General features: G+C 47.2%; 65 non-coding genes and 1888 pseudogenes across 65 annotated transcripts; 1009 read left to right on the plus strand and 944 right to left on the minus strand.

The window, feature by feature from the left end:
* The window catches only part of LOC140281975 (5S ribosomal RNA), a 119-nt pseudogene extending 50 nt beyond the window's left edge, over positions 1–69 (minus strand).
* Positions 70–338: 269 nt separating this feature from the next.
* Positions 339–462, minus strand: LOC140268490 (5S ribosomal RNA; annotated as a pseudogene).
* Positions 463–731: 269 nt separating this feature from the next.
* LOC140298401 (5S ribosomal RNA) lies at positions 732–850 on the minus strand (annotated as a pseudogene).
* Positions 851–1,122: 272 nt separating this feature from the next.
* Positions 1,123–1,241, minus strand: LOC140295425 (5S ribosomal RNA; annotated as a pseudogene).
* Positions 1,242–1,510: 269 nt separating this feature from the next.
* Positions 1,511–1,629, minus strand: LOC140311692 (5S ribosomal RNA; annotated as a pseudogene).
* Positions 1,630–1,901: 272 nt separating this feature from the next.
* Positions 1,902–2,020, minus strand: LOC140276903 (5S ribosomal RNA; annotated as a pseudogene).
* A 269-nt stretch (positions 2,021–2,289) lies between these two features.
* LOC140285069 (5S ribosomal RNA) lies at positions 2,290–2,408 on the minus strand (annotated as a pseudogene).
* A 269-nt stretch (positions 2,409–2,677) lies between these two features.
* On the minus strand, positions 2,678–2,796 carry LOC140289473 (5S ribosomal RNA; annotated as a pseudogene).
* Positions 2,797–3,068: 272 nt separating this feature from the next.
* On the minus strand, positions 3,069–3,187 carry LOC140300305 (5S ribosomal RNA; annotated as a pseudogene).
* Positions 3,188–3,456: 269 nt separating this feature from the next.
* Positions 3,457–3,575, minus strand: LOC140297172 (5S ribosomal RNA; annotated as a pseudogene).
* Positions 3,576–3,844: 269 nt separating this feature from the next.
* LOC140295426 (5S ribosomal RNA) lies at positions 3,845–3,963 on the minus strand (annotated as a pseudogene).
* A 269-nt stretch (positions 3,964–4,232) lies between these two features.
* On the minus strand, positions 4,233–4,351 carry LOC140319352 (5S ribosomal RNA; annotated as a pseudogene).
* Positions 4,352–4,620: 269 nt separating this feature from the next.
* On the minus strand, positions 4,621–4,739 carry LOC140311702 (5S ribosomal RNA; annotated as a pseudogene).
* A 272-nt stretch (positions 4,740–5,011) lies between these two features.
* LOC140296753 (5S ribosomal RNA) lies at positions 5,012–5,130 on the minus strand (annotated as a pseudogene).
* Positions 5,131–5,399: 269 nt separating this feature from the next.
* On the minus strand, positions 5,400–5,518 carry LOC140285080 (5S ribosomal RNA; annotated as a pseudogene).
* Positions 5,519–5,787: 269 nt separating this feature from the next.
* On the minus strand, positions 5,788–5,906 carry LOC140289474 (5S ribosomal RNA; annotated as a pseudogene).
* Positions 5,907–6,178: 272 nt separating this feature from the next.
* On the minus strand, positions 6,179–6,297 carry LOC140300316 (5S ribosomal RNA; annotated as a pseudogene).
* A 269-nt stretch (positions 6,298–6,566) lies between these two features.
* LOC140297173 (5S ribosomal RNA) lies at positions 6,567–6,685 on the minus strand (annotated as a pseudogene).
* A 655-nt stretch (positions 6,686–7,340) lies between these two features.
* On the minus strand, positions 7,341–7,459 carry LOC140294712 (5S ribosomal RNA; annotated as a pseudogene).
* Positions 7,460–7,728: 269 nt separating this feature from the next.
* Positions 7,729–7,847, minus strand: LOC140294654 (5S ribosomal RNA; annotated as a pseudogene).
* A 269-nt stretch (positions 7,848–8,116) lies between these two features.
* On the minus strand, positions 8,117–8,235 carry LOC140299505 (5S ribosomal RNA; annotated as a pseudogene).
* A 269-nt stretch (positions 8,236–8,504) lies between these two features.
* On the minus strand, positions 8,505–8,613 carry LOC140297234 (5S ribosomal RNA; annotated as a pseudogene).
* A 272-nt stretch (positions 8,614–8,885) lies between these two features.
* LOC140279704 (5S ribosomal RNA) lies at positions 8,886–9,004 on the minus strand (annotated as a pseudogene).
* Positions 9,005–9,273: 269 nt separating this feature from the next.
* LOC140267385 (5S ribosomal RNA) lies at positions 9,274–9,392 on the minus strand (annotated as a pseudogene).
* A 269-nt stretch (positions 9,393–9,661) lies between these two features.
* On the minus strand, positions 9,662–9,780 carry LOC140316158 (5S ribosomal RNA; annotated as a pseudogene).
* Positions 9,781–10,049: 269 nt separating this feature from the next.
* On the minus strand, positions 10,050–10,168 carry LOC140280225 (5S ribosomal RNA; annotated as a pseudogene).
* A 272-nt stretch (positions 10,169–10,440) lies between these two features.
* LOC140307063 (5S ribosomal RNA) lies at positions 10,441–10,559 on the minus strand (annotated as a pseudogene).
* A 272-nt stretch (positions 10,560–10,831) lies between these two features.
* On the minus strand, positions 10,832–10,950 carry LOC140309729 (5S ribosomal RNA; annotated as a pseudogene).
* A 269-nt stretch (positions 10,951–11,219) lies between these two features.
* Positions 11,220–11,338, minus strand: LOC140291642 (5S ribosomal RNA; annotated as a pseudogene).
* Positions 11,339–11,607: 269 nt separating this feature from the next.
* On the minus strand, positions 11,608–11,726 carry LOC140317314 (5S ribosomal RNA; annotated as a pseudogene).
* Positions 11,727–11,995: 269 nt separating this feature from the next.
* LOC140307656 (5S ribosomal RNA) lies at positions 11,996–12,114 on the minus strand (annotated as a pseudogene).
* A 657-nt stretch (positions 12,115–12,771) lies between these two features.
* Positions 12,772–12,890, minus strand: LOC140272409 (5S ribosomal RNA; annotated as a pseudogene).
* Positions 12,891–13,162: 272 nt separating this feature from the next.
* Positions 13,163–13,281, minus strand: LOC140294463 (5S ribosomal RNA; annotated as a pseudogene).
* A 269-nt stretch (positions 13,282–13,550) lies between these two features.
* On the minus strand, positions 13,551–13,669 carry LOC140302381 (5S ribosomal RNA; annotated as a pseudogene).
* Positions 13,670–13,938: 269 nt separating this feature from the next.
* On the minus strand, positions 13,939–14,057 carry LOC140274026 (5S ribosomal RNA). The gene has a single exon (XR_011908073.1). It is a non-coding gene; the product is annotated as a 5S ribosomal RNA (ribosomal RNA).
* Positions 14,058–14,323: 266 nt separating this feature from the next.
* Positions 14,324–14,442, minus strand: LOC140270488 (5S ribosomal RNA; annotated as a pseudogene).
* Positions 14,443–14,711: 269 nt separating this feature from the next.
* LOC140292706 (5S ribosomal RNA) lies at positions 14,712–14,830 on the minus strand (annotated as a pseudogene).
* Positions 14,831–15,102: 272 nt separating this feature from the next.
* On the minus strand, positions 15,103–15,221 carry LOC140296077 (5S ribosomal RNA; annotated as a pseudogene).
* Positions 15,222–15,490: 269 nt separating this feature from the next.
* Positions 15,491–15,609, minus strand: LOC140293601 (5S ribosomal RNA; annotated as a pseudogene).
* A 272-nt stretch (positions 15,610–15,881) lies between these two features.
* LOC140297602 (5S ribosomal RNA) lies at positions 15,882–16,000 on the minus strand. The gene has a single exon (XR_011913323.1). It is a non-coding gene; the product is annotated as a 5S ribosomal RNA (ribosomal RNA).
* Positions 16,001–16,269: 269 nt separating this feature from the next.
* LOC140284544 (5S ribosomal RNA) lies at positions 16,270–16,388 on the minus strand (annotated as a pseudogene).
* Positions 16,389–16,657: 269 nt separating this feature from the next.
* LOC140283696 (5S ribosomal RNA) lies at positions 16,658–16,781 on the minus strand (annotated as a pseudogene).
* Positions 16,782–17,416: 635 nt separating this feature from the next.
* Positions 17,417–17,535, minus strand: LOC140306112 (5S ribosomal RNA; annotated as a pseudogene).
* A 269-nt stretch (positions 17,536–17,804) lies between these two features.
* Positions 17,805–17,923, minus strand: LOC140270130 (5S ribosomal RNA; annotated as a pseudogene).
* Positions 17,924–18,192: 269 nt separating this feature from the next.
* LOC140302179 (5S ribosomal RNA) lies at positions 18,193–18,311 on the minus strand (annotated as a pseudogene).
* Positions 18,312–18,580: 269 nt separating this feature from the next.
* Positions 18,581–18,699, minus strand: LOC140296497 (5S ribosomal RNA; annotated as a pseudogene).
* Positions 18,700–18,968: 269 nt separating this feature from the next.
* LOC140300372 (5S ribosomal RNA) lies at positions 18,969–19,087 on the minus strand (annotated as a pseudogene).
* A 659-nt stretch (positions 19,088–19,746) lies between these two features.
* Positions 19,747–19,865, minus strand: LOC140299613 (5S ribosomal RNA; annotated as a pseudogene).
* Positions 19,866–27,916: 8,051 nt separating this feature from the next.
* Positions 27,917–28,035, plus strand: LOC140296778 (5S ribosomal RNA; annotated as a pseudogene).
* A 269-nt stretch (positions 28,036–28,304) lies between these two features.
* On the plus strand, positions 28,305–28,423 carry LOC140301842 (5S ribosomal RNA; annotated as a pseudogene).
* A 272-nt stretch (positions 28,424–28,695) lies between these two features.
* LOC140289177 (5S ribosomal RNA) lies at positions 28,696–28,814 on the plus strand (annotated as a pseudogene).
* A 657-nt stretch (positions 28,815–29,471) lies between these two features.
* Positions 29,472–29,590, plus strand: LOC140267927 (5S ribosomal RNA; annotated as a pseudogene).
* Positions 29,591–30,248: 658 nt separating this feature from the next.
* LOC140267950 (5S ribosomal RNA) lies at positions 30,249–30,367 on the plus strand (annotated as a pseudogene).
* Positions 30,368–30,636: 269 nt separating this feature from the next.
* LOC140289643 (5S ribosomal RNA) lies at positions 30,637–30,755 on the plus strand (annotated as a pseudogene).
* Positions 30,756–31,027: 272 nt separating this feature from the next.
* Positions 31,028–31,146, plus strand: LOC140280941 (5S ribosomal RNA; annotated as a pseudogene).
* A 269-nt stretch (positions 31,147–31,415) lies between these two features.
* On the plus strand, positions 31,416–31,534 carry LOC140314523 (5S ribosomal RNA; annotated as a pseudogene).
* Positions 31,535–31,803: 269 nt separating this feature from the next.
* On the plus strand, positions 31,804–31,922 carry LOC140266669 (5S ribosomal RNA; annotated as a pseudogene).
* Positions 31,923–32,569: 647 nt separating this feature from the next.
* Positions 32,570–32,688, plus strand: LOC140290541 (5S ribosomal RNA; annotated as a pseudogene).
* A 269-nt stretch (positions 32,689–32,957) lies between these two features.
* Positions 32,958–33,076, plus strand: LOC140290285 (5S ribosomal RNA; annotated as a pseudogene).
* Positions 33,077–33,345: 269 nt separating this feature from the next.
* LOC140293765 (5S ribosomal RNA) lies at positions 33,346–33,464 on the plus strand (annotated as a pseudogene).
* A 269-nt stretch (positions 33,465–33,733) lies between these two features.
* Positions 33,734–33,852, plus strand: LOC140290938 (5S ribosomal RNA; annotated as a pseudogene).
* Positions 33,853–34,121: 269 nt separating this feature from the next.
* On the plus strand, positions 34,122–34,240 carry LOC140292756 (5S ribosomal RNA; annotated as a pseudogene).
* A 269-nt stretch (positions 34,241–34,509) lies between these two features.
* On the plus strand, positions 34,510–34,628 carry LOC140290542 (5S ribosomal RNA; annotated as a pseudogene).
* A 269-nt stretch (positions 34,629–34,897) lies between these two features.
* LOC140274923 (5S ribosomal RNA) lies at positions 34,898–35,016 on the plus strand (annotated as a pseudogene).
* Positions 35,017–35,285: 269 nt separating this feature from the next.
* Positions 35,286–35,404, plus strand: LOC140298223 (5S ribosomal RNA). Its single transcript, XR_011913890.1, has one exon. It is a non-coding gene; the product is annotated as a 5S ribosomal RNA (ribosomal RNA).
* Positions 35,405–36,051: 647 nt separating this feature from the next.
* Positions 36,052–36,170, plus strand: LOC140290543 (5S ribosomal RNA; annotated as a pseudogene).
* Positions 36,171–36,439: 269 nt separating this feature from the next.
* On the plus strand, positions 36,440–36,558 carry LOC140274927 (5S ribosomal RNA; annotated as a pseudogene).
* Positions 36,559–36,827: 269 nt separating this feature from the next.
* On the plus strand, positions 36,828–36,946 carry LOC140266676 (5S ribosomal RNA; annotated as a pseudogene).
* A 647-nt stretch (positions 36,947–37,593) lies between these two features.
* LOC140288643 (5S ribosomal RNA) lies at positions 37,594–37,712 on the plus strand (annotated as a pseudogene).
* A 269-nt stretch (positions 37,713–37,981) lies between these two features.
* LOC140274942 (5S ribosomal RNA) lies at positions 37,982–38,100 on the plus strand (annotated as a pseudogene).
* A 269-nt stretch (positions 38,101–38,369) lies between these two features.
* On the plus strand, positions 38,370–38,488 carry LOC140266681 (5S ribosomal RNA; annotated as a pseudogene).
* Positions 38,489–39,135: 647 nt separating this feature from the next.
* Positions 39,136–39,254, plus strand: LOC140300683 (5S ribosomal RNA; annotated as a pseudogene).
* Positions 39,255–39,523: 269 nt separating this feature from the next.
* On the plus strand, positions 39,524–39,642 carry LOC140293766 (5S ribosomal RNA; annotated as a pseudogene).
* Positions 39,643–39,911: 269 nt separating this feature from the next.
* On the plus strand, positions 39,912–40,030 carry LOC140292291 (5S ribosomal RNA; annotated as a pseudogene).
* Positions 40,031–41,075: 1,045 nt separating this feature from the next.
* Positions 41,076–41,193, plus strand: LOC140294431 (5S ribosomal RNA; annotated as a pseudogene).
* A 269-nt stretch (positions 41,194–41,462) lies between these two features.
* LOC140271427 (5S ribosomal RNA) lies at positions 41,463–41,581 on the plus strand (annotated as a pseudogene).
* A 269-nt stretch (positions 41,582–41,850) lies between these two features.
* On the plus strand, positions 41,851–41,969 carry LOC140290545 (5S ribosomal RNA; annotated as a pseudogene).
* Positions 41,970–42,238: 269 nt separating this feature from the next.
* LOC140293831 (5S ribosomal RNA) lies at positions 42,239–42,357 on the plus strand (annotated as a pseudogene).
* A 269-nt stretch (positions 42,358–42,626) lies between these two features.
* Positions 42,627–42,745, plus strand: LOC140311111 (5S ribosomal RNA; annotated as a pseudogene).
* A 272-nt stretch (positions 42,746–43,017) lies between these two features.
* Positions 43,018–43,136, plus strand: LOC140277567 (5S ribosomal RNA; annotated as a pseudogene).
* Positions 43,137–43,405: 269 nt separating this feature from the next.
* On the plus strand, positions 43,406–43,524 carry LOC140290546 (5S ribosomal RNA; annotated as a pseudogene).
* Positions 43,525–43,793: 269 nt separating this feature from the next.
* Positions 43,794–43,912, plus strand: LOC140293832 (5S ribosomal RNA; annotated as a pseudogene).
* Positions 43,913–44,184: 272 nt separating this feature from the next.
* Positions 44,185–44,303, plus strand: LOC140277570 (5S ribosomal RNA; annotated as a pseudogene).
* Positions 44,304–44,572: 269 nt separating this feature from the next.
* On the plus strand, positions 44,573–44,691 carry LOC140292217 (5S ribosomal RNA; annotated as a pseudogene).
* A 272-nt stretch (positions 44,692–44,963) lies between these two features.
* Positions 44,964–45,082, plus strand: LOC140266687 (5S ribosomal RNA; annotated as a pseudogene).
* Positions 45,083–45,354: 272 nt separating this feature from the next.
* On the plus strand, positions 45,355–45,473 carry LOC140290021 (5S ribosomal RNA; annotated as a pseudogene).
* A 269-nt stretch (positions 45,474–45,742) lies between these two features.
* Positions 45,743–45,861, plus strand: LOC140284852 (5S ribosomal RNA). The gene has a single exon (XR_011910224.1). It is a non-coding gene; the product is annotated as a 5S ribosomal RNA (ribosomal RNA).
* A 269-nt stretch (positions 45,862–46,130) lies between these two features.
* LOC140291720 (5S ribosomal RNA) lies at positions 46,131–46,249 on the plus strand (annotated as a pseudogene).
* A 269-nt stretch (positions 46,250–46,518) lies between these two features.
* On the plus strand, positions 46,519–46,637 carry LOC140298493 (5S ribosomal RNA). The gene has a single exon (XR_011914134.1). It is a non-coding gene; the product is annotated as a 5S ribosomal RNA (ribosomal RNA).
* Positions 46,638–46,906: 269 nt separating this feature from the next.
* LOC140290547 (5S ribosomal RNA) lies at positions 46,907–47,025 on the plus strand (annotated as a pseudogene).
* Positions 47,026–47,294: 269 nt separating this feature from the next.
* On the plus strand, positions 47,295–47,413 carry LOC140293835 (5S ribosomal RNA; annotated as a pseudogene).
* A 269-nt stretch (positions 47,414–47,682) lies between these two features.
* LOC140311122 (5S ribosomal RNA) lies at positions 47,683–47,801 on the plus strand (annotated as a pseudogene).
* Positions 47,802–48,073: 272 nt separating this feature from the next.
* Positions 48,074–48,192, plus strand: LOC140277574 (5S ribosomal RNA; annotated as a pseudogene).
* Positions 48,193–48,461: 269 nt separating this feature from the next.
* Positions 48,462–48,580, plus strand: LOC140290548 (5S ribosomal RNA; annotated as a pseudogene).
* Positions 48,581–48,849: 269 nt separating this feature from the next.
* Positions 48,850–48,968, plus strand: LOC140277580 (5S ribosomal RNA; annotated as a pseudogene).
* Positions 48,969–49,237: 269 nt separating this feature from the next.
* On the plus strand, positions 49,238–49,356 carry LOC140295130 (5S ribosomal RNA; annotated as a pseudogene).
* A 272-nt stretch (positions 49,357–49,628) lies between these two features.
* Positions 49,629–49,747, plus strand: LOC140266692 (5S ribosomal RNA; annotated as a pseudogene).
* A 272-nt stretch (positions 49,748–50,019) lies between these two features.
* On the plus strand, positions 50,020–50,138 carry LOC140290022 (5S ribosomal RNA; annotated as a pseudogene).
* A 269-nt stretch (positions 50,139–50,407) lies between these two features.
* Positions 50,408–50,526, plus strand: LOC140299103 (5S ribosomal RNA). Its single transcript, XR_011914684.1, has one exon. It is a non-coding gene; the product is annotated as a 5S ribosomal RNA (ribosomal RNA).
* Positions 50,527–50,795: 269 nt separating this feature from the next.
* On the plus strand, positions 50,796–50,914 carry LOC140291721 (5S ribosomal RNA; annotated as a pseudogene).
* A 269-nt stretch (positions 50,915–51,183) lies between these two features.
* On the plus strand, positions 51,184–51,302 carry LOC140300684 (5S ribosomal RNA; annotated as a pseudogene).
* Positions 51,303–51,571: 269 nt separating this feature from the next.
* On the plus strand, positions 51,572–51,690 carry LOC140288559 (5S ribosomal RNA; annotated as a pseudogene).
* Positions 51,691–51,959: 269 nt separating this feature from the next.
* LOC140317732 (5S ribosomal RNA) lies at positions 51,960–52,078 on the plus strand (annotated as a pseudogene).
* A 1,433-nt stretch (positions 52,079–53,511) lies between these two features.
* LOC140296184 (5S ribosomal RNA) lies at positions 53,512–53,629 on the plus strand (annotated as a pseudogene).
* A 269-nt stretch (positions 53,630–53,898) lies between these two features.
* LOC140291691 (5S ribosomal RNA) lies at positions 53,899–54,017 on the plus strand (annotated as a pseudogene).
* Positions 54,018–54,254: 237 nt separating this feature from the next.
* Positions 54,255–54,373, plus strand: LOC140290813 (5S ribosomal RNA; annotated as a pseudogene).
* Positions 54,374–54,642: 269 nt separating this feature from the next.
* On the plus strand, positions 54,643–54,761 carry LOC140290549 (5S ribosomal RNA; annotated as a pseudogene).
* Positions 54,762–55,030: 269 nt separating this feature from the next.
* LOC140266698 (5S ribosomal RNA) lies at positions 55,031–55,149 on the plus strand (annotated as a pseudogene).
* Positions 55,150–55,421: 272 nt separating this feature from the next.
* LOC140290023 (5S ribosomal RNA) lies at positions 55,422–55,540 on the plus strand (annotated as a pseudogene).
* A 269-nt stretch (positions 55,541–55,809) lies between these two features.
* On the plus strand, positions 55,810–55,928 carry LOC140288397 (5S ribosomal RNA; annotated as a pseudogene).
* A 269-nt stretch (positions 55,929–56,197) lies between these two features.
* LOC140312055 (5S ribosomal RNA) lies at positions 56,198–56,316 on the plus strand (annotated as a pseudogene).
* Positions 56,317–56,963: 647 nt separating this feature from the next.
* On the plus strand, positions 56,964–57,082 carry LOC140300685 (5S ribosomal RNA; annotated as a pseudogene).
* A 269-nt stretch (positions 57,083–57,351) lies between these two features.
* LOC140281495 (5S ribosomal RNA) lies at positions 57,352–57,470 on the plus strand (annotated as a pseudogene).
* Positions 57,471–57,739: 269 nt separating this feature from the next.
* LOC140288560 (5S ribosomal RNA) lies at positions 57,740–57,858 on the plus strand (annotated as a pseudogene).
* Positions 57,859–58,515: 657 nt separating this feature from the next.
* Positions 58,516–58,633, plus strand: LOC140295729 (5S ribosomal RNA; annotated as a pseudogene).
* A 269-nt stretch (positions 58,634–58,902) lies between these two features.
* On the plus strand, positions 58,903–59,021 carry LOC140291692 (5S ribosomal RNA; annotated as a pseudogene).
* A 237-nt stretch (positions 59,022–59,258) lies between these two features.
* On the plus strand, positions 59,259–59,377 carry LOC140296081 (5S ribosomal RNA; annotated as a pseudogene).
* Positions 59,378–59,646: 269 nt separating this feature from the next.
* Positions 59,647–59,765, plus strand: LOC140294781 (5S ribosomal RNA; annotated as a pseudogene).
* Positions 59,766–60,034: 269 nt separating this feature from the next.
* On the plus strand, positions 60,035–60,153 carry LOC140266706 (5S ribosomal RNA; annotated as a pseudogene).
* Positions 60,154–60,425: 272 nt separating this feature from the next.
* LOC140274950 (5S ribosomal RNA) lies at positions 60,426–60,544 on the plus strand (annotated as a pseudogene).
* Positions 60,545–60,813: 269 nt separating this feature from the next.
* LOC140266710 (5S ribosomal RNA) lies at positions 60,814–60,932 on the plus strand (annotated as a pseudogene).
* A 647-nt stretch (positions 60,933–61,579) lies between these two features.
* On the plus strand, positions 61,580–61,698 carry LOC140290550 (5S ribosomal RNA; annotated as a pseudogene).
* Positions 61,699–61,967: 269 nt separating this feature from the next.
* LOC140266717 (5S ribosomal RNA) lies at positions 61,968–62,086 on the plus strand (annotated as a pseudogene).
* A 647-nt stretch (positions 62,087–62,733) lies between these two features.
* On the plus strand, positions 62,734–62,852 carry LOC140293545 (5S ribosomal RNA; annotated as a pseudogene).
* A 269-nt stretch (positions 62,853–63,121) lies between these two features.
* On the plus strand, positions 63,122–63,240 carry LOC140274957 (5S ribosomal RNA; annotated as a pseudogene).
* A 269-nt stretch (positions 63,241–63,509) lies between these two features.
* LOC140266724 (5S ribosomal RNA) lies at positions 63,510–63,628 on the plus strand (annotated as a pseudogene).
* Positions 63,629–64,275: 647 nt separating this feature from the next.
* On the plus strand, positions 64,276–64,394 carry LOC140300686 (5S ribosomal RNA; annotated as a pseudogene).
* A 269-nt stretch (positions 64,395–64,663) lies between these two features.
* On the plus strand, positions 64,664–64,782 carry LOC140293767 (5S ribosomal RNA; annotated as a pseudogene).
* Positions 64,783–65,051: 269 nt separating this feature from the next.
* On the plus strand, positions 65,052–65,170 carry LOC140292292 (5S ribosomal RNA; annotated as a pseudogene).
* A 1,423-nt stretch (positions 65,171–66,593) lies between these two features.
* On the plus strand, positions 66,594–66,712 carry LOC140290552 (5S ribosomal RNA; annotated as a pseudogene).
* A 269-nt stretch (positions 66,713–66,981) lies between these two features.
* LOC140274964 (5S ribosomal RNA) lies at positions 66,982–67,100 on the plus strand (annotated as a pseudogene).
* Positions 67,101–67,369: 269 nt separating this feature from the next.
* Positions 67,370–67,488, plus strand: LOC140266729 (5S ribosomal RNA; annotated as a pseudogene).
* Positions 67,489–68,135: 647 nt separating this feature from the next.
* LOC140300687 (5S ribosomal RNA) lies at positions 68,136–68,254 on the plus strand (annotated as a pseudogene).
* A 269-nt stretch (positions 68,255–68,523) lies between these two features.
* LOC140293768 (5S ribosomal RNA) lies at positions 68,524–68,642 on the plus strand (annotated as a pseudogene).
* A 269-nt stretch (positions 68,643–68,911) lies between these two features.
* Positions 68,912–69,030, plus strand: LOC140292293 (5S ribosomal RNA; annotated as a pseudogene).
* A 1,423-nt stretch (positions 69,031–70,453) lies between these two features.
* LOC140290553 (5S ribosomal RNA) lies at positions 70,454–70,572 on the plus strand (annotated as a pseudogene).
* Positions 70,573–70,841: 269 nt separating this feature from the next.
* Positions 70,842–70,960, plus strand: LOC140266735 (5S ribosomal RNA; annotated as a pseudogene).
* A 647-nt stretch (positions 70,961–71,607) lies between these two features.
* LOC140291284 (5S ribosomal RNA) lies at positions 71,608–71,726 on the plus strand (annotated as a pseudogene).
* Positions 71,727–71,995: 269 nt separating this feature from the next.
* Positions 71,996–72,114, plus strand: LOC140281397 (5S ribosomal RNA; annotated as a pseudogene).
* Positions 72,115–72,383: 269 nt separating this feature from the next.
* On the plus strand, positions 72,384–72,502 carry LOC140266740 (5S ribosomal RNA; annotated as a pseudogene).
* A 647-nt stretch (positions 72,503–73,149) lies between these two features.
* On the plus strand, positions 73,150–73,268 carry LOC140300688 (5S ribosomal RNA; annotated as a pseudogene).
* A 269-nt stretch (positions 73,269–73,537) lies between these two features.
* Positions 73,538–73,656, plus strand: LOC140293770 (5S ribosomal RNA; annotated as a pseudogene).
* Positions 73,657–73,925: 269 nt separating this feature from the next.
* On the plus strand, positions 73,926–74,044 carry LOC140292294 (5S ribosomal RNA; annotated as a pseudogene).
* A 1,045-nt stretch (positions 74,045–75,089) lies between these two features.
* On the plus strand, positions 75,090–75,207 carry LOC140294432 (5S ribosomal RNA; annotated as a pseudogene).
* Positions 75,208–75,476: 269 nt separating this feature from the next.
* On the plus strand, positions 75,477–75,595 carry LOC140296816 (5S ribosomal RNA; annotated as a pseudogene).
* A 269-nt stretch (positions 75,596–75,864) lies between these two features.
* LOC140296684 (5S ribosomal RNA) lies at positions 75,865–75,983 on the plus strand (annotated as a pseudogene).
* Positions 75,984–76,252: 269 nt separating this feature from the next.
* Positions 76,253–76,371, plus strand: LOC140266745 (5S ribosomal RNA; annotated as a pseudogene).
* Positions 76,372–76,643: 272 nt separating this feature from the next.
* Positions 76,644–76,762, plus strand: LOC140290024 (5S ribosomal RNA; annotated as a pseudogene).
* A 269-nt stretch (positions 76,763–77,031) lies between these two features.
* Positions 77,032–77,150, plus strand: LOC140292218 (5S ribosomal RNA; annotated as a pseudogene).
* A 272-nt stretch (positions 77,151–77,422) lies between these two features.
* On the plus strand, positions 77,423–77,541 carry LOC140266752 (5S ribosomal RNA; annotated as a pseudogene).
* Positions 77,542–77,813: 272 nt separating this feature from the next.
* Positions 77,814–77,932, plus strand: LOC140290025 (5S ribosomal RNA; annotated as a pseudogene).
* A 269-nt stretch (positions 77,933–78,201) lies between these two features.
* On the plus strand, positions 78,202–78,320 carry LOC140292219 (5S ribosomal RNA; annotated as a pseudogene).
* A 269-nt stretch (positions 78,321–78,589) lies between these two features.
* Positions 78,590–78,708, plus strand: LOC140299999 (5S ribosomal RNA; annotated as a pseudogene).
* A 269-nt stretch (positions 78,709–78,977) lies between these two features.
* On the plus strand, positions 78,978–79,096 carry LOC140291722 (5S ribosomal RNA; annotated as a pseudogene).
* A 269-nt stretch (positions 79,097–79,365) lies between these two features.
* LOC140300689 (5S ribosomal RNA) lies at positions 79,366–79,484 on the plus strand (annotated as a pseudogene).
* A 269-nt stretch (positions 79,485–79,753) lies between these two features.
* On the plus strand, positions 79,754–79,872 carry LOC140293228 (5S ribosomal RNA; annotated as a pseudogene).
* Positions 79,873–80,141: 269 nt separating this feature from the next.
* On the plus strand, positions 80,142–80,260 carry LOC140288561 (5S ribosomal RNA; annotated as a pseudogene).
* A 269-nt stretch (positions 80,261–80,529) lies between these two features.
* On the plus strand, positions 80,530–80,648 carry LOC140317738 (5S ribosomal RNA; annotated as a pseudogene).
* Positions 80,649–81,693: 1,045 nt separating this feature from the next.
* On the plus strand, positions 81,694–81,811 carry LOC140296186 (5S ribosomal RNA; annotated as a pseudogene).
* A 269-nt stretch (positions 81,812–82,080) lies between these two features.
* Positions 82,081–82,199, plus strand: LOC140291694 (5S ribosomal RNA; annotated as a pseudogene).
* A 237-nt stretch (positions 82,200–82,436) lies between these two features.
* Positions 82,437–82,555, plus strand: LOC140290027 (5S ribosomal RNA; annotated as a pseudogene).
* A 269-nt stretch (positions 82,556–82,824) lies between these two features.
* On the plus strand, positions 82,825–82,943 carry LOC140290028 (5S ribosomal RNA; annotated as a pseudogene).
* Positions 82,944–83,212: 269 nt separating this feature from the next.
* LOC140288398 (5S ribosomal RNA) lies at positions 83,213–83,331 on the plus strand (annotated as a pseudogene).
* A 269-nt stretch (positions 83,332–83,600) lies between these two features.
* Positions 83,601–83,719, plus strand: LOC140312060 (5S ribosomal RNA; annotated as a pseudogene).
* Positions 83,720–84,366: 647 nt separating this feature from the next.
* LOC140300692 (5S ribosomal RNA) lies at positions 84,367–84,485 on the plus strand (annotated as a pseudogene).
* A 269-nt stretch (positions 84,486–84,754) lies between these two features.
* On the plus strand, positions 84,755–84,873 carry LOC140290867 (5S ribosomal RNA; annotated as a pseudogene).
* Positions 84,874–85,142: 269 nt separating this feature from the next.
* On the plus strand, positions 85,143–85,261 carry LOC140293229 (5S ribosomal RNA; annotated as a pseudogene).
* A 269-nt stretch (positions 85,262–85,530) lies between these two features.
* Positions 85,531–85,649, plus strand: LOC140288562 (5S ribosomal RNA; annotated as a pseudogene).
* A 657-nt stretch (positions 85,650–86,306) lies between these two features.
* On the plus strand, positions 86,307–86,424 carry LOC140293585 (5S ribosomal RNA; annotated as a pseudogene).
* A 269-nt stretch (positions 86,425–86,693) lies between these two features.
* On the plus strand, positions 86,694–86,812 carry LOC140266758 (5S ribosomal RNA; annotated as a pseudogene).
* Positions 86,813–87,084: 272 nt separating this feature from the next.
* LOC140294748 (5S ribosomal RNA) lies at positions 87,085–87,203 on the plus strand (annotated as a pseudogene).
* Positions 87,204–87,472: 269 nt separating this feature from the next.
* LOC140292221 (5S ribosomal RNA) lies at positions 87,473–87,591 on the plus strand (annotated as a pseudogene).
* A 272-nt stretch (positions 87,592–87,863) lies between these two features.
* LOC140290029 (5S ribosomal RNA) lies at positions 87,864–87,982 on the plus strand (annotated as a pseudogene).
* A 269-nt stretch (positions 87,983–88,251) lies between these two features.
* On the plus strand, positions 88,252–88,370 carry LOC140292222 (5S ribosomal RNA; annotated as a pseudogene).
* A 269-nt stretch (positions 88,371–88,639) lies between these two features.
* LOC140266771 (5S ribosomal RNA) lies at positions 88,640–88,758 on the plus strand (annotated as a pseudogene).
* A 272-nt stretch (positions 88,759–89,030) lies between these two features.
* On the plus strand, positions 89,031–89,149 carry LOC140305691 (5S ribosomal RNA; annotated as a pseudogene).
* A 269-nt stretch (positions 89,150–89,418) lies between these two features.
* LOC140292984 (5S ribosomal RNA) lies at positions 89,419–89,537 on the plus strand (annotated as a pseudogene).
* A 397-nt stretch (positions 89,538–89,934) lies between these two features.
* On the plus strand, positions 89,935–90,053 carry LOC140282267 (5S ribosomal RNA; annotated as a pseudogene).
* A 272-nt stretch (positions 90,054–90,325) lies between these two features.
* LOC140295062 (5S ribosomal RNA) lies at positions 90,326–90,444 on the plus strand (annotated as a pseudogene).
* A 269-nt stretch (positions 90,445–90,713) lies between these two features.
* LOC140299181 (5S ribosomal RNA) lies at positions 90,714–90,832 on the plus strand (annotated as a pseudogene).
* Positions 90,833–91,101: 269 nt separating this feature from the next.
* LOC140285811 (5S ribosomal RNA) lies at positions 91,102–91,220 on the plus strand (annotated as a pseudogene).
* Positions 91,221–91,489: 269 nt separating this feature from the next.
* Positions 91,490–91,608, plus strand: LOC140295688 (5S ribosomal RNA; annotated as a pseudogene).
* Positions 91,609–91,877: 269 nt separating this feature from the next.
* Positions 91,878–91,996, plus strand: LOC140292985 (5S ribosomal RNA; annotated as a pseudogene).
* A 269-nt stretch (positions 91,997–92,265) lies between these two features.
* LOC140288665 (5S ribosomal RNA) lies at positions 92,266–92,384 on the plus strand (annotated as a pseudogene).
* A 269-nt stretch (positions 92,385–92,653) lies between these two features.
* On the plus strand, positions 92,654–92,772 carry LOC140292748 (5S ribosomal RNA; annotated as a pseudogene).
* A 1,045-nt stretch (positions 92,773–93,817) lies between these two features.
* On the plus strand, positions 93,818–93,936 carry LOC140292986 (5S ribosomal RNA; annotated as a pseudogene).
* Positions 93,937–94,333: 397 nt separating this feature from the next.
* LOC140290554 (5S ribosomal RNA) lies at positions 94,334–94,452 on the plus strand (annotated as a pseudogene).
* A 269-nt stretch (positions 94,453–94,721) lies between these two features.
* Positions 94,722–94,840, plus strand: LOC140266778 (5S ribosomal RNA; annotated as a pseudogene).
* A 272-nt stretch (positions 94,841–95,112) lies between these two features.
* On the plus strand, positions 95,113–95,231 carry LOC140312066 (5S ribosomal RNA; annotated as a pseudogene).
* A 269-nt stretch (positions 95,232–95,500) lies between these two features.
* Positions 95,501–95,619, plus strand: LOC140292987 (5S ribosomal RNA; annotated as a pseudogene).
* A 397-nt stretch (positions 95,620–96,016) lies between these two features.
* Positions 96,017–96,135, plus strand: LOC140282275 (5S ribosomal RNA; annotated as a pseudogene).
* A 272-nt stretch (positions 96,136–96,407) lies between these two features.
* LOC140295064 (5S ribosomal RNA) lies at positions 96,408–96,526 on the plus strand (annotated as a pseudogene).
* A 269-nt stretch (positions 96,527–96,795) lies between these two features.
* LOC140301134 (5S ribosomal RNA) lies at positions 96,796–96,914 on the plus strand (annotated as a pseudogene).
* A 269-nt stretch (positions 96,915–97,183) lies between these two features.
* On the plus strand, positions 97,184–97,302 carry LOC140295689 (5S ribosomal RNA; annotated as a pseudogene).
* A 269-nt stretch (positions 97,303–97,571) lies between these two features.
* Positions 97,572–97,690, plus strand: LOC140297080 (5S ribosomal RNA; annotated as a pseudogene).
* A 269-nt stretch (positions 97,691–97,959) lies between these two features.
* LOC140316722 (5S ribosomal RNA) lies at positions 97,960–98,078 on the plus strand (annotated as a pseudogene).
* Positions 98,079–98,347: 269 nt separating this feature from the next.
* On the plus strand, positions 98,348–98,466 carry LOC140296099 (5S ribosomal RNA; annotated as a pseudogene).
* Positions 98,467–98,735: 269 nt separating this feature from the next.
* Positions 98,736–98,854, plus strand: LOC140291838 (5S ribosomal RNA; annotated as a pseudogene).
* A 269-nt stretch (positions 98,855–99,123) lies between these two features.
* On the plus strand, positions 99,124–99,242 carry LOC140292357 (5S ribosomal RNA; annotated as a pseudogene).
* Positions 99,243–99,514: 272 nt separating this feature from the next.
* Positions 99,515–99,633, plus strand: LOC140289729 (5S ribosomal RNA; annotated as a pseudogene).
* A 269-nt stretch (positions 99,634–99,902) lies between these two features.
* Positions 99,903–100,021, plus strand: LOC140275583 (5S ribosomal RNA; annotated as a pseudogene).
* Positions 100,022–100,290: 269 nt separating this feature from the next.
* On the plus strand, positions 100,291–100,409 carry LOC140282930 (5S ribosomal RNA; annotated as a pseudogene).
* Positions 100,410–100,678: 269 nt separating this feature from the next.
* LOC140292358 (5S ribosomal RNA) lies at positions 100,679–100,797 on the plus strand (annotated as a pseudogene).
* A 272-nt stretch (positions 100,798–101,069) lies between these two features.
* Positions 101,070–101,188, plus strand: LOC140289730 (5S ribosomal RNA; annotated as a pseudogene).
* A 269-nt stretch (positions 101,189–101,457) lies between these two features.
* Positions 101,458–101,576, plus strand: LOC140275590 (5S ribosomal RNA; annotated as a pseudogene).
* Positions 101,577–101,845: 269 nt separating this feature from the next.
* LOC140300742 (5S ribosomal RNA) lies at positions 101,846–101,964 on the plus strand (annotated as a pseudogene).
* A 269-nt stretch (positions 101,965–102,233) lies between these two features.
* On the plus strand, positions 102,234–102,352 carry LOC140309499 (5S ribosomal RNA; annotated as a pseudogene).
* A 269-nt stretch (positions 102,353–102,621) lies between these two features.
* Positions 102,622–102,740, plus strand: LOC140294981 (5S ribosomal RNA; annotated as a pseudogene).
* A 272-nt stretch (positions 102,741–103,012) lies between these two features.
* LOC140295065 (5S ribosomal RNA) lies at positions 103,013–103,131 on the plus strand (annotated as a pseudogene).
* Positions 103,132–103,400: 269 nt separating this feature from the next.
* Positions 103,401–103,519, plus strand: LOC140301135 (5S ribosomal RNA; annotated as a pseudogene).
* Positions 103,520–103,788: 269 nt separating this feature from the next.
* Positions 103,789–103,907, plus strand: LOC140295691 (5S ribosomal RNA; annotated as a pseudogene).
* Positions 103,908–104,176: 269 nt separating this feature from the next.
* On the plus strand, positions 104,177–104,295 carry LOC140297081 (5S ribosomal RNA; annotated as a pseudogene).
* Positions 104,296–104,564: 269 nt separating this feature from the next.
* On the plus strand, positions 104,565–104,683 carry LOC140291802 (5S ribosomal RNA; annotated as a pseudogene).
* Positions 104,684–104,952: 269 nt separating this feature from the next.
* Positions 104,953–105,071, plus strand: LOC140294051 (5S ribosomal RNA; annotated as a pseudogene).
* A 269-nt stretch (positions 105,072–105,340) lies between these two features.
* On the plus strand, positions 105,341–105,459 carry LOC140291839 (5S ribosomal RNA; annotated as a pseudogene).
* A 269-nt stretch (positions 105,460–105,728) lies between these two features.
* Positions 105,729–105,847, plus strand: LOC140292359 (5S ribosomal RNA; annotated as a pseudogene).
* Positions 105,848–106,119: 272 nt separating this feature from the next.
* Positions 106,120–106,238, plus strand: LOC140289731 (5S ribosomal RNA; annotated as a pseudogene).
* Positions 106,239–106,885: 647 nt separating this feature from the next.
* On the plus strand, positions 106,886–107,004 carry LOC140300693 (5S ribosomal RNA; annotated as a pseudogene).
* A 269-nt stretch (positions 107,005–107,273) lies between these two features.
* On the plus strand, positions 107,274–107,392 carry LOC140293771 (5S ribosomal RNA; annotated as a pseudogene).
* Positions 107,393–107,661: 269 nt separating this feature from the next.
* Positions 107,662–107,780, plus strand: LOC140292295 (5S ribosomal RNA; annotated as a pseudogene).
* Positions 107,781–108,825: 1,045 nt separating this feature from the next.
* On the plus strand, positions 108,826–108,943 carry LOC140294434 (5S ribosomal RNA; annotated as a pseudogene).
* A 269-nt stretch (positions 108,944–109,212) lies between these two features.
* LOC140289857 (5S ribosomal RNA) lies at positions 109,213–109,331 on the plus strand (annotated as a pseudogene).
* A 269-nt stretch (positions 109,332–109,600) lies between these two features.
* Positions 109,601–109,719, plus strand: LOC140296685 (5S ribosomal RNA; annotated as a pseudogene).
* A 269-nt stretch (positions 109,720–109,988) lies between these two features.
* LOC140299104 (5S ribosomal RNA) lies at positions 109,989–110,107 on the plus strand. Its single transcript, XR_011914685.1, has one exon. It is a non-coding gene; the product is annotated as a 5S ribosomal RNA (ribosomal RNA).
* Positions 110,108–110,376: 269 nt separating this feature from the next.
* Positions 110,377–110,495, plus strand: LOC140300694 (5S ribosomal RNA; annotated as a pseudogene).
* A 269-nt stretch (positions 110,496–110,764) lies between these two features.
* Positions 110,765–110,883, plus strand: LOC140293231 (5S ribosomal RNA; annotated as a pseudogene).
* A 269-nt stretch (positions 110,884–111,152) lies between these two features.
* Positions 111,153–111,271, plus strand: LOC140288563 (5S ribosomal RNA; annotated as a pseudogene).
* A 269-nt stretch (positions 111,272–111,540) lies between these two features.
* LOC140317743 (5S ribosomal RNA) lies at positions 111,541–111,659 on the plus strand (annotated as a pseudogene).
* A 1,045-nt stretch (positions 111,660–112,704) lies between these two features.
* LOC140296187 (5S ribosomal RNA) lies at positions 112,705–112,822 on the plus strand (annotated as a pseudogene).
* A 269-nt stretch (positions 112,823–113,091) lies between these two features.
* Positions 113,092–113,210, plus strand: LOC140291695 (5S ribosomal RNA; annotated as a pseudogene).
* Positions 113,211–113,447: 237 nt separating this feature from the next.
* LOC140290030 (5S ribosomal RNA) lies at positions 113,448–113,566 on the plus strand (annotated as a pseudogene).
* A 269-nt stretch (positions 113,567–113,835) lies between these two features.
* LOC140295733 (5S ribosomal RNA) lies at positions 113,836–113,954 on the plus strand (annotated as a pseudogene).
* A 270-nt stretch (positions 113,955–114,224) lies between these two features.
* LOC140288399 (5S ribosomal RNA) lies at positions 114,225–114,343 on the plus strand (annotated as a pseudogene).
* Positions 114,344–114,612: 269 nt separating this feature from the next.
* LOC140312072 (5S ribosomal RNA) lies at positions 114,613–114,731 on the plus strand (annotated as a pseudogene).
* A 647-nt stretch (positions 114,732–115,378) lies between these two features.
* On the plus strand, positions 115,379–115,497 carry LOC140300208 (5S ribosomal RNA; annotated as a pseudogene).
* A 269-nt stretch (positions 115,498–115,766) lies between these two features.
* LOC140281644 (5S ribosomal RNA) lies at positions 115,767–115,885 on the plus strand (annotated as a pseudogene).
* A 269-nt stretch (positions 115,886–116,154) lies between these two features.
* Positions 116,155–116,273, plus strand: LOC140293232 (5S ribosomal RNA; annotated as a pseudogene).
* Positions 116,274–116,542: 269 nt separating this feature from the next.
* On the plus strand, positions 116,543–116,661 carry LOC140288564 (5S ribosomal RNA; annotated as a pseudogene).
* A 657-nt stretch (positions 116,662–117,318) lies between these two features.
* On the plus strand, positions 117,319–117,436 carry LOC140293586 (5S ribosomal RNA; annotated as a pseudogene).
* A 269-nt stretch (positions 117,437–117,705) lies between these two features.
* Positions 117,706–117,824, plus strand: LOC140291696 (5S ribosomal RNA; annotated as a pseudogene).
* A 237-nt stretch (positions 117,825–118,061) lies between these two features.
* Positions 118,062–118,180, plus strand: LOC140290555 (5S ribosomal RNA; annotated as a pseudogene).
* A 269-nt stretch (positions 118,181–118,449) lies between these two features.
* On the plus strand, positions 118,450–118,568 carry LOC140294782 (5S ribosomal RNA; annotated as a pseudogene).
* Positions 118,569–118,837: 269 nt separating this feature from the next.
* LOC140266785 (5S ribosomal RNA) lies at positions 118,838–118,956 on the plus strand (annotated as a pseudogene).
* Positions 118,957–119,228: 272 nt separating this feature from the next.
* LOC140283407 (5S ribosomal RNA) lies at positions 119,229–119,347 on the plus strand (annotated as a pseudogene).
* A 269-nt stretch (positions 119,348–119,616) lies between these two features.
* On the plus strand, positions 119,617–119,735 carry LOC140292223 (5S ribosomal RNA; annotated as a pseudogene).
* Positions 119,736–120,004: 269 nt separating this feature from the next.
* Positions 120,005–120,123, plus strand: LOC140266793 (5S ribosomal RNA; annotated as a pseudogene).
* Positions 120,124–120,395: 272 nt separating this feature from the next.
* LOC140294749 (5S ribosomal RNA) lies at positions 120,396–120,514 on the plus strand (annotated as a pseudogene).
* A 269-nt stretch (positions 120,515–120,783) lies between these two features.
* On the plus strand, positions 120,784–120,902 carry LOC140292224 (5S ribosomal RNA; annotated as a pseudogene).
* A 272-nt stretch (positions 120,903–121,174) lies between these two features.
* LOC140290031 (5S ribosomal RNA) lies at positions 121,175–121,293 on the plus strand (annotated as a pseudogene).
* Positions 121,294–121,562: 269 nt separating this feature from the next.
* LOC140272963 (5S ribosomal RNA) lies at positions 121,563–121,681 on the plus strand (annotated as a pseudogene).
* A 269-nt stretch (positions 121,682–121,950) lies between these two features.
* LOC140292227 (5S ribosomal RNA) lies at positions 121,951–122,069 on the plus strand (annotated as a pseudogene).
* A 272-nt stretch (positions 122,070–122,341) lies between these two features.
* LOC140290032 (5S ribosomal RNA) lies at positions 122,342–122,460 on the plus strand (annotated as a pseudogene).
* Positions 122,461–122,729: 269 nt separating this feature from the next.
* Positions 122,730–122,848, plus strand: LOC140290556 (5S ribosomal RNA; annotated as a pseudogene).
* A 269-nt stretch (positions 122,849–123,117) lies between these two features.
* Positions 123,118–123,236, plus strand: LOC140292228 (5S ribosomal RNA; annotated as a pseudogene).
* Positions 123,237–123,505: 269 nt separating this feature from the next.
* Positions 123,506–123,624, plus strand: LOC140266799 (5S ribosomal RNA; annotated as a pseudogene).
* Positions 123,625–123,896: 272 nt separating this feature from the next.
* Positions 123,897–124,015, plus strand: LOC140294750 (5S ribosomal RNA; annotated as a pseudogene).
* Positions 124,016–124,284: 269 nt separating this feature from the next.
* On the plus strand, positions 124,285–124,403 carry LOC140292229 (5S ribosomal RNA; annotated as a pseudogene).
* Positions 124,404–124,675: 272 nt separating this feature from the next.
* Positions 124,676–124,794, plus strand: LOC140294751 (5S ribosomal RNA; annotated as a pseudogene).
* Positions 124,795–125,063: 269 nt separating this feature from the next.
* Positions 125,064–125,182, plus strand: LOC140292230 (5S ribosomal RNA; annotated as a pseudogene).
* A 272-nt stretch (positions 125,183–125,454) lies between these two features.
* LOC140290033 (5S ribosomal RNA) lies at positions 125,455–125,573 on the plus strand (annotated as a pseudogene).
* A 269-nt stretch (positions 125,574–125,842) lies between these two features.
* Positions 125,843–125,961, plus strand: LOC140296202 (5S ribosomal RNA; annotated as a pseudogene).
* Positions 125,962–126,230: 269 nt separating this feature from the next.
* LOC140266803 (5S ribosomal RNA) lies at positions 126,231–126,349 on the plus strand (annotated as a pseudogene).
* A 272-nt stretch (positions 126,350–126,621) lies between these two features.
* Positions 126,622–126,740, plus strand: LOC140305695 (5S ribosomal RNA; annotated as a pseudogene).
* A 269-nt stretch (positions 126,741–127,009) lies between these two features.
* Positions 127,010–127,128, plus strand: LOC140292988 (5S ribosomal RNA; annotated as a pseudogene).
* Positions 127,129–127,525: 397 nt separating this feature from the next.
* Positions 127,526–127,644, plus strand: LOC140282281 (5S ribosomal RNA; annotated as a pseudogene).
* Positions 127,645–127,916: 272 nt separating this feature from the next.
* On the plus strand, positions 127,917–128,035 carry LOC140295066 (5S ribosomal RNA; annotated as a pseudogene).
* Positions 128,036–128,304: 269 nt separating this feature from the next.
* Positions 128,305–128,423, plus strand: LOC140299182 (5S ribosomal RNA; annotated as a pseudogene).
* A 269-nt stretch (positions 128,424–128,692) lies between these two features.
* On the plus strand, positions 128,693–128,811 carry LOC140285822 (5S ribosomal RNA; annotated as a pseudogene).
* A 272-nt stretch (positions 128,812–129,083) lies between these two features.
* Positions 129,084–129,202, plus strand: LOC140290034 (5S ribosomal RNA; annotated as a pseudogene).
* Positions 129,203–129,471: 269 nt separating this feature from the next.
* Positions 129,472–129,590, plus strand: LOC140292231 (5S ribosomal RNA; annotated as a pseudogene).
* A 269-nt stretch (positions 129,591–129,859) lies between these two features.
* Positions 129,860–129,978, plus strand: LOC140266809 (5S ribosomal RNA; annotated as a pseudogene).
* A 272-nt stretch (positions 129,979–130,250) lies between these two features.
* Positions 130,251–130,369, plus strand: LOC140294752 (5S ribosomal RNA; annotated as a pseudogene).
* A 269-nt stretch (positions 130,370–130,638) lies between these two features.
* Positions 130,639–130,757, plus strand: LOC140292232 (5S ribosomal RNA; annotated as a pseudogene).
* A 272-nt stretch (positions 130,758–131,029) lies between these two features.
* LOC140290035 (5S ribosomal RNA) lies at positions 131,030–131,148 on the plus strand (annotated as a pseudogene).
* Positions 131,149–131,417: 269 nt separating this feature from the next.
* On the plus strand, positions 131,418–131,536 carry LOC140292233 (5S ribosomal RNA; annotated as a pseudogene).
* Positions 131,537–131,805: 269 nt separating this feature from the next.
* Positions 131,806–131,924, plus strand: LOC140266815 (5S ribosomal RNA; annotated as a pseudogene).
* Positions 131,925–132,196: 272 nt separating this feature from the next.
* Positions 132,197–132,315, plus strand: LOC140305701 (5S ribosomal RNA; annotated as a pseudogene).
* A 269-nt stretch (positions 132,316–132,584) lies between these two features.
* Positions 132,585–132,703, plus strand: LOC140292989 (5S ribosomal RNA; annotated as a pseudogene).
* Positions 132,704–133,100: 397 nt separating this feature from the next.
* LOC140290558 (5S ribosomal RNA) lies at positions 133,101–133,219 on the plus strand (annotated as a pseudogene).
* A 269-nt stretch (positions 133,220–133,488) lies between these two features.
* On the plus strand, positions 133,489–133,607 carry LOC140291601 (5S ribosomal RNA; annotated as a pseudogene).
* A 272-nt stretch (positions 133,608–133,879) lies between these two features.
* On the plus strand, positions 133,880–133,998 carry LOC140312075 (5S ribosomal RNA; annotated as a pseudogene).
* A 269-nt stretch (positions 133,999–134,267) lies between these two features.
* LOC140295962 (5S ribosomal RNA) lies at positions 134,268–134,386 on the plus strand (annotated as a pseudogene).
* Positions 134,387–134,783: 397 nt separating this feature from the next.
* Positions 134,784–134,902, plus strand: LOC140282286 (5S ribosomal RNA; annotated as a pseudogene).
* A 269-nt stretch (positions 134,903–135,171) lies between these two features.
* On the plus strand, positions 135,172–135,290 carry LOC140301137 (5S ribosomal RNA; annotated as a pseudogene).
* Positions 135,291–135,559: 269 nt separating this feature from the next.
* Positions 135,560–135,678, plus strand: LOC140295692 (5S ribosomal RNA; annotated as a pseudogene).
* Positions 135,679–135,947: 269 nt separating this feature from the next.
* LOC140296377 (5S ribosomal RNA) lies at positions 135,948–136,066 on the plus strand (annotated as a pseudogene).
* Positions 136,067–136,335: 269 nt separating this feature from the next.
* On the plus strand, positions 136,336–136,454 carry LOC140316728 (5S ribosomal RNA; annotated as a pseudogene).
* A 269-nt stretch (positions 136,455–136,723) lies between these two features.
* LOC140296100 (5S ribosomal RNA) lies at positions 136,724–136,842 on the plus strand (annotated as a pseudogene).
* Positions 136,843–137,111: 269 nt separating this feature from the next.
* Positions 137,112–137,230, plus strand: LOC140291840 (5S ribosomal RNA; annotated as a pseudogene).
* Positions 137,231–137,499: 269 nt separating this feature from the next.
* Positions 137,500–137,618, plus strand: LOC140292360 (5S ribosomal RNA; annotated as a pseudogene).
* Positions 137,619–137,890: 272 nt separating this feature from the next.
* LOC140289733 (5S ribosomal RNA) lies at positions 137,891–138,009 on the plus strand (annotated as a pseudogene).
* Positions 138,010–138,278: 269 nt separating this feature from the next.
* LOC140275593 (5S ribosomal RNA) lies at positions 138,279–138,397 on the plus strand (annotated as a pseudogene).
* A 269-nt stretch (positions 138,398–138,666) lies between these two features.
* Positions 138,667–138,785, plus strand: LOC140282935 (5S ribosomal RNA; annotated as a pseudogene).
* Positions 138,786–139,054: 269 nt separating this feature from the next.
* On the plus strand, positions 139,055–139,173 carry LOC140292361 (5S ribosomal RNA; annotated as a pseudogene).
* Positions 139,174–139,445: 272 nt separating this feature from the next.
* On the plus strand, positions 139,446–139,564 carry LOC140289734 (5S ribosomal RNA; annotated as a pseudogene).
* A 269-nt stretch (positions 139,565–139,833) lies between these two features.
* Positions 139,834–139,952, plus strand: LOC140275605 (5S ribosomal RNA; annotated as a pseudogene).
* A 269-nt stretch (positions 139,953–140,221) lies between these two features.
* Positions 140,222–140,340, plus strand: LOC140282939 (5S ribosomal RNA; annotated as a pseudogene).
* A 269-nt stretch (positions 140,341–140,609) lies between these two features.
* On the plus strand, positions 140,610–140,728 carry LOC140291569 (5S ribosomal RNA; annotated as a pseudogene).
* Positions 140,729–140,997: 269 nt separating this feature from the next.
* Positions 140,998–141,116, plus strand: LOC140309502 (5S ribosomal RNA; annotated as a pseudogene).
* Positions 141,117–141,385: 269 nt separating this feature from the next.
* On the plus strand, positions 141,386–141,504 carry LOC140294983 (5S ribosomal RNA; annotated as a pseudogene).
* Positions 141,505–141,776: 272 nt separating this feature from the next.
* On the plus strand, positions 141,777–141,895 carry LOC140296694 (5S ribosomal RNA; annotated as a pseudogene).
* Positions 141,896–142,164: 269 nt separating this feature from the next.
* Positions 142,165–142,283, plus strand: LOC140301138 (5S ribosomal RNA; annotated as a pseudogene).
* A 269-nt stretch (positions 142,284–142,552) lies between these two features.
* On the plus strand, positions 142,553–142,671 carry LOC140295693 (5S ribosomal RNA; annotated as a pseudogene).
* Positions 142,672–142,940: 269 nt separating this feature from the next.
* Positions 142,941–143,059, plus strand: LOC140297082 (5S ribosomal RNA; annotated as a pseudogene).
* Positions 143,060–143,328: 269 nt separating this feature from the next.
* Positions 143,329–143,447, plus strand: LOC140316733 (5S ribosomal RNA; annotated as a pseudogene).
* Positions 143,448–143,716: 269 nt separating this feature from the next.
* Positions 143,717–143,835, plus strand: LOC140296101 (5S ribosomal RNA; annotated as a pseudogene).
* A 269-nt stretch (positions 143,836–144,104) lies between these two features.
* On the plus strand, positions 144,105–144,223 carry LOC140292362 (5S ribosomal RNA; annotated as a pseudogene).
* Positions 144,224–144,495: 272 nt separating this feature from the next.
* Positions 144,496–144,614, plus strand: LOC140289735 (5S ribosomal RNA; annotated as a pseudogene).
* A 269-nt stretch (positions 144,615–144,883) lies between these two features.
* LOC140275611 (5S ribosomal RNA) lies at positions 144,884–145,002 on the plus strand (annotated as a pseudogene).
* Positions 145,003–145,271: 269 nt separating this feature from the next.
* LOC140282945 (5S ribosomal RNA) lies at positions 145,272–145,390 on the plus strand (annotated as a pseudogene).
* Positions 145,391–145,659: 269 nt separating this feature from the next.
* Positions 145,660–145,778, plus strand: LOC140291570 (5S ribosomal RNA; annotated as a pseudogene).
* A 269-nt stretch (positions 145,779–146,047) lies between these two features.
* LOC140309503 (5S ribosomal RNA) lies at positions 146,048–146,166 on the plus strand (annotated as a pseudogene).
* A 269-nt stretch (positions 146,167–146,435) lies between these two features.
* Positions 146,436–146,554, plus strand: LOC140294984 (5S ribosomal RNA; annotated as a pseudogene).
* Positions 146,555–146,823: 269 nt separating this feature from the next.
* On the plus strand, positions 146,824–146,942 carry LOC140316739 (5S ribosomal RNA; annotated as a pseudogene).
* Positions 146,943–147,211: 269 nt separating this feature from the next.
* LOC140296907 (5S ribosomal RNA) lies at positions 147,212–147,330 on the plus strand (annotated as a pseudogene).
* A 269-nt stretch (positions 147,331–147,599) lies between these two features.
* Positions 147,600–147,718, plus strand: LOC140294843 (5S ribosomal RNA; annotated as a pseudogene).
* Positions 147,719–147,987: 269 nt separating this feature from the next.
* On the plus strand, positions 147,988–148,106 carry LOC140295123 (5S ribosomal RNA; annotated as a pseudogene).
* Positions 148,107–148,378: 272 nt separating this feature from the next.
* LOC140269386 (5S ribosomal RNA) lies at positions 148,379–148,497 on the plus strand (annotated as a pseudogene).
* A 269-nt stretch (positions 148,498–148,766) lies between these two features.
* Positions 148,767–148,885, plus strand: LOC140291005 (5S ribosomal RNA; annotated as a pseudogene).
* A 269-nt stretch (positions 148,886–149,154) lies between these two features.
* Positions 149,155–149,273, plus strand: LOC140300840 (5S ribosomal RNA; annotated as a pseudogene).
* Positions 149,274–201,336: 52,063 nt separating this feature from the next.
* Positions 201,337–201,454, minus strand: LOC140289369 (5S ribosomal RNA; annotated as a pseudogene).
* Positions 201,455–201,723: 269 nt separating this feature from the next.
* LOC140293445 (5S ribosomal RNA) lies at positions 201,724–201,841 on the minus strand (annotated as a pseudogene).
* Positions 201,842–202,110: 269 nt separating this feature from the next.
* Positions 202,111–202,228, minus strand: LOC140293446 (5S ribosomal RNA; annotated as a pseudogene).
* Positions 202,229–202,885: 657 nt separating this feature from the next.
* Positions 202,886–203,004, minus strand: LOC140291423 (5S ribosomal RNA; annotated as a pseudogene).
* Positions 203,005–203,273: 269 nt separating this feature from the next.
* LOC140297519 (5S ribosomal RNA) lies at positions 203,274–203,392 on the minus strand. Its single transcript, XR_011913246.1, has one exon. It is a non-coding gene; the product is annotated as a 5S ribosomal RNA (ribosomal RNA).
* Positions 203,393–203,658: 266 nt separating this feature from the next.
* On the minus strand, positions 203,659–203,777 carry LOC140291620 (5S ribosomal RNA; annotated as a pseudogene).
* A 269-nt stretch (positions 203,778–204,046) lies between these two features.
* Positions 204,047–204,165, minus strand: LOC140289035 (5S ribosomal RNA; annotated as a pseudogene).
* Positions 204,166–204,434: 269 nt separating this feature from the next.
* On the minus strand, positions 204,435–204,553 carry LOC140295347 (5S ribosomal RNA; annotated as a pseudogene).
* A 269-nt stretch (positions 204,554–204,822) lies between these two features.
* Positions 204,823–204,941, minus strand: LOC140298167 (5S ribosomal RNA). The gene has a single exon (XR_011913839.1). It is a non-coding gene; the product is annotated as a 5S ribosomal RNA (ribosomal RNA).
* A 266-nt stretch (positions 204,942–205,207) lies between these two features.
* LOC140292005 (5S ribosomal RNA) lies at positions 205,208–205,326 on the minus strand (annotated as a pseudogene).
* Positions 205,327–205,595: 269 nt separating this feature from the next.
* On the minus strand, positions 205,596–205,714 carry LOC140318000 (5S ribosomal RNA; annotated as a pseudogene).
* A 269-nt stretch (positions 205,715–205,983) lies between these two features.
* LOC140272770 (5S ribosomal RNA) lies at positions 205,984–206,102 on the minus strand (annotated as a pseudogene).
* Positions 206,103–206,364: 262 nt separating this feature from the next.
* On the minus strand, positions 206,365–206,483 carry LOC140295594 (5S ribosomal RNA; annotated as a pseudogene).
* Positions 206,484–206,752: 269 nt separating this feature from the next.
* LOC140295348 (5S ribosomal RNA) lies at positions 206,753–206,871 on the minus strand (annotated as a pseudogene).
* A 269-nt stretch (positions 206,872–207,140) lies between these two features.
* LOC140309120 (5S ribosomal RNA) lies at positions 207,141–207,259 on the minus strand (annotated as a pseudogene).
* A 266-nt stretch (positions 207,260–207,525) lies between these two features.
* Positions 207,526–207,644, minus strand: LOC140292006 (5S ribosomal RNA; annotated as a pseudogene).
* A 269-nt stretch (positions 207,645–207,913) lies between these two features.
* Positions 207,914–208,032, minus strand: LOC140319073 (5S ribosomal RNA; annotated as a pseudogene).
* A 269-nt stretch (positions 208,033–208,301) lies between these two features.
* Positions 208,302–208,420, minus strand: LOC140290675 (5S ribosomal RNA; annotated as a pseudogene).
* A 261-nt stretch (positions 208,421–208,681) lies between these two features.
* On the minus strand, positions 208,682–208,800 carry LOC140295596 (5S ribosomal RNA; annotated as a pseudogene).
* Positions 208,801–209,069: 269 nt separating this feature from the next.
* LOC140298103 (5S ribosomal RNA) lies at positions 209,070–209,188 on the minus strand (annotated as a pseudogene).
* A 668-nt stretch (positions 209,189–209,856) lies between these two features.
* LOC140296289 (5S ribosomal RNA) lies at positions 209,857–209,965 on the minus strand (annotated as a pseudogene).
* A 269-nt stretch (positions 209,966–210,234) lies between these two features.
* On the minus strand, positions 210,235–210,353 carry LOC140294072 (5S ribosomal RNA; annotated as a pseudogene).
* A 269-nt stretch (positions 210,354–210,622) lies between these two features.
* Positions 210,623–210,741, minus strand: LOC140284899 (5S ribosomal RNA; annotated as a pseudogene).
* A 269-nt stretch (positions 210,742–211,010) lies between these two features.
* On the minus strand, positions 211,011–211,129 carry LOC140295273 (5S ribosomal RNA; annotated as a pseudogene).
* A 269-nt stretch (positions 211,130–211,398) lies between these two features.
* Positions 211,399–211,517, minus strand: LOC140298114 (5S ribosomal RNA; annotated as a pseudogene).
* Positions 211,518–211,789: 272 nt separating this feature from the next.
* LOC140272518 (5S ribosomal RNA) lies at positions 211,790–211,908 on the minus strand (annotated as a pseudogene).
* A 665-nt stretch (positions 211,909–212,573) lies between these two features.
* LOC140272774 (5S ribosomal RNA) lies at positions 212,574–212,692 on the minus strand (annotated as a pseudogene).
* A 262-nt stretch (positions 212,693–212,954) lies between these two features.
* LOC140295597 (5S ribosomal RNA) lies at positions 212,955–213,073 on the minus strand (annotated as a pseudogene).
* A 269-nt stretch (positions 213,074–213,342) lies between these two features.
* Positions 213,343–213,461, minus strand: LOC140295349 (5S ribosomal RNA; annotated as a pseudogene).
* A 269-nt stretch (positions 213,462–213,730) lies between these two features.
* Positions 213,731–213,849, minus strand: LOC140309127 (5S ribosomal RNA; annotated as a pseudogene).
* Positions 213,850–214,115: 266 nt separating this feature from the next.
* Positions 214,116–214,234, minus strand: LOC140319079 (5S ribosomal RNA; annotated as a pseudogene).
* A 269-nt stretch (positions 214,235–214,503) lies between these two features.
* On the minus strand, positions 214,504–214,622 carry LOC140290676 (5S ribosomal RNA; annotated as a pseudogene).
* A 262-nt stretch (positions 214,623–214,884) lies between these two features.
* On the minus strand, positions 214,885–215,003 carry LOC140295598 (5S ribosomal RNA; annotated as a pseudogene).
* A 269-nt stretch (positions 215,004–215,272) lies between these two features.
* On the minus strand, positions 215,273–215,391 carry LOC140298125 (5S ribosomal RNA; annotated as a pseudogene).
* Positions 215,392–216,059: 668 nt separating this feature from the next.
* On the minus strand, positions 216,060–216,168 carry LOC140296290 (5S ribosomal RNA; annotated as a pseudogene).
* A 269-nt stretch (positions 216,169–216,437) lies between these two features.
* LOC140294137 (5S ribosomal RNA) lies at positions 216,438–216,556 on the minus strand (annotated as a pseudogene).
* A 269-nt stretch (positions 216,557–216,825) lies between these two features.
* Positions 216,826–216,944, minus strand: LOC140284906 (5S ribosomal RNA; annotated as a pseudogene).
* Positions 216,945–217,213: 269 nt separating this feature from the next.
* On the minus strand, positions 217,214–217,332 carry LOC140295275 (5S ribosomal RNA; annotated as a pseudogene).
* Positions 217,333–217,601: 269 nt separating this feature from the next.
* On the minus strand, positions 217,602–217,720 carry LOC140298136 (5S ribosomal RNA; annotated as a pseudogene).
* A 272-nt stretch (positions 217,721–217,992) lies between these two features.
* Positions 217,993–218,111, minus strand: LOC140272529 (5S ribosomal RNA; annotated as a pseudogene).
* Positions 218,112–218,776: 665 nt separating this feature from the next.
* Positions 218,777–218,895, minus strand: LOC140272779 (5S ribosomal RNA; annotated as a pseudogene).
* Positions 218,896–219,157: 262 nt separating this feature from the next.
* Positions 219,158–219,276, minus strand: LOC140295599 (5S ribosomal RNA; annotated as a pseudogene).
* Positions 219,277–219,545: 269 nt separating this feature from the next.
* On the minus strand, positions 219,546–219,664 carry LOC140295350 (5S ribosomal RNA; annotated as a pseudogene).
* Positions 219,665–219,933: 269 nt separating this feature from the next.
* LOC140309134 (5S ribosomal RNA) lies at positions 219,934–220,052 on the minus strand (annotated as a pseudogene).
* A 266-nt stretch (positions 220,053–220,318) lies between these two features.
* Positions 220,319–220,437, minus strand: LOC140319083 (5S ribosomal RNA; annotated as a pseudogene).
* Positions 220,438–220,706: 269 nt separating this feature from the next.
* Positions 220,707–220,825, minus strand: LOC140290677 (5S ribosomal RNA; annotated as a pseudogene).
* Positions 220,826–221,087: 262 nt separating this feature from the next.
* LOC140295601 (5S ribosomal RNA) lies at positions 221,088–221,206 on the minus strand (annotated as a pseudogene).
* Positions 221,207–221,475: 269 nt separating this feature from the next.
* On the minus strand, positions 221,476–221,594 carry LOC140298147 (5S ribosomal RNA; annotated as a pseudogene).
* A 668-nt stretch (positions 221,595–222,262) lies between these two features.
* On the minus strand, positions 222,263–222,371 carry LOC140296291 (5S ribosomal RNA; annotated as a pseudogene).
* Positions 222,372–222,640: 269 nt separating this feature from the next.
* On the minus strand, positions 222,641–222,759 carry LOC140294073 (5S ribosomal RNA; annotated as a pseudogene).
* A 269-nt stretch (positions 222,760–223,028) lies between these two features.
* On the minus strand, positions 223,029–223,147 carry LOC140284912 (5S ribosomal RNA; annotated as a pseudogene).
* Positions 223,148–223,416: 269 nt separating this feature from the next.
* Positions 223,417–223,535, minus strand: LOC140295276 (5S ribosomal RNA; annotated as a pseudogene).
* A 269-nt stretch (positions 223,536–223,804) lies between these two features.
* Positions 223,805–223,923, minus strand: LOC140305744 (5S ribosomal RNA; annotated as a pseudogene).
* A 272-nt stretch (positions 223,924–224,195) lies between these two features.
* LOC140272540 (5S ribosomal RNA) lies at positions 224,196–224,314 on the minus strand (annotated as a pseudogene).
* Positions 224,315–224,979: 665 nt separating this feature from the next.
* LOC140306123 (5S ribosomal RNA) lies at positions 224,980–225,098 on the minus strand (annotated as a pseudogene).
* A 269-nt stretch (positions 225,099–225,367) lies between these two features.
* On the minus strand, positions 225,368–225,486 carry LOC140276527 (5S ribosomal RNA; annotated as a pseudogene).
* A 269-nt stretch (positions 225,487–225,755) lies between these two features.
* On the minus strand, positions 225,756–225,874 carry LOC140296118 (5S ribosomal RNA; annotated as a pseudogene).
* A 269-nt stretch (positions 225,875–226,143) lies between these two features.
* On the minus strand, positions 226,144–226,262 carry LOC140295997 (5S ribosomal RNA; annotated as a pseudogene).
* Positions 226,263–226,534: 272 nt separating this feature from the next.
* LOC140297722 (5S ribosomal RNA) lies at positions 226,535–226,653 on the minus strand. Its single transcript, XR_011913433.1, has one exon. It is a non-coding gene; the product is annotated as a 5S ribosomal RNA (ribosomal RNA).
* A 269-nt stretch (positions 226,654–226,922) lies between these two features.
* On the minus strand, positions 226,923–227,041 carry LOC140312798 (5S ribosomal RNA; annotated as a pseudogene).
* Positions 227,042–227,310: 269 nt separating this feature from the next.
* On the minus strand, positions 227,311–227,434 carry LOC140271077 (5S ribosomal RNA; annotated as a pseudogene).
* Positions 227,435–227,703: 269 nt separating this feature from the next.
* On the minus strand, positions 227,704–227,821 carry LOC140289572 (5S ribosomal RNA; annotated as a pseudogene).
* A 657-nt stretch (positions 227,822–228,478) lies between these two features.
* On the minus strand, positions 228,479–228,597 carry LOC140299890 (5S ribosomal RNA; annotated as a pseudogene).
* A 269-nt stretch (positions 228,598–228,866) lies between these two features.
* LOC140290559 (5S ribosomal RNA) lies at positions 228,867–228,985 on the minus strand (annotated as a pseudogene).
* A 269-nt stretch (positions 228,986–229,254) lies between these two features.
* LOC140294546 (5S ribosomal RNA) lies at positions 229,255–229,373 on the minus strand (annotated as a pseudogene).
* Positions 229,374–229,642: 269 nt separating this feature from the next.
* Positions 229,643–229,761, minus strand: LOC140296325 (5S ribosomal RNA; annotated as a pseudogene).
* Positions 229,762–230,030: 269 nt separating this feature from the next.
* On the minus strand, positions 230,031–230,149 carry LOC140297128 (5S ribosomal RNA; annotated as a pseudogene).
* A 269-nt stretch (positions 230,150–230,418) lies between these two features.
* Positions 230,419–230,537, minus strand: LOC140268642 (5S ribosomal RNA; annotated as a pseudogene).
* Positions 230,538–230,809: 272 nt separating this feature from the next.
* Positions 230,810–230,928, minus strand: LOC140283529 (5S ribosomal RNA; annotated as a pseudogene).
* Positions 230,929–231,197: 269 nt separating this feature from the next.
* LOC140282631 (5S ribosomal RNA) lies at positions 231,198–231,316 on the minus strand (annotated as a pseudogene).
* A 269-nt stretch (positions 231,317–231,585) lies between these two features.
* On the minus strand, positions 231,586–231,704 carry LOC140296216 (5S ribosomal RNA; annotated as a pseudogene).
* A 268-nt stretch (positions 231,705–231,972) lies between these two features.
* LOC140294052 (5S ribosomal RNA) lies at positions 231,973–232,091 on the minus strand (annotated as a pseudogene).
* Positions 232,092–232,360: 269 nt separating this feature from the next.
* Positions 232,361–232,479, minus strand: LOC140290795 (5S ribosomal RNA; annotated as a pseudogene).
* Positions 232,480–233,126: 647 nt separating this feature from the next.
* LOC140307662 (5S ribosomal RNA) lies at positions 233,127–233,245 on the minus strand (annotated as a pseudogene).
* A 269-nt stretch (positions 233,246–233,514) lies between these two features.
* On the minus strand, positions 233,515–233,633 carry LOC140288943 (5S ribosomal RNA; annotated as a pseudogene).
* Positions 233,634–233,902: 269 nt separating this feature from the next.
* On the minus strand, positions 233,903–234,021 carry LOC140300695 (5S ribosomal RNA; annotated as a pseudogene).
* A 269-nt stretch (positions 234,022–234,290) lies between these two features.
* Positions 234,291–234,414, minus strand: LOC140271088 (5S ribosomal RNA; annotated as a pseudogene).
* A 269-nt stretch (positions 234,415–234,683) lies between these two features.
* On the minus strand, positions 234,684–234,801 carry LOC140289573 (5S ribosomal RNA; annotated as a pseudogene).
* Positions 234,802–235,070: 269 nt separating this feature from the next.
* Positions 235,071–235,194, minus strand: LOC140271099 (5S ribosomal RNA; annotated as a pseudogene).
* A 657-nt stretch (positions 235,195–235,851) lies between these two features.
* On the minus strand, positions 235,852–235,970 carry LOC140291790 (5S ribosomal RNA; annotated as a pseudogene).
* Positions 235,971–236,239: 269 nt separating this feature from the next.
* LOC140296611 (5S ribosomal RNA) lies at positions 236,240–236,358 on the minus strand (annotated as a pseudogene).
* Positions 236,359–236,627: 269 nt separating this feature from the next.
* LOC140296243 (5S ribosomal RNA) lies at positions 236,628–236,746 on the minus strand (annotated as a pseudogene).
* A 269-nt stretch (positions 236,747–237,015) lies between these two features.
* Positions 237,016–237,134, minus strand: LOC140311709 (5S ribosomal RNA; annotated as a pseudogene).
* A 272-nt stretch (positions 237,135–237,406) lies between these two features.
* Positions 237,407–237,525, minus strand: LOC140305340 (5S ribosomal RNA; annotated as a pseudogene).
* Positions 237,526–237,794: 269 nt separating this feature from the next.
* On the minus strand, positions 237,795–237,912 carry LOC140289574 (5S ribosomal RNA; annotated as a pseudogene).
* A 269-nt stretch (positions 237,913–238,181) lies between these two features.
* LOC140271109 (5S ribosomal RNA) lies at positions 238,182–238,305 on the minus strand (annotated as a pseudogene).
* A 657-nt stretch (positions 238,306–238,962) lies between these two features.
* LOC140291791 (5S ribosomal RNA) lies at positions 238,963–239,081 on the minus strand (annotated as a pseudogene).
* Positions 239,082–239,350: 269 nt separating this feature from the next.
* LOC140296613 (5S ribosomal RNA) lies at positions 239,351–239,469 on the minus strand (annotated as a pseudogene).
* Positions 239,470–239,738: 269 nt separating this feature from the next.
* LOC140296244 (5S ribosomal RNA) lies at positions 239,739–239,857 on the minus strand (annotated as a pseudogene).
* Positions 239,858–240,126: 269 nt separating this feature from the next.
* Positions 240,127–240,245, minus strand: LOC140311711 (5S ribosomal RNA; annotated as a pseudogene).
* Positions 240,246–240,517: 272 nt separating this feature from the next.
* On the minus strand, positions 240,518–240,636 carry LOC140305344 (5S ribosomal RNA; annotated as a pseudogene).
* Positions 240,637–240,905: 269 nt separating this feature from the next.
* Positions 240,906–241,024, minus strand: LOC140276197 (5S ribosomal RNA; annotated as a pseudogene).
* A 269-nt stretch (positions 241,025–241,293) lies between these two features.
* Positions 241,294–241,412, minus strand: LOC140289475 (5S ribosomal RNA; annotated as a pseudogene).
* A 272-nt stretch (positions 241,413–241,684) lies between these two features.
* LOC140300327 (5S ribosomal RNA) lies at positions 241,685–241,803 on the minus strand (annotated as a pseudogene).
* A 269-nt stretch (positions 241,804–242,072) lies between these two features.
* On the minus strand, positions 242,073–242,191 carry LOC140292712 (5S ribosomal RNA; annotated as a pseudogene).
* Positions 242,192–242,460: 269 nt separating this feature from the next.
* Positions 242,461–242,579, minus strand: LOC140289595 (5S ribosomal RNA; annotated as a pseudogene).
* Positions 242,580–242,848: 269 nt separating this feature from the next.
* On the minus strand, positions 242,849–242,967 carry LOC140273872 (5S ribosomal RNA; annotated as a pseudogene).
* A 269-nt stretch (positions 242,968–243,236) lies between these two features.
* LOC140301956 (5S ribosomal RNA) lies at positions 243,237–243,355 on the minus strand (annotated as a pseudogene).
* A 269-nt stretch (positions 243,356–243,624) lies between these two features.
* LOC140272154 (5S ribosomal RNA) lies at positions 243,625–243,743 on the minus strand (annotated as a pseudogene).
* A 657-nt stretch (positions 243,744–244,400) lies between these two features.
* Positions 244,401–244,519, minus strand: LOC140289296 (5S ribosomal RNA; annotated as a pseudogene).
* Positions 244,520–244,791: 272 nt separating this feature from the next.
* LOC140282479 (5S ribosomal RNA) lies at positions 244,792–244,910 on the minus strand (annotated as a pseudogene).
* A 269-nt stretch (positions 244,911–245,179) lies between these two features.
* LOC140289476 (5S ribosomal RNA) lies at positions 245,180–245,298 on the minus strand (annotated as a pseudogene).
* Positions 245,299–245,570: 272 nt separating this feature from the next.
* Positions 245,571–245,689, minus strand: LOC140300338 (5S ribosomal RNA; annotated as a pseudogene).
* Positions 245,690–245,958: 269 nt separating this feature from the next.
* LOC140309874 (5S ribosomal RNA) lies at positions 245,959–246,077 on the minus strand (annotated as a pseudogene).
* Positions 246,078–246,346: 269 nt separating this feature from the next.
* Positions 246,347–246,465, minus strand: LOC140288782 (5S ribosomal RNA; annotated as a pseudogene).
* A 269-nt stretch (positions 246,466–246,734) lies between these two features.
* On the minus strand, positions 246,735–246,853 carry LOC140273877 (5S ribosomal RNA; annotated as a pseudogene).
* A 269-nt stretch (positions 246,854–247,122) lies between these two features.
* On the minus strand, positions 247,123–247,241 carry LOC140301961 (5S ribosomal RNA; annotated as a pseudogene).
* Positions 247,242–247,510: 269 nt separating this feature from the next.
* LOC140272157 (5S ribosomal RNA) lies at positions 247,511–247,629 on the minus strand (annotated as a pseudogene).
* A 657-nt stretch (positions 247,630–248,286) lies between these two features.
* LOC140289297 (5S ribosomal RNA) lies at positions 248,287–248,405 on the minus strand (annotated as a pseudogene).
* Positions 248,406–248,677: 272 nt separating this feature from the next.
* On the minus strand, positions 248,678–248,796 carry LOC140303517 (5S ribosomal RNA; annotated as a pseudogene).
* Positions 248,797–249,065: 269 nt separating this feature from the next.
* LOC140298990 (5S ribosomal RNA) lies at positions 249,066–249,184 on the minus strand. The gene has a single exon (XR_011914581.1). It is a non-coding gene; the product is annotated as a 5S ribosomal RNA (ribosomal RNA).
* Positions 249,185–249,453: 269 nt separating this feature from the next.
* LOC140273884 (5S ribosomal RNA) lies at positions 249,454–249,572 on the minus strand (annotated as a pseudogene).
* A 269-nt stretch (positions 249,573–249,841) lies between these two features.
* On the minus strand, positions 249,842–249,960 carry LOC140301965 (5S ribosomal RNA; annotated as a pseudogene).
* Positions 249,961–250,229: 269 nt separating this feature from the next.
* Positions 250,230–250,348, minus strand: LOC140272169 (5S ribosomal RNA; annotated as a pseudogene).
* A 657-nt stretch (positions 250,349–251,005) lies between these two features.
* Positions 251,006–251,124, minus strand: LOC140289298 (5S ribosomal RNA; annotated as a pseudogene).
* Positions 251,125–251,396: 272 nt separating this feature from the next.
* LOC140303523 (5S ribosomal RNA) lies at positions 251,397–251,515 on the minus strand (annotated as a pseudogene).
* A 269-nt stretch (positions 251,516–251,784) lies between these two features.
* Positions 251,785–251,903, minus strand: LOC140298991 (5S ribosomal RNA). The gene has a single exon (XR_011914582.1). It is a non-coding gene; the product is annotated as a 5S ribosomal RNA (ribosomal RNA).
* A 269-nt stretch (positions 251,904–252,172) lies between these two features.
* LOC140289837 (5S ribosomal RNA) lies at positions 252,173–252,291 on the minus strand (annotated as a pseudogene).
* Positions 252,292–252,560: 269 nt separating this feature from the next.
* On the minus strand, positions 252,561–252,684 carry LOC140268496 (5S ribosomal RNA; annotated as a pseudogene).
* Positions 252,685–252,953: 269 nt separating this feature from the next.
* LOC140308189 (5S ribosomal RNA) lies at positions 252,954–253,072 on the minus strand (annotated as a pseudogene).
* A 272-nt stretch (positions 253,073–253,344) lies between these two features.
* LOC140295427 (5S ribosomal RNA) lies at positions 253,345–253,463 on the minus strand (annotated as a pseudogene).
* A 269-nt stretch (positions 253,464–253,732) lies between these two features.
* On the minus strand, positions 253,733–253,851 carry LOC140312967 (5S ribosomal RNA; annotated as a pseudogene).
* A 269-nt stretch (positions 253,852–254,120) lies between these two features.
* Positions 254,121–254,239, minus strand: LOC140311715 (5S ribosomal RNA; annotated as a pseudogene).
* A 272-nt stretch (positions 254,240–254,511) lies between these two features.
* LOC140296764 (5S ribosomal RNA) lies at positions 254,512–254,630 on the minus strand (annotated as a pseudogene).
* A 269-nt stretch (positions 254,631–254,899) lies between these two features.
* On the minus strand, positions 254,900–255,018 carry LOC140295428 (5S ribosomal RNA; annotated as a pseudogene).
* A 269-nt stretch (positions 255,019–255,287) lies between these two features.
* Positions 255,288–255,406, minus strand: LOC140312973 (5S ribosomal RNA; annotated as a pseudogene).
* A 269-nt stretch (positions 255,407–255,675) lies between these two features.
* Positions 255,676–255,794, minus strand: LOC140311720 (5S ribosomal RNA; annotated as a pseudogene).
* A 272-nt stretch (positions 255,795–256,066) lies between these two features.
* LOC140296775 (5S ribosomal RNA) lies at positions 256,067–256,185 on the minus strand (annotated as a pseudogene).
* Positions 256,186–256,454: 269 nt separating this feature from the next.
* LOC140276208 (5S ribosomal RNA) lies at positions 256,455–256,573 on the minus strand (annotated as a pseudogene).
* Positions 256,574–256,842: 269 nt separating this feature from the next.
* LOC140289477 (5S ribosomal RNA) lies at positions 256,843–256,961 on the minus strand (annotated as a pseudogene).
* Positions 256,962–257,233: 272 nt separating this feature from the next.
* Positions 257,234–257,352, minus strand: LOC140314689 (5S ribosomal RNA; annotated as a pseudogene).
* Positions 257,353–257,621: 269 nt separating this feature from the next.
* Positions 257,622–257,740, minus strand: LOC140270133 (5S ribosomal RNA; annotated as a pseudogene).
* A 269-nt stretch (positions 257,741–258,009) lies between these two features.
* LOC140302183 (5S ribosomal RNA) lies at positions 258,010–258,128 on the minus strand (annotated as a pseudogene).
* A 269-nt stretch (positions 258,129–258,397) lies between these two features.
* Positions 258,398–258,516, minus strand: LOC140296498 (5S ribosomal RNA; annotated as a pseudogene).
* A 269-nt stretch (positions 258,517–258,785) lies between these two features.
* On the minus strand, positions 258,786–258,904 carry LOC140291649 (5S ribosomal RNA; annotated as a pseudogene).
* A 272-nt stretch (positions 258,905–259,176) lies between these two features.
* LOC140296993 (5S ribosomal RNA) lies at positions 259,177–259,294 on the minus strand (annotated as a pseudogene).
* A 269-nt stretch (positions 259,295–259,563) lies between these two features.
* LOC140313430 (5S ribosomal RNA) lies at positions 259,564–259,682 on the minus strand (annotated as a pseudogene).
* A 269-nt stretch (positions 259,683–259,951) lies between these two features.
* Positions 259,952–260,070, minus strand: LOC140288565 (5S ribosomal RNA; annotated as a pseudogene).
* A 269-nt stretch (positions 260,071–260,339) lies between these two features.
* Positions 260,340–260,458, minus strand: LOC140299643 (5S ribosomal RNA; annotated as a pseudogene).
* A 269-nt stretch (positions 260,459–260,727) lies between these two features.
* Positions 260,728–260,846, minus strand: LOC140285591 (5S ribosomal RNA; annotated as a pseudogene).
* Positions 260,847–261,115: 269 nt separating this feature from the next.
* LOC140293658 (5S ribosomal RNA) lies at positions 261,116–261,234 on the minus strand (annotated as a pseudogene).
* Positions 261,235–261,503: 269 nt separating this feature from the next.
* Positions 261,504–261,622, minus strand: LOC140278927 (5S ribosomal RNA; annotated as a pseudogene).
* Positions 261,623–261,891: 269 nt separating this feature from the next.
* LOC140313436 (5S ribosomal RNA) lies at positions 261,892–262,010 on the minus strand (annotated as a pseudogene).
* A 269-nt stretch (positions 262,011–262,279) lies between these two features.
* On the minus strand, positions 262,280–262,398 carry LOC140309211 (5S ribosomal RNA; annotated as a pseudogene).
* Positions 262,399–262,667: 269 nt separating this feature from the next.
* Positions 262,668–262,786, minus strand: LOC140302190 (5S ribosomal RNA; annotated as a pseudogene).
* Positions 262,787–263,055: 269 nt separating this feature from the next.
* On the minus strand, positions 263,056–263,174 carry LOC140296499 (5S ribosomal RNA; annotated as a pseudogene).
* Positions 263,175–263,443: 269 nt separating this feature from the next.
* LOC140300373 (5S ribosomal RNA) lies at positions 263,444–263,562 on the minus strand (annotated as a pseudogene).
* Positions 263,563–264,218: 656 nt separating this feature from the next.
* On the minus strand, positions 264,219–264,337 carry LOC140279970 (5S ribosomal RNA; annotated as a pseudogene).
* Positions 264,338–264,606: 269 nt separating this feature from the next.
* On the minus strand, positions 264,607–264,725 carry LOC140288566 (5S ribosomal RNA; annotated as a pseudogene).
* Positions 264,726–264,994: 269 nt separating this feature from the next.
* Positions 264,995–265,113, minus strand: LOC140306134 (5S ribosomal RNA; annotated as a pseudogene).
* Positions 265,114–265,382: 269 nt separating this feature from the next.
* LOC140310550 (5S ribosomal RNA) lies at positions 265,383–265,501 on the minus strand (annotated as a pseudogene).
* Positions 265,502–265,770: 269 nt separating this feature from the next.
* On the minus strand, positions 265,771–265,889 carry LOC140291240 (5S ribosomal RNA; annotated as a pseudogene).
* Positions 265,890–266,158: 269 nt separating this feature from the next.
* LOC140296500 (5S ribosomal RNA) lies at positions 266,159–266,277 on the minus strand (annotated as a pseudogene).
* Positions 266,278–266,546: 269 nt separating this feature from the next.
* LOC140300374 (5S ribosomal RNA) lies at positions 266,547–266,665 on the minus strand (annotated as a pseudogene).
* Positions 266,666–266,934: 269 nt separating this feature from the next.
* Positions 266,935–267,052, minus strand: LOC140296994 (5S ribosomal RNA; annotated as a pseudogene).
* A 269-nt stretch (positions 267,053–267,321) lies between these two features.
* Positions 267,322–267,440, minus strand: LOC140313444 (5S ribosomal RNA; annotated as a pseudogene).
* A 269-nt stretch (positions 267,441–267,709) lies between these two features.
* On the minus strand, positions 267,710–267,828 carry LOC140288567 (5S ribosomal RNA; annotated as a pseudogene).
* A 269-nt stretch (positions 267,829–268,097) lies between these two features.
* LOC140299644 (5S ribosomal RNA) lies at positions 268,098–268,216 on the minus strand (annotated as a pseudogene).
* Positions 268,217–268,485: 269 nt separating this feature from the next.
* On the minus strand, positions 268,486–268,604 carry LOC140300491 (5S ribosomal RNA; annotated as a pseudogene).
* Positions 268,605–268,869: 265 nt separating this feature from the next.
* LOC140278928 (5S ribosomal RNA) lies at positions 268,870–268,988 on the minus strand (annotated as a pseudogene).
* A 269-nt stretch (positions 268,989–269,257) lies between these two features.
* Positions 269,258–269,376, minus strand: LOC140278929 (5S ribosomal RNA; annotated as a pseudogene).
* A 269-nt stretch (positions 269,377–269,645) lies between these two features.
* On the minus strand, positions 269,646–269,764 carry LOC140313451 (5S ribosomal RNA; annotated as a pseudogene).
* Positions 269,765–270,033: 269 nt separating this feature from the next.
* Positions 270,034–270,152, minus strand: LOC140288568 (5S ribosomal RNA; annotated as a pseudogene).
* Positions 270,153–270,421: 269 nt separating this feature from the next.
* On the minus strand, positions 270,422–270,540 carry LOC140299645 (5S ribosomal RNA; annotated as a pseudogene).
* Positions 270,541–270,809: 269 nt separating this feature from the next.
* On the minus strand, positions 270,810–270,928 carry LOC140300492 (5S ribosomal RNA; annotated as a pseudogene).
* Positions 270,929–271,197: 269 nt separating this feature from the next.
* LOC140278931 (5S ribosomal RNA) lies at positions 271,198–271,316 on the minus strand (annotated as a pseudogene).
* Positions 271,317–271,585: 269 nt separating this feature from the next.
* Positions 271,586–271,704, minus strand: LOC140278933 (5S ribosomal RNA; annotated as a pseudogene).
* Positions 271,705–271,973: 269 nt separating this feature from the next.
* Positions 271,974–272,092, minus strand: LOC140289114 (5S ribosomal RNA; annotated as a pseudogene).
* Positions 272,093–272,361: 269 nt separating this feature from the next.
* Positions 272,362–272,480, minus strand: LOC140288298 (5S ribosomal RNA; annotated as a pseudogene).
* A 269-nt stretch (positions 272,481–272,749) lies between these two features.
* On the minus strand, positions 272,750–272,868 carry LOC140300166 (5S ribosomal RNA; annotated as a pseudogene).
* Positions 272,869–273,137: 269 nt separating this feature from the next.
* LOC140292584 (5S ribosomal RNA) lies at positions 273,138–273,256 on the minus strand (annotated as a pseudogene).
* A 269-nt stretch (positions 273,257–273,525) lies between these two features.
* On the minus strand, positions 273,526–273,644 carry LOC140299805 (5S ribosomal RNA; annotated as a pseudogene).
* Positions 273,645–273,913: 269 nt separating this feature from the next.
* Positions 273,914–274,032, minus strand: LOC140289115 (5S ribosomal RNA; annotated as a pseudogene).
* A 269-nt stretch (positions 274,033–274,301) lies between these two features.
* On the minus strand, positions 274,302–274,420 carry LOC140283216 (5S ribosomal RNA; annotated as a pseudogene).
* A 269-nt stretch (positions 274,421–274,689) lies between these two features.
* Positions 274,690–274,808, minus strand: LOC140300167 (5S ribosomal RNA; annotated as a pseudogene).
* A 269-nt stretch (positions 274,809–275,077) lies between these two features.
* Positions 275,078–275,196, minus strand: LOC140292585 (5S ribosomal RNA; annotated as a pseudogene).
* Positions 275,197–275,465: 269 nt separating this feature from the next.
* Positions 275,466–275,584, minus strand: LOC140293886 (5S ribosomal RNA; annotated as a pseudogene).
* A 656-nt stretch (positions 275,585–276,240) lies between these two features.
* On the minus strand, positions 276,241–276,359 carry LOC140291153 (5S ribosomal RNA; annotated as a pseudogene).
* A 269-nt stretch (positions 276,360–276,628) lies between these two features.
* Positions 276,629–276,747, minus strand: LOC140315382 (5S ribosomal RNA; annotated as a pseudogene).
* Positions 276,748–277,016: 269 nt separating this feature from the next.
* On the minus strand, positions 277,017–277,135 carry LOC140292586 (5S ribosomal RNA; annotated as a pseudogene).
* Positions 277,136–277,404: 269 nt separating this feature from the next.
* LOC140296358 (5S ribosomal RNA) lies at positions 277,405–277,523 on the minus strand (annotated as a pseudogene).
* A 269-nt stretch (positions 277,524–277,792) lies between these two features.
* On the minus strand, positions 277,793–277,911 carry LOC140287787 (5S ribosomal RNA; annotated as a pseudogene).
* Positions 277,912–278,180: 269 nt separating this feature from the next.
* LOC140315394 (5S ribosomal RNA) lies at positions 278,181–278,299 on the minus strand (annotated as a pseudogene).
* A 269-nt stretch (positions 278,300–278,568) lies between these two features.
* On the minus strand, positions 278,569–278,687 carry LOC140304077 (5S ribosomal RNA; annotated as a pseudogene).
* A 269-nt stretch (positions 278,688–278,956) lies between these two features.
* On the minus strand, positions 278,957–279,075 carry LOC140292587 (5S ribosomal RNA; annotated as a pseudogene).
* Positions 279,076–279,347: 272 nt separating this feature from the next.
* On the minus strand, positions 279,348–279,466 carry LOC140300954 (5S ribosomal RNA; annotated as a pseudogene).
* A 269-nt stretch (positions 279,467–279,735) lies between these two features.
* Positions 279,736–279,854, minus strand: LOC140295508 (5S ribosomal RNA; annotated as a pseudogene).
* A 269-nt stretch (positions 279,855–280,123) lies between these two features.
* LOC140294929 (5S ribosomal RNA) lies at positions 280,124–280,242 on the minus strand (annotated as a pseudogene).
* A 269-nt stretch (positions 280,243–280,511) lies between these two features.
* Positions 280,512–280,630, minus strand: LOC140318333 (5S ribosomal RNA; annotated as a pseudogene).
* Positions 280,631–280,899: 269 nt separating this feature from the next.
* On the minus strand, positions 280,900–281,018 carry LOC140288913 (5S ribosomal RNA; annotated as a pseudogene).
* A 940-nt stretch (positions 281,019–281,958) lies between these two features.
* On the minus strand, positions 281,959–282,077 carry LOC140294108 (5S ribosomal RNA; annotated as a pseudogene).
* Positions 282,078–282,349: 272 nt separating this feature from the next.
* Positions 282,350–282,468, minus strand: LOC140315626 (5S ribosomal RNA; annotated as a pseudogene).
* A 269-nt stretch (positions 282,469–282,737) lies between these two features.
* Positions 282,738–282,856, minus strand: LOC140300991 (5S ribosomal RNA; annotated as a pseudogene).
* Positions 282,857–283,125: 269 nt separating this feature from the next.
* Positions 283,126–283,244, minus strand: LOC140301693 (5S ribosomal RNA; annotated as a pseudogene).
* Positions 283,245–283,513: 269 nt separating this feature from the next.
* LOC140297130 (5S ribosomal RNA) lies at positions 283,514–283,632 on the minus strand (annotated as a pseudogene).
* A 270-nt stretch (positions 283,633–283,902) lies between these two features.
* Positions 283,903–284,021, minus strand: LOC140280427 (5S ribosomal RNA; annotated as a pseudogene).
* A 562-nt stretch (positions 284,022–284,583) lies between these two features.
* Positions 284,584–284,702, minus strand: LOC140294110 (5S ribosomal RNA; annotated as a pseudogene).
* A 272-nt stretch (positions 284,703–284,974) lies between these two features.
* LOC140300349 (5S ribosomal RNA) lies at positions 284,975–285,093 on the minus strand (annotated as a pseudogene).
* A 269-nt stretch (positions 285,094–285,362) lies between these two features.
* LOC140300992 (5S ribosomal RNA) lies at positions 285,363–285,481 on the minus strand (annotated as a pseudogene).
* Positions 285,482–285,750: 269 nt separating this feature from the next.
* Positions 285,751–285,869, minus strand: LOC140301700 (5S ribosomal RNA; annotated as a pseudogene).
* Positions 285,870–286,138: 269 nt separating this feature from the next.
* Positions 286,139–286,257, minus strand: LOC140297131 (5S ribosomal RNA; annotated as a pseudogene).
* Positions 286,258–286,527: 270 nt separating this feature from the next.
* LOC140292684 (5S ribosomal RNA) lies at positions 286,528–286,646 on the minus strand (annotated as a pseudogene).
* Positions 286,647–286,915: 269 nt separating this feature from the next.
* LOC140298158 (5S ribosomal RNA) lies at positions 286,916–287,034 on the minus strand (annotated as a pseudogene).
* Positions 287,035–287,306: 272 nt separating this feature from the next.
* On the minus strand, positions 287,307–287,425 carry LOC140291741 (5S ribosomal RNA; annotated as a pseudogene).
* A 562-nt stretch (positions 287,426–287,987) lies between these two features.
* Positions 287,988–288,106, minus strand: LOC140294112 (5S ribosomal RNA; annotated as a pseudogene).
* Positions 288,107–288,378: 272 nt separating this feature from the next.
* LOC140273275 (5S ribosomal RNA) lies at positions 288,379–288,497 on the minus strand (annotated as a pseudogene).
* A 269-nt stretch (positions 288,498–288,766) lies between these two features.
* Positions 288,767–288,885, minus strand: LOC140300993 (5S ribosomal RNA; annotated as a pseudogene).
* Positions 288,886–289,541: 656 nt separating this feature from the next.
* On the minus strand, positions 289,542–289,660 carry LOC140288570 (5S ribosomal RNA; annotated as a pseudogene).
* Positions 289,661–289,929: 269 nt separating this feature from the next.
* Positions 289,930–290,048, minus strand: LOC140288980 (5S ribosomal RNA; annotated as a pseudogene).
* A 141-nt stretch (positions 290,049–290,189) lies between these two features.
* On the minus strand, positions 290,190–290,308 carry LOC140268885 (5S ribosomal RNA; annotated as a pseudogene).
* Positions 290,309–290,577: 269 nt separating this feature from the next.
* Positions 290,578–290,696, minus strand: LOC140292851 (5S ribosomal RNA; annotated as a pseudogene).
* Positions 290,697–290,965: 269 nt separating this feature from the next.
* Positions 290,966–291,084, minus strand: LOC140304999 (5S ribosomal RNA; annotated as a pseudogene).
* Positions 291,085–291,353: 269 nt separating this feature from the next.
* LOC140289343 (5S ribosomal RNA) lies at positions 291,354–291,472 on the minus strand (annotated as a pseudogene).
* A 269-nt stretch (positions 291,473–291,741) lies between these two features.
* On the minus strand, positions 291,742–291,860 carry LOC140302489 (5S ribosomal RNA; annotated as a pseudogene).
* A 649-nt stretch (positions 291,861–292,509) lies between these two features.
* LOC140288571 (5S ribosomal RNA) lies at positions 292,510–292,628 on the minus strand (annotated as a pseudogene).
* Positions 292,629–292,897: 269 nt separating this feature from the next.
* LOC140288981 (5S ribosomal RNA) lies at positions 292,898–293,016 on the minus strand (annotated as a pseudogene).
* Positions 293,017–293,157: 141 nt separating this feature from the next.
* LOC140268892 (5S ribosomal RNA) lies at positions 293,158–293,276 on the minus strand (annotated as a pseudogene).
* Positions 293,277–293,545: 269 nt separating this feature from the next.
* LOC140292852 (5S ribosomal RNA) lies at positions 293,546–293,664 on the minus strand (annotated as a pseudogene).
* A 269-nt stretch (positions 293,665–293,933) lies between these two features.
* LOC140305007 (5S ribosomal RNA) lies at positions 293,934–294,052 on the minus strand (annotated as a pseudogene).
* A 269-nt stretch (positions 294,053–294,321) lies between these two features.
* LOC140289344 (5S ribosomal RNA) lies at positions 294,322–294,440 on the minus strand (annotated as a pseudogene).
* Positions 294,441–294,709: 269 nt separating this feature from the next.
* LOC140300079 (5S ribosomal RNA) lies at positions 294,710–294,828 on the minus strand (annotated as a pseudogene).
* A 657-nt stretch (positions 294,829–295,485) lies between these two features.
* On the minus strand, positions 295,486–295,604 carry LOC140290796 (5S ribosomal RNA; annotated as a pseudogene).
* Positions 295,605–295,873: 269 nt separating this feature from the next.
* LOC140272328 (5S ribosomal RNA) lies at positions 295,874–295,992 on the minus strand (annotated as a pseudogene).
* Positions 295,993–296,261: 269 nt separating this feature from the next.
* On the minus strand, positions 296,262–296,380 carry LOC140299243 (5S ribosomal RNA; annotated as a pseudogene).
* A 269-nt stretch (positions 296,381–296,649) lies between these two features.
* Positions 296,650–296,768, minus strand: LOC140295156 (5S ribosomal RNA; annotated as a pseudogene).
* A 269-nt stretch (positions 296,769–297,037) lies between these two features.
* LOC140298169 (5S ribosomal RNA) lies at positions 297,038–297,156 on the minus strand (annotated as a pseudogene).
* Positions 297,157–297,428: 272 nt separating this feature from the next.
* On the minus strand, positions 297,429–297,547 carry LOC140310058 (5S ribosomal RNA; annotated as a pseudogene).
* Positions 297,548–297,816: 269 nt separating this feature from the next.
* Positions 297,817–297,935, minus strand: LOC140312804 (5S ribosomal RNA; annotated as a pseudogene).
* Positions 297,936–298,204: 269 nt separating this feature from the next.
* LOC140297132 (5S ribosomal RNA) lies at positions 298,205–298,323 on the minus strand (annotated as a pseudogene).
* Positions 298,324–298,592: 269 nt separating this feature from the next.
* LOC140309604 (5S ribosomal RNA) lies at positions 298,593–298,711 on the minus strand (annotated as a pseudogene).
* Positions 298,712–298,983: 272 nt separating this feature from the next.
* On the minus strand, positions 298,984–299,102 carry LOC140311332 (5S ribosomal RNA; annotated as a pseudogene).
* Positions 299,103–299,371: 269 nt separating this feature from the next.
* Positions 299,372–299,490, minus strand: LOC140296917 (5S ribosomal RNA). The gene has a single exon (XR_011913010.1). It is a non-coding gene; the product is annotated as a 5S ribosomal RNA (ribosomal RNA).
* A 269-nt stretch (positions 299,491–299,759) lies between these two features.
* On the minus strand, positions 299,760–299,878 carry LOC140305539 (5S ribosomal RNA; annotated as a pseudogene).
* Positions 299,879–300,147: 269 nt separating this feature from the next.
* LOC140297181 (5S ribosomal RNA) lies at positions 300,148–300,266 on the minus strand (annotated as a pseudogene).
* A 269-nt stretch (positions 300,267–300,535) lies between these two features.
* LOC140294053 (5S ribosomal RNA) lies at positions 300,536–300,654 on the minus strand (annotated as a pseudogene).
* Positions 300,655–300,923: 269 nt separating this feature from the next.
* Positions 300,924–301,042, minus strand: LOC140290797 (5S ribosomal RNA; annotated as a pseudogene).
* Positions 301,043–301,311: 269 nt separating this feature from the next.
* LOC140316212 (5S ribosomal RNA) lies at positions 301,312–301,430 on the minus strand (annotated as a pseudogene).
* Positions 301,431–302,087: 657 nt separating this feature from the next.
* Positions 302,088–302,206, minus strand: LOC140316286 (5S ribosomal RNA; annotated as a pseudogene).
* Positions 302,207–302,475: 269 nt separating this feature from the next.
* On the minus strand, positions 302,476–302,594 carry LOC140290800 (5S ribosomal RNA; annotated as a pseudogene).
* Positions 302,595–302,863: 269 nt separating this feature from the next.
* On the minus strand, positions 302,864–302,982 carry LOC140316217 (5S ribosomal RNA; annotated as a pseudogene).
* A 657-nt stretch (positions 302,983–303,639) lies between these two features.
* LOC140316292 (5S ribosomal RNA) lies at positions 303,640–303,758 on the minus strand (annotated as a pseudogene).
* A 269-nt stretch (positions 303,759–304,027) lies between these two features.
* LOC140290561 (5S ribosomal RNA) lies at positions 304,028–304,146 on the minus strand (annotated as a pseudogene).
* A 269-nt stretch (positions 304,147–304,415) lies between these two features.
* LOC140295910 (5S ribosomal RNA) lies at positions 304,416–304,534 on the minus strand (annotated as a pseudogene).
* Positions 304,535–304,803: 269 nt separating this feature from the next.
* On the minus strand, positions 304,804–304,922 carry LOC140296048 (5S ribosomal RNA; annotated as a pseudogene).
* A 269-nt stretch (positions 304,923–305,191) lies between these two features.
* On the minus strand, positions 305,192–305,310 carry LOC140277382 (5S ribosomal RNA; annotated as a pseudogene).
* A 272-nt stretch (positions 305,311–305,582) lies between these two features.
* LOC140307068 (5S ribosomal RNA) lies at positions 305,583–305,701 on the minus strand (annotated as a pseudogene).
* Positions 305,702–305,970: 269 nt separating this feature from the next.
* Positions 305,971–306,089, minus strand: LOC140291521 (5S ribosomal RNA; annotated as a pseudogene).
* A 269-nt stretch (positions 306,090–306,358) lies between these two features.
* LOC140298706 (5S ribosomal RNA) lies at positions 306,359–306,477 on the minus strand. The gene has a single exon (XR_011914328.1). It is a non-coding gene; the product is annotated as a 5S ribosomal RNA (ribosomal RNA).
* Positions 306,478–306,743: 266 nt separating this feature from the next.
* Positions 306,744–306,862, minus strand: LOC140292427 (5S ribosomal RNA; annotated as a pseudogene).
* A 269-nt stretch (positions 306,863–307,131) lies between these two features.
* LOC140294225 (5S ribosomal RNA) lies at positions 307,132–307,250 on the minus strand. The gene has a single exon (XR_011912761.1). It is a non-coding gene; the product is annotated as a 5S ribosomal RNA (ribosomal RNA).
* A 266-nt stretch (positions 307,251–307,516) lies between these two features.
* LOC140312560 (5S ribosomal RNA) lies at positions 307,517–307,635 on the minus strand (annotated as a pseudogene).
* A 269-nt stretch (positions 307,636–307,904) lies between these two features.
* LOC140296735 (5S ribosomal RNA) lies at positions 307,905–308,013 on the minus strand (annotated as a pseudogene).
* A 269-nt stretch (positions 308,014–308,282) lies between these two features.
* Positions 308,283–308,406, minus strand: LOC140289233 (5S ribosomal RNA; annotated as a pseudogene).
* A 269-nt stretch (positions 308,407–308,675) lies between these two features.
* LOC140291522 (5S ribosomal RNA) lies at positions 308,676–308,794 on the minus strand (annotated as a pseudogene).
* Positions 308,795–309,063: 269 nt separating this feature from the next.
* Positions 309,064–309,182, minus strand: LOC140298707 (5S ribosomal RNA). Its single transcript, XR_011914329.1, has one exon. It is a non-coding gene; the product is annotated as a 5S ribosomal RNA (ribosomal RNA).
* Positions 309,183–309,448: 266 nt separating this feature from the next.
* Positions 309,449–309,567, minus strand: LOC140292428 (5S ribosomal RNA; annotated as a pseudogene).
* A 269-nt stretch (positions 309,568–309,836) lies between these two features.
* On the minus strand, positions 309,837–309,955 carry LOC140294238 (5S ribosomal RNA). The gene has a single exon (XR_011912763.1). It is a non-coding gene; the product is annotated as a 5S ribosomal RNA (ribosomal RNA).
* A 266-nt stretch (positions 309,956–310,221) lies between these two features.
* Positions 310,222–310,340, minus strand: LOC140287984 (5S ribosomal RNA; annotated as a pseudogene).
* A 269-nt stretch (positions 310,341–310,609) lies between these two features.
* On the minus strand, positions 310,610–310,718 carry LOC140296736 (5S ribosomal RNA; annotated as a pseudogene).
* Positions 310,719–310,987: 269 nt separating this feature from the next.
* Positions 310,988–311,111, minus strand: LOC140289234 (5S ribosomal RNA; annotated as a pseudogene).
* Positions 311,112–311,380: 269 nt separating this feature from the next.
* Positions 311,381–311,498, minus strand: LOC140289575 (5S ribosomal RNA; annotated as a pseudogene).
* Positions 311,499–311,767: 269 nt separating this feature from the next.
* On the minus strand, positions 311,768–311,885 carry LOC140293447 (5S ribosomal RNA; annotated as a pseudogene).
* A 657-nt stretch (positions 311,886–312,542) lies between these two features.
* Positions 312,543–312,661, minus strand: LOC140313797 (5S ribosomal RNA; annotated as a pseudogene).
* A 269-nt stretch (positions 312,662–312,930) lies between these two features.
* On the minus strand, positions 312,931–313,049 carry LOC140290562 (5S ribosomal RNA; annotated as a pseudogene).
* Positions 313,050–313,318: 269 nt separating this feature from the next.
* On the minus strand, positions 313,319–313,437 carry LOC140295911 (5S ribosomal RNA; annotated as a pseudogene).
* Positions 313,438–313,706: 269 nt separating this feature from the next.
* Positions 313,707–313,825, minus strand: LOC140296049 (5S ribosomal RNA; annotated as a pseudogene).
* Positions 313,826–314,094: 269 nt separating this feature from the next.
* LOC140277392 (5S ribosomal RNA) lies at positions 314,095–314,213 on the minus strand (annotated as a pseudogene).
* A 272-nt stretch (positions 314,214–314,485) lies between these two features.
* On the minus strand, positions 314,486–314,604 carry LOC140286707 (5S ribosomal RNA; annotated as a pseudogene).
* Positions 314,605–314,873: 269 nt separating this feature from the next.
* Positions 314,874–314,992, minus strand: LOC140294353 (5S ribosomal RNA; annotated as a pseudogene).
* A 269-nt stretch (positions 314,993–315,261) lies between these two features.
* Positions 315,262–315,380, minus strand: LOC140293123 (5S ribosomal RNA). The gene has a single exon (XR_011912642.1). It is a non-coding gene; the product is annotated as a 5S ribosomal RNA (ribosomal RNA).
* A 266-nt stretch (positions 315,381–315,646) lies between these two features.
* LOC140294728 (5S ribosomal RNA) lies at positions 315,647–315,765 on the minus strand (annotated as a pseudogene).
* A 269-nt stretch (positions 315,766–316,034) lies between these two features.
* LOC140319175 (5S ribosomal RNA) lies at positions 316,035–316,153 on the minus strand (annotated as a pseudogene).
* A 266-nt stretch (positions 316,154–316,419) lies between these two features.
* Positions 316,420–316,538, minus strand: LOC140310232 (5S ribosomal RNA; annotated as a pseudogene).
* A 266-nt stretch (positions 316,539–316,804) lies between these two features.
* LOC140312568 (5S ribosomal RNA) lies at positions 316,805–316,923 on the minus strand (annotated as a pseudogene).
* A 269-nt stretch (positions 316,924–317,192) lies between these two features.
* LOC140308454 (5S ribosomal RNA) lies at positions 317,193–317,311 on the minus strand (annotated as a pseudogene).
* Positions 317,312–317,580: 269 nt separating this feature from the next.
* Positions 317,581–317,699, minus strand: LOC140312243 (5S ribosomal RNA; annotated as a pseudogene).
* A 269-nt stretch (positions 317,700–317,968) lies between these two features.
* LOC140296754 (5S ribosomal RNA) lies at positions 317,969–318,087 on the minus strand (annotated as a pseudogene).
* Positions 318,088–318,356: 269 nt separating this feature from the next.
* LOC140319557 (5S ribosomal RNA) lies at positions 318,357–318,475 on the minus strand (annotated as a pseudogene).
* A 269-nt stretch (positions 318,476–318,744) lies between these two features.
* Positions 318,745–318,863, minus strand: LOC140318782 (5S ribosomal RNA; annotated as a pseudogene).
* Positions 318,864–319,132: 269 nt separating this feature from the next.
* On the minus strand, positions 319,133–319,251 carry LOC140269455 (5S ribosomal RNA; annotated as a pseudogene).
* Positions 319,252–319,520: 269 nt separating this feature from the next.
* On the minus strand, positions 319,521–319,639 carry LOC140291913 (5S ribosomal RNA; annotated as a pseudogene).
* A 269-nt stretch (positions 319,640–319,908) lies between these two features.
* On the minus strand, positions 319,909–320,027 carry LOC140318793 (5S ribosomal RNA; annotated as a pseudogene).
* A 269-nt stretch (positions 320,028–320,296) lies between these two features.
* Positions 320,297–320,415, minus strand: LOC140318805 (5S ribosomal RNA; annotated as a pseudogene).
* A 269-nt stretch (positions 320,416–320,684) lies between these two features.
* On the minus strand, positions 320,685–320,803 carry LOC140291914 (5S ribosomal RNA; annotated as a pseudogene).
* A 269-nt stretch (positions 320,804–321,072) lies between these two features.
* On the minus strand, positions 321,073–321,191 carry LOC140300929 (5S ribosomal RNA; annotated as a pseudogene).
* A 269-nt stretch (positions 321,192–321,460) lies between these two features.
* Positions 321,461–321,579, minus strand: LOC140319563 (5S ribosomal RNA; annotated as a pseudogene).
* A 269-nt stretch (positions 321,580–321,848) lies between these two features.
* On the minus strand, positions 321,849–321,967 carry LOC140318816 (5S ribosomal RNA; annotated as a pseudogene).
* Positions 321,968–322,236: 269 nt separating this feature from the next.
* LOC140285406 (5S ribosomal RNA) lies at positions 322,237–322,355 on the minus strand (annotated as a pseudogene).
* Positions 322,356–322,624: 269 nt separating this feature from the next.
* Positions 322,625–322,743, minus strand: LOC140291917 (5S ribosomal RNA; annotated as a pseudogene).
* Positions 322,744–323,012: 269 nt separating this feature from the next.
* LOC140318827 (5S ribosomal RNA) lies at positions 323,013–323,131 on the minus strand (annotated as a pseudogene).
* A 269-nt stretch (positions 323,132–323,400) lies between these two features.
* On the minus strand, positions 323,401–323,519 carry LOC140269460 (5S ribosomal RNA; annotated as a pseudogene).
* Positions 323,520–323,788: 269 nt separating this feature from the next.
* LOC140291918 (5S ribosomal RNA) lies at positions 323,789–323,907 on the minus strand (annotated as a pseudogene).
* Positions 323,908–324,176: 269 nt separating this feature from the next.
* LOC140318838 (5S ribosomal RNA) lies at positions 324,177–324,295 on the minus strand (annotated as a pseudogene).
* Positions 324,296–324,564: 269 nt separating this feature from the next.
* Positions 324,565–324,683, minus strand: LOC140318849 (5S ribosomal RNA; annotated as a pseudogene).
* A 269-nt stretch (positions 324,684–324,952) lies between these two features.
* Positions 324,953–325,071, minus strand: LOC140291919 (5S ribosomal RNA; annotated as a pseudogene).
* Positions 325,072–325,340: 269 nt separating this feature from the next.
* On the minus strand, positions 325,341–325,459 carry LOC140300930 (5S ribosomal RNA; annotated as a pseudogene).
* A 269-nt stretch (positions 325,460–325,728) lies between these two features.
* On the minus strand, positions 325,729–325,847 carry LOC140319575 (5S ribosomal RNA; annotated as a pseudogene).
* A 269-nt stretch (positions 325,848–326,116) lies between these two features.
* LOC140318860 (5S ribosomal RNA) lies at positions 326,117–326,235 on the minus strand (annotated as a pseudogene).
* A 269-nt stretch (positions 326,236–326,504) lies between these two features.
* On the minus strand, positions 326,505–326,623 carry LOC140285417 (5S ribosomal RNA; annotated as a pseudogene).
* Positions 326,624–326,892: 269 nt separating this feature from the next.
* On the minus strand, positions 326,893–327,011 carry LOC140291920 (5S ribosomal RNA; annotated as a pseudogene).
* A 269-nt stretch (positions 327,012–327,280) lies between these two features.
* Positions 327,281–327,399, minus strand: LOC140297541 (5S ribosomal RNA). Its single transcript, XR_011913267.1, has one exon. It is a non-coding gene; the product is annotated as a 5S ribosomal RNA (ribosomal RNA).
* Positions 327,400–327,665: 266 nt separating this feature from the next.
* On the minus strand, positions 327,666–327,784 carry LOC140298667 (5S ribosomal RNA; annotated as a pseudogene).
* A 269-nt stretch (positions 327,785–328,053) lies between these two features.
* Positions 328,054–328,172, minus strand: LOC140300931 (5S ribosomal RNA; annotated as a pseudogene).
* Positions 328,173–328,441: 269 nt separating this feature from the next.
* LOC140286541 (5S ribosomal RNA) lies at positions 328,442–328,560 on the minus strand (annotated as a pseudogene).
* Positions 328,561–328,832: 272 nt separating this feature from the next.
* LOC140294700 (5S ribosomal RNA) lies at positions 328,833–328,951 on the minus strand (annotated as a pseudogene).
* A 269-nt stretch (positions 328,952–329,220) lies between these two features.
* LOC140269178 (5S ribosomal RNA) lies at positions 329,221–329,339 on the minus strand (annotated as a pseudogene).
* A 269-nt stretch (positions 329,340–329,608) lies between these two features.
* On the minus strand, positions 329,609–329,727 carry LOC140318882 (5S ribosomal RNA; annotated as a pseudogene).
* Positions 329,728–329,996: 269 nt separating this feature from the next.
* LOC140279631 (5S ribosomal RNA) lies at positions 329,997–330,120 on the minus strand (annotated as a pseudogene).
* A 269-nt stretch (positions 330,121–330,389) lies between these two features.
* On the minus strand, positions 330,390–330,508 carry LOC140292743 (5S ribosomal RNA; annotated as a pseudogene).
* Positions 330,509–330,780: 272 nt separating this feature from the next.
* LOC140293309 (5S ribosomal RNA) lies at positions 330,781–330,899 on the minus strand (annotated as a pseudogene).
* A 269-nt stretch (positions 330,900–331,168) lies between these two features.
* Positions 331,169–331,287, minus strand: LOC140277396 (5S ribosomal RNA; annotated as a pseudogene).
* Positions 331,288–331,559: 272 nt separating this feature from the next.
* LOC140300258 (5S ribosomal RNA) lies at positions 331,560–331,678 on the minus strand (annotated as a pseudogene).
* A 266-nt stretch (positions 331,679–331,944) lies between these two features.
* LOC140292429 (5S ribosomal RNA) lies at positions 331,945–332,063 on the minus strand (annotated as a pseudogene).
* A 269-nt stretch (positions 332,064–332,332) lies between these two features.
* Positions 332,333–332,451, minus strand: LOC140277404 (5S ribosomal RNA; annotated as a pseudogene).
* Positions 332,452–332,723: 272 nt separating this feature from the next.
* On the minus strand, positions 332,724–332,842 carry LOC140317336 (5S ribosomal RNA; annotated as a pseudogene).
* A 266-nt stretch (positions 332,843–333,108) lies between these two features.
* On the minus strand, positions 333,109–333,227 carry LOC140292431 (5S ribosomal RNA; annotated as a pseudogene).
* A 269-nt stretch (positions 333,228–333,496) lies between these two features.
* Positions 333,497–333,615, minus strand: LOC140298902 (5S ribosomal RNA). The gene has a single exon (XR_011914499.1). It is a non-coding gene; the product is annotated as a 5S ribosomal RNA (ribosomal RNA).
* A 269-nt stretch (positions 333,616–333,884) lies between these two features.
* On the minus strand, positions 333,885–334,003 carry LOC140318893 (5S ribosomal RNA; annotated as a pseudogene).
* A 269-nt stretch (positions 334,004–334,272) lies between these two features.
* Positions 334,273–334,391, minus strand: LOC140318904 (5S ribosomal RNA; annotated as a pseudogene).
* A 269-nt stretch (positions 334,392–334,660) lies between these two features.
* Positions 334,661–334,784, minus strand: LOC140268503 (5S ribosomal RNA; annotated as a pseudogene).
* A 269-nt stretch (positions 334,785–335,053) lies between these two features.
* On the minus strand, positions 335,054–335,172 carry LOC140308211 (5S ribosomal RNA; annotated as a pseudogene).
* Positions 335,173–335,833: 661 nt separating this feature from the next.
* LOC140319358 (5S ribosomal RNA) lies at positions 335,834–335,952 on the minus strand (annotated as a pseudogene).
* Positions 335,953–336,224: 272 nt separating this feature from the next.
* On the minus strand, positions 336,225–336,343 carry LOC140298790 (5S ribosomal RNA). The gene has a single exon (XR_011914398.1). It is a non-coding gene; the product is annotated as a 5S ribosomal RNA (ribosomal RNA).
* Positions 336,344–336,612: 269 nt separating this feature from the next.
* Positions 336,613–336,731, minus strand: LOC140277947 (5S ribosomal RNA; annotated as a pseudogene).
* A 269-nt stretch (positions 336,732–337,000) lies between these two features.
* Positions 337,001–337,119, minus strand: LOC140270508 (5S ribosomal RNA; annotated as a pseudogene).
* Positions 337,120–337,391: 272 nt separating this feature from the next.
* LOC140300360 (5S ribosomal RNA) lies at positions 337,392–337,510 on the minus strand (annotated as a pseudogene).
* A 656-nt stretch (positions 337,511–338,166) lies between these two features.
* Positions 338,167–338,285, minus strand: LOC140292883 (5S ribosomal RNA; annotated as a pseudogene).
* Positions 338,286–338,554: 269 nt separating this feature from the next.
* Positions 338,555–338,673, minus strand: LOC140294655 (5S ribosomal RNA; annotated as a pseudogene).
* A 272-nt stretch (positions 338,674–338,945) lies between these two features.
* On the minus strand, positions 338,946–339,064 carry LOC140279711 (5S ribosomal RNA; annotated as a pseudogene).
* Positions 339,065–339,333: 269 nt separating this feature from the next.
* LOC140267390 (5S ribosomal RNA) lies at positions 339,334–339,452 on the minus strand (annotated as a pseudogene).
* A 269-nt stretch (positions 339,453–339,721) lies between these two features.
* On the minus strand, positions 339,722–339,840 carry LOC140291593 (5S ribosomal RNA; annotated as a pseudogene).
* Positions 339,841–340,109: 269 nt separating this feature from the next.
* LOC140289867 (5S ribosomal RNA) lies at positions 340,110–340,228 on the minus strand (annotated as a pseudogene).
* Positions 340,229–340,500: 272 nt separating this feature from the next.
* Positions 340,501–340,619, minus strand: LOC140307074 (5S ribosomal RNA; annotated as a pseudogene).
* A 272-nt stretch (positions 340,620–340,891) lies between these two features.
* LOC140309732 (5S ribosomal RNA) lies at positions 340,892–341,010 on the minus strand (annotated as a pseudogene).
* Positions 341,011–341,279: 269 nt separating this feature from the next.
* LOC140281733 (5S ribosomal RNA) lies at positions 341,280–341,398 on the minus strand (annotated as a pseudogene).
* Positions 341,399–341,667: 269 nt separating this feature from the next.
* LOC140292054 (5S ribosomal RNA) lies at positions 341,668–341,786 on the minus strand (annotated as a pseudogene).
* Positions 341,787–342,055: 269 nt separating this feature from the next.
* Positions 342,056–342,174, minus strand: LOC140279974 (5S ribosomal RNA; annotated as a pseudogene).
* A 269-nt stretch (positions 342,175–342,443) lies between these two features.
* LOC140300087 (5S ribosomal RNA) lies at positions 342,444–342,562 on the minus strand (annotated as a pseudogene).
* Positions 342,563–342,831: 269 nt separating this feature from the next.
* LOC140290815 (5S ribosomal RNA) lies at positions 342,832–342,950 on the minus strand (annotated as a pseudogene).
* A 269-nt stretch (positions 342,951–343,219) lies between these two features.
* LOC140292588 (5S ribosomal RNA) lies at positions 343,220–343,338 on the minus strand (annotated as a pseudogene).
* Positions 343,339–343,607: 269 nt separating this feature from the next.
* On the minus strand, positions 343,608–343,726 carry LOC140300495 (5S ribosomal RNA; annotated as a pseudogene).
* A 269-nt stretch (positions 343,727–343,995) lies between these two features.
* Positions 343,996–344,114, minus strand: LOC140285867 (5S ribosomal RNA; annotated as a pseudogene).
* Positions 344,115–344,383: 269 nt separating this feature from the next.
* LOC140296501 (5S ribosomal RNA) lies at positions 344,384–344,502 on the minus strand (annotated as a pseudogene).
* A 269-nt stretch (positions 344,503–344,771) lies between these two features.
* On the minus strand, positions 344,772–344,890 carry LOC140300375 (5S ribosomal RNA; annotated as a pseudogene).
* Positions 344,891–345,159: 269 nt separating this feature from the next.
* On the minus strand, positions 345,160–345,277 carry LOC140296995 (5S ribosomal RNA; annotated as a pseudogene).
* Positions 345,278–345,546: 269 nt separating this feature from the next.
* Positions 345,547–345,665, minus strand: LOC140313458 (5S ribosomal RNA; annotated as a pseudogene).
* A 269-nt stretch (positions 345,666–345,934) lies between these two features.
* On the minus strand, positions 345,935–346,053 carry LOC140296502 (5S ribosomal RNA; annotated as a pseudogene).
* A 269-nt stretch (positions 346,054–346,322) lies between these two features.
* On the minus strand, positions 346,323–346,441 carry LOC140300318 (5S ribosomal RNA; annotated as a pseudogene).
* A 656-nt stretch (positions 346,442–347,097) lies between these two features.
* LOC140288998 (5S ribosomal RNA) lies at positions 347,098–347,216 on the minus strand (annotated as a pseudogene).
* Positions 347,217–347,485: 269 nt separating this feature from the next.
* On the minus strand, positions 347,486–347,604 carry LOC140300089 (5S ribosomal RNA; annotated as a pseudogene).
* A 269-nt stretch (positions 347,605–347,873) lies between these two features.
* Positions 347,874–347,992, minus strand: LOC140290816 (5S ribosomal RNA; annotated as a pseudogene).
* A 269-nt stretch (positions 347,993–348,261) lies between these two features.
* LOC140292589 (5S ribosomal RNA) lies at positions 348,262–348,380 on the minus strand (annotated as a pseudogene).
* Positions 348,381–348,649: 269 nt separating this feature from the next.
* LOC140300496 (5S ribosomal RNA) lies at positions 348,650–348,768 on the minus strand (annotated as a pseudogene).
* Positions 348,769–349,424: 656 nt separating this feature from the next.
* On the minus strand, positions 349,425–349,543 carry LOC140313464 (5S ribosomal RNA; annotated as a pseudogene).
* Positions 349,544–349,812: 269 nt separating this feature from the next.
* LOC140311222 (5S ribosomal RNA) lies at positions 349,813–349,931 on the minus strand (annotated as a pseudogene).
* Positions 349,932–350,200: 269 nt separating this feature from the next.
* Positions 350,201–350,319, minus strand: LOC140296503 (5S ribosomal RNA; annotated as a pseudogene).
* Positions 350,320–350,588: 269 nt separating this feature from the next.
* Positions 350,589–350,707, minus strand: LOC140300319 (5S ribosomal RNA; annotated as a pseudogene).
* Positions 350,708–351,363: 656 nt separating this feature from the next.
* On the minus strand, positions 351,364–351,482 carry LOC140279981 (5S ribosomal RNA; annotated as a pseudogene).
* A 269-nt stretch (positions 351,483–351,751) lies between these two features.
* Positions 351,752–351,870, minus strand: LOC140300090 (5S ribosomal RNA; annotated as a pseudogene).
* Positions 351,871–352,139: 269 nt separating this feature from the next.
* LOC140290817 (5S ribosomal RNA) lies at positions 352,140–352,258 on the minus strand (annotated as a pseudogene).
* A 269-nt stretch (positions 352,259–352,527) lies between these two features.
* Positions 352,528–352,646, minus strand: LOC140292590 (5S ribosomal RNA; annotated as a pseudogene).
* A 269-nt stretch (positions 352,647–352,915) lies between these two features.
* On the minus strand, positions 352,916–353,034 carry LOC140300497 (5S ribosomal RNA; annotated as a pseudogene).
* A 656-nt stretch (positions 353,035–353,690) lies between these two features.
* On the minus strand, positions 353,691–353,809 carry LOC140313468 (5S ribosomal RNA; annotated as a pseudogene).
* Positions 353,810–354,078: 269 nt separating this feature from the next.
* LOC140311233 (5S ribosomal RNA) lies at positions 354,079–354,197 on the minus strand (annotated as a pseudogene).
* Positions 354,198–354,466: 269 nt separating this feature from the next.
* On the minus strand, positions 354,467–354,585 carry LOC140296504 (5S ribosomal RNA; annotated as a pseudogene).
* Positions 354,586–354,854: 269 nt separating this feature from the next.
* LOC140300320 (5S ribosomal RNA) lies at positions 354,855–354,973 on the minus strand (annotated as a pseudogene).
* Positions 354,974–355,629: 656 nt separating this feature from the next.
* LOC140279988 (5S ribosomal RNA) lies at positions 355,630–355,748 on the minus strand (annotated as a pseudogene).
* Positions 355,749–356,017: 269 nt separating this feature from the next.
* On the minus strand, positions 356,018–356,136 carry LOC140300091 (5S ribosomal RNA; annotated as a pseudogene).
* Positions 356,137–356,405: 269 nt separating this feature from the next.
* Positions 356,406–356,524, minus strand: LOC140290818 (5S ribosomal RNA; annotated as a pseudogene).
* Positions 356,525–356,793: 269 nt separating this feature from the next.
* On the minus strand, positions 356,794–356,912 carry LOC140292591 (5S ribosomal RNA; annotated as a pseudogene).
* Positions 356,913–357,181: 269 nt separating this feature from the next.
* On the minus strand, positions 357,182–357,300 carry LOC140300498 (5S ribosomal RNA; annotated as a pseudogene).
* Positions 357,301–357,956: 656 nt separating this feature from the next.
* LOC140313482 (5S ribosomal RNA) lies at positions 357,957–358,075 on the minus strand (annotated as a pseudogene).
* Positions 358,076–358,344: 269 nt separating this feature from the next.
* On the minus strand, positions 358,345–358,463 carry LOC140311243 (5S ribosomal RNA; annotated as a pseudogene).
* A 269-nt stretch (positions 358,464–358,732) lies between these two features.
* On the minus strand, positions 358,733–358,851 carry LOC140296506 (5S ribosomal RNA; annotated as a pseudogene).
* Positions 358,852–359,120: 269 nt separating this feature from the next.
* LOC140290819 (5S ribosomal RNA) lies at positions 359,121–359,239 on the minus strand (annotated as a pseudogene).
* Positions 359,240–359,508: 269 nt separating this feature from the next.
* Positions 359,509–359,627, minus strand: LOC140292592 (5S ribosomal RNA; annotated as a pseudogene).
* A 269-nt stretch (positions 359,628–359,896) lies between these two features.
* On the minus strand, positions 359,897–360,015 carry LOC140300499 (5S ribosomal RNA; annotated as a pseudogene).
* A 269-nt stretch (positions 360,016–360,284) lies between these two features.
* LOC140285889 (5S ribosomal RNA) lies at positions 360,285–360,403 on the minus strand (annotated as a pseudogene).
* A 269-nt stretch (positions 360,404–360,672) lies between these two features.
* Positions 360,673–360,791, minus strand: LOC140296507 (5S ribosomal RNA; annotated as a pseudogene).
* Positions 360,792–361,060: 269 nt separating this feature from the next.
* Positions 361,061–361,179, minus strand: LOC140269834 (5S ribosomal RNA; annotated as a pseudogene).
* Positions 361,180–361,448: 269 nt separating this feature from the next.
* On the minus strand, positions 361,449–361,566 carry LOC140296997 (5S ribosomal RNA; annotated as a pseudogene).
* Positions 361,567–361,835: 269 nt separating this feature from the next.
* On the minus strand, positions 361,836–361,954 carry LOC140313488 (5S ribosomal RNA; annotated as a pseudogene).
* Positions 361,955–362,223: 269 nt separating this feature from the next.
* LOC140311250 (5S ribosomal RNA) lies at positions 362,224–362,342 on the minus strand (annotated as a pseudogene).
* Positions 362,343–362,875: 533 nt separating this feature from the next.
* Positions 362,876–362,994, minus strand: LOC140300500 (5S ribosomal RNA; annotated as a pseudogene).
* A 269-nt stretch (positions 362,995–363,263) lies between these two features.
* On the minus strand, positions 363,264–363,382 carry LOC140285900 (5S ribosomal RNA; annotated as a pseudogene).
* Positions 363,383–363,651: 269 nt separating this feature from the next.
* LOC140296508 (5S ribosomal RNA) lies at positions 363,652–363,770 on the minus strand (annotated as a pseudogene).
* A 269-nt stretch (positions 363,771–364,039) lies between these two features.
* Positions 364,040–364,158, minus strand: LOC140300376 (5S ribosomal RNA; annotated as a pseudogene).
* Positions 364,159–364,427: 269 nt separating this feature from the next.
* On the minus strand, positions 364,428–364,545 carry LOC140296998 (5S ribosomal RNA; annotated as a pseudogene).
* A 267-nt stretch (positions 364,546–364,812) lies between these two features.
* Positions 364,813–364,931, minus strand: LOC140313493 (5S ribosomal RNA; annotated as a pseudogene).
* A 269-nt stretch (positions 364,932–365,200) lies between these two features.
* Positions 365,201–365,319, minus strand: LOC140278498 (5S ribosomal RNA; annotated as a pseudogene).
* A 269-nt stretch (positions 365,320–365,588) lies between these two features.
* Positions 365,589–365,707, minus strand: LOC140297146 (5S ribosomal RNA; annotated as a pseudogene).
* A 269-nt stretch (positions 365,708–365,976) lies between these two features.
* On the minus strand, positions 365,977–366,095 carry LOC140299555 (5S ribosomal RNA; annotated as a pseudogene).
* Positions 366,096–366,751: 656 nt separating this feature from the next.
* On the minus strand, positions 366,752–366,870 carry LOC140279993 (5S ribosomal RNA; annotated as a pseudogene).
* Positions 366,871–367,139: 269 nt separating this feature from the next.
* On the minus strand, positions 367,140–367,258 carry LOC140293977 (5S ribosomal RNA; annotated as a pseudogene).
* Positions 367,259–367,527: 269 nt separating this feature from the next.
* Positions 367,528–367,646, minus strand: LOC140292595 (5S ribosomal RNA; annotated as a pseudogene).
* A 269-nt stretch (positions 367,647–367,915) lies between these two features.
* LOC140300501 (5S ribosomal RNA) lies at positions 367,916–368,034 on the minus strand (annotated as a pseudogene).
* A 269-nt stretch (positions 368,035–368,303) lies between these two features.
* Positions 368,304–368,422, minus strand: LOC140285911 (5S ribosomal RNA; annotated as a pseudogene).
* Positions 368,423–368,691: 269 nt separating this feature from the next.
* LOC140296510 (5S ribosomal RNA) lies at positions 368,692–368,810 on the minus strand (annotated as a pseudogene).
* A 269-nt stretch (positions 368,811–369,079) lies between these two features.
* On the minus strand, positions 369,080–369,198 carry LOC140300186 (5S ribosomal RNA; annotated as a pseudogene).
* A 269-nt stretch (positions 369,199–369,467) lies between these two features.
* LOC140296999 (5S ribosomal RNA) lies at positions 369,468–369,585 on the minus strand (annotated as a pseudogene).
* A 269-nt stretch (positions 369,586–369,854) lies between these two features.
* Positions 369,855–369,973, minus strand: LOC140313500 (5S ribosomal RNA; annotated as a pseudogene).
* Positions 369,974–370,242: 269 nt separating this feature from the next.
* Positions 370,243–370,360, minus strand: LOC140293448 (5S ribosomal RNA; annotated as a pseudogene).
* Positions 370,361–371,017: 657 nt separating this feature from the next.
* Positions 371,018–371,136, minus strand: LOC140300317 (5S ribosomal RNA; annotated as a pseudogene).
* Positions 371,137–371,405: 269 nt separating this feature from the next.
* On the minus strand, positions 371,406–371,524 carry LOC140291019 (5S ribosomal RNA; annotated as a pseudogene).
* Positions 371,525–371,793: 269 nt separating this feature from the next.
* LOC140291262 (5S ribosomal RNA) lies at positions 371,794–371,912 on the minus strand (annotated as a pseudogene).
* A 269-nt stretch (positions 371,913–372,181) lies between these two features.
* On the minus strand, positions 372,182–372,300 carry LOC140298322 (5S ribosomal RNA). Its single transcript, XR_011913981.1, has one exon. It is a non-coding gene; the product is annotated as a 5S ribosomal RNA (ribosomal RNA).
* Positions 372,301–372,569: 269 nt separating this feature from the next.
* Positions 372,570–372,688, minus strand: LOC140291020 (5S ribosomal RNA; annotated as a pseudogene).
* A 269-nt stretch (positions 372,689–372,957) lies between these two features.
* LOC140291264 (5S ribosomal RNA) lies at positions 372,958–373,076 on the minus strand (annotated as a pseudogene).
* A 647-nt stretch (positions 373,077–373,723) lies between these two features.
* Positions 373,724–373,842, minus strand: LOC140291265 (5S ribosomal RNA; annotated as a pseudogene).
* Positions 373,843–374,489: 647 nt separating this feature from the next.
* LOC140278939 (5S ribosomal RNA) lies at positions 374,490–374,608 on the minus strand (annotated as a pseudogene).
* Positions 374,609–375,264: 656 nt separating this feature from the next.
* Positions 375,265–375,383, minus strand: LOC140311258 (5S ribosomal RNA; annotated as a pseudogene).
* A 269-nt stretch (positions 375,384–375,652) lies between these two features.
* Positions 375,653–375,771, minus strand: LOC140296511 (5S ribosomal RNA; annotated as a pseudogene).
* Positions 375,772–376,040: 269 nt separating this feature from the next.
* On the minus strand, positions 376,041–376,159 carry LOC140290820 (5S ribosomal RNA; annotated as a pseudogene).
* Positions 376,160–376,428: 269 nt separating this feature from the next.
* LOC140292596 (5S ribosomal RNA) lies at positions 376,429–376,547 on the minus strand (annotated as a pseudogene).
* A 269-nt stretch (positions 376,548–376,816) lies between these two features.
* LOC140300502 (5S ribosomal RNA) lies at positions 376,817–376,935 on the minus strand (annotated as a pseudogene).
* A 269-nt stretch (positions 376,936–377,204) lies between these two features.
* On the minus strand, positions 377,205–377,323 carry LOC140285922 (5S ribosomal RNA; annotated as a pseudogene).
* Positions 377,324–377,592: 269 nt separating this feature from the next.
* On the minus strand, positions 377,593–377,711 carry LOC140296512 (5S ribosomal RNA; annotated as a pseudogene).
* A 269-nt stretch (positions 377,712–377,980) lies between these two features.
* LOC140300377 (5S ribosomal RNA) lies at positions 377,981–378,099 on the minus strand (annotated as a pseudogene).
* Positions 378,100–378,368: 269 nt separating this feature from the next.
* On the minus strand, positions 378,369–378,486 carry LOC140297000 (5S ribosomal RNA; annotated as a pseudogene).
* Positions 378,487–378,755: 269 nt separating this feature from the next.
* On the minus strand, positions 378,756–378,874 carry LOC140313506 (5S ribosomal RNA; annotated as a pseudogene).
* Positions 378,875–379,143: 269 nt separating this feature from the next.
* On the minus strand, positions 379,144–379,262 carry LOC140311264 (5S ribosomal RNA; annotated as a pseudogene).
* A 269-nt stretch (positions 379,263–379,531) lies between these two features.
* On the minus strand, positions 379,532–379,650 carry LOC140297244 (5S ribosomal RNA; annotated as a pseudogene).
* A 269-nt stretch (positions 379,651–379,919) lies between these two features.
* On the minus strand, positions 379,920–380,038 carry LOC140299556 (5S ribosomal RNA; annotated as a pseudogene).
* Positions 380,039–380,694: 656 nt separating this feature from the next.
* LOC140280004 (5S ribosomal RNA) lies at positions 380,695–380,813 on the minus strand (annotated as a pseudogene).
* Positions 380,814–381,082: 269 nt separating this feature from the next.
* LOC140300092 (5S ribosomal RNA) lies at positions 381,083–381,201 on the minus strand (annotated as a pseudogene).
* A 269-nt stretch (positions 381,202–381,470) lies between these two features.
* Positions 381,471–381,589, minus strand: LOC140278945 (5S ribosomal RNA; annotated as a pseudogene).
* A 269-nt stretch (positions 381,590–381,858) lies between these two features.
* Positions 381,859–381,977, minus strand: LOC140292597 (5S ribosomal RNA; annotated as a pseudogene).
* A 269-nt stretch (positions 381,978–382,246) lies between these two features.
* Positions 382,247–382,365, minus strand: LOC140300503 (5S ribosomal RNA; annotated as a pseudogene).
* A 269-nt stretch (positions 382,366–382,634) lies between these two features.
* LOC140285933 (5S ribosomal RNA) lies at positions 382,635–382,753 on the minus strand (annotated as a pseudogene).
* Positions 382,754–383,022: 269 nt separating this feature from the next.
* LOC140296513 (5S ribosomal RNA) lies at positions 383,023–383,141 on the minus strand (annotated as a pseudogene).
* A 269-nt stretch (positions 383,142–383,410) lies between these two features.
* Positions 383,411–383,529, minus strand: LOC140313513 (5S ribosomal RNA; annotated as a pseudogene).
* A 269-nt stretch (positions 383,530–383,798) lies between these two features.
* On the minus strand, positions 383,799–383,917 carry LOC140311272 (5S ribosomal RNA; annotated as a pseudogene).
* A 269-nt stretch (positions 383,918–384,186) lies between these two features.
* On the minus strand, positions 384,187–384,305 carry LOC140297147 (5S ribosomal RNA; annotated as a pseudogene).
* A 269-nt stretch (positions 384,306–384,574) lies between these two features.
* LOC140299557 (5S ribosomal RNA) lies at positions 384,575–384,693 on the minus strand (annotated as a pseudogene).
* Positions 384,694–385,349: 656 nt separating this feature from the next.
* Positions 385,350–385,468, minus strand: LOC140280010 (5S ribosomal RNA; annotated as a pseudogene).
* Positions 385,469–385,737: 269 nt separating this feature from the next.
* Positions 385,738–385,856, minus strand: LOC140281406 (5S ribosomal RNA; annotated as a pseudogene).
* A 269-nt stretch (positions 385,857–386,125) lies between these two features.
* LOC140292598 (5S ribosomal RNA) lies at positions 386,126–386,244 on the minus strand (annotated as a pseudogene).
* Positions 386,245–386,513: 269 nt separating this feature from the next.
* LOC140300505 (5S ribosomal RNA) lies at positions 386,514–386,632 on the minus strand (annotated as a pseudogene).
* Positions 386,633–386,901: 269 nt separating this feature from the next.
* LOC140285944 (5S ribosomal RNA) lies at positions 386,902–387,020 on the minus strand (annotated as a pseudogene).
* Positions 387,021–387,289: 269 nt separating this feature from the next.
* On the minus strand, positions 387,290–387,408 carry LOC140296514 (5S ribosomal RNA; annotated as a pseudogene).
* A 269-nt stretch (positions 387,409–387,677) lies between these two features.
* LOC140300188 (5S ribosomal RNA) lies at positions 387,678–387,796 on the minus strand (annotated as a pseudogene).
* A 269-nt stretch (positions 387,797–388,065) lies between these two features.
* LOC140292751 (5S ribosomal RNA) lies at positions 388,066–388,184 on the minus strand (annotated as a pseudogene).
* A 269-nt stretch (positions 388,185–388,453) lies between these two features.
* Positions 388,454–388,572, minus strand: LOC140313516 (5S ribosomal RNA; annotated as a pseudogene).
* Positions 388,573–388,841: 269 nt separating this feature from the next.
* Positions 388,842–388,959, minus strand: LOC140293450 (5S ribosomal RNA; annotated as a pseudogene).
* A 657-nt stretch (positions 388,960–389,616) lies between these two features.
* Positions 389,617–389,735, minus strand: LOC140298323 (5S ribosomal RNA). The gene has a single exon (XR_011913982.1). It is a non-coding gene; the product is annotated as a 5S ribosomal RNA (ribosomal RNA).
* Positions 389,736–390,004: 269 nt separating this feature from the next.
* LOC140291021 (5S ribosomal RNA) lies at positions 390,005–390,123 on the minus strand (annotated as a pseudogene).
* Positions 390,124–390,392: 269 nt separating this feature from the next.
* LOC140291266 (5S ribosomal RNA) lies at positions 390,393–390,511 on the minus strand (annotated as a pseudogene).
* A 647-nt stretch (positions 390,512–391,158) lies between these two features.
* Positions 391,159–391,277, minus strand: LOC140291268 (5S ribosomal RNA; annotated as a pseudogene).
* Positions 391,278–391,924: 647 nt separating this feature from the next.
* On the minus strand, positions 391,925–392,043 carry LOC140291015 (5S ribosomal RNA; annotated as a pseudogene).
* A 269-nt stretch (positions 392,044–392,312) lies between these two features.
* On the minus strand, positions 392,313–392,436 carry LOC140271115 (5S ribosomal RNA; annotated as a pseudogene).
* A 269-nt stretch (positions 392,437–392,705) lies between these two features.
* Positions 392,706–392,823, minus strand: LOC140287083 (5S ribosomal RNA; annotated as a pseudogene).
* Positions 392,824–393,092: 269 nt separating this feature from the next.
* On the minus strand, positions 393,093–393,210 carry LOC140293451 (5S ribosomal RNA; annotated as a pseudogene).
* Positions 393,211–393,867: 657 nt separating this feature from the next.
* LOC140301420 (5S ribosomal RNA) lies at positions 393,868–393,986 on the minus strand (annotated as a pseudogene).
* Positions 393,987–394,255: 269 nt separating this feature from the next.
* On the minus strand, positions 394,256–394,374 carry LOC140290563 (5S ribosomal RNA; annotated as a pseudogene).
* A 269-nt stretch (positions 394,375–394,643) lies between these two features.
* Positions 394,644–394,762, minus strand: LOC140299575 (5S ribosomal RNA; annotated as a pseudogene).
* A 272-nt stretch (positions 394,763–395,034) lies between these two features.
* LOC140296789 (5S ribosomal RNA) lies at positions 395,035–395,153 on the minus strand (annotated as a pseudogene).
* A 272-nt stretch (positions 395,154–395,425) lies between these two features.
* On the minus strand, positions 395,426–395,544 carry LOC140296601 (5S ribosomal RNA; annotated as a pseudogene).
* Positions 395,545–395,813: 269 nt separating this feature from the next.
* On the minus strand, positions 395,814–395,932 carry LOC140303144 (5S ribosomal RNA; annotated as a pseudogene).
* Positions 395,933–396,205: 273 nt separating this feature from the next.
* Positions 396,206–396,324, minus strand: LOC140294470 (5S ribosomal RNA; annotated as a pseudogene).
* Positions 396,325–396,593: 269 nt separating this feature from the next.
* Positions 396,594–396,712, minus strand: LOC140298180 (5S ribosomal RNA; annotated as a pseudogene).
* A 272-nt stretch (positions 396,713–396,984) lies between these two features.
* On the minus strand, positions 396,985–397,103 carry LOC140299506 (5S ribosomal RNA; annotated as a pseudogene).
* A 269-nt stretch (positions 397,104–397,372) lies between these two features.
* On the minus strand, positions 397,373–397,491 carry LOC140288368 (5S ribosomal RNA; annotated as a pseudogene).
* Positions 397,492–397,760: 269 nt separating this feature from the next.
* Positions 397,761–397,869, minus strand: LOC140297019 (5S ribosomal RNA; annotated as a pseudogene).
* A 272-nt stretch (positions 397,870–398,141) lies between these two features.
* LOC140279715 (5S ribosomal RNA) lies at positions 398,142–398,260 on the minus strand (annotated as a pseudogene).
* Positions 398,261–398,529: 269 nt separating this feature from the next.
* On the minus strand, positions 398,530–398,648 carry LOC140267392 (5S ribosomal RNA; annotated as a pseudogene).
* A 269-nt stretch (positions 398,649–398,917) lies between these two features.
* On the minus strand, positions 398,918–399,036 carry LOC140300321 (5S ribosomal RNA; annotated as a pseudogene).
* Positions 399,037–399,305: 269 nt separating this feature from the next.
* Positions 399,306–399,424, minus strand: LOC140290227 (5S ribosomal RNA; annotated as a pseudogene).
* A 272-nt stretch (positions 399,425–399,696) lies between these two features.
* LOC140307088 (5S ribosomal RNA) lies at positions 399,697–399,815 on the minus strand (annotated as a pseudogene).
* A 272-nt stretch (positions 399,816–400,087) lies between these two features.
* Positions 400,088–400,206, minus strand: LOC140309739 (5S ribosomal RNA; annotated as a pseudogene).
* Positions 400,207–400,475: 269 nt separating this feature from the next.
* On the minus strand, positions 400,476–400,594 carry LOC140273887 (5S ribosomal RNA; annotated as a pseudogene).
* Positions 400,595–400,863: 269 nt separating this feature from the next.
* Positions 400,864–400,982, minus strand: LOC140299989 (5S ribosomal RNA; annotated as a pseudogene).
* Positions 400,983–401,251: 269 nt separating this feature from the next.
* On the minus strand, positions 401,252–401,370 carry LOC140272175 (5S ribosomal RNA; annotated as a pseudogene).
* Positions 401,371–401,639: 269 nt separating this feature from the next.
* On the minus strand, positions 401,640–401,758 carry LOC140307667 (5S ribosomal RNA; annotated as a pseudogene).
* A 657-nt stretch (positions 401,759–402,415) lies between these two features.
* On the minus strand, positions 402,416–402,534 carry LOC140289206 (5S ribosomal RNA; annotated as a pseudogene).
* Positions 402,535–402,806: 272 nt separating this feature from the next.
* On the minus strand, positions 402,807–402,925 carry LOC140303528 (5S ribosomal RNA; annotated as a pseudogene).
* A 269-nt stretch (positions 402,926–403,194) lies between these two features.
* LOC140294467 (5S ribosomal RNA) lies at positions 403,195–403,313 on the minus strand (annotated as a pseudogene).
* Positions 403,314–403,585: 272 nt separating this feature from the next.
* On the minus strand, positions 403,586–403,704 carry LOC140271506 (5S ribosomal RNA; annotated as a pseudogene).
* Positions 403,705–403,976: 272 nt separating this feature from the next.
* LOC140296595 (5S ribosomal RNA) lies at positions 403,977–404,085 on the minus strand (annotated as a pseudogene).
* Positions 404,086–404,354: 269 nt separating this feature from the next.
* LOC140280655 (5S ribosomal RNA) lies at positions 404,355–404,473 on the minus strand (annotated as a pseudogene).
* Positions 404,474–404,745: 272 nt separating this feature from the next.
* On the minus strand, positions 404,746–404,864 carry LOC140270015 (5S ribosomal RNA; annotated as a pseudogene).
* Positions 404,865–405,133: 269 nt separating this feature from the next.
* LOC140314036 (5S ribosomal RNA) lies at positions 405,134–405,252 on the minus strand (annotated as a pseudogene).
* Positions 405,253–405,909: 657 nt separating this feature from the next.
* LOC140293179 (5S ribosomal RNA) lies at positions 405,910–406,028 on the minus strand (annotated as a pseudogene).
* Positions 406,029–406,300: 272 nt separating this feature from the next.
* Positions 406,301–406,419, minus strand: LOC140303533 (5S ribosomal RNA; annotated as a pseudogene).
* A 269-nt stretch (positions 406,420–406,688) lies between these two features.
* LOC140288340 (5S ribosomal RNA) lies at positions 406,689–406,807 on the minus strand (annotated as a pseudogene).
* A 272-nt stretch (positions 406,808–407,079) lies between these two features.
* Positions 407,080–407,188, minus strand: LOC140295834 (5S ribosomal RNA; annotated as a pseudogene).
* Positions 407,189–407,457: 269 nt separating this feature from the next.
* LOC140297217 (5S ribosomal RNA) lies at positions 407,458–407,576 on the minus strand (annotated as a pseudogene).
* A 269-nt stretch (positions 407,577–407,845) lies between these two features.
* LOC140299793 (5S ribosomal RNA) lies at positions 407,846–407,964 on the minus strand (annotated as a pseudogene).
* A 269-nt stretch (positions 407,965–408,233) lies between these two features.
* On the minus strand, positions 408,234–408,352 carry LOC140279555 (5S ribosomal RNA; annotated as a pseudogene).
* A 269-nt stretch (positions 408,353–408,621) lies between these two features.
* On the minus strand, positions 408,622–408,740 carry LOC140296330 (5S ribosomal RNA; annotated as a pseudogene).
* Positions 408,741–409,012: 272 nt separating this feature from the next.
* Positions 409,013–409,131, minus strand: LOC140288626 (5S ribosomal RNA; annotated as a pseudogene).
* Positions 409,132–409,400: 269 nt separating this feature from the next.
* On the minus strand, positions 409,401–409,509 carry LOC140295835 (5S ribosomal RNA; annotated as a pseudogene).
* Positions 409,510–409,778: 269 nt separating this feature from the next.
* LOC140288704 (5S ribosomal RNA) lies at positions 409,779–409,897 on the minus strand (annotated as a pseudogene).
* A 272-nt stretch (positions 409,898–410,169) lies between these two features.
* On the minus strand, positions 410,170–410,288 carry LOC140299614 (5S ribosomal RNA; annotated as a pseudogene).
* An 8,057-nt stretch (positions 410,289–418,345) lies between these two features.
* On the plus strand, positions 418,346–418,464 carry LOC140296779 (5S ribosomal RNA; annotated as a pseudogene).
* A 269-nt stretch (positions 418,465–418,733) lies between these two features.
* On the plus strand, positions 418,734–418,852 carry LOC140316027 (5S ribosomal RNA; annotated as a pseudogene).
* Positions 418,853–419,124: 272 nt separating this feature from the next.
* On the plus strand, positions 419,125–419,243 carry LOC140301852 (5S ribosomal RNA; annotated as a pseudogene).
* A 272-nt stretch (positions 419,244–419,515) lies between these two features.
* LOC140289178 (5S ribosomal RNA) lies at positions 419,516–419,634 on the plus strand (annotated as a pseudogene).
* Positions 419,635–420,292: 658 nt separating this feature from the next.
* On the plus strand, positions 420,293–420,411 carry LOC140304356 (5S ribosomal RNA; annotated as a pseudogene).
* Positions 420,412–420,683: 272 nt separating this feature from the next.
* On the plus strand, positions 420,684–420,802 carry LOC140289180 (5S ribosomal RNA; annotated as a pseudogene).
* A 269-nt stretch (positions 420,803–421,071) lies between these two features.
* LOC140267961 (5S ribosomal RNA) lies at positions 421,072–421,190 on the plus strand (annotated as a pseudogene).
* A 269-nt stretch (positions 421,191–421,459) lies between these two features.
* On the plus strand, positions 421,460–421,578 carry LOC140289644 (5S ribosomal RNA; annotated as a pseudogene).
* A 272-nt stretch (positions 421,579–421,850) lies between these two features.
* LOC140280952 (5S ribosomal RNA) lies at positions 421,851–421,969 on the plus strand (annotated as a pseudogene).
* Positions 421,970–422,238: 269 nt separating this feature from the next.
* LOC140314524 (5S ribosomal RNA) lies at positions 422,239–422,357 on the plus strand (annotated as a pseudogene).
* A 269-nt stretch (positions 422,358–422,626) lies between these two features.
* Positions 422,627–422,745, plus strand: LOC140266820 (5S ribosomal RNA; annotated as a pseudogene).
* A 647-nt stretch (positions 422,746–423,392) lies between these two features.
* LOC140290565 (5S ribosomal RNA) lies at positions 423,393–423,511 on the plus strand (annotated as a pseudogene).
* A 269-nt stretch (positions 423,512–423,780) lies between these two features.
* Positions 423,781–423,899, plus strand: LOC140274971 (5S ribosomal RNA; annotated as a pseudogene).
* Positions 423,900–424,168: 269 nt separating this feature from the next.
* Positions 424,169–424,287, plus strand: LOC140266826 (5S ribosomal RNA; annotated as a pseudogene).
* A 269-nt stretch (positions 424,288–424,556) lies between these two features.
* Positions 424,557–424,675, plus strand: LOC140288572 (5S ribosomal RNA; annotated as a pseudogene).
* Positions 424,676–424,944: 269 nt separating this feature from the next.
* LOC140289645 (5S ribosomal RNA) lies at positions 424,945–425,063 on the plus strand (annotated as a pseudogene).
* A 272-nt stretch (positions 425,064–425,335) lies between these two features.
* LOC140301859 (5S ribosomal RNA) lies at positions 425,336–425,454 on the plus strand (annotated as a pseudogene).
* Positions 425,455–425,726: 272 nt separating this feature from the next.
* Positions 425,727–425,845, plus strand: LOC140289181 (5S ribosomal RNA; annotated as a pseudogene).
* A 658-nt stretch (positions 425,846–426,503) lies between these two features.
* Positions 426,504–426,622, plus strand: LOC140267972 (5S ribosomal RNA; annotated as a pseudogene).
* Positions 426,623–426,891: 269 nt separating this feature from the next.
* On the plus strand, positions 426,892–427,010 carry LOC140289646 (5S ribosomal RNA; annotated as a pseudogene).
* A 272-nt stretch (positions 427,011–427,282) lies between these two features.
* LOC140289182 (5S ribosomal RNA) lies at positions 427,283–427,401 on the plus strand (annotated as a pseudogene).
* A 272-nt stretch (positions 427,402–427,673) lies between these two features.
* LOC140289183 (5S ribosomal RNA) lies at positions 427,674–427,792 on the plus strand (annotated as a pseudogene).
* Positions 427,793–428,450: 658 nt separating this feature from the next.
* LOC140267983 (5S ribosomal RNA) lies at positions 428,451–428,569 on the plus strand (annotated as a pseudogene).
* Positions 428,570–428,838: 269 nt separating this feature from the next.
* On the plus strand, positions 428,839–428,957 carry LOC140289647 (5S ribosomal RNA; annotated as a pseudogene).
* Positions 428,958–429,229: 272 nt separating this feature from the next.
* On the plus strand, positions 429,230–429,348 carry LOC140280359 (5S ribosomal RNA; annotated as a pseudogene).
* Positions 429,349–429,620: 272 nt separating this feature from the next.
* LOC140289184 (5S ribosomal RNA) lies at positions 429,621–429,739 on the plus strand (annotated as a pseudogene).
* A 269-nt stretch (positions 429,740–430,008) lies between these two features.
* On the plus strand, positions 430,009–430,127 carry LOC140267994 (5S ribosomal RNA; annotated as a pseudogene).
* Positions 430,128–430,396: 269 nt separating this feature from the next.
* LOC140289648 (5S ribosomal RNA) lies at positions 430,397–430,515 on the plus strand (annotated as a pseudogene).
* A 272-nt stretch (positions 430,516–430,787) lies between these two features.
* LOC140280974 (5S ribosomal RNA) lies at positions 430,788–430,906 on the plus strand (annotated as a pseudogene).
* A 269-nt stretch (positions 430,907–431,175) lies between these two features.
* Positions 431,176–431,294, plus strand: LOC140314528 (5S ribosomal RNA; annotated as a pseudogene).
* A 269-nt stretch (positions 431,295–431,563) lies between these two features.
* LOC140266835 (5S ribosomal RNA) lies at positions 431,564–431,682 on the plus strand (annotated as a pseudogene).
* Positions 431,683–432,329: 647 nt separating this feature from the next.
* On the plus strand, positions 432,330–432,448 carry LOC140290566 (5S ribosomal RNA; annotated as a pseudogene).
* A 269-nt stretch (positions 432,449–432,717) lies between these two features.
* On the plus strand, positions 432,718–432,836 carry LOC140266839 (5S ribosomal RNA; annotated as a pseudogene).
* Positions 432,837–433,105: 269 nt separating this feature from the next.
* LOC140293772 (5S ribosomal RNA) lies at positions 433,106–433,224 on the plus strand (annotated as a pseudogene).
* A 269-nt stretch (positions 433,225–433,493) lies between these two features.
* On the plus strand, positions 433,494–433,612 carry LOC140290939 (5S ribosomal RNA; annotated as a pseudogene).
* A 269-nt stretch (positions 433,613–433,881) lies between these two features.
* On the plus strand, positions 433,882–434,000 carry LOC140293248 (5S ribosomal RNA; annotated as a pseudogene).
* Positions 434,001–434,269: 269 nt separating this feature from the next.
* LOC140290567 (5S ribosomal RNA) lies at positions 434,270–434,388 on the plus strand (annotated as a pseudogene).
* A 269-nt stretch (positions 434,389–434,657) lies between these two features.
* LOC140296188 (5S ribosomal RNA) lies at positions 434,658–434,775 on the plus strand (annotated as a pseudogene).
* A 269-nt stretch (positions 434,776–435,044) lies between these two features.
* LOC140295930 (5S ribosomal RNA) lies at positions 435,045–435,163 on the plus strand (annotated as a pseudogene).
* A 237-nt stretch (positions 435,164–435,400) lies between these two features.
* Positions 435,401–435,519, plus strand: LOC140290568 (5S ribosomal RNA; annotated as a pseudogene).
* A 269-nt stretch (positions 435,520–435,788) lies between these two features.
* On the plus strand, positions 435,789–435,907 carry LOC140293836 (5S ribosomal RNA; annotated as a pseudogene).
* Positions 435,908–436,176: 269 nt separating this feature from the next.
* On the plus strand, positions 436,177–436,295 carry LOC140287951 (5S ribosomal RNA; annotated as a pseudogene).
* A 660-nt stretch (positions 436,296–436,955) lies between these two features.
* LOC140288400 (5S ribosomal RNA) lies at positions 436,956–437,074 on the plus strand (annotated as a pseudogene).
* A 269-nt stretch (positions 437,075–437,343) lies between these two features.
* LOC140300696 (5S ribosomal RNA) lies at positions 437,344–437,462 on the plus strand (annotated as a pseudogene).
* Positions 437,463–437,731: 269 nt separating this feature from the next.
* LOC140293233 (5S ribosomal RNA) lies at positions 437,732–437,850 on the plus strand (annotated as a pseudogene).
* Positions 437,851–438,119: 269 nt separating this feature from the next.
* Positions 438,120–438,238, plus strand: LOC140288573 (5S ribosomal RNA; annotated as a pseudogene).
* A 657-nt stretch (positions 438,239–438,895) lies between these two features.
* Positions 438,896–439,013, plus strand: LOC140294436 (5S ribosomal RNA; annotated as a pseudogene).
* A 269-nt stretch (positions 439,014–439,282) lies between these two features.
* Positions 439,283–439,401, plus strand: LOC140299943 (5S ribosomal RNA; annotated as a pseudogene).
* Positions 439,402–439,638: 237 nt separating this feature from the next.
* On the plus strand, positions 439,639–439,757 carry LOC140291078 (5S ribosomal RNA; annotated as a pseudogene).
* Positions 439,758–440,026: 269 nt separating this feature from the next.
* Positions 440,027–440,145, plus strand: LOC140293837 (5S ribosomal RNA; annotated as a pseudogene).
* A 269-nt stretch (positions 440,146–440,414) lies between these two features.
* Positions 440,415–440,533, plus strand: LOC140266844 (5S ribosomal RNA; annotated as a pseudogene).
* A 660-nt stretch (positions 440,534–441,193) lies between these two features.
* On the plus strand, positions 441,194–441,312 carry LOC140288401 (5S ribosomal RNA; annotated as a pseudogene).
* A 269-nt stretch (positions 441,313–441,581) lies between these two features.
* Positions 441,582–441,700, plus strand: LOC140300697 (5S ribosomal RNA; annotated as a pseudogene).
* Positions 441,701–441,969: 269 nt separating this feature from the next.
* Positions 441,970–442,088, plus strand: LOC140281499 (5S ribosomal RNA; annotated as a pseudogene).
* A 269-nt stretch (positions 442,089–442,357) lies between these two features.
* LOC140293234 (5S ribosomal RNA) lies at positions 442,358–442,476 on the plus strand (annotated as a pseudogene).
* Positions 442,477–442,745: 269 nt separating this feature from the next.
* LOC140279803 (5S ribosomal RNA) lies at positions 442,746–442,864 on the plus strand (annotated as a pseudogene).
* Positions 442,865–443,521: 657 nt separating this feature from the next.
* LOC140294437 (5S ribosomal RNA) lies at positions 443,522–443,639 on the plus strand (annotated as a pseudogene).
* Positions 443,640–443,908: 269 nt separating this feature from the next.
* Positions 443,909–444,027, plus strand: LOC140299944 (5S ribosomal RNA; annotated as a pseudogene).
* Positions 444,028–444,264: 237 nt separating this feature from the next.
* Positions 444,265–444,383, plus strand: LOC140290569 (5S ribosomal RNA; annotated as a pseudogene).
* A 269-nt stretch (positions 444,384–444,652) lies between these two features.
* On the plus strand, positions 444,653–444,771 carry LOC140296643 (5S ribosomal RNA; annotated as a pseudogene).
* Positions 444,772–445,040: 269 nt separating this feature from the next.
* On the plus strand, positions 445,041–445,159 carry LOC140266849 (5S ribosomal RNA; annotated as a pseudogene).
* A 272-nt stretch (positions 445,160–445,431) lies between these two features.
* On the plus strand, positions 445,432–445,550 carry LOC140290036 (5S ribosomal RNA; annotated as a pseudogene).
* A 269-nt stretch (positions 445,551–445,819) lies between these two features.
* LOC140292234 (5S ribosomal RNA) lies at positions 445,820–445,938 on the plus strand (annotated as a pseudogene).
* A 269-nt stretch (positions 445,939–446,207) lies between these two features.
* LOC140266854 (5S ribosomal RNA) lies at positions 446,208–446,326 on the plus strand (annotated as a pseudogene).
* A 272-nt stretch (positions 446,327–446,598) lies between these two features.
* Positions 446,599–446,717, plus strand: LOC140290038 (5S ribosomal RNA; annotated as a pseudogene).
* Positions 446,718–446,986: 269 nt separating this feature from the next.
* Positions 446,987–447,105, plus strand: LOC140295986 (5S ribosomal RNA; annotated as a pseudogene).
* A 272-nt stretch (positions 447,106–447,377) lies between these two features.
* LOC140290039 (5S ribosomal RNA) lies at positions 447,378–447,496 on the plus strand (annotated as a pseudogene).
* Positions 447,497–447,765: 269 nt separating this feature from the next.
* Positions 447,766–447,884, plus strand: LOC140292235 (5S ribosomal RNA; annotated as a pseudogene).
* Positions 447,885–448,153: 269 nt separating this feature from the next.
* On the plus strand, positions 448,154–448,272 carry LOC140266859 (5S ribosomal RNA; annotated as a pseudogene).
* Positions 448,273–448,544: 272 nt separating this feature from the next.
* On the plus strand, positions 448,545–448,663 carry LOC140290570 (5S ribosomal RNA; annotated as a pseudogene).
* Positions 448,664–448,932: 269 nt separating this feature from the next.
* On the plus strand, positions 448,933–449,051 carry LOC140292236 (5S ribosomal RNA; annotated as a pseudogene).
* A 269-nt stretch (positions 449,052–449,320) lies between these two features.
* LOC140312081 (5S ribosomal RNA) lies at positions 449,321–449,439 on the plus strand (annotated as a pseudogene).
* Positions 449,440–449,708: 269 nt separating this feature from the next.
* LOC140294944 (5S ribosomal RNA) lies at positions 449,709–449,827 on the plus strand (annotated as a pseudogene).
* A 269-nt stretch (positions 449,828–450,096) lies between these two features.
* Positions 450,097–450,215, plus strand: LOC140293682 (5S ribosomal RNA; annotated as a pseudogene).
* A 269-nt stretch (positions 450,216–450,484) lies between these two features.
* LOC140288666 (5S ribosomal RNA) lies at positions 450,485–450,603 on the plus strand (annotated as a pseudogene).
* A 1,045-nt stretch (positions 450,604–451,648) lies between these two features.
* LOC140294822 (5S ribosomal RNA) lies at positions 451,649–451,767 on the plus strand (annotated as a pseudogene).
* Positions 451,768–452,164: 397 nt separating this feature from the next.
* On the plus strand, positions 452,165–452,283 carry LOC140290571 (5S ribosomal RNA; annotated as a pseudogene).
* Positions 452,284–452,552: 269 nt separating this feature from the next.
* On the plus strand, positions 452,553–452,671 carry LOC140266866 (5S ribosomal RNA; annotated as a pseudogene).
* A 272-nt stretch (positions 452,672–452,943) lies between these two features.
* LOC140312086 (5S ribosomal RNA) lies at positions 452,944–453,062 on the plus strand (annotated as a pseudogene).
* Positions 453,063–453,331: 269 nt separating this feature from the next.
* LOC140296312 (5S ribosomal RNA) lies at positions 453,332–453,450 on the plus strand (annotated as a pseudogene).
* A 397-nt stretch (positions 453,451–453,847) lies between these two features.
* Positions 453,848–453,966, plus strand: LOC140282294 (5S ribosomal RNA; annotated as a pseudogene).
* Positions 453,967–454,238: 272 nt separating this feature from the next.
* On the plus strand, positions 454,239–454,357 carry LOC140295067 (5S ribosomal RNA; annotated as a pseudogene).
* Positions 454,358–454,626: 269 nt separating this feature from the next.
* Positions 454,627–454,745, plus strand: LOC140314331 (5S ribosomal RNA; annotated as a pseudogene).
* A 269-nt stretch (positions 454,746–455,014) lies between these two features.
* LOC140301139 (5S ribosomal RNA) lies at positions 455,015–455,133 on the plus strand (annotated as a pseudogene).
* A 269-nt stretch (positions 455,134–455,402) lies between these two features.
* On the plus strand, positions 455,403–455,521 carry LOC140295694 (5S ribosomal RNA; annotated as a pseudogene).
* A 422-nt stretch (positions 455,522–455,943) lies between these two features.
* Positions 455,944–456,062, plus strand: LOC140301140 (5S ribosomal RNA; annotated as a pseudogene).
* Positions 456,063–456,331: 269 nt separating this feature from the next.
* LOC140295068 (5S ribosomal RNA) lies at positions 456,332–456,450 on the plus strand (annotated as a pseudogene).
* A 269-nt stretch (positions 456,451–456,719) lies between these two features.
* Positions 456,720–456,838, plus strand: LOC140299183 (5S ribosomal RNA; annotated as a pseudogene).
* A 269-nt stretch (positions 456,839–457,107) lies between these two features.
* Positions 457,108–457,226, plus strand: LOC140300392 (5S ribosomal RNA; annotated as a pseudogene).
* Positions 457,227–457,495: 269 nt separating this feature from the next.
* Positions 457,496–457,614, plus strand: LOC140295695 (5S ribosomal RNA; annotated as a pseudogene).
* Positions 457,615–458,036: 422 nt separating this feature from the next.
* Positions 458,037–458,155, plus strand: LOC140301141 (5S ribosomal RNA; annotated as a pseudogene).
* Positions 458,156–458,424: 269 nt separating this feature from the next.
* Positions 458,425–458,543, plus strand: LOC140295253 (5S ribosomal RNA; annotated as a pseudogene).
* Positions 458,544–458,812: 269 nt separating this feature from the next.
* LOC140266873 (5S ribosomal RNA) lies at positions 458,813–458,931 on the plus strand (annotated as a pseudogene).
* Positions 458,932–459,203: 272 nt separating this feature from the next.
* On the plus strand, positions 459,204–459,322 carry LOC140312093 (5S ribosomal RNA; annotated as a pseudogene).
* Positions 459,323–459,591: 269 nt separating this feature from the next.
* LOC140292990 (5S ribosomal RNA) lies at positions 459,592–459,710 on the plus strand (annotated as a pseudogene).
* A 397-nt stretch (positions 459,711–460,107) lies between these two features.
* LOC140282302 (5S ribosomal RNA) lies at positions 460,108–460,226 on the plus strand (annotated as a pseudogene).
* A 272-nt stretch (positions 460,227–460,498) lies between these two features.
* Positions 460,499–460,617, plus strand: LOC140294271 (5S ribosomal RNA; annotated as a pseudogene).
* A 269-nt stretch (positions 460,618–460,886) lies between these two features.
* On the plus strand, positions 460,887–461,005 carry LOC140298407 (5S ribosomal RNA). The gene has a single exon (XR_011914057.1). It is a non-coding gene; the product is annotated as a 5S ribosomal RNA (ribosomal RNA).
* A 269-nt stretch (positions 461,006–461,274) lies between these two features.
* Positions 461,275–461,393, plus strand: LOC140301144 (5S ribosomal RNA; annotated as a pseudogene).
* Positions 461,394–461,662: 269 nt separating this feature from the next.
* Positions 461,663–461,781, plus strand: LOC140295697 (5S ribosomal RNA; annotated as a pseudogene).
* Positions 461,782–462,203: 422 nt separating this feature from the next.
* LOC140269911 (5S ribosomal RNA) lies at positions 462,204–462,322 on the plus strand (annotated as a pseudogene).
* Positions 462,323–462,591: 269 nt separating this feature from the next.
* On the plus strand, positions 462,592–462,710 carry LOC140295698 (5S ribosomal RNA; annotated as a pseudogene).
* A 269-nt stretch (positions 462,711–462,979) lies between these two features.
* On the plus strand, positions 462,980–463,098 carry LOC140297084 (5S ribosomal RNA; annotated as a pseudogene).
* A 269-nt stretch (positions 463,099–463,367) lies between these two features.
* LOC140316744 (5S ribosomal RNA) lies at positions 463,368–463,486 on the plus strand (annotated as a pseudogene).
* A 269-nt stretch (positions 463,487–463,755) lies between these two features.
* Positions 463,756–463,874, plus strand: LOC140294054 (5S ribosomal RNA; annotated as a pseudogene).
* A 269-nt stretch (positions 463,875–464,143) lies between these two features.
* Positions 464,144–464,262, plus strand: LOC140291842 (5S ribosomal RNA; annotated as a pseudogene).
* A 269-nt stretch (positions 464,263–464,531) lies between these two features.
* LOC140296148 (5S ribosomal RNA) lies at positions 464,532–464,650 on the plus strand (annotated as a pseudogene).
* Positions 464,651–464,922: 272 nt separating this feature from the next.
* On the plus strand, positions 464,923–465,041 carry LOC140289736 (5S ribosomal RNA; annotated as a pseudogene).
* Positions 465,042–465,310: 269 nt separating this feature from the next.
* On the plus strand, positions 465,311–465,429 carry LOC140291482 (5S ribosomal RNA; annotated as a pseudogene).
* A 269-nt stretch (positions 465,430–465,698) lies between these two features.
* On the plus strand, positions 465,699–465,817 carry LOC140282951 (5S ribosomal RNA; annotated as a pseudogene).
* Positions 465,818–466,086: 269 nt separating this feature from the next.
* On the plus strand, positions 466,087–466,205 carry LOC140291843 (5S ribosomal RNA; annotated as a pseudogene).
* A 269-nt stretch (positions 466,206–466,474) lies between these two features.
* On the plus strand, positions 466,475–466,593 carry LOC140295922 (5S ribosomal RNA; annotated as a pseudogene).
* Positions 466,594–466,865: 272 nt separating this feature from the next.
* LOC140289737 (5S ribosomal RNA) lies at positions 466,866–466,984 on the plus strand (annotated as a pseudogene).
* Positions 466,985–467,253: 269 nt separating this feature from the next.
* On the plus strand, positions 467,254–467,372 carry LOC140291483 (5S ribosomal RNA; annotated as a pseudogene).
* A 269-nt stretch (positions 467,373–467,641) lies between these two features.
* On the plus strand, positions 467,642–467,760 carry LOC140282956 (5S ribosomal RNA; annotated as a pseudogene).
* A 269-nt stretch (positions 467,761–468,029) lies between these two features.
* On the plus strand, positions 468,030–468,148 carry LOC140291037 (5S ribosomal RNA; annotated as a pseudogene).
* Positions 468,149–468,417: 269 nt separating this feature from the next.
* Positions 468,418–468,536, plus strand: LOC140309506 (5S ribosomal RNA; annotated as a pseudogene).
* A 269-nt stretch (positions 468,537–468,805) lies between these two features.
* LOC140294985 (5S ribosomal RNA) lies at positions 468,806–468,924 on the plus strand (annotated as a pseudogene).
* Positions 468,925–469,193: 269 nt separating this feature from the next.
* Positions 469,194–469,312, plus strand: LOC140316756 (5S ribosomal RNA; annotated as a pseudogene).
* A 269-nt stretch (positions 469,313–469,581) lies between these two features.
* On the plus strand, positions 469,582–469,700 carry LOC140296909 (5S ribosomal RNA; annotated as a pseudogene).
* A 269-nt stretch (positions 469,701–469,969) lies between these two features.
* LOC140294844 (5S ribosomal RNA) lies at positions 469,970–470,088 on the plus strand (annotated as a pseudogene).
* Positions 470,089–470,357: 269 nt separating this feature from the next.
* On the plus strand, positions 470,358–470,476 carry LOC140295124 (5S ribosomal RNA; annotated as a pseudogene).
* Positions 470,477–470,745: 269 nt separating this feature from the next.
* LOC140299361 (5S ribosomal RNA) lies at positions 470,746–470,864 on the plus strand (annotated as a pseudogene).
* A 25,069-nt stretch (positions 470,865–495,933) lies between these two features.
* LOC140319670 (5S ribosomal RNA) lies at positions 495,934–496,052 on the minus strand (annotated as a pseudogene).
* Positions 496,053–496,327: 275 nt separating this feature from the next.
* Positions 496,328–496,446, minus strand: LOC140292701 (5S ribosomal RNA; annotated as a pseudogene).
* A 568-nt stretch (positions 496,447–497,014) lies between these two features.
* On the minus strand, positions 497,015–497,133 carry LOC140298356 (5S ribosomal RNA). Its single transcript, XR_011914012.1, has one exon. It is a non-coding gene; the product is annotated as a 5S ribosomal RNA (ribosomal RNA).
* Positions 497,134–497,402: 269 nt separating this feature from the next.
* On the minus strand, positions 497,403–497,521 carry LOC140294345 (5S ribosomal RNA; annotated as a pseudogene).
* A 272-nt stretch (positions 497,522–497,793) lies between these two features.
* LOC140271122 (5S ribosomal RNA) lies at positions 497,794–497,917 on the minus strand (annotated as a pseudogene).
* Positions 497,918–498,186: 269 nt separating this feature from the next.
* On the minus strand, positions 498,187–498,304 carry LOC140289370 (5S ribosomal RNA; annotated as a pseudogene).
* A 269-nt stretch (positions 498,305–498,573) lies between these two features.
* LOC140293452 (5S ribosomal RNA) lies at positions 498,574–498,691 on the minus strand (annotated as a pseudogene).
* A 269-nt stretch (positions 498,692–498,960) lies between these two features.
* Positions 498,961–499,078, minus strand: LOC140293453 (5S ribosomal RNA; annotated as a pseudogene).
* A 657-nt stretch (positions 499,079–499,735) lies between these two features.
* Positions 499,736–499,854, minus strand: LOC140291424 (5S ribosomal RNA; annotated as a pseudogene).
* A 269-nt stretch (positions 499,855–500,123) lies between these two features.
* On the minus strand, positions 500,124–500,242 carry LOC140297680 (5S ribosomal RNA). Its single transcript, XR_011913394.1, has one exon. It is a non-coding gene; the product is annotated as a 5S ribosomal RNA (ribosomal RNA).
* Positions 500,243–500,508: 266 nt separating this feature from the next.
* On the minus strand, positions 500,509–500,627 carry LOC140291621 (5S ribosomal RNA; annotated as a pseudogene).
* A 269-nt stretch (positions 500,628–500,896) lies between these two features.
* On the minus strand, positions 500,897–501,015 carry LOC140293654 (5S ribosomal RNA; annotated as a pseudogene).
* A 269-nt stretch (positions 501,016–501,284) lies between these two features.
* LOC140295351 (5S ribosomal RNA) lies at positions 501,285–501,403 on the minus strand (annotated as a pseudogene).
* A 269-nt stretch (positions 501,404–501,672) lies between these two features.
* On the minus strand, positions 501,673–501,791 carry LOC140298561 (5S ribosomal RNA). Its single transcript, XR_011914196.1, has one exon. It is a non-coding gene; the product is annotated as a 5S ribosomal RNA (ribosomal RNA).
* Positions 501,792–502,057: 266 nt separating this feature from the next.
* Positions 502,058–502,176, minus strand: LOC140292007 (5S ribosomal RNA; annotated as a pseudogene).
* Positions 502,177–502,445: 269 nt separating this feature from the next.
* Positions 502,446–502,564, minus strand: LOC140318005 (5S ribosomal RNA; annotated as a pseudogene).
* A 269-nt stretch (positions 502,565–502,833) lies between these two features.
* Positions 502,834–502,952, minus strand: LOC140272786 (5S ribosomal RNA; annotated as a pseudogene).
* A 262-nt stretch (positions 502,953–503,214) lies between these two features.
* On the minus strand, positions 503,215–503,333 carry LOC140295602 (5S ribosomal RNA; annotated as a pseudogene).
* Positions 503,334–503,602: 269 nt separating this feature from the next.
* On the minus strand, positions 503,603–503,726 carry LOC140296003 (5S ribosomal RNA; annotated as a pseudogene).
* Positions 503,727–503,995: 269 nt separating this feature from the next.
* Positions 503,996–504,113, minus strand: LOC140289371 (5S ribosomal RNA; annotated as a pseudogene).
* A 269-nt stretch (positions 504,114–504,382) lies between these two features.
* Positions 504,383–504,500, minus strand: LOC140293455 (5S ribosomal RNA; annotated as a pseudogene).
* Positions 504,501–504,769: 269 nt separating this feature from the next.
* LOC140293456 (5S ribosomal RNA) lies at positions 504,770–504,887 on the minus strand (annotated as a pseudogene).
* A 657-nt stretch (positions 504,888–505,544) lies between these two features.
* Positions 505,545–505,663, minus strand: LOC140291425 (5S ribosomal RNA; annotated as a pseudogene).
* A 269-nt stretch (positions 505,664–505,932) lies between these two features.
* LOC140297681 (5S ribosomal RNA) lies at positions 505,933–506,051 on the minus strand. Its single transcript, XR_011913395.1, has one exon. It is a non-coding gene; the product is annotated as a 5S ribosomal RNA (ribosomal RNA).
* A 266-nt stretch (positions 506,052–506,317) lies between these two features.
* Positions 506,318–506,436, minus strand: LOC140291623 (5S ribosomal RNA; annotated as a pseudogene).
* A 269-nt stretch (positions 506,437–506,705) lies between these two features.
* On the minus strand, positions 506,706–506,824 carry LOC140293656 (5S ribosomal RNA; annotated as a pseudogene).
* Positions 506,825–507,093: 269 nt separating this feature from the next.
* On the minus strand, positions 507,094–507,212 carry LOC140295352 (5S ribosomal RNA; annotated as a pseudogene).
* A 269-nt stretch (positions 507,213–507,481) lies between these two features.
* LOC140298562 (5S ribosomal RNA) lies at positions 507,482–507,600 on the minus strand. The gene has a single exon (XR_011914197.1). It is a non-coding gene; the product is annotated as a 5S ribosomal RNA (ribosomal RNA).
* Positions 507,601–507,866: 266 nt separating this feature from the next.
* LOC140292008 (5S ribosomal RNA) lies at positions 507,867–507,985 on the minus strand (annotated as a pseudogene).
* Positions 507,986–508,254: 269 nt separating this feature from the next.
* On the minus strand, positions 508,255–508,373 carry LOC140318010 (5S ribosomal RNA; annotated as a pseudogene).
* Positions 508,374–508,642: 269 nt separating this feature from the next.
* LOC140272791 (5S ribosomal RNA) lies at positions 508,643–508,761 on the minus strand (annotated as a pseudogene).
* Positions 508,762–509,023: 262 nt separating this feature from the next.
* Positions 509,024–509,142, minus strand: LOC140295603 (5S ribosomal RNA; annotated as a pseudogene).
* A 657-nt stretch (positions 509,143–509,799) lies between these two features.
* LOC140290952 (5S ribosomal RNA) lies at positions 509,800–509,918 on the minus strand. Its single transcript, XR_011912407.1, has one exon. It is a non-coding gene; the product is annotated as a 5S ribosomal RNA (ribosomal RNA).
* A 266-nt stretch (positions 509,919–510,184) lies between these two features.
* On the minus strand, positions 510,185–510,303 carry LOC140272797 (5S ribosomal RNA; annotated as a pseudogene).
* A 262-nt stretch (positions 510,304–510,565) lies between these two features.
* On the minus strand, positions 510,566–510,684 carry LOC140295604 (5S ribosomal RNA; annotated as a pseudogene).
* Positions 510,685–510,953: 269 nt separating this feature from the next.
* LOC140295353 (5S ribosomal RNA) lies at positions 510,954–511,072 on the minus strand (annotated as a pseudogene).
* Positions 511,073–511,341: 269 nt separating this feature from the next.
* On the minus strand, positions 511,342–511,460 carry LOC140309142 (5S ribosomal RNA; annotated as a pseudogene).
* Positions 511,461–511,726: 266 nt separating this feature from the next.
* LOC140292009 (5S ribosomal RNA) lies at positions 511,727–511,845 on the minus strand (annotated as a pseudogene).
* A 269-nt stretch (positions 511,846–512,114) lies between these two features.
* Positions 512,115–512,233, minus strand: LOC140318016 (5S ribosomal RNA; annotated as a pseudogene).
* A 269-nt stretch (positions 512,234–512,502) lies between these two features.
* LOC140272802 (5S ribosomal RNA) lies at positions 512,503–512,621 on the minus strand (annotated as a pseudogene).
* Positions 512,622–512,883: 262 nt separating this feature from the next.
* On the minus strand, positions 512,884–513,002 carry LOC140295605 (5S ribosomal RNA; annotated as a pseudogene).
* Positions 513,003–513,271: 269 nt separating this feature from the next.
* LOC140298203 (5S ribosomal RNA) lies at positions 513,272–513,390 on the minus strand (annotated as a pseudogene).
* A 668-nt stretch (positions 513,391–514,058) lies between these two features.
* Positions 514,059–514,167, minus strand: LOC140296293 (5S ribosomal RNA; annotated as a pseudogene).
* A 269-nt stretch (positions 514,168–514,436) lies between these two features.
* On the minus strand, positions 514,437–514,555 carry LOC140295277 (5S ribosomal RNA; annotated as a pseudogene).
* Positions 514,556–515,220: 665 nt separating this feature from the next.
* Positions 515,221–515,339, minus strand: LOC140306146 (5S ribosomal RNA; annotated as a pseudogene).
* A 269-nt stretch (positions 515,340–515,608) lies between these two features.
* LOC140291165 (5S ribosomal RNA) lies at positions 515,609–515,727 on the minus strand (annotated as a pseudogene).
* Positions 515,728–515,996: 269 nt separating this feature from the next.
* On the minus strand, positions 515,997–516,115 carry LOC140297278 (5S ribosomal RNA; annotated as a pseudogene).
* Positions 516,116–516,384: 269 nt separating this feature from the next.
* On the minus strand, positions 516,385–516,503 carry LOC140295447 (5S ribosomal RNA; annotated as a pseudogene).
* A 272-nt stretch (positions 516,504–516,775) lies between these two features.
* On the minus strand, positions 516,776–516,894 carry LOC140299763 (5S ribosomal RNA; annotated as a pseudogene).
* Positions 516,895–517,163: 269 nt separating this feature from the next.
* Positions 517,164–517,282, minus strand: LOC140312811 (5S ribosomal RNA; annotated as a pseudogene).
* Positions 517,283–517,551: 269 nt separating this feature from the next.
* LOC140299345 (5S ribosomal RNA) lies at positions 517,552–517,670 on the minus strand (annotated as a pseudogene).
* Positions 517,671–517,939: 269 nt separating this feature from the next.
* Positions 517,940–518,058, minus strand: LOC140284236 (5S ribosomal RNA; annotated as a pseudogene).
* Positions 518,059–518,327: 269 nt separating this feature from the next.
* Positions 518,328–518,451, minus strand: LOC140271126 (5S ribosomal RNA; annotated as a pseudogene).
* A 269-nt stretch (positions 518,452–518,720) lies between these two features.
* LOC140289372 (5S ribosomal RNA) lies at positions 518,721–518,838 on the minus strand (annotated as a pseudogene).
* Positions 518,839–519,107: 269 nt separating this feature from the next.
* LOC140293457 (5S ribosomal RNA) lies at positions 519,108–519,225 on the minus strand (annotated as a pseudogene).
* A 269-nt stretch (positions 519,226–519,494) lies between these two features.
* LOC140293458 (5S ribosomal RNA) lies at positions 519,495–519,612 on the minus strand (annotated as a pseudogene).
* A 657-nt stretch (positions 519,613–520,269) lies between these two features.
* On the minus strand, positions 520,270–520,388 carry LOC140291426 (5S ribosomal RNA; annotated as a pseudogene).
* Positions 520,389–520,657: 269 nt separating this feature from the next.
* LOC140297682 (5S ribosomal RNA) lies at positions 520,658–520,776 on the minus strand. Its single transcript, XR_011913396.1, has one exon. It is a non-coding gene; the product is annotated as a 5S ribosomal RNA (ribosomal RNA).
* Positions 520,777–521,042: 266 nt separating this feature from the next.
* Positions 521,043–521,161, minus strand: LOC140291625 (5S ribosomal RNA; annotated as a pseudogene).
* A 269-nt stretch (positions 521,162–521,430) lies between these two features.
* Positions 521,431–521,549, minus strand: LOC140293657 (5S ribosomal RNA; annotated as a pseudogene).
* A 269-nt stretch (positions 521,550–521,818) lies between these two features.
* Positions 521,819–521,937, minus strand: LOC140295354 (5S ribosomal RNA; annotated as a pseudogene).
* A 269-nt stretch (positions 521,938–522,206) lies between these two features.
* Positions 522,207–522,325, minus strand: LOC140298563 (5S ribosomal RNA). Its single transcript, XR_011914198.1, has one exon. It is a non-coding gene; the product is annotated as a 5S ribosomal RNA (ribosomal RNA).
* Positions 522,326–522,591: 266 nt separating this feature from the next.
* On the minus strand, positions 522,592–522,710 carry LOC140292010 (5S ribosomal RNA; annotated as a pseudogene).
* Positions 522,711–522,979: 269 nt separating this feature from the next.
* On the minus strand, positions 522,980–523,098 carry LOC140318027 (5S ribosomal RNA; annotated as a pseudogene).
* Positions 523,099–523,367: 269 nt separating this feature from the next.
* On the minus strand, positions 523,368–523,486 carry LOC140272807 (5S ribosomal RNA; annotated as a pseudogene).
* Positions 523,487–523,748: 262 nt separating this feature from the next.
* On the minus strand, positions 523,749–523,867 carry LOC140295606 (5S ribosomal RNA; annotated as a pseudogene).
* A 657-nt stretch (positions 523,868–524,524) lies between these two features.
* Positions 524,525–524,643, minus strand: LOC140290964 (5S ribosomal RNA). Its single transcript, XR_011912408.1, has one exon. It is a non-coding gene; the product is annotated as a 5S ribosomal RNA (ribosomal RNA).
* Positions 524,644–524,909: 266 nt separating this feature from the next.
* Positions 524,910–525,028, minus strand: LOC140272811 (5S ribosomal RNA; annotated as a pseudogene).
* Positions 525,029–525,290: 262 nt separating this feature from the next.
* LOC140295608 (5S ribosomal RNA) lies at positions 525,291–525,409 on the minus strand (annotated as a pseudogene).
* Positions 525,410–525,678: 269 nt separating this feature from the next.
* On the minus strand, positions 525,679–525,797 carry LOC140295355 (5S ribosomal RNA; annotated as a pseudogene).
* Positions 525,798–526,066: 269 nt separating this feature from the next.
* LOC140298565 (5S ribosomal RNA) lies at positions 526,067–526,185 on the minus strand. Its single transcript, XR_011914200.1, has one exon. It is a non-coding gene; the product is annotated as a 5S ribosomal RNA (ribosomal RNA).
* Positions 526,186–526,451: 266 nt separating this feature from the next.
* On the minus strand, positions 526,452–526,570 carry LOC140292013 (5S ribosomal RNA; annotated as a pseudogene).
* A 269-nt stretch (positions 526,571–526,839) lies between these two features.
* On the minus strand, positions 526,840–526,958 carry LOC140289257 (5S ribosomal RNA; annotated as a pseudogene).
* A 269-nt stretch (positions 526,959–527,227) lies between these two features.
* Positions 527,228–527,346, minus strand: LOC140272812 (5S ribosomal RNA; annotated as a pseudogene).
* Positions 527,347–527,608: 262 nt separating this feature from the next.
* On the minus strand, positions 527,609–527,727 carry LOC140295609 (5S ribosomal RNA; annotated as a pseudogene).
* A 269-nt stretch (positions 527,728–527,996) lies between these two features.
* LOC140298214 (5S ribosomal RNA) lies at positions 527,997–528,115 on the minus strand (annotated as a pseudogene).
* Positions 528,116–528,783: 668 nt separating this feature from the next.
* On the minus strand, positions 528,784–528,892 carry LOC140296294 (5S ribosomal RNA; annotated as a pseudogene).
* A 269-nt stretch (positions 528,893–529,161) lies between these two features.
* LOC140295278 (5S ribosomal RNA) lies at positions 529,162–529,280 on the minus strand (annotated as a pseudogene).
* A 665-nt stretch (positions 529,281–529,945) lies between these two features.
* On the minus strand, positions 529,946–530,064 carry LOC140306157 (5S ribosomal RNA; annotated as a pseudogene).
* Positions 530,065–530,333: 269 nt separating this feature from the next.
* Positions 530,334–530,452, minus strand: LOC140291168 (5S ribosomal RNA; annotated as a pseudogene).
* A 269-nt stretch (positions 530,453–530,721) lies between these two features.
* Positions 530,722–530,840, minus strand: LOC140296270 (5S ribosomal RNA; annotated as a pseudogene).
* Positions 530,841–531,109: 269 nt separating this feature from the next.
* LOC140295448 (5S ribosomal RNA) lies at positions 531,110–531,228 on the minus strand (annotated as a pseudogene).
* A 272-nt stretch (positions 531,229–531,500) lies between these two features.
* LOC140297723 (5S ribosomal RNA) lies at positions 531,501–531,619 on the minus strand. Its single transcript, XR_011913434.1, has one exon. It is a non-coding gene; the product is annotated as a 5S ribosomal RNA (ribosomal RNA).
* Positions 531,620–531,888: 269 nt separating this feature from the next.
* Positions 531,889–532,007, minus strand: LOC140312813 (5S ribosomal RNA; annotated as a pseudogene).
* A 269-nt stretch (positions 532,008–532,276) lies between these two features.
* Positions 532,277–532,395, minus strand: LOC140299346 (5S ribosomal RNA; annotated as a pseudogene).
* A 269-nt stretch (positions 532,396–532,664) lies between these two features.
* LOC140284242 (5S ribosomal RNA) lies at positions 532,665–532,783 on the minus strand (annotated as a pseudogene).
* A 269-nt stretch (positions 532,784–533,052) lies between these two features.
* On the minus strand, positions 533,053–533,176 carry LOC140271133 (5S ribosomal RNA; annotated as a pseudogene).
* Positions 533,177–533,445: 269 nt separating this feature from the next.
* LOC140289576 (5S ribosomal RNA) lies at positions 533,446–533,563 on the minus strand (annotated as a pseudogene).
* Positions 533,564–534,223: 660 nt separating this feature from the next.
* Positions 534,224–534,342, minus strand: LOC140295248 (5S ribosomal RNA; annotated as a pseudogene).
* Positions 534,343–534,611: 269 nt separating this feature from the next.
* LOC140291099 (5S ribosomal RNA) lies at positions 534,612–534,730 on the minus strand (annotated as a pseudogene).
* A 269-nt stretch (positions 534,731–534,999) lies between these two features.
* On the minus strand, positions 535,000–535,118 carry LOC140294547 (5S ribosomal RNA; annotated as a pseudogene).
* A 269-nt stretch (positions 535,119–535,387) lies between these two features.
* LOC140296305 (5S ribosomal RNA) lies at positions 535,388–535,506 on the minus strand (annotated as a pseudogene).
* Positions 535,507–535,775: 269 nt separating this feature from the next.
* On the minus strand, positions 535,776–535,894 carry LOC140289765 (5S ribosomal RNA; annotated as a pseudogene).
* A 266-nt stretch (positions 535,895–536,160) lies between these two features.
* LOC140292432 (5S ribosomal RNA) lies at positions 536,161–536,279 on the minus strand (annotated as a pseudogene).
* Positions 536,280–536,548: 269 nt separating this feature from the next.
* Positions 536,549–536,667, minus strand: LOC140296136 (5S ribosomal RNA; annotated as a pseudogene).
* A 269-nt stretch (positions 536,668–536,936) lies between these two features.
* On the minus strand, positions 536,937–537,055 carry LOC140291181 (5S ribosomal RNA; annotated as a pseudogene).
* A 269-nt stretch (positions 537,056–537,324) lies between these two features.
* LOC140289386 (5S ribosomal RNA) lies at positions 537,325–537,443 on the minus strand (annotated as a pseudogene).
* A 269-nt stretch (positions 537,444–537,712) lies between these two features.
* On the minus strand, positions 537,713–537,831 carry LOC140293787 (5S ribosomal RNA). The gene has a single exon (XR_011912710.1). It is a non-coding gene; the product is annotated as a 5S ribosomal RNA (ribosomal RNA).
* A 266-nt stretch (positions 537,832–538,097) lies between these two features.
* LOC140284683 (5S ribosomal RNA) lies at positions 538,098–538,216 on the minus strand (annotated as a pseudogene).
* Positions 538,217–538,485: 269 nt separating this feature from the next.
* LOC140300932 (5S ribosomal RNA) lies at positions 538,486–538,604 on the minus strand (annotated as a pseudogene).
* Positions 538,605–538,873: 269 nt separating this feature from the next.
* On the minus strand, positions 538,874–538,992 carry LOC140292862 (5S ribosomal RNA; annotated as a pseudogene).
* Positions 538,993–539,261: 269 nt separating this feature from the next.
* LOC140292818 (5S ribosomal RNA) lies at positions 539,262–539,380 on the minus strand (annotated as a pseudogene).
* Positions 539,381–539,649: 269 nt separating this feature from the next.
* LOC140319580 (5S ribosomal RNA) lies at positions 539,650–539,768 on the minus strand (annotated as a pseudogene).
* Positions 539,769–540,037: 269 nt separating this feature from the next.
* LOC140318915 (5S ribosomal RNA) lies at positions 540,038–540,156 on the minus strand (annotated as a pseudogene).
* A 269-nt stretch (positions 540,157–540,425) lies between these two features.
* LOC140268511 (5S ribosomal RNA) lies at positions 540,426–540,549 on the minus strand (annotated as a pseudogene).
* Positions 540,550–540,818: 269 nt separating this feature from the next.
* On the minus strand, positions 540,819–540,937 carry LOC140286552 (5S ribosomal RNA; annotated as a pseudogene).
* A 272-nt stretch (positions 540,938–541,209) lies between these two features.
* Positions 541,210–541,328, minus strand: LOC140294227 (5S ribosomal RNA; annotated as a pseudogene).
* Positions 541,329–541,597: 269 nt separating this feature from the next.
* On the minus strand, positions 541,598–541,716 carry LOC140303066 (5S ribosomal RNA; annotated as a pseudogene).
* A 266-nt stretch (positions 541,717–541,982) lies between these two features.
* On the minus strand, positions 541,983–542,101 carry LOC140292433 (5S ribosomal RNA; annotated as a pseudogene).
* A 269-nt stretch (positions 542,102–542,370) lies between these two features.
* Positions 542,371–542,489, minus strand: LOC140296923 (5S ribosomal RNA; annotated as a pseudogene).
* Positions 542,490–542,758: 269 nt separating this feature from the next.
* LOC140289387 (5S ribosomal RNA) lies at positions 542,759–542,877 on the minus strand (annotated as a pseudogene).
* A 269-nt stretch (positions 542,878–543,146) lies between these two features.
* Positions 543,147–543,265, minus strand: LOC140293798 (5S ribosomal RNA). Its single transcript, XR_011912711.1, has one exon. It is a non-coding gene; the product is annotated as a 5S ribosomal RNA (ribosomal RNA).
* Positions 543,266–543,531: 266 nt separating this feature from the next.
* LOC140284687 (5S ribosomal RNA) lies at positions 543,532–543,650 on the minus strand (annotated as a pseudogene).
* A 269-nt stretch (positions 543,651–543,919) lies between these two features.
* On the minus strand, positions 543,920–544,038 carry LOC140300934 (5S ribosomal RNA; annotated as a pseudogene).
* Positions 544,039–544,307: 269 nt separating this feature from the next.
* LOC140292863 (5S ribosomal RNA) lies at positions 544,308–544,426 on the minus strand (annotated as a pseudogene).
* Positions 544,427–544,695: 269 nt separating this feature from the next.
* On the minus strand, positions 544,696–544,814 carry LOC140292819 (5S ribosomal RNA; annotated as a pseudogene).
* Positions 544,815–545,083: 269 nt separating this feature from the next.
* LOC140319586 (5S ribosomal RNA) lies at positions 545,084–545,202 on the minus strand (annotated as a pseudogene).
* Positions 545,203–545,471: 269 nt separating this feature from the next.
* LOC140318926 (5S ribosomal RNA) lies at positions 545,472–545,590 on the minus strand (annotated as a pseudogene).
* A 269-nt stretch (positions 545,591–545,859) lies between these two features.
* Positions 545,860–545,983, minus strand: LOC140268518 (5S ribosomal RNA; annotated as a pseudogene).
* Positions 545,984–546,252: 269 nt separating this feature from the next.
* On the minus strand, positions 546,253–546,371 carry LOC140286563 (5S ribosomal RNA; annotated as a pseudogene).
* A 272-nt stretch (positions 546,372–546,643) lies between these two features.
* LOC140294228 (5S ribosomal RNA) lies at positions 546,644–546,762 on the minus strand (annotated as a pseudogene).
* A 269-nt stretch (positions 546,763–547,031) lies between these two features.
* LOC140303071 (5S ribosomal RNA) lies at positions 547,032–547,150 on the minus strand (annotated as a pseudogene).
* A 266-nt stretch (positions 547,151–547,416) lies between these two features.
* LOC140292435 (5S ribosomal RNA) lies at positions 547,417–547,535 on the minus strand (annotated as a pseudogene).
* Positions 547,536–547,804: 269 nt separating this feature from the next.
* LOC140296924 (5S ribosomal RNA) lies at positions 547,805–547,923 on the minus strand (annotated as a pseudogene).
* A 269-nt stretch (positions 547,924–548,192) lies between these two features.
* On the minus strand, positions 548,193–548,316 carry LOC140268524 (5S ribosomal RNA; annotated as a pseudogene).
* A 269-nt stretch (positions 548,317–548,585) lies between these two features.
* LOC140293928 (5S ribosomal RNA) lies at positions 548,586–548,704 on the minus strand (annotated as a pseudogene).
* A 272-nt stretch (positions 548,705–548,976) lies between these two features.
* Positions 548,977–549,095, minus strand: LOC140294230 (5S ribosomal RNA; annotated as a pseudogene).
* A 269-nt stretch (positions 549,096–549,364) lies between these two features.
* On the minus strand, positions 549,365–549,483 carry LOC140303079 (5S ribosomal RNA; annotated as a pseudogene).
* A 266-nt stretch (positions 549,484–549,749) lies between these two features.
* On the minus strand, positions 549,750–549,868 carry LOC140292647 (5S ribosomal RNA; annotated as a pseudogene).
* A 269-nt stretch (positions 549,869–550,137) lies between these two features.
* LOC140272871 (5S ribosomal RNA) lies at positions 550,138–550,256 on the minus strand (annotated as a pseudogene).
* Positions 550,257–550,525: 269 nt separating this feature from the next.
* Positions 550,526–550,644, minus strand: LOC140310224 (5S ribosomal RNA; annotated as a pseudogene).
* A 272-nt stretch (positions 550,645–550,916) lies between these two features.
* On the minus strand, positions 550,917–551,035 carry LOC140295888 (5S ribosomal RNA; annotated as a pseudogene).
* Positions 551,036–551,304: 269 nt separating this feature from the next.
* LOC140319791 (5S ribosomal RNA) lies at positions 551,305–551,423 on the minus strand (annotated as a pseudogene).
* Positions 551,424–551,695: 272 nt separating this feature from the next.
* LOC140280432 (5S ribosomal RNA) lies at positions 551,696–551,814 on the minus strand (annotated as a pseudogene).
* A 562-nt stretch (positions 551,815–552,376) lies between these two features.
* LOC140294113 (5S ribosomal RNA) lies at positions 552,377–552,495 on the minus strand (annotated as a pseudogene).
* A 272-nt stretch (positions 552,496–552,767) lies between these two features.
* Positions 552,768–552,886, minus strand: LOC140300371 (5S ribosomal RNA; annotated as a pseudogene).
* Positions 552,887–553,155: 269 nt separating this feature from the next.
* LOC140300994 (5S ribosomal RNA) lies at positions 553,156–553,274 on the minus strand (annotated as a pseudogene).
* Positions 553,275–553,543: 269 nt separating this feature from the next.
* Positions 553,544–553,662, minus strand: LOC140301703 (5S ribosomal RNA; annotated as a pseudogene).
* A 269-nt stretch (positions 553,663–553,931) lies between these two features.
* On the minus strand, positions 553,932–554,050 carry LOC140297133 (5S ribosomal RNA; annotated as a pseudogene).
* A 270-nt stretch (positions 554,051–554,320) lies between these two features.
* On the minus strand, positions 554,321–554,439 carry LOC140292686 (5S ribosomal RNA; annotated as a pseudogene).
* Positions 554,440–554,711: 272 nt separating this feature from the next.
* Positions 554,712–554,830, minus strand: LOC140280436 (5S ribosomal RNA; annotated as a pseudogene).
* Positions 554,831–555,392: 562 nt separating this feature from the next.
* On the minus strand, positions 555,393–555,511 carry LOC140294114 (5S ribosomal RNA; annotated as a pseudogene).
* Positions 555,512–555,783: 272 nt separating this feature from the next.
* Positions 555,784–555,902, minus strand: LOC140300382 (5S ribosomal RNA; annotated as a pseudogene).
* A 269-nt stretch (positions 555,903–556,171) lies between these two features.
* Positions 556,172–556,290, minus strand: LOC140300996 (5S ribosomal RNA; annotated as a pseudogene).
* A 269-nt stretch (positions 556,291–556,559) lies between these two features.
* Positions 556,560–556,678, minus strand: LOC140267471 (5S ribosomal RNA; annotated as a pseudogene).
* A 269-nt stretch (positions 556,679–556,947) lies between these two features.
* LOC140297134 (5S ribosomal RNA) lies at positions 556,948–557,066 on the minus strand (annotated as a pseudogene).
* A 270-nt stretch (positions 557,067–557,336) lies between these two features.
* Positions 557,337–557,455, minus strand: LOC140292687 (5S ribosomal RNA; annotated as a pseudogene).
* A 272-nt stretch (positions 557,456–557,727) lies between these two features.
* On the minus strand, positions 557,728–557,846 carry LOC140280445 (5S ribosomal RNA; annotated as a pseudogene).
* A 562-nt stretch (positions 557,847–558,408) lies between these two features.
* LOC140294115 (5S ribosomal RNA) lies at positions 558,409–558,527 on the minus strand (annotated as a pseudogene).
* Positions 558,528–558,799: 272 nt separating this feature from the next.
* LOC140300393 (5S ribosomal RNA) lies at positions 558,800–558,918 on the minus strand (annotated as a pseudogene).
* Positions 558,919–559,187: 269 nt separating this feature from the next.
* Positions 559,188–559,306, minus strand: LOC140300997 (5S ribosomal RNA; annotated as a pseudogene).
* Positions 559,307–559,575: 269 nt separating this feature from the next.
* LOC140301717 (5S ribosomal RNA) lies at positions 559,576–559,694 on the minus strand (annotated as a pseudogene).
* A 269-nt stretch (positions 559,695–559,963) lies between these two features.
* On the minus strand, positions 559,964–560,082 carry LOC140297135 (5S ribosomal RNA; annotated as a pseudogene).
* Positions 560,083–560,352: 270 nt separating this feature from the next.
* Positions 560,353–560,471, minus strand: LOC140292688 (5S ribosomal RNA; annotated as a pseudogene).
* A 269-nt stretch (positions 560,472–560,740) lies between these two features.
* LOC140298225 (5S ribosomal RNA) lies at positions 560,741–560,859 on the minus strand (annotated as a pseudogene).
* A 272-nt stretch (positions 560,860–561,131) lies between these two features.
* LOC140291742 (5S ribosomal RNA) lies at positions 561,132–561,250 on the minus strand (annotated as a pseudogene).
* Positions 561,251–561,812: 562 nt separating this feature from the next.
* LOC140294116 (5S ribosomal RNA) lies at positions 561,813–561,931 on the minus strand (annotated as a pseudogene).
* Positions 561,932–562,203: 272 nt separating this feature from the next.
* LOC140300415 (5S ribosomal RNA) lies at positions 562,204–562,322 on the minus strand (annotated as a pseudogene).
* Positions 562,323–562,591: 269 nt separating this feature from the next.
* On the minus strand, positions 562,592–562,710 carry LOC140300998 (5S ribosomal RNA; annotated as a pseudogene).
* Positions 562,711–563,366: 656 nt separating this feature from the next.
* LOC140288574 (5S ribosomal RNA) lies at positions 563,367–563,485 on the minus strand (annotated as a pseudogene).
* A 269-nt stretch (positions 563,486–563,754) lies between these two features.
* On the minus strand, positions 563,755–563,873 carry LOC140288982 (5S ribosomal RNA; annotated as a pseudogene).
* Positions 563,874–564,014: 141 nt separating this feature from the next.
* On the minus strand, positions 564,015–564,133 carry LOC140288957 (5S ribosomal RNA; annotated as a pseudogene).
* A 269-nt stretch (positions 564,134–564,402) lies between these two features.
* On the minus strand, positions 564,403–564,521 carry LOC140292853 (5S ribosomal RNA; annotated as a pseudogene).
* Positions 564,522–564,790: 269 nt separating this feature from the next.
* On the minus strand, positions 564,791–564,909 carry LOC140305015 (5S ribosomal RNA; annotated as a pseudogene).
* Positions 564,910–565,178: 269 nt separating this feature from the next.
* On the minus strand, positions 565,179–565,297 carry LOC140289345 (5S ribosomal RNA; annotated as a pseudogene).
* Positions 565,298–565,566: 269 nt separating this feature from the next.
* Positions 565,567–565,685, minus strand: LOC140312407 (5S ribosomal RNA; annotated as a pseudogene).
* A 657-nt stretch (positions 565,686–566,342) lies between these two features.
* Positions 566,343–566,461, minus strand: LOC140290801 (5S ribosomal RNA; annotated as a pseudogene).
* A 269-nt stretch (positions 566,462–566,730) lies between these two features.
* On the minus strand, positions 566,731–566,849 carry LOC140272333 (5S ribosomal RNA; annotated as a pseudogene).
* Positions 566,850–567,118: 269 nt separating this feature from the next.
* On the minus strand, positions 567,119–567,237 carry LOC140269095 (5S ribosomal RNA; annotated as a pseudogene).
* Positions 567,238–567,506: 269 nt separating this feature from the next.
* LOC140296626 (5S ribosomal RNA) lies at positions 567,507–567,625 on the minus strand (annotated as a pseudogene).
* A 269-nt stretch (positions 567,626–567,894) lies between these two features.
* LOC140298236 (5S ribosomal RNA) lies at positions 567,895–568,013 on the minus strand (annotated as a pseudogene).
* Positions 568,014–568,285: 272 nt separating this feature from the next.
* Positions 568,286–568,404, minus strand: LOC140310067 (5S ribosomal RNA; annotated as a pseudogene).
* A 269-nt stretch (positions 568,405–568,673) lies between these two features.
* LOC140312826 (5S ribosomal RNA) lies at positions 568,674–568,792 on the minus strand (annotated as a pseudogene).
* Positions 568,793–569,061: 269 nt separating this feature from the next.
* LOC140297136 (5S ribosomal RNA) lies at positions 569,062–569,180 on the minus strand (annotated as a pseudogene).
* Positions 569,181–569,449: 269 nt separating this feature from the next.
* LOC140309608 (5S ribosomal RNA) lies at positions 569,450–569,568 on the minus strand (annotated as a pseudogene).
* A 272-nt stretch (positions 569,569–569,840) lies between these two features.
* Positions 569,841–569,959, minus strand: LOC140300077 (5S ribosomal RNA; annotated as a pseudogene).
* A 269-nt stretch (positions 569,960–570,228) lies between these two features.
* LOC140305546 (5S ribosomal RNA) lies at positions 570,229–570,347 on the minus strand (annotated as a pseudogene).
* A 269-nt stretch (positions 570,348–570,616) lies between these two features.
* Positions 570,617–570,735, minus strand: LOC140295219 (5S ribosomal RNA; annotated as a pseudogene).
* A 269-nt stretch (positions 570,736–571,004) lies between these two features.
* LOC140294793 (5S ribosomal RNA) lies at positions 571,005–571,123 on the minus strand (annotated as a pseudogene).
* Positions 571,124–571,392: 269 nt separating this feature from the next.
* On the minus strand, positions 571,393–571,511 carry LOC140300698 (5S ribosomal RNA; annotated as a pseudogene).
* Positions 571,512–571,780: 269 nt separating this feature from the next.
* On the minus strand, positions 571,781–571,899 carry LOC140300699 (5S ribosomal RNA; annotated as a pseudogene).
* A 269-nt stretch (positions 571,900–572,168) lies between these two features.
* LOC140296921 (5S ribosomal RNA) lies at positions 572,169–572,277 on the minus strand (annotated as a pseudogene).
* A 269-nt stretch (positions 572,278–572,546) lies between these two features.
* On the minus strand, positions 572,547–572,670 carry LOC140291337 (5S ribosomal RNA; annotated as a pseudogene).
* A 269-nt stretch (positions 572,671–572,939) lies between these two features.
* Positions 572,940–573,057, minus strand: LOC140289577 (5S ribosomal RNA; annotated as a pseudogene).
* A 269-nt stretch (positions 573,058–573,326) lies between these two features.
* On the minus strand, positions 573,327–573,444 carry LOC140293459 (5S ribosomal RNA; annotated as a pseudogene).
* A 657-nt stretch (positions 573,445–574,101) lies between these two features.
* Positions 574,102–574,220, minus strand: LOC140291275 (5S ribosomal RNA; annotated as a pseudogene).
* A 269-nt stretch (positions 574,221–574,489) lies between these two features.
* LOC140294502 (5S ribosomal RNA) lies at positions 574,490–574,608 on the minus strand (annotated as a pseudogene).
* Positions 574,609–574,877: 269 nt separating this feature from the next.
* Positions 574,878–574,996, minus strand: LOC140296254 (5S ribosomal RNA; annotated as a pseudogene).
* Positions 574,997–575,265: 269 nt separating this feature from the next.
* On the minus strand, positions 575,266–575,384 carry LOC140296554 (5S ribosomal RNA; annotated as a pseudogene).
* A 269-nt stretch (positions 575,385–575,653) lies between these two features.
* LOC140277411 (5S ribosomal RNA) lies at positions 575,654–575,772 on the minus strand (annotated as a pseudogene).
* Positions 575,773–576,044: 272 nt separating this feature from the next.
* On the minus strand, positions 576,045–576,163 carry LOC140307094 (5S ribosomal RNA; annotated as a pseudogene).
* A 269-nt stretch (positions 576,164–576,432) lies between these two features.
* Positions 576,433–576,551, minus strand: LOC140291523 (5S ribosomal RNA; annotated as a pseudogene).
* A 269-nt stretch (positions 576,552–576,820) lies between these two features.
* LOC140293134 (5S ribosomal RNA) lies at positions 576,821–576,939 on the minus strand. Its single transcript, XR_011912643.1, has one exon. It is a non-coding gene; the product is annotated as a 5S ribosomal RNA (ribosomal RNA).
* Positions 576,940–577,205: 266 nt separating this feature from the next.
* Positions 577,206–577,324, minus strand: LOC140292436 (5S ribosomal RNA; annotated as a pseudogene).
* A 269-nt stretch (positions 577,325–577,593) lies between these two features.
* On the minus strand, positions 577,594–577,712 carry LOC140297684 (5S ribosomal RNA). Its single transcript, XR_011913397.1, has one exon. It is a non-coding gene; the product is annotated as a 5S ribosomal RNA (ribosomal RNA).
* Positions 577,713–577,978: 266 nt separating this feature from the next.
* LOC140312576 (5S ribosomal RNA) lies at positions 577,979–578,097 on the minus strand (annotated as a pseudogene).
* Positions 578,098–578,366: 269 nt separating this feature from the next.
* Positions 578,367–578,485, minus strand: LOC140296050 (5S ribosomal RNA; annotated as a pseudogene).
* Positions 578,486–578,754: 269 nt separating this feature from the next.
* LOC140277415 (5S ribosomal RNA) lies at positions 578,755–578,873 on the minus strand (annotated as a pseudogene).
* Positions 578,874–579,145: 272 nt separating this feature from the next.
* On the minus strand, positions 579,146–579,264 carry LOC140307101 (5S ribosomal RNA; annotated as a pseudogene).
* A 269-nt stretch (positions 579,265–579,533) lies between these two features.
* LOC140291524 (5S ribosomal RNA) lies at positions 579,534–579,652 on the minus strand (annotated as a pseudogene).
* Positions 579,653–579,921: 269 nt separating this feature from the next.
* Positions 579,922–580,040, minus strand: LOC140293146 (5S ribosomal RNA). Its single transcript, XR_011912644.1, has one exon. It is a non-coding gene; the product is annotated as a 5S ribosomal RNA (ribosomal RNA).
* Positions 580,041–580,306: 266 nt separating this feature from the next.
* Positions 580,307–580,425, minus strand: LOC140292437 (5S ribosomal RNA; annotated as a pseudogene).
* A 269-nt stretch (positions 580,426–580,694) lies between these two features.
* On the minus strand, positions 580,695–580,813 carry LOC140297685 (5S ribosomal RNA). Its single transcript, XR_011913398.1, has one exon. It is a non-coding gene; the product is annotated as a 5S ribosomal RNA (ribosomal RNA).
* A 266-nt stretch (positions 580,814–581,079) lies between these two features.
* On the minus strand, positions 581,080–581,198 carry LOC140269444 (5S ribosomal RNA; annotated as a pseudogene).
* A 266-nt stretch (positions 581,199–581,464) lies between these two features.
* On the minus strand, positions 581,465–581,583 carry LOC140312584 (5S ribosomal RNA; annotated as a pseudogene).
* A 269-nt stretch (positions 581,584–581,852) lies between these two features.
* On the minus strand, positions 581,853–581,971 carry LOC140300936 (5S ribosomal RNA; annotated as a pseudogene).
* A 269-nt stretch (positions 581,972–582,240) lies between these two features.
* Positions 582,241–582,359, minus strand: LOC140300937 (5S ribosomal RNA; annotated as a pseudogene).
* Positions 582,360–582,628: 269 nt separating this feature from the next.
* On the minus strand, positions 582,629–582,747 carry LOC140295746 (5S ribosomal RNA; annotated as a pseudogene).
* Positions 582,748–583,016: 269 nt separating this feature from the next.
* On the minus strand, positions 583,017–583,135 carry LOC140319589 (5S ribosomal RNA; annotated as a pseudogene).
* Positions 583,136–583,404: 269 nt separating this feature from the next.
* LOC140297686 (5S ribosomal RNA) lies at positions 583,405–583,523 on the minus strand. The gene has a single exon (XR_011913399.1). It is a non-coding gene; the product is annotated as a 5S ribosomal RNA (ribosomal RNA).
* Positions 583,524–583,789: 266 nt separating this feature from the next.
* Positions 583,790–583,908, minus strand: LOC140310748 (5S ribosomal RNA; annotated as a pseudogene).
* A 266-nt stretch (positions 583,909–584,174) lies between these two features.
* Positions 584,175–584,293, minus strand: LOC140312592 (5S ribosomal RNA; annotated as a pseudogene).
* Positions 584,294–584,562: 269 nt separating this feature from the next.
* Positions 584,563–584,681, minus strand: LOC140300938 (5S ribosomal RNA; annotated as a pseudogene).
* A 269-nt stretch (positions 584,682–584,950) lies between these two features.
* LOC140300939 (5S ribosomal RNA) lies at positions 584,951–585,069 on the minus strand (annotated as a pseudogene).
* A 269-nt stretch (positions 585,070–585,338) lies between these two features.
* On the minus strand, positions 585,339–585,457 carry LOC140295747 (5S ribosomal RNA; annotated as a pseudogene).
* A 269-nt stretch (positions 585,458–585,726) lies between these two features.
* LOC140319595 (5S ribosomal RNA) lies at positions 585,727–585,845 on the minus strand (annotated as a pseudogene).
* Positions 585,846–586,114: 269 nt separating this feature from the next.
* Positions 586,115–586,233, minus strand: LOC140318937 (5S ribosomal RNA; annotated as a pseudogene).
* Positions 586,234–586,502: 269 nt separating this feature from the next.
* LOC140318948 (5S ribosomal RNA) lies at positions 586,503–586,621 on the minus strand (annotated as a pseudogene).
* A 269-nt stretch (positions 586,622–586,890) lies between these two features.
* On the minus strand, positions 586,891–587,009 carry LOC140291116 (5S ribosomal RNA; annotated as a pseudogene).
* A 269-nt stretch (positions 587,010–587,278) lies between these two features.
* Positions 587,279–587,397, minus strand: LOC140293773 (5S ribosomal RNA; annotated as a pseudogene).
* Positions 587,398–587,666: 269 nt separating this feature from the next.
* LOC140300700 (5S ribosomal RNA) lies at positions 587,667–587,785 on the minus strand (annotated as a pseudogene).
* Positions 587,786–588,432: 647 nt separating this feature from the next.
* On the minus strand, positions 588,433–588,551 carry LOC140266879 (5S ribosomal RNA; annotated as a pseudogene).
* Positions 588,552–588,820: 269 nt separating this feature from the next.
* Positions 588,821–588,938, minus strand: LOC140295793 (5S ribosomal RNA; annotated as a pseudogene).
* Positions 588,939–589,983: 1,045 nt separating this feature from the next.
* On the minus strand, positions 589,984–590,102 carry LOC140292297 (5S ribosomal RNA; annotated as a pseudogene).
* Positions 590,103–590,371: 269 nt separating this feature from the next.
* LOC140293774 (5S ribosomal RNA) lies at positions 590,372–590,490 on the minus strand (annotated as a pseudogene).
* Positions 590,491–590,759: 269 nt separating this feature from the next.
* On the minus strand, positions 590,760–590,878 carry LOC140300701 (5S ribosomal RNA; annotated as a pseudogene).
* A 647-nt stretch (positions 590,879–591,525) lies between these two features.
* Positions 591,526–591,644, minus strand: LOC140266886 (5S ribosomal RNA; annotated as a pseudogene).
* A 269-nt stretch (positions 591,645–591,913) lies between these two features.
* LOC140295794 (5S ribosomal RNA) lies at positions 591,914–592,031 on the minus strand (annotated as a pseudogene).
* A 1,045-nt stretch (positions 592,032–593,076) lies between these two features.
* LOC140292298 (5S ribosomal RNA) lies at positions 593,077–593,195 on the minus strand (annotated as a pseudogene).
* Positions 593,196–593,464: 269 nt separating this feature from the next.
* LOC140293776 (5S ribosomal RNA) lies at positions 593,465–593,583 on the minus strand (annotated as a pseudogene).
* Positions 593,584–593,852: 269 nt separating this feature from the next.
* On the minus strand, positions 593,853–593,971 carry LOC140300704 (5S ribosomal RNA; annotated as a pseudogene).
* Positions 593,972–594,618: 647 nt separating this feature from the next.
* On the minus strand, positions 594,619–594,737 carry LOC140266896 (5S ribosomal RNA; annotated as a pseudogene).
* Positions 594,738–595,006: 269 nt separating this feature from the next.
* LOC140293338 (5S ribosomal RNA) lies at positions 595,007–595,125 on the minus strand (annotated as a pseudogene).
* A 647-nt stretch (positions 595,126–595,772) lies between these two features.
* Positions 595,773–595,891, minus strand: LOC140266903 (5S ribosomal RNA; annotated as a pseudogene).
* A 269-nt stretch (positions 595,892–596,160) lies between these two features.
* LOC140288950 (5S ribosomal RNA) lies at positions 596,161–596,279 on the minus strand (annotated as a pseudogene).
* A 269-nt stretch (positions 596,280–596,548) lies between these two features.
* On the minus strand, positions 596,549–596,667 carry LOC140290572 (5S ribosomal RNA; annotated as a pseudogene).
* A 647-nt stretch (positions 596,668–597,314) lies between these two features.
* On the minus strand, positions 597,315–597,433 carry LOC140266909 (5S ribosomal RNA; annotated as a pseudogene).
* Positions 597,434–597,702: 269 nt separating this feature from the next.
* Positions 597,703–597,821, minus strand: LOC140274977 (5S ribosomal RNA; annotated as a pseudogene).
* Positions 597,822–598,090: 269 nt separating this feature from the next.
* LOC140295102 (5S ribosomal RNA) lies at positions 598,091–598,209 on the minus strand (annotated as a pseudogene).
* A 269-nt stretch (positions 598,210–598,478) lies between these two features.
* On the minus strand, positions 598,479–598,597 carry LOC140292757 (5S ribosomal RNA; annotated as a pseudogene).
* Positions 598,598–598,866: 269 nt separating this feature from the next.
* On the minus strand, positions 598,867–598,985 carry LOC140290941 (5S ribosomal RNA; annotated as a pseudogene).
* Positions 598,986–599,255: 270 nt separating this feature from the next.
* Positions 599,256–599,374, minus strand: LOC140293777 (5S ribosomal RNA; annotated as a pseudogene).
* Positions 599,375–599,643: 269 nt separating this feature from the next.
* LOC140266913 (5S ribosomal RNA) lies at positions 599,644–599,762 on the minus strand (annotated as a pseudogene).
* Positions 599,763–600,031: 269 nt separating this feature from the next.
* Positions 600,032–600,150, minus strand: LOC140274982 (5S ribosomal RNA; annotated as a pseudogene).
* Positions 600,151–600,419: 269 nt separating this feature from the next.
* Positions 600,420–600,538, minus strand: LOC140290573 (5S ribosomal RNA; annotated as a pseudogene).
* Positions 600,539–601,185: 647 nt separating this feature from the next.
* Positions 601,186–601,304, minus strand: LOC140266917 (5S ribosomal RNA; annotated as a pseudogene).
* Positions 601,305–601,573: 269 nt separating this feature from the next.
* LOC140274986 (5S ribosomal RNA) lies at positions 601,574–601,692 on the minus strand (annotated as a pseudogene).
* A 269-nt stretch (positions 601,693–601,961) lies between these two features.
* LOC140290574 (5S ribosomal RNA) lies at positions 601,962–602,080 on the minus strand (annotated as a pseudogene).
* A 269-nt stretch (positions 602,081–602,349) lies between these two features.
* Positions 602,350–602,468, minus strand: LOC140292758 (5S ribosomal RNA; annotated as a pseudogene).
* Positions 602,469–602,737: 269 nt separating this feature from the next.
* On the minus strand, positions 602,738–602,856 carry LOC140290943 (5S ribosomal RNA; annotated as a pseudogene).
* A 270-nt stretch (positions 602,857–603,126) lies between these two features.
* LOC140293778 (5S ribosomal RNA) lies at positions 603,127–603,245 on the minus strand (annotated as a pseudogene).
* Positions 603,246–603,514: 269 nt separating this feature from the next.
* LOC140266924 (5S ribosomal RNA) lies at positions 603,515–603,633 on the minus strand (annotated as a pseudogene).
* Positions 603,634–603,902: 269 nt separating this feature from the next.
* LOC140274992 (5S ribosomal RNA) lies at positions 603,903–604,021 on the minus strand (annotated as a pseudogene).
* A 269-nt stretch (positions 604,022–604,290) lies between these two features.
* LOC140291448 (5S ribosomal RNA) lies at positions 604,291–604,409 on the minus strand (annotated as a pseudogene).
* Positions 604,410–605,056: 647 nt separating this feature from the next.
* On the minus strand, positions 605,057–605,175 carry LOC140266929 (5S ribosomal RNA; annotated as a pseudogene).
* A 269-nt stretch (positions 605,176–605,444) lies between these two features.
* Positions 605,445–605,563, minus strand: LOC140314534 (5S ribosomal RNA; annotated as a pseudogene).
* A 269-nt stretch (positions 605,564–605,832) lies between these two features.
* On the minus strand, positions 605,833–605,951 carry LOC140280985 (5S ribosomal RNA; annotated as a pseudogene).
* A 272-nt stretch (positions 605,952–606,223) lies between these two features.
* On the minus strand, positions 606,224–606,342 carry LOC140289649 (5S ribosomal RNA; annotated as a pseudogene).
* Positions 606,343–606,611: 269 nt separating this feature from the next.
* Positions 606,612–606,730, minus strand: LOC140268005 (5S ribosomal RNA; annotated as a pseudogene).
* Positions 606,731–606,999: 269 nt separating this feature from the next.
* Positions 607,000–607,118, minus strand: LOC140297193 (5S ribosomal RNA; annotated as a pseudogene).
* A 269-nt stretch (positions 607,119–607,387) lies between these two features.
* Positions 607,388–607,506, minus strand: LOC140291875 (5S ribosomal RNA; annotated as a pseudogene).
* A 272-nt stretch (positions 607,507–607,778) lies between these two features.
* Positions 607,779–607,897, minus strand: LOC140301864 (5S ribosomal RNA; annotated as a pseudogene).
* Positions 607,898–608,166: 269 nt separating this feature from the next.
* LOC140296780 (5S ribosomal RNA) lies at positions 608,167–608,285 on the minus strand (annotated as a pseudogene).
* Positions 608,286–608,554: 269 nt separating this feature from the next.
* On the minus strand, positions 608,555–608,673 carry LOC140296781 (5S ribosomal RNA; annotated as a pseudogene).
* Positions 608,674–608,942: 269 nt separating this feature from the next.
* Positions 608,943–609,061, minus strand: LOC140296783 (5S ribosomal RNA; annotated as a pseudogene).
* Positions 609,062–617,116: 8,055 nt separating this feature from the next.
* Positions 617,117–617,235, plus strand: LOC140299615 (5S ribosomal RNA; annotated as a pseudogene).
* A 272-nt stretch (positions 617,236–617,507) lies between these two features.
* On the plus strand, positions 617,508–617,626 carry LOC140288705 (5S ribosomal RNA; annotated as a pseudogene).
* A 269-nt stretch (positions 617,627–617,895) lies between these two features.
* LOC140295836 (5S ribosomal RNA) lies at positions 617,896–618,004 on the plus strand (annotated as a pseudogene).
* Positions 618,005–618,273: 269 nt separating this feature from the next.
* LOC140299275 (5S ribosomal RNA) lies at positions 618,274–618,392 on the plus strand (annotated as a pseudogene).
* A 272-nt stretch (positions 618,393–618,664) lies between these two features.
* Positions 618,665–618,783, plus strand: LOC140293068 (5S ribosomal RNA; annotated as a pseudogene).
* A 269-nt stretch (positions 618,784–619,052) lies between these two features.
* Positions 619,053–619,171, plus strand: LOC140295948 (5S ribosomal RNA; annotated as a pseudogene).
* A 269-nt stretch (positions 619,172–619,440) lies between these two features.
* LOC140308907 (5S ribosomal RNA) lies at positions 619,441–619,559 on the plus strand (annotated as a pseudogene).
* A 269-nt stretch (positions 619,560–619,828) lies between these two features.
* On the plus strand, positions 619,829–619,947 carry LOC140293930 (5S ribosomal RNA; annotated as a pseudogene).
* Positions 619,948–620,216: 269 nt separating this feature from the next.
* On the plus strand, positions 620,217–620,335 carry LOC140300018 (5S ribosomal RNA; annotated as a pseudogene).
* A 269-nt stretch (positions 620,336–620,604) lies between these two features.
* Positions 620,605–620,723, plus strand: LOC140300187 (5S ribosomal RNA). Its single transcript, XR_011914807.1, has one exon. It is a non-coding gene; the product is annotated as a 5S ribosomal RNA (ribosomal RNA).
* A 269-nt stretch (positions 620,724–620,992) lies between these two features.
* Positions 620,993–621,101, plus strand: LOC140295837 (5S ribosomal RNA; annotated as a pseudogene).
* Positions 621,102–621,370: 269 nt separating this feature from the next.
* Positions 621,371–621,489, plus strand: LOC140299278 (5S ribosomal RNA; annotated as a pseudogene).
* A 272-nt stretch (positions 621,490–621,761) lies between these two features.
* LOC140293069 (5S ribosomal RNA) lies at positions 621,762–621,880 on the plus strand (annotated as a pseudogene).
* Positions 621,881–622,149: 269 nt separating this feature from the next.
* Positions 622,150–622,268, plus strand: LOC140295950 (5S ribosomal RNA; annotated as a pseudogene).
* A 269-nt stretch (positions 622,269–622,537) lies between these two features.
* LOC140308918 (5S ribosomal RNA) lies at positions 622,538–622,656 on the plus strand (annotated as a pseudogene).
* A 269-nt stretch (positions 622,657–622,925) lies between these two features.
* Positions 622,926–623,044, plus strand: LOC140293931 (5S ribosomal RNA; annotated as a pseudogene).
* A 269-nt stretch (positions 623,045–623,313) lies between these two features.
* Positions 623,314–623,432, plus strand: LOC140300019 (5S ribosomal RNA; annotated as a pseudogene).
* Positions 623,433–623,701: 269 nt separating this feature from the next.
* On the plus strand, positions 623,702–623,820 carry LOC140300199 (5S ribosomal RNA). Its single transcript, XR_011914808.1, has one exon. It is a non-coding gene; the product is annotated as a 5S ribosomal RNA (ribosomal RNA).
* A 272-nt stretch (positions 623,821–624,092) lies between these two features.
* On the plus strand, positions 624,093–624,211 carry LOC140293070 (5S ribosomal RNA; annotated as a pseudogene).
* A 263-nt stretch (positions 624,212–624,474) lies between these two features.
* LOC140294268 (5S ribosomal RNA) lies at positions 624,475–624,593 on the plus strand (annotated as a pseudogene).
* Positions 624,594–624,856: 263 nt separating this feature from the next.
* On the plus strand, positions 624,857–624,975 carry LOC140293932 (5S ribosomal RNA; annotated as a pseudogene).
* A 269-nt stretch (positions 624,976–625,244) lies between these two features.
* On the plus strand, positions 625,245–625,363 carry LOC140288706 (5S ribosomal RNA; annotated as a pseudogene).
* Positions 625,364–625,632: 269 nt separating this feature from the next.
* Positions 625,633–625,741, plus strand: LOC140295838 (5S ribosomal RNA; annotated as a pseudogene).
* A 269-nt stretch (positions 625,742–626,010) lies between these two features.
* On the plus strand, positions 626,011–626,129 carry LOC140299279 (5S ribosomal RNA; annotated as a pseudogene).
* A 272-nt stretch (positions 626,130–626,401) lies between these two features.
* Positions 626,402–626,520, plus strand: LOC140296204 (5S ribosomal RNA; annotated as a pseudogene).
* Positions 626,521–626,789: 269 nt separating this feature from the next.
* On the plus strand, positions 626,790–626,908 carry LOC140295952 (5S ribosomal RNA; annotated as a pseudogene).
* Positions 626,909–627,177: 269 nt separating this feature from the next.
* On the plus strand, positions 627,178–627,296 carry LOC140308940 (5S ribosomal RNA; annotated as a pseudogene).
* A 269-nt stretch (positions 627,297–627,565) lies between these two features.
* On the plus strand, positions 627,566–627,684 carry LOC140293933 (5S ribosomal RNA; annotated as a pseudogene).
* A 269-nt stretch (positions 627,685–627,953) lies between these two features.
* LOC140300020 (5S ribosomal RNA) lies at positions 627,954–628,072 on the plus strand (annotated as a pseudogene).
* A 269-nt stretch (positions 628,073–628,341) lies between these two features.
* LOC140295840 (5S ribosomal RNA) lies at positions 628,342–628,450 on the plus strand (annotated as a pseudogene).
* Positions 628,451–628,719: 269 nt separating this feature from the next.
* Positions 628,720–628,838, plus strand: LOC140299280 (5S ribosomal RNA; annotated as a pseudogene).
* A 272-nt stretch (positions 628,839–629,110) lies between these two features.
* On the plus strand, positions 629,111–629,229 carry LOC140293072 (5S ribosomal RNA; annotated as a pseudogene).
* Positions 629,230–629,498: 269 nt separating this feature from the next.
* LOC140295953 (5S ribosomal RNA) lies at positions 629,499–629,617 on the plus strand (annotated as a pseudogene).
* Positions 629,618–629,886: 269 nt separating this feature from the next.
* On the plus strand, positions 629,887–630,005 carry LOC140308951 (5S ribosomal RNA; annotated as a pseudogene).
* A 269-nt stretch (positions 630,006–630,274) lies between these two features.
* On the plus strand, positions 630,275–630,393 carry LOC140293934 (5S ribosomal RNA; annotated as a pseudogene).
* Positions 630,394–630,662: 269 nt separating this feature from the next.
* LOC140300021 (5S ribosomal RNA) lies at positions 630,663–630,781 on the plus strand (annotated as a pseudogene).
* A 269-nt stretch (positions 630,782–631,050) lies between these two features.
* On the plus strand, positions 631,051–631,169 carry LOC140300211 (5S ribosomal RNA). Its single transcript, XR_011914809.1, has one exon. It is a non-coding gene; the product is annotated as a 5S ribosomal RNA (ribosomal RNA).
* A 272-nt stretch (positions 631,170–631,441) lies between these two features.
* On the plus strand, positions 631,442–631,560 carry LOC140293073 (5S ribosomal RNA; annotated as a pseudogene).
* A 263-nt stretch (positions 631,561–631,823) lies between these two features.
* LOC140293936 (5S ribosomal RNA) lies at positions 631,824–631,942 on the plus strand (annotated as a pseudogene).
* A 269-nt stretch (positions 631,943–632,211) lies between these two features.
* On the plus strand, positions 632,212–632,330 carry LOC140292905 (5S ribosomal RNA; annotated as a pseudogene).
* Positions 632,331–632,599: 269 nt separating this feature from the next.
* LOC140299693 (5S ribosomal RNA) lies at positions 632,600–632,718 on the plus strand (annotated as a pseudogene).
* A 269-nt stretch (positions 632,719–632,987) lies between these two features.
* On the plus strand, positions 632,988–633,106 carry LOC140292732 (5S ribosomal RNA; annotated as a pseudogene).
* A 269-nt stretch (positions 633,107–633,375) lies between these two features.
* Positions 633,376–633,494, plus strand: LOC140289071 (5S ribosomal RNA; annotated as a pseudogene).
* Positions 633,495–633,763: 269 nt separating this feature from the next.
* LOC140294161 (5S ribosomal RNA) lies at positions 633,764–633,882 on the plus strand (annotated as a pseudogene).
* Positions 633,883–634,148: 266 nt separating this feature from the next.
* LOC140294308 (5S ribosomal RNA) lies at positions 634,149–634,267 on the plus strand (annotated as a pseudogene).
* Positions 634,268–634,536: 269 nt separating this feature from the next.
* Positions 634,537–634,655, plus strand: LOC140294548 (5S ribosomal RNA; annotated as a pseudogene).
* A 272-nt stretch (positions 634,656–634,927) lies between these two features.
* LOC140299586 (5S ribosomal RNA) lies at positions 634,928–635,046 on the plus strand (annotated as a pseudogene).
* A 269-nt stretch (positions 635,047–635,315) lies between these two features.
* Positions 635,316–635,434, plus strand: LOC140290577 (5S ribosomal RNA; annotated as a pseudogene).
* Positions 635,435–635,702: 268 nt separating this feature from the next.
* On the plus strand, positions 635,703–635,821 carry LOC140284421 (5S ribosomal RNA; annotated as a pseudogene).
* Positions 635,822–636,478: 657 nt separating this feature from the next.
* LOC140293460 (5S ribosomal RNA) lies at positions 636,479–636,596 on the plus strand (annotated as a pseudogene).
* A 269-nt stretch (positions 636,597–636,865) lies between these two features.
* Positions 636,866–636,984, plus strand: LOC140293671 (5S ribosomal RNA; annotated as a pseudogene).
* A 269-nt stretch (positions 636,985–637,253) lies between these two features.
* On the plus strand, positions 637,254–637,372 carry LOC140295509 (5S ribosomal RNA; annotated as a pseudogene).
* A 269-nt stretch (positions 637,373–637,641) lies between these two features.
* LOC140301131 (5S ribosomal RNA) lies at positions 637,642–637,760 on the plus strand (annotated as a pseudogene).
* A 272-nt stretch (positions 637,761–638,032) lies between these two features.
* LOC140292599 (5S ribosomal RNA) lies at positions 638,033–638,151 on the plus strand (annotated as a pseudogene).
* Positions 638,152–638,420: 269 nt separating this feature from the next.
* On the plus strand, positions 638,421–638,539 carry LOC140304084 (5S ribosomal RNA; annotated as a pseudogene).
* A 269-nt stretch (positions 638,540–638,808) lies between these two features.
* LOC140318336 (5S ribosomal RNA) lies at positions 638,809–638,927 on the plus strand (annotated as a pseudogene).
* A 269-nt stretch (positions 638,928–639,196) lies between these two features.
* Positions 639,197–639,315, plus strand: LOC140296261 (5S ribosomal RNA; annotated as a pseudogene).
* Positions 639,316–639,584: 269 nt separating this feature from the next.
* LOC140295510 (5S ribosomal RNA) lies at positions 639,585–639,703 on the plus strand (annotated as a pseudogene).
* Positions 639,704–639,972: 269 nt separating this feature from the next.
* Positions 639,973–640,091, plus strand: LOC140299884 (5S ribosomal RNA; annotated as a pseudogene).
* A 272-nt stretch (positions 640,092–640,363) lies between these two features.
* On the plus strand, positions 640,364–640,482 carry LOC140292600 (5S ribosomal RNA; annotated as a pseudogene).
* A 269-nt stretch (positions 640,483–640,751) lies between these two features.
* LOC140304091 (5S ribosomal RNA) lies at positions 640,752–640,870 on the plus strand (annotated as a pseudogene).
* A 269-nt stretch (positions 640,871–641,139) lies between these two features.
* LOC140315405 (5S ribosomal RNA) lies at positions 641,140–641,258 on the plus strand (annotated as a pseudogene).
* A 269-nt stretch (positions 641,259–641,527) lies between these two features.
* On the plus strand, positions 641,528–641,646 carry LOC140287798 (5S ribosomal RNA; annotated as a pseudogene).
* A 657-nt stretch (positions 641,647–642,303) lies between these two features.
* Positions 642,304–642,422, plus strand: LOC140292601 (5S ribosomal RNA; annotated as a pseudogene).
* A 269-nt stretch (positions 642,423–642,691) lies between these two features.
* LOC140315416 (5S ribosomal RNA) lies at positions 642,692–642,810 on the plus strand (annotated as a pseudogene).
* Positions 642,811–643,079: 269 nt separating this feature from the next.
* LOC140291154 (5S ribosomal RNA) lies at positions 643,080–643,198 on the plus strand (annotated as a pseudogene).
* Positions 643,199–643,854: 656 nt separating this feature from the next.
* On the plus strand, positions 643,855–643,973 carry LOC140293887 (5S ribosomal RNA; annotated as a pseudogene).
* Positions 643,974–644,242: 269 nt separating this feature from the next.
* Positions 644,243–644,361, plus strand: LOC140296432 (5S ribosomal RNA; annotated as a pseudogene).
* A 269-nt stretch (positions 644,362–644,630) lies between these two features.
* On the plus strand, positions 644,631–644,749 carry LOC140300168 (5S ribosomal RNA; annotated as a pseudogene).
* A 269-nt stretch (positions 644,750–645,018) lies between these two features.
* Positions 645,019–645,137, plus strand: LOC140283221 (5S ribosomal RNA; annotated as a pseudogene).
* A 269-nt stretch (positions 645,138–645,406) lies between these two features.
* LOC140289116 (5S ribosomal RNA) lies at positions 645,407–645,525 on the plus strand (annotated as a pseudogene).
* A 269-nt stretch (positions 645,526–645,794) lies between these two features.
* On the plus strand, positions 645,795–645,913 carry LOC140300169 (5S ribosomal RNA; annotated as a pseudogene).
* A 269-nt stretch (positions 645,914–646,182) lies between these two features.
* On the plus strand, positions 646,183–646,301 carry LOC140283226 (5S ribosomal RNA; annotated as a pseudogene).
* Positions 646,302–646,570: 269 nt separating this feature from the next.
* On the plus strand, positions 646,571–646,689 carry LOC140289117 (5S ribosomal RNA; annotated as a pseudogene).
* Positions 646,690–646,958: 269 nt separating this feature from the next.
* On the plus strand, positions 646,959–647,077 carry LOC140278950 (5S ribosomal RNA; annotated as a pseudogene).
* A 269-nt stretch (positions 647,078–647,346) lies between these two features.
* LOC140278954 (5S ribosomal RNA) lies at positions 647,347–647,465 on the plus strand (annotated as a pseudogene).
* A 269-nt stretch (positions 647,466–647,734) lies between these two features.
* LOC140300507 (5S ribosomal RNA) lies at positions 647,735–647,853 on the plus strand (annotated as a pseudogene).
* A 269-nt stretch (positions 647,854–648,122) lies between these two features.
* On the plus strand, positions 648,123–648,241 carry LOC140299647 (5S ribosomal RNA; annotated as a pseudogene).
* Positions 648,242–648,510: 269 nt separating this feature from the next.
* On the plus strand, positions 648,511–648,629 carry LOC140288576 (5S ribosomal RNA; annotated as a pseudogene).
* Positions 648,630–648,898: 269 nt separating this feature from the next.
* On the plus strand, positions 648,899–649,017 carry LOC140319409 (5S ribosomal RNA; annotated as a pseudogene).
* A 269-nt stretch (positions 649,018–649,286) lies between these two features.
* LOC140297001 (5S ribosomal RNA) lies at positions 649,287–649,404 on the plus strand (annotated as a pseudogene).
* A 272-nt stretch (positions 649,405–649,676) lies between these two features.
* LOC140279292 (5S ribosomal RNA) lies at positions 649,677–649,795 on the plus strand (annotated as a pseudogene).
* A 269-nt stretch (positions 649,796–650,064) lies between these two features.
* On the plus strand, positions 650,065–650,183 carry LOC140295803 (5S ribosomal RNA; annotated as a pseudogene).
* A 269-nt stretch (positions 650,184–650,452) lies between these two features.
* Positions 650,453–650,571, plus strand: LOC140300508 (5S ribosomal RNA; annotated as a pseudogene).
* Positions 650,572–650,840: 269 nt separating this feature from the next.
* On the plus strand, positions 650,841–650,959 carry LOC140306168 (5S ribosomal RNA; annotated as a pseudogene).
* Positions 650,960–651,228: 269 nt separating this feature from the next.
* On the plus strand, positions 651,229–651,347 carry LOC140275618 (5S ribosomal RNA; annotated as a pseudogene).
* Positions 651,348–651,616: 269 nt separating this feature from the next.
* Positions 651,617–651,735, plus strand: LOC140292640 (5S ribosomal RNA; annotated as a pseudogene).
* A 269-nt stretch (positions 651,736–652,004) lies between these two features.
* LOC140273225 (5S ribosomal RNA) lies at positions 652,005–652,123 on the plus strand (annotated as a pseudogene).
* A 269-nt stretch (positions 652,124–652,392) lies between these two features.
* LOC140297291 (5S ribosomal RNA) lies at positions 652,393–652,511 on the plus strand (annotated as a pseudogene).
* Positions 652,512–652,780: 269 nt separating this feature from the next.
* Positions 652,781–652,898, plus strand: LOC140293461 (5S ribosomal RNA; annotated as a pseudogene).
* Positions 652,899–653,167: 269 nt separating this feature from the next.
* On the plus strand, positions 653,168–653,285 carry LOC140287094 (5S ribosomal RNA; annotated as a pseudogene).
* A 269-nt stretch (positions 653,286–653,554) lies between these two features.
* LOC140271142 (5S ribosomal RNA) lies at positions 653,555–653,678 on the plus strand (annotated as a pseudogene).
* A 269-nt stretch (positions 653,679–653,947) lies between these two features.
* On the plus strand, positions 653,948–654,066 carry LOC140294679 (5S ribosomal RNA; annotated as a pseudogene).
* Positions 654,067–654,713: 647 nt separating this feature from the next.
* On the plus strand, positions 654,714–654,832 carry LOC140288914 (5S ribosomal RNA; annotated as a pseudogene).
* Positions 654,833–655,101: 269 nt separating this feature from the next.
* LOC140318342 (5S ribosomal RNA) lies at positions 655,102–655,220 on the plus strand (annotated as a pseudogene).
* A 269-nt stretch (positions 655,221–655,489) lies between these two features.
* Positions 655,490–655,608, plus strand: LOC140296839 (5S ribosomal RNA; annotated as a pseudogene).
* A 269-nt stretch (positions 655,609–655,877) lies between these two features.
* On the plus strand, positions 655,878–655,996 carry LOC140295512 (5S ribosomal RNA; annotated as a pseudogene).
* Positions 655,997–656,265: 269 nt separating this feature from the next.
* LOC140300860 (5S ribosomal RNA) lies at positions 656,266–656,384 on the plus strand (annotated as a pseudogene).
* A 272-nt stretch (positions 656,385–656,656) lies between these two features.
* LOC140292602 (5S ribosomal RNA) lies at positions 656,657–656,775 on the plus strand (annotated as a pseudogene).
* Positions 656,776–657,044: 269 nt separating this feature from the next.
* Positions 657,045–657,163, plus strand: LOC140315427 (5S ribosomal RNA; annotated as a pseudogene).
* A 269-nt stretch (positions 657,164–657,432) lies between these two features.
* LOC140287809 (5S ribosomal RNA) lies at positions 657,433–657,551 on the plus strand (annotated as a pseudogene).
* Positions 657,552–657,820: 269 nt separating this feature from the next.
* Positions 657,821–657,939, plus strand: LOC140296359 (5S ribosomal RNA; annotated as a pseudogene).
* Positions 657,940–658,208: 269 nt separating this feature from the next.
* Positions 658,209–658,327, plus strand: LOC140292603 (5S ribosomal RNA; annotated as a pseudogene).
* A 269-nt stretch (positions 658,328–658,596) lies between these two features.
* Positions 658,597–658,715, plus strand: LOC140299818 (5S ribosomal RNA; annotated as a pseudogene).
* A 269-nt stretch (positions 658,716–658,984) lies between these two features.
* Positions 658,985–659,103, plus strand: LOC140296360 (5S ribosomal RNA; annotated as a pseudogene).
* A 269-nt stretch (positions 659,104–659,372) lies between these two features.
* On the plus strand, positions 659,373–659,491 carry LOC140292604 (5S ribosomal RNA; annotated as a pseudogene).
* A 269-nt stretch (positions 659,492–659,760) lies between these two features.
* Positions 659,761–659,879, plus strand: LOC140304099 (5S ribosomal RNA; annotated as a pseudogene).
* Positions 659,880–660,148: 269 nt separating this feature from the next.
* On the plus strand, positions 660,149–660,267 carry LOC140315438 (5S ribosomal RNA; annotated as a pseudogene).
* Positions 660,268–660,536: 269 nt separating this feature from the next.
* Positions 660,537–660,655, plus strand: LOC140287820 (5S ribosomal RNA; annotated as a pseudogene).
* A 269-nt stretch (positions 660,656–660,924) lies between these two features.
* LOC140315449 (5S ribosomal RNA) lies at positions 660,925–661,043 on the plus strand (annotated as a pseudogene).
* A 269-nt stretch (positions 661,044–661,312) lies between these two features.
* On the plus strand, positions 661,313–661,431 carry LOC140287831 (5S ribosomal RNA; annotated as a pseudogene).
* A 269-nt stretch (positions 661,432–661,700) lies between these two features.
* LOC140296401 (5S ribosomal RNA) lies at positions 661,701–661,819 on the plus strand (annotated as a pseudogene).
* Positions 661,820–662,088: 269 nt separating this feature from the next.
* Positions 662,089–662,207, plus strand: LOC140292607 (5S ribosomal RNA; annotated as a pseudogene).
* A 269-nt stretch (positions 662,208–662,476) lies between these two features.
* Positions 662,477–662,595, plus strand: LOC140315460 (5S ribosomal RNA; annotated as a pseudogene).
* A 269-nt stretch (positions 662,596–662,864) lies between these two features.
* Positions 662,865–662,983, plus strand: LOC140291156 (5S ribosomal RNA; annotated as a pseudogene).
* Positions 662,984–663,639: 656 nt separating this feature from the next.
* On the plus strand, positions 663,640–663,758 carry LOC140293888 (5S ribosomal RNA; annotated as a pseudogene).
* Positions 663,759–664,027: 269 nt separating this feature from the next.
* On the plus strand, positions 664,028–664,146 carry LOC140292608 (5S ribosomal RNA; annotated as a pseudogene).
* A 269-nt stretch (positions 664,147–664,415) lies between these two features.
* Positions 664,416–664,534, plus strand: LOC140300170 (5S ribosomal RNA; annotated as a pseudogene).
* Positions 664,535–664,803: 269 nt separating this feature from the next.
* LOC140283239 (5S ribosomal RNA) lies at positions 664,804–664,922 on the plus strand (annotated as a pseudogene).
* Positions 664,923–665,191: 269 nt separating this feature from the next.
* Positions 665,192–665,310, plus strand: LOC140289118 (5S ribosomal RNA; annotated as a pseudogene).
* A 269-nt stretch (positions 665,311–665,579) lies between these two features.
* On the plus strand, positions 665,580–665,698 carry LOC140278965 (5S ribosomal RNA; annotated as a pseudogene).
* A 269-nt stretch (positions 665,699–665,967) lies between these two features.
* LOC140278968 (5S ribosomal RNA) lies at positions 665,968–666,086 on the plus strand (annotated as a pseudogene).
* A 269-nt stretch (positions 666,087–666,355) lies between these two features.
* On the plus strand, positions 666,356–666,474 carry LOC140300509 (5S ribosomal RNA; annotated as a pseudogene).
* Positions 666,475–666,743: 269 nt separating this feature from the next.
* On the plus strand, positions 666,744–666,862 carry LOC140299648 (5S ribosomal RNA; annotated as a pseudogene).
* Positions 666,863–667,131: 269 nt separating this feature from the next.
* On the plus strand, positions 667,132–667,250 carry LOC140288577 (5S ribosomal RNA; annotated as a pseudogene).
* A 269-nt stretch (positions 667,251–667,519) lies between these two features.
* Positions 667,520–667,638, plus strand: LOC140313519 (5S ribosomal RNA; annotated as a pseudogene).
* A 269-nt stretch (positions 667,639–667,907) lies between these two features.
* Positions 667,908–668,026, plus strand: LOC140291772 (5S ribosomal RNA; annotated as a pseudogene).
* A 269-nt stretch (positions 668,027–668,295) lies between these two features.
* Positions 668,296–668,414, plus strand: LOC140278972 (5S ribosomal RNA; annotated as a pseudogene).
* A 269-nt stretch (positions 668,415–668,683) lies between these two features.
* Positions 668,684–668,802, plus strand: LOC140300510 (5S ribosomal RNA; annotated as a pseudogene).
* Positions 668,803–669,071: 269 nt separating this feature from the next.
* LOC140299649 (5S ribosomal RNA) lies at positions 669,072–669,190 on the plus strand (annotated as a pseudogene).
* A 269-nt stretch (positions 669,191–669,459) lies between these two features.
* Positions 669,460–669,578, plus strand: LOC140288578 (5S ribosomal RNA; annotated as a pseudogene).
* A 269-nt stretch (positions 669,579–669,847) lies between these two features.
* On the plus strand, positions 669,848–669,966 carry LOC140313528 (5S ribosomal RNA; annotated as a pseudogene).
* Positions 669,967–670,235: 269 nt separating this feature from the next.
* LOC140297002 (5S ribosomal RNA) lies at positions 670,236–670,353 on the plus strand (annotated as a pseudogene).
* A 272-nt stretch (positions 670,354–670,625) lies between these two features.
* Positions 670,626–670,744, plus strand: LOC140279300 (5S ribosomal RNA; annotated as a pseudogene).
* A 269-nt stretch (positions 670,745–671,013) lies between these two features.
* Positions 671,014–671,132, plus strand: LOC140291241 (5S ribosomal RNA; annotated as a pseudogene).
* A 269-nt stretch (positions 671,133–671,401) lies between these two features.
* LOC140300511 (5S ribosomal RNA) lies at positions 671,402–671,520 on the plus strand (annotated as a pseudogene).
* Positions 671,521–671,789: 269 nt separating this feature from the next.
* On the plus strand, positions 671,790–671,908 carry LOC140306179 (5S ribosomal RNA; annotated as a pseudogene).
* A 269-nt stretch (positions 671,909–672,177) lies between these two features.
* Positions 672,178–672,296, plus strand: LOC140288579 (5S ribosomal RNA; annotated as a pseudogene).
* A 269-nt stretch (positions 672,297–672,565) lies between these two features.
* On the plus strand, positions 672,566–672,684 carry LOC140280016 (5S ribosomal RNA; annotated as a pseudogene).
* Positions 672,685–673,340: 656 nt separating this feature from the next.
* LOC140298693 (5S ribosomal RNA) lies at positions 673,341–673,459 on the plus strand. The gene has a single exon (XR_011914315.1). It is a non-coding gene; the product is annotated as a 5S ribosomal RNA (ribosomal RNA).
* A 269-nt stretch (positions 673,460–673,728) lies between these two features.
* Positions 673,729–673,847, plus strand: LOC140296515 (5S ribosomal RNA; annotated as a pseudogene).
* Positions 673,848–674,116: 269 nt separating this feature from the next.
* On the plus strand, positions 674,117–674,240 carry LOC140289821 (5S ribosomal RNA; annotated as a pseudogene).
* Positions 674,241–674,509: 269 nt separating this feature from the next.
* On the plus strand, positions 674,510–674,628 carry LOC140270140 (5S ribosomal RNA; annotated as a pseudogene).
* Positions 674,629–674,897: 269 nt separating this feature from the next.
* On the plus strand, positions 674,898–675,016 carry LOC140302203 (5S ribosomal RNA; annotated as a pseudogene).
* Positions 675,017–675,285: 269 nt separating this feature from the next.
* On the plus strand, positions 675,286–675,404 carry LOC140319149 (5S ribosomal RNA; annotated as a pseudogene).
* A 269-nt stretch (positions 675,405–675,673) lies between these two features.
* LOC140280023 (5S ribosomal RNA) lies at positions 675,674–675,792 on the plus strand (annotated as a pseudogene).
* A 656-nt stretch (positions 675,793–676,448) lies between these two features.
* LOC140279465 (5S ribosomal RNA) lies at positions 676,449–676,567 on the plus strand (annotated as a pseudogene).
* Positions 676,568–676,836: 269 nt separating this feature from the next.
* LOC140296516 (5S ribosomal RNA) lies at positions 676,837–676,955 on the plus strand (annotated as a pseudogene).
* A 269-nt stretch (positions 676,956–677,224) lies between these two features.
* On the plus strand, positions 677,225–677,343 carry LOC140302208 (5S ribosomal RNA; annotated as a pseudogene).
* Positions 677,344–677,612: 269 nt separating this feature from the next.
* LOC140299470 (5S ribosomal RNA) lies at positions 677,613–677,731 on the plus strand (annotated as a pseudogene).
* A 656-nt stretch (positions 677,732–678,387) lies between these two features.
* Positions 678,388–678,506, plus strand: LOC140289478 (5S ribosomal RNA; annotated as a pseudogene).
* Positions 678,507–678,775: 269 nt separating this feature from the next.
* On the plus strand, positions 678,776–678,894 carry LOC140291440 (5S ribosomal RNA; annotated as a pseudogene).
* Positions 678,895–679,163: 269 nt separating this feature from the next.
* Positions 679,164–679,282, plus strand: LOC140270309 (5S ribosomal RNA; annotated as a pseudogene).
* Positions 679,283–679,551: 269 nt separating this feature from the next.
* LOC140307106 (5S ribosomal RNA) lies at positions 679,552–679,670 on the plus strand (annotated as a pseudogene).
* A 272-nt stretch (positions 679,671–679,942) lies between these two features.
* Positions 679,943–680,061, plus strand: LOC140275626 (5S ribosomal RNA; annotated as a pseudogene).
* Positions 680,062–680,330: 269 nt separating this feature from the next.
* LOC140299846 (5S ribosomal RNA) lies at positions 680,331–680,449 on the plus strand (annotated as a pseudogene).
* A 656-nt stretch (positions 680,450–681,105) lies between these two features.
* LOC140301000 (5S ribosomal RNA) lies at positions 681,106–681,224 on the plus strand (annotated as a pseudogene).
* A 269-nt stretch (positions 681,225–681,493) lies between these two features.
* Positions 681,494–681,612, plus strand: LOC140295220 (5S ribosomal RNA; annotated as a pseudogene).
* Positions 681,613–681,881: 269 nt separating this feature from the next.
* LOC140289407 (5S ribosomal RNA) lies at positions 681,882–682,000 on the plus strand (annotated as a pseudogene).
* Positions 682,001–682,269: 269 nt separating this feature from the next.
* On the plus strand, positions 682,270–682,388 carry LOC140300274 (5S ribosomal RNA; annotated as a pseudogene).
* A 269-nt stretch (positions 682,389–682,657) lies between these two features.
* Positions 682,658–682,776, plus strand: LOC140270316 (5S ribosomal RNA; annotated as a pseudogene).
* Positions 682,777–683,045: 269 nt separating this feature from the next.
* Positions 683,046–683,164, plus strand: LOC140296067 (5S ribosomal RNA; annotated as a pseudogene).
* Positions 683,165–683,433: 269 nt separating this feature from the next.
* On the plus strand, positions 683,434–683,551 carry LOC140290171 (5S ribosomal RNA; annotated as a pseudogene).
* A 269-nt stretch (positions 683,552–683,820) lies between these two features.
* On the plus strand, positions 683,821–683,938 carry LOC140293110 (5S ribosomal RNA; annotated as a pseudogene).
* Positions 683,939–684,207: 269 nt separating this feature from the next.
* Positions 684,208–684,331, plus strand: LOC140290639 (5S ribosomal RNA; annotated as a pseudogene).
* A 269-nt stretch (positions 684,332–684,600) lies between these two features.
* Positions 684,601–684,719, plus strand: LOC140293310 (5S ribosomal RNA; annotated as a pseudogene).
* A 269-nt stretch (positions 684,720–684,988) lies between these two features.
* Positions 684,989–685,106, plus strand: LOC140290172 (5S ribosomal RNA; annotated as a pseudogene).
* Positions 685,107–685,375: 269 nt separating this feature from the next.
* On the plus strand, positions 685,376–685,493 carry LOC140290173 (5S ribosomal RNA; annotated as a pseudogene).
* A 269-nt stretch (positions 685,494–685,762) lies between these two features.
* LOC140289822 (5S ribosomal RNA) lies at positions 685,763–685,886 on the plus strand (annotated as a pseudogene).
* Positions 685,887–686,155: 269 nt separating this feature from the next.
* Positions 686,156–686,274, plus strand: LOC140293311 (5S ribosomal RNA; annotated as a pseudogene).
* A 269-nt stretch (positions 686,275–686,543) lies between these two features.
* On the plus strand, positions 686,544–686,662 carry LOC140278979 (5S ribosomal RNA; annotated as a pseudogene).
* Positions 686,663–686,931: 269 nt separating this feature from the next.
* On the plus strand, positions 686,932–687,050 carry LOC140300512 (5S ribosomal RNA; annotated as a pseudogene).
* Positions 687,051–687,319: 269 nt separating this feature from the next.
* On the plus strand, positions 687,320–687,438 carry LOC140299650 (5S ribosomal RNA; annotated as a pseudogene).
* A 269-nt stretch (positions 687,439–687,707) lies between these two features.
* Positions 687,708–687,826, plus strand: LOC140288580 (5S ribosomal RNA; annotated as a pseudogene).
* A 269-nt stretch (positions 687,827–688,095) lies between these two features.
* LOC140313540 (5S ribosomal RNA) lies at positions 688,096–688,214 on the plus strand (annotated as a pseudogene).
* Positions 688,215–688,483: 269 nt separating this feature from the next.
* LOC140291773 (5S ribosomal RNA) lies at positions 688,484–688,602 on the plus strand (annotated as a pseudogene).
* A 269-nt stretch (positions 688,603–688,871) lies between these two features.
* LOC140278983 (5S ribosomal RNA) lies at positions 688,872–688,990 on the plus strand (annotated as a pseudogene).
* A 269-nt stretch (positions 688,991–689,259) lies between these two features.
* LOC140300513 (5S ribosomal RNA) lies at positions 689,260–689,378 on the plus strand (annotated as a pseudogene).
* Positions 689,379–689,647: 269 nt separating this feature from the next.
* On the plus strand, positions 689,648–689,766 carry LOC140299651 (5S ribosomal RNA; annotated as a pseudogene).
* A 269-nt stretch (positions 689,767–690,035) lies between these two features.
* On the plus strand, positions 690,036–690,154 carry LOC140288583 (5S ribosomal RNA; annotated as a pseudogene).
* Positions 690,155–690,423: 269 nt separating this feature from the next.
* LOC140313562 (5S ribosomal RNA) lies at positions 690,424–690,542 on the plus strand (annotated as a pseudogene).
* A 269-nt stretch (positions 690,543–690,811) lies between these two features.
* LOC140297004 (5S ribosomal RNA) lies at positions 690,812–690,929 on the plus strand (annotated as a pseudogene).
* A 272-nt stretch (positions 690,930–691,201) lies between these two features.
* Positions 691,202–691,320, plus strand: LOC140279308 (5S ribosomal RNA; annotated as a pseudogene).
* A 269-nt stretch (positions 691,321–691,589) lies between these two features.
* On the plus strand, positions 691,590–691,708 carry LOC140291242 (5S ribosomal RNA; annotated as a pseudogene).
* Positions 691,709–691,977: 269 nt separating this feature from the next.
* LOC140300514 (5S ribosomal RNA) lies at positions 691,978–692,096 on the plus strand (annotated as a pseudogene).
* Positions 692,097–692,365: 269 nt separating this feature from the next.
* Positions 692,366–692,484, plus strand: LOC140306190 (5S ribosomal RNA; annotated as a pseudogene).
* A 269-nt stretch (positions 692,485–692,753) lies between these two features.
* On the plus strand, positions 692,754–692,872 carry LOC140288584 (5S ribosomal RNA; annotated as a pseudogene).
* Positions 692,873–693,141: 269 nt separating this feature from the next.
* On the plus strand, positions 693,142–693,260 carry LOC140280029 (5S ribosomal RNA; annotated as a pseudogene).
* A 656-nt stretch (positions 693,261–693,916) lies between these two features.
* On the plus strand, positions 693,917–694,035 carry LOC140298694 (5S ribosomal RNA). The gene has a single exon (XR_011914316.1). It is a non-coding gene; the product is annotated as a 5S ribosomal RNA (ribosomal RNA).
* Positions 694,036–694,304: 269 nt separating this feature from the next.
* LOC140296518 (5S ribosomal RNA) lies at positions 694,305–694,423 on the plus strand (annotated as a pseudogene).
* Positions 694,424–694,692: 269 nt separating this feature from the next.
* On the plus strand, positions 694,693–694,816 carry LOC140289823 (5S ribosomal RNA; annotated as a pseudogene).
* Positions 694,817–695,085: 269 nt separating this feature from the next.
* Positions 695,086–695,204, plus strand: LOC140270147 (5S ribosomal RNA; annotated as a pseudogene).
* Positions 695,205–695,473: 269 nt separating this feature from the next.
* Positions 695,474–695,592, plus strand: LOC140302214 (5S ribosomal RNA; annotated as a pseudogene).
* A 269-nt stretch (positions 695,593–695,861) lies between these two features.
* Positions 695,862–695,980, plus strand: LOC140319154 (5S ribosomal RNA; annotated as a pseudogene).
* Positions 695,981–696,249: 269 nt separating this feature from the next.
* LOC140280034 (5S ribosomal RNA) lies at positions 696,250–696,368 on the plus strand (annotated as a pseudogene).
* Positions 696,369–697,024: 656 nt separating this feature from the next.
* On the plus strand, positions 697,025–697,143 carry LOC140279471 (5S ribosomal RNA; annotated as a pseudogene).
* A 269-nt stretch (positions 697,144–697,412) lies between these two features.
* LOC140296519 (5S ribosomal RNA) lies at positions 697,413–697,531 on the plus strand (annotated as a pseudogene).
* Positions 697,532–697,800: 269 nt separating this feature from the next.
* Positions 697,801–697,919, plus strand: LOC140302219 (5S ribosomal RNA; annotated as a pseudogene).
* A 269-nt stretch (positions 697,920–698,188) lies between these two features.
* On the plus strand, positions 698,189–698,307 carry LOC140299471 (5S ribosomal RNA; annotated as a pseudogene).
* A 656-nt stretch (positions 698,308–698,963) lies between these two features.
* Positions 698,964–699,082, plus strand: LOC140289479 (5S ribosomal RNA; annotated as a pseudogene).
* A 269-nt stretch (positions 699,083–699,351) lies between these two features.
* Positions 699,352–699,470, plus strand: LOC140291441 (5S ribosomal RNA; annotated as a pseudogene).
* Positions 699,471–699,739: 269 nt separating this feature from the next.
* On the plus strand, positions 699,740–699,858 carry LOC140270322 (5S ribosomal RNA; annotated as a pseudogene).
* Positions 699,859–700,127: 269 nt separating this feature from the next.
* Positions 700,128–700,246, plus strand: LOC140307108 (5S ribosomal RNA; annotated as a pseudogene).
* A 272-nt stretch (positions 700,247–700,518) lies between these two features.
* LOC140275631 (5S ribosomal RNA) lies at positions 700,519–700,637 on the plus strand (annotated as a pseudogene).
* A 269-nt stretch (positions 700,638–700,906) lies between these two features.
* On the plus strand, positions 700,907–701,025 carry LOC140299847 (5S ribosomal RNA; annotated as a pseudogene).
* A 656-nt stretch (positions 701,026–701,681) lies between these two features.
* On the plus strand, positions 701,682–701,800 carry LOC140301001 (5S ribosomal RNA; annotated as a pseudogene).
* A 269-nt stretch (positions 701,801–702,069) lies between these two features.
* LOC140295221 (5S ribosomal RNA) lies at positions 702,070–702,188 on the plus strand (annotated as a pseudogene).
* A 269-nt stretch (positions 702,189–702,457) lies between these two features.
* Positions 702,458–702,576, plus strand: LOC140289408 (5S ribosomal RNA; annotated as a pseudogene).
* Positions 702,577–702,845: 269 nt separating this feature from the next.
* Positions 702,846–702,964, plus strand: LOC140300275 (5S ribosomal RNA; annotated as a pseudogene).
* A 269-nt stretch (positions 702,965–703,233) lies between these two features.
* Positions 703,234–703,352, plus strand: LOC140270335 (5S ribosomal RNA; annotated as a pseudogene).
* Positions 703,353–703,621: 269 nt separating this feature from the next.
* LOC140296069 (5S ribosomal RNA) lies at positions 703,622–703,740 on the plus strand (annotated as a pseudogene).
* A 269-nt stretch (positions 703,741–704,009) lies between these two features.
* LOC140290174 (5S ribosomal RNA) lies at positions 704,010–704,127 on the plus strand (annotated as a pseudogene).
* Positions 704,128–704,396: 269 nt separating this feature from the next.
* Positions 704,397–704,514, plus strand: LOC140293112 (5S ribosomal RNA; annotated as a pseudogene).
* A 269-nt stretch (positions 704,515–704,783) lies between these two features.
* LOC140290640 (5S ribosomal RNA) lies at positions 704,784–704,907 on the plus strand (annotated as a pseudogene).
* Positions 704,908–705,176: 269 nt separating this feature from the next.
* On the plus strand, positions 705,177–705,295 carry LOC140293313 (5S ribosomal RNA; annotated as a pseudogene).
* A 269-nt stretch (positions 705,296–705,564) lies between these two features.
* Positions 705,565–705,682, plus strand: LOC140290175 (5S ribosomal RNA; annotated as a pseudogene).
* A 269-nt stretch (positions 705,683–705,951) lies between these two features.
* Positions 705,952–706,069, plus strand: LOC140290176 (5S ribosomal RNA; annotated as a pseudogene).
* Positions 706,070–706,338: 269 nt separating this feature from the next.
* On the plus strand, positions 706,339–706,462 carry LOC140289824 (5S ribosomal RNA; annotated as a pseudogene).
* Positions 706,463–706,731: 269 nt separating this feature from the next.
* On the plus strand, positions 706,732–706,849 carry LOC140290177 (5S ribosomal RNA; annotated as a pseudogene).
* A 269-nt stretch (positions 706,850–707,118) lies between these two features.
* On the plus strand, positions 707,119–707,236 carry LOC140290179 (5S ribosomal RNA; annotated as a pseudogene).
* A 269-nt stretch (positions 707,237–707,505) lies between these two features.
* On the plus strand, positions 707,506–707,629 carry LOC140293698 (5S ribosomal RNA; annotated as a pseudogene).
* A 269-nt stretch (positions 707,630–707,898) lies between these two features.
* Positions 707,899–708,017, plus strand: LOC140269735 (5S ribosomal RNA; annotated as a pseudogene).
* Positions 708,018–708,289: 272 nt separating this feature from the next.
* Positions 708,290–708,408, plus strand: LOC140313933 (5S ribosomal RNA; annotated as a pseudogene).
* Positions 708,409–708,677: 269 nt separating this feature from the next.
* LOC140303538 (5S ribosomal RNA) lies at positions 708,678–708,796 on the plus strand (annotated as a pseudogene).
* A 272-nt stretch (positions 708,797–709,068) lies between these two features.
* On the plus strand, positions 709,069–709,187 carry LOC140293180 (5S ribosomal RNA; annotated as a pseudogene).
* A 657-nt stretch (positions 709,188–709,844) lies between these two features.
* LOC140307672 (5S ribosomal RNA) lies at positions 709,845–709,963 on the plus strand (annotated as a pseudogene).
* Positions 709,964–710,232: 269 nt separating this feature from the next.
* On the plus strand, positions 710,233–710,351 carry LOC140291457 (5S ribosomal RNA; annotated as a pseudogene).
* A 269-nt stretch (positions 710,352–710,620) lies between these two features.
* LOC140298992 (5S ribosomal RNA) lies at positions 710,621–710,739 on the plus strand. The gene has a single exon (XR_011914583.1). It is a non-coding gene; the product is annotated as a 5S ribosomal RNA (ribosomal RNA).
* A 269-nt stretch (positions 710,740–711,008) lies between these two features.
* LOC140303545 (5S ribosomal RNA) lies at positions 711,009–711,127 on the plus strand (annotated as a pseudogene).
* Positions 711,128–711,399: 272 nt separating this feature from the next.
* Positions 711,400–711,518, plus strand: LOC140289299 (5S ribosomal RNA; annotated as a pseudogene).
* A 657-nt stretch (positions 711,519–712,175) lies between these two features.
* On the plus strand, positions 712,176–712,294 carry LOC140272181 (5S ribosomal RNA; annotated as a pseudogene).
* Positions 712,295–712,563: 269 nt separating this feature from the next.
* LOC140298993 (5S ribosomal RNA) lies at positions 712,564–712,682 on the plus strand. Its single transcript, XR_011914584.1, has one exon. It is a non-coding gene; the product is annotated as a 5S ribosomal RNA (ribosomal RNA).
* A 269-nt stretch (positions 712,683–712,951) lies between these two features.
* Positions 712,952–713,070, plus strand: LOC140273903 (5S ribosomal RNA; annotated as a pseudogene).
* Positions 713,071–713,339: 269 nt separating this feature from the next.
* On the plus strand, positions 713,340–713,458 carry LOC140288783 (5S ribosomal RNA; annotated as a pseudogene).
* A 269-nt stretch (positions 713,459–713,727) lies between these two features.
* On the plus strand, positions 713,728–713,846 carry LOC140298862 (5S ribosomal RNA). Its single transcript, XR_011914463.1, has one exon. It is a non-coding gene; the product is annotated as a 5S ribosomal RNA (ribosomal RNA).
* Positions 713,847–714,116: 270 nt separating this feature from the next.
* Positions 714,117–714,235, plus strand: LOC140310913 (5S ribosomal RNA; annotated as a pseudogene).
* Positions 714,236–714,504: 269 nt separating this feature from the next.
* LOC140294596 (5S ribosomal RNA) lies at positions 714,505–714,623 on the plus strand (annotated as a pseudogene).
* A 656-nt stretch (positions 714,624–715,279) lies between these two features.
* On the plus strand, positions 715,280–715,397 carry LOC140290180 (5S ribosomal RNA; annotated as a pseudogene).
* A 269-nt stretch (positions 715,398–715,666) lies between these two features.
* Positions 715,667–715,785, plus strand: LOC140289482 (5S ribosomal RNA; annotated as a pseudogene).
* Positions 715,786–716,051: 266 nt separating this feature from the next.
* LOC140276219 (5S ribosomal RNA) lies at positions 716,052–716,170 on the plus strand (annotated as a pseudogene).
* A 269-nt stretch (positions 716,171–716,439) lies between these two features.
* LOC140296786 (5S ribosomal RNA) lies at positions 716,440–716,558 on the plus strand (annotated as a pseudogene).
* Positions 716,559–716,830: 272 nt separating this feature from the next.
* LOC140311724 (5S ribosomal RNA) lies at positions 716,831–716,949 on the plus strand (annotated as a pseudogene).
* Positions 716,950–717,218: 269 nt separating this feature from the next.
* On the plus strand, positions 717,219–717,337 carry LOC140289483 (5S ribosomal RNA; annotated as a pseudogene).
* A 266-nt stretch (positions 717,338–717,603) lies between these two features.
* Positions 717,604–717,722, plus strand: LOC140285157 (5S ribosomal RNA; annotated as a pseudogene).
* Positions 717,723–717,991: 269 nt separating this feature from the next.
* On the plus strand, positions 717,992–718,110 carry LOC140296797 (5S ribosomal RNA; annotated as a pseudogene).
* Positions 718,111–718,382: 272 nt separating this feature from the next.
* Positions 718,383–718,501, plus strand: LOC140311730 (5S ribosomal RNA; annotated as a pseudogene).
* Positions 718,502–718,770: 269 nt separating this feature from the next.
* On the plus strand, positions 718,771–718,889 carry LOC140312980 (5S ribosomal RNA; annotated as a pseudogene).
* Positions 718,890–719,158: 269 nt separating this feature from the next.
* LOC140295430 (5S ribosomal RNA) lies at positions 719,159–719,277 on the plus strand (annotated as a pseudogene).
* A 272-nt stretch (positions 719,278–719,549) lies between these two features.
* LOC140301078 (5S ribosomal RNA) lies at positions 719,550–719,673 on the plus strand (annotated as a pseudogene).
* A 272-nt stretch (positions 719,674–719,945) lies between these two features.
* Positions 719,946–720,064, plus strand: LOC140289300 (5S ribosomal RNA; annotated as a pseudogene).
* A 657-nt stretch (positions 720,065–720,721) lies between these two features.
* On the plus strand, positions 720,722–720,840 carry LOC140308608 (5S ribosomal RNA; annotated as a pseudogene).
* A 269-nt stretch (positions 720,841–721,109) lies between these two features.
* On the plus strand, positions 721,110–721,228 carry LOC140273910 (5S ribosomal RNA; annotated as a pseudogene).
* Positions 721,229–721,497: 269 nt separating this feature from the next.
* Positions 721,498–721,616, plus strand: LOC140312234 (5S ribosomal RNA; annotated as a pseudogene).
* A 269-nt stretch (positions 721,617–721,885) lies between these two features.
* On the plus strand, positions 721,886–722,004 carry LOC140298460 (5S ribosomal RNA). Its single transcript, XR_011914105.1, has one exon. It is a non-coding gene; the product is annotated as a 5S ribosomal RNA (ribosomal RNA).
* A 270-nt stretch (positions 722,005–722,274) lies between these two features.
* Positions 722,275–722,393, plus strand: LOC140276644 (5S ribosomal RNA; annotated as a pseudogene).
* Positions 722,394–722,662: 269 nt separating this feature from the next.
* Positions 722,663–722,781, plus strand: LOC140276230 (5S ribosomal RNA; annotated as a pseudogene).
* A 269-nt stretch (positions 722,782–723,050) lies between these two features.
* Positions 723,051–723,169, plus strand: LOC140296808 (5S ribosomal RNA; annotated as a pseudogene).
* A 269-nt stretch (positions 723,170–723,438) lies between these two features.
* LOC140276252 (5S ribosomal RNA) lies at positions 723,439–723,557 on the plus strand (annotated as a pseudogene).
* Positions 723,558–723,826: 269 nt separating this feature from the next.
* LOC140296819 (5S ribosomal RNA) lies at positions 723,827–723,945 on the plus strand (annotated as a pseudogene).
* A 272-nt stretch (positions 723,946–724,217) lies between these two features.
* On the plus strand, positions 724,218–724,336 carry LOC140311738 (5S ribosomal RNA; annotated as a pseudogene).
* Positions 724,337–724,605: 269 nt separating this feature from the next.
* On the plus strand, positions 724,606–724,724 carry LOC140312986 (5S ribosomal RNA; annotated as a pseudogene).
* Positions 724,725–724,993: 269 nt separating this feature from the next.
* On the plus strand, positions 724,994–725,112 carry LOC140295431 (5S ribosomal RNA; annotated as a pseudogene).
* A 272-nt stretch (positions 725,113–725,384) lies between these two features.
* LOC140277105 (5S ribosomal RNA) lies at positions 725,385–725,503 on the plus strand (annotated as a pseudogene).
* Positions 725,504–725,772: 269 nt separating this feature from the next.
* Positions 725,773–725,896, plus strand: LOC140268528 (5S ribosomal RNA; annotated as a pseudogene).
* Positions 725,897–726,165: 269 nt separating this feature from the next.
* On the plus strand, positions 726,166–726,284 carry LOC140313939 (5S ribosomal RNA; annotated as a pseudogene).
* A 269-nt stretch (positions 726,285–726,553) lies between these two features.
* LOC140303551 (5S ribosomal RNA) lies at positions 726,554–726,672 on the plus strand (annotated as a pseudogene).
* A 272-nt stretch (positions 726,673–726,944) lies between these two features.
* Positions 726,945–727,063, plus strand: LOC140294170 (5S ribosomal RNA; annotated as a pseudogene).
* A 657-nt stretch (positions 727,064–727,720) lies between these two features.
* Positions 727,721–727,839, plus strand: LOC140307678 (5S ribosomal RNA; annotated as a pseudogene).
* Positions 727,840–728,108: 269 nt separating this feature from the next.
* LOC140272188 (5S ribosomal RNA) lies at positions 728,109–728,227 on the plus strand (annotated as a pseudogene).
* Positions 728,228–728,496: 269 nt separating this feature from the next.
* On the plus strand, positions 728,497–728,615 carry LOC140278446 (5S ribosomal RNA; annotated as a pseudogene).
* Positions 728,616–728,887: 272 nt separating this feature from the next.
* Positions 728,888–729,006, plus strand: LOC140289302 (5S ribosomal RNA; annotated as a pseudogene).
* A 657-nt stretch (positions 729,007–729,663) lies between these two features.
* LOC140276970 (5S ribosomal RNA) lies at positions 729,664–729,782 on the plus strand (annotated as a pseudogene).
* A 269-nt stretch (positions 729,783–730,051) lies between these two features.
* LOC140310182 (5S ribosomal RNA) lies at positions 730,052–730,170 on the plus strand (annotated as a pseudogene).
* Positions 730,171–730,439: 269 nt separating this feature from the next.
* Positions 730,440–730,558, plus strand: LOC140273918 (5S ribosomal RNA; annotated as a pseudogene).
* A 269-nt stretch (positions 730,559–730,827) lies between these two features.
* On the plus strand, positions 730,828–730,946 carry LOC140288784 (5S ribosomal RNA; annotated as a pseudogene).
* A 269-nt stretch (positions 730,947–731,215) lies between these two features.
* Positions 731,216–731,334, plus strand: LOC140298863 (5S ribosomal RNA). The gene has a single exon (XR_011914464.1). It is a non-coding gene; the product is annotated as a 5S ribosomal RNA (ribosomal RNA).
* A 270-nt stretch (positions 731,335–731,604) lies between these two features.
* LOC140290731 (5S ribosomal RNA) lies at positions 731,605–731,723 on the plus strand (annotated as a pseudogene).
* Positions 731,724–731,992: 269 nt separating this feature from the next.
* LOC140294597 (5S ribosomal RNA) lies at positions 731,993–732,111 on the plus strand (annotated as a pseudogene).
* A 656-nt stretch (positions 732,112–732,767) lies between these two features.
* LOC140296027 (5S ribosomal RNA) lies at positions 732,768–732,886 on the plus strand (annotated as a pseudogene).
* Positions 732,887–733,155: 269 nt separating this feature from the next.
* Positions 733,156–733,274, plus strand: LOC140314697 (5S ribosomal RNA; annotated as a pseudogene).
* A 272-nt stretch (positions 733,275–733,546) lies between these two features.
* LOC140289484 (5S ribosomal RNA) lies at positions 733,547–733,665 on the plus strand (annotated as a pseudogene).
* Positions 733,666–734,321: 656 nt separating this feature from the next.
* Positions 734,322–734,440, plus strand: LOC140296028 (5S ribosomal RNA; annotated as a pseudogene).
* A 269-nt stretch (positions 734,441–734,709) lies between these two features.
* LOC140314701 (5S ribosomal RNA) lies at positions 734,710–734,828 on the plus strand (annotated as a pseudogene).
* A 272-nt stretch (positions 734,829–735,100) lies between these two features.
* LOC140293796 (5S ribosomal RNA) lies at positions 735,101–735,219 on the plus strand (annotated as a pseudogene).
* Positions 735,220–735,481: 262 nt separating this feature from the next.
* Positions 735,482–735,600, plus strand: LOC140276263 (5S ribosomal RNA; annotated as a pseudogene).
* A 269-nt stretch (positions 735,601–735,869) lies between these two features.
* LOC140296830 (5S ribosomal RNA) lies at positions 735,870–735,988 on the plus strand (annotated as a pseudogene).
* A 272-nt stretch (positions 735,989–736,260) lies between these two features.
* LOC140311742 (5S ribosomal RNA) lies at positions 736,261–736,379 on the plus strand (annotated as a pseudogene).
* Positions 736,380–736,648: 269 nt separating this feature from the next.
* On the plus strand, positions 736,649–736,767 carry LOC140313000 (5S ribosomal RNA; annotated as a pseudogene).
* A 269-nt stretch (positions 736,768–737,036) lies between these two features.
* On the plus strand, positions 737,037–737,155 carry LOC140295432 (5S ribosomal RNA; annotated as a pseudogene).
* A 272-nt stretch (positions 737,156–737,427) lies between these two features.
* LOC140277112 (5S ribosomal RNA) lies at positions 737,428–737,546 on the plus strand (annotated as a pseudogene).
* A 269-nt stretch (positions 737,547–737,815) lies between these two features.
* LOC140268535 (5S ribosomal RNA) lies at positions 737,816–737,939 on the plus strand (annotated as a pseudogene).
* A 269-nt stretch (positions 737,940–738,208) lies between these two features.
* On the plus strand, positions 738,209–738,327 carry LOC140286574 (5S ribosomal RNA; annotated as a pseudogene).
* A 656-nt stretch (positions 738,328–738,983) lies between these two features.
* On the plus strand, positions 738,984–739,102 carry LOC140296029 (5S ribosomal RNA; annotated as a pseudogene).
* A 269-nt stretch (positions 739,103–739,371) lies between these two features.
* LOC140314704 (5S ribosomal RNA) lies at positions 739,372–739,490 on the plus strand (annotated as a pseudogene).
* A 272-nt stretch (positions 739,491–739,762) lies between these two features.
* Positions 739,763–739,881, plus strand: LOC140293797 (5S ribosomal RNA; annotated as a pseudogene).
* A 262-nt stretch (positions 739,882–740,143) lies between these two features.
* On the plus strand, positions 740,144–740,262 carry LOC140276274 (5S ribosomal RNA; annotated as a pseudogene).
* Positions 740,263–740,531: 269 nt separating this feature from the next.
* LOC140296852 (5S ribosomal RNA) lies at positions 740,532–740,650 on the plus strand (annotated as a pseudogene).
* A 272-nt stretch (positions 740,651–740,922) lies between these two features.
* Positions 740,923–741,041, plus strand: LOC140311747 (5S ribosomal RNA; annotated as a pseudogene).
* A 269-nt stretch (positions 741,042–741,310) lies between these two features.
* On the plus strand, positions 741,311–741,429 carry LOC140313003 (5S ribosomal RNA; annotated as a pseudogene).
* A 269-nt stretch (positions 741,430–741,698) lies between these two features.
* On the plus strand, positions 741,699–741,817 carry LOC140295433 (5S ribosomal RNA; annotated as a pseudogene).
* Positions 741,818–742,089: 272 nt separating this feature from the next.
* LOC140277118 (5S ribosomal RNA) lies at positions 742,090–742,208 on the plus strand (annotated as a pseudogene).
* Positions 742,209–742,477: 269 nt separating this feature from the next.
* On the plus strand, positions 742,478–742,601 carry LOC140268549 (5S ribosomal RNA; annotated as a pseudogene).
* Positions 742,602–742,870: 269 nt separating this feature from the next.
* Positions 742,871–742,989, plus strand: LOC140286585 (5S ribosomal RNA; annotated as a pseudogene).
* A 269-nt stretch (positions 742,990–743,258) lies between these two features.
* LOC140298995 (5S ribosomal RNA) lies at positions 743,259–743,377 on the plus strand. Its single transcript, XR_011914586.1, has one exon. It is a non-coding gene; the product is annotated as a 5S ribosomal RNA (ribosomal RNA).
* A 269-nt stretch (positions 743,378–743,646) lies between these two features.
* Positions 743,647–743,765, plus strand: LOC140303556 (5S ribosomal RNA; annotated as a pseudogene).
* A 272-nt stretch (positions 743,766–744,037) lies between these two features.
* On the plus strand, positions 744,038–744,156 carry LOC140289303 (5S ribosomal RNA; annotated as a pseudogene).
* A 269-nt stretch (positions 744,157–744,425) lies between these two features.
* Positions 744,426–744,544, plus strand: LOC140300426 (5S ribosomal RNA; annotated as a pseudogene).
* A 272-nt stretch (positions 744,545–744,816) lies between these two features.
* LOC140289485 (5S ribosomal RNA) lies at positions 744,817–744,935 on the plus strand (annotated as a pseudogene).
* A 269-nt stretch (positions 744,936–745,204) lies between these two features.
* LOC140276285 (5S ribosomal RNA) lies at positions 745,205–745,323 on the plus strand (annotated as a pseudogene).
* Positions 745,324–745,592: 269 nt separating this feature from the next.
* LOC140305350 (5S ribosomal RNA) lies at positions 745,593–745,711 on the plus strand (annotated as a pseudogene).
* A 272-nt stretch (positions 745,712–745,983) lies between these two features.
* LOC140281239 (5S ribosomal RNA) lies at positions 745,984–746,102 on the plus strand (annotated as a pseudogene).
* A 269-nt stretch (positions 746,103–746,371) lies between these two features.
* On the plus strand, positions 746,372–746,490 carry LOC140296246 (5S ribosomal RNA; annotated as a pseudogene).
* A 269-nt stretch (positions 746,491–746,759) lies between these two features.
* On the plus strand, positions 746,760–746,878 carry LOC140276296 (5S ribosomal RNA; annotated as a pseudogene).
* Positions 746,879–747,147: 269 nt separating this feature from the next.
* On the plus strand, positions 747,148–747,266 carry LOC140305355 (5S ribosomal RNA; annotated as a pseudogene).
* Positions 747,267–747,538: 272 nt separating this feature from the next.
* Positions 747,539–747,657, plus strand: LOC140281250 (5S ribosomal RNA; annotated as a pseudogene).
* Positions 747,658–747,926: 269 nt separating this feature from the next.
* On the plus strand, positions 747,927–748,045 carry LOC140296247 (5S ribosomal RNA; annotated as a pseudogene).
* A 269-nt stretch (positions 748,046–748,314) lies between these two features.
* On the plus strand, positions 748,315–748,433 carry LOC140296614 (5S ribosomal RNA; annotated as a pseudogene).
* A 269-nt stretch (positions 748,434–748,702) lies between these two features.
* On the plus strand, positions 748,703–748,821 carry LOC140291792 (5S ribosomal RNA; annotated as a pseudogene).
* A 269-nt stretch (positions 748,822–749,090) lies between these two features.
* On the plus strand, positions 749,091–749,214 carry LOC140271143 (5S ribosomal RNA; annotated as a pseudogene).
* Positions 749,215–749,483: 269 nt separating this feature from the next.
* On the plus strand, positions 749,484–749,602 carry LOC140296248 (5S ribosomal RNA; annotated as a pseudogene).
* A 269-nt stretch (positions 749,603–749,871) lies between these two features.
* Positions 749,872–749,990, plus strand: LOC140276307 (5S ribosomal RNA; annotated as a pseudogene).
* Positions 749,991–750,259: 269 nt separating this feature from the next.
* LOC140305359 (5S ribosomal RNA) lies at positions 750,260–750,378 on the plus strand (annotated as a pseudogene).
* Positions 750,379–750,650: 272 nt separating this feature from the next.
* On the plus strand, positions 750,651–750,769 carry LOC140281261 (5S ribosomal RNA; annotated as a pseudogene).
* Positions 750,770–751,038: 269 nt separating this feature from the next.
* Positions 751,039–751,157, plus strand: LOC140296249 (5S ribosomal RNA; annotated as a pseudogene).
* Positions 751,158–751,426: 269 nt separating this feature from the next.
* LOC140296615 (5S ribosomal RNA) lies at positions 751,427–751,545 on the plus strand (annotated as a pseudogene).
* Positions 751,546–751,814: 269 nt separating this feature from the next.
* On the plus strand, positions 751,815–751,933 carry LOC140291793 (5S ribosomal RNA; annotated as a pseudogene).
* Positions 751,934–752,202: 269 nt separating this feature from the next.
* Positions 752,203–752,326, plus strand: LOC140271148 (5S ribosomal RNA; annotated as a pseudogene).
* A 269-nt stretch (positions 752,327–752,595) lies between these two features.
* Positions 752,596–752,704, plus strand: LOC140296737 (5S ribosomal RNA; annotated as a pseudogene).
* Positions 752,705–752,973: 269 nt separating this feature from the next.
* LOC140289578 (5S ribosomal RNA) lies at positions 752,974–753,091 on the plus strand (annotated as a pseudogene).
* A 269-nt stretch (positions 753,092–753,360) lies between these two features.
* On the plus strand, positions 753,361–753,484 carry LOC140271153 (5S ribosomal RNA; annotated as a pseudogene).
* A 269-nt stretch (positions 753,485–753,753) lies between these two features.
* On the plus strand, positions 753,754–753,872 carry LOC140298936 (5S ribosomal RNA). Its single transcript, XR_011914530.1, has one exon. It is a non-coding gene; the product is annotated as a 5S ribosomal RNA (ribosomal RNA).
* A 269-nt stretch (positions 753,873–754,141) lies between these two features.
* On the plus strand, positions 754,142–754,260 carry LOC140307690 (5S ribosomal RNA; annotated as a pseudogene).
* Positions 754,261–754,529: 269 nt separating this feature from the next.
* Positions 754,530–754,648, plus strand: LOC140296066 (5S ribosomal RNA; annotated as a pseudogene).
* Positions 754,649–754,917: 269 nt separating this feature from the next.
* LOC140290802 (5S ribosomal RNA) lies at positions 754,918–755,036 on the plus strand (annotated as a pseudogene).
* A 269-nt stretch (positions 755,037–755,305) lies between these two features.
* On the plus strand, positions 755,306–755,424 carry LOC140294055 (5S ribosomal RNA; annotated as a pseudogene).
* Positions 755,425–755,693: 269 nt separating this feature from the next.
* On the plus strand, positions 755,694–755,812 carry LOC140296217 (5S ribosomal RNA; annotated as a pseudogene).
* A 269-nt stretch (positions 755,813–756,081) lies between these two features.
* LOC140282633 (5S ribosomal RNA) lies at positions 756,082–756,200 on the plus strand (annotated as a pseudogene).
* Positions 756,201–756,469: 269 nt separating this feature from the next.
* LOC140290856 (5S ribosomal RNA) lies at positions 756,470–756,588 on the plus strand (annotated as a pseudogene).
* Positions 756,589–756,860: 272 nt separating this feature from the next.
* On the plus strand, positions 756,861–756,979 carry LOC140268649 (5S ribosomal RNA; annotated as a pseudogene).
* A 269-nt stretch (positions 756,980–757,248) lies between these two features.
* Positions 757,249–757,367, plus strand: LOC140297137 (5S ribosomal RNA; annotated as a pseudogene).
* A 269-nt stretch (positions 757,368–757,636) lies between these two features.
* LOC140296326 (5S ribosomal RNA) lies at positions 757,637–757,755 on the plus strand (annotated as a pseudogene).
* Positions 757,756–758,024: 269 nt separating this feature from the next.
* Positions 758,025–758,143, plus strand: LOC140294549 (5S ribosomal RNA; annotated as a pseudogene).
* Positions 758,144–758,412: 269 nt separating this feature from the next.
* On the plus strand, positions 758,413–758,531 carry LOC140295165 (5S ribosomal RNA; annotated as a pseudogene).
* A 269-nt stretch (positions 758,532–758,800) lies between these two features.
* Positions 758,801–758,919, plus strand: LOC140299891 (5S ribosomal RNA; annotated as a pseudogene).
* A 657-nt stretch (positions 758,920–759,576) lies between these two features.
* Positions 759,577–759,694, plus strand: LOC140289579 (5S ribosomal RNA; annotated as a pseudogene).
* A 269-nt stretch (positions 759,695–759,963) lies between these two features.
* LOC140271159 (5S ribosomal RNA) lies at positions 759,964–760,087 on the plus strand (annotated as a pseudogene).
* A 269-nt stretch (positions 760,088–760,356) lies between these two features.
* On the plus strand, positions 760,357–760,475 carry LOC140300705 (5S ribosomal RNA; annotated as a pseudogene).
* Positions 760,476–760,744: 269 nt separating this feature from the next.
* On the plus strand, positions 760,745–760,863 carry LOC140291398 (5S ribosomal RNA; annotated as a pseudogene).
* A 269-nt stretch (positions 760,864–761,132) lies between these two features.
* Positions 761,133–761,251, plus strand: LOC140297799 (5S ribosomal RNA). The gene has a single exon (XR_011913502.1). It is a non-coding gene; the product is annotated as a 5S ribosomal RNA (ribosomal RNA).
* Positions 761,252–761,520: 269 nt separating this feature from the next.
* Positions 761,521–761,639, plus strand: LOC140312831 (5S ribosomal RNA; annotated as a pseudogene).
* Positions 761,640–761,908: 269 nt separating this feature from the next.
* Positions 761,909–762,027, plus strand: LOC140297724 (5S ribosomal RNA). Its single transcript, XR_011913435.1, has one exon. It is a non-coding gene; the product is annotated as a 5S ribosomal RNA (ribosomal RNA).
* A 272-nt stretch (positions 762,028–762,299) lies between these two features.
* On the plus strand, positions 762,300–762,418 carry LOC140295998 (5S ribosomal RNA; annotated as a pseudogene).
* A 269-nt stretch (positions 762,419–762,687) lies between these two features.
* LOC140296119 (5S ribosomal RNA) lies at positions 762,688–762,806 on the plus strand (annotated as a pseudogene).
* Positions 762,807–763,075: 269 nt separating this feature from the next.
* Positions 763,076–763,194, plus strand: LOC140276532 (5S ribosomal RNA; annotated as a pseudogene).
* A 269-nt stretch (positions 763,195–763,463) lies between these two features.
* LOC140306201 (5S ribosomal RNA) lies at positions 763,464–763,582 on the plus strand (annotated as a pseudogene).
* A 665-nt stretch (positions 763,583–764,247) lies between these two features.
* Positions 764,248–764,366, plus strand: LOC140272562 (5S ribosomal RNA; annotated as a pseudogene).
* Positions 764,367–764,638: 272 nt separating this feature from the next.
* On the plus strand, positions 764,639–764,757 carry LOC140298247 (5S ribosomal RNA; annotated as a pseudogene).
* A 269-nt stretch (positions 764,758–765,026) lies between these two features.
* Positions 765,027–765,145, plus strand: LOC140295280 (5S ribosomal RNA; annotated as a pseudogene).
* Positions 765,146–765,414: 269 nt separating this feature from the next.
* On the plus strand, positions 765,415–765,533 carry LOC140299071 (5S ribosomal RNA). The gene has a single exon (XR_011914655.1). It is a non-coding gene; the product is annotated as a 5S ribosomal RNA (ribosomal RNA).
* A 272-nt stretch (positions 765,534–765,805) lies between these two features.
* Positions 765,806–765,924, plus strand: LOC140295999 (5S ribosomal RNA; annotated as a pseudogene).
* A 269-nt stretch (positions 765,925–766,193) lies between these two features.
* Positions 766,194–766,312, plus strand: LOC140296121 (5S ribosomal RNA; annotated as a pseudogene).
* A 269-nt stretch (positions 766,313–766,581) lies between these two features.
* LOC140276537 (5S ribosomal RNA) lies at positions 766,582–766,700 on the plus strand (annotated as a pseudogene).
* A 269-nt stretch (positions 766,701–766,969) lies between these two features.
* On the plus strand, positions 766,970–767,088 carry LOC140306212 (5S ribosomal RNA; annotated as a pseudogene).
* Positions 767,089–767,753: 665 nt separating this feature from the next.
* LOC140272573 (5S ribosomal RNA) lies at positions 767,754–767,872 on the plus strand (annotated as a pseudogene).
* Positions 767,873–768,144: 272 nt separating this feature from the next.
* LOC140298258 (5S ribosomal RNA) lies at positions 768,145–768,263 on the plus strand (annotated as a pseudogene).
* A 269-nt stretch (positions 768,264–768,532) lies between these two features.
* On the plus strand, positions 768,533–768,651 carry LOC140295281 (5S ribosomal RNA; annotated as a pseudogene).
* A 269-nt stretch (positions 768,652–768,920) lies between these two features.
* Positions 768,921–769,039, plus strand: LOC140284919 (5S ribosomal RNA; annotated as a pseudogene).
* Positions 769,040–769,308: 269 nt separating this feature from the next.
* Positions 769,309–769,427, plus strand: LOC140294074 (5S ribosomal RNA; annotated as a pseudogene).
* Positions 769,428–769,696: 269 nt separating this feature from the next.
* Positions 769,697–769,805, plus strand: LOC140296295 (5S ribosomal RNA; annotated as a pseudogene).
* Positions 769,806–770,473: 668 nt separating this feature from the next.
* On the plus strand, positions 770,474–770,592 carry LOC140298269 (5S ribosomal RNA; annotated as a pseudogene).
* Positions 770,593–770,861: 269 nt separating this feature from the next.
* LOC140295610 (5S ribosomal RNA) lies at positions 770,862–770,980 on the plus strand (annotated as a pseudogene).
* A 262-nt stretch (positions 770,981–771,242) lies between these two features.
* On the plus strand, positions 771,243–771,361 carry LOC140290678 (5S ribosomal RNA; annotated as a pseudogene).
* A 269-nt stretch (positions 771,362–771,630) lies between these two features.
* Positions 771,631–771,749, plus strand: LOC140319091 (5S ribosomal RNA; annotated as a pseudogene).
* A 269-nt stretch (positions 771,750–772,018) lies between these two features.
* LOC140295097 (5S ribosomal RNA) lies at positions 772,019–772,137 on the plus strand (annotated as a pseudogene).
* A 266-nt stretch (positions 772,138–772,403) lies between these two features.
* LOC140309149 (5S ribosomal RNA) lies at positions 772,404–772,522 on the plus strand (annotated as a pseudogene).
* A 269-nt stretch (positions 772,523–772,791) lies between these two features.
* Positions 772,792–772,910, plus strand: LOC140295356 (5S ribosomal RNA; annotated as a pseudogene).
* Positions 772,911–773,179: 269 nt separating this feature from the next.
* On the plus strand, positions 773,180–773,298 carry LOC140295611 (5S ribosomal RNA; annotated as a pseudogene).
* Positions 773,299–773,560: 262 nt separating this feature from the next.
* LOC140272816 (5S ribosomal RNA) lies at positions 773,561–773,679 on the plus strand (annotated as a pseudogene).
* A 266-nt stretch (positions 773,680–773,945) lies between these two features.
* Positions 773,946–774,064, plus strand: LOC140274084 (5S ribosomal RNA). The gene has a single exon (XR_011908079.1). It is a non-coding gene; the product is annotated as a 5S ribosomal RNA (ribosomal RNA).
* A 269-nt stretch (positions 774,065–774,333) lies between these two features.
* LOC140295358 (5S ribosomal RNA) lies at positions 774,334–774,452 on the plus strand (annotated as a pseudogene).
* Positions 774,453–774,721: 269 nt separating this feature from the next.
* Positions 774,722–774,840, plus strand: LOC140295612 (5S ribosomal RNA; annotated as a pseudogene).
* A 262-nt stretch (positions 774,841–775,102) lies between these two features.
* Positions 775,103–775,221, plus strand: LOC140272825 (5S ribosomal RNA; annotated as a pseudogene).
* A 269-nt stretch (positions 775,222–775,490) lies between these two features.
* LOC140318034 (5S ribosomal RNA) lies at positions 775,491–775,609 on the plus strand (annotated as a pseudogene).
* A 269-nt stretch (positions 775,610–775,878) lies between these two features.
* On the plus strand, positions 775,879–775,997 carry LOC140292014 (5S ribosomal RNA; annotated as a pseudogene).
* A 266-nt stretch (positions 775,998–776,263) lies between these two features.
* On the plus strand, positions 776,264–776,382 carry LOC140274199 (5S ribosomal RNA). The gene has a single exon (XR_011908179.1). It is a non-coding gene; the product is annotated as a 5S ribosomal RNA (ribosomal RNA).
* A 269-nt stretch (positions 776,383–776,651) lies between these two features.
* On the plus strand, positions 776,652–776,770 carry LOC140295360 (5S ribosomal RNA; annotated as a pseudogene).
* Positions 776,771–777,039: 269 nt separating this feature from the next.
* Positions 777,040–777,158, plus strand: LOC140289036 (5S ribosomal RNA; annotated as a pseudogene).
* Positions 777,159–777,427: 269 nt separating this feature from the next.
* On the plus strand, positions 777,428–777,546 carry LOC140291626 (5S ribosomal RNA; annotated as a pseudogene).
* A 266-nt stretch (positions 777,547–777,812) lies between these two features.
* On the plus strand, positions 777,813–777,931 carry LOC140297521 (5S ribosomal RNA). Its single transcript, XR_011913248.1, has one exon. It is a non-coding gene; the product is annotated as a 5S ribosomal RNA (ribosomal RNA).
* Positions 777,932–778,200: 269 nt separating this feature from the next.
* On the plus strand, positions 778,201–778,319 carry LOC140291428 (5S ribosomal RNA; annotated as a pseudogene).
* A 657-nt stretch (positions 778,320–778,976) lies between these two features.
* Positions 778,977–779,094, plus strand: LOC140293462 (5S ribosomal RNA; annotated as a pseudogene).
* Positions 779,095–779,363: 269 nt separating this feature from the next.
* LOC140293463 (5S ribosomal RNA) lies at positions 779,364–779,481 on the plus strand (annotated as a pseudogene).
* Positions 779,482–779,750: 269 nt separating this feature from the next.
* Positions 779,751–779,868, plus strand: LOC140289373 (5S ribosomal RNA; annotated as a pseudogene).
* A 51,101-nt stretch (positions 779,869–830,969) lies between these two features.
* LOC140299362 (5S ribosomal RNA) lies at positions 830,970–831,088 on the minus strand (annotated as a pseudogene).
* Positions 831,089–831,357: 269 nt separating this feature from the next.
* On the minus strand, positions 831,358–831,476 carry LOC140291007 (5S ribosomal RNA; annotated as a pseudogene).
* A 269-nt stretch (positions 831,477–831,745) lies between these two features.
* LOC140269389 (5S ribosomal RNA) lies at positions 831,746–831,864 on the minus strand (annotated as a pseudogene).
* A 272-nt stretch (positions 831,865–832,136) lies between these two features.
* Positions 832,137–832,255, minus strand: LOC140295125 (5S ribosomal RNA; annotated as a pseudogene).
* A 269-nt stretch (positions 832,256–832,524) lies between these two features.
* Positions 832,525–832,643, minus strand: LOC140294845 (5S ribosomal RNA; annotated as a pseudogene).
* Positions 832,644–832,912: 269 nt separating this feature from the next.
* LOC140296910 (5S ribosomal RNA) lies at positions 832,913–833,031 on the minus strand (annotated as a pseudogene).
* A 269-nt stretch (positions 833,032–833,300) lies between these two features.
* On the minus strand, positions 833,301–833,419 carry LOC140316762 (5S ribosomal RNA; annotated as a pseudogene).
* A 269-nt stretch (positions 833,420–833,688) lies between these two features.
* LOC140294986 (5S ribosomal RNA) lies at positions 833,689–833,807 on the minus strand (annotated as a pseudogene).
* A 269-nt stretch (positions 833,808–834,076) lies between these two features.
* Positions 834,077–834,195, minus strand: LOC140309511 (5S ribosomal RNA; annotated as a pseudogene).
* A 269-nt stretch (positions 834,196–834,464) lies between these two features.
* Positions 834,465–834,583, minus strand: LOC140282971 (5S ribosomal RNA; annotated as a pseudogene).
* Positions 834,584–834,852: 269 nt separating this feature from the next.
* Positions 834,853–834,971, minus strand: LOC140295699 (5S ribosomal RNA; annotated as a pseudogene).
* A 269-nt stretch (positions 834,972–835,240) lies between these two features.
* Positions 835,241–835,359, minus strand: LOC140301145 (5S ribosomal RNA; annotated as a pseudogene).
* Positions 835,360–835,628: 269 nt separating this feature from the next.
* LOC140295069 (5S ribosomal RNA) lies at positions 835,629–835,747 on the minus strand (annotated as a pseudogene).
* Positions 835,748–836,019: 272 nt separating this feature from the next.
* On the minus strand, positions 836,020–836,138 carry LOC140294987 (5S ribosomal RNA; annotated as a pseudogene).
* Positions 836,139–836,407: 269 nt separating this feature from the next.
* LOC140309522 (5S ribosomal RNA) lies at positions 836,408–836,526 on the minus strand (annotated as a pseudogene).
* Positions 836,527–836,795: 269 nt separating this feature from the next.
* On the minus strand, positions 836,796–836,914 carry LOC140291571 (5S ribosomal RNA; annotated as a pseudogene).
* A 269-nt stretch (positions 836,915–837,183) lies between these two features.
* Positions 837,184–837,302, minus strand: LOC140282977 (5S ribosomal RNA; annotated as a pseudogene).
* A 269-nt stretch (positions 837,303–837,571) lies between these two features.
* LOC140275639 (5S ribosomal RNA) lies at positions 837,572–837,690 on the minus strand (annotated as a pseudogene).
* A 269-nt stretch (positions 837,691–837,959) lies between these two features.
* LOC140289739 (5S ribosomal RNA) lies at positions 837,960–838,078 on the minus strand (annotated as a pseudogene).
* Positions 838,079–838,350: 272 nt separating this feature from the next.
* Positions 838,351–838,469, minus strand: LOC140292363 (5S ribosomal RNA; annotated as a pseudogene).
* Positions 838,470–838,738: 269 nt separating this feature from the next.
* LOC140282981 (5S ribosomal RNA) lies at positions 838,739–838,857 on the minus strand (annotated as a pseudogene).
* A 269-nt stretch (positions 838,858–839,126) lies between these two features.
* On the minus strand, positions 839,127–839,245 carry LOC140275645 (5S ribosomal RNA; annotated as a pseudogene).
* A 269-nt stretch (positions 839,246–839,514) lies between these two features.
* LOC140289740 (5S ribosomal RNA) lies at positions 839,515–839,633 on the minus strand (annotated as a pseudogene).
* Positions 839,634–839,905: 272 nt separating this feature from the next.
* On the minus strand, positions 839,906–840,024 carry LOC140292365 (5S ribosomal RNA; annotated as a pseudogene).
* A 269-nt stretch (positions 840,025–840,293) lies between these two features.
* On the minus strand, positions 840,294–840,412 carry LOC140291844 (5S ribosomal RNA; annotated as a pseudogene).
* A 269-nt stretch (positions 840,413–840,681) lies between these two features.
* On the minus strand, positions 840,682–840,800 carry LOC140296103 (5S ribosomal RNA; annotated as a pseudogene).
* A 269-nt stretch (positions 840,801–841,069) lies between these two features.
* Positions 841,070–841,188, minus strand: LOC140316765 (5S ribosomal RNA; annotated as a pseudogene).
* A 269-nt stretch (positions 841,189–841,457) lies between these two features.
* LOC140294988 (5S ribosomal RNA) lies at positions 841,458–841,576 on the minus strand (annotated as a pseudogene).
* A 269-nt stretch (positions 841,577–841,845) lies between these two features.
* LOC140309529 (5S ribosomal RNA) lies at positions 841,846–841,964 on the minus strand (annotated as a pseudogene).
* A 269-nt stretch (positions 841,965–842,233) lies between these two features.
* On the minus strand, positions 842,234–842,352 carry LOC140282989 (5S ribosomal RNA; annotated as a pseudogene).
* A 269-nt stretch (positions 842,353–842,621) lies between these two features.
* Positions 842,622–842,740, minus strand: LOC140295700 (5S ribosomal RNA; annotated as a pseudogene).
* A 269-nt stretch (positions 842,741–843,009) lies between these two features.
* On the minus strand, positions 843,010–843,128 carry LOC140301146 (5S ribosomal RNA; annotated as a pseudogene).
* A 269-nt stretch (positions 843,129–843,397) lies between these two features.
* On the minus strand, positions 843,398–843,516 carry LOC140295070 (5S ribosomal RNA; annotated as a pseudogene).
* A 272-nt stretch (positions 843,517–843,788) lies between these two features.
* Positions 843,789–843,907, minus strand: LOC140294989 (5S ribosomal RNA; annotated as a pseudogene).
* A 269-nt stretch (positions 843,908–844,176) lies between these two features.
* LOC140309535 (5S ribosomal RNA) lies at positions 844,177–844,295 on the minus strand (annotated as a pseudogene).
* A 269-nt stretch (positions 844,296–844,564) lies between these two features.
* Positions 844,565–844,683, minus strand: LOC140291572 (5S ribosomal RNA; annotated as a pseudogene).
* Positions 844,684–844,952: 269 nt separating this feature from the next.
* LOC140282994 (5S ribosomal RNA) lies at positions 844,953–845,071 on the minus strand (annotated as a pseudogene).
* Positions 845,072–845,340: 269 nt separating this feature from the next.
* Positions 845,341–845,459, minus strand: LOC140275651 (5S ribosomal RNA; annotated as a pseudogene).
* Positions 845,460–845,728: 269 nt separating this feature from the next.
* LOC140289741 (5S ribosomal RNA) lies at positions 845,729–845,847 on the minus strand (annotated as a pseudogene).
* Positions 845,848–846,119: 272 nt separating this feature from the next.
* On the minus strand, positions 846,120–846,238 carry LOC140292366 (5S ribosomal RNA; annotated as a pseudogene).
* A 269-nt stretch (positions 846,239–846,507) lies between these two features.
* On the minus strand, positions 846,508–846,626 carry LOC140291635 (5S ribosomal RNA; annotated as a pseudogene).
* Positions 846,627–846,895: 269 nt separating this feature from the next.
* LOC140275656 (5S ribosomal RNA) lies at positions 846,896–847,014 on the minus strand (annotated as a pseudogene).
* Positions 847,015–847,283: 269 nt separating this feature from the next.
* LOC140289742 (5S ribosomal RNA) lies at positions 847,284–847,402 on the minus strand (annotated as a pseudogene).
* Positions 847,403–847,674: 272 nt separating this feature from the next.
* On the minus strand, positions 847,675–847,793 carry LOC140292367 (5S ribosomal RNA; annotated as a pseudogene).
* Positions 847,794–848,062: 269 nt separating this feature from the next.
* Positions 848,063–848,181, minus strand: LOC140291846 (5S ribosomal RNA; annotated as a pseudogene).
* Positions 848,182–848,450: 269 nt separating this feature from the next.
* On the minus strand, positions 848,451–848,569 carry LOC140296104 (5S ribosomal RNA; annotated as a pseudogene).
* Positions 848,570–848,838: 269 nt separating this feature from the next.
* LOC140316771 (5S ribosomal RNA) lies at positions 848,839–848,957 on the minus strand (annotated as a pseudogene).
* A 269-nt stretch (positions 848,958–849,226) lies between these two features.
* LOC140297086 (5S ribosomal RNA) lies at positions 849,227–849,345 on the minus strand (annotated as a pseudogene).
* A 269-nt stretch (positions 849,346–849,614) lies between these two features.
* On the minus strand, positions 849,615–849,733 carry LOC140295701 (5S ribosomal RNA; annotated as a pseudogene).
* A 269-nt stretch (positions 849,734–850,002) lies between these two features.
* On the minus strand, positions 850,003–850,121 carry LOC140301147 (5S ribosomal RNA; annotated as a pseudogene).
* Positions 850,122–850,390: 269 nt separating this feature from the next.
* LOC140295071 (5S ribosomal RNA) lies at positions 850,391–850,509 on the minus strand (annotated as a pseudogene).
* Positions 850,510–850,778: 269 nt separating this feature from the next.
* Positions 850,779–850,897, minus strand: LOC140316778 (5S ribosomal RNA; annotated as a pseudogene).
* Positions 850,898–851,166: 269 nt separating this feature from the next.
* Positions 851,167–851,285, minus strand: LOC140294990 (5S ribosomal RNA; annotated as a pseudogene).
* Positions 851,286–851,554: 269 nt separating this feature from the next.
* LOC140309542 (5S ribosomal RNA) lies at positions 851,555–851,673 on the minus strand (annotated as a pseudogene).
* Positions 851,674–851,942: 269 nt separating this feature from the next.
* On the minus strand, positions 851,943–852,061 carry LOC140291573 (5S ribosomal RNA; annotated as a pseudogene).
* A 269-nt stretch (positions 852,062–852,330) lies between these two features.
* Positions 852,331–852,449, minus strand: LOC140282998 (5S ribosomal RNA; annotated as a pseudogene).
* A 269-nt stretch (positions 852,450–852,718) lies between these two features.
* Positions 852,719–852,837, minus strand: LOC140275662 (5S ribosomal RNA; annotated as a pseudogene).
* Positions 852,838–853,106: 269 nt separating this feature from the next.
* LOC140289743 (5S ribosomal RNA) lies at positions 853,107–853,225 on the minus strand (annotated as a pseudogene).
* Positions 853,226–853,497: 272 nt separating this feature from the next.
* LOC140292368 (5S ribosomal RNA) lies at positions 853,498–853,616 on the minus strand (annotated as a pseudogene).
* A 269-nt stretch (positions 853,617–853,885) lies between these two features.
* On the minus strand, positions 853,886–854,004 carry LOC140292063 (5S ribosomal RNA; annotated as a pseudogene).
* A 269-nt stretch (positions 854,005–854,273) lies between these two features.
* On the minus strand, positions 854,274–854,392 carry LOC140296105 (5S ribosomal RNA; annotated as a pseudogene).
* Positions 854,393–854,661: 269 nt separating this feature from the next.
* Positions 854,662–854,780, minus strand: LOC140316784 (5S ribosomal RNA; annotated as a pseudogene).
* Positions 854,781–855,049: 269 nt separating this feature from the next.
* LOC140297087 (5S ribosomal RNA) lies at positions 855,050–855,168 on the minus strand (annotated as a pseudogene).
* A 269-nt stretch (positions 855,169–855,437) lies between these two features.
* Positions 855,438–855,556, minus strand: LOC140295703 (5S ribosomal RNA; annotated as a pseudogene).
* A 269-nt stretch (positions 855,557–855,825) lies between these two features.
* Positions 855,826–855,944, minus strand: LOC140301148 (5S ribosomal RNA; annotated as a pseudogene).
* A 269-nt stretch (positions 855,945–856,213) lies between these two features.
* Positions 856,214–856,332, minus strand: LOC140295073 (5S ribosomal RNA; annotated as a pseudogene).
* Positions 856,333–856,604: 272 nt separating this feature from the next.
* On the minus strand, positions 856,605–856,723 carry LOC140294991 (5S ribosomal RNA; annotated as a pseudogene).
* Positions 856,724–856,992: 269 nt separating this feature from the next.
* On the minus strand, positions 856,993–857,111 carry LOC140290891 (5S ribosomal RNA; annotated as a pseudogene).
* Positions 857,112–857,380: 269 nt separating this feature from the next.
* LOC140291574 (5S ribosomal RNA) lies at positions 857,381–857,499 on the minus strand (annotated as a pseudogene).
* Positions 857,500–857,768: 269 nt separating this feature from the next.
* Positions 857,769–857,887, minus strand: LOC140283005 (5S ribosomal RNA; annotated as a pseudogene).
* Positions 857,888–858,156: 269 nt separating this feature from the next.
* On the minus strand, positions 858,157–858,275 carry LOC140275672 (5S ribosomal RNA; annotated as a pseudogene).
* Positions 858,276–858,544: 269 nt separating this feature from the next.
* On the minus strand, positions 858,545–858,663 carry LOC140289746 (5S ribosomal RNA; annotated as a pseudogene).
* A 272-nt stretch (positions 858,664–858,935) lies between these two features.
* On the minus strand, positions 858,936–859,054 carry LOC140292369 (5S ribosomal RNA; annotated as a pseudogene).
* Positions 859,055–859,323: 269 nt separating this feature from the next.
* On the minus strand, positions 859,324–859,442 carry LOC140283010 (5S ribosomal RNA; annotated as a pseudogene).
* Positions 859,443–859,711: 269 nt separating this feature from the next.
* On the minus strand, positions 859,712–859,830 carry LOC140275675 (5S ribosomal RNA; annotated as a pseudogene).
* Positions 859,831–860,099: 269 nt separating this feature from the next.
* On the minus strand, positions 860,100–860,218 carry LOC140289747 (5S ribosomal RNA; annotated as a pseudogene).
* Positions 860,219–860,490: 272 nt separating this feature from the next.
* Positions 860,491–860,609, minus strand: LOC140292370 (5S ribosomal RNA; annotated as a pseudogene).
* A 269-nt stretch (positions 860,610–860,878) lies between these two features.
* On the minus strand, positions 860,879–860,997 carry LOC140291847 (5S ribosomal RNA; annotated as a pseudogene).
* A 269-nt stretch (positions 860,998–861,266) lies between these two features.
* LOC140296106 (5S ribosomal RNA) lies at positions 861,267–861,385 on the minus strand (annotated as a pseudogene).
* A 269-nt stretch (positions 861,386–861,654) lies between these two features.
* Positions 861,655–861,773, minus strand: LOC140291536 (5S ribosomal RNA; annotated as a pseudogene).
* Positions 861,774–862,042: 269 nt separating this feature from the next.
* On the minus strand, positions 862,043–862,161 carry LOC140297088 (5S ribosomal RNA; annotated as a pseudogene).
* Positions 862,162–862,430: 269 nt separating this feature from the next.
* On the minus strand, positions 862,431–862,549 carry LOC140295704 (5S ribosomal RNA; annotated as a pseudogene).
* A 269-nt stretch (positions 862,550–862,818) lies between these two features.
* On the minus strand, positions 862,819–862,937 carry LOC140301149 (5S ribosomal RNA; annotated as a pseudogene).
* Positions 862,938–863,206: 269 nt separating this feature from the next.
* On the minus strand, positions 863,207–863,325 carry LOC140295074 (5S ribosomal RNA; annotated as a pseudogene).
* A 272-nt stretch (positions 863,326–863,597) lies between these two features.
* LOC140291759 (5S ribosomal RNA) lies at positions 863,598–863,716 on the minus strand (annotated as a pseudogene).
* Positions 863,717–864,373: 657 nt separating this feature from the next.
* LOC140288585 (5S ribosomal RNA) lies at positions 864,374–864,492 on the minus strand (annotated as a pseudogene).
* Positions 864,493–864,761: 269 nt separating this feature from the next.
* LOC140293235 (5S ribosomal RNA) lies at positions 864,762–864,880 on the minus strand (annotated as a pseudogene).
* Positions 864,881–865,149: 269 nt separating this feature from the next.
* Positions 865,150–865,268, minus strand: LOC140281507 (5S ribosomal RNA; annotated as a pseudogene).
* A 269-nt stretch (positions 865,269–865,537) lies between these two features.
* Positions 865,538–865,656, minus strand: LOC140300706 (5S ribosomal RNA; annotated as a pseudogene).
* A 269-nt stretch (positions 865,657–865,925) lies between these two features.
* LOC140288402 (5S ribosomal RNA) lies at positions 865,926–866,044 on the minus strand (annotated as a pseudogene).
* A 660-nt stretch (positions 866,045–866,704) lies between these two features.
* Positions 866,705–866,823, minus strand: LOC140266935 (5S ribosomal RNA; annotated as a pseudogene).
* A 269-nt stretch (positions 866,824–867,092) lies between these two features.
* Positions 867,093–867,211, minus strand: LOC140294643 (5S ribosomal RNA; annotated as a pseudogene).
* A 269-nt stretch (positions 867,212–867,480) lies between these two features.
* LOC140290578 (5S ribosomal RNA) lies at positions 867,481–867,599 on the minus strand (annotated as a pseudogene).
* A 237-nt stretch (positions 867,600–867,836) lies between these two features.
* Positions 867,837–867,955, minus strand: LOC140295931 (5S ribosomal RNA; annotated as a pseudogene).
* Positions 867,956–868,224: 269 nt separating this feature from the next.
* LOC140296190 (5S ribosomal RNA) lies at positions 868,225–868,342 on the minus strand (annotated as a pseudogene).
* A 269-nt stretch (positions 868,343–868,611) lies between these two features.
* Positions 868,612–868,730, minus strand: LOC140294485 (5S ribosomal RNA; annotated as a pseudogene).
* A 657-nt stretch (positions 868,731–869,387) lies between these two features.
* Positions 869,388–869,506, minus strand: LOC140285300 (5S ribosomal RNA; annotated as a pseudogene).
* Positions 869,507–869,775: 269 nt separating this feature from the next.
* Positions 869,776–869,894, minus strand: LOC140288586 (5S ribosomal RNA; annotated as a pseudogene).
* A 269-nt stretch (positions 869,895–870,163) lies between these two features.
* LOC140296855 (5S ribosomal RNA) lies at positions 870,164–870,282 on the minus strand (annotated as a pseudogene).
* A 269-nt stretch (positions 870,283–870,551) lies between these two features.
* LOC140300707 (5S ribosomal RNA) lies at positions 870,552–870,670 on the minus strand (annotated as a pseudogene).
* A 269-nt stretch (positions 870,671–870,939) lies between these two features.
* Positions 870,940–871,058, minus strand: LOC140294290 (5S ribosomal RNA; annotated as a pseudogene).
* A 269-nt stretch (positions 871,059–871,327) lies between these two features.
* Positions 871,328–871,446, minus strand: LOC140299106 (5S ribosomal RNA). The gene has a single exon (XR_011914687.1). It is a non-coding gene; the product is annotated as a 5S ribosomal RNA (ribosomal RNA).
* A 269-nt stretch (positions 871,447–871,715) lies between these two features.
* Positions 871,716–871,834, minus strand: LOC140295970 (5S ribosomal RNA; annotated as a pseudogene).
* A 272-nt stretch (positions 871,835–872,106) lies between these two features.
* Positions 872,107–872,225, minus strand: LOC140288824 (5S ribosomal RNA; annotated as a pseudogene).
* A 272-nt stretch (positions 872,226–872,497) lies between these two features.
* Positions 872,498–872,616, minus strand: LOC140292239 (5S ribosomal RNA; annotated as a pseudogene).
* A 269-nt stretch (positions 872,617–872,885) lies between these two features.
* LOC140277583 (5S ribosomal RNA) lies at positions 872,886–873,004 on the minus strand (annotated as a pseudogene).
* Positions 873,005–873,276: 272 nt separating this feature from the next.
* Positions 873,277–873,395, minus strand: LOC140287447 (5S ribosomal RNA; annotated as a pseudogene).
* Positions 873,396–873,664: 269 nt separating this feature from the next.
* Positions 873,665–873,783, minus strand: LOC140274999 (5S ribosomal RNA; annotated as a pseudogene).
* A 269-nt stretch (positions 873,784–874,052) lies between these two features.
* LOC140290579 (5S ribosomal RNA) lies at positions 874,053–874,171 on the minus strand (annotated as a pseudogene).
* Positions 874,172–874,440: 269 nt separating this feature from the next.
* Positions 874,441–874,559, minus strand: LOC140290580 (5S ribosomal RNA; annotated as a pseudogene).
* A 269-nt stretch (positions 874,560–874,828) lies between these two features.
* LOC140293249 (5S ribosomal RNA) lies at positions 874,829–874,947 on the minus strand (annotated as a pseudogene).
* A 269-nt stretch (positions 874,948–875,216) lies between these two features.
* On the minus strand, positions 875,217–875,335 carry LOC140290944 (5S ribosomal RNA; annotated as a pseudogene).
* Positions 875,336–875,604: 269 nt separating this feature from the next.
* LOC140293779 (5S ribosomal RNA) lies at positions 875,605–875,723 on the minus strand (annotated as a pseudogene).
* Positions 875,724–875,992: 269 nt separating this feature from the next.
* LOC140266940 (5S ribosomal RNA) lies at positions 875,993–876,111 on the minus strand (annotated as a pseudogene).
* A 269-nt stretch (positions 876,112–876,380) lies between these two features.
* On the minus strand, positions 876,381–876,499 carry LOC140275010 (5S ribosomal RNA; annotated as a pseudogene).
* Positions 876,500–876,768: 269 nt separating this feature from the next.
* On the minus strand, positions 876,769–876,887 carry LOC140290581 (5S ribosomal RNA; annotated as a pseudogene).
* A 269-nt stretch (positions 876,888–877,156) lies between these two features.
* On the minus strand, positions 877,157–877,275 carry LOC140291334 (5S ribosomal RNA; annotated as a pseudogene).
* Positions 877,276–877,544: 269 nt separating this feature from the next.
* Positions 877,545–877,663, minus strand: LOC140291172 (5S ribosomal RNA; annotated as a pseudogene).
* Positions 877,664–877,935: 272 nt separating this feature from the next.
* LOC140280366 (5S ribosomal RNA) lies at positions 877,936–878,054 on the minus strand (annotated as a pseudogene).
* Positions 878,055–878,326: 272 nt separating this feature from the next.
* Positions 878,327–878,445, minus strand: LOC140289650 (5S ribosomal RNA; annotated as a pseudogene).
* Positions 878,446–878,714: 269 nt separating this feature from the next.
* LOC140268016 (5S ribosomal RNA) lies at positions 878,715–878,833 on the minus strand (annotated as a pseudogene).
* A 658-nt stretch (positions 878,834–879,491) lies between these two features.
* Positions 879,492–879,610, minus strand: LOC140294175 (5S ribosomal RNA; annotated as a pseudogene).
* Positions 879,611–879,882: 272 nt separating this feature from the next.
* Positions 879,883–880,001, minus strand: LOC140301871 (5S ribosomal RNA; annotated as a pseudogene).
* A 272-nt stretch (positions 880,002–880,273) lies between these two features.
* Positions 880,274–880,392, minus strand: LOC140289651 (5S ribosomal RNA; annotated as a pseudogene).
* A 269-nt stretch (positions 880,393–880,661) lies between these two features.
* On the minus strand, positions 880,662–880,780 carry LOC140279810 (5S ribosomal RNA; annotated as a pseudogene).
* Positions 880,781–881,049: 269 nt separating this feature from the next.
* Positions 881,050–881,168, minus strand: LOC140289185 (5S ribosomal RNA; annotated as a pseudogene).
* A 272-nt stretch (positions 881,169–881,440) lies between these two features.
* LOC140301875 (5S ribosomal RNA) lies at positions 881,441–881,559 on the minus strand (annotated as a pseudogene).
* Positions 881,560–881,831: 272 nt separating this feature from the next.
* LOC140289653 (5S ribosomal RNA) lies at positions 881,832–881,950 on the minus strand (annotated as a pseudogene).
* A 269-nt stretch (positions 881,951–882,219) lies between these two features.
* On the minus strand, positions 882,220–882,338 carry LOC140293090 (5S ribosomal RNA; annotated as a pseudogene).
* A 269-nt stretch (positions 882,339–882,607) lies between these two features.
* On the minus strand, positions 882,608–882,726 carry LOC140296574 (5S ribosomal RNA; annotated as a pseudogene).
* A 269-nt stretch (positions 882,727–882,995) lies between these two features.
* LOC140266945 (5S ribosomal RNA) lies at positions 882,996–883,114 on the minus strand (annotated as a pseudogene).
* A 269-nt stretch (positions 883,115–883,383) lies between these two features.
* On the minus strand, positions 883,384–883,502 carry LOC140275015 (5S ribosomal RNA; annotated as a pseudogene).
* A 269-nt stretch (positions 883,503–883,771) lies between these two features.
* Positions 883,772–883,880, minus strand: LOC140297227 (5S ribosomal RNA; annotated as a pseudogene).
* Positions 883,881–884,527: 647 nt separating this feature from the next.
* On the minus strand, positions 884,528–884,646 carry LOC140266958 (5S ribosomal RNA; annotated as a pseudogene).
* A 269-nt stretch (positions 884,647–884,915) lies between these two features.
* LOC140280996 (5S ribosomal RNA) lies at positions 884,916–885,034 on the minus strand (annotated as a pseudogene).
* Positions 885,035–885,306: 272 nt separating this feature from the next.
* On the minus strand, positions 885,307–885,425 carry LOC140289654 (5S ribosomal RNA; annotated as a pseudogene).
* A 272-nt stretch (positions 885,426–885,697) lies between these two features.
* On the minus strand, positions 885,698–885,816 carry LOC140316032 (5S ribosomal RNA; annotated as a pseudogene).
* Positions 885,817–886,085: 269 nt separating this feature from the next.
* Positions 886,086–886,204, minus strand: LOC140296784 (5S ribosomal RNA; annotated as a pseudogene).
* An 8,046-nt stretch (positions 886,205–894,250) lies between these two features.
* LOC140299616 (5S ribosomal RNA) lies at positions 894,251–894,369 on the plus strand (annotated as a pseudogene).
* Positions 894,370–894,641: 272 nt separating this feature from the next.
* LOC140288707 (5S ribosomal RNA) lies at positions 894,642–894,760 on the plus strand (annotated as a pseudogene).
* Positions 894,761–895,029: 269 nt separating this feature from the next.
* On the plus strand, positions 895,030–895,138 carry LOC140295841 (5S ribosomal RNA; annotated as a pseudogene).
* A 269-nt stretch (positions 895,139–895,407) lies between these two features.
* On the plus strand, positions 895,408–895,526 carry LOC140299281 (5S ribosomal RNA; annotated as a pseudogene).
* A 272-nt stretch (positions 895,527–895,798) lies between these two features.
* Positions 895,799–895,917, plus strand: LOC140293074 (5S ribosomal RNA; annotated as a pseudogene).
* Positions 895,918–896,186: 269 nt separating this feature from the next.
* LOC140295954 (5S ribosomal RNA) lies at positions 896,187–896,305 on the plus strand (annotated as a pseudogene).
* Positions 896,306–896,574: 269 nt separating this feature from the next.
* Positions 896,575–896,693, plus strand: LOC140308962 (5S ribosomal RNA; annotated as a pseudogene).
* Positions 896,694–896,962: 269 nt separating this feature from the next.
* LOC140293937 (5S ribosomal RNA) lies at positions 896,963–897,081 on the plus strand (annotated as a pseudogene).
* A 269-nt stretch (positions 897,082–897,350) lies between these two features.
* On the plus strand, positions 897,351–897,459 carry LOC140295842 (5S ribosomal RNA; annotated as a pseudogene).
* Positions 897,460–897,728: 269 nt separating this feature from the next.
* LOC140299282 (5S ribosomal RNA) lies at positions 897,729–897,847 on the plus strand (annotated as a pseudogene).
* Positions 897,848–898,119: 272 nt separating this feature from the next.
* Positions 898,120–898,238, plus strand: LOC140293076 (5S ribosomal RNA; annotated as a pseudogene).
* Positions 898,239–898,507: 269 nt separating this feature from the next.
* Positions 898,508–898,626, plus strand: LOC140295955 (5S ribosomal RNA; annotated as a pseudogene).
* A 269-nt stretch (positions 898,627–898,895) lies between these two features.
* Positions 898,896–899,014, plus strand: LOC140308973 (5S ribosomal RNA; annotated as a pseudogene).
* Positions 899,015–899,283: 269 nt separating this feature from the next.
* On the plus strand, positions 899,284–899,402 carry LOC140293938 (5S ribosomal RNA; annotated as a pseudogene).
* Positions 899,403–899,671: 269 nt separating this feature from the next.
* LOC140300022 (5S ribosomal RNA) lies at positions 899,672–899,790 on the plus strand (annotated as a pseudogene).
* Positions 899,791–900,059: 269 nt separating this feature from the next.
* LOC140300223 (5S ribosomal RNA) lies at positions 900,060–900,178 on the plus strand. Its single transcript, XR_011914810.1, has one exon. It is a non-coding gene; the product is annotated as a 5S ribosomal RNA (ribosomal RNA).
* A 272-nt stretch (positions 900,179–900,450) lies between these two features.
* Positions 900,451–900,569, plus strand: LOC140293077 (5S ribosomal RNA; annotated as a pseudogene).
* Positions 900,570–900,832: 263 nt separating this feature from the next.
* LOC140295751 (5S ribosomal RNA) lies at positions 900,833–900,951 on the plus strand (annotated as a pseudogene).
* Positions 900,952–901,214: 263 nt separating this feature from the next.
* On the plus strand, positions 901,215–901,333 carry LOC140293939 (5S ribosomal RNA; annotated as a pseudogene).
* A 269-nt stretch (positions 901,334–901,602) lies between these two features.
* LOC140292906 (5S ribosomal RNA) lies at positions 901,603–901,721 on the plus strand (annotated as a pseudogene).
* Positions 901,722–901,990: 269 nt separating this feature from the next.
* Positions 901,991–902,109, plus strand: LOC140299694 (5S ribosomal RNA; annotated as a pseudogene).
* Positions 902,110–902,378: 269 nt separating this feature from the next.
* LOC140292733 (5S ribosomal RNA) lies at positions 902,379–902,497 on the plus strand (annotated as a pseudogene).
* A 269-nt stretch (positions 902,498–902,766) lies between these two features.
* Positions 902,767–902,885, plus strand: LOC140289073 (5S ribosomal RNA; annotated as a pseudogene).
* Positions 902,886–903,154: 269 nt separating this feature from the next.
* LOC140294162 (5S ribosomal RNA) lies at positions 903,155–903,273 on the plus strand (annotated as a pseudogene).
* Positions 903,274–903,539: 266 nt separating this feature from the next.
* LOC140294309 (5S ribosomal RNA) lies at positions 903,540–903,658 on the plus strand (annotated as a pseudogene).
* A 269-nt stretch (positions 903,659–903,927) lies between these two features.
* On the plus strand, positions 903,928–904,046 carry LOC140295762 (5S ribosomal RNA; annotated as a pseudogene).
* Positions 904,047–904,318: 272 nt separating this feature from the next.
* LOC140299597 (5S ribosomal RNA) lies at positions 904,319–904,437 on the plus strand (annotated as a pseudogene).
* A 269-nt stretch (positions 904,438–904,706) lies between these two features.
* LOC140291769 (5S ribosomal RNA) lies at positions 904,707–904,825 on the plus strand (annotated as a pseudogene).
* A 269-nt stretch (positions 904,826–905,094) lies between these two features.
* On the plus strand, positions 905,095–905,213 carry LOC140284433 (5S ribosomal RNA; annotated as a pseudogene).
* Positions 905,214–905,870: 657 nt separating this feature from the next.
* Positions 905,871–905,988, plus strand: LOC140293464 (5S ribosomal RNA; annotated as a pseudogene).
* A 269-nt stretch (positions 905,989–906,257) lies between these two features.
* On the plus strand, positions 906,258–906,375 carry LOC140287116 (5S ribosomal RNA; annotated as a pseudogene).
* Positions 906,376–906,644: 269 nt separating this feature from the next.
* Positions 906,645–906,763, plus strand: LOC140293535 (5S ribosomal RNA; annotated as a pseudogene).
* Positions 906,764–907,410: 647 nt separating this feature from the next.
* On the plus strand, positions 907,411–907,529 carry LOC140288915 (5S ribosomal RNA; annotated as a pseudogene).
* A 269-nt stretch (positions 907,530–907,798) lies between these two features.
* On the plus strand, positions 907,799–907,917 carry LOC140318348 (5S ribosomal RNA; annotated as a pseudogene).
* A 269-nt stretch (positions 907,918–908,186) lies between these two features.
* On the plus strand, positions 908,187–908,305 carry LOC140294931 (5S ribosomal RNA; annotated as a pseudogene).
* Positions 908,306–908,574: 269 nt separating this feature from the next.
* On the plus strand, positions 908,575–908,693 carry LOC140295513 (5S ribosomal RNA; annotated as a pseudogene).
* Positions 908,694–908,962: 269 nt separating this feature from the next.
* On the plus strand, positions 908,963–909,081 carry LOC140301153 (5S ribosomal RNA; annotated as a pseudogene).
* A 272-nt stretch (positions 909,082–909,353) lies between these two features.
* On the plus strand, positions 909,354–909,472 carry LOC140292609 (5S ribosomal RNA; annotated as a pseudogene).
* Positions 909,473–909,741: 269 nt separating this feature from the next.
* LOC140304106 (5S ribosomal RNA) lies at positions 909,742–909,860 on the plus strand (annotated as a pseudogene).
* Positions 909,861–910,129: 269 nt separating this feature from the next.
* Positions 910,130–910,248, plus strand: LOC140315471 (5S ribosomal RNA; annotated as a pseudogene).
* A 269-nt stretch (positions 910,249–910,517) lies between these two features.
* Positions 910,518–910,636, plus strand: LOC140287853 (5S ribosomal RNA; annotated as a pseudogene).
* Positions 910,637–910,905: 269 nt separating this feature from the next.
* LOC140296361 (5S ribosomal RNA) lies at positions 910,906–911,024 on the plus strand (annotated as a pseudogene).
* A 269-nt stretch (positions 911,025–911,293) lies between these two features.
* LOC140292610 (5S ribosomal RNA) lies at positions 911,294–911,412 on the plus strand (annotated as a pseudogene).
* A 269-nt stretch (positions 911,413–911,681) lies between these two features.
* On the plus strand, positions 911,682–911,800 carry LOC140315493 (5S ribosomal RNA; annotated as a pseudogene).
* A 269-nt stretch (positions 911,801–912,069) lies between these two features.
* On the plus strand, positions 912,070–912,188 carry LOC140291157 (5S ribosomal RNA; annotated as a pseudogene).
* A 656-nt stretch (positions 912,189–912,844) lies between these two features.
* On the plus strand, positions 912,845–912,963 carry LOC140293889 (5S ribosomal RNA; annotated as a pseudogene).
* Positions 912,964–913,232: 269 nt separating this feature from the next.
* Positions 913,233–913,351, plus strand: LOC140292611 (5S ribosomal RNA; annotated as a pseudogene).
* A 269-nt stretch (positions 913,352–913,620) lies between these two features.
* LOC140300171 (5S ribosomal RNA) lies at positions 913,621–913,739 on the plus strand (annotated as a pseudogene).
* Positions 913,740–914,008: 269 nt separating this feature from the next.
* LOC140283245 (5S ribosomal RNA) lies at positions 914,009–914,127 on the plus strand (annotated as a pseudogene).
* Positions 914,128–914,396: 269 nt separating this feature from the next.
* Positions 914,397–914,515, plus strand: LOC140293984 (5S ribosomal RNA; annotated as a pseudogene).
* A 269-nt stretch (positions 914,516–914,784) lies between these two features.
* On the plus strand, positions 914,785–914,903 carry LOC140300173 (5S ribosomal RNA; annotated as a pseudogene).
* A 269-nt stretch (positions 914,904–915,172) lies between these two features.
* Positions 915,173–915,291, plus strand: LOC140283252 (5S ribosomal RNA; annotated as a pseudogene).
* Positions 915,292–915,560: 269 nt separating this feature from the next.
* Positions 915,561–915,679, plus strand: LOC140289120 (5S ribosomal RNA; annotated as a pseudogene).
* Positions 915,680–915,948: 269 nt separating this feature from the next.
* LOC140278987 (5S ribosomal RNA) lies at positions 915,949–916,067 on the plus strand (annotated as a pseudogene).
* Positions 916,068–916,336: 269 nt separating this feature from the next.
* Positions 916,337–916,455, plus strand: LOC140300516 (5S ribosomal RNA; annotated as a pseudogene).
* Positions 916,456–916,724: 269 nt separating this feature from the next.
* LOC140299653 (5S ribosomal RNA) lies at positions 916,725–916,843 on the plus strand (annotated as a pseudogene).
* Positions 916,844–917,112: 269 nt separating this feature from the next.
* Positions 917,113–917,231, plus strand: LOC140290583 (5S ribosomal RNA; annotated as a pseudogene).
* A 269-nt stretch (positions 917,232–917,500) lies between these two features.
* Positions 917,501–917,619, plus strand: LOC140273232 (5S ribosomal RNA; annotated as a pseudogene).
* Positions 917,620–917,888: 269 nt separating this feature from the next.
* LOC140297292 (5S ribosomal RNA) lies at positions 917,889–918,007 on the plus strand (annotated as a pseudogene).
* A 269-nt stretch (positions 918,008–918,276) lies between these two features.
* Positions 918,277–918,394, plus strand: LOC140290091 (5S ribosomal RNA; annotated as a pseudogene).
* Positions 918,395–918,663: 269 nt separating this feature from the next.
* On the plus strand, positions 918,664–918,787 carry LOC140271164 (5S ribosomal RNA; annotated as a pseudogene).
* Positions 918,788–919,056: 269 nt separating this feature from the next.
* On the plus strand, positions 919,057–919,175 carry LOC140294680 (5S ribosomal RNA; annotated as a pseudogene).
* Positions 919,176–919,822: 647 nt separating this feature from the next.
* On the plus strand, positions 919,823–919,941 carry LOC140288916 (5S ribosomal RNA; annotated as a pseudogene).
* Positions 919,942–920,210: 269 nt separating this feature from the next.
* Positions 920,211–920,329, plus strand: LOC140318353 (5S ribosomal RNA; annotated as a pseudogene).
* A 269-nt stretch (positions 920,330–920,598) lies between these two features.
* LOC140294932 (5S ribosomal RNA) lies at positions 920,599–920,717 on the plus strand (annotated as a pseudogene).
* Positions 920,718–920,986: 269 nt separating this feature from the next.
* LOC140295514 (5S ribosomal RNA) lies at positions 920,987–921,105 on the plus strand (annotated as a pseudogene).
* A 269-nt stretch (positions 921,106–921,374) lies between these two features.
* LOC140300862 (5S ribosomal RNA) lies at positions 921,375–921,493 on the plus strand (annotated as a pseudogene).
* A 272-nt stretch (positions 921,494–921,765) lies between these two features.
* On the plus strand, positions 921,766–921,884 carry LOC140292612 (5S ribosomal RNA; annotated as a pseudogene).
* Positions 921,885–922,153: 269 nt separating this feature from the next.
* Positions 922,154–922,272, plus strand: LOC140304120 (5S ribosomal RNA; annotated as a pseudogene).
* A 269-nt stretch (positions 922,273–922,541) lies between these two features.
* On the plus strand, positions 922,542–922,660 carry LOC140315504 (5S ribosomal RNA; annotated as a pseudogene).
* Positions 922,661–922,929: 269 nt separating this feature from the next.
* On the plus strand, positions 922,930–923,048 carry LOC140287864 (5S ribosomal RNA; annotated as a pseudogene).
* A 269-nt stretch (positions 923,049–923,317) lies between these two features.
* Positions 923,318–923,436, plus strand: LOC140296362 (5S ribosomal RNA; annotated as a pseudogene).
* A 269-nt stretch (positions 923,437–923,705) lies between these two features.
* Positions 923,706–923,824, plus strand: LOC140292613 (5S ribosomal RNA; annotated as a pseudogene).
* Positions 923,825–924,093: 269 nt separating this feature from the next.
* Positions 924,094–924,212, plus strand: LOC140291303 (5S ribosomal RNA; annotated as a pseudogene).
* A 269-nt stretch (positions 924,213–924,481) lies between these two features.
* Positions 924,482–924,600, plus strand: LOC140291158 (5S ribosomal RNA; annotated as a pseudogene).
* A 656-nt stretch (positions 924,601–925,256) lies between these two features.
* On the plus strand, positions 925,257–925,375 carry LOC140293890 (5S ribosomal RNA; annotated as a pseudogene).
* Positions 925,376–925,644: 269 nt separating this feature from the next.
* On the plus strand, positions 925,645–925,763 carry LOC140292614 (5S ribosomal RNA; annotated as a pseudogene).
* A 269-nt stretch (positions 925,764–926,032) lies between these two features.
* On the plus strand, positions 926,033–926,151 carry LOC140300174 (5S ribosomal RNA; annotated as a pseudogene).
* Positions 926,152–926,420: 269 nt separating this feature from the next.
* Positions 926,421–926,539, plus strand: LOC140283254 (5S ribosomal RNA; annotated as a pseudogene).
* Positions 926,540–926,808: 269 nt separating this feature from the next.
* On the plus strand, positions 926,809–926,927 carry LOC140289121 (5S ribosomal RNA; annotated as a pseudogene).
* Positions 926,928–927,196: 269 nt separating this feature from the next.
* On the plus strand, positions 927,197–927,315 carry LOC140300176 (5S ribosomal RNA; annotated as a pseudogene).
* A 269-nt stretch (positions 927,316–927,584) lies between these two features.
* Positions 927,585–927,703, plus strand: LOC140291350 (5S ribosomal RNA; annotated as a pseudogene).
* Positions 927,704–927,972: 269 nt separating this feature from the next.
* Positions 927,973–928,091, plus strand: LOC140289122 (5S ribosomal RNA; annotated as a pseudogene).
* Positions 928,092–928,360: 269 nt separating this feature from the next.
* On the plus strand, positions 928,361–928,479 carry LOC140278993 (5S ribosomal RNA; annotated as a pseudogene).
* A 269-nt stretch (positions 928,480–928,748) lies between these two features.
* On the plus strand, positions 928,749–928,867 carry LOC140300517 (5S ribosomal RNA; annotated as a pseudogene).
* Positions 928,868–929,136: 269 nt separating this feature from the next.
* LOC140299654 (5S ribosomal RNA) lies at positions 929,137–929,255 on the plus strand (annotated as a pseudogene).
* A 269-nt stretch (positions 929,256–929,524) lies between these two features.
* On the plus strand, positions 929,525–929,643 carry LOC140288587 (5S ribosomal RNA; annotated as a pseudogene).
* Positions 929,644–929,912: 269 nt separating this feature from the next.
* Positions 929,913–930,031, plus strand: LOC140313573 (5S ribosomal RNA; annotated as a pseudogene).
* Positions 930,032–930,300: 269 nt separating this feature from the next.
* On the plus strand, positions 930,301–930,418 carry LOC140297005 (5S ribosomal RNA; annotated as a pseudogene).
* A 272-nt stretch (positions 930,419–930,690) lies between these two features.
* Positions 930,691–930,809, plus strand: LOC140279322 (5S ribosomal RNA; annotated as a pseudogene).
* A 269-nt stretch (positions 930,810–931,078) lies between these two features.
* LOC140291243 (5S ribosomal RNA) lies at positions 931,079–931,197 on the plus strand (annotated as a pseudogene).
* A 269-nt stretch (positions 931,198–931,466) lies between these two features.
* Positions 931,467–931,585, plus strand: LOC140300519 (5S ribosomal RNA; annotated as a pseudogene).
* A 269-nt stretch (positions 931,586–931,854) lies between these two features.
* LOC140290858 (5S ribosomal RNA) lies at positions 931,855–931,973 on the plus strand (annotated as a pseudogene).
* A 269-nt stretch (positions 931,974–932,242) lies between these two features.
* Positions 932,243–932,361, plus strand: LOC140288588 (5S ribosomal RNA; annotated as a pseudogene).
* Positions 932,362–932,630: 269 nt separating this feature from the next.
* On the plus strand, positions 932,631–932,749 carry LOC140290584 (5S ribosomal RNA; annotated as a pseudogene).
* Positions 932,750–933,018: 269 nt separating this feature from the next.
* LOC140273237 (5S ribosomal RNA) lies at positions 933,019–933,137 on the plus strand (annotated as a pseudogene).
* Positions 933,138–933,406: 269 nt separating this feature from the next.
* Positions 933,407–933,525, plus strand: LOC140297293 (5S ribosomal RNA; annotated as a pseudogene).
* Positions 933,526–933,794: 269 nt separating this feature from the next.
* LOC140293467 (5S ribosomal RNA) lies at positions 933,795–933,912 on the plus strand (annotated as a pseudogene).
* Positions 933,913–934,181: 269 nt separating this feature from the next.
* Positions 934,182–934,299, plus strand: LOC140287127 (5S ribosomal RNA; annotated as a pseudogene).
* A 269-nt stretch (positions 934,300–934,568) lies between these two features.
* LOC140271169 (5S ribosomal RNA) lies at positions 934,569–934,692 on the plus strand (annotated as a pseudogene).
* Positions 934,693–934,961: 269 nt separating this feature from the next.
* Positions 934,962–935,079, plus strand: LOC140293468 (5S ribosomal RNA; annotated as a pseudogene).
* A 269-nt stretch (positions 935,080–935,348) lies between these two features.
* Positions 935,349–935,466, plus strand: LOC140287138 (5S ribosomal RNA; annotated as a pseudogene).
* A 269-nt stretch (positions 935,467–935,735) lies between these two features.
* Positions 935,736–935,859, plus strand: LOC140271175 (5S ribosomal RNA; annotated as a pseudogene).
* A 269-nt stretch (positions 935,860–936,128) lies between these two features.
* LOC140294681 (5S ribosomal RNA) lies at positions 936,129–936,247 on the plus strand (annotated as a pseudogene).
* Positions 936,248–936,894: 647 nt separating this feature from the next.
* On the plus strand, positions 936,895–937,013 carry LOC140288917 (5S ribosomal RNA; annotated as a pseudogene).
* A 269-nt stretch (positions 937,014–937,282) lies between these two features.
* On the plus strand, positions 937,283–937,401 carry LOC140318365 (5S ribosomal RNA; annotated as a pseudogene).
* Positions 937,402–937,670: 269 nt separating this feature from the next.
* LOC140296668 (5S ribosomal RNA) lies at positions 937,671–937,789 on the plus strand (annotated as a pseudogene).
* A 269-nt stretch (positions 937,790–938,058) lies between these two features.
* On the plus strand, positions 938,059–938,177 carry LOC140295515 (5S ribosomal RNA; annotated as a pseudogene).
* A 269-nt stretch (positions 938,178–938,446) lies between these two features.
* LOC140300863 (5S ribosomal RNA) lies at positions 938,447–938,565 on the plus strand (annotated as a pseudogene).
* A 272-nt stretch (positions 938,566–938,837) lies between these two features.
* On the plus strand, positions 938,838–938,956 carry LOC140292615 (5S ribosomal RNA; annotated as a pseudogene).
* A 269-nt stretch (positions 938,957–939,225) lies between these two features.
* LOC140304127 (5S ribosomal RNA) lies at positions 939,226–939,344 on the plus strand (annotated as a pseudogene).
* A 269-nt stretch (positions 939,345–939,613) lies between these two features.
* Positions 939,614–939,732, plus strand: LOC140315515 (5S ribosomal RNA; annotated as a pseudogene).
* Positions 939,733–940,001: 269 nt separating this feature from the next.
* On the plus strand, positions 940,002–940,120 carry LOC140287875 (5S ribosomal RNA; annotated as a pseudogene).
* Positions 940,121–940,389: 269 nt separating this feature from the next.
* LOC140296364 (5S ribosomal RNA) lies at positions 940,390–940,508 on the plus strand (annotated as a pseudogene).
* A 269-nt stretch (positions 940,509–940,777) lies between these two features.
* LOC140292617 (5S ribosomal RNA) lies at positions 940,778–940,896 on the plus strand (annotated as a pseudogene).
* Positions 940,897–941,165: 269 nt separating this feature from the next.
* LOC140316112 (5S ribosomal RNA) lies at positions 941,166–941,284 on the plus strand (annotated as a pseudogene).
* A 269-nt stretch (positions 941,285–941,553) lies between these two features.
* LOC140283259 (5S ribosomal RNA) lies at positions 941,554–941,672 on the plus strand (annotated as a pseudogene).
* Positions 941,673–941,941: 269 nt separating this feature from the next.
* LOC140289123 (5S ribosomal RNA) lies at positions 941,942–942,060 on the plus strand (annotated as a pseudogene).
* Positions 942,061–942,329: 269 nt separating this feature from the next.
* On the plus strand, positions 942,330–942,448 carry LOC140274420 (5S ribosomal RNA; annotated as a pseudogene).
* Positions 942,449–942,717: 269 nt separating this feature from the next.
* LOC140278998 (5S ribosomal RNA) lies at positions 942,718–942,836 on the plus strand (annotated as a pseudogene).
* A 269-nt stretch (positions 942,837–943,105) lies between these two features.
* LOC140300520 (5S ribosomal RNA) lies at positions 943,106–943,224 on the plus strand (annotated as a pseudogene).
* Positions 943,225–943,493: 269 nt separating this feature from the next.
* On the plus strand, positions 943,494–943,612 carry LOC140283275 (5S ribosomal RNA; annotated as a pseudogene).
* Positions 943,613–943,881: 269 nt separating this feature from the next.
* On the plus strand, positions 943,882–944,000 carry LOC140289125 (5S ribosomal RNA; annotated as a pseudogene).
* A 269-nt stretch (positions 944,001–944,269) lies between these two features.
* Positions 944,270–944,388, plus strand: LOC140274431 (5S ribosomal RNA; annotated as a pseudogene).
* A 269-nt stretch (positions 944,389–944,657) lies between these two features.
* Positions 944,658–944,776, plus strand: LOC140279002 (5S ribosomal RNA; annotated as a pseudogene).
* Positions 944,777–945,045: 269 nt separating this feature from the next.
* Positions 945,046–945,164, plus strand: LOC140300521 (5S ribosomal RNA; annotated as a pseudogene).
* Positions 945,165–945,433: 269 nt separating this feature from the next.
* LOC140299655 (5S ribosomal RNA) lies at positions 945,434–945,552 on the plus strand (annotated as a pseudogene).
* Positions 945,553–945,821: 269 nt separating this feature from the next.
* LOC140288589 (5S ribosomal RNA) lies at positions 945,822–945,940 on the plus strand (annotated as a pseudogene).
* A 269-nt stretch (positions 945,941–946,209) lies between these two features.
* LOC140313584 (5S ribosomal RNA) lies at positions 946,210–946,328 on the plus strand (annotated as a pseudogene).
* A 269-nt stretch (positions 946,329–946,597) lies between these two features.
* Positions 946,598–946,716, plus strand: LOC140292786 (5S ribosomal RNA; annotated as a pseudogene).
* Positions 946,717–946,985: 269 nt separating this feature from the next.
* Positions 946,986–947,104, plus strand: LOC140279005 (5S ribosomal RNA; annotated as a pseudogene).
* A 269-nt stretch (positions 947,105–947,373) lies between these two features.
* Positions 947,374–947,492, plus strand: LOC140279752 (5S ribosomal RNA; annotated as a pseudogene).
* A 269-nt stretch (positions 947,493–947,761) lies between these two features.
* LOC140299656 (5S ribosomal RNA) lies at positions 947,762–947,880 on the plus strand (annotated as a pseudogene).
* Positions 947,881–948,149: 269 nt separating this feature from the next.
* LOC140288590 (5S ribosomal RNA) lies at positions 948,150–948,268 on the plus strand (annotated as a pseudogene).
* A 269-nt stretch (positions 948,269–948,537) lies between these two features.
* LOC140308697 (5S ribosomal RNA) lies at positions 948,538–948,656 on the plus strand (annotated as a pseudogene).
* A 269-nt stretch (positions 948,657–948,925) lies between these two features.
* LOC140297006 (5S ribosomal RNA) lies at positions 948,926–949,043 on the plus strand (annotated as a pseudogene).
* Positions 949,044–949,315: 272 nt separating this feature from the next.
* LOC140279330 (5S ribosomal RNA) lies at positions 949,316–949,434 on the plus strand (annotated as a pseudogene).
* A 269-nt stretch (positions 949,435–949,703) lies between these two features.
* Positions 949,704–949,822, plus strand: LOC140291244 (5S ribosomal RNA; annotated as a pseudogene).
* Positions 949,823–950,091: 269 nt separating this feature from the next.
* LOC140300522 (5S ribosomal RNA) lies at positions 950,092–950,210 on the plus strand (annotated as a pseudogene).
* A 269-nt stretch (positions 950,211–950,479) lies between these two features.
* On the plus strand, positions 950,480–950,598 carry LOC140306234 (5S ribosomal RNA; annotated as a pseudogene).
* A 269-nt stretch (positions 950,599–950,867) lies between these two features.
* Positions 950,868–950,986, plus strand: LOC140288591 (5S ribosomal RNA; annotated as a pseudogene).
* Positions 950,987–951,255: 269 nt separating this feature from the next.
* On the plus strand, positions 951,256–951,374 carry LOC140280040 (5S ribosomal RNA; annotated as a pseudogene).
* A 656-nt stretch (positions 951,375–952,030) lies between these two features.
* On the plus strand, positions 952,031–952,149 carry LOC140300378 (5S ribosomal RNA; annotated as a pseudogene).
* Positions 952,150–952,418: 269 nt separating this feature from the next.
* On the plus strand, positions 952,419–952,537 carry LOC140295522 (5S ribosomal RNA; annotated as a pseudogene).
* A 269-nt stretch (positions 952,538–952,806) lies between these two features.
* On the plus strand, positions 952,807–952,925 carry LOC140298834 (5S ribosomal RNA; annotated as a pseudogene).
* A 269-nt stretch (positions 952,926–953,194) lies between these two features.
* LOC140309219 (5S ribosomal RNA) lies at positions 953,195–953,313 on the plus strand (annotated as a pseudogene).
* A 269-nt stretch (positions 953,314–953,582) lies between these two features.
* On the plus strand, positions 953,583–953,701 carry LOC140313595 (5S ribosomal RNA; annotated as a pseudogene).
* Positions 953,702–953,970: 269 nt separating this feature from the next.
* Positions 953,971–954,089, plus strand: LOC140279018 (5S ribosomal RNA; annotated as a pseudogene).
* Positions 954,090–954,358: 269 nt separating this feature from the next.
* Positions 954,359–954,477, plus strand: LOC140300523 (5S ribosomal RNA; annotated as a pseudogene).
* Positions 954,478–954,746: 269 nt separating this feature from the next.
* Positions 954,747–954,865, plus strand: LOC140299742 (5S ribosomal RNA; annotated as a pseudogene).
* Positions 954,866–955,134: 269 nt separating this feature from the next.
* LOC140288592 (5S ribosomal RNA) lies at positions 955,135–955,253 on the plus strand (annotated as a pseudogene).
* Positions 955,254–955,522: 269 nt separating this feature from the next.
* Positions 955,523–955,641, plus strand: LOC140313606 (5S ribosomal RNA; annotated as a pseudogene).
* Positions 955,642–955,910: 269 nt separating this feature from the next.
* On the plus strand, positions 955,911–956,028 carry LOC140297008 (5S ribosomal RNA; annotated as a pseudogene).
* A 272-nt stretch (positions 956,029–956,300) lies between these two features.
* Positions 956,301–956,419, plus strand: LOC140284936 (5S ribosomal RNA; annotated as a pseudogene).
* A 269-nt stretch (positions 956,420–956,688) lies between these two features.
* LOC140291245 (5S ribosomal RNA) lies at positions 956,689–956,807 on the plus strand (annotated as a pseudogene).
* A 269-nt stretch (positions 956,808–957,076) lies between these two features.
* LOC140300525 (5S ribosomal RNA) lies at positions 957,077–957,195 on the plus strand (annotated as a pseudogene).
* Positions 957,196–957,464: 269 nt separating this feature from the next.
* LOC140306245 (5S ribosomal RNA) lies at positions 957,465–957,583 on the plus strand (annotated as a pseudogene).
* A 269-nt stretch (positions 957,584–957,852) lies between these two features.
* LOC140288594 (5S ribosomal RNA) lies at positions 957,853–957,971 on the plus strand (annotated as a pseudogene).
* Positions 957,972–958,240: 269 nt separating this feature from the next.
* LOC140280045 (5S ribosomal RNA) lies at positions 958,241–958,359 on the plus strand (annotated as a pseudogene).
* Positions 958,360–959,015: 656 nt separating this feature from the next.
* Positions 959,016–959,134, plus strand: LOC140300379 (5S ribosomal RNA; annotated as a pseudogene).
* Positions 959,135–959,403: 269 nt separating this feature from the next.
* Positions 959,404–959,522, plus strand: LOC140296520 (5S ribosomal RNA; annotated as a pseudogene).
* A 269-nt stretch (positions 959,523–959,791) lies between these two features.
* Positions 959,792–959,910, plus strand: LOC140302224 (5S ribosomal RNA; annotated as a pseudogene).
* Positions 959,911–960,179: 269 nt separating this feature from the next.
* Positions 960,180–960,298, plus strand: LOC140284810 (5S ribosomal RNA; annotated as a pseudogene).
* A 269-nt stretch (positions 960,299–960,567) lies between these two features.
* LOC140306257 (5S ribosomal RNA) lies at positions 960,568–960,686 on the plus strand (annotated as a pseudogene).
* Positions 960,687–960,955: 269 nt separating this feature from the next.
* LOC140297264 (5S ribosomal RNA) lies at positions 960,956–961,074 on the plus strand (annotated as a pseudogene).
* Positions 961,075–961,343: 269 nt separating this feature from the next.
* LOC140302230 (5S ribosomal RNA) lies at positions 961,344–961,462 on the plus strand (annotated as a pseudogene).
* A 269-nt stretch (positions 961,463–961,731) lies between these two features.
* LOC140299472 (5S ribosomal RNA) lies at positions 961,732–961,850 on the plus strand (annotated as a pseudogene).
* Positions 961,851–962,506: 656 nt separating this feature from the next.
* Positions 962,507–962,625, plus strand: LOC140289486 (5S ribosomal RNA; annotated as a pseudogene).
* A 269-nt stretch (positions 962,626–962,894) lies between these two features.
* LOC140291442 (5S ribosomal RNA) lies at positions 962,895–963,013 on the plus strand (annotated as a pseudogene).
* Positions 963,014–963,282: 269 nt separating this feature from the next.
* Positions 963,283–963,401, plus strand: LOC140270341 (5S ribosomal RNA; annotated as a pseudogene).
* Positions 963,402–963,670: 269 nt separating this feature from the next.
* LOC140307111 (5S ribosomal RNA) lies at positions 963,671–963,789 on the plus strand (annotated as a pseudogene).
* Positions 963,790–964,061: 272 nt separating this feature from the next.
* On the plus strand, positions 964,062–964,180 carry LOC140275680 (5S ribosomal RNA; annotated as a pseudogene).
* A 269-nt stretch (positions 964,181–964,449) lies between these two features.
* On the plus strand, positions 964,450–964,568 carry LOC140299848 (5S ribosomal RNA; annotated as a pseudogene).
* Positions 964,569–965,224: 656 nt separating this feature from the next.
* On the plus strand, positions 965,225–965,343 carry LOC140301002 (5S ribosomal RNA; annotated as a pseudogene).
* Positions 965,344–965,612: 269 nt separating this feature from the next.
* Positions 965,613–965,731, plus strand: LOC140295222 (5S ribosomal RNA; annotated as a pseudogene).
* Positions 965,732–966,000: 269 nt separating this feature from the next.
* On the plus strand, positions 966,001–966,119 carry LOC140289409 (5S ribosomal RNA; annotated as a pseudogene).
* A 269-nt stretch (positions 966,120–966,388) lies between these two features.
* Positions 966,389–966,507, plus strand: LOC140300276 (5S ribosomal RNA; annotated as a pseudogene).
* A 269-nt stretch (positions 966,508–966,776) lies between these two features.
* On the plus strand, positions 966,777–966,895 carry LOC140291299 (5S ribosomal RNA; annotated as a pseudogene).
* Positions 966,896–967,164: 269 nt separating this feature from the next.
* On the plus strand, positions 967,165–967,283 carry LOC140293314 (5S ribosomal RNA; annotated as a pseudogene).
* Positions 967,284–967,552: 269 nt separating this feature from the next.
* On the plus strand, positions 967,553–967,670 carry LOC140290181 (5S ribosomal RNA; annotated as a pseudogene).
* Positions 967,671–967,939: 269 nt separating this feature from the next.
* LOC140290182 (5S ribosomal RNA) lies at positions 967,940–968,057 on the plus strand (annotated as a pseudogene).
* A 269-nt stretch (positions 968,058–968,326) lies between these two features.
* On the plus strand, positions 968,327–968,450 carry LOC140289825 (5S ribosomal RNA; annotated as a pseudogene).
* Positions 968,451–968,719: 269 nt separating this feature from the next.
* On the plus strand, positions 968,720–968,837 carry LOC140290183 (5S ribosomal RNA; annotated as a pseudogene).
* Positions 968,838–969,106: 269 nt separating this feature from the next.
* On the plus strand, positions 969,107–969,224 carry LOC140290184 (5S ribosomal RNA; annotated as a pseudogene).
* A 269-nt stretch (positions 969,225–969,493) lies between these two features.
* On the plus strand, positions 969,494–969,617 carry LOC140293699 (5S ribosomal RNA; annotated as a pseudogene).
* Positions 969,618–969,886: 269 nt separating this feature from the next.
* On the plus strand, positions 969,887–970,005 carry LOC140269741 (5S ribosomal RNA; annotated as a pseudogene).
* A 272-nt stretch (positions 970,006–970,277) lies between these two features.
* On the plus strand, positions 970,278–970,396 carry LOC140313944 (5S ribosomal RNA; annotated as a pseudogene).
* A 269-nt stretch (positions 970,397–970,665) lies between these two features.
* On the plus strand, positions 970,666–970,784 carry LOC140303557 (5S ribosomal RNA; annotated as a pseudogene).
* A 272-nt stretch (positions 970,785–971,056) lies between these two features.
* LOC140300277 (5S ribosomal RNA) lies at positions 971,057–971,175 on the plus strand (annotated as a pseudogene).
* Positions 971,176–971,444: 269 nt separating this feature from the next.
* Positions 971,445–971,563, plus strand: LOC140291300 (5S ribosomal RNA; annotated as a pseudogene).
* Positions 971,564–971,832: 269 nt separating this feature from the next.
* Positions 971,833–971,951, plus strand: LOC140293315 (5S ribosomal RNA; annotated as a pseudogene).
* A 269-nt stretch (positions 971,952–972,220) lies between these two features.
* LOC140290185 (5S ribosomal RNA) lies at positions 972,221–972,338 on the plus strand (annotated as a pseudogene).
* Positions 972,339–972,607: 269 nt separating this feature from the next.
* LOC140290186 (5S ribosomal RNA) lies at positions 972,608–972,725 on the plus strand (annotated as a pseudogene).
* Positions 972,726–972,994: 269 nt separating this feature from the next.
* LOC140289826 (5S ribosomal RNA) lies at positions 972,995–973,118 on the plus strand (annotated as a pseudogene).
* Positions 973,119–973,387: 269 nt separating this feature from the next.
* On the plus strand, positions 973,388–973,505 carry LOC140290187 (5S ribosomal RNA; annotated as a pseudogene).
* A 269-nt stretch (positions 973,506–973,774) lies between these two features.
* Positions 973,775–973,892, plus strand: LOC140290188 (5S ribosomal RNA; annotated as a pseudogene).
* Positions 973,893–974,161: 269 nt separating this feature from the next.
* On the plus strand, positions 974,162–974,285 carry LOC140293700 (5S ribosomal RNA; annotated as a pseudogene).
* A 269-nt stretch (positions 974,286–974,554) lies between these two features.
* Positions 974,555–974,673, plus strand: LOC140269752 (5S ribosomal RNA; annotated as a pseudogene).
* A 272-nt stretch (positions 974,674–974,945) lies between these two features.
* LOC140313951 (5S ribosomal RNA) lies at positions 974,946–975,064 on the plus strand (annotated as a pseudogene).
* Positions 975,065–975,333: 269 nt separating this feature from the next.
* Positions 975,334–975,452, plus strand: LOC140303563 (5S ribosomal RNA; annotated as a pseudogene).
* A 272-nt stretch (positions 975,453–975,724) lies between these two features.
* Positions 975,725–975,843, plus strand: LOC140293181 (5S ribosomal RNA; annotated as a pseudogene).
* A 657-nt stretch (positions 975,844–976,500) lies between these two features.
* On the plus strand, positions 976,501–976,619 carry LOC140307697 (5S ribosomal RNA; annotated as a pseudogene).
* A 269-nt stretch (positions 976,620–976,888) lies between these two features.
* Positions 976,889–977,007, plus strand: LOC140291458 (5S ribosomal RNA; annotated as a pseudogene).
* A 269-nt stretch (positions 977,008–977,276) lies between these two features.
* On the plus strand, positions 977,277–977,395 carry LOC140298996 (5S ribosomal RNA). Its single transcript, XR_011914587.1, has one exon. It is a non-coding gene; the product is annotated as a 5S ribosomal RNA (ribosomal RNA).
* A 269-nt stretch (positions 977,396–977,664) lies between these two features.
* LOC140303573 (5S ribosomal RNA) lies at positions 977,665–977,783 on the plus strand (annotated as a pseudogene).
* A 272-nt stretch (positions 977,784–978,055) lies between these two features.
* Positions 978,056–978,174, plus strand: LOC140289304 (5S ribosomal RNA; annotated as a pseudogene).
* Positions 978,175–978,831: 657 nt separating this feature from the next.
* On the plus strand, positions 978,832–978,950 carry LOC140298742 (5S ribosomal RNA). The gene has a single exon (XR_011914361.1). It is a non-coding gene; the product is annotated as a 5S ribosomal RNA (ribosomal RNA).
* A 269-nt stretch (positions 978,951–979,219) lies between these two features.
* LOC140273925 (5S ribosomal RNA) lies at positions 979,220–979,338 on the plus strand (annotated as a pseudogene).
* A 269-nt stretch (positions 979,339–979,607) lies between these two features.
* On the plus strand, positions 979,608–979,726 carry LOC140288785 (5S ribosomal RNA; annotated as a pseudogene).
* A 269-nt stretch (positions 979,727–979,995) lies between these two features.
* Positions 979,996–980,114, plus strand: LOC140298864 (5S ribosomal RNA). Its single transcript, XR_011914465.1, has one exon. It is a non-coding gene; the product is annotated as a 5S ribosomal RNA (ribosomal RNA).
* A 270-nt stretch (positions 980,115–980,384) lies between these two features.
* Positions 980,385–980,503, plus strand: LOC140310924 (5S ribosomal RNA; annotated as a pseudogene).
* Positions 980,504–980,772: 269 nt separating this feature from the next.
* Positions 980,773–980,891, plus strand: LOC140294244 (5S ribosomal RNA; annotated as a pseudogene).
* Positions 980,892–981,547: 656 nt separating this feature from the next.
* On the plus strand, positions 981,548–981,665 carry LOC140290190 (5S ribosomal RNA; annotated as a pseudogene).
* A 269-nt stretch (positions 981,666–981,934) lies between these two features.
* On the plus strand, positions 981,935–982,052 carry LOC140290191 (5S ribosomal RNA; annotated as a pseudogene).
* Positions 982,053–982,321: 269 nt separating this feature from the next.
* LOC140295916 (5S ribosomal RNA) lies at positions 982,322–982,445 on the plus strand (annotated as a pseudogene).
* A 269-nt stretch (positions 982,446–982,714) lies between these two features.
* On the plus strand, positions 982,715–982,833 carry LOC140269757 (5S ribosomal RNA; annotated as a pseudogene).
* Positions 982,834–983,105: 272 nt separating this feature from the next.
* On the plus strand, positions 983,106–983,224 carry LOC140313964 (5S ribosomal RNA; annotated as a pseudogene).
* Positions 983,225–983,493: 269 nt separating this feature from the next.
* Positions 983,494–983,612, plus strand: LOC140303580 (5S ribosomal RNA; annotated as a pseudogene).
* A 272-nt stretch (positions 983,613–983,884) lies between these two features.
* Positions 983,885–984,003, plus strand: LOC140296698 (5S ribosomal RNA; annotated as a pseudogene).
* Positions 984,004–984,660: 657 nt separating this feature from the next.
* Positions 984,661–984,779, plus strand: LOC140307704 (5S ribosomal RNA; annotated as a pseudogene).
* Positions 984,780–985,048: 269 nt separating this feature from the next.
* Positions 985,049–985,167, plus strand: LOC140295787 (5S ribosomal RNA; annotated as a pseudogene).
* The last annotated feature ends 257 nt before the right edge of the window (positions 985,168–985,424 follow it).

The raw sequence follows: 985,424 nt of genomic DNA on the forward strand, positions 1-985,424 counted from the left end.
AGGCCCAACCCTGCTTGGCTTCCGAGATCAGGCGAGGTCAGGCATGTTCCGGGTGGTGTGGCCGTAAGCAGCAATGTCTCTGACAAATGTGCATTATATAGGTACTGGAATCATACGGTTCCTCTATGTAACCAGATAATTGCCGAGAAAGGCTGATGTGTAGCGGGTAAATCATCTTCTCTGATGTGATCATTCTCTGCAACTGAAACTGAGACTCTCAGATCACTTCATGTCTGCCAACAAAGCAGCAGCAGCTGAAGATGACCAACTTCCTCATGTGTCACAGGGTGATCAGATGTTACAACAAAAGACATGCAGGTGGTAGAGAGAAGAGAAAAAGCTTACAGCACCTGGTATTCCCAAGCAGTCTCCCACCCAAGTACTAACCAGGCACAACCCTGCTTGGCTTCCGAGATCAGACGAGGTCGGGCATATTATATTCAGGGTGGTGTGGCCGTAAGCGACAATCTCTGTGACAAATGTGTATTATATAGGTACTGGAATCATACACTTCCTCTATGTAACCAGATAATTGCCGAGAAAGGCTGACTCTTAGTGGGCACATCTTCCTTCTTGATGTGATCATTCTCTTCAGCTGAAACTGAGACTCTCAGATCACTTCGTGTCTGCCAACAAAGCAGCAGAAGCTGAAGATGACCAACTTCCTCATGTGTCACAGGGTGATCAGACATTGCAACAAAAGACATGCAGGTTGTAGAGAGAAGAGAAAAAGCTTACAGCACCTGGTATTCGCAAGCGGTCTCCCATTCAAGAACTAACCAGGCCCAACCCTGCTTGACTTCCGAGATCAGACGAGGTCGAGCTTATTCAGGGTGGTGTGGCTGTAAGCAACAATATCTGGTACAAATGTGTATTATATAGGTACTGGAATCATACACTTCCTCTATGTAACCAGATAATTGCCGAGAAAGGCTGACTCTTAGTGGGCACATCTTCTTCCCTGATGTGATTATTCTCTGGAGCTGAAACTGAGACTCTCAGATCACTTCATGTCTGCCAACAAAGCAGCAGCAGCAGCTGAAGATGATCAACTTCCTCATGTGTCAGAGGGTGATCAGACGTTGCAACAAAAGACATGCAGGTTGTAGAGAGAAGAGAAAAAGCTTACAGCAAATGGTATTTTCAAGCGGTCTCCCACCCAAGTACTAACCAGAACCAACCCTGCTTGGCTTCCGAGATCAGACGAGGTCAGGCATATTGAGGGTGGTGTGGCCGTAAGCAACAATGTCTGTGACAAATGTGCATTATATAAGTACAGGAATCATACGGTTCCTCTATGTAACCAGATAATTGCTGAGAAAGGCTGATGTGTAGTGGGCACATCTTCTTCCCTGACGTGATTATTCTCTTCAGCTGAAACTGAGACTCTCAGATCACTTCGTGTCTGCCAACAAAGCAGCAGAAGCTGAAGATGACCAACTTCCTCATGTGTCACAGGGTGATCAGACGTTGCAACAAAAGACATGCAGGTGGTAGAGAGAAGAGAAAAAGCTTACAGCACCTGGTATTCCCAAGAGGTCTTCCATCCAAGTACTAACCAGGCCCAACCCTCCTTGGCTTCCAAGATCAGACGAGGTCGGGCATATTCAGGGTGGTGCGGCCGTAAGCAACAATAGCTGTGACAAATGTGCATTATATAAGTACTGGAATCATACACTTCCTCTATGTAACCAGATAATTTCCGAGAAAGGCTCACTTGTTATGGGCACATCTTCTTCCCTGATGTGATCATTCTCTGCAGCTGAAACTGAGACTCTCAGATCACTTCGTGTCTAACAACAAAGAAGCAGCAGCTGCTGAAGATGACCAACTTCCTCATGTGTCACAGGATGATCAGACGTTGCAACAAAAGACATGCAGGTGGTAGAGAGAAGAGAAGAAGCTTACAGCACCTGGTATTCCCAAGTAGTCTCCCATCCAAGTACTAAGCAGGGTCAACCCTGCTTGGCTTCCGAGATCAGACGAGGTCGGGCATGTTCAGGGTGGTGTGGCCGTAAGCAACAATGTCTCTGACAAATGTGCATTATATAGGTACTGGAATCATACGGTTCCTCTATGCAACCAGATAATTGCCGAGAAAGGCTGATAAGTAGTGGGCACATCTTCTTCCCTGATGTGATTATTCTCTCGAGCTGAAACTGAGACTCTCAGATCACTTTGTGTCTGCCAACAAAGCAGCAGAAGCTGAAGATGACCAACTTCCTCATGTGTCACAGGGTGATCAGACATTGCAACAAAAGACATGCAGGTGGTAGAGAGAAGAGAAAAAGCTTACAACACCTGGTATTCCGAAGAGGTCTTCCATCCAAGTACAAACCAGGCCCAACCCTGCTTGGCTTCCGAGATCAGACGAGGTCGGGCATGTTCAGGGTTGTGTGGCCGTAAACAACAATGTCTCTGACAAATGTGCATTATATAGGTACTGGAATCATACGGTTCCTCTATGCACCCAGATAATTGCAGAGAAAGGCTGATGTGTAGCGGGCATATCATCTTCTCTGATGTGATCATTCTCTGCAACTGAAACTGAGACTCTCAGATCACTTCGTGTCAGCCAACAAAGCAGCAGCAGCTGAAGATGACCAACTTCCTCATGTGTCACAGGGTGATCAGACGTTGCAACAAAAGACATGCAGGTGGTAGAGAGAAGAGAAAAAGCTTACAGCACCTGGTATTCCCAAGAGGTCTTCCATCCAAGTACTAACCACGCCCAACCCTCCTTGGCTTCCAAGATCAGACGAGGTCGGGCATATTCAGGGTGGTGCGGCCGTAAGCAACAATAGCTGTGACAAATGTGCATTATATAGGTACTGGAATCATACACTTCTTCTATGTAACCAGATAATTGCAGAGAAAGGCTGACTTGTAGTGGGCACATCTTCTTCCCTGATGTGATTATTCTCTGCAGCTGAAACTGAGACTCTCAGATCACTTCGTGTCTGCCAACAAAGAAGCAGCAGCTGCTGAAGATGACCAACTTCCTCATGTGTCACAGGATGATCAGACGTTGCAAGAAAAGACATGCAGGTGGTAGAGAGAAGAGAATAAGCTTACAGCACCTGGTATTCCCAAGCAGTCTCCCATCCAAGTACTAAGCAGGCTCAACCCTGCTTGGCTTCCGAGATCAGACGAGGTCGGGCATGTTCAGGGTGGTGTGGCCGTAAGCAACAATGTCTCTGACAAATGTGCATTATATAGGTACTGGAATCATACGGTTCCTCTATGCAACCAGATAATTGCCGAGAAAGGCTGATGTGTAGCGGGCATATCATCTTCTCTGATGTGATCATTCTCTTCAGCTGAAACTGAGACTCTCAGATCACTTCGTGTCTGCCAACAAAGCAGCAGAAGCTGAAGATGACCAACTTCCTCATGTGTCACAGGGTGATCAGACGTTGCAACAAAAGACATGCAGGTGGTAGAGAGAAGATAAAAAGCTTAAGGCACCTGGTATTCCCAAGCGGTCTACTATTCAAGCACTAACCAGGCGCAACCCTGCTTGGCTTCTGAGATCAGACGAGGTCGGGCTTATTCAGGGTGGTGTGGCCGTAAGCAACTATATCGGTGACAAATGTGCATTATATAGGTACTGGAATCATACACTTCCTCTGTGTAACCAGATAATTGCCGAAAAAGGCTGACTTGTAGTGGGTTCATCTTCCTCCTTGATGTGATTATTCTCTTCAGCTGAAACTGAGACTCTCAGATCACCTTGTGTCTATCAACAAAGCAGCAGCAGCTGAAGATGACCAACTTCTTCACGTGTCACAGGGTGATCAGACGTTGCAACAAAAGACATGCAGGTTGTAGAGAGAAGAGAAAAAGCTTACAGCAAATGGTATTTTCAAGCGGTCTCCCACCCAAGTACTAACCAGAACCAACCCTGCTTGGCTTCCGAGATCAGACGAGGTCAGGCATATTGAGGGTGGTGTGGCCGTAAGCAACAATGTCTGTGACACATGTGCATTATATAAGTACAGGAATCATACGGTTCCTCTATGTAACCAGATAATTGCTGAGAAAGGCTGATGTGTAGTGGGCACATCTTCTTCCCTGACGTGATTATTCTCTTCAGCTGAAACTGAGACTCTCAGATCACTTCGTGTCTTCCAACAAAGCAGCAGCAGCTGAAGATGACCAACTTCCTCATGTGTCACAGGGTGATCAGACGTTGCAACAAAAGACATGCAGGTTGTAGAGAGAAGAGAAAACGCTTACAGCACCTGGTATTCCCAAGCAGTCTCCCATTGAAGTACTAACCAGGCCCAACCCTCCTTATCTTCCGAGATCAGACGAGGTCGGGCATATTCAGGGTGGTGTGGCCGTAAGGAACAATTTCTGTGCCAAATGTGCATTATATAAGTACTGGAATCATACACTTCCTCTATGTAACCAGATAATTTCCGAGAAAGGCTCACTTGTTATGGGCACATCTTCTTCCCTGATGTGATCATTCTCTGCAGCTGAAACTGAGACTCTCAGATCACTTCGTGTCTGCCAACAAAGCAGCAGAAGCTGAAGATGACCAACTTCCTCATGTGTCACAGGGTGATCAGACGTTGCAACAAAAGACATGCAGGTGGTAGAGAGAAGAGAAAAAGCTTACAGCACCTGGTATTCCCAAGAGGTCTTCCATCCAAGTACTAACCAGGCCCAACCCTCCTTGGCTTCCAAGATCAGACGAGGTCGGGCATATTCAGGGTGGTGCGGCCGTAAGCAACAATAGCTGTGACAAATGTGCATTATATAGGTACTGGAATCATACACTTCTTCTATGTAACCAGATAATTGCAGAGAAAGGCTGACTTGTAGTGGGCACATCGTCTTCCCTGATGTGATTATTCTCTGCAGCTGAAACTGAGACTCTCAGATCACTTCGTGTCTAACAACAAAGAAGCAGCAGCTGCTGAAGATGACCAACTTCCTCATGTGTCACAGGATGATCAGACGTTGCAACAAAAGACATGCAGGTGGTAGAGAGAAGAGAAAAAGCTTACAGCACCTGGTATTCCCAAGTAGTCTCCCATCCAAGTACTAAGCAGGCTCAACCCTGCTTGGCTTCCGAGATCAGACGAGGTCGGGCATGTTCAGGGTGGTGTGGCCGTAAGCAACAATGTCTCTGACAAATGTGCATTATATAGGTACTGGAATCATACGGTTCCTCTATGCAACCAGATAATTGCCGAGAAAGGCTGATAAGTAGTGGGCACATCTTCTTCCCTGACGTGATTATTCTCTCGAGCTGAAACTGAGACTCTCAGATCACTTTGTGTCTGCCAACAAAGCAGCAGAAGCTGAAGATGACCAACTTCCTCATGTGTCACAGGGTGATCAGACATTGCAACAAAAGACATGCAGGTGGTAGAGAGAAGAGAAAAAGCTTACAACACCTGGTATTCCGAAGAGGTCTTCCATCCAAGTACAAACCAGGCCCAACCCTGCTTGGCTTCCGAGATCAGACGAGGTCGGGCATGTTCAGGGTTGTGTGGCCGTAAACAACAATGTCTCTGACAAATGTGCATTATATAGGTACTGGAATCATACGGTTCCTCTATGCACCCAGATAATTGCAGAGAAAGGCTGATGTGTAGCGGGCATATCATCTTCTCTGATGTGATCATTCTCTGCAACAGAAACTGAGACTCTCAGATCACTTCGTGTCAGCCAACAAAGCAGCAGCAGCTGAAGATGACCAACTTCCTCATGTGTCACAGGGTGATCAGACGTTGCAACAAAAGACATGCAGGTGGTAGAGAGAAGAGAAAAAGCTTACAGCACCTGGTATTCCCAAGAGGTCTTCCATCCAAGTACTAACCACGCCCAACCCTCCTTGGCTTCCAAGATCAGACGAGGTCGGGCATATTCAGGGTGGTGCGGCCGTAAGCAACAATAGCTGTGACAAATGTGCATTATATAGGTACTGGAATCATACACTTCTTCTATGTAACCAGATAATTGCAGAGAAAGGCTGACTTGTAGTGGGCACATCTTCTTCCCTGATGTGATTATTCTCTGCAGCTGAAACTGAGACTCTCAGATCACTTCGTGTCTGCCAACAAAGAAGCAGCAGCTGCTGAAGATGACCAACTTCCTCATGTGTCACAGGATGATCAGACGTTGCAAGAAAAGACATGCAGGTGGTAGAGAGAAGAGAAGAAGCTTACAGCACCTGGTATTCCCAAGCAGTCTCCCATCCAAGTACTAAGCAGGCTCAACCCTGCTTGGCTTCCGAGATCAGACGAGGTCGGGCATGTTCAGGGTGGTGTGGCCGTAAGCAACAATGTCTCTGACAAATGTGCATTATATAGGTACTGGAATCATACGGTTCCTCTATGCAACCAGATAATTGCCGAGAAAGGCTGATGTGTAGCGGGCATATCATCTTCTCTGATGTGATCATTCTCTTCAGCTGAAACTGAGACTCTCAGATCACTTCGTGTCTGCCAACAAAGCAGCAGAAGCTGAAGATGACCAACTTCCTCATGTGTCACAGGGTGATCAGACGTTGCAACAAAAGACATGCAGGTGGTAGAGAGAAGATAAAAAGCTTAAGGCACCTGGTATTCCCAAGCGGTCTACTATTCAAGCACTAACCAGGCGCAACCCTGCTTGGCTTCTGAGATCAGACGAGGTCGGGCTTATTCAGGGTGGTGTGGCCGTAAGCAACTATATCGGTGACAAATGTGCATTATATAGGTACTGGAATCATACACTTCCTCTGTGTAACCAGATAATTGCCGAAAAAGGCTGACTTGTAGTGGGTTCATCTTCCTCCTTGATGTGATTATTCTCTTCAGCTGAAACTGAGACTCTCAGATCACCTTGTGTCTATCAACAAAGCAGCAGCAGCTGAAGATGACCAACTTCTTCACGTGTCACAGGGTGATCAGACGTTGCAACAAAAGACATGCAGGTGGTAGAGAGAAGAGAAAAAGCTTACAGCACCTGGTATTCCCAAGCTGTCTCCCATCCAAGTACTAACCAGGTACAACCTTCTTGGTGTCCGAGATCAGACGAGGTCTGGCTTATTCAGGGTGGTGTGGCCGTAAGCAACAATGTCTCTGAAAATGTGCATTATATAGGTACTGGAATCATACGGTTCCTCTATGCAACCAGATAATTGCCGAGAAAGGCTGATGTGTAGCGGGCAAATCATCTTCTCTGATGTGATCATTCTCTGCAACTGAAACTGAGACTCTCAGATCACTTTGTGTCAGCCAACAAAGCAGGAGCAGCTGAAGATGACCAACTTCCTCATGTGTCACAGGGTGATCAGATGTTGCAACAAAAGACATGCAGGTTGTAGAGAGAAGAGAAAACGATTACAGCACCTGGTATTCCCAAGCAGTCTCCCATCCAAGTACTAAGCAGGCTCAACGCTGCTTGGCTTCCGAGATCAGACGAGGGCGGGTATGTTCAGGGTGGTGTGGCCGTAAGCAACAATGTGTCTGACAAAAGTTTATTATATTAGTACAGGAATCATACGGTTCCTCTATGTAACCAGATAATTGCTGAGAAAGGCTGATGTGTAGTGGGCACATCTTCTTCCCTGACGTGATTATTCTCTTCAGCTGAAACTGAGACTCTCAGATCACTTCGTGTCTTCCAACAAAGCAGCAGCAGCTGAAGATGACCAACTTCCTCATGTGTCACAGGGTGATCAGACGTTGCAACAAAAGACATGCAGGTGGTAGAGAGAAGAGAAAAAGCTTAAAGCACCTGGTATTCCCAAGAGGTCTTCCATCCAAGTACTAACCAGAACCAACCCTCCTTGGCTTCCGAGATCAGACAAGGTCGGGCATGTTCAGGGTGGTGTGGCCGTAAGCAACAATGTCTCTGACAAATGTGCATTATATAGGTACTGGAATCATACGGTTCCTCTATGCAACCAGTTAATTTCCGAGAAAGGCTGATGTGTACTGGGCACATCTTCTTCCCTGACGTGATTATTCTCTGCAGCTGAAAATGAGACTCTCAGATCACTTTGTGTCTGCCAACAAAGCAGCAGCAGCTGAAGATGACCAACTTCCTCATGTGTCACAGGAGGATCAGACGTTGCCACATAAGACATGAAGGTGGTAGAGAGTAGAGAAGAAGCTTACAGCACCTGGTATTCCCAAGTGGTCTCCCATCCAAGTACTAACCAGGCCCAACCCTGCTTGGCTTCCAAGATCAGACGAGGTCAGGCATGTTCCGGGTGGTGTGGCCGTAAGCAGCAATGTCTCTGACAAATGTGCATTATATAGGTACTGGAATCATACGGTTCCTCTATGCAACCAGATAATTGCCGAGAAAGGCTGATGTGTAGCGGGTAAATCATCTTCTCTGATGTGATTATTCTCTGCAACTGAAACTGAGACTCTCAGATCACTTCATGTCTGCCAACAAAGCAGCAGCAGCTGAAGATGACCAACTTCCTCATGTGTCACAGGGTGGTCAGACGTTGCAACAAAAGACATGCAGGTGGTTGAGAGAAGAGAAAAAGCTTACAGCACCTGGTATTCCCAAGCTGTCTCCCATTCAAGTACTAACCAGGCCCAAACCTGCTTGACTTCCAAGATCAGGCTTATTCAGGGTGGTGTGGCCGTAAGCAACAATATCTGTGACAAATGTGCATTATATAGGTACTGGAATCATACAGTTCCTCTATGTAACCAGATAATTGCCGAGAAAGGCTGACTTGTAGTGGGCACATCTTCTTCCCTGATGTGATTATTCTCTGCAGCTGAAATTGAGACTCTCAGATCACTTCGTGTCTGCCAACAAAGAAGCAGCAGCAGCTGAAGATGACCAACTTCCTCATGTGTCACAGGAGGATCAGACGTTGCCACAAAAGACATGAAGGTGGTAGAGAGTAGAGAAGAAGCTTAAAGCACATGGTATTCCCAAGTGGTCTCCCATCCAAGTACTAACCAGGCCCAACCCTGCTTGGCTTCCGAGATCAGACGAGGTCAGGCATGTTCCGGGTGGTGTGGCCGTAAGCAGCAATGTCTCTGACAAATGGGCATTATATAGGTACTGGAATCATACGGTTCTTCTATGCAACCAGATAATTGCCGAGAAAGGCTGATGTGTAGCGGGTAAATCATCTTCTCTGATGTGATCATTCTCTGCAACTGAAACTGAGACTCTCAGATCACTTCATGTCTGCCAACAAAGCAGCAGCAGCTGAAGATAACCAACTTCCTCATGTGTCACAGGGCGATCAGACGTTGCAACAAAAGACATGCAGGTGGTAGAGAGAAGAGAAAAAGCTTACAGCACCTGGTATTCCCAAGCGGTCTCTCATCAAAGTACTAACCAGGCCCAACCCTCCTTGGCTTCTGAGATCAGACGAGGTCAGACATATTCAGGGTGGTTTGGCCGTAAGCAACAATCTCTGTGACAAATGTGCATTATATAGGCAATGGAATCATATGGTTCCTCTATGTAACAAGATAATTGCCGAAAAAGGCTGATATATAGTGGGCACATCTTGTTCCCTGACGTGATAATTTTCTCCAGCTGAAAATGAGACTCTAAGATCACTTCGTGTCTGCCAACAAAGCAGCAGCAGCTGAAGATGACCAACTTCCTCATGTGTCACAGGGTGATCAGACGTTGAAACAAAAGACATGAAGGTGGTTGAGAGAAGAGAAAAAGCTTACAGCACCTGGTATTCCCAAGCGGTCTCCCATCCAAGTACTAACCAGGACCAACCCTGCTTGGCTTCCAAGATCAGACGAGGTTGGGCATATTCAGGGTTGTGTGGCCGTAAGTAACAATGTCTGTGACAAATGTGCATTATATAGGTACTGGAATCATACGGTTCCTCTATGCAACCATATAATTGCCAAGAAAGGCTGATATGTAGTGGGCACATCTTGTTCCCTGACGTGATAATTTTCTCATGCTGAAACTGAGACTCTAAGATCACTTCGTGTCTGCCAACAAAGCAGCAGAAAATGAAGATGACCAACTTCCTCATGTGTCACAGGGTGATCAGACGTTGCAACAAAAGACATGCAGGTGGTTGAGAGAAGAGAAAAAGCTTACAGCACCTGATAATCCCAAGCGGTCTCCCATCCAAGTACTAACCAGGCACAACCCTGCTTGGCTTCCGAGATCAGACAAGGTCGGGCATATTCAGGGTGGTGTGGCCGTAAGCAACAATGTCTGTGACAAATGTAAATTGTATAGGTACTGGAATCATACGTTTCCTCTATATAACCAGATAATTGCCGAGAAAGGCTGATAAATAGTGGGCACATCTTCTTCCCTGACGTGATTATTCTCTCCAGCTGAAAATGAGACTCTCAGATCACTTCGTGTCAGCCAACAAAGCAGCAGCAGCTGCTGAAGATGACCAACTTCCTCATGTGTCATAGGGTGATCAGACGTTGCAACAAAAGACATGCAGGTGGTAGAGAGAAGAGAAAAAGCTTAAAGCACCTGGTATTCCCAAGAGGTCTTCCATCCAAGTACTAACCAGGCCCAACCCTCCTTGGCTTCCGAGATCAGACGAGGTCGGGCATGTTCAGGGTGGTGTGGCCGTAAGCAACAATGTCTCTGACAAATGTGCATTATATAGGTACTGGAATCATACGGTTCCTCTATGCAACCAGTTAATTTCAGAGAAAGGCTGATGTGTACTGGGCACATCTTCTTCCCTGATGTGATTATTCTCTGCAGCTGAAATTGAGACTCTCAGATCACTTCGTGTCTGCCAACAAAGAAGCAGCAGCAGCTGAAGATTACCAACTTCCTCATGTGTCACAGGAGGATCAGACGTTGCCACAAAAGACATGAAGGTGGTAGAGAGTAGAGAAGAAGCTTACAGCACCTGGTATCCCTAAGTGGTCTCCCATCCAAGTACTAACCAGGCCCAACCCTGCTTGGCTTCCGAGATCAGACGAGGTCAGGCATGTTCCGGGTGGTGTGGCCGTAAGCAGCAATGTCTCTGACAAATGTGCATTATATAGGTACTGGAATCATACGGTTCCTCTATGCAACCAGATAATTGCCGAGAAAAGCTGATGTGTAGCGGGTAAATCATCTTCTCTGATGTGATCATTCTCTGCAACTGAAACTGAGACTCTCAGATCACTTCATGTCTGCCAACAAAGCAGCAGCAGCTGAAGATGACCAACTTCCTCATGTGTCACAGGGCGATCAGACGTTGCAACAAAAGACATGCAGGTGGTAGAGAGAAGAGAAAAAGCTTACAGCACCTGGTATTCCCAAGCGGTCTCTCATCAAAGTACTAACCAGGCCCAACCCTCCTTGGCTTCTGAGATCAAACTAGGTCAGACATATTCAGGGTGGTTTGGCCGTAAGCAACAATCTCTGTGACAAATGTGCATTATATAGACAATGGAATCATATGGTTCCTCAATGTAACAAGATAATTGCCGAAAAAGGCTGATATATAGTGGGCACATCTTGTTCCCTGACGTGATAATTTTCTCCAGCTGAAAATGAGACTCTAAGATCACTTCGTGTCTGCCAACAAAGCAGCAGCAGCTGAAGATGACCAACTTCCTCATGTGTCACAGGGTGATCAGACGTTGCAACAAAAGACATGCAGGTGGTTGAGAGAAGAGAAAAAGCTTACAGCAACTGGTATTCCCAAGCGGTCTCCCATCCAAGTACTAACCAGGCCCAACCCTGCTTGGCTTCCAAGATCAGACGAGGTTGGGCATATTCCGGGTGGTGTGGCCGTAAGTAACAATGTTTGTGACAAATGTGCATTATATAGGTACTGGAATCATACGTTTCCTCTATATAACCAGATAATTGCAGAGAAAGGCTGATAAATAGTGGACACATCTTCTTCCCTGACGTGATTATTCTCTCCAGCTGAAAATGAGACTCTCAGATCACTTCGTGTCTGCCAACAAAGCAGCAGCAGCTGAAGATGACCAACTTCCTCATGTGTCACAGGGCGATCAGACCTTGCAACAAAATACATGCAGGTGGTAGAGAGAAGAGAAAAAGCTTACAGCACCTGGCATTCCCAAGGGGTCTCCCATTCAAGTACTAACCAGGCCCAACCCTGCTTGGGTTCCGAGATCAGTCGAGGTCGGGCATATTCAGGGTGGTGTGGCCGTAAGTAACAATGTCTGTGAAAAATGTGCATTATATAGGTACTGGAATAATACAGTTCCTCTATGTAACCAGATAATTGCAGAGAAAGGCTAACTTGTTGTGGGCACATCTTCTTCCTTGATGTGATTATTCTCTGCAGCTGAAACTGAGACTCTCAGATCACTTCGTGTCTGCTAACAAAGCAGCAGCAGCTGAAGATGACCAACTTCCTCATGTGTCACAGGGCGATCAGACATTGCAACAAAAGACATGTAGGTGGTAGAGAGAAGAGAAAAAGCTTACAGCACCTGGTATTCCCAAGCGGTGTCCCATCAAAGTACTAACCAGAACCAGCCCTCCTTGGCTTCCGAGATCAGACAAGGTCAGACATATTCAGGGTGGTTTGTCCGTAAGTAACAATCTCTGTGACAAATGTGCATTATATAGGCAATGGAATCATACACTTCCTCTATGTAACCAGATAATTGCCGAGAAAGGCTGATATGTAGTGGGCACATCTTCTTCCCTGACGTGATAATTCTCTCCAGCTGAAAATGAGACTCTCAGATCACTTTGTGTCTGCCAACAAAGCAGCAGCAGCTGAAGATGACCAACTTCCTCATGTGTCACAGGGTGATCAGACGTTGCAACAAAAGACATGCAGGTGGTAGAGAGAAGAGAAAAAGCTTACAGCACCTGGTATTCCCAAGCAGTCTCCCATCCAAGTACTAACCAGGCCCAAACCTGCTTGACTTCCAAGATCAGACAAGGTCGGGCTTATTCAGGGTGGTGTGGCCGTAAGCAACAATATCTGTGACAAATGTGCATTATATAGGTACTGGAATCATACACTTCCTCTATGTAACCAGATAATTGCCGAGAAAGGCTGACTTGTAGTGGGCACATCTTCTTCCCTGATGTGATTATTCTCTGCAGCTGAAACTGAGACTCTCAGATCACTTTGTGTCTGCCAACAAAGCAGCAGCAGCAGCTGAAGATGACCAACTTCCTCATGTGTCACAGGGTGATCAGACGTTGCAACAAAAGACATGCAGGTGGTAGAGAGAAGAGAAGAAGCTTACAGCACCTGGTATTCCCAAGCGGTCTCTCATGCAAGTACTAACCAGGCCCAACCCTCCTTGGCTTCTGTGAGCAGACGAGGTCAGACATATTCAGGGTGGTTTGGCCGTAAGCAACAATCTCTGTGACAAATGTGCATTATATAGGCAATGGAATCATATGGTTCCTCTATGTAACAAGATAATTGCCGAGAAAGGCTGATATGTAGTGGGCACATCTTGTTCCCTGACGTGATAATTCTCTGCAGCTGAAACTGAGACTCTCAGATCACTTTGTGTCTGCCAACAAAACAGCAGCAGCTGAAGATGACCAACTTCCTCATGTGTCACAGGGTGATCAGACGTTTCAACAAAAGACATGCAGGTGGTACAGAGAAGAGAAAAAGCTTACAGCACCTGGTATTCCCAGACAGTCTACCATCCAAGTACTAACCAGGTCCAAACCTGCTTGGCTTCCGAGATCAGATGAGGTCGGGAATATTCAGGGTGGTGTGGCCGTAAGCAACAATCTCTGTGACAAATGTGCATTATATAGGCAATGGAATCATATGGTTCCTCTATGTAACAAGATAATTGCCGAGAAAGGCTGATATGTAGTGGGCACATCTTGTTCCCTGACGTGATAATTTTCTCCAGCTGAAAATGAGACTCTAAGATCACTTCGTGTCTGCCAACAAAGCAGCAGCAGCTGAAGATGACCAACTTCCTCATGTGTCACAGGGTGATCAGACGTTGCAACAAAAGACATGCAGGTGGTTGAGAGAAGAGAAAAAGCTTACAGCACCTGGTATTCCCAAGCGGTCTCCCATCCAAGTACTAACCAGGCCCAACCCTGCTTGGCTTCCAAGATCAGACGAGGTCGGGCATATTCAGGGTGGTGTGGCCGTAAGCAACAATGTCTGTGACAAATATAAACTGTATAGGTACTGGAATCATACGGTTCCTCTATGCAACCAGATAATTGCCAAGAAAGGCTGATAAGTAGTGGAAACATCTTCCCTGACGTGATTATTCTCTCCAGCTGAAACTGAGACTCTCATATCACTTCGTGTCTGCCAACAAAGCAGCAGCAGCTGAAGATGACCAACTTCCTCATGTGTCACAGGGTGATCAGACGTTGCAACAAAAGACATGCAGGTGGTAGAGAGAAGAGAAAAAGCTTACAGCACCTGGTATTCCCAAGCGGTCTCTCATCCAAGTACTAACCAGGCCCAACCCTGCTTGGCTTCCGAGATCAGGCGAGGTCAGGCATGTTCCGGGTGGTGTGGCCGTAAGCAGCAATGTCTCTGACAAATGTGCATTATATAGGTACTGGAATCATACGGTTCCTCTATGTAACCAGATAATTGCCGAGAAAGGCTGATGTGTAGCGGGTAAATCATCTTCTCTGATGTGATCATTCTCTGCAACTGAAACTGAGACTCTCAGATCACTTCATGTCTGCCAACAAAGCAGCAGCAGCTGAAGATGACCAACTTCCTCATGTGTCACAGGGTGATCAGACGTTGCAACAAAAGACATGCAGGTGGTAGAGAGAAGAGAAAAAATTTACAGCACCTGGTATTCCCAAGAGGTCTTCCATCCAAGTACTAACCAGGCCCAACCCTCCTTGGCTTCCGAGATCAGACGAGGTCGAGCTTATTCAGGGTGGTGTGGCGGTAAGCAACAATATCTGGTACAAATGTGTATTATATAGGTACTGGAATCATACACTTCCTCTATGTAACCAGATAATTGCCGAGAAAGGCTGACTCTTAGTGGGCACATCTTCCACCTTGATGTGATTATTCTCTGGAGCTGAAACTGAGACTCTCAGATCACTTCATGTCTGCCAACAAAGCAGCAGCAGCAGCTGAAGATGACCAACTTCCTCATGTGTCACAGGGTGATCAGATGTTGCAACAAAAGACATGCAGGTTGTAGAGAGAAGAGAAAAAGCTTACAGCAAATGGTATTTTCAAGCGGTCTCCCACCCAAGTACTAACCAGGCCCAACCCTGCTTGGCTTCCGAGATCAGACAAGGTCAGGCATATTGAGGGTGGTGTGGCCGTAAGCAACAATGTCTGTGACAAATGTGCATTATATAAGTACAGGAATCATACGGTTCCTCTATGTAACCAGATAATTGCTGAGAAAGGCTGATGTGTAGTGGGCACATCTTCTTCCCTGACGTGATTATTCTCTTCAGCTGAAACTGAGACTCTCAGATCACTTCGTGTCTTCAAACAAAGCAGCAGCAGCTGAAGATGACCAACTTCCTCATGTGTCACAGGGTGATCAGACGTTGCAACAAAAGACATGCAGGTTGTAGAGAGAAGAGAAAACGCTTACAGCACCTGGTATTCCCAAGCAGTCTCGCATTGAAGTACTAACCAGGCCCAACCCTCCTTGGCTTCCGAGATCAGACGAGGTCGGGCATATTCAGGGTGGTGTGGCCGTAAGGAACAATTTCTGTGACAAATGTGCATTATATAAGTACTGGAATCATACACTTCCTCTATGTAACCAGATAATTTCCGAGAAAGGCTCACTTGTTATGGGCACATCTTCTTCCCTGATGTGATCATTCTCTGCAGCTGAAACTGAGACTCTCAGATCACTTCGTGTCTGCCAACAAAGCAGCAGCAGCTGCTGAAGATGACCAACTTCCTCATGTGTCATAGGGTGATCAGACGTTGCAACAAAAGACATGCAGGTGGTTGAGAGAAGAGAAGAAGCTTACAGCACCTGGTATTCCCAAGTGGTCTCCCATCCAAGTACTAACCAGGCCCAACCCTGCTTGGCTTCCGAGATCAGACGAGGTCAGGCATGTTCCGGGTGGTGTGGCCGTAAGCAGCAATGTCTCTGACAAATGTGCATTATATAGGTACTGGAATCATACGGTTCCTCTATAGAACCAGATAATTGCCGAGAAAGGCTGATGTGTAGCGGGTAAATCATCTTCTCTGATGTGATCATTCTCTAGCACTGAAACTGAGACTCTCAGATCACTTCATGTCTGCCAACAAAGCAGCAGCAGCTGAAGATGACCAACTTCCTCATGTGTCACAGGGTGATCAGACGTTGCAACAAAAGACATGCAGGTGGTTGAGAGAAGAGAAAAAGCTTACAGCACCTGGTATTCCCAAGCTGTCTCCCATTCAAGTACTAACAAGGCCCAACCCTGCTTGGCTTCCAAGATCAGACGAGGTCGGGCATGTTCAGGGTGGTGTGGCCGTAAGCAACAATGTCTGTGACAAATGTGCATTATATAGGTACTGGAATAATACAGTTCCTCTATGTAACCAGATAATTGCCGAGAAAGGCTAACTTGTAGTGGGCACATCTTCTTCCCTGATGTGATTATTCTCTGCAGCTGAAACTGAGACTCTCAGATCACTTTGTGTCTGCCAACAAAGCAGCAGCAGCTGAAGATGACCAACTTCCTCATGTGTCACAGGGTGATCAGACGTTTCAACAAAAGACATGCAGGTGGTAGAGAGAAGAGAAAAAGCTTACAGCACCTGGTATTCCCAAGCAGTCTCCCACCCAAGTACTAACCAAGCACAACCCTGCTTGGCTTCCGAGATCAGACGAGGTCGGGCATATTATATTCAGGGTGGTGTGGCCGTAAGCGACAATCTCTGTGACAAATGTGTATTATATAGGTACTGGAATCATACACTTCCTCTATGTAACCAGATAATTGCCGAGAAAGGCTGACTCTTAGTGGGCACATCTTCCTTCTTGATGTGATCATTCTCCTCAGCTGAAACTGAGACTCTCAGATCACTTCGTGTCTGCCAACAAAGCAGCAGAAGCTGAAGATGACCAACTTCCTCATGTGTCACAGGGTGATCAGACATTGCAACAAAAGACATGCAGGTTGTAGAGAGAAGAGAAAAAGCTTACAGCACCTGGTATTCGCAAGCGGTCTCCCATTCTCCTTGGCTTCCGAGATCAGACGAGGTCGGGCTTATTCAGGGTGGTGTGGCCGTAAGGAACAATTTCTGTGACAAATGTGCATTATATAGGTACTGGAATCATACAATTCCTCTATGTAACCAGATAATTGCAGAGAAAGGCTGACTTGTTATGGGCACATCTTCTTCCCTGATGTGATTATTCTCTGCAGCTGAAACTGAGACTCTCAGATCACTTCGTGTCTGCCAACAAAGCAGCAGCAGCTGAAGATGACCAACTTCCTCATGTGTCACAGGGTGATCAGACGTTGCAACAAAAGACATGCAGGTGGTCGAGAGAAGACAAAAAGCTTACAGCTCCTGGTATTCCCAAGCGGTCTCCCATTTAAGTACTAACCAGGCCCAACCCTCCTTGGCTACCGAGATCAGACGAGGTCGGGCATGTTCAGGGTGGTGTGGCCGTAAGCAACAATGTCTGTGACAAATGTGCATTATATAGGTACTGGATTCATACGGTTCCTCTATGTAACCAGATAATTGCCGAGAAAGGCTGACTTGTAGTGGGCAAATCTTCTTCCCTCATGTGATCATTCTCTGCAGCTGAAACTGAGACTCTCAGATCACTTCGTGTCTGCCAACAAAGCAGCAGCAGCTGAAGATGACCACCTTCCTCATGTGTCACAGGGTGATCAGACGTTGCAACAAAAGACATGCAGGTGGTCGAGAGAAGAGAAAAAGCTTACAGCACCTGGTGTTCCCAAGCAGTCTACCATCCAAGTACTAACCACGCCCAACCCTCCTTGGCTTCCGAGATCAGACGAGGTCGGGTATGTTCAGGGTGGTGTGGCCGTAAGCAACAATGTCTCTGACAAATGTGCATTATATAGGTACTGGAATCATACGGTTCCTCTATGCAACCAGATCATTTCCGAGAAAGGCTGATGTGTAGTGGGCACATCTTCTTCCCTGACGTGATTATTCTCTGCAGCTGAAACTGAGACTCTCAGATCACTTTGTGTCTGCCAACACAGCAGCAGCAGCTGAAGATGACCAACTTCCTCATGTGTCACAGGGTGATCAGACGTTGCAACAAAAGACATGCAGGTGGTAGAGAGAAGAGAAAAAGCTTACAGCACCTGGTATTCCCAGACAGTCTACCATCCAAGTACTAACCAGGCCCAAACCTGCTTGGCTTCCGAGATCAGACGTGGTCGGGCATATTCAGGGTGGTGTGGCCGTAAGCAACCATAACTGTGAAAAATGTGCATTATATAGGTACTGGAATCATACAGTTCCTCTATGTAACCAGATAATTGCCGAGAAAAGCTGATAAGTAGTGGGCACATCTTCTTCCCTGACGTGATTATTCTCTCGAGCTGAAACTGAGACTCTCAGATCACTTTGTGTCTGCCAACAAAGCAGCAGAAGCTGAAGATGACCAACTTCCTCATGTGTCACAGGGTGATCAGACGTTGCAACAAAAGACATGCAGGTGGTACAGAGAAGAGAAAAAGCTTACAGCACCTCGTATTCCCAAGAGGTCTTCCATCCAAGTACAAACCAGGCCCAACTGTGCTTGGCTTCCGAGATCAGACTAGGTCGGGCATGTTCAGGGTTGTGTGGCCGTAAGCAACAATGTCTCTGACAAATGTGCATTATATAGGTACTGGAATCATACGGTTCCTCTATGCAACCAGATAATTGCCGAGAAAGGCTGATGTGTAGCGGGCATATCATCTTCTCTGATGTGATCATTCTCTGCAACTGAAACTGAGGCTCTCAGATCACTTCGTGTCAGCCAACAAAACAGCAGCAGCTGAAGATGACCAACTTCCTCATGTGTCACAGGGTGATCAGACGTTGCAACAAAAGACATGCAGGTGGTAGAGAGAAGAGAAAAAGCTTACAGCACCTGGTATTCCGAAGTGGTCTCCCATCCAAGTACTAACCAGGCCCAACCCTGCTTTTCTTCCAAGATCAGACGAGGTCAGGTATATTCAGGGTGGTGCGGCCGTAAGCAACAATATCGGTGACAAATGTGCATTATATAGGTACTGGAATCATACACTTCCTCTGTGTAACCAGATAATTGCCGAAAAAGGCTGACTTGTAGTTGGTTCATCTTCCTCCTTGATGTGATTATTCTCTTCAGCTGAAACTGAGACTCTCAGATCACCTCGTGTCTATCAACAAAGCAGCAGCAGCTGAAGATGACCAACTTCTTCACGTGTCACAGGGTGATCAGACGTTGCAACAAAAGACATGCAGGTGGTAGAGAGAAGAGAAAAAGCTTACAGCACCTGGTATTCCCAAGCTGTCTCCCATCCAAGTACTAACCAGGTACAACCTTCTTGGTGTCCGAGATCAGACGAGGTCGGGCTTATTCAGGGTGGTGTGGCCGTAAGCAACAATGTCTCTGACAAATGTGCATTATATAGGTACTGGAATCATACGGTTCCTCTATGCAACCAGATAATGGCCGAGAAAGGCTGATGTGTAGCGGGCAAATCATCTTCTCTGATGTGATCATTCTCTGCAACTGAAACTGAGACTCTCAGATCACTTTGTGTCAGCCAACAAAGCAGCAGCAGCTGCTGAAGATGACCAACTTCCTCATGTGTCACAGGGTGATCAGACGTTGCAACAAAAGACATGCAGGTGGTCGAAAGAAGAGAAAAAGCTTACAGCACCTGGTATTCCCAAGAGGTCTTCCATCCAAGTACTAACCAGGCCCAACCGTGCTTGGCTTCCGAGATCAGACGAGGTCGGGCATGTTCAACGTGGTGTGGCCGTAAGCAACAATGTCACTGACAAATGTGCATCATATAGGTACTGGAATCATACGGTTCCTCTATGCAACTAGATAATTGCAGAGAAAGGCTGATGTGTAACGGGCATATCATCTTCTCTGATGTGATCATTCTCTGCAGCTGAAACTGAGACTCTCAGATCACTTCGTGTCTGCCAACAAAGCAGCAGCTGAAGATGACCACCTTCCTCATGTGTCACAGGGTGATCAGACGTTGCAACAAAAGGTGGTAGAGAGACGAGAAAAAGCTTAAAGCACCTGGTATTCCCAGGCAGTCTACCATCCAAGTACTAGTAGTAGTAAAAATAAAAAGGATGGAAAACATTCAAGAAAAGTGCAAATGAAGCAAGGTTTTTTGGTATAACTATCATGTATTATTCATTTGAACTTTTTTAGAACTTTGAACATTTACAAAACATAAGTAAGATCTCAATCTCAGCTCGGCTGCTGACTACTTGGTCCTGGGGCCTGCTGCTGTCTAGCTCTGGTTCATTCCCGTTTAGGAGATAGCTGATGATTAATGTCATCCTCTTCTAAAAGTCACTGTCAGACTCTGAATTTGATCTTCATATTCTGAAACCTCTTTCTTGACCAAAATCAATTTCAAGGCCTTGTGTGCGATGAATCTTTTGGTTGTTGCGGAGAATCGGTTGTATTAGTAGTTATCACTGGGAAAGCTATATTTATTGCCCCCCCCCCCCCCAAAAAAAAAGAGGAGGGGAAAAAAGAGGGAAAATGAAAAATGTGCAGGAATATGATTACAGGTGCAAGTGCTTGAATGTCGGTTTGACACATGCACACGTGTATAATTACAACAAACAGTTTGAAAGTAGTGTTTCTTTTACAGATCACCAAGAAGCTGGCTGGCGCTATTGGGGACAGTGCTGCATGGATGATAAACATCGGCAACGAGTTTGGCCAGGTTCTGAACTCTGTTCTGACAACGGGTGAAGGTGCAGGGTTGGAAGAGTTGTGCCATGGCATCGTCACTCGATACAAGAATGCGGGCCAAGCTGAACCTGAGGTCATCTATGTTGACCGGGACTGCTGCAGCCAGTCAGGTGGGTAAAAATGATAAAATTCTTTATCAAATATACGTTTGAAAAACTGTGTGCCACACACACACACACTGTTACCACTCCACTTGTGGGAGGAGTGGTACTGGCAATTGGGCAGCGGCTGACTTTGTTTTTCACAGGTGTGTCTTCAGTGGTCAAACTCTTCCACCCATGGAGGTCTGCAGTGCGCTTGGACAGCTTCCATTTCATGCGACGTTTTAACTGCGGCGTTAAGTTTACGTTAAGTGTCTGTCTGTCTGTCTGTCTGTTCGCAGATGATTGCTCGTCTGTTACTGTGTGATTATTGTTACAATGTTAATAAAGTTTGATAATTTTACTTGAACCAAGAACAGCCTTCACATTTTTATTTAATTTCCCTTTGCAAAACAGGACGACAGTGAGTGTGAGTGACATCCATTTAATGCAATTGTCAAAAGTGAAGCCAGAATTACTTGGAGAATTATTTTACATTTATTAACAAAACCCAACACTCTTTGTCTCAACCAAAGATTTTTTAAAAATACTTTCTTTGCTCAATTTGGAATTTGTTTCATTCACTTGTGTTGCACAAATAGTGATACAGATAGATAGCTAGTCTCTCAAATAATTGAGTGTACCAAAAAAAGAGGGGAAAAATGATGGGAGACTTATTTACATTTACAGTTATACACATGTTGTGTGCTCCCCCCTACAGTAGGCTTTAGTAAAGTCCAAAGCACTGTGGTATGTTGGGGTGTTGCCACAATACAGGTTCGAATCCCACAAGAAACATGAAAATTAAACAGATGATAAACCTTGCAATAAGTGCAGAGGTGTGTGTAAACAATGTTGAGAAGATAAGAGAATAGAGAAAAGTGGATAAAGTGTACGTTTTTTCTCCTTTTCTTTTTCTCTCTCCCCCCCCCTCCTTCCTCTTTTTTTCCTTTTCCCCCCTTTCGGGCAGTCCCTTTTGCCCCTTTTTTGGCCGAAAGGTTAGCACTCTGGACTTTGAATCCAGTGATCCGAGTTCAAATCTCGGTGGAACCTACAGGTGTGCTGTCATGTTTGTGTTCTGGAAAGAAAATGAGTGGATGAGGTTAGTCAGTTGTCAAGTCACACCAGAGTGTGTGATTGACCAATTCCAAAGAGAGGGCTTAAATTGTTTAATGTTGAAAAAGTGAAACATTCAGCTGAGAGGGTCTGTGCTATTTGCCTTCTCACCTCCGGGTGTCACTAATTGAATCTATTTGATTTCTTCTTCCATATTAATTTGCAATGCATATATTTTTCCATGCTCTCCGTTTGGAATTTGGACACAGAAGCCAAAGGAGAAGGAAACAGGAAAAACAATCCCATGGTAACAATCAGCGACAAGGAGAACTACTCAAAAGCCTACATAATTAACCCGGTGCCCAACCATGGGCCAACCAATCATCCAATCAAGGAGCGGCAATTTCTGCCGGCCGGGATCTGAGCGCCAACTCCATGCGGTGCGCACAAGTTGGTACTGATTTAGGAAAAAGAGGATTGTACAATTTTACTCCTTGGTATGGATACTCTTTCAAAAAAGTCCAAAAAATAAAATATGTGGTTGACAAAACTGTGTGACTCAGTCCTTCAACACAAAAGGCAGGCAAAGGAAAATCAGCTGTCCTCTCTATCTAATCATAGGAGGATGGCCTGACTACGATCAGGGACCTGAGCAGCAAAGAATAGATAGACATGATAAATAGTTATATATATATATATATACATATATATATGTACATACTAGTCTCCAATACTACTATGATAAAAAGAGATCCAATGTACAGGTCTAAGTTGTACAGGAATGTGTTGTAGAAATTTGTTCTATATTTTTGTTGTAAATCCACAACAGGTTTCATCATCTGCTAATCCTGAAGGAGACACTAGTTGTAAAGGAATTTATTAATACATAAAAATGCTTATATTATAAGACTGAAACATCCTTGAACAGCAGATCACTGTAAAGACATACATATAATATTGTGATTATGTCAGTGGGTCAACAATTTTGTAAAGGCAACTTTACATAAAAAAATTTAAAATCTTGTAAAAATATAACAATGTAAACATAAAAACAGCAACCTCAAAACAAAACATAGCATGTTACCTGGATGGAAAACCATGCGTCTCTACAGCCTGAAGGAAGAAATCTTGGGCTGTTGATGACTTGTTGTTATTGGTAGCATGTCGGTACATGATCTTTGTGAGCATTTGGAAAACATAAAAACCACAGAAACACATTAAACATTAACTACAATAATATAAGAATAATAAATGAATGAAATATTGTTCCATGTGTAATGTTAGACTTAAAGCTATACTTACCTTTCTGGCATGTAGCACGGCACTTATTAAAAATTTAAACATGAAAAACTCCCCCTCCCTCCAAAGTCTCACCCTCTTCCCCCTGCCTGACCTGTGACGCTCCCTTCCTCCCTGACGTGTGAGGTGAGAAAGTGATGGTGCGTTCCATCTCCCCCGGATGTCGGAGCGGAGAATGTTGTCAAGTTATCAGCGGTCCAGTTACCACGTCCATCAAGGCTATTCTTGTGCTTGCCGTGTCCGAATATAAACAACTTGTGATCTACAACGGCCTGCGTTGTAGTTCGCGTGTAATTTCAACACCTGGTGGCTTGCTTTTCCATTTTAGTGCGCCATAAGCTTATTAGGAGCATTTTAAGCTTACAAAAGAAAAGTATAGCTTTAAATAAATTAAGTTGAATATTATATCACACACTATAATCTCCATGGGGACACTGACCTTTCTTGAAGAGACATCTATTCCAAACATTACCACACCATATCTGTTCAATAAAAATGTATCAATTGTTTAACGCAGCTACATCGTGGTCCATTACACCAGATTCCAGAACTCTGCAGAATGTATGCCATAGACCATTTTTTAAATCAATATATAAATATATAATGTCCATGTGATGTCCTTTGCTGTCAGCTTACCTGATCAACTTGTGGTTGGTATCTATATGTACGAGTGACAGAGGAGCTGCGACATTGTAGGTCCTTCTCACAACACATCCGAGGCTTGTCATTCTCTGTAGTATTCCTACCCTATCAACCCGGTGCATCGAATCCCACACTCTGTCCACTGAACTCTGTGGCCTAAAGCCCTAAGACGACCTTTTACCATTCTGTGACCTGTAGGAAAAGAAGTGAAAACCACTTTTATTTAAGATATATTGATTGATAATCATGTAAACAAACAATTTAGGCATTTAACTTTTTCTCAGGTATACATGCTATGATGACCGTTGCTATGATAATGTCCAGGACTCTCCACTAAGGCACAGAAAATTTAAAAAATAATATTGATAGCCTTTAGGCTATAAAAATAGCAGTCATTAAAGTAGCCGGCCCTCAGCTAGACTTAGTTGTGGAGCCTATATGGCCGGCAATTTCAAATGTTACTTTTATGGCACAAATCTTTTTATAATGCTATGGACAAGTGCATGATATAATTCAAATAAAAACTTTCTGTAAAAAGCACCAACCCAAATTCTGGGAGTCTTGCTTGATGGCAGAGACCAAGCTGTCAAGTTCATCATCTGTCATTTTACTGTAGCCTTCCCTTTTTGAGAGGCCCCACTGTCGCATTCTGCGTTTCAGTGTTCTCACTGATACACCAGCAGTGTGGAAATACAGGGGGCAGAGAGGTCAATTTCAATCAAATGCTGGACGTGGTCTTTGGAAAAAAACATATGCTGGCTTGTTCACAGATACGAGACTTGTGTTCTTTTCACTGATTTTTACTGTGGTCTTCATCGTCGGCTTTCACCACAAGTACACCGTAGAACTGATAAAACACAAATGATGTACAAATATTACATTACACATGCCTCAACTAAAAGAAAATATATTATTTACAAACACAAACTTACATACCACTTTGGCCTGCAAGTGGACAAACCGGTAAACTTAAAACCGCTTATGGTCTTCGTTGATTGCTTTCTTTATTGGATCCATATCAATGATACCAGTTTACCGGACCGCTTTTTTAAACCGGAAGTGACATCACCGTCACCTTAAACTAAACTTATCAAGTTTTAACTTTTAACTTTTACCTAACACCAAATGTTATTAACTATATCCTTTAAACATTGCTAAATATTAAATATATACATCAAAACACTTAAAACAAACGTGTTATACGGACATTCTCTATGGCCATAAAATCATAGCTGCATCTAGTGGCGAAACATAAATATAACTGCCGTTACATTGCCTGTTTGACAGTTTAAAGCGGCTGCACGTGCACTTTTTCTATCTGGCCTCAGTACATTTCTGAAATGTATTCATTTGTGTTTGGAAAACATTGGAAACTTTATTTCTGAGTCCACATCAGTGGGTTCTGGTTGTTAGCACATAGATGAGGAGACAGTTCAAGTAGTTTAAATTTTTAATAAGTGCCGTGCTACATGCCAGAAAGGTAAGTATAGCTTTAAGTCTAACATTACACATGGAACAATATTTCATTCATTTATTATTCTTATATTATTGTAGTTAATGTTTAATGTGTTTCTGTGGTTTTTATGTTTTCCAAATGCTCACAAAGATCATGTACCGACATGCTACCAATAACAACAAGGCATCAACAGCCCAAGATTTCTTCCTTCAGGCTGTAGAGACGCATGGTTTTCCATCCAGGTAACATGCTATGTTTTGTTTTGAGGTTGCTGTTTTTATGTTTACATTGTTATATTTTTACAAGATTTTAAATTTTTTTATGTAAAGTTGCCTTTACAAAATTGTTGACCCACTGACATAATCACAATATTATATGTATGTCTTTACAGTGATCTGCTGTTCAAGAATGTTTCAGTCTTATAATATAAGCATTTTTATGTATTAATAAATTCCTTTACAACTAGTGTCTCCTTCAGGATTAGCAGATGATGAAACCTGTTGTGGATTTACAACAAAAATATAGAACAAATTTCTACAACACATTCCTGTACAACTTAGACCTGTACATTGGATCTCTTTTTATCATAGTAGTATTGGAGACTAGTATGTACATATATATATGTATATATATATATATATAACTATTTATCATGTCTATCTATTCTTTGCTGCTCAGGTCCCTGATCGTAGTCAGGCCATCCTCCTATGATTAGATAGAGAGGACAGCTGATTTTCCTTTGCCTGCCTTTTGTGTTGAAGGACTGAGTCACACAGTTTTGTCAACCACATATTTTATTTTTTGGACTTTTTTGAAAGAGTATCCATACCAAGGAGTAAAATTGTACAATCCTCTTTTTCCTAAATCAGTACCAACTTGTGCGCACCGCATGGAGTTGGCGCTCAGATCCCGGCCGGCAGAAATTGCCGCTCCTTGATTGGATGATTGGTTGGCCCATGGTTGGGCACCGGGTTAATTATGTAGGCTTTTGAGTAGTTCTCCTTGTCGCTGATTGTTACCATGGGATTGTTTTTCCTGTTTCCTTCTCCTTTGGCTTCTGTGTCCAAATTCCAAACGGAGAGCATGGAAAAATATATGCATTGCAAATTAATATGGAAGAAGAAATCAAATAGATTCAATTAGAGACACCCGGAGGTGAGAAGGCAAATAGCACAGACCCTCTCAGCTGAATGTTTCACTTTTTCAACATTAAACAATTTAAGCCCTTTCTTTGGAATTGGTCAATCACACACTCTGGTGTGACTTGACAACTGACTAACCTCATCCACTCATTTTCTTTCCAGAACACAAACATGACAGCACACCTGTAGGTTCCACCGAGATTTGAACTCGGATCACTGGATTCAAAGTCCAGAGTGCTGACCTTTCGGCCAAAAAAGGGGCAAAAGGGACTGCCCGAAAGGGGGGAAAAGGAAAAAAAGAGGAAGGGGGGGGGGGAGAAAAGGAGAAAAAACGTACACTATATCCACTTTTCTCTATTCTCTTATCTTCTCAACATTGTTTACACACACCTCTGCACTTATTGCAAGGTTTATCATCTGTTTAATTTTCATGTTTCTTGTGGGATTCGAACCTGTATTGTGGCAACACCCCAACATACCACAGTGCTTTGGACTTTACTAAAGCCTACTGTAGGGGGCAGCACACAACATGTGTATAACTGTAAATGTAAATAAGTCTCCCATCATTTTTCCCCTCTTTTTTTGGTACACTCAATTATTTGAGAGACTAGCTATCTATCTGTATCACTATTTGTGCAACACAAGTGAATGAAACAAATTCCAAATTGAGCAAAGAAAGTATTTTTAAAAAATCTTTGGTTGAGACAAAGAGTGTTGGGTTTTGTTAATAAATGTAAAATAATTCTCCAAGTAATTCTGGCTTCACTTTTGACAATTGCATTAAATGGATGTCACTCACACTCACTGTCGTCCTGTTTTGCAAAGGGAAATTAAATAAAAATGTGAAGGCTGTTCTTGGTTCAAGTAAAATTATCAAACTTTATTAACATTGTAACAATAATCACACAGTAACAGACGAGCAATCATCTGCGAACAGACAGACAGACAGACAGACACTTAACGTAAACTTAACGCCGCAGTTAAAACGTCGCACCTATCGTACCTATATAATGCACATTTGTCACAGTTATTGTTGCTTACGGCCACACCACCCTGAATAAGTCTGATCTCGGAAGCCAAGCAGGGTTGGGCCTTGTTAGTATTTGGATGGGAGACTGCTTGGGAATACCAGGTGCTGTAGGTTTTTTCTTTTCTCTCTACAACCTGCATGTCTTTTGTTGCAACGTCTGATCACCCTGTGACACATGAGGAAGTTGGTCATCTTCAGCTGCTGCTGCTTTATTGGCAGACACGAAGTGATCTGAGAGTCTCATTTTCAGCTGGAGAAAATTATCACGTCAGGGAACAAGATGTGCCCACTACATATCAGCCTTTCTCGGCAATTATCTGGTTACATAGAGGAACCATATGATTCCATTGCCTATATAATGCACATTTGTCACAGAGATTGTTGCTTACGGCCAAACCACCCTGAATATGTCTGACCTCGTCTGATCTCAGAAGCCAAGGAGGTTTGGGCGTGGTTAGTACTTTGATGAGAGACCGCTTGGGAATACCAGGTGATGTAAGCTTTTTCTCTTCTCTCTACCACCTGCATGTCTTTTGTTGCAACGTCTGATCACCCTGTGACACGTGAAGAAGTTCGTCATCTTCAGCTGCTGCTGCTTTGTTGGCAGACACGAAGTGATCTGAGAGTCTCAGTTTCAGCTGAAGAGAATAATCACATCAGGGAAGAAGATGTGCCCGCTACACATCAGCCTTTCTCTGCAATTAACTGGTTGCATAGAGGAACCGTATGATTCCAGTACCTATATAATGGACATTTGTCAGAGATATTGTTGCTTACGGCCACACCACCCTGAATAAGCCCGACCTCGTCTGATCTCGGAAGCAGAGCAGGTTTGGGCCTGGTTAGTACTTCGATGGGAGACCTCTTGGGAATACCAGGTGCTGTAAGCTTCTTCTCTTCTCTCTACCACCTGCATGTCTTTTGTTGCAACGTCTGATCATCCTGTGACACATGAGGAAGTTGGTCATCTTCAGCAGCTGCTGCTTCTTTGTTGGCAGACACGAAGTGATCTGAGAGTCTCAGTTTCAGCTGCAGAAAATAATCACATCGGGGAAGAAGATGTGCCCACTACAAGTCAGCCTTTCTCGGCAATTATCTGGTTACATAGAGGAAGTGTATGATTCCAGTACTTATATAATGCACATTTGTCACAGATATTGTTGCTTACGGCCACACCACCCTGAATAAGCCCGACCTCGTCTGATCTTGGAAGCCAAGCAGGTTTGGGCCTGGTTAGTACTTGGATGGGAGACTGCTTGGGAATACCAGGTGCTTTAAGCTTTTTCTCTTCTCTCTACCACCTGCATGTCTTTTGTTGCAACGTCTGATCACCTTGTGACACATGAGGAAGTTGGTCATCTTCAGCTGCTGCTGCTTTGTTGGCAGACACGAAGTGATCTGAGAGTCTCATTTTCAGCTGGAGAGAATTATCACGTCAGGGAAGAAGATGTGCCCACTACAAGTCAGCCTTTCTCGGCAATTATCTGGTTGCATAGAGGAACCGTATGATTCCAGTACCTATATAATGCACATTTGTCAGAGACATTGTTGCTTACGGCCACACCACCCTGAATAAGCCCCACCTCGTCTGATCTCGGACGCCAAGCCGGGTTGTACCTGGTTACTACTTGGATGGGAGACAGCTTGGGAATACCAGGTGCTGTAAGCTTTTTCTCTTCTCTCTACCACCTGCATGTCTTTTGTTGCAACGTCTGATCACCCTGTGACACGTGAAGAAGTTGGTCATCTTCAGCTGCTGCTGCTTTGTTGATAGACACGAGGTGATCTGAGAGTCTCAGTTTCAGCTGGAGAGAATAATCACATCAAAGAGGAAGATGAACCCACTACAAGTCAGCCTTTTTCGGCAATTATCTGGTTACACAGAGGAAGTGTATGATTCCAGTACCTATATAATGCACATTTGTCACCGATATTGTTGCTTACGGCCACACCACCCTGAATAAGCCCGACCTCGTCTGATCTCGGAAGCCAAGCAGGGTTGGGCCTGGTTAGTACTTGAATGCGAGACCGCTTGGGAATACCAGGTGCCTTAAGCTTTTTCTCTTCTCTCTACCACCTACATGTCTTTTGTTGCAACGTCTGATCACCCTGAGACACATGAGGAAGTTGGTCATCTTCAGCTTCTGCTGCTTTGTTGGCAGACACAAAGTGATCTGAGAGTCTCATTTTCAGCTGGAGAGAATTATCACGTCAGGGAACAAGATGTGCCCACTACAAGTCAGCCTTTCTCGGCAATTATCTGGTTGCATAGAGGAACCGTATGATTCCAGTACCTATATAATGCACATTTGTCAGAGACATTGTTGCTTACGGCCACACCACCCTGAATAAGCCCCACCTCGTCTGATCTCGGACGCCAAGCAGGGTTGTAACTGGTTACTACTTGGATGGGAGACAGCTTGTGAATAACCAGGTGCTGTAAGCTTTTTCTCTTCTCTCTACCACCTGCATGTCTTTTGTTGCAATGTCTGATCACCCTGTGACACGTGAAGAAGTTGGTCATCTTCAGCTGCTGCTGCTTTGTTGATAGACACGAGGTGATCTGAGAGTCTCATTTTCAGCTGGAGAGAATAATCACATCAAGGAGGAAGATGAACCCACTACAAGTCAGCCTTTTTCGGCAATTATCTGGTTACACAGAGGAAGTGTATGATTCCAGTACCTATATAATGCACATTTGTCACCGATATTGTTGCTTACGGCCACACCACCCTGAATAAGCCCGACCTCGTCTGATCTCGGAAGCCAAGCAGGGTTGGGCCTGGTTAGTACTTGAATGCGAGACCGCTTGGGAATACCAGGTGCCTTAAGCTTTTTCTCTTCTCTCTACCACCTACATGTCTTTTGTTGCAACGTCTGATCACCCTGAGACACATGAGGAAGTTGGTCATCTTCAGCTTCTGCTGCTTTGTTGGCAGACACGAAGTGATCTGAGAGTCTCAGTTTCAGCTGAAGAGAATGATCACATCAGAGAAGATGATATGCCCGCTACACATCAGCCTTTCTCGGCAATTATCTGGTTGCATAGAGGAACCGTATGATTCCAGTACCTATATAATGCACATTTGTCAGAGACATTGTCGCTTGCGGCCACACCACCCTGAACATGCCCGACCTCGTCTGATCTCGGAAGCCAAACAGGGTTGAGCCTGCTTAGTACTTGGATGGGAGACTGCTTGGGAATACCAGGTGCTGTACGCTTCTTCTCTCCTCTCTACCACCTGCATGTCTTTTGTTGCAACGTCTGATCATCCTGTGACACATGAGGAAGTGGGTCATCTTCAGCAGCTGCTGCTTCTTTGTTGGCAGACACAAAGTGATCTGAGAGTCTCAGTTTCAGCTGCAGAGAATAATCACATCAGGGAAGAAGATGTGCCCACTACAAGTCAGCCTTTCTCTGCAATTATCTGGTTACATAGAAGAAGTGTATGATTCCAGTACCTATATAATGCACATTTGTCACAGTTAATGTCGCTTACGGCCACACCACCCTGAATAAGCCCGACCTCGTCTGATCTTGGAAGCCAAGCAGGATTGGGCCTTGTTAGTACTTGGATGGGAGTCCTCTTGGGAATACCAGGTGCTGTAAGCTTTTTCTCCTCTCTCTACCACCTGCATGTCTTTTGTTGCAACGTCTGATCACCCTGTGACACATGAGGAAGGTGGTCATCTTCAGCTGCTGCTGCTTTGTTGGCAGACACGAAGTGATCTGAGAGTCTCAGTTTCAGCTCGAGAGAATAATCACGTCAGGGAAGAAGATGTGCCCACTACTTATCAGCTTTTCTCGGCAATAATCTGGTTACATAGAGGAACTGTATGATTCCAGTACCTATATAATGCACATTTGTCACAGTTATTGTTGCTTACGGCCACACCACCCTGAATATACCCGACCTCGTCTGATCTCGGAAGCCAAGCAGGTTTGGGCCTGGTTAGTACTTGGATGGTAGACTGCATGGGAATACCAGGTGCTTTAAGCTTTTTCTCTTCTCTCTACCACCTTCATGTCTTTTGTTGCAACGTCTGAGCACCCTGTGACACATGAGGAAGTTGGTCATCTTCATTTTCTGCTGCTTTGTTGGCAGACACGAAGTGATCTGAGAGTCTCAGTTTCAGCTGAAGAGAATAATCACATCAAGGAGGAAGATGAACCCACTACAAGTCAGCCTTTTTCGGCAATTATCTGGTTACACAGAGGAAGTGTATGATTCCAGTACCTATATAATGCACAATTGTCACCGATATTTTTGCTTACGGCCACACCACCCTGAATAAGCCCGACCTCGTCTGATCTCGGAAGCCAAGCACGGTTGGGCCTGGTTAGTACTTGAATGGGAGACCGCTTGGGAATACCAGGTACCTTAAGCTTTTTCTCTTCTCTCTACCACCTGCATGTCTTTTGTTGCAACGTCTGATCACCCTGTGACACATGAGGAAGTTGGTCATCTTCAGCTTCTGCTGCTTTGTTGGCAGACACGAAGTGATCTGAGAGTCTCATGTTCAGCTGGAGAAAATTATCACGTCAGGGAAGAAGATGTGCCCACTACAGATCAGCCTTTCTCAGCAATTATCTGGTTACATAGAGGAACTGTATGATTCCTGTACTTATATAATGCACATTTGTCAGACACATTGTTGCTTACGGCCACACCACCCTGAACATGCCTGATCTCGTAAGCCAAGCAGGGTTGAGCCTCCTTAGTACTTGGATGGGAGACTGCTTGGGAATACCAGGTGCTGTAAGCTTTTTCTCTTCTCTCTACCACCTGCATGTCTTTTGTTGCAACGTCTGATCACCCTGTGACACATGAGGAAGTTGGTCATCTTCAGCTGCTGCTGCTTTGTTGGCTGACACGAAGTGATCTGAGAGTCTCAGTTTAAGTTGCAGAGAATGATCACATCAGAGAAGATGATTTGCCCGCTACACATCAGCCTTTCTCGGCAATTATCTGGTTGCATAGAGGAACCGTATGATTCCAGTACCTATATAATGCACATTTGTCAGAGACATTGTTGCTTACGGCCACACCACCCTGAATAAGCCCGACCTCGTCTGATCTCGGACGCCAAGCAGGGTTGTACCTGGTTAGTACTTGGATGGGAGACAGCTTGGGAATACCAGGTGCTGTAAGCTTTTTCTCTTCTCTCTACCACCTGCATGTCTTTTGTTGCAACGTCTGATCACCCTGTGACACGTGAAGAAGTTAGTCATCTTCAGCTGCTGCTGCTTTGTTGATAGACACGAGGTGATCTGAGAGTCTCAGTTTCAGCTGCAGAGAATAATCACATCAAGGAGGAAGATGAACCCACTACAAGTCAGCCTTTTTCGGCAATTATCTGGTTATACAGAGGAAGTGTATGATTCCAGTACCTATATAATGCACATTTGTCACCAAAATTTTTGCTTATGGCCACACCACCCTGAATAAGCCCAACCTCGTCTGATCTCGGAAGCCAAGCACGGTTGGGCCTGGTTAGTACTTGAATGGGAGACCGCTTGGGAATACCAGGTACCTTAAGCTTTTTCTCTTCTCTCTACCACCTGCATGTCTTTTGTTGCAACGTCTGATCACCCTGTGACACATGAGGAAGATGGTCATCTTCAGCTTCTGCTGCTTTGTTGGCAGACACGAAGTGATCTGAGAGTCTCATGTTCAGCTGGAGAAAATTATCACGTCAGGGAAGAAGATGTGCCCACTACAGATCATCCTTTCTCAGCAATTATCTGGTTACATAGAGGAACCGTATGATTCCAGTACCTATATAATGCACATTTGTCACAGAAATTGTTCCTTACGGCCACACCACCCTGAATAAGCCCGACCTCGTCTGATCTCGGAAGCCAAGGAGGGTTGGGCCTGGTTAGTACTTTAATGGGAGACTGCTTGGGAATACCAGGTTCTGTAAGCGTTTTCTCTTCTCTCTACAACCTGCATGTCTTTTGTTGCAACGTCTGATCACCCTGTGACACATGAGGAAGTTGGTCATCTTCAGCTGCTGCTGCTTTGTTGGCTGACACGAAGTGATCTGAGAGTCTCAGTTTCAGCTGCAGAGAATAATCACATCAGGGAAGAAGATGTGCCCATAACACGTCAGCCTTTCTCTGCAATTATCTGGTTACATAGAGGAAGTGTATGATTCCAGTACCTATATAATGCACATTTGTCACAGAAATTGTTCCTTATGGCCACACCACCCTGAATAAGCCCGACCTCGTCTGATCTCGGAAGCCAAGGAGGGTTGGGCCTGGTTAGTACTTTAATGGGAGACTGCTTGGGAATACCAGGTGCTGTAAGCGTTTTCTCTTCTCTCCACAACCTGCATGTCTTTTGTTGCAACGTCTGATCACCCTGTGACACATGAGGAAGTTGGCCATCTTCAGCTGCTGCTGCTTTGTTGGAAGACACGAAGTGATCTGAGAGTCTCAGTTTCAGCTAAAGAGAATAATCACTTCAGGGAAGAAGATGTGCCCACTACAGATCAGCCTTTCTCAGCAATTATCTGGTTACATAGAGGAACCGTATGATTCCTGTACTTATATAATGCACATTTGTCAGACACATTGTTGCTTACGGCCACACCACCCTGAACATGCCCGACCTCGTCTGATCTCGGAAGCCAAGCAGGGCTGAACCTCCTTAGTACTTGGATGGGAGACTGCTTGGGAATACCAGGTGCTGTAAGCTTCTTCTCTTCTCTCTACCACCTGCATGTCTTTTGTTGCAACTCCTGATCACCCTGTGACACATGAGGAAGTTGGTCATCTTCAGCTGCTGCTGCTTTGTTGGCTGACACGAAGTGATCTGAGAGTCTCAGTTTCAGTTGCAGATAATGATCACATCAGAGAAGATGATTTGCCCGCTACACATCAGCCTTTCTCGGCAATTATCTGGTTGCATAGAGGAACCGTATGATTCCAGTACCTATATAATGCACATTTGTCAGAGACATTGTTGCTTACGGCCACACCACCCTGAATAAGCCCGACCTCGTCTGATCTCGGACGCCAAGCAGGGTTGTACCTGGTTAGTACTTGGATGGGAGACAGCTTGGGAATACCAGGTGCTGTAAGCTTTCTCTCTTCTCTCTACCACCTGCATGTCTTTTGTTGCAACGTCTGATCACCCTGTGACACATGAAGAAGTTAGTCATCTTCAGCTGCTGCTGCTTTGTTGATAGACACGAGGTGATCTGAGAGTCTCAGTTTCAGCTGCAGAGAATAATCACATCAAGGAGGAAGATGAACCCACTACAAGTCAGCCTTTTTCGGCAATTATCTGGTTATACAGAGGAAGTGTATGATTCCAGTACCTATATAATGCACATTTGTCACCAAAATTGTTGCTTATGGCCACACCACCCTGAATAAGCCCAACCTCGTCTGATCTCGGAAGCCAAGCAGGGTTGGGCCTGGTTAGTACTTGAATGGGAGACTGCTTGGGAATACCAGGTGCCTTAAGCTTTTTCTCTTCTCTCTACCACCTGCATGTCTTTTGTTGCAACGTCTGATCACCCTGTGACACATGAGGAAGTTGGTCATCTTCATTTTCTGCTGCTTTGTTGGCAGACACGAAGTGATCTGAGAGTCTCAGTTTCAGCTGAAGAGAATAATCACATCAAGGAGGAAGATGAACCCACTACAAGTCAGCCTTTTTCGGCAATTATCTGGTTACACAGAGGAAGTGTATGATTCCAGTACCTATATAATGCACAATTGTCACCGATATTTTTGCTTACGGCCACACCACCCTGAATAAGCCCGACCTCGTCTGATCTCGGAAGCCAAGCACGGTTGGGCCTGGTTAGTACTTGAATGGGAGACCGCTTGGGAATACCAGGTGCTGTAAGCTTTTTCTCTTCTCTCTACCACCTGCATGTCTTTTGTTGCAACGTCTGATCACCCTGTGACACATGAGGAAGTTGGTCATCTTCAGCTTCTGCTGCTTTGTTGGCAGACACGAAGTGATCTGAGAGTCTCATGTTCAGCTGGAGAAAATTATCACGTCAGGGAAGAAGATGTGCCCACTACAGATCAGCCTTTCTCAGCAATTATCTGGTTACATAGAGGAACCGTATGATTCCTGTACTTATATAATGCACATTTGTCAGACACATTGTTGCTTACGGCCACACCACCCTGAACATGCCTGATCTCGTAAGCCAAGCAGGGTTGAGCCTCCTTAGTACTTGGATGGGAGACTGCTTGGGAATACCAGGTGCTGTAAGCTTTTTCTCTTCTCTCTACCACCTGCATGTCTTTTGTTGCAACGTCTGATCACCCTGTGACACATGAGGAAGTTGGTCATCTTCAGCTGCTGCTGCTTTGTTGGCTGACACGAAGTGATCTGAGAGTCTCAGTTTAAGTTGCAGAGAATGATCACATCAGAGAAGATGATTTGCCCGCTACACATCAGCCTTTCTCGGCAATTATCTGGTTGCATAGAGGAACCGTATGATTCCAGTTCCTATATAATGCACATTTGTCAGAGACATTGTTGCTTACGGCCACACCACCCTGAATAAGCCCGACCTCGTCTGATCTCGGACGCCAAGCAGGGTTGTACCTGGTTAGTACTTGGATGGGAGACAGCTTGGGAATACCAGGTGCTGTAAGCTTTTTCTCTTCTCTCTACCACCTGCATGTCTTTTGTTGCAACGTCTGATCACCCTGTGACACGTGAAGAAGTTAGTCATCTTCAGCAGCTGCTGCTTTGTTGATAGACACGAGGTGATCTGAGAGTCTCAGTTTCAGCTGCAGAGAATAATCACATCAAGGAGGAAGATGAACCCACTACAAGTCAGCCTTTTTCGGCAATTATCTGGTTATACAGAGGAAGTGTATGATTCCAGTACCTATATAATGCACATTTGTCACCAAAATATTTGCTTATGGCCACACCACCCTGAATAAGCCCAACCTCGTCTGATCTCGGAAGCCAAGCAGGGTTGGGCCTGGTTAGTACTTGAATGGGAGACTGCTTGGGAATACCAGGTGCCTTAAGCTTTTTCTCTTCTCTCTACCACCTGCATGTCTTTTGTTGCAACGTCTGATCACCCTGTGACACATGAGGAAGTTGGTCATCTTCATTTTCTGCTGCTTTGTTGGCAGACACGAAGTGATCTGAGAGTCTCAGTTTCAGCTGAAGAGAATAATCACATCAAGGAGGAAGATGAACCCACTACAAGTCAGACTTTTTCGGCAATTATCTGGTTACACAGAGGAAGTGTATGATTCCAGTACCTATATAATGCACAATTGTCACCGATATTTTTGCTTACGGCCACACCACCCTGAATAAGCCCGACCTCGTCTGATCTCGGAAGCCAAGCACGGTTGGGCCTGGTTAGTACTTGAATGGGAGACCGCTTGGGAATACCAGGTACCTTAAGCTTTTTCTCTTCTCTCTACCACCTGCATGTCTTTTGTTGCAACGTCTGATCACCCTGTGACACATGAGGAAGATGGTCATCTTCAGCTTCTGCTGCTTTGTTGGCAGACACGAAGTGATCTGAGAGTCTCATGTTCAGCTGGAGAAAATTATCACGTCAGGGAAGAAGATGTGCCCACTACAGATCAGCCTTTCTCAGCAATTATCTGGTTACATAGAGGAACCGTATGATTCCTGTACTTATATAATGCACATTTGTCAGACACATTGTTGCTTACGGCCACACCACCCTGAACATGCCTGATCTCGTAAGCCAAGCAGGGTTGAGCCTCCTTAGTACTTGGATGGGAGACTGCTTGGGAATACCAGGTGCTGTAAGCTTTTTCTCTTCTCTCTACCACCTGCATGTCTTTTGTTGCAACGTCTGATCACCCTGTGACACATGAGGAAGTTGGTCATCTTCAGCTGCTGCTGCTTTGTTGGCTGACACGAAGTGATCTGAGAGTCTCAGTTTAAGTTGCAGAGAATGATCACATCAGAGAAGATGATTTGCCCGCTACACATCAGCCTTTCTCGGCAATTATCTGGTTGCATAGAGGAACCGTATGATTCCAGTACCTATATAATGCACATTTGTCAGAGACATTGTTGCTTACGGCCACACCACCCTGAATAAGCCCGACCTCATCTGATCTCGGACGCCAAGCAGGGTTGTACCTGGTTAGTACTTGGATGGGAGACAGCTTGGGAATACCAGGTGCTGTAAGCTTTTTCTCTTCTCTCTACCACCTGCATGTCTTTTGTTGCAACGTCTGATCACCCTGTGACACGTGAAGAAGTTAGTCATCTTCAGCTGCTGCTGCTTTGTTGATAGACACGAGGTGATCTGAGAGTCTCAGTTTCAGCTGCAGAGAATAATCACATCAAGGAGGAAGATGAACCCACTACAAGTCAGCCTTTTTCGGCAATTATCTGGTTATACAGAGGAAGTGTATGATTCCAGTACCTATATAATGCACATTTGTCACCAATATTGTTGCTTATGGCCACACCACCCTGAATAAGCCCAACCTCGTCTGATCTCGGAAGCCAAGCAGGGTTGGGCCTGGTTAGTACTTGAATGGGAGACTGCTTGGGAATACCAGGTGCCTTAAGCTTTTTCTCTTCTCTCTACCACCTGCATGTCTTTTGTTGCAACGTCTGATCACCCTGTGACACATGAGGAAGTTGGTCATCTTCATTTTCTGCTGCTTTGTTGGCAGACACGAAGTGATCTGAGAGTCTCAGTTTCAGCTGAAGAGAATAATCACATCAAGGAGGAAGATGAACCCACTACAAGTCAGCCTTTTTCGGCAATTATCTGGTTACACAGAGGAAGTGTATGATTCCAGTACCTATATAATGCACAATTGTCACCGATATTTTTGCTTACGGCCACACCACCCTGAATAAGCCCGACCTCGTCTGATCTCGGAAGCCAAGCACGGTTGGGCCTGGTTAGTACTTGAATGGGAGACCGCTTGGGAATACCAGGTACCTTAAGCTTTTTCTCTTCTCTCTACCACCTGCATGTCTTTTGTTGCAACGTCTGATCACCCTGTGACACATGAGGAAGTTGGTCATCTTCAGCTTCTGCTGCTTTGTTGGCAGACACGAAGTGATCTGAGAGTCTCATGTTCAGCTGGAGAAAATTATCACGTCAGGGAAGAAGATGTGCCCACTACAGATCAGCCTTTCTCAGCAATTATCTGGTTACATAGAGGAACGGTATGATTCCTGTACTTATATAATGCACATTTGTCAGACACATTGTTGCTTACGGCCACACCACCCTGAACATGCCTGATCTCGTAAGCCAAGCAGGGTTGAGCCTCCTTAGTACTTGGATGGGAGACTGCTTGGGAATACCAGGTGCTGTAAGCTTTTTCTCTTCTCTCTACCACCTGCATGTCTTTTGTTGCAACGTCTGATCACCCTGTGACACATGAGGAAGTTGGTCATCTTCAGCTGCTGCTGCTTTGTTGGCTGACACGAAGTGATCTGAGAGTCTCAGTTTAAGTTGCAGAGAATGATCACATCAGAGAAGATGATTTGCCCGCTACACATCAGCCTTTCTCGGCAATTATCTGGTTGCATAGAGGAACCGTATGATTCCTGTACCTATATAATGCACATTTGTCAGAGACATTGTTGCTTACGGCCACACCACCCTGAACATGCCCGACCTCGTCTGATCTCGGAAGCCAAGGAGGGTTGGGCCTGGTTAGTACTTAAATGGGAGACCGCTTGGGAATACCAGGAGCTGTAAGCTTTTTGTCTTCTCTCGACCACCTGCATGTCTTTTGTTGCAACGTCTGATCACCCTGTGACACATGACGAAGTTGGTCATCTTCAGCTGCTGCTGCTTTGTTGGCAGACACGAAGTGATCTGAGAGTCTCAGTTTCAGCTGCAGAGAATAATCACATCAGGGAAGAAGATGTGCCCATAACAAGTCAGCCTTTCTCTGCAATTATCTGGTTACATAGAGGAATTGTATGATTCCAGTACCTATATAATGCACATTTGTCACAGAAATTGTTCCTTACGGCCACACCACCCTGAATAAGCCCGACCTCGTCTGATCTCGGAAGCCAAGGAGGGTTGGGCCTGGTTAGTACTTTAATGGGAGACTGCTTGGGAATACCAGGTTCTGTAAGCGTTTTCTCTTCTCTCTACAACCTCCATGTCTTTTGTTGCAACGTCTGATCACCCTGTGACACATGAGGAAGTTGGTCATCTTCAGCTGCTGCTGCTTTGTTGGCAGACACGAAGTGATCTGAGAGTCTCAGTTTCAGCTGCAGAGAATAATCACATCAGGGAAGAAGATGTTTCCATAACAAGTCAGCCTTTCTCTGCAATTATCTGGTTACATAGAGGAAGTGTATGATTCCAGTACCTATATAATGCACATTTGTCACAGAAATTGTTCCTTACGGCCACACCACCCTGAATAAGCCCGACCTCGTCTGATCTTGGAAGCCAAGGAGGGTTGGGCCTGGTTAGTACTTTAATGGGAGACTGCTTGGGAATACCAGGTGCTGTAAGCGTTTTCTCTTCTCTCTACAACCTGCATGTCTTTTGTTGCAACGTCTGATCACCCTGTGACACATGAGGAAGTTGGTCATCTTCAGCAGCTGCTGCTTTGTTGGCAGACACGAAGTGATCTGAGAGTCTCAGTTTCAGCTGAACAGAATGATCACATCAGAGAAGATGATATGCCCACTACACATCAGCCTTTCTCGGCAATTATCTGGTTTCATAGAGCAAGTGTATGATTCCAGTACCTATATAATTCACATTTGTAACAGATATTGTCGCTTACCGCCACACCACCCTGAATAAGCCCCACCTTGTCTTATCTCGGAAGCCAAGCAGGGTTGGGTCTGGTTTGTACTTCAATGGGAGACTGCTTGGGAAAACCAGGTGCTGTAAGCTGTTTCTCTTCTCTCTACCACCTGCATGTGTTTTGTTGCAACGTCTGATCACCCTGTGACACATGAGGAAGTTGGTCATCTTCAGCTGCTGCTGCTTTGTTGGCAGACACGAAGTGATCTAAGAGTCTCAGTTTCAGCTGAAGAGAATGATCACATCAGAGAAGATGATATGCCCACTACACATCAGCCTTTCTCGGCAATTATCTGGTTTCATAGAGGAAGTGTATGATTCCAGTACCTATATAATTCACATTTGTAACAAATATATTTGCTTACCGCCACACCACCCTGAATAAGCCCCACCTTGTCTTATCTCGGAAGCCAAGTAGGGTTGGGCCTGGTTAGTACTTAAATGGGAGACTGCTTGGGATTACCAGGTGCTGTAAGCTTTTTGTCTTCTCTCGACCACCTGCATGTCTTTTGTTGCAACGTCTGATCACCCTGTGACACATGAGGAAGTTGGTCATCTTCAGCTCCTGCTGCTTTGTTGATAGACACGAGGTGATCTGAGAGTCTCAGTTTCAGCTCCAGAGAATAATCACATCAAGGAGGAAGATGAACCCACTATAAGTCAGCTTTTCTCTGCAATTATTTGGTTGCATAGAGGAACCGTATGATTCCAGTACCTATATAATGCACATTTGTCACAGACATTGTCGCTTACGGCCAAACCACCCTGAATAAGCCCGACCTCGTCTGATCTCGGAAGCCAAGCAGGTTTAGGCCTGCTTAGTACTTGATGGGAGACTGCTTGGGAATACCAGGTGCTGTAAGCTTTTTCTCTTCTCTCTACCACCTACATGTCTTTTGTTGCAACGTCTGATCACCCTGTGACACGTGAAGAAGCTGGTCATCTTCAGCTGCTGCTGCTTTGTTGATAGACACGAGGTGATCTGAGAGTCTCAGTTACAGCTCCAGAGAATAATCACATCAAGGAGGAAGATGAACCCACTATAAGTCAGCCTTTTTCGGCAATTATCTGGTTATACAGAGGAAGTGTATGATTCCAGTACCTATATAATGCACATTTGTCACCGATATTGTTGCTTACGGCCACACCACCCTGAATAAGCCCGACCTCGTCTGATCTCGGAAGCCAAGCAGGGTTGGGCCTCCTTAGTACTTGGATGGGAGACTGCTTGGGAATACCAGGTGCTGTAAGCTTCTTCTCTTCTCTCTACCACCTGCATGTCTTTTGTTGCAACTTCTGATCACCCTGTGACACATGAGGAAGTTGGTCATCTTCAGCTGCTGCTGCTTTGTTGGCTGACACGAAGTGATCTGAGAGTCTCAGTTTCAGTTGCAGATAATGATCACATCAGAGAAGATGATTTGCCCGCTACACATCAGCCTTTCTCGGCAATTATCTGGTTGCATAGAGGAACCGTATGATTCCAGTACCTATATAATGCACATTTGTCAGAGACATTGTTGCTTACGGCCACACCACCCTGAATAAGCCCGACCTCGTCTGATCTCGGACGCCAAGCAGGGTTGTACCTGGTTAGTACTTGGATGGGAGACAGCTTGGGAATACCAGGTGCTGTAAGCTTTATCTCTTCTCTCTACCACCTGCATGTCTTTTGTTGCAACGTCTGATCACCCTGTGACACGTGAAGAAGTTGGTCATCTTCAGCTGCTGCTGCTTTGTTGGCTGACACGAAGTGATCTGAGAGTCTCAGTTTCAGTTGCAGATAATGATCACATCAGAGAAGATGATTTGCCCGCTACACATCAGCCTTTCTCGGCAATTATCTGGTTGCATAGAGGAACCGTATGATTCCATTACCTATATAATGCACATTTGTCAGAGACATTGTTGCTTACGGCCACACCACCCTGAATAAGCCCGACCTCGTCTGATCTCGGACGCCAAGCAGGGTTGTACCTGGTTAGTACTTGGATGGGAGACAGCTTGGGAATACCAGGTGCTGTACGCTTTTTCTCTTCTCTCTACCACCTGCATGTCTTTTGTTGCAACGTCTGATCACCCTGTGACACGTGAAGAAGTTAGTCATCTTCAGCTGCTGCTGCTTTGTTGATAGACACGAGGTGATCTGAGAGTCTCAGTTTCAGCTCCAGAGAATAATCACATCAAGGAGGAAGATGAACCCACTACAAGTCAGCCTTTTTCGGCAATTATCTGGTTATACAGAGGAAGTGTATGATTCCAGTACCTATATAATGCACATTTGTCACCGATATTGTTGCTTACGGCCACACCACCCTGAATAAGCCCGACCTCGTCTGAACTCGGAAGCCAAGCACGGTTGGGCCTGGTTAGTACTTGAATGGGAGACCGCTTGGGAATACCAGGTACCTTAAGCTTTTTCTCTTCTCTCTACCACCTGCATGTCTTTTGTTGCAACGTCTGATCACCCTGTGACACATGAGGAAGTTGGTCATCTTCAGCTTCTGCTGCTTTGTTGGCAGACACGAAGTGATCTGAGAGTCTCATGTTCAGCTGGAGAAAATTATCACGTCAGGGAAGAAGATGATTTGCCCGCTACACATCAGCCTTTCTCGGCAATTATCTGGTTGCATAGAGGAACCGTATGATTCCAGTACCTATATAATGCACATTTGTCAGAGACATTGTTGCTTACGGCCACACCACCCTGAATAAGCCCGACCTCGTCTGATCTCGGAAGCCAAGCAGGGTTGTACCTGGTTAGTACTTGGATAGGAGACAGCTTGGGAATACCAGGTGCTGTAAGCTTTTTCTCTTCTCTCTACCACCTGCATGTCTTTTGTTGCAACGTCTGATCACCCTGTGACACGTGAAGAAGTTGGTCATCTTCAGCTGCTGCTGCTTTGTTGATAGACACGAGGTGATCTGAGAGTCTCAGTTTCAGTTGCAGAGAATGATCACATCAGAGAAGATGATTTGTCCGCTACACATCAGCCTTTCTCGGCAATTATCTGGTTGCATAGAGGAACCGTATGATTCCAGTACCTATATAATGCACATTTGTCAGAGACATTGTTGCTTACGGCCACACCACCCTGAATAAGCCCGACCTCGTCTGATCTCGGACGCCAAGCAGGGTTGTACCTGGTTAGTACTTGGATGGGAGACAGCTTGGGAATACCAGGTGCTGTAAGCTTTATCTCTTCTCTCTACCACCTGCATGTCTTTTGTTGCAACGTCTGATCACCCTGTGACACGTGAAGAAGTTGGTCATCTTCAGCTGCTGCTGCTTTGTTGGCTGACACGAAGTGATCTGAGAGTCTCAGTTTCAGTTGCAGATAATGATCACATCAGAGAAGATGATTTGCCCGCTACACATCAGCCTTTCTCGGCAATTATCTGGTTGCATAGAGGAACCGTATGATTCCATTACCTATATAATGCACATTTGTCAGAGACATTGTTGCTTACGGCCACACCACCCTGAATAAGCCCGACCTCGTCTGATCTCGGACGCCAAGCAGGGTTGTACCTGGTTAGTACTTGGATGGGAGACAGCTTGGGAATACCAGGTGCTGTACGCTTTTTCTCTTCTCTCTACCACCTGCATGTCTTTTGTTGCAACGTCTGATCACCCTGTGACACATGAGGAAGTTGGTCATCTTCAGCTTCTGCTGCTTTGTTGGCAGACACGAAGTGATCTGAGAGTCTCATGTTCAGCTGGAGAAAATTATCACGTCAGGGAAGAAGATGATTTGCCCGCTACACATCAGCCTTTCTCGGCAATTATCTGGTTGCATAGAGGAACCGTATGATTCCAGTACCTATATAATGCACATTTGTCAGAGACATTGTTGCTTACGGCCACACCACCCTGAATAAGCCCGACCTCGTCTGATCTCGGAAGCCAAGCAGGGTTGTACCTGGTTAGTACTTGGATAGGAGACAGCTTGGGAATACCAGGTGCTGTAAGCTTTTTCTCTTCTCTCTACCACCTGCATGTCTTTTGTTGCAACGTCTGATCACCCTGTGACACGTGAAGAAGTTGGTCATCTTCAGCTGCTGCTGCTTTGTTGATAGACACGAGGTGATCTGAGAGTCTCAGTTTCAGTTGCAGAGAATGATCACATCAGAGAAGATGATTTGTCCGCTACACATCAGCCTTTCTCGGCAATTATCTGGTTGCATAGAGGAACCGTATGATTCCAGTACCTATATAATGCACATTTGTCAGAGACATTGTTGCTTACGGCCACACCACCCTGAATAAGCCCGACCTCGTCTGATCTCGGACGCCAAGCAGGGTTGTACCTGGTTAGTACTTGGATAGGAGTCAGCTTGGGAATACCAGGTGCTGTAAGCTTTTTCTCTTCTCTCTACCACCTGCATGTCTTTTGTTGCAACGTCTGATCACCCTGTGACACATGAGGAAGTTGGTCATCTTCAGCTGCTGCTGCTGCTTTGTTGGCAGACATGAAGTGATCTGAGAGTCTCAGTTTCAGCTCCAGAGAATAATCACATCAAGGAGGAAGATGAACCCACTACAAGTCAGCCTTTTTCGGCAATTATCTGGTTATACAGAGGAAGTGTATGATTCCAGTACCTATATAATGCACATTTGTCACCGATATTGTTGCTTACGGCCACACCACCCTGAATAAGCCCGACCTCGTCTGATCTCGGAAGCCAAGCACGGTTGGGCCTGGTTAGTACTTGAATGGGAGACCGCTTGGGAATACCAGGTACCTTAAGCTTTTTCTCTTCTCTCTACCACCTGCATGTCTTTTGTTGCAACGTCTGATCACCCTGTGACACATGAGGAAGTTGGTCATCTTCAGCTTCTGCTGCTTTGTTGGCAGACACGAAGTGATCTGAGAGTCTCATGTTCAGCTGGAGAAAATTATCACGTCAGGGAAGAAGATGATTCGCCCGCTACACATCAGCCTTTCTCGGCAATTATCTGGTTGCATAGAGGAACCGTATGATTCCAGTACCTATATAATGCACATTTGTCAGAGACATTGTTGCTTACGGCCACACCACCCTGAATAAGCCCGACCTCGTCTGATCTCGGACGCCAAGCAGGGTTGTACCTGGTTAGTACTTGGATAGGAGACAGCTTGGGAATACCAGGTGCTGTAAGCTTTTTCTCTTCTCTCTACCACCTGCATGTCTTTTGTTGCAACGTCTGATCACCCTGTGACACGTGAAGAAGTTGGTCATCTTCAGCTGCTACTGCTTTGTTGATAGACACGAGGTGATCTGAGAGTCTCAGTTTCAGCTCCAGAGAATAATCACATCAAGGAGGAAGATGAATCCACTACAAGTCAGCCTTTTTCGGCAATTATCTGGTTATACAGAGGAAGTGTATGATTCCAGTACCTATATAATGCACATTTGTCACCGATATTGTTGCTTACGGCCACACCACCCTGAATAAGCCCGACCTCGTCTGATCTCGGAAGCCAAGCAGGGTTGGGCCTGGTTAGTACTTGAATGGGAGACCGCTTGGGAATACCAGGTGCTGTAAGCTTTTTCTCTTCTCTCTACCACCTGCATGTCTTTTGTTGCAACGTCTGATCACCCTGTGACACATGAGGAAGTTGGTCATCTTCAGCTGCTACTGCTTTGTTGGAAGACACGAAGTGATCTGAGAGTCTCAGTTTCAGCTAAAGAGAATAATCACTTCAGGGAAGAAGATGTGCCCACTACAGATCAGCCTTTCTCAGCAATTATCTGGTTACATAGAGGAACCGTATGATTCCTGTACTTATATAATGCACATTTGTCAGACACATTGTTGCTTACGGCCACACCACCCTGAACATGCCCGACCTCGTCTGATCTCGGAAGCCAAGCAGGGTTGAACCTCCTTAGTACTTGGATGGGAGACTGCTTGGGAATACCAGGTGCTGTAAGCTTCTTCTCTTCTCTCTACCACCTGCATGTCTTTTGTTGCAACGTCTGATCACCCTGTGACACATGAGGAAGTTGGTCATCTTCAGCTGCTGCTGCTTTGTTGGCTGACACGAAGTGATCTGAGAGTCTCAGTTTAAGTTGCAGAGAATGATCACATCAGAGAAGATGATTTGCCCGCTACACATCAGCCTTTCTCGGCAATTATCTGGTTGCATAGAGGAACCGTATGATTCCAGTACCTATATAATGCACATTTGTCAGAGACATTGTTGCTTACGGCCACACCACCCTGAACATGCCCGACCTCGTCTGATCTCGGAAGCCAAGGAGGGTTGGGCCTGGTTAGTACTTAAATGGGAGACCGCTTGGGAATACCAGGTGCTGTAAGCTTCTTCTCTTCTCTCTACCACCTGCATGTCTTTTGTTGCAACTTCTGATCACCCTGTGACACATGAGGAAGTTGGTCATCTTCAGCTGCTGCTGCTTTGTTGGCTGACACGAAGTGATCTGAGAGTCTCAGTTTCAGTTGCAGATAATGATCACATCAGAGAAGATGATTTGCCCGCTACACATCAGCCTTTCTCGGCAATTATCTGGTTGCATAGAGGAACCGTATGATTCCAGTACCTATATAATGCACATTTGTCAGAGACATTGTTGCTTACGGCCACACCACCCTGAATAAGCCCGACCTCGTCTGATCTCGGACGCCAAGCAGGGTTGTACCTGGTTAGTACTTGGATGGGAGACAGCTTGGGAATACCAGGTGCTGTAAGCTTTATCTCTTCTCTCTACCACCTGCATGTCTTTTGTTGCAACGTCTGATCACCCTGTGACACGTGAAGAAGTTGGTCATCTTCAGCTGCTGCTGCTTTGTTGGCTGACACGAAGTGATCTGAGAGTCTCAGTTTCAGTTGCAGATAATGATCACATCAGAGAAGATGATTTGCCCGCTACACATCAGCCTTTCTCGGCAATTATCTGGTTGCATAGAGGAACCGTATGATTCCATTACCTATATAATGCACATTTGTCAGAGACATTGTTGCTTACGGCCACACCACCCTGAATAAGCCCGACCTCGTCTGATCTCGGACGCCAAGCAGGGTTGTACCTGGTTAGTACTTGGATGGGAGACAGCTTGGGAATACCAGGTGCTGTACGCTTTTTCTCTTCTCTCTACCACCTGCATGTCTTTTGTTGCAACGTCTGATCACCCTGTGACACGTGAAGAAGTTAGTCATCTTCAGCTGCTGCTGCTTTGTTGATAGACACGAGGTGATCTGAGAGTCTCAGTTTCAGCTCCAGAGAATAATCACATCAAGGAGGAAGATGAACCCACTACAAGTCAGCCTTTTTCGGCAATTATCTGGTTATACAGAGGAAGTGTATGATTCCAGTACCTATATAATGCACATTTGTCACCGATATTGTTGCTTACGGCCACACCACCCTGAATAAGCCCGACCTCGTCTGAACTCGGAAGCCAAGCACGGTTGGGCCTGGTTAGTACTTGAATGGGAGACCGCTTGGGAATACCAGGTACCTTAAGCTTTTTCTCTTCTCTCTACCACCTGCATGTCTTTTGTTGCAACGTCTGATCACCCTGTGACACATGAGGAAGTTGGTCATCTTCAGCTTCTGCTGCTTTGTTGGCAGACACGAAGTGATCTGAGAGTCTCATGTTCAGCTGGAGAAAATTATCACGTCAGGGAAGAAGATGATTTGCCCGCTACACATCAGCCTTTCTCGGCAATTATCTGGTTGCATAGAGGAACCGTATGATTCCAGTACCTATATAATGCACATTTGTCAGAGACATTGTTGCTTACGGCCACACCACCCTGAATAAGCCCGACCTCGTCTGATCTCGGAAGCCAAGCAGGGTTGTACCTGGTTAGTACTTGGATAGGAGACAGCTTGGGAATACCAGGTGCTGTAAGCTTTTTCTCTTCTCTCTACCACCTGCATGTCTTTTGTTGCAACGTCTGATCACCCTGTGACACGTGAAGAAGTTGGTCATCTTCAGCTGCTGCTGCTTTGTTGATAGACACGAGGTGATCTGAGAGTCTCAGTTTCAGTTGCAGAGAATGATCACATCAGAGAAGATGATTTGTCCGCTACACATCAGCCTTTCTCGGCAATTATCTGGTTGCATAGAGGAACCGTATGATTCCAGTACCTATATAATGCACATTTGTCAGAGACATTGTTGCTTACGGCCACACCACCCTGAATAAGCCCGACCTCGTCTGATCTCGGACGCCAAGCAGGGTTGTACCTGGTTAGTACTTGGATGGGAGACAGCTTGGGAATACCAGGTGCTGTAAGCTTTATCTCTTCTCTCTACCACCTGCATGTCTTTTGTTGCAACGTCTGATCACCCTGTGACACGTGAAGAAGTTGGTCATCTTCAGCTGCTGCTGCTTTGTTGGCTGACACGAAGTGATCTGAGAGTCTCAGTTTCAGTTGCAGATAATGATCACATCAGAGAAGATGATTTGCCCGCTACACATCAGCCTTTCTCGGCAATTATCTGGTTGCATAGAGGAACCGTATGATTCCAGTACCTATATAATGCACATTTGTCAGAGACATTGTTGCTTACGGCCACACCACCCTGAATAAGCCCGACCTCGTCTGATCTCGGAAGCCAAGCAGGGTTGTACCTGGTTAGTACTTGGATAGGAGACAGCTTGGGAATACCAGGTGCTGTAAGCTTTTTCTCTTCTCTCTACCACCTGCATGTCTTTTGTTGCAACGTCTGATCACCCTGTGACACGTGAAGAAGTTGGTCATCTTCAGCTGCTGCTGCTTTGTTGATAGACACGAGGTGATCTGAGAGTCTCAGTTTCAGTTGCAGAGAATGATCACATCAGAGAAGATGATTTGTCCGCTACACATCAGCCTTTCTCGGCAATTATCTGGTTGCATAGAGGAACCGTATGATTCCAGTACCTATATAATGCACATTTGTCAGAGACATTGTTGCTTACGGCCACACCACCCTGAATAAGCCCGACCTCGTCTGATCTTGGACGCCAAGCAGGGTTGTACCTGGTTAGTACTTGGATAGGAGTCAGCTTGGGAATACCAGGTGCTGTAAGCTTTTTCTCTTCTCTCTACCACCTGCATGTCTTTTGTTGCAACGTCTGATCACCCTGTGACACATGAGGAAGTTGGTCATCTTCAGCTGCTGCTGCTGCTTTGTTGGCAGACATGAAGTGATCTGAGAGTCTCAGTTTCAGCTCCAGAGAATAATCACATCAAGGAGGAAGATGAACCCACTACAAGTCAGCCTTTTTCGGCAATTATCTGGTTATACAGAGGAAGTGTATGATTCCAGTACCTATATAATGCACATTTGTCACCGATATTGTTGCTTACGGCCACACCACCCTGAATAAGCCCGACCTCGTCTGATCTCGGAAGCCAAGCACGGTTGGGCCTGGTTAGTACTTGAATGGGAGACCGCTTGGGAATACCAGGTACCTTAAGCTTTTTCTCTTCTCTCTACCACCTGCATGTCTTTTGTTGCAACGTCTGATCACCCTGTGACACATGAGGAAGTTGGTCATCTTCAGCTTCTGCTGCTTTGTTGGCAGACACGAAGTGATCTGAGAGTCTCATGTTCAGCTGGAGAAAATTATCACGTCAGGGAAGAAGATGATTCGCCCGCTACACATCAGCCTTTCTCGGCAATTATCTGGTTGCATAGAGGAACCGTATGATTCCAGTACCTATATAATGCACATTTGTCAGAGACATTGTTGCTTACGGCCACACCACCCTGAATAAGCCCGACCTCGTCTGATCTCGGACGCCAAGCAGGGTTGTACCTGGTTAGTACTTGGATAGGAGACAGCTTGGGAATACCAGGTGCTGTAAGCTTTTTCTCTTCTCTCTACCACCTGCATGTCTTTTGTTGCAACGTCTGATCACCCTGTGACACGTGAAGAAGTTGGTCATCTTCAGCTGCTACTGCTTTGTTGATAGACACGAGGTGATCTGAGAGTCTCAGTTTCAGCTCCAGAGAATAATCACATCAAGGAGGAAGATGAATCCACTACAAGTCAGCCTTTTTCGGCAATTATCTGGTTATACAGAGGAAGTGTATGATTCCAGTACCTATATAATGCACATTTGTCACCGATATTGTTGCTTACGGCCACACCACCCTGAATAAGCCCAACCTCGTCTGATCTCGGAAGCCAAGCAGGGTTGGGCCTGGTTAGTACTTGAATGGGAGACCGCTTGGGAATACCAGGTGCTGTAAGCTTTTTCTCTTCTCTCTACCACCTGCATGTCTTTTGTTGCAACGTCTGATCACCCTGTGACACATGAGGAAGTTGGTCATCTTCAGCTGCTACTGCTTTGTTGGAAGACACGAAGTGATCTGAGAGTCTCAGTTTCAGCTAAAGAGAATAATCACTTCAGGGAAGAAGATGTGCCCACTACAGATCAGCCTTTCTCAGCAATTATCTGGTTACATAGAGGAACCGTATGATTCCTGTACTTATATAATGCACATTTGTCAGACACATTGTTGCTTACGGCCACACCACCCTGAACATGCCCGACCTCGTCTGATCTCGGAAGCCAAGCAGGGTTGAACCTCCTTAGTACTTGGATGGGAGACTGCTTGGGAATACCAGGTGCTGTAAGCTTCTTCTCTTCTCTCTACCACCTGCATGTCTTTTGTTGCAACGTCTGATCACCCTGTGACACATGAGGAAGTTGGTCATCTTCAGCTGCTGCTGCTTTGTTGGCTGACACGAAGTGATCTGAGAGTCTCAGTTTAAGTTGCAGAGAATGATCACATCAGAGAAGATGATTTGCCCGCTACACATCAGCCTTTCTCGGCAATTATCTGGTTGCATAGAGGAACCGTATGATTCCAGTACCTATATAATGCACATTTGTCAGAGACATTGTTGCTTACGGCCACACCACCCTGAACATGCCCGACCTCGTCTGATCTCGGAAGCCAAGGAGGGTTGGGCCTGGTTAGTACTTAAATGGGAGACCGCTTGGGAATACCAGGAGCTGTAAGCTTTTTGTCTTCTCTCGACCACCTGCATGTCTTTTGTTGCAACGTCTGATCACCCTGTGACACATGAGGAAGTTGGTCATCTTCAGCTGCTGCTGCTTTGTTGGCAGACACGAAGTGATCTGAGAGTCTCAGTTTCAGCTGCAGAGAATAATCACATCAGGGAAGAAGATGTTTCCATAACAAGTCAGCCTTTCTCTGCAATTATCTGGTTACATAGAGGAAGTGTATGATTCCAGTACCTATATAATGCACATTTGTCACAGAAATTGTTCCTTACGGCCACACCACCCTGAATAAGCCCGACCTCGTCTGATCTCGGAAGCCAAGGAGGGTTGGGCCTGGTTAGTACTTTAATGGGAGACTGCTTGGGAATACCAGGTGCTGTAAGCGTTTTCTCTTCTCTCTACAACCTGCATGTCTTTTGTTGCAACGTCTGATCACCCTGTGACACATGAGGAAGTTGGTCATCTTCAGCAGCTGCTGCTTTGTTGGCAGACACGAAGTGATCTGAGAGTCTCAGTTTCAGCTGAAGAGAATGATCACATCAGAGAAGATGATACACCCGCTACACATCAGCCTTTCTCGGCAATTATCTGGTTGCATAGAGGAACCGTATGATTCCAGTGCCTATATAATGCACATTTGTCAGATACATTGCTGCTTACGGCCACACCACCCTGAACATGCCCGACCTCGTCTGATCTCAGAAGCCAAGCAGGGTTGGTCCTGGTTAGTACTTGAATGGGAGACTGCTTGGGAATACCAGGTGCTGTAAGCGTTTTCTCTTCTCTCTACAACCTGCATGTCTTTTGTTGCAACGTCTGATCACCCTGTGACACATGAGGAAGTTGGTCATCTTCAGCAGCTGCTGCTTTGTTGGCAGACACGAAGTGATCTGAGAGTCTCAGTTTCAGCTGAAGAGAATGATCACATCAGAGAAGATGATATGCCCACTACACATCAGCCTTTCTCGGCAATTATCTGGTTTCATAGAGCAAGTGTATGATTCCAGTACCTATATAATTCACATTTGTAACAGATATTGTCGCTTACCGCCACACCACCCTGAATAAGCCCCACCTTGTCTTATCTCGGAAGCCAAGCAGGGTTGGGTCTGGTTTGTACTTCAATGGGAGACTGCTTGGGAATACCAGGTGCTGTAAGCTGTTTCTCTTCTCTCTACCACCTGCACGTGTTTTTTTGCAACGTCTGATCACCCTGTGACACATGAGGAAGTTGGTCATCTTCAGCTGCTGCTGCTTTGTTGGCAGACACGAAGTGATCTAAGAGTCTCAGTTTCAGCTGAAGAGAATGATCACATCAGAGAAGATGATATCCCCACTACACATCAGCCTTTCTCGGCAATTATCTGGTTTCATAGAGGAAGTGTATGATTCCAGTACCTATATAATTCACATTTGTAACAAATATATTTGCTTACCGCCACACCACCCTGAATAAGCCCCACCTTGTCTTATCTCGGAAGCCAAGTAGGGTTGGGCCTGGTTAGTACTTAGATGGGAGTCTGCTTGGGATTACCAGGTGCTGTAAGCTGTTTCTCTTCTCTCTACCACCTGCATGTGTTTTTTTGCAACGTCTGATCACCCTGTGACACATGAGGAAGTTGGTCATCTTCAGCTGCTGCTGCTTTGTTGGCAGACACGAAGTGATCTAAGAGTCTCAGTTTCAGCTGAAGAGAATGATCACATCAGAGAAGATGATATCCCCACTACACATCAGCCTTTCTCGGCAATTATCTGGTTTCATAGAGGAAGTGTATGATTCCAGTACCTATATAATTCACATTTGTAACAAATATATTTGCTTACCGCCACACCACCCTGTATAAGCCCCACCTTGTCTTATTTCGGAAGCCAAGTAGGGTTGGGCCTGGTTAGTACTTAGATGGGAGTCTGCTTGGGATTACCAGGTGCTGTAAGCTTTTTGTCTTCTCTCGACCACCTGCATGTCTTTTGTTGCAACGTCTGATCACCCTGTGACACATGAGGAAGTTGGTCATCTTCAGCTCCTGCTGCTTTGTTGGCAGACATGAGGTAATCTGAGAGTCTCAGTTTCAGCTGGAGAGAATAATCACATCAGAGAAGAAGATGTGCCCACTACAAGTCAGCTTTTCTCTGCAATTATTTGGTTGCATAGAGGAACCGTATGATTCCAGTACCTATATAATGCACATTTGTCACAGACATTGTCGCTTACGGCCACACCACCCTGAATAAGCCCGACCTCGTCTGATCTCGGAAGCCAAGCAGGTTTAGGCCTGCTTAGTATTTGATGGGAGACTGCTTGGGAATACCAGGTGCTGTAAGCTTTTTCTCTTCTCTCTACCACCTGCATGTCTTTTGTTGCAACGTCTGATCACCCTGTGACACGTGAAGAAGCTGGTCATCTTCAGCTGCTGCTGCTTTGTTGATAGACACGAGGTGATCTGAGAGTCTCAGTTTCAGCTCCAGAGAATAATCACATCAAGGAGGAAGATGAACCCACTATAAGTCAGCCTTTTTCGGCAATTATCTGGTTATACAGAGGAAGTGTATGATTCCAGTACCTATATAATGCACATTTGTCACCGATATTGTTGCTTACGGCCACACCACCCTGAATAAGCCCAACCTCGTCTGATCTCGGAAGCCAAGCAGGGTTGGGCCTCCTTAGTACTTGGATGGGAGACTGCTTGGGAATACCAGGTGCTGTAAGCTTCTTCTCTTCTCTCTATCACCTGCATGTCTTTTGTTGCAACTTCTGATCACCCTGTGACACATGAGGAAGTTGGTCATCTTCAGCTGCTGCTGCTTTGTTGGCTGACACGAAGTGATCTGAGAGTCTCAGTTTCAGTTGCAGATAATGATCACATCAGAGAAGATGATTATCTGGTTCCATAGAGGAACCGTATGATTCCAGTACCTATATAATGCACATTTGTCAGAGACATTGTTGCTTACGGCCAAACCACCCTGAATAAGCCCGACCTCGTCTGATCTCGGACGCCAAGCAGGGTTGTACCTGGTTAGTACTTGGATGGGAGACAGCTTGGGAATACCAGGTGCTGTAAGCTTTTTCTCTTCTCTCTACCACCTGCATGTCTTTTGTTGCAACGTCTGATCACCCTGTGACACGTGAAGAAGTTGGTCATCTTCAGCTGCTGCTGCTTTGTTGGCTGACACGAAGTGATCTGAGAGTCTCAGTTTCAGTTGCAGATAATGATCACATCAGAGAAGATGATTTCCCCGCTACACATCAGCCTTTCTCGGCAATTATCTGGTTGCATAGAGGAACCGTATGATTCCAGTACCTATATAATGCACATTTGTCAGAGACATTGTTGCTTACGGCCACACCACCCTGAATAAGCCCGACCTCGTCTGATCTCGGACGCCAAGCAGGGTTGTACCTGGTTAGTACTTGGATGGGAGACAGCTTGGGAATACCAGGTGCTGTAAGCTTTTTCTCTTCTCTCTACCACCTGCATGTCTTTTGTTGCAACGTCTGATCACCCTGTGACACGTGAAGAAGTTAGTCATCTTCAGCTGCTGCTGCTTTGTTGATAGACACGAGGTGATCTGAGAGTCTCAGTTTCAGCTCCAGAGAATAATCACATCAAGGAGGAAGATGAACCCACTACAAGTCAGCCTTTTTCGGCAATTATCTGGTTATACAGAGGAAGTGTATGATTCCAGTACCTATATAATGCACATTTGTCACCGATATTGTTGCTTACGGCCACACCACCCTGAATAAGCCCGACCTCGTCTGATCTCGGAAGCCAAGCACGGTTGGGCCTGGTTAGTACTTGAATGGGAGACCGCTTGGGAATACCAGGTACCTTAAGCTTTTTCTCTTCTCTCTACCACCTGCATGTCTTTTGTTGCAACGTCTGATCACCCTGTGACACATGAGGAAGTTTGTCATCTTCAGCTTCTGCTGCTTTGTTGGCAGACACGAAGTGATCTGAGAGTCTCATGTTCAGCTGGAGAAAATGATCACGTCAGGGAAGAAGATGATTTGCCCGCTACACATCAGCCTTTCTCGGCAATTATCTGGTTGCATAGAGGAACCGTATGATTCCAGTACCTATATAATGCACATTTGTCAGAGACATTGTTGCTTACGGCCACACCACCCTGAATAAGCCCGACCTCGTCTGATCTCGGACGCCAAGCAGGGTTGTACCTGGTTAGTACTTGGATAGGAGACAGCTTGGGAATACCAGGTGCTGTAAGCTTTTTCTCTTCTCTCTACCACCTGCATGTCTTTTGTTGCAACGTCTGATCACCCTGTGACACGTGAAGAAGTTGGTCATCTTCAGCTGCTGCTGCTTTGTTGATAGACACGAGGTGATCTGAGAGTCTCAGTTTCAGTTGCAGAGAATGATCACATCAGAGAAGATGATTTGTCCGCTACACATCAGCCTTTCTCGGCAATTATCTGGTTGCATAGAGGAACCGTATGATTCCAGTACCTATATAATGCACATTTGTCAGAGACATTGTTGCTTACGGCCACACCACCCTGAATAAGCCCGACCTCGTCTGATCTCGGACGCCAAGCAGGGTTGTACCTGGTTAGTACTTGGATTGGAGTCAGCTTGGGAATACCAGGTGCTGTAAGCTTTTTCTCTTCTCTCTACCACCTGCATGTCTTTTGTTGCAACGTCTGATCACCCTGTGACACGTGAAGAAGTTGGTCATCTTCAGCTGCTGCTGCTTTGTTGATAGACACGAGGTGATCTGAGAGTCTCAGTTTCAGCTCCAGAGAATAATCACATCAAGGAGGAAGATGAATCCACTACAAGTCAGCCTTTTTCGGCAATTATCTGGTTATACAGAGGAAGTGTATGATTCCAGTACCTATATAATGCACATTTGTCACCGATATTGTTGCTTACGGCCACACCACCCTGAATAAGCCCAACCTCGTCTGATCTCGGAAGCCAAGCAGGGTTGGGCCTGGTTAGTACTTGAATGGGAGACCGCTTGGGAATACCAGGTGCCTTAAGCTTTTTCTCTTCTCTCTACCACCTGCATGTCTTTTGTTGCAACGTCTGATCACCCTGTGACACATGAGGAAGTTGGCCATCTTCAGCTGCTGCTGCTTTGTTGGAAGACACGAAGTGATCTGAGAGTCTCAGTTTCAGCTAAAGAGAATAATCACTTCAGGGAAGAAGATGTGCCCACTACAGATCAGCCTTTCTCAGCAATTATCTGGTTACATAGAGGAACCGTATGATTCCTGTACTTATATAATGCACATTTGTCAGACACATTGTTGCTTACGGCCACACCACCCTGAACATGTCTGATCTCGGAAGCCAAGCAGGGTTGAGCCTCCTTAGTACTTGGATGGGAGACTGCTTGGGAATACCAGGTGCTGTAAGCTTCTTCTCTTCTCTCTACCACCTGCATGTCTTTTGTTGCAACGTCTGATCACCCTGTGACACATGAGGAAGTTGGTCATCTTCAGCTGCTGCTGCTTTGTTGGCTGACACGAAGTGATCTGAGAGTCTCAGTTTAAGTTGCAGAGAATGATCACATCAGAGAAGATGATTTGCCCGCTACACATCAGCCTTTCTCGGCAATTATCTGGTTGCATAGAGGAACCGTATGATTCCAGTACCTATATAATGCACATTTGTCAGAGACATTGTTGCTTACGGCCACACCACCCTGAACATGCCCGACCTCGTCTGATCTCGGAAGCCAAGGAGGGTTGGGCCTGGTTAGTACTTAAATGGGAGACCGCTTGGGAATACCAGGAGCTGTAAGCTTTTTGTCTTCTCTCGACCACCTGCATGTCTTTTGTTGCAACGTCTGATCACCCTGTGACACATGACGAAGTTGGTCATCTTCAGCTGCTGCTGCTTTGTTGGCAGACACGAAGTGATCTGAGAGTCTCAGTTTCAGCTGCAGAGAATAATCACATCAGGGAAGAAGATGTGCCCATAACAAGTCAGCCTTTCTCTGCAATTATCTGGTTACATAGAGGAATTGTATGATTCCAGTACCTATATAATGCACATTTGTCACAGAAATTGTTCCTTACGGCCACACCACCCTGAATAAGCCCGACCTCGTCTGATCTCGGAAGCCAAGGAGGGTTGGGCCTGGTTAGTACTTAAATGGGAGACCGCTTGGGAATACCAGGAGCTGTAAGCTTTTTGTCTTCTCTCGACCACCTGCATGTCTTTTGTTGCAACGTCTGATCACCCTGTGACACATGAGGAAGTTGGTCATCTTCAGCTGCTGCTGCTTTGTTGGCAGACACGAAGTGATCTGAGAGTCTCAGTTTCAGCTGCAGAGAATAATCACATCAGGGAAGAAGATGTTTCCATAACAAGTCAGCCTTTCTCTGCAATTATCTGGTTACATAGAGGAAGTGTATGATTCCAGTACCTATATAATGCACATTTGTCACAGAAATTGTTCCTTACGGCCACACCACCCTGAATAAGCCCGACCTCGTCTGATCTCGGAAGCCAAGGAGGGTTGGGCCTGGTTAGTACTTTAATGGGAGACTGCTTGGGAATACCAGGTGCTGTAAGCGTTTTCTCTTCTCTCTACAACCTGCATGTCTTTTGTTGCAACGTCTGATCACCCTGTGACACATGAGGAAGTTGGTCATCTTCAGCAGCTGCTGCTTTGTTGGCAGACACGAAGTGATCTGAGAGTCTCAGTTTCAGCTGAAGAGAATGATCACATCAGAGAAGATGATATGCCCACTACACATCAGCCTTTCTCGGCAATTATCTGGTTTCATAGAGCAAGTGTATGATTCCAGTACCTATATAATTCACATTTTTAACAGATATTGTCGCTTACCGCCACACCACCCTGAATAAGCCCCACCTTGTCTTATCTCGGAAGCCAAGCAGGGTTGGGTCTGGTTTGTACTTCAATGGGAGACTGCTTGGGAATACCAGGTGCTGTAAGCTGTTTCTCTTCTCTCTACCACCTGCATGTGTTTTGTTGCAACGTCTGATCACCCTGTGACACATGAGGAAGTTGGTCATCTTCAGCTGCTGCTGCTTTGTTGGCAGACATGAGGTAATCTGAGAGTCTCAGTTTCAGCTAGAGAGAATAATCACATCAGAGAAGAAGATGTGCCCACTACAAGTCAGCTTTTCTCGGCAATTATTTGGTTGCATAGAGGAACCGTATGATTCCAGTACCTATATAATGCACATTTGTCACAGACATTGTCGATTACGGCCAAACCACCCTGAATAAGCCCGACCTCATCTGATCTCGGAAGCCAAGCAGGTTTAGGCCTGCTTAGTACTTGATGGGAGACTGCTTGGGAATACCAGGTGCTGTAAGCTTTTTCTCTTCTCTCTACCACCTGCATGTCTTTTGTTGCAACGTCTGATCACCCTGTGACACGTGAAGAAGCTGGTCATCTTCAGCTGCTGCTGCTTTGTTGATAGACACGAGGTGATCTGAGAGTCTCAGTTTCAGCTCCAGAGAATAATCACATCAAGGAGGAAGATGTGCCCACTATAAGTCAGCCTTTTTCGGCAATTATCTGGTTATACAGAGGAAGTGTATGATTCCAGTACCTATATAATGCACATTTGTCACCGATATTGTTGCTTACGGCCACACCACCCTGAATAAGCCCAACCTCGTCTGATCTCGGAAGCCAAGCAGGGTTGGGCCTCCTTAGTACTTGGATGGGAGACTGCTTGGGAATACCAGGTGCTGTAAGCTTCTTCTCTTCTCTCTACCACCTGCATGTCTTTTGTTGCAACTTCTGATCACCCTGTGACACATGAGGAAGTTGGTCATCTTCAGCTGCTGCTGCTTTGTTGGCTGACACGAAGTGATCTGAGAGTCTCAGTTTCAGTTGCAGATAATGATCACATCAGAGAAGATGATTATCTGGTTGCATAGAGGAACCGTATGATTCCAGTACCTATATAATGCACATTTGTCAGAGACATTTTTGCTTACGGCCACACCACCCTGAATAAGCCCGACCTCGTCTGATCTCGGACGCCAAGCAGGGTTGTACCTGGTTAGTACTTGGATGGGAGACAGCTTGGGAATACCAGGTAATGTAAGCTTTTTCTCTTCTCTCTACCACCTGCATGTCTTTTGTTGCAACGTCTGATCACCCTGTGACACGTGAAGAAGTTGGTCATCTTCAGCTGCTGCTGCTTTGTTGGCTGACACGAAGTGATCTGAGAGTCTCAGTTTCAGTTGCAGATAATGATCACATCAGAGAAGATGATTTGCCCGCTACACATCAGCCTTTCTCGGCAATTATCTGGTTGCATAGAGGAACCGTATGATTCCAGTACCTATATAATGCACATTTGTCAGAGACATTGTTGCTTACGGCCACACCACCCTGAATAAGCCCGACCTCGTCTAATCTCGGACGCCAAGCAGGGTTGTACCTGGTTAGTACTTGGATGGGAGACAGCTTGGGAATACCAGGTGCTGTAAGCTTTTTCTCTTCTCTCTACCACCTGCATGTCTTTTGTTGCAACGTCTGATCACCCTGTGACACGTGAAGAAGTTGGTCATCTTCAGCTGCTGCTGCTTTGTTGATAGACACGAGGTGATCTGAGAGTCTCAGTTTCAGCTCCAGAGAATAATCACATCAAGGAGGAAGATGAACCCACTACAAGTCAGCCTTTTTCGGCAATTATCTGGTTATACAGAGGAAGTGTATGATTCCAGTACCTATATAATGCACATTTGTCACCGATATTGTTGCTTACGGCCACACCACCCTGAATAAGCCCGACCTCGTCTGATCTCGGAAGCCAAGCACGGTTGGGCCTGGTTAGTACTTGAATGGGAGACCGCTTGGGAATACCAGGTACCTTAAGCTTTTTCTCTTCTCTCTACCACCTGCATGTCTTTTGTTGCAACGTCTGATCACCCTGTGACACATGAGGAAGTTGGTCATCTTCAGCTTCTGCTTCTTTGTTGGCAGACACGAAGTGATCTGAGAGTCTCATGTTCAGCTGGAGAAAATTATCACGTCAGGGAAGAAGATGATTTGCCCGCTACACATCAGCCTTTCTCGGCAATTATCTGGTTGCATAGAGGAACCGTATGATTCCAGTACCTATATAATGCACATTTGTCACCAAAATTGTTGCTTATGGCCACACCACCCTGAATAAGCCCAACCTCGTCTGATCTCGGAAGCCAAGCAGGGTTGGGCCTGGTTAGTACTTGAATGGGAGACTGCTTGGGAATACCAGGTGCCTTAAGCTTTTTCTCTTCTCTCTACCACCTGCATGTCTTTTGTTGCAACGTCTGATCACCCTGTGACACATGAGGAAGTTGGTCATCTTCATTTTCTGCTGCTTTGTTGGCAGACACGAAGTGATCTGAGAGTCTCAGTTTCAGCTGAAGAGAATAATCACATCAAGGAGGAAGATGAACCCACTACAAGTCAGCCTTTTTCGGCAATTATCTGGTTACACAGAGGAAGTGTATGATTCCAGTACCTATATAATGCACAATTGTCACCGATATCTTTGCTTACGGCCACACCACCCTGAATAAGCCCGACCTCGTCTGATCTCGGAAGCCAAGCACGGTTGGGCCTGGTTAGTACTTGAATGGGAGACCGCTTGGGAATACCAGGTACCTTAAGCTTTTTCTCTTCTCTCTACCACCTGCATGTCTTTTGTTGCAACGTCTGATCACCCTGTGACACATGAGGAAGTTGGTCATCTTCAGCTTCTGCTGCTTTGTTGGCAGACACAAAGTGATCTGAGAGTCTCATGTTCAGCTGGAGAAAATTATCACGTCAGGGAAGAAGATGTGCCCACTACAGATCAGCCTTTCTCAGCAATTATCTGGTTACATAGAGGAACCGTATGATTCCTGTACTTATATAATGCACATTTGTCAGACACATTGTTGCTTACGGCCACACCACCCTGAACATGCCTGATCTCGTAAGCCAAGCAGGGTTGAGCCTCCTTAGTACTTGGATGGGAGACTGCTTGGGAATACCAGGTGCTGTAAGCTTTTTCTCTTCTCTCTACCACCTGCATGTCTTTTGTTGCAACGTCTGATCACCCTGTGACACATGAGGAAGTTGGTCATCTTCAGCTGCTGCTGCTTTGTTGGCTGACACGAAGTGATCTGAGAGTCTCAGTTTAAGTTGCAGAGAATGATCACATCAGAGAAGATGATTTGCCCGCTACACATCAGCCTTTCTCGGCAATTATCTGGTTGCATAGAGGAACCGTATGATTCCAGTACCTATATAATGCACATTTGTCAGAGACATTGTTGCTTACGGCCACACCACCCTGAATAAGCCCGACCTCGTCTGATCTCGGACGCCAAGCAGGGTTGTACCTGGTTAGTACTTGGATGGGAGACAGCTTGGGAATACCAGGTGCTGTAAGCTTTTTCTCTTCTCTCTACCACCTGCATGTCTTTTGTTGCAACGTCTGATCACCCTGTGACACGTGAAGAAGTTAGTCATCTTCAGCTGCTGCTGCTTTGTTGATAGACACGAGGTGATCTGAGAGTCTCAGTTTCAGCTGCAGAGAATAATCACATCAAGGAGGAAGATGAACCCACTACAAGTCAGCCTTTTTCGGCAATTATCTGGTTATACAGAGGAAGTGTATGATTCCAGTACCTATATAATGCACAATTGTCACCGATATTTCTGCTTACGGCCACACCACCCTGAATAAGCCCGACCTCGTCTGATCTCGGAAGCCAAGCACGGTTGGGCCTGGTTAGTACTTGAATGGGAGACCGCTTGGGAATACCAGGTACCTTAAGCTTTTTCTCTTCTCTCTACCACCTGCATGTCTTTTGTTGCAACGTCTGATCACCCTGTGACACATGAGGAAGATGGTCATCTTCAGCTTCTGCTGCTTTGTTGGCAGACACGAAGTGATCTGAGAGTCTCATGTTCAGCTGGAGAAAATGATCACGTCAGGGAAGAAGATGTGCCCACTACAGATCAGCCTTTCTCAGCAATTATCTGGTTACATAGAGGAACCGTATGATTCCTGTACTTATATAATGCACATTTGTCAGACACATTGTTGCTTACGGCCACACCACCCTGAACATGCCTGATCTCGTAAGCCAAGCAGGGTTGAGCCTCCTTAGTACTTGGATGGGAGACTGCTTGGGAATACCAGGTGCTGTAAGCTTTTTCTCTTCTCTCTACCACCTGCATGTCTTTTGTTGCAACGTCTGATCACCCTGTGACACATGAGGAAGTTGGTCATCTTCAGCTGCTGCTGCTTTGTTGGCTGACACGAAGTGATCTGAGAGTCTCAGTTTAAGTTGCAGAGAATGATCACATCAGAGAAGATGATTTGCCCGCTACACATCAGCCTTTCTCGGCAATTATCTGGTTGCATAGAGGAACCGTATGATTCCAGTACCTATATAATGCACATTTGTCAGAGACATTGTTGCTTACGGCCACACCACCCTGAATAAGCCCGACCTCATCTGATCTCGGACGCCAAGCAGGGTTGTACCTGGTTAGTACTTGGATGGGACACAGCTTGGGAATACCAGGCGCTGTAATCTTTTTCTCTTCTCTCTACCACCTGCATGTCTTTTGTTGCAACGTCTGATCACCCTGTGACACGTGAAGAAGTTAGTCATCTTCAGCTGCTGCTGCTTTGTTGATAGACACGAGGTGATCTGAGAGTCTCAGTTTCAGCTGCAGAGAATAATCACATCAAGGAGGAAGATGAACCCACTACAAGTCAGCCTTTTTCGGCAATTATCTGGTTATACAGAGGAAGTGTATGATTCCAGTACCTATATAATGCACATTTTTCACCAATATTGTTGCTTATGGCCACACCACCCTGAATAAGCCCAACCTCGTCTGATCTCGGAAGCCAAGCAGGGTTGGGCCTGGTTAGTACTTGAATGGGAGACTGCTTGGGAATACCAGGTGCCTTAAGCTTTTTCTCTTCTCTCTACCACCTGCATGTCTTTTGTTGCAACGTCTGATCACCCTGTGACACATGAGGAAGTTGGTCATCTTCATTTTCTGCTGCTTTGTTGGCAGACACGAAGTGATCTGAGAGTCTCAGTTTCAGCTGAAGAGAATAATCACATCAAGGAGGAAGATGAACCCACTACAAGTCAGCCTTTTTCGGCAATTATCTGGTTACACAGAGGAAGTGTATGATTCCAGTACCTATATAATGCACAATTGTCACCGATATTTTTGCTTACGGCCACACCACCCTGAATAAGCCCGACCTCGTCTGATCTCGGAAGCCAAGCACGGTTGGGCCTGGTTAGTACTTGAATGGGAGACCGCTTGGGAATACCAGGTACCTTAAGCTTTTTCTCTTCTCTCTACCACCTGCATGTCTTTTGTTGCAACGTCTGATCACCCTGTGACACATGAGGAAGTTGGTCATCTTCAGCTTCTGCTGCTTTGTTGGCAGACACGAAGTGATCTGAGAGTCTCATGTTCAGCTGGAGAAAATTATCACGTCAGGGAAGAAGATGTGCCCACTACAGATCAGCCTTTCTCAGCAATTATCTGGTTACATAGAGGAACCGTATGATTCCTGTACTTATATAATGCACATTTGTCAGACACATTGTTGCTTACGGCCACACCACCCTGAACATGCCTGATCTCGTAAGCCAAGCAGGGTTGAGCCTCCTTAGTACTTGGATGGGAGACTGCTTGGGAATACCAGGTGCTGTAAGCTTTTTCTCTTCTCTCTACCACCTGCATGTCTTTTGTTGCAACGTCTGATCACCCTGTGACACATGAGGAAGTTGGTCATCTTCAGCTGCTGCTGCTTTGTTGGCTGACACGAAGTGATCTGAGAGTCTCAGTTTAAGTTGCAGAGAATGATCACATCAGAGAAGATGATTTGCCCGCTACACATCAGCCTTTCTCGGCAATTATCTGGTTGCATAGAGGAACCGTATGATTCCTGTACCTATATAATGCACATTTGTCAGAGACATTGTTGCTTACGGCCACACCACCCTGAACATGCCCGACCTCGTCTGATCTCGGAAGCCAAGGAGGGTTGGGCCTGGTTAGTACTTAAATGGGAGACCGCTTGGGAATACCAGGAGCTGTAAGCTTTTTGTCTTCTCTCGACCACCTGCATGTCTTTTGTTGCAACGTCTGATCACCCTGTGACACATGACGAAGTTGGTCATCTTCAGCTGCTGCTGCTTTGTTGGCAGACACGAAGTGATCTGAGAGTCTCAGTTTCAGCTGCAGAGAATAATCACATCAGGGAAGAAGATGTGCCCATAACAAGTCAGCCTTTCTCTGCAATTATCTGGTTACATAGAGGAACTGTATGATTCCAGTACCTATATAATGCACATTTGTCACAGAAATTGTTCCTTACGGCCACACCACCCTGAATAAGCCCGACCTCGTCTGATCTCGGAAGCCAAGGAGGGTTGGGCCTGGTTAGTACTTTAATGGGAGACTGCTTGGGAATACCAGGTTCTGTAAGCGTTTTCTCTTCTCTCTACAACCTGCATGTCTTTTGTTGCAACGTCTGATCACCCTGTGACACATGAGGAAGTTGGTCATCTTCAGCTGCTGCTGCTTTGTTGGCAGACACGAAGTGATCTGAGAGTCTCAGTTTCAGCTGCAGAGAATAATCACATCAGGGAAGAAGATGTTTCCATAACAAGTCAGCCTTTCTCTGCAATTATCTGGTTACATAGAGGAAGTGTATGATTCCAGTACCTATATAATGCACATTTGTCACAGAAATTGTTCCTTACGGCCACACCACCCTGAATAAGCCCGACCTCGTCTGATCTTGGAAGCCAAGGAGGGTTGGGCCTGGTTAGTACTTTAATGGGAGACTGCTTGGGAATACCAGGTGCTGTAAGCGTTTTCTCTTCTCTCTACAACCTGCATGTCTTTTGTTGCAACGTCTGATCACCCTGTGACACATGAGGAAGTTGGTCATCTTCAGCAGCTGCTGCTTTGTTGGCAGACACGAAGTGATCTGAGAGTCTCAGTTTCAGCTGAAGAGAATGATCACATCAGAGAAGATGATATGCCCACTACACATCAGCCTTTCTCGGCAATTATCTGGTTTCATAGAGCAAGTGTATGATTCCAGTACCTATATAATTCACATTTGTAACAGATATTGTCGCTTACCGCCACACCACCCTGAATAAGCCCCACCTTGTCTTATCTCGGAAGCCAAGCAGGGTTGGGTCTGGTTTGTACTTCAATGGGAGACTTCTTGGGAATACCAGGTGCTGTAAGCTGTTTCTCTTCTCTCTACCACCTGCATGTGTTTTGTTGCAACGTCTGATCACCCTGTGACACATGAGGAAGTTGGTCATCTTCAGCTGCTGCTGCTTTGTTGGCAGACACGAAGTGATCTAAGAGTCTCAGTTTCAGCTGAAGAGAATGATCACATCAGAGAAGATGATATGCCCACTACACATCAGCCTATCTCGGCAATTATCTGGTTTCATAGAGGAAGTGTATGATTCCAGTACCTATATAATTCACATTTGTAACAAATATATTTGCTTACCGCCACACCACCCTGAATAAGCCCCACCTTGTCTTATCTCGGAAGCCAAGTAGGGTTGGGCCTGGTTAGTACTTAGATGGGAGACTGCTTGGGATTACCAGGTGCTGTAAGCTTTTTGTCTTCTCTCGACCACCTGCATGTCTTTTGTTGCAACGTCTGATCACACTGTGACACATGACGAAGTTGGTCATCTTCAGCTGCTGCTGCTTTGTTGGCAGACACGAAGTGATCTGAGAGTCTCAGTTTCAGCTGCAGAGAATAATCACATCAGGGAAGAAGATGTGCCCATAACAAGTCAGCCTTTCTCTGCAATTATCTGGTTACATAGAGGAACCGTATGATTCCTGTACTTATATAATGCACATTTGTCAGACACATTGTTGCTTACGGCCACACCACCCTGAACATTCCTGATCTCGTAAGCCAAGCAGGGTTGAGCCTCCTTAGTACTTGGATGGGAGACTGCTTGGGAATACCAGGTGCTGTAAGCTTTTTCTCTTCTCTCTACCACCTGCATGTCTTTTGTTGCAACGTCTGATCACCCTGTGACACATGAGGAAGTTGGTCATCTTCAGCTGCTGCTGCTTTGTTGGCTGACACGAAGTGATCTGAGAGTCTCAGTTTAAGTTGCAGAGAATGATCACATCAGAGAAGATGATTTGCCCGCTACACATCAGCCTTTCTCGGCAATTATCTGGTTGCATAGAGGAACCGTATGATTCCAGTACCTATATAATGCACATTTGTCAGAGACATTGTTGCTTACGGCCACACCACCCTGAATAAGCCCGACCTCGTCTGATCTCGGACGCCAAGCAGGGTTGTACCTGGTTAGTACTTGGATGGGAGACAGCTTGGGAATACCAGGTGCTGTAAGCTTTTTCTCTTCTCTCTACCACCTGCATGTCTTTTGTTGCAACGTCTGATCACCCTGTGACACGTGAAGAAGTTAGTCATCTTCAGCTGCTGCTGCTTTGTTGATAGACACGAGGTGATCTGAGAGTCTCAGTTTCAGCTGCAGAGAATAATCACATCAAGGAGGAAGATGAACCCACTACAAGTCAGCCTTTTTCGGCAATTATCTGGTTATACAGAGGAAGTGTATGATTCCAGTACCTATATAATGCACATTTTTCACCAATATTGTTGCTTATGGCCACACCACCCTGAATAAGCCCAACCTCGTCTGATCTCGGAAGCCAAGCAGGGTTGGGCCTGGTTAGTACTTGAATGGGAGACTGCTTGGGAATACCAGGTGCCTTAAGCTTTTTCTCTTCTCTCTACCACCTGCATGTCTTTTGTTGCAACGTCTGATCACCCTGTGACACATGAGGAAGTTGGTCATCTTCATTTTCTGCTGCTTTGTTGGCAGACACGAAGTGATCTGAGAGTCTCAGTTTCAGCTGAAGAGAATAATCACATCAAGGAGGAAGATGAACCCACTACAAGTCAGCCTTTTTCGGCAATTATCTGGTTACACAGAGGAAGTGTATGATTCCAGTACCTATATAATGCACAATTGTCACCGATATTTTTGCTTACGGCCACACCACCCTGAATAAGCCCGACCTCGTCTGATCTCGGAAGCCAAGCACGGTTGGGCCTGGTTAGTACTTGAATGGGAGACCGCTTGGGAATACCAGGTACCTTAAGCTTTTTCTCTTCTCTCTACCACCTGCATGTCTTTTGTTGCAACGTCTGATCACCCTGTGACACATGAGGAAGTTGGTCATCTTCAGCTTCTGCTGCTTTGTTGGCAGACACGAAGTGATCTGAGAGTCTCATGTTCAGCTGGAGAAAATTATCACGTCAGGGAAGAAGATGTGCCCACTACAGATCAGCCTTTCTCAGCAATTATCTGGTTACATAGAGGAACCGTATGATTCCTGTACTTATATAATGCACATTTGTCAGACACATTGTTGCTTACGGCCACACCACCCTGAACATGCCTGATCTCGTAAGCCAAGCAGGGTTGAGCCTCCTTAGTACTTGGATGGGAGACTGCTTGGGAATACCAGGTGCTGTAAGCTTTTTCTCTTCTCTCTACCACCTGCATGTCTTTTGTTGCAACGTCTGATCACCCTGTGACACATGAGGAAGTTGGTCATCTTCAGCTGCTGCTGCTTTGTTGGCTGACACGAAGTGATCTGAGAGTCTCAGTTTAAGTTGCAGAGAATGATCACATCAGAGAAGATGATTTGCCCGCTACACATCAGCCTTTCTCGGCAATTATCTGGTTGCATAGAGGAACCGTATGATTCCTGTACCTATATAATGCACATTTGTCAGAGACATTGTTGCTTACGGCCACACCACCCTGAACATGCCCGACCTCGTCTGATCTCGGAAGCCAAGGAGGGTTGGGCCTGGTTAGTACTTAAATGGGAGACCGCTTGGGAATACCAGGAGCTGTAAGCTTTTTGTCTTCTCTCGACCACCTGCATGTCTTTTGTTGCAACGTCTGATCACCCTGTGACACATGACGAAGTTGGTCATCTTCAGCTGCTGCTGCTTTGTTGGCAGACACGAAGTGATCTGAGAGTCTCAGTTTCAGCTGCAGAGAATAATCACATCAGGGAAGAAGATGTGCCCATAACAAGTCAGCCTTTCTCTGCAATTATCTGGTTACATAGAGGAACTGTATGATTCCAGTACCTATATAATGCACATTTGTCACAGAAATTGTTCCTTACGGCCACACCACCCTGAATAAGCCCGACCTCGTCTGATCTCGGAAGCCAAGGAGGGTTGGGCCTGGTTAGTACTTTAATGGGAGACTGCTTGGGAATACCAGGTTCTGTAAGCGTTTTCTCTTCTCTCTACAACCTGCATGTCTTTTGTTGCAACGTCTGATCACCCTGTGACACATGAGGAAGTTGGTCATCTTCAGCTGCTGCTGCTTTGTTGGCAGACACGAAGTGATCTGAGAGTCTCAGTTTCAGCTGCAGAGAATAATCACATCAGGGAAGAAGATGTTTCCATAACAAGTCAGCCTTTCTCTGCAATTATCTGGTTACATAGAGGAAGTGTATGATTCCAGTACCTATATAATGCACATTTGTCACAGAAATTGTTCCTTACGGCCACACCACCCTGAATAAGCCCGACCTCGTCTGATCTTGGAAGCCAAGGAGGGTTGGGCCTGGTTAGTACTTTAATGGGAGACTGCTTGGGAATACCAGGTGCTGTAAGCGTTTTCTCTTCTCTCTACAACCTGCATGTCTTTTGTTGCAACGTCTGATCACCCTGTGACACATGAGGAAGTTGGTCATCTTCAGCAGCTGCTGCTTTGTTGGCAGACACGAAGTGATCTGAGAGTCTCAGTTTCAGCTGAAGAGAATGATCACATCAGAGAAGATGATATGCCCACTACACATCAGCCTTTCTCGGCAATTATCTGGTTTCATAGAGCAAGTGTATGATTCCAGTACCTATATAATTCACATTTGTAACAGATATTGTCGCTTACCGCCACACCACCCTGAATAAGCCCCACCTTGTCTTATCTCGGAAGCCAAGCAGGGTTGGGTCTGGTTTGTACTTCAATGCGAGACTGCTTGGGAATACCAGGTGCTGTAAGCTGTTTCTCTTCTCTCTACCACCTGCATGTGTTTTGTTGCAACGTCTGATCACCCTGTGACACATGAGGAAGTTGGTCATCTTCAGCTGCTGCTGCTTTGTTGGCAGACACGAAGTGATCTAAGAGTCTCAGTTTCAGCTGAAGAGAATGATCACATCAGAGAAGATGATATGCCCACTACACATCAGCCTTTCTCGGCAATTATCTGGTTTCATAGAGGAAGTGTATGATTCCAGTACCTATATAATTCACATTTGTAACAAATATATTTGCTTACCGCCACACCACCCTGAATAAGCCCCACCTTGTCTTATCTCGGAAGCCAAGTAGGGTTGGGCCTGGTTAGTACTTAGATGGGAGACTGCTTGGGATTACCAGGTGCTGTAAGCTTTTTGTCTTCTCTCGACCACCTGCATGTCTTTTGTTGCAACGTCTGATCACACTGTGACACATGACGAAGTTGGTCATCTTCAGCTGCTGCTGCTTTGTTGGCAGACACGAAGTGATCTGAGAGTCTCAGTTTCAGCTGCAGAGAATAATCACATCAGGGAAGAAGATGTGCCCATAACAAGTCAGCCATTCTCTGCAATTATCTGGTTACATAGAGGAACCGTATGATTCCTGTACTTATATAATGCACATTTGTCAGACACATTGTTGCTTACGGCCACACCACCCTGAACATGCCTGATCTCGTAAGCCAAGCAGGGTTGAGCCTCCTTAGTACTTGGATGGGAGACTGCTTGGGAATACCAGGTGCTGTAAGCTTTTTCTCTTCTCTCTACCACCTGCATGTCTTTTGTTGCAACGTCTGATCACCCTGTGACACATGAGGAAGTTGGTCATCTTCAGCTGCTGCTGCTTTGTTGGCTGACACGAAGTGATCTGAGAGTCTCAGTTTAAGTTGCAGAGAATGATCACATCAGAGAAGATGATTTGCCCGCTACACATCAGCCTTTCTCGGCAATTATCTGGTTGCATAGAGGAACCGTATGATTCCAGTACCTATATAATGCACATTTGTCAGAGACATTGTTGCTTACGGCCACACCACCCTGAATAAGCCCGACCTCGTCTGATCTCGGACGCCAAGCAGGGTTGTACCTGGTTAGTACTTGGATGGGAGACAGCTTGGGAATACCAGGTGCTGTAAGCTTTTTCTCTTCTCTCTACCACCTGCATGTCTTTTGTTGCAACGTCTGATCACCCTGTGACACGTGAAGAAGTTAGTCATCTTCAGCTGCTGCTGCTTTGTTGATAGACACGAGGTGATCTGAGAGTCTCAGTTTCAGCTGCAGAGAATAATCACATCAAGGAGGAAGATGAACCCACTACAAGTCAGCCTTTTTCGGCAATTATCTGGTTATACAGAGGAAGTGTATGATTCCAGTACCTATATAATGCACAATTGTCACCGATATTTTTGCTTACGGCCACACCACCCTGAATAAGCCCGACCTCGTCTGATCTCGGAAGCCAAGCACGGTTGGGCCTGGTTAGTACTTGAATGGGAGACCGCTTGGGAATACCAGGTACCTTAAGCTTTTTCTCTTCTCTCTACCACCTGCATGTCTTTTGTTGCAACGTCTGATCACCCTGTGACACATGAGGAAGATGGTCATCTTCAGCTTCTGCTGCTTTGTTGGCAGACACGAAGTGATCTGAGAGTCTCATGTTCAGCTGGAGAAAATTATCACGTCAGGGAAGAAGATGTGCCCACTACAGATCAGCCTTTCTCAGCAATTATCTGGTTACATAGAGGAACCGTATGATTCCTGTACTTATATAATGCACATTTGTCAGACACATTGTTGCTTACGGCCACACCACCCTGAACATGCCTGATCTCGTAAGCCAAGCAGGGTTGAGCCTCCTTAGTACTTGGATGGGAGACTGCTTGGGAATACCAGGTGCTGTAAGCTTTTTCTCTTCTCTCTACCACCTGCATGTCTTTTGTTGCAACGTCTGATCACCCTGTGACACATGAGGAAGTTGGTCATCTTCAGCTGCTGCTGCTTTGTTGGCTGACACGAAGTGATCTGAGAGTCTCAGTTTAAGTTGCAGAGAATGATCACATTAGAGAAGATGATTTGCCCGCTACACATCAGCCTTTCTCGGCAATTATCTGGTTGCATAGAGGAACCGTATGATTCCAGTACCTATATAATGCACATTTGTCAGAGACATTGTTGCTTACGGCCACACCACCCTGAATAAGCCCGACCTCATCTGATCTCGGACGCCAAGCAGGGTTGTACCTGGTTAGTACTTGGATGGGACACAGCTTGGGAATACCAGGCGCTGTAAGCTTTTTCTCTTCTCTCTACCACCTGCATGTCTTTTGTTGCAACGTCTGATCACCCTGTGACACGTGAAGAAGTTAGTCATCTTCAGCTGCTGCTGCTTTGTTGATAGACACGAGGTGATCTGAGAGTCTCAGTTTCAGCTGCAGAGAATAATCACATCAAGGAGGAAGATGAACCCACTACAAGTCAGCCTTTTTCGGCAATTATCTGGTTATACAGAGGAAGTGTATGATTCCAGTACCTATATAATGCACATTTTTCACCAATATTGTTGCTTACGGCCACACCACCCTGAATAAGCCCAACCTCGTCTGATCTCGGAAGCCAAGCAGGGTTGGGCCTGGTTAGTACTTGAATGGGAGACTGCTTGGGAATACCAGGTGCCTTAAGCTTTTTCTCTTCTCTCTACCACCTGCATGTCTTTTGTTGCAACGTCTGATCACCCTGTGACACATGAGGAAGTTGGTCATCTTCATTTTCTGCTGCTTTGTTGGCAGACACGAAGTGATCTGAGAGTCTCAGTTTCAGCTGAAGAGAATAATCACATCAAGGAGGAAGATGAACCCACTACAAGTCAGCCTTTTTCGGCAATTATCTGGTTACACAGAGGAAGTGTATGATTCCAGTACCTATATAATGCACAATTGTCACCGATATTTTTGCTTACGGCCACACCACCCTGAATAAGCCCGACCTCGTCTGATCTCGGAAGCCAAGCACGGTTGGGCCTGGTTAGTACTTGAATGGGAGACCGCTTGGGAATACCAGGTACCTTAAGCTTTTTCTCTTCTCTCTACCACCTGCATGTCTTTTGTTGCAACGTCTGATCACCCTGTGACACATGAGGAAGTTGGTCATCTTCAGCTTCTGCTGCTTTGTTGGCAGACACGAAGTGATCTGAGAGTCTCATGTTCAGCTGGAGAAAATTATCACGTCAGGGAAGAAGATGTGCCCACTACAGATCAGCCTTTCTCAGCAATTATCTGGTTACATAGAGGAACCGTATGATTCCTGTACTTATATAATGCACATTTGTCAGACACATTGTTGCTTACGGCCACACCACCCTGAACATGCCTGATCTCGTAAGCCAAGCAGGGTTGAGCCTCCTTAGTACTTGGATGGGAGACTGCTTGGGAATACCAGGTGCTGTAAGCTTTTTCTCTTCTCTCTACCACCTGCATGTCTTTTGTTGCAACGTCTGATCACCCTGTGACACATGAGGAAGTTGGTCATCTTCAGCTGCTGCTGCTTTGTTGGCTGACACGAAGTGATCTGAGAGTCTCAGTTTAAGTTGCAGAGAATGATCACATCAGAGAAGATGATTTGCCCGCTACACATCAGCCTTTCTCGGCAATTATCTGGTTGCATAGAGGAACCGTATGATTCCTGTACCTATATAATGCACATTTGTCAGAGACATTGTTGCTTACGGCCACACCACCCTGAACATGCCCGACCTCGTCTGATCTCGGAAGCCAAGGAGGGTTGGGCCTGGTTAGTACTTAAATGGGAGACCGCTTGGGAATACCAGGAGCTGTAAGCTTTTTGTCTTCTCTCGACCACCTGCATGTCTTTTGTTGCAACGTCTGATCACCCTGTGACACATGACGAAGTTGGTCATCTTCAGCTGCTGCTGCTTTGTTGGCAGACACGAAGTGATCTGAGAGTCTCAGTTTCAGCTGCAGAGAATAATCACATCAGGGAAGAAGATGTGCCCATAACAAGTCAGCCTTTCTCTGCAATTATCTGGTTACATAGAGGAATTGTATGATTCCAGTACCTATATAATGCACATTTGTCACAGAAATTGTTCCTTACGGCCACACCACCCTGAATAAGCCCGACCTCGTCTGATCTCGGAAGCCAAGGAGGGTTGGGCCTGGTTAGTACTTTAATGGGAGACTGCTTGGGAATACCAGGTTCTGTAAGCGTTTTCTCTTCTCTCTACAACCTGCATGTCTTTTGTTGCAACGTCTGATCACCCTGTGACACATGAGGAAGTTGGTCATCTTCAGCTGCTGCTGCTTTGTTGGCAGACACGAAGTGATCTGAGAGTCTCAGTTTCAGCTGCAGAGAATAATCACATCAGGGAAGAAGATGTTTCCATAACAAGTCAGCCTTTCTCTGCAATTATCTGGTTACATAGAGGAAGTGTATGATTCCAGTACCTATATAATGCACATTTGTCACAGAAATTGTTCCTTACGGCCACACCACCCTGAATAAGCCCGACCTCGTCTGATCTTGGAAGCCAAGGAGGGTTGGGCCTGGTTAGTACTTTAATGGGAGACTGCTTGGGAATACCAGGTGCTGTAAGCGTTTTCTCTTCTCTCTACAACCTGCATGTCTTTTGTTGCAACGTCTGATCACCCTGTGACACATGAGGAAGTTGGTCATCTTCAGCAGCTGCTGCTTTGTTGGCAGACACGAAGTGATCTGAGAGTCTCAGTTTCAGCTGAAGAGAATGATCACATCAGAGAAGATGATATGCCCACTACACATCAGCCTTTCTCGGCAATTATCTGGTTTCATAGAGCAAGTGTATGATTCCAGTACCTATATAATTCACATTTGTAACAGATATTGTCGCTTACCGCCACACCTCCCTGAATAAGCCCCACCTTGTCTTATCTCGGAAGCCAAGCAGGGTTGGGTCTGGTTTGTACTTCAATGGGAGACTGCTTGGGAATACCAGGTGCTGTAAGCTGTTTCTCTTCTCTCTACCACCTGCATGTGTTTTGTTGCAACGTCTGATCACCCTGTGACACATGAGGAAGTTGGTCATCTTCAGCTGCTGCTGCTTTGTTGGCAGACACGAAGTGATCTAAGAGTCTCAGTTTCAGCTGAAGAGAATGATCACATCAGAGAAGATGATATGCCCACTACACATCAGCCTTTCTCGGCAATTATCTGGTTTCATAGAGGAAGTGTATGATTCCAGTACCTATATAATTCACATTTGTAACAAATATATTTGCTTACCGCCACACCACCCTGAATAAGCCCCACCTTGTCTTATCTCGGAAGCCAAGTAGGGTTGGGCCTGGTTAGTACTTAGATGGGAGACTGCTTGGGATTACCAGGTGCTGTAAGCTTTTTGTCTTCTCTCGACCACCTGCATGTCTTTTGTTGCAACGTCTGATCACCCTGTGACACATGAGGAAGTTGGTCATCTTCAGCTCCTGCTGCTTTGTTGGCAGACATGAGGTAATCTGAGAGTCTCAGTTTCAGCTGGAGAGAATAATCACATCAGAGAAGAAGATGTGCCCACTACAAGTCAGCTTTTCTCTGCAATTATTTGGTTGCATAGAGGAACCGTATGATTCCAGTACCTATATAATGCACATTTGTCACAGCCATTGTCGCTTACGGCCAAACCACCCTGAATAAGCCCGACCTCGTCTGATCTCGGAAGCCAAGCAGGTTTAGGCCTGCTTAGTACTTGATGGGAGACTGCTTGGGAATACCAGGTGCTGTAAGCTTTTTCTCTTCTCTCTACCACCTACATGTCTTTTGTTGCAACGTCTGATCACCCTGTGACACGTGAAGAAGCTGGTCATCTTCAGCTGCTGCTGCTTTGTTGATAGACACGAGGTGATCTGAGAGTCTCAGTTTCAGCTCCAGAGAATAATCACATCAAGGAGGAAGATGAACCCACTATAAGTCAGCCTTTTTCGGCAATTATCTGGTTATACAGAGGAAGTGTATGATTCCAGTACCTATATAATGCACATTTGTCACCGATATTGTTGCTTACGGCCACACCAACCTGAATAACCCCGACCTCGTCTGATCTCGTAAGCCAAGCAGGGTTGGGCCTCCTTAGTACTTGGATGGGAGACAGCTTGGGAATACCAGGTGCTGTAAGCTTTATCTCTTCTCTCTACCACCTGCATGTCTTTTGTTGCAACGTCTGATCACCCTGTGACACGTGAAGAAGTTGGTCATCTTCAGCTGCTGCTGCTTTGTTGGCTGACACGAAGTGATCTGAGAGTCTCAGTTTCAGTTGCAGATAATGATCACATCAGAGAAGATGATTTGCCCGCTACACATCAGCCTTTCTCGGCAATTATCTGGTTGCATAGAGGAACCGTATGATTCCATTACCTATATAATGCACATTTGTCAGAGACATTGTTGCTTACGGCCACACCACCCTGAATAAGCCCGACCTCGTCTGATCTCGGACGCCAAGCAGGGTTGTACCTGGTTAGTACTTGGATGGGAGACAGCTTGGGAATACCAGTTGCTGTACGCTTTTTCTCTTCTCTCTACCACCTGCATGTCTTTTGTTGCAACGTCTGATCACCCTGTGACACGTGAAGAAGTTAGTCATCTTCAGCTGCTGCTGCTTTGTTGATAGACACGAGGTGATCTGAGAGTCTCAGTTTCAGCTCCAGAGAATAATCACATCAAGGAGGAAGATGAACCCACTACAAGTCAGCCTTTTTCGGCAATTATCTGGTTATACAGAGGAAGTGTATGATTCCAGTACCTATATAATGCACATTTGTCACCGATATTGTTGCTTACGGCCACACCACCCTGAATAAGCCCGACCTCGTCTGATCTCGGAAGCCAAGCACGGTTGGGCCTGGTTAGTACTTGAATGGGAGACCGCTTGGGAATACCAGGTACCTTAAGCTTTTTCTCTTCTCTCTACCACCTGCATGTCTTTTGTTGCAACGTCTGATCACCCTGTGACACATGAGGAAGTTGGTCATCTTCAGCTTCTGCTGCTTTGTTGGCAGACACGAAGTGATCTGAGAGTCTCATGTTCAGCTGGAGAAAATTATCACGTCAGGGAAGAAGATGATTTGCCCGCTACACATCAGCCTTTCTCGGCAATTATCTGGTTGCATAGAGGAACCGTATGATTCCAGTACCTATATAATGCACATTTGTCAGAGACATTGTTGCTTACGGCCACACCACCCTGAATAAGCCCGACCTCGTCTGATCTCGGACGCCAAGCAGGGTTGTACCTGGTTAGTACTTGGATAGGAGACAGCTTGGGAATACCAGGTGCTGTAAGCTTTTTCTCTTCTCTCTACCACCTGCATGTCTTTTGTTGCAACGTCTGATCACCCTGTGACACGTGAAGAAGTTGGTCATCTTCAGCTGCTGCTGCTTTGTTGATAGACACGAGGTGATCTGAGAGTCTCAGTTTCAGTTGCAGAGAATGATCACATCAGAGAAGATGATTTGTCCGCTACACATCAGCCTTTCTCGGCAATTATCTGGTTGCATAGAGGAACCGTATGATTCCAGTACCTATATAATGCACATTTGTCAGAGACATTGTTGCTTACGGCCACACCACCCTGAATAAGCCCGACCTCGTCTGATCTCGGACGCCAAGCAGGGTTGTACCTGGTTAGTACTTGGATAGGAGTCAGCTTGGGAATACCAGGTGCTGTAAGCTTTTTCTCTTCTCTCTACCACCTGCATGTCTTTTGTTGCAACGTCTGATCACCCTGTGACACATGAGGAAGTTGGTCATCTTCAGCTGCTGCTGCTGCTTTGTTGGCAGACATGAAGTGATCTGAGAGTCTCAGTTTCAGCTCCAGAGAATAATCACATCAAGGAGGAAGATTAACCCACTACAAGTCAGCCTTTTTCGGCAATTATCTGGTTATACAGAGGAAGTGTATGATTCCAGTACCTATATAATGCACATTTGTCACCGATATTGTTGCTTACGGCCACACCACCCTGAATAAGCCCGACCTCGTCTGATCTCGGAAGCCAAGCACGGTTGGGCCTGGTTAGTACTTGAATGGGAGACCGCTTGGGAATACCAGGTACCTTAAGCTTTTTCTCTTCTCTCTACCACCTGCATGTCTTTTGTTGCAACGTCTGATCACCCTGTGACACATGAGGAAGTTGGTCATCTTCAGCTTCTGCTGCTTTGTTGGCAGACACGAAGTGATCTGAGAGTCTCATGTTCAGCTGGAGAAAATTATCACGTCAGGGAAGAAGATGATTTGCCCGCTACACATCAGCCTTTCTCGGCAATTATCTGGTTGCATAGAGGAACCGTATGATTCCAGTACCTATATAATGCACATTTGTCAGAGACATTGTTGCTTACGGCCACACCACCCTGAATAAGCCCGACCTCGTCTGATCTCGGACGCCAAGCAGGGTTGTACCTGGTTAGTACTTGGATAGGAGACAGCTTGGGAATACCAGGTGCTGTAAGCTTTTTCTCTTCTCTCTACCACCTGCATGTCTTTTGTTGCAACGTCTGATCACCCTGTGACACGTGAAGAAGTTGGTCATCTTCAGCTGCTGCTGCTTTGTTGATAGACACGAGGTGATCTGAGAGTCTCAGTTTCAGTTGCAGAGAATGATCACATCAGAGAAGATGATTTGTCCGCTACACATCAGCCTTTCTCGGCAATTATCTGGTTGCATAGAGGAACCGTATGATTCCAGTACCTATATAATGCACATTTGTCAGAGACATTGTTGCTTACGGCCACACCACCCTGAATAAGCCCGACCTCGTCTGATCTCGGACGCCAAGCAGGGTTGTACCTGGTTAGTACTTGGATAGGAGTCAGCTTGGGAATACCAGGTGCTGTAAGCTTTTTCTCTTCTCTCTACCACCTGCATGTCTTTTGTTGCAACGTCTGATCACCCTGTGACACGTGAAGAAGTTGGTCATCTTCAGCTGCTGCTGCTTTGTTGATAGACACGAGGTGATCTGAGAGTCTCAGTTTCAGCTCCAGAGAATAATCACATCAAGGAGGAAGATGAATCCACTACAAGTCAGCCTTTTTCGGCAATTATCTGGTTATACAGAGGAAGTGTATGATTCCAGTACCTATATAATGCACATTTGTCACCGATATTGTTGCTTATGGCCACACCACCCTGAATAAGCCCAACCTCGTCTGATCTCGGAAGCCAAGCAGGGTTGGGCCTGGTTAGTACTTGAATGGGAGACCGCTTGGGAATACCAGGTGCTGTAAGCTTTTTCTCTTCTCTCTACCACCTGCATGTCTTTTGTTGCAACGTCTGATCACCCTGTGACACATGAGGAAGTTGGCCATCTTCAGCTGCTGCTGCTTTGTTGGAAGACACGAAGTGATCTGAGAGTCTCAGTTTCAGCTAAAGAGAATAATCACTTCAGGGAAGAAGATGTGCCCACTACAGATCAGCCTTTCTCAGCAATTATCTGGTTACATAGAGGAACCGTATGATTCCTGTACTTATATAATGCACATTTGTCAGACACATTGTTGCTTACGGCCACACCACCCTGAACATGCCCGACCTCGTCTGATCTCGGAAGCCAAGCAGGGTTGAACCTCCTTAGTACTTGGATGGGAGACTGCTTGGGAATACCAGGTGCTGTAAGCTTCTTCTCTTCTCTCTACCACCTGCATGTCTTTTGTTGCAACGTCTGATCACCCTGTGACACATGAGGAAGTTGGTCATCTTCAGCTGCTGCTGCTTTGTTGGCTGACACGAAGTGATCTGAGAGTCTCAGTTTAAGTTGCAGAGAATGATCACATCAGAGAAGATGATTTGCCCGCTACACATCAGCCTTTCTCGGCAATTATCTGGTTGCATAGAGGAACCGTATGATTCCAGTACCTATATAATGCACATTTGTCAGAGACATTGTTGCTTACGGCCACACCACCCTGAACATGCCCGACCTCGTCTGATCTCGGAAGCCAAGGAGGGTTGGGCCTGGTTAGTACTTAAATGGGAGACCGCTTGGGAATACCAGGAGCTGTAAGCTTTTTGTCTTCTCTCGACCACCTGCATGTCTTTTGTTGCAACGTCTGATCACCCTGTGACACATGACGAAGTTGGTCATCTTCAGCTGCTGCTGCTTTGTTGGCAGACACGAAGTGATCTGAGAGTCTCAGTTTCAGCTGCAGAGAATAATCACATCAGGGAAGAAGATGTGCCCATAACAGATCAGCCTTTCTCTGCAATTATCTGGTTACATAGAGGAATTGTATGATTCCAGTACCTATATAATGCACATTTGTCACAGAAATTGTTCCTTACGGCCACACCACCCTGAATAAGCCCGACCTCGTCTGATCTCGGAAGCCAAGGAGGGTTGGGCCTGGTTAGTACTTTAATGGGAGACTGCTTGGGAATACCAGGTTCTGTAAGAGTTTTCTCTTCTCTCTACAACCTGCATGTCTTTTGTTGCAACGTCTGATCACCCTGTGACACATGAGGAAGTTGGTCATCTTCAGCTGCTGCTGCTTTGTTGGCAGACACGAAGTGATCTGAGAGTCTCAGTTTCAGCTGCAGAGAATAATCACATCAGGGAAGAAGATGTTTCCATAACAAGTCAGCCTTTCTCTGCAATTATCTGGTTACATAGAGGAAGTGTATGATTCCAGTACCTATATAATGCACATTTGTCACAGAAATTGTTCCTTACGGCCACACCACCCTGAATAAGCCCGACCTCGTCTGATCTCGGAAGCCAAGGAGGGTTGGGCCTGGTTAGTACTTTAATGGGAGACTGCTTGGGAATACCAGGTGCTGTAAGCGTTTTCTCTTCTCTCTACAACCTGCATGTCTTTTGTTGCAACGTCTGATCACCCTGTGACACATGAGGAAGTTGGTCATCTTCAGCAGCTGCTGCTTTGTTGGCAGACACGAAGTGATCTGAGAGTCTCAGTTTCAGCTGAAGAGAATGATCACATCAGAGAAGATGATACACCCGCTACACATCAGCCTTTCTCGGCAATTATCTGGTTGCATAGAGGAACCGTATGATTCCAGTGCCTATATAATGCACATTTGTCAGATACATTGCTGCTTACGGCCACACCACCCTGAACATGCCCGACCTCGTCTGATCTCAGAAGCCAAGCAGGGTTGGTCCTGGTTAGTACTTGAATGGGAGACTGCTTGGGAATACCAGGTGCTGTAAGCGTTTACTCTTCTCTCTACAACCTGCATGTCTTTTGTTGCAACGTCTGATCACCCTGTGACACATGAGGAAGTTGGTCATCTTCAGCAGCTGCTGCTTTGTTGGCAGACACGAAGTGATCTGAGAGTCTCAGTTTCAGCTGAAGAGAATGATCACATCAGAGAAGATGATATGCCCACTACACATCAGCCTTTCTCGGCAATTATCTGGTTTCATAGAGCAAGTGTATGATTCCAGTACCTATATAATTCACATTTGTAACAGATATTGTCGCTTACCGCCACACCACCCTGAATAAGCCCCACCTTGTCTTATCTCGGAAGCCAAGCAGGGTTGGGTCTGGTTTGTACTTCAATGGGAGACTGCTTGGGAATACCAGGTGCTGTAAGCTGTTTCTCTTCTCTCTACCACCTGCATGTGTTTTGTTGCAACGTCTGATCACCCTGTGACACATGAGGAAGTTGGTCATCTTCAGCTGCTGCTGCTTTGTTGGCAGACACGAAGTGATCTAAGAGTCTCAGTTTCAGCTGAAGAGAATGATCACATCAGAGAAGATGATATCCCCACTACACATCAGCCTTTCTCGGCAATTATCTGGTTTCATAGAGGAAGTGTATGATTCCAGTACCTATATAATTCACATTTGTAACAAATATATTTGCTTACCGCCACACCACCCTGAATAAGCCCCACCTTGTCTTATCTCGGAAGCCAAGTAGGGTTGGGCCTGGTTAGTACTTAGATGGGAGTCTGCTTGGGATTACCAGGTGCTGTAAGCTTTTTGTCTTCTCTCGACCACCTGCATGTCTTTTGTTGCAACGTCTGATCACCCTGTGACACATGAGGAAGTTGGTCATCTTCAGCTCCTGCTGCTTTGTTGGCAGACATGAGGTAATCTGAGAGTCTCAGTTTCAGCTGGAGAGAATAATCACATCAGAGAAGAAGATGTGCCCACTACAAGTCAGCTTTTCTCTGCAATTATTTGGTTGCATAGAGGAACCGTATGATTCCAGTACCTATATAATGCACATTTGTCACAGACATTGTCGCTTACGGCCACACCACCCTGAATAAGCCCGACCTCGTCTGATCTCGGAAGCCAAGCAGGTTTAGGCCTGCTTAGTATTTGATGGGAGACTGCTTGGGAATACCAGGTGCTGTAAGCTTTTTCTCTTCTCTCTACCACCTGCATGTCTTTTGTTGCAACGTCTGATCACCCTGTGACACGTGAAGAAGCTGGTCATCTTCAGCTGCTGCTGCTTTGTTGATAGACACGAGGTGATCTGAGAGTCTCAGTTTCAGCTCCAGAGAATAATCACATCAAGGAGGAAGATGAACCCACTATAAGTCAGCCTTTTTCGGCAATTATCTGGTTATACAGAGGAAGTGTATGATTCCAGTACCTATATAATGCACATTTGTCACCGATATTGTTGCTTACGGCCACACCACCCTGAATAAGCCCAACCTCGTCTGATCTCGGAAGCCAAGCAGGGTTGGGCCTCCTTAGTACTTGGATGGGAGACTGCTTGGGAATACCAGGTGCTGTAAGCTTCTTCTCTTCTCTCTACCACCTGCATGTCTTTTGTTGCAACTTCTGATCACCCTGTGACACATGAGGAAGTTGGTCATCTTCAGCTGCTGCTGCTTTGTTGGCTGACACGAAGTGATCTGAGAGTCTCAGTTTCAGTTGCAGATAATGATCACATCAGAGAAGATGATTATCTGGTTCCATAGAGGAACCGTATGATTCCAGTACCTATATAATGCACATTTGTCAGAGACATTGTTGCTTACGGCCACACCACCCTGAATAAGCCCGACCTCGTCTGATCTCGGACGCCAAGCAGGGTTGTACCTGGTTAGTACTTGGATAGGAGACAGCTTGGGAATACCAGGTGCTGTAAGCTTTTTCTCTTCTCTCTACCACCTGCATGTCTTTTGTTGCAACGTCTGATCACCCTGTGACACGTGAAGAAGTTGGTCATCTTCAGCTGCTGCTGCTTTGTTGATAGACACGAGGTGATCTGAGAGTCTCAGTTTCAGTTGCAGAGAATGATCACATCAGAGAAGATGATTTGTCCGCTACACATCAGCCTTTCTCGGCAATTATCTGGTTGCATAGAGGAACCGTATGATTCCAGTACCTATATAATGCACATTTGTCAGAGACATTGTTGCTTACGGCCACACCACCCTGAATAAGCCCGACCTCGTCTGATCTCGGACGCCAAGCAGGGTTGTACCTGGTTAGTACTTGGATAGGAGACAGCTTGGGAATACCAGGTGCTGTAAGCTTTTTCTCTTCTCTCTACCACCTGCATGTCTTTTGTTGCAACGTCTGATCACCCTGTGACACGTGAAGAAGTTGGTCATCTTCAGCTGCTGCTGCTTTGTTGATAGACACGAGGTGATCTGAGAGTCTCAGTTTCAGTTGCAGAGAATGATCACATCAGAGAAGATGATTTGTCCGCTACACATCAGCCTTTCTCGGCAATTATCTGGTTGCATAGAGGAACCGTATGATTCCAGTACCTATATAATGCACATTTGTCAGAGACATTGTTGCTTACGGCCACACCACCCTGAATAAGCCCGACCTCGTCTGATCTCGGACGCCAAGCAGGGTTGTACCTGGTTAGTACTTGGATTGGAGTCAGCTTGGGAATACCAGGTGCTGTAAGCTTTTTCTCTTCTCTCTACCACCTGCATGTCTTTTGTTGCAACGTCTGATCACCCTGTGACACGTGAAGAAGTTGGTCATCTTCAGCTGCTGCTGCTTTGTTGATAGACACGAGGTGATCTGAGAGTCTCAGTTTCAGCTCCAGAGAATAATCACATCAAGGAGGAAGATGAATCCACTACAAGTCAGCCTTTTTCGGCAATTATCTGGTTATACAGAGGAAGTGTATGATTCCAGTACCTATATAATGCACATTTGTCACCGATATTGTTGCTTACGGCCACACCACCCTGAATAAGCCCAACCTCGTCTGATCTCGGAAGCCAAGCAGGGTTGGGCCTGGTTAGTACTTGAATGGGAGACCGCTTGGGAATACCAGGTGCCTTAAGCTTTTTCTCTTCTCTCTACCACCTGCATGTCTTTTGTTGCAACGTCTGATCACCCTGTGACACATGAGGAAGTTGGCCATCTTCAGCTGCTGCTGCTTTGTTGGAAGACACGAAGTGATCTGAGAGTCTCAGTTTCAGCTAAAGAGAATAATCACTTCAGGGAAGAAGATGTGCCCACTACAGATCAGCCTTTCTCAGCAATTATCTGGTTACATAGAGGAACCGTATGATTCCTGTACTTATATAATGCACATTTGTCAGACACATTGTTGCTTACGGCCACACCACCCTGAACATGTCTGATCTCGGAAGCCAAGCAGGGTTGAACCTCCTTAGTACTTGGATGGGAGACTGCTTGGGAATACCAGGTGCTGTAAGCTTCTTCTCTTCTCTCTACCACCTGCATGTCTTTTGTTGCAACGTCTGATCACCCTGTGACACATGAGGAAGTTGGTCATCTTCAGCTGCTGCTGCTTTGTTGGCTGACACGAAGTGATCTGAGAGTCTCAGTTTAAGTTGCAGAGAATGATCACATCAGAGAAGATGATTTGCCCGCTACACATCAGCCTTTCTCGGCAATTATCTGGTTGCATAGAGGAACCGTATGATTCCAGTACCTATATAATGCACATTTGTCAGAGACATTGTTGCTTACGGCCACACCACCCTGAACATGCCCGACCTCGTCTGATCTCGGAAGCCAAGGAGGGTTGGGCCTGGTTAGTACTTAAATGGGAGACCGCTTGGGAATACCAGGAGCTGTAAGCTTTTTGTCTTCTCTCGACCACCTGCATGTCTTTTGTTGCAACGTCTGATCACCCTGTGACACATGACGAAGTTGGTCATCTTCAGCTGCTGCTGCTTTGTTGGCAGACACAAAGTGATCTGAGAGTCTCAGTTTCAGCTGCAGAGAATAATCACATCAGGGAAGAAGATGTGCCCATAACAAGTCAGCCTTTCTCTGCAATTATCTGGTTACATAGAGGAATTGTATGATTCCAGTACCTATATAATGCACATTTGTCACAGAAATTGTTCCTTACGGCCACACCACCCTGAATAAGCCCGACCTCGTCTGATCTCAGAAGCCAAGCAGAGTTGGGCCTGGTTAGTACTTGGGTGGGAGACCGCTTGAAAATACCAGGTGCTGTAAGCTTTTTCTCTTCTCTCTACAACCTGCATGTCTTTTTTTGCAACGTCTGATCACCCTGTGACACATGAGGAAGTTGGTCATCTTCAGCTGCTGCTGCTTTGTTGGCAGACACGAAGTGATCTGAGAGTCTCAGTTTCAGCTGAAGAGAATGATCACATCAGAGAAGATGATATGCCCACTACACATCAGCCTTTCTCGGCAATTATCTGGTTACATAGAGGAATTGTATGATTCCAGTACCTATATAATGCACATTTGTCACAGAAATTGTTCCTTACGGCCACACCACCCTGAATAAGCCCGACCTCGTCTGATCTCGGAAGCCAAGGAGGGTTGGGCCTGGTTAGTACTTTAATGGGAGACTGCTTGGGAATACCAGGTTCTGTAAGAGTTTTCTCTTCTCTCTACAACCTGCATGTCTTTTGTTGCAACGTCTGATCACCCTGTGACACATGAGGAAGTTGGTCATCTTCAGCTGCTGCTGCTTTGTTGGCAGACACGAAGTGATCTGAGAGTCTCAGTTTCAGCTGCAGAGAATAATCACATCAGGGAAGAAGATGTTTCCATAACAAGTCAGCCTTTCTCTGCAATTATCTGGTTACATAGAGGAAGTGTATGATTCCAGTACCTATATAATGCACATTTGTCACAGAAATTGTTCCTTACGGCCACACCACCCTGAATAAGCCCGACCTCGTCTGATCTCGGAAGCCAAGGAGGGTTGGGCCTGGTTAGTACTTTAATGGGAGACTGCTTGGGAATACCAGGTGCTGTAAGCGTTTTCTCTTCTCTCTACAACCTGCATGTCTTTTGTTGCAACGTCTGATCACCCTGTGACACATGAGGAAGTTGGTCATCTTCAGCAGCTGCTGCTTTGTTGGCAGACACGAAGTGATCTGAGAGTCTCAGTTTCAGCTGAAGAGAATGATCACATCAGAGAAGATGATATGCCCACTACACATCAGCCTTTCTCTGCAATTATCTGGTTTCATAGAGCAAGTGTATGATTCCAGTACCTATATAATTCACATTTGTAACAAATATTGTCGCTTACCGCCACACCACCCTGAATAAGCCCCACCTTGTCTTATCTCGGAAGCCAAGCAGGGTTGGGTCTGGTTTGTACTTCAATGGGAGACTGCTTGGGAATACCAGGTGCTGTAAGCTGTTTCTCTTCTCTCTACCACCTGCATGTGTTTTGTTGCAACGTCTGATCACCCTGTGACACATGAGGAAGTTGGTCATCTTCAGCTGCTGCTGCTTTGTTGGCAGACATGAGGTAATCTGAGAGTCTCAGTTTCAGCTGGAGAGAATAATCACATCAGAGAAGAAGATGTGCCCACTACAAGTCAGCTTTTCTCTGCAATTATTTGGTTGCATAGAGGAACCGTATGATTCCAGTACCTATATAATGCACATTTGTCACAGACATTGTCGCTTACGGCCAAACCACCCTGAATAAGCCCGACCTCATCTGATCTCGGAAGCCAAGCAGGTTTAGGCCTGCTTAGTACTTGATGGGAGACTGCTTGGGAATACCAGGTGCTGTAAGCTTTTTCTCTTCTCTCTACCACCTGCATGTCTTTTGTTGCAACGTCTGATCACCCTGTGACACGTGAAGAAGTTGGTCATCTTCAGCTGCTGCTGCTTTGTTGATAGACACAAGGTGATCTGAGAGTCTCAGTTTCAGCTCCAGAGAATAATCACATCAAGGAGGAAGATGAATCCACTACAAGTCAGCCTTTTTCGGCAATTATCTGGTTATACAGAGGAAGTGTATGATTCCAGTACCTATATAATGCACATTTGTCACCGATATTGTTGCTTACGGCCACACCACCCTGAATAAGCCCGACCTCGTCTGATCTCGGAAGCCAAGCACGGTTGGGCCTGGTTAGTACTTGAATGGGAGACCGCTTGGGAATACCAGGTACCTTAAGCTTTTTCTCTTCTCTCTACCACCTGCATGTCTTTTGTTGCAACGTCTGATCACCCTGTGACACATGAGGAAGTTGGTCATCTTCAGCTTCTGCTGCTTTGTTGGCAGACACGAAGTGATCTGAGAGTCTCATGTTCAGCTGGAGAAAATTATCACGTCAGGGAAGAAGATGATTTGCCCGCTACACATCAGCCTTTCTCGGCAATTATCTGGTTGCATAGAGGAACCGTATGATTCCAGTACCTATATAATGCACATTTGTCAGAGACATTGTTGCTTACGGCCACACCACCCTGAATAAGCCCGACCTCGTCTGATCTCCGACGCCAAGCAGGGTTGTACCTGGTTAGTACTTGGATAGGAGACAGCTTGGGAATACCAGGTGCTGTAAGCTTTTTCTCTTCTCTCTACCACCTGCATGTCTTTTGTTGCAACGTCTGATCACCCTGTGACACGTGAAGAAGTTGGTCATCTTCAGCTGCTGCTGCTTTGTTGATAGACACGAGGTGATCTGAGAGTCTCAGTTTCAGTTGCAGAGAATGATCACATCAGAGAAGATGATTTGTCCGCTACACATCAGCCTTTCTCGGCAATTATCTGGTTGCATAGAGGAACCGTATGATTCCAGTACCTATATAATGCACATTTGTCAGAGACATTGTTGCTTACGGCCACACCACCCTGAATAAGCCCGACCTCGTCTGATCTCGGACGCCAAGCAGGGTTGTACCTGGTTAGTACTTGGATAGGAGTCAGCTTGGGAATACCAGGTGCTGTAAGCTTTTTCTCTTCTCTCTACCACCTGCATGTCTTTTGTTGCAACGTCTGATCACCCTGTGACACATGAGGAAGTTGGTCATCTTCAGCTTCTGCTGCTTTGTTGGCAGACACGAAGTGATCTGAGAGTCTCATGTTCAGCTGGAGAAAATTATCACGTCAGGGAAGAAGATGATTTGCCCGCTACACATCAGCCTTTCTCGGCAATTATCTGGTTGCATAGAGGAACCGTATGATTCCAGTACCTATATAATGCACATTTGTCAGAGACATTGTTGCTTACGGCCACACCACCCTGAATAAGCCCGACCTCGTCTGATCTCGGACGCCAAGCAGGGTTGTACCTGGTTAGTACTTGGATAGGAGACAGCTTGGGAATACCAGGTGCTGTAAGCTTTTTCTCTTCTCTCTACCACCTGCATGTCTTTTGTTGCAACATCTGATCACCCTGTGACACGTGAAGAAGTTGGTCATCTTCAGCTGCTGCTGCTTTGTTGATAGACACGAGGTGATCTGAGAGTCTCAGTTTCAGTTGCAGAGAATGATCACATCAGAGAAGATGATTTGTCCGCTACACATCAGCCTTTCTCGGCAATTATCTGGTTGCATAGAGGAACCGTATGATTCCAGTACCTATATAATGCACATTTGTCAGAGACATTGTTGCTTACGGCCACACCACCCTGAATAAGCCCGACCTCGTCTGATCTCGGACGCCAAGCAGGGTTGTACCTGGTTAGTACTTGGATAGGAGTCAGCTTGGGAATACCAGGTGCTGTAAGCTTTTTCTCTTCTCTCTACCACCTGCATGTCTTTTGTTGCAACGTCTGATCACCCTGTGACACGTGAAGAAGTTGGTCATCTTCAGCTGCTGCTGCTTTGTTGATAGACACGAGGTGATCTGAGAGTCTCAGTTTCAGCTCCAGAGAATAATCACATCAAGGAGGAAGATGAACCCACTACAAGTCAGCCTTTTTCGGCAATTATCTGGTTATACAGAGGAAGTGTATGATTCCAGTACCTATATAATGCACATTTGTCACCGATATTGTTGCTTACGGCCACACCACCCTGAATAAGCCCGACCTCGTCTGATCTCGGAAGCCAAGCACGGTTGGGCCTGGTTAGTACTTGAATGGGAGACCGCTTGGGAATACCAGGTACCTTAAGCTTTTTCTCTTCTCTCTACCACCTGCATGTCTTTTGTTGCAACGTCTGATCACCCTGTGACACATGAGGAAGTTGGTCATCTTCAGCTTCTGCTGCTTTGTTGGCAGACACGAAGTGATCTGAGAGTCTCATGTTCAGCTGGAGAAAATTATCACGTCAGGGAAGAAGATGATTTGCCCGCTACACATCAGCCTTTCTCGGCAATTATCTGGTTGCATAGAGGAACCGTATGATTCCAGTACCTATATAATGCACATTTGTCACCGATGTTGTTGCTTATGGCCACACCACCCTGAATAAGCCCAACCTCGTCTGATCTCGGAAGCCAAGCAGGGTTGGGCCTGGTTAGTACTTGAATGGGAGACCGCTTGGGAATACCAGGTGCCTTAAGCTTTTTCTCTTCTCTCTACCACCTGCATGTCTTTTGTTGCAACGTCTGATCACCCTGTGACACATGAGGAAGTTGGCCATCTTCAGCTGCTGCTGCTTTGTTGGAAGACACGAAGTGATCTGAGAGTCTCAGTTTCAGCTAAAGAGAATAATCACTTCAGGGAAGAAGATGTGCCCACTACAGATCAGCCTTTCTCAGCAATTATCTGGTTACATAGAGGAACCGTATGATTCCTGTACTTATATAATGCACATTTGTCAGACACATTGTTGCTTACGGCCACACCACCCTGAACATGCCCGACCTCGTCTGATCTCGGAAGCCAAGCAGGGTTGAGCCTCCTTAGTACTTGGATGGGAGACAGCTTGGGAATACCAGGTGCTGTAAGCTTTTTCTCTTCTCTCTACCACCTGCATGTCTTTTGTTGCAACGTCTGATCACCCTGTGACACATGAGGAAGTTGGTCATCTTCAGCTGCTGCTGCTTTGTTGGCTGACACGAAGTGATCTGAGAGTCTCAGTTTCAGTTGCAGAGAATGATCACATCAGAGAAGATGATTTGCCCGCTACACATCAGCCTTTCTCGGCAATTATCTGGTTGCATAGAGGAACCGTAGTTGGCAGACACGAAGTGATCTGAGAGTCTCAGTTTCAGCTGCAGAGAATAATCACGTCAGGGAAGAAGATGTGCCCACTACACATCAGCCTTTCTCGGAAATGATCTGGTTGCATAGAGGAACCGTATGATTCCAGTACCTATATAATGCACATTTGTCAGAGACATTGTTGCTTACGGCCACACCACCCTGAACATGCCCGACCTCGTCTGATCTCGGAAGCCAAGGAGGGTTGGGCCTAGTTAGTACTTGGATGGAAGACCTCTTGGGAATACCAGGTGCTTTAAGCTTTTTCTCTTCTCTCTACCACCTGCATGTCTTTTGTTGCAACGTCTGATCACCCTATGACACATGAGGAAGTTGGTCATCTTCAGCAGCTGCTGCTGCTTTGTTGGCAGACACGAAGTGATCTGAGAGTCTCAGTTTCAGTTGCAGAGAATGATCACATCAGAGAAGATTATTTGCCCGCTACACATCAGCCTTTCTCGGCAATTATCTGGTTGCATAGAGGAACCGTATGATTCCAGTACCTATATAATGCACATTTGTCAGAGACATTGTTGCTTACGGCCACACCACCCTGAAGAAGCCTGACCTCGTCTGATCTCGGACGCCAAGCAGGGTTGTACCTGGTTAGTACTTGGATGGGAGACAGCTTGGGAGTACCAGGTGCTGTAAGCTTTTTCTCTTCTCTCTACCACCTGCATGTGTTTTGTTGCAACGTCTGATCACCCTGTGACACATGAGGAAGTTGGTCATCTTCAGCTGTTGCTGCTTTGTTGATAGACACGAGGTGATCTGAGAGTCTCAGTTTCAGCTGAAGAGAATAATCACATCAAGGAGGAAGATGAGCCCACTACAAGTCAGCCTTTTTCGGCAATTATCTGGTTACACAGAGGAAGTGTATGATTCCAGTACCTATATAATGCACATTTGTCACCGATATTGTTGCTTACGGCCACACCACCCTGAATAAGCCCGACCTCGTCTGATCTCGGAAGCCAAGCAGGGTTGGGCCTGGTTAGTACTTTAATGGGAGACTGCTTGGGAATACCAGGTGCTGTAAGCGTTTTCTCTTCTCTCTACAACCTGCATGTCTTTTGTTGCAACGTCTGATCACCCTGTGACACATGAGGAAGTTGGTCATCTTCAGCTGTTGCTGCTTTGTTGGAAGACACGAAGTGATCTGAGAGTCTCAGTTTCAGCTGAAGAGAATAATCACGTCAGGGAAGAAGATGTGCCCACTACACATCAGCCTTTCTCAGCAATTATCTGGTTACATAGAGGAACCGTATGATTCCTGTACTTATATAATGCACATTTGTCACAGACATTGTTGCTTACGGCCACACCACCCTGAATATGCCTGACCTCGTCTGATCTCGGAAGCCAAGCAGAGTTGGGCCTGGTTAGCACTTGGGTGGGAGACCGCTTGAAAATACCAGGTGCTGTAAGCTTTTTCTCTTCTCTCTACCACCTGCATGTCTTTTTTTGCAACGTCTGATCACCCTGTGACACATGAGGAAGTTGGTCATCTTCAGCTGCTGCTGCTTTGTTGGCAGACACAGAGTGATCTGAGAGTCTCAGTTTCAGCTGCAGAGAATAATCACATCAGGGAAGAATATGTGCCCACTACAAGTCAGCCTTTCTCGGCAATTATCTGGTTTCATAGAGGAAGTGTATGATTCCAGTACCTATATAATGCACATTTGTCACAGAAATTGTTCCTTACGGCCACACCACCCTGAATAAGCCTGACCTCGTCTGATCTCGGAAGCCGAGGAGGGTTGGGCCTGGTTAGTACTTTAATGGGAGACTGCTTGGGAATACCAGGTGCTGTAAGCGTTTTCTCTTCTCTCTACAACCTACATGTCTTTTGTTGCAACGTCTGATCACCCTGTGACACATGAGGTATTTGGTCATCTTCAGCTGCGGCTGCTTTGTTGGCAAACACGAAGTGATCTGAGAGTCTCAGTTTCAACTGAAGAGAATAATGACGTCAGGGAAGAAGATGTGCCGACTACACATCAGCCTTTCTCAGCAATTATCTGGTTACATAGAGGAACCGTATGATTCCTGTACTTATATAATGCACATTTGTCAGACACATTGTTGCTTACGGCCACACCACCCTGAACATGCCCGACCTCGTCTGATCTCGGAAGCCAAGCAGGGTTGAGCCTCCTTAGTACTTGGATGGGAGACAGCTTGGGAATACCAGGTGCTGTAAGCTTTTTCTCTTCTCTCTACCACCTGCATGTCTTTTGTTGCAACGTCTGATCACCCTGTGACACGTGAAGAAGTTAGTCATCTTCAGCTGCTGCTGCTTTGTTGATAGACACGAGGTGATCTGAGAGTCTCAGTTTCAGCTGCAGAGAATAATCACATCAAGGAGGAAGATGAACCCACTACAAGTCAGCCTTTTTCGGCAATTATCTAGTTATACAGAGGAAGTGTATGATTCCAGTACCTATATAATGCACATTTGTCACCAATATTGTTGCTTACGGCCACACCACCCTGAATAAGCCCGACCTCGTCTGATCTCGGAAGCCAAGCAGTGTTGGGCCTGGTTAGTACTTTAATGGGAGACTGCTTGGGAATACCAGGTTCTGTAAGCGTTTTCTCTTCTCTCTACAACCTGCATGTCTTTTGTTGCAACGTCTGATCACCCTGTGACACATGAGGAAGTTGGTCATCTTCAGCAGCTGCTGCTTTGTTGGCAGACACGAAGTGATCTGAGAGTCTCAGTTTCAGCTGCAGAGAATAATCACATCAGGGAAGAAGATGTTTCCATAACAAGTCAGCCTTTCTCTGCAATTATCTGGTTACATAGAGGAAGTGTATGATTCCAGTACCTATATAATGCACATTTGTCACAGAAATTGTTCCTTACGGCCACACCACCCTGAATAAGCCCGACCTCGTCTGATCTCGGAAGCCAAGGAGGGTTGGGCCTGGTTAGTACTTTAATGGGAGACTGCTTGGGAACACCAGGGGCTGTAAGCGTTTTCTCTTCTCTCTACAACCTGCATGTCTTTTGTTGCAACGTCTGATCACCCTGTGACACATGAGGAAGTTGGTCATCTTCAGCAGCTGCTGCTTTGTTGGCAGACACGAAGTGATCTGAGAGTCTCAGTTTCAGCTGCAGAGAATAATCACATCAAGGAGGAAGATGAACCCACTACAAGTCAGCCTTTCTCGGCAATTATCTGGTTTCATAGAGCAAGTGTATGATTCCAGTACCTATATAATTCACATTTGTAACAGATATTGTCGCTTACCGCCACACCACCCCGAATAAGCCCCACCTTGTCTTATCTCGGAAGCCAAGCAGGGTTGGGTCTGGTTTGTACTTCAATGGGAGACTGCTTGGGAATACCAGGTGCTGTAAGCTGTTTCTCTTCTCTCTACCACCTGCATGTGTTTTGTTGCAACGTCTGATCACCCTGTGACACATGAGGAAGTTGGTCATCTTCAGCTGCTGCTGCTTTGTTGGCAGACACGAAGTGATCTGAGAGTCTCAGTTTCAGCTGAAGAGAATGATCACATCAGAGAAGATGATATGCCCACTACACATCAGCCTTTCTCGGCAATTATCTGGTTTCATAGAGGAAGTGTATGATTCCAGTACCTATATAATTCACATTTGTAACAAATATATTTGCTTACCGCCACACCACCCTGAATAAGCCCCACCTTGTCTTATCTCGGAAGCCAAGTAGGGTTGGGCCTGGTTAGTACTTAGATGGGAGACTGCTTGGGATTACCAGGTGCTGTAAGCTTTTTGTCTTCTCTTGACCACCTGCATGTCTTTTGTTGCAACGTCTGATCACCCTGTGACACATGAGGAAGTTGGTCATCTTCAGCTCCTGCTGCTTTGTTGGCAGACATGAGGTAATCTGAGAGTCTCAGTTTCAGCTGGAGAGAATAATCACATCAGAGAAGAAGATGTGCCCACTACAGATCAGCCTTTCTCAGCAATTATCTGGTTACATAGAGGAACCGTATGATTCCTGTACTTATATAATGCACATTTGTCAGACACATTGTTGCTTACGGCCACACCACCCTGAACATGCCCGACCTCGTCTGATCTCGGAAGCCAAGCAGGGTTGAGCCTCCTTAGTACTTGGATGGGAGACAGCTTGGGAATACCAGGTGCTGTAAGCTTTTTCTCTTCTCTCTACCACCTGCATGTCTTTTGTTGCAACGTCTGATCACCCTGTGACACATGAGGAAGTTGGTCATCTTCAGCTGCGGCTGCTTTGTTGGCTGACACGAAGTGATCTGAGAGTCTCAGTTTAAGTTGCAGAGAATGATCACATCAGAGAAGATGATTTGCCCGCTACACATCAGCCTTTCTCGGCAATTATCTGGTTGCATAGAGGAACCGTAGTTGGCAGACACGAAGTGATCTGAGAGTCTCAGTTTCAGCTGCAGAGAATAATCACGTCAGGGAAGAAGATGTGCCCACTACACATCAGCCTTTCTCAGCAATTATCTGGTTACATAGAGGAACCGTATGATTCCAGTACCTATATAATGCACATTTGTCAGAGACGTTGTTGCTTACGGCCACACCACCCTGAATAAGCCCGACCTCGTCTGATCTCGGACGCCAAGCAGGGTTGTACCTGGTTAGTACTTGGATGGGAGACAGCTTGGGAATACCAGGTGCTGTAAGCTTTTTCTCTTCTCTCTACCACCTGCATGTCTTTTGTTGCAACGTCTGATCACCCTGTGACACGTGAAGAAGTTGGTCATCTTCAGCTGCTGCTGCTTTGTTGATAGACACGAGGTGATCTGAGAGTCTCAGTTTCAGCTCCAGAGAATAATCACATCAAGGAGGAAGATGAACCCACTACAAGTCAGCCTTTTTCGGCAATTATCTGGTTATACAGAGGAAGTGTATGATTCCAGTACCTATATAATGCACATTTGTCACCGATATTGTTGCTTACGGCCACACCACCCTGAATAAGCCCGACCTCGTCTGATCTCGGAAGCCAAGCACGGTTGGGCCTGGTTAGTACTTGAATGGGAGACCGCTTGGGAATACCAGGTACCTTAAGCTTTTTCTCTTCTCTCTACCACCTGCATGTCTTTTGTTGCAACGTCTGATCACCCTGTGACACATGAGGAAGTTGGTCATCTTCAGCTTCTGCTGCTTTGTTGGCAGACACGAAGTGATCTGAGAGTCTCATGTTCAGCTGGAGAAAATTATCACGTCAGGGAAGAAGATTATTTGCCCGCTACACATCAGCCTTTCTCGGCAATTATCTGGTTGCATAGAGGAACCGTATGATTCCAGTACCTATATAATGCACATTTGTCACCGATGTTGTTGCTTACGGCCACACCACCCTGAATAAGCCCAACCTCGTCTGATCTCGGAAGCCAAGCAGGGTTGGGCCTGGTTAGTACTTGAATGGGAGACCGCTTGGGAATACCAGGTGCCTTAAGCTTTTTCTCTTCTCTCTACCACCTGCATGTCTTTTGTTGCAACGTCTGATCACCCTGTGACACATGAGGAAGTTGGCCATCTTCAGCTGCTGCTGCTTTGTTGGAAGACACGAAGTGATCTGAGAGTCTCAGTTTCAGCTAAAGAGAATAATCACTTCAGGGAAGAAGATGTGCCCACTACAGATCAGCCTTTCTCAGCAATTATCTGGTTACATAGAGGAACCGTATGATTCCTGTACTTATATAATGCACATTTGTCAGACACATTGTTGCTTACGGCCACACCACCCTGAACATGCCCGACCTCGTCTGATCTCGGAAGCCAAGCAGGGTTGAGCCTCCTTAGTACTTGGATGGGAGACAGCTTGGGAATACCAGGTGCTGTAAGCTTTTTCTCTTCTCTCTACCACCTGCATGTCTTTTGTTGCAACGTCTGATCACCCTGTGACACATGAGGAAGTTGGTCATCTTCAGCTGCTGCTGCTTTGTTGGCTGACACGAAGTGATCTGAGAGTCTCAGTTTCAGTTGCAGAGAATGATCACATCAGAGAAGATGATTTGCCCGCTACACATCAGCCTTTCTCGGCAATTATCTGGTTGCATAGAGGAACCGTAGTTGGCAGACACGAAGTGATCTGAGAGTCTCAGTTTCAGCTGCAGAGAATAATCACGTCAGGGAAGAAGATGTGCCCACTACACATCAGCCTTTCTCGGAAATGATCTGGTTGCATAGAGGAACCGTATGATTCCAGTACCTATATAATGCACATTTGTCAGAGACATTGTTGCTTACGGCCACACCACCCTGAACATGCCCGACCTCGTCTGATCTCGGAAGCCAAGGAGGGTTGGGCCTAGTTAGTACTTGGATGGAAGACCTCTTGGGAATACCAGGTGCTTTAAGCTTTTTCTCTTCTCTCTACCACCTGCATGTCTTTTGTTGCAACGTCTGATCACCCTATGACACATGAGGAAGTTGGTCATCTTCAGCAGCTGCTGCTGCTTTGTTGGCAGACACGAAGTGATCTGAGAGTCTCAGTTTCAGTTGCAGAGAATGATCACATCAGAGAAGATTATTTGCCCGCTACACATCAGCCTTTCTCGGCAATTATCTGGTTGCATAGAGGAACCGTATGATTCCAGTACCTATATAATGCACATTTGTCAGAGACATTGTTGCTTACGGCCACACCACCCTGAAGAAGCCTGACCTCGTCTGATCTCGGACGCCAAGCAGGGTTGTACCTGGTTAGTACTTGGATGGGAGACAGCTTGGGAGTACCAGGTGCTGTAAGCTTTTTCTCTTCTCTCTACCACCTGCATGTGTTTTGTTGCAACGTCTGATCACCCTGTGACACATGAGGAAGTTGGTCATCTTCAGCTGTTGCTGCTTTGTTGGAAGACACGAAGTGATCTGAGAGTCTCAGTTTCAGCTGAAGAGAATAATCACGTCAGGGAAGAAGATGTGCCCACTACACATCAGCCTTTCTCAGCAATTATCTGGTTACATAGAGGAACCGTATGATTCCTGTACTTATATAATGCACATTTGTCACAGACATTGTTGCTTACGGCCACACCACCCTGAATATGCCTGACCTCGTCTGATCTCGGAAGCCAAGCAGAGTTGGGCCTGGTTAGTACTTGGGTGGGAGACCGCTTGAAAATACCAGGTGCTGTAAGCTTTTTCTCTTCTCTCTACCACCTGCATGTCTTTTTTTGCAACGTCTGATCACCCTGTGACACATGAGGAAGTTGGTCATCTTCAGCTGCTGCTGCTTTGTTGGCAGACACAGAGTGATCTGAGAGTCTCAGTTTCAGCTGCAGAGAATAATCACATCAGGGAAGAATATGTGCCCACTACAAGTCAGCCTTTCTCGGCAATTATCTGGTTTCATAGAGGAAGTGTATGATTCCAGTACCTATATAATGCACATTTGTCACAGAAATTGTTCCTTACGGCCACACCACCCTGAATAAGCCTGACCTCGTCTGATCTCGGAAGCCGAGGAGGGTTGGGCCTGGTTAGTACTTTAATGGGAGACTGCTTGGGAATACCAGGTGCTGTAAGCGTTTTCTCTTCTCTCTACAACCTGCATGTCTTTTGTTGCAACGTCTGATCACCCTGTGACACATGAGGTATTTGGTCATCTTCAGCTGCGGCTGCTTTGTTGGCAAACACAAAGTGATCTGAGAGTCTCAGTTTCAGCTGAAGAGAATGATCACGTCAGGGAACAAGATGTGCCCACTACACATCAGCCTTTCTCTGCAATTATCTGGTTGCATAGAGGAACCGTATGATTCCAGTACCTATATAATGCACATTTTTCAGAGATATTGTTGCTTACGGCCACACCACCCTGAACATCCCCTTCCTCGTCTGATCTCGGAAGCCAAGCACAGTTGGGCCTGGTTTGTACTTGGATGGAAGACCTCTTGGGAATACCAGGTGCTTTAAGCTTTTTCTCTTCTCTCAACCACCTGCATGTCTTTTGTTGCAATGTCTGATCACCCTGTGACACATGAGGAAGTTGGTCATCTTCAGCTGCTGCTGCTTTGTTGGCAGACACGAAGTGATCTGAGAGTCTCATTTTCAGCTGGAGAGAATTATCACGTCAGGGAACAAGATATGCCCGCTACATATCAGCCTTTCTCTGCAAATATCTGGTTACATAGAGGAACCATATGATTTGATTACCTATATAATGCGCATTTGTCACAGAGATTGTTGCTTACGGCCAAACCACCCTGAATATGTCCAACCTCGTCTGATCTCGGAAGCCAAGGAGGGTTGGGCCTGGTTAGTACTTTGATGGGAGACCGCTTGGGAATACCAGGTGCTGTAAGCTTTTTCTCTTCTCTCTACCACCTGCATGTCTTTTGTTGCAACGTCTGATCACCCTGTGACACATGAGGAAGTTGGTCATCTTCAGCTTCTGCTGCTTTGTTGGCAGACACGAAGTGATCTGAGAGTCTCAGTTTCAGTTGCAGAGAATGATCACATCAGAGAAGATGATTTACCCGCTACACATCAGCCTTTCTCGGCAATTATCTGGTTGCATAGAAGAACCGTATGATTCCAGTACCTATATAATGCACATTTGTCAGAGACATTGTTGCTTACGGCCACACAACCCTGAACATGCCCGACCTCGTCTGATCTCGGAAGCCAAGCACAGTTGGGCCTGGTTTGTACTTGGATGGAAGACCTCTTGGGAATAGGAGGTGCTGTAAGCTTTTTCTCTTCTCTCTACCACCTGCATGTCTTTTGTTGCAACGTCTGATCACCCTGTGACACATGAGGAAGTTGGTCATCTTCAGCTTCTGCTGCTTTGTTGGCAGACACAAAGTGATCTGAGAGTCTCAGTTTCAGCTCGAGAGAATAATCACGTCAGGGAAGAAGATGTGCCCACTACTTATCAGCTTTTCTCGGCAATTATCTGGTTACATAGAGGAACTGTATGATTCCAGTACCTTTATAATGCACATTTGTCACAGTTATGGTTGCTTACCGCCACACCACCCTGAATATGCCCGACCACGTCTGATCTCGGAAGCCAAGCAGGTTTGGGCCTGGTTTGTACTTGGATGGTAGACTCTCTGGGAATGCCAGGTGCTGTAAGCTTTTTGTCTTCTCTCTACCACCTGCATGTCTTTTGTTGCAACGTCTGATCACCCTGTGACACATGAGGAAGTTGGTCATCTTCAGCTACTGCTGCTTTGTTGGCAGACACAAAGTGATCTGAGAGTCTCAGTTTCAGCTGCAGAGAATAATCACGTCAGGGAAGAAGATGTGCCCACTACACATCAGCCTTTCTCGGAAATGATCTGGTTGCATAGAGGAACCGTATGATTCCAGTACCTATATAATGCACATTTGTCAGAGACATTGTTGCTTACGGCCACACCACCCTGAACATGCTCGACCTCGTCTGATCTCGGAAGCCAAGGAGGTTTGGGCCTGGTTAGTACTTGGATAGGAGACCTCTTGGGAATACCAGGTGTGGTAAGCTTTTTCTCTTCTCTCTACCACCTGCATGTCTTTTGTTGCAACGTCTGATCACCCTGTGACACATGAGGAAGTTGGTCATCTTCAGCAGCTGCTGCTGCTTTGTTGGCAGACACGAAGTGATCTGAGAGTCTCAGTTTAAGTTGCAGAGAATGATCACATCAGGGAAGAAGATATGCCCATAACAAGTGAGCCTTTCTCGGAAATTATCTGGTTACATAGAGGAAGTGTATGATTCCAGTACTTATATAATGCACATTTGTCACAGTTATTGTTGCTTACGGCCACACCACCCTGAATATACCCGACCTCGTCTGATCTCGGAAGCCAAGCACGTTTGAGCCTGGTTAGTACTTGGATGGTAGACTGCTTGGGAATACCAGGTGCTGTAAGCGTTTTCTCTTCTCTCTACAACCTGCATGTCTTTTGTTGCAACGTCTGATCACCCTGTGACACATGAGGAAGTTGGTGATCTTCAGCTGCTGCTGCTTTGTTGGCAGACACCAAGTGATCTGAGAGTCTCAGTTTCAGCTGCAGAGAATAATCACATCAGGGAAGAAGATGTGCCCATAACAAGTCAGCCTTTCTCTGCAATTATCTGGTTACATAGAGGAAGTGTATGATTCCAGTACCTATATAATGCACATTTGTCACAGAAATTGTTCCTTACGGCCACACCACCCTGAATATGCCCGACCTCGTCTGATCTCGGAAGCCAAGGAGGGTTGGGCCTGGTTAGTACTTTAATGGGAGACTGCTTGGGAATACCAGGTGCTGTAAGCGTTTTCTCTTCTCTCAACAACCTGCATGTCTTTTGTTGCAACGTCTGATCTCCCTGTGACACATGAGGAAGTTGGTCATCTTCAGCTGCTGCTGCTTTGTTGGCAGACACGAAGTGATCTGAGAGTCTCAGTTTCAGCTGAAGAGAATAATCACGTCAGGGAAGAAGATGTGCCCACTACACATCAGCCTTTCTCAGCAATTATCTGGTTACATAGAGGAACCGTATGATTCCTGTACTTATATAATGCACATTTGTCACAGACATTGTTGCTTACGGCCACACCACCCTCAATATGCCTGACCTCGTCTGATCTCGGAAGCCAAGAAGAGTTGGGCCTGGTTAGTACTTTGGTGGGAGACCGCTTGAAAATACCAGGTGCTGTAAGCTTTTTCTCTTCTCTCTACAACCTGCATGTCTTTTTTTGCAACGTCTGATCACCCTGTGACACATGAGGAAGTTGGTCATCTTCAGCTGCTGCTGCTTTGTTGGCAGACACAAAGTGATCTGAGAGTCTCAGTTTCAGCTGCAGAGAATAATCACGTCAGGGAAGAAGATGTGCCCACTACACATCAGCCTTTCTCGGAAATGATCTGGTTGCATAGAGGAACCGTATGATTCCAGTACCTATATAATGCACATTTGTCAGAGACATTGTTGCTTACGGCCACACCACCCTGAACATGCTCGACCTCGTCTGATCTCGGAAGCCAAGGAGGTTTGGGCCTGGTTAGTACTTGGATAGGAGACCTCTTGGGAATACCAGGTGTGGTAAGCTTTTTCTCTTCTCTCTACCACCTGCATGTCTTTTGTTGCAACGTCTGATCACCCTGTGACACATGAGGAAGTTGGTCATCTTCAGCAGCTGCTGCTGCTTTGTTGGCAGACACGAAGTGATCTGAGAGTCTCAGTTTAAGTTGCAGAGAATGATCACATCAGGGAAGAAGATATGCCCATAACAAGTGAGCCTTTCTCGGAAATTATCTGGTTACATAGAGGAAGTGTATGATTCCAGTACTTATATAATGCACATTTGTCACAGTTATTGTTGCTTACGGCCACACCACCCTGAATATACCCGACCTCGTCTGATCTCGGAAGCCAAGCACGTTTGAGCCTGGTTAGTACTTGGATGGTAGACTGCTTGGGAATACCAGGTGCTGTAAGCGTTTTCTCTTCTCTCTACAACCTGCATGTCTTTTGTTGCAACGTCTGATCACCCTGTGACACATGAGGAAGTTGGTGATCTTCAGCTGCTGCTGCTTTGTTGGCAGACACCAAGTGATCTGAGAGTCTCAGTTTCAGCTGCAGAGAATAATCACATCAGGGAAGAAGATGTGCCCATAACAAGTCAGCCTTTCTCTGCAATTATCTGGTTACATAGAGGAAGTGTATGATTCCAGTACCTATATAATGCACATTTGTCACAGAAATTGTTCCTTACGGCCACACCACCCTGAATATGCCCGACCTCGTCTGATCTCGGAAGCCAAGGAGGGTTGGGCCTGGTTAGTACTTTAATGGGAGACTGCTTGGGAATACCAGGTGCTGTAAGCGTTTTCTCTTCTCTCAACAACCTGCATGTCTTTTGTTGCAACGTCTGATCTCCCTGTGACACATGAGGAAGTTGGTCATCTTCAGCTGCTGCTGCTTTGTTGGCAGACACGAAGTGATCTGAGAGTCTCAGTTTCAGCTGAAGAGAATAATCACGTCAGGGAAGAAGATGTGCCCACTACACATCAGCCTTTCTCAGCAATTATCTGGTTACATAGAGGAACCGTATGATTCCTGTACTTATATAATGCACATTTGTCACAGACATTGTTGCTTACGGCCACACCACCCTCAATATGCCTGACCTCGTCTGATCTCGGAAGCCAAGGAGGGTTGGGCCTGGTTAGTACTTTAATGGGAGACTGCTTGGGAATACCAGGTGCTGTAAGCGTTTTCTCTTCTCTCTACAACCTGCATGTCTTTTGTTGCAACGTCTGATCACCCTGTGACACATGAGGAAGTTGGCCATCTTCAGCTGCTGCTGCTTTGTTGGAAGACACGAAGTGATCTGAGAGTCTCAGTTTCAGCTGAAGAGAATAATCACGTCAGGGAAGAAGATGTGCCCACTACACATCAGCCTTTCTCAGCAATTATCTGGTTACATAGAGGAACCGTATGATTCCTGTACCTATATAATGCACATTTGTCACAGACATTGTTACTTACGGCCACACCACCCTGAATTTGCCTGACCTCGTCTGATCTCGGAAGCCAAGCAGTGTTGGGCCTGGTTAGTACTTGGGTGGGAGACCTTTTGGGAATACCAGGTGCTGTAAGGTTTTTCTCTTCTCTCTACCACCTGCATGTGTTTTGTTGCAACGTCTGATCACCCTGTGACACATGAGGTATTTGGTCATCTTCAGCTGCGGCTGCTTTGTTGGCAAACACGAAGTGATCTGAGAGTCTCAGTTTCAGCTGAAGAGAATGATCACGTCAGGGAACAAGATGTGCCCACTACACATCAGTCTTTCTCTGCAATTATCTGGTTGCATAGAGGAACCGTATGATTCCAGTACCTATATAATGCACATTTTTCAGAGATATTGTTGCTTACGGCCACACCACCCTGAACATGCCCGCCCTCGTCTGATCTCGGAAGCCAAGCACAGTTGGGCCTGGTTTGTACTTGGATGGAAGACCTTTTGGGAATACCAGGTGCTTTAAGCTTTTTCTCTGCTCTCTACCACCTGCATGTCTTTTGTTGCAACGTCTGATCACCCTATGACACATGAGGAAGTTGGTCATCTTCAGCAGCTGCTGCTGCTTTGTTGGCAGACACGAAGTGATCTGAGAGTCTCAGTTTCAGTTGCAGAGAATGATCACATCAGAGAAGATTATTTGCCCGCTACACATCAGCCTTTCTCGGCAATTATCTGGTTGCATAGAGGAACCGTATGATTCCAGTACCTATATAATGCACATTTGTCAGAGACATTGTTGCTTACGGCCACACCACCCTGAAGAAGCCTGACCTCGTCTGATCTCGGACGCCAAGCAGGGTTGTACCTGGTTAGTACTTGGATGGGAGACAGCTTGGGAGTACCAGGTGCTGTAAGCTTTTTCTCTTCTCTCTACCACCTGCATGTGTTTTGTTGCAACGTCTGATCACCCTGTGACACATGAGGAAGTTGGTCATCTTCAGCTGTTGCTGCTTTGTTGGAAGACACGAAGTGATCTGAGAGTCTCAGTTTCAGCTGAAGAGAATAATCACGTCAGGGAAGAAGATGTGCCCACTACACATCAGCCTTTCTCAGCAATTATCTGGTTACATAGAGGAACCGTATGATTCCTGTACTTATATAATGCACATTTGTCACAGACATTGTTGCTTACGGCCACACCACCCTGAATATGCCTGACCTCGTCTGATCTCGGAAGCCAAGCAGAGTTGGGCCTGGTTAGTACTTGGGTGGGAGACCGCTTGAAAATACCAGGTGCTGTAAGCTTTTTCTCTTCTCTCTACCACCTGCATGTCTTTTTTTGCAACGTCTGATCACCCTGTGACACATGAGGAAGTTGGTCATCTTCAGCTGCTGCTGCTTTGTTGGCAGACACAGAGTGATCTGAGAGTCTCAGTTTCAGCTGCAGAGAATAATCACATCAGGGAAGAATATGTGCCCACTACAAGTCAGCCTTTCTCGGCAATTATCTGGTTTCATAGAGGAAGTGTATGATTCCAGTACCTATATAATGCACATTTGTCACAGAAATTGTTCCTTACGGCCACACCACCCTGAATAAGCCTGACCTCGTCTGATCTCGGAAGCCGAGGAGGGTTGGGCCTGGTTAGTACTTTAATGGGAGACTGCTTGGGAATACCAGGTGCTGTAAGCGTTTTCTCTTCTCTCTACAACCTACATGTCTTTTGTTGCAACGTCTGATCACCCTGTGACACATGAGGTATTTGGTCATCTTCAGCTGCGGCTGCTTTGTTGGCAAACACAAAGTGATCTGAGAGTCTCAGTTTCAGCTGAAGAGAATGATCACGTCAGGGAACAAGATGTGCCCACTACACATCAGCCTTTCTCTGCAATTATCTGGTTGCATAGAGGAACCGTATGATTCCAGTACCTATATAATGCACATTTTTCAGAGATATTGTTGCTTACGGCCACACCACCCTGAACATCCCCTTCCTCGTCTGATCTCGGAAGCCAAGCACAGTTGGGCCTGGTTTGTACTTGGATGGAAGACCTCTTGGGAATACCAGGTGCTTTAAGCTTTTTCTCTTCTCTCAACCACCTGCATGTCTTTTGTTGCAATGTCTGATCACCCTGTGACACATGAGGAAGTTGGTCATCTTCAGCTGCTGCTGCTTTGTTGGCAGACACGAAGTGATCTGAGAGTCTCATTTTCAGCTGGAGAGAATTATCACGTCAGGGAACAAGATATGCCCGCTACATATCAGCCTTTCTCTGCAAATATCTGGTTACATAGAGGAACCATATGATTTGATTACCTATATAATGCGCATTTGTCACAGAGATTGTTGCTTACGGCCAAACCACCCTGAATATGTCCAACCTCGTCTGATCTCGGAAGCCAAGGAGGGTTGGGCCTCGTTAGTACTTTGATGGGAGACCGCTTGGGAATACCAGGTGCTGTAAGCTTTTTCTCTTCTCTCTACCACCTGCATGTCTTTTGTTGCAACGTCTGATCACCCTGTGACACATGAGGAAGTTGGTCATCTTCAGCTTCTGCTGCTTTGTTGGCAGACACGAAGTGATCTGAGAGTCTCAGTTTCAGTTGCAGAGAATGATCACATCAGAGAAGATGATTTACCCGCTACACATCAGCCTTTCTCGGCAATTATCTGGTTGCATAGAAGAACCGTATGATTCCAGTACCTATATAATGCACATTTGTCAGAGACATTGTTGCTTACGGCCACACAACCCTGAACATGCCCGACCTCGTCTGATCTCGGAAGCCAAGCACAGTTGGGCCTGGTTTGTACTTGGATGGAAGACCTCTTGGGAATACGAGGTGCTGTAAGCTTTTTCTCTTCTCTCTACCACCTGCATGTCTTTTGTTGCAACGTCTGATCACCCTGTGACACATGAGGAAGTTGGTCATCTTCAGCTTCTGCTGCTTTGTTGGCAGACACAAAGTGATCTGAGAGTCTCAGTTTCAGCTCGAGAGAATAATCACGTCAGGGAAGAAGATGTGCCCACTACTTATCAGCTTTTCTCGGCAATTATCTGGTTACATAGAGGAACTGTATGATTCCAGTACCTTTATAATGCACATTTGTCACAGTTATGGTTGCTTACCGCCACACCACCCTGAATATGCCCGACCACGTCTGATCTCGGAAGCCAAGCAGGTTTGGGCCTGGTTTGTACTTGGATGGTAGACTCTCTGGGAATGCCAGGTGCTGTAAGCTTTTTCTCTTCTCTCTACCACCTGCATGTCTTTTGTTGCAACGTCTGATCACCCTGTGACACATGAGGAAGTTGGTCATCTTCAGCTACTGCTGCTTTGTTGGCAGACACAAAGTGATCTGAGAGTCTCAGTTTCAGCTGCAGAGAATAATCACGTCAGGGAAGAAGATGTGCCCACTACACATCAGCCTTTCTCGGAAATGATCTGGTTGCATAGAGGAACCGTATGATTCCAGTACCTATATAATGCACATTTGTCAGAGACATTGTTGCTTACGGCCACACCACCCTGAACATGCTCGACCTCGTCTGATCTCGGAAGCCAAGGAGGTTTGGGCCTGGTTAGTACTTGGATAGGAGACCTCTTGGGAATACCAGGTGTGGTAAGCTTTTTCTCTTCTCTCTACCACCTGCATGTCTTTTGTTGCAACGTCTGATCACCCTGTGACACATGAGGAAGTTGGTCATCTTCAGCAGCTGCTGCTGCTTTGTTGGCAGACACGAAGTGATCTGAGAGTCTCAGTTTAAGTTGCAGAGAATGATCACATCAGGGAAGAAGATATGCCCATAACAAGTGAGCCTTTCTCGGAAATTATCTGGTTACATAGAGGAAGTGTATGATTCCAGTACTTATATAATGCACATTTGTCACAGTTATTGTTGCTTACGGCCACACCACCCTGAATATACCCGACCTCGTCTGATCTCGGAAGCCAAGCACGTTTGAGCCTGGTTAGTACTTGGATGGTAGACTGCTTGGGAATACCAGGTGCTGTAAGCGTTTTCTCTTCTCTCTACAACCTGCATGTCTTTTGTTGCAACGTCTGATCACCCTGTGACACATGAGGAAGTTGGTGATCTTCAGCTGCTGCTGCTTTGTTGGCAGACACGAAGTGATCTGAGAGTCTCAGTTTCAGCTGCAGAGAATAATCACATCAGGGAAGAAGATGTGCCCATAACAAGTCAGCCTTTCTCTGCAATTATCTGGTTACATAGAGGAACCGTATGATTCCTGTACTTATATAATGCACATTTGTCAGACACATTGTTGCTTACGGCCACACCACCCTGAACATGCCTGATCTCGTAAGCCAAGCAGGGTTGAGCCTCCTTAGTACTTGGATGGGAGACTGCTTGGGAATACCAGGTGCTGTAAGCTTTTTCTCTTCTCTCTACCACCTGCATGTCTTTTGTTGCAACGTCTGATCACCCTGTGACACATGAGGAAGTTGGTCATCTTCAGCTGCTGCTGCTTTGTTGGCTGACACGAAGTGATCTGAGAGTCTCAGTTTAAGTTGCAGAGAATGATCACATCAGAGAAGATGATTTGCCCGCTACACATCAGCCTTTCTCGGCAATTATCTGGTTGCATAGAGGAACCGTATGATTCCTGTACCTATATAATGCACATTTGTCAGAGACATTGTTGCTTACGGCCACACCACCCTGAACATGCCCGACCTCGTCTGATCTCGGAAGCCAAGGAGGGTTGGGCCTGGTTAGTACTTAAATGGGAGACCGCTTGGGAATACCAGGAGCTGTAAGCTTTTTGTCTTCTCTCGACCACCTGCATGTCTTTTGTTGCAACGTCTGATCACCCTGTGACACATGACGAAGTTGGTCATCTTCAGCTGCTGCTGCTTTGTTGGCAGACACGAAGTGATCTGAGAGTCTCAGTTTCAGCTGCAGAGAATAATCACATCAGGGAAGAAGATGTGCCCATAACAAGTCAGCCTTTCTCTGCAATTATCTGGTTACATAGAGGAATTGTATGATTCCAGTACCTATATAATGCACATTTGTCACAGAAATTGTTCCTTACGGCCACACCACCCTGAATAAGCCCGACCTCGTCTGATCTCGGAAGCCAAGGAGGGTTGGGCCTGGTTAGTACTTTAATGGGAGACTGCTTGGGAATACCAGGTTCTGTAAGCGTTTTCTCTTCTCTCTACAACCTGCATGTCTTTTGTTGCAACGTCTGATCACCCTGTGACACATGAGGAAGTTGGTCATCTTCAGCTGCTGCTGCTTTGTTGGCAGACACGAAGTGATCTGAGAGTCTCAGTTTCAGCTGCAGAGAATAATCACATCAGGGAAGAAGATGTTTCCATAACAAGTCAGCCTTTCTCTGCAATTATCTGGTTACATAGAGGAAGTGTATGATTCCAGTACCTATATAATGCACATTTGTCACAGAAATTGTTCCTTACGGCCACACCACCCTGAATAAGCCCGACCTCGTCTGATCTTGGAAGCCAAGGAGGGTTGGGCCTGGTTAGTACTTTAATGGGAGACTGCTTGGGAATACCAGGTGCTGTAAGCGTTTTCTCTTCTCTCTACAACCTGCATGTCTTTTGTTGCAACGTCTGATCACCCTGTGACACATGAGGAAGTTGGTCATCTTCAGCAGCTGCTGCTTTGTTGGCAGACACGAAGTGATCTGAGAGTCTCAGTTTCAGCTGAAGAGAATGATCACATCAGAGAAGATGATATGCCCACTACACATCAGCCTTTCTCGGCAATTATCTGGTTTCATAGAGCAAGTGTATGATTCCAGTACCTATATAATTCACATTTGTAACAGATATTGTCGCTTACCGCCACACCACCCTGAATAAGCCCCACCTTGTCTTATCTCGGAAGCCAAGCAGGGTTGGGTCTGGTTTGTACTTCAATGGGAGACTGCTTGGGAATACCAGGTGCTGTAAGCTGTTTCTCTTCTCTCTACCACCTGCATGTGTTTTGTTGCAACGTCTGATCACCCTGTGACACATGAGGAAGTTGGTCATCTTCAGCTGCTGCTGCTTTGTTGGCAGACACGAAGTGATCTAAGAGTCTCAGTTTCAGCTGAAGAGAATGATCACATCAGAGAAGATGATATGCCCACTACACATCAGCCTTTCTCGGCAATTATCTGGTTTCATAGAGGAAGTGTATGATTCCAGTACCTATATAATTCACATTTGTAACAAATATATTTGCTTACCGCCACACCACCCTGAATAAGCCCCACCTTGTCTTATCTCGGAAGCCAAGTAGGGTTGGGCCTGGTTAGTACTTAGATGGGAGACTGCTTGGGATTACCAGGTGCTGTAAGCTTTTTGTCTTCTCTCGACCACCTGCATGTCTTTTGTTGCAACGTCTGATCACCCTGTGACACATGAGGAAGTTGGTCATCTTCAGCTCCTGCTGCTTTGTTGGCAGACATGAGGTAATCTGAGAGTCTCAGTTTCAGCTGGAGAGAATAATCACATCAGAGAAGAAGATGTGCCCACTACAAGTCAGCTTTTCTCTGCAATTATTTGGTTGCATAGAGGAACCGTATGATTCCAGTACCTATATAATGCACATTTGTCACAGACATTGTCGCTTACGGCCAAACCACCCTGAATAAGCCCGACCTCGTCTGATCTCGGAAGCCAAGCAGGTTTAGGCCTGCTTAGTACTTGATGGGAGACTGCTTGGGAATACCAGGTGCTGTAAGCTTTTTCTCTTCTCTCTACCACCTACATGTCTTTTGTTGCAACGTCTGATCACCCTGTGACACGTGAAGAAGCTGGTCATCTTCAGCTGCTGCTGCTTTGTTGATAGACACGAGGTGATCTGAGAGTCTCAGTTTCAGCTCCAGAGAATAATCACATCAAGGAGGAAGATGAACCCACTATAAGTCAGCCTTTCTCGGCAATTATCTGGTTATACAGAGGAAGTGTATGATTCCAGTACCTATATAATGCACATTTGTCACCGATATTGTTGCTTACGGCCACACCACCCTGAATAAGCCCGACCTCGTCTGATCTCGGAAGCCAAGCAGGGTTGGGCCTCCTTAGTACTTGGATGGGAGACAGCTTGGGAATACCAGGTGCTGTAAGCTTTATCTCTTCTCTCTACCACCTGCATGTCTTTTGTTGCAACGTCTGATCACCCTGTGACACGTGAAGAAGTTGGTCATCTTCAGCTGCTGCTGCTTTGTTGGCTGACACGAAGTGATCTGAGAGTCTCAGTTTCAGTTGCAGATAATGATCACATCAGAGAAGATGATTTGCCCGCTACACATCAGCCTTTCTCGGCAATTATCTGGTTGCATAGAGGAACCGTATGATTCCATTACCTATATAATGCACATTTGTCAGAGACATTGTTGCTTACGGCCACACCACCCTGAATAAGCCCGACCTCGTCTGATCTCGGACGCCAAGCAGGGTTGTACCTGGTTAGTACTTGGATGGGAGACAGCTTGGGAATACCAGTTGCTGTACGCTTTTTCTCTTCTCTCTACCACCTGCATGTCTTTTGTTGCAACGTCTGATCACCCTGTGACACGTGAAGAAGTTGGTCATCTTCAGCTGCTGCTGCTTTGTTGATAGACACGAGGTGATCTGAGAGTCTCAGTTTCAGCTCCAGAGAATAATCACATCAAGGAGGAAGATGAATCCACTACAAGTCAGCCTTTTTCGGCAATTATCTGGTTATACAGAGGAAGTGTATGATTCCAGTACCTATATAATGCACATTTGTCACCGATATTGTTGCTTACGGCCACACCACCCTGAATAAGCCCAACCTCGTCTGATCTCGGAAGCCAAGCAGGGTTGGGCCTGGTTAGTACTTGAATGGGAGACCGCTTGGGAATACCAGGTGCTGTAAGCTTTTTCTCTTCTCTCTACCACCTGCATGTCTTTTGTTGCAACGTCTGATCACCCTGTGACACATGAGGAAGTTGGCCATCTTCAGCTGCTGCTGCTTTGTTGGAAGACACGAAGTGATCTGAGAGTCTCAGTTTCAGCTAAAGAGAATAATCACTTCAGGGAAGAAGATGTGCCCACTACAGATCAGCCTTTCTCAGCAATTATCTGGTTACATAGAGGAACCGTATGATTCCTGTACTTATATAATGCACATTTGTCAGACACATTGTTGCTTACGGCCACACCACCCTGAACATGCCCGACCTCGTCTGATCTCGGAAGCCAAGGAGGGTTGGGCCTGGTTAGTACTTAAATGGGAGACCGCTTGGGAATACCAGGAGCTGTAAGCTTTTTGTCTTCTCTCGACCACCTGCATGTCTTTTGTTGCAACGTCTGATCACCCTGTGACACATGACGAAGTTGGTCATCTTCAGCTGCTGCTGCTTTGTTGGCAGACACGAAGTGATCTGAGAGTCTCAGTTTCAGCTGCAGAGAATAATCACATCAGGGAAGAAGATGTGCCCATAACAGATCAGCCTTTCTCTGCAATTATCTGGTTACATAGAGGAATTGTATGATTCCAGTACCTATATAATGCACATTTGTCACAGAAATTGTTCCTTACGGCCACACCACCCTGAATAAGCCCGACCTCGTCTGATCTCGGAAGCCAAGGAGGGTTGGGCCTGGTTAGTACTTTAATGGGAGACTGCTTGGGAATACCAGGTTCTGTAAGAGTTTTCTCTTCTCTCTACAACCTGCATGTCTTTTGTTGCAACGTCTGATCACCCTGTGACACATGAGGAAGTTGGTCATCTTCAGCTGCTGCTGCTTTGTTGGCAGACACGAAGTGATCTGAGAGTCTCAGTTTCAGCTGCAGAGAATAATCACATCAGGGAAGAAGATGTTTCCATAACAAGTCAGCCTTTCTCTGCAATTATCTGGTTACATAGAGGAAGTGTATGATTCCAGTACCTATATAATGCACATTTGTCACAGAAATTGTTCCTTACGGCCACACCACCCTGAATAAGCCCGACCTCGTCTGATCTCGGAAGCCAAGGAGGGTTGGGCCTGGTTAGTACTTTAATGGGAGACTGCTTGGGAATACCAGGTGCTGTAAGCGTTTTCTCTTCTCTCTACAACCTGCATGTCTTTTGTTGCAACGTCTGATCACCCTGTGACACATGAGGAAGTTGGTCATCTTCAGCAGCTGCTGCTTTGTTGGCAGACACGAAGTGATCTGAGAGTCTCAGTTTCAGCTGAAGAGAATGATCACATCAGAGAAGATGATACACCCGCTACACATCAGCCTTTCTCGGCAATTATCTGGTTGCATAGAGGAACCGTATGATTCCAGTGCCTATATAATGCACATTTGTCAGATACATTGCTGCTTACGGCCACACCACCCTGAACATGCCCGACCTCGTCTGATCTCAGAAGCCAAGCAGGGTTGGTCCTGGTTAGTACTTGAATGGGAGACTGCTTGGGAATACCAGGTGCTGTAAGCGTTTTCTCTTCTCTCTACAACCTGCATGTCTTTTGTTGCAACGTCTGATCACCCTGTGACACATGAGGAAGTTGGTCATCTTCAGCAGCTGCTGCTTTGTTGGCAGACACGAAGTGATCTGAGAGTCTCAGTTTCAGCTGAAGAGAATGATCACATCAGAGAAGATGATATGCCCACTACACATCAGCCTTTCTCGGCAATTATCTGGTTTCATAGAGCAAGTGTATGATTCCAGTACCTATATAATTCACATTTGTAACAGATATTGTCGCTTACCGCCACACCACCCTGAATAAGCCCCACCTTGTCTTATCTCGGAAGCCAAGCAGGGTTGGGTCTGGTTTGTACTTCAATGGGAGACTGCTTGGGAATACCAGGTGCTGTAAGCTGTTTCTCTTCTCTCTACCACCTGCATGTGTTTTGTTGCAACGTCTGATCACCCTGTGACACATGAGGAAGTTGGTCATCTTCAGCTGCTGCTGCTTTGTTGGCAGACACGAAGTGATCTAAGAGTCTCAGTTTCAGCTGAAGAGAATGATCACATCAGAGAAGATGATATCCCCACTACACATCAGCCTTTCTCGGCAATTATCTGGTTTCATAGAGGAAGTGTATGATTCCAGTACCTATATAATTCACATTTGTAACAAATATATTTGCTTACCGCCACACCACCCTGAATAAGCCCCACCTTGTCTTATCTCGGAAGCCAAGTAGGGTTGGGCCTGGTTAGTACTTAGATGGGAGTCTGCTTGGGATTACCAGGTGCTGTAAGCTTTTTGTCTTCTCTCGACCACCTGCATGTCTTTTGTTGCAACGTCTGATCACCCTGTGACACATGAGGAAGTTGGTCATCTTCAGCTCCTGCTGCTTTGTTGGCAGACATGAGGTAATCTGAGAGTCTCAGTTTCAGCTGGAGAGAATAATCACATCAGAGAAGAAGATGTGCCCACTACAAGTCAGCTTTTCTCTGCAATTATTTGGTTGCATAGAGGAACCGTATGATTCCAGTACCTATATAATGCACATTTGTCACAGACATTGTCGCTTACGGCCACACCACCCTGAATAAGCCCGACCTCGTCTGATCTCGGAAGCCAAGCAGGTTTAGGCCTGCTTAGTATTTGATGGGAGACTGCTTGGGAATACCAGGTGCTGTAAGCTTTTTCTCTTCTCTCTACCACCTGCATGTCTTTTGTTGCAACGTCTGATCACCCTGTGACACGTGAAGAAGCTGGTCATCTTCAGCTGCTGCTGCTTTGTTGATAGACACGAGGTGATCTGAGAGTCTCAGTTTCAGCTCCAGAGAATAATCACATCAAGGAGGAAGATGAACCCACTATAAGTCAGCCTTTTTCGGCAATTATCTGGTTATACAGAGGAAGTGTATGATTCCAGTACCTATATAATGCACATTTGTCACCGATATTGTTGCTTACGGCCACACCACCCTGAATAAGCCCAACCTCGTCTGATCTCGGAAGCCAAGCAGGGTTGGGCCTCCTTAGTACTTGGATGGGAGACTGCTTGGGAATACCAGGTGCTGTAAGCTTCTTCTCTTCTCTCTACCACCTGCATGTCTTTTGTTGCAACTTCTGATCACCCTGTGACACATGAGGAAGTTGGTCATCTTCAGCTGCTGCTGCTTTGTTGGCTGACACGAAGTGATCTGAGAGTCTCAGTTTCAGTTGCAGATAATGATCACATCAGAGAAGATGATTATCTGGTTCCATAGAGGAACCGTATGATTCCAGTACCTATATAATGCACATTTGTCAGAGACATTGTTGCTTACGGCCACACCACCCTGAATAAGCCCGACCTCGTCTGATCTCGGACGCCAAGCAGGGTTGTACCTGGTTAGTACTTGGATAGGAGACAGCTTGGGAATACCAGGTGCTGTAAGCTTTTTCTCTTCTCTCTACCACCTGCATGTCTTTTGTTGCAACGTCTGATCACCCTGTGACACGTGAAGAAGTTGGTCATCTTCAGCTGCTGCTGCTTTGTTGATAGACACGAGGTGATCTGAGAGTCTCAGTTTCAGTTGCAGAGAATGATCACATCAGAGAAGATGATTTGTCCGCTACACATCAGCCTTTCTCGGCAATTATCTGGTTGCATAGAGGAACCGTATGATTCCAGTACCTATATAATGCACATTTGTCAGAGACATTGTTGCTTACGGCCACACCACCCTGAATAAGCCCGACCTCGTCTGATCTCGGACGCCAAGCAGGGTTGTACCTGGTTAGTACTTGGATAGGAGACAGCTTGGGAATACCAGGTGCTGTAAAGCTTTTTCTCTTCTCTCTACCACCTGCATGTCTTTTGTTGCAACGTCTGATCACCCTGTGACACGTGAAGAAGTTGGTCATCTTCAGCTGCTGCTGCTTTGTTGATAGACACGAGGTGATCTGAGAGTCTCAGTTTCAGTTGCAGAGAATGATCACATCAGAGAAGATGATTTGTCCGCTACACATCAGCCTTTCTCGGCAATTATCTGGTTGCATAGAGGAACCGTATGATTCCAGTACCTATATAATGCACATTTGTCAGAGACATTGTTGCTTACGGCCACACCACCCTGAATAAGCCCGACCTCGTCTGATCTCGGACGCCAAGCAGGGTTGTACCTGGTTAGTACTTGGATTGGAGTCAGCTTGGGAATACCAGGTGCTGTAAGCTTTTTCTCTTCTCTCTACCACCTGCATGTCTTTTGTTGCAACGTCTGATCACCCTGTGACACGTGAAGAAGTTGGTCATCTTCAGCTGCTGCTGCTTTGTTGATAGACACGAGGTGATCTGAGAGTCTCAGTTTCAGCTCCAGAGAATAATCACATCAAGGAGGAAGATGAATCCACTACAAGTCAGCCTTTTTCGGCAATTATCTGGTTATACAGAGGAAGTGTATGATTCCAGTACCTATATAATGCACATTTGTCACCGATATTGTTGCTTACGGCCACACCACCCTGAATAAGCCCAACCTCGTCTGATCTCGGAAGCCAAGCAGGGTTGGGCCTGGTTAGTACTTGAATGGGAGACCGCTTGGGAATACCAGGTGCCTTAAGCTTTTTCTCTTCTCTCTACCACCTGCATGTCTTTTGTTGCAACGTCTGATCACCCTGTGACACATGAGGAAGTTGGCCATCTTCAGCTGCTGCTGCTTTGTTGGAAGACACGAAGTGATCTGAGAGTCTCAGTTTCAGCTAAAGAGAATAATCACTTCAGGGAAGAAGATGTGCCCACTACAGATCAGCCTTTCTCAGCAATTATCTGGTTACATAGAGGAACCGTATGATTCCTGTACTTATATAATGCACATTTGTCAGACACATTGTTGCTTACGGCCACACCACCCTGAACATGTCTGATCTCGGAAGCCAAGCAGGGTTGAACCTCCTTAGTACTTGGATGGGAGACTGCTTGGGAATACCAGGTGCTGTAAGCTTCTTCTCTTCTCTCTACCACCTGCATGTCTTTTGTTGCAACGTCTGATCACCCTGTGACACATGAGGAAGTTGGTCATCTTCAGCTGCTGCTGCTTTGTTGGCTGACACGAAGTGATCTGAGAGTCTCAGTTTAAGTTGCAGAGAATGATCACATCAGAGAAGATGATTTGCCCGCTACACATCAGCCTTTCTCGGCAATTATCTGGTTGCATAGAGGAACCGTATGATTCCAGTACCTATATAATGCACATTTGTCAGAGACATTGTTGCTTACGGCCACACCACCCTGAACATGCCCGACCTCGTCTGATCTCGGAAACCAAGGAGGGTTGGGCCTGGTTAGTACTTAAATGGGAGACCGCTTGGGAATACCAGGAGCTGTAAGCTTTTTGTCTTCTCTCGACCACCTGCATGTCTTTTGTTGCAACGTCTGATCACCCTGTGACACATGACGAAGTTGGTCATCTTCAGCTGCTGCTGCTTTGTTGGCAGACACAAAGTGATCTGAGAGTCTCAGTTTCAGCTGCAGAGAATAATCACATCAGGGAAGAAGATGTGCCCATAACAAGTCAGCCTTTCTCTGCAATTATCTGGTTACATAGAGGAATTGTATGATTCCAGTACCTATATAATGCACATTTGTCACAGAAATTGTTCCTTACGGCCACACCACCCTGAATAAGCCCGACCTCGTCTGATCTCGGAAGCCAAGGAGGGTTGGGCCTGGTTAGTACTTCAATGGGAGACTGCTTGGGAATACCAGGTGCTGTAAGCTGTTTCTCTTCTCTCTACCACCTGCATGTGTTTTGTTGCAACGTCTGATCACCCTGTGACACATGAGGAAGTTGGTCATCTTCAGCTGCTGCTGCTTTGTTGGCAGACACGAAGTGATCTGAGAGTCTCAGTTTCAGCTGAAGAGAATGATCACATCAGAGAAGATGATATGCCCACTACACATCAGCCTTTCTCGGCAATTATCTGGTTACATAGAGGAATTGTATGATTCCAGTACCTATATAATGCACATTTGTCACAGAAATTGTTCCTTACGGCCACACCACCCTGAATAAGCCCGACCTCGTCTGATCTCGGAAGCCAAGGAGGGTTGGGCCTGGTTAGTACTTTAATGGGAGACTGCTTGGGAATACCAGGTTCTGTAAGAGTTTTCTCTTCTCTCTACAACCTGCATGTCTTTTGTTGCAACGTCTGATCACCCTGTGACACATGAGGAAGTTGGTCATCTTCAGCTGCTGCTGCTTTGTTGGCAGACACGAAGTGATCTGAGAGTCTCAGTTTCAGCTGCAGAGAATAATCACATCAGGGAAGAAGATGTTTCCATAACAAGTCAGCCTTTCTCTGCAATTATCTGGTTACATAGAGGAAGTGTATGATTCCAGTACCTATATAATGCACATTTGTCACAGAAATTGTTCCTTACGGCCACACCACCCTGAATAAGCCCGACCTCGTCTGATCTCGGAAGCCAAGGAGGGTTGGGCCTGGTTAGTACTTTAATGGGAGACTGCTTGGGAATACCAGGTGCTGTAAGCGTTTTCTCTTCTCTCTACAACCTGCATGTCTTTTGTTGCAACGTCTGATCACCCTGTGACACATGAGGAAGTTGGTCATCTTCAGCAGCTGCTGCTTTGTTGGCAGACACGAAGTGATCTGAGAGTCTCAGTTTCAGCTGAAGAGAATGATCACATCAGAGAAGATGATATGCCCACTACACATCAGCCTTTCTCTGCAATTATCTGGTTTCATAGAGCAAGTGTATGATTCCAGTACCTATATAATTCACATTTGTAACAGATATTGTCGCTTACCGCCACACCACCCTGAATAAGCCCCACCTTGTCTTATCTCGGAAGCCAAGCAGGGTTGGGTCTGGTTTGTACTTCAATGGGAGACTGCTTGGGAATACCAGGTGCTGTAAGCTGTTTCTCTTCTCTCTACCACCTGCATGTGTTTTGTTGCAACGTCTGATCACCCTGTGACACATGAGGAAGTTGGTCATCTTCAGCTGCTGCTGCTTTGTTGGCAGACATGAGGTAATCTGAGAGTCTCAGTTTCAGCTGGAGAGAATAATCACATCAGAGAAGAAGATGTGCCCACTACAAGTCAGCTTTTCTCTGCAATTATTTGGTTGCATAGAGGAACCGTATGATTCCAGTACCTATATAATGCACATTTGTCACAGACATTGTCGCTTACGGCCAAACCACCCTGAATAAGCCCGACCTCATCTGATCTCGGAAGCCAAGCAGGTTTAGGCCTGCTTAGTACTTGATGGGAGACTGCTTGGGAATACCAGGTGCTGTAAGCTTTTTCTCTTCTCTCTACCACCTGCATGTCTTTTGTTGCAACGTCTGATCACCCTGTGACACGTGAAGAAGCTGGTCATCTTCAGCTGCTGCTGCTTTGTTGATAGACACGAGGTGATCTGAGAGTCTCAGTTTCAGCTCCAGAGAATAATCACATCAAGGAGGAAGATGAACCCACTATAAGTCAGCCTTTTTCGGCAATTATCTGGTTATACAGAGGAAGTGTATGATTCCAGTACCTATATAATGCACATTTGTCACCGATATTGTTGCTTACGGCCACACCACCCTGAATAAGCCCAACCTCGTCTGATCTCGGAAGCCAAGCAGGGTTGGGCCTCCTTAGTACTTGGATGGGAGACTGCTTGGGAATACCAGGTGCTGTAAGCTTCTTCTCTTCTCTCTACCACCTGCATGTCTTTTGTTGCAACTTCTGATCACCCTGTGACACATGAGGAAGTTGGTCATCTTCAGCTGCTGCTGCTTTGTTGGCTGACACGAAGTGATCTGAGAGTCTCAGTTTCAGTTGCAGATAATGATCACATCAGAGAAGATGATTATCTGGTTGCATAGAGGAACCGTATGATTCCAGTACCTATATAATGCACATTTGTCAGAGACATTGTTGCTTACGGCCACACCACCCTGAATAAGCCCGACCTCGTCTGATCTCGGACGCCAAGCAGGGTTGTACCTGGTTAGTACTTGGATGGGAGACAGCTTGGGAATACCAGGTGCTGTAAGCTTTTTCTCTTCTCTCTACCACCTGCATGTCTTTTGTTGCAACGTCTGATCACCCTGTGACACGTGAAGAAGTTGGTCATCTTCAGCTGCTGCTGCTTTGTTGGCTGACACGAAGTGATCTGAGAGTCTCAGTTTCAGTTGCAGATAATGATCACATCAGAGAAGATGATTTGCCCGCTACACATCAGCCTTTCTCGGCAATTATCTGGTTGCATAGAGGAACCGTATGATTCCAGTACCTATATAATGCACATTTGTCAGAGACATTGTTGCTTACGGCCACACCACCCTGAATAAGCCCGACCTCGTCTAATCTCGGACGCCAAGCAGGGTTGTACCTGGTTAGTACTTGGATGGGAGACAGCTTGGGAATACCAGGTGCTGTAAGCTTTTTCTCTTCTCTCTACCACCTGCATGTCTTTTGTTGCAACGTCTGATCACCCTGTGACACGTGAAGAAGTTGGTCATCTTCAGCTGCTGCTGCTTTGTTGATAGACACGAGGTGATCTGAGAGTCTCAGTTTCAGCTCCAGAGAATAATCACATCAAGGAGGAAGATGAACCCACTACAAGTCAGCCTTTTTCGGCAATTATCTGGTTATACAGATGAAGTGTATGATTCCAGTACCTATATAATGCACATTTGTCACCGATATTGTTGCTTACGGCCACACCACCCTGAATAAGCCCGACCTCGTCTGATCTCGGAAGCCAAGCACGGTTGGGCCTGGTTAGTACTTGAATGGGAGACCGCTTGGGAATACCAGGTACCTTAAGCTTTTTCTCTTCTCTCTACCACCTGCATGTCTTTTGTTGCAACGTCTGATCACCCTGTGACACATGAGGAAGTTGGTCATCTTCAGCTTCTGCTGCTTTGTTGGCAGACACGAAGTGATCTGAGAGTCTCATGTTCAGCTGGAGAAAATTATCACGTCAGGGAAGAAGATGATTTGCCCGCTACACATCAGCCTTTCTCGGCAATTATCTGGTTGCATAGAGGAACCGTATGATTCCAGTACCTATATAATGCACATTTGTCAGAGACATTGTTGCTTACGGCCACACCACCCTGAATAAGCCCGACCTCGTCTGATCTCGGACTCCAAGCAGGGTTGTACCTGGTTAGTACTTGGATAGGAGACAGCTTGGGAATACCAGGTGCTGTAAGCTTTTTCTCTTCTCTCTACCACCTGCATGTCTTTTGTTGCAACGTCTGATCACCCTGTGACACGTGAAGAAGTTGGTCATCTTCAGCTGCTGCTGCTTTGTTGGCTGACACGAAGTGATCTGAGAGTCTCAGTTTCAGTTGCAGATAATGATCACATCAGAGAAGATGATTTCCCCGCTACACATCAGCCTTTCTCGGCAATTATCTGGTTGCATAGAGGAACCGTATGATTCCAGTACCTATATAATGCACATTTGTCAGAGACATTGTTGCTTACGGCCACACCACCCTGAATAAGCCCGACCTCGTCTGATCTCGGACGCCAAGCAGGGTTGTACCTGGTTAGTACTTGGATAGGAGTCAGCTTGGGAATACCAGGTGCTGTAAGCTTTTTCTCTTCTCTCTACCACCTGCATGTCTTTTGTTGCAACGTCTGATCACCCTGTGACACGTGAAGAAGTTGGTCATCTTCAGCTGCTGCTGCTTTGTTGATAGACACAAGGTGATCTGAGAGTCTCAGTTTCAGCTCCAGAGAATAATCACATCAAGGAGGAAGATGAATCCACTACAAGTCAGCCTTTTTCGGCAATTATCTGGTTATACAGAGGAAGTGTATGATTCCAGTACCTATATAATGCACATTTGTCACCGATATTGTTGCTTACGGCCACACCACCCTGAATAAGCCCGACCTCGTCTGATCTCGGAAGCCAAGCACGGTTGGGCCTGGTTAGTACTTGAATGGGAGACCGCTTGGGAATACCAGGTACCTTAAGCTTTTTCTCTTCTCTCTACCACCTGCATGTCTTTTGTTGCAACGTCTGATCACCCTGTGACACATGAGGAAGTTGGTCATCTTCAGCTTCTGCTGCTTTGTTGGCAGACACGAAGTGATCTGAGAGTCTCATGTTCAGCTGGAGAAAATTATCACGTCAGGGAAGAAGATGATTTGCCCGCTACACATCAGCCTTTCTCGGCAATTATCTGGTTGCATAGAGGAACCGTATGATTCCAGTACCTATATAATGCACATTTGTCAGAGACATTGTTGCTTACGGCCACACCACCCTGAATAAGCCCGACCTCGTCTGATCTCCGACGCCAAGCAGGGTTGTACCTGGTTAGTACTTGGATAGGAGACAGCTTGGGAATACCAGGTGCTGTAAGCTTTTTCTCTTCTCTCTACCACCTGCATGTCTTTTGTTGCAACGTCTGATCACCCTGTGACACGTGAAGAAGTTGGTCATCTTCAGCTGCTGCTGCTTTGTTGATAGACACGAGGTGATCTGAGAGTCTCAGTTTCAGTTGCAGAGAATGATCACATCAGAGAAGATGATTTGTCCGCTACACATCAGCCTTTCTCGGCAATTATCTGGTTGCATAGAGGAACCGTATGATTCCAGTACCTATATAATGCACATTTGTCAGAGACATTGTTGCTTACGGCCACACCACCCTGAATAAGCCCGACCTCGTCTGATCTCGGACGCCAAGCAGGGTTGTACCTGGTTAGTACTTGGATAGGAGTCAGCTTGGGAATACCAGGTGCTGTAAGCTTTTTCTCTTCTCTCTACCACCTGCATGTCTTTTGTTGCAACGTCTGATCACCCTGTGACACATGAGGAAGTTGGTCATCTTCAGCTTCTGCTGCTTTGTTGGCAGACACGAAGTGATCTGAGAGTCTCATGTTCAGCTGGAGAAAATTATCACGTCAGGGAAGAAGATGATTTGCCCGCTACACATCAGCCTTTCTCGGCAATTATCTGGTTGCATAGAGGAACCGTATGATTCCAGTACCTATATAATGCACATTTGTCAGAGACATTGTTGCTTACGGCCACACCACCCTGAATAAGCCCGACCTCGTCTGATCTCGGACGCCAAGCAGGGTTGTACCTGGTTAGTACTTGGATAGGAGACAGCTTGGGAATACCAGGTGCTGTAAGCTTTTTCTCTTCTCTCTACCACCTGCATGTCTTTTGTTGTAACGTCTGATCACCCTGTGACACGTGAAGAAGTTGGTCATCTTCAGCTGCTGCTGCTTTGTTGATAGACACGAGGTGATCTGAGAGTCTCAGTTTCAGTTGCAGAGAATGATCACATCAGAGAAGATGATTTGCCCGCTACACATCAGCCTTTCTCGGCAATTATCTGGTTGCATAGAGGAACCGTATGATTCCAGTACCTATATAATGCACATTTGTCAGAGACATTGTTGCTTACGGCCACACCACCCTGAATAAGCCCGACCTCGTCTGATCTCGGACGCCAAGCAGGGTTGTACCTGGTTAGTACTTGGATGGGAGACTGCTTGGGAATACCAGGTGCTGTAAGCTTTTTCTCTTCTCTCTACCACCTGCATGTCTTTTGTTGCAACGTCTGATCACCCTGTGACACGTGAAGAAGTTGGTCATCTTCAGCTGCTGCTGCTTTGTTGGCTGACACGAAGTGATCTGAGAGTCTCAGTTTCAGTTGCAGATAATGATCACATCAGAGAAGATGATTTGCCCGCTACACATCAGCCTTTCTCGGCAATTATCTGGTTGCATAGAGGAACCGTATGATTCCAGTACCTATATAATGCACATTTGTCAGAGACATTGTTGCTTACGGCCACACCACCCTGAATAAGCCCGACCTCGTCTGATCTCGGACGCCAAGCAGGGTTGTACCTGGTTAGTACTTGGATAGGAGTCAGCTTGGGAATACCAGGTGCTGTAAGCTTTTTCTCTTCTCTCTACCACCTGCATGTCTTTTGTTGCAACGTCTGATCACCCTGTGACACATGAGGAAGTTGGTCATCTTCAGCTTCTGCTGCTTTGTTGGCAGACACGAAGTGATCTGAGAGTCTCATGTTCAGCTGGAGAAAATTATCACGTCAGGGAAGAAGATGATTTGCCCGCTACACATCAGCCTTTCTCGGCAATTATCTGGTTGCATAGAGGAACCGTATGATTCCAGTACCTATATAATGCACATTTGTCAGAGACATTGTTGCTTACGGCCACACCACCCTGAATAAGCCCGACCTCGTCTGATCTCGGACGCCAAGCAGGGTTGTACCTGGTTAGTACTTGGATAGGAGACAGCTTGGGAATACCAGGTGCTGTAAGCTTTTTCTCTTCTCTCTACCACCTGCATGTCTTTTGTTGTAACGTCTGATCACCCTGTGACACGTGAAGAAGTTGGTCATCTTCAGCTGCTGCTGCTTTGTTGATAGACACGAGGTGATCTGAGAGTCTCAGTTTCAGTTGCAGAGAATGATCACATCAGAGAAGATGATTTGCCCGCTACACATCAGCCTTTCTCGGCAATTATCTGGTTGCATAGAGGAACCGTATGATTCCAGTACCTATATAATGCACATTTGTCAGAGACATTGTTGCTTACGGCCACACCACCCTGAATAAGCCCGACCTCGTCTGATCTCGGACGCCAAGCAGGGTTGTACCTGGTTAGTACTTGGATGGGAGACAGCTTGGGAATACCAGGTGCTGTAAGCTTTTTCTCTTCTCTCTACCACCTGCATGTCTTTTGTTGCAACGTCTGATCACCCTGTGACACGTGAAGAAGTTGGTCATCTTCAGCTGCTGCTGCTTTGTTGGCTGACACGAAGTGATCTGAGAGTCTCAGTTTCAGTTGCAGATAATGATCACATCAGAGAAGATGATTTCCCCGCTACACATCAGCCTTTCTCGGCAATTATCTGGTTGCATAGAGGAACCGTATGATTCCAGTACCTATATAATGCACATTTGTCAGAGACATTGTTGCTTACGGCCACACCACCCTGAATAAGCCCGACCTCGTCTGATCTCGGACGCCAAGCAGGGTTGTACCTGGTTAGTACTTGGATAGGAGTCAGCTTGGGAATACCAGGTGCTGTAAGCTTTTTCTCTTCTCTCTACCACCTGCATGTCTTTTGTTGCAACGTCTGATCACCCTGTGACACGTGAAGAAGTTGGTCATCTTCAGCTGCTGCTGCTTTGTTGATAGACACAAGGTGATCTGAGAGTCTCAGTTTCAGCTCCAGAGAATAATCACATCAAGGAGGAAGATGAATCCACTACAAGTCAGCCTTTTTCGGCAATTATCTGGTTATACAGAGGAAGTGTATGATTCCAGTACCTATATAATGCACATTTGTCACCGATATTGTTGCTTACGGCCACACCACCCTGAATAAGCCCGACCTCGTCTGATCTCGGAAGCCAAGCACGGTTGGGCCTGGTTAGTACTTGAATGGGAGACCGCTTGGGAATACCAGGTACCTTAAGCTTTTTCTCTTCTCTCTACCACCTGCATGTCTTTTGTTGCAACGTCTGATCACCCTGTGACACATGAGGAAGTTGGTCATCTTCAGCTTCTGCTGCTTTGTTGGCAGACACGAAGTGATCTGAGAGTCTCATGTTCAGCTGGAGAAAATTATCACGTCAGGGAAGAAGATGATTTGCCCGCTACACATCAGCCTTTCTCGGCAATTATCTGGTTGCATAGAGGAACCGTATGATTCCAGTACCTATATAATGCACATTTGTCAGAGACATTGTTGCTTACGGCCACACCACCCTGAATAAGCCCGACCTCGTCTGATCTCCGACGCCAAGCAGGGTTGTACCTGGTTAGTACTTGGATAGGAGACAGCTTGGGAATACCAGGTGCTGTAAGCTTTTTCTCTTCTCTCTACCACCTGCATGTCTTTTGTTGCAACGTCTGATCACCCTGTGACACGTGAAGAAGTTGGTCATCTTCAGCTGCTGCTGCTTTGTTGATAGACACGAGGTGATCTGAGAGTCTCAGTTTCAGTTGCAGAGAATGATCACATCAGAGAAGATGATTTGTCCGCTACACATCAGCCTTTCTCGGCAATTATCTGGTTGCATAGAGGAACCGTATGATTCCAGTACCTATATAATGCACATTTGTCAGAGACATTGTTGCTTACGGCCACACCACCCTGAATAAGCCCGACCTCGTCTGATCTCGGACGCCAAGCAGGGTTGTACCTGGTTAGTACTTGGATAGGAGTCAGCTTGGGAATACCAGGTGCTGTAAGCTTTTTCTCTTCTCTCTACCACCTGCATGTCTTTTGTTGCAACGTCTGATCACCCTGTGACACATGAGGAAGTTGGTCATCTTCAGCTTCTGCTGCTTTGTTGGCAGACACGAAGTGATCTGAGAGTCTCATGTTCAGCTGGAGAAAATTATCACGTCAGGGAAGAAGATGATTTGCCCGCTACACATCAGCCTTTCTCGGCAATTATCTGGTTGCATAGAGGAACCGTATGATTCCAGTACCTATATAATGCACATTTGTCAGAGACATTGTTGCTTACGGCCACACCACCCTGAATAAGCCCGACCTCGTCTGATCTCCGACGCCAAGCAGGGTTGTACCTGGTTAGTACTTGGATAGGAGACAGCTTGGGAATACCAGGTGCTGTAAGCTTTTTCTCTTCTCTCTACCACCTGCATGTCTTTTGTTGCAACGTCTGATCACCCTGTGACACGTGAAGAAGTTGGTCATCTTCAGCTGCTGCTGCTTTGTTGATAGACACGAGGTGATCTGAGAGTCTCAGTTTCAGTTGCAGAGAATGATCACATCAGAGAAGATGATTTGTCCGCTACACATCAGCCTTTCTCGGCAATTATCTGGTTGCATAGAGGAACCGTATGATTCCAGTACCTATATAATGCACATTTGTCAGAGACATTGTTGCTTACGGCCACACCACCCTGAATAAGCCCGACCTCGTCTGATCTCGGACGCCAAGCAGGGTTGTACCTGGTTAGTACTTGGATAGGAGTCAGCTTGGGAATACCAGGTGCTGTAAGCTTTTTCTCTTCTCTCTACCACCTGCATGTCTTTTGTTGCAACGTCTGATCACCCTGTGACACATGAGGAAGTTGGTCATCTTCAGCTTCTGCTGCTTTGTTGGCAGACACGAAGTGATCTGAGAGTCTCATGTTCAGCTGGAGAAAATTATCACGTCAGGGAAGAAGATGATTTGCCCGCTACACATCAGCCTTTCTCGGCAATTATCTGGTTGCATAGAGGAACCGTATGATTCCAGTACCTATATAATGCACATTTGTCAGAGACATTGTTGCTTACGGCCACACCACCCTGAATAAGCCCGACCTCGTCTGATCTCGGACGCCAAGCAGGGTTGTACCTGGTTAGTACTTGGATAGGAGACAGCTTGGGAATACCAGGTGCTGTAAGCTTTTTCTCTTCTCTCTACCACCTGCATGTCTTTTGTTGTAACGTCTGATCACCCTGTGACACGTGAAGAAGTTGGTCATCTTCAGCTGCTGCTGCTTTGTTGATAGACACGAGGTGATCTGAGAGTCTCAGTTTCAGTTGCAGAGAATGATCACATCAGAGAAGATGATTTGTCCGCTACACATCAGCCTTTCTCGGCAATTATCTGGTTGCATAGAGGAACCGTATGATTCCAGTACCTATATAATGCACATTTGTCAGAGACATTGTTGCTTACGGCCACACCACCCTGAATAAGCCCGACCTCGTCTGATGTCGGACGCCAAGCAGGGTTGTACCTGGTTAGTACTTGGATAGGAGTCAGCTTGGGAATACCAGGTGCTGTAAGCTTTTTCTCTTCTCTCTACCACCTGCATGTCTTTTGTTGCAACGTCTGATCACCCTGTGACACGTGAAGAAGTTGGTCATCTTCAGCTGCTGCTGCTTTGTTGATAGACACGAGGTGATCTGAGAGTCTCAGTTTCAGCTCCAGAGAATAATCACATCAAGGAGGAAGATGAACCCACTACAAGTCAGCCTTTTTCGGCAATTATCTGGTTATACAGAGGAAGTGTATGATTCCAGTACCTATATAATGCACATTTGTCACCGATATTGTTGCTTACGGCCACACCACCCTGAATAAGCCCGACCTCGTCTGATCTCGGAAGCCAAGCACGGTTGGGCCTGGTTAGTACTTGAATGGGAGACCGCTTGGGAATACCAGGTACCTTAAGCTTTTTCTCTTCTCTCTACCACCTGCATGTCTTTTGTTGCAACGTCTGATCACCCTGTGACACATGAGGAAGTTGGTCATCTTCAGCTTCTGCTGCTTTGTTGGCAGACACGAAGTGATCTGAGAGTCTCATGTTCAGCTGGAGAAAATTATCACGTCAGGGAAGAAGATGATTTGCCCGCTACACATCAGCCTTTCTCGGCAATTATCTGGTTGCATAGAGGAACCGTATGATTCCAGTACCTATATAATGCACATTTGTCACCGATGTTGTTGCTTATGGCCACACCACCCTGAATAAGCCCAACCTCGTCTGATCTCGGAAGCCAAGCAGGGTTGGGCCTGGTTAGTACTTGAATGGGAGACCGCTTGGGAATACCAGGTGCCTTAAGCTTTTTCTCTTCTCTCTACCACCTGCATGTCTTTTGTTGCAACGTCTGATCACCCTGTGACACATGAGGAAGTTGGCCATCTTCAGCTGCTGCTGCTTTGTTGGAAGACACGAAGTGATCTGAGAGTCTCAGTTTCAGCTAAAGAGAATAATCACTTCAGGGAAGAAGATGTGCCCACTACAGATCAGCCTTTCTCAGCAATTATCTGGTTACATAGAGGAACCGTATGATTCCTGTACTTATATAATGCACATTTGTCAGACACATTGTTGCTTACGGCCACACCACCCTGAACATGCCCGACCTCGTCTGATCTCGGAAGCCAAGCAGGGTTGAGCCTCCTTAGTACTTGGATGGGAGACAGCTTGGGAATACCAGGTGCTGTAAGCTTTTTCTCTTCTCTCTACCACCTGCATGTCTTTTGTTGCAACGTCTGATCACCCTGTGACACATGAGGAAGTTGGTCATCTTCAGCTGCTGCTGCTTTGTTGGCTGACACGAAGTGATCTGAGAGTCTCAGTTTCAGTTGCAGAGAATGATCACATCAGAGAAGATGATTTGCCCGCTACACATCAGCCTTTCTCGGCAATTATCTGGTTGCATAGAGGAACCGTAGTTGGCAGACACGAAGTGATCTGAGAGTCTCAGTTTCAGCTGCAGAGAATAATCACGTCAGGGAAGAAGATGTGCCCACTACACATCAGCCTTTCTCGGAAATGATCTGGTTGCATAGAGGAACCGTATGATTCCAGTACCTATATAATGCACATTTGTCAGAGACATTGTTGCTTACGGCCACACCACCCTGAACATGCCCGACCTCGTCTGATCTCGGAAGCCAAGGAGGGTTGGGCCTAGTTAGTACTTGGATGGAAGACCTCTTGGGAATACCAGGTGCTTTAAGCTTTTTCTCTTCTCTCTACCACCTGCATGTCTTTTGTTGCAACGTCTGATCACCCTATGACACATGAGGAAGTTGGTCATCTTCAGCAGCTGCTGCTGCTTTGTTGGCAGACACGAAGTGATCTGAGAGTCTCAGTTTCAGTTGCAGAGAATGATCACATCAGAGAAGATTATTTGCCCGCTACACATCAGCCTTTCTCGGCAATTATCTGGTTGCATAGAGGAACCGTATGATTCCAGTACCTATATAATGCACATTTGTCAGAGACATTGTTGCTTACGGCCACACCACCCTGAAGAAGCCTGACCTCGTCTGATCTCGGACGCCAAGCAGGGTTGTACCTGGTTAGTACTTGGATGGGAGACAGCTTGGGAGTACCAGGTGCTGTAAGCTTTTTCTCTTCTCTCTACCACCTGCATGTGTTTTGTTGCAACGTCTGATCACCCTGTGACACGTGAAGAAGTTGGTCATCTTCAGCTGCTGCTGCTTTGTTGATAGACACGAGGTGATCTGAGAGTCTCAGTTTCAGCTGAAGAGAATAATCACATCAAGGAGGAAGATGAGCCCACTACAAGTCAGCCTTTTTCGGCAATTATCTGGTTACACAGAGGAAGTGTATGATTCCAGTACCTATATAATGCACATTTGTCACCGATATTGTTGCTTACGGCCACACCACCCTGAATAAGCCCGACCTCGTCTGATCTCGGAAGCCAAGCAGGGTTGGGCCTGGTTAGTACTTTAATGGGAGACTGCTTGGGAATACCAGGTGCTGTAAGCGTTTTCTCTTCTCTCTACAACCTGCATGTCTTTTGTTGCAACGTCTGATCACCCTGTGACACATGAGGAAGTTGGTCATCTTCAGCTGTTGCTGCTTTGTTGGAAGACACGAAGTGATCTGAGAGTCTCAGTTTCAGCTGAAGAGAATAATCACGTCAGGGAAGAAGATGTGCCCACTACACATCAGCCTTTCTCAGCAATTATCTGGTTACATAGAGGAACCGTATGATTCCTGTACTTATATAATGCACATTTGTCACAGACATTGTTGCTTACGGCCACACCACCCTGAATATGCCTGACCTCGTCTGATCTCGGAAGCCAAGCAGAGTTGGGCCTGGTTAGCACTTGGGTGGGAGACCGCTTGAAAATACCAGGTGCTGTAAGCTTTTTCTCTTCTCTCTACCACCTGCATGTCTTTTTTTGCAACGTCTGATCACCCTGTGACACATGAGGAAGTTGGTCATCTTCAGCTGCTGCTGCTTTGTTGGCAGACACAGAGTGATCTGAGAGTCTCATGTTCAGCTGGAGAAAATTATCACGTCAGGGAAGAAGATGATTTGCCCGCTACACATCAGCCTTTCTCGGCAATTATCTGGTTGCATAGAGGAACCGTATGATTCCAGTACCTATATAATGCACATTTGTCAGAGACATTGTTGCTTACGGCCACACCACCCTGAATAAGCCCGACCTCGTCTGATCTCGGACGCCAAGCAGGGTTGTACCTGGTTAGTACTTGGATAGGAGACAGCTTGGGAATACCAGGTGCTGTAAGCTTTTTCTCTTCTCTCTACCACCTGCATGTCTTTTGTTGTAACGTCTGATCACCCTGTGACACGTGAAGAAGTTGGTCATCTTCAGCTGCTGCTGCTTTGTTGATAGACACGAGGTGATCTGAGAGTCTCAGTTTCAGTTGCAGAGAATGATCACATCAGAGAAGATGATTTGTCCGCTACACATCAGCCTTTCTCGGCAATTATCTGGTTGCATAGAGGAACCGTATGATTCCAGTACCTATATAATGCACATTTGTCAGAGACATTGTTGCTTACGGCCACACCACCCTGAATAAGCCCGACCTCGTCTGATCTCGGACGCCAAGCAGGGTTGTACCTGGTTAGTACTTGGATAGGAGTCAGCTTGGGAATACCAGGTGCTGTAAGCTTTTTCTCTTCTCTCTACCACCTGCATGTCTTTTGTTGCAACGTCTGATCACCCTGTGACACGTGAAGAAGTTGGTCATCTTCAGCTGCTGCTGCTTTGTTGATAGACACAAGGTGATCTGAGAGTCTCAGTTTCAGCTCCAGAGAATAATCACATCAAGGAGGAAGATGAATCCACTACAAGTCAGCCTTTTTCGGCAATTATCTGGTTATACAGAGGAAGTGTATGATTCCAGTACCTATATAATGCACATTTGTCACCGATATTGTTGCTTACGGCCACACCACCCTGAATAAGCCCGACCTCGTCTGATCTCGGAAGCCAAGCACGGTTGGGCCTGGTTAGTACTTGAATGGGAGACCGCTTGGGAATACCAGGTACCTTAAGCTTTTTCTCTTCTCTCTACCACCTGCATGTCTTTTGTTGCAACGTCTGATCACCCTGTGACACATGAGGAAGTTGGTCATCTTCAGCTTCTGCTGCTTTGTTGGCAGACACGAAGTGATCTGAGAGTCTCATGTTCAGCTGGAGAAAATTATCACGTCAGGGAAGAAGATGATTTGCCCGCTACACATCAGCCTTTCTCGGCAATTATCTGGTTGCATAGAGGAACCGTATGATTCCAGTACCTATATAATGCACATTTGTCAGAGACATTGTTGCTTACGGCCACACCACCCTGAATAAGCCCGACCTCGTCTGATCTCCGACGCCAAGCAGGGTTGTACCTGGTTAGTACTTGGATAGGAGACAGCTTGGGAATACCAGGTGCTGTAAGCTTTTTCTCTTCTCTCTACCACCTGCATGTCTTTTGTTGCAACGTCTGATCACCCTGTGACACGTGAAGAAGTTGGTCATCTTCAGCTGCTGCTGCTTTGTTGATAGACACGAGGTGATCTGAGAGTCTCAGTTTCAGTTGCAGAGAATGATCACATCAGAGAAGATGATTTGTCCGCTACACATCAGCCTTTCTCGGCAATTATCTGGTTGCATAGAGGAACCGTATGATTCCAGTACCTATATAATGCACATTTGTCAGAGACATTGTTGCTTACGGCCACACCACCCTGAATAAGCCCGACCTCGTCTGATCTCGGACGCCAAGCAGGGTTGTACCTGGTTAGTACTTGGATAGGAGTCAGCTTGGGAATACCAGGTGCTGTAAGCTTTTTCTCTTCTCTCTACCACCTGCATGTCTTTTGTTGCAACGTCTGATCACCCTGTGACACATGAGGAAGTTGGTCATCTTCAGCTTCTGCTGCTTTGTTGGCAGACACGAAGTGATCTGAGAGTCTCATGTTCAGCTGGAGAAAATTATCACGTCAGGGAAGAAGATGATTTGCCCGCTACACATCAGCCTTTCTCGGCAATTATCTGGTTGCATAGAGGAACCGTATGATTCCAGTACCTATATAATGCACATTTGTCAGAGACATTGTTGCTTACGGCCACACCACCCTGAATAAGCCCGACCTCGTCTGATCTCGGACGCCAAGCAGGGTTGTACCTGGTTAGTACTTGGATAGGAGACAGCTTGGGAATACCAGGTGCTGTAAGCTTTTTCTCTTCTCTCTACCACCTGCATGTCTTTTGTTGTAACGTCTGATCACCCTGTGACACGTGAAGAAGTTGGTCATCTTCAGCTGCTGCTGCTTTGTTGATAGACACGAGGTGATCTGAGAGTCTCAGTTTCAGTTGCAGAGAATGATCACATCAGAGAAGATGATTTGTCCGCTACACATCAGCCTTTCTCGGCAATTATCTGGTTGCATAGAGGAACCGTATGATTCCAGTACCTATATAATGCACATTTGTCAGAGACATTGTTGCTTACGGCCACACCACCCTGAATAAGCCCGACCTCGTCTGATCTCGGACGCCAAGCAGGGTTGTACCTGGTTAGTACTTGGATAGGAGTCAGCTTGGGAATACCAGGTGCTGTAAGCTTTTTCTCTTCTCTCTACCACCTGCATGTCTTTTGTTGCAACGTCTGATCACCCTGTGACACGTGAAGAAGTTGGTCATCTTCAGCTGCTGCTGCTTTGTTGATAGACACGAGGTGATCTGAGAGTCTCAGTTTCAGCTCCAGAGAATAATCACATCAAGGAGGAAGATGAACCCACTACAAGTCAGCCTTTTTCGGCAATTATCTGGTTATACAGAGGAAGTGTATGATTCCAGTACCTATATAATGCACATTTGTCACCGATATTGTTGCTTACGGCCACACCACCCTGAATAAGCCCGACCTCGTCTGATCTCGGAAGCCAAGCACGGTTGGGCCTGGTTAGTACTTGAATGGGAGACCGCTTGGGAATACCAGGTACCTTAAGCTTTTTCTCTTCTCTCTACCACCTGCATGTCTTTTGTTGCAACGTCTGATCACCCTGTGACACATGAGGAAGTTGGTCATCTTCAGCTTCTGCTGCTTTGTTGGCAGACACGAAGTGATCTGAGAGTCTCATGTTCAGCTGGAGAAAATTATCACGTCAGGGAAGAAGATGATTTGCCCGCTACACATCAGCCTTTCTCGGCAATTATCTGGTTGCATAGAGGAACCGTATGATTCCAGTACCTATATAATGCACATTTGTCACCGATGTTGTTGCTTATGGCCACACCACCCTGAATAAGCCCAACCTCGTCTGATCTCGGAAGCCAAGCAGGGTTGGGCCTGGTTAGTACTTGAATGGGAGACCGCTTGGGAATACCAGGTGCCTTAAGCTTTTTCTCTTCTCTCTACCACCTGCATGTCTTTTGTTGCAACGTCTGATCACCCTGTGACACATGAGGAAGTTGGCCATCTTCAGCTGCTGCTGCTTTGTTGGAAGACACGAAGTGATCTGAGAGTCTCAGTTTCAGCTAAAGAGAATAATCACTTCAGGGAAGAAGATGTGCCCACTACAGATCAGCCTTTCTCAGCAATTATCTGGTTACATAGAGGAACCGTATGATTCCTGTACTTATATAATGCACATTTGTCAGACACATTGTTGCTTACGGCCACACCACCCTGAACATGCCCGACCTCGTCTGATCTCGGAAGCCAAGCAGGGTTGAGCCTCCTTAGTACTTGGATGGGAGACAGCTTGGGAATACCAGGTGCTGTAAGCTTTTTCTCTTCTCTCTACCACCTGCATGTCTTTTGTTGCAACGTCTGATCACCCTGTGACACATGAGGAAGTTGGTCATCTTCAGCTGCTGCTGCTTTGTTGGCTGACACGAAGTGATCTGAGAGTCTCAGTTTCAGTTGCAGAGAATGATCACATCAGAGAAGATGATTTGCCCGCTACACATCAGCCTTTCTCGGCAATTATCTGGTTGCATAGAGGAACCGTAGTTGGCAGACACGAAGTGATCTGAGAGTCTCAGTTTCAGCTGCAGAGAATAATCACGTCAGGGAAGAAGATGTGCCCACTACACATCAGCCTTTCTCAGCAATTATCTGGTTACATAGAGGAACCGTATGATTCCAGTACCTATATAATGCACATTTGTCAGAGACGTTGTTGCTTACGGCCACACCACCCTGAATAAGCCCGACCTCGTCTGATCTCGGACGCCAAGCAGGGTTGTACCTGGTTAGTACTTGGATGGGAGACAGCTTGGGAATACCAGGTGCTGTAAGCTTTTTCTCTTCTCTCTACCACCTGCATGTCTTTTGTTGCAACGTCTGATCACCCTGTGACACGTGAAGAAGTTGGTCATCTTCAGCTGCTGCTGCTTTGTTGATAGACACGAGGTGATCTGAGAGTCTCAGTTTCAGCTCCAGAGAATAATCACATCAAGGAGGAAGATGAACCCACTACAAGTCAGCCTTTTTCGGCAATTATCTGGTTATACAGAGGAAGTGTATGATTCCAGTACCTATATAATGCACATTTGTCACCGATATTGTTGCTTACGGCCACACCACCCTGAATAAGCCCGACCTCGTCTGATCTCGGAAGCCAAGCACGGTTGGGCCTGGTTAGTACTTGAATGGGAGACCGCTTGGGAATACCAGTTACCTTAAGCTTTTTCTCTTCTCTCTACCACCTGCATGTCTTTTGTTGCAACGTCTGATCACCCTGTGACACATGAGGAAGTTGGTCATCTTCAGCTTCTGCTGCTTTGTTGGCAGACACGAAGTGATCTGAGAGTCTCATGTTCAGCTGGAGAAAATTATCACGTCAGGGAAGAAGATTATTTGCCCGCTACACATCAGCCTTTCTCGGCAATTATCTGGTTGCATAGAGGAACCGTATGATTCCAGTACCTATATAATGCACATTTGTCACCGATGTTGTTGCTTACGGCCACACCACCCTGAATAAGCCCAACCTCGTCTGATCTCGGAAGCCAAGCAGGGTTGGGCCTGGTTAGTACTTGAATGGGAGACCGCTTGGGAATACCAGGTGCCTTAAGCTTTTTCTCTTCTCTCTACCACCTGCATGTCTTTTGTTGCAACGTCTGATCACCCTGTGACACATGAGGAAGTTGGCCATCTTCAGCTGCTGCTGCTTTGTTGGAAGACACGAAGTGATCTGAGAGTCTCAGTTTCAGCTAAAGAGAATAATCACTTCAGGGAAGAAGATGTGCCCACTACAGATCAGCCTTTCTCAGCAATTATCTGGTTACATAGAGGAACCGTATGATTCCTGTACTTATATAATGCACATTTGTCAGACACATTGTTGCTTACGGCCACACCACCCTGAACATGCCCGACCTTGTCTGATCTCGGAAGCCAAGCAGGGTTGAGCCTCCTTAGTACTTGGATGGGAGACAGCTTGGGAATACCAGGTGCTGTAAGCTTTTTCTCTTCTCTCTACCACCTGCATGTCTTTTGTTGCAACGTCTGATCACCCTGTGACACATGAGGAAGTTGGTCATCTTCAGCTGCTGCTGCTTTGTTGGCTGACACGAAGTGATCTGAGAGTCTCAGTTTCAGTTGCAGAGAATGATCACATCAGAGAAGATGATTTGCCCGCTACACATCAGCCTTTCTCGGCAATTATCTGGTTGCATAGAGGAACCGTAGTTGGCAGACACGAAGTGATCTGAGAGTCTCAGTTTCAGCTGCAGAGAATAATCACGTCAGGGAAGAAGATGTGCCCACTACACATCAGCCTTTCTCGGAAATGATCTGGTTGCATAGAGGAACCGTATGATTCCAGTACCTATATAATGCACATTTGTCAGAGACATTGTTGCTTACGGCCACACCACCCTGAACATGCCCGACCTCGTCTGATCTCGGAAGCCAAGGAGGGTTGGGCCTAGTTAGTACTTGGATGGAAGACCTCTTGGGAATACCAGGTGCTTTAAGCTTTTTCTCTTCTCTCTACCACCTGCATGTGTTTTGTTGCAACGTCTGATCACCCTGTGACACATGAGGAAGTTGGTCATCTTCAGCTGTTGCTGCTTTGTTGGAAGACACGAAGTGATCTGAGAGTCTCAGTTTCAGCTGAAGAGAATAATCACGTCAGGGAAGAAGATGTGCCCACTACACATCAGCCTTTCTCAGCAATTATCTGGTTACATAGAGGAACCGTATGATTCCTGTACTTATATAATGCACATTTGTCACAGACATTGTTGCTTACGGCCACACCACCCTGAATATGCCTGACCTCGTCTGATCTCGGAAGCCAAGCAGAGTTGGGCCTGGTTAGTACTTGGGTGGGAGACCGCTTGAAAATACCAGGTGCTGTAAGCTTTTTCTCTTCTCTCTACCACCTGCATGTCTTTTTTTGCAACGTCTGATCACCCTGTGACACATGAGGAAGTTGGTCATCTTCAGCTGCTGCTGCTTTGTTGGCAGACACAGAGTGATCTGAGAGTCTCAGTTTCAGCTGCAGAGAATAATCACATCAGGGAAGAATATGTGCCCACTACAAGTCAGCCTTTCTCGGCAATTATCTGGTTTCATAGAGGAAGTGTATGATTCCAGTACCTATATAATGCACATTTGTCACAGAAATTGTTCCTTACGGCCACACCACCCTGAATAAGCCTGACCTCGTCTGATCTCGGAAGCCGAGGAGGGTTGGGCCTGGTTAGTACTTTAATGGGAGACTGCTTGGGAATACCAGGTGCTGTAAGCGTTTTCTCTTCTCTCTACAACCTACATGTCTTTTGTTGCAACGTCTGATCACCCTGTGACACATGAGGTATTTGGTCATCTTCAGCTGCGGCTGCTTTGTTGGCAAACACAAAGTGATCTGAGAGTCTCAGTTTCAGCTGAAGAGAATGATCACGTCAGGGAACAAGATGTGCCCACTACACATCAGCCTTTCTCTGCAATTATCTGGTTGCATAGAGGAACCGTATGATTCCAGTACCTATATAATGCACATTTTTCAGAGATATTGTTGCTTACGGCCACACCACCCTGAACATCCCCTTCCTCGTCTGATCTCGGAAGCCAAGCACAGTTGGGCCTGGTTAGTACTTTAATGGGAGACTGCTTGGGAATACCAGGTGCTGTAAGCGTTTTCTCTTCTCTCTACAACCTGCATGTCTTTTGTTGCAACGTCTGATCACCCTGTGACACATGAGGAAGTTGGTCATCTTCAGCTGCTGCTGCTTTGTTGGCAGACACGAAGTGATCTGAGAGTCTCATTTTCAGCTGGAGAGAATTATCACGTCAGGGAACAAGATATGCCCGCTACATATCAGCCTTTCTCTGCAAATATCTGGTTACATAGAGGAACCATATGATTTGATTACCTATATAATGCGCATTTGTCACAGAGATTGTTGCTTACGGCCAAACCACCCTGAATATGTCCAACCTCGTCTGATCTCGGAAGCCAAGGAGGGTTGGGCCTGGTTAGTACTTTGATGGGAGACCGCTTGGGAATACCAGGTGCTGTAAGCTTTTTCTCTTCTCTCTACCACCTGCATGTCTTTTGTTGCAACGTCTGATCACCCTGTGACACATGAGGAAGTTGGTCATCTTCAGCTTCTGCTGCTTTGTTGGCAGACACGAAGTGATCTGAGAGTCTCAGTTTCAGTTGCAGAGAATGATCACATCAGAGAAGATGATTTACCCGCTACACATCAGCCTTTCTCGGCAATTATCTGGTTGCATAGAAGAACCGTATGATTCCAGTACCTATATAATGCACATTTGTCAGAGACATTGTTGCTTACGGCCACACAACCCTGAACATGCCCGACCTCGTCTGATCTCGGAAGCCAAGCACAGTTGGGCCTGGTTTGTACTTGGATGGAAGACCTCTTGGGAATAGGAGGTGCTGTAAGCTTTTTCTCTTCTCTCTACCACCTGCATGTCTTTTTTTGCAACGTCTGATCACCCTGTGACACATGAGGAAGTTGGTCATCTTCAGCTTCTGCTGCTTTGTTGGCAGACACAAAGTGATCTGAGAGTCTCAGTTTCAGCTCGAGAGAATAATCACGTCAGGGAAGAAGATGTGCCCACTACTTATCAGCTTTTCTCGGCAATTATCTGGTTACATAGAGGAACTGTATGATTCCAGTACCTTTATAATGCACATTTGTCACAGTTATGGTTGCTTACCGCCACACCACCCTGAATATGCCCGACCACGTCTGATCTCGGAAGCCAAGCAGGTTTGGGCCTGGTTTGTACTTGGATGGTAGACTCTCTGGGAATGCCAGGTGCTGTAAGCTTTTTCTCTTCTCTCTACCACCTGCATGTCTTTTGTTGCAACGTCTGATCACCCTGTGACACATGAGGAAGTTGGTCATCTTCAGCTACTGCTGCTTTGTTGGCAGACACAAAGTGATCTGAGAGTCTCAGTTTCAGCTGCAGAGAATAATCACGTCAGGGAAGAAGATGTGCCCACTACACATCAGCCTTTCTCGGAAATGATCTGGTTGCATAGAGGAACCGTATGATTCCAGTACCTATATAATGCACATTTGTCAGAGACATTGTTGCTTACGGCCACACCACCCTGAACATGCTCGACCTCGTCTGATCTCGGAAGCCAAGGAGGTTTGGGCCTGGTTAGTACTTGGATAGGAGACCTCTTGGGAATACCAGGTGTGGTAAGCTTTTTCTCTTCTCTCTACCACCTGCATGTCTTTTGTTGCAACGTCTGATCACCCTGTGACACATGAGGAAGTTGGTCATCTTCAGCAGCTGCTGCTGCTTTGTTGGCAGACACGAAGTGATCTGAGAGTCTCAGTTTAAGTTGCAGAGAATGATCACATCAGGGAAGAAGATATGCCCATAACAAGTGAGCCTTTCTCGGAAATTATCTGGTTACATAGAGGAAGTGTATGATTCCAGTACTTATATAATGCACATTTGTCACAGTTATTGTTGCTTACGGCCACACCACCCTGAATATACCCGACCTCGTCTGATCTCGGAAGCCAAGCACGTTTGAGCCTGGTTAGTACTTGGATGGTAGACTGCTTGGGAATACCAGGTGCTGTAAGCGTTTTCTCTTCTCTCTACAACCTGCATGTCTTTTGTTGCAACGTCTGATCACCCTGTGACACATGAGGAAGTTGGTGATCTTCAGCTGCTGCTGCTTTGTTGGCAGACACCAAGTGATCTGAGAGTCTCAGTTTCAGCTGCAGAGAATAATCACATCAGGGAAGAAGATGTGCCCATAACAAGTCAGCCTTTCTCTGCAATTATCTGGTTACATAGAGGAAGTGTATGATTCCAGTACCTATATAATGCACATTTGTCACAGAAATTGTTCCTTACGGCCACACCACCCTGAATATGCCCGACCTCGTCTGATCTCGGAAGCCAAGGAGGGTTGGGCCTGGTTAGTACTTTAATGGGAGACTGCTTGGGAATACCAGGTGCTGTAAGCGTTTTCTCTTCTCTCAACAACCTGCATGTCTTTTGTTGCAACGTCTGATCTCCCTGTGACACATGAGGAAGTTGGTCATCTTCAGCTGCTGCTGCTTTGTTGGCAGACACGAAGTGATCTGAGAGTCTCAGTTTCAGCTGAAGAGAATAATCACGTCAGGGAAGAAGATGTGCCCACTACACATCAGCCTTTCTCAGCAATTATCTGGTTACATAGAGGAACCGTATGATTCCTGTACTTATATAATGCACATTTGTCACAGACATTGTTGCTTACGGCCACACCACCCTCAATATGCCTGACCTCGTCTGATCTCGGAAGCCAAGAAGAGTTGGGCCTGGTTAGTACTTTGGTGGGAGACCGCTTGAAAATACCAGGTGCTGTAAGCTTTTTCTCTTCTCTCTACAACCTGCATGTCTTTTTTTGCAACGTCTGATCACCCTGTGACACATGAGGAAGTTGGTCATCTTCAGCTGCTGCTGCTTTGTTGGCAGACACAAAGTGATCTGAGAGTCTCAGTTTCAGCTGCAGAGAATAATCACGTCAGGGAAGAAGATGTGCCCACTACACATCAGCCTTTCTCGGAAATGATCTGGTTGCATAGAGGAACCGTATGATTCCAGTACCTATATAATGCACATTTGTCAGAGACATTGTTGCTTACGGCCACACCACCCTGAACATGCTCGACCTCGTCTGATCTCGGAAGCCAAGGAGGTTTGGGCCTGGTTAGTACTTGGATAGGAGACCTCTTGGGAATACCAGGTGTGGTAAGCTTTTTCTCTTCTCTCTACCACCTGCATGTCTTTTGTTGCAACGTCTGATCACCCTGTGACACATGAGGAAGTTGGTCATCTTCAGCAGCTGCTGCTGCTTTGTTGGCAGACACGAAGTGATCTGAGAGTCTCAGTTTAAGTTGCAGAGAATGATCACATCAGGGAAGAAGATATGCCCATAACAAGTGAGCCTTTCTCGGAAATTATCTGGTTACATAGAGGAAGTGTATGATTCCAGTACTTATATAATGCACATTTGTCACAGTTATTGTTGCTTACGGCCACACCACCCTGAATATACCCGACCTCGTCTGATCTCGGAAGCCAAGCACGTTTGAGCCTGGTTAGTACTTGGATGGTAGACTGCTTGGGAATACCAGGTGCTGTAAGCGTTTTCTCTTCTCTCTACAACCTGCATGTCTTTTGTTGCAACGTCTGATCACCCTGTGACACATGAGGAAGTTGGTGATCTTCAGCTGCTGCTGCTTTGTTGGCAGACACCAAGTGATCTGAGAGTCTCAGTTTCAGCTGCAGAGAATAATCACATCAGGGAAGAAGATGTGCCCATAACAAGTCAGCCTTTCTCTGCAATTATCTGGTTACATAGAGGAAGTGTATGATTCCAGTACCTATATAATGCACATTTGTCACAGAAATTGTTCCTTACGGCCACACCACCCTGAATATGCCCGACCTCGTCTGATCTCGGAAGCCAAGGAGGGTTGGGCCTGGTTAGTACTTTAATGGGAGACTGCTTGGGAATACCAGGTGCTGTAAGCGTTTTCTCTTCTCTCAACAACCTGCATGTCTTTTGTTGCAACGTCTGATCTCCCTGTGACACATGAGGAAGTTGGTCATCTTCAGCTGCTGCTGCTTTGTTGGCAGACACGAAGTGATCTGAGAGTCTCAGTTTCAGCTGAAGAGAATAATCACGTCAGGGAAGAAGATGTGCCCACTACACATCAGCCTTTCTCAGCAATTATCTGGTTACATAGAGGAACCGTATGATTCCTGTACTTATATAATGCACATTTGTCACAGACATTGTTGCTTACGGCCACACCACCCTCAATATGCCTGACCTCGTCTGATCTCGGAAGCCAAGAAGAGTTGGGCCTGGTTAGTACTTTGGTGGGAGACCGCTTGAAAATACCAGGTGCTGTAAGCTTTTTCTCTTCTCTCTACCACCTGCATGTCTTTTTTTGCAACGTCTGATCACCCTGTGACACATGAGGAAGTTGGTCATCTTCAGCTGCTGCTGCTTTGTTGGCAGACACAGAGTGATCTGAGAGTCTCAGTTTCAGTTGCAGAGAATAATCACATCAGGGAAGAATATGTGCCCACTACAAGTCAGCCTTTCTCGGCAATTATCTGGTTTCATAGAGGAAGTGTATGATTCCAGTACCTATATAATGCACATGTGTCACAGAAATTGTTCCTTACGGCCACACCACCCTGAATAAGCCTGACCTCGTCTGATCTCGGAAGCCAAGGAGGGTTGGGCCTGGTTAGTACTTTAATGGGAGACTGCTTGGGAATACCAGGTGCTGTAAGCGTTTTCTCTTCTCTCTACAACCTGCATGTCTTTTGTTGCAACGTCTGATCACCCTGTGACACATGAGGAAGTTGGCCATCTTCAGCTGCTGCTGCTTTGTTGGAAGACACGAAGTGATCTGAGAGTCTCAGTTTCAGCTGCAGAGAATAATCACGTCAGGGAAGAAGATGTGCCCACTACACATCAGCCTTTCTCAGCAATTATCTGGTTACATAGAGGAACCGTATGATTCCTGTACCTATATAATGCACATTTGTCACAGACATTGTTACTTACGGCCACACCACCCTGAATTTGCCTGACCTCGTCTGATCTCGGAAGCCAAGCAGTGTTGGGCCTGGTTAGTACTTGGGTGGGAGACCTTTTGGGAATACCAGGTGCTGTAAGGTTTTTCTCTTCTCTCTACCACCTGCATGTGTTTTGTTGCAACGTCTGATCACCCTGTGACACATGAGGTATTTGGTCATCTTCAGCTGCGGCTGCTTTGTTGGCAAACACGAAGTGATCTGAGAGTCTCAGTTTCAGCTGAAGAGAATGATCACGTCAGGGAACAAGATGTGCCCACTACACATCAGTCTTTCTCTGCAATTATCTGGTTGCATAGAGGAACCGTATGATTCCAGTACCTATATAATGCACATTTTTCAGAGATATTGTTGCTTACGGCCACACCACCCTGAACATGCCCGCCCTCGTCTGATCTCGGAAGCCAAGCACAGTTGGGCCTGGTTTGTACTTGGATGGAAGACCTTTTGGGAATACCAGGTGCTTTAAGCTTTTTCTCTGCTCTCTACCACCTGCATGTCTTTTGTTGCAACGTCTGATCACCCTATGACACATGAGGAAGTTGGTCATCTTCAGCAGCTGCTGCTGCTTTGTTGGCAGACACGAAGTGATCTGAGAGTCTCAGTTTCAGTTGCAGAGAATGATCACATCAGAGAAGATTATTTGCCCGCTACACATCAGCCTTTCTCGGCAATTATCTGGTTGCATAGAGGAACCGTATGATTCCAGTACCTATATAATGCACATTTGTCAGAGACATTGTTGCTTACGGCCACACCACCCTGAAGAAGCCTGACCTTGTCTGATCTCGGACGCCAAGCAGGGTTGTACCTGGTTAGTACTTGGATGGGAGACAGCTTGGGAGTACCAGGTGCTGTAAGCTTTTTCTCTTCTCTCTACCACCTGCATGTGTTTTGTTGCAACGTCTGATCACCCTGTGACACATGAGGAAGTTGGTCATCTTCAGCTGTTGCTGCTTTGTTGGAAGACACGAAGTGATCTGAGAGTCTCAGTTTCAGCTGAAGAGAATAATCACGTCAGGGAAGAAGATGTGCCCACTACACATCAGCCTTTCTCAGCAATTATCTGGTTACATAGAGGAACCGTATGATTCCTGTACTTATATAATGCACATTTGTCACAGACATTGTTGCTTACGGCCACACCACCCTGAATATGCCTGACCTCGTCTGATCTCGGAAGCCAAGCAGAGTTGGGCCTGGTTAGTACTTGGGTGGGAGACCGCTTGAAAATACCAGGTGCTGTAAGCTTTTTCTCTTCTCTCTACCACCTGCATGTCTTTTTTTGCAACGTCTGATCACCCTGTGACACATGAGGAAGTTGGTCATCTTCAGCTGCTGCTGCTTTGTTGGCAGACACAGAGTGATCTGAGAGTCTCAGTTTCAGCTGCAGAGAATAATCACATCAGGGAAGAATATGTGCCCACTACAAGTCAGCCTTTCTCGGCAATTATCTGGTTTCATAGAGGAAGTGTATGATTCCAGTACCTATATAATGCACATTTGTCACAGAAATTGTTCCTTACGGCCACACCACCCTGAATAAGCCTGACCTCGTCTGATCTCGGAAGCCGAGGAGGGTTGGGCCTGGTTAGTACTTTAATGGGAGACTGCTTGGGAATACCAGGTGCTGTAAGCGTTTTCTCTTCTCTCTACAACCTACATGTCTTTTGTTGCAACGTCTGATCACCCTGTGACACATGAGGTATTTGGTCATCTTCAGCTGCGGCTGCTTTGTTGGCAAACACAAAGTGATCTGAGAGTCTCAGTTTCAGCTGAAGAGAATGATCACGTCAGGGAACAAGATGTGCCCACTACACATCAGCCTTTCTCTGCAATTATCTGGTTGCATAGAGGAACCGTATGATTCCAGTACCTATATAATGCACATTTTTCAGAGATATTGTTGCTTACGGCCACACCACCCTGAACATCCCCTTCCTCGTCTGATCTCGGAAGCCAAGCACAGTTGGGCCTGGTTTGTACTTGGATGGAAGACCTCTTGGGAATACCAGGTGCTTTAAGCTTTTTCTCTTCTCTCAACCACCTGCATATCTTTTGTTGCAATGTCTGATCACCCTGTGACACATGAGGAAGTTGGTCATCTTCAGCTGCTGCTGCTTTGTTGGCAGACACGAAGTGATCTGAGAGTCTCATTTTCAGCTGGAGAGAATTATCACGTCAGGGAACAAGATATGCCCGCTACATATCAGCCTTTCTCTGCAAATATCTGGTTACATAGAGGAACCATATGATTTGATTACCTATATAATGCGCATTTGTCACAGAGATTGTTGCTTACGGCCAAACCACCCTGAATATGTCCAACCTCGTCTGATCTCGGAAGCCAAGGAGGGTTGGGCCTGGTTAGTACTTTGATGGGAGACCGCTTGGGAATACCAGGTGCTGTAAGCTTTTTCTCTTCTCTCTACCACCTGCATGTCTTTTGTTGCAACGTCTGATCACCCTGTGACACATGAGGAAGTTGGTCATCTTCAGCTTCTGCTGCTTTGTTGGCAGACACGAAGTGATCTGAGAGTCTCAGTTTCAGTTGCAGAGAATGATCACATCAGAGAAGATGATTTACCCGCTACACATCAGCCTTTCTCGGCAATTATCTGGTTGCATAGAAGAACCGTATGATTCCAGTACCTATATAATGCACATTTGTCAGAGACATTGTTGCTTACGGCCACACAACCCTGAACATGCCCGACCTCGTCTGATCTCGGAAGCCAAGCACAGTTGGGCCTGGTTTGTACTTGGATGGAAGACCTCTTGGGAATAGGAGGTGCTGTAAGCTTTTTCTCTTCTCTCTACCACCTGCATGTCTTTTGTTGCAACGTCTGATCACCCTGTGACACATGAGGAAGTTGGTCATCTTCAGCTTCTGCTGCTTTGTTGGCAGACACAAAGTGATCTGAGAGTCTCAGTTTCAGCTGCAGAGAATAATCACGTCAGGGAAGAAGATGTGCCCACTACACATTAGCCTTTCTCGGAAATGATCTGGTTGCATAGAGGAACCGTATGATTCCAGTACCTATATAATGCACATTTGTCAGAGACATTGTTGCTTACGGCCACACCACCCTGAACATGCTCGACCTCGTCTGATCTCGGAAGCCAAGGAGGTTTGGGCCTGGTTAGTACTTGGATAGGAGACCTCTTGGGAATACCAGGTGTGGTAAGCTTTTTCTCTTCTCTCTACCACCTGCATGTCTTTTGTTGCAACGTCTGATCACCCTGTGACACATGAGGAAGTTGGTCATCTTCAGCAGCTGCTGCTGCTTTGTTGGCAGACACGAAGTGATCTGAGAGTCTCAGTTTAAGTTGCAGAGAATGATCACATCAGGGAAGAAGATATGCCCATAACAAGTGAGCCTTTCTCGGAAATTATCTGGTTACATAGAGGAAGTGTATGATTCCAGTACTTATATAATGCACATTTGTCACAGTTATTGTTGCTTACGGCCACACCACCCTGAATATACCCGACCTCGTCTGATCTCGGAAGCCAAGCACGTTTGAGCCTGGTTAGTACTTGGATGGTAGACTGCTTGGGAATACCAGGTGCTGTAAGCGTTTTCTCTTCTCTCTACAACCTGCATGTCTTTTGTTGCAACGTCTGATCACCCTGTGACACATGAGGAAGTTGGTGATCTTCAGCTGCTGCTGCTTTGTTGGCAGACACCAAGTGATCTGAGAGTCTCAGTTTCAGCTGCAGAGAATAATCACATCAGGGAAGAAGATGTGCCCATAACAAGTCAGCCTTTCTCTGCAATTATCTGGTTACATAGAGGAAGTGTATGATTCCAGTACCTATATAATGCACATTTGTCACAGAAATTGTTCCTTACGGCCACACCACCCTGAATATGCCCGACCTCGTCTGATCTCGGAAGCCAAGGAGGGTTGGGCCTGGTTAGTACTTTAATGGGAGACTGCTTGGGAATACCAGGTGCTGTAAGCGTTTTCTCTTCTCTCAACAACCTGCATGTCTTTTGTTGCAACGTCTGATCTCCCTGTGACACATGAGGAAGTTGGTCATCTTCAGCTGCTGCTGCTTTGTTGGCAGACACGAAGTGATCTGAGAGTCTCAGTTTCAGCTGAAGAGAATAATCACGTCAGGGAAGAAGATGTGCCCACTACACATCAGCCTTTCTCAGCAATTATCTGGTTACATAGAGGAACCGTATGATTCCTGTACTTATATAATGCACATTTGTCACAGACATTGTTGCTTACGGCCACACCACCCTCAATATGCCTGACCTCGTCTGATCTCGGAAGCCAAGAAGAGTTGGGCCTGGTTAGTACTTTGGTGGGAGACCGCTTGAAAATACCAGGTGCTGTAAGCTTTTTCTCTTCTCTCTACCACCTGCATGTCTTTTTTTGCAACGTCTGATCACCCTGTGACACATGAGGAAGTTGGTCATCTTCAGCTGCTGCTGCTTTGTTGGCAGACACAGAGTGATCTGAGAGTCTCAGTTTCAGTTGCAGAGAATAATCACATCAGGGAAGAATATGTGCCCACTACAAGTCAGCCTTTCTCGGCAATTATCTGGTTTCATAGAGGAAGTGTATGATTCCAGTACCTATATAATGCACATGTGTCACAGAAATTGTTCCTTACGGCCACACCACCCTGAATAAGCCTGACCTCGTCTGATCTCGGAAGCCAAGGAGGGTTGGGCCTGGTTAGTACTTTAATGGGAGACTGCTTGGGAATACCAGGTGCTGTAAGCGTTTTCTCTTCTCTCTACAACCTGCATGTCTTTTGTTGCAACGTCTGATCACCCTGTGACACATGAGGAAGTTGGCCATCTTCAGCTGCTGCTGCTTTGTTGGAAGACACGAAGTGATCTGAGAGTCTCAGTTTCAGCTGAAGAGAATAATCACGTCAGGGAAGAAGATGTGCCCACTACACATCAGCCTTTCTCAGCAATTATCTGGTTACATAGAGGAACCGTATGATTCCTGTACCTATATAATGCACATTTGTCACAGACATTGTTACTTACGGCCACACCACCCTGAATTTGCCTGACCTCGTCTGATCTCGGAAGCCAAGCAGTGTTGGGCCTGGTTAGTACTTGGGTGGGAGACCTTTTGGGAATACCAGGTGCTGTAAGGTTTTTCTCTTCTCTCTACCACCTGCATGTGTTTTGTTGCAACGTCTGATCACCCTGTGACACATGAGGTATTTGGTCATCTTCAGCTGCGGCTGCTTTGTTGGCAAACACGAAGTGATCTGAGAGTGTCAGTTTCAGCTGAAGAGAATGATCACGTCAGGGAACAAGATGTGCCCACTACACATCAGTCTTTCTCTGCAATTATCTGGTTGCATAGAGGAACCGTATGATTCCAGTACCTATATAATGCACATTTTTCAGAGACATTGTTGCTTACGGCCACACCACCCTGAACATGCCCGCCCTCGTCTGATCTCGGAAGCCAAGCACAGTTGGGCCTGGTTTGTACTTGGATGGAAGACCTTTTGGGAATACCAGGTGCTTTAAGCTTTTTCTCTTCTCTCAACCACCTGCATGTCTTTTGTTGCAATGTCTGTTCACCCTGTGACACATGAGGAAGTTGGTCATCTTCAGCTGCTGCTGCTTTGTTGGCAGACACGAAGTGATCTGAGAGTCTCATTTTCAGCTGGAGAGAATTATCACGTCAGGGAAGAAGATGTGCCCACAACAAGTTAGCCTTTCTCTGCAATTATCTGGTTACATAGAGGAACCATATGATTTGATTGCCTATATAATGCGCATTTGTCACAGAGATTTTTGCTTACGGCCAAACCACCCTGAATATGTCCAACCTCGTCTGATCTCGGAAGCCAAGGAGGGTTGGGCCTGGTTAGTACTTTGATGGGAGACCGCTTGGGAATACCAGGTGCTGTAAGCTTTTTTTCTTCTCTCTACCACCTGCATGTCTTTTGTTGCAACGTCTGATCACCCTGTGACACATGAGGAAGGTGGTCATCTTCAGCTGCTGCTGCTTTGTTGGCAGACACGAAGTGATCTGAGAGTCTCAGTTTCAGCTGAAGAGAATGATCACATCAGAGAAGATGATATGCCCGCTACACATCAGCCTTTCTCGGCAATTATCTGGTTGCATAGAGGAACCATATGATTCCAGTACCTATATAATGCACATTTGTCAGAGACATTGTTGCTTACGGCCACACAACCCTGAACATGCCCGACCTCGTCTGATCTCGGAAGCCAAGCACAGTTGGGCCTGGTTTGGACTTGGATGGAAGACCTCTTGGGAATACGAGGTGCTGTAAGCTTTTTCTCTTCTCTCTACCACCTGCATGTCTTTTGTTGCAACGTCTGATCACCCTGTGACACATGAGGAAGTTGGTCATCTTCAGCTTCTGCTGCTTTGTTGGCAGACACAAAGTGATCTGAGAGTCTCAGTTTCAGCTCGAGAGAATAATCACGTCAGGGAAGAAGATGTGCCCACTACTTATCAGCTTTTCTTGGCAATTATCTGGTTACATAGAGGAACTGTATGATTCCAATATCTTTATAATGCACATTTGTCACAGTTATGGTTGCTTACCGCCACACCACCCTGAATATGCCTGACCACGTCTGATCTCGGAAGCCAAGCAGGTTTGGGCCTGGTTAGTACTTGGATGATAGACTCTCTGGGAATACCAGGTGCTGTAAGCTTTTTCTCTTCTCTCTACCACCTGCATGTCTTTTGTTGCAACGTCTGATCACCCTGTGACACATGAGGAAGTTGGTCATCTTCAGCTGCTGCTGCTTTGTTGGCAGACACAAAGTGATCTGAGAGTCTCAGTTTCAGCTGCAGAGAATAATCACGTCAGGGAAGAAGATGTGCCCACTACACATCAGCCTTTCTCGGAAATGATCTGGTTGCATAGAGGAACCGTATGATTCCAGTACCTATATAATGCACATTTGTCAGAGACACTGTTGCTTACGGCCACACCACCCTGAACATGCTCGACCTCGTCTGATCTCGGAAGCCAAGGAGGTTTGGGCCTGGTTAGTACTTGGATGGAAGACCTCTTGGGAATGCCAGGTATGGTAAGCTTTTTCTCTTCTCTCTACCACCTGCATGTCTTTTGTTGCAACGTCTGATCACCCTGTGACACATGAGGAAGTTGGTCATCTTCAGCAGCTGCTGCTGCTTTGTTGGCAGACACGAAGTGATCTGAGAGTCTCAGTTTCAGCTGCAGAGAATGATCACATCAGGGAAGAAGATGTGCCCATAACAAGTGAGCCTTTCTCGGAAATTATCTGGTTACATAGAGGAAGTGTATGATTCCAGTACTTATATAATGCACATTTGTCACAGTTATTGTTGCTTACGGCCACACCACCCTGAATATACCCGACCTCGTCTGATCTCGGAAGCCAAGCAGGTTTGAGCCTGGTTAGTACTTGGATGGTAGACTGCTTGGGAATACCAGGTGCTGTAAGCGTTTTCTCTTCTCTCTACAACCTGCATGTCTTTTGTTGCAACGCCTGATCACCCTGTGACACATGAGGAAGTTGGTCATCTTCAGCTGCTGCTGCTTTGTTGGCAGACACCAAGTGATCTGAGAGTCTCAGTTTCAGCTGCAGAGAATAATCACATCAGGGAAGAAGATGTGCCCATAACAAGTCAGCCTTTCTCTGCAATTATCTGGTTACATAGAGGAAGTGTATGATTCCAGTACCTATATAATGCACATTTGTCACAGAAATTGTTCCTTACGGCCACACCACCCTGAATATGCCCGACCTCGTCTGATCTCGGAAGCCAAGGAGGGTTGGTCCTGGTTAGTACTTTAATGGGAGACTGCTTGGGAATACCAGGTGCTGTAAGCGTTTTCTCTTCTCTCTACAACCTGCATGTCTTTTGTTGCAACGTCTGATCACCCTGTGACACATGAGGAAGTTGGTCATCTTCAGCTGCTGCTGCTTTGTTGGAAGACACGAAGTGATCTGAGAGTCTCAGTTTCAGTTGCAGAGAATGACCACATCAGAGAAGATGATATGCCCGCTACACATCAGCCTTTCTCGGCAATTATCTGGTTGCATAGAGGAACCGTATGATTCCAGTACCTATATAATGCACATTTGTCAGAGACATTGTTGCTTACGGCCACACCACCCTGAACATGCCTGACCTCGTCTGATCTCGGAAGCCAAGCAGTGTTGGGCCTGGTTAGTACTTGGATGGGAAATCTCTTGGGAATACCAGGTGCTGTAAGCTTCTTCTCTTCTCTCGACCACCTGCATGTCTTTTGTTGCAACGTCTGATCATCCTGTGACACATGAGGAAGTTGGTCATCTTCAGCAGCTGCTGCTTCTTTGTTGGCAGACACGAAGTGATCTGAGAGTCTCAGTTTCAGCTGCAGAGAATAATCACATCAGGGAGGAAGATGTGCCCACTACAAGTCAGCCTTTCTCGGCAATTATCTGGTTACATAGAGGAAGTGTATGATTCCAGTACTTAGCAGCCACCACCCCAAGGCCCCTAAGGGACCCCGCCCCACACCGCAAGACAGCCCCACCTGCAAGCCCCCAAAACTGCCCTCCAAGCCCGACACACAGTCCCCCCCAGCAATCACCAACCCAGTCCCCACGACCCGAGAGACCACCAGACGCCCGAAGCCACACAGCCCCCCCCCAGCACACACCCAACCGCCCAGAGCGACGGGACAGCAACCCACCACCACCACTATGTGATAAAGCTAATCAGCGGGGACCAGAGAGAATGAAATTCAGCCAATTGATGTTTGAAAGAGGCAGACATTGTTTCCATGCTAATGTAATCTAAAAGAACATTTCTAAACTGGTTAATACACAGATTGTTCTTCGCTTTCCAGTTCATGAGAATAGTTTTCTTTGCGATACATAACACTGTGATGACCATGTGTGCTGAGTTCATTTCCATGTTGATGTTGTCTAAGTCACCCAGTATGCACAGTGTGGGGCATGCAGGAATGCTACACTTTAGCCATGTTGATAGGTCCGTACAGACTTCAAACCAGACCTTCTGGACAGGCGCACAAAACCACAAAGCGTGTGCATAATCATCAGGTGTGTTATCTGTGCAATGTGAGCAGATGTTTGAGCGTGTTAGACCCATCCTTAACATCCTTTGTCCTGTATAGTGTGTTCTATGAAGAATTTTGTATTGTATGAGCTGTAAATTAGGATTTCGAGTCATTCTGAAGGTGTTCAAACATATTTGTGGCCAGAAGCTATGACTAGAACTGATGGATAAATCTGCCTCCCATTTTTAGGATGGTAAAGACATTGTGTCATCTATCTTAGACAATAATTTATGTATTTTTGATAGTAGTTTTGGGATGCAGATGCTTAGAAATTCTGCTACTCTAATCGGGAGTTGTAAGCCAATAGGTTACAGTATATATCAAAATGGTTTAAACCTAGCCCAATAGATGAACCATGGATGAATATAGAACAAGCATTGTGTGATAATCTGGAAATCTCTGACCTGCCACTTATTAGTCAAAACGTAAAAAAATCACAAATGTTTTAAAAGCATTAACATCAGCACCTCTCTGACAGCCTGGTGGGAATTTCTAAAAATAACAAAGTCTTCACTTGTCCCGTGTAAGCTTACACCCATCTGGAACAATCCTGACATCCTGCAAAACAAAAAAATGCTAAACTTTACTCTGTGGAAGATCAAAGGAATCAAACATCTGGAACATATAATCCAAAATGGAAATTTTATTTCATTTGATGAGCTCATATCACAACATGAGATAGGCAGCAATAAATTCCTAGAATATCAACAACTTAAGTCTATAATAAGAAAGAAATATATCCTCCACCAACCAGACTTACAACTCCCGATTAGGGTAGCAGAATTTCTAAGCATCTGCACCCCAAAACTACTATCAAAAATATATAAAGTATTGTGAGGGAGAAAGTGGGCAACCCGGTCTTGTACCTCTCTGCAGACTGAAGCTTGGAGAAGTTTGATCATTTGTCCTGACACTTGCATTTGGGGAGCTATATAATATCCTTATCCAGTTGATGAAGTGTGACCCAAACCCGAACTGGTAGAACTGGGAGCACGGCCCTCTGGGCAGCCTACATACCCAAAGAGCCCCGCCCACCAGATGCCACTCAGTGCAACCACCTAGTGTGTATGTGTGTGTTTGATAAGTAGTGATGTCTAAGGTGTAATTAAAAAAGGGGTGGGGAACTGCAGAGTGCAGCCAAGGGGACCGCCTACGTGGCCCCATCCACTACACCCCACAGAACACACACGCCCCCAAAACCCTTCATGTGTGAGTGTGTGCTGTGTACAGGAGCCAAAAGGGAGAGGGGTATGGGGATATACACCGGGAGAGCTAGTCTCCCCCAGAGAGGGCAGCCAGGGACTGGCTGCAATAGGCACCCGCTACCTCGGACCCAACACATCAGGACATCAAGAGGGCCTGATGTCCACCAGGCTCGGGGCTTGCAGCGACCATATTCCGGGAGCTACTGTACCCCCAGAAAGTACCCACCCCGTCCAACCCCACTCAACCAACCCCATCCCACCCCGGAGGACCTCTACAAAAAAACAAACAAACAACAACAAACAAACCACCCGGTCACACCAGACGCAGCAGCCCGGGCCTGAGACCCACCATCACCCAGGCCCCCCCCTCAACAGGGGAAAAGCACCCCCCCCCACCGCACGCCCCAACACCCTAAAGAAAACAACCACCTGCGGATACCCTGGAGGTCCCAGAGCAACAAGCCTGGCACCAGGACCTGCACCAACCCACCCATACTGTGGCATGTCCAGGGCAACCCAGCCCCCCCGGGCGCAAGGCAGCGCCCAGCCACCAGGGCCCAGGCCCAGCACCACCACCCATGCCAGAGCGGCCCAGCCACCCGGTACAGAGCCAGCAGCCACCACCCCAAGGCCCCTAAGGGACCCCGCCCCACACAGCAAGACAGCCCCACCCGCAAGCCCCCAAAACTGCCCTCCAAGCCCGACACACAGTCCCCCCCAGCAATGACCAACCCGGTCCCCACGACCCGTGAGACCACCAGACGCCCAAAGCCACACAGCCCCCCCCCAGCACACACCCAACCGCCCAGAGCGACGGGACAGCAACCCACCACCACCACTATGTGATAAAGCTAATCAGCGGGGACCAGAGAGAATGAAATTCAGCCAATTGATGTTTTGAGGAGGCAGACATTGTTTCCATGCTAATATAATCTAAAACAACATTTCTAAACTGCTTAATACACAGACTGTTTTTCGCTTTCCAGTTCATGAGAATAGTTTTCTTTGCGATACATAACACTGCGAGGACCATGCAAACAAGCAGAGAAAAAACAAACACACAAACAAACAAAAACAAGCACAAGTAGTGGCAATCGCATACAACACAACTGTGCATATAGATGACCTGAGGCGACATGGTAATACATCAACTGCTACTGGACTAATGAATGTGTATTGTGTGTGTGTGTGTGTGAGAACATGCAACACCCATGGCACAGGACCTACATGATAACCGTTCTTACTTATGAGTGTATAAGTGTACACGGCCACAATCCACAGCCCCCCCAAGCAATCAGAAACAGGCAGAGAGGCCCACAAGACCCAGGCCACCAGCAGCCCCCACGGAGCACAGAACCCAGGATGCCCACCGCAGGGACAACCACACATCCACCCAGAAGACAGCAGTGGAAGCCCCCGGACAGAGCCCCCATAAGCATAGGGCAGAGGCGCCCGGGAGCCAGGGGCAACAGCCCACCGACCCCACCAGGCCCCAGCCGCCCAGACATGGGCCGTGCACCGGACCCGGCCCCAGGAGCCCGAGCGCCCCAAAACCCCCCGGCAGAGGCCCCACCCAATACCCGGGAGGGCCAAGCGCCCCAGACAGCCACGCAGTGGGTCAGCGCCTGCCCCAGTGCCCCTGGCCAAGAGCCCTGGCAGTCAGGACGTGCCCACAGGTGGGTGAAGTCGCGAGGAGTGGGGAGAGGCAACGCCGCCCCCCCATTGGGAGAAGCACAGGCAGGCCAGGCGACAGCAAGTCCCAGACCCAGGCCCAATCATCACCACACACACTTTCACGTCCCATACATCCACACGTCATCCCTCCCTTGACTCCGCTGGGGTCTAGCACAGTGGGCACACCATGGGGCCAGCAGCCCCCCAGCCACCACAGACCCTGAACCAGCAGAATAATTAATTCCTCCTGGCCACTCCTTCCCGAGCAGCAACCAGGAAGCAGGGGTGTGAGAAGACCCCTCCCCTCACCCTTCTGGCTCTTCAATATTTTCTAATAGTGAGCGATTAAAATTGAGGGGCAGCCAACCTTGTAGAACTGGGAGGGCGGCCCTCTGGGCAGCCTACATACCCAAAGAGCCCCGTCCACCAGATGCCACTCAGTGCAACCACCCCCCAAGACGTAATGTGTGTGTGTGTGTGTGTTTGATAAGTAGTGATGTCTAAGGTGTAATTAAAACAGGGGCGGGGAACTGCAGAGTGCAGCCAAGGGGACCACCTACGTGGCCCCATCCACTACACCCCACAGAACACACACGCCCCCCAAAACCCTTCATGTGTGAGTGTGTGCTGTGTACAGGAGCCAAAAGGGAGAGGGTATGGGGATATACACCGGGAGAGCTACTCTCCCCCGGAGAGGGCAGCCAGGGACTGGCAGCAATAGGCACCCCCGCTACCTGGGACCCAGCACAGGGCAGGAGGGCCTGATGTCCACCAGGCTCGGGGCCTGCAGCGACCATATTCCGGGAGCTACTGTACCCCCAGAAGGTACCCACCCCGCCCCACCCCACTCAACCCAACCCCACCCCGGAGGACCTCTACAAACAAACACACAAACAACAACAAACAAACCACCCGGTCACACCAGACGCAGCAGCCCGGGCCTGAGACCCACCATCACCCTGGCCCCCCCCCATCAGGGGAAAAGCAACCCCCCCACCGCACGCCCCAACACCCTAAAGAAAACAACCACCTGCGGACACCCTGGAGGTCCCAGAGCAACAAGCCTGGCACCAGGACCTGCACTAACCCACCCATACTGTGGCATGTCCAGGGCAACCCAGCCCCCCCGGGCGCAAGGCAGCGCCCAGCCACCAGGGCCCAGGCCCAGCACCACCACCCACGCCAGAGCGGCCCAGCCACCCGGTATAGAGCCAGCAGCCACCACCCCAAGGCCCCTAAGGGACCCCGCCCCACACAGCAAGACAGCCCCACCCGCAAGCCCCCAAAACTGCCCTCCAAGCCCGACACACAGTCCCCCCCAGCAATGACCAACCCGGTCCCCACGACCCGAGAGACCACCAGACGCCCGAAGCCACACAGTTAATCAGCGGGGACCAGAGAGAATGAAATTCAGCCAATTGATGTTTTAAGGAGGCAGACATTGTTTCCATGCTAATATAATCTAAAAGAACATTTCTAAACAGGTTAATACACAGATTATTCTTCACTTTCCAGTTCATGACAATAGTTTTCTTTGCGATACATAACACTGTGAGGACCATGTGTGCTGAGTTAATTTCCATGTTGATGTTGTCTAAGTCACCCAGCATGCAGGAATGCTACACTTTAGCCACGTTGATAGGTCCGTACACACTTCAAACCAGAACTTCTGGACAGGCGCACAAAACCACAAAGCGTGTGCATAATCATCAGGTGTGTTATCTGTGCAATGTGAGCAGATGTTAGAGTGTGTTAGACCCATCCTGAACATCCTTTGTCCTGTATAGTGTGTTCTATGAAGAATTTTGTATTGTATGAGCTGTAAATTAGGATTTCGAGTCATTCTAAAGGTGTTCAAACATATTTGTGGCCAGAAGCTGTGTGGTTCATCTATTGGGCTAGGTTTAAACCATTTTGATATATACTGTAACCTATTGGCTAAGGAATAGCGCTGAAAATGAGGTAAATCTAATCAACCACTTTCCTTGGTTTTCTGTAGCGTTTTTAAACTAATACGTGGTGGTTTGTTTTTCCACAGAAATTTGGAGATGCATTAATCTAGTGACTTAAACCAAGTAGCAGATGGTTTTATGGGGATCATTGAGAACAAATAGTTAACTTTTGGTAGTATCATCATTTTAATGGTTGTAACTCTCCCCATAAGTGATATAGGTAAGGACTTCCAACGAGAGAGATCGTCCTCTACTGTCTTTAATAATTGCACATAATTTAGCTTTGTTAGCTCTGAGAGCCTGGAGGAAATGTTTATGCCTAAATATCTAATATTTCCTGACTGTAAAGTGATCGCAGGTATATTCTGGACCCTACAGTTAATGGGCAGAACTGTGGTCTTAGACCAATTGATAGAGTAGTCAGAAAGTGCTGAGAATTTATTTATGAGTGTGATCGTGTGAGTGAGAGATGTCTGTGAGTTGTGGAGGAAAAGTAATACATCATCAGCATAAAGACTTATTTTATGCTCAATATTTTGGGGTTGGATGCCTTTAATATTTCTATCTTGTCTGATAGCAGCTGCAAAAGGTTCGATGAAAATAGCAAAAAGTGATGGAGAAAGTGGGCAACCCTGTCTTGTACCTCTCTGCAGACTGAAGCTTGGAGAAGTTTGATCATTTGTCCTGACACTTGCATTTGGGGAGCTATATAATATCCTTATCCAGTTGATGAAGTGTGACCCAAACCCGAATTTTTTTAATGCTGCGAATAAAAATTTCCAGTTCACTCGATCAAATGCTTTTTCTGCATCTAGAGAGACTATTGTGGTTTCCAGGTTGTCGATGGTAGAATAGTCTATGAGATTAATTAGCCTGCGAGTGTTAGTGGATGATCGTCTACCCTTTATGAAACCTGTCTGGTCAGGATGTATTATAAGTGGAGTTATTTTTTCTATTCTTTTGGCGAGGACTTTACAAATTATTTTGAGGTCTGCATTTATTAGAGATATTGGGCGGTAGCTGGATGGAAGTATGGGGTCTTTTCCTGGTTTCTGTAGCAGGATAATGTTAGCAGAGTTCATGTGTGGGGATAATCTGCCATTCTGCTTAACTTGTAATACCATTTTGTGAAATGCAGTGCCAAAACAGTCCACAATTCTTTGTAGAACTCTGCTGGAAAACCATCTGGTGGCCACCCGGGGCTTTGTTACTAGGCATATGTTGAAGGGCTTCATGGAGTTCTCCTATTGAGAGAGGTGAATCCAGAGCCATTGCCTGTTCGGTTTGTAATTTTGGAAGGTTGATATTACTAAGAAACTGATCTATGTTACTGTCTGATGGATCATTTTGTGATGAATATAAGGTTTTATAGAAGTCCCTAAAAGCATTGTTGATTTCATGGGTGACATTTCTTTTTCAGTCTTTAACAGAAGTGATTGTTGTTTTCTCTTTATTTCTCTTTAGAAAATGGATTTTGGTGTCTGAAATATCCCTCATCAAGGAACTGCTAACTATGAATTCCTTCACTTAAACCAAGTTAAAACTGCTTTGTCCTTCATATTTATCCACGTCTACGCTGGTTTCAATGATAAACTTCTTTATATTACCTTATATGAGAAAGAACCACACTTGTTCTTCTAGAATCCGAAATTCGCTTTCTTTCAAGGAGATAGTGAAGATTTCAGATATTGCCATAAAATGAATTGCTTCACTCAAACCAAGTTAAAACTGCTTTGTCCTTCATATTTGTCAATGTTTAAGATGGTTTCAAACATAAATTTCTTTTTATAATCTTGTATGAGAAAAAAACACATGTTTGAGCAATACACTCCTTATGAGGAGTAATGCACGTTTCAGGATTTTGCTGTAAAATGAAATCCTTCACTTCAACCAAGTTAAAACTGCTTTGTCCTTCTTATTTATCCATGTCTAAGCTGGTTTCGAGTATAAACTTCTTTATATTACCTTATATGAGAAAGAACCACACTTGTTCTTCTAGAATCCGAAATTCGCTTTCTTTCAAGGAGATAGTGAAGATTTCAGATATTGCCATAAAATGAATTGCTTCACTCAAACCAAGTTAAAACTGCTTTGTCCTTCATATTTGTCAATGTTTAAGATGGTTTCAAACATAAATTTCTTTTTATAATCTTGTATGAGAAAAAAACAACACATGTTTGAGCAATACACTCCTTATGAGGAGTTATGCACGATTCAGGATTTTGCTGTAAAATGAATTCCTTCACTTCAACCAAGTTAAAACTGCTTTGTCCTTCTTATTTATCCATGTCTAAGCTGGTTTCAAGTATAAACTTCTTTATATTACCTTATATGAGAAAGAACCACACTTGTTCTTCTGGAATCCGAAATTCGCTTTCTTTTAAGTAGATAGTCAAGATTTCAGATATTGCCATAAAATTAATTGCTTCACTCAAACCAAGTTAAAACTGCTTTGTCCTTCATATTTGTCCATGTTTAAGCTGGTTTCAAACATAAACTTCTTTGTATAACCTTGTATGAGAAAGAACCACACTTATGGTTGAGCAATACGCTCTTTATGAGGATTTAGCTGTAAAATGAATTCCTTCACTTTTTTCCCTTGTTCTGTTCAGCATTATGGCAGCAGAATTGTGAATACCTTTTATGCCAAACTGATTTGCTTTGCCAAGGGAAGTTTTATAAATGTAAAGCTCCCCTTGATGCCCATTTATTTATTTCTTGTTATATATAACATGTAATGGAACTGAACCGGACCGGGGGAAAAGGAAAGAAGAGGAAACAGAACAAAAAAAGAAACAAAAACCAGACAACCAGCTGCTACACCTGTAAAAAAACAAAACAGACAATAATCCATGGTCTCTGTTGCGAATCCAGCCTTTGCGCCACCAGGAGCACCTGAAAGCAGACAAGCAGAGAACAAACAACAACAAGCACAAGTAGTGGCAATCGCATACAACACAACTGTGGATATAGATGACCTGAGGCGACATGGTAATACATCAACTGCTACTGGACTAATGAATGTGTGTTGTGTGTGTGTGTGTGGGGGGAACATGCAACACCCATGGCACAGGACCTACATGATAACCGTGCTTAGTTATGAGTGCCACAATCCACAGCCCCCCCCAAGCAATCAGAAGCAGGCAGAGAGGCCCACAAGACCCAGGCCACCAGCAGCCCCCACGGAGCACAGAACCCAGGATGCCCACCGCAGGGACAACCACGGATCCACCCAGTAGACAGCAGTGGAAGCCCCCGGACAGAGCCCCCATAAGCATAGGGCAGAGGCCCCCCGGGAACCAGGGACAACAGCCCACCGACCCCACCAGGCCACGGACCCGGGCCCCAGGAACCCAAAACGCCCCAAAACCCCCCGGCAGAGGCCCCACCCAATACCCGGGAGGGCCAAGCACCACAGACAGCCACGCAGTGGGTCAAGCGCCTGCCCCAGCTTCCCTGGCCAAGTTACTGGGAGTCACGACGTGCCCACAGGTGGGTGAAGTTGCGAGCAGTGGGGAGAGGCAACGCCGCCCCCCTATTGGGAGAAGCACAGGCAGGCTAGGCGATGGCAAGTCCCAGACCCAGGCCCAATCATCACCACACACACTTTGACGTCCCATACATCCACACATCCACACGTCCTCCCTCCCTTGACTCCGCTGGGGTGTAGCGCAGCGGGCACACAGCGTGCTGTGTACAGGAGCCAAAAGGGAGAGGGGTATGGGGATATACACCGGGGGACTGGCTGCAATATGCACCCCCACTACCTGGGACCCAACACAGGGCAGGAGGGCCTGATGTCCACCAGGCTCGGGGCCTGCAGCGACTGTATCCCCAGAAGGTACGCACCCAACCCCACCCCACTCAACCCAACCCCACCCCACTCCGGAGGACCTCTACAAACAAACAAACAAACAACAACAAACAAACCACCCGGTCACACCAGACGCAGCAGCCCGGGCCTGAGATCCACCATCACCCAGGCCACCCCCCCAACAGGGGAAAAGCACAACGCCCACCGCACGCCCCAACACCCTAAAGAAAACAACCACCTGCGGACACCCTGGAGGTCCCAGAGCAACAAGCCTGGCACCAGGACCTGCACCAACCCACCCATACTCCATGAAGCCCTTCAACATATGCCTAGTAACAAAGCCCCGGGTGGCCACCAGATGGTTTTCCAGCAGAGTTCTACAAAGAATTTTGGACTGTTTTGGCACCTGCATTTCACAAAATGGTATTACAAGTTAAGCAGAATGGCAGATTATCCCCACACATGAACTCTGCTAACATTATCCTGCTACAGAAACTAGGAAAAGACCCCATACTTCCATCCAGCTACCGCCCAATAACTCTAATAAATGCAGACCTCAAAATAATTTGTAAAGCCCTCGCCAAAAGAATAGAAAAAATAACTGCACTTATAATACATCCTGACTAGACAGGTTTCATAAAGGGTAGACACTCATCCACTAACACTCACAGGCTAATTAATCTCATAGACGATTCTACCATCGACAACCTGGAAACCACAATAGTCTCTCTAGATGCAGAAAAAGCATTTGATCGAGTGAACTGGAAATTTTTATTCGCAGCATTAAAAAAATTCGGGTTTGGGTCACACTTCATCAACTGGATAAGGATATTATATAGCTCCTCAAATGCAAGTGTCAGGACAAATGATCAAACTTCTCCAAGCTTCAGTCTGCAGAGAGGTACAAGACAGGGTTGCCCACTTTCTCCATCACTTTTTGCTATTTTCATCGAACCTTTAGCAGCTGCTAACAGACAAGATAGAAATATTAAAGGCATCCAACCCCAAAATAATTGAGCATAAAATAAGTCTTTATGCTGATGATGTATTACTTTTCCTCCACAACTCACAGACGTCTCTCACTCACACGATCACACTCATAAATAAATTCTCAGCACTTTCTGACTACTCTATCAATTGGTCTAAGACCACAGTTCTGCCCATTAACTGTAGGGTCCAGAATATACATGCGATCACTTTACAGTCAGGAAATATTAGATATTTAGGCATAAACATTTCCTCCAGGCTCTCAGAGCTAACAAAGCTAAATTATGTGCAATTATTAAAGACAGTAGAGGACGATCTCTCTTGTTGGAAGTTCTTAGCTATATCACTTATGGGGAGAGTTACAACCATTAAAATGATGATACTACCAAAAGTTAACTATTTGTTCTCAATGATCCCCATAAAACCACCTGCTACTTGGTTTAAGTCACTAGATTCATGCATCTCCAAATTTCTGTGGAAAAACAAACCACCACGTATTAGTTTAAAAACGCTACAGAAAACCAAGGAAAGTGGTGGATTAGATTTACCTCATTTTCAGCGCTATTCCTTAGCCAATAGGTTACAGTATATATCAAAATGGTTTAAACCTAGCCCAATAGATGAACCATGGACAAATATAGAACAAGCATTGTGTGATAATCTGGAAATCTCTGACCTGCCACTTATTAGTCAAAACGTAAAAAAATCACAAATGTTTTAAAAGCATTAACATCAGCACCTCTCTGACAGCCTGGTGGGAATTTCTAAAAATAACAAAGTCTTCACTTGTCCCGTGTAAGCTTACACCCATCTGGAACAATCCTGACATCCTGCAAAACAAAAAAATGCTAAACTTTACTCTGTGGAAGATCAAAGGAATCAAACATCTGGAACATATAATCCAAAATGGAAATTTTATTTCATTTGATGAGCTCATATCACAACATGAGATAGGCAGCAATAAATTCCTAGAATATCAACAACTTAAGTCTATAATAAGAAAGAAATATATCCTCCACCAACCAGACTTACAACTCCCGATTAGGGTAGCAGAATTTCTAAGCATCTGCACCCCAAAACTACTATCAAAAATATATAAAGTATTGTGAGGGAGAAAGTGGGCAACCCGGTCTTGTACCTCTCTGCAGACTGAAGCTTGGAGAAGTTTGATCATTTGTCCTGACACTTGCATTTGGGGAGCTATATAATATCCTTATCCAGTTGATGAAGTGTGACCCAAACCCGAACTGGTAGAACTGGGAGCACGGCCCTCTGGGCAGCCTACATACCCAAAGAGCCCCGCCCACCAGATGCAACTCAGTGCAACCACCCCGCAAGACCTAATGTGTATGTGTGTGTTTGATAAGTAGTGATGTCTAAGGTGTAATTAAAACAGGGGTGGGGAACTGCAGAGTGCAGCCAAGGGGACCGCCTACGTGGCCCCATCCACTACACCCCACAGAACACACACGCCCCCAAAACCCTTCAGGTGTGAGTGTGTGCTGTGTACAGGAGCCAAAAGGGAGAGGGGTATGGGGATATACACTGGGACAGCTAGTCTCCCCCAGAGAGGGCAGCCAGGGACTGGCTGCAATAGGCACCCGCTACCTCGGACCCAACACATCAGGACATCAAGAGGGCCTGATGTCCACCAGGCTCGGGGCTTGCAGCGACCATATTCCGGGAGCTACTGTACCCCCAGAAAGTACCCACCCCGTCCAACCCCACTCAACCCAACACCATCCCACCCCGGAGGACCTCTACAAAAAAACAAACAAACAACAACAAACAAACCACCCGGTCACACCAGACGCAGCAGCCCGGGCCTGAGACCCACCATCACCCAGGCCCCCCCCTCAACAGGGGAAAAGCACCCCCCCCCACCGCACGCCCCAACACCCTAAAGAAAACAACCACCTGCGGATACCCTGGAGGTCCCAGAGCAACAAGCCTGGCACCAGGACCTGCACCAACCCACCCATACTGTGGCATGTCCAGGGCAACCCAGCCCCCCCGGGCGCAAGGCAGCGCCCAGCCACCAGGGCCCAGGCCCAGCACCACCACCCACGCCAGAGCGGCCCAGCCACCCGGTACAGAGCCAGCAGCCACCACCCCAAGGCCCCTAAGGGACCCCGCCCCACACAGCAAGACAGCCCCACCCGCAAGCCCCCAAAACTGCCCTCCAAGCCCGACACACAGTCCCCCCCAGCAATGACCAACCCGGTCCCCACGACCCGAGAGACCACCAGACACCCAAAGCCACACAGCCCCCCCCCCCCAGCACACACCCAACCGCCCAGAGCGACGGTACAGCAACCCACCACCACCACTATGTGATAAAGCTAATCAACGGGGACCAGAGAGAATGAAATTCAGCCAATTGATGTTTTGAGGAGGCAGACATTGTTTCCATGCTAATATAATCTAAAATAACATTTCTAAACTGCTTAATACACAGACTGTTTTTCGCTTTCCAGTTCATGAGAATAGTTTTCTTTGCGATACATAACACTGCGAGGACCATGCAAACAAGCAGAGAAAAAACAAACACACAAACAAACAAAAACAAGCACAAGTAGTGGCAATCGCATACAACACAACTGTGCATATAGATGACCTGAGGCGACATGGTAATACATCAACTGCTACTGGACTAATGAATGTGTATTGTGTGTGTGTGTGTGAGAACATGCAACACCCATGGCACAGGACCTACATGATAACCGTTCTTACTTATGAGTGTATAAGTGTACACGGCCACAATCCACAGCCCCCCCAAGCAATCAGAAACAGGCAGAGAGGCCCACAAGACCCAGGCCACCAGCAGCCCCCACGGAGCACAGAACCCAGGATGCCCACCACAGGGACAACCACGCATCCACCCAGAAGACAGCAGTGGAAGCCCCCGGACAGAGCCCCCATAAGCATAGGGCAGAGGCGCCCGGGAGCCAGGGGCAACAGCCCACCGACCCCACCAGGCCCCAGCCGCCCAGACATGGGCCGTGCACCGGACCCGGCCCCAGGAGCCCGAGCGCCCCAAAACCCCCCGGCAGAGGCCCCACCCAATACCCGGGAGGGCCAAGCGCCCCAGACAGCCACGCAGTGGGTCAGCGCCTGCCCCAGTGCCCCTGGCCAAGAGCCCTGGCAGTCAAGACGTGCCCACAGGTGGGTGAAGTCGCGAGGAGTGGGGAGAGGCAACGCCGCCCCCCCATTGGGAGAAGCACAGGCAGGCCAGGCGACAGCAAGTCCCAGACCCAGGCCCAATCATCACCACACACACTTTCACGTCCCATACATCCACACATCCACACGTCATCCCTCCCTTGACTCCGCTGGGGTCTAGCACAGTGGGCACACCATGGGGCCAGCAGCCCCCCAGCCACCACAGACCCTGAACCAGCAGAATAATTAATTCCTCCTGGCCACTCCTTCCCGAGCAGCAACCAGGAAGCAGGGGTGTGAGAAGACCCCTCCCCTCACCCTTCTGGCTCTTCAATATTTTCTAATAGTGAGCGATTAAAATTGAGGGGCAGCCAACCTTGTAGAACTGGGAGCGCGGCCCTCTGGGCAGCCTACATACCCAAAGAGCCCCGTCCACCAGATGCCACTCAGTGCAACCACCCCCCAAGACCTAATGTGTGTGTGTGTGTGTGTTTGATAAGTAGTGATGTCTAAGGTGTAATTAAAACAGGGGCGGGGAACTGCAGAGTGCAGCCAAGGGGACCACCTACGTGGCCCCATCCAATACACCCCACAGAACACACACGCCCCCAAAACTCTTCATGTGTGAGTGTGTGCTGTGTACAGGAGCCAAAAGGGAGAGGGGTATGGGGATATACACTGGGAGAGCTAGTCTCCCCCAGAGAGGGCAGCCAGGGACTGGCTGCAATAGGCACCCGCTACCTCGGACCCAACACATCAGGACATCAAGAGGGCCTGATGTCCACCAGGCTCGGGGCTTGCAGCGACCATATTCCGGGAGCTACTGTACCCCCAGAAAGTACCCACCCCGTCCAACCCCACTCAACCAACCCCATCCCACCCCGGAGGACCTCTACAAAAAAACAAACAAACAACAACAAACAAACCACCCGGTCACACCAGACGCAGCAGCCCGGGCCTGAGACCCACCATCACCCAGGCCCCCCCCTCAACAGGGGAAAAGGACCCCCCCCCCACCGCACGTCCCAACACCCTAAAGAAAACAACCACCTGCGGATACCCTGGAGGTCCCAGAGCAACAAGCCTGGCACCAGGACCTGCACCAACCCACCCATACTCCATGAAGCCCTTCAACATATGCCTAGTAACAAAGCCCCGGGTGGCCACCAGATGGTTTTCCAGCAGAGTTCTACAAAGAATTTTGGACTGTTTTGGCACCTGCATTTCACAAAATGGTATTACAAGTTAAGCAGAATGGCAGATTATCCCCACACATGAACTCTGCTAACATTATCCTGCTACAGAAACTAGGAAAAGACCCCATACTTCCATCCAGCTACCGCCCAATAACTCTAATAAATGCAGACCTCAAAATAATTTGTAAAGCCCTCGCCAAAAGAATAGAAAAAATAACTGCACTTATAATACATCCTGACTAGACAGGTTTCATAAAGGGTAGACACTCATCCACTAACACTCACAGGCTAATTAATCTCATAGACGATTCTACCATCGACAACCTGGAAACCACAATAGTCTCTCTAGATGCAGAAAAAGCATTTGATCGAGTGAACTGGAAATTTTTATTCGCAGCATTAAAAAAATTCGGGTTTGGGTCACACTTCATCAACTGGATAAGGATATTATATAGCTCCTCAAATGCAAGTGTCAGGACAAATGATCAAACTTCTCCAAGCTTCAGTCTGCAGAGAGGTACAAGACAGGGTTGCCCACTTTCTCCATCACTTTTTGCTATTTTCATCGAACCTTTAGCAGCTGCTAACAGACAAGATAGAAATATTAAAGGCATCCAACCCCAAAATAATTGAGCATAAAATAAGTCTTTATGCTGATGATGTATTACTTTTCCTCCACAACTCACAGACGTCTCTCACTCACACGATCACACTCATAAATAAATTCTCAGCACTTTCTGACTACTCTATCAATTGGTCTAAGACCACAGTTCTGCCCATTAACTGTAGGGTCCAGAATATACATGCGATCACTTTACAGTCAGGAAATATTAGATATTTAGGCATAAACATTTCCTCCAGGCTCTCAGAGCTAACAAAGCTAAATTATGTGCAATTATTAAAGACAGTAGAGGACGATCTCTCTTGTTGGAAGTTCTTAGCTATATCACTTATGGGGAGAGTTACAACCATTAAAATGATGATACTACCAAAAGTTAACTATTTGTTCTCAATGATCCCCATAAAACCACCTGCTACTTGGTTTAAGTCACTAGATTCATGCATCTCCAAATTTCTGTGGAAAAACAAACCACCACGTATTAGTTTAAAAACGCTACAGAAAACCAAGGAAAGTGGTGGATTAGATTTACCTCATTTTCAGCGCTATTCCTTAGCCAATAGGTTACAGTATATATCAAAATGGTTTAAACCTAGCCCAATAGATGAACCATGGACAAATATAGAACAAGCATTGTGTGATAATCTGGAAATCTCTGACCTGCCACTTATTAGTCAAAACGTAAAAAAATCACAAATGTTTTAAAAGCATTAACATCAGCACCTCTCTGACAGCCTGGTGGGAATTTCTAAAAATAACAAAGTCTTCACTTGTCCCGTGTAAGCTTACACCCATCTGGAACAATCCTGACATCCTGCAAAACAAAAAAATGCTAAACTTTACTCTGTGGAAGATCAAAGGAATCAAACATCTGGAACATATAATCCAAAATGGAAATTTTATTTCATTTGATGAGCTCATATCACAACATGAGATAGGCAGCAATAAATTCCTAGAATATCAACAACTTAAGTCTATAATAAGAAAGAAATATATCCTCCACCAACCAGACTTACAACTCCCGATTAGGGTAGCAGAATTTCTAAGCATCTGCACCCCAAAACTACTATCAAAAATATATAAAGTATTGTGAGGGAGAAAGTGGGCAACCCGGTCTTGTACCTCTCTGCAGACTGAAGCTTGGAGAAGTTTGATCATTTGTCCTGACACTTGCATTTGGGGAGCTATATAATATCCTTATCCAGTTGATGAAGTGTGACCCAAACCCGAACTGGTAGAACTGGGAGCACGGCCCTCTGGGCAGCCTACATACCCAAAGAGCCCCGCCCACCAGATGCAACTCAGTGCAACCACCCCGCAAGACCTAATGTGTATGTGTGTGTTTGATAAGTAGTGATGTCTAAGGTGTAATTAAAACAGGGGTGGGGAACTGCAGAGTGCAGCCAAGGGGACCGCCTACGTGGCCCCATCCACTACACCCCACAGAACACACACGCCCCCAAAACCCTTCAGGTGTGAGTGTGTGCTGTGTACAGGAGCCAAAAGGGAGAGGGGTATGGGGATATACACTGGGACAGCTAGTCTCCCCCAGAGAGGGCAGCCAGGGACTGGCTGCAATAGGCACCCGCTACCTCGGACCCAACACATCAGGACATCAAGAGGGCCTGATGTCCACCAGGCTCGGGGCTTGCAGCGACCATATTCCGGGAGCTACTGTACCCCCAGAAAGTACCCACCCCGTCCAACCCCACTCAACCCAACACCATCCCACCCCGGAGGACCTCTACAAAAAAACAAACAAACAACAACAAACAAACCACCCGGTCACACCAGACGCAGCAGCCCGGGCCTGAGACCCACCATCACCCAGGCCCCCCCCTCAACAGGGGAAAAGCACCCCCCCCCACCGCACGCCCCAACACCCTAAAGAAAACAACCACCTGCGGATACCCTGGAGGTCCCAGAGCAACAAGCCTGGCACCAGGACCTGCACCAACCCACCCATACTGTGGCATGTCCAGGGCAACCCAGCCCCCCCGGGCGCAAGGCAGCGCCCAGCCACCAGGGCCCAGGCCCAGCACCACCACCCACGCCAGAGCGGCCCAGCCACCCGGTACAGAGCCAGCAGCCACCACCCCAAGGCCCCTAAGGGACCCCGCCCCACACAGCAAGACAGCCCCACCCGCAAGCCCCCAAAACTGCCCTCCAAGCCCGACACACAGTCCCCCCCAGCAATGACCAACCCGGTCCCCACGACCCGAGAGACCACCAGACACCCAAAGCCACACAGCCCCCCCCCCCCAGCACACACCCAACCGCCCAGAGCGACGGTACAGCAACCCACCACCACCACTATGTGATAAAGCTAATCAACGGGGACCAGAGAGAATGAAATTCAGCCAATTGATGTTTTGAGGAGGCAGACATTGTTTCCATGCTAATATAATCTAAAATAACATTTCTAAACTGCTTAATACACAGACTGTTTTTCGCTTTCCAGTTCATGAGAATAGTTTTCTTTGCGATACATAACACTGCGAGGACCATGCAAACAAGCAGAGAAAAAACAAACACACAAACAAACAAAAACAAGCACAAGTAGTGGCAATCGCATACAACACAACTGTGCATATAGATGACCTGAGGCGACATGGTAATACATCAACTGCTACTGGACTAATGAATGTGTATTGTGTGTGTGTGTGTGAGAACATGCAACACCCATGGCACAGGACCTACATGATAACCGTTCTTACTTATGAGTGTATAAGTGTACACGGCCACAATCCACAGCCCCCCCAAGCAATCAGAAACAGGCAGAGAGGCCCACAAGACCCAGGCCACCAGCAGCCCCCACGGAGCACAGAACCCAGGATGCCCACCACAGGGACAACCACGCATCCACCCAGAAGACAGCAGTGGAAGCCCCCGGACAGAGCCCCCATAAGCATAGGGCAGAGGCGCCCGGGAGCCAGGGGCAACAGCCCACCGACCCCACCAGGCCCCAGCCGCCCAGACATGGGCCGTGCACCGGACCCGGCCCCAGGAGCCCGAGCGCCCCAAAACCCCCCGGCAGAGGCCCCACCCAATACCCGGGAGGGCCAAGCGCCCCAGACAGCCACGCAGTGGGTCAGCGCCTGCCCCAGTGCCCCTGGCCAAGAGCCCTGGCAGTCAAGACGTGCCCACAGGTGGGTGAAGTCGCGAGGAGTGGGGAGAGGCAACGCCGCCCCCCCATTGGGAGAAGCACAGGCAGGCCAGGCGACAGCAAGTCCCAGACCCAGGCCCAATCATCACCACACACACTTTCACGTCCCATACATCCACACATCCACACGTCATCCCTCCCTTGACTCCGCTGGGGTCTAGCACAGTGGGCACACCATGGGGCCAGCAGCCCCCCAGCCACCACAGACCCTGAACCAGCAGAATAATTAATTCCTCCTGGCCACTCCTTCCCGAGCAGCAACCAGGAAGCAGGGGTGTGAGAAGACCCCTCCCCTCACCCTTCTGGCTCTTCAATATTTTCTAATAGTGAGCGATTAAAATTGAGGGGCAGCCAACCTTGTAGAACTGGGAGCGCGGCCCTCTGGGCAGCCTACATACCCAAAGAGCCCCGTCCACCAGATGCCACTCAGTGCAACCACCCCCCAAGACCTAATGTGTGTGTGTGTGTGTGTTTGATAAGTAGTGATGTCTAAGGTGTAATTAAAACAGGGGCGGGGAACTGCAGAGTGCAGCCAAGGGGACCACCTACGTGGCCCCATCCAATACACCCCACAGAACACACACGCCCCCAAAACTCTTCATGTGTGAGTGTGTGCTGTGTACAGGAGCCAAAAGGGAGAGGGGTATGGGGATATACACTGGGAGAGCTAGTCTCCCCCAGAGAGGGCAGCCAGGGACTGGCTGCAATAGGCACCCGCTACCTCGGACCCAACACATCAGGACATCAAGAGGGCCTGATGTCCACCAGGCTCGGGGCTTGCAGCGACCATATTCCGGGAGCTACTGTACCCCCAGAAAGTACCCACCCCGTCCAACCCCACTCAACCAACCCCATCCCACCCCGGAGGACCTCTACAAAAAAACAAACAAACAACAACAAACAAACCACCCGGTCACACCAGACGCAGCAGCCCGGGCCTGAGACCCACCATCACCCAGGCCCCCCCCCTCAACAGGGGAAAAGCACCCCCCCCACCGCACGCCCCAACACCCTAAAGAAAACAACCACCTGCGGACACCCTGGAGGTCCCAGAGCAACAAGCCTGGCACCAGGACCTGCACCAACCCACCCATACTGTGGCATGTCCAGGGCAACCCAGCCACCAGGGCCCAGGCCCAGCACCACCACCCACGCCAGAGCGGCCCAGCCACCCGGTACAGAGCCAGCAGCCACCACCCCAAGGCCCCTAAGGGACCCCGCCCCACACAGCAAGACAGCCCCACCCGCAAGCCCCCAAAACTGCCCTCCAAGCCCGACACACAGTCCCCCCCAGCAATGACCAACCCGGTCCCCACGACCCGAGAGACCACCAGATGCCCAAAGCCACACAGCCCCCCCCCAGCACACACCCAACCGCCCAGAGCGACGGGACAGCAACCCACCACCACCACTATGTGATAAAGCTAATCAGCGGGGACCAGAGAGAATGAAATTCAGCCAATTGATGTTTTGAGGAGGCAGACATTGTTTCCATGCTAATATGATCTAAAATAACATTTCTAAACTGCTTAATACACAGACTGTTTTTCGCTTTCCAGTTCATGAGAATAGTTTTCTTTGCGATACATAACACTGCGAGGACCATGCAAACAAGCAGAGAAAAAACAAACACACAAACAAACAAAAACAAGCACAAGTAGTGGCAATCGCATACATCACAACTGTGCATATAGATGACCTGAGGCGACATGGTAATACATCAACTGCTACTGGACTAATGAATGTGTATTGTGTGTGTGTGTGTGAGAACATGCAACACCCATGGCACAGGACCTACATGATAACCGTTCTTACTTATGAGTGTATAAGTGTACACGGCCACAATCCACAGCCCCCCCAAGCAATCAGAAACAGGCAGAGAGGCCCACAAGACCCAGGCCACCAGCAGCCCCCACGGAGCACAGAACCCAGGATACCCACCGCAGGGACAACCACGCATCCACCCAGAAGACAGCAGTGGAAGCCCCCGGACAGAGCCCCCATAAGCATAGGGCAGAGGCGCCCGGGAGCCAGGGGCAACAGCCCACCGACCCCACCAGGCCCCAGCGGCCCAGACATGGGCCGTGCACCGGACCCGGCCCCATGAGCCCGAGCGCCCCAAAACCCCCCGGCAGAGGCCCCACCCAATACCCGGGAGGGCCAAGCGCCCCAGACAGCCACGCAGTGGGTCAGCGCCTGTCCCAGTGCCCCTGGCCAAGAGCCCTGGCAGTCAAGACGTGCCCACAGGTGGGTGAAGTCGCGAGGAGTGGGGAGAGGCAACGCCGCCCCCCCATTGGGAGAAGCACAGGCAGGCCAGGCGACAGCAAGTCCCAGACCCAGGCCCAATCATCACCACACACACTTTCACGTCCCATACATCCACACATCCACACGTCATCCCTCCCTTGACTCCGCTGGGGTCTAGCACAGTGGGCACACCATGGGGCCAGCAGCCCCCCAGCCACCACAGACCCTGAACCAGCAGAATAATTAATTCCTCCTGGCCACTCCTTCCCGAGCAGCAACCAGGAAGCAGGGGTGTGAGAAGACCCCTCCCCTCACCCTTCTGGCTCTTCAATATTTTCTAATAGTGAGCGATTAAAATTGAGGGGCAGCCAACCTTGTAGAACTGGGAGCGCGGCCCTCTGGGCAGCCTACATACCCAAAGAGCCCCGTCCACCAGATGCCACTCAGTGCAACCACCCCCCAAGACCTAATGTGTGTGTGTGTTTGATAAGTAGTGATGTCTAAGGTGTAATTAAAACAGGGGTGGGGAACTGCAGAGTGCAGCCAAGGGGACCGCCTACGTGGCCCCATCCACTACACCCCACAGAACACACACGCCCCCAAAACCCTTCATGTGTGAGTGTGTGCTGTGTACAGGAGCCAAAAGGGAGAGGGGTATGGGAATATACACTGGGAGAGCTAGTCTCCCCCAGAGAGGGCAGCCAGGGACTGGCTGCAATAGGCACCCGCTACCTCGGACCCAACACATCAGGACATCAAGAGGGCCTGATGTCCACCAGGCTCGGGGCTTGCAGCGACCATATTCCGGGAGCTACTGTACCCCCAGAAAGTACCCACCCCGTCCAACCCCACTCAACCCAACACCATCCCACCCCGGAGGACCTTTACAAAAAAACAAACAAACAACAACAAACAAACCACCCGGTCACACCAGACGCAGCAGCCCGGGCCTGAGACCCACCATCACCCAGGCCCCCCCCTCAACAGGGGAAAAGGACCCCCCCCCCACCGCACGCCCCAACACCCTAAAGAAAACAACCACCTGCGGATACCCTGGAGGTCCCAGAGCAACAAGCCTGGCACCAGGACCTGCACCAACCCACCCATACTGTGGCATGCCCAGGGCAACCCAGCCCCCCCGGGCGCAAGGCAGCGCCCAGCCACCAGGGCCCAGGCCCAGCACCACCACCCACGCCAGAGCGGCCCAGCCACCCGGTACAGAGCCAGCAGCCACCACCCCAAGGCCCCTAAGGGACCCCGCCCCACACAGCAAGACAGCCCCACCCGCAAGCCCCCAAAACTGCCCTCCAAGCCCGACACACAGTCCCCCCCAGCAATGACCAACCCGGTCCCCACGACCCGAGAGACCACCAGACACCCAAAGCCACACAGCCCCCCCCCCCAGCACACACCCAACCGCCCAGAGCGACGGGACAGCAACCCACCACCACCACTATGTGATAAAGCTAATCAGCGGGGACCAGAGAGAATGAAATTCAGCCAATTGATGTTTTGAGGAGGCAGACATTGTTTCCATGCTAATATAATCTAAAATAACATTTCTAAACTGCTTAATACACAGACTGTTTTTCGCTTTCCAGTTCATGAGAATAGTTTTCTTTGCGATACATAACACTGCGAGGACCATGCAAACAAGCAGAGAAAAAACAAACACACAAACAAACAAAAACAAGCACAAGTAGTGGCAATCGCATACAACACAACTGTGCATATAGATGACCTGAGGCGACATGGTAATACATCAACTGCTACTGGACTAATGAATGTGTATTGTGTGTGTGTGTGTGAGAACATGCAACACCCATGGCACAGGACCTACATGATAACCGTTCTTACTTATGAGTGTATAAGTGTACACGGCCACAATCCACAGCCCCCCCAAGCAATCAGAAACAGGCAGAGAGGCCCACAAGACCCAGGCCACCAGCAGCCCCCACGGAGCACAGAACCCAGGATGCCCACCACAGGGACAACCACGCATCCACCCAGAAGACAGCAGTGGAAGCCCCCGGACAGAGCCCCCATAAGCATAGGGCAGAGGCGCCCGGGAGCCAGGGGCAACAGCCCACCGACCCCACCAGGCCCCAGCCGCCCAGACATGGGCCGTGCACCGGACCCGGCCCCAGGAGCCCGAGCGCCCCAAAACCCCCCGGCAGAGGCCCCACCCAATACCCGGGAGGGCCAAGCGCCCCAGACAGCCACGCAGTGGGTCAGCGCCTGCCCCAGTGCCCCCGGCCAAGAGCCCTGGCAGTCAAGACGTGCCCACAGGTGGGTGAAGTCGCGAGGAGTGGGGAGAGGCAACGCCGCCCCCCCATTGGGAGAAGCACAGGCAGGCCAGGCGACAGCAAGTCCCAGACCCAGGCCCAATCATCACCACACACACTTTCACGTCCCATACATCCACACATCCACACGTCATCCCTCCCTTGACTCCGCTGGGGTCTAGCACAGTGGGCACACCATGGGGCCAGCAGCCCCCCAGCCACCACAGACCCTGAACCAGCAGAATAATTAATTCCTCCTGGCCACTCCTTCCCGAGCAGCAACCAGGAAGCAGGGGTGTGAGAAGACCCCTCCCCTCACCCTTCTGGCTCTTCAATATTTTCTAATAGTGAGCGATTAAAATTGAGGGGCAGCCAACCTTGTAGAACTGGGAGCGCGGCCCTCTGGGCAGCCTACATACCCAAAGAGCCCCGTCCACCAGATGCCACTCAGTGCAACCACCCCCCAAGACCTAATGTGTGTGTGTGTGTGTGTTTGATAAGTAGTGATGTCTAAGGTGTAATTAAAACAGGGGCGGGGAACTGCAGAGTGCAGCCAAGGGGACCACCTACGTGGCCCCATCCAATACACCCCACAGAACACACACGCCCCCAAAACTCTTCATGTGTGAGTGTGTGCTGTGTACAGGAGCCAAAAGGGAGAGGGGTATGGGGATATACACTGGGAGAGCTAGTCTCCCCCAGAGAGGGCAGCCAGGGACTGGCTGCAATAGGCACCCGCTACCTCGGACCCAACACATCAAGACATCAAGAGGGCCTGATGTCCACCAGGCTCGGGGCTTGCAGCGACCATATTCCGGGAGCTACTGTACCCCCAGAAAGTACCCACCCCGTCCAACCCCACTCAACCCAACCCCATCCCAGCCCGGAGGACCTCTACAAAAAAACAAACAAACAACAACAAACAAACCACCCGGTCACACCAGACGCAGCAGCCCGGGCCTGAGACCCACCATCACCCAGGCCCCCCCCTCAACAGGGGAAAAGCACCCCCCCCACCGCACGCCCCAACACCCTAAAGAAAACAACCACCTGCGGACACCCTGGAGGTCCCAGAGCAACAAGCCTGGCACCAGGACCTGCACCAACCCACCCATACTGTGGCATGTCCAGGGCAACCCAGCCACCAGGGCCCAGGCCCAGCACCACCACCCACGCCAGAGCGGCCCAGCCACCCGGTACAGAGCCAGCAGCCACCACCCCAAGGCCCCTAAGGGACCCCGCCCCACACAGCAAGACAGCCCCACCCGCAAGCCCCCAAAACTGCCCTCCAAGCCCGACACACAGTCCCCCCCAGCAATGACCAACCCGGTCCCCACGACCCGAGAGACCACCAGATGCCCAAAGCCACACAGCCCCCCCCCAGCACACACCCAACCGCCCAGAGCGACGGGACAGCAACCCACCACCACCACTATGTGATAAAGCTAATCAGCGGGGACCAGAGAGAATGAAATTCAGCCAATTGATGTTTTGAGGAGGCAGACATTGTTTCCATGCTAATATGATCTAAAATAACATTTCTAAACTGCTTAATACACAGACTGTTTTTCGCTTTCCAGTTCATGAGAATAGTTTTCTTTGCGATACATAACACTGCGAGGACCATGCAAACAAGCAGAGAAAAAACAAACACACAAACAAACAAAAACAAGCACAAGTAGTGGCAATCGCATACATCACAACTGTGCATATAGATGACCTGAGGCGACATGGTAATACATCAACTGCTACTGGACTAATGAATGTGTATTGTGTGTGTGTGTGTGAGAACATGCAACACCCATGGCACAGGACCTACATGATAACCGTTCTTACTTATGAGTGTATAAGTGTACACGGCCACAATCCACAGCCCCCCCAAGCAATCAGAAACAGGCAGAGAGGCCCACAAGACCCAGGCCACCAGCAGCCCCCACGGAGCACAGAACCCAGGATGCCCACCACAGGGACAACCACGCATCCACCCAGAAGACAGCAGTGGAAGCCCCCGGACAGAGCCCCCATAAGCATAGGGCAGAGGCGCCCGGGAGCCAGGGGCAACAGCCCACCGACCCCACCAGGCCCCAGCCGCCCAGACATGGGCCGTGGACCGGACCCGGCCCCAGGAGCCCGAGCGCCCCAAAACCCCCCGGCAGAGGCCCCACCCAATACCCGGGAGGGCCAAGCGCCCCAGACAGCCACGCAGTGGGTCAGCGCCTGCCCCAGTGCCCCTGGCCAAGAGCCCTGGCAGTCAAGACGTGCCCACAGGTGGGTGAAGTCGCGAGGAGTGGGGAGAGGCAACGCCGCCCCCCCATTGGGAGAAGCACAGGCAGGCCAGGCGACAGCAAGTCCCAGACCCAGGCCCAATCATCACCACACACACTTTCACGTCCCATACATCCACACATCCACACGTCATCCCTCCCTTGACTCCGCTGGGGTCTAGCACAGTGGGCACACCATGGGGCCAGCAGCCCCCCAGCCACCACAGACCCTGAACCAGCAGAATAATTAATTCCTCCTGGCCACTCCTTCCCGAGCAGCAACCAGGAAGCAGGGGTGTGAGAAGACCCCTCCCCTCACCCTTCTGGCTCTTCAATATTTTCTAATAGTGAGCGATTAAAATTGAGGGGCAGCCAACCTTGTAGAACTGGGAGCGCGGCCCTCTGGGCAGCCTACATACCCAAAGAGCCCCGTCCACCAGATGCCACTCAGTGCAACCACCCCCCAAGACCTAATGTGTGTGTGTGTGTGTGTTTGATAAGTAGTGATGTCTAAGGTGTAATTAAAACAGGGGCGGGGAACTGCAGAGTGCAGCCAAGGGGACCACCTACGTGGCCCCATCCAATACACCCCACAGAACACACACGCCCCCAAAACTCTTCATGTGTGAGTGTGTGCTGTGTACAGGAGCCAAAAGGGAGAGGGGTATGGGGATATACACTGGGAGAGCTAGTCTCCCCCAGAGAGGGCAGCCAGGGACTGGCTGCAATAGGCACCCGCTACCTCGGACCCAACACATCAAGACATCAAGAGGGCCTGATGTCCACCAGGCTCGGGGCTTGCAGCGACCATATTCCGGGAGCTACTGTACCCCCAGAAAGTACCCACCCCGTCCAACCCCACTCAACCCAACCCCATCCCAGCCCGGAGGACCTCTACAAAAAAACAAACAAACAACAACAAACAAACCACCCGGTCACACCAGACGCAGCAGCCCGGGCCTGAGACCCACCATCACCCAGGCCCCCCCCTCAACAGGGGAAAAGCACCCCCCCCACCGCACGCCCCAACACCCTAAAGAAAACAACCACCTGCGGACACCCTGGAGGTCCCAGAGCAACAAGCCTGGCACCAGGACCTGCACCAACCCACCCATACTGTGGCATGTCCAGGGCAACCCAGCCACCAGGGCCCAGGCCCAGCACCACCACCCACGCCAGAGCGGCCCAGCCACCCGGTACAGAGCCAGCAGCCACCACCCCAAGGCCCCTAAGGGACCCCGCCCCACACAGCAAGACAGCCCCACCCGCAAGCCCCCAAAACTGCCCTCCAAGCCCGACACACAGTCCCCCCCAGCAATGACCAACCCGGTCCCCACGACCCGAGAGACCACCAGATGCCCAAAGCCACACAGCCCCCCCCCAGCACACACCCAACCGCCCAGAGCGACGGTACAGCAACCCACCACCACCACTATGTGATAAAGCTAATCAGCGGGGACCAGAGAGAATGAAATTCAGCCAATTGATGTTTTGAGGAGGCAGACATTGTTTCCATGCTAATATGATCTAAAATAACATTTCTAAACTGCTTAATACACAGACTGTTTTTCGCTTTCCAGTTCATGAGAATAGTTTTCTTTGCGATACATAACACTGCGAGGACCATGCAAACAAGCAGAGAAAAAACAAACACACAAACAAACAAAAACAAGCACAAGTAGTGGCAATCGCATACATCACAACTGTGCATATAGATGACCTGAGGCGACATGGTAATACATCAACTGCTACTGGACTAATGAATGTGTATTGTGTGTGTGTGTGTGAGAACATGCAACACCCATGGCACAGGACCTACATGATAACCGTTCTTACTTATGAGTGTATAAGTGTACACGGCCACAATCCACAGCCCCCCCAAGCAATCAGAAACAGGCAGAGAGGCCCACAAGACCCAGGCCACCAGCAGCCCCCACGGAGCACAGAACCCAGGATGCCCACCGCAGGGACAACCATGCATCCACCCAGAAGACAGCAGTGGAAGCCCCCGGACAGAGCCCCCATAAGCATAGGGCAGAGGCGCCCGGGAGCCAGGGGCAACAGCCCACCGACCCCACCAGGCCCCAGCCGCCCAGACATGGGCCGTGCACCGGACCCGGCCCCAGGAGCCCGAGCGCCCCAAAACCCCCCGGCAGAGGCCCCACCCAATACCCGGGAGGGCCAAGCGCCCCAGACAGCCACGCAGTGGGTCAGCGCCTGTCCCAGTGCCCCTGGCCAAGAGCCCTGGCAGTCAAGACGTGCCCACAGGTGGGTGAAGTCGCGAGGAGTGGGGAGAGGCAACGCCGCCCCCCCATTGGGAGAAGCACAGGCAGGCCAGGCGACAGCAAGTCCCAGACCCAGGCCCAATCATCACCACACACACTTTCACGTCCCATACATCCACACGTCATCCCTCCCTTGACTCCGCTGGGGTCTAGCACAGTGGGCACACCATGGGGCCAGCAGCCCCCCAGCCACCACAGACCCTGAACCAGCAGAATAATTAATTCCTCCTGGCCACTCCTTCCCGAGCAGCAACCAGGAAGCAGGGGTGTGAGAAGACCCCTCCCCTCACCCTTCTGGCTCTTCAATATTTTCTAATAGTGAGCGATTAAAATTGAGGGGCAGCCAACCTTGTAGAACTGGGAGCGCGGCCCTCTGGGCAGCCTACATACCCAAAGAGCCCCGTCCACCAGATGCCACTCAGTGCAACCACCCCCCAAGACCTAATGTGTGTGTGTGTGTGTGTTTGATAAGTAGTGATGTCTAAGGTGTAATTAAAACAGGGGTGGGGAACTGCAGAGTGCAGCCAAGGGGACCGCCTACGTGGCCCCATCCACTACACCCCACAGAACACACACGCCCCCAAAACCCTTCATGTGTGAGTGTGTGCTGTGTACAGGAGCCAAAAGGGAGAGGGGTATGGGGATATACACCGGGAGAGCTAGTCTCCCCCAGAGAGGGCAGCCAGGGACTGGCTGCAATAGGCACCCCGCTACCTCGGACCCAACACATCAGGACATCAAGAGGGCCTGATGTCCACCAGGCTCGGGCCTTGCAGCGACCATATTCCGGGAGCTACTGTACCCCCAGAAAGTACCCACCCCGTCCAACCCCACTCAACCAACCCCATCCCACCCCGGAGGACCTCTACAAAAAAACAAACAAACAACAACAAACAAACCACCCGGTCACACCAGACGCAGCAGCCCGGGCCTGAGATCCACCATCACCCAGGCCCCAACACCCTAAAGAAAACAACCACCTGCGGACACCCTGGAGGTCCCAGAGCAACAAGCCTGGCACCAGGACCTGCACTAACCCACCCATACTGTGGCATGTCCAGGGCAACCCAGCCCCCCCGGGCGCAAGGCAGCGCCCAGCCACCAGGGCCCAGGCCCAGCACTACCACCCACGCCAGAGCGGCCCGGCCACCCGGTACAGAGCCAGCAGCCACCACCCCAAGGCCCCTAAGGGACCCCGCCCCACACAGCAAGACAGCCCCACCCGCAAGCCCCCAAAACTGCCCTCCAAGCCCGACACACAGTCCCCCCCAGCAATGACCAACCCGGTCCCCACGACCCGAGAGACCACCAGACGCCCGAAGCCACACAGTTAATCAGCGGGGACCAGAGAGAATGAAATTCAGCCAATTGATGTTTTAAGGAGGCAGACATTGTTTCCATGCTAATATAATCTAAAAGAACATTTCTAAACAGGTTAATACACAGATTATTCTTCACTTTCCAGTTCATGACAATAGTTTTCTTTGCGATACATAACACTGTGAGGACCATGTGTGCTGAGTTAATTTCCATGTTGATGTTGTCTAAGTCACCCAGCATGCAGGAATGCTACACTTTAGCCATGTTGATAGGTCCGTACACACTTCAAACCAGAACTTCTGGACAGGCGCACAAAACCACAAAGCGTGTGCATAATCATCAGGTGTGTTATCTGTGCAATGTGAGCAGATGTTAGAGTGTGTTAGACCCATCCTGAACATCCTTTGTCCTGTATAGTGTGTTCTATGAAGAATTTTGTATTGTATGAGCTGTAAATTAGGATTTCGAGTCATTCTAAAGGTGTTCAAACATATTTGTGGCCAGAAGCTGTGTGGTTCATCTATTGGGCTAGGTTTAAACCATCCATCCATCCATCCATCATCTGCCGCTTATCCGGGGGTCGGGTCGCGGGGGCAGCAGCTTGAGCAGAGAAACCCAGACGTCTCTGTCCCCGGCCACTTCTTCCAGCTCTTCCGGGGGGACCCCGAGGCGTTCCCAGGCCAGCCGAGAGACATAGTCTCTCCAGCGTGTCCTGGGTCTTCCCCGGGGTCTCCTCCCAGTGGGACGTGCCCGGAACACCTCCCCAGGGAGGCGCCCAGGGGGCATCCTAACCAGATGCCCGAGCCACCTCATCTGACTCCTCTCAATGCGGAGGAGCAGCGGTTCTACTCCGAGCCCCTCCCGGATGACTGAGCTTCTCACCCTATCTCTAAGGGAGAGCCCAGACACCCTGCGGAGGAAACCCATTTCGGCCGCTTGTATTCGCGATCTTGTTCTTTCGGTCACTACCCACAACTCGTGACCATAGGTGAGGATGGGAACGTAGATTGACCAGTAAGTAGAGAGCTTTGCCTTCTGGCTCAGCTCCCTCTTCACAACGACGGGTCGGTGCAGAGCCCGCAACACTGCAGACGCCGCACCGATCCGCCCGTCAATCTCCCGCTCCATTCGTCCCTCACTCGTGAACAAGACCCCGAGATACTTGAACTCCTCCACTTGGGGAAGGATCTCATTCCCGACCCGGAGAGAGCATTCCACCCTTTTCCGGCTGAGAACCATAGTCTCGGATTTGGAGGTGCTGATTCTCATCCCAGCCGCTTCACACTCGGCTGCGAATCGCTCCAGTGAGAGTTGAAGGTCACGGCCTGACGACGCTAACAGAACCACATCATCTGCAAAAAGCAGAGACCCGATTCTGAGGTCGCCAAATCGGACACCCTCAACACCCTGGCTGCGCCTAGAAATTCTGTCCATAAAAGTTAGGAACAGAATCGGTGACAAAGGGCAGCCCTGACGGAGTCCAACTCTCACCGGAAACGTATCCGACTTACTGCCGGCAATGCGGACCAAACTCTGGCACCGGTCATACAGAGACCGAACGGCCCCTATCAAGCCCAAGCCCATATTCCCGGAGCACCCCCCACAGGACTCCACGAGGGACACGGTCGAACGCTTTCTCCAAGTCCACAAAACACATGTAGACTGGTTGGGCGAACTCCCATGCACCCTCCAGGATCCTGCCGAGGGTATAGAGCTGGTCCACTGTTCCACGGCCAGGACGAAAGCCACACTGCATCTCCTGAATCCGAGGCTCAATTATCCGACGGATCCTCCTCTCCAATACCCCCGAATAGACCTTACCAGGGAGGCTGAGGAGTGTGATACCCCTATAGTTGGAACACACCCTCCGGTCCCCCTTTTTAAAGAGGGGGACCACCACCCCAATCTGCCAGTCCAGAGGCACTGTCCCCGATGTCCACGCGATGCTGCAGAGGCGTGTCAGCCAAGACAGCCCTACAACATCCAGAGCCTTGAGAAACTCAGGACGGACCTCATCCACCCCCGGGGCCTTGCCACCGAGGAGCTTTTTGACCACCTCGGCAACCTCAGCCCCAGAAATGGGAGGCCCCGTCTCCGAGCTCTCCGACTCTGCCTCTTCCGAGCACGTGTTGGTAGGATTGAGGAGTTCCTCGAAGTACTCCCCCCACCGACTCACAACATCCCTAGTTGAGGTCAGCAAAGCCCCGTCCCCACTGTAAACAGTGTTGACTGTGAGCCGCTTCCCCCCCCTGAGACGCCGGATGGTGGACCAGAATCTCTTCGAGGCCGTCCGGAAATCGTTCTCCATGGTCTCACCGAACTCCTCCCAGGCCCGAGTTTTTGCCTCAGCAACCGCCGAAGCCGCAGCCCGTCTGGCCTGTCGGTACCTATCAGCTGCTTCCAGGGTCCCACTGGCCAAAAAGGCCCGATAGGACTCCTTCTTCAGCTTGACGGCCTCCCTCACCACTGGTGTCCACCAGCAGGTTCGAGGGTTGCCGCCACGACAGGCACCGACCACCTTACGGCCACAACTCCGATCAGCTGCCTCGGCAATGGAGTCACGGAACATGGCCCATTCGGACTCAATGTCCCCCACCTCCCCCGGGATATGGTTGAAGCTCTGCCGGAGGTGGGAGTTAAAGCTCCTTCTGACGGGGGATTCTGACAAACGCTCCCAGCAGACCCTCACAATACGTTTGGGCCTGCCAGGTCTGATCGGCATCCTCCCCCACCAGCGGAGCCAACTCACCACCAGGTGGTGATCAGTTGACAGCTCCGCCCCTCTCTTCACCCGAGTGTCCAGGACATACGGCCGCAAGTCCGATGATACAACCACAAAGTCGATCATCGAACTGCGGCCAAGGGTGTCCTGGTGCCAAGTGCACATATGGACACCCTTATGTCTGAACATGGTGTTCGTTATGGACAGTCCATGACCAGCACAGAAGTCCAACAACATAACACCACTCTGGTTCAGATCGGGGGGGCCGTTCCTCCCAATCACACCGCTCCAGGTCTCACTGTCATTGCCCACGTGAGCATTGAAGTCCCCCAGCAGAACGAGGGAGTCTCCGGTAGGAGCATTCTCCAGTGCCTCCCCCAGAGACTCCAAAAAGGGTGGGTACTCTGAACTGCTGTTTGGCGCATAGGCACAAACAACAGTCAGGACTCGTCCCCCCACCCGAAGGCGGAGGGAGGCTACCCTCTCGTTCACTGGGGTAAACCCCAATGTACTGGCACACAGCCGGGGGGCAATAAGTATGCCCACACCTGCTCTGCGCCTCTCACCACGGGCAACTCCAGAGTGGAAGAGAGTCCAACCCCTCTCAAGAGGACTGGTTCCAGAGCCCAAGCCGTGCGTCGAGGCGAGTCCGACTATATCTAGCCGGAACCGCTCAGCCTCGCGCACCAGCTCCGGCTCCTTCCCCAACAGAGAGGTGACATTCCACGTCCCAAGAGCTAGCTTCAGTAGCCGAGGATCAGACCGCCAAGGCCTCTGCCTTCGGCTGCTACCCAGCTCACATCGCACCCGACCCCCTTGGCCCCTCCCACGGGTGGTGAGCCCGTCGGAAGGGGGACCCACGTAATCATTTCGGGCTATGCCCGACCGAGCCCCATGGGCACAGACCCGGCCACCAGGCGCCCGCTGCCGGGCCCCACCCCCGGGCCTGGCTCCGAGGGGAGGCCCCGGTGTCCCATATCCGGGCAAGGGATCACGAGGTCCAAATTTTTTGTTCATCATAAGGAGTCTTTTGAGCTGTTCTTTGTCTGGTCCCTCATCTAGGATCTGTTTGCCTTGGGTGACCCTACCAGGGGCTTAAAGCCCCGGGCAACATAGCTCCCAGACTCATTGGGGCACGCAAACTCCCCCACCACGATAAGGTGACAGCTCAGGGGGGAGGTTTAAACCATTTTGATATATACTGTAACCTATTGGCTAAGGAATAGCGCTGAAAATGAGGTAAATCTAATCAACCACTTTCCTTGGTTTTCTGTAGCGTTTTTAAACTAATACGTGGTGGTTTGTTTTTCCACAGAAATTTGGAGATGCATTAATCTAGTGACTTAAACCAAGTAGCAGATGGTTTTATGGGGATCATTGAGAACAAATAGTTAACTTTTGGTAGTATCATCATTTTAATGGTTGTAACTCTCCCCATAAGTGATATAGGTAAGGACTTCCAACGAGAGAGATCGTCCTCTACTGTCTTTAATAATTGCACATAATTTAGCTTTGTTAGCTCTGAGAGCCTGGAGGAAATGTTTATGCCTAAATATCTAATATTTCCTGACTGTAAAGTGATCGCAGGTATATTCTGGACCCTACAGTTAATGGGCAGAACTGTGGTCTTAGACCAATTGATAGAGTAGTCAGAAAGTGCTGAGAATTTATTTATGAGTGTGATCGTGTGAGTGAGAGATGTCTGTGAGTTGTGGAGGAAAAGTAATACATCATCAGCATAAAGACTTATTTTATGCTCAATATTTTGGGGTTGGATGCCTTGTCTGATAGCAGCTGCAAAAGGTTCGATGAAAATAGCAAAAAGTGATGGAGAAAGTGGGCAACCCTGTCTTGTACCTCTCTGCAGACTGAAGCTTGGAGAAGTTTGATCATTTGTCCTGACACTTGCATTTGGGGAGCTTTATAATATCCTTATCCAGTTGATGAAGTGTGACCCAAACCCGAATTTTTTTAATGCTGCGAATAAAAATTTCCAGTTCACTCGATCAAATGCTTTTTCTGCATCTAGAGAGACTATTGTGGTTTCCAGGTTGTCGATGGTAGAATAGTCTATGAGATTAATTAGCCTGCGAGTGTTAGTGGATGATCGTCTACCCTTTATGAAACCTGTCTGGTCAGGATGTATTATAAGTGGAGTTATTTTTTCTATTCTTTTGGCGAGGACTTTACAAATTATTTTGAGGTCTGCATTTATTAGAGATATTGGGCGGTAGCTGGATGGAAGTATGGGGTCTTTTCCTGGTTTCTGTAGCAGGATAATGTTAGCAGAGTTCATGTGTGGGGATAATCTGCCATTCTGCTTAACTTGTAATACCATTTTGTGAAATGCAGTGCCAAAACAGTCCACAATTCTTTGTAGAACTCTGCTGGAAAACCATCTGGTGGCCACCCGGGGCTTTGTTACTAGGCATATGTTGAAGGGCTTCATGGAGTTCTCCTATTGAGAGAGGTGAATCCAGAGCCATTGCCTGTTCGGTTTGTAATTTTGGAAGGTTGATATTACTAAGAAACTGATCTATGTTACTGTCTGATGGATCATTTTGTGATGAATATAAGGTTTTATAGAAGTCCCTAAAAGCATTGTTGATTTCATGGGTGACATTTCTTTTTCAGTCTTTAACAGAAGTGATTGTTGTTTTCTCTTTATTTCTCTTTAGAAAATGGATTTTGGTATCTGAAATATCCCTCATCAAGGAACTGCTAACTATGAATTCCTTCACTTAAACCAAGTTAAAACTGCTTTGTCCTTCATATTTATCCACGTCTACGCTGGTTTCAATGATAAACTTCTTTATATTACCTTATATGAGAAAGAACCACACTTGTTCTTCTAGAATCCGAAATTCGCTTTCTTTCAAGGAGATAGTGAAGATTTCAGATATTGCCATAAAATGAATTGCTTCACTCAAACCAAGTTAAAACTGCTTTGTCCTTCATATTTGTCAATGTTTAAGATGGTTTCAAACATAAATTTCTTTTTATAATCTTGTATGAGAAAAAAACACATGTTTGAGCAATACACTCCTTATGAGGAGTAATGCACGTTTCAGGATTTTGCTGTAAAATGAAATCCTTCACTTCAACCAAGTTAAAACTGCTTTGTCCTTCTTATTTATCCATGTCTAAGCTGGTTTCGAGTATAAACTTCTTTATATTACCTTATATGAGAAAGAACCACACTTGTTCTTCTAGAATCCGAAATTCGCTTTCTTTCAAGGAGATAGTGAAGATTTCAGATATTGCCATAAAATGAATTGCTTCACTCAAACCAAGTTAAAACTGCTTTGTCCTTCATATTTGTCAATGTTTAAGATGGTTTCAAACATAAATTTCTTTTTATAATCTTGTATGAGAAAAAAACACATGTTTGAGCAATACACTCCTTATGAGGAGTAATGCACGTTTCAGGATTTTGCTGTAAAATGAAATCCTTCACTTCAACCAAGTTAAAACTGCTTTGTCCTTCTTATTTATCCATGTCTAAGATGGTTTCAAACATAAATTTCTTTTTATAATCTTGTATGAGAAAAAAACACATGTTTGAGCAATACACTCCTTATGAGGAGTAATGCACGTTTCAGGATTTTGCTGTAAAATGAAATCCTTCACTTCAACCAAGTTAAAACTGCTTTGTCCTTCTTATTTATCCATGTCTAAGCTGGTTTCGAGTATAAACTTCTTTATATTACCTTATATGAGAAAGAACCACACTTGTTCTTCTGGAATCCGAAATTCGCTTTCTTTTAAGTAGATAGTCAAGATTTCAGATATTGCCATAAAATGAATTGCTTCACTCAAACCAAGTTAAAACTGCTTTGTCCTTCATATTTGTCCATGTTTAAGATGGTTTCAAACATAAATTTCTTTTTATAATCTTGTATGAGAAAAAAACAACACATGTTTGAGCAATACACTCCTTATGAGGAGTAATGCACGTTTCAGGATTTTGCTGTAAAATGAAATCCTTCACTTCAACCAAGTTAAAACGGCTTTGTCCTTCTTATTTATCCATGTCTAAGCTGGTTTCGAGTATAAACTTCTTTATATTACCTTATATGAAAAAGAACCACACTTGTTCTTCTGGAATCCGAAATTCGCTTTCTTTCAAGGAGATAGTGAAGATTTCAGATATTGCCATAAAATGAATTGCTTCACTCAAACCAAGTTAAAACTGCTTTGTCCTTCATATTTGTCAATGTTTAAGATGGTTTCAAACATAAATTTCTTTTTATAATCTTGTATGAGAAAAAAACACATGTTTGAGCAATACACTCCTTATGAGGAGTAATGCACGTTTCAGGATTTTGCTGTAAAATGAAATCCTTCACTTCAACCAAGTTAAAACTGCTTTGTCCTTCTTATTTATCCATGTCTAAGATGGTTTCGAGTATAAACTTCTTTATATTACCTTATATGAAAAAGAACCACACTTGTTCTTCTGGAATCCGAAATTCGCTTTCTTTTAAGGAGATAGTCAAGATTTCAGATATTGCCATAAAATGAATCGCTTCACTCAAACCAAGTTAAAACTGCTTTGTCCTTCATATTTGTCAATGTTTAAGCTGGTTTCAAACATAAATTTCTTTTTATAATCTTGTATGAGAAAAAAACACATGTTTGAGCAATACACTCCTTATGAGGAGTAATGCACGTTTCAGGATTTTGCTGTAAAATGAAATCCTTCACTTCAACCAAGTTAAAACTGCTTTGTCCTTCTTATTTGTCCATGTTTAAGATGGTTTCAAACATAAATTTCTTTTTATAATCTTGTATGAGAAAAAAACAACACATGTTTGAGCAATACACTCCTTATGAGGAGTAATGCACGTTTCAGGATTTTGCTGTAAAATGAAATCCTTCACTTCAACCAAGTTAAAACGGCTTTGTCCTTCTTATTTATCCATGTCTAAGCTGGTTTCGAGTATAAACTTCTTTATAATACCTTATATGAAAAAGAACCACACTTGTTCTTCTGGAATCCGAAATTCGCTTTCTTTTAAGGAGATAGTCAAGATTTCAGATATTGCCATAAAATGAATTGCTTCACTCAAACCAAGTTAAAACTGCTTTGTCCTTCATATTTGTCCATGTTTAAGCTGGTTTCAAACATAAACTTCTTTGTATAACCTTGTATGAGAAAGAACCACACTTATGGTTGAGCAATACGCTCTTTATGAGGATTTAGCTGTAAAATGAATTCCTTCACTTTTTTCCCTTGTTCTGTTCAGCATTATGGCAGCAGAATTGTGAATACCTTTTATGCCAAACTGATTTGCTTTGCCAAGGGAAGTTTTATAAATGTAAAGCTCCCCTTGATGCCCATTTATTTATTTCTTGTTATATATAACATGTAATGGAACTGAACCGGACCGGGGGAAAAGGAAAGAAGAGGAAACAGAACAAAAAAAGAAACAAAAACCAGACAACCAGCTGCTACACCTGTAAAAAAACAAAACAGACAATAATCCATGGTCTCTGTTGCGAATCCAGCCTTTGCGCCACCAGGAGCACCTGAAAGCAGACAAGCAGAGAACAAACAAACACACAAACAAACAACAACAAGCACAAGTAGTGGCAATCGCATACAACACAACTGTGGATATAGATGACCTGAGGCGACATGGTAATACATCAACTGCTACTGGACTAATGAATGTGTGTTGTGTGTGTGTGTGTGGGGGGAACATGCAACACCCATGGCACAGGACCTACATGATAACCGTGCTTAGTTATGAGTGCCACAATCCACAGCCCCCCCCCAAGCAATCAGAAGCAGGCAGAGAGGCCCACAAGACCCAGGCCACCAGCAGCCCCCACGGAGCACAGAACCCAGGATGCCCACCGCAGGGACAACCACGCATCCACCCAGTAGACAGCAGTGGAAGCCCCCGGACAGAGCCCCCATAAGCATAGGGCAGAGGCCCCCCGGGAGCCAGGGACAACAGCCCACCGACCCCACCAGGCCACGGACCCGGGCCCCAGGAACCCAAAACGCCCCAAAACCCCCCGGCAGAGGCCCCACCCAATACCCGGGAGGGCCAAGCACCACAGACAGCCACGCAGTGGGTCAAGCGCCTGCCCCAGCTTCCCTGGCCAAGTTACTGGGAGTCACGACGTGCCCACAGGTGGGTGAAGTTGCGAGCAGTGGGGAGAGGCAACGCCGCCCCCCTATTGGGAGAAGCACAGGCAGACTAGGCGACGGCAAGTCCCAGACCCAGGCCCAATCATCACCACACACACTTTGACGTCCCATACATCCACACATCCACACGTCCTCCCTCCCTTGACTCCGCTGGGGTGTAGCGCAGCGGGCACACAGCGTGCTGTGTACAGGAGCCAAAAGGGAGAGGGGTATGGGGATATACACTGGGAGAGTTATATTAGCATGGAAACAATGTCTGCCTCCTCAAAACATCAATTGGCTGAATTTCATTCTCTCTGGTCCCCGCTGATTAGCTTTATCACATAGTGGTGGTGGTGGGTTGCTGTCCCATCGCTCTGGGCGGTTGGGTGTGTGCTGGGGGGGGGGCTGTGTGGCTTTGGGCGTCTGGTGGTCTCTCGGGTCGTGGGGACCGGGTTGGTCATTGCTGGGGGGGACTGTGTGTCGGGCTTGGAGGGCAGTTTTGGGGGCTTGCGGGTGGGGCTGTCTTGCTGTGTGGGGCGGGGTCCCTTAGGGGCCTTGGGGTGGTGGCTGCTGGCTCTGTACCGGGTGGCTGGGCCGCTCTGGCGTGGGTGGTGGTGCTGGGCCTGGGCCCTGGTGGCTGGGCGCTGCCTTGCGCCCGGGGGGGCTGGGTTGCCCTGGACATGCCACAGTATGGGTGGGTTGGTGCAGGTCCTGGTGCCAGGCTTGTTGCTCTGGGACCTCCAGGGTGTCCGCAGGTGGTTGTTTTCTTTAGGGTGTTGGGGCGTGCGGTGGGGGGGGTGCTTTTCCCCTGTTGAGGGGGGGGCCTGGGTGATGGTGGGTCTCAGGCCCGGGCTGCTGCGTCTGGTGTGACCGGGTGGTTTGTTTGTTTTTTTGTAGAGGTCCTCCGGGGTGGGATGGGGTTGGGTTGAGTGGGGTTGGGCGGGGTGGGTACCTTCTGGGGGTACAGTAGCTCCCGGAATATGGTCGCTGCAAGCCCCGAGCCTGGTGGACATCAGGCCCTCCTGCCCTGTGCTGGGTCCCAGGTAGCGGGGGTGCCTATTGCAGCCAGTCCCTGGCTGCCCTCTCTGGGGGAGACTAGCTCTCCCGGTGTATATCCCCATACCCCTCTCCCTTTTGGCTCCTGTACACAGCACACACTCACACATGAAGGGTTTTGGGGGGCGTGTGTGTTCTGTGGGGTGTAGTGGATGGGGCCACGTAGGTGGTCCCCTTGGCTGCACTCTGCAGTTCCCCGCCCCTGTTTTAATTACACCTTAGACATCACTACTTATCAAACACACACACACACACACATTAGGTCTTGGGGGGTGGTTGCACTGAGTGGCATCTGGTGGACGGGGCTCTTTGGGTATGTAGGCTGCCCAGAGGGCTGCGCTCCCAGTTCTACAAGGTTGGCTGCCCCTCAATTTTAATCGCTCACTATTAGAAAATATTGAAGAGCCAGAAGTGTGAGGGGAGGGGTCTTCTCACACCCCTGCTTCCTGGTTGCTGCTCGGGAAGGAGTGGCCAGGAGGAATTAATTATTCTGCTGGTTCAGGGTCTGTGGTGGCTGGGGGGCTGCTGGCCCCATGGTGTGCCCACTGTGCTAGACCCCAGCAGAGTCAAGGGAGGGATGACGTGTGGATGTGTGGATGTATGGGACGTGAAAGTGTGTGTGGTGATGATTGGGCCTGGGTCTGGGACTTGCTGTCGCCTGGCCTGCCTGTGCTTCTCCCAATGGGGGGGCGGCATTGCCTCGCCCCACTCCTCGCGACTTCACCCACCTGTGGGCACGTCTTGACTGCCAGGGCTCTTGGCCAGGGGCACTGGGGCAGGCGCTGACCCACTGCGTGGCTGTCTGGGGCGCTTGGCCCTCCCGGGTATTGGGTGGGGCCTCTGCCGGGGGGTTTTGGGGCGCTCGGGCTCCTGGGGCCGGGTCCGGTGCACGGCCCATGTCTGGGCGGCTGGGGCCTGGTGCGGTCGGTGGGCTGTTGCCCTTGGCTCCCGGGCGCCTCTGCCCTATGCTTATGGGGGCTCAGTCCGGGGGCTTCCACTGCTGTCTTCTGGGTGGATGCGTGGTTGTCCCTGCGGTGGGCATCCTGGGTTCTGTGCTCCGTGGGGGCTGCTGGTGGCCTGGGTCTTATGGGCCTCTCTGCCTGTTTCTGATTGCTTGGGGGGGCTGTGGATTGTGGCCGTGTACACTTATACACTCATAACTAAGCACGGTTATCATGTAGGTCCTGTGCCATGGGTGTTGCATGTTCTCACACACACAATACACATTCATTAGTCCAGTAGCAGTTAATGTATTACCATGTCGCCTCAGGTCATCTATATGCACAGTTGTGTTGTATGCGATTGCCACTACTTGTGCTTGTTTTTGTTTGTTTGTGTGTTTGTTTTTTCTCTGCTTGTTTGCATGGTCCTCGCAGTGTTATGTATCGCAAAGAAAACTATTCTCATGAACTGGAAAGCGAAAAACAGTCTGTGTATTAAGCAGTTTAGAAATGTTATTTTAGATTATATTAGCATGGAAACAATGTCTGCCTCCTCAAAACATCAATTGGCTGAATTTCATTCTCTCTGGTCCCCGCTGATTAGCTTTATCACATAGTGGTGGTGGTGGGTTGCTGTCCCGTCGCTCTGGGCGGTTGGGTGTGTGCTGGGGGGGGGCTGTGTGGCTTTGGGCGTCTGGTGGTCTCTCGGGTCGTGGGGACCGGGTTGGTCATTGCTGGGGGGGACTGTGTGTCGGGCTTGGAGGGCAGTTTTGGGGGCTTGCGGGTGGGGCTGTCTTGCTGTGTGGGGCGGGGTCCCTTAGGGGCCTTGGGGTGGTGGCTGCTGGCTCTGTACCGGGTGGCTGGGCCGCTCTGGCGTGGGTGGTGGTGCAGGGCCTGGGCCCTGGTGGCTGGGCGCTGCCTTGCGCCCGGGGGGGCTGGGTTGCCCTGGACATGCCACAGTATGGGTGGGTTGGTGCAGGTCCTGGTGCCAGGCTTGTTGCTCTGGGACCTCCAGGGTGTCCGCAGGTGGTTGTTTTCTTTAGGGTGTTGGGGCGTGCGGTGGGGGGGGTGCTTTTCCCCTGTTGAGGGGGGTGCCTGGGTGATGGTGGGTCTCAGGCCCGGGCTGCTGCGTCTGGTGTGACCGGGTGGTTTGTTTGTTTTTTTGTAGAGGTCCTCCGGGGTGGGATGGGGTTGGGCGGGGTGGGTACCTTCTGGGGGTACAGTAGCTCCCGGAATATGGTCGCTGCAAGCCCCGAGCCTGGTGGACATCAGGCCCTCCTGCCCTGTGCTGGGTCCCAGGTAGCGGGGGTGCCTATTGCAGCCAGTCCCTGGCTGCCTTCATACCCTCTCCCTTTTGGCTCCTGTACACAGCACACACTCACACATGAAGGGTTTTGGGGGGCGTGTGTGTTCTGTGGGGTGTAGTGGATGGGGCCACGTAGGTGGTCCCCTTGGCTGCACTCTGCAGTTCCCCGCCCCTGTTTTAATTACACCTTAGACATCACTACTTATCAAACACACACACACACATTAGGTCTTGGGGGGTGGTTGCACTGAGTGGCATCTGGTGGACGGGGCTCTTTGGGTATGTAGGCTGCCCAGAGGGCCGCGCTCCCAGTTCTACAAGGTTGGCTGCCCCTCAATTTTAATCGCTCACTATTAGAAAATATTGAAGAGCCAGAAGGGTGAGGGGAGGGGTCTTCTCACACCCCTGCTTCCTGGTTGCTGCTCGGGAAGGAGTGGCCAGGAGGAATTAATTATTCTGCTGGTTCAGGGTCTGTGGTGGCTGGGGGGCTGCTGGCCCCATGGTGTGCCCACTGTGCTAGACCCCAGCGGAGTCAAGGGAGGGATGACGTGTGGATGTATGGGACGTGAAAGTGTGTGTGGTGATGATTGGGCCTGGGTCTGGGACTTGCTGTCGCCTGGCCTGCCTGTGCTTCTCCCAATGGGGGGCCGGCGTTGCCTCTCCCCACTCCTCGCGACTTCACCCACCTGTGGGCACGTCTTGACTGCCAGGGCTCTTGGCCAGGGGCACTGAGGCAGGCGCTGACCCACTGCATGGCTGTCTGGGGCGCTTGGCCCTCCCGGGTATTGGGTGGGGCCTCTGCCGGGGGGTTTTGGGGCGCTCGGGCTCCTGGGGCCGGGTCCGGTGCACGGCCCATGTCTGGGCGGCTGGGGCCTGGTGGGGTCGGTGGGCTGTTGCCCCTGGCTCCCGGGCGCCTCTGCCCTATGCTTATGGGGGCTCTGTCCGGGGGCTTCCACTGCTGTCTTCTGGGTGGATGCGTGGTTGTCCCTGTGGTGGGCATCCTGGGTTCTGTGCTCCGTGGGGGCTGCTGGTGGCCTGGGTCTTGTGGGCCTCTCTGCCTGTTTCTGATTGCTTGGGGGGGCTGTGGATTGTGGCCGTGTACACTTATACACTCATAAGTAAGAACGGTTATCATGTAGGTCCTGTGCCATGGGTGTTGCATGTTCTCACACACACACACACAATACACATTCATTAGTCCAGTAGCAGTTGATGTATTACCATGTCGCCTCAGGTCATCTATATGCACAGTTGTGTTGTATGCGATTGCCACTACTTGTGCTTGTTTTTGTTTGTTTGTGTGTTTGTTTTTTCTCTGCTTGTTTGCATGGTCCTCGCAGTGTTATGTATCGCAAAGAAAACTATTCTCATGAACTGGAAAGCGAAAAACAGTCTGTGTATTAAGCAGTTTAGAAATGTTATTTTAGATTATATTAGCATGGAAACAATGTCTGCCTCCTCAAAACATCAATTGGCTGAATTTCATTCTCTCTGGTCCCCGCTGATTAGCTTTATCACATAGTGGTGGTGGTGGGTTGCTGTCCCGTCGCTCTGGGCGGTTGGGTGTGTGCTGGGGGGGGGCTGTGTGGCTTTGGGCGTCTGGTGGTCTCTCGGGTCGTGGGGACCGGGTTGGTCATTGCTGGGGGGGACTGTGTGTCGGGCTTGGAGGGCAGTTTTGGGGGCTTGCGGGTGGGGCTGTCTTGCTGTGTGGGGCGGGGTCCCTTAGGGGCCTTGGGGTGGTGGCTGCTGGCTCTGTACCGGGTGGCTGGGCCGCTCTGGCGTGGGTGGTGGTGCTGGGCCTGGGCCCTGGTGGCTGGGCGCTGCCTTGCGCCCGGGGGGGCTGGGTTGCCCTGGACATGCCACAGTATGGGTGGGTTGGTGCAGGTCCTGGTGCCAGGCTTGTTGCTCTGGGACCTCCAGGGTGTCCGCAGGTGGTTGTTTTCTTTAGGGTGTTGGGGCGTGCGGTGGGGGGGGTGCTTTTCCCCTGTTGAGGGGGGTGCCTGGGTGATGGTGGGTCTCAGGCCCGGGCTGCTGCGTCTGGTGTGACCGGGTGGTTTGTTTGTTTTTTTGTAGAGGTCCTCCGGGGTGGGATGGGGTTGGGCGGGGTGGGTACCTTCTGGGGGTACAGTAGCTCCCGGAATATGGTCGCTGCAAGCCCCGAGCCTGGTGGACATCAGGCCCTCCTGCCCTGTGCTGGGTCCCAGGTAGCGGGGGTGCCTATTGCAGCCAGTCCCTGGCTGCCTTCATACCCTCTCCCTTTTGGCTCCTGTACACAGCACACACTCACACATGAAGGGTTTTGGGGGGCGTGTGTGTTCTGTGGGGTGTAGTGGATGGGGCCACGTAGGTGGTCCCCTTGGCTGCACTCTGCAGTTCCCCGCCCCTGTTTTAATTACACCTTAGACATCACTACTTATCAAACACACACACACACATTAGGTCTTGGGGGGTGGTTGCACTGAGTGGCATCTGGTGGACGGGGCTCTTTGGGTATGTAGGCTGCCCAGAGGGCCGCGCTCCCAGTTCTACAAGGTTGGCTGCCCCTCAATTTTAATCGCTCACTATTAGAAAATATTGAAGAGCCAGAAGGGTGAGGGGAGGGGTCTTCTCACACCCCTGCTTCCTGGTTGCTGCTCGGGAAGGAGTGGCCAGGAGGAATTAATTATTCTGCTGGTTCAGGGTCTGTGGTGGCTGGGGGGCTGCTGGCCCCATGGTGTGCCCACTGTGCTAGACCCCAGCGGAGTCAAGGGAGGGATGACGTGTGGATGTATGGGACGTGAAAGTGTGTGTGGTGATGATTGGGCCTGGGTCTGGGACTTGCTGTCGCCTGGCCTGCCTGTGCTTCTCCCAATGGGGGGCCGGCGTTGCCTCTCCCCACTCCTCGCGACTTCACCCACCTGTGGGCACGTCTTGACTGCCAGGGCTCTTGGCCAGGGGCACTGAGGCAGGCGCTGACCCACTGCATGGCTGTCTGGGGCGCTTGGCCCTCCCGGGTATTGGGTGGGGCCTCTGCCGGGGGGTTTTGGGGCGCTCGGGCTCCTGGGGCCGGGTCCGGTGCACGGCCCATGTCTGGGCGGCTGGGGCCTGGTGGGGTCGGTGGGCTGTTGCCCCTGGCTCCCGGGCGCCTCTGCCCTATGCTTATGGGGGCTCTGTCCGGGGGCTTCCACTGCTGTCTTCTGGGTGGATGCGTGGTTGTCCCTGCGGTGGGTATCCTGGGTTCTGTGCTCCGTGGGGGCTGCTGGTGGCCTGGGTCTTGTGGGCCTCTCTGCCTGTTTCTGATTGCTTGGGGGGGCTGTGGATTGTGGCCGTGTACACTTATACACTCATAAGTAAGAACGGTTATCATGTAGGTCCTGTGCCATGGGTGTTGCATGTTCTCACACACACACACACACACACAATACACATTCATTAGTCCAGTAGCAGTTGATGTATTACCATGTCGCCTCAGGTCATCTATATGCACAGTTGTGTTGTATGCGATTGCCACTACTTGTGCTTGTTTTTGTTTGTTTGTGTGTTTGTTTTTTCTCTGCTTGTTTGCATGGTCCTCGCAGTGTTATGTATCGCAAAGAAAACTATTCTCATGAACTGGAAAGCGAAAAACAGTCTGTGTATTAAGCAGTTTAGAAATGTTATTTTAGATTATATTAGCATGGAAACAATGTCTGCCTCCTCAAAACATCAATTGGCTGAATTTCATTCTCTCTGGTCCCCGCTGATTAGCTTTATCACATAGTGGTGGTGGTGGGTTGCTGTCCCGTCGCTCTGGGCGGTTGGGTGTGTGCTGGGGGGGGGCTGTGTGGCTTTGGGCGTCTGGTGGTCTCTCGGGTCGTGGGGACCGGGTTGGTCATTGCTGGGGGGGACTGTGTGTCGGGCTTGGAGGGCAGTTTTGGGGGCTTGCGGGTGGGGCTGTCTTGCTGTGTGGGGCGGGGTCCCTTAGGGGCCTTGGGGTGGTGGCTGCTGGCTCTGTACCGGGTGGCTGGGCCGCTCTGGCGTGGGTGGTGGTGCTGGGCCTGGGCCCTGGTGGCTGGGCGCTGCCTTGCGCCCGGGGGGGCTGGGTTGCCCTGGACATGCCACAGTATGGGTGGGTTGGTGCAGGTCCTGGTGCCAGGCTTGTTGCTCTGGGACCTCCAGGGTGTCCGCAGGTGGTTGTTTTCTTTAGGGTGTTGGGGCGTGCGGTGGGGGGGGTGCTTTTCCCCTGTTGAGGGGGGTGCCTGGGTGATGGTGGGTCTCAGGCCCGGGCTGCTGCGTCTGGTGTGACCGGGTGGTTTGTTTGTTTTTTTGTAGAGGTCCTCCGGGGTGGGATGGGGTTGGGCGGGGTGGGTACCTTCTGGGGGTACAGTAGCTCCCGGAATATAGTCGCTGCAAGCCCCGAGCCTGGTGGACATCAGGCCCTCCTGCCCTGTGCTGGGTCCCAGGTAGCGGGGGTGCCTATTGCAGCCAGTCCCTGGCTGCCTTCATACCCTCTCCCTTTTGGCTCCTGTACACAGCACACACTCACACATGAAGGGTTTTGGGGGGCGTGTGTGTTCTGTGGGGTGTAGTGGATGGGGCCACGTAGGTGGTCCCCTTGGCTGCACTCTGCAGTTCCCCGCCCCTGTTTTAATTACACCTTAGACATCACTACTTATCAAACACACACACACACATTAGGTCTTGGGGGGTGGTTGCACTGAGTGGCATCTGGTGGACGGGGCTCTTTGGGTATGTAGGCTGCCCAGAGGGCCGCGCTCCCAGTTCTACAAGGTTGGCTGCCCCTCAATTTTAATCGCTCACTATTAGAAAATATTGAAGAGCCAGAAGGGTGAGGGGAGGGGTCTTCTCACACCCCTGCTTCCTGGTTGCTGCTCGGGAAGGAGTGGCCAGGAGGAATTAATTATTCTGCTGGTTCAGGGTCTGTGGTGGCTGGGGGGCTGCTGGCCCCATGGTGTGCCCACTGTGCTAGACCCCAGCGGAGTCAAGGGAGGGATGACGTGTGGATGTATGGGACGTGAAAGTGTGTGTGGTGATGATTGGGCCTGGGTCTGGGACTTGCTGTCGCCTGGCCTGCCTGTGCTTCTCCCAATGGGGGGGCGGCGTTGCCTCTCCCCACTCCTCGCGACTTCACCCACCTGTGGGCACGTCTTGACTGCCAGGGCTCTTGGCCAGGGGCACTGAGGCAGGCGCTGACCCACTGCATGGCTGTCTGGGGCGCTTGGCCCTCCCGGGTATTGGGTGGGGCCTCTGCCGGGGGGTTTTGGGGCGCTCGGGCTCCTGGGGCCGGGTCCGGTGCACGGCCCATGTCTGGGCGGCTGGGGCCTGGTGGGGTCGGTGGGCTGTTGCCCCTGGCTCCCGGGCGCCTCTGCCCTATGCTTATGGGGGCTCTGTCCGGGGGCTTCCACTGCTGTCTTCTGGGTGGATGCGTGGTTGTCCCTGCGGTGGGTATCCTGGGTTCTGTGCTCCGTGGGGGCTGCTGGTGGCCTGGGTCTTGTGGGCCTCTCTGCCTGTTTCTGATTGCTTGGGGGGGCTGTGGATTGTGGCCGTGTACACTTATACACTCATAAGTAAGAACGGTTATCATGTAGGTCCTGTGCCATGGGTGTTGCATGTTCTCACACACACACACACACACACAATACACATTCATTAGTCCAGTAGCAGTTGATGTATTACCATGTCGCCTCAGGTCATCTATATGCACAGTTGTGTTGTATGCGATTGCCACTACTTGTGCTTGTTTTTGTTTGTTTGTGTGTTTGTTTTTTCTCTGCTTGTTTGCATGGTCCTCGCAGTGTTATGTATCGCAAAGAAAACTATTCTCATGACCTGGAAAGCGAAAAACAGTCTGTGTATTAAGCAGTTTAGAAATGTTATTTTAGATTATATTAGCATGGAAACAATGTCTGCCTCCTCAAAACATCAATTGGCTGAATTTCATTCTCTCTGGTCCCCGCTGATTAGCTTTATCACATAGTGGTGGTGGTGGGTTGCTGTCCCGTCGCTCTGGGCGGTTGGGTGTGTGCTGGGGGGGGCTGTGTGGCTTTGGGCGTCTGGTGGTCTCTCGGGTCGTGGGGACCGGGTTGGTCATTGCTGGGGGGGACTGTGTGTCGGGCTTGGAGGGCAGTTTTGGGGGCTTGCGGGTGGGGATGTCTTGCTGTGTGGGGCGGGGTCCCTTAGGGGCCTTGGGGTGGTGGCTGCTGGCTCTGTACCGGGTGGCTGGGCCGCTCTGGCGTGGGTGGTGGTGCTGGGCCTGGGCCCTGGTGGCTGGGCGCTGCCTTGCGCCCGGGGGGGCTGGGTTGCCCTGGACATGCCACAGTATGGGTGGGTTGGTGCAGGTCCTGGTGCCAGGCTTGTTGCTCTGGGACCTCCAGGGTATCCGCAGGTGGTTGTTTTCTTTAGGGTGTTGGGGCGTGCGGTGGGGGGGTGCTTTTCCTCTGTTGAGGGGGGGGCCTGGGTGATGGTGGGTCTCAGGCCCGGGCTGCTGCGTCTGGTGTGACCGGGTGGTTTGTTTGTTTTTTTGTAGAGGTCCTCCGGGGTGGGATGGGGTTGGGTTGAGTGGGGTTGGGCGGGGTGGGTACCTTCTGGGGGTACAGTAGCTCCCGGAATATGGTCGCTGCAAGCCCCGAGCCTGGTGGACATCAGGCCCTCCTGCCCTGTGCTGGGTCCCAGGTAGCGGGGGTGCCTATTGCAGCCAGGCCCTGGCAGCCCTCTCCGGGGGAGAGTAGCTCCCCCGGTGTATATCCCCATACCCTCTCCCTTTTGGCTCCTGTACACAGCACACACTCACACATGAAGGGTTTTGGGGGGCGTGTGTGTTCTGTGGGGTGTAGTGGATGGGGCCACGTAGGTGGTCCCCTTGGCTGCACTCTGCAGTTCCCCGCCCCTGTTTTAATTACACCTTAGACATCACTACTTATCAAACACACAAAAACACATTAGGTCTTGGGGGGTGGTTGCACTGAGTGGCATCTGGTGGACGGGGCTCTTTGGGTATGTAGGCTGCCCAGAGGGCCGCGCTCCCAGTTCTACAAGGTTGGCTGCCCCTCAATTTTAATCGCTCACTATTAGAAAATATTGAAGAGCCAGAAGGGTGAGGGGAGGGGTCTTCTCACACCCCTGCTTCCTGGTTGCTGCTCGGGAAGGAGTGGCCAGCAGGAATTAATTATTCTGCTGGTTCAGGGTCTGTGGTGGCTGGGGGGCTGCTGGCCCCATGGTGTGCCCACTGTGCTAGACCCCAGCGGAGTCAAGGGAGGGATGACGTGTGGATGTATGGGACGTGAAAGTGTGTGTGGTGATGATTGGGCCTGGGTCTGGGACTTGCTGTCGCCTGGCCTGCCTGTGCTTCTCCCAATGGGGGGGCGGCGTTGCCTCTCCCCACTCCTCGCGACTTCACCCACCTGTGGGCACGTCTTGACTGCCAGGGCTCTTGGCCAGGGGCACTGAGGCAGGCGCTGACCCACTGCATGGCTGTCTGGGGCGCTTGGCCCTCCCGGGTATTGGGTGGGGCCTCTGCCGGGGGGTTTTGGGGCGCTCGGGCTCCTGGGGCCGGGTCCGGTGCACGGCCCATGTCTGGGCTGCTGGGGCCTGGTGGGGTCGGTGGGCTGTTGCCCCTGGCTCCCGGGCGCCTCTGCCCTATGCTTATGGGGGCTCTGTCCGGGGGCTTCCACTGCTGTCTTCTGGGTGGATGCGTGGTTGTCCCTGCGGTGGGTATCCTGGGTTCTGTGCTCCGTGGGGGCTGCTGGTGGCCTGGGTCTTGTGGGCCTCTCTGCCTGTTTCTGATTGCTTGGGGGGGCTGTGGATTGTGGCCGTGTACACTTATACACTCATAAGTAAGAACGGTTATCATGTAGGTCCTGTGCCATGGGTGTTGCATGTTCTCACACACACACACACAATACACATTCATTAGTCCAGTAGCAGTTGATGTATTACCATGTCGCCTCAGGTCATCTATATGCACAGTTGTGTTGTATGCGATTGCCACTACTTGTGCTTGTTTTTGTTTGTTTGTGTGTTTGTTTTTTCTCTGCTTGTTTGCATGGTCCTCGCAGTGTTATGTATCGCAAAGAAAACTATTCTCATGACCTGGAAAGCGAAAAACAGTCTGTGTATTAAGCAGTTTAGAAATGTTATTTTAGATTATATTAGCATGGAAACAATGTCTGCCTCCTCAAAACATCAATTGGCTGAATTTCATTCTCTCTGGTCCCCGCTGATTAGCTTTATCACATAGTGGTGGTGGTGGGTTGCTGTCCCGTCGCTCTGGGCGGTTGGGTGTGTGCTGGGGGGGGCTGTGTGGCTTTGGGCGTCTGGTGGTCTCTCGGGTCGTGGGGACCGGGTTGGTCATTGCTGGGGGGGACTGTGTGTCGGGCTTGGAGGGCAGTTTTGGGGGCTTGCGGGTGGGGATGTCTTGCTGTGTGGGGCGGGGTCCCTTAGGGGCCTTGGGGTGGTGGCTGCTGGCTCTGTACCGGGTGGCTGGGCCGCTCTGGCGTGGGTGGTGGTGCTGGGCCTGGGCCCTGGTGGCTGGGCGCTGCCTTGCGCCCGGGGGGGCTGGGTTGCCCTGGACATGCCACAGTATGGGTGGGTTGGTGCAGGTCCTGGTGCCAGGCTTGTTGCTCTGGGACCTCCAGGGTATCCGCAGGTGGTTGTTTTCTTTAGGCTGTTGGGGCGTGCGGTGGGGGGGTGCTTTTCCTCTGTTGAGGGGGGGGCCTGGGTGATGGTGGGTCTCAGGCCCGGGCTGCTGCGTCTGGTGTGACCGGGTGGTTTGTTTGTTTTTTTGTAGAGGTCCTCCGGGGTGGGATGGGGTTGGGTTGAGTGGGGTTGGGCGGGGTGGGTACCTTCTGGGGGTACAGTAGCTCCCGGAATATGGTCGCTGCAAGCCCCGAGCCTGGTGGACATCAGGCCCTCCTGCCCTGTGCTGGGTCCCAGGTAGCGGGGGTGCCTATTGCAGCCAGGCCCTGGCAGCCCTCTCCGGGGGAGAGTAGCTCCCCCGGTGTATATCCCCATACCCTCTCCCTTTTGGCTCCTGTACACAGCACACACTCACACATGAAGGGTTTTGGGGGGCGTGTGTGTTCTGTGGGGTGTAGTGGATGGGACCACGTAGGTGGTCCCCTTGGCTGCACTCTGCAGTTCCCCGCCCCTGTTTTAATTACACCTTAGACATCACTACTTATCAAACACACACACACACATTAGGTCTTGGGGGGTGGTTGCACTGAGTGGCATCTGGTGGACGGGGCTCTTTGGGTATGTAGGCTGCCCAGAGGGCCGCGCTCCCAGTTCTACAAGGTTGGCTGCCCCTCAATTTTAATCGCTCACTATTAGAAAATATTGAAGAGCCAGAAGGGTGAGGGGAGGGGTCTTCTCACACCCCTACTTCCTGGTTGCTGCTCGGGAAGGAGTGGCCAGGAGGAATTAATTATTCTGCTGGTTCAGGGTCTGTGGTGGCTGGGGGGCTGCTGGCCCCATGGTGTGCCCACTGTGCTAGACCCCAGCGGAGTCAAGGGAGGGATGACGTGTGGATGTGTGGATGTATGGGACGTGAAAGTGTGTGTGGTGATGATTGGGCCTGGGTCTGGGACTTGCTGTCGCCTGGCCTGCCTGTGCTTCTCCCAATGGGGGGGGCGGCGTTGCCTCTCCCCACTCCTCGCGACTTCACCCACCTGTGGGCACGTCTTGACTGCCAGGGCTCTTGGCCAGGGGCACTGGGGCAGGCGCTGACCCACTGCGTGGCTGTCTGGGGCGCTTGGGTGGGGCCTCTGCCGGGGGGTTTTGGGGCGCTCGGGCTCCTGGGGCCGGGTCCGGTGCACGGCCCATGTCTGGGCGGCTGGGGCCTGGTGGGGTCGGTGGGCTGTTGCCCCTGGCTCCCGGGCGCCTCTGCCCTATGCTTATGGGGGCTCTGTCCGGGGGCTTCCACTGCTGTCTTCTGAGTGGATGCGTGGTTGTCCCTGCGGTGGGCATCCTGGGTTCTGTGCTCCGTGGGGGCTGCTGGTGGCCTGGGTCTTGTGGGCCTCTCTGCCTGTTTCTGATTGCTTGGGGGGGCTGTGGATTGTGGCCGTGTACACTTATACACTCATAAGTAAGAACGGTTATCATGTAGGTCCTGTGCCATGGGTGTTGCATGTTCTCACACACACACACACACACACACACAATACACATTCATTAGTCCAGTAGCAGTTGATGTATTACCATGTCGCCTCAGGTCATCTATATGCACAGTTGTGTTGTATGCGATTGCCACTACTTGTGCTTGTTTTTGTTTGTTTGTGTGTTTGTTTTTTCTCTGCTTGTTTGCATGGTCCTCGCAGTGTTATGTATCGCAAAGAAAACTATTCTCATGAACTGGAAAGCGAAAAACAGTCTGTGTATTAACCTGTTTAGAAATGTTCTTTTAGATTATATTAGCATGGGAACAATGTCTGCCTCCTTAAAACATCAATTGGCTGAATTTCATTCTCTCTGGTCCCCGCTGATTAACTGTGTGGCTTCGGGCGTCTGGTGGTCTCTCGGGTCGTGGGGACCGGGTTGGTCATTGTTGGGGGGGACTGTGTGTCAGGCTTGGAGGGCAGTTTTGGGGGCTTGCAGGTGGGGCTGTCTTGCGGTGTGGGGCGGGGTCCCTTAGGGGCCTTGGGGTGGTGGCTGCTAAGTACTGGAATCATACACTTCCTCTATGTAACCAGATAATTGCAGAGAAAGGCTTATGTGTAGTGGGCACATCTTCTTCCCTGACGTGATTATTCTCTGCAGCTGAAACTGAGACTCTCAGATCACTTCGTGTCTGCCAACAAAGCAGCAGCAGCTGAAGATGACCAACTTCCTCATGTGTCACAGGGTGATCAGACGTTGCAACAAAAGACATTTAGGTGGTCCAGAGAAGAGATAAAGCTTACAGCACCTGGTATTCCCAAGCAGTCTCCCACCCAAGTACTAACCAGGCCAACCTTGCTTGGCTTCCGAGATCAGACGAGGTCAGGCATGTTCAGGGTGGTGTGGCCGTAAGCGACAATGTCTGTGACAAATGTGCATTATATAGGTACTGGAATCATATGGTTCCTCTATGTAACCAGATAATTGCAGAGAAAGGCTTATGTGTAGTGGGCACATCTTCTTCCCTGACGTGATTATTCTCTGCAGCTGAAACTGAGACTCTCAGATCACTTCGTGTCTGCCAACAAAGCAGCAGAAGCTGAAGATGACCAACTTCCTCATGTGTCACAGGGTGATCAGACGTTGCAACAAAAGACATTCAGGTGGTCCAGAGAAGAGATAAAGCTTACAGCACCTGGTATTCCCAAGCAGTCTCCCACCCAAGTACTAACCAGGCCAACCGTGCTTGGCTTCCGAGATCAGACGAGGTCAGGCATATTGAGGGTGGTGTGGCCGTAAGCAACAATGTCTGTGACAAATGTGCATTATATAGGTACTGGAAAAATACACTTCTTCTATGTAACCAGATAATTGCCGAGAAAGGCTGATGTGTAGTGGGCACATCTTCTTCCCTGACGTTATTATTCTCTGCAGCTGAAACTGAGACTCTCAGATCACTTCGTGTCTGCCAACAAAGCAGCAGAAGCTGAAGATGACCAACTTCCTCATGTGTCACAGGGTGATCAGACGTTGCAACAAAAGACATTCAGGTGGTCCAGAGAAGAGATAAAGCTTACAGCACCTGGTATTCCCAAGCAGTCTCCCACCCAAGTACTAACCAGGCCAACCGTGCTTGGCTTCCGAGATCAGACGAGGTCAGGCATATTGAGGGTGGTGTGGCCGTAAGCAACAATGTCTGTGACAAATGTGCATTATATAGGTACTGGAATCATACAGTTCCTCTATGTAACCAGATAATTGCCGAGAAAGGCTGATGTGTAGTGGGCACATCTTCTTCCCTGACGTTATTATTCTCTTCAGTTGAAACTGAGACTCTCAGATCACTTCGTGTCTGCCAACAAAGCAGCAGCAGCTGAAGATGACAAACTTCCTCATGTGTCACAGGGTGATCAGACGTTGCAACAAAACACATGCAGGTGGTAGAGAGAAGAGAAAAAGCTTACAGCACCTGGTATTCCCAAGCAGTCTCCCATTGAAGTACGAACCAGACCCAACCCCGCTTGGCTTCCAGGATAAGACAAGGTGGGGCTTATTCAGGGTGGTGTGGCGGTAAGCAACAATATTTGTTAGAAATGTGAATTATATAGGTACTGGAATCATACACTTCCTCTATGAAACCAGATAATTGCCGAGAAAGGCTGATGTGTAGTGGGCATATCATCTTCTCTGATGTGATCATTCTCTTCAGCTGAAACTGAGACTCTCAGATCACTTCGTGTCTGCCAACAAAGCAGCAGAAGCTGAAGATGACAAACTTCCTCATGTGTCACAGGGTGATCAGACGTTGCAACAAAAGACATTCAGGTGGTCCAGAGAAGAGATAAAGCTTACAGCACCTGGTATTCCCAAGCAGTCTCCCACCCAAGTACTAACCAGGCCGAACCCTCCTTGGCTTCTGAGAGCAGACGAGGTCAGACATATTCAGGGTGGTTTGGCCGTAAGCAACAATCTCTGTGACAAATGTGCATTATATAGGCAATGGAATCATATGGTTCCTCTATGTAACAAGATAATTGCCGAGAAAGGCTGATATGTAGTGGGCACATCTTGTTCCCTGACGTGATAATTTTCTCCATTTGAAAATGAGACTCTAAGATCACTTCGTGTCTGCCAACAAAGCAGCAGCAGCTGAAGATGACCAACTTCCTCATGTGTCACAGGGTGATCAGACGTTGCAACAAAAGACATGCAGGTGGTTGAGAGAAGAGAAAAAGCTTACAGCACCTGGTATTCCCAAGCAGTCTCCCATCCAAGTACTAACCAGGCCCAACCCTGCTTGGTTTCCAAGATCAGACGAGGTCGGGCATATTCAGGGTGGTGTGGCCGTAAGCAACAATGTCTGTGACAAATATAAACTGTATAGGTACTGGAATCATACGGTTCCTCTATGCAACCAGATAATTGCCAAGAAAGGCTGATAAGTAGTGGAAACATCTTCCCTGTCGTGATTATTCTCTCCAGCTGAAACTGAGACTCTCATATCACTTCGTGTCTGCCAACAAAGCAGCAGCAGCTGAAGATGACCAACTTCCTCATGTGTCAAAGGGCGATCAGACATTGCAACAAAAGACATGCAGGTGGTAGAGAGAAGAGAAAAAGCTTACAGCACCTGGTATTCCCAAGCAGTCTCCCATTCAAGTACTAACAAGGCCCAACCCTGCTTGGGTTCTGAGATCAGACGAGGTCGGGCATATTCAGGGTGGTGTGGCCGTAAGTAACAATGTCTGTGACAAATGTGCATTATATAGGTACTGGAATCATACGGTTCCTCTATGCAACCAGATAATTGCCAAGAAAGGCTAACTTGTAGTGGGCACATCTTCTTCCCTGATGTGATTATTCTCTGCAGCTGAAACTGAGACTCTAAGATCACTTCGTGTCTGCCAACAAAGCAGCAGCAGCTGAAGATGACCAACTTCCTCATGTGTCACAGGATAATCAGACATTGCAACAAAAGACATGCAGGTGGTAGAGAGAAGAGAAAAAATTTACAGCACCTGGTATTCCCAAGCGGTCTCCCATTCAAGTACTAACCAGGCCCAACCCTGCTTGGGTTCCGAGATCATACTAGGTCGGGCATATTCAGGGTGGTGTGGCCGAAAGTAGCAATGTCTGTGACAAATATGCATTATATAGGTACTGGAATCATACGGTTCCTCTATGCAACCAGATAATTGCCAAGAAAGGCTAACTTGTAGTGGGCACATCTTCTTCCCTGATGTGATTATTCTCTTCAGCTGAAACTGAGACTCTCAGATCACTTTGTGTCTGCCAACAAAGCAGCAGCAGCTGAAGATGACCAACTTCCTCATGTGTCACAGGGCGATCAGACGTTGCAACAAAAGACATGCAGGTGGTAGAGAGAAGAGAAAAAGCTTACAGCACCTCGTAATCCCAAGCGGTCTCTCATCAAAGTACTAACCAGGCCCAACCCTCCTTGGCTTCTGAGATCAGACGAGGTCAGACATATTCAGGGTGGTTTGGCCGTAAGCAACAATCTCTGTGACAAATGTGCATTATATAGGCAATGGAATCATATGGTTCCTCTATGTAACAAGATAATTGCCGAAAAAGGCTGATATGTAGTGGGCACATCTTGTTCCCTGACGTGATAATTTTCTCCAGCTGAAAATGAGACTCTAAGATCACTTCGTGTCTGCCAACAAAGCAGCAGCAGCTGAAGATGACCAACTTCCTAATGTGTCACAGGGTGATCAGGCGTTGCAACAAAAGACATGCAGGTGGTTGAGAGAAGAGAAAAAGCTTACAGCACCTGGTATTCCCAAGCGGTCTCCCATCCAAGTACTAACCAGGCCCAATCCTGCTTGGCTTCCAAGATCAGACGAGGTCGGGCATATTCAGGGTGGTGTGGCCGTAAGCAACAATGTCTGTGACAAATATAAACTGTATAGGTACTGGAATCATACGGTTCCTCTATGCAACCAGATAATTGCCAAGAAAGGCTGATCAGTAGTGGAAACATCTTCCCTGATGTGATTATTCTCTCCAGCTGAAACTGAGACTCTCATATCACTTCGTGTCTGCCAACAAAGCAGCAGCAGCTGAAGATGACCAACTTCCTCATGTGTCACAGGGCGATCAGACATTGCAACAAAAGACATGCAGGTGGTAGAGAGAAGAGAAAAAGCTTACAGCACCTGGTATTCCCAAGCAGTCTCCCATTCAAGTACTAATCAGGCCCAACCCTGCTTGGGTTCTGAGATCAGACGAGGTTGGGCATATTCAGGGTGGTGTGGCCGTAAGTAACAATGTCTGTGACAAATGTGCATTATATAGGTACTGGAATCATACGGTTCCTCTATGCAACCAGATAATTGCCAAGAAAGGCTGATATGTAGTGGACACATCTTGTTCCCTGACGTGATAATTTTCTCCAGCTGAAAATGAGACTCTAAGATCACTTCGTGTCTGCCAACAAAGCAGCAGAAACTGAAGATGACCAACTTCCTCATGTGTCACAGGGTGATCAGACGTTGCAACAAAAGACATGCAGGTGGTTGAGAGAAGAGAAAAAGCTTACAGCACCTGATAATCCCAAGCGGTCTCCCATCCAAGTACTAACCAGGCACAACCCTGCTTGGCTTCCGAGATCAGACGAGGTCGGGCTTATTCAGGGTGGTGTGGCCGTAAGCAACAATGTCTGTGACAAATGTAAATTGTATAGGTACTGGAATCATACGTTTCCTCTATATAACCAGATAATTGCAGAGAAAGGCTGATAAATAGTGGGCACATCTTCTTCCCTGACGTGATTATTCTCTCCAGCTGAAAATGAGACTCTCAGATCACTTCGTGTCTGCCAACAAAGCAGCAGCAGCTGAAGATGACCAACTTCCTTATGTGTCACAGGGCGATCAGACCTTGCAACAAAATACATGCAGGTGGTAGAGAGAAGAGAAAAAGCTTACAGCACCTGGCATTCCCAAGGGGTCTCCCATTCAAGTACTAACCAGGCCCAGCCCTCCTTGGCTTCCGAGATCAGTCGAGGTCGGGCATATTCAGGGTGGTGTGGCCGTAAGTAACAATGTCTGTGAAAAATGTGCATTATATAGGTACTGGAATAATACAGTTCCTCTATGTAACCAGATAATTGCAGAGAAAGGCTAACTTGTTGTGGGCACATCTTCTTCCTTGATGTGATTATTCTCTCCAGCTGAAAATGAGACTCTCAGATCACTTCGTGTCTGCTAACAAAGCAGCAGCAGCTGAAGATGACCAACTTCCTCATGTGTCACAGGGCGATCAGACATTACAACAAAAGACATGTAGGTGGTAGAGAAAAAGCTTACAGCACCTGGTATTCCCAAGCGGTGTCCCATCAAAGTACTAACCAGGCCCAGCCCTCCTTGGCTTCCAAGATCAGACAAGGTCAGACATATTCAGGGTGGTTTGGCCGTAAGTAACAATCTCCGTGACAAATGTGCATTATATAGGCAATGGAATCATACACTTCCTCTATGTAACCAGATAATTGCCGAGAAAGGCTGATATGTAGTGGGCACATCTTCTTCCCTGATGTGATTATTCTCTTCAGCTGAAACTGAGACTCTCAGATCACTTTGTGTCTGCCAACAAAGCAGCAGCAGCTGAAGATGACCAACTTCCTCATGTGTCACAGGGCGATCAGACGTTGCAACAAAAGACATGCAGGTGGTAGAGAGAAGAGAAAAAGCTTACAGCACCTCGTAATCCCAAGCGGTCTCTCATCAAAGTACTAACCAGGCCCAACCCTCCTTGGCTTCTGAGATCAGACGAGGTCAGACATATTCAGGGTGGTTTGGCCGTAAGCAACAATCTCTGTGACAAATGTGCATTATATAGGCAATGGAATCATATGGTTCCTCTATGTAACAAGATAATTGCCGAAAAAGGCTGATATGTAGTGGGCACATCTTGTTCCCTGACGTGATAATTTTCTCCAGCTGAAAATGAGACTCTAAGATCACTTCGTGTCTGCCAACTAAGCAGCAGCAGCTGAAGATGACCAACTTCCTAATGTGTCACAGGGTGATCAGGCGTTGCAACAAAAGACATGCAGGTGGTTGAGAGAAGAGAAAAAGCTTACAGCACCTGGTATTCCCAAGCAGTCTCCCATTCAAGTACTAATCAGGCCCAACCCTGCTTGGGTTCTGAGATCAGACGAGGTCGGGCATATTCAGGGTGGTGTGGCCGTAAGCAACAATGTCTGTGACAAATATAAACTGTATAGGTACTGGAATCATACGGTTCCTCTATGCAACCAGATAATTGCCAAGAAAGGCTGATAAGTAGTGGAAACATCTTCCCTGATGTGATTATTCTCTCCAGCTGAAACTGAGACTCTCATATCACTTCGTGTCTGCCAACAAAGCAGCAGCAGCTGAAGATGACCAACTTCCTCATGTGTCACAGGGCGATCAGACATTGCAACAAAAGACATGCAGGTGGTAGAGAGAAGAGAAAAAGCTTACAGCACCTGGTATTCCCAAGCAGTCTCCCATTCAAGTACTAATCAGGCCCAACCCTGCTTGGGTTCTGAGATCAGACGAGGTTGGGCATATTCAGGGTGGTGTGGCCGTAAGTAACAATGTCTGTGACAAATGTGCATTATATAGGTACTGGAATCATACGGTTCCTCTATGCAACCAGATAATTGCCAAGAAAGGCTGATATGTAGTGGGCACATCTTGTTCCCTGACGTGATAATTTTCTCCAGCTGAAAATGAGACTCTAAGATCACTTCGTGTCTGCCAACAAAGCAGCAGAAACTGAAGATGACCAACTTCCTCATGTGTCACAGGGTGATCAGACGTTGCAACAAAAGACATGCAGGTGGTTGAGAGAAGAGAAAAAGCTTACAGCACCTGATAATCCCAAGGGGTCTCCCATCCAAGTACTAACCAGGCACAACCCTGCTTGGCTTCCGAGATCAGACGAGGTCGGGCTTATTCAGGGTGGTGTGGCCGTAAGCAACAATGTCTGTGACAAATGTAAATTGTATAGGTACTGGAATCATACGTTTCCTCTATATAACCAGATAATTGCAGAGAAAGGCTGATAAATAGTGGGCACATCTTCTTCCCTGACGTGATTATTCTCTCCAGCTGAAAATGAGACTCTCAGATCACTTCGTGTCTGCCAACAAAGCAGCAGCAGCTGAAGATGACCAACTTCCTTATGTGTCACAGGGCGATCAGACCTTGCAACAAAATACATGCAGGTGGTAGAGAGAAGAGAAAAAGCTTACAGCACCTGGCATTCCCAAGGGGTCTCCCATTCAAGTACTAACCAGGCCCAGCCTTCCTTGGCTTCCGAGATCAGTCGAGGTCGGGCATATTCAGGGTGGTGTGGCCGTAAGTAACAATGTCTGTGAAAAATGTGCATTATATAGGTACTGGAATAATACAGTTCCTCTATGTAACCAGATAATTGCAGAGAAAGGCTAACTTGTTGTGGGCACATCTTCTTCCTTGATGTGATTATTCTCTGCAGCTGAAACTGAGACTCTCAGATCACTTCGTGTCTGCTAACAAAGCAGCAGCAGCTGAAGATGACCAATTCCTCATGTGTCACAGGGCGATCAGACATTACAACAAAAGACATGTAGGTGGTAGAGAAAAAGCTTACAGCACCTGGTATTCCCAAGCGGTGTCCCATCAAAGTACTAACCAGGCCCAGCCCTCCTTGGCTTCCAAGATCAGACAAGGTCAGACATATTCAGGGTGGTTTGGCCGTAAGTAACAATCTCCGTGACAAATGTGCATTATATAGGCAATGGAATCATACACTTCCTCTATGTAACCAGATAATTGCCGAGAAAGGCTGATATGTAGTGGGCACATCTTCTTCCTTGACGTGATAATTCTCTCCAGCTGAAAATGAGACTCTCAGATCACTTTGTGTCTGCCAACAAAGCAGCAGCAGCTGAAGATGACCAACTTCCTCATGTGTCACAGGGTGATCAGACGTTGCAACAAAAGACATGCAGGTGGTAGAGAGAAGAGAAAAAGCTTACAGCACCTGGTATTCCCAAGCAGTCTCCCATCCAAGTACTAACCAGGCCCAAACCTGCTTGACTTCCAAGATCAGACGAGGTCGGGCTTATTCAGGGTGGTGTGGCCGTAAGCAACAATATCTGTGACAAATGTGCATTATATAGGTACTGGAATCATACACTTCCTCTATGTAACCAGATAATTGCCGAGAAAGGCTGACTTGTAGTGGGCACATCTTCTTCCCTGATGTGATTATTCTCTGCAGCTGAAACTGAGACTCTCAGATCACTTCGTGTCTGCCAACAAAGAAGCAGCAGCAGCTGAAGATGACCAACTTCCTCATGTGTCACAGGAGGATCAGACGTTGCCACAAAAGACATGAAGGTGGTAGAGAGTAGAGAAGAAGCTTACAGCACCTGGTATTCCCAAGCAGTCTCCCATTGAAGTACGAACCAGACCCAACCCAACCCTGCTTGGCTTCCAGGATAAGACAAGGTGGGGCTTATTCAGGGTGGTGTGGCGGTAAGCAACAATATTTGTTACAAATGTGAATTATATAGGTACTGGAATCATATACTTCCTCTATGAAACCAGATAATTGCCGAGAAAGGCTGATGTGTAGTGGGCATATCATCTTCTCTGATGTGATCATTCTCTTCAGCTGAAACTGAGACTCTCAGATCACTTCGTGTCTGCCAACAAAGCAGTAGCAGCAGCTGAAGATGACCAACTTCCTCATGTGTCACAGGGTGATCAGACGTTGCAACAAAACACATGCAGGTGGTAGAGAGAAGAGAAAAAGCTTACAGCACCTGGTATTCCCAAGCGGTCTCCCACCCAAGTACTAACCAGGCCCAACACTGCTTGGCTTCCGAGATCAGACAAATTCAGGGTGGTGTGGCCGTAAGTAACAATGTCTGTGACAAATGTGCATTATATAAGTACAGGAATCATACGGTTCCTCTATGTAACCAGATAATTGATGAGAAAGGCTGATGTGTAGTGGGCACATCTTCTTCCCTGACGTGATTATTCTCTTCAGCTGAAACTGAGACTCTCAGATCACTTCGTGTGTGCTAACAAAGCAGCAGCAGCTGAAGATGACCAACTTCCTCATGTGTCACAGGGCGATCAGACATTGCAACAAAAGACATGTAGGTGGTAGAGAGAAGAGAAAAAGCTTACAGCACCTGGTATTCCCAAGCGGTGTCCCATCAAAGTACTAAGCAGGCCCAGCCCTCCTTGGCTTCCGAGATCAGACAAGGTCAGACATATTCAGGGTGGTGTGGCCGTAAGCAACAATGTCTGTGACAAATGTAAATTGTATAGGTACTGGAATCATACGTTTCCTCTATATAACCAGATAATTGCAGAGAAAGGCTGATAAATAGTGGGCACATCTTCTTCCCTGACGTGATTATTCTCTCCAGCTGAAAATGAGACTCTCAGATCACTTCGTGTCTGCCAACAAAGCAGCAGCAGCTGAAGATGACCAACTTCCTCATGTGTCACAGGGCGATCAGACCTTGCAACAAAATACATGCAGGTGGTAGAGAGAAGAGAAAAAGCTTACAGCACCTGACATTCCCAAGGGGTCTCCCATTCAAGTACTAACCAGGCCCAGCCCTCCTTGGCTTCCGAGATCAGTCGAGGTCGGGCATATTCAGGGTGGTGTGGCCGTAAGTAACAATGTCTGTGAAAAATGTGCATTATATAGGTACTGGAATAATACAGTTCCTCTATGTAACCAGATAATTGCAGAGAAAGGCTAACTTGTTGTGGGCACATCTTCTTCCTTGATGTGATTATTCTCTGTAGCTGAAACTGAGACTCTCAGATCACTTCGTGTCTGCTAACAAAGCAGCAGCAGCTGAAGATGACCAACTTCCTCATGTGTCACAGGGCGATCAGACATTGCAACAAAAGACATGTAGGTGGTAGAGAGAAGAGAAAAAGCTTACAGCACCTGGTATTCCCAAGCGGTGTTCCATCAAAGTACTAACCAGGCCCAGCCCTCCTTGGCTTCCGAGATCAGACAAGGTCAGACATATTCAGGGTGGTTTGGCCGTAAGTAACAATCTCCGTGACAAATGTGCATTATATAGGCAATGGAATCATACACTTCCTCTATGTAACCAGATAATTGCCGAGAAAGGCTGATATGTAGTGGGCACATCTTCTTCCCTGACGTGATAATTCTCTCCAGCTGAAAAAAAGACTCTCAGATCACTTTGTGTCTGCCAACAAAGCAGCAGCAGCTGAAGATGACCAACTTCCTCATGTGTCACAGGGTGATCAGACGTTGCAACAAAAGACATGCAGGTGGTAGAGAGAAGGGAAAAAGCTTACAGCACCTGGTATTCCCAAGCAGTCTCCCATCCAAGTACTAACCAGGCCCAAACCTGCTTGACTTCCAAGATCAGACGAGGTCGGGCTTATTCAGGGTGGTGTGGCCGTAAGCAACAATAGCTGTGACAAATGTGCATTATATAGGTACTGGAATCATACACTTCCTCTATGTAACCAGATAATTGCCGAGAAAGGCTGACTTGTAGTGGGCACATCTTCTTCCCTGATGTGATTATTCTCTGCAGCTGAAATTGAGACTCTCAGATCACTTCGTGTATGCCAACAAAGAAGCAGCAGCAGCTGAAGATGACCAACTTCCTCATGTGTCACAGGAGGATCAGACGTTGCCACAAAAGACATGAAGGTGGTAGAGAGTAGAGAACAAGCTTACAGCACCTGGTATTCCCAAGTGGTCTCCCATCCAAGAACTAACCAGGCCCAACCCTGCTTGGCTTCCGAGATCAGACAAGGTCAGGCATGTTCCGGGTGGTGTGACCGTAAGCAGCAATGTCTCTGACAAATGTGCATTATATAGGTACTGGAATCATACGGTTCCTCTATGCAACCAGATAATTGCCGAGAAAGGCTGATGTGTAGGGGGTAAATCATCTTCTCTGATGTGATCATTCTCTGCAACTGAAACTGAGACTCTCAGATCACTTCATGTCTGCCAACAAAGCAGCAGCAGCTGAAGATGACCAACTTCCTCATGTGTCACAGGGTGGTCAGACGTTGCAACAAAAGACATTCAGGTGGTCCAGAGAAGAGAAAAAGCTTACAGCACCTGGTATTCCCAAGCAGTCTCCCATTGAAGTACGAACCAGACCCAACCCAACCCTGCTTGGCTTCCAGGATAAGACAAGGTGGGGCTTATTCAGGGTGGTGTGGCGGTAAGCAACAATATTTGTTACAAATGTGAATTATATAGGTACTGGAATCATACACTTCCTCTATGAAACCAGATAATTGCCGAGAAAGGCTGATGTGTAGTGGGCATATCATCTTCTCTGATGTGATCATTCTCTTCAGCTGAAACTGAGACTCTCAGATCACTTCGTGTCTGCCAACAAAGCAGCAGCAGCAGCTGAAGATGACCAACTTCCTCATGTGTCACAGGGTGATCAGACGTTGCAACAAAAGACATGCAGGTGGTCGAGAGAAGACAAAAAGCTTACAGCACCTGGCATTCCCAAGGGGTCTCCCATTCAAGTACTAACCAGGCCCAGCCCTCCTTGGCTTCCGAGATCAGTCGAGGTCGGGCATATTCAGGGTGGTGTGGCCGTAAGTAACAATGTCTGTGAAAAATGTGCATTATATAGGTACTGGAATAATACAGTTCCTCTATGTAACCAGATAATTGCAGAGAAAGGCTAACTTGTTGTGGGCACATCTTCTTCCTTGATGTGATTATTCTCTCCAGCTGAAAATGAGACTCTCAGATCACTTCGTGTCTGCTAACAAAGCAGCAGCAGCTGAAGATGACCAACTTCCTCATGTGTCACAGGGCGATCAGACATTACAACAAAAGACATGTAGGTGGTAGAGAAAAAGCTTACAGCACCTGGTATTCCCAAGCGGTGTCCCATCAAAGTACTAACCAGGCCCAGCCCTCCTTGGCTTCCAAGATCAGACAAGGTCAGACATATTCAGGGTGGTTTGGCCGTAAGTAACAATCTCCGTGACAAATGTGCATTATATAGGCAATGGAATCATACACTTCCTCTATGTAACCAGATAATTGCCGAGAAAGGCTGATATGTAGTGGGCACATCTTCTTCCCTGATGTGATTATTCTCTTCAGCTGAAACTGAGACTCTCAGATCACTTTGTGTCTGCCAACAAAGCAGCAGCAGCTGAAGATGACCAACTTCCTCATGTGTCACAGGGCGATCAGACGTTGCAACAAAAGACATGCAGGTGGTAGAGAGAAGAGAAAAAGCTTACAGCACCTCGTAATCCCAAGCGGTCTCTCATCAAAGTACTAACCAGGCCCAACCCTCCTTGGCTTCTGAGATCAGACGAGGTCAGACATATTCAGGGTGGTTTGGCCGTAAGCAACAATCTCTGTGACAAATGTGCATTATATAGGCAATGGAATCATATGGTTCCTCTATGTAACAAGATAATTGCCGAAAAAGGCTGATATGTAGTGGGCACATCTTGTTCCCTGACGTGATAATTTTCTCCAGCTGAAAATGAGACTCTAAGATCACTTCGTGTCTGCCAACAAAGCAGCAGCAGCTGAAGATGACCAACTTCCTAATGTGTCACAGGGTGATCAGGCGTTGCAACAAAAGACATGCAGGTGGTTGAGAGAAGAGAAAAAGCTTACAGCACCTGGTATTCCCAAGCAGTCTCCCATTCAAGTACTAATCAGGCCCAACCCTGCTTGGGTTCTGAGATCAGACGAGGTCGGGCATATTCAGGGTGGTGTGGCCGTAAGCAACAATGTCTGTGACAAATATAAACTGTATAGGTACTGGAATCATACGGTTCCTCTATGCAACCAGATAATTGCCAAGAAAGGCTGATAAGTAGTGGAAACATCTTCCCTGATGTGATTATTCTCTCCAGCTGAAACTGAGACTCTCATATCACTTCGTGTCTGCCAACAAAGCAGCAGCAGCTGAAGATGACCAACTTCCTCATGTGTCACAGGGCGATCAGACATTGCAACAAAAGACATGCAGGTGGTTGAGAGAAGAGAAAAAGCTTACAGCACCTGATAATCCCAAGGGGTCTCCCATCCAAGTACTAACCAGGCACAACCCTGCTTGGCTTCCGAGATCAGACGAGGTCGGGCTTATTCAGGGTGGTGTGGCCGTAAGCAACAATGTCTGTGACAAATGTAAATTGTATAGGTACTGGAATCATACGTTTCCTCTATATAACCAGATAATTGCAGAGAAAGGCTGATAAATAGTGGGCACATCTTCTTCCCTGACGTGATTATTCTCTCCAGCTGAAAATGAGACTCTCAGATCACTTCGTGTCTGCCAACAAAGCAGCAGCAGCTGAAGATGACCAACTTCCTTATGTGTCACAGGGCGATCAGACCTTGCAACAAAATACATGCAGGTGGTAGAGAGAAGAGAAAAAGCTTACAGCACCTGGCATTCCCAAGGGGTCTCCCATTCAAGTACTAACCAGGCCCAGCCTTCCTTGGCTTCCGAGATCAGTCGAGGTCGGGCATATTCAGGGTGGTGTGGCCGTAAGTAACAATGTCTGTGAAAAATGTGCATTATATAGGTACTGGAATAATACAGTTCCTCTATGTAACCAGATAATTGCAGAGAAAGGCTAACTTGTTGTGGGCACATCTTCTTCCTTGATGTGATTATTCTCTGCAGCTGAAACTGAGACTCTCAGATCACTTCGTGTCTGCTAACAAAGCAGCAGCAGCTGAAGATGACCAACTTCCTCATGTGTCACAGGGCGATCAGACATTACAACAAAAGACATGTAGGTGGTAGAGAAAAAGCTTACAGCACCTGGTATTCCCAAGCGGTGTCCCATCAAAGTACTAACCAGGCCCAGCCCTCCTTGGCTTCCAAGATCAGACAAGGTCAGACATATTCAGGGTGGTTTGGCCGTAAGTAACAATCTCCGTGACAAATGTGCATTATATAGGCAATGGAATCATACACTTCCTCTATGTAACCAGATAATTGCCGAGAAAGGCTGATATGTAGTGGGCACATCTTCTTCCTTGACGTGATAATTCTCTCCAGCTGAAAATGAGACTCTCAGATCACTTTGTGTCTGCCAACAAAGCAGCAGCAGCTGAAGATGACCAACTTCCTCATGTGTCACAGGGTGATCAGACGTTGCAACAAAAGACATGCAGGTGGTAGAGAGAAGACAAAAAGCTTACAGCACCTGGTATTCCCAAGCAGTCTCCCATCCAAGTACTAACCAGGCCCAAACCTGCTTGACTTCCAAGATCAGACGAGGTCGGGCTTATTCAGGGTGGTGTGGCCGTAAGCAACAATATCTGTGACAAATGTGCATTATATAGGTACTGGAATCATACACTTCCTCTATGTAACCAGATAATTGCCGAGAAAGGCTGACTTGTAGTGGGCACATCTTCTTCCCTGATGTGATTATTCTCTGCAGCTGAAACTGAGACTCTCAGATCACTTCGTGTCTGCCAACAAAGAAGCAGCAGCAGCTGAAGATGACCAACTTCCTCATGTGTCACAGGAGGATCAGACGTTGCCACAAAAGACATGAAGGTGGTAGAGAGTAGAGAAGAAGCTTACAGCACCTGGTATTCCCAAGCAGTCTCCCATTGAAGTACGAACCAGACCCAACCCAACCCTGCTTGGCTTCCAGGATAAGACAAGGTGGGGCTTATTCAGGGTGGTGTGGCGGTAAGCAACAATATTTGTTACAAATGTGAATTATATAGGTACTGGAATCATATACTTCCTCTATGAAACCAGATAATTGCCGAGAAAGGCTGATGTGTAGTGGGCATATCATCTTCTCTGATGTGATCATTCTCTTCAGCTGAAACTGAGACTCTCAGATCACTTCGTGTCTGCCAACAAAGCAGTAGCAGCAGCTGAAGATGACCAACTTCCTCATGTGTCACAGGGTGATCAGACGTTGCAACAAAACACATGCAGGTGGTAGAGAGAAGAGAAAAAGCTTACAGCACCTGGTATTCCCAAGCGGTCTCCCACCCAAGTACTAACCAGGCCCAACACTGCTTGGCTTCCGAGATCAGACAAATTCAGGGTGGTGTGGCCGTAAGTAACAATGTCTGTGACAAATGTGCATTATATAAGTACAGGAATCATACGGTTCCTCTATGTAACCAGATAATTGATGAGAAAGGCTGATGTGTAGTGGGCACATCTTCTTCCCTGACGTGATTATTCTCTTCAGCTGAAACTGAGACTCTCAGATCACTTCGTGTGTGCTAACAAAGCAGCAGCAGCTGAAGATGACCAACTTCCTCATGTGTCACAGGGCGATCAGACATTGCAACAAAAGACATGTAGGTGGTAGAGAGAAGAGAAAAAGCTTACAGCACCTGGTATTCCCAAGCGGTGTCCCATCAAAGTACTAACCAGGCCCAGCCCTCCTTGGCTTCCGAGATCAGACAAGGTCAGACATATTCAGTGTGGTGTGGCCGTAAGCAACAATGTCTGTGACAAATGTAAATTGTATAGGTACTGGAATCATACGTTTCCTCTATATAACCAGATAATTGCAGAGAAAGGCTGATAAATAGTGGGCACATCTTCTTCCCTGACGTGATTATTCTCTCCAGCTGAAAATGAGACTCTCAGATCACTTCGTGTCTGCCAACAAAGCAGCAGCAGCTGAAGATGACCAACTTCCTCATGTGTCACAGGGCGATCAGACCTTGCAACAAAATACATGCAGGTGGTAGAGAGAAGAGAAAAAGCTTACAGCACCTGACATTCCCAAGGGGTCTCCCATTCAAGTACTAACCAGGCCCAGCCCTCCTTGGCTTCCGAGATCAGTCGAGGTCGGGCATATTCAGGGTGGTGTGGCCGTAAGTAACAATGTCTGTGAAAAATGTGCATTATATAGGTACTGGAATAATACAGTTCCTCTATGTAACCAGATAATTGCAGAGAAAGGCTAACTTGTTGTGGGCACATCTTCTTCCTTGATGTGATTATTCTCTGTAGCTGAAACTGAGACTCTCAGATCACTTCGTGTCTGCTAACAAAGCAGCAGCAGCTGAAGATGACCAACTTCCTCATGTGTCACAGGGCGATCAGACATTGCAACAAAAGACATGTAGGTGGTAGAGAGAAGAGAAAAAGCTTACAGCACCTGGTATTCCCAAGCGGTGTTCCATCAAAGTACTAACCAGGCCCAGCCCTCCTTGGCTTCCGAGATCAGACAAGGTCAGACATATTCAGGGTGGTTTGGCCGTAAGTAACAATCTCCGTGACAAATGTGCATTATATAGGCAATGGAATCATACACTTCCTCTATGTAACCAGATAATTGCCGAGAAAGGCTGATATGTAGTGGGCACATCTTCTTCCCTGACGTGATAATTCTCTCCAGCTGAAAAAAAGACTCTCAGATCACTTTGTGTCTGCCAACAAAGCAGCAGCAGCTGAAGATGACCAACTTCCTCATGTGTCACAGGGTGATCAGACGTTGCAACAAAAGACATGCAGGTGGTAGAGAGAAGGGAAAAAGCTTACAGCACCTGGTATTCCCAAGCAGTCTCCCATCCAAGTACTAACCAGGCCCAAACCTGCTTGACTTCCAAGATCAGACGAGGTCGGGCTTATTCAGGGTGGTGTGGCCGTAAGCAACAATAGCTGTGACAAATGTGCATTATATAGGTACTGGAATCATACACTTCCTCTATGTAACCAGATAATTGCCGAGAAAGGCTGACTTGTAGTGGGCACATCTTCTTCCCTGATGTGATTATTCTCTGCAGCTGAAATTGAGACTCTCAGATCACTTCGTGTATGCCAACAAAGAAGCAGCAGCAGCTGAAGATGACCAACTTCCTCATGTGTCACAGGAGGATCAGACGTTGCCACAAAAGACATGAAGGTGGTAGAGAGTAGAGAACAAGCTTACAGCACCTGGTATTCCCAAGTGGTCTCCCATCCAAGAACTAACCAGGCCCAACCCTGCTTGGCTTCCGAGATCAGACAAGGTCAGGCATGTTCCGGGTGGTGTGACCGTAAGCAGCAATGTCTCTGACAAATGTGCATTATATAGGTACTGGAATCATACGGTTCCTCTATGCAACCAGATAATTGCCGAGAAAGGCTGATGTGTAGGGGGTAAATCATCTTCTCTGATGTGATCATTCTCTGCAACTGAAACTGAGACTCTCAGATCACTTCATGTCTGCCAACAAAGCAGCAGCAGCTGAAGATGACCAACTTCCTCATGTGTCACAGGGTGGTCAGACGTTGCAACAAAAGACATTCAGGTGGTCCAGAGAAGAGAAAAAGCTTACAGCACCTGGTATTCCCAAGCAGTCTCCCATTGAAGTACGAACCAGACCCAACCCAACCCTGCTTGGCTTCCAGGATAAGACAAGGTGGGGCTTATTCAGGGTGGTGTGGCGGTAAGCAACAATATTTGTTACAAATGTGAATTATATAGGTACTGGAATCATACACTTCCTCTATGAAACCAGATAATTGCCGAGAAAGGCTGATGTGTAGTGGGCATATCATCTTCTCTGATGTGATCATTCTCTTCAGCTGAAACTGAGACTCTCAGATCACTTCGTGTCTGCCAACAAAGCAGCAGCAGCAGCTGAAGATGACCAACTTCCTCATGTGTCACAGGGTGATCAGACGTTGCAACAAAAGACATGCAGGTGGTCGAGAGAAGACAAAAAGCTTACAGCACCTGGCATTCCCAAGGGGTCTCCCATTCAAGTACTAACCAGGCCCAGCCCTCCTTGGCTTCCGAGATCAGTCGAGGTCGGGCATATTCAGGGTGGTGTGGCCGTAAGTAACAATGTCTGTGAAAAATGTGCATTATATAGGTACTGGAATAATACAGTTCCTCTATGTAACCAGATAATTGCAGAGAAAGGCTAACTTGTTGTGGGCACATCTTCTTCCTTGATGTGATTATTCTCTCCAGCTGAAAATGAGACTCTCAGATCACTTCGTGTCTGCTAACAAAGCAGCAGCAGCTGAAGATGACCAACTTCCTCATGTGTCACAGGGCGATCAGACATTACAACAAAAGACATGTAGGTGGTAGAGAAAAAGCTTACAGCACCTGGTATTCCCAAGCGGTGTCCCATCAAAGTACTAACCAGGCCCAGCCCTCCTTGGCTTCCAAGATCAGACAAGGTCAGACATATTCAGGGTGGTTTGGCCGTAAGTAACAATCTCCGTGACAAATGTGCATTATATAGGCAATGGAATCATACACTTCCTCTATGTAACCAGATAATTGCCGAGAAAGGCTGATATGTAGTGGGCACATCTTCTTCCCTGATGTGATTATTCTCTTCAGCTGAAACTGAGACTCTCAGATCACTTTGTGTCTGCCAACAAAGCAGCAGCAGCTGAAGATGACCAACTTCCTCATGTGTCACAGGGCGATCAGACGTTGCAACAAAAGACATGCAGGTGGTAGAGAGAAGAGAAAAAGCTTACAGCACCTCGTAATCCCAAGCGGTCTCTCATCAAAGTACTAACCAGGCCCAACCCTCCTTGGCTTCTGAGATCAGACGAGGTCAGACATATTCAGGGTGGTTTGGCCGTAAGCAACAATCTCTGTGACAAATGTGCATTATATAGGCAATGGAATCATATGGTTCCTCTATGTAACAAGATAATTGCCGAAAAAGGCTGATATGTAGTGGGCACATCTTGTTCCCTGACGTGATAATTTTCTCCAGCTGAAAATGAGACTCTAAGATCACTTCGTGTCTGCCAACAAAGCAGCAGCAGCTGAAGATGACCAACTTCCTAATGTGTCACAGGGTGATCAGGCGTTGCAACAAAAGACATGCAGGTGGTTGAGAGAAGAGAAAAAGCTTACAGCACCTGGTATTCCCAAGCAGTCTCCCATTCAAGTACTAATCAGGCCCAACCCTGCTTGGGTTCTGAGATCAGACGAGGTCGGGCATATTCAGGGTGGTGTGGCCGTAAGCAACAATGTCTGTGACAAATATAAACTGTATAGGTACTGGAATCATACGGTTCCTCTATGCAACCAGATAATTGCCAAGAAAGGCTGATAAGTAGTGGAAACATCTTCCCTGATGTGATTATTCTCTCCAGCTGAAACTGAGACTCTCATATCACTTCGTGTCTGCCAACAAAGCAGCAGCAGCTGAAGATGACCAACTTCCTCATGTGTCACAGGGCGATCAGACATTGCAACAAAAGACATGCAGGTGGTTGAGAGAAGAGAAAAAGCTTACAGCACCTGATAATCCCAAGGGGTCTCCCATCCAAGTACTAACCAGGCACAACCCTGCTTGGCTTCCGAGATCAGACGAGGTCGGGCTTATTCAGGGTGGTGTGGCCGTAAGCAACAATGTCTGTGACAAATGTAAATTGTATAGGTACTGGAATCATACGTTTCCTCTATATAACCAGATAATTGCAGAGAAAGGCTGATAAATAGTGGGCACATCTTCTTCCCTGACGTGATTATTCTCTCCAGCTGAAAATGAGACTCTCAGATCACTTCGTGTCTGCCAACAAAGCAGCAGCAGCTGAAGATGACCAACTTCCTTATGTGTCACAGGGCGATCAGACCTTGCAACAAAATACATGCAGGTGGTAGAGAGAAGAGAAAAAGCTTACAGCACCTGGCATTCCCAAGGGGTCTCCCATTCAAGTACTAACCAGGCCCAGCCTTCCTTGGCTTCCGAGATCAGTCGAGGTCGGGCATATTCAGGGTGGTGTGGCCGTAAGTAACAATGTCTGTGAAAAATGTGCATTATATAGGTACTGGAATAATACAGTTCCTCTATGTAACCAGATAATTGCAGAGAAAGGCTAACTTGTTGTGGGCACATCTTCTTCCTTGATGTGATTATTCTCTGCAGCTGAAACTGAGACTCTCAGATCACTTCGTGTCTGCCAACAAAGCAGCAGCAGCTGAAGATGACCAACTTCCTCATGTGTCACAGGGCGATCAGACATTACAACAAAAGACATGTAGGTGGTAGAGAAAAAGCTTACAGCACCTGGTATTCCCAAGCGGTGTCCCATCAAAGTACTAACCAGGCCCAGCCCTCCTTGGCTTCCAAGATCAGACAAGGTCAGACATATTCAGGGTGGTTTGGCCGTAAGTAACAATCTCCGTGACAAATGTGCATTATATAGGCAATGGAATCATACACTTCCTCTATGTAACCAGATAATTGCCGAGAAAGGCTGATATGTAGTGGGCACATCTTCTTCCTTGACGTGATAATTCTCTCCAGCTGAAAATGAGACTCTCAGATCACTTTGTGTCTGCCAACAAAGCAGCAGCAGCTGAAGATGACCAACTTCCTCATGTGTCACAGGGTGATCAGACGTTGCAACAAAAGACATGCAGGTGGTAGAGAGAAGAGAAAAAGCTTACAGCACCTGGTATTCCCAAGCAGTCTCCCATCCAAGTACTAACCAGGCCCAAACCTGCTTGACTTCCAAGATCAGACGAGGTCGGGCTTATTCAGGGTGGTGTGGCCGTAAGCAACAATATCTGGGACAAATGTGCATTATATAGGTACTGGAATCATACACTTCCTCTATGTAACCAGATAATTGCCGAGAAAGGCTGACTTGTAGTGGGCACATCTTCTTCCCTGATGTGATTATTCTCTGCAGCTGAAACTGAGACTCTCAGATCACTTCGTGTCTGCCAACAAAGAAGCAGCAGCAGCTGAAGATGACCAACTTCCTCATGTGTCACAGGAGGATCAGACGTTGCCACAAAAGACATGAAGGTGGTAGAGAGTAGAGAAGAAGCTTACAGCACCTGGTATTCCCAAGCAGTCTCCCATTGAAGTACGAACCAGACCCAACCCAACCCTGCTTGGCTTCCAGGATAAGACAAGGTGGGGCTTATTCAGGGTGGTGTGGCGGTAAGCAACAATATTTGTTACAAATGTGAATTATATAGGTACTGGAATCATATACTTCCTCTATGAAACCAGATAATTGCCGAGAAAGGCTGATGTGTAGTGGGCATATCATCTTCTCTGATGTGATCATTCTCTTCAGCTGAAACTGAGACTCTCAGATCACTTCGTGTCTGCCAACAAAGCAGTAGCAGCAGCTGAAGATGACCAACTTCCTCATGTGTCACAGGGTGATCAGACGTTGCAACAAAACACATGCAGGTGGTAGAGAGAAGAGAAAAAGCTTACAGCACCTGGTATTCCCAAGCGGTCTCCCACCCAAGTACTAACCAGGCCCAACACTGCTTGGCTTCCGAGATCAGACAAATTCAGGGTGGTGTGGCCGTAAGTAACAATGTCTGTGACAAATGTGCATTATATAAGTACAGGAATCATACGGTTCCTCTATGTAACCAGATAATTGATGAGAAAGGCTGATGTGTAGTGGGCACATCTTCTTCCCTGACGTGATTATTCTCTTCAGCTGAAACTGAGACTCTCAGATCACTTCGTGTGTGCTAACAAAGCAGCAGCAGCTGAAGATGACCAACTTCCTCATGTGTCACAGGGCGATCAGACATTGCAACAAAAGACATGTAGGTGGTAGAGAGAAGAGAAAAAGCTTACAGCACCTGGTATTCCCAAGCGGTGTCCCATCAAAGTACTAAGCAGGCCCAGCCCTCCTTGGCTTCCGAGATCAGACAAGGTCAGACATATTCAGGGTGGTGTGGCCGTAAGCAACAATGTCTGTGACAAATGTAAATTGTATAGGTACTGGAATCATACGTTTCCTCTATATAACCAGATAATTGCAGAGAAAGGCTGATAAATAGTGGGCACATCTTCTTCCCTGACGTGATTATTCTCTCCAGCTGAAAATGAGACTCTCAGATCACTTCGTGTCTGCCAACAAAGCAGCAGCAGCTGAAGATGACCAACTTCCTCATGTGTCACAGGGCGATCAGACCTTGCAACAAAATACATGCAGGTGGTAGAGAGAAGAGAAAAAGCTTACAGCACCTGACATTCCCAAGGGGTCTCCCATTCAAGTACTAACCAGGCCCAGCCCTCCTTGGCTTCCGAGATCAGTCGAGGTCGGGCATATTCAGGGTGGTGTGGCCGTAAGTAACAATGTCTGTGAAAAATGTGCATTATATAGGTACTGGAATAATACAGTTCCTCTATGTAACCAGATAATTGCAGAGAAAGGCTAACTTGTTGTGGGCACATCTTCTTCCTTGATGTGATTATTCTCTGTAGCTGAAACTGAGACTCTCAGATCACTTCGTGTCTGCTAACAAAGCAGCAGCAGCTGAAGATGACCAACTTCCTCATGTGTCACAGGGCGATCAGACATTGCAACAAAAGACATGTAGGTGGTAGAGAGAAGAGAAAAAGCTTACAGCACCTGGTATTCCCAAGCGGTGTTCCATCAAAGTACTAACCAGGCCCAGCCCTCCTTGGCTTCCGAGATCAGACAAGGTCAGACATATTCAGGGTGGTTTGGCCGTAAGTAACAATCTCCGTGACAAATGTGCATTATATAGGCAATGGAATCATACACTTCCTCTATGTAACCAGATAATTGCCGAGAAAGGCTGATATGTAGTGGGCACATCTTCTTCCCTGACGTGATAATTCTCTCCAGCTGAAAAAAAGACTCTCAGATCACTTTGTGTCTGCCAACAAAGCAGCAGCAGCTGAAGATGACCAACTTCCTCATGTGTCACAGGGTGATCAGACGTTGCAACAAAAGACATGCAGGTGGTAGAGAGAAGGGAAAAAGCTTACAGCACCTGGTATTCCCAAGCAGTCTCCCATCCAAGTACTAACCAGGCCCAAACCTGCTTGACTTCCAAGATCAGACGTGGTCGGGCTTATTCAGGGTGGTGTGGCCGTAAGCAACAATAGCTGTGACAAATGTGCATTATATAGGTACTGGAATCATACACTTCCTCTATGTAACCAGATAATTGCCGAGAAAGGCTGACTTGTAGTGGGCACATCTTCTTCCCTGATGTGATTATTCTCTGCAGCTGAAATTGAGACTCTCAGATCACTTCGTGTATGCCAACAAAGAAGCAGCAGCAGCTGAAGATGACCAACTTCCTCATGTGTCACAGGAGGATCAGACGTTGCCACAAAAGACATGAAGGTGGTAGAGAGTAGAGAACAAGCTTACAGCACCTGGTATTCCCAAGTGGTCTCCCATCCAAGAACTAACCAGGCCCAACCCTGCTTGGCTTCCGAGATCAGACAAGGTCAGGCATGTTCCGGGTGGTGTGACCGTAAGCAGCAATGTCTCTGACAAATGTGCATTATATAGGTACTGGAATCATACGGTTCCTCTATGCAACCAGATAATTGCCGAGAAAGGCTGATGTGTAGGGGGTAAATCATCTTCTCTGATGTGATCATTCTCTGCAACTGAAACTGAGACTCTCAGATCACTTCATGTCTGCCAACAAAGCAGCAGCAGCTGAAGATGACCAACTTCCTCATGTGTCACAGGGTGGTCAGACGTTGCAACAAAAGACATTCAGGTGGTCCAGAGAAGAGAAAAAGCTTACAGCACCTGGTATTCCCAAGCAGTCTCCCATTGAAGTACGAACCAGACCCAACCCAACCCTGCTTGGCTTCCAGGATAAGACAAGGTGGGGCTTATTCAGGGTGGTGTGGCGGTAAGCAACAATATTTGTTACAAATGTGAATTATATAGGTACTGGAATCATACACTTCCTCTATGAAACCAGATAATTGCCGAGAAAGGCTGATGTGTAGTGGGCATATCATCTTCTCTGATGTGATCATTCTCTTCAGCTGAAACTGAGACTCTCAGATCACTTCGTGTCTGCCAACAAAGCAGCAGCAGCAGCTGAAGATGACCAACTTCCTCATGTGTCACAGGGTGATCAGACGTTGCAACAAAAGACATGCAGGTGGTCGAGAGAAGACAAAAAGCTTACAGCTCCTGGTATTCCCAAGCGGTCTCCCATTTAAGTACTAACCAGGCCCAACCCTCCTTGGCTACCGAGATCAGACGAGGTCGGGCATGTTCAGGGTGGTGTGGCCGTAAGCAACAATGTCTGTGACAAATGTGCATTATATAGGTACTGGAATCATACGGTTCCTCTATGTAACCAGATAATTGCCGAGAAAGGCAGACTTGTAGTGGGCAAATCTTCTTCCCTCATGTGATCATTCTCTGCAGCTGAAACTGAGACTCTCAGATCACTTCGTGTCTGCCAACAAAGCAGCAGCAGCTGAAAATGACCACCTTTCTCATGTGTCACAGGGTGATCAGACGTTGCAACAAAAGACATGCAGGTGGTCGAGAGAAGAGAAAAAGCTTACAGCACCTGGTATTCCCAAGAGGTCTTCCATCCAAATACTAACCACGCCCAACCCTCCTTGGCTTCCGAGATCAGACGAGGTCGGGCATGTTCAGGGTGGTGTGGCCGTAAGCAACAATGTCTCTGACAAATGTGCATTATATAGGTACTGGAATCATACGGTTCCTCTATGCAACCAGATCATTTCCGAGAAAGGCTGATGTGTAGTGGTAACATCTTCTTCCCTGACGTGATTATTCTCTGCAGCTGAAACTGAGACTCTCAGATCACTTTGTGTCTGCCAACAAAGCAGCAGTAGCTGAAGATAACCAACTTCCTCATGTGTCACAGGGTGATCAGACGTTGCAACAAAAGACATGCAGGTGGTAGAGAGAAGAGAAAAAGCTTACAGCACCTGGTATTCCCAGAGAGTCTACCATCCAAGTACTAACCAGGCCAAAACCTGCTTGGCTTCCGAGATCAGACGTGGTCAGGCATTTTCAGGGTGGTGTGGCCATAATTAACCATAACTTTGACAAATGTGCATTATAAAGGTACTGGAATCATACAGTTCCTCTATGCACCCAGATAATTGCAGAGAAAGGCTGATGTGTAGCGGGCATATCATCTTCTCTGATGTGATCATTCTCTGCAACTGAAACTGAGACTCTCAGATCACATTGTGTCAGCCAACAAAGCAGCAGCAGCTGAAGATGACCAACTTCCTCATGTGTCACAGGGTGATCAGACGTTGCAACAAAAGACATGCAGGTTGTAGAGAGAAGAGAAAACGCTTACGGCACCTGGTATTCCAAAGCAGTCTCCCATCCAAGTACTAAGGAGGCTCAACCCTGCTTGGCTTCCGAGATCAGACGAGGTCGGGCATGTTCAGGGTGGTGTGGCCGTAAGGAACAATTTCTGTGACAAATGTGCATTATATAGGTACTGGAATCATACGGTTCCTCTATGTAACCAGATAATTGCCGAGAAAGGCTGACTTGTTATGGGCACATCTTCTTCCCTGATGTGATTATTCTCTGCAGCTGAAATTGAGACTATCAGATCACTTCGTGTCTGCCAACAAAGAAGCAGCAGCAGCTGAAGATGACCAACTTCCTCATGTGTCACAGGAGGATCAGACGTTGCCACAAAAGACATTCAGGTGGTCCAGAGAAGAGATAAAGCTTACAGCACCTGGTATTCCCAAGCGGTCTCCCATTTAAGTACTAACCAAGCCCAACCCTCCTTGGCTTCCGAGATCAGACGAGATCGGGCATGTTCAGGGTGGTGTGGCCGTAAGCAACATGGTCTGTGACAAATGTGCATTATATAGGTACTGGAATCATACGGTTCCTCTATGTAACCAGATAATTGCCGAGAAAGGCTGACTTGTAGTGGGCACATCTTCTTCCCTGATGTGATTATTCTCTGCAGCTGAAACTGAGACTCTCAGATCACTTTGTGTCTGCCAACAAAGCAGCAGCAGCTGAAGATGACCAACTTCCTCATGTGTCACAGGGTGATCAGACGTTGCAACAAAAGACATGCAGGTGGTAGAGAGAAGAGAAAAAGCTTACAGCACCTGGTATTCCCAAGCCGTCTCCCATTTAAGTACTAACCAGGCCCAACCCTCCTTGGCTTCCGAGATCAGACGAGGTCGGGCATGTTCAGGGTGGTGTGGCCGTAAGCAACATGGTCTGTGACAAATGTGCATTATATAGGTACTGGAATCATACGGTTCCTCTATGTAACCAGATAATTGCCGAGAAAGGCTGACTTGTAGTGGGCACATCTTCTTCCCTGATGTGATTATTCTCTGCAGCTGAAACTGAGACTCTCAGATCACTTCGTGTCTGCCAACAAAGCAGCAGCAGCTGAAGATGACCACCTTCCTCATGTGTCACAGGGTGATCAGACGTTGCAACAAAAGACATGCAGGTGGTAGAGAAAAGAGAAAAAGCTTACAGCACCTGGTATTCCCAAGCAGTCTCCCACCCAAGTACTAACCAGGCACAACCCCGCTTGGCTTCCGAGATCGGACGAGGTCGGGCATATTATATTCAGGGTGGTGTGGCCGTAAGCGACAATCTCTGTGACAAATGTGCATTATATAGGTACTGGAATCATACGGTTCCTCTATGTAACCAGATAATTGCAGAGAAAGGCTTATGTGTAGTGGGCACATCTTCTTCCCTGACGTGATTATTCTCTGCAGCTGAAACTGAGACTCTCAGATCACTTCGTGTCTGCCAACAAAGCAGCAGAAGCTGAAGATGACCAACTTCCTCATGTGTCACAGGGTGATCAGACGTTGCAACAAAAGACATTCAGGTGGTCCAGAGAAGAGATAAAGCTTACAGCACCTGGTATTCCCAAGCAGTCTCCCACCCAAGTACTAACCAGGCCAACCGTGCTTGGCTTCCGAGATCAGACGAGGTCAGGCATGTTCAGGGTGGTGTGGCCGTAAGCGACAATGTCTGTGACAAATGTGCATTATATAGGTACTGGAATCATACGGTTCCTCTATGTAACCAGATAATTGCAGAGAAAGGCTTATGTGTAGTGGGCACATCTTCTTCCCTGACGTGATTATTCTCTTCAGTTGAAACTGAGACTCTCAGATCACTTCGTGTCTGCCAACAAAGTAGCAGAAGCTGAAGATGACAAACTTCCTCATGTGTCACAGGGTGATCAGATGTTGCAACAAAAGACATGCAGGTGGTAGAGAGAAGAGAAAAAGCTTACAGCACCTGGTATTCCCAAGCAGTCTCCCATTGAAGTACAAACCAGACCCAACCCTGCTTGGCTTCCAGGATAAGACAAGGTGGGGCTTATTCAGGGTGGTGTGGCGGTAAGCAACAATATTTGTTACAAATGTGAATTATATAGGTACTGGAATCATACACTTCCTCTATGAAACCAGATAATTGCCGAGAAAGGCTGATGTGTAGTGGGCATATCATCTTCTCTGATGTGATCATTCTCTTCAGCTGAAACTGAGACTCTCAGATCACTTCGTGTCTGCCAACAAAGCAGCAGCAGCTGAAGATGACCAACTTCCTCATGTGTCACAGGGTGATCAGACGTTGCAACAAAACACATGCAGGTGGTAGAGAGAAGAGAAAAAGCTTACAGCACCTGGTATTCCCAAGCGGTCTCCCACCCAAGTACTAACCAGGCCCAACACTGCTTGGCTTCCGAGATCAGACGAGGTCAGGTAAATTCAGGGTGGTGTGGCCGTAAGTAACAATGTCTGTGACAAATGTGCATTATATAAGTACAGGAATCATACGGTTCCTCTATGTAACCAGATAATTGATGAGAACGGCTGATGTGTAGTGGGCACATCTTCTTCCCTGACGTGATTATTCTCTTCAGCTGAAACTGAGACTCTCAGATCACTTCGTGTCTTCCAACAAAGCAGCAGCAGCTGAAGATGACCAACTTCTTCACGTGTCACAGGGTGATCAGACGTTGCAACAAAAGACATGCAGGTGGTAGAGAGAAGAGAAAAAGCTTACAGCACCTGGTATTCCCAAGCTGTCTCCCATCCAAGTACTAACCAGGTACAACCCTGCTTGGCGTCCGAGATCAGACGAGGTCGGGCTTATTCAGGGTGGTGTGGCCGTAAGCAACAATGTCTCTGACAAATGTGCATTATATAGGTACTGGAATCATACGGTTCCTCTATGCAACCAGATAATTGCCGAGAAAGGCTTATGTGTAGCGGGCAAATCATCTTCTCTGATGTGATCATTCTCTGCAACTGAAACTGAGACTCTCAGATCACTTCGTGTCTGCCAACAAAGCAGCAGCAGCTGAAGATGACCATCTTCCTCATGTGTCACAGGGTGATCAGACGTTGCAACAAAAGACATGCAGGTGGTAGAGAGAAGAGAAGAAGCTTACAGCACCTGGTATTCCCAAGCAGTCTCCCATCCAAGTACTAAGCAGGCTCAACCCTGTTTGGCTTCCGAGATCACACGAGGTTGGGCATATTCAGGGTGGTGTGGCCGTAAGTAACAATGTCTGTGACAAATGTGCATTATATAGGTACTGGAATCATACGGTCCCTCTATGCAACCAGATAATTGCCAAGAAAGGCTAACTTGTAGTGGGCACATCTTCTTCCCTGATGTGATTATTCTCTACAGCTGAAACTGAGACTCTCAGATCACTTCGTGTCTGCCAAAAAAGCAGCAGCTGCTGAAGATGACCAACTTCCTCATGTGTCACAGGGTGATCAGACGTTGCAACAAAAGACATGCAGGTGGTAGAGAGAAGAGAAGAAGCTTACAGCACCTGGTATTCCGAAGCAGTCTCCCATCCAAGTACTAAGCAGGCTCAACCCTGTTTTGCTTCCGAGATCACACGAGGTTGGGCATATTCAGGGTGGTGTGGCCGTAAGTAACAATGTCTGTGACAAATGTGCATTATAGAGGTACTGGAATCATACGGTTCCTCTATGCAACCAGATAATTGCCAAGAAAGGCTAACTTGTAGTGGGCACATCTTCTTCCCTGACGTGATTATTCTCTGCAGCTGAAATTGAGACTCTCAGATCACTTCGTGTCTGCCAACAAAGCAGCAGCAGCTGAAGATGACCAACTTCCTCATGTGTCACAGGGCGATCAGACCTTGCAACAAAATACATGCAGGTGGTAGAGAGAAGAGAAAAAGCTTAAAGCACCTGGCATTCCCAAGGGGTCTCCCATTCAAGTACTAACCAGGTCCAACCCTGCTTGGGTTCCAAGATCAGACAAGGTCAGACATATTCAGGGTGGTTTGGCCGTAAGTAACAATCTCCGTGACAAATGTGCATTATATAGGCAATGGAATCATACACTTCCTCTATGTAACCAGATAATTGCCGAGAAAGGCTGATATGTAGTGGGCACATCTTCTTCCCTGACGTGATAATTCTCTCCAGCTGAAAATTAGAGTCTCAGATCACTTTGTGTCTGCCAACAAAGCAGCAGCAGCTGAAGATGACCAACTTCCTCATGTGTCAAAGGGTGATCAGACGTTGCAACAAAAGACATGCAGGTGGTAGAGAGAAGAGAAACAGCTTACAGCACCTGGTATTCCCAAGCAGTCTCCCATCTAAGTACTAACCAGGCCCAAACCTGCTTGACTTCCAAGATCAGACGAGGTCGAGCTTATTCAGGGTGGTGTGGCCGTAAGCAACAATATCTGTGACAAATGTGCATTATATAGGTACTGGAATCATACACTTCCTCTATGTAACCAGATAATTGCCGAGAAAGGCTGACTTGTAGTGGGCACATCTTCTTCCCTGATGTGATTATTCTCTGCAGCTGAAATTGAGACTCTCAGATCACTTCGTGTCTGCCAACAAAGAAGCAGCAGCAGCTGAAGATGACCAACTTCCTCATGTGTCACAGGGTGATCAGACGTTGCAACAAAAGACATGCAGGTGGTCGAGAGAAGACAAAAAGCTTACAGCTCCTGGTATTCCCAAGCTGTCTCCCATTTAAGTACTAACCAGGCCCAACCCTCCTTAGCTACCGAGATCAGACGAGGTCGGGCATGTTCAGGGTGGTGTGGCCGTAAGCAACAATGTCTGTGACAAATGTGCATTATATAGGTACTGGAATCATACGGTTCCTCTATGTAACCAGATAATTGCCGAGAAAGGCAGACTTGTAGTGGGCAAATCTTCTTCCCTCATGTGATCATTCTCTGCAGCTGAAACTGAGACTCTCAGATCACTTCGTGTCTGCCAACAAAGCAGCAGCAGCTGAAAATGACCAACTTCCTCATGTGTCACAGGGTGATCAGACGTTGCAACAAAAGACATGCAGGTGGTCGAGAGAAGAGAAAAAGCTTACAGCACCTGGTATTCCCAAGAGGTCTTCCATCCAAGTACTAACCACGCCCAACACTCCTTGGCTTCCGAGATCAGACGAGGTCGGGCATGTTCAGGGTGGTGTGGCCGTAAGCAACAATGTCTCTGACAAATGTGCATTATATAGGTACTGGAATCATACGGTTCCTCTATGCAACCAGATCATTTCCGAGAAAGGCTGACTTGTAGTGGGCACATCTTCTTCCCTGACGTGATTATTCTCTGCAGCTGAAACTGAGACTCTCAGATCACTTTGTGTCTGCCAACAAAGCAGCAGTAGCTGAAGATGACCAACTTCCTCATGTGTCACAGGGTGATCAGACGTTGCAACAAAAGACATGCAGGTGGTAGAGAGAAGAGAAAAAGCTTACAGCACCTGGTATTCCCAGAGAGTTTACCATCCAAGTACTAACCAGGCCAAAACCTGCTTGGCTTCCGAGATCAGACGTGGTCAGGCATTTTCAGGGTGGTGTGGCCGTAATTAACCACAACTGTGACAAATGTGCATTATAAAGGTACTGGAATCATACAGTTCCTCTATGTAACCAGATAATTGCCGAAAAAGCTGATAAGTAGTGGGCACATCTTCTTCCCTGACGTGATTATTCTCTCGAGCTGAAACTGAGACTCTCAGATCACTTCGTGTCTGCCAACAAAGCAGCAGAAGCTGAAGATGACCAACTTCCTCATGTGTCACAGGGTGATCAGACGTTGCAACAAAAGACATGCAGGTGGTAGAGAGAAGAGAAAAAGCTTACAGCACCTCGTATTCCCAAGAGGTCTTCCATCCAAGTACAAACCAGGCCCAACTGTGCTTGGCTTCCGAGATCAGACGAGGTCGGGCATGTTCAGGGTTGTGTGGCCGTAAGCAACAATGTCTCTGACAAATGTGCATTATATAGGTACTGGAATCATACGGTTCCTCTATGCACCCAGATAATTGCTGAGAAAGGCTGATGTGTAGTGGGCACATCTTCTTCCTTGACGTGATTATTCTCTTCAGCTGAAACTGAGACTCTCAGATCACTTCGTGTCTGCCAACAAAGCAGCAGCAGCTGAAGATGACCAACTTCCTCATGTGTCAGAGGGCGATCAGACCTTGCAACAAAATACATGCAGGTGGTAGAGAGAAGAGAAAAAGCTTACAGCACCTGGTATTCCCAAGCGGTCTCTCATCAAAGTACTAACCAGGCCCAACCCTCCTTGGCTTCTGAGATCACACGAGATTGGGCATATTCAGGGTGGTTTGGCCGTAAGCAACAATCTCTGTGACAAATGTGCATTATATAGGCAATGGAATCATATGGTTCCTCTATGTAACAAGATAATTGCCGAAAAAGTCTGATATATAGTGGGCACATCTTGTTCCCTGACGTGATAATTTTCTCCAGCTGAAAATGAGACTCTCAGATCACTTTGTGTCTGCCAACAAAGCAGCAGCAGCTGAAGATGACCAACTTCCTCATGTGTCACAGGGTGATCAGACGTTGCAACAAAAGACATGCAGGTGGTAGAGAGAAGAGAAGAAGCTTACAGCACCTGATAATCCCAAGCTGTCTCCCATCCAAGTACTAACCAGGCACAACCCTGCTTGGCTTCCGAGATCAGGCATATTCAGGGTGGTGTGGCCGTAAGCAACAATGTCTGTGACAAATGTAAATTGTATAGGTACTGGAATCATACGTTTCCTCTATATAACCAGATAATTGCAGAGAAAGGCTGATAAATAGTGGGCACATCTTCTTCCCTGACGTGATTATTCTCTCCAGCTGAAAATGAGACTCTCAGATCACTTCGTGTCTGCCAACAAAGCAGCAGCAGCTGAAGATGACCAACTTCCTCATGTGTCAGAGGGCGATCAGACCTTGCAACAAAATACATGCAGGTGGTAGAGAGAAGAGAAAAAGCTTACAGCACCTGGCATTCCCAAGGGGTCTCCCATTCAAGTACTAACCAGGCCCAACCCTGCTTGGGTTCCGAGATCAGTCGAGGTCGGGCATATTCAGGGTGGTGTGGCCGTAAGTAACAATGTCTGTGAAAAATGTGCATTATATAAGTACTGGAATCATACGGTTCCTCTATGTAACCAGATAATTGCTGAGAAAGGCTGATGTGTAGTTGGCACATCTTCTTCCCTGACGTGATTATTCTCTTCAGCTGAAACTGAGACTCTCAGATCACTTCGTGTCTTCCAACAAAGCAGCAGCAGCTGAAGATGGCCAACTTTCTCATGTGTCACAGGGTGATCAGACGTTGCAACAAAAGACATGCAGGTGGTAGAGAGAAGAGAAAAAGCTTACAGCACCTGGTATTCCCAAGCAGTCTCCCATTAAAGTACTAACCAGGCCCAACCCTCCTTGGCTTCCGAGATCAGACGAGGTCGGGCTTATTCAGGGTGGTGTAGCCGTAAGGAACAACTTCTGTGACAAATGTGCATTATATAGGTACTGGAATCATACAATTCCTCTATGTAACCAGATAATTGATGAGAAAGGCTGACTTGTTATGGGCACATCTTCTTCCCTGATGTGATTATTCTCTGCAGCTGAAACTGAGACTCTCAGATCACTTCGTGTCTGCCAACAAAGCAGCAGAAGCTGAAGATGACCAACTTCCTCATGTGTCATAGGGGGATCAGACGTTGCAACAAAAGACATGCAGGTGGTCGAGAGAAGACAAAAAGCTTACAGCTCCTGGTATTCCCAAGCGGTCTCCCATTTAAGTACTAACCAGGCCCAACCCTCCTTGGCTTCCGAGATCAGACGAGGTCGGGCATGTTCAGGGTGGTGTGGCCGTAAGCAACATGGTCTGTGACAAATGTGCATTATATAGGTACTGGAATCATACGGTTCCTCTATGTAACCAGATAATTGCCGAGAAAGGCTGACTTGTAGTGGGCACATCTTCTTGCCTGATGTGATTATTCTCTGCAGCTGAAACTGAGACTCTCAGATCACTTTGTGTCTGCCAACAAAGCAGCAGCAGCTGAAGATGACCAACTTCCTCATGTGTCACAGGGTGATCAGACGTTGCAACAAAAGACATGCAGGTGGTAGAGAGAAGAGAAAAAGCTTACAGCACCTGGTATTCCCAAGCAGTCTCCCACCCAAGTACTAACCAGGCACAACCCCGCTTGGCTTCCGAGATCGGACGAGGTCGGGCATATTATATTCAGGGTGGTGTGGCCGTAAGCAGCAATGTCTCTGACAAATGTGCATTATATAGGTACTGGAATAATACAGTTCCTCTATGTAACCAGATAATTGCAGAGAAAGGCTTATGTGTAGTGGGCACATCTTCTTCCCTGACGTGATTATTCTCTGCAGCTGAAACTGAGACTCTCAGATCACTTCGTGTCTGCCAACAAAGCAGCAGAAGCTGAAGATGACCAACTTCCTCATGTGTCACAGGGTGATCAGACGTTGCAACAAAAGACATTCAGGTGGTCCAGAGAAGAGATAAAGCTTACAGCACCTGGTATTCCCAAGCAGTCTCCCACCCAAGTACTAACCAGGCCAACCGTGCTTGGCTTCCGAGATCAGACGAGGTCAGGCATGTTCAGGGTGGTGTGGCCGTAAGCGACAATCTCTGTGACAAATGTGCATTATATAGGTACTGGAATCATACGGTTCCTCTATGTAACCAGATAATTGATGAGAAAGGCTGACTTGTTATGGGCACATCTTCTTCCCTGATGTGATTATTCTCTGCAGCTTAAACTGAGACTCTCAGATCACTTCGTGTCTGCCAACAAAGCAGCAGCAGCTGAAGATGACCAACTTCCTCATGTGTCACAGGGGGATCAGACGTTGCAACAAAAGACATGCAGGTGGTAGAGAGAAGAGAAAAAGCTTACAGCACCTGGTATTCCCAAGCAGTCTCCCACCCAAGTACTAACCAGGCACAACCCCGCTTGGCTTCCGAGATCGGACGAGGTCGGGCATATTATATTCAGGGTGGTGTGGCCGTAAGCGACATGGTCTGTGACAAATGTGCATTATATAGGTACTGGAATCATACGGTTCCTCTATGTAACCAGATAATTGATGAGAAAGGCTGACTTGTTATGGGCAGATCTTCTTCCCTGATGTGATTATTCTCTGCAGCTGAAACTGAGACTCTCAGATCACTTCGTGTCTGCCAACAAAGTAGCAGAAGCTGAAGATGACAAACTTCCTCATGTGTCACAGGGTGATCAGATGTTGCAACAAAAGACATGCAGGTGGTAGAGAGAAGAGAAAAAGCTTACAGCACCTGGTATTCCCAAGCAGTCTCCCATTGAAGTACAAACCAGTCCCAACCCTGCTTGGCTTCCAGGTTAAGACAAGGTGGGGCTTATTCAGGGTGGTGTGGCGGTAAGCAACAATATTTGTTACAAATGTGAATTATATAGGTACTGGAATCATACACTTCCTCTATGAAACCAGATAATTGCCGAGAAAGGCTGATGTGTAGTGGGCATATCATCTTCTCTGATGTGATCATTCTCTTCAGCTGAAACTGAGACTCTCAGATCACTTTGTGTCTGCCAACACAGCAGCAGCAGCTGAAGATGACCAACTTCCTCATGTGTCACAGGGTGATCAGACGTTGCAACAAAACACATGCAGGTGGTAGAGAGAAGAGAAAAAGCTTACAGCACCTGGTATTCCCAAGCTGTCTCCCACCCAAGTACTAAACAGGCCCAACACTGCTTGGCTTCCGAGATCAGACGAGGTCAGGCAAATTCAGGGTGGTGTGGCCGTAAGTAACAATGTCTGTGACAAATGTGCATTATATAAGTACAGGAATCATACGGTTCCTCTATGTAACCAGATAATTGATGAGAACGGCTGATGTGTAGTGGGCACATCTTCTTCCCTGACGTGATTATTCTCTTCAGCTGAAACTGAGACTCTCAGATCACTTCGTGTCTTCCAACAAAGCAGCAGCAGCTGAAGATGACCAACTTCTTCACGTGTCACAGGGTGATCAGACGTTGCAACAAAAGACATGCAGGTGGTAGAGAGAAGAGAAAAAGCTTACAGCACATGGTATTCCCAAGCTGTCTCCCATCCAAGTACTAACCAGGTACAACCCTGCTTGGCGTCCGAGATCAGACAAGGTCGGGCTTATTCAGGGTGGTGTGGCCGTAAGCAACAATGTCTCTGACAAATGTGCATTATATAGGTACTGGAATCATACGGTTCCTCTATGCAACCAGATAATTGCCGAGAAAGGCTTATGTGTAGCGGGCAAATCATCTTCTCTGATGTGATCATTCTCTGCAACTGAAACTGAGACTCTCAGATCACTTCGTGTCTGCCAACAAAGCAGCAGCAGCTGAAGATGACCATCTTCCTCATGTGTCACAGGGTGATCAGACGTTGCAACAAAAGACATGCAGGTGGTAGAGAAAAGAGAAGAAGCTTACAGCACCTGGTATTCCCAAGCAGTCTCCCATCCAAGTACTAAGCAGGCTCAACCCTGTTTGGCTTCCGAGATCACACGAGGTTGGGCAAATTCAGGGTGGTGTGGCCGTAAGGAACAATTTCTGTGACAAATGTGCATTATATAAGTACTGGAATCATACACTTCCTCTATGTAACCAGATAATTTCCGAGAAAGGCTCACTTGTTATGGGCACATCTTCTTCCCTGATGTGATCATTCTCTGCAGCTGAAACTGAGACTCTCAGATCACTTCGTGTCTGCCAACAAAGCAGCAGCAGCTGAAGATGACCAACTTCCTCATGTGTCACAGGGTGATCAGACGTTGCAACAAAAGACATGCAGGTTGTAGAGAGAAGAGAAAAAGCTTACAGCACCTGGTATTCCCAAGAGGTCTTCCATCCAAGTACTAACCAGGCCCAACCCTCCTTGGCTTCCAAGATCAGACGAGGTCGGGCATATTCAGGGTGGTGCGGCCGTAAGCAACAATAGCTGTGACAAATGTGCATTATATAGGTACTGGAATCATACACTTCTTCTATGTAACCAGATAATTGCCGAGAAAGGCTGACTTGTAGTGGGCACATCTTCTTCCCTGATGTGATTATTCTCTGCAGCTGAAACTGAGACTCTCAGATCACTTCGTGTCTAACAACAAAGAAGCAGCAGCTGCTGAAGATGACCAACTTCCTCATGTGTCACAGGATGATCAGACGTTGCAACAAAAGACATGCAGGTGGTAGAGAGAAGAGAAGAAGCTTACAGCACCTGGTATTCCCAAGTAGTCTCCCATCCAAGTACTAAGCAGGCTCAACCCTGCTTGGCTTCCGAGATCAGACGTGGTCGGGCATGTTCAGGGTGGTGTGGCCGTAAGCAACAATGTCTCTGACAAATGTGCATTATATAGGTACTGGAATCATACGGTTCCTCTATGCAACCAGATAATTGCCGAGAAAGGCTGATAAGTAGTGGGCACATCTTCTTCCCTGACGTGATTATTCTCTCGAGCTGAAACTGAGACTCTCAGATCACTTTGTGTCTGCCAACAAAGCAGCAGAAGCTGAAGATGACCAACTTCCTCATGTGTCACAGGGTGATCAGACATTGCAACAAAAGACATGCAGGTGGTAGAGAGAAGAGAAAAAGCTTACAGCACCTGGTATTCCCAAGCAGTCTCCCACCCAAGTACTAACCAGGCCAACCGTGCTTGGCTTCCGAGATCAGACGAGGTCAGGCATGTTCAGGGTGGTGTGGCCGTAAGCGACAATCTCTGTGACAAATGTGCATTATATAGGTACTGGAATCATACGGTTCCTCTATGTAACCAGATAATTGATGAGAAAGGCTGACTTGTTATGGGCACATCTTCTTCCCTGATGTGATTATTCTCTGCAGCTTAAACTGAGACTCTCAGATCACTTCGTGTCTGCCAACAAAGCAGCAGCAGCTGAAGATGACCAACTTCCTCATGTGTCACAGGGGGATCAGACGTTGCAACAAAAGACATGCAGGTGGTAGAGAGAAGAGAAAAAGCTTACAGCACCTGGTATTCCCAAGCAGTCTCCCACCCAAGTACTAACCAGGCACAACCCCGCTTGGCTTCCGAGATCGGACGAGGTCGGGCATATTATATTCAGGGTGGTGTGGCCGTAAGCGACATGGTCTGTGACAAATGTGCATTATATAGGTACTGGAATCATACGGTTCCTCTATGTAACCAGATAATTGATGAGAAAGGCTGACTTGTTATGGGCAGATCTTCTTCCCTGATGTGATTATTCTCTGCAGCTGAAACTGAGACTCTCAGATCACTTCGTGTCTGCCAACAAAGTAGCAGAAGCTGAAGATGACAAACTTCCTCATGTGTCACAGGGTGATCAGATGTTGCAACAAAAGACATGCAGGTGGTAGAGAGAAGAGAAAAAGCTTACAGCACCTGGTATTCCCAAGCAGTCTCCCATTGAAGTACAAACCAGTCCCAACCCTGCTTGGCTTCCAGGTTAAGACAAGGTGGGGCTTATTCAGGGTGGTGTGGCGGTAAGCAACAATATTTGTTACAAATGTGAATTATATAGGTACTGGAATCATACACTTCCTCTATGAAACCAGATAATTGCCGAGAAAGGCTGATGTGTAGTGGGCATATCATCTTCTCTGATGTGATCATTCTCTTCAGCTGAAACTGAGACTCTCAGATCACTTTGTGTCTGCCAACACAGCAGCAGCAGCTGAAGATGACCAACTTCCTCATGTGTCACAGGGTGATCAGACGTTGCAACAAAACACATGCAGGTGGTAGAGAGAAGAGAAAAAGCTTACAGCACCTGGTATTCCCAAGCTGTCTCCCACCCAAGTACTAAACAGGCCCAACACTGCTTGGCTTCCGAGATCAGACGAGGTCAGGCAAATTCAGGGTGGTGTGGCCGTAAGTAACAATGTCTGTGACAAATGTGCATTATATAAGTACAGGAATCATACGGTTCCTCTATGTAACCAGATAATTGATGAGAACGGCTGATGTGTAGTGGGCACATCTTCTTCCCTGACGTGATTATTCTCTTCAGCTGAAACTGAGACTCTCAGATCACTTCGTGTCTTCCAACAAAGCAGCAGCAGCTGAAGATGACCAACTTCTTCACGTGTCACAGGGTGATCAGACGTTGCAACAAAAGACATGCAGGTGGTAGAGAGAAGAGAAAAAGCTTACAGCACATGGTATTCCCAAGCTGTCTCCCATCCAAGTACTAACCAGGTACAACCCTGCTTGGCGTCCGAGATCAGACAAGGTCGGGCTTATTCAGGGTGGTGTGGCCGTAAGCAACAATGTCTCTGACAAATGTGCATTATATAGGTACTGGAATCATACGGTTCCTCTATGCAACCAGATAATTGCCGAGAAAGGCTTATGTGTAGCGGGCAAATCATCTTCTCTGATGTGATCATTCTCTGCAACTGAAACTGAGACTCTCAGATCACTTCGTGTCTGCCAACAAAGCAGCAGCAGCTGAAGATGACCATCTTCCTCATGTGTCACAGGGTGATCAGACGTTGCAACAAAAGACATGCAGGTGGTAGAGAAAAGAGAAGAAGCTTACAGCACCTGGTATTCCCAAGCAGTCTCCCATCCAAGTACTAAGCAGGCTCAACCCTGTTTGGCTTCCGAGATCACACGAGGTTGGGCAAATTCAGGGTGGTGTGGCCGTAAGGAACAATTTCTGTGACAAATGTGCATTATATAAGTACTGGAATCATACACTTCCTCTATGTAACCAGATAATTTCCGAGAAAGGCTCACTTGTTATGGGCACATCTTCTTCCCTGATGTGATCATTCTCTGCAGCTGAAACTGAGACTCTCAGATCACTTCGTGTCTGCCAACAAAGCAGCAGCAGCTGAAGATGACCAACTTCCTCATGTGTCACAGGGTGATCAGACGTTGCAACAAAAGACATGCAGGTTGTAGAGAGAAGAGAAAAAGCTTACAGCACCTGGTATTCCCAAGAGGTCTTCCATCCAAGTACTAACCAGGCCCAACCCTCCTTGGCTTCCAAGATCAGACGAGGTCGGGCATATTCAGGGTGGTGCGGCCGTAAGCAACAATAGCTGTGACAAATGTGCATTATATAGGTACTGGAATCATACACTTCTTCTATGTAACCAGATAATTGCCGAGAAAGGCTGACTTGTAGTGGGCACATCTTCTTCCCTGATGTGATTATTCTCTGCAGCTGAAACTGAGACTCTCAGATCACTTCGTGTCTAACAACAAAGAAGCAGCAGCTGCTGAAGATGACCAACTTCCTCATGTGTCACAGGATGATCAGACGTTGCAACAAAAGACATGCAGGTGGTAGAGAGAAGAGAAGAAGCTTACAGCACCTGGTATTCCCAAGTAGTCTCCCATCCAAGTACTAAGCAGGCTCAACCCTGCTTGGCTTCCGAGATCAGACGTGGTCGGGCATGTTCAGGGTGGTGTGGCCGTAAGCAACAATGTCTCTGACAAATGTGCATTATATAGGTACTGGAATCATACGGTTCCTCTATGCAACCAGATAATTGCCGAGAAAGGCTGATAAGTAGTGGGCACATCTTCTTCCCTGACGTGATTATTCTCTCGAGCTGAAACTGAGACTCTCAGATCACTTTGTGTCTGCCAACAAAGCAGCAGAAGCTGAAGATGACCAACTTCCTCATGTGTCACAGGGTGATCAGACATTGCAACAAAAGACATGCAGGTGGTAGAGAGAAGAGAAAAAGCTTACAACACCTGGTATTCCGAAGAGGTCTTCCATCCAAGTACAAACCAGGCCCAACCCTGCTTGGCTTCCGAGATCAGACGAGGTCGGGCATGTTCAGGGTTGTGTGGCCGTAAGCAACAATGTCTCTGACAAATGTGCATTATATAGGTACTGGAATCATACGGTTCCTCTATGCACCCAGATAATTGCAGAGAAAGGCTGATGTGTAGCGGGCATATCATCTTCTCTGATGTGATCATTCTCTGCAACTGAAACTGAGACTCTCAGATCACTTCGTGTCAGCCAACAAAGCAGCAGCAGCTGAAGATGACCAACTTCCTCATGTGTCACAGGGTGATCAGACGTTGCAACAAAAGACATGCAGGTGGTAGAGAGAAGAGAAAAAGCTTACAGCACCTGGTATTCCCAAGAGGTCTTCCATCCAAGTACTAACCACGCCCAACCCTCCTTGGCTTCCAAGATCAGACGAGGTCGGGCATATTCAGGGTGGTGCGGCCGTAAGCAACAATAGCTGTGACAAATGTGCATTATATAGGTACTGGAATCATACACTTCTTCTATGTAACCAGATAATTGCAGAGAAAGGCTGACTTGTAGTGGGCACATCTTCTTCCCTGATGTGATTATTCTCTGCAGCTGAAACTGAGACTCTCAGATCACTTCGTGTCTGCCAACAAAGAAGCAGCAGCTGCTGAAGATGACCAACTTCCTCATGTGTCACAGGATGATCAGACGTTGCAAGAAAAGACATGCAGGTGGTAGAGAGAAGAGAAGAAGCTTACAGCACCTGGTATTCCCAAGCAGTCTCCCATCCAAGTACTAAGCAGGCTCAACCCTGCTTGGCTTCCGAGATCAGACGAGGTCGGGCATGTTCAGGGTGGTGTGGCCGTAAGCAACAATGTCTCTGACAAATGTGCATTATATAGGTACTGGAATCATACGGTTCCTCTATGCAACCAGATAATTGCCGAGAAAGGCTGATGTGTAGCGGGCATATCATCTTCTCTGATGTGATCATTCTCTTCAGCTGAAACTGAGACTCTCAGATCACTTCGTGTCTGCCAACAAAGCAGCAGAAGCTGAAGATGACCAACTTCCTCATGTGTCACAGGGTGATCAGACGTTGCAACAAAAGACATGCAGGTGGTAGAGAGAAGATAAAAAGCTTAAGGCACCTGGTATTCCCAAGCGGTCTCCCATCCAAGTACTAACCAGGCCCAACCGTGCTTGGCTTCCAAGATTAGACGAGGTTGGGCATATTCAGGGTGGGGTGGCCGTAAGTAACAATGTCTGTGACAAATGTGCATTATATAGGTACTGGAATCATACGGTTCCTCTATGCAACCATATAATTGCCAAGAAAGGCTGATATGTAGTGGGCACATCTTGTTCCCTGACGTGATCATTTTCTCCAGCTGAAAATGAGACTCTAAGATCACTTCGTGTCTGCCAACAAAGCAGCAGAAAATGAAGATGACCAACTTCCTCATGTGTCACAGGGTGATCAGACGTTGCAACAAAAGACATGCAGGTGGTTGAGAGAAGAGAAAAAGCTTACATCACCTGATAATCCCAAGCGGTCTCCCATCCAAGTACTAAACAGGCCCAACCCTGCTTGGCTTCCGAGATCAGACGAGGTCAGGCATGTTCCGGGTGGTGTGGCCGTAAGCAGCAATGTCTCTGACAAATGTGCATTATATAGGTACTGGAATCATACGGTTCCTCTATGCAACCAGATAATTGCCGAGAAAAGCTGATGTGTAGCGGGTAAATCATCTTCTCTGATGTGATCATTCTCTGCAACTGAAACTGAGACTCTCAGATCACTTTGTGTCTGCCAACAAAGCAGCAGCAGCTGAAGATGACCAACTTCCTCATGTGTCACAGGGCGATCAGACGTTGCAACAAAAGACATGCAGGTGGTAGAGAGAAGAGAAAAAGCTTACAGCACCTGGTATTCCCAAGCGGTCTCTCATCAAAGTACTAACCAGGCCCAACCCTCCTTGGCTTCTGAGATCAAACGAGGTCAGACATATTCAGGGTGGTTTGGCCGTAAGCAACAATCTCTGTGACAAATGTGCATTATATAGGCAATGGAATCATATGGTTCCTCTATGTAACAAGATAATTGCCGAAAAAGGCTGATATATAGTGGGCACATCTTGTTCCCTGACGTGATAATTTTCTCCAGCTGAAAATGAGACTCTAAGATCACTTCGTGTCTGCCAACAAAGCAGCAGCAGCTGAAGATGACCAACTTCCTCATGTGTCACAGGGTGATCAGACGTTGCAACAAAAGACATGCAGGTGGTTGAGAGAAGAGAAAAAGCTTACAGCACCTGGTATTCCCAAGCGGTCTCCCATCCAAGTACTAACCAGGCCCAACCCTGGTTGGCTTCCAAGATCAGACGAGGTTGGGCATATTCCGGGTGGTGTGGCCGTAAGTAACAATGTTTGTGACAAATGTGCATTATATAGGTACTGGAATCATACGGTTCCTCTATGCAACCATATAATTGCCAAGAAAGGCTGATATGTAGTGGGCACATCTTGTTCCCTGACGTGATAATTTTCTCCAGCTGAAAATGAGACTTTAAGATCACTTCGTGTCTGCCAACAAAGCAGCAGAAAATGAAGATGACCAACTTCCTCATGTGTCACAGGGTGATCAGACGTTGCAACAAAAGACATGCAGGTGGTTGAGAGAAGAGAAAAAGCTTACAGCACCTGATAATCCCAAGCGGTCTCCCATCCAAGTACTAACCAGGCACAACCCTGCTTGGCTTTCGAGATCAGACGAGGTCGGGCATATTCAGGGTGGTGTGGCCGTAAGCAACAATGTCTCTGACAAATGTAAATTGTATAGGTACTGGAATCAAACGTTTCCTCTATATAACCAGATAATTGCAGAGAAAGGCTGATAAATAGTGGACACATCTTCTTCCCTGACGTGATTATTCTCTCCAGCTGAAAATGAGACTCTCAGATCACTTCGTGTCTGCCAACAAAGCAGCAGCAGCTGAAGATGACCAACTTCCTCATGTGTCACAGGGCGATCAGACGTTGCAACAAAATACATGCAGGTGGTAGAGAGAAGAGAAAAAGATTACATCACCTGGTATTCCCAAGCGGTGTCCCATCAAAGTACTAACCAGAACCAGCCCTCCTTGGCTTCCGAGATCAGACAAGGTCAGACATATTCAGGGTGGTTTGTCCGTAAGTAACAATCTCTGTGACAAATGTGCATTATATAGGCAATGGAATCATACACTTCCTCTATGTAACCAGATAATTGCCGAGAAAGGCTGATATCTAGTGGGCACATCTTCTTCCCTGACGTGATAATTCTCTCCAGCTGAAAATGAGACTCTCAGATCACTTTGTGTCTGCCAACAAAGCAGCAGCAGCTGAAGATGACCAACTTCCTCATGTGTCACAGGGTGATCAGACGTTGCAACAAAAGACATGCAGGTGGTAGAGAGAAGAGAAAAAGCTTACAGCACCTGGTATTCCCAAGCAGTCTTCCATCCAAGTACTAACCAGGCCCAAACCTGCTTGACTTCCAAGATCAGACAAGGTCGGGCTTATTCAGGGTGGTGTGGCCGTAAGCAACAATATCTGTGACAAATGTGCATTATATAGGTACTGGAATCATACACTTCCTCTATGTAACCAGATAATTGCCCAGAAAGGCTGACTTGTAGTGGGCACATCTTCTTCCCTTATGTGATTATTCTCTGCAGCTGAAATTGACACTCTCAGATCACTTCGTGTCTGCCAACAAAGACGCAAAAGCAGCTGAAGATGACCAACTTCCTCATGTGTCACAGGAGGATCAGACGTTGCCACAAAAGACATGCAGGTGGTAGAGAGAAGAGAAAAAGCTTACAACACCTGGTATTCCGAAGAGGTCTTCCATCGAAGTACAAACCAGGCCCAACCCTGCTTGGCTTCCGAGATCAGACGAGGTCGGGCATGTTCAGGGTTGTGTGGCCGTAAGCAACAATGTCTCTGACAAATGTGCATTATATAGGTACTGGAATCATACGGTTCCTCTATGCACCCAGATAATTGCAGAGAAAGGCTGATGTGTAGCGGGCATATCATCTTCTCTGATGTGATCATTCTCTGCAACTGAAACTGAGACTCTCAGATCACTTCGTGTCAGCCAACAAAGCAGCAGCAGCTGAAGATGACCAACTTCCTCATGTGTCACAGGGTGATCAGACGTTGCAACAAAAGACATGCAGGTGGTAGAGAGAAGAGAAAAAGCTTACAGCACCTGGTATTCCCAAGAGGTCTTCCATCCAAGTACTAACCACGCCCAACCCTCCTTGGCTTCCAAGATCAGACGAGGTCGGGCATATTCAGGGTGGTGCGGCCGTAAGCAACAATAGCTGTGACAAATGTGCATTATATAGGTACTGGAATCATACACTTCTTCTATGTAACCAGATAATTGCAGAGAAAGGCTGACTTGTAGTGGGCACATCTTCTTCCCTGATGTGATTATTCTCTGCAGCTGAAACTGAGACTCTCAGATCACTTCGTGTCTGCCAACAAAGAAGCAGCAGCTGCTGAAGATGACCAACTTCCTCATGTGTCACAGGATGATCAGACGTTGCAAGAAAAGACATGCAGGTGGTAGAGAGAAGAGAAGAAGCTTACAGCACCTGGTATTCCCAAGCAGTCTCCCATCCAAGTACTAAGCAGGCTCAACCCTGCTTGGCTTCCGAGATCAGACGAGGTCGGGCATGTTCAGGGTGGTGTGGCCGTAAGCAACAATGTCTCTGACAAATGTGCATTATATAGGTACTGGAATCATACGGTTCCTCTATGCAACCAGATAATTGCCGAGAAAGGCTGATGTGTAGCGGGCATATCATCTTCTCTGATGTGATCATTCTCTTCAGCTGAAACTGAGACTCTCAGATCACTTCGTGTCTGCCAACAAAGCAGCAGAAGCTGAAGATGACCAACTTCCTCATGTGTCACAGGGTGATCAGACGTTGCAACAAAAGACATGCAGGTGGTAGAGAGAAGATAAAAAGCTTAAGGCACCTGGTATTCCCAAGCGGTCTCCCATCCAAGTACTAACCAGGCCCAACCGTGCTTGGCTTCCAAGATCAGACGAGGTTGGGCATATTCAGGGTGGTGTGGCCGTAAGTAACAATGTCTGTGACAAATGTGCATTATATAGGTACTGGAATCATACGGTTCCTCTATGCAACCATATAATTGCCAAGAAAGGCTGATATGTAGTGGGCACATCTTGTTCCCTGACGTGATCATTTTCTCCAGCTGAAAATGAGACTCTAAGATCACTTCGTGTCTGCCAACAAAGCAGCAGAAAATGAAGATGACCAACTTCCTCATGTGTCACAGGGTGATCAGACGTTGCAACAAAAGACATGCAGGTGGTTGAGAGAAGAGAAAAAGCTTACATCACCTGATAATCCCAAGCGGTCTCCCATCCAAGTACTAACCAGGCCCAACCCTGCTTGGCTTCCGAGATCAGACGAGGTCAGGCATGTTCCGGGTGGTGTGGCCGTAAGCAGCAATGTCTCTGACAAATGTGCATTATATAGGTACTGGAATCATACGGTTCCTCTATGCAACCAGATAATTGCCGAGAAAAGCTGATGTGTAGCGGGTAAATCATCTTCTCTGATGTGATCATTCTCTGCAACTGAAACTGAGACTCTCAGATCACTTTGTGTCTGCCAACAAAGCAGCAGCAGCTGAAGATGACCAACTTCCTCATGTGTCACAGGGCGATCAGACGTTGCAACAAAAGACATGCAGGTGGTAGAGAGAAGAGAAAAAGCTTACAGCACCTGGTATTCCCAAGCGGTCTCTCATCAAAGTACTAACCAGGCCCAACCCTCCTTGGCTTCTGAGATCAAACGAGGTCAGACATATTCAGGGTGGTTTGGCCGTAAGCAACAATCTCTGTGACAAATGTGCATTATATAGGCAATGGAATCATATGGTTCCTCTATGTAACAAGATAATTGCCGAAAAAGGCTGATATATAGTGGGCACATCTTGTTCCCTGACGTGATAATTTTCTCCAGCTGAAAATGAGACTCTAAGATCACTTCGTGTCTGCCAACAAAGCAGCAGCAGCTGAAGATGACCAACTTCCTCATGTGTCACAGGGTGATCAGACGTTGCAACAAAAGACATGCAGGTGGTTGAGAGAAGAGAAAAAGCTTACAGCACCTGGTATTCCCAAGCGGTCTCCCATCCAAGTACTAACCAGGCCCAACCCTGGTTGGCTTCCAAGATCAGACGAGGTTGGGCATATTCCGGGTGGTGTGGCCGTAAGTAACAATGTTTGTGACAAATGTGCATTATATAGGTACTGGAATCATACGGTTCCTCTATGCAACCATATAATTGCCAAGAAAGGCTGATATGTAGTGGGCACATCTTGTTCCCTGACGTGATAATTTTCTCCAGCTGAAAATGAGACTTTAAGATCACTTCGTGTCTGCCAACAAAGCAGCAGAAAATGAAGATGACCAACTTCCTCATGTGTCACAGGGTGATCAGACGTTGCAACAAAAGACATGCAGGTGGTTGAGAGAAGAGAAAAAGCTTACAGCACCTGATAATCCCAAGCGGTCTCCCATCCAAGTACTAACCAGGCACAACCCTGCTTGGCTTTCGAGATCAGACGAGGTCGGGCATATTCAGGGTGGTGTGGCCGTAAGCAACAATGTCTCTGACAAATGTAAATTGTATAGGTACTGGAATCAAACGTTTCCTCTATATAACCAGATAATTGCAGAGAAAGGCTGATAAATAGTGGACACATCTTCTTCCCTGACGTGATTATTCTCTCCAGCTGAAAATGAGACTCTCAGATCACTTCGTGTCTGCCAACAAAGCAGCAGCAGCTGAAGATGACCAACTTCCTCATGTGTCACAGGGCGATCAGACGTTGCAACAAAATACATGCAGGTGGTAGAGAGAAGAGAAAAAGATTACATCACCTGGTATTCCCAAGCGGTGTCCCATCAAAGTACTAACCAGAACCAGCCCTCCTTGGCTTCCGAGATCAGACAAGGTCAGACATATTCAGGGTGGTTTGTCCGTAAGTAACAATCTCTGTGACAAATGTGCATTATATAGGCAATGGAATCATACACTTCCTCTATGTAACCAGATAATTGCCGAGAAAGGCTGATATCTAGTGGGCACATCTTCTTCCCTGACGTGATAATTCTCTCCAGCTGAAAATGAGACTCTCAGATCACTTTGTGTCTGCCAACAAAGCAGCAGCAGCTGAAGATGACCAACTTCCTCATGTGTCACAGGGTGATCAGACGTTGCAACAAAAGACATGCAGGTGGTAGAGAGAAGAGAAAAAGCTTACAGCACCTGGTATTCCCAAGCAGTCTTCCATCCAAGTACTAACCAGGCCCAAACCTGCTTGACTTCCAAGATCAGACAAGGTCGGGCTTATTCAGGGTGGTGTGGCCGTAAGCAACAATATCTGTGACAAATGTGCATTATATAGGTACTGGAATCATACACTTCCTCTATGTAACCAGATAATTGCCCAGAAAGGCTGACTTGTAGTGGGCACATCTTCTTCCCTTATGTGATTATTCTCTGCAGCTGAAATTGACACTCTCAGATCACTTCGTGTCTGCCAACAAAGACGCAAAAGCAGCTGAAGATGACCAACTTCCTCATGTGTCACAGGAGGATCAGACGTTGCCACAAAAGACATGAAGGTGGTAGAGAGTAGAGAAGAAGCTTACAGCACCTGGTATTCCCAAGTGGTCTCCCATGCAAGTACTAACCAGGCCCAACCCTGCTTGGCTTCCAAGATCAGACGAGGTCAGGCATGTTCCGGGTGGTGTGGCCGTAAGCAGCAATGTCTCTGACAAATGTGCATTATATAGGTACTGGAATCATACGGTTCCTCTATGCAACCAGATAATTGCCGAGAAAGGCTGATGTGTAGCGGGTAAATCATCTTCTCTGATGTGATCATTCTCTGCAACTGAAACTGAGACTCTCAGATCACTTCATGTCTGCCAACAAAGCAGCAGCAGCTGAAGATGACCAACTTCCTCATGTGTCACAGGGTGATCAGACGTTGCAACAAAAGACATGAAGGTGGTAGAGAGTAGAGAAAAAGCTTACAGCACCTGGTATTCCCAAGCGGTCTCCCATCCAAGTACTAACCAGGCCCAACCCTGCTTGGCTTCCAAGATCAGACGAGGTTGGGCATATTCCGGGTGGTGTGGCCGTAAGTAACAATGTTTGTGACAAATGTGCATTATATAGGTACTGGAATCATACGGTTCCTCTATGCAACCATATAATTGCCAAGAAAGGCTGATATGTAGTGGGCACATCTTGTTCCCTGACGTGATAATTTTCTCCAGCTGAAAATGAGACTTTAAGATCACTTCGTGTCTGCCAACAAAGCAGCAGCAGCTGAAGATGACCAACTTCCTCATGTGTCACAGGGCGATCAGACGTTGCAACAAAAGACATGCAGGTGGTAGAGAGAAGAGAAAAAGCTTACAGCACCTGGTATTCCCAAGCGGTCTCTCATCAAAGTACTAACCAGGCCCAACCCTCCTTGGCTTCTGAGATCAAACGAGGTCAGACATATTCAGGGTGGTTTGGCCGTAAGCAACAATCTCTGTGACAAATGTGCATTATATAGGCAATGGAATCATATGGTTCCTCTATGTAACAAGATAATTGCCGAAAAAGGCTGATATATAGTGGGCACATCTTGTTCCCTGACGTGATAATTTTCTCCAGCTGAAAATGAGACTCTAAGATCACTTCGTGTCTGCCAACAAAGCAGCAGCAGCTGAAGATGACCAACTTCCTCATGTGTCACAGGGTGATCAGACGTTGCAACAAAAGACATGCAGGTGGTTGAGAGAAGAGAAAAAGCTTACAGCACCTGGTATTCCCAAGCGGTCTCCCATCCAAGTACTAACCAGGCCCAACCCTGGTTGGCTTCCAAGATCAGACGAGGTTGGGCATATTCCGGGTGGTGTGGCCGTAAGTAACAATGTTTGTGACAAATGTGCATTATATAGGTACTGGAATCATACGGTTCCTCTATGCAACCATATAATTGCCAAGAAAGGCTGATATGTAGTGGGCACATCTTGTTCCCTGACGTGATAATTTTCTCCAGCTGAAAATGAGACTTTAAGATCACTTCGTGTCTGCCAACAAAGCAGCAGAAAATGAAGATGACCAACTTCCTCATGTGTCACAGGGTGATCAGACGTTGCAACAAAAGACATGCAGGTGGTTGAGAGAAGAGAAAAAGCTTACAGCACCTGATAATCCCAAGCGGTCTCCCATCCAAGTACTAACCAGGCACAACCCTGCTTGGCTTTCGAGATCAGACGAGGTCGGGCATATTCAGGGTGGTGTGGCCGTAAGCAACAATGTCTCTGACAAATGTAAATTGTATAGGTACTGGAATCAAACGTTTCCTCTATATAACCAGATAATTGCAGAGAAAGGCTGATAAATAGTGGACACATCTTCTTCCCTGACGTGATTATTCTCTCCAGCTGAAAATGAGACTCTCAGATCACTTCGTGTCTGCCAACAAAGCAGCAGCAGCTGAAGATGACCAACTTCCTCATGTGTCACAGGGCGATCAGACGTTGCAACAAAATACATGCAGGTGGTAGAGAGAAGAGAAAAAGATTACATCACCTGGTATTCCCAAGCGGTGTCCCATCAAAGTACTAACCAGAACCAGCCCTCCTTGGCTTCCGAGATCAGACAAGGTCAGACATATTCAGGGTGGTTTGTCCGTAAGTAACAATCTCTGTGACAAATGTGCATTATATAGGCAATGGAATCATACACTTCCTCTATGTAACCAGATAATTGCCGAGAAAGGCTGATATCTAGTGGGCACATCTTCTTCCCTGACGTGATAATTCTCTCCAGCTGAAAATGAGACTCTCAGATCACTTTGTGTCTGCCAACAAAGCAGCAGCAGCTGAAGATGACCAACTTCCTCATGTGTCACAGGGTGATCAGACGTTGCAACAAAAGACATGCAGGTGGTAGAGAGAAGAGAAAAAGCTTACAGCACCTGGTATTCCCAAGCAGTCTTCCATCCAAGTACTAACCAGGCCCAAACCTGCTTGACTTCCAAGATCAGACAAGGTCGGGCTTATTCAGGGTGGTGTGGCCGTAAGCAACAATATCTGTGACAAATGTGCATTATATAGGTACTGGAATCATACACTTCCTCTATGTAACCAGATAATTGCCCAGAAAGGCTGACTTGTAGTGGGCACATCTTCTTCCCTTATGTGATTATTCTCTGCAGCTGAAATTGACACTCTCAGATCACTTCGTGTCTGCCAACAAAGACGCAAAAGCAGCTGAAGATGACCAACTTCCTCATGTGTCACAGGAGGATCAGACGTTGCCACAAAAGACATGAAGGTGGTAGAGAGTAGAGAAGAAGCTTACAGCACCTGGTATTCCCAAGTGGTCTCCCATGCAAGTACTAACCAGGCCCAACCCTGCTTGGCTTCCAAGATCAGACGAGGTCAGGCATGTTCCGGGTGGTGTGGCCGTAAGCAGCAATGTCTCTGACAAATGTGCATTATATAGGTACTGGAATCATACGGTTCCTCTATGCAACCAGATAATTGCCGAGAAAGGCTGATGTGTAGCGGGTAAATCATCTTCTCTGATGTGATCATTCTCTGCAACTGAAACTGAGACTCTCAGATCACTTCATGTCTGCCAACAAAGCAGCAGCAGCTGAAGATGACCAACTTCCTCATGTGTCACAGGGTGATCAGACGTTGCAACAAAAGACATGAAGGTGGTAGAGAGTAGAGAAAAAGCTTACAGCACCTGGTATTCCCAAGCGGTCTCCCATCCAAGTACTAACCAGGCCCAACCCTGCTTGGCTTCCAAGATCAGACGAGGTTGGGCATATTCCGGGTGGTGTGGCCGTAAGTAACAATGTTTGTGACAAATGTGCATTATATAGGTACTGGAATCATACGGTTCCTCTATGCAACCATATAATTGCCAAGAAAGGCTGATATGTAGTGGGCACATCTTGTTCCCTGACGTGATAATTTTCTCCAGCTGAAAATGAGACTTTAAGATCACTTCGTGTCTGCCAACAAAGCAGCAGCAGCTGAAGATGACCAACTTCCTCATGTGTCACAGGGTGATCAGACGTTTCAACAAAAGACATGCAGGTGGTAGAGAGAAGAGAAAAAGCTTACAGCACCTGGTATTCGCAAGCGGTCTCCCATTCAAGAACTAACCAGGCCCAACCCTGCTTGGCTTCCGAGATCAGACGAGGTCGAGCTTAATCAGGGTGGTGTGGCGGTAAGCAACAATATCTGGTACAAATGTGTATTATATAGGTACTGGAATCATACAGTTCCTCTATGTAACCAGATAATTGCCGAGAAAGGCTGATGTGTAGTGGGCATATCTTCTTCCCTGATGTGATTATTCTCTGCAGCTGAAACTGAGACTCTCAGATCACTTTGTGTCTGCCAACAAAGCAGCAGCAGCTGAAGATGACCAACTTCCTCATGTGTCACAGGGTGATCAGATGTTACAACAAAAGACATGCAGGTGGTAGAGAGAAGAGAAAAAGCTTACAGCACCTGGTATTCCCAAGCAGTCTCCCACCCAAGTACTAACCAGGCACAACCCTGCTTGGCTTCCGAGATCAGACGAGGTCGGGCATATTATATTCAGGGTGGTGTGGCCGTAAGCGACAATCTCTGTGACAAATGTGTATTATATAGGTACTGGAATCATACACTTCCTCTATGTAACCAGATAATTGCCGAGAAAGGCTGACTCTTAGTGGGCACATCTTCCTTCTTGATGTGATCATTCTCTTCAGCTGAAACTGAGACTCTCAGATCACTTCGTGTCTGCCAACAAAGCAGCAGAAGCTGAAGATGACCAACTTCCTCATGTGTCACAGGGTGATCAGACATTGCAACAAAAGACATGCAGGTTGTAGAGAGAAGAGAAAAAGCTTACAGCACCTGGTATTCGCAAGCGGTCTCCCATTCAAGAACTAACCAGGCCCAACCCTGCTTGGCTTCCGAGATCAGACGAGGTCGAGCTTATTCAGGGTGGTGTGGCTGTAAGCAACAATATCTGGTACAAATGTGTATTATATAGGTACTGGAATCATACACTTCCTCTATGTAACCAGATAATTGCCGAGAAAGGCTGACTCTTAGTGGGCACATCTTCCTCCTTGATGTGATTATTCTCTGGAGCTGAAACTGAGACTCTCAGATCACTTCATGTCTGCCAACAAAGCAGCAGCAGCAGCTGAAGATGATCAACTTCCTCATGTGTCACAGGGTGATCAGACGTTGCAACAAAAGACATGCAGGTTGTAGAGAGAAGAGAAAAAGCTTACAGCAAATGGTATTTTCAAGCGGTCTCCCACCCAAGTACTAACCAGAACCAACCCTGCTTGGCTTCCGAGATCAGACGAGGTCAGGCATATTGAGGGTGGTGTGGCCGTAAGCAACAATGTCTGTGACAAATGTGCATTATATAAGTACAGGAATCATACGGTTCCTCTATGTAACCAGATAATTGCTGAGAAAGGCTGATGTGTAGTGGGCACATCATCTTCCCTGACGTGATTATTCTCTTCAGCTGAAACTGAGACTCTCAGATCACTTCGTGTCTTCCAACAAAGCAGCAGCAGCTGAAGATGACCAACTTCCTCATGTGTCACAGGGTGATCAGACGTTGCAACAAAAGACATGCAGGTTGTAGAGAGAAGAGAAAACGCTTACAGCACCTGGTATTCCCAAGCAGTCTCCCATTGAAGTACTAACCAGGCCCAACCCTCCTTAGCTTCCGAGATCAGACGAGGTCGGGCATATTCAGGGTGGTGTGGCCGTAAGGAACAATTTCTGTGACAAATGTGCATTATATAAGTACTGGAATCATACACTTCCTCTATGTAACCAGATAATTTCCGAGAAAGGCTCACTTGTTATGGGCACATCTTCTTCCCTGATGTGATCATTCTCTGCAGCTGAAACTGAGACTCTCAGATCACTTCGTGTCTGCCAACAAAGCAGCAGCAGCTGAAGATGACCAACTTCCTCATGTGTCACAGGGTGATCAGACGTTGCAACAAAAGACATGCAGGTGGTAGAGAGAAGAGAAAAAGCTTACAGCACCTGGTATTCCCAAGAGGTCTTCCATCCAAGTACTAACCAGGCCCAACCCTCCTTGGCTTCCAAGATCAGACGAGGTCGGGCATATTCAGGGTGGTGCGGCCGTAAGCAACAATAGCTGTGACAAATGTGCATTATATAGGTACTGGAATCATACACTTCTTCTATGTAACCAGATAATTGCAGAGAAAGGCTGACTTGTAGTGGGCACATCTTCTTCCCTGATGTGATTATTCTCTGCAGCTGAAACTGAGACTCTCAGATCACTTCGTGTCTAACAACAAAGAAGCAGCAGCTGCTGAAGATGACCAACTTCCTCATGTGTCACAGGATGATCAGACGTTGCAACAAAAGACATGCAGGTGGTAGAGAGAAGAGAAGAAGCTTACAGCACCTGGTATTCCCAAGTAGTCTCCCATCCAAGTACTAAGCAGGCTCAACCCTGCTTGGCTTCCGAGATCAGACGAGGTCGGGCATGTTCAGGGTGGTGTGGCCGTAAGCAACAATGTCTCTGACAAATGTGCATTATATAGGTACTGGAATCATACGGTTCCTCTATGCAACCAGATAATTGCCGAGAAAGGCTGATAAGTAGTGGGCACATCTTCTTCCCTGACGTGATTATTCTCTCGAGCTGAAACTGAGACTCTCAGATCACTTTGTGTCTGCCAACAAAGCAGCAGAAGCTGAAGATGACCAACTTCCTCATGTGTCACAGGGTGATCAGACATTGCAACAAAAGACATGCAGGTTGTAGAGAGAAGAGAAAAAGCTTACAGCAAATGGTATTTTCAAGCGGTCTCCCACCCAAGTACTAACCAGAACCAACCCTGCTTGGCTTCCGAGATCAGACGAGGTCAGGCATATTGAGGGTGGTGTGGCCGTAAGCAACAATGTCTGTGACAAATGTGCATTATATAAGTACAGGAATCATACGGTTCCTCTATGTAACCAGATAATTGCTGAGAAAGGCTGATGTGTAGTGGGCACATCATCTTCCCTGACGTGATTATTCTCTTCAGCTGAAACTGAGACTCTCAGATCACTTCGTGTCTTCCAACAAAGCAGCAGCAGCTGAAGATGACCAACTTCCTCATGTGTCACAGGGTGATCAGACGTTGCAACAAAAGACATGCAGGTTGTAGAGAGAAGAGAAAACGCTTACAGCACCTGGTATTCCCAAGCAGTCTCCCATTGAAGTACTAACCAGGCCCAACCCTCCTTAGCTTCCGAGATCAGACGAGGTCGGGCATATTCAGGGTGGTGTGGCCGTAAGGAACAATTTCTGTGACAAATGTGCATTATATAAGTACTGGAATCATACACTTCCTCTATGTAACCAGATAATTTCCGAGAAAGGCTCACTTGTTATGGGCACATCTTCTTCCCTGATGTGATCATTCTCTGCAGCTGAAACTGAGACTCTCAGATCACTTCGTGTCTGCCAACAAAGCAGCAGCAGCTGAAGATGACCAACTTCCTCATGTGTCACAGGGTGATCAGACGTTGCAACAAAAGACATGCAGGTGGTAGAGAGAAGAGAAAAAGCTTACAGCACCTGGTATTCCCAAGAGGTCTTCCATCCAAGTACTAACCAGGCCCAACCCTCCTTGGCTTCCAAGATCAGACGAGGTCGGGCATATTCAGGGTGGTGCGGCCGTAAGCAACAATAGCTGTGACAAATGTGCATTATATAGGTACTGGAATCATACACTTCTTCTATGTAACCAGATAATTGCAGAGAAAGGCTGACTTGTAGTGGGCACATCTTCTTCCCTGATGTGATTATTCTCTGCAGCTGAAACTGAGACTCTCAGATCACTTCGTGTCTAACAACAAAGAAGCAGCAGCTGCTGAAGATGACCAACTTCCTCATGTGTCACAGGATGATCAGACGTTGCAACAAAAGACATGCAGGTGGTAGAGAGAAGAGAAGAAGCTTACAGCACCTGGTATTCCCAAGTAGTCTCCCATCCAAGTACTAAGCAGGCTCAACCCTGCTTGGCTTCCGAGATCAGACGAGGTCGGGCATGTTCAGGGTGGTGTGGCCGTAAGCAACAATGTCTCTGACAAATGTGCATTATATAGGTACTGGAATCATACGGTTCCTCTATGCAACCAGATAATTGCCGAGAAAGGCTGATAAGTAGTGGGCACATCTTCTTCCCTGACGTGATTATTCTCTCGAGCTGAAACTGAGACTCTCAGATCACTTTGTGTCTGCCAACAAAGCAGCAGAAGCTGAAGATGACCAACTTCCTCATGTGTCACAGGGTGATCAGACATTGCAACAAAAGACATGCAGGTGGTAGAGAGAAGAGAAAAAGCTTACAACACCTGGTATTCCGAAGAGGTCTTCCATCCAAGTACAAACCAGGCCCAACCCTGCTTGGCTTCCGAGATCAGACGAGGTCGGGCATGTTCAGGGTTGTGTGGCCGTAAGCAACAATGTCTCTGACAAATGTGCATTATATAGGTACTGGAATCATACGGTTCCTCTATGCACCCAGATAATTGCAGAGAAAGGCTGATGTGTAGCGGGCATATCATCTTCTCTGATGTGATCATTCTCTGCAACTGAAACTGAGACTCTCAGATCACTTCGTGTCAGCCAACAAAGCAGCAGCAGCTGAAGATGACCAACTTCCTCATGTGTCACAGGGTGATCAGACGTTGCAACAAAAGACATGCAGGTGGTAGAGAGAAGAGAAAAAGCTTACAGCACCTGGTATTCCCAAGAGGTCTTCCATCCAAGTACTAACCACGCCCAACCCTCCTTGGCTTCCAAGATCAGACGAGGTCGGGCATATTCAGGGTGGTGCGGCCGTAAGCAACAATAGCTGTGACAAATGTGCATTATATAGGTACTGGAATCATACACTTCTTCTATGTAACCAGATAATTGCAGAGAAAGGCTGACTTGTAGTGGGCACATCTTCTTCCCTGATGTGATTATTCTCTGCAGCTGAAACTGAGACTCTCAGATCACTTCGTGTCTGCCAACAAAGAAGCAGCAGCTGCTGAAGATGACCAACTTCCTCATGTGTCACAGGATGATCAGACGTTGCAAGAAAAGACATGCAGGTGGTAGAGAGAAGAGAAGAAGCTTACAGCACCTGGTATTCCCAAGCAGTCTCCCATCCAAGTACTAAGCAGGTTCAACCCTGCTTGGCTTCCGAGATCAGACGAGGTCGGGCATGTTCAGGGTGGTGTGGCCGTAAGCAACAATGTCTCTGACAAATGTGCATTATATAGGTACTGGAATCATACGGTTCCTCTATGCAACCAGATAATTGCCGAGAAAGGCTGATGTGTAGCGGGCATATCATCTTCTCTGATGTGATCATTCTCTTCAGCTGAAACTGAGACTCTCAGATCACTTCGTGTCTGCCAACAAAGCAGCAGCAGCTGAAGATGACCACCTTCCTCATGTGTCACAGGGTGATCAGACGTTGCAACAAAAGACATGCAGGTGGTCGAGAGAAGAGAAAAAGCTTACAGCACCTGGTGTTCCCAAGCAGTCTACCATCCAAGTACTAACCACGCCCAACCCTCCTTGGCTTCCGAGATCAGACGAGGTCGGGTATGTTCAGGGTGGTGTGGCCGTAAGCAACAATGTCTCTGACAAATGTGCATTATATAGGTACTGGAATCATACGGTTCCTCTATGCAACCAGATCATTTCCGAGAAAGGCTGATGTGTAGTGGGCACATCTTCTTCCCTGACGTGATTATTCTCTGCAGCTGAAACTGAGACTCTCAGATCACTTTGTGTCTGCCAACACAGCAGCAGCAGCTGAAGATGACCAACTTCCTCATGTGTCACAGGGTGATCAGACGTTGCAACAAAAGACATGCAGGTGGTAGAGAGAAGAGAAAAAGCTTACAGCACCTGGTATTCCCAGACAGTCTACCATCCAAGTACTAACCAGGCCCAAACCTGCTTGGCTTCCGAGATCAGACGTGGTCGGGCATATTCAGGGTGGTGTGGCCGTAAGCAACCATAACTGTGACAAATATGCATTATATAGGTACTGGAATCATACAGTTCCTCTATGTAACCAGATAATTGCCGAGAAAAGCTGATAAGTAGTGGGCACATCTTCTTCCCTGACGTGATTATTCTCTCGAGCTGAAACTGAGACTCTCAGATCACTTTGTGTCTGCCAACAAAGCAGCAGAAGCTGAAGATGACCAACTTCCTCATGTGTCACAGGGTGATCAGACGTTGCAACAAAAGACATGCAGGTGGTACAGAGAAGAGAAAAAGCTTACAGCACCTCGTATTCCCAAGAGGTCTTCCATCCAAGTACAAACCAGGCCCAACTGTGCTTGGCTTCCGAGATCAGACTAGGTCGGGCATGTTCAGGGTTGTGTGGCCGTAAGCAACAATGTCTCTGACAAATGTGCATTATATAGGTACTGGAATCATACGGTTCCTCTATGCAACCAGATAATTGCAGAGAAAGGCTGATGTGTAGCGGGCATATCATCTTCTCTGATGTGATCATTCTCTGCAACTGAAACTGAGGCTCTCAGATCACTTCGTGTCAGCCAACAAAACAGCAGCAGCTGAAGATGACCAACTTCCTCATGTGTCACAGGGTGATCAGACGTTGCAACAAAAGACATGCAGGTGGTAGAGAGAAGAGAAAAAGCTTACAGCACCTGGTATTCCGAAGTGGTCTCCCATCCAAATACTAACGAGGCCCAACCCTGCTTTTCTTCCAAGATCAGACGAGGTCAGGTATATTCAGGGTGGTGCGGCCGTAAGCAACAATATCGGTGACAAATGTGCATTATATAGGTACTGGAATCATACACTTCCTCTGTGTAACCAGATAATTGCCGAAAAAGGCTGACTTGTAGTGGGCACATCATCTTCCTCCTTGATGTGATTATTCTCTTCAGCTGAAACTGAGACTCTCAGATCACCTCGTGTCTATCAACAAAGCAGCAGCAGCTGAAGATGACCAACTTCTTCACGTGTCACAGGGTGATCAGACGTTGCAACAAAAGACATGCAGGTGGTAGAGAGAAGAGAAAAAGCTTACAGCACCTGGTATTCCCAAGCTGTCTCCCATCCAAGTACTAACCAGGTACAACCTTCTTGGTGTCCGAGATCAGACGAGGTCGGGCTTATTCAAGGTGGTGTGGCCGTAAGCAACAATGTCTCTGACAAATGTGCATTATATAGGTATTGGAATCATACGGTTCCTCTATGCAACCAGATAATTGCCGAGAAAGGCTGATGTGTAGCGGGCAAATCATCTTCTCTGATGTGATCATTCTCTGCAACCGAAACTGAGACTCTCAGATCACTTTGTGTCAGCCAACAAAGCAGCAGCAGCTGAAGATGACCAACTTCCTCATGTGTCACAGGGTGATCAGACGTTGCAACAAAAGACATGCAGGTTGTAGAGAGAAGAGAAAACGCTTACAGCACCTGGTATTCCCAAGCAGTCTCCCATCCAAGTACTAAGCAGGTTCAACCCTGCTTGGCTTCCGAGATCAGACGAGGTCGGGTATGTTCAGGGTGGTGTGGCCGTAAGCAACAATGTGTCTGACAAAAGTGCATTATATAAGTACAGGAATCATACGGTTCCTCTATGTAACCAGATAATTGCTGAGAAAGGCTGATGTGTAGTGGGCACATCTTCTTCCCTGACGTGATTATTCTCTTCAGTTGAAACTGAGACTCTCAGATCACTTCGTGTCTTCCAACAAAGCAGCAGCAGCTGAAGATGGCCAACTTCCTCATGTGTCACAGGGTGATCAGACGTTGCAAGAAAAGACATGCAGGTTGTAGAGAGAAGAGAAAACGCTTACAGCACCTGGTATTCCCAAGCAGTCTCCCATTAAAGTACTAACCAGGCCCAACCCTCCTTGGCTTCCGAGATCAGACGAGGTCGGGCTTATTCAGGGTGGTGTGGCCGTAAGGAACAATTTCTGTGACAAATGTGCATTATATAGGTACTGGAATCATACAATTCCTCTATGTAACCAGATAATTGCAGAGAAAGGCTGACTTGTTATGGGCACATCTTCTTCCCTGATGTGATCATTCTCTGCAGCTGAAACTGAGACTCTCAGATCACTTCGTGTCTGCCAACAAAGCAGCAGCAGCTGAAGATGACCAACTTCCTCATGTGTCACAGGGTGATCAGACGTTGCAACAAAAGACATGCAGGTGGTCGAGAGAAGACAAAAAGCTTACAGCTCCTGGTATTCCCAAGTGGTCTCCCATCCAAGTACTAACCAGGCCCAACCCTCCTTGGCTACCGAGATCAGACGAGGTCGGGCATGTTCAGGGTGGTGTGGCCGTAAGCAACAATGTCTGTGACAAATGTGCATTATATAGGTACTGGAATCATACGGTTCCTCTATGTAACCAGATAATTGCCGAGAAAGGCTGACTTGTAGTGGGCAAATCTTCTTCCCTCATGTGATCATTCTCTGCAGCTGAAACTGAGACTCTCAGATCACTTCGTGTCTGCCAACAAAGCAGCAGAAGCTGAAGATGACCACCTTCCTCATGTGTCACAGGGTGATCAGACGTTGCAACAAAAGACATGCAGGTGGTCGAGAGAAAAGAAAAAGCTTACAGCACCTGGTATTCCCAAGAGGTCTTCCATCCAAGTACTAACCACGCCCAACCCTCCTTGGCTTCCGAGATCAGACGAGGTAGGGTATGTTCAGGGTGGTGTGGCCGTAAGCAACAATGTCTCTGACAAATGTGCATTATATAGGTACTGGAATCATACGGTTCCTCTATGCAACCAGATCATTTCCGAGAAAGGCTGATGTGTAGTGGGCACATCTTCTTCCCTGACGTGATTATTCTCTGCAGCTGAAACTGAGACTCTCAGATCACTTTGTGTCTGCCAACAAAGCAGCAGCAGCTGAAGATGACCAACTTCCTCATGTGTCACAGGGTGATCAGACGTTGCAACAAAAGACATGGAGGTGGTAGAGAGAAGAGAATCAGCTTACAGCACCTGGTATTCCCAGATAGTCCACCATCCAAGTACTAACCAGGCCGAACCCTGCTTTTCTTCCAAGATCAGACGAGGTCAGGCATATTCAGGGTGGTGCGGCCGTAAGCAACAATAGCTGTGTCAAATGTGCATTATATAGGTACTGGAATCATACACTTCTTCTATGTAACCAGATAATTGCAGAGAAAGGCTGACTTGTAGTGGGCACATCTTCTTCCCTGACGTGATTATTCTCTGTAGCTGAAACTGAGACTCTCAGATCACTTTGTGTCTGCCAACAAAGCAGCAGCAGCTGAAGATGACCAACTTCCTCATGTGTCACAGGGTGATCAGACGTTGCAACAAAAGACATGCAGGTGGTAGAGAGAAGAGAAGAAGCTTACAGCACCTGGTATTCCCAGATAGTCCACCATCCAAGTACTAACCAGGCCCAACCCTGCTTTTCTTCCAAGATCAGACGAGGTCAGGCATATTCAGGGTGGTGCGGCCGTAAGCAACAATAGCTGTGACAAATGTGCATTATATAGGTACTGGAATCATACACTTCTTCTATGTAACCAGATAATTGCAGAGAAAGGCTGACTTGTAGTGGGCACATCTTCTTCCCTGACGTGATTATTCTCTGTAGCTGAAACTGAGACTCTCAGATCACTTTGTGTCTGCCAACAAAGCAGCAGCAGCTGAAGATGACCAACTTCCTCATGTGTCACAGGGTGATCAGACGTTGCAACAAAAGACATGCAGGTTGTAGAGAGAAGAGAAAACGCTTACAGCACCTGGTATTCCCAAGCAGTCTCCCATCCAAGTACTAAGCAGGTTCAACCCTGCTTGGCTTCCGAGATCAGACGAGGTCGGGTATGTTCAGGGTGGTGTGGCCGTAAGCAACAATGTGTCTGACAAAAGTGCATTATATAAGTACAGGAATCATACGGTTCCTCTATGTAACCAGATAATTGCTGAGAAAGGCTGATGTGTAGTGGGCACATCTTCTTCCCTGACGTGATTATTCTCTTCAGTTGAAACTGAGACTCTCAGATCACTTCGTGTCTTCCAACAAAGCAGCAGCAGCTGAAGATGGCCAACTTCCTCATGTGTCACAGGGTGATCAGACGTTGCAAGAAAAGACATGCAGGTTGTAGAGAGAAGAGAAAACGCTTACAGCACCTGGTATTCCCAAGCAGTCTCCCATCCAAGTACTAACCACGCCCAACCCTCCTTGGCTTCCGAGATCAGACGAGGTCGGGTATGTTCAGGGTGGTGTGGCCGTAAGCAACAATGTCTCTGACAAATGTGCATTATATAGGTACTGGAATCATACGGTTCCTCTATGCAACCAGATCATTTCCGAGAAAGGCTGATGTGTAGTGGGCACATCTTCTTCCCTGACGTGATTATTCTCTGCAGCTGAAACTGAGACTCTCAGATCACTTTGTGTCTGCCAACACAGCAGCAGCAGCTGAAGATGACCAACTTCCTCATGTGTCACAGGGTGATCAGACGTTGCAACAAAAGACATGCAGGTGGTAGAGAGAAGAGAAAAAGCTTACAGCACCTGGTATTCCCAGACAGTCTACCATCCAAGTACTAACCAGGCCCAAACCTGCTTGGCTTCCGAGATCAGACGTGGTCGGGCATATTCAGGGTGGTGTGGCCGTAAGCAACCATAACTGTGACAAATGTGCATTATATAGGTACTGGAATCATACAGTTCCTCTATGTAACCAGATAATTGCCGAGAAAAGCTGATAAGTAGTGGGCACATCTTCTTCCCTGACGTGATTATTCTCTCGAGCTGAAACTGAGACTCTCAGATCACTTTGTGTCTGCCAACAAAGCAGCAGAAGCTGAAGATGACCAACTTCCTCATGTGTCACAGGGTGATCAGACGTTGCAACAAAAGACATGCAGGTGGTACAGAGAAGAGAAAAAGCTTACAGCACCTCGTATTCCCAAGAGGTCTTCCATCCAAGTACAAACCAGGCCCAACTGTGCTTGGCTTCCGAGATCAGACTAGGTCGGGCATGTTCAGGGTTGTGTGGCCGTAAGCAACAATGTCTCTGACAAATGTGCATTATATAGGTACTGGAATCATACGGTTCCTCTATGCAACCAGATAATTGCCGAGAAAGGCTGATGTGTAGCGGGCATATCATCTTCTCTGATGTGATCATTCTCTGCAACTGAAACTGAGGCTCTCAGATCACTTCGTGTCAGCCAACAAAACAGCAGCAGCTGAAGATGACCAACTTCCTCATGTGTCACAGGGTGATCAGACGTTGCAACAAAAGACATGCAGGTGGTAGAGAGAAGAGAAAAAGCTTACAGCACCTGGTATTCCGAAGTGGTCTCCCATCCAAGTACTAACCAGGCCCAACCCTGCTTTTCTTCCAAGATCAGACGAGGTCAGGTATATTCAGGGTGGTGCGGCCGTAAGCAACAATATCGGTGACAAATGTGCATTATATAGGTACTGGAATCATACACTTCCTCTGTGTAACCAGATAATTGCCGAAAAAGGCTGACTTGTAGTTGGTTCATCTTCCTCCTTGATGTGATTATTCTCTTCAGCTGAAACTGAGACTCTCAGATCACCTCGTGTCTATCAACAAAGCAGCAGCAGCTGAAGATGACCAACTTCTTCACGTGTCACAGGGTGATCAGACGTTGCAACAAAAGACATGCAGGTGGTAGAGAGAAGAGAAAAAGCTTACAGCACCTGGTATTCCCAAGCTGTCTCCCATCCAAGTACTAACCAGGTACAACCTTCTTGGTGTCCGAGATCAGACGAGGTCGGGCTTATTCAGGGTGGTGTGGCCGTAAGCAACAATGTCTCTGACAAATGTGCATTATATAGGTACTGGAATCATACGGTTCCTCTATGCAACCAGATAATGGCCGAGAAAGGCTGATGTGTAGCGGGCAAATCATCTTCTCTGATGTGATCATTCTCTGCAACTGAAACTGAGACTCTCAGATCACTTTGTGTCAGCCAACAAAACAGCAGCAGCTGAAGATGACCAACTTCCTCATGTGTCACAGGGTGATCAGACGTTGCAACAAAAGACATGCAGGTTGTAGAGAGAAGAGAAAATGCTTACAGCACCTGGTATTCCCAAGCAGTCTCCCATCCAAGTACTAAGCAGGTTCAACCCTGCTTGGCTTCCAAGATCAGACGAGGTCGGGTATGTTCAGGGTGGTGTGGCCGTAAGCAACAATGGGTCTGACAAAAGTGCATTATATAAGTACAGGAATCATACGGTTCCTCTATGTAACCAGATAATTGCTGAGAAAGGCTGATGTGTAGTCGGCACATCTTCTTCCCTGACGTGATTATTCTCTTCAGTTGAAACTGAGACTCTCAGATCACTTCGTGTCTTCCAACAAAGCAGCAGCAGCTGAAGATGGCCAACTTCCTCATGTGTCACAGGGTGATCAGACGTTGCAACAAAAGACATGCAGGTGGTCGAGAGAAGACAAAACGCTTACAGCACCTGGTATTCCCAAGCAGTCTCCCATTAAAGTACTAACCAGGCCCAACCCTCCTTGGCTTCCGAGATCAGACGAGGTCGGGCTTATTCAGGGTGGTGTGGCCGTAAGGAACAATTTCTGTGACAAATGTGCATTATATAGGTACTGGAATCATACAATTCCTCTATGTAACCAGATAATTGCAGAGAAAGGCTGACTTGTTATGGGCACATCTTCTTCCCTGATGTGATTATTCTCTGCAGCTGAAACTGAGACTCTCAGATCACTTCGTGTCTGCCAACAAAGCAGCAGCAGCTGAAGATGACCAACTTCCTCATGTGTCACAGGGTGATCAGACGTTGCAACAAAAGACATGCAGGTGGTCGAGAGAAGACAAAAAGCTTACAGCTCCTGGTATTCCCAAGCGGTCTCCCATTTAAGTACTAACCAGGCCCAACCCTCCTTGGCTACCGAGATCAGACGAGGTCGGGCATGTTCAGGGTGGTGTGGCCGTAAGCAACAATGTCTGTGACAAATGTGCATTATATAGGTACTGGAATCATACGGTTCCTCTATGTAACCAGATAATTGCCGAGAAAGGCTGACTTGTAGTGGGCAAATCTTCTTCCCTCATGTGATCATTCTCTGCAGCTGAAACTGAGACTCTCAGATCACTTCGTGTCTGCCAACAAAGCAGCAGCAGCTGAAGATGACCACCTTCCTCATGTGTCACAGGGTGATCAGACGTTGCAACAAAAGACATGCAGGTGGTCGAGAGAAGAGAAAAAGCTTACAGCACCTGGTATTCCCAAGAGGTCTTCCATCCAAGTACTAACCACGCCCAACCCTCCTTGGCTTCCGAGATCAGACGAGGTCAGGTATGTTCAGGGTGGTGTGGCCGTAAGCAACAATGTCTCTGACAAATGTGCATTATATAGGTACTGGAATCATACGGTTCCTCTATGCAACCAGATCATTTCCGAGAAAGGCTGATGTGTAGTGGGCACATCTTCTGCCCTGACGTGATTATTCTCTGCAGCTGAAACTGAGACTCTCAGATCACTTTGTGTCTGCCAACACAGCAGCAGCAGCTGAAGATGACCAACTTCCTCATGTGTCACAGGGTGATCAGACGTTGCAACAAAAGACATGCAGGTGGTAGAGAGAAGAGAATCAGCTTACAGCACCTGGTATTCCCAGATATTCTACCATCCAAGTACTAACCAGGCCCAAACCTGCTTGGCTTCCGAGATCAGACGTGGTCAGGCATATTCAGGGTGGTGTGGCCGTAAGCAACCATAACTGTGACAAATGTGCATTATATAGGTACTGGAATCATACAGTTCCTCTATGTAACCAGATAATTGCCGAGAAAAGCTGATAAGTAGTGGGCACATCTTCTTCCCTGACGTGATTATTCTCTCGAGCTGAAACTGAGACTCTCAGATCACTTTGTGTCTGCCAACAAAGCAGCAGAAGCTGAAGATGACCAACTTCCTCATGTGTCACAGGGTGATCAGACGTTGCAACAAAAGACATGCAGGTGGTACAGAGAAGAGAAAAAGCTTACAGCACCTCGTATTCCCAAGAGGTCTTCCATCCAAGTACAAACCAGGCCCAACTGTGCTTGGCTTCCGAGATCAGACTAGGTCGGGCATGTTCAGGGTTGTGTGGCCGTAAGCAACAATGTCTCTGACAAATGTGCATTATATAGGTACTGGAATCATACGGTTCCTCTATGCAACCAGATAATTGCCGAGAAAGGCTGATGTGTAGCGGGCATATCATCTTCTCTGATGTGATCATTCTCTGCAACTGAAACTGAGGCTCTCAGATCACTTCGTGTCAGCCAACAAAACAGCAGCAGCTGAAGATGACCAACTTCCTCATGTGTCACAGGGTGATCAGACGTTGCAACAAAAGACATGCAGGTGGTAGAGAGAAGAGAAAAAGCTTACAGCACCTGGTATTCCGAAGTGGTCTCCCATCCAAGTACTAACCAGGCCCAACCCTGCTTTTCTTCCAAGATCAGACGAGGTCAGGTATATTCAGGGTGGTGCGGCCGTAAGCAACAATATCGGTGACAAATGTGCATTATATAGGTACTGGAATCATACACTTCCTCTGTGTAACCAGATAATTGCCGAAAAAGGCTGACTTGTAGTTGGTTCATCTTCCTCCTTGATGTGATTATTCTCTTCAGCTGAAACTGAGACTCTCAGATCACCTCGTGTCTATCAACAAAGCAGCAGCAGCTGAAGATGACCAACTTCTTCACGTGTCACAGGGTGATCAGACGTTGCAACAAAAGACATGCAGGTGGTAGAGAGAAGAGAAAAAGCTTACAGCACCTGGTATTCCCAAGCTGTCTCCCATCCAAGTACTAACCAGGTACAACCTTCTTGGTGTCCGAGATCAGACGAGGTCGGGCTTATTCAAGGTGGTGTGGCCGTAAGCAACAATGTCTCTGACAAATGTGCATTATATAGGTATTGGAATCATACGGTTCCTCTATGCAACCAGATAATTGCCGAGAAAGGCTGATGTGTAGCGGGCAAATCATCTTCTCTGATGTGATCATTCTCTGCAACCGAAACTGAGACTCTCAGATCACTTTGTGTCAGCCAACAAAGCAGCAGCAGCTGAAGATGACCAACTTCCTCATGTGTCACAGGGTGATCAGACGTTGCAACAAAAGACATGCAGGTTGTAGAGAGAAGAGAAAACGCTTACAGCACCTGGTATTCCCAAGCAGTCTCCCATCCAAGTACTAAGCAGGTTCAACCCTGCTTGGCTTCCGAGATCAGACGAGGTCGGGTATGTTCAGGGTGGTGTGGCCGTAAGCAACAATGTGTCTGACAAAAGTGCATTATATAAGTACAGGAATCATACGGTTCCTCTATGTAACCAGATAATTGCTGAGAAAGGCTGATGTGTAGTGGGCACATCTTCTTCCCTGACGTGATTATTCTCTTCAGTTGAAACTGAGACTCTCAGATCACTTCGTGTCTTCCAACAAAGCAGCAGCAGCTGAAGATGGCCAACTTCCTCATGTGTCACAGGGTGATCAGACGTTGCAAGAAAAGACATGCAGGTTGTAGAGAGAAGAGAAAACGCTTACAGCACCTGGTATTCCCAAGCAGTCTCCCATTAAAGTACTAACCAGGCCCAACCCTCCTTGGCTTCCGAGATCAGACGAGGTCGGGCTTATTCAGGGTGGTGTGGCCGTAAGGAACAATTTCTGTGACAAATGTGCATTATATAGGTACTGGAATTATACAATTCCTCTATGTAACCAGATAATTGCAGAGAAAGGCTGACTTGTTATGGGCACATCTTCTTCCCTGATGTGATCATTCTCTGCAGCTGAAACTGAGACTCTCAGATCACTTCGTGTCTGCCAACAAAGCAGCAGCAGCTGAAGATGATCAACTTCCTCATGTGTCACAGGGTGATCAGACGTTGCAACAAAAGACATGCAGGTGGTCGAGAGAAGACAAAAAGCTTACAGCTCCTGGTATTCCCAAGTGGTCTCCCATCCAAGTACTAACCAGGCCCAACCCTCCTTGGCTACCGAGATCAGACGAGGTCGGGCATGTTCAGGGTGGTGTGGCCGTAAGCAACAATGTCTGTGACAAATGTGCATTATATAGGTACTGGAATCATACGGTTCCTCTATGTAACCAGATAATTGCCGAGAAAGGCTGACTTGTAGTGGGCAAATCTTCTTCCCTCATGTGATCATTCTCTGCAGCTGAAACTGAGACTCTCAGATCACTTCGTGTCTGCCAACAAAGCAGCAGAAGCTGAAGATGACCACCTTCCTCATGTGTCACAGGGTGATCAGACGTTGCAACAAAAGACATGCAGGTGGTCGAGAGAAAAGAAAAAGCTTACAGCACCTGGTATTCCCAAGAGGTCTTCCATCCAAGTACTAACCACGCCCAACCCTCCTTGGCTTCCGAGATCAGACGAGGTCGGGTATGTTCAGGGTGGTGTGGCCGTAAGCAACAATGTCTCTGACAAATGTGCATTATATAGGTACTGGAATCATACGGTTCCTCTATGCAACCAGATCATTTCCGAGAAAGGCTGATGTGTAGTGGGCACATCTTCTTCCCTGACGTGATTATTCTCTGCAGCTGAAACTGAGACTCTCAGATTTGTGTCTGCCAACAAAGCAGCAGCAGCTGAAGATGACCAACTTCCTCATGTGTCACAGGGTGATCAGACGTTGCAACAAAAGACATGGAGGTGGTAGAGAGAAGAGAATCAGCTTACAGCACCTGGTATTCCCAGATAGTCCACCATCCAAGTACTAACCAGGCCCAACCCTGCTTTTCTTCCAAGATCAGACGAGGTCAGGCATATTCAGGGTGGTGCGGCCGTAAGCAACAATAGCTGTGTCAAATGTGCATTATATAGGTACTGGAATCATACACTTCTTCTATGTAACCAGATAATTGCAGAGAAAGGCTGACTTGTAGTGGGCACATCTTCTTCCCTGACGTGATTATTCTCTGTAGCTGAAACTGAGACTCTCAGATCACTTTGTGTCTGCCAACAAAGCAGCAGCAGCTGAAGATGACCAACTTCCTCATGTGTCACAGGGTGATCAGACGTTGCAACAAAAGACATGCAGGTGGTAGAGAGAAGAGAAGAAGCTTACAGCACCTGGTATTCCCAGATAGTCCACCATCCAAGTACTAACCAGGCCCAACCCTGCTTTTCTTCCAAGATCAGACGAGGTCAGGCATATTCAGGGTGGTGCGGCCGTAAGCAACAATAGCTGTGACAAATGTGCATTATATAGGTACTGGAATCATACACTTCTTCTATGTAACCAGATAATTGCAGAGAAAGGCTGACTTGTAGTGGGCACATCTTCTTCCCTGACGTGATTATTCTCTGTAGCTGAAACTGAGACTCTCAGATCACTTTGTGTCTGCCAACAAAGCAGCAGCAGCTGAAGATGACCAACTTCCTCATGTGTCACAGGGTGATCAGACGTTGCAACAAAAGACATGCAGGTTGTAGAGAGAAGAGAAAACGCTTACAGCACCTGGTATTCCCAAGCAGTCTCCCATCCAAGTACTAAGCAGGTTCAACCCTGCTTGGCTTCCGAGATCAGACGAGGTCGGGTATGTTCAGGGTGGTGTGGCCGTAAGCAACAATGTGTCTGACAAAAGTGCATTATATAAGTACAGGAATCATACGGTTCCTCTATGTAACCAGATAATTGCTGAGAAAGGCTGATGTGTAGTGGGCACATCTTCTTCCCTGACGTGATTATTCTCTTCAGTTGAAACTGAGACTCTCAGATCACTTCGTGTCTTCCAACAAAGCAGCAGCAGCTGAAGATGGCCAACTTCCTCATGTGTCACAGGGTGATCAGACGTTGCAAGAAAAGACATGCAGGTTGTAGAGAGAAGAGAAAACGCTTACAGCACCTGGTATTCCCAAGCAGTCTCCCATTAAAGTACTAACCAGGCCCAACCCTCCTTGGCTTCCGAGATCAGACGAGGTCGGGCTTATTCAGGGTGGTGTGGCCGTAAGGAACAATTTCTGTGACAAATGTGCATTATATAGGTACTGGAATCATACAATTCCTCTATGTAACCAGATAATTGCAGAGAAAGGCTGACTTGTTATGGGCACATCTTCTTCCCTGATGTGATCATTCTCTGCAGCTGAAACTGAGACTCTCAGATCACTTCGTGTCTGCCAACAAAGCAGCAGCAGCTGAAGATGACCAACTTCCTCATGTGTCACAGGGTGATCAGACGTTGCAACAAAAGACATGCAGGTGGTCGAGAGAAGACAAAAAGCTTACAGCTCCTGGTATTCCCAAGTGGTCTCCCATCCAAGTACTAACCAGGCCCAACCCTCCTTGGCTACCGAGATCAGACGAGGTCGGGCATGTTCAGGGTGGTGTGGCCGTAAGCAACAATGTCTGTGACAAATGTGCATTATATAGGTACTGGAATCATACGGTTCCTCTATGTAACCAGATAATTGCCGAGAAAGGCTGACTTGTAGTGGGCAAATCTTCTTCCCTCATGTGATCATTCTCTGCAGCTGAAACTGAGACTCTCAGATCACTTCGTGTCTGCCAACAAAGCAGCAGAAGCTGAAGATGACCACCTTCCTCATGTGTCACAGGGTGATCAGACGTTGCAACAAAAGACATGCAGGTGGTCGAGAGAAAAGAAAAAGCTTACAGCACCTGGTATTCCCAAGAGGTCTTCCATCCAAGTACTAACCACGCCCAACCCTCCTTGGCTTCCGAGATCAGACGAGGTCGGGTATGTTCAGGGTGGTGTGGCCGTAAGCAACAATGTCTCTGACAAATGTGCATTATATAGGTACTGGAATCATACGGTTCCTCTATGCAACCAGATCATTTCCGAGAAAGGCTGATGTGTAGTGGGCACATCTTCTTCCCTGACGTGATTATTCTCTGCAGCTGAAACTGAGACTCTCAGATCACTTTGTGTCTGCCAACAAAGCAGCAGCAGCTGAAGTTGACCAACTTCCTCATGTGTCACAGGGTGATCAGACGTTGCAACAAAAGACATGGAGGTGGTAGAGAGAAGAGAATCAGCTTACAGCACCTGGTATTCCCAGATAGTCCACCATCCAAGTACTAACCAGGCCCAACCCTGCTTTTCTTCCAAGATCAGACGAGGTCAGGCATATTCAGGGTGGTGCGGCCGTAAGCAACAATAGCTGTGTCAAATGTGCATTATATAGGTACTGGAATCATACACTTCTTCTATGTAACCAGATAATTGCAGAGAAAGGCTGACTTGTAGTGGGCACATCTTCTTCCCTGACGTGATTATTCTCTGTAGCTGAAACTGAGACTCTCAGATCACTTTGTGTCTGCCAACAAAGCAGCAGCAGCTGAAGATGACCAACTTCCTCATGTGTCACAGGGTGATCAGACGTTGCAACAACAGACATGCAGGTGGTAGAGAGAAGAGAAGAAGCTTACAGCACCTGGTATTCCCAGATAGTCCACCATCCAAGTACTAACCAGGCCCAACCCTGCTTTTCTTCCAAGATCAGACGAGGTCAGGCATATTCAGGGTGGTGCGGCCGTAAGCAACAATAGCTGTGACAAATGTGCATTATATAGGTACTGGAATCATACACTTCTTCTATGTAACCAGATAATTGCAGAGAAAGGCTGACTTGTAGTGGGCACATCTTCTTCCCTGACGTGATTATTCTCTGTAGCTGAAACTGAGACTCTCAGATCACTTTGTGTCTGCCAACAAAGCAGCAGCAGCTGAAGATGACCAACTTCCTCATGTGTCACAGGGTGATCAGACGTTGCAACAAAAGACATGCAGGTGGTAGAGAGAAGAGAAGAAGCTTACAGCACCTGGTATTCCCAAGCAGTCTCCCATCCAAGCACTAAGCAGGCTCAACCCTGCTTGGCTTCCGAGATCATACGAGGTCGGGCATGTTCAGGGTGGTGTGGCCGTAAGCAACAATGTCTCTGACAAATGTGCATTATATAGGTACTGGAAGCATACGGTTCCTCTATGCAACCAGATAATTGCCGAGAAAGGCTGATGTGTAGCGGGCATATAATCTTCTCTGATGTGATCATTCTCTTCAGCTGAAACTGAGACTCTCAGATCACTTCGTGTCTGCCAACAAAGCAGCAGAAGCTGAAGATGACCAACTTCCTCATGTGTCACAGGGTGATCAGACGTTGCAACAAAAGACATGCAGGTGGTAGAGAGAAGAGAAGAAGCTTACATCACCTGGTATTCCGAAGTGGTCTCCCATCAAAGTACTAACCAGGCCCAACCCTGCTTTTCTTCCAAGATCAGACGAGGTCAGGCATATTCAGGGTGGTGCGGCCGTAAGCAACAATAGCTGTGACAAATGTGCATTATATAGGTACTGGAATCATACACTTCTTCTATGTAACCAGATAATTGCAGAGAAAGGCTGACTTGTAGTGGGCACATCTTCTTCCCTGATGTGATTATTCTCTTCAGCTGAAACTGAGACTCTCAGATCACTTCGTGTCTGCCAACAAAGCAGCAGAAGCTGAAGATGACCAACTTCCTCATGTGTAACAGGGTGATCAGACGTTGCAACAAAAGACATGCAGGTGGTATAGAGAAGAGAAAAAGCTTACAGCACCTGGTATTCCCAAGCGGTCTCCCATTCAAGTCCTAACCAGGCCCAACCCTGCTTGGCTTCCGAGATCAGACGAGGTCGGGCTTATTCAGGGTGGTGTGGCCGTAAGCAACAATATCGGTGACAAGTGTGCATTATATAGGTACTGGGATCATACACTTCCTCTGTGTAACCAGATAATTGCCGAAAAAGGCTGACTTGTAGTGGGTTCATCTTCCTCCTTGATGTGATTATTCTCTTCAGCTGAAAATGAGACTCTCAGATCACCTCGTGTCTATCAACAAAGCAGCAGCAGCTGAAGATGACCAACTTCTTCACGTGTCACAGGGTGATCAGACGTTGCAACAAAAGACTTGCAGGTGGTAGAGAGAAGAGAAAAAGCTTACAGCACCTGGTGTTCCCAAGCTGTCTCCCATCCAAGTACTAACCAGGTACAACCCTGTTTGGCGTCCGAGATCAGACGAGGTCGGGCTTATTCAGGGTGGTGTGGCCGTAAGCAACAATGTCTCTGACAAATGTGCATTATATAGGTACTGGAATCATACGGTTCCTCTATGCAACCAGATAATTGCCGAGAAAGGCTGATGTGTAGCGGGCAAATCATCTTCTCTGATGTGATCATTCTCTGCAACTGAAACTGAGACTCTCAGATCACTTTGTGTCAGCCAACAAAGCAGCAGCAGCTGAAGATGACCAACTTCCTCATGTGTCACAGGGTGATCAGACGTTGCAACAAAAGACATGCAGGTGGTAGAGAGAAGAGAAAAAGCTTACAGCACCTGGTATTCCCAAGCAGTCTCCCATTAAAGTACTAACCAGGCCCAACCCTCCTTGGCTTCCGAGATCAGACGAGGTCGGGCTTATTCAGGGTGGTATGGCCGTAAGCAACAATAGCTGTGACAAATGTGCATTATATAGGTACTGGAATCATACACTTCTTCTATGTAACCAGATAATTGCAGAGAAAGGCTGACTTGTAGTGGGCACATCTTCTTCCCTGACGTGATTATTCTCTCGAGCTGAAACTGAGACTCTCAGATCACTTTGTGTCTGCCAACAAAGCAGCAGCAGCTGAAGATGACCAACTTCCTCATGTGTCACAGGGTGATCAGACGTTGCAACAAAAGACATGCAGGTGGTAGAGAGAAGAGAAGAAGCTTACAGCACCTGGTATTCCCAAGCAGTCTCCCATCCAAGCACTAAGCAGGCTCAACCCTGCTTGGCTTCCGAGATCATACGAGGTCGGGCATGTTCAGGGTGGTGTGGCCGTAAGCAACAATGTCTCTGACAAATGTGCATTATATAGGTACTGGAAGCATACGGTTCCTCTATGCAACCAGATAATTGCCGAGAAAGGCTGATGTGTAGCGGGCATATAATCTTCTCTGATGTGATCATTCTCTTCAGCTGAAACTGAGACTCTCAGATCACTTCGTGTCTGCCAACAAAGCAGCAGAAGCTGAAGATGACCAACTTCCTCATGTGTCACAGGGTGATCAGACGTTGCAACAAAAGACATGCAGGTGGTAGAGAGAAGAGAAGAAGCTTACATCACCTGGTATTCCGAAGTGGTCTCCCATCCAAGTACTAACCAGGCCCAACCCTGCTTTTCTTCCAAGATCAGACGAGGTCAGGCATATTCAGGGTGGTGCGGCCGTAAGCAACAATAGCTGTGACAAATGTGCATTATATAGGTACTGGAATCATACACTTCTTCTATGTAACCAGATAATTGCAGAGAAAGGCTCACTTGTAGTGGGCACATCTTCTTCCCTGATGTGATTATTCTCTTCAGCTGAAACTGAGACTCTCAGATCACTTCGTGTCTGCCAACAAAGCAGCAGAAGCTGAAGATGACCAACTTCCTCATGTGTAACAGGGTGATCAGACGTTGCAACAAAAGACATGCAGGTGGTATAGAGAAGAGAAAAAGCTTACAGCACCTGGTATTCCCAAGCGGTCTCCCATTCAAGTCCTAACCAGGCCCAACCCTGCTTGGCTTCCGAGATCAGACGAGGTCGGGCTTATTCAGGGTGGTGTGGCCGTAAGCAACAATATCGGTGACAAGTGTGCATTATATAGGTACTGGGATCATACACTTCCTCTGTGTAACCAGATAATTGCCGAAAAAGGCTGACTTGTAGTGGGTTCATCTTCCTCCTTGATGTGATTATTCTCTTCAGCTGAAAATGAGACTCTCAGATCACCTCGTGTCTATCAACAAAGCAGCAGCAGCTGAAGATGACCAACTTCTTCACGTGTCACAGGGTGATCAGACGTTGCAACAAAAGACTTGCAGGTGGTAGAGAGAAGAGAAAAAGCTTACAGCACCTGGTGTTCCCAAGCTGTCTCCCATCCAAGTACTAACCAGGTACAACCCTGTTTGGCGTCCGAGATCAGACGAGGTCGGGCTTATTCAGGGTGGTGTGGCCGTAAGCAACAATGTCTCTGACAAATGTGCATTATATAGGTACTGGAATCATACGGTTCCTCTATGCAACCAGATAATTGCCGAGAAAGGCTGATGTGTAGCGGGCAAATCATCTTCTCTGATGTGATCATTCTCTGCAACTGAAACTGAGACTCTCAGATCACTTTGTGTCAGCCAACAAAGCAGCAGCAGCTGAAGATGACCAACTTCCTCATGTGTCACAGGGTGATCAGACGTTGCAACAAAAGACATGCAGGTGGTAGAGAGAAGAGAAAAAGCTTACAGCACCTGGTATTCCCAGAATGTCTACCACCCAAGTACTAACCAGGCCCAAACCTGCTTGGCTTCTGAGATCAGATGAGGTTGGGCATATTCAGGGTGGTGTGGCCGTAAGCAACCATAACTGTGACAAATGTGCATTATATAGGTACTGGAATCATACAGTTCCTCTGTGTAACCAGATAATTGCCGAAAAAGGCTGACTTGTAGTGGGTTCATCTTCATCCTTGATGTGATTATTCTCTTCAGCTGAAACTGAGACTCTCAGATCACCTCGTGTCTATCAACAAAGCAGCAGCAGCTGAAGATGACCAACTTCTTCACGTGTCACAGGGTGATCAGACGTTGCAACAAAAGACATGCAGGTGGTAGAGAGAAGAGAAAAAGCTTACAGCACCTGGTATTCCCAAGATGTCTCCCATCCAAGTACTAACCAGGTACAACCTTCTTGGTGTCCGAGATCAGGCGAGGTCGGGCTTATTCAGGGTGGTGTGGCCGTAAGCAACAATGTCTCTGACAAATGTGCATTATATAGGTACTGGAATCATACGGTTCCTCTATGCAACCAGATAATTGCCGAGAAAGGCTGATGTGTAGCGGGCAAATCATCTTCTCTGATGTGATCATTCTCTGCAACTGAAACTGAGACTCTCAGATCACTTTGTGTCAGCCAACAAAGCAGCAGCAGCTGAATATGACCAACTTCCTCATGTGTCACAGGGTGATCAGACGTTGCAACAAAAGACATGCAGGTTGTAGAGAGAAGAGAAAACGCTTACAGCACCTGGTATTCCCAAGCAGTCTCCCATCCAAGTACTAAGGAGGCTCAACCCTGCTTGGCTTCCGAGATCAGACGAGGTCGGGCATGTTCAGGGTGGTGTGGCCGTAAGCAACAATGTGTCTGACAAATGTGCATTATATAACTACAGGAATCATACGGTTCCTCTATGTAACCAGATAATTGCTGAGAAAGGCTGATGTGTAGTCGGCACATCTTCTTCCCTGACGTGATTATTCTCTTCAGTTGAAACTGAGACTCTCAGATCACTTCGTGTCTTCCAACAAAGCAGCAGCAGCTGAAGATGGCCAACTTCCTCGTGTGTCACAGGGTGATCAGACGTTGCAACAAAAGACATGCAGGTTGTAGAGAGAAGAGAAAACGCTTACAGCACCTGGTATTCCCAAGCAGTCTCCCATTAAAGTACTAACCAGGCCCAACCCTCCTTGGCTACCGAGATCAGACGAGGTCGGGCATGTTCAGGGTGGTGTGGCCGTAAGCAACAATGTCTGTGACAAATGTGCATTATATAGGTACTGGAATCATACGGTTCCTCTATGTAACCAGATAATTGCCGAGAAAGGCTGACTTGTAGTGGGCACATCTTCTTCCCTCATGTGATCATTCTCTGCAGCTGAAACTGAGACTCTCAGATCACTTCGTGTCTGCCAACAAAGCAGCAGAAGCTGAAGATGACCAACTTCCTCATGTGTCACAGGGTGATCAGACGTTGCAACAAAAGACATGCAGGTGGTTGAGAGAAGAGAAAAAGCTTACAGCACCTGGTGTTCCCAAGCTGTCTCCCATCCAAGTACTAACCAGGTACAACCCTGTTTGGCGTCCGAGATCAGACGAGGTCGGGCTTATTCAGGGTGGTGTGGCCGTAAGCAACAATGTCTCTGACAAATGTGCATTATATAGGTACTGGAATCATACGGTTCCTCTATGCAACCAGATAATTGCCGAGAAAGGCTGATGTGTAGCGGGCAAATCATCTTCTCTGATGTGATCATTCTCTGCAACTGAAACTGAGACTCTCAGATCACTTTGTGTCAGCCAACAAAGCAGCAGCAGCTGAAGATGACCAACTTCCTCATGTGTCACAGGGTGATCAGACGTTGCAACAAAAGACATGCAGGTGGTAGAGAGAAGAGAAAAAGCTTACAGCACCTGGTATTCCCAGAATGTCTACCATCCAAGTACTAACCAGGCCCAAACCTCCTTGGCTTCTGAGATCAGATGAGGTTGGGCATATTCAGGGTGGTGTGGCCGTAAGCAACCATAACTGTGACAAATGTGCATTATATAGGTACTGGAATCATACGGTTCCTCTATGCAACCAGATAATTGCCGAGAAAGGCTGATGTGTAGCGGGCAAATCATCTTCTCTGATGTGATCATTCTCTGCAACTGAAACTGAGACTCTCAGATCACTTTGTGTCAGCCAACAAAGCAGCAGCAGCTGAAGATGACCAACTTCCTCATGTGTCACAGGGTGATCAGACGTTGCAACAAAAGACATGCAGGTGGTCGAGAGAAGAGAAAAAGCTTACAGCACCTGGTATTCCCAAGAGGTCTTCCATCCAAGTACTAAGGAGGCTCAACCCTGCTTGGCTTCCGAGATCAGACGAGGTCGGGCATGTTCAGGGTGGTGTGGCCGTAAGCAACAATGTGTCTGACAAATGTGCATTATATAACTACAGGAATCATACGGTTCCTCTATGTAACCAGATAATTGCTGAGAAAGGCTGATGTGTAGTCGGCACATCTTCTTCCCTGACGTCATTATTCTCTTCAGTTGAAACTGAGACTCTCAGATCACTTCGTGTCTTCCAACAAAGCAGCAGCAGCTGAAGATGGCCAACTTCCTCGTGTGTCACAGGGTGATCAGACGTTGCAACAAAAGACATGCAGGTTGTAGAGAGAAGAGAAAACGCTTACAGCACCTGGTATTCCCAAGCAGTCTCCCATTAAAGTACTAACCAGGCCCAACCCTCCTTGGCTACCGAGATCAGACGAGGTCGGGCATGTTCAGGGTGGTGTGGCCGTAAGCAACAATGTCTGTGACAAATGTGCATTATATAGGTACTGGAATCATACGGTTCCTCTATGTAACCAGATAATTGCCGAGAAAGGCTGACTTGTAGTGGGCAAATCTTCTTCCCTCATGTGATTATTCTCTGCAGCTGAAACTGAGACTCTCAGATCACTTCGTGTCTACCAACAAAGCAGCAGCAGCTGAAGATGACCAACTTCCTCATGTGTCACAGGGTGATCAGACGTTGCAACAAAAGACATGCAGGTGGTAGAGAGAAGAGAAAAAGCTTACAGCACCTGGTGTTCCCAAGAGGTCTCCCATCCAAGTACTAACCAGGTACAACCCTGTTTGGCGTCCGAGATCAGACGAGGTCGGGCATGTTCAGGGTGGTGTGGCCGTAAGCAACAATGTCTCTGACAAATGTGCATTATATAGGTACTGGAATCATACGGTTCCTCTATGTAACCAGATAATTGCCGAGAAAAGCTGATAAGTAGTGGGCACATCTTCTTCCCTGACGTGATTATTCTCTCGAGCTGAAACTGAGACTCTCAGATCACTTTGTGTCTGCCAACAAAGCAGCAGCAGCTGAAGATGACCAACTTCCTCATGTGTCACAGGGTGATCAGACGTTGCAACAAAAGACATGCAGGTGGTAGAGAGAAGAGAAAAAGCTTACAGCACCTGGTGTTCCCAAGCTGTCTCCCATCCAAGTACTAACCAGGTACAACCCTGTTTGGCGTCCGAGATCAGACGAGGTCGGGCTTATTCAGGGTGGTGTGGCCGTAAGCAACAATGTCTCTGACAAATGTGCATTATATAGGTACTGGAATCATACGGTTCCTCTATGCAACCAGATAATTGCTGAGAAAGGCTGATGTGTAGCGCGCAAATCATCTTCTCTGATGTGATCATTCTCTGCAACTGAAACTGAGACTCTCAGATCACTTTGTGTCTGCCAACAAAGCAGCAGCAGTAACTGAAGATGACCAACTTCCTCATGTGTCACAGGGTGATCAGACGTTGCAACAAAAGACATGCAGGTGGTAGAGAGAAGAGAAGAAGCTTACAGCACCTCGTATTCCCAAGCGGTCTCCCATCCAAGTACTAACCAGCCCCAACCCTGCTTTGCTTCCGAGATCAGACGAGGTCGGGCATATTCAGGGTGGTGTGGCCGTAAGCGACAATTTCTGTGACAAATGTGCATTATATAGGTAATGGAGTCATACGGTTCCTCTATGTAACCAGATAATTGCCGAGAAAGGCTGATGTGTAGTGGGCACATCTTGTTCCCTGACGTGATAATTCTCTCCAGCTGAAAATGAGACTCTCAGATCACTTTGTGTCTGCCAACAAAGCAGCAGAAGCTGAAGATGACCAACTTCCTCATGTGTCACAGGGTGATCAGACGTTGCAACAAAAGACATGCAGGTGGTAGAGAGAAGAGAAAAAGCTTACAGCACCTGGTATTCCAAAGCAGTCTCCCATCTAAGTACTAACCAGGCCCAACCGTGCTTGGCTTCCGTGATCGGACAAGGTCGGATATGTTGAGGGTGGTGTGGCCGTAAGCAACAAAGTCTGTGACAAATGTGCATTATATTGGTACTGGAATCATACAGTTCCTCTATGTAACCAGATAATTGCCGAGAAAGGCTGATGTGTAGTGGGCATATCTTCTTCCCTGATGTGATTATTCTCTCCAGCTGAAACTGAGACTCTCAGATCACTTCGTGTCTGCCAACAAAGCAGCAGCAGCTGAAGATGACCAACTTCTTCACGTGTCACAGGGTGATCAGACGTTGCAACAAAAGACATGCAGGTGGTAGAGAGAAGAGAAAAAGCTTACAGCACCTGGTATTCCCAAGCTGTCTCCCATCCAAGTACTAAGCAGGCTCAACCCTGCTTGGCTTCCGAGATCAGACAAGGTCGGGCATGTTCAGGGTAGTGTGGCCGTAAGAAACAATGTGTCTGACAAATGTGCATTATATAAGTACAGGAATCATACGGTTCCTCTATGTAACCAGATAATTGCTGAGAAAGGCTGATGTGTAGTGGGCACATCTTCTTCCCTGACGTGATTATTCTCTTCAGCTGAAACTGAGACTCTCAGATCACTTCGTGTCTTCCAACAAAGCAGCAGCAGCTGAAGATGGCCAACTTTCTCATGTGTCACAGGGTGATCAGACGTTGCAACAAAAGACATGCAGGTTGTAGAGAGAAGAGAAAATGCTTACAGCACCTGGTATTCCCAAGCAGTCTCCCATTAAAGTACTAACCAGGCCCAACCCTCCTTGGCTTCCGAGATCAGACGAGGTCGGGCTTATTCAGGGTGGTATGGCCGTAAGGAACAATTTCTGTGACAAATGTGCATTATATAGGTACTGGAATCATACAATTCCTCTATGTAACCAGATAATTGCAGAGAAAGGCTGACTTGTTATGGGCACATCTTCTTCCCTGATGTGATTATTCTCTGCAGCTGAAACTGAGACTCTCAGATCACTTCGTGTCTGCCAACAAAGCAGCAGCAGCTGAAGATGACCAACTTCCTCATGTGTCACAGGGGGATCAGACGTTGCAACAAAAGACATGCAGGTGGTCGAGAGAAGACAAAAAGCTTACAGCTCCTGGTATTCCCAAGCGGTCTCCCATTTAAGTACTAACCAGGCCCAACCCTCCTTGGCTTCCGAGATAAGACGAGGTCGGGCATGTTCAGGGTGGTGTGGCCGTAAGCAACAATGTCTGTGACAAATGTGCATTATATAGGTACTGGAATCATACGGTTCCTCTATGTAACCAGATAATTGCAGAGAAAAGCTGACTTGTAGTGGGCACATCTTCTTCCCTGACGTGATTATTCTCTGCAGCTGAAACTGAGACTCTCAGATCACTTCGTGTCTGCCAACAAAGCAGCAGCAGCTGAAGATGACCAACTTCCTCATGTGTCACAGGGTGATCAGACGTTGCAACAAAAGACATGCAGGTGGTAGAGAGAAGAGAAAAAGCTTAAAGCACCTGGTATTCCCAGGCAGTCTACCTTCCAAGTACTAACCAGGCCCAAACCTGCTTGGCTTCCGAGATCGTGCTTATTCAGGGTGGTGTGGCCGTAAGCAACAATGTCTGTGACAAATGTGCATTATATAGGTACTGGAATCATACGGTTCCTCTATGTAACCAGATAATTGCCGAGAAAGGCAGACTTGTAGTGGGCAAATCTTCTTCCCTCATGTGATCATTCTCTGCAACTGAAACTGAGACTCTCAGATCACTTCGTGTCTGCCAACAAAGCAGCAGTAGCTGAAGATGACCAAGAGGTCTTCCATCCAAGTACAAACCAGGCCGTACTGTGCTTGGCTTCCGAGATCAGACGAGGTCGGGCATGTTCAGGGTTGTGTGGCCGTAAGCAACAATGTCTCTGACAAATGTGCATTATATAGGTACTGGAATCATACGGTTCCTCTATGCAACCAGATAATTGCCGAGAAAGGCTGACTTGTAGTGGGCACATCTTCTTCCCTGATGTGATCATTCTCTGCAGCTGAAATTGAGACTCTCAGATCACTTCGTGTCTGCCAACAAAGAAGCAGCAGCTGAAGATGACCAACTTCCTCATGTGTCACAGGGTGATCAGGCGTTGCAACAAAAGACATGCAGGTGGTAGAGAGAAGAGAAAACGCTTACAGTACCTGGTATTCCCAAGAGGTCTTCCATCCAAGTACTAACCACGCCCAACCCTCCTTGGCTTCCAAGATCAGACGAGGTCGGGCATATTCAGGGTGGTGCGGCCGTAAGCAACAAAAGCTGTGACAAATGTGCATTATATAGGTACTGGAATCATACACTTCTTCTATGTAACCAGATATTTGCAGAGAAAGGCTGACTTGTAGTGGGCACATCTTCTTCCCTGATGTGATTATTCTCTGCAGCTGAAACTGAGACTCTCAGATCACTTCGTGTCTGCCAACAAAGCAGCAGCAGCTGCTGAAGATGACCAACTTCCTCATGTGTCACAGGATGATCAGACGTTGCAACAAAAGACATGCAGGTGGTAGAGAGAAGAGAAGAAGCTTACAGCACCTGGTATTCCCAAGCAGTCTCCAATCCAAGTACTAAGCAGGCTCAACCCTGCTTGGCTTCCGAGATCAGACGAGGTCGGGCATGTTCAGGGTGGTGTGGCCGTAAGCAACAATGTCTCTGACAAATGTGCATTATATAGGTAGTGGAATCATACGGTTCCTCTATGCAACCAGATAATTGCCGAGAAAGGCTGATGTGTAGCGGGCATATCATCTTCTCTGATGTGATCATTCTCTTCAGCTGAAACTGAGACTCTCAGATCACTTCGTGTCTGCCAACAAAGCAGCAGAAGCTGAAGATGACCAACTTCCTCATGTGTCACAGGGTGATCAGACGTTGCAACAAAAGACATGCAGGTGGTAGAGAGAAGAGAAAAAGCTTAAGGCACCTGGTATTCCCAAGCGGTCTACCATTCAAGTACTAACCAGGCCCAACCCTGCTTGGCTTCCGAGATCAGACGAGGTCGGGCTTATTCAGGGTGGTGTGGCCGTAAGCAATAATATCGGTGACAAATGTGCAATATATAGGTACTGGAATCATACACTTCCTCTATGTAACCAGATAATTGCCGAGAAAGGCTGATATGTAGTGGGCACATCTTCTTCCCTGACGTGATAATTCTCTCCAGCTGAAAATTAGACTCTCAGATCACTTTGTGTCTGCCAACAAAGCAGCAGCAGCTGAAGATGACCAACTTCCTCATGTGTCAAAGGGTGATCAGACGTTGCAACAAAAGACATGCAGGTGGTAGAGAGAAGAGAAAAAGCTTACAGCACCTGGTATTCCCAGACAGTCTCCCATCCAAGTACTAACCAGGCCCAAACCTGCTTGACTTCCAAGATCAGACGAGGTCGGGCTTATTCAGGGTGGTGTGGCCGTAAGCAACAATATCTGTGACAAATGTGCATTATATAGGTACTGGAATCATACACTTCCTCTATGTAACCAGATAATTGCCGAGAAAGGCTGACTTGTAGTGGGCACATCTTCTTCCCTGACGTGATTATTCTCTGCAGCTGAAATTGAGACTCTCAGATCACTTCGTGTCTGCCAACAAAGCAGCAGCAGCTGAAGATGACCAACTTCCTCATGTGTCACAGGGCGATCAGACCTTGCAACAAAATACATGCAGGTGGTAGAGAGAAGAGAAAAAGCTTAAAGCACCTGGCATTCCCAAGGGGTCTCCCATTCAAGTACTAACCAGGTCCAACCCTGCTTGGGTTCCAAGATCAGACAAGGTCAGACATATTCAGGGTGGTTTGGCCGTAAGTAACAATCTCCGTGACAAATGTGCATTATATAGGCAATGGAATCATACACTTCCTCTATGTAACCAGATAATTGCCGAGAAAGGCTGATATGTAGTGGGCACATCTTCTTCCCTGACGTGATAATTCTCTCCAGCTGAAAATTGAGACTCTCAGATCACTTTGTGTCTGCCAACAAAGCAGCAGCAGCTGAAGATGACCAACTTCCTCATGTGTCAAAGGGTGATCAGACGTTGCAACAAAAGACATGCAGGTGGTCGAGAGAAGACAAAAAGCTTACAGCTCCTGGTATTCCCAAGCGGTCTCCCATTTAAGTACTAACCAGGCCCAACCGTCCTTGGCTACCGAGATCAGACGAGGTCGGGCATGTTCAGGGTGGTGTGGCCGTAAGCAACAATGTCTGTGACAAATGTGCATTATATAGGTACTGGAATCATACGGTTCCTCTATGTAACCAGATAATTGCCGAGAAAGGCAGACTTGTAGTGGGCAAATCTTCTTCCCTCATGTGATCATTCTCTGCAACTGAAACTGAGACTCTCAGATCACTTCGTGTCTGCCAACAAAGCAGCAGTAGCTGAAGATGACCAAGAGGTCTTCCATCCAAGTACAAACCAGGCCGTACTGTGCTTGGCTTCCGAGATCAGACGAGGTCGGGCATGTTCAGGGTTGTGTGGCCGTAAGCAACAATGTCTCTGACAAATGTGCATTATATAGGTACTGGAATCATACGGTTCCTCTATGCAACCAGATAATTGCCGAGAAAGGCTGACTTGTAGTGGGCACATCTTCTTCCCTGATGTGATCATTCTCTGCAGCTGAAATTGAGACTCTCAGATCACTTCGTGTCTGCCAACAAAGAAGCAGCAGCTGAAGATGACCAACTTCCTCATGTGTCACAGGGTGATCAGGCGTTGCAACAAAAGACATGCAGGTGGTAGAGAGAAGAGAAAACGCTTACAGTACCTGGTATTCCCAAGAGGTCTTCCATCCAAGTACTAACCACGCCCAACCCTCCTTGGCTTCCAAGATCAGACGAGGTCGGGCATATTCAGGGTGGTGCGGCCGTAAGCAACAAAAGCTGTGACAAATGTGCATTATATAGGTACTGGAATCATACACTTCTTCTATGTAACCAGATAATTGCAGAGAAAGGCTGACTTGTAGTGGGCACATCTTCTTCCCTGATGTGATTATTCTCTGCAGCTGAAACTGAGACTCTCAGATCACTTCGTGTCTGCCAACAAAGAAGCAGCAGCTGCTGAAGATGACCAACTTCCTCATGTGTCACAGGATGATCAGACGTTGCAACAAAAGACATGCAGGTGGTAGAGAGAAGAGAAGAAGCTTACAGCACCTGGTATTCCCAAGCAGTCTCCCATCCAAGTACTAAGCAGGCTCAACCCTGCTTGGCTTCCGAGATCAGACGAGGTCGGGCATGTTCAGGGTGGTGTGGCCGTAAGCAACAATGTCTCTGACAAATGTGCATTATATAGGTAGTGGAATCATACGGTTCCTCTATGCAACCAGATAATTGCCGAGAAAGGCTGATGTGTAGCGGGCATATCATCTTCTCTGATGTGATCATTCTCTTCAGCTGAAACTGAGACTCTCAGATCACTTCGTGTCTGCCAACAAAGCAGCAGAAGCTGAAGATGACCAACTTCCTCATGTGTCACAGGGTGATCAGACGTTGCAACAAAAGACATGCAGGTGGTAGAGAGAAGAGAAAAAGCTTAAGGCACCTGGTATTCCCAAGCGGTCTACCATTCAAGTACTAACCAGGCCCAACCCTGCTTGGCTTCCGAGATCAGACGAGGTCGGGCTTATTCAGGGTGGTGTGGCCGTAAGCAACAATATCGGTGACAAATGTGCAATATATAGGTACTGGAATCATACACTTCCTCTATGTAACCAGATAATTGCCGAGAAAGGCTGATATGTAGTGGGCACATCTTCTTCCCTGACGTGATAATTCTCTCCAGCTGAAAATTAGACTCTCAGATCACTTTGTGTCTGCCAACAAAGCAGCAGAAGCTGAAGATGACCAACTTCCTCATGTGTCAAAGGGTGATCAGACGTTGCAACAAAAGACATGCAGGTGGTAGAGAGAAGAGAAAAAGCTTACAGCACCTGGTATTCCCAGACAGTCTCCCATCCAAGTACTAACCAGGCCCAAACCTGCTTGACTTCCAAGATCAGACGAGGTCGGGCTTATTCAGGGTGGTGTGGCCGTAAGCAACAATATCTGTGACAAATGTGCATTATATAGGTACTGGAATCATACACTTCCTCTATGTAACCAGATAATTGCCGAGAAAGGCTTACTTGTAGTGGGCACATCTTCTTCCCTGACGTGATTATTCTCTGCAGCTGAAATTGAGACTCTCAGATCACTTCGTGTCTGCCAACAAAGCAGCAGCAGCTGAAGATGACCAACTTCCTCATGTGTCACAGGGCGATCAGACCTTGCAACAAAATACATGCAGGTGGTAGAGAGAAGAGAAAAAGCTTAAAGCACCTGGCATTCCCAAGGGGTCTCCCATTCAAGTACTAACCAGGTCCAACCCTGCTTGGGTTCCAAGATCAGACAAGGTCAGACATATTCAGGGTGGTTTGGCCGTAAGTAAGAATCTCCGTGACAAATGTGCATTATATAGGCAATGGAATCATACACTTCCTCTATGTAACCAGATAATTGCCGAGAAAGGCTGATATGTAGTGGGCACATCTTCTTCCCTGACGTGATAATTCTCTCCAGCTGAAAATTGAGACTCTCAGATCACTTTGTGTCTGCCAACAAAGCAGCAGCAGCTGAAGATGACCAACTTCCTCATGTGTCAAAGGGTGATCAGACGTTGCAACAAAAGACATGCAGGTGGTAGAGAGAAGAGAAAAAGCTTACAGCACCTGGTATTCCCAAGAGGTCTTCCATCCAAGTACTAACCACGCCCAACCCTCCTTGGCTTCCAAGATCAGACGAGGTCGGGCATATTCAGGGTGGTGCGGCCGTAAGTAACAATCTCCGTGACAAATGTGCATTATATAGGCAATGGAATCATACACTTCCTCTATGTAACCAGATAATTGCCGAGAAAGGCTAATATGTAGTGGGCACATCTTCTTCCCTGACGTGATAATTCTCTCCAGCTGAAAATGAGACTCTCAGATCACTTTGTGTCTGCCAACAAAGCAGCAGCAGCTGAAGATGACCAACTTCCTCATGTGTCAAAGGGTGATCAGACGTTGCAACAAAAGACATGCAGGTGGTAGAGAGAAGAGAAAAAGCTTACAGCACCTGGTATTCCCAAGCAGTCTCCCATCCAAGTACTAACCAGGCCCAAACCTGCTTGACTTCCAAGATCAGACGAGGTCGGGCTTATTCAGGGTGGTGTGGCCGTAAGCAACAATATCTGTGACAAATGTGCATTATATAGGTACTGGAATCATACACTTCCTCTATGTAACCAGATAATTGCCGAGAAAGGCTGACTTGTAGTGGGCACATCTTCTTCCCTGATGTGATTATTCTCTGCAGCTGAAATTGAGACTCTCAGATCACTTCGTGTCTGCCAACAAAGAAGCAGCAGCAGCTGAAGATGACCAACTTCCTCATGTGTCACAGGGTGATCAGACGTTGCAACAAAAGACATGCAGGTGGTCGAGAGAAGACAAAAAGCTTACAGCTCCTGGTATTCCCAAGCGGTCTTCCATTTAAGTACTAACCAGGCCCAACCGTCCTTGGCTACCGAGATCAGACGAGGTCGGGGATGTTCAGGGTGGTGTGGCCGTAAGCAACAATGTCTGTGACAAATGTGCATTATATAGGTACTGGAATCATACGGTTCCTCTATGTAACCAGATAATTGCCGAGAAAGGCAGACTTGTAGTGGGCAAATCTTCTTCCCTCATGTGATCATTCTCTGCAACTGAAACTGAGACTCTCAGATCACTTCGTGTCTGCCAACAAAGCAGCAGTAGCTGAAGATGACCAAGAGGTCTTCCATCCAAGTACAAACCAGGCCCAACTGTGCTTGGCTTCCGAGATCAGACGAGGTCGGGCATGTTCAGGGTTGTGTGGCCGTAAGCAACAATGTCTCTGACAAATGTGCATTATATAGGTACTGGAATCATACGGTTCCTCTATGCAACCAGATAATTGCCGAGAAAGGCTGACTTGTAGTGGGCACATCTTCTTCCCTGATGTGATTATTTTCTGCAGCTGAAATTGAGACTCTCAGATCACTTCGTGTCTGCCAACAAAGAAGCAGCAGCTGAAGATGACCAACTTCCTCATGTGTCACAGGGTGATCAGGCGTTGCAACAAAAGACATGCAGGTGGTAGAGAGAAGAGAAAACGCTTACAGTACCTGGTATTCCCAAGAGGTCTTCCATCCAAGTACTAACCACGCCCAACCCTCCTTGGCTTCCAAGATCAGACGAGGTCGGGCATATTCAGGGTGGTGCGGCCGTAAGCAACAATAGCTGTGACAAATGTGCATTATATAGGTACTGGAATCATACACTTCTTCTATGTAACCAGATAATTGCAGAGAAAGGCTGACTTGTAGTGGGCACATCTTCTTCCCTGATGTGATTATTCTCTGCAGCTGAAACTGAGACTCTCAGATCACTTCGTGTCTGCCAACAAAGAAGCAGCAGCTGCTGAAGATGACCAACTTCCTCATGTGTCACAGGGTGATCAGACGTTGCAACAAAAGACATGCAGGTGGTAGAGAGAAGAGAAGAAGCTTACAGCACCTGGTATTCCCAAGCAGTCTCCCATCCAAGTACTAAGTAGGCTCAACCCTGCTTGGCTTCCGAGATCAGACGAGGTCGGGCATGTTCAGGGTGGTGTGGCCGTAAGCAACAATGTCTCTGACAAATGTGCATTATATAGGTAGTGGAATCAGACGGTTCCTCTATGCAACCAGATAATTGCCGAGAAAGGCTGATGTGTAGCGGGCATATCATCTTCTCTGATGTGATCATTCTCTTCAGCTGAAAATGAGACTCTCAGATCACTTCGTGTCTGCCAACAAAGCAGCAGAAGCTGAAGATGACCAACTTCCTCATGTGTCACAGGGTGATCAGACGTTGCAACAAAAGACATGCAGGTGGTAGAGAGAAGAGAAAAAGCTTAAGGCACCTGGTATTCCCAAGCGGTCTACCATTCAAGTACTAACCAGGCCCAACCCTGCTTGGCTTCCGAGATCAGACGAGGTCGGGCTTATTCAGGGTGGTGTGGCCGTAAGCAACAATATCGGTGACAAATGTGCAATATATAGGTACTGGAATCATACACTTCCTCTGTGTAACCAGATAATTGCCGAAAAAGGCTGACTTGTAGTGGGTTCATCTTCCTCCTTGATGTGATTATTCTCTTCAGCTGAAACTGAGACTCTCAGATCACCTCGTGTCTATCAACAAAGCAGCAGCAGCTGAAGATGACCAACTTCTTCACGTGTCACAGGATGATCAGACGTTGCAACAAAAGACATGCAGGTGGTAGAGAGAAGAGAAAAAGCTTACAGCACCTGGTATTCCCAAGCTGTCTCCCATCCAAGTACTAACCAGGTACAACCTTCTTGGTGTCCGAGATCAGACGAGGTTGGGCTTATTCAGGGTGGTGTGGCCGTAAGCAACAATGTCTCTGACAAATGTGCATTATATAGGTACTGGAATCATACGGTTCCTCTATGCAACCAGATAATTGCCGAGAAAGGCTGATGTGTAGCGGGCAAATCATCTTCTCTGATGTGATCATTCTCTGCAACTGAAACTGAGACTCTCAGATCACTTTGTGTCTGCCAACAAAGCAGCAGCAGCTGAAGATGACCAACTTCCTCATGTGTCACAGGGTGATCAGACGTTGCAACAAAAGACATGCAGGTTGTAGAGAGAAGAGAAAACGCTTACAGCACCTGGTATTCCCAAGCAGTCTCCCATTAAAGTACTAACCAGGCCCAACCCTCCTTGGCTTCCGAGATCAGACGAGGTCGGGCTTATTCAGGGTGGTGTGGCCGTAAGGAACAATTTCTGTGACAAATGTGCATTATATAGGTACTGGAATCATACAATTCCTCTATGTAACCAGATAATTGCAGAGAAAGGCTGACTTGTTATGGGCACATCTTCTTCCCTGATGTGATTATTCTCTGCAGCTGAAACTGAGACTCTCAGATCACTTCGTGTCTGCCAACAAAGCAGCAGCAGCTGAAGATGACCAACTTCCTCATGTGTCACAGGGTGATCAGACGTTGCAACAAAAGACATGCAGGTGGTCGAGAGAAGACAAAAAGCTTAAAGCTCCTGGTATTCCCAAGCGGTCTCCCATTTAAGTACTAACCAGGCCCAACCCTCCTTGGCTACCGAGATCAGACGAGGTCGGGCATGTTCAGGGTGGTGTGGCCGTAAGCAACTATGTCTGTGACAAATGTGCATTATATAGGTACTGGAATCATACGGTTCCTCTATGTAACCAGATAATTGCCGAGAAAGGCTGACTTGTAGTGGGCAAATCTTCTAAAAGACATGCAGGTGGTCGAGAGAAGAGAAAAAGCTTACAGCACCTGGTATTCCCAAGAGGTCTTCCATCCAAGTATTAACCACGCCCAACCCTCCTTGGCTTCCGAGATCAGACGAGGTCGGGTATGTTCAGGGTGGTGTGGCCGTAAGCAAGCATAACTGTGACAAATGTGCATTATATAGGTACTGGAATCATACAGTTCCTCTATGTAACCAGATAATTGCCAAGAAAAGCTGATAAGTAGTGGGCACATCTTCTTCCCTGACGTGATTATTCTCTCGAGCTGAAACTGAGACTCTCAGATCACTTTGTGTCTGCCAACAAAGCAGCAGAAGCTGAAGATGACCAACTTCCTCATGTGTCACAGGGTGATCAGACGTTGCAACAAAAGACATGCAGGTGGTACAGAGAAGAGAAAAAGCTTACAGCACCTCGTATTCCCAAGAGGTCTTCCATCCAAGTACAAACCAGGCCAAACTGTGCTTGGCTTCCGAGATCAGACGAGGTCAGGCATGTTCAGGGTTGTGTGGCCGTAAGCAACAATGTCTCTGACAAATGTGCATTATATAGGTACTGGAATCATACGGTTCCTCTATGCAACCAGATAATTGCCGAGAAAGGCTGATGTGTAGCGGGCATATCATCTTCTCTGATGTGATCATTCTCTGCAACTGAAACTGAGACTCTCAGATCACTTCGTGTCAGCCAACAAAGCAGCAGCAGCTGAAGATGACCAACTTCCTCATGTGTCACAGGGTGATCAGACGTTGCAACAAAAGACATGCAGGTGGTAGAGAGAAGAGAAAAAGCTTACAGCACCTGGTATTCCGAAGTGGTCTCCCATCCAAGTACTAACCAGGCCCAACCCTGCTTTTCTTCCAAGATCAGACGAGGTCAGGCATATTCAGGGTGGTGCGGCCGTAAGCAACAATAGCTGTGACAAATGTGCATTATATAGGTACTGGAATCATACACTTCTTCTATGTAACCAGATAATTGCAGAGAAAGGCTGACTTGTAGTGGGCACATCTTCTTCCCTGACGTGATTATTCTCTGCAACTGAAACTGAGACTCTCAGATCACTTTGTGTCTGCCAACAAAGCAGCAGCAGCTGAAGATGACCAACTTCCTCATGTGTCACAGGGTGATCAGACGTTGCAACAAAAGACATGCAGGTGGTAGAGAGAAGAGAAGAAGCTTACAGCACCTGGTATTCCCAAGCAGTCTCCCATCCAAGCACTAAGCAGGCTCAAACCTGCTTAGCTTCCGAGATCAGACGAGGTCGGGCATGTTCAGGGTGGTGTGGCCGTAAGCAACAATGTCTCTGACAAATGTGCATTATATAGGTACTGGAATCATACAATTCCTCTATGCAACCAGATAATTGCCGAGAAAGGCTGATGTGTAGCGGGCATATCATCTTCTCTGATGTGATCATTCTCTTCAGCTGAAACTGAGACTCTCAAATCACTTCGTGTCTGCCAACAAAGCAGCAGAAGCTGAAGATGACCAACTTCCTCATGTGTCACAGGGTGATCAGACGTTGCAACAAAAGACATGCAGGTGGTAGAGAGAAGAGAAAATGCTTAAGGCACCTGGTATTCCCAAGCGGTCTACCATTCAAGTACTAACCAGGCCCAACCCTGCTTGGCTTCCGAGATCAGACGAGGTCGGGCTTATTCAGGGTGGTGTGGCCGTAAGCAACAATATCGGTGACAAATGTGCAATATATAGGTACTGGAATCATACACTTCCTCTGTGTAACCAGATAATTGCCGAAAAAGGCTGACTTGTAGTGGGTTCATCTTCCTCCTTGATGTGATTATTCTCTTCAGCTGAAACTGAGACTCTCAGATCACCTCGTGTCTATCAACAAAGCAGCAGCAGCTGAAGATGACCAACTTCTTCACGTGTCACAGGATGATCAGACGTTGCAACAAAAGACATGCAGGTGGTAGAGAAAAAGCTTACAGCACCTGGTATTCCCAAGCTGTCTCCCATCCAAGTACTAACCAGGTACAACCTTCTTGGTGTCCGAGATCAGACGAGGTTGGGCTTATTCAGGGTGGTGTGGCCGTAAGCAACAATGTCTCTGACAAATGTGCATTATATAGGTACTGGAATCATACGGTTCCTCTATGCAACCAGATAATTGCCGAGAAAGGCTGATGTGTAGCGGGCAAATCATCTTCTCTGATGTGATCATTCTCTGCAACTGAAACTGAGACTCTCAGATCACTTTGTGTCTGCCAACAAAGCAGCAGCAGCTGAAGATGACCAACTTCCTCATGTGTCACAGGGTGATCAGACGTTGCAACAAAAGACATGCAGGTTGTAGAGAGAAGAGAAAACGCTTACAGCACCTGGTATTCCCAAGCAGTCTCCCATTAAAGTACTAACCAGGCCCAACCCTCCTTGGCTTCCGAGATCAGACGAGGTCGGGCTTATTCAGGGTGGTGTGGCCGTAAGGAACAATTTCTGTGACAAATGTGCATTATATAGGTACTGGAATCATACAATTCCTCTATGTAACCAGATAATTGCAGAGAAAGGCTGACTTGTTATGGGCAAATCTTCTTCCCTGATGTGATTATTCTCTGCAGCTGAAACTGAGACTCTCAGATCACTTCGTGTCTGCCAACAAAGCAGCAGCAGCTGAAGATGACCAACTTCCTCATGTGTCACAGGGTGATCAGACGTTGCAACAAAAGACATGCAGGTGGTCGAGAGAAGACAAAAAGCTTAAAGCTCCTGGTATTCCCAAGCGGTCTCCCATTTAAGTACTAACCAGGCCCAACCCTCCTTGGCTACCGAGATCAGACGAGGTCGGGCATGTTCAGGGTGGTGTGGCCGTAAGCAACTATGTCTGTGACAAATGTGCATTATATAGGTACTGGAATCATACGGTTCCTCTATGTAACCAGATAATTGCCGAGAAAGGCTGACTTGTAGTGGGCAAATCTTCTAAAAGACATGCAGGTGGTCGAGAGAAGAGAAAAAGCTTACAGCACCTGGTATTCCCAAGAGGTCTTCCATCCAAGTATTAACCACGCCCAACCCTCCTTGGCTTCCGAGATCAGACGAGGTCGGGTATGTTCAGGGTGGTGTGGCCGTAAGCAAGCATAACTGTGACAAATGTGCATTATATAGGTACTGGAATCATACAGTTCCTCTATGTAACCAGATAATTGCCAAGAAAAGCTGATAAGTAGTGGGCACATCTTCTTCCCTGACGTGATTATTCTCTCGAGCTGAAACTGAGACTCTCAGATCACTTTGTGTCTGCCAACAAAGCAGCAGAAGCTGAAGATGACCAACTTCCTCATGTGTCACAGGGTGATCAGACGTTGCAACAAAAGACATGCAGGTGGTACAGAGAAGAGAAAAAGCTTACAGCACCTCGTATTCCCAAGAGGTCTTCCATCCAAGTACAAACCAGGCCAAACTGTGCTTGGCTTCCGAGATCAGACGAGGTCAGGCATGTTCAGGGTTGTGTGGCCGTAAGCAACAATGTCTCTGACAAATGTGCATTATATAGGTACTGGAATCATACGGTTCCTCTATGCAACCAGATAATTGCCGAGAAAGGCTGATGTGTAGCGGGCATATCATCTTCTCTGATGTGATCATTCTCTGCAACTGAAACTGAGACTCTCAGATCACTTCGTGTCAGCCAACAAAGCAGCAGCAGCTGAAGATGACCAACTTCCTCATGTGTCACAGGGTGATCAGACGTTGCAACAAAAGACATGCAGGTGGTAGAGAGAAGAGAAAAAGCTTACAGCACCTGGTATTCCGAAGTGGTCTCCCATCCAAGTACTAACCAGGCCCAACCCTGCTTTTCTTCCAAGATCAGACGAGGTCAGGCATATTCAGGGTGGTGCGGCCGTAAGCAACAATAGCTGTGACAAATGTGCATTATATAGGTACTGGAATCATACACTTCTTCTATGTAACCAGATAATTGCAGAGAAAGGCTGACTTGTAGTGGGCACATCTTCTTCCCTGACGTGATTATTCTCTGCAACTGAAACTGAGACTCTCAGATCACTTTGTGTCTGCCAACAAAGCAGCAGCAGCTGAAGATGACCAACTTCCTCATGTGTCACAGGGTGATCAGACGTTGCAACAAAAGACATGCAGGTGGTAGAGAGAAGAGAAGAAGCTTACAGCACCTGGTATTCCCAAGCAGTCTCCCATCCAAGCACTAAGCAGGCTCAAACCTGCTTAGCTTCCGAGATCAGACGAGGTCGGGCATGTTCAGGGTGGTGTGGCCGTAAGCAACAATGTCTCTGACAAATGTGCATTATATAGGTACTGGAATCATACAATTCCTCTATGCAACCAGATAATTGCCGAGAAAGGCTGATGTGTAGCGGGCATATCATCTTCTCTGATGTGATCATTCTCTTCAGCTGAAACTGAGACTCTCAGATCACTTCGTGTCTGCCAACAAAGCAGCAGAAGCTGAAGATGACCAACTTCCTCATGTGTCACAGGGTGATCAGACGTTGCAACAAAAGACATGCAGGTGGTCGAGAGAAGAGAAAAAGCTTATAGCACCTGGTATTCCCAAGCGGTCTACCATTCAAGTACTAACCAGGCCCAACCCTGCTTGGCTTCCGAGATCAGACGAGGTCGGGCTTATTCAGGGTGGTGTGGCCGTAAGCAACAATATCGGTGACAAATGTGCATTATATAGGTACTGGAATCATAAACTTCCTCTGTGTAACCAGATAATTGCCGAAAAAGGCTGACTTGTAGTGGGTTCATCTTCCTCCTTGATGTGATTATTCTCTTCAGCTGAAACTGAGACTCTCAGATCACCTCGTGTCTATCAACAAAGCAGCAGCAGCTGAAGATGACCAACTTCCTCATGTGTCACAGGGTGATCAGACGTTGCAACAAAAGACATGCAGGTTGTAGAGAGAAGAGAAAAAGCTTACAGCACCTGGTATTCACAAGCTGTCTCCCATCCAAGTACTAACCAGGTACAACCCTGCTTGGGTTCTGAGATCAGTCAAGGTCTGGCATATTCAGGGTGGTGTGGCCGTAAGTAACAATGTCTCTGACAAATGTGCATTATATAGGTACTGGAATCATATGGTTCCTCTATGCAACCAGATAATTGCCGAGAAAGGCTGATGTGTAGCGGGTAAATCATCTTCTCTGATGTGATCATTCTCTGCAACTGAAACTGAGACTCTCAGATCACTTCATGTCTGCCAACAAAGCAGCAGCAGCTGAAGATGACCAACTTCCTCATGTGTCACAGGGTGGTCAGACGTTGAAACAAAAGACATTCAGGTGGTCCAGAGAAGAGAAAAAGCTTACAGCACCTGGTATTCCCAAGCGGTCTCTCATCAAAGTACTAACCAGGCCCAACCCTCCTTGGCTTCTGAGATCACACGAGATTGGGCATATTCAGGGTGGTTTGGCCGTAAGCAACAATCTCTGTGACAAATGTGCATTATATAGGCAATGGAATCATATGGTTCCTCTATGTAACAAGATAATTGCCGAAAAAGTCTGATATATAGTGGGCACATCTTGTTCCCTGACGTGATAATTTTCTCCAGCTGAAACTGAGACTCTCAGATCACTTCGTGTCTGCCAACAAAGCAGCAGAAAATGAAGATGACCAACTTCCTCATGTGTCACAGGGTGATCAGACGTTGCAACAAAAGACATGCAGGTGGTTGAGAGAAGAGAAAAAGCTTACAGCACCTGATAATCCCAAGCAGTCTCCCATCCAAGTACTAACCAGGCACAACCCTGCTTGGCTTCCGAGATCAGACGAGGTCGGGCATATTCAGGGTGGTGTGGCCGTAAGCAACAATGTCTGTGACAAATGTAAATTGTATAGGTACTGGAATCATACGTTTCCTCTATATAACCAGATAATTGCAGAGAAAGGCTGATAAATAGTGGGCACATCTTCTTCCCTGACGTGATTATTCTCTCCAGCTGAAAATGAGACTCTCAGATCACTTCGTGTCTGCCAACAAAGCAGCAGCAGCTGAAGATGACCAACTTCCTCATGTGTCAGAGGGCGATCAGACCTTGCAACAAAATACATGCAGGTGGTAGAGAGAAGAGAAAAAGCTTACAGCACCTGGCATTCCCAAGGGGTCTCCCATTCAAGTACTAACCAGGCCCAACCCTGCTTGGGTTCCGAGATCAGTTGAGGTCGGGCATATTCAGGGTGGTGTGGCCGTAAGTAACAATGTCTGTGAAAAATGTGCATTATATAGGAACTGGAATAATACAGTTCCTCTATGTAACCAGATAATTGCAGAGAAAGGCTAACTTGTTGTGGGCACATCTTCTTCCTTGATGTTATTATTCTCTGCAGCTGAAACTGAGACTCTCAGATCACTTCGTGTCTGCTAACAAAGCAGCAGCAGCTGAAGATGACCAACTTCCTCATGTGTCACAGGGCGATCAGACATTGCAACAAAAGACATGTAGGTGGTAGAGAGAAGAGAAAAAGCTTACAGCACCTGGTATTCCCAAGCGGTGTCCCATCAAAGTACTAACCAGGCCCAGCCCCCCTTGGCTTCCGAGATCAGACAAGGTCAGACATATTCAGGGTGGTTTGGCCATAAGTAACAATCTCCGTGACAAATGTGCATTATATAGGCAATGGAATCATACACTTCCTCTATGTAACCAGATAATTGCCGAGAAAGGCTGATATGTAGTGGGCACATCTTCTTCCCTGACGTGATAATTCTCTCCAGCTGAAAATGAGACTCTCAGATCACTTTGTGTCTGCCAACAAAGCAGCAGCAGCTGAAGATGACCAACTTCCTCATGTGTCACAGGGTGATCAGACGTTGCAACAAAAGACATGCAGGTGGTAGAGAGAAGAGAAAAAGCTTACAGCACCTGGTATTCCCAAGCAGTCTCCCATCCAAGTACTAACCAGGCCCAAACCTGCTTGACTTCCAAGATCAGACGAGGTCGGGCTTATTCAGGGTGGTGTGGCCGTAAGCAACAATATCTGTGACAAATGTGCATTATATAGGTACTGGAATCATACACTTCCTCTATGTAACCAGATAATTGCCGAGAAAGGCTGACTTGTAGTGGGCACATCTTCTTCCCTGATGTGATTATTCTCTGCAGCTGAAATTGAGACTATCAGATCACTTCGTGTCTGCCAACAAAGAAGCAGCAGCAGCTGAAGATGACCAACTTCCTCATGTGTCACAGGAGGATCAGACGTTGCCACAAAAGACATTCAGGTGGTCCAGAGAAGAGATAAAGCTTACAGCACCTGGTATTCCCAAGCAGTCTCCCATTTAAGTACTAACCAAGCCCAACCCTCCTTGGCTTCCGAGATCAGACGAGGTCGGGCATGTTCAGGGTGGTGTGGCCGTAAGCAACATGGTCTGTGACAAATGTGCATTATATAGGTACTGGAATCATACGGTTCCTCTATGTAACCAGATAATTGCCGAGAAAGGCTGACTTGTAGTGGGCACATCTTCTTCCCTGATGTGATTATTCTCTGCAGCTGAAACTGAGACTCTCAGATCACTTTGTGTCTGCCAACAAAGCAGCAGCAGCTGAATATGACCAACTTCCTCATGTGTCACAGGGTGATCAGACGTTGCAACAAAAGACATGCAGGTGGTAGAGAGAAGAGAAAAAGCTTACAGCACCTGGTATTCCCAAGCCGTCTCCCATTTAAGTACTAACCAGGCCCAACCCTCCTTGGCTTCCGAGATCAGACGAGGTCGGGCATGTTCAGGGTGGTGTGGCCGTAAGCAACCATAACTGTGACAAATGTGCATTATATAGGTACTGGAATCATACACTTCCTCTATGTAACCAGATAATTGCCGAGAAAGGCTGACTTGTAGTGGGCACATCTTCTTCCCTGACGTGATTATTCTCTGCAGCTGAAATTGAGACTCTCAGATCACTTCGTGTCTGCCAACAAAGCAGCAGCAGCTGAAGATGACCAACTTCCTCATGTGTCACAGGGCGATCAGACCTTGCAACAAAATACATGCAGGTGGTAGAGAGAAGAGAAAAAGCTTAAAGCACCTGGCATTCCCAAGGGGTCTCCCATTCAAGTACTAACCAGGTCCAACCCTGCTTGGGTTCCAAGATCAGACAAGGTCAGACATATTCAGGGTGGTTTGGCCGTAAGTAACAATCTCCGTGACAAATGTGCATTATATAGGCAATGGAATCATACACTTCCTCTATGTAACCAGATAATTGCCGAGAAAGGCTGATATGTAGTGGGCACATCTTCTTCCCTGACGTGATAATTCTCTCCAGCTGAAAATTAGACTCTCAGATCACTTTGTGTCTGCCAACAAAGCAGCAGCAGCTGAAGATGACCAACTTCCTCATGTGTCAAAGGGTGATCAGACGTTGCAACAAAAGACATGCAGGTGGTAGAGAGAAGAGAAAAAGCTTACAGCACCTGGTATTCCCAAGCAGTCTCCCACCCAAGTACTAACCAGGCCCAAACCTGCTTGACTTCCAAGATCAGATGAGGTCGAGCTTATTCAGGGTGGTGTGGCCGTAAGCAACAATATCTGTGACAAATGTGCATTATATAGGTACTGGAATCATACACTTCCTCTATGTAACCAGATAATTGCCGAGAAAGGCTGACTTGTAGTGGGCACATCTTCTTCCCTGATGTGATTATTCTCTGCAGCTGAAATTGAGACTCTCAGATCACTTCGTGTCTGCCAACAAAGAAGCAGCAGCAGCTGAAGATGACCAACTTCCTCATGTGTCACAGGGTGATCAGACGTTGCAACAAAAGACATGCAGGTGGTCGAGAGAAGACAAAAAGCTTACAGCTCCTGGTATTCCCAAGCAGTCTCCCATTTAAGTACTAACCAGGCCCAACCCTCCTTAGCTACCGAGATCAGACGAGGTCGGGCATGTTCAGGGTGGTGTGGCCGTAAGCAACAATGTCTCTGACAAATGTGCATTATATAGGTACTGGAATCATACGGTTCCTCTATGCAACCAGTTAATTTCCGAGAAAGGCTGATGTGTACTGGGCACATCTTCTTCCCTGACGTGATTATTCTCTGCAGCTGAAACTGAGACTCTCAGATCACTTTGTGTCTGCCAACAAAGCAGCAGCAGCTGAAGATGACCAACTTCCTCATGTGTCACAGGGTGATCAGACGTTGCAACAAAAGACAAGCAGGTGGTAGAGAGAAGAGAAAAAATTTACAGCACCTGGTATTCCCAAGTGGTCTCCCATCCAAGTACTAACCAGGCCCAACCCTGCTTGGCTTCCGAGATCAGACGTGGTCAGGCATTTTCAGGGTGGTGTGGCCGTAATTAACCACAACTGTGACAAATGTGCATTATATAGGTACTGGAATCATACGGTTCCTCTATGTAACCAGATAATTGCCGAGAAAGGCAGACTTGTAGTGGGCAAATCTTCTTCCCTCATGTGATCATTCTCTGCAGCTGAAACTGAGACTCTCAGATCACTTCGTGTCTGCCAACAAAGCAGCAGCAGCTGAAAATGACCAACTTCCTCATGTGTCACAGGGTGATCAGACGTTGCAACAAAAGACATGCAGGTGGTCGAGAGAAGAGAAAAAGCTTACAGCACCTGGTATTCCCAAGAGGTCTTCCATCCAAGTACTAACCACGCCCAACCCTCCTTGGCTTCCGAGATCAGACGAGGTCGGGCATGTTCAGGGTGGTGTGGCCGTAAGCAACAATGTCTCTGACAAATGTGCATTATATAGGTACTGGAATCATACGGTTCCTCTATGCAACCAGATCATTTCCGAGAAAGGCTGACTTGTAGTGGGCACATCTTCTTCCCTGACGTGATTATTCTCTGCAGCTGAAACTGAGACTCTCAGATCACTTTGTGTCTGCCAACAAAGCAGCAGTAGCTGAAGATGACCAACTTCCTCATGTGTCACAGGGTGATCAGACGTTGCAACAAAAGACATGCAGGTGGTAGAGAGAAGAGAAGAAGCTTACAGCACCTTGTATTCCCAGAGAGTCTACCATCCAAGTACTAACCAGGCCAAAACCTGCTTGGCTTCCGAGATCAGACGTGGTCAGGCATTTTCAGGGTGGTGTGGCCGTAATTAACCACAACTGTGACAAATGTGCATTATAAAGGTACTGGAATCATACAGTTCCTCTATGTAACCAGATAATTGCCGAGAAAAGCTGATAAGTAGTGGGCACATCTTCTTCCCTGACGTGATTATTCTCTCGAGCTGAAACTGAGACTCTCAGATCACTTCGTGTCTGCCAACAAAGCAGCAGAAGCTGAAGATGACCAACTTCCTCATGTGTCACAGGGTGATCAGACGTTGCAACAAAAGACATGCAGGTGGTAGAGAGAAGAGAAAAAGCTTACAGCACCTCGTATTCCCAAGAGGTCTTCCATCCAAGTACAAACCAGGCCCAACTGTGCTTGGCTTCCGAGATCAGACGAGGTCGGGCATGTTCAGGGTTGTGTGGCCGTAAGCAACAATGTCTCTGACAAATGTGCATTATATAGGTACTGGAATCATACGGTTCCTCTATGCACCCAGATAATTGCTGAGAAAGGCTGATGTGTAGTGGGCAAATCTTCTTCCTTGACGTGATTATTCTCTTCAGCTGAAACTGAGACTCTCAGATCACTTCGTGTCTGCCAACAAAGCAGCAGCAGCTGAAGATGACCAACTTCCTCATGTGTCAGAGGGCGATCAGACCTTGCAACAAAATACATGCAGGTGGTAGAGAGAAGAGAAAAAGCTTACAGCACCTGGTATTCCCAAGCGGTCTCTCATCAAAGTACTAACCAGGCCCAACCCTCCTTGGCTTCTGAGATCACACGAGATTGGGCATATTCAGGGTGGTTTGGCCGTAAGCAACAATCTCTGTGACAAATGTGCATTATATAGGCAATGGAATCATATGGTTCCTCTATGTAACAAGATAATTGCCGAAAAAGTCTGATATATAGTGGGCACATCTTGTTCCCTGACGTGATAATTTTCTCCAGCTGAAAATGAGACTCTCAGATCACTTCGTGTCTGCCAACAAAGCAGCAGAAAATGAAGATGACCAACTTCCTCATGTGTCACAGGGTGATCAGACGTTGCAACAAAAGACATGCAGGTGGTTGAGAGAAGAGAAAAAGCTTACAGCACCTGATAATCCCAAGCGGTCTCCCATCCAAGTACTAACCAGGCACAACCCTGCTTGGCTTCCGAGATCAGACGAGGTCGGGCATATTCAGGGTGGTGTGGCCGCAAGCAACAATGTCTGTGACAAATGTAAATTGTATAGGTACTGGAATCATACGTTTCCTCTATATAACCAGATAATTGCAGAGAAAGGCTGATAAATAGTGGGCACATCTTCTTCCCTGACGTGATTATTCTCTCCAGCTGAAAATGAGACTCTCAGATCACTTCGTGTCTGCCAACAAAGCAGCAGCAGCTGAAGATGACCAACTTCCTCATGTGTCAGAGGGCGATCAGACCTTGCAACAAAATACATGCAGGTGGTAGAGAGAAGAGAAAAAGCTTACAGCACCTGGTATTCCCAAGCAGTCTCCCATTGAAGTACAAACCAGTCCCAACCCTGCTTGGCTTCCAGGTTAAGACAAGGTGGGGCTTATTCAGGGTGGTGTGGCGGTAAGCAACAATATTTGTTACAAATGTGAATTATATAGGTACTGGAATCATACACTTCCTCTATGAAACCAGATAATTGCCGAGAAAGGCTGATGTGTAGTGGGCATATCATCTTCTCTGATGTGATCATTCTCTTCAGCTGAAACTGAGACTCTCAGATCACTTCGTGTCTGCCAACAAAGCAGCAGCAGCTGAAGATGACCAACTTCCTCATGTGTCACAGGGTGATCAGACGTTGCAACAAAACACATGCAGGTGGTAGAGAGAAGAGAAAAAGCTTACAGCACCTGGTATTCCCAAGCGGTCTCCCACCCAAGTACTAAACAGGCCCAACACTGCTTGGCTTCCGAGATCAGACGAGGTCAGGCAAATTCAGGGTGGTGTGGCCGTAAGTAACAATGTCTGTGACAAATGTGCATTATATAAGTACAGGAATCATACGGTTCCTCTATGTAACCAGATAATTGATGAGAACGGCTGATGTGTAGTGGGCACATCTTCTTCCCTGACGTGATTATTCTCTTCAGCTGAAACTGAGACTCTCAGATCACTTCGTGTCTTCCAACAAAGCAGCAGCAGCTGAAGATGACCAACTTCCTCATGTGTCAGAGGGCGATCAGACCTTGCAACAAAATACATGCAGGTGGTAGAGAGAAGAGAAAAAGCTTACAGCACCTGGTATTCCCAAGCGGTCTCTCATCAAAGTACTAACCAGGCCCAACCCTCCTTGGCTTCTGAGATCACACGAGATTGGGCATATTCAGGGTGGTTTGGCCGTAAGCAACAATCTCTGTGACAAATGTGCATTATATAGGCAATGGAATCATATGGTTCCTCTATGTAACAAGATAATTGCCGAAAAAGTCTGATATATAGTGGGCACATCTTGTTCCCTGACGTGATAATTTTCTCCAGCTGAAAATGAGACTCTCAGATCACTTCGTGTCTGCCAACAAAGCAGCAGAAAATGAAGATGACCAACTTCCTCATGTGTCACAGGGTGATCAGACGTTGCAACAAAAGACATGCAGGTGGTTGAGAGAAGAGAAAAAGCTTACAGCACCTGATAATCCCAAGCGGTCTCCCATCCAAGTACTAACCAGGCACAACCCTGCTTGGCTTCCGAGATCAGACGAGGTCGGGCATATTCAGGGTGGTGTGGCCGCAAGCAACAATGTCTGTGACAAATGTAAATTGTATAGGTACTGGAATCATACGTTTCCTCTATATAACCAGATAATTGCAGAGAAAGGCTGATAAATAGTGGGCACATCTTCTTCCCTGACGTGATTATTCTCTCCAGCTGAAAATGAGACTCTCAGATCACTTCGTGTCTGCCAACAAAGCAGCAGCAGCTGAAGATGACCAACTTCCTCATGTGTCAGAGGGCGATCAGACCTTGCAACAAAATACATGCAGGTGGTAGAGAGAAGAGAAAAAGCTTACAGCACCTGGTATTCCCAAGCAGTCTCCCATTGAAGTACAAACCAGTCCCAACCCTGCTTGGCTTCCAGGTTAAGACAAGGTGGGGCTTATTCAGGGTGGTGTGGCGGTAAGCAACAATATTTGTTACAAATGTGAATTATATAGGTACTGGAATCATACACTTCCTCTATGAAACCAGATAATTGCCGAGAAAGGCTGATGTGTAGTGGGCATATCATCTTCTCTGATGTGATCATTCTCTTCAGCTGAAACTGAGACTCTCAGATCACTTCGTGTCTGCCAACAAAGCAGCAGCAGCTGAAGATGACCAACTTCCTCATGTGTCACAGGGTGATCAGACGTTGCAACAAAACACATGCAGGTGGTAGAGAGAAGAGAAAAAGCTTACAGCACCTGGTATTCCCAAGCGGTCTCCCACCCAAGTACTAAACAGGCCCAACACTGCTTGGCTTCCGAGATCAGACGAGGTCAGGCAAATTCAGGGTGGTGTGGCCGTAAGTAACAATGTCTGTGACAAATGTGCATTATATAAGTACAGGAATCATACGGTTCCTCTATGTAACCAGATAATTGATGAGAACGGCTGATGTGTAGTGGGCACATCTTCTTCCCTGACGTGATTATTCTCTTCAGCTGAAACTGAGACTCTCAGATCACTTCGTGTCTTCCAACAAAGCAGCAGCAGCTGAAGATGACCAACTTCTTCACGTGTCACAGGGTGATCAGACGTTGCAACAAAAGACATGCAGGTGGTAGAGAGAAGAGAAAAAGCTTACAGCACCTGGTATTCCCAAGCTGTCTCCCATCCAAGTACTAACCAGGTACAACCCTGCTTGGCGTCCGAGATCAGACGAGGTCGGGCTTATTCAGGGTGGTGTGGCCGTAAGCAACAATGTCTCTGACAAATGTGCATTATATAGGTACTGGAATCATACGGTTCCTCTATGCAACCAGACAATTGCCGAGAAAGGGTTATGTGTAGCGGGCAAATCATCTTCTCTGATGTGATCATTCTCTGCAACTGAAACTGAGACTCTCAGATCACTTCGTGTCTGCCAACAAAGCAGCAGCAGCTGAAGATGACCATCTTCCTCATGTGTCACAGGGTGATCAGACGTTGCAACAAAAGACATGCAGGTGGTAGAGAGAAGAGAAGAAGCTTACAGCACCTGGTATTCCCAAGCAGTCTCCCATCCAAGTACTAAGCAGGCTCAACCCTGTTTGGCTTCCGAGATCACACGAGGTTGGGCAAATTCAGGGTGGTGTGGCCGTAAGTAACAATGTCTGTGACAAATGTGCATTATATAGGTACTGGAATCATACGGTTCCTCTATGCAACCAGATAATTGCCAAGAAAGGCTAACTTGTAGTGGGCACATCTTCTTCCCTGATGTGATTATTGTCTACAGCTGAAACTGAGACTCTCAGATCACTTCGTGTCTGCCAAAAAAGCAGCAGCTGCTGAAGATGACCAACTTCCTCATGTGTCACAGGGTGATCAGACGTTGCAACAAAAGACATGCAGGTGGTAGAGAGAAGAGAAGAAGCTTACAGCACCTGGTATTCCCAAGCAGTCTCCCATCCAAGTACTAAGCAGGTTCAACCCTGTTTGGCTTCCGAGATCACACGAGGTTGGGCATATTCAGGGTGGTGTGGCCGTAAGTAACAATGTCTGTGACAAATGTGCATTATAGAGGTACTGGAATCATACGGTTCCTCTATGCAACCAGATAATTGCCAAGAAAGGCTAACTTGTAGTGGGCACATCTTCTTCCCTGATGTGATTATTCTCTACAGCTGAAACTGAGACTCTCAGATCACTTCGTGTCTTCCAACAAAGCAGCAGCAGCTGAAGATGACCAACTTCCTCATGTGTCACAGGGTGATCAGACGTTGCAACAAAAGACATGCAGGTTGTAGAGAGAAGAGAAAACGCTTACAGCACCTGGTATTCCCAAGCAGTCTCCCATTGAAGTACTAACCAGGCCCAACCCTCCTTGGCTTCCGAGATCAGACGAGGTCGGGCATATTCAGGGTGGTGTGGCCGTAAGGAACAATTTCTGTGACAAATGTGCATTATATAAGTACTGTAATCATACACTTCCTCTATGTAACCAGATAATTTCCGAGAAAGGCTCACTTGTTATGGGCACATCTTCTTCCCTGATGTGATCATTCTCTGCAGCTTAAACTGAGACTCTCAGATCACTTCGTGTCTGCCAACAAAGCAGCAGCAGCTGCTGAAGATGACCAACTTCCTCATGTGTCATAGGGTGATCAGACGTTGCAACAAAAGACATACAGGTGGTAGAGAGAAGAGAAAAAGCTTAAAGCACCTGGTATTCCCAAGAGGTCTTCCATCCAAGTACTAACCAGGCCCAACCCTCCTTGGCTTCCGAGATCAGACGAGGTCGGGCATGTTCAGGGTGGTGTGGCCGTAAGCAACAATGTCTCTGACAAATGTGCATTATATAGGTACTGGAATCATACGGTTCCTCTATGCAACCAGTTAATTTCCGAGAAAGGCTGATGTGTACTGGGCACATCTTCTTCCCTGACGTGATTATTCTCTGCAGCTGAAACTGAGACTCTCAGATCACTTTGTGTCTGCCAACAAAGCAGCAGCAGCTGAAGATGACCAACTTCCTCATGTGTCACAGGGTGATCAGACGTTGCAACAAAAGACATGCAGGTGGTAGAGAGAAGAGAAAAAGCTTACAGCATCTGGTATTCCCAAGCGGTCTCTCATCCAAGTACTAACCAGGCCCAACCCTCCTTGGCTTCTGAGAGCAGACGAGGTCAGACATATTCAGGGTGGTTTGGCCGTAAGCAACAATCTCTGTGACAAATGTGCATTATATAGGCAATGGAATCATATGGTTCCTCTATGTAACCAGATAATTGCCGAGAAAGGCTGATATGTAGTGGGCACATCTTGTTCCCTGACGTGATAATTTTCTCCAGCTGAAAATGAGACTCTAAGATCACTTCGTGTCTGCCAACAAAGCAGCAGCAGCTGAAGATGACCAACTTCCTCATGTGTCACAGGGTGATCAGACGTTGCAACAAAAGACATGCAGGTGGTTGAGAGAAGAGAAAAAGCTTACAGCACCTGGTATTCCCAAGCGGTCTCCCATCCAAGTACTAACCAGGCCCAACCTTGCTTGGCTTCCAAGATCAGACGAGGTCGGGCATATTCAGGGTGGTGTGGCCATAAGCAACAATGTCTGTGACAAATATAAACTGTATAGGTACTGGAATCATACGGTTCCTCTATGCAACCAGATAATTGCCAAGAAAGGCTGATAAGTAGTGGAAACATCTTCCCTGACGTGATTATTCTCTCCAGCTGAAACTGAGACTCTCATATCACTTCGTGTCTGCCAACAAAGCAGCAGCAGCTGAAGATGACCAACTTCCTCATGTGTCACAGGGCGATCAGACATTGCAACAAAAGACATGCAGGTGGTAGAGAGAAGAGAAAAAATTTACAGCACCTGGTATTCCCAAGCAGTCTCCCATTCAAGTACTAACAAGGCCCAACCCTGCTTGGGTTCTGAGATCAGACGAGGTCGGGCATATTCAGGGTGGTGTGGCCGTAAGTAACAATGTCCGTGAAAAATGTGCATTATATAGGTACTGGAATCATACGGTTCCTCTATGCAACCAGATAATTGCCAAGAAAGGCTAACTTGTAGTGGGCACATCTTCTTCCCTGATGTGATTATTCTCTGCAGCTGAAACTGAGACTCTCAGATCACTTCGTGTCTGCCAACAAAGCAGCAGCAGCTGAAGATGACCAACTTCCTCATGTGTCACAGGGTGATCAGACGTTGCAACAAAAGACATGCAGGTGGTTGAGAGAAGAGAAAAAGCTTACAGCACCTGGTATTCCCAAGCAGTCTCCCATCCAAGTACTAACCAGGCCCAACCCTGCTTGGCTTCCAAGATCAGATGAGGTCGGGCATATTCAGGGTGGTGTGGCCGTAAGCAACAATGTCTGTGACAAATATAAACTGTATAGGTACTGGAATCATACGGTTCCTCTATGCAACCAGATAATTGCCAAGAAAGGCTGATAAGTAGTGGAAACATCTTCCCTGACGTGATTATTCTCTCCAGCTGAAACTGAGACTCTCATATCACTTCGTGTCTGCCAACAAAGCAGCAGCAGCTGAAGATGACCAACTTCCTCATGTGTCACAGGGCGATCAGACATTGCAACAAAAGACATGCAGGTGGTAGAGAGAAGAGAAAAAATTTACAGCACCTGGTATTCCAAAGTGGTCTCCCATCCAAGTACTAACCAGGCCCAACCCTGCTTGGGTTCTGAGATCAGACGAGGTCGGGCATATTCAGGGTGGTGTGGCCGTAAGTAACAATGTCTGTGACAAATGTGCATTATATAGGTACTGGAATCATACGGTTCCTCTATGTAACCAGATAATTGATGAGAAAGGTTGACTTGTTATGGGCACATCTTCTTCCCTGATGTGATTATTCTCTGCAGCTTAAACTGAGACTCTCAGATCACTTCGTGTCTGCCAACAAAGCAGCAGCAGCTGAAGATGACCAACTTCCTCATGTGTCACAGGGGGATCAGACGTTGCAACAAAAGACATGCAGGTGGTAGAGAGAAGACAAAAAGCTTACAGCTCCTGGTATTCCCAAGCGGTCTCCCATTTAAGTACTAACCAGGCCCAACCCTCCTTGGCTTCCGAGATCAGACATGTTCAGGGTGGTGTGGCCGTAAGCAACATGGTCTTTGACAAATGTGCATTATATAGGTACTGGAATCATACGGTTCCTCTATGTAACCAGATAATTGCCGAGAAAGGCTGACTTGTAGTGGGCACATCTTCTTCCCTGATGTGATTATTCTCTGCAGCTGAAACTGAGACTCTCAGATCACTTCGTGTCTGCCAACAAAGCAGCAGCAGCTGAAGATGACCAACTTCCTCATGTGTCACAGGGTGATCAGAAGTTGCAACAAAAGACATGCAGGTGGTAGAGAGAAGAGAAAAAGCTTACAGCACCTGGTATTCCCAAGCAGTCTCCCACCCAAATACTAACCAGGCACAACCCCGCTTGGCTTCCGAGATCGGACGAGGTCGGGCATATTATATTCAGGGTGGTGTGGCCGTAAGCGACAATCTCTGTGACAAATGTGCATTATATAGGTACTGGAATCATACGGTTCCTCTATGCAACCAGTTAATTTCCGAGAAAGGCTGATGTGTACTGGGCACATCTTCTTCCCTGACGTGATTATTCTCTGCAGCTGAAACTGAGACTCTCAGATCACTTTGTGTCTGCCAACAAAGCAGCAGCAGCTGAAGATGACCAACTTCCTCATGTGTCACAGGGTGATCAGACGTTGCAACAAAAGACATGCAGGTGGTAGAGAGAAGAGAAAAAGCTTACAGCATCTGGTATTCCCAAGCGGTCTCTCATCCAAGTACTAACCAGGCCCAACCCTCCTTGGCTTCTGAGAGCAGACGAGGTCAGACATATTCAGGGTGGTTTGGCCGTAAGCAACAATCTCTGTGACAAATGTGCATTATATAGGCAATGGAATCATATGGTTCCTCTATGTAACAAGATAATTGCCGAGAAAGGCTGATATGTAGTGGGCACATCTTGTTCCCTGACGTGATAATTTTCTCCAGCTGAAAATGAGACTCTAAGATCACTTCGTGTCTGCCAACAAAGCAGCAGCAGCTGAAGATGACCAACTTCCTCATGTGTCACAGGGTGATCAGACGTTGCAACAAAAGACATGCAGGTGGTTGAGAGAAGAGAAAAAGCTTACAGCACCTGGTATTCCCAAGCGGTCTCCCATCCAAGTACTAACCAGGCCCAACCTTGCTTGGCTTCCAAGATCAGACGAGGTCGGGCATATTCAGGGTGGTGTGGCCATAAGCAACAATGTCTGTGACAAATATAAACTGTATAGGTACTGGAATCATACGGTTCCTCTATGCAACCAGATAATTGCCAAGAAAGGCTGATAAGTAGTGGAAACATCTTCCCTGACGTGATTATTCTCTCCAGCTGAAACTGAGACTCTCATATCACTTCGTGTCTGCCAACAAAGCAGCAGCAGCTGAAGATGACCAACTTCCTCATGTGTCACAGGGCGATCAGACATTGCAACAAAAGACATGCAGGTGGTAGAGAGAAGAGAAAAAATTTACAGCACCTGGTATTCCCAAGCAGTCTCCCATTCAAGTACTAACAAGGCCCAACCCTGCTTGGGTTCTGAGATCAGACGAGGTCGGGCATATTCAGGGTGGTGTGGCCGTAAGTAACAATGTCCGTGAAAAATGTGCATTATATAGGTACTGGAATCATACGGTTCCTCTATGCAACCAGATAATTGCCAAGAAAGGCTAACTTGTAGTGGGCACATCTTCTTCCCTGATGTGATTATTCTCTGCAGCTGAAACTGAGACTCTCAGATCACTTCGTGTCTGCCAACAAAGCAGCAGCAGCTGAAGATGACCAACTTCCTCATGTGTCACAGGGTGATCAGACGTTGCAACAAAAGACATGCAGGTGGTTGAGAGAAGAGAAAAAGCTTACAGCACCTGGTATTCCCAAGCAGTCTCCCATCCAAGTACTAACCAGGCCCAACCCTGCTTGGCTTCCAAGATCAGATGAGGTCGGGCATATTCAGGGTGGTGTGGCCGTAAGCAACAATGTCTGTGACAAATATAAACTGTATAGGTACTGGAATCATACGGTTCCTCTATGCAACCAGATAATTGCCAAGAAAGGCTGATAAGTAGTGGAAACATCTTCCCTGACGTGATTATTCTCTCCAGCTGAAACTGAGACTCTCATATCACTTCGTGTCTGCCAACAAAGCAGCAGCAGCTGAAGATGACCAACTTCCTCATGTGTCACAGGGCGATCAGACATTGCAACAAAAGACATGCAGGTGGTAGAGAGAAGAGAAAAAATTTACAGCACCTGGTATTCCAAAGTGGTCTCCCATCCAAGTACTAACTAGGCCCAACCCTGCTTGGGTTCTGAGATCAGACGAGGTCGGGCATATTCAGGGTGGTGTGGCCGTAAGTAACAATGTCTGTGACAAATGTGCATTATATAGGTACTGGAATCATACGGTTCCTCTATGTAACCAGATAATTGATGAGAAAGGCTGACTTGTTATGGGCACATCTTCTTCCCTGATGTGATTATTCTCTGCAGCTTAAACTGAGACTCTCAGATCACTTCGTGTCTGCCAACAAAGCAGCAGCAGCTGAAGATGACCAACTTCCTCATGTGTCACAGGGGGATCAGACGTTGCAACAAAAGACATGCAGGTGGTCGAGAGAAGACAAAAAGCTTACAGCTCCTGGTATTCCCAAGCGGTCTCCCATTTAAGTACTAACCAGGCCCAACCCTCCTTGGCTTCCGAGATCAGACATGTTCAGGGTGGTGTGGCCGTAAGCAACATGGTCTGTGACAAATGTGCATTATATAGGTACTGGAATCATACGGTTCCTCTATGTAACCAGATAATTGCCGAGAAAGGCTGACTTGTAGTGGGCACATCTTCTTCCCTGATGTGATTATTCTCTGCAGCTGAAACTGAGACTCTCAGATCACTTCGTGTCTGCCAACAAAGCAGCAGCAGCTGAAGATGACCAACTTCCTCATGTGTCACAGGGTGATCAGAAGTTGCAACAAAAGACATGCAGGTGGTAGAGAGAAGAGAAAAAGCTTACAGCACCTGGTATTCCCAAGCAGTCTCCCACCCAAATACTAACCAGGCACAACCCCGCTTGGCTTCCGAGATCGGACGAGGTCGGGCATATTATATTCAGGGTGGTGTGGCCGTAAGCGACAATCTCTGTGACAAATGTGCATTATATAGGTACTGGAATCATACGGTTCCTCTATGTAACCAGATAATTGCAGAGAAAGGCTTATGTGTAGTGGGCACATCTTCTTCCCTGACGTGATTATTCTCTGCAGCTGAAACTGAGACTCTCAGATCACTTCGTGTCTGCCAACAAAGCAGCAGAAGCTGAAGATGACCAACTTCCTCATGTGTCACAGGGTGATCAGACGTTGCAACAAAAGACATTCGGGTGGTCCAGAGAAGAGATAAAGCTTACAGCACCTGGTATTCCCAAGCAGTCTCCCACCCAAGTACTAACCAGGCCAACCGTGCTTGGCTTCCGAGATCAGACGAGGTCAGGCATGTTCAGGGTGGTGTGGCCGTAAGCGACAATGTCTGTGACAAATGTGCATTATATAGGTACTGGAATCATACGGTTCCTCTATGTAACCAGATAATTGCAGAGAAAGGCTTATGTGTAGTGGGCACATCTTCTTCCCTGACGTGATTATTCTCTGCAGCTGAAACTGAGACTCTCAGATCAATTCGTGTCTGCCAACAAAGCAGCAGAAGCTGAAGATGACTAACTTCCTCATGTGTCACAGGGTGATCAGACATTGCAACAAAAGACATTCAGGTGGTCCAGAGAAGAGATAAAGCTTACAGCACCTGGTATTCCCAAGCAGTCTCCCACCCAAGTACTAACCAGGCCAACCGTGCTTGGCTTCCGAGATCAGACGAGGTCAGGCATATTGAGGGTGGTGTGGCCGTAAGCAACAATGTCTGTGACAAATGTGCATTATATAGGTACTGGAATCATACAGTTCCTCTATGTAACCAGATAATTGCCGAGAAAGGCTGATGTGTAGTGGGCACATCTTGTTCCCTGACGTTATTATTCTCTTCAGTTGAAACTGAGACTCTCAGATCACTTCGTGTCTGCCAACAAAGTAGCAGAAGCTGAAGATGACAAACTTCCTCATGTGTCACAGGGTGATCAGATGTTGCAACAAAAGACATGCAGGTGGTAGAGAGAAGAGAAAAAGCTTACAGCACCTGGTATTCCCAAGCAGTCTCCCATTGAAGTACAAACCAGTCCCAACCCTGCTTGGCTTCCAGGTTAAGACAAGGTGGGGCTTATTCAGGGTGGTGTGGCGGTAAGCAACAATATTTGTTACAAATGTGAATTATATAGGTACTGGAATCATACACTTCCTCTATGAAACCAGATAATTGCCGAGAAAGGCTGATGTGTAGTGGGCATATCATCTTCTCTGATGTGATCATTCTCTTCAGCTGAAACTGAGACTCTCAGATCACTTCGTGTCTGCCAACAAAGCAGCAGCAGCTGAAGATGACCAACTTCCTCATGTGTCACAGGGTGATCAGACGTTGCAACAAAACACATGCAGGTGGTAGAGAGAAGAGAAAAAGCTTACAGCACCTGGTATTCCCAAGCGGTCTCCCACCCAAGTACTAAACAGGCCCAACTCTGCTTGGCTTCCGAGATCAGACGAGGTCAGGCAAATTCAGGGTGGTGTGGCCGTAAGTAACAATGTCTGTGACAAATGTGCATTATATAAGTACAGGAATCATACGGTTCCTCTATGTAACCAGATAATTGATGAGAACGGCTGATGTGTAGTGGGCACATCTTCTTCCCTGACGTGATTATTCTCTTCAGCTGAAACTGAGACTCTCAGATCACTTCGTGTCTTCCAACAAAGCAGCAGCAGCTGAAGATGACCAACTTCTTCACGTGTCACAGGGTGATCAGACGTTGCAACAAAAGACATGCAGGTGGTAGAGAGAAGAGAAAAAGCTTACAGCACCTGGTATTCCCAAGCTGTCTCCCATCCAAGTACTAACCAGGTACAACCCTGCTTGGCGTCCGAGATCAGACGAGGTCGGGCTTATTCAGGGTGGTGTGGCCGTAAGCAACAATGTCTCTGACAAATGTGCATTATATAGGTACTGGAATCATACGGTTCCTCTATGCAACCAGATAATTGCCGAGAAAGGGTTATGTGTAGCGGGCAAATCATCTTCTCTGATGTGATCATTCTCTGCAACTGAAACTGAGACTCTCAGATCACTTCGTGTCTGCCAACAAAGCAGCAGCAGCTGAAGATGACCATCTTCCTCATGTGTCACAGGGTGATCAGACGTTGCAACAAAAGACATGCAGGTGGTAGAGAGAAGAGAAGAAGCTTACAGCACCTGGTATTCCCAAGCAGTCTCCCATCCAAGTACTAAGCAGGCTCAACCCTGTTTGGCTTCCGAGATCACACGAGGTTGGGCAAATTCAGGGTGGTGTGGCCGTAAGTAACAATGTCTGTGACAAATGTGCATTATATAGGTACTGGAATCATACGGTTCCTCTATGCAACCAGATAATTGCCAAGAAAGGCTAACTTGTAGTGGGCACATCTTCTTCCCTGATGTGATTATTGTCTACAGCTGAAACTGAGACTCTCAGATCACTTCGTGTCTGCCAAAAAAGCAGCAGCTGCTGAAGATGACCAACTTCCTCATGTGTCACAGGGTGATCAGACGTTGCAACAAAAGACATGCAGGTGGTAGAGAGAAGAGAAGAAGCTTACAGCACCTGGTATTCCCAAGCAGTCTCCCATCCAAGTACTAAGCAGGTTCAACCCTGTTTGGCTTCCGAGATCACACGAGGTTGGGCATATTCAGGGTGGTGTGGCCGTAAGTAACAATGTCTGTGACAAATGTGCATTATAGAGGTACTGGAATCATACGGTTCCTCTATGCAACCAGATAATTGCCAAGAAAGGCTAACTTGTAGTGGGCACATCTTCTTCCCTGATGTGATTATTCTCTACAGCTGAAACTGAGACTCTCAGATCACTTCGTGTCTTCCAACAAAGCAGCAGCAGCTGAAGATGACCAACTTCCTCATGTGTCACAGGGTGATCAGACGTTGCAACAAAAGACATGCAGGTTGTAGAGAGAAGAGAAAACGCTTACAGCACCTGGTATTCCCAAGCAGTCTCCCATTGAAGTACTAACCAGGCCCAACCCTCCTTGGCTTCCGAGATCAGACGAGGTCGGGCATATTCAGGGTGGTGTGGCCGTAAGGAACAATTTCTGTGACAAATGTGCATTATATAAGTACTGTAATCATACACTTCCTCTATGTAACCAGATAATTTCCGAGAAAGGCTCACTTGTTATGGGCACATCTTCTTCCCTGATGTGATCATTCTCTGCAGCTTAAACTGAGACTCTCAGATCACTTCGTGTCTGCCAACAAAGCAGCAGCAGCTGCTGAAGATGACCAACTTCCTCATGTGTCATAGGGTGATCAGACGTTGCAACAAAAGACATACAGGTGGTAGAGAGAAGAGAAAAAGCTTAAAGCACCTGGTATTCCCAAGAGGTCTTCCATCCAAGTACTAACCAGGCCCAAACCTCCTTGGCTTCCGAGATCAGACGAGGTCGGGCATGTTCAGGGTGGTGTGGCCGTAAGCAACAATGTCTCTGACAAATGTGCATTATATAGGTACTGGAATCATACGGTTCCTCTATGCAACCAGTTAATTTCCGAGAAAGGCTGATGTGTACTGGGCACATCTTCTTCCCTGACGTGATTATTCTCTGCAGCTGAAACTGAGACTCTCAGATCACTTTGTGTCTGCCAACAAAGCAGCAGCAGCTGAAGATGACCAACTTCCTCATGTGTCACAGGGTGATCAGACGTTGCAACAAAAGACATGCAGGTGGTAGAGAGAAGAGAAAAAGCTTACAGCATCTGGTATTCCCAAGCAGTCTCTCATCCAAGTACTAACCAGGCCCAACCCTCCTTGGCTTCTGAGAGCAGACGAGGTCAGACATATTCAGGGTGGTTTGGCCGTAAGCAACAATCTCTGTGACAAATGTGCATTATATAGGCAATGGAATCATATGGTTCCTCTATGTAACAAGATAATTGCCGAGAAAGGCTGATATGTAGTGGGCACATCTTGTTCCCTGACGTGATAATTTTCTCCAGCTGAAAATGAGACTCTAAGATCACTTCGTGTCTGCCAACAAAGCAGCAGCAGCTGAAGATGACCAACTTCCTCATGTGTCACAGGGTGATCAGACGTTGCAACAAAAGACATGCAGGTGGTTGAGAGAAGAGAAAAAGCTTACAGCACCTGGTATTCCCAAGCGGTCTCCCATCCAAGTACTAACCAGGCCCAACCCTGCTTGGCTTCCAAGATCAGACGAGGTCGGGCATATTCAGGGTGGTGTGGCCATAAGCAACAATGTCTGTGACAAATATAAACTGTATAGGTACTGGAATCATACGGTTCCTCTATGCAACCAGATAATTGCCAAGAAAGGCTGATAAGTAGTGGAAACATCTTCCCTGACGTGATTATTCTCTCCAGCTGAAACTGAGACTCTCATATCACTTCGTGTCTGCCAACAAAGCAGCAGCAGCTGAAGATGACCAACTTCCTCATGTGTCACAGGGCGATCAGACATTGCAACAAAAGACATGCAGGTGGTAGAGAGAAGAGAAAAAATTTACAGCACCTGGTATTCCCAAGCAGTCTCCCATTCAAGTACTAACAAGGCCCAACCCTGCTTGGGTTCTGAGATCAGACGAGGTCGGGCATATTCAGGGTGATGTGGCCGTAAGTAACAATGTCCGTGACAAATGTGCATTATATAGGTACTGGAATCATACGGTTCCTCTATGCAACCAGATAATTGCCAAGAAAGGCTAACTTGTAGTGGGCACATCTTCTTCCCTGATGTGATTATTCTCTGCAGCTGAAACTGAGACTCTCAGATCACTTCGTGTCTGCCAACAAAGCAGCAGCAGCTGAAGATGACCAACTTCCTCATGTGTCACAGGGTGATCAGACGTTGCAACAAAAGACATGTAGGTGGTTGAGAGAAGAGAAAAAGCTTACAGCACCTGGTATTCCCAAGCAGTCTCCCATCCAAGTACTAACACGGCCCAACCCTGCTTGGCTTTCAAGATCAGACGAGGTCGGGCATATTCAGGGTGGTGTGGCCGTAAGCAACAATGTCTGTGACAAATATAAACTGTATAGGTACTGGAATCATACGGTTCCTCTATGCAACCAGATAATTGCCAAGAAAGGCTGATAAGTAGTGGAAACATCTTCCCTGACGTGATTATTCTCTCCAGCTGAAACTGAGACTCTCATATCACTTCGTGTCTGCCAACAAAGCAGCAGCAGCTGAAGATGACCAACTTCCTCATGTGTCACAGGGCGATCAGACATTGCAACAAAAGACATGCAGGTGGTAGAGAGAAGAGAAAAAATTTACAGCACCTGGTATTCCCATGCGGTCTCCCATCCAAGTACTAACCAGGCCCAACCCTCCTTGGCTTCCAAGATCAGACGAGGTCGGGCATATTCAGGGTGGTGTGGCCGTAAGCAACAATGTCTGTGACAAATATAAACTGTATAGGTACTGGAATCATACGGTTCCTCTATGCAACCAGATAATTGCCAAGAAAGGCTGATAAGTAGTGGAAACATCTTCCCTGACGTGATTATTCTCTCCAGCTGAAACTGAGACTCTCATATCACTTCGTGTCTGCCAACAAAGCAGCAGCAGCTGAAGATGACCAACTTCCTCATGTGTCACAGGGCGATCAGACATTGCAACAAAAGACATGCAGGTGGTAGAGAGAAGAGAAAAAATTTACAGCACCTGGTATTCCAAAGTGGTCTCCCATCCAAGTACTAACCAGGCCCAACCCTGCTTGGGTTCTGAGATCAGACGAGGTCGGGCATATTCAGGGTGGTGTGGCCGTAAGTAACAATGTCTGTGACAAATGTGCATTATATAGGTACTGGAATCATACGGTTCCTCTATGCAACCAGATAATTGCCAAGAAAGGCTAACTTGTAGTGGGCACATCTTCTTCCCTGATGTGATTATTCTCTGCAGCTGAAACTGAGACTCTCAGATCACTTCATGTCTGCCAACAAAGCAGCAGCAGCTGAAGATGACCAACTTCCTCATGTGTCACAGGGTGATCAGACGTTGCAACAAAAGACAAGCAGGTGGTAGAGAGAAGAGAAAAAATTTACAGCACCTGGTATTCCCAAGTGGTCTCCCATTCAAGTACTAACCAGGCCCAACCCTGCTTGGCTTCCGAGATCAGACGAGGTCAGGCATGTTCCGGGTGGTGTGGCCGTAAGCAGCAATGTCTCTGACAAATGTGCATTATATAGGTACTGGAATCATACGGTTCCTCTATGCAACCAGATAATTGCCGAGAAAGGCTGATGTGTAGCGGGTAAATCATCTTCTCTGATGTGATCATTCTCTGCAACTGAAACTGAGACTCTCAGATCACTTCATGTCTGCCAACAAAGCAGCAGCAGCTGAAGATGACCAACTTCCTCATGTGTCACAGGGTGATCAGACGTTGCAACAAAAGACATGCAGGTGGTAGAGAGAAGAGAAAAAATTTACAGCACCTGGTATTCCCAAGTGGTCTCCCATCCAAGTACTAACCAGGCCCAACCCTGCTTGGCTTCCGAGATCAGACTAGGTCGGGCATGTTCCGGGTGGTGTGGCCGTAAGCAGCAATGTCTCTGACAAATGTGCATTATATAGGTACTGGAATCATACGGTTCCTCTATGCAACCAGATAATTGCCGAGAAAGGCTGATGTGTAGCGGGTAAATCATCTTCTCTGATGTGATCATTCTCTGCAACTGAAACTGAGACTCTCAGATCACTTCATGTCTGCCAACAAAGCAGCAGCAGCTGAAGATGACCAACTTCCTCATGTGTCACAGGGTGATCAGACGTTGCAACAAAAGACATGCAGGTGGTTGAGAGAAGAGAAAAAGCTTACAGCACCTGGTATTCCCAAGCTGTCTCCCATTCAAGTACTAACAAGGACCAACCCTGCTTGGCTTCCAAGATCAGACGAGGTCGGACATGTTCAGGGTGGTGTGTCCGTAAGCAACAATGTCTGTGACAAATGTGCATTATATAGGTACTGGAATAATACAGTTCCTCTATGTAACCAGATAATTGCCGAGAAAGGCTAACTTGTAGTGGGCACATCTTCTTCCCTGATGTGATTATTCTCTGCAGCTGAAACTGAGACTCTCAGATCACTTTGTGTCTGCCAACAAAGCAGCAGCAGCTGAAGATGACCAACTTCCTCATGTGTCACAGGGTGATCAGACGCTTCAACAAAAGACATGCAGGTGGTAGAGAGAAGAGAAAAAGCTTACAGCACCTGGTATTCCCAGACAGTCTACCATCCAAGTACTAACCAGGTCCAAACCTGCTTGGCTTCCGAGATCAGATGAGGTCGGGCATATTCAGGGTGGTGTGGCCGTAAGTAACCATAACTGTGACAAATGTGCATTATATAGGTACTGGAATCATACAGTTCCTCTATGTAACCAGATAATTGCAGAGAAAGGCTGACTTGTAGTGGGCACATCTTCTTCCCTGATGTGATAATTCTCTGCAGCTGAAACTGAGACTCTCAGATCACTTCGTGTCTGCCAACAAAGCAGCAGCAGCTGAAGATGACCAACTTCCTCATGTGTCACAGGGTGATCAGACTTTGCAACAAAAGACACGCAGGTGGTCGAGAGAAGAGAAAAAGCTTACAGCACCTGGTATTCCAAAGCAGTCTCCCATCCAAGTACTAACCAGGCCCAACCGTGCTTGGCTTCCGAGATCGGACAAGGTCGGATATGTTCAGGGTGGTGTGGCCGTAAGCAACAAAGTCTTTGACAAATGTGCATTATATAGGTACTGGAATCATACAGTTCCTCTATGTAACCAGATAATTGCCGAGAAAGGCTGATGTGTAGTGGGCATATATTCTTCCCTGATGTGATTATTCTCTGCAGCTGAAACTGAGACTCTCAGATCACTTTGTGTCTGCCAACAAAGCAGCAGCAGCTGAAGATGACCAACTTCCTCATGTGTCACAGGGTGATCAGATGTTACAACAAAAGACATGCAGGTGGTAGAGAGAAGAGAAAAAGCTTACAGCACCTGGTATTCCAAAGCAGTCTCCCATCCAAGTACTAACCAGGCCCAACCGTGCTTGGCTTCCGAGATCTGACAAGGTCGGATATGTTCAGGGTGGTGTGGCCGTAAGCAACAAAGTCTTTGACAAATGTGCATTATATAGGTACTGGAATCATACAGTTCCTCTATGTAACCAGATAATTGCCGAGAAAGGCTGACTTGTAGTGGGCATATCTTCTTCCCTGATGTGATTATTCTCTGCAGCTGAAACTGAGACTCTCAGATCACTTTGTGTCTGCCAACAAAGCAGCATTAGCTGAAGATGACCAACTTCCTCATGTGTCACAGGGTGATCAGACGTTGCAACAAAAGACATGCAGGTGGTAGAGAGAAGAGAAAAAGCTTACAGCACCTGGTATTCCCAAGCGGTCTCTCATCCAAGTACTAACCAGGCCCAACCCTCCTTGGCTTCTGTGAGCAGACGAGGTCAGACATATTCAGGGTGGTTTGGCCGTAAGCAACAATCTCTGTGACAAATGTGCATTATATAGGCAATGGAATCATACGGTTCCTCTATGCAACCAGATAATTGCCGAGAAAGGCTGATGTGTAGCGGGTAAATCATCTTCTCTGATGTGATCATTCTCTGCAACTGAAACTGAGACTCTCAGATCACTTCATGTCTGCCAACAAAGCAGCAGCAGCTGAAGATGACCAACTTCCTCATGTGTCACAGGGTGATCAGACGTTGCAACAAAAGACATGCAGGTGGTTGAGAGAAGAGAAAAAGCTTACAGCACCTGGTATTCCAAAGCAGTCTCCCATCCAAGTACTAACCAGGCCCAACCGTGCTTGGCTTCCGAGATCGGACAAGGTCGGATATGTTCAGGGTGGTGTGGCCGTAAGCAACAAAGTCTTTGACAAATGTGCATTATATAGGTACTGGAATCATACAGTTCCTCTATGTAACCAGATAATTGCCGAGAAAGGCTGATGTGTAGTGGGCATATATTCTTCCCTGATGTGATTATTCTCTGCAGCTGAAACTGAGACTCTCAGATCACTTTGTGTCTGCCAACAAAGCAGCAGCAGCTGAAGATGACCAACTTCCTCATGTGTCACAGGGTGATCAGATGTTACAACAAAAGACATGCAGGTGGTAGAGAGAAGAGAAAAAGCTTACAGCACCTGGTATTCCAAAGCAGTCTCCCATCCAAGTACTAACCAGGCCCAACCGTGCTTGGCTTCCGAGATCGGACAAGGTCGGATATGTTCAGGGTGGTGTGGCCGTAAGCAACAAAGTCTTTGACAAATGTGCATTATATAGGTACTGGAATCATACAGTTCCTCTATGTAACCAGATAATTGCCGAGAAAGGCTGACTTGTAGTGGGCATATCTTCTTCCCTGATGTGATTATTCTCTGCAGCTGAAACTGAGACTCTCAGATCACTTTGTGTCTGCCAACAAAGCAGCATTAGCTGAAGATGACCAACTTCCTCATGTGTCACAGGGTGATCAGACGTTGCAACAAAAGACATGCAGGTGGTAGAGAGAAGAGAAAAAGCTTACAGCACCTGGTATTCCCAAGCGGTCTCTCATCCAAGTACTAACCAGGCCCAACCCTCCTTGGCTTCTGTGAGCAGACGAGGTCAGACATATTCAGGGTGGTTTGGCCGTAAGCAACAATCTCTGTGACAAATGTGCATTATATAGGCAATGGAATCATACGGTTCCTCTATGCAACCAGATAATTGCCGAGAAAGGCTGATGTGTAGCGGGTAAATCATCTTCTCTGATGTGATCATTCTCTGCAACTGAAACTGAGACTCTCAGATCACTTCATGTCTGCCAACAAAGCAGCAGCAGCTGAAGATGACCAACTTCCTCATGTGTCACAGGGTGATCAGACGTTGCAACAAAAGACATGCAGGTGGTAGAGAGAAGAGAAAAAATTTACAGCACCTGGTATTCCCAAGTGGTCTCCCATCCAAGTACTAACCAGGCCCAACCCTGCTTGGCTTCCGAGATCAGACGAGGTCAGGCATGTTCCGGGTGGTGTGGCCGTAAGCAGCAATGTCTCTGACAAATGTGCATTATATAGGTACTGGAATAATACAGTTCCTCTATGTAACCAGATAATTGCCGAGAAAGGCTAACTTGTAGTGGGCACATCTTCTTCCCTGATGTGATTATTCTCTGCAGCTGAAACTGAGACTCTCAGATCACTTTGTGTCTGCCAACAAAGCAGCAGCAGCTGAAGATGACCAACTTCCTCATGTGTCACAGGGTGATCAGACGTTTCAACAAAAGACATGCAGGTGGTAGAGAGAAGAGAAAAAGCTTACAGCACCTGGTATTCCCAGACAGTCTACCATCCAAGTACTAACCAGGTCCAAACCTGCTTGGCTTCCGAGATCAGATGAGGTCGGGCATATTCAGGGTGGTGTGGCCGTAAGTAACCATAACTGTGACAAATGTGCATTATATAGGTACTGGAATCATACAGTTCCTCTATGTAACCAGATAATTGCAGAGAAAGGCTGACTTGTAGTGGGCACATCTTCTTCCCTGATGTGATAATTCTCTGCAGCTGAAACTGAGACTCTCAGATCACTTCGTGTCTGCCAACAAAGCAGCAGCAGCTGAAGATGACCAACTTCCTCATGTGTCACAGGGTGATCAGACTTTGCAACAAAAGACATGCAGGTGGTCGAGAGAAGAGAAAAAGCTTACAGCACCTGGTATTCCAAAGCAGTCTCCCATCCAAGTACTAACCAGGCCCAACCGTGCTTGGCTTCCGAGATCGGACAAGGTCGGATATGTTCAGGGTGGTGTGGCCGTAAGCAACAAAGTCTTTGACAAATGTGCATTATATAGGTACTGGAATCATACAGTTCCTCTATGTAACCAGATAATTGCCGAGAAAGGCTGATGTGTAGTGGGCATATATTCTTCCCTGATGTGATTATTCTCTGCAGCTGAAACTGAGACTCTCAGATCACTTTGTGTCTGCCAACAAAGCAGCAGCAGCTGAAGATGACCAACTTCCTCATGTGTCACAGGGTGATCAGATGTTACAACAAAAGACATGCAGGTGGTAGAGAGAAGAGAAAAAGCTTACAGCACCTGGTATTCCAAAGCAGTCTCCCATCCAAGTACTAACCAGGCCCAACCGTGCTTGGCTTCCGAGATCGGACAAGGCCGGATATGTTCAGGGTGGTGTGGCCGTAAGCAACAAAGTCTTTGACAAATGTGCATTATATAGGTACTGGAATCATACAGTTCCTCTATGTAACCAGATAATTGCCGAGAAAGGCTGATGTGTAGTGGGCATATCTTCTTCCCTGATGTGATTATTCTATGCAGCTGAAACTGAGACTCTCAGATCACTTTGTGTCTGCCAACAAAGCAGCAGCAGCTGAAGATGACCAACTTCCTCATGTGTCACAGGGTGATCAGACGTTGCAACAAAAGACATGCAGGTGGTAGAGAGAAGAGAAAAAGCTTACAGCACCTGGTATTCCCAAGCGGTCTCTCATCCAAGTACTAACCAGGCCCAACCCTCCTTGGCTTCTGTGAGCAGACGAGGTCAGACATATTCAGGGTGGTTTGGCCGTAAGCAACAATCTCTGTGACAAATGTGCATTATATAGGCAATGGAATCATATGGTTCCTCTATGTAACAAGATAATTGCCGAGAAAGGCTGATATGTAGTGGGCACATCTTGTTCCCTGACGTGATAATTTTCTCCAGCTGAAAATGAGACTCTAAGATCACTTCGTGTCTGCCAACAAAGCAGCAGCAGCTGAAGATGACCAACTTCCTCATGTGTCACAGGGTGATCAGACGTTGCAACAAAAGACATGCAGGTGGTTGAGAGAAGAGAAAAAGCTTACAGCACCTGGTATTCCAAAGCAGTCTCCCATCCAAGTACTAACCAGGCCCAACCGTGCTTGGCTTCCGAGATCGGACAAGGTCGGATATGTTCAGGGTGGTGTGGCCGTAAGCAACAAAGTCTTTGACAAATGTGCATTATATAGGTACTGGAATCATACAGTTCCTCTATGTAACCAGATAATTGCCGAGAAAGGCTGATGTGTAGTGGGCATATATTCTTCCCTGATGTGATTATTCTCTGCAGCTGAAACTGAGACTCTCAGATCACTTTGTGTCTGCCAACAAAGCAGCAGCAGCTGAAGATGACCAACTTCCTCATGTGTCACAGGGTGATCAGATGTTACAACAAAAGACATGCAGGTGGTAGAGAGAAGAGAAAAAGCTTACAGCACCTGGTATTCCAAAGCAGTCTCCCATCCAAGTACTAACCAGGCCCAACCGTGCTTGGCTTCCGAGATCTGACAAGGTCGGATATGTTCAGGGTGGTGTGGCCGTAAGCAACAAAGTCTTTGACAAATGTGCATTATATAGGTACTGGAATCATACAGTTCCTCTATGTAACCAGATAATTGCCGAGAAAGGCTGACTTGTAGTGGGCATATCTTCTTCCCTGATGTGATTATTCTCTGCAGCTGAAACTGAGACTCTCAGATCACTTTGTGTCTGCCAACAAAGCAGCATTAGCTGAAGATGACCAACTTCCTCATGTGTCACAGGGTGATCAGACGTTGCAACAAAAGACATGCAGGTGGTAGAGAGAAGAGAAAAAGCTTACAGCACCTGGTATTCCCAAGCGGTCTCTCATCCAAGTACTAACCAGGCCCAACCCTCCTTGGCTTCTGTGAGCAGACGAGGTCAGACATATTCAGGGTGGTTTGGCCGTAAGCAACAATCTCTGTGACAAATGTGCATTATATAGGCAATGGAATCATACGGTTCCTCTATGCAACCAGATAATTGCCGAGAAAGGCTGATGTGTAGCGGGTAAATCATCTTCTCTGATGTGATCATTCTCTGCAACTGAAACTGAGACTCTCAGATCACTTCATGTCTGCCAACAAAGCAGCAGCAGCTGAAGATGACCAACTTCCTCATGTGTCACAGGGTGATCAGACGTTGCAACAAAAGACATGCAGGTGGTTGAGAGAAGAGAAAAAGCTTACAGCACCTGGTATTCCAAAGCAGTCTCCCATCCAAGTACTAACCAGGCCCAACCGTGCTTGGCTTCCGAGATCGGACAAGGTCGGATATGTTCAGGGTGGTGTGGCCGTAAGCAACAAAGTCTTTGACAAATGTGCATTATATAGGTACTGGAATCATACAGTTCCTCTATGTAACCAGATAATTGCCGAGAAAGGCTGATGTGTAGTGGGCATATATTCTTCCCTGATGTGATTATTCTCTGCAGCTGAAACTGAGACTCTCAGATCACTTTGTGTCTGCCAACAAAGCAGCAGCAGCTGAAGATGACCAACTTCCTCATGTGTCACAGGGTGATCAGATGTTACAACAAAAGACATGCAGGTGGTAGAGAGAAGAGAAAAAGCTTACAGCACCTGGTATTCCAAAGCAGTCTCCCATCCAAGTACTAACCAGGCCCAACCGTGCTTGGCTTCCGAGATCGGACAAGGTCGGATATGTTCAGGGTGGTGTGGCCGTAAGCAACAAAGTCTTTGACAAATGTGCATTATATAGGTACTGGAATCATACAGTTCCTCTATGTAACCAGATAATTGCCGAGAAAGGCTGACTTGTAGTGGGCATATCTTCTTCCCTGATGTGATTATTCTCTGCAGCTGAAACTGAGACTCTCAGATCACTTTGTGTCTGCCAACAAAGCAGCATTAGCTGAAGATGACCAACTTCCTCATGTGTCACAGGGTGATCAGACGTTGCAACAAAAGACATGCAGGTGGTAGAGAGAAGAGAAAAAGCTTACAGCACCTGGTATTCCCAAGCGGTCTCTCATCCAAGTACTAACCAGGCCCAACCCTCCTTGGCTTCTGTGAGCAGACGAGGTCAGACATATTCAGGGTGGTTTGGCCGTAAGCAACAATCTCTGTGACAAATGTGCATTATATAGGCAATGGAATCATACGGTTCCTCTATGCAACCAGATAATTGCCGAGAAAGGCTGATGTGTAGCGGGTAAATCATCTTCTCTGATGTGATCATTCTCTGCAACTGAAACTGAGACTCTCAGATCACTTCATGTCTGCCAACAAAGCAGCAGCAGCTGAAGATGACCAACTTCCTCATGTGTCACAGGGTGATCAGACGTTGCAACAAAAGACATGCAGGTGGTAGAGAGAAGAGAAAAAATTTACAGCACCTGGTATTCCCAAGTGGTCTCCCATCCAAGTACTAACCAGGCCCAACCCTGCTTGGCTTCCGAGATCAGACGAGGTCAGGCATGTTCCGGGTGGTGTGGCCGTAAGCAGCAATGTCTCTGACAAATGTGCATTATATAGGTACTGGAATAATACAGTTCCTCTATGTAACCAGATAATTGCCGAGAAAGGCTAACTTGTAGTGGGCACATCTTCTTCCCTGATGTGATTATTCTCTGCAGCTGAAACTGAGACTCTCAGATCACTTTGTGTCTGCCAACAAAGCAGCAGCAGCTGAAGATGACCAACTTCCTCATGTGTCACAGGGTGATCAGACGTTTCAACAAAAGACATGCAGGTGGTAGAGAGAAGAGAAAAAGCTTACAGCACCTGGTATTCCCAGACAGTCTACCATCCAAGTACTAACCAGGTCCAAACCTGCTTGGCTTCCGAGATCAGATGAGGTCGGGCATATTCAGGGTGGTGTGGCCGTAAGTAACCATAACTGTGACAAATGTGCATTATATAGGTACTGGAATCATACAGTTCCTCTATGTAACCAGATAATTGCAGAGAAAGGCTGACTTGTAGTGGGCACATCTTCTTCCCTGATGTGATAATTCTCTGCAGCTGAAACTGAGACTCTCAGATCACTTCGTGTCTGCCAACAAAGCAGCAGCAGCTGAAGATGACCAACTTCCTCATGTGTCACAGGGTGATCAGACTTTGCAACAAAAGACATGCAGGTGGTCGAGAGAAGAGAAAAAGCTTACAGCACCTGGTATTCCAAAGCAGTCTCCCATCCAAGTACTAACCAGGCCCAACCGTGCTTGGCTTCCGAGATCGGACAAGGTCGGATATGTTCAGGGTGGTGTGGCCGTAAGCAACAAAGTCTTTGACAAATGTGCATTATATAGGTACTGGAATCATACAGTTCCTCTATGTAACCAGATAATTGCCGAGAAAGGCTGATGTGTAGTGGGCATATATTCTTCCCTGATGTGATTATTCTCTGCAGCTGAAACTGAGACTCTCAGATCACTTTGTGTCTGCCAACAAAGCAGCAGCAGCTGAAGATGACCAACTTCCTCATGTGTCACAGGGTGATCAGATGTTACAACAAAAGACATGCAGGTGGTAGAGAGAAGAGAAAAAGCTTACAGCACCTGGTATTCCAAAGCAGTCTCCCATCCAAGTACTAACCAGGCCCAACCGTGCTTGGCTTCCGAGATCGGACAAGGCCGGATATGTTCAGGGTGGTGTGGCCGTAAGCAACAAAGTCTTTGACAAATGTGCATTATATAGGTACTGGAATCATACAGTTCCTCTATGTAACCAGATAATTGCCGAGAAAGGCTGATGTGTAGTGGGCATATCTTCTTCCCTGATGTGATTATTCTCTGCAGCTGAAACTGAGACTCTCAGATCACTTTGTGTCTGCCAACAAAGCAGCAGCAGCTGAAGATGACCAACTTCCTCATGTGTCACAGGGTGATCAGACGTTGCAACAAAAGACATGCAGGTGGTAGAGAGAAGAGAAAAAGCTTACAGCACCTGGTATTCCCAAGCGGTCTCTCATCCAAGTACTAACCAGGCCCAACCCTCCTTGGCTTCTGTGAGCAGACGAGGTCAGACATATTCAGGGTGGTTTGGCCGTAAGCAACAATCTCTGTGACAAATGTGCATTATATAGGCAATGGAATCATATGGTTCCTCTATGTAACAAGATAATTGCCGAGAAAGGCTGATATGTAGTGGGCACATCTTGTTCCCTGACGTGATAATTTTCTCCAGCTGAAAATGAGACTCTAAGATCACTTCGTGTCTGCCAACAAAGCAGCAGCAGCTGAAGATGACCAACTTCCTCATGTGTCACAGGGTGATCAGACGTTGCAACAAAAGACATGCAGGTGGTTGAGAGAAGAGAAAAAGCTTACAGCACCTGGTATTCCCAAGCGGTCTCCCATCCAAGTACTAACCAGGCCCAACCCTGCTTGGCTTCCAAGATCAGACGAGGTCGGGCATATTCAGGGTGGTGTGGCCGTAAGTAACAATGTCTGTGACAAATATAAACTGTATAGGTACTGGAATCATACGGTTCCTCTATGCAACCAGATAATTGCCAAGAAAGGCTGATAAGTAGTGGAAACATCTTCCCTGACGTGATTATTCTCTCCAGCTGAAACTGAGACTCTCATATCACTTCGTGTCTGCCAACAAAGCAGCAGCAGCTGAAGATGACCAACTTCCTCATGTGTCACAGGGCGATCAGACATTGCAACAAAAGACATGTAGGTGGGAGAGAGAAGAGAATCAGCTTACAGCACCTGGTATTCCCAAGTGGTCTCCCATTCAAGTACTAACCAGGCCCAACCCTGCTTGGCTTCCGAGATCAGGCGAGGTCAGGCATGTTCCGGGTGGTGTGGCCGTAAGCAGCAATGTCTCTGACAAATGTGCATTATATAGGTACTGGAATCATACGGTTCCTCTATGTAACCAGATAATTGCCGAGAAAGGCTGATGTGTAGCGGGTAAATCATCTTCTCTGATGTGATCATTCTCTGCAACTGAAACTGAGACTCTCAGATCACTTCATGTCTGCCAACAAAGCAGCAGCAGCTGAAGATGACCAACTTCCTCATGTGTCACAGGGTGATCAGACGTTGCAACAAAAGACATGCAGGTGGTAGAGAGAAGAGAAAAAATTTACAGCACCTGGTATTCCCAAGTGGTCTCCCATCCAAGTACTAACCAGGCCCAACCCTGCTTGGCTTCCGAGATCAGACGAGGTCAGGCATGTTCCGGGTGGTGTGGCCGTAAGCAGCAATGTCTCTGACAAATGTGCATTATATAGGTACTGGAATCATACGGTTCCTCTATGCAACCAGATAATTGCCGAGAAAGGCTGATGTGTAGCGGGTAAATCATCTTCTCTGATGTGATCATTCTCTGCAACTGAAACTGAGACTCTCAGATCACTTCATGTCTGCCAACAAAGCAGCAGAAGCTGAAGATGACCAACTTCCTCATGTGTCACAGGGTGATCAGACGTTGCAACAAAAGACATGCAGGTGGTAGAGAGAAGAGAAAAAGCTTACAGCACCTGGTATTCGCAAGCGGTCTCCCATTCAAGAACTAACCAGGCCCAACCCTGCTTGGCTTCCGAGATCAGACGAGGTCGAGCTTATTCAGGGTGGTGTGGCGGTAAGCAACAATATCTGGTGCAAATGTGTATTATATAGGTACTGGGATCATACACTTCCTCTATGTAACCAGATAATTGCCGAGAAAGGCTGACTCTTAGTGGGCACATCTTCCTCCTTGATGTGATTATTCTCTGGAGCTGAAACTGAGACTCTCAGATCACTTCATGTCTGCCAACAAAGCAGCAGCAGCAGCTGAAGATGACCAACTTCCTCATGTGTCACAGGGTGATCAGACGTTGCAACAAAAGACATGCAGGTTGTAGAGAGAAGAGAAAAAGCTTACAGCAAATGGTATTTTCAAGCGGTCTCCCACCCAAGTACTAAACAGGCCCAACCCTGCTTGGCTTCCGAGATCAGACGAGGTCAGGCATATTGAGGGTGGTGTGGCCGTAAGCAACAATGTCTGTGACAAATGTGCATTATATAAGTACAGGAATCATACGGTTCCTCTATGTAACCAGATAATTGCTGAGAAAGGCTGATGTGTAGTGGGCACATCTTCTTCCCTGACGTGATTATTCTCTTCAGCTGAAACTGAGACTCTCAGATCACTTCGTGTCTTCAAACAAAGCAGCAGCAGCTGAAGATGACCAACTTCCTCATGTGTCACAGGGTGATCAGACGTTGCAACAAAAGACATGCAGGTGGTAGAGAGAAGAGAAAAAACTTAAAGCACCTGGTATTCCCAAGAGGTCTTCCATCCAAGTACTAACCAGGCCCAACCCTCCTTGGCTTCCGAGATCAGACGAGGTCGGGCATGTTCAGGGTGGTGTGGCCGTAAGCAACCATAACTGTGACAAATGTGCATTATATAGGTACTGGAATCATACAGTTCCTCTATGTAACCAGATAATTGCAGAGAAAGGCTGACTTGTAGTGGGCACATCTTCTTCCCTGATGTGATAATTCTCTGCAGCTGAAACTGAGACTCTCAGATCACTTCGTGTCTGCCAACAAAGCAGCAGCAGCTGAAGATGACCAACTTCCTCATGTGTCACAGGGTGATCAGATGTTACAACAAAAGACATGCAGGTGGTCGAGAGAAGAGAAAAAGCTTACAGCACCTGGTATTCCAAAGCAGTCTCCCATCCAAGTACTAACCAGGCCCAACCGTGCTTGGCTTCCGAGATCGGACAAGGTCGGATATGTTCAGGGTGGTGTGGCCGTAAGCAACAAAGTCTTTGACAAATGTGCATTATATAGGTACTGGAATCATACAGTTCCTCTATGTAACCAGATAATTGCCGAGAAAGGCTGATGTGTAGTGGGCATATATTCTTCCCTGATGTGATTATTCTCTGCAGCTGAAACTGAGACTCTCAGATCACTTTGTGTCTGCCAACAAAGCAGCAGCAGCTGAAGATGACCAACTTCCTCATGTGTCACAGGGTGATCAGATGTTACAACAAAAGACATGCAGGTGGTAGAGAGAAGAGAAAAAGCTTACAGCACCTGGTATTCCCAAGCAGTCTCCCACCCAAGTACTAACCAGGCAAAACCCTGCTTGGCTTCCGAGATCAGACGAGATCGGGCATATTATATTCAGGGTGGTGTGGCCGTAAGCGACAATCTCTGTGACAAATGTGTATTATATAGGTACTGGAATCATACACTTCCTCTATGTAACCAGATAATTGCCGAGAAAGGCTGACTCTTAGTGGGCACATCTTCCTTCTTGATGTGATCATTCTCTTCAGCTGAAACTGAGACTCTCAGATCACTTCGTGTCTGCCAACAAAGCAGCAGAAGCTGAAGATGACCAACTTCCTCATGTGTCACAGGGTGATCAGACGTTGCAACAAAAGACATGCAGGTGGTAGAGAGAAGAGAAAAAGCTTACAGCACCTGGTATTCGCAAGCGGTCTCCCATTCAAGAACTAACCAGGCCCAATCCTGCTTGGCTTCCGAGATCAGACGAGGTCGAGCTTATTCAGGGTGGTGTGGCGGTAAGCAACAATATCTGGTACAAATGTGTATTATATAGGTACTGGAATCATACACTTCCTCTATGTAACCAGATAATTGCCGAGAAAGGCTGACTCTTAGTGGGCACATCTTCCACCTTGATGTGATTATTCTCTGGAGCTGAAACTGAGACTCTCAGATCACTTCATGTCTGCCAACAAAGCAGTAGCAGCAGCTGAAGATGACCAACTTCCTCATGTGTCACAGGGTGATCAGACGTTGCAACAAAAGACATGCAGGTTGTAGAGAGAAGAGAAAAAGCTTACAGCAAATGGTATTTTCAAGCGGTCTCCCACCCAAGTACTAACCAGGCCCAACCCTGCTTGGCTTCCGAGATCAGACGAGGTCAGGCATATTGAGGGTGGTGTGGCCGTAAGCAACAATGTCAGTGACAAATGTGCATTATATAAGTACAGGAATCATACGGTTCCTCTATGTAACCAGATAATTGCTGAGAAAGGCTGATGTGTAGTGGGCACATCTTCTTCCCTGACGTGATTATTCTCTTCAGCTGAAACTGAGACTCTCAGATCACTTCGTGTCTTCAAACAAAGCAGCAGCAGCTGAAGATGACCAACTTCCTCATGTGTCACAGGGTGATCAGACGTTGCAACAAAAGACATGCAGGTTGTAGAGAGAAGAGAAAACGCTTACAGCACCTGGTATTCCCAAGCAGTCTCCCATTGAAGTACTAACCAGGCCCAACCCTCCTTGGCTTCCGAGATCAGACGAGGTCGGGCATATTCAGGGTGGTGTGGCCGTAAGGAACAATTTCTGTGACAAATGTGCATTATATAAGTACTGGAATCATACACTTCCTCTATGTAACCAGATAATTTCCAAGAAAGGCTGACTCTTAGTGGGCACATCTTCCTTCTTGATGTGATCATTCTCTTCAGCTGAAACTGAGACTCTCAGATCACTTCGTGTCTGCCAACAAAGCAGCAGCAGCTGCTGAAGATGACCAACTTCCTCATGTGTCACAGGGTGATCAGACGTTGCAACAAAAGACATGCAGGTGGTTGAGAGAAGAGAAAAAGCTTACAGCACCTGGTATTCCCAAGCTGTCTCCCATCCAAGTACTAACCAGGCCCAACCCTGCTTGGCTTCCAAGATCAGACGAGGTCGGGCATTTTCAGAGTGGTGTGGCCGTAAGCAACAATGTCTGTGACAAATATAAACTGTATAGGTACTGGAATCATACGGTTCCTCTATGCAACCAGATAATTGCCAAGAAAGGCTGATAAGTAGTGGAAACATCTTCCCTGACGTGATTATTCTCTCCAGCTGAAACTGAGACTCTCATATCACTTCGTGTCTGCCAACAAAGCAGCAGCAGCTGAAGATGATCAACTTCCTCATGTGTCACAGGGCGATCAGACATTGCAACAAAAGACATGCAGGTGGTAGAGAGAAGAGAAAAAATTTACAGCACCTGGTATTCCCAAGCAGTCTCCCATTCAAGTACTAACAAGGCCCAACCCTGCTTGGGTTCTGAGATCAGACGAGGTCGGGCATATTCAGGGTGGTGTGGCCGTAAGTAACAATGTCTGTGACAAATGTGCATTATATAGGTACTGGAATCATACGGTTCCTCTATGCAACCAGATAATTGCCAAGAAAGGCTAACTTGTAGTGGGCACATCTTCTTCCCTGATGTGATTATTCTCTGCAGCTGAAACTGAGACTCTCAGATCACTTCGTGTCTGCCAACAAAGCAGCAGCAGCTGAAGATGACCAACTTCCTCATGTGTCACAGGGTGATCAGACGTTGCAACAAAAGACATGCAGGTGGTAGAGAGAAGAGAAAACGCTTACAGCACCTGGTATTCCCAAGCAGTCTCCCATTGAAGTACTAACCAGGCCCAACCCTCCTTGGCTTCCGAGATCAGACGAGGTCGGGCATATTCAGGGTGGTGTGGCCGTAAGGAACAATTTCAGTGACAAATGTGCATTATATAAGTACTGGAATCATACACTTCCTCTATGTAACCAGATAATTTCCGAGAAAGGCTCACTTGTTATGGGCACATCTTCTTCCCTGATGTGATCATTCTCTGCAGCTGAAACTGAGACTCTCAGATCACTTCGTGTCTGCCAACAAAGCAGCAGCAGCTGCTGAAGATGACCAACTTCCTCATGTGTCACAGGGTGATCAGACGTTGCAACAAAAGACATGCAGGTGGTAGAGAGAAGAGAAAAAGCTTAAAGCACCTGGTATTCCCAAGAGGTCTTCCATCCAAGTACTAACCAGGCCCAACCCTCCTTGGCTTCCGAGATCAGACGAGGTCGGGCATATTCAGAGTGGTGTGGCCGTAAGCAACAATGTCTGTGACAAATATAAACTGTATAGGTACTGGAATCATACGGTTCCTCTATGCAACCAGATAATTGCCAAGAAAGGCTGATAAGTAGTGGAAACATCTTCCCTGACGTGATTATTCTCTCCAGCTGAAACTGAGACTCTCATATCACTTCGTGTCTGCCAACAAAGCAGCAGCAGCTGAAGATGATCAACTTCCTCATGTGTCACAGGGCGATCAGACATTGCAACAAAAGACATGCAGGTGGTAGAGAGAAGAGAAAAAATTTACAGCACCTGGTATTCCCAAGCAGTCTCCCATTCAAGTACTAACAAGGCCCAACCCTGCTTGGGTTCTGAGATCAGACGAGGTCGGGCATATTCAGGGTGGTGTGGCCGTAAGTAACAATGTCTGTGACAAATGTGCATTATATAGGTACTGGAATCATACGGTTCCTCTATGCAACCAGATAATTGCCAAGAAAGGCTAACTTGTAGTGGGCACATCTTCTTCCCTGATGTGATTATTCTCTGCAGCTGAAACTGAGACTCTCAGATCACTTCGTGTCTGCCAACAAAGCAGCAGCAGCTGAAGATGACCAACTTCCTCATGTGTCACAGGGTGATCAGACGTTGCAACAAAAGACATGCAGGTGGTAGAGAGAAGAGAAAAAGCTTACAGCACCTGGTATTCCCAAGCAGTCTCCCATCCAAGTACTAACCAGGTCCAAACCTGCTTGGCTTCCGAGATCAGATGAGGTCGGGCATATTCAGGGTGGTGTGGCCGTAAGCAACCATAACTGTGACAAATGTGCATTATATAGGTACTGGAATCATACAGTTCCTCTATGTAACCAGATAATTGCAGAGAAAGGCTGACTCTTAGTGGGCACATCTTCTTCCCTGATGTGATAAGTCTCTGCAGCTGAAACTGAGACTCTCAGATCACTTCGTGTCTGCCAACAAAGCAGCAGCAGCTGAAGATGACCAACTTCCTCATGTGTCACAGGGTGATCAGACTTTGCAACAAAAGACATGCAGGTGGTCGAGAGAAGAGAAAAAGCTTACAGCACCTGGTATTCCAAAGCAGTCTCCCATCCAAGTACTAACCAGGCCCAACCGTGCTTGGCTTCCGAGATCGGACAAGGTCGGATATGTTCAGGGTGGTGTGGCCGTAAGCAACAAAGTCTTTGACAAATGTGCATTATATAGGTACTGGAATCATACAGTTCCTCTATGTAACCAGAGAATTGCCGAGAAAGGCTGATGTGTAGTGGGCATATATTCTTCCCTGATGTGATTATTCTCTGCAGCTGAAACTGAGACTCTCAGATCACTTTGTGTCTGCCAACAAAGCAGCAGCAGCTGAAGATGATCAACTTCCTCATGTGTCACAGGGTGATCAGATGTTACAACAAAAGACATGCAGGTGGTAGAGAGAAGAGAAAAAGCTTACAGCACCTGGTATTCCAAAGCAGTCTCCCATCCAAGTACTAACCAGGCCCAACCGTGCTTGGCTTCCGAGATCGGACAAGGTCGGATATGTTCAGGGTGGTGTGGCCGTAAGCAACAAAGTCTTTGACAAATGTGCATTATATAGGTACTGGAATCATACAGTTCCTCTATGTAACCAGATAATTGCCGAGAAAGGCTGATGTGTAGTGGGCATATCTTCTTCCCTGATGTGATTATTCTCTGCAGCTGAAACTGAGACTCTCAGATCACTTTGTGTCTGCCAACAAAGCAGCAGCAGCTGAAGATGACCAACTTCCTCATGTGTCACAGGGTGATCAGATGTTACAACAAAAGACATGCAGGTGGTAGAGAGAAGAGAAAAAGCTTACAGCACCTGGTATTCCCAAGCAGTCTCCCACCCAAGTACTAACCAGGCACAACCCTGCTTGGCTTCCGAGATCAGACGAGGTCGGGCATATTATATTCAGGGTGGTGTGGCCGTAAGCGACAATCTCTGTGACAAATGTGTATTATATAGGTACTGGAATCATACACTTCCTCTATGTAACCAGATAATTGCCGAGAAAGGCTGACTCTTAGTGGGCACATCTTCCTTCTTGATGTGATCATTCTCTTCAGCTGAAACTGAGACTCTCAGATCACTTCGTGTCTGCCAACAAAGCAGCAGAAGCTGAAGATGACCAACTTCCTCATGTGTCACAGGGTGATCAGACATTGCAACAAAAGACATGCAGGTTGTAGAGAGAAGAGAAAAAGCTTACAGCACCTGGTATTCGCAAGCGGTCTCCCATTCAAGAACTAACCAGGCCCAACCCTGCTTGGCTTCCGAGATCAGACGAGGTCGAGCTTATTCAGGGTGGTGTGGCTGTAAGCAACAATATCTGGTACAAATGTGTATTATATAGGTACTGGAATCATACACTTCCTCTATGTAACCAGATAATTGCCGAGAAAGGCTGACTCTTAGTGGGCACATCTTCTTCCCTGATGTGATTATTCTCTGGAGCTGAAACTGAGACTCTCAGATCACTTCATGTCTGCCAACAAAGCAGCAGCAGCAGCTGAAGATGATCAACTTCCTCATGTGTCAGAGGGTGATCAGACGTTGCAACAAAAGACATGCAGGTTGTAGAGAGAAGAGAAAAAGCTTACAGCAAATGGTATTTTCAAGCGGTCTCCCACCCAAGTACTAACCAGAACCAACCCTGCTTGGCTTCCGAGATCAGACGAGGTCAGGCATATTGAGCGGTGGTGTGGCCGTAAGCAACAATGTCTGTGACAAATGTGCATTATATAAGTACAGGAATCATACGGTTCCTCTATGTAACCAGATAATTGCTGAGAAAGGCTGATGTGTAGTGGGCACATCTTCTTCCCTGACGTGATTATTCTCTTCAGCTGAAACTGAGACTCTCAGATCACTTCGTGTCTTCCAACAAAGCAGCAGCAGCTGAAGATGACCAACTTCCTCATGTGTCACAGGGTGATCAGACGTTGCAACAAAAGACATGCAGGTTGTAGAGAGAAGAGAAAACGCTTACAGCACCTGGTATTCCCAAGCAGTCTCCCATTGAAGTACTAACCAGGCCCAACCCTCCTTATCTTCCGAGATCAGACGAGGTCGGGCATATTCAGGGTGGTGTGGCCGTAAGGAACAATTTCTGTGACAAATGTGCATTATATAAGTACTGGAATCATACACTTCCTCTATGTAACCAGATAATTTCCGAGAAAGGCTCACTTGTTATGGGCACATCTTCTTCCCTGATGTGATCATTCTCTGCAGCTGAAACTGAGACTCTCAGATCACTTCGTGTCTAACAACAAAGAAGCAGCAGCTGCTGAAGATGACCAACTTCCTCATGTGTCACAGGATGATCAGACGTTGCAACAAAAGACATGCAGGTGGTAGAGAGAAGAGAAGAAGCTTACAGCACCTGGTATTCCCAAGTAGTCTCCCATCCAAGTACTAATCAGGCTCAACCCTGCTTGGCTTCCGAGATCAGACGAGGTCGGGCATGTTCAGGGTGGTGTGGCCGTAAGCAACAATGTCTCTGACAAATGTGCATTATATAGGTACTGGAATCATACGGTTCCTCTATGCAACCAGATAATTGCCAAGAAAGGCTGATAAGTAGTGGGCACATCTTCTTCCCTGACGTGATTATTCTCTCGAGCTGAAACTGAGACTCTCAGATCACTTTGTGTCTGCCAACAAAGCAGCAGAAGCTGAAGATGACCAACTTCCTCATGTGTCACAGGGTGATCAGACATTGCAACAAAAGACATGCAGGTGGTAGAGAGAAGAGAAAAAGCTTACAACACCTGGTATTCCGAAGAGGTCTTCCATCCAAGTACAAACCAGGCCCAACCCTGCTTGGCTTCCGAGATCAGATGAGGTCGGGCATGTTCAGGGTTGTGTGGCCGTAAACAACAATGTCTCTGACAAATGTGCATTATATAGGTACTGGAATCATACGGTTCCTCTATGCACCCAGATAATTGCAGAGAAAGGCTGATGTGTAGCGGGCATATCATCTTCTCTGATGTGATCATTCTCTGCAACTGAAACTGAGACTCTCAGATCACTTCGTGTCAGCCAACAAAGCAGCAGCAGCTGAAGATGACCAACTTCCTCATGTGTCACAGGGTGATCAGACGTTGCAACAAAAGACATGCAGGTGGTAGAGAGAAGAGAAAAAGCTTACAGCACCTGGTATTCCCAAGAGGTCTTCCATCCAAGTACTAACCACGCCCAACCCTCCTTGGCTTCCGAGATCAGACGAGGTCGGGCATATTCAGGGTGGTGCGGCCGTAAGCAACAATAGCTGTGACAAATGTGCATTATATAGGTACTGGAATCATACACTTCTTCTATGTAACCAGATAATTGCAGAGAAAGGCTGACTTGTAGTGGGCACATCTTCTTCCCTGATGTGATTATTCTCTGCAGCTGAAACTGAGACTCTCAGATCACTTCGTGTCTGCCAACAAAGAAGCAGCAGCTGCTGAAGATGACCAACTTCCTCATGTGTCACAGGATGATCAGACGTTGCAAGAAAAGACATGCAGGTGGTAGAGAGAAGAGAAGAAGCTTACAGCACCTGGTATTCCCAAGCAGTCTCCCATCCAAGTACTAAGCAGGCTCAACCCTGCTTGGCTTCCGAGATCAGACGAGGTCGGGCATGTTCAGGGTGGTGTGGCCGTAAGCAACAATGTCTCTGACAAATGTGCATTATATAGGTACTGGAATCATACGGTTCCTCTATGCAACCAGATAATTGCCGAGAAAGGCTGATGTGTAGCGGGCATATCATCTTCTCTGATGTGATCATTCTCTTCAGCTGAAACTGAGACTCTCAGATCACCTTGTGTCTATCAACAAAGCAGCAGCAGCTGAAGATGACCAACTTCTTCACGTGTCACAGGGTGATCAGACGTTGCAACAAAAGACATGCAGGTGGTAGAGAGAAGAGAAAAAGCTTACAGCACCTGGTATTCCCAAGCTGTCTCCCATCCAAGTACTAACCAGGTACAACCTTCTTGGTGTCCGAGATCAGACGAGGTCTGGCTTATTCAGGGTGGTGTGGCCGTAAGCAACAATGTCTCTGACAAATGTGCATTATATAGGTACTGGAATCATACGGTTCCTCTATGCAACCAGATAATTGCCGAGAAAGGCTGATGTGTAGCGGGCAAATCATCTTCTCTGATGTGATCATTCTCTGCAACTGAAACTGAGACTCTCAGATCACTTTGTGTCAGCCAACAAAGCAGGAGCAGCTGAAGATGACCAACTTCCTCATGTGTCACAGGGTGATCAGATGTTGCAACAAAAGACATGCAGGTTGTAGAGAGAAGAGAAAACGCTTACAGCACCTGGTATTCCCAAGCAGTCTCCCATCCAAGTACTAAGCAGGCTCAACGCTGCTTGGCTTCCGAGATCAGACGAGGGCGGGTATGTTCAGGGTGGTGTGGCCGTAAGCAACAATGTGTCTGACAAAAGTGCATTATATTAGTACAGGAATCATACGGTTCCTCTATGTAACCAGATAATTGCTGAGAAAGGCTGATGTGTAGTGGGCACATCTTCTTCCCTGACGTGATTATTCTCTTCAGCTGAAACTGAGACTCTCAGATCACTTCGTGTCTTCCAACAAAGCAGCAGCAGCTGAAGATGACCAACTTCCTCATGTGTCACAGGGTGATCAGACGTTGCAACAAAAGACATGCAGGTGGTAGAGAGAAGAGAAAAAGCTTAAAGCACCTGGTATTCCCAAGAGGTCTTCCATCCAAGTACTAACCAGAACCAACCCTCCTTGGCTTCCGAGATCAGACAAGGTCGGGCATGTTCAGGGTGGTGTGGCCGTAAGCAACAATGTCTCTGACAAATGTGCATTATATAGGTACTGGAATCATACGGTTCCTCTATGCAACCAGTTAATTTCCGAGAAAGGCTGATGTGTACTGGGCACATCTTCTTCCCTGATGTGATTATTCTCTGCAGCTGAAATTGAGACTCTCAGATCACTTCGTGTCTGCCAACAAAGAAGCAGCAGCAGCTGAAGATGACCAACTTCCTCATGTGTCACAGGAGGATCAGACGTTGCCACAAAAGACATGAAGGTGGTAGAGAGTAGAGAAGAAGCTTAAAGCACATGGTATTCCCAAGTGGTCTCCCATCCAAGTACTAACCAGGCCCAACCCTGCTTGGCTTCCGAGATCAGACGAGGTCAGGCATGTTCCGGGTGGTGTGGCCGTAAGCAGCAATGTCTCTGACAAATGTGCATTATATAGGTACTGGAATCATACGGTTCTTCTATGCAACCAGATAATTGCCGAGAAAGGCTGATGTGTAGCGGGTAAATCATCTTCTCTGATGTGATCATTCTCTGCAACTGAAACTGAGACTCTCAGATCACTTCATGTCTGCCAACAAAGCAGCAGCAGCTGAAGATGACCAACTTCCTCATGTGTCACAGGGCGATCAGACGTTGCAACAAAAGACATGCAGGTGGTAGAGAGAAGAGAAAAAGCTTACAGCACCTGGTATTCCCAAGCGGTCTCTCATCAAAGTACTAACCAGGCCCAACCCTCCTTGGCTTCTGAGATCAGACGAGGTCAGACATATTCAGGGTGGTTTGGCCGTAAGCAACAATCTCTGTGACAAATGTGCATTATATAGGCAATGGAATCATATGGTTCCTCTATGTAACAAGATAATTGCCGAAAAAGGCTGATATATAGTGGGCACATCTTCTTCCCTGACGTGATAATTTTCTCCAGCTGAAAATGAGACTCTAAGATCACTTCGTGTCTGCCAACAAAGCAGCAGCAGCTGAAGATGACCAACTTCCTCATGTGTCACAGGGTGATCAGACGTTGCAACAAAAGACATGAAGGTGGTTGAGAGAAGAGAAAAAGCTTACAGCACCTGGTATTCCCAAGCGGTCTCCCATCCAAGTACTAACCAGGACCAACCCTGCTTGGCTTCCAAGATCAGACAAGGTTGGGCATACTCAGGGTTGTGTGGCCGTAAGTAACAATGTCTGTGACAAATGTGCATTATATAGGTACTGGAATCATACGGTTCCTCTATGCAACCATATAATTGCCAAGAAAGGCTGATATGTAGTGGGCACATCTTCTTCCCTGACGTGATAATTTTCTCCAGCTGAAAATGAGACTCTAAGATCACTTCGTGTCTGCCAACAAAGCAGCAGAAAATGAAGATGACCAACTTCCTCATGTGTCACAGGGTGATCAGACGTTGCAACAAAAGACATGCAGGTGGTTGAGAGAAGAGAAAAAGCTTACAGCACCTGATAATCCTAAGCGGTCTCCCATCCAAGTACTAACCAGGCACAACCCTGCTTGGCTTCCGAGATCAGACAAGGTCGGGCATATTCAGGGTGGTGTGGCCGTAAGCAACAATGTCTGTGACAAATGTAAATTGTATAGGTACTGGAATCATACGTTTCCTCTATATAACCAGATAATTGCCGAGAAAGGTTGATAAATAGTGGGCACATCTTCTTCCCTGACGTGATTATTCTCTCCAGCTGAAAATGAGACTCTCAGATCACTTCGTGTCAGCCAACAAAGCAGCAGCAGCTGCTGAAGATGACCAACTTCCTCATGTGTCATAGGGTGATCAGACGTTGCAACAAAAGACATGCAGGTGGTAGAGAGAAGAGAAAAAGCTTAAAGCACCTGGTATTCCCAAGAGGTCTTCCATCCAAGTACTAACCAGGCCCAACCCTCCTTGGCTTCCGAGATCAGACGAGGTCGGGCATGTTCAGGGTGGTGTGGCCGTAAGCAACAATGTCTCTGACAAATGTGCATTATATAGGTACTGGAATCATACGGTTCCTCTATGCAACCAGTTAATTTCCGAGAAAGGCTGATGTGTACTGGGCACATCTTCTTCCCTGATGTGATTATTCTCTGCAGCTGAAATTGAGACTCTCAGATCACTTCGTGTCTGCCAACAAAGAAGCAGCAGCAGCTGAAGATTACCAACTTCCTCATGTGTCACAGGAGGATCAGACGTTGCCACAAAAGACATGAAGGTGGTAGAGAGTAGAGAAGAAGCTTACAGCACCTGGTATCCCTAAGTGGTCTCCCATCCAAGTACTAACCAGGCCCAACCCTGCTTGGCTTCCGAGATCAGACGAGGTCAGGCATGTTCCGGGTGGTGTGGCCGTAAGCAGCAATGTCTCTGACAAATGTGCATTATATAGGTACTGGAATCATACGGTTCCTCTATGCAACCAGATAATTGCCGAGAAAAGCTGATGTGTAGCGGGTAAATCATCTTCTCTGATGTGATCATTCTCTGCAACTGAAACTGAGACTCTCAGATCACTTCATGTCTGCCAACAAAGCAGCAGCAGCTGAAGATGACCAACTTCCTCATGTGTCACAGGGCGATCAGACGTTGCAACAAAAGACATGCAGGTGGTAGAGAGAAGAGAAAAAGCTTACAGCACCTGGTATTCCCTAGCGGTCTCTCATCAAAGTACTAACCAGGCCCAACCCTGCTTGGCTTCCAAGATCAGACGAGGTTGGGCATATTCCGGGTGGTGTGGCCGTAAGTAACAATGTTTGTGACAAATGTGCATTATATAGGTACTGGAATCATACGGTTCCTCTATGCAACCATATAATTGCCAAGAAAGGCTGATATGTAGTGGGCACATCTTGTTCCCTGACGTGATAATTTTCTCCAGCTGAAAATGAGACTTTAAGATCACTTCATGTCTGCCAACAAAGCAGCAGCAGCTGAAGATGACCAACTTCCTCATGTGTCACAGGGTGATCAGACGTTGCAACAAAAGACATGCAGGTGGTTGAGAGAAGAGAAAAAGCTTACAGCACCTGGTATTCCCAAGCGGTCTCTCATCAAAGTACTAACCAGGCCAAACCCTCCTTGGCTTCTGAGATCAAACGAGGTCAGACATATTCAGGGTGGTTTGGCCGTAAGCAACAATCTCTGTGACAAATGTGCATTATATAGGCAATGGAATCATATGGTTCCTCTATGTAACAAGATAATTGCCGAAAAAGGCTGATATATAGTGGGCACATCTTGTTCCCTGACGTGATAATTTTCTCCAGCTGAAAATGAGACTCTAAGATCACTTCGTGTCTGCCAACAAAGCAGCAGCAGCTGAAGATGACCAACTTCCTCATGTGTCACAGGGTGATCAGACGTTGCAACAAAAGACATGCAGGTTGTAGAGAGAAGAGAAAATGCTTACAGCACCTGGTATTCCCAAGCAGTCTCCCATCCAAGTACTAAGCAGGTTCAACCCTGCTTGGCTTCCAAGATCAGACGAGGTCGGGTATGTTCAGGGTGGTGTGGCCGTAAGCAACAACGGGTCTGACAAAAGTGCATTATATAAGTACAGGAATCATACGGTTCCTCTATGTAACCAGATAATTGCTGAGAAAGGCTGATGTGTAGTCGGCACATCTTCTTCCCTGACGTGATTATTCTCTTCAGTTGAAACTGAGACTCTCAGATCACTTCGTGTCTTCCAACAAAGCAGCAGCAGCTGAAGATGGCCAACTTCCTCATGTGTCACAGGGTGATCAGACGTTGCAACAAAAGACATGCAGGTTGTAGAGAGAAGAGAAAACGCTTACAGCACCTGGTATTCCCAAGCAGTCTCCCATTAAAGTACTAACCAGGCCCAACCCTCCTTGGCTTCCGAGATCAGACGAGGTCGGGTATGTTCAGGGTGGTGTGGCCGTAAGCAACAATGTCTCTGACAAATGTGCATTATATAGGTACTGGAATCATACGGTTCCTCTATGCAACCAGATCATTTCCGAGAAAGGCTGATGTGTAGTGGGCACATCTTCTTCCCTGACGTGATTATTCTCTGCAGCTGAAACTGAGACTCTCAGATCACTTTGTGTCTGCCAACAAAGCAGCAGCAGCTGAAGATGACCAACTTCCTCATGTGTCACAGGGTGATCAGACGTTGCAACAAAAGACATGCAGGTGGTAGAGAGAAGAGAATCAGCTTACAGCACCTGGTATTCCCAGATAGTCCACCATCCAAGTACTAACCAGGCCCAACCCAGCTTTTCTTCCAAGATCAGACGAGGTCAGGCATATTCAGGGTGGTGCGGCCGTAAGCAACAATATCGGTGACAAGTGTTCATTATATAGGTACTGGGATCATACACTTCCTCTGTGTAACCAGATAATTGCCGAAAAAGGCTGACTTGTAGTGGGTTCATCTTCCTCCTTGATGTGATTATTCTCTTCAGCTGAAAATGAGACTCTCAGATCACCTCGTGTCTATCAACAAAGCAGCAGCAGCTGAAGATGACCAACTTCTTCACGTGTCACAGGGTGATCAGACGTTGCAACAAAAGACATGCAGGTGGTAGAGAGAAGAGAAAAAGCTTACAGCACCTGGTGTTCCCAAGCTGTCTCCCATCCAAGTACTAACCAGGTACAACCCTGTTTGGCGTCCGAGATCAGACGAGGTCGGGCTTATTCAGGGTGGTGTGGCCGTAAGCAACAATGTCTCTGACAAATGTGCATTATATAGGTACTGGAATCATACGGTTCCTCTATGTAACCAGATAATTGCCGAGAAAGGCTGACTTGTAGTGGGCAAATCTTCTTCCCTCATGTGATCATTCTCTGCAACTTAAACTGAGACTCTCAGATCACTTCGTGTCTGCCAACAAAGCAGCAGCAGCTGAAGATGACCACCTTCCTCATGTGTCACAGGGTGATCAGACGTTGCAACAAAAGACATGCAGGTGGTCGAGAGAAGAGAAAAAGCTTACAGCACCTGGTATTCCCAAGAGGTCTTCCATCCAAGTACTAACCACGCCCAACCCTCCTTGGCTTCCGAGATCAGACGAGGTCGGGTATGTTCAGGGTGGTGTGGCCGTAAGCAACAATGTCTCTGACAAATGTGCATTATATAGGTACTGGAATCATACGGTTCCTCTATGCAACCAGATCATTTCGGAGAAAGGCTGATGTGTAGTGGGCACATCTTCTGCCCTGACGTGATTATTCTCTGCAGCTGAAACTGAGACTCTCAGATCACTTTGTGTCTGCCAACACAGCAGCAGCAGCTGAAGATGACCAACTTCCTCATGTGTCACAGGGTGATCAGACGTTGCAACAAAAGACATGCAGGTGGTAGAGAGAAGAGAATCAGCTTACAGCACCTGGTATTCCCAGATATTCTACCATCCAAGTACTAACCAGGCCCAAACCTGCTTGGCTTCCGAGATCAGACGTGGTCGGGCATATTCAGGGTGGTGTGGCCGTAAGCAACCATAACTGTGACAAATGTGCATTATATAGGTACTGGAATCATACAGTTCCTCTATGTAACCAGATAATTGCCGAGAAAAGCTGATAAGTAGTGGGCACATCTTCTTCCCTGACGTGATTATTCTCTCGAGCTGAAACTGAGACTCTCAGATCACTTTGTGTCTGCCAACAAAGCAGCAGAAGCTGAAGATGACCAACTTCCTCATGTGTCACAGGGTGATCAGACGTTGCAACAAAAGACATGCAGGTGGTACAGAGAAGAGAAAAAGCTTACAGCACCTCGTATTCCCAAGAGGTCTTCCATCCAAGTACAAACCAGGCCCAACTGTGCTTGGCTTCCGAGATCAGACTAGGTCGGGCATGTTCAGGGTTGTGTGGCCGTAAGCAACAATGTCTCTGACAAATGTGCATTATATAGGTACTGGAATCATACTGTTCCTCTATGCAACCAGATAATTGCCGAGAAAGGCTGATGTGTAGCGGGCATATCATCTTCTCTGATGTGATCATTCTCTGCAACTGAAACTGAGACTCTCAGATCACTTCGTGTCAGCCAACAAAGCAGCAGCAGCTGAAGATGACCAACTTCCTCATGTGTCAGAGGGTGATCAGACGTTGCAACAAAAGACATGCAGGTGGTAGAGAGAAGAGAAAAAGCTTACAGCACCTGGTATTCCGAAGTGGTCTCCCATCCAAGTACTAACCAGGCCCAACCCTGCTTTTCTTCCAAGATCAGACGAGGTCAGGTATATTCAGGGTGGTGCGGCCGTAAGCAACAATATCGGTGACAAATGTGCATTATATAGGTACTGGAATCATACACTTCCTCTGTGTAACCAGATAATTGCCGAAAAAGGCTGACTTGTAGTGGGTTCATCTTCCTCCTTGATGTGATTATTCTCTTCAGCTGAAACTGAGACTCTCAGATCACCTCGTGTCTATCAACAAAGCAGCAGCAGCTGAAGATGACCAACTTCTTCACGTGTCACAGGGTGATCAGACGTTGCAACAAAAGACATGCAGGTGGTAGAGAGAAGAGAAAAAGCTTACAGCACCTGGTATTCCCAAGCTGTCTCCCATCCAAGTACTAACCAGGTACAACCTTCTTGGTGTCCGAGATCAGACGAGGTCGGGCTTATTCAAGGTGGTGTGGCCGTAAGCAACAATGTCTCTGACAAATGTGCATTATATAGGTATTGGAATCATACGGTTCCTCTATGCAACCAGATAATTGCCGAGAAAGGCTGATGTGTAGCGGGCAAATCATCTTCTCTGATGTGATCATTCTCTGCAACCGAAACTGAGACTCTCAGATCACTTTGTGTCAGCCAACAAAGCAGCAGCAGCTGAAGATGACCAACTTCCTCATGTGTCACAGGGTGATCAGACGTTGCAACAAAAGACATTCAGGTTGTAGAGAGAAGAGAAAACGCTTACAGCACCTGGTATTCCCAAGCAGTCTCCCATCCAAGTACTAAGCAGGTTCAACCCTGCTTGGCTTCCGAGATCAGACGAGGTCGGGTATGTTCAGGGTGGTGTGGCCGTAAGCAACCATAACTGTGACAAATGTGCATTATATAGGTACTGGAATCATACAGTTCCTCTATGTAACCAGATAATTGCCGAGAAAAGCTGATAAGTAGTGGGCACATCTTCTTCCCTGACGTGATTATTCTCTCGAGCTGAAACTGAGACTCTCAGATCACTTTGTGTCTGCCAACAAAGCAGCAGAAGCTGAAGATGACCAACTTCCTCATGTGTCACAGGGTGATCAGACGTTGCAACAAAAGACATGCAGGTGGTACAGAGAAGAGAAAAAGCTTACAGCACCTCGTATTCCCAAGAGGTCTTCCATCCAAGTACAAACCAGGCCCAACTGTGCTTGGCTTCCGAGATCAGACTAGGTCGGGCATGTTCAGGGTTGTGTGGCCGTAAGCAACAATGTCTCTGACAAATGTGCATTATATAGGTACTGGAATCATACGGTTCCTCTATGCAACCAGATAATTGCCGAGAAAGGCTGATGTGTAGCGGGCATATCATCTTCTCTGATGTGATCATTCTCTGCAACTGAAACTGAGGCTCTCAGATCACTTCGTGTCAGCCAACAAAGCAGCAGCAGCTGAAGATGACCAACTTCCTCATGTGTCACAGGGTGATCAGACGTTGCAACAAAAGACATGCAGGTGGTAGAGAGAAGAGAAAAAGCTTACAGCACCTGGTATTCCGACGTGGTCTCCCATCCAAGTACTAACCAGGCCCAACCCTGCTTTTCTTCCAAGATCAGACGAGGTCAGGTATATTCAGGGTGGTGCGGCCGTAAGCAACAATACCGGTGACAAATGTGCATTATATAGGTACTGGAATCATACACTTCCTCTGTGTAACCAGATAATTGCCGAAAAAGGCTGACTTGTAGTTGGTTCATCTTCCTCCTTGATGTGATTATTCTCTTCAGCTGAAACTGAGACTCTCAGATCACCTCGTGTCTATCAACAAAGCAGCAGCAGCTGAAGATGACCAACTTCTTCACGTGTCACAGGGTGATCAGACGTTGCAACAAAAGTCATGCAGGTGGTAGAGAGAAGAGAAAAAGCTTACAGCACCTGGTATTCCCAAGCTGTCTCCCATCCAAGTACTAACCAGGTACAACCTTCTTGGTGTCCGAGATCAGACGAGGTCGGGCTTATTCAGGGTGGTGTGGCCGTAAGCAACAATGTCTCTGACAAATGTGCATTATATAGGTACTGGAATCATACGGTTCCTCTATGCAACCAGATAATGGCCGAGAAAGGCTGATGTGTAGCGGGCAAATCATCTTCTCTGATGTGATCATTCTCTGCAACTGAAACTGAGACTCTCAGATCACTTTGTGTCAGCCAACAAAGCAGCAGCAGCTGAAGATGACCAACTTCCTCATGTGTCACAGGGTGATCAGACGTTGCAACAAAAGACATGCAGGTTGTAGAGAGAAGAGAAAATGCTTACAGCACCTGGTATTCCCAAGCAGTCTCCCATCCAAGTACTAAGCAGGTTCAACCCTGCTTGGCTTCCAAGATCAGACGAGGTCGGGTATGTTCAGGGTGGTGTGGCCGCAAGCAACAACGGGTCTGACAAAAGTGCATTATATAAGTACAGGAATCATACGGTTCCTCTATGTAACCAGATAATTGCTGAGAAAGGCTGATGTGTAGTCGGCACATCTTCTTCCCTGACGTGATTATTCTCTTCAGTTGAAACTGAGACTCTCAGATCACTTCGTGTCTTCCAACAAAGCAGCAGCAGCTGAAGATGGCCAACTTCCTCATGTGTCACAGGGTGATCAGACGTTGCAACAAAAGACATGCAGGTTGTAGAGAGAAGAGAAAACGCTTACAGCACCTGGTATTCCCAAGCAGTCTCCCATTAAAGTACTAACCAGGCCCAACCCTCCTTGGCTTCCGAGATCAGACGAGGTCGGGTATGTTCAGGGTGGTGTGGCCGTAAGCAACAATGTCTCTGACAAATGTGCATTATATAGGTACTGGAATCATACGGTTCCTCTATGCAACCAGATCATTTCCGAGAAAGGCTGATGTGTAGTGGGCACATCTTCTTCCCTGACGTGATTATTCTCTGCAGCTGAAACTGAGACTCTCAGATCACTTTGTGTCTGCCAACAAAGCAGCAGCAGCTGAAGATGACCAACTTCCTCATGTGTCACAGGGTGATCAGACGTTGCAACAAAAGACATGCAGGTGGTAGAGAGAAGAGAATCAGCTTACAGCACCTGGTATTCCCAGATAGTCCACCATCCAAGTACTAACCAGGCCCAACCCAGCTTTTCTTCCAAGATCAGACGAGGTCAGGCATATTCAGGGTGGTGCGGCCGTAAGCAACAATATCGGTGACAAGTGTTCATTATATAGGTACTGGGATCATACACTTCCTCTGTGTAACCAGATAATTGCCGAAAAAGGCTGACTTGTAGTGGGTTCATCTTCCTCCTTGATGTGATTATTCTCTTCAGCTGAAAATGAGACTCTCAGATCACCTCGTGTCTATCAACAAAGCAGCAGCAGCTGAAGATGACCAACTTCTTCACGTGTCACAGGGTGATCAGACGTTGCAACAAAAGACATGCAGGTGGTAGAGAGAAGAGAAAAAGCTTACAGCACCTGGTGTTCCCAAGCTGTCTCCCATCCAAGTACTAACCAGGTACAACCCTGTTTGGCGTCCGAGATCAGACGAGGTCGGGCTTATTCAGGGTGGTGTGGCCGTAAGCAACAATGTCTCTGACAAATGTGCATTATATAGGTACTGGAATCATACGGTTCCTCTATGTAACCAGATAATTGCCGAGAAAGGCTGACTTGTAGTGGGCAAATCTTCTTCCCTCATGTGATCATTCTCTGCAGCTGAAACTGAGACTCTCAGATCACTTCGTGTCTGCCAACAAAGCAGCAGCAGCTGAAGATGACCACCTTCCTCATGTGTCACAGGGTGATCAGACGTTGCAACAAAAGACATGCAGGTGGTCGAGAGAAGAGAAAAAGCTTACAGCACCTGGTATTCCCAAGAGGTCTTCCATCCAAGTACTAACCACGCCCAACCCTCCTTGGCTTCCGAGATCAGACGAGGTCGGGTATGTTCAGGGTGGTGTGGCCGTAAGCAACAATGTCTCTGACAAATGTGCATTATATAGGTACTGGAATCATACGGTTCCTCTATGCAACCAGATCATTTCGGAGAAAGGCTGATGTGTAGTGGGCACATCTTCTGCCCTGACGTGATTATTCTCTGCAGCTGAAACTGAGACTCTCAGATCACTTTGTGTCTGCCAACACAGCAGCAGCAGCTGAAGATGACCAACTTCCTCATGTGTCACAGGGTGATCAGACGTTGCAACAAAAGACATGCAGGTGGTAGAGAGAAGAGAATCAGCTTACAGCACCTGGTATTCCCAGATATTCTACCATCCAAGTACTAACCAGGTACAACCTTCTTGGTGTCCGAGATCAGACGAGGTCGGGCTTATTCAAGGTGGTGTGGCCGTAAGCAACAATGTCTCTGACAAATGTGCATTATATAGGTATTGGAATCATACGGTTCCTCTATGCAACCAGATAATTGCCGAGAAAGGCTGATGTGTAGCGGGCAAATCATCTTCTCTGATGTGATCATTCTCTGCAACCGAAACTGAGACTCTCAGATCACTTTGTGTCAGCCAACAAAGCAGCAGCAGCTGAAGATGACCAACTTCCTCATGTGTCACAGGGTGATCAGACGTTGCAACAAAAGACATTCAGGTTGTAGAGAGAAGAGAAAACGCTTACAGCACCTGGTATTCCCAAGCAGTCTCCCATCCAAGTACTAAGCAGGTTCAACCCTGCTTGGCTTCCGAGATCAGACGAGGTCGGGTATGTTCAGGGTGGTGTGGCCGTAAGCAACAATGTGTCTGACAAAAGTGCATTATATAAGTACAGGAATCATACGGTTCCTCTATGTAACCAGATAATTGCTGAGAAAGGCTGATGTGTAGTGGGCACATCTTCTTCCCTGACGTGATTATTCTCTTCAGTTGAAACTGAGACTCTCAGATCACTTCGTGTCTTCCAACAAAGCAGCAGCAGCTGAAGATGGCCAACTTCCTCATGTGTCACAGGGTGATCAGACGTTGCAACAAAAGACATGCAGGTTGTAGAGAGAAGAGAAAACGCTTACAGCACCTGGTATTCCCAGACAGTCTACCATCCAAGTACTAACCAGGCCCAAACCTGCTTGGCTTCCGAGATCAGACGTGGTCGGGCATATTCAGGGTGGTGTGGCCGTAAGCAACCATAACTGTGACAAATGTGCATTATATAGGTACTGGAATCATACAGTTCCTCTATGTAACCAGATAATTGCCGAGAAAAGCTGATAAGTAGTGGGCACATCTTCTTCCCTGACGTGATTATTCTCTCGAGCTGAAACTGAGACTCTCAGATCACTTTGTGTCTGCCAACAAAGCAGCAGAAGCTGAAGATGACCAACTTCCTCATGTGTCACAGGGTGATCAGACGTTGCAACAAAAGACATGCAGGTGGTACAGAGAAGAGAAAAAGCTTACAGCACCTCGTATTCCCAAGAGGTCTTCCATCCAAGTACAAACCAGGCCCAACTGTGCTTGGCTTCCGAGATCAGACTAGGTCGGGCATGTTCAGGGTTGTGTGGCCGTAAGCAACAATGTCTCTGACAAATGTGCATTATATAGGTACTGGAATCATACGGTTCCTCTATGCAACCAGATAATTGCCGAGAAAGACTGATGTGTAGCGGGCATATCATCTTCTCTGATGTGATCATTCTCTGCAACTGAAACTGAGGCTCTCAGATCACTTCGTGTCAGCCAACAAAGCAGCAGCAGCTGAAGATGACCAACTTCCTCATGTGTCACAGGGTGATCAGACGTTGCAACAAAAGACATGCAGGTGGTAGAGAGAAGAGAAAAAGCTTACAGCACCTGGTATTCCGACGTGGTCTCCCATCCAAGTACTAACCAGGCCCAACCCTGCTTTTCTTCCAAGATCAGACGAGGTCAGGTATATTCAGGGTGGTGCGGCCGTAAGCAACAATATCGGTGACAAATGTGCATTATATAGGTACTGGAATCATACACTTCCTCTGTGTAACCAGATAATTGCCGAAAAAGGCTGACTTGTAGTTGGTTCATCTTCCTCCTTGATGTGATTATTCTCTTCAGCTGAAACTGAGACTCTCAGATCACCTCGTGTCTATCAACAAAGCAGCAGCAGCTGAAGATGACCAACTTCTTCACGTGTCACAGGGTGATCAGACGTTGCAACAAAAGTCATGCAGGTGGTAGAGAGAAGAGAAAAAGCTTACAGCACCTGGTATTCCCAAGCTGTCTCCCATCCAAGTACTAACCAGGTACAACCTTCTTGGTGTCCGAGATCAGACGAGGTCGGGCTTATTCAGGGTGGTGTGGCCGTAAGCAACAATGTCTCTGACAAATGTGCATTATATAGGTACTGGAATCATACGGTTCCTCTATGCAACCAGATAATGGCCGAGAAAGGCTGATGTGTAGCGGGCAAATCATCTTCTCTGATGTGATCATTCTCTGCAACTGAAACTGAGACTCTCAGATCACTTTGTGTCAGCCAACAAAGCAGCAGCAGCTGAAGATGACCAACTTCCTCATGTGTCACAGGGTGATCAGACGTTGCAACAAAAGACATGCAGGTTGTAGAGAGAAGAGAAAATGCTTACAGCACCTGGTATTCCCAAGCAGTCTCCCATCCAAGTACTAAGCAGGTTCAACCCTGCTTGGCTTCCAAGATCAGACGAGGTCGGGTATGTTCAGGGTGGTGTGGCCGTAAGCAACAACGGGTCTGACAAAAGTGCATTATATAAGTACAGGAATCATACGGTTCCTCTATGTAACCAGATAATTGCTGAGAAAGGCTGATGTGTAGTCGGCACATCTTCTTCCCTGACGTGATTATTCTCTTCAGTTGAAACTGAGACTCTCAGATCACTTCGTGTCTTCCAACAAAGCAGCAGCAGCTGAAGATGGCCAACTTCCTCATGTGTCACAGGGTGATCAGACGTTGCAACAAAAGACATGCAGGTTGTAGAGAGAAGAGAAAACGCTTACAGCACCTGGTATTCCCAAGCAGTCTCCCATTAAAGTACTAACCAGGCCCAACCCTCCTTGGCTTCCGAGATCAGACGAGGTCGGGTATGTTCAGGGTGGTGTGGCCGTAAGCAACAATGTCTCTGACAAATGTGCATTATATAGGTACTGGAATCATACGGTTCCTCTATGCAACCAGATCATTTCCGAGAAAGGCTGATGTGTAGTGGGCACATCTTCTTCCCTGACGTGATTATTCTCTGCAGCTGAAACTGAGACTCTCAGATCACTTTGTGTCTGCCAACAAAGCAGCAGCAGCTGAAGATGACCAACTTCCTCATGTGTCACAGGGTGATCAGACGTTGCAACAAAAGACATGCAGGTGGTAGAGAGAAGAGAATCAGCTTACAGCACCTGGTATTCCCAGATAGTCCACCATCCAAGTACTAACCAGGCCCAACCCAGCTTTTCTTCCAAGATCAGACGAGGTCAGGCATATTCAGGGTGGTGCGGCCGTAAGCAACAATATCGGTGACAAGTGTTCATTATATAGGTACTGGGATCATACACTTCCTCTGTGTAACCAGATAATTGCCGAAAAAGGCTGACTTGTAGTGGGTTCATCTTCCTCCTTGATGTGATTATTCTCTTCAGCTGAAAATGAGACTCTCAGATCACCTCGTGTCTATCAACAAAGCAGCAGCAGCTGAAGATGACCAACTTCTTCACGTGTCACAGGGTGATCAGACGTTGCAACAAAAGACATGCAGGTGGTAGAGAGAAGAGAAAAAGCTTACAGCACCTGGTGTTCCCAAGCTGTCTCCCATCCAAGTACTAACCAGGTACAACCCTGTTTGGCGTCCGAGATCAGACGAGGTCGGGCTTATTCAGGGTGGTGTGGCCGTAAGCAACAATGTCTCTGACAAATGTGCATTATATAGGTACTGGAATCATACGGTTCCTCTATGTAACCAGATAATTGCCGAGAAAGGCTGACTTGTAGTGGGCAAATCTTCTTCCCTCATGTGATCATTCTCTGCAGCTGAAACTGAGACTCTCAGATCACTTCGTGTCTGCCAACAAAGCAGCAGCAGCTGAAGATGACCACCTTCCTCATGTGTCACAGGGTGATCAGACGTTGCAACAAAAGACATGCAGGTGGTCGAGAGAAGAGAAAAAGCTTACAGCACCTGGTATTCCCAAGAGGTCTTCCATCCAAGTACTAACCACGCCCAACCCTCCTTGGCTTCCGAGATCAGACGAGGTCGGGTATGTTCAGGGTGGTGTGGCCGTAAGCAACAATGTCTCTGACAAATGTGCATTATATAGGTACTGGAATCATACGGTTCCTCTATGCAACCAGATCATTTCGGAGAAAGGCTGATGTGTAGTGGGCACATCTTCTGCCCTGACGTGATTATTCTCTGCAGCTGAAACTGAGACTCTCAGATCACTTTGTGTCTGCCAACACAGCAGCAGCAGCTGAAGATGACCAACTTCCTCATGTGTCACAGGGTGATCAGACGTTGCAACAAAAGACATGCAGGTGGTAGAGAGAAGAGAATCAGCTTACAGCACCTGGTATTCCCAGATATTCTACCATCCAAGTACTAACCAGGTACAACCTTCTTGGTGTCCGAGATCAGACGAGGTCGGGCTTATTCAAGGTGGTGTGGCCGTAAGCAACAATGTCTCTGACAAATGTGCATTATATAGGTATTGGAATCATACGGTTCCTCTATGCAACCAGATAATTGCCGAGAAAGGCTGATGTGTAGCGGGCAAATCATCTTCTCTGATGTGATCATTCTCTGCAACCGAAACTGAGACTCTCAGATCACTTTGTGTCAGCCAACAAAGCAGCAGCAGCTGAAGATGACCAACTTCCTCATGTGTCACAGGGTGATCAGACGTTGCAACAAAAGACATTCAGGTTGTAGAGAGAAGAGAAAACGCTTACAGCACCTGGTATTCCCAAGCAGTCTCCCATCCAAGTACTAAGCAGGTTCAACCCTGCTTGGCTTCCGAGATCAGACGAGGTCGGGTATGTTCAGGGTGGTGTGGCCGTAAGCAACAATGTGTCTGACAAAAGTGCATTATATAAGTACAGGAATCATACGGTTCCTCTATGTAACCAGATAATTGCTGAGAAAGGCTGATGTGTAGTGGGCACATCTTCTTCCCTGACGTGATTATTCTCTTCAGTTGAAACTGAGACTCTCAGATCACTTCGTGTCTTCCAACAAAGCAGCAGCAGCTGAAGATGGCCAACTTCCTCATGTGTCACAGGGTGATCAGACGTTGCAACAAAAGACATGCAGGTTGTAGAGAGAAGAGAAAACGCTTACAGCACCTGGTATTCCCAGACAGTCTACCATCCAAGTACTAACCAGGCCCAAACCTGCTTGGCTTCCGAGATCAGACGTGGTCGGGCATATTCAGGGTGGTGTGGCCGTAAGCAACCATAACTGTGACAAATGTGCATTATATAGGTACTGGAATCATACAGTTCCTCTATGTAACCAGATAATTGCCGAGAAAAGCTGATAAGTAGTGGGCACATCTTCTTCCCTGACGTGATTATTCTCTCGAGCTGAAACTGAGACTCTCAGATCACTTTGTGTCTGCCAACAAAGCAGCAGAAGCTGAAGATGACCAACTTCCTCATGTGTCACAGGGTGATCAGACGTTGCAACAAAAGACATGCAGGTGGTACAGAGAAGAGAAAAAGCTTACAGCACCTCGTATTCCCAAGAGGTCTTCCATCCAAGTACAAACCAGGCCCAACTGTGCTTGGCTTCCGAGATCAGACTAGGTCGGGCATGTTCAGGGTTGTGTGGCCGTAAGCAACAATGTCTCTGACAAATGTGCATTATATAGGTACTGGAATCATACGGTTCCTCTATGCAACCAGATAATTGCCGAGAAAGACTGATGTGTAGCGGGCATATCATCTTCTCTGATGTGATCATTCTCTGCAACTGAAACTGAGGCTCTCAGATCACTTCGTGTCAGCCAACAAAGCAGCAGCAGCTGAAGATGACCAACTTCCTCATGTGTCACAGGGTGATCAGACGTTGCAACAAAAGACATGCAGGTGGTAGAGAGAAGAGAAAAAGCTTACAGCACCTGGTATTCCGACGTGGTCTCCCATCCAAGTACTAACCAGGCCCAACCCTGCTTTTCTTCCAAGATCAGACGAGGTCAGGTATATTCAGGGTGGTGCGGCCGTAAGCAACAATATCGGTGACAAATGTGCATTATATAGGTACTGGAATCATACACTTCCTCTGTGTAACCAGATAATTGCCGAAAAAGGCTGACTTGTAGTTGGTTCATCTTCCTCCTTGATGTGATTATTCTCTTCAGCTGAAACTGAGACTCTCAGATCACCTCGTGTCTATCAACAAAGCAGCAGCAGCTGAAGATGACCAACTTCTTCACGTGTCACAGGGTGATCAGACGTTGCAACAAAAGTCATGCAGGTGGTAGAGAGAAGAGAAAAAGCTTACAGCACCTGGTATTCCCAAGCTGTCTCCCATCCAAGTACTAACCAGGTACAACCTTCTTGGTGTCCGAGATCAGACGAGGTCGGGCTTATTCAGGGTGGTGTGGCCGTAAGCAACAATGTCTCTGACAAATGTGCATTATATAGGTACTGGAATCATACGGTTCCTCTATGCAACCAGATAATGGCCGAGAAAGGCTGATGTGTAGCGGGCAAATCATCTTCTCTGATGTGATCATTCTCTGCAACTGAAACTGAGACTCTCAGATCACTTTGTGTCAGCCAACAAAGCAGCAGCAGCTGAAGATGACCAACTTCCTCATGTGTCACAGGGTGATCAGACGTTGCAACAAAAGACATGCAGGTTGTAGAGAGAAGAGAAAATGCTTACAGCACCTGGTATTCCCAAGCAGTCTCCCATCCAAGTACTAAGCAGGTTCAACCCTGCTTGGCTTCCAAGATCAGACGAGGTCGGGTATGTTCAGGGTGGTGTGGCCGTAAGCAACAACGGGTCTGACAAAAGTGCATTATATAAGTACAGGAATCATACGGTTCCTCTATGTAACCAGATAATTGCTGAGAAAGGCTGATGTGTAGTCGGCACATCTTCTTCCCTGACGTGATTATTCTCTTCAGTTGAAACTGAGACTCTCAGATCACTTCGTGTCTTCCAACAAAGCAGCAGCAGCTGAAGATGGCCAACTTCCTCATGTGTCACAGGGTGATCAGACGTTGCAACAAAAGACATGCAGGTTGTAGAGAGAAGAGAAAACGCTTACAGCACCTGGTATTCCCAAGCAGTCTCCCATTAAAGTACTAACCAGGCCCAACCCTCCTTGGCTTCCGAGATCAGACGAGGTCGGGTATGTTCAGGGTGGTGTGGCCGTAAGCAACAATGTCTCTGACAAATGTGCATTATATAGGTACTGGAATCATACGGTTCCTCTATGCAACCAGATCATTTCCGAGAAAGGCTGATGTGTAGTGGGCACATCTTCTTCCCTGACGTGATTATTCTCTGCAGCTGAAACTGAGACTCTCAGATCACTTTGTGTCTGCCAACAAAGCAGCAGCAGCTGAAGATGACCAACTTCCTCATGTGTCACAGGGTGATCAGACGTTGCAACAAAAGACATGCAGGTGGTAGAGAGAAGAGAATCAGCTTACAGCACCTGGTATTCCCAGATAGTCCACCATCCAAGTACTAACCAGGCCCAACCCAGCTTTTCTTCCAAGATCAGACGAGGTCAGGCATATTCAGGGTGGTGCGGCCGTAAGCAACAATATCGGTGACAAGTGTTCATTATATAGGTACTGGGATCATACACTTCCTCTGTGTAACCAGATAATTGCCGAAAAAGGCTGACTTGTAGTGGGTTCATCTTCCTCCTTGATGTGATTATTCTCTTCAGCTGAAAATGAGACTCTCAGATCACCTCGTGTCTATCAACAAAGCAGCAGCAGCTGAAGATGACCAACTTCTTCACGTGTCACAGGGTGATCAGACGTTGCAACAAAAGACATGCAGGTGGTAGAGAGAAGAGAAAAAGCTTACAGCACCTGGTGTTCCCAAGCTGTCTCCCATCCAAGTACTAACCAGGTACAACCCTGTTTGGCGTCCGAGATCAGACGAGGTCGGGCTTATTCAGGGTGGTGTGGCCGTAAGCAACAATGTCTCTGACAAATGTGCATTATATAGGTACTGGAATCATACGGTTCCTCTATGTAACCAGATAATTGCCGAGAAAGGCTGACTTGTAGTGGGCAAATCTTCTTCCCTCATGTGATCATTCTCTGCAGCTGAAACTGAGACTCTCAGATCACTTCGTGTCTGCCAACAAAGCAGCAGCAGCTGAAGATGACCACCTTCCTCATGTGTCACAGGGTGATCAGACGTTGCAACAAAAGACATGCAGGTGGTCGAGAGAAGAGAAAAAGCTTACAGCACCTGGTATTCCCAAGAGGTCTTCCATCCAAGTACTAACCACGCCCAACCCTCCTTGGCTTCCGAGATCAGACGAGGTCGGGTATGTTCAGGGTGGTGTGGCCGTAAGCAACAATGTCTCTGACAAATGTGCATTATATAGGTACTGGAATCATACGGTTCCTCTATGCAACCAGATCATTTCGGAGAAAGGCTGATGTGTAGTGGGCACATCTTCTGCCCTGACGTGATTATTCTCTGCAGCTGAAACTGAGACTCTCAGATCACTTTGTGTCTGCCAACACAGCAGCAGCAGCTGAAGATGACCAACTTCCTCATGTGTCACAGGGTGATCAGACGTTGCAACAAAAGACATGCAGGTGGTAGAGAGAAGAGAATCAGCTTACAGCACCTGGTATTCCCAGATATTCTACCATCCAAGTACTAACCAGGTACAACCTTCTTGGTGTCCGAGATCAGACGAGGTCGGGCTTATTCAAGGTGGTGTGGCCGTAAGCAACAATGTCTCTGACAAATGTGCATTATATAGGTATTGGAATCATACGGTTCCTCTATGCAACCAGATAATTGCCGAGAAAGGCTGATGTGTAGCGGGCAAATCATCTTCTCTGATGTGATCATTCTCTGCAACCGAAACTGAGACTCTCAGATCACTTTGTGTCAGCCAACAAAGCAGCAGCAGCTGAAGATGACCAACTTCCTCATGTGTCACAGGGTGATCAGACGTTGCAACAAAAGACATTCAGGTTGTAGAGAGAAGAGAAAACGCTTACAGCACCTGGTATTCCCAAGCAGTCTCCCATCCAAGTACTAAGCAGGTTCAACCCTGCTTGGCTTCCGAGATCAGACGAGGTCGGGTATGTTCAGGGTGGTGTGGCCGTAAGCAACAATGTGTCTGACAAAAGTGCATTATATAAGTACAGGAATCATACGGTTCCTCTATGTAACCAGATAATTGCTGAGAAAGGCTGATGTGTAGTGGGCACATCTTCTTCCCTGACGTGATTATTCTCTTCAGTTGAAACTGAGACTCTCAGATCACTTCGTGTCTTCCAACAAAGCAGCAGCAGCTGAAGATGGCCAACTTCCTCATGTGTCACAGGGTGATCAGACGTTGCAACAAAAGACATGCAGGTTGTAGAGAGAAGAGAAAACGCTTACAGCACCTGGTATTCCCAGACAGTCTACCATCCAAGTACTAACCAGGCCCAAACCTGCTTGGCTTCCGAGATCAGACGTGGTCGGGCATATTCAGGGTGGTGTGGCCGTAAGCAACCATAACTGTGACAAATGTGCATTATATAGGTACTGGAATCATACAGTTCCTCTATGTAACCAGATAATTGCCGAGAAAAGCTGATAAGTAGTGGGCACATCTTCTTCCCTGACGTGATTATTCTCTCGAGCTGAAACTGAGACTCTCAGATCACTTTGTGTCTGCCAACAAAGCAGCAGAAGCTGAAGATGACCAACTTCCTCATGTGTCACAGGGTGATCAGACGTTGCAACAAAAGACATGCAGGTGGTACAGAGAAGAGAAAAAGCTTACAGCACCTCGTATTCCCAAGAGGTCTTCCATCCAAGTACAAACCAGGCCCAACTGTGCTTGGCTTCCGAGATCAGACTAGGTCGGGCATGTTCAGGGTTGTGTGGCCGTAAGCAACAATGTCTCTGACAAATGTGCATTATATAGGTACTGGAATCATACGGTTCCTCTATGCAACCAGATCATTTCCGAGAAAGGCTGATGTGTAGTGGGCACATCTTCTTCCCTGACGTGATTATTCTCTGCAGCTGAAACTGAGACTCTCAGATCACTTTGTGTCTGCCAACAAAGCAGCAGCAGCTGAAGATGACCAACTTCCTCATGTGTCACAGGGTGATCAGACGTTGCAACAAAAGACATGCAGGTGGTAGAGAGAAGAGAATCAGCTTACAGCACCTGGTATTCCCAGATAGTCCACCATCCAAGTACTAACCAGGCCCAACCCAGCTTTTCTTCCAAGATCAGACGAGGTCAGGCATATTCAGGGTGGTGCGGCCGTAAGCAACAATATCGGTGACAAGTGTTCATTATATAGGTACTGGGATCATACACTTCCTCTGTGTAACCAGATAATTGCCGAAAAAGGCTGACTTGTAGTGGGTTCATCTTCCTCCTTGATGTGATTATTCTCTTCAGCTGAAAATGAGACTCTCAGATCACCTCGTGTCTATCAACAAAGCAGCAGCAGCTGAAGATGACCAACTTCTTCACGTGTCACAGGGTGATCAGACGTTGCAACAAAAGACATGCAGGTGGTAGAGAGAAGAGAAAAAGCTTACAGCACCTGGTGTTCCCAAGCTGTCTCCCATCCAAGTACTAACCAGGTACAACCCTGTTTGGCGTCCGAGATCAGACGAGGTCGGGCTTATTCAGGGTGGTGTGGCCGTAAGCAACAATGTCTCTGACAAATGTGCATTATATAGGTACTGGAATCATACGGTTCCTCTATGTAACCAGATAATTGCCGAGAAAGGCTGACTTGTAGTGGGCAAATCTTCTTCCCTCATGTGATCATTCTCTGCAGCTGAAACTGAGACTCTCAGATCACTTCGTGTCTGCCAACAAAGCAGCAGCAGCTGAAGATGACCACCTTCCTCATGTGTCACAGGGTGATCAGACGTTGCAACAAAAGACATGCAGGTGGTCGAGAGAAGAGAAAAAGCTTACAGCACCTGGTATTCCCAAGAGGTCTTCCATCCAAGTACTAACCACGCCCAACCCTCCTTGGCTTCCGAGATCAGACGAGGTCGGGTATGTTCAGGGTGGTGTGGCCGTAAGCAACAATGTCTCTGACAAATGTGCATTATATAGGTACTGGAATCATACGGTTCCTCTATGCAACCAGATCATTTCGGAGAAAGGCTGATGTGTAGTGGGCACATCTTCTGCCCTGACGTGATTATTCTCTGCAGCTGAAACTGAGACTCTCAGATCACTTTGTGTCTGCCAACACAGCAGCAGCAGCTGAAGATGACCAACTTCCTCATGTGTCACAGGGTGATCAGACGTTGCAACAAAAGACATGCAGGTGGTAGAGAGAAGAGAATCAGCTTACAGCACCTGGTATTCCCAGATATTCTACCATCCAAGTACTAACCAGGCCCAAACCTGCTTGGCTTCCGAGATCAGACGTGGTCGGGCATATTCAGGGTGGTGTGGCCGTAAGCAACCATAACTGTGACAAATGTGCATTATATAGGTACTGGAATCATACAGTTCCTCTATGTAACCAGATAATTGCCGAGAAAAGCTGATAAGTAGTGGGCACATCTTCTTCCCTGACGTGATTATTCTCTCGAGCTGAAACTGAGACTCTCAGATCACTTTGTGTCTGCCAACAAAGCAGCAGAAGCTGAAGATGACCAACTTCCTCATGTGTCACAGGGTGATCAGACGTTGCAACAAAAGACATGCAGGTGGTACAGAGAAGAGAAAAAGCTTACAGCACCTCGTATTCCCAAGAGGTCTTCCATCCAAGTACAAACCAGGCCCAACTGTGCTTGGCTTCCGAGATCAGACTAGGTCGGGCATGTTCAGGGTTGTGTGGCCGTAAGCAACAATGTCTCTGACAAATGTGCATTATATAGGTACTGGAATCATACTGTTCCTCTATGCAACCAGATAATTGCCGAGAAAGGCTGATGTGTAGCGGGCATATCATCTTCTCTGATGTGATCATTCTCTGCAACTGAAACTGAGACTCTCAGATCACTTCGTGTCAGCCAACAAAGCAGCAGCAGCTGAAGATGACCAACTTCCTCATGTGTCAGAGGGTGATCAGACGTTGCAACAAAAGACATGCAGGTGGTAGAGAGAAGAGAAAAAGCTTACAGCACCTGGTATTCCGAAGTGGTCTCCCATCCAAGTACTAACCAGGCCCAACCCTGCTTTTCTTCCAAGATCAGACGAGGTCATGTATATTCAGGGTGGTGCGGCCGTAAGCAACAATATCGGTGACAAATGTGCATTATATAGGTACTGGAATCATACACTTCCTCTGTGTAACCAGATAATTGCCGAAAAAGGCTGACTTGTAGTGGGTTCATCTTCCTCCTTGATGTGATTATTCTCTTCAGCTGAAACTGAGACTCTCAGATCACCTCGTGTCTATCAACAAAGCAGCAGCAGCTGAAGATGACCAACTTCTTCACGTGTCACAGGGTGATCAGACGTTGCAACAAAAGACATGCAGGTGGTAGAGAGAAGAGAAAAAGCTTACAGCACCTGGTATTCCCAAGCTGTCTCCCATCCAAGTACTAACCAGGTACAACCTTCTTGGTGTCCGAGATCAGACGAGGTCGGGCTTATTCAAGGTGGTGTGGCCGTAAGCAACAATGTCTCTGACAAATGTGCATTATATAGGTATTGGAATCATACGGTTCCTCTATGCAACCAGATAATTGCCGAGAAAGGCTGATGTGTAGCGGGCAAATCATCTTCTCTGATGTGATCATTCTCTGCAACCGAAACTGAGACTCTCAGATCACTTTGTGTCAGCCAACAAAGCAGCAGCAGCTGAAGATGACCAACTTCCTCATGTGTCACAGGGTGATCAGACGTTGCAACAAAAGACATTCAGGTTGTAGAGAGAAGAGAGAACGCTTACAGCACCTGGTATTCCCAAGCAGTCTCCCATCCAAGTACTAAGCAGGTTCAACCCTGCTTGGCTTCCGAGATCAGACGAGGTCGGGTATGTTCAGGGTGGTGTGGCCGTAAGCAACAATGTGTCTGACAAAAGTGCATTATATAAGTACAGGAATCATACGGTTCCTCTATGTAACCAGATAATTGCTGAGAAAGGCTGATGTGTAGTGGGCACATCTTCTTCCCTGACGTGATTATTCTCTTCAGTTGAAACTGAGACTCTCAGATCACTTCGTGTCTTCCAACAAAGCAGCAGCAGCTGAAGATGGCCAACTTCCTCATGTGTCACAGGGTGATCAGACGTTGCAACAAAAGACATGCAGGTTGTAGAGAGAAGAGAAAACGCTTACAGCACCTGGTATTCCCAGACAGTCTACCATCCAAGTACTAACCAGGCCCAAACCTGCTTGGCTTCCGAGATCAGACGTGGTCGGGCATATTCAGGGTGGTGTGGCCGTAAGCAACCATAACTGTGACAAATGTGCATTATATAGGTACTGGAATCATACAGTTCCTCTATGTAACCAGATAATTGCCGAGAAAAGCTGATAAGTAGTGGGCACATCTTCTTCCCTGACGTGATTATTCTCTCGAGCTGAAACTGAGACTCTCAGATCACTTTGTGTCTGCCAACAAAGCAGCAGCAGCTGAAGATGACCAACTTCCTCATGTGTCACAGGGTGATCAGACGTTGCAACAAAAGACATGCAGGTGGTAGAGAGAAGAGAATCAGCTTACAGCACCTGTGCATTATATAGGTACTGGAATCATACGGTTCCTCTATGTAACCAGATAATTGCCGAGAAAGGCTGACTTGTAGTGGGCAAATCTTCTTCCCTCATGTGATCATTCTCTGCAGCTGAAACTGAGACTCTCAGATCACTTCGTGTCTGCCAACAAAGCAGCAGCAGCTGAAGATGACCACCTTCCTCATGTGTCACAGGGTGATCAGACGTTGCAACAAAAGACATGCAGGTGGTCGAGAGAAGAGAAAAAGCTTACAGCACCTGGTATTCCCAAGAGGTCTTCCATCCAAGTACTAACCACGCCCAACCCTCCTTGGCTTCCGAGATCAGACGAGGTCGGGTATGTTCAGGGTGGTGTGGCCGTAAGCAACAATGTCTCTGACAAATGTGCATTATATAGGTACTGGAATCATACGGTTCCTCTATGCAACCAGATCATTTCGGAGAAAGGCTGATGTGTAGTGGGCACATCTTCTGCCCTGACGTGATTATTCTCTGCAGCTGAAACTGAGACTCTCAGATCACTTTGTGTCTGCCAACACAGCAGCAGCAGCTGAAGATGACCAACTTCCTCATGTGTCACAGGGTGATCAGACGTTGCAACAAAAGACATGCAGGTGGTAGAGAGAAGAGAATCAGCTTACAGCACCTGGTATTCCCAGATATTCTACCATCCAAGTACTAACCAGGCCCAAACCTGCTTGGCTTCCGAGATCAGACGTGGTCGGGCATATTCAGGGTGGTGTGGCCGTAAGCAACCATAACTGTGACAAATGTGCATTATATAGGTACTGGAATCATACAGTTCCTCTATGTAACCAGATAATTGCCGAGAAAAGCTGATAAGTAGTGGGCACATCTTCTTCCCTGACGTGATTATTCTCTCGAGCTGAAACTGAGACTCTCAGATCACTTTGTGTCTGCCAACAAAGCAGCAGAAGCTGAAGATGACCAACTTCCTCATGTGTCACAGGGTGATCAGACGTTGCAACAAAAGACATGCAGGTGGTACAGAGAAGAGAAAAAGCTTACAGCACCTCGTATTCCCAAGAGGTCTTCCATCCAAGTACAAACCAGGCCCAACTGTGCTTGGCTTCCGAGATCAGACTAGGTCGGGCATGTTCAGGGTTGTGTGGCCGTAAGCAACAATGTCTCTGACAAATGTGCATTATATAGGTACTGGAATCATACTGTTCCTCTATGCAACCAGATAATTGCCGAGAAAGGCTGATGTGTAGCGGGCATATCATCTTCTCTGATGTGATCATTCTCTGCAACTGAAACTGAGACTCTCAGATCACTTCGTGTCAGCCAACAAAGCAGCAGCAGCTGAAGATGACCAACTTCCTCATGTGTCACAGGGTGATCAGACGTTGCAACAAAAGACATGCAGGTGGTAGAGAGAAGAGAAAAAGCTTACAGCACCTGGTATTCCGAAGTGGTCTCCCATCCAAGTACTAACCAGGCCCAACCCTGCTTTTCTTCCAAGATCAGACGAGGTCAGGTATATTCAGGGTGGTGCGGCCGTAAGCAACAATATCGGTGACAAATGTGCATTATATAGGTACTGGAATCATACACTTCCTCTGTGTAACCAGATAATTGCCGAAAAAGGCTGACTTGTAGTGGGTTCATCTTCCTCCTTGATGTGATTATTCTCTTCAGCTGAAACTGAGACTCTCAGATCACCTCGTGTCTATCAACAAAGCAGCAGCAGCTGAAGATGACCAACTTCTTCACGTGTCACAGGGTGATCAGACGTTGCAACAAAAGACATGCAGGTGGTAGAGAGAAGAGAAAAAGCTTACAGCACCTGGTATTCCCAAGCTGTCTCCCATCCAAGTACTAACCAGGTACAACCTTCTTGGTGTCCGAGATCAGACGAGGTCGGGCTTATTCAAGGTGGTGTGGCCGTAAGCAACAATGTCTCTGACAAATGTGCATTATATAGGTATTGGAATCATACGGTTCCTCTATGCAACCAGATAATTGCCGAGAAAGGCTGATGTGTAGCGGGCAAATCATCTTCTCTGATGTGATCATTCTCTGCAACCGAAACTGAGACTCTCAGATCACTTTGTCAGCCAACAAAGCAGCAGCAGCTGAAGATGACCAACTTCCTCATGTGTCACAGGGTGATCAGACGTTGCAACAAAAGACATTCAGGTTGTAGAGAGAAGAGAAAACGCTTACAGCACCTGGTATTCCCAAGCAGTCTCCCATCCAAGTACTAAGCAGGTTCAACCCTGCTTGGCTTCCGAGATCAGACGAGGTCGGGTATGTTCAGGGTGGTGTGGCCGTAAGCAACAATGTGTCTGACAAAAGTGCATTATATAAGTACAGGAATCATACGGTTCCTCTATGTAACCAGATAATTGCTGAGAAAGGCTGATGTGTAGTGGGCACATCTTCTTCCCTGACGTGATTATTCTCTTCAGTTGAAACTGAGACTCTCAGATCACTTCGTGTCTTCCAACAAAGCAGCAGCAGCTGAAGATGGCCAACTTCCTCATGTGTCACAGGGTGATCAGACGTTGCAACAAAAGACATGCAGGTTGTAGAGAGAAGAGAAAACGCTTACAGCACCTGGTATTCCCAGACAGTCTACCATCCAAGTACTAACCAGGCCCAAACCTGCTTGGCTTCCGAGATCAGACGTGGTCGGGCATATTCAGGGTGGTGTGGCCGTAAGTAACAATGTCTGTGACAAATGTGCATTATATAAGTACAGGAATCATACGGTTCCTCTATGTAACCAGATAATTGATGAGAAAGGCTGATGTGTAGTGGGCACATCTTCTTCCCTGATGTGATCATTCTCTGCAGCTGAAACTGAGACTCTCAGATCACTTTGTGTCTGCCAACAAAGCAGCAGAAGCTGAAGATGACCAACTTCCTCATGTGTCACAGGGTGATCAGACGTTGCAACAAAAGACATGCAGGTGGTACAGAGAAGAGAAAAAGCTTACAGTACCTCGTATTCCCAAGAGGTCTTCCATCCAAGTACAAACCAGGCCCAACTGTGCTTGGCTTCCGAGATCAGACTAGGTCGGGCATGTTCAGGGTTGTGTGGCCGTAAGCAACAATGTCTCTGACAAATGTGCATTATATAGGTACTGGAATCATACGGTTCCTCTATGCAACCAGATAATTGCCGAGAAAGGCTGATGTGTAGCGGGCATATCATCTTCTCTGATGTGATCATTCTCTGCAACTGAAACTGAGGCTCTCAGATCACTTCGTGTCAGCCAACAAAGCAGCAGCAGCTGAAGATGACCAACTTCCTCATGTGTCACAGGGTGATCAGACGTTGCAACAAAAGACATGCAGGTGGTAGAGAGAAGAGAAAAAGCTTACAGCACCTGGTATTCCGAAGTGGTCTCCCATCCAAGTACTAACCAGGCCCAACCCTGCTTTTCTTCCAAGATCAGATGAGGTCAGGTATATTCAGGGTGGTGCGGCCGTAAGCAACAATATCGGTGACAAATGTGCATTATATAGGTACTGGAATCATACACTTCCTCTGTGTAACCAGATAATTGCCGAAAAAGGCTGACTTGTAGTTGGTTCACCTTCCTCCTTGATGTGATTATTCTCTTCAGCTGAAACTGAGACTCTCAGATCACCTCGTGTCTATCAACAAAGCAGCAGCAGCTGAAGATGACCAACTTCTTCACGTGTCACAGGGTGATCAGACGTTGCAACAAAAGTCATGCAGGTGGTAGAGAGAAGAGAAAAAGCTTACAGCACCTGGTATTCCCAAGCTGTCTCCCATCCAAGTACTAACCAGGTACAACCTTCTTGGTGTCCGAGATCAGACGAGGTCGGGCTTATTCAGGGTGGTGTGGCCGTAAGCAACAATGTCTCTGACAAATGTGCATTATATAGGTACTGGAATCATACGGTTCCTCTATGCAACCAGATAATGGCCGAGAAAGGCTGATGTGTAGCGGGCAAATCTTCTTCTCTGATGTGATCATTCTCTGCAACTGAAACTGAGACTCTCAGATCACTTTGTGTCAGCCAACAAAGCAGCAGCAGCTGAAGATGACCAACTTCCTCATGTGTCACAGGGTGATCAGACGTTGCAACAAAAGACATGCAGGTTGTAGAGAGAAGAGAAAATGCTTACAGCACCTGGTATTCCCAAGCAGTCTCCCATCCAAGTACTAAGCAGGTTCAACCCTGCTTGGCTTCCAAGATCAGACGAGGTCGGGTATGTTCAGGGTGGTGTGGCCGTAAGCAACAATGGGTCTGACAAAAGTGCATTATATAAGTACAGGAATCATACGGTTCCTCTATGTAACCAGATAATTGCTGAGAAAGGCTGATGTGTAGTCGGCACATCTTCTTCCCTGACGTGATTATTCTCTTCAGTTGAAACTGAGACTCTCAGATCACTTCGTGTCTTCCAACAAAGCAGCAGCAGCTGAAGATGGCCAACTTCCTCATGTGTCACAGGGTGATCAGACGTTGCAACAAAAGACATGCAGGTTGTAGAGAGAAGAGAAAACGCTTAAAGCACCTGGTATTCCCAAGCAGTCTCCCATTAAAGTACTAACCAGGCCCAACCCTCCTTGGCTTCCGAGATCAGACGAGGTCAGGCATATTCAGGGTGGTGCGGCCGTAAGCAACAATATCGGTGACAAGTGTTCATTATATAGGTACTGGGATCATACACTTCCTCTGTGTAACCAGATAATTGCCGAAAAAGGCTGACTTGTAGTGGGTTCATCTTCCTCCTTGATGTGATTATTCTCTTCAGCTGAAAATGAGACTCTCAGATCACCTCGTGTCTATCAACAAAGCAGCAGCAGCTGAAGATGACCAACTTCTTCACGTGTCACAGGGTGATCAGACGTTGCAACAAAAGACATGCAGGTGGTAGAGAGAAGAGAAAAAGCTTACAGCACCTGGTGTTCCCAAGCTGTCTCCCATCCAAGTACTAACCAGGTACAACCCTGTTTGGCGTCCGAGATCAGACGAGGTCGGGCTTATTCAGGGTGGTGTGGCCGTAAGCAACAATGTCTCTGACAAATGTGCATTATATAGGTACTGGAATCATACGGTTCCTCTATGTAACCAGATAATTGCCGAGAAAGGCTGACTTGTAGTGGGCAAATCTTCTTCCCTCATGTGATCATTCTCTGCAGCTGAAACTGAGACTCTCAGATCACTTCGTGTCTGCCAACAAAGCAGCAGCAGCTGAAGATGACCACCTTCCTCATGTGTCACAGGGTGATCAGACGTTGCAACAAAAGACATGCAGGTGGTCGAGAGAAGAGAAAAAGCTTACAGCACCTGGTATTCCCAAGAGGTCTTCCATCCAAGTACTAACCACGCCCAACCCTCCTTGGCTTCCGAGATCAGACGAGGTCGGGTATGTTCAGGGTGGTGTGGCCGTAAGCAACAATGTCTCTGACAAATGTGCATTATATAGGTACTGGAATCATACGGTTCCTCTATGCAACCAGATCATTTCGGAGAAAGGCTGATGTGTAGTGGGCACATCTTCTGCCCTGACGTGATTATTCTCTGCAGCTGAAACTGAGACTCTCAGATCACTTTGTGTCTGCCAACACAGCAGCAGCAGCTGAAGATGACCAACTTCCTCATGTGTCACAGGGTGATCAGACGTTGCAACAAAAGACATGCAGGTGGTAGAGAGAAGAGAATCAGCTTACAGCACCTGGTATTCCCAGATATTCTACCATCCAAGTACTAACCAGGCCCAAACCTGCTTGGCTTCCGAGATCAGACGTGGTCGGGCATATTCAGGGTGGTGTGGCCGTAAGCAACCATAACTGTGACAAATGTGCATTATATAGGTACTGGAATCATACAGTTCCTCTATGTAACCAGATAATTGCCGAGAAAAGCTGATAAGTAGTGGGCACATCTTCTTCCCTGACGTGATTATTCTCTCGAGCTGAAACTGAGACTCTCAGATCACTTTGTGTCTGCCAACAAAGCAGCAGAAGCTGAAGATGACCAACTTCCTCATGTGTCACAGGGTGATCAGACGTTGCAACAAAAGACATGCAGGTGGTACAGAGAAGAGAAAAAGCTTACAGCACCTCGTATTCCCAAGAGGTCTTCCATCCAAGTACAAACCAGGCCCAACTGTGCTTGGCTTCCGAGATCAGACTAGGTCGGGCATGTTCAGGGTTGTGTGGCCGTAAGCAACAATGTCTCTGACAAATGTGCATTATATAGGTACTGGAATCATACTGTTCCTCTATGCAACCAGATAATTGCCGAGAAAGGCTGATGTGTAGCGGGCATATCATCTTCTCTGATGTGATCATTCTCTGCAACTGAAACTGAGACTCTCAGATCACTTCGTGTCAGCCAACAAAGCAGCAGCAGCTGAAGATGACCAACTTCCTCATGTGTCACAGGGTGATCAGACGTTGCAACAAAAGACATGCAGGTGGTAGAAAGAAGAGAAAAAGCTTACAGCACCTGGTATTCCAAAGTGGTCTCCCATCCAAGTACTAACCAGGCCCAACCCTGCTTTTCTTCCAAGATCAGACGAGGTCAGGTATATTCAGGGTGGTGCGGCCGTAAGCAACAATATCGGTGACAAATGTGCATTATATAGGTACTGGAATCATACACTTCCTCTGTGTAACCAGATAATTGCCGAAAAAGGCTGACTTGTAGTGGGTTCATCTTCCTCCTTGATGTGATTATTCTCTTCAGCTGAAACTGAGACTCTCAGATCACCTCGTGTCTATCAACAAAGCAGCAGCAGCTGAAGATGACCAACTTCTTCACGTGTCACAGGGTGATCAGACGTTGCAACAAAAGACATGCAGGTGGTAGAGAGAAGAGAAAAAGCTTACAGCACCTGGTATTCCCAAGCTGTCTCCCATCCAAGTACTAACCAGGTACAACCTTCTTGGTGTCCGAGATCAGACGAGGTCGGGCTTATTCAAGGTGGTGTGGCCGTAAGCAACAATGTCTCTGACAAATGTGCATTATATAGGTATTGGAATCATACGGTTCCTCTATGCAACCAGATAATTGCCGAGAAAGGCTGATGTGTAGCGGGCAAATCATCTTCTCTGATGTGATCATTCTCTGCAACCGAAACTGAGACTCTCAGATCACTTTGTGTCAGCCAACAAAGCAGCAGCAGCTGAAGATGACCAACTTCCTCATGTGTCACAGGGTGATCAGACGTTGCAACAAAAGACATTCAGGTTGTAGAGAGAAGAGAAAACGCTTACAGCACCTGGTATTCCCAAGCAGTCTCCCATCCAAGTACTAAGCAGGTTCAACCCTGCTTGGCTTCCGAGATCAGACGAGGTCGGGTATGTTCAGGGTGGTGTGGCCGTAAGCAACAATGTGTCTGACAAAAGTGCATTATATAGGTACTGGAATCATACGGTTCCTCTATGTAACCAGATAATTGCCGAGAAAGGCTTATGTGTAGTGGGCACATCTTCTTCCCTGACGTGATTATTCTCTGCAGCTGAAACTGAGACTCTCAGATCACTTCGTGTCTGCAAACAAAGCAGCAGAAGCTGAAGATGACCAACTTCCTCATGTGTCACAGGGTGATCAGACGTTGCAACAAAAGACATTCAGGTGGTCCAGAGAAGAGATAAAGCTTACAGCACCTGGTATTCCCAAGCAGTCTCCCACCCAAGTACTAACCAGGCCAACCGTGCTTGGCTTCCGAGATCAGACGAGGTCAGGCATATTGAGGGTGGTGTGGCCGTAAGCAACAATGTCTGTGACAAATGTGCATTATATAGGTACTGGAATCATACAGTTCCTCTATGTAACCAGATAATTGCCGAGAAAGGCTGATGTGTAGGGGGCACATCTTCTTCCCTGACGTTATTATTCTCTTCAGTTGAAAATTAGACTCTCAGATCACTTCGTGTCTGCCAACAAAGCAGCAGAAGCTGAAGATGACAAACTTCCTCATGTGTCACAGGGTGATCAGATGTTGCAACAAAAGACATGCAGGTGGTAGAGAGAAGAGAAAAAGCTTACAGCACCTGGTATTCCCAAGCAGTCTCCCATTGAAGTACGAACCAGGCCCAACCCTGCTTGGCTTCCAGGATAAGACAAGGTGGGGCTTATTCAGGGTGGTGTGGCGGTAAGCAACAATGTTTGTTACAAATGTGAATTATATAGGTACTGGAATCATACACTTCCTCTATGAAACCAGATAATTGCCGAGAAAGGCTGATGTGTAGTGGGCATATCATCTTCTCTGATGTGATCATTCTCTTCAGCTGAAACTGAGACTCTCAGATCACTTCGTATCTGCCAACAAAGCAGCAGCAGCTGAAGATGACCAACTTCCTCATGTGTCACAGGGTGATCAGACGTTGCAACAAAACACATGCAGGTGGTAGAGAGAAGAGAAAAAGCTTACAGCACCTGGTATTCCCAAGCGGTCTCCCACCCAACTACTAACCAGGCCCAACACTGCTTGGCTTCCGAGATCAGACGAGGTCGGGCATGTTCAGGGTAGTGTGGCCGTAAGCAACAATGTGTCTGACAAATGTGCATTATATAAGTACAGGAATCATACGGTTCCTCTATGTAACCAGATAATTGCTGAGAAAGGCTGATGTGTAGTGGGCACATCTTCTTCCCTGACGTGATTATTCTCTTCAGCTGAAACTGAGACTCTCAGATCACTTCGTGTCTTCCAACAAAGCAGCAGCAGCTGAAGATGGCCAACTTTCTCATGTGTCACAGGGTGATCAGACGTTGCAACAAAAGACATGCAGGTTGTAGAGAGAAGAGAAAATGCTTACAGCACCTGGTATTCCCAAGCAGTCTCCCATTAAAGTACTAACCAGGCCCAACCCTCCATGGCTTCCGAGATCAGACGAGGTCGGGCTTATTCAGGGTGGTATGGCCGTAAGGAACAATTTCTGTGACAAATGTGCATTATATAGGTACTGGAATCATACAATTCCTCTATGTAACCAGATAATTGCAGAGAAAGGCTGACTTGTTATGGGCACATCTTCTTCCCTGATGTGATTATTCTCTGGAGCTGAAACTGAGACTCTCAGATCACTTCGTGTCTGCCAACAAAGCAGCAGCAGCTGAAGATGACCAACTTCCTCATGTGTCACAGGGGGATCAGACGTTGCAACAAAAGACATGCAGGTGGTCGAGAGAAGACAAAAAGCTTACAGCTCCTGGTATTCCCAAGCGGTCTCCCATTTAAGTACTAACCAGGCCCAACCCTCCTTGGCTACCGAGATAAGACGAGGTCGGGCATGTTCAGGGTGGTGTGGCCGTAAGCAACAATGTCTGTGACAAATGTGCATTATATAGGTACTGGAATCATACGGTTCCTCTATGTAACCAGATAATTGCAGAGAAAAGCTGACTTGTAGTGGGCACATCTTCTTCCCTGACGTGATTATTCTCTGCAGCTGAAACTGAGACTCTCAGATCACTTCGTGTCTGCCAACAAAGCAGCAGCAGCTGAAGATGACCAACTTCCTCATGTGTCACAGGGTGATCAGACGTTGCAACAAAACACATGCAGGTGGTAGAGAGAAGAGAAAAAGCTTACAGCACCTGGTATTCCCAAGCGGTCTCCCACCCAAGTACTAACCAGGCCCAACACTGCTTGGCTTCCGAGATCAGACGAGGTCGGGCATGTTCAGGGTAGTGTGGCCGTAAGCAACAATGTGTCTGACAAATGTGCATTATATAAGTACAGGAATCATACGGTTCCTCTATGTAACCAGATAATTGCTGAGAAAGGCTGATGTGTAGTGGGCACATCTTCTTCCCTGACGTGATTATTCTCTTCAGCTGAAACTGAGACTCTCAGATCACTTCGTGTCTTCCAACAAAGCAGCAGCAGCTGAAGATGGCCAACTTTCTCATGTGTCACAGGGTGATCAGACGTTGCAACAAAAGACATGCAGGTTGTAGAGAGAAGAGAAAATGCTTACAGCACCTGGTATTCCCAAGCAGTCTCCCATTAAAGTACTAACCAGGCCCAACCCTCCATGGCTTCCGAGATCAGACGAGGTCGGGCTTATTCAGGGTGGTATGGCCGTAAGGAACAATTTCTGTGACAAATGTGCATTATATAGGTACTGGAATCATACAATTCCTCTATGTAACCAGATAATTGCAGAGAAAGGCTGACTTGTTATGGGCACATCTTCTTCCCTGATGTGATTATTCTCTGGAGCTGAAACTGAGACTCTCAGATCACTTCGTGTCTGCCAACAAAGCAGCAGCAGCTGAAGATGACCAACTTCCTCATGTGTCACAGGGGGATCAGACGTTGCAACAAAAGACATGCAGGTGGTCGAGAGAAGACAAAAAGCTTACAGCTCCTGGTATTCCCAAGCGGTCTCCCATTTAAGTACTAACCAGGCCCAACCCTCCTTGGCTACCGAGATAAGACGAGGTCGGGCATGTTCAGGGTGGTGTGGCCGTAAGCAACAATGTCTGTGACAAATGTGCATTATATAGGTACTGGAATCATACGGTTCCTCTATGTAACCAGATAATTGCAGAGAAAAGCTGACTTGTAGTGGGCACATCTTCTTCCCTGACGTGATTATTCTCTGCAGCTGAAACTGAGACTCTCAGATCACTTCGTGTCTGCCAACAAAGCAGCAGCAGCTGAAGATGACCAACTTCCTCATGTGTCACAGGGTGATCAGACGTTGCAACAAAAGACATGCAGGTGGTAGAGAGAAGAGAAAAAGCTTAAAGCACCTGGTATTCCCAGGCAGTCTACCTTCCAAGTACTAACCAGGCCCAAACCTGCTTGGCTTCCGAGATCGTGCTTATTCAGGGTGGTGTGGCTGTAAGCAACAATATATGTGACAAATGTGCCTTATATAAGTACTGGAATCATACGGTTCCTCTATGCAACCAGATAATTGCCGAGAAAGGCTGATGTGTAGCGGGTAAATCATCTTCTCTGATGTGATTATTCTCTGCAACTGAAACTGAGACTCTCAGATCACTTCATGTCTGCCAACAAAGCAGCAGCAGCTGAAGATGACCAACTTCCTCATGTGTCACAGGGTGGTCAGACGTTGCAACAAAAGACATGCAGGTGGTCGAGAGAAGACAAAAAGCTTACAGCTCCTGGTATTCCCAAGCGGTCTCCCATTTAAGTACTAACCAGGCCCAACCCTCCTTGGCTACCGAGATAAGACGAGGTCGGGCATGTTCAGGGTGGTGTGGCCGTAAGCAACAATGTCTGTGACAAATGTGCATTATATAGGTACTGGAATCATACGGTTCCTCTATGTAACCAGATAATTGCAGAGAAAAGCTGACTTGTAGTGGGCACATCTTCTTCCCTGACGTGATTATTCTCTGCAGCTGAAACTGAGACTCTCAGATCACTTCGTGTCTGCCAACAAAGCAGCAGCAGCTGAAGATGACCAACTTCCTCATGTGTCACAGGGTGATCAGACGTTGCAACAAAAGACATGCAGGTGGTAGAGAGAAGAGAAAAAGCTTAAAGCACCTGGTATTCCCAGGCAGTCTACCTTCCAAGTACTAACCAGGCCCAAACCTGCTTGGCTTCCGAGATCGTGCTTATTCAGGGTGGTGTGGCTGTAAGCAACAATATATGTGACAAATGTGCCTTATATAAGTACTGGAATCATACACTTCCTCTATGTAACCAGATAATTGCCGAGAAAGGCTGACTTGTAGTGGGCACATCTTCTTCCCTGACGTGATTATTCTCTGCAGCTGAAACTGAGACTCTCAGATCACTTTGTGTCTGCCAACAAAGCAGCAGCAGCTGAAGATGACCAACTTCCTCATGTGTCACAGGGTGATCAGACGTTGCAACAAAAGACATGCAGGTGGTAGAGAGAAGAGAATCAGCTTACAGCACCTGGTATTCCCAGATAGTCCACCATCCAAGTACTAACCAGGCCCAACCCTGCTTTTCTTCCAAGATCAGACGAGGTCAGGCATATTCAGGGTGGTGCGGCCGTAAGCAACAATATCGGTGACAAGTGTTCATTATATAGGTACTGGGATCATACACTTCCTCTGTGTAACCAGATAATTGCCGAAAAAGGCTGACTTGTAGTGGGTTCATCTTCCTCCTTGATGTGATTATTCTCTTCAGCTGAAAATGAGACTCTCAGATCACCTCGTGTCTATCAACAAAGCAGCAGCAGCTGAAGATGACCAACTTCTTCACGTGTCACAGGGTGATCAGACGTTGCAACAAAAGTCATGCAGGTGGTAGAGAGAAGAGAAAAAGCTTACAGCACCTGGTATTCCCAAGCTGTCTCCCATCCAAGTACTAACCAGGTACAACCTTCTTGGTGTCCGAGATCAGACGAGGTCGGGCTTATTCAGGGTGGTGTGGCCGTAAGCAACAATGTCTCTGACAAATGTGCATTATATAGGTACTGGAATCATACGGTTCCTCTATGCAACCAGATAATGGCCGAGAAAGGCTGATGTGTAGCGGGCAAATCATCTTCTCTGATGTGATCATTCTCTGCAACTGAAACTGAGACTCTCAGATCACTTTGTGTCAGCCAACAAAGCAGCAGCAGCTGAAGATGACCAACTTCCTCATGTGTCAGAGGGTGATCAGACGTTGCAACAAAAGACATGCAGGTTGTAGAGAGAAGAGAAAACGCTTACAGCACCTGGTATTCCCAGACAGTCTACCATCCAAGTACTAACCAGGCCCAAACCTGCTTGGCTTCCGAGATCAGACGTGGTCGGGCATATTCAGGGTGGTGTGGCCGTAAGCAACCATAACTGTGACAAATGTGCATTATATAGGTACTGGAATCATACAGTTCCTCTATGTAACCAGATAATTGCCGAGAAAAGCTGATAAGTAGTGGGCACATCTTCTTCCCTGACGTGATTATTCTCTCGAGCTGAAACTGAGACTCTCAGATCACTTTGTGTCTGCCAACAAAGCAGCAGAAGCTGAAGATGACCAACTTCCTCATGTGTCACAGGGTGATCAGACGTTGCAACAAAAGACATGCAGGTGGTACAGAGAAGAGAAAAAGCTTACAGCACCTCGTATTCCCAAGAGGTCTTCCATCCAAGTACAAACCAGGCCCAACTGTGCTTGGCTTCCGAGATCAGACTAGGTCGGGCATGTTCAGGGTTGTGTGGCCGTAAGCAACAATGTCTCTGACAAATGTGCATTATATAGGTACTGGAATCATACGGTTCCTCTATGCAACCAGATCATTTCCGAGAAAGGCTGATGTGTAGTGGGCACATCTTCTTCCCTGACGTGATTATTCTCTGCAGCTGAAACTGAGACTCTCAGATCACTTTGTGTCTGCCAACAAAGCAGCAGCAGCTGAAGATGACCAACTTCCTCATGTGTCACAGGGTGATCAGACGTTGCAACAAAAGACATGCAGGTGGTAGAGAGAAGAGAATCAGCTTACAGCACCTGGTATTCCCAGATAGTCCACCATCCAAGTACTAACCAGGCCCAACCCAGCTTTTCTTCCAAGATCAGACGAGGTCAGGCATATTCAGGGTGGTGCGGCCGTAAGCAACAATATCGGTGACAAGTGTTCATTATATAGGTACTGGGATCATACACTTCCTCTGTGTAACCAGATAATTGCCGAAAAAGGCTGACTTGTAGTGGGTTCATCTTCCTCCTTGATGTGATTATTCTCTTCAGCTGAAAATGAGACTCTCAGATCACCTCGTGTCTATCAACAAAGCAGCAGCAGCTGAAGATGACCAACTTCTTCACGTGTCACAGGGTGATCAGACGTTGCAACAAAAGACATGCAGGTGGTAGAGAGAAGAGAAAAAGCTTACAGCACCTGGTGTTCCCAAGCTGTCTCCCATCCAAGTACTAACCAGGTACAACCCTGTTTGGCGTCCGAGATCAGACGAGGTCGGGCTTATTCAGGGTGGTGTGGCCGTAAGCAACAATGTCTCTGACAAATGTGCATTATATAGGTACTGGAATCATACGGTTCCTCTATGTAACCAGATAATTGCCGAGAAAGGCTGACTTGTAGTGGGCAAATCTTCTTCCCTCATGTGATCATTCTCTGCAGCTGAAACTGAGACTCTCAGATCACTTCGTGTCTGCCAACAAAGCAGCAGCAGCTGAAGATGACCACCTTCCTCATGTGTCACAGGGTGATCAGACGTTGCAACAAAAGACATGCAGGTGGTCGAGAGAAGAGAAAAAGCTTACAGCACCTGGTATTCCCAAGAGGTCTTCCATCCAAGTACTAACCACGCCCAACCCTCCTTGGCTTCCGAGATCAGACGAGGTCGGGTATGTTCAGGGTGGTGTGGCCGTAAGCAACAATGTCTCTGACAAATGTGCATTATATAGGTACTGGAATCATACGGTTCCTCTATGCAACCAGATCATTTCGGAGAAAGGCTGATGTGTAGTGGGCACATCTTCTGCCCTGACGTGATTATTCTCTGCAGCTGAAACTGAGACTCTCAGATCACTTTGTGTCTGCCAACACAGCAGCAGCAGCTGAAGATGACCAACTTCCTCATGTGTCACAGGGTGATCAGACGTTGCAACAAAAGACATGCAGGTGGTAGAGAGAAGAGAAAAAGCTTACAGCACCTGGTATTCCCAGATATTCTACCATCCAAGTACTAACCAGGCCCAAACCTGCTTGGCTTCCGAGATCAGACGTGGTCGGGCATATTCAGGGTGGTGTGGCCGTAAGCAACCATAACTGTGACAAATGTGCATTATATAGGTACTGGAATCATACAGTTCCTCTATGTAACCAGATAATTGCCGAGAAAAGCTGATAAGTAGTGGGCACATCTTCTTCCCTGACGTGATTATTCTCTCGAGCTGAAACTGAGACTCTCAGATCACTTTGTGTCTGCCAACAAAGCAGCAGAAGCTGAAGATGACCAACTTCCTCATGTGTCACAGGGTGATCAGACGTTGCAACAAAAGACATGCAGGTGGTACAGAGAAGAGAAAAAGCTTACAGCACCTCGTATTCCCAAGAGGTCTTCCATCCAAGTACAAACCAGGCCCAACTGTGCTTGGCTTCCGAGATCAGACTAGGTCGGGCATGTTCAGGGTTGTGTGGCCGTAAGCAACAATGTCTCTGACAAATGTGCATTATATAGGTACTGGAATCATACTGTTCCTCTATGCAACCAGATAATTGCCGAGAAAGGCTGATGTGTAGCGGGCATATCATCTTCTCTGATGTGATCATTCTCTGCAACTGAAACTGAGACTCTCAGATCACTTCGTGTCAGCCAACAAAGCAGCAGCAGCTGAAGATGACCAACTTCCTCATGTGTCAGAGGGTGATCAGACGTTGCAACAAAAGACATGCAGGTGGTAGAGAGAAGAGAAAAAGCTTACAGCACCTGGTATTCCGAAGTGGTCTCCCATCCAAGTACTAACCAGGCCCAACCCTGCTTTTCTTCCAAGATCAGACGAGGTCAGGTATATTCAGGGTGGTGCGGCCGTAAGCAACAATATCGGTGACAAATGTGCATTATATAGGTACTGGAATCATACACTTCCTCTGTGTAACCAGATAATTGCCGAAAAAGGCTGACTTGTAGTGGGTTCATCTTCCTCCTTGATGTGATTATTCTCTTCAGCTGAAACTGAGACTCTCAGATCACCTCGTGTCTATCAACAAAGCAGCAGCAGCTGAAGATGACCAACTTCTTCACGTGTCACAGGGTGATCAGACGTTGCAACAAAAGACATGCAGGTGGTAGAGAGAAGAGAAAAAGCTTACAGCACCTGGTATTCCCAAGCTGTCTCCCATCCAAGTACTAACCAGGTACAACCTTCTTGGTGTCCGAGATCAGACGAGGTCGGGCTTATTCAAGGTGGTGTGGCCGTAAGCAACAATGTCTCTGACAAATGTGCATTATATAGGTATTGGAATCATACGGTTCCTCTATGCAACCAGATAATTGCCGAGAAAGGCTGATGTGTAGCGGGCAAATCATCTTCTCTGATGTGATCATTCTCTGCAACCGAAACTGAGACTCTCAGATCACTTTGTGTCAGCCAACAAAGCAGCAGCAGCTGAAGATGACCAACTTCCTCATGTGTCACAGGGTGATCAGACGTTGCAACAAAAGACATTCAGGTTGTAGAGAGAAGAGAAAACGCTTACAGCACCTGGTATTCCCAAGCAGTCTCCCATCCAAGTACTAAGCAGGTTCAACCCTGCTTGGCTTCCGAGATCAGACGAGGTCGGGTATGTTCAGGGTGGTGTGGCCGTAAGCAACAATGTGTCTGACAAAAGTGCATTATATAAGTACAGGAATCATACGGTTCCTCTATGTAACCAGATAATTGCTGAGAAAGGCTGATGTGTAGTGGGCACATCTTCTTCCCTGACGTGATTATTCTCTTCAGTTGAAACTGAGACTCTCAGATCACTTCGTGTCTTCCAACAAAGCAGCAGCAGCTGAAGATGGCCAACTTCCTCATGTGTCACAGGGTGATCAGACGTTGCAACAAAAGACATGCAGGTTGTAGAGAGAAGAGAAAACGCTTACAGCACCTGGTATTCCCAGACAGTCTACCATCCAAGTACTAACCAGGCCCAAACCTGCTTGGCTTCCGAGATCAGACGTGGTCGGGCATATTCAGGGTGGTGTGGCCGTAAGCAACCATAACTGTGACAAATGTGCATTATATAGGTACTGGAATCATACAGTTCCTCTATGTAACCAGATAATTGCCGAGAAAAGCTGATAAGTAGTGGGCACATCTTCTTCCCTGACGTGATTATTCTCTCGAGCTGAAACTGAGACTCTCAGATCACTTTGTGTCTGCCAACAAAGCAGCAGAAGCTGAAGATGACCAACTTCCTCATGTGTCACAGGGTGATCAGACGTTGCAACAAAAGACATGCAGGTGGTACAGAGAAGAGAAAAAGCTTACAGTACCTCGTATTCCCAAGAGGTCTTCCATCTAAGTACAAACCAGGCCCAACTGTGCTTGGCTTCCGAGATCAGACTAGGTCGGGCATGTTCAGGGTTGTGTGGCCGTAAGCAACAATGTCTCTGACAAATGTGCATTATATAGGTACTGGAATCATACGGTTCCTCTATGCAACCAGATAATTGCCGAGAAAGGCTGATGTGTAGCGGGCATATCATCTTCTCTGATGTGATCATTCTCTGCAACTGAAACTGAGGCTCTCAGATCACTTCGTGTCAGCCAACAAAGCAGCAGCAGCTGAAGATGACCAACTTCCTCATGTGTCACAGGGTGATCAGACGTTGCAACAAAAGACATGCAGGTGGTAGAGAGAAGAGAAAAAGCTTACAGCACCTGGTATTCCGAAGTGGTCTCCCATCCAAGTACTAACCAGGCCCAACCCTGCTTTTCTTCCAAGATCAGATGAGGTCAGGTATATTCAGGGTGGTGCGGCCGTAAGCAACAATATCGGTGACAAATGTGCATTATATAGGTACTGGAATCATACACTTCCTCTGTGTAACCAGATAATTGCCGAAAAAGGCTGACTTGTAGTTGGTTCACCTTCCTCCTTGATGTGATTATTCTCTTCAGCTGAAACTGAGACTCTCAGATCACCTCGTGTCTATCAACAAAGCAGCAGCAGCTGAAGATGACCAACTTCTTCACGTGTCACAGGGTGATCAGACGTTGCAACAAAAGTCATGCAGGTGGTAGAGAGAAGAGAAAAAGCTTACAGCACCTGGTATTCCCAAGCTGTCTCCCATCCAAGTACTAACCAGGTACAACCTTCTTGGTGTCCGAGATCAGACGAGGTCGGGCTTATTCAGGGTGGTGTGGCCGTAAGCAACAATGTCTCTGACAAATGTGCATTATATAGGTACTGGAATCATACGGTTCCTCTATGCAACCAGATAATGGCCGAGAAAAGCTGATGTGTAGCGGGCAAATCTTCTTCTCTGATGTGATCATTCTCTGCAACTGAAACTGAGACTCTCAGATCACTTTGTGTCAGCCAACAAAGCAGCAGCAGCTGAAGATGACCAACTTCCTCATGTGTCACAGGGTGATCAGACGTTGCAACAAAAGACATGCAGGTTGTAGAGAGAAGAGAAAATGCTTACAGCACCTGGTATTCCCAAGCAGTCTCCCATCCAAGTACTAAGCAGGTTCAACCCTGCTTGGCTTCCAAGATCAGACGAGGTCGGGTATGTTCAGGGTGGTGTGGCCGTAAGCAACAATGGGTCTGACAAAAGTGCATTATATAAGTACAGGAATCATACGGTTCCTCTATGTAACCAGATAATTGCTGAGAAAGGCTGATGTGTAGTCGGCACATCTTCTTCCCTGACGTGATTATTCTCTTCAGTTGAAACTGAGACTCTCAGATCACTTCGTGTCTTCCAACAAAGCAGCAGCAGCTGAAGATGGCCAACTTCCTCATGTGTCACAGGGTGATCAGACGTTGCAACAAAAGACATGCAGGTTGTAGAGAGAAGAGAAAACGCTTACAGCACCTGGTATTCCCAAGCAGTCTCCCATTAAAGTACTAACCAGGCCCAACCCTCCTTGGCTTCCGAGATCAGACGAGGTCGGGTATGTTCAGGGTGGTGTGGCCGTAAGCAACAATGTCTCTGACAAATGTGCATTATATAGGTACTGGAATCATACGGTTCCTCTATGCAACCAGATCATTTCCGAGAAAGGCTGATGTGTAGTGGGCACATCTTCTTCCCTGACGTGATTATTCTCTGCAGCTGAAACTGAGACTCTCAGATCACTTTGTGTCTGCCAACAAAGCAGCAGCAGCTGAAGATGACCAACTTCCTCATGTGTCACAGGGTGATCAGACGTTGCAACAAAAGACATGCAGGTGGTAGAGAGAAGAGAATCAGCTTACAGCACCTGGTATTCCCAGATAGTCCACCATCCAAGTACTAACCAGGCCCAACCCTGCTTTTCTTCCAAGATCAGACGAGGTCAGGCATATTCAGGGTGGTGCGGCCGTAAGCAACAATATCGGTGACAAGTGTTCATTATATAGGTACTGGGATCATACACTTCCTCTGTGTAACCAGATAATTGCCGAAAAAGGCTGACTTGTAGTGGGTTCATCTTCCTCCTTGATGTGATTATTCTCTTCAGCTGAAAATGAGACTCTCAGATCACCTCGTGTCTATCAACAAAGCAGCAGCAGCTGAAGATGACCAACTTCTTCACGTGTCACAGGGTGATCAGACGTTGCAACAAAAGACATGCAGGTGGTAGAGAGAAGAGAAAAAGCTTACAGCACCTGGTGTTCCCAAGCTGTCTCCCATCCAAGTACTAACCAGGTACAACCCTGTTTGGCGTCCGAGATCAGACGAGGTCGGGCTTATTCAGGGTGGTGTGGCCGTAAGCAACAATGTCTCTGACAAATGTGCATTATATAGGTACTGGAATCATACGGTTCCTCTATGTAACCAGATAATTGCCGAGAAAGGCTGACTTGTAGTGGGCAAATCTTCTTCCCTCATGTGATCATTCTCTGCAGCTGAAACTGAGACTCTCAGATCACTTCGTGTCTGCCAACAAAGCAGCAGCAGCTGAAGATGACCACCTTCCTCATGTGTCACAGGGTGATCAGACGTTGCAACAAAAGACATGCAGGTGGTCGAGAGAAGAGAAAAAGCTTACAGCACCTGGTATTCCCAAGAGGTCTTCCATCCAAGTACTAACCACGCCCAACCCTCCTTGGCTTCCGAGATCAGACGAGGTCGGGTATGTTCAGGGTGGTGTGGCCGTAAGCAACAATGTCTCTGACAAATGTGCATTATATAGGTACTGGAATCATACGGTTCCTCTATGCAACCAGATCATTTCGGAGAAAGGCTGATGTGTAGTGGGCACATCTTCTGCCCTGACGTGATTATTCTCTGCAGCTGAAACTGAGACTCTCAGATCACTTTGTGTCTGCCAACACAGCAGCAGCAGCTGAAGATGACCAACTTCCTCATGTGTCACAGGGTGATCAGACGTTGCAACAAAAGACATGCAGGTGGTAGAGAGAAGAGAATCAGCTTACAGCACCTGGTATTCCCAGATATTCTACCATCCAAGTACTAACCAGGCCCAAACCTGCTTGGCTTCCGAGATCAGACGTGGTCGGGCATATTCAGGGTGGTGTGGCCGTAAGCAACCATAACTGTGACAAATGTGCATTATATAGGTACTGGAATCATACAGTTCCTCTATGTAACCAGATAATTGCCGAGAAAAGCTGATAAGTAGTGGGCACATCTTCTTCCCTGACGTGATTATTCTCTCGAGCTGAAACTGAGACTCTCAGATCACTTTGTGTCTGCCAACAAAGCAGCAGAAGCTGAAGATGACCAACTTCCTCATGTGTCACAGGGTGATCAGACGTTGCAACAAAAGACATGCAGGTGGTACAGAGAAGAGAAAAAGCTTACAGCACCTCGTATTCCCAAGAGGTCTTCCATCCAAGTACAAACCAGGCCCAACTGTGCTTGGCTTCCGAGATCAGACTAGGTCGGGCATGTTCAGGGTTGTGTGGCCGTAAGCAACAATGTCTCTGACAAATGTGCATTATATAGGTACTGGAATCATACTGTTCCTCTATGCAACCAGATAATTGCCGAGAAAGGCTGATGTGTAGCGGGCATATCATCTTCTCTGATGTGATCATTCTCTGCAACTGAAACTGAGACTCTCAGATCACTTCGTGTCAGCCAACAAAGCAGCAGCAGCTGAAGATGACCAACTTCCTCATGTGTCACAGGGTGATCAGACGTTGCAACAAAAGACATTCAGGTTGTAGAGAGAAGAGAAAACGCTTACAGCACCTGGTATTCCCAAGCAGTCTCCCATCCAAGTACTAAGCAGGTTCAACCCTGCTTGGCTTCCGAGATCAGACGAGGTCGGGTATGTTCAGGGTGGTGTGGCCGTAAGCAACAATGTGTCTGACAAAAGTGCATTATATAAGTACAGGAATCATACGGTTCCTCTATGTAACCAGATAATTGCTGAGAAAGGCTGATGTGTAGTGGGCACATCTTCTTCCCTGACGTGATTATTCTCTTCAGTTGAAACTGAGACTCTCAGATCACTTCGTGTCTTCCAACAAAGCAGCAGCAGCTGAAGATGGCCAACTTCCTCATGTGTCACAGGGTGATCAGACGTTGCAACAAAAGACATGCAGGTTGTAGAGAGAAGAGAAAACGCTTACAGCACCTGGTATTCCCAGACAGTCTACCATCCAAGTACTAACCAGGCCCAAACCTGCTTGGCTTCCGAGATCAGACGTGGTCGGGCATATTCAGGGTGGTGTGGCCGTAAGCAACCATAACTGTGACAAATGTGCATTATATAGGTACTGGAATCATACAGTTCCTCTATGTAACCAGATAATTGCCGAGAAAAGCTGATAAGTAGTGGGCACATCTTCTTCCCTGACGTGATTATTCTCTCGAGCTGAAACTGAGACTCTCAGATCACTTTGTGTCTGCCAACAAAGCAGCAGAAGCTGAAGATGACCAACTTCCTCATGTGTCACAGGGTGATCAGACGTTGCAACAAAAGACATGCAGGTGGTACAGAGAAGAGAAAAAGCTTACAGTACCTCGTATTCCCAAGAGGTCTTCCATCCAAGTACAAACCAGGCCCAACTGTGCTTGGCTTCCGAGATCAGACTAGGTCGGGCATGTTCAGGGTTGTGTGGCCGTAAGCAACAATGTCTCTGACAAATGTGCATTATATAGGTACTGGAATCATACGGTTCCTCTATGCAACCAGATAATTGCCGAGAAAGGCTGATGTGTAGCGGGCATATCATCTTCTCTGATGTGATCATTCTCTGCAACTGAAACTGAGGCTCTCAGATCACTTCGTGTCAGCCAACAAAGCAGCAGCAGCTGAAGATGACCAACTTCCTCATGTGTCACAGGGTGATCAGACGTTGCAACAAAAGACATGCAGGTGGTAGAGAGAAGAGAAAAAGCTTACAGCACCTGGTATTCCGAAGTGGTCTCCCATCCAAGTACTAACCAGGCCCAACCCTGCTTTTCTTCCAAGATCAGATGAGGTCAGGTATATTCAGGGTGGTGCGGCCGTAAGCAACAATATCGGTGACAAATGTGCATTATATAGGTACTGGAATCATACACTTCCTCTGTGTAACCAGATAATTGCCGAAAAAGGCTGACTTGTAGTTGGTTCACCTTCCTCCTTGATGTGATTATTCTCTTCAGCTGAAACTGAGACTCTCAGATCACCTCGTGTCTATCAACAAAGCAGCAGCAGCTGAAGATGACCAACTTCTTCACGTGTCACAGGGTGATCAGACGTTGCAACAAAAGTCATGCAGGTGGTAGAGAGAAGAGAAAAAGCTTACAGCACCTGGTATTCCCAAGCTGTCTCCCATCCAAGTACTAACCAGGTACAACCTTCTTGGTGTCCGAGATCAGACGAGGTCGGGCTTATTCAGGGTGGTGTGGCCGTAAGCAACAATGTCTCTGACAAATGTGCATTATATAGGTACTGGAATCATACGGTTCCTCTATGCAACCAGATAATGGCCGAGAAAAGCTGATGTGTAGCGGGCAAATCTTCTTCTCTGATGTGATCATTCTCTGCAACTGAAACTGAGACTCTCAGATCACTTTGTGTCAGCCAACAAAGCAGCAGCAGCTGAAGATGACCAACTTCCTCATGTGTCACAGGGTGATCAGACGTTGCAACAAAAGACATGCAGGTTGTAGAGAGAAGAGAAAATGCTTACAGCACCTGGTATTCCCAAGCAGTCTCCCATCCAAGTACTAAGCAGGTTCAACCCTGCTTGGCTTCCAAGATCAGACGAGGTCGGGTATGTTCAGGGTGGTGTGGCCGTAAGCAACAATGGGTCTGACAAAAGTGCATTATATAAGTACAGGAATCATACGGTTCCTCTATGTAACCAGATAATTGCTGAGAAAGGCTGATGTGTAGTCGGCACATCTTCTTCCCTGACGTGATTATTCTCTTCAGTTGAAACTGAGACTCTCAGATCACTTCGTGTCTTCCAACAAAGCAGCAGCAGCTGAAGATGGCCAACTTCCTCATGTGTCACAGGGTGATCAGACGTTGCAACAAAAGACATGCAGGTTGTAGAGAGAAGAGAAAATGCTTACAGCACCTGGTATTCCCAAGCAGTCTCCCATTAAAGTACTAACCAGGCCCAACCCTCCTTGGCTTCCGAGATCAGACGAGGTCAGGCATATTCAGGGTGGTGCGGCCGTAAGCAACAATATCGGTGACAAGTGTTCATTATATAGGTACTGGGATCATACACTTCCTCTGTGTAACCAGATAATTGCCGAAAAAGGCTGACTTGTAGTGGGTTCATCTTCCTCCTTGATGTGATTATTCTCTTCAGCTGAAAATGAGACTCTCAGATCACCTCGTGTCTATCAACAAAGCAGCAGCAGCTGAAGATGACCAACTTCTTCACGTGTCACAGGGTGATCAGACGTTGCAACAAAAGACATGCAGGTGGTAGAGAGAAGAGAAAAAGCTTACAGCACCTGGTGTTCCCAAGCTGTCTCCCATCCAAGTACTAACCAGGTACAACCCTGTTTGGCGTCCGAGATCAGACGAGGTCGGGCTTATTCAGGGTGGTGTGGCCGTAAGCAACAATGTCTCTGACAAATGTGCATTATATAGGTACTGGAATCATACGGTTCCTCTATGTAACCAGATAATTGCCGAGAAAGGCTGACTTGTAGTGGGCAAATCTTCTTCCCTCATGTGATCATTCTCTGCAGCTGAAACTGAGACTCTCAGATCACTTCGTGTCTGCCAACAAAGCAGCAGCAGCTGAAGATGACCACCTTCCTCATGTGTCACAGGGTGATCAGACGTTGCAACAAAAGACATGCAGGTGGTCGAGAGAAGAGAAAAAGCTTACAGCACCTGGTATTCCCAAGAGGTCTTCCATCCAAGTACTAACCACGCCCAACCCTCCTTGGCTTCCGAGATCAGACGAGGTCGGGTATGTTCAGGGTGGTGTGGCCGTAAGCAACAATGTCTCTGACAAATGTGCATTATATAGGTACTGGAATCATACGGTTCCTCTATGCAACCAGATCATTTCGGAGAAAGGCTGATGTGTAGTGGGCACATCTTCTGCCCTGACGTGATTATTCTCTGCAGCTGAAACTGAGACTCTCAGATCACTTTGTGTCTGCCAACACAGCAGCAGCAGCTGAAGATGACCAACTTCCTCATGTGTCACAGGGTGATCAGACGTTGCAACAAAAGACATGCAGGTGGTAGAGAGAAGAGAATCAGCTTACAGCACCTGGTATTCCCAGATATTCTACCATCCAAGTACTAACCAGGCCCAAACCTGCTTGGCTTCCGAGATCAGACGTGGTCGGGCATATTCAGGGTGGTGTGGCCGTAAGCAACCATAACTGTGACAAATGTGCATTATATAGGTACTGGAATCATACAGTTCCTCTATGTAACCAGATAATTGCCGAGAAAAGCTGATAAGTAGTGGGCACATCTTCTTCCCTGACGTGATTATTCTCTCGAGCTGAAACTGAGACTCTCAGATCACTTTGTGTCTGCCAACAAAGCAGCAGAAGCTGAAGATGACCAACTTCCTCATGTGTCACAGGGTGATCAGACGTTGCAACAAAAGACATGCAGGTGGTACAGAGAAGAGAAAAAGCTTACAGCACCTCGTATTCCCAAGAGGTCTTCCATCCAAGTACAAACCAGGCCCAACTGTGCTTGGCTTCCGAGATCAGACTAGGTCGGGCATGTTCAGGGTTGTGTGGCCGTAAGCAACAATGTCTCTGACAAATGTGCATTATATAGGTACTGGAATCATACTGTTCCTCTATGCAACCAGATAATTGCCGAGAAAGGCTGATGTGTAGCGGGCATATCATCTTCTCTGATGTGATCATTCTCTGCAACTGAAACTGAGACTCTCAGATCACTTCGTGTCAGCCAACAAAGCAGCAGCAGCTGAAGATGACCAACTTCCTCATGTGTCACAGGGTGATCAGACGTTGCAACAAAAGACATGCAGGTGGTAGAAAGAAGAGAAAAAGCTTACAGCACCTGGTATTCCAAAGTGGTCTCCCATCCAAGTACTAACCAGGCCCAACCCTGCTTTTCTTCCAAGATCAGACGAGGTCAGGTATATTCAGGGTGGTGCGGCCGTAAGCAACAATATCGGTGACAAATGTGCATTATATAGGTACTGGAATCATACACTTCCTCTGTGTAACCAGATAATTGCCGAAAAAGGCTGACTTGTAGTGGGTTCATCTTCCTCCTTGATGTGATTATTCTCTTCAGCTGAAACTGAGACTCTCAGATCACCTCGTGTCTATCAACAAAGCAGCAGCAGCTGAAGATGACCAACTTCTTCACGTGTCACAGGGTGATCAGACGTTGCAACAAAAGACATGCAGGTGGTAGAGAGAAGAGAAAAAGCTTACAGCACCTGGTATTCCCAAGCTGTCTCCCATCCAAGTACTAACCAGGTACAACCTTCCTTGGCTTCCGAGATCAGACGAGGTCGGGCTTATTCAAGGTGGTGTGGCCGTAAGCAACAATGTCTCTGACAAATGTGCATTATATAGGTATTGGAATCATACGGTTCCTCTATGCAACCAGATAATTGCCGAGAAAGGCTGATGTGTAGCGGGCAAATCATCTTCTCTGATGTGATCATTCTCTGCAACCGAAACTGAGACTCTCAGATCACTTTGTGTCAGCCAACAAAGCAGCAGCAGCTGAAGATGACCAACTTCCTCATGTGTCACAGGGTGATCAGACGTTGCAACAAAAGACATTCAGGTTGTAGAGAGAAGAGAAAACGCTTACAGCACCTGGTATTCCCAAGCAGTCTCCCATCCAAGTACTAAGCAGGTTCAACCCTGCTTGGCTTCCGAGATCAGACGAGGTCGGGTATGTTCAGGGTGGTGTGGCCGTAAGCAACAATATGTCTGACAAAAGTGCATTATATAGGTACTGGAATCATACGGTTCCTCTATGTAACCAGATAATTGCCGAGAAAGGCTTATGTGTAGTGGGCACATCTTCTTCCCTGACGTGATTATTCTCTGCAGCTGAAACTGAGACTCTCAGATCACTTCGTGTCTGCAAACAAAGCAGCAGAAGCTGAAGATGACCAACTTCCTCATGTGTCACAGGGTGATCAGACGTTGCAACAAAAGACATTCAGGTGGTCCAGAGAAGAGATAAAGCTTACAGCACCTGGTATTCCCAAGCAGTCTCCCACCCAAGTACTAACCAGGCCAACCGTGCTTGGCTTCCGAGATCAGACGAGGTCAGGCATATTGAGGGTGGTGTGGCCGTAAGCAACAATGTCTGTGACAAATGTGCATTATATAGGTACTGGAATCATACAGTTCCTCTATGTAACCAGATAATTGCCGAGAAAGGCTGATGTGTAGGGGGCACATCTTCTTCCCTGACGTTATTATTCTCTTCAGTTGAAAATTAGACTCTCAGATCACTTCGTGTCTGCCAACAAAGCAGCAGAAGCTGAAGATGACAAACTTCCTCATGTGTCACAGGGTGATCAGATGTTGCAACAAAAGACATGCAGGTGGTAGAGAGAAGAGAAAAAGCTTACAGCACCTGGTATTCCCAAGCAGTCTCCCATTGAAGTACGAACCAGGCCCAACCCTGCTTGGCTTCCAGGATAAGACAAGGTGGGGCTTATTCAGGGTGGTGTGGCGGTAAGCAACAATGTTTGTTACAAATGTGAATTATATAGGTACTGGAATCATACACTTCCTCTATGAAACCAGATAATTGCCGAGAAAGGCTGATGTGTAGTGGGCATATCATCTTCTCTGATGTGATCATTCTCTTCAGCTGAAACTGAGACTCTCAGATCACTTCGTATCTGCCAACAAAGCAGCAGCAGCTGAAGATGACCAACTTCCTCATGTGTCACAGGGTGATCAGACGTTGCAACAAAACACATGCAGGTGGTAGAGAGAAGAGAAAAAGCTTACAGCACCTGGTATTCCCAAGCGGTCTCCCACCCAAGTACTAACCAGGCCCAACACTGCTTGGCTTCCGAGATCAGACGAGGTCGGGCATGTTCAGGGTAGTGTGGCCGTAAGCAACAATGTGTCTGACAAATGTGCATTATATAAGTACAGGAATCATACGGTTCCTCTATGTAACCAGATAATTGCTGAGAAAGGCTGATGTGTAGTGGGCACATCTTCTTCCCTGACGTGATTATTCTCTTCAGCTGAAACTGAGACTCTCAGATCACTTCGTGTCTTCCAACAAAGCAGCAGCAGCTGAAGATGGCCAACTTTCTCATGTGTCACAGGGTGATCAGACGTTGCAACAAAAGACATGCAGGTTGTAGAGAGAAGAGAAAATGCTTACAGCACCTGGTATTCCCAAGCAGTCTCCCATTAAAGTACTAACCAGGCCCAACCCTCCATGGCTTCCGAGATCAGACGAGGTCGGGCTTATTCAGGGTGGTATGGCCGTAAGGAACAATTTCTGTGACAAATGTGCATTATATAGGTACTGGAATCATACAATTCCTCTATGTAACCAGATAATTGCAGAGAAAGGCTGACTTGTTATGGGCACATCTTCTTCCCTGATGTGATTATTCTCTGGAGCTGAAACTGAGACTCTCAGATCACTTCGTGTCTGCCAACAAAGCAGCAGCAGCTGAAGATGACCAACTTCCTCATGTGTCACAGGGGGATCAGACGTTGCAACAAAAGACATGCAGGTGGTCGAGAGAAGACAAAAAGCTTACAGCTCCTGGTATTCCCAAGCGGTCTCCCATTTAAGTACTAACCAGGCCCAACCCTCCTTGGCTACCGAGATAAGACGAGGTCGGGCATGTTCAGGGTGGTGTGGCCGTAAGCAACAATGTCTGTGACAAATGTGCATTATATAGGTACTGGAATCATACGGTTCCTCTATGTAACCAGATAATTGCAGAGAAAAGCTGACTTGTAGTGGGCACATCTTCTTCCCTGACGTGATTATTCTCTGCAGCTGAAACTGAGACTCTCAGATCACTTCGTGTCTGCCAACAAAGCAGCAGCAGCTGAAGATGACCAACTTCCTCATGTGTCACAGGGTGATCAGACGTTGCAACAAAAGACATGCAGGTGGTAGAGAGAAGAGAAAAAGCTTAAAGCACCTGGTATTCCCAGGCAGTCTACCTTCCAAGTACTAACCAGGCCCAAACCTGCTTGGCTTCCGAGATCGTGCTTATTTAGGGTGGTGTGGCTGTAAGCAACAATATATGTGACAAATGTGCCTTATATAAGTACTGGAATCATACGGTTCCTCTATGCAACCAGATAATTGCCGAGAAAGGCTGATGTGTAGCGGGTAAATCATCTTCTCTGATGTGATTATTCTCTGCAACTGAAACTGAGACTCTCAGATCACTTCATGTCTGCCAACAAAGCAGCAGCAGCTGAAGATGACCAACTTCCTCATGTGTCACAGGGTGGTCAGACGTTGCAACAAAAGACATGCAGGTGGTCGAGAGAAGACAAAAAGCTTACAGCTCCTGGTATTCCCAAGCGGTCTCCCATTTAAGTACTAACCAGGCCCAACCCTCCTTGGCTACCGAGATAAGACGAGGTCGGGCATGTTCAGGGTGGTGTGGCCGTAAGCAACAATGTCTGTGACAAATGTGCATTATATAGGTACTGGAATCATACGGTTCCTCTATGTAACCAGATAATTGCAGAGAAAAGCTGACTTGTAGTGGGCACATCTTCTTCCCTGACGTGATTATTCTCTGCAGCTGAAACTGAGACTCTCAGATCACTTCGTGTCTGCCAACAAAGCAGCAGCAGCTGAAGATGACCAACTTCCTCATGTGTCACAGGGTGATCAGACGTTGCAACAAAAGACATGCAGGTGGTAGAGAGAAGAGAAAAAGCTTAAAGCACCTGGTATTCCCAGGCAGTCTACCTTCCAAGTACTAACCAGGCCCAAACCTGCTTGGCTTCCGAGATCGTGCTTATTCAGGGTGGTGTGGCTGTAAGCAACAATATATGTGACAAATGTGCCTTATATAAGTACTGGAATCATACACTTCCTCTATGTAACCAGATAATTGCCGAGAAAGGCTGACTTGTAGTGGGCACATCTTCTTCCCTGATGTGATTATTCTCTGCAGCTGAAACTGAGACTCTCAGATCACTTTGTGTCTGCCAACAAAGCAGCAGCAGCTGAAGATGACCAACTTCCTCATGTGTCACAGGGTGATCAGACGTTGCAACAAAAGACATGCAGGTGGTAGAGAGAAGAGAAAAAGCTTACAGCACCTGGTATTCCAAAGCAGTCTCCCATCTAAGTACTAACCAGGCCCAACCGTGCTTGGCTTCCGAGATCGGACAAGGTCGGATATGTTGAGGGTGGTGTGGCCGTAAGCAAAAAAGTCTGTGACAAATGTGCATTATATTGGTACTGGAATCATACAGTTCCTCTATGTAACCAGATAATTGCCGAGAAAGGCTGATGTGTAGTGGGCATATCTTCTTCCCTGATGTGATTATTCTCTCCAGCTGAAACTGAGACTCTCAGATCACTTTGTGTCTGCCAACAAAGCAGCAGCAGCTGAAGATGACCAACTTCCTCATGTGTCACAGGGTGATCAGACGTTGCAACAAAAGACATGCAGGTGGTAGAGAGAACAGAAAAAGCTTACAGCACCTGGTATTCCCAAGCAGTCTCCCACCCAAGTACTAACCAGGCACAACCCCGCTTGGCTTCCGAGATCGGACGAGGTCGGGCATATTATATTCAGGGTGGTGTGGCCGTAAGCGACAATCTCTGTGACAAATGTGCATTATATAGGTACTGGAATCATACGGTTCCTCTATGTAACCAGATAATTGCAGAGAAAGGCTTATGTGTAGTGGGCACATCTTCTTCCCTGACGTGATTATTCTCTGCAGCTGAAACTGAGACTCTCAGATCACTTCGTGTCTGCCAACAAAGCAGCAGAAGCTGAAGATGACCAACTTCCTCATGTGTCACAGGGTGATCAGACGTTGCAACAAAAGACATTCAGGTGGTCCAGAGAAGAGATAAAGCTTACAGCACCTGGTATTCCCAAGTGGTCTCCCACCCAAGTACTAACCAGGCCAACCGTGCTTGGCTTCCGAGATCAGACGAGGTCAGGCATGTTCAGGGTGGTGTTGCCGTAAGCGACAATGTCTGTGACAAATGTGCATTATATAGGTACTGGAATCATACGGTTCCTCTATGTAACCAGATAATTGCCGAGAAAGGCTTATGTGTAGTGGGCACATCTTCTTCCCTGACGTGATTATTCTCTGCAGCTGAAACTGAGACTCTCAGATCACTTCGTGTCTGCAAACAAAGCAGCAGAAGCTGAAGATGACCAACTTCCTCATGTGTCACAGGGTGATCAGACGTTGCAACAAAAGACATTCAGGTGGTCCAGAGAAGAGATAAAGCTTACAGCACCTGGTATTCCCAAGCAGTCTCCCACCCAAGTACTAACCAGGCCAACCGTGCTTGGCTTCCGAGATCAGACGAGGTCAGGCATATTGAGGGTGGTGTGGCCGTAAGCAACAATGTCTGTGACAAATGTGCATTATATAGGTACTGGAATCATACAGTTCCTCTATGTAACCAGATAATTGCCGAGAAAGGCTGATGTGTAGGGGGCACATCTTCTTCCCTGACGTTATTATTCTCTTCAGTTGAAAATGAGACTCTCAGATCACTTCGTGTCTGCCAACAAAGCAGCAGAAGCTGAAGATGACAAACTTCCTCATGTGTCACAGGGTGATCAGATGTTGCAACAAAAGACATGCAGGTGGTAGAGAGAAGAGAAAAAGCTTACAGCACCTGGTATTCCCAAGCAGTCTCCCATTGAAGTACGAACCAGGCCCAACCCTGCTTGGCTTCCAGGATAAGACAAGGTGGGGCTTATTCAGGGTGGTGTGGCGGTAAGCAACAATGTTTGTTACAAATGTGAATTATATAGGTACTGGAATCATACACTTCCTCTATGAAACCAGATAATTGCCGAGAAAGGCTGATGTGTAGTGGGCATATCATCTTCTCTGATGTGATCATTCTCTTCAGCTGAAACTGAGACTCTCAGATCACTTCGTGTCTGCCAACAAAGCAGCAGCAGCTGAAGATGACCAACTTCCTCATGTGTCACAGGGTGATCAGACGTTGCAACAAAACACATGCAGGTGGTAGAGAGAAGAGAAAAAGCTTACAGCACCTGGTATTCCCAAGCGGTCTCCCACCCAAGTACTAACCAGGCCCAACACTGCTTGGCTTCCGAGATCAGACGAGGTCAGGCAAATTCAGGGTGGTGTGGCCGTAAGTAACAATGTCTGTGACAAATGTGCATTATATAAGTACAGGAATCATACGGTTCCTCTATGTAACCAGATAATTGATGAGAAAGGCTGATGTGTAGTGGGCACATCTTCTTCCCTGACGTGATTATTCTCTTCAGCTGAAACTGAGATTCTCAGATCACTTCGTGTCTTCCAACAAAGCAGCAGCAGCTGAAGATGACCAACTTCTTCACGTGTCACAGGGTGATCAGACGTTGCAACAAAAGACATGCAGGTGGTAGAGAGAAGAGAAAAAGCTTACAGCACCTGGTATTCCCAAGCTGTCTCCCATCCAAGTACTAACCAGGTACAACCCTGCTTGGCGTCCGAGATCAGACGAGGTCGGGCTTATTCAGGGTGGTGTGGCCGTAAGCAACAATGTCTCTGACAAATGTGCATTATATAGGTACTTGAATCATACGGTTCCTCTATGCAACCAGATAATTGCCGAGAAAGGCTGATGTGTAGCGGGCAAATCATCTTCTCTGATGTGATCATTCTCTGCAACTGAAACTGAGACTCTCAGATCACTTCGTGTCTGCCAACAAAGCAGCAGAAGCTGAAGATGACCAACTTCCTCATGTGTCACAGGGTGATCAGACGTTGCAACAAAAGACATGCAGGTGGTAGAGAGAAGAGAAAAAGCTTACAGCACCTGGTATTCCGAAGTGGTCTCCCATTCAAGTACTAACCAGGCCCAACCCTGCTTTTCTTCCAAGATCAGACGAGGTCGGGCATATTCAGGGTGGTGCGGCCGTAAGCAACAATAACTGTGACAAATGTGCATTATATAGGTACTGGAATCATACACTTCTTCTATGTAACCAGAGAATTGCAGAGAAAGGCTGACTTGTAGTGGGCACATCTTCTTCCCTGATGTGATTATTCTCTGCAGCTGAAACTGAGACTCTCAGATCACTTCGTGTCTGCCAACAAAGAAGCAGCAGCTGCTGAAGATGACCAACTTCCTCATGTGTCACAGGGTGATCAGACGTTGCAACAAAAGACATGCAGGTGGTAGAGAGAAGAGAAGAAGCTTACAGCACCTGGTATTCCCAAGCAGTCTCCCATCCAAGTATTAAGCAGGCTCAACCCTGTTTGGCTTCCGAGATCACACGAGGTTGGGCATATTCAGGGTGGTGTGGCCGTAAGGAACAATTTCTGTGACAAATGTGCATTATATAGGTACTGGAATCATACACTTCCTCTATGTAACCAGATAATTTCCGAGAAAGGCTCACTTGTTATGGGCACATCTTCTTCCCTGATGTGATTATTCTCTGCAGCTGAAACTGAGACTCTCAGATCACTTTGTGTCTGCCAACAAAGCAGCAGCAGCTGCTGAAGATGACCAACTTCCTCATGTGTCACAGGGTGATCAGACGTTGCAACAAAAGACATGCAGGTGGTAGAGAGAAGAGAAAAAGCTTAAAGCACCTGGTATTCCCAAGAGGTCTTCCATCCAAGTACTAACCAGAACCAATCCTCCTTGGCTTCCGAGATCAGACAAGGTCGGGCATGTTCAGGGTGGTGTGGCCGTAAGCAACAATGTCTCTGACAAATGTGCATTATATAGGTACTGGAATCATACGGTTCCTCTATGCAACCAGTTAATTTCCGAGAAAGGCTGATGTGTACTGGGCACATCTTCTTCCCTGACGTGATTATTCTCTGCAGCTGAAAATGAGACTCTCAGATCACTTTGTGTCTGCCAACAAAGCAGCAGCAGCTGAAGATGACCAACTTCCTCATGTGTCACAGGGTGATCAGACGTTGCAACAAAAGACATGCAGGTGGTAGAGAGAAGAGAAAAAGCTTACAGCACCTGGTATTCCCAAGCAGTCTCCCACCCAAGTACTAACCAGGCCCAAACCTGCTTGACTTCCAAGATCAGACGAGGTCGGGCTTATTCAGGGTGGTGTGGCCGTAAGCAACAATATCTGTGACAAATGTGCATTATATAGGTACTGGAATCATACACTTCCTCTATGTAACCAGATAATTTGCCGAGAAAGGCTGACTTGTAGTGGGCACATCTTCTTCCCTGATGTGATTATTCTCTGCAGCTGAAACTGAGACTCTCAGATCACTTCGTGTCTGCCAACAAAGAAGCAGCAGCAGCTGAAGATGACCAACTTCCTCATGTGTCACAGGAGGATCAGACGTTGCCACATAAGACATGAAGGTGGTAGAGAGTAGAGAAGAAGCTTACAGCACCTGGTATTCCCAAGAGGTCTTCCATCCAAGTACTAACCAGAACCAACCCTCCTTGGCTTCCGAGATCAGACAAGGTCGGGCATGTTCAGGGTGGTGTGGCCCCAAGCAACAATGTCTCTGACAAATGTGCATTATATAGGTACTGGAATCATACGGTTCCTCTATGCAACCAGTTAATTTCCGAGAAAGGCTGATGTGTACTGGGCACATCTTCTTCCCTGACGTGATTATTCTCTGCAGCTGAAAATGAGACTCTCAGATCACTTTGTGTCTGCCAACAAAGCAGCAGCAGCTGAAGATGACCAACTTCCTCATGTGTCACAGGGTGATCAGACGTTGCAACAAAAGACATGCAGGTGGTAGAGAGAAGAGAAAAAGCTTACAGCACCTGGTATTCCCAAGCAGTCTCCCATCCAAGTACTAACCAGGCCCAAACCTGCTTGACTTCCAAGATCAGACGAGGTCGGGCTTATTCAGGGTGGTGTGGCCGTAAGCAACAATATCTGTGACAAATGTGCATTATATAGGTACTGGAATCATACACTTCCTCTATGTAACCAGATAATTGCCGAGAAAGGCTGACTTGTAGTGGGCACATCTTCTTCCCTGATGTGATTATTCTCTGCAGCTGAAACTGAGACTCTCAGATCACTTCGTGTCTGCCAACAAAGAAGCAGCAGCAGCTGAAGATGACCAACTTCCTCATGTGTCACAGGAGGATCAGACGTTGCCACATAAGACATGAAGGTGGTAGAGAGTAGAGAAGAAGCTTACAGCACCTGGTATTCCCAAGTGGTCTCCCATCCAAGTACTAACCAGGCCCAACCCTGCTTGGCTTCCAAGATCAGACGAGGTCAGGCATGTTCCGGGTGGTGTGGCCGTAAGCAGCAATGTCTCTGACAAATGTGCATTATATAGGTACTGGAATCATACGGTTCCTCTATGCAACCAGATAATTGCCGAGAAAGGCTGATGTGTAGCGGGTAAATCATCTTCTCTGATGTGATTATTCTCTGCAACTGAAACTGAGACTCTCAGATCACTTCATGTCTGCCAACAAAGCAGCAGCAGCTGAAGATGACCAACTTCCTCATGTGTCACAGGGTGGTCAGACGTTGCAACAAAAGACATGCAGGTGGTTGAGAGAAGAGAAAAAGCTTACAGCACCTGGTATTCCCAAGCTGTCTCCCATTCAAGTACTAACAAGGCCCAACCCTGCTTGGCTTCCAAGATCAGACGAGCTCGGGCATGTTCAGGGTGGTGTGGCCGTAAGCAACAATGTCTGTGACAAATGTGCATCATATAGGTACTGGAATAATACAGTTCCTCTATGTAACCAGATAATTGCCGAGAAAGGCTGACTCTTAGTGGGCACATCTTCCTTCTTGATGTGATCATTCTCTTCAGCAGAAACTGAGACTCTCAGATCACTTTGTGTCTGCCAACAAAGCAGCAGCAGCTGAAGATGACCAACTTCCTCATGTGTCACAGGGTGATCAGACGTTGCAACAAAAGACATGCAGGTGGTAGAGAGAAGAGAAAAAGCTTACAGCACCTGGTATTCCCAAGCAGTCTCCCATCCAAGTACTAACCAGGCCCAAAACTGCTTGACTTCCAAGATCAGGCTTATTCAGGGTGGTGTGGCCGTAAGCAACAATATCTGTGACAAATGTGCATTATATAGGTACTGGAATCATACAGTTCCTCTATGTAACCAGATAATTGCCGAGAAAGGCTGACTTGTAGTGGGCACATCTTCTTCCCTGATGTGATTATTCTCTGCAGCTGAAATTGAGACTCTCAGATCACTTCGTGTCTGCCAACAAAGAAGCAGCAGCAGCTGAAGATGACCAACTTCCTCATGTGTCACAGGAGGATCAGACGTTGCCACAAAAGACATGAAGGTGGTAGAGAGTAGAGAAGAAGCTTAAAGCACATGGTATTCCCAAGTGGTCTCCCATCCAAGTACTAACCAGGCCCAACCCTGCTTGGCTTCCGAGATCAGACGAGGTCAGGCATGTTCCGGGTGGTGTGGCCGTAAGCAACAATCTCTGTGACAAATGTGCATTATATAGGCAATGGAATCATACGGTTCTTCTATGCAACCAGATAATTGCAGAGAAAGGCTGATGTGTAGCGGGTAAATCATCTTCTCTGATGTGATCATTCTCTGCAACTGAAACTGAGACTCTCAGATCACTTCATGTCTGCCAACAAAGCAGCAGCAGCTGAAGATGACCAACTTCCTCATGTGTCACAGGGCGATCAGACGTTGCAACAAAAGACATGCAGGTGGTAGAGAGAAGAGAAAAAGCTTACAGCACCTGGTATTCCCAAGCGGTCTCTCATCAAAGTACTAACCAGGCCCAACCCTCCTTGGCTTCTGAGATCAGACGAGGTCAGACATATTCAGGGTGGTTTGGCCGTAAGCAACAATCTCTGTGACAAATGTGCATTATATAGGCAATGGAATCATATGGTTCCTCTATGTAACAAGATAATTGCCGAAAAAGGCTGATATATAGTGGGCACATCTTGTTCCCTGACGTGATAATTTTCTCCAGCTGAAAATGAGACTCTAAGATCACTTCGTGTCTGCCAACAAAGCAGCAGCAGCTGAAGATGACCAACTTCCTCATGTGTCACAGGGTGATCAGACGTTGCAACAAAAGACATGCAGGTGGTTGAGAGAAGAGAAAAAGCTTACAGCACCTGGTATTCCCAAGCGGTCTCCCATCCAAGTACTAACCAGGTCCAACCGTGCTTGGCTTCCAAGATCAGACGAGGTTGGGCATATTCAGGGTGGTGTGGCCGTAAGTAACAATGTCTGTGACAAATGTGCATTATATAGGTACTGGAATCATACGGTTCCTCTATGCAACCATATAATTGCCAAGAAAGGCTGATATGTAGTGGGCACATCTTGTTCCCTGACGTGATCATTTTCTCCAGCTGAAAATGAGACTCTAAGATCACTTCGTGTCTGCCAACAAAGCAGCAGAAAATGAAGATGACCAACTTCCTCATGTGTCACAGGGTGATCAGACGTTGCAACAAAAGACATGCAGGTGGTTGAGAGAAGAGAAAAAGCTTACAGCACCTGATAATCCCAAGCTGTCTCCCATCCAAGTACTAACCAGGCACAACCCTGCTTGGCTTCCGAGATCAGACGAGGTCGGGCATATTCAGGGTGGTGTGGCCGTAAGCAACAATGTCTGTGACAAATGTAAATTGTATAGGTACTGGAATCATACGTTTCCTCTATATAACCAGATAATTGCCGAGAAAGGCTGATAAATAGTAGGCACATCTTCTTCCCTGACGTGATTATTCTCTCCAGCTGAAAATGAGACTCTCAGATCACTTCGTGTCAGCCAACAAAGCAGCAGCAGCTGCTGAAGATGACCAACTTCCTCATGTGTCATAGGGTGATCAGACGTTGCAACAAAAGACATGCAGGTGGTAGAGAGAAGAGAAAAAGCTTAAAGCACCTGGTATTCCCAAGAGGTCTTCCATCCAAGTACTAACCAGGCCCAACCCTCCTTGGCTTCCGAGATCAGACGAGGTCGGGCATGTTCAGGGTGGTGTGGCCGTAAGCAACAATGTCTCTGACAAATGTGCATTATATAGGTACTGGAATCATACGGTTCCTCTATGCAACCAGTTAATTTCCGAGAAAGGCTGATGTGTACTGGGCACATCTTCTTCCCTGATGTGATTATTCTCTGCAGCTGAAATTGAGACTCTCAGATCACTTCGTGTCTGCCAACAAAGAAGCAGCAGCAGCTGAAGATTACCAACTTCCTCATGTGTCACAGGAGGATCAGACGTTGCCACAAAAGACATGAAGGTGGTAGAGAGTAGAGAAGAAGCTTACAGCACCTGGTATCCCTAAGTGGTCTCCCATCCAAGTACTAACCAGGCCCAACCCTGCTTGGCTTCCGAGATCAGACGAGGTCAGGCATGTTCCGGGTGGTGTGGCCGTAAGCAGCAATGTCTCTGACAAATGTGCATTATATAGGTACTGGAATCATACGGTTCCTCTATGCAACCAGATAATTGCCGAGAAAAGCTGATGTGTAGCGGGTAAATCATCTTCTCTGATGTGATCATTCTCTGCAACTGAAACTGAGACTCTCAGATCACTTCATGTCTGCCAACAAAGCAGCAGCAGCTGAAGATGACCAACTTCCTCATGTGTCACAGGGCGATCAGACGTTGCAACAAAAGACATGCAGGTGGTAGAGAGAAGAGAAAAAGCTTACAGCACCTGGTATTCCCAAGCGGTCTCTCATCAAAGTACTAACCAGGCCCAACCCTCCTTGGCTTCTGAGATCAAACGAGGTCAGACATATTCAGGGTGGTTTGGCCGTAAGCAACAATCTCTGTGACAAATGTGCATTATATAGGCAATGGAATCATATGGTTCCTCTATGTAACAAGATAATTGCCGAAAAAGGCTGATATATAGTGGGCACATCTTGTTCCCTGACGTGATAATTTTCTCCAGCTGAAAATGAGACTCTAAGATCACTTCGTGTCTGCCAACAAAGCAGCAGCAGCTGAAGATGACCAACTTCCTCATGTGTCACAGGGTGATCAGACGTTGCAACAAAAGACATGCAGGTGGTTGAGAGAAGAGAAAAAGCTTACAGCACCTGATATTCCCAAGCGGTCTCCCATCCAAGTACTAACCAGGCCCAACCCTGCTTGGCTTCCAAGATCAGACGAGGTTGGGCATATTCCGGGTGGTGTGGCCGTAAGTAACAATGTTTGTGACAAATGTGCATTATATAGGTACTGGAATCATACGGTTCCTCTATGCAACCATATAATTGCCAAGAAAGGCTGATATGTAGTGGGCACATCTTGTTCCCTGACGTGATAATTTTCTCCAGCTGAAAATGAGACTTTAAGATCACTTCGTGTCTGCCAACAAAGCAGCAGAAAATGAAGATGACCAACTTCCTCATGTGTCACAGGGTGATCAGACGTTGCAACAAAAGACATGCAGGTGGTTGAGAGAAGAGAAAAAGCTTACAGCACCTGATAATCCCAAGCGGTCTCCCATCCAAGTACTAACCAGGCACAACCCTGCTTGGCTTTCGAGATCAGACGAGGTCGGGCATATTCAGGGTGGTGTGGCCGTAAGCAACAATGTCTCTGACAAATGTAAATTGTATAGGTACTGGAATCATACGTTTCCTCTATATAACCAGATAATTGCAGAGAAAGGCTGATAAATAGTGGACACATCTTCTTCCCTGACGTGATTATTCTCTCCAGCTGAAAATGAGACTCTCAGATCACTTCGTGTCTGCCAACAAAGCAGCAGCAGCTGAAGATGACCAACTTCCTCATGTGTCACAGGGCGATCAGACCTTGCAACAAAATACATGCAGGTGGTAGAGAGAAGAGAAAAAGCTTACAGCACCTGGCATTCCCAAGGGGTCTCCCATTCAAGTACTAACCAGGCCCAACCCTGCTTGGGTTCCGAGATCAGTCGAGGTCGGGCATATTCAGGGTGGTGTGGCCGTAAGTAACAATGTCTGTGAAAAATGTGCATTATATAGGTACTGGAATAATACAGTTCCTCTATGTAACCAGATAATTGCAGAGAAAGGCTAACTTGTTGTGGGCACATCTTCTTCCTTGATGTGATTATTCTCTGCAGCTGAAACTGAGACTCTCAGATCACTTCGTGTCTGCTAACAAAGCAGCAGCAGCTGAAGATGACCAACTTCCTCATGTGTCACAGGGCGATCAGACATTGCAACAAAAGACATGTAGGTGGTAGAGAGAAGAGAAAAAGCTTACAGCACCTGGTATTCCCAAGCGGTGTCCCATCAAAGTACTAACCAGAACCAGCCCTCCTTGGCTTCCGAGATCAGACAAGGTCAGACATATTCAGGGTGGTTTGTCCGTAAGTAACAATCTCTGTGACAAATGTGTATTATATAGGCAATGGAATCATACACTTCCTCTATGTAACCAGATAATTGCCGAGAAAGGCTGATATGTAGTGGGCACATCTTCTTCCCTGACGTAATAATTCTCTCCAGCTGAAAATGAGACTCTCAGATCACTTTGTGTCTGCCAACAAAGCAGCAGCAGCTGAAGATGACCAACTTCCTCATGTGTCACAGGGTGATCAGACGTTGCAACAAAAGACATGCAGGTGGTAGAGAGAAGAGAAAAAGCTTACAGCACCTGGTATTCCCAAGCAGTCTCCCATCCAAGTACTAACCAGGCCCAAACCTGCTTGACGTCCAAGATCAGACAAGGTCGGGCTTATTCAGGGTGGTGTGGCCGTAAGCAACAATATCTGTGACAAATGTGCATTATATAGGTACTGGAATCATACACTTCCTCTATGTAACCAGATAATTGCCGAGAAAGGCTGACTTGTAGTGGGCACATCTTCTTCCCTGATGTGATTATTCTCTGCAGCTGAAATTGACACTCTCAGATCACTTCGTGTCTGCCAACAAAGACGCAGCAGCAGCTGAAGATGACCAACTTCCTCATGTGTCACAGGAGGATCAGACGTTGCCACAAAAGACATGAAGGTGGTAGAGAGTAGAGAAGAAGCTTACAGCACCTGGTATTCCCAAGTGGTCTCCCATGCAAGTACTAACCAGGCCCAACCCTGCTTGGCTTCCAAGATCAGACGAGGTCAGGCATGTTCCGGGTGGTGTGGCCGTAAGCAGCAATGTCTCTGACAAATGTGCATTATATAGGTACTGGAATCATACGGTTCCTCTATGCAACCAGATAATTGCCGAGAAAGGCTGATGTGTAGCGGGTAAATCATCTTCTCTGATGTGATCATTCTCTGCAACTGAAACTGAGACTCTCAGATCACTTCATGTCTGCCAACAAAGCAGCAGCAGCTGAAGATGACCAACTTCCTCATGTGTCACAGGGTGGTCAGACGTTGCAACAAAAGACATGCAGGTGGTTGAGAGAAGAGAAAAAGCTTACAGCACCTGGTATTCCCAAGTTGTCTCCCATTCAAGTACTAACAAGCCCCAACCCTGCTTGGCTTCCAAGATCAGACGAGCTCGGGCATGTTCAGGGTGGTGTGGCCGTAAGCAACAATGTCTGTGACAAATGTGCATTATATAGGTACTGGAATAATACAGTTCCTCTATGTAACCAGATAATTGCCGAGAAAGGCTGACTTGTAGTGGGCACATCTTCTTCCCTGATGTGATTATTCTCTGCAGCTGAAATTGAGACTCTCAGATCACTTCGTGTCTGCCAACAAAGAAGCAGCAGCAGCTGAAGATGACCAACTTCCTCATGTGTCACAGGAGGATCAGACGTTGCCACAAAAGACACGAAGGTGGTAGAGAGTAGAGAAGAAGCTTACAGCACCTGGTATCCCTAAGTGGTCTCCCATCCAAGTACTAACCAAGCCCAACCCTGCTTGGCTTCCGAGATCAGACGAGGTCAGGCATGTTCCGGGTGGTGTGGCCGTAAGCAGCAATGTCTCTGACAAATGTGCATTATATAGGTACTGGAATCATACGGTTCCTCTATGCAACCAGATAATTGCCGAGAAAGGCTGACTTGTAGTGGGCACATCTTCTTTCCTGATTTGATTTTTCTCTGCAGCTGAAACTGAGACTCTCAGATCACTTCCTGTCTGCCAACAAAGAAGCAGCAGCTGCTGAAGATGACCAACTTCCTCATGTGTCACAGGATGATCAGACGTTGCAACAAAAGACATGCAGGTGGTAGAGAGAAGAGAAGAAGCTTACAGCACCTGGTATTCCCAAGCAGTCTCCCATCCAAGTACTAATCAGGCCCAACCCTCCTTGGCTTCCGAGATCAGACATAATCAGGGTGGTTTGGCCGTAAGCAACAGTCTCTGTGACAAATGTGCATTATATAGGCAATGGAATCATATGGTTCCTCTATGTAACCAGATAATTGCCGAGAAAGGCTGATATGTAATGGGCACATCTTGTTCCCTGACGTGATAATTCTCTCTAGCTGAAAATGAGACTCTCAGATCACTTCGTATCTGCCAACAAAGCAGCAGCAGCTGAAGATGACCAACTTCCTCATGTGTCACAGGGTGATCAGACGTTGCAACAAAAGACATGCAGGTGGTTGAGATAAGAGAAAAAGCTTACAGCACCTGGTATTCCCAAGCTGTATACCATCAAAGTACTAACCAGGCCCAACACTGCTTGGCTTCCGAGATCAGACGAGGTCGGGCATATTCAGGGTGGTGTGGCCGTAAGCGACAATGTCTTTGACAAATGTGCATTATATAGGTAATGGAATCATACGGTTCCTCTATGTAACCAGATAATTGCCGAGAAAGGCTGACTTGTAGTGGGCAAATCTTCTTCCCTCATGTGATCATTCTCTGCAGCTGAAACTGAGACTCTCAGATCACTTCGTGTCTGCCAACAAAGCAGCAGCAGCTGCTGAAGATGACCAACTTCCTCATGTGTCACAGGGTGATCAGACGTTGCAACAAAAGACATGCAGGTGGTCGAAAGAAGAGAAAAAGCTTAAAGCACCTGGTATTCCCAAGAGGTCTTCCATCCAAGTACTAACCAGGCCCAACCGTGCTTGGCTTCCGAGATCAGACGAGGTCGGGAATGTTCAACGTGGTGTGGCCGTAAGCAACAATGTCACTGACAAATGTGCATCATATAGGTACTGGAATCATACGGTTTCTCTATATAACCAGATAATTGCAGAGAAAGGCTGATAAATAGTGGGCACATCTTCTTCCCTGATGTGATTATTCTCTCCAGCTGAAAATGAGACTCTCAGATCACTTCGTGTCTGCCAACAAAGCAGCAGCAGCTGAAGATGACCAACTTCCTCATGTGTCACAGGGCGATCAGACCTTGCAACAAAATACATGCAGGTGGTAGAGAGAAGAGAAAAAGCTTACAGCACCTGGCATTCCCAAGGGGTCTCCCATTCAAGTACTAACCAGGCCCAGCCCTGCTTGGGTTCCGAGATCAGTCGAGGTCGGGCATATTCAGGGTGGTGTGGCCGTAAGTAACAATGTCTGTGAAAAATGTGCATTATATAGGTACTGGAATAATACAGTTCCTCTATGTAACCAGATAATTGCAGGGAAAGGCTAACTTGTTGTGGGCACATCTTCTTCCTTGATGTGATTATTCTCTGCAGCTGAAACTGAGACTCTCAGATCACTTCGTGTCTGCTAACAAAGCAGCAGCAGCTGAAGATGACCAACTTCCTCATGTGTCACAGGGCGATCAGACATTGCAACAAAAGACATGTAGGTGGTAGAGAGAAGAGAAAAAGCTTACAGCACCTGGTATTCCCAAGCGGTGTCCCATCAAAGTACTAACCAGAACCAGCCCTCCTTGGCTTCCGAGATCAGACAAGGTCAGACATATTCAGGGTGGTTTGTCCGTAAGTAACAATCTCTGTGACAAATGTGCACTATATAGGCAATGGAATCATACACTTCCTCTATGTAACCAGATAATTGCCGAGAAAGGCTGATATGTAGTGGGCACATCTTCTTCCCTGACGTGATAATTCTCTCCAGCTGAAAATGAGACTCTCAGATCACTTTGTGTCTGCCAACAAAGCAGCAGCAGCTGAAGATGACCAACTTCCTCATGTGTCACAGGGTGATCAGACGTTGCAACAAAAGACATGCAGGTGGTAGAGAGAAGAGAAAAAGCTTACAGCACCTGGTATTCCCAAGCAGTCTCCCATCCAAGTACTAACGAGGCCCAAACCTGCTTGACTTCCAAGATCAGACAAGGTCGGGCTTATTCAGGGTGGTGTGGCCGTAAGCAGCAATATCTGTGACAAATGTGCATTATATAGGTACTGGAATCATACACTTCCTCTATGTAACCAGATAATTGCCGAGAAAGGCTGACTTGTAGTGGGCACATCTTCTTCCCTGATGTGATTATTCTCTGCAGCTGAAATTGACACTCTCAGATCACTTCGTGTCTGCCAACAAAGACGCAGCAGCAGTTGAAGATGACCAACTTCCTCATGTATCACAGGAGGATCAGACGTTGCCACAAAAGACATGAAGGTGGTAGAGAGTAGAGAAGAAGCTTACAGCACCTGGTATTCCCAAGTGGTCTCCCATGCAAGTACTAACCAGGCCCAACCCTGCTTGGCTTCCAAGATCAGACGAGGTCAGGCATGTTCCGGGTGGTGTGGCCGTAAGCAGCAATGTCTCTGACAAATGTGCATTATATAGGTACTGGAATCATACGGTTCCTCTATGCAACCAGATAATTGCCGAGAAAGGCTGATGTGTAGCGGGTAAATCATCTTCTCTGATGTGATCATTCTCTGCAACTGAAACTGAGACTCTCAGATCACTTCATGTCTGCCAACAAAGCAGCAGCAGCTGAAGATGACCAACTTCCTCATGTGTCACAGGGTGATCAGACGTTGCAACAAAAGACATGCAGGTGGTAGAGAGAAGAGAAAAAGCTTACAGCACCTGGTATTCGCAAGCGGTCTCCCATTCAAGAACTAACCAGGCCCAACCCTGCTTGGCTTCCGAGATCAGACGAGGTCGAGCTTATTCAGGGCGGTGTGGCGGTAAGCAACAATATCTGGTACAAATGTGTATTATATAGGTACTGGAATCATACACTTCCTCTATGTAACCAGATAATTGCCAAGAAAGGCTGACTCTTAGTGGGCACATCTTCCTCCTTCATGTGATTATTCTCTGGAGCTGAAACTGAGACTCTCAGATCACTTCATGTCTGCCAACAAAGCAGCAGCAGCAGCTGAAGATGACCAACTTCCTCATGTGTCACAGGATGATCAGACGTTGCAACAAAAGACATGCAGGTGGTAGAGAGAAGAGAAGAAGCTTACAGCACCTGGTATTCCCAAGCAGTCTCCCATCCAAGTACTAACCAGGCCCAACCCTCCTTGGCTTCCGAGATCAGACATATTCAGGGTGGTTTGGCCGTAAGCAACAGTCTCTGTGACAAATGTGCATTATATAGGCAATGGAATCATATGGTTCCTCTATGTAACCAGATAATTGCCGAGAAAGGCTGATATGTAGTGGGCACATCTTGTTCCCTGACGTGATAATTCTCTCTAGCTGAAAATGAGACTCTCAGATCACTTCGTGTCTGCCAACAAAGCAGCAGCAGCTGAAGATGACCAACTTCCTCATGTGTCACAGGGTGATCAGACGTTGCAACAAAAGACATGCAGGTGGTTGAGAGGAGAGAAAAAGCTTACAGCACCTGGTATTCCCAAGCTGTATACCATCAAAGTACTAACCAGGCCCAACACTGCTTGGCTTCCGAGATCAGACGAGGTTGAGCTTATTCAGGGTGGTGTGGCGGTAAGCAACGATATCTGTTACAAATGTGTATTATATAGGGACTGGAATCATACACTTCCTCTATGTAACCAGATAATTGCAGAGAAAGGCTGACTTGTAGTGGGCACATCTTCTTCCCTGATGTGATTATTCTCTGCAGCTGAAACTGAAACTCTGAGATCACTTTGTGTCTGCCAACAAAGCAGCAGCAGCTGAAGATGACCAACTTCTTCACGTGTCACAGGGTGATCAGACGTTGCAACAAAAGACATGGAGGTGGTAGAGAGAAGAGAAAAAGCTTACAGCACCTGGTACTCCCAAGCAGTCTCCCATCCAAGTACTAACCAGGCACAACCCTGCTTGGCTTCCGAGATCAGACGAGGTCGGGCATATTCAGGGTGGTGTGGCCGTAAGCAACAATGTCTGTGACAAATGTAAATTGTATAGGTACTGGAATCATACGGTTCCTCTATATAACCAGATAATTGCAGAGAAAGGCTGATAAATAGTGGGCACATCTTCTTCCCTGACGTGATTATTCTCTCCAGCTGAAAATGAGACTCTCAGATCACTTCGTGTCTGCCAACAAAGCAGCAGCAGCTGAAGATGACCAACTTCCTCATGTGTCACAGGGCGATCAGACCTTGCAACAAAATACATGCAGGTGGTAGAGAGAAGAGAAAAAGCTTACAGCACCTGGCATTCCCAAGGGGTCTCCCATTCAAGTACTAACCAGGCCCAGCCCTGCTTGGGTTCCGAGATCAGTCGAGGTCAGGCATATTCAGGGTGGTGTGGCCGTAAGTAACAATGTCTGTGAAAAATGTGCATTATATAGGTACTGGAATAATACAGTTCCTCTATGTAACCAGATAATTGCAGGGAAAGGCTAACTTGTTGTGGGCACATCTTCTTCCTTGATGTGATTATTCTCTGCAGCTGAAACTGAGACTCTCAGATCACTTCGTGTCTGCTAACAAAGCAGCAGCAGCTGAAGATGACCAACTTCCTCATGTGTCACAGGGCGATCAGACATTGCAACAAAAGACATGCAGGTGGTAGAGAGAAGAGAAAAAGCTTACAGCACCTGGTATTCCCAAGCGGTGTCCCATCAAAGTACTAACCAGGCCCAGCCCTCCTTGGCTTCCGAGATCAGACAAGGTTAGACATATTCAGGGTGGTTTGGCCGTAAGTAACAATCTCCGTGACAAATGTGCATTATATAGGCAATGGAATCATACACTTCCTCTATGTAACCAGATAATTGCCTAGAAAGGCTGACTTGTAGTGGGCACATCTTCTTCCCTGATGTGATTATTCTCTGCAGCTGAAATTGAGACTCTCAGATCACTTCGTGTCTGCCAACAAAGAAGCAGCAGCAGCTGAAGATGACCAACTTCCTCATGTGTCACAGGAGGATCAGACGTTGCCACAAAAGACATGAAGGTGGTAGAGAGTAGAGAAGAAGCTTATAGCACCTGGTATTACCAAGTGGTCTCCCATCCAAGTACTAACCACGCCCAACCCTGCTTGGCTTCCGAGATCAGACGAGGTCGGGCATGTTCTGGGTGGTGTGGCCGTAAGCAGCAATGTCTCTGACAAATGTGCATTATATAGGTCCTGGAATCATACGGTTCCTCTATGCAACCAGATAATTGCCGAGAAAGGCTGATGTGTAGCGGGTAAATCATCTTCTCTGATGTGATCATTCTCTGCAACTGAAACTGAGACTCTCAGATCACTTCATGTCTGCCAACAAAGCAGCAGCAGCTGAAGATGACCAACTTCCTCATGTGTCACAGGATGATCAGACGTTGCAACAAAAGACATGCAGGTGGTAGAGAGAAGAGAAGAAGCTTACAGCACCTGGTATTCCCAAGCAGTCTCCCATCCAAGTACTAACCAGGCCCAACCCTCCTTGGCTTCCGAGATCAGACATATTCAGGGTGGTTTGGCCGTAAGCAACAGTCTCTGTGACAAATGTGCATTATATAGGCAATGGAATCATATGGTTCCTCTATGTAACCAGATAATTGCCGAGAAAGGCTGATATGTAGTGGGCACATCTTGTTCCCTGACGTGATAATTCTCTCTAGCTGAAAATGAGACTCTCAGATCACTTCGTGTCTGCCAACAAAGCAGCAGCAGCTGAAGATGACCAACTTCCTCATGTGTCACAGGGTGATCAGACGTTGCAACAAAAGACATGCAGGTGGTTGAGAGGAGAGAAAAAGCTTACAGCACCTGGTATTCCCAAGCTGTATACCAACAAAGTACTAACCAGGCCCAACACTGCTTGGCTTCCGAGATCAGACGAGGTCGGGCATATTCAGGGTGGTGTGGCCGTAAGCGACAATGTCTTTGACAAATGTGCATTATATAGGTAATGGAATCATACGGTTCCTCTATGTAACCAGATAATTGCCGAGAAAGGCTGACTTGTAGTGGGCAAATCTTCTTCCCTCATGTGATCATTCTCTGAAGCTGAAACTGAGACTCTCAGATCACTTCGTGTCTGCCAACAAAGCAGCAGCAGCTGCTGAAGATGACCAACTTCCTCATGTGTCACAGGGTGATCAGACGTTGCAACAAAAGACATGCAGGTGGTCGAAAGAAGAGAAAAAGCTTACAGCACCTGGTATTCCCAAGAGGTCTTCCATCCAAGTACTAACCAGGCCCAACCGTGCTTGGCTTCCGAGATCAGACGAGGTCGGGCATGTTCAACGTGGTGTGGCCGTAAGCAACAATGTCACTGACAAATGTGCATCATATAGGTACTGGAATCATACGGTTCCTCTATGCAACTAGATAATTGCAGAGAAAGGCTGATGTGTAACGGGCATATCATCTTCTCTGATGTGATCATTCTCTGCAGCTGAAACTGAGACTCTCAGATCACTTCGTGTCTGCCAACAAAGCAGCAGCTGAAGATGACCACCTTCCTCATGTGTCACAGGGTGATCAGACGTTGCAACAAAAGGTGGTAGAGAGAAGAGAAAAAGCTTAAAGCACCTGGTATTCCCAGGCAGTCTACCATCCAAGTACTAGTAGTAGTAAAAATAAAAAGGATGGAAAACATTCAAGAAAAGTGCAAATGAAGCAAGGTTTTTTGGTATAACTATCATGTATTATTCATTTGAACTTTTTTAGAACTTTGAACATTTACAAAACATAAGTAAGATCTCAATCTCAGCTCGGCTGCTGACTACTTGGTCCTGGGGCCTGCTGCTGTCTAGCTCTGGTTCATTCCCGTTTAGGAGATAGCTGATGATTAATGTCATCCTCTTCTAAAAGTCACTGTCAGACTCTGAATTTGATCTTCATATTCTGAAACCTCTTTCTTGACCAAAATCAATTTCAAGGCCTTGTGTGCGATGAATCTTTTGGTTGTTGCGGAGAATCGGTTGTATTAGTAGTTATCACTGGGAAAGCTATATTTATTGCCCCCCCCCCCCCCCCCAAAAAAAAAGAGGAGGGGAAAAAAGAGGGAAAATGAAAAATGTGCAGGAATATGATTACAGGTGCAAGTGCTTGAATGTCGGTTTGACACATGCACACGTGTATAATTACAACAAACAGTTTGAAAGTAGTGTTTCTATTACAGATCACCAAGAAGCTGGCTGGCGCTATTGGGGACAGTGCTGCATGGATGATAAACATCGGCAACGAGTTTGGCCAGGTTCTGAACTCTGTTCTGACAACGGGTGAAGGTGCAGGGTTGGAAGAGTTGTGCCATGGCATCGTCACTCGATACAAGAATGCGGGCCAAGCTGAACCTGAGGTCATCTATGTTGACCGGGACTGCTGCAGCCAGTCAGGTGGGTAAAAATGATAAAATTCTTTATCAAATATACGTTTGAAAAACTGTGTGCCACACACACACACACTGTTACCACTCCACTTGTGGGAGGAGTGGTACTGGCAATTGGGCAGCGGCTGACTTTGTTTTTCACAGGTGTGTCTTCAGTGGTCAAACTCTTCCACCCATGGAGGTCTGCAGTGCGCTTGGACAGCTTCCATTTCATGCGACGTTTTAACTGCGGCGTTAAGTTTACGTTAAGTGTCTGTCTGTCTGTCTGTCTGTTCGCAGATGATTGCTCGTCTGTTACTGTGTGATTATTGTTACAATGTTAATAAAGTTTGATAATTTTACTTGAACCAAGAACAGCCTTCACATTTTTATTTAATTTCCCTTTGCAAAACAGGACGACAATGAGTGTGAGTGACATCCATTTAATGCAATTGTCAAAAGTGAAGCCAGAATTACTTGGAGAATTATTTTACATTTATTAACAAAACCCAACACTCTTTGTCTCAACCAAAGATTTTTTAAAAATACTTTCTTTGCTCAATTTGGAATTTGTTTCATTCACTTGTGTTGCACAAATAGTGATACAGATAGATAGCTAGTCTCTCAAATAATTGAGTGTACCAAAAAAAGAGGGGAAAAATGATGGGAGACTTATTTACATTTACAGTTATACACATGTTGTGTGCTCCCCCCTACAGTAGGCTTTAGTAAAGTCCAAAGCACTGTGGTATGTTGGGGTGTTGCCACAATACAGGTTCGAATCCCACAAGAAACATGAAAATTAAACAGATGATAAACCTTGCAATAAGTGCAGAGGTGTGTGTAAACAATGTTGAGAAGATAAGAGAATAGAGAAAAGTGGATATAGTGTACGTTTTTTCTCCTTTTCTTTTTCTCTCTCCCCCCCCCCTCCTTCCTCTTTTTTTCCTTTTCCCCCCTTTCGGGCAGTCCCTTTTGCCCCTTTTTTGGCCGAAAGGTTAGCACTCTGGACTTTGAATCCAGTGATCCGAGTTCAAATCTCGGTGGAACCTACAGGTGTGCTGTCATGTTTGTGTTCTGGAAAGAAAATGAGTGGATGAGGTTAGTCAGTTGTCAAGTCACACCAGAGTGTGTGATTGACCAATTCCAAAGAGAGGGCTTAAATTGTTTAATGTTGAAAAAGTGAAACATTCAGCTGAGAGGGTCTGTGCTATTTGCCTTCTCACCTCCGGGTGTCACTAATTGAATCTATTTGATTTCTTCTTCCATATTAATTTGCAATGCATATATTTTTCCATGCTCTCCGTTTGGAATTTGGACACAGAAGCCAAAGGAGAAGGAAACAGGAAAAACAATCCCATGGTAACAATCAGCGACAAGGAGAACTACTCAAAAGCCTACATAATTAACCCGGTGCCCAACCATGGGCCAACCAATCATCCAATCAAGGAGCGGCAATTTCTGCCGGCCGGGATCTGAGCGCCAACTCCATGCGGTGCGCACAAGTTGGTACTGATTTAGGAAAAAGAGGATTGTACAATTTTACTCCTTGGTATGGATACTCTTTCAAAAAAGTCCAAAAAATAAAATATGTGGTTGACAAAACTGTGTGACTCAGTCCTTCAACACAAAAGGCAGGCAAAGGAAAATCAGCTGTCCTCTCTATCTAATCATAGGAGGATGGCCTGACTACGATCAGGGACCTGAGCAGCAAAGAATAGATAGACATGATAAATAGTTATATATATATATATATACATATATATATGTACATACTAGTCTCCAATACTACTATGATAAAAAGAGATCCAATGTACAGGTCTAAGTTGTACAGGAATGTGTTGTAGAAATTTGTTCTATATTTTTGTTGTAAATCCACAACAGGTTTCATCATCTGCTAATCCTGAAGGAGACACTAGTTGTAAAGGAATTTATTAATACATAAAAATGCTTATATTATAAGACTGAAACATCCTTGAACAGCAGATCACTGTAAAGACATACATATAATATTGTGATTATGTCAGTGGGTCAACAATTTTGTAAAGGCAACTTTACATAAAAAAATTTAAAATCTTGTAAAAATATAACAATGTAAACATAAAAACAGCAACCTCAAAACAAAACATAGCATGTTACCTGGATGGAAAACCATGCGTCTCTACAGCCTGAAGGAAGAAATCTTGGGCTGTTGATGACTTGTTGTTATTGGTAGCATGTCGGTACATGATCTTTGTGAGCATTTGGAAAACATAAAAACCACAGAAACACATTAAACATTAACTACAATAATATAAGAATAATAAATGAATGAAATATTGTTCCATGTGTAATGTTAGACTTAAAGCTATACTTACCTTTCTGGCATGTAGCACGGCAAATTTAAACATGAAAAACTCCCCCTCCCTCCAAAGTCTCACCCTCTTCCCCCTGCCTGACCTGTGACGCTCCCTTCCTCCCTGACGTGTGAGGTGAGAAAGTGATGGTGCGTTCCATCTCCCCCGGATGTCGGAGCGGAGAATGTTGTCAAGTTATCAGCGGTCCAGTTACCACGTCCATCAAGGCTATTCTTGTGCTTGCCGTGTCCGAATATAAACAACTTGTGATCTACAACGGCCTGCGTTGTAGTTCGCGTGTAATTTCAACACCTGGTGGCTTGCTTTTCCATTTTAGTGCGCCATAAGCTTATTAGGAGCATTTTAAGCTTACAAAAGAAAAGTATAGCTTTAAATAAATTAAGTTGAATATTATATCACACACTATAATCTCCATGGGGACACTGACCTTTCTTGAAGAGACATCTATTCCAAACATTACCACACCATATCTGTTCAATAAAAATGTATCAATTGTTTAACGCAGCTACATCGTGGTCCATTACACCAGATTCCAGAACTCTGCAGAATGTATGCCATAGACCATTTTTTAAATCAATATATAAATATATAATGTCCATGTGATGTCCTTTGCTGTCAGCTTACCTGATCAACTTGTGGTTGGTATCTATATGTACGAGTGACAGAGGAGCTGCGACATTGTAGGTCCTTCTCACAACACATCCGAGGCTTGTCATTCTCTGTAGTATTCCTACCCTATCAACCCGGTGCATCGAATCCCACACTCTGTCCACTGAACTCTGTGGCCTAAAGCCCTAAGACGACCTTTTACCATTCTGTGACCTGTAGGAAAAGAAGTGAAAACCACTTTTATTTAAGATATATTGATTGATAATCATGTAAACAAACAATTTAGGCATTTAACTTTTTCTCAGGTATACATGCTATGATGACCGTTGCTATGATAATGTCCAGGACTCTCCACTAAGGCACAGAAAATTTAAAAAATAATATTGATAGCCTTTAGGCTATAAAAATAGCAGTCATTAAAGTAGCCGGCCCTCAGCTAGACTTAGTTGTGGAGGCTATATGGCCGGCAATTTCAAATGTTACTTTTATGGCACAAATCTTTTTATAATGCTATGGACAAGTGCATGATATAATTCAAATAAAAACTTTCTGTAAAAAGCACCAACCCAAATTCTGGGAGTCTTGCTTGATGGCAGAGACCAAGCTGTCAAGTTCATCATCTGTCATTTTACTGTAGCCTTCCCTTTTTGAGAGGCCCCACTGTCGCATTCTGCGTTTCAGTGTTCTCACTGATACACCAGCAGTGTGGAAATACAGGGGGCAGAGAGGTCAATTTCAATCAAATGCTGGACGTGGTCTTTGGAAAAAAACATATGCTGGCTTGTTCACAGATACGAGACTTGTGTTCTTTTCACTGATTTTTACTGTGGTCTTCATCGTCGGCTTTCACCACAAGTACACCGTAGAACTGATAAAACACAAATGATGTACAAATATTACATTACACATGCCTCAACTAAAAGAAAATATATTATTTACAAACACAAACTTACATACCACTTTGGCCTGCAAGTGGACAAACCGGTAAACTTAAAACCGCTTATGGTCTTCGTTGATTGCTTTCTTTATTGGATCCATATCAATGATACCAGTTTACCGGACCGCTTTTTTAAACCGGAAGTGACATCACCGTCACCTTAAACTAAAGTTATCAAGTTTTAACTTTTAACTTTTACCTAACACCAAATGTTATTAACTATATCCTTTAAACATTGCTAAATATTAAATATATACATCAAAACACTTAAAACAAACGTGTTATACGGACATTCTCTATGGCCATAAAATCATAGCTGCATCTAGTGGCGAAACATAAATATAACTGCCGTTACATTGCCTGTTTGACAGTTTAAAGCGGCTGCACGTGCACTTTTTCTATCTGGCCTCAGTACATTTCTGAAATGTATTCATTTGTGTTTGGAAAACATTGGAAACTTTATTTCTGAGTCCACATCAGTGGGTTCTGGTTGTTAGCACATAGATGAGGAGACAGTTCAAGTAGTTTAAATTTTTAATAAGTGCCGTGCTACATGCCAGAAAGGTAAGTATAGCTTTAAGTCTAACATTACACATGGAACAATATTTCATTCATTTATTATTCTTATATTATTGTAGTTAATGTTTAATGTGTTTCTGTGGTTTTTATGTTTTCCAAATGCTCACAAAGATCATGTACCGACATGCTACCAATAACAACAAGGCATCAACAGCCCAAGATTTCTTCCTTCAGGCTGTAGAGACGCATGGTTTTCCATCCAGGTAACATGCTATGTTTTGTTTTGAGGTTGCTGTTTTTATGTTTACATTGTTATATTTTTACAAGATTTTAAATTTTTTTATGTAAAGTTGCCTTTACAAAATTGTTGACCCACTGACATAATCACAATATTATATGTATGTCTTTACAGTGATCTGCTGTTCAAGAATGTTTCAGTCTTATAATATAAGCATTTTTATGTATTAATAAATTCCTTTACAACTAGTGTCTCCTTCAGGATTAGCAGATGATGAAACCTGTTGTGGATTTACAACAAAAATATAGAACAAATTTCTACAACACATTCCTGTACAACTTAGACCTGTACATTGGATCTCTTTTTATCATAGTAGTATTGGAGACTAGTATGTACATATATATATGTATATATATATATATATAACTATTTATCATGTCTATCTATTCTTTGCTGCTCAGGTCCCTGATCGTAGTCAGGCCATCCTCCTATGATTAGATAGAGAGGACAGCTGATTTTCCTTTGCCTGCCTTTTGTGTTGAAGGACTGAGTCACACAGTTTTGTCAACCACATATTTTATTTTTTGGACTTTTTTGAAAGAGTATCCATACCAAGGAGTAAAATTGTACAATCCTCTTTTTCCTAAATCAGTACCAACTTGTGCGCACCGCATGGAGTTGGCGCTCAGATCCCGGCCGGCAGAAATTGCCGCTCCTTGATTGGATGATTGGTTGGCCCATGGTTGGGCACCGGGTTAATTATGTAGGCTTTTGAGTAGTTCTCCTTGTCGCTGATTGTTACCATGGGATTGTTTTTCCTGTTTCCTTCTCCTTTGGCTTCTGTGTCCAAATTCCAAACGGAGAGCATGGAAAAATATATGCATTGCAAATTAATATGGAAGAAGAAATCAAATAGATTCAATTAGAGACACCCGGAGGTGAGAAGGCAAATAGCACAGACCCTCTCAGCTGAATGTTTCACTTTTTCAACATTAAACAATTTAAGCCCTCTCTTTGGAATTGGTCAATCACACACTCTGGTGGGACTTGACAACTGACTAACCTCATCCACTCATTTTCTTTCCAGAACACAAACATGACAGCACACCTGTAGGTTCCACCGAGATTTGAACTCGGATCACTGGATTCAAAGTCCAGAGTGCTGACCTTTCGGCCAAAAAAGGGGCAAAAGGGACTGCCCGAAAGGGGGGAAAAGGAAAAAAAGAGGAAGGAGGGGGGGGGAGAGAGAAAAAGAAAAGGAGAAAAAACGTACACTATATCCACTTTTCTCTATTCTCTTATCTTCTCAACATTGTTTACACACACCTCTGCACTTATTGCAAGGTTTATCATCTGTTTAATTTTCATGTTTCTTGTGGGATTCGAACCTGTATTGTGGCAACACCCCAACATACAACAGTGCTTTGGACTTTACTAAAGCCTACTGTAGGGGGGAGCACACAACATGTGTATAACTGTAAATGTAAATAAGTCTCCCATCATTTTTCCCCTCTTTTTTTGGTACACTCAATTATTTGAGAGACTAGCTATCTATCTGTATCACTATTTGTGCAACACAAGTGAATGAAACAAATTCCAAATTGAGCAAAGAAAGTATTTTTAAAAAATCTTTGGTTGAGACAAAGAGTGTTGGGTTTTGTTAATAAATGTAAAATAATTCTCCAAGTAATTCTGGCTTCACTTTTGACAATTGCATTAAATGGATGTCACTCACACTCACTGTCGTCCTGTTTTGCAAAGGGAAATTAAATAAAAATGTGAAGGCTGTTCTTGGTTCAAGTAAAATTATCAAACTTTATTAACATTGTAACAATAATCACACAGTAACAGACGAGCAATCATCTGCGAACAGACAGACAGACAGACAGACACTTAACGTAAACTTAACGCCGCAGTTAAAACGTCGCACCTATCGTACCTATATAATGCACATTTGTCACAGTTATTGTTGCTTACGGCCACACCACCCTGAATAAGTCTGATCTCGGAAGCCAAGCAGGGTTGGGCCTTGTTAGTATTTGGATGGGAGACTGCTTGGGAATACCAAGTGCTGTAGGTTTTTTCTTTTCTCTCTACAACCTGCATGTCTTTTGTTGCAACGTCTGATCACCCTGTGACACATGAGGAAGTTGGTCATCTTCAGCTGCTGCTGCTTTATTGGCAGACACGAAGTGATCTGAGAGTCTCATTTTCAGCTGGAGAAAATTATCACGTCAGGGAACAAGATGTGCCCACTACATATCAGCCTTTCTCGGCAATTATCTGGTTACATAGAGGAACCATATGATTCCATTGCCTATATAATGCACATTTGTCACAGAGATTGTTGCTTACGGCCAAACCACCCTGAATATGTCTGACCTCGTCTGATCTCAGAAGCCAAGGAGGTTTGGGCGTGGTTAGTACTTTGATGAGAGACCGCTTGGGAATACCAGGTGATGTAAGCTTTTTCTCTTCTCTCTACCACCTGCATGTCTTTTGTTGCAACGTCTGATCACCCTGTGACACGTGAAGAAGTTCGTCATCTTCAGCTGCTGCTGCTTTTTTGGCAGACACGAAGTGATCTGAGAGTCTCAGTTTCAGCTGTAGAGAATAATCACATCAGGGAAGAAGATGTGCCCACTACAAGTTAGCCTTTCTTGGCAATTATCTGGTTGCATAGAGGAACCGTATGATTCCAGTACCTATATAATGCACATTTGTCACAGACATTGTTACTTACGGCCACACCACCCTGAATATGCCCAACCTCGTGTGATCTCGGAACCCAAGCAGGGTTGGGCCTGGTTAGTACTTCGATGGGAGACCTCTTGGGAATACCAGGTGCTGTAAGCTTCTTCTCTTCTGTCTACCACCTCCATGTCTTTTGTTGCAACGTCTGATCATCCTGTGACACATGAGGAAGTTGGTCATCTTCAGCAGCTGCTGCTTCTTTGTTGGCAGACACGAAGTGATCTGAGAGTCTCAGTTTCAGCTGCAGAAAATAATCACATGGGGGAAGAAGATGTGCCCGCTACACATCAGCCTTTCTCTGCAATTAACTGGTTGCATAGAGGAACCGTATGATTCCAGTACCTATATAATGGACATTTGTCAGAGATATTGTTGCTTACGGCCACACCACCCTGAATAAGCCCGACCTCGTCTGATCTCGGAAGCAGAGCAGGTTTGGGCCTGGTTAGTACTTCGATGGGAGACCTCTTGGGAATACCAGGTGCTGTAAGCTTCTTCTCTTCTCTCTACCACCTGCATGTCTTTTGTTGCAACGTCTGATCATCCTGTGACACATGAGGAAGTTGGTCATCTTCAGCAGCTGCTGCTTCTTTGTTGGCAGACACGAAGTGATCTGAGAGTCTCAGTTTCAGCTGCAGAAAATAATCACATCGGGGAAGAACATGTGCCCACTACAAGTCAGCCTTTCTCGGCAATTATCTGGTTACATAGAGGAAGTGTATGATTCCAGTACTTATATAATGCACATTTGTCACAGATATTGTTGCTTACGGCCACACCACCCTGAATAAGCCCGACCTCGTCTGATCTTGGAAGCCAAGCAGGTTTGGGCCTGGTTAGTACTTGGATGGGAGACTGCTTGGGAATACCAGGTGCTTTAAGCTTTTTCTCTTCTCTCTACCACCTGCATGTCTTTTGTTGCAACGTCTGATCACCTTGTGACACATGAGGAAGTTGGTCATCTTCAGCTGCTGCTGCTTTGTTGGCAGACACGAAGTGATCTGAGAGTCTCATTTTCAGCTGGAGAGAATTATCACGTCAGGGAAGAAGATGTGCCCACTACAAGTCAGCCTTTCTCGGCAATTATCTGGTTGCATAGAGGAACCGTATGATTCCAGTACCTATATAATGCACATTTGTCAGAGACATTGTTGCTTACGGCCACACCACCCTGAATAAGCCCCACCTCGTCTGATCTCGGACGCCAAGCAGGGTTGTAACTGCTTACTACTTGGATGGGAGACAGCTTGTGAATAACCAGGTGCTGTAAGCTTTTTCTCTTCTCTCTACCACCTGCATGTCTTTTGTTGCAATGTCTGATCACCCTGTGACACGTGAAGAAGTTGGTCATCTTCAGCTGCTGCTGCTTTGTTGATAGACACGAGGTGATCTGAGAGTCTCATTTTCAGCTCCAGAGAATAATCACATCAAGGAGGAAGATGAACCCACTACAAGTCAGCCTTTTTCGGCAATTATCTGGTTACACAGAGGAAGTGTATGATTCCAGTACCTATATAATGCACATTTGTCACCGATATTGTTGCTTACGGCCACACCACCCTGAATAAGCCCGACCTCGTCTGATCTCGGAAGCCAAGCAGGGTTGGGCCTAGTTAGTACTTGGATGGGAGACTGCTTGGGAATACCAGGTGCTGTACGCTTCTTCTCTCCTCTCTACCACCTGCATGTCTTTTGTTGCAACGTCTGATCATCCTGTGACACATGAGGAAGTTGGTCATCTTCAGCAGCTGCTGCTTCTTTGTTGGCAGACACAAAGTGATCTGAGAGTCTCAGTTTCAGCTGCAGAAAATAATCACATCGGGGAAGAAGATGTGCCCACTACAAGTCAGCCTTTCTCGGCAATTATCTGGTTACATAGAGGAAGTGTATGATTCCAGTACTTATATAATGCACATTTGTCACAGATATTGTTGCTTACGGCCACACCACCCTGAATAAGCCCGACCTCGTCTGATCTTGGAAGCCAAGCAGGTTTGGGCCTGGTTAGTACTTGGATGGGAGACTGCTTGGGAATACCAGGTGCTTTAAGCTTTTTCTCTTCTCTCTACCACCTGCATGTCTTTTGTTGCAATGTCTGATCACCCTGTGACACGTGAAGAAGTTGGTCATCTTCAGCTGCTGCTGCTTTGTTGATAGACACGAGGTGATCTGAGAGTCTCATTTTCAGCTGGAGAGAATAATCACATCAAGGAGGAAGATGAACCCACTACAAGTCAGCCTTTTTCGGCAATTATCTGGTTACACAGAGGAAGTGTATGATTCCAGTACCTATATAATGCACATTTGTCACCGATATTGTTGCTTACGGCCACACCACCCTGAATAAGCCCGACCTCGTCTGATCTCGGAAGCCAAGCAGGGTTGGGCCTGGTTAGTACTTGAATGCGAGACCGCTTGGGAATACCAGGTGCCTTAAGCTTTTTCTCTTCTCTCTACCATCTACATGTCTTTTGTTGCAACGTCTGATCACCCTGAGACACATGAGGAAGTTGGTCATCTTCAGCTTCTGCTGCTTTGTTGGCAGACACGAAGTGATCTGAGAGTCTCAGTTTCAGCTGAAGAGAATGATCACATCAGAGAAGATGATATGCCCGCTACACATCAGCCTTTCTCGGCAATTATCTGGTTGCATAGAGGAACCGTATGATTCCAGTACCTATATAATGCACATTTGTCAGAGACATTGTCGCTTGCGGCCACACCACCCTGAACATGCCCGACCTCGTCTGATCTCGGAAGCCAAACAGGGTTGAGCCTGCTTAGTACTTGGATGGGAGACTGCTTGGGAATACCAGGTGCTGTACGCTTCTTCTCTCCTCTCTACCACCTGCATGTCTTTTGTTGCAACGTCTGATCATCCTGTGACACATGAGGAAGTTGGTCATCTTCAGCAGCTGCTGCTTCTTTGTTGGCAGACACAAAGTGATCTGAGAGTCTCAGTTTCAGCTGCAGAGAATAATCACATCAGGGAAGAAGATGTGCCCACTACAAGTCAGCCTTTCTCTGCAATTATCTGGTTACATAGAAGAAGTGTATGATTCCAGTACCTATATAATGCACATTTGTCACAGTTAATGTCGCTTACGGCCACACCACCCTGAATAAGCCCGACCTCGTCTGATCTTGGAAGCCAAGCAGGATTGGGCCTTGTTAGTACTTGGATGGGAGTCCTCTTGGGAATACCAGGTGCTGTAAGCTTTTTCTCCTCTCTCTACCACCTGCATGTCTTTTGTTGCAACGTCTGATCACCCTGTGACACATGAGGAAGGTGGTCATCTTCAGCTGCTGCTGCTTTGTTGGCAGACACGAAGTGATCTGAGAGTCTCAGTTTCAGCTCGAGAGAATAATCACGTCAGGGAAGAAGATGTGCCCACTACTTATCAGCTTTTCTCGGCAATAATCTGGTTACATAGAGGAACTGTATGATTCCAGTACCTATATAATGCACATTTGTCACAGTTATTGTTGCTTACGGCCACACCACCCTGAATATACCCGACCTCGTCTGATCTCGGAAGCCAAGCAGGTTTGGGCCTGGTTAGTACTTGGATGGTAGACTGCATGGGAATACCAGGTGCTTTAAGCTTTTTCTCTTCTCTCTACCACCTTCATGTCTTTTGTTGCAACGTCTGAGCACCCTGTGACACATGAGGAAGTTGGTCATCTTCATTTTCTGCTGCTTTGTTGGCAGACACGAAGTGATCTGAGAGTCTCAGTTTCAGCTGAAGAGAATAATCACATCAAGGAGGAAGATGAACCCACTACAAGTCAGCCTTTTTCGGCAATTATCTGGTTACACAGAGGAAGTGTATGATTCCAGTACCTATATAATGCACAATTGTCACCGATATTTTTGCTTACGGCCACACCACCCTGAATAAGCCCGACCTCGTCTGATCTCGGAAGCCAAGCACGGTTGGGCCTGGTTAGTACTTGAATGGGAGACCGCTTGGGAATACCAGGTACCTTAAGCTTTTTCTCTTCTCTCTACCACCTGCATGTCTTTTGTTGCAACGTCTGATCACCCTGTGACACATGAGGAAGTTGGTCATCTTCAGCTTCTGCTGCTTTGTTGGCAGACACGAAGTGATCTGAGAGTCTCATGTTCAGCTGGAGAAAATTATCACGTCAGGGAAGAAGATGTGCCCACTACAGATCAGCCTTTCTCAGCAATTATCTGGTTACATAGAGGAACCGTATGATTCCTGTACTTATATAATGCACATTTGTCAGACACATTGTTGCTTACGGCCACACCACCCTGAACATGCCTGATCTCGTAAGCCAAGCAGGGTTGAGCCTCCTTAGTACTTGGATGGGAGACTGCTTGGGAATACCAGGTGCTGTAAGCTTTTTCTCTTCTCTCTACCACCTGCATGTCTTTTGTTGCAACGTCTGATCACCCTGTGACACATGAGGAAGTTGGTCATCTTCAGCTGCTGCTGCTTTGTTGGCTGACACGAAGTGATCTGAGAGTCTCAGTTTAAGTTGCAGAGAATGATCACATCAGAGAAGATGATTTGCCCGCTACACATCAGCCTTTCTCGGCAATTATCTGGTTGCATAGAGGAACCGTATGATTCCAGTACCTATATAATGCACATTTGTCAGAGACATTGTTGCTTACGGCCACACCACCCTGAATAAGCCCGACCTCGTCTGATCTCGGACGCCAAGCAGGGTTGTACCTGGTTAGTACTTGGATGGGAGACAGCTTGGGAATACCAGGTGCTGTAAGCTTTTTCTCTTCTCTCTACCACCTGCATGTCTTTTGTTGCAACGTCTGATCACCCTGTGACACGTGAAGAAGTTAGTCATCTTCAGCTGCTGCTGCTTTGTTGATAGACACGAGGTGATCTGAGAGTCTCAGTTTCAGCTGCAGAGAATAATCACATCAAGGAGGAAGATGAACCCACTACAAGTCAGCCTTTTTCGGCAATTATCTGGTTATACAGAGGAAGTGTATGATTCCAGTACCTATATAATGCACATTTGTCACCAAAATTTTTGCTTATGGCCACACCACCCTGAATAAGCCCAACCTCGTCTGATCTCGGAAGCCAAGCAGGGTTGGGCCTGGTTAGTACTTGAATGGGAGACTGCTTGGGAATACCAGGTGCCTTAAGCTTTTTCTCTTCTCTCTACCACCTGCATGTCTTTTGTTGCAACATCTGATCACCCTGTGACACATGAGGAAGTTGGTCATCTTCATTTTCTGCTGCTTTGTTGGCAGACACGAAGTGATCTGAGAGTCTCAGTTTCAGCTGAAGAGAATAATCACATCAAGGAGGAAGATGAACCCACTACAAGTCAGCCTTTTTCGGCAATTATCTGGTTACACAGAGGAACCATATGATTCCAGTACCTATATAATGCACAATTGTCACCGATATTTTTGCTTACGGCCACACCACCCTGAATAAGCCCGACCTCGTCTGATCTCGGAAGCCAAGCACGGTTGGGCCTGGTTAGTACTTGAATGGGAGACCGCTTGGGAATACCAGGTACCTTAAGCTTTTTCTCTTCTCTCTACCACCTGCATGTCTTTTGTTGCAACGTCTGATCACCCTGTGACACATGAGGAAGATGGTCATCTTCAGCTTCTGCTGCTTTGTTGGCAGACACGAAGTGATCTGAGAGTCTCATGTTCAGCTGGAGAAAATTATCACGTCAGGGAAGAAGATGTGCCCACTACAGATCAGCCTTTCTCAGCAATTATCTGGTTACATAGAGGAACCGTATGATTCCAGTACCTATATAATGCACATTTGTCACAGAAATTGTTCCTTACGGCCACACCACCCTGAATAAGCCCGACCTCGTCTGATCTCGGAAGCCAAGGAGGGTTGGGCCTGGTTAGTACTTTAATGGGAGACTGCTTGGGAATACCAGGTGCTGTAAGCGTTTTCTCTTCTCTCTACAACCTGCATGTCTTTTGTTGCAACGTCTGATCACCCTGTGACACATGAGGAAGTTGGCCATCTTCAGCTGCTGCTGCTTTGTTGGAAGACACGAAGTGATCTGAGAGTCTCAGTTTCAGCTAAAGAGAATAATCACTTCAGGGAAGAAGATGTGCCCACTACAGATCAGCCTTTCTCAGCAATTATCTGGTTACATAGAGGAACCGTATGATTCCAGTACCTATATAATGCACATTTGTCAGAGACATTGTCGCTTGCGGCCACACCACCCTGAACATGCCCGACCTCGTCTGATCTCGGAAGCCAAACAGGGTTGAGCCTGCTTAGTACTTGGATGGGAGACTGCTTGGGAATACCAGGTGCTGTACGCTTCTTCTCTCCTCTCTACCACCTGCATGTCTTTTGTTGCAACGTCTGATCATCCTGTGACACATGAGGAAGTTGGTCATCTTCAGCAGCTGCTGCTTCTTTGTTGGCAGACACGAAGTGATCTGAGAGTCTCAGTTTCAGCTGCAGAAAATAATCACATGGGGGAAGAAGATGTGCCCGCTACACATCAGCCTTTCTCTGCAATTAACTGGTTGCATAGAGGAACCGTATGATTCCAGTACCTATATAATGGACATTTGTCAGAGATATTGTTGCTTACGGCCACACCACCCTGAATAAGCCCGACCTCGTCTGATCTCGGAAGCAGAGCAGGTTTGGGCCTGGTTAGTACTTCGATGGGAGACCTCTTGGGAATACCAGGTGCTGTAAGCTTCTTCTCTTCTCTCTACCACCTGCATGTCTTTTGTTGCAACGTCTGATCATCCTGTGACACATGAGGAAGTTGGTCATCTTCAGCAGCTGCTGCTTCTTTGTTGGCAGACACGAAGTGATCTGAGAGTCTCAGTTTCAGCTGCAGAAAATAATCACATCGGGGAAGAAGATGTGCCCACTACAAGTCAGCCTTTCTCGGCAATTATCTGGTTACATAGAGGAAGTGTATGATTCCAGTACTTATATAATGCACATTTGTCACAGATATTGTTGCTTACGGCCACACCACCCTGAATAAGCCCGACCTCGTCTGATCTTGGAAGCCAAGCAGGTTTGGGCCTGGTTAGTACTTGGATGGGAGACTGCTTGGGAATACCAGGTGCTTTAAGCTTTTTCTCTTCTCTCTACCACCTGCATGTCTTTTGTTGCAACGTCTGATCACCTTGTGACACATGAGGAAGTTGGTCATCTTCAGCTGCTGCTGCTTTGTTGGCAGACACGAAGTGATCTGAGAGTCTCATTTTCAGCTGGAGAGAATTATCACGTCAGGGAAGAAGATGTGCCCACTACAAGTCAGCCTTTCTCGGCAATTATCTGGTTGCATAGAGGAACCGTATGATTCCAGTACCTATATAATGCACATTTGTCAGAGACATTGTTGCTTACGGCCACACCACCCTGAATAAGCCCCACCTCGTCTGATCTCGGACGCCAAGCAGGGTTGTAACTGCTTACTACTTGGATGGGAGACAGCTTGTGAATAACCAGGTGCTGTAAGCTTTTTCTCTTCTCTCTACCACCTGCATGTCTTTTGTTGCAATGTCTGATCACCCTGTGACACGTGAAGAAGTTGGTCATCTTCAGCTGCTGCTGCTTTGTTGATAGACACGAGGTGATCTGAGAGTCTCATTTTCAGCTGGAGAGAATAATCACATCAAGGAGGAAGATGAACCCACTACAAGTCAGCCTTTTTCGGCAATTATCTGGTTACACAGAGGAAGTGTATGATTCCAGTACCTATATAATGCACATTTGTCACCGATATTGTTGCTTACGGCCACACCACCCTGAATAAGCCCGACCTCGTCTGATCTCGGAAGCCAAGCAGGGTTGGGCCTGGTTAGTACTTGAATGCGAGACCGCTTGGGAATACCAGGTGCCTTAAGCTTTTTCTCTTCTCTCTACCACCTACATGTCTTTTGTTGCAACGTCTGATCACCCTGAGACACATGAGGAAGTTGGTCATCTTCAGCTTCTGCTGCTTTGTTGGCAGACACGAAGTGATCTGAGAGTCTCAGTTTCAGCTGAAGAGAATGATCACATCAGAGAAGATGATATGCCCGCTACACATCAGCCTTTCTCGGCAATTATCTGGTTGCATAGAGGAACCGTATGATTCCAGTACCTATATAATGCACATTTGTCAGAGACATTGTCGCTTGCGGCCACACCACCCTGAACATGCCCGACCTCGTCTGATCTCGGAAGCCAAACAGGGTTGAGCCTGCTTAGTACTTGGATGGGAGACTGCTTGGGAATACCAGGTGCTGTACGCTTCTTCTCTCCTCTCTACCACCTGCATGTCTTTTGTTGCAACGTCTGATCATCCTGTGACACATGAGGAAGTTGGTCATCTTCAGCAGCTGCTGCTTCTTTGTTGGCAGACACAAAGTGATCTGAGAGTCTCAGTTTTAGCTGCAGAAAATAATCACATCGGGGAAGAAGATGTGCCCACTACAAGTCAGCCTTTCTCGGCAATTATCTGGTTACATAGAGGAAGTGTATGATTCCAGTACTTATATAATGCACATTTGTCACAGATATTGTTGCTTACGGCCACACCACCCTGAATAAGCCCGACCTCGTCTGATCTTGGAAGCCAAGCAGGTTTGGGCCTGGTTAGTACTTGGATGGGAGACTGCTTGGGAATACCAGGTGCTTTAAGCTTTTTCTCTTCTCTCTACCACCTGCATGTCTTTTGTTGCAACGTCTGATCATCCTGTGACACATGAGGAAGTTGGTCATCTTCAGCAGCTGCTGCTTCTTTGTTGGCAGACACGAAGTGATCTGAGAGTCTCAGTTTCAGCTGCAGAAAATAATCACATCGGGGAAGAAGATGTGCCCACTACAAGTCAGCCTTTCTCGGCAATTATCTGGTTACATAGAGGAAGTGTATGATTCCAGTACTTATATAATGCACATTTGTCACAGATATTGTTGCTTACGGCCACACCACCCTGAATAAGCCCGACCTCGTCTGATCTTGGAAGCCAAGCAGGTTTGGGCCTGGTTAGTACTTGGATGGGAGACTGCTTGGGAATACCAGGTGCTTTAAGCTTTTTCTCTTCTCTCTACCACCTGCATGTCTTTTGTTGCAACGTCTGATCACCTTGTGACACATGAGGAAGTTGGTCATCTTCAGCTGCTGCTGCTTTGTTGGCAGACACGAAGTGATCTGAGAGTCTCATTTTCAGCTGGAGAGAATTATCACGTCAGGGAAGAAGATGTGCCCACTACAAGTCAGCCTTTCTCGGCAATTATCTGGTTGCATAGAGGAACCGTATGATTCCAGTACCTATATAATGCACATTTGTCAGAGACATTGTTGCTTACGGCCACACCACCCTGAATAAGCCCCACCTCGTCTGATCTCGGACGCCAAGCAGGGTTGTAACTGCTTACTACTTGGATGGGAGACAGCTTGTGAATAACCAGGTGCTGTAAGCTTTTTCTCTTCTCTCTACCACCTGCATGTCTTTTGTTGCAATGTCTGATCACCCTGTGACACGTGAAGAAGTTGGTCATCTTCAGCTGCTGCTGCTTTGTTGATAGACACGAGGTGATCTGAGAGTCTCATTTTCAGCTGGAGAGAATAATCACATCAAGGAGGAAGATGAACCCACTACAAGTCAGCCTTTTTCGGCAATTATCTGGTTACACAGAGGAAGTGTATGATTCCAGTACCTATATAATGCACATTTGTCACCGATATTGTTGCTTACGGCCACACCACCCTGAATAAGCCCGACCTCGTCTGATCTCGGAAGCCAAGCAGGGTTGGGCCTGGTTAGTACTTGAATGCGAGACCGCTTGGGAATACCAGGTGCCTTAAGCTTTTTCTCTTCTCTCTACCACCTACATGTCTTTTGTTGCAACGTCTGATCACCCTGAGACACATGAGGAAGTTGGTCATCTTCAGCTTCTGCTGCTTTGTTGGCAGACACGAAGTGATCTGAGAGTCTCAGTTTCAGCTGAAGAGAATGATCACATCAGAGAAGATGATATGCCCGCTACACATCAGCCTTTCTCGGCAATTATCTGGTTGCATAGAGGAACCGTATGATTCCAGTACCTATATAATGCACATTTGTCAGAGACATTGTCGCTTGCGGCCACACCACCCTGAACATGCCCGACCTCGTCTGATCTCGGAAGCCAAACAGGGTTGAGCCTGCTTAGTACTTGGATGGGAGACTGCTTGGGAATACCAGGTGCTGTACGCTTCTTCTCTCCTCTCTACCACCTGCATGTCTTTTGTTGCAACGTCTGATCATCCTGTGACACATGAGGAAGTTGGTCATCTTCAGCAGCTGCTGCTTCTTTGTTGGCAGACACAAAGTGATCTGAGAGTCTCAGTTTCAGCTGCAGAAAATAATCACATCGGGGAAGAAGATGTGCCCACTACAAGTCAGCCTTTCTCGGCAATTATCTGGTTACATAGAGGAAGTGTATGATTCCAGTACTTATATAATGCACATTTGTCACAGATATTGTTGCTTACGGCCACACCACCCTGAATAAGCCCGACCTCGTCTGATCTTGGAAGCCAAGCAGGTTTGGGCCTGGTTAGTACTTGGATGGGAGACTGCTTGGGAATACCAGGTGCTGTACGCTTCTTCTCTCCTCTCTACCACCTGCATGTCTTTTGTTGCAACGTCTGATCATCCTGTGACACATGAGGAAGTTGGTCATTTTCAGCAGCTGCTGCTTCTTTGTTGGCAGACACAAAGTGATCTGAGAGTCTCAGTTTCAGCTGCAGAAAATAATCACATCGGGGAAGAATATGTGCCCACTACAAGTCAGCCTTTCTCGGCAATTATCTGGTTACATAGAGGAAGTGTATGATTCCAGTACTTATATAATGCACATTTGTCACAGATATTGTTGCTTACGGCCACACCACCCTGAATAAGCCCGACCTCGTCTGATCTTGGAAGCCAAGCAGGTTTGGGCCTGGTTAGTACTTGGATGGGAGACTGCTTGGGAATACCAGGTGCTTTAAGCTTTTTCTCTTCTCTCTACCACCTGCATGTCTTTTGTTGCAATGTCTGATCACCCTGTGACACGTGAAGAAGTTGGTCATCTTCAGCTGCTGCTGCTTTGTTGATAGACACGAGGTGATCTGAGAGTCTCATTTTCAGCTGGAGAGAATAATCACATCAAGGAGGAAGATGAACCCACTACAAGTCAGCCTTTTTCGGCAATTATCTGGTTACACAGAGGAAGTGTATGATTCCAGTACCTATATAATGCACATTTGTCACCGATATTGTTGCTTACGGCCACACCACCCTGAATAAGCCCGACCTCGTCTGATCTCGGAAGCCAAGCAGGGTTGGGCCTGGTTAGTACTTGAATGCGAGACCGCTTGGGAATACCAGGTGCCTTAAGCTTTTTCTCTTCTCTCTACCACCTACATGTCTTTTGTTGCAACGTCTGATCACCCTGAGACACATGAGGAAGTTGGTCATCTTCAGCTTCTGCTGCTTTGTTGGCAGACACGAAGTGATCTGAGAGTCTCAGTTTCAGCTGAAGAGAATGATCACATCAGAGAAGATGATATGCCCGCTACACATCAGCCTTTCTCGGCAATTATCTGGTTGCATAGAGGAACCGTATGATTCCAGTACCTATATAATGCACATTTGTCAGAGACATTGTCGCTTGCGGCCACACCACCCTGAACATGCCCGACCTCGTCTGATCTCGGAAGCCAAACAGGGTTGAGCCTGCTTAGTACTTGGATGGGAGACTGCTTGGGAATACCAGGTGCTGTACGCTTCTTCTCTCCTCTCTACCACCTGCATGTCTTTTGTTGCAACGTCTGATCATCCTGTGACACATGAGGAAGTTGGTCATCTTCAGCAGCTGCTGCTTCTTTGTTGGCAGACACAAAGTGATCTGAGAGTCTCAGTTTCAGCTGCAGAGAATAATCACATCAGGGAAGAAGATGTGCCCACTACAAGTCAGCCTTTCTCTGCAATTATCTGGTTACATAGAAGAAGTGTATGATTCCAGTACCTATATAATGCACATTTGTCACAGTTAATGTCGCTTACGGCCACACCACCCTGAATAAGCCCGACCTCGTCTGATCTTGGAAGCCAAGCAGGATTGGGCCTTGTTAGTACTTGGATGGGAGTCCTCTTGGGAATACCAGGTGCTGTAAGCTTTTTCTCCTCTCTCTACCACCTGCATGTCTTTTGTTGCAACGTCTGATCACCCTGTGACACATGAGGAAGGTGGTCATCTTCAGCTGCTGCTGCTTTGTTGGCAGACACGAAGTGATCTGAGAGTCTCAGTTTCAGCTCGAGAGAATAATCACGTCAGGGAAGAAGATGTGCCCACTACTTATCAGCTTTTCTCGGCAATAATCTGGTTACATAGAGGAACTGTATGATTCCAGTACCTATATAATGCACATTTGTCACAGTTATTGTTGCTTACGGCCACACCACCCTGAATATACCCGACCTCGTCTGATCTCGGAAGCCAAGCAGGTTTGGGCCTGGTTAGTACTTGGATGGTAGACTGCATGGGAATACCAGGTGCTTTAAGCTTTTTCTCTTCTCTCTACCACCTTCATGTCTTTTGTTGCAACGTCTGAGCACCCTGTGACACATGAGGAAGTTGGTCATCTTCATTTTCTGCTGCTTTGTTGGCAGACACGAAGTGATCTGAGAGTCTCAGTTTCAGCTGAAGAGAATAATCACATCAAGGAGGAAGATGAACCCACTACAAGTCAGCCTTTTTCGGCAATTATCTGGTTACACAGAGGAAGTGTATGATTCCAGTACCTATATAATGCACAATTGTCACCGATATTTTTGCTTACGGCCACACCACCCTGAATAAGCCCGACCTCGTCTGATCTCGGAAGCCAAGCACGGTTGGGCCTGGTTAGTACTTGAATGGGAGACCGCTTGGGAATACCAGGTACCTTAAGCTTTTTCTCTTCTCTCTACCACCTGCATGTCTTTTGTTGCAACGTCTGATCACCCTGTGACACATGAGGAAGTTGGTCATCTTCAGCTTCTGCTGCTTTGTTGGCAGACACGAAGTGATCTGAGAGTCTCATGTTCAGCTGGAGAAAATTATCACGTCAGGGAAGAAGATGTGCCCACTACAGATCAGCCTTTCTCAGCAATTATCTGGTTACATAGAGGAACCGTATGATTCCTGTACTTATATAATGCACATTTGTCAGACACATTGTTGCTTACGGCCACACCACCCTGAACATGCCTGATCTCGTAAGCCAAGCAGGGTTGAGCCTCCTTAGTACTTGGATGGGAGACTGCTTGGGAATACCAGGTGCTGTAAGCTTTTTCTCTTCTCTCTACCACCTGCATGTCTTTTGTTGCAACGTCTGATCACCCTGTGACACATGAGGAAGTTGGTCATCTTCAGCTGCTGCTGCTTTGTTGGCTGACACGAAGTGATCTGAGAGTCTCAGTTTAAGTTGCAGAGAATGATCACATCAGAGAAGATGATTTGCCCGCTACACATCAGCCTTTCTCGGCAATTATCTGGTTGCATAGAGGAACCGTATGATTCCAGTACCTATATAATGCACATTTGTCAGAGACATTGTTGCTTACGGCCACACCACCCTGAATAAGCCCGACCTCGTCTGATCTCGGACGCCAAGCAGGGTTGTACCTGGTTAGTACTTGGATGGGAGACAGCTTGGGAATACCAGGTGCTGTAAGCTTTTTCTCTTCTCTCTACCACCTGCATGTCTTTTGTTGCAACGTCTGATCACCCTGTGACACGTGAAGAAGTTAGTCATCTTCAGCTGCTGCTGCTTTGTTGATAGACACGAGGTGATCTGAGAGTCTCAGTTTCAGCTGCAGAGAATAATCACATCAAGGAGGAAGATGAACCCACTACAAGTCAGCCTTTTTCGGCAATTATCTGGTTATACAGAGGAAGTGTATGATTCCAGTACCTATATAATGCACAATTGTCACCGATATTTTTGCTTACGGCCACACCACCCTGAATAAGCCCGACCTCGTCTGATCTCGGAAGCCAAGCACGGTTGGGCCTGGTTAGTACTTGAATGGGAGACCGCTTGGGAATACCAGGTACCTTAAGCTTTTTCTCTTCTCTCTACCACCTGCATGTCTTTTGTTGCAACGTCTGATCACCCTGTGACACATGAGGAAGATGGTCATCTTCAGCTTCTGCTGCTTTGTTGGCAGACACGAAGTGATCTGAGAGTCTCATGTTCAGCTGGAGAAAATTATCACGTCAGGGAAGAAGATGTGCCCACTACAGATCAGCCTTTCTCAGCAATTATCTGGTTACATAGAGGAACCGTATGATTCCAGTACCTATATAATGCACATTTGTCACAGAAATTGTTCCTTACGGCCACACCACCCTGAATAAGCCCGACCTCGTCTGATCTCGGAAGCCAAGGAGGGTTGGGCCTGGTTAGTACTTTAATGGGAGACTGCTTGGGAATACCAGGTTCTGTAAGCGTTTTCTCTTCTCTCTACAACCCGCATGTCTTTTGTTGCAACGTCTGATCACCCTGTGACACATGAGGAAGTTGGTCATCTTCAGCTGCTGCTGCTTTGTTGGCAGACACGAAGTGATCTGAGAGTCTCAGTTTCAGCTGCAGAGAATAATCACATCAGGGAAGAAGATGTGCCCATAACACGTCAGCCTTTCTCTGCAATTATCTGGTTACATAGAGGAAGTGTATGATTCCAGTACCTATATAATGCACATTTGTCACAGAAATTGTTCCTTATGGCCACACCACCCTGAATAAGCCCGACCTCGTCTGATCTCGGAAGCCAAGGAGGGTTGGGCCTGGTTAGTACTTTAATGGGAGACTGCTTGGGAATACCAGGTGCTGTAAGCGTTTTCTCTTCTCTCTACAACCTGCATGTCTTTTGTTGCAACGTCTGATCACCCTGTGACACATGAGGAAGTTGGCCATCTTCAGCTGCTGCTGCTTTGTTGGAAGACACGAAGTGATCTGAGAGTCTCAGTTTCAGCAAAAGAGAATAATCACTTCAGGGAAGAAGATGTGCCCACTACAGATCAGCCTTTCTCAGCAATTATCTGGTTACATAGAGGAACCGTATGATTCCTGTACTTATATAATGCACATTTGTCAGACACATTGTTGCTTACGGCCACACCACCCTGAACATGCCCGACCTCGTCTGATCTCGGAAGCCAAGCAGGGCTGAACCTCCTTAGTACTTGGGTGGGAGACTGCTTGGGAATACCAGGTGCTGTAAGCTTCTTCTCTTCTCTCTACCACCTGCATGTCTTTTGTTGCAACTCCTGATCACCCTGTGACACATGAGGAAGTTGGTCATCTTCAGCTGCTGCTGCTTTGTTGGCTGACACGAAGTGATCTGAGAGTCTCAGTTTCAGTTGCAGATAATGATCACATCAGAGAAGATGATTTGCCCGCTACACATCAGCCTTTCTCGGCAATTATCTGGTTGCATAGAGGAACCGTATGATTCCAGTACCTATATAATGCACATTTGTCAGAGACATTGTTGCTTACGGCCACACCACCCTGAATAAGCCCGACCTCGTCTGATCTCGGACGCCAAGCAGGGTTGTACCTGGTTAGTACTTGGATGGGAGACAGCTTGGGAATACCAGGTGCTGTAAGCTTTCTCTCTTCTCTCTACCACCTGCATGTCTTTTGTTGCAACGTCTGATCACCCTGTGACACGTGAAGAAGTTGGTCATCTTCAGCTCCTGCTGCTTTGTTGGCAGACATGAGGTAATCTGAGAGTCTCAGTTTCAGCTGGAGAGAATAATCACATCAGAGAAGATGATTTGTCCGCTACAAGTCAGCTTTTCTCTGCAATTATTTGGTTGCATAGAGGAACCGTATGATTCCAGTACCTATATAATGCACATTTGTCAGAGACATTGTTGCTTACGGCCACACCACCCTGAATAAGCCCGACCTCGTCTGATCTCGGAAGCCAAGCAGGTTTAGGCCTGCTTAGTATTTGATGGGAGACTGCTTGGGAATACCAGGTGCTGTAAGCTTTTTCTCTTCTCTCTACCACCTGCATGTCTTTTGTTGCAACGTCTGATCACCCTGTGACACGTGAAGAAGCTGGTCATCTTCAGCTGCTGCTGCTTTGTTGATAGACACGAGGTGATCTGAGAGTCTCAGTTTCAGCTCCAGAGAATAATCACATCAAGGAGGAAGATGAACCCACTATAAGTCAGCCTTTTTCGGCAATTATCTGGTTATACAGAGGAAGTGTATGATTCCAGTACCTATATAATGCACATTTGTCACCGATATTGTTGCTTACGGCCACACCACCCTGAATAAGCCCAACCTCGTCTGATCTCGGAAGCCAAGCAGGGTTGGGCCTCCTTAGTACTTGGATGGGAGACTGCTTGGGAATACCAGGTCCTGTAAGCTTCTTCTCTTCTCTCTACCACCTGCATGTCTTTTGTTGCAACTTCTGATCACCCTGTGACACATGAGGAAGTTGGTCATCTTCAGCTGCTGCTGCTTTGTTGGCTGACACGAAGTGATCTGAGAGTCTCAGTTTCAGTTGCAGATAATGATCACATCAGAGAAGATGATTATCTGGTTCCATAGAGGAACCGTATGATTCCAGTACCTATATAATGCACATTTGTCAGAGACATTGTTGCTTACGGCCACACCACCCTGAATAAGCCCGACCTCGTCTGATCTCGGACGCCAAGCAGGGTTGTACCTGGTTAGTACTTGGATGGGAGACAGCTTGGGAATACCAGGTGCTGTAAGCTTTTTCTCTTCTCTCTACCACCTGCATGTCTTTTGTTGCAACGTCTGATCACCCTGTGACACGTGAAGAAGTTGGTCATCTTCAGCTGCTGCTGCTTTGTTGGCTGACACGAAGTGATCTGAGAGTCTCAGTTTCAGTTGCAGATAATGATCACATCAGAGAAGATGATTTCCCCGCTACACATCAGCCTTTCTCGGCAATTATCTGGTTGCATAGAGGAACCGTATGATTCCAGTACCTATATAATGCACATTTGTCAGAGACATTGTTGCTTACGGCCACACCACCCTGAATAAGCCCGACCTCGTCTGATCTCGGACGCCAAGCAGGGTTGTACCTGGTTAGTACTTGGATGGGAGACAGCTTGGGAATACCAGGTGCTGTACGCTTTTTCTCTTCTCTCTACCACCTGCATGTCTTTTGTTGCAACGTCTGATCACCCTGTGACACGTGAAGAAGTTAGTCATCTTCAGCTGCTGCTGCTTTGTTGATAGACACGAGGTGATCTGAGAGTCTCAGTTTCAGCTCCAGAGAATAATCACATCAAGGAGGAAGATGAACCCACTACAAGTCAGCCTTTTTCGGCAATTATCTGGTTATACAGAGGAAGTGTATGATTCCAGTACCTATATAATGCACATTTGTCACCGATATTGTTGCTTACGGCCACACCACCCTAAATGAGCCCGACCTCGTCTGATCTCGGAAGCCAAGCACGGTTGGGCCTGGTTAGTACTTGAATGGGAGACCGCTTGGGAATACCAGGTACCTTAAGCTTTTTCTCTTCTCTCTACCACCTGCATGTCTTTTGTTGCAACGTCTGATCACCCTGTGACACATGAGGAAGTTTGTCATCTTCAGCTTCTGCTGCTTTGTTGGCAGACACGAAGTGATCTGAGAGTCTCATGTTCAGCTGGAGAAAATTATCACGTCAGGGAAGAAGATGATTTGCCCGCTACACATCAGCCTTTCTCGGCAATTATCTGGTTGCATAGAGGAACCGTATGATTCCAGTACCTATATAATGCACATTTGTCAGAGACATTGTTGCTTACGGCCACACCACCCTGAATAAGCCCCACCTTGTCTTATCTCGGACGCCAAGCAGGGTTGTACCTGGTTAGTACTTAGATGGGAGTCTGCTTGGGATTACCAGGTGCTGTAAGCTTTTTGTCTTCTCTCGACCACCTGCATGTCTTTTGTTGCAACGTCTGATCACCCTGTGACACATGAGGAAGTTGGTCATCTTCAGCTCCTGCTGCTTTGTTGATAGACACGAGGTGATCTGAGAGTCTCAGTTTCAGTTGCAGAGAATGATCACATCAGAGAAGAAGATGTGCCCACTACAAGTCAGCTTTTCTCTGCAATTATCTGGTTGCATAGAGGAACCGTATGATTCCAGTACCTATATAATGCACATTTGTCACAGACATTGTCGCTTACGGCCACACCACCCTGAATAAGCCCGACCTCGTCTGATCTCGGACGCCAAGCAGGGTTGTACCTGGTTAGTACTTGGATTGGAGTCAGCTTGGGAATACCAGGTGCTGTAAGCTTTTTCTCTTCTCTCTACCACCTGCATGTCTTTTGTTGCAACGTCTGATCACCCTGTGACACATGAGGAAGTTGGTCATCTTCAGCTGCTGCTGCTTTGTTGGCTGACACGAAGTGATCTGAGAGTCTCAGTTTAAGTTGCAGAGAATGATCACATCAGAGAAGATGATTTGCCCGCTACACATCAGCCTTTCTCGGCAATTATCTGGTTGCATAGAGGAACCGTATGATTCCTGTACCTATATAATGCACATTTGTCAGAGACATTGTTGCTTACGGCCACACCACCCTGAACATGCCCGACCTCGTCTGATCTCGGAAGCCAAGGAGGGTTGGGCCTGGTTAGTACTTAAATGGGAGACCGCTTGGGAATACCAGGAGCTGTAAGCTTTTTGTCTTCTCTCGACCACCTGCATGTCTTTTGTTGCAACGTCTGATCACCCTGTGACACATGACGAAGTTGGTCATCTTCAGCTGCTGCTGCTTTGTTGGCAGACACGAAGTGATCTGAGAGTCTCAGTTTCAGCTGCAGAGAATAATCACATCAGGGAAGAAGATGTGCCCATAACAAGTCAGCCTTTCTCTGCAATTATCTGGTTACATAGAGGAATTGTATGATTCCAGTACCTATATAATGCACATTTGTCACAGAAATTGTTCCTTACGGCCACACCACCCTGAATAAGCCCGACCTCGTCTGATCTCGGAAGCCAAGGAGGGTTGGGCCTGGTTAGTACTTTAATGGGAGACTGCTTGGGAATACCAGGTTCTGTAAGAGTTTTCTCTTCTCTCTACAACCTGCATGTCTTTTGTTGCAACGTCTGATCACCCTGTGACACATGAGGAAGTTGGTCATCTTCAGCTGCTGCTGCTTTGTTGGCAGACACGAAGTGATCTGAGAGTCTCAGTTTCAGCTGCAGAGAATAATCACATCAGGGAAGAAGATGTTTCCATAACAAGTCAGCCTTTCTCTGCAATTATCTGGTTACATAGAGGAAGTGTATGATTCCAGTACCTATATAATGCACATTTGTCACAGAAATTGTTCCTTACGGCCACACCACCCTGAATAAGCCCGACCTCGTCTGATCTCGGAAGCCAAGGAGGGTTGGGCCTGGTTAGTACTTTAATGGGAGACTGCTTGGGAATACCAGGTGCTGTAAGCGTTTTCTCTTCTCTCTACAACCTGCATGTCTTTTGTTGCAACGTCTGATCACCCTGTGACACATGAGGAAGTTGGTCATCTTCAGCAGCTGCTGCTTTGTTGGCAGACACGAAGTGATCTGAGAGTCTCAGTTTCAGCTGAAGAGAATGATCACATCAGAGAAGATGATATGCCCACTACACATCAGCCTTTCTCGGCAATTATCTGGTTTCATAGAGCAAGTGTATGATTCCAGTACCTATATAATTCACATTTGTAACAGATATTGTCGCTTACCGCCACACCACCCTGAATAAGCCCCACCTTGTCTTATCTCGGAAGCCAAGCAGGGTTGGGTCTGGTTTGTACTTCAATGGGAGACTGCTTGGGAATACCAGGTGCTGTAAGCTGTTTCTCTTCTCTCTACCACCTGCATGTGTTTTGTTGCAACGTCTGATCACCCTGTGACACATGAGGAAGTTGGTCATCTTCAGCTGCTGCTGCTTTGTTGGCAGACATGAGGTAATCTGAGAGTCTCAGTTTCAGCTGGAGAGAATAATCACATCAGAGAAGAAGATGTGCCCACTACAAGTCAGCTTTTCTCTGCAATTATTTGGTTGCATAGAGGAACCGTATGATTCCAGTACCTATATAATGCACATTTGTCACAGACATTGTCGCTTACGGCCAAACCACCCTGAATAAGCCCGACCTCGTCTGATCTCGGAAGCCAAGCAGGTTTAGGCCTGCTTAGTACTTGATGGGAGACTGCTTGGGAATACCAGGTGCTGTAAGCTTTTTCTCTTCTCTCTACCACCTCCATGTCTTTTGTTGCAACGTCTGATCACCCTGTGACACGTGAAGAAGCTGGTCATCTTCAGCTGCTGCTGCTTTGTTGATAGACACGAGGTGATCTGAGAGTCTCAGTTTCAGCTCCAGAGAATAATCACATCAAGGAGGAAGATGAACCCACTATAAGTCAGCCTTTTTCGGCAATTATCTGGTTATACAGAGGAAGTGTATGATTCCAGTACCTATATAATGCACATTTGTCACCGACATTGTTGCTTACGGCCACACCACCCTGAATAAGCCCAACCTCGTCTGATCTCGGAAGCCAAGCAGGGTTGGGCCTGGTTAGTACTTGGATGGGAGACTGCTTGGGAATACCAGGTGCTGTAAGCTTCTTCGCTTCTCTCTACCACCTGCATGTCTTTTGTTGCAACTTCTGATCACCCTGTGACACATGAGGAAGTTGGTCATCTTCAGCTGCTGCTGCTTTGTTGGCTGACACGAAGTGATCTGAGAGTCTCAGTTTCAGTTGCAGATAATGATCACATCAGAGAAGATGATTATCTGGTTGCATAGAGGAACCGTATGATTCCAGTACCTATATAATGCACATTTGTCAGAGACATTTTTGCTTACGGCCACACCACCCTGAATAAGCCCGACCTCGTCTGATCTCGGATGCCAAGCAGGGTTGTACCTGGTTAGTACTTGGATGGGAGACAGCTTGGGAATACCAGGTGCTGTAAGCTTTTTCTCTTCTCTCTACCACCTGCATGTCTTTTGTTGCAACGTCTGATCACCCTGTGACACGTGAAGAAGTTGGTCATCTTCAGCTGCTGCTGCTTTGTTGGCTGACACGAAGTGATCTGAGAGTCTCAGTTTCAGTTGCAGATAATGATCACATCAGAGAAGATGATTTCCCCGCTACACATCAGCCTTTCTCGGCAATTATCTGGTTGCATAGAGGAACCGTATGATTCCAGTACCTATATAATGCACATTTGTCAGAGACATTGTTGCTTACGGCCACACCACCCTGAATAAGCCCGACCTCGTCTGATCTCGGACGCCAAGCAGGGTTGTACCTGGTTAGTACTTGGATGGGAGACAGCTTGGGAATACCAGGTGCTGTACGCTTTTTCTCTTCTCTCTACCACCTGCATGTCTTTTGTTGCAACGTCTGATCACCCTGTGACACGTGAAGAAGTTAGTCATCTTCAGCTGCTGCTGCTTTGTTGATAGACACGAGGTGATCTGAGAGTCTCAGTTTCAGCTCCAGAGAATAATCACATCAAGGAGGAAGATGAACCCACTACAAGTCAGCCTTTTTCGGCAATTATCTGGTTATACAGAGGAAGTGTATGATTCCAGTACCTATATAATGCACATTTGTCACCGATATTGTTGCTTACGGCCACACCACCCTGAATAAGCCCGACCTCGTCTGATCTCGGAAGCCAAGCACGGTTGGGCCTGGTTAGTACTTGAATGGGAGACCGCTTGGGAATACCAGGTACCTTAAGCTTTTTCTCTTCTCTCTACCACCTGCATGTCTTTTGTTGCAACGTCTGATCACCCTGTGACACATGAGGAAGTTTGTCATCTTCAGCTTCTGCTGCTTTGTTGGCAGACACGAAGTGATCTGAGAGTCTCATGTTCAGCTGGAGAAAATTATCACGTCAGGGAAGAAGATGATTTGCCCGCTACACATCAGCCTTTCTCGGCAATTATCTGGTTGCATAGAGGAACCGTATGATTCCAGTACCTATATAATGCACATTTGTCAGAGACATTGTTGCTTACGGCCACACCACCCTGAATAAGCCCCACCTTGTCTTATCTCGGACGCCAAGCAGGGTTGTACCTGGTTAGTACTTAGATGGGAGTCTGCTTGGGATTACCAGGTGCTGTAAGCTTTTTGTCTTCTCTCGACCACCTGCATGTCTTTTGTTGCAACGTCTGATCACCCTGTGACACATGAGGAAGTTGGTCATCTTCAGCTCCTGCTGCTTTGTTGATAGACACGAGGTGATCTGAGAGTCTCAGTTTCAGTTGCAGAGAATGATCACATCAGAGAAGAAGATGTGCCCACTACAAGTCAGCTTTTCTCTGCAATTATCTGGTTGCATAGAGGAACCGTATGATTCCAGTACCTATATAATGCACATTTGTCACAGACATTGTCGCTTACGGCCACACCACCCTGAATAAGCCCGACCTCGTCTGATCTCGGACGCCAAGCAGGGTTGTACCTGGTTAGTACTTGGATTGGAGTCAGCTTGGGAATACCAGGTGCTGTAAGCTTTTTCTCTTCTCTCTACCACCTGCATGTCTTTTGTTGCAACGTCTGATCACCCTGTGACACATGAGGAAGTTGGTCATCTTCAGCTGCTGCTGCTTTGTTGGCTGACACGAAGTGATCTGAGAGTCTCAGTTTAAGTTGCAGAGAATGATCACATCAGAGAAGATGATTTGCCCGCTACACATCAGCCTTTCTCGGCAATTATCTGGTTGCATAGAGGAACCGTATGATTCCTGTACCTATATAATGCACATTTGTCAGAGACATTGTTGCTTACGGCCACACCACCCTGAACATGCCCGACCTCGTCTGATCTCGGAAGCCAAGGAGGGTTGGGCCTGGTTAGTACTTAAATGGGAGACCGCTTGGGAATACCAGGAGCTGTAAGCTTTTTGTCTTCTCTCGACCACCTGCATGTCTTTTGTTGCAACGTCTGATCACCCTGTGACACATGACGAAGTTGGTCATCTTCAGCTGCTGCTGCTTTGTTGGCAGACACGAAGTGATCTGAGAGTCTCAGTTTCAGCTGCAGAGAATAATCACATCAGGGAAGAAGATGTGCCCATAACAAGTCAGCCTTTCTCTGCAATTATCTGGTTACATAGAGGAATTGTATGATTCCAGTACCTATATAATGCACATTTGTCACAGAAATTGTTCCTTACGGCCACACCACCCTGAATAAGCCCGACCTCGTCTGATCTCGGAAGCCAAGGAGGGTTGGGCCTGGTTAGTACTTAAATGGGAGACCGCTTGGGAATACCAGGAGCTGTAAGCTTTTTGTCTTCTCTCGACCACCTGCATGTCTTTTGTTGCAACGTCTGATCACCCTGTGACACATGACGAAGTTGGTCATCTTCAGCTGCTGCTGCTTTGTTGGCAGACACGAAGTGATCTGAGAGTCTCAGTTTCAGCTGCAGAGAATAATCACATCAGGGAAGAAGATGTGCCCATAACAAGTCAGCCTTTCTCTGCAATTATCTGGTTACATAGAGGAATTGTATGATTCCAGTACCTATATAATGCACATTTGTCACAGAAATTGTTCCTTACGGCCACACCACCCTGAATAAGCCCGACCTCGTCTGATCTCGGAAGCCAAGGAGGGTTGGGCCTGGTTAGTACTTTAATGGGAGACTGCTTGGGAATACCAGGTTCTGTAAGAGTTTTCTCTTCTCTCTACAACCTGCATGTCTTTTGTTGCAACGTCTGATCACCCTGTGACACATGAGGAAGTTGGTCATCTTCAGCTGCTGCTGCTTTGTTGGCAGACACGAAGTGATCTGAGAGTCTCAGTTTCAGCTGCAGAGAATAATCACATCAGGGAAGAAGATGTTTCCATAACAAGTCAGCCTTTCTCTGCAATTATCTGGTTACATAGAGGAAGTGTATGATTCCAGTACCTATATAATGCACATTTGTCACAGAAATTGTTCCTTACGGCCACACCACCCTGAATAAGCCCGACCTCGTCTGATCTCGGAAGCCAAGGAGGGTTGGGCCTGGTTAGTACTTTAATGGGAGACTGCTTGGGAATACCAGGTGCTGTAAGCTGTTTCTCTTCTCTCTACAACCTGCATGTCTTTTGTTGCAACGTCTGATCACCCTGTGACACATGAGGAAGTTGGTCATCTTCAGCAGCTGCTGCTTTGTTGGCAGACACGAAGTGATCTGAGAGTCTCAGTTTCAGCTGAAGAGAATGATCACATCAGAGAAGATGATATGCCCACTACACATCAGCCTTTCTCGGCAATTATCTGGTTTCATAGAGCAAGTGTATGATTCCAGTACCTATATAATTCACATTTGTAACAGATATGTTCGCTTACCGCCACACCACCCTGAATAAGCCCCACCTTGTCTTATCTCGGAAGCCAAGCAGGGTTGGGTCTGGTTTGTACTTCAATGGGAGACTGCTTGGGAATACCAGGTGCTGTAAGCTGTTTCTCTTCTCTCTACCACCTGCATGTGTTTTGTTGCAACGTCTGATCACCCTGTGACACATGAGGAAGTTGGTCATCTTCAGCTGCTGCTGCTTTGTTGGCAGACATGAGGTAATCTGAGAGTCTCAGTTTCAGCTGGAGAGAATAATCACATCAGAGAAGAAGATGTGCCCACTACAAGTCAGCTTTTCTCTGCAATTATTTGGTTGCATAGAGGAACCGTATGATTCCAGTACCTATATAATGCACATTTGTCACAGACATTGTCGCTTACGGCCAAACCACCCTGAATAAGCCCGACCTCGTCTGATCTCGGAAGCCAAGCAGGTTTAGGCCTGCTTAGTACTTGATGGGAGACTGCTTGGGAATACCAGGTGCTGTAAGCTTTTTCTCTTCTCTCTACCACCTGCATGTCTTTTGTTGCAACGTCTGATCACCCTGTGACACGTGAAGAAGCTGGTCATCTTCAGCTGCTGCTGCTTTGTTGATAGACACGAGGTGATCTGAGAGTCTCAGTTTCAGCTCCAGAGAATAATCACATCAAGGAGGAAGATGAACCCACTATAAGTCAGCCTTTTTCGGCAATTATCTGGTTATACAGAGGAAGTGTATGATTCCAGTACCTATATAATGCACATTTGTCACCGATATTGTTGCTTACGGCCACACCACCCTGAATAAGCCCAACCTCGTCTGATCTCGGAAGCCAAGCAGGGTTGGGCCTGGTTAGTACTTGGATGGGAGACTGCTTGGGAATACCAGGTGCTGTAAGCTTCTTCTCTTCTCTCTACCACCTGCATGTCTTTTGTTGCAACTTCTGATCACCCTGTGACACATGAGGAAGTTGGTCATCTTCAGCTGCTGCTGCTTTGTTGGCTGACACGAAGTGATCTGAGAGTCTCAGTTTCAGTTGCAGATAATGATCACATCAGAGAAGATGATTATCTGGTTGCATAGAGGAACCGTATGATTCCAGTACCTATATAATGCACATTTGTCAGAGACATTTTTGCTTACGGCCACACCACCCTGAATAAGCCCGACCTCGTCTGATCTCGGACGCCAAGCAGGGTTGTACCTGGTTAGTACTTGGATGGGAGACAGCTTGGGAATACCAGGTGCTGTAAGCTTTTTCTCTTCTCTCTACCACCTGCATGTCTTTTGTTGCAACGTCTGATCACCCTGTGACACGTGAAGAAGTTGGTCATCTTCAGCTGCTGCTGCTTTGTTGGCTGACACGAAGTGATCTGAGAGTCTCAGTTTCAGTTGCAGATAATGATCACATCAGAGAAGATGATTTGCCCGCTACACATCAGCCTTTCTCGGCAATTATCTGGTTGCATAGAGGAACCGTATGATTCCAGTACCTATATAATGCACATTTGTCAGAGACATTGTTGCTTACGGCCACACCACCCTGAATAAGCCCGACCTTGTCTAATCTCGGACGCCAAGCAGGGTTGTACCTGGTTAGTACTTGGATGGGAGACAGCTTGGGAATACCAGGTGCTGTAAGCTTTTTCTCTTCTCTCTACCACCTGCATGTCTTTTGTTGCAACGTCTGATCACCCTGTGACACGTGAAGAAGTTGGTCATCTTCAGCTGCTGCTGCTTTGTTGATAGACACGAGGTGATCTGAGAGTCTCAGTTTCAGCTCCAGAGAATAATCACATCAAGGAGGAAGATGAACCCACTACAAGTCAGCCTTTTTCGGCAATTATCTGGTTATACAGAGGAAGTGTATGATTCCAGTACCTATATAATGCACATTTGTCACCGATATTGTTGCTTACGGCCACACCACCCTGAATAAGCCCGACCTCGTCTGATCTCGGAAGCCAAGCACGGTTGGGCCTGGTTAGTACTTGAATGGGAGACCGCTTGGGAATACCAGGTACCTTAAGCTTTTTCTCTTCTCTCTACCACCTGCATGTCTTTTGTTGCAACGTCTGATCACCCTGTGACACATGAGGAAGTTGGTCATCTTCAGCTTCTGCTGCTTTGTTGGCAGACACGAAGTGATCTGAGAGTCTCATGTTCAGCTGGAGAAAATTATCACGTCAGGGAAGAAGATGATTTGCCCGCTACACATCAGCCTTTCTCGGCAATTATCTGGTTGCATAGAGGAACCGTATGATTCCAGTACCTATATAATGCACATTTGTCAGAGACATTGTTGCTTACGGCCACACCACCCTGAATAAGCCCGACCTCGTCTGATCTCGGACGCCAAGCAGGGTTGTACCTGGTTAGTACTTGGATAGGAGACAGCTTGGGAATACCAGGTGCTGTAAGCTTTTTCTCTTCTCTCTACCACCTGCATGTCTTTTGTTGCAACGTCTGATCACCCTGTGACACGTGAAGAAGTTGGTCATCTTCAGCTGCTGCTGCTTTGTTGATAGACACGAGGTGATCTGAGAGTCTCAGTTTCAGTTGCAGAGAATGATCACATCAGAGAAGATGATTTGTCCGCTACACATCAGCCTTTCTCGGCAATTATCTGGTTGCATAGAGGAACCGTATGATTCCAGTACCTATATAATGCACATTTGTCAGAGACATTGTTGCTTACGGCCACACCACCCTGAATAAGCCCGACCTCGTCTGATCTCGGACGCCAAGCAGGGTTGTACCTGGTTAGTACTTGGATAGGAGTCAGCTTGGGAATACCAGGTGCTGTAAGCTTTTTCTCTTCTCTCTACCACCTGCATGTCTTTTGTTGCAACGTCTGATCACCCTGTGACACGTGAAGAAGTTGGTCATCTTCAGCTGCTGCTGCTTTGTTGATAGACACAAGGTGATCTGAGAGTCTCAGTTTCAGCTCCAGAGAATAATCACATCAAGGAGGAAGATGAATCCACTACAAGTCAGCCTTTTTCGGCAATTATCTGGTTATACAGAGGAAGTGTATGATTCCAGTACCTATATAATGCACATTTGTCACCGATATTGTTGCTTACGGCCACACCACCCTGAATAAGCCCGACCTCGTCTGATCTCGGAAGCCAAGCACGGTTGGGCCTGGTTAGTACTTGAATGGGAGACCGCTTGGGAATACCAGGTACCTTAAGCTTTTTCTCTTCTCTCTACCACCTGCATGTCTTTTGTTGCAACGTCTGATCACCCTGTGACACATGAGGAAGTTGGTCATCTTCAGCTTCTGCTGCTTTGTTGGCAGACACGAAGTGATCTGAGAGTCTCATGTTCAGCTGGAGAAAATTATCACGTCAGGGAAGAAGATGATTTGCCCGCTACACATCAGCCTTTCTCGGCAATTATCTGGTTGCATAGAGGAACCGTATGATTCCAGTACCTATATAATGCACATTTGTCAGAGACATTGTTGCTTACGGCCACACCACCCTGAATAAGCCCGACCTCGTCTGATCTCGGACGCCAAGCAGGGTTGTACCTGGTTAGTACTTGGATAGGAGACAGCTTGGGAATACCAGGTGCTGTAAGCTTTTTCTCTTCTCTCTACCACCTGCATGTCTTTTGTTGCAACGTCTGATCACCCTGTGACACGTGAAGAAGTTGGTCATCTTCAGCTGCTGCTGCTTTGTTGATAGACACGAGGTGATCTGAGAGTCTCAGTTTCAGTTGCAGAGAATGATCACATCAGAGAAGATGATTTGTCCACTACACATCAGCCTTTCTCGGCAATTATCTGGTTGCATAGAGGAACCGTATGATTCCAGTACCTATATAATGCACATTTGTCAGAGACATTGTTGCTTACGGCCACACCACCCTGAATAAGCCCGACCTCGTCTGATCTCGGACGCCAAGCAGCGTTGTACCTGGTTAGTACTTGGATAGGAGTCAGCTTGGGAATACCAGGTGCTGTAAGCTTTTTCTCTTCTCTCTACCACCTGCATGTCTTTTGTTGCAACGTCTGATCACCCTGTGACACATGAGGAAGTTGGTCATCTTCAGCTTCTGCTGCTTTGTTGGCAGACACGAAGTGATCTGAGAGTCTCATGTTCAGCTGGAGAAAATTATCACGTCAGGGAAGAAGATGATTTGCCCGCTACACATCAGCCTTTCTCGGCAATTATCTGGTTGCATAGAGGAACCGTATGATTCCAGTACCTATATAATGCACATTTGTCAGAGACATTGTTGCTTACGGCCACACCACCCTGAATAAGCCCGACCTCGTCTGATCTCGGACGCCAAGCAGGGTTGTACCTGGTTAGTACTTGGATAGGAGACAGCTTGGGAATACCAGGTGCTGTAAGCTTTTTCTCTTCTCTCTACCACCTGCATGTCTTTTGTTGCAACGTCTGATCACCCTGTGACACGTGAAGAAGTTGGTCATCTTCAGCTGCTGCTGCTTTGTTGATAGACACGAGGTGATCTGAGAGTCTCAGTTTCAGTTGCAGAGAATGATCACATCAGAGAAGATGATTTGTCCGCTACACATCAGCCTTTCTCGGCAATTATCTGGTTGCATAGAGGAACCGTATGATTCCAGTACCTATATAATGCACATTTGTCAGAGACATTGTTGCTTACGGCCACACCACCCTGAATAAGCCCGACCTCGTCTGATCTCGGACGCCAAGCAGGGTTGTACCTGGTTAGTACTTGGATAGGAGTCAGCTTGGGAATACCAGGTGCTGTAAGCTTTTTCTCTTCTCTCTACCACCTGCATGTCTTTTGTTGCAACGTCTGATCACCCTGTGACACGTGAAGAAGTTGGTCATCTTCAGCTGCTGCTGCTTTGTTGATAGACACGAGGTGATCTGAGAGTCTCAGTTTCAGCTCCAGAGAATAATCACATCAAGGAGGAAGATGAATCCACTACAAGTCAGCCTTTTTCGGCAATTATCTGGTTATACAGAGGAAGTGTATGATTCCAGTACCTATATAATGCACATTTGTCACCGATATTGTTGCTTACGGCCACACCACCCTGAATAAGCCCGACCTCGTCTGATCTCGGAAGCCAAGCACGGTTGGGCCTGGTTAGTACTTGAATGGGAGACCGCTTGGGAATACCAGGTACCTTAAGCTTTTTCTCTTCTCTCTACCACCTGCATGTCTTTTGTTGCAACGTCTGATCACCCTGTGACACATGAGGAAGTTGGTCATCTTCAGCTTCTGCTGCTTTGTTGGCAGACACGAAGTGATCTGAGAGTCTCATGTTCAGCTGGAGAAAATTATCACGTCAGGGAAGAAGATGATTTGCCCGCTACACATCAGCCTTTCTCGGCAATTATCTGGTTGCATAGAGGAACCGTATGATTCCAGTACCTATATAATGCACATTTGTCAGAGACATTGTTGCTTACGGCCACACCACCCTGAATAAGCCCGACCTCGTCTGATCTCGGACGCCAAGCAGGGTTGTACCTGGTTAGTACTTGGATGGGAGACAGCTTGGGAATACCAGGTGCTGTAAGCTTTTTCTCTTCTCTCTACCACCTGCATGTCTTTTGTTGCAACGTCTGATCACCCTGTGACACGTGAAGAAGTTGGTCATCTTCAGCTGCTGCTGCTTTGTTGATAGACACGAGGTGATCTGAGAGTCTCAGTTTCAGTTGCAGAGAATGATCACATCAGAGAAGATGATTTGTCCGCTACACATCAGCCTTTCTCGGCAATTATCTGGTTGCATAGAGGAACCGTATGATTCCAGTACCTATATAATGCACATTTGTCAGAGACATTGTTGCTTACGGCCACACCACCCTGAATAAGCCCGACCTCGTCTGATCTCGGACGCCAAGCAGGGTTGTACCTGGTTAGTACTTGGATAGGAGTCAGCTTGGGAATACCAGGTGCTGTAAGCTTTTTCTCTTCTCTCTACCACCTGCATGTCTTTTGTTGCAACGTCTGATCACCCTGTGACACGTGAAGAAGTTGGTCATCTTCAGCTGCTGCTGCTTTGTTGATAGACACAAGGTGATCTGAGAGTCTCAGTTTCAGCTCCAGAGAATAATCACATCAAGGAGGAAGATGAATCCACTACAAGTCAGCCTTTTTCGGCAATTATCTGGTTATACAGAGGAAGTGTATGATTCCAGTACCTATATAATGCACATTTGTCACCGATATTGTTGCTTACGGCCACACCACCCTGAATAAGCCCAACCTCGTCTGATCTCGGAAGCCAAGCAGGGTTGGGCCTGGTTAGTACTTGAATGGGAGACCGCTTGGGAATACCAGGTGCCTTAAGCTTTTTCTCTTCTCTCTACCACCTGCATGTCTTTTGTTGCAACGTCTGATCACCCTGTGACACATGAGGAAGTTGGCCATCTTCAGCTGCTGCTGCTTTGTTGGAAGACACGAAGTGATCTGAGAGTCTCAGTTTCAGCTAAAGAGAATAATCACTTCAGGGAAGAAGATGTGCCCACTACAGATCAGCCTTTCTCAGCAATTATCTGGTTACATAGAGGAACCGTATGATTCCTGTACTTATATAATGCACATTTGTCAGACACATTGTTGCTTACGGCCACACCACCCTGAACATGCCCGACCTCGTCTGATCTCGGAAGCCAAGCAGGGTTGAACCTCCTTAGTACGTGGATGGGAGACTGCTTGGGAATACCAGGTGCTGTAAGCTTCTTCTCTTCTCTCTACCACCTGCATGTCTTTTGTTGCAACTCCTGATCACCCTGTGACACATGAGGAAGTTGGTCATCTTCAGCTGCTGCTGCTTTGTTGGCTGACACGAAGTGATCTGAGAGTCTCAGTTTCAGTTGCAGATAATGATCACATCAGAGAAGATGATTTGCCCGCTACACAACAGCCTTTCTCGGCAATTATCTGGTTGCATAGAGGAACCGTATGATTCCAGTACCTATATAATGCACATTTGTCAGAGACATTGTTGCCTACGGCCACACCACCCTGAATAAGCCCGACCTCGTCTGATCTCGGACGCCAAGCAGGGTTGTACCTGGTTAGTACTTGGATGGGAGACAGCTTGGGAATACCAGGTGCTGTAAGCTTTTTCTCTTCTCTCTACCACCTGCATTTCTTTTGTTGCAACGTCTGATCACCCTGTGACACGTGAAGAAGTTAGTCATCTTCAGCTGCTGCTGCTTTGTTGATAGACACGAGGTGATCTGAGAGTCTCAGTTTCAGCTGCAGAGAATAATCACATCAAGGAGGAAGATGAACCCACTACAAGTCAGCCTTTTTCGGCAATTATCTAGTTATACAGAGGAAGTATATGATTCCAGTACCTATATAATGCACATTTGTCACCAATATTGTTGCTTACGGCCACACCACCCTGAATAAGCCCGACCTCGTCTGATCTCGGAAGCCAAGCAGTGTTGGGCCTGGTTAGTACTTTAATGGGAGACTGCTTGGGAATACCAGGTTCTGTAAGCGTTTTCTCTTCTCTCTACAACCTGCATGTCTTTTGTTGCAACGTCTGATCACCCTGTGACACATGAGGAAGTTGGTCATCTTCAGCAGCTGCTGCTTTGTTGGCAGACACGAAGTGATCTGAGAGTCTCAGTTTCAGCTGCAGAGAATAATCACATCAAGGAGGAAGATGAACCCACTACAAGTCAGCCTTTCTCGGCAATTATCTGGTTTCATAGAGCAAGTGTATGATTCCAGTACCTATATAATTCACATTTGTAACAGATATTGTCGCTTACCGCCACACCACCCTGAATAAGCCCCACCTTGTCTTATCTCGGAAGCCAAGCAGGGTTGGGTCTGGTTTGTACTTCAATGGGAGACTGCTTGGGAATACCAGGTGCTGTAAGCTTTTTCTCTTCTCTCTACCACCTGCATGTGTTTTGTTGCAACGTCTGATCACCCTGTGACACATGAGGAAGTTGGTCATCTTCAGCTGCTGCTGCTTTGTTGGCAGACACGAAGTGATCTGAGAGTCTCAGTTTCAGCTGAAGAGAATGATCACATCAGAGAAGATGATATGCCCACTACACATCAGCCTTTCTCGGCAATTATCTGGTTTCATAGAGGAAGTGTATGATTCCAGTACCTATATAATTCACATTTGTAACAAATATATTTGCTTACCGCCACACCACCCTGAATAAGCCCCACCTTGTCTTATCTCGGAAGCCAAGTAGGGTTGGGCCTGGTTAGTACTTAGATGGGAGACTGCTTGGGATTACCAGGTGCTGTAAGCTTTTTGTCTTCTCTTGACCACCTGCATGTCTTTTGTTGCAACGTCTGATCACCCTGTGACACATGAGGAAGTTGGTCATCTTCAGCTCCTGCTGCTTTGTTGGCAGACATGAGGTAATCTGAGAGTCTCAGTTTCAGCTGGAGAGAATAATCACATTAGAGAAGAAGATGTGCCCACTACAGATCAGCCTTTCTCAGCAATTATCTGGTTACATAGAGGAACCGTATGATTCCTGTACTTATATAATGCACATTTGTCAGACACATTGTTGCTTACGGCCACACCACCCTGAACATGCCTGACCTCGTCTGATCTCGGAAGCCAAGCAGGGTTGAGCCTCCTTAGTACTTGGATGGGAGACAGCTTGGGAATACCAGGTGCTGTAAGCTTTTTCTCTTCTCTCTACCACCTGCATGTCTTTTGTTGCAACGTCTGATCACCCTGTGACACATGAGGAAGTTGGTCATCTTCAGCTGCGGCTGCTTTGTTGGCTGACACGAAGTGATCTGAGAGTCTCAGTTTCAGTTGCAGAGAATGATCACATCAGAGAAGATGATTTGCCCGCTACACATCAGCCTTTCTCGGCAATTATCTGGTTGCATAGAGGAACCGTAGTTGGCAGACACGAAGTGATCTGAGAGTCTCAGTTTCAGCTGCAGAGAATAATCACGTCAGGGAAGAAGATTTGCCCACTACACATCAGCCTTTCTCAGCAATTATCTGGTTACATAGAGGAACCGTATGATTCCAGTACCTATATAATGCACATTTGTCAGAGACGTTGTTGCTTACGGCCACACCACCCTGAATAAGCCCGACCTCGTCTGATCTCGGACGCCAAGCAGGGTTGTACCTGGTTAGTACTTGGATGGGAGACAGCTTGGGAATACCAGGTGCTGTAAGCTTTTTCTCTTCTCTCTACCACCTGCATGTCTTTTGTTGCAACGTCTGATCACCCTGTGACACGTGAAGAAGTTGGTCATCTTCAGCTGCTGCTGCTTTGTTGATAGACACGAGGTGATCTGAGAGTCTCAGTTTCAGCTCCAGAGAATAATCACATCAAGGAGGAAGATGAACCCACTACAAGTCAGCCTTTTTCGGCAATTATCTGGTTATACAGAGGAAGTGTATGATTCCAGTACCTATATAATGCACATTTGTCACCGATATTGTTGCTTACGGCCACACCACCCTGAATAAGCCCGACCTCGTCTGATCTCGGAAGCCAAGCACGGTTGGGCCTGGTTAGTACTTGAATGGGAGACCGCTTGGGAATACCAGGTACCTTAAGCTTTTTCTCTTCTCTCTACCACCTGCATGTCTTTTGTTGCAACGTCTGATCACCCTGTGACACATGAGGAAGTTGGTCATCTTCAGCTTCTGCTGCTTTGTTGGCAGACACGAAGTGATCTGAGAGTCTCATGTTCAGCTGGAGAAAATTATCACGTCAGGGAAGAAGATTATTTGCCCGCTACACATCAGCCTTTCTCGGCAATTATCTGGTTGCATAGAGGAACCGTATGATTCCAGTACCTATATAATGCACATTTGTCACCGATGTTGTTGCTTACGGCCACACCACCCTGAATAAGCCCAACCTCGTCTGATCTCGGAAGCCAAGCAGGGTTGGGCCTGGTTAGTACTTGAATGGGAGACCGCTTGGGAATACCAGGTGCCTTAAGCTTTTTCTCTTCTCTCTACCACCTGCATGTCTTTTGTTGCAACGTCTGATCACCCTGTGACACATGAGGAAGTTGGCCATCTTCAGCTGCTGCTGCTTTGTTGGAAGACACGAAGTGATCTGAGAGTCTCAGTTTCAGCTAGAGAGAATAATCACTTCAGGGAAGAAGATGTGCCCACTACAGATCAGCCTTTCTCAGCAATTATCTGGTTACATAGAGGAACCGTATGATTCCTGTACTTATATAATGCACATTTGTCAGACACATTGTTGCTTACGGCCACACCACCCTGAACATGCCCAACCTCGTCTGATCTCGGAAGCCAAGCAGGGTTGAGCCTCCTTAGTACTTGGATGGGAGACAGCTTGGGAATACCAGGTGCTGTAAGCTTTTTCTCTTCTCTCTACCACCTGCATGTCTTTTGTTGCAACGTCTGATCACCCTGTGACACATGAGGAAGTTGGTCATCTTCAGCTGCTGCTGCTTTGTTGGCTGACACGAAGTGATCTGAGAGTCTCAGTTTCAGTTGCAGAGAATGATCACATCAGAGAAGATGATTTGCCCGCTACACATCAGCCTTTCTCGGCAATTATCTGGTTGCATAGAGGAACCGTAGTTGGCAGACACGAAGTGATCTGAGAGTCTCAGTTTCAGCTGCAGAGAATAATCACGTCAGGGAAGAAGATGTGCCCACTACACATCAGCCTTTCTCGGAAATGATCTGGTTGCATAGAGGAACCGTATGATTCCAGTACCTATATAATGCACATTTGTCAGAGACATTGTTGCTTACGGCCACACCACCCTGAACATGCCCGACCTCGTCTGATCTCGGAAGCCAAGGAGGGTTGGGCCTAGTTAGTACTTGGATGGAAGACCTCTTGGGAATACCAGGTGCTTTAAGCTTTTTCTCTTCTCTCTACCACCTGCATGTCTTTTGTTGCAACGTCTGATCACCCTATGACACATGAGGAAGTTGGTCATCTTCAGCAGCTGATGCTGCTTTGTTGGCAGACACGAAGTGATCTGAGAGTCTCAGTTTCAGTTGCAGAGAATGATCACATCAGAGAAGATTATTTGCCCGCTACACATCAGCCTTTCTCGGCAATTATCTGGTTGCATAGAGGAACCGTATGATTCCAGTACCTATATAATGCACATTTGTCAGAGACATTTTTGCTTACGGCCACACCACCCTGAAGAAGCCTGACCTCGTCTGATCTCGGACGCCAAGCAGGGTTGTACCTGGTTAGTACTTGGATGGGAGACAGCTTGGGAGTACCAGGTGCTGTAAGCTTTTTCTCTTCTCTCTACCACCTGCATGTGTTTTGTTGCAACGTCTGATCACCCTGTGACACGTGAAGAAGTTGGTCATCTTCAGCTGCTGCTGCTTTGTTGATAGACACGAGGTGATCTGAGAGTCTCAGTTTCAGCTGAAGAGAATAATCACATCAAGGAGGAAGATGAGCCCACTACAAGTCAGCCTTTTTCGGCAATTATCTGGTTACACAGAGGAAGTGTATGATTCCAGTACCTATATAATGCACATTTGTCACCGATATTGTTGCTTACGGCCACACCACCCTGAATAAGCCCGACCTCGTCTGATCTCGGAAGCCAAGCAGGGTTGGGCCTGGTTAGTACTTTAATGAGAGACTGCTTGGGAATACCAGGTGCTGTAAGCGTTTTCTCTTCTCTCTACAACCTGCATGTCTTTTGTTGCAACGTCTGATCACCCTGTGACACATGAGGAAGTTGGTCATCTTCAGCTGTTGCTGCTTTGTTGGAAGACACGAAGTGATCTGAGAGTCTCAGTTTCAGCTGAAGAGAATAATCACGTCAGGGAAGAAGATGTGCCCACTACACATCAGCCTTTCTCAGCAATTATCTGGTTACATAGAGGAACCGTATGATTCCTGTACTTATATAATGCACATTTGTCACAGACATTGTTGCTTACGGCCACACCACCCTGAATATGCCTGACCTCGTCTGATCTCGGAAGCCAAGCAGAGTTGGGCCTGGTTAGTACTTGGGTGGGAGACCGCTTGAAAATACCAGGTGCTGTAAGCTTTTTCTCTTCTCTCTACCACCTGCATGTCTTTTTTTGCAACGTCTGATCACCCTGTGACACATGAGGAAGTTGGTCATCTTCAGCTGCTGCTGCTTTGTTGGCAGACACAGAGTGATCTGAGAGTCTCAGTTTCAGCTGCAGAGAATAATCACATCAGGGAAGAATATGTGCCCACTACAAGTCAGCCTTTCTCGGCAATTATCTGGTTTCATAGAGGAAGTGTATGATTCCAGTACCTATATAATGCACATTTTTCACAGAAATTGTTCCTTACGGCCACACCACCCTGAATAAGCCTGACCTCGTCTGATCTCGGAAGCCGAGGAGGGTTGGGCCTGGTTAGTACTTTAATGGGAGACTGCTTGGGAATACCAGGTGCTGTAAGCGTTTTCTCTTCTCTCTACAACCTACATGTCTTTTGTTGCAACGTCTGATCACCCTGTGACACATGAGGTATTTGGTCATCTTCAGCTGCGGCTGCTTTGTTGGCAAACACGAAGTGATCTGAGAGTCTCAGTTTCAGCTGAAGAGAATGATCACGTCAGGGAACAAGATGTGCCCACTACACATCAGCCTTTCTCTGCAATTATCTGGTTGCATAGAGGAACCGTATGATTCCAGTACCTGTTGCTGCTTTGTTGGAAGACACGAAGTGATCTGAGAGTCTCAGTTTCAGCTGAAGAGAATAATCACGTCAGGGAAGAAGATGTGCCCACTACACATCAGCCTTTCTCAGCAATTATCTGGTTACATAGAGGAACCGTATGATTCCTGTACTTATATAATGCACATTTGTCACAGACATTGTTGCTTACGGCCACACCACCCTGAATATGCCTGACCTCGTCTGATCTCGGAAGCCAAGCAGAGTTGGGCCTGGTTAGTACTTGGGTGGGAGACCGCTTGAAAATACCAGGTGCTGTAAGCTTTTTCTCTTCTCTCTACCACCTGCATGTCTTTTTTTGCAACGTCTGATCACCCTGTGACACATGAGGAAGTTGGTCATCTTCAGCTGCTGCTGCTTTGTTGGCAGACACAGAGTGATCTGAGAGTCTCAGTTTCAGCTGCAGAGAATAATCACATCAGGGAAGAATATGTGCCCACTACAAGTCAGCCTTTCTCGGCAATTATCTGGTTTCATAAAGGAAGTGTATGATTCCAGTACCTATATAATGCACATTTTTCACAGAAATTGTTGCTTACGGCCACACCACCCTGAAGAAGCCTGACCTCGTCTGATCTCGGACGCCAAGCAGGGTTGTACCTGGTTAGTACTTGGATGGGAGACAGCTTGGGAGTACCAGGTGCTGTAAGCTTTTTCTCTTCTCTCTACCACCTGCATGTGTTTTGTTGCAACGTCTGATCACCCTGTGACACGTGAAGAAGTTGGTCATCTTCAGCTGCTGCTGCTTTGTTGATAGACACGAGGTGATCTGAGAGTCTCAGTTTCAGCTGAAGAGAATAATCACATCAAGGAGGAAGATGAGCCCACTACAAGTCAGCCTTTTTCGGCAATTATCTGGTTACACAGAGGAAGTGTATGATTCCAGTACCTATATAATGCACATTTGTCACCGATATTGTTGCTTACGGCCACACCACCCTGAATAAGCCCGACCTCGTCTGATCTCGGAAGCCAAGCAGGGTTGGGCCTGGTTAGTACTTTAATGGGAGACTGCTTGGGAATACCAGGTGCTGTAAGCGTTTTCTCTTCTCTCTACAACCTGCATGTCTTTTGTTGCAACGTCTGATCACCCTGTGACACATGAGGAAGTTGGTCATCTTCAGCTGTTGCTGCTTTGTTGGAAGACACGAAGTGATCTGAGAGTCTCAGTTTCAGCTGAAGAGAATAATCACGTCAGGGAAGAAGATGTGCCCACTACACATCAGCCTTTCTCAGCAATTATCTGGTTACATAGAGGAACCGTATGATTCCTGTACTTATATAATGCACATTTGTCACAGACATTGTTGCTTACGGCCACACCACCCTGAATATGCCTGACCTCGTCTGATCTCGGAAGCCAAGCAGAGTTGGGCCTGGTTAGTACTAGGGTGGGAGACCGCTTGAAAATACCAGGTGCTGTAAGCTTTTTCTCTTCTCTCTACCACCTGCATGTCTTTTTTTGCAACGTCTGATCACCCTGTGACACATGAGGAAGTTGGTCATCTTCAGCTGCTGCTGCTTTGTTGGCAGACACAGAGTGATCTGAGAGTCTCAGTTTCAGCTGCAGAGAATAATCACATCAGGGAAGAATATGTGCCCACTACAAGTCAGCCTTTCTCGGCAATTATCTGGTTTCATAGAGGAAGTGTATGATTCCAGTACCTATATAATGCACATTTTTCACAGAAATTGTTCCTTACGGCCACACCACCCTGAATAAGCCTGACCTCGTCTGATCTCGGAAGCCGAGGAGGGTTGGGCCTGGTTAGTACTTTAATGGGAGACTGCTTGGGAATACCAGGTGCTGTAAGCGTTTTCTCTTCTCTCTACAACCTACATGTCTTTTGTTGCAACGTCTGATCACCCTGTGACACATGAGGTATTTGGTCATCTTCAGCTGCGGCTGCTTTGTTGGCAAACACGAAGTGATCTGAGAGTCTCAGTTTCAGCTGAAGAGAATGATCACGTCAGGGAACAAGATGTGCCCACTACACATCAGCCTTTCTCTGCAATTATCTGGTTGCATAGAGGAACCGTATGATTCCAGTACCTGTTGCTGCTTTGTTGGAAGACACGAAGTGATCTGAGAGTCTCAGTTTCAGCTGAAGAGAATAATCACGTCAGGGAAGAAGATGTGCCCACTACACATCAGCCTTTCTCAGCAATTATCTGGTTACATAGAGGAACCGTATGATTCCTGTACTTATATAATGCACATTTGTCACAGACATTGTTGCTTACGGCCACACCACCCTGAATATGCCTGACCTCGTCTGATCTCGGAAGCCAAGCAGAGTTGGGCCTGGTTAGTACTTGGGTGGGAGACCGCTTGAAAATACCAGGTGCTGTAAGCTTTTTCTCTTCTCTCTACCACCTGCATGTCTTTTTTTGCAACGTCTGATCACCCTGTGACACATGAGGAAGTTGGTCATCTTCAGCTGCTGCTGCTTTGTTGGCAGACACAGAGTGATCTGAGAGTCTCAGTTTCAGCTGCAGAGAATAATCACATCAGGGAAGAATATGTGCCCACTACAAGTCAGCCTTTCTCGGCAATTATCTGGTTTCATAAAGGAAGTGTATGATTCCAGTACCTATATAATGCACATTTTTCACAGAAATTGTTCCTTACGGCCACACCACCCTGAATAAGCCTGACCTCGTCTGATCTCGGAAGCCGAGGAGGGTTGGGCCTGGTTAGTACTTGGATGGGAGACAGCTTGGGAATACCAGGTGCTGTAAGCTTTTTCTCTTCTCTCTACCACCTGCATGTCTTTTGTTGCAACGTCTGATCACCCTGTGACACGTGAAGAAGTTGGTCATCTTCAGCTGCTGCTGCTTTGTTGATAGACACGAGGTGATCTGAGAGTCTCAGTTTCAGCTCCAGAGAATAATCACATCAAGGAGGAAGATGAACCCACTACAAGTCAGCCTTTTTCGGCAATTATCTGGTTATACAGAGGAAGTGTATGATTCCAGTACCTATATAATGCACATTTGTCACCGATATTGTTGCTTACGGCCACACCACCCTGAATAAGCCCGACCTCGTCTGATCTCGGAAGCCAAGCACGGTTGGGCCTGGTTAGTACTTGAATGGGAGACCGCTTGGGAATACCAGGTACCTTAAGCTTTTTCTCTTCTCTCTACCACCTGCATGTCTTTTGTTGCAACGTCTGATCACCCTGTGACACATGAGGAAGTTGGTCATCTTCAGCTTCTGCTGCTTTGTTGGCAGACACGAAGTGATCTGAGAGTCTCATGTTCAGCTGGAGAAAATTATCACGTCAGGGAAGAAGATTATTTGCCCGCTACACATCAGCCTTTCTCGGCAATTATCTGGTTGCATAGAGGAACCGTATGATTCCAGTACCTATATAATGCACATTTGTCACCGATGTTGTTGCTTACGGCCACACCACCCTGAATAAGCCCAACCTCGTCTGATCTCGGAAGCCAAGCAGGGTTGGGCCTGGTTAGTACTTGAATGGGAGACCGCTTGGGAATACCAGGTGCCTTAAGCTTTTTCTCTTCTCTCTACCACCTGCATGTCTTTTGTTGCAACGTCTGATCACCCTGTGACACATGAGGAAGTTGGCCATCTTCAGCTGCTGCTGCTTTGTTGGAAGACACGAAGTGATCTGAGAGTCTCAGTTTCAGCTAGAGAGAATAATCACTTCAGGGAAGAAGATGTGCCCACTACAGATCAGCCTTTCTCAGCAATTATCTGGTTACATAGAGGAACCGTATGATTCCTGTACTTATATAATGCACATTTGTCAGACACATTGTTGCTTACGGCCACACCACCCTGAACATGCCCGACCTCGTCTGATCTCGGAAGCCAAGCAGGGTTGAGCCTCCTTAGTACTTGGATGGGAGACAGCTTGGGAATACCAGGTGCTGTAAGCTTTTTCTCTTCTCTCTACCACCTGCATGTCTTTTGTTGCAACGTCTGATCACCCTGTGACACATGAGGAAGTTGGTCATCTTCAGCTGCTGCTGCTTTGTTGGCTGACACGAAGTGATCTGAGAGTCTCAGTTTCAGTTGCAGAGAATGATCACATCAGAGAAGATGATTTGCCCGCTACACATCAGCCTTTCTCGGCAATTATCTGGTTGCATAGAGGAACCGTAGTTGGCAGACACGAAGTGATCTGAGAGTCTCAGTTTCAGCTGCAGAGAATAATCACGTCAGGGAAGAAGATGTGCCCACTACACATCAGCCTTTCTCGGAAATGATCTGGTTGCATAGAGGAACCGTATGATTCCAGTACCTATATAATGCACATTTGTCAGAGACATTGTTGCTTACGGCCACACCACCCTGAACATGCCCGACCTCGTCTGATCTCGGAAGCCAAGGAGGGTTGGGCCTAGTTAGTACTTGGATGGAAGACCTCTTGGGAATACCAGGTGCTTTAAGCTTTTTCTCTTCTCTCTACCACCTGCATGTCTTTTGTTGCAACGTCTGATCACCCTATGACACATGAGGAAGTTGGTCATCTTCAGCAGCTGATGCTGCTTTGTTGGCAGACACGAAGTGATCTGAGAGTCTCAGTTTCAGTTGCAGAGAATGATCACATCAGAGAAGATTATTTGCCCGCTACACATCAGCCTTTCTCGGCAATTATCTGGTTGCATAGAGGAACCGTATGATTCCAGTACCTATATAATGCACATTTGTCAGAGACATTTTTGCTTACGGCCACACCACCCTGAAGAAGCCTGACCTCATCTGATCTCGGACGCCAAGCAGGGTTGTACCTGGTTAGTACTTGGATGGGAGACAGCTTGGGAGTACCAGGTGCTGTAAGCTTTTTCTCTTCTCTCTACCACCTGCATGTGTTTTGTTGCAACGTCTGATCACCCTGTGACACGTGAAGAAGTTGGTCATCTTCAGCTGCTGCTGCTTTGTTGATAGACACGAGGTGATCTGAGAGTCTCAGTTTCAGCTGAAGAGAATAATCACATCAAGGAGGAAGATGAGCCCACTACAAGTCAGCCTTTTTCGGCAATTATCTGGTTACACAGAGGAAGTGTATGATTCCAGTACCTATATAATGCACATTTGTCACCGATATTGTTGCTTACGGCCACACCACCCTGAATAAGCCCGACCTCATCTGATCTCGGAAGCCAAGCAGGGTTGGGCCTGGTTAGTACTTTAATGGGAGACTGCTTGGGAATACCAGGTGCTGTAAGCGTTTTCTCTTCTCTCTACAACCTGCATGTCTTTTGTTGCAACGTCTGATCACCCTGTGACACATGAGGAAGTTGGTCATCTTCAGCTGTTGCTGCTTTGTTGGAAGACACGAAGTGATCTGAGAGTCTCAGTTTCAGCTGAAGAGAATAATCACGTCAGGGAAGAAGATGTGCCCACTACACATCAGCCTTTCTCAGCAATTATCTGGTTACATAGAGGAACCGTATGATTCCTGTACTTATATAATGCACATTTGTCACAGACATTGTTGCTTACGGCCACACCACCCTGAATATGCCTGACCTCGTCTGATCTCGGAAGCCAAGCAGAGTTGGGCCTGGTTAGTACTTGGGTGGGAGACCGCTTGAAAATACCAGGTGCTGTAAGCTTTTTCTCTTCTCTCTACCACCTGCATGTCTTTTTTTGCAACGTCTGATCACCCTGTGACACATGAGGAAGTTGGTCATCTTCAGCTGCTGCTGCTTTGTTGGCAGACACAGAGTGATCTGAGAGTCTCAGTTTCAGCTGCAGAGAATAATCACATCAGGGAAGAATATGTGCCCACTACAAGTCAGCCTTTCTCGGCAATTATCTGGTTTCATAGAGGAAGTGTATGATTCCAGTACCTATATAATGCACATTTTTCACAGAAATTGTTCCTTACGGCCACACCACCCTGAATAAGCCTGACCTCGTCTGATCTCGGAAGCCGAGGAGGGTTGGGCCTGGTTAGTACTTTAATGGGAGACTGCTTGGGAATACCAGGTGCTGTAAGCGTTTTCTCTTCTCTCTACAACCTACATGTCTTTTGTTGCAACGTCTGATCACCCTGTGACACATGAGGTATTTGGTCATCTTCAGCTGCGGCTGCTTTGTTGGCAAACACGAAGTGATCTGAGAGTCTCAGTTTCAGCTGAAGAGAATGATCACGTCAGGGAACAAGATGTGCCCACTACACATCAGCCTTTCTCTGCAATTATCTGGTTGCATAGAGGAACCGTATGATTCCAGTACCTGTTGCTGCTTTGTTGGAAGACACGAAGTGATCTGAGAGTCTCAGTTTCAGCTGAAGAGAATAATCACGTCAGGGAAGAAGATGTGCCCACTACACATCAGCCTTTCTCAGCAATTATCTGGTTACATAGAGGAACCGTATGATTCCTGTACTTATATAATGCACATTTGTCACAGACATTGTTGCTTACGGCCACACCACCCTGAATATGCCTGACCTCGTCTGATCTCGGAAGCCAAGCACAGTTGGGCCTGGTTAGTACTTGGGTGGGAGACCGCTTGAAAATACCAGGTGCTGTAAGCTTTTTCTCTTCTCTCTACCACCTGCATGTCTTTTTTTGCAACGTCTGATCACCCTGTGACACATGAGGAAGTTGGTCATCTTCAGCTGCTGCTGCTTTGTTGGCAGACACAGAGTGATCTGAGAGTCTCAGTTTCAGCTGCAGAGAATAATCACATCAGGGAAGAATATGTGCCCACTACAAGTCAGCCTTTCTCGGCAATTATCTGGTTTCATAAAGGAAGTGTATGATTCCAGTACCTATATAATGCACATTTTTCACAGAAATTGTGCCTTACGGCCACACCACCCTGAATAAGCCTGACCTCGTCTGATCTCGGAAGCCGAGGAGGGTTGGGCCTGGTTAGTACTTTAATGGGAGACTGCTTGGGAATACCAGGTGCTGTAAGCGTTTTCTCTTCTCTCTACAACCTACATGTCTTTTGTTGCAACGTCTGATCACCCTGTGACACATGAGGTATTTGGTCATCTTCAGCTGCGGCTGCTTTGTTGGCAAACACGAAGTGATCTGAGAGTCTCAGTTTCAGCTGAAGAGAATGATCACGTCAGGGAACAAGATGTGCCCACTACACATCAGCCTTTCTCTGCAATTATCTGGTTGCATAGAGGAACCGTATGATTCCAGTACCTATATAATGCACATTTTTCAGAGATATTGTTGCTTACGGCCACACCACCCTGAACATCCCCTTCCTCGTCTGATCTCGGAAGCCAAGCACAGTTGGGCCTGGTTTGTACTTGGATGGAAGACCTCTTGGGAATACCAGGTGCTTTAAGCTTTTTCTCTTCTCTCAACCACCTGCATGTCTTTTGTTGCAATGTCTGATCACCCTGTGACACATGAGGAAGTTGGTCATCTTCAGCTGCTGCTGCTTTGTTGGCAGACACGAAGTGATCTGAGAGTCTCATTTTCAGCTGGAGAGAATTATCACGTCAGGGAACAAGATATGCCCGCTACATATCAGCCTTTCTCTGCAAATATCTGGTTACATAGAGGAACCATATGATTTGATTACCTATATAATGCGCATTTGTCACAGAGATTGTTGCTTACGGCCAAACCACCCTGAATATGTCCAACCTCGTCTGATCTCGGAAGCCAAGGAGGGTTGGGCCTGGTTAGTACTTTGATGGGAGACCGCTTGGGAATACCAGGTGCTGTAAGCTTTTTTTCTTCTCTCTACCACCTGCATGTCTTTTGTTGCAACGTCTGATCACCCTGTGACACATGAGGAAGGTGGTCATCTTCAGCTGCTGCTGCTTTGTTGGCAGACACAAAGTGATCTGAGAGTCTCAGTTTCAGCTGAAGAGAATGATCACATCAGAGAAGATGATATGCCCGCTACACATCAGCCTTTCTCGGCAATTATCTGGTTGCATAGAGGAACCGTATGATTCCAGTACCTATATAATGCACATTTGTCAGAGACATTGTTGCTTACGGCCACACAACCCTGAACATGCCCGACCTCGTCTGATCTCGGAAGCCAAGCACAGTTGGGCCTGGTTTGTACTTGGATGGAAGACCTCTTGGGAATACGAGGTGCTGTAAGCTTTTTCTCTTCTCTCTACCACCTGCATGTCTTTTGTTGCAACGTCTGATCACCCTGTGACACATGTGGAAGTTGGTCATCTTCAGCTTCTGCTGCTTTGTTGGCAGACACAAAGTGATCTGAGAGTCTCAGTTTCAGCTCGAGAGAATAATCACGTCAGGGAAGAAGATGTGCCCACTACTTATCAGCTTTTCTCGGCAATTATCTGGTTACATAGAGGAACTGTATGATTCCAGTACCTTTATAATGCACATTTGTCACAGTTATGGTTGCTTACCGCCACACCACCCTGAATATGCCCGACCACGTCTGATCTCGGAAGCCAAGCAGGTTTGGGCCTGGTTTGTACTTGGATGGTAGACTCTCTGGGAATGCCAGGTGCTGTAAGCTTTTTCTCTTCTATCTACCACCTGCATGTCTTTTGTTGCAACGTCTGATCACCCTGTGACACATGAGGAAGTTGGTCATCTTCAGCTGCTGCTGCTTTGTTGGCAGACACGAAGTGATCTGAGAGTCTCAGTTTCAGCTGCAGAGAATAATCACGTCAGGGAAGAAGATGTGCCCACTACACATCAGCCTTTCTCGGAAATGATCTGGTTGCATAGAGGAACCGTATGATTCCAGTACCTATATAATGCACATTTGTCAGAGACATTGTTGCTTACGGCCACACCACCCTGAACATGCTCAACCTCGTCTGATCTCGGAAGCCAAGGAGGTTTGGGCCTGGTTAGTACTTGGATAGGAGACCTCTTGGGAATACCAGGTGTGGTAAGCTTTTTCTCTTCTCTCTACCACCTGCATGTCTTTTGTTGCAACGTCTGATCACCCTATGACACATGAGGAAGTTGGTCATCTTCAGCAGCTGCTGCTGCTTTGTTGGCAGACACGAAGTGATCTGAGAGTCTCAGTTTCAGCTGCAGAGAATGATCACATCAGGGAAGAAGATATGCCCATAACAAGTGAGCCTTTCTCGGAAATTATCTGGTTACATAGAGGAAGTGTATGATTCCAGTACTTATATAATGCACATTTGTCACAGTTATTGTTGCTTACGGCCACACCACCCTGAATATACCCGACCTCGTCTGATCTCGGAAGCCAAGCACGTTTGAGCCTGGTTAGTACTTGGATGGTAGACTGCTTGGGAATACCAGGTGCTGTAAGCGTTTTCTCTTCTCTCTACAACCTGCATGTCTTTTGTTGCAACGTCTGATCACCCTGTGACACATGAGGAAGTTGGTGATCTTCAGCTGCTGCTGCTTTGTTGGCAGACACCAAGTGATCTGAGAGTCTCAGTTTCAGCTGCAGAGAATAATCACATCAGGGAAGAAGATGTGCCCATAACAAGTCAGCCTTTCTCTGCAATTATCTGGTTACATAGAGGAAGTGTATGATTCCAGTACCTATATAATGCACATTTGTCACAGAAATTGTTCCTTACGATCACACCACCCTGAATATGCCCGACCTCGTCTGATCTCGGAAGCCAAGGAGGGTTGGGCCTGGTTAGTACTTTAATGGGAGACTGCTTGGGAATACCAGGTGCTGTAAGCGTTTTCTCTTCTCTCAACAACCTGCATGTCTTTTGTTGCAACGTCTGATCACCCTGTGACACATGAGGAAGTTGGTCATCTTCAGCTGCTGCTGCTTTGTTGGCAGACACGAAGTGATCTGAGAGTCTCAGTTTCAGCTGAAGAGAATAATCACGTCAGGGAAGAAGATGTGCCCACTACACATCAGCCTTTCTCAGCAATTATCTGGTTACATAGAGGAACCGTATGATTCCTGTACTTATATAATGCACATTTGTCACAGACATTGTTGCTTACGGCCACACCACCCTCAATATGCCTGACCTCGTCTGATCTCGGAAGCCAAGAAGAGTTGGGCCTGGTTAGTACTTTGGTGGGAGACCGCTTGAAAATACCAGGTGCTGTAAGCTTTTTCTCTTCTCTCTACCACCTGCATGTCTTTTTTTGCAACGTCTGATCACCCTGTGACACATGAGGAAGTTGGTCATCTTCAGCTGCTGCTGCTTTGTTGGCAGACACAAAGTGATCTGAGAGTCTCAGTTTCAGCTCGAGAGAATAATCACGTCAGGGAAGAAGATGTGCCCACTACTTATCAGCTTTTCTCGGCAATTATCTGGTTACATAGAGGAACTGTATGATTCCAGTACCTTTATAATGCACATTTGTCACAGTTATGGTTGCTTACCGCCACACCACCCTGAATATGCCCGACCACGTCTGATCTCGGAAGCCAAGCAGGTTTGGGCCTGGTTTGTACTTGGATGGTAGACTCTCTGGGAATGCCAGGTGCTGTAAGCTTTTTCTCTTCTATCTACCACCTGCATGTCTTTTGTTGCAACGTCTGATCACCCTGTGACACATGAGGAAGTTGGTCATCTTCAGCTGCTGCTGCTTTGTTGGCAGACACAAAGTGATCTGAGAGTCTCAGTTTCAGCTGCAGAGAATAATCACGTCAGGGAAGAAGATGTGCCCACTACACATCAGCCTTTCTCGGAAATGATCTGGTTGCATAGAGGAACCGTATGATTCCAGTACCTATATAATGCACATTTGTCAGAGACATTGTTGCTTATGGCCACACCACCCTGAACATGCTCGACCTCGTCTGATCTCGGAAGCCAAGGAGGTTTGGGCCTGGTTAGTACTTGGATAGGAGACCTCTTGGGAATACTAGGTGTGGTAAGCTTTTTCTCTTCTCTCTACCACCTGCATGTCTTTTGTTGCAACGTCTGATCACCCTATGACACATGAGGAAGTTGGTCATCTTCAGCAGCTGCTGCTGCTTTGTTGGCAGACACGAAGTGATCTGAGAGTCTCAGTTTCAGCTGCAGAGAATGATCACATCAGGGAAGAAGATATGCCCATAACAAGTGAGCCTTTCTCGGAAATTATCTGGTTACATAGAGGAAGTGTATGATTCCAGTACTTATATAATGCACATTTGTCACAGTTATTGTTGCTTACGGCCACACCACCCTGAATATACCCGACCTCGTCTGATCTCGGAAGCCAAGCACGTTTGAGCCTGGTTAGTACTTGGATGGTAGACTGCTTGGGAATACCAGGTGCTGTAAGCGTTTTCTCTTCTCTCTACAACCTGCATGTCTTTTGTTGCAACGTCTGATCACCCTGTGACACATGAGGAAGTTGGTGATCTTCAGCTGCTGCTGCTTTGTTGGCAGACACCAAGTGATCTGAGAGTCTCAGTTTCAGCTGCAGAGAATAATCACATCAGGGAAGAAGATGTGCCCATAACAAGTCAGCCTTTCTCTGCAATTATCTGGTTACATAGAGGAAGTGTATGATTCCAGTACCTATATAATGCACATTTGTCACAGAAATTGTTCCTTACGATCACACCACCCTGAATATGCCCGACCTCGTCTGATCTCGGAAGCCAAGGAGGGTTGGGCCTGGTTAGTACTTTAATGGGAGACTGCTTGGGAATACCAGGTGCTGTAAGCGTTTTCTCTTCTCTCAACAACCTGCATGTCTTTTGTTGCAACGTCTGATCACCCTGTGACACATGAGGAAGTTGGTCATCTTCAGCTGCTGCTGCTTTGTTGGCAGACACGAAGTGATCTGAGAGTCTCAGTTTCAGCTGAAGAGAATAATCACGTCAGGGAAGAAGATGTGCCCACTACACATCAGCCTTTCTCAGCAATTATCTGGTTACATAGAGGAACCGTATGATTCCTGTACTTATATAATGCACATTTGTCACAGACATTGTTGCTTACGGCCACACCACCCTCAATATGCCTGACCTCGTCTGATCTCGGAAGCCAAGAAGAGTTGGGCCTGGTTAGTACTTTGGTGGGAGACCGCTTGAAAATACCAGGTGCTGTAAGCTTTTTCTCTTCTCTCTACCACCTGCATGTCTTTTTTTGCAACGTCTGATCACCCTGTGACACATGAGGAAGTTGGTCATCTTCAGCTGCTGCTGCTTTGTTGGCAGACACAGAGTGATCTGAGAGTCTCAGTTTCAGTTGCAGAGAATAATCACATCAGGGAAGAATATGTGCCCACTACAACTCAGCCTTTCTCGGCAATTATCTGGTTTCATAGAGGAAGTGTATGATTCCAGTACCTATATAATGCACATGTGTCACAGAAATTGTTCCTTACGGCCACACCACCCTGAATAAGCCTGACCTCGTCTGATCTCGGAAGCCAAGGAGGGTTGGGCCTGGTTAGTACTTGAATGGGAGACTGCTTGGGAATACCAGGTGCTGTAAGCGTTTTCTCTTCTCTCTACAACCTGCATGTCTTTTGTTGCAACGTCTGATCACCCTGTGACACATGAGGAAGTTGGCCATCTTCAGCTGCTGCTGCTTTGTTGGAAGACACGAAGTGATCTGAGAGTCTCAGTTTCAGCTGAAGAGAATAATCACGTCAGGGAAGAAGATGTGCCCACTACACATCAGCCTTTCTCTGCAATTATCTGGTTACATAGAGGAACCGTATGATTCCTGTACCTATATAATGCACATTTGTCACAGACATTGTTACTTACGGCCACACCACCCTGAATTTGCCTGACCTCGTCTGATCTCGGAAGCCAAGCAGTGTTGGGCCTGGTTAGTACTTGGGTGGGAGACCTTTTGGGAATACCAGGTGCTGTAAGGTTTTTCTCTTCTCTCTACCACCTGCATGTGTTTTGTTGCAACGTCTGATCACCCTGTGACACATGAGGTATTTGGTCATCTTCAGCTGCGGCTGCTTTGTTGGCAAACACGAAGTGATCTGAGAGTCTCAGTTTCAGCTGAAGAGAATGATCACGTCAGGGAACAAGATGTGCCCACTACACATCAGCCTTTCTCTGCAATTATCTGGTTGCATAGAGGAACCGTATGATTCCAGTACCTATATAATGCACATTTTTCAGAGATATTGTTGCTTACGGCCACACCACCCTGAACATGCCCGCCCTCGTCTGATCTCGGAAGCCAAGCACAGTTGGGCCTGGTTTGTACTTGGATGGAAGACCTTTTGGGAATACCAGGTGCTTTAAGCTTTTTCTCTTCTCTCAACCACCTGCATGTCTTTTGTTGCAATGTCTGATCACCCTGTGACACATGAGGAAGTTGGTCATCTTCAGCTGCTGCTGCTTTGTTGGCAGACACGAAGTGATCTGAGAGTCTCATTTTCAGCTGGAGAGAATTATCACGTCAGGGAAAAAGATATGCCCGCTACATATCAGCCTTTCTCTGCAATTATCTGGTTACATAGAGGAACCATATGATTTGATTGCCTATATAATGCGCATTTGTCACAGAGATTGTTGCTTACGGCCAAACCACCCTGAATATGTCCAACCTCGTCTGATCTCGGAAGCCAAGGAGGGTTGGGCCTGGTTAGTACTTTGATGGGAGACCGCTTGGGAATACCAGGTGCTGTAAGCTTTTTTTCTTCTCTCTACCACCTGCATGTCTTTTGTTGCAACGTCTGATCACCCTGTGACACATGAGGAAGGTGGTCATCTTCAGCTGCTGCTGCTTTGTTGGCAGACACGAAGTGATCTGAGAGTCTCAGTTTCAGCTGAAGAGAATGATCACATCAGAGAAGATGATATGCCCGCTACACATCAGCCTTTCTCGGCAATTATCTGGTTGCATAGAGGAACCATATGATTCCAGTACCTATATAATGCACATTTGTCAGAGACATTGTTGCTTACGGCCACACAACCCTGAACATGCCCGACCTCGTCTGATCTCGGAAGCCAAGCACAGTTGGGCCTGGTTTGGACTTGGATGGAAGACCTCTTGGGAATACGAGGTGCTGTAAGCTTTTTCTCTTCTCTCTACCACCTGCATGTCTTTTGTTGCAACGTCTGATCACCCTGTGACACATGAGGAAGTTGGTCATCTTCAGCTTCTGCTGCTTTGTTGGCAGACACAAAGTGATCTGAGAGTCTCAGTTTCAGCTCGAGAGAATAATCACGTCAGGGAAGAAGATGTGCCCACTACTTATCAGCTTTTCTTGGCAATTATCTGGTTACATAGAGGAACTGTATGATTCCAATATCTTTATAATGCACATTTGTCACAGTTATGGTTGCTTACCGCCACACCACCCTGAATATGCCTGACCACGTCTGATCTCGGAAGCCAAGCAGGTTTGGGCCTGGTTAGTACTTGGATGATAGACTCTCTGGGAATACCAGGTGCTGTAAGCTTTTTCTCTTCTCTCTACCACCTGCATGTCTTTTGTTGCAACGTCTGATCACCCTGTGACACATGAGGAAGTTGGTCATCTTCAGCTGCTGCTGCTTTGTTGGCAGACACAAAGTGATCTGAGAGTCTCAGTTTCAGCTGCAGAGAATAATCACGTCAGGGAAGAAGATGTGCCCACTACACATCAGCCTTTCTCGGAAATGATCTGGTTGCATAGAGGAACCGTATGATTCCAGTACCTATATAATGCACATTAGTCAGAGACATTGTTGCTTACGGCCACACCACCCTGAACATGCTCGACCTCGTCTGATCTCGGAAGCCAAGGAGGTTTGGGCCTGGTTAGTACTTGGATGGAAGACCTCTTGGGAATGCCAGGTATGGTAAGCTTTTTCTCTTCTCTCTACCACCTGCATGTCTTTTGTTGCAACGTCTGATCACCCTGTGACACATGAGGAAGTTGGTCATCTTCAGCAGCTGCTGCTTTGTTGATAGACACGAGGTGATCTGAGAGTCTCAGTTTCAGTTGCAGAGAATGACCACATCAGAGAAGATGATATGCCCGCTACACATCAGCCTTTCTCGGCAATTATCTGGTTGCATAGAGGAACCGTATGATTCCAGTACCTATATAATGCACATTTGTCAGAGACATTGTTGCTTACGGCCACACCACCCTGAACATGCCTGACCTCGTCTGATCTCGGAAGCCAAGCAGTGTTGGGCCTGGTTAGTACTTGGATGGGAGATCTCTTGGGAATACCAGGTGCTGTAAGCTTCTTCTCTTCTCTCGACCACCTGCATGTCTTTTGTTGCAACGTCTGATCATCCTGTGACACATGAGGAAGTTGGTCATCTTCAGCAGCTGCTGCTTCTTTGTTGGCAGACACGAAGTGATCTGAGAGTCTCAGTTTCAGCTGCAGAGAATAATCACATCAGGGAGGAAGATGTGCCCACTACAAGTCAGCCTTTCTCGGCAATTATCTGGTTACATAGAGGAAGTGTATGATTCCAGTACTTAGCAGCCACCACCCCAAGGCCCCTAAGGGACCCCGCCCCACACCGCAAGACAGCCCCACCTGCAAGCCCCCAAAACTGCCCTCCAAGCCCGACACACAGTCCCCCCCAGCAATCACCAACCCAGTCCCCACGACCCGAGAGACCACCAGACGCCCGAAGCCACACAGCCCCCCCCCAGCACACACCCAACCGCCCAGAGCGACGGGACAGCAACCCACCACCACCACTATGTGATAAAGCTAATCAGCGGGGACCAGAGAGAATGAAATTCAGCCAATTGATGTTTGAAAGAGGCAGACATTGTTTCCATGCTAATGTAATCTAAAAGAACATTTCTAAACTGGTTAATACACAGATTGTTCTTCGCTTTCCAGTTCATGAGAATAGTTTTCTTTGCGATACATAACACTGTGATGACCATGTGTGCTGAGTTCATTTCCATGTTGATGTTGTCTAAGTCACCCAGTATGCACAGTGTGGGGCATGCAGGAATGCTACACTTTAGCCATGTTGATAGGTCCGTACAGACTTCAAACCAGACCTTCTGGACAGGCGCACAAAACCACAAAGCGTGTGCATAATCATCAGGTGTGTTATCTGTGCAATGTGAGTAGATGTTTGAGCGTGTTAGACCCATCCTTAACATCCTTTGTCCTGTATAGTGTGTTCTATGAAGAATTTTGTATTGTATGAGCTGTAAATTAGGATTTCGAGTCATTCTGAAGGTGTTCAAACATATTTGTGGCCAGAAGCTATGACTAGAACTGATGGATAAATCTGCCTCCCATTTTTAGGATGGTAAAGACATTGTGTCATCTATCTTAGACAATAATTTATGTATTTTTGATAGTAGTTTTGGGATGCAGATGCTTAGAAATTCTGCTACTCTAATCGGGAGTTGTAAGCCAATAGGTTACAGTATATATCAAAATGGTTTAAACCTAGCCCAATAGATGAACCATGGATGAATATAGAACAAGCATTGTGTGATAATCTGGAAATCTCTGACCTGCCACTTATTAGTCAAAACGTAAAAAAATCACAAATGTTTTAAAAGCATTAACATCAGCACCTCTCTGACAGCCTGGTGGGAATTTCTAAAAATAACAAAGTCTTCACTTGTCCCGTGTAAGCTTACACCCATCTGGAACAATCCTGACATCCTGCAAAACAAAAAAATGCTAAACTTTACTCTGTGGAAGATCAAAGGAATCAAACATCTGGAACATATAATCCAAAATGGAAATTTTATTTCATTTGATGAGCTCATATCACAACATGAGATAGGCAGCAATAAATTCCTAGAATATCAACAACTTAAGTCTATAATAAGAAAGAAATATATCCTCCACCAACCAGACTTACAACTCCCGATTAGGGTAGCAGAATTTCTAAGCATCTGCACCCCAAAACTACTATCAAAAATATATAAAGTATTGTGAGGGAGAAAGTGGGCAACCCGGTCTTGTACCTCTCTGCAGACTGAAGCTTGGAGAAGTTTGATCATTTGTCCTGACACTTGCATTTGGGGAGCTATATAATATCCTTATCCAGTTGATGAAGTGTGACCCAAACCCGAACTGGTAGAACTGGGAGCACGGCCCTCTGGGCAGCCTACATACCCAAAGAGCCCCGCCCACCAGATGCAACTCAGTGCAACCACCCCGCAAGACCTAATGTGTATGTGTGTGTTTGATAAGTAGTGATGTCTAAGGTGTAATTAAAACAGGGGTGGGGAACTGCAGAGTGCAGCCAAGGGGACCGCCTACGTGGCCCCATCCACTACACCCCACAGAACACACACGCCCCCAAAACCCTTCATGTGTGAGTGTGTGCTGTGTACAGGAGCCAAAAGGGAGAGGGGTATGGGGATATACACTGGGACAGCTAGTCTCCCCCAGAGAGGGCAGCCAGGGACTGGCTGCAATAGGCACCCGCTACCTCGGACCCAACACATCAGGACATCAAGAGGGCCTGATGTCCACCAGGCTCGGGGCTTGCAGCGACCATATTCCGGGAGCTACTGTACCCCCAGAAAGTACCCACCCCGTCCAACCCCACTCAACCCAACACCATCCCACCCCGGAGGACCTCTACAAAAAAACAAACAAACAACAACAAACAAACCACCCGGTCACACCAGACGCAGCAGCCCGGGCCTGAGACCCACCATCACCCAGGCCCCCCCCTCAACAGGGGAAAAGCACCCCCCCCCACCGCACGCCCCAACACCCTAAAGAAAACAACCACCTGCGGATACCCTGGAGGTCCCAGAGCAACAAGCCTGGCACCAGGACCTGCACCAACCCACCCATACTGTGGCATGTCCAGGGCAACCCAGCCCCCCCGGGCGCAAGGCAGCGCCCAGCCACCAGGGCCCAGGCCCAGCACCACCACCCACGCCAGAGCGGCCCAGCCACCCGGTACAGAGCCAGCAGCCACCACCCCAAGGCCCCTAAGGGACCCCGCCCCACACAGCAAGACAGCCCCACCCGCAAGCCCCCAAAACTGCCCTCCAAGCCCGACACACAGTCCCCCCCAGCAATGACCAACCCGGTCCCCACGACCCGAGAGACCACCAGACACCCAAAGCCACACAGCCCCCCCCCCCCAGCACACACCCAACCGCCCAGAGCGACGGGACAGCAACCCACCACCACCACTATGTGATAAAGCTAATCAACGGGGACCAGAGAGAATGAAATTCAGCCAATTGATGTTTTGAGGAGGCAGACATTGTTTCCATGCTAATATAATCTAAAATAACATTTCTAAACTGCTTAATACACAGACTGTTTTTCGCTTTCCAGTTCATGAGAATAGTTTTCTTTGCGATACATAACACTGCGAGGACCATGCAAACAAGCAGAGAAAAAACAAACACACAAACAAACAAAAACAAGCACAAGTAGTGGCAATCGCATACAACACAACTGTGCATATAGATGACCTGAGGCGACATGGTAATACATCAACTGCTACTGGACTAATGAATGTGTATTGTGTGTGTGTGTGTGAGAACATGCAACACCCATGGCACAGGACCTACATGATAACCGTTCTTACTTATGAGTGTATAAGTGTACACGGCCACAATCCACAGCCCCCCCAAGCAATCAGAAACAGGCAGAGAGGCCCACAAGACCCAGGCCACCAGCAGCCCCCACGGAGCACAGAACCCAGGATGCCCACCACAGGGACAACCACGCATCCACCCAGAAGACAGCAGTGGAAGCCCCCGGACAGAGCCCCCATAAGCATAGGGCAGAGGCGCCCGGGAGCCAGGGGCAACAGCCCACCGACCCCACCAGGCCCCAGCCGCCCAGACATGGGCCGTGCACCGGACCCGGCCCCAGGAGCCCGAGCGCCCCAAAACCCCCCGGCAGAGGCCCCACCCAATACCCGGGAGGGCCAAGCGCCCCAGACAGCCACGCAGTGGGTCAGCGCCTGCCCCAGTGCCCCTGGCCAAGAGCCCTGGCAGTCAAGACGTGCCCACAGGTGGGTGAAGTCGCGAGGAGTGGGGAGAGGCAACGCTGCCCCCCCATTGGGAGAAGCACAGGCAGGCCAGGCGACAGCAAGTCCCAGACCCAGGCCCAATCATCACCACACACACTTTCACGTCCCATACATCCACACATCCACACGTCATCCCTCCCTTGACTCCGCTGGGGTCTAGCACAGTGGGCACACCATGGGGCCAGCAGCCCCCCAGCCACCACAGACCCTGAACCAGCAGAATAATTAATTCCTCCTGGCCACTCCTTCCCGAGCAGCAACCAGGAAGCAGGGGTGTGAGAAGACCCCTCCCCTCACCCTTCTGGCTCTTCAATATTTTCTAATAGTGAGCGATTAAAATTGAGGGGCAGCCAACCTTGTAGAACTGGGAGCGCGGCCCTCTGGGCAGCCTACATACCCAAAGAGCCCCGTCCACCAGATGCCACTCAGTGCAACCACCCCCCAAGACCTAATGTGTGTGTGTGTGTGTGTTTGATAAGTAGTGATGTCTAAGGTGTAATTAAAACAGGGGCGGGGAACTGCAGAGTGCAGCCAAGGGGACCACCTACGTGGCCCCATCCAATAAACCCCACAGAACACACACGCCCCCAAAACTCTTCATGTGTGAGTGTGTGCTGTGTACAGGAGCCAAAAGGGAGAGGGGTATGGGGATATACACTGGGAGAGCTAGTCTCCCCCAGAGAGGGCAGCCAGGGACTGGCTGCAATAGGCACCCGCTACCTCGGACCCAACACTGGCACCAGGACCTGCACCAACCCACCCATACTGTGGCATGTCCAGGGCAACCCAGCCACCAGGGCCCAGGCCCAGCACCACCACCCACGCCAGAGCGGCCCAGCCACCCGGTACAGAGCCAGCAGCCACCACCCCAAGGCCCCTAAGGGACCCCGCCCCACACAGCAAGACAGCCCCACCCGCAAGCCCCCAAAACTGCCCTCCAAGCCCGACACACAGTCCCCCCCAGCAATGACCAACCCGGTCCCCACGACCCGAGAGACCACCAGATGCCCAAAGCCACACAGCCCCCCCCCCCAGCACACACCCAACCGCCCAGAGCGACGGGACAGCAACCCACCACCACCACTATGTGATAAAGCTAATCAGCGGGGACCAGAGAGAATGAAATTCAGCCAATTGATGTTTTGAGGAGGCAGACATTGTTTCCATGCTAATATGATCTAAAATAACATTTCTAAACTGCTTAATACACAGACTGTTTTTCGCTTTCCAGTTCATGAGAATAGTTTTCTTTGCGATACATAACACTGCGAGGACCATGCAAACAAGCAGAGAAAAAACAAACACACAAACAAACAAAAACAAGCACAAGTAGTGGCAATCGCATACATCACAACTGTGCATATAGATGACCTGAGGCGACATGGTAATACATCAACTGCTACTGGACTAATGAATGTGTATTGTGTGTGTGTGTGTGAGAACATGCAACACCCATGGCACAGGACCTACATGATAACCGTTCTTACTTATGAGTGTATAAGTGTACACGGCCACAATCCACAGCCCCCCCAAGCAATCAGAAACAGGCAGAGAGGCCCACAAGACCCAGGCCACCAGCAGCCCCCACGGAGCACAGAACCCAGGATGCCCACCGCAGGGACAACCATGCATCCACCCAGAAGACAGCAGTGGAAGCCCCCGGACAGAGCCCCCATAAGCATAGGGCAGAGGCGCCCGGGAGCCAGGGGCAACAGCCCACCGACCCCACCAGGCCCCAGCCGCCCAGACATGGGCCGTGCACCGGACCCGGCCCCAGGAGCCCGAGCGCCCCAAAACCCCCCGGCAGAGGCCCCACCCAATACCCGGGAGGGCCAAGCGCCCCAGACAGCCACGCAGTGGGTCAGCGCCTGTCCCAGTGCCCCTGGCCAAGAGCCCTGGCAGTCAAGACGTGCCCACAGGTGGGTGAAGTCGCGAGGAGTGGGGAGAGGCAACGCCGCCCCCCCATTGGGAGAAGCACAGGCAGGCCAGGCGACAGCAAGTCCCAGACCCAGGCCCAATCATCACCACACACACTTTCACGTCCCATACATCCACACGTCATCCCTCCCTTGACTCCGCTGGGGTCTAGCACAGTGGGCACACCATGGGGCCAGCAGCCCCCCAGCCACCACAGACCCTGAACCAGCAGAATAATTAATTCCTCCTGGCCACTCCTTCCCGAGCAGCAACCAGGAAGCAGGGGTGTGAGAAGACCCCTCCCCTCACCCTTCTGGCTCTTCAATATTTTCTAATAGTGAGCGATTAAAATTGAGGGGCAGCCAACCTTGTAGAACTGGGAGCGCGGCCCTCTGGGCAGCCTACATACCCAAAGAGCCCCGTCCACCAGATGCCACTCAGTGCAACCACCCCCCAAGACCTAATGTGTGTGTGTGTGTGTGTTTGATAAGTAGTGATGTCTAAGGTGTAATTAAAACAGGGGTGGGGAACTGCAGAGTGCAGCCAAGGGGACCGCCTACGTGGCCCCATCCACTACACCCCACAGAACACACACGCCCCCAAAACCCTTCATGTGTGAGTGTGTGCTGTGTACAGGAGCCAAAAGGGAGAGGGGTATGGGGATATACACCGGGAGAGCTAGTCTCCCCCAGAGAGGGCAGCCAGGGACTGGCTGCAATAGGCACCCCGCTACCTCGGACCCAACACATCAGGACATCAAGAGGGCCTGATGTCCACCAGGCTCGGGCCTTTCAGCGACCATATTCCGGGAGCTACTGTACCCCCAGAAAGTACCCACCCCGTCCAACCCCATCCCACCCCGGAGGACCTCTACAAAAAAACAAACAAACAACAACAAACAAACCACCCGGTCACACCAGACGCAGCAGCCCGGGCCTGAGATCCACCATCACCCAGGCCCCAACACCCTAAAGAAAACAACCACCTGCGGACACCCTGGAGGTCCCAGAGCAACAAGCCTGGCACCAGGACCTGCACTAACCCACCCATACTGTGGCATGTCCAGGGCAACCCAGCCCCCCCGGGCGCAAGGCAGCGCCCAGCCACCAGGGCCCAGGCCCAGCACTACCACCCACGCCAGAGCGGCCCGGCCACCCGGTACAGAGCCAGCAGCCACCACCCCAAGGCCCCTAAGGGACCCCGCCCCACACAGCAAGACAGCCCCACCCGCAAGCCCCCAAAACTGCCCTCCAAGCCCGACACACAGTCCCCCCCAGCAATGACCAACCCGGTCCCCACGACCCGAGAGACCACCAGACGCCCGAAGCCACACAGTTAATCAGCGGGGACCAGAGAGAATGAAATTCAGCCAGTTGATGTTTTAAGGAGGCAGACATTGTTTCCATGCTAATATAATCTAAAAGAACATTTCTAAACAGGTTAATACACAGATTATTCTTCACTTTCCAGTTCATGACAATAGTTTTCTTTGCGATACATAACACTGTGAGGACCATGTGTGCTGAGTTAATTTCCATGTTGATGTTGTCTAAGTCACCCAGCATGCAGGAATGCTACACTTTAGCCATGTTGATAGGTCCGTACACACTTCAAACCAGAACTTCTGGACAGGCGCACAAAACCACAAAGCGTGTGCATAATCATCAGGTGTGTTATCTGTGCAATGTGAGCAGATGTTAGAGTGTGTTAGACCCATCCTGAACATCCTTTGTCCTGTATAGTGTGTTCTATGAAGAATTTTGTATTGTATGAGCTGTAAATTAGGATTTCGAGTCATTCTAAAGGTGTTCAAACATATTTGTGGCCAGAAGCTGTGTGGTTCATCTATTGGGCTAGGTTTAAACCATTTTGATATATACTGTAACCTATTGGCTAAGGAATAGCGCTGAAAATGAGGTAAATCTAATCAACCACTTTCCTTGGTTTTCTGTAGCGTTTTTAAACTAATACGTGGTGGTTTGTTTTTCCACAGAAATTTGGAGATGCATTAATCTAGTGACTTAAACCAAGTAGCAGATGGTTTTATGGGGATCATTGAGAACAAATAGTTAACTTTTGGTAGTATCATCATTTTAATGGTTGTAACTCTCCCCATAAGTGATATAGGTAAGGACTTCCAACGAGAGAGATCGTCCTCTACTGTCTTTAATAATTGCACATAATTTAGCTTTGTTAGCTCTGAGAGCCTGGAGGAAATGTTTATGCCTAAATATCTAATATTTCCTGACTGTAAAGTGATCGCAGGTATATTCTGGACCCTACAGTTAATGGGCAGAACTGTGGTCTTAGACCAATTGATAGAGTAGTCAGAAAGTGCTGAGAATTTATTTATGAGTGTGATCGTGTGAGTGAGAGATGTCTGTGAGTTGTGGAGGAAAAGTAATACATCATCAGCATAAAGACTTATTTTATGCTCAATATTTTGGGGTTGGATGCCTTTAATATTTCTATCTTGTCTGATAGCAGCTGCAAAAGGTTCGATGAAAATAGCAAAAAGTGATGGAGAAAGTGGGCAACCCTGTCTTGTACCTCTCTGCAGACTGAAGCTTGGAGAAGTTTGATCATTTGTCCTGACACTTGCATTTGGGGAGCTATATAATATCCTTATCCAGTTGATGAAGTGTGACCCAAACCCGAATTTTTTTAATGCTGCGAATAAAAATTTCCAGTTCACTCGATCAAATGCTTTTTCTGCATCTAGAGAGACTATTGTGGTTTCCAGGTTGTCGATGGTAGAATAGTCTATGAGATTAATTAGCCTGCGAGTGTTAGTGGATGATCGTCTACCCTTTATGAAACCTGTCTGGTCAGGATGTATTATAAGTGGAGTTATTTTTTCTATTCTTTTGGCGAGGACTTTACAAATTATTTTGAGGTCTGCATTTATTAGAGATATTGGGCGGTAGCTGGATGGAAGTATGGGGTCTTTTCCTGGTTTCTGTAGCAGGATAATGTTAGCAGAGTTCATGTGTGGGGATAATCTGCCATTCTGCTTAACTTGTAATACCATTTTGTGAAATGCAGTGCCAAAACAGTCCACAATTCTTTGTAGAACTCTGCTGGAAAACCATCTGGTGGCCACCCGGGGCTTTGTTACTAGGCATATGTTGAAGGGCTTCATGGAGTTCTCCTATTGAGAGAGGTGAATCCAGAGCCATTGCCTGTTCGGTTTGTAATTTTGGAAGGTTGATATTACTAAGAAACTGATCTATGTTACTGTCTGATGGATCATTTTGTGATGAATATAAGGTTTTATAGAAGTCCCTAAAAGCATTGTTGATTTCATGGGTGACATTTCTTTTTCAGTCTTTAACAGAAGTGATTGTTGTTTTCTCTTTATTTCTCTTTAGAAAATGGATTTTGGTGTCTGAAATATCCCTCATCAAGGAACTGCTAACTATGAATTCCTTCACTTAAACCAAGTTAAAACTGCTTTGTCCTTCATATTTATCCACGTCTACGCTGGTTTCAATGATAAACTTCTTTATATTACCTTATATGAGAAAGAACCACACTTGTTCTTCTAGAATCCGAAATTCGCTTTCTTTCAAGGAGATAGTGAAGATTTCAGATATTGCCATAAAATGAATTGCTTCACTCAAACCAAGTTAAAACTGCTTTGTCCTTCATATTTGTCAATGTTTAAGATGGTTTCAAACATAAATTTCTTTTTATAATCTTGTATGAGAAAATACACTCTTGTATGAGCAATACACTCCTTATGAGGAGTAATGCACGTTTCAGGATTTTGCTGTAAAATGAAATCCTTCACTTCAACCAAGTTAAAACTGCTTTGTCCTTCTTATTTATCCATGTCTAAGCTGGTTTCGAGTATAAACTTCTTTATATTACCTTATATGAGAAAGAACCACACTTGTTCTTCTAGAATCCGAAATTCGCTTTCTTTCAAGGAGATAGTGAAGATTTCAGATATTGCCATAAAATGAATTGCTTCACTCAAACCAAGTTAAAACTGCTTTGTCCTTCATATTTGTCAATGTTTAAGATGGTTTCAAACATAAATTTCTTTTTATAATCTTGTATGAGAAAAAAACATGTTTGAGCAATACACTCCTTATGAGGAGTAATGCACGTTTCAGGATTTTGCTGTAAAATGAAATCCTTTACTTCAACCAAGTTAAAACTGCTTTGTCCTTCTTATTTATCCATGTCTAAGCTGGTTTCGAGTATAAACTTCTTTATATTACCTTATATGAGAAAGAACCACACTTGTTCTTCTAGAATCCGAAATTCGCTTTCTTTCAAGGAGATAGTGAAGATTTCAGATATTGCCATAAAATGAATTGCTTCACTCAAACCAAGTTAAAACTGCTTTGTCCTTCATATTTGTCAATGTTTAAGATGGTTTCAAACATAAATTTCTTTTTATAATCTTGTATGAGAAAAAAACACATGTTTGAGCAATACACTCCTTATGAGGAGTAATGCACGTTTCAGGATTTTGCTGTAAAATGAAATCCTTCACTTCAACCAAGTTAAAACTGCTTTGTCCTTCTTATTTATCCATGTCTAAGCTGGTTTCGAGTATAAACTTCTTTATATTACCTTATATGAAAAAGAACCACACTTGTTCTTCTGGAATCCGAAATTCGCTTTCTTTTAAGGAGATAGTCAAGATTTCAGATATTGCCATAAAATGAATCGCTTCACTCAAACCAAGTTAAAACTGCTTTGTCCTTCATATTTGTCCATGTTTAAGCTGGTTTCAAACATAAATTTCTTTTTATAATCTTGTATGAGAAAAAAACACATGTTTGAGCAATACACTCCTTATGAGGAGTAATGCACGTTTCAGGATTTTGCTGTAAAATGAAATCCTTCACTTCAACCAAGTTAAAACTGCTTTGTCCTTCTTATTTATCCATGTCTAAGCTGGTTTCGAGTATAAACTTCTTTATATTACCTTATATGAGAAAGAACCACACTTGTTCTTCTGGAATCCGAAATTCGCTTTCTTTTAAGGAGATAGTCAAGATTTCAGATATTGCCATAAAATGAATCGCTTCACTCAAACCAAGTTAAAACTGCTTTGTCCTTCATATTTGTCCATGTTTAAGCTGGTTTCAAACATAAATTTCTTTTTATAATCTTGTATGAGAAAAAAACACATGTTTGAGCAATACACTCCTTATGAGGAGTAATGCACGTTTCAGGATTTTGCTGTAAAATGAAATCCTTCACTTCAACCAAGTTAAAACTGCTTTGTCCTTCTTATTTATCCATGTCTAAGCTGGTTTCGAGTATAAACTTCTTTATATTACCTTATATGAGAAAGAACCACACTTGTTCTTCTGGAATCCGAAATTCGCTTTCTTTTAAGGAGATAGTCAAGATTTCAGATATTGCCATAAAATGAATCGCTTCACTCAAACCAAGTTAAAACTGCTTTGTCCTTCATATTTGTCCATGTTTAAGCTGGTTTCAAACATAAATTTCTTTTTATAATCTTGTATGAGAAAAAAACACATGTTTGAGCAATACACTCCTTATGAGGAGTAATGCACGTTTCAGGATTTTGCTGTAAAATGAAATCCTTCACTTCAACCAAGTTAAAACTGCTTTGTCCTTCTTATTTATCCATGTCTAAGCTGGTTTCGAGTATAAACTTCTTTATATTACCTTATATGAGAAAGAACCACACTTGTTCTTCTGGAATCCGAAATTCGCTTTCTTTTAAGTAGATAGTCAAGATTTCAGATATTGCCATAAAATGAATTGCTTCACTCAAACCAAGTTAAAACTGCTTTGTCCTTCATATTTGTCCATGTTTAAGATGGTTTCAAACATAAATTTCTTTTTATAATCTTGTATGAGAAAAAAACAACACATGTTTGAGCAATACACTCCTTATGAGGAGTAATGCACGTTTCAGGATTTTGCTGTAAAATGAAATCCTTCACTTCAACCAAGTTAAAACTGCTTTGTCCTTCTTATTTATCCATGTCTAAGCTGGTTTCGAGTATAAACTTCTTTATATTACCTTATATGAGAAAGAACCACACTTGTTCTTCTGGAATCCGAAATTCGCTTTCTTTTAAGTAGATAGTCAAGATTTCAGATATTGCCATAAAATGAATTGCTTCACTCAAACCAAGTTAAAACTGCTTTGTCCTTCATATTTGTCCATGTTTAAGATGGTTTCAAACATAAATTTCTTTTTATAATCTTGTATGAGAAAAAAACAACACATGTTTGAGCAATACACTCCTTATGAGGAGTAATGCACGTTTCAGGATTTTGCTGTAAAATGAAATCCTTCACTTCAACCAAGTTAAAACTGCTTTGTCCTTCTTATTTATCCATGTCTAAGCTGGTTTCGAGTATAAACTTCTTTATATTACCTTATATGAAAAAGAACCACACTTGTTCTTCTGGAATCCGAAATTCGCTTTCTTTTAAGGAGATAGTCAAGATTTCAGATATTGCCATAAAATGAATTGCTTCACTCAAACCAAGTTAAAACTGCTTTGTCCTTCATATTTGTCCATGTTTAAGCTGGTTTCAAACATAAACTTCTTTGTATAACCTTGTATGAGAAAGAACCACACTTATGGTTGAGCAATACGCTCTTTATGAGGATTTAGCTGTAAAATGAATTCCTTCACTTTTTTCCCTTGTTCTGTTCAGCATTATGGCAGCAGAATTGTGAATACCTTTTATGCCAAACTGATTTGCTTTGCCAAGGGAAGTTTTATAAATGTAAAGCTCCCCTTGATGCCCATTTATTTATTTCTTGTTATATATAACATGTAATGGAACTGAACCGGACCGGGGGAAAAGGAAAGAAGAGGAAACAGAACAAAAAAAGAAACAAAAACCAGACAACCAGCTGCTACACCTGTAAAAAAATAAAACAGACAATAATCCATGGTCTCTGTTGCGAATCCAGCCTTTGCGCCACCAGGAGCACCTGAAAGCAGACAAGCAGAGAACAAACAAACACACAAACAAACAACAACAAGCACAAGTAGTGGCAATCGCATACAACACAACTGTGGATATAGATGACCTGAGGCGACATGGTAATACATCAACTGCTACTGGACTAATGAATGTGTGTTGTGTGTGTGTGTGTGGGGGGAACATGCAACACCCATGGCACAGGACCTACATGATAACCGTGCTTAGTTATGAGTGCCACAATCCACAGCCCCCCCCAAGCAATCAGAAGCAGGCAGAGAGGCCCACAAGACCCAGGCCACCAGCAGCCCCCACGGAGCACAGAACCCAGGATGCCCACCGCAGGGACAACCACGCATCCACCCAGTAGACAGCAGTGGAAGCCCCCGGACAGAGCCCCCATAAGCATAGGGCAGAGGCCCCCCGGGAGCCAGGGACAACAGCCCACCGACCCCACCAGGCCACGGACCCGGGCCCCAGGAACCCAAAACGCCCCAAAACCCCCCGGCAGAGGCCCCACCCAATACCCGGGAGGGCCAAGCACCACAGACAGCCACGCAGTGGGTCAAGCGCCTGCCCCAGCTTCCCTGGCCAAGTTACTGGGAGTCACGACGTGCCCACAGGTGGGTGAAGTTGCGAGCAGTGGGGAGAGGCAACGCCGCCCCCCTATTGGGAGAAGCACAGGCAGACTAGGCGACGGCAAGTCCCAGACCCAGGCCCAATCATCACCACACACACTTTGACGTCCCATACATCCACACATCCACACGTCCTCCCTCCCTTGACTCCGCTGGGGTGTAGCGCAGCGGGCACACAGCGTGCTGTGTACAGGAGCCAAAAGGGAGAGGGGTATGGGGATATACACTGGGAGAGTTATATTAGCATGGAAACAATGTCTGCCTCCTCAAAACATCAATTGGCTGAATTTCATTCTCTCTGGTCCCCGCTGATTAGCTTTATCACATAGTGGTGGTGGTGGGTTGCTGTCCCATCGCTCTGGGCGGTTGGGTGTGTGCTGGGGGGGGGGGGCTGTGTGGCTTTGGGCGTCTGGTGGTCTCTCGGGTCGTGGGGACCGGGTTGGTCATTGCTGGGGGGGACTGTGTGTCGGGCTTGGAGGGCAGTTTTGGGGGCTTGCGGGTGGGGCTGTCTTGCTGTGTGGGGCGGGGTCCCTTAGGGGCCTTGGGGTGGTGGCTGCTGGCTCTGTACCGGGTGGCTGGGCCGCTCTGGCGTGGGTGGTGGTGCTGGGCCTGGGCCCTGGTGGCTGGGCGCTGCCTTGCGCCCGGGGGGGCTGGGTTGCCCTGGACATGCCACAGTATGGGTGGGTTGGTGCAGGTCCTGGTGCCAGGCTTGTTGCTCTGGGACCTCCAGGGTGTCCGCAGGTGGTTGTTTTCTTTAGGGTGTTGGGGCGTGCGGTGGGGGGGGTGCTTTTCCCCTGTTGAGGGGGGGGCCTGGGTGATGGTGGGTCTCAGGCCCGGGCTGCTGCGTCTGGTGTGACCGGGTGGTTTGTTTGTTTTTTTGTAGAGGTCCTCCGGGGTGGGATGGGGTTGGGTTGAGTGGGGTTGGGCGGGGTGGGTACCTTCTGGGGGTACAGTAGCTCCCGGAATATGGTCGCTGCAAGCCCCGAGCCTGGTGGACATCAGGCCCTCCTGCCCTGTGCTGGGTCCCAGGTAGCGGGGGTGCCTATTGCAGCCAGTCCCTGGCTGCCCTCTCTGGGGGAGACTAGCTCTCCCGGTGTATATCCCCATACCCCTCTCCCTTTTGGCTCCTGTACACAGCACACACTCACACATGAAGGGTTTTGGGGGGCGTGTGTGTTCTGTGGGGTGTAGTGGATGGGGCCACGTAGGTGGTCCCCTTGGCTGCACTCTGCAGTTCCCCGCCCCTGTTTTAATTACACCTTAGACATCACTACTTATCAAACACACACACACACACACATTAGGTCTTGGGGGGTGGTTGCACTGAGTGGCATCTGGTGGACGGGGCTCTTTGGGTATGTAGGCTGCCCAGAGGGCTGCGCTCCCAGTTGTACAAGGTTGGCTGCCCCTCAATTTTAATCGCTCACTATTAGAAAATATTGAAGAGCCAGAAGTGTGAGGGGAGGGGTCTTCTCACACCCCTGCTTCCTGGTTGCTGCTCGGGAAGGAGTGGCCAGGAGGAATTAATTATTCTGCTGGTTCAGGGTCTGTGGTGGCTGGGGGGCTGCTGGCCCCATGGTGTGCCCACTGTGCTAGACCCCAGCAGAGTCAAGGGAGGGATGACGTGTGGATGTGTGGATGTATGGGACGTGAAAGTGTGTGTGGTGATGATTGGGCCTGGGTCTGGGACTTGCTGTCGCCTGGCCTGCCTGTGCTTCTCCCAATGGGGGGGCGGCGTTGCCTCTCCCCACTCCTCGCGACTTCACCCACCTGTGGGCACGTCTTGACTGCCAGGGCTCTTGGCCAGGGGCACTGGGGCAGGCGCTGACCCACTGCGTGGCTGTCTGGGGCGCTTGGCCCTCCCGGGTATTGGGTGGGGCCTCTGCCGGGGGGTTTTGGGGCGCTCGGGCTCCTGGGGCCGGGTCCGGTGCACGGCCCATGTCTGGGCGGCTGGGGCCTGGTGCGGTCGGTGGGCTGTTGCCCTTGGCTCCCGGGCGCCTCTGCCCTATGCTTATGGGGGCTCAGTCCGGGGGCTTCCACTGCTGTCTTCTGGGTGGATGCGTGGTTGTCCCTGCGGTGGGCATCCTGGGTTCTGTGCTCCGTGGGGGCTGCTGGTGGCCTGGGTCTTATGGGCCTCTCTGCCTGTTTCTGATTGCTTGGGGGGGCTGTGGATTGTGGCCGTGTACACTTATACACTCATAACTAAGCACGGTTATCATGTAGGTCCTGTGCCATGGGTGTTGCATGTTCTCACACACACACACACACACAATACACATTCATTAGTCCAGTAGCAGTTAATGTATTACCATGTCGCCTCAGGTCATCTATATGCACAGTTGTGTTGTATGCGATTGCCACTACTTGTGCTTGTTTTTGTTTGTTTGTGTGTTTGTTTTTTCTCTGCTTGTTTGCATGGTCCTCGCAGTGTTATGTATCGCAAAGAAAACTATTCTCATGAACTGGAAAGCGAAAAACAGTCTGTGTATTAAGCAGTTTAGAAATGTTATTTTAGATTATATTAGCATGGAAACAATGTCTGCCTCCTCAAAACATCAATTGGCTGAATTTCATTCTCTCTGGTCCCCGCTGATTAGCTTTATCACATAGTGGTGGTGGTGGGTTGCTGTCCCGTCGCTCTGGGCGGTTGGGTGTGTGCTGGGGGGGGGCTGTGTGGCTTTGGGCGTCTGGTGGTCTCTCGGGTCGTGGGGACCGGGTTGGTCATTGCTGGGGGGGACTGTGTGTCGGGCTTGGAGGGCAGTTTTGGGGGCTTGCGGGTGGGGCTGTCTTGCTGTGTGGGGCGGGGTCCCTTAGGGGCCTTGGGGTGGTGGCTGCTGGCTCTGTACCGGGTGGCTGGGCCGCTCTGGCGTGGGTGGTGGTGCTGGGCCTGGGCCCTGGTGGCTGGGCGCTGCCTTGCGCCCGGGGGGGCTGGGTTGCCCTGGACATGCCACAGTATGGGTGGGTTGGTGCAGGTCCTGGTGCCAGGCTTGTTGCTCTGGGACCTCCAGGGTGTCCGCAGGTGGTTGTTTTCTTTAGGGTGTTGGGGCGTGCGGTGGGGGGGGTGCTTTTCCCCTGTTGAGGGGGGTGCCTGGGTGATGGTGGGTCTCAGGCCCGGGCTGCTGCGTCTGGTGTGACCGGGTGGTTTGTTTGTTTTTTTGTAGAGGTCCTCCGGGGTGGGATGGGGTTGGGCGGGGTGGGTACCTTCTGGGGGTACAGTAGCTCCCGGAATATGGTCGCTGCAAGCCCCGAGCCTGGTGGACATCAGGCCCTCCTGCCCTGTGCTGGGTCCCAGGTAGCGGGGGTGCCTATTGCAGCCAGTCCCTGGCTGCCTTCATACCCTCTCCCTTTTGGCTCCTGTACACAGCACACACTCACACATGAAGGGTTTTGGGGGGCGTGTGTGTTCTGTGGGGTGTAGTGGATGGGGCCACGTAGGTGGTCCCTTTGGCTGCACTCTGCAGTTCCCCGCCCCTGTTTTAATTACACCTTAGACATCACTACTTATCAAACACACACACACACACACATTAGGTCTTGGGGGGTGGTTGCACTGAGTGGCATCTGGTGGACGGGGCTCTTTGGGTATGTAGGCTGCCCAGAGGGCTGCGCTCCCAGTTCTACAAGGTTGGCTGCCCCTCAATTTTAATCGCTCACTATTAGAAAATATTGAAGAGCCAGAAGTGTGAGGGGAGGGGTCTTCTCACACCCCTGCTTCCTGGTTGCTGCTCGGGAAGGAGTGGCCAGGAGGAATTAATTATTCTGCTGGTTCAGGGTCTGTGGTGGCTGGGGGGCTGCTGGCCCCATGGTGTGCCCACTGTGCTAGACCCCAGCAGAGTCAAGGGAGGGATGACGTGTGGATGTGTGGATGTATGGGACGTGAAAGTGTGTGTGGTGATGATTGGGCCTGGGTCTGGGACTTGCTGTCGCCTGGCCTGCCTGTGCTTCTCCCAATGGGGGGGCGGCGTTGCCTCTCCCCACTCCTCGCGACTTCACCCACCTGTGGGCACGTCTTGACTGCCAGGGCTCTTGGCCAGGGGCACTGGGGCAGGCGCTGACCCACTGCGTGGCTGTCTGGGGCGCTTGGCCCTCCCGGGTATTGGGTGGGGCCTCTGCCGGGGGGTTTTGGGGCGCTCGGGCTCCTGGGGCCGGGTCCGGTAACCGGCCCATGTCTGGGCGGCTGGGGCCTGGTGCGGTCGGTGGGCTGTTGCCCTTGGCTCCCGGGCGCCTCTGCCCTATGCTTATGGGGGCTCAGTCCGGGGGCTTCCACTGCTGTCTTCTGGGTGGATGCGTGGTTGTCCCTGCGGTGGGCATCCTGGGTTCTGTGCTCCGTGGGGGCTGCTGGTGGCCTGGGTCTTATGGGCCTCTCTGCCTGTTTCTGATTGCTTGGGGGGGCTGTGGATTGTGGCCGTGTACACTTATACACTCATAACTAAGCACGGTTATCATGTAGGTCCTGTGCCATGGGTGTTGCATGTTCTCACACACACACACACACACAATACACATTCATTAGTCCAGTAGCAGTTAATGTATTACCATGTCGCCTCAGGTCATCTATATGCACAGTTGTGTTGTATGCGATTGCCACTACTTGTGCTTGTTTTTGTTTGTTTGTGTGTTTGTTTTTTCTCTGCTTGTTTGCATGGTCCTCGCAGTGTTATGTATCGCAAAGAAAACTATTCTCATGAACTGGAAAGCGAAAAACAGTCTGTGTATTAAGCAGTTTAGAAATGTTATTTTAGATTATATTAGCATGGAAACAATGTCTGCCTCCTCAAAACATCAATTGGCTGAATTTCATTCTCTCTGGTCCCCGCTGATTAGCTTTATCACATAGTGGTGGTGGTGGGTTGCTGTCCCGTCGCTCTGGGCGGTTGGGTGTGTGCTGGGGGGGGGCTGTGTGGCTTTGGGCGTCTGGTGGTCTCTCGGGTCGTGGGGACCGGGTTGGTCATTGCTGGGGGGGACTGTGTGTCGGGCTTGGAGGGCAGTTTTGGGGGCTTGCGGGTGGGGCTGTCTTGCTGTGTGGGGCGGGGTCCCTTAGGGGCCTTGGGGTGGTGGCTGCTGGCTCTGTACCGGGTGGCTGGGCCGCTCTGGCGTGGGTGGTGGTGCTGGGCCTGGGCCCTGGTGGCTGGGCGCTGCCTTGCGCCCGGGGGGGCTGGGTTGCCCTGGACATGCCACAGTATGGGTGGGTTGGTGCAGGTCCTGGTGCCAGGCTTGTTGCTCTGGGACCTCCAGGGTGTCCGCAGGTGGTTGTTTTCTTTAGGGTGTTGGGGCGTGCGGTGGGGGGGGTGCTTTTCCCCTGTTGAGGGGGGTGCCTGGGTGATGGTGGGTCTCAGGCCCGGGCTGCTGCGTCTGGTGTGACCGGGTGGTTTGTTTGTTTTTTTGTAGAGGTCCTCCGGGGTGGGATGGGGTTGGGCGGGGTGGGTACCTTCTGGGGGTACAGTAGCTCCCGGAATATGGTCGCTGCAAGCCCCGAGCCTGGTGGACATCAGGCCCTCCTGCCCTGTGCTGGGTCCCAGGTAGCGGGGGTGCCTATTGCAGCCAGTCCCTGGCTGCCTTCATACCCTCTCCCTTTTGGCTCCTGTACACAGCACACACTCACACATGAAGGGTTTTGGGGGGCGTGTGTGTTCTGTGGGGTGTAGTGGATGGGGCCACGTAGGTGGTCCCTTTGGCTGCACTCTGCAGTTCCCCGCCCCTGTTTTAATTACACCTTAGACATCACTACTTATCAAACACACACACACACATTAGGTCTTGGGGGGTGGTTGCACTGAGTGGCATCTGGTGGACGGGGCTCTTTGGGTATGTAGGCTGCCCAGAGGGCTGCGCTCCCAGTTCTACAAGGTTGGCTGCCCCTCAATTTTAATCGCTCACTATTAGAAAATATTGAAGAGCCAGAAGTGTGAGGGGAGGGGTCTTCTCACACCCCTGCTTCCTGGTTGCTGCTCGGGAAGGAGTGGCCAGGAGGAATTAATTATTCTGCTGGTTCAGGGTCTGTGGTGGCTGGGGGGCTGCTGGCCCCATGGTGTGCCCACTGTGCTAGACCCCAGCAGAGTCAAGGGAGGGATGACGTGTGGATGTGTGGATGTATGGGACGTGAAAGTGTGTGTGGTGATGATTGGGCCTGGGTCTGGGACTTGCTGTCGCCTGGCCTGCCTGTGCTTCTCCCAATGGGGGGGCGGCGTTGCCTCTCCCCACTCCTCGCGACTTCACCCACCTGTGGGCACGTCTTGACTGCCAGGGCTCTTGGCCAGGGGCACTGGGGCAGGCGCTGACCCACTGCGTGGCTGTCTGGGGCGCTTGGCCCTCCCGGGTATTGGGTGGGGCCTCTGCCGGGGGGTTTTGGGGCGCTCGGGCTCCTGGGGCCGGGTCCGGTGCACGGCCCATGTCTGGGCGGCTGGGGCCTGGTGGGGTCGGTGGGCTGTTGCCCCTGGCTCCCGGGCGCCTCTGCCCTATGCTTATGGGGGCTCTGTCCGGGGGCTTCCACTGCTGTCTTCTGGGTGGATGCGTGGTTGTCCCTGCGGTGGGTATCCTGGGTTCTGTGCTCCGTGGGGGCTGCTGGTGGCCTGGGTCTTGTGGGCCTCTCTGCCTGTTTCTGATTGCTTGGGGGGGCTGTGGATTGTGGCCGTGTACACTTATACACTCATAAGTAAGAACGGTTATCATGTAGGTCCTGTGCCATGGGTGTTGCATGTTCTCACACACACACACACACACACAATACACATTCATTAGTCCAGTAGCAGTTGATGTATTACCATGTCGCCTCAGGTCATCTATATGCACAGTTGTGTTGTATGCGATTGCCACTACTTGTGCTTGTTTTTGTTTGTTTGTGTGTTTGTTTTTTCTCTGCTTGTTTGCATGGTCCTCGCAGTGTTATGTATCGCAAAGAAAACTATTCTCATGACCTGGAAAGCGAAAAACAGTCTGTGTATTAAGCAGTTTAGAAATGTTATTTTAGATTATATTAGCATGGAAACAATGTCTGCCTCCTCAAAACATCAATTGGCTGAATTTCATTCTCTCTGGTCCCCGCTGATTAGCTTTATCACATAGTGGTGGTGGTGGGTTGCTGTCCCGTCGCTCTGGGCGGTTGGGTGTGTGCTGGGGGGGGGCTGTGTGGCTTTGGGCGTCTGGTGGTCTCTCGGGTCGTGGGGACTGGGTTGGTCATTGCTGGGGGGGACTGTGTGTCGGGCTTGGAGGGCAGTTTTGGGGGCTTGCGGGTGGGGCTGTCTTGCTGTGTGGGGCGGGGTCCCTTAGGGGCCTTGGGGTGGTGGCTGCTGGCTCTGTACCGGGTGGCTGGGCCGCTCTGGCGTGGGTGGTGGTGCTGGGCCTGGGCCCTGGTGGCTGGGCGCTGCCTTGCGCCCGGGGGGGCTGGGTTGCCCTGGACATGCCACAGTATGGGTGGGTTGGTGCAAGTCCTGGTGCCAGGCTTGTTGCTCTGGGACCTCCAGGGTGTCCGCAGGTGGTTGTTTTCTTTAGGGTGTTGGGGCGTGCGGTGGGGGGGGGGTGCTTTTCCCCTGTTGAGGGGGGTGCCTGGGTGATGGTGGGTCTCAGGCCCGGGCTGCTGCGTCTGGTGTGACCGGGTGGTTTGTTTGTTTTTTTGTAGAGGTCCTCCGGGGTGGGATGGGGTTGGGCGGGGTGGGTACCTTCTGGGGGTACAGTAGCTCCCGGAATATGGTCGCTGCAAGCCCCGAGCCTGGTGGACATCAGGCCCTCCTGCCCTGTGCTGGGTCCCAGGTAGCGGGGGTGCCTATTGCAGCCAGTCCCTGGCTGCCTTCATACCCTCTCCCTTTTGGCTCCTGTACACAGCACACACTCACACATGAAGGGTTTTGGGGGGCGTGTGTGTTCTGTGGGGTGTAGTGGATGGGGCCACGTAGGTGGTCCCCTTGGCTGCACTCTGCAGTTCCCCGCCCCTGTTTTAATTACACCTTAGACATCACTACTTATCAAACACACACACACACATTAGGTCTTGGGGGGTGGTTGCACTGAGTGGCATCTGGTGGACGGGGCTCTTTGGGTATGTAGGCTGCCCAGAGGGCCGCGCTCCCAGTTCTACAAGGTTGGCTGCCCCTCAATTTTAATCGCTCACTATTAGAAAATATTGAAGAGCCAGAAGGGTGAGGGGAGGGGTCTTCTCACACCCCTGCTTCCTGGTTGCTGCTCGGGAAGGAGTGGCCAGGAGGAATTAATTATTCTGCTGGTTCAGGGTCTGTGGTGGCTGGGGGGCTGCTGGCCCCATGGTGTGCCCACTGTGCTAGACCCCAGCGGAGTCAAGGGAGGGATGACGTGTGGATGTATGGGACGTGAAAGTGTGTGTGGTGATGATTGGGCCTGGGTCTGGGACTTGCTGTCGCCTGGCCTGCCTGTGCTTCTCCCAATGGGGGGGCGGCGTTGCCTCTCCCCACTCCTCGCGACTTCACCCACCTGTGGGCACGTCTTGACTGCCAGGGCTCTTGGCCAGGGGCACTGAGGCAGGCGCTGACCCACTGCATGGCTGTCTGGGGCGCTTGGCCCTCCCGGGTATTGGGTGGGGCCTCTGCCGGGGGGTTTTGGGGCGCTCGGGCTCCTGGGGCCGGGTCCGGTGCACGGCCCATGTCTGGGCTGCTGGGGCCTGGTGGGGTCGGTGGGCTGTTTCCCCTGGCTCCCGGGCGCCTCTGCCCTATGCTTATGGGGGCTCTGTCCGGGGGCTTCCACTGCTGTCTTCTGGGTGGATGCGTGGTTGTCCCTGCGGTGGGTATCCTGGGTTCTGTGCTCCGTGGGGGCTGCTGGTGGCCTGGGTCTTGTGGGCCTCTCTGCCTGTTTCTGATTGCTTGGGGGGGCTGTGGATTGTGGCCGTGTACACTTATACACTCATAAGTAAGAACGGTTATCATGTAGGTCCTGTGCCATGGGTGTTGCATGTTCTCACACACACACACACAATACACATTCATTAGTCCAGTAGCAGTTGATGTATTACCATGTCGCCTCAGGTCATCTATATGCACAGTTGTGTTGTATGCGATTGCCACTACTTGTGCTTGTTTTTGTTTGTTTGTGTGTTTGTTTTTTCTCTGCTTGTTTGCATGGTCCTCGCAGTGTTATGTATCGCAAAGAAAACTATTCTCATGACCTGGAAAGCGAAAAACAGTCTGTGTATTAAGCAGTTTAGAAATGTTATTTTAGATTATATTAGCATGGAAACAATGTCTGCCTCCTCAAAACATCAATTGGCTGAATTTCATTCTCTCTGGTCCCCGCTGATTAGCTTTATCACATAGTGGTGGTGGTGGGTTGCTGTCCCGTCGCTCTGGGCGGTTGGGTGTGTGCTGGGGGGGGCTGTGTGGCTTTGGGCGTCTGGTGGTCTCTCGGGTCGTGGGGACCGGGTTGGTCATTGCTGGGGGGGACTGTGTGTCGGGCTTGGAGGGCAGTTTTGGGGGCTTGCGGGTGGGGATGTCTTGCTGTGTGGGGCGGGGTCCCTTAGGGGCCTTGGGGTGGTGGCTGCTGGCTCTGTACCGGGTGGCTGGGCCGCTCTGGCGTGGGTGGTGGTGCTGGGCCTGGGCCCTGGTGGCTGGGCGCTGCCTTGCGCCCGGGGGGGCTGGGTTGCCCTGGACATGCCACAGTATGGGTGGGTTGGTGCAGGTCCTGGTGCCAGGCTTGTTGCTCTGGGACCTCCAGGGTATCCGCAGGTGGTTGTTTTCTTTAGGCTGTTGGGGCGTGCGGTGGGGGGGTGCTTTTCCTCTGTTGAGGGGGGGGCCTGGGTGATGGTGGGTCTCAGGCCCGGGCTGCTGCGTCTGGTGTGACCGGGTGGTTTGTTTGTTTTTTTGTAGAGGTCCTCCGGGGTGGGATGGGGTTGGGTTGAGTGGGGTTGGGCGGGGTGGGTACCTTCTGGGGGTACAGTAGCTCCCGGAATATGGTCGCTGCAAGCCCCGAGCCTGGTGGACATCAGGCCCTCCTGCCCTGTGCTGGGTCCCAGGTAGCGGGGGTGCCTATTGCAGCAAGGCCCTGGCAGCCCTCTCCGGGGGAGAGTAGCTCCCCCGGTGTATATCCCCATACCCTCTCCCTTTTGGCTCCTGTACACAGCACACACTCACACATGAAGGGTTTTGGGGGGCGTGTGTGTTCTGTGGGGTGTAGTGGATGGGACCACGTAGGTGGTCCCCTTGGCTGCACTCTGCAGTTCCCCGCCCCTGTTTTAATTACACCTTAGACATCACTACTTATCAAACACACACACACACATTAGGTCTTGGGGGGTGGTTGCACTGAGTGGCATCTGGTGGACGGGGCTCTTTGGGTATGTAGGCTGCCCAGAGGGCCGCGCTCCCAGTTCTACAAGGTTGGCTGCCCCTCAATTTTAATCGCTCACTATTAGAAAATATTGAAGAGCCAGAAGGGTGAGGGGAGGGGTCTTCTCACACCCCTACTTCCTGGTTGCTGCTCGGGAAGGAGTGGCCAGGAGGAATTAATTATTCTGCTGGTTCAGGGTCTGTGGTGGCTGGGGGGCTGCTGGCCCCATGGTGTGCCCACTGTGCTAGACCCCAGCGGAGTCAAGGGAGGGATGACGTGTGGATGTGTGGATGTATGGGACGTGAAAGTGTGTGTGGTGATGATTGGGCCTGGGTCTGGGACTTGCTGTCGCCTGGCCTGCCTGTGCTTCTCCCAATGGGGGGGCGGCGTTGCCTCTCCCCACTCCTCGCGACTTCACCCACCTGTGGGCACGTCTTGACTGCCAGGGCTCTTGGCCAGGGGCACTGGGGCAGGCGCTGACCCACTGCGTGGCTGTCTGGGGCGCTTGGCCCTCCCGGGTATTGGGTGGGGCCTCTGCCGGGGGGTTTTGGGGCGCTCGGGCTCCTGGGGCCGGGTCCGGTGCACGGCCCATGTCTGGGCGGCTGGGGCCTGGTGGGGTCGGTGGGCTGTTGCCCCTGGCTCCCGGGCGCCTCTGCCCTATGCTTATGGGGGCTCTGTCCGGGGGCTTCCACTGCTGTCTTCTGGGTGGATGCGTGGTTGTAAGTAAGAACGGTTATCAAGTAGGTCCTGTGCCATGGGTGTTGCATGTTCTCACACACACACACACACACACACACAATACACATTCATTAGTCCAGTAGCAGTTGATGTATTACCATGTCGCCTCAGGTCATCTATATGCACAGTTGTGTTGTATGCGATTGCCACTACTTGTGCTTGTTTTTGTTTGTTTGTGTGTTTGTTTTTTCTCTGCTTGTTTGCATGGTCCTCGCAGTGTTATGTATCGCAAAGAAAACTATTCTCATGAACTGGAAAGCGAAAAACAGTCTGTGTATTAACCTGTTTAGAAATGTTCTTTTAGATTATATTAGCATGGGAACAATGTCTGCCTCCTTAAAACATCAATTGGCTGAATTTCATTCTCTCTGGTCCCCGCTGATTAACTGTGTGGCTTCGGGCGTCTGGTGGTCTCTCGGGTCGTGGGGACCGGGTTGGTCATTGCTGGGGGGGACTGTGTGTCGGGCTTGGAGGGCAGTTTTGGGGGCTTGCAGGTGGGGCTGTCTTGCGGTGTGGGGCGGGGTCCCTTAGGGGCCTTGGGGTGGTGGCTGCTAAGTACTGGAATCATACACTTCCTCTATGTAACCAGATAATTGCAGAGAAAGGCTGATGTGTAGTGGGCATATCATCTTCTCTGATGTGATCATTCTCTCCAGCTGAAACTGAGACTCTCAGATCACTTCGTGTCTGCCAACAAAGCAGCAGCAGCTGAAGATGACCAACTTCCTCATGTGTCACAGGGTGATCAGACGTTGCAACAAAAGACATGCAGGTGGTCAAGAGAAGACAAAAAGCTTATAGCACCTGGTATTCCCAAGCGGTCTCCCATTTAAGTACTAACCAGGCCCAACACTGCTTGGCTTCTGAGATCAGACGAGGTCAGACATATTCAGGGTGGTTTGGCCGTAAGCAACAATCTCTGTGACAAATGTGCATTATATAGGTACTGGAATCATACGGTCCCTCTATGTAACCAGATAATTGCAGAAAAAAGCTGACTTGTAGTGGGCACATCTTCTTCCCTGACGTGATTATTCTCTGCAGCTGAAACTGAGACTCTCAGATCACTTCGTGTCTGCCAACAAAGCAGCAGCAGCAGCAGCTGAAGATGACCAACTTCCTCATGTGTCACAGGGTGATCAGACGTTGCAACAAAAGACATGCAGGTGGTAGAGAGAAGAGAAAAAGCTTACAGCACCTGGTATTCCCAGACAGTCTACCATCCAAGTACTAACCAGGCCAAAACCTGCTTGGCTTCCGAGATCAGACGAGGTTGGGCATATTCAGGGTGGTGTGGCCGTAAGCAACCATAACTGTGACAAATGTGCATTATATAGGTACTGGAATCATACAGTTCCTCTATGTAACCAGATAATTGCAGAGAAAGGCTGACTTGTAGTGGGCACATCTTGTAGCTCAGGAGGAAGAGCAGTCACCCACCAATCGGAAGGTCGGTGGTTCGACTCTGGCATCCCCAGGATACATGTCGAAGCGTCCTTGGGCAAGACACTGAACCCCACGTTGCTCCCCCAGTGTATCATTGGGGGTATGAATGTGTGTGAATGCTTAGAAAGCACGTAGTTATATCCTAAGACGTGCTGTATGAATGTGTGTGAGTGGGGTGAATGCGGCATGTAGTGAAGCGCTTTGAGTGGTCAGCTAGACTAGAAAAGCGCTATACAAGTACAAGTCCATTTACCATTTACCATTCTTCGCTGATGTGATTATTCTCTGCAGCTGAAACTGAGACTCTCAGATCACTTCGTGTCTGCCAACAAAGCAGCAGCAGCTGAAGATGACCAACTTCTTCATGTGTCACAGAGTGATCAGACGTTGCAACAAAAGACATGCAGGTGGTAGAGAAAAGAGAAAAAGCTTACAGCACCTGGTATTCCCAAGCGGTCTCCCACCCAAGTACTAACCAGGCCCAACCCTGCTTGGCTTCCGAGATCAGACGAGGTCAGGCAAATTCAGGGTGGTGTGGCCGTAAGTAACAATGTCTGTGACAAATGTGCATTATATAGGTACTGGAATCATACGGTTCCTCTATGTAACCAGATAATTGCAGAGAAAAGCTGACTTGTAGTGGGCACATCTTCTTCCCTGACGTGATTATTCTCTGCAGCTGAAACTGAGACTCTCAGATTACCTCATGTCTGCCAACAAAGCAGCAGGAGCTGAAGATGACCAACTTCCTCATGTGTCACAGGGTGATCAGACGTTGCAACAAAAGACATGCAGGTGGTAGAGAGAAGACAAAAAGCTTACAGCACCTGGTATTCCCAAGCAGTCTCCCATCTAAGTACTAACAAGGCCCAACCGTGCTTGGCTTCCGAGATCGGACAAGGTTGGATATGTTCAGGGTGGTGTGGCCGTAAGCAACAAAGTCTGTGACAAATGTGCATTATATAGGTACTGGAATCATACAGTTCCTCTATGTAACCAGATAATTGCCGAGAAAGGCTGATGTGTAGTGGGCATATCTTCTTCCGTGATGTGATTATTCTCTCCAGCTGAAACTGAGACTCTCAGATCACTTTGTGTCTGCCAACAAAGAAGCAGCAGCAGCTGAAGATGACCAACTTCCTCATGTGTCACAGGGTGATCAGACGTTGCAACAAAAGACATGCAGGTGGTAGAGAGAAGAGAAAAAGCTTACAGCACCTGGTATTCCCAAGCAGTCTCCCACCCAAGTACTAACCAGGCACAACCCCGCTTGGCTTCCGAGATCGGACGAGGTCGGGCATATTATATTCAGGGTGGTGTGGCCGTAAGCGACAATCTCTGTGACAAATGTGCATTATATAGGTACTGGAATCATACGGTTCCTCTATGTAACCAGATAATTGCAGAGAAAGGCTTATGTGTAGTGGGCACATCTTCTTCCCTGACGTGATTATTCTCTGCAGCTGAAACTGAGACTCTCAGATCACTTCGTGTCTGCCAACAAAGCAGCAGCAGCTGAAGATGACCAACTTCCTCATGTGTCACAGGGTGATCAGACGTTGCAACAAAAGACATTTAGGTGGTCCAGAGAAGAGATAAAGCTTACAGCACCTGGTATTCCCAAGCAGTCTCCCACCCAAGTACTAACCAGGCCAACCTTGCTTGGCTTCCGAGATCAGACGAGGTCAGGCATGTTCAGGGTGGTGTGGCCGTAAGCGACAATGTCTGTGACAAATGTGCATTATATAGGTACTGGAATCATATGGTTCCTCTATGTAACCAGATAATTGCAGAGAAAGGCTTATGTGTAGTGGGCACATCTTCTTCCCTGACGTGATTATTCTCTGCAGCTGAAACTGAGACTCTCAGATCACTTCGTGTCTGCCAACAAAGCAGCAGAAGCTGAAGATGACCAACTTCCTCATGTGTCACAGGGTGATCAGACGTTGCAACAAAAGACATTCAGGTGGTCCAGAGAAGAGATAAAGCTTACAGCACCTGGTATTCCCAAGCAGTCTCCCACCCAAGTACTAACCAGGCCAACCGTGCTTGGCTTCCGAGATCAGACGAGGTCAGGCATATTGAGGGTGGTGTGGCCGTAAGCAACAATGTCTGTGACAAATGTGCATTATATAGGTACTGGAAAAATACACTTCTTCTATGTAACCAGATAATTGCCGAGAAAGGCTGATGTGTAGTGGGCACATCTTCTTCCCTGACGTTATTATTCTCTGCAGCTGAAACTGAGACTCTCAGATCACTTCGTGTCTGCCAACAAAGCAGCAGAAGCTGAAGATGACCAACTTCCTCATGTGTCACAGGGTGATCAGACGTTGCAACAAAAAACATTCAGGTGGTCCAGAGAAGAGATAAAGCTTACAGCACCTGGTATTCCCAAGCAGTCTCCCACCCAAGTACTAACCAGGCCAACCGTGCTTGGCTTCCGAGATCAGACGAGGTCAGGCATATTGAGGGTGGTGTGGCCGTAAGCAACAATGTCTGTGACAAATGTGCATTATATAGGTACTGGAATCATACAGTTCCTCTATGTAACCAGATAATTGCCGAGAAAGGCTGATGTGTAGTGGGCACATCTTCTTCCCTGACGTTATTATTCTCTTCAGTTGAAACTGAGACTCTCAGATCACTTCGTGTCTGCCAACAAAGCAGCAGCAGCTGAAGATGACAAACTTCCTCATGTGTCACAGGGTGATCAGACGTTGCAACAAAACACATGCAGGTGGTAGAGAGAAGAGAAAAAGCTTACAGCACCTGGTATTCCCAAGCAGTCTCCCATTGAAGTACGAACCAGACCCAACCCCGCTTGGCTTCCAGGATAAGACAAGGTGGGGCTTATTCAGGGTGGTGTGGCGGTAAGCAACAATATTTGTTAGAAATGTGAATTATATAGGTACTGGAATCATACACTTCCTCTATGAAACCAGATAATTGCAGAGAAAGGCTGATGTGTAGTGGGCATATCATCTTCTCTGATGTGATCATTCTCTTCAGCTGAAACTGAGACTCTCAGATCACTTCGTGTCTGCCAACAAAGCAGCAGAAGCTGAAGATGACCAACTTCCTCATGTGTCACAGGGTGATCAGACGTTGCAACAAAAGACATTCAGGTGGTCCAGAGAAGAGATAAAGCTTACAGCACCTGGTATTCCCAAGCAGTCTCCCACCCAAGTACTAACCAGGCCGAACCCTCCTTGGCTTCTGAGAGCAGACGAGGTCAGACATATTCAGGGTGGTTTGGCCGTAAGCAACAATCTCTGTGACAAATGTGCATTATATAGGCAATGGAATCATATGGTTCCTCTATGTAACAAGATAATTGCCGAGAAAGGCTGATATGTAGTGGGCACATCTTGTTCCCTGACGTGATAATTTTCTCCATTTGAAAATGAGACTCTAAGATCACTTCGTGTCTGCCAACAAAGCAGCAGAAGCTGAAGATGACCAACTTCCTCATGTGTCACAGGGTGATCAGACGTTGCAACAAAAGACATGCAGGTGGTTGAGAGAAGAGAAAAAGCTTACAGCACCTGGTATTCCCAAGCAGTCTCCCATCCAAGTACTAACCAGGCCCAACCCTGCTTGGCTTCCAAGATCAGACGAGGTCGGGCATATTCAGGGTGGTGTGGCCGTAAGCAACAATGTCTGTGACAAATATAAACTGTATAGGTACTGGAATTATACGGTTCCTCTATGCAACCAGATAATTGCCAAGAAAGGCTGATAAGTAGTGGAAACATCTTCCCTGTCGTGATTATTCTCTCCAGCTGAAACTGAGACTCTCATATCACTTCGTGTCTGCCAACAAAGCAGCAGCAGCTGAAGATGACCAACTTCCTCATGTGTCACAGGGCGATCAGACATTGCAACAAAAGACATGCAGGTGGTAGAGAGAAGAGAAAAAGCTTACAGCACCTGGTATTCCCAAGCAGTCTCCCATTCAAGTACTAACAAGGCCCAACCCTGCTTGGGTTCTGAGATCAGACGAGGTCGGGCATATTCAGGGTGGTGTGGCCGTAAGTAACAATGTCTGTGACAAATGTGCATTATATAGGTACTGGAATCATACGGTTCCTCTATGCAACCAGATAATTGCCAAGAAAGGCTAACTTGTAGTGGGCACATCTTCTTCCCTGATGTGATTATTCTCTGCAGCTGAAACTGAGACTCTAAGATCACTTCGTGTCTGCCAACAAAGCAGCAGCAGCTGAAGATGACCAACTTCCTCATGTGTCACAGGATGATCAGACATTGCAACAAAAGACATGCAGGTGGTAGAGAGAAGAGAAAAAATTTACAGCACCTGGTATTCCCAAGCGGTCTCCCATTCAAGTACTAACCAGGCCCAACACTGCTTGGGTTCCGAGATCATACTAGGTCGGGCATATTCAGGGTGGTGTGGCCGAAAGTAGCAATGTCTGTGACAAATATGCATTATATAGGTACTGGAATCATACGGTTCCTCTATGCAACCAGATAATTGCCAAGAAAGGCTAACTTGTAGTGGGCACATCTTCTTCCCTGATGTGATTATTCTCTTCAGCTGAAACTGAGACTCTCAGATCACTTTGTGTCTGCCAACAAAGCAGCAGCAGCTGAAGATGACCAACTTCCTCATGTGTCACAGGGCGATCAGACGTTGCAACAAAAGACATGCAGGTGGTAGAGAGAAGAGAAAAAGCTTACAGCACCTCGTAATCCCAAGCGGTCTCTCATCAAAGTACTAACCAGGCCCAACCCTCCTTGGCTTCTGAGATCAGACGAGGTCAGACATATTCAGGGTGGTTTGGCCGTAAGCAACAATCTCTGTGACAAATGTGCATTATATAGGCAATGGAATCATATGGTTCCTCTATGTAACAAGATAATTGCCGAAAAAGGCTGATATGTAGTGGGCACATCTTGTTCCCTGACGTGATAATTTTCTCCAGCTGAAAATGAGACTCTAAGATCACTTCGTGTCTGCCAACAAAGCAGCAGCAGCTGAAGATGACCAACTTCCTAATGTGTCACAGGGTGATCAGGCGTTGCAACAAAAGACATGCAGGTGGTTGAGAGAAGAGAAAAAGCTTACAGCACATGGTATTCCCAAGCGGTCTCCCATCCAAGTACTAACCAGGCCCAACCCTGCTTGGCTTCCAAGATCAGACGAGGTCGGGCATATTCAGGGTGGTGTGGCCGTAAGCAACAATGTCTGTGACAAATATAAACTGTATAGGTACTGGAATCATACGGTTCCTCTATGCAACCAGATAATTGCCAAGAAAGGCTGATAAGTAGTGGAAACATCTTCCCTGATGTGATTATTCTCTCCAGCTGAAACTGAGACTCTCATATCACTTCGTGTCTGCCAACAAAGCAGCAGCAGCTGAAGATGACCAACTTCCTCATGTGTCACAGGGCGATCAGACATTGCAACAAAAGACATGCAGGTGGTAGAGAGAAGAGAAAAAGCTTACAGCACCTGGTATTCCCAAGCAGTCTCCCATTCAAGTACTAATCAGGCCCAACCCTGCTTGGGTTCTGAGATCAGACGAGGTTGGGCATATTCAGGGTGGTGTGGCCGTAAGTAACAATGTCTGTGACAAATGTGCATTATATAGGTACTGGAATCATACGGTTCCTCTATGCAACCAGATAATTGCCAAGAAAGGCTGATATGTAGTGGGCACATCTTGTTCCCTGACGTGATAATTTTCTCCAGCTGAAAATGAGACTCTAAGATCACTTCGTGTCTGCCAACAAAGCAGCAGAAACTGAAGATGACCAACTTCCTCATGTGTCACAGGGTGATCAGACGTTGCAACAAAAGACATGCAGGTGGTTGAGAGAAGAGAAAAAGCTTACAGCACCTGATAATCCCAAGCGGTCTCCCATCCAAGTACTAACCAGGCACAACCCTGCTTGGCTTCCGAGATCAGACGAGGTCGGGCTTATTCAGGGTGGTGTGGCCGTAAGCAACAATGTCTGTGACAAATGTAAATTGTATAGGTACTGGAATCATACGTTTCCTCTATATAACCAGATAATTGCAGAGAAAGGCTGATAAATAGTGGGCACATCTTCTTCCCTGACGTGATTATTCTCTCCAGCTGAAAATGAGACTCTCAGATCACTTCGTGTCTGCCAACAAAGCAGCAGCAGCTGAAGATGACCAACTTCCTTATGTGTCACAGGGCGATCAGACCTTGCAACAAAATACATGCAGGTGGTAGAGAGAAGAGAAAAAGCTTACAGCACCTGGCATTCCCAAGGGGTCTCCCATTCAAGTACTAACCAGGCCCAGCCCTCCTTGGCTTCCGAGATCAGTCGAGGTCGGGCATATTCAGGGTGGTGTGGCCGTAAGTAACAATGTCTGTGAAAAATGTGCATTATATAGGTACTGGAATAATACAGTTCCTCTATGTAACCAGATAATTGCAGAGAAAGGCTAACTTGTTGTGGGCACATCTTCTTCCTTGATGTGATTATTCTCTGCAGCTGAAACTGAGACTCTCAGATCACTTCGTGTCTGCTAACAAAGCAGCAGCAGCTGAAGATGACCAACTTCCTCATGTGTCACAGGGCGATCAGACATTACAACAAAAGACATGTAGGTGGTAGAGAAAAAGCTTACAGCACCTGGTATTCCCAAGCGGTGTCCCATCAAAGTACTAACCAGGCCCAGCCCTCCTTGGCTTCCAAGATCAGACAAGGTCAGACATATTCAGGGTGGTTTGGCCGTAAGTAACAATCTCCGTGACAAATGTGCATTATATAGGCAATGGAATCATACACTTCCTCTATGTAACCAGATAATTGCCGAGAAAGGCTGATATGTAGTGGGCACATCTTCTTCCCTGATGTGATTATTCTCTTCAGCTGAAACTGAGACTCTCAGATCACTTTGTGTCTGCCAACAAAGCAGCAGCAGCTGAAGATGACCAACTTCCTCATGTGTCACAGGGCGATCAGACGTTGCAACAAAAGACATGCAGGTGGTAGAGAGAAGAGAAAAAGCTTACAGCACCTCGTAATCCCAAGCGGTCTCTCATCAAAGTACTAACCAGGCCCAACCCTCCTTGGCTTCCGAGATCGGACGAGGTCGGGCATATTATATTCAGGGTGGTGTGGCCGTAAGCGACAATCTCTGTGACAAATGTGCATTATATAGGTACTGGAATCATACGGTTCCTCTATGTAACCAGATAATTGCAGAGAAAGGCTTATGTGTAGTGGGCACATCTTCTTCCCTGACGTGATTATTCTCTGCAGCTGAAACTGAGACTCTCAGATCACTTCGTGTCTGCCAACAAAGCAGCAGCAGCTGAAGATGACCAACTTCCTCATGTGTCACAGGGTGATCAGACGTTGCAACAAAAGACATTTAGGTGGTCCAGAGAAGAGATAAAGCTTACAGCACCTGGTATTCCCAAGCAGTCTCCCACCCAAGTACTAACCAGGCCAACCTTGCTTGGCTTCCGAGATCAGACGAGGTCAGGCATGTTCAGGGTGGTGTGGCCGTAAGCGACAATGTCTGTGACAAATGTGCATTATATAGGTACTGGAATCATATGGTTCCTCTATGTAACCAGATAATTGCAGAGAAAGGCTTATGTGTAGTGGGCACATCTTCTTCCCTGACGTGATTATTCTCTGCAGCTGAAACTGAGACTCTCAGATCACTTCGTGTCTGCCAACAAAGCAGCAGAAGCTGAAGATGACCAACTTCCTCATGTGTCACAGGGTGATCAGACGTTGCAACAAAAGACATTCAGGTGGTCCAGAGAAGAGATAAAGCTTACAGCACCTGGTATTCCCAAGCAGTCTCCCACCCAAGTACTAACCAGGCCAACCGTGCTTGGCTTCCGAGATCAGACGAGGTCAGGCATATTGAGGGTGGTGTGGCCGTAAGCAACAATGTCTGTGACAAATGTGCATTATATAGGTACTGGAAAAATACACTTCTTCTATGTAACCAGATAATTGCCGAGAAAGGCTGATGTGTAGTGGGCACATCTTCTTCCCTGACGTTATTATTCTCTGCAGCTGAAACTGAGACTCTCAGATCACTTCGTGTCTGCCAACAAAGCAGCAGAAGCTGAAGATGACCAACTTCCTCATGTGTCACAGGGTGATCAGACGTTGCAACAAAAAACATTCAGGTGGTCCAGAGAAGAGATAAAGCTTACAGCACCTGGTATTCCCAAGCAGTCTCCCACCCAAGTACTAACCAGGCCAACCGTGCTTGGCTTCCGAGATCAGACGAGGTCAGGCATATTGAGGGTGGTGTGGCCGTAAGCAACAATGTCTGTGACAAATGTGCATTATATAGGTACTGGAATCATACAGTTCCTCTATGTAACCAGATAATTGCCGAGAAAGGCTGATGTGTAGTGGGCACATCTTCTTCCCTGACGTTATTATTCTCTTCAGTTGAAACTGAGACTCTCAGATCACTTCGTGTCTGCCAACAAAGCAGCAGCAGCTGAAGATGACAAACTTCCTCATGTGTCACAGGGTGATCAGACGTTGCAACAAAACACATGCAGGTGGTAGAGAGAAGAGAAAAAGCTTACAGCACCTGGTATTCCCAAGCAGTCTCCCATTGAAGTACGAACCAGACCCAACCCCGCTTGGCTTCCAGGATAAGACAAGGTGGGGCTTATTCAGGGTGGTGTGGCGGTAAGCAACAATATTTGTTAGAAATGTGAATTATATAGGTACTGGAATCATACACTTCCTCTATGAAACCAGATAATTGCAGAGAAAGGCTGATGTGTAGTGGGCATATCATCTTCTCTGATGTGATCATTCTCTTCAGCTGAAACTGAGACTCTCAGATCACTTCGTGTCTGCCAACAAAGCAGCAGAAGCTGAAGATGACCAACTTCCTCATGTGTCACAGGGTGATCAGACGTTGCAACAAAAGACATTCAGGTGGTCCAGAGAAGAGATAAAGCTTACAGCACCTGGTATTCCCAAGCAGTCTCCCACCCAAGTACTAACCAGGCCGAACCCTCCTTGGCTTCTGAGAGCAGACGAGGTCAGACATATTCAGGGTGGTTTGGCCGTAAGCAACAATCTCTGTGACAAATGTGCATTATATAGGCAATGGAATCATATGGTTCCTCTATGTAACAAGATAATTGCCGAGAAAGGCTGATATGTAGTGGGCACATCTTGTTCCCTGACGTGATAATTTTCTCCATTTGAAAATGAGACTCTAAGATCACTTCGTGTCTGCCAACAAAGCAGCAGAAGCTGAAGATGACCAACTTCCTCATGTGTCACAGGGTGATCAGACGTTGCAACAAAAGACATGCAGGTGGTTGAGAGAAGAGAAAAAGCTTACAGCACCTGGTATTCCCAAGCAGTCTCCCATCCAAGTACTAACCAGGCCCAACCCTGCTTGGCTTCCAAGATCAGACGAGGTCGGGCATATTCAGGGTGGTGTGGCCGTAAGCAACAATGTCTGTGACAAATATAAACTGTATAGGTACTGGAATTATACGGTTCCTCTATGCAACCAGATAATTGCCAAGAAAGGCTGATAAGTAGTGGAAACATCTTCCCTGTCGTGATTATTCTCTCCAGCTGAAACTGAGACTCTCATATCACTTCGTGTCTGCCAACAAAGCAGCAGCAGCTGAAGATGACCAACTTCCTCATGTGTCACAGGGCGATCAGACATTGCAACAAAAGACATGCAGGTGGTAGAGAGAAGAGAAAAAGCTTACAGCACCTGGTATTCCCAAGCAGTCTCCCATTCAAGTACTAACAAGGCCCAACCCTGCTTGGGTTCTGAGATCAGACGAGGTCGGGCATATTCAGGGTGGTGTGGCCGTAAGTAACAATGTCTGTGACAAATGTGCATTATATAGGTACTGGAATCATACGGTTCCTCTATGCAACCAGATAATTGCCAAGAAAGGCTAACTTGTAGTGGGCACATCTTCTTCCCTGATGTGATTATTCTCTGCAGCTGAAACTGAGACTCTAAGATCACTTCGTGTCTGCCAACAAAGCAGCAGCAGCTGAAGATGACCAACTTCCTCATGTGTCACAGGATGATCAGACATTGCAACAAAAGACATGCAGGTGGTAGAGAGAAGAGAAAAAATTTACAGCACCTGGTATTCCCAAGCGGTCTCCCATTCAAGTACTAACCAGGCCCAACACTGCTTGGGTTCCGAGATCATACTAGGTCGGGCATATTCAGGGTGGTGTGGCCGAAAGTAGCAATGTCTGTGACAAATATGCATTATATAGGTACTGGAATCATACGGTTCCTCTATGCAACCAGATAATTGCCAAGAAAGGCTAACTTGTAGTGGGCACATCTTCTTCCCTGATGTGATTATTCTCTTCAGCTGAAACTGAGACTCTCAGATCACTTTGTGTCTGCCAACAAAGCAGCAGCAGCTGAAGATGACCAACTTCCTCATGTGTCACAGGGCGATCAGACGTTGCAACAAAAGACATGCAGGTGGTAGAGAGAAGAGAAAAAGCTTACAGCACCTCGTAATCCCAAGCGGTCTCTCATCAAAGTACTAACCAGGCCCAACCCTCCTTGGCTTCTGAGATCAGACGAGGTCAGACATATTCAGGGTGGTTTGGCCGTAAGCAACAATCTCTGTGACAAATGTGCATTATATAGGCAATGGAATCATATGGTTCCTCTATGTAACAAGATAATTGCCGAAAAAGGCTGATATGTAGTGGGCACATCTTGTTCCCTGACGTGATAATTTTCTCCAGCTGAAAATGAGACTCTAAGATCACTTCGTGTCTGCCAACAAAGCAGCAGCAGCTGAAGATGACCAACTTCCTAATGTGTCACAGGGTGATCAGGCGTTGCAACAAAAGACATGCAGGTGGTTGAGAGAAGAGAAAAAGCTTACAGCACATGGTATTCCCAAGCGGTCTCCCATCCAAGTACTAACCAGGCCCAACCCTGCTTGGCTTCCAAGATCAGACGAGGTCGGGCATATTCAGGGTGGTGTGGCCGTAAGCAACAATGTCTGTGACAAATATAAACTGTATAGGTACTGGAATCATACGGTTCCTCTATGCAACCAGATAATTGCCAAGAAAGGCTGATAAGTAGTGGAAACATCTTCCCTGATGTGATTATTCTCTCCAGCTGAAACTGAGACTCTCATATCACTTCGTGTCTGCCAACAAAGCAGCAGCAGCTGAAGATGACCAACTTCCTCATGTGTCACAGGGCGATCAGACATTGCAACAAAAGACATGCAGGTGGTAGAGAGAAGAGAAAAAGCTTACAGCACCTGGTATTCCCAAGCAGTCTCCCATTCAAGTACTAATCAGGCCCAACCCTGCTTGGGTTCTGAGATCAGACGAGGTTGGGCATATTCAGGGTGGTGTGGCCGTAAGTAACAATGTCTGTGACAAATGTGCATTATATAGGTACTGGAATCATACGGTTCCTCTATGCAACCAGATAATTGCCAAGAAAGGCTGATATGTAGTGGGCACATCTTGTTCCCTGACGTGATAATTTTCTCCAGCTGAAAATGAGACTCTAAGATCACTTCGTGTCTGCCAACAAAGCAGCAGAAACTGAAGATGACCAACTTCCTCATGTGTCACAGGGTGATCAGACGTTGCAACAAAAGACATGCAGGTGGTTGAGAGAAGAGAAAAAGCTTACAGCACCTGATAATCCCAAGCGGTCTCCCATCCAAGTACTAACCAGGCACAACCCTGCTTGGCTTCCGAGATCAGACGAGGTCGGGCTTATTCAGGGTGGTGTGGCCGTAAGCAACAATGTCTGTGACAAATGTAAATTGTATAGGTACTGGAATCATACGTTTCCTCTATATAACCAGATAATTGCAGAGAAAGGCTGATAAATAGTGGGCACATCTTCTTCCCTGACGTGATTATTCTCTCCAGCTGAAAATGAGACTCTCAGATCACTTCGTGTCTGCCAACAAAGCAGCAGCAGCTGAAGATGACCAACTTCCTTATGTGTCACAGGGCGATCAGACCTTGCAACAAAATACATGCAGGTGGTAGAGAGAAGAGAAAAAGCTTACAGCACCTGGCATTCCCAAGGGGTCTCCCATTCAAGTACTAACCAGGCCCAGCCCTCCTTGGCTTCCGAGATCAGTCGAGGTCGGGCATATTCAGGGTGGTGTGGCCGTAAGTAACAATGTCTGTGAAAAATGTGCATTATATAGGTACTGGAATAATACAGTTCCTCTATGTAACCAGATAATTGCAGAGAAAGGCTAACTTGTTGTGGGCACATCTTCTTCCTTGATGTGATTATTCTCTGCAGCTGAAACTGAGACTCTCAGATCACTTCGTGTCTGCTAACAAAGCAGCAGCAGCTGAAGATGACCAACTTCCTCATGTGTCACAGGGCGATCAGACATTACAACAAAAGACATGTAGGTGGTAGAGAAAAAGCTTACAGCACCTGGTATTCCCAAGCGGTGTCCCATCAAAGTACTAACCAGGCCCAGCCCTCCTTGGCTTCCAAGATCAGACAAGGTCAGACATATTCAGGGTGGTTTGGCCGTAAGTAACAATCTCCGTGACAAATGTGCATTATATAGGCAATGGAATCATACACTTCCTCTATGTAACCAGATAATTGCCGAGAAAGGCTGATATGTAGTGGGCACATCTTCTTCCCTGATGTGATTATTCTCTTCAGCTGAAACTGAGACTCTCAGATCACTTTGTGTCTGCCAACAAAGCAGCAGCAGCTGAAGATGACCAACTTCCTCATGTGTCACAGGGCGATCAGACGTTGCAACAAAAGACATGCAGGTGGTAGAGAGAAGAGAAAAAGCTTACAGCACCTCGTAATCCCAAGCGGTCTCTCATCAAAGTACTAACCAGGCCCAACCCTCCTTGGCTTCTGAGATCAGACGAGGATAGACATATTCAGGGTGGTTTGGCCGTAAGCAACAATCTCTGTGACAAATGTGCATTATATAGGCAATGGAATCATATGGTTCCTCTATGTAACAAGATAATTGCCGAAAAAGGCTGATATGTAGTGGGCACATCTTGTTCCCTGACGTGATAATTTTCTCCAGCTGAAAATGAGACTCTAAGATCACTTCGTGTCTGCCAACAAAGCAGCAGCAGCTGAAGATGACCAACTTCCTAATGTGTCACAGGGTGATCAGGCGTTGCAACAAAAGACATGCAGGTGGTTGAGAGAAGAGAAAAAGCTTACAGCACCTGGTATTCCCAAGCGGTCTCCCATCCAAGTACTAACCAGGCCCAACCCTGCTTGGCTTCCAAGATCAGACGAGGTCGGGCATATTCAGGGTGGTGTGACCGTAAGCAACAATGTCTGTGACAAATATAAACTGTATAGGTACTGGAATCATACGGTTCCTCTATGCAACCAGATAATTGCCAAGAAAGGCTGATAAGTAGTGGAAACATCTTCCCTGATGTGATTATTCTCTCCAGCTGAAAATGAGACTCTCAGATCACTTCGTGTCTGCCAACAAAGCAGCAGCAGCTGAAGATGACCAACTTCCTTATGTGTCACAGGGCGATCAGACCTTGCAACAAAATACATGCAGGTGGTAGAGAGAAGAGAAAAAGCTTACAGCACCTGGCATTCCCAAGGGGTCTCCCATTCAAGTACTAACCAGGCCCAGCCCTCCTTGGCTTCCGAGATCAGTCGAGGTCGGGCATATTCAGGGTGGTGTGGCCGTAAGTAACAATGTCTGTGAAAAATGTGCATTATATAGGTACTGGAATAATACAGTTCCTCTATGTAACCAGATAATTGCAGAGAAAGGCTAACTTGTTGTGGGCACATCTTCTTCCTTGATGTGATTATTCTCTGCAGCTGAAACTGAGACTCTCAGATCACTTCGTGTCTGCTAACAAAGCAGCAGCAGCTGAAGATGACCAACTTCCTCATGTGTCACAGGGCGATCAGACATTACAACAAAAGACATGTAGGTGGTAGAGAAAAAGCTTACAGCACCTGGTATTCCCAAGCGGTGTCCCATCAAAGTACTAACCAGGCCCAGCCCTCCTTGGCTTCCAAGATCAGACAAGGTCAGACATATTCAGGGTGGTTTGGCCGTAAGTAACAATCTCCGTGACAAATGTGCATTATATAGGCAATGGAATCATACACTTCCTCTATGTAACCAGATAATTGCCGAGAAAGGCTGATATGTAGTGGGCACATCTTCTTCCCTGATGTGATTATTCTCTTCAGCTGAAACTGAGACTCTCAGATCACTTTGTGTCTGCCAACAAAGCAGCAGCAGCTGAAGATGACCAACTTCCTCATGTGTCACAGGGCGATCAGACGTTGCAACAAAAGACATGCAGGTGGTAGAGAGAAGAGAAAAAGCTTACAGCACCTCGTAATCCCAAGCGGTCTCTCATCAAAGTACTAACCAGGCCCAACCCTCCTTGGCTTCTGAGATCAGACGAGGTCAGACATATTCAGGGTGGTTTGGCCGTAAGCAACAATCTCTGTGACAAATGTGCATTATATAGGCAATGGAATCATATGGTTCCTCTATGTAACAAGATAATTGCCGAAAAAGGCTGATATGTAGTGGGCACATCTTGTTCCCTGACGTGATAATTTTCTCCAGCTGAAAATGAGACTCTAAGATCACTTCGTGTCTGCCAACAAAGCAGCAGCAGCTGAAGATGACCAACTTCCTAATGTGTCACAGGGTGATCAGGCGTTGCAACAAAAGACATGCAGGTGGTTGAGAGAAGAGAAAAAGCTTACAGCACCTGGTATTCCCAAGCAGTCTCCCATTCAAGTACTAATCAGGCCCAACCCTGCTTGGGTTCTGAGATCAGACGAGGTCGGGCATATTCAGGGTGGTGTGGCCGTAAGCAACAATGTCTGTGACAAATATAAACTGTATAGGTACTGGAATCATACGGTTCCTCTATGCAACCAGATAATTGCCAAGAAAGGCTGATAAGTAGTGGAAACATCTTCCCTGATGTGATTATTCTCTCCAGCTGAAACTGAGACTCTCATATCACTTCGTGTCTGCCAACAAAGCAGCAGCAGCTGAAGATGACCAACTTCCTCATGTGTCACAGGGCGATCAGACATTGCAACAAAAGACATGCAGGTGGTAGAGAGAAGAGAAAAAGCTTACAGCACCTGGTATTCCCAAGCAGTCTCCCATTCAAGTACTAATCAGGCCCAACCCTGCTTGGGTTCTGAGATCAGACGAGGTTGGGCATATTCAGGGTGGTGTGGCCGTAAGTAACAATGTCTGTGACAAATGTGCATTATATAGGTACTGGAATCATACGGTTCCTCTATGCAACCAGATAATTGCCAAGAAAGGCTGATATGTAGTGGGCACATCTTGTTCCCTGACGTGATAATTTTCTCCAGCTGAAAATGAGACTCTAAGATCACTTCATGTCTGCCAACAAAGCAGCAGAAACTGAAGATGACCAACTTCCTCATGTGTCACAGGGTGATCAGACGTTGCAACAAAAGACATGCAGGTGGTTGAGAGAAGAGAAAAAGCTTACAGCACCTGATAATCCCAAGCGGTCTCCCATCCAAGTACTAACCAGGCACAACCCTGCTTGGCTTCCGAGATCAGACGAGGTCGGGCTTATTCAGGGTGGTGTGGCCGTAAGCAACAATGTCTGTGACAAATGTAAATTGTATAGGTACTGGAATCATACGTTTCCTCTATATAACCAGATAATTGCAGAGAAAGGCTGATAAATAGTGGGCACATCTTCTTCCCTGACGTGATTATTCTCTCCAGCTGAAAATGAGACTCTCAGATCACTTCGTGTCTGCCAACAAAGCAGCAGCAGCTGAAGATGACCAACTTCCTTATGTGTCACAGGGCGATCAGACCTTGCAACAAAATACATGCAGGTGGTAGAGAGAAGAGAAAAAGCTTACAGCACCTGGCATTCCCAAGGGGTCTCCCATTCAAGTACTAACCAGGCCCAGCCCTCCTTGGCTTCCGAGATCAGTCGAGGTCGGGCATATTCAGGGTGGTGTGGCCGTAAGTAACAATGTCTGTGAAAAATGTGCATTATATAGGTACTGGAATAATACAGTTCCTCTATGTAACCAGATAATTGCAGAGAAAGGCTAACTTGTTGTGGGCACATCTTCTTCCTTGATGTGATTATTCTCTGCAGCTGAAACTGAGACTCTCAGATCACTTCGTGTCTGCTAACAAAGCAGCAGCAGCTGAAGATGACCAACTTCCTCATGTGTCACAGGGCGATCAGACATTACAACAAAAGACATGTAGGTGGTAGAGAAAAAGCTTACAGCACCTGGTATTCCCAAGCGGTGTCCCATCAAAGTACTAACCAGGCCCAGCCCTCCTTGGCTTCCAAGATCAGACAAGGTCAGACATATTCAGGGTGGTTTGGCCGTAAGTAACAATCTCCGTGACAAATGTGCATTATATAGGCAATGGAATCATACACTTCCTCTATGTAACCAGATAATTGCCGAGAAAGGCTGATATGTAGTGGGCACATCTTCTTCCTTGACGTGATAATTCTCTCCAGCTGAAAATGAGACTCTCAGATCACTTTGTGTCTGCCAACAAAGCAGCAGCAGCTGAAGATGACCAACTTCCTCATGTGTCAAAGGGTGATCAGACGTTGCAACAAAAGACATGCAGGTGGTAGAGAGAAGAGAAAAAGCTTACAGCACCTGGTATTCCCAAGCAGTCTCCCATCCAAGTACTAACCAGGCCCAAACCTGCTTGACTTCCAAGATCAGACGAGGTCGGGCTTATTCAGGGTGGTGTGGCCGTAAGCAACAATATCTGTGACAAATGTGCATTATATAGGTACTGGAATCATACACTTCCTCTATGTAACCAGATAATTGCCGAGAAAGGCTGACTTGTAGTGGGCACATCTTCTTCCCTGATGTGATTATTCTCTGCAGCTGAAACTGAGACTCTCAGATCACTTCGTGTCTGCCAACAAAGAAGCAGCAGCAGCTGAAGATGACCAACTTCCTCATGTGTCACAGGAGGATCAGACATTGCCACAAAAGACATGAAGGTGGTAGAGAGTAGAGAAGAAGCTTACAGCACCTGGTATTCCCAAGCAGTCTCCCATTGAAGTACGAACCAGACCCAACCCAACCCTGCTTGGCTTCCAGGATAAGACAAGGTGGGGCTTATTCAGGGTGGTGTGGCGGTAAGCAACAATATTTGTTACAAATGTGAATTATATAGGTACTGGAATCATACACTTCCTCTATGAAACCAGATAATTGCCGAGAAAGGCTGATGTGTAGTGGGCATATCATCTTCTCTGATGTGATCATTCTCTTCAGCTGAAACTGAGACTCTCAGATCACTTCGTGTCTGCCAACAAAGCAGTAGCAGCAGCTGAAGATGACCAACTTCCTCATGTGTCACAGGGTGATCAGACGTTGCAACAAAACACATGCAGGTGGTAGAGAGAAGAGAAAAAGCTTACAGCACCTGGTATTCCCAAGCGGTCTCCCACCCAAGTACTAACCAGGCCCAACACTGCTTGGCTTCCGAGATCAGACAAATTCAGGGTGGTGTGGCCGTAAGTAACAATGTCTGTGAAAAATGTGCATTATATAGGTACTGGAATAATACAGTTCCTCTATGTAACCAGATAATTGCAGAGAAAGGCTAACTTGTTGTGGGCACATCTTCTTCCTTGATGTGATTATTCTCTGTAGCTGAAACTGAGACTCTCAGATCACTTCGTGTCTGCTAACAAAGCAGCAGCAGCTGAAGATGACCAACTTCCTCATGTGTCACAGGGCGATCAGACATTGCAACAAAAGACATGTAGGTGGTAGAGAGAAGAGAAAAAGCTTACAGCACCTGGTATTCCCAAGCGGTGTTCCATCAAAGTACTAACCAGGCCCAGCCCTCCTTGGCTTCCGAGATCAGACAAGGTCAGACATATTCAGGGTGGTTTGGCCGTAAGTAACAATCTCCGTGACAAATGTGCATTATATAGGCAATGGAATCATACACTTCCTCTATGTAACCAGATAATTGCCGAGAAAGGCTGATATGTAGTGGGCACATCTTGTTCCCTGACGTGATCATTCTCTGCAACTGAAACTGAGACTCTCAGATCACTTCATGTCTGCCAACAAAGCAGCAGCAGCTGAAGATGACCAACTTCCTCATGTGTCACAGGGTGGTCAGACGTTGCAACAAAAGACATTCAGGTGGTCCAGAGAAGAGAAAAAGCTTACAGCACCTGGTATTCCCAAGCAGTCTCCCATTGAAGTACGAACCAGACCCAACCCAACCCTGCTTGGCTTCCAGGATAAGACAAGGTGGGGCTTATTCAGGGTGGTGTGGCGGTAAGCAACAATATTTGTTACAAATGTGAATTATATAGGTACTGGAATCATACACTTCCTCTATGAAACCAGATAATTGCCGAGAAAGGCTGATGTGTAGTGGGCATATCATCTTCTCTGATGTGATCATTCTCTTCAGCTGAAACTGAGACTCTCAGATCACTTCGTGTCTGCCAACAAAGCAGCAGCAGCAGCTGAAGATGACCAACTTCCTCATGTGTCACAGGGTGATCAGACGTTGCAACAAAAGACATGCAGGTGGTCGAGAGAAGACAAAAAGCTTACAGCTCCTGGTATTCCCAAGCGGTCTCCCATTTAAGTACTAACCAGGCCCAACCCTCCTTGGCTACCGAGATCAGACGAGGTCGGGCATGTTCAGGGTGGTGTGGCCGTAAGCAACAATGTCTGTGACAAATGTGCATTATATAGGTACTGGAATCATACGGTTCCTCTATGTAACCAGATAATTGCCGAGAAAGGCAGACTTGTAGTGGGCAAATCTTCTTCCCTCATGTGATCATTCTCTGCAGCTGAAACTGAGACTCTCAGATCACTTCGTGTCTGCCAACAAAGCAGCAGCAGCTGAAAATGACCACCTTTCTCATGTGTCACAGGGTGATCAGACGTTGCAACAAAAGACATGCAGGTGGTCGAGAGAAGAGAAAAAGCTTACAGCACCTGGTATTCCCAAGAGGTCTTCCATCCAAATACTAACCACGCCCAATCCTCCTTGGCTTCCGAGATCAGACGAGGTCGGGCATGTTCAGGGTGGTGTGGCCGTAAGCAACAATGTCTCTGACAAATGTGCATTATATAGGTACTGGAATCATACGGTTCCTCTATGCAACCAGATCATTTCCGAGAAAGGCTGATGTGTAGTGGTAACATCTTCTTCCCTGACGTGATTATTCTCTGCAGCTGAAACTGAGACTCTCAGATCACTTTGTGTCTGCCAACAAAGCAGCAGTAGCTGAAGATAACCAACTTCCTCATGTGTCACAGGGTGATCAGACGTTGCAACAAAAGACATGCAGGTGGTAGAGAGAAGAGAAAAAGCTTAATGCACCTGGTATTCCCAAGCGGTCTACCATTCAAGTACTAACCAGGCCAAAACCTGCTTGGCTTCCGAGATCAGACGTGGTCAGGCATTTTCAGGGTGGTGTGGCCATAATTAACCATAACTTTGACAAATGTGCATTATAAAGGTACTGGAATCATACAGTTCCTCTATGCACCCAGATAATTGCAGAGAAAGGCTGATGTGTAGCGGGCATATCATCTTCTCTGATGTGATCATTCTCTGCAACTGAAACTGAGACTCTCAGATCACATTGTGTCAGCCAACAAAGCAGCAGCAGCTGAAGATGACCAACTTCCTCATGTGTCACAGGGTGATCAGACGTTGCAACAAAAGACATGCAGGTTGTAGAGAGAAGAGAAAATGCTTACGGCACCTGGTATTCCAAAGCAGTCTCCCATCCAAGTACTAAGGAGGCTCAACCCTGCTTGGCTTCCGAGATCAGACGAGGTCGGGCATGTTCAGGGTGGTGTGGCCGTAAGGAACAATTTCTGTGACAAATGTGCATTATATAGGTACTGGAATCATACGGTTCCTCTATGTAACCAGATAATTGCCGAGAAAGGCTGACTTGTTATGGGCACATCTTCTTCCCTGATGTGATTATTCTCTGCAGCTGAAATTGAGACTATCAGATCACTTCGTGTCTGCCAACAAAGAAGCAGCAGCAGCTGAAGATGACCAACTTCCTCATGTGTCACAGGAGGATCAGACGTTGCCACAAAAGACATTCAGGTGGTCCAGAGAAGAGATAAAGCTTACAGCACCTGGTATTCCCAAGCGGTCTCCCATTTAAGTACTAACCAAGCCAAACCCTCCTTGGCTTCCGAGATCAGACGAGATCGGGCATGTTCAGGGTGGTGTGGCCGTAAGCAACATGGTCTGTGACAAATGTGCATTATATAGGTACTGGAATCATACGGTTCCTCTATGTAACCAGATAATTGCCGAGAAAGGCTGACTTGTAGTGGGCACATCTTCTTCCCTGATGTGATTATTCTCTGCAGCTGAAACTGAGACTCTCAGATCACTTTGTGTCTGCCAACAAAGCAGCAGCAGCTGAAGATGACCAACTTCCTCATGTGTCACAGGGTGATCAGACGTTGCAACAAAAGACATGCAGGTGGTAGAGAGAAGAGAAAAAGCTTACAGCACCTGGTATTCCCAAGCCGTCTCCCATTTAAGTACTAACCAGGCCCAACCCTCCTTGGCTTCCGAGATCAGACGAGGTCGGGCATGTTCAGGGTGGTGTGGCCGTAAGCAACCATAACTGTGACAAATGTGCATTATATAGGTACTGGAATCATACAGTTCCTCTATGTAACCAGATAATTGCCGAGAAAAGCTGATAAGTAGTGGGCACATCTTCTTCCCTGACGTGATTATTCTCTTGAGCTGAAAGTGAGACTCTCAGATCACTTTGTGTCTGCCAACAAAGCAGCAGAAGCTGAAGATGACCAACTTCCTCATGTGTCACAGGGCGATCAGACCTTGCAACAAAATACATGCAGGTGGTAGAGAGTAGAGAAGAAGCTTACAGCACCTGGTATTCCCAAGCGGTCTCCCATCCAAGTACTAACCAGGCCCAACCCTGCTTGGCTTCCGAGATCAGACGAGGTCAGGCATGTTCCGGGTGGTGTGGCCGTAAGTATCAATGTGTCTGACAAATGTGCATTATATAAGTACAGGAATCATACGGTTCCTCTATGTAACCAGATAATTGCTGAGAAAGGCTGATGTGTAGTTGGCACATCTTCTTCCCTGACGTGATTATTCTCTTCAGCTGAAACTGAGACTCTCAGATCACTTCGTGTCTTCCAACAAAGCAGCAGCAGCTGAAGATGGCCAACTTTCTCATGTGTCACAGGGTGATCAGACGTTGCAACAAAAGACATGCAGGTTGTAGAGAGAAGAGAATATGCTTACAGCACCTGGTATTCCCAAGCAGTCTCCCATTAAAGTACTAACCAGGCCCAACCCTCCTTGGCTTCCGAGATCAGACGAGGTCGGGCTTATTCAGGGTGGTGTGGCCGTAAGGAACAATTTCTGTGACAAATGTGCATTATATAGGTACTGGAATCATACAATTCCTCTATGTAACCAGATAATTGATGAGAAAGGCTGACTTGTTATGGGCACATCTTCTTCCCTGATGTGATTATTCTCTGCAGCTGAAACTGAGACTCTCAGATCACTTCGTGTCTGCCAACAAAGCAGCAGCAGCTGAAGATGACCACCTTCCTCATGTGTCACAGGGTGATCAGACGTTGCAACAAAAGACATGCAGGTGGTAGAGAAAAGAGAAAAAGCTTACAGCACCTGGTATTCCCAAGCAGTCTCCCACCCAAGTACTAACCAGGCACAACCCCGCTTGGCTTCCGAGATCGGACGAGGTCGGGCATATTATATTCAGGGTGGTGTGGCCGTAAGCGACAATCTCTGTGACAAATGTGCATTATATAGGTACTGGAATCATACGGTTCCTCTATGTAACCAGATAATTGCAGAGAAAGGCTTATGTGTAGTGGGCACATCTTCTTCCCTGACGTGATTATTCTCTGCAGCTGAAACTGAGACTCTCAGATCACTTCGTGTCTGCCAACAAAGCAGCAGCAGCTGAAGATGACCAACTTCCTCATGTGTCACAGGGTGATCAGACGTTGCAACAAAAGACATTTAGGTGGTCCAGAGAAGAGATAAAGCTTACAGCACCTGGTATTCCCAAGCAGTCTCCCACCCAAGTACTAACCAGGCCAACCTTGCTTGGCTTCCGAGATCAGACGAGGTCAGGCATGTTCAGGGTGGTGTGGCCGTAAGCGACAATGTCTGTGACAAATGTGCATTATATAGGTACTGGAATCATATGGTTCCTCTATGTAACCAGATAATTGCAGAGAAAGGCTTATGTGTAGTGGGCACATCTTCTTCCCTGACGTGATTATTCTCTGCAGCTGAAACTGAGACTCTCAGATCACTTCGTGTCTGCCAACAAAGCAGCAGAAGCTGAAGATGACCAACTTCCTCATGTGTCACAGGGTGATCAGACGTTGCAACAAAAGACATTCAGGTGGTCCAGAGAAGAGATAAAGCTTACAGCACCTGGTATTCCCAAGCAGTCTCCCACCCAAGTACTAACCAGGCCAACCGTGCTTGGCTTCCGAGATCAGACGAGGTCAGGCATATTGAGGGTGGTGTGGCCGTAAGCAACAATGTCTGTGACAAATGTGCATTATATAGGTACTGGAAAAATACACTTCTTCTATGTAACCAGATAATTGCCGAGAAAGGCTGATGTGTAGTGGGCACATCTTCTTCCCTGACGTTATTATTCTCTGCAGCTGAAACTGAGACTCTCAGATCACTTCGTGTCTGCCAACAAAGCAGCAGAAGCTGAAGATGACCAACTTCCTCATGTGTCACAGGGTGATCAGACGTTGCAACAAAAAACATTCAGGTGGTCCAGAGAAGAGATAAAGCTTACAGCACCTGGTATTCCCAAGCAGTCTCCCACCCAAGTACTAACCAGGCCAACCGTGCTTGGCTTCCGAGATCAGACGAGGTCAGGCATATTGAGGGTGGTGTGGCCGTAAGCAACAATGTCTGTGACAAATGTGCATTATATAGGTACTGGAATCATACAGTTCCTCTATGTAACCAGATAATTGCCGAGAAAGGCTGATGTGTAGTGGGCACATCTTCTTCCCTGACGTTATTATTCTCTTCAGTTGAAACTGAGACTCTCAGATCACTTCGTGTCTGCCAACAAAGCAGCAGCAGCTGAAGATGACAAACTTCCTCATGTGTCACAGGGTGATCAGACGTTGCAACAAAACACATGCAGGTGGTAGAGAGAAGAGAAAAAGCTTACAGCACCTGGTATTCCCAAGCAGTCTCCCATTGAAGTACGAACCAGACCCAACCCCGCTTGGCTTCCAGGATAAGACAAGGTGGGGCTTATTCAGGGTGGTGTGGCGGTAAGCAACAATATTTGTTAGAAATGTGAATTATATAGGTACTGGAATCATACACTTCCTCTATGAAACCAGATAATTGCAGAGAAAGGCTGATGTGTAGTGGGCATATCATCTTCTCTGATGTGATCATTCTCTTCAGCTGAAACTGAGACTCTCAGATCACTTCGTGTCTGCCAACAAAGCAGCAGAAGCTGAAGATGACCAACTTCCTCATGTGTCACAGGGTGATCAGACGTTGCAACAAAAGACATTCAGGTGGTCCAGAGAAGAGATAAAGCTTACAGCACCTGGTATTCCCAAGCAGTCTCCCACCCAAGTACTAACCAGGCCGAACCCTCCTTGGCTTCTGAGAGCAGACGAGGTCAGACATATTCAGGGTGGTTTGGCCGTAAGCAACAATCTCTGTGACAAATGTGCATTATATAGGCAATGGAATCATATGGTTCCTCTATGTAACAAGATAATTGCCGAGAAAGGCTGATATGTAGTGGGCACATCTTGTTCCCTGACGTGATAATTTTCTCCATTTGAAAATGAGACTCTAAGATCACTTCGTGTCTGCCAACAAAGCAGCAGAAGCTGAAGATGACCAACTTCCTCATGTGTCACAGGGTGATCAGACGTTGCAACAAAAGACATGCAGGTGGTTGAGAGAAGAGAAAAAGCTTACAGCACCTGGTATTCCCAAGCAGTCTCCCATCCAAGTACTAACCAGGCCCAACCCTGCTTGGCTTCCAAGATCAGACGAGGTCGGGCATATTCAGGGTGGTGTGGCCGTAAGCAACAATATCTGTGACAAATATAAACTGTATAGGTACTGGAATTATACGGTTCCTCTATGCAACCAGATAATTGCCAAGAAAGGCTGATAAGTAGTGGAAACATCTTCCCTGTCGTGATTATTCTCTCCAGCTGAAACTGAGACTCTCATATCACTTCGTGTCTGCCAACAAAGCAGCAGCAGCTGAAGATGACCAACTTCCTCATGTGTCACAGGGCGATCAGACATTGCAACAAAAGACATGCAGGTGGTAGAGAGAAGAGAAAAAGCTTACAGCACCTGGTATTCCCAAGCAGTCTCCCATTCAAGTACTAACAAGGCCCAACCCTGCTTGGGTTCTGAGATCAGACGAGGTCGGGCATATTCAGGGTGGTGTGGCCGTAAGTAACAATGTCTGTGACAAATGTGCATTATATAGGTACTGGAATCATACGGTTCCTCTATGCAACCAGATAATTGCCAAGAAAGGCTAACTTGTAGTGGGCACATCTTCTTCCCTGATGTGATTATTCTCTGCAGCTGAAACTGAGACTCTAAGATCACTTCGTGTCTGCCAACAAAGCAGCAGCAGCTGAAGATGACCAACTTCCTCATGTGTCACAGGATGATCAGACATTGCAACAAAAGACATGCAGGTGGTAGAGAGAAGAGAAAAAATTTACAGCACCTGGTATTCCCAAGCGGTCTCCCATTCAAGTACTAACCAGGCCCAACACTGCTTGGGTTCCGAGATCATACTAGGTCGGGCATATTCAGGGTGGTGTGGCCGAAAGTAGCAATGTCTGTGACAAATATGCATTATATAGGTACTGGAATCATACGGTTCCTCTATGCAACCAGATAATTGCCAAGAAAGGCTAACTTGTAGTGGGCACATCTTCTTCCCTGATGTGATTATTCTCTTCAGCTGAAACTGAGACTCTCAGATCACTTTGTGTCTGCCAACAAAGCAGCAGCAGCTGAAGATGACCAACTTCCTCATGTGTCACAGGGCGATCAGACGTTGCAACAAAAGACATGCAGGTGGTAGAGAGAAGAGAAAAAGCTTACAGCACCTCGTAATCCCAAGCGGTCTCTCATCAAAGTACTAACCAGGCCCAACCCTCCTTGGCTTCTGAGATCAGACGAGGTCAGACATATTCAGGGTGGTTTGGCCGTAAGCAACAATCTCTGTGACAAATGTGCATTATATAGGCAATGGAATCATATGGTTCCTCTATGTAACAAGATAATTGCCGAAAAAGGCTGATATGTAGTGGGCACATCTTGTTCCCTGACGTGATAATTTTCTCCAGCTGAAAATGAGACTCTAAGATCACTTCGTGTCTGCCAACAAAGCAGCAGCAGCTGAAGATGACCAACTTCCTAATGTGTCACAGGGTGATCAGGCGTTGCAACAAAAGACATGCAGGTGGTTGAGAGAAGAGAAAAAGCTTACAGCACATGGTATTCCCAAGCGGTCTCCCATCCAAGTACTAACCAGGCCCAACCCTGCTTGGCTTCCAAGATCAGACGAGGTCGGGCATATTCAGGGTGGTGTGGCCGTAAGCAACAATGTCTGTGACAAATATAAACTGTATAGGTACTGGAATCATACGGTTCCTCTATGCAACCAGATAATTGCCAAGAAAGGCTGATAAGTAGTGGAAACATCTTCCCTGATGTGATTATTCTCTCCAGCTGAAACTGAGACTCTCATATCACTTCGTGTCTGCCAACAAAGCAGCAGCAGCTGAAGATGACCAACTTCCTCATGTGTCACAGGGCGATCAGACATTGCAACAAAAGACATGCAGGTGGTAGAGAGAAGAGAAAAAGCTTACAGCACCTGGTATTCCCAAGCAGTCTCCCATTCAAGTACTAATCAGGCCCAACCCTGCTTGGGTTCTGAGATCAGACGAGGTTGGGCATATTCAGGGTGGTGTGGCCGTAAGTAACAATGTCTGTGACAAATGTGCATTATATAGGTACTGGAATCATACGGTTCCTCTATGCAACCAGATAATTGCCAAGAAAGGCTGATATGTAGTGGGCACATCTTGTTCCCTGACGTGATAATTTTCTCCAGCTGAAAATGAGACTCTAAGATCACTTCGTGTCTGCCAACAAAGCAGCAGAAACTGAAGATGACCAACTTCCTCATGTGTCACAGGGTGATCAGACGTTGCAACAAAAGACATGCAGGTGGTTGAGAGAAGAGAAAAAGCTTACAGCACCTGATAATCCCAAGCGGTCTCCCATCCAAGTACTAACCAGGCACAACCCTGCTTGGCTTCCGAGATCAGACGAGGTCGGGCTTATTCAGGGTGGTGTGGCCGTAAGCAACAATGTCTGTGACAAATGTAAATTGTATAGGTACTGGAATCATACGTTTCCTCTATATAACCAGATAATTGCAGAGAAAGGCTGATAAATAGTGGGCACATCTTCTTCCCTGACGTGATTATTCTCTCCAGCTGAAAATGAGACTCTCAGATCACTTCGTGTCTGCCAACAAAGCAGCAGCAGCTGAAGATGACCAACTTCCTTATGTGTCACAAGGCGATCAGACCTTGCAACAAAATACATGCAGGTGGTAGAGAGAAGAGAAAAAGCTTACAGCACCTGGCATTCCCAAGGGGTCTCCCATTCAAGTACTAACCAGGCCCAGCCCTCCTTGGCTTCCGAGATCAGTCGAGGTCGGGCATATTCAGGGTGGTGTGGCCGTAAGTAACAATGTCTGTGAAAAATGTGCATTATATAGGTACTGGAATAATACAGTTCCTCTATGTAACCAGATAATTGCAGAGAAAGGCTAACTTGTTGTGGGCACATCTTCTTCCTTGATGTGATTATTCTCTGCAGCTGAAACTGAGACTCTCAGATCACTTCGTGTCTGCTAACAAAGCAGCAGCAGCTGAAGATGACCAACTTCCTCATGTGTCACAGGGCGATCAGACATTACAACAAAAGACATGTAGGTGGTAGAGAAAAAGCTTACAGCACCTGGTATTCCCAAGCGGTGTCCCATCAAAGTACTAACCAGGCCCAGCCCTCCTTGGCTTCCAAGATCAGACAAGGTCAGACATATTCAGGGTGGTTTGGCCGTAAGTAACAATCTCCGTGACAAATGTGCATTATATAGGCAATGGAATCATACACTTCCTCTATGTAACCAGATAATTGCCGAGAAAGGCTGATATGTAGTGGGCACATCTTCTTCCCTGATGTGATTATTCTCTTCAGCTGAAACTGAGACTCTCAGATCACTTTGTGTCTGCCAACAAAGCAGCAGCAGCTGAAGATGACCAACTTCCTCATGTGTCACAGGGCGATCAGACGTTGCAACAAAAGACATGCAGGTGGTAGAGAGAAGAGAAAAAGCTTACAGCACCTCGTAATCCCAAGCGGTCTCTCATCAAAGTACTAACCAGGCCCAACCCTCCTTGGCTTCTGAGATCAGACGAGGATAGACATATTCAGGGTGGTTTGGCCGTAAGCAACAATCTCTGTGACAAATGTGCATTATATAGGCAATGGAATCATATGGTTCCTCTATGTAACAAGATAATTGCCGAAAAAGGCTGATATGTAGTGGGCACATCTTGTTCCCTGACGTGATAATTTTCTCCAGCTGAAAATGAGACTCTAAGATCACTTCGTGTCTGCCAACAAAGCAGCAGCAGCTGAAGATGACCAACTTCCTAATGTGTCACAGGGTGATCAGGCGTTGCAACAAAAGACATGCAGGTGGTTGAGAGAAGAGAAAAAGCTTACAGCACCTGGTATTCCCAAGCGGTCTCCCATCCAAGTACTAACCAGGCCCAACCCTGCTTGGCTTCCAAGATCAGACGAGGTCGGGCATATTCAGGGTGGTGTGACCGTAAGCAACAATGTCTGTGACAAATATAAACTGTATAGGTACTGGAATCATACGGTTCCTCTATGCAACCAGATAATTGCCAAGAAAGGCTGATAAGTAGTGGAAACATCTTCCCTGATGTGATTATTCTCTCCAGCTGAAAATGAGACTCTCAGATCACTTCGTGTCTGCCAACAAAGCAGCAGCAGCTGAAGATGACCAACTTCCATATGTGTCACAGGGCGATCAGACCTTGCAACAAAATACATGCAGGTGGTAGAGAGAAGAGAAAAAGCTTACAGCACCTGGCATTCCCAAGGGGTCTCCCATTCAAGTACTAACCAGGCCCAGCCCTCCTTGGCTTCCGAGATCAGTCGAGGTCGGGCATATTCAGGGTGGTGTGGCCGTAAGTAACAATGTCTGTGAAAAATGTGCATTATATAGGTACTGGAATAATACAGTTCCTCTATGTAACCAGATAATTGCAGAGAAAGGCTAACTTGTTGTGGGCACATCTTCTTCCTTGATGTGATTATTCTCTGCAGCTGAAACTGAGACTCTCAGATCACTTCGTGTCTGCTAACAAAGCAGCAGCAGCTGAAGATGACCAACTTCCTCATGTGTCACAGGGCGATCAGACATTACAACAAAAGACATGTAGGTGGTAGAGAAAAAGCTTACAGCACCTGGTATTCCCAAGCGGTGTCCCATCAAAGTACTAACCAGGCCCAGCCCTCCTTGGCTTCCAAGATCAGACAAGGTCAGACATATTCAGGGTGGTTTGGCCGTAAGTAACAATCTCCGTGACAAATGTGCATTATATAGGCAATGGAATCATACACTTCCTCTATGTAACCAGATAATTGCCGAGAAAGGCTGATATGTAGTGGGCACATCTTCTTCCCTGATGTGATTATTCTCTTCAGCTGAAACTGAGACTCTCAGATCACTTTGTGTCTGCCAACAAAGCAGCAGCAGCTGAAGATGACCAACTTCCTCATGTGTCACAGGGCGATCAGACGTTGCAACAAAAGACATGCAGGTGGTAGAGAGAAGAGAAAAAGCTTACAGCACCTCGTAATCCCAAGCGGTCTCTCATCAAAGTACTAACCAGGCCCAACCCTCCTTGGCTTCTGAGATCAGACGAGGTCAGACATATTCAGGGTGGTTTGGCCGTAAGCAACAATCTCTGTGACAAATGTGCATTATATAGGCAATGGAATCATATGGTTCCTCTATGTAACAAGATAATTGCCGAAAAAGGCTGATATGTAGTGGGCACATCTTGTTCCCTGACGTGATAATTTTCTCCAGCTGAAAATGAGACTCTAAGATCACTTCGTGTCTGCCAACAAAGCAGCAGCAGCTGAAGATGACCAACTTCCTAATGTGTCACAGGGTGATCAGGCGTTGCAACAAAAGACATGCAGGTGGTTGAGAGAAGAGAAAAAGCTTACAGCACATGGTATTCCCAAGCGGTCTCCCATCCAAGTACTAACCAGGCCCAACCCTGCTTGGCTTCCAAGATCAGACGAGGTCGGGCATATTCAGGGTGGTGTGGCCGTAAGCAACAATGTCTGTGACAAATATAAACTGTATAGGTACTGGAATCATACGGTTCCTCTATGCAACCAGATAATTGCCAAGAAAGGCTGATAAGTAGTGGAAACATCTTCCCTGATGTGATTATTCTCTCCAGCTGAAACTGAGACTCTCATATCACTTCGTGTCTGCCAACAAAGCAGCAGCAGCTGAAGATGACCAACTTCCTCATGTGTCACAGGGCGATCAGACATTGCAACAAAAGACATGCAGGTGGTAGAGAGAAGAGAAAAAGCTTACAGCACCTGGTATTCCCAAGCAGTCTCCCATTCAAGTACTAATCAGGCCCAACCCTGCTTGGGTTCTGAGATCAGACGAGGTTGGGCATATTCAGGGTGGTGTGGCCGTAAGTAACAATGTCTGTGACAAATGTGCATTATATAGGTACTGGAATCATACGGTTCCTCTATGCAACCAGATAATTGCCAAGAAAGGCTGATATGTAGTGGGCACATCTTGTTCCCTGACGTGATAATTTTCTCCAGCTGAAAATGAGACTCTAAGATCACTTCATGTCTGCCAACAAAGCAGCAGAAACTGAAGATGACCAACTTCCTCATGTGTCACAGGGTGATCAGACGTTGCAACAAAAGACATGCAGGTGGTAGAGAGAAGAGAAAAAGCTTACAGCACCTGGTATTCCCAAGATGTCTCCCATCCAAGTACTAACCAGGTACAACCCTGCTTGGCGTCCGAGATCAGACGAGGTCGGGCTTATTCAGGGTGGTGTGGCCGTAAGCAACAATGTCTGTGACAAATGTAAATTGTATAGGTACTGGAATCATACGTTTCCTCTATATAACCAGATAATTGCAGAGAAAGGCTGATAAATAGTGGGCACATCTTCTTCCCTGACGTGATTATTCTCTCCAGCTGAAAATGAGACTCTCAGATCACTTCGTGTCTGCCAACAAAGCAGCAGCAGCTGAAGATGACCAACTTCCTTATGTGTCACAGGGCGATCAGACCTTGCAACAAAATACATGCAGGTGGTAGAGAGAAGAGAAAAAGCTTACAGCACCTGGCATTCCCAAGGGGTCTCCCATTCAAGTACTAACCAGGCCCAGCCCTCCTTGGCTTCCGAGATCAGTCGAGGTCGGGCATATTCAGGGTGGTGTGGCCGTAAGTAACAATGTCTGTGAAAAATGTGCATTATATAGGTACTGGAATAATACAGTTCCTCTATGTAACCAGATAATTGCAGAGAAAGGCTAACTTGTTGTGGGCACATCTTCTTCCTTGATGTGATTATTCTCTGCAGCTGAAACTGAGACTCTCAGATCACTTCGTGTCTGCTAACAAAGCAGCAGCAGCTGAAGATGACCAACTTCCTCATGTGTCACAGGGCGATCAGACATTACAACAAAAGACATGTAGGTGGTAGAGAAAAAGCTTACAGCACCTGGTATTCCCAAGCGGTGTCCCATCAAAGTACTAACCAGGCCCAGCCCTCCTTGGCTTCCAAGATCAGACAAGGTCAGACATATTCAGGGTGGTTTGGCCGTAAGTAACAATCTCCGTGACAAATGTGCATTATATAGGCAATGGAATCATACACTTCCTCTATGTAACCAGATAATTGCCGAGAAAGGCTGATATGTAGTGGGCACATCTTCTTCCTTGACGTGATAATTCTCTCCAGCTGAAAATGAGACTCTCAGATCACTTTGTGTCTGCCAACAAAGCAGCAGCAGCTGAAGATGACCAACTTCCTCATGTGTCAAAGGGTGATCAGACGTTGCAACAAAAGACATGCAGGTGGTAGAGAGAAGAGAAAAAGCTTACAGCACCTGGTATTCCCAAGCAGTCTCCCATCCAAGTACTAACCAGGCCCAAACCTGCTTGACTTCCAAGATCAGACGAGGTCGGGCTTATTCAGGGTGGTGTGGCCGTAAGCAACAATATCTGTGACAAATGTGCATTATATAGGTACTGGAATCATACACTTCCTCTATGTAACCAGATAATTGCCGAGAAAGGCTGACTTGTAGTGGGCACATCTTCTTCCCTGATGTGATTATTCTCTGCAGCTGAAACTGAGACTCTCAGATCACTTCGTGTCTGCCAACAAAGAAGCAGCAGCAGCTGAAGATGACCAACTTCCTCATGTGTCACAGGAGGATCAGACATTGCCACAAAAGACATGAAGGTGGTAGAGAGTAGAGAAGAAGCTTACAGCACCTGGTATTCCCAAGCAGTCTCCCATTGAAGTACGAACCAGACCCAACCCAACCCTGCTTGGCTTCCAGGATAAGACAAGGTGGGGCTTATTCAGGGTGGTGTGGCGGTAAGCAACAATATTTGTTACAAATGTGAATTATATAGGTACTGGAATCATACACTTCCTCTATGAAACCAGATAATTGCCGAGAAAGGCTGATGTGTAGTGGGCATATCATCTTCTCTGATGTGATCATTCTCTTCAGCTGAAACTGAGACTCTCAGATCACTTCGTGTCTGCCAACAAAGCAGTAGCAGCAGCTGAAGATGACCAACTTCCTCATGTGTCACAGGGTGATCAGACGTTGCAACAAAACACATGCAGGTGGTAGAGAGAAGAGAAAAAGCTTACAGCACCTGGTATTCCCAAGCGGTCTCCCACCCAAGTACTAACCAGGCCCAACACTGCTTGGCTTCCGAGATCAGACAAATTCAGGGTGGTGTGGCCGTAAGTAACAATGTCTGTGAAAAATGTGCATTATATAGGTACTGGAATAATACAGTTCCTCTATGTAACCAGATAATTGCAGAGAAAGGCTAACTTGTTGTGGGCACATCTTCTTCCTTGATGTGATTATTCTCTGTAGCTGAAACTGAGACTCTCAGATCACTTCGTGTCTGCTAACAAAGCAGCAGCAGCTGAAGATGACCAACTTCCTCATGTGTCACAGGGCGATCAGACATTGCAACAAAAGACATGTAGGTGGTAGAGAGAAGAGAAAAAGCTTACAGCACCTGGTATTCCCAAGCGGTGTTCCATCAAAGTACTAACCAGGCCCAGCCCTCCTTGGCTTCCGAGATCAGACAAGGTCAGACATATTCAGGGTGGTTTGGCCGTAAGTAACAATCTCCGTGACAAATGTGCATTATATAGGCAATGGAATCATACACTTCCTCTATGTAACCAGATAATTGCCGAGAAAGGCTGATATGTAGTGGGCACATCTTGTTCCCTGACGTGATCATTCTCTGCAACTGAAACTGAGACTCTCAGATCACTTCATGTCTGCCAACAAAGCAGCAGCAGCTGAAGATGACCAACTTCCTCATGTGTCACAGGGTGGTCAGACGTTGCAACAAAAGACATTCAGGTGGTCCAGAGAAGAGAAAAAGCTTACAGCACCTGGTATTCCCAAGCAGTCTCCCATTGAAGTACGAACCAGACCCAACCCAACCCTGCTTGGCTTCCAGGATAAGACAAGGTGGGGCTTATTCAGGGTGGTGTGGCGGTAAGCAACAATATTTGTTACAAATGTGAATTATATAGGTACTGGAATCATACACTTCCTCTATGAAACCAGATAATTGCCGAGAAAGGCTGATGTGTAGTGGGCATATCATCTTCTCTGATGTGATCATTCTCTTCAGCTGAAACTGAGACTCTCAGATCACTTCGTGTCTGCCAACAAAGCAGCAGCAGCAGCTGAAGATGACCAACTTCCTCATGTGTCACAGGGTGATCAGACGTTGCAACAAAAGACATGCAGGTGGTCGAGAGAAGACAAAAAGCTTACAGCTCCTGGTATTCCCAAGCGGTCTCCCATTTAAGTACTAACCAGGCCCAACCCTCCTTGGCTACCGAGATCAGACGAGGTCGGGCATGTTCAGGGTGGTGTGGCCGTAAGCAACAATGTCTGTGACAAATGTGCATTATATAGGTACTGGAATCATACGGTTCCTCTATGTAACCAGATAATTGCCGAGAAAGGCAGACTTGTAGTGGGCAAATCTTCTTCCCTCATGTGATCATTCTCTGCAGCTGAAACTGAGACTCTCAGATCACTTCGTGTCTGCCAACAAAGCAGCAGCAGCTGAAAATGACCACCTTTCTCATGTGTCACAGGGTGATCAGACGTTGCAACAAAAGACATGCAGGTGGTCGAGAGAAGAGAAAAAGCTTACAGCACCTGGTATTCCCAAGAGGTCTTCCATCCAAATACTAACCACGCCCAATCCTCCTTGGCTTCCGAGATCAGACGAGGTCGGGCATGTTCAGGGTGGTGTGGCCGTAAGCAACAATGTCTCTGACAAATGTGCATTATATAGGTACTGGAATCATACGGTTCCTCTATGCAACCAGATCATTTCCGAGAAAGGCTGATGTGTAGTGGTAACATCTTCTTCCCTGACGTGATTATTCTCTGCAGCTGAAACTGAGACTCTCAGATCACTTTGTGTCTGCCAACAAAGCAGCAGTAGCTGAAGATAACCAACTTCCTCATGTGTCACAGGGTGATCAGACGTTGCAACAAAAGACATGCAGGTGGTAGAGAGAAGAGAAAAAGCTTAAGGCACCTGGTATTCCCAAGCGGTCTACCATTCAAGTACTAACCAGGCCAAAACCTGCTTGGCTTCCGAGATCAGACGTGGTCAGGCATTTTCAGGGTGGTGTGGCCATAATTAACCATAACTTTGACAAATGTGCATTATAAAGGTACTGGAATCATACAGTTCCTCTATGCACCCAGATAATTGCAGAGAAAGGCTGATGTGTAGCGGGCATATCATCTTCTCTGATGTGATCATTCTCTGCAACTGAAACTGAGACTCTCAGATCACATTGTGTCAGCCAACAAAGCAGCAGCAGCTGAAGATGACCAACTTCCTCATGTGTCACAGGGTGATCAGACGTTGCAACAAAAGACATGCAGGTTGTAGAGAGAAGAGAAAATGCTTACGGCACCTGGTATTCCAAAGCAGTCTCCCATCCAAGTACTAAGGAGGCTCAACCCTGCTTGGCTTCCGAGATCAGACGAGGTCGGGCATGTTCAGGGTGGTGTGGCCGTAAGGAACAATTTCTGTGACAAATGTGCATTATATAGGTACTGGAATCATACGGTTCCTCTATGTAACCAGATAATTGCCGAGAAAGGCTGACTTGTTATGGGCACATCTTCTTCCCTGATGTGATTATTCTCTGCAGCTGAAATTGAGACTATCAGATCACTTCGTGTCTGCCAACAAAGAAGCAGCAGCAGCTGAAGATGACCAACTTCCTCATGTGTCACAGGAGGATCAGACGTTGCCACAAAAGACATTCAGGTGGTCCAGAGAAGAGATAAAGCTTACAGCACCTGGTATTCCCAAGCGGTCTCCCATTTAAGTACTAACCAAGCCCAACCCTCCTTGGCTTCCGAGATCAGACGAGATCGGGCATGTTCAGGGTGGTGTGGCCGTAAGCAACATGGTCTGTGACAAATGTGCATTATATAGGTACTGGAATCATACGGTTCCTCTATGTAACCAGATAATTGCCGAGAAAGGCTGACTTGTAGTGGGCACATCTTCTTCCCTGATGTGATTATTCTCTGCAGCTGAAACTGAGACTCTCAGATCACTTTGTGTCTGCCAACAAAGCAGCAGCAGCTGAAGATGACCAACTTCCTCATGTGTCACAGGGTGATCAGACGTTGCAACAAAAGACATGCAGGTGGTAGAGAGAAGAGAAAAAGCTTACAGCACCTGGTATTCCCAAGCCGTCTCCCATTTAAGTACTAACCAGGCCCAACCCTCCTTGGCTTCCGAGATCAGACGAGGTCGGGCATGTTCAGGGTGGTGTGGCCGTAAGCAACCATAACTGTGACAAATGTGCATTATATAGGTACTGGAATCATACAGTTCCTCTATGTAACCAGATAATTGCCGAGAAAAGCTGATAAGTAGTGGGCACATCTTCTTCCCTGACGTGATTATTCTCTTGAGCTGAAAGTGAGACTCTCAGATCACTTTGTGTCTGCCAACAAAGCAGCAGAAGCTGAAGATGACCAACTTCCTCATGTGTCACAGGGCGATCAGACCTTGCAACAAAATACATGCAGGTGGTAGAGAGTAGAGAAGAAGCTTACAGCACCTGGTATTCCCAAGCGGTCTCCCATCCAAGTACTAACCAGGCCCAACCCTGCTTGGCTTCCGAGATCAGACGAGGTCAGGCATGTTCCGGGTGGTGTGGCCGTAAGTATCAATGTGTCTGACAAATGTGCATTATATAAGTACAGGAATCATACGGTTCCTCTATGTAACCAGATAATTGCTGAGAAAGGCTGATGTGTAGTTGGCACATCTTCTTCCCTGACGTGATTATTCTCTTCAGCTGAAACTGAGACTCTCAGATCACTTCGTGTCTTCCAACAAAGCAGCAGCAGCTGAAGATGGCCAACTTTCTCATGTGTCACAGGGTGATCAGACGTTGCAACAAAAGACATGCAGGTTGTAGAGAGAAGAGAATATGCTTACAGCACCTGGTATTCCCAAGCAGTCTCCCATTAAAGTACTAACCAGGCCCAACCCTCCTTGGCTTCCGAGATCAGACGAGGTCGGGCTTATTCAGGGTGGTGTGGCCGTAAGGAACAATTTCTGTGACAAATGTGCATTATATAGGTACTGGAATCATACAATTCCTCTATGTAACCAGATAATTGATGAGAAAGGCTGACTTGTTATGGGCACATCTTCTTCCCTGATGTGATTATTCTCTGCAGCTGAAACTGAGACTCTCAGATCACTTCGTGTCTGCCAACAAAGCAGCAGCAGCTGAAGATGACCACCTTCCTCATGTGTCACAGGGTGATCAGACGTTGCAACAAAAGACATGCAGGTGGTAGAGAAAAGAGAAAAAGCTTACAGCACCTGGTATTCCCAAGCAGTCTCCCACCCAAGTACTAACCAGGCACAACCCCGCTTGGCTTCCGAGATCGGACGAGGTCGGGCATATTATATTCAGGGTGGTGTGGCCGTAAGCGACAATCTCTGTGACAAATGTGCATTATATAGGTACTGGAATCATACGGTTCCTCTATGTAACCAGATAATTGCAGAGAAAGGCTTATGTGTAGTGGGCACATCTTCTTCCCTGACGTGATTATTCTCTGCAGCTGAAACTGAGACTCTCAGATCACTTCGTGTCTGCCAACAAAGCAGCAGAAGCTGAAGATGACCAACTTCCTCATGTGTCACAGGGTGATCAGACGTTGCAACAAAAGACATTCAGGTGGTCCAGAGAAGAGATAAAGCTTACAGCACCTGGTATTCCCAAGCAGTCTCCCACCCAAGTACTAACCAGGCCAACCGTGCTTGGCTTCCGAGATCAGACGAGGTCAGGCATGTTCAGGGTGGTGTGGCCGTAAGCGACAATGTCTGTGACAAATGTGCATTATATAGGTACTGGAATCATACGGTTCCTCTATGTAACCAGATAATTGCAGAGAAAGGCTTATGTGTAGTGGGCACATCTTCTTCCCTGACGTGATTATTCTCTTCAGTTGAAACTGAGACTCTCAGATCACTTCGTGTCTGCCAACAAAGTAGCAGAAGCTGAAGATGACAAACTTCCTCATGTGTCACAGGGTGATCAGATGTTGCAACAAAAGACATGCAGGTGGTAGAGAGAAGAGAAAAAGCTTACAGCACCTGGTATTCCCAAGCAGTCTCCCATTGAAGTACAAACCAGACCCAACCCTGCTTGGCTTCCAGGATAAGACAAGGTGGGGCTTATTCAGGGTGGTGTGGCGGTAAGCAACAATATTTGTTACAAATGTGAATTATATAGGTACTGGAATCATACACTTCCTCTATGAAACCAGATAATTGCCGAGAAAGGCTGATGTGTAGTGGGCATATCATCTTCTCTGATGTGATCATTCTCTTCAGCTGAAACTGAGACTCTCAGATCACTTCATGTCTGCCAACAAAGCAGCAGCAGCAGCTGAAGATGACCAACTTCCTCATGTGTCACAGGGCGATCAGACATTGCAACAAAAGACATGCAGGTGGTAGAGAGAAGAGAAAAAGATTACATCACCTGGTATTCCCAAGCAGTCTCCCATCCAAGTACTAACCAGGCCCAAACCTGCTTGGCTTCCGAGATCAGACGAGATAAGACTTATTCAGGGTGGTGTGGCCGTAAGCAACAATGTCTCTGACAAATGTGCATTATATAGGTACTGGAATCATACGGTTCCTCTATGTAACAAGATAATTGCCGAAAAAGGCTGATATATAGTGGGCACATCTTGTTCCCTGACGTGATAATTTTCTCCAGCTGAAAATGAGACTCTAAGATCACTTCGTGTCAGCCAACAAAGCAGCAGCAGCTGAAGATGACCAACTTCCTCATGTGTCACAGGGTGATCAGACGTTGCAACAAAAGACATGCATGTGGTAGAGAGAAGAGAAAAAGCTTACAGCACCTGGTATTCCCAAGCTGTCTCCCATCCAAGTACTAACCAGGTACAACCCTGCTTGGCGTCCGAGATCAGACGAGCTCGGGCTTATTCAGGGTGGTGTGGCCGTAAGCAACAATGTCTCTGACAAATGTGCATTATATAGGTACTGGAATCATACGGTTCCTCTATGCAACCAGATAATTGCCGAGAAAGGCTTATGTGTAGCGGGCAAATCATCTTCTCTGATGTGATCATTCTCTGCAACTGAAACTGAGACTCTCAGATCACTTCGTGTCTGCCAACAAAGCAGCAGCAGCTGAAGATGACCATCTACCTCATGTGTCACAGGGTGATCAGACGTTGCAACAAAAGACATGCAGGTGGTAGAGAGAAGAGAAGAAGCTTACAGCACCTGGTATTCCCAAGCAGTCTCCCATCCAAGTACTAAGCAGGCTCAACCCTGTTTGGCTTCCGAGATCACACGAGGTTGGGCATATTCAGGGTGGTGTGGCCGTAAGTAACAATGTCTGTGACAAATGTGCATTATATAGGTACTGGAATCATACGGTCCCTCTATGCAACCAGATAATTGCCAAGAAAGGCTAACTTGTAGTGGGCACATCTTCTTCCCTGATGTGATTATTCTCTACAGCTGAAACTGAGACTCTCAGATCACTTCGTGTCTGCCAAAAAAGCAGCAGCTGCTGAAGATGACCAACTTCCTCATGTGTCACAGGGTGATCAGACGTTGCAACAAAAGACATGCAGGTGGTAGAGAGAAGAGAAGAAGCTTACAGCACCTGGTATTCCGAAGCAGTCTCCCATCCAAGTACTAAGCAGGCTCAACCCTGTTTGGCTTCCGAGATCACACGAGGTTGGGCATATTCAGGGTGGTGTGGCCGTAAGTAACAATGTCTGTGACAAATGTGCATTATAGAGGTACTGGAATCATACGGTTCCTCTATGCAACCAGATAATTGCCAAGAAAGGCTAACTTGTAGTGGGCACATCTTCTTCCCTGATGTGATTATTCTCTACAGCTGAAACTGAGACTCTCAGATCACTTCGTGTCTTCCAACAAAGCAGCAGCAGCTGAAGATGACCAACTTCCTCATGTGTCACAGGGTGATCAGACGTTGCAACAAAAGACATGCAGGTTGTAGAGAGAAGAGAAAACGCTTACAGTACCTGGTATTCCCAAGCAGTCTCCCATTGAAGTACTAACCAGGCCCAACCCTCCTTGGCTTCCGAGATCAGACGAGGTCGGGCATATTCAGGGTGGTGTGGCCGTAAGGAACAATGTCTGTGACAAATATAAACTGTATAGGTACTGGAATCATACGGTTCCTCTATGCAACCAGATAATTGCCAAGAAAGGCTGATAAGTAGTGGAAACATCTTCCCTGACGTGATTATTCTCTCCAGCTGAAACTGAGACTCTCATATCACTTCGTGTCTGCCAACAAAGCAGCAGCAGCTGAAGATGACCAACTTCCTCATGTGTCACAGGGCGATCAGACATTGCAACAAAAGACATGCAGGTGGTAGAGAGAAGAGAAAAAATTTACAGCACCTGGTATTCCCAAGCAGTCTCCCATTCAAGTACTAACAAGGCCCAACCCTGCTTGGGTTCTGAGATCAGACGAGGTCGGGCATATTCAGGGTGGTGTGGCCGTAAGTAACAATGTCTGTGACAAATGTGCATTATATAGGTACTGGAATCATACAGTTCCTCTATGCAACCAGATAATTGCCAAGAAAGGCTAACTTGTAGTGGGCACATCTTCTTCCTTGATGTGATTATTCTCTGCAGCTGAAACTGAGACTCTCAGATCACTTCGTGTCTGCCAACAAAGCAGCAGCAGCTGAAGATGACCAACTTCCTCATGTGTCACAGGATGATCAGACATTGCAACAAAAGACATGCAGGTGGTAGAGAGAAGAGAAAAAATTTACAGCACCTGATATTCCCAAGCGGTCTCCCATTCAAGTACTAACCAGGCCCAACTCTGCTTGGGTTCTGAGATCATACTAGGTCGGGTATATTCAGGGTGGTGTGGCCGAAAGTAACAATGTCTGTGACAAATGTGCATTATATAGGTACTGGAATCATACGGTTCCTCTATGCAACCAGATAATTGCCAAGAAAGGCTAACTTGTAGTGGGCACATCTTCTTCCCTGATGTGATTATTCTCTTCAGCTGAAACTGAGACTCTCAGATCACTTTGTGTCTGCCAACAAAGCAGCAGCAGCTGAAGATGACCAACTTCCTCATGTGTCACACGGCGATCAGACGTTGCAACAAAAGACATGCAGGTGGTAGAGAGAAGAGAAAAAGCTTACAGCACCTGGTATTCCATAGCGGTCTCTCATCAAAGTACTAACCAGGCCCAACCCTCCTTGGCTTCTGAGATCAGACGAGGTCAGACATATTCAGGGTGGTTTGGCCGTAAGCAACAATCTCTGTGACAAATGTGCATTATATAGGCAATGGAATCATATGGTTCCTCTATGTAACAAGATAATTGCCGAAAAAGGCTGATATGTAGTGGGCACATCTTGTTCCCTGACGTGATAATTTTCTCCAGCTGAAAATGAGACTCTAAGATCACTTCCTGTCTGCCAACAAAGCAGCAGCAGCTGAAGATGACCAACTTCCTCATGTGTCACAGGGTGATCAGACGTTGCAACAAAAGACATGCAGGTGGTAGAGAGAAGAGAAAAAGCTTACAGCACCTGGTATTCCCAAGCGGTCTCTCATCCAAGTACTAACCAGGCCCAACCCTCCTTAGCTTCTGTGAGCAGACGAGGTCAGACATATTCAGGGTGGTTTGGCCGTAAGCAACAATCTCTGTGACAAATGTGCATTATATAGGCAATGGAATCATATGGTTCCTCTATGTAACAAGATAATTGCCGAGAAAGGCTGATATGTAGTGGGCACATCTTGTTCCCTGACGTGATAATTTTCTCCAGCTGAAAATGAGACTCTAAGATCACTTCGTGTCTGCCAACAAAGCAGCAGCAGCTGAAGATGACCAACTTCCTCATGTGTCACAGGGTGATCAGACGTTGCAACAAAAGACATGCAGGTGGTTGAGAGAAGAGAAAAAGCTTACAGCACCTGGTATTCCCAAGCGGTCTCCCATTCAAGTACTAACCAGGCCCAACCCTGCTTGGCTTCCAAGATCAGACGAGGTCGGGCATATTCAGGGTGGTGTGGCCGTAAGCAACAATGTCTGTGACAAATATAAACTGTATAGGTACTGGAATCATACGCTTCCTCAATGCAACCAGATAATTGCCAAGAAAGGCTGATAAGTAGTGGAAACATCTTCCCTGACGTGATTATTCTCTCCAACTGAAACTGAGACTCTCATATCACTTCGTGTCTGCCAACAAAGCAGCAGCAGCTGAAGATGACCAACTTCCTCATGTGTCACAGGGCGATCAGACATTGCAACAAAAGACATGCAGGTGGTAGAGAGAAGAGAAAAAATTTACAGCACCTGGTATTCCCAAGTGGTCTCCCATCCAAGTACTAACCAGGCCCAAACCTGCTTGGGTTCTGAGATCAGACGAGGTCAGGCATGTTCCGGGTGGTGTGGCCGTAAGCAGCAATGTCTCTGACAAATGTGCATTATATAGGTACTGGAATCATACGGTTCCTCTATGTAACCAGATAATTGCCGAGAAAGGCTGATGTGTAGCGGGTAAATCATCTTCTCTGATGTGATCATTCTCTGCAACTGAAACTGAGACTCTCAGATCACTTCATGTCTGCCAACAAAGCAGCAGCAGCTGAAGATGACCAACTTCCTCATGTGTCACAGGGTGATCAGACGTTGCAACAAAAGACAAGCAGGTGGTAGAGAGAAGAGAAAAAATTTACAGCACCTGGTATTCCCAAGTGGTCTCCCATCCAAGTACTAACCAGGCCCAACCCTGCTTGGCTTCCGAGATCAGACGAGGTCAGGCATGTTCCGGGTGGTGTGGCCGTAAGCAGCAATGTCTCTGACAAATGTGCATTATATAGGTACTGAAATCATACGGTTCCTCTATGCAACCAGATAATTGCCGAGAAAGGCTGATGTGTAGCGGGTAAATCATCTTCTCTGATGTGATCATTCTCTGCAACTGAAACTGAGACTCTCAGATCACTTCATGTCTGCCAACAAAGCAGCAGCAGCTGAAGATGACCAACTTCCTCATGTGTCACAGGGTGATCAGACGTTGCAACAAAAGACATGCAGGTGGTAGAGAGAAGAGAAAAAATTTAGAGCACTTGGTATTCCCAAGTGGTCTCCCATCCAAGTACTAACCAGGCCCAACCCTGCTTGGCTTCCGAGATCAGACGAGGTCAGGCATGTTCCGGGTGGTGTGGCCGTAAGCAGCAATGTCTCTGACAAATGTGCATTATATAGGTACTGGAATCATACGGTTCCTCTATGCAACCAGATAATTGCCGAGAAAGGCTGATGTGTAGCGGGTAAATCATCTTCTCTGATGTGATCATTCTCTGCAACTGAAACTGAGACTCTCAGATCACTTCATGTCTGCCAACAAAGCAGCAGCAGCTGAAGATGACCAACTTCCTCATGTGTCACAGGGTGATCAGACGTTGCAACAAAAGACATGCAGGTGGTTGAGAGAAGAGAAAAAGCTTACAGCACCTGGTATTCCCAAGCTGTCTCCCATTCAAGTACTAACAAGGCCCAACCCTGCTTGGCTTCCAAGATCAGACGAGGTCGGGCATGTTCAGGGTGGTGTGTCCGTAAGCAACAATGTCTGTGACAAATGTGCATTATATAGGTACTGGAATAATACAGTTCCTCTATGTAACCAGATAATTGCCGAGAAAGGCTAACTTGTAGTGGGCACATCTTCTTCCCTGATGTGATTATTCTCTGCAGCTGAAACTGAGACTCTCAGATCACTTTGTGTCTGCCAACAAAGCAGCAGCAGCTGAAGATGACCAACTTCCTCATGTGTCACAGGGTGATCAGACGTTTCAACAAAAGACATGCAGGTGGTAGAGAGAAGAGAAAAAGCTTACAGCACCTGGTATTCCCAGACAGTCTACCATCCAAGTACTAACCAGGTCCAAACCTGCTTGGCTTCCGAGATCAGATGAGGTCGGGCATATTCAGGGTGGTGTGGCCGTAAGTAACCATAACTGTGACAAATGTGCATTATATAGGTACTGGAATCATACAGTTCATTTATGTAACCAGATAATTGCAGAGAAAGGCTGACTTGTAGTGGGCACATCTTCTTCCCTGATGTGATAATTCTCTGCAGCTGAAACTGAGACTCTCAGATCACTTCGTGTCTGCCAACAAAGCAGCAGCAGCTGAAGATGACCAACTTCCTCATGTGTCACAGGGTGATCAGACTTTGCAACAAAAGACATGCAGGTGGTCGAGAGAAGAGAAAAAGCTTACAGCACCTGGTATTCCAAAGCAGTCTCCCATCCAAGTACTAACCAGGCCCAACCGTGCTTGGCTTCCGAGATCGGACAAGGTCGGATATGTTCAGGGTGGTGTGGCCGTAAGCAACAAAGTCTTTGACAAATGTGCATTATATAGGTACTGGAATCATACAGTTCCTCTATGTAACCAGATAATTGCCGAGAAAGGCTGATGTGTAGTGGGCATATCTTCTTCCCTGATGTGATTATTCTCTGCAGCTGAAACTGAGACTCTCAGATCACTTTGTGTCTGCCAACAAAGCAGCAGCAGCTGAAGATGACCAACTTCCTCATGTGTCACAGGGTGATCAGATGTTACAACAAAAGACATGCAGGTGGTAGAGAGAAGAGAAAAAGCTTACAGCACCTGGTATTCCCAAGCAGTCTCCCACCCAAGTACTAACCAGGCACAACCCTGCTTGGCTTCCGAGATCAGACGAGGTCGGGCATATTATATTCAGGGTGGTGTGGCCGTAAGCGACAATCTCTGTGACAAATGTGTATTATATAGGTACTGGAATCATACACTTCCTCTATGTAACCAGATAATTGCCGAGAAAGGCTGACTCTTAGTGGGCACATCTTCCTTCTTGATGTGATCATTCTCTTCAGCTGAAACTGAGACTCTCAGATCACTTCGTGTCTGCCAACAAAGCAGCAGAAGCTGAAGATGACCAACTTCCTCATGTGTCACAGGGTGATCAGACGTTGCAACAAAAGACATGCAGGTGGTAGAGAGAAGAGAAAAAGCTTACAGCACCTGGTATTCGCAAGCGGTCTCCCATTCAAGAACTAACCAGGCCCAACCCTGCTTGGCTTCCGAGATCAGACGAGGTCGAGCTTATTCAGGGTGGTGTGGCGGTAAGCAACAATATCTGGTACAAATGTGTATTATATAGGTACTGGAATCATACACTTCCTCTATGTAACCAGATAATTGCCGAGAAAGGCTGACTCTTAGTGGGCACATCTTCCTCCTTGATGTGATTATTCTCTGGAGCTGAAACTGAGACTCTCAGATCACTTCATGTCTGCCAACAAAGCAGCAGCAGCAGCTGAAGATGACCAACTTCCTCATGTGTCACAGGGTGATCAGACGTTGCAACAAAAGACATGCAGGTTGTAGAGAGAAGAGAAAAAGCTTACAGCAAATGGTATTTTCAAGCGGTCTCCCACCCAAGTACTAACCAGGCCCAGCCCTGCTTGGCTTCCGAGATCAGACGAGGTCAGGCATATTGAGGGTGGTGTGGCCGTAAGCAACAATGTCTGTGACAAATGTGCATTATATAAGTACAGGAATCATACGGTTCCTCTATGTAACCAGATAATTGCTGAGAAAGGCTGATGTGTAGTGGGCACATCTTCTTTCCTGACGTGATTATTCTCTTCAGCTGAAACTGAGACTCTCAGATCACTTCGTGTCTTCCAACAAAGCAGCAGCAGCTGAAGATGACCAACTTCCTCATGTGTCACAGGGTGATCAGACGTTGCAACAAAAGACATGCAGGTTGTAGAGAGAAGAGAAAACGCTTACAGCACCTGGTATTCCCAAGCAGTCTCCCATTGAAGTACTAACCAGGCCCAACCCTCCTTGGCTTCCGAGATCAGACGAGGTCGGGCATATTCAGGGTGGTGTGGCCGTAAGCAACAATGTCTGTGACAAATATAAACTGTATAGGTACTGGAATCATACGGTTCCTCTATGCAACCAGATAATTGCCAAGAAAGGCTGATAAGTAGTGGAAACATCTTCCCTGACGTGATTATTCTCTCCAGCTGAAACTGAGACTCTCATATCACTTCGTGTCTGCCAACAAAGCAGCAGCAGCTGAAGATGACCACCTTCCTCATGTGTCACAGGGCGATCAGACATTGCAACAAAAGACATGCAGGTGGTAGAGAGAAGAGAAAAAATTTACAGCACCTGGTATTCCCAAGCAGTCTCCCATTCAAGTACTAACAAGGCCCAACCCTGCTTGGGTTCTGAGATCAGACGAGGTCGGGCATATTCAGGGTGGTGTGGCCGTAAGTAACAATGTCTGTGACAAATGTGCATTATATAGGTACTGGAATCATACGGTTCCTCTATGCAACCAGATAATTGCCAAGAAAGGCTAACTTGTAGTGGGCACATCTTCTTCCCTGATGTGATTATTCTCTGCAGCTGAAACTGAGACTCTCATATCACTTCGTGTCTGCCAACAAAGCAGCAGCAGCTGAAGATGACCAACTTCCTCATGTGTCACAGGATGATCAGACATTGCAACAAAAGACATGCAGGTGGTAGAGAGAAGAGAAAAAATTTACAGCACCTGATATTCCCAAGCGGTCTCCCATTCAAGTACTAACCAGGCCCAACCCTGCTTGGGTTCTGAGATCATACTAGGTCGGGCATATTCAGGGTGGTGTGGCCTAAAGTAACAATGTCTGTGACAAATGTGCATTATATAGGTACTGGAATCATACGGTTCCTCTATGCAACCAGATAATTGCCAAGAAAGGCTAACTTGTAGTGGGCACATCTTGTTCCCTGACGTGATAATTTTCTCCAGCTGAAAATGAGACTCTAAGATCACTTCCTGTCTGCCAACAAAGCAGCAGCAGCTGAAGATGACCAACTTCCTCATGTGTCACAGGGTGATCAGACGTTGCAACAAAAGACATGCAGGTGGTAGAGAGAAGAGAAAAAGCTTACAGCACCTGGTATTCCCAAGCGGTCTCTCATCCAAGTACTAACCAGGCCCAACCCTCCTTAGCTTCTGTGAGCAGACGAGGTCAGACATATTCAGGGTGGTTTGGCCGTAAGCAACAATCTCTGTGACAAATGTGCATTATATAGGCAATGGAATCATATGGTTCCTCTATGTAACAAGATAATTGCCGAGAAAGGCTGATATGTAGTGGGCACATCTTGTTCCCTGACGTGATAATTTTCTCCAGCTGAAAATGAGACTCTAAGATCACTTCGTGTCTGCCAACAAAGCAGCAGCAGCTGAAGATGACCAACTTCCTCATGTGTCACAGGGTGATCAGACGTTGCAACAAAAGACATGCAGGTGGTTGAGAGAAGAGAAAAAGCTTACAGCACCTGGTATTCCCAAGCGGTCTCCCATTCAAGTACTAACCAGGCCCAACCCTGCTTGGCTTCCAAGATCAGACGAGGTCGGGCATATTCAGGGTGGTGTGGCCGTAAGCAACAATGTCTGTGACAAATATAAACTGTATAGGTACTGGAATCATACGCTTCCTCAATGCAACCAGATAATTGCCAAGAAAGGCTGATAAGTAGTGGAAACATCTTCCCTGACGTGATTATTCTCTCCAACTGAAACTGAGACTCTCATATCACTTCGTGTCTGCCAACAAAGCAGCAGCAGCTGAAGATGACCAACTTCCTCATGTGTCACAGGGCGATCAGACATTGCAACAAAAGACATGCAGGTGGTAGAGAGAAGAGAAAAAATTTACAGCACCTGGTATTCCCAAGTGGTCTCCCATCCAAGTACTAACCAGGCCCAAACCTGCTTGGGTTCTGAGATCAGACGAGGTCAGGCATGTTCCGGGTGGTGTGGCCGTAAGCAGCAATGTCTCTGACAAATGTGCATTATATAGGTACTGGAATCATACGGTTCCTCTATGTAACCAGATAATTGCCGAGAAAGGCTGATGTGTAGCGGGTAAATCATCTTCTCTGATGTGATCATTCTCTGCAACTGAAACTGAGACTCTCAGATCACTTCATGTCTGCCAACAAAGCAGCAGCAGCTGAAGATGACCAACTTCCTCATGTGTCACAGGGTGATCAGACGTTGCAACAAAAGACAAGCAGGTGGTAGAGAGAAGAGAAAAAATTTACAGCACCTGGTATTCCCAAGTGGTCTCCCATCCAAGTACTAACCAGGCCCAACCCTGCTTGGCTTCCGAGATCAGACGAGGTCAGGCATGTTCCGGGTGGTGTGGCCGTAAGCAGCAATGTCTCTGACAAATGTGCATTATATAGGTACTGAAATCATACGGTTCCTCTATGCAACCAGATAATTGCCGAGAAAGGCTGATGTGTAGCGGGTAAATCATCTTCTCTGATGTGATCATTCTCTGCAACTGAAACTGAGACTCTCAGATCACTTCATGTCTGCCAACAAAGCAGCAGCAGCTGAAGATGACCAACTTCCTCATGTGTCACAGGGTGATCAGACGTTGCAACAAAAGACATGCAGGTGGTAGAGAGAAGAGAAAAAATTTAGAGCACTTGGTATTCCCAAGTGGTCTCCCATCCAAGTACTAACCAGGCCCAACCCTGCTTGGCTTCCGAGATCAGACGAGGTCAGGCATGTTCCGGGTGGTGTGGCCGTAAGCAGCAATGTCTCTGACAAATGTGCATTATATAGGTACTGGAATCATACGGTTCCTCTATGCAACCAGATAATTGCCGAGAAAGGCTGATGTGTAGCGGGTAAATCATCTTCTCTGATGTGATCATTCTCTGCAACTGAAACTGAGACTCTCAGATCACTTCATGTCTGCCAACAAAGCAGCAGCAGCTGAAGATGACCAACTTCCTCATGTGTCACAGGGTGATCAGACGTTGCAACAAAAGACATGCAGGTGGTTGAGAGAAGAGAAAAAGCTTACAGCACCTGGTATTCCCAAGCTGTCTCCCATTCAAGTACTAACAAGGCCCAACCCTGCTTGGCTTCCAAGATCAGACGAGGTCGGGCATGTTCAGGGTGGTGTGTCCGTAAGCAACAATGTCTGTGACAAATGTGCATTATATAGGTACTGGAATAATACAGTTCCTCTATGTAACCAGATAATTGCCGAGAAAGGCTAACTTGTAGTGGGCACATCTTCTTCCCTGATGTGATTATTCTCTGCAGCTGAAACTGAGACTCTCAGATCACTTTGTGTCTGCCAACAAAGCAGCAGCAGCTGAAGATGACCAACTTCCTCATGTGTCACAGGGTGATCAGACGTTTCAACAAAAGACATGCAGGTGGTAGAGAGAAGAGAAAAAGCTTACAGCACCTGGTATTCCCAGACAGTCTACCATCCAAGTACTAACCAGGTCCAAACCTGCTTGGCTTCCGAGATCAGATGAGGTCGGGCATATTCAGGGTGGTGTGGCCGTAAGTAACCATAACTGTGACAAATGTGCATTATATAGGTACTGGAATCATACAGTTCATTTATGTAACCAGATAATTGCAGAGAAAGGCTGACTTGTAGTGGGCACATCTTCTTCCCTGATGTGATAATTCTCTGCAGCTGAAACTGAGACTCTCAGATCACTTCGTGTCTGCCAACAAAGCAGCAGCAGCTGAAGATGACCAACTTCCTCATGTGTCACAGGGTGATCAGACTTTGCAACAAAAGACATGCAGGTGGTCGAGAGAAGAGAAAAAGCTTACAGCACCTGGTATTCCAAAGCAGTCTCCCATCCAAGTACTAACCAGGCCCAACCGTGCTTGGCTTCCGAGATCGGACAAGGTCGGATATGTTCAGGGTGGTGTGGCCGTAAGCAACAAAGTCTTTGACAAATGTGCATTATATAGGTACTGGAATCATACAGTTCCTCTATGTAACCAGATAATTGCCGAGAAAGGCTGATGTGTAGTGGGCATATCTTCTTCCCTGATGTGATTATTCTCTGCAGCTGAAACTGAGACTCTCAGATCACTTTGTGTCTGCCAACAAAGCAGCAGCAGCTGAAGATGACCAACTTCCTCATGTGTCACAGGGTGATCAGATGTTACAACAAAAGACATGCAGGTGGTAGAGAGAAGAGAAAAAGCTTACAGCACCTGGTATTCCCAAGCAGTCTCCCACCCAAGTACTAACCAGGCACAACCCTGCTTGGCTTCCGAGATCAGACGAGGTCGGGCATATTATATTCAGGGTGGTGTGGCCGTAAGCGACAATCTCTGTGACAAATGTGTATTATATAGGTACTGGAATCATACACTTCCTCTATGTAACCAGATAATTGCCGAGAAAGGCTGACTCTTAGTGGGCACATCTTCCTTCTTGATGTGATCATTCTCTTCAGCTGAAACTGAGACTCTCAGATCACTTCGTGTCTGCCAACAAAGCAGCAGAAGCTGAAGATGACCAACTTCCTCATGTGTCACAGGGTGATCAGACGTTGCAACAAAAGACATGCAGGTGGTAGAGAGAAGAGAAAAAGCTTACAGCACCTGGTATTCGCAAGCGGTCTCCCATTCAAGAACTAACCAGGCCCAACCCTGCTTGGCTTCCGAGATCAGACGAGGTCGAGCTTATTCAGGGTGGTGTGGCGGTAAGCAACAATATCTGGTACAAATGTGTATTATATAGGTACTGGAATCATACACTTCCTCTATGTAACCAGATAATTGCCGAGAAAGGCTGACTCTTAGTGGGCACATCTTCCTCCTTGATGTGATTATTCTCTGGAGCTGAAACTGAGACTCTCAGATCACTTCATGTCTGCCAACAAAGCAGCAGCAGCAGCTGAAGATGACCAACTTCCTCATGTGTCACAGGGTGATCAGACGTTGCAACAAAAGACATGCAGGTTGTAGAGAGAAGAGAAAAAGCTTACAGCAAATGGTATTTTCAAGCGGTCTCCCACCCAAGTACTAACCAGGCCCAGCCCTGCTTGGCTTCCGAGATCAGACGAGGTCAGGCATATTGAGGGTGGTGTGGCCGTAAGCAACAATGTCTGTGACAAATGTGCATTATATAAGTACAGGAATCATACGGTTCCTCTATGTAACCAGATAATTGCTGAGAAAGGCTGATGTGTAGTGGGCACATCTTCTTTCCTGACGTGATTATTCTCTTCAGCTGAAACTGAGACTCTCAGATCACTTCGTGTCTTCCAACAAAGCAGCAGCAGCTGAAGATGACCAACTTCCTCATGTGTCACAGGGTGATCAGACGTTGCAACAAAAGACATGCAGGTTGTAGAGAGAAGAGAAAACGCTTACAGCACCTGGTATTCCCAAGCAGTCTCCCATTGAAGTACTAACCAGGCCCAACCCTCCTTGGCTTCCGAGATCAGACGAGGTCGGGCATATTCAGGGTGGTGTGGCCGTAAGCAACAATGTCTGTGACAAATATAAACTGTATAGGTACTGGAATCATACGGTTCCTCTATGCAACCAGATAATTGCCAAGAAAGGCTGATAAGTAGTGGAAACATCTTCCCTGACGTGATTATTCTCTCCAGCTGAAACTGAGACTCTCATATCACTTCGTGTCTGCCAACAAAGCAGCAGCAGCTGAAGATGACCACCTTCCTCATGTGTCACAGGGCGATCAGACATTGCAACAAAAGACATGCAGGTGGTAGAGAGAAGAGAAAAAATTTACAGCACCTGGTATTCCCAAGCAGTCTCCCATTCAAGTACTAACAAGGCCCAACCCTGCTTGGGTTCTGAGATCAGACGAGGTCGGGCATATTCAGGGTGGTGTGGCCGTAAGTAACAATGTCTGTGACAAATGTGCATTATATAGGTACTGGAATCATACGGTTCCTCTATGCAACCAGATAATTGCCAAGAAAGGCTAACTTGTAGTGGGCACATCTTCTTCCCTGATGTGATTATTCTCTGCAGCTGAAACTGAGACTCTCATATCACTTCGTGTCTGCCAACAAAGCAGCAGCAGCTGAAGATGACCAACTTCCTCATGTGTCACAGGATGATCAGACATTGCAACAAAAGACATGCAGGTGGTAGAGAGAAGAGAAAAAATTTACAGCACCTGATATTCCCAAGCGGTCTCCCATTCAAGTACTAACCAGGCCCAACCCTGCTTGGGTTCTGAGATCATACTAGGTCGGGCATATTCAGGGTGGTGTGGCCTAAAGTAACAATGTCTGTGACAAATGTGCATTATATAGGTACTGGAATCATACGGTTCCTCTATGCAACCAGATAATTGCCAAGAAAGGCTAACTTGTAGTGGGCACATTTTCTTCCCTGATGTGATTATTCTCTGCAGCTGAAACTGAGACTCTCAGATCACTTCGTGTCTGCCAACAAAGCAGCAGCAGCTGAAGATGACCAACTTCCTCATGTGTCACAGGGTGATCAGATGTTACAACAAAAGACATGCAGGTGGTAGAGAGAAGAGAAAAAGCTTACAGCACCTGGTATTCCCAAGCAGTCTCCCACCCAAGTACTAACCAGGCACAACCCTGCTTGGCTTCCGAGATCAGACGAGGTCGGGCATATTATATTCAGGGTGGTGTGGCCGTAAGCGACAATCTCTGTGACAAATGTGTATTATATAGGTACTGGAATCATACACTTCCTCTATGTAACCAGATAATTGCCGAGAAAGGCTGACTCTTAGTGGGCACATCTTCCTTCTTGATGTGATCATTCTCTTCAGCTGAAACTGAGACTCTCAGATCACTTTGTGTCTGCCAACAAAGCAGCAGAAGCTGAAGATGACCAACTTCCTCATGTGTCACAGGGTGATCAGACGTTGCAACAAAAGACATGCAGGTGGTAGAGAGAAGAGAAAAAGCTTACAGCACCTGGTATTCGCAAGCGGTCTCCCATTCAAGAACTAACCAGGCCCAACCCTGCTTGGCTTCCGAGATCAGACGAGGTTGAGCTTATTCAGGGTGGTGTGGCGGTAAGCAACAATATCTGGTACAAATGTGTATTATATAGGTACTGGAATCATACACTTCCTCTATGTAACCAGATAATTGCCGAGAAAGGCTGACTCTTAGTGGGCACATCTTCCTCCTTGATGTGATTATTCTCTGGAGCTGAAACTGAGACTCTCAGATCACTTCATGTCTGCCAACAAAGCAGCAGCAGCAGCTGAAGATGACCAACTTCCTCATGTGTCACAGGGTGATCAGACGTTGCAACAAAAGACATGCAGGTTGTAGAGAGAAGAGAAAAAGCTTACAGCAAATGGTATTTTCAAGCGGTCTCCCACCCAAGTACTAACCAGGCCCAGCCCTGCTTGGCTTCCGAGATCAGACGAGGTCAGGCATATTGAGGGTGGTGTGGCCGTAAGCAACAATGTCTGTGACAAATGTGCATTATATAAGTACAGGAATCATACGGTTCCTCTATGTAACCAGATAATTGCTGAGAAAGGCTGATGTGTAGTGGGCACATCTTCTTCCCTGACGTGATTATTCTCTTCAGCTGAAACTGAGACTCTCAGATCACTTCGTGTCTTCCAACAAAGCAGCAGCAGCTGAAGATGACCAACTTCCTCATGTGTCACAGGGTGATCAGACGTTGCAACAAAAGACATGCAGGTTGTAGAGAGAAGAGAAAACGCTTACAGCACCTGGTATTCCCAAGCAGTCTCCCATTGAAGTACTAACCAGGCCCAACCCTCCTTGGCTTCCGAGATCAGACGAGGTCGGGCATATTCAGGGTGGTGTGGCCGTAAGCAACAATGTCTGTGACAAATATAAACTGTATAGGTACTGGAATCATACGGTTCCTCTATGCAACCAGATAATTGCCAAGAAAGGCTGATAAGTAGTGGAAACATCTTCCCTGACGTGATTATTCTCTTCAGCTGAAACTGAGACTCTCAGATCACTTCGTGTCTTCCAACAAAGCAGCAGCAGCTGAAGATGACCAACTTCCTCATGTGTCACAGGGTGATCAGACGTTGCAACAAAAGACATGCAGGTTGTAGAGAGAAGAGAAAACGCTTACAGCACCTGGTATTCCCAAGCAGTCTCCCATTGAAGTACTAACCAGGCCCAACCCTGCTTGGCTTGCAAGATCAGACGAGGTCAGGCATGTTCAGGGTGGTGAGGCCGTAAGCAACAATGTCTCTGACAAATGTGCATTATATAGGTACTGGAATCATACGGTTCCTCTATGCAATCAGATAATTGCCGAGAAAGGCTGATGTGTAGCGGGCATATCATCTTCTCTGATGTGGTCATTCTCTGCAACTTAAACTGAGACTCTCAGATCACTTCGTGTCTGCCAACAAAGCAGCAGCAGCTGAAGATGACCACCTTCCTCATGTGTCACAGGGTGATCAGACGTTGCAACAAAAGACATGCAGGTGGTAGAGAGAAGAGAAGAAGCTTACAGCACCTGGTATTCCCAAGCAGTCTCCCATCCAAGTACTAACCAGGACCAACCCTGCTTGGCTTCTGATATCAGACGAGGTCGGGCATGTTCAGGGTGGTGTGGCCGTAAGCAACAACATATCTGACAAATGTGCATTATATAGGCACTGGAATCATATGGTTCCTCTATGTAACCAGATAATTGCCGAGAAAGGCTGATATGTATTGGGTACATCTTCTTCCCTGACGTGATAATTCTCTCCAACTGAAAATGAGACTCTCAGATCACTTCGTGTCTGCCAACAAAGCAGCAGCAGCTGAAGATGACCACCTTCCTCATGTGTCACAGGGTGATCAGACGTTGCAACAAAAGACATGCAGGTGGTTGAGAGAAGAGAAAAAGCTTACAGCACTTGGTATTCCCAAGTGGTCTCCCATCCAAGTACTAAACAGGCCCAACCCTGCTTTGCTTCCAAGATCAGATGAGGTCTGGTTTATTCAGGGTGGTGTGGCCGTAAGCAACAATATCTGTGACAAATGTGCATTATATAAGTACTGGAACCATACACTTCCTCTATGTAACCAGATAATTGCAGAGAAAGGCTAACTTGTAGTGGGCACATCTTCTTCCCTGATGTGATTATTCTCTGCAGCTGAAACTGAGACTCTCAGATCACTTCGTGTCTGCCAACAAAGCAGCAGCAGCTGCTGAAGATGACCAACTTCCTCATGTGTCACAGGATGATCAGACGTTGCAACAAAAGACATGCAGGTGGTAGAGAGAAGAGAAGAAGCTTACAGCAACTGGTATTCCCAAGCGGACTCCCATCCAAGTACTAACCAGGACCAACCGTGCTATAATTCCGAGATCAGACAAGGTCGGGCATGTTCAGGGTGGTGTGGCCGTAAGCAACAATGTCTCTGACAAATGTGCATTATATAGGTACTGGAATCATACGGTTCCTCTATGCAACCAGATAATTGCCGAGAAAGGCTGATGTGTAGCGGGCATATCATCTTCTCTGATGTGATCATTCTCTGCAACTGAAACTGAGACTCTCAGATCACTTTGTGTCTGCCAACAAAGCAGCAGCAGCTGAAGATGACCACCTTCCTCATGTGTCACAGGGTGATCAGACATTGCAACAAAAGACATGCAGGTGGTCGAGAGAAGAGAAAAAGCTTACAGCACCTGGTATTCCCAAGAGGTCTTCCATCCAAGTACTAAGCACGCCCAACCCTCCTTGGCTTCCGAGATCAGACGAGGTCGGGTATGTTCAGGGTGGTGTGGCCGTAAGCAACCATAACTGTGACAAATGTGCATTATATAGGTACTGGAATCATACACTTCCTCTATGTAACCAGATAATTGCCGAGAAAGGCTGACTTGTAGTGGGCACATCTTCTTCCCTGATGTGATTATTCTCTGCAGCTGAAATTGAGACTCTCAGATCACTTCGTGTCTGCCAACAAAGAAGCAGCAGCAGCTGAAGATGACCAACTTCCTCATGTGTCACAGGGTGATCAGACGTTGCAACAAAAGACATGCAGGTGGTCGAGAGAAGACAAAAAGCTTACAGCTCCTGGTATTCCCAAGCGGTCTCCCATTTAAGTACTAACCAGGCCCAACCGTCCTTGGCTACCGAGATCAGACGAGGTCGGGCATGTTCAGGGTGGTGTGGCCGTAAGCAACAATGTCTGTGACAAATGTGCATTATATAGGTACTGGAATCATACGGTTCCTCTATGTAACCAGATAATTGCCGAGAAAGGCAGACTTGTAGTGGGCAAATCTTCTTCCCTCATGTGATCATTCTCTGCAACTGAAACTGAGACTCTCAGATCACTTCGTGTCTGCCAACAAAGCAGCAGTAGCTGAAGATGACCAAGAGGTCTTCCATCCAAGTACAAACCAGGCCGTACTGTGCTTGGCTTCCGAGATCAGACGAGGTCGGGCATGTTCAGGGTTGTGTGGCCGTAAGCAACAATGTCTCTGACAAATGTGCATTATATAGGTACTGAAATCATACGGTTCCTCTATGCAACCAGATAATTGCCGAGAAAGGCTGACTTGTAGTGGGCACATCTTCTTCCCTGATGTGATCATTCTCTGCAGCTGAAATTGAGACTCTCAGATCACTTCGTGTCTGCCAACAAAGAAGCAGCAGCTGAAGATGACCAACTTCCTCATGTGTCACAGGGTGATCAGGCGTTGCAACAAAAGACATGCAGGTGGTAGAGAGAAGAGAAAACGCTTACAGTACCTGGTATTCCCAAGAGGTCTTCCATCCAAGTACTAACCACGCCCAACCCTCCTTGGCTTCCAAGATCAGACGAGGTCGGGCATATTCAGGGTGGTGCGGCCGTAAGCAACAAAAGCTGTGACAAATGTGCATTATATAGGTACTGGAATCATACACTTCTTCTATGTAACCAGATAATTGCAGAGAAAGGCTGACTTGTAGTGGGCACATCTTCTTCCCTGATGTGATTATTCTCTGCAGCTGAAACTGAGACTCTCAGATCACTTCGTGTCTGCCAACAAAGAAGCAGCAGCTGCTGAAGATGACCAACTTCCTCATGTGTCACAGGATGATCAGACGTTGCAACAAAAGACATGCAGGTGGTAGAGAGAAGAGAAGAAGCTTACAGCACCTGGTATTCCCAAGCAGTCTCCCATCCAAGTACTAAGCAGGCTCAACCCTGCTTGGCTTCCGAGATCAGACGAGGTCGGGCATGTTCAGGGTGGTGTGGCCGTAAGCAACAATGTCTCTGACAAATGTGCATTATATAGGTAGTGGAATCATACGGTTCCTCTATGCAACCAGATAATTGCCGAGAAAGGCTGATGTGTAGCGGGCATATCATCTTCTCTGATGTGATCATTCTCTTCAGCTGAAACTGAGACTCTCAGATCACTTCGTGTCTGCCAACAAAGCAGCAGAAGCTGAAGATGACCAACTTCCTCATGTGTCACAGGGTGATCAGACGTTGCAACAAAAGACATGCAGGTGGTAGAGAGAAGAGAAAAAGCTTAAGGCACCTGGTATTCCCAAGCGGTCTACCATTCAAGTACTAACCAGGCCCAACCCTGCTTGGCTTCCGAGATCAGACGAGGTCGGGCTTATTCAGGGTGGTGTGGCCGTAAGCAACAATATCGGTGACAAATGTGCAATATATAGGTACTGGAATCATACACTTCCTCTATGTAACCAGATAATTGCCGAGAAAGGCTGATATGTAGTGGGCACATCTTCTTCCCTGACGTGATAATTCTCTCCAGCTGAAAATTAGACTCTCAGATCACTTTGTGTCTGCCAACAAAGCAGCAGCAGCTGAAGATGACCAACTTCCTCATGTGTCAAAGGGTGATCAGACGTTGCAACAAAAGACATGCAGGTGGTAGAGAGAAGAGAAAAAGCTTACAGCACCTGGTATTCCCAGACAGTCTCCCATCCAAGTACTAACCAGGCCCAAACCTGCTTGACTTCCAAGATCAGACGAGGTCGGGCTTATTCAGGGTGGTGTGGCCGTAAGCAACAATATCTGTGACAAATGTGCATTATATAGGTACTGGAATCATACACTTCCTCTATGTAACCAGATAATTGCCGAGAAAGGCTGACTTGTAGTGGGCACATCTTCTTCCCTGACGTGATTATTCTCTGCAGCTGAAATTGAGACTCTCAGATCACTTCGTGTCTGCCAACAAAGCAGCAGCAGCTGAAGATGACCAACTTCCTCATGTGTCACAGGGCGATCAGACCTTGCAACAAAATACATGCAGGTGGTAGAGAGAAGAGAAAAAGCTTAAAGCACCTGGCATTCCCAAGGGGTCTCCCATTCAAGTACTAACCAGGTCCAACCCTGCTTGGGTTCCAAGATCAGACAAGGTCAGACATATTCAGGGTGGTTTGGCCGTAAGTAACAATCTCCGTGACAAATGTGCATTATATAGGCAATGGAATCATACACTTCCTCTATGTAACCAGATAATTGCCGAGAAAGGCTGATATGTAGTGGGCACATCTTCTTCCCTGACGTGATAATTCTCTCCAGCTGAAAATTGAGACTCTCAGATCACTTTGTGTCTGCCAACAAAGCAGCAGCAGCTGAAGATGACCAACTTCCTCATGTGTCAAAGGGTGATCAGACGTTGCAACAAAAGACATGCAGGTGGTAGAGAGAAGAGAAAAAGCTTACAGCACCTGGTATTCCCAAGAGGTCTTCCATCCAAGTACTAACCACGCCCAACCCTCCTTGGCTTCCAAGATCAGACGAGGTCGGGCATATTCAGGGTGGTGCGGCCGTAAGTAACAATCTCCGTGACAAATGTGCATTATATAGGCAATGGAATCATACACTTCCTCTATGTAACCAGATAATTGCCGAGAAAGGCTGATATGTAGTGGGCACATCTTCTTCCCTGACGTGATAATTCTCTCCAGCTGAAATTGAGACTCTCAGATCACTTCGTGTCTGCCAACAAAGAAGCAGCAGCAGCTGAAGATGACCAACTTCCTCATGTGTCACAGGGTGATCAGACGTTGCAACAAAAGACATGCAGGTGGTCGAGAGAAGACAAAAAGCTTACAGCTCCTGGTATTCCCAAGCGGTCTCCCATTTAAGTACTAACCAGGCCCAACCGTCCTTGGCTACCGAGATCAGACGAGGTCGGGCATGTTCAGGGTGGTGTGGCCGTAAGCAACAATGTCTGTGACAAATGTGCATTATATAGGTACTGGAATCATACGGTTCCTCTATGTAACCAGATAATTGCCGAGAAAGGCAGACTTGTAGTGGGCAAATCTTCTTCCCTCATGTGATCATTCTCTGCAACTGAAACTGAGACTCTCAGATCACTTCGTGTCTGCCAACAAAGCAGCAGTAGCTGAAGATGACCAAGAGGTCTTCCATCCAAGTACAAACCAGGCCGTACTGTGCTTGGCTTCCGAGATCAGACGAGGTCGGGCATGTTCAGGGTTGTGTGGCCGTAAGCAACAATGTCTCTGACAAATGTGCATTATATAGGTACTGAAATCATACGGTTCCTCTATGCAACCAGATAATTGCCGAGAAAGGCTGACTTGTAGTGGGCACATCTTCTTCCCTGATGTGATCATTCTCTGCAGCTGAAATTGAGACTCTCAGATCACTTCGTGTCTGCCAACAAAGAAGCAGCAGCTGAAGATGACCAACTTCCTCATGTGTCACAGGGTGATCAGGCGTTGCAACAAAAGACATGCAGGTGGTAGAGAGAAGAGAAAACGCTTACAGTACCTGGTATTCCCAAGAGGTCTTCCATCCAAGTACTAACCACGCCCAACCCTCCTTGGCTTCCAAGATCAGACGAGGTCGGGCATATTCAGGGTGGTGCGGCCGTAAGCAACAAAAGCTGTGACAAATGTGCATTATATAGGTACTGGAATCATACACTTCTTCTATGTAACCAGATAATTGCAGAGAAAGGCTGACTTGTAGTGGGCACATCTTCTTCCCTGATGTGATTATTCTCTGCAGCTGAAACTGAGACTCTCAGATCACTTCGTGTCTGCCAACAAAGAAGCAGCAGCTGCTGAAGATGACCAACTTCCTCATGTGTCACAGGATGATCAGACGTTGCAACAAAAGACATGCAGGTGGTAGAGAGAAGAGAAGAAGCTTACAGCACCTGGTATTCCCAAGCAGTCTCCCATCCAAGTACTAAGCAGGCTCAACCCTGCTTGGCTTCCGAGATCAGACGAGGTCGGGCATGTTCAGGGTGGTGTGGCCGTAAGCAACAATGTCTCTGACAAATGTGCATTATATAGGTAGTGGAATCATACGGTTCCTCTATGCAACCAGATAATTGCCGAGAAAGGCTGATGTGTAGCGGGCATATCATCTTCTCTGATGTGATCATTCTCTTCAGCTGAAACTGAGACTCTCAGATCACTTCGTGTCTGCCAACAAAGCAGCAGAAGCTGAAGATGACCAACTTCCTCATGTGTCACAGGGTGATCAGACGTTGCAACAAAAGACATGCAGGTGGTAGAGAGAAGAGAAAAAGCTTAAGGCACCTGGTATTCCCAAGCGGTCTACCATTCAAGTACTAACCAGGCCCAACCCTGCTTGGCTTCCGAGATCAGACGAGGTCGGGCTTATTCAGGGTGGTGTGGCCGTAAGCAACAATATCGGTGACAAATGTGCAATATATAGGTACTGGAATCATACACTTCCTCTATGTAACCAGATAATTGCCGAGAAAGGCTGATATGTAGTGGGCACATCTTCTTCCCTGACGTGATAATTCTCTCCAGCTGAAAATTAGACTCTCAGATCACTTTGTGTCTGCCAACAAAGCAGCAGCAGCTGAAGATGACCAACTTCCTCATGTGTCAAAGGGTGATCAGACGTTGCAACAAAAGACATGCAGGTGGTAGAGAGAAGAGAAAAAGCTTACAGCACCTGGTATTCCCAGACAGTCTCCCATCCAAGTACTAACCAGGCCCAAACCTGCTTGACTTCCAAGATCAGACGAGGTCGGGCTTATTCAGGGTGGTGTAACCGTAAGCAACAATATCTGTGACAAATGTGCATTATATAGGTACTGGAATCATACACTTCCTCTATGTAACCAGATAATTGCCGAGAAAGGCTGACTTGTAGTGGGCACATCTTCTTCCCTGACGTGATTATTCTCTGCAGCTGAAATTGAGACTCTCAGATCACTTCGTGTCTGCCAACAAAGCAGCAGCAGCTGAAGATGACCAACTTCCTCATGTGTCACAGGGCGATCAGACCTTGCAACAAAATACATGCAGGTGGTAGAGAGAAGAGAAAAAGCTTAAAGCACCTGGCATTCCCAAGGGGTCTCCCATTCAAGTACTAACCAGGTCCAACCCTGCTTGGGTTCCAAGATCAGACAAGGTCAGACATATTCAGGGTGGTTTGGCCGTAAGTAACAATCTCCGTGACAAATGTGCATTATATAGGCAATGGAATCATACACTTCCTCTATGTAACCAGATAATTGCCGAGAAAGGCTGATATGTAGTGGGCACATCTTCTTCCCTGACGTGATAATTCTCTCCAGCTGAAAATTGAGACTCTCAGATCACTTTGTGTCTGCCAACAAAGCAGCAGCAGCTGAAGATGACCAACTTCCTCATGTGTCAAAGGGTGATCAGACGTTGCAACAAAAGACATGCAGGTGGTAGAGAGAAGAGAAAAAGCTTACAGCACCTGGTATTCCCAAGAGGTCTTCCATCCAAGTACTAACCACGCCCAACCCTCCTTGGCTTCCAAGATCAGACGAGGTCGGGCATATTCAGGGTGGTGCGGCCGTAAGTAACAATCTCCGTGACAAATGTGCATTATATAGGCAATGGAATCATACACTTCCTCTATGTAACCAGATAATTGCCGAGAAAGGCTGATATGTAGTGGGCACATCTTCTTCCCTGACGTGATAATTCTCTCCAGCTGAAATTGAGACTCTCAGATCACTTCGTGTCTGCCAACAAAGAAGCAGCAGCAGCTGAAGATGACCAACTTCCTCATGTGTCACAGGGTGATCAGACGTTGCAACAAAAGACATGCAGGTGGTCGAGAGAAGACAAAAAGCTTACAGCTCCTGGTATTCCCAAGCGGTCTCCCATTTAAGTACTAACCAGGCCCAACCGTCCTTGGCTACCGAGATCAGACGAGGTCGGGCATGTTCAGGGTGGTGTGGCCGTAAGCAACAATGTCTGTGACAAATGTGCATTATATAGGTACTGGAATCATACGGTTCCTCTATGTAACCAGATAATTGCCGAGAAAGGCAGACTTGTAGTGGGCAAATCTTCTTCCCTCATGTGATCATTCTCTGCAACTGAAACTGAGACTCTCAGATCACTTCGTGTCTGCCAACAAAGCAGCAGTAGCTGAAGATGACCAAGAGGTCTTCCATCCAAGTACAAACCAGGCCGTACTGTGCTTGGCTTCCGAGATCAGACGAGGTCGGGCATGTTCAGGGTTGTGTGGCCGTAAGCAACAATGTCTCTGACAAATGTGCATTATATAGGTACTGAAATCATACGGTTCCTCTATGCAACCAGATAATTGCCGAGAAAGGCTGACTTGTAGTGGGCACATCTTCTTCCCTGATGTGATCATTCTCTGCAGCTGAAATTGAGACTCTCAGATCACTTCGTGTCTGCCAACAAAGAAGCAGCAGCTGAAGATGACCAACTTCCTCATGTGTCACAGGGTGATCAGGCGTTGCAACAAAAGACATGCAGGTGGTAGAGAGAAGAGAAAACGCTTACAGTACCTGGTATTCCCAAGAGGTCTTCCATCCAAGTACTAACCACGCCCAACCCTCCTTGGCTTCCAAGATCAGACGAGGTCGGGCATATTCAGGGTGGTGCGGCCGTAAGCAACAAAAGCTGTGACAAATGTGCATTATATAGGTACTGGAATCATACACTTCTTCTATGTAACCAGATAATTGCAGAGAAAGGCTGACTTGTAGTGGGCACATCTTCTTCCCTGATGTGATTATTCTCTGCAGCTGAAACTGAGACTCTCAGATCACTTCGTGTCTGCCAACAAAGAAGCAGCAGCTGCTGAAGATGACCAACTTCCTCATGTGTCACAGGATGATCAGACGTTGCAACAAAAGACATGCAGGTGGTAGAGAGAAGAGAAGAAGCTTACAGCACCTGGTATTCCCAAGCAGTCTCCCATCCAAGTACTAAGCAGGCTCAACCCTGCTTGGCTTCCGAGATCAGACGAGGTCGGGCATGTTCAGGGTGGTGTGGCCGTAAGCAACAATGTCTCTGACAAATGTGCATTATATAGGTAGTGGAATCATACGGTTCCTCTATGCAACCAGATAATTGCCGAGAAAGGCTGATGTGTAGCGGGCATATCATCTTCTCTGATGTGATCATTCTCTTCAGCTGAAACTGAGACTCTCAGATCACTTCGTGTCTGCCAACAAAGCAGCAGAAGCTGAAGATGACCAACTTCCTCATGTGTCACAGGGTGATCAGACGTTGCAACAAAAGACATGCAGGTGGTAGAGAGAAGAGAAAAAGCTTAAGGCACCTGGTATTCCCAAGCGGTCTACCATTCAAGTACTAACCAGGCCCAACCCTGCTTGGCTTCCGAGATCAGACGAGGTCGGGCTTATTCAGGGTGGTGTGGCCGTAAGCAACAATATCGGTGACAAATGTGCAATATATAGGTACTGGAATCATACACTTCCTCTATGTAACCAGATAATTGCCGAGAAAGGCTGATATGTAGTGGGCACATCTTCTTCCCTGACGTGATAATTCTCTCCAGCTGAAAATTAGACTCTCAGATCACTTTGTGTCTGCCAACAAAGCAGCAGCAGCTGAAGATGACCAACTTCCTCATGTGTCAAAGGGTGATCAGACGTTGCAACAAAAGACATGCAGGTGGTAGAGAGAAGAGAAAAAGCTTACAGCACCTGGTATTCCCAGACAGTCTCCCATCCAAGTACTAACCAGGCCCAAACCTGCTTGACTTCCAAGATCAGACGAGGTCGGGCTTATTCAGGGTGGTGTGGCCGTAAGCAACAATATCTGTGACAAATGTGCATTATATAGGTACTGGAATCATACACTTCCTCTATGTAACCAGATAATTGCCGAGAAAGGCTGACTTGTAGTGGGCACATCTTCTTCCCTGACGTGATTATTCTCTGCAGCTGAAATTGAGACTCTCAGATCACTTCGTGTCTGCCAACAAAGCAGCAGCAGCTGAAGATGACCAACTTCCTCATGTGTCACAGGGCGATCAGACCTTGCAACAAAATACATGCAGGTGGTAGAGAGAAGAGAAAAAGCTTAAAGCACCTGGCATTCCCAAGGGGTCTCCCATTCAAGTACTAACCAGGTCCAACCCTGCTTGGGTTCCAAGATCAGACAAGGTCAGACATATTCAGGGTGGTTTGGCCGTAAGTAACAATCTCCGTGACAAATGTGCATTATATAGGCAATGGAATCATACACTTCCTCTATGTAACCAGATAATTGCCGAGAAAGGCTGATATGTAGTGGGCACATCTTCTTCCCTGACGTGATAATTCTCTCCAGCTGAAAATTGAGACTCTCAGATCACTTTGTGTCTGCCAACAAAGCAGCAGCAGCTGAAGATGACCAACTTCCTCATGTGTCAAAGGGTGATCAGACGTTGCAACAAAAGACATGCAGGTGGTAGAGAGAAGAGAAAAAGCTTACAGCACCTGGTATTCCCAAGAGGTCTTCCATCCAAGTACTAACCACGCCCAACCCTCCTTGGCTTCCAAGATCAGACGAGGTCGGGCATATTCAGGGTGGTGCGGCCGTAAGTAACAATCTCCGTGACAAATGTGCATTATATAGGCAATGGAATCATACACTTCCTCTATGTAACCAGATAATTGCCGAGAAAGGCTGATATGTAGTGGGCACATCTTCTTCCCTGACGTGATAATTCTCTCCAGCTGAAAATGAGACTCTCAGATCACTTTGTGTCTGCCAACAAAGCAGCAGCAGCTGAAGATGACCAACTTCCTCATGTGTCAAAGGGTGATCAGACGTTGCAACAAAAGACATGCAGGTGGTAGAGAGAAGAGAAAAAGCTTACAGCACCTGGTATTCCCAAGCAGTCTCCCATCCAAGTACTAACCAGGCCCAAACCTGCTTGACTTCCAAGATCAGACGAGGTCGGGCTTATTCAGGGTGGTGTGGCCGTAAGCAACAATATCTGTGACAAATGTGCATTATATAGGTACTGGAATCATACACTTCCTCTATGTAACCAGATAATTGCCGAGAAAGGCTGACTTGTAGTGGGCACATCTTCTTCCCTGATGTGATTATTCTCTGCAGCTGAAATTGAGACTCTCAGATCACTTCGTGTCTGCCAACAAAGAAGCAGCAGCAGCTGAAGATGACCAACTTCCTCATGTGTCACAGGGTGATCAGACGTTGCAACAAAAGACATGCAGGTGGTCGAGAGAAGACAAAAAGCTTACAGCTCCTGGTATTCCCAAGCGGTCTTCCATTTAAGTACTAACCAGGCCCAACCGTCCTTGGCTACCGAGATCAGACGAGGTCGGGGATGTTCAGGGTGGTGTGGCCGTAAGCAACAATGTCTGTGACAAATGTGCATTATATAGGTACTGGAATCATACGGTTCCTCTATGTAACCAGATAATTGCCGAGAAAGGCAGACTTGTAGTGGGCAAATCTTCTTCCCTCATGTGATCATTCTCTGCAACTGAAACTGAGACTCTCAGATCACTTCGTGTCTGCCAACAAAGCAGCAGTAGCTGAAGATGACCAAGAGGTCTTCCATCCAAGTACAAACCAGGCCCAACTGTGCTTGGCTTCCGAGATCAGACGAGGTCGGGCATGTTCAGGGTTGTGTGGCCGTAAGCAACAATGTCTCTGACAAATGTGCATTATATAGGTACTGGAATCATACGGTTCCTCTATGCAACCAGATAATTGCCGAGAAAGGCTGACTTGTAGTGGGCACATCTTCTTCCCTGATGTGATTATTCTCTGCAGCTGAAATTGAGACTCTCAGATCACTTCGTGTCTGCCAACAAAGAAGCAGCAGCTGAAGATGACCAACTTCCTCATGTGTCACAGGGTGATCAGGCGTTGCAACAAAAGACATGCAGGTGGTAGAGAGAAGAGAAAACGCTTACAGTACCTGGTATTCCCAAGAGGTCTTCCATCCAAGTACTAACCACGCCCAACCCTCCTTGGCTTCCAAGATCAGACGAGGTCGGGCATATTCAGGGTGGTGCGGCCGTAAGCAACAATAGCTGTGACAAATGTGCATTATATAGGTACTGGAATCATACACTTCTTCTATGTAACCAGATAATTGCAGAGAAAGGCTGACTTGTAGTGGGCACATCTTCTTCCCTGATGTGATTATTCTCTGCAGCTGAAACTGAGACTCTCAGATCACTTCGTGTCTGCCAACAAAGAAGCAGCAGCTGCTGAAGATGACCAACTTCCTCATGTGTCACAGGGTGATCAGACGTTGCAACAAAAGACATGCAGGTGGTAGAGAGAAGAGAAGAAGCTTACAGCACCTGGTATTCCCAAGCAGTCTCCCATCCAAGTACTAAGCAGGCTCAACCCTGCTTGGCTTCCGAGATCAGACGAGGTCGGGCATGTTCAGGGTGGTGTGGCCGTAAGCAACAATGTCTCTGACAAATGTGCATTATATAGGTAGTGGAATCAGACGGTTCCTCTATGCAACCAGATAATTGCCGAGAAAGGCTGATGTGTAGCGGGCATATCATCTTCTCTGATGTGATCATTCTCTTCAGCTGAAAATGAGACTCTCAGATCACTTCGTGTCTGCCAACAAAGCAGCAGAAGCTGAAGATGACCAACTTCCTCATGTGTCACAGGGTGATCAGACGTTGCAACAAAAGACATGCAGGTGGTAGAGAGAAGAGAAAAAGCTTAAGGCACCTGGTATTCCCAAGCGGTCTACCATTCAAGTACTAACCAGGCCCAACCCTGCTTGGCTTCCGAGATCAGACGAGGTCGGGCTTATTCAGGGTGGTGTGGCCGTAAGCAACAATATCGGTGACAAATGTGCAATATATAGGTACTGGAATCATACACTTCCTCTGTGTAACCAGATAATTGCCGAAAAACGCTGACTTGTAGTGGGTTCATCTTCCTCCTTGATGTGATTATTCTCTTCAGCTGAAACTGAGACTCTCAGATCACCTCGTGTCTATCAACAAAGCAGCAGCAGCTGAAGATGACCAACTTCTTCACGTGTCACAGGATGATCAGACGTTGCAACAAAAGACATGCAGGTGGTAGAGAGAAGAGAAAAAGCTTACAGCACCTGGTATTCCCAAGCTGTCTCCCATCCAAGTACTAACCAGGTACAACCTTCTTGGTGTCCGAGATCAGACGAGGTTGGGCTTATTCAGGGTGGTGTGGCCGTAAGCAACAATGTCTCTGACAAATGTGCATTATATAGGTACTGGAATCATACGGTTCCTCTATGCAACCAGATAATTGCCGAGAAAGGCTGATGTGTAGCGGGCAAATCATCTTCTCTGATGTGATCATTCTCTGCAACTGAAACTGAGACTCTCAGATCACTTTGTGTCTGCCAACAAAGCAGCAGCAGCTGAAGATGACCAACTTCCTCATGTGTCACAGGGTGATCAGACGTTGCAACAAAAGACATGCAGGTTGTAGAGAGAAGAGAAAACGCTTACAGCACCTGGTATTCCCAAGCAGTCTCCCATTAAAGTACTAACCAGGCCCAACCCTCCTTGGCTTCCGAGATCAGACGAGGTCGGGCTTATTCAGGGTGGTGTGGCCGTAAGGAACAATTTCTGTGACAAATGTGCATTATATAGGTACTGGAATCATACAATTCCTCTATGTAACCAGATAATTGCAGAGAAAGGCTGACTTGTTATGGGCACATCTTCTTCCCTGATGTGATTATTCTCTGCAGCTGAAACTGAGACTCTCAGATCACTTCGTGTCTGCCAACAAAGCAGCAGCAGCTGAAGATGACCAACTTCCTCATGTGTCACAGGGTGATCAGACGTTGCAACAAAAGACATGCAGGTGGTCGAGAGAAGACAAAAAGCTTAAAGCTCCTGGTATTCCCAAGCGGTCTCCCATTTAAGTACTAACCAGGCCCAACCCTCCTTGGCTACCGAGATCAGACGAGGTCGGGCATGTTCAGGGTGGTGTGGCCGTAAGCAACTATGTCTGTGACAAATGTGCATTATATAGGTACTGGAATCATACGGTTCCTCTATGTAACCAGATAATTGCCGAGAAAGGCTGACTTGTAGTGGGCAAATCTTCTAAAAGACATGCAGGTGGTCAAGAGAAGAGAAAAAGCTTACAGCACCTGGTATTCCCAAGAGGTCTTCCATCCAAGTATTAACCACGCCCAACCCTCCTTGGCTTCCGAGATCAGACGAGGTCGGATATGTTCAGGGTGGTGTGGCCGTAAGCAAGCATAACTGTGACAAATGTGCATTATATAGGTACTGGAATCATACAGTTCCTCTATGTAACCAGATAATTGCCAAGAAAAGCTGATAAGTAGTGGGCACATCTTCTTCCCTGACGTGATTATTCTCTCGAGCTGAAACTGAGACTCTCAGATCACTTTGTGTCTGCCAACAAAGCAGCAGAAGCTGAAGATGACCAACTTCCTCATGTGTCACAGGGTGATCAGACGTTGCAACAAAAGACATGCAGGTGGTACAGAGAAGAGAAAAAGCTTACAGCACCTCGTATTCCCAAGAGGTCTTCCATCCAAGTACAAACCAGGCCAAACTGTGCTTGGCTTCCGAGATCAGACGAGGTCAGGCATGTTCAGGGTTGTGTGGCCGTAAGCAACAATGTCTCTGACAAATGTGCATTATATAGGTACTGGAATCATACGGTTCCTCTATGCAACCAGATAATTGCCGAGAAAGGCTGATGTGTAGCGGGCATATCATCTTCTCTGATGTGATCATTCTCTGCAACTGAAACTGAGACTCTCAGATCACTTCGTGTCAGCCAACAAAGCAGCAGCAGCTGAAGATGACCAACTTCCTCATGTGTCACAGGGTGATCAGACGTTGCAACAAAAGACATGCAGGTGGTAGAGAGAAGAGAAAAAGCTTACAGCACCTGGTATTCCGAAGTGGTCTCCCATCCAAGTACTAACCAGGCCCAACCCTGCTTTTCTTCCAAGATCAGACGAGGTCAGGCATATTCAGGGTGGTGCGGCCGTAAGCAACAATAGCTGTGACAAATGTGCATTATATAGGTACTGGAATCATACACTTCTTCTATGTAACCAGATAATTGCAGAGAAAGGCTGACTTGTAGTGGGCACATCTTCTTCCCTGACGTGATTATTCTCTGCAACTGAAACTGAGACTCTCAGATCACTTTGTGTCTGCCAACAAAGCAGCAGCAGCTGAAGATGACCAACTTCCTCATGTGTCACAGGGTGATCAGACGTTGCAACAAAAGACATGCAGGTGGTAGAGAGAAGAGAAGAAGCTTACAGCACCTGGTATTCCCAAGCAGTCTCCCATCCAAGCACTAAGCAGGCTCAAACCTGCTTAGCTTCCGAGATCAGACGAGGTCGGGCATGTTCAGGGTGGTGTGGCCGTAAGCAACAATGTCTCTGACAAATGTGCATTATATAGGTACTGGAATCATACAATTCCTCTATGCAACCAGATAATTGCCGAGAAAGGCTGATGTGTAGCGGGCATATCATCTTCTCTGATGTGATCATTCTCTTCAGCTGAAACTGAGACTCTCAGATCACTTCGTGTCTGCCAACAAAGCAGCAGAAGCTGAAGATGACCAACTTCCTCATGTGTCACAGGGTGATCAGACGTTGCAACAAAAGACATGCAGGTGGTCGAGAGAAGAGAAAAAGCTTACAGCACCTGGTATTCCCAAGCGGTCTACCATTCAAGTACTAACCAGAACCAACCCTGCTTGGCTTCCGAGATCAGACGAGGTCGGGCTTATTCAGGGTGGTGTGGCCGTAAGCAACAATATCGGTGACAAATGTGCATTATATAGGTACTGGAATCATACACTTCCTCTGTGTAACCAGATAATTGCCGAAAAAGGCTGACTTGTAGTGGGTTCATCTTCCTCCTTGATGTGATTATTCTCTTCAGCTGAAACTGAGACTCTCAGATCACCTCGTGTCTATCAACAAAGCAGCAGCAGCTGAAGATGACCAACTTCCTCATGTGTCACAGGGTGATCAGACGTTGCAACAAAAGACATGCAGGTTGTAGAGAGAAGAGAAAAAGCTTACAGCACCTGGTATTCCCAAGCTGTCTCCCATCCAAGTACTAACCAGGTACAACCCTGCTTGGGTTCTGAGATCAGTCAAGGTCTGGCATATTCAGGGTGGTGTGGCCGTAAGTAACAATGTCTCTGACAAATGTGCATTATATAGGTACTGGAATCATATGGTTCCTCTATGCAACCAGATAATTGCCGAGAAAGGCTGATGTGTAGCGGGTAAATCATCTTCTCTGATGTGATCATTCTCTGCAACTGAAACTGAGACTCTCAGATCACTTCATGTCTGCCAACAAAGCAGCAGCAGCTGAAGATGACCAACTTCCTCATGTGTCACAGGGTGGTCAGACGTTGCAACAAAAGACATTCAGGTGGTCCAGAGAAGAGAAAAAGCTTACAGCACCTGGTATTCCCAAGCGGTCTCTCATCAAAGTACTAACCAGGCCCAACCCTCCTTGGCTTCTGAGATCACACGAGATTGGGCATATTCAGGGTGGTTTGGCCGTAAGCAACAATCTCTGTGACAAATGTGCATTATATAGGCAATGGAATCATATGGTTCCTCTATGTAACAAGATAATTGCCGAAAAAGTCTGATATATAGTGGGCACATCTTGTTCCCTGACGTGATAATTTTCTCCAGCTGAAAATGAGACTCTAAGATCACTTCGTGTCTGCCAACAAAGCAGCAGAAAATGAAGATGACCAACTTCCTCATGTGTCACAGGGTGATCAGACGTTGCAACAAAAGACATGCAGGTGGTTGAGAGAAGAGAAAAAGCTTACAGCACCTGATAATCCCAAGCAGTCTCCCATCCAAGTACTAACCAGGCACAACCCTGCTTGGCTTCCGAGATCAGACGAGGTCGGGCATATTCAGGGTGGTGTGGCCGTAAGCAACAATGTCTGTGACAAATGTAAATTGTATAGGTACTGGAATCATACGTTTCCTCTATATTACCAGATAATTGCAGAGAAAGGCTGATAAATAGTGGGCACATCTTCTTCCCTGACGTGATTATTCTCTCCAGCTGAAAATGAGACTCTCAGATCACTTCGTGTCTGCCAACAAAGCAGCAGCAGCTGAAGATGACCAACTTCCTCATGTGTCAGAGGGCGATCAGACCTTGCAACAAAATACATGCAGGTGGTAGAGAGAAGAGAAAAAGCTTACAGCACCTGGCATTCCGAAGGGGTCTCCCATTCAAGTACTAACCAGGCCCAACCCTGCTTGGGTTCCGAGATCAGTTGAGGTCGGGCATATTCAGGGTGGTGTGGCCGTAAGTAACAATGTCTGTGAAAAATGTGCATTATATAGGAACTGGAATAATACAGTTCCTCTATGTAACCAGATAATTGCAGAGAAAGGCTAACTTGTTGTGGGCACATCTTCTTCCTTGATGTTATTATTCTCTGCAGCTGAAACTGAGACTCTCAGATCACTTCGTGTCTGCTAACAAAGCAGCAGCAGCTGAAGATGACCAACTTCCTCATGTGTCACAGGGCGATCAGACATTGCAACAAAAGACATGTAGGTGGTAGAGAGAAGAGAAAAAGCTTACAGCACCTGGTATTCCCAAGCGGTGTCCCATCAAAGTACTAACCAGGCCCAGCCCCCCTTGGCTTCCAAGATCAGACAAGGTCAGACATATTCAGGGTGGTTTGGCCATAAGTAACAATCTCCGTGACAAATGTGCATTATATAGGCAATGGAATCATACACTTCCTCTATGTAACCAGATAATTGCCGAGAAAGGCTGATATGTAGTGGGCACATCTTCTTCCCTGACGTGATAATTCTCTCCAGCTGAAAATGAGACTCTCAGATCACTTTGTGTCTGCCAACAAAGCAGCAGCAGCTGAAGATGACCAACTTCCTCATGTGTCACAGGGTGATCAGACGTTGCAACAAAAGACATGCAGGTGGTAGAGAGAAGAGAAAAAGCTTACAGCACCTGGTATTCCCAAGCAGTCTCCCATCCAAGTACTAACCAGGCCCAAACCTGCTTGACTTCCAAGATCAGACGAGGTCGGGCTTATTCAGGGTGGTGTGGCCGTAAGCAACAATATCTGTGACAAATGTGCATTATATAGGTACTGGAATCATACACTTCCTCTATGTAACCAGATAATTGCCGAGAAAGGCTGACTTGTAGTGGGCACATCTTCTTCCCTGATGTGATTATTCTCTGCAGCTGAAATTGAGACTATCAGATCACTTCGTGTCTGCCAACAAAGAAGCAGCAGCAGCTGAAGATGACCAACTTCCTCATGTGTCACAGGAGGATCAGACGTTGCCACAAAAGACATTCAGGTGGTCCAGAGAAGAGATAAAGCTTACAGCACCTGGTATTCCCAAGCAGTCTCCCATTTAAGTACTAACCAAGCCCAACCCTCCTTGGCTTCCGAGATCAGACGAGGTCGGGCATGTTCAGGGTGGTGTGGCCGTAAGCAACATGGTCTGTGACAAATGTGCATTATATAGGTACTGGAATCATACGGTTCCTCTATGTAACCAGATAATTGCCGAGAAAGGCTGACTTGTAGTGGGCACATCTTCTTCCCTGATGTGATTATTCTCTGCAGCTGAAACTGAGACTCTCAGATCACTTTGTGTCTGCCAACAAAGCAGCAGCAGCTGAAGATGACCAACTTCCTCATGTGTCACAGGGTGATCAGACGTTGCAACAAAAGACATGCAGGTGGTAGAGAGAAGAGAAAAAGCTTACAGCACCTGGTATTCCCAAGCCGTCTCCCATTTAAGTACTAACCAGGCCCAACCCTCCTTGGCTTCCGAGATCAGACGAGGTCGGGCATGTTCAGGGTGGTGTGGCCGTAAGCAACCATAACTGTGACAAATGTGCATTATATAGGTACTGGAATCATACACTTCCTCTATGTAACCAGATAATTGCCGAGAAAGGCTGACTTGTAGTGGGCACATCTTCTTCCCTGACGTGATTATTCTCTGCAGCTGAAATTGAGACTCTCAGATCACTTCGTGTCTGCCAACAAAGCAGCAGCAGCTGAAGATGACCAACTTCCTCATGTGTCACAGGGCGATCAGACCTTGCAACAAAATACATGCAGGTGGTAGAGAGAAGAGAAAAAGCTTAAAGCACCTGGCATTCCCAAGGGGTCTCCCATTCAAGTACTAACCAGGTCCAACCCTGCTTGGGTTCCAAGATCAGACAAGGTCAGACATATTCAGGGTGGTTTGGCCGTAAGTAACAATCTCCGTGACAAATGTGCATTATATAGGCAATGGAATCATACACTTCCTCTATGTAACCAGATAATTGTCGAGAAAGGCTGATATGTAGTGGGCACATCTTCTTCCCTGACGTGATAATTCTCTCCAGCTGAAAATTAGACTCTCAGATCACTTTGTGTCTGCCAACAAAGCAGCAGCAGCTGAAGATGACCAACTTCCTCATGTGTCAAAGGGTGATCAGACGTTGCAACAAAAGACATGCAGGTGGTAGAGAGAAGAGAAAAAGCTTACAGCACCTGGTATTCCCAAGCAGTCTCCCACCCAAGTACTAACCAGGCCCAAACCTGCTTGACTTCCAAGATCAGATGAGGTCGAGCTTATTCAGGGTGGTGTGGCCGTAAGCAACAATATCTGTGACAAATGTGCATTATATAGGTACTGGAATCATACACTTCCTCTATGTAACCAGATAATTGCCGAGAAAGGCTGACTTGTAGTGGGCACATCTTCTTCCCTGATGTGATTATTCTCTGCAGCTGAAATTGAGACTCTCAGATCACTTCGTGTCTGCCAACAAAGAAGCAGCAGCAGCTGAAGATGACCAACTTCCTCATGTGTCACAGGGTGATCAGACGTTGCAACAAAAGACATGCAGGTGGTCGAGAGAAGACAAAAAGCTTACAGCTCCTGGTATTCCCAAGCGGTCTCCCATTTAAGTACTAACCAGGCCCAACCCTCCTTAGCTACCGAGATCAGACGAGGTCGGGCATGTTCAGGGTGGTGTGGCCGTAAGCAACAATGTCTGTGACAAATGTGCATTATATAGGTACTGGAATCATACGGTTCCTCTATGTAACCAGATAATTGCCGAGAAAGGCAGACTTGTAGTGGGCAAATCTTCTTCCCTCATGTGATCATTCTCTGCAGCTGAAACTGAGACTCTCAGATCACTTCGTGTCTGCCAACAAAGCAGCAGCAGCTGAAAATGACCAACTTCCTCATGTGTCACAGGGTGATCAGACGTTGCAACAAAAGACATGCAGGTGGTCGAGAGAAGAGAAAAAGCTTACAGCACCTGGTATTCCCAAGAGGTCTTCCATCCAAGTACTAACCACGCCCAACCCTCCTTGGCTTCCGAGATCAGACGAGGTCGGGCATGTTCAGGGTGGTGTGGCCGTAAGCAACAATGTCTCTGACAAATGTGCATTATATAGGTACTGGAATCATACGGTTCCTCTATGCAACCAGATCATTTCCGAGAAAGGCTGACTTGTAGTGGGCACATCTTCTTCCCTGACGTGATTATTCTCTGCAGCTGAAACTGAGACTCTCAGATCACTTTGTGTCTGCCAACAAAGCAGCAGTAGCTGAAGATGACCAACTTCCTCATGTGTCACAGGGTGATCAGACGTTGCAACAAAAGACATGCAGGTGGTAGAGAGAAGAGAAAAAGCTTACAGCACCTGGTATTCCCAGAGAGTCTACCATCCAAGTACTAACCAGGCCAAAACCTGCTTGGCTTCCGAGATCAGACGTGGTCAGGCATTTTCAGGGTGGTGTGGCCGTAATTAACCACAACTGTGACAAATGTGCATTATAAAGGTACTGGAATCATACAGTTCCTCTATGTAACCAGATAATTGCCGAGAAAAGCTGATAAGTAGTGGGCACATCTTCTTCCCTGACGTGATTATTCTCTTCAGCTGAAACTGAGACTCTCAGATCACTTCGTGTCTTCCAACAAAGCAGCAGCAGCTGAAGATGGCCAACTTTCTCATGTGTCACAGGGTGATCAGACGTTGCAACAAAAGACACGCAGGTTGTAGAGAGAAGAGAATATGCTTACAGCACCTGGTATTCCCAAGCAGTCTCCCATTAAAGTACTAACCAGGCCCAACCCTCCTTGGCTTCCGCGATCAGACGAGGTCGGGCTTATTCAGGGTGGTGTAGCCGTAAGGAACAATTTCTGTGACAAATGTGCATTATATAGGTACTGGAATCATACAATTCCTCTATGTAACCAGATAATTGATGAGAAAGGCTGACTTGTTATGGGCACATCTTCTTCCCTGATGTGATTATTCTCTGCAGCTGAAACTGAGACTCTCAGATCACTTCGTGTCTGCCAACAAAGCAGCAGAAGCTGAAGATGACCAACTTCCTCATGTGTCACAGGGGGATCAGACGTTGCAACAAAAGACATGCAGGTGGTCGAGAGAAGACAAAAAGCTTACAGCTCCTGGTATTCCCAAGCGGTCTCCCATTTAAGTACTAACCAGGCCCAACCCTCCTTGGCTTCCGAGATCAGACGAGGTCGGGCATGTTCAGGGTGGTGTGGCCGTAAGCAACATGGTCTGTGACAAATGTGCATTATATAGGTACTGGAATCATACGGTTCCTCTATGTAACCAGATAATTGCCGAGAAAGGCTGACTTGTAGTGGGCACATCTTCTTGCCTGATGTGATTATTCTCTGCAGCTGAAACTGAGACTCTCAGATCACTTCGTGTCTGCCAACAAAGCAGCAGAAGCTGAAGATGACCAACTTCCTCATGTGTCACAGGGGGATCAGACGTTGCAACAAAAGACATGCAGGTTGTCGAGAGAAGACAAAAAGCTTACAGCTCCTGGTATTCCCAAGCGGTCTCCCATTTAAGTACTAACCAGGCCCAACCCTCCTTGGCTTCCGAGATCAGACGAGGTCGGGCATGTTCAGGGTGGTGTGGCCGTAAGCAACATGGTCTGTGACAAATGTGCATTATATAGGTACTGGAATCATACGGTTCCTCTATGTAACCAGATAATTGATGAGAAAGGCTGACTTGTTATGGGCACATCTTCTTCCCTGATGTGATTATTCTCTGCAGCTTAAACTGAGACTCTCAGATCACTTCGTGTCTGCCAACAAAGCAGCAGCAGCTGAAGATGACCAACTTCCTCATGTGTCACAGGGGGATCAGACGTTGCAACAAAAGACATGCAGGTGGTCGAGAGAAGACAAAAAGCTTACAGCTCCTGGTATTCCCAAGCGGTCTCCCATTTAAGTACTAACCAGGCCCAACCCTCCTTGGCTTCAGAGATCAGACATGTTCAGGGTGGTGTGGCCGTAAGCAACATGGTCTGTGACAAATGTGCATTATATAGGTACTGGAATCATACGGTTCCTCTATGTAACCAGATAATTGCCGAGAAAGGCTGACTTGTAGTGGGCACATCTTCTTCCCTGATGTGATTATTCTCTGCAGCTGAAACTGAGACTCTCAGATCACTTCGTGTCTGCCAACAAAGCAGCAGCAGCTGAAGATGACCAACTTCCTCATGTGTCACAGGGTGATCAGAAGTTGCAACAAAAGACATGCAGGTGGTAGAGAGAAGAGAAAAAGCTTACAGCACCTGGTATTCCCAAGCAGTCTCCCACCCAAATACTAACCAGGCACAACCCCGCTTGGCTTCCGAGATCGGATGAGGTCGGGCATATTATATTCAGGGTGGTGAGGCCGTAAGCGACAATCTCTGTGACAAATGTGCATTATATAGGTACTGGAATCATACGGTTCCTCTATGTAACCAGATAATTGCAGAGAAAGGCTTATGTGTAGTGGGCACATCTTCTTCCCTGACGTGATTATTCTCTGCAGCTGAAACTGAGACTCTCAGATCACTTCGTGTCTGCCAACAAAGCAGCAGAAGCTGAAGATGACCAACTTCCTCATGTGTCACAGGGTGATCAGACGTTGCAACAAAAGACATTCGGGTGGTCCAGAGAAGAGATAAAGCTTACAGCACCTGGTATTCCCAAGCAGTCTCCCACCCAAGTACTAACCAGGCCAACCGTGCTTGGCTTCCGAGATCAGACGAGGTCAGGCATGTTCAGGGTGGTGTGGCCGTAAGCGACAATGTCTGTGACAAATGTGCATTATATAGGTACTGGAATCATACGGTTCCTCTATGTAACCAGATAATTGCAGAGAAAGGCTTATGTGTAGTGGGCACATCTTCTTCCCTGACGTGATTATTCTCTGCAGCTGAAACTGAGACTCTCAGATCAATTCGTGTCTGCCAACAAAGCAGCAGAAGCTGAAGATGACTAACTTCCTCATGTGTCACAGGGTGATCAGACGTTGCAACAAAAGACATTCAGGTGGTCCAGAGAAGAGATAAAGCTTACAGCACCTGGTATTCCCAAGCAGTCTCCCACCCAAGTACTAACCAGGCCAACCGTGCTTGGCTTCCGAGATCAGACGAGGTCAGGCATATTGAGGGTGGTGTGGCCGTAAGCAACAATGTCTGTGACAAATGTGCATTATATAGGTACTGGAATCATACAGTTCCTCTATGTAACCAGATAATTGCCGAGAAAGGCTGATGTGTAGTGGGCACATCTTGTTCCCTGACGTTATTATTCTCTTCAGTTGAAACTGAGACTCTCAGATCACTTCGTGTCTGCCAACAAAGTAGCAGAAGCTGAAGATGACAAACTTCCTCATGTGTCACAGGGTGATCAGATGTTGCAACAAAAGACATGCAGGTGGTAGAGAGAAGAGAAAAAGCTTACAGCACCTGGTATTCCCAAGCAGTCTCCCATTGAAGTACAAACCAGTCCCAACCCTGCTTGGCTTCCAGGTTAAGACAAGGTGGGGCTTATTCAGGGTGGTGTGGCGGTAAGCAACAATATTTGTTACAAATGTGAATTATATAGGTACTGGAATCATACACTTCCTCTATGAAACCAGATAATTGCCGAGAAAGGCTGATGTGTAGTGGGCATATCATCTTCTCTGATGTGATCATTCTCTTCAGCTGAAACTGAGACTCTCAGATCACTTCGTGTCTGCCAACAAAGCAGCAGCAGCTGAAGATGACCAACTTCCTCATGTGTCACAGGGTGATCAGACGTTGCAACAAAACACATGCAGGTGGTAGAGAGAAGAGAAAAAGCTTACAGCACCTGGTATTCCCAAGCGGTCTCCCATCCAAGTACTAACCAGGTACAACGCTGCTTGGCGTCCGAGATCAGACGAGGTCGGGCTTATTCAGGGTGGTGTGGCCGTAAGTAACAATGTCTGTGACAAATGTGCATTATATAAGTACAGGAATCATACGGTTCCTCTATGTAACCAGATAATTGATGAGAACGGCTGATGTGTAGTGGGCACATCTTCTTCCCTGACGTGATTATTCTCTTCAGCTGAAACTGAGACTCTCAGATCACTTCGTGTCTTCCAACAAAGCAGCAGCAGCTGAAGATGACCAACTTCTTCACGTGTCACAGGGTGATCAGACGTTGCAACAAAAGACATGCAGGTGGTAGAGAGAAGAGAAAAAGCTTACAGCACCTGGTATTCCCAAGCTGTCTCCCATCCAAGTACTAACCAGGTACAACGCTGCTTGGCGTCCGAGATCAGACGAGGTCGGGCTTATTCAGGGTGGTGTGGCCGTAAGCAACAATGTCTCTGACAAATGTGCATTATATAGGTACTGGAATCATACGGTTCCTCTATGCAACCAGACAATTGCCGAGAAAGGGTTATGTGTAGCGGGCAAATCATCTTCTCTGATGTGATCATTCTCTGCAACTGAAACTGAGACTCTCAGATCACTTCGTGTCTGCCAACAAAGCAGCAGCAGCTGAAGATGACCATCTTCCTCATGTGTCACAGGGTGATCAGACGTTGCAACAAAAGACATGCAGGTGGTAGAGAGAAGAGAAGAAGCTTACAGCACCTGGTATTCCCAAGCAGTCTCCCATCCAAGTACTAAGCAGGCTCAACCCTGTTTGGCTTCCGAGATCACACGTGGTTGGGCAAATTCAGGGTGGTGTGGCCGTAAGTAACAATGTCTGTGACAAATGTGCATTATATAGGTACTGGAATCATACGGTTCCTCTATGCAACCAGATAATTGCCAAGAAAGGCTAACTTGTAGTGGGCACATCTTCTTCCCTGATGTGATTATTGTCTACAGCTGAAACTGAGACTCTCAGATCACTTCGTGTCTGCCAAAAAAGCAGCAGCTGCTGAAGATGACCAACTTCCTCATGTGTCACAGGGTGATCAGACGTTGCAACAAAAGACATGCAGGTGGTAGAGAGAAGAGAAGAAGCTTACAGCACCTGGTATTCCCAAGCAGTCTCCCATCCAAGTACTAAGCAGGTTCAACCCTGTTTGGCTTCCGAGATCACAAGAGGTTGGGCATATTCAGGGTGGTGTGGCCGTAAGTAACAATGTCTGTGACAAATGTGCATTATAGAGGTACTGGAATCATACGGTTCCTCTATGCAACCAGATAATTGCCAAGAAAGGCTAACTTGTAGTGGGCACATCTTCTTCCCTGATGTGATTATTCTCTACAGCTGAAACTGAGACTCTCAGATCACTTCGTGTCTTCCAACAAAGCAGCAGCAGCTGAAGATGACCAACTTCCTCATGTGTCACAGGGTGATCAGACGTTGCAACAAAAGACATGCAGGTTGTAGAGAGAAGAGAAAACGCTTACAGCACCTGGTATTCCCAAGCAGTCTCCCATTGAAGTACTAACCAGGCCCAACCCTCCTTGGCTTCCGAGATCAGACGAGGTCGGGCATATTCAGGGTGGTGTGGCCGTAAGGAACAATTTCTGTGACAAATGTGCATTATATAAGTACTGTAATCATACACTTCCTCTATGTAACCAGATAATTTCCGAGAAAGGCTCACTTGTTATGGGCACATCTTCTTCCCTGATGTGATCATTCTCTGCAGCTTAAACTGAGACTCTCAGATCACTTCGTGTCTGCCAACAAAGCAGCAGCAGCTGCTGAAGATGACCAACTTCCTCATGTGTCATAGGGTGATCAGACGTTGCAACAAAAGACATACAGGTGGTAGAGAGAAGAGAAAAAGCTTAAAGCACCTGGTATTCCCAAGAGGTCTTCCATCCAAGTACTAACCAGGCCCAACCCTCCTTGGCTTCCGAGATCAGACGAGGTCGGGCATGTTCAGGGTGGTGTGGCCGTAAGCAACAATGTCTCTGACAAATGTGCATTATATAGGTACTGGAATCATACGGTTCCTCTATGCAACCAGTTAATTTCCGAGAAAGGCTGATGTGTACTGGGCACATCTTCTTCCCTGACGTGATTATTCTCTGCAGCTGAAACTGAGACTCTCAGATCACTTTGTGTCTGCCAACAAAGCAGCAGCAGCTGAAGATGACCAACTTCCTCATGTGTCACAGGGTGATCAGACGTTGCAACAAAAGACATGCAGGTGGTAGAGAGAAGAGAAAAAGCTTACAGCATCTGGTATTCCCAAGCGGTCTCTCATCCAAGTACTAACCAGGCCCAACCCTCCTTGGCTTCTGAGAGCAGACGAGGTCAGACATATTCAGGGTGGTTTGGCCGTAAGCAACAATCTCTGTGACAAATGTGCATTATATAGGCAATGGAATCATATGGTTCCTCTATGTAACAAGATAATTGCCGAGAAAGGCTGATATGTAGTGGGCACATCTTTTTCCCTGACGTGATAATTTTCTCCAGCTGAAAATGAGACTCTAAGATCACTTCGTGTCTGCCAACAAAGCAGCAGCAGCTGAAGATGACCAACTTCCTCATGTGTCACAGGGTGATCAGACGTTGCAACAAAAGACATGCAGGTGGTTGAGAGAAGAGAAAAAGCTTACAGCACCTGGTATTCCCAAGCGGTCTCCCATCCAAGTACTAACCAGGCCCAACCCTGCTTGGCTTCCAAGATCAGACGAGGTCGGGCATATTCAGGGTGGTGTGGCCATAAGCAACAATGTCTGTGACAAATATAAACTGTATAGGTACTGGAATCATACGGTTCCTCTATGCAACCAGATAATTGCCAAGAAAGGCTGATAAGTAGTGGAAACATCTTCCCTGACGTGATTATTCTCTCCAGCTGAAACTGAGACTCTCATATCACTTCGTGTCTGCCAACAAAGCAGCAGCAGCTGAAGATGACCAACTTCCTCATGTGTCACAGGGCGATCAGACATTGCAACAAAAGACATGCAGGTGGTAGAGAGAAGAGAAAAAATTTACAGCACCTGGTATTCCCAAGCAGTCTCCCATTCAAGTACTAACAAGGCCCAACCCTGCTTGGGTTCTGAGATCAGACGAGGTCGGGCATATTCAGGGTGGTGTGGCCGTAAGTAACAATGTCCGTGACAAATGTGCATTATATAGGTACTGGAATCATACGGTTCCTCTATGCAACCAGATAATTGCCAAGAAAGGCTAACTTGTAGTGGGCACATCTTCTTCCCTGATGTGATTATTCTCTGCAGCTGAAACTGAGACTCTCAGATCACTTCGTGTCTGCCAACAAAGCAGCAGCAGCTGAAGATGACCAACTTCCTCATGTGTCACAGGGTGATCAGACGTTGCAACAAAAGACATGCAGGTGGTTGAGAGAAGAGAAAAAGCTTACAGCACCTGGTATTCCCAAGCAGTCTCCCATCCAAGTACTAACCAGGCCCAACCCTGCTTGGCTTCCAAGATCAGACGAGGTCGGGCATATTCAGGGTGGTGTGGCCGTAAGCAACAATGTCTGTGACAAATATAAACTGTATAGGTACTGGAATCATACGGTTCCTCTATGCAACCAGATAATTGCCAAGAAAGGCTGATAAGTAGTGGAAACATCTTCCCTGACGTGATTATTCTCTCCAGCTGAAACTGAGACTCTCATATCACTTCGTGTCTGCCAACAAAGCAGCAGCAGCTGAAGATGACCAACTTCCTCATGTGTCACAGGGCGATCAGACATTGCAACAAAAGACATGCAGGTGGTAGAGAGAAGAGAAAAAATTTACAGCACCTGGTATTCCAAAGTGGTCTCCCATCCAAGTACTAACCAGGCCCAACCCTGCTTGGGTTCTGAGATCAGACGAGGTCGGGCATATTCAGGGTGGTGTGGCCGTAAGTAACAATGTCTGTGACAAATGTGCATTATATAGGTACTGGAATCATACGGTTCCTCTATGCAACCAGATAATTGCCAAGAAAGGCTAACTTGTAGTGGGCACATCTTCTTCCCTGATGTGATTATTGTCTACAGCTGAAACTGAGACTCTCAGATCACTTTGTGTCTGCCAAAAAAGCAGCAGCTGCTGAAGATGACCAACTTCCTCATGTGTCACAGGGTGATCAGACGTTGCAACAAAAGACATGCAGGTGGTAGAGAGAAGAGAAGAAGCTTACAGCACCTGGTATTCCCAAGCAGTCTCCCATCCAAGTACTAAGCAGGTTCAACCCTGTTTGGCTTCCGAGATCACACGAGGTTGGGCATATTCAGGGTGGTGTGGCCGTAAGTAACAATGTCTGTGACAAATGTGCATTATAGAGGTACTGGAATCATACGGTTCCTCTATGCAACCAGATAATTGCCAAGAAAGGCTAACTTGTAGTGGGCACATCTTCTTCCCTGATGTGATTATTCTCTACAGCTGAAACTGAGACTCTCAGATCACTTCGTGTCTTCCAACAAAGCAGCAGCAGCTGAAGATGACCAACTTCCTCATGTGTCACAGGGTGATCAGACGTTGCAACAAAAGACATGCAGGTTGTAGAGAGAAGAGAAAACGCTTACAGCACCTGGTATTCCCAAGCAGTCTCCCATTGAAGTACTAACCAGGCCCAACCCTCCTTGGCTTCCGAGATCAGACGAGGTCGGGCATATTCAGGGTGGTGTGGCCGTAAGGAACAATTTCTGTGACAAATGTGCATTATATAAGTACTGTAATCATACACTTCCTCTATGTAACCAGATAATTTCCGAGAAAGGCTCACTTGTTATGGGCACATCTTCTTCCCTGATGTGATCATTCTCTGCAGCTTAAACTGAGACTCTCAGATCACTTCGTGTCTGCCAACAAAGCAGCAGCAGCTGCTGAAGATGACCAACTTCCTCATGTGTCATAGGGTGATCAGACGTTGCAACAAAAGACATACAGGTGGTAGAGAGAAGAGAAAAAGCTTAAAGCACCTGGTATTCCCAAGAGGTCTTCCATCCAAGTACTAACCAGGCCCAACCCTCCTTGGCTTCCGAGATCAGACGAGGTCGGGCATGTTCAGGGTGGTGTGGCCGTAAGCAACAATGTCTCTGACAAATGTGCATTATATAGGTACTGGAATCATACGGTTCCTCTATGCAACCAGTTAATTTCCGAGAAAGGCTGATGTGTACTGGGCACATCTTCTTCCCTGACGTGATTATTCTCTGCAGCTGAAACTGAGACTCTCAGATCACTTTGTGTCTGCCAACAAAGCAGCAGCAGCTGAAGATGACCAACTTCCTCATGTGTCACAGGGTGATCAGACGTTGCAACAAAAGACATGCAGGTGGTAGAGAGAAGAGAAAAAGCTTACAGCATCTGGTATTCCCAAGCGGTCTCTCATCCAAGTACTAACCAGGCCCAACCCTCCTTGGCTTCTGAGAGCAGACGAGGTCAGACATATTCAGGGTGGTTTGGCCGTAAGCAACAATCTCTGTGACAAATGTGCATTATATAGGCAATGGAATCATATGGTTCCTCTATGTAACAAGATAATTGCCGAGAAAGGCTGATATGTAGTGGGCACATCTTGTTCCCTGACGTGATAATTTTCTCCAGCTGAAAATGAGACTCTAAGATCACTTCGTGTCTGCCAACAAAGCAGCAGCAGCTGAAGATGACCAACTTCCTCATGTGTCACAGGGTGATCAGACGTTGCAACAAAAGACATGCAGGTGGTTGAGAGAAGAGAAAAAGCTTACAGCACCTGGTATTCCCAAGCGGTCTCCCATCCAAGTACTAACCAGGCCCAACCCTGCTTGGCTTCCAAGATCAGACGAGGTCGGGCATATTCAGGGTGGTGTGGCCATAAGCAACAATGTCTGTGACAAATATAAACTGTATAGGTACTGGAATCATACGGTTCCTCTATGCAACCAGATAATTGCCAAGAAAGGCTGATAAGTAGTGGAAACATCTTCCCTGACGTGATTATTCTCTCCAGCTGAAACTGAGACTCTCATATCACTTCGTGTCTGCCAACAAAGCAGCAGCAGCTGAAGATGACCAACTTCCTCATGTGTCACAGGGCGATCAGACATTGCAACAAAAGACATGCAGGTGGTAGAGAGAAGAGAAAAAATTTACAGCACCTGGTATTCCCAAGCAGTCTCCCATTCAAGTACTAACAAGGCCCAACCCTGCTTGGGTTCTGAGATCAGACGAGGTCGGGCATATTCAGGGTGGTGTGGCCGTAAGTAACAATGTCCGTGACAAATGTGCATTATATAGGTACTGGAATCATACGGTTCCTCTATGCAACCAGATAATTGCCAAGAAAGGCTAACTTGTAGTGGGCACATCTTCTTCCCTGATGTGATTATTCTCTGCAGCTGAAACTGAGACTCTCAGATCACTTCGTGTCTGCCAACAAAGCAGCAGCAGCTGAAGATGACCAACTTCCTCATGTGTCACAGGGTGATCAGACGTTGCAACAAAAGACATGCAGGTGGTTGAGAGAAGAGAAAAAGCTTACAGCACCTGGTATTCCCAAGCAGTCTCCCATCCAAGTACTAACCAGGCCCAACCCTGCTTGGCTTCCAAGATCAGACGAGGTCGGGCATATTCAGGGTGGTGTGGCCGTAAGCAACAATGTCTGTGACAAATATAAACTGTATAGGTACTGGAATCATACGGTTCCTCTATGCAACCAGATAATTGCCAAGAAAGGCTGATAAGTAGTGGAAACATCTTCCCTGACGTGATTATTCTCTCCAGCTGAAACTGAGACTCTCATATCACTTCGTGTCTGCCAACAAAGCAGCAGCAGCTGAAGATGACCAACTTCCTCATGTGTCACAGGGCGATCAGACATTGCAACAAAAGACATGCAGGTGGTAGAGAGAAGAGAAAAAATCTACAGCACCTGGTATTCCCAAGCGGTCTCCCATCCAAGTACTAACCAGGCCCAACCCTCCTTGGCTTCCAAGATCAGACGAGGTCGGGCATATTCAGGGTGGTGTGGCCGTAAGCAACAATGTCTGTGACAAATATAAACTGTATAGGTACTGGAATCATACGGTTCCTCTATGCAACCAGATAATTGCCAAGAAAGGCTGATAAGTAGTGGAAACATCTTCCCTGACGTGATTATTCTCTCCAGCTGAAACTGAGACTCTCATATCACTTCGTGTCTGCCAACAAAGCAGCAGCAGCTGAAGATGACCAACTTCCTCATGTGTCACAGGGCGATCAGACATTGCAACAAAAGACATGCAGGTGGTAGAGAGAAGAGAAAAAATTTACAGCACCTGGTATTCCAAAGTGGTCTCCCATCCAAGTACTAACCAGGCCCAACCCTGCTTGGGTTCTGAGATCAGACGAGGTCGGGCATATTCAGGGTGGTGTGGCCGTAAGTAACAATGTCTGTGACAAATGTGCATTATATAGGTACTGGAATCATACGGTTCCTCTATGCAACCAGATAATTGCCAAGAAAGGCTAACTTGTAGTGGGCACATCTTCTTCCCTGATGTGATTATTCTCTGCAGCTGAAACTGAGACTCTCAGATCACTTCATGTCTGCCAACAAAGCAGCAGCAGCTGAAGATGACCAACTTCCTCATGTGTCACAGGGTGATCAGACGTTGCAACAAAAGACAAGCAGGTGGTAGAGAGAAGAGAAAAAATTTACAGCACCTGGTATTCCCAAGTGGTCTCCCATCCAAGTACTAACCAGGCCCAACCCTGCTTGGCTTCCGAGATCAGACGAGGTCAGGCATGTTCCGGGTGGTGTGGCCGTAAGCAGTAATGTCTCTGACAAATGTGCATTATATAGGTACTGGAATCATACGGTTCCTCTATGCAACCAGATAATTGCCGAGAAAGGCTGATGTGTAGCGGGTAAATCATCTTCTCTGATGTGATCATTCTCTGCAACTGAAACTGAGACTCTCAGATCACTTCATGTCTGCCAACAAAGCAGCAGCAGCTGAAGATGACCAACTTCCTCATGTGTCACAGGGTGATCAGACGTTGCAACAAAAGACATGCAGGTGGTAGAGAGAAGAGAAAAAATTTACAGCACCTGGTATTCCCAAGTGGTCTCCCATCCAAGTACTAACCAGGCCCAACCCTGCTTGGCTTCCGAGATCAGACGAGGTCAGGCATGTTCCGGGTGGTGTGGCCGTAAGCAGCAATGTCTCTGACAAATGTGCATTATATAGGTACTGGAATCATACGGTTCCTCTATGCAACCAGATAATTGCCGAGAAAGGCTGATGTGTAGCGGGTAAATCATCTTCTCTGATGTGATCATTCTCTGCAACTGAAACTGAGACTCTCAGATCACTTCATGTCTGCCAACAAAGCAGCAGCAGCTGAAGATGACCAACTTCCTCATGTGTCACAGGGTGATCAGACGTTGCAACAAAAGACATGCAGGTGGTTGAGAGAAGAGAAAAAGCTTACAGCACCTGGTATTCCCAAGCTGTCTCCCATTCAAGTACTAACAAGGACCAACCCTGCTTGGCTTCCAAGATCAGACGAGGTCGGGCATGTTCAGGGTGGTGTGTCCGTAAGCAACAATGTCTGTGACAAATGTGCATTATATAGGTACTGGAATAATACAGTTCCTCTATGTAACCAGATAATTGCCGAGAAAGGCTAACTTGTAGTGGGCACATCTTCTTCCCTGATGTGATTATTCTCTGCAGCTGAAACTGAGACTCTCAGATCACTTTGTGTCTGCCAACAAAGCAGCAGCAGCTGAAGATGACCAACTTCCTCATGTGTAACAGGGTGATCAGACGTTTCAACAAAAGACATGCAGGTGGTAGAGAGAAGAGAAAAAGCTTACAGCACCTGGTATTCCCAGACAGTCTACCATCCAAGTACTAACCAGGTCCAAACCTGCTTGGCTTCCGAGATCAGATGAGGTCGGGCATATTCAGGGTGGTGTGGCCGTAAGTAACCATAACTGTGACAAATGTGCATTATATAGGTACTGGAATCATACAGTTCCTCTATGTAACCAGATAATTGCAGAGAAAGGCTGACTTGTAGTGGGCACATCTTCTTCCCTGATGTGATAATTCTCTGCAGCTGAAACTGAGACTCTCAGATCACTTCGTGTCTGCCAACAAAGCAGCAGCAGCTGAAGATGACCAACTTCCTCATGTGTCACAGGGTGATCAGACGTTGCAACAAAAGACATGCAGGTGGTTGAGAGAAGAGAAAAAGCTTACAGCACCTGGTATTCCCAAGCAGTCTCCCATCCAAGTACTAACCAGGCCCAACCCTGCTTGGCTTCCAAGATCAGACGAGGTCGGGCATATTCAGGGTGGTGTGGCCGTAAGCAACAATGTCTGTGACAAATATAAACTGTATAGGTACTGGAATCATACGGTTCCTCTATGCAACCAGATAATTGCCAAGAAAGGCTGATAAGTAGTGGAAACATCTTCCCTGACGTGATTATTCTCTCCAGCTGAAACTGAGACTCTCATATCACTTCGTGTCTGCCAACAAAGCAGCAGCAGCTGAAGATGACCAACTTCCTCATGTGTCACAGGGCGATCAGACATTGCAACAAAAGACATGCAGGTGGTAGAGAGAAGAGAAAAAATTTACAGCACCTGGTATTCCCAAGCGGTCTCCCATCCAAGTACTAACCAGGCCCAACCCTCCTTGGCTTCCAAGATCAGACGAGGTCGGGCATATTCAGGGTGGTGTGGCCGTAAGCAACAATGTCTGTGACAAATATAAACTGTATAGGTACTGGAATCATACGGTTCCTCTATGCAACCAGATAATTGCCAAGAAAGGCTGATAAGTAGTGGAAACATCTTCCCTGACGTGATTATTCTCTCCAGCTGAAACTGAGACTCTCATATCACTTCGTGTCTGCCAACAAAGCAGCAGCAGCTGAAGATGACCAACTTCCTCATGTGTCACAGGGCGATCAGACATTGCAACAAAAGACATGCAGGTGGTAGAGAGAAGAGAAAAAATTTACAGCACCTGGTATTCCAAAGTGGTCTCCCATCCAAGTACTAACCAGGCCCAACCCTGCTTGGGTTCTGAGATCAGACGAGGTCGGGCATATTCAGGGTGGTGTGGCCGTAAGTAACAATGTCTGTGACAAATGTGCATTATATAGGTACTGGAATCATACGGTTCCTCTATGCAACCAGATAATTGCCAAGAAAGGCTAACTTGTAGTGGGCACATCTTCTTCCCTGATGTGATTATTCTCTGCAGCTGAAACTGAGACTCTCAGATCACTTCATGTCTGCCAACAAAGCAGCAGCAGCTGAAGATGACCAACTTCCTCATGTGTCACAGGGTGATCAGACGTTGCAACAAAAGACAAGCAGGTGGTAGAGAGAAGAGAAAAAATTTACAGCACCTGGTATTCCCAAGTGGTCTCCCATCCAAGTACTAACCAGGCCCAACCCTGCTTGGCTTCCGAGATCAGACGAGGTCAGGCATGTTCCGGGTGGTGTGGCCGTAAGCAGCAATGTCTCTGACAAATGTGCATTATATAGGTACTGGAATCATACGGTTCCTCTATGCAACAAGATAATTGCCGAGAAAGGCTGATGTGTAGCGGGTAAATCATCTTCTCTGATGTGATCATTCTCTGCAACTGAAACTGAGACTCTCAGATCACTTCATGTCTGCCAACAAAGCAGCAGCAGCTGAAGATGACCAACTTCCTCATGTGTCACAGGGTGATCAGACGTTGCAACAAAAGACATGCAGGTGGTAGAGAGAAGAGAAAAAATTTACAGCACCTGGTATTCCCAAGTGGTCTCCCATCCAAGTACTAACCAGGCCCAACCCTGCTTGGCTTCCGAGATCAGACGAGGTCAGGCATGTTCCGGGTGGTGTGGCCGTAAGCAGCAATGTCTCTGACAAATGTGCATTATATAGGTACTGGAATCATACGGTTCCTCTATGCAACCAGATAATTGCCGAGAAAGGCTGATGTGTAGCGGGTAAATCATCTTCTCTGATGTGATCATTCTCTGCAACTGAAACTGAGACTCTCAGATCACTTCATGTCTGCCAACAAAGCAGCAGCAGCTGAAGATGACCAACTTCCTCATGTGTCACAGGGTGATCAGACGTTGCAACAAAAGACATGCAGGTGGTTGAGAGAAGAGAAAAAGCTTACAGCACCTGGTATTCCCAAGCTGTCTCCCATTCAAGTACTAACAAGGACCAACCCTGCTTGGCTTCCAAGATCAGACGAGGTCGGGCATGTTCAGGGTGGTGTGTCCGTAAGCAACAATGTCTGTGACAAATGTGCATTATATAGGTACTGGAATAATACAGTTCCTCTATGTAACCAGATAATTGCCGAGAAAGGCTAACTTGTAGTGGGCACATCTTCTTCCCTGATGTGATTATTCTCTGCAGCTGAAACTGAGACTCTCAGATCACTTTGTGTCTGCCAACAAAGCAGCAGCAGCTGAAGATGACCAACTTCCTCATGTGTCACAGGGTGATCAGACGTTTCAACAAAAGACATGCAGGTGGTAGAGAGAAGAGAAAAAGCTTACAGCACCTGGTATTCCCAGACAGTCTACCATCCAAGTACTAACCAGGTCCAAACCTGCTTGGCTTCCGAGATCAGATGAGGTCGGGCATATTCAGGGTGGTGTGGCCGTAAGTAACCATAACTGTGACAAATGTGCATTATATAGGTACTGAAATCATACAGTTCCTCTATGTAACCAGATAATTGCAGAGAAAGGCTGACTTGTAGTGGGCACATCTTCTTCCCTGATGTGATAATTCTCTGCAGCTGAAACTGAGACTCTCAGATCACTTCGTGTCTGCCAACAAAGCAGCAGCAGCTGAAGATGACCAACTTCCTCATGTGTCACAGGGTGATCAGACTTTGCAACAACAGACACGCAGGTGGTCGAGAGAAGAGAAAAAGCTTACAGCACCTGGTATTCCAAAGCAGTCTCCCATCCAAGTACTAACCAGGCCCAACCGTGCTTGGCTTCCGAGATCGGACAAGGTCGGATATGTTCAGGGTGGTGTGGCCGTAAGCAACAAAGTCTTTGACAAATGTGCATTATATAGGTACTGGAATCATACAGTTCCTCTATGTAACCAGATAATTGCCGAGAAAGGCTGATGTGTAGTGGGCATATATTCTTCCCTGATGTGATTATTCTCTGCAGCTGAAACTGAGACTCTCAGATCACTTTGTGTCTGCCAACAAAGCAGCAGCAGCTGAAGATGACCAACTTCCTCATGTGTCACAGGGTGATCAGATGTTACAACAAAAGACATGCAGGTGGTAGAGAGAAGAGAAAAAGCTTACAGCACCTGGTATTCCAAAGCAGTCTCCCATCCAAGTACTAACCAGGCCCAACCGTGCTTGGCTTCCGAGATCGGACAAGGTCGGATATGTTCAGGGTGGTGTGGCCGTAAGCAACAAAGTCTTTGACAAATGTGCATTATATAGGTACTGGAATCATACAGTTCCTCTATGTAACCAGATAATTGCCGAGAAAGGCTGACTTGTAGTGGGCACATCTTCTTCCCTGATGTGATTATTCTCTGCAGCTGAAACTGAGACTCTCAGATCACTTTGTGTCTGCCAACAAAGCAGCATTAGCTGAAGATGACCAACTTCCTCATGTGTCACAGGGTGATCAGACGTTGCAACAAAAGACATGCAGGTGGTAGAGAGAAGAGAAAAAGCTTACAGCACCTGGTATTCCCAAGCAGTCTCCCATTAAAGTACTAACCAGGCCCAACCCTCCTTGGCTTCCAAGATCAGACGAGGTCGGGCTTATTCAGGGTGGTGTGGCCGTAAGGAACAATTTCTGTGACAAATGTGCATTATATAGGTACTGGAATCATACACTTCCTCTATGTAACCAGATAATTGCAGAGAAAGGCTGACTTGTTATGGAAACATCTTCTTCCCTGATGTGATTATTCTCTGCAGCTGAAACTGAGACTCTCAGATCACTTCGTGTCTGCCAACAAAGCAGCAGCAGCTGAAGATGACCAACTTCCTCATGTGTCACAGGGTGATCAGACGTTGCAACAAAAGACATGCAGGTTGTAGAGAGAAGAGAAAACGCTTACAGAACCTGGTATTCCCAAGCAGTCTCCCATTAAAGTACTAACCAGGCCCAACCCTCCTTGGCTTCCGAGATCAGACGAGGTCGGGCTTATTCAGGGTGGTGTGGCCGTAAGGAACAATTTCTGTGACAAATGTGCATTATATAGGTACTGGAATCATACAATTCCTCTACGTAACCAGATAATTGCAGAGAAAGGCTGACTTGTTATGGGCACATCTTCTTCCCTGATGTGATTATTCTCTGCAGCTGAAACTGAGACTCTCAGATCACTTCGTGTCTGCCAACAAAGCAGCAGCAGCTGAAGATGACCAACTTCGTCATGTGTCACAGGGTGATCAGACGTTGCAACAAAAGACATGCAGGTGGTCGAGAGAAGACAAAAAGCTTACAGCTCCTGGTATTCCCAAGCGGTCTCCCATTTAAGTACTAACCAGGCCCAACCCTCCTTGGCTTCCGAGATCAGACGAGGTCGGGCATGTTCAGGGTGGTGTGGCCGTAAGCAACAATGTCTCTGACAAATGTGCATTATATAGGTACAGGAATCATACGGTTCCTCTATGCAACCAGATAATTGCCGAGAAAGGCTGATGTGTAGCGGGCAAATCATCTTCTCTGATGTGATCATTCTCTGCAACTTAAACTGAGACTCTCAGATCACTTCGTGTCAGCCAACAAAGCAGCAGCAGCTGAAGATGACCAACTTCCTCATGTGTCACAGGGTGATCAGACGTTGCAACAAAAGACATGCAGGTGGTAGAGAGAAGAGAAAAAGCTTACAGCACCTGGTATTCCCAAGCAGTCTCCCATCCAAGTACTAAGGAGGCTCAACCCTGCTTGGCTTACGAGATCAGGCATGTTCAGGGTGGTGTGGCCGTAAGCAACAATGTGTCTGACAAATGTGCATTATATAAGTACAGGAATCATACGGTTCCTCTATGTAACCAGATAATTGCTGAGAAAGGCTGATCTGTAGTGGGCACATCTTCTTCCCTGACGTGATAATTTTCTCCAGCTGAACATGAGACTCTCAGATCACTTCGTGTCTGCCAACAAAGCAGCAGAAGCTGAAGATGACCAACTTCCTCATGTGTCACAGGGTGATCAGACGTTGCAACAAAAGACATGCAGGTGGTAGAGAGAAGAGAAAAAGCTTAAGGTACCTGGTATTCCCAAGCGGTCTCCCATTCAAGTACTAACCAGGCCCAACCGTGCTTGGCTTCCGAGATCAGACGAGGTCGGGCTTATTCAGGGTGGTGTGGCCGTAAGCAACAATATCGGTGACAAATGTGCATTATATAGGTACTGGAATCATACACTTCCTCTGTATAACCAGATAATTGCCGAAAAAGGCTGACTTGTAGTGGGTTCATCTTCCTCCTTGATGTGATTATTCTCTGGAGCTGAAACTGAGACTCTCAGATCACCTCGTGTCTATCAACAAAGCAGCAGCAGCTGAAGATGACTACCTTCTTCACGTGTCACAGGGTGATCAGACGTTGCAACAAAAGACATGCAGGTGGTAGAGAGAAGAGAAAAAGCTTACAGCACCTGTTATTCCCAAGCAGTCTCCCATCAAGTACTAAGCAGGCCTAAACCTGCTTGGCTTCCGAGATCAGACGAGGTCGGGCTTATTCAGGGTGGTTTGGCCGAAAGCGACAATGTCTGTGACAAATGTGCATTATATAGGTACTGGAATCATACGGTTCCTCTATGCAACCAAATAATTGCAGAGAAAAGCTGACTTGTAGTGGGCACATCTTCTTCTCTGATGTGATTATTCTCTCCAGCTGAAACTGAGACTCTCAGATTACCTCATGTCTGCCAACAAAGCAGCAGGAGCTGAAGATGACCAACTTCCTCATGTGTCACAGGGTGATCAGACGTTGCAACAAAAGACATGCAGGTGGTCGAGAGAAGACAAAAAGCTTACAGCACCTGGTAATCCCAAGCAGTCTTCCATCTAAGTACTAACCAGGCCCAACCCTACTTGGCTTCCGAGATAAGACAAGGTGGGGCTTATTCAGGGTGGTGTGGCGGTAAGCAAATATATTTGTTACAAATGTGAATTATATAGGTACTGGAATCATACACTTCCTCTATGAAACCAGATAATTGCCGAGAAAGGCTGATGTGTAGTGGGCATATCATCTTCTCTGATGTGATCATTCTCTTCAGCTGAAACTGAGACTCTTAGATCACTTCGTGTCTGCCAACAAAGCAGCAGCAGCTGAAGATGACCAACTTCCTCATGTGTCACAGGGTGATCAGACGTTGCAACAAAACACATGCAGGTGGTAGAGAGAAGAGAAACAGCTTACAGCACCTGGTATTCCCAAGCAGTCTCCCATTGAAGTACAAACCAGACCCAACCCTGCTTGGCTTCCGAGATAAGACAAGGTGGGGCTTATTCAGGGTGGTGTGGCGGTAAGCGACAATATCTGTTACAAATGTGAATTATATAGGTACTGGAATCATACACTTGCTCTATGAAACCAGATAATTGCCGAGAAAGGCTGATGTGTAGTGGGCATATCATCTTCTCTGATGTGATCATTCTCTTCAGCTGAAACTGAGACTCTCAGATCACTTCGTGTCTGCCAACAAAGCAGCAGCTGCTGAAGATGACCAACTTCCTCATGTGTCACAGGGTGATCAGACGTTGCAACAAAAGACATGCAGGTTGTAGAGAGAAGAGAAAACGCTTACAGCACCTGGTATTCCCAAGCAGTCTCCCATTAAAGTACTAACCAGGCCCAACCCTCCTTGGCTTCCAAGATCAGACGAGGTCGGGCTTATTCAGGGTGGTGTGGCCGTAAGGAACAATTTCTGTGACAAATGTGCATTATATAGGTACTGGAATCATACACTTCCTCTATGTAACCAGATAATTGCAGAGAAAGGCTGACTTGTTATGGAAACATCTTCTTCCCTGATGTGATTATTCTCTGCAGCTGAAACTGAGACTCTCAGATCACTTCGTGTCTGCCAACAAAGCAGCAGCAGCTGAAGATGACCAACTTCCTCATGTGTCACAGGGTGATCAGACGTTGCAACAAAAGACATGCAGGTTGTAGAGAGAAGAGAAAACGCTTACAGAACCTGGTATTCCCAAGCAGTCTCCCATTAAAGTACTAACCAGGCCCAACCCTCCTTGGCTTCCGAGATCAGACGAGGTCGGGCTTATTCAGGGTGGTGTGGCCGTAAGGAACAATTTCTGTGACAAATGTGCATTATATAGGTACTGGAATCATACAATTCCTCTACGTAACCAGATAATTGCAGAGAAAGGCTGACTTGTTATGGGCACATCTTCTTCCCTGATGTGATTATTCTCTGCAGCTGAAACTGAGACTCTCAGATCACTTCGTGTCTGCCAACAAAGCAGCAGCAGCTGAAGATGACCAACTTCGTCATGTGTCACAGGGTGATCAGACGTTGCAACAAAAGACATGCAGGTGGTCGAGAGAAGACAAAAAGCTTACAGCTCCTGGTATTCCCAAGCGGTCTCCCATTTAAGTACTAACCAGGCCCAACCCTCCTTGGCTTCCGAGATCAGACGAGGTCGGGCATGTTCAGGGTGGTGTGGCCGTAAGCAACAATGTCTCTGACAAATGTGCATTATATAGGTACAGGAATCATACGGTTCCTCTATGCAACCAGATAATTGCCGAGAAAGGCTGATGTGTAGCGGGCAAATCATCTTCTCTGATGTGATCATTCTCTGCAACTTAAACTGAGACTCTCAGATCACTTCGTGTCAGCCAACAAAGCAGCAGCAGCTGAAGATGACCAACTTCCTCATGTGTCACAGGGTGATCAGACGTTGCAACAAAAGACATGCAGGTGGTAGAGAGAAGAGAAAAAGCTTACAGCACCTGGTATTCCCAAGCAGTCTCCCATCCAAGTACTAAGGAGGCTCAACCCTGCTTGGCTTACGAGATCAGGCATGTTCAGGGTGGTGTGGCCGTAAGCAACAATGTGTCTGACAAATGTGCATTATATAAGTACAGGAATCATACGGTTCCTCTATGTAACCAGATAATTGCTGAGAAAGGCTGATCTGTAGTGGGCACATCTTCTTCCCTGACGTGATAATTTTCTCCAGCTGAACATGAGACTCTCAGATCACTTCGTGTCTGCCAACAAAGCAGCAGAAGCTGAAGATGACCAACTTCCTCATGTGTCACAGGGTGATCAGACGTTGCAACAAAAGACATGCAGGTGGTAGAGAGAAGAGAAAAAGCTTAAGGTACCTGGTATTCCCAAGCGGTCTCCCATTCAAGTACTAACCAGGCCCAACCGTGCTTGGCTTCCGAGATCAGACGAGGTCGGGCTTATTCAGGGTGGTGTGGCCGTAAGCAAAAATATCGGTGACAATTGTGCATTATATAGGTACTGGAATCATACACTTCCTCTGTATAACCAGATAATTGCCGAAAAAGGCTGACTTGTAGTGGGTTCATCTTCCTCCTTGATGTGATTATTCTCTGGAGCTGAAACTGAGACTCTCAGATCACCTCGTGTCTATCAACAAAGCAGCAGCAGCTGAAGATGACTACCTTCTTCACGTGTCACAGGGTGATCAGACGTTGCAACAAAAGACATGCAGGTGGTAGAGAGAAGAGAAAAAGCTTACAGCACCTGTTATTCCCAAGCAGTCTCCCATCAAGTACTAAGCAGGCCTAAACCTGCTTGGCTTCCGAGATCAGACGAGGTCGGGCTTATTCAGGGTGGTTTGGCCGAAAGCGACAATGTCTGTGACAAATGTGCATTATATAGGTACTGGAATCATACGGTTCCTCTATGCAACCAAATAATTGCAGAGAAAAGCTGACTTGTAGTGGGCACATCTTCTTCTCTGATGTGATTATTCTCTCCAGCTGAAACTGAGACTCTCAGATTACCTCATGTCTGCCAACAAAGCAGCAGGAGCTGAAGATGACCAACTTCCTCATGTGTCACAGGGTGATCAGACGTTGCAACAAAAGACATGCAGGTGGTCGAGAGAAGACAAAAAGCTTACAGCACCTGGTAATCCCAAGCAGTCTTCCATCTAAGTACTAACCAGGCCCAACCCTACTTGGCTTCCGAGATAAGACAAGGTGGGGCTTATTCAGGGTGGTGTGGCGGTAAGCAAATATATTTGTTACAAATGTGAATTATATAGGTACTGGAATCATACACTTCCTCTATGAAACCAGATAATTGCCGAGAAAGGCTGATGTGTAGTGGGCATATCATCTTCTCTGATGTGATCATTCTCTTCAGCTGAAACTGAGACTCTTAGATCACTTCGTGTCTGCCAACAAAGCAGCAGCAGCTGAAGATGACCAACTTCCTCATGTGTCACAGGGTGATCAGACGTTGCAACAAAACACATGCAGGTGGTAGAGAGAAGAGAAACAGCTTACAGCACCTGGTATTCCCAAGCAGTCTCCCATTGAAGTACAAACCAGACCCAACCCTGCTTGGCTTCCGAGATAAGACAAGGTGGGGCTTATTCAGGGTGGTGTGGCGGTAAGCGACAATATCTGTTACAAATGTGAATTATATAGGTACTGGAATCATACACTTGCTCTATGAAACCAGATAATTGCCGAGAAAGGCTGATGTGTAGTGGGCATATCATCTTCTCTGATGTGATCATTCTCTTCAGCTGAAACTGAGACTCTCAGATCACTTCGTGTCTGCCAACAAAGCAGCAGCTGCTGAAGATGACCAACTTCCTCATGTGTCACAGGGTGATCAGACGTTGCAACAAAAGACATGCAGGTTGTAGAGAGAAGAGAAAACGCTTACAGCACCTGGTATTCCCAAGCAGTCTCCCATTAAAGTACTAACCAGGCCCAACCCTCCTTGGCTTCCAAGATCAGACGAGGTCGGGCTTATTCAGGGTGGTGTGGCCGTAAGGAACAATTTCTGTGACAAATGTGCATTATATAGGTACTGGAATCATACACTTCCTCTATGTAACCAGATAATTGCAGAGAAAGGCTGACTTGTTATGGAAACATCTTCTTCCCTGATGTGATTATTCTCTGCAGCTGAAACTGAGACTCTCAGATCACTTCGTGTCTGCCAACAAAGCAGCAGCAGCTGAAGATGACCAACTTCCTCATGTGTCACAGGGTGATCAGACGTTGCAACAAAAGACATGCAGGTTGTAGAGAGAAGAGAAAACGCTTACAGAACCTGGTATTCCCAAGCAGTCTCCCATTAAAGTACTAACCAGGCCCAACCCTCCTTGGCTTCCGAGATCAGACGAGGTCGGGCTTATTCAGGGTGGTGTGGCCGTAAGGAACAATTTCTGTGACAAATGTGCATTATATAGGTACTGGAATCATACAATTCCTCTACGTAACCAGATAATTGCAGAGAAAGGCTGACTTGTTATGGGCACATCTTCTTCCCTGATGTGATTATTCTCTGCAGCTGAAACTGAGACTCTCAGATCACTTCGTGTCTGCCAACAAAGCAGCAGCAGCTGAAGATGACCAACTTCGTCATGTGTCACAGGGTGATCAGACGTTGCAACAAAAGACATGCAGGTGGTCGAGAGAAGACAAAAAGCTTACAGCTCCTGGTATTCCCAAGCGGTCTCCCATTTAAGTACTAACCAGGCCCAACCCTCCTTGGCTTCCGAGATCAGACGAGGTCGGGCATGTTCAGGGTGGTGTGGCCGTAAGCAACAATGTCTCTGACAAATGTGCATTATATAGGTACAGGAATCATACGGTTCCTCTATGCAACCAGATAATTGCCGAGAAAGGCTGATGTGTAGCGGGCAAATCATCTTCTCTGATGTGATCATTCTCTGCAACTTAAACTGAGACTCTCAGATCACTTCGTGTCAGCCAACAAAGCAGCAGCAGCTGAAGATGACCAACTTCCTCATGTGTCACAGGGTGATCAGACGTTGCAACAAAAGACATGCAGGTGGTAGAGAGAAGAGAAAAAGCTTACAGCACCTGGTATTCCCAAGCAGTCTCCCATCCAAGTACTAAGGAGGCTCAACCCTGCTTGGCTTACGAGATCAGGCATGTTCAGGGTGGTGTGGCCGTAAGCAACAATGTGTCTGACAAATGTGCATTATATAAGTACAGGAATCATACGGTTCCTCTATGTAACCAGATAATTGCTGAGAAAGGCTGATCTGTAGTGGGCACATCTTCTTCCCTGACGTGATAATTTTCTCCAGCTGAACATGAGACTCTCAGATCACTTCGTGTCTGCCAACAAAGCAGCAGAAGCTGAAGATGACCAACTTCCTCATGTGTCACAGGGTGATCAGACGTTGCAACAAAAGACATGCAGGTGGTAGAGAGAAGAGAAAAAGCTTAAGGTACCTGGTATTCCCAAGCGGTCTCCCATTCAAGTACTAACCAGGCCCAACCGTGCTTGGCTTCCGAGATCAGACGAGGTCGGGCTTATTCAGGGTGGTGTGGCCGTAAGCAAAAATATCGGTGACAATTGTGCATTATATAGGTACTGGAATCATACACTTCCTCTGTATAACCAGATAATTGCCGAAAAAGGCTGACTTGTAGTGGGTTCATCTTCCTCCTTGATGTGATTATTCTCTTCAGCTGAAACTGAGACTCTCAGATCACTTCGTGTCTGCCAACAAAGCAGCAGAAAATGAAGATGACCAACTTCCTCATGTGTCACAGGGTGATCAGACGTTGCAACAAAAGACATGCAGGTGGTAGAGAGAAGAGAAAAAGCTTACAGCACCTGGTATTCCCAAGCTGTCTCCCATCCAAGTACTAACCAGGTACAACCCTGCTTGGCGTCTGAGATCAGATGAGGTCGGGCTTATTCAGGGTGGTGTGGCCGTAAGCAACAATGTCTCTGACAAATGTGCATTATATAGGTACTGGAATCATACGGTTCCTCTATGCAACCAGATAATTGCCGAGAAAGGCTGATGTGTAGCGGGCAAATCATCTTCTCTGATGTGATCATTCTCTGCAACTTAAACTGAGACTCTCAGATCACTTCGTGTCAGCCAACAAAGCAGCAGCAGCTGAAGATGACCAACTTCCTCATGTGTCACAGGGTGATCAGACGTTGCAACAAAAGACATGCAGGTGGTAGAGAGAAGAGAAAAAGCTTACAGCACCTGGTATTCCCAAGCAGTCTCCCATCCAAGTACTAAGGAGGCTCAACCCTGCTTGGCTTACGAGATCAGGCATGTTCAGGGTGGTGTGGCCGTAAGCAACAATGTGTCTGACAAATGTGCATTATATAAGTACAGGAATCATACGGTTCCTCTATGTAACCAGATAATTGCTGAGAAAGGCTGATCTGTAGTGGGCACATCTTCTTCCCTGACGTGATAATTTTCTCCAGCTGAACATGAGACTCTCAGATCACTTCGTGTCTGCCAACAAAGCAGCAGAAGCTGAAGATGACCATCTTCCTCATGTGTCACAGGGTGATCAGACGTTGCAACAAAAGACATGCAGGTGGTAGAGAGAAGAGAAAAAGCTTAAGGTACCTGGTATTCCCAAGCGGTCTCCCATTCAAGTACTAACCAGGCCCAACCGTGCTTGGCTTCCGAGATCAGACGAGGTCGGGCTTATTCAGGGTGGTGTGGCCGTAAGCAAAAATATCGGTGACAATTGTGCTTTATATAGGTACTGGAATCATACACTTCCTCTGTGTAACCAGATAATTGCCGAAAAAGGCTGACTTGTAGTGGGTTCATCTTCCTCCTTGATGTGATTATTCTCTTCAGCTGAAACTGAGACTCTCAGATCACTTCGTGTCTGCCAACAAAGCAGCAGAAAATGAAGATGACCAACTTCCTCATGTGTCACAGGGTGATCAGGAGTTGCAACAAAAGACATGCAGGTGGTAGAGAGAAGAGAAAAAGCTTAAGGCACCTGGTATTCCCAATCAGTCTCCCATTCAAGTACTAACCAGGCCCAACCCTGCTTGGCTTCCGAGATCAGACGAGGTTGGGCTTATTCAGGGTGGTGTGGCCATAAGCAAAAATTTTGGTGACAAATGTGCATTATATAGGTACTGGAATCATACACTTCCTCTGTATAACCAGATAATTGCCGAAAAAGGCTGACTTGTAGTGGGTTCATCTTCCTCCTTGATGTGATTATTCTCTGCAGCTGAAACTGAGACTCTCAGATCACCTCGTGTCTATCAACAAAGCAGCAGCAGCTGAAGATGACTAACTTCTTCACGTGTCACAGGGTGATCAGACGTTGCAACAAAAGACATGCAGGTGGTAGAGAGAAGAGAAAAAGCTTACAGCACCTGGTATTCCCAAGCTGTCTCCCATCCAAGTACTAACCAGGTACAACCCTGCTTGGCGTCCGAGATCAGACGAGGTCGGGCTTATTCAGGGTGGTGTGGCCGTAAGCAACAATGTCTCTGACAAATGTGCATTATATAGGTACTGGAATCATACGGTTCCTCTATGCAACCAGATAATTGCCGAGAAAGGCTGATGTGTAGCGGGCAAATCATCTTCTCTGATGTGATCATTCTCTGCAACTTAAACTGAGACTCTCAGATCACTTCGTGTCAGCCAACAAAGCAGCAGCAGCTGAAGATGACCAACTTCCTCATGTGTCACAGGGTGATCAGACGTTGCAACAAAAGACATGCAGGTGGTAGAGAGAAGAGAAAAAGCTTACAGCACCTGGTATTCCCAAGCAGTCTCCCATCCAAGTACTAAGGAGGCTCAACCCTGCTTGGCTTACGAGATCAGGCATGTTCAGGGTGGTGTGGCCGTAAGCAACAATGTGTCTGACAAATGTGCATTATATAAGTACAGGAATCATACGGTTCCTCTATGTAACCAGATAATTGCTGAGAAAGGCTGATCTGTAGTGGGCACATCTTCTTCCCTGACGTGATAATTTTCTCCAGCTGAACATGAGACTCTCAGATCACTTCGTGTCTGCCAACAAAGCAGCAGAAGCTGAAGATGACCAACTTCCTCATGTGTCACAGGGTGATCAGACGTTGCAACAAAAGACATGCAGGTGGTAGAGAGAAGAGAAAAAGCTTAAGGTACCTGGTATTCCCAAGCGGTCTCCCATTCAAGTACTAACCAGGCCCAACCGTGCTTGGCTTCCGAGATCAGACGAGGTCGGGCTTATTCAGGGTGGTGTGGCCGTAAGCAAAAATATCGGTGACAATTGTGCATTATATAGGTACTGGAATCATACACTTCCTCTGTGTAACCAGATAATTAACGAAAAAGGCTGACTTGTAGTGGGTTCATCTTCCTCCTTGATGTGATTATTCTCTTCAGCTGAAACTGAGACTCTCAGATCACTTCGTGTCTGCCAACAAAGCAGCAGAAAATGAAGATGACCAACTTCCTCATGTGTCACAGGGTGATCAGACGTTGCAACAAAAGACATGCAGGTGGTAGAGAGAAGAGAAAAAGCTTAAGGCACCTGGTATTCCCAAGCAGTCTCCCATTCAAGTACTAACCAGGCCCAACCCTGCTTGGCTTCCGAGATCAGACGAGGTTGGGCTTATTCAGGGTGGTGTGGCCATAAGCAACAATTTTGGTGACAAATGTGCATTATATAGGTACTGGAATCATACACTTCCTCTGTATAACCAGATAATTGCCGAAAAAGGCTGACTTGTAGTGGGTTCATCTTCCTCCTTGATGTGATTATTCTCTGCAGCTGAAACTGAGACTCTCAGATCACCTCGTGTCTATCAACAAAGCAGCAGCAGCTGAAGATGACTAACTTCTTCACGTGTCACAGGGTGATCAGACGTTGCAACAAAAGACATGCAGGTGGTAGAGAGAAGAGAGAAAGCTTACAGCACCTGGTATTCCCAAGCTGTCTCCCATCCAAGTACTAACCAGGTACAACCCTGCTTGGCGTCCGAGATCAGACGAGGTCGGGCTTATTCAGGGTTGTGTGGCCGTAAGCAACAATGTCTCTGACAAATGTGCATTATATAGGTAGTGGAATCATACGGTTCCTCTATGCAACCAGATAATTGCCGAGAAAGGCTGATGTGTAGCGGGCAAATCATCTTCTCTGATGTGATCATTATCTGCAACTGAAACTGAGACTCTCAGATCACTTCGTGTCAGCCAACAAAGCAGCAGCAGCTGAAGATGACCAACTTCCTCATGTGTCACAGGGTGATCAGGAGTTGCAACAAAAGACATGCAGGTGGTAGAGAGAAGAGAAGAAGCTTACAGCACCTGGTATTCCCAAGCAGTCTCCCATCCAAGTACTAAGGAGGTTCAGCCCTGCTTGGCTTCCGAGATCAGACGAGGTCGGGCATGTTCAGGGTGGTGTGGCCGTAAGCAACAATGTGTCTGACAAATGTGCATTATATAAGTACAGGAATCATACGGTTCCTCTATGTAACCAGATAATTGCTGAGAAAGGCTGATCTGTAGTGGGCACATCTTCTTCCCTGAAGTGATTATTCTCTTTAGCTGAAACTGAGACTCTCAGATCACTTCGTGTCTTCCAACAAAGCAGCAGCAGCTGAAGATGGCCAACTTCCTCATGTGTCACAGGGTGATCAGACGTTGCAACAAAAGACATGCAGGTTGTAGAGAGAAGAGAAAACGCTTACAGCACCTGGTATTCCCAAGCAGTCTCCCATTAAAGTACTAACCAGGCCCAACCCTCCTTGGCTTCCGAGATCAGACGAGGTCGGGCTTATTCAGGGTGGTGTGGCCATAAGGAACAATTTCTGTGACAAATGTGCATTATATAGGTACTGGAATCATACACTTCCTCTATGTAACCAGATAATTGCAGAGAAAGGCTGACGTGTTATGGGCACATCTTCTTCCCTGATGTGATTATTCTCTGCAGCTGAAACATGAGACTCTCAGATCACTTCGTGTCTGCCAACAAAGCAGCAGCAGCTGAAGATGACCAACTTCCTCATGTGTCACAGGGTGATCAGACGTTGCAACAAAAGACATGCAGGTTGTAGAGAGAAGAGAAAACGCTTACAGAACCTGGTATTCCCAAGCAGTCTCCCATTAAAGTACTAACCAGGCCCAACCCTCCTTGGCTTCCGAGATCAGACGAGGTCGGGCTTATTCAGGGTGGTGTGGCCGTAAGGAACAATTTCTGTGACAAATGTGCATTATATAGGTACTGGAATCATACGGTTCCTCTATGTAACCAGATAATTGCTGAGAAAAGCTGATCTGTAGTGGGCACATCTTCTTCCCTGACGTGATAATTTTCTCCAGCTGAACATGAGACTCTCAGATCACTTCGTGTCTGCCAACAAAGCAGCAGAAGCTGAAGATGACCATCTTCCTCATGTGTCACAGGGTGATCAGACGTTGCAACAAAAGACATGCAGGTGGTAGAGAGAAGAGAAAAAGCTTAAGGTACCTGGTATTCCCAAGCGGTCTCCCATTCAAGTACTAACCAGGCCCAACCGTGCTTGGCTTCCGAGATCAGACGAGGTCGGGCTTATTCAGGGTGGTGTGGCCGTAAGCAAAAATATCGGTGACAATTGTGCATTATATAGGTACTGGAATCATACACTTCCTCTGTGTAACCAGATAATTGCCGAAAAAGGCTGACTTGTAGTGGGTTCATCTTCCTCCTTGATGTGATTATTCTCTTCAGCTGAAACTGAGACTCTCAGATCACTTCGTGTCTGCCAACAAAGCAGCAGAAAATGAAGATGACCAACTTCCTCATGTGTCACAGGGTGATCAGACGTTGCAACAAAAGACATGCAGGTGGTAGAGAGAAGAGAAAAAGCTTAAGGCACCTGGTATTCCCAAGCAGTCTCCCATTCAAGTACTAACCAGGCCCAACCCTGCTTGGCTTCCGAGATCAGACGAGGTTGGGCTTATTCAGGGTGGTGTGGCCATAAGCAAAAATTTTGGTGACAAATGTGCATTATATAGGTACTGGAATCATACACTTCCTCTGTATAACCAGATAATTGCCGAAAAAGGCTGACTTGTAGTGGGTTCATCTTCCTCCTTGATGTGATTATTCTCTGCAGCTGAAACTGAGACTCTCAGATCACCTCGTGTCTATCAACAAAGCAGCAGCAGCTGAAGATGACTAACTTCTTCACGTGTCACAGGGTGATCAGACGTTGCAACAAAAGACATGCAGGTGGTAGAGAGAAGAGAAAAAGCTTACAGCACCTGGTATTCCCAAGCTGTCTCCCATCCAAGTACTAACCAGGTACAACCCTGCTTGGCGTCCGAGATCAGACGAGGTCGGGCTTATTCAGGGTGGTGTGGCCGTAAGCAACAATGTCTCTGACAAATGTGCATTATATAGGTACTGGAATCATACGGTTCCTCTATGCAACCAGATAATTGCCGAGAAAGGCTGATGTGTAGCGGGCAAATCATCTTCTCTGATGTGATCATTCTCTGCAACTTAAACTGAGACTCTCAGATCACTTCGTGTCAGCCAACAAAGCAGCAGCAGCTGAAGATGACCAACTTCCTCATGTGTCACAGGGTGATCAGACGTTGCAACAAAAGACATGCAGGTGGTAGAGAGAAGAGAAAAAGCTTACAGCACCTGGTATTCCCAAGCAGTCTCCCATCCAAGTACTAAGGAGGCTCAACCCTGCTTGGCTTACGAGATCAGGCATGTTCAGGGTGGTGTGGCCGTAAGCAACAATGTGTCTGACAAATGTGCATTATATAAGTACAGGAATCATACGGTTCCTCTATGTAACCAGATAATTGCTGAGAAAGGCTGATCTGTAGTGGGCACATCTTCTTCCCTGACGTGATAATTTTCTCCAGCTGAACATGAGACTCTCAGATCACTTCGTGTCTGCCAACAAAGCAGCAGAAGCTGAAGATGACCAACTTCCTCATGTGTCACAGGGTGATCAGACGTTGCAACAAAAGACATGCAGGTGGTAGAGAGAAGAGAAAAAGCTTAAGGTACCTGGTATTCCCAAGCGGTCTCCCATTCAAGTACTAACCAGGCCCAACCGTGCTTGGCTTCCGAGATCAGACGAGGTCGGGCTTATTCAGGGTGGTGTGGCCGTAAGCAAAAATATCGGTGACAATTGTGCATTATATAGGTACTGGAATCATACACTTCCTCTGTGTAACCAGATAATTAACGAAAAAGGCTGACTTGTAGTGGGTTCATCTTCCTCCTTGATGTGATTATTCTCTTCAGCTGAAACTGAGACTCTCAGATCACTTCGTGTCTGCCAACAAAGCAGCAGAAAATGAAGATGACCAACTTCCTCATGTGTCACAGGGTGATCAGACGTTGCAACAAAAGACATGCAGGTGGTAGAGAGAAGAGAAAAAGCTTAAGGCACCTGGTATTCCCAAGCAGTCTCCCATTCAAGTACTAACCAGGCCCAACCCTGCTTGGCTTCCGAGATCAGACGAGGTTGGGCTTATTCAGGGTGGTGTGGCCATAAGCAACAATTTTGGTGACAAATGTGCATTATATAGGTACTGGAATCATACACTTCCTCTGTATAACCAGATAATTGCCGAAAAAGGCTGACTTGTAGTGGGTTCATCTTCCTCCTTGATGTGATTATTCTCTGCAGCTGAAACTGAGACTCTCAGATCACCTCGTGTCTATCAACAAAGCAGCAGCAGCTGAAGATGACTAACTTCTTCACGTGTCACAGGGTGATCAGACGTTGCAACAAAAGACATGCAGGTGGTAGAGAGAAGAGAGAAAGCTTACAGCACCTGGTATTCCCAAGCTGTCTCCCATCCAAGTACTAACCAGGTACAACCCTGCTTGGCGTCCGAGATCAGACGAGGTCGGGCTTATTCAGGGTGGTGTGGCCGTAAGCAACAATGTCTCTGACAAATGTGCATTATATAGGTAGTGGAATCATACGGTTCCTCTATGCAACCAGATAATTGCCGAGAAAGGCTGATGTGTAGCGGGCAAATCATCTTCTCTGATGTGATCATTATCTGCAACTGAAACTGAGACTCTCAGATCACTTCGTGTCAGCCAACAAAGCAGCAGCAGCTGAAGATGACCAACTTCCTCATGTGTCACAGGGTGATCAGGAGTTGCAACAAAAGACATGCAGGTGGTAGAGAGAAGAGAAGAAGCTTACAGCACCTGGTATTCCCAAGCAGTCTCCCATCCAAGTACTAAGGAGGTTCAGCCCTGCTTGGCTTCCGAGATCAGACGAGGTCGGGCATGTTCAGGGTGGTGTGGCCGTAAGCAACAATGTGTCTGACAAATGTGCATTATATAAGTACAGGAATCATACGGTTCCTCTATGTAACCAGATAATTGCTGAGAAAGGCTGATCTGTAGTGGGCACATCTTCTTCCCTGAAGTGATTATTCTCTTTAGCTGAAACTGAGACTCTCAGATCACTTCGTGTCTTCCAACAAAGCAGCAGCAGCTGAAGATGGCCAACTTCCTCATGTGTCACAGGGTGATCAGACGTTGCAACAAAAGACATGCAGGTTGTAGAGAGAAGAGAAAACGCTTACAGCACCTGGTATTCCCAAGCAGTCTCCCATTAAAGTACTAACCAGGCCCAACCCTCCTTGGCTTCCGAGATCAGACGAGGTCGGGCTTATTCAGGGTGGTGTGGCCATAAGGAACAATTTCTGTGACAAATGTGCATTATATAGGTACTGGAATCATACACTTCCTCTATGTAACCAGATAATTGCAGAGAAAGGCTGACGTGTTATGGGCACATCTTCTTCCCTGATGTGATTATTCTCTGCAGCTGAAACATGAGACTCTCAGATCACTTCGTGTCTGCCAACAAAGCAGCAGCAGCTGAAGATGACCAACTTCCTCATGTGTCACAGGGTGATCAGACGTTGCAACAAAAGACATGCAGGTTGTAGAGAGAAGAGAAAACGCTTACAGAACCTGGTATTCCCAAGCAGTCTCCCATTAAAGTACTAACCAGGCCCAACCCTCCTTGGCTTCCGAGATCAGACGAGGTCGGGCTTATTCAGGGTGGTGTGGCCGTAAGGAACAATTTCTGTGACAAATGTGCATTATATAGGTACTGGAATCATACGGTTCCTCTATGTAACCAGATAATTGCTGAGAAAGGCTGATCTGTAGTGGGCACATCTTCTTCCCTGACGTGATAATTTTCTCCAGCTGAACATGAGACTCTCAGATCACTTCGTGTCTGCCAACAAAGCAGCAGAAGCTGAAGATGACCATCTTCCTCATGTGTCACAGGGTGATCAGACGTTGCAACAAAAGACATGCAGGTGGTAGAGAGAAGAGAAAAAGCTTAAGGTACCTGGTATTCCCAAGCGGTCTCCCATTCAAGTACTAACCAGGCCCAACCGTGCTTGGCTTCCGAGATCAGACGAGGTCGGGCTTATTCAGGGTGGTGTGGCCGTAAGCAAAAATATCGGTGACAATTGTGCATTATATAGGTACTGGAATCATACACTTCCTCTGTGTAACCAGATAATTGCCGAAAAAGGCTGACTTGTAGTGGGTTCATCTTCCTCCTTGATGTGATTATTCTCTTCAGCTGAAACTGAGACTCTCAGATCACTTCGTGTCTGCCAACAAAGCAGCAGAAAATGAAGATGACCAACTTCCTCATGTGTCACAGGGTGATCAGACGTTGCAACAAAAGACATGCAGGTGGTAGAGAGAAGAGAAAAAGCTTAAGGCACCTGGTATTCCCAAGCAGTCTCCCATTCAAGTACTAACCAGGCCCAACCCTGCTTGGCTTCCGAGATCAGACGAGGTTGGGCTTATTCAGGGTGGTGTGGCCATAAGCAAAAATTTTGGTGACAAATGTGCATTATATAGGTACTGGAATCATACACTTCCTCTGTATAACCAGATAATTGCCGAAAAAGGCTGACTTGTAGTGGGTTCATCTTCCTCCTTGATGTGATTATTCTCTGCAGCTGAAACTGAGACTCTCAGATCACCTCGTGTCTATCAACAAAGCAGCAGCAGCTGAAGATGACCAACTTCTTCACGTGTCACAGGGTGATCAGACGTTGCAACAAAAGACATGCAGGTGGTAGAGAGAAGAGAAAAAGCTTACAGCACCTGGTATTCCCAAGCTGTCTCCCATCCAAGTACTAACCAGGTACAACCCTGCTTGGCGTCCGAGATCAGACGAGGTCGGACATATTCAGGGTGGTGTGGCCGTAAGCAACAATGTCTCTGACAAATGTGCATTATATAGGTACTGGAATCATACGGTTCCTCTATGCAACCAGATAATTGCCGAGAAAGGCTGATGTGTAGCGGGCAAATCATCTTCTCTGATGTGATCATTCTCTGCAACTTAAACTGAGACTCTCAGATCACTTCGTGTCAGCCAACAAAGCAGCAGCAGCTGAAGATGACCAACTTCCTCATGTGTCACAGGGTGATCAGACGTTGCAACAAAAGACATGCAGGTGGTAGAGAGAAGAGAAAAAGCTTACAGCACCTGGTATTCCCAAGCAGTCTCCCATCCAAGTACTAAGGAGGCTCAACCCTGCTTGGCTTACGAGATCAGGCATGTTCAGGGTGGTGTGGCCGTAAGCAACAATGTGTCTGACAAATGTGCATTATATAAGTACAGGAATCATACGGTTCCTCTATGTAACCAGATAATTGCTGAGAAAGGCTGATCTGTAGTGGGCACATCTTCTTCCCTGACGTGATAATTTTCTCCAGCTGAACATGAGACTCTCAGATCACTTCGTGTCTGCCAACAAAGCAGCAGAAGCTGAAGATGACCAACTTCCTCATGTGTCACAGGGTGATCAGACGTTGCAACAAAAGACATGCAGGTGGTAGAGAGAAGAGAAAAAGCTTAAGGTACCTGGTATTCCCAAGCGGTCTCCCATTCAAGTACTAACCAGGCCCAACCGTGCTTGGCTTCCGAGATCAGACGAGGTCGGGCTTATTCAGGGTGGTGTGGCCGTAAGCAAAAATATCGGTGACAATTGTGCATTATATAGGTACTGGAATCATACACTTCCTCTGTGTAACCAGATAATTGCCGAAAAAGGCTGACTTGTAGTGGGTTCATCTTCCTCCTTGATGTGATTATTCTCTTCAGCTGAAACTGAGACTCTCAGATCACTTCGTGTCTGCCAACAAAGCAGCAGAAAATGAAGATGACCAACTTCCTCATGTGTCACAGGGTGCTCAGACGTTGCAACAAAAGACATGAAGGTGGTAGAGAGAAGAGAAAAAGCTTAAAGCACCTGGTATTCCCATGCAGTCTACCATCCAAGTACTAACCAGGCCCAAACCTGCTTGGCTTCCGAGATCAGACGAGGTCGGGTATATTCAGGGTGGTGTGGCCGTAAGCAACAATAACTGTGACAAATGTGCATTATATAGGTACTGGAATCATACAGTTCCTCTATGTAACCAGATTATTGCCGAGAAAAGCTGATAAGTAGTGGGCACATCTTCTTCCCTGACGTGATTATTCTCTCGAGCTGAAACTGAGACTCTCAGATCACTTCGTGTCTGCCAACAAAGCAGCAGCAGCTGAAGATGACCACCTTCCTCATGTGTCACAGGGTGATCAGACGTTGCAACAAAAGACATGCAGGTGGTAGAGAGAGGAGAAAAAGCTTACAGCACCTGGTATTCCCAAGAGGACTCCCATCCAAGTACTAACAAGGCCCAATCCTGCTTGGCTTCCAAGATCAGACGAGGTCGGGCTTATTCAGGGTGGTGTGGCCGTAAGCGACATTAACTGTGACAAATGTGCATTATATAGGTACTGGAATCATACACTTCTTCTATGTAACCAGATAATTGCAGAGAAAGGCTGACTTGTAGTGGGCACATCTTCTTCCCTGATGTGATTATTCTCTGCAGCTGAAACTGAGACTCTCAGATCACTTTGTGTCTGCCAACAAAGAAGCAGCAGCTGCTGAAGATGACCAACTTCCTCATGTGTCACAGGATGATCAGACGTTGCAACAAAAGACATGCAGGTGGTAGAGAGGAGAGAAGAAGCGTACAGCACCTGGTATTCCCAAGCAGTCTCCCATCCAAGTACTAAGCAGGCTCAACCCTGTTTGGCTTCCGAGATCAGACGAGGTCGGGCATGTTCAGGGTGGTGTGGCCGCAAGCGACAATGTCTCTGACAAATGTGCATTATATAGGTACTGGAATCATACGGTTCCTCTATGCAACCAGATAATTGCCGAGAAAGGCTGATGTGTAGCGGGCATATCATCTTCTCTGATGTGATCATTCTCTTCAGCTGAAACTGAGACTCTCAGATCACTTCGTGTCTGCCAACAAAGCAGCAGAAGCTGAAGATGACCAACTTCCTCATGTGTCTCAGGGTGATCAGACGTTGCAACAAAAGACATGTAGGTGGTAGAGAGAAGAGAAAAAGCTTAAGGCACCTGGTATTCCCAAGCGGTCTCGCATTCAAGTACTAACCAGGCCCAACCCTGCTTGGCTTCCGAGATCAGACGAGGTCGGGCTTATTCAGGGTGGTGTGGCCGTAAGCAACAATATCGGTGACAAATGTGCATTATATAGGTACTGGAATCATACACTTCCTCTGTGTAACCAGATAATTGCCGAAAAAGGCTGACTTGTAGTGGGTTCATCTTCCTCCTTGATGTGATTATTCTCTCCAGCTGAAACTGAGACTCTCAGATCACCTCGTGTCTATCAACAAAGCAGCAGCAGCTGAAGATGACCAACTTCTTCACGTGTCACAGGGTGATCAGACGTTGCAACAAAAGACATGCAGGTGGTAGAGAGAAGAGAAAAAGCTTACAGCACCTGGTATTCCCAAGCTGTCTCCCATCCAAGTAGTAACCAGGTACAACCCTGCTTGGCGTCCGAGATCAGACGAGGTGGGGCTTATTCAGGGTGGTGTGGCCGTAAGCAACAATGTCTCTGACAAATGTGCATTATATAGGTACTGGAATCATACGGTTCCTCTATGCAACCAGATAATTGCCGAGAAAGGCTGACTTGTAGTGGGCACATCTTCTTCCCTGACGTGATAATTCTCTCCAGCTGAAAATGAGACTCTCAGATCACTTCGTGTCTGCCAACAAAGCAGCAGCAGCTGAAGATGACCAACTTCCTCATGTGTCACAAGGTGATCAGACGTTGCAACAAAAGACATGCAGGTGGTAGAGAGAAGAGAAAAAGCTTAAAGCACCTGGTATTCCCAAGCAGTCTCCCATCCAAGTACTAACCAGGCCCAAACCTGCTTGGCTTCCAAGATCAGACGAGGTCGGGCTTATTCAGGGTGGTGTGGCCGTAAGAAACAATATCTGTGACAAATGTGCATTATATAAGTACTGGAATCATACACTTCCTCTATGTAACCAGATAATTGCCGAGAAAGGCTGACTTGTAGTGGGCACATCTTCTTCCACGATGTGATTATTTTCTGCAGCTGAAACTGAGACTCTCAGATCACTTCGTGTCTGCCAACAAAGAAGCAGCAGCTGCTGAAGATGACCAACTTCCTCATGTGTCACAGGATGATCAGACGTTGCAACAAAAGACATGCAGGTGGTAGAGAGAAGAGAAGAAGCTTACAGCACCTGGTATTCCCAAGAGGTCTCCCATCGAAGTACTAACCAGGCCCAAACCTGCTCTGCTTCCGAGATCAGACGAGGTCGGGCTTATTCAGGGTGGTGTGGCCGTAAGCAACAATATCTCTGACAAATGTCCATTATATAGGTACTGGAATCATACGGTTCCTCTATGCAACCAGTTAATTGCAGAGAAAGGCTGATGTGTAGCGGGCACATCTTCTTCCCCCATGTGATTATTTTCTGCAGCTGAAACTGAGACTCTCAGATCACTTCGTGTCTGCCAAAAAAGCAGCAGCAGCTGAAGATGACGAACTTCTTCACGTGTCACAGGGTGATCAGACGTTGCAACAAAAGACATGCAGGTGGTAGAGAGAAGAGAAAAAGCTTACATCACCTGGTATTCCCAAGCGGTCTCTCATCAAAGTACTAACCACGCCCAAACCTCCTTGGCTTCTGAGATCAGACGAGGTCAGACATATTCAGGGTGGTTTGGCCGTAAGCAACAATCTCTGTGACAAATGTGCATTATATAGGCAATGGAATCATATGGTTCCTCTATGTAACCAGATAATTGCCGAGAAAGGCTGATATGTAGTGGGCACATCTTGTTCCCTGACGTGATAATTTTCTCCAGCTGAAAATGAGACTCTCAGATCACTTCGTGTCTGCCAATAAAGCAGCAGCAGCTGAAGATGACCAACTTCCTCATGTGTCACAGGGTGATCAGACGTTGCAACAAAAGACATGCAGGTGGTAGAGAGAAGAGAAAAAGCTTACATCACCTGGTATTCCCAAGCGGTCTCTCATCAAAGTACTAACCACGCCCAAACCTCCTTGGCTTCTGAGATCAGACGAGGTCAGACATATTCAGGGTGGTTTGGCCGTAAGCAACAATCTCTGTGACAAATGTGCATTATATAGGCAATGGAATCATATGGTTCCTCTATGTAACCAGATAATTGCCGAGAAAGGCTGATATGTAGTGGGCACATCTTGTTCCCTGACGTGATAATTTTCTCCAGCTGAAAATGAGACTCTCAGATCACTTCGTGTCTGCCAATAAAGCAGCAGCAGCTGAAGATGACCAACTTCCTCATGTGTCACAGGGTGATCAGACGTTGCAACAAAAGACATGCAGGTGGTAGAGAGAAGAGAAAAAGCTTACATCACCTGGTATTCCCAAGCGGTCTCTCATCAAAGTACTAACCACGCCCAAACCTCCTTGGCTTCTGAGATCAGACGAGGTCAGACATATTCAGGGTGGTTTGGCCGTAAGCAACAATCTCTGTGACAAATGTGCATTATATAGGCAATGGAATCATATGGTTCCTCTATGTAACCAGATAATTGCCGAGAAAGGCTGATATGTAGTGGGCACATCTTGTTCCCTGACGTGATAATTTTCTCCAGCTGAAAATGAGACTCTCAGATCACTTCGTGTCTGCCAATAAAGCAGCAGCAGCTGAAGATGACCAACTTCCTCATGTGTCACAGGGTGATCAGACGTTGCAACAAAAGACATGCAGGTTGTAGAGAGAAAAGAAAAAACCTACAGCACCTGGTATTCCCAAGCAGTCTCCCATCCAAATACTAACAAGGCCCAACCCTGCTTGGCTTCCGAGATCAGACTTATTCAGGGTGGTGTGGCCGTAAGCAACAATAACTGTGACAAATGTGCATTATATAGGTACGATAGGTGCGACGTTTTAACTGCGGCGTTAAGTTTACGTTAAGTGTCTGTCTGTCTGTCTGTCTGTTCGCAGATGATTGCTCGTCTGTTACTGTGTGATTATTGTTACAATGTTAATAAAGTTTGATAATTTTACTTGAACCAAGAACAGCCTTCACATTTTTATTTAATTTCCCTTTGCAAAACAGGACGACAGTGAGTGTGAGTGACATCCATTTAATGCAATTGTCAAAAGTGAAGCCAGAATTACTTGGAGAATTATTTTACATTTATTAACAAAACCCAACACTCTTTGTCTCAACCAAAGATTTTTTAAAAATACTTTCTTTGCTCAATTTGGAATTTGTTTCATTCACTTGTGTTGCACAAATAGTGATACAGATAGATAGCTAGTCTCTCAAATAATTGAGTGTACCAAAAAAAGAGGGGAAAAATGATGGGAGACTTATTTACATTTACAGTTATACACATGTTGTGTGCTCCCCCCTACAGTAGGCTTTAGTAAAGTCCAAAGCACTGTTGTATGTTGGGGTGTTGCCACAATACAGGTTCGAATCCCACAAGAAACATGAAAATTAAACAGATGATAAACCTTGCAATAAGTGCAGAGGTGTGTGTAAACAATGTTGAGAAGATAAGAGAATAGAGAAAAGTGGATATAGTGTACGTTTTTTCTCCTTTTCTTTTTCTCTCTCCCCCCCCCTCCTTCCTCTTTTTTTCCTTTTCCCCCCTTTCGGGCAGTCCCTTTTGCCCCTTTTTTGGCCGAAAGGTCAGCACTCTGGACTTTGAATCCAGTGATCCGAGTTCAAATCTCGGTGGAACCTACAGGTGTGCTGTCATGTTTGTGTTCTGGAAAGAAAATGAGTGGATGAGGTTAGTCAGTTGTCAAGTCCCACCAGAGTGTGTGATTGACCAATTCCAAAGAGAGGGCTTAAATTGTTTAATGTTGAAAAAGTGAAACATTCAGCTGAGAGGGTCTGTGCTATTTGCCTTCTCACCTCCGGGTGTCTCTAATTGAATCTATTTGATTTCTTCTTCCATATTAATTTGCAATGCATATATTTTTCCATGCTCTCCGTTTGGAATTTGGACACAGAAGCCAAAGGAGAAGGAAACAGGAAAAACAATCCCATGGTAACAATCAGCGACAAGGAGAACTACTCAAAAGCCTACATAATTAACCCGGTGCCCAACCATGGGCCAACCAATCATCCAATCAAGGAGCGGCAATTTCTGCCGGCCGGGATCTGAGCGCCAACTCCATGCGGTGCGCACAAGTTGGTACTGATTTAGGAAAAAGAGGATTGTACAATTTTACTCCTTGGTATGGATACTCTTTCAAAAAAGTCCAAAAAATAAAATATGTGGTTGACAAAACTGTGTGACTCAGTCCTTCAACACAAAAGGCAGGCAAAGGAAAATCAGCTGTCCTCTCTATCTAATCATAGGAGGATGGCCTGACTACGATCAGGGACCTGAGCAGCAAAGAATAGATAGACATGATAAATAGTTATATATATATATATATACATATATATATGTACATACTAGTCTCCAATACTACTATGATAAAAAGAGATCCAATGTACAGGTCTAAGTTGTACAGGAATGTGTTGTAGAAATTTGTTCTATATTTTTGTTGTAAATCCACAACAGGTTTCATCATCTGCTAATCCTGAAGGAGACACTAGTTGTAAAGGAATTTATTAATACATAAAAATGCTTATATTATAAGACTGAAACATTCTTGAACAGCAGATCACTGTAAAGACATACATATAATATTGTGATTATGTCAGTGGGTCAACAATTTTGTAAAGGCAACTTTACATAAAAAAATTTAAAATCTTGTAAAAATATAACAATGTAAACATAAAAACAGCAACCTCAAAACAAAACATAGCATGTTACCTGGATGGAAAACCATGCGTCTCTACAGCCTGAAGGAAGAAATCTTGGGCTGTTGATGCCTTGTTGTTATTGGTAGCATGTCGGTACATGATCTTTGTGAGCATTTGGAAAACATAAAAACCACAGAAACACATTAAACATTAACTACAATAATATAAGAATAATAAATGAATGAAATATTGTTCCATGTGTAATGTTAGACTTAAAGCTATACTTACCTTTCTGGCATGTAGCACGGCACTTATTAAAAATTTAAACTACTTGAACTGTCTCCTCATCTATGTGCTAACAACCAGAACCCACTGATGTGGACTCAGAAATAAAGTTTCCAATGTTTTCCAAACACAAATGAATACATTTCAGAAATGTACTGAGGCCAGATAGAAAAAGTGCACGTGCAGCCGCTTTAAACTGTCAAACAGGCAATGTAACGGCAGTTATATTTATGTTTCGCCACTAGATGCAGCTATGATTTTATGGCCATAGAGAATGTCCGTATAACACGTTTGTTTTAAGTGTTTTGATGTATATATTTAATATTTAGCAATGTTTAAAGGATATAGTTAATAACATTTGGTGTTAGGTAAAAGTTAAAAGTTAAAACTTGATAAGTTTAGTTTAAGGTGACGGTGATGTCACTTCCGGTTTAAAAAAGCGGTCCGGTAAACTGGTATCATTGATATGGATCCAATAAAGAAAGCAATCAACGAAGACCATAAGCGGTTTTAAGTTTACCGGTTTGTCCACTTGCAGGCCAAAGTGGTATGTAAGTTTGTGTTTGTAAATAATATATTTTCTTTTAGTTGAGGCATGTGTAATGTAATATTTGTACATCATTTGTGTTTTATCAGTTCTACGGTGTACTTGTGGTGAAAGCCGACGATGAAGACCACAGTAAAAATCAGTGAAAAGAACACAAGTCTCGTATCTGTGAACAAGCCAGCATATGTTTTTTTCCAAAGACCACGTCCAGCATTTGATTGAAATTGACCTCTCTGCCCCCTGTATTTCCACACTGCTGGTGTATCAGTGAGAACACTGAAACGCAGAATGCGACAGTGGGGCCTCTCAAAAAGGGAAGGCTACAGTAAAATGACAGATGATGAACTTGACAGCTTGGTCTCTGCCATCAAGCAAGACTCCCAGAATTTGGGTTGGTGCTTTTTACAGAAAGTTTTTATTTGAATTATATCATGCACTTGTCCATAGCATTATAAAAAGATTTGTGCCATAAAAGTAACATTTGAAATTGCCGGCCATATAGCCTCCACAACTAAGTCTAGCTGAGGGCCGGCTACTTTAATGACTGCTATTTTTATAGCCTAAAGGCTATCAATATTATTTTTTAAATTTTCTGTGCCTTAGTGGAGAGTCCTGGACATTATCATAGCAACGGTCATCATAGCATGTATACCTGAGAAAAAGTTAAATGCCTAAATTGTTTGTTTACATGATTATCAATCAATATATCTTAAATAAAAGTGGTTTTCACTTCTTTTCCTACAGGTCACAGAATGGTAAAAGGTCGTCTTAGGGCTTTAGGCCACAGAGTTCAGTGGACAGAGTGTGGGATTCGATGCACCGGGTTGATAGGGTAGGAATACTACAGAGAATGACAAGCCTCGGATGTGTTGTGAGAAGGACCTACAATGTCGCAGCTCCTCTGTCACTCGTACATATAGATACCAACCACAAGTTGATCAGGTAAGCTGACAGCAAAGGACATCACATGGACATTATATATTTATATATTGATTTAAAAAATGGTCTATGGCATACATTCTGCAGAGTTCTGGAATCTGGTGTAATGGACCACGATGTAGCTGCGTTAAACAATTGATACATTTTTATTGAACAGATATGGTGTGGTAATGTTTGGAATAGATGTCTCTTCAAGAAAGGTCAGTGTCCCCATGGAGATTATAGTGTGTGATATAATATTCAACTTAATTTATTTAAAGCTATACTTTTCTTTTGTAAGCTTAAAATGCTCCTAATAAGCTTATGGCGCACTAAAATGGAAAAGCAAGCCACCAGGTGTTGAAATTACACGCGAACTACAACGCAGGCCGTTGTAGATCACAAGTTGTTTATATTCGGACACGGCAAGCACAAGAATAGCCTTGATGGACGTGGTAACTGGACCGCTGATAACTTGACAACATTCTCCGCTCCGACATCCGGGGGAGATGGAACGCACCATCACTTTCTCACCTCACACGTCAGGGAGGAAGGGAGCGTCACAGGTCAGGCAGGGGGAAGAGGGTGAGACTTTGGAGGGAGGGGGAGTTTTTCATGTTTAAATTTGCCGTGCTACATGCCAGAAAGGTAAGTATAGCTTTAAGTCTAACATTACACATGGAACAATATTTCATTCATTTATTATTCTTATATTATTGTAGTTAATGTTTAATGTGTTTCTGTGGTTTTTATGTTTTCCAAATGCTCACAAAGATCATGTACCGACATGCTACCAATAACAACAAGTCATCAACAGCCCAAGATTTCTTCCTTCAGGCTGTAGAGACGCATGGTTTTCCATCCAGGTAACATGCTATGTTTTGTTTTGAGGTTGCTGTTTTTATGTTTACATTGTTATATTTTTACAAGATTTTAAATTTTTTTATGTAAAGTTGCCTTTACAAAATTGTTGACCCACTGACATAATCACAATATTATATGTATGTCTTTACAGTGATCTGCTGTTCAAGGATGTTTCAGTCTTATAATATAAGCATTTTTATGTATTAATAAATTCCTTTACAACTAGTGTCTCCTTCAGGATTAGCAGATGATGAAACCTGTTGTGGATTTACAACAAAAATATAGAACAAATTTCTACAACACATTCCTGTACAACTTAGACCTGTACATTGGATCTCTTTTTATCATAGTAGTATTGGAGACTAGTATGTACATATATATATGTATATATATATATATATAACTATTTATCATGTCTATCTATTCTTTGCTGCTCAGGTCCCTGATCGTAGTCAGGCCATCCTCCTATGATTAGATAGAGAGGACAGCTGATTTTCCTTTGCCTGCCTTTTGTGTTGAAGGACTGAGTCACACAGTTTTGTCAACCACATATTTTATTTTTTGGACTTTTTTGAAAGAGTATCCATACCAAGGAGTAAAATTGTACAATCCTCTTTTTCCTAAATCAGTACCAACTTGTGCGCACCGCATGGAGTTGGCGCTCAGATCCCGGCCGGCAGAAATTGCCGCTCCTTGATTGGATGATTGGTTGGCCCATGGTTGGGCACCGGGTTAATTATGTAGGCTTTTGAGTAGTTCTCCTTGTCGCTGATTGTTACCATGGGATTGTTTTTCCTGTTTCCTTCTCCTTTGGCTTCTGTGTCCAAATTCCAAACGGAGAGCATGGAAAAATATATGCATTGCAAATTAATATGGAAGAAGAAATCAAATAGATTCAATTAGTGACACCCGGAGGTGAGAAGGCAAATAGCACAGACCCTCTCAGCTGAATGTTTCACTTTTTCAACATTAAACAATTTAAGCCCTCTCTTTGGAATTGGTCAATCACACACTCTGGTGTGACTTGACAACTGACTAACCTCATCCACTCATTTTCTTTCCAGAACACAAACATGACAGCACACCTGTAGGTTCCACCGAGATTTGAACTCGGATCACTGGATTCAAAGTCCAGAGTGCTAACCTTTCGGCCAAAAAAGGGGCAAAAGGGACTGCCCGAAAGGGGGGAAAAGGAAAAAAAGAGGAAGGAGGGGGGGGGAGAGAGAAAAAGAAAAGGAGAAAAAACGTACACTATATCCACTTTTCTCTATTCTCTTATCTTCTCAACATTGTTTACACACACCTCTGCACTTATTGCAAGGTTTATCATCTGTTTAATTTTCATGTTTCTTGTGGGATTCGAACCTGTATTGTGGCAACACCCCAACATACCACAGTGCTTTGGACTTTACTAAAGCCTACTGTAGGGGGGAGCACACAACATGTGTATAACTGTAAATGTAAATAAGTCTCCCATCATTTTTCCCCTCTTTTTTTGGTACACTCAATTATTTGAGAGACTAGCTATCTATCTGTATCACTATTTGTGCAACACAAGTGAATGAAACAAATTCCAAATTGAGCAAAGAAAGTATTTTTAAAAAATCTTTGGTTGAGACAAAGAGTGTTGGGTTTTGTTAATAAATGTAAAATAATTCTCCAAGTAATTCTGGCTTCACTTTTGACAATTGCATTAAATGGATGTCACTCACACTCATTGTCGTCCTGTTTTGCAAAGGGAAATTAAATAAAAATGTGAAGGCTGTTCTTGGTTCAAGTAAAATTATCAAACTTTATTAACATTGTAACAATAATCACACAGTAACAGACGAGCAATCATCTGCGAACAGACAGACAGACAGACAGACACTTAACGTAAACTTAACGCCGCAGTTAAAACGTCGCATGAAATGGAAGCTGTCCAAGCGCACTGCAGACCTCCATGGGTGGAAGAGTTTGACCACTGAAGACACACCTGTGAAAAACAAAGTCAGCCGCTGCCCAATTGCCAGTACCACTCCTCCCACAAGTGGAGTGGTAACAGTGTGTGTGTGTGTGGCACACAGTTTTTCAAACGTATATTTGATAAAGAATTTTATCATTTTTACCCACCTGACTGGCTGCAGCAGTCCCGGTCAACATAGATGACCTCAGGTTCAGCTTGGCCCGCATTCTTGTATCGAGTGACGATGCCATGGCACAACTCTTCCAACCCTGCACCTTCACCCGTTGTCAGAACAGAGTTCAGAACCTGGCCAAACTCGTTGCCGATGTTTATCATCCATGCAGCACTGTCCCCAATAGCGCCAGCCAGCTTCTTGGTGATCTGTAATAGAAACACTACTTTCAAACTGTTTGTTGTAATTATACACGTGTGCATGTGTCAAACCGACATTCAAGCACTTGCACCTGTAATCATATTCCTGCACATTTTTCATTTTCCCTCTTTTTTCCCCTCCTCTTTTTTTTTGGGGGGGGGGGGGGGGCAATAAATATAGCTTTCCCAGTGATAACTACTAATACAACCGATTCTCCGCAACAACCAAAAGATTCATCGCACACAAGGCCTTGAAATTGATTTTGGTCAAGAAAGAGGTTTCAGAATATGAAGATCAAATTCAGAGTCTGACAGTGACTTTTAGAAGAGGATGACATTAATCATCAGCTATCTCCTAAACGGGAATGAACCAGAGCTAGACAGCAGCAGGCCCCAGGACCAAGTAGTCAGCAGCCGAGCTGAGATTGAGATCTTACTTATGTTTTGTAAATGTTCAAAGTTCTAAAAAAGTTCAAATGAATAATACATGATAGTTATACCAAAAAACCTTGCTTCATTTGCACTTTTCTTGAATGTTTTCCATCCTTTTTATTTTTACTACTACTAGTACTTGGATGGTAGACTGCCTGGGAATACCAGGTGCTTTAAGCTTTTTCTCTTCTCTCTACCACCTTTTGTTGCAACGTCTGATCACCCTGTGACACATGAGGAAGGTGGTCATCTTCAGCTGCTGCTTTGTTGGCAGACACGAAGTGATCTGAGAGTCTCAGTTTCAGCTGCAGAGAATGATCACATCAGAGAAGATGATATGCCCGTTACACATCAGCCTTTCTCTGCAATTATCTAGTTGCATAGAGGAACCGTATGATTCCAGTACCTATATGATGCACATTTGTCAGTGACATTGTTGCTTACGGCCACACCACGTTGAACATGCCCGACCTCGTCTGATCTCGGAAGCCAAGCACGGTTGGGCCTGGTTAGTACTTGGATGGAAGACCTCTTGGGAATACCAGGTGCTGTAAGCTTTTTCTCTTCTTTCGACCACCTGCATGTCTTTTGTTGCAACGTCTGATCACCCTGTGACACATGAGGAAGTTGGTCATCTTCAGCAGCTGCTGCTGCTTTGTTGGCAGACACGAAGTGATCTGAGAGTCTCAGTTTCAGCTGCAGAGAATGATCACATGAGGGAAGAAGATTTGCCCACTACAAGTCAGCCTTTCTCGGCAATTATCTGGTTACATAGAGGAACCGTATGATTCCATTACCTATATAATGCACATTTGTCAAAGACATTGTCGCTTACGGCCACACCACCCTGAATATGCCCGACCTCGTCTGATCTCGGAAGCCAAGCAGTGTTGGGCCTGGTTAGTACTTTGTTGGTATACAGCTTGGGAATACCAGGTGCTGTAAGCTTTTTCTCTCCTCTCAACCACCTGCATGTCTTTTGTTGCAACGTCTGATCACCCTGTGACACATGAGGAAGTTGGTCATCTTCAGCTGCTGCTGCTTTGTTGGCAGACACGAAGTGATCTGAGAGTCTCATTTTCAGCTAGAGAGAATTATCACGTCAGGGAACAAGATGTGCCCACTACATATCAGCCTTTCTCGGCAATTATCTGGTTACATAGAGGAACCATATGATTCCATTGCCTATATAATGCACATTTGTCACAGAGACTGTTGCTTACGGCCAAACCACCCTGAATATGTCTGATCTCGGAAGCCAAGGAGGGTTGGGCCTGGTTAGTACTTGGATGGGAGACTGCTTGGGAATACCAGGTGCTGTAAGCTTCTTCTCTTCTCTCTACCACCTCCATGTCTTTTGTTGCAACGTCTGATCATCCTGTGACACATGAGGAAGTTGGTCATCTTCAGCTGCTGCTGCTTTGTTGGCAGACATGAAGTGATCTGAGAGTCTCAGTTTCAGTTGCAGAGAATGATCACATCAGAGAAGATGATTTACCCGCTACACATCAGCCTTTCTCGGCAATTATCTGGTTGCATAGAGGAACCGTATGATTCCAGGACCTATATAATGCACATTTGTCAGAGACATTGCTGCTTACGGCCACACCACCCGGAACATGCCCGACCTCGTCTGATCTCGGAAGCCAAGCAGGGTTGGGCCTGGTTAGTACTTGGATGGGAGACCACTTGGTAATACCAGGTGCTGTAAGCTTCTTCTCTACTCTCTACCACCTTCATGTCTTTTGTGGCAACGTCTGATCCTCCTGTGACACATGAGGAAGTTGGTCATCTTCAGCTGCTATTGCTTCTTTGTTGGCAGACACGAAGTGATCTGAGAGTCTCAATTTCAGCTGCAGAGAATAATCACATCAGGGAAGAACATGTGCCCACTACAAGTCAGCCTTTCTAGGCAATTATCTGGTTACATAGAGGAAGTGTATGATTCCATTGCCTATATAATGCACATTTGTCACGGAGATTGTTACTTACGGCCAAACCACCCTGAATATGTCTGACCTTGTCTGATCTCGGAAGCCAAGGAGGGCTGGGCCTGGTTAGTACTTTGATGGGACACCGCTTGGGAATACCAGGTGCTGTAAGCTTTTTCTCTTCTCTCTACCACCTGCATGTCTTTGGTTGCAATGTCTGATCGCCCTGTGACACATGAGGAAGTTGGTCATCTTCAGCTGCTGCTGCTTTGTTAGCAGACACGAAGTGATCTGAGAGTCTCAGTTTCAGCTGCAGAGAATAATCACATCAAGGAAGAAGATGTGCCCACAACAAGTTAGCCTTTCCCTGCAATTATCTGGTTACATAGAGGAACTGTATTATTCCAGTACCTATATAATGCACATTTTTCACAGACATTGTTACTTACGGCCACACCACCGTAAATATGCCCGACCTCGACTAATCTCGGAACCCAAGCAGGGTTGGGCCTGGTTAGTACTTGAATGGGAGACCCCTTGGGAATGCCAGGTGCTGTAAGCTTTTTCTCTTCTCTCTACCACCTGCATGTATTTTGTTGCAAGGTCTGATCGCCCTGTGACACATGAGGAAGTTGGTCATCTTCAGCTGCTGCTGCTTTGTTGGCAGACACGAAGTGATCTGAGAGTCTCATTTTCAGCTGGAGAGAATAATCACGTCAGGGAAGAAGATGTGCCCACTATTTATCAGCCTTTCTCTGCAATTATCTGGTTATATAGAGGAACCGTATGATTCCAGTACCTATACAATTTACATTTGTCACAGACATTGTTGCTTACGGCCACACCACCCTGAATATGCCTAACCTCGTCTGATCTCGGAAGCCAAGCAGGGTTGTGCCTGGTTAGTACTTGGATGGGAGACCGCTTGGGAATACCAGGTGCTGTAAGCTATTTCTCTTCTCTCTACCACCTCCATGTCTTTTGTTGCAACGTCTGATCACCCTGTGACACGCGAAGAAGTTGGTCATCTTCAGCTGCTGCTGCTTTGTTGGCAGACACAAAGTGATCTCAGAGTTTCAGTTTCAGCTGCAGAGAATAATCACATCAGGGAAGAAGATGTGCCCACTACAAGTCAGCCTTTCTCGGCAATTATCTGGTTACATAGAGGAAGTGTATGATTCCAGTACCTATATAATACACATTTGTAACAGATATCGTTGCTTACCGCCACACCACCCTGAATAAGCTCAACCTCGTCTGATCTCGGAAGCCAAGCAGGGTTGGGCCTGGTTAGTTCTTGAATGGGAGACCGCTTGCGAATACCAGGTGCTGTAAGCTTTTTCTCTTCTCTCTACCACCTGCATGTCTTTTGTTGCAACGTCTGATCACCCTGTGACACATGAGGAAGTTGGTCATCTTCAGCTGCTGCTGCTTTGTTGGCTGACACGAAGTGATCTGAGAGTCTCAGTTTCAGCTCGAGAGAATAATCACGTCAGGGAAGAAGATGTGCCCACTACTTATCAGCTTTTCTCGGCAATAATCTGGTTACATAGAGGAACTGTATGATTCCAGTACCTATATAATGCACATTTGTCACAGACATTGTTGCTTACGGCCACACCACCCTGAATATGCCCGACCTCGTCTGATCTCGGAAGCCAAGCAGGGTTGTGCCTGGTTAGTACTTGGATGAGAGACCGCTTGGGAATACCAGGTGCTGTAAGCTTTTTCTCTTCTCTCAACCACCTGCATGTCTTTTGTTGCAACGTCTGACCACCCTGTGACACATGAGGAAGTTGGTCATCTTCAGCTGCTGCTGCTTTGTTGGCAGACATGAAGTGATCTGAGAGTCTCAGTTTCAGTTGCAGAGAATGATCACATCAGAGAAGATGATTTACCCGCTACACATCAAACTTTCTCGGCAATTATCTGGTTGCATAGAGGAACCGTATGATTCCAGTACCTATATAATGCACATTTGTCAGAGACATTGCTGCTTACGGCCACACCACCCGGAAAATGCCCGACCTCATCTGATCTCGGAAGCCAAGCAGGGTTGGGCCTGGTTAGTACTTGGATGGGAGACCACTTGGGAATACCAGGTGCTGTAAGCTTCTTCTCTACTCTCTACCACCTTCATGTCTTTTGTGGATACGTCTGATCCTCCTGTGACACATGAGGAAGTTGGTCATCTTCAGCTGCTGCTGCTTTGTTGGCAGACACGAAGTGATCTGAGAGTCTCATTTTCAGCTAGAGAGAATTATCACGTCAGGGAACAAGATGTGCCCACTACATATCAGCCTTTCTCGGCAATTATCTGGTTACATAGAGGAACCATATGATTCCATTGCCTATATAATGCACATTTGTCACAGAGACTGTTGCTTACGGCCAAACCACCCTGAATATGTCTGATCTCGGAAGCCAAGGAGGGTTGGGCCTGGTTAGTACTTGGATGGGAGACTGCTTGGGAATACCAGGTGCTGTAAGCTTCTTCTCTTCTCTCTACCACCTCCATGTCTTTTGTTGCAACGTCTGATCATCCTGTGACACATGAGGAAGTTGGTCATCTTCAGCTGCTGCTGCTTTGTTGGCAGACATGAAGTGATCTGAGAGTCTCAGTTTCAGTTGCAGAGAATGATCACATCAGAGAAGATGATTTACCCGCTACACATCAGCCTTTCTCGGCAATTATCTGGTTGCATAGAGGAACCGTATGATTCCAGGCCCTATATAATGCACATTTGTCAGAGACATTGCTGCTTACGGCCACACCACCCGGAACATGCCCGACCTCGTCTGATCTCGGAAGCCAAGCAGGGTTGGGCCTGGTTAGTACTTGGATGGGAGACCACTTGGTAATACCAGGTGCTGTAAGCTTCTTCTCTACTCTCTACCACCTTCATGTCTTTTGTGGCAACGTCTGATCCTCCTGTGACACATGAGGAAGTTGGTCATCTTCAGCTGCTGCTGCTTCTTTGTTGGCAGACACGAAGTGATCTGAGAGTCTCAATTTCAGCTGCAGAGAATAATCACATCAGGGAAGAACATGTGCCCACTACAAGTCAGCCTTTCTAGGCAATTATCTGGTTACATAGAGGAAGTGTATGATTCCATTGCCTATATAATGCACATTTGTCACGGAGATTGTTACTTACGGCCAAACCACCCTGAATATGTCTGACCTTGTCTGATCTCGGAAGCCAAGGAGGGCTGGGCCTGGTTAGTACTTTGATGGGACACCGCTTGGGAATACCAGGTGCTGTAAGCTTTTTCTCTTCTCTCTACCACCTGCATGTCTTTGGTTGCAATGTCTGATCGCCCTGTGACACATGAGGAAGTTGGTCATCTTCAGCTGCTGCTGCTTTGTTAGCAGACACGAAGTGATCTGAGAGTCTCAGTTTCAGCTGCAGAGAATAATCACATCAAGGAAGAAGATGTGCCCACAACAAGTTAGCCTTTCCCTGCAATTATCTGGTTACATAGAGGAACTGTATTATTCCAGTACCTATATAATGCACATTTTTCACAGACATTGTTACTTACGGCCACACCACCGTAAATATGCCCGACCTCGACTAATCTCGGAACCCAAGCAGGGTTGGGCCTGGTTAGTACTTGAATGGGAGACCCCTTGGGAATGCCAGGTGCTGTAAGCTTTTTCTCTTCTCTCTACCACCTGCATGTATTTTGTTGCAAGGTCTGATCGCCCTGTGACACATGAGGAAGTTGGTCATCTTCAGCTGCTGCTGCTTTGTTGGCAGACACGAAGTGATCTGAGAGTCTCATTTTCAGCTGGAGAGAATAATCACGTCAGGGAAGAAGATGTGCCCACTATTTATCAGCCTTTCTCTGCAATTATCTGGTTATATAGAGGAACCGTATGATTCCAGTACCTATACAATTTACATTTGTCACAGACATTGTTGCTTACGGCCACACCACCCTGAATATGCCTAACCTCGTCTGATCTCGGAAGCCAAGCAGGGTTGTGCCTGGTTAGTACTTGGATGGGAGACCGCTTGGGAATACCAGGTGCTGTAAGCTATTTCTCTTCTCTCTACCACCTCCATGTCTTTTGTTGCAACGTCTGATCACCCTGTGACACGCGAAGAAGTTGGTCATCTTCAGCTGCTGCTGCTTTGTTGGCAGACACAAAGTGATCTCAGAGTTTCAGTTTCAGCTGCAGAGAATAATCACATCAGGGAAGAAGATGTGCCCACTACAAGTCAGCCTTTCTCGGCAATTATCTGGTTACATAGAGGAAGTGTATGATTCCAGTACCTATATAATACACATTTGTAACAGATATCGTTGCTTACCGCCACACCACCCTGAATAAGCTCAACCTCGTCTGATCTCGGAAGCCAAGCAGGGTTGGGCCTGGTTAGTTCTTGAATGGGAGACCGCTTGCGAATACCAGGTGCTGTAAGCTTTTTCTCTTCTCTCTACCACCTGCATGTCTTTTGTTGCAACGTCTGATCACCCTGTGACACATGAGGAAGTTGGTCATCTTCAGCTGCTGCTGCTTTGTTGGCTGACACGAAGTGATCTGAGAGTCTCAGTTTCAGCTCGAGAGAATAATCACGTCAGGGAAGAAGATGTGCCCACTACTTATCAGCTTTTCTCGGCAATAATCTGGTTACATAGAGGAACTGTATGATTCCAGTACCTATATAATGCACATTTGTCACAGACATTGTTGCTTACGGCCACACCACCCTGAATATGCCCGACCTCGTCTGATCTCGGAAGCCAAGCAGGGTTGTGCCTGGTTAGTACTTGGATGAGAGACCGCTTGGGAATACCAGGTGCTGTAAGCTTTTTCTCTTCTCTCAACCACCTGCATGTCTTTTGTTGCAACGTCTGACCACCCTGTGACACATGAGGAAGTTGGTCATCTTCAGCTGCTGCTGCTTTGTTGGCAGACATGAAGTGATCTGAGAGTCTCAGTTTCAGTTGCAGAGAATGATCACATCAGAGAAGATGATTTACCCGCTACACATCAAACTTTCTCGGCAATTATCTGGTTGCATAGAGGAACCGTATGATTCCAGTACCTATATAATGCACATTTGTCAGAGACATTGCTGCTTACGGCCACACCACCCGGAAAATGCCCGACCTCATCTGATCTCGGAAGCCAAGCAGGGTTGGGCCTGGTTAGTACTTGGATGGGAGACCACTTGGGAATACCAGGTGCTGTAAGCTTCTTCTCTACTCTCTACCACCTTCATGTCTTTTGTGGATACGTCTGATCCTCCTGTGACACATGAGGAAGTTGGTCATCTTCAGCTGCTGCTGCTTCTTTGTTGGCAGACACGAAGTGATCTGAGAGTCTCAGTTTCAGCTGCAGAGAATAATCACATCAGGGAAGAAGATGTGCCCACTACAAGTCAGCCTTTCTCGGCAATTATCTGGTTACATAGAGGAAGTGTATGATTCCATTGCCTATATAATGCACATTTGTCACGGAGATTGTTACTTACGGCCAAACCACCCTGAATATGTCTGACCTTGTCTGATCTCGGAAGCCAAGGAGGGCTGGGCCTGGTTAGTACTTTGATGGGACACCGCTTGGGAATACCAGGTGCTGTAAGCTTTTTCTCTTCTCTCTACCACCTCCATGTCTTTTGTTGCAACGTCTGATCACCCTGTGACACGTGAAGAAGTTGGTCATCTTCAGCTGCTGCTGCTTTGTTGGCAGATACAAAGTGATCTCAGAGTTTCAGCTGCAGAGAATAATCACATCAGGGAAGAAGATGTGCCCACTACAAGTCAGCCTTTCTTGGCAATTATCTGGTTACATAGAGGAAGTGTATGATTCCATTGCCTATATAATGCACATTTGTCACGGAGATTGTTACTTACGGCCAAACCACCCTGAATATGTCTGACCTTGTCTGATCTCGGAAGCCAAGGAGGGCTGGGCCTGGTTAGTACTTTAATGGGACACCACTTGGGAATACCAGGTGCTGTAAGCTTTTTCTCTTCTCTCTACCACCTACATGTCTTTTGTTGCAATGTCTGATCGCCCTGTGACACGTGAGGAAGTTGGTCATCTTCAGCTGCTGCTGCTTTGTTGGCAGACACAAAGTGATCTCAGAGTTTCAGCTGCAGAGAATAATCACATCAGGGAAGAAGATGTGCCCACTACAAGTCAGCCTTTCTCGGCAATTATCTGGTTACATAGAGGAAGTGTATGATTCCAGTACCTATATAATACACATTTGTAACAGATAGCGTTGCTTACCGCCACACCACCCTGAATAAGCTCAACCTCGTCTGATCTCGGAAGCCAAGCAGGGTTGGGCCTGGTTAGTTCTTGAATGGGAGACCGCTTGCGAATACCAGGTGCTGTAAGCTTTTTCTCTTCTCTCTACCACCTACATGTCTTTTGTTGCAACGTCTGACCACCCTGTGACACATGAGGAAGTTGGTCATCTTCAGCTGCTGCTGCTTTGTTGGCAGACACGAAGTGATCTGAGAGTCTCAGTTTCAGCTGGAGAGAATAATCACATCAGGGAAGAAGATTTGCCCACTACAAGTCAGCCTTTCTCGGCAATTATCTGGTTACATAGAGGAACCGTATGATTCCATTACCTATATAATGCACATTTGTCAAAGACATTGTCGCTTACGGCCACACCACCCTGAATATGCCCGACCTCGTCTGATCTCGGAAGCCAAGCAGTGTTGGGCCTGGTTAGTACTTTGTTGGTATACAGCTTGGGAATACCAGGTGCTGTAAGCTTTTTCTCTCCTCTCAACCACCTGCATGTCTTTTGTTGCAACGTCTGATCACCCTGTGACACATGAGGAAGTTGGTCATCTTCAGCTGCTGCTGCTTTGTTGGCAGACACGAAGTGATCTGAGAGTCTCATTTTCAGCTAGAGAGAATTATCACGTCAGGGAACAAGATGTGCCCACTACATATCAGCCTTTCTCGGCAATTATCTGGTTACATAGAGGAACCATATGATTCCATTGCCTATATAATGCACATTTGTCACAGAGACTGTTGCTTACGGCCAAACCACCCTGAATATGTCTGATCTCGGAAGCCAAGGAGGGTTGGGCCTGGTTAGTACTTGGATGGGAGACTGCTTGGGAATACCAGGTGCTGTAAGCTTCTTCTCTTCTCTCTACCACCTCCATGTCTTTTGTTGCAACGTCTGATCATCCTGTGACACATGAGGAAGTTGGTCATCTTCAGCTGCTGCTGCTTTGTTGGCAGACATGAAGTGATCTGAGAGTCTCAGTTTCAGTTGCAGAGAATGATCACATCAGAGAAGATGATTTACCCGCTACACATCAGCCTTTCTCGGCAATTATCTGGTTGCATAGAGGAACCGTATGATTCCAGGACCTATATAATGCACATTTGTCAGAGACATTGCTGCTTACGGCCACACCACCCGGAACATGCCCGACCTCGTCTGATCTCGGAAGCCAAGCAGGGTTGGGCCTGGTTAGTACTTGGATGGGAGACCACTTGGTAATACCAGGTGCTGTAAGCTTCTTCTCTACTCTCTACCACCTTCATGTCTTTTGTGGCAGCGTCTGATCCTCCTGTGACACATGAGGAAGTTGGTCATCTTCAGCTGCTGCTGCTTCTTTGTTGGCAGACACGAAGTGATCTGAGAGTCTCAATTTCAGCTGCAGAGAATAATCACATCAGGGAAGAACATGTGCCCACTACAAGTCAGCCTTTCTAGGCAATTATCTGGTTACATAGAGGAAGTGTATGATTCCATTGCCTATATAATGCACATTTGTCACGGAGATTGTTACTTACGGCCAAACCACCCTGAATATGTCTGACCTTGTCTGATCTCGGAAGCCAAGGAGGGCTGGGCCTGGTTAGTACTTTGATGGGACACCGCTTGGGAATACCAGGTTCTGTAAGCTTTTTCTCTTCTCTCTACCACCTGCATGTCTTTGGTTGCAATGTCTGATCGCCCTGTGACACATGAGGAAGTTGGTCATCTTCAGCTGCTGCTGCTTTGTTAGCAGACACGAAGTGATCTGAGAGTCTCAGTTTCAGCTGCAGAGAATAATCACATCAAGGAAGAAGATGTGCCCACAACAAGTTAGCCTTTCCCTGCAATTATCTGGTTACATAGAGGAACTGTATTATTCCAGTACCTATATAATGCACATTTTTCACAGACATTGTTACTTACGGCCACACCACCGTAAATATGCCCGACCTCGACTAATCTCGGAACCCAAGCAGGGTTGGGCCTGGTTAGTACTTGAATGGGAGACCCCTTGGGAATGCCAGGTGCTGTAAGCTTTTTCTCTTCTCTCTACCACCTGCATGTATTTTGTTGCAAGGTCTGATCGCCCTGTGACACATGAGGAAGTTGGTCATCTTCAGCTGCTGCTGCTTTGTTGGCAGACACGAAGTGATCTGAGAGTCTCATTTTCAGCTGGAGAGAATAATCACATCAGGGAAGAAGATGTGCCCACTATTTATCAGCCTTTCTCTGCAATTATCTGGTTATATAGAGGAACCGTATGATTCCAGTACCTATACAATTTACATTTGTCACAGACATTGTTGCTTACGGCCACACCACCCTGAATATGCCTAACCTCGTCTGATCTCGGAAGCCAAGCAGGGTTGTGCCTGGTTAGTACTTGGATGGGAGACCGCTTGGGAATACCAGGTGCTGTAAGCTTTTTCTCTTCTCTCTACCACCTCCATGTCTTTTGTTGCAACGTCTGATCACCCTGTGACACGCGAAGAAGTTGGTCATCTTCAGCTGCTGCTGCTTTGTTGGCAGACACAAAGTGATCTCAGAGTTTCAGTTTCAGCTGCAGAGAATAATCACATCAGGGAAGAAGATGTGCCCACTACAAGTCAGCCTTTCTCGGCAATTATCTGGTTACATAGAGGAAGTGTATGATTCCAGTACCTATATAATACACATTTGTAACAGATATCGTTGCTTACCGCCACACCACCCTGAATAAGCTCAACCTCGTCTGATCTCGGAAGCCAAGCAGGGTTGGGCCTGGTTAGTTCTTGAATGGGAGACCGCTTGCGAATACCAGGTGCTGTAAGCTTTTTCTCTTCTCTCTACCACCTGCATGTCTTTTGTTGCAACGTCTGATCACCCTGTGACACATGAGGAAGGTGGTCATCTTCAGCTGCTGCTGCTTTGTTGGCTGACACGAAGTGATCTGAGAGTCTCAGTTTCAGCTCGAGAGAATAATCACGTCAGGGAAGAAGATGTGCCCACTACTTATCAGCTTTTCTCGGCAATAATCTGGTTACATAGAGGAACTGTATGATTCCAGTACCTATATAATGCACATTTGTCACAGACATTGTTGCTTACGGCCACACCACCCTGAATATGCCCGACCTCGTCTGATCTCGGAAGCCAAGCAGGGTTGTGCCTGGTTAGTACTTGGATGAGAGACCGCTTGGGAATACCAGGTGCTGTAAGCTTTTTCTCTTCTCTCAACCACCTGCATGTCTTTTGTTGCAACGTCTGACCACCCTGTGACACATGAGGAAGTTGGTCATCTTCAGCTGCTGCTGCTTTGTTGGCAGACATGAAGTGATCTGAGAGTCTCAGTTTCAGTTGCAGAGAATGATCACATCAGAGAAGATGATTTACCCGCTACACATCAAACTTTCTCGGCAATTATCTGGTTGCATAGAGGAACCGTATGATTCCATTGCCTATATAATGCACATTTGTCACAGAGACTGTTGCTTACGGCCAAACCACCCTGAATATGTCTGATCTCGGAAGCCAAGGAGGGTTGGGCCTGGTTAGTACTTGGATGGGAGACTGCTTGGGAATACCAGGTGCTGTAAGCTTCTTCTCTTCTCTCTACCACCTCCATGTCTTTTGTTGCAACGTCTGATCATCCTGTGACACATGAGGAAGTTGGTCATCTTCAGCTGCTGCTGCTTTGTTGGCAGACATGAAGTGATCTGAGAGTCTCAGTTTCAGTTGCAGAGAATGATCACATCAGAGAAGATGATTTACCCGCTACACATCAGCCTTTCTCGGCAATTATCTGGTTGCATAGAGGAACCGTATGATTCCAGGACCTATATAATGCACATTTGTCAGAGACATTGCTGCTTACGGCCACACCACCCGGAACATGCCCGACCTCGTCTGATCTCGGAAGCCAAGCAGGGTTGGGCCTGGTTAGTACTTGGATGGGAGACCACTTGGTAATACCAGGTGCTGTAAGCTTCTTCTCTACTCTCTACCACCTTCATGTCTTTTGTGGCAGCGTCTGATCCTCCTGTGACACATGAGGAAGTTGGTCATCTTCAGCTGCTGCTGCTTCTTTGTTGGCAGACACGAAGTGATCTGAGAGTCTCAATTTCAGCTGCAGAGAATAATCACATCAGGGAAGAACATGTGCCCACTACAAGTCAGCCTTTCTAGGCAATTATCTGGTTACATAGAGGAAGTGTATGATTCCATTGCCTATATAATGCACATTTGTCACGGAGATTGTTACTTACGGCCAAACCACCCTGAATATGTCTGACCTTGTCTGATCTCGGAAGCCAAGGAGGGCTGGGCCTGGTTAGTACTTTGATGGGACACCGCTTGGGAATACCAGGTGCTGTAAGCTTTTTCTCTTCTCTCTACCACCTGCATGTCTTTGGTTGCAATGTCTGATCGCCCTGTGACACATGAGGAAGTTGGTCATCTTCAGCTGCTGCTGCTTTGTTAGCAGACACGAAGTGATCTGAGAGTCTCAGTTTCAGCTGCAGAGAATAATCACATCAAGGAAGAAGATGTGCCCACAACAAGTTAGCCTTTCCCTGCAATTATCTGGTTACATAGAGGAACTGTATTATTCCAGTACCTATATAATGCACATTTTTCACAGACATTGTTACTTACGGCCACACCACCGTAAATATGCCCGACCTCGACTAATCTCGGAACCCAAGCAGGGTTGGGCCTGGTTAGTACTTGAATGGGAGACCCCTTGGGAATGCCAGGTGCTGTAAGCTTTTTCTCTTCTCTCTACCACCTGCATGTATTTTGTTGCAAGGTCTGATCGCCCTGTGACACATGAGGAAGTTGGTCATCTTCAGCTGCTGCTGCTTTGTTGGCAGACACGAAGTGATCTGAGAGTCTCATTTTCAGCTGGAGAGAATAATCACATCAGGGAAGAAGATGTGCCCACTATTTATCAGCCTTTCTCTGCAATTATCTGGTTATATAGAGGAACCGTATGATTCCAGTACCTATACAATTTACATTTGTCACAGACATTGTTGCTTACGGCCACACCACCCTGAATATGCCTAACCTCGTCTGATCTCGGAAGCCAAGCAGGGTTGTGCCTGGTTAGTACTTGGATGGGAGACCGCTTGGGAATACCAGGTGCTGTAAGCTTTTTCTCTTCTCTCTACCACCTCCATGTCTTTTGTTGCAACGTCTGATCACCCTGTGACACGCGAAGAAGTTGGTCATCTTCAGCTGCTGCTGCTTTGTTGGCAGACACAAAGTGATCTCAGAGTTTCAGTTTCAGCTGCAGAGAATAATCACATCAGGGAAGAAGATGTGCCCACTACAAGTCAGCCTTTCTCGGCAATTATCTGGTTACATAGAGGAAGTGTATGATTCCAGTACCTATATAATACACATTTGTAACAGATATCGTTGCTTACCGCCACACCACCCTGAATAAGCTCAACCTCGTCTGATCTCGGAAGCCAAGCAGGGTTGGGCCTGGTTAGTTCTTGAATGGGAGACCGCTTGCGAATACCAGGTGCTGTAAGCTTTTTCTCTTCTCTCTACCACCTGCATGTCTTTTGTTGCAACGTCTGATCACCCTGTGACACATGAGGAAGGTGGTCATCTTCAGCTGCTGCTGCTTTGTTGGCTGACACGAAGTGATCTGAGAGTCTCAGTTTCAGCTCGAGAGAATAATCACGTCAGGGAAGAAGATGTGCCCACTACTTATCAGCTTTTCTCGGCAATAATCTGGTTACATAGAGGAACTGTATGATTCCAGTACCTATATAATGCACATTTGTCACAGACATTGTTGCTTACGGCCACACCACCCTGAATATGCCCGACCTCGTCTGATCTCGGAAGCCAAGCAGGGTTGTGCCTGGTTAGTACTTGGATGAGAGACCGCTTGGGAATACCAGGTGCTGTAAGCTTTTTCTCTTCTCTCAACCACCTGCATGTCTTTTGTTGCAACGTCTGACCACCCTGTGACACATGAGGAAGTTGGTCATCTTCAGCTGCTGCTGCTTTGTTGGCAGACATGAAGTGATCTGAGAGTCTCAGTTTCAGTTGCAGAGAATGATCACATCAGAGAAGATGATTTACCCGCTACACATCAAACTTTCTCGGCAATTATCTGGTTGCATAGAGGAACCGTATGATTCCAGTACCTATATAATGCACATTTGTCAGAGACATTGCTGCTTACGGCCACACCACCCGGAAAATGCCCGACCTCATCTGATCTCGGAAGCCAAGCAGGGTTGGGCCTGGTTAGTACTTGGATGGGAGACCACTTGGGAATACCAGGTGCTGTAAGCTTCTTCTCTACTCTCTACCACCTTCATGTCTTTTGTGGATACGTCTGATCCTCCTGTGACACATGAGGAAGTTGGTCATCTTCAGCTGCTGCTGCTTCTTTGTTGGCAGACACGAAGTGATCTGAGAGTCTCAGTTTCAGCTGCAGAGAATAATCACATCAGGGAAGAAGATGTGCCCACTACAAGTCAGCCTTTCTCGGCAATTATCTGGTTACATAGAGGAAGTGTATGATTCCATTGCCTATATAATGCACATTTGTCACGGAGATTGTTACTTACGGCCAAACCACCCTGAATATGTCTGACCTTGTCTGATCTCGGAAGCCAAGGAGGGCTGGGCCTGGTTAGTACTTTGATGGGACACCGCTTGGGAATACCAGGTGCTGTAAGCTTTTTCTCTTCTCTCTACCACCTCCATGTCTTTTGTTGCAACGTCTGATCACCCTGTGACACGTGAAGAAGTTGGTCATCTTCAGCTGCTGCTGCTTTGTTGGCAGATACAAAGTGATCTCAGAGTTTCAGCTGCAGAGAATAATCACATCAGGGAAGAAGATGTGCCCACTACAAGTCAGCCTTTCTTGGCAATTATCTGGTTACATAGAGGAAGTGTATGATTCCAGTACCTATATAATACACATTTGTAACAGATAGCGTTGCTTACCGCCACACCACCCTGAATAAGCTCAACCTCGTCTGATCTCGGAAGCCAAGCAGGGTTGGGCCTGGTTAGTTCTTGAATGGGAGACCGCTTGCGAATACCAGGTGCTGTAAGCTTTTTCTCTTCTCTCTACCACCTACATGTCTTTTGTTGCAACGTCTGACCACCCTGTGACACATGAGGAAGTTGGTCATCTTCAGCTGCTGCTGCTTTGTTGGCAGACACGAAGTGATCTGAGAGTCTCAGTTTCAGCTCGAGAGAATAATCACATCAGGGAAGAAGATGTGCCCACTACAAGTTAGCCTTTCTCGACAATTATCTGGTTACATAGAGGAACTGTATTATTCCAGTACCTATATAATGCACATTTGTCACAGACATTGTTGCTTACGGCCACACCACCCTGAACATGCCCGACCTCGTCTCATCTTGGAAGCCAAGCAGGGTTGGGCCTTGTTAGTACTTGAATGGGAGACTGCTTGGGAATACCAGGTGCTGTAAGCTTTTTCTCTTCTCTCTACCACCTGCATGTCTTTTGTTGCAACGTCTGACCACCCTGTGACACATGAGGAAGTTGGTCATCTTCAGCTGCTGCTGCTTTGTTGGCAGACACGAAGTGATCTGAGAGTCTCAGTTTCAGCTGAAGAGAATGATCACATCAGAGAAGATGATATGCCCGCTACACATCAGCCTTTCTCTGCAATTATCTGGTTATATAGAGGAACCGTATGATTCCAGTACCTATATTATAAACATTTTTCAGAGAGATTGTTACTTACGGCCATACCACCCTGAATAAGCCCGACCTCATCTGATCTCGGAAGCCAAGCAGGGTTTGGCCTGGTTAGTACTTGAATGGGAGACCGCTTGGGAATACCAGGTGCTGTAGGCTTTTTCTCTTCTCTTTACCACCTGCATGTCTTTTGTTGCAATGTCTGATCGCCCTGTGACACATGAGGAAGTTGGTCATCTTCAGCTGCTGCTGCTTTGTTGGCAGACACAAAGTGATCTGAGAGTCTCAGTTTCAGTACCAGAGAATAATCACATCAGGGAAGAAGATGAACCCACTACAAGTCAGCCTTTTTCGGCAATTATCTGGTTGCATAGAGGAACCGTATGATTCCAGTACCTATATAATGCACATTTGTCACAGACATTGTTACTTACGGCCACACCACCCTGAATATGCCCGACCTCGTCTAATCTCGGAACCCAAGCAGGGTTGGGCCTGGTTAGTACTTGAATGTTAGACCGCTTGGGAATACCAGGTGCTGTAAGCTTTTTCTCTTCTCTCTACCACCTGCATGTCTTTTTCTGCAATGTCTGATCGCCCTGTGACACATGAGGAAGTTGGTCATCTTCAGCTGCTGCTGCTTTGTTGGCAGACATGAAGTGATCTGAGAGTCTCAGTTTCAGCTGAAGAGAATGATCACGTCAGGGAAGAAGATGTGCTCACTACAAGTCAGCCTTTCTTGGCAATTATCTGGTTATATAGAGGAACCGTATGATTCCTGTACCTATACAATTTATATTTGTCACAGACATGGTTGTTTACGGCCACACCACCCTGAATATGCCCGACCTCGTCTGATCTTGGAAGCCAATTAGGGTTGGGCCTGTTTAGTACTTGGATGGGAGACCCCTTGGGATTATCAGGTGCTGTAAGCTTTTTCTCTTCTCTCAACCACCTGCATGTCTTTTGTTGCAACGTATGATCACCCTGTGACACATGAGGAAGTTGGTCATCTTCATTTTCTGCTGCTTTGTTGGCAGACACGAAGTGATCTGAGAGTCTCATTTTCAGCTGGAGAAAATTATCACGTCAGGGAACAAGATGTGCCCACTACATATCAGCCTTTCTTGGCAATTATCTGGTTGCATAGAGGAACCGTATGATTCCAGTACCTATATAATGCACATTTGTCACAGATAATGTTACTTACGGCCACACCACCCTGAATATGCCCGACCTCGTCTGATCTAAGAACCCAAGCAGGGTTGGACCTGGTTAGTACTTGAATGGGAGACCGCTTGCGAATACCAGGTGCTGTAAGCTTTTTCTCTTCTCTCTACCACCTACATGTCTTTTGTTGCAACGTCTGATCACCCTGTGACACATGAAGAAGTTGGTCATCTTCAGCTGCTGCTGCTTTGTTGGCAGACACGAAGTGATATGAGAGTCTCAGTTTCAGCTGGAGAGAATAATCACGTCAGGGAAGATGTTTCCACTACTTATCAGCCTTTCTCGGCAATTATCTTGTTACATAGAGGAACCATATGATTCCATTGCCTATATAATGCACATTTGTCACAGAGATTGTTGCTTACGGCCCAACCACCCTGAATATGTCTGACCTCGTCTGCTCTCAGAAGCCAAGGAGGGTTGGCCCTGGTTAGTACTTGGATGAGAGACCGCTTGGGAATACCAGGTGCTGTAAGCTTTTTCTCTTCTCTCTACCACCTGCATGTCTTTTGTTGCAACGTCTGATCACCCTGTGACACATGAGGAAGTTGGTCATCTTCAGCAGCTGCTGCTTTGTTGGCAGACACGAAGTGATCTGAGAGTCTCAGTTTCAGCTGTAGAGAATAATCACATCGGGGAAGAAGATGTGCCCACTACAAGTTAGCCTTTCTTGGCAATTATCTGGTTGCATAGAGGAACCGTATGATTCCAGTACCTATATAATGCACATTTGTCACAGACATTGTTACTTACGGCCACACCACCCTGAATATGCCCAACCTCGTGTGATCTCGGAAGCCAAACAGGGTTGAGCCTGCTTAGTACTTGGATGGGAGACTGCTTGGGAATACCAGGTGCTGTAAGCTTCTTCTCTTCTCTCTACCACCTGCATGTCTTTTGTTGCAACGTCTGATCACCCTGTGACACATGAGGAAGTTGGTCATCTTCAGCAGCTGCTGCTTCTTTGTTGGCAGACACGAAGTGATCTGAGAGTCTCAGTTTCAGCTGCAGAGAATAATCACATCAGGGAAGAAGATGTGCCCACTACAAGTCAGCCTTTCTCTGCAATTCTCTGGTTACATAGAAGAAGTGTATGATTCCAGTACCTATATAATGCACATTTGTCACAGTTATTGTTGCTTACGGCCGCACCACCCTGAATATGCCCGACCTCGTCTGATCTTGGAAGAAAAGCAGGGTTGGGCCTGGTTAGTACTTGAATGGGAGACCACTTCGGAATACCAGGTGCTGTAAGCTTTTTCTCTTCTCTCTACCACCTGCATGTCTTTTGTTGCAACGTCTGATCACCCTGTGACACATGAGGAAGGTGGTCATCTTCAGCTTCTGCTGCTTTGTTGGCAGACACGAAGTGATCTGAGAGTCTCAGTTTCAGTTGCAGAGAATGATCACATCAGAGAAGATGATTTGCCCGCTACACATCAGCCTTTCTCGGCAATTATCTGGTTGCATAGAGGAACCGTATGATTCAAGTACCTATATAATGCACATTTGTCAGAGATATTGTTGCTTACGGCCACACCACCCTGAATAAGCCCGACCTCGTCTGATCTCGGACGCCAAGCAGGGTTGTACCTGGTTAGTACTTGGATGGGAGACAGCTTGGGAATACCAGGTGCTGTAAGCTTTTCTCTTCTCTCTACCACCTGCATGTCTTTTGTTGCAACGTCTGATCACCCTGTGACACGTGAAGAAGTTGGTCATCTTCAGCTGCTGCTGCTTTGTTGGAAGACACGAAGTGAACTGAGAATCTCAGTTTCAGCTGAAGAGAATAATCACGTCAGGGAAGAAGATGTGCCCACTACACATCAGCCTTTCTCATCAATTATCTGGTTACATAGAGGAACCGTATGATTCCTGTACTTATATAATGCACATTTGTCACAGACATTGTTACTTACGGCCACACCACCCTGAATTTGCCTGACCTCGTCTGATCTCGGAAGCCAAGCATTGTTGGGCCTGGTTAGTACTTGGGTGGGAGACCGCTTGGGAATACCAGGTGCTGTAAGCGTTTTCTCTTCTCTCTACCACCTGCATGTGTTTTGTTGCAACGTCTGATCACCCTGTGACACATGAGGAAGTTGGTCATCTTCAGCTGCTGCTGCTTTGTTGGCAGACACGAAGTGATCTGAGAGTCTCAGTTTCAGCTGAAGAGAATGATCACATCAGAGAAGATGATATGCCCACTACACATCAGCCTTTCTCGGCAATTATCTGGTTTCATAGAGGAAGTGTATGATTCCAGTACCTATATAATTCACATTTGTAACAAACATTGTTGCTTATGGCCACACCACCCTGAATAAGCCCCACCTTGTCTTATCCTGGAAGCCAAGCAGGGTTGGGCCTGGTTCGTACTTCAATGGGAGACTGCTTGGGAATACCAGGTGCTGTAAGCTTTTTCTCTTCTCTCTACCACCTGCATGTCTTTTGTTGCAACATCTGATCACCCTGTGACACATGAGGAAGTTTGTCATCTTCAGCTTCTGCTGCTTTGTTGGCAGACACGAAGTGATCTGAGAGTCTCATTTTCAACTGAAGAGAATAATAACGTCAGGGAAGAAGATGTGCCCCCTACACATCAGCCTTTCTCGGCAATTATCTGGTTACATAGAGGAACTGTATGATTCCAGTACCTATATAATGCACATTTGTCACAGACATTGTTGCTTACGGCCACACCACCCTCAATATGCCTGACCTCGTCTGATCTCGGAAGCCAAGCACGGTTGGCCTGGTTAGTACTTGGGTGGGAGACTGCTTGGGAATACCAGGTGCTGTAAGCTTTATCTCTTCTCTGGACCACCTGAATGTCTTTTGTTGCAACGTCTGATCACCCTGTGACACATGAGGAAGTTGGTCATCTTCAGCTTCTGCTGCTTTGTTTGCAGACACGAAGTGATCTGAGAGTCTCAGTTTCAGCTGCAGAGAATAATCACGTCAGGGAAGAAGATGTGCCCACTACACATAAGCCTTTCTCGGCAATTATCTGGTTACATAGAGGAACCGTATGATTCCAGTACCTATATAATGCACATTTGTCACAGACATTGTCGCTTACGGCAACACCACCCTGAACATGCCTGACCTTGTCTGATCTCGGAAGCCAAGCAGGGTTGAGCCTGTTTAGTACTTGGATGGGAGACAGCTTGGGAATACCAGGTGCTGTAAGCTTTTTCTCTTCTCTCTACCACCTGCATGTCTTTTGTTGCAACGTCTGATCACCCTGTGACACGTGAAGAAGTTGGTCATCTTCAGCTGCTGCTGCTTTGTTGGCAGACACGAAGTGATCTGAGAGTCTCAGTTTCAGCTGGAGAGAATAATCACATCAGGGAAGAAGATATGCCCACTACACATCAGCCTTTCTCGGCAATTATCTGGTTACATAGAGGAACTGTATGATTCCAGTACCAATATAATGCACATTTGTCACAGACTTTGTTGCTTACGGCCACACCACCCTCAACATATCCGACCTTGTCCGATCACGGAAGCCAAGCACGGTTGGGCCTGGTTAGTACTTAGATGGGAGACTGCTTTGGAATACCAGGTGCTGTAAGCTTTTTCTCTTCTCTCTACCACCTGCATGTCTTTTGTTGCAACGTCTGATCACCCTGTGACACATGAGGAAGTTGGTCATCTTCAGCTTCTGCTGCTTTGTTGGCAGACACAAAGTGATCTGAGAGTCTCATTTTCAGCTGGAGAGAATTATCACGTCAGGGAACAAGATGTGCCCACTACACATCAGCCTTTCTCGGCAATTATCTGGTTACATAGAGGAACCGTATGACTCCATTACCTATATAATGCACATTTGTCACAGAAATTGTCGCTTACGGCCACACCACCCTGAATATGCCCGACCTCGTCTGATCTCGGAAGCCAAGCAGGGTTGGGGCTGGTTAGTACTTGGATGGGAGACCGCTTGGGAATACAAGGTGCTGTAAGCTTCTTCTCTTCTCTCTACCACCTGCATGTCTTTTGTTGCAACGTCTGATCACCCTGTGACACATGAGGAAGTTGGTCATCTTCAGTTACTGCTGCTGCTTTGTTGGCAGACACAAAGTGATCTGAGAGTCTCAGTTTCAGTTGCAGAGAATGATCACATCAGAGAAGATGATTTGCGCGCTACACATCAGCCTTTCTCAGCAATTATCTGGTTGCATAGAGGAACCGTATGATTCCAGTACCTATATAATGCACATTTGTCAGAGACATTGTTGCTTACGGCCACACCACCCTGAATAAGCCCGACCTCGTCTGATCTCGGACGCCAAACAGGGTTGTACCTGGTTAGTACTTGGATGGGAGACAGCTTGGGAACACCAGGTGCTGTAAGCTTTTTCTCTTCTCTCTACCACCTGCATGTCTTTTGTTGCAACGTCTGATCACCCTGTGACACATGAGGAAGTTGGTCATCTTCAGCTGCTGCTGCTTTGTTGGCAGACACAAAGTGATCTGAGAGTCTCAGTTTCAGCTCGAGAGAATAATCACGTCAGGGAAGAAGATGTGCCCACTACTTATCAGCTTTTCTCGGCAATTATCTGGTTACATAGAGGAACCGTATGATTCCAGTACCTATATAATGCACATTTGTCAGAGACATTGTTGCTTACGGCCACACCACCCTGAACATGCCCGACCTCGTCTGATCTCGGACGCCAAACAGGGTTGTACCTGGTTAGTACTTGGATGGGAGACCTCTTGGGAACACCAGGTGCTGTAAGCTTTTTCTCTTCTCTCTACCACCTGCATGTCTTTTGTTGCAACGTCTGATCACCCTGTGACACATGAGGAAGTTGGTCATCTTCAGCTGCTGCTGCTTTGTTGGTAGACACGAAGTGATCTGAGAGTCTCAGTTTCAGCTGCAGAGAATAATCACATCAGGGAAGAAGATGTGCCCATAACAAGTCAGCCTTTCTCTGCAATTATCTGGTTACATAGAGGAATTGTATGATTCCAGTACCTATATAATGCACATTTGTCACAGAAATTGTTCCTTACGGCCATACCACCCTGAATAAGCCCGACCTCGTCTGATCTCGGAAGCCAAGGAGGGTTGGGCCTGGTTAGTACTTTAATGGGAGACTGCTTGGGAATACCAGGTGCTGTAAGCATTTTCTCTTCTCTCTACAACCTGCATGTCTTTTGTTGCAACGTCTGATCACCCTGTGACACATGAGAAAGTTGGCCATCTTCAGCTGCTGCTGCTTTGTTGGAAGACACGAAGTGATCTGAGAGTCTCAGTTTCAGCTGAAGAGAATAATCACGTCAGGGAAGAAGATGTGCCCACTACACATCAGCCTTTCTCAGCAATTATCTGGTTACATAGAGGAACCGTATGATTCCTGTACTTATATAATGCACATTTGTCAGACACATTGTTTCTTACGGCCACACTACCCTGAACATGCCTGACCTTGTCTGATCTCGGAAGCCAAGCAGGGTTGAGCCTGCTTAGTACTTGGATGGGAGACAGCTTGGGAATACCAGGTGCTGTAAGCTTTTTCTCTTCTCTCTACCACCTGCATGTCTTTTGTTGCAACGTCTGATCACCCTGTGACACGTGAAGAAGTTGGTCATCTTCAGCTGCTGCTGCTTTGTTGGCAGACACGAAGTGATCTGAGAGTCTCAGTTTCAGCTGGAGAGAATAATCACATCAGGGAAGAAGATATGCCCACTACACATCAGCCTTTCTCGGCAATTATCTGGTTACATAGAGGAACTGTATGATTCCAGTACCAATATAATGCACATTTGTCACAGACTTTGTTGCTTACGGCCACACCACCCTCAACATATCCGACCTTGTCCGATCACGGAAGCCAAGCACGGTTGGGCCTGGTTAGTACTTAGATGGGAGACTGCTTTGGAATACCAGGTGCTGTAAGCTTTTTCTCTTCTCTCTACCACCTGCATGTCTTTTGTTGCAACGTCTGATCACCCTGTGACACATGAGGAAGTTGGTCATCTTCAGCTTCTGCTGCTTTGTTGGCAGACACAAAGTGATCTGAGAGTCTCATTTTCAGCTGGAGAGAATTATCACGTCAGGGAACAAGATGTGCCCACTACACATCAGCCTTTCTCGGCAATTATCTGGTTACATAGAGGAACCGTATGACTCCATTACCTATATAATGCACATTTGTCACAGAAATTGTCGCTTACGGCCACACCACCCTGAATATACCCGACCTCGTCTGATCTCGGAAGCCAAGCAGGGTTGGGGCTGGTTAGTACTTGGATGGGAGACCGCTTGGGAATACAAGGTGCTGTAAGCTTCTTCTCTTCTCTCTACCACCTGCATGTCTTTTGTTGCAACGTCTGATCACCCTGTGACACATGAGGAAGTTGGTCATCTTCAGTTACTGCTGCTGCTTTGTTGGCAGACACAAAGTGATCTGAGAGTCTCAGTTTCAGTTGCAGAGAATGATCACATCAGAGAAGATGATTTGCGTGCTACACATCAGCCTTTCTCAGCAATTATCTGGTTGCATAGAGGAACCGTATGATTCCAGTACCTATATAATGCACATTTGTCAGAGACATTGTTGCTTACGGCCACACCACCCTGAATAAGCCCGACCTCGTCTGATCTCGGACGCCAAACAGGGTTGTACCTGGTTAGTACTTGGATGGGAGACAGCTTGGGAACACCAGGTGCTGTAAGCTTTTTCTCTTCTCTCTACCACCTGCATGTCTTTTGTTGCAACGTCTGATCACCCTGTGACACATGAGGAAGTTGGTCATCTTCAGCTGCTGCTGCTTTGTTGGCAGACACAAAGTGATCTGAGAGTCTCAGTTTCAGCTCGAGAGAATAATCACGTCAGGGAAGAAGATGTGCCCACTACTTATCAGCTTTTCTCGGCAATTATCTGGTTACATAGAGGAACCGTATGATTCCAGTACCTATATAATGCACATTTGTCAGAGACATTGTTGCTTACGGCCACACCACCCTGAACATGCCCGACCTCGTCTGATCTCGGACGCCAAACAGGGTTGTACCTGGTTAGTACTTGGATGGGAGACCTCTTGGGAACACCAGGTGCTGTAAGCTTTTTCTCTTCTCTCTACCACCTGCATGTCTTTTGTTGCAACGTCTGATCACCCTGTGACACATGAGGAAGTTGGTCATCTTCAGCTGCTGCTGCTTTGTTGGTAGACACGAAGTGATCTGAGAGTCTCAGTTTCAGCTGCAGAGAATAATCACATGAGGGAAGAAGATTTGCCCACTACAAGTCAGCCTTTCTCGGCAATTATCTGGTTACATAGAGGAACCGTATGATTCCAGTACCTATATAATGCACATTTGTCACAGACATTGTTGCTTACGGCCACACCACCCTGAACATGCCCGACCTCGTCTGATCTCGGTAGCCAAGGAGGGTTGGGCCTGGTTAGTACTTTAATGGGAGACTGCTTGGGAATACCAGGTGCTGTAAGCGTTTTCTCTTCTCTCTACAACCTGCATGTCTTTTGTTGCAACGTCTGATCACCCTGTGACACACGAGGAAGTTGGCCATCTTCAGCTGCTGCTGCTTTGTTGGAAGACACGAAGTGATCTGAGAGTCTCAGTTTCAACTGAAGAGAATAATGACGTCAGGGAAGAAGATGTGCCGACTACACATCAGCCTTTCTCAGCAATTATCTGGTTACATAGAGGAACCGTATGATTCCTGTAGTTATATAATGCACATTTGTCAGACACATTGTTGCTTACGGCCACACCACCCTGAACATGCCCGACCTCGTCTGATCTCGGAAGCCAAGCAGGGTTGAGCCTCCTTAGTACTTGGATGGAAGACCTCTTGGGAATACCAGGTGCTGTAAGCTTTTTCTCTTCTCTCGACCACCTGCATGTCTTTTGTTGCAACGTCTGATCACCCTGTGACACATGAGGAAGTTGGTCATCTTCAGCTGCTGCTGCTTTGTTGGCTGACACAAAGTGATCTGAGAGTCTCAGTTTCAGTTGCAGAGAATGATCACATCAGAGAAGATGATTTGCCCGCTACACATCAGCCTTTCTCGGCAATTATCTGGTTGCATAGAGGAACCGTATGATTCCAGTACCTATATAATGCACATTTGTCACAGTTATGGTTGCTTACGGCCACACCACCCTGAATATGCCCAACCTCATCTGATCTCAGAAGCCAAGGAGGTTTGGTTCTGGTTAGTACTTGGATGGTAGACATTCTGGGAATACCAGGTGCTGTAAGCTTTTTCTCTTCTCTCTACCACCTGCATGTCTTTTGTTGCAACGTCTGATCACCCTGTGACACATGAGGAAGTTGGTCATCTTCAGCTGCTGCTGCTTTGTTGGCTGACACGAAGTGATCTGAGAGTCTCAGTTTCAGTTGCAGAGAATGATCACATCAGAGAAGATGATTTGCCCGCTACACATCAGCCTTTCTCGGCAATTATCTGGTTGCATAGAGGAACCGTATGATTCCAGTACCTATATAATGCACATTTGTCAGAGACATTGTTGCTTACGGCCACACCACCCTGAATAAGCCCGACCTCGTCTGATCTCGGACGCCAAACAGGGTTGTACCTGGTTAGTACTTGGATGGGAGACAGCTTGGGAACACCAGGTGCTGTAAGCTTTTTCTCTTCTCTCAACCACCTGCATGTCTTTTGTTGCAACGTCTGATCACCCTGTGACACATGAGGAAGTTGGTCATCTTCAGCTTCTGCTGCTTTGTTGGCAGACACGAAGTGATCTGAGAGTCTCAGTTTCAGCTGCAGAGAATGATCACATGAGGGAAGAAGATGTGCCCACTACAAGTCAGCCTTTCTCGGCAATTATCTGGTTACATAGAGGAACCGTATGATTCCAGTACCTATATAATGCACATTTGTCACAGACATTGTTGCTTACGGCCACACCACCCTGAACATGCCCGACCTCGTCTGATCTCGGTAGCCAAGGAGGGTTGGGCCTGGTTAGTACTTTAATGGGAGACTGCTTGGGAATACCAGGTGCTGTAAGCGTTTTCTCTTCTCTCTACAACCTGCATGTCTTTTGTTGCAACGTCTGATCACCCTGTGACACACGAGGAAGTTGGCCATCTTCAGCTGCTGCTGCTTTGTTGGAAGACACGAAGTGATCTGAGAGTCTCAGTTTCAACTGAAGAGAATAATCACGTCAGGGAAGAAGATGTGCCGACTACACATCAGCCTTTCTCAGCAATTATCTGGTTACATAGAGGAACCGTATGATTCCTGTAGTTATATAATGCACATTTGTCAGACACATTGTTGCTTACGGCCACACCACCCTGAACATGCCCGACCTCGTCTGATCTCGGAAGCCAAGCAGGGTTGAGCCTCCTTAGTACTTGGATGGGAGACTGCTTGGGAATACCAGGTGCTGTAAGCGTTTTCTCTTCTCTCTACAACCTGCATGTCTTTTGTTGCAACGTCTGATCACCCTGTGACACATGAGGAAGTTGGTCATATTCAGCTGCTGCTGCTTTGTTGGCTGACACAAAGTGATCTGAGAGTCTCAGTTTCAGTTGCAGAGAATGATCACATCAGAGAAGATGATTTGCCCGCTACACATCAGCCTTTCTCGGCAATTATCTGGTTGCATAGAGGAACCGTATGATTCCAGTACCTATATAATGCACATTTGTCAGAGACATTGTTGCTTACGGCCACACCACCCTGAATAAGCCCGACCTCGCCTGATCTCGGACACCAAGAAGGTTGTACCTGGTTAGTACTTGGATGGGAGACATCTTGGGAATACCAGGTGCTGTAAGCTTTTTCTCTTCTCTCTACCACCTGCATGTCTTTTGTTGCAACGTCTGATCACCCTGTGACACGTGAAGAAGTTGGTCATCTTCAGCTGCTGCTGCTTTGTTGATAGACACGAGGTGATCTGAGAGTCTCAGTTTCAGCTGAAGAGAATAATCACATCAAGGATGAAGATGAACCCACTACAAGTCAGCCTTTTTCGGCAATTATCTGGTTACACAGAGGAACTGTATGATTCCAGTACCTATATAATGCACATTTGTCACAGTTATGGTTGCTTACGGCCACACCACCCTGAATATGCCCAACCTCATCTGATCTCAGAAGCCAAGCAGGTTTGGGCCTGGTTAGTACTTGGGTGGTAGACATTCTGGGAATACCAGGTGCTGTAAGCTTTTTCTCTTCTCTCTACCACCTGCATGTCTTTTGTTGCAACGTCTGATCACCCTGTGACACATGAGGAAGTTGGTCATCTTCAGCTGCTGCTGCTTTGTTGGCTGACACAAAGTGATCTGAGAGTCTCAGTTTCAGTTGCAGAGAATGATCACATCAGAGAAGATGATTTGCCCGCTACACATCAGCCTTTCTCGGCAATTATCTGGTTGCATAGAGGAACCGTATGATTCCAGTACCTATATAATGCACATTTGTCAGAGACATTGTTGCTTACGGCCACACCACCCTGAATAAGCCCGACCTCGTCTGATCTCGGACGCCAAACAGGGTTGTAACTGGTTAGTACTTGGATGGGAGACAGCTTGGGAACACCAGGTGCTGTAAGCTTTTTCTCTTCTCTCTACCACCTGCAAGTCTTTTGTTGCAACGTCTGATCACCCTGTGACACGTGAAGAAGTTGGTCATCTTCAGCTGCTGCTGCTTTGTTGATAGACACGAGGTGATCTGAGAGTCTCATTTTCAGCTGAAGAGAATAATCACATCAAGGAGGAAGATGAACCCACTACAAGTCAGCCTTTTTCGGCAATTATCTGGTTACACAGAGGAAGTGTATGATCACAGTACCTATATAATGCACACTTGTCACCGATATTGTTGCTTACGGCCACACCACCCTGAATAAGCCCGACCTCGTCTGATCTCGGAAGCCAAGCAGGGTTGGGCCTGGTTAGGACTTGAATGGGAGACCGCTTGGGAATACCAGGTGCTGTAAGCTTTTTCTCTTCTCTATACCACCTGCATGTCTTTTGTTGCAACGTCTGATCACCCTGTTACACATGAGGAAGTTGGTCATCTTCAGCTTCTGCTGCTTTGTTGGCAGACACGAAGTGATCTGAGAGTCTCAGTTTCAGCTGAAGAGAATAATCACATCAGGGAAGAAGTTGTGCCCACTACAAGTCAGCCTTTCTCTGCGATTATCTGGTTACATAGAAGAAGTGTATGATTCCAGTACCTATATAATGCACATTTGTCACAGCTATTGTTGCTTACGGCCGCACCACCCTGAATATGCCTGACCTCGTCTGATCTTGGAAGAAAAGCAGGGTTGGGCCTGGTTAGTACTTGGATGGGAGACCACTTCGGAATACCAGGTGATGTAAGCTTCTTCTCTTCTCTCTACCACCTGCATGTCTTTTGTTGCAACGTCTGATCACCCTGTGACACATGAGGAAGTTGGTCATCTTCAGCTTCTGCTGCTTTGTTGGCAGACACGAAGTGATCTGAGAGTCTCAGTTTCAGCTGAAGAGAATGATCACATCAGAGAAGATTATATGCCCGCTACACATCAGCCTTTCTCGGCAATTATCTGGTTGCATAGAGGAACCGTATGCTTCCAGTAGCTATATAATGCACATTTGTCGGAGACATTGTTGCTTACGGCCACACCACCCTGAACATGCCCGACCTCGTATGATCTCGGAAGCCAAGCAGGGTTGAGCCTGCTTAGTGCTTGGATGGGAGACTGCTTGGGAATACCAGGTGCTGTAAGCTTCTTCTCTTCTCTCTACCACCTGCATGTCTTTTGTTGCAACGTCTGATCACCCTGTGACACGTGAAGAAGTTGGTCATCTTCAGCTGCTGCTGCTTTGTTGATAGACACGAGGTGATCTGAGAGTCTCATTTTCAGCTGAAGAAAATAATCACATCAAGGAGGAAGATGAACCCACTACAAGTCAGCCTTTTTCGGCAATTATCTGGTTACACAGAGGAAGTGTATGATCCCAGTACCTATATAATGCACATTTGTCACAGCTATTGTTGCTTACGGCCACACCACCCTGAATAAGCCCGACCTCGTCTGATCTCGGAAGCCAAGCAGGGTTGGGCCTGGTTAGGACTTGAATGGGAGACCGCTTGGGAATACCAGGTGCTGTAAGCTTTTTCTCTTCTCTATACCACCTGCATGTCTTTTGTTGCAACGTCTGATCACCCTGTTACACATGAGGAAGTTGGTCATCTTCAGCTTCTGCTGCTTTGTTGGCAGACACGAAGTGATCTGAGAGTCTCAGTTTCAGCTGAAGAGAATAATCACATCAGGGAAGAAGTTGTGCCCACTACAAGTCAGCCTTTCTCTGCAATTATCTGGTTACATAGAAGAAGTGTATGATTCCAGTACCTATATAATGCACATTTGTCACAGCTATTGTTGCTTACGGCCGCACCACCCTGAATATGCCTGACCTCGTCTGATCTTGGAAGAAAAGCAGGGTTGGGCCTGGTTAGTACTTGGATGGGAGACCACTTCGGAATACCAGGTGATGTAAGCTTCTTCTCTTCTCTCTACCACCTGCATGTCTTTTGTTGCAACGTCTGATCACCCTGTGACACATGAGGAAGTTGGTCATCTTCAGCTTCTGCTGCTTTGTTGGCAGACACGAAGTGATCTGAGAGTCTCAGTTTCAGCTGAAGAGAATGATCACATCAGAGAAGATTATATGCCCGCTACACATCAGCCTTTCTCGGCAATTATCTGGTTGCATAGAGGAACCGTATGCTTCCAGTACCTATATAATGCACATTTGTCAGAGACATTGTTGCTTACGGCCACACCACCCTGAACATGCCCGACCTCGTATGATCTCGGAAGCCAAGCAGGGTTGAGCCTGCTTAGTGCTTGGATGGGAGACTGCTTGGGAATACCAGGTGCTGTAAGCTTCTTCTCTTCTCTCTACCACCTGCATGTCTTTTGTTGCAACGTCTGATCACCCTGTGACACATGAGGAAGTTGGTCATCTTCAGCTGCTGCTGCTTTGTTGGCAGACACAAAGTGATCTGAGAGTCTCAGTTTCAGCTACAGAGAATAATCACGTCAGGGAAGAAGATGTGCCCACTACAAGTCAGCCTTTCTCTGCAATTATCTGGTTACATAGAAGAAGTGTATGATTCCAGTACCTATATAATGCACATTTGTCACAGCTATTGTTGCTTACGGCCGCACCACCCTGAATATGCCTGACCTCGTCTGATCTTGGAAGAAAAGCAGGGTTGGGCCTGGTTAGTACTTGGATGGTGGACTATCTGGGAATACCAGGTGCTGTAAGCTTCTTCTCTTCTCTCTACCACCTGCATGTCTTTTGTTGCAACGTCTGATCACCCTGTGACACATGAGGAAGTTGGTCATCTTCAGCTGCTGCTGCTTTGTTGGCAGACACAAAGTGATCTGAGAGTCTCAGTTTCAGCTACAGAGAATAATCACGTCAGGGAAGAAGATGTGCCCACTACAAGTCAGCCTTTCTCTGCAATTATCTGGTTACATAGAAGAAGTGTATGATTCCAGTACCTATATAATGCACATTTGTCACAGCTATTGTTGCTTACGGCCGCACCACCCTGAATATGCCTGACCTCGTCTGATCTTGGAAGAAAAGCAGGGTTGGGCCTGGTTAGTACTTGGATGGTGGACTATCTGGGAATACCAGGTGCTGTAAGCTGATTCTCTTCTCTCTACCACCTCCATGTCTTTTGTTGCAACGTCTGATCACCCTGTGACACATGAGGAAGTTGGTCATCTTCAGCTGCTGCTGCTTTGTTGGCAGACACAAAGTGATCTGAGAGTCTCAGTTTCAGCTGCAGAGAATAATCACGTCAGGGAAGAAGATGTGCCCACTACACATCAGCCTTTCTCGGAAATGATCTGGTTGCATAGAGGAACCGTATGATTCCAGTACCTATATAATGCACATTTGTCAGAGACATTGTTGCTTACGGCCACACCACCCTGAACATACCCGACCTCGTCTGATCTCGGAAGCCAAGGAGGGTTGGGCGTGGTTAGTACTTGGATGGAAGACCTCTTGGGAATACCAGGTGCTGTAAGCTTTTTCTTTTCTCTCGACCACCTGCATGTCTTTTGTTGCAACGTCTGATCACCCTGTGACACATGAGGAAGGTGGTCATCTTCAGCTTCTGCTGCTTTGTTGGCAGACACGAAGTGATCTGAGAGTCTCAGTTTCAGCTGCAGAGAATGATCACATGAGGGAAGAAGATGAACCCACTACAAGTCAGCCTTTCTCGGCAATTATCTGGTTACATAGAGGAACCGTATGATTCCAGTACCTATATAATGCACATTTGTCACAGACATTGTTGCTTACGGCCACACCACCCTGAACATGCCCGACCTCGTCTGATCTCGGTAGCCAAGGAGGGTTGGGCCTGGTTAGTACTTGGATGGGAGACCACTTGGGAATACCAGGAGCTGTAAGCTTTTTGTCTTCTCTCGACCACCTGCATGTCTTTTGTTGCAACGTCTGATCACCCTGTGACACATGAGGAAGTTGGTCATCTTCAGCTGCTGCTGCTTTGTTGGCAGACACGAAGTGATCTGAGAGTCTCAGTTTCAGCTGCAGAGAATGATCACATCAGGGAAGAAGATGTGCCCATAACAAGTCAGCCTTTCTCTGCAATTATCTGGTTACATAGAGGAATTGTATGATTCCAGTACCTATATAATGCACATTTGTCACAGAAATTGTTCCTTACGGCCACACCACCCTGAATAAGCCCGACCTCGTCTGATCTCGGAAGCCAAGGAGGGTTGGGCCTGGTTAGTACTTTAATGGGAGACTGCTTGGGAATACCAGGTGCTGTAAGCGTTTTCTCTTCTCTCTACAACCTGCATGTCTTTTCTTGCAACGTCTGATCACCCTGTGACACATGAGGAAGTTGGCCATCTTCAGCTGCTGCTGCTTTGTTGGAAGACACGAAGTGATCTGAGAGTCTCAGTTTCAACTGAAGAGAATAATCACGTCAGGGAAGAAGATGTGCCCACTACACATCAGCCTTTCTCAGCAATTATCTGGTTACATAGAGGAACCGTATGATTCCTGTACTTATATAATGCACTTTTGTCAGACACATTGTTGCTTACGGCCACACCACCCTGAACATACCCGACCTCGTCTGATCTCGGAAGCCAAGCAGGGTTGAACCTGCCTAGTACTTGGATGGGAGACTGCTTGGGAATACCAGGTGCTGTAAGCGTTTTCTCTTCTCTCTACAACCTGCATGTCTTTTGTTGCAACGTCTGATCACCCTGTGACACATGAGGAAGTTGGTCATCTTCAGCTGCTGCTGCTTTGTTGGCTGACACAAAGTGATCTGAGAGTCTCAGTTTCGGTTGCAGAGAATGATCACATCAGAGAAGATGATTTGCCCGCTACACATCAGCCTTTCTCGGCAATTATCTGGTTGCATAGAGGAACCGTATGATTCCAATACCTATATAATGCACATTTGTCAGAGACATTGTTGCTTACGGCCACACCACCTTGAATAAGCCCGACCTCGTCTGATCTCGGACACCAAGAAGGTTGTACCTGGTTAGTACTTGGATGGGAGACAGCTTGGGAATACCAGGTGCTGTAAGCTTTTTCTCTTCTCTCTACCACCTGCATGTCTTTTGTTGCAACGTCTGATCACCCTGTGACACGTGAAGAAGTTGGTCATCTTCAGCTGCTGCTGCTTTGTTGATAGACACGAGGTGATCTGAGAGTCTCAGTTTCAGCTGAAGAGAATAATCACATCAAGGAGGAAGATGATGTGCCCACTACAAGTCAGCCTTTTTCGGCAATTATCTGGTTACACAGAGGAAGTGTATGATTCCAGTACCTATATAATGCACATTTGTCACCGATATTGTTGCTTACGGCCGCACCACCCTGAATATACCTGACCTCGTCTGATCTTGGAAGAAAAGCAGGGTTGGGCCTCGTTAGTATTTGGATGGGAGACCACTTCGGAATACGAGGTGCTGTAAGCTTTTTCTCTTCTCTGTACCACCTGCATGTCTTTTGTTGCAACGTCTGATCACCCTGTGACACATGAGGAAGTTGGTCATCTTCAGCTTCTGCTGCTTTGTTGGCAGACACAAAGTGATCTGAGAGTCTCAGTTTCAGCTCGAGAGAATAATCACGTAAGGGAAGAAGATGTGCCCACTACTTATCAGCTTTTCTCGGCAATTATCTGGTTACATAGAGGAACTGTATGATTCCAGTACCTATATAATGCACATTTGTCACAGTTATGGTTGCTTACGGCCACACCACCCTGAATATGCCTGACCACGTCTGATCTCGGAAGCCAAACAGGGTTGAGCCTGCTTAGTACTTGGATGGTAGAATATCTGGGAATACCAGGTGCTGTAAGCTGATTCTCTTCTCTCTACCACCTGCATGTCTTTTGTTGCAACGTCTGATCACCCTGTGACACATGAGGAAGTTGGTCATCTTCAGCTGCTGCTGCTGTGTTGGCAGACACAAAGTGATCTGAGAGTCTCAGTTTCAGCTGCAGAGAATAATCACGTCAGGGCAGAAGATGTGCCCACTACACATCAGCCTTTCTCGGAAATGATCTGGTTGCATAGAGGAACCGTATGATTCCAGTACCTATATAATGCACATTTGTCAGAGACATTGTTGCTTACGGCCACACCACCCTGAACATACCCGACCTCGTCTGATCTCGGAAGCCAAGGAGGGTTGGGCGTGGTTAGTACTTGGATGGAAGACCTCTTGGGAATACCAGGTGCTGTAAGCTTTTTCTCTTCTCTCGACCACCTGCATGTCTTTTGTTGCAACGTCTGATCACCCTGTGACACATGAGGAAGGTGGTCATCTTCAGCTGCTGCTGCTTTGTTGGCAGACACGAAGTGATCTGAGAGTCTCAGTTTCAGCTGCAGAGAATGATCACATGAGGGATGAAGATTTGTCCACTACAAGTCAGCCTTTCTCGGCAATTATCTGGTTACATAGAGGAACCGTATGATTCCAGTACCTATATAATGCACATTTGTCACAGACATTGTTGCTTACGGCCACACCACCCTGAACATGCCCGACCTCGTCTGATCTCGGTAGCCAAGGAGGGTTGGGCCTGGTTAGTACTTAAATGGGAGACCGCTTGGGAATACCAGGAGCTGTAAGCTTTTTGTCTTCTCTCGACCACCTGCATGTCTTTTGTTGCAACGTCTGATCACCCTGTGACACATGAGGAAGTTGGTCATCTTCAGCTGCTGCTGCTTTGTTGGCAGACACGAAGTGATCTGAGAGTCTCAGTTTCAGCTGCAGAGAATAATCACATCAGGGAAGAAGATGTGCCCATAACAAGTCAGCCTTTCTCTGCAATTATCTGGTTACATAGAGGAATTGTATGATTCCAGTACCTATATAATGCACATTTGTCACAGAAATTGTTCCTTACGGCCACACCACCCTGAATATGCCCGACCTCGTCTGATCTCGGAAGCCAAGGAGGGTTGGGCCTGGTTAGTACTTTAATGGGAGACTGCTTGGGAATACCAGGTGCTGTAAGCGTTTTCTCTTCTCTCTACCACCTGCATGTCTTTTGTTGCAACGTCTGATCACCCTGTGACACATGAGGAAGTTGGCCATCTTCAGCTGCTGCTGCTTTGTTGGCAGACACGAAGTGATCTGAGAGTCTCAGTTTCAGTTGCAGAGAATGATCACATCAGAGAAGATGATTTGCCCGCTACACATCAGCCTTTCTCGGCAATTATCTGGTTGCATAGAGGAACCGCATGATTCAAGTACCTATATAATGCACATTTGTCAGAGACATTGTTGCTTACGGCCACACCACCCTGAATAAGCCCGACCTCGTCTGATCTCGGACGCCAAGCAGGGTTGTACTTGGTTAGTACTTGGATGGGAGACAGCTTGGGAATACCAGGTGCTGTAAGCTTTTTCTCTTCTCTCTACCACCTGCATGTCTTTTGTTGCAACGTCTGATCACCCTGTGACACGTGAAGAAGTTGGTCATCTTCAGCTGCTGCTGCTTTGTTGGAAGACACGAAGTGAACTGAGAATCTCAGTTTCAGCTGAAGAGAATAATCACGTCAGGGAAGAAGATGTGCCCACTACACATCAGCCTTTCTCATCAATTATCTGGTTACATAGAGGAACCGTATGATTCCTGTACTTATATAATGCACATTTGTCACAGACATTGTTACTTACGGCCACACCACCCTGAATTTGCCTGACCTCGTCTGATCTCGGAAGCCAAGCATTGTTGGGCCTGGTTAGTACTTGGGTGGGAGACCGCTTGGGAATACCAGGTGCTGTAAGCTTTTTCTCTTCTCTCTACCACCTGCATGTGTTTTGTTGCAACGTCTGATCACCCTGTGACACATGAGGAAGTTGGTCATCTTCAGCTGCTGCTGCTTTGTTGGCAGACACGAAGTGATCTGAGAGTCTCAGTTTCAGCTGAAGAGAATGATCACATCAGAGAAGATGATATGCCCACTACACATCAGCCTTTCTCGGCAATTATCTGGTTTCATAGAGGAAGTGTATGATTCCAGTACCTATATAATTCACATTTGTAACAAACATTGTTGCTTACGGCCACACCACCCTGAATAAGCCCCACCTTGTCTTATCCTGGAAGCCAAGCAGGGTTGGGCCTGGTTCGTACTTCAATGGGAGACTGCTTGGGAATACCAGGTGCTGTAAGCTTTTTATCTTCTCTCTACCACCTGCATGTCTTTTGTTGCAACATCTGATCACCCTGTGACACATGAGGAAGTTTGTCATCTTCAGCTTCTGCTGCTTTGTTGGCAGACACGAAGTGATCTGAGAGTCTCATTTTCAACTGAAGAGAATAATAACGTCAGGGAAGAAGATGTGCCCCCTACACATCAGCCTTTCTCGGCAATTATCTGGTTACATAGAGGAACTGTATGATTCCAGTACCTATATAATGCACATTTGTCACAGACATTGTTGCTTACGGCCACACCACCCTCAATATGCCTGACCTCGTCTGATCTCGGAAGCCAAGCACGGTTGGCCTGGTTAGTACTTGGGTGGGAGACTGCTTGGGAATACCAGGTGCTGTAAGCTTTATCTCTTCTCTGGACCACCTGAATGTCTTTTGTTGCAACGTCTGATCACCCTGTGACACATGAGGAAGTTGGTCATCTTCAGCTTCTGCTGCTTTGTTTGCAGACACGAAGTGATCTGAGAGTCTCAGTTTCAGCTGCAGAGAATAATCACGTCAGGGAAGAAGATGTGCCCACTACACATAAGCCTTTCTCGGCAATTATCTGGTTACATAGAGGAACCGTATGATTCCAGTACCTATATAATGCACATTTGTCACAGACATTGTCGCTTACGGCAACACCACCCTGAACATGCCTGACCTCGTCTGATCTCGGAAGCCAAGCACGGTTGGCCTGGTTAGTACTTGGGTGGGAGACCACTTGGGAATACCAGGTGCTGTAAGCTTTATCTCTTCTCTGGACCACCTGAATGTCTTTTGTTGCAACGTCTGATCACCCTGTGACACATGAGGAAGTTGGTCATCTTCAGCTTCTGCTGCTTTGTTGGCAGACACGAAGTGATCTGAGAGTCTCAGTTTCAGCTGCAGAGAATAATCACGTCAGGGAAGAAGATGTGCCCACTACACATAAGCCTTTCTCTGCAATTATCTGGTTACATAGAGGAACCGTATGATTCCAGTACCTATATAATGCACATTTGTCACAGAGATTGTCGCTTACGGCCACACCACCCTGAATATAATATGCCCGACCTCGTCCGATCTCGGAAGCCAAGCGGGGTTGTGCCTGGTTAGTACTTGGGTGGGAGACTGCTTGGGAATACCAGGTGCTGTAAGCTTTTTCTCTTCTCTCTACCACCTGCATGTCTTTTGTTGCAACGTCTGATCACCCTGTGACACATGAGGAAGTTGGTCATCTTCAGCTGCTGCTGCTTTGTTGGCAGACACAAAGTGATCTGAGAGTCTCAGTTTCAGCTGGAGAGAATAATCACATCAGGGAAGAAGATATGCCCACTACACATCAGCCTTTCTCGGCAATTATCTGGTTACATAGAGGAACTGTATGATTCCAGTACCAATATAATGCACATTTGTCACAGACTTTGTTGCTTACGGCCACACCACCCTCAACATATCCGACCTTGTCCGATCTCGGAAGCCAAGCACGGATGGGCCTGGTTAGTACTTACATGGGAGACTGCTTTGGAATACCAGGTGCTGTAAGCTTTTTCTCTTCTCTCTACCACCTGCATGTCTTTTGTTGCAACGTCTGATCACCCTGTGACACATGAGGAAGTTGGTCATCTTCAGCTGCTGCTGCTTTGTTGGCAGACACAAAGTGATCTGAGAGTCTCAGTTTCAGCTGCAGAGAATAATCACATCAGGGAAGAAGATGTGCCCACTACAAGTCAGCCTTTCTCGGCAATTATCTGGTTACATAGAGGAAGTGTATGATTCCAGTACTTATATAAGGCACATTTGTCACATATATTGTTGCTTACAGCCACACCACCCTGAATAAGCACGATCTCGGAAGCCAAGCAGGTTTGGGCCTGGTTAGTACTTGGAAGGTAGACTGCCTGGGAATACCAGGTGCTTTAAGCTTTTTCTCTTCTCTCTACCACCTGCATGTCTTTTGTTGCAACGTCTGATCACCCTGTGACACATGAGGAAGTTGGTCATCTTCAGCTGCTGCTGCTTTGTTGGCAGACACGAAGTGATCTGAGAGTCTCAGTTTCAGCTGCAGAGAATAATCACGTCAGGGAAGAAGATGTGCCCACTACAAGTCAGCTTTTCTCTGCAATTATCTGGTTACATAGAGGAACCGTATGATTCCAGTACCTATATAATGCACATTTGTCACAGACATTGTTGCTTACGGCCACACCACCCTGAACATGCCCGACCTCGTCTTATCTCGGAAGCCAAGGAGGGTTGGGCCTGGTTAGTACTTAAATGGGAGACCGCTTGGGAATACCAGGAGCTGTAAGCTTTTTGTCTTCTCTCGACCACCTGCATGTCTTTTGTTGCAACGTCTGATCCCCCTGTGACACATGAGGAAGTTGGTCATCTTCAGCTGCTGCTGCTTTGTTGGCAGACACGAAGTGATCTGAGAGTCTCAGTTTCAGCTGCAGAGAATAATCACATCAGGGAAGAAGATGTGCCCATAACAAGTCAGCCTTTCTCTGCAATTATCTGGTTACATAGAGGAATTGTATGATTCCAGTACCTATATAATGCACATTTGTCACAGAAATTGTTCCTTACGGCCATACCACCCTGAATAAGCCCGACCTCGTCTGATCTCGGAAGCCAAGGAGGGTTGGGCCTGGTTAGTACTTTAATGGGAGACTGCTTGGGAATACCAGGTGCTGTAAGCATTTTCTCTTCTCTCTACAACCTGCATGTCTTTTGTTGCAACGTCTGATCACCCTGTGACACATGAGAAAGTTGGCCATCTTCAGCTGCTGCTGCTTTGTTGGAAGACACGAAGTGATCTGAGAGTCTCAGTTTCAGCTGAAGAGAATAATCACGTCAGGGAAGAAGATGTGCCCACTACACATCAGCCTTTCTCAGCAATTATCTGGTTACATAGAGGAACCGTATGATTCCTGTACTTATATAATGCACATTTGTCAGACACATTGTTTCTTACGGCCACACTAGCCTGAACATGCCCGACCTTGTCTGATCTCGGAAGCCAAGCAGGGTTGAGCCTGCTTAGTACTTGGATGGGAGACAGCTTGGGAATACCAGGTGCTGTAAGCTTTTTCTCTTCTCTCTACCACCTGCATGTCTTTTGTTGCAACGTCTGATCACCCTGTGACACGTGAAGAAGTTGGTCATCTTCAGCTGCTGCTGCTTTGTTGGCAGACACGAAGTGATCTGAGAGTCTCAGTTTCAGCTGGAGAGAATAATCACATCAGGGAAGAAGATATGCCCACTACACATCAGCCTTTCTCGGCAATTATCTGGTTACATAGAGGAACTGTATGATTCCAGTACCAATATAATGCACATTTGTCACAGACTTTGTTGCTTACGGCCACACCACCCTCAACATATCCGACCTTGTCCGATCACGGAAGCCAAGCACGGTTGGGCCTGGTTAGTACTTAGATGGGAGACTGCTTTGGAATACCAGGTGCTGTAAGCTTTTTCTCTTCTCTCTACCACCTGCATGTCTTTTGTTGCAACGTCTGATCACCCTGTGACACATGAGGAAGTTGGTCATCTTCAGCTTCTGCTGCTTTGTTGGCAGACACAAAGTGATCTGAGAGTCTCATTTTCAGCTGGAGAGAATTATCACGTCAGGGAACAAGATGTGCCCACTACACATCAGCCTTTCTCGGCAATTATCTGGTTACATAGAGGAACCGTATGACTCCATTACCTATATAATGCACATTTGTCACAGAAATTGTCGCTTACGGCCACACCACCCTGAATATGCCCGACCTCGTCTGATCTCGGAAGCCAAGCAGGGTTGGGGCTGGTTAGTACTTGGATGGGAGACCGCTTGGGAATACGAGGTGCTGTAAGCTTCTTCTCTTCTCTCTACCACCTGCATGTCTTTTGTTGCAACGTCTGATCACCCTGTGACACATGAGGAAGTTGGTCATCTTCAGTTACTGCTGCTGCTTTGTTGGCAGACACAAAGTGATCTGAGAGTCTCAGTTTCAGTTGCAGAGAATGATCACATCAGAGAAGATGATTTGCGCGCTACACATCAGCCTTTCTCAGCAATTATCTGGTTGCATAGAGGAACCGTATGATTCCAGTACCTATATAATGCACATTTGTCAGAGACATTGTTGCTTACGGCCACACCACCCTGAATAAGCCCGACCTCGTCTGATCTCGGACGCCAAACAGGGTTGTACCTGGTTAGTACTTGGATGGGAGACAGCTTGGGAACACCAGGTGCTGTAAGCTTTTTCTCTTCTCTCTACCACCTGCATGTCTTTTGTTGCAACGTCTGATCACCCTGTGACACATGAGGAAGTTGGCCATCTTCAGCTGCTGCTGCTTTGTTGGAAGACACGAAGTGATCTGAGAGTCTCAGTTTCAACTGAAGAGAATAATGACGTCAGGGAAGAAGATGTGCCCACTACAAGTCAGCCTTTCTCGGCAATTATCTGGTTACATAGAGGAACCGTATGATTCCAGTACCTATATAATGCACATTTGTCACAGACATTGTTGCTTACGGCCACACCACCCTGAACATGCCCGACCTCGTCTGATCTCGGTAGCCAAGGAGGGTTGGGCCTGGTTAGTACTTTAATGGGAGACTGCTTGGGAATACCAGGTGCTGTAAGCGTTTTCTCTTCTCTCTACAACCTGCATGTCTTTTGTTGCAACGTCTGATCACCCTGTGACACACGAGGAAGTTGGCCATCTTCAGCTGCTGCTGCTTTGTTGGAAGACACGAAGTGATCTGAGAGTCTCAGTTTCAACTGAAGAGAATAATGACGTCAGGGAAGAAGATGTGCCGACTACACATCAGCCTTTCTCAGCAATTATCTGGTTACATAGAGGAACCGTATGATTCCTGTAGTTATATAATGCACATTTGTCAGACACATTGTTGCTTACGGCCACACCACCCTGAACATGCCCGACCTCGTCTGATCTCGGAAGCCAAGCAGGGTTGAGCCTCCTTAGTACTTGGATGGAAGACCTCTTGGGAATACCAGGTGCTGTAAGCTTTTTCTCTTCTCTCGACCACCTGCATGTCTTTTGTTGCAACGTCTGATCACCCTGTGACACATGAGGAAGTTGGTCATCTTCAGCTGCTGCTGCTTTGTTGGCTGACACAAAGTGATCTGAGAGTCTCAGTTTCAGTTGCAGAGAATGATCACATCAGAGAAGATGATTTGCCCGCTACACATCAGCCTTTCTCGGCAATTATCTGGTTGCATAGAGGAACCGTATGATTCCAGTACCTATATAATGCACATTTGTCACAGTTATGGTTGCTTACGGCCACACCACCCTGAATATGCCCAACCTCATCTGATCTCAGAAGCCAAGGAGGTTTGGGCCTGGTTAGTACTTGGATGGTAGACATTCTGGGAATACCAGGTGCTGTAAGCTTTTTCTCTTCTCTCTACCACCTGCATGTCTTTTGTTGCAACGTCTGATCACCCTGTGACACATGAGGAAGTTGGTCATCTTCAGCTGCTGCTGCTTTGTTGGCTGACACAAAGTGATCTGAGAGTCTCAGTTTCAGTTGCAGAGAATGATCACATCAGAGAAGATGATTTGCCCGCTACACATCAGCCTTTCTCGGCAATTATCTGGTTGCATAGAGGAACCGTATGATTCCAGTACCTATATAATGCACATTTGTCAGAGACATTGTTGCTTACGGCCACACCACCCTGAATAAGCCCGACCTCGTCTGATCTCGGACGCCAAACAGGGTTGTACCTGGTTAGTACTTGGATGGGAGACAGCTTGGGAACACCAGGTGCTGTAAGCTTTTTCTCTTCTCTCTACCACCTGCATGTCTTTTGTTGCAACGTCTGATCACCCTGTGACACATGAGGAAGTTGGTCATCTTCAGCTGCTGCTGCTTTGTTGGCAGACACAAAGTGATCTGAGAGTCTCAGTTTCAGCTCGAGAGAATAATCACGTCAGGGAAGAAGATGTGCCCACTACTTATCAGCTTTTCTCGGCAATTATCTGGTTACATAGAGGAACCGTATGATTCCAGTACCTATATAATGCACATTTGTCAGAGACATTGTTGCTTACGGCCACACCACCCTGAACATGCCCGACCTCGTCTGATCTCGGACGCCAAACAGGGTTGTACCTGGTTAGTACTTGGATGGGAGACCTCTTGGGAATACCAGGTGCTGTAAGCTTTTTCTCTTCTCTCGACCACCTGCATGTCTTTTGTTGCAACGTCTGATCACCCTGTGACACATGAGGAAGTTGGTCATCTTCAGCTGCTGCTGCTTTGTTGGCTGACACAAAGTGATCTGAGAGTCTCAGTTTCAGTTGCAGAGAATGATCACATCAGAGAAGATGATTTGCCCGCTACACATCAGCCTTTCTCGGCAATTATCTGGTTGCATAGAGGAACCGTATGATTCCAGTACCTATATAATGCACATTTGTCACAGTTATGGTTGCTTACGGCCACACCACCCTGAATATGCCCAACCTCATCTGATCTCAGAAGCCAAGGAGGTTTGGGCCTGGTTAGTACTTGGATGGTAGACATTCTGGGAATACCAGGTGCTGTAAGCTTTTTCTCTTCTCTCTACCACCTGCATGTCTTTTGTTGCAACGTCTGATCACCCTGTGACACATGAGGAAGTTGGTCATCTTCAGCTGCTGCTGCTTTGTTGGCTGACACAAAGTGATCTGAGAGTCTCAGTTTCAGTTGCAGAGAATGATCACATCAGAGAAGATGATTTGCCCGCTACACATCAGCCTTTCTCGGCAATTATCTGGTTGCATAGAGGAACCGTATGATTCCAGTACCTATATAATGCACATTTGTCAGAGACATTGTTGCTTACGGCCACACCACCCTGAATAAGCCCGACCTCGTCTGATCTCGGACGCCAAACAGGGTTGTACCTGGTTAGTACTTGGATGGGAGACAGCTTGGGAACACCAGGTGCTGTAAGCTTTTTCTCTTCTCTCTACCACCTGCATGTCTTTTGTTGCAACGTCTGATCACCCTGTGACACATGAGGAAGTTGGTCATCTTCAGCTGCTGCTGCTTTGTTGGCAGACACAAAGTGATCTGAGAGTCTCAGTTTCAGCTCGAGAGAATAATCACGTCAGGGAAGAAGATGTGCCCACTACTTATCAGCTTTTCTCGGCAATTATCTGGTTACATAGAGGAACCGTATGATTCCAGTACCTATATAATGCACATTTGTCAGAGACATTGTTGCTTACGGCCACACCACCCTGAACATGCCCGACCTCGTCTGATCTCGGACGCCAAACAGGGTTGTACCTGGTTAGTACTTGGATGGGAGACCTCTTGGGAACACCAGGTGCTGTAAGCTTTTTCTCTTCTCTCTACCACCTGCATGTCTTTTGTTGCAACGTCTGATCACCCTGTGACACATGAGGAAGTTGGTCATCTTCAGCTGCTGCTGCTTTGTTGGTAGACACGAAGTGATCTGAGAGTCTCAGTTTCAGCTGCAGAGAATAATCACATGAGGGAAGAAGATTTGCCCACTACAAGTCAGCCTTTCTCGGCAATTATCTGGTTACATAGAGGAACCGTATGATTCCAGTACCTATATAATGCACATTTGTCACAGACATTGTTGCTTACGGCCACACCACCCTGAACATGCCCGACCTCGTCTGATCTCGGTAGCCAAGGAGGGTTGGGCCTGGTTAGTACTTTAATGGGAGACTGCTTGGGAATACCAGGTGCTGTAAGCGTTTTCTCTTCTCTCTACAACCTGCATGTCTTTTGTTGCAACGTCTGATCACCCTGTGACACACGAGGAAGTTGGCCATCTTCAGCTGCTGCTGCTTTGTTGGAAGACACGAAGTGATCTGAGAGTCTCAGTTTCAACTGAAGAGAATAATGACGTCAGGGAAGAAGATGTGCCGACTACACATCAGCCTTTCTCAGCAATTATCTGGTTACATAGAGGAACCGTATGATTCCTGTAGTTATATAATGCACATTTGTCAGACACATTGTTGCTTACGGCCACACCACCCTGAACATGCCCGACCTCGTCTGATCTCGGAAGCCAAGCAGGGTTGAGCCTCCTTAGTACTTGGATGGAAGACCTCTTGGGAATACCAGGTGCTGTAAGCTTTTTCTCTTCTCTCGACCACCTGCATGTCTTTTGTTGCAACGTCTGATCACCCTGTGACACATGAGGAAGTTGGTCATCTTCAGCTGCTGCTGCTTTGTTGGCTGACACAAAGTGATCTGAGAGTCTCAGTTTCAGCTGCAGAGAATGATCACATGAGGGAAGAAGATGTGCCCACTACAAGTCAGCCTTTCTCGGCAATTATCTGGTTACATAGAGGAACCGTATGATTCCAGTACCTATATAATGCACATTTGTCACAGACATTGTTGCTTACGGCCACACCACCCTGAACATGCCCGACCTCGTCTGATCTCGGTAGCCAAGGAGGGTTGGGCCTGGTTAGTACTTTAATGGGAGACTGCTTGGGAATACCAGGTGCTGTAAGCGTTTTCTCTTCTCTCTACAACCTGCATGTCTTTTGTTGCAACGTCTGATCACCCTGTGACACACGAGGAAGTTGGCCATCTTCAGCTGCTGCTGCTTTGTTGGAAGACACGAAGTGATCTGAGAGTCTCAGTTTCAACTGAAGAGAATAATGACGTCAGGGAAGAAGATGTGCCGACTACACATCAGCCTTTCTCAGCAATTATCTGGTTACATAGAGGAACCGTATGATTCCTGTAGTTATATAATGCACATTTGTCAGACACATTGTTGCTTACGGCCACACCACCCTGAACATGCCCGACCTCGTCTGATCTCGGAAGCCAAGCAGGGTTGAGCCTCCTTAGTACTTGGATGGAAGACCTCTTGGGAATACCAGGTGCTGTAAGCTTTTTCTCTTCTCTCGACCACCTGCATGTCTTTTGTTGCAACGTCTGATCACCCTGTGACACATGAGGAAGTTGGTCATCTTCAGCTGCTGCTGCTTTGTTGGCTGACACAAAGTGATCTGAGAGTCTCAGTTTCAGTTGCAGAGAATGATCACATCAGAGAAGATGATTTGCCCGCTACACATCAGCCTTTCTCGGCAATTATCTGGTTGCATAGAGGAACCGTATGATTCCAGTACCTATATAATGCACATTTGTCACAGTTATGGTTGCTTACGGCCACACCACCCTGAATATTCCCAACCTCATCTGATCTCAGAAGCCAAGGAGGTTTGGGCCTGGTTAGTACTTGGATGGTAGACATTCTGGGAATACCAGGTGCTGTAAGCTTTTTCTCTTCTCTCTACCACCTGCATGTCTTTTGTTGCAACGTCTGATCACCCTGTGACACATGAGGAAGTTGGTCATCTTCAGCTGCTGCTGCTTTGTTGGCTGACACAAAGTGATCTGAGAGTCTCAGTTTCAGTTGCAAAGAATGATCACATCAGAGAAGATGATTTGCCCGCTACACATCAGCCTTTCTCGGCAATTATCAGGTTGCATAGAGGAACCGTATGATTCCAGTACCTATATAATGCACATTTGTCAGAGACATTGTTGCTTACGGCCACACCACCCTGAATAAGCCCGACCTCGTCTGATCTCGGACGCCAAACAGGGTTGTACCTGGTTAGTACTTGGATGGGAGACAGCTTGGGAACACCAGGTGCTGTAAGCTTTTTCTCTTCTCTCAACCACCTGCATGTCTTTTGTTGCAACGTCTGATCACCCTGTGACACATGAGGAAGTTGGTCATCTTCAGCTTCTGCTGCTTTGTTGGCAGACACGAAGTGATCTGAGAGTCTCAGTTTCAGCTGCAGAGAATGATCACATGAGGGAAGAAGATGTGCCCACTACAAGTCAGCCTTTCTCGGCAATTATCTGGTTACATAGAGGAACCGTATGATTCCAGTACCTATATAATGCACATTTGTCACAGACATTGTTGCTTACGGCCACACCACCCTGAACATGCCCGACCTCGTCTGATCTCGGTAGCCAAGGAGGGTTGGGCCTGGTTAGTACTTTAATGGGAGACTGCTTGGGAATACCAGGTGCTGTAAGCGTTTTCTCTTCTCTCTACAACCTGCATGTCTTTTGTTGCAACGTCTGATCACCCTGTGACACACGAGGAAGTTGGCCATCTTCAGCTGCTGCTGCTTTGTTGGAAGACACGAAGTGATCTGAGAGTCTCAGTTTCAACTGAAGAGAATAATCACGTCAGGGAAGAAGATGTGCCGACTACACATCAGCCTTTCTCAGCAATTATCTGGTTACATAGAGGAACCGTATGATTCCTGTAGTTATATAATGCACATTTGTCAGACACATTGTTGCTTACGGCCACACCACCCTGAACATGCCCGACCTCGTCTGATCTCGGAAGCCAAGCAGGGTTGAGCCTCCTTAGTACTTGGATGGGAGACTGCTTGGGAATACCAGGTGCTGTAAGCGTTTTCTCTTCTCTCTACAACCTGCATGTCTTTTGTTGCAACGTCTGATCACCCTGTGACACATGAGGAAGTTGGTCATATTCAGCTGCTGCTGCTTTGTTGGCTGACACAAAGTGATCTGAGAGTCTCAGTTTCAGTTGCAGAGAATGATCACATCAGAGAAGATGATTTGCCCGCTACACATCAGCCTTTCTCGGCAATTATCTGGTTGCATAGAGGAACCGTATGATTCCAGTACCTATATAATGCACATTTGTCAGAGACATTGTTGCTTACGGCCACACCACCCTGAATAAGCCCGACCTCGCCTGATCTCGGACACCAAGAAGGTTGTACCTGGTTAGTACTTGGATGGGAGACATCTTGGGAATACCAGGTGCTGTAAGCTTTTTCTCTTCTCTCTACCACCTGCATGTCTTTTGTTGCAACGTCTGATCACCCTGTGACACGTGAAGAAGTTGGTCATCTTCAGCTGCTGCTGCTTTGTTGATAGACACGAGGTGATCTGAGAGTCTCAGTTTCAGCTGAAGAGAATAATCACATCAAGGATGAAGATGAACCCACTACAAGTCAGCCTTTTTCGGCAATTATCTGGTTACACAGAGGAACTGTATGATTCCAGTACCTATATAATGCACATTTGTCACAGTTATGGTTGCTTACGGCCACACCACCCTGAATATGCCCAACCTCATCTGATCTCAGAAGCCAAGCAGGTTTGGGCCTGGTTAGTACTTGGGTGGTAGACATTCTGGGAATACCAGGTGCTGTAAGCTTTTTCTCTTCTCTCTACCACCTGCATGTCTTTTGTTGCAACGTCTGATCACCCTGTGACACATGAGGAAGTTGGTCATCTTCAGCTGCTGCTGCTTTGTTGGCTGACACAAAGTGATCTGAGAGTCTCAGTTTCAGTTGCAGAGAATGATCACATCAGAGAAGATGATTTGCCCGCTACACATCAGCCTTTCTCGGCAATTATCTGGTTGCATAGAGGAACCGTATGATTCCAGTACCTATATAATGCACATTTGTCAGAGACATTGTTGCTTACGGCCACACCACCCTGAATAAGCCCGACCTCGTCTGATCTCGGACGCCAAACAGGGTTGTACCTGGTTAGTACTTGGATGGGAGACAGCTTGGGAACACCAGGTGCTGTAAGCTTTTTCTCTTCTCTCTACCACCTGCAAGTCTTTTGTTGCAACGTCTGATCACCCTGTGACACGTGAAGAAGTTGGTCATCTTCAGCTGCTGCTGCTTTGTTGATAGACACGAGGTGATCTGAGAGTCTCATTTTCAGCTGAAGAGAATAATCACATCAAGGAGGAAGATGAACCCACTACAAGTCAGCCTTTTTCGGCAATTATCTGGTTACACAGAGGAAGTGTATGATCCCAGTACCTATATAATGCACACTTGTCACCGATATTGTTGCTTACGGCCACACCACCCTGAATAAGCCCGACCTCGTCTGATCTCGGAAGCCAAGCAGGGTTGGGCCTGGTTAGGACTTGAATGGGAGACCGCTTGGGAATACCAGGTGCTGTAAGCTTTTTCTCTTCTCTATACCACCTGCATGTCTTTTGTTGCAACGTCTGATCACCCTGTTACACATGAGGAAGTTGGTCATCTTCAGCTTCTGCTGCTTTGTTGGCAGACACGAAGTGATCTGAGAGTCTCAGTTTCAGCTGAAGAGAATAATCACATCAGGGAAGAAGATGTGCCCACTACAAGTCAGCCTTTCTCTGCAATTATCTGGTTACATAGAAGAAGTGTATGATTCCAGTACCTATATAATGCACATTTGTCACAGCTATTGTTGCTTACGGCCGCACCACCCTGAATATGCCTGACCTCGTCTGATCTTGGAAGAAAAGCAGGGTTGGGCCTGGTTAGTACTTGGATGGGAGACCACTTCGGAATACCAGGTGATGTAAGCTTCTTCTCTTCTCTCTACCACCTGCATGTCTTTTGTTGCAACGTCTGATCACCCTGTGACACATGAGGAAGTTGGTCATCTTCAGCTTCTGCTGCTTTGTTGGCAGACACGAAGTGATCTGAGAGTCTCAGTTTCAGCTGAAGAGAATGATCACATCAGAGAAGATTATATGCCCGCTACACATCAGCCTTTCTCGGCAATTATCTGGTTGCATAGAGGAACCGTATGCTTCCAGTACCTATATAATGCACATTTGTCAGAGACATTGTTGCTTACGGCCACACCACCCTGAACATGCCCGACCTCGTATGATCTCGGAAGCCAAGCAGGGTTGAGCCTGCTTAGTGCTTGGATGGGAGACTGCTTGGGAATACCAGGTGCTGTAAGCTTCTTCTCTTCTCTCTACCACCTGCATGTCTTTTGTTGCAACGTCTGATCACCCTGTGACACATGAGGAAGTTGGTCATCTTCAGCTGCTGCTGCTTTGTTGGCAGACACAAAGTGATCTGAGAGTCTCAGTTTCAGCTACAGAGAATAATCACGTCAGGGAAGAAGATGTGCCCACTACAAGTCAGCCTTTCTCTGCAATTATCTGGTTACATAGAAGAAGTGTATGATTCCAGTACCTATATAATGCACATTTGTCACAGCTATTGTTGCTTACGGCCGCACCACCCTGAATATGCCTGACCTCGTCTGATCTTGGAAGAAAAGCAGGGTTGGGCCTGGTTAGTACTTGGATGGTGGACTATCTGGGAATACCAGGTGCTGTAAGCTTCTTCTCTTCTCTCTACCACCTGCATGTCTTTTGTTGCAACGTCTGATCACCCTGTGACACATGAGGAAGTTGGTCATCTTCAGCTGCTGCTGCTTTGTTGGCAGACACAAAGTGATCTGAGAGTCTCAGTTTCAGCTACAGAGAATAATCACGTCAGGGAAGAAGATGTGCCCACTACAAGTCAGCCTTTCTCTGCAATTATCTGGTTACATAGAAGAAGTGTATGATTCCAGTACCTATATAATGCACATTTGACACAGCTATTGTTGCTTACGGCCGCACCACCCTGAATATGCCTGACCTCGTCTGATCTTGGAAGAAAAGCAGGGTTGGGCCTGGTTAGTACTTGGATGGTGGACTATCTGGGAATACCAGGTGCTGTAAGCTGATTCTCTTCTCTCTACCACCTCCATGTCTTTTGTTGCAACGTCTGATCACCCTGTGACACATGAGGAAGTTGGTCATCTTCAGCTGCTGCTGCTTTGTTGGCAGACACAAAGTGATCTGAGAGTCTCAGTTTCAGCTGCAGAGAATAATCACGTCAGGGAAGAAGATGTGCCCACTACACATCAGCCTTTCTCGGAAATGATCTGGTTGCATAGAGGAACCGTATGATTCCAGTACCTATATAATGCACATTTGTCAGAGACATTGTTGCTTACGGCCACACCACCCTGAACATACCCGACCTCGTCTGATCTCGGAAGCCAAGGAGGGTTGGGCGTGGTTAGTACTTGGATGGAAGACCTCTTGGGAATACCAGGTGCTGTAAGCTTTTTCTTTTCTCTCGACCACCTGCATGTCTTTTGTTGCAACGTCTGATCACCCTGTGACACATGAGGAAGGTGGTCATCTTCAGCTTCTGCTGCTTTGTTGGCAGACACGAAGTGATCTGAGAGTCTCAGTTTCAGCTGCAGAGAATGATCACATGAGGGAAGAAGATTTGCCCACTACAAGTCAGCCTTTCTCGGCAATTATCTGGTTACATAGAGGAACCGTATGATTCCAGTACCTATATAATGCACATTTGTCACAGACATTGTTGCTTACGGCCACACCACCCTGAACATGCCCGACCTCGTCTGATCTCGGTAGCCAAGGAGGGTTGGGCCTGGTTAGTACTTGGATGGGAGACCACTTGGGAATACCAGGAGCTGTAAGCTTTTTGTCTTCTCTCGACCACCTGCATGTCTTTTGTTGCAACGTCTGATCACCCTGTGACACATGAGGAAGTTGGTCATCTTCAGCTGCTGCTGCTTTGTTGGCAGACACGAAGTGATCTGAGAGTCTCAGTTTCAGCTGCAGAGAATGATCACATCAGGGAAGAAGATGTGCCCATAACAAGTCAGCCTTTCTCTGCAATTATCTGGTTACATAGAGGAATTGTATGATTCCAGTACCTATATAATGCACATTTGTCACAGAAATTGTTCCTTACGGCCACACCACCCTGAATAAGCCCGACCTCGTCTGATCTCGGAAGCCAAGGAGGGTTGGGCCTGGTTAGTACTTTAATGGGAGACTGCTTGGGAATACCAGGTGCTGTAAGCGTTTTCTCTTCTCTCTACAACCTGCATGTCTTTTGTTGCAACGTCTGATCACCCTGTGACACATGAGGAAGTTGGCCATCTTCAGCTGCTGCTGCTTTGTTGGAAGACACGAAGTGATCTGAGAGTCTCAGTTTCAACTGAAGAGAATAATCACGTCAGGGAAGAAGATGTGCCCACTACACATCAGCCTTTCTCAGCAATTATCTGGTTACATAGAGGAACCGTATGATTCCTGTACTTATATAATGCACTTTTGTCAGACACATTGTTGCTTACGGCCACACCACCCTGAACATACCCGACCTCGTCTGATCTCGGAAGCCAAGCAGGGTTGAACCTGCTTAGTACTTGGATGGGAGACTGCTTGGGAATACCAGGTGCTGTAAGCGTTTTCTCTTCTCTCTACAACCTGCATGTCTTTTGTTGCAACGTCTGATCACCCTGTGACACATGAGGAAGTTGGTCATCTTCAGCTGCTGCTGCTTTGTTGGCAGACACAAAGTGATCTGAGAGTCTCAGTTTCAGCTACAGAGAATAATCACGTCAGGGAAGAAGATGTGCCCACTACAAGTCAGCCTTTCTCTGCAATTATCTGGTTACATAGAAGAAGTGTATGATTCCAGTACCTATATAATGCACATTTGTCACAGCTATTGTTGCTTACGGCCGCACCACCCTGAATATGCCTGACCTCGTCTGATCTTGGAAGAAAAGCAGGGTTGGGCCTGGTTAGTGCTTGGATGGTGGACTATCTGGGAATACCAGGTGCTGTAAGCTTCTTCTCTTCTCTCTACCACCTGCATGTCTTTTGTTGCAACGTCTGATCACCCTGTGACACATGAGGAAGTTGGTCATCTTCAGCTGCTGCTGCTTTGTTGGCAGACACAAAGTGATCTGAGAGTCTCAGTTTCAGCTACAGAGAATAATCACGTCAGGGAAGAAGATGTGCCCACTACAAGTCAGCCTTTCTCTGCAATTATCTGGTTACATAGAAGAAGTGTATGATTCCAGTACCTATATAATGCACATTTGACACAGCTATTGTTGCTTACGGCCGCACCACCCTGAATATGCCTGACCTCGTCTGATCTTGGAAGAAAAGCAGGGTTGGGCCTGGTTAGTACTTGGATGGTGGACTATCTGGGAATACCAGGTGCTGTAAGCTGATTCTCTTCTCTCTACCACCTCCATGTCTTTTGTTGCAACGTCTGATCACCCTGTGACACATGAGGAAGTTGGTCATCTTCAGCTGCTGCTGCTTTGTTGGCAGACACAAAGTGATCTGAGAGTCTCAGTTTCAGCTGCAGAGAATAATCACGTCAGGGAAGAAGATGTGCCCACTACACATCAGCCTTTCTCGGAAATGATCTGGTTGCATAGAGGAACCGTATGATTCCAGTACCTATATAATGCACATTTGTCAGAGACATTGTTGCTTACGGCCACACCACCCTGAACATACCCGACCTCGTCTGATCTCGGAAGCCAAGGAGGGTTGGGCGTGGTTAGTACTTGGATGGAAGACCTCTTGGGAATACCAGGTGCTGTAAGCTTTTTCTTTTCTCTCGACCACCTGCATGTCTTTTGTTGCAACGTCTGATCACCCTGTGACACATGAGGAAGGTGGTCATCTTCAGCTTCTGCTGCTTTGTTGGCAGACACGAAGTGATCTGAGAGTCTCAGTTTCAGCTGCAGAGAATGATCACATGAGGGAAGAAGATTTGCCCACTACAAGTCAGCCTTTCTCGGCAATTATCTGGTTACATAGAGGAACCGTATGATTCCAGTACCTATATAATGCACATTTGTCACAGACATTGTTGCTTACGGCCACACCACCCTGAACATGCCCGACCTCGTCTGATCTCGGTAGCCAAGGAGGGTTGGGCCTGGTTAGTACTTGGATGGGAGACCACTTGGGAATACCAGGAGCTGTAAGCTTTTTGTCTTCTCTCGACCACCTGCATGTCTTTTGTTGCAACGTCTGATCACCCTGTGACACATGAGGAAGTTGGTCATCTTCAGCTGCTGCTGCTTTGTTGGCAGACACGAAGTGATCTGAGAGTCTCAGTTTCAGCTGCAGAGAATGATCACATCAGGGAAGAAGATGTGCCCATAACAAGTCAGCCTTTCTCTGCAATTATCTGGTTACATAGAGGAATTGTATGATTCCAGTACCTATATAATGCACATTTGTCACAGAAATTGTTCCTTACGGCCACACCACCCTGAATAAGCCCGACCTCGTCTGATCTCGGAAGCCAAGGAGGGTTGGGCCTGGTTAGTACTTTAATGGGAGACTGCTTGGGAATACCAGGTGCTGTAAGCGTTTTCTCTTCTCTCTACAACCTGCATGTCTTTTCTTGCAACGTCTGATCACCCTGTGACACATGAGGAAGTTGGCCATCTTCAGCTGCTGCTGCTTTGTTGGAAGACACGAAGTGATCTGAGAGTCTCAGTTTCAACTGAAGAGAATAATCACGTCAGGGAAGAAGATGTGCCCACTACACATCAGCCTTTCTCAGCAATTATCTGGTTACATAGAGGAACCGTATGATTCCTGTACTTATATAATGCACTTTTGTCAGACACATTGTTGCTTACGGCCACACCACCCTGAACATACCCGACCTCGTCTGATCTCGGAAGCCAAGCAGGGTTGAACCTGCTTAGTACTTGGATGGGAGACTGCTTGGGAATACCAGGTGCTGTAAGCGTTTTCTCTTCTCTCTACAACCTGCATGTCTTTTGTTGCAACGTCTGATCACCCTGTGACACATGAGGAAGTTGGTCATCTTCAGCTGCTGCTGCTTTGTTGGCTGACACAAAGTGATCTGAGAGTCTCAGTTTCGGTTGCAGAGAATGATCACATCAGAGAAGATGATTTGCCCGCTACACATCAGCCTTTCTCGGCAATTATCTGGTTGCATAGAGGAACCGTATGATTCCAATACCTATATAATGCACATTTGTCAGAGACATTGTTGCTTACGGCCACACCACCTTGAATAAGCCCGACCTCGTCTGATCTCGGACACCAAGAAGGTTGTACCTGGTTAGTACTTGGATGGGAGACAGCTTGGGAATACCAGGTGCTGTAAGCTTTTTCTCTTCTCTCTACCACCTGCATGTCTTTTGTTGCAACGTCTGATCACCCTGTGACACGTGAAGAAGTTGGTCATCTTCAGCTGCTGCTGCTTTGTTGATAGACACGAGGTGATCTGAGAGTCTCAGTTTCAGCTGAAGAGAATAATCACATCAAGGAGGAAGATGATGTGCCCACTACAAGTCAGCCTTTTTCGGCAATTATCTGGTTACACAGAGGAAGTGTATGATTCCAGTACCTATATAATGCACATTTGTCACCGATATTGTTGCTTACGGCCGCACCACCCTGAATATACCTGACCTCGTCTGATCTTGGAAGAAAAGCAGGGTTGGGCCTCGTTAGTATTTGGATGGGAGACCACTTCGGAATACGAGGTGCTGTAAGCTTTTTCTCTTCTCTGTACCACCTGCATGTCTTTTGTTGCAACGTCTGATCACCCTGTGACACATGAGGAAGTTGGTCATCTTCAGCTTCTGCTGCTTTGTTGGCAGACACAAAGTGATCTGAGAGTCTCAGTTTCAGCTCGAGAGAATAATCACGTCAGGGAAGAAGATGTGCCCACTACTTATCAGCTTTTCTCGGCAATTATCTGGTTACATAGAGGAACTGTATGATTCCAGTACCTATATAATGCACATTTGTCACAGTTATGGTTGCTTACGGCCACACCACCCTGAATATGCCTGACCACGTCTGATCTCGGAAGCCAAGCAGGTTTGGGCCTGGTTAGTACTTGGATGGTAGAATATCTGGGAATACCAGGTGCTGTAAGCTGATTCTCTTCTCTCTACCACCTGCATGTCTTTTGTTGCAACGTCTGATCACCCTGTGACACATGAGGAAGTTGGTCATCTTCAGCTGCTGCTGCTGTGTTGGCAGACACAAAGTGATCTGAGAGTCTCAGTTTCAGCTGCAGAGAATAATCACGTCAGGGCAGAAGATGTGCCCACTACACATCAGCCTTTCTCGGAAATGATCTGGTTGCATAGAGGAACCGTATGATTCCAGTACCTATATAATGCACATTTGTCAGAGACATTGTTGCTTACGGCCACACCACCCTGAACATACCCGACCTCGTCTGATCTCGGAAGCCAAGGAGGGTTGGGCGTGGTTAGTACTTGGATGGAAGACCTCTTGGGAATACCAGGTGCTGTAAGCTTTTTCTCTTCTCTCGACCACCTGCATGTCTTTTGTTGCAACGTCTGATCACCCTGTGACACATGAGGAAGGTGGTCATCTTCAGCTGCTGCTGCTTTGTTGGCAGACACGAAGTGATCTGAGAGTCTCAGTTTCAGCTGCAGAGAATGATCACATGAGGGAAGAAGATTTGCCCACTACAAGTCAGCCTTTCTCAGCAATTATCTGGTTACATAGAGGAACCGTATGATTCCAGTACCTATATAATGCACATTTGTCACAGACATTGTTGCTTACGGCCACACCACCCTGAACATGCCCGACCTCGTCTGATCTCGGTAGCCAAGGAGGGTTGGGCCTGGTTAGTACTTAAATGGGAGACCGCTTGGGAATACCAGGAGCTGTAAGCTTTTTGTCTTCTCTCGACCACCTGCATGTCTTTTGTTGCAACGTCTGATCACCCTGTGACACATGAGGAAGTTGGTCATCTTCAGCTGCTGCTGCTTTGTTGGCAGACACGAAGTGATCTGAGAGTCTCAGTTTCAGCTGCAGAGAATAATCACATCAGGGAAGAAGATGTGCCCATAACAAGTCAGCCTTTCTCTGCAATTATCTGGTTACATAGAGGAATTGTATGATTCCAGTACCTATATAATGCACATTTGTCACAGAAATTGTTCCTTACGGCCACACCACCCTGAATAAGCCCGACCTCGTCTGATCTCGGAAGCCAAGGAGGGTTGGGCCTGGTTAGTACTTTAATGGGAGACTGCTTGGGAATACCAGGTGCTGTAAGCGTTTTGTCTTCTCTCGACCACCTGCATGTCTTTTGTTGCAACGTCTGATCACCCTGTGACACATGAGGAAGTTGGCCATCTTCAGCTGCTGCTGCTTTGTTGGAAGACACGAAGTGATCTGAGAGTCTCAGTTTCAACTGAAGAGAATAATCACGTCAGGGAAGAAGATGTGCCGACTACACATCAGCCTTTCTCAGCAATTATCTGGTTACATAGAGGAACCGTATGATTCCTGTACTTATATAATGCACTTTTGTCAGACCCATTGTTGCTTACGGCCACACCACCCTGAACATACCCGACCTCGTCTGATCTTGGAAGCCAAGCAGGGTTGAACCTGCTTAGTACTTGGATGGGAGACTGCTTGGGAATACCAGGTGCTGTAAGCATTTTCTCTTCTCTCTACAACCTGCATGTCTTTTGTTGCAACGTCTGATCACCCTGTGACACATGAGGAAGTTGGTCATCTTCAGCTGCTGCTGCTTTGTTGGCTGACACAAAGTGATCTGAGAGTCTCAGTTTCAGTTGCAGAGAATGATCACATCAGAGAAGATGATTTGCCCGCTACACATCAGCCTTTCTCGGCCATTATCTGGTTGCATAGAGGAACCGTATGATTCCAGTACCTATATAATGCACATTTGTCAGAGACATTGTTGCTTACGGCCACACCACCCTGAATAAGCCCGACCTCGTCTGATCTCGGACACCAAGAAGGTTGTACCTGGTTAGTACTTGGATGGGAGACAGCTTGGGAATACCAGGTGCTGTAAGCTTTTTCTCTTCTCTCTACCATCTGCATGTCTTTTGTTGCAACGTCTGATCACCCTGTGACACGTGAAGAAGTTGGTCATCTTCAGCTGCTGCTGCTTTGTTGATAGACACGAGGTGATCTGAGAGTCTCAGTTTCAGCTGAAGAGAATAATCACATCAAGGAGGAAGATGAACCAACTACAAGTCAGCCTTTTTCGGCAATTATCTGGTTACACAGAGGAAGTGTATGATTCCAGTACCTATATAATGCACATTTGTCACCGATATTGTTGCTTACGGCCGCACCACCCTGAATATACCTGACCTCGTCTGATCTTGGAAGAAAAGCAGGGTTGGGCCTGGTTAGTACCTGGATGGGAGACCACTTGGGAATACCAGGTGCTGTAAGCTTTTTCTCTTCTCTCTACCACCTGCATGTCTTTTGTTGCAACGTCTGATCACCCTGTGACACATGAGGAAGTTGGTCATCTTCAGCTGCTGCTGTTTTGTTGGCTGACACGAAGTGATCTGAGAGCCTCAGTTTCAGTTGCAGAGAATGATCACATCAGAGAAGATGATATGCCCGCTACACATCAGCCTTTCTCGGCAATTATCTGGTTGCATAGAGGAACCGTATGATTCCAGTACCTATATAATGCACATTTGTCAGAGACATTGTTGCTTACGGCCACACAACCCTGAACATGCCCGACCTAGTCTGATCTCGGAAGCCAAGCACAGTTGGGCCTGGTTTGTACTTGGATGGAAGACCTCTTGGGAATACGAGGTGCTGTAAGCTTTTTCTCTTCTCTGTACCACCTGCATGTCTTTTGTTGCAACGTCTGATCACCCTGTGACACATGAGGAAGTTGGTCATCTTCAGCTTCTGCTGCTTTGTTGGCAGACACAAAGTGATCTGAGAGTCTCAGTTTCAGCTCGAGAGAATAATCACGTCAGGGAAGAAGATGTGCCCACTACTTATCAGCTTTTCTCGGCAATTATCTGGTTACATAGAGGAACTGTATGATTCCAGTACCTATATAATGCACATTTGTCACAGAGATTGTCGCTTACGGCCACACCACCCTGAATATAATATGCCCGACCTCGTCTGATCTCGGAAGCCAAGCAGGATTGTGCCTGGTTAGTACTTGGGTGGGAGACTGCTTGGGAATACCAGGTGCTGTAAGCTTTTTCTCTTCTCTCTACCACCTGCATGTCTTTTGTTGCAACGTCTGATCACCCTGTGACACATGAGGAAGTTGGTCATCTTCAGCTGCTGCTGCTGTGTTGGCAGACACAAAGTGATCTGAGAGTCTCAGTTTCAGCTGCAGAGAATAATCACGTCAGGGAAGAAGATGTGCCCACTACACATCAGCCTTTCTCGGAAATGATCTGGTTGCATAGAGGAACCGTATGATTCCAGTACCTATATAATGCACATTTGTCAGAGACATTGTTGCTTACGGCCACACCACCCTGAACATACCCGACCTCGTCTGATCTCGGAAGCCAAGGAGGGTTGGGCGTGGTTAGTACTTGGATGGTAGACTGCTTGGGAACACCAGGTGCTGTAAGCTTTTTCTCTTCTCTCGACCACCTGCATGTCTTTTGTTGCAACGTCTGATCACCCTGTGACACATGAGGAAGGTGGTCATCTTCAGCTGCTGCTGCTTTGTTGGCAGACACAAAGTGATCTGAGAGTCTCAGTTTCAGCTCGAGAGAATAATCACGTCAGGGAAGAAGATGTGCCCACTACTTATCAGCTTTTCTCGGCAATTATCTGGCTACATAGAGGAACTGTATGATTCCATTACCTATATAATGCACATTTGTCACAGTTATGGTTGCTTACGGCCACACCACCCTGAATATGCCCGACCACGTCTGATCTCGGAAGCCAAGCAGGTTTGGGCCTGGTTAGTACTTGGATGGTAGACTGTCTGGGAATACCAGGTGCTGTAAGCTTTTTCTCTTCTCTCTACCACCTGCATGTCTTTTGTTGCAACGTCTGATCACCCTGTGACACATGAGGAAGGTGGTCATCTTCAGCTGCTGCTGCTTTGTTGGCAGACACGAAGTGATCTGAGAGTCTCAGTTTCAGCTGCAGAGAATGATCACATGAGGGAAGAAGATTTGCCCACTACAAGTCAGCCTTTCTCGGCAATTATCTGGTTACATAGAGGAACCGTATGAATCCAGTACCTATATAATGCACATTTGTCACAGACATTGTTGCTTACGGCCACACCACCCTGAACATGCCCGACCTCGTCTGATCTCGGTAGCCAAGGAGGGTTGGGCCTGGTTAGTACTTAAATGGGAGACCGCTTGGGAATACGAGGTGCTGTAAGCTTTTTCTCTTCTCTGTACCACCTGCATGTCTTTTGTTGCAACGTCTGATCACCCTGTGACACATGAGGAAGTTGGCCATCTTCAGCTGCTGCTGCTTTGTTGGAAGACACGAAGTGATCTGAGAGTCTCAGTTTCAACTGAAGAGAATAATCACGTCAGGGAAGAAGATGTGCCCACTACACATCAGCCTTTCTCAGCAATTATCTGGTTACATAGAGGAACCGTATGATTCCTGTAGTTATATAATGCACTTTTGTCAGACCCATTGTTGCTTACGGCCACACCACCCTGAACATACCCGACCTCGTCTGATCTTGGAAGCCAAGCAGGGTTGAACCTGCTTAGTACTTGGATGGGAGACTGCTTGGGAATACCAGGTGCTGTAAGCATTTTCTCTTCTCTCTACAACCTGCATGTCTTTTGTTGCAACGTCTGATCACCCTGTGACACATGAGGAAGTTGGTCATCTTCAGCTGCTGCTGCTTTGTTGGCTGACACAAAGTGATCTGAGAGTCTCAGTTTCAGTTGCAGAGAATGATCACATCAGAGAAGATGATTTGCCCGCTACACATCAGCCTTTCTCGGCCATTATCTGGTTGCATAGAGGAACCGTATGATTCCAGTACCTATATAATGCACATTTGTCAGAGACATTGTTGCTTACGGCCACACCACCCTGAATAAGCCCGACCTCGTCTGATCTCGGACACCAAGAAGGTTGTACCTGGTTAGTACTTGGATGGGAGACAGCTTGGGAATACCAGGTGCTGTAAGCTTTTTCTCTTCTCTCTACCACCTGCATGTCTTTTGTTGCAACGTCTGATCACCCTGTGACACGTGAAGAAGTTGGTCATCTTCAGCTGCTGCTGCTTTGTTGATAGACACGAGGTGATCTGAGAGTCTCAGTTTCAGCTGAAGAGAATAATCACATCAAGGAGGAAGATGAACCAACTACAAGTCAGCCTTTTTCGGCAATTATCTGGTTACACAGAGGAAGTGTATGATTCCAGTACCTATATAATGCACATTTGTCACCGATATTGTTGCTTACGGCCGCACCACCCTGAATATACCTGACCTCGTCTGATCTTGGAAGAAAAGCAGGGTTGGGCCTGGTTAGTACTTGGATGGGAGACCACTTCGTAATACCAGGTGCTGTAAGCTTTTTCTCTTCTCTCTACCACCTGCATGTCTTTTGTTGCAACGTCTGATCACCCTGTGACACATGAGGAAGTTGGTCATCTTCAGCTGCTGCTGCTTTGTTGGCTGACACGAAGTGATCTGAGAGCCTCAGTTTCAGTTGCAGAGAATGATCACATCAGAGAAGATGATATGCCCGCTACACATCAGCCTTTCTCGGCAATTATCTGGTTGCATAGAGGAACCGTATGATTCCAGTACCTATATAATGCACATTTGTCAGAGACATTGTTGCTTACGGCCACACAACCCTGAACATGCCCGACCTAGTCTGATCTCGGAAGCCAAGCACAGTTGGGCCTGGTTTGTACTTGGATGGAAGACCTCTTGGGAATACGAGGTGCTGTAAGCTTTTTCTCTTCTCTGTACCACCTGCATGTCTTTTGTTGCAACGTCTGATCACCCTGTGACACATGAGGAAGTTGGTCATCTTCAGCTTCTGCTGCTTTGTTGGCAGACACAAAGTGATCTGAGAGTCTCAGTTTCAGCTCGAGAGAATAATCACGTCAGGGAAGAAGATGTGCCCACTACTTATCAGCTTTTCTCGGCAATTATCTGGTTACATAGAGGAACTGTATGATTCCAGTACCTATATAATGCACATTTGTCACAGTTATGGTTGCTTACGGCCACACCACCCTGAATATGCCCGACCACGTCTGATCTCGGAAGCCAAGCAGGTTTGGGCCTGGTTAGTACTTGGATGGTAGACTGTCTGGGAATACCAGGTGCTGTAAGCTTTTTCTCTTCTCTCTACCACCTGCATGTCTTTTGTTGCAACGTCTGATCACCCTGTGACACATGAGGAAGTTGGTCATCTTCAGCTGCTGCTGCTTTGTTGGCAGACACAAAGTGATCTGAGAGTCTCAGTTTCAGCTGCAGAGAATAATCACATCAGGGAAGAATATGTGCCCACTACACATCAGCCTTTCTCGGAAATGATCTGGTTGCATAGAGGAACCGTATGATTCCAGTACCTATATAATGCACATTTGTCAGAGACATTGTTGCTTACGGCCACACCACCCTGAACATACCCGACCTCGTCTGATCTCGGAAGCCAAGGAGGGTTGGGCGTGGTTAGTACTTGGATGGAAGACCTCTTGGGAATACCATGTGCTGTAAGCGTTTTCTCTTCTCTCTACAACCTGCATGTCTTTTGTTGCAACATCTGATCACTCTGTGACACATGAGGAAGTTGGTCATCTTCAGCTGCTGCTGCTTTGTTGGCTGACACAAAGTGATCTGAGAGTCTCAGTTTCAGTTGCAGAGAATGATCACATCAGAGAAGATGATTTGCCCGCTACACATCAGCCTTTCTCGGCAATTATCTGGTTGCATAGAGGAACCGTATGATTCCAGTACCTATATAATGCACATTTGTCAGAGACATTGTTGCTTACGGCCACACCACCCTGAATAAGCCCGACCTCGTCTGATCTCGGACACCAAGAAGGTTTTACCTGGTTAGTACTTGGATGGGAGACAGCTTGGGAATACCAGGTGCTGTAAGCTTTTTCTCTTCTCTCTACCACCTGCATGTCTTTTGTTGCAACATCTGATCACCCTGTGACACATGAGGAAGTTGGTCATCTTCAGCTTCTGCTGCTTTGTTGGCAGACACGAAGTGATCTGAGAGTCTCAGTTTCAGCTGAAGAGAATAATCACATCAGGGAAGAAGATGTGCCCACTACAAGTCAGCCTTTCTCTGCAATTATCTGGTTACATAGAAGAAGTGTATGATTCCAGTACGTATATAATGCACATTTGTCACAGCTATTGTTGCTTACGGCCGCACCACCCTGAATATGCCCGACCTCGTCTGATCTTGGAAGCCAAGGAGGGTTGGGCGTGGTTAGTACTTGGATGGAAGACCTCTTGGGAATACCAGGTGCTGTAAGCTTTTTCTCTTCTCTCTACCACCTGCATGTCTTTTGTTGCAACGTCTGATCACCCTGTGACACATGAGGAAGTTGGTCATCTTCAGCTGCTGCTGCTTTGTTGGCTGACACGAAGTGATCTGAGAGTCTCAGTTTCAGTTGCAGAGAATGATCACATCAGAGAAGATGATATGCCCGCTACACATCAGCCTTTCTCTGCAATTATCTGGGTGCATAGAGGAACCGTATGATTCCAGTACCTATATAATGCACATTTGTCAGAGACATTGTTGCTTACGGCCACACAACCCTGAACATGCCCGACCTCGTCTGATCTCGGAAACCAAGCAGGGTTGGGCATGGTTTGTACTTGGATGGAAGACCTCTTGGGAATACCAGGTGCTTTAAGCTTTTTCTCTTCTCTCTACCACCTGCATGTCTTTTGTTGCAATGTCTGATCACCCTGTGACACATGAGGAAGTTGGTCATCTTCAGCTTCTGCTGCTTTGTTGGCAGACACAAAGTGATCTGAGAGTCTCACTTTCAGCTCGAGAGAATAATCACGTCAGGGAAGAAGATGTGCCCACTACTTATCAGCTTTTCTCTGCAATTATCTGGTTACATAGAGGAACTGTATGATTCCAGTACCTATATAATGCACATTTGTCACAGTTATGGTTGCTTACGGCCACACCACCCTGAATATGCCCGACCTCGTCTGATCTCAGAAGCCAAGCAGGTTTGGGCCTGGTTAGTACTTGGATGGTAGACTGTCTGGGAATACCAGGTGCTGTAAGCTTTTTCTCTTCTCTCTACCACCTGCATGTCTTTTGTTGCAACGTCTGATCACCCTGTGACACATGAGGAAGTTGGTCATCTTCAGCTGCTGCTGCTTTGTTGGCAGACACAAAGTGATCTGAGAGTCTCAGTTTCAGCTGCAGAGAATAATCACGTCAGGGAAGAAGATGTGCCCAGTACACATCAGCCTTTCTCGGAAATTAACTGGTTGCATAGAGGAACCGTATGATTCCAGTACCTATATAATGCACATTTGTCAGAGACATTGTTGCTTACGGCCACACCACCCTGAACATGCCCGACCTCGTCTGATCTCGGAAGCCAAGGAGGGTTGGGCCTGGTTAGTACTTGGATGGAAGACCTCTTGGGAATACCAGGTGCTTTAAGCTTTTTCTCTTCTCTCTACCACCTGCATGTCTTTTGTTGCAACGTCTGATCACCCTGTGACACATGAGGAAGTTGGTCATCTTCAGCAGCTGCTGCTGCTTTGTTGGCAGACACGAAGTGATCTGAGAGTCTCAGTTTCAGCTGCAGAGAATGATCACATCAGGGAAGAAGAAGTGCCCATAACAAGTGAGCCTTTCTCGGAAATTATCTGGTTACATAGAGGAAGTGTATGATTCCAGTACTTATATAATGCACATTTGTCACAGAAATTGTTCCTTACGGCCACACCACCCTGAATATGCCCGACCTCGTCTGATCTCGGAAGCCAAGGAGGGTTGGGCCTGGTTAGTACTTTAATGGGAGACTGCTTGGGAATACCAGGTGCTGTAAGCGTTTTCTCTTCTCTCTACAACCTGCATGTCTTTTGTTGCAACGTCTGATCACCCTGTGACACATGAGGAAGTTGGTCATCTTCAGCTGCTGCTGCTTTGTTGGAAGACACGAAGTGATCTGAGAGTCTCAGTTTCAGCTGAAGAGAATAATCACGTCAGGGAAGAAGATGTGCCCACTACACATCAGCCTTTCTCAGCAATTATCTGGTTACATAGAGGAACCGTATGATTCCTGTACTTATATAATGCACTTTTGTCAGACACATTGTTGCTTACGGCCACACCACCCTGAACATACCCGACCTCGTCTGATCTCGGAAGCCAAGCAGGGTTGAGCCTGCTTAGTACTTGGATGGGAGACTGCTTGGGAATACCAGGTGCTGTAAGCTTTTTCTCTTCTCTCTACAACCTGCATGTCTTTTGTTGCAACGTCTGATCACCCTGTGACACATGAGGAAGTTGGTCATCTTCAGCTGCTGCTGCTTTGTTGGCTTACACAAAGTGATCTGAGAGTCTCAGTTTCAGTTGCAGAGAATGATCACATCAGAGAAGATGATTTGCCCGCTACACATCAGCCTTTCTCGGCAATTATCTGGTTGCATAGAGGAACCGTATGATTCCAGTACCTATATAATGCACATTTGTCAGAGACATTGTTGCTTACGGCCACACCACCCTGAATAAGCCCGACCTCGTCTGATCTCGGACACCAAGAAGGTTGTACCTGGTTAGTACTTGGATGGGAGACAGCTTGGGAATACCAGGTGCTGTAAGCTTTTTCTCTTCTCTCTACCACCTGCATGTCTTTTGTTGCAACGTCTGATCACCCTGTGACACGTGAAGAAGTTGGTCATCTTCAGCTGCTGCTGCTTTGTTGATAGACACGAGGTGATCTGAGAGTCTCAGTTTCAGCTGAAGAGAATAATCACATCAAGGAGAAAGATGAACCCACTACAAGTCAGCCTTTTTCGGCAATTATCTGGTTACACAGAGGAAGTGTATGATTCCAGTACCTATATAATGCACATTTGTCACCGATATTGTTGCTTACGGCCACACCACCCTGAATAAGCCCGACCTCGTCTGATCTCGGAAGCCAAGCAGGGTTGGGCCTGGTTAGTACTTGAATGGTAGACCGCTTGGGAATACCAGGTGCCTTAAGCTTTTTCTCTTCTCTCTACCACCTGCATGTCTTTTGTTGCAACGTCTGATCACCCTGTGACACATGAGGAAGTTGGTCATCTTCAGCTTCTGCTGCTTTGTTGGCAGACACGAAGTGATCTGAGAGTCTCAGTTTCAGCTCGAGAGAATAATCACGTCAGGGAAGAAGATGTGCCCACTACTTATCAGCTTTTCTCGGCAATTATCTGGTTACATAGAGGAACTGTATGATTCCAGTACCTTTATAATGCACATTTGTCACAGTTATGGTTAATTACGGCCACACCACCCTGAAAATGCCTGACCACGTCTGATCTCGGAAGCCAAGCAGGTTTTGGCCTGGTTAGTACTTGGATGGTAGACTCTCTGGGAATACCAGGTGCTGTAAGCTTTTTCTCTTCTCTCTACCACCTGCATGTCTTTTGTTGCAACGTCTGATCACCCTGATACACATGAGGAAGTTGGTCATCTTCAGCTACTGCTGCTTTGTTGGCAGACACGAAGTGATCTGAGAGTCTCAGTTTCAGCTGCAGAGAATAATCACGTCAGGGAAGAAGATGTGCCCACTACACATCAGCCTTTCTCGGAAATGATCTGGTTGCATAGAGGAACCGTATGATTCCAGTACCTATATAATGCACATTTGTCAGAGACATTGTTGCTTACGGCCACACCACCCTGAACATGCCCGACCTCGTCTGATCTCGGAAGCCAAGGAGGGTTGGGCGTGGTTAGTACTTGGATGGAAGACCTCTTGGGAATACCAGGTGCTCTAAGCTTTTTCTCTTCTCTCGACCACCTGCATGTCTTTTGTTGCAACGTCTGATCACCCTGTGACACATGAGAAAGGTGGTCATTTTCAGCTGCTGCTGCTTTGTTGGCAGACACGAAGTGATCTGAGAGTCTCAGTTTCAGCTGCAGAGAATGATCACATGAGGGAAGAAGATTTGCCCACTACAAGTGTGCCTTTCTCGGCAATTATCTGGTTGCATAGAGGAACCGTATGATTCCAGTGCCTATATAATGCACATTTGTCACAGACATTGTTGCTTACGGCCACACCACCCTGAACACGCCCGACCTCGTCTGATCTCGGTAGCCAAGGAGGGTTGGGCCTGGTTAGTACTTAAATGGGAGACCGCTTGGGAATACCAGGAGCTGTAAGCTTTTTCTCTTCTCTCTACCACCTGCATGTCTTTTGTTGCAATGTCTGATCACCCTGTGACACATGAGGAAGTTGGTCATCTTCAGCTTCTGCTGCTTTGTTGGCAGACACAAAGTGATCTGAGAGTCTCAGTTTCAGCTCGAGAGAATAATCACGTCAGGGAAGAAGATGTGCCCACTACTTATCAGCTTTTCACGGCAATTATCTGGTTACATAGAGGAACTGTATGATTCCAGTACCTATATAATGCACATTTGTCACAGTTATGGTTGCTTACGGCCACACCACCCTGAATATGCCCGACCTCGTCTGATCTCAGAAGCCAAGCAGGTTTGGGCCTGGTTAGTACTTGGATGGTAGACTGTCTGGGAATACCAGGTGCTGTAAGCTTTTTCTCTTCTCTCTACCACCTGCATGTCTTTTGTTGCAACGTCTGATCACCCTGTGACACATGAGGAAGTTGGTCATCTTCAGCTGCTGCTGCTTTGTTGGCAGACACAAAGTGATCTGAGAGTCTCAGTTTCAGCTGCAGAGAATAATCACGTCAGGGAAGAAGATGTGCCCAGTACACATCAGCCTTTCTCGGAAATTAACTGGTTGCATAGAGGAACCGTATGATTCCTGTACTTATATAATGCACATTTGTCACAGACATTGTTGCTTACGGCCACACCACCCTCAATATGCCTGACCTCGTCTGATCTCGGAAGCCAAGCAGGGTTGGGCCTGGTTAATACTTGGGTGGGAGACCGCTTGAAAATACCATTTGCTGTAAGCTTTTTCTCTTCTCTCTACAACCTGCATGTCTTTTGTTGCAACGTCTGATCACCCTGTGACACATGAGGAAGTTGGTCATCTTCAGCTGCTGCTGCTTTGTTGGCAGACACAAAGTGATCTGAGAGTCTCAGTTTCAGCTGCAGAGAATAATCACATCAGGGAAGAATATGTGCCCACTACACATCAGCCTTTCTTGGCAATTATCTGGTTACATAGAGGAACCGTATGATTCCAGTACCTATATAATGCACATTTGTCACAGAGATTATTACTTACGGCCACACCACCCTGAACATGCCCGACCTCGTCTGATCTCGGAAGCCAAGCACGGTTGGCCTGGTTAGTACTTGGGTGGGAGACTGCTTGGGAATACCAGGTGCTGTAAGCTTTATCTCTTCTCTGGACCACCTGAATGTCTTTTGTTGCAACGTCTGATCACCCTGTGACACATGAGGAAGTTGGTCATCTTCAGCTGCTGCTGCTTTGTTGGCAGACACAAAGTGATCTGAGAGTCTCAGTTTCAGCTGCAGAGAATAATCACATCAGGGAAGAATATGTGCCCACTACACATCAGCCTTTCTTGGCAATTATCTGGTTACATAGAGGAACCGTATGATTCTAGTACCTATATAATGCACTTTTGTCACAGAGATTATTACTTTCGGCCACACCACCCTGAACATGCCCGACCTCGTCTGATCTCGGAAGCCAAGCACGGTTGGCCTGGTTAGTACTTGGGTGGGAGACTGCTTGGGAATACCAGGTGCTGTAAGCTTTATCTCTTCTCTGGACCACCTGAATGTCTTTTGTTGCAACGTCTGATCACCCTGTGACACATGAGGAAGTTGGTCATCTTCAGCTTCTGCTGCTTTGTTGGGAGACACGAAGTGATCTGAGAGTCTCAGTTTCAGCTGCAGAGAATAATCACGTCAGGGAAGAAGATGTGCCCACTACACATAAGCCTTTCTCTGCAATTATCTGGTTACATAGAGGAACCGTATGATTCCAGTACCTATATAATGCACATTTGTCACAGAGATTGTCGCTTACGGCCACACCACCCTGAATATAATATGCCCGACCTCGTCTGATCTCGGAAGCCAAGCAGGATTGTGCCTGGTTAGTACTTGGGTGGGAGACTGTCTGGGAATACCAGGTGCTGTAAGCTTTTTCTCTTCTCTCTACCACCTGCATGTCTTTTGTTGCAACGTCTGATCACCCTGTGACACATGAGGAAGTTGGTCATCTTCAGCTGCTGCTGCTTTGTTGGCAGACACAAAGTGATCTGAGAGTCTCAGTTTCAGCTGCAGAGAATAATCACGTCAGGGAAGAAGATGTGCCCAGTACACATCAGCCTTTCTCGGAAATTAACTGGTTGCATAGAGGAACCGTATGATTCCTGTACTTATATAATGCACATTTGTCACAGACATTGTTGCTTACGGCCACACCACCCTCAATATGCCTGACCTCGTCTGATCTCGGAAGCCAAGCAGGGTTGGGCCTGGTTAGTACTTGGGTGGGAGACCGCTTGAAAATACCATTTGCTGTAAGCTTTTTCTCTTCTCTCTACAACCTGCATGTCTTTTGTTGCAACGTCTGATCACCCTGTGACACATGAGGAAGTTGGTCATCTTCAGCTGCTGCTGCTTTGTTGGCAGACACAAAGTGATCTGAGAGTCTCAGTTTCAGCTGCAGAGAATAATCACATCAGGGAAGAATATGTGCCCACTACACATCAGCCTTTCTTGGCAATTATCTGGTTACATAGAGGAACCGTATGATTCCAGTACCTATATAATGCACATTTGTCACAGAGATTATTACTTACGGCCACACCACCCTGAACATGCCCGACCTCGTCTGATCTCGGAAGCCAAGCACGGTTGGCCTGGTTAGTACTTGGGTGGGAGACTGCTTGGGAATACCAGGTGCTGTAAGCTTTATCTCTTCTCTGGACCACCTGAATGTCTTTTGTTGCAACGTCTGATCACCCTGTGACACATGAGGAAGTTGGTCATCTTCAGCTGCTGCTGCTTTGTTGGCAGACACAAAGTGATCTGAGAGTCTCAGTTTCAGCTGCAGAGAATAATCACATCAGGGAAGAATATGTGCCCACTACACATCAGCCTTTCTTGGCAATTATCTGGTTACATAGAGGAACCGTATGATTCTAGTACCTATATAATGCACATTTGTCACAGAGATTATTACTTACGGCCACACCACCCTGAACATGCCCGACCTCGTCTGATCTCGGAAGCCAAGCACGGTTGGCCTGGTTAGTACTTGGGTGGGAGACTGCTTGGGAATACCAGGTGCTGTAAGCTTTATCTCTTCTCTGGACCACCTGAATGTCTTTTGTTGCAACGTCTGATCACCCTGTGACACATGAGGAAGTTGGTCATCTTCAGCTTCTGCTGCTTTGTTGGGAGACACGAAGTGATCTGAGAGTCTCAGTTTCAGCTGCAGAGAATAATCACGTCAGGGAAGAAGATGTGCCCACTACACATAAGCCTTTCTCTGCAATTATCTGGTTACATAGAGGAACCGTATGATTCCAGTACCTATATAATGCACATTTGTCACAGAGATTGTCGCTTACGGCCACACCACCCTGAATATAATATGCCCGACCTCGTCTGATCTCGGAAGCCAAGCAGGATTGTGCCTGGTTAGTACTTGGGTGGGAGACTGCTTGGGAATACCAGGTGCTGTAAGCTTTTTCTCTTCTCTCTACCACCTGCATGTCTTTTGTTGCAACGTCTGATCACCCTGTGACACATGAGGAAGTTGGTCATCTTCAGCTGCTGCTGCTTTGTTGGCAGACACAAAGTGATCTGAGAGTCTCAGTTTCAGCTGGAGAGAATAATCACATCAGGGAAGAAGATGTGCCCACTACAAGTCAGCCTTTCTCGGCAATTATCTGGTTACATAGAGGAACCGTATGATTCCTGTACTTATATAATGCACATTTGTCACAGACATTGTTGCTTACGGCCACACCACCCTCAATATGCCTGACCTCGTCTGATCTCGGAAGCCAAGCAGGGTTGGGCCTGGTTAGTACTTGGGTGGGAGACCGCTTGAAAATACCATTTGCTGTAAGCTTTTTCTCTTCTCTCTACAACCTGCATGTCTTTTGTTGCAACGTCTGATCACCCTGTGACACATGAGGAAGTTGGTCATCTTCAGCTGCTGCTGCTTTGTTGGCAGACACAAAGTGATCTGAGAGTCTCAGTTTCAGCTACAGAGAATAATCACGTCAGGGAAGAAGATGTGCCCACTACAAGTCAGCCTTTCTCTGCAATTATCTGGTTACATAGAAGAAGTGTATGATTCCAGTACCTATATAATGCACATTTGACACAGCTATTGTTGCTTACGGCCGCACCACCCTGAATATGCCTGACCTCGTCTGATCTTGGAAGAAAAGCAGGGTTGGGCCTGGTTAGTACTTGGATGGTGGACTATCTGGGAATACCAGGTGCTGTAAGCTGATTCTCTTCTCTCTACCACCTCCATGTCTTTTGTTGCAACGTCTGATCACCCTGTGACACATGAGGAAGTTGGTCATCTTCAGCTGCTGCTGCTTTGTTGGCAGACACAAAGTGATCTGAGAGTCTCAGTTTCAGCTGCAGAGAATAATCACGTCAGGGAAGAAGATGTGCCCACTACACATCAGCCTTTCTCGGAAATGATCTGGTTGCATAGAGGAACCGTATGATTCCAGTACCTATATAATGCACATTTGTCAGAGACATTGTTGCTTACGGCCACACCACCCTGAACATACCCGACCTCGTCTGATCTCGGAAGCCAAGGAGGGTTGGGCGTGGTTAGTACTTGGATGGAAGACCTCTTGGGAATACCAGGTGCTGTAAGCTTTTTCTTTTCTCTCGACCACCTGCATGTCTTTTGTTGCAACGTCTGATCACCCTGTGACACATGAGGAAGGTGGTCATCTTCAGCTTCTGCTGCTTTGTTGGCAGACACGAAGTGATCTGAGAGTCTCAGTTTCAGCTGCAGAGAATGATCACATGAGGGAAGAAGATTTGCCCACTACAAGTCAGCCTTTCTCGGCAATTATCTGGTTACATAGAGGAACCGTATGATTCCAGTACCTATATAATGCACATTTGTCACAGACATTGTTGCTTACGGCCACACCACCCTGAACATGCCCGACCTCGTCTGATCTCGGTAGCCAAGGAGGGTTGGGCCTGGTTAGTACTTGGATGGGAGACCACTTGGGAATACCAGGAGCTGTAAGCTTTTTGTCTTCTCTCGACCACCTGCATGTCTTTTGTTGCAACGTCTGATCACCCTGTGACACATGAGGAAGTTGGTCATCTTCAGCTGCTGCTGCTTTGTTGGCAGACACGAAGTGATCTGAGAGTCTCAGTTTCAGCTGCAGAGAATGATCACATCAGGGAAGAAGATGTGCCCATAACAAGTCAGCCTTTCTCTGCAATTATCTGGTTACATAGAGGAATTGTATGATTCCAGTACCTATATAATGCACATTTGTCACAGAAATTGTTCCTTACGGCCACACCACCCTGAATAAGCCCGACCTCGTCTGATCTCGGAAGCCAAGGAGGGTTGGGCCTGGTTAGTACTTTAATGGGAGACTGCTTGGGAATACCAGGTGCTGTAAGCGTTTTCTCTTCTCTCTACAACCTGCATGTCTTTTGTTGCAACGTCTGATCACCCTGTGACACATGAGGAAGTTGGCCATCTTCAGCTGCTGCTGCTTTGTTGGAAGACACGAAGTGATCTGAGAGTCTCAGTTTCAACTGAAGAGAATAATCACGTCAGGGAAGAAGATGTGCCCACTACACATCAGCCTTTCTCAGCAATTATCTGGTTACATAGAGGAACCGTATGATTCCTGTACTTATATAATGCACTTTTGTCAGACACATTGTTGCTTACGGCCACACCACCCTGAACATACCCGACCTCGTCTGATCTCGGAAGCCAAGCAGGGTTGAACCTGCTTAGTACTTGGATGGGAGACTGCTTGGGAATACCAGGTGCTGTAAGCGTTTTCTCTTCTCTCTACAACCTGCATGTCTTTTGTTGCAACGTCTGATCACCCTGTGACACATGAGGAAGTTGGTCATCTTCAGCTGCTGCTGCTTTGTTGGCAGACACAAAGTGATCTGAGAGTCTCAGTTTCAGCTACAGAGAATAATCACGTCAGGGAAGAAGATGTGCCCACTACAAGTCAGCCTTTCTCTGCAATTATCTGGTTACATAGAAGAAGTGTATGATTCCAGTACCTATATAATGCACATTTGTCACAGCTATTGTTGCTTACGGCCGCACCACCCTGAATATGCCTGACCTCGTCTGATCTTGGAAGAAAAGCAGGGTTGGGCCTGGTTAGTGCTTGGATGGTGGACTATCTGGGAATACCAGGTGCTGTAAGCTTCTTCTCTTCTCTCTACCACCTGCATGTCTTTTGTTGCAACGTCTGATCACCCTGTGACACATGAGGAAGTTGGTCATCTTCAGCTGCTGCTGCTTTGTTGGCAGACACAAAGTGATCTGAGAGTCTCAGTTTCAGCTACAGAGAATAATCACGTCAGGGAAGAAGATGTGCCCACTACAAGTCAGCCTTTCTCTGCAATTATCTGGTTACATAGAAGAAGTGTATGATTCCAGTACCTATATAATGCACATTTGACACAGCTATTGTTGCTTACGGCCGCACCACCCTGAATATGCCTGACCTCGTCTGATCTTGGAAGAAAAGCAGGGTTGGGCCTGGTTAGTACTTGGATGGTGGACTATCTGGGAATACCAGGTGCTGTAAGCTGATTCTCTTCTCTCTACCACCTCCATGTCTTTTGTTGCAACGTCTGATCACCCTGTGACACATGAGGAAGTTGGTCATCTTCAGCTGCTGCTGCTTTGTTGGCAGACACAAAGTGATCTGAGAGTCTCAGTTTCAGCTGCAGAGAATAATCACGTCAGGGAAGAAGATGTGCCCACTACACATCAGCCTTTCTCGGAAATGATCTGGTTGCATAGAGGAACCGTATGATTCCAGTACCTATATAATGCACATTTGTCAGAGACATTGTTGCTTACGGCCACACCACCCTGAACATACCCGACCTCGTCTGATCTCGGAAGCCAAGGAGGGTTGGGCGTGGTTAGTACTTGGATGGAAGACCTCTTGGGAATACCAGGTGCTGTAAGCTTTTTCTTTTCTCTCGACCACCTGCATGTCTTTTGTTGCAACGTCTGATCACCCTGTGACACATGAGGAAGGTGGTCATCTTCAGCTTCTGCTGCTTTGTTGGCAGACACGAAGTGATCTGAGAGTCTCAGTTTCAGCTGCAGAGAATGATCACATGAGGGAAGAAGATTTGCCCACTACAAGTCAGCCTTTCTCGGCAATTATCTGGTTACATAGAGGAACCGTATGATTCCAGTACCTATATAATGCACATTTGTCACAGACATTGTTGCTTACGGCCACACCACCCTGAACATGCCCGACCTCGTCTGATCTCGGTAGCCAAGGAGGGTTGGGCCTGGTTAGTACTTGGATGGGAGACCACTTGGGAATACCAGGAGCTGTAAGCTTTTTGTCTTCTCTCGACCACCTGCATGTCTTTTGTTGCAACGTCTGATCACCCTGTGACACATGAGGAAGTTGGTCATCTTCAGCTGCTGCTGCTTTGTTGGCAGACACGAAGTGATCTGAGAGTCTCAGTTTCAGCTGCAGAGAATGATCACATCAGGGAAGAAGATGTGCCCATAACAAGTCAGCCTTTCTCTGCAATTATCTGGTTACATAGAGGAATTGTATGATTCCAGTACCTATATAATGCACATTTGTCACAGAAATTGTTCCTTACGGCCACACCACCCTGAATAAGCCCGACCTCGTCTGATCTCGGAAGCCAAGGAGGGTTGGGCCTGGTTAGTACTTTAATGGGAGACTGCTTGGGAATACCAGGTGCTGTAAGCGTTTTCTCTTCTCTCTACAACCTGCATGTCTTTTCTTGCAACGTCTGATCACCCTGTGACACATGAGGAAGTTGGCCATCTTCAGCTGCTGCTGCTTTGTTGGAAGACACGAAGTGATCTGAGAGTCTCAGTTTCAACTGAAGAGAATAATCACGTCAGGGAAGAAGATGTGCCCACTACACATCAGCCTTTCTCAGCAATTATCTGGTTACATAGAGGAACCGTATGATTCCTGTACTTATATAATGCACTTTTGTCAGACACATTGTTGCTTACGGCCACACCACCCTGAACATACCCGACCTCGTCTGATCTCGGAAGCCAAGCAGGGTTGAACCTGCTTAGTACTTGGATGGGAGACTGCTTGGGAATACCAGGTGCTGTAAGCGTTTTCTCTTCTCTCTACAACCTGCATGTCTTTTGTTGCAACGTCTGATCACCCTGTGACACATGAGGAAGTTGGTCATCTTCAGCTGCTGCTGCTTTGTTGGCTGACACAAAGTGATCTGAGAGTCTCAGTTTCGGTTGCAGAGAATGATCACATCAGAGAAGATGATTTGCCCGCTACACATCAGCCTTTCTCGGCAATTATCTGGTTGCATAGAGGAACCGTATGATTCCAATACCTATATAATGCACATTTGTCAGAGACATTGTTGCTTACGGCCACACCACCTTGAATAAGCCCGACCTCGTCTGATCTCGGACACCAAGAAGGTTGTACCTGGTTAGTACTTGGATGGGAGACAGCTTGGGAATACCAGGTGCTGTAAGCTTTTTCTCTTCTCTCTACCACCTGCATGTCTTTTGTTGCAACGTCTGATCACCCTGTGACACGTGAAGAAGTTGGTCATCTTCAGCTGCTGCTGCTTTGTTGATAGACACGAGGTGATCTGAGAGTCTCAGTTTCAGCTGAAGAGAATAATCACATCAAGGAGGAAGATGATGTGCCCACTACAAGTCAGCCTTTTTCGGCAATTATCTGGTTACACAGAGGAAGTGTATGATTCCAGTACCTATATAATGCACATTTGTCACCGATATTGTTGCTTACGGCCGCACCACCCTGAATATACCTGACCTCGTCTGATCTTGGAAGAAAAGCAGGGTTGGGCCTCGTTAGTATTTGGATGGGAGACCACTTCGGAATACGAGGTGCTGTAAGCTTTTTCTCTTCTCTGTACCACCTGCATGTCTTTTGTTGCAACGTCTGATCACCCTGTGACACATGAGGAAGTTGGTCATCTTCAGCTTCTGCTGCTTTGTTGGCAGACACAAAGTGATCTGAGAGTCTCAGTTTCAGCTCGAGAGAATAATCACGTCAGGGAAGAAGATGTGCCCACTACTTATCAGCTTTTCTCGGCAATTATCTGGTTACATAGAGGAACTGTATGATTCCAGTACCTATATAATGCACATTTGTCACAGTTATGGTTGCTTACGGCCACACCACCCTGAATATGCCTGACCACGTCTGATCTCGGAAGCCAAGCAGGTTTGGGCCTGGTTAGTACTTGGATGGTAGAATATCTGGGAATACCAGGTGCTGTAAGCTGATTCTCTTCTCTCTACCACCTGCATGTCTTTTGTTGCAACGTCTGATCACCCTGTGACACATGAGGAAGTTGGTCATCTTCAGCTGCTGCTGCTGTGTTGGCAGACACAAAGTGATCTGAGAGTCTCAGTTTCAGCTGCAGAGAATAATCACGTCAGGGCAGAAGATGTGCCCACTACACATCAGCCTTTCTCGGAAATGATCTGGTTGCATAGAGGAACCGTATGATTCCAGTACCTATATAATGCACATTTGTCAGAGACATTGTTGCTTACGGCCACACCACCCTGAACATACCCGACCTCGTCTGATCTCGGAAGCCAAGGAGGGTTGGGCGTGGTTAGTACTTGGATGGAAGACCTCTTGGGAATACCAGGTGCTGTAAGCTTTTTCTCTTCTCTCGACCACCTGCATGTCTTTTGTTGCAACGTCTGATCACCCTGTGACACATGAGGAAGGTGGTCATCTTCAGCTGCTGCTGCTTTGTTGGCAGACACGAAGTGATCTGAGAGTCTCAGTTTCAGCTGCAGAGAATGATCACATGAGGGAAGAAGATTTGCCCACTACAAGTCAGCCTTTCTCAGCAATTATCTGGTTACATAGAGGAACCGTATGATTCCAGTACCTATATAATGCACATTTGTCACAGACATTGTTGCTTACGGCCACACCACCCTGAACATGCCCGACCTCGTCTGATCTCGGTAGCCAAGGAGGGTTGGGCCTGGTTAGTACTTAAATGGGAGACCGCTTGGGAATACCAGGAGCTGTAAGCTTTTTGTCTTCTCTCGACCACCTGCATGTCTTTTGTTGCAACGTCTGATCACCCTGTGACACATGAGGAAGTTGGTCATCTTCAGCTGCTGCTGCTTTGTTGGCAGACACGAAGTGATCTGAGAGTCTCAGTTTCAGCTGCAGAGAATAATCACATCAGGGAAGAAGATGTGCCCATAACAAGTCAGCCTTTCTCTGCAATTATCTGGTTACATAGAGGAATTGTATGATTCCAGTACCTATATAATGCACATTTGTCACAGAAATTGTTCCTTACGGCCACACCACCCTGAATAAGCCCGACCTCGTCTGATCTCGGAAGCCAAGGAGGGTTGGGCCTGGTTAGTACTTTAATGGGAGACTGCTTGGGAATACCAGGTGCTGTAAGCGTTTTGTCTTCTCTCGACCACCTGCATGTCTTTTGTTGCAACGTCTGATCACCCTGTGACACATGAGGAAGTTGGCCATCTTCAGCTGCTGCTGCTTTGTTGGAAGACACGAAGTGATCTGAGAGTCTCAGTTTCAACTGAAGAGAATAATCACGTCAGGGAAGAAGATGTGCCGACTACACATCAGCCTTTCTCAGCAATTATCTGGTTACATAGAGGAACCGTATGATTCCTGTACTTATATAATGCACTTTTGTCAGACCCATTGTTGCTTACGGCCACACCACCCTGAACATACCCGACCTCGTCTGATCTTGGAAGCCAAGCAGGGTTGAACCTGCTTAGTACTTGGATGGGAGACTGCTTGGGAATACCAGGTGCTGTAAGCATTTTCTCTTCTCTCTACAACCTGCATGTCTTTTGTTGCAACGTCTGATCACCCTGTGACACATGAGGAAGTTGGTCATCTTCAGCTGCTGCTGCTTTGTTGGCTGACACAAAGTGATCTGAGAGTCTCAGTTTCAGTTGCAGAGAATGATCACATCAGAGAAGATGATTTGCCCGCTACACATCAGCCTTTCTCGGCCATTATCTGGTTGCATAGAGGAACCGTATGATTCCAGTACCTATATAATGCACATTTGTCAGAGACATTGTTGCTTACGGCCACACCACCCTGAATAAGCCCGACCTCGTCTGATCTCGGACACCAAGAAGGTTGTACCTGGTTAGTACTTGGATGGGAGACAGCTTGGGAATACCAGGTGCTGTAAGCTTTTTCTCTTCTCTCTACCATCTGCATGTCTTTTGTTGCAACGTCTGATCACCCTGTGACACGTGAAGAAGTTGGTCATCTTCAGCTGCTGCTGCTTTGTTGATAGACACGAGGTGATCTGAGAGTCTCAGTTTCAGCTGAAGAGAATAATCACATCAAGGAGGAAGATGAACCAACTACAAGTCAGCCTTTTTCGGCAATTATCTGGTTACACAGAGGAAGTGTATGATTCCAGTACCTATATAATGCACATTTGTCACCGATATTGTTGCTTACGGCCGCACCACCCTGAATATACCTGACCTCGTCTGATCTTGGAAGAAAAGCAGGGTTGGGCCTGGTTAGTACCTGGATGGGAGACCACTTGGGAATACCAGGTGCTGTAAGCTTTTTCTCTTCTCTCTACCACCTGCATGTCTTTTGTTGCAACGTCTGATCACCCTGTGACACATGAGGAAGTTGGTCATCTTCAGCTGCTGCTGTTTTGTTGGCTGACACGAAGTGATCTGAGAGCCTCAGTTTCAGTTGCAGAGAATGATCACATCAGAGAAGATGATATGCCCGCTACACATCAGCCTTTCTCGGCAATTATCTGGTTGCATAGAGGAACCGTATGATTCCAGTACCTATATAATGCACATTTGTCAGAGACATTGTTGCTTACGGCCACACAACCCTGAACATGCCCGACCTAGTCTGATCTCGGAAGCCAAGCACAGTTGGGCCTGGTTTGTACTTGGATGGAAGACCTCTTGGGAATACGAGGTGCTGTAAGCTTTTTCTCTTCTCTGTACCACCTGCATGTCTTTTGTTGCAACGTCTGATCACCCTGTGACACATGAGGAAGTTGGTCATCTTCAGCTTCTGCTGCTTTGTTGGCAGACACAAAGTGATCTGAGAGTCTCAGTTTCAGCTCGAGAGAATAATCACGTCAGGGAAGAAGATGTGCCCACTACTTATCAGCTTTTCTCGGCAATTATCTGGTTACATAGAGGAACTGTATGATTCCAGTACCTATATAATGCACATTTGTCACAGAGATTGTCGCTTACGGCCACACCACCCTGAATATAATATGCCCGACCTCGTCTGATCTCGGAAGCCAAGCAGGATTGTGCCTGGTTAGTACTTGGGTGGGAGACTGCTTGGGAATACCAGGTGCTGTAAGCTTTTTCTCTTCTCTCTACCACCTGCATGTCTTTTGTTGCAACGTCTGATCACCCTGTGACACATGAGGAAGTTGGTCATCTTCAGCTGCTGCTGCTGTGTTGGCAGACACAAAGTGATCTGAGAGTCTCAGTTTCAGCTGCAGAGAATAATCACGTCAGGGAAGAAGATGTGCCCACTACACATCAGCCTTTCTCGGAAATGATCTGGTTGCATAGAGGAACCGTATGATTCCAGTACCTATATAATGCACATTTGTCAGAGACATTGTTGCTTACGGCCACACCACCCTGAACATACCCGACCTCGTCTGATCTCGGAAGCCAAGGAGGGTTGGGCGTGGTTAGTACTTGGATGGTAGACTGCTTGGGAACACCAGGTGCTGTAAGCTTTTTCTCTTCTCTCGACCACCTGCATGTCTTTTGTTGCAACGTCTGATCACCCTGTGACACATGAGGAAGGTGGTCATCTTCAGCTGCTGCTGCTTTGTTGGCAGACACAATGTGATCTGAGAGTCTCAGTTTCAGCTCGAGAGAATAATCACGTCAGGGAAGAAGATGTGCCCACTACTTATCAGCTTTTCTCGGCAATTATCTGGCTACATAGAGGAACTGTATGATTCCATTACCTATATAATGCACATTTGTCACAGTTATGGTTGCTTACGGCCACACCACCCTGAATATGCCCGACCACGTCTGATCTCGGAAGCCAAGCAGGTTTGGGCCTGGTTAGTACTTGGATGGTAGACTGTCTGGGAATACCAGGTGCTGTAAGCTTTTTCTCTTCTCTCTACCACCTGCATGTCTTTTGTTGCAACGTCTGATCACCCTGTGACACATGAGGAAGGTGGTCATCTTCAGCTGCTGCTGCTTTGTTGGCAGACACGAAGTGATCTGAGAGTCTCAGTTTCAGCTGCAGAGAATGATCACATGAGGGAAGAAGATTTGCCCACTACAAGTCAGCCTTTCTCGGCAATTATCTGGTTACATAGAGGAACCGTATGAATCCAGTACCTATATAATGCACATTTGTCACAGACATTGTTGCTTACGGCCACACCACCCTGAACATGCCCGACCTCGTCTGATCTCGGTAGCCAAGGAGGGTTGGGCCTGGTTAGTACTTAAATGGGAGACCGCTTGGGAATACGAGGTGCTGTAAGCTTTTTCTCTTCTCTGTACCACCTGCATGTCTTTTGTTGCAACGTCTGATCACCCTGTGACACATGAGGAAGTTGGCCATCTTCAGCTGCTGCTGCTTTGTTGGAAGACACGAAGTGATCTGAGAGTCTCAGTTTCAACTGAAGAGAATAATCACGTCAGGGAAGAAGATGTGCCCACTACACATCAGCCTTTCTCAGCAATTATCTGGTTACATAGAGGAACCGTATGATTCCTGTAGTTATATAATGCACTTTTGTCAGACACATTGTTGCTTACGGCCACACCACCCTGAACATACCCGACCTCGTCTGATCTTGGAAGCCAAGCAGGGTTGAACCTGCTTAGTACTTGGATGGGAGACTGCTTGGGAATACCAGGTGCTGTAAGCATTTTCTCTTCTCTCTACAACCTGCATGTCTTTTGTTGCAACGTCTGATCACCCTGTGACACATGAGGAAGTTGGTCATCTTCAGCTGCTGCTGCTTTGTTGGCTGACACAAAGTGATCTGAGAGTCTCAGTTTCAGTTGCAGAGAATGATCACATCAGAGAAGATGATTTGCCCGCTACACATCAGCCTTTCTCGGCCATTATCTGGTTGCATAGAGGAACCGTATGATTCCAGTACCTATATAATGCACATTTGTCAGAGACATTGTTGCTTACGGCCACACCACCCTGAATAAGCCCGACCTCGTCTGATCTCGGACACCAAGAAGGTTGTACCTGGTTAGTACTTGGATGGGAGACAGCTTGGGAATACCAGGTGCTGTAAGCTTTTTCTCTTCTCTCTACCACCTGCATGTCTTTTGTTGCAACGTCTGATCACCCTGTGACACGTGAAGAAGTTGGTCATCTTCAGCTGCTGCTGCTTTGTTGATAGACACGAGGTGATCTGAGAGTCTCAGTTTCAGCTGAAGAGAATAATCACATCAAGGAGGAAGATGAACCAACTACAAGTCAGCCTTTTTCGGCAATTATCTGGTTACACAGAGGAAGTGTATGATTCCAGTACCTATATAATGCACATTTGTCACCGATATTGTTGCTTACGGCCGCACCACCCTGAATATACCTGACCTCGTCTGATCTTGGAAGAAAAGCAGGGTTGGGCCTGGTTAGTACTTGGATGGGAGACCACTTCGTAATACCAGGTGCTGTAAGCTTTTTCTCTTCTCTCTACCACCTGCATGTCTTTTGTTGCAACGTCTGATCACCCTGTGACACATGAGGAAGTTGGTCATCTTCAGCTGCTGCTGCTTTGTTGGCTGACACGAAGTGATCTGAGAGCCTCAGTTTCAGTTGCAGAGAATGATCACATCAGAGAAGATGATATGCCCGCTACACATCAGCCTTTCTCGGCAATTATCTGGTTGCATAGAGGAACCGTATGATTCCAGTACCTATATAATGCACATTTGTCAGAGACATTGTTGCTTACGGCCACACAACCCTGAACATGCCCGACCTAGTCTGATCTCGGAAGCCAAGCACAGTTGGGCCTGGTTTGTACTTGGATGGAAGACCTCTTGGGAATACGAGGTGCTGTAAGCTTTTTCTCTTCTCTGTACCACCTGCATGTCTTTTGTTGCAACGTCTGATCACCCTGTGACACATGAGGAAGTTGGTCATCTTCAGCTTCTGCTGCTTTGTTGGCAGACACAAAGTGATCTGAGAGTCTCAGTTTCAGCTCGAGAGAATAATCACGTCAGGGAAGAAGATGTGCCCACTACTTATCAGCTTTTCTCGGCAATTATCTGGTTACATAGAGGAACTGTATGATTCCAGTACCTATATAATGCACATTTGTCACAGTTATGGTTGCTTACGGCCACACCACCCTGAATATGCCCGACCACGTCTGATCTCGGAAGCCAAGCAGGTTTGGGCCTGGTTAGTACTTGGATGGTAGACTGTCTGGGAATACCAGGTGCTGTAAGCTTTTTCTCTTCTCTCTACCACCTGCATGTCTTTTGTTGCAACGTCTGATCACCCTGTGACACATGAGGAAGTTGGTCATCTTCAGCTGCTGCTGCTTTGTTGGCAGACACAAAGTGATCTGAGAGTCTCAGTTTCAGCTGCAGAGAATAATCACATCAGGGAAGAATATGTGCCCACTACACATCAGCCTTTCTCGGAAATGATCTGGTTGCATAGAGGAACCGTATGATTCCAGTACCTATATAATGCACATTTGTCAGAGACATTGTTGCTTACGGCCACACCACCCTGAACATACCCGACCTCGTCTGATCTCGGAAGCCAAGGAGGGTTGGGCGTGGTTAGTACTTGGATGGAAGACCTCTTGGGAATACCATGTGCTGTAAGCGTTTTCTCTTCTCTCTACAACCTGCATGTCTTTTGTTGCAACATCTGATCACTCTGTGACACATGAGGAAGTTGGTCATCTTCAGCTGCTGCTGCTTTGTTGGCTGACACAAAGTGATCTGAGAGTCTCAGTTTCAGTTGCAGAGAATGATCACATCAGAGAAGATGATTTGCCCGCTACACATCAGCCTTTCTCGGCAATTATCTGGTTGCATAGAGGAACCGTATGATTCCAGTACCTATATAATGCACATTTGTCAGAGACATTGTTGCTTACGGCCACACCACCCTGAATAAGCCCGACCTCGTCTGATCTCGGACACCAAGAAGGTTTTACCTGGTTAGTACTTGGATGGGAGACAGCTTGGGAATACCAGGTGCTGTAAGCTTTTTCTCTTCTCTCTACCACCTGCATGTCTTTTGTTGCAACATCTGATCACCCTGTGACACATGAGGAAGTTGGTCATCTTCAGCTTCTGCTGCTTTGTTGGCAGACACGAAGTGATCTGAGAGTCTCAGTTTCAGCTGAAGAGAATAATCACATCAGGGAAGAAGATGTGCCCACTACAAGTCAGCCTTTCTCTGCAATTATCTGGTTACATAGAAGAAGTGTATGATTCCAGTACGTATATAATGCACATTTGTCACAGCTATTGTTGCTTACGGCCGCACCACCCTGAATATGCCCGACCTCGTCTGATCTTGGAAGCCAAGGAGGGTTGGGCGTGGTTAGTACTTGGATGGAAGACCTCTTGGGAATACCAGGTGCTGTAAGCTTTTTCTCTTCTCTCTACCACCTGCATGTCTTTTGTTGCAACGTCTGATCACCCTGTGACACATGAGGAAGTTGGTCATCTTCAGCTGCTGCTGCTTTGTTGGCTGACACGAAGTGATCTGAGAGTCTCAGTTTCAGTTGCAGAGAATGATCACATCAGAGAAGATGATATGCCCGCTACACATCAGCCTTTCTCTGCAATTATCTGGGTGCATAGAGGAACCGTATGATTCCAGTACCTATATAATGCACATTTGTCAGAGACATTGTTGCTTACGGCCACACAACCCTGAACATGCCCGACCTCGTCTGATCTCGGAAACCAAGCAGGGTTGGGCATGGTTTGTACTTGGATGGAAGACCTCTTGGGAATACCAGGTGCTTTAAGCTTTTTCTCTTCTCTCTACCACCTGCATGTCTTTTGTTGCAATGTCTGATCACCCTGTGACACATGAGGAAGTTGGTCATCTTCAGCTTCTGCTGCTTTGTTGGCAGACACAAAGTGATCTGAGAGTCTCACTTTCAGCTCGAGAGAATAATCACGTCAGGGAAGAAGATGTGCCCACTACTTATCAGCTTTTCTCTGCAATTATCTGGTTACATAGAGGAACTGTATGATTCCAGTACCTATATAATGCACATTTGTCACAGTTATGGTTGCTTACGGCCACACCACCCTGAATATGCCCGACCTCGTCTGATCTCAGAAGCCAAGCAGGTTTGGGCCTGGTTAGTACTTGGATGGTAGACTGTCTGGGAATACCAGGTGCTGTAAGCTTTTTCTCTTCTCTCTACCACCTGCATGTCTTTTGTTGCAACGTCTGATCACCCTGTGACACATGAGGAAGTTGGTCATCTTCAGCTGCTGCTGCTTTGTTGGCAGACACAAAGTGATCTGAGAGTCTCAGTTTCAGCTGCAGAGAATAATCACGTCAGGGAAGAAGATGTGCCCAGTACACATCAGCCTTTCTCGGAAATTAACTGGTTGCATAGAGGAACCGTATGATTCCAGTACCTATATAATGCACATTTGTCAGAGACATTGTTGCTTACGGCCACACCACCCTGAACATGCCCGACCTCGTCTGATCTCGGAAGCCAAGGAGGGTTGGGCCTGGTTAGTACTTGGATGGAAGACCTCTTGGGAATACCAGGTGCTTTAAGCTTTTTCTCTTCTCTCTACCACCTGCATGTCTTTTGTTGCAACGTCTGATCACCCTGTGACACATGAGGAAGTTGGTCATCTTCAGCAGCTGCTGCTGCTTTGTTGGCAGACACGAAGTGATCTGAGAGTCTCAGTTTCAGCTGCAGAGAATGATCACATCAGGGAAGAAGAAGTGCCCATAACAAGTGAGCCTTTCTCGGAAATTATCTGGTTACATAGAGGAAGTGTATGATTCCAGTACTTATATAATGCACATTTGTCACAGAAATTGTTCCTTACGGCCACACCACCCTGAATATGCCCGACCTCGTCTGATCTCGGAAGCCAAGGAGGGTTGGGCCTGGTTAGTACTTTAATGGGAGACTGCTTGGGAATACCAGGTGCTGTAAGCGTTTTCTCTTCTCTCTACAACCTGCATGTCTTTTGTTGCAACGTCTGATCACCCTGTGACACATGAGGAAGTTGGTCATCTTCAGCTGCTGCTGCTTTGTTGGAAGACACGAAGTGATCTGAGAGTCTCAGTTTCAGCTGAAGAGAATAATCACGTCAGGGAAGAAGATGTGCCCACTACACATCAGCCTTTCTCAGCAATTATCTGGTTACATAGAGGAACCGTATGATTCCTGTACTTATATAATGCACTTTTGTCAGACACATTGTTGCTTACGGCCACACCACCCTGAACATACCCGACCTCGTCTGATCTCGGAAGCCAAGCAGGGTTGAGCCTGCTTAGTACTTGGATGGGAGACTGCTTGGGAATACCAGGTGCTGTAAGCTTTTTCTCTTCTCTCTACAACCTGCATGTCTTTTGTTGCAACGTCTGATCACCCTGTGACACATGAGGAAGTTGGTCATCTTCAGCTGCTGCTGCTTTGTTGGCTTACACAAAGTGATCTGAGAGTCTCAGTTTCAGTTGCAGAGAATGATCACATCAGAGAAGATGATTTGCCCGCTACACATCAGCCTTTCTCGGCAATTATCTGGTTGCATAGAGGAACCGTATGATTCCAGTACCTATATAATGCACATTTGTCAGAGACATTGTTGCTTACGGCCACACCACCCTGAATAAGCCCGACCTCGTCTGATCTCGGACACCAAGAAGGTTGTACCTGGTTAGTACTTGGATGGGAGACAGCTTGGGAATACCAGGTGCTGTAAGCTTTTTCTCTTCTCTCTACCACCTGCATGTCTTTTGTTGCAACGTCTGATCACCCTGTGACACGTGAAGAAGTTGGTCATCTTCAGCTGCTGCTGCTTTGTTGATAGACACGAGGTGATCTGAGAGTCTCAGTTTCAGCTGAAGAGAATAATCACATCAAGGAGAAAGATGAACCCACTACAAGTCAGCCTTTTTCGGCAATTATCTGGTTACACAGAGGAAGTGTATGATTCCAGTACCTATATAATGCACATTTGTCACCGATATTGTTGCTTACGGCCACACCACCCTGAATAAGCCCGACCTCGTCTGATCTCGGAAGCCAAGCAGGGTTGGGCCTGGTTAGTACTTGAATGGTAGACCGCTTGGGAATACCAGGTGCCTTAAGCTTTTTCTCTTCTCTCTACCACCTGCATGTCTTTTGTTGCAACGTCTGATCACCCTGTGACACATGAGGAAGTTGGTCATCTTCAGCTTCTGCTGCTTTGTTGGCAGACACGAAGTGATCTGAGAGTCTCAGTTTCAGCTCGAGAGAATAATCACGTCAGGGAAGAAGATGTGCCCACTACTTATCAGCTTTTCTCGGCAATTATCTGGTTACATAGAGGAACTGTATGATTCCAGTACCTTTATAATGCACATTTGTCACAGTTATGGTTAATTACGGCCACACCACCCTGAAAATGCCTGACCACGTCTGATCTCGGAAGCCAAGCAGGTTTTGGCCTGGTTAGTACTTGGATGGTAGACTCTCTGGGAATACCAGGTGCTGTAAGCTTTTTCTCTTCTCTCTACCACCTGCATGTCTTTTGTTGCAACGTCTGATCACCCTGATACACATGAGGAAGTTGGTCATCTTCAGCTACTGCTGCTTTGTTGGCAGACACGAAGTGATCTGAGAGTCTCAGTTTCAGCTGCAGAGAATAATCACGTCAGGGAAGAAGATGTGCCCACTACACATCAGCCTTTCTCGGAAATGATCTGGTTGCATAGAGGAACCGTATGATTCCAGTACCTATATAATGCACATTTGTCAGAGACATTGTTGCTTACGGCCACACCACCCTGAACATGCCCGACCTCGTCTGATCTCGGAAGCCAAGGAGGGTTGGGCGTGGTTAGTACTTGGATGGAAGACCTCTTGGGAATACCAGGTGCTCTAAGCTTTTTCTCTTCTCTCGACCACCTGCATGTCTTTTGTTGCAACGTCTGATCACCCTGTGACACATGAGAAAGGTGGTCATTTTCAGCTGCTGCTGCTTTGTTGGCAGACACGAAGTGATCTGAGAGTCTCAGTTTCAGCTGCAGAGAATGATCACATGAGGGAAGAAGATTTGCCCACTACAAGTGTGCCTTTCTCGGCAATTATCTGGTTGCATAGAGGAACCGTATGATTCCAGTGCCTATATAATGCACATTTGTCACAGACATTGTTGCTTACGGCCACACCACCCTGAACACGCCCGACCTCGTCTGATCTCGGTAGCCAAGGAGGGTTGGGCCTGGTTAGTACTTAAATGGGAGACCGCTTGGGAATACCAGGAGCTGTAAGCTTTTTCTCTTCTCTCTACCACCTGCATGTCTTTTGTTGCAATGTCTGATCACCCTGTGACACATGAGGAAGTTGGTCATCTTCAGCTTCTGCTGCTTTGTTGGCAGACACAAAGTGATCTGAGAGTCTCAGTTTCAGCTCGAGAGAATAATCACGTCAGGGAAGAAGATGTGCCCACTACTTATCAGCTTTTCACGGCAATTATCTGGTTACATAGAGGAACTGTATGATTCCAGTACCTATATAATGCACATTTGTCACAGTTATGGTTGCTTACGGCCACACCACCCTGAATATGCCCGACCTCGTCTGATCTCAGAAGCCAAGCAGGTTTGGGCCTGGTTAGTACTTGGATGGTAGACTGTCTGGGAATACCAGGTGCTGTAAGCTTTTTCTCTTCTCTCTACCACCTGCATGTCTTTTGTTGCAACGTCTGATCACCCTGTGACACATGAGGAAGTTGGTCATCTTCAGCTGCTGCTGCTTTGTTGGCAGACACAAAGTGATCTGAGAGTCTCAGTTTCAGCTGCAGAGAATAATCACGTCAGGGAAGAAGATGTGCCCAGTACACATCAGCCTTTCTCGGAAATTAACTGGTTGCATAGAGGAACCGTATGATTCCTGTACTTATATAATGCACATTTGTCACAGACATTGTTGCTTACGGCCACACCACCCTCAATATGCCTGACCTCGTCTGATCTCGGAAGCCAAGCAGGGTTGGGCCTGGTTAATACTTGGGTGGGAGACCGCTTGAAAATACCATTTGCTGTAAGCTTTTTCTCTTCTCTCTACAACCTGCATGTCTTTTGTTGCAACGTCTGATCACCCTGTGACACATGAGGAAGTTGGTCATCTTCAGCTGCTGCTGCTTTGTTGGCAGACACAAAGTGATCTGAGAGTCTCAGTTTCAGCTGCAGAGAATAATCACATCAGGGAAGAATATGTGCCCACTACACATCAGCCTTTCTTGGCAATTATCTGGTTACATAGAGGAACCGTATGATTCCAGTACCTATATAATGCACATTTGTCACAGAGATTATTACTTACGGCCACACCACCCTGAACATGCCCGACCTCGTCTGATCTCGGAAGCCAAGCACGGTTGGCCTGGTTAGTACTTGGGTGGGAGACTGCTTGGGAATACCAGGTGCTGTAAGCTTTATCTCTTCTCTGGACCACCTGAATGTCTTTTGTTGCAACGTCTGATCACCCTGTGACACATGAGGAAGTTGGTCATCTTCAGCTGCTGCTGCTTTGTTGGCAGACACAAAGTGATCTGAGAGTCTCAGTTTCAGCTGCAGAGAATAATCACATCAGGGAAGAATATGTGCCCACTACACATCAGCCTTTCTTGGCAATTATCTGGTTACATAGAGGAACCGTATGATTCTAGTACCTATATAATGCACATTTGTCACAGAGATTATTACTTTCGGCCACACCACCCTGAACATGCCCGACCTCGTCTGATCTCGGAAGCCAAGCACGGTTGGCCTGGTTAGTACTTGGGTGGGAGACTGCTTGGGAATACCAGGTGCTGTAAGCTTTATCTCTTCTCTGGACCACCTGAATGTCTTTTGTTGCAACGTCTGATCACCCTGTGACACATGAGGAAGTTGGTCATCTTCAGCTTCTGCTGCTTTGTTGGGAGACACGAAGTGATCTGAGAGTCTCAGTTTCAGCTGCAGAGAATAATCACGTCAGGGAAGAAGATGTGCCCACTACACATAAGCCTTTCTCTGCAATTATCTGGTTACATAGAGGAACCGTATGATTCCAGTACCTATATAATGCACATTTGTCACAGAGATTGTCGCTTACGGCCACACCACCCTGAATATAATATGCCCGACCTCGTCTGATCTCGGAAGCCAAGCAGGATTGTGCCTGGTTAGTACTTGGGTGGGAGACTGTCTGGGAATACCAGGTGCTGTAAGCTTTTTCTCTTCTCTCTACCACCTGCATGTCTTTTGTTGCAACGTCTGATCACCCTGTGACACATGAGGAAGTTGGTCATCTTCAGCTGCTGCTGCTTTGTTGGCAGACACAAAGTGATCTGAGAGTCTCAGTTTCAGCTGCAGAGAATAATCACGTCAGGGAAGAAGATGTGCCCAGTACACATCAGCCTTTCTCGGAAATTAACTGGTTGCATAGAGGAACCGTATGATTCCTGTACTTATATAATGCACATTTGTCACAGACATTGTTGCTTACGGCCACACCACCCTCAATATGCCTGACCTCGTCTGATCTCGGAAGCCAAGCAGGGTTGGGCCTGGTTAGTACTTGGGTGGGAGACCGCTTGAAAATACCATTTGCTGTAAGCTTTTTCTCTTCTCTCTACAACCTGCATGTCTTTTGTTGCAACGTCTGATCACCCTGTGACACATGAGGAAGTTGGTCATCTTCAGCTGCTGCTGCTTTGTTGGCAGACACAAAGTGATCTGAGAGTCTCAGTTTCAGCTGCAGAGAATAATCACATCAGGGAAGAATATGTGCCCACTACACATCAGCCTTTCTTGGCAATTATCTGGTTACATAGAGGAACCGTATGATTCCAGTACCTATATAATGCACATTTGTCACAGAGATTATTACTTACGGCCACACCACCCTGAACATGCCCGACCTCGTCTGATCTCGGAAGCCAAGCACGGTTGGCCTGGTTAGTACTTGGGTGGGAGACTGCTTGGGAATACCAGGTGCTGTAAGCTTTATCTCTTCTCTGGACCACCTGAATGTCTTTTGTTGCAACGTCTGATCACCCTGTGACACATGAGGAAGTTGGTCATCTTCAGCTGCTGCTGCTTTGTTGGCAGACACAAAGTGATCTGAGAGTCTCAGTTTCAGCTGCAGAGAATAATCACATCAGGGAAGAATATGTGCCCACTACACATCAGCCTTTCTTGGCAATTATCTGGTTACATAGAGGAACCGTATGATTCTAGTACCTATATAATGCACATTTGTCACAGAGATTATTACTTACGGCCACACCACCCTGAACATGCCCGACCTCGTCTGATCTCGGAAGCCAAGCACGGTTGGCCTGGTTAGTACTTGGGTGGGAGACTGCTTGGGAATACCAGGTGCTGTAAGCTTTATCTCTTCTCTGGACCACCTGAATGTCTTTTGTTGCAACGTCTGATCACCCTGTGACACATGAGGAAGTTGGTCATCTTCAGCTTCTGCTGCTTTGTTGGGAGACACGAAGTGATCTGAGAGTCTCAGTTTCAGCTGCAGAGAATAATCACGTCAGGGAAGAAGATGTGCCCACTACACATAAGCCTTTCTCTGCAATTATCTGGTTACATAGAGGAACCGTATGATTCCAGTACCTATATAATGCACATTTGTCACAGAGATTGTCGCTTACGGCCACACCACCCTGAATATAATATGCCCGACCTCGTCTGATCTCGGAAGCCAAGCAGGATTGTGCCTGGTTAGTACTTGGGTGGGAGACTGCTTGGGAATACCAGGTGCTGTAAGCTTTTTCTCTTCTCTCTACCACCTGCATGTCTTTTGTTGCAACGTCTGATCACCCTGTGACACATGAGGAAGTTGGTCATCTTCAGCTGCTGCTGCTTTGTTGGCAGACACAAAGTGATCTGAGAGTCTCAGTTTCAGCTGCAGAGAATAATCACATCAGGGAAGAATATGTGCCCACTACACATCAGCCTTTCTTGGCAATTATCTGGTTACATAGAGGAACCGTATGATTCCAGTACCTATATAATGCACATTTGTCACAGAGATTATTACTTACGGCCACACCACCCTGAACATGCCCGACCTCGTCTGATCTCGGAAGCCAAGCACGGTTGGCCTGGTTAGTACTTGGGTGGGAGACTGCTTGGGAATACCAGGTGCTGTAAGCTTTATCTCTTCTCTGGACCACCTGAATGTCTTTTGTTGCAACGTCTGATCACCCTGTGACACATGAGGAAGTTGGTCATCTTCAGCTGCTGCTGCTTTGTTGGCAGACACAAAGTGATCTGAGAGTCTCAGTTTCAGCTGCAGAGAATAATCACATCAGGGAAGAATATGTGCCCACTACACATCAGCCTTTCTTGGCAATTATCTGGTTACATAGAGGAACCGTATGATTCTAGTACCTATATAATGCACATTTGTCACAGAGATTATTACTTACGGCCACACCACCCTGAACATGCCCGACCTCGTCTGATCTCGGAAGCCAAGCACGGTTGGCCTGGTTAGTACTTGGGTGGGAGACTGCTTGGGAATACCAGGTGCTGTAAGCTTTATCTCTTCTCTGGACCACCTGAATGTCTTTTGTTGCAACGTCTGATCACCCTGTGACACATGAGGAAGTTGGTCATCTTCAGCTTCTGCTGCTTTGTTGGGAGACACGAAGTGATCTGAGAGTCTCAGTTTCAGCTGCAGAGAATAATCACGTCAGGGAAGAAGATGTGCCCACTACACATAAGCCTTTCTCTGCAATTATCTGGTTACATAGAGGAACCGTATGATTCCAGTACCTATATAATGCACATTTGTCACAGAGATTGTCGCTTACGGCCACACCACCCTGAATATAATATGCCCGACCTCGCCTGATCTCGGAAGCCAAGCAGGATTGTGCCTGGTTAGTACTTGGGTGGGAGACTGCTTGGGAATACCAGGTGCTGTAAGCTTTTTCTCTTCTCTCTACCACCTGCATGTCTTTTGTTGCAACATCTGATCACCCTGTGACACATGAGGAAGTTGGTCATCTTCAGCTGCTGCTGCTTTGTTGGCAGACACGAAGTGATCTGAGAGTCTCAGTTTCAGCTGCAGAGAATGATCACATCAGAGAAGATGATATGCCAGCTACACATCAGCCTTTCTCTGCAATTATCTAGTTGCATAGAGGAACCGTATGATTCCAGTACCTATATGATGCACATTTGTCAGTGACATTGTTGCTTACGGCCACACCACGTTGAACATGCCCGACCTCGTCTGATCTCGGAAGCCAAGCACGGTTGGGCCTGGTTAGTACTTGGATGGAAGACCTCTTGGGAATACCAGGTGCTTTAAGCTTTTTCTCTTCTTTCGACCACCTGCATGTCTTTTGTTGCAACGTCTGATCACCCTGTGACACATGAGGAAGTTGGTCATCTTCAGCAGCTGCTGCTGCTTTGTTGGCAGACACGAAGTGATCTGAGAGTCTCAGTTTCAGCTGCAGAGAATGATCACATGAGGGAAGAAGATTTGCCCACTACAAGTCAGCCTTTCTCGGCAATTATCTGGTTACATAGAGGAACCGTATGATTCCATTACCTATATAATGCACATTTGTCAAAGACATTGTCGCTTACGGCCACACCACCCTGAACATGCCCGAGCTCGTCTGATCTTGGAAGCCAAGCAGGGTTGGGCCTTGTTAGTACTTGAATTGGAGACAACTTGGGAATACCAGGTGCTGTAAGCTTTTTCTCTTCTCTCAACCACCTGCATGTCTTTTGTTGCAACGTCTGACCACCCTGTGACACATGAGGAAGTTGGTCATCTTCAGCTGCTGCTGCTTTGTTGGCAGACATGAAGTGATCTGAGAGTCTCAGTTTCAGTTGCAGAGAATGATCACATCAGAGAAGATGATTTACCCGCTACACATCAGCCTTTCTCGGCAATTATCTGGTTGCATAGAGGAACCGTATGATTCCAGTACCTATATAATGCACATTTGTCAGAGACATTGCTGCTTACGGCCACACCACCCGGAACATGCCTGACCTCGTCTGATCTTGGAAGCCAAGCAGGGTTGGGCCTGGTTAGTACTTGCATGGGAGACCACTTGGGAATACCAGGTGCTGTAAGCTTCTTCTCTACTCTCTACCACCTTCATGTCTTTTGTGGCAACGTCTGATCCTCCTGTGACACATGAGGAAGTTGGTCATCTTCAGCTGCTGCTGCGTCTTTGTTGGCAGACACGAAGTGATCTGAGAGTGTCAATTTCAGCTGCAGAGAATAATCACATCAGGGAAGAAGATGTGCCCACTACAAGTCAGCCTTTCTCGGCAATTATCTGGTTACATAGAGGAAGTGTATGATTCCAGTACCTATATAATGCACATTTGTCACAGATATTGTTGCTTACGGCCACACCACCCTGAATAAGCCCGACCTTGTCTGATCTTGGAAGTCAAGCAGGTTTGGGCCTCGTTAGTACTTGGATGGGAGACTGCTTGGGAATACCAGGTGCTGTAAGCTTTTTCTCTTCTCTCTACCACCTGCATGTCTTTTTTTGCAACGTCTGATCACCCTGTGACACATGAGGAAGTTGGTCATCTTCAGCTGCTGCTGCTTTGTTGGCAGACACAAAGTGATCTGAGAGTCTCATTTTCAGCTGGAGAGAATTATCACGTCAGGGAAGAAGATGTGCCCACTACATATCAGCCTTTCTCGGCAATTATCTGGTTACATAGAGGAAGTGTATGATTCCATTGCCTATATAGTGCACATTTGTCACAGAGATTGTTACTTACGGACAAACCACCCTGAATATGTCTGACCTTGTCTGATCTCGGAAGCCAAGGAGGGCTGGTTCTGGTTAGTACTTTGATGGGACACCGCTTGGGAATACCAGGTGCTGTAAGCTTTTTCTCTTCTCTCTACCACCTACATGTCTTTTGTTGCAATGTCTGATCGCCCTGTGACACATGAGGAAGTTGGTCATCTTCAGCTGCTGCTGCTTTGTTAGCAGACACGAAGTGATCTGAGAGTCTCAGTTTCAGCTGCAGAGAATAATCACATCAAGGAAGAAGATGTGCCCACAACAAGTTAGCCTTTCTCTGCAATTATCTGGTTACATAGAGGAACTGTATTATTCCAGTACCTATATAATGCACATTTTTCACAGACATTGTTACTTACGGCCACACCACCCTGAATATGCCCGACCTCGACTGATCTCGGAACCCAAGCAGGGTTGGGCCTGGTTAGTACTTGAATGGGAGACCCCTTGGGAATGCCAGGTGCTGTAAGCTTTTTCTCTTCTCTCTACCACCTGCATGTATTTTGTTGCAAGGTCTGATCGCCCTCTGACACATGAGGAAGTTGGTCATCTTCAGCTGCTGCTGCTTTGTTGGCAGACACGAAGTGACCTGAGATTCTCATTTTCAGCTGGAGAGAATAATCACGTCAGGGAAGAAGATGTGTCCACTATTTATCAGCCTTTCTCTGCAATTATCTGGTTATATAGAGGAAACGTATGATTCCAGTACCTATATAATACACATTTGTACCAGATATTGTTGCTTACCGCCACACCACCCTGAATATGCCCGACCTCGTCTGATCTCGAAAGCCAAGCAGGGTTGTGCCTGGTTAGTACTTGGATGGGAGACCGCTTGGGATTATCAGGTGCTGTAAGCTTTTTCTCTTCTCTCAACCACCTGCATGTCTTTTGTTGCAACGTCTGATCACCCTGTGACACATGAGGAAGTTGGTCATCTTCATTTTCTGCTGCTTTGTTGGCAGACACGAAGTGATCTTAAAGTCTCATTTTCAGCTGGAGAAAATTATCACGTCAGGGAACAAGATGTGCCCACTACATATCAGCCTTTCTTGGCAATTATATGGTTGCATAGAGGAACCGTATGATTCCAGTACCTATATAATGCACATTTGTCACAAACATTGTTACTTACGGCCACACCACCCGGAATATGCCCAACCTCGTCTGATCTTGGAAGCCAAGCAGGGTTGGGCCTGGTTAGTACTTGGATGGGAGACCGCTTGGGAATACCAGGTGCTGTAAGCTTTTTCTCTTCTCTCAACCACCTGCATGTCTTTTGTTGCAACGTCTGATCACCCTGTGACACATGAGGAAGTTGGTCATCTTCAGCTGCTGCTGCTTTGTTGGCAGACATGAAGTGATCTGAGAGTCTCAGTTTCAGTTGCAGAGAATGATCACATCAGAGAAGATGATTTACCCGCTACACATCAGCCTTTCTCGGCATTTATCTGGTTGCATAGAGGAACCGTATGATTCCAGTACCTATATAATGCACATTTGTCAGAGACATTGCTGCTTACGGCCACACCACCCGGAACATGCCTGACCTCGTCTGATCTTGGAAGCCAAGCAGGGTTGGGCCTGGTTAGTACTTGCATGGGAGACCACTTGGGAATACCAGGTGCTGTAAGCTTCTTCTCTACTCTCTACCACCTTCATGTCTTTTGTGGCAACGTCTGATCCTCCTGTGACACATGAGGAAGTTGGTCATCTTCAGCTGCTTTTGCGTCTTTGTTGGCAGACACGAAGTGATCTGAGAGTGTCAATTTCAGCTGCAGAGAATAATCACATCAGGGAAGAAGATGTGCCCACTACAAGTCAGCCTTTCTGGGCAATTATCTGGTTACATAGAGGAAGTGTATGATTCCAGTACCTATATAATGCACATTTGTCACAGATATTGTTGCTTACGGCCACACCACCCTGAATAAGCCCGACCTTGTCTGATCTTGGAAGTCAAGCAGGTTTGGGCCTGGTTAGTACTTGGATGGAAGACTGCTTGGGAATACCAGGTGCTGTAAGCTTTTTCTCTTCTCTCTACCACCTGCATGTCTTTTGTTGCAACGTCTGATCACCCTGTGACACATGAGGAAGTTGGTCATCTTCAGCTGCTGCTGCTTTGTTGGCAGACACAAAGTGATCTGAGAGTCTCATTTTCAGCTGGAGAGAATTATCACGTCAGGGAAGAAGATGTGCCCACTACATATCAGCCTTTCTCGGCAATTATCTGGTTACATAGAGGAAGTGTATGATTCCATTGCCTATATAATGCACATTTGTCACAGAGATTGTTACTTACGGACAAACCACCCTGAATATGTCTGACCTTGTCTGATCTCGGAAGCCAAGGAGGGCTGGTTCTGGTTAGTACTTTGATGGGACACCGCTTGGGAATACCAGGTGATGTAATCTTTTTCTCTTCTCTCTACCACCTGCATGTATTTTGTTGCAACGTCTGATCGCCCTGTGACACATGAGGAAGTTGGTCATCTTCAGCTGCTGCTGCTTTGTTGGCAGACACGAAGTGATCTGAGAGTCTCATTTTCAGCTGGAGAGAATAATCACGTCAGGGAAGAAGATGTGTCCACTATTTATCAGCCTTTCTCTGCAATTATCTGGTTATATAGAGGAAACGTATGATTCCAGTACCTATACAATTTACATTTGTCAGAGACATTGTTGCTTACGGCCACACCACCCTGAATATGCCCGACCTCGTCTGATCTCGAAAGCCAAGCAGGGTTGTGCCTGGTTAGTACTTGGATGGGAGACCGCTTGGGATTATCAGGTGCTGTAAGCTTTTTCTCTTCTCTCTACCACCTGCATGTCTTTTGTTGCAACGTCTGATCACCCTGTGACACATGAGGAAGTTGGTCATCTTCATTTTCTGCTGCTTTGTTGGCAGACACGAAGTGATCTTAAAGTCTCATTTTCAGCTGGAGAAAATTATCACGTCAGGGAACAAGATGTGCCCACTACATATCAGCCTTTCTTGGCAATTATCTTGTTACATAGAGGAACCATATGATTCCATTGCCTATATAATGCACATTTGTCACAAACATTGTTACTTACGGCCACACCACCCGGAATATGCCCAACCTCGTCTGATCTTGGAAGCCAAGCAGGGTTGGGCCTGGTTAGTACTTGGATGGGAGACCGCTTGGGAATACCAGGTGCTGTAAGCTTTTTCTCTTCTCTCAACCACCTGCATGTCTTTTGTTGCAACGTCTGATCACCCTGTGACACATGAGGAAGTTGGTCATCTTCAGCTGCTGCTGCTTTGTTGGCAGACACGAAGTGATCTTAGAGTCTCATTTTCAGCTGGAGAAAATTATCACGTCAGGGAACAAGATGTGCCCACTATATATCAGCCTTTTTCGGCAATTATCTTGTTACATAGAGGAACCATATGATTCCATTGCCTATATAATGCACATTTGTCACAGAGATTGTTGCTTACGGCCAAACCACCCTGAATATGTCTGACCTCGTTTGATCTCAGAAGCCAAGGAGGGTTGGGCCTGGTTAGTACTTTGATGAGAGACCGCTTGGGAATACCAGGTGCTGTAAGCTTTTTCTCTTCTCTCTACCACCTGCATGTCTTTTGTTGCAACGTCTGATCGCCCTGTGACACATGAGGAAGTTGGTCATCTTCAGCTGCTGCTGCCTTGTTGGCAGACACAAAGTGATCTGAGAGTCTCAGTTTCAGTTGCAGAGAATGATCACATCAGAGAAGATGATTTACCCGCTACACATCAGCTTTTCTCGGCAATTATCTGGTTGCATAGAGGAACCGTATGATTCCAGTACCTATATAATGCACATTTGTCAGAGACATTGCTGCTTACGGCCACACCACCCGGAACATGCCTGACCTCGTCTGATCTCGGAAGCCAAGCAGGGTTGGGCCTGGTTAGTACTTGGATGGGAGACCGCTTGGGATTATCAGGTGATGTAAGCTTTTTCTCTTCTCTCAACCACCTGCATGTCTTTTGTTGCAACGTCTGATCACCCTGTGACACATGAGGAAGTTGGTCATCTTCATTTTCTGCTGCTTTGTTGGCAGACACGAAGTGATCTTAGAGTCTCATTTTCAGCTGGAGAAAATGATCACGTCAGGGAACAAGATGTGCCCACTACATATCAGCCTTTCTTGGCAATTATATGGTTGCATAGAGGAACCGTATGATTCCAGTACCTATATAATGCACATTTGTCACAGACATTGTTACTTACGGCCACACCACCCTGAATATGCCCAACCTCGTCTGATCTTGGAAGCCAAGCACGGTTGGGCCTGGTTAGTACTTGGATGGGAGACCGCTTGGGAATACCAGGTGCTGTAAGCTTTTTCTCTTCTCTCAACCACCTGCATGTCTTTTGTTGCAACGTCTGATCACCCTGTGACACATGAGGAAGTTGGTCATCTTCAGCTGCTGCTGCTTTGTTGGCAGACACGAAGTGATCTTAGAGTCTCATTTTCAGCTGGAGAAAATTATCACGTCAGGGAACAAGATGTGCCCACTATATATCAGCCTTTTTTTGGCAATTATCTTGTTACATAGAGGAACCATATGATTCCATTGCCTATATAATGCACATTTGTCACAGAGATTGTTGCTTACGGCCAAACCACCCTGAATATGTCTGACCTCGTCTGATCTCAGAAGCCAAGGAGGGTTGGGCCTGGTTAGTACTTGGATGGGAGACTGCTTGGGAATACCAGGTGCTGTAAGCGTTTTCTCTTCTCTCTACAACCTGCATGTCTTTTGTTGCAACGTCTGATCACCCTGTGACACATGAGGAAGTTGGTCATCTTCAGCTGCTGCTGCTTTGTTGGAAGACACGAAGTGATCTGAGAGTCTCAGTTTCAGCTGAAGAGAATAATCACGTCAGGGAAGAAGATGTGCCCACTACACATCAGCCTTTCTCAGCAATTATCTGGTTACATAGAGGAACCGTATGATTCCTGTACTAATATAATGCACTTTTGTCAGACACATTGTTGCTTACGGCCACACCACCCTGAACATACCCGCCCTCGTCTGATCTCGGAAGCCAAGCAGCGTTGAGCCTGCTTAGTACTTGGATGGGAGACTGCTTGGGAATACCAGGTGCTGTAAGTGTTTTCTCTTCTCTCTACAACCTGCATGTCTTTTGTTGCAACATCTGATCACCCTGTGACACATGAGGAAGTTGGTCATCTTCAGCTGCTCCTGCTTTGTTGGCTGACACAAAGTGATCTGAGAGTCTCAGTTTCAGTTGCAGAGAATGATCACATCAGAGAAGATGATTTGCCCGCTACACATCAGCCTTTCTCGGCAATTATCTGGTTGCATAGAGGAACCGTATGATTCCAGTACCTATATAATGCACATTTGTCAGAGACATTGTTGCTTACGGCCACACCACCCTGAATAAGCCAGACCTCGTCTGATCTCGGACACCAAGAAGGTTGTACCTGGTTAGTACTTGGATGGGAGACAGCTTGGGAATACCAGGTGCTGTAAGCTTTTTCTCTTCTCTCTACCACCTGCATGTCTTTTGTTGCAACGTCTGATCACCCTGTGACACATGAGGAAGTTGGTCATCTTCAGCTGCTGCTGCTTTGTTGGCAGACACAAAGTGATCTGAGAGTCTCAGTTTCAGCTGCAGAGAATAATCACATCAGGGAAGAATATGTGCCCACTACACATCAGCCTTTCTTGGCAATTATCTGGTTACATAGAGGAACCGTATGATTCCAGTACCTATATAATGCACATTTGTCACAGAGATTATTACTTACGGCCACACCACCCTGAACATGCCCGACCTCGTCTGATCTCGGAAGCCAAGCACGGTTGGCCTGGTTAGTACTTGGGTGGGAGACTGCTTGGGAATACCAGGTGCTGTAAGCTTTATCTCTTCTCTGGACCACCTGAATGTCTTTTGTTGCAACGTCTGATCACCCTGTGACACATGAGGAAGTTGGTCATCTTCAGCTGCTGCTGCTTTGTTGGCAGACACAAAGTGATCTGAGAGTCTCAGTTTCAGCTGCAGAGAATAATCACATCAGGGAAGAAGATGTGCCCACTACAAGTCAGCCTTTCTCTGCAATTATCTGGTTACATAGAAGAAGTGTATGATTCCAGTACCTATATAATGCACATTTGTCACAGCTATTGTTGCTTACGGCCGCACCACCCTGAATATGCCCGACCTCGTCTGATCTTGGAAGCCAAGGAGGGTTGGGCGTGGTTAGTACTTGGATGGAAGACCTCTTGGGAATACCAGGTGCTGTAAGCTTTTTCTCTTCTCTCTACCACCTGCATGTCTTTTGTTGCAACGTCTGATCACCCTGTGACACATGAGGAAGTTGGTCATCTTCAGCTGCTGCTGCTTTGTTGGCTGACACGAAGTGATCTGAGAGTCTCAGTTTCAGTTGCAGAGAATGATCACATCAGAGAAGATGATATGCCCGCTACACATCAGCCTTTCTCTGCAATTATCTGGGTGCATAGAGGAACCGTATGATTCCAGTACCTATATAATGCACATTTGTCAGAGACGTTGCTTACGGCCACACAACCCTGAACATGCCCGACCTCGTCTGATCTCGGAAGCCAAGCAGGGTTGGGCCTGGTTTGTACTTGGATGGAAGACCTCTTCGGAATACCAGGTGTTGTAAGCTTTTTCTCTTCTCTCTACCACCTGCATGTCTTTTGTTGCAATGTCTGATCACCCTGTGACACATGAGGAAGTTGGTCATCTTCAGCTTCTGCTGCTTTGTTGGCAGACACAAAGTGATCTGAGAGTCTCAGTTTCAGCTCGAGAGAATAATCACGTCAGGGAAGAAGATGTGCCCACTACTTATCAGCCTTTCTCGGCAATTATCTGGTTGCATAGAGGAACCGTATGATTCCAGTACCTATATAATGCACATTTGTCAGAGACATTGTTGCTTACGGCCACACCACCCTGAACATGCCCGACCTCGTCTGATCTCGGAAGCCAAGCAGGGTTGAGCCTGCTTAGTACTTGGATGGGAGACTACTTGGGAATACCAGGTGCTGTAAGCTTCTTCTCTTCTCTCTACCACCTGCATGTCTTTTGTTGCAACGTCTGATCATCCTGTGACACATGAGGAAGTTGGTCATCTTCAGCAGCTGCTGCTTCTTTGTTGTTAGACACGAAGTGATCTGAGAGTCTCAGTTTCAGCTGCAGAGAATAATCACATCAGGGAAGAAGATGTGCCCACTACAAGTCAGCCTTTCTCTGCAATTATCTGGTTACATAGAAGAAGTGTATGATTCCAGTACCTATATAATGCACATTTGTCACAGCTATTGTTGCTTACGGCCGCACCACCCTGAATATGCCCGACCTCGTCTGATCTTGGAAGCCAAGGAGGGTTGGGCCTGGTTAGTACTTGGATGGAAGACCTCTTGGGAATACCAGGTGCTGTAAGCTTTTTCTCTTCTCTCTACCACCTGCATGTCTTTTGTTGCAACGTCTGATCACCCTGTGACACATGAGGAAGTTGGTCATCTTCAGCTGCTGCTGCTTTGTTGGCAGACACGAAGTGATCTGAGAGTCTCAGTTTCAGCTGCAGAGAATGATCACATCAGGGAAAAAGATGTGCCCATAACAAGTGAGCCTTTCTCGGAAATGATCTGGTTACATAGAAGAAGTGTATGATTCCAGTACCTATATAATGCACATTTGTCACAGCTATTGTTGCTTACGGCCGCACCACCCTGAATATGCCCGACCTCGTCTGATCTTGGAAGCCAAGGAGGGTTGGGCGTGGTTAGTACTTGGATGGAAGACCTCTTGGGAATACCAGGTGCTGTAAGCTTTTTCTCTTCTCTCTACCACCTGCATGTCTTTTGTTGCAACGTCTGATCACCCTGTGACACATGAGGAAGTTGGTCATCTTCAGCTGCTGCTGCTTTGTTGGCTGACACGAAGTGATCTGAGAGTCTCAGTTTCAGTTGCAGAGAATGATCACATCAGAGAAGATGATATGCCCGCTACACATCAGCCTTTCTCTGCAATTATCTGGGTGCATAGAGGAACCGTATGATTCCAGTACCTATATAATGCACATTTGTCAGAGACGTTGCTTATGGCCACACAACCCTGAACATGCCCGACCTCGTCTGATCTCGGAAGCCAAGCAGGGTTGGGCCTGGTTTGTACTTGGATGGAAGACCTCTTCGGAATACCAGGTGTTGTAAGCTTTTTCTCTTCTCTCTACCACCTGCATGTCTTTTGTTGCAATGTCTGATCACCCTGTGACACATGAGGAAGTTGGTCATCTTCAGCTTCTGCTGCTTTGTTGGCAGACACAAAGTGATCTGAGAGTCTCAGTTTCAGCTCGAGAGAATAATCACGTCAGGGAAGAAGATGTGCCCACTACTTATCAGCCTTTCTCGGCAATTATCTGGTTGCATAGAGGAACCGTATGATTCCAGTACCTATATAATGCACATTTGTCAGAGACATTGTTGCTTACGGCCACACCACCCTGAACATGCCCGACCTCGTCTGATCTCGGAAGCCAAGCAGGGTTGAGCCTGCTTAGTACTTGGATGGGAGACTACTTGGGAATACCAGGTGCTGTAAGCTTCTTCTCTTCTCTCTACCACCTGCATGTCTTTTGTTGCAACGTCTGATCATCCTGTGACACATGAGGAAGTTGGTCATCTTCAGCAGCTGCTGCTTCTTTGTTGTTAGACACGAAGTGATCTGAGAGTCTCAGTTTCAGCTGCAGAGAATAATCACATCAGGGAAGAAGATGTGCCCACTACAAGTCAGCCTTTCTCTGCAATTATCTGGTTACATAGAAGAAGTGTATGATTCCAGTACCTATATAATGCACATTTGTCACAGCTATTGTTGCTTACGGCCGCACCACCCTGAATATGCCCGACCTCGTCTGATCTTGGAAGCCAAGGAGGGTTGGGCCTGGTTAGTACTTGGATGGAAGACCTCTTGGGAATACCAGGTGCTGTAAGCTTTTTCTCTTCTCTCTACCACCTGCATGTCTTTTGTTGCAACGTCTGATCACCCTGTGACACATGAGGAAGTTGGTCATCTTCAGCTGCTGCTGCTTTGTTGGCAGACACGAAGTGATCTTAGAGTCTCAGTTTCAGCTGCAGAGAATGATCACATCAGGGAAGAAGATGTGCCCATAACAAGTGAGCCTTTCTCGGAAATGATCTGGTTACATAGAGGAAGTGTATGATTCCAGTACTTATATAATGCACATTTGTCACAGAAATTGTTCCTTACGGCCACACCACCCTGAATATGCCCGACCTCGTCTGATCTCGGAAGCTAAGGAGGGTTGGGCCTGGTTAGTACTTCAATGGGAGACTGCTTGGGAATACCAGGTGCTGTAAGCGTTTTCTCTTCTCTCTACAACCTGCATGTCTTTTGTTGCAACGTCTGATCACCCTGTGACACATGAGGAAGTTGGTCATCTTCAGCTGCTGCTGCTTTGTTGGAAGACACGAAGTGATCTGAGAGTCTCAGTTTCAGCTGAAGAGAATAATCACGTCAGGGAAGATGATGTGCCCACTACACATCAGCCTTTCTCAGCAATTATCTGGTTACATAGAGGAACCGTATGATTCCTGTACTTATATAATGCACATTTGTCACAGACATTGTTGCTTACGGCCACACCACCCTCAATATGCCTGACCTCGTCTGATCTCGGAAGCCAAGCAGGGTTGGTTCTGGTTAGTACTTGGGTGGGAGACCGCTTGAAAATACCATTTGCTGTAAGCTTTTTCTCTTCTCTCTACAACCTGCATGTCTTTTGTTGCAACGTCTGATCACCCTGTGACACATGAGGAAGTTGATCATCTTCAGCTGCTGCTGCTGCTTTGTTGGCAGACATGAAGTGATCTGAGAGTCTCAGTTTCAGCTCCAGAGAATAATCACATCAAGGAGGAAGATGTGCCCACTAAGAGTCAGCCTTTCTCGGCAATTATCTGGTTACATAGAGGAAGTGTATGATTCCAGTACCTATATAATACACATTTGTCACAGAGATTGTCGCTTACGGCCACACCACCCTGAATATAATATGCCCGACCTCGTCTGATCTCGGAAGCCAAGCAGGGTTGTGCCTGGTTAGTACTTGGGTGGGAGACCACTTGGGAATACCAGGTGCTGTAAGCTTCTTCTCTACTCTCTACCACCTTCATGTCTTTTGTGGCAACGTCTGATCCTCCTGTGACACATGAGGAAGTTGGTCATCTTCAGCTGCTTTTGCGTCTTTGTTGGCAGACACGAAGTGATCTGAGAGTGTCAATTTCAGCTGCAGAGAATAATCACATCAGGGAAGAAGATGTGCCCACTACAAGTCAGCCTTTCTGGGCAATTATCTGGTTACATAGAGGAAGTGTATGATTCCAGTACCTATATAATGCACATTTGTCACAGATATTGTTGCTTACGGCCACACCACCCTGAATAAGCCCGACCTTGTCTGATCTTGGAAGTCAAGCAGGTTTGGGCCTGGTTAGTACTTGGATGGAAGACTGCTTGGGAATACCAGGTGCTGTAAGCTTTTTCTCTTCTCTCTACCACCTGCATGTCTTTTGTTGCAACGTCTGATCACCCTGTGACACATGAGGAAGTTGGTCATCTTCAGCTGCTGCTGCTTTGTTGGCAGACACAAAGTGATCTGAGAGTCTCATTTTCAGCTGGAGAGAATTATCACATCAGGGAAGAAGATGTGCCCACTACATATCAGCCTTTCTCGGCAATTATCTGGTTACATAGAGGAAGTGTATGATTCCATTGCCTATATAATGCACATTTGTCACAGAGATTGTTACTTACGGACAAACCACCCTGAATATGTCTGACCTTGTCTGATCTCGGAAGCCAAGGAGGGCTGGTTCTGGTTAGTACTTTGATGGGACACCGCTTGGGAATACCAGGTGATGTAATCTTTTTCTCTTCTCTCTACCACCTGCATGTATTTTGTTGCAACGTCTGATCGCCCTGTGACACATGAGGAAGTTGGTCATCTTCAGCTGCTGCTGCTTTGTTGGCAGACACGAAGTGATCTGAGAGTCTCATTTTCAGCTGGAGAGAATAATCACGTCAGGGAAGAAGATGTGTCCACTATTTATCAGCCTTTCTCTGCAATTATCTGGTTATATAGAGGAAACGTATGATTCCAGTACCTATACAATTTACATTTGTCAGAGACATTGTTGCTTACGGCCACACCACCCTGAATATGCCCGACCTCGTCTGATCTCGAAAGCCAAGCAGAGTTGTGCCTGATTAGTACTTGGATGGGAGACCGCTTGGGAATACCAGGTGCTGTAAGCTTTTTCTCTTCTCTCAACCACCTGCATGTCTTTTGTTGCAACGTCTGATCACCCTGTGACACATGAGGAAGTTGGTCATCTTCAGCTGCTGCTGCTTTGTTGGCAGACACGAAGTGATCTTAGAGTCTCATTTTCAGCTGGAGAAAATTATCACGTCAGGGAACAAGATGTGCCCACTATATATCAGCCTTTTTCGGCAATTATCTTGTTACATAGAGGAACCATATGATTCCAGTGCCTATATAATGCACATTTGTCACAGAGATTGTTGCTTACGGCCAAACCACCCTGAATATGTCTGACCTCGTTTGATCTCAGAAGCCAAGGAGGGTTGGGCCTGGTTAGTACTTTGATGAGAGACCGCTTGGGAATACCAGGTGCTGTAAGCTTTTTCTCTTCTCTCTACCACCTGCATGTCTTTTGTTGCAACGTCTGATCGCCCTGTGACACATGAGGAAGTTGGTCATCTTCAGCTGCTGCTGCTTTGTTGGCAGACACAAAGTGATCTGAGAGTCTCAGTTTCAGTTGCAGAGAATGATCACATCAGAGAAGATGATTTACCCGCTACACATCAGCTTTTCTCGGCAATTATCTGGTTGCATAGAGGAACCGTATGATTCCAGTACCTATATAATGCACATTTGTCAGAGACATTGCTGCTTACGGCCACACCACCCGGAACATGCCTGACCTCGTCTGATCTCGGAAGCCAAGCAGGGTTGGGCCTGGTTAGTACTTGGATGGGAGACCGCTTGGGATTATCAGGTGCTGTAAGCTTTTTCTCTTCTCTCAACCACCTGCATGTCTTTTGTTGCAACGTCTGATCACCCTGTGACACATGAGGAAGTTGGTCATCTTCATTTTCTGCTGCTTTGTTGGCAGACACGAAGTGATCTTAGAGTCTCATTTTCAGCTGGAGAAAATGATCACGTCAGGGAACAAGATGTGCCCACTACATATCAGCCTTTCTTGGCAATTATATGGTTGCATAGAGGAACCGTATGATTCCAGTACCTATATAATGCACATTTGTCACAGACATTGTTACTTACGGCCACACCACCCTGAATATGCCCAACCTCGTCTGATCTTGGAAGCCAAGCACGGTTGGGCCTGGTTAGTACTTGGATGGGAGACCTCTTGGGAATACCAGGTGCTGTAAGCTTTTTCTCTTCTCTCAACCACCTGCATGTCTTTTGTTGCAACGTCTGATCACCCTGTGACACATGAGGAAGTTGGTCATCTTCAGCTGCTGCTGCTTTGTTGGCAGACACGAAGTGATCTTAGAGTCTCATTTTCAGCTGGAGAAAATTATCACGTCAGGGAACAAGATGTGCCCACTATATATCAGCCTTTTTTTGGCAATTATCTTGTTACATAGAGGAACCATATGATTCCATTGCCTATATAATGCACATTTGTCACAGAGATTGTTGCTTACGGCCAAACCACCCTGAATATGCCCGACCTCGTCTGATCTTGGAAGCCAAGGAGGGTTGGGCGTGGTTAGTACTTGGATGGAAGACCTCTTGGGAATACCAGGTGCTGTAAGCTTTTTCTCTTCTCTCTACCACCTGCATGTCTTTTGTTGCAACGTCTGATCACCCTGTGACACATGAGGAAGTTGGTCATCTTCAGCTGCTGCTGCTTTGTTGGCTGACACGAAGTGATCTGAGAGTCTCAGTTTCAGTTGCAGAGAATGATCACATCAGAGAAGATGATATGCCCGCTACACATCAGCCTTTCTCTGCAATTATCTGGGTGCATAGAGGAACCGTATGATTCCAGTACCTATATAATGCACATTTGTCAGAGACATTGTTGCTTACGGCCACACAACCCTGAACATGCCCGACCTCGTCTGATCTCGGAAGCCAAGCAGGGTTGGGCCTGGTTTGTACTTGGATGGAAGACCTCTTCGGAATACCAGGTGTTGTAAGCTTTTTCTCTTCTCTCTACCACCTGCATGTCTTTTGTTGCAATGTCTGATCACCCTGTGACACATGAGGAAGTTGGTCATCTTCAGCTTCTGCTGCTTTGTTGGCAGACACAAAGTGATCTGAGAGTCTCAGTTTCAGCTCGAGAGAATAATCACGTCAGGGAAGAAGATGTGCCCACTACTTATCAGCCTTTCTCGGCAATTATCTGGTTGCATAGAGGAACCGTATGATTCCAGTACCTATATAATGCACATTTGTCAGAGACATTGTTGCTTACGGCCACACCACCCTGAACATGCCCGACCTCGTCTGATCTCGGAAGCCAAGCAGGGTTGAGCCTGCTTAGTACTTGGATGGGAGACTACTTGGGAATACCAGGTGCTGTAAGCTTCTTCTCTTCTCTCTACCACCTGCATGTCTTTTGTTGCAACGTCTGATCACCCTGTGACACATGAGGAAGTTGGTCATCTTCAGCTGCTGCTGCTTTGTTGGCTGACACGAAGTGATCTGAGAGTCTCAGTTTCAGTTGCAGAGAATGATCACATCAGAGAAGATGATATGCCCGCTACACATCAGCCTTTCTCTGCAATTATCTGGGTGCATAGAGGAACCGTATGATTCCAGTACCTATATAATGCACATTTGTCAGAGACATTGTTGCTTACGGCCACACAACCCTGAACATGCCCGACCTCGTCTGATCTCGGAAGCCAAGCAGGGTTGGGCCTGGTTTGTACTTGGATGGAAGACCTCTTCGGAATACCAGGTGTTGTAAGCTTTTTCTCTTCTCTCTACCACCTGCATGTCTTTTGTTGCAATGTCTGATCACCCTGTGACACATGAGGAAGTTGGTCATCTTCAGCTTCTGCTGCTTTGTTGGCAGACACAAAGTGATCTGAGAGTCTCAGTTTCAGCTCGAGAGAATAATCACGTCAGGGAAGAAGATGTGCCCACTACTTATCAGCCTTTCTCGGCAATTATCTGGTTGCATAGAGGAACCGTATGATTCCAGTACCTATATAATGCACATTTGTCAGAGACATTGTTGCTTACGGCCACACCACCCTGAACATGCCCGACCTCGTCTGATCTCGGAAGCCAAGCAGGGTTGAGCCTGCTTAGTACTTGGATGGGAGACTACTTGGGAATACCAGGTGCTGTAAGCTTCTTCTCTTCTCTCTACCACCTGCATGTCTTTTGTTGCAACGTCTGATCATCCTGTGACACATGAGGAAGTTGGTCATCTTCAGCAGCTGCTGCTTCTTTGTTGTTAGACACGAAGTGATCTGAGAGTCTCAGTTTCAGCTGCAGAGAATAATCACATCAGGGAAGAAGATGTGCCCACTACAAGTCAGCCTTTCTCTGCAATTATCTGGTTACATAGAAGAAGTGTATGATTCCAGTACCTATATAATGCACATTTGTCACAGCTATTGTTGCTTACGGCCGCACCACCCTGAATATGCCCGACCTCGTCTGATCTTGGAAGCCAAGGAGGGTTGGGCCTGGTTAGTACTTGGATGGAAGACCTCTTGGGAATACCAGGTGCTGTAAGCTTTTTCTCTTCTCTCTACCACCTGCATGTCTTTTGTTGCAACGTCTGATCACCCTGTGACACATGAGGAAGTTGGTCATCTTCAGCTGCTGCTGCTTTGTTGGCAGACACGAAGTGATCTGAGAGTCTCAGTTTCAGCTGCAGAGAATGATCACATCAGGGAAGAAGATGTGCCCATAACAAGTGAGCCTTTCTCGGAAATTATCTGGTTACATAGAGGAAGTGTATGATTCCAGTACTTATATAATGCACATTTGTCACAGAAATTGTTCCTTACGGCCACACCACCCTGAATATGCCCGACCTCGTCTGATCTCGGAAGCTAAGGAGGGTTGGGCCTGGTTAGTACTTCAATGGGAGACTGCTTGGGAATACCAGGTGCTGTAAGCGTTTTCTCTTCTCTCTACAACCTGCATGTCTTTTGTTGCAACGTCTGATCACCCTGTGACACATGAGGAAGTTGGTCATCTTCAGCTGCTGCTGCTTTGTTGGAAGACACGAAGTGATCTGAGAGTCTCAGTTTCAGCTGAAGAGAATAATCACGTCAGGGAAGATAATGTGCCCACTACACATCAGCCTTTCTCAGCAATTATCTGGTTACATAGAGGAACCGTATGATTCCTGTACTTATATAATGCACATTTGTCACAGACATTGTTGCTTACGGCCACACCACCCTCAATATGCCTGACCTCGTCTGATCTCGGAAGCCAAGCAGGGTTGGTTCTGGTTAGTACTTGGGTGGGAGACCGCTTGAAAATACCATTTGCTGTAAGCTTTTTCTCTTCTCTCTACAACCTGCATGTCTTTTGTTGCAACGTCTGATCACCCTGTGACACATGAGGAAGTTGATCATCTTCAGCTGCTGCTGCTGCTTTGTTGGCAGACATGAAGTGATCTGAGAGTCTCAGTTTCAGCTCCAGAGAATAATCACATCAAGGAGGAAGATGTGCCCACTAAGAGTCAGCCTTTCTCGGCAATTATCTGGTTACATAGAGGAAGTGTATGATTCCAGTACCTATATAATACACATTTGTACCAGATATTGTTGCTTACAGCCACACCACCCTGAATAAGCTCGACCTCGTCTGATCTCGGAAGCCAAGCAGGGTTGGGCCTGGTTAGTTCTTGAATGGGAGACTGCTTGCGAATACCAGGTGCTGTAAGCTTTTTCTCTTCTCTCTACAACCTGCATGTCTTTTGTTGCAATGTCTGATCACCCTGTGACACATGAGGAAGTTGGTCATCTTCAGCTTCTGCTGCTTTGTTGGCAGACACGAAGTGATCTGAGAGTCTCAGTTTCAGCTGAAGAGAATGATCACATCAAGAAGGAAGATGTAACCACTAAGAGTCAGCCTTTCTCGGCAATTATCTGGTTACATAGAGGAAGTGTATGATTCCAGTACCTATATAATACACATTTGTCACAGAGATTGTCGCTTACGGCCACACCACCCTGAATATAATATGCCCGACCTCGTCTGATCTCGGAAGCCAAGCAGGGTTGTGCCTGGTTAGTACTTGGGTGGGAGACTGCTTGGGAATACCAGGTGCTGTAAGCTTTTTCTCTTCTCTCTACCACCTGCATGTCTTTTGTTGTAACATCTGATCACCCTGTGACACATGAGGAAGTTGGTCATCTTCAGCTGCTGCTGCTTTGTTGGCAGACACAAAGTGATCTGAGAGTCTCAGTTTCAGCTGCAGAGAATAATCACATCAGGGAAGAAGATGTGCCCATAACAAGTCAGCCTTTCTCGGCAATTATCTGGTTGCATAGAGGAACCGTATGATTCCAGTACCTATATAATGCACATTTGTCACAGACATTGTTGCTTACGGCCACACCACCCTGAACATGCCCGAGCTCGTCTGATCTTGGAAGCCAAGCAGGGTTGGGCCTTGTTAGTACTTGAATTGGAGACAACTTGGGAATACCAGGTGCTGTAAGCTTTTTCTCTTCTCTCAACCACCTGCATGTATTTTGTTGCAACGTCTGACCACCCTGTGACACATGAGGAAGTTGGTCATCTTCAGCTGCTGCTGCTTTGTTGGCAGACATGAAGTGATCTGAGAGTCTCAGTTTCAGTTGCAGAGAATGATCACATCAGAGAAGATGATTTACCCGCTACACATCAGCCTTTCTCGGCAATTATCTGGTTGCATAGAGGAACCGTATGATTCCAGTACCTATATAATGCACATTTGTCAGAGACATTGCTGCTTACGGCCACACCACCCGGAACATGCCTGACCTCGTCTGATCTTGGAAGCCAAGCAGGGTTGGGCCTGGTTAGTACTTGCATGGGAGACCACTTGGGAATACCAGGTGCTGTAAGCTTCTTCTCTACTCTCTACCACCTTCATGTCTTTTGTGGCAACGTCTGATCCTCCTGTGACACATGAGGAAGTTGGTCATCTTCAGCTGCTGCTGCGTCTTTGTTGGCAGACACGAAGTGATCTGAGAGTGTCAATTTCAGCTGCAGAGAATAATCACATCAGGGAAGAAGATGTGCCCACTACAAGTCAGCCTTTCTCGGCAATTATCTGGTTACATAGAGGAAGTGTATGATTCCATTGCCTATATAATGCACATTTGTCACAGATATTGTTGCTTACGGCCACACCACCCTGAATAAGCCCGACCTTGTCTGATCTTGGAAGTCAAGCAGGTTTGGGCCTCGTTAGTACTTGGATGGGAGACTGCTTGAGAATACCAGGTGCTGTAAGCTTTTTCTCTTCTCTCTACCACCTGCATGTCTTTTGTTGCAACGTCTGATCACCCTGTGACACATGAGGAAGTTGGTCATCTTCAGCTGCTGCTGCTTTGTTGGCAGACACAAAGTGATCTGAGAGTCTCATTTTCAGCTGGAGAGAATTATCACGTCAGGGAAGAAGATGTGCCCACTACATATCAGCCTTTCTCGGCAATTATCTGGTTACATAGAGGAAGTGTATGATTCCATTGCCTATATAGTGCACATTTGTCACAGAGATTGTTACTTACGGACAAACCACCCTGAATATGTCTGACCTTGTCTGATCTCGGAAGCCAAGGAGGGCTGGTTCTGGTTAGTACTTTGATGGGACACCGCTTGGGAATACCAGGTGCTGTAAGCTTTTTCTCTTCTCTCTACCACCTACATGTCTTTTGTTGCAATGTCTGATCGCCCTGTGACACATGAGGAAGTTGGTCATCTTCAGCTGCTGCTGCTTTGTTAGCAGACACGAAGTGATCTGAGAGTCTCAGTTTCAGCTGCAGAGAATAATCACATCAAGGAAGAAGATGTGCCCACAACAAGTTAGCCTTTCTCTGCAATTATCTGGTTACATAGAGGAACTGTATTATTCCAGTACCTATATAATGCACATTTTTCACAGACATTGTTACTTACGGCCACACCACCCTGAATATGCCCGACCTCGACTGATCTCGGAACCCAAGCAGGGTTGGGCCTGGTTAGTACTTGAATGGGAGACCCCTTGGGAATGCCAGGTGCTGTAAGCTTTTTCTCTTCTCTCTACCACCTGCATGTATTTTGTTGCAAGGTCTGATCGCCCTGTGACACATGAGGAAGTTGGTCATCTTCAGCTGCTGCTGCTTTGTTGGCAGACACGAAGTGATCTGAGAGTCTCATTTTCAGCTGGAGAGAATAATCACGTCAGGGAAGAAGATGTGTCCACTATTTATCAGCCTTTCTCTGCAATTATCTGGTTATATAGAGGAAACGTATGATTCCAGTACCTATACAATTTACATTTGTCAGAGACATTGTTGCTTACGGCCACACCACCCTGAATATGCCCGACCTCGTCTGATCTCGAAAGCCAAGCAGGGTTGTGCCTGGTTAGTACTTGGATGGGAGACCGCTTGGGATTATCAGGTGCTGTAAGCTTTTTCTCTTCTCTCAACCACCTGCATGTCTTTTGTTGCAACGTCTGATCACCCTGTGACACATGAGGAAGTTGGTCATCTTCATTTTCTGCTGCTTTGTTGGCAGACACGAAGTGATCTTAAAGTCTCATTTTCAGCTGGAGAAAATTATCACGTCAGGGAACAAGATGTGCCCACTACATATCAGCCTTTCTTGGCAATTATATGGTTGCATAGAGGAACCGTATGATTCCAGTACCTATATAATGCACATTTGTCAGAGACATTGCTGCTTACGGCCACACCACCCGGAACATGCCTGACCTCGTCTGATCTTGGAAGCCAAGCAGGGTTGGGCCTGGTTAGTACTTGCATAGGAGACCACTTGGGAATACCAGGTGCTGTAAGCTTCTTCTCTACTCTCTACCACCTTCATGTCTTTTGTGGCAACGTCTGATCCTCCTGTGACACATGAGGAAGTTGGTCATCTTCAGCTGCTTTTGCGTCTTTGTTGGCAGACACGAAGTGATCTGAGAGTGTCAATTTCAGCTGCAGAGAATAATCACATCAGGGAAGAAGATGTGCCCACTACAAGTCAGCCTTTCTGGGCAATTATCTGGTTACATAGAGGAAGTGTATGATTCCAGTACCTATATAATGCACATTTGTCACAGATATTGTTGCTTACGGCCACACCACCCTGAATAAGCCCGACCTTGTCTGATCTTGGAAGTCAAGCAGGTTTGGGCCTGGTTAGTACTTGGATGGAAGACTGCTTGGGAATACCAGGTGCTGTAAGCTTTTTCTCTTCTCTCTACCACCTGCATGTCTTTTGTTGCAACGTCTGATCACCCTGTGACACATGAGGAAGTTGGTCATCTTCAGCTGCTGCTGCTTTGTTGGCAGACACAAAGTGATCTGAGAGTCTCATTTTCAGCTGGAGAGAATTATCACGTCAGGGAAGAAGATGTGCCCACTACATATCAGCCTTTCTCGGCAATTATCTGGTTACATAGAGGAAGTGTATGATTCCATTGCCTATATAATGCACATTTGTCACAGAGATTGTTACTTACGGACAAACCACCCTGAATATGTCTGACCTTGTCTGATCTCGGAAGCCAAGGAGGGCTGGTTCTGGTTAGTACTTTGATGGGACACCGCTTGGGAATACCAGGTGATGTAATCTTTTTCTCTTCTCTCTACCACCTGCATGTATTTTGTTGCAACGTCTGATCGCCCTGTGACACATGAGAAAGTTGGTCATCTTCAGCTGCTGCTGCTTTGTTGGCAGACACGAAGTGATCTGAGAGTCTCATTTTCAGCTGGAGAGAATAATCACGTCAGGGAAGAAGATGTGTCCACTATTTATCAGCCTTTCTCTGCAATTATCTGGTTATATAGAGGAAACGTATGATTCCAGTACCTATACAATTTACATTTGTCAGAGACATTGTTGCTTACGGCCACACCACCCTGAATATGCCCGACCTCGTCTGATCTCGAAAGCCAAGCAGGGTTGTGCCTGGTTAGTACTTGGATGGGAGACCTTTTGGGATTATCAGGTGCTGTAAGCTTTTTCTCTTCTCTCAACCACCTGCATGTCTTTTGTTGCAACGTCTGATCACCCTGTGACACATGAGGAAGTTGGTCATCTTCATTTTCTGCTGCTTTGTTGGCAGACACGAAGTGATCTTAAAGTCTCATTTTCAGCTGGAGAAAATTATCACGTCAGGGAACAAGATGTGCCCACTACATATCAGCCTTTCTTGGCAATTATATGGTTGCATAGAGGAACCGTATGATTCCAGTACCTATATAATGCACATTTGTCACAAACATTGTTACTTACGGCCACACCACCCGGAATATGCCCAACCTCGTCTGATCTTGGAAGCCAAGCAGGGTTGGCCCTGGTTAGTACTTGGATGGGAGACCGCTTGGGAATACCAGGTGCTGTAAGCTTTTTCTCTTCTCTCAACCACCTGCATGTCTTTTGTTGCAACGTCTGATCACCCTGTGACACATGAGGAAGTTGGTCATCTTCAGCTGCTGCTGCTTTGTTGGCAGACACGAAGTGATCTTAGAGTCTCATTTTCAGCTGGAGAAAATTATCACGTCAGGGAACAAGATGTGCCCACTATATATCAGCCTTTTTCGGCAATTATCTTGTTACATAGAGGAACCATATGATTCCACTGCCTATATAATGCACATTTGTCACAGAGATTGTTGCTTACGGCCAAACCACCCTGAATATGTCTGACCTCGTTTGATCTCAGAAGCCAAGGAGGGTTGGGCCTGGTTAGTACTTTGATGAGAGACCGCTTGGGAATACCAGGTGCTGTAAGCTTTTTCTCTTCTCTCTACCACCTGCATGTCTTTTGTTGCAACGTCTGATCGCCCTGTGACACATGAGGAAGTTGGTCATCTTCAGCTGCTGCTGCTTTGTTGGCAGACACAAAGTGATCTGAGAGTCTCAGTTTCAGTTGCAGAGAATGATCACATCAGAGAAGATGATTTACCCGCTACACATCAGCTTTTCTCGGCAATTATCTGGTTGCATAGAGGAACCGTATGATTCCAGTACCTATATAATGCACATTTGTCAGAGACATTGCTGCTTACGGCCACACCACCCGGAACATGCCTGACCTCGTCTGATCTCGGAAGCCAAGCAGGGTTGGGCCTGGTTAGTACTTGGATGGGAGACCGCTTGGGATTATCAGGTGATGTAAGCTTTTTCTCTTCTCTCAACCACCTGCATGTCTTTTGTTGCAACGTCTGATCACCCTGTGACACATGAGGAAGTTGGTCATCTTCATTTTCTGCTGCTTTGTTGGCAGACACGAAGTGATCTTAGAGTCTCATTTTCAGCTGGAGAAAATGATCACGTCAGGGAACAAGATGTGCCCACTACATATCAGCCTTTCTTGGCAATTATATGGTTGCATAGAGGAACCGTATGATTCCAGTACCTATATAATGCACATTTGTCACAGACATTGTTACTTACGGCCACACCACCCTGAATATGCCCAACCTCGTCTGATCTTGGAAGCCAAGCACGGTTGGGCCTGGTTAGTACTTGGATGGGAGACCGCTTGGGAATACCAGGTGCTGTAAGCTTTTTCTCTTCTCTCAACCACCTGCATGTCTTTTGTTGCAACGTCTGATCACCCTGTGACACATGAGGAAGTTGGTCATCTTCAGCTGCTGCTGCTTTGTTGGCAGACACGAAGTGATCTTAGAGTCTCATTTTCAGCTGGAGAAAATTATCACGTCAGGGAACAAGATGTGCCCACTATATATCAGCCTTTTTTTGGCAATTATCTTGTTACATAGAGGAACCATATGATTCCATTGCCTATATAATGCACATTTGTCACAGAGATTGTTGCTTACGGCCAAACCACCCTGAATATGTCTGACCTCGTCTGATCTCAGAAGCCAAGGAGGGTTGGGCCTGGTTAGTACTTTGATGAGAGACTGCTTGGGAATACCAGGTGCTGTAAGCGTTTTCTCTTCTCTCTACAACCTGCATGTCTTTTGTTGCAACGTCTGATCACCCTGTGACACATGAGGAAGTTGGTCATCTTCAGCTGCTGCTGCTTTGTTGGAAGACACGAAGTGATCTGAGAGTCTCAGTTTCAGCTGAAGAGAATAATCACGTCAGGGAAGAAGATGTGCCCACTACACATCAGCCTTTCTCAGCAATTATCTGGTTACATAGAGGAACCGTATGATTCCTGTACTAATATAATGCACTTTTGTCAGACACATTGTTGCTTACGGCCACACCACCCTGAACATACCCGCCCTCGTCTGATCTCGGAAGCCAAGCAGCGTTGAGCCTGCTTAGTACTTGGATGGGAGACTGCTTGGGAATACCAGGTGCTGTAAGTGTTTTCTCTTCTCTCTACAACCTGCATGTCTTTTGTTGCAACATCTGATCACCCTGTGACACATGAGGAAGTTGGTCATCTTCAGCTGCTCCTGCTTTGTTGGCTGACACAAAGTGATCTGAGAGTCTCAGTTTCAGTTGCAGAGAATGATCACATCAGAGAAGATGATTTGCCCGCTACACATCAGCCTTTCTCGGCAATTATCTGGTTGCATAGAGGAACCGTATGATTCCAGTACCTATATAATGCACATTTGTCAGAGACATTGTTGCTTACGGCCACACCACCCTGAATAAGCCAGACCTCGTCTGATCTCGGACACCAAGAAGGTTGTACCTGGTTAGTACTTGGATGGGAGACAGCTTGGGAATACCAGGTGCTGTAAGCTTTTTCTCTTCTCTCTACCACCTGCATGTCTTTTGTTGCAACGTCTGATCACCCTGTGACACGTGAAGAAGTTGGTCATCTTCAGCTGCTGCTGCTTTGTTGATAGACACAAGGTGATCTGAGAGTCTCAGTTTCAGCTGAAGAGAATAATCACATCAAGGAGGAAGATGAACCCACTACAAGTCAGCCTTTTTCGGCAATTATCTGGTTACACAGAGGAAGTGTATGATTCCAGTACCTATATAATGCACATTTGTCACCGATATAGTTGCTTACGGCCACACCACCCTGAATAAGCCCGACCTCGTCTGATCTCGGAAGCCAAGCAGGGTTGCGCCTGGTTAGTGCTTGAATAGTAGACCGCTTGGGAATACCAGGTGCCTTAAGCTTTTTATCTTCTCTCTACCACCTGCATGTCTTTTGTTGCAACGTCTGATCACCCTGTGACACATGAGGAAGTTGGTCATCTTCAGCTTCTGCTGCTTTGTTGGCAGACACGAAGTGATCTGAGAGTCTCAGTTTCAGCTGAAGAGAATGATCACATCAGAGAAGATGATATGCCCGCTACACATCAGCCTTTCTCGGCAATTATCTGGTTGCATAGAGGAACCGTATGATTCCAGTACCTATATAATGCACATTTGTCAGAGACATTGTTGCTTACGGCCACACCACCCTGAACATGCCCGACCTCGTCTGATCTCGGAAGCCAAGCAGGGTTGAACCTGCTTAGTACTTGGATGGGAGACTGCTTGGGAATACCAGGTGCTGTAAGCTTCTTCTCTTCTCTCTACCACCTGCATGTCTTTTCTTGCAACGTCTGATCATCCTGTGACACATGAGGAAGTTGGTCATCTTCAGCAGCTGCTGCTTCTTTGTTGGCAGACACGAAGTGATCTGAGAGTCTCAGTTTCAGCTGCAGAGAATAATCACATCAGGGAAGAAGATGTGCCCACTACAAGTCAGCCTTTCTCTGCAATTATCTGGTTACATAGAAGAAGTGTATGATTCCAGTACCTATATAATGCACATTTGTCACAGCTATTGTTGCTTACGGCCGCACCACCCTGAATATGCCCGACCTCGTCTGATCTTGGAAGCCAAGGAGGGTTGGGCGTGGTTAGTACTTGGATGGAAGACCTCTTGGGAATACCAGGTGCTGTAAGCTTTTTCTCTTCTCTCTACCACCTGCATGTCTTTTGTTGCAACGTCTGATCACCCTGTGACACATGAGGAAGTTGGTCATCTTCAGCTGCTGCTGCTTTGTTGGCTGACACGAAGTGATCTGAGAGTCTCAGTTTCAGTTGCAGAGAATGATCACATCAGAGAAGATGATATGCCCGCTACACATCAGCCTTTCTCTGCAATTATCTGGGTGCATAGAGGAACCGTATGATTCCAGTACCTATATAATGCACATTTGTCAGAGACATTGTTGCTTACGGCCACACCACCCTGAATAAGCCAGACCTCGTCTGATCTCGGACACCAAGAAGGTTGTACCTGGTTAGTACTTGGATGGGAGACAGCTTGGGAATACCAGGTGCTGTAAGCTTTTTCTCTTCTCTCTACCACCTGCATGTCTTTTGTTGCAACGTCTGATCACCCTGTGACACGTGAAGAAGTTGGTCATCTTCAGCTGCTGCTGCTTTGTTGATAGACACAAGGTGATCTGAGAGTCTCAGTTTCAGCTGAAGAGAATAATCACATCAAGGAGGAAGATGAACCCACTACAAGTCAGCCTTTTTCGGCAATTATCTGGTTACACAGAGGAAGTGTATGATTCCAGTACCTATATAATGCACATTTGTCACCGATATAGTTGCTTACGGCCACACCACCCTGAATAAGCCCGACCTCGTCTGATCTCGGAAGCCAAGCAGGGTTGCGCCTGGTTAGTGCTTGAATAGTAGACCGCTTGGGAATACCAGGTGCCTTAAGCTTTTTATCTTCTCTCTACCACCTGCATGTCTTTTGTTGCAACGTCTGATCACCCTGTGACACATGAGGAAGTTGGTCATCTTCAGCTTCTGCTGCTTTGTTGGCAGACACGAAGTGATCTGAGAGTCTCAGTTTCAGCTGAAGAGAATGATCACATCAGAGAAGATGATATGCCCGCTACACATCAGCCTTTCTCGGCAATTATCTGGTTGCATAGAGGAACCGTATGATTCCAGTACCTATATAATGCACATTTGTCAGAGACATTGTTGCTTACGGCCACACCACCCTGAACATGCCCGACCTCGTCTGATCTCGGAAGCCAAGCAGGGTTGAACCTGCTTAGTACTTGGATGGGAGACTGCTTGGGAATACCAGGTGCTGTAAGCTTCTTCTCTTCTCTCTACCACCTGCATGTCTTTTCTTGCAACGTCTGATCATCCTGTGACACATGAGGAAGTTGGTCATCTTCAGCAGCTGCTGCTTCTTTGTTGGCAGACACGAAGTGATCTGAGAGTCTCAGTTTCAGCTGCAGAGAATAATCACATCAGGGAAGAAGATGTGCCCACTACAAGTCAGCCTTTCTCTGCAATTATCTGGTTACATAGAAGAAGTGTATGATTCCAGTACCTATATAATGCACATTTGTCACAGCTATTGTTGCTTACGGCCGCACCACCCTGAATATGCCCGACCTTGTCTGATCTTGGAAGCCAAGGAGGGTTGGGCGTGGTTAGTACTTGGATGGAAGACCTCTTGGGAATACCAGGTGCTGTAAGCTTTTTCTCTACCACCTGCATGTCTTTTGTTGCAACGTCTGATCACCCTGTGACACATGAGGAAGTTGGTCATCTTCAGCTGCTGCTGCTTTGTTGGCTGACACGAAGTGATCTGAGAGTCTCAGTTTCAGTTGCAGAGAATGATCACATCAGAGAAGATGATATGCCCGCTACACATCAGCCTTTCTCTGCAATTATCTGGGTGCATAGAGGAACCGTATGATTCCAGTACCTATATAATGCACATTTGTCAGAGACATTGTTGCTTACGGCCACACAACCCTGAACATGCCCGACCTCGTCTGATCTCGGAAGCCAAGCAGGGTTGGGCCTGGTTTGTACTTGGATGGAAGACCTCTTCGGAATACCAGGTGTTGTAAGCTTTTTCTCTTCTCTCTACCACCTGCATGTCTTTTGTTGCAATGTCTGATCACCCTGTGACACATGAGGAAGTTGGTCATCTTCAGCTTCTGCTGCTTTGTTGGCAGACACAAAGTGATCTGAGAGTCTCAGTTTCAGCTCGAGAGAATAATCACGTCAGGGAAGAAGATGTGCCCACTACTTATCAGCCTTTCTCGGCAATTATCTGGTTGCATAGAGGAACCGTATGATTCCAGTACCTATATAATGCACATTTGTCAGAGACATTGTTGCTTACGGCCACACCACCCTGAACATGCCCGACCTCGTCTGATCTCGGAAGCCAAGCAGGGTTGAGCCTGCTTAGTACTTGGATGGGAGACTACTTGGGAATACCAGGTGCTGTAAGCTTCTTCTCTTCTCTCTACCACCTGCATGTCTTTTGTTGCAACGTCTGATCATCCTGTGACACATGAGGAAGTTGGTCATCTTCAGCAGCTGCTGCTTCTTTGTTGTTAGACACGAAGTGATCTGAGAGTCTCAGTTTCAGCTGCAGAGAATAATCACATCAGGGAAGAAGATGTGCCCACTACAAGTCAGCCTTTCTCTGCAATTATCTGGTTACATAGAAGAAGTGTATGATTCCAGTACCTATATAATGCACATTTGTCACAGCTATTGTTGCTTACGGCCGCACCACCCTGAATATGCCCGACCTCGTCTGATCTTGGAAGCCAAGGAGGGTTGGGCCTGGTTAGTACTTGGATGGAAGACCTCTTGGGAATACCAGGTGCTGTAAGCTTTTTCTCTTCTCTCTACCACCTGCATGTCTTTTGTTGCAACGTCTGATCACCCTGTGACACATGAGGAAGTTGGTCATCTTCAGCTGCTGCTGCTTTGTTGGCAGACACGAAGTGATCTGAGAGTCTCAGTTTCAGCTGCAGAGAATGATCACATCAGGGAAGAAGATGTGCCCATAACAAGTGAGCCTTTCTCGGAAATTATCTGGTTACATAGAGGAAGTGTATGATTCCAGTACTTATATAATGCACATTTGTCACAGAAATTGTTCCTTACGGCCACACCACCCTGAATATGCCCGACCTCGTCTGATCTCGGAAGCTAAGGAGGGTTGGGCCTGGTTAGTACTTCAATGGGAGACTGCTTGGGAATACCAGGTGCTGTAAGCGTTTTCTCTTCTCTCTACAACCTGCATGTCTTTTGTTGCAACGTCTGATCACCCTGTGACACATGAGGAAGTTGGTCATCTTCAGCTGCTGCTGCTTTGTTGGAAGACACGAAGTGATCTGAGAGTCTCAGTTTCAGCTGAAGAGAATAATCACGTCAGGGAAGATGATGTGCCCACTACACATCAGCCTTTCTCAGCAATTATCTGGTTACATAGAGGAACCGTATGATTCCTGTACTTATATAATGCACATTTGTCACAGACATTGTTGCTTACGGCCACACCACCCTCAATATGCCTGACCTCGTCTGATCTCGGAAGCCAAGCAGGGTTGGTTCTGGTTAGTACTTGGGTGGGAGACCGCTTGAAAATACCATTTGCTGTAAGCTTTTTCTCTTCTCTCTACAACCTGCATGTCTTTTGTTGCAACGTCTGATCACCCTGTGACACATGAGGAAGTTGATCATCTTCAGCTGCTGCTGCTGCTTTGTTGGCAGACATGAAGTGATCTGAGAGTCTCAGTTTCAGCTCCAGAGAATAATCACATCAAGGAGGAAGATGTGCCCACTAAGAGTCAGCCTTTCTCGGCAATTATCTGGTTACATAGAGGAAGTGTATGATTCCAGTACCTATATAATACACATTTGTACCAGATATTGTTGCTTACAGCCACACCACCCTGAATAAGCTCGACCTCGTCTGATCTCGGAAGCCAAGCAGGGTTGGGCCTGGTTAGTTCTTGAATGGGAGACTGCTTGCGAATACCAGGTGCTGTAAGCTTTTTCTCTTCTCTCTACAACCTGCATGTCTTTTGTTGCAATGTCTGATCACCCTGTGACACATGAGGAAGTTGGTCATCTTCAGCTTCTGCTGCTTTGTTGGCAGACACGAAGTGATCTGAGAGTCTCAGTTTCAGCTGAAGAGAATGATCACATCAAGAAGGAAGATGTGCCCACTAAGAGTCAGCCTTTCTCGGCAATTATCTGGTTACATAGAGGAAGTGTATGATTCCAGTACCTATATAATACACATTTGTCACAGAGATTGTCGCTTACGGCCACACCACCCTGAATATAATATGCCCGACCTCGTCTGATCTCGGAAGCCAAGCAGGGTTGTGCCTGGTTAGTACTTGGGTGGGAGACTGCTTGGGAATACCAGGTGCTGTAAGCTTTTTCTCTTCTCTCTACCACCTGCATGTCTTTTGTTGTAACATCTGATCACCCTGTGACACATGAGGAAGTTGGTCATCTTCAGCTGCTGCTGCTTTGTTGGCAGACACAAAGTGATCTGAGAGTCTCAGTTTCAGCTGCAGAGAATAATCACATCAGGGAAGAAGATATGCCCACTACACATCAGCCTTTCTCGGCAATTATCTGGTTACATAGAGGAACTGTATGATTCCAGTACCTATATAATACACATTTGTACCAGATATTGTTGCTTACCGCCACACCACCCTGAATAAGCTCGACCTCGTCTGATCTCGGAAGCCAAGCAGGGTTGGGCCTGGTTAGTTCTTGAATGGGAGACCGCTTGCGAATACCAGGTGCTGTAAGCTTTTTCTCTTCTCTCTACCACCTGCATGTCTTTTGTTGAAACGTCTGATCACCCTGTGACACATGAGGAAGTTGGTCATCTTCAGCTGCTGCTGCTTTGTTGGCAGACACGAAGTGATCTTAAAGTCTCATTTTCAGCTGGAGAAAATTATCACGTCAGGGAACAAGATGTGCCCACTACATATCAGCCTTTCTTGGCAATTATATGGTTGCATAGAGGAACCGTATGATTCCAGTACCTATATAATGCACATTTGTCAGAGACATTGTTGCTTACGGCCACACCACCCTGAATAAGCCAGACCTCGTCTGATCTCGGACACCAAGAAGGTTGTACCTGGTTAGTACTTGGATGGGAGACAGCTTGGGAATACCAGGTGCTGTAAGCTTTTTCTCTTCTCTCTACCACCTGCATGTCTTTTGTTGCAACGTCTGATCACCCTGTGACACGTGAAGAAGTTGGTCATCTTCAGCTGCTGCTGCTTTGTTGATAGACACAAGGTGATCTGAGAGTCTCAGTTTCAGCTGAAGAGAATAATCACATCAAGGAGGAAGATGAACCCACTACAAGTCAGCCTTTTTCAGCAATTATCTGGTTACACAGAGGAAGTGTATGATTCCAGTACCTATATAATGCACATTTGTCACCGATATAGTTGCTTACGGCCACACCACCCTGAATAAGCCCGACCTCGTCTGATCTCGGAAGCCAAGCAGGGTTGCGCCTGGTTAGTGCTTGAATAGTAGACCGCTTGGGAATACCAGGTGCCTTAAGCTTTTTATCTTCTCTCTACCACCTGCATGTCTTTTGTTGCAACGTCTGATCACCCTGTGACACATGAGGAAGTTGGTCATCTTCAGCTTCTGCTGCTTTGTTGGCAGACACGAAGTGATCTGAGAGTCTCAGTTTCAGCTGAAGAGAATGATCACATCAGAGAAGATGATATGCCCGCTACACATCAGCCTTTCTCGGCAATTATCTGGTTGCATAGAGGAACCGTATGATTCCAGTACCTATATAATGCACATTTGTCAGAGACATTGTTGCTTACGGCCACACCACCCTGAACATGCCCGACCTCGTCTGATCTCGGAAGCCAAGCAGGGTTGAACCTGCTTAGTACTTGGATGGGAGACTGCTTGGGAATACCAGGTGCTGTAAGCTTCTTCTCTTCTCTCTACCACCTGCATGTCTTTTCTTGCAACGTCTGATCATCCTGTGACACATGAGGAAGTTGGTCATCTTCAGCAGCTGCTGCTTCTTTGTTGGCAGACACGAAGTGATCTGAGAGTCTCAGTTTCAGCTGCAGAGAATAATCACATCAGGGAAGAAGATGTGCCCACTACAAGTCAGCCTTTCTCTGCAATTATCTGGTTACATAGAAGAAGTGTATGATTCCAGTACCTATATAATGCACATTTGTCACAGCTATTGTTGCTTACGGCCGCACCACCCTGAATATGCCCGACCTTGTCTGATCTTGGAAGCCAAGGAGGGTTGGGCGTGGTTAGTACTTGGATGGAAGACCTCTTGGGAATACCAGGTGCTGTAAGCTTTTTCTCTACCACCTGCATGTCTTTTGTTGCAACGTCTGATCACCCTGTGACACATGAGGAAGTTGGTCATCTTCAGCTGCTGCTGCTTTGTTGGCTGACACGAAGTGATCTGAGAGTCTCAGTTTCAGTTGCAGAGAATGATCACATCAGAGAAGATGATATGCCCGCTACACATCAGCCTTTCTCTGCAATTATCTGGGTGCATAGAGGAACCGTATGATTCCAGTACCTATATAATGCACATTTGTCAGAGACATTGTTGCTTACGGCCACACAACCCTGAACATGCCCGACCTCGTCTGATCTCGGAAGCCAAGCAGGGTTGGGCCTGGTTTGTACTTGGATGGAAGACCTCTTCGGAATACCAGGTGTTGTAAGCTTTTTCTCTTCTCTCTACCACCTGCATGTCTTTTGTTGCAATGTCTGATCACCCTGTGACACATGAGGAAGTTGGTCATCTTCAGCTTCTGCTGCTTTGTTGGCAGACACAAAGTGATCTGAGAGTCTCAGTTTCAGCTCGAGAGAATAATCACGTCAGGGAAGAAGATGTGCCCACTACTTATCAGCCTTTCTCGGCAATTATCTGGTTGCATAGAGGAACCGTATGATTCCAGTACCTATATAATGCACATTTGTCAGAGACATTGTTGCTTACGGCCACACCACCCTGAACATGCCCGACCTCGTCTGATCTCGGAAGCCAAGCAGGGTTGAGCCTGCTTAGTACTTGGATGGGAGACTACTTGGGAATACCAGGTGCTGTAAGCTTCTTCTCTTCTCTCTACCACCTGCATGTCTTTTGTTGCAACGTCTGATCATCCTGTGACACATGAGGAAGTTGGTCATCTTCAGCAGCTGCTGCTTCTTTGTTGTTAGACACGAAGTGATCTGAGAGTCTCAGTTTCAGCTGCAGAGAATAATCACATAAGGGAAGAAGATGTGCCCACTACAAGTCAGCCTTTCTCTGCAATTATCTGGTTACATAGAAGAAGTGTATGATTCCAGTACCTATATAATGCACATTTGTCACAGCTATTGTTGCTTACGGCCGCACCACCCTGAATATGCCCGACCTCGTCTGATCTTGGAAGCCAAGGAGGGTTGGGCCTGGTTAGTACTTGGATGGAAGACCTCTTGGGAATACCAGGTGCTGTAAGCTTTTTCTCTTCTCTCTACCACCTGCATGTCTTTTGTTGCAACGTCTGATCACCCTGTGACACATGAGGAAGTTGGTCATCTTCAGCTGCTGCTGCTTTGTTGGCAGACACGAAGTGATCTGAGAGTCTCAGTTTCAGCTGCAGAGAATGATCACATCAGGGAAGAAGATGTGCCCATAACAAGTGAGCCTTTCTCGGAAATTATCTGGTTACATAGAGGAAGTGTATGATTCCAGTACTTATATAATGCACATTTGTCACAGAAATTGTTCCTTACGGCCACACCACCCTGAATATGCCCGACCTCGTCTGATCTCGGAAGCTAAGGAGGGTTGGGCCTGGTTAGTACTTCAATGGGAGACTGCTTGGGAATACCAGGTGCTGTAAGCGTTTTCTCTTCTCTCTACAACCTGCATGTCTTTTGTTGCAACGTCTGATCACCCTGTGACACATGAGGAAGTTGGTCATCTTCAGCTGCTGCTGCTTTGTTGGAAGACACGAAGTGATCTGAGAGTCTCAGTTTCAGCTGAAGAGAATAATCACGTCAGGGAAGATGATGTGCCCACTACACATCAGCCTTTCTCAGCAATTATCTGGTTACATAGAGGAACCGTATGATTCCTGTACTTATATAATGCACATTTGTCACAGACATTGTTGCTTACGGCCACACCACCCTCAATATGCCTGACCTCGTCTGATCTCGGAAGCCAAGCAGGGTTGGTTCTGGTTAGTACTTGGGTGGGAGACCGCTTGAAAATACCATTTGCTGTAAGCTTTTTCTCTTCTCTCTACAACCTGCATGTCTTTTGTTGCAACGTCTGATCACCCTGTGACACATGAGGAAGTTGATCATCTTCAGCTGCTGCTGCTGCTTTGTTGGCAGACATGAAGTGATCTGAGAGTCTCAGTTTCAGCTCCAGAGAATAATCACATCAAGGAGGAAGATGTGCCCACTAAGAGTCAGCCTTTCTCGGCAATTATCTGGTTACATAGAGGAAGTGTATGATTCCAGTACCTATATAATACACATTTGTACCAGATATTGTTGCTTACAGCCACACCACCCTGAATAAGCTCGACCTCGTCTGATCTCGGAAGCCAAGCAGGGTTGGGCCTGGTTAGTTCTTGAATGGGAGACTGCTTGCGAATACCAGGTGCTGTAAGCTTTTTCTCTTCTCTCTACAACCTGCATGTCTTTTGTTGCAATGTCTGATCACCCTGTGACACATGAGGAAGTTGGTCATCTTCAGCTTCTGCTGCTTTGTTGGCAGACACGAAGTGATCTGAGAGTCTCAGTTTCAGCTGAAGAGAATGATCACATCAAGAAGGAAGATGTGCCCACTAAGAGTCAGCCTTTCTCGGCAATTATCTGGTTACATAGAGGAAGTGTATGATTCCAGTACCTATATAATACACATTTGTCACAGAGATTGTCGCTTACGGCCACACCACCCTGAATATAATATGCCCGACCTCGTCTGATCTCGGAAGCCAAGCAGGGTTGTGCCTGGTTAGTACTTGGGTGGGAGACTGCTTGGGAATACCAGGTGCTGTAAGCTTTTTCTCTTCTCTCTACCACCTGCATGTCTTTTGTTGTAACATCTGATCACCCTGTGACACATGAGGAAGTTGGTCATCTTCAGCTGCTGCTGCTTTGTTGGCAGACACAAAGTGATCTGAGAGTCTCAGTTTCAGCTGCAGAGAATAATCACATCAGGGAAGAAGATATGCCCACTACACATCAGCCTTTCTCGGCAATTATCTGGTTACATAGAGGAACTGTATGATTCCAGTACCTATATAATACACATTTGTACCAGATATTGTTGCTTACCGCCACACCACCCTGAATAAGCTCGACCTCGTCTGATCTCGGAAGCCAAGCAGGGTTGGGCCTGGTTAGTTCTTGAATGGGAGACCGCTTGCGAATACCAGGTGCTGTAAGCTTTTTCTCTTCTCTCTACCACCTGCATGTCTTTTGTTGAAACGTCTGATCACCCTGTGACACATGAGGAAGTTGGTCATCTTCAGCTGCTGCTGCTTTGTTGGCAGACACGAAGTGATCTTAAAGTCTCATTTTCAGCTGGAGAAAATTATCACGTCAGGGAACAAGATGTGCCCACTACATATCAGCCTTTCTTGGCAATTATATGGTTGCATAGAGGAACCGTATGATTCCAGTACCTATATAATGCACATTTGTCACAAACATTGTTACTTACGGCCACACCACCCGGAATATGCCCAACCTCGTCTGATCTTGGAAGCCAAGCAGGGTTGGGCCTGGTTAGTACTTGGATGGGAGACCGCTTGGGAATACCAGGTGCTGTAAGCTTTTTCTCTTCTCTCAACCACCTGCATGTCTTTTGTTGCAACGTCTGATCACCCTGTGACACATGAGGAAGTTGGTCATCTTCAGCTGCTGCTGCTTTGTTGGCAGACATGAAGTGATCTGAGAGTCTCAGTTTCAGTTGCAGAGAATGATCACATCAGAGAAGATGATTTACCCGCTACACATCAGCCTTTCTCGGCAATTATCTGGTTGCATAGAGGAACCGTATGATTCCAGTACCTATATAATGCACATTTGTCAGAGACATTGCTGCTTACGGCCACACCACCCGGAACATGCCTGACCTCGTCTGATCTTGGAAGCCAAGCAGGGTTGGGCCTGGTTAGTACTTGCATGGGAGACCACTTGGGAATACCAGGTGCTGTAAGCTTCTTCTCTACTCTCTACCACCTTCATGTCTTTTGTGGCAACGTCTGATCCTCCTGTGACACATGAGGAAGTTGGTCATCTTCAGCTGCTTTTGCGTCTTTGTTGGCAGACACGAAGTGATCTGAGAGTGTCAATTTCAGCTGCAGAGAATAATCACATCAGGGAAGAAGATGTGCCCACTACAAGTCAGCCTTTCTGGGCAATTATCTGGTTACATAGAGGAAGTGTATGATTCCAGTACCTATATAATGCACATTTGTCACAGATATTGTTGCTTACGGCCACACCACCCTGAATAAGCCCGACCTTGTCTGATCTTGGAAGTCAAGCAGGTTTGGGCCTGGTTAGTACTTGGATGGAAGACTGCTTGGGAATACCAGGTGCTGTAAGCTTTTTCTCTTCTCTCTACCACCTGCATGTCTTTTGTTGCAACGTCTGATCACCCTGTGACACATGAGGAAGTTGGTCATCTTCAGCTTCTGCTGCTTTGTTGGCAGACACGAAGTGATCTGAGAGTCTCAGTTTCAGCTGAAGAGAATGATCACATCAGAGAAGATGATATGCCCGCTACACATCAGCCTTTCTCGGCAATTATCTGGTTGCATAGAGGAACCGTATGATTCCAGTACCTATATAATGCACATTTGTCAGAGACATTGTTGCTTACGGCCACACCACCCTGAACATGCCCGACCTCGTCTGATCTCGGAAGCCAAGCAGGGTTGAGCCTGCTTAGTACTTGGATGGGAGACTGCTTGGGAATACCAGGTGCTGTAAGCTTCTTCTCTTCTCTCTACCACCTGCATGTCTTTTCTTGCAACGTCTGATCATCCTGTGACACATGAGGAAGTTGGTCATCTTCAGCAGCTGCTGCTTCTTTGTTGGCAGACACGAAGTGATCTGAGAGTCTCAGTTTCAGCTGCAGAGAATAATCACATCAGGGAAGAAGATGTGCCCACTACAAGTCAGCCTTTCTCTGCAATTATCTGGTTACATAGAAGAAGTGTATGATTCCAGTACCTATATAATGCACATTTGTCACAGCTATTGTTGCTTACGGCCGCACCACCCTGAATATGCCCGACCTCGTCTGATCTTGGAAGCCAAGGAGGGTTGGGCGTGGTTAGTACTTGGATGGAAGACCTCTTGGGAATACCAGGTGCTGTAAGCTTTTTCTCTTCTCTCTACCACCTGCATGTCTTTTGTTGCAACGTCTGATCACCCTGTGACACATGAGGAAGTTGGTCATCTTCAGCTGCTGCTGCTTTGTTGGCTGACACGAAGTGATCTGAGAGTCTCAGTTTCAGTTGCAGAGAATGATCACATCAGAGAAGATGATATGCCCGCTACACATCAGCCTTTCTCTGCAATTATCTGGGTGCATAGAGGAACCGTATGATTCCAGTACCTATATAATGCACATTTGTCAGAGACATTGTTGCTTACGGCCACACAACCCTGAACATGCCCGACCTCGTCTGATCTCGGAAGCCAAGCAGGGTTGGGCCTGGTTTGTACTTGGATGGAAGACCTCTTCGGAATACCAGGTGTTGTAAGCTTTTTCTCTTCTCTCTACCACCTGCATGTCTTTTGTTGCAATGTCTGATCACCCTGTGACACATGAGGAAGTTGGTCATCTTCAGCTTCTGCTGCTTTGTTGGCAGACACAAAGTGATCTGAGAGTCTCAGTTTCAGCTCGAGAGAATAATCACGTCAGGGAAGAAGATGTGCCCACTACTTATCAGCCTTTCTCGGCAATTATCTGGTTGCATAGAGGAACCGTATGATTCCAGTACCTATATAATGCACATTTGTCAGAGACATTGTTGCTTACGGCCACACCACCCTGAACATGCCCGACCACGTCTGATCTCGGAAGCCAAGCAGGGTTGAGCCTGCTTAGTACTTGGATGGGAGACTACTTGGGAATACCAGGTGCTGTAAGCTTCTTCTCTTCTCTCTACCACCTGCATGTCTTTTGTTGCAACGTCTGATCATCCTGTGACACATGAGGAAGTTGGTCATCTTCAGCAGCTGCTGCTTCTTTGTTGTTAGACACGAAGTGATCTGAGAGTCTCAGTTTCAGCTGCAGAGAATAATCACATCAGGGAAGAAGATGTGCCCACTACAAGTCAGCCTTTCTCTGCAATTATCTGGTTACATAGAAGAAGTGTATGATTCCAGTACCTATATAATGCACATTTGTCACAGCTATTGTTGATTACGGCCGCACCACCCTGAATATGCCCGACCTCGTCTGATCTTGGAAGCCAAGGAGGGTTGGGCCTGGTTAGTACTTGGATGGAAGACCTCTTGGGAATACCAGGTGCTGTAAGCTTTTTCTCTTCTCTCTACAACCTGCATGTCTTTTGTTGCAACGTCTGATCACCCTGTGACACATGAGGAAGTTGGTCATCTTCAGCTGCTGCTGCTTTGTTGGCAGACACGAAGTGATCTGAGAGTCTCAGTTTCAGCTGCAGAGAATGATCACATCAGGGAAGAAGATGTGCCCATAACAAGTGAGCCTTTCTCGGAAATTATCTGGTTACATAGAGGAAGTGTATGATTCCAGTACTTATATAATGCACATTTGTCACAGAAATTGTTCCTTACGGCCACACCACCCTGAATTTGCCCAACCTCGTGTGATCTCGGAAGCCAAACAGGGTTGAGCCTGCTTAGTACTTGGATGGGAGACTGCTTGGGAATACCAGGTGCTGTAAGCTTCTTCTCTTTTCTCTACCACCTGCATGTCTTTTGTTGCAACGTCTGATCACCCTGTGACACATGAGGAAGATGGTCATCTTCAGCTGCTGCTGCTTTGTTGGCAGACACGAAGTGATCTGAGAGTCTCAGTTTCAGTTGCAGAGAATGATCACATCAGAGAAGATGATTTGCCCGCTACACATAAGCCTTTCTCGGCAATTATCTGGTTGCATAGAGGAACCGTATGATTCCAGTACCTATATAATGCACATTTGTCAGAGACATTGTTGCTTACGGCCACACAACCCTGAACATGCCCGACCTCGTCTGATCTCGGAAGCCAAGCAGGGTTGGGCCTGGTTTGTACTTGGATGGAAGACCTCTTCGGAATACCAGGTGTTGTAAGCTTTTTCTCTTCTCTCTACCACCTGCATGTCTTTTGTTGCAATGTCTGATCACCCTGTGACACATGAGGAAGTTGGTCATCTTCAGCTTCTGCTGCTTTGTTGGCAGACACAAAGTGATCTGAGAGTCTCAGTTTCAGCTCGAGAGAATAATCACGTCAGGGAAGAAGATGTGCCCACTACTTATCAGCCTTTCTCGGCAATTATCTGGTTGCATAGAGGAACCGTATGATTCCAGTACCTATATAATGCACATTTGTCAGAGACATTGTTGCTTACGGCCACACCACCCTGAACATGCCCGACCACGTCTGATCTCGGAAGCCAAGCAGGGTTGAGCCTGCTTAGTACTTGGATGGGAGACTACTTGGGAATACCAGGTGCTGTAAGCTTCTTCTCTTCTCTCTACCACCTGCATGTCTTTTGTTGCAACGTCTGATCATCCTGTGACACATGAGGAAGTTGGTCATCTTCAGCAGCTGCTGCTTCTTTGTTGTTAGACACGAAGTGATCTGAGAGTCTCAGTTTCAGCTGCAGAGAATAATCACATCAGGGAAGAAGATGTGCCCACTACAAGTCAGCCTTTCTCTGCAATTATCTGGTTACATAGAAGAAGTGTATGATTCCAGTACCTATATAATGCACATTTGTCACAGCTATTGTTGATTACGGCCGCACCACCCTGAATATGCCCGACCTCGTCTGATCTTGGAAGCCAAGGAGGGTTGGGCCTGGTTAGTACTTGGATGGAAGACCTCTTGGGAATACCAGGTGCTGTAAGCTTTTTCTCTTCTCTCTACAACCTGCATGTCTTTTGTTGCAACGTCTGATCACCCTGTGACACATGAGGAAGTTGGTCATCTTCAGCTGCTGCTGCTTTGTTGGCAGACACGAAGTGATCTGAGAGTCTCAGTTTCAGCTGCAGAGAATGATCACATCAGGGAAGAAGATGTGCCCATAACAAGTGAGCCTTTCTCGGAAATTATCTGGTTACATAGAGGAAGTGTATGATTCCAGTACTTATATAATGCACATTTGTCACAGAAATTGTTCCTTACGGCCACACCACCCTGAATTTGCCCAACCTCGTGTGATCTCGGAAGCCAAACAGGGTTGAGCCTGCTTAGTACTTGGATGGGAGACTGCTTGGGAATACCAGGTGCTGTAAGCTTCTTCTCTTTTCTCTACCACCTGCATGTCTTTTGTTGCAACGTCTGATCACCCTGTGACACATGAGGAAGATGGTCATCTTCAGCTGCTGCTGCTTTGTTGGCAGACACGAAGTGATCTGAGAGTCTCAGTTTCAGTTGCAGAGAATGATCACATCAGAGAAGATGATTTGCCCGCTACACATAAGCCTTTCTCGGCAATTATCTGGTTGCATAGAGGAACCGTATGATTCCAGTACCTATATAATGCACATTTGTCAGAGACATTGTTGCTTACGGCCACACCACCCTGAATAAGCCCGACCTTGTCTGATCTCGGACGCCAAGCAGGGTTGTACCTGGTTAGTACTTGGATGGGAGACAGCTTGGGAATACCATGTGCTGTAAGCTTTTTCTCTTCTCTCTACCACCTGCATGTCTTTTGTTGCAACGTCTGATCACCCTGTGACACGTGAAGAAGTTGGTCATCTTCAGCTGCTGCTGCTTTGTTGGAAGACACGAAGTGATCTGAGAGTCTCAGTTTCAGCTGAAGAGAATAATCACGTCAGGGAAGAAGATGTGCCCACTACACATCAGCCGTTCTCATCAATTATCTGGTTACATAGAGGAACCGTATGATTCCTGTACTTATATAATGCACATTTGTCACAGACATTGTTACTTACGGCCACACCACCCTGAATTTGCCTGACCTCGTCTGATCTCGGAAGCCAAGCAGTGTTGGGCCTGTTTAGTACTTGGGTGGGAGACAGCTTGGGAATACCAGGTGCTGTAAGCTTTTTCTCTTCTCTCTACCACCTGCATGTGTTTTGTTGCAACATCTGATCACCCTGTGACACATGAGGAAGTTTGTCATCTTCAGCTTCTGCTACTTTGTTGGCAGACACGAAGTGATCTGAGAGTCTCAGTTTCAGCTGCAGAGAATAATCACATCAGGGAAGAAGATGTGCCCACTACAAGTCAGCCTTTCTCGGCAATTATCTGGTTACATAGAGGAACCGTATGATTCCAGTACCTATATAATGCACATTTGTCACAGACCATGTCGCTTACGGCCACACCACCCTGAATATAATATGCCCGACCTCGTCCGATCTCGGAAGCCAAGCGGGGTTGTGCCTGGTTAGTACTTGGGTGGGAGACTGCTTGGGAATACCAGGTGCTGTAAGCTTTTTCTCTTCTCTCTACCACCTGCATGTCTTTTGTTGCAACTTCTGATCACCCTGTGACACATGAGGAAGTTGGTCATCTTCAGCTGCTGCTGCTTTGTTGGCAGACACGAAGTGATCTGAGAGTCTCAGTTTCAGCTGCAGAGAATAATCACATCAGGGAAGAAGATGTGCCCACTACAAGTCAGCCTTTCTCGGCAATTATCTGGTTACATAGAGGAACCGTATGATTCCAGTACCTATATAATGCACATTTGTCACAGAAATTGTTCCTTACGGCCACACCACCCTGAATTTGCCCAACCTCGTGTGATCTCGGAAGCCAAACAGGGTTGAGCCTGCTTAGTACTTGGATGGGAGACTGCTTGGGAATACCAGGTGCTGTAAGCTTCTTCTCTTTTCTCTACCACCTGCATGTCTTTTGTTGCAACGTCTGATCACCCTGTGACACATGAGGAAGATGGTCATCTTCAGCTGCTGCTGCTTTGTTGGCAGACACGAAGTGATCTGAGAGTCTCAGTTTCAGTTGCAGAGAATGATCACATCAGAGAAGATGATTTGCCCGCTACACATAAGCCTTTCTCGGCAATTATCTGGTTGCATAGAGGAACCGTATGATTCCAGTACCTATATAATGCACATTTGTCAGAGACATTGTTGCTTACGGCCACACAACCCTGAACATGCCCGACCTCGTCTGATCTCGGAAGCCAAGCAGGGTTGGGCCTGGTTTGTACTTGGATGGAAGACCTCTTCGGAATACCAGGTGTTGTAAGCTTTTTCTCTTCTCTCTACCACCTGCATGTCTTTTGTTGCAATGTCTGATCACCCTGTGACACATGAGGAAGTTGGTCATCTTCAGCTTCTGCTGCTTTGTTGGCAGACACAAAGTGATCTGAGAGTCTCAGTTTCAGCTCGAGAGAATAATCACGTCAGGGAAGAAGATGTGCCCACTACTTATCAGCCTTTCTCGGCAATTATCTGGTTGCATAGAGGAACCGTATGATTCCAGTACCTATATAATGCACATTTGTCAGAGACATTGTTGCTTACGGCCACACCACCCTGAACATGCCCGACCACGTCTGATCTCGGAAGCCAAGCAGGGTTGAGCCTGCTTAGTACTTGGATGGGAGACTACTTGGGAATACCAGGTGCTGTAAGCTTCTTCTCTTCTCTCTACCACCTGCATGTCTTTTGTTGCAACGTCTGATCATCCTGTGACACATGAGGAAGTTGGTCATCTTCAGCAGCTGCTGCTTCTTTGTTGTTAGACACGAAGTGATCTGAGAGTCTCAGTTTCAGCTGCAGAGAATAATCACATCAGGGAAGAAGATGTGCCCACTACAAGTCAGCCTTTCTCTGCAATTATCTGGTTACATAGAAGAAGTGTATGATTCCAGTACCTATATAATGCACATTTGTCACAGCTATTGTTGATTACGGCCGCACCACCCTGAATATGCCCGACCTCGTCTGATCTTGGAAGCCAAGGAGGGTTGGGCCTGGTTAGTACTTGGATGGAAGACCTCTTGGGAATACCAGGTGCTGTAAGCTTTTTCTCTTCTCTCTACAACCTGCATGTCTTTTGTTGCAACGTCTGATCACCCTGTGACACATGAGGAAGTTGGTCATCTTCAGCTGCTGCTGCTTTGTTGGCAGACACGAAGTGATCTGAGAGTCTCAGTTTCAGCTGCAGAGAATGATCACATCAGGGAAGAAGATGTGCCCATAACAAGTGAGCCTTTCTCGGAAATTATCTGGTTACATAGAGGAAGTGTATGATTCCAGTACTTATATAATGCACATTTGTCACAGAAATTGTTCCTTACGGCCACACCACCCTGAATTTGCCCAACCTCGTGTGATCTCGGAAGCCAAACAGGGTTGAGCCTGCTTAGTACTTGGATGGGAGACTGCTTGGGAATACCAGGTGCTGTAAGCTTCTTCTCTTTTCTCTACCACCTGCATGTCTTTTGTTGCAACGTCTGATCACCCTGTGACACATGAGGAAGATGGTCATCTTCAGCTGCTGCTGCTTTGTTGGCAGACACGAAGTGATCTGAGAGTCTCAGTTTCAGTTGCAGAGAATGATCACATCAGAGAAGATGATTTGCCCGCTACACATAAGCCTTTCTCGGCAATTATCTGGTTGCATAGAGGAACCGTATGATTCCAGTACCTATATAATGCACATTTGTCAGAGACATTGTTGCTTACGGCCACACCACCCTGAATAAGCCCGACCTTGTCTGATCTCGGACGCCAAGCAGGGTTGTACCTGGTTAGTACTTGGATGGGAGACAGCTTGGGAATACCATGTGCTGTAAGCTTTTTCTCTTCTCTCTACCACCTGCATGTCTTTTGTTGCAACGTCTGATCACCCTGTGACACGTGAAGAAGTTGGTCATCTTCAGCTGCTGCTGCTTTGTTGGAAGACACGAAGTGATCTGAGAGTCTCAGTTTCAGCTGAAGAGAATAATCACGTCAGGGAAGAAGATGTGCCCACTACACATCAGCCGTTCTCATCAATTATCTGGTTACATAGAGGAACCGTATGATTCCTGTACTTATATAATGCACATTTGTCACAGACATTGTTACTTACGGCCACACCACCCTGAATTTGCCTGACCTCGTCTGATCTCGGAAGCCAAGCAGTGTTGGGCCTGTTTAGTACTTGGGTGGGAGACAGCTTGGGAATACCAGGTGCTGTAAGCTTTTTCTCTTCTCTCTACCACCTGCATGTGTTTTGTTGCAACATCTGATCACCCTGTGACACATGAGGAAGTTTGTCATCTTCAGCTTCTGCTACTTTGTTGGCAGACACGAAGTGATCTGAGAGTCTCAGTTTCAGCTGCAGAGAATAATCACATCAGGGAAGAAGATGTGCCCACTACAAGTCAGCCTTTCTCGGCAATTATCTGGTTACATAGAGGAACCGTATGATTCCAGTACCTATATAATGCACATTTGTCACAGACCATGTCGCTTACGGCCACACCACCCTGAATATAATATGCCCGACCTCGTCCGATCTCGGAAGCCAAGCGGGGTTGTGCCTGGTTAGTACTTGGGTGGGAGACTGCTTGGGAATACCAGGTGCTGTAAGCTTTTTCTCTTCTCTCTACCACCTGCATGTCTTTTGTTGCAACTTCTGATCACCCTGTGACACATGAGGAAGTTGGTCATCTTCAGCTGCTGCTGCTTTGTTGGCAGACACGAAGTGATCTGAGAGTCTCAGTTTCAGCTGCAGAGAATAATCACATCAGGGAAGAAGATGTGCCCACTACAAGTCAGCCTTTCTCGGCAATTATCTGGTTACATAGAGGAACCGTATGATTCCAGTACCTATATAATGCACATTTGTCACAGACCATGTTGCTTACGGCCACACCACCCTGAACATGTCTGATCTCGGAAGCCAAGGAGGGTTGGGCCTGGTTAGTACTTAAATGGGAGACCGCTTGGGAATACCAGGAGCTGTAAGCTTTTTGTCTTCTCTCGACCACCTGCATGTCTTTTGTTGCAACGTCTGATCCCCCTGTGACACATGAGGAAGTTGGTCATCTTCAGCTGCTGCTGCTTTGTTGGCAGACACGAAGTGATCTGAGAGTCTCAGTTTAAGCTGCAGAGAATAATCACATCAGGGAAGAAGATGTGCCCATAACAAGTCAGCCTTTCTCATCAATTATCTGGTTACATAGAGGAACCGTATGATTCCAGTACCTATATAATGCACATTTGTCACAGAGATTGTCGCTTACGGCCACACCACCCTGAACATGCCTGACCTCGTCTGATCTCGGAAGCCAAGCACGGTTGGCCTGGTTAGTACTTGGGTGGGAGACTGCTTGGGAATACCAGGTGCTGTAAGCTTTATCTCTTCTCTGGACCACCTGAATGTCTTTTGTTGCAACGTCTGATCACCCTGTGACACATGAGGAAGTTGGTCATCTTCAGCTTCTGCTGCTTTGTTGGCAGACACGAAGTGATCTGAGAGTCTCAGTTTCAGCTGCAGAGAATAATCACGTCAGGGAAGAAGATGTGCCCACTACACATAAGCCTTTCTCTGCAATTATCTGGTTACATAGAGGAACCGTATGATTCCAGTACCTATATAATGCACATTTGTCACAGAGATTGTCGCTTACGGCCACACCACCCTGAATATAATATGCCCGACCTCGTCCGATCTCGGAAGCCAAGCGGGGTTGTGCCTGGTTAGTACTTGGGTGGGAGACTGCTTGGGAATACCAGGTGCTGTAAGCTTTTTCTCTTCTCTCTACCACCTGCATGTCTTTTGTTGCAACGTCTGATCACCCTGTGACACATGAGGAAGTTGGTCATCTTCAGCTGCTGCTGCTTTGTTGGCAGACACAAAGTGATCTGAGAGTCTCAGTTTCAGCTGCAGAGAATAATCACATCAGGCAAGAAGATGTGCCCACTACAAGTCAGCCTTTCTCGGCAATTATCTGGTTACATAGAGGAACCGTATGATTCCAGTACCTATATAATGCACATTTGTCACAGACCATGTTGCTTACGGCCACACCACCCTGAACATGCCCGACCTCGTCTGATCTCGGAAGCCAAGGAGGGTTGGGCCTGGTTAGTACTTAAATGGGAGACCGCTTGGGAATACCAGGTGCTGTAAGCATATTCTCTTCTCTCTACAACCTGCATGTCTTTTGTTGCAACGTCTGATCACCCTGTGACACATGAGAAAGTTGGCCATCTTCAGCTGCTGCTGCTTTGTTGGAAGACACGAAGTGATCTGAGAGTCTCAGTTTCAGCTGAAGAGAATAATCACGTCAGGGAAGAAGATGTGCCAACTACACATCAGCCTTTCTCAGCAATTATCTGGTTACATAGAGGAACCGTATGATTCCAGTACTTATATAATGCACATTTTTCACAGACATTGTTACTTACGGCCACACCACCCTGAATATGCCCGACCTCGACTGATCTCGGAACCCAAGCAGGGTTGGGCCTGGTTAGTACTTGAATGGGAGACCCCTTGGGAATGCCAGGTGCTGTAAGCTTTTTCTCTTCTCTCTACCACCTGCATGTATTTTGTTGCAAGGTCTGATCGCCCTCTGACACATGAGGAAGTTGGTCATCTTCAGCTGCTGCTGCTTTGTTGGCAGACACGAAGTGATCTGAGAGTCTCATTTTCAGCTGGAGAGAATAATCACGTCAGGGAAGAAGATGTGCCCACTATTTATCAGCCTTTCTCTGCAATTATCTGGTTATATAGAGGAAACGTATGATTCCAGTACCTATACAATTTACATTTGTCACAGACATTGTTGCTTACGGCCACACCACCCTGAATATGCCCGACCTCGTCTGATCTCGGAAGCCAAGCAGGGTGTTGCCTGGTTAGTACTTGGATGGGAGACAGCTTGGGATTATCAGGTGCTGTAAGCTTCTTCTCTTCTCTCTACCACCTGCATGTCTTTTGTTGCAACGTCTGATCACCCTGTGACACATGAGGAAGTTGGTCATCTTCAGCTGCTGCTGCTTTGTTGGCAGACACAAAGTGATCTGAGAGTCTCATTTTCAGCTGGAGAAAATTATCACGTCAGGGAACAAGATGTGCCCACTATATATCAGACTTTTTCGGCAATTATCTTGTTACATAGAGGAACCATATGATTCCATTGCCTATATAATGCACATTTGTCACAGAGATTGTTGCTTACGGCCAAACCACCCTGAATATGCCCAATCTCGTGTGATCTCAGAAGCCAAGGAGGGTTGGGCCTGGTTAGTACTTTGATGAGAGACCGCTTGGGAATACCAGGTGCTGTAAGCTTTTTCTCTTCTCTCTACCACCTGCATGTATTTTGTTGCAAGGTCTGATCGCCCTCTGACACATGAGGAAGTTGGTCATCTTCAGCTGCTGCTGCTTTGTTGGCAGACACGAAGTGATCTGAGAGTCTCAGTTTCAGCTGAAGAGAATAATCACGTCAAGGAAGAAGATGTGCCCACTACACATCAGCCTTTCTCAGCAATTATCTGGGTGCATAGAGGAACCGTATGATTCCAGTACCTATATAATGCACATTTGTCAGAGACATTGTTGCTTACGGCCACACAACCCTGAACATGCCCGACCTCGTCTGATCTCGGAAGCCAAGCACAGTTGGGCCTGGTTTGTACTTGGATGGAAGACCTCTTGGGAATACGAGGTGCTGTAAGCTTTTTCTCTTCTCTCTACCACCTGCATGTCTTTTGTTGCAACGTCTGATCACCCTGTGACACATGAGGAAGTTGGTCATCTTCAGCTTCTGCTGCTTTGTTGGCAGACACGAAGTGATCTGAGAGTCTCAGTTTCAGCTCGAGAGAATAATCACGTCAGGGAAGAAGATGTGCCCACTACTTATCAGCTTTTCTCGGCAATTATCTGGTTACATAGAGGAACTGTATGATTCCAGTACCTTTATAATGCACATTTGTCACAGTTGTGGTTAATTACGGCCACACCACCCTGAAAATGCCTGACCACGTCTGATCTCGGAAGCCAAGCAGGTTTTGGCCTGGTTAGTACTTGGATGGTAAACTCTCTGGGAATACCAGGTGCTGTAAGCTTTTTCTCTTCTCTCTACCACCTGCATGTCTTTTGTTGCAACGTCTGATCACCCTGTGACACATGAGGAAGTTGGTCATCTTCAGCTACTGCTGCTTTGTTGGCAGACACAAAGTGATCTGAGAGTCTCAGTTTCAGCTGCAGAGAATAATCACGTCAGGGAAGAAGATGTGCCCACTACAAGTCAGCCTTTCTCGGAAATGATCTGGTTGCATAGAGGAACCGTATGATTCCAGTACCTATATAATGCACATTTGTCAGAGACATTGTTGCTTACGGCCACACCACCCTGAACATGCCCGACCTCGTCTGATCTCGGAAGCCAAGGAGTGTTGGGCGTGGTTAGTACTTGGATGGAAGACCTCTTGGGAATACCAGGTGCTGTAAGCTTTTTCTCTTCTCTCGACCACCTGCATGTCTTTTGTTGCAACGTCTGATCACCCTGTGACACATGAGGAAGTTGGTCATTTTCAGCTGCTGCTGCTTTGTTGGCAGACACGAAGTGATCTGAGAGTCTCAGTTTCAGCTGCAGAGAATGATCACATGAGGGAAGAAGATTTGCCCACTACAAGTCTGCCTTTCTCGGCAATTATCTGGTTACATAGAGGAACCGTATGATTCCAGTACCTATATAATGCACATTTGTCACAGACATTGTTGCTTACGGCCACACCACCCTGAACATGCCCGACCTCGTCTGATCTCGGTAGCCAAGGAGGGTTGGGCCTGGTTAGTACTTAAATGGGAGACAGCTTGGGAATACCAGGAGCTGTAAGCTTCTTGTCTTCTCTCGACCACCTGCATGTCTTTTGTTGCAACGTCTGATCACCCTGTGACACATGAGGAAGTTGGTCATCTTCAGCTGCTGCTGCTTCTTTGTTGGCAGACACGAAGTGATCTGAGAGTCTCAATTTCAGCTGCAGAGAATAATCACATCAGGGAAGAAGATGTGCCCACTACAAGTCAGCCTTTCTCGGCAATTATCTGGTTACATAGAGGAAGTGTATGATTCCAGTACCTATATAATGCACATTTGTCACAGATATTGTTGCTTACGGCCACACCACCCTGAATAAGCTCGACCTCGTCTGATCTTGGAAGTCAAGCAGGTTTGGGCCTGGTTAGTACTTAGATGGGAGACTGCTTGGGAATACCAGGTGCTGTAAGCTTTTTCTCTTCTCTCTACCACCTGCATGTCTTTTGTTGCAACGTCTGATCACCCTTTGACACATGAGGAAGTTGGTCATCTTCAGCTGCTGCTGCTTTGTTGGCAGACACAAAGTGATCTGAGACTCTAATTTTCAGCTGGAGAGAATTATCACGTCAGGGAAGAAGATGTGCCCACTACATATCAGCCTTTCTCGGCAATTATCTGGTTACATAGAGGAAGTGTATGATTCCATTGCCTATATAATGCACATTTGTCACGGAGATTGTTACTTACGGCCAAACCACCCTGAATATGTCTGACCTTGTCTGATCTTGGAACCCAAGCAGGGTTGGACCTGGTTAGTACTTGAATGGGAGACCCCTTGGGAATGCCAGGTGCTTTAAGCTTTTTCTCTTCTCTCTACCACCTGCATGTATTTTGTTGCAAGGTCTGATCGCCCTGTGACACATGAGGAAGTTGGTCATCTTCAGCTGCTGCTGCTTTGTTGGCAGACACGAAGTGATCTGAGAGTCTCAATTTCAGCTGCAGAGAATAATCACGTCAGGGAAGAAGATGTGCCCACTACAAGTTAGCCTTTCTTGGCAATTATCTGGTTGCATAGAGGAACCGTATGATTCCAGTACCTCTATAATGCACATTTGTCACAGACATTGTTACTTACGGCCACACCACCCTGAATATGCCCAACCTCGTGTGATCTCGGAAGCAAAACAGGGTTGAGCCTGCTTAGTACTTGGATGGGAGACTGCTTCGGAATACCAGGTGCTGTAAGCTTCTTCTCTTCTCTCTACCACCTGCATGTCTTTTGTTGCAACGTCTGATCACCCTGTGACACATGAGGAAGTTGGTCATCTTCAGCAGCTGCTGCTTTTTTGGCAGACACGAAGTGATCTGAGAGTCTCAGTTTCAGCTGTAGAGAATAATCACATCAGGGAAGAAGATGTGCCCACTACAAGTTAGCCTTTCTTGGCAATTATCTGGTTGCATAGAGGGACCGTATGATTCCAGTACCTATATAATGCACATTTGTCACAGACATTGTTACTTACGGCCACACCACCCTGAATATGCCCAACCTCGTGTGATCTCGGAAGCCAAACAGGGTTGAGCCTGCTTAGTACTTGGATGGGAGACTGCTTGGGAATACCAGGTGCTGTAAGCTTCTTCTCTTCTCTCTACCACCTGCATGTCTTTTGTTGCAACGTCTGATCACCCTGTGACACATGAGGAAGATGGTCATCTTCAGCTGCTGCTGCTTTGTTGGCAGACACGAAGTGATCTGAGAGTCTCAGTTTCAGTTGCAGAGAATGATCACATCAGAGAAGATGATTTGCCCGCTACACATAAGCCTTTCTCGGCAATTATCTGGTTGCATAGAGGAACCGTATGATTCCAGTACCTATATAATGCACATTTGTCAGAGACATTGTTGCTTACGGCCACACCACCCTGAATAAGCCCGACCTCGTCTGATCTCGGACGCCAAGCAGGGTTGTACCTGGTTAGTACTTGGATGGGAGACAGCTTGGTAATACCAGGTGCTGTAAGCTTTTTCTCTTCTCTCTACCACCTGCATGTCTTTTGTTGCAACGTCTGATCACCCTGTGACACGTGAAGAAGTTGGTCATCTTCAGCTGCTGCTGCTTTGTTGGAAGACACGAAGTGATCTGAGAGTCTCAGTTTCAGCTGAAGAGAATAATCACGTCAGGGAAGAAGATGTGCCCACTACACATCAGCCGTTCTCATCAATTATCTGGTTACATAGAGGAACCGTATGATTCCTGTACTTATATAATGCACATTTGTCACAGACATTGTTACTTACGGCCACACCACCCTGAATTTACCTGACCTCGTCTGATCTCGGAAGCCAAGCAGTGTTGGGCCTGGTTAGTACTTGGGTGGGAGACCGCTTGGGAATACCAGGTGCTGTAAGCTTTTTCTCTTCTCTCTACCACCTGCATGTGTTTTGTTGCAACGTCTGATCACCCTGTGACACATGAGGAAGTTGGTCATCTTCAGCTGCTGCTGCTTTGTTGGCAGACACGAAGTGATCTGAGAGTCTCAGTTTCAGCTGAAGAGAATGATCACATCAGAGAAGATGATATGCCCACTACACATCAGCCTTTCTCGGCAATTATCTGGTTTCATAGAGGAAGTGTATGATTCCAGTACCTATATAATTCACATTTGTAACAAATATTGTTGCTTACCGCCACACCACCCTGAATAAGCCCCACCTTGTCTTATCCTGGAAGCCAAGCAGGGTTGGGTCTGGTTTGTACTTCAATGGGAGACTGCTTGGGAATACCAGGTGCTGTAAGCTTTTTCTCTTCTCTCTACCACCTGCATGTCTTTTGTTGCAACATCTGATCACCCTGTGACACATGAGGAAGTTTGTCATCTTCAGCTTCTGCTACTTTGTTGGCAGACACGAAGTGATCTGAGAGTCTCAGTTTCAACTGAAGAGAATAATCACGTCAGGGAAGAAGATGTGCCCACTACACATAAGCCTTTCTCTGCAATTATCTGGTTACATAGAGGAACCGTATGATTCCAGTACCTATATAATGCACATTTGTCACAGACATTGTCGCTTACGGCCACACCACCCTGAACATGCCTGACCTCGTCTGATCTCGGAAGCCAAGCACGGTTGGCCTGGTTAGTACTTGGGTGGGAGACTGCTTGGGAATACCAGGTGCTGTAAGCTTTATCTCTTCTCTGGACCACCTGAATGTCTTTTGTTGCAACGTCTGATCACCCTGTGACACATGAGGAAGTTGGTCATCTTCAGCTTCTGCTGCTTTGTTGGCAGACACGAAGTGATCTGAGAGTCTCAGTTTCAGCTGCAGAGAATAATCACGTCAGGGAAGAAGATGTGCCCACTACACATAAGCCTTTCTCTGCAATTATCTGGTTACATAGAGGAACCGTATGATTCCAGTACCTATATAATGCACATTTGTCACAGAGATTGTCGCTTACGGCCACACCACCCTGAATATAATATGCCCGACCTCGTCCGATCTCGGAAGCCAAGCGGGGTTGTGCCTGGTTAGTACTTGGGTGGGAGACTGCTTGGGAATACCAGGTGCTGTAAGCTTTTTCTCTTTTCTCTACCACCTGCATGTCTTTTGTTGCAACGTCTGATCACCCTGTGACACATGAGGAAGGTGGTCATCTTCAGCTGCTGCTGCTTTGTTGGCAGACACGAAGTGATCTGAGAGTCTCAGTTTCAGCTGCAGAGAATAATCACATCAGGGAAGAAGATGTGCCCACTACAAGTCAGCCTTTCTCGGCAATTATCTGGTTACATAGAGGAACCGTATGATTCCAGTACCTATATAATGCACATTTGTCACAGACCATGTTGCTTACGGCCACACCACCCTGAACATGCCCGACCTCGTCTGATCTCGGAAGCCAAGGAGGGTTGGGCCTGGTTAGTACTTAAATGGGAGACCGCTTGGGAATACCAGGAGCTGTAAGCTTTTTGTCTTCTCTCGACCACCTGCATGTCTTTTGTTGCAACGTCTGATCCCCCTGTGACACATGAGGAAGTTGGTCATCTTCAGCTGCTGCTGCTTTGTTGGCAGACACGAAGTGATCTGAGAGTCTCAGTTTCAGCTGCAGAGAATAATCACATCAGGGAAGAAGATGTGCCCATAACAAGTCAGCCTTTCTCATCAATTATCTGGTTACATAGAGGAATTGTATGATTCCAGTACCTATATAATGCACATTTGTCACAGAAATTGTTCCATACGGCCACACCACCCTGAATAAGCCCGACCTCGTCTGATCTCGGAAGCCAAGGAGGGTTGGGCCTGGTTAGTACTTTAATGGGAGACTGCTTGGGAATACCAGGTGCTGTAAGCATATTCTCTTCTCTCTACAACCTGCATGTCTTTTGTTGCAACGTCTGATCACCCTGTGACACATGAGAAAGTTGGCCATCTTCAGCTGCTGCTGCTTTGTTGGAAGACACGAAGTGATCTGAGAGTCTCAGTTTCAGCTGAAGAGAATAATCACGTCAGGGAAGAAGATGTGCCAACTACACATCAGCCTTTCTCAGCAATTATCTGGTTACATAGAGGAACCGTATGATTCCTGTACTTATATAATGCACATTTGTCAGACACATTGATGCTTACGGCCACACCACCCGGAACATGCCTGACCTCGTCTGATCTCGGAAGCCAAGCAGGGTTGGGCCTGGTTAGTACTTGGATGGGAGACCGCTTGGGAATACCAGGTGCTGTAAGCTTCTTCTCTACTCTCTACCACCTGCATGTATTTTGTTGCAAGGTCTGATCGCCCTGTGACACATGAGGAAGTTGGTCATCTTCAGCTTCTGCTGCTTTGTTGGCAGACACAAAGTGATCTGAGAGTCTCACTTTCAGCTCAAGAGAATAATCACGTCAGGGAAGAAGATGTGCCCACTACTTATCAGCTTTTCTCGGCAATTATCTGGTTACATAGAGGAACTGTATGATTCCAGTACCTATATAATGCACATTTGTCACAGTTATGGTTGCTTACGGCCACACCACCCTGAACATGCCCGACCTCGTCTGATCTCGGAAGCCAAGGAGGGTTGGGCCTGGTTAGTACTTAAATGGGAGACGGCTTGGGAATACCAGGTGCTGTAAGCTTTTTCTCTTCTCTCTACCACCTGCATGTCTTTTGTTGCAACGTCTGATCACCCTGTGACACATGAGGAAGTTGGTCATCTTCAGCTGCTGCTGCTTTGTTGGCAGACACAAAGTGATCTGAGAGTCTCAGTTTCAGCTGCAGAGAATAATCACATCAGGGAAGAAGATGTGCCCACTACAAGTCAGCCTTTCTCGGCAATTATCTGGTTACATAGAGGAACCGTATGATTCCAGTACCTATATAATGCACATTTGTCACAGACCATGTTGCTTACGGCCACACCACCCTGAACATGCCCGATCTCGTCTGATCTCGGAAGCCAAGGAGGGTTGGGCTTGGTTAGTACTTAAATGGGAGACCGCTTGGGAATACCAGGTGCTGTAAGCTTTATCTCTTCTCTGGACCACCTGAATGTCTTTTGTGGCAACGTCTGATCCTCCTGTGACACATGAGGAAGTTGGTCATCTTCAGCTGCTGCTGCTTCTTTGTTGGCAGACACGAAGTGATCTGATAGTCTCAATTTCAGCTGCAGAGAATAATCACATCAGGGAAGAAGATGTGCCCATAACAAGTCAGCCTTTCTCGGCAATTATCTGGTTACATAGAGGAACCGTATGATTCCAGTACCTATATAATGCACATTTGTCACAGAAATTGTTCCTTACGGCCACACCACCCTGAACATGCCCGACCTCGTCTGATCTCGGAAGCCAAGCAGGGTTGAGCCTCCTTAGTACTTGGATGGGAGACTGCTTTGGAATACCAGGTGCCGTAAGCGTTTTCTCTTCTCTCTACAACCTGCATGTCTTTTGTTGCAACGTCTGATCACCCTGTGACACATGAGGAAGTTCGTCATCTTCAGCTGCTGCTGCTTTGTTGGCTGACACAATGTGATCTGAGAGTCTCAGTTTCAGTTGCAGAGAATGATCACATCAGAGAAGATGATATGCCCGCTACACATCAGCCTTTCTCTGCAATTATCTGGGTGCATAGAGGAACTGTATGATTCCAGTACCTTTATAATGCACATTTGTCAAAGGTATGGTTAATTATGGCCACACCACCCTGAAAATGCCTGACCACGTCTGATCTCGGAAGCCAAGCAGGTTTTGGCCTGGTTAGTACTTGGATGGTAGACTCTCTGGGAATACCAGGTGCTGTAAGCTTTTTCTCTTCTCTCTACCACCTGCATGTCTTTTGTTGCAACGTCTGATCACCCTGTGACACATGAGGAAGTTGGTTATCTTCAGCTACTGCTGCTTTGTTGGCAGACACAAAGTGATCTGAGAGTCTCAGTTTCAGCTGCAGAGAATAATCACGTCAGGGAAGAAGATGTTACCACTACACATCAGCCTTTCTCGGAAATGATCTGGTTGCATAGAGGAACCGTATGATTCCAGTACCTATATAATGCACATTTGTCAGAGACATTGTTGCTTACGGCCACACCACCCTGAACATGCCCGACCTCGTCTGATCTCGGAAGCCAAGGAGGGTTGGGCGTGGTTAGTATTTGGATGGAAGACCTCTTGGGAATACCAGGTGCTGTAAGCTTTTTCTCTTCTCTCGACCACCTGCATGTCTTTTGTTGCAACGTCTGATCACCCTGTGACACATGAGAAAGGTGGTCATTTTCAGCTGCTGCTGCTTTGTTGGCAGACACGAAGTGATCTGAGAGTCTCAGTTTCAGCTGCAGAGAATGATCACATGAGGGAAGAAGATTTGCCCACTACAAGTCTGCCTTTCTCGGCAATTATCTGGTTACATAGAGGAACCGTATGATTCCAGTACCTATATAATGCACATTTGTCACAGACATTGATGCTTACGGCCACACCACCCTGAACATGCCCGACCTCGTCTGATCTCGGTAGCCAAGGAGGGTTGGGCCTGGTTAGTACTTAAATGGGAGACCGCTTGGGAATACCAGGAGCTGTAAGCTTTTTGTCTTCTCTCGACCACCTGCATGTCTTTTGTTGCAACGTCTGATCACCCTGTGACACATGAGGAAGTTGGTCATCTTCAGCTGCTGCTGCTGCTTTGTTGGCAGACACGAAGTGATCTGAGAGTCTCAGTTTCAGCTGAAGAGAATGATCACATCAGAGAAGATGATATGCCCACTACACATCAGCCTTTCTCGGCAATTATCTGGTTTCATAGAGGAAGTGTATGATTCCAGTACCTATATAATTCACATTTGTAACAAATATTGTTGCTTACCGCCACACCACCCTGAATAAGCCCCACCTTGTCTTATCCTGGAAGCCAAGCAGGGTTGGGTTGGGTCTGGTTCGTACTTCAATGGGAGACTGCTTGGGAATACCAGGTGCTGTAAGCTTTTTCTCTTCTCTGGACCACCTGAATGTCTTTTGTTGCAACGTCTGACCACCCTGTGACACATGAGGAAGTTGGTCATCTTCAGCTGCTGCTGCTTTGTTGGCAGACATGAAGTGATCTGAGAGTCTCAGTTTCAGTTGCAGAGAATGATCACATCAGAGAAGATGATTTACCCCCTACACATCAGCCTTTCTCGGCAATTATCTGGTTGCATAGAGGAACCGTATGATTCCAGTACCTATATAATGCACATTTGTCAGAGACATTGCTGCTTACGGTCACACCACCCGGAACATGCCTGACCTTGTCTGATCTCGGAAGCCAAGCAGGGTTGGGCCTGGTTAGTTCTTGGATGGGAGACCACTTGGGAATACCAGGTGCTGTAAGCTTGTTCTCTACTCTCTACCACCTTCATGTCTTTTGTGGCAACGTCTGATCCTCCTGTGACACATGAGGAAGTTGGTCATCTTCAGCTGCTGCTGCTTCTTTGTTGGCATACACGAAGTGATCTGAGAGTCTCAATTTCAGCTGCAGAGAATAATCACATCAGGGAAGAAGATGTGCCCACTACAAGTCAGCCTTTCTCGGCAATTATCTGGTTACATAGAGGAAGTGTATGATTCCAGTACCTATATAATGCACATTTGTCACAGATATTGTTGCTTACGGCCACACCACCCTGAATAAGCCCGACCTCGTCTGATCTTGGAAGTCAAGCAGGTTTGGGCCTGGTTAGTACTTGGATGGGAGACTGCTTGGGAATACCAGGTGCTGTAAGCTTTTTCCCTTCTCTCTACCACCTGCATGTCTTTTGTTGCAACGTCTGATCACCCTGTGACACATGAGGAAGTTGGTCATCTTCAGCTGCTGCTGCTTTGTTGGCAGACACAAAGTGATCTGAGAGTCTTTTTTTCAGCTGGAGAGAATTATCACGTCAGGGAAGAAGATGTGCCCACTACATATCAGCCTTTCTCGGCAATTATCTGGTTACATAGAGGAAGTGTATGATTCCATTGCCTATATAATGCACATTTGTCACGGAGATTGTTACTTACGGCCAAACCACCCTGAATATGTCTGACCTTGTCTGATCTCGGAAGCCAAGGAGGGCTGGGCCTGGTTAGTACTTTGATGGAACACCGCTTGGGAATACCAGGTGCTGTAAGCTTTTTCTCTTCTCTCTACCACCTACATGTCTTTTGTTGCAATGTCTGATCGCCCTGTGACACATGAGGAAGTTGGTCATCTTCAGCTGCTGCTGCTTTGTTAGCAGACACGAAGTGATCTGAGAGTCTCAGTTTCAGCTACAGAGAATAATCACGTCAGGGAAGAAGATGTGCCCACTACAAGTTAGCCTTTCTTGGCAATTATCTGGTTGCATAGAGGGACCGTATGATTCCAGTACCTATATAATGCACATTTGTCACAGACATTGTTACTTACGGCCACACCACCCTGAATATGCCCGATCTCGTCTGATCTCGGAAGCCAAGGAGGGTTGGGCTTGGTTAGTACTTAAATGGGAGACCGCTTGGGAATACCAGGTGCTGTAAGCTTTATCTCTTCTCTGGACCACCTGAATGTCTTTTGTGGCAACGTCTGATCCTCCTGTGACACATGAGGAAGTTGGTCATCTTCAGCTGCTGCTGCTTCTTTGTTGGCAGACACGAAGTGATCTGATAGTCTCAATTTCAGCTGCAGAGAATAATCACATCAGGGAAGAAGATGTGCCCATAACAAGTCAGCCTTTCTCGGCAATTATCTGGTTACATAGAGGAACCGTATGATTCCAGTACCTATATAATGCACATTTGTCACAGAAATTGTTCCTTACGGCCACACCACCCTGAACATGCCCGACCTCGTCTGATCTCGGAAGCCAAGCAGGGTTGAGCCTCCTTAGTACTTGGATGGGAGACTGCTTTGGAATACCAGGTGCCGTAAGCGTTTTCTCTTCTCTCTACAACCTGCATGTCTTTTGTTGCAACGTCTGATCACCCTGTGACACATGAGGAAGTTGGTCATCTTCAGCTGCTGCTGCTTTGTTGGCTGACAAAATGTGATCTGAGAGTCTCAGTTTCAGTTGCAGAGAATGATCACATCAGAGAAGATGATATGCCCGCTACACATCAGCCTTTCTCTGCAATTATCTGGGTGCATAGAGGAACTGTATGATTCCAGTACCTTTATAATGCACATTTGTCAAAGTTATGGTTAATTATGGCCACACCACCCTGAAAATGCCTGACCACGTCTGATCTCGGAAGCCAAGCAGGTTTTGGCCTGGTTAGTACTTGGATGGTAGACTCTCTGGGAATACCAGGTGCTGTAAGCTTTTTCTCTTCTCTCTACCACCTGCATGTCTTTTGTTGCAACGTCTGATCACCCTGTGACACATGAGGAAGTTGGTTATCTTCAGCTACTGCTGCTTTGTTGGCAGACACAAAGTGATCTGAGAGTCTCAGTTTCAGCTGCAGAGAATAATCACGTCAGGGAAGAAGATGTTACCACTACACATCAGCCTTTCTCGGAAATGATCTGGTTGCATAGAGGAACCGTATGATTCCAGTACCTATATAATGCACATTTGTCAGAGACATTGTTGCTTACGGCCACACCACCCTGAACATGCCCGACCTCGTCTGATCTCGGAAGCCAAGGAGGGTTGGGCGTGGTTAGTATTTGGATGGAAGACCTCTTGGGAATACCAGGTGCTGTAAGCTTTTTCTCTTCTCTCGACCACCTGCATGTCTTTTGTTGCAACGTCTGATCACCCTGTGACACATGAGAAAGGTGGTCATTTTCAGCTGCTGCTGCTTTGTTGGCAGACACGAAGTGATCTGAGAGTCTCAGTTTCAGCTGCAGAGAATGATCACATGAGGGAAGAAGATTTGCCCACTACAAGTCTGCCTTTCTCGGCAATTATCTGGTTACATAGAGGAACCGTATGATTCCAGTACCTATATAATGCACATTTGTCACAGACATTGTTGCTTACGGCCACACCACCCTGAACATGCCCGACCTCGTCTGATCTCGGTAGCCAAGGAGGGTTGGGCCTGGTTAGTACTTAAATGGGAGACCGCTTGGGAATACCAGGAGCTGTAAGCTTTTTGTCTTCTCTCGACCACCTGCATGTCTTTTGTTGCAACGTCTGATCACCCTGTGACACATGAGGAAGTTGGTCATCTTCAGCTGCTGCTGCTGCTTTGTTGGCAGACACGAAGTGATCTGAGAGTCTCAGTTTCAGCTGAAGAGAATGATCACATCAGAGAAGATGATATGCCCACTACACATCAGCCTTTCTCGGCAATTATCTGGTTTCATAGAGGAAGTGTATGATTCCAGTACCTATATAATTCACATTTGTAACAAATATTGTTGCTTACCGCCACACCACCCTGAATAAGCCCCACCTTGTCTTATCCTGGAAGCCAAGCAGGGTTGGGTTGGGTCTGGTTCGTACTTCAATGGGAGACTGCTTGGGAATACCAGGTGCTGTAAGCTTTTTCTCTTCTCTGGACCACCTGAATGTCTTTTGTTGCAACGTCTGACCACCCTGTGACACATGAGGAAGTTGGTCATCTTCAGCTGCTGCTGCTTTGTTGGCAGACATGAAGTGATCTGAGAGTCTCAGTTTCAGTTGCAGAGAATGATCACATCAGAGAAGATGATTTACCCCCTACACATCAGCCTTTCTCGGCAATTATCTGGTTGCATAGAGGAACCGTATGATTCCAGTACCTATATAATGCACATTTGTCAGAGACATTGCTGCTTACGGTCACACCACCCGGAACATGCCTGACCTTGTCTGATCTCGGAAGCCAAGCAGGGTTGGGCCTGGTTAGTTCTTGGATGGGAGACCACTTGGGAATACCAGGTGCTGTAAGCTTGTTCTCTACTCTCTACCACCTTCATGTCTTTTGTGGCAACGTCTGATCCTCCTGTGACACATGAGGAAGTTGGTCATCTTCAGCTGCTGCTGCTTCTTTGTTGGCATACACGAAGTGATCTGAGAGTCTCAATTTCAGCTGCAGAGAATAATCACATCAGGGAAGAAGATGTGCCCACTACAAGTCAGCCTTTCTCGGCAATTATCTGGTTACATAGAGGAAGTGTATGATTCCAGTACCTATATAATGCACATTTGTCACAGATATTGTTGCTTACGGCCACACCACCCTGAATAAGCCCGACCTCGTCTGATCTTGGAAGTCAAGCAGGTTTGGGCCTGGTTAGTACTTGGATGGGAGACTGCTTGGGAATACCAGGTGCTGTAAGCTTTTTCCCTTCTCTCTACCACCTGCATGTCTTTTGTTGCAACGTCTGATCACCCTGTGACACATGAGGAAGTTGGTCATCTTCAGCTGCTGCTGCTTTGTTGGCAGACACAAAGTGATCTGAGAGTCTTTTTTTCAGCTGGAGAGAATTATCACGTCAGGGAAGAAGATGTGCCCACTACATATCAGCCTTTCTCGGCAATTATCTGGTTACATAGAGGAAGTGTATGATTCCATTGCCTATATAATGCACATTTGTCACGGAGATTGTTACTTACGGCCAAACCACCCTGAATATGTCTGACCTTGTCTGATCTCGGAAGCCAAGGAGGGCTGGGCCTGGTTAGTACTTTGATGGAACACCGCTTGGGAATACCAGGTGCTGTAAGCTTTTTCTCTTCTCTCTACCACCTACATGTCTTTTGTTGCAATGTCTGATCGCCCTGTGACACATGAGGAAGTTGGTCATCTTCAGCTGCTGCTGCTTTGTTAGCAGACACGAAGTGATCTGAGAGTCTCAGTTTCAGCTACAGAGAATAATCACATCAAGGAAGAAGATGTGCCCACAACAAGTTAGCCTTTCTCTGCAATTATCTGGTTACATAGAGGAACTGTATTATTCCAGTACCTATATAATGCACATTTTTCACAGACATTGTTACTTACGGCCACACCACCCTGAATATGCCCGACCTCGACTGATCTCGGAAGCCAAGGAGGGCTGGGCCTGGTTAGTACTTGAATGGGAGACCCCTTGGGAATGTCAGGTGCTGTAAGCTTTTTCTCTTCTCTCTACCACCTGCATGTATTTTGTTGCAAGGTCTGATCGCCCTGTGACACATGAGGAAGTTGGTCATCTTCAGCTGCTGCTGCTTTGTTGGCAGACACGAAGTGATCTGAGAGTCTCATTTTCAGCTGGAGAGAATAATCACGTCAGGGAAGAAGATGTGCCCACTATTTATCAGCCTTTCTCTGCAATTATCTGGTTATATAGAGGAAACGTATGATTCCAGTACCTATACAATTTACATTTGTCACAGACATTGTTGCTTACGGCCACACCACCCTGAATATGTCTGACCTTGTCTGATCTCGGAAGCCAAGGAGGGCTGGGCCTGCTTAGTACTTTGATGGGACACCGCTTGGGAATACCAGGTGCTGTAAGCTTTTTCTCTTCTCTCTACCACCTACATGTCTTTTGTTGCAATGTCTGATCGCCCTGTGACACATGAGGAAGTTGGTCATCTTCAGCTGCTGCTGCTTTGTTAGCACACACGAAGTGATCTGAGAGTCTCAGTTTCAGCTGAAGAGAATAATCACGTCAGGGAAGAAGATGTGCCCACTACACATCAGCCTTTCTCATCAATTATCTGGTTACATAGAGGAACCGTATGATTCCTGTACTTATATAATGCACATTTGTCACAGACATTGTTACTTACGGCCACACCACCCTGAATTTGTCTGATCTCGGAAGCCAAGCAGTGTTGGGCCTGGTTAGTACTTGGGTGGGAGACCGCTTGGGAATACCAGGTGCTGTAAGCTTTTTCTCTTCTCTCTACCACCTGCATGTGTTTTGTTGCAACGTCTGATCACCCTGTGACACATGAGGAAGTTGGTCATCTTCAGCTGCTGCTACTGCTTTGTTGGCAGACACGAAGTGATCTGAGAGTCTCAGTTTCAGCTGAAGAGAATGATCACATCAGAGAAGATGATATGCCCACTACACATCAGCCTTTCTCGGCAATTATCTGGTTTCATAGAGGAAGTATATGATTCCAGTACCTATATAATTCACATTTGTAACAAATATTGTTGCTTACCGCCACACCACCCTGAATAAGCCCCACCTTGTCTTATCCTGGAAGCCAAGCAGGGTTGGGTTGGGTCTGGTTCGTACTTCAATGGGAGACTGCTTGGGAATACCAGGTGCTGTAAGCTTCTTCTCTACTCTCTACCACCTTCATGTCTTTTGTGGCAACGTCTGATCCTCCTGTGACACATGAGGAAGTTGGTCATCTTCAGCTGCTGCTGCTTCTTTGTTGGCAGACACGAAGTGATCTGAGAGTCTCAGTTTCAGCTGCAGAGAATAATCACATCAGGGAAGAAGATGTGCCCACTACAAGTCAGCCTTTCTCGGCAATTATCTGGTTACATAGAGGAAGTGTATGATTCCAGTACCTATATAATGCACATTTGTCACAGATATTGTTGCTTACGGCCACACCACCCTGAATAAGCCCGACCTCGTCTGATCTTGGAAGTCAAGCAGGTTTGGGCCTGGTTAGTACTTGGATGGGAGACTGCTTGGGAATACCAGGTGCTGTAAGCTTTTTCTCTTCTCTCTACCACCTGCATGTCTTTTGTTGCAACGTCTGATCACCCTGTGACACATGAGGAAGTTGGTCATCTTCAGCTGCTGCTGCTTTGTTGGCAGACACAAAGTGATCTGAGAGTCTCATTTTCAGCTGGAGAGAATTATCACGTCAAGGAAGAAGATGTGCCCACTACATATCAGCCTTTCTCGGCAATTATCTGGTTACATAGAGGAAGTGTATGATTCCATTGCCTATATAATGCACATTTGTCACGGAGATTGTTACTTACGGCCAAACCACCCTGAATATGTCTGACCTTGTCTGATCTTGGAAGCCAAGGAGGGCTGGGCCTGGTTAGTACTTTGATGGGACACCGCTTGGGAATACCAGGTGCTGTAAGCTTTTTCTCTACCACCTACATGTCTTTTGTTGTAATGTCTGATCGCCCTGTGACACATGAGGAAGTTGGTCATCTTCAGCTGCTGCTGCTTTGTTAGCAGACACGAAGTGATCTGAGAGTCTCAGTTTCAGCTGCAGAGAATAATCACATCAAGGAAGAAGATGTGCCCACAACAAGTTAGCCTTTCTCTGCAATTATCTGGTTACATAGAGGAACTGTATTATTCCAGTACCTATATAATGCACATTTTTCACAGACATTGTTACTTACGGCCACACCACCCTGAATATGCCCGACCTCGACTGATCTCGGAAGCCAAGGAAGGCTGGGCCTGGTTAGTACTTGAATGGGAGACCCCTTGGGAATGCCAGGTGCTGTAAGCTTTTTCTCTTCTCTCTACCACCTGCATGTATTTTGTTGCAAGGTCTGATCGCCCTGTGACACATAAGGAAGTTGGTCATCTTCAGCTGCTGCTGCTTTGTTGGCAGACACGAAGTGATCTGAGAGTCTCATTTTCAGCTGGAGAGAATAATCACGTCAGGGAAGAAGATGTGCCCACTATTTATCAGCCTTTCTCTGCAATTATCTGGTTATATAGAGGAAACGTATGATTCCAGTACCTATACAATTTACATTTGTCACAGACATTGTTGCTTACGGCCACACCACCCTGAATAAGCCCGACCTCGTCTGATCTCGGAAGCCAAGCAGGGTTGTGCCTGGTTAGTACTTGGATGGGAGACCCCTTGGGATTATCAGGTGCTGTAAGCTTTTTCTCTTCTCTCAACCACCTGCATGTCTTTTGTTGCAACGTCTGATCACCCTGTGACACATGAGGAAGTTGGTCATCTTCAGTTTCTGCTGCTTTGTTGGCAGACACGAAGTGATCTTAGAGTCTCATTTTCAGCTGGAGAAAATTATCACGTCAGGGAACAAGATGTGCCCACTACATATCAGCCTTTCTTGGCAATTATCTGGTTGCATAGAGGAACCGTATGATTCCAGTACCTATATAATGCACATTTGTCACAGACATTGTTACTTACGGCCACACCACCCTGAATATGCCCAACCTCGTCTGATTTCAGAACCCAAGCAGGGTTGGGCCTGATTAGTACTTGAATGGGAGACTGCTTGGGAATACCAGGTGCTGTAAGCTTTTTCTCTTCTCTCTACCACCTGCATGTCTTTTGTTGCAATGTCTGATCGCCCTGTGACACATGAGGAAGTTGGTCATCTTCAGCTGCTGCTGCTTTGTTGGCAGACACGAAGTGATATGAGAGTCTCAGTTTCAGCTGCAGAGAATAATCACATCAGGGAAGATGTTTCCACTACTTATCAGCCTTTCTTGGCAATTATCTGGTTGCATAGAGGAACCGTATGATTCCAGTACCTATACAGTTTATATTTGTCACAGACATTGTTGCTTACGGCCACACCACCCTGAATATGCCCGACCTCGTCTGATCTCAGAACCCAAGCAGGGTTGGGCCTGATTAGTACTTGAATGGGAGACTGCTTGGGAATACCAGGTGCTGTAAGCTTTTTCTCTTCTCTCAACCACCTGCATGTCTTTTGTTGCAACGCCTGATCACCCTGTGACACATTAGGAAGTTGGTCATCTTCAGCTGCTGCTGCTTTGTTGGCAGACACGAAGTGATCTTAGAGTCTCATTTTCAGCTGGAGAAAATTATCACGTCAGGGAACAAGATGTGCCCACTACATATCAGCCTTTTTCGGCAATTATCTTGTTACATAGAGGAACCATATGATTCCATTGCCTATATAATGCACATTTGTCACAGAGATTGTTGCTTACGGCCAAACCACCCTGAATATGTCTGACCTCGTCTGATCTCAGAAGCCAAGGAGGGTTGGGCCTGGTTAGTACTTTGATGAGAGACCGCTTGGGATTACGAGGTGCTGTAAGCTTTTTCTCTTCTCTCTACCACCTGCATGTCTTTTGTTGCAACGTCTGATCGCCCTGTGACACATGAGGAAGTTGGTCATCTTCAGCTGCTGCTGCTTTGTTGGCAGACACAAAGTGATCTGAGAGTCTCAGTTTCAGCTGAAGAGAATAATCACATCAGGGAAGAAGATGTGCCCACTACATATCAGCCTTTCTCGGCAATTATCTGGTTACATAGAGGAAGTGTATGATTCCATTGCCTATATAATGCACATTTGTCACGGAGATTGTTACTTACGGCCAAACCACCCTGAATATGTCTGACCTTGTCTGATCTTGGAAGCCAAGGAGGGCTGGGCCTGGTTAGTACTTTGATGGGACACCGCTTGGGAATACCAGGTGCTGTAAGCTTTTTCTCTACCACCTACATGTCTTTTGTTGTAATGTCTGATCGCCCTGTGACACATGAGGAAGTTGGTCATCTTCAGCTGCTGCTGCTTTGTTAGCAGACACGAAGTGATCTGAGAGTCTCAGTTTCAGCTGCAGAGAATAATCACATCAAGGAAGAAGATGTGCCCACAACAAGTTAGCCTTTCTCTGCAATTATCTGGTTACATAGAGGAACTGTATTATTCCAGTACCTATATAATGCACATTTTTCACAGACATTGTTACTTACGGCCACACCACCCTGAATATGCCCGACCTCGACTGATCTCGGAAGCCAAGGAGGGCTGGGCCTGGTTAGTACTTGAATGGGAGACCCCTTGGGAATGCCAGGTGCTGTAAGCTTTTTCTCTTCTCTCTACCACCTGCATGTATTTTGTTGCAAGGTCTGATCGCCCTGTGACACATAAGGAAGTTGGTCATCTTCAGCTGCTGCTGCTTTGTTGGCAGACACGAAGTGATCTGAGAGTCTCATTTTCAGCTGGAGAGAATAATCACATCAGGGAAGATATTTCCACTACTTATCAGCCTTTCTTGGCAATTATCTGGTTGCATAGAGGAACCGTATGATTCCAGTACCTATACAGTTTATATTTGTCACAGACATTGTTGCTTACGGCCACACCACCCTGAATATGCCCGACCTCGTCTGATCTTGGAAGCCAAGCAGGGTTGGGCCTGGTTAGTACTTGGATGGGAGACCGCTTGGGAATACCAGGTGCTGTAAGCTTTTTCTCTTCTCTCAACCACCTGCATGTCTTTTGTTGCAACGCCTGATCACCCTGTGACACATTAGGAAGTTGGTCATCTTCAGCTGCTGCTGCTTTGTTGGCAGACACGAAGTGATCTTAGAGTCTCATTTTCAGCTGGAGAAAATTATCACGTCAGGGAACAAGATGTGCCCACTACATATCAGCCTTTTTCGGCAATTATCTTGTTACATAGAGGAACCATATGATTCCATTGCCTATATAATGCACATTTGTCACAGAGATTGTTGCTTACGGCCAAACCACCCTGAATATGTCTGACCTCGTCTGATCTCAGAAGCCAAGGAGGGTTGGGCCTGGTTAGTACTTTGATGAGAGACCGCTTGGGATTACGAGGTGCTGTAAGCTTTTTCTCTTCTCTCTACCACCTGCATGTCTTTTGTTGCAACGTCTGATCGCCCTGTGACACATGAGGAAGTTGGTCATCTTCAGCTGCTGCTGCTTTGTTGGCAGACACAAAGTGATCTGAGAGTCTCAGTTTCAGCTGAAGAGAATAATCACATCAGGGAAGAAGATGTGCCCACTACATATCAGCCTTTCTCGGCAATTATCTGGTTACATAGAGGAAGTGTATGATTCCATTGCCTATATAATGCACATTTGTCAATGAGATTGTTACTTACGGCCAAACCACCCTGAATATGTCTGACCTTGTCTGATCTTGGAAGCCAAGGAGGGCTGGGCCTGGTTAGTACTTTGATGGGACACCGCTTGGGAATACCAGGTGCTGTAAGCTTTTTCTCTACCACCTACATGTCTTTTGTTGTAATGTCTGATCGCGCTGTGACACATGAGGAAGTTGGTCATCTTCAGCTGCTGCTGCTTTGTTAGCAGACACGAAGTGATCTGAGAGTCTCAGTTTCAGCTGCAGAGAATAATCACATCAAGGAAGAAGATGTGCCCACAACAAGTTAGCCTTTCTCTGCAATTATCTGGTTACATAGAGGAACTGTATTATTCCAGTACCTATATAATGCACATTTTTCACAGACATTGTTACTTACGGCCACACCACCCTGAATATGCCCGACCTCGACTGATCTCGGAAGCCAAGGAGGGCTGGGCCTGGTTAGTACTTGAATGGGAGACCCCTTGGGAATGCCAGGTGCTGTAAGCTTTTTCTCTTCTCTCTACCACCTGCATGTATTTTGTTGCAAGGTCTGATCGCCCTGTGACACATAAGGAAGTTGGTCATCTTCAGCTGCTGCTGCTTTGTTGGCAGACACGAAGTGATCTGAGAGTCTCATTTTCAGCTGGAGAGAATAATCACGTCAGGGAAGAAGATGTGCCCACTATTTATCAGCCTTTCTCTGCAATTATCTGGTTATATAGAGGAAACGTATGATTCCAGTACCTATACAATTTACATTTGTCACAGACATTGTTGCTTACGGCCACACCACCCTGAATAAGCCCGACCTCGTCTGATCTCGGAAGCCAAGCAGGGTTGTGCCTGGTTAGTACTTGGATGGGAGACCGCTTGGGATTATCAGGTGCTGTAAGCTTTTTCTCTTCTCTCAACCACCTGCATGTCTTTTGTTGCAACGTCTGATCACCCTGTGACACATGAGGAAGTTGGTCATCTTCAGTTTCTGCTGCTTTGTTGGCAGACACGAAGTGATCTTAGAGTCTCATTTTCAGCTGGAGAAAATTATCACGTCAGGGAACAAGATGTGCCCACTACATATCAGCCTTTCTTGGCAATTATCTGGTTGCATAGAGGAACCGTATGATTCCAGTACCTATATAATGCACATTTGTCACAGACATTGTTACTTACGGCCACACCACCCTGAATATGCCCAACCTCGTCTGATCTCAGAACCCAAGCAGGGTTGGGCCTGATTAGTACTTGAATGGGAGACTGCTTGGGAATACCAGGTGCTGTAAGCTTTTTCTCTTCTCTCTACCACCTGCATGTCTTTTGTTGCAATGTCTGATCGCCCTGTGACACATGAGGAAGTTGGTCATCTTCAGCTGCTGCTGCTTTGTTGGCAGACACGAAGTGATATGAGAGTCTCAGTTTCAGCTGGAGAGAATAATCACATCAGGGAAGATGTTTCCACTACTGATCAGCCTTTCTTGGCAATTATCTGGTTGCATAGAGGAACCGTATGATTCCAGTACCTATACAGTTTATATTTGTCACAGACATTGTTGCTTACGGCCACACCACCCTGAATATGCCCGACCTCGTCTGATCTTGGAAGCCAAGCAGGGTTGGGCCTGGTTAGTACTTGGATGGGAGACCGCTTGGGAATACCAGGTGCTGTAAGCTTTTTCTCTTCTCTCAACCACCTGCATGTCTTTTGTTGCAACGCCTGATCACCCTGTGACACATTAGGAAGTTGGTCATCTTCAGCTGCTGCTGCTTTGTTGGCAGACACGAAGTGATCTTAGAGTCTCATTTTCAGCTGGAGAAAATTATCACGTCAGGGAACAAGATGTGCCCACTACATATCAGCCTTTTTCGGCAATTATCTTGTTACATAGAGGAACCATATGATTCCATTGCCTATATAATGCACATTTGTCACAGAGATTGTTGCTTACGGCCAAACCACCCTGAATATGTCTGACCTCGTCTGATCTCAGAAGCCAAGGAGGGTTGGGCCTGGTTAGTACTTTGATGAGAGACCGCTTGGGATTACGAGGTGCTGTAAGCTTTTTCTCTTCTCTCTACCACCTGCATGTCTTTTGTTGCAACGTCTGATCGCCCTGTGACACATGAGGAAGTTGGTCATCTTCAGCTGCTGCTGCTTTGTTGGCAGACACAAAGTGATCTGAGAGTCTCAGTTTCAGCTGAAGAGAATAATCACATCAGGGAAGAAGATGTGCCCACTACAAGTTAGCCTTTCTTGGCAATTATCTGGTTGCATAGAGGAACCGTATGATTCCAGTACCTATATAATGCATATTTGTCACAGACATTGCTACTTTCGGCCACACCACCCTGAATATGCCCGACCTAGTATGATCTCGGAACCCAAGCAGGGTTGGGCCTGGTTAGTACTTGAATGGGAGACCGCTTGGGAATACCAGGTGCTGTAAATTTTTTCTCTTCTCTCTACCACCTGCATGTCTTTTGTTGCAATGTCTGATCATCCTGTGACACATGAGGAAGTTGGTCATCTTCAGCTGCTGCTGCTTTGTTGGCAGACACGAAGTGATCTTAGAGTCTCAGTTTCAGCTGCAGAGAATAATCACATCAGGGAAGAAGATGTGCCCACTACAAGTTAGCCTTTCTTGGCAATTATCTGGTTGCATAGAGGAACCGTATGATTCCAGTACCTATATAATGCACATTTGTCACAGACATTGTTACTTACGGCCACACCACCCTGAATATGCCCGACCTCGTCTGATCTCAGAACCCAAGCAGGGTTGGGCCTTGTTAGTACTTGAATGGGAGACTGCTTGGGAATACCAGGTGCTGTAAGCTTTTTCTCTTCTCTCTACCACCTGCATGTCTTTTGTTGCAATGTCTGATCGCCCTTTGACACATGAGGAAGTTGGTCATCTTCAGCTGCTGCTGCTTTGTTGGCAGACACGAAGTGATATGAGAGTCTCAGTTTCAGCTGGAGAGAATAATCACGACAGGGAAGATGTTTCCACTACTTATCAGCCTTTCTTGGCAATTATCTGGTTGCATAGAGGAACCGTATGATTCCAGTACCTATACAGTTTATATTTGTCACAGACATTGTTGCTTACGGCCACACCACCCTGAATATGCCCGACCTCGTCTGATCTTGGAAACCAAGCAGGGTTGGGCCTGGTTAGTACTTGGATGGGAGACTGCTTGGGAATACCAGGTGCTGTAAGCTTTTTCTCTTCTCTCAACCACCTGCATGTCTTTTGTTGCAACGTCTGATCACCCTGTGACACATGAGGAAGTTGGTCATCTTCAGCTGCTGCTGCTTTGTTGGCAGACACGAAGTGATCTTAGAGTCTCATTTTCAAATGGAGAAAATTATCACGTCAGGGAACAAGATGTGCCCACTACATATCAGCCTTTTTCGGCAATTATCTTGTTACATAGAGGAACCATATGATTCCATTGCCTATATAATGCACATTTGTCACAGAGATTGTTGCTTACGGCCAAACCACCCTGAATATGTCTGACCTCGTCTGCTCTCAGAAGCCAAGGAGGGTTCGGCCTGGTTAGTACTTGGGTGGGAGACTGCTTGGGAATACCAGGTGCTGTAAGCTTTATCTCTTCTCTGGACCACCTGAATGTCTTTTGTTGCAACGTCTGATCACCCTGTGACACATGAGGAAGTTTGTCATCTTCAGCTTCTGCTGCTTTGTTGGCAGACACGAAGTGATCTGAGAGTCTCAGTTTCAGCTGAAGAGAATGATCACATCAGAGAAGATGATATGCCCACTACACATCAGCCTTTCTCGGCAATTATCTGGTTTCATAGAGGAAGTGTATGATTCCAGTACCTATATAATTCACATTTCTAACAAATATTGTTGCTTACCGCCACACCACCCTGAATAAGCCCCACCTTGTCTTATCCTGGAAGCCAAGCGGGGTTGGGTCTGGTTCGTACTTCAATGGGAGACTGCTTGGGAATACCAGGTGCTGTAAGCTTTTTCTCTTCTCTCTACCACCTGCATGTGTTTTGTTGCAACGTCTGATCACCCTGTGACACATGAGGAAGTTTGTCATCTTCAGCTGCTGCTGCTTTGTTGGCAGACACGAAGTGATCTGAGAGTCTCAGTTTCAACTGAAGAGAATAATAACGTCAGGGAAGAAGATGTGCCCACTACACATCAGCCTTTCTCGGCAATTATCTGGTTACATAGAGGAACTGTATGATTCCAGTACCTATATAATGCACATTTGTCACAGACATTGTTGCTTACGGCCACACCACCCTCAATATGCCTGACCTCGTCTGATCTCGGAAGCCAAGCACGGTTGGCCTGGTTAGTACTTGGGTGGGAGACTGCTTGGGAATACCAGGTGCTGTAAGCTTTATCTCTTCTCTGGACCACCTGAATGTCTTTTGTTGCAACGTCTGATCACCCTGTGACACATGAGGAAGTTGGTCATCTTCAGCTTCTGCTGCTTTGTTGGCAGACACGAAGTGATCTGAGAGTCTCAGTTTCAGCTGCAGAGAATAATAACGTCAGGGAAGAAGATGTGCCCACTACACATCAGCCTTTCTCGGCAATTATCTGGTTACATAGAAGAAGTGTATTTTTCCAGTACCTATATAATGCACATTTGTCACAGACATTGTTGCTTACGGCCACACCACCCTCAATATGCCTGACCTCGTCTGATCTCGGAAGCCAAGCACGGTTGGCCTGGTTAGTACTTGGGTGGGAGACTGCTTGGGAATACCAGGTGCTGTAAGCTTTATCTCTTCTCTGGACCACCTGAATGTCTTTTGTTGCAACGTCTGATCACCCTGTGACACATGAGGAAGTTGGTCATCTTCAGCTTCTGCTGCTTTGTTGGCAGACACGAAGTGATCTGAGAGTCTCAGTTTCAGCTGCAGAGAATAATCACGTCAGGGAAGAAGATGTGCCCACTACACATAAGCCTTTCTCTGCAATTATCTGGTTACATAGAGGAACCATATGATTCCAGTACCTATATAATGCACATTTGTCACAGACATTGTCGCTTACGGCCACACCACCCTGAACATGCCTGACCTCGTCTGATCTCGGAAGCCAAGCAAGGTTGGCCTGGTTAGTACTTGGGTGGGAGACTGCTTGGGAATACCAGGTGCTGTAAGCTTTATCTCTTCTCTGGACCACCTAAATGTCTTTTGTTGCAACGTCTGATCACCCTGTGACACATGAGGAAGTTGGTCATCTTCAGCTGCTGCTGCTTTGTTGGCAGACACGAAGTGATCTGAGAGTCTCAGTTTCAGCTGCAGAGAATAATCACGTCAGGGAAGAAGATGTGCCCACTACACATAAGCCTTTCTCTGCAATTATCTGGTTACATAGAGGAAGTGTATGATTCCAGTACTTAGCAGCCACCACCCCAAGGCCCCTAAGGGACCCCGCCCCACACCGCAAGACAGCCCCACCTGCAAGCCCCCAAAACTGCCCTCCAAGCCTGACACACAGTCCCCCCCAACAATGACCAACCCGGTCCCCACGACCCGAGAGACCACCAGACGCCCGAAGCCACACAGTTAATCAGCGGGGACCAGAGAGAATGAAATTCAGCCAATTGATGTTTTAAGGAGGCAGACATTGTTCCCATGCTAATATAATCTAAAAGAACATTTCTAAACAGGTTAATACACAGACTGTTTTTCGCTTTCCAGTTCATGAGAATAGTTTTCTTTGCGATACATAACACTGCGAGGACCATGCAAACAAGCAGAGAAAAAACAAACACACAAACAAACAAAAACAAGCACAAGTAGTGGCAATCGCATACAACACAACTGTGCATATAGATGACCTGAGGCGACATGGTAATACATCAACTGCTACTGGACTAATGAATGTGTATTGTGTGTGTGTGTGTGTGTGTGTGTGAGAACATGCAACACCCATGGCACAGGACCTACATGATAACCGTTCTTACTTATGAGTGTATAAGTGTACACGGCCACAATCCACAGCCCCCCCAAGCAATCAGAAACAGGCAGAGAGGCCCACAAGACCCAGGCCACCAGCAGCCCCCACGGAGCACAGAACCCAGGATGCCCACCGCAGGGACAACCACGCATCCACTCAGAAGACAGCAGTGGAAGCCCCCGGACAGAGCCCCCATAAGCATAGGGCAGAGGCGCCCGGGAGCCAGGGGCAACAGCCCACCGACCCCACCAGGCCCCAGCCGCCCAGACATGGGCCGTGCACCGGACCCGGCCCCAGGAGCCCGAGCGCCCCAAAACCCCCCGGCAGAGGCCCCACCCAATACCCGGGAGGGCCAAGCGCCCCAGACAGCCACGCAGTGGGTCAGCGCCTGCCCCAGTGCCCCTGGCCAAGAGCCCTGGCAGTCAAGACGTGCCCACAGGTGGGTGAAGTCGCGAGGAGTGGGGAGAGGCAACGCCGCCCCCCCATTGGGAGAAGCACAGGCAGGCCAGGCGACAGCAAGTCCCAGACCCAGGCCCAATCATCACCACACACACTTTCACGTCCCATACATCCACACATCCACACGTCATCCCTCCCTTGACTCCGCTGGGGTCTAGCACAGTGGGCACACCATGGGGCCAGCAGCCCCCCAGCCACCACAGACCCTGAACCAGCAGAATAATTAATTCCTCCTGGCCACTCCTTCCCGAGCAGCAACCAGGAAGTAGGGGTGTGAGAAGACCCCTCCCCTCACCCTTCTGGCTCTTCAATATTTTCTAATAGTGAGCGATTAAAATTGAGGGGCAGCCAACCTTGTAGAACTGGGAGCGCGGCCCTCTGGGCAGCCTACATACCCAAAGAGCCCCGTCCACCAGATGCCACTCAGTGCAACCACCCCCCAAGACCTAATGTGTGTGTGTGTGTTTGATAAGTAGTGATGTCTAAGGTGTAATTAAAACAGGGGCGGGGAACTGCAGAGTGCAGCCAAGGGGACCACCTACGTGGTCCCATCCACTACACCCCACAGAACACACACGCCCCCCAAAACCCTTCATGTGTGAGTGTGTGCTGTGTACAGGAGCCAAAAGGGAGAGGGTATGGGGATATACACCGGGAGAGCTACTCTCCCCCGGAGAGGGCAGCCAGGGACTGGCAGCAATAGGCACCCCCGCTACCTGGGACCCAGCACAGGGCAGGAGGGCCTGATGTCCACCAGGCTCGGGGCTTGCAGCGACCATATTCCGGGAGCTACTGTACCCCCAGAAGGTACCCACCCCGCCCAACCCCACTCAACCCAACCCCATCCCACCCCGGAGGACCTCTACAAAAAAACAAACAAACCACCCGGTCACACCAGACGCAGCAGCCCGGGCCTGAGACCCACCATCACCCAGGCCCCCCCCTCAACAGAGGAAAAGCACCCCCCCACCGCACGCCCCAACAGCCTAAAGAAAACAACCACCTGCGGATACCCTGGAGGTCCCAGAGCAACAAGCCTGGCACCAGGACCTGCACCAACCCACCCATACTGTGGCATGTCCAGGGCAACCCAGCCCCCCCGGGCGCAAGGCAGCGCCCAGCCACCAGGGCCCAGGCCCAGCACCACCACCCACGCCAGAGCGGCCCAGCCACCCGGTACAGAGCCAGCAGCCACCACCCCAAGGCCCCTAAGGGACCCCGCCCCACACAGCAAGACATCCCCACCCGCAAGCCCCCAAAACTGCCCTCCAAGCCCGACACACAGTCCCCCCCAGCAATGACCAACCCGGTCCCCACGACCCGAGAGACCACCAGACGCCCAAAGCCACACAGCCCCCCCCAGCACACACCCAACCGCCCAGAGCGACGGGACAGCAACCCACCACCACCACTATGTGATAAAGCTAATCAGCGGGGACCAGAGAGAATGAAATTCAGCCAATTGATGTTTTGAGGAGGCAGACATTGTTTCCATGCTAATATAATCTAAAATAACATTTCTAAACTGCTTAATACACAGACTGTTTTTCGCTTTCCAGGTCATGAGAATAGTTTTCTTTGCGATACATAACACTGCGAGGACCATGCAAACAAGCAGAGAAAAAACAAACACACAAACAAACAAAAACAAGCACAAGTAGTGGCAATCGCATACAACACAACTGTGCATATAGATGACCTGAGGCGACATGGTAATACATCAACTGCTACTGGACTAATGAATGTGTATTGTGTGTGTGTGTGTGAGAACATGCAACACCCATGGCACAGGACCTACATGATAACCGTTCTTACTTATGAGTGTATAAGTGTACACGGCCACAATCCACAGCCCCCCCAAGCAATCAGAAACAGGCAGAGAGGCCCACAAGACCCAGGCCACCAGCAGCCCCCACGGAGCACAGAACCCAGGATACCCACCGCAGGGACAACCACGCATCCACCCAGAAGACAGCAGTGGAAGCCCCCGGACAGAGCCCCCATAAGCATAGGGCAGAGGCGCCCGGGAGCCAGGGGCAACAGCCCACCGACCCCACCAGGCCCCAGCCGCCCAGACATGGGCCGTGCACCGGACCCGGCCCCAGGAGCCCGAGCGCCCCAAAACCCCCCGGCAGAGGCCCCACCCAATACCCGGGAGGGCCAAGCGCCCCAGACAGCCATGCAGTGGGTCAGCGCCTGCCTCAGTGCCCCTGGCCAAGAGCCCTGGCAGTCAAGACGTGCCCACAGGTGGGTGAAGTCGCGAGGAGTGGGGAGAGGTAACGCCGCCCCCCCATTGGGAGAAGCACAGGCAGGCCAGGCGACAGCAAGTCCCAGACCCAGGCCCAATCATCACCACACACACTTTCACGTCCCATACATCCACACGTCATCCCTCCCTTGACTCCGCTGGGGTCTAGCACAGTGGGCACACCATGGGGCCAGCAGCCCCCCAGCCACCACAGACCCTGAACCAGCAGAATAATTAATTCCTCCTGGCCACTCCTTCCCGAGCAGCAACCAGGAAGCAGGGGTGTGAGAAGACCCCTCCCCTCACCCTTCTGGCTCTTCAATATTTTCTAATAGTGAGCGATTAAAATTGAGGGGCAGCCAACCTTGTAGAACTGGGAGCGCGGCCCTCTGGGCAGCCTACATACCCAAAGAGCCCCGTCCACCAGATGCCACTCAGTGCAACCACCCCCCAAGACCTAATGTGTGTGTGTGTGTTTGATAAGTAGTGATGTCTAAGGTGTAATTAAAACAGGGGCGGGGAACTGCAGAGTGCAGCCAAGGGGACCACCTACGTGGCCCCATCCACTACACCCCACAGAACACACACGCCCCCCAAAACCCTTCATGTGTGAGTGTGTGCTGTGTACAGGAGCCAAAAGGGAGAGGGTATGGGGATATACACCGGGGGGGCTACTCTCCCCCGGAGAGGGCTGCCAGGGCCTGGCTGCAATAGGCACCCCCGTTACCTGGGACCCAGCACAGGGCAGGAGGGCCTGATGTCCACCAGGCTCGGGGCTTGCAGCGACCATATTCCGGGAGCTACTGTACCCCCAGAAGGTACCCACCCCGCCCAACCCCACTCAACCCAACCCCATCCCACCCCGGAGGACCTCTACAAAAAAACAAACAAACCACCCGGTCACACCAGACGCAGCAGCCCGGGCCTGAGACCCACCATCACCCAGGCCCCCCCCTCAACAGAGGAAAAGCACCCCCCCACCGCACGCCCCAACACCCTAAAGAAAACAACCACCTGCGGATACCCTGGAGGTCCCAGAGCAACAAGCCTGGCACCAGGACCTGCACCAACCCACCCATACTGTGGCATGTCCAGGGCAACCCAGCCCCCCCGGGCGCAAGGCAGCGCCCAGCCACCAGGGCCCAGGCCCAGCACCACCACCCACGCCAGAGCGGCCCAGCCACCCGGTACAGAGCCAGCAGCCACCACCCCAAGGCCCCTAAGGGACCCCGCCCCACACAGCAAGACAGCCCCACCCGCAAGCCCCCAAAACTGCCCTCCAAGCCCGACACACAGTCCCCCCCAGCAATGACCAACCCGGTCCCCACGACCCGAGAGACCACCAGACGCCCAAAGCCACACAGCCCCCCCCAGCACACACCCAACCGCCCAGAGCGACGGGACAGCAACCCACCACCACCACTATGTGATAAAGCTAATCAGCGGGGACCAGAGAGAATGAAATTCAGCCAATTGATGTTTTGAGGAGGCAGACATTGTTTCCATGCTAATATAATCTAAAATAACATTTCTAAACTGCTTAATACACAGACTGTTTTTCGCTTTCCAGGTCATGAGAATAGTTTTCTTTGCGATACATAACACTGCGAGGACCATGCAAACAAGCAGAGAAAAAACAAACACACAAACAAACAAAAACAAGCACAAGTAGTGGCAATCGCATACAACACAACTGTGCATATAGATGACCTGAGGCGACATGGTAATACATCAACTGCTACTGCACTAATGAATGTGTATTGTGTGTGTGTGTGTGTGTGTGAGAACATGCAACACCCATGGCACAGGACCTACATGATAACCGTTCTTACTTATGAGTGTATACGTGTACACGGCCACAATCCACAGCCCCCCCAAGCAATCAGAAACAGGCAGAGAGGCCCACAAGACTCAGGCCACCAGCAGCCCCCACGGAGCACAGAACCCAGGATACCCACCGCAGGGACAACCACGCATCCACCCAGAAGACAGCAGTGGAAGCCCCCGGACAGAGCCCCCATAAGCATAGGGCAGAGGCGCCCGGGAGCCAGGGGCAACAGCCCACCGACCCCACCAGGCCCCAGCCGCCCAGACATGGGCCGTGCACCGGACCCGGCCCCAGGAGCCCGAGCGCCCCAAAACCCCCCGGCAGAGGCCCCACCCAATACCCGTGAGGGCCAAGCGCCCCAGACAGCCATGCAGTGGGTCAGCGCCTGCCTCAGTGCCCCTGGCCAAGAGCCCTGGCAGTCAAGACGTGCCCACAGGTGGGTGAAGTCGCGAGGAGTGGGGAGAGGCAACGCCGCCCCCCCATTGGGAGAAGCACAGGCAGGCCAGGCGACAGCAAGTCCCAGACCCAGGCCCAATCATCACCACACACACTTTCACGTCCCATACATCCACACGTCATCCCTCCCTTGACTCCGCTGGGGTCTAGCACAGTGGGCACACCATGGGGCCAGCAGCCCCCCAGCCACCACAGACCCTGAACCAGCAGAATAATTAATTCCTCCTGGCCACTCCTTCCCGAGCAGCAACCAGGAAGCAGGGGTGTGAGAAGACCCCTCCCCTCACCCTTCTGGCTCTTCAATATTTTCTAATAGTGAGCGATTAAAATTGAGGGGCAGCCAACCTTGTAGAACTGGGAGCGCGGCCCTCTGGGCAGCCTACATACCCAAAGAGCCCCGTCCACCAGATGCCACTCAGTGCAACCACCCCCCAAGACCTAATGTGTTTTTGTGTGTTTGATAAGTAGTGATGTCTAAGGTGTAATTAAAACAGGGGCGGGGAACTGCAGAGTGCAGCCAAGGGGACCACCTACGTGGCCCCATCCACTACACCCCACAGAACACACACGCCCCCCAAAACCCTTCATGTGTGAGTGTGTGCTGTGTACAGGAGCCAAAAGGGAGAGGGTATGGGGATATACACCGGGGGGGCTACTCTCCCCCGGAGAGGGCTGCCAGGGCCTGACTGCAATAGGCACCCCCGTTACCTGGGACCCAGCACAGGGCAGGAGGGCCTGATGTCCACCAGGCTCGGGGCTTGCAGCGACCATATTCCGGGAGCTACTGTACCCCCAGAAGGTACCCACCCCGCCCAACCCCACTCAACCCAACCCCATCCCACCCCGGAGGACCTCTACAAAAAAACAAACAAACCACCCGGTCACACCAGACGCAGCAGCCCGGGCCTGAGACCCACCATCACCCAGGCCCCCCCCTCAACAGAGGAAAAGCACCCCCCCACCGCACGCCCCAACACCCTAAAGAAAACAACCACCTGCGGATACCCTGGAGGTCCCAGAGCAACAAGCCTGGCACCAGGACCTGCACCAACCCACCCATACTGTGGCATGTCCAGGGCAACCCAGCCCCCCCGGGCGCAAGGCAGCGCCCAGCCACCAGGGCCCAGGCCCAGCACCACCACCCACGCCAGAGCGGCCCAGCCACCCGGTACAGAGCCAGCAGCCACCACCCCAAGGCCCCTAAGGGACCCCGCCCCACACAGCAAGACATCCCCACCCGCAAGCCCCCAAAACTGCCCTCCAAGCCCGACACACAGTCCCCCCCAGCAATGACCAACCCGGTCCCCACGACCCGAGAGACCACCAGACGCCCAAAGCCACACAGCCCCCCCCAGCACACACCCAACCGCCCAGAGCGACGGGACAGCAACCCACCACCACCACTATGTGATAAAGCTAATCAGCGGGGACCAGAGAGAATGAAATTCAGCCAATTGATGTTTTGAGGAGGCAGACATTGTTTCCATGCTAATATAATCTAAAATAACATTTCTAAACTGCTTAATACACAGACTGTTTTTCGCTTTCCAGGTCATGAGAATAGTTTTCTTTGCGATACATAACACTGCGAGGACCATGCAAACAAGCAGAGAAAAAACAAACACACAAACAAACAAAAACAAGCACAAGTAGTGGCAATCGCATACAACACAACTGTGCATATAGATGACCTGAGGCGACATGGTAATACATCAACTGCTACTGGACTAATGAATGTGTATTGTGTGTGTGTGTGTGAGAACATGCAACACCCATGGCACAGGACCTACATGATAACCGTTCTTACTTATGAGTGTATAAGTGTACACGGCCACAATCCACAGCCCCCCCAAGCAATCAGAAACAGGCAGAGAGGCCCACAAGACCCAGGCCACCAGCAGCCCCCACGGAGCACAGAACCCAGGATACCCACCGCAGGGACAACCACGCATCCACCCAGAAGACAGCAGTGGAAGCCCCCGGACAGAGCCCCCATAAGCATAGGGCAGAGGCGCCCGGGAGCCAGGGGCAACAGCCCACCGACCCCACCAGGCCCCAGCAGCCCAGACATGGGCCGTGCACCGGACCCGGCCCCAGGAGCCCGAGCGCCCCAAAACCCCCCGGCAGAGGCCCCACCCAATACCCGGGAGGGCCAAGCGCCCCAGACAGCCATGCAGTGGGTCAGCGCCTGCCTCAGTGCCCCTGGCCAAGAGCCCTGGCAGTCAAGACGTGCCCACAGGTGGGTGAAGTCGCGAGGAGTGGGGAGAGGCAACGCCGCCCCCCCATTGGGAGAAGCACAGGCAGGCCAGGCGACAGCAAGTCCCAGACCCAGGCCCAATCATCACCACACACACTTTCACGTCCCATACATCCACACGTCATCCCTCCCTTGACTCCGCTGGGGTCTAGCACAGTGGGCACACCATGGGGCCAGCAGCCCCCCAGCCACCACAGACCCTGAACCAGCAGAATAATTAATTCCTGCTGGCCACTCCTTCCCGAGCAGCAACCAGGAAGCAGGGGTGTGAGAAGACCCCTCCCCTCACCCTTCTGGCTCTTCAATATTTTCTAATAGTGAGCGATTAAAATTGAGGGGCAGCCAACCTTGTAGAACTGGGAGCGCGGCCCTCTGGGCAGCCTACATACCCAAAGAGCCCCGTCCACCAGATGCCACTCAGTGCAACCACCCCCCAAGACCTAATGTGTGTGTGTGTGTTTGATAAGTAGTGATGTCTAAGGTGTAATTAAAACAGGGGCGGGGAACTGCAGAGTGCAGCCAAGGGGACCACCTACGTGGCCCCATCCACTACACCCCACAGAACACACACGCCCCCCAAAACCCTTCATGGGTGAGTGTGTGCTGTGTACAGGAGCCAAAAGGGAGAGGGTATGGGGATATACACCGGGAGAGCTACTCTCCCCCGGAGAGGGCAGCCAGGGACTGGCAGCAATAGGCACCCCCGCTACCTGGGACCCAGCACAGGGCAGGAGGGCCTGATGTCCACCAGGCTCGGGGCTTGCAGCGACCATATTCCGGGAGCTACTGTACCCCCAGAAGGTACCCACCCCGCCCAACCCCACTCAACCCAACCCCATCCCACCCCGGAGGACCTCTACAAAAAAACAAACAAACCACCCGGTCACACCAGACGCAGCAGCCCGGGCCTGAGACCCACCATCACCCAGGCCCCCCCCTCAACAGAGGAAAAGCACCCCCCCACCGCACGCCCCAACAGCCTAAAGAAAACAACCACCTGCGGATACCCTGGAGGTCCCAGAGCAACAAGCCTGGCACCAGGACCTGCACCAACCCACCCATACTGTGGCATGTCCAGGGCAACCCAGCCCCCCCGGGCGCAAGGCAGCGCCCAGCCACCAGGGCCCAGGCCCAGCACCACCACCCACGCCAGAGCGGCCCAGCCACCCGGTACAGAGCCAGCAGCCACCACCCCAAGGCCCCTAAGGGACCCCGCCCCACACAGCAAGACATCCCCACCCGCAAGCCCCCAAAACTGCCCTCCAAGCCCGACACACAGTCCCCCCCAGCAATGACCAACCCGGTCCCCACGACCCGAGAGACCACCAGACGCCCAAAGCCACACAGCCCCCCCCAGCACACACCCAACCGCCCAGAGCGACGGGACAGCAACCCACCACCACCACTATGTGATAAAGCTAATCAGCGGGGACCAGAGAGAATGAAATTCAGCCAATTGATGTTTTGAGGAGGCAGACATTGTTTCCATGCTAATATAATCTAAAATAACATTTCTAAACTGCTTAATACACAGACTGTTTTTCGCTTTCCAGGTCATGAGAATAGTTTTCTTTGCGATACATAACACTGCGAGGACCATGCAAACAAGCAGAGAAAAAACAAACACACAAACAAACAAAAACAAGCACAAGTAGTGGCAATCGCATACAACACAACTGTGCATATAGATGACCTGAGGCGACATGGTAATACATCAACTGCTACTGGACTAATGAATGTGTATTGTGTGTGTGTGTGTGAGAACATGCAACACCCATGGCACAGGACCTACATGATAACCGTTCTTACTTATGAGTGTATAAGTGTACACGGCCACAATCCACAGCCCCCCCAAGCAATCAGAAACAGGCAGAGAGGCCCACAAGACCCAGGCCACCAGCAGCCCCCACGGAGCACAGAACCCAGGATACCCACCGCAGGGACAACCACGCATCCACCCAGAAGACAGCAGTGGAAGCCCCCGGACAGAGCCCCCATAAGCATAGGGCAGAGGCGCCCGGGAGCCAGGGGCAACAGCCCACCGACCCCACCAGGCCCCAGCAGCCCAGACATGGGCCGTGCACCGGACCCGGCCCCAGGAGCCCGAGCGCCCCAAAACCCCCCGGCAGAGGCCCCACCCAATACCCGGGAGGGCCAAGCGCCCCAGACAGCCATGCAGTGGGTCAGCGCCTGCCTCAGTGCCCCTGGCCAAGAGCCCTGGCAGTCAAGACGTGCCCACAGGTGGGTGAAGTCGCGAGGAGTGGGGAGAGGCAACGCCGCCCCCCCATTGGGAGAAGCACAGGCAGGCCAGGCGACAGCAAGTCCCAGACCCAGGCCCAATCATCACCACACACACTTTCACGTCCCATACATCCACACGTCATCCCTCCCTTGACTCCGCTGGGGTCTAGCACAGTGGGCACACCATGGGGCCAGCAGCCCCCCAGCCACCACAGACCCTGAACCAGCAGAATAATTAATTCCTCCTGGCCACTCCTTCCCGAGCAGCAACCAGGAAGCAGGGGTGTGAGAAGACCCCTCCCCTCACCCTTCTGGCTCTTCAATATTTTCTAATAGTGAGCGATTAAAATTGAGGGGCAGCCAACCTTGTAGAACTGGGAGCGCGGCCCTCTGGGCAGCCTACATACCCAAAGAGCCCCGTCCACCAGATGCCACTCAGTGCAACCACCCCCCAAGACCTAATGTGTTTTTGTGTGTTTGATAAGTAGTGATGTCTAAGGTGTAATTAAAACAGGGGCGGGGAACTGCAGAGTGCAGCCAAGGGGACCACCTACGTGGCCCCATCCACTACACCCCACAGAACACACACGCCCCCCAAAACCCTTCATGTGTGAGTGTGTGCTGTGTACAGGAGCCAAAAGGGAGAGGATATGGGGATATACACCGGGGGGGCTACTCTCCCCCGGAGAGGGCTGCCAGGGCCTGACTGCAATAGGCACCCCCGTTACCTGGGACCCAGCACAGGGCAGGAGGGCCTGATGTCCACCAGGCTCGGGGCTTGCAGCGACCATATTCCGGGAGCTACTGTACCCCCAGAAGGTACCCACCCCGCCCAACCCCACTCAACCCAACCCCATCCCACCCCGGAGGACCTCTACAAAAAAACAAACAAACCACCCGGTCACACCAGACGCAGCAGCCCGGGCCTGAGACCCACCATCACCCAGGCCCCCCCCTCAACAGAGGAAAAGCACCCCCCCACCGCACGCCCCAACACCCTAAAGAAAACAACCACCTGCGGATACCCTGGAGGTCCCAGAGCAACAAGCCTGGCACCAGGACCTGCACCAACCCACCCATACTGTGGCATGTCCAGGGCAACCCAGCCCCCCCGGGCGCAAGGCAGCGCCCAGCCACCAGGGCCCAGGCCCAGCACCACCACCCACGCCAGAGCGGCCCAGCCACCCGGTACAGAGCCAGCAGCCACCACCCCAAGGCCCCTAAGGGACCCCGCCCCACACAGCAAGACATCCCCACCCGCAAGCCCCCAAAACTGCCCTCCAAGCCCGACACACAGTCCCCCCCAGCAATGACCAACCCGGTCCCCACGACCCGAGAGACCACCAGACGCCCAAAGCCACACAGCCCCCCCCAGCACACACCCAACCGCCCAGAGCGACGGGACAGCAACCCACCACCACCACTATGTGATAAAGCTAATCAGCGGGGACCAGAGAGAATGAAATTCAGCCAATTGATGTTTTGAGGAGGCAGACATTGTTTCCATGCTAATATAATCTAAAATAACATTTCTAAACTGCTTAATACACAGACTGTTTTTCGCTTTCCAGGTCATGAGAATAGTTTTCTTTGCGATACATAACACTGCGAGGACCATGCAAACAAGCAGAGAAAAAACAAACACACAAACAAACAAAAACAAGCACAAGTAGTGGCAATCGCATACAACACAACTGTGCATATAGATGACCTGAGGCGACATGGTAATACATCAACTGCTACTGGACTAATGAATGTGTATTGTGTGTGTGTGTGTGTGTGTGAGAACATGCAACACCCATGGCACAGGACCTACATGATAACCGTTCTTACTTATGAGTGTATAAGTGTACACGGCCACAATCCACAGCCCCCCCAAGCAATCAGAAACAGGCAGAGAGGCCCACAAGACCCAGGCCACCAGCAGCCCCCACGGAGCACAGAACCCAGGATACCCACCGCAGGGACAACCACGCATCCACCCAGAAGACAGCAGTGGAAGCCCCCGGACAGAGCCCCCATAAGCATAGGGCAGAGGCGCCCGGGAGCCAGGGGCAACAGCCCACCGACCCCACCAGGCCCCAGCCGCCCAGACATGGGCCGTGCACCGGACCCGGCCCCAGGAGCCCGAGCGCCCCAAAACCCCCCGGCAGAGGCCCCACCCAATACCCGGGAGGGCCAAGCGCCCCAGACAGCCATGCAGTGGGTCAGCGCCTGCCTCAGTGCCCCTGGCCAAGAGCCCTGGCAGTCAAGACGTGCCCACAGGTGGGTGAAGTCGCGAGGAGTGGGGAGAGGCAACGCCGCCCCCCCATTGGGAGAAGCACAGGCAGGCCAGGCGACAGCAAGTCCCAGACCCAGGCCCAATCATCACCACACACACTTTCACGTCCCATACATCCACACGTCATCCCTCCCTTGACTCCGCTGGGGTCTAGCACAGTGGGCACACCATGGGGCCAGCAGCCCCCCAGCCACCACAGACCCTGAACCAGCAGAATAATTAATTCCTCCTGGCCACTCCTTCCCGAGCAGCAACCAGGAAGCAGGGGTGTGAGAAGACCCCTCCCCTCACCCTTCTGGCTCTTCAATATTTTCTAATAGTGAGCGATTAAAATTGAGGGGCAGCCAACCTTGTAGAACTGGGAGCGCGGCCCTCTGGGCAGCCTACATACCCAAAGAGCCCCGTCCACCAGATGCCACTCAGTGCAACCACCCCCCAAGACCTAATGTGTGTGTGTGTGTTTGATAAGTAGTGATGTCTAAGGTGTAATTAAAACAGGGGCGGGGAACTGCAGAGTGCAGCCAAGGGGACCACCTACGTGGCCCCATCCACTACACCCCACAGAACACACACGCCCCCCAAAACCCTTCATGTGTGAGTGTGTGCTGTGTACAGGAGCCAAAAGGGAGAGGGTATGAAGGCAGCCAGGGACTGGCTGCAATAGGCACCCCCGCTACCTGGGACCCAGCACAGGGCAGGAGGGCCTGATGTCCACCAGGCTCGGGGCTTGCAGCGACTATATTCCGGGAGCTACTGTACCCCCAGAAGGTACCCACCCCGCCCAACCCCATCCCACCCCGGAGGACCTCTACAAAAAAACAAACAAACCACCCGGTCACACCAGACGCAGCAGCCCGGGCCTGAGACCCACCATCACCCAGGCACCCCCCTCAACAGGGGAAAAGCACCCCCCCCACCGCACGCCCCAACACCCTAAAGAAAACAACCACCTGCGGACACCCTGGAGGTCCCAGAGCAACAAGCCTGGCACCAGGACCTGCACCAACCCACCCATACTGTGGCATGTCCAGGGCAACCCAGCCCCCCCGGGCGCAAGGCAGCGCCCAGCCACCAGGGCCCAGGCCCAGCACCACCACCCACGCCAGAGCGGCCCAGCCACCCGGTACAGAGCCAGCAGCCACCACCCCAAGGCCCCTAAGGGACCCCGCCCCACACAGCAAGACAGCCCCACCCGCAAGCCCCCAAAACTGCCCTCCAAGCCCGACACACAGTCCCCCCCAGCAATGACCAACCCGGTCCCCACGACCCGAGAGACCACCAGACGCCCAAAGCCACACAGCCCCCCCCCAGCACACACCCAACCGCCCAGAGCGACGGGACAGCAACCCACCACCACCACTATGTGATAAAGCTAATCAGCGGGGACCAGAGAGAATGAAATTCAGCCAATTGATGTTTTGAGGAGGCAGACATTGTTTCCATGCTAATATAATCTAAAATAACATTTCTAAACTGCTTAATACACAGACTGTTTTTCGCTTTCCAGTTCATGAGAATAGTTTTCTTTGCGATACATAACACTGCGAGGACCATGCAAACAAGCAGAGAAAAAACAAACACACAAACAAACAAAAACAAGCACAAGTAGTGGCAATCGCATACAACACAACTGTGCATATAGATGACCTGAGGCGACATGGTAATACATCAACTGCTACTGGACTAATGAATGTGTATTGTGTGTGTGTGTGTGAGAACATGCAACACCCATGGCACAGGACCTACATGATAACCGTTCTTACTTATGAGTGTATAAGTGTACACGGCCACAATCCACAGCCCCCCCAAGCAATCAGAAACAGGCAGAGAGGCCCACAAGACCCAGGCCACCAGCAGCCCCCACGGAGCACAGAACCCAGGATGCCCACCACAGGGACAACCACGCATCCACCCAGAAGACAGCAGTGGAAGCCCCCGGACAGAGCCCCCATAAGCATAGGGCAGAGGCGCCCGGGAGCCAGGGGCAACAGCCCACCGACCCCACCAGGCCCCAGCCGCCCAGACATGGGCCGTGCACCGGACCCGGCCCCAGGAGCCCGAGCGCCCCAAAACCCCCCGGCAGAGGCCCCACCCAATACCCGGGAGGGCCAAGCGCCCCAGACAGCCATGCAGTGGGTCAGCGCCTGCCTCAGTGCCCCTGGCCAAGAGCCCTGGCAGTCAAGACGTGCCCACAGGTGGGTGAAGTCGCGAGGAGTGGGGAGAGGCAACGCCGGCCCCCCATTGGGAGAAGCACAGGCAGGCCAGGCGACAGCAAGTCCCAGACCCAGGCCCAATCATCACCACACACACTTTCACGTCCCATACATCCACACGTCATCCCTCCCTTGACTCCGCTGGGGTCTAGCACAGTGGGCACACCATGGGGCCAGCAGCCCCCCAGCCACCACAGACCCTGAACCAGCAGAATAATTAATTCCTCCTGGCCACTCCTTCCCGAGCAGCAACCAGGAAGCAGGGGTGTGAGAAGACCCCTCCCCTCACCCTTCTGGCTCTTCAATATTTTCTAATAGTGAGCGATTAAAATTGAGGGGCAGCCAACCTTGTAGAACTGGGAGCGCGGCCCTCTGGGCAGCCTACATACCCAAAGAGCCCCGTCCACCAGATGCCACTCAGTGCAACCACCCCCCAAGACCTAATGTGTGTGTGTGTGTTTGATAAGTAGTGATGTCTAAGGTGTAATTAAAACAGGGGCGGGGAACTGCAGAGTGCAGCCAAGGGGACCACCTACGTGGCCCCATCCACTACACCCCACAGAACACACACGCCCCCCAAAACCCTTCATGTGTGAGTGTGTGCTGTGTACAGGAGCCAAAAGGGAGAGGGTATGAAGGCAGCCAGGGACTGGCTGCAATAGGCACCCCCGCTACCTGGGACCCAGCACAGGGCAGGAGGGCCTGATGTCCACCAGGCTCGGGGCTTGCAGCGACTATATTCCGGGAGCTACTGTACCCCCAGAAGGTACCCACCCCGCCCAACCCCATCCCACCCCGGAGGACCTCTACAAAAAAACAAACAAACCACCCGGTCACACCAGACGCAGCAGCCCGGGCCTGAGACCCACCATCACCCAGGCACCCCCCTCAACAGGGGAAAAGCACCCCCCCCACCGCACGCCCCAACACCCTAAAGAAAACAACCACCTGCGGACACCCTGGAGGTCCCAGAGCAACAAGCCTGGCACCAGGACCTGCACCAACCCACCCATACTGTGGCATGTCCAGGGCAACCCAGCCCCCCCGGGCGCAAGGCAGCGCCCAGCCACCAGGGCCCAGGCCCAGCACCACCACCCACGCCAGAGCGGCCCAGCCACCCGGTACAGAGCCAGCAGCCACCACCCCAAGGCCCCTAAGGGACCCCGCCCCACACAGCAAGACAGCCCCACCCGCAAGCCCCCAAAACTGCCCTCCAAGCCCGACACACAGTCCCCCCCAGCAATGACCAACCCGGTCCCCACGACCCGAGAGACCACCAGACGCCCAAAGCCACACAGCCCCCCCCCAGCACACACCCAACCGCCCAGAGCGACGGGACAGCAACCCACCACCACCACTATGTGATAAAGCTAATCAGCGGGGACCAGAGAGAATGAAATTCAGCCAATTGATGTTTTGAGGAGGCAGACATTGTTTCCATGCTAATATAATCTAAAATAACATTTCTAAACTGCTTAATACACAGACTGTTTTTCGCTTTCCAGTTCATGAGAATAGTTTTCTTTGCGATACATAACACTGCGAGGACCATGCAAACAAGCAGAGAAAAAACAAACACACAAACAAACAAAAACAAGCACAAGTAGTGGCAATCGCATACAACACAACTGTGCATATAGATGACCTGAGGCGACATGGTAATACATCAACTGCTACTGGACTAATGAATGTGTATTGTGTGTGTGTGTGTGAGAACATGCAACACCCATGGCACAGGACCTACATGATAACCGTTCTTACTTATGAGTGTATAAGTGTACACGGCCACAATCCACAGCCCCCCCAAGCAATCAGAAACAGGCAGAGAGGCCCACAAGACCCAGGCCACCAGCAGCCCCCACGGAGCACAGAACCCAGGATGCCCACCACAGGGACAACCACGCATCCACCCAGAAGACAGCAGTGGAAGCCCCCGGACAGAGCCCCCATAAGCATAGGGCAGAGGCGCCCGGGAGCCAGGGGCAACAGCCCACCGACCCCACCAGGCCCCAGCCGCCCAGACATGGGCCGTGCACCGGACCCGGCCCCAGGAGCCCGAGCGCCCCAAAACCCCCCGGCAGAGGCCCCACCCAATACCCGGGAGGGCCAAGCGCCCCAGACAGCCATGCAGTGGGTCAGCGCCTGCCTCAGTGCCCCTGGCCAAGAGCCCTGGCAGTCAAGACGTGCCCACAGGTGGGTGAAGTCGCGAGGAGTGGGGAGAGGCAACGCCGGCCCCCCATTGGGAGAAGCACAGGCAGGCCAGGCGACAGCAAGTCCCAGACCCAGGCCCAATCATCACCACACACACTTTCACGTCCCATACATCCACACGTCATCCCTCCCTTGACTCCGCTGGGGTCTAGCACAGTGGGCACACCATGGGGCCAGCAGCCCCCCAGCCACCACAGACCCTGAACCAGCAGAATAATTAATTCCTCCTGGCCACTCCTTCCCGAGCAGCAACCAGGAAGCAGGGGTGTGAGAAGACCCCTCCCCTCACCCTTCTGGCTCTTCAATATTTTCTAATAGTGAGCGATTAAAATTGAGGGGCAGCCAACCTTGTAGAACTGGGAGCGCGGCCCTCTGGGCAGCCTACATACCCAAAGAGCCCCGTCCACCAGATGCCACTCAGTGCAACCACCCCCCAAGACCTAATGTGTGTGTGTGTGTTTGATAAGTAGTGATGTCTAAGGTGTAATTAAAACAGGGGCGGGGAACTGCAGAGTGCAGCCAAGGGGACCACCTACGTGGCCCCATCCACTACACCCCACAGAACACACACGCCCCCCAAAACCCTTCATGTGTGAGTGTGTGCTGTGTACAGGAGCCAAAAGGGAGAGGGTATGAAGGCAGCCAGGGACTGGCTGCAATAGGCACCCCCGCTACCTGGGACCCAGCACAGGGCAGGAGGGCCTGATGTCCACCAGGCTCGGGGCTTGCAGCGACCATATTCCGGGAGCTACTGTACCCCCAGAAGGTACCCACCCCGCCCAACCCCATCCCACCCCGGAGGACCTCTACAAAAAAACAAACAAACCACCCGGTCACACCAGACGCAGCAGCCCGGGCCTGAGACCCACCATCACCCAGGCACCCCCCTCAACAGGGGAAAAGCACCCCCCCCACCGCACGCCCCAACACCCTAAAGAAAACAACCACCTGCGGACACCCTGGAGGTCCCAGAGCAACAAGCCTGGCACCAGGACCTGCACCAACCCACCCATACTGTGGCATGTCCAGGGCAACCCAGCCCCCCCGGGCGCAAGGCAGCGCCCAGCCACCAGGGCCCAGGCCCAGCACCACCACCCACGCCAGAGCGGCCCAGCCACCCGGTACAGAGCCAGCAGCCACCACCCCAAGGCCCCTAAGGGACCCCGCCCCACACAGCAAGACAGCCCCACCCGCAAGCCCCCAAAACTGCCCTCCAAGCCCGACACACAGTCCCCCCCAGCAATGACCAACCCGGTCCCCACGACCCGAGAGACCACCAGACGCCCAAAGCCACACAGCCCCCCCCCAGCACACACCCAACCGCCCAGAGCGACGGGACAGCAACCCACCACCACCACTATGTGATAAAGCTAATCAGCGGGGACCAGAGAGAATGAAATTCAGCCAATTGATGTTTTGAGGAGGCAGACATTGTTTCCATGCTAATATAACTCTCCCAGTGTATATCCCCATACCCCTCTCCCTTTTGGCTCCTGTACACAGCACGCTGTGTGCCCGCTGCGCTACACCCCAGCGGAGTCAAGGGAGGGAGGACGTGTGGATGTGTGGATGTATGGGACGTCAAAGTGTGTGTGGTGATGATTGGGCCTGGGTCTGGGACTTGCCGTCGCCTAGTCTGCCTGTGCTTCTCCCAATAGGGGGGCGGCGTTGCCTCTCCCCACTGCTCGCAACTTCACCCACCTGTGGGCACGTCGTGACTCCCAGTAACTTGGCCAGGGAAGCTGGGGCAGGCGCTTGACCCACTGCGTGGCTGTCTGTGGTGCTTGGCCCTCCCGGGTATTGGGTGGGGCCTCTGCCGGGGGGTTTTGGGGCGTTTTGGGTTCCTGGGGCCCGGGTCCGTGGCCTGGTGGGGTCGGTGGGCTGTTGTCCCTGGCTCCCGGGGGGCCTCTGCCCTATGCTTATGGGGGCTCTGTCCGGGGGCTTCCACTGCTGTCTACTGGGTGGATGCGTGGTTGTCCCTGCGGTGGGCATCCTGGGTTCTGTGCTCCGTGGGGGCTGCTGGTGGCCTGGGTCTTGTGGGCCTCTCTGCCTGCTTCTGATTGCTTGGGGGGGGCTGTGGATTGTGGCACTCATAACTAAGCACGGTTATCATGTAGGTCCTGTGCCATGGGTGTTGCATGTTCCCCCCACACACACACACACAACACACATTCATTAGTCCAGTAGCAGTTGATGTATTACCATGTCGCCTCAGGTCATCTATATCCACAGTTGTGTTGTATGCGATTGCCACTACTTGTGCTTGTTGTTGTTTGTTTGTGTGTTTGTTTGTTCTCTGCTTGTCTGCTTTCAGGTGCTCCTGGTGGCGCAAAGGCTGGATTCGCAACAGAGACCATGGATTATTGTCTGTTTTATTTTTTTACAGGTGTAGCAGCTGGTTGTCTGGTTTTTGTTTCTTTTTTTGTTCTGTTTCCTCTTCTTTCCTTTTCCCCCGGTCCGGTTCAGTTCCATTACATGTTATATATAACAAGAAATAAATAAATGGGCATCAAGGGGAGCTTTACATTTATAAAACTTCCCTTGGCAAAGCAAATCAGTTTGGCATAAAAGGTATTCACAATTCTGCTGCCATAATGCTGAACAGAACAAGGGAAAAAAGTGAAGGAATTCATTTTACAGCTAAATCCTCATAAAGAGCGTATTGCTCAACCATAAGTGTGGTTCTTTCTCATACAAGGTTATACAAAGAAGTTTATGTTTGAAACCAGCTTAAACATGGACAAATATGAAGGACAAAGCAGTTTTAACTTGGTTTGAGTGAAGCAATTCATTTTATGGCAATATCTGAAATCTTGACTATCTCCTTAAAAGAAAGCGAATTTCGGATTCCAGAAGAACAAGTGTGGTTCTTTTTCATATAAGGTAATATAAAGAAGTTTATACTCGAAACCAGCTTAGACATGGATAAATAAGAAGGACAAAGCCGTTTTAACTTGGTTGAAGTGAAGGATTTCATTTTACAGCAAAATCCTGAAACGTGCATTACTCCTCATAAGGAGTGTATTGCTCAAACATGTGTTGTTTTTTTCTCATACAAGATTATAAAAAGAAATTTATGTTTGAAACCATCTTAAACATGGACAAATATGAAGGACAAAGCAGTTTTAACTTGGTTTGAGTGAAGCAATTCATTTTATGGCAATATCTGAAATCTTGACTATCTACTTAAAAGAAAGCGAATTTCGGATTCCAGAAGAACAAGTGTGGTTCTTTCTCATATAAGGTAATATAAAGAAGTTTATACTCGAAACCAGCTTAGACATGGATAAATAAGAAGGACAAAGCAGTTTTAACTTGGTTGAAGTGAAGGATTTCATTTTACAGCAAAATCCTGAAACGTGCATTACTCCTCATAAGGAGTGTATTGCTCAAACATGTGTTTTTTTCTCATACAAGATTATAAAAAGAAATTTATGTTTGAAACCATCTTAAATATTGACAAATATGAAGGACAAAGCAGTTTTAACTTGGTTTGAGTGAAGCAATTCATTTTATGGCAATATCTGAAATCTTCACTATCTCCTTGAAAGAAAGCGAATTTCGGATTCTAGAAGAACAAGTGTGGTTCTTTCTCATATAAGGTAATATAAAGAAGTTTATACTCGAAACCAGCTTAGACATGGATAAATAAGAAGGACAAAGCAGTTTTAACTTGGTTGAAGTGAAGGATTTCATTTTACAGCAAAATCCTGAAACGTGCATTACTTCTCATAAGGAGTGTATTGCTCAAACATGTGTTTTTTTCTCATACAAGATTATAAAAAGAAATTTATGTTTGAAACCATCTTAAACATTGACAAATATGAAGGACAAAGCAGTTTTAACTTGGTTTGAGTGAAGCAATTCATTTTATGGCAATATCTGAAATCTTCACTATCTCCTTGAAAGAAAGCGAATTTCGGATTCTAGAAGAACAAGTGTGGTTCTTTCTCATATAAGGTAATATAAAGAAGTTTATACTCGAAACCAGCTTAGACATGGATAAATAAGAAGGACAAAGCAGTTTTAACTTGGTTGAAGTGAAGGATTTCATTTTACAGCAAAATCCTGAAACGTGCATTACTTCTCATAAGGAGTGTATTGCTCAAACATGTGTTTTTTTCTCATACAAGATTATAAAAAGAAATTTATGTTTGAAACCATCTTAAACATTGACAAATATGAAGGACAAAGCAGTTTTAACTTGGTTTGAGTGAAGCAATTCATTTTATGGCAATATCTGAAATCTTCACTATCTCCTTGAAAGAAAGCGAATTTCGGATTCTAGAAGAACAAGTGTGGTTCTTTCTCATATAAGGTAATATAAAGAAGTTTATACTCGAAACCAGCTTAGACATGGATAAATAAGAAGGACAAAGCAGTTTTAACTTGGTTGAAGTGAAGGATTTCATTTTACAGCAAAATCCTGAAACGTGCATTACTCCTCATAAGGAGTGTATTGCTCATACAAGAGTGTATTTTCTCATACAAGATTATAAAAAGAAATTTATGTTTGAAACCATCTTAAACATTGACAAATATGAAGGACAAAGCAGTTTTAACTTGGTTTAAGTGAAGGAATTCATAGTTAGCAGTTCCTTGATGAGGGATATTTCAGATACCAAAATCCATTTTCTAAAGAGAAATAAAGAGAAAACAACAATCACTTCTGTTAAAGACTGAAAAAGAAATGTCACCCATGAAATCAACAATGCTTTTAGGGACTTCTATAAAACCTTATATTCATCACAAAATGATCCATCAGACAGTAACATAGATCAGTTTCTTAGTAATATCAACCTTCCAAAATTACAAACCGAACAGGCAATGGCTCTGGATTCACCTCTCTCAATAGGAGAACTCCATGAAGCCCTTCAACATATGCCTAGTAACAAAGCCCCGGGTGGCCACCAGATGGTTTTCCAGCAGAGTTCTACAAAGAATTGTGGACTGTTTTGGCACTGCATTTCACAAAATGGTATTACAAGTTAAGCAGAATGGCAGATTATCCCCACACATGAACTCTGCTAACATTATCCTGCTACAGAAACCAGGAAAAGACCCCATACTTCCATCCAGCTACCGCCCAATATCTCTAATAAATGCAGACCTCAAAATAATTTGTAAAGTCCTCGCCAAAAGAATAGAAAAAATAACTCCACTTATAATACATCCTGACCAGACAGGTTTCATAAAGGGTAGACGATCATCCACTAACACTCGCAGGCTAATTAATCTCAGACTATTCTACCATCGACAACCTGGAAACCACAATAGTCTCTCTAGATGCAGAAAAAGCATTTGATCGAGTGAACTGGAAATTTTTATTCGCAGCATTAAAAAAATTCGGGTTTGGGTCACACTTCATCAACTGGATAAGGATATTATAAAGCTCCCCAAATGCAAGTGTCAGGACAAATGATCAAACTTCTCCAAGCTTCAGTCTGCAGAGAGGTACAAGACAGGGTTGCCCACTTTCTCCATCACTTTTTGCTATTTTCATCGAACCTTTTGCAGCTGCTATCAGACAAGATAGAAATATTAAAGGCATCCAACCCCAAAATATTGAGCATAAAATAAGTCTTTATGCTGATGATGTATTACTTTTCCTCCACAACTCACAGACATCTCTCACTCACACGATCACACTCATAAATAAATTCTCAGCACTTTCTGACTACTCTATCAATTGGTCTAAGACCACAGTTCTGCCCATTAACTGTAGGGTCCAGAATATACCTGCGATCACTTTACAGTCAGGAAATATTAGATATTTAGGCATAAACATTTCCTCCAGGCTCTCAGAGCTAACAAAGCTAAATTATGTGCAATTATTAAAGACAGTAGAGGACGATCTCTCTCGTTGGAAGTCCTTACCTATATCACTTATGGGGAGAGTTACAACCATTAAAATGATGATACTACCAAAAGTTAACTATTTGTTCTCAATGATCCCCATAAAACCATCTGCTACTTGGTTTAAGTCACTAGATTAATGCATCTCCAGATTTCTGTGGAAAAACAAACCACCACGTATTAGTTTAAAAACGCTACAGAAAACCAAGGAAAGTGGTTGATTAGATTTACCTCATTTTCAGCGCTATTCCTTAGCCAATAGGTTACAGTATATATCAAAATGGTTTAAACCTCCCCCCTGAGCTGTCACCTTATCGTGGTGGGGGAGTTTGCGTGCCCCAATGAGTCTGGGAGCTATGTTGCCCGGGGCTTTAAGCCCCTGGTAGGGTCACCCAAGGCAAACAGATCCTAGATGAGGGACCAGACAAAGAACAGCTCAAAAGACTCCTTATGATGAACAAAAAATTTGGACCTCGTGATCCCTTGCCCGGATATGGGACACCGGGGCCTCCCCTCGGAGCCAGGCCCGGGGGTGGGGCCCGGCAGCGGGCGCCTGGTGGCCGGGTCTGTGCCCATGGGGCTCGGTCGGGCATAGCCCGAAATGATTACGTGGGTCCCCCTTCCGACGGGCTCACCACCCGTGGGAGGGGCCAAGGGGGTCGGGTGCGATGTGAGCTGGGTAGCAGCCGAAGGCAGAGGCCTTGGCGGTCTGATCCTCGGCTACTGAAGCTAGCTCTTGGGACGTGGAATGTCACCTCTCTGTTGGGGAAGGAGCCGGAGCTGGTGCGCGAGGCTGAGCGGTTCCGGCTAGATATAGTCGGACTCGCCTCGACGCACGGCTTGGGCTCTGGAACCAGTCCTCTTGAGAGGGGTTGGACTCTCTTCCACTCTGGAGTTGCCCGTGGTGAGAGGCGCAGAGCAGGTGTGGGCATACTTATTGCCCCCCGGCTGTGTGCCAGTACATTGGGGTTTACCCCAGTGAACGAGAGGGTAGCCTCCCTCCGCCTTCGGGTGGGGGGACGAGTCCTGACTGTTGTTTGTGCCTATGCGCCAAACAGCAGTTCAGAGTACCCACCCTTTTTGGAGTCTCTGGGGGAGGCACTGGAGAATGCTCCTACCGGAGACTCCCTCGTTCTGCTGGGGGACTTCAATGCTCACGTGGGCAATGACAGTGAGACCTGGAGGGGTGTGATTGGGAGGAACGGCCCCCCCGATCTGAACCAGAGTGGTGTTATGTTGTTGGACTTCTGTGCTGGTCATGGACTGTCCATAACGAACACCATGTTCAGACATAAGGGTGTCCATATGTGCACTTGGCACCAGGACACCCTTGGCCGCAGTTCGATGATCGACTTTGTGGTTGTATCATCGGACTTGCGGCCGTATGTCCTGGACACTCGGGTGAAGAGAGGGGCGGAGCTGTCAACTGATCACCACCTGGTGGTGAGTTGGCTCCGCTGGTGGGGGAGGATGCCGATCAGACCTGGCAGGCCCAAACGTATTGTGAGGGTCTGCTGGGAGCGTTTGTCAGAATCCCCCGTCAGAAGGAGCTTTAACTCCCACCTCCGGCAGAGCTTCAACCATATCCCGGGGGAGGTGGGGGACATTGAGTCCGAATGGGCCATGTTCCGTGACTCCATTGCCGAGGCAGCTGATCGGAGTTGTGGCCGTAAGGTGGTCGGTGCCTGTCGTGGCGGCAACCCTCGAACCTGCTGGTGGACACCAGTGGTGAGGGAGGCCGTCAAGCTGAAGAAGGAGTCCTATCGGGCCTTTTTGGCCAGTGGGACCCTGGAAGCAGCTGATAGGTACCGACAGGCCAGACGGGCTGCGGCTTCGGCGGTTGCTGAGGCAAAAACTCGGGCCTGGGAGGAGTTCGGTGAGACCATGGAGAACGATTTCCGGACGGCCTCGAAGAGATTCTGGTCCACCATCCGGCGTCTCAGGGGGGGGAAGCGGCTCACAGTCAACACTGTTTACAGTGGGGACGGGGCTTTGCTGACCTCAACTAGGGATGTTGTGAGTCGGTGGGGGGAGTACTTCGAGGAACTCCTCAATCCTACCAACACGTGCTCGGAAGAGGCAGAGTCGGAGAGCTCGGAGACGGGGCCTCCCATTTCTGGGGCTGAGGTTGCCGAGGTGGTCAAAAAGCTCCTCGGTGGCAAGGCCCCGGGGGTGGATGAGGTCCGTCCTGAGTTTCTCAAGGCTCTGGATGTTGTAGGGCTGTCTTGGCTGACACGCCTCTGCAGCATCGCGTGGACATCGGGGACAGTGCCTCTGGACTGGCAGATTGGGGTGGTGGTCCCCCTCTTTAAAAAGGGGGACCGGAGGGTGTGTTCCAACTATAGGGGTATCACACTCCTCAGCCTCCCTGGTAAGGTCTATTCGGGGGTATTGGAGAGGAGGATCCGTCGGATAATCGAGCCTCGGATTCAGGAGATGCAGTGTGGCTTTCGTCCTGGCCGTGGAACAGTGGACCAGCTCTATACCCTCGGCAGGATCCTGGAGGGTGCATGGGAGTTCGCCCAACCAGTCTACATGTGTTTTGTGGACTTGGAGAAAGCGTTCGACCGTGTCCCTCGTGGAGTCCTGTGGGGGGTGCTCCGGGAATATGGAGTGCCGGACCCCTTGATAGGGGCCGTTCGGTCTCTGTATGACCGGTGCCAGAGTTTGGTCCGCATTGCCGGCAGTAAGTCGGATACGTTTCCGGTGAGAGTTGGACTCCGTCAGGGCTGCCCTTTGTCACCGATTCTGTTCCTAACTTTTATGGACAGAATTTCTAGGCGCAGCCAGGGTGTTGAGGGTGTCCGATTTGGCGACCTCAGAATCGGGTCTCTGCTTTTTGCAGATGATGTGGTTCTGTTAGCGTCGTCAGGCCGTGACCTTCAACTCTCACTGGAGCGATTCGCAGCCGAGTGTGAAGCGGCTGGGATGAGAATCAGCACCTCCAAATCCGAGACTATGGTTCTCAGCCGGAAAAGGGTGGAATGCTCTCTCCGGGTCGGGAATGAGATCCTTCCCCAAGTGGAGGAGTTCAAGTATCTCGGGGTCTTGTTCACGAGTGAGGGACGAATGGAGCGGGAGATTGACGGGCGGATCGGTGCGGCGTCTGCAGTGTTGCGGGCTCTGCACCGACCCGTCGTTGTGAAGAGGGAGCTGAGCCAGAAGGCAAAGCTCTCTACTTACTGGTCAATCTACGTTCCCATCCTCACCTATGGTCACGAGTTGTGGGTAGTGACCGAAAGAACAAGATCGCGAATACAAGCGGCCGAAATGGGTTTCCTCCGCAGGGTGTCTGGGCTCTCCCTTAGAGATAGGGTGAGAAGCTCAGTCATCCGGGAGGGGCTCGGAGTAGAACCGCTGCTCCTCCGCATTGAGAGGAGTCAGATGAGGTGGCTCGGGCATCTGGTTAGGATGCCCCCTGGGCGCCTCCCTGGGGAGGTGTTCCGGGCACGTCCCACTGGGAGGAGACCCCGGGGAAGACCCAGGACACGCTGGAGAGACTATGTCTCTCGGCTGGCCTGGGAACGCCTCGGGGTCCCCCCGGAAGAGCTGGAAGAAGTGGCCGGGGACAGAGACGTCTGGGTTTCTCTGCTCAAGCTGCTGCCCCCGCGACCCGACCCCCGGATAAGCGGCAGATGATGGATGGATGGATGGATGGTTTAAACCTAGCCCAATAGATGAACCACACAGCTTCTGGCCACAAATATGTTTGAACACCTTTAGAATGACTCGAAATCCTAATTTACAGCTCATACAATACAAAATTCTTCATAGAACACACTATACAGGACAAAGGATGTTCAGGATGGGTCTAACACACTCTAACATCTGCTCACATTGCACAGATAACACACCTGATGATTATGCACACGCTTTGTGGTTTTGTGCGCCTGTCCAGAAGTTCTGGTTTGAAGTGTGTACGGACCTATCAACATGGCTAAAGTGTAGCATTCCTGCATGCTGGGTGACTTAGACAACATCAACATGGAAATTAACTCAGCACACATGGTCCTCACAGTGTTATGTATCGCAAAGAAAACTATTGTCATGAACTGGAAAGTGAAGAATAATCTGTGTATTAACCTGTTTAGAAATGTTCTTTTAGATTATATTAGCATGGAAACAATGTCTGCCTCCTTAAAACATCAATTGGCTGAATTTCATTCTCTCTGGTCCCCGCTGATTAACTGTGTGGCTTCGGGCGTCTGGTGGTCTCTCGGGTCGTGGGGACCGGGTTGGTCATTGCTGGGGGGGACTGTGTGTCGGGCTTGGAGGGCAGTTTTGGGGGCTTGCGGGTGGGGCTGTCTTGCTGTGTGGGGCGGGGTCCCTTAGGGGCCTTGGGGTGGTGGCTGCTGGCTCTGTACCGGGTGGCCGGGCCGCTCTGGCGTGGGTGGTAGTGCTGGGCCTGGGCCCTGGTGGCTGGGCGCTGCCTTGCGCCCGGGGGGGCTGGGTTGCCCTGGACATGCCACAGTATGGGTGGGTTAGTGCAGGTCCTGGTGCCAGGCTTGTTGCTCTGGGACCTCCAGGGTGTCCGCAGGTGGTTGTTTTCTTTAGGGTGTTGGGGCCTGGGTGATGGTGGATCTCAGGCCCGGGCTGCTGCGTCTGGTGTGACCGGGTGGTTTGTTTGTTGTTGTTTGTTTGTTTTTTTGTAGAGGTCCTCCGGGGTGGGATGGGGTTGGTTGAGTGGGGTTGGACGGGGTGGGTACTTTCTGGGGGTACAGTAGCTCCCGGAATATGGTCGCTGCAAGGCCCGAGCCTGGTGGACATCAGGCCCTCTTGATGTCCTGATGTGTTGGGTCCGAGGTAGCGGGGTGCCTATTGCAGCCAGTCCCTGGCTGCCCTCTCTGGGGGAGACTAGCTCTCCCGGTGTATATCCCCATACCCCTCTCCCTTTTGGCTCCTGTACACAGCACACACTCACACATGAAGGGTTTTGGGGGCGTGTGTGTTCTGTGGGGTGTAGTGGATGGGGCCACGTAGGCGGTCCCCTTGGCTGCACTCTGCAGTTCCCCACCCCTGTTTTAATTACACCTTAGACATCACTACTTATCAAACACACACACACACACACATTAGGTCTTGGGGGGTGGTTGCACTGAGTGGCATCTGGTGGACGGGGCTCTTTGGGTATGTAGGCTGCCCAGAGGGCCGCGCTCCCAGTTCTACAAGGTTGGCTGCCCCTCAATTTTAATCGCTCACTATTAGAAAATATTGAAGAGCCAGAAGGGTGAGGGGAGGGGTCTTCTCACACCCCTGCTTCCTGGTTGCTGCTCGGGAAGGAGTGGCCAGGAGGAATTAATTATTCTGCTGGTTCAGGGTCTGTGGTGGCTGGGGGGCTGCTGGCCCCATGGTGTGCCCACTGTCCTAGACCCCAGCGGAGTCAAGGGAGGGATGACGTGTGGATGTATGGGACGTGAAAGTGTGTGTGGTGATGATTGGGCCTGGGTCTGGGACTTGCTGTCGCCTGGCCTGCCTGTGCTTCTCCCAATGGGGGGGCGGCGTTGCCTCTCCCCACTCCTCGCGACTTCACCCACCTGTGGGCACGTCTTGACTGCCAGGGCTCTTGGCCAGGGGCACTGGGGCAGGCGCTGACCCACTGCGTGGCTGTCTGGGGCGCTTGGCCCTCCCGGGTATTGGGTGGGGCCTCTGCCGGGGGGTTTTGGGGCGCTCGGGCTCCTGGGGCCGGGTCCGGTGCACGGCCCATGTCTGGGCGGCTGGGGCCTGGTGGGGTCGGTGGGCTGTTGCCCCTGGCTCCCGGGCGCCTCTGCCCTATGCTTATGGGGGCTCTGTCCGGGGGCTTCCACTGCTGTCTTCTGGGTGGATGCGTGGTTGTCCCTGTGGTGGGCATCCTGGGTTCTGTGCTCCGTGGGGGCTGCTGGTGGCCTGGGTCTTGTGGGCCTCTCTGCCTGTTTCTGATTGCTTGGGGGGGCTGTGGATTGTGGCCGTGTACACTTATACACTCATAAGTAAGAACGGTTATCATGTAGGTCCTGTGCCATGGGTGTTGCATGTTCTCACACACACACACACAATACACATTCATTAGTCCAGTAGCAGTTGATGTATTACCATGTCGCCTCAGGTCATCTATATGCACAGTTGTGATGTATGCGATTGCCACTACTTGTGCTTGTTTTTGTTTGTTTGTGTGTTTGTTTTTTCTCTGCTTGTTTGCATGGTCCTCGCAGTGTTATGTATCGCAAAGAAAACTATTCTCATGAACTGGAAAGCGAAAAACAGTCTGTGTATTAAGCAGTTTAGAAATGTTATTTTAGATCATATTAGCATGGAAACAATGTCTGCCTCCTCAAAACATCAATTGGCTGAATTTCATTCTCTCTGGTCCCCGCTGATTAGCTTTATCACATAGTGGTGGTGGTGGGTTGCTGTACCGTCGCTCTGGGCGGTTGGGTGTGTGCTGGGGGGGGGCTGTGTGGCTTTGGGCATCTGGTGGTCTCTCGGGTCGTGGGGACCGGGTTGGTCATTGCTGGGGGGGACTGTGTGTCGGGCTTGGAGGGCAGTTTTGGGGGCTTGCGGGTGGGGCTGTCTTGCTGTGTGGGGCGGGGTCCCTTAGGGGCCTTGGGGTGGTGGCTGCTGGCTCTGTACCGGGTGGCTGGGCCGCTCTGGCGTGGGTGGTGGTGCTGGGCCTGGGCCCTGGTGGCTGGGTTGCCCTGGACATGCCACAGTATGGGTGGGTTGGTGCAGGTCCTGGTGCCAGGCTTGTTGCTCTGGGACCTCCAGGGTGTCCGCAGGTGGTTGTTTTCTTTAGGGTGTTGGGGCGTGCGGTGGGGGGGGTGCTTTTCCCCTGTTGAGGGGGGGGCCTGGGTGATGGTGGGTCTCAGGCCCGGGCTGCTGCGTCTGGTGTGACCGGGTGGTTTGTTTGTTGTTGTTTGTTTGTTTTTTTGTAGAGGTCCTCCGGGCTGGGATGGGGTTGGGTTGAGTGGGGTTGGACGGGGTGGGTACTTTCTGGGGGTACAGTAGCTCCCGGAATATGGTCGCTGCAAGCCCCGAGCCTGGTGGACATCAGGCCCTCTTGATGTCTTGATGTGTTGGGTCCGAGGTAGCGGGTGCCTATTGCAGCCAGTCCCTGGCTGCCCTCTCTGGGGGAGACTAGCTCTCCCAGTGTATATCCCCATACCCCTCTCCCTTTTGGCTCCTGTACACAGCACACACTCACACATGAAGAGTTTTGGGGGCGTGTGTGTTCTGTGGGGTGTATTGGATGGGGCCACGTAGGTGGTCCCCTTGGCTGCACTCTGCAGTTCCCCGCCCCTGTTTTAATTACACCTTAGACATCACTACTTATCAAACACACACACACACATTAGGTCTTGGGGGGTGGTTGCACTGAGTGGCATCTGGTGGACGGGGCTCTTTGGGTATGTAGGCTGCCCAGAGGGCCGCGCTCCCAGTTCTACAAGGTTGGCTGCCCCTCAATTTTAATCGCTCACTATTAGAAAATATTGAAGAGCCAGAAGGGTGAGGGGAGGGGTCTTCTCACACCCCTGCTTCCTGGTTGCTGCTCGGGAAGGAGTGGCCAGGAGGAATTAATTATTCTGCTGGTTCAGGGTCTGTGGTGGCTGGGGGGCTGCTGGCCCCATGGTGTGCCCACTGTGCTAGACCCCAGCGGAGTCAAGGGAGGGATGACGTGTGGATGTGTGGATGTATGGGACGTGAAAGTGTGTGTGGTGATGATTGGGCCTGGGTCTGGGACTTGCTGTCGCCTGGCCTGCCTGTGCTTCTCCCAATGGGGGGGCGGCATTGCCTCTCCCCACTCCTCGCGACTTCACCCACCTGTGGGCACGTCTTGACTGCCAGGGCTCTTGGCCAGGGGCACTGGGACAGGCGCTGACCCACTGCGTGGCTGTCTGGGGCGCTTGGCCCTCCCGGGTATTGGGTGGGGCCTCTGCCGGGGGGTTTTGGGGCGCTCGGGCTCCTGGGGCCGGGTCCGGTGCACGGCCCATGTCTGGGCGGCTGGGGCCTGGTGGGGTCGGTGGGCTGTTGCCCCTGGCTCCCGGGCGCCTCTGCCCTATGCTTATGGGGGCTCTGTCCGGGGGCTTCCACTGCTGTCTTCTGGGTGGATGCGTGGTTGTCCCTGCGGTGGGTATCCTGGGTTCTGTGCTCCGTGGGGGCTGCTGGTGGCCTGGGTCTTGTGGGCCTCTCTGCCTGTTTCTGATTGCTTGGGGGGGCTGTGGATTGTGGCCGTGTACACTTATACACTCATAAGTAAGAACGGTTATCATGTAGGTCCTGTGCCATGGGTGTTGCATGTTCTCACACACACACACACAATACACATTCATTAGTCCAGTAGCAGTTGATGTATTACCATGTCGCCTCAGGTCATCTATATGCACAGTTGTGATGTATGCGATTGCCACTACTTGTGCTTGTTTTTGTTTGTTTGTGTGTTTGTTTTTTCTCTGCTTGTTTGCATGGTCCTCGCAGTGTTATGTATCGCAAAGAAAACTATTCTCATGAACTGGAAAGCGAAAAACAGTCTGTGTATTAAGCAGTTTAGAAATGTTATTTTAGATCATATTAGCATGGAAACAATGTCTGCCTCCTCAAAACATCAATTGGCTGAATTTCATTCTCTCTGGTCCCCGCTGATTAGCTTTATCACATAGTGGTGGTGGTGGGTTGCTGTCCCGTCGCTCTGGGCGGTTGGGTGTGTGCTGGGGGGGGGCTGTGTGGCTTTGGGCATCTGGTGGTCTCTCGGGTCGTGGGGACCGGGTTGGTCATTGCTGGGGGGGACTGTGTGTCGGGCTTGGAGGGCAGTTTTGGGGGCTTGCGGGTGGGGCTGTCTTGCTGTGTGGGGCGGGGTCCCTTAGGGGCCTTGGGGTGGTGGCTGCTGGCTCTGTACCGGGTGGCTGGGCCGCTCTGGCGTGGGTGGTGGTGCTGGGCCTGGGCCCTGGTGGCTGGGTTGCCCTGGACATGCCACAGTATGGGTGGGTTGGTGCAGGTCCTGGTGCCAGGCTTGTTGCTCTGGGACCTCCAGGGTGTCCGCAGGTGGTTGTTTTCTTTAGGGTGTTGGGGCGTGCGGTGGGGGGGGTGCTTTTCCCCTGTTGAGGGGGGGGGCCAGGGTGATGGTGGGTCTCAGGCCCGGGCTGCTGCGTCTGGTGTGACCGGGTGGTTTGTTTGTTGTTGTTTGTTTGTTTTTTTGTAGAGGTCCTCCGGGCTGGGATGGGGTTGGGTTGAGTGGGGTTGGACGGGGTGGGTACTTTCTGGGGGTACAGTAGCTCCCGGAATATGGTCGCTGCAAGCCCCGAGCCTGGTGGACATCAGGCCCTCTTGATGTCTTGATGTGTTGGGTCCGAGGTAGCGGGTGCCTATTGCAGCCAGTCCCTGGCTGCCCTCTCTGGGGGAGACTAGCTCTCCCAGTGTATATCCCCATACCCCTCTCCCTTTTGGCTCCTGTACACAGCACACACTCACACATGAAGAGTTTTGGGGGCGTGTGTGTTCTGTGGGGTGTATTGGATGGGGCCACGTAGGTGGTCCCCTTGGCTGCACTCTGCAGTTCCCCGCCCCTGTTTTAATTACACCTTAGACATCACTACTTATCAAACACACACACACACACACATTAGGTCTTGGGGGGTGGTTGCACTGAGTGGCATCTGGTGGACGGGGCTCTTTGGGTATGTAGGCTGCCCAGAGGGCCGCGCTCCCAGTTCTACAAGGTTGGCTGCCCCTCAATTTTAATCGCTCACTATTAGAAAATATTGAAGAGCCAGAAGGGTGAGGGGAGGGGTCTTCTCACACCCCTGCTTCCTGGTTGCTGCTCGGGAAGGAGTGGCCAGGAGGAATTAATTATTCTGCTGGTTCAGGGTCTGTGGTGGCTGGGGGGCTGCTGGCCCCATGGTGTGCCCACTGTGCTAGACCCCAGCGGAGTCAAGGGAGGGATGACGTGTGGATGTGTGGATGTATGGGACGTGAAAGTGTGTGTGGTGATGATTGGGCCTGGGTCTGGGACTTGCTGTCGCCTGGCCTGCCTGTGCTTCTCCCAATGGGGGGGCGGCGTTGCCTCTCCCCACTCCTCGCGACTTCACCCACCTGTGGGCACGTCTTGACTGCCAGGGCTCTTGGCCAGGGGCACTGGGGCAGGCGCTGACCCACTGCGTGGCTGTCTGGGGCGCTTGGCCCTCCCGGGTATTGGGTGGGGCCTCTGCCGGGGGGTTTTGGGGCGCTCGGGCTCCTGGGGCCGGGTCCGGTGCACGGCCCATGTCTGGGCGGCTGGGGCCTGGTGGGGTCGGTGGGCTGTTGCCCCTGGCTCCCGGGCGCCTCTGCCCTATGCTTATGGGGGCTCTGTCCGGGGGCTTCCACTGCTGTCTTCTGGGTGGATGCGTGGTTGTCCCTGCGGTGGGCATCCTGGGTTCTGTGCTCCGTGGGGGCTGCTGGTGGCCTGGGTCTTGTGGGCCTCTCTGCCTGTTTCTGATTGCTTGGGGGGGCTGTGGATTGTGGCCGTGTACACTTATACACTCATAAGTAAGAACGGTTATCATGTAGGTCCTGTGCCATGGGTGTTGCATGTTCTCACACACACACACACAATACACATTCATTAGTCCAGTAGCAGTTGATGTATTACCATGTCGCCTCAGGTCATCTATATGCACAGTTGTGTTGTATGCGATTGCCACTACTTGTGCTTGTTTTTGTTTGTTTGTGTGTTTGTTTTTTCTCTGCTTGTTTGCATGGTCCTCGCAGTGTTATGTATCGCAAAGAAAACTATTCTCATGAACTGGAAAGCGAAAAACAGTCTGTGTATTAAGCAGTTTAGAAATGTTATTTTAGATTATATTAGCATGGAAACAATGTCTGCCTCCTCAAAACATCAATTGGCTGAATTTCATTCTCTCTGGTCCCCGCTGATTAGCTTTATCACATAGTGGTGGTGGTGGGTTGCTGTCCCGTCGCTCTGGGCGGTTGGGTGTGTGCTGGGGGGGGGGGCTGTGTGGCTTTGGGTGTCTGGTGGTCTCTCGGGTCGTGGGGACCGGGTTGGTCATTGCTGGGGGGGACTGTGTGTCGGGCTTGGAGGGCAGTTTTGGGGGCTTGCGGGTGGGGCTGTCTTGCTGTGTGGGGCGGGGTCCCTTAGGGGCCTTGGGGTGGTGGCTGCTGGCTCTGTACCGGGTGGCTGGGCCGCTCTGGCGTGGGTGGTGGTGCTGGGCCTGGGCCCTGGTGGCTGGGCGCTGCCTTGCGCCCGGGGGGGCTGGGTTGCCCTGGGCATGCCACAGTATGGGTGGGTTGGTGCAGGTCCTGGTGCCAGGCTTGTTGCTCTGGGACCTCCAGGGTATCCGCAGGTGGTTGTTTTCTTTAGGGTGTTGGGGCGTGCGGTGGGGGGGGGGGTCCTTTTCCCCTGTTGAGGGGGGGGCCTGGGTGATGGTGGGTCTCAGGCCCGGGCTGCTGCGTCTGGTGTGACCGGGTGGTTTGTTTGTTGTTGTTTGTTTGTTTTTTTGTAAAGGTCCTCCGGGGTGGGATGGTGTTGGGTTGAGTGGGGTTGGACGGGGTGGGTACTTTCTGGGGGTACAGTAGCTCCCGGAATATGGTCGCTGCAAGCCCCGAGCCTGGTGGACATCAGGCCCTCTTGATGTCCTGATGTGTTGGGTCCGAGGTAGCGGGTGCCTATTGCAGCCAGTCCCTGGCTGCCCTCTCTGGGGGAGACTAGCTCTCCCAGTGTATATTCCCATACCCCTCTCCCTTTTGGCTCCTGTACACAGCACACACTCACACATGAAGGGTTTTGGGGGCGTGTGTGTTCTGTGGGGTGTAGTGGATGGGGCCACGTAGGCGGTCCCCTTGGCTGCACTCTGCAGTTCCCCACCCCTGTTTTAATTACACCTTAGACATCACTACTTATCAAACACACACACACATTAGGTCTTGGGGGGTGGTTGCACTGAGTGGCATCTGGTGGACGGGGCTCTTTGGGTATGTAGGCTGCCCAGAGGGCCGCGCTCCCAGTTCTACAAGGTTGGCTGCCCCTCAATTTTAATCGCTCACTATTAGAAAATATTGAAGAGCCAGAAGGGTGAGGGGAGGGGTCTTCTCACACCCCTGCTTCCTGGTTGCTGCTCGGGAAGGAGTGGCCAGGAGGAATTAATTATTCTGCTGGTTCAGGGTCTGTGGTGGCTGGGGGGCTGCTGGCCCCATGGTGTGCCCACTGTGCTAGACCCCAGCGGAGTCAAGGGAGGGATGACGTGTGGATGTGTGGATGTATGGGACGTGAAAGTGTGTGTGGTGATGATTGGGCCTGGGTCTGGGACTTGCTGTCGCCTGGCCTGCCTGTGCTTCTCCCAATGGGGGGGCGGCGTTGCCTCTCCCCACTCCTCGCGACTTCACCCACCTGTGGGCACGTCTTGACTGCCAGGGCTCTTGGCCAGGGGCACTGGGACAGGCGCTGACCCACTGCGTGGCTGTCTGGGGCGCTTGGCCCTCCCGGGTATTGGGTGGGGCCTCTGCCGGGGGGTTTTGGGGCGCTCGGGCTCCTGGGGCCGGGTCCGGTGCACGGCCCATGTCTGGGCGGCTGGGGCCTGGTGGGGTCGGTGGGCTGTTGCCCCTGGCTCCCGGGCGCCTCTGCCCTATGCTTATGGGGGCTCTGTCCGGGGGCTTCCACTGCTGTCTTCTGGGTGGATGCGTGGTTGTCCCTGCGGTGGGTATCCTGGGTTCTGTGCTCCGTGGGGGCTGCTGGTGGCCTGGGTCTTGTGGGCCTCTCTGCCTGTTTCTGATTGCTTGGGGGGGCTGTGGATTGTGGCCGTGTACACTTATACACTCATAAGTAAGAACGGTTATCATGTAGGTCCTGTGCCATGGGTGTTGCATGTTCTCACACACACACACACAATACACATTCATTAGTCCAGTAGCAGTTGATGTATTACCATGTCGCCTCAGGTCATCTATATGCACAGTTGTGATGTATGCGATTGCCACTACTTGTGCTTGTTTTTGTTTGTTTGTGTGTTTGTTTTTTCTCTGCTTGTTTGCATGGTCCTCGCAGTGTTATGTATCGCAAAGAAAACTATTCTCATGAACTGGAAAGCGAAAAACAGTCTGTGTATTAAGCAGTTTAGAAATGTTATTTTAGATCATATTAGCATGGAAACAATGTCTGCCTCCTCAAAACATCAATTGGCTGAATTTCATTCTCTCTGGTCCCCGCTGATTAGCTTTATCACATAGTGGTGGTGGTGGGTTGCTGTCCCGTCGCTCTGGGCGGTTGGGTGTGTGCTGGGGGGGGGCTGTGTGGCTTTGGGCATCTGGTGGTCTCTCGGGTCGTGGGGACCGGGTTGGTCATTGCTGGGGGGGACTGTGTGTCGGGCTTGGAGGGCAGTTTTGGGGGCTTGCGGGTGGGGCTGTCTTGCTGTGTGGGGCGGGGTCCCTTAGGGGCCTTGGGGTGGTGGCTGCTGGCTCTGTACCGGGTGGCTGGGCCGCTCTGGCGTGGGTGGTGGTGCTGGGCCTGGGCCCTGGTGGCTGGGTTGCCCTGGACATGCCACAGTATGGGTGGGTTGGTGCAGGTCCTGGTGCCAGGCTTGTTGCTCTGGGACCTCCAGGGTGTCCGCAGGTGGTTGTTTTCTTTAGGGTGTTGGGGCGTGCGGTGGGGGGGGTGCTTTTCCCCTGTTGAGGGGGGGGGCCTGGGTGATGGTGGGTCTCAGGCCCGGGCTGCTGCGTCTGGTGTGACCGGGTGGTTTGTTTGTTGTTGTTTGTTTGTTTTTTTGTAGAGGTCCTCCGGGCTGGGATGGGGTTGGGTTGAGTGGGGTTGGACGGGGTGGGTACTTTCTGGGGGTACAGTAGCTCCCGGAATATGGTCGCTGCAAGCCCCGAGCCTGGTGGACATCAGGCCCTCTTGATGTCTTGATGTGTTGGGTCCGAGGTAGCGGGTGCCTATTGCAGCCAGTCCCTGGCTGCCCTCTCTGGGGGAGACTAGCTCTCCCAGTGTATATCCCCATACCCCTCTCCCTTTTGGCTCCTGTACACAGCACACACTCACACATGAAGAGTTTTGGGGGCGTGTGTGTTCTGTGGGGTGTATTGGATGGGGCCACGTAGGTGGTCCCCTTGGCTGCACTCTGCAGTTCCCCGCCCCTGTTTTAATTACACCTTAGACATCACTACTTATCAAACACACACACACACACACATTAGGTCTTGGGGGGTGGTTGCACTGAGTGGCATCTGGTGGACGGGGCTCTTTGGGTATGTAGGCTGCCCAGAGGGCCGCGCTCCCAGTTCTACAAGGTTGGCTGCCCCTCAATTTTAATCGCTCACTATTAGAAAATATTGAAGAGCCAGAAGGGTGAGGGGAGGGGTCTTCTCACACCCCTGCTTCCTGGTTGCTGCTCGGGAAGGAGTGGCCAGGAGGAATTAATTATTCTGCTGGTTCAGGGTCTGTGGTGGCTGGGGGGCTGCTGGCCCCATGGTGTGCCCACTGTGCTAGACCCCAGCGGAGTCAAGGGAGGGATGACGTGTGGATGTGTGGATGTATGGGACGTGAAAGTGTGTGTGGTGATGATTGGGCCTGGGTCTGGGACTTGCTGTCGCCTGGCCTGCCTGTGCTTCTCCCAATGGGGGGGCGGCGTTGCCTCTCCCCACTCCTCGCGACTTCACCCACCTGTGGGCACGTCTTGACTGCCAGGGCTCTTGGCCAGGGGCACTGGGGCAGGCGCTGACCCACTGCGTGGCTGTCTGGGGCGCTTGGCCCTCCCGGGTATTGGGTGGGGCCTCTGCCGGGGGGTTTTGGGGCGCTCGGGCTCCTGGGGCCGGGTCCGGTGCACGGCCCATGTCTGGGCGGCTGGGGCCTGGTGGGGTCGGTGGGCTGTTGCCCCTGGCTCCCGGGCGCCTCTGCCCTATGCTTATGGGGGCTCTGTCCGGGGGCTTCCACTGCTGTCTTCTGGGTGGATGCGTGGTTGTCCCTGTGGTGGGCATCCTGGGTTCTGTGCTCCGTGGGGGCTGCTGGTGGCCTGGGTCTTGTGGGCCTCTCTGCCTGTTTCTGATTGCTTGGGGGGGCTGTGGATTGTGGCCGTGTACACTTATACACTCATAAGTAAGAACGGTTATCATGTAGGTCCTGTGCCATGGGTGTTGCATGTTCTCACACACACACACACAATACACATTCATTAGTCCAGTAGCAGTTGATGTATTACCATGTCGCCTCAGGTCATCTATATGCACAGTTGTGTTGTATGCGATTGCCACTACTTGTGCTTGTTTTTGTTTGTTTGTGTGTTTGTTTTTTCTCTGCTTGTTTGCATGGTCCTCGCAGTGTTATGTATCGCAAAGAAAACTATTCTCATGAACTGGAAAGCGAAAAACAGTCTGTGTATTAAGCAGTTTAGAAATGTTATTTTAGATTATATTAGCATGGAAACAATGTCTGCCTCCTCAAAACATCAATTGGCTGAATTTCATTCTCTCTGGTCCCCGTTGATTAGCTTTATCACATAGTGGTGGTGGTGGGTTGCTGTACCGTCGCTCTGGGCGGTTGGGTGTGTGCTGGGGGGGGGGGGCTGTGTGGCTTTGGGTGTCTGGTGGTCTCTCGGGTTGTGGGGACCGGGTTGGTCATTGCTGGGGGGGACTGTGTGTCGGGCTTGGAGGGCAGTTTTGGGGGCTTGCGGGTGGGGCTGTCTTGCTGTGTGGGGCGGGGTCCCTTAGGGGCCTTGGGGTGGTGGCTGCTGGCTCTGTACCGGGTGGCTGGGCCGCTCTGGCGTGGGTGGTGGTGCTGGGCCTGGGCCCTGGTGGCTGGGCGCTGCCTTGCGCCCGGGGGGGCTGGGTTGCCCTGGACATGCCACAGTATGGGTGGGTTGGTGCAGGTCCTGGTGCCAGGCTTGTTGCTCTGGGACCTCCAGGGTATCCGCAGGTGGTTGTTTTCTTTAGGGTGTTGGGGCGTGCGGTGGGGGGGGGGTGCTTTTCCCCTGTTGAGGGGGGGGCCTGGGTGATGGTGGGTCTCAGGCCCGGGCTGCTGCGTCTGGTGTGACCGGGTGGTTTGTTTGTTGTTGTTTGTTTGTTTTTTTGTAGAGGTCCTCCGGGGTGGGATGGTGTTGGGTTGAGTGGGGTTGGACGGGGTGGGTACTTTCTGGGGGTACAGTAGCTCCCGGAATATGGTCGCTGCAAGCCCCGAGCCTGGTGGACATCAGGCCCTCTTGATGTCCTGATGTGTTGGGTCCGAGGTAGCGGGTGCCTATTGCAGCCAGTCCCTGGCTGCCCTCTCTGGGGGAGACTAGCTGTCCCAGTGTATATCCCCATACCCCTCTCCCTTTTGGCTCCTGTACACAGCACACACTCACACCTGAAGGGTTTTGGGGGCGTGTGTGTTCTGTGGGGTGTAGTGGATGGGGCCACGTAGGCGGTCCCCTTGGCTGCACTCTGCAGTTCCCCACCCCTGTTTTAATTACACCTTAGACATCACTACTTATCAAACACACACATACACATTAGGTCTTGCGGGGTGGTTGCACTGAGTTGCATCTGGTGGGCGGGGCTCTTTGGGTATGTAGGCTGCCCAGAGGGCCGTGCTCCCAGTTCTACCAGTTCGGGTTTGGGTCACACTTCATCAACTGGATAAGGATATTATATAGCTCCCCAAATGCAAGTGTCAGGACAAATGATCAAACTTCTCCAAGCTTCAGTCTGCAGAGAGGTACAAGACCGGGTTGCCCACTTTCTCCCTCACAATACTTTATATATTTTTGATAGTAGTTTTGGGGTGCAGATGCTTAGAAATTCTGCTACCCTAATCGGGAGTTGTAAGTCTGGTTGGTGGAGGATATATTTCTTTCTTATTATAGACTTAAGTTGTTGATATTCTAGGAATTTATTGCTGCCTATCTCATGTTGTGATATGAGCTCATCAAATGAAATAAAATTTCCATTTTGGATTATATGTTCCAGATGTTTGATTCCTTTGATCTTCCACAGAGTAAAGTTTAGCATTTTTTTGTTTTGCAGGATGTCAGGATTGTTCCAGATGGGTGTAAGCTTACACGGGACAAGTGAAGACTTTGTTATTTTTAGAAATTCCCACCAGGCTGTCAGAGAGGTGCTGATGTTAATGCTTTTAAAACATTTGTGATTTTTTTACGTTTTGACTAATAAGTGGCAGGTCAGAGATTTCCAGATTATCACACAATGCTTGTTCTATATTTATCCATGGTTCATCTATTGGGCTAGGTTTAAACCATTTTGATATATACTGTAACCTATTGGCTAAGGAATAGCGCTGAAAATGAGGTAAATCTAATCCACCACTTTCCTTGGTTTTCTGTAGCGTTTTTAAACTAATACGTGGTGGTTTGTTTTTCCACAGAAATTTGGAGATGCATGAATCTAGTGACTTAAACCAAGTAGCAGGTGGTTTTATGGGGATCATTGAGAACAAATAGTTAACTTTTGGTAGTATCATCATTTTAATGGTTGTAACTCTCCCCATAAGTGATATAGCTAAGAACTTCCAACAAGAGAGATCGTCCTCTACTGTCTTTAATAATTGCACATAATTTAGCTTTGTTAGCTCTGAGAGCCTGGAGGAAATGTTTATGCCTAAATATCTAATATTTCCTGACTGTAAAGTGATCGCATGTATATTCTGGACCCTACAGTTAATGGGCAGAACTGTGGTCTTAGACCAATTGATAGAGTAGTCAGAAAGTGCTGAGAATTTATTTATGAGTGTGATCGTGTGAGTGAGAGACGTCTGTGAGTTGTGGAGGAAAAGTAATACATCATCAGCATAAAGACTTATTTTATGCTCAATTATTTTGGGGTTGGATGCCTTTAATATTTCTATCTTGTCTGTTAGCAGCTGCTAAAGGTTCGATGAAAATAGCAAAAAGTGATGGAGAAAGTGGGCAACCCTGTCTTGTACCTCTCTGCAGACTGAAGCTTGGAGAAGTTTGATCATTTGTCCTGACACTTGCATTTGAGGAGCTATATAATATCCTTATCCAGTTGATGAAGTGTGACCCAAACCCGAATTTTTTTAATGCTGCGAATAAAAATTTCCAGTTCACTCGATCAAATGCTTTTTCTGCATCTAGAGAGACTATTGTGGTTTCCAGGTTGTCGATGGTAGAATCGTCTATGAGATTAATTAGCCTGTGAGTGTTAGTGGATGAGTGTCTACCCTTTATGAAACCTGTCTAGTCAGGATGTATTATAAGTGCAGTTATTTTTTCTATTCTTTTGGCGAGGGCTTTACAAATTATTTTGAGGTCTGCATTTATTAGAGTTATTGGGCGGTAGCTGGATGGAAGTATGGGGTCTTTTCCTAGTTTCTGTAGCAGGATAATGTTAGCAGAGTTCATGTGTGGGGATAATCTGCCATTCTGCTTAACTTGTAATACCATTTTGTGAAATGCAGGTGCCAAAACAGTCCAAAATTCTTTGTAGAACTCTGCTGGAAAACCATCTGGTGGCCACCCGGGGCTTTGTTACTAGGCATATGTTGAAGGGCTTCATGGAGTATGGGTGGGTTGGTGCAGGTCCTGGTGCCAGGCTTGTTGCTCTGGGACCTCCAGGGTGTCCGCAGGTGGTTGTTTTCTTTAGGGTGTTGGGGCGTGCGGTGGGCGTTGTGCTTTTCCCCTGTTGGGGGGGTGGCCTGGGTGATGGTGGATCTCAGGCCCGGGCTGCTGCGTCTGGTGTGACCGGGTGGTTTGTTTGTTGTTGTTTGTTTGTTTGTTTGTAGAGGTCCTCCGGAGTGGGGTGGGGTTGGGTTGAGTGGGGTGGGGTTGGGTGCGTACCTTCTGGGGATACAGTCGCTGCAGGCCCCGAGCCTGGTGGACATCAGGCCCTCCTGCCCTGTGTTGGGTCCCAGGTAGTGGGGGTGCATATTGCAGCCAGTCCCCCGGTGTATATCCCCATACCCCTCTCCCTTTTGGCTCCTGTACACAGCACGCTGTGTGCCCGCTGCGCTACACCCCAGCGGAGTCAAGGGAGGGAGGACGTGTGGATGTGTGGATGTATGGGACGTCAAAGTGTGTGTGGTGATGATTGGGCCTGGGTCTGGGACTTGCCATCGCCTAGCCTGCCTGTGCTTCTCCCAATAGGGGGGCGGCGTTGCCTCTCCCCACTGCTCGCAACTTCACCCACCTGTGGGCACGTCGTGACTCCCAGTAACTTGGCCAGGGAAGCTGGGGCAGGCGCTTGACCCACTGCGTGGCTGTCTGTGGTGCTTGGCCCTCCCGGGTATTGGGTGGGGCCTCTGCCGGGGGGTTTTGGGGCGTTTTGGGTTCCTGGGGCCCGGGTCCGTGGCCTGGTGGGGTCGGTGGGCTGTTGTCCCTGGTTCCCGGGGGGCCTCTGCCCTATGCTTATGGGGGCTCTGTCCGGGGGCTTCCACTGCTGTCTACTGGGTGGATCCGTGGTTGTCCCTGCGGTGGGCATCCTGGGTTCTGTGCTCCGTGGGGGCTGCTGGTGGCCTGGGTCTTGTGGGCCTCTCTGCCTGCTTCTGATTGCTTGGGGGGGGCTGTGGATTGTGGCACTCATAACTAAGCACGGTTATCATGTAGGTCCTGTGCCATGGGTGTTGCATGTTCCCCCCACACACACACACACAACACACATTCATTAGTCCAGTAGCAGTTGATGTATTACCATGTCGCCTCAGGTCATCTATATCCACAGTTGTGTTGTATGCGATTGCCACTACTTGTGCTTGTTGTTGTTTGTTCTCTGCTTGTCTGCTTTCAGGTGCTCCTGGTGGCGCAAAGGCTGGATTCGCAACAGAGACCATGGATTATTGTCTGTTTTGTTTTTTTACAGGTGTAGCAGCTGGTTGTCTGGTTTTTGTTTCTTTTTTTGTTCTGTTTCCTCTTCTTTCCTTTTCCCCCGGTCCGGTTCAGTTCCATTACATGTTATATATAACAAGAAATAAATAAATGGGCATCAAGGGGAGCTTTACATTTATAAAACTTCCCTTGGCAAAGCAAATCAGTTTGGCATAAAAGGTATTCACAATTCTGCTGCCATAATGCTGAACAGAACAAGGGAAAAAAGTGAAGGAATTCATTTTACAGCTAAATCCTCATAAAGAGCGTATTGCTCAACCATAAGTGTGGTTCTTTCTCATACAAGGTTATACAAAGAAGTTTATGTTTGAAACCAGCTTAAACATGGACAAATATGAAGGACAAAGCAGTTTTAACTTGGTTTGAGTGAAGCAATTAATTTTATGGCAATATCTGAAATCTTGACTATCTACTTAAAAGAAAGCGAATTTCGGATTCCAGAAGAACAAGTGTGGTTCTTTCTCATATAAGGTAATATAAAGAAGTTTATACTTGAAACCAGCTTAGACATGGATAAATAAGAAGGACAAAGCAGTTTTAACTTGGTTGAAGTGAAGGAATTCATTTTACAGCAAAATCCTGAATCGTGCATAACTCCTCATAAGGAGTGTATTGCTCAAACATGTGTTGTTTTTTTCTCATACAAGATTATAAAAAGAAATTTATGTTTGAAACCATCTTAAACATTGACAAATATGAAGGACAAAGCAGTTTTAACTTGGTTTGAGTGAAGCAATTCATTTTATGGCAATATCTGAAATCTTCACTATCTCCTTGAAAGAAAGCGAATTTCGGATTCTAGAAGAACAAGTGTGGTTCTTTCTCATATAAGGTAATATAAAGAAGTTTATACTCGAAACCAGCTTAGACATGGATAAATAAGAAGGACAAAGCAGTTTTAACTTGGTTGAAGTGAAGGATTTCATTTTACAGCAAAATCCTGAAACGTGCATTACTCCTCATAAGGAGTGTATTGCTCAAACATGTGTTTTTTTCTCATACAAGATTATAAAAAGAAATTTATGTTTGAAACCATCTTAAACATTGACAAATATGAAGGACAAAGCAGTTTTAACTTGGTTTGAGTGAAGCAATTCATTTTATGGCAATATCTGAAATCTTCACTATCTCCTTGAAAGAAAGCGAATTTCGGATTCTAGAAGAACAAGTGTGGTTCTTTCTCATATAAGGTAATATAAAGAAGTTTATCATTGAAACCAGCGTAGACGTGGATAAATATGAAGGACAAAGCAGTTTTAACTTGGTTTAAGTGAAGGAATTCATAGTTAGCAGTTCCTTGATGAGGGATATTTCAGACACCAAAATCCATTTTCTAAAGAGAAATAAAGAGAAAACAACAATCACTTCTGTTAAAGACTGAAAAAGAAATGTCACCCATGAAATCAACAATGCTTTTAGGGACTTCTATAAAACCTTATATTCATCACAAAATGATCCATCAGACAGTAACATAGATCAGTTTCTTAGTAATATCAACCTTCCAAAATTACAAACCGAACAGGCAATGGCTCTGGATTCACCTCTCTCAATAGGAGAACTCCATGAAGCCCTTCAACATATGCCTAGTAACAAAGCCCCGGGTGGCCACCAGATGGTTTTCCAGCAGAGTTCTACAAAGAATTGTGGACTGTTTTGGCACTGCATTTCACAAAATGGTATTACAAGTTAAGCAGAATGGCAGATTATCCCCACACATGAACTCTGCTAACATTATCCTGCTACAGAAACCAGGAAAAGACCCCATACTTCCATCCAGCTACCGCCCAATATCTCTAATAAATGCAGACCTCAAAATAATTTGTAAAGTCCTCGCCAAAAGAATAGAAAAAATAACTCCACTTATAATACATCCTGACCAGACAGGTTTCATAAAGGGTAGACGATCATCCACTAACACTCGCAGGCTAATTAATCTCATAGACTATTCTACCATCGACAACCTGGAAACCACAATAGTCTCTCTAGATGCAGAAAAAGCATTTGATCGAGTGAACTGGAAATTTTTATTCGCAGCATTAAAAAAATTCGGGTTTGGGTCACACTTCATCAACTGGATAAGGATATTATATAGCTCCCCAAATGCAAGTGTCAGGACAAATGATCAAACTTCTCCAAGCTTCAGTCTGCAGAGAGGTACAAGACAGGGTTGCCCACTTTCTCCATCACTTTTTGCTATTTTCATCGAACCTTTTGCAGCTGCTATCAGACAAGATAGAAATATTAAAGGCATCCAACCCCAAAATATTGAGCATAAAATAAGTCTTTATGCTGATGATGTATTACTTTTCCTCCACAACTCACAGACATCTCTCACTCACACGATCACACTCATAAATAAATTCTCAGCACTTTCTGACTACTCTATCAATTGGTCTAAGACCACAGTTCTGCCCATTAACTGTAGGGTCCAGAATATACCTGCGATCACTTTACAGTCAGGAAATATTAGATATTTAGGCATAAACATTTCCTCCAGGCTCTCAGAGCTAACAAAGCTAAATTATGTGCAATTATTAAAGACAGTAGAGGACGATCTCTCTCGTTGGAAGTCCTTACCTATATCACTTATGGGGAGAGTTACAACCATTAAAATGATGATACTACCAAAAGTTAACTATTTGTTCTCAATGATCCCCATAAAACCATCTGCTACTTGGTTTAAGTCACTAGATTAATGCATCTCCAAATTTCTGTGGAAAAACAAACCACCACGTATTAGTTTAAAAACGCTACAGAAAACCAAGGAAAGTGGTTGATTAGATTTACCTCATTTTCAGCGCTATTCCTTAGCCAATAGGTTACAGTATATATCAAAATGGTTTAAACCTAGCCCAATAGATGAACCACACAGCTTCTGGCCACAAATATGTTTGAACACCTTTAGAATGACTCGAAATCCTAATTTACAGCTCATACAATACAAAATTCTTCATAGAACACACTATACAGGACAAAGGATGTTCAGGATGGGTCTAACACACTCTAACATCTGCTCACATTGCACAGATAACACACCTGATGATTATGCACACGCTTTGTGGTTTTGTGCGCCTGTCCAGAAGTTCTGGTTTGAAGTGTGTACGGACCTATCAACGTGGCTAAAGTGTAGCATTCCTGCATGCTGGGTGACTTAGACAACATCAACATGGAAATTAACTCAGCACACATGGTCCTCACAGTGTTATGTATCGCAAAGAAAACTATTCTCATGAACTGGAAAGTGAAGAATAATCTGTGTATTAACCTGTTTAGAAATGTTCTTTTAGATTATATTAGCATGGAAACAATGTCTGCCTCCTTAAAACATCAATTGGCTGAATTTCATTCTCTCTGGTCCCCGCTGATTAACTGTGTGGCTTCGGGCGTCTGGTGGTCTCTCGGGTCGTGGGGACCGGGTTGGTCATTGCTGGGGGGGACTGTGTGTCGGGCTTGGAGGGCAGTTTTGGGGGCTTGCGGGTGGGGCTGTCTTGCTGTGTGGGGCGGGGTCCCTTAGGGGCCTTGGGGTGGTGGCTGCTGGCTCTATACCGGGTGGCTGGGCCGCTCTGGCGTGGGTGGTGGTGCTGGGCCTGGGCCCTGGTGGCTGGGCGCTGCCTTGCGCCCGGGGGGGCTGGGTTGCCCTGGACATGCCACAGTATGGGTGGGTTAGTGCAGGTCCTGGTGCCAGGCTTGTTGCTCTGGGACCTCCAGGGTGTCCGCAGGTGGTTGTTTTCTTTAGGGTGTTGGGGCGTGCGGTGGGGGGGTTGCTTTTCCCCTGATGGGGGGGGGCCAGGGTGATGGTGGGTCTCAGGCCCGGGCTGCTGCGTCTGGTGTGACCGGGTGGTTTGTTTGTTGTTGTTTGTGTGTTTGTTTGTAGAGGTCCTCCGGGGTGGGGTTGGGTTGAGTGGGGTGGGGCGGGGTGGGTACCTTCTGGGGGTACAGTAGCTCCCGGAATATGGTCGCTGCAGGCCCCGAGCCTGGTGGACATCAGGCCCTCCTGCCCTGTGCTGGGTCCCAGGTAGCGGGGGTGCCTATTGCTGCCAGTCCCTGGCTGCCCTCTCCGGGGGAGAGTAGCTCTCCCGGTGTATATCCCCATACCCTCTCCCTTTTGGCTCCTGTACACAGCACACACTCACACATGAAGGGTTTTGGGGGGCGTGTGTGTTCTGTGGGGTGTAGTGGATGGGGCCACGTAGGTGGTCCCCTTGGCTGCACTCTGCAGTTCCCCGCCCCTGTTTTAATTACACCTTAGACATCACTACTTATCAAACACACACACACACACACATTACGTCTTGGGGGGTGGTTGCACTGAGTGGCATCTGGTGGACGGGGCTCTTTGGGTATGTAGGCTGCCCAGAGGGCCGCCCTCCCAGTTCTACAAGGTTGGCTGCCCCTCAATTTTAATCGCTCACTATTAGAAAATATTGAAGAGCCAGAAGGGTGAGGGGAGGGGTCTTCTCACACCCCTGCTTCCTGGTTGCTGCTCGGGAAGGAGTGGCCAGGAGGAATTAATTATTCTGCTGGTTCAGGGTCTGTGGTGGCTGGGGGGCTGCTGGCCCCATGGTGTGCCCACTGTGCTAGACCCCAGCGGAGTCAAGGGAGGGATGACGTGTGGATGTATGGGACGTGAAAGTGTGTGTGGTGATGATTGGGCCTGGGTCTGGGACTTGCTGTCGCCTGGCCTGCCTGTGCTTCTCCCAATGGGGGGGCGGCGTTGCCTCTCCCCACTCCTCGCGACTTCACCCACCTGTGGGCACGTCCTGACTGCCAGGGCTCTTGGCCAGGGGCACTGGGGCAGGCGCTGACCCACTGCGTGGCTGTCTGGGGCGCTTGGCCCTCCCGGGTATTGGGTGGGGCCTCTGCCGGGGGGTTTTGGGGCGCTCGGGCTCCTGGGGCCGGGTCCGGTGCACGGCCCATGTCTGGGCGGCTGGGGCCTGGTGGGGTCGGTGGGCTGTTGCCCCTGGCTCCCGGGCGCCTCTGCCCTATGCTTATGGGGGCTCTGTCCGGGGGCTTCCACTGCTGTCTTCTGGGTGGATGCGTGGTTGTCCCTGCGGTGGGCATCCTGGGTTCTGTGCTCCGTGGGGGCTGCTGGTGGCCTGGGTCTTGTGGGCCTCTCTGCCTGTTTCTGATTGCTTGGGGGGGCTGTGGATTGTGGCCGTGTACACTTATACACTCATAAGTAAGAACGGTTATCATGTAGGTCCTGTGCCATGGGTGTTGCATGTTCTCACACACACACACACACACACACAATACACATTCATTAGTCCAGTAGCAGTTGATGTATTACCATGTCGCCTCAGGTCATCTATATGCACAGTTGTGTTGTATGCGATTGCCACTACTTGTGCTTGTTTTTGTTTGTTTGTGTGTTTGTTTTTTCTCTGCTTGTTTGCATGGTCCTCGCAGTGTTATGTATCGCAAAGAAAACTATTCTCATGAACTGGAAAGCGAAAAACAGTCTGTGTATTAAGCAGTTTAGAAATGTTGTTTTAGATTATATTAGCATGGAAACAATGTCTGCCTCCTCAAAACATCAATTGGCTGAATTTCATTCTCTCTGGTCCCCGCTGATTAGCTTTATCACATAGTGGTGGTGGTGGGTTGCTGTCCCGTCGCTCTGGGCGGTTGGGTGTGTGCTGGGGGGGGGCTGTGTGGCTTTGGGCGTCTGGTGGTCTCACGGGTCGTGGGGACCGGGTTGGTCATTGCTGGGGGGGACTGTGTGTCGGGCTTGGAGGGCAGTTTTGGGGGCTTGCGGGTGGGGCTGTCTTGCTGTGTGGGGCGGGGTCCCTTAGGGGCCTTGGGGTGGTGGCTGCTGGCTCTGTACCGGGTGGCTGGGCCGCTCTGGCATGGGTGGTGGTGCTGGGCCTGGGCCCTGGTGGCTGGGCGCTGCCTTGCGCCCGGGGGGGCTGGGTTGCCCTGGACATGCCACAGTATGGGTGGGTTGGTGCAGGTCCTGGTGCCAGGCTTGTTGCTCTGGGACCTCCAGGGTATCCGCAGGTGGTTGTTTTCTTTAGGGTGTTGGGGCGTGCGGTGGGGGGGGGTGCTTTTCCCCTGTTGAGGGGGGGGCCTGGGTGATGGTGGGTCTCAGGCCCGGGCTGCTGCGTCTGGTGTGACCGGGTGGTTTGTTTGTTGTTGTTTGTTTGTTTTTTTGTAGAGGTCCTCCGGGGTGGGATGGGGTTGGTTGAGTGGGGTTGGACGGGGTGGGTACTTTCTGGGGGTACAGTAGCTCCCGGAATATGGTCGCTGCAAGCCCCGAGCCTGGTGGACATCAGGCCCTCTTGATGTCCTGATGTGTTGGGTCCGAGGTAGCGGGTGCCTATTGCAGCCAGTCCCTGGCTGCCCTCTCTGGGGGAGACTAGCTCTCCCGGTGTATATCCCCATACCCCTCTCCCTTTTGGCTCCTGTACACAGCACACACTCACACATGAAGGGTTTTGGGGGCGTGTGTGTTCTGTGGGGTGTAGTGGATGGGGCCACGTAGGCGGTCCCCTTGGCTGCACTCTGCAGTTCCCCACCCCTTTTTTAATTACACCTTAGACATCACTACTTATCAAACACACACATACACACTAGGTGGTTGCACTGAGTGGCATCTGGTGGGCGGGGCTCTTTGGGTATGTAGGCTGCCCAGAGGGCCGTGCTCCCAGTTCTACCAGTTCGGGTTTGGGTCACACTTCATCAACTGGATAAGGATATTATATAGCTCCCCAAATGCAAGTGTCAGGACAAATGATCAAACTTCTCCAAGCTTCAGTCTGCAGAGAGGTACAAGACCGGGTTGCCCACTTTCTCCCTCACAATACTTTATATATTTTTGATAGTAGTTTTGGGGTGCAGATGCTTAGAAATTCTGCTACCCTAATCGGGAGTTGTAAGTCTGGTTGGTGGAGGATATATTTCTTTCTTATTATAGACTTAAGTTGTTGATATTCTAGGAATTTATTGCTGCCTATCTCATGTTGTGATATGAGCTCATCAAATGAAATAAAATTTCCATTTTGGATTATATGTTCCAGATGTTTGATTCCTTTGATCTTCCACAGAGTAAAGTTTAGCATTTTTTTGTTTTGCAGGATGTCAGGATTGTTCCAGATGGGTGTAAGCTTACACGGGACAAGTGAAGACTTTGTTATTTTTAGAAATTCCCACCAGGCTGTCAGAGAGGTGCTGATGTTAATGCTTTTAAAACATTTGTGATTTTTTTACGTTTTGACTAATAAGTGGCAGGTCAGAGATTTCCAGATTATCACACAATGCTTGTTCTATATTCATCCATGGTTCATCTATTGGGCTAGGTTTAAACCATTTTGATATATACTGTAACCTATTGGCTTACAACTCCCGATTAGAGTAGCAGAATTTCTAAGCATCTGCATCCCAAAACTACTATCAAAAATACATAAATTATTGTCTAAGATAGATGACACAATGTCTTTACCATCCTAAAAATGGGAGGCAGATTTATCCATCAGTTCTAGTCATAGCTTCTGGCCACAAATATGTTTGAACACCTTCAGAATGACTCGAAATCCTAATTTACAGCTCATACAATACAAAATTCTTCATAGAACACACTATACAGGACAAAGGATGTTAAGGATGGGTCTAACACGCTCAAACATCTGCTCACATTGCACAGATAACACACCTGATGATTATGCACACGCTTTGTGGTTTTGTGCGCCTGTCCAGAAGGTCTGGTTTGAAGTCTGTACGGACCTATCAACATGGCTAAAGTGTAGCATTCCTGCATGCCCCACACTGTGCATACTGGGTGACTTAGACAACATCAACATGGAAATGAACTCAGCACACATGGTCATCACAGTGTTATGTATCGCAAAGAAAACTATTCTCATGAACTGGAAAGCGAAGAACAATCTGTGTATTAACCAGTTTAGAAATGTTCTTTTAGATTACATTAGCATGGAAACAATGTCTGCCTCTTTCAAACATCAATTGGCTGAATTTCATTCTCTCTGGTCCCCGCTGATTAGCTTTATCACATAGTGGTGGTGGTGGGTTGCTGTCCCGTCGCTCTGGGCGGTTGGGTGTGTGCTGGGGGGGGGCTGTGTGGCTTCGGGCGTCTGGTGGTCTCTCGGGTCGTGGGGACTGGGTTGGTGATTGCTGGGGGGGACTGTGTGTCGGGCTTGGAGGGCAGTTTTGGGGGCTTGCAGGTGGGGCTGTCTTGCGGTGTGGGGCGGGGTCCCTTAGGGGCCTTGGGGTGGTGGCTGCTAAGTACTGGAATCATACACTTCCTCTATGTAACCAGATAATTGCCGAGAAAGGCTGACTTGTAGTGGGCACATCTTCCTCCCTGATGTGATTATTCTCTGCAGCTGAAACTGAGACTCTCAGATCAACAAAGAAGCAGCAGCTGCTGAAGATGACCAACTTCCTCATGTGTCACAGGATGATCAGACGTTGCAACAAAAGACATGCAGGTGGTCGAGAGAAGAGAAGAAGCTTACAGCACCTGGTATTCCCAAGAGATCTCCCATCCAAGTACTAACCAGGCCCAACACTGCTTGGCTTCCGAGATCAGACGAGGTCAGGCATGTTCAGGGTGGTGTGGCCGTAAGCAACAATGTCTCTGACAAATGTGCATTATATAGGTACTGGAATCATACGGTTCCTCTATGCAACCAGATAATTGCCGAGAAAGGCTGATGTGTAGCGGGCATATCATCTTCTCTGATGTGGTCATTCTCTGCAACTGAAACTGAGACTCTCAGATCACTTCGTGTCTTCCAACAAAGCAGCAGCAGCTGAAGATGACCAACTTCCTCATGTGTCACAGGGTGATCAGACGTTGCAACAAAAGACATGCAGGTTGTAGAGAGAAGAGAAAACGCTTACAGCACCTGGTATTCCCAAGCAGTCTCCCATTAAAGTACTAACCAGGACCAACCCTCCTTGGCTTCCGAGATCAGACGAGGTCGGGCATATTCAGGGTGGTGTGGCCGTAAGGAACAATTTCTGTGACAAATGTGCATTATATAGGTACTGGAATCATACACTTCCTCTATGTAACCAGATAATTGCAGAGAAAGGCTGACTTGTTATGGGCACATCTTCTTCCCTGATGTGATTATTCTCTGCAGCTGAAACTGAGACTCTCAGATCACTTGGTGTCTGCCAACAAAGCAGCAGCAGCTGAAGATGACCAACTTCCTCATGTGTCACAGGGTGATCAGGCGTTGCAACAAAAGACATGCAGGTTGTAGAGAGAAGAGAAAACGCTTACAGCACCTGGTATTCCCAAGCAGTCTACCATCCAAGTACTAACCAGGCTCAAACCTGCTTGGCTTCCGAGATCAGACGAGGTCGGGTATATTCAGGGTGGTGTGGCCGTAAGCAACAATAACTGTGACAAATGTGCATTATATAAGTACTGGAATCATACACTTCCTCTATGTAACCAGATAATTTCCGAGAAAGGCTCACTTGTTATGGGCACATCTTCTTCCCTGATGTGATCATTCTCTGCAGCTGAAACTGAGACTCTCAGATCACTTCGTGTCTGCCAACAAAGCAGCAGCAGCTGCTGAAGATGACCAACTTCCTCATGTGTCACAGGGTGATCAGACGTTGCAACAAAAGACATGCAGGTGGTAGAGAGAAGAGAAAAAGCTTACCATACCTGGCATTCCCAAGAGGTCTTCCATCCAAGTACTAACCAGGCCCAAACCTCCTTGGCTTCCGAGATCAGACGAGGTCGAGCATGTTCAGGGTGGTGTGGCCGTAAGCAACAGTGTCTCTGACAAATGTGCATTATATAGGTACTGGAATCATACGGTTCCTCTATGCAACCAGATCATTTCCGAGAAAGGCTGATGTGTAGTGGGCACATCTTCTTCCCTGACGTGATTATTCTCTGCAGCTGAAACTGAGACTCTCAGATCACTTTGTGTCTGCCAACAAAGCAGCAGCAGCTGAAGATGACCAACTTCCTCATGTGTCACAGGGTGATCAGACGTTGCAACAAAAGACATGCAGGTGGTAGAGAGAAGAGAAAAAGCTTACAGCACCTGGTATTCCCAGAGAGTCTATCATCCAAGTACTAACCAGGCCCAAACCTGCTTGGCTTCCGAGATCAGACGTGGTCAGGCATATTCAGGGTGGTGTGGCGGTAAGCAACCATAACTGTGACAAATGTGCATTATAAAGATATTGGAATCATACAGTTCCTCTATGTAACCAGATAATTGCCAAGAAAAGCTGATAAGTAGTGGGCACATCTTCTTCCCTGACGTGATTATTCTCTCGAGCTGAAACTGAGACTCTCAGATCACTTTGTGTCTGCCAACAAAGCAGCAGAAGCTGAAGATGACCAACTTCCTCATGTGTCACAGGGTGATCAGACGTTGCAACAAAAGACATGCAGGTGGTAGAGAGAAGAGAAAAAGCTTACAGCACCTCGTATTCCCAAGAGGTCTTCCATCCAAGTCCAAACCAGGCCCAACTGTGCTTGGCTTCCGAGATCAGACGAGGTCGGGCATGTTCAGGGTTGTGTGGCCGTAAGCAACAATGTCTCTGACAAATGTGCATTATATAGGTACTGGAATCATATGGTTCCTCTATGCAACCAGATAATTGCCGAGAAAGGCTGATGTGTAGCGGGCATATCATCTTCTCTGATGTGATCATTCTCTTCAGCTGAAACTGAGACTCTCAGATCACTTCGTGTCTGCCAACAAAGCAGCAGCAGCTGAAGATGACCACCTTCCTCATGTGTCACAGGGTGATCAGACGTTGCAACAAAAGACATGCAGGTGGTAGAGAGAAGAAAAAAAGCTTACAGCACCTGGTATTCCCAAGCGGTCTCCCATCAAAGTACTAACCAGGCCCAACCCTCCTTGGCTTCCGAGATCAGACGAGGTTGGACATATTCAGGGTGGTTTGGCCGTAAGCAACAATCTCTGTGACAAATGCGCATTATATAGGCAATCAAATCATATGGTTCCTCTATGTAACCAGATAATTGCAGAGAAAGGCTAACTTGTTGTGGGCACATCTTCTTCCCTGACGTGATAATTCTCTCCAGCTGAAAATGAGACTCTCAGATCACTTCGTGTCTGCCAACAAAGCAGCAGCAGCTGAAGATGACCAACTTCCTCATGTGTCACAGGGTGATCAGACATTGCAACAAAAGACATGCAGGTGGTTGAGAGAAGAGAAAAAGCTTAAAGCACCTGGTATTCCCAAAAGGTCTTCCATCCAAGTACAAACCAGGCCCAACTGTGCTTGGCTTCCGAGATCAGACGAGGGCGGGCATGTTCAGGGTGGTGTGGCCGTAAGCAACAATGTCTCTGAAAAATGTGCATTATATAGGTACTGGAATCATACGGTTCCTCTATGCAACCAGATAATTGCAGAGAAAGACTGATGTGTAGTGGGCACATCTTGTTCCCTGACGTGATCATTCTCTTCAGCTGAAACTGAGACTCTCAGATCACTTCGTGTTTGCCAACAAAGCAGCCGCAGCTGAAGATGACCAAATACCTCATGTGTCACAGGGTGATCAGACGTTGCAACAAAACACATGCAGGTGGTAGAGAGAAGAGAAAAACCTTACAGCACCTGGTATTCCCAAAAGGTCTCCCACCCAAGTACTAACCAGGCCCAACACTGCTTGGCTTCCGAGATCAGACGAGGTCAGGCAAATTCAGGGTGGTGTGGCCGTAAGTAACAATGTCTGTGACAAATGTGCATTATATAGGTACAGGAATCATACACTTCCTCTATGAAACCAGATAATTGCCGAGAAAGGCTGATGTGTAGTGGGCACATCTTCTTCCCTGACGTGATTATTCTCTTCAGCTGAAACTGAGACTCTCAGATCACTCTGTGTCTGCCAACAAAGCAGCAGCAGCTGAAGATGACCAACTTCCTCATGTGTCACAGGGTGATCAGACGTTGCAAAAAAAGACATGCAGGTGGTAGAGAGAAGAGAAAAAGCTTACAGCACCTGGTATTTTCAAGCGGTCTCCCACCAAAGTACTAACCAGGCCCAACTCTTCTTGGCTTCCGAGATCAGACGAGGTCAGGCATATTGAGGGTGGTGTGGCCGTAAGCAACAATGTCTGTGACAAATGTGCATTATATAAGTACAGGAATCATACGGTTCCTCTATGTAACCAGATAATTGCAGAGAAAGGCTGATGTGTAGTGGGCACATCTTGTTCCCTGACGTGATCATTCTCTTCAGCTGAAACTGAGACTCTCAGATCACTTTGTGTTTGCCAACAAAGCAGCCGCAGCTGAAGATGACCAAATACCTCATGTGTCACAGGGTGATCAGACGTTGCAACAAAAGACATGTAGGTTGTAGAGAGAAGAGAAAACGCTTACAGCACCTGGTATTCCCAAGCAGTCTCCCATTAAAGTACTAACCAGGCCCAACCCTCCTCGGCTTCCGAGATCAGACGAGGTCAGGCTTATTCAGGGTGGTGTGGCCGTAAGGAACAATTTCTGTGACAAATGTGCATTATATAGGTACTGGAATCATACACTTCCTCTATGAAACCAGATAATTGCCGAGAAAGGCTGACTTGTAGTGGGCACATATTCTTCCCTGATGTGATTATTCTCTGCAGCTGAAACTGAGACTCTCAGATCACTCTGTGTCTGCCAACAAAGCAGCAGCAGCTGAAGATGACCAACTTCCTCATGTGTCACAGGGTGATCAGACGTTGCAAAAAAAGACATGCAGGTGGTAGAGAGAAGAGAAAAAGCTTACAGCACCTGGTATTTTCAAGCGGTCTCCCACCCAAGTACTAACCAGGCCCAACTCTGCTTGGCTTCCGAGATCAGACGAGGTCAGGCATATTCAGGGTGGTGTGGCCGTAAGCAACAATGTCTGTGACAAATGTGCATTATATAAGTACAGGAATCATACGGTTCCTCTATGTAACCAGATAATTGCTGAGAAAGGCTGATGTGTAGTGGGCACATCTTCTTCCCTGACGTGATTATTCTCTTCAGCTGAAACTGAGACTCTCAGATCACTTCGTGTCTTCCAACAAAGCAGCAACAGCTGAAGATGACCAACTTCCTCATGTGTCACAGGGTGATCAGACGTTGCAACAAAACACATGCAGGTGGTAGAGAGAAGAGAAAAAGCTTACAGCACCTGGTACTCCCAAGCTGTCTCCCATCCAAGTACTAACCAGGTACAACCCTGCTTGGCGTCCGAGATCAGACGAGGTCAGGCTTCTTCAGGGTGGTGTGGCCGTAAGCAACAATGTCTCTGACAAATGTGCATTATATAGGTACTGGAATCATACGGTTCCTCTATGCAACCAGATAATTGCCGAGAAAGGCTGATGTGTAGCGGGCAAATAATCTTCTCTGATGTGATCATTCTCTGCAACTGAAACTGAGACTCTCAGATCACTTCGTGTCTGCCAACAAAGCAGCAGCAGCTGCTGAAGATGACCAACTTCCTCATGTGTCATAGGGTGATCAGACGTTGCAACAAAAGACATGCAGGTGGTAGAGAGAAGAGAAAAAGCTTAAAGCACCTGGTATTCCCAAAAGGTCTTCCATCCAAGTACAAACCAGGCCCAACTGTGCTTGGCTTCCGAGATCAGACGAGGGCGGGCATGTTCAGGGTGGTGTGGCCGTAAGCAACAATATCTCTGAAAAATGTGCATTATATAGGTACTGGAATCATACGGTTCCTCTATGCAACCAGATAATTGCAGAGAAAGACTGATGTGTAGTGGGCACATCTTGTTCCCTGACGTGATCATTCTCTTCAGCTGAAACTGAGACTCTCAGATCACTTCGTGTTTGCCAACAAAGCAGCCGCAGCTGAAGATGACCAAATACCTCATGTGTCACAGGGTGATCAGACGTTGCAACAAAACACATGCAGGTGGTAGAGAGAAGAGAAAAACCTTACAGCACCTGGTATTCCCAAAAGGTCTCCCACCCAAGTACTAACCAGGCCCAACACTGCTTGGCTTCCGAGATCAGACGAGGTCAGGCAAATTCAGGGTGGTGTGGCCGTAAGTAACAATGTCTGTGACAAATGTGCATTATATAGGTACAGGAATCATACGGTTCCTCTATGTAACCAGATAATTGCTGAGAAAGGCTGATGTGTAGTGGGCACATCTTCTTCCCTGACGTGATTATTCTCTTCAGCTGAAACTGAGACTCTCAGATCACTTCGTGTCTTCCAACAAAGCAGCAGCAGCTGAAGATGGCCAACTTCCTCATGTGTCACAGGGTGATCAGACGTTGCAACAAAAGACATGCAGGTTGTAGAGAGAAGAGAAAACGCTTACAGCACCTGGTATTCCCAAGCAGTCTCCCATTAAAGTACTAACCAGGCCCAACCCTCCTTGGCTTCCGAGATCAGACGAGGTCAGGCTTATTCAGGGTGGTGTGGCCGTAAGGAACAATTTCTGTGACACATGTGCATTATATAGGTACTGGAATCATACACTTCCTCTATGAAACCAGATAATTGCCGAGAAAGGCTGACTTGTAGTGGGCACATATTCTTCCCTGATGTGATTATTCTCTGCAACTGAAACTGAGACTCTCAGATCACTCTGTGTCTGCCAACAAAGCAGCAGCAGCTGAAGATGACCAACTTCCTCATGTGTCACAGGGTGATCAGACGTTGCAAAAAAAGACATGCAGGTGGTAGAGAGAAGAGAAAAAGCTTACAGCACCTGGTATTTTCAAGCGGTCTCCCACCAAAGTACTAACCAGGCCCAACTCTTCTTGGCTTCCGAGATCAGACGAGGTCAGGCATATTGAGGGTGGTGTGGCCGTAAGCAACAATGTCTGTGACAAATGTGCATTATATAAGTACAGGAATCATACGGTTCCTCTATGTAACCAGATAATTGCTGAGAAAGGCTGATGTGTAGTGGGCACATCTTCTTCCCTGACGTGATTATTCTCTTCAGCTGAAACTGAGACTCTCAGATCACTTCGTGTCTGCCAACAAAGCAGCAGCAGCTGAAGATGACCAACTTCCTCATGTGTCACAGGGAGATCAGACGTTGCAACAAAAGACATGCAGGTTGTTGAGAGAAGAGAAAACGCTTACAGCACCTGGTATTCCCAAGCAGTCTCCCATTAAAGTACTAACCAGGCCCAACCCTCCTTGGCTTCCGAGATCAGACGAGGTCGGGCATATTCAGGGTGGTGTGGCCGTAAGGAACAATTTCTGTGACAAATGTGCATTATATAGGTACTGGAATCATACACTTCCTCTATGTAACCAGATAATTGCAGAGAAAGGCTGACTTGTTATGGGCACATCTTCTTCCCTGATGTGATTATTCTCTGCAGCTGAAACTGAGACTCTCAGATCACTTGGTGTCTGCCAACAAAGCAGCAGCAGCTGAAGATCACCAACTTCCTCATGTGTCACAGGGTGATCAGACGTTGCAACAAAAGACATGCAGGTTGTAGAGAGAAGAGAAAACGCTTACAGCACCTGGTATTCCCAAGCAGTCTACCATCCAAGTACTAACCAGGCTCAAACGTGCTTGGCTTCCGAGATCAGACGAGGTCGGGTATATTCAGGGTGGTGTGGCCGTAAGCAACAATAACTGTGACAAATGTGCATTATATAAGTACTGGAATCATACACTTCCTCTATGTAACCAGATAATTTCCGAGAAAGGCTCACTTGTTATGGGCATATCTTCTTCCCTGATGTGATCATTCTCTGCAACTTAAACTGAGACTCTCAGATCACTTCGTGTCTGCCAACAAAGCAGCAGCAGCTGCTGAAGATGACCAACTTCCTCATGTGTCACAGGGTGATCAGACGTTGCAACAAAAGACATGCAGGTGGTAGAGAGAAGAGAAAAAGCTTACCACACCTGGTATTCCCAAGAGGTCTCCTATCCAAGTACTAACCAGGCCCAAACCTCCTTGGCTTCCGAGATCAGACGAGGTCGAGCATGTTCAGGGTGGTGTGGCCGTAAGCAACAATGTCTCTGACAAATGTGCATTATATAGGTACTGGAATCATACGGTTCCTCTATGCAACCAGATCATTTCCGAGAAAGGCTGATGTGTAGTGGGCACATCTTCTTCCCTGACGTGATTATTCTCTGCAGCTGAAACTGAGACTCTCAGATCACTTTGTGTCTGCCAACAAAGCAGCAGCAGCTGAAGATGACCAACTTCCTCATGTGTCACAGGGTGATCAGACGTTGCAAAAAAAGACATGCAGGTTGTAGAGAGAAGAGAAAAAGCTTACAGCACCTGGTATTTTCAAGCGGTCTCCCACCAAAGTACTAACCAGGCCCAACTCTTCTTGGCTTCCGAGATCAGACGAGGTCAGGCATATTGAGGGTGGTGTGGCCGTAAGCAACAATGTCTGTGACAAATGTGCATTATATAAGTACAGGAATCATACGGTTCCTCTATGTAACCAGATAATTGCTGAGAAAGGCTGATGTGTAGTGGGCACATCTTCTTCCCTGACGTGATTATTCTCTTCAGCTGAAACTGAGACTCTCAGATCACTTCGTGTCTGCCAACAAAGCAGCAGCAGCTGAAGATGACCAACTTCCTCATGTGTCACAGGGAGATCAGACGTTGCAACAAAAGACATGCAGGTTGTTGAGAGAAGAGAAAACGCTTACAGCACCTGGTATTCCCAAGCAGTCTCCCATTAAAGTACTAACCAGGCCCAACCCTCCTTGGCTTCCGAGATCAGACGAGGTCGGGCATATTCAGGGTGGTGTGGCCGTAAGGAACAATTTCTGTGACAAATGTGCATTATATAGGTACTGGAATCATACACTTCCTCTATGTAACCAGATAATTGCAGAGAAAGGCTGACTTGTTATGGGCACATCTTCTTCCCTGATGTGATTATTCTCTGCAGCTGAAACTGAGACTCTCAGATCACTTGGTGTCTGCCAACAAAGCAGCAGCAGCTGAAGATCACCAACTTCCTCATGTGTCACAGGGTGATCAGACGTTGCAACAAAAGACATGCAGGTTGTAGAGAGAAGAGAAAACGCTTACAGCACCTGGTATTCCCAAGCAGTCTACCATCCAAGTACTAACCAGGCTCAAACGTGCTTGGCTTCCGAGATCAGACGAGGTCGGGTATATTCAGGGTGGTGTGGCCGTAAGCAACAATAACTGTGACAAATGTGCATTATATAAGTACTGGAATCATACACTTCCTCTATGTAACCAGATAATTTCCGAGAAAGGCTCACTTGTTATGGGCATATCTTCTTCCCTGATGTGATCATTCTCTGCAACTTAAACTGAGACTCTCAGATCACTTCGTGTCTGCCAACAAAGCAGCAGCAGCTGCTGAAGATGACCAACTTCCTCATGTGTCACAGGGTGATCAGACGTTGCAACAAAAGACATGCAGGTGGTAGAGAGAAGAGAAAAAGCTTACCACACCTGGTATTCCCAAGAGGTCTCCTATCCAAGTACTAACCAGGCCCAAACCTCCTTGGCTTCCGAGATCAGACGAGGTCGAGCATGTTCAGGGTGGTGTGGCCGTAAGCAACAATGTCTCTGACAAATGTGCATTATATAGGTACTGGAATCATACGGTTCCTCTATGCAACCAGATCATTTCCGAGAAAGGCTGATGTGTAGTGGGCACATCTTCTTCCCTGACGTGATTATTCTCTGCAGCTGAAACTGAGACTCTCAGATCACTTTGTGTCTGCCAACAAAGCAGCAGTAGCTGAAGATGACCAACTTCCTCATGTGTCACAGGGTGATCAGACGTTGCAACAAAAGACATGCAGGTGGTAGAGAGAAGAGAAAAAGCTTACAGCACCTGGCATTCCCAGAGAGTCTACCATCCAAGTACAAACCAGGCCCAAACCTGCTTGGCTTCCGAGATCAGACGTGGTCGGGCATATTCAGGGTGGTGTGGCGGTAAGCAACCATAACTGTGACAAATGTGCATTATAAAGGTACTGGAATCATACAGTTCCTCTATGTAACCAGATAATTGCCGAGAAAAGCTGATAAGTAGTGGGCACATCTTCTTCCCTGACGTGATTATTCTCTCGAGCTGAAACTGAGACTCTCAGATCACTTTGTGTCTGCCAACAAAGCAGCAGAAGCTGAAGATGACCAACTTCCTCATGTGTCACAGGGTGATCAGACGTTGCAACAAAAGACATGCAGGTGGTAGAGAGAAGAGAAAAAGCTTACAGCACCTCCTATTCCCAAGAGGTCTTCCATCCAAGTACAAACCAGGCCCAACTGTGCTTGGCTTCCGAGATCAGACGAGGTCGGGCATGTTCAGGGTTGTGTGGCCGTAAGCAACAATGTCTCTGACAAATGTGCATTATATAGGTACTGGAATCATACGGTTCTTCTATGCAACCAGATAATTGCCGAGAAAGGCTGATGTGTAGCGGGTAAATCATCTTCTCTGATGTGATCATTCTCTTCAGCTGAAACTGAGACTCTCAGATCACTTCGTGTCTGCCAACAAAGCAGCAGCAGCTGAAGATGACCACCTTCCTCATGTGTCACAGGGTGATCAGACGTTGCAACAAAAGACATGCAGGTGGTAGAGAGAAGAAAAAAAGCTTACAGCACCTGGTATTCCCAAGCGGTCTCCCATCAAAGTACTAACCAGGCCCAACCCTCCTTGGCTTCCGAGATCAGACGAGGTTGGACATATTCAGGGTGGTTTGGCCGTAAGCAACAATCTCTGTGACAAATGCGCATTATATAGGCAATCAAATCATATGGTTCCTCTATGTAACCAGATAATTGCAGAGAAAGGCTAACTTGTTGTGGGCACATCTTCTTCCCTGACGTGATAATTCTCTCCAGCTGAAAATGAGACTCTCAGATCACTTCGTGTCTGCCAACAAAGCAGCAGCAGCTGAAGATGACCAACTTCCTCATGTGTCACAGGGTGATCAGACATTGCAACAAAAGACATGCAGGTGGTTGAGAGAAGAGAAAAAGCTTAAAGCACCTGGTATTCCCAAAAGGTCTTCCATCCAAGTACAAACCAGGCCCAACTGTGCTTGGCTTCCGAGATCAGACGAGGGCGGGCATGTTCAGGGTGGTGTGGCCGTAAGCAACAATGTCTCTGAAAAATGTGCATTATATAGGTACTGGAATCATACGGTTCCTCTATGCAACCAGATAATTGCAGAGAAAGACTGATGTGTAGTGGGCACATCTTGTTCCCTGACGTGATCATTCTCTTCAGCTGAAACTGAGACTCTCAGATCACTTCGTGTTTGCCAACAAAGCAGCCGCAGCTGAAGATGACCAAATACCTCATGTGTCACAGGGTGATCAGACGTTGCAACAAAACACATGCAGGTGGTAGAGAGAAGAGAAAAACCTTACAGCACCTGGTATTCCCAAAAGGTCTCCCACCCAAGTACTAACCAGGCCCAACACTGCTTGGCTTCCGAGATCAGACGAGGTCAGGCAAATTCAGGGTGGTGTGGCCGTAAGTAACAATGTCTGTGACAAATGTGCATTATATAGGTACAGGAATCATACACTTCCTCTATGAAACCAGATAATTGCCGAGAAAGGCTGATGTGTAGTGGGCACATCTTCTTCCCTGACGTGATTATTCTCTTCAGCTGAAACTGAGACTCTCAGATCACTCTGTGTCTGCCAACAAAGCAGCAGCAGCTGAAGATGACCAACTTCCTCATGTGTCACAGGGTGATCAGACGTTGCAAAAAAAGACATGCAGGTGGTAGAGAGAAGAGAAAAAGCTTACAGCACCTGGTATTTTCAAGCGGTCTCCCACCAAAGTACTAACCAGGCCCAACTCTTCTTGGCTTCCGAGATCAGACGAGGTCAGGCATATTGAGGGTGGTGTGGCCGTAAGCAACAATGTCTGTGACAAATGTGCATTATATAAGTACAGGAATCATACGGTTCCTCTATGTAACCAGATAATTGCAGAGAAAGGCTGATGTGTAGTGGGCACATCTTGTTCCCTGACGTGATCATTCTCTTCAGCTGAAACTGAGACTCTCAGATCACTTTGTGTTTGCCAACAAAGCAGCCGCAGCTGAAGATGACCAAATACCTCATGTGTCACAGGGTGATCAGACGTTGCAACAAAAGACATGTAGGTTGTAGAGAGAAGAGAAAACGCTTACAGCACCTGGTATTCCCAAGCAGTCTCCCATTAAAGTACTAACCAGGCCCAACCCTCCTCGGCTTCCGAGATCAGACGAGGTCAGGCTTATTCAGGGTGGTGTGGCCGTAAGGAACAATTTCTGTGACAAATGTGCATTATATAGGTACTAGAATCATACACTTCCTCTATGAAACCAGATAATTGCCGAGAAAGGCTGACTTGTAGTGGGCACATATTCTTCCCTGATGTGATTATTCTCTGCAGCTGAAACTGAGACTCTCAGATCACTCTGTGTCTGCCAACAAAGCAGCAGCAGCTGAAGATGACCAACTTCCTCATGTGTCACAGGGTGATCAGACGTTGCAAAAAAAGACATGCAGGTGGTAGAGAGAAGAGAAAAAGCTTACAGCACCTGGTATTTTCAAGCGGTCTCCCACCCAAGTACTAACCAGGCCCAACTCTGCTTGGCTTCCGAGATCAGACGAGGTCAGGCATATTCAGGGTGGTGTGGCCGTAAGCAACAATGTCTGTGACAAATGTGCATTATATAAGTACAGGAATCATACGGTTCCTCTATGTAACCAGATAATTGCTGAGAAAGGCTGATGTGTAGTGGGCACATCTTCTTCCCTGACGTGATTATTCTCTTCAGCTGAAACTGAGACTCTCAGATCACTTCGTGTCTTCCAACAAAGCAGCAACAGCTGAAGATGACCAACTTCCTCATGTGTCACAGGGTGATCAGACGTTGCAACAAAACACATGCAGGTGGTAGAGAGAAGAGAAAAAGCTTACAGCACCTGGTACTCCCAAGCTGTCTCCCATCCAAGTACTAACCAGGTACAACCCTGCTTGGCGTCCGAGATCAGACGAGGTCAGGCTTCTTCAGGGTGGTGTGGCCGTAAGCAACAATGTCTCTGACAAATGTGCATTATATAGGTACTGGAATCATACGGTTCCTCTATGCAACCAGATAATTGCCGAGAAAGGCTGATGTGTAGCGGGCAAATAATCTTCTCTGATGTGATCATTCTCTGCAACTGAAACTGAGACTCTCAGATCACTTCGTGTCTGCCAACAAAGCAGCCGCAGCTGCTGAAGATGACCAACTTCCTCATGTGTCATAGGGTGATCAGACGTTGCAACAAAAGACATGCAGGTGGTAGAGAGAAGAGAAAAAGCTTAAAGCACCTGGTATTCCCAAAAGGTCTTCCATCCAAGTACAAACCAGGCCCAACTGTGCTTGGCTTCCGAGATCAGACGAGGGCGGGCATGTTCAGGGTGGTGTGGCCGTAAGCAACAATATCTCTGAAAAATGTGCATTATATAGGTACTGGAATCATACGGTTCCTCTATGCAACCAGATAATTGCAGAGAAAGACTGATGTGTAGTGGGCACATCTTGTTCCCTGACGTGATCATTCTCTTCAGCTGAAACTGAGACTCTCAGATCACTTCGTGTTTGCCAACAAAGCAGCCGCAGCTGAAGATGACCAAATACCTCATGTGTCACAGGGTGATCAGACGTTGCAACAAAACACATGCAGGTGGTAGAGAGAAGAGAAAAACCTTACAGCACCTGGTATTCCCAAAAGGTCTCCCACCCAAGTACTAACCAGGCCCAACACTGCTTGGCTTCCGAGATCAGACGAGGTCAGGCAAATTCAGGGTGGTGTGGCCGTAAGTAACAATGTCTGTGACAAATGTGCATTATATAGGTACAGGAATCATACGGTTCCTCTATGTAACCAGATAATTGCTGAGAAAGGCTGATGTGTAGTGGGCACATCTTCTTCCCTGACGTGATTATTCTCTTCAGCTGAAACTGAGACTCTCAGATCACTTCGTGTCTTCCAACAAAGCAGCAGCAGCTGAAGATGGCCAACTTCCTCATGTGTCACAGGGTGATCAGACGTTGCAACAAAAGACATGCAGGTTGTAGAGAGAAGAGAAAACGCTTACAGCACCTGGTATTCCCAAGCAGTCTCCCATTAAAGTACTAACCAGGCCCAACCCTCCTTGGCTTCCGAGATCAGACGAGGTCAGGCTTATTCAGGGTGGTGTGGCCGTAAGGAACAATTTCTGTGACACATGTGCATTATATAGGTACTGGAATCATACACTTCCTCTATGAAACCAGATAATTGCCGAGAAAGGCTGACTTGTAGTGGGCACATATTCTTCCCTGATGTGATTATTCTCTGCAACTGAAACTGAGACTCTCACATCACTCTGTGTCTGCCAACAAAGCAGCAGCAGCTGAAGATGACCAACTTCCTCATGTGTCACAGGGTGATCAGACGTTGCAAAAAAAGACATGCAGGTGGTAGAGAGAAGAGAAAAAGCTTACAGCACCTGGTATTTTCAAGCGGTCTCCCACCAAAGTACTAACCAGGCCCAACTCTTCTTGGCTTCCGAGATCAGACGAGGTCAGGCATATTGAGGGTGGTGTGGCCGTAAGCAACAATGTCTGTGACAAATGTGCATTATATAAGTACAGGAATCATACGGTTCCTCTATGTAACCAGATAATTGCTGAGAAAGGCTGATGTGTAGTGGGCACATCTTCTTCCCTGACGTGATTATTCTCTTCAGCTGAAACTGAGACTCTCAGATCACTTCGTGTCTGCCAACAAAGCAGCAGCAGCTGAAGATGACCAACTTCCTCATGTGTCACAGGGAGATCAGACGTTGCAACAAAAGACATGCAGGTTGTTGAGAGAAGAGAAAACGCTTACAGCACCTGGTATTCCCAAGCAGTCTCCCATTAAAGTACTAACCAGGCCCAACCCTCCTTGGCTTCCGAGATCAGACGAGGTCGGGCATATTCAGGGTGGTGTGGCCGTAAGGAACAATTTCTGTGACAAATGTGCATTATATAGGTACTGGAATCATACACTTCCTCTATGTAACCAGATAATTGCAGAGAAAGGCTGACTTGTTATGGGCACATCTTCTTCCCTGATGTGATTATTCTCTGCAGCTGAAACTGAGACTCTCAGATCACTTGGTGTCTGCCAACAAAGCAGCAGCAGCTGAAGATCACCAACTTCCTCATGTGTCACAGGGTGATCAGACGTTGCAACAAAAGACATGCAGGTTGTAGAGAGAAGAGAAAACGCTTACAGCACCTGGTATTCCCAAGCAGTCTACCATCCAAGTACTAACCAGGCTCAAACGTGCTTGGCTTCCGAGATCAGACGAGGTCGGGTATATTCAGGGTGGTGTGGCCGTAAGCAACAATAACTGTGACAAATGTGCATTATATAAGTACTGGAATCATACACTTCCTCTATGTAACCAGATAATTTCCGAGAAAGGCTCACTTGTTATGGGCATATCTTCTTCCCTGATGTGATCATTCTCTGCAACTTAAACTGAGACTCTCAGATCACTTCGTGTCTGCCAACAAAGCAGCAGCAGCTGCTGAAGATGACCAACTTCCTCATGTGTCACAGGGTGATCAGACGTTGCAACAAAAGACATGCAGGTGGTAGAGAGAAGAGAAAAAGCTTACCACACCTGGTATTCCCAAGAGGTCTCCTATCCAAGTACTAACCAGGCCCAAACCTCCTTGGCTTCCGAGATCAGACGAGGTCGAGCATGTTCAGGGTGGTGTGGCCGTAAGCAACAATGTCTCTGACAAATGTGCATTATATAGGTACTGGAATCATACGGTTCCTCTATGCAACCAGATCATTTCCGAGAAAGGCTGATGTGTAGTGGGCACATCTTCTTCCCTGACGTGATTATTCTCTGCAGCTGAAACTGAGACTCTCAGATCACTTTGTGTCTGCCAACAAAGCAGCAGCAGCTGAAGATGACCAACTTCCTCATGTGTCACAGGGTGATCAGACGTTGCAAAAAAAGACATGCAGGTTGTAGAGAGAAGAGAAAAAGCTTACAGCACCTGGTATTTTCAAGCGGTCTCCCACCAAAGTACTAACCAGGCCCAACTTTTCTTGGCTTCCGAGATCAGACGAGGTCAGGCATATTGAGGGTGGTGTGGCCGTAAGCAACAATGTCTGTGACAAATGTGCATTATATAAGTACAGGAATCATACGGTTCCTCTATGTAACCAGATAATTGCTGAGAAAGGCTGATGTGTAGTGGGCACATCTTCTTCCCTGACGTGATTATTCTCTTCAGCTGAAACTGAGACTCTCAGATCACTTCGTGTCTGCCAACAAAGCAGCAGCAGCTGAAGATGACCAACTTCCTCATGTGTCACAGGGAGATCAGACGTTGCAACAAAAGACATGCAGGTTGTTGAGAGAAGAGAAAACGCTTACAGCACCTGGTATTCCCAAGCAGTCTCCCATTAAAGTACTAACCAGGCCCAACCCTCCTTGGCTTCCGAGATCAGACGAGGTCGGGCATATTCAGGGTGGTGTGGCCGTAAGGAACAATTTCTGTGACAAATGTGCATTATATAGGTACTGGAATCATACACTTCCTCTATGTAACCAGATAATTGCAGAGAAAGGCTGACTTGTTATGGGCACATCTTCTTCCCTGATGTGATTATTCTCTGCAGCTGAAACTGAGACTCTCAGATCACTTGGTGTCTGCCAACAAAGCAGCAGCAGCTGAAGATCACCAACTTCCTCATGTGTCACAGGGTGATCAGACGTTGCAACAAAAGACATGCAGGTTGTAGAGAGAAGAGAAAACGCTTACAGCACCTGGTATTCCCAAGCAGTCTACCATCCAAGTACTAACCAGGCTCAAACGTGCTTGGCTTCCGAGATCAGACGAGGTCGGGTATATTCAGGGTGGTGTGGCCGTAAGCAACAATAACTGTGACAAATGTGCATTATATAAGTACTGGAATCATACACTTCCTCTATGTAACCAGATAATTTCCGAGAAAGGCTCACTTGTTATGGGCATATCTTCTTCCCTGATGTGATCATTCTCTGCAACTTAAACTGAGACTCTCAGATCACTTCGTGTCTGCCAACAAAGCAGCAGCAGCTGCTGAAGATGACCAACTTCCTCATGTGTCACAGGGTGATCAGACGTTGCAACAAAAGACATGCAGGTGGTAGAGAGAAGAGAAAAAGCTTACCACACCTGGTATTCCCAAGAGGTCTCCTATCCAAGTACTAACCAGGCCCAAACCTCCTTGGCTTCCGAGATCAGACGAGGTCGAGCATGTTCAGGGTGGTGTGGCCGTAAGCAACAATGTCTCTGACAAATGTGCATTATATAGGTACTGGAATCATACGGTTCCTCTATGCAACCAGATCATTTCCGAGAAAGGCTGATGTGTAGTGGGCACATCTTCTTCCCTGACGTGATTATTCTCTGCAGCTGAAACTGAGACTCTCAGATCACTTTGTGTCTGCCAACAAAGCAGCAGTAGCTGAAGATGACCAACTTCCTCATGTGTCACAGGGTGATCAGACGTTGCAACAAAAGACATGCAGGTGGTAGAGAGAAGAGAAAAAGCTTACAGCACCTGGCATTCCCAGAGAGTCTACCATCCAAGTACAAACCAGGCCCAAACCTGCTTGGCTTCCGAGATCAGACGTGGTCGGGCATATTCAGGGTGGTGTGGCGGTAAGCAACCATAACTGTGACAAATGTGCATTATAAAGGTACTGGAATCATACAGTTCCTCTATGTAACCAGATAATTGCCGAGAAAAGCTGATAAGTAGTGGGCACATCTTCTTCCCTGACGTGATTATTCTCTCGAGCTGAAACTGAGACTCTCAGATCACTTTGTGTCTGCCAACAAAGCAGCAGAAGCTGAAGATGACCAACTTCCTCATGTGTCACAGGGTGATCAGACGTTGCAACAAAAGACATGCAGGTGGTAGAGAGAAGAGAAAAAGCTTACAGCACCTCCTATTCCCAAGAGGTCTTCCATCCAAGTACAAACCAGGCCCAACTGTGCTTGGCTTCCGAGATCAGACGAGGTCGGGCATGTTCAGGGTTGTGTGGCCGTAAGCAACAATGTCTCTGACAAATGTGCATTATATAGGTACTGGAATCATACGGTTCTTCTATGCAACCAGATAATTGCCGAGAAAGGCTGATGTGTAGCGGGTAAATCATCTTCTCTGATGTGATCATTCTCTGCAACTGAAACTGAGACTCTCAGATCACTTCGTGTCTGCCAACAAAGCAGCAGAAGCTGAAGATGACCAACTTCCTCATGTGTCACAGGGTGATCAGACGTTGCAACAAAAGACATGCAGGTGGTAGAGAGAAGAGAAAAAGCTTACAGCACCTGGTATTCCCAAGCGGTCTCCCATCAAAGTACTAACCAGGCCCAACCCTCCTTGGCTTCCGAGATCAGACGAGGTTGGACATATTCAGGGTGGTTTGGCCGTAAGCAACAATCTCTGTGACAAATGCGCATTATATAGGTAATCAAATCATATGGTTCCTCTATGTAACCAGATATTTGCAGAGAAAGGCTGATATGTAGCGGGCATATCTTGTTCCCTGACGTGATAATTCTCTCCAGCTGAAAATGAGACTCTCAGATCACTTCGTGTCTGCCAACAAAGCAGCAGCAGCTGAAGATGACCAACTTCCTCATGTGTCACAGGGTGATCAGACATTGCAACAAAAGACATGCAGGTGGTTGAGAGAAGAGAAAAAGCTTAAAGCACCTGGTATTCCCAAGAGGTCTTCCATCCAAGTACAAACCAGGCCCAACTGTGCTTGGCTTCCGAGATCAGACGAGGAAGGGGATGTTCAGGGTGGTGTGGCCGTAAGCAACAATATCTCTGAAAAATGTGCATTATATAGGTACTGGAATCATACGGTTCCTCTATGCAACCAGATAATTGCAGAGAAAGGCTGATGTGTAGTGGGCACATCTTCTTCCCTGACGTGATCATTCTCTTCAGCTGAAACTGAGACTCTCAGATCACTTTGTGTTTGCCAACAAAGCAGCCGCAGCTGAAGATGACCAAATACCTCATGTGTCACAGGGTGATCAGACGTTGCAACAAAAGACATGTAGGTTGTAGAGAGAAGAGAAAACGCTTACAGCACCTGGTATTCCCAAGCAGTCTCCCATTAAAGTACTAACCAGGCCCAACCCTCCTCGGCTTCCGAGATCAGACGAGGTCAGGCTTATTCAGGGTGGTGTGGCCGTAAGGAACAATTTCTGTGACAAATGTGCATTATATAGGTACTGGAATCATACACTTCCTCTATGAAACCAGATAATTGCCGAGAAAGGCTGACTTGTAGTGGGCACATATTCTTCCCTGATGTGATTATTCTCTGCAGCTGAAACTGAGACTCTCAGATCACTCTGTGTCTGCCAACAAAGCAGCAGCAGCTGAAGATGACCAACTTCCTCATGTGTCACAGGGTGATCAGACGTTGCAAAAAAAGACATGCAGGTGGTAGAGAGAAGAGAAAAAGCTTACAGCACCTGGTATTTTCAAGCGGTCTCCCACCCAAGTACTAACCAGGCCCAACTCTGCTTGGCTTCCGAGATCAGACGAGGTCAGGCATATTCAGGGTGGTGTGGCCGTAAGCAACAATGTCTGTGACAAATGTGCATTATATAAGTACAGGAATCATACGGTTCCTCTATGTAACCAGATAATTGCTGAGAAAGGCTGATGTGTAGTGGGCACATCTTCTTCCCTGACGTGATTATTCTCTTCAGCTGAAACTGAGACTCTCAGATCACTTCGTGTCTTCCAACAAAGCAGCAACAGCTGAAGATGACCAACTTCCTCATGTGTCACAGGGTGATCAGACGTTGCAACAAAACACATGCAGGTGGTAGAGAGAAGAGAAAAAGCTTACAGCACCTGGTACTCCCAAGCTGTCTCCCATCCAAGTACTAACCAGGTACAACCCTGCTTGGCGTCCGAGATCAGACGAGGTCAGGCTTCTTCAGGGTGGTGTGGCCGTAAGCAACAATGTCTCTGACAAATGTGCATTATATAGGTACTGGAATCATATGGTTCCTCTATGCAACCAGATAATTGCCGAGAAAGGCTGATGTGTAGCGGGCATATCATCTTCTCTGATGTGATCATTCTCTTCAGCTGAAACTGAGACTCTCAGATCACTTCGTGTCTGCCAACAAAGCAGCAGCAGCTGAAGATGACCACCTTCCTCATGTGTCACAGGGTGATCAGACGTTGCAACAAAAGACATGCAGGTGGTAGAGAGAAGAAAAAAAGCTTACAGCACCTGGTATTCCCAAGCGGTCTCCCATCAAAGTACTAACCAGGCCCAACCCTCCTTGGCTTCCGAGATCAGACGAGGTTGGACATATTCAGGGTGGTTTGGCCGTAAGCAACAATCTCTGTGACAAATGCGCATTATATAGGCAATCAAATCATATGGTTCCTCTATGTAACCAGATAATTGCAGAGAAAGGCTAACTTGTTGTGGGCACATCTTCTTCCCTGACGTGATAATTCTCTCCAGCTGAAAATGAGACTCTCAGATCACTTCGTGTCTGCCAACAAAGCAGCAGCAGCTGAAGATGACCAACTTCCTCATGTGTCACAGGGTGATCAGACATTGCAACAAAAGACATGCAGGTGGTTGAGAGAAGAGAAAAAGCTTAAAGCACCTGGTATTCCCAAAAGGTCTTCCATCCAAGTACAAACCAGGCCCAACTGTGCTTGGCTTCCGAGATCAGACGAGGGCGGGCATGTTCAGGGTGGTGTGGCCGTAAGCAACAATGTCTCTGAAAAATGTGCATTATATAGGTACTGGAATCATACGGTTCCTCTATGCAACCAGATAATTGCAGAGAAAGACTGATGTGTAGTGGGCACATCTTGTTCCCTGACGTGATCATTCTCTTCAGCTGAAACTGAGACTCTCAGATCATTTCGTGTTTGCCAACAAAGCAGCCGCAGCTGAAGATGACCAAATACCTCATGTGTCACAGGGTGATCAGACGTTGCAACAAAACACATGCAGGTGGTAGAGAGAAGAGAAAAACCTTACAGCACCTGGTATTCCCAAAAGGTCTCCCACCCAAGTACTAACCAGGCCCAACACTGCTTGGCTTCCGAGATCAGACGAGGTCAGGCAAATTCAGGGTGGTGTGGCCGTAAGTAACAATGTCTGTGACAAATGTGCATTATATAGGTACAGGAATCATACGGTTCCTCTATGTAACCAGATAATTGCTGAGAAAGGCTGATGTGTAGTGGGCACATCTTCTTCCCTGACGTGATTATTCTCTTCAGCTGAAACTGAGACTCTCAGATCACTTCGTGTCTTCCAACAAAGCAGCAGCAGCTGAAGATGGCCAACTTCCTCATGTGTCACAGGGTGATCAGACGTTGCAACAAAAGACATGCAGGTTGTAGAGAGAAGAGAAAACGCTTACAGCACCTGGTATTCCCAAGCAGTCTCCCATTAAAGTACTAACCAGGCCCAACCCTCCTTGGCTTCCGAGATCAGACGAGGTCAGGCTTATTCAGGGTGGTGTGGCCGTAAGGAACAATTTCTGTGACACATGTGCATTATATAGGTACTGGAATCATACACTTCCTCTATGAAACCAGATAATTGCCGAGAAAGGCTGACTTGTAGTGGGCACATATTCTTCCCTGATGTGATTATTCTCTGCAACTGAAACTGAGACTCTCAGATCACTCTGTGTCTGCCAACAAAGCAGCAGCAGCTGAAGATGACCAACTTCCTCATGTGTCACAGGGTGATCAGACGTTGCAAAAAAAGACATGCAGGTGGTAGAGAGAAGAGAAAAAGCTTACAGCACCTGGTATTTTCAAGCGGTCTCCCACCAAAGTACTAACCAGGCCCAACTCTTCTTGGCTTCCGAGATCAGACGAGGTCAGGCATATTGAGGGTGGTGTGGCCGTAAGCAACAATGTCTGTGACAAATGTGCATTATATAAGTACAGGAATCATACGGTTCCTCTATGTAACCAGATAATTGCTGAGAAAGGCTGATGTGTAGTGGGCACATCTTCTTCCCTGACGTGATTATTCTCTTCAGCTGAAACTGAGACTCTCAGATCACTTCGTGTCTGCCAACAAAGCAGCAGCAGCTGAAGATGACCAACTTCCTCATGTGTCACAGGGAGATCAGACGTTGCAACAAAAGACATGCAGGTTGTTGAGAGAAGAGAAAACGCTTACAGCACCTGGTATTCCCAAGCAGTCTCCCATTAAAGTACTAACCAGGCCCAACCCTCCTTGGCTTCCGAGATCAGACGAGGTCGGGCATATTCAGGGTGGTGTGGCCGTAAGGAACAATTTCTGTGACAAATGTGCATTATATAGGTACTGGAATCATACACTTCCTCTATGTAACCAGATAATTGCAGAGAAAGGCTGACTTGTTATGGGCACATCTTCTTCCCTGATGTGATTATTCTCTGCAGCTGAAACTGAGACTCTCAGATCACTTGGTGTCTGCCAACAAAGCAGCAGCAGCTGAAGATCACCAACTTCCTCATGTGTCACAGGGTGATCAGACGTTGCAACAAAAGACATGCAGGTTGTAGAGAGAAGAGAAAACGCTTACAGCACCTGGTATTCCCAAGCAGTCTACCATCCAAGTACTAACCAGGCTCAAACGTGCTTGGCTTCCGAGATCAGACGAGGTCGGGTATATTCAGGGTGGTGTGGCCGTAAGCAACAATAACTGTGACAAATGTGCATTATATAAGTACTGGAATCATACACTTCCTCTATGTAACCAGATAATTTCCGAGAAAGGCTCACTTGTTATGGGCATATCTTCTTCCCTGATGTGATCATTCTCTGCAACTTAAACTGAGACTCTCAGATCACTTCGTGTCTGCCAACAAAGCAGCAGCAGCTGCTGAAGATGACCAACTTCCTCATGTGTCACAGGGTGATCAGACGTTGCAACAAAAGACATGCAGGTGGTAGAGAGAAGAGAAAAAGCTTACCACACCTGGTATTCCCAAGAGGTCTCCTATCCAAGTACTAACCAGGCCCAAACCTCCTTGGCTTCCGAGATCAGACGAGGTCGAGCATGTTCAGGGTGGTGTGGCCGTAAGCAACAATGTCTCTGACAAATGTGCATTATATAGGTACTGGAATCATACGGTTCCTCTATGCAACCAGATCATTTCCGAGAAAGGCTGATGTGTAGTGGGCACATCTTCTTCCCTGACGTGATTATTCTCTGCAGCTGAAACTGAGACTCTCAGATCACTTTGTGTCTGCCAACAAAGCAGCAGTAGCTGAAGATGACCAACTTCCTCATGTGTCACAGGGTGATCAGACGTTGCAACAAAAGACATGCAGGTGGTAGAGAGAAGAGAAAAAGCTTACAGCACCTGGCATTCCCAGAGAGTCTACCATCCAAGTACAAACCAGGCCCAAACCTGCTTGGCTTCCGAGATCAGACGTGGTCGGGCATGTTCAGGGTGGTGTGGCGGTAAGCAACCATAACTGTGACAAATGTGCATTATAAAGGTACTGGAATCATACAGTTCCTCTATGTAACCAGATAATTGCCGAGAAAAGCTGATAAGTAGTGGGCACATCTTCTTCCCTGACGTGATTATTCTCTCGAGCTGAAACTGAGACTCTCAGATCACTTTGTGTCTGCCAACAAAGCAGCAGAAGCTGAAGATGACCAACTTCCTCATGTGTCACAGGGTGATCAGACGTTGCAACAAAAGACATGCAGGTGGTAGAGAGAAGAGAAAAAGCTTACAGCACCTCCTATTCCCAAGAGGTCTTCCATCCAAGTACAAACCAGGCCCAACTGTGCTTGGCTTCCGAGATCAGACGAGGTCGGGCATGTTCAGGGTTGTGTGGCCGTAAGCAACAATGTCTCTGACAAATGTGCATTATATAGGTACTGGAATCATACGGTTCTTCTATGCAACCAGATAATTGCCGAGAAAGGCTGATGTGTAGCGGGTAAATCATCTTCTCTGATGTGATCATTCTCTGCAACTGAAACTGAGACTCTCAGATCACTTCGTGTCTGCCAACAAAGCAGCAGAAGCTGAAGATGACCAACTTCCTCATGTGTCACAGGGTGATCAGACGTTGCAACAAAAGACATGCAGGTGGTAGAGAGAAGAGAAAAAGCTTACAGCACCTGGTATTCCCAAGCGGTCTCCCATCAAAGTACTAACCAGGCCCAACCCTCCTTGGCTTCCGAGATCAGACGAGGTTGGACATATTCAGGGTGGTTTGGCCGTAAGCAACAATCTCTGTGACAAATGCGCATTATATAGGTAATCAAATCATATGGTTCCTCTATGTAACCAGATATTTGCAGAGAAAGGCTGATATGTAGCGGGCATATCTTGTTCCCTGACGTGATAATTCTCTCCAGCTGAAAATGAGACTCTCAGATCACTTCGTGTCTGCCAACAAAGCAGCAGCAGCTGAAGATGACCAACTTCCTCATGTGTCACAGGGTGATCAGACATTGCAACAAAAGACATGCAGGTGGTTGAGAGAAGAGAAAAAGCTTAAAGCACCTGGTATTCCCAAGAGGTCTTCCATCCAAGTACAAACCAGGCCCAACTGTGCTTGGCTTCCGAGATCAGACGAGGAAGGGGATGTTCAGGGTGGTGTGGCCGTAAGCAACAATATCTCTGAAAAATGTGCATTATATAGGTACTGGAATCATACGGTTCCTCTATGCAACCAGATAATTGCAGAGAAAGGCTGATGTGTAGTGGGCACATCTTGTTCCCTGACGTGATCATTCTCTTCAGCTGAAACTGAGACTCTCAGATCACTTTGTGTTTGCCAACAAAGCAGCCGCAGCTGAAGATGACCAAATACCTCATGTGTCACAGGGTGATCAGACGTTGCAACAAAAGACATGTAGGTTGTAGAGAGAAGAGAAAACGCTTACAGCACCTGGTATTCCCAAGCAGTCTCCCATTAAAGTACTAACCAGGCCCAACCCTCCTCGGCTTCCGAGATCAGACGAGGTCAGGCTTATTCAGGGTGGTGTGGCCGTAAGGAACAATTTCTGTGACAAATGTGCATTATATAGGTACTGGAATCATACACTTCCTCTATGAAACCAGATAATTGCCGAGAAAGGCTGACTTGTAGTGGGCACATATTCTTCCCTGATGTGATTATTCTCTGCAGCTGAAACTGAGACTCTCAGATCACTCTGTGTCTGCCAACAAAGCAGCAGCAGCTGAAGATGACCAACTTCCTCATGTGTCACAGGGTGATCAGACGTTGCAAAAAAAGACATGCAGGTGGTAGAGAGAAGAGAAAAAGCTTACAGCACCTGGTATTTTCAAGCGGTCTCCCACCCAAGTACTAACCAGGCCCAACTCTGCTTGGCTTCCGAGATCAGACGAGGTCAGGCATATTCAGGGTGGTGTGGCCGTAAGCAACAATGTCTGTGACAAATGTGCATTATATAAGTACAGGAATCATACGGTTCCTCTATGTAACCAGATAATTGCTGAGAAAGGCTGATGTGTAGTGGGCACATCTTCTTCCCTGACGTGATTATTCTCTTCAGCTGAAACTGAGACTCTCAGATCACTTCGTGTCTTCCAACAAAGCAGCAACAGCTGAAGATGACCAACTTCCTCATGTGTCACAGGGTGATCAGACGTTGCAACAAAACACATGCAGGTGGTAGAGAGAAGAGAAAAAGCTTACAGCACCTGGTACTCCCAAGCTGTCTCCCATCCAAGTACTAACCAGGTACAACCCTGCTTGGCGTCCGAGATCAGACGAGGTCAGGCTTCTTCAGGGTGGTGTGGCCGTAAGCAACAATGTCTCTGACAAATGTGCATTATATAGGTACTGGAATCATACGGTTCCTCTATGCAACCAGATAATTGCCGAGAAAGGCTGATGTGTAGCGGGCAAATAATCTTCTCTGATGTGATCATTCTCTGCAACTGAAACTGAGACTCTCAGATCACTTCGTGTCTGCCAACAAAGCAGCAGCAGCTGCTGAAGATGACCAACTTCCTCATGTGTCATAGGGTGATCAGACGTTGCAACAAAAGACATGCAGGTGGTAGAGAGAAGAGAAAAAGCTTAAAGCACCTGGTATTCCCAAAAGGTCTTCCATCCAAGTACAAACCAGGCCCAACTGTGCTTGGCTTCCGAGATCAGACGAGGGCGGGCATGTTCAGGGTGGTGTGGCCGTAAGCAACAATATCTCTGAAAAATGTGCATTATATAGGTACTGGAATCATACGGTTCCTCTATGCAACCAGATAATTGCAGAGAAAGACTGATGTGTAGTGGGCACATCTTGTTCCCTGACGTGATCATTCTCTTCAGCTGAAACTGAGACTCTCAGATCACTTCGTGTTTGCCAACAAAGCAGCCGCAGCTGAAGATGACCAAATACCTCATGTGTCACAGGGTGATCAGACGTTGCAACAAAACACATGCAGGTGGTAGAGAGAAGAGAAAAACCTTACAGCACCCTGTATTCCCAAAAGGTCTCCCACCCAAGTACTAACCAGGCCCAACACTGCTTGGCTTCCGAGATCAGACGAGGTCAGGCAAATTCAGGGTGGTGTGGCCGTAAGTAACAATGTCTGTGACAAATGTGCATTATATAGGTACAGGAATCATACGGTTCCTCTATGTAACCAGATAATTGCTGAGAAAGGCTGATGTGTAGTGGGCACATCTTCTTCCCTGACGTGATTATTCTCTTCAGCTGAAACTGAGACTCTCAGATCACTTCGTGTCTTCCAACAAAGCAGCAGCAGCTGAAGATGGCCAACTTCCTCATGTGTCACAGGGTGATCAGACGTTGCAACAAAAGACATGCAGGTTGTAGAGAGAAGAGAAAACGCTTACAGCACCTGGTATTCCCAAGCAGTCTCCCATTAAAGTACTAACCAGGCCCAACCCTCCTTGGCTTCCGAGATCAGACGAGGTCAGGCTTATTCAGGGTGGTGTGGCCGTAAGGAACAATTTCTGTGACACATGTGCATTATATAGGTACTGGAATCATACACTTCCTCTATGAAACCAGATAATTGCCGAGAAAGGCTGACTTGTAGTGGGCACATATTCTTCCCTGATGTGATTATTCTCTGCAACTGAAACTGAGACTCTCAGATCACTCTGTGTCTGCCAACAAAGCAGCAGCAGCTGAAGATGACCAACTTCCTCATGTGTCACAGGGTGATCAGACGTTGCAAAAAAAGACATGCAGGTGGTAGAGAGAAGAGAAAAAGCTTACAGCACCTGGTATTTTCAAGCGGTCTCCCACCAAAGTACTAACCAGGCCCAACTCTTCTTGGCTTCCGAGATCAGACGAGGTCAGGCATATTGAGGGTGGTGTGGCCGTAAGCAACAATGTCTGTGACAAATGTGCATTATATAAGTACAGGAATCATACGGTTCCTCTATGTAACCAGATAATTGCTGAGAAAGGCTGATGTGTAGTGGGCACATCTTCTTCCCTGACGTGATTATTCTCTTCAGCTGAAACTGAGACTCTCAGATCACTTCGTGTCTGCCAACAAAGCAGCAGCAGCTGAAGATGACCAACTTCCTCATGTGTCACAGGGAGATCAGACGTTGCAACAAAAGACATGCAGGTTGTTGAGAGAAGAGAAAACGCTTACAGCACCTGGTATTCCCAAGCAGTCTCCCATTAAAGTACTAACCAGGCCCAACCCTCCTTGGCTTCCGAGATCAGACGAGGTCGGGCATATTCAGGGTGGTGTGGCCGTAAGGAACAATTTCTGTGACAAATGTGCATTATATAGGTACTGGAATCATACACTTCCTCTATGTAACCAGATAATTGCAGAGAAAGGCTGACTTGTTATGGGCACATCTTCTTCCCTGATGTGATTATTCTCTGCAGCTGAAACTGAGACTCTCAGATCACTTGGTGTCTGCCAACAAAGCAGCAGCAGCTGAAGATCACCAACTTCCTCATGTGTCACAGGGTGATCAGACGTTGCAACAAAAGACATGCAGGTTGTAGAGAGAAGAGAAAACGCTTACAGCACCTGGTATTCCCAAGCAGTCTACCATCCAAGTACTAACCAGGCTCAAACGTGCTTGGCTTCCGAGATCAGACGAGGTCGGGTATATTCAGGGTGGTGTGGCCGTAAGCAACAATAACTGTGACAAATGTGCATTATATAAGTACTGGAATCATACACTTCCTCTATGTAACCAGATAATTTCCGAGAAAGGCTCACTTGTTATGGGCATATCTTCTTCCCTGATGTGATCATTCTCTGCAACTTAAACTGAGACTCTCAGATCACTTCGTGTCTGCCAACAAAGCAGCAGCAGCTGCTGAAGATGACCAACTTCCTCATGTGTCACAGGGTGATCAGACGTTGCAACAAAAGACATGCAGGTGGTAGAGAGAAGAGAAAAAGCTTACCACACCTGGTATTCCCAAGAGGTCTCCTATCCAAGTACTAACCAGGCCCAAACCTCCTTGGCTTCCGAGATCAGACGAGGTCGAGCATGTTCAGGGTGGTGTGGCCGTAAGCAACAATGTCTCTGACAAATGTGCATTATATAGGTACTGGAATCATACGGTTCCTCTATGCAACCAGATCATTTCCGAGAAAGGCTGATGTGTAGTGGGCACATCTTCTTCCCTGACGTGATTATTCTCTGCAGCTGAAACTGAGACTCTCAGATCACTTTGTGTCTGCCAACAAAGCAGCAGCAGCTGAAGATGACCAACTTCCTCATGTGTCACAGGGTGATCAGACGTTGCAAAAAAAGACATGCAGGTTGTAGAGAGAAGAGAAAAAGCTTACAGCACCTGGTATTTTCAAGCGGTCTCCCACCAAAGTACTAACCAGGCCCAACTCTTCTTGGCTTCCGAGATCAGACGAGGTCAGGCATATTGAGGGTGGTGTGGCCGTAAGCAACAATGTCTGTGACAAATGTGCATTATATAAGTACAGGAATCATACGGTTCCTCTATGTAACCAGATAATTGCTGAGAAAGGCTGATGTGTAGTGGGCACATCTTCTTCCCTGACGTGATTATTCTCTTCAGCTGAAACTGAGACTCTCAGATCACTTCGTGTCTGCCAACAAAGCAGCAGCAGCTGAAGATGACCAACTTCCTCATGTGTCACAGGGAGATCAGACGTTGCAACAAAAGACATGCAGGTTGTTGAGAGAAGAGAAAACGCTTACAGCACCTGGTATTCCCAAGCAGTCTCCCATTAAAGTACTAACCAGGCCCAACCCTCCTTGGCTTCCGAGATCAGACGAGGTCGGGCATATTCAGGGTGGTGTGGCCGTAAGGAACAATTTCTGTGACAAATGTGCATTATATAGGTACTGGAATCATACACTTCCTCTATGTAACCAGATAATTGCAGAGAAAGGCTGACTTGTTATGGGCACATCTTCTTCCCTGATGTGATTATTCTCTGCAGCTGAAACTGAGACTCTCAGATCACTTGGTGTCTGCCAACAAAGCAGCAGCAGCTGAAGATCACCAACTTCCTCATGTGTCACAGGGTGATCAGACGTTGCAACAAAAGACATGCAGGTTGTAGAGAGAAGAGAAAACGCTTACAGCACCTGGTATTCCCAAGCAGTCTACCATCCAAGTACTAACCAGGCTCAAACGTGCTTGGCTTCCGAGATCAGACGAGGTCGGGTATATTCAGGGTGGTGTGGCCGTAAGCAACAATAACTGTGACAAATGTGCATTATATAAGTACTGGAATCATACACTTCCTCTATGTAACCAGATAATTTCCGAGAAAGGCTCACTTGTTATGGGCATATCTTCTTCCCTGATGTGATCATTCTCTGCAACTTAAACTGAGACTCTCAGATCACTTCGTGTCTGCCAACAAAGCAGCAGCAGCTGCTGAAGATGACCAACTTCCTCATGTGTCACAGGGTGATCAGACGTTGCAACAAAAGACATGCAGGTGGTAGAGAGAAGAGAAAAAGCTTACCACACCTGGTATTCCCAAGAGGTCTCCTATCCAAGTACTAACCAGGCCCAAACCTCCTTGGCTTCCGAGATCAGACGAGGTCGAGCATGTTCAGGGTGGTGTGGCCGTAAGCAACAATGTCTCTGACAAATGTGCATTATATAGGTACTGGAATCATACGGTTCCTCTATGCAACCAGATCATTTCCGAGAAAGGCTGATGTGTAGTGGGCACATCTTCTTCCCTGACGTGATTATTCTCTGCAGCTGAAACTGAGACTCTCAGATCACTTTGTGTCTGCCAACAAAGCAGCAGTAGCTGAAGATGACCAACTTCCTCATGTGTCACAGGGTGATCAGACGTTGCAACAAAAGACATGCAGGTGGTAGAGAGAAGAGAAAAAGCTTACAGCACCTGGCATTCCCAGAGAGTCTACCATCCAAGTACAAACCAGGCCCAAACCTGCTTGGCTTCCGAGATCAGACGTGGTCGGGCATATTCAGGGTGGTGTGGCGGTAAGCAACCATAACTGTGACAAATGTGCATTATAAAGGTACTGGAATCATACAGTTCCTCTATGTAACCAGATAATTGCCGAGAAAAGCTGATAAGTAGTGGGCACATCTTCTTCCCTGACGTGATTATTCTCTCGAGCTGAAACTGAGACTCTCAGATCACTTTGTGTCTGCCAACAAAGCAGCAGAAGCTGAAGATGACCAACTTCCTCATGTGTCACAGGGTGATCAGACGTTGCAACAAAAGACATGCAGGTGGTAGAGAGAAGAGAAAAAGCTTACAGCACCTCCTATTCCCAAGAGGTCTTCCATCCAAGTACAAACCAGGCCCAACTGTGCTTGGCTTCCGAGATCAGACGAGGTCGGGCATGTTCAGGGTTGTGTGGCCGTAAGCAACAATGTCTCTGACAAATGTGCATTATATAGGTACTGGAATCATACGGTTCTTCTATGCAACCAGATAATTGCCGAGAAAGGCTGATGTGTAGCGGGTAAATCATCTTCTCTGATGTGATCATTCTCTGCAACTGAAACTGAGACTCTCAGATCACTTCGTGTCTGCCAACAAAGCAGCAGAAGCTGAAGATGACCAACTTCCTCATGTGTCACAGGGTGATCAGACGTTGCAACAAAAGACATGCAGGTGGTAGAGAGAAGAGAAAAAGCTTACAGCACCTGGTATTCCCAAGCGGTCTCCAATCAAAGTACTAACCAGGCCCAACCCTCCTTGGCTTCCGAGATCAGACGAGGTTGGACATATTCAGGGTGGTTTGGCCGTAAGCAACAATCTCTGTGACAAATGCGCATTATATAGGTAATCAAATCATATGGTTCCTCTATGTAACCAGATATTTGCAGAGAAAGGCTGATATGTAGCGGGCATATCTTGTTCCCTGACGTGATAATTCTCTCCAGCTGAAAATGAGACTCTCAGATCACTTCGTGTCTGCCAACAAAGCAGCAGCAGCTGAAGATGACCAACTTCCTCATGTGTCACAGGGTGATCAGACATTGCAACAAAAGACATGCAGGTGGTTGAGAGAAGAGAAAAAGCTTAAAGCACCTGGTATTCCCAAGAGGTCTTCCATCCAAGTACAAACCAGGCCCAACTGTGCTTGGCTTCCGAGATCAGACGAGGAAGGGGATGTTCAGGGTGGTGTGGCCGTAAGCAACAATATCTCTGAAAAATGTGCATTATATAGGTACTGGAATCATACGGTTCCTCTATGCAACCAGATAATTGCAGAGAAAGGCTGATGTGTAGTGGGCACATCTTGTTCCCTGACGTGATCATTCTCTTCAGCTGAAACTGAGACTCTCAGATCACTTTGTGTTTGCCAACAAAGCAGCCGCAGCTGAAGATGACCAAATACCTCATGTGTCACAGGGTGATCAGACGTTGCAACAAAAGACATGTAGGTTGTAGAGAGAAGAGAAAACGCTTACAGCACCTGGTATTCCCAAGCAGTCTCCCATTAAAGTACTAACCAGGCCCAACCCTCCTCGGCTTCCGAGATCAGACGAGGTCAGGCTTATTCAGGGTGGTGTGGCCGTAAGGAACAATTTCTGTGACAAATGTGCATTATATAGGTACTGGAATCATACACTTCCTCTATGAAACCAGATAATTGCCGAGAAAGGCTGACTTGTAGTGGGCACATATTCTTCCCTGATGTGATTATTCTCTGCAGCTGAAACTGAGACTCTCAGATCACTCTGTGTCTGCCAACAAAGCAGCAGCAGCTGAAGATGACCAACTTCCTCATGTGTCACAGGGTGATCAGACGTTGCAAAAAAAGACATGCAGGTGGTAGAGAGAAGAGAAAAAGCTTACAGCACCTGGTATTTTCAAGCGGTCTCCCACCCAAGTACTAACCAGGCCCAACTCTGCTTGGCTTCCGAGATCAGACGAGGTCAGGCATATTCAGGGTGGTGTGGCCGTAAGCAACAATGTCTGTGACAAATGTGCATTATATAAGTACAGGAATCATACGGTTCCTCTATGTAACCAGATAATTGCTGAGAAAGGCTGATGTGTAGTGGGCACATCTTCTTCCCTGACGTGATTATTCTCTTCAGCTGAAACTGAGACTCTCAGATCACTTCGTGTCTTCCAACAAAGCAGCAACAGCTGAAGATGACCAACTTCCTCATGTGTCACAGGGTGATCAGACGTTGCAACAAAACACATGCAGGTGGTAGAGAGAAGAGAAAAAGCTTACAGCACCTGGTACTCCCAAGCTGTCTCCCATCCAAGTACTAACCAGGTACAACCCTGCTTGGCGTCCGAGATCAGACGAGGTCAGGCTTCTTCAGGGTGGTGTGGCCGTAAGCAACAATGTCTCTGACAAATGTGCATTATATAGGTACTGGAATCATACGGTTCCTCTATGCAACCAGATAATTGCCGAGAAAGGCTGATGTGTAGCGGGCAAATAATCTTCTCTGATGTGATCATTCTCTGCAACTGAAACTGAGACTCTCAGATCACTTCGTGTCTGCCAACAAAGCAGCAGCAGCTGCTGAAGATGACCAACTTCCTCATGTGTCATAGGGTGATCAGACGTTGCAACAAAAGACATGCAGGTGGTAGAGAGAAGAGAAAAAGCTTAAGGTACCTGGTATTCCCAAGAGGTCTTCCATCCAAGTACTAACTAGGCCCAACCCTCCTTGGCTTCCGAGATCAGACGAGGTCGGGCTTATTCAGGGTGGTTTGGCCGTAAGCGACAATGTCTGTGACAAATGTGCATTATATAGGTACTGGAATCATACGGTTCCTCTATGCAACCAAATAATTGCAGAGAAAAGCTGACTTGTAGTGGGCACATCTTCTTCTCTGATGTGATTATTCTCTCCAGCTGAAACTGAGACTCTCAGATTACCTCATGTCTGCCAACAAAGCAGCAGCAGCTGAAGATGACCAACTTCCTCATGTGTCACAGGGTGATCAGACGTTGCAACAAAACACATGCAGGTGGTAGAGAGAAGAGAAACAGCTTACAGCACCTGGTATTCCCAAGCAGTCTCCCATTGAAGTACAAACCAGACCCAACCCTGCTTGGCTTCCGAGATAAGACAAGGTGGGGCTTATTCAGGGTGGTGTGGCGGTAAGCGACAATATCTGTTACAAATGTGAATTATATAGGTACTGGAATCATACACTTGCTCTATGAAACCAGATAATTGCCGAGAAAGGCTGATGTGTAGTGGGCATATCATCTTCTCTGATGTGATCATTCTCTTCAGCTGAAACTGAGACTCTCAGATCACTTCGTGTCTGCCAACAAAGCAGCAGCTGCTGAAGATGACCAACTTCCTCATGTGTCACAGGGTGATCAGACGTTGCAACAAAAGACATGCAGGTTGTAGAGAGAAGAGAAAACGCTTACAGCACCTGGTATTCCCAAGCAGTCTCCCATTAAAGTACTAACCAGGCCCAACCCTCCTTGGCTTCCGAGATCAGACGAGGTCGGGCTTATTCAGGGTGGTGTGGCCGTAAGGAACAATTTCTGTGACAAATGTGCATTATATAGGTACTGGAATCATACACTTCCTCTATGTAACCAGATAATTGCAGAGAAAGGCTGACTTGTTATGGAAACATCTTCTTCCCTGATGTGATTATTCTCTGCAGCTGAAACTGAGACTCTCAGATCACTTCGTGTCTGCCAACAAAGCAGCAGCAGCTGAAGATGACCAACTTCCTCATGTGTCACAGGGTGATCAGACGTTGCAACAAAAGACATGCAGGTTGTAGAGAGAAGAGAAAACTCTTACAGAACCTGGTATTCCCAAGCAGTCTCCCATTAAAGTACTAACCAGGCCCAACCCTCCTTGGCTTCCGAGATCAGACGAGGTCGGGCTTATTCAGGGTGGTGTGGCCGTAAGGAACAATTTCTGTGACAAATGTGCATTATATAGGTACTGGAATCATACAATTCCTCTATGTAACCAGATAATTGCAGAGAAAGGCTGACTTGTTATGGGCACATCTTCTTCCCTGATGTGATTATTCTCTGCAGCTGAAACTGAGACTCTCAGATCACTTCGTGTCTGCCAACAAAGCAGCAGCAGCTGAAGATGACCAACTTCGTCATGTCTCACAGGGTGATCAGACGTTGCAACAAAAGACATGCAGGTGGTCGAGAGAAGACAAAAAGCTTACAGCTCCTGGTATTCCCAAGCGGTCTCCCATTTAAGTACTAACCAGGCCCAACCCTCCTTGGCTTCCGAGATCAGACGAGGTCGGGCTTATTCAGGGTGGTGTGGCCGTAAGGAACAATTTCTGTGACAAATGTGCATTATATAGGTACTGGAATCATACAATTCCTCTATGTAACCAGATAATTGCAGAGAAAGGCTGACTTGTTATGGGCACATCTTCTTCCCTGATGTGATTATTCTCTGCAGCTGAAACTGAGACTCTCAGATCACTTCGTGTCTGCCAACAAAGCAGCAGCAGCTGAAGATGACCAACTTCGTCATGTGTCACAGGGTGATCAGACGTTGCAACAAAAGACATGCAGGTGGTCGAGAGAAGACAAAAAGCTTACAGCTCCTGGTATTCCCAAGCGGTCTCCCATTTAAGTACTAACCAGGCCCAACCCTCCTTGGCTTCCGAGATCAGACGAGGTCGGGCATGTTCAGGGTGGTGTGGCCGTAAGCAACAATGTCTCTGACAAATGTGCATTATATAGGTACAGGAATCATACGGTTCCTCTATGCAACCAGATAATTGCCGAGAAAGGCTGATGTGTAGCGGGCAAATCATCTTCTCTGATGTGATCATTCTCTGCAACTTAAACTGAGACTCTCAGATCACTTCGTGTCAGCCAACAAAGCAGCAGCAGCTGAAGATGACCAACTTCCTCATGTGTCACAGGGTGATCAGACGTTGCAACAAAAGACATGCAGGTGGTAGAGAGAAGAGAAAAAGCTTACAGCACCTGGTATTCCCAAGCTGACTCCAATCCAAGTACTAACCAGGTACAACCCTGCTTGGCGTCCGAGATCAGACGAGGTCGGGCTTATTCAGGGTGGTGTGGCCGTAAGCGACAATGTCTGTGACAAATGTGCATTATATAGGTACTGGAATCATACGGTTCCTCTATGCAACCAGATAATTGCAGAGAAAAGCTGACTTGTAGTGGGCACATCTTCTTCTCTGATGTGATCATTCTCTGCAACTGAAACTGAGACTCTCAGATCACCTCGTGTCTATCAACAAAGCAGCAGGAGCTGAAGATGACCAACTTCCTCATGTGTCACAGGGTGATCAGACGTTGCAACAAAAGACATGCAGGTGGTCGAGAGAAGACAAAAAGCTTACAGCACCTGGTAATCCCAAGCAGACTCCCATCTAAGTACTAACCAGGTACAACCCTGCTTGGCGTCCGAGATAAGACAAGGTGGGGCTTATTCAGGGTGGTGTGGCCGTAAGCAACAATGTCTCTGACAAATGTGCATTATATAGGTACTGGAATCATACGGTTCCTCTATGCAACCAGATAATTGCCGAGAAAGGCTGATGTGTAGCGGGCAAATCATCTTCTTCCCTGACGTGATAATTTTCTCCAGCTGAACATGAGACTCTCAGATCACTTCGTGTCTGCCAACAAAGCAGCAGAAGCTGAAGATGACAAACTTCCTCATGTGTCACAGGGTGATCAGACGTTGCAACAAAAGACATGCAGGTGGTAGAGAGAAGAGAAAAAGCTTAAGGTACCTGGTATTCCCAAGCGGTCTCCCATTCAAGTACTAACCAGGCCCAACCGTGCTTGGCTTCCGAGATCAGACGAGGTCGGGCTTATTCAGGGTGGTGTGGCCGTAAGCAACAATATCGGTGACAAATGTGCATTATATAGGTACTGGAATCATACACTTCCTCTGTATAACCAGATAATTGCCGAAAAAGGCTGACTTGTAGTGGGTTCATCTTCCTCCTTGATGTGATTATTCTCTGGAGCTGAAACTGAGACTCTCAGATCACCTCGTGTCTATCAACAAAGCAGCAGCAGCTGAAGATGACTAACTTCTTCACGTGTCACAGGGTGATCAGACGTTGCAACAAAAGACATGCAGGTGGTAGAGAGAAGAGAAAAAGCGTACAGCACCTGGTATTCCCAAGCTGTCTCCCATCCAAGTACTAACCAGGTACAACCCTGCTTGGCGTCCGAGGTCAGACGAGGTCGGGCTTATTCAGGGTGGTGTGGCCGTAAGCAACAATGTCTCTGACAAATGTGCATTATATAGGTACTGGAATCATACGGTTCCTCTATGCAACCAGATAATTGCCGAGAAAGGCTGATGTGTAGCGGGGAAATCATCTTCTCTGATGTGATCATTATCTGCAACTGAAACTGAGACTCTCAGATCACTTCGTGTCAGCCAACAAAGCAGCAGCAGCTGAAGATGACCAACTTCTTCACGTGTCACAGGGTGATCAGAAGTTGCAACAAAAGACATGCAGGTGGTAGAGAGAAGAGAAAAAGCTTACAGCACCTGGTATTCCCAAGCTGTCTCCCATCCAAGTACTAACCAGGTACAACCCTGCTTGGCGTCCGAGATCAGACGAGGTCGGGCTTATTCAGGGTGGTGTGGCCGTAAGCAACAATGTCTCTGACAAATGTGCATTATATAGGTACTGGAATCATACGGTTCCTCTATGGAACCAGATAATCATCTTCTCTGATGTGATCATTATCTGCAACTGAAACTGAGACTCTCAGATCACTTCGTGTCAGCCAACAAAGCAGCAGCAGCTGAAGATGACCAACTTCCTCATGTGTCACAGGGTGATCAGAAGTTGCAACAAAAGACATGCAGGTGGTAGAGAGAAGAGAAGAAGCTTACAGGACCTGGTATTCCCAAGCAGTCTCCCATCCAAGTACTAAGGAGGCCCAACCCTGCTTGGCTTCCGAGATCAGACGAGGTTGGGCTTATTCAGGGTGGTGTGGCCGTAAGCAACAATATCGGTGACAAATGTGCATTATATAGGTACTGGAATCATACACTTCCTCTGTATAACCAGATAATTGCCGAAAAAGGCTGACTTATAGTGGGTTCATCTTCCTCCTTGATGTGATTATTCTCTGGAGCTGAAACTGAGACTCTCAGATCACCTCGTGTCTATCAACAAAGCAGCAGCAGCTGAAGATGACCAGCTTCTTCACGTGTCACAGGGTGATCAGACGTTGCAACAAAAGACATGCAGGTGGTAGAGAGAAGAGAAAAAGCTTACAGCACCTGGTATTCCCAAGCAGTCTCCCATCAAATACTAAGCAGGCCTAAACCTGCTTGGCTTCCGAGATCAGACGAGGTCGGGCTTATTCAGGGTGGTGTGGCCGTAAGCAACAATGTCTCTGACAAATGTGCATTATATAGGTACTGGAATCATACGGTTCCTCTATGCAACCAAATAATTGCAGAGAAAAGCTGACTTGTAGCGGACAAATCATCTTCTCTGATGTGATTATTCTCTCCAGCTGAAACTGAGACTCTCAGATTACCTCATGTCTGCCAACAAAGCAGCAGGAGCTGAAGATGACCAACTTCTTCACGTGTCACAGGGTGATCAGACGTTGCAACAAAAGACATGCAGGTGGTCGAGAGAAGAGAAAAAGCTTACAGCACCTGGTATTCCCAAGCTGTCTCCTATCCAAGTACTAACCAGGTACAACCCTGCTTGGCGTCCGAGATCAGACGAGGTCGGGCTTATTCAGGGTGGTGTGGCGGTAAGCAAATATATTTGTTACAAATGTGAATTATATAGGTACTGGAATCATACACTTCCTCTATGAAACCAGATAATTGCCGAGAAAGGCTGATGTGTAGTGGGGATATCATCTTCTCTGATGTGATCATTCTCTTCAGCTGAAACTGAGACTCTTAGATCACTTCGTGTCTGCCAACAAAGCAGCAGCAGCTGAAGATGACCAACTTCCTCATGTGTCACAGGGTGATCAGACGTTGCAACAAAACACATGCAGGTGGTAGAGAGAAGAGAAACAGCTTACAGCACCTGGTATTCCCAAGCAGTCTCCCATTGAAGTACAAACCAGACCCAACCCTGCTTGGCTTCCGAGATAAGACAAGGTGGGGCTTATTCAGGGTGGTGTGGCGGTAAGCGACAATATCTGTTACAAATGTGAATTATATAGGTACTGGAATCATACACTTGCTCTATGAAACCAGATAATTGTCGAGAAAGGCTGATGTGTAGTGGGCATATCATCTTCTCTGATGTGATCATTCTCTTCAGCTGAAACTGAGACTCTCAGATCACTTCGTGTCTGCCAACAAAGCAGCAGCTGCTGAAGATGACCAACTTCCTCATGTGTCACAGGGTGATCAGACGTTGCAACAAAAGACATGCAGGTTGTAGAGAGAAGAGAAAACGCTTACAGCACCTGGTATTCCCAAGCAGTCTCCCATTCAAGTACTAACCAGGACCAACCCTGCTTGGCTCCTGAGATCAGACGAGGTCGGGCATGTTCAGGGTGGTGTGGCCGTAAGCAGCAATGTATCTGACAAATGTGCATTATATAGGCACTGGAATCATACGGTTCCTCTATGCAACCAGATAATTGCCGAGAAAGGCTGATGTGTAGCGGGTGTATCATCTTCTCTGATGTGATCATTCTCTTCAGCTGAAACTGAGACTCTCAGATCACTTCGTGTCTGCCAACAAAGCAGCAGCTGCTGAAGATGACCAACTTCCTCATGTGTCACAGGGTGATCAGACGTTGCAACAAAAGACATGCAGGTTGTAGAGAGAAGAGAAAACGCTTACAGCACCTGGTATTCCCAAGCAGTCTCCCATTAAAGTACTAACCAGGCCCAACCCTCCTTGGCTTCCGAGATCAGACGAGGTCGGGCTTATTCAGGGTGGTGTGGCCGTAAGGAACAATTTCTGTGACAAATGTGCATTATATAGGTACTGGAATCATACACTTCCTCTATGTAACCAGATAATTGCAGAGAAAGGCTGACTTGTTATGGAAACATCTTCTTCCCTGATGTGATTATTCTCTGCAGCTGAAACTGAGACTCTCAGATCACTTCGTGTCTGCCAACAAAGCAGCAGCAGCTGAAGATGACCAACTTCCTCATGTGTCACAGGGTGATCAGACGTTGCAACAAAAGACATGCAGGTTGTAGAGAGAAGAGAAAACTCTTACAGAACCTGGTATTCCCAAGCAGTCTCCCATTAAAGTACTAACCAGGCCCAACCCTCCTTGGCTTCCGAGATAAGACGAGGTCGGGCTTATTCAGGGTGGTGTGGCCGTAAGGAACAATTTCTGTGACAAATGTGCATTATATAGGTACTGGAATCATACAATTCCTCTATGTAACCAGATAATTGCAGAGAAAGGCTGACTTGTTATGGGCACATCTTCTTCCCTGATGTGATTATTCTCTGCAGCTGAAACTGAGACTCTCAGATCACTTCGTGTCTGCCAACAAAGCAGCAGCAGCTGAAGATGACCAACTTCGTCATGTGTCACAGGGTGATCAGACGTTGCAACAAAAGACATGCAGGTGGTCGAGAGAAGACAAAAAGCTTACAGCTCCTGGTATTCCCAAGCGGTCTCCCATTTAAGTACTAACCAGGCCCAACCCTCCTTGGCTTCCGAGATCAGACGAGGTCGGGCATGTTCAGGGTGGTGTGGCCGTAAGCAACAATGTCTCTGACAAATGTGCATTATATAGGTACTGGAATCATATGGTTCCTCTATGCAACCAGATAATTGCAGAGAAAGGCTGATGTGTAGCGGGCAAATCATCTTCTCTGATGTGATCATTCTCTGCAACTTAAACTGAGACTCTCAGATCACTTCGTGTCAGCCAACAAAGCAGCAGCAGCTGAAGATGACCAACTTCCTCATGTGTCACAGGGTGATCAGACGTTGCAACAAAAGACATGCAGGTGGTAGAGAGAAGAGAAGAAGCTTACAGCACCTGGTATTCCCAAGCAGTCTCCCATACAAGTACTAAGGAGGTTCAACCCTGCTTGGCTTCCGAGATCAGACGAGGTCGGGCATGTTCAGGGTGGTGTGGCCGTAAGCAACAATGTGTCTGACAAATGTGCATTATATAAGTACAGGAATCATACGGTTCCTCTATGTAACCAGATAATTGCTGAGAAAGGCTGATCTGTAGTGGGCACATCTTCTTCCCTGAAGTGATTATTCTCTTTAGCTGAAACTGAGACTCTCAGATCACTTCGTGTCTTCCAACAAAGCAGCAGCAGCTGAAGATGGCCAACTTCCTCATGTGTCACAGGGTGATCAGACGTTGCAACAAAAGACATGCAGGTGGTAGAGAGAAGAGAAAAAGCTTACAGCACCTGGTATTCCCAAGCGGTCTCCCATTCAAGTACTAACCAGGCCCAACCCTGCTTGGCTTCCGAGATCAGACGAGGTTGGGCTTATTCAGGGTGGTGTGGCCGTAAGCAACAATATCGGTGACAAATGTGCATTATATAGGTACTGGAATCATACACTTCCTCTGTATAACCAGATAATTGCCGAAAAAGGCTGACTTGTAGTGGATTCATCTTCCTCCTTGATGTGATTATTCTCTGGAGCTGAAACTGAGACTCTCAGATCACCTCGTGTCTATCAACAAAGCAGCAGCAGCTGAAGATGACCAACTTCTTCACGTGTCACAGGGTGATCAGACGTTGCAACAAAAGACATGCAGGTGGTAGAGAGAAGAGAAAAAGCTTACAGCACCTGGTATTCCCAAGCTGACTCCTATCCAAGTACTAACCAGGTACAAACCTGCTTGGCGTCCGAGATCAGACGAGGTCGGGCTTATTCAGGGTGGTGTGGCCGTAAGCAACAATGTCTCTGACAAATGTGCATTATATAGGTACTGGAATCATACGGTTCCTCTATGCAACCAGATAATTGCCGAGAAAGGCTGATGTGTAGCGGGCAAATCATCTTCTTCCCTGACGTGATAATTTTCTCCAGCTGAACATGAGACTCTCAGATCACTTCGTGTCTGCCAACAAAGCAGCAGAAGCTGAAGATGACCAACTTCCTCATGTGTCACAGGGTGATCAGACGTTGCAACAAAAGACATGCAGGTGGTAGAGAGAAGAGAAAAAGCTTAAGGTACCTGGTATTCCCAAGCGGTCTCCCATTCAAGTACTAACCAGGCCCAACCGTGCTTGGCTTCCGAGATCAGACGAGGTCGGACTTATTCAGGGTGGTGTGGCCGTAAGCAACAATATCGGTGACAAATGTGCATTATATAGGTACTGGAATCATACACTTCCTCTGTATAACCAGATAATTGCCGAAAAAGGCTGACTTGTAGTGGGTTCATCTTCCTCCTTGATGTGATTATTCTCTGGAGCTGAAACTGAGACTCTCAGATCACTTCATGTCTGCCAACAAAGCAGCAGCAGCAGCTGAAGATGACCAACTTCCTCATGTGTCACAGGGTGATCAGACGTTGCAACAAAAGACATGCAGGTGGTAGAGAGAAGAGAAAAAGCTTACAGCACCTGGTATTCCCAAGCTGACTCCTATCCAAGTACTAACCAGGTACAACCCTGCTTGGCGTCCGAGATCAGACGAGGTCGGGCTTATTCAGGGTGGTGTGGCCGTAAGCAACAATGTCTCTGACAAATGTGCATTATATAGGTACTGGAATCATACGGTTCCTCTATGCAACCAGATAATTGCCGAGAAAGGCTGATGTGTAGCGGACAAATCATCTTCTCTGATGTGATCATTCTCTGCAACTGAAACTGAGACTCTCAGATCACCTCGTGTCTATCAACAAAGCAGCAGCAGCTGAAGATGACCAACTTCTTCACGTGTCACAGGGTGATCAGACGTTGCAACAAAAGACATGCAGGTGGTAGAGAGAAGAGAAAAAGCTTACAGCACCTGGTATTCCCAAGCTGTCTCCTATCCAAGTACTAACCAGGTACAACCCTGCTTGGCTTCCGAGATCAGACGAGGTCGGGCTTATTCAGGGTGGTGTGGCCGTAAGCAACAATGTCTCTGACAAATGTGCATTATATAGGTACTGGAATCATACGGTTCCTCTATGCAACCAGATAATTGCTGAGAAAGGCTGATGTGTAGCGGGCAAATCATCTTCTTCCCTGACGTGATAATTTTCTCCAGCTGAACATGAGACTCTCAGATCACTTCGTGTCTGCCAACAAAGCAGCAGAAGCTGAAGATGACCAACTTCCTCATGTGTCACAGGGTGATCAGACGTTGCAACAAAAGACATGCAGGTGGTAGAGAGAAGAGAAAAAGCTTAAGGTACCTGGTATTCCAAAGCGGTCTCCCATTCAAGTACTAACCAGGCCCAACCGTGCTTGGCTTCCGAGATCAGACGAGGTCGGGCTTATTCAGGGTGGTGTGGCCGTAAGCAAAAATATCGGTGACAATTGTGCATTATATAGGTACTGGAATCATACACTTCCTCTGTGTAACCAGATAATTGCCGAAAAAGGCTGACTTGTAGTGGGTTCATCTTCCTCCTTGATGTGATTATTCTCTTCAGCTGAAACTGAGACTCTCAGATCACTTCGTGTCTGCCAACAAAGCAGCAGAAAATGAAGATAACCAACTTCCTCATGTGTCACAGGGTGATCAGACGTTGCAACAAAAGACATGCAGGTGGTAGAGAGAAGAGAAAAAGCTTAAGGCACCTGGTATTCCCAAGCAGTCTCCCATTCAAGTACTAACCAGGCCCAACCCTGCTTGGCTTCCGAGATCAGACGAGGTTGGGCTTATTCAGGGTGGTGTGGCCATAAGCAACAATTTTGGTGACAAATGTGCATTATATAGGTACTGGAATCATACACTTCCTCTGTATAACCAGATAATTGCCGAAAAAGGCTGACTTGTAGTGGGTTCATCTTCCTCCTTGATGTGATTATTCTCTGCAGCTGAAACTGAGACTCTCAGATCACCTCGTGTCTATCAACAAAGCAGCAGCAGCTGAAGATGACTAACTTCTTCACGTGTCACAGGGTGATCAGACGTTGCAACAAAAGACATGCAGGTGGTAGAGAGAAGAGAGAAAGCTTACAGCACCTGGTATTCCCAAGCTGTCTCCCATCCAAGTACTAACCAGGTACAACCCTGCTTGGCGTCCGAGATCAGACGAGGTCGGGCTTATTCAGGGTGGTGTGGCCGTAAGCAACAATGTCTCTGACAAATGTGCATTATATAGGTACTGGAATCATACGGTTCCTCTATGCAACCAGATAATTGCCGAGAAAGGCTGATGTGTAGCGGGCAAATCATCTTCTCTGATGTGATCATTATCTGCAACTGAAACTGAGACTCTCAGATCACTTCGTGTCAGCCAACAAAGCAGCAGCAGCTGAAGATGACTAACTTCTTCACGTGTCACAGGGTGATCAGACGTTGCAACAAAAGACATGCAGGTGGTAGAGAGAAGAGAGAAAGCTTACAGCACCTGGTATTCCCAAGCTGTCTCCCATCCAAGTACTAACCAGGTACAACCCTGCTTGGCGTCCGAGATCAGACGAGGTCGGGCTTATTCAGGGTGGTGTGGCCGTAAGCAACAATGTCTCTGACAAATGTGCATTATATAGGTACTGGAATCATACGGTTCCTCTATGCAACCAGATAATTGCCGAGAAAGGCTGATGTGTAGCGGGCAAATCATCTTCTCTGATGTGATCATTATCTGCAACTGAAACTGAGACTCTCAGATCACTTCGTGTCAGCCAACAAAGCAGCAGCAGCTGAAGATGACCAACTTCCTCATGTGTCACAGGGTGATCAGGAGTTGCAACAAAAGACATGCAGGTGGTAGAGAGAAGAGAAGAAGCTTACAGCACCTGGTATTCCCAAGCAGTCTCCCACCCAAGTACTAAGGAGGTTCAGCCCTGCTTGGCTTCCGAGATCAGACGAGGTCGGGCATGTTCAGGGTGGTGTGGCCGTAAGCAACAATGTGTCTGACAAATGTGCATTATATAAGTACAGGAATCATACGGTTCCTCTATGTAACCAGATAATTGCTGAGAAAGGCTGATCTGTAGTGGGCACATCTTCTTCCCTGAAGTGATTATTCTCTTTTGCTGAAACTGAGACTCTCAGATCACTTCGTGTCTTCCAACAAAGCAGCAGCAGCTGAAGATGGCCAACTTCCTCATGTGTCACAGGGTGATCAGACGTTGCAACAAAAGACATGCAGGTTGTAGAGAGAAGAGAAAACGCTTACAGCACCTGGTATTCCCAAGCAGTCTCCCATTAAAGTACTAACCAGGCCCAACCCTCCTTGGCTTCCGAGATCAGACGAGGTCGGGCTTATTCAGGGTGGTGTGGCCATAAGGAACAATTTCTGTGACAAATGTGCATTATATAGGTACTGGAATCATACACTTCCTCTATGTAACCAGATAATTGCAGAGAAAGGCTGACGTGTTATGGGCACATCTTCTTCCCTGATGTGATTATTCTCTGCAGCTGAAACTGAGACTCTCAGATCACTTCGTGTCTGCCAACAAAGCAGCAGCAGCTGAAGATGACCAACTTCCTCATGTGTCACAGGGTGATCAGACGTTGCAACAAAAGACATGCAGGTTGTAGAGAGAAGAGAAAACGCTTACAGAACCTGGTATTCCCAAGCAGTCTCCCATTAAAGTACTAACCAGGCCCAACCCTCCTTGGCTTCCGAGATCAGACGAGGTCGGGCTTATTCAGGGTGGTGTGGCCGTAAGGAACAATTTCTGTGACAAATGTGCATTATATAGGTACTGGAATCATACGGTTCCTCTATGTAACCAGATAATTGCTGAGAAAGGCTGATCTGTAGTGGGCACATCTTCTTCCCTGACGTGATAATTTTCTCCAGCTGAACATGAGACTCTCAGTTCACTTCGTGTCTGCCAACAAAGCAGCAGAAGCTGAAGATGACCATCTTCCTCATGTGTCACAGGGTGATCAGACGTTGCAACAAAAGACATGCAGGTGGTAGAGAGAAGAGAAAAAGCTTAAGGTACCTGGTATTCCCAAGCGGTCTCCCATTCAAGTACTAACCAGGCCCAACCGTGCTTGGCTTCCGAGATCAGACGAGGTCGGGCTTATTCAGGGTGGTGTGGCCGTAAGCAAAAATATCGGTGACAATTGTGCATTATATAGGTACTGGAATCATACACTTCCTCTGTGTAACCAGATAATTGCCGAAAAAGGCTGACTTGTAGTGGGTTCATCTTCCTCCTTGATGTGATTATTCTCTTCAGCTGAAACTGAGACTCTCAGATCACTTCGTGTCTGCCAACAAAGCAGCAGAAAATGAAGATGACCAACTTCCTCATGTGTCACAGGGTGATCAGACGTTGCAACAAAAGACATGCAGGTGGTAGAGAGAAGAGAAAAAGCTTAAGGCACCTGGTATTCCCAAGCAGTCTCCCATTCAAGTACTAACCAGGCCCAACCCTGCTTGGCTTCCGAGATCAGACGAGGTTGGGCTTATTCAGGGTGGTGTGGCCATAAGCAAAAATTTTGGTGACAAATGTGCATTATATAGGTACTGGAATCATACACTTCCTCTGTATAACCAGATAATTGCCGAAAAAGGCTGACTTGTAGTGGGTTCATCTTCCTCCTTGATGTGATTATTCTCTGCAGCTGAAACTGAGACTCTCAGATCACCTCGTGTCTATCAACAAAGCAGCAGCAGCTGAAGATGACTAACTTCTTCACGTGTCACAGGGTGATCAGACGTTGCAACAAAAGACATGCAGGTGGTAGAGAGAAGAGAAAAAGCTTACAGCACCTGGTATTCCCAAGCTGTCTCCCATCCAAGTACTAACCAGGTACAACCCTGCTTGGCGTCCGAGATCAGACGAGGTCGGGCTTATTCAGGGTGGTGTGGCCGTAAGCAACAATGTCTCTGACAAATGTGCATTATATAGGTACTGGAATCATACGGTTCCTCTATGCAACCAGATAATTGCCGAGAAAGGCTGATGTGTAGCGGGCAAATCATCTTCTCTGATGTGATCATTCTCTGCAACTTAAACTGAGACTCTCAGATCACTTCGTGTCAGCCAACAAAGCAGCAGCAGCTGAAGATGACCAACTTCCTCATGTGTCACAGGGTGATCAGACGTTGCAACAAAAGACATGCAGGTGGTAGAGAGAAGAGAAAAAGCTTAAGGCACCTGGTATTCCCAAGCGGTCTCGCATTCAAGTACTAACCAGGCCAAACCCTGCTTGGCTTCCGAGATCAGACGAGGTCGGGCTTATTCAGGGTGGTGTGGCCGTAAGCAACAATATCGGTGACAAATGTGCATTATATAGGTACTGGAATCATACACTTCCTCTGTGTAACCAGATAATTGCCGAAAAAGGCTGACTTGTAGTGGGTTCATCTTCCTCCTTGATGTGATTATTCTCTCCAGCTGAAAATGAGACTCTCAGATCACCTCGTGTCTATCAACAAAGCAGCAGCAGCTGAAGATGACCAACTTCTTCACGTGTCACAGGGTGATCAGACATTGCAACAAAAGACATGCAGGTGGTAGAGAGAAGAGAAAAAGCTTAAAGCACCTGGTATTCCCAAGCAGTCTCCCATCCAAGTACTAACCAGGCCCAAACCTGCTTGGCTTCCAAGAGCAGACGAGGTCGGGCTTATTCAGGGTGGTGTGGCCGTAAGCAACAATATCTGTGACAAATGTGCATTATATAAGTACTGGAATCATACACTTCCTCTATGTAACCAGATAATTGCCGAGAAAGGCTGACTTGTAGTGGGCACATATTCTTCCCCGATGTGATTATTTTCTGCAGCTGAAACTGAGACTCTCAGATCACTTTGTGTCTGCCAACAAAGAAGCAGCAGCTGCTGAAGATGACCAACTTCCTCATGTGTCACAGGATGATCAGACGTTGCAACAAAAGACATGCAGGTGGTAGAGAGGAGAGAAGAAGCGTACAGCACCTGGTATTCCCAAGCAGTCTCCCATCCAAGTACTAACCAGGCCCAAACCTGCTTGGCTTCCAAGATCAGACGAGGTCGGGCTTATTCAGGGTGGTGTGGCCGTAAGCAACAATATCTGTGACAAATGTGCATTATATAAGTACTGGAATCATACACTTCCTCTATGTAACCAGATAATTGCCGAGAAAGGCTGACTTGTAGTGGGCACATCTTCTTCCCCGATGTGATTATTTTCTGCAGCTGAAACTGAGACTCTCAGATCACTTTGTGTCTGCCAACAAAGAAGCAGCAGCTGCTGAAGATGACCAACTTCCTCATGTGTCACAGGATGATCAGACGTTGCAACAAAAGACATGCAGGTGGTAGAGAGGAGAGAAGAAGCGTACAGCACCTGGTATTCCCAAGCAGTCTCCCATCCAAGTACTAAGCAGGCTCAACCCTGTTTGGCTTCCGAGATCAGACGAGGTCGGGCATGTTCAGGGTGGTGTGGCCGCAAGCGACAATGTCTCTGACAAATGTGCATTATATAGGTACTGGAATCATACGGTTCCTCTATGCAACCAGATAATTGCCGAGAAAGGCTGATGTGTAGCGGGCATATCATCTTCTCTGATGTGATCATTCTCTTCAGCTGAAACTGAGACTCTCAGATCACTTCGTGTCTGCCAACAAAGCAGCAGAAGCTGAAGATGACCAACTTCCTCATGTGTCTCAGGGTGATCAGACGTTGCAACAAAAGACATGTAGGTGGTAGAGAGAAGAGAAAAAGCTTAAGGCACCTGGTATTCCCAAGCGGTCTCGCATTCAAGTACTAACCAGGCCCAACCCTGCTTGGCTTCCGAGATCAGACGAGGTCGGGCTTATTCAGGGTGGTGTGGCCGTAAGCAACAATATCGGTGACAAATGTGCATTATATAGGTACTGGAATCATGCACTTCCTCTGTGTAACCAGATAATTGCCGAAAAAGGCTGACTTGTAGTGGGTTCATCTTCCTCCTTGATGTGATTATTCTCTCCAGCTGAAAATGAGACTCTCAGATCACCTCGTGTCTATCAACAAAGCAGCAGCAGCTGAAGATGACCAACTTCTTCACGTGTCACAGGGTGATCAGACATTGCAACAAAAGACATGCAGGTGGTAGAGAGAAGAGAAAAAGCTTACAGCACCTGGTTATTCACAAGCTGTCTCCCATCCAAGTAGTAAGCAGTTACAACCCTGCTTGGCGTCCGAGATCAGACGAGGTGGGGCTTATTCAGGGTGGTGTGGCCGTAAGCAACAATGTCTCTGACAAATGTGCATTATATAGGTACTGGAATCATACGGTTCCTCTATGCAACCAGATAATTGCCGAGAAAGGCTGACTTGTAGTGGGCACATCTTCTTCCCTGACGTGATAATTCTCTCCAGCTGAAAATGAGACTCTCAGATCACTTCGTGTCTGCCAACAAAGCAGCAGCAGCTGAAGATGACCAACTTCCTCATGTGTCACAAGGTGATCAGACGTTGCAACAAAAGACATGCAGGTGGTAGAGAGAAGAGAAAAAGCTTAAAGCACCTGGTATTCCCAAGCAGTCTCCCATCCAAGTAATAACCAGGCCCAAACCTGCTTGGCTTCCAAGATCAGACGAGGTCGGGCTTATTCAGGGTGGTGTGGCCGTAAGCAACAATATCTGTGACAAATGTGCATTATATAAGTACTGGAATCATACACTTCCTCTATGTAACCAGATAATTGCCGAGAAAGGCTGACTTGTAGTGGGCACATCTTCTTCCCCGATGTGATTATTTTCTGCAGCTGAAACTGAGACTCTCAGATCACTTCGTGTCTGCCAACAAAGAAGCAGCAGCTGCTGAAGATGACCAACTTCCTCATGTGTCACAGGATGATCAGACGTTGCAACAAAAGACATGCAGGTGGTAGAGAGAAGAGAAGAAGCTTACAGCACCTGGTATTCCCAAGAGGTCTCCCATCGAAGTACTAACCAGGCCCAAACCTGCTCTGCTTCCGAGATCAGACGAGGTCGGGCTTATTCAGGGTGGTGTGGCCGTAAGCAACAATATCTCTGACAAATGTCCATTATATAGGTACTGGAATCATACGGTTCCTCTATGCAACCAGTTAATTGCAGAGAAAGGCTGATGTGTAGCGGGCACATCTTCTTCCCCCATGTGATTATTTTCTGCAGCTGAAACTGAGACTCTCAGATCACTTCGTGTCTGCCAACAAAGAAGCAGCAGCTGCTGAAGATGACCAACTTCCTCATGTGTCACAGGATGATCAGACGTTGCAACAAAAGACATGCAGGTGGTAGAGAGGAGAGAAGAAGCGTACAGCACCTGGTATTCCCAAGCAGTCTCCCATCCAAGTACTAAGCAGGCTCAACCCTGTTTGGCTTCCGAGATCAGACGAGGTCGGGCATGTTCAGGGTGGTGTGGCCGCAAGCGACAATGTCTCTGACAAATGTGCATTATATAGGTACTGGAATCATACGGTTCCTCTATGTAACCAGATAATTGCTGAGAAAGGCTGATCTGTAGTGGGCACATCTTCTTCCCTGAAGTGATTATTCTCTTTAGCTGAAACTGAGACTCTCAGATCACTTCGTGTCTTCCAACAAAGCAGCAGCAGCTGAAGATGGCCAACTTCCTCATGTGTCACAGGGTGATCAGACGTTGCAACAAAAGACATGCAGGTTGTAGAGAGAAGAGAAAAAGCTTACAGCACCTGGTATTCCCAAGCAGTCTCCCATTAAAGTACTAACCAGGCCCAACCCTCCTTGGCTTCCGAGATCAGACGAGGTCGGGCTTATTCAGGGTGGTGTGGCCGTAAGGAACAATTTCTGTGACAAATGTGCATTATATAGGTACTGGAATCATACGGTTCCTCTATGTAACCAGATAATTGCCGAGAAAGGCTGACTTGTAGTGGGCACATCTTCTTCCCTGACGTGATAATTCTCTCCAGCTGAAAATGAGACTCTCAGATCACTTCGTGTCTGCCAACAAAGCAGCAGCAGCTGAAGATGACCAACTTCCTCATGTGTCACAAGGTGATCAGACGTTGCAACAAAAGACATGCAGGTGGTAGAGAGAAGAGAAAAAGCTTAAAGCACCTGGTATTCCCAAGCAGTCTCCCATCCAAGTACTAACCAGGCCCAAACCTGCTTGGCTTCCAAGATCAGACGAGGTCGGGCTTATTCAGGGTGGTGTGGCCGTAAGCAACAATATCTGTGACAAATGTGCATTATATAAGTACTGGAATCATACACTTCCTCTATGTAACCAGATAATTGCCGAGAAAGGCTGACTTGTAGTGGGCACATCTTCTTCCCCGATGTGATTATTTTCTGCAGCTGAAACTGAGACTCTCAGATCACTTCGTGTCTGCCAACAAAGAAGCAGCAGCTGCTGAAGATGACCAACTTCCTCATGTGTCACAGGATGATCAGACGTTGCAACAAAAGACATGCAGGTGGTAGAGAGAAGAGAAGAAGCTTACAGCACCTGGTATTCCCAAGAGGTCTCCCATCGAAGTACTAACCAGGCCCAAACCTGCTCTGCTTCCGAGATCAGACGAGGTCGGGCTTATTCAGGGTGGTGTGGCCGTAAGCAACAATATCTCTGACAAATGTCCATTATATAGGTACTGGAATCATACGGTTCCTCTATGCAACCAGTTAATTGCAGAGAAAGGCTGATGTGTAGCGGGCACATCTTCTTCCCCCATGTGATTATTTTCTGCAGCTGAAACTGAGACTCTCAGATCACTTCGTGTCTGCCAACAAAGAAGCAGCAGCTGCTGAAGATGACCAACTTCCTCATGTGTCACAGGATGATCAGACGTTGCAACAAAAGACATGCAGGTGGTAGAGAGGAGAGAAGAAGCGTACAGCACCTGGTATTCCCAAGCAGTCTCCCATCCAAGTACTAAGCAGGCTCAACCCTGTTTGGCTTCCGAGATCAGACGAGGTCGGGCATGTTCAGGGTGGTGTGGCCGCAAGCGACAATGTCTCTGACAAATGTGCATTATATAGGTACTGGAATCATACGGTTCCTCTATGTAACCAGATAATTGCTGAGAAAGGCTGATCTGTAGTGGGCACATCTTCTTCCCTGAAGTGATTATTCTCTTTAGCTGAAACTGAGACTCTCAGATCACTTCGTGTCTTCCAACAAAGCAGCAGCAGCTGAAGATGGCCAACTTCCTCATGTGTCACAGGGTGATCAGACGTTGCAACAAAAGACATGCAGGTTGTAGAGAGAAGAGAAAACGCTTACAGCACCTGGTATTCCCAAGCAGTCTCCCATTAAAGTACTAACCAGGCCCAACCCTCCTTGGCTTCCGAGATCAGACGAGGTCGGGCTTATTCAGGGTGGTGTGGCCATTAGGAACAATTTCTGTGACAAATGTGCATTATATAGGTACTGGAATCATACACTTCCTCTATGTAACCAGATAATTGCAGAGAAAGGCTGACGTGTTATGGGCACATCTTCTTCCCTGATGTGATTATTCTCTGCAGCTGAAACTGAGACTCTCAGATCACTTCGTGTCTGCCAACAAAGCAGCAGCAGCTGAAGATGACCAACTTCCTCATGTGTCACAGGGTGATCAGACGTTGCAACAAAAGACATGCAGGTTGTAGAGAGAAGAGAAAACGCTTACAGAACCTGGTATTCCCAAGCAGTCTCCCATTAAAGTACTAACCAGGCCCAACCCTCCTTGGCTTCCGAGATCAGACGAGGTTGGGCTTATTCAGGGTGGTGTGGCCGTAAGGAACAATTTCTGTGACAAATGTGCATTATATAGGTACTGGAATCATACGGTTCCTCTATGTAACCAGATAATTGCTGAGAAAGGCTGATCTGTAGTGGGCACATCTTCTTCCCTGACGTGATAATTTTCTCCAGCTGAACATGAGACTCTCAGATCACTTCGTGTCTGCCAACAAAGCAGCAGAAGCTGAAGATGACCATCTTCCTCATGTGTCACAGGGTGATCAGACGTTGCAACAAAAGACATGCAGGTGGTAGAGAGAAGAGAAAAAGCTTAAGGTACCTGGTATTCCCAAGCGGTCTCCCATTCAAGTACTAACCAGGCCCAACCGTGCTTGGCTTCCGAGATCAGACGAGGTCGGGCTTATTCAGGGTGGTGTGGCCGTAAGCAAAAATATCGGTGACAATTGTGCATTATATAGGTACTGGAATCATACACTTCCTCTGTGTAACCAGATAATTGCCGAAAAAGGCTGACTTGTAGTGGGTTCATCTTCCTCCTTGATGTGATTATTCTCTTCAGCTGAAACTGAGACTCTCAGATCACTTCGTGTCTGCCAACAAAGCAGCAGAAAATGAAGATGACCAACTTCCTCATGTGTCACAGGGTGATCAGACGTTGCAACAAAAGACATGCAGGTGGTAGAGAGAAGAGAAAAAGCTTAAGGCACCTGGTATTCCCAAGCAGTCTCCCATTCAAGTACTAACCAGGCCCAACCCTGCTTGGCTTCCGAGATCAGACGAGGTTGGGCTTATTCAGGGTGGTGTGGCCATAAGCAAAAATTTTGGTGACAAATGTGCATTATATAGGTACTGGAATCATACACTTCCTCTGTATAACCAGATAATTGCCGAAAAAGGCTGACTTGTAGTGGGTTCATCTTCCTCCTTGATGTGATTATTCTCTGCAGCTGAAACTGAGACTCTCAGATCACCTCGTGTCTATCAACAAAGCAGCAGCAGCTGAAGATGACTAACTTCTTCACGTGTCACAGGGTGATCAGACGTTGCAACAAAAGACATGCAGGTGGTAGAGAGAAGAGAAAAAGCTTACAGCACCTGGTATTCCCAAGCTGTCTCCCATCCAAGTACTAACCAGGTACAACCCTGCTTGGCGTCCGAGATCGGGCTTATTCAGGGTGGTGTGGCCGTAAGCAACAATGTCTCTGACAAATGTGCATTATATAGGTACTGGAATCATACGGTTCCTCTATGCAACCAGATAATTGCCGAGAAAGGCTGATGTGTAGCGGGCAAATCATCTTCTCTGATGTGATCATTCTCTGCAACTTAAACTGAGACTCTCAGATCACTTCGTGTCAGCCAACAAAGCAGCAGCAGCTGAAGATGACCAACTTCCTCATGTGTCACAGGGTGATCAGACGTTGCAACAAAAGACATGCAGGTGGTAGAGAGAAGAGAAAAAGCTTACAGCACCTGGTATTCCCAAGCAGTCTCCCATCCAAGTACTAAGGAGGCTCAACCCTGCTTGGCTTACGAGATCAGGCATGTTCAGGGTGGTGTGGCCGTAAGCAACAATGTGTCTGACAAATGTGCATTATATAAGTACAGGAATCATACGGTTCCTCTATGTAACCAGATAATTGCTGAGAAAGGCTGACTTGTAGTGGGCACATCTTCTTCCCTGACGTGATCATTTTCTCCAGCTGAACATGAGACTCTCAGATCACTTCGTGTCTGCCAACAAAGCAGCAGAAGCTGAAGATGACCAACTTCCTCATGTGTCACAGGGTGATCAGACGTTGCAACAAAAGACATGCAGGTGGTAGAGAGAAGAGAAAAAGCTTAAGGTACCTGGTATTCCCAAGCGGTCTCCCATTCAAGTACTAACCAGGCCCAACCGTGCTTGGCTTCCGAGATCAGACGAGGTCGGGCTTATTCAGGGTGGTGTGGCCGTAAGCAAAAATATCGGTGACAATTGTGCATTATATAGGTACTGGAATCATACACTTCCTCTGTGTAACCAGATAATTGCCGAAAAAGGCTGACTTGTAGTGGGTTCATCTTCCTCCTTGATGTGATTATTCTCTTCAGCTGAAACTGAGACTCTCAGATCACTTCGTGTCTGCCAACAAAGCAGCAGCAGCTGAAGATGACCACCTTCCTCATGTGTCACAGGGTGATCAGACGTTGCAACAAAAGACATGCAGGTGGTAGAGAGAGGAGAAAAAGCTTACAGCACCTGGTATTCCCAAGAGGACTCCCATCCAAGTACTAACAAGGCCCAATCCTGCTTGGCTTCCAAGATCAGACGAGGTCGGGCTTATTCAGGGTGGTGTGGCCGTAAGCGACATTAACTGTGACAAATGTGCATTATATAGGTAATGGAATCATACACTTCTTCTATGTAACCAGATAATTGCAGAGAAAGGCTGACTTGTAGTGGGCACATCTTCTTCCCTGATGTGATTATTCTCTGCAGCTGAAACTGAGACTCTCAGATCACTTTGTGTCTGCCAACAAAGAAGCAGCAGCTGCTGAAGATGACCAACTTCCTCATGTGTCACAGGATGATCAGACGTTGCAACAAAAGACATGCAGGTGGTAGAGAGGAGAGAAGAAGCGTACAGCACCTGGTATTCCCAAGCAGTCTCCCATCCAAGTACTAAGCAGGCTCAACCCTGTTTGGCTTCCGAGATCAGACGAGGTCGGGCATGTTCAGGGTGGTGTGGCCGCAAGCGACAATGTCTCTGACAAATGTGCATTATATAGGTACTGGAATCATACGGTTCCTCTATGCAACCAGATAATTGCCGAGAAAGGCTGATGTGTAGCGGGCATATCATCTTCTCTGATGTGATCATTCTCTTCAGCTGAAACTGAGACTCTCAGATCACTTCGTGTCTGCCAACAAAGAAGCAGCAGCTGCTGAAGATGACCAACTTCCTCATGTGTCACAGGATGATCAGACGTTGCAACAAAAGACATGGAGGTGGTAGACAGAAGAGAAGAAGCTTACAGCACCTGGTATTCCCAAGAGGTCTCCCATCGAAGTACTAACCAGGCCCAACCCTGCTTGGGTTCCGAGATCACACGAGGTTGGGCATATTCAGGGTGGTGTGGCCGTAAGTAACAATGTCTGTGACAAATGTGCATTATATAGGTACTGGAATCATACGGTTCCTCTATGCAACCAGATAATTGCCAAGAAAGGCTAACTTGTAGTGGGCACATCTTCTTCCCTGATGTGATTATTCTCTACAGCTGAAACTGAGACTCTCAGATCACTTCGTGTCTGCCAAAAAAGCAGCAGCAGCTGAAGATGACGAACTTCTTCACGTGTCACAGGGTGATCAGACGTTGCAACAAAAGACATGCAGGTGGTAGAGAGAAGAGAAAAAGCTTACATCACCTGGTATTCCCAAGCGGTCTCTCATCAAAGTACTAACCACGCCCAAACCTCCTTGGCTTCTGAGATCAGACGAGGTCAGACATATTCAGGGTGGTTTGGCCGTAAGCAACAATCTCTGTGACAAATGTGCATTATATAGGCAATGGAATCATATGGTTCCTCTATGTAACCAGATAATTGCCGAGAAAGGCTGATATGTAGTGGGCACATCTTGTTCCCTGACGTGATAATTTTCTCCAGCTGAAAATGAGACTCTCAGATCACTTCGTGTCTGCCAATAAAGCAGCAGCAGCTGAAGATGACCAACTTCCTCATGTGTCACAGGGTGATCAGACGTTGCAACAAAAGACATGCAGGTTGTAGAGAGAAAAGAAAAAACCTACAGCACCTGGTATTCCCAAGCAGTCTCCCATCCAAATACTAACAAGGCCCAACCCTGCTTGGCTTCCGAGATCAGACTTATTCAGGGTGGTGTGGCCGTAAGCAACAATAACTGTGACAAATGTGCATTATATAGGTACGATAGGTGCGACGTTTTAACTGCGGCGTTAAGTTTACGTTAAGTGTCTGTCTGTCTGTCTGTCTGTTCGCAGATGATTGCTCGTCTGTTACTGTGTGATTATTGTTACAATGTTAATAAAGTTTGATAATTTTACTTGAACCAAGAACAGCCTTCACATTTTTATTTAATTTCCCTTTGCAAAACAGGACGACAGTGAGTGTGAGTGACATCCATTTAATGCAATTGTCAAAAGTGAAGCCAGAATTACTTGGAGAATTATTTTACATTTATTAACAAAACCCAACACTCTTTGTCTCAACCAAAGATTTTTTAAAAATACTTTCTTTGCTCAATTTGGAATTTGTTTCATTCACTTGTGTTGCACAAATAGTGATACAGATAGATAGCTAGTCTCTCAAATAATTGAGTGTACCAAAAAAAGAGGGGAAAAATGATGGGAGACTTATTTACATTTACAGTTATACACATTTTGTGTGCTGCCCCCTACAGTAGGCTTTAGTAAAGTCCAAAGCACTGTGGTATGTTGGGGTGTTGCCACAATACAGGTTCGAATCCCACAAGAAACATGAAAATTAAACAGATGATAAACCTTGCAATAAGTGCAGAGGTGTGTGTAAACAATGTTGAGAAGATAAGAGAATAGAGAAAAGTGGATATAGTGTACGTTTTTTCTCCTTTTCTCCCCCCCCCCTTCCTCTTTTTTTCCTTTTCCCCCCTTTCGGGCAGTCCCTTTTGCCCCTTTTTTGGCCGAAAGGTCAGCACTCTGGACTTTGAATCCAGTGATCCGAGTTCAAATCTCGGTGGAACCTACAGGTGTGCTGTCATGTTTGTGTTCTGGAAAGAAAATGAGTGGATGAGGTTAGTCAGTTGTCAAGTCCCACCAGAGTGTGTGATTGACCAATTCCAAAGAGAGGGCTTAAATTGTTTAATGTTGAAAAAGTGAAACATTCAGCTGAGAGGGTCTGTGCTATTTGCCTTCTCACCTCCGGGTGTCTCTAATTGAATCTATTTGATTTCTTCTTCCATATTAATTTGCAATGCATATATTTTTCCATGCTCTCCGTTTGGAATTTGGACACAGAAGCCAAAGGAGAAGGAAACAGGAAAAACAATCCCATGGTAACAATCAGCGACAAGGAGAACTACTCAAAAGCCTACATAATTAACCCGGTGCCCAACCATGGGCCAACCAATCATCCAATCAAGGAGCGGCAATTTCTGCCGGCCGGGATCTGAGCGCCAACTCCATGCGGTGCGCACAAGTTGGTACTGATTTAGGAAAAAGAGGATTGTACAATTTTACTCCTTGGTATGGATACTCTTTCAAAAAAGTCCAAAAAATAAAATATGTGGTTGACAAAACTGTGTGACTCAGTCCTTCAACACAAAAGGCAGGCAAAGGAAAATCAGCTGTCCTCTCTATCTAATCATAGGAGGATGGCCTGACTACGATCAGGGACCTGAGCAGCAAAGAATAGATAGACATGATAAATAGTTATATATATATATATATACATATATATATGTACATACTAGTCTCCAATACTACTATGATAAAAAGAGATCCAATGTACAGGTCTAAGTTGTACAGGAATGTGTTGTAGAAATTTGTTCTATATTTTTGTTGTAAATCCACAACAGGTTTCATCATCTGCTAATCCTGAAGGAGACACTAGTTGTAAAGGAATTTATTAATACATAAAAATGCTTATATTATAAGACTGAAACATTCTTGAACAGCAGATCACTGTAAAGACATACATATAATATTGTGATTATGTCAGTGGGTCAACAATTTTGTAAAGGCAACTTTACATAAAAAAATTTAAAATCTTGTAAAAATATAACAATGTAAACATAAAAACAGCAACCTCAAAACAAAACATAGCATGTTACCTGGATGGAAAACCATGCGTCTCTACAGCCTGAAGGAAGAAATCTTGGGCTGTTGATGCCTTGTTGTTATTGGTAGCATGTCGGTACATGATCTTTGTGAGCATTTGGAAAACATAAAAACCACAGAAACACATTAAACATTAACTACAATAATATAAGAATAATAAATGAATGAAATATTGTTCCATGTGTAATGTTAGACTTAAAGCTATACTTACCTTTCTGGCATGTAGCACGGCACTTATTAAAAATTTAAACTACTTGAACTGTCTCCTCATCTATGTGCTAACAACCAGAACCCACTGATGTGGACTCAGAAATAAAGTTTCCAATGTTTTCCAAACACAAATGAATACATTTCAGAAATGTACTGAGGCCAGATAGAAAAAGTGCACGTGCAGCCGCTTTAAACTGTCAAACAGGCAATGTAACGGCAGTTATATTTATGTTTCGCCACTAGATGCAGCTATGATTTTATGGCCATAGAGAATGTCCGTATAACACGTTTGTTTTAAGTGTTTTGATGTATATATTTAATATTTAGCAATGTTTAAAGGATATAGTTAATAACATTTGGTGTTAGGTAAAAGTTAAAAGTTAAAACTTGATAAGTTTAGTTTAAGGTGACGGTGATGTCACTTCCGGTTTAAAAAAGCGGTCCGGTAAACTGGTATCATTGATATGGATCCAATAAAGAAAGCAATCAACGAAGACCATAAGCGGTTTTAAGTTTACCGGTTTGTCCACTTGCAGGCCAAAGTGGTATGTAAGTTTGTGTTTGTAAATAATATATTTTCTTTTAGTTGAGGCATGTGTAATGTAATATTTGTACATCATTTGTGTTTTATCAGTTCTACGGTGTACTTGTGGTGAAAGCCGACGATGAAGACCACAGTAAAAATCAGTGAAAAGAACACAAGTCTCGTATCTGTGAACAAGCCAGCATATGTTTTTTTCCAAAGACCACGTCCAGCATTTGATTGAAATTGACCTCTCTGCCCCCTGTATTTCCACACTGCTGGTGTATCAGTGAGAACACTGAAACGCAGAATGCGACAGTGGGGCCTCTCAAAAAGGGAAGGCTACAGTAAAATGACAGATGATGAACTTGACAGCTTGGTCTCTGCCATCAAGCAAGACTCCCAGAATTTGGGTTGGTGCTTTTTACAGAAAGTTTTTATTTGAATTATATCATGCACTTGTCCATAGCATTATAAAAAGATTTGTGCCATAAAAGTAACATTTGAAATTGCCGGCCATATAGGCTCCACAACTAAGTCTAGCTGAGGGCCGGCTACTTTAATGACTGCTATTTTTATAGCCTAAAGGCTATCAATATTATTTTTTAAATTTTCTGTGCCTTAGTGGAGAGTCCTGGACATTATCATAGCAACGGTCATCATAGCATGTATACCTGAGAAAAAGTTAAATGCCTAAATTGTTTGTTTACATGATTATCAATCAATATATCTTAAATAAAAGTGGTTTTCACTTCTTTTCCTACAGGTCACAGAATGGTAAAAGGTCGTCTTAGGGCTTTAGGCCACAGAGTTCAGTGGACAGAGTGTGGGATTCGATGCACCGGGTTGATAGGGTAGGAATACTACAGAGAATGACAAGCCTCGGATGTGTTGTGAGAAGGACCTACAATGTCGCAGCTCCTCTGTCACTCGTACATATAGATACCAACCACAAGTTGATCAGGTAAGCTGACAGCAAAGGACATCACATGGACATTATATATTTATATATTGATTTAAAAAATGGTCTATGGCATACATTCTGCAGAGTTCTGGAATCTGGTGTAATGGACCACGATGTAGCTGCGTTAAACAATTGATACATTTTTATTGAACAGATATGGTGTGGTAATGTTTGGAATAGATGTCTCTTCAAGAAAGGTCAGTGTCCCCATGGAGATTATAGTGTGTGATATAATATTCAACTTAATTTATTTAAAGCTATACTTTTCTTTTGTAAGCTTAAAATGCTCCTAATAAGCTTATGGCGCACTAAAATGGAAAAGCAAGCCACCAGGTGTTGAAATTACACGCGAACTACAACGCAGGCCGTTGTAGATCACAAGTTGTTTATATTCGGACACGGCAAGCACAAGAATAGCCTTGATGGACGTGGTAACTGGACCGCTGATAACTTGACAACATTCTCCGCTCCGACATCCGGGGGAGATGGAACGCACCATCACTTTCTCACCTCACACGTCAGGGAGGAAGGGAGCGTCACAGGTCAGGCAGGGGGAAGAGGGTGAGACTTTGGAGGGAGGGGGAGTTTTTCATGTTTAAATTTTTAATAAGTGCCGTGCTACATGCCAGAAAGGTAAGTATAGCTTTAAGTCTAACATTACACATGGAACAATATTTCATTCATTTATTATTCTTATATTATTGTAGTTAATGTTTAATGTGTTTCTGTGGTTTTTATGTTTTCCAAATGCTCACAAAGATCATGTACCGACATGCTACCAATAACAACAAGTCATCAACAGCCCAAGATTTCTTCCTTCAGGCTGTAGAGACGCATGGTTTTCCATCCAGGTAACATGCTATGTTTTGTTTTGAGGTTGCTGTTTTTATGTTTACATTGTTATATTTTTACAAGATTTTAAATTTTTTTATGTAAAGTTGCCTTTACAAAATTGTTGACCCACTGACATAATCACAATATTATATGTATGTCTTTACAGTGATCTGCTGTTCAAGGATGTTTCAGTCTTATAATATAAGCATTTTTATGTATTAATAAATTCCTTTACAACTAGTGTCTCCTTCAGGATTAGCAGATGATGAAACCTGTTGTGGATTTACAACAAAAATATAGAACAAATTTCTACAACACATTCCTGTACAACTTAGACCTGTACATTGGATCTCTTTTTATCATAGTAGTATTGGAGACTAGTATGTACATATATATATGTATATATATATATAACTATTTATCATGTCTATCTATTCTTTGCTGCTCAGGTCCCTGATCGTAGTCAGGCCATCCTCCTATGATTAGATAGAGAGGACAGCTGATTTTCCTTTGCCTGCCTTTTGTGTTGAAGGACTGAGTCACACAGTTTTGTCAACCACATATTTTATTTTTTGGACTTTTTTGAAAGAGTATCCATACCAAGGAGTAAAATTGTACAATCCTCTTTTTCCTAAATCAGTACCAACTTGTGCGCACCGCATGGAGTTGGCGCTCAGATCCCGGCCGGCAGAAATTGCCGCTCCTTGATTGGATGATTGGTTGGCCCATGGTTGGGCACCGGGTTAATTATGTAGGCTTTTGAGTAGTTCTCCTTGTCGCTGATTGTTACCATGGGATTGTTTTTCCTGTTTCCTTCTCCTTTGGCTTCTGTGTCCAAATTCCAAACGGAGAGCATGGAAAAATATATGCATTGCAAATTAATATGGAAGAAGAAATCAAATAGATTCAATTAGTGACACCCGGAGGTGAGAAGGCAAATAGCACAGACCCTCTCAGCTGAATGTTTCACTTTTTCAACATTAAACGATTTAAGCCCTCTCTTTGGAATTGGTCAATCACACACTCTGGTGTGACTTGACAACTGACTAACCTCATCCACTCATTTTCTTTCCAGAACACAAACATGACAGCACACCTGTAGGTTCCACCGAGATTTGAACTCGGATCACTGGATTCAAAGTCCAGAGTGCTAACCTTTCGGCCAAAAAAGGGGCAAAAGGGACTGCCCGAAAGGGGGGAAAAGGAAAAAAAGAGGAAGGAGGGGGGGGGAGAGAGAAAAAGAAAAGGAGAAAAAACGTACACTTTATCCACTTTTCTCTATTCTCTTATCTTCTCAACATTGTTTACACACACCTCTGCACTTATTGCAAGGTTTATCATCTGTTTAATTTTCATGTTTCTTGTGGGATTCGAACCTGTATTGTGGCAACACCCCAACATACCACAGTGCTTTGGACTTTACTAAAGCCTACTGTAGGGGGGAGCACACAACATGTGTATAACTGTAAATGTAAATAAGCCTCCCATCATTTTTCCCCTCTTTTTTTGGTACACTCAATTATTTGAGAGACTAGCTATCTATCTGTATCACTATTTGTGCAACACAAGTGAATGAAACAAATTCCAAATTGAGCAAAGAAAGTATTTTTAAAAAATCTTTGGTTGAGACAAAGAGTGTTGGGTTTTGTTAATAAATGTAAAATAATTCTCCAAGTAATTCTGGCTTCACTTTTGACAATTGCATTAAATGGATGTCACTCACACTCACTGTCGTCCTGTTTTGCAAAGGGAAATTAAATAAAAATGTGAAGGCTGTTCTTGGTTCAAGTAAAATTATCAAACTTTATTAACATTGTAACAATAATCACACAGTAACAGACGAGCAATCATCTGCGAACAGACAGACAGACAGACAGACACTTAACGTAAACTTAACGCCGCAGTTAAAACGTCGCATGAAATGGAAGCTGTCCAAGCGCACTGCAGACCTCCATGGGTGGAAGAGTTTGACCACTGAAGACACACCTGTGAAAAACAAAGTCAGCCGCTGCCCAATTGCCAGTACCACTCCTCCCACAAGTGGAGTGGTAACAGTGTGTGTGTGTGTGGCACACAGTTTTTCAAACGTATATTTGATAAAGAATTTTATCATTTTTACCCACCTGACTGGCTGCAGCAGTCCCGGTCAACATAGATGACCTCAGGTTCAGCTTGGCCCGCATTCTTGTATCGAGTGACGATGCCATGGCACAACTCTTCCAACCCTGCACCTTCACCCGTTGTCAGAACAGAGTTCAGAACCTGGCCAAACTCGTTGCCGATGTTTATCATCCATGCAGCACTGTCCCCAATAGCGCCAGCCAGCTTCTTGGTGATCTGTAAAAGAAACACTACTTTCAAACTGTTTGTTGTAATTATACACGTGTGCATGTGTCAAACCGACATTCAAGCACTTGCACCTGTAATCATATTCCTGCACATTTTTCATTTTCCCTCTTTTTTCCCCTCCTCTTTTTTTTTGGGGGGGGGGGGGGCAATAAATATAGCTTTCCCAGTGATAACTACTAATACAACCGATTCTCCGCAACAACCAAAAGATTCATCGCACACAAGGCCTTGAAATTGATTTTGGTCAAGAAAGAGGTTTCAGAATATGAAGATCAAATTCAGAGTCTGACAGTGACTTTTAGAAGAGGATGACATTAATCATCAGCTATCTCCTAAACGGGAATGAACCAGAGCTAGACAGCAGCAGGCCCCAGGACCAAGTAGTCAGCAGCCGAGCTGAGATTGAGATCTTACTTATGTTTTGTAAATGTTCAAAGTTCTAAAAAAGTTCAAATGAATAATACATGATAGTTATACCAAAAAACCTTGCTTCATTTGCACTTTTCTTGAATGTTTTCCATCCTTTTTATTTTTACTACTACTAGTACTTGGATGGTAGACTGCCTGGGAATACCAGGTGCTTTAAGCTTTTTCTCTTCTCTCTACCACCTTTTGTTGCAACGTCTGATCACCCTGTGACACATGAGGAAGGTGGTCATCTTCAGCTGCTGCTTTGTTGGCAGACACGAAGTGATCTGAGAGTCTCAGTTTCAGCTGCAGAGAATGATCACATCAGAGAAGATGATATGCCCGTTACACATCAGCCTTTCTCTGCAATTATCTAGTTGCATAGAGGAACCGTATGATTCCAGTACCTATATGATGCACATTTGTCAGTGACATTGTTGCTTACGGCCACACCACGTTGAACATGCCCGACCTCGTCTGATCTCGGAAGCCAAGCACGGTTGGGCCTGGTTAGTACTTGGATGGAAGACCTCTTGGGAATACCAGGTGCTGTAAGCTTTTTCTCTTCTTTCGACCACCTGCATGTCTTTTGTTGCAACGTCTGATCACCCTGTGACACATGAGGAAGTTGGTCATCTTCAGCAGCTGCTGCTGCTTTGTTGGCAGACACGAAGTGATCTGAGAGTCTCAGTTTCAGCTGCAGAGAATGATCACATGAGGGAAGAAGATTTGCCCACTACAAGTCAGCCTTTCTCGGCAATTATCTGGTTACATAGAGGAACCGTATGATTCCATTACCTATATAATGCACATTTGTCAAAGACATTGTCGCTTACGGCCACACCACCCTGAATATGCCCGACCTCGTCTGATCTCGGAAGCCAAGCAGTGTTGGGCCTGGTTAGTACTTTGTTGGTATACAGCTTGGGAATACCAGGTGCTGTAAGCTTTTTCTCTCCTCTCAACCACCTGCATGTCTTTTGTTGCAACGTCTGATCACCCTGTGACACATGAGGAAGTTGGTCATCTTCAGCTGCTGCTGCTTTGTTGGCAGACACGAAGTGATCTGAGAGTCTCATTTTCAGCTAGAGAGAATTATCACGTCAGGGAACAAGATGTGCCCACTACATATCAGCCTTTCTCGGCAATTATCTGGTTACATAGAGGAACCATATGATTCCATTGCCTATATAATGCACATTTGTCACAGAGACTGTTGCTTACGGCCAAACCACCCTGAATATGTCTGATCTCGGAAGCCAAGGAGGGTTGGGCCTGGTTAGTACTTGGATGGGAGACTGCTTGGGAATACCAGGTGCTGTAAGCTTCTTCTCTTCTCTCTACCACCTCCATGTCTTTTGTTGCAACGTCTGATCATCCTGTGACACATGAGGAAGTTGGTCATCTTCAGCTGCTGCTGCTTTGTTGGCAGACATGAAGTGATCTGAGAGTCTCAGTTTCAGTTGCAGAGAATGATCACATCAGAGAAGATGATTTACCCGCTACACATCAGCCTTTCTCGGCAATTATCTGGTTGCATAGAGGAACCGTATGATTCCAGGACCTATATAATGCACATTTGTCAGAGACATTGCTGCTTACGGCCACACCACCCGGAACATGCCCGACCTCGTCTGATCTCGGAAGCCAAGCAGGGTTGGGCCTGGTTAGTACTTGGATGGGAGACCACTTGGTAATACCAGGTGCTGTAAGCTTCTTCTCTACTCTCTACCACCTTCATGTCTTTTGTGGCAACGTCTGATCCTCCTGTGACACATGAGGAAGTTGGTCATCTTCAGCTGCTGCTGCTTCTTTGTTGGCAGACACGAAGTGATCTGAGAGTCTCAATTTCAGCTGCAGAGAATAATCACATCAGGGAAGAACATGTGCCCACTACAAGTCAGCCTTTCTAGGCAATTATCTGGTTACATAGAGGAAGTGTATGATTCCATTGCCTATATAATGCACATTTGTCACGGAGATTGTTACTTACGGCCAAACCACCCTGAATATGTCTGACCTTGTCTGATCTCGGAAGCCAAGGAGGGCTGGGCCTGGTTAGTACTTTGATGGGACACCGCTTGGGAATACCAGGTGCTGTAAGCTTTTTCTCTTCTCTCTACCACCTGCATGTCTTTGGTTGCAATGTCTGATCGCCCTGTGACACATGAGGAAGTTGGTCATCTTCAGCTGCTGCTGCTTTGTTAGCAGACACGAAGTGATCTGAGAGTCTCAGTTTCAGCTGCAGAGAATAATCACATCAAGGAAGAAGATGTGCCCACAACAAGTTAGCCTTTCCCTGCAATTATCTGGTTACATAGAGGAACTGTATTATTCCAGTACCTATATAATGCACATTTTTCACAGACATTGTTACTTACGGCCACACCACCGTAAATATGCCCGACCTCGACTAATCTCGGAACCCAAGCAGGGTTGGGCCTGGTTAGTACTTGAATGGGAGACCCCTTGGGAATGCCAGGTGCTGTAAGCTTTTTCTCTTCTCTCTACCACCTGCATGTATTTTGTTGCAAGGTCTGATCGCCCTGTGACACATGAGGAAGTTGGTCATCTTCAGCTGCTGCTGCTTTGTTGGCAGACACGAAGTGATCTGAGAGTCTCATTTTCAGCTGGAGAGAATAATCACGTCAGGGAAGAAGATGTGCCCACTATTTATCAGCCTTTCTCTGCAATTATCTGGTTATATAGAGGAACCGTATGATTCCAGTACCTATACAATTTACATTTGTCACAGACATTGTTGCTTACGGCCACACCACCCTGAATATGCCTAACCTCGTCTGATCTCGGAAGCCAAGCAGGGTTGTGCCTGGTTAGTACTTGGATGGGAGACCGCTTGGGAATACCAGGTGCTGTAAGCTTTTTCTCTTCTCTCTACCACCTCCATGTCTTTTGTTGCAACGTCTGATCACCCTGTGACACGCGAAGAAGTTGGTCATCTTCAGCTGCTGCTGCTTTGTTGGCAGACACAAAGTGATCTCAGAGTTTCAGTTTCAGCTGCAGAGAATAATCACATCAGGGAAGAAGATGTGCCCACTACAAGTCAGCCTTTCTCGGCAATTATCTGGTTACATAGAGGAAGTGTATGATTCCAGTACCTATATAATACACATTTGTAACAGATATCGTTGCTTACCGCCACACCACCCTGAATAAGCTCAACCTCGTCTGATCTCGGAAGCCAAGCAGGGTTGGGCCTGGTTAGTTCTTGAATGGGAGACCGCTTGCGAATACCAGGTGCTGTAAGCTTTTTCTCTTCTCTCTACCACCTGCATGTCTTTTGTTGCAACGTCTGATCACCCTGTGACACATGAGGAAGTTGGTCATCTTCAGCTGCTGCTGCTTTGTTGGCAGACACGAAGTGATCTGAGAGTCTCATTTTCAGCTAGAGAGAATTATCACGTCAGGGAACAAGATGTGCCCACTACATATCAGCCTTTCTCGGCAATTATCTGGTTACATAGAGGAACCATATGATTCCATTGCCTATATAATGCACATTTGTCACAGAGACTGTTGCTTACGGCCAAACCACCCTGAATATGTCTGATCTCGGAAGCCAAGGAGGGTTGGGCCTGGTTAGTACTTGGATGGGAGACTGCTTGGGAATACCAGGTGCTGTAAGCTTCTTCTCTTCTCTCTACCACCTCCATGTCTTTTGTTGCAACGTCTGATCATCCTGTGACACATGAGGAAGTTGGTCATCTTCAGCTGCTGCTGCTTTGTTGGCAGACATGAAGTGATCTGAGAGTCTCAGTTTCAGTTGCAGAGAATGATCACATCAGAGAAGATGATTTACCCGCTACACATCAGCCTTTCTCGGCAATTATCTGGTTGCATAGAGGAACCGTATGATTCCAGGACCTATATAATGCACATTTGTCAGAGACATTGCTGCTTACGGCCACACCACCCGGAACATGCCCGACCTCGTCTGATCTCGGAAGCCAAGCAGGGTTGGGCCTGGTTAGTACTTGGATGGGAGACCACTTGGTAATACCAGGTGCTGTAAGCTTCTTCTCTACTCTCTACCACCTTCATGTCTTTTGTGGCAACGTCTGATCCTCCTGTGACACATGAGGAAGTTGGTCATCTTCAGCTGCTGCTGCTTCTTTGTTGGCAGACACGAAGTGATCTGAGAGTCTCAATTTCAGCTGCAGAGAATAATCACATCAGGGAAGAACATGTGCCCACTACAAGTCAGCCTTTCTAGGCAATTATCTGGTTACATAGAGGAAGTGTATGATTCCATTGCCTATATAATGCACATTTGTCACGGAGATTGTTACTTACGGCCAAACCACCCTGAATATGTCTGACCTTGTCTGATCTCGGAAGCCAAGGAGGGCTGGGCCTGGTTAGTACTTTGATGGGACACCGCTTGGGAATACCAGGTGCTGTAAGCTTTTTCTCTTCTCTCTACCACCTGCATGTCTTTGGTTGCAATGTCTGATCGCCCTGTGACACATGAGGAAGTTGGTCATCTTCAGCTGCTGCTGCTTTGTTAGCAGACACGAAGTGATCTGAGAGTCTCAGTTTCAGCTGCAGAGAATAATCACATCAAGGAAGAAGATGTGCCCACAACAAGTTAGCCTTTCCCTGCAATTATCTGGTTACATAGAGGAACTGTATTATTCCAGTACCTATATAATGCACATTTTTCACAGACATTGTTACTTACGGCCACACCACCGTAAATATGCCCGACCTCGACTAATCTCGGAACCCAAGCAGGGTTGGGCCTGGTTAGTACTTGAATGGGAGACCCCTTGGGAATGCCAGGTGCTGTAAGCTTTTTCTCTTCTCTCTACCACCTGCATGTATTTTGTTGCAAGGTCTGATCGCCCTGTGACACATGAGGAAGTTGGTCATCTTCAGCTGCTGCTGCTTTGTTGGCAGACACGAAGTGATCTGAGAGTCTCATTTTCAGCTGGAGAGAATAATCACGTCAGGGAAGAAGATGTGCCCACTATTTATCAGCCTTTCTCTGCAATTATCTGGTTATATAGAGGAACCGTATGATTCCAGTACCTATACAATTTACATTTGTCACAGACATTGTTGCTTACGGCCACACCACCCTGAATATGCCTAACCTCGTCTGATCTCGGAAGCCAAGCAGGGTTGTGCCTGGTTAGTACTTGGATGGGAGACCGCTTGGGAATACCAGGTGCTGTAAGCTTTTTCTCTTCTCTCTACCACCTCCATGTCTTTTGTTGCAACGTCTGATCACCCTGTGACACGCGAAGAAGTTGGTCATCTTCAGCTGCTGCTGCTTTGTTGGCAGACACAAAGTGATCTCAGAGTTTCAGTTTCAGCTGCAGAGAATAATCACATCAGGGAAGAAGATGTGCCCACTACAAGTCAGCCTTTCTCGGCAATTATCTGGTTACATAGAGGAAGTGTATGATTCCAGTACCTATATAATACACATTTGTAACAGATATCGTTGCTTACCGCCACACCACCCTGAATAAGCTCAACCTCGTCTGATCTCGGAAGCCAAGCAGGGTTGGGCCTGGTTAGTTCTTGAATGGGAGACCGCTTGCGAATACCAGGTGCTGTAAGCTTTTTCTCTTCTCTCTACCACCTGCATGTCTTTTGTTGCAACGTCTGATCACCCTGTGACACATGAGGAAGGTGGTCATCTTCAGCTGCTGCTGCTTTGTTGGCTGACACGAAGTGATCTGAGAGTCTCAGTTTCAGCTCGAGAGAATAATCACGTCAGGGAAGAAGATGTGCCCACTACTTATCAGCTTTTCTCGGCAATAATCTGGTTACATAGAGGAACTGTATGATTCCAGTACCTATATAATGCACATTTGTCACAGACATTGTTGCTTACGGCCACACCACCCTGAATATGCCCGACCTCGTCTGATCTCGGAAGCCAAGCAGGGTTGTGCCTGGTTAGTACTTGGATGAGAGACCGCTTGGGAATACCAGGTGCTGTAAGCTTTTTCTCTTCTCTCAACCACCTGCATGTCTTTTGTTGCAACGTCTGACCACCCTGTGACACATGAGGAAGTTGGTCATCTTCAGCTGCTGCTGCTTTGTTGGCAGACATGAAGTGATCTGAGAGTCTCAGTTTCAGTTGCAGAGAATGATCACATCAGAGAAGATGATTTACCCGCTACACATCAAACTTTCTCGGCAATTATCTGGTTGCATAGAGGAACCGTATGATTCCAGTACCTATATAATGCACATTTGTCAGAGACATTGCTGCTTACGGCCACACCACCCGGAAAATGCCCGACCTCATCTGATCTCGGAAGCCAAGCAGGGTTGGGCCTGGTTAGTACTTGGATGGGAGACCACTTGGGAATACCAGGTGCTGTAAGCTTCTTCTCTACTCTCTACCACCTTCATGTCTTTTGTGGATACGTCTGATCCTCCTGTGACACATGAGGAAGTTGGTCATCTTCAGCTGCTGCTGCTTCTTTGTTGGCAGACACGAAGTGATCTGAGAGTCTCAGTTTCAGCTGCAGAGAATAATCACATCAGGGAAGAAGATGTGCCCACTACAAGTCAGCCTTTCTCGGCAATTATCTGGTTACATAGAGGAAGTGTATGATTCCATTGCCTATATAATGCACATTTGTCACGGAGATTGTTACTTACGGCCAAACCACCCTGAATATGTCTGACCTTGTCTGATCTCGGAAGCCAAGGAGGGCTGGGCCTGGTTAGTACTTTGATGGGACACCGCTTGGGAATACCAGGTGCTGTAAGCTTTTTCTCTTCTCTCTACCACCTCCATGTCTTTTGTTGCAACGTCTGATCACCCTGTGACACGTGAAGAAGTTGGTCATCTTCAGCTGCTGCTGCTTTGTTGGCAGATACAAAGTGATCTCAGAGTTTCAGCTGCAGAGAATAATCACATCAGGGAAGAAGATGTGCCCACTACAAGTCAGCCTTTCTTGGCAATTATCTGGTTACATAGAGGAAGTGTATGATTCCATTGCCTATATAATGCACATTTGTCACGGAGATTGTTACTTACGGCCAAACCACCCTGAATATGTCTGACCTTGTCTGATCTCGGTAGCCAAGGAGGGCTGGGCCTGGTTAGTACTTTAATGGGACACCGCTTGGGAATACCAGGTGCTGTAAGCTTTTTCTCTTCTCTCTACCACCTACATGTCTTTTGTTGCAATGTCTGATCGCCCTGTGACACGTGAGGAAGTTGGTCATCTTCAGCTGCTGCTGCTTTGTTGGCAGACACAAAGTGATCTCAGAGTTTCAGCTGCAGAGAATAATCACATCAGGGAAGAAGATGTGCCCACTACAAGTCAGCCTTTCTCGGCAATTATCTGGTTACATAGAGGAAGTGTATGATTCCAGTACCTATATAATACACATTTGTAACAGATAGCGTTGCTTACCGCCACACCACCCTGAATAAGCTCAACCTCGTCTGATCTCGGAAGCCAAGCAGGGTTGGGCCTGGTTAGTTCTTGAATGGGAGACCGCTTGCGAATACCAGGTGCTGTAAGCTTTTTCTCTTCTCTCTACCACCTACATGTCTTTTGTTGCAACGTCTGACCACCCTGTGACACATGAGGAAGTTGGTCATCTTCAGCTGCTGCTGCTTTGTTGGCAGACACGAAGTGATCTGAGAGTCTCAGTTTCAGCTGGAGAGAATAATCACATCAGGGAAGAAGATGTGCCCACTACAAGTTAGCCTTTCTCGACAATTATCTGGTTACATAGAGGAACTGTATTATTCCAGTACCTATATAATGCACATTTGTCACAGACATTGTTGCTTACGGCCACACCACCCTGAACATGCCCGACCTCGTCTCATCTTGGAAGCCAAGCAGGGTTGGGCCTTGTTAGTACTTGAATGGGAGACTGCTTGGGAATACCAGGTGCTGTAAGCTTTTTCTCTTCTCTCTACCACCTGCATGTCTTTTGTTGCAACGTCTGACCACCCTGTGACACATGAGGAAGTTGGTCATCTTCAGCTGCTGCTGCTTTGTTGGCAGACACGAAGTGATCTGAGAGTCTCAGTTTCAGCTGAAGAGAATGATCACATCAGAGAAGATGATATGCCCGCTACACATCAGCCTTTCTCTGCAATTATCTGGTTATATAGAGGAACCGTATGATTCCAGTACCTATATTATAAACATTTTTCAGAGAGATTGTTACTTACGGCCATACCACCCTGAATAAGCCCGACCTCATCTGATCTCGGAAGCCAAGCAGGGTTTGGCCTGGTTAGTACTTGAATGGGAGACCGCTTGGGAATACCAGGTGCTGTAGGCTTTTTCTCTTCTCTTTACCACCTGCATGTCTTTTGTTGCAATGTCTGATCGCCCTGTGACACATGAGGAAGTTGGTCATCTTCAGCTGCTGCTGCTTTGTTGGCAGACACAAAGTGATCTGAGAGTCTCAGTTTCAGTACCAGAGAATAATCACATCAGGGAAGAAGATGAACCCACTACAAGTCAGCCTTTTTCGGCAATTATCTGGTTGCATAGAGGAACCGTATGATTCCAGTACCTATATAATGCACATTTGTCACAGACATTGTTACTTACGGCCACACCACCCTGAATATGCCCGACCTCGTCTAATCTCGGAACCCAAGCAGGGTTGGGCCTGGTTAGTACTTGAATGTTAGACCGCTTGGGAATACCAGGTGCTGTAAGCTTTTTCTCTTCTCTCTACCACCTGCATGTCTTTTTCTGCAATGTCTGATCGCCCTGTGACACATGAGGAAGTTGGTCATCTTCAGCTGCTGCTGCTTTGTTGGCAGACATGAAGTGATCTGAGAGTCTCAGTTTCAGCTGAAGAGAATGATCACGTCAGGGAAGAAGATGTGCTCACTACAAGTCAGCCTTTCTTGGCAATTATCTGGTTATATAGAGGAACCGTATGATTCCTGTACCTATACAATTTATATTTGTCACAGACATGGTTGTTTACGGCCACACCACCCTGAATATGCCCGACCTCGTCTGATCTTGGAAGCCAATTAGGGTTGGGCCTGTTTAGTACTTGGATGGGAGACCCCTTGGGATTATCAGGTGCTGTAAGCTTTTTCTCTTCTCTCAACCACCTGCATGTCTTTTGTTGCAACGTATGATCACCCTGTGACACATGAGGAAGTTGGTCATCTTCATTTTCTGCTGCTTTGTTGGCAGACACGAAGTGATCTGAGAGTCTCATTTTCAGCTGGAGAAAATTATCACGTCAGGGAACAAGATGTGCCCACTACATATCAGCCTTTCTTGGCAATTATCTGGTTGCATAGAGGAACCGTATGATTCCAGTACCTATATAATGCACATTTGTCACAGATAATGTTACTTACGGCCACACCACCCTGAATATGCCCGACCTCGTCTGATCTAAGAACCCAAGCAGGGTTGGACCTGGTTAGTACTTGAATGGGAGACCGCTTGCGAATACCAGGTGCTGTAAGCTTTTTCTCTTCTCTCTACCACCTACATGTCTTTTGTTGCAACGTCTGATCACCCTGTGACACATGAAGAAGTTGGTCATCTTCAGCTGCTGCTGCTTTGTTGGCAGACACGAAGTGATATGAGAGTCTCAGTTTCAGCTGGAGAGAATAATCACGTCAGGGAAGATGTTTCCACTACTTATCAGCCTTTCTCGGCAATTATCTTGTTACATAGAGGAACCATATGATTCCATTGCCTATATAATGCACATTTGTCACAGAGATTGTTGCTTACGGCCCAACCACCCTGAATATGTCTGACCTCGTCTGCTCTCAGAAGCCAAGGAGGGTTGGCCCTGGTTAGTACTTGGATGAGAGACCGCTTGGGAATACCAGGTGCTGTAAGCTTTTTCTCTTCTCTCTACCACCTGCATGTCTTTTGTTGCAACGTCTGATCACCCTGTGACACATGAGGAAGTTGGTCATCTTCAGCAGCTGCTGCTTTGTTGGCAGACACGAAGTGATCTGAGAGTCTCAGTTTCAGCTGTAGAGAATAATCACATCGGGGAAGAAGATGTGCCCACTACAAGTTAGCCTTTCTTGGCAATTATCTGGTTGCATAGAGGAACCGTATGATTCCAGTACCTATATAATGCACATTTGTCACAGACATTGTTACTTACGGCCACACCACCCTGAATATGCCCAACCTCGTGTGATCTCGGAAGCCAAACAGGGTTGAGCCTGCTTAGTACTTGAATGGGAGACTGCTTGGGAATACCAGGTGCTGTAAGCTTCTTCTCTTCTCTCTACCACCTGCATGTCTTTTGTTGCAACGTCTGATCACCCTGTGACACATGAGGAAGTTGGTCATCTTCAGCAGCTGCTGCTTCTTTGTTGGCAGACACGAAGTGATCTGAGAGTCTCAGTTTCAGCTGCAGAGAATAATCACATCAGGGAAGAAGATGTGCCCACTACAAGTCAGCCTTTCTCTGCAATTCTCTGGTTACATAGAAGAAGTGTATGATTCCAGTACCTATATAATGCACATTTGTCACAGTTATTGTTGCTTACGGCCGCACCACCCTGAATATGCCCGACCTCGTCTGATCTTGGAAGAAAAGCAGGGTTGGGCCTGGTTAGTACTTGAATGGGAGACCACTTCGGAATACCAGGTGCTGTAAGCTTTTTCTCTTCTCTCTACCACCTGCATGTCATTTGTTGCAACGTCTGATCACCCTGTGACACATGAGGAAGGTGGTCATCTTCAGCTTCTGCTGCTTTGTTGGCAGACACGAAGTGATCTGAGAGTCTCAGTTTCAGTTGCAGAGAATGATCACATCAGAGAAGATGATATGCCCGCTACACATCAGCCTTTCTCGGCAATTATCTGGTTGCATAGAGGAACCGTATGATTCAAGTACCTATATAATGCACATTTGTCAGAGATATTGTTGCTTACGGCCACACCACCCTGAATAAGCCCGACCTCGTCTGATCTCGGACGCCAAACAGGGTTGTACCTGGTTAGTACTTGGATGGGAGACAGCTTGGGAATACCAGGTGCTGTAAGCTTTTTCTCTTCTCTCTACCACCTGCATGTCTTTTGTTGCAACGTCTGATCACCCTGTGACACGTGAAGAAGTTGGTCATCTTCAGCTGCTGCTGCTTTGTTGGAAGACACGAAGTGAACTGAGAATCTCAGTTTCAGCTGAAGAGAATAATCACGTCAGGGAAGAAGATGTGCCCACTACACATCAGCCTTTCTCATCAATTATCTGGTTACATAGAGGAACCGTATGATTCCTGTACTTATATAATGCACATTTGTCACAGACATTGTTACTTACGGCCACACCACCCTGAATTTGCCTGACCTCGTCTGATCTCGGAAGCCAAGCATTGTTGGGCCTGGTTAGTACTTGGGTGGGAGACCGCTTGGGAATACCAGGTGCTGTAAGCGTTTTCTCTTCTCTCTACCACCTGCATGTGTTTTGTTGCAACGTCTGATCACCCTGTGACACATGAGGAAGTTGGTCATCTTCAGCTGCTGCTGCTTTGTTGGCAGACACGAAGTGATCTGAGAGTCTCAGTTTCAGCTGAAGAGAATGATCACATCAGAGAAGATGATATGCCCACTACACATCAGCCTTTCTCGGCAATTATCTGGTTACATAGAGGAACTGTATGATTCCAGTACCTATATAATTCACATTTGTAACAAACATTGTTGCTTATGGCCACACCACCCTGAATAAGCCCCACCTTGTCTTATCCTGGAAGCCAAGCAGGGTTGGGCCTGGTTCGTACTTCAATGGGAGACTGCTTGGGAATACCAGGTGCTGTAAGCTTTTTCTCTTCTCTCTACCACCTGCATGTCTTTTGTTGCAACATCTGATCACCCTGTGACACATGAGGAAGTTTGTCATCTTCAGCTTCTGCTGCTTTGTTGGCAGACACGAAGTGATCTGAGAGTCTCATTTTCAACTGAAGAGAATAATAACGTCAGGGAAGAAGATGTGCCCCCTACACATCAGCCTTTCTCGGCAATTATCTGGTTACCTAGAGGAACTGTATGATTCCAGTACCTATATAATGCACATTTGTCACAGACATTGTTGCTTACGGCCACACCACCCTCAATATGCCTGACCTCGTCTGATCTCGGAAGCCAAGCACGGTTGGCCTGGTTAGTACTTGGGTGGGAGACTGCTTGGGAATACCAGGTGCTGTAAGCTTTATCTCTTCTCTGGACCACCTGAATGTCTTTTGTTGCAACGTCTGATCACCCTGTGACACATGAGGAAGTTGGTCATCTTCAGCTTCTGCTGCTTTGTTTGCAGACACGAAGTGATCTGAGAGTCTCAGTTTCAGCTGCAGAGAATAATCACGTCAGGGAAGAAGATGTGCCCACTACACATAAGCCTTTCTCGGCAATTATCTGGTTACATAGAGGAACCGTATGATTCCAGTACCTATATAATGCACATTTGTCACAGACATTGTCGCTTACGGCAACACCACCCTGAACATGCCTGACCTCGTCTGATCTCGGAAGCCAAGCACGGTTGGCCTGGTTAGTACTTGGGTGGGAGACCACTTGGGAATACCAGGTGCTGTAAGCTTTATCTCTTCTCTGGACCACCTGAATGTCTTTTGTTGCAACGTCTGATCACCCTGTGACACATGAGGAAGTTGGTCATCTTCAGCTTCTGCTGCTTTGTTGGCAGACACGAAGTGATCTGAGAGTCTCAGTTTCAGCTGCAGAGAATAATCACATCAGGGAAGAAGATATGCCCACTACACATCAGCCTTTCTCGGCAATTATCTGGTTACATAGAGGAACTGTATGATTCCAGTACCAATATAATGCACATTTGTCACAGACTTTGTTGCTTACGGCCACACCACCCTCAACATATCCGACCTTGTCCGATCTCGGAAGCCAAGCACGGTTGGGCCTGGTTAGTACTTACATGGGAGACTGCTTTGGAATACCAGGTGCTGTAAGCTTTTTCTCTTCTCTCTACCACCTGCATGTCTTTTGTTGCAACGTCTGATCACCCTGTGACACATGAGGAAGTTGGTCATCTTCAGCTGCTGCTGCTTTGTTGGCAGACACAAAGTGATCTGAGAGTCTCAGTTTCAGCTGCAGAGAATAATCACATCAGGGAAGAAGATGTGCCCACTACAAGTCAGCCTTTCTCGGCAATTATCTGGTTACATAGAGGAAGTGTATGATTCCAGTACTTATATAAGGCACATTTGTCACATATATTGTTGCTTACAGCCACACCACCCTGAATAAGCACGATCTCGGAAGCCAAGCAGGTTTGGGCCTGGTTAGTACTTGGAAGGTAGACTGCCTGGGAATACCAGGTGCTTTAAGCTTTTTCTCTTCTCTCTACCACCTGCATGTCTTTTGTTGCAACGTCTGATCACCCTGTGACACATGAGGAAGTTGGTCATCTTCAGCTGCTGCTGCTTTGTTGGCAGACACGAAGTGATCTGAGAGTCTCAGTTTCAGCTGCAGAGAATAATCACGTCAGGGAAGAAGATGTGCCCACTACAAGTCAGCTTTTCTCTGCAATTATCTGGTTACATAGAGGAACCGTATGATTCCAGTACCTATATAATGCACATTTGTCACAGACATTGTTGCTTACGGCCACACCACCCTGAACATGCCCGACCTCGTCTTATCTCGGAAGCCAAGGAGGGTTGGGCCTGGTTAGTACTTAAATGGGAGACCGCTTGGGAATACCAGGAGCTGTAAGCTTTTTGTCTTCTCTCGACCACCTGCATGTCTTTTGTTGCAACGTCTGATCCCCCTGTGACACATGAGGAAGTTGGTCATCTTCAGCTGCTGCTGCTTTGTTGGCAGACACGAAGTGATCTGAGAGTCTCAGTTTCAGCTGCAGAGAATAATCACATCAGGGAAGAAGATGTGCCCATAACAAGTCAGCCTTTCTCTGCAATTATCTGGTTACATAGAGGAATTGTATGATTCCAGTACCTATATAATGCACATTTGTCACAGAAATTGTTCCTTACGGCCATACCACCCTGAATAAGCCCGACCTCGTCTGATCTCGGAAGCCAAGGAGGGTTGGGCCTGGTTAGTACTTTAATGGGAGACTGCTTGGGAATACCAGGTGCTGTAAGCATTTTCTCTTCTCTCTACAACCTGCATGTCTTTTGTTGCAACGTCTGATCACCCTGTGACACATGAGAAAGTTGGCCATCTTCAGCTGCTGCTGCTTTGTTGGAAGACACGAAGTGATCTGAGAGTCTCAGTTTCAGCTGAAGAGAATAATCACGTCAGGGAAGAAGATGTGCCCACTACACATCAGCCTTTCTCAACAATTATCTGGTTACATAGAGGAACCGTATGATTCCTGTACTTATATAATGCACATTTGTCAGACACATTGTTTCTTACGGCCACACTACCCTGAACATGCCCGACCTTGTCTGATCTCGGAAGCCAAGCAGGGTTGAGCCTGCTTAGTACTTGGATGGGAGACAGCTTGGGAATACCAGGTGCTGTAAGCTTTTTCTCTTCTCTCTACCACCTGCATGTCTTTTGTTGCAACGTCTGATCACCCTGTGACACGTGAAGAAGTTGGTCATCTTCAGCTGCTGCTGCTTTGTTGGCAGACACGAAGTGATCTGAGAGTCTCAGTTTCAGCTGGAGAGAATAATCACATCAGGGAAGAAGATATGCCCACTACACATCAGCCTTTCTCTGCAATTATCTGGTTACATAGAGGAACTGTATGATTCCAGTACCAATATAATGCACATTTGTCACAGACTTTGTTGCTTACGGCCACACCACCCTCAACATATCCGACCTTGTCCGATCACGGAAGCCAAGCACGGTTGGGCCTGGTTAGTACTTAGATGGGAGACTGCTTTGGAATACCAGGTGCTGTAAGCTTCTTCTCTTCTCTCTACCACCTGCATGTCTTTTGTTGCAACGTCTGATCACCCTGTGACACATGAGGAAGTTGGTCATCTTCAGCTTCTGCTGCTTTGTTGGCAGACACAAAGTGATCTGAGAGTCTCATTTTCAGCTGGAGAGAATTATCACGTCAGGGAACAAGATGTGCCCACTACACATCAGCCTTTCTCGGCAATTATCTGGTTACATAGAGGAACCGTATGACTCCATTACCTATATAATGCACATTTGTCACAGAAATTGTCGCTTACGGCCACACCACCCTGAATATGCCCGACCTCGTCTGATCTCGGAAGCCAAGCAGGGTTGGGGCTGGTTAGTACTTGGATGGGAGACCGCTTGGGAATACAAGGTGCTGTAAGCTTCTTCTCTTCTCTCTACCACCTGCATGTCTTTTGTTGCAACGTCTGATCACCCTGTGACACATGAGGAAGTTGGTCATCTTCAGTTACTGCTGCTGCTTTGTTGGCAGACACAAAGTGATCTGAGAGTCTCAGTTTCAGTTGCAGAGAATGATCACATCAGAGAAGATGATTTGCGCGCTACACATCAGCCTTTCTCAGCAATTATCTGGTTGCATAGAGGAACCGTATGATTCCAGTACCTATATAATGCACATTTGTCAGAGACATTGTTGCTTACGGCCACACCACCCTGAATAAGCCCGACCTCGTCTGATCTCGGACGCCAAACAGGGTTGTACCTGGTTAGTACTTGGATGGGAGACAGCTTGGGAACACCAGGTGCTGTAAGCTTTTTCTCTTCTCTCTACCACCTGCATGTCTTTTGTTGCAACGTCTGATCACCCTGTGACACATGAGGAAGTTGGTCATCTTCAGCTGCTGCTGCTTTGTTGGCAGACACGAAGTGATCTGAGAGTCTCAGTTTCAGCTCGAGAGAATAATCACGTCAGGGAAGAAGATGTGCCCACTACTTATCAGCTTTTCTCGGCAATTATCTGGTTACATAGAGGAACCGTATGATTCCAGTACCTATATAATGCACATTTGTCAGAGACATTGTTGCTTACGGCCACACCACCCTGAACATGCCCGACCTCGTCTGATCTCGGACGCCAAACAGGGTTGTACCTGGTTAGTACTTGGATGGGAGACCTCTTGGGAACACCAGGTGCTGTAAGCTTTTTCTCTTCTCTCTACCACCTGCATGTCTTTTGTTGCAACGTCTGATCACCCTGTGACACATGAGGGAGTTGGTCATCTTCAGCTGCTGCTGCTTTGTTGGTAGACACGAAGTGATCTGAGAGTCTCAGTTTCAGCTGCAGAGAATAATCACATGAGGGAAGAAGATTTGCCCACTACAAGTCAGCCTTTCTCGGCAATTATCTGGTTACATAGAGGAACCGTATGATTCCAGTACCTATATAATGCACATTTGTCACAGACATTGTTGCTTACGGCCACACCACCCTGAACATGCCCGACCTCGTCTGATCTCGGTAGCCAAGGAGGGTTGGGCCTGGTTAGTACTTTAATGGGAGACTGCTTGGGAATACCAGGTGCTGTAAGCGTTTTCTCTTCTCTCTACAACCTGCATGTCTTTTGTTGCAACGTCTGATCACCCTGTGACACACGAGGAAGTTGGCCATCTTCAGCTGCTGCTGCTTTGTTGGAAGACACGAAGTGATCTGAGAGTCTCAGTTTCAACTGAAGAGAATAATGACGTCAGGGAAGAAGATGTGCCGACTACACATCAGCCTTTCTCAGCAATTATCTGGTTACATAGAGGAACCGTATGATTCCTGTAGTTATATAATGCACATTTGTCAGACACATTGTTGCTTACGGCCACACCACCCTGAACATGCCCGACCTCGTCTGATCTCGGAAGCCAAGCAGGGTTGAGCCTCCTTAGTACTTGGATGGAAGACCTCTTGGGAATACCAGGTGCTGTAAGCTTTTTCTCTTCTCTCGACCACCTGCATGTCTTTTGTTGCAACGTCTGATCACCCTGTGACACATGAGGAAGTTGGTCATCTTCAGCTGCTGCTGCTTTGTTGGCTGACACAAAGTGATCTGAGAGTCTCAGTTTCAGTTGCAGAGAATGATCACATCAGAGAAGATGATTTGCCCGCTACACATCAGCCTTTCTCGGCAATTATCTGGTTGCATAGAGGAACCGTATGATTCCAGTACCTATATAATGCACATTTGTCACAGTTATGGTTGCTTACGGCCACACCACCCTGAATATGCCCAACCTCATCTGATCTCAGAAGCCAAGGAGGTTTGGGCCTGGTTAGTACTTGGATGGTAGACATTCTGGGAATACCAGGTGCTGTAAGCTTTTTCTCTTCTCTCTACCACCTGCATGTCTTTTGTTGCAACGTCTGATCACCCTGTGACACATGAGGAAGTTGGTCATCTTCAGCTGCTGCTGCTTTGTTGGCTGACACAAAGTGATCTGAGAGTCTCAGTTTCAGTTGCAGAGAATGATCACATCAGAGAAGATGATTTGCCCGCTACTCATCAGCCTTTCTCGGCAATTATCTGGTTGCATAGAGGAACCGTATGATTCCAGTACCTATATAATGCACATTTGTCAGAGACATTGTTGCTTACGGCCACACCACCCTGAATAAGCCCGACCTCGTCTGATCTCGGACGCCAAACAGGGTTGTACCTGGTTAGTACTTGGATGGGAGACAGCTTGGGAACACCAGGTGCTGTAAGCTTTTTCTCTTCTCTCAACCACCTGCATGTCTTTTGTTGCAACGTCTGATCACCCTGTGACACATGAGGAAGTTGGTCATCTTCAGCTTCTGCTGCTTTGTTGGCAGACACGAAGTGATCTGAGAGTCTCAGTTTCAGCTGCAGAGAATGATCACATGAGGGAAGAAGATGTGCCCACTACAAGTCAGCCTTTCTCGGCAATTATCTGGTTACATAGAGGAACCGTATGATTCCAGTACCTATATAATGCACATTTGTCACAGACATTGTTGCTTACGGCCACACCACCCTGAACATGCCCGACCTCGTCTGATCTCGGTAGCCAAGGAGGGTTGGGCCTGGTTAGTACTTTAATGGGAGACTGCTTGGGAATACCAGGTGCTGTAAGCGTTTTCTCTTCTCTCTACAACCTGCATGTCTTTTGTTGCAACGTCTGATCACCCTGTGACACACGAGGAAGTTGGCCATCTTCAGCTGCTGCTGCTTTGTTGGAAAACACGAAGTGATCTGAGAGTCTCAGTTTCAACTGAAGAGAATAATCACGTCAGGGAAGAAGATGTGCCGACTACACATCAGCCTTTCTCAGCAATTATCTGGTTACATAGAGGAACCGTATGATTCCTGTAGTTATATAATGCACATTTGTCAGACACATTGTTGCTTACGGCCACACCACCCTGAACATGCCCGACCTCGTCTGATCTCGGAAGCCAAGCAGGGTTGAGCCTCCTTAGTACTTGGATGGGAGACTGCTTGGGAATACCAGGTGCTGTAAGCGTTTTCTCTTCTCTCTACAACCTGCATGTCTTTTGTTGCAACGTCTGATCACCCTGTGACACATGAGGAAGTTGGTCATATTCAGCTGCTGCTGCTTTGTTGGCTGACACAAAGTGATCTGAGAGTCTCAGTTTCAGTTGCAGAGAATGATCACATCAGAGAAGATGATTTGCCCGCTACACATCAGCCTTTCTCGGCAATTATCTGGTTGCATAGAGGAACCGTATGATTCCAGTACCTATATAATGCACATTTGTCAGAGACATTGTTGCTTACGGCCACACCACCCTGAATAAGCCCGACCTCGCCTGATCTCGGACACCAAGAAGGTTGTACCTGGTTAGTACTTGGATGGGAGACATCTTGGGAATACCAGGTGCTGTAAGCTTTTTCTCTTCTCTCTACCACCTGCATGTCTTTTGTTGCAACGTCTGATCACCCTGTGACACGTGAAGAAGTTGGTCATCTTCAGCTGCTGCTGCTTTGTTGATAGACACGAGGTGATCTGAGAGTCTCAGTTTCAGCTGAAGAGAATAATCACATCAAGGATGAAGATGAACCCACTACAAGTCAGCCTTTTTCGGCAATTATCTGGTTACACAGAGGAACTGTATGATTCCAGTACCTATATAATGCACATTTGTCACAGTTATGGTTGCTTACGGCCACACCACCCTGAATATGCCCAACCTCATCTGATCTCAGAAGCCAAGCAGGTTTGGGCCTGGTTAGTACTTGGGTGGTAGACATTCTGGGAATACCAGGTGCTGTAAGCTTTTTCTCTTCTCTCTACCACTTGCATGTCTTTTGTTGCAACGTCTGATCACCCTGTGACACATGAGGAAGTTGGTCATCTTCAGCTGCTGCTGCTTTGTTGGCTGACACAAAGTGATCTGAGAGTCTCAGTTTCAGTTGCAGAGAATGATCACATCAGAGAAGATGATTTGCCCGCTACACATCAGCCTTTCTCGGCAATTATCTGGTTGCATAGAGGAACCGTATGATTCCAGTACCTATATAATGCACATTTGTCAGAGACATTGTTGCTTACGGCCACACCACCCTGAATAAGCCCGACCTCGTCTGATCTCGGACGCCAAACAGGGTTGTACCTGGTTAGTACTTGGATGGGAGACAGCTTGGGAACACCAGGTGCTGTAAGCTTTTTCTCTTCTCTCTACCACCTGCAAGTCTTTTGTTGCAACGTCTGATCACCCTGTGACACGTGAAGAAGTTGGTCATCTTCAGCTGCTGCTGCTTTGTTGATAGACACGAGGTGATCTGAGAGTCTCATTTTCAGCTGAAGAGAATAATCACATCAAGGAGGAAGATGAACCCACTACAAGTCAGCCTTTTTCGGCAATTATCTGGTTACACAGAGGAAGTGTATGATCCCAGTACCTATATAATGCACACTTGTCACCGATATTGTTGCTTACGGCCACACCACCCTGAATAAGCCCGACCTCGTCTGATCTCGGAAGCCAAGCAGGGTTGGGCCTGGTTAGGACTTGAATGGGAGACCGCTTGGGAATACCAGGTGCTGTAAGCTTTTTCTCTTCTCTATACCACCTGCATGTCTTTTGTTGCAACGTCTGATCACCCTGTTACACATGAGGAAGTTGGTCATCTTCAGCTTCTGCTGCTTTGTTGGCAGACACGAAGTGATCTGAGAGTCTCAGTTTCAGCTGAAGAGAATAATCACATCAGGGAAGAAGTTGTGCCCACTACAAGTCAGCCTTTCTCTGCAATTATCTGGTTACATAGAAGAAGTGTATGATTCCAGTACCTATATAATGCACATTTGTCACAGCTATTGTTGCTTACGGCCGCACCACCCTGAATATGCCTGACCTCGTCTGATCTTGGAAGAAAAGCAGGGTTGGGCCTGGTTAGTACTTGGATGGGAGACCACTTCGGAATACCAGGTGATGTAAGCTTCTTCTCTTCTCTCTACCACCTGCATGTCTTTTGTTGCAACGTCTGATCACCCTGTGACACATGAGGAAGTTGGTCATCTTCAGCTTCTGCTGCTTTGTTGGCAGACACGAAGTGATCTGAGAGTCTCAGTTTCAGCTGAAGAGAATGATCACATCAGAGAAGATTATATGCCCGCTACACATCAGCCTTTCTCGGCAATTATCTGGTTGCATAGAGGAACCGTATGCTTCCAGTACCTATATAATGCACATTTGTCAGAGACATTGTTGCTTACGGCCACACCACCCTGAACATGCCCGACCTCGTATGATCTCGGAAGCCAAGCAGGGTTGAGCCTGCTTAGTGCTTGGATGGGAGACTGCTTGGGAATACCAAGTGCTGTAAGCTTCTTCTCTTCTCTCTACCACCTGCATGTCTTTTGTTGCAACGTCTGATCACCCTGTGACACGTGAAGAAGTTGGTCATCTTCAGCTGCTGCTGCTTTGTTGATAGACACGAGGTGATCTGAGAGTCTCATTTTCAGCTGAAGAGAATAATCACATCAAGGAGGAAGATGAACCCACTACAAGTCAGCCTTTTTCGGCAATTATCTGGTTACACAGAGGAAGTGTATGATCCCAGTACCTATATAATGCACATTTGTCACAGCTATTGTTGCTTACGGCCACACCACCCTGAATAAGCCCGACCTCGTCTGATCTCGGAAGCCAAGCAGGGTTGGGCCTGGTTAGGACTTGAATGGGAGACCGCTTGGGAATACCAGGTGCTGTAAGCTTTTTCTCTTCTCTATACCACCTGCATGTCTTTTGTTGCAACGTCTGATCACCCTGTTACACATGAGGAAGTTGGTCATCTTCAGCTTCTGCTGCTTTGTTGGCAGACACGAAGTGATCTGAGAGTCTCAGTTTCAGCTGAAGAGAATAATCACATCAGGGAAGAAGTTGTGCCCACTACAAGTCAGCCTTTCTCTGCAATTATCTGGTTACATAGAAGAAGTGTATGATTCCAGTACCTATATAATGCACATTTGTCACAGCTATTGTTGCTTACGGCCGCACCACCCTGAATATGCCTGACCTCGTCTGATCTTGGAAGAAAAGCAGGGTTGGGCCTGGTTAGTACTTGGATGGGAGACCACTTCGGAATACCAGGTGATGTAAGCTTCTTCTCTTCTCTCTACCACCTGCATGTCTTTTGTTGCAACGTCTGATCACCCTGTGACACATGAGGAAGTTGGTCATCTTCAGCTTCTGCTGCTTTGTTGGCAGACACGAAGTGATCTGAGAGTCTCAGTTTCAGCTGAAGAGAATGATCACATCAGAGAAGATTATATGCCCGCTACACATCAGCCTTTCTCGGCAATTATCTGGTTGCATAGAGGAACCGTATGCTTCCAGTACCTATATAATGCACATTTGTCAGAGACATTGTTGCTTACGGCCACACCACCCTGAACATGCCCGACCTCGTATGATCTCGGAAGCCAAGCAGGGTTGAGCCTGCTTAGTGCTTGGATGGGAGACTGCTTGGGAATACCAGGTGCTGTAAGCTTCTTCTCTTCTCTCTACCACCTGCATGTCTTTTGTTGCAACGTCTGATCACCCTGTGACACATGAGGAAGTTGGTCATCTTCAGCTGCTGCTGCTTTGTTGGCAGACACAAAGTGATCTGAGAGTCTCAGTTTCAGCTACAGAGAATAATCACGTCAGGGAAGAAGATGTGCCCACTACAAGTCAGCCTTTCTCTGCAATTATCTGGTTACATAGAAGAAGTGTATGATTCCAGTACCTATATAATGCACATTTGTCACAGCTATTGTTGCTTACGGCCGCACCACCCTGAATATGCCTGACCTCGTCTGATCTTGGAAGAAAAGCAGGGTTGGGCCTGGTTAGTACTTGGATGGTGGACTATCTGGGAATACCAGGTGCTGTAAGCTGATTCTCTTCTCTCTACCACCTCCATGTCTTTTGTTGCAACGTCTGATCACCCTGTGACACATGAGGAAGTTGGTCATCTTCAGCTGCTGCTGCTTTGTTGGCAGACACAAAGTGATCTGAGAGTCTCAGTTTCAGCTGCAGAGAATAATCACGTCAGGGAAGAAGATGTGCCCACTACACATCAGCCTTTCTCGGAAATGATCTGGTTGCATAGAGGAACCGTATGATTCCAGTACCTATATAATGCACATTTGTCAGAGACATTGTTGCTTACGGCCACACCACCCTGAACATACCCGACCTCGTCTGATCTCGGAAGCCAAGGAGGGTTGGGCGTGGTTAGTACTTGGATGGAAGACCTCTTGGGAATACCAGGTGCTGTAAGCTTTTTCTTTTCTCTCGACCACCTGCATGTCTTTTGTTGCAACGTCTGATCACCCTGTGACACATGAGGAAGGTGGTCATCTTCAGCTTCTGCTGCTTTGTTGGCAGACACGAAGTGATCTGAGAGTCTCAGTTTCAGCTGCAGAGAATGATCACATGAGGGAAGAAGATGAACCCACTACAAGTCAGCCTTTCTCGGCAATTATCTGGTTACATAGAGGAACCGTATGATTCCAGTACCTATATAATGCACATTTGTCACAGACATTGTTGCTTACGGCCACACCACCCTGAACATGCCCGACCTCGTCTGATCTCGGTAGCCAAGGAGGGTTGGGCCTGGTTAGTACTTGGATGGGAGACCACTTGGGAATACCAGGAGCTGTAAGCTTTTTGTCTTCTCTCGACCACCTGCATGTCTTTTGTTGCAACGTCTGATCACCCTGTGACACATGAGGAAGTTGGTCATCTTCAGCTGCTGCTGCTTTGTTGGCAGACACAAAGTGATCTGAGAGTCTCAGTTTCAGCTACAGAGAATGATCACATCAGAGAAGATGATTTGCCCGCTACACATCAGCCTTTCTCGGCAATTATCTGGTTGCATAGAGGAACCGTATGATTCAAGTACCTATATAATGCACATTTGTCAGAGACATTGTTGCTTACGGCCACACCACCCTGAATAAGCCCGACCTCGTCTGATCTCGGACGCCAAGCAGGGTTGTACCTGGTTAGTACTTGGATGGGAGACAGCTTGGGAATACCAGGTGCTGTAAGCTTTTTCTCTTCTCTCTACCACCTGCATGTCTTTTGTTGCAACGTCTGATCACCCTGTGACACGTGAAGAAGTTGGTCATCTTCAGCTGCTGCTGCTTTGTTGGAAGACACGAAGTGAACTGAGAATCTCAGTTTCAGCTGAAGAGAATAATCACGTCAGGGAAGAAGATGTGCCCACTACACATCAGCCTTTCTCATCAATTATCTGGTTACATAGAGGAACCGTATGATTCCTGTACTTATATAATGCACATTTGTCACAGACATTGTTACTTACGGCCACACCACCCTGAATTTGCCTGACCTCGTCTGATCTCGGAAGCCAAGCATTGTTGGGCCTGGTTAGTACTTGGGTGGGAGACCGCTTGGGAATACCAGGTGCTGTAAGCTTTTTCTCTTCTCTCTACCACCTGCATGTGTTTTGTTGCAACGTCTGATCACCCTGTGACACATGAGGAAGTTGGTCATCTTCAGCTGCTGCTGCTTTGTTGGCAGACACGAAGTGATCTGAGAGTCTCAGTTTCAGCTGAAGAGAATGATCACATCAGAGAAGATGATATGCCCACTACACATCAGCCTTTCTCGGCAATTATCTGGTTTCATAGAGGAAGTGTATGATTCCAGTACCTATATAATTCACATTTGTAACAAACATTGTTGCTTACGGCCACACCACCCTGAATAAGCCCCACCTTGTCTTATCCTGGAAGCCAAGCAGGGTTGGGCCTGGTTCGTACTTCAATGGGAGACTGCTTGGGAATACCAGGTGCTGTAAGCTTTTTATCTTCTCTCTACCACCTGCATGTCTTTTGTTGCAACATCTGATCACCCTGTGACACATGAGGAAGTTTGTCATCTTCAGCTTCTGCTGCTTTGTTGGCAGACACGAAGTGATCTGAGAGTCTCATTTTCAACTGAAGAGAATAATAACGTCAGGGAAGAAGATGTGCCCCCTACACATCAGCCTTTCTCGGCAATTATCTGGTTACATAGAGGAACTGTATGATTCCAGTACCTATATAATGCACATTTGTCACAGACATTGTTGCTTACGGCCACACCACCCTCAATATGCCTGACCTCGTCTGATCTCGGAAGCCAAGCACGGTTGGCCTGGTTAGTACTTGGGTGGGAGACCACTTGGGAATACCAGGTGCTGTAAGCTTTATCTCTTCTCTGGACCACCTGAATGTCTTTTGTTGCAACGTCTGATCACCCTGTGACACATGAGGAAGTTGGTCATCTTCAGCTTCTGCTGCTTTGTTGGCAGACACGAAGTGATCTGAGAGTCTCAGTTTCAGCTGCAGAGAATAATCACGTCAGGGAAGAAGATGTGCCCACTACACATAAGCCTTTCTCTGCAATTATCTGGTTACATAGAGGAACCGTATGATTCCAGTACCTATATAATGCACATTTGTCACAGAGATTGTCGCTTACGGCCACACCACCCTGAATATAATATGCCCGACCTCGTCCGATCTCGGAAGCCAAGCGGGGTTGTGCCTGGTTAGTACTTGGGTGGGAGACTGCTTGGGAATACCAGGTGCTGTAAGCTTTTTCTCTTCTCTCTACCACCTGCATGTCTTTTGTTGCAACGTCTGATCACCCTGTGACACATGAGGAAGTTGGTCATCTTCAGCTGCTGCTGCTTTGTTGGCAGACACAAAGTGATCTGAGAGTCTCAGTTTCAGCTGGAGAGAATAATCACATCAGGGAAGAAGATATGCCCACTACACATCAGCCTTTCTCGGCAATTATCTGGTTACATAGAGGAACTGTATGATTCCAGTACCAATATAATGCACATTTGTCACAGACTTTGTTGCTTACGGCCACACCACCCTCAACATATCCGACCTTGTCCGATCTCGGAAGCCAAGCACGGATGGGCCTGGTTAGTACTTACATGGGAGACTGCTTTGGAATACCAGGTGCTGTAAGCTTTTTCTCTTCTCTCTACCACCTGCATGTCTTTTGTTGCAACGTCTGATCACCCTGTGACACATGAGGAAGTTGGTCATCTTCAGCTGCTGCTGCTTTGTTGGCAGACACAAAGTGATCTGAGAGTCTCAGTTTCAGCTGCAGAGAATAATCACATCAGGGAAGAAGATGTGCCCACTACAAGTCAGCCTTTCTCGGCAATTATCTGGTTACATAGAGGAAGTGTATGATTCCAGTACTTATATAAGGCACATTTGTCACATATATTGTTGCTTACAGCCACACCACCCTGAATAAGCACGATCTCGGAAGCCAAGCAGGTTTGGGCCTGGTTAGTACTTGGAAGGTAGACTGCCTGGGAATACCAGGTGCTTTAAGCTTTTTCTCTTCTCTCTACCACCTGCATGTCTTTTGTTGCAACGTCTGATCACCCTGTGACACATGAGGAAGTTGGTCATCTTCAGCTGCTGCTGCTTTGTTGGCAGACACGAAGTGATCTGAGAGTCTCAGTTTCAGCTGCAGAGAATAATCACGTCAGGGAAGAAGATGTGCCCACTACAAGTCAGCTTTTCTCTGCAATTATCTGGTTACATAGAGGAACCGTATGATTCCAGTACCTATATAATGCACATTTGTCACAGACATTGTTGCTTACGGCCACACCACCCTGAACATGCCCGACCTCGTCTTATCTCGGAAGCCAAGGAGGGTTGGGCCTGGTTAGTACTTAAATGGGAGACCGCTTGGGAATACCAGGAGCTGTAAGCTTTTTGTCTTCTCTCGACCACCTGCATGTCTTTTGTTGCAACGTCTGATCCCCCTGTGACACATGAGGAAGTTGGTCATCTTCAGCTGCTGCTGCTTTGTTGGCAGACACGAAGTGATCTGAGAGTCTCAGTTTCAGCTGCAGAGAATAATCACATCAGGGAAGAAGATGTGCCCATAACAAGTCAGCCTTTCTCTGCAATTATCTGGTTACATAGAGGAATTGTATGATTCCAGTACCTATATAATGCACATTTGTCACAGAAATTGTTCCTTACGGCCATACCACCCTGAATAAGCCCGACCTCGTCTGATCTCGGAAGCCAAGGAGGGTTGGGCCTGGTTAGTACTTTAATGGGAGACTGCTTGGGAATACCAGGTGCTGTAAGCATTTTCTCTTCTCTCTACAACCTGCATGTCTTTTGTTGCAACGTCTGATCACCCTGTGACACATGAGAAAGTTGGCCATCTTCAGCTGCTGCTGCTTTGTTGGAAGACACGAAGTGATCTGAGAGTCTCAGTTTCAGCTGAAGAGTATAATCACGTCAGGGAAGAAGATGTGCCCACTACACATCAGCCTTTCTCAGCAATTATCTGGTTACATAGAGGAACCGTATGATTCCTGTACTTATATAATGCACATTTGTCAGACACATTGTTTCTTACGGCCACACTACCCTGAACATGCCCGACCTTGTCTGATCTCGGAAGCCAAGCAGGGTTGAGCCTGCTTAGTACTTGGATGGGAGACAGCTTGGGAATACCAGGTGCTGTAAGCTTTTTCTCTTCTCTCTACCACCTGCATGTCTTTTGTTGCAACGTCTGATCACCCTGTGACACGTGAAGAAGTTGGTCATCTTCAGCTGCTGCTGCTTTGTTGGCAGACACGAAGTGATCTGAGAGTCTCAGTTTCAGCTGGAGAGAATAATCACATCAGGGAAGAAGATATGCCCACTACACATCAGCCTTTCTCGGCAATTATCTGGTTACATAGAGGAACTGTATGATTCCAGTACCAATATAATGCACATTTGTCACAGACTTTGTTGCTTACGGCCACACCACCCTCAACATATCCGACCTTGTCCGATCACGGAAGCCAAGCACGGTTGGGCCTGGTTAGTACTTAGATGGGAGACTGCTTTGGAATACCAGGTGCTGTAAGCTTTTTCTCTTCTCTCTACCACCTGCATGTCTTTTGTTGCAACGTCTGATCACCCTGTGACACATGAGGAAGTTGGTCATCTTCAGCTTCTGCTGCTTTGTTGGCAGACACAAAGTGATCTGAGAGTCTCATTTTCAGCTGGAGAGAATTATCACGTCAGGGAACAAGATGTGCCCACTACACATCAGCCTTTCTCGGCAATTATCTGGTTACATAGAGGAACCGTATGACTCCATTACCTATATAATGCACATTTGTCACAGAAATTGTCGCTTACGGCCACACCACCCTGAATATGCCCGACCTCGTCTGATCTCGGAAGCCAAGCAGGGTTGGGGCTGGTTAGTACTTGGATGGGAGACCGCTTGGGAATACGAGGTGCTGTAAGCTTCTTCTCTTCTCTCTACCACCTGCATGTCTTTTGTTGCAACGTCTGATCACCCTGTGACACATGAGGAAGTTGGTCATCTTCAGTTACTGCTGCTGCTTTGTTGGCAGACACAAAGTGATCTGAGAGTCTCAGTTTCAGTTGCAGAGAATGATCACATCAGAGAAGATGATTTGCGCGCTACACATCAGCCTTTCTCAGCAATTATCTGGTTGCATAGAGGAACCGTATGATTCCAGTACCTATATAATGCACATTTGTCAGAGACATTGTTGCTTACGGCCACACCACCCTGAATAAGCCCGACCTCGTCTGATCTCGGACGCCAAACAGGGTTGTACCTGGTTAGTACTTGGATGGGAGACAGCTTGGGAACACCAGGTGCTGTAAGCTTTTTCTCTTCTCTCTACCACCTGCATGTCTTTTGTTGCAACGTCTGATCACCCTGTGACACATGAGGAAGTTGGTCATCTTCAGCTGCTGCTGCTTTGTTGGCAGACACAAAGTGATCTGAGAGTCTCAGTTTCAGCTCGAGAGAATAATCACGTCAGGGAAGAAGATGTGCCCACTACTTATCAGCTTTTCTCGGCAATTATCTGGTTACATAGAGGAACCGTATGATTCCAGTACCTATATAATGCACATTTGTCAGAGACATTGTTGCTTACGGCCACACCACCCTGAACATGCCCGACCTCGTCTGATCTCGGACGCCAAACAGGGTTGTACCTGGTTAGTACTTGGATGGGAGACCTCTTGGGAACACCAGGTGCTGTAAGCTTTTTCTCTTCTCTCTACCACCTGCATGTCTTTTGTTGCAACGTCTGATCACCCTGTGACACATGAGGAAGTTGGTCATCTTCAGCTGCTGCTGCTTTGTTGGTAGACACGAAGTGATCTGAGAGTCTCAGTTTCAGCTGCAGAGAATAATCACATGAGGGAAGAAGATTTGCCCACTACAAGTCAGCCTTTCTCGGCAATTATCTGGTTACATAGAGGAACCGTATGATTCCAGTACCTATATAATGCACATTTGTCAAAGACATTGTCGCTTACGGCCACACCACCCTGAACATGCCCGACCTCGTCTGATCTCGGTAGCCAAGGAGGGTTGGGCCTGGTTAGTACTTTAATGGGAGACTGCTTGGGAATACCAGGTGCTGTAAGCGTTTTCTCTTCTCTCTACAACCTGCATGTCTTTTGTTGCAACGTCTGATCACCCTGTGACACACGAGGAAGTTGGCCATCTTCAGCTGCTGCTGCTTTGTTGGAAGACACGAAGTGATCTGAGAGTCTCAGTTTCAACTGAAGAGAATAATGACGTCGGGGAAGAAGATGTGCCGACTACACATCAGCCTTTCTCAGCAATTATCTGGTTACATAGAGGAACCGTATGATTCCTGTAGTTATATAATGCACATTTGTCAGACACATTGTTGCTTACGGCCACACCACCCTGAACATGCCCGACCTCGTCTGATCTCGGAAGCCAAGCAGGGTTGAGCCTCCTTAGTACTTGGATGGAAGACCTCTTGGGAATACCAGGTGCTGTAAGCTTTTTCTCTTCTCTCGACCACCTGCATGTCTTTTGTTGCAACGTCTGATCACCCTGTGACACATGAGGAAGTTGGTCATCTTCAGCTGCTGCTGCTTTGTTGGCTGACACAAAGTGATCTGAGAGTCTCAGTTTCAGTTGCAGAGAATGATCACATCAGAGAAGATGATTTGCCCGCTACACATCAGCCTTTCTCGGCAATTATCTGGTTGCATAGAGGAACCGTATGATTCCAGTACCTATATAATGCACATTTGTCACAGTTATGGTTGCTTACGGCCACACCACCCTGAATATGCCCAACCTCATCTGATCTCAGAAGCCAAGGAGGTTTGGGCCTGGTTAGTACTTGGATGGTAGACATTCTGGGAATACCAGGTGCTGTAAGCTTTTTCTCTTCTCTCTACCACCTGCATGTCTTTTGTTGCAACGTCTGATCACCCTGTGACACATGAGGAAGTTGGCCATCTTCAGCTGCTGCTGCTTTGTTGGAAGACACGAAGTGATCTGAGAGTCTCAGTTTCAGTTGCAGAGAATGATCACATCAGAGAAGATGATTTGCCCGCTACTCATCAGCCTTTCTCGGCAATTATCTGGTTGCATAGAGGAACCGTATGATTCCAGTACCTATATAATGCACATTTGTCAGAGACATTGTTGCTTACGGCCACACCACCCTGAATAAGCCCGACCTCGTCTGATCTCGGACGCCAAACAGGGTTGTACCTGGTTAGTACTTGGATGGGAGACAGCTTGGGAACACCAGGTGCTGTAAGCTTTTTCTCTTCTCTCAACCACCTGCATGTCTTTTGTTGCAACGTCTGATCACCCTGTGACACATGAGGAAGTTGGTCATCTTCAGCTTCTGCTGCTTTGTTGGCAGACACGAAGTGATCTGAGAGTCTCAGTTTCAGCTGCAGAGAATGATCACATGAGGGAAGAAGATGTGCCCACTACAAGTCAGCCTTTCTCGGCAATTATCTGGTTACATAGAGGAACCGTATGATTCCAGTACCTATATAATGCACATTTGTCACAGACATTGTTGCTTACGGCCACACCACCCTGAACATGCCCGACCTCGTCTGATCTCGGTAGCCAAGGAGGGTTGGGCCTGGTTAGTACTTTAATGGGAGACTGCTTGGGAATACCAGGTGCTCTAAGCGTTTTCTCTTCTCTCTACAACCTGCATGTCTTTTGTTGCAACGTCTGATCACCCTGTGACACACGAGGAAGTTGGCCATCTTCAGCTGCTGCTGCTTTGTTGGAAAACACGAAGTGATCTGAGAGTCTCAGTTTCAACTGAAGAGAATAATCACGTCAGGGAAGAAGATGTGCCGACTACACATCAGCCTTTCTCAGCAATTATCTGGTTACATAGAGGAACCGTATGATTCCTGTAGTTATATAATGCACATTTGTCAGACACATTGTTGCTTACGGCCACACCACCCTGAACATGCCCGACCTCGTCTGATCTCGGAAGCCAAGCAGGGTTGAGCCTCCTTAGTACTTGGATGGGAGACTGCTTGGGAATACCAGGTGCTGTAAGCGTTTTCTCTTCTCTCTACAACCTGCATGTCTTTTGTTGCAACGTCTGATCACCCTGTGACACATGAGGAAGTTGGTCATATTCAGCTGCTGCTGCTTTGTTGGCTGACACAAAGTGATCTGAGAGTCTCAGTTTCAGTTGCAGAGAATGATCACATCAGAGAAGATGATTTGCCCGCTACACATCAGCCTTTCTCGGCAATTATCTGGTTGCATAGAGGAACCGTATGATTCCAGTACCTATATAATGCACATTTGTCAGAGACATTGTTGCTTACGGCCACACCACCCTGAATAAGCCCGACCTCGCCTGATCTCGGACACCAAGAAGGTTGTACCTGGTTAGTACTTGGATGGGAGACATCTTGGGAATACCAGGTGCTGTAAGCTTTTTCTCTTCTCTCTACCACCTGCATGTCTTTTGTTGCAACGTCTGATCACCCTGTGACACGTGAAGAAGTTGGTCATCTTCAGCTGCTGCTGCTTTGTTGATAGACACGAGGTGATCTGAGAGTCTCAGTTTCAGCTGAAGAGAATAATCACATCAAGGATGAAGATGAACCCACTACAAGTCAGCCTTTTTCGGCAATTATCTGGTTACACAGAGGAACTGTATGATTCCAGTACCTATATAATGCACATTTGTCACAGTTATGGTTGCTTACGGCCACACCACCCTGAATATGCCCAACCTCATCTGATCTCAGAAGCCAAGCAGGTTTGGGCCTGGTTAGTACTTGGGTGGTAGACATTCTGGGAATACCAGGTGCTGTAAGCTTTTTCTCTTCTCTCTACCACTTGCATGTCTTTTGTTGCAACGTCTGATCACCCTGTGACACATGAGGAAGTTGGTCATCTTCAGCTGCTGCTGCTTTGTTGGCTGACACAAAGTGATCTGAGAGTCTCAGTTTCAGTTGCAGAGAATGATCACATCAGAGAAGATGATTTGCCCGCTACACATCAGCCTTTCTCGGCAATTATCTGGTTGCATAGAGGAACCGTATGATTCCAGTACCTATATAATGCACATTTGTCAGAGACATTGTTGCTTACGGCCACACCACCCTGAATAAGCCCGACCTCGTCTGATCTCGGACGCCAAACAGGGTTGTACCTGGTTAGTACTTGGATGGGAGACAGCTTGGGAACACCAGGTGCTGTAAGCTTTTTCTCTTCTCTCTACCACCTGCAAGTCTTTTGTTGCAACGTCTGATCACCCTGTGACACGTGAAGAAGTTGGTCATCTTCAGCTGCTGCTGCTTTGTTGATAGACACGAGGTGATCTGAGAGTCTCATTTTCAGCTGAAGAGAATAATCACATCAAGGAGGAAGATGAACCCACTACAAGTCAGCCTTTTTCGGCAATTATCTGGTTACACAGAGGAAGTGTATGATCCCAGTACCTATATAATGCACACTTGTCACCGATATTGTTGCTTACGGCCACACCACCCTGAATAAGCCCGACCTCGTCTGATCTCGGAAGCCAAGCAGGGTTGGGCCTGGTTAGGACTTGAATGGGAGACCGCTTGGGAATACCAGGTGCTGTAAGCTTTTTCTCTTCTCTATACCACCTGCATGTCTTTTGTTGCAACGTCTGATCACCCTGTTACACATGAGGAAGTTGGTCATCTTCAGCTTCTGCTGCTTTGTTGGCAGACACGAAGTGATCTGAGAGTCTCAGTTTCAGCTGAAGAGAATAATCACATCAGGGAAGAAGTTGTGCCCACTACAAGTCAGCCTTTCTCTGCAATTATCTGGTTACATAGAAGAAGTGTATGATTCCAGTACCTATATAATGCACATTTGTCACAGCTATTGTTGCTTACGGCCGCACCACCCTGAATATGCCTGACCTCGTCTGATCTTGGAAGAAAAGCAGGGTTGGGCCTGGTTAGTACTTGGATGGGAGACCACTTCGGAATACCAGGTGATGTAAGCTTCTTCTCTTCTCTCTACCACCTGCATGTCTTTTGTTGCAACGTCTGATCACCCTGTGACACATGAGGAAGTTGGTCATCTTCAGCTTCTGCTGCTTTGTTGGCAGACACGAAGTGATCTGAGAGTCTCAGTTTCAGCTGAAGAGAATGATCACATCAGAGAAGATTATATGCCCGCTACACATCAGCCTTTCTCGGCAATTATCTGGTTGCATAGAGGAACCGTATGCTTCCAGTACCTATATAATGCACATTTGTCAGAGACATTGTTGCTTACGGCCACACCACCCTGAACATGCCCGACCTCGTATGATCTCGGAAGCCAAGCAGGGTTGAGCCTGCTTAGTGCTTGGATGGGAGACTGCTTGGGAATACCAGGTGCTGTAAGCTTCTTCTCTTCTCTCTACCACCTGCATGTCTTTTGTTGCAACGTCTGATCACCCTGTGACACGTGAAGAAGTTGGTCATCTTCAGCTGCTGCTGCTTTGTTGATAGACACGAGGTGATCTGAGAGTCTCATTTTCAGCTGAAGAGAATAATCACATCAAGGAGGAAGATGAACCCACTACAAGTCAGCCTTTTTCGGCAATTATCTGGTTACACAGAGGAAGTGTATGATCCCAGTACCTATATAATGCACATTTGTCACAGCTATTGTTGCTTACGGCCACACCACCCTGAATAAGCCCGACCTCGTCTGATCTCGGAAGCCAAGCAGGGTTGGGCCTGGTTAGGACTTGAATGGGAGACCGCTTGGGAATACCAGGTGCTGTAAGCTTTTTCTCTTCTCTATACCACCTGCATGTCTTTTGTTGCAACGTCTGATCACCCTGTTACACATGAGGAAGTTGGTCATCTTCAGCTTCTGCTGCTTTGTTGGCAGACACGAAGTGATCTGAGAGTCTCAGTTTCAGCTGAAGAGAATAATCACATCAGGGAAGAAGTTGTGCCCACTACAAGTCAGCCTTTCTCTGCAATTATCTGGTTACATAGAAGAAGTGTATGATTCCAGTACCTATATAATGCACATTTGTCACAGCTATTGTTGCTTACGGCCGCACCACCCTGAATATGCCTGACCTCGTCTGATCTTGGAACAAAAGCAGGGTTGGGCCTGGTTAGTACTTGGATGGGAGACCACTTCGGAATACCAGGTGATGTAAGCTTCTTCTCTTCTCTCTACCACCTGCATGTCTTTTGTTGCAACGTCTGATCACCCTGTGACACATGAGGAAGTTGGTCATCTTCAGCTTCTGCTGCTTTGTTGGCAGACACGAAGTGATCTGAGAGTCTCAGTTTCAGCTGAAGAGAATGATCACATCAGAGAAGATTATATGCCCGCTACACATCAGCCTTTCTCGGCAATTATCTGGTTGCATAGAGGAACCGTATGCTTCCAGTACCTATATAATGCACATTTGTCAGAGACATTGTTGCTTACGGCCACACCACCCTGAACATGCCCGACCTCGTATGATCTCGGAAGCCAAGCAGGGTTGAGCCTGCTTAGTGCTTGGATGGGAGACTGCTTGGGAATACCAGGTGCTGTAAGCTTCTTCTCTTCTCTCTACCACCTGCATGTCTTTTGTTGCAACGTCTGATCACCCTGTGACACATGAGGAAGTTGGTCATCTTCAGCTGCTGCTGCTTTGTTGGCAGACACAAAGTGATCTGAGAGTCTCAGTTTCAGCTACAGAGAATAATCACGTCAGGGAAGAAGATGTGCCCACTACAAGTCAGCCTTTCTCTGCAATTATCTGGTTACATAGAAGAAGTGTATGATTCCAGTACCTATATAATGCACATTTGTCACAGCTATTGTTGCTTACGGCCGCACCACCCTGAATATGCCTGACCTCGTCTGATCTTGGAAGAAAAGCAGGGTTGGGCCTGGTTAGTACTTGGATGGTGGACTATCTGGGAATACCAGGTGCTGTAAGCTGATTCTCTTCTCTCTACCACCTCCATGTCTTTTGTTGCAACGTCTGATCACCCTGTGACACATGAGGAAGTTGGTCATCTTCAGCTGCTGCTGCTTTGTTGGCAGACACAAAGTGATCTGAGAGTCTCAGTTTCAGCTGCAGAGAATAATCACGTCAGGGAAGAAGATGTGCCCACTACACATCAGCCTTTCTCGGAAATGATCTGGTTGCATAGAGGAACCGTATGATTCCAGTACCTATATAATGCACATTTGTCAGAGACATTGTTGCTTACGGCCACACCACCCTGAACATACCCGACCTCGTCTGATCTCGGAAGCCAAGGAGGGTTGGGCGTGGTTAGTACTTGGATGGAAGACCTCTTGGGAATACCAGGTGCTGTAAGCTTTTTCTTTTCTCTCGACCACCTGCATGTCTTTTGTTGCAACGTCTGATCACCCTGTGACACATGAGGAAGGTGGTCATCTTCAGCTTCTGCTGCTTTGTTGGCAGACACGAAGTGATCTGAGAGTCTCAGTTTCAGCTGCAGAGAATGATCACATGAGGGAAGAAGATGAACCCACTACAAGTCAGCCTTTCTCGGCAATTATCTGGTTACATAGAGGAACCGTATGATTCCAGTGCCTATATAATGCACATTTGTCACAGACATTGTTGCTTACGGCCACACCACCCTGAACATGCCCGACCTCGTCTGATCTCGGTAGCCAAGGAGGGTTGGGCCTGGTTAGTACTTGGATGGGAGACCACTTGGGAATACCAGGAGCTGTAAGCTTTTTGTCTTCTCTCGACCACCTGCATGTCTTTTGTTGCAACGTCTGATCACCCTGTGACACATGAGGAAGTTGGTCATCTTCAGCTGCTGCTGCTTTGTTGGCAGACACGAAGTGATCTGAGAGTCTCAGTTTCAGCTGCAGAGAATGATCACATCAGGGAAGAAGATGTGCCCATAACAAGTCAGCCTTTCTCTGCAATTATCTGGTTACATAGAGGAATTGTATGATTCCAGTACCTATATAATGCACATTTGTCACAGAAATTGTTCCTTACGGCCACACCACCCTGAATAAGCCCGACCTCGTCTGATCTCGGAAGCCAAGGAGGGTTGGGCCTGGTTAGTACTTTAATGGGAGACTGCTTGGGAATACCAGGTGCTGTAAGCGTTTTCTCTTCTCTCTACAACCTGCATGTCTTTTCTTGCAACGTCTGATCACCCTGTGACACATGAGGAAGTTGGCCATCTTCAGCTGCTGCTGCTTTGTTGGAAGACACGAAGTGATCTGAGAGTCTCAGTTTCAACTGAAGAGAATAATCACGTCAGGGAAGAAGATGTGCCCACTACACATCAGCCTTTCTCAGCAATTATCTGGTTACATAGAGGAACCGTATGATTCCTGTACTTATATAATGCACTTTTGTCAGACACATTGTTGCTTACGGCCACACCACCCTGAACATACCCGACCTCGTCTGATCTCGGAAGCCAAGCAGGGTTGAACCTGCTTAGTACTTGGATGGGAGACTGCTTGGGAATACCAGGTGCTGTAAGCGTTTTCTCTTCTCTCTACAACCTGCATGTCTTTTGTTGCAACGTCTGATCACCCTGTGACACATGAGGAAGTTGGTCATCTTCAGCTGCTGCTGCTTTGTTGGCTGACACAAAGTGATCTGAGAGTCTCAGTTTCGGTTGCAGAGAATGATCACATCAGAGAAGATGATTTGCCCGCTACACATCAGCCTTTCTCGGCAATTATCTGGTTGCATAGAGGAACCGTATGATTCCAATACCTATATAATGCACATTTGTCAGAGACATTGTTGCTTACGGCCACACCACCTTGAATAAGCCCGACCTCGTCTGATCTCGGACACCAAGAAGGTTGTACCTGGTTAGTACTTGGATGGGAGACAGCTTGGGAATACCAGGTGCTGTAAGCTTTTTCTCTTCTCTCTACCACCTGCATGTCTTTTGTTGCAACGTCTGATCACCCTGTGACACGTGAAGAAGTTGGTCATCTTCAGCTGCTGCTGCTTTGTTGATAGACACGAGGTGATCTGAGAGTCTCAGTTTCAGCTGAAGAGAATAATCACATCAAGGAGGAAGATGATGTGCCCACTACAAGTCAGCCTTTTTCGGCAATTATCTGGTTACACAGAGGAAGTGTATGATTCCAGTACCTATATAATGCACATTTGTCACCGATATTGTTGCTTACGGCCGCACCACCCTGAATATACCTGACCTCGTCTGATCTTGGAAGAAAAGCAGGGTTGGGCCTCGTTAGTATTTGGATGGGAGACCACTTCGGAATACGAGGTGCTGTAAGCTTTTTCTCTTCTCTGTACCACCTGCATGTCTTTTGTTGCAACATCTGATCACCCTGTGACACATGAGGAAGTTGGTCATCTTCAGCTTCTGCTGCTTTGTTGGCAGACACAAAGTGATCTGAGAGTCTCAGTTTCAGCTCGAGAGAATAATCACGTCAGGGAAGAAGATGTGCCCACTACTTATCAGCTTTTCTCGGCAATTATCTGGTTACATAGAGGAACTGTATGATTCCAGTACCTATATAATGCACATTTGTCACAGTTATGGTTGCTTACGGCCACACCACCCTGAATATGCCTGACCACGTCTGATCTCGGAAGCCAAGCAGGTTTGGGCCTGGTTAGTACTTGGATGGTAGAATATCTGGGAATACCAGGTGCTGTAAGCTGATTCTCTTCTCTCTACCACCTGCATGTCTTTTGTTGCAACGTCTGATCACCCTGTGACACATGAGGAAGTTGGTCATCTTCAGCTGCTGCTGCTGTGTTGGCAGACACAAAGTGATCTGAGAGTCTCAGTTTCAGCTGCAGAGAATAATCACGTCAGGGCAGAAGATGTGCCCACTACACATCAGCCTTTCTCGGAAATGATCTGGTTGCATAGAGGAACCGTATGATTCCAGTACCTATATAATGCACATTTGTCAGAGACATTGTTGCTTACGGCCACACCACCCTGAACATACCCGACCTCGTCTGATCTCGGAAGCCAAGGAGGGTTGGGCGTGGTTAGTACTTGGATGGAAGACCTCTTGGGAATACCAGGTGCTGTAAGCTTTTTCTCTTCTCTCGACCACCTGCATGTCTTTTGTTGCAACGTCTGATCACCCTGTGACACATGAGGAAGGTGGTCATCTTCAGCTGCTGCTGCTTTGTTGGCAGACACGAAGTGATCTGAGAGTCTCAGTTTCAGCTGCAGAGAATGATCACATGAGGGAAGAAGATTTGCCCACTACAAGTCAGCCTTTCTCGGCAATTATCTGGTTACATAGAGGAACCGTATGATTCCAGTACCTATATAATGCACATTTGTCACAGACATTGTTGCTTACGGCCACACCACCCTGAACATGCCCGACCTCGTCTGATCTCGGTAGCCAAGGAGGGTTGGGCCTGGTTAGTACTTAAATGGGAGACAGCTTGGGAATACCAGGAGCTGTAAGCTTTTTGTCTTCTCTCGACCACCTGCATGTCTTTTGTTGCAACGTCTGATCACCCTGTGACACATGAGGAAGTTGGTCATCTTCAGCTGCTGCTGCTTTGTTGGCAGACACGAAGTGATCTGAGAGTCTCAGTTTCAGCTGCAGAGAATAATCACATCAGGGAAGAAGATGTGCCCATAACAAGTCAGCCTTTCTCTGCAATTATCTGGTTGCATAGAGGAATTGTATGATTCCAGTACCTATATAATGCACATTTGTCACAGAAATTGTTCCTTACGGCCACACCACCCTGAATAAGCCCGACCTCGTCTGATCTCGGAAGCCAAGGAGGGTTGGGCCTGGTTAGTACTTTAATGGGAGACTGCTTGGGAATACCAGGTGCTGTAAGCGTTTTCTCTTCTCTCTACCACCTGCATGTCTTTTGTTGCAACGTCTGATCACCCTGTGACACATGAGGAAGTTGGCCATCTTCAGCTGCTGCTGCTTTGTTGGCAGACACGAAGTGATCTGAGAGTCTCAGTTTCAGTTGCAGAGAATGATCACATCAGAGAAGATGATTTGCCCGCTACACATCAGCCTTTCTCGGCAATTATCTGGTTGCATAGAGGAACCGTATGATTCAAGTACCTATATAATGCACATTTGTCAGAGACATTGTTGCTTACGGCCACACCACCCTGAATAAGCCCGACCTCGTCTGATCTCGGACGCCAAGCAGGGTTGTACCTGGTTAGTACTTGGATGGGAGACAGCTTGGGAATACCAGGTGCTGTAAGCTTTTTCTCTTCTCTCTACCACCTGCATGTCTTTTGTTGCAACGTCTGATCACCCTGTGACACGTGAAGAAGTTGGTCATCTTCAGCTGCTGCTGCTTTGTTGGAAGACACGAAGTGAACTGAGAATCTCAGTTTCAGCTGAAGAGAATAATCACGTCAGGGAAGAAGATGTGCCCACTACACATCAGCCTTTCTCATCAATTATCTGGTTACATAGAGGAACCGTATGATTCCTGTACTTATATAATGCACATTTGTCACGGACATTGTTACTTACGGCCACACCACCCTGAATTTGCCTGACCTCGTCTGATCTCGGAAGCCAAGCATTGTTGGGCCTGGTTAGTACTTGGGTGGGAGACCGCTTGGGAATACCAGGTGCTGTAAGCTTTTTCTCTTCTCTCTACCACCTGCATGTGTTTTGTTGCAACGTCTGATCACCCTGTGACACATGAGGAAGTTGGTCATCTTCAGCTGCTGCTGCTTTGTTGGCAGACACGAAGTGATCTGAGAGTCTCAGTTTCAGCTGAAGAGAATGATCACATCAGAGAAGATGATATGCCCACTACACATCAGCCTTTCTCGGCAATTATCTGGTTTCATAGAGGAAGTGTATGATTCCAGTACCTATATAATTCACATTTGTAACAAACATTGTTGCTTACGGCCACACCACCCTGAATAAGCCCCACCTTGTCTTATCCTGGAAGCCAAGCAGGGTTGGGCCTGGTTCGTACTTCAATGGGAGACTGCTTGGGAATACCAGGTGCTGTAAGCTTTTTATCTTCTCTCTACCACCTGCATGTCTTTTGTTGCAACATCTGATCACCCTGTGACACATGAGGAAGTTTGTCATCTTCAGCTTCTGCTGCTTTGTTGGCAGACACGAAGTGATCTGAGAGTCTCATTTTCAACTGAAGAGAATAATAACGTCAGGGAAGAAGATGTGCCCCCTACACATCAGCCTTTCTCGGCAATTATCTGGTTACATAGAGGAACTGTATGATTCCAGTACCTATATAATGCACATTTGTCACAGACATTGTTGCTTACGGCCACACCACCCTCAATATGCCTGACCTCGTCTGATCTCGGAAGCCAAGCACGGTTGGCCTGGTTAGTACTTGGGTGGGAGACTGCTTGGGAATACCAGGTGCTGTAAGCTTTATCTCTTCTCTGGACCACCTGAATGTCTTTTGTTGCAACGTCTGATCACCCTGTGACACATGAGGAAGTTGGTCATCTTCAGCTTCTGCTGCTTTGTTTGCAGACACGAAGTGATCTGAGAGTCTCAGTTTCAGCTGCAGAGAATAATCACGTCAGGGAAGAAGATGTGCCCACTACACATAAGCCTTTCTCGGCAATTATCTGGTTACATAGAGGAACCGTATGATTCCAGTACCTATATAATGCACATTTGTCACAGACATTGTCGCTTACGGCAACACCACCCTGAACATGCCTGACCTCGTCTGATCTCGGAAGCCAAGCACGGTTGGCCTGGTTAGTACTTGGGTGGGAGACCACTTGGGAATACCAGGTGCTGTAAGCTTTATCTCTTCTCTGGACCACCTGCATGTCTTTTGTTGCAACGTCTGATCACCCTGTGACACATGAGGAAGTTGGTCATCTTCAGCTTCTGCTGCTTTGTTGGCAGACACGAAGTGATCTGAGAGTCTCAGTTTCAGCTGCAGAGAATAATCACGTCAGGGAAGAAGATGTGCCCACTACACATAAGCCTTTCTCTGCAATTATCTGGTTACATAGAGGAACCGTATGATTCCAGTACCTATATAATGCACATTTGTCACAGAGATTGTCGCTTACGGCCACACCACCCTGAATATAATATGCCCGACCTCGTCCGATCTCGGAAGCCAAGCGGGGTTGTGCCTGGTTAGTACTTGGGTGGGAGACTGCTTGGGAATACCAGGTGCTGTAAGCTTTTTCTCTTCTCTCTACCACCTGCATGTCTTTTGTTGCAACGTCTGATCACCCTGTGACACATGAGGAAGTTGGTCATCTTCAGCTGCTGCTGCTTTGTTGGCAGACACAAAGTGATCTGAGAGTCTCAGTTTCAGCTGGAGAGAATAATCACATCAGGGAAGAAGATATGCCCACTACACATCAGCCTTTCTCGGCAATTATCTGGTTACATAGAGGAACTGTATGATTCCAGTACCTATATAATGCACATTTGTCACAGACATTGTTGCTTACGGCCACACCACCCTCAATATGCCTGACCTCGTCTGATCTCGGAAGCCAAGCACGGTTGGCCTGGTTAGTACTTGGGTGGGAGACTGCTTGGGAATACCAGGTGCTGTAAGCTTTATCTCTTCTCTGGACCACCTGAATGTCTTTTGTTGCAACGTCTGATCACCCTGTGACACATGAGGAAGTTGGTCATCTTCAGCTTCTGCTGCTTTGTTTGCAGACACGAAGTGATCTGAGAGTCTCAGTTTCAGCTGCAGAGAATAATCACGTCAGGGAAGAAGATGTGCCCACTACACATAAGCCTTTCTCGGCAATTATCTGGTTACATAGAGGAACCGTATGATTCCAGTACCTATATAATGCACATTTGTCACAGACATTGTCGCTTACGGCAACACCACCCTGAACATGCCTGACCTCGTCTGATCTCGGAAGCCAAGCACGGTTGGCCTGGTTAGTACTTGGGTGGGAGACCACTTGGGAATACCAGGTGCTGTAAGCTTTATCTCTTCTCTGGACCACCTGAATGTCTTTTGTTGCAACGTCTGATCACCCTGTGACACATGAGGAAGTTGGTCATCTTCAGCTTCTGCTGCTTTGTTGGCAGACACGAAGTGATCTGAGAGTCTCAGTTTCAGCTGCAGAGAATAATCACGTCAGGGAAGAAGATGTGCCCACTACACATAAGCCTTTCTCTGCAATTATCTGGTTACATAGAGGAACCGTATGATTCCAGTACCTATATAATGCACATTTGTCACAGAGATTGTCGCTTACGGCCACACCACCCTGAATATAATATGCCCGACCTCGTCCGATCTCGGAAGCCAAGCGGGGTTGTGCCTGGTTAGTACTTGGGTGGGAGACTGCTTGGGAATACCAGGTGCTGTAAGCTTTTTCTCTTCTCTCTACCACCTGCATGTCTTTTGTTGCAACGTCTGATCACCCTGTGACACATGAGGAAGTTGGTCATCTTCAGCTGCTGCTGCTTTGTTGGCAGACACAAAGTGATCTGAGAGTCTCAGTTTCAGCTGGAGAGAATAATCACATCAGGGAAGAAGATATGCCCACTACACATCAGCCTTTCTCGGCAATTATCTGGTTACATAGAGGAACTGTATGATTCCAGTACCAATATAATGCACATTTGTCACATACTTTGTTGCTTACGGCCACACCACCCTCAACATATCCGACCTTGTCCGATCTCGGAAGCCAAGCACGGATGGGCCTGGTTAGTACTTACATGGGAGACTGCTTTGGAATACCAGGTGCTGTAAGCTTTTTCTCTTCTCTCTACCACCTGCATGTCTTTTGTTGCAACGTCTGATCACCCTGTGACACATGAGGAAGTTGGTCATCTTCAGCTGCTGCTGCTTTGTTGGCAGACACAAAGTGATCTGAGAGTCTCAGTTTCAGCTGCAGAGAATAATCACATCAGGGAAGAAGATGTGCCCACTACAAGTCAGCCTTTCTCGGCAATTATCTGGTTACATAGAGGAAGTGTATGATTCCAGTACTTATATAAGGCACATTTGTCACATATATTGTTGCTTACAGCCACACCACCCTGAATAAGCACGATCTCGGAAGCCAAGCAGGTTTGGGCCTGGTTAGTACTTGGAAGGTAGACTGCCTGGGAATACCAGGTGCTTTAAGCTTTTTCTCTTCTCTCTACCACCTGCATGTCTTTTGTTGCAACGTCTGATCACCCTGTGACACATGAGGAAGTTGGTCATCTTCAGCTGCTGCTGCTTTGTTGGCAGACACGAAGTGATCTGAGAGTCTCAGTTTCAGCTGCAGAGAATAATCACGTCAGGGAAGAAGATGTGCCCACTACAAGTCAGCTTTTCTCTGCAATTATCTGGTTACATAGAGGAACCGTATGATTCCAGTACCTATATAATGCACATTTGTCACAGACATTGTTGCTTACGGCCACACCACCCTGAACATGCCCGACCTCGTCTTATCTCGGAAGCCAAGGAGGGTTGGGCCTGGTTAGTACTTAAATGGGAGACCGCTTGGGAATACCAGGAGCTGTAAGCTTTTTGTCTTCTCTCGACCACCTGCATGTCTTTTGTTGCAACGTCTGATCCCCCTGTGACACATGAGGAAGTTGGTCATCTTCAGCTGCTGCTGCTTTGTTGGCAGACACGAAGTGATCTGAGAGTCTCAGTTTCAGCTGCAGAGAATAATCACATCAGGGAAGAAGATGTGCCCATAACAAGTCAGCCTTTCTCTGCAATTATCTGGTTACATAGAGGAATTGTATGATTCCAGTACCTATATAATGCACATTTGTCACAGATATTGTTCCTTACGGCCATACCACCCTGAATAAGCCCGACCTCGTCTGATCTCGGAAGCCAAGGAGGGTTGGGCCTGGTTAGTACTTTAATGGGAGACTGCTTGGGAATACCAGGTGCTGTAAGCATTTTCTCTTCTCTCTACAACCTGCATGTCTTTTGTTGCAACGTCTGATCACCCTGTGACACATGAGAAAGTTGGCCATCTTCAGCTGCTGCTGCTTTGTTGGAAGACACGAAGTGATCTGAGAGTCTCAGTTTCAGCTGAAGAGAATAATCACGTCAGGGAAGAAGATGTGCCCACTACACATCAGCCTTTCTCAGCAATTATCTGGTTACATAGAGGAACCGTATGATTCCTGTACTTATATAATGCACATTTGTCAGACACATTGTTTCTTACGGCCACACTACCCTGAACATGCCCGACCTTGTCTGATCTCGGAAGCCAAGCAGAGTTGAGCCTGCTTAGTACTTGGATGGGAGACAGCTTGGGAATACCAGGTGCTGTAAGCTTTTTCTCTTCTCTCTACCACCTGCATGTCTTTTGTTGCAACGTCTGATCACCCTGTGACACGTGAAGAAGTTGGTCATCTTCAGCTGCTGCTGCTTTGTTGGCAGACACGAAGTGATCTGAGAGTCTCAGTTTCAGCTGGAGAGAATAATCACATCAGGGAAGAAGATATGCCCACTACACATCAGCCTTTCTCGGCAATTATCTGGTTACATAGAGGAACTGTATGATTCCAGTACCAATATAATGCACATTTGTCACAGACTTTGTTGCTTACGGCCACACCACCCTCAACATATCCGACCTTGTCCGATCACGGAAGCCAAGCACGGTTGGGCCTGGTTAGTACTTAGATGGGAGACTGCTTTGGAATACCAGGTGCTGTAAGCTTTTTCTCTTCTCTCTACCACCTGCATGTCTTTTGTTGCAACGTCTGATCACCCTGTGACACATGAGGAAGTTGGTCATCTTCAGCTTCTGCTGCTTTGTTGGCAGACACAAAGTGATCTGAGAGTCTCATTTTCAGCTGGAGAGAATTATCACGTCAGGGAACAAGATGTGCCCACTACACATCAGCCTTTCTCGGCAATTATCTGGTTACATAGAGGAACCGTATGACTCCATTGCCTATATAATGCACATTTGTCACAGAAATTGTCGCTTACGGCCACACCACCCTGAATATGCCCGACCTCGTCTGATCTCGGAAGCCAAGCAGGGTTGGGGCTGGTTAGTACTTGGATGGGAGACCGCTTGGGAATACGAGGTGCTGTAAGCTTCTTCTCTTCTCTCTACCACCTGCATGTCTTTTGTTGCAACGTCTGATCACCCTGTGACACATGAGGAAGTTGGTCATCTTCAGTTACTGCTGCTGCTTTGTTGGCAGACACAAAGTGATCTGAGAGTCTCAGTTTCAGTTGCAGAGAATGATCACATCAGAGAAGATGATTTGCGCGCTACACATCAGCCTTTCTCAGCAATTATCTGGTTGCATAGAGGAACCGTATGATTCCAGTACCTATATAATGCACATTTGTCAGAGACATTGTTGCTTACGGCCACACCACCCTGAATAAGCCCGACCTCGTCTGATCTCGGACGCCAAACAGGGTTGTACCTGGTTAGTACTTGGATGGGAGACAGCTTGGGAACACCAGGTGCTGTAAGCTTTTTCTCTTCTCTCTACCACCTGCATGTCTTTTGTTGCAACGTCTGATCACCCTGTGACACATGAGGAAGTTGGTCATCTTCAGCTGCTGCTGCTTTGTTGGCAGACACAAAGTGATCTGAGAGTCTCAGTTTCAGCTCGAGAGAATAATCACGTCAGGGAAGAAGATGTGCCCACTACTTATCAGCTTTTCTCGGCAATTATCTGGTTACATAGAGGAACCGTATGATTCCAGTACCTATATAATGCACATTTGTCAGAGACATTGTTGCTTACGGCCACACCACCCTGAACATGCCCGACCTCGTCTGATCTCGGACGCCAAACAGGGTTGTACCTGGTTAGTACTTGGATGGGAGACCTCTTGGGAACACCAGGTGCTGTAAGCTTTTTCTCTTCTCTCTACCACCTGCATGTCTTTTGTTGCAACGTCTGATCACCCTGTGACACATGAGGAAGTTGGTCATCTTCAGCTGCTGCTGCTTTGTTGGTAGACACGAAGTGATCTGAGAGTCTCAGTTTCAGCTGCAGAGAATAATCACATGAGGGAAGAAGATTTGCCCACTACAAGTCAGCCTTTCTCGGCAATTATCTGGTTACATAGAGGAACCGTATGATTCCAGTACCTATATAATGCACATTTGTCACAGACATTGTTGCTTACGGCCACACCACCCTGAACATGCCCGACCTCGTCTGATCTCGGTAGCCAAGGAGGGTTGGGCCTGGTTAGTACTTTAATGGGAGACTGCTTGGGAATACCAGGTGCTGTAAGCGTTTTCTCTTCTCTCTACAACCTGCATGTCTTTTGTTGCAACGTCTGATCACCCTGTGACACACGAGGAAGTTGGCCATCTTCAGCTGCTGCTGCTTTGTTGGAAGACACGAAGTGATCTGAGAGTCTCAGTTTCAACTGAAGAGAATAATGACGTCAGGGAAGAAGATGTGCCGACTACACATCAGCCTTTCTCAGCAATTATCTGGTTACATAGAGGAACCGTATGATTCCTGTAGTTATATAATGCACATTTGTCAGACACATTGTTGCTTACGGCCACACCACCCTGAACATGCCCGACCTCGTCTGATCTCGGAAGCCAAGCAGGGTTGAGCCTCCTTAGTACTTGGATGGAAGACCTCTTGGGAATACCAGGTGCTGTAAGCTTTTTCTCTTCTCTCGACCACCTGCATGTCTTTTGTTGCAACGTCTGATCACCCTGTGACACATGAGGAAGTTGGTCATCTTCAGCTGCTGCTGCTTTGTTGGCTGACACAAAGTGATCTGAGAGTCTCAGTTTCAGTTGCAGAGAATGATCACATCAGAGAAGATGATTTGCCCGCTACACATCAGCCTTTCTCGGCAATTATCTGGTTGCATAGAGGAACCGTATGATTCCAGTACCTATATAATGCACATTTGTCACAGTTATGGTTGCTTACGGCCACACCACCCTGAATATGCCCAACCTCATCTGATCTCAGAAGCCAAGGAGGTTTGGGCCTGGTTAGTACTTGGATGGTAGACATTCTGGGAATACCAGGTGCTGTAAGCTTTTTCTCTTCTCTCTACCACCTGCATGTCTTTTGTTGCAACGTCTGATCACCCTGTGACACATGAGGAAGTTGGTCATCTTCAGCTGCTGCTGCTTTGTTGGCTGACACAACGTGATCTGAGAGTCTCAGTTTCAGTTGCAGAGAATGATCACATCAGAGAAGATGATTTGCCCGCTACACATCAGCCTTTCTCGGCAATTATCTGGTTGCATAGAGGAACCGTATGATTCCAGTACCTATATAATGCACATTTGTCAGAGACATTGTTGCTTACGGCCACACCACCCTGAATAAGCCCGACCTCGTCTGATCTCGGACGCCAAACAGGGTTGTACCTGGTTAGTACTTGGATGGGAGACAGCTTGGGAACACCAGGTGCTGTAAGCTTTTTCTCTTCTCTCTACCACCTGCAAGTCTTTTGTTGCAACGTCTGATCACCCTGTGACACGTGAAGAAGTTGGTCATCTTCAGCTGCTGCTGCTTTGTTGATAGACACGAGGTGATCTGAGAGTCTCATTTTCAGCTGAAGAGAATAATCACATCAAGGAGGAAGATGAACCCACTACAAGTCAGCCTTTTTCGGCAATTATCTGGTTACACAGAGGAAGTGTATGATCCCAGTACCTATATAATGCACACTTGTCACCGATATTGTTGCTTACGGCCACACCACCCTGAATAAGCCCGACCTCGTCTGATCTCGGAAGCCAAGCACGGTTGGGCCTGGTTAGGACTTGAATGGGAGACCGCTTGGGAATACCAGGTGCTGTAAGCTTTTTCTCTTCTCTATACCACCTGCATGTCTTTTGTTGCAACGTCTGATCACCCTGTTACACATGAGGAAGTTGGTCATCTTCAGCTTCTGCTGCTTTGTTGGCAGACACGAAGTGATCTGAGAGTCTCAGTTTCAGCTGAAGAGAATAATCACATCAGGGAAGAAGATGTGCCCACTACAAGTCAGCCTTTCTCTGCAATTATCTGGTTACATAGAAGAAGTGTATGATTCCAGTACCTATATAATGCACATTTGTCACAGCTATTGTTGCTTACGGCCGCACCACCCTGAATATGCCTGACCTCGTCTGATCTTGGAAGAAAAGCAGGGTTGGGCCTGGTTAGTACTTGGATGGGAGACCACTTCGGAATACCAGGTGATGTAAGCTTCTTCTCTTCTCTCTACCACCTGCATGTCTTTTGTTGCAACGTCTGATCACCCTGTGACACATGAGGAAGTTGGTCATCTTCAGCTTCTGCTGCTTTGTTGGCAGACACGAAGTGATCTGAGAGTCTCAGTTTCAGCTGAAGAGAATGATCACATCAGAGAAGATTATATGCCCGCTACACATCAGCCTTTCTCTGCAATTATCTGGTTGCATAGAGGAACCGTATGCTTCCAGTACCTATATAATGCACATTTGTCAGAGACATTGTTGCTTACGGCCACACCACCCTGAACATGCCCGACCTCGTATGATCTCGGAAGCCAAGCAGGGTTGAGCCTGCTTAGTGCTTGGATGGGAGACTGCTTGGGAATACCAGGTGCTGTAAGCTTCTTCTCTTCTCTCTACCACCTGCATGTCTTTTGTTGCAACGTCTGATCACCCTGTGACACATGAGGAAGTTGGTCATCTTCAGCTGCTGCTGCTTTGTTGGCAGACACAAAGTGATCTGAGAGTCTCAGTTTCAGCTACAGAGAATAATCACGTCAGGGAAGAAGATGTGCCCACTACAAGTCAGCCTTTCTCTGCAATTATCTGGTTACATAGAAGAAGTGTATGATTCCAGTACCTATATAATGCACATTTGTCACAGCTATTGTTGCTTACGGCCGCACCACCCTGAATATGCCTGACCTCGTCTGATCTTGGAAGAAAAGCAGGGTTGGGCCTGGTTAGTACTTGGATGGTGGACTATCTGGGAATACCAGGTGCTGTAAGCCTCTTCTCTTCTCTCTACCACCTGCATGTCTTTTGTTGCAACGTCTGATCACCCTGTGACACATGAGGAAGTTGGTCATCTTCAGCTGCTGCTGCTTTGTTGGCAGACACAAAGTGATCTGAGAGTCTCAGTTTCAGCTACAGAGAATAATCACGTCAGGGAAGAAGATGTGCCCACTACAAGTCAGCCTTTCTCTGCAATTATCTGGTTACATAGAAGAAGTGTATGATTCCAGTACCTATATAATGCACATTTGACACAGCTATTGTTGCTTACGGCCGCACCACCCTGAATATGCCTGACCTCGTCTGATCTTGGAAGAAAAGCAGGGTTGGGCCTGGTTAGTACTTGGATGGTGGACTATCTGGGAATACCAGGTGCTGTAAGCTGATTCTCTTCTCTCTACCACCTCCATGTCTTTTGTTGCAACGTCTGATCACCCTGTGACACATGAGGAAGTTGGTCATCTTCAGCTGCTGCTGCTTTGTTGGCAGACACAAAGTGATCTGAGAGTCTCAGTTTCAGCTGCAGAGAATAATCACGTCAGGGAAGAAGATGTGCCCACTACACATCAGCCTTTCTCGGAAATGATCTGGTTGCATAGAGGAACCGTATGATTCCAGTACCTATATAATGCACATTTGTCAGAGACATTGTTGCTTACGGCCACACCACCCTGAACATACCCGACCTCGTCTGATCTCGGAAGCCAAGGAGGGTTGGGCGTGGTTAGTACTTGGATGGAAGACCTCTTGGGAATACCAGGTGCTGTAAGCTTTTTCTTTTCTCTTGACCACCTGCATGTCTTTTGTTGCAACGTCTGATCACCCTGTGACACATGAGGAAGGTGGTCATCTTCAGCTTCTGCTGCTTTGTTGGCAGACACGAAGTGATCTGAGAGTCTCAGTTTCAGCTGAAGAGAATAATCACATCAGGGAAGAAGATGTGCCCACTACAAGTCAGCCTTTCTCTGCAATTATCTGGTTACATAGAAGAAGTGTATGATTCCAGTACCTATATAATGCACATTTGTCACAGCTATTGTTGCTTACGGCCGCACCACCCTGAATATGCCTGACCTCGTCTGATCTTGGAAGAAAAGCAGGGTTGGGCCTGGTTAGTACTTGGATGGGAGACCACTTCGGAATACCAGGTGATGTAAGCTTCTTCTCTTCTCTCTACCACCTGCATGTCTTTTGTTGCAACGTCTGATCACCCTGTGACACATGAGGAAGTTGGTCATCTTCAGCTTCTGCTGCTTTGTTGGCAGACACGAAGTGATCTGAGAGTCTCAGTTTCAGCTGAAGAGAATGATCACATCAGAGAAGATTATATGCCCGCTACACATCAGCCTTTCTCTGCAATTATCTGGTTGCATAGAGGAACCGTATGCTTCCAGTACCTATATAATGCACATTTGTCAGAGACATTGTTGCTTACGGCCACACCACCCTGAACATGCCCGACCTCGTATGATCTCGGAAGCCAAGCAGGGTTGAGCCTGCTTAGTGCTTGGATGGGAGACTGCTTGGGAATACCAGGTGCTGTAAGCTTCTTCTCTTCTCTCTACCACCTGCATGTCTTTTGTTGCAACGTCTGATCACCCTGTGACACATGAGGAAGTTGGTCATCTTCAGCTGCTGCTGCTTTGTTGGCAGACACAAAGTGATCTGAGAGTCTCAGTTTCAGCTACAGAGAATAATCACGTCAGGGAAGAAGATGTGCCCACTACAAGTCAGCCTTTCTCTGCAATTATCTGGTTACATAGAAGAAGTGTATGATTCCAGTACCTATATAATGCACATTTGTCACAGCTATTGTTGCTTACGGCCGCACCACCCTGAATATGCCTGACCTCGTCTGATCTTGGAAGAAAAGCAGGGTTGGGCCTGGTTAGTACTTGGATGGTGGACTATCTGGGAATACCAGGTGCTGTAAGCCTCTTCTCTTCTCTCTACCACCTGCATGTCTTTTGTTGCAACGTCTGATCACCCTGTGACACATGAGGAAGTTGGTCATCTTCAGCTGCTGCTGCTTTGTTGGCAGACACAAAGTGATCTGAGAGTCTCAGTTTCAGCTACAGAGAATAATCACGTCAGGGAAGAAGATGTGCCCACTACAAGTCAGCCTTTCTCTGCAATTATCTGGTTACATAGAAGAAGTGTATGATTCCAGTACCTATATAATGCACATTTGACACAGCTATTGTTGCTTACGGCCGCACCACCCTGAATATGCCTGACCTCGTCTGATCTTGGAAGAAAAGCAGGGTTGGGCCTGGTTAGTACTTGGATGGTGGACTATCTGGGAATACCAGGTGCTGTAAGCTGATTCTCTTCTCTCTACCACCTCCATGTCTTTTGTTGCAACGTCTGATCACCCTGTGACACATGAGGAAGTTGGTCATCTTCAGCTGCTGCTGCTTTGTTGGCAGACACAAAGTGATCTGAGAGTCTCAGTTTCAGCTGCAGAGAATAATCACGTCAGGGAAGAAGATGTGCCCACTACACATCAGCCTTTCTCGGAAATGATCTGGTTGCATAGAGGAACCGTATGATTCCAGTACCTATATAATGCACATTTGTCAGAGACATTGTTGCTTACGGCCACACCACCCTGAACATACCCGACCTCGTCTGATCTCGGAAGCCAAGGAGGGTTGGGCGTGGTTAGTACTTGGATGGAAGACCTCTTGGGAATACCAGGTGCTGTAAGCTTTTTCTTTTCTCTTGACCACCTGCATGTCTTTTGTTGCAACGTCTGATCACCCTGTGACACATGAGGAAGGTGGTCATCTTCAGCTTCTGCTGCTTTGTTGGCAGACACGAAGTGATCTGAGAGTCTCAGTTTCAGCTGCAGAGAATGATCACATGAGGGAAGAAGATTTGCCCACTACAAGTCAGCCTTTCTCGGCAATTATCTGGTTACATAGAGGAACCGTATGATTCCAGTACCTATATAATGCACATTTGTCACAGACATTGTTGCTTACGGCCACACCACCCTGAACATGCCCGACCTCGTCTGATCTCGGTAGCCAAGGAGGGTTGGGCCTGGTTAGTACTTGGATGGGAGACCACTTGGGAATACCAGGAGCTGTAAGCTTTTTGTCTTCTCTCGACCACCTGCATGTCTTTTGTTGCAACGTCTGATCACCCTGTGACACATGAGGAAGTTGGTCATCTTCAGCTGCTGCTGCTTTGTTGGCAGACACGAAGTGATCTGAGAGTCTCAGTTTCAGCTGCAGAGAATGATCACATCAGGGAAGAAGATGTGCCCATAACAAGTCAGCCTTTCTCTGCAATTATCTGGTTACATAGAGGAATTGTATGATTCCAGTACCTATATAATGCACATTTGTCACAGAAATTGTTCCTTACGGCCACACCACCCTGAATAAGCCCGACCTCGTCTGATCTCGGAAGCCAAGGAGGGTTGGGCCTGGTTAGTACTTTAATGGGAGACTGCTTGGGAATACCAGGTGCTGTAAGCGTTTTCTCTTCTCTCTACAACCTGCATGTCTTTTCTTGCAACGTCTGATCACCCTGTGACACATGAGGAAGTTGGCCATCTTCAGCTGCTGCTGCTTTGTTGGAAGACACGAAGTGATCTGAGAGTCTCAGTTTCAACTGAAGAGAATAATCACGTCAGGGAAGAAGATGTGCCCACTACACATCAGCCTTTCTCAGCAATTATCTGGTTACATAGAGGAACCGTATGATTCCTGTACTTATATAATGCACTTTTGTCAGACACGTTGTTGCTTACGGCCACACCACCCTGAACATACCCGACCTCGTCTGATCTCGGAAGCCAAGCAGGGTTGAACCTGCTTAGTACTTGGATGGGAGACTGCTTGGGAATACCAGGTGCTGTAAGCGTTTTCTCTTCTCTCTACAACCTGCATGTCTTTTGTTGCAACGTCTGATCACCCTGTGACACATGAGGAAGTTGGTCATCTTCAGCTGCTGCTGCTTTGTTGGCAGACACAAAGTGATCTGAGAGTCTCAGTTTCAGCTACAGAGAATAATCACCTCAGGGAAGAAGATGTGCCCACTACAAGTCAGCCTATCTCTGCAATTATCTGGTTACATAGAAGAAGTGTATGATTCCAGTACCTATATAATGCACATTTGTCACAGCTATTGTTGCTTACGGCCGCTTCACCCTGAATATGCCTGACCTCGTCTGATCTTGGAAGAAAAGCAGGGTTGGGCCTGGTTAGTACTTGGATGGTGGACTATCTGGGAATACCAGGTGCTGTAAGCTTCTTCTCTTCTCTCTACCACCTGCATGTCTTTTGTTGCAACGTCTGATCACCCTGTGACACATGAGGAAGTTGGTCATCTTCAGCTGCTGCTGCTTTGTTGGCAGACACAAAGTGATCTGAGAGTCTCAGTTTCAGCTACAGAGAATAATCACATCAGGGAAGAAGATGTGCCCACTACAAGTCAGCCTTTCTCTGCAATTATCTGGTTACATAGAAGAAGTGTATGATTCCAGTACCTATATAATGCACATTTGACACAGCTATTGTTGCTTACGGCCGCACCACCCTGAATATGCCTGACCTCGTCTGATCTTGGAAGAAAAGCAGGGTTGGGCCTGGTTAGTACTTGGATGGTGGACTATCTGGGAATACCAGGTGCTGTAAGCTGATTCTCTTCTCTCTACCACCTCCATGTCTTTTGTTGCAACGTCTGATCACCCTGTGACACATGAGGAAGTTGGTCATCTTCAGCTGCTGCTGCTTTGTTGGCAGACACAAAGTGATCTGAGAGTCTCAGTTTCAGCTGCAGAGAATAATCACGTCAGGGAAGAAGATGTGCCCACTACACATCAGCCTTTCTCGGAAATGATCTGGTTGCATAGAGGAACCGTATGATTCCAGTACCTATATAATGCACATTTGTCAGAGACATTGTTGCTTGCGGCCACACCACCCTGAACATACCCGACCTCGTCTGATCTCGGAAGCCAAGGAGGGTTGGGCGTGGTTAGTACTTGGATGGAAGACTGCTTGGGAATACCAGGTGCTGTAAGCTTTTTCTTTTCTCTCGACCACCTGCATGTCTTTTGTTGCAACGTCTGATCACCCTGTGACACATGAGGAAGGTGGTCATCTTCAGCTTCTGCTGCTTTGTTGGCAGACACGAAGTGATCTGAGAGTCTCAGTTTCAGCTGCAGAGAATGATCACATGAGGGAAGAAGATTTGCCCACTACAAGTCAGCCTTTCTCGGCAATTATCTGGTTACATAGAGGAACCGTATGATTCCAGTACCTATATAATGCACATTTGTCACAGACATTGTTGCTTACGGCCACACCACCCTGAACATGCCCGACCTCGTCTGATCTCGGTAGCCAAGGAGGGTTGGGCCTGGTTAGTACTTGGATGGGAGACCACTTGGGAATACCAGGAGCTGTAAGCTTTTTGTCTTCTCTCGACCACCTGCATGTCTTTTGTTGCAACGTCTGATCACCCTGTGACACATGAGGAAGTTGGTCATCTTCAGCTGCTGCTGCTTTGTTGGCAGACACGAAGTGATCTGAGAGTCTCAGTTTCAGCTGCAGAGAATGATCACATCAGGGAAGAAGATGTGCCCATAACAAGTCAGCCTTTCTCTGCAATTATCTGGTTACATAGAGGAATTGTATGATTCCAGTACCTATATAATGCACATTTGTCACAGAAATTGTTCCTTACGGCCACACCACCCTGAATAAGCCCGACCTCGTCTGATCTCGGAAGCCAAGGAGGGTTGGGCCTGGTTAGTACTTTAATGGGAGACTGCTTGGGAATACCAGGTGCTGTAAGCGTTTTCTCTTCTCTCTACAACCTGCATGTCTTTTCTTGCAACGTCTGATCACCCTGTGACACATGAGGAAGTTGGCCATCTTCAGCTGCTGCTGCTTTGTTGGAAGACACGAAGTGATCTGAGAGTCTCAGTTTCAACTGAAGAGAATAATCACGTCAGGGAAGAAGATGTGCCCACTACACATCAGCCTTTCTCAGCAATTATCTGGTTACATAGAGGAACCGTATGATTCCTGTACTTATATAATGCACTTTTGTCAGACACATTGTTGCTTACGGCCACACCACCCTGAACATACCCGACCTCGTCTGATCTCGGAAGCCAAGCAGGGTTGAACCTGCTTAGTACTTGGATGGGAGACTGCTTGGGAATACCAGGTGCTGTAAGCATTTTCTCTTCTCTCTACAACCTGCATGTCTTTTGTTGCAACGTCTGATCACCCTGTGACACATGAGGAAGTTGGTCATCTTCAGCTGCTGCTGCTTTGTTGGCTGACACAAAGTGATCTGAGAGTCTCAGTTTCGGTTGCAGAGAATGATCACATCAGAGAAGATGATTTGCCCGCTACACATCAGCCTTTCTCGGCAATTATCTGGTTGCATAGAGGAACCGTATGATTCCAATACCTATATAATGCACATTTGTCAGAGACATTGTTGCTTACGGCCACACCACCTTGAATAAGCCCGACCTCGTCTGATCTCGGACACCAAGAAGGTTGTACCTGGTTAGTACTTGGATGGGAGACAGCTTGGGAATACCAGGTGCTGTAAGCTTTTTCTCTTCTCTCTACCACCTGCATGTCTTTTGTTGCAACGTCTGATCACCCTGTGACACGTGAAGAAGTTGGTCATCTTCAGCTGCTGCTGCTTTGTTGATAGACACGAGGTGATCTGAGAGTCTCAGTTTCAGCTGAAGAGAATAATCACATCAAGGAGGAAGATGATGTGCCCACTACAAGTCAGCCTTTTTCGGCAATTATCTGGTTACACAGAGGAAGTGTATGATTCCAGTACCTATATAATGCACATTTGTCACCGATATTGTTGCTTACGGCCGCACCACCCTGAATATACCTGACCTCGTCTGATCTTGGAAGAAAAGCAGGGTTGGGCCTCGTTAGTATTTGGATGGGAGACCACTTCGGAATACGAGGTGCTGTAAGCTTTTTCTCTTCTCTGTACCACCTGCATGTCTTTTGTTGCAACGTCTGATCACCCTGTGACACATGAGGAAGTTGGTCATCTTCAGCTTCTGCTGCTTTGTTGGCAGACACAAAGTGATCTGAGAGTCTCAGTTTCAGCTCGAGAGAATAATCACGTCAGGGAAGAAGATGTGCCCACTACTTATCAGCTTTTCTCGGCAATTATCTGGTTACATAGAGGAACTGTATGATTCCAGTACCTATATAATGCACATTTGTCACAGTTATGGTTGCTTACGGCCACACCACCCTGAATATGCCTGACCACGTCTGATCTCGGAAGCCAAGCAGGTTTGGGCCTGGTTAGTACTTGGATGGTAGAATATCTGGGAATACCAGGTGCTGTAAGCTGATTCTCTTCTCTCTACCACCTGCATGTCTTTTGTTGCAACGTCTGATCACCCTGTGACACATGAGGAAGTTGGTCATCTTCAGCTGCTGCTGCTGTGTTGGCAGACACAAAGTGATCTGAGAGTCTCAGTTTCAGCTGCAGAGAATAATCACGTCAGGGCAGAAGATGTGCCCACTACACATCAGCCTTTCTCGGAAATGATCTGGTTGCATAGAGGAACCGTATGATTCCAGTACCTATATAATGCACATTTGTCAGAGACATTGTTGCTTACGGCCACACCACCCTGAACATACCCGACCTCGTCTGATCTCGGAAGCCAAGGAGGGTTGGGCGTGGTTAGTACTTGGATGGAAGACCTCTTGGGAATACCAGGTGCTGTAAGCTTTTTCTCTTCTCTCGACCACCTGCATGTCTTTTGTTGCAACGTCTGATCACCCTGTGACACATGAGGAAGGTGGTCATCTTCAGCTGCTGCTGCTTTGTTGGCAGACACGAAGTGATCTGAGAGTCTCAGTTTCAGCTGCAGAGAATGATCACATGAGGGAAGAAGATTTGCCCACTACAAGTCAGCCTTTCTCGGCAATTATCTGGTTACATAGAGGAACCGTATGATTCCAGTACCTATATAATGCACATTTGTCACAGACATTGTTGCTTACGGCCACACCACCCTGAACATGCCCGACCTCGTCTGATCTCGGTAGCCAAGGAGGGTTGGGCCTGGTTAGTACTTAAATGGGAGACCGCTTGGGAATACCAGGAGCTGTAAGCTTTTTGTCTTCTCTCGACCACCTGCATGTCTTTTGTTGCAACGTCTGATCACCCTGTGACACATGAGGAAGTTGGTCATCTTCAGCTGCTGCTGCTTTGTTGGCAGACACGAAGTGATCTGAGAGTCTCAGTTTCAGCTGCAGAGAATAATCACATCAGGGAAGAAGATGTGCCCATAACAAGTCAGCCTTTCTCTGCAATTATCTGGTTACATAGAGGAATTGTATGATTCCAGTACCTATATAATGCACATTTGTCACAGAAATTGTTCCTTACGGCCACACCACCCTGAATAAGCCCGACCTCGTCTGATCTCGGAAGCCAAGGAGGGTTGGGCCTGGTTAGTACTTTAATGGGAGACTGCTTGGGAATACCAGGTGCTGTAAGCGTTTTGTCTTCTCTCGACCACCTGCATGTCTTTTGTTGCAACGTCTGATCACCCTGTGACACATGAGGAAGTTGGCCATCTTCAGCTGCTGCTGCTTTGTTGGAAGACACGAAGTGATCTGAGAGTCTCAGTTTCAACTGAAGAGAATAATCACGTCAGGGAAGAAGATGTGCCGACTACACATCAGCCTTTCTCAGCAATTATCTGGTTACATAGAGGAACCGTATGATTCCTGTACTTATATAATGCACTTTTGTCAGACCCATTGTTGCTTACGGCCACACCACCCTGAACATACCCGACCTCGTCTGATCTTGGAAGCCAAGCAGGGTTGAACCTGCTTAGTACTTGGATGGGAGACTGCTTGGGAATACCAGGTGCTGTAAGCATTTTCTCTTCTCTCTACAACCTGCATGTCTTTTGTTGCAACGTCTGATCACCCTGTGACACATGAGGAAGTTGGTCATCTTCAGCTGCTGCTGCTTTGTTGGCTGACACAAAGTGATCTGAGAGTCTCAGTTTCAGTTGCAGAGAATGATCACATCAGAGAAGATGATTTGCCCGCTACACATCAGCCTTTCTCGGCCATTATCTGGTTGCATAGAGGAACCGTATGATTCCAGTACCTATATAATGCACATTTGTCAGAGACATTGTTGCTTACGGCCACACCACCCTGAATAAGCCCGACCTCGTCTGATCTCGGACACCAAGAAGGTTGTACCTGGTTAGTACTTGGATGGGAGACAGCTTGGGAATACCAGGTGCTGTAAGCTTTTTCTCTTCTCTCTACCACCTGCATGTCTTTTGTTGCAACGTCTGATCACCCTGTGACACGTGAAGAAGTTGGTCATCTTCAGCTGCTGCTGCTTTGTTGATAGACACGAGGTGATCTGAGAGTCTCAGTTTCAGCTGAAGAGAATAATCACATCAAGGAGGAAGATGAACCAACTACAAGTCAGCCTTTTTCGGCAATTATCTGGTTACACAGAGGAAGTGTATGATTCCAGTACCTATATAATGCACATTTGTCACCGATATTGTTGCTTACGGCCGCACCACCCTGAATATACCTGACCTCGTCTGATCTTGGAAGAAAAGCAGGGTTGGGCCTGGTTAGTACTTGGATGGGAGACCACTTCGGAATACCAGGTGCTGTAAGCTTTTTCTCTTCTCTCTACCACCTGCATGTCTTTTGTTGCAACGTCTGATCACCCTGTGACACATGAGGAAGTTGGTCATCTTCAGCTGCTGCTGTTTTGTTGGCTGACACGAAGTGATCTGAGAGCCTCAGTTTCAGTTGCAGAGAATGATCACATCAGAGAAGATGATATGCCCGCTACACATCAGCCTTTCTCGGCAATTATCTGGTTGCATAGAGGAACCGTATGATTCCAGTACCTATATAATGCACATTTGTCAGAGACATTGTTGCTTACGGCCACACAACCCTGAACATGCCCGACCTAGTCTGATCTCGGAAGCCAAGCACAGTTGGGCCTGGTTAGTACTTGGATGGAAGACCTCTTGGGAATACGAGGTGCTGTAAGCTTTTTCTCTTCTCTGTACCACCTGCATGTCTTTTGTTGCAACGTCTGATCACCCTGTGACACATGAGGAAGTTGGTCATCTTCAGCTTCTGCTGCTTTGTTGGCAGACACAAAGTGATCTGAGAGTCTCAGTTTCAGCTCGAGAGAATAATCACGTCAGGGAAGAAGATGTGCCCACTACTTATCAGCTTTTCTCGGCAATTATCTGGTTACATAGAGGAACTGTATGATTCCAGTACCTATATAATGCACATTTGTCACAGTTATGGTTGCTTACGGCCACACCACCCTGAATATGCCCGACCACGTCTGATCTCGGAAACCAAGCAGGTTTGGGCCTGGTTAGTACTTGGATGGTAGACTGTCTGGGAATACCAGGTGCTGTAAGCTTTTTCTCTTCTCTCTACCACCTGCATGTCTTTTGTTGCAACGTCTCATCACCCTGTGACACATGAGGAAGTTGGTCATCTTCAGCTGCTGCTGCTGTGTTGGCAGACACAAAGTGATCTGAGAGTCTCAGTTTCAGCTGCAGAGAATAATCACGTCAGGGAAGAAGATGTGCCCACTACACATCAGCCTTTCTCGGAAATGATCTGGTTGCATAGAGGAACCGTATGATTCCAGTACCTATATAATGCACATTTGTCAGAGACATTGTTGCTTACGGCCACACCACCCTGAACATACCCGACCTCGTCTGATCTCGGAAGCCAAGGAGGGTTGGGCGTGGTTAGTACTTGGATGGGAGACTGCTTGGGAATACCAGGTGCTGTAAGCGTTTTCTCTTCTCTCTACAACCTGCATGTCTTTTCTTGCAACGTCTGATCACCCTGTGACACATGAGGAAGTTGGCCATCTTCAGCTGCTGCTGCTTTGTTGGAAGACACGAAGTGATCTGAGAGTCTCAGTTTCAACTGAAGAGAATAATCACGTCAGGGAAGAAGATGTGCCCACTACACATCAGCCTTTCTCAGCAATTATCTGGTTACATAGAGGAACCGTATGATTCCTGTACTTATATAATGCACTTTTGTCAGACACATTGTTGCTTACGGCCACACCACCCTGAACATACCCGACCTCGTCTGATCTCGGAAGCCAAGCAGGGTTGAACCTGCTTAGTACTTGGATGGGAGACTGCTTGGGAATACCAGGTGCTGTAAGCGTTTTCTCTTCTCTCTACAACCTGCATGTCTTTTGTTGCAACGTCTGATCACCCTGTGACACATGAGGAAGTTGGTCATCTTCAGCTGCTGCTGCTTTGTTGGCAGACACAAAGTGATCTGAGAGTCTCAGTTTCAGCTACAGAGAATAATCACGTCAGGGAAGAAGATGTGCCCACTACAAGTCAGCCTTTCTCTGCAATTATCTGGTTACATAGAAGAAGTGTATGATTCCAGTACCTATATAATGCACATTTGTCACAGCTATTGTTGCTTACGGCCGCACCACCCTGAATATGCCTGACCTCGTCTGATCTTGGAAGAAAAGCAGGGTTGGGCCTGGTTAGTACTTGGATGGTGGACTATCTGGGAATACCAGGTGCTGTAAGCTTCTTCTCTTCTCTCTACCACCTGCATGTCTTTTGTTGCAACGTCTGATCACCCTGTGACACATGAGGAAGTTGGTCATCTTCAGCTGCTGCTGCTTTGTTGGCAGACACAAAGTGATCTGAGAGTCTCAGTTTCAGCTACAGAGAATAATCACGTCAGGGAAGAAGATGTGCCCACTACAAGTCAGCCTTTCTCTGCAATTATCTGGTTACATAGAAGAAGTGTATGATTCCAGTACCTATATAATGCACATTTGACACAGCTATTGTTGCTTACGGCCACACCACCCTGAACATACCCGACCTCGTCTGATCTCGGAAGCCAAGGAGGGTTGGGCGTGGTTAGTACTTGGATGGAAGACCTCTTGGGAATACCAGGTGCTGTAAGCTTTTTCTTTTCTCTCGACCACCTGCATGTCTTTTGTTGCAACGTCTGATCACCCTGTGACACATGAGGAAGGTGGTCATCTTCAGCTTCTGCTGCTTTGTTGGCAGACACGAAGTGATCTGAGAGTCTCAGTTTCAGCTGCAGAGAATGATCACATGAGGGAAGAAGATTTGCCCACTACAAGTCAGCCTTTCTCGGCAATTATCTGGTTACATAGAGGAACCGTATGATTCCAGTACCTATATAATGCACATTTGTCACAGACATTGTTGCTTACGGCCACACCACCCTGAACATGCCCGACCTCGTCTGATCTCGGTAGCAAAGGAGGGTTGGGCCTGGTTAGTACTTGGATGGGAGACCACTTGGGAATACCAGGAGCTGTAAGCTTTTTGTCTTCTCTCGACCACCTGCATGTCTTTTGTTGCAACGTCTGATCACCCTGTGACACATGAGGAAGTTGGTCATCTTCAGCTGCTGCTGCTTTGTTGGCAGACACGAAGTGATCTGAGAGTCTCAGTTTCAGCTGCAGAGAATGATCACATCAGGGAAGAAGATGTGCCCATAACAAGTCAGCCTTTCTCTGCAATTATCTGGTTACATAGAGGAATTGTATGATTCCAGTACCTATATAATGCACATTTGTCACAGAAATTGTTCCTTACGGCCACACCACCCTGAATAAGCCCGACCTCGTCTGATCTCGGAAGCCAAGGAGGGTTGGGCCTGGTTAGTACTTTAATGGGAGACTGCTTGGGAATACCAGGTGCTGTAAGCGTTTTCTCTTCTCTCTACAACCTGCATGTCTTTTCTTGCAACGTCTGATCACCCTGTGACACATGAGGAAGTTGGCCATCTTCAGCTGCTGCTGCTTTGTTGGAAGACACGAAGTGATCTGAGAGTCTCAGTTTCAACTGAAGAGAATAATCACGTCAGGGAAGAAGATGTGCCCACTACACATCAGCCTTTCTCAGCAATTATCTGGTTACATAGAGGAACCGTATGATTCCTGTACTTATATAATGCACTTTTGTCAGACACATTGTTGCTTACGGCCACACCACCCTGAACATACCCGACCTCGTCTGATCTCGGAAGCCAAGCAGGGTTGAACCTGCTTAGTACTTGGATGGGAGACTGCTTGGGAATACCAGGTGCTGTAAGCGTTTTCTCTTCTCTCTACAACCTGCATGTCTTTTGTTGCAACGTCTGATCACCCTGTGACACATGAGGAAGTTGGTCATCTTCAGCTGCTGCTGCTTTGTTGGCTGACACAAAGTGATCTGAGAGTCTCAGTTTCGGTTGCAGAGAATGATCACATCAGAGAAGATGATTTGCCCGCTACACATCAGCCTTTCTCGGCAATTATCTGGTTGCATAGAGGAACCGTATGATTCCAATACCTATATAATGCACATTTGTCAGAGACATTGTTGCTTACGGCCACACCACCTTGAATAAGCCCGACCTCGTCTGATCTCGGACACCAAGAAGGTTGTACCTGGTTAGTACTTGGATGGGAGACAGCTTGGGAATACCAGGTGCTGTAAGCTTTTTCTCTTCTCTCTACCACCTGCATGTCTTTTGTTGCAACGTCTGATCACCCTGTGACACGTGAAGAAGTTGGTCATCTTCAGCTGCTGCTGCTTTGTTGATAGACACGAGGTGATCTGAGAGTCTCAGTTTCAGCTGAAGAGAATAATCACATCAAGGAGGAAGATGATGTGCCCACTACAAGTCAGCCTTTTTCGGCAATTATCTGGTTACACAGAGGAAGTGTATGATTCCAGTACCTATATAATGCACATTTGTCACCGATATTGTTGCTTACGGCCGCACCACCCTGAATATACCTGACCTCGTCTGATCTTGGAAGAAAAGCAGGGTCGGGCCTCGTTAGTATTTGGATGGGAGACCACTTCGGAATACGAGGTGCTGTAAGCTTTTTCTCTTCTCTGTACCACCTGCATGTCTTTTGTTGCAACGTCTGATCACCCTGTGACACATGAGGAAGTTGGTCATCTTCAGCTTCTGCTGCTTTGTTGGCAGACACAAAGTGATCTGAGAGTCTCAGTTTCAGCTCGAGAGAATAATCACGTCAGGGAAGAAGATGTGCCCACTACTTATCAGCTTTTCTCGGCAATTATCTGGTTACATAGAGGAACTGTATGATTCCAGTACCTATATAATGCACATTTGTCACAGTTATGGTTGCTTACGGCCACACCACCCTGAATATGCCTGACCACGTCTGATCTCGGAAGCCAAGCAGGTTTGGGCCTGGTTAGTACTTGGATGGTAGAATATCTGGGAATACCAGGTGCTGTAAGCTGATTCTCTTCTCTCTACCACCTGCATGTCTTTTGTTGCAACGTCTGATCACCCTGTGACACATGAGGAAGTTGGTCATCTTCAGCTGCTGCTGCTGTGTTGGCAGACACAAAGTGATCTGAGAGTCTCAGTTTCAGCTGCAGAGAATAATCACGTCAGGGCAGAAGATGTGCCCACTACACATCAGCCTTTCTCGGAAATGATCTGGTTGCATAGAGGAACCGTATGATTCCAGTACCTATATAATGCACATTTGTCAGAGACATTGTTGCTTACGGCCACACCACCCTGAACATACCCGACCTCGTCTGATCTCGGAAGCCAAGGAGGGTTGGGCGTGGTTAGTACTTGGATGGAAGACCTCTTGGGAATACCAGGTGCTGTAAGCTTTTTCTCTTCTCTCGACCACCTGCATGTCTTTTGTTGCAACGTCTGATCACCCTGTGACACATGAGGAAGGTGGTCATCTTCAGCTGCTGCTGCTTTGTTGGCAGACACGAAGTGATCTGAGAGTCTCAGTTTCAGCTGCAGAGAATGATCACATGAGGGAAGAAGATTTGCCCACTACAAGTCAGCTTTTCTCGGCAATTATCTGGTTACATAGAGGAACCGTATGATTCCAGTACCTATATAATGCACATTTGTCACAGACATTGTTGCTTACGGCCACACCACCCTGAACATGCCCGACCTCGTCTGATCTCGGTAGCCAAGGAGGGTTGGGCCTGGTTAGTACTTAAATGGGAGACCGCTTGGGAATACCAGGAGCTGTAAGCTTTTTGTCTTCTCTCGACCACCTGCATGTCTTTTGTTGCAACGTCTGATCACCCTGTGACACATGAGGAAGTTGGTCATCTTCAGCTGCTGCTGCTTTGTTGGCAGACACGAAGTGATCTGAGAGTCTCAGTTTCAGCTGCAGAGAATAATCACATCAGGGAAGAAGATGTGCCCATAACAAGTCAGCCTTTCTCTGCAATTATCTGGTTACATAGAGGAATTGTATGATTCCAGTACCTATATAATGCACATTTGTCACAGAAATTGTTCCTTACGGCCACACCACCCTGAATAAGCCCGACCTCGTCTGATCTCGGAAGCCAAGGAGGGTTGGGCCTGGTTAGTACTTTAATGGGAGACTGCTTGGGAATACCAGGTGCTGTAAGCGTTTTGTCTTCTCTCGACCACCTGCATGTCTTTTGTTGCAACGTCTGATCACCCTGTGACACATGAGGAAGTTGGCCATCTTCAGCTGCTGCTGCTTTGTTGGAAGACACGAAGTGATCTGAGAGTCTCAGTTTCAACTGAAGAGAATAATCACGTCAGGGAAGAAGATGTGCCGACTACACATCAGCCTTTCTCAGCAATTATCTGGTTACATAGAGGAACCGTATGATTCCTGTACTTATATAATGCACTTTTGTCAGACCCATTGTTGCTTACGGCCACACCACCCTGAACATACCCGACCTCGTCTGATCTTGGAAGCCAAGCAGGGTTGAACCTGCTTAGTACTTGGATGGGAGACTGCTTGGGAATACCAGGTGCTGTAAGCATTTTCTCTTCTCTCTACAACCTGCATGTCTTTTGTTGCAACGTCTGATCACCCTGTGACACATGAGGAAGTTGGTCATCTTCAGCTGCTGCTACTTTGTTGGCTGACACAAAGTGATCTGAGAGTCTCAGTTTCAGTTGCAGAGAATGATCACATCAGAGAAGATGATTTGCCCGCTACACATCAGCCTTTCTCGGCCATTATCTGGTTGCATAGAGGAACCGTATGATTCCAGTACCTATATAATGCACATTTGTCAGAGACATTGTTGCTTACGGCCACACCACCCTGAATAAGCCCGACCTCGTCTGATCTCGGACACCAAGAAGGTTGTACCTGGTTAGTACTTGGATGGAAGACAGCTTGGGAATACCAGGTGCTGTAAGCTTTTTCTCTTCTCTCTACCACCTGCATGTCTTTTGTTGCAACGTCTGATCACCCTGTGACACGTGAAGAAGTTGGTCATCTTCAGCTGCTGCTGCTTTGTTGATAGACACGAGGTGATCTGAGAGTCTCAGTTTCAGCTGAAGAGAATAATCACATCAAGGAGGAAGATGAACCAACTACAAGTCAGCCTTTTTCGGCAATTATCTGGTTACACAGAGGAAGTGTATGATTCCAGTACCTATATAATGCACATTTGTCACCGATATTGTTGCTTACGGCCGCACCACCCTGAATATACCTGACCTCGTCTGATCTTGGAAGAAAAGCAGGGTTGGGCCTGGTTAGTACTTGGATGGGAGACCACTTCGGAATACCAGGTGCTGTAAGCTTTTTCTCTTCTCTCTACCACCAGCATGTCTTTTGTTGCAACGTCTGATCACCCTGTGACACATGAGGAAGTTGGTCATCTTCAGCTGCTGCTGTTTTGTTGGCTGACACGAAGTGATCTGAGAGCCTCAGTTTCAGTTGCAGAGAATGATCACATCAGAGAAGATGATATGCCCGCTACACATCAGCCTTTCTCGGCAATTATCTGGTTGCATAGAGGAACCGTATGATTCCAGTACCTATATAATGCACATTTGTCAGAGACATTGTTGCTTACGGCCACACAACCCTGAACATGCCCGACCTAGTCTGATCTCGGAAGCCAAGCACAGTTGGGCCTGGTTTGTACTTGGATGGAAGACCTCTTGGGAATACGAGGTGCTGTAAGCTTTTTCTCTTCTCTGTACCACCTGCATGTCTTTTGTTGCAACGTCTGATCACCCTGTGACACATGAGGAAGTTGGTCATCTTCAGCTTCTGCTGCTTTGTTGGCAGACACAAAGTGATCTGAGAGTCTCAGTTTCAGCTCGAGAGAATAATCACGTCAGGGAAGAAGATGTGCCCACTACTTATCAGCTTTTCTCGGCAATTATCTGGTTACATAGAGGAACTGTATGATTCCAGTACCTATATAATGCACATTTGTCACAGTTATGGTTGCTTACGGCCACACCACCCTGAATATGCCCGACCACGTCTGATCTCGGAAGCCAAGCAGGTTTGGGCCTGGTTAGTACTTGGATGGTAGACTGTCTGGGAATACCAGGTGCTGTAAGCTTTTTCTCTTCTCTCTACCACCTGCATGTCTTTTGTTGCAACGTCTGATCACCCTGTGACACATGAGGAAGTTGGTCATCTTCAGCTGCTGCTGCTGTGTTGGCAGACACAAAGTGATCTGAGAGTCTCAGTTTCAGCTGCAGAGAATAATCACGTCAGGGAAGAAGATGTGCCCACTACACATCAGCCTTTCTCGGAAATGATCTGGTTGCATAGAGGAACCGTATGATTCCAGTACCTATATAATGCACATTTGTCAGAGACATTGTTGCTTACGGCCACACCACCCTGAACATACCCGACCTCGTATGATCTCGGAAGCCAAGGAGGGTTGGGCGTGGTTAGTACTTGGATGGTAGACTGCTTGGGAACACCAGGTGCTGTAAGCTTTTTCTCTTCTCTCGACCACCTGCATGTCTTTTGTTGCAACGTCTGATCACCCTGTGACACATGAGGAAGGTGGTCATCTTCAGCTGCTGCTGCTTTGTTGGCAGACACGAAGTGATCTGAGAGTCTCAGTTTCAGCTGCAGAGAATGATCACATGAGGGAAGAAGATTTGCCCACTACAAGTCAGCCTTTCTCGGCAATTATCTGGTTACATAGAGGAACCGTATGAATCCAGTACCTATATAATGCACATTTGTCACAGACATTGTTGCTTACGGCCACACCACCCTGAACATGCCCGACCTCGTCTGATCTCGGTAGCCAAGGAGGGTTGGGCCTGGTTAGTACTTAAATGGGAGACCGCTTGGGAATACCAGGAGCTGTAAGCTTTTTGTCTTCTCTCGACCACCTGCATGTCTTTTGTTGCAACGTCTGATCACCCTGTGACACATGAGGAAGTTGGTCATCTTCAGCTGCTGCTGCTTTGTTGGCAGACACGAAGTGATCTGAGAGTCTCAGTTTCAGCTGCAGAGAATAATCACATCAGGGAAGAAGATGTGCCCATAACAAGTCAGCCTTTCTCTGCAATTATCTGGTTACATAGAGGAATTGTATGATTCCAGTACCTATATAATGCACATTTGTCACAGAAATTGTTCCTTACGGCCACACAACCCTGAACATGCCCGACCTAGTCTGATCTCGGAAGCCAAGCACAGTTGGGCCTGGTTTGTACTTGGATGGAAGACCTCTTGGGAATACGAGGTGCTGTAAGCTTTTTCTCTTCTCTGTACCACCTGCATGTCTTTTGTTGCAACGTCTGATCACCCTGTGACACATGAGGAAGTTGGTCATCTTCAGCTTCTGCTGCTTTGTTGGCAGACACAAAGTGATCTGAGAGTCTCAGTTTCAGCTCGAGAGAATAATCACGTCAGGGAAGAAGATGTGCCCACTACTTATCAGCTTTTCTCGGCAATTATCTGGTTACATAGAGGAACTGTATGATTCCATTACCTATATAATGCACATTTGTCACAGTTATGGTTGCTTACGGCCACACCACCCTGAATATGCCCGACCACGTCTGATCTCGGAAGCCAAGCAGGTTTGGGCCTGGTTAGTACTTGGATGGTAGACTGTCTGGGAATACCAGGTGCTGTAAGCTTTTTCTCTTCTCTCTACCACCTGCATGTCTTTTGTTGCAACGTCTGATCACCCTGTGACACATGAGGAAGTTGGTCATCTTCAGCTGCTGCTGCTGTGTTGGCAGACACAAAGTGATCTGAGAGTCTCAGTTTCAGCTGCAGAGAATAATCACGTCAGGGAAGAAGATGTGCCCACTACACATCAGCCTTTCTCGGAAATGATCTGGTTGCATAGAGGAACCGTATGATTCCAGTACCTATATAATGCACATTTGTCAGAGACATTGTTGCTTACGGCCACACCACCCTGAACATACCCGACCTCGTCTGATCTCGGAAGCCAAGGAGGGTTGGGCGTGGTTAGTACTTGGATGGAAGACCTCTTGGGAATACCATGTGCTGTAAGCGTTTTCTCTTCTCTCTACAACCTGCATGTCTTTTGTTGCAACATCTGATCACCCTGTGACACATGAGGAAGTTGGTCATCTTCAGCTGCTGCTGCTTTGTTGGCTGACACAAAGTGATCTGAGAGTCTCAGTTTCAGTTGCAGAGAATGATCACATCAGAGAAGATGATTTGCCCGCTACACATCAGCCTTTCTCGGCAATTATCTGGTTGCATAGAGGAACCGTATGATTCCAGTACCTATATAATGCACATTTGTCAGAGACATTGTTGCTTACGGCCACACCACCCTGAATAAGCCCGACCTCGTCTGATCTCGGACACCAAGAAGGTTTTACCTGGTTAGTACTTGGATGGGAGACAGCTTGGGAATACCAGGTGCTGTAAGCTTTTTCTCTTCTCTCTACCACCTGCATGTCTTTTGTTGCAACATCTGATCACCCTGTGACACATGAGGAAGTTGGTCATCTTCAGCTTCTGCTGCTTTGTTGGCAGACACGAAGTGATCTGAGAGTCTCAGTTTCAGCTGAAGAGAATAATCACATCAGGGAAGAAGATGTGCCCACTACAAGTCAGCCTTTCTCTGCAATTATCTGGTTACATAGAAGAAGTGTATGATTCCAGTACGTATATAATGCACATTTGTCACAGCTATTGTTGCTTACGGCCGCACCACCCTGAATATGCCCGACCTCGTCTGATCTTGGAAGCCAAGGAGGGTTGGGCGTGGTTAGTACTTGGATGGAAGACCTCTTGGGAATACCAGGTGCTGTAAGCTTTTTCTCTTCTCTCTACCACCTGCATGTCTTTTGTTGCAACGTCTGATCACCCTGTGACACATGAGGAAGTTGGTCATCTTCAGCTGCTGCTGCTTTGTTGGCTGACACGAAGTGATCTGAGAGTCTCAGTTTCAGTTGCAGAGAATGATCACATCAGAGAAGATGATATGCCCGCTACACATCAGCCTTTCTCTGCAATTATCTGGGTGCATAGAGGAACCGTATGATTCCAGTACCTATATAATGCACATTTGTCAGAGACATTGTTGCTTACGGCCACACAACCCTGAACATGCCCGACCTCGTCTGATCTCGGAAACCAAGCAGGGTTGGGCATGGTTTGTACTTGGATGGAAGACCTCTTGGGAATACCAGGTGCTTTAAGCTTTTTCTCTTCTCTCTACCACCTGCATGTCTTTTGTTGCAATGTCTGATCACCCTGTGACACATGAGGAAGTTGGTCATCTTCAGCTTCTGCTGCTTTGTTGGCAGACACAAAGTGATCTGAGAGTCTCACTTTCAGCTCGAGAGAATAATCACGTCAGGGAAGAAGATGTGCCCACTACTTATCAGCTTTTCTCTGCAATTATCTGGTTACATAGAGGAACTGTATGATTCCAGTACCTATATAATGCACATTTGTCACAGTTATGGTTGCTTACGGCCACACCACCCTGAATATGCCCGACCTCGTCTGATCTCAGAAGCCAAGCAGGTTTGGGCCTGGTTAGTACTTGGATGGTAGACTGTCTGGGAATACCAGGTGCTGTAAGCTTTTTCTCTTCTCTCTACCACCTGCATGTCTTTTGTTGCAACGTCTGATCACCCTGTGACACATGAGGAAGTTGGTCATCTTCAGCTGCTGCTGCTTTGTTGGCAGACACAAAGTGATCTGAGAGTCTCAGTTTCAGCTGCAGAGAATAATCACGTCAGGGAAGAAGATGTGCCCAGTACACATCAGCCTTTCTCGGAAATTAACTGGTTGCATAGAGGAACCGTATGATTCCAGTACCTATATAATGCACATTTGTCAGAGACATTGTTGCTTACGGCCACACCACCCTGAACATGCCCGACCTCGTCTGATCTCGGAAGCCAAGGAGGGTTGGGCCTGGTTAGTACTTGGATGGAAGACCTCTTGGGAATACCAGGTGCTTTAAGCTTTTTCTCTTCTCTCTACCACCTGCATGTCTTTTGTTGCAACGTCTGATCACCCTGTGACACATGAGGAAGTTGGTCATCTTCAGCAGCTGCTGCTGCTTTGTTGGCAGACACGAAGTGATCTGAGAGTCTCAGTTTCAGCTGCAGAGAATGATCACATCAGGGAAGAAGAAGTGCCCATAACAAGTGAGCCTTTCTCGGAAATTATCTGGTTACATAGAGGAAGTGTATGATTCCAGTACTTATATAATGCACATTTGTCACAGAAATTGTTCCTTACGGCCACACCACCCTGAATATGCCCGACCTCGTCTGATCTCGGAAGCCAAGGAGGGTTGGGCCTGGTTAGTACTTTAATGGGAGACTGCTTGGGAATACCAGGTGCTGTAAGCGTTTTCTCTTCTCTCTACAACCTGCATGTCTTTTGTTGCAACGTCTGATCACCCTGTGACACATGAGGAAGTTGGTCATCTTCAGCTGCTGCTGCTTTGTTGGAAGACACGAAGTGATCTGAGAGTCTCAGTTTCAGCTGAAGAGAATAATCACGTCAGGGAAGAAGATGTGCCCACTACACATCAGCCTTTCTCAGCAATTATCTGGTTACATAGAGGAACCGTATGATTCCTGTACTTATATAATGCACTTTTGTCAGACACATTGTTGCTTACGGCCACACCACCCTGAACATACCCGACCTCGTCTGATCTCGGAAGCCAAGCAGGGTTGAGCCTGCTTAGTACTTGGATGGGAGACTGCTTGGGAATACCAGGTGCTGTAAGCTTTTTCTCTTCTCTCTACAACCTGCATGTCTTTTGTTGCAACGTCTGATCACCCTGTGACACATGAGGAAGTTGGTCATCTTCAGCTGCTGCTGCTTTGTTGGCTTACACAAAGTGATCTGAGAGTCTCAGTTTCAGTTGCAGAGAATGATCACATCAGAGAAGATGATTTGCCCGCTACACATCAGCCTTTCTCGGCAATTATCTGGTTGCATAGAGGAACCGTATGATTCCAGTACCTATATAATGCACATTTGTCAGAGACATTGTTGCTTACGGCCACACCACCCTGAATAAGCCCGACCTCGTCTGATCTCGGACACCAAGAAGGTTGTACCTGGTTAGTACTTGGATGGGAGACAGCTTGGGAATACCAGGTGCTGTAAGCTTTTTCTCTTCTCTCTACCACCTGCATGTCTTTTGTTGCAACGTCTGATCACCCTGTGACACGTGAAGAAGTTGGTCATCTTCAGCTGCTGCTGCTTTGTTGATAGACACGAGGTGATCTGAGAGTCTCAGTTTCAGCTGAAGAGAATAATCACATCAAGGAGAAAGATGAACCCACTACAAGTCAGCCTTTTTCGGCAATTATCTGGTTACACAGAGGAAGTGTATGATTCCAGTACCTATATAATGCACATTTGTCACCGATATTGTTGCTTACGGCCACACCACCCTGAATAAGCCCGACCTCGTCTGATCTCGGAAGCCAAGCAGGGTTGGGCCTGGTTAGTACTTGAATGGTAGACCGCTTGGGAATACCAGGTGCCTTAAGCTTTTTCTCTTCTCTCTACCACCTGCATGTCTTTTGTTGCAACGTCTGATCACCCTGTGACACATGAGGAAGTTGGTCATCTTCAGCTTCTGCTGCTTTGTTGGCAGACACGAAGTGATCTGAGAGTCTCAGTTTCAGCTCGAGAGAATAATCACGTCAGGGAAGAAGATGTGCCCACTACTTATCAGCTTTTCTCGGCAATTATCTGGTTACATAGAGGAACTGTATGATTCCAGTACCTTTATAATGCACATTTGTCACAGTTATGGTTAATTACGGCCACACCACCCTGAAAATGCCTGACCACGTCTGATCTCGGAAGCCAAGCAGGTTTTGGCCTGGTTAGTACTTGGATGGTAGACTCTCTGGGAATACCAGGTGCTGTAAGCTTTTTCTCTTCTCTCTACCACCTGCATGTCTTTTGTTGCAACGTCTGATCACCCTGATACACATGAGGAAGTTGGTCATCTTCAGCTACTGCTGCTTTGTTGGCAGACACGAAGTGATCTGAGAGTCTCAGTTTCAGCTGCAGAGAATAATCACGTCAGGGAAGAAGATGTGCCCACTACACATCAGCCTTTCTCGGAAATGATCTGGTTGCATAGAGGAACCGTATGATTCCAGTACCTATATAATGCACATTTGTCAGAGACATTGTTGCTTACGGCCACACCACCCTGAACATGCCCGACCTCGTCTGATCTCGGAAGCCAAGGAGGGTTGGGCGTGGTTAGTACTTGGATGGAAGACCTCTTGGGAATACCAGGTGCTCTAAGCTTTTTCTCTTCTCTCGACCACCTGCATGTCTTTTGTTGCAACGTCTGATCACCCTGTGACACATGAGAAAGGTGGTCATTTTCAGCTGCTGCTGCTTTGTTGGCAGACACGAAGTGATCTGAGAGTCTCAGTTTCAGCTGCAGAGAATGATCACATGAGGGAAGAAGATTTGCCCACTACAAGTGTGCCTTTCTCGGCAATTATCTGGTTGCATAGAGGAACCGTATGATTCCAGTGCCTATATAATGCACATTTGTCACAGACATTGTTGCTTACGGCCACACCACCCTGAACACGCCCGACCTCGTCTGATCTCGGTAGCCAAGGAGGGTTGGGCCTGGTTAGTACTTAAATGGGAGACCGCTTGGGAATACCAGGAGCTGTAAGCTTTTTCTCTTCTCTCTACCACCTGCATGTCTTTTGTTGCAATGTCTGATCACCCTGTGACACATGAGGAAGTTGGTCATCTTCAGCTTCTGCTGCTTTGTTGGCAGACACAAAGTGATCTGAGAGTCTCAGTTTCAGCTCGAGAGAATAATCACGTCAGGGAAGAAGATGTGCCCACTACTTATCAGCTTTTCACGGCAATTATCTGGTTACATAGAGGAACTGTATGATTCCAGTACCTATATAATGCACATTTGTCACAGTTATGGTTGCTTACCGCCACACCACCCTGAATATGCCCGACCTCGTCTGATCTCAGAAGCCAAGCAGGTTTGGGCCTGGTTAGTACTTGGATGGTAGACTGTCTGGGAATACCAGGTGCTGTAAGCTTTTTCTCTTCTCTCTACCACCTGCATGTCTTTTGTTGCAACGTCTGATCACCCTGTGACACATGAGGAAGTTGGTCATCTTCAGCTGCTGCTGCTTTGTTGGCAGACACAAAGTGATCTGAGAGTCTCAGTTTCAGCTGCAGAGAATAATCACGTCAGGGAAGAAGATGTGCCCAGTACACATCAGCCTTTCTCGGAAATTAACTGGTTGCATAGAGGAACCGTATGATTCCTGTACTTATATAATGCACATTTGTCACAGACATTGTTGCTTACGGCCACACCACCCTCAATATGCCTGACCTCGTCTGATCTCGGAAGCCAAGCAGGGTTGGGCCTGGTTAGTACTTGGGTGGGAGACCGCTTGAAAATACCATTTGCTGTAAGCTTTTTCTCTTCTCTCTACAACCTGCATGTCTTTTGTTGCAACGTCTGATCACCCTGTGACACATGAGGAAGTTGGTCATCTTCAGCTGCTGCTGCTTTGTTGGCAGACACAAAGTGTTCTGAGAGTCTCAGTTTCAGCTGCAGAGAATAATCACATCAGGGAAGAATATGTGCCCACTACACATCAGCCTTTCTTGGCAATTATCTGGTTACATAGAGGAACCGTATGATTCCAGTACCTATATAATGCACATTTGTCACAGAGATTATTACTTACGGCCACACCACCCTGAACATGCCCGACCTCGTCTGATCTCGGAAGCCAAGCACGGTTGGCCTGGTTAGTACTTGGGTGGGAGACTGCTTGGGAATACCAGGTGCTGTAAGCTTTATCTCTTCTCTGGACCACCTGAATGTCTTTTGTTGCAACGTCTGATCACCCTGTGACACATGAGGAAGTTGGTCATCTTCAGCTGCTGCTGCTTTGTTGGCAGACACAAAGTGATCTGAGAGTCTCAGTTTCAGCTGCAGAGAATAATCACATCAGGGAAGAATATGTGCCCACTACACATCAGCCTTTCTTGGCAATTATCTGGTTACATAGAGGAACCGTATGATTCTAGTACCTATATAATGCACATTTGTCACAGAGATTATTACTTACGGCCACACCACCCTGAACATGCCCGACCTCGTCTGATCTCGGAAGCCAAGCACGGTTGGCCTGGTTAGTACTTGGGTGGGAGACTGCTTGGGAATACCAGGTGCTGTAAGCTTTATCTCTTCTCTGGACCACCTGAATGTCTTTTGTTGCAACGTCTGATCACCCTGTGACACATGAGGAAGTTGGTCATCTTCAGCTTCTGCTGCTTTGTTGGGAGACACGAAGTGATCTGAGAGTCTCAGTTTCAGCTGCAGAGAATAATCACGTCAGGGAAGAAGATGTGCCCACTACACATAAGCCTTTCTCTGCAATTATCTGGTTACATAGAGGAACCGTATGATTCCAGTACCTATATAATGCACATTTGTCACAGAGATTGTCGCTTACGGCCACACCACCCTGAATATAATATGCCCGACCTCGTCTGATCTCGGAAGCCAAGCAGGATTGTGCCTGGTTAGTACTTGGGTGGGAGACTGCTTGGGAATACCAGGTGCTGTAAGCTTTTTCTCTTCTCTCTACCACCTGCATGTCTTTTGTTGCAACGTCTGATCACCCTGTGACACATGAGGAAGTTGGTCATCTTCAGCTGCTGCTGCTTTGTTGGCAGACACAAAGTGATCTGAGAGTCTCAGTTTCAGCTGCAGAGAATAATCACATCAGGGAAGAATATGTGCCCACTACACATCAGCCTTTCTTGGCAATTATCTGGTTACATAGAGGAACCGTATGATTCCAGTACCTATATAATGCACATTTGTCACAGAGATTATTACTTACGGCCACACCACCCTGAACATGCCCGACCTCGTCTGATCTCGGAAGCCAAGCACGGTTGGCCTGGTTAGTACTTGGGTGGGAGACTGCTTGGGAATACCAGGTGCTGTAAGCTTTATCTCTTCTCTGGACCACCTGAATGTCTTTTGTTGCAACGTCTGATCACCCTGTGACACATGAGGAAGTTGGTCATCTTCAGCTGCTGCTGCTTTGTTGGCAGACACAAAGTGATCTGAGAGTCTCAGTTTCAGCTGCAGAGAATAATCACATCAGGGAAGAATATGTGCCCACTACACATCAGCCTTTCTTGGCAATTATCTGGTTACATAGAGGAACCGTATGATTCTAGTACCTATATAATGCACATTTGTCACAGAGATTATTACTTACGGCCACACCACCCTGAACATGCCCGACCTCGTCTGATCTCGGAAGCCAAGCACGGTTGGCCTGGTTAGTACTTGGGTGGGAGACTGCTTGGGAATACCAGGTGCTGTAAGCTTTATCTCTTCTCTGGACCACCTGAATGTCTTTTGTTGCAACGTCTGATCACCCTGTGACACATGAGGAAGTTGGTCATCTTCAGCTTCTGCTGCTTTGTTGGGAGACACGAAGTGATCTGAGAGTCTCAGTTTCAGCTGCAGAGAATAATCACGTCAGGGAAGAAGATGTGCCCACTACACATAAGCCTTTCTCTGCAATTATCTGGTTACATAGAGGAACCGTATGATTCCAGTACCTATATAATGCACATTTGTCACAGAGATTGTCGCTTACGGCCACACCACCCTGAATATAATATGCCCGACCTCGCCTGATCTCGGAAGCCAAGCAGGATTGTGCCTGGTTAGTACTTGGGTGGGAGACTGCTTGGGAATACCAGGTGCTGTAAGCTTTTTCTCTTCTCTCTACCACCTGCATGTCTTTTGTTGCAACATCTGATCACCCTGTGACACATGAGGAAGTTGGTCATCTTCAGCTGCTGCTGCTTTGTTGGCAGACACGAAGTGATCTGAGAGTCTCAGTTTCAGCTGCAGAGAATGATCACATCAGAGAAGATGATATACCAGCTACACATCAGCCTTTCTCTGCAATTATCTAGTTGCATAGAGGAACCGTATGATTCCAGTACCTATATGATGCACATTTGTCAGTGACATTGTTGCTTACGGCCACACCACGTTGAACATGCCCGACCTCGTCTGATCTCGGAAGCCAAGCACGGTTGGGCCTGGTTAGTACTTGGATGGAAGACCTCTTGGGAATACCAGGTGCTTTAAGCTTTTTCTCTTCTTTCGACCACCTGCATGTCTTTTGTTGCAACGTCTGATCACCCTGTGACACATGAGGAAGTTGGTCATCTTCAGCAGCTGCTGCTGCTTTGTTGGCAGACACGAAGTGATCTGAGAGTCTCAGTTTCAGCTGCAGAGAATGATCACATGAGGGAAGAAGATTTGCCCACTACAAGTCAGCCTTTCTCGGCAATTATCTGGTTACATAGAGGAACCGTATGATTCCATTACCTATATAATGCACATTTGTCAAAGACATTGTCGCTTACGGCCACACCACCCTGAACATGCCCGAGCTCGTCTGATCTTGGAAGCCAAGCAGGGTTGGGCCTTGTTAGTACTTGAATTGGAGACAACTTGGGAATACCAGGTGCTGTAAGCTTTTTCTCTTCTCTCAACCACCTGCATGTCTTTTGTTGCAACGTCTGACCACCCTGTGACACATGAGGAAGTTGGTCATCTTCAGCTGCTGCTGCTTTGTTGGCAGACATGAAGTGATCTGAGAGTCTCAGTTTCAGTTGCAGAGAATGATCACATCAGAGAAGATGATTTACCCGCTACACATCAGCCTTTCTCGGCAATTATCTGGTTGCATAGAGGAACCGTATGATTCCAGTACCTATATAATGCACATTTGTCAGAGACATTGCTGCTTACGGCCACACCACCCGGAACATGCCTGACCTCGTCTGATCTTGGAAGCCAAGCAGGGTTGGGCCTGGTTAGTACTTGCATGGGAGACCACTTGGGAATACCAGGTGCTGTAAGCTTCTTCTCTACTCTCTACCACCTTCATGTCTTTTGTGGCAACGTCTGATCCTCCTGTGACACATGAGGAAGTTGGTCATCTTCAGCTGCTGCTGCGTCTTTGTTGGCAGACACGAAGTGATCTGAGAGTGTCAATTTCAGCTGCAGAGAATAATCACATCAGGGAAGAAGATGTGCCCACTACAAGTGTGCCTTTCTCGGCAATTATCTGGTTGCATAGAGGAACCGTATGATTCCAGTGCCTATATAATGCACATTTGTCACAGACATTGTTGCTTACGGCCACACCACCCTGAACACGCCCGACCTCGTCTGATCTCGGTAGCCAAGGAGGGTTGGGCCTGGTTAGTACTTAAATGGGAGACCGCTTGGGAATACCAGGAGCTGTAAGCTTTTTCTCTTCTCTCTACCACCTGCATGTCTTTTGTTGCAATGTCTGATCACCCTGTGACACATGAGGAAGTTGGTCATCTTCAGCTTCTGCTGCTTTGTTGGCAGACACAAAGTGATCTGAGAGTCTCAGTTTCAGCTCGAGAGAATAATCACGTCAGGGAAGAAGATGTGCCCACTACTTATCAGCTTTTCACGGCAATTATCTGGTTACATAGAGGAACTGTATGATTCCAGTACCTATATAATGCACATTTGTCACAGTTATGGTTGCTTACCGCCACACCACCCTGAATATGCCCGACCTCGTCTGATCTCAGAAGCCAAGCAGGTTTGGGCCTGGTTAGTACTTGGATGGTAGACTGTCTGGGAATACCAGGTGCTGTAAGCTTTTTCTCTTCTCTCTACCACCTGCATGTCTTTTGTTGCAACGTCTGATCACCCTGTGACACATGAGGAAGTTGGTCATCTTCAGCTGCTGCTGCTTTGTTGGCAGACACAAAGTGATCTGAGAGTCTCAGTTTCAGCTGCAGAGAATAATCACGTCAGGGAAGAAGATGTGCCCAGTACACATCAGCCTTTCTCGGAAATTAACTGGTTGCATAGAGGAACCGTATGATTCCTGTACTTATATAATGCACATTTGTCACAGACATTGTTGCTTACGGCCACACCACCCTCAATATGCCTGACCTCGTCTGATCTCGGAAGCCAAGCAGGGTTGGGCCTGGTTAGTACTTGGGTGGGAGACCGCTTGAAAATACCATTTGCTGTAAGCTTTTTCTCTTCTCTCTACAACCTGCATGTCTTTTGTTGCAACGTCTGATCACCCTGTGACACATGAGGAAGTTGGTCATCTTCAGCTGCTGCTGCTTTGTTGGCAGACACAAAGTGTTCTGAGAGTCTCAGTTTCAGCTGCAGAGAATAATCACATCAGGGAAGAATATGTGCCCACTACACATCAGCCTTTCTTGGCAATTATCTGGTTACATAGAGGAACCGTATGATTCCAGTACCTATATAATGCACATTTGTCACAGAGATTATTACTTACGGCCACACCACCCTGAACATGCCCGACCTCGTCTGATCTCGGAAGCCAAGCACGGTTGGCCTGGTTAGTACTTGGGTGGGAGACTGCTTGGGAATACCAGGTGCTGTAAGCTTTATCTCTTCTCTGGACCACCTGAATGTCTTTTGTTGCAACGTCTGATCACCCTGTGACACATGAGGAAGTTGGTCATCTTCAGCTGCTGCTGCTTTGTTGGCAGACACAAAGTGATCTGAGAGTCTCAGTTTCAGCTGCAGAGAATAATCACATCAGGGAAGAATATGTGCCCACTACACATCAGCCTTTCTTGGCAATTATCTGGTTACATAGAGGAACCGTATGATTCTAGTACCTATATAATGCACATTTGTCACAGAGATTATTACTTACGGCCACACCACCCTGAACATGCCCGACCTCGTCTGATCTCGGAAGCCAAGCACGGTTGGCCTGGTTAGTACTTGGGTGGGAGACTGCTTGGGAATACCAGGTGCTGTAAGCTTTATCTCTTCTCTGGACCACCTGAATGTCTTTTGTTGCAACGTCTGATCACCCTGTGACACATGAGGAAGTTGGTCATCTTCAGCTTCTGCTGCTTTGTTGGGAGACACGAAGTGATCTGAGAGTCTCAGTTTCAGCTGCAGAGAATAATCACGTCAGGGAAGAAGATGTGCCCACTACACATAAGCCTTTCTCTGCAATTATCTGGTTACATAGAGGAACCGTATGATTCCAGTACCTATATAATGCACATTTGTCACAGAGATTGTCGCTTACGGCCACACCACCCTGAATATAATATGCCCGACCTCGTCTGATCTCGGAAGCCAAGCAGGATTGTGCCTGGTTAGTACTTGGGTGGGAGACTGCTTGGGAATACCAGGTGCTGTAAGCTTTTTCTCTTCTCTCTACCACCTGCATGTCTTTTGTTGCAACGTCTGATCACCCTGTGACACATGAGGAAGTTGGTCATCTTCAGCTGCTGCTGCTTTGTTGGCAGACACAAAGTGATCTGAGAGTCTCAGTTTCAGCTGCAGAGAATAATCACATCAGGGAAGAATATGTGCCCACTACACATCAGCCTTTCTTGGCAATTATCTGGTTACATAGAGGAACCGTATGATTCCAGTACCTATATAATGCACATTTGTCACAGAGATTATTACTTACGGCCACACCACCCTGAACATGCCCGACCTCGTCTGATCTCGGAAGCCAAGCACGGTTGGCCTGGTTAGTACTTGGGTGGGAGACTGCTTGGGAATACCAGGTGCTGTAAGCTTTATCTCTTCTCTGGACCACCTGAATGTCTTTTGTTGCAACGTCTGATCACCCTGTGACACATGAGGAAGTTGGTCATCTTCAGCTGCTGCTGCTTTGTTGGCAGACACAAAGTGATCTGAGAGTCTCAGTTTCAGCTGCAGAGAATAATCACATCAGGGAAGAATATGTGCCCACTACACATCAGCCTTTCTTGGCAATTATCTGGTTACATAGAGGAACCGTATGATTCTAGTACCTATATAATGCACATTTGTCACAGAGATTATTACTTACGGCCACACCACCCTGAACATGCCCGACCTCGTCTGATCTCGGAAGCCAAGCACGGTTGGCCTGGTTAGTACTTGGGTGGGAGACTGCTTGGGAATACCAGGTGCTGTAAGCTTTATCTCTTCTCTGGACCACCTGAATGTCTTTTGTTGCAACGTCTGATCACCCTGTGACACATGAGGAAGTTGGTCATCTTCAGCTTCTGCTGCTTTGTTGGGAGACACGAAGTGATCTGAGAGTCTCAGTTTCAGCTGCAGAGAATAATCACGTCAGGGAAGAAGATGTGCCCACTACACATAAGCCTTTCTCTGCAATTATCTGGTTACATAGAGGAACCGTATGATTCCAGTACCTATATAATGCACATTTGTCACAGAGATTGTCGCTTACGGCCACACCACCCTGAATATAATATGCCCGACCTCGCCTGATCTCGGAAGCCAAGCAGGATTGTGCCTGGTTAGTACTTGGGTGGGAGACTGCTTGGGAATACCAGGTGCTGTAAGCTTTTTCTCTTCTCTCTACCACCTGCATGTCTTTTGTTGCAACATCTGATCACCCTGTGACACATGAGGAAGTTGGTCATCTTCAGCTGCTGCTGCTTTGTTGGCAGACACGAAGTGATCTGAGAGTCTCAGTTTCAGCTGCAGAGAATGATCACATCAGAGAAGATGATATACCAGCTACACATCAGCCTTTCTCTGCAATTATCTAGTTGCATAGAGGAACCGTATGATTCCAGTACCTATATGATGCACATTTGTCAGTGACATTGTTGCTTACGGCCACACCACGTTGAACATGCCCGACCTCGTCTGATCTCGGAAGCCAAGCACGGTTGGGCCTGGTTAGTACTTGGATGGAAGACCTCTTGGGAATACCAGGTGCTTTAAGCTTTTTCTCTTCTTTCGACCACCTGCATGTCTTTTGTTGCAACGTCTGATCACCCTGTGACACATGAGGAAGTTGGTCATCTTCAGCAGCTGCTGCTGCTTTGTTGGCAGACACGAAGTGATCTGAGAGTCTCAGTTTCAGCTGCAGAGAATGATCACATGAGGGAAGAAGATTTGCCCACTACAAGTCAGCCTTTCTCGGCAATTATCTGGTTACATAGAGGAACCGTATGATTCCATTACCTATATAATGCACATTTGTCAAAGACATTGTCGCTTACGGCCACACCACCCTGAACATGCCCGAGCTCGTCTGATCTTGGAAGCCAAGCAGGGTTGGGCCTTGTTAGTACTTGAATTGGAGACAACTTGGGAATACCAGGTGCTGTAAGCTTTTTCTCTTCTCTCAACCACCTGCATGTCTTTTGTTGCAACGTCTGACCACCCTGTGACACATGAGGAAGTTGGTCATCTTCAGCTGCTGCTGCTTTGTTGGCAGACATGAAGTGATCTGAGAGTCTCAGTTTCAGTTGCAGAGAATGATCACATCAGAGAAGATGATTTACCCGCTACACATCAGCCTTTCTCGGCAATTATCTGGTTGCATAGAGGAACCGTATGATTCCAGTACCTATATAATGCACATTTGTCAGAGACATTGCTGCTTACGGCCACACCACCCGGAACATGCCTGACCTCGTCTGATCTTGGAAGCCAAGCAGGGTTGGGCCTGGTTAGTACTTGCATGGGAGACCACTTGGGAATACCAGGTGCTGTAAGCTTCTTCTCTACTCTCTACCACCTTCATGTCTTTTGTGGCAACGTCTGATCCTCCTGTGACACATGAGGAAGTTGGTCATCTTCAGCTGCTGCTGCGTCTTTGTTGGCAGACACGAAGTGATCTGAGAGTGTCAATTTCAGCTGCAGAGAATAATCACATCAGGGAAGAAGATGTGCCCACTACAAGTCAGCCTTTCTCTGCAATTATCTGGTTACATAGAGGAAGTGTATGATTCCAGTACCTATATAATGCACATTTGTCACAGATATTGTTGCTTACGGCCACACCACCCTGAATAAGCCCGACCTTGTCTGATCTTGGAAGTCAAGCAGGTTTGGGCCTCGTTAGTACTTGGATGGGAGACTGCTTGGGAATACCAGGTGCTGTAAGCTTTTTCTCTTCTCTCTACCACCTGCATGTCTTTTGTTGCAACGTCTGATCACCCTGTGACACATGAGGAAGTTGGTCATCTTCAGCTGCTGCTGCTTTGTTGGCAGACACAAAGTGATCTGAGAGTCTCATTTTCAGCTGGAGAGAATTATCACGTCAGGGAAGAAGATGTGCCCACTACATATCAGCCTTTCTCGGCAATTATCTGGTTACATAGAGGAAGTGTATGATTCCATTGCCTATATAGTGCACATTTGTCACAGAGATTGTTACTTACGGACAAACCACCCTGAATATGTCTGACCTTGTCTGATCTCGGAAGCCAAGGAGGGCTGGTTCTGGTTAGTACTTTGATGGGACACCGCTTGGGAATACCAGGTGCTGTAAGCTTTTTCTCTTCTCTCTACCACCTGCATGTATTTTGTTGCAAGGTCTGATCGCCCTCTGACACATGAGGAAGTTGGTCATCTTCAGCTGCTGCTGCTTTGTTAGCAGACACGAAGTGATCTGAGAGTCTCAGTTTCAGCTGCAGAGAATAATCACATCAAGGAAGAAGATGTGCCCACAACAAGTTAGCCTTTCTCTGCAATTATCTGGTTACATAGAGGAACTGTATTATTCCAGTACCTATATAATGCACATTTTTCACAGACATTGTTACTTACGGCCACACCACCCTGAATATGCCCGACCTCGACTGATCTCGGAACCCAAGCAGGGTTGGGCCTGGTTAGTACTTGAATGGGAGACCCCTTGGGAATGCCAGGTGCTGTAAGCTTTTTCTCTTCTCTCTACCACCTGCATGTATTTTGTTGCAAGGTCTGATCGCCCTCTGACACATGAGGAAGTTGGTCATCTTCAGCTGCTGCTGCTTTGTTGGCAGACACGAAGTGACCTGAGATTCTCATTTTCAGCTGGAGAGAATAATCACGTCAGGGAAGAAGATGTGTCCACTATTTATCAGCCTTTCTCTGCAATTATCTGGTTATATAGAGGAAACGTATGATTCCAGTACCTATATAATACACATTTGTACCAGATATTGTTGCTTACCGCCACACCACCCTGAATATGCCCGACCTCGTCTGATCTCGAAAGCCAAGCAGGGTTGTGCCTGGTTAGTACTTGGATGGGAGACCGCTTGGGATTATCAGGTGCTGTAAGCTTTTTCTCTTCTCTCAACCACCTGCATGTCTTTTGTTGCAACGTCTGATCACCCTGTGACACATGAGGAAGTTGGTCATCTTCATTTTCTGCTGCTTTGTTGGCAGACACGAAGTGATCTTAAAGTCTCATTTTCAGCTGGAGAAAATTATCACGTCAGGGAACAAGATGTGCCCACTACATATCAGCCTTTCTTGGCAATTATATGGTTGCATAGAGGAACCGTATGATTCCAGTACCTATATAATGCACATTTGTCACAAACATTGTTACTTACGGCCACACCACCCGGAATATGCCCAACCTCGTCTGATCTTGGAAGCCAAGCAGGGTTGGGCCTGGTTAGTACTTGGATGGGAGACCGCTTGGGAATACCAGGTGCTGTAAGCTTTTTCTCTTCTCTCAACCACCTGCATGTCTTTTGTTGCAACGTCTGATCACCCTGTGACACATGAGGAAGTTGGTCATCTTCAGCTGCTGCTGCTTTGTTGGCAGACATGAAGTGATCTGAGAGTCTCAGTTTCAGTTGCAGAGAATGATCACATCAGAGAAGATGATTTACCCGCTACACATCAGCCTTTCTCGGCAATTATCTGGTTGCATAGAGGAACCGTATGATTCCAGTACCTATATAATGCACATTTGTCAGAGACATTGCTGCTTACGGCCACACCACCCGGAACATGCCTGACCTCGTCTGATCTTGGAAGCCAAGCAGGGTTGGGCCTGGTTAGTACTTGCATGGGAGACCACTTGGGAATACCAGGTGCTGTAAGCTTCTTCTCTACTCTCTACCACCTTCATGTCTTTTGTGGCAACGTCTGATCCTCCTGTGACACATGAGGAAGTTGGTCATCTTCAGCTGCTTTTGCGTCTTTGTTGGCAGACACGAAGTGATCTGAGAGTGTCAATTTCAGCTGCAGAGAATAATCACATCAGGGAAGAAGATGTGCCCACTACAAGTCAGCCTTTCTGGGCAATTATCTGGTTACATAGAGGAAGTGTATGATTCCAGTACCTATATAATGCACATTTGTCACAGATATTGTTGCTTACGGCCACACCACCCTGAATAAGCCCGACCTTGTCTGATCTTGGAAGTCAAGCAGGTTTGGGCCTGGTTAGTACTTGGATGGAAGACTGCTTGGGAATACCAGGTGCTGTAAGCTTTTTCTCTTCTCTCTACCACCTGCATGTCTTTTGTTGCAACGTCTGATCACCCTGTGACACATGAGGAAGTTGGTCATCTTCAGCTGCTGCTGCTTTGTTGGCAGACACAAAGTGATCTGAGAGTCTCATTTTCAGCTGGAGAGAATTATCACGTCAGGGAAGAAGATGTGCCCACTACATATCAGCCTTTCTCGGCAATTATCTGGTTACATAGAGGAAGTGTATGATTCCATTGCCTATATAATGCACATTTGTCACAGAGATTGTTACTTACGGACAAACCACCCTGAATATGTCTGACCTTGTCTGATCTCGGAAGCCAAGGAGGGCTGGTTCTGGTTAGTACTTTGATGGGACACCGCTTGGGAATACCAGGTGATGTAATCTTTTTCTCTTCTCTCTACCACCTGCATGTATTTTGTTGCAACGTCTGATCGCCCTGTGACACATGAGGAAGTTGGTCATCTTCAGCTGCTGCTGCTTTGTTGGCAGACACGAAGTGATCTGAGAGTCTCATTTTCAGCTGGAGAGAATAATCACGTCAGGGAAGAAGATGTGTCCACTATTTATCAGCCTTTCTCTGCAATTATCTGGTTATATAGAGGAAGTGTATGATTCCAGTACCTATACAATTTACATTTGTCAGAGACATTGTTGCTTACGGCCACACCACCCTGAATATGCCCGACCTCGTCTGATCTCGAAAGCCAAGCAGGGTTGTGCCTGGTTAGTACTTGGATGGGAGACCGCTTGGGAATACCAGGTGCTGTAAGCTTTTTCTCTTCTCTCAACCACCTGCATGTCTTTTGTTGCAACGTCTGATCACCCTGTGACACATGAGGAAGTTGGTCATCTTCAGCTGCTGCTGCTTTGTTGGCAGACACGAAGTGATCTTAGAGTCTCATTTTCAGCTGGAGAAAATTATCACGTCAGGGAACAAGATGTGCCCACTATATATCAGCCTTTTTCGGCAATTATCTTTTTACATAGAGGAACCATATGATTCCATTGCCTATATAATGCACATTTGTCACAGAGATTGTTGCTTACGGCCAAACCACCCTGAATATGTCTGACCTCGTTTGATCTCAGAAGCCAAGGAGGGTTGGGCCTGGTTAGTACTTTGATGAGAGACCGCTTGGGAATACCAGGTGCTGTAAGCTTTTTCTCTTCTCTCTACCACCTGCATGTCTTTTGTTGCAACGTCTGATCGCCCTGTGACACATGAGGAAGTTGGTCATCTTCAGCTGCTGCTGCCTTGTTGGCAGACACAAAGTGATCTGAGAGTCTCAGTTTCAGTTGCAGAGAATGATCACATCAGAGAAGATGATTTACCCGCTACACATCAGCTTTTCTCGGCAATTATCTGGTTGCATAGAGGAACCGTATGATTCCAGTACCTATATAATGCACATTTGTCAGAGACATTGCTGCTTACGGCCACACCACCCGGAACATGCCTGACCTCGTCTGATCTCGGAAGCCAAGCAGGGTTGGGCCTGGTTAGTACTTGGATGGGAGACCGCTTGGGATTATCAGGTGATGTAAGCTTTTTCTCTTCTCTCAACCACCTGCATGTCTTTTGTTGCAACGTCTGATCACCCTGTGACACATGAGGAAGTTGGTCATCTTCATTTTCTGCTGCTTTGTTGGCAGACATGAAGTGATCTTAGAGTCTCATTTTCAGCTGGAGAAAATGATCACGTCAGGGAACAAGATGTGCCCACTACATATCAGCCTTTCTTGGCAATTATATGGTTGCATAGAGGAACCGTATGATTCCAGTACCTATATAATGCACATTTGTCACAGACATTGTTACTTACGGCCACACCACCCTGAATATGCCCAACCTCGTCTGATCTTGGAAGCCAAGCACGGTTGGGCCTGGTTAGTACTTGGATGGGAGACCGCTTGGGAATACCAGGTGCTGTAAGCTTTTTCTCTTCTCTCAACCACCTGCATGTCTTTTGTTGCAACGTCTGATCACCCTGTGACACATGAGGAAGTTGGTCATCTTCAGCTGCTGCTGCTTTGTTGGCAGACACGAAGTGATCTTAGAGTCTCATTTTCAGCTGGAGAAAATTATCACGTCAGGGAACAAGATGTGCCCACTATATATCAGCCTTTTTTTGGCAATTATCTTGTTACATAGAGGAACCATATGATTCCATTGCCTATATAATGCACATTTGTCACAGAGATTGTTGCTTACGGCCAAACCACCCTGAATATGTCTGACCTCGTCTGATCTCAGAAGCCAAGGAGGGTTGGGCCTGGTTAGTACTTGGATGGGAGACTGCTTGGGAATACCAGGTGCTGTAAGCGTTTTCTCTTCTCTCTACAACCTGCATGTCTTTTGTTGCAACGTCTGATCACCCTGTGACACATGAGGAAGTTGGTCATCTTCAGCTGCTGCTGCTTTGTTGGAAGACACGAAGTGATCTGAGAGTCTCAGTTTCAGCTGAAGAGAATAATCACGTCAGGGAAGAAGATGTGCCCACTACACATCAGCCTTTCTCAGCAATTATCTGGTTACATAGAGGAACCGTATGATTCCTGTACTAATATAATGCACTTTTGTCAGACACATTGTTGCTTACGGCCACACCACCCTGAACATACCCGCCCTCGTCTGATCTCGGAAGCCAAGCAGCGTTGAGCCTGCTTAGTACTTGGATGGGAGACTTCTTGGGAATACCAGGTGCTGTAAGTGTTTTCTCTTCTCTCTACAACCTGCATGTCTTTTGTTGCAACATCTGATCACCCTGTGACACATGAGGAAGTTGGTCATCTTCAGCTGCTCCTGCTTTGTTGGCTGACACAAAGTGATCTGAGAGTCTCAGTTTCAGTTGCAGAGAATGATCACATCAGAGAAGATGATTTGCCCGCTACACATCAGCCTTTCTCGGCAATTATCTGGTTGCATAGAGGAACCGTATGATTCCAGTACCTATATAATGCACATTTGTCAGAGACATTGTTGCTTACGGCCACACCACCCTGAATAAGCCAGACCTCGTCTGATCTCGGACACCAAGAAGGTTGTACCTGGTTAGTACTTGGATGGGAGACAGCTTGGGAATACCAGGTGCTGTAAGCTTTTTCTCTTCTCTCTACCACCTGCATGTCTTTTGTTGCAACGTCTGATCACCCTGTGACACATGAGGAAGTTGGTCATCTTCAGCTGCTGCTGCTTTGTTGGCAGACACAAAGTGATCTGAGAGTCTCAGTTTCAGCTGCAGAGAATAATCACATCAGGGAACAATATGTGCCCACTACACATCAGCCTTTCTTGGCAATTATCTGGTTACATAGAGGAACCGTATGATTCCAGTACCTATATAATGCACATTTGTCACAGAGATTATTACTTACGGCCACACCACCCTGAACATGCCCGACCTCGTCTGATCTCGGAAGCCAAGCACGGTTGGCCTGGTTAGTACTTGGGTGGGAGACTGCTTGGGAATACCAGGTGCTGTAAGCTTTATCTCTTCTCTGGACCACCTGAATGTCTTTTGTTGCAACGTCTGATCACCCTGTGACACATGAGGAAGTTGGTCATCTTCAGCTGCTGCTGCTTTGTTGGCAGACACAAAGTGATCTGAGAGTCTCAGTTTCAGCTGCAGAGAATAATCACATCAGGGAAGAATATGTGCCCACTACACATCAGCCTTTCTTGGCAATTATCTGGTTACATAGAGGAACCGTATGATTCTAGTACCTATATAATGCACATTTGTCACAGAGATTATTACTTACGGCCACACCACCCTGAACATGCCCGACCTCGTCTGATCTCGGAAGCCAAGCACGGTTGGCCTGGTTAGTACTTGGGTGGGAGACTGCTTGGGAATACCAGGTGCTGTAAGCTTTATCTCTTCTCTGGACCACTTGAATGTCTTTTGTTGCAACGTCTGATCACCCTGTGACACATGAGGAAGTTGGTCATCTTCAGCTTCTGCTGCTTTGTTGGGAGACACGAAGTGATCTGAGAGTCTCAGTTTCAGCTGCAGAGAATAATCACGTCAGGGAAGAAGATGTGCCCACTACACATAAGCCTTTCTCTGCAATTATCTGGTTACATAGAGGAACCGTATGATTCCAGTACCTATATAATGCACATTTGTCACAGAGATTGTCGCTTACGGCCACACCACCCTGAATATAATATTTCCGACCTCGCCTGATCTCGGAAGCCAAGCAGGATTGTGCCTGGTTAGTACTTGGGTGGGAGACTGCTTGGGAATACCAGGTGCTGTAAGCTTTTTCTCTTCTCTCTACCACCTGCATGTCTTTTGTTGCAACATCTGATCACCCTGTGACACATGAGGAAGTTGGTCATCTTCAGCTGCTGCTGCTTTGTTGGCAGACACGAAGTGATCTGAGAGTCTCAGTTTCAGCTGCAGAGAATGATCACATCAGAGAAGATGATATGCCAGCTACACATCAGCCTTTCTCTGCAATTATCTAGTTGCATAGAGGAACCGTATGATTCCAGTACCTATATGATGCACATTTGTCAGTGACATTGTTGCTTACGGCCACACCACGTTGAACATGCCCGACCTCGTCTGATCTCGGAAGCCAAGCACGGTTGGGCCTGGTTAGTACTTGGATGGAAGACCTCTTGGGAATACCAGGTGCTTTAAGCTTTTTCTCTTCTTTCGACCACCTGCATGTCTTTTGTTGCAACGTCTGATCACCCTGTGACACATGAGGAAGTTGGTCATCTTCAGCAGCTGCTGCTGCTTTGTTGGCAGACACGAAGTGATCTGAGAGTCTCAGTTTCAGCTGCAGAGAATGATCACATGAGGGAAGAAGATTTGCCCACTACAAGTCAGCCTTTCTCGGCAATTATCTGGTTACATAGAGGAACCGTATGATTCCATTACCTATATAATGCACATTTGTCAAAGACATTGTCGCTTACGGCCACACCACCCTGAACATGCCCGAGCTCGTCTGATCTTGGAAGCCAAGCAGGGTTGGGCCTTGTTAGTACTTGAATTGGAGACAACTTGGGAATACCAGGTGCTGTAAGCTTTTTCTCTTCTCTCAACCACCTGCATGTCTTTTGTTGCAACGTCTGACCACCCTGTGACACATGAGGAAGTTGGTCATCTTCAGCTGCTGCTGCTTTGTTGGCAGACATGAAGTGATCTGAGAGTCTCAGTTTCAGTTGCAGAGAATGATCACATCAGAGAAGATGATTTACCCGCTACACATCAGCCTTTCTCGGCAATTATCTGGTTGCATAGAGGAACCGTATGATTCCAGTACCTATATAATGCACATTTGTCAGAGACATTGCTGCTTACGGCCACACCACCCGGAACATGCCTGACCTCGTCTGATCTTGGAAGCCAAGCAGGGTTGGGCCTGGTTAGTACTTGCATGGGAGACCACTTGGGAATACCAGGTGCTGTAAGCTTCTTCTCTACTCTCTACCACCTTCATGTCTTTTGTGGCAACGTCTGATCCTCCTGTGACACATGAGGAAGTTGGTCATCTTCAGCTGCTGCTGCGTCTTTGTTGGCAGACACGAAGTGATCTGAGAGTGTCAATTTCAGCTGCAGAGAATAATCACATCAGGGAAGAAGATGTGCCCACTACAAGTCAGCCTTTCTCGGCAATTATCTGGTTACATAGAGGAAGTGTATGATTCCATTGCCTATATAATGCACATTTGTCACAGATATTGTTGCTTACGGCCACACCACCCTGAATAAGCCCGACCTTGTCTGATCTTGGAAGTCAAGCAGGTTTGGGCCTCGTTAGTACTTGGATGCGAGACTGCTTGGGAATACCAGGTGCTGTAAGCTTTTTCTCTTCTCTCTACCACCTGCATGTCTTTTGTTGCAACGTCTGATCACCCTGTGACACATGAGGAAGTTGGTCATCTTCAGCTGCTGCTGCTTTGTTGGCAGACACAAAGTGATCTGAGAGTCTCATTTTCAGCTGGAGAGAATTATCACGTCAGGGAAGAAGATGTGCCCACTACATATCAGCCTTTCTCGGCAATTATCTGGTTACATAGAGGAAGTGTATGATTCCATTGCCTATATAGTGCACATTTGTCACAGAGATTGTTACTTACGGACAAACCACCCTGAATATGTCTGACCTTGTCTGATCTCGGAAGCCAAGGAGGGCTGGTTCTGGTTAGTACTTTGATGGGACACCGCTTGGGAATACCAGGTGCTGTAAGCTTTTTCTCTTCTCTCTACCACCTACATGTCTTTTGTTGCAATGTCTGATCGCCCTGTGACACATGAGGAAGTTGGTCATCTTCAGCTGCTGCTGCTTTGTTAGCAGACACGAAGTGATCTGAGAGTCTCAGTTTCAGCTGCAGAGAATAATCACATCAAGGAAGAAGATGTGCCCACAACAAGTTAGCCTTTCTCTGCAATTATCTGGTTACATAGAGGAACTGTATTATTCCAGTACCTATATAATGCACATTTTTCACAGACATTGTTACTTACGGCCACACCACCCTGAATATGCCCGACCTCGACTGATCTCGGAACCCAAGCAGGGTTGGGCCTGGTTAGTACTTGAATGGGAGACCCCTTGGGAATGCCAGGTGCTGTAAGCTTTTTCTCTTCTCTCTACCACCTGCATGTATTTTGTTGCAAGGTCTGATCGCCCTCTGACACATGAGGAAGTTGGTCATCTTCAGCTGCTGCTGCTTTGTTGGCAGACACGAAGTGACCTGAGATTCTCATTTTCAGCTGGAGAGAATAATCACGTCAGGGAAGAAGATGTGTCCACTATTTATCAGCCTTTCTCTGCAATTATCTGGTTATATAGAGGAAACGTATGATTCCAGTACCTATATAATACACATTTGTACCAGATATTGTTGCTTACCGCCACACCACCCTGAATATGCCCAACCTCGTCTGATCTCGAAAGCCAAGCAGGGTTGTGCCTGGTTAGTACTTGGATGGGAGACCGCTTGGGATTATCAGGTGCTGTAAGCTTTTTCTCTTCTCTCAACCACCTGCATGTCTTTTGTTGCAACGTCTGATCACCCTGTGACACATGAGGAAGTTGGTCATCTTCATTTTCTGCTGCTTTGTTGGCAGACACGAAGTGATCTTAAAGTCTCATTTTCAGCTGGAGAAAATTATCACGTCAGGGAACAAGATGTGCCCACTACATATCAGCCTTTCTTGGCAATTATATGGTTGCATAGAGGAACCGTATGATTCCAGTACCTATATAATGCACATTTGTC

This window comes from Leuresthes tenuis, unplaced genomic scaffold, assembly GCF_036924035.1.
Source record: "Leuresthes tenuis unplaced genomic scaffold, fLeuTen1.0.hap1 SCAF_1, whole genome shotgun sequence".
Lineage (NCBI taxonomy): Eukaryota > Metazoa > Chordata > Actinopteri > Atheriniformes > Atherinopsidae > Leuresthes > Leuresthes tenuis.